This window comes from Triturus cristatus, chromosome 3_2 (genome assembly GCF_964204655.1).
Source record: "Triturus cristatus chromosome 3_2, aTriCri1.1, whole genome shotgun sequence".
In the NCBI taxonomy this organism is placed as follows: domain Eukaryota; kingdom Metazoa; phylum Chordata; class Amphibia; order Caudata; family Salamandridae; genus Triturus; species Triturus cristatus.
In genome coordinates, this window is record NC_140584.1 from 42,722,348 (window position 1) to 43,875,780 (window position 1,153,433).

General features: G+C 44.7%; 1 long non-coding RNA gene across 2 annotated transcripts; it reads left to right on the forward strand.

Annotated features, from left to right (window-relative positions):
• Positions 1 to 33,103: 33,103 nt before the first annotated feature.
• On the forward strand, positions 33,104 to 957,047 carry LOC146856777 (uncharacterized). 2 transcript variants are annotated; one of them, XR_014979499.1, is made up of 6 exons: positions 33,104 to 33,232; positions 41,578 to 41,703; positions 559,713 to 559,829; positions 578,723 to 578,828; positions 719,413 to 719,528; positions 956,979 to 957,047. It is a non-coding gene; the product is annotated as an uncharacterized LOC146856777 (long non-coding RNA). The 2 variants fall into 2 exon arrangements; XR_014979500.1 differs by lacking the exons at positions 719,413 to 719,528; positions 956,979 to 957,047 and adding an exon at positions 625,057 to 625,193.
• The last annotated feature ends 196,386 nt before the right edge of the window (positions 957,048 to 1,153,433 follow it).

A 1,153,433-nucleotide genomic window follows, 5' to 3' on the forward strand; every position in this document is an offset into this window, starting at 1 on the left:
AATACATTTTCTCAAATAATAACGACCCAACACAGTTCTTGTAATGAATCTTAAATTTTATCTAAATAATTGAAATTTGAGTCTCTGGTTTAATCAAGCAAATAGATCATCATAGTTACCTATTCTGGCTAAAAGTCGCCCTCTAAGTCAAAATCTTGGTCATCAGTTCATACTGTCAGAGTCTTTAGGAAACAGCTGTCCTGCAGTGTCACCGTCCTCTCCGTCAGCATAACGTCAGGAAATCGAAAATCTTCTGAAGGGTCTCGACCTACCAACCTCTCTAGTCTACCATTTTTATAGTAAAATTTACATTCTAAAGTGTAACAAATGATATTTTGAACGAATCTCATTGGTCCGTTGGGGAAAGTTCGACTTCTTTCCCATACATATAATGTGTCTTTAGATATAGTTCCAATCCACGCAATAGTATCTTTTCATTGTTTCTTTCAGAGCAGCTGGCCGAAAGCCCGGTGTAACCTTGGTTGGCACAGTTGAGTCTGGGTCGTACAGAGGCCGCGGCAGCTGATGGCGACGCATGCGCACTTCACCCAGAGATGCTCATGATGGAGTAGTTCTCGTCTAATAGGGACGTCAGCCATTTTGTGGCCACCAAATGGTCAACTTAAGCAAAGAAACACAAAAAATGTAATTAATACATGGAAATGACTAATAATCTAAACATGCAAAATGGAGAGGGTATACATTTTTTTAAAGAAAATCCCACTCCAGCACATTCACTCGGTGTCTTCCAGGCTTTCCTCACCTGCAGTGATGTGGTAATCTGTGTAGCTGCATTCTTTACGTAGCTGTTCTGTCATGGCCGCCCCACTATACCCTGAAGGCAGTCCTTTCTTTATCTTTAGACCCCGTTTTAAACTTCGAGTTTTGACCCGCTAGTTTCGCCTGTTTGAAGTACAGCGTAGCAGAGAACTGCTGCGCACTGGTGAGGAGGGCTCCATCCGACCTTCTTCTCATCGACTTCGTTGAATCTAAGGTAAGCATGCTCCCTGACTCCCTTAGAGAATATCACCTTTTGGTTTTTCCCCGTCATTGTTCCTGTTGTCTCATAAAATACTGAAACTCTATTTTTTGAGCCAATAGAGCTTTATACGCTCTTATAACCAGTTTAGACCATCATATGAAGAATGATTATCCCCTTTTATTTTATTTTTTTCCATTTTTTTGGGAAAATCGATAGAATCCCCAGCTAGCGCCTATGCGTGCAGCCCGTATAAAATTATTGTTACGTTCTTTGTTAAGTCTATCGCCACTTGAATGTTTCGTCCCATTTCAGGAACGTGCTCATCTCCGTGTCCTCCTTTTCTGGTACTGTACATCTTACTTTGCTAAAAGAATATACCTTGATGCAACTGATCTTCTAACCTGGACTCTGTTTTCCCTGAATGTCTACCTGAAGGTGACTCGACCTCGGGTAAGCCGCAGTGTGTAGCATAGCTGTAGTAATCTTGTACTAGGTTGTCTTTAGCTTTATTCCTTATCCATTTTTATGTCCTATATTGCTTTTTTACATATTTAGAACTTACCTGTCTAGCTGTCTGATGCTCCCTAGTGTCCTTGAACTCTACCTAGAGGAACCACTATTTAAATACATATCAGGCCTAAAGGTATCGCTTGTTGTTTATTGTTTTATCGTATTATTATCTTTATTATTCTTTTCTATTTTTGGTGTACAAAACCTTTTGGCCTTAACCCCTTCGCTGCGGCGGGAATTCCGCCGCAGCGCTGGGGGGGTGGGGGGGCAGCGCGGCGGCGCTGTGCTCATGACGGAGCCACTCCGTCATGAGCCACGGTTGAGCTGTGCTCATGACGGAGTGGTTCCGTCATGACTCCGCCCAGTTGCATTGTCCCCCCGCACAGGCGGGGAAACAGCGCCGCGTGGGCGGAGCGGCCACCAACGGTCGCGGCATGATGGAACCACTCCGTCATGAGCACAGAGCAACCACATGACGGAATGGCTCCGTCATGAGCAGGGGAGCGGTTAAACTCTCTTCATTATCCGCCTTTCCTTATGAACTTCTGGTAACTTTTTTTTTCTTGCATCACTGGATAGTCTCTATTTTCTGACACTGGTGTTTGGCAGCCTATTTCTGAGCACTTATCAGTTGTAGGACTCCACATTTTCTTGTCCTTTAGCACTCACTATTTAGGAGATGTTATTCTGTAGGGTGCACCTCGCTGTCTTTCAACTAAATTATTGTACTATATAGTTTCATTTTTGTTTACTCTCTGACCCCTATTGTAGATTTTTTCTCATCCAGTCTGTATGACCGTTTTCGTCCTACTCTCATGGTTAAGAGCTAGAGTGGAAACAAATTGTTGTCAATTCTGCACTAAATGCCTGTTTAAGTTCTCACATCTTTTGTACTGTTTTACTAATTCGATGATCATTCCATAGGTCTCGTTGTGTCCCACACGTTTAACATCATCGTTGCCCTGATGAAGGTGTAGCCCCGTGTTGGGCAAACACCGAAACGTGCGTTGGCGTTTATTTGCACGTGCCTACCTGAAGACTTCACCTATTTGTAAAAACCTGGGAGTGCACGAGTTTTCTTTAATCCTTATTGTGTCAAACTGTATATTCTGTTGATACCAATTATTTTTAAATCTACTGTATAAATTTGTGCTTTTGTAAATATGCCCCATATTGAACCCACCAGTATGTTGTTTGAATGACTGTATGTATGTCTGTTGTTGTGTGGGACCTTCTTATATTTGAATTGTGGAACCTATTGTTTCTGGCTGACTGTGTATACAAAGATTATTATCCTGACCTTTGTTTATTTAAATAAATCTAGTATTGATTACTTTCCCCCAGTTGTTTCTTTGTCTCCCGGGGTCAGTTTTTAGCTTGTCGTTTTCTGGTAACCTAGACCCTAACGTGGGCTTATACATATTATCACTGTGTAGGCAGTCGGTTCCTTTTTCCTTTTTAAGCCTGCCATTACAGCCTGTATGTGCAGTTGTTAACTGCCATTTCAACCTGGCAAAATAAACCTTTTGCCAGGCCTAAACCTTACTTTTTGATACATATAAGTCGCCCCTGGGCAAGGCCCTAAACAGCCTAAAAGGCAAGGTACAGTGCATTTAAAAAGTGGAACATGTACTTTTTATTTTTTAGGTCTCGCATGAGCCAGTGCATGCGCTGGTCTGGCGAGACATTTAGTAACTGGCTTCCCAAAGTGCTACCCACAGGGTTTTGGCAGCCACCAGCTTGCTGTTACGCGCACAAGCGCACTGCCGTTGTGTGTGCGCGTGCCGTCACTTTCATGGCCGCGACAACCCGCCCCTCCTCTCTTCCTCATTAGACAGAACACTTTTGCTGTCCCGTGTCACTTCGCGACGTGCACAGCTACCATTTGCCACTCGCCAGCCTGCCGTTGTGTGCGCGCGCGAATAGGCACCGAGCCTGCAGAGTCTACAGGGGAAAGATTGGCTGCTTTACTGATCAGAATGAAGGCAGTTTGTGAAAGTGAAGGATAAAAACTCATTGATAGTCATTCGTTTTAACTAGCCTTCTTGGTCTGCTGGCGGCGGCCACACCGCGATAAAAGCTGGTTCCTTGCACCTGTACGGGCTCGCAGTCTTGTGGGCTGATGTTTAGCAGTAAGGATCCTTGTTTTGCTTTCTTCGGCCCTTTGTGGCGCTTTGCATCGCTGGGGCTTGGTAGTGTCTGCGCCTCCCAGCCATGGGAATAGATGGCCATTTGAAGAGACGTCTTTTATCCGAGCACGGAACAAAGCCTGTGTGCATCTGAGCAGGACCCGGGGGGACGTGTGCAGCAGGACCTGGTGACCCCGCGTGTGCTTGTTCTACTCGTTATCTCTCACCCTGTCCTTACTCAGCCATTTTCACTTCTGCATTCTCCCCCTCCTTAGATTGACTTCAACCATACCTTCTCCATAATTCCTTCATTTCTGCTTCGCTTCACTCTCTCTCGCCTTCCTTTCAGCCATTCTTCCTTCCCTTCTCACACATTCCCTCTAACTTCTTCCTTCTCTGCCATCCTCGCTTTTTCTTCTGCTTTTCTTGTTCTCTGTCTCTCTTCTTCTCTCATTCCTTCCCACCCTGCCCTCTCTATCCGTCTTTCTTTCTCTCTTCTTTCATCTTTTCTTCCTCATCCTTTTCAGGAAGGATGCCTACATCTGCAGATCCGCCCCCGCCTTCGCTTCACCCCACCCCTTCCCTCTCCCGCATTCCGCTGATTAGTAATATGCAATTCTACAAAGAGCGGAATTGCCTGCCGCCTCCCCTCACTCACAATGATTTATGATCAATTTGTACAAATCGAGAAAATGAGATTTCAGATTTCACTGCCATTCCTGCAATGAGGTGATTAAAAGACGGTAGGCACAAAACTGTATGGAATATTGATCCCAGCCTCAGACTCCTTTTCCGTAACCATTAGCCCCGGATTATCTACGAGCTGTGCTGTGATCACAACCATCTCAGTTACATCTCTGCTTCGGTTATTGCTGTAAAAAAAGCACCACAAAGGCTGCCGCCCGTCAGCGAAGCCAAATTGTCAATAAATGTATCAGCTTATAAAACAGAACATCCAAAGGGTGAAATCCTTCCGACCTCCCTCTAAAGTGTTGATGAACTTGAGGCGGGGCAAGCTCAGATGCGGCCTGCTTCAGCAACACAACTCCAAGTTGACTTGTTTTTCTTTAGTTATGGGCATGTGACGTCACATCTCGCGCTGATTGGCAGATGGATCCAGCAAGATCTACAGTCTTCCCTCACCGGTAGATGCCAGGCTGGGGAGGGGCTGGTGGTCGCGGCGTGAAGCGATTTATAACCCCTGGCTAGGGTGACCAACTGGCAACAGGGCAAATTCTGGACTGTGACAGTACAAATTCAGGCAAAGGGTCATCATTCTGACCAAAAATTCAGGATAAAAGGTCATTTTTAGGGAAAAGGTCATTTTTAGGGACACATTTGAGGACGTTGCGCGATTATAAAATAGACAGCTAACAGAAATACAAGTCAAAATAGGTTTATATTCTTTAGTTTGTATTACACATTGGAGTTTTGAGCAAACATTCACTAATAGCTGGACAGATTTCAAGATGAACAAGCATTGGCATAGCCAATAGGTCTCGCTTTTGGGACCTTATAAGTATTTAGTTATGCAGCACATTATCCTTGGTGCAACAACATCAACTGTTGCATGGCTAAACACTTATAAGGTCCCAAAAGCGAGACCTATTGGCTATGCCAATGCTTGTCATGTCCTGGTAGTGGAAAACTCTTAAATTTGTTTTTCACTACTGTAAGGCATACCACTTATATAGGATAACATTGGGTTACCCTATTATATTTAGTCAGTGAAAACTTTCAATTGGGAACAGGTAGGAAATTCAAGTTTGGTCTCTTAAGAATTGAAATATAAAAACCTATTTAATGGTAAAGTTGGATTTTAAGTCTTAATCCTGAAAATGGCACTTTTAGAAAGTTATAATTTTCTTGCCCTAAGCATTTGGTGCCTGCAGTCTGTCTCCTGGGTCACAGGACTAAGAGTCCCCGGCAGTTGGCCTTTTAGTATTACTTCAATACAGTGAGACAAAGGAGAAATAGGTCATGGCAAGATGAGCCATCTCTGATTTAATAGAGAGGTGTAGCTGTCTCCTACCCCACCTGCACATCACAAAGACTCTGCCTCAGCACACTCACAAAGAATTTCACACTAGTCTTTTGTGCCCAAGACAAACTGGGGCCAGAGAAGGGAGGCAGGAGATTCCAGACACCTATACAGGGAGAGGACTCTAGAAGCTTCTCCCACTTCAAAGGAGGCACCAGGTAAAAATAGTGGACCCTCATACCCTACTCTTCAGATCACTTCTGGACCTGGTGACTCTGCCACGACAAAGGACTGTGCAGCTGTGACGTTTGCCCTGCTGTCCAAACCCTGCTTTACTGGCCAAGGACTGCTTTTCTGCCCTAGGCCTACTGTTGATGTACCAGGGCTCTTCTGCTGCTGTGACCTGCCCTGTTGAATCCAACCTGCCTGTGTGGACCCAGAACTCCAGGAAATCTACAAAGGTTAGTCAGCTGTCCCCATGTTCAAGCCACAAAGATATAATAGGCTTCATCAACGTGAACGCATATCAATGCTGGGCAAAGCAGCCGTCATTCAATCCGGCCCAAAATGGCACAGCTCGTCCTCGATGCAATGCATCGCAGCGCAAGTCCGTGGAAGCACTGGTGGCTTCTTCAACGCTGACGCAGCCTAATGCCAACACCAGACCAGCATGATGCATTTCATTCCCGTGTGTCAACACATCACAGTGCAAGTCTCCGCAAGCCCTATTGGCTTCCTTGACAACAAAGCACGACCTCACTTCGCAGCTCCTTATCGATGGTCATCATCTTGGCCACTGCACTGCACATCTCAACCTTGCATCGCAGCTCCTCGTCAATGGTTCCTTGACGCCAGTTTGTGTAACTTGATGCAGGGACTTCGCGTCTGAATGCTCATGCCACAAGGTGCCTTTGAGCGGACTGAACTCAGTCCTTGTATTCGACCCGAGCTCTACTGGGATCAGCCAGAACTTATGACTTACACCCCAACTAGATAATCATAGTTGGTGCTTTTTGCTTCTTAGCACTTGATTTCTACAAAACCTTTAAAATTGGATATCTCCAGGTCCACTGTTTGGATTTTTGTTGTTTTGCTGTTAAATATTTTTTTTTATTTTACCCTGTTTTTCTAAATTGGTGTGTGATTTCTCGTTTTGTGCTTTTGCTTTACTATTTGTGTGCTGCATAAATACTTTACACATTACCTTAGAGTTAAGCTTTACTGCTTTTGTGCCAAACTACCAGAGGGTTAAGCACAGGATAATTTGGGGTTTGCTTGTGTTTCACACTGACAAGGATTGTGGTTGCTCCTTGAGTAGGGTTACACCCCTCTCTACCAGTAGCTCAATTTATCACAAAGATCAAATCTGTCTCATCGCTTCCTATCTTCACATCTCCAGGGACAGTTGTGCATTGTAGTCCCACCCTTTCCCAGCACTTGCGGGTATAGAGGTGTTCTCTGGGTCTTATGGTTTCCAGCATCTTCTAGTACCGAACTGCACTATGGATCAACTTGATCCCAGTTCCTGATGTCCAGTCATTTGCATTGAGAGAATTGTGTTGGGGGTTCAATTTGTCATTCCATCTGCAGGGACAGAAGTATGTTCGGGACCTATTTTTTTCTCAGAATCTGGTATGGGGACAGAAGTGTCAGACTCAAAAATTGATTACAGCCTGCTTTTTGCAGACGTCTGGTAGAGTTCCTGGCATTTTCAGTGCTTTAAGGACTGAAAATGACAATCAGACATTCTAAAGGAGGCCCAGAGAGATAAAGTGATTAACTCAGGATAACCCACTTCTGTATAATAAGAAAATTAGGATTTTGACTGAGGCTCTTGATCCTATTTTCGATAACAAAGCCAACCAAAAAATGGTTTTCAAGAAATTCTCTCACTAAAATAGAATATATCTAGTTTCAGGATTTTTACAATCCTAATTAACAGAAGCTTTCTTCCAATAAGTTTTTAACACTTGGCAAACTAGAAATCCTTCTATAATGCAGTAACATTGTTACGTTATGTTGCTAACATTAAAATGTGTGTGCTTGCTTTAAGCTGCAGCAGTGTTCTCACCCTGGCGACAGCTCTCTTGTTTATAATTCAATCTCTTTCAAATCTGAGTGAATACTAATTGCCCAACGTCTCTCCATACATACTGCGCTAGCCCTGTATCATGTTTCCGGAATCAGAACTACACAAATGCTTTTTAAATGTTATGGGGTTTGCGAATTGAGATGCTCATTGTTTTGTGGGGCACAAACACAAATGCAGCTTCAGCGGTACACCCTTCAGACTGCAGTAGTTGAACACACAATGCGGGAGGTGAACCACTGCTGTTTGGTAGCAGCCCCCGATCGCCTGTTCGAACCCCCACTGCTGCCCCTTGCCGTTGAAGTGTCAGGGAATCTTGCCCTTTTCAACTGAGAAAGGCCCCTGCTCCCTGGGAGCCCTTCACTCCTATGAAAGGGACTTGGCACCAGTAGCTTCAGCTAAAAGCGGGCTGAGAGCATTCATATTATGTACGCATTGTTCTGCACCAGAGGTGCTCAGTGTGCTGGTAATTCATGGATTGTCAGCCTGTCTTTTGCAGTAGTTAATTGTTTTAAGGTGCCATTATGTTGTGAGAAACTGGGTTGTTGGTTGACGGGTTTATGAACCCTTCTCAAGCAAGACCCACAAAGCTTGTCAGGGTGAACCACAAAAGTCACTAAATTAACCTGTGCTTAACCCTCTAGTAGCTTAGCACAAAAGCATCCAGGCTTAACTTAGAAGCAAGTACTTAAACAGTAATAAAGTGAAAACACAACACAAGAAAATAATCCCACACCAATGTAAAACATTTTTTATAAATTATTTGACACTAGAACAACATAAATTCAATCAGTAGAACTGGAGATATGCAATTTCAAAGATTTTATGGTAAGCATAGCACCTAAAAGAACTAAACACCACTTGCGGTTGTCTGATTGTGCGAAACAGGGTTAAAGTCACAAGTTCAGACAGACCATGATAAAGCATGGGCCAGATACAGGGACCAAATAAGTCCAGCAGAAAAAGCTGCCTTCTAAAGTCCAGCACAAGAGTTCTGTTTGTGGTGGAGGAAGCTGCGAGGAGCAGGGAGAGATTTGCAGATGGTCATCGCTGTAATGTGAAGAGGAAGCAGGATGTCGCAGACGGCCGTTGCTGGAGCTTCACATTGAGGGTCACTGCAGACTGTTGATGCTGGAGCCAGAAATGCAGATTTTGCGTTACTGGTTGTAGAGGTGTTCACTGTAGCCCAAAGAGATGGGTTCACCAGAGTGTCAAGTTGGGGGTTGGCGCAGGTGGCAAGATCTAGGTGCGAAAGGCCTGTTCGCTGTCACAAAGCGCTGAAAACTTCAGGATTCCTCCTTTTCTTCAAGGAGGAGCTCCACTGATGCCACACAAGGGTCCAGGACCTGAGGGGCCCCTCTTGGGGATCAAGAACTCACTCCAGAAGAGGCCATCAGGGGTCATAGGGGTCCAATTGCAGGTCCAGACATGTCCAGTACACATGGTCAGCTGGGCAGTTGCAGAAAGGCCTCTGAATCTTATTGTGTCTCTGTAGCTCAGAACAGGAAGTCAGTAAGCTGACCCTTAGCGTCACTTCAGCCTGATATGAAGGGTTCCTGGCCCACTTTACTTCTCAGACAGCGGTGTAGGCCTTAAGCAGTAGGGTAGTCCTCTGACAGAAGGCCAGTCCTTCCTATGTAGAATCCACAGGTTCAGCAGTGGCTGAAGAGTGGGTCTGACGGTTACCTTTTAAAACCTGGTGGCCATTTTGAAGTGGAAGAAAAGCCTGGAACATTCCCTCTGCAGAGGTATCTGGAATGTCCTGCACCCTTGCCTTGTTCCCAGTCTGTCTGCAGGCATAAAAGGCTAGTGTAAAGACCTTTGTATGTGAAGTGAGGCACTGTCTTTGAAGTGCAAGCGTGACAGTTGACATCTCCGCCCCTTCATCAAGTCAGGAAGGCCCATTCTGCCAACACCTAGACCCTCAATTGTGCGGCTGTCTGAGAGGAATACTCAAAGGCCAGCTACCAATGACACCTCATCATGTGACCTAGGAAACAGGCTGCAGGCACTAAGTGGCTAGGGATAGAAAATGCCAGCTTTCTAAAAGTGTAATTTTCAGAATTGTGACTTACAATCCGACGTTTCCATTAAAAAGGATTTTAATTGATAATTCCTCTGACACCAAACATGTTATTCCTACTTGCACCCAAACAAATGTCATCACTAACTAATTGTAATGAGGTAACCCATTTTATCCTATGGGAGAGGTAGACTTTGCAGTAGTGAAAAACTAATTTGCGAGTTTTTCTCTGCTGTGACATGTAAAACTTAACAATACATGTACAACCTCTTTAATACACTGCACCCAGCTCTATGGACTGTTTAGAGCCTACTCCAGGGGTTATGTATACGTATGAAAAAGGAAGGTTTATGCTTTGACAAAAAGGTTTATTTTGCCAGGTTGAAATGGCAGTTTAAAACTCCACACACAGGCTGCAATGGAAGACTTGAGACTTGTTTAGAAGGGATACTTAAGTGGTTGGTAGAATAAGTAATGCAGGCCCACTAGTAGCATTTATTTTACAGGCCCTGAGTACATGTAGTACCATTTTACTAGGGACTTACAAGGTAATTAAATGTGCCAATTGGATGGGAGACAATTTCACCATGTTTAAAGGAGAGAGCACATGCACTTACACATTGGTTTGCAGTGGTAAGGTGCACAAGATCCTAAAAGTCAACTAAAACGGGTTCAGAAAACAGGAGGGGTAAAGGTCAAACACTTGAGGGTAACCCTGCAGAGAGGGCCAGGTCCAACATGACCCCCCTCCAATCTAAAGCAAGGGTAGACTAATCAATACCTTGATTGTCATCCCTGCTCAAGCCATAGAATGTGGACAATGGGCCTCTTCTGCAGTGGTACTTGTCAGTTCTATGTCACTCTGAACCTGTATCCCCCGTCTACACTTTCCTGAACCACTGGACTGACCCATGGGGAACCCTTCTCCTCATCTGTGGGCCCCATCTGTGAAAACCCTAACCTTAATTTTCTAATAAATGCTTTCCAGTAGACAGACAGTACCACCATGGCCAACAAAGTGTTGTGGCCTATTCCGTGCCTTGGATAAGCCTAATCTCCTCAATCCTAGGACAATTCTGCCTATGAGGACAGCAACCAACAAAGGCCACTGACAGCAGTCAGTGTCAAAAGCCTGGCCCAGGGACATCCAGGGTTCTCTGGCCTCCGAGGTTTCTCAGAGTGGGGGGACATCAGTCCCTGGTGTTAGACACCCTACTTCTACTCTCTTTCCCACCAGTTCAAGGATTGTATCCTGAGATCTGTTTTCCAGCCCAGGGTCAGTACCCTGAGTCAGAAGTGAGCCTTTCCTCCATTACCCTCCATCTGGTCCTCAGGGCAATCCCTTTGTGAGTAATACCCCCAGAATCATGAGCCTTCAGGGGGCCCTGGGAGGGCACCCCTCCCAGCTCAGGTAACACTGGTGGTAATTTATCAAACAGAATGCAGCCAATGGACCACCTGCCCATGTTGTGCTCCAACCAGTGGGTGGTTTCTTATGACCAACAGTGTCCTCTGCTTGTGTCCTAATTGGAAACACTCCAAGCCACGGGGTTGGAAATAAGACACCCAGGGTGAGTGCCCACCAGACCCTATCCCTATCCTCCTAGGTTTAGAAGGGGCATTGGAACCCTTTCCATCTACACTATTCTGGGACATATCTGGGTTCATGTGGACCTACCCCTCACACTGTAGAGGGGAACCTGAACCACCCCACTTGGGGTCCCCACAAGATCTCTTCTCAGACTCTGGTATTAGTCCAGAGATCTGCCTCCCTTCCAAGCTCCTTGGGGACAGTGACTTGTTTGTCAATCAGATGTTGGTGTGGTTCTGCAAAAAATGATTGAAAATGTGCTCCTTGGCAACCAAATTGCACAGCCCCTCAAAAGTCTTTACCTCACTACCCTTTACTCCACCATCCAATGCCTTACAAAAGATGTCCATGAAATCCACACAGGGCAGTCGGGACAACTTCAGGCTGTCCCTAAACGTCTGCCTTTACTTTTCAGGGGTGAGACTATATTTCTTGATAAGTGTGTCCGTCATGAGCGGATACCTCAACTTGCCCATTTCCCTAGGGCTATCAATGCGTCCCTAGTTTCACTGCAAAGGTGCTGCGTGAGACTGGCTCCCTAGTCATCATCGAGACCCTGTGTTGCTGAAAGGGCAACCTCATAGGCCTCAATCCAATTATCTATGTCATCTGCCACAACAAAGTTAGGCGCCAGGTCCTGGGATATGTGGAGCCTACTGTCCCAATTGGACACTATGCAGTCACTGCCACCATTACTGCTGGACCCTGAGGCTTGTTTGAGCTTTAAGTCCAGCTCCTTTAGATTCAGTTCATGGACAACAACATGTTTCTCTTCTCCAATGCTCTCACTGCCTCGTCCTTCTCCTTTGCCAAGGCTCTTTCTGCCTCAGTCGTTCTCTCCACCACTAAGGCTTTTTGTGCCTCAACTTTTCTCTCTTCTGCAGCCAGTCTGGCTAGCTGCAACTTCAAGTCCCTCTCAGGCTGTCTGTCCTTCAACTCTTCAGGAGACAGGTTGTGAGAGGATACAGTGCTTCCAGCAGGAGACCTAATCTCTGTGGGCCCTCCTACCTTTTCTGGAGCCAATGGCGAGTTTTTTCCTTCTCCTCCACATTATTCTCATGGTCATTAACCTCTTGGTCCTTTGTTAGAGCTTTTCGCCAGCGTGCTATCTCACAATCATACAGTGCCTCCTGGAGATTGTGCTTGGTCGACTCTTTCTTCACGGTCAGCCCCCTCTCCTTGCAGAGCTCATTCAGCTCACTCACAGTGCAGTATGATAGGCAGTTGGGATCCATTTTAATTCTGGTAAGGGATCACAGGTACATCAATAAAAAGTCTGATGTGCAGAAAGGTGAGGCAGGAATTACATTTGAGAGAAAAGAAGGAGAATTTAAAAGGAGGTTGTATCTGCTATCAAAATATTTATAATGGGATTTTTTGCCACAGAAATCACTGTATAACACTGCAGAAACAGAAGTACAGGGTTCCTCTGCTGAGCAATAATGTGATAAATGTGGGTGTCGGTTGAGGTGGGTGTGAAACCTTCTCAAGCAATAGCCACAATCTTTGTCATGGTGAACCACAAACTAAACTGAATTAACCTGTGCTTAACTCTCTGGCAGCTTGGCACAAAATCAGTCAAGTTTACCTTAGAGACAATGTGTAAAGTATTTATGCAGTAAGGGCTACTTAAGTGGTTGCCAGATCAGTACCACATACATACTAGTAACATTTCATTTACAAGTCCTGGGTGCATGTAATACCACTTTACTAGAAACTTACAAGTAAATTAAATGTGCCCATCAGGTGTAAGCTATTTTTTACCATGTTTAAAGGAGAAAGCACAAGCACTTTGGCACTGGTAAAGTGAACAGAGTCCTTAGAGCCAACATACACAGGTTCAGAAAATAGGAGGAGTGAAGGAAAAAAGAATTTGGGGTGACCCTGCAGAGAGAGCCAGGTTCAACATATGTTATTGGTAATTCTGAAACACCCGTCTGCCAATGGACTGTTGCCCAGATATTCAGGGGCCCAAATAATTGGTCTAGAGTGGATCCCTATTTCTCTTCAGCCAACTGTGCTGCTCCTACACCTGATTTGTCATGTGGCATCCTAGTTCTATCACTATAGCACAGCTGTTCAAGCATAGCATGCACTAGCCCTTTTCCCAACACCAAACTAGTGGCCATTTGGCCCCTGGGCACTTTTTCTCTAGCCTAAACAGTGTTGGCTCCCTTATCCATAAATCTTCTGCACCACACTGGGACAAGTTGGTCCATGACTGCCACATATTTCCTATTGCACAGTGTGTCTCCACAGGCGATCCTGTGGCACAAAGTCCAGCCTCAAAGCCGACCTACCAACCGGAACTGTGTCACTCCATACAAAGTTGAAAATGTTTGACAGAGTTCACTATTGAGCTTCCAACTTTGGCAGCGTAGATTTTGCATTCCCCTAATCCTACAAATGACCTAAAGAATTGTGTATATTGTAATTAGAGCAGTGTGACATTTGCCTCCTAAACAGAGCTTGGCAAAAACTACTTCAATTACAAAATATTATGAGTTTAAATTTGGAGGTTGAAGACATGGATGTCATCTGCAGCAGACTGATGCAGCTCATCAATATCTCAGAAAGAAGAAAGAACTTTCCTGTGCTCATTGCTTAATTTGAGCTGATGGTTACAGATTGGGCCCACAGGCATTCATTTTTGGGGACTGGCACTTATTTTTCCTCAACAGATGTTGTTTCAAAGCACGAGAGAGAAAAACACAACTAGAGGAAAGAAGAGGAGAAAGATGGAAAACCAATGACAAAGAGGAAAGCAGAGATGGAAAAAGAACACCCAAGAGTGAGATAAAGAAGCAAAGAGTATATGGTGATCTATGAAAGAAGTATGAGGTGGAATCAACACTATTCAGATTTGGTATTCAGTACCCTGACGTTCGAAGACACCAGCCAAGAACTTCTGAAAAAAACACGTTGGGCCCCAGCACAAATTCTTATACAAATTAAGCACTGCCTGTTTTTCACTTGGGTTAACCTTTCATAGCTAATTAAAGGAACGCTATTTTTGACATCCAATATACAATATCATACCACCCAAAATAACTTGTTCACCATAATAGGGGTTTGGTAATCACCAAAGAGGATTAGCTTTTTTTTCCCTCATTCTATTAAGGTAAAAGGATGCTAAGATCAAAGTGTAAGGTCCAGGGGCAGTGCTTCATTTGTTTGTGTTGTTCCAGATGGTGAACACCATCCCTAACTGTTGCTAGGTGGGATTTATCATTCATCATCTGTGTTAGAAATGGGATTCCTGGTTGGCTGAGGTATGCTCACAGAAGTCAGAGTCCAGCAGCACCAGCAGAATAACACGAAGTCTTTTCACCCCTGACACTTTAGAAAACAGGAGGCAAACCAGCAAGCCCTTGGAGATCACTTGGTGGAAAGGCAGAGTCCAGCTCTCCTCCAGAAGAGTCAGGGAGCAGCCGGCAGCAATGCAAGAAGCCGAAAAGCAATTCTTCCAGAAAAGCAGTTCAGTTGAGTCATTTTAGCAGCATAGCAGTCTTTCTGACAGAGGTTCACTTCAAGCTCCAGAAGTGTCTGATTTTATGCGGTCTGAGACAAAGTACTTATACCCACAAAAGCCTTTGATGTGGGGGTGACTTCAGATCAGCTTCCTGAAGTGCACAAGTATCCCTTTCAACCCAGATCGGTCTGCCAGGCTATCTGTGGGGTAATCAGTCCTATGTGTGGGGACAGGACACAGCCTATTCAAGTTAAGTGTTAGCCCCTCCCTTCCACCCTGCCCAGGCAAGGCCATCAAAATGCAGATGTATGTAGAGGGGTAGTCAGGCACACCTTTCCTTCCTGTGTTTTGGCTGTCTAGAGGGAATGCACAAAGTGTATCTCTCACCCACAACAGACGTGTATTGGACACAGACTGTCAGCTACAAAGAGCGCTAAGTGCAGAGAAATGTCCAATTTCTAAAAGCCTAACACATCAAGGGGTTGGGCTCTTACCGTCAAGTTGGCTGAGCAACTAGAAAATGCACAAAACATACAGATGCCAAACCTGACACTCTTTCAAAAACTGCACTCACTTGCACACACTTTATTCAATAACAGCAGTTGCTAACAAGTTTCTATTACCCACAGTTCATTTATTTTGAAAAAAAAATTTTGTCACACACAGGTAACCAAACACAAATTATGAACAGTATTTGTTTCTCCCACACACAATAATGCATACAAGACAATAAATGATCTCACATTAAACAAACAAATCAACATATATTTAACACATTAATACATCAATTCATATTTCAACGTGGAATAAATCCATCAAAACATTAGTTCATTTTATACAAAATAGGGAGCTACCTCATAGGGCAAGTAAAATAAGCCCCTAAGTAGTTCTAAAATTAAATCAAAACGATCCCTAATTTTCAGAATATCGGATTCCTGTCAGAGCAAAACTGGATACCAGGTACAATCTTTCAATCACTCTCTTTTTGTGTTCCCTGGGTAAAACCACTACTCTGAAATGTATAACATTTTCTAATTTAGAACAGTGGATCCAGTGGAAATGGTTGACGCGTTTGAACCCCTATTCCGCTTTAATTGGCTTCTCCTCAGGACATAGAACTGATGTCCATTCTACAAAAAAGACATACAAAATACAATGTTTTAAAAAACACCTCATGTCAGGAGAAAAGATGTCGCTCACGTCTTTATATTCATATAATCCTTACTCCAAACATTTACCTCAAGTGCCTCGTAGTGTAGGTACAATCCCATTCATTCAGATCTGTCATGATCTAAAAAAACAATTGCCCAACAGTCACTACTGTGCACACATATATCCATCACTAAGAAACACTCAGAAGTCACACTACAATTCAAAAATGGTCCACCTACTTACTAGAACGTAGAACAAAGTGTTTCTCATAAATCACTCATGGTCACCACATGACCTATGGCTCTGCGCTCAATCTGGAATCGTGGCTGTAAGAAGTAGAAGAATAAACCAATTTAGTGTTGCGAGCCGTGCCAGGGATTCAGCAGCCAGCACAATAGCCGCAGTAACACACCAGTTTAACATTATTCGACAATACAGCATCTACAACAATGAGCAATCATTTACCAAGAGTCAGTGCATCCGAAATCCAGACAATTATGCTGCTTCTAATGCACGGTAATCACAAAAACAATATCAAGACACCACTGCGGCAACGCATGGTTAAGCTTCTTCAAATCGGCCACTCGTCTAAACTATTGTATGAAGACATTCCAACGAGGTACACTGAAGCACTTACCGGTGTTTTAGTTGTTCACTCCCAACGCCGGCTCTGTGCAACGTTAAATCAGTATCCGTCAGCCGGTCGCAGAAGGAACTGGTCATTAAAATGTTCATCGACTTCGGGAAACTTCACCCAGATTCCAACAGCCATGCTGGGAAATGGCGTTTGGAAGTGTTTAACACCAACAATTACAATAGGAAGACTTACCATGATTCTAATAAGACGCACACACCATTAGGACCCTGGCAGATTGTACAATTAGATAGGGTTCCTTGTGATTCAATCGAATATCTAGGTCACCCCCAATGGGGCTGGCTTAGTTGTAGCAAGTACAGTCCATCTCAAATCAGCTTCTGTATGATGTTTATCAGGCCAATGATTTGCCAGAGGAGCAGTCAACAAATTACATCTAAAGCGTGATTTGTGCTGAATGATTCTTTGATGAATTTCCTCGTTTGTTTTTCCAATCTACCAACAACCTAAAAATCAGCAGCCTTTTTTCCGGCAAAGATGTAGAGCAAGAAACAGAGATCAAGAGCAGCCATGGGAGAGGACCACTCTTCAACAGTATTACAAGAGCAGACATGTTTCCCAATCTTTAACTTGTCTTAAAGGGCTCTGACTAATGTTGAAGAAAGTATTCACACTCACTCACAATAAAGCATCCATACCATTTCTTGACCTCAATATAGCACACAAAGATGGACATCTGATCACTAGCCTTTTTAGGAAATCCACTGAACGGAATACTCTGCTGAAGTATAGCAGTAACCATCCGAGAGCTTTAAAAGACTCTCTACCTTATTCCCAATACCTACGTATAAGACGTAACTGCACCCTCAAGGAGGACTACTTCAGGGAAGCTAAAACACTCAGCAATAAACTGACCTCCAGAGGCTACCCAAAAAGATTGATCCGTAGTGCCCTCAAAAGAGCATGGTACTGTCCAAGGGAAGTTCTCTTGGAACCCAAACCCAAGAAAACAGAGAACCGTATAGTATGTGTCACTACTTTCTCCCTCTCTTCCAACAAACTACGCAAAAGTATTCTTAAACACTGGAATGTGGTAAACGCAGGAATATTCAACCTTGAGAGACCTCTCTTTGCTTTTAGAAAAAGCAAAAACATTAAAGACCACCTGGTTAGAGCAGCACTCCCCAGTACAACGAACACTGGTACTCTTCATGACCACTGGGCCCTACCATCTGTGATTGGTCACAATAGATGTGGTAACTGCTCTGTGTGTGGATTTACCTCTGACTGTAAAGAGTTTGCATTTGGTAATATACGTCAATCGCACAAGCACTTCAGCAACTGTAATACTTGTAATGTCATCTATGCCATCTTTTGTCCTTGTGATATGATTTACATAGGTCAAACCACCCAAAAAATCCGGATCAGAATCTGCCAACACAGAAGCAGATTAAGATGTAAAACCCCAAATGCACCCTTGGTCGAACATTTTGAGGCTCTAGGCCACACTGAGGATGACATACGCTGGACAGTAGTTGCTGTTGTGAAAATTCCACCGAGCGGCGCAGATCTCTCCCAACTACTGAACAAAGAGGAATTAAAGTGGATTCTGAAAACTGGCAGTATACACAAAGGGTTGAACCGCCTTGAGGACTGGACCTCCTTGCTATGACCTTCCTGGACCTATTCATTTCCAATTTCATGAACACTGACCACAACACCGCTGTTCCCATTCGCCACTGTTCTGATGTATATGTGGCAATGCTGTGCATAAATAACTATTCTTGACTCTCAATTGTATAACGATATGGCACGATCGCTCCCGTTACTATCCACTGTATTTCCATAACACTTTCGTTTTTTAATAGTTTCTGTCAAGGCATGCCACTTCTCCATGCCTTTGATAAACTTTGTTTTACTTTCTATTCCTTGGCCTCCTTGGCTCTCATTCAGCAATTCTTGCCTTTTTACTCTCCCAACATGGCGCCTAGAAACGCCCACTACTTTCATTTCGTCCACACGGCACTCTTTGGGATCACCTGACCGCCCATGTGACCGCCCACATGACTCTTTATACCCACAGCATGACGTTGGTTCACATCCACTTCACAGTCGATCCGGCATTGCCCGTACGAGCTGTCTTTCGCGTGGCCATGGAATTCGTATCTCTCACCACATTGAGGTAAGAATCGCCACTGTATTTCCCATGTCCTCACCACATGATGGCTCCATGGCTCCTGATTCCCATTTTTCATTTTTCCCTCCCAGACGAACTTTGTATTTATACTGTGTCCCTCAATTCCGGAACTTTACTGTCCCAGGTAAGCGCACAACCAGCTCCAGTCCCTACCACCACGCCGCTTCCATTCAACCACCTCATCCTTGCCTATTTCTTCACAGGCATTGTACCTCCCATCGGGTCCCTCTGGATCTCTGCGAACCCGCTACCCGCCCAAGACGCGGCCCCCCCCGTTGCCATAATTGGTACCACGAGGTATTTCTCTCTCTCCGTTCGCTCGCGGTGCACTTGCGGCATGATATTTGAACCACGACTTCATTCCGTCTTTTCTTCGTGACACGGCTGGACTTTGTAAACGGCATGCCTCCGTTTCACGATTTATTTATCTCCGCTTCACAATTTATCGACCACCATAATAATTTTTCTTCTAACTACCAACACAATTATACGCACACTGTGCTAGCTTCGGGGCAAATTCCTAACCTTTGTGGTTTCAATCACCAACCGCTCACTCATTACTTTCCTAGACTCCACCTCTTCTCTTGTGTCCTCTTAAATTACCTCTCCGGACGCTTCGTGTCCACAATGCCACTATTACAAAAGACTTTAAATGTAGTTAACCGCTTGATCTGACATGATTGTTCTTATCTGACGTCTTGTGCTTCACCTTTAAAAATGTAATATTAACTACTATGTTATTATTTTCTCTCTCCTTTCTCCCTGCATTTTTTCCCCAAACTCTCCTATGTTTCGTTGTTTGCCTTATTATTTTATGTAAACTCAGGCATTTGAATATGGGCAATTTAACTGATTAGTCCTGATGATGATCCGAAATCCCCCTGATAAGGATTGAAACGCCGTCGACATAGTTGTCCACCTTATACATTCAAATTTCTGTATATAACGTATTGTGAAGGTGGCAGTATATGTATTAGATGTTTCATCATTCATTATTTCTCAAGACAGAAACATCACTGTAATTGCCTGAATGTGTTCCACATTTTGTCCTCACGATATGTAAGTCTCAGGATACAGGCTTGTGTCCCACTAAGACTCTACTTACATTCTCTGGATCATTGCTAACTATTTCTACTTATTAAAGTTACCTTGTCCGGCTGGACATTGGCTGCAATATAGTACCAATCTTGGCTATATTCATTTTATGATTAACTACTTTTCGCTTTCAGGGACCATTGTTTCCTGTAATATATGAAGAAAATATGTTATCAAAAGGATTATCGTTCACAACGACAAGAACAACTAATTTGGTCAAACTAAAAACGGAGGCATTTTGCCGTAAGATTCGTTTGAAGGCCTTTTTTCAAAGCAAGAACATCCCCAAGTATCAGACCCATCCGGACTAAGGAATAAGTCCAAGTTTTATGCACACCTGGCACAAATGCCTAAAGAAATCATTACATTTAAGAATGCAGTGCTTTCGTCCATTGATAAATTGGGGTCACAAAAAGATGGTTGGAGATCGAATATTACTCAAGACCAGAGAAAGGCTCTGGTTCAATTGCAATCGGATGAGTCGATTGTAATAAAAAAGGCAGACAAGGGTGGCGCTATAGTGATTTGGGGGATGGATGAATATAAACAAGAAGCCATTAGACAACTGTATGACATTGAATGTTATCGGAAGATCCCTTGGTATCCCACAAAAGAAGTATTAGACGAACTAGTTGGCTTGATACAACAGGCATTTGAGGATGGGATTGTTGGACCATATGAACGTGAGTGTCTCTGCAAAGCGAATCCTAGGATTCCAGTGTTTTATCTATTACCTAAGCTGCTTAAAAATCCAGTCACTCCACCAGGATGCCTGATAGTGCTGGGTTGCAATTTGGTTTTGGAACCAATAGCCAAATACGTTGATACATTGATCCAAAATGTTCCAAGCTATCTGAAAGATACCATGAATTTCATTTGGAATTTTGAGGACTTTAACTGTGATCCTGTGACCCAACGGTTGATAAACTTTGATGTTGTGTCTTTGTATACTCAGATCCCACAAGTTCATGGTCTCAAAGCTACTGAGGTATTTTTGGATGAAAGACCAAGGCCGCATCAGGTACCGACACAGTGTATTGTCGATTTGGCTTGATTTGCTTTAAGTAAGAACTATTTCAAGTTTGGGGAGGAATTCTTTGTCCAGATTAAAGGTACAGCAATGGGCTGTCCCTTTGCTCCAGAGCTGGCCGTTCTGTTTATGGCTAAGTTTGAGGAACAGTTTGTCTATGCCAACAATCCATTTGGACATCACATTGTGAAATGGCTCCGCTTAATCAATGATATTTTTGTCTATGGAATGGACAAGATGCTTCAGTCATTCAGTTTTCCGATCGGCTGAATAATAGATCGGATTACATTAAGTTCAGCTCCTCCGTGAGCATGTATCAATCACATTTCTGGATGTTGAAGTAGTGGCCAAAGATGAAAGTCTGAAAACGACATTGTTTTCAAAACCAACTGATAGAAATAATGCCCTACATTATTCCATCCACCATCCACCCAGCCTCAGGGATAATCTGCCCCATGGGCAATTTCTTCGCATAAGACAAAATGGTTCAGAGAAAAATGAATTCATTTCGAAAGCACAAATACTTACAGACAAATTAAAAGAACGGGGATACCCCAAGAAACTTCTAAAGAACAGCATGAACGTGCATGGTGGACACCGAGGGAGAACTTACTTGTAAAGAAAGAAAAAAAAGCCGCTAGAACGATTAGTGTGTGTGTACACTTTTTGTACCAGAACTAACCAGTTTAAGAAAATCATTCATCAAAACTGGCACTTGATTGAAAAGGTTTTTTTGTTTTTTTTTATTTTTTATTTATTGATTTTTAAAATAAAGATAATACAATACAATGCAAGAAACAAAACAAGACAGTGGCGTGCAATCGACCATGTACATAGTGGGAACATGAGGCATATACAATTGACCAAATCATTTGTGCGGTATAATCAGTGATGACTTATAAATTTGAAGAGACCACACCCAACTTTTATAGGTGCTCAATGAAGTATATCTCAACTTAACAGTGAGGCAATAAAGAGACCCCACCTGGAATATGTTATTACTTGCAGGTATCATTTCCTCTTAACCCCGGCTAGACCATACATTTCTACTTTCATTCTAGAGACCCAACCGGCGCTGCAGCGTCCCCGGCACCTTCGGCATTAGCGGATTCGTCAGAGTGCGCCCGAGCCCAGTCAATAAATGGCTCCCATATTTCCTTAGGCCTGGAGGTAGGTGGCATAATCTCCCAGTACGTCGCTAACTGAGTTTGGCCATAAGTTACTTCCCGTAGCCAATCTTTAACTGTGGGTTTCCTTCTTTTACCCCAAAGAATCCCTATCTGCCTTCTAGCAAACAACAGAAGCAATGCATGCAACTTACGCTTTTTGATGTGCGTGTTTTTGACATATCCTAATAGCCCCAACAGAGGGCAGGGGGGCCCCCCGAGACCCAGGATCTGATTGATGGATTCAAAAATTTGAGACCAATAGTCAATAATGACCGGACATTCCCACACCATATGGAGGAATGAGGCGGCAGCCTTCCCGCAGCGCCAACAACAATCAGTTTCCCTAGGTCCCAACCTATGCAGGCCAATTGGCGTTCTATAATATTGGTGTAAAAATTTAAAGTGGATTAGTCTAAGTTTGTAATTAGGTGAAAGTTCGGTCATTTGAGCACAACAATATGACCACTCATTGTCTGTCAGCGGGATGGGTAACTCGGCGTCCCATTTAAAGCGCGTACTTGAGGTTGCCATGTGTGTGTAAAGTCCGGTAATCAATTTGTGCGGCGACAGTGTAGTCAACAACTTTTCTAGGGCATTTAGAGTGGGTGGCTAGGATGGGAAATCTGAATGCAGCTTCCGGCAGGCCGCCCGGAGTTTATGATGCAGAAACACCTATCGGAACGGTACCCTCTCTCCCTCCGCCGCTATCGGATAGTCCCTGAACTCCCCTTCTGGGTACAAGTACGCAAAAGTATGAAGTTTCAGCGCCTGTGCAACTTTGCTATTCATCTCGTCTCAGACTTTAGGTAAAAGAGGATTTTGTGCAAGGGGGATCGATGGAGCATACAATATTGGCATTCCCGCTCTTCTCCGTAAACCCTCCCATGCCCATCTGAGCGTTTCGGTAGTATCAATCCCATCCATGGGTCGTTTATAACTCTGATATACTGCCACGCATAGTGGAACAGGCGCCACCGCATCCCTCTCCACAGCTACATGTGGTTGAAACAGCATCTGATGAACCTAATATTGTAGAAATTGCACCTGCGCACAGTATGCATATAATTTCATGTCCGGGGCACCCAGCCCGCCCTGCTTGGTTGGTAACGACAACAGTTCCCACGAAACCCTGGCCTGGCCACCTGACCATACCAGCGAGATCAGCAACGATCTCAAATTCTTTAAAAAGGACTGCGTGAGTATGAGTGGCAAGTTCACGAACAAATATAAAACTTTTGGTAGAATTATCATTTTGGCCAACGCAATTTTACCGGCCAACGACAATGGGAGCCTGCCCCACAAAGCTACCTTTTCTACCAGCCAGGTAACCGCCCTTCCACAATTTAGGTTCCAGAGCTCTTATACATCTCGGCTTAACCAACCCCCAAGTATTTCACTGCATCACTTTCCCACTTTAGCGGGAATTCCGAGGTTACTGCCCTGGTATTATCTGAGAGGGGAAATATCACCGACTTTTTCCAATTTATAGATATGTCTGACAAACCACCAGATTTGATGAACTCCCTCAAGACTGCATCTAGGTTGCGTTCCGGGTTCAATATATACAGAGTAACGTCGTCTGCGTACAGCGATATTAAAATACTGCGAGCACTAAATCCCATCCCCTTGTCGGTGTGATGTTGTCTAATGCGTGCGGCCAAGGGTTCCATCACTATAGTGAACAACAATGGGGACAGCGGGCACCCCTGAGGTGTACCTTGCGTGATCGGAAACGGGTCTGAAATTAGACTATTTACTCGCACCCTGGCTGTTGGTTTGCTATACAACAGTTTAATCCATCTGAGAAAGAGCGGGCCAAATCCCATTCTTTCCAGGATTCGGAATAAGTAAGGCCATTCGAGCGAGTTGAAGGCCTTAGTGGCATCCAAGAATACCACCGCGGCCTGCACATCAGGATGGAGGTAATGTAGTACTGAAAAAAACATACGGAGGTTATGGGAGGTGGATATGCCGGGTATAAAGCCCGATTGGTCCGGCAAAGCAATCATGGGAAACAACGGCTGTAGCCTATTAGCAATCAGCTTAGCCAAAATGTTTACATCCACATTTATAAGTGACAGTGGCCTATACGAGTCCAGTTCGTTTGCAGGTTTCCCCGGCTTCAGTAATGTAATAATAATAGCTCCCCGCATGGATTGAGGCAAAATACATGTGTCGTGTTCCTCCCCAAATACCGCCAACAGCCTAGGTGCAAGCTCCTCAACGTACGTTTTATAAAAGGCAGTCGTCAGGCCATCTGACCCAGGGGCATTGTCTAATGGCAAACTCATGATAACCCCCGTTACGTCTTTAACTGTAATGGGCAGGTGCATGTATTCCCTATGTCTATCGTTAACCCATGCCAGCGCCACTGAGTCTAAACATTCCTGCATACCTTCAGGGCAGTCTGTTTGTGTGGCTGTATTTAACTGCGCATAAAATGAAGAGAACTCATCCAAAATAGCCGGGGAGCCTCTAATTGTAGTACCTCATTTGTTAATGATTTCGGGAACAAAGGCCGTGGAGCGCGGGGCTCTAAGCATACCTGCAAGTGTGCGCCCTGGTCTATCCCCCTCCCCATATCGGCGCGCTTCCGCATATTTTCCTGAAAATGTAACTTCCCTTTTTGCTTCCCCTTCATATTCCAACAATAGGCCCTTCAAATCCGCCAGGAGGGTATAATCGCCCCCATTACACATGCGAGTCTCCAGGTCTTTTATCTGAGATTCAATGTTACCCAGAGTGGTTCTAATGGCCTTTAGGACTCCAGCTTGCCTAGAGATGCATTACCCCCTGATGACCGCCTTAAAAGCCTCCCACAGCGAGGCCTCCGAATCCACAGACCCAGTATTTAATGTAAAGTACTCAGATATGTCAGTGCGAATCTCCTCCTTAAATGCCTCATCTAGAAGCGCCTGTGAGGGAAGCCTCCAGGTGAACTGCCCATGCATGGTGTTGGGTAAAGAAAGTGCCAGTAGACACGGGGAATGGTCCGATATGGTTCTCGACATATGTTTCACTCCAACCACCCAACTGGCCATATCCCTGGTCATCAGCCAATAGTCCAGGCGAGACCAGGCACGGCAGTGGTCCGAGAAACATGTGCCCTCCTTAGTCAGTGGATTCTGAAGTCGCCAAATGTCCACCATATCCCCATCATCCAGCAAGCCATTGAGGACCTTACTGGCCGTGGGATGGTGTGCCCTTGTTGTACCCTGCCTATCTATATCATCTTGAAGAATGGCATTGAAATCCCCACCCCAAAGGGTCGTGTTACATCCAGTGGCCTTAACCCTGGCCCATATGTCCTGAAAAAATCCAGGTGAGTCAACATTGGGGCCATATAGCACCACCAGCGTCAGCAAATTGCCACCTAGATAACCCAATAAAACAATGTATCGTCCGTCAGGGTCTGTGTAAACCTCCCATTCCCTCCAATCAAGTCCCCGTCTTACCAGCACTGCCACCCCCCTGGAATAGTTAGAATATACTGAAGTGTATGATGTACCCCATCTTTTGTGCCTGAGTTTCGCGGACGTCAGGGAGCGGAGATGAGTCTCCTGCAGCATTCACAGATCTATATTGTGTCTCGCAAGATATGCGTGAACCATGCGAGATTTCCTATTATCATTGAGCCCGCGTATGTTCCAGGTCAAACAATTTACTGTAGTCTCGTGTGTGTCATGGCATTTGCATAGGTCTCATCACCATTACCCACCAGAAATGTGAAAATCTTCTTGTTCCAAGCATCATTCCAACCACAGCATGTCCACACGCCACCCACCCAAGTTCAAACTAACCCCACCCCCAACCCCCCCACCCACCTCAACCCCCCAACTCGGTTGAAGCATATCCCCCCGTGCTACACCACAAACAGAATACATCAGGGAAATTTCCCATGGGGACGTGTGAGTACTGAACGACACCCCCTACCGAAGGGGGGTGGCCAAGAAACTGCAAGGGACAGAATTTACAATGTGTCTAGAGAGGAACGACCCCATGTCCCAAGCAATATTTACTCATCACAACCCCACTTGTAGTTACAATCAAACACCTCCCTCCTTTGGCCAACCCGGCACACAAAGAACATTTACGATAATAGAAGAACATATGAATTCAAACAAACAGTCAGTGCATTTGGCTAACTTCCGTCAACAAGAGCAATATAGTGCCATAGTAAAATCAGAGAACATATCAGACCAGAGTCTTACATCCTACAACCAAACCTAAACAACAATAAAGCCCCCGAGCGCGGGCCCAGGCTAGAAGAGATTAGCAAGCTGGAACACAAGGCATACATATCAGTCATTATCACTTCAGTAGCATCGCCAGGTCGAGGGCCAGATTTCTTTTGCTTGCCTCCCACATGCTTTGCAAATTTCTGGGCGGATTTGGTGTCCATGAAGAAATGAGCGGATCCATCATAGGACACTTTTAGTTTGGCCGGGTTTAGCAGGGAGCAGGGAATTTGTGATTGAAATAGGAGCCTCTTTGCTGGCAAAAATTCCCGTCTGGCAGCCTGAACCGCCGGAGGGAAGTCTGGATAAAAGGCAACTTGATTTCCTTGGTGTGTGATATTCCCCATGCTGCGAGCTTGACGTAGCACCACGTCACGGTCCTGATAGTTTAAGATTCTGGCCAAAATAGGACGCGGCGGAGCCCCCACCGGTGGACGAGCTCCCAAAGTGAGATGTGCTCTTTCTACAGCGAACATAGGCGACAAGTGCGTAGCGAACAGGTCTCGCAAAAGGTCAGTTACATACACCTCCATCTTCATGATCGCCATCGTCTCCGGAATCCCCGTGACGCGTAGGTTGTTCTGACGCGATCTGGCCTCCAAATCCTCATTCTTCGCACGGATCCCGCCCAAGAGTCTATCCATTTGCGACAGCTGGTCTTTGGTCTCTACCTGGAAGTCGGACTGCTTATTTTCAAGAACGTCCAATCTGTATTCGTGCACACCAACCTGGGTCTTCACGGATTCCATCTGGGTAGTCAAGGTATCTAGTGTCACGTCGATGGTGCGCAAGCTGGAGCGCATTTCTAACATAAGGGTGCGCATGTCTTCACCTTGATCATCTTGCTGTGTCTCCGCTGATCCTCCAGAAGCCACTTCTGCGTCCGGTTCCATTTGTCTGGTCGAACGTCGCTGCTCAAAGCTAAGCTTGGGCTGCTTGGCATCGTGTTTGCCCATGATGATGTGGCAAGTAGGGCGCCCCCAGGTTGCAGCGTATGCCTGGCACCCCGAATTCCGCAATCCGGGCCCAAACAGTGGCGTTTCCTGTTTGTTTCAGCGCACAGCCGATCCACACGTTTTTCAGGAATGTGTCTATAATTCCCCTGGTATTATCTGCCACCAGCCCCCACAGAGTCAATCACCAGCCACCAGGCCCCTGGGTTGACCAGCCCAAATCAACTCTAACTCCCCCACAGGCAGGGTGATCAGGCGTCCCGGATTTGCCAGGACGGTCCCCGTTTTTCACCAGCTATCCAGGCAGATTTAGAGAAATTTAGCTCATGTCCCGGTTGTTGGAGAGGGTCGACTAAAAACTTGGGGAGGTGTTCCCTATGTTCCACAAAGTGGGGATAGCCAGCAGTTGCTCCAAGAAAGCAATTCAATTCACATGCAAGCTACTGGATTGAAAAATTGCATCTTATGTATGTTTGTGCTGCCTGTTTGTAATTATCCGCTGAGAAGCGCCGTCACCCTGTGCGCTCGCCTGACGCAAATAGATAGTCCCTCTACTATTTCCGTGAAATGGCCCGACTCTTTGCTTCAAAATTCTAGTCACCCTACCCACAGGCAGCCACCAATGCCGTGTCAACTGCTCCTTGAAGTCTCCACACAGTGTCTGCCTGCCATCACCTATGTGCTCCTGGGGACAACTGCCAAGTCGTGCGCCTTAAATTAAGCGCTGCCACACGCCCCACTGGGCCTCTCGCTGCCTCTCTGGAGCTGGCGGCCGGGCAGCACGCGATGTCTCCAATGTGCGCCTATCTTACGGACCGCCAGCAGGCAAAAGCACACTCGTCTGGCACCCCCCACAGAGGAACTCCTCACCGCATATGAGGCGCCGTTCCGACATTGCAAGCAGACGGCCTCATATGGCGGCGTCCTCACCCTCAAGGGTTCTCCTCAAGCCCTCGCCACACAACTCAAGGGGCAATCACGCCATCTGACACACCACAGCAGCCCTCCTCAGTCGCGACGAGCCTCCGGGCTTATCTGGCCGCAGCTCCGCCCATGAAGACCGGCACCTTCCACAGGCCAGAAACGAGACCACGGTCTCGAGTGTCTGGGGCGGCCGCGACTCGGCACCACAGCAAGCTCCGCCTCATCCCATGCACAGCTCTCTGGGGTCACAGGAGCTGCGGACTCGGCAGAAAAGAACACCGCCTATGGCCACAGGTGTTCCGACGTTTATAGGACATCAGGGGTAGAAATTCTTCCCTGGTTTATGAGCGGATTTGTACAGGATGATGTCTCGGCCTGCGGAGCACTCCAAAGGAGCAGCCATCCCACAGCCTGGTAAGCCATGCCCCCCTTGATTGAAAAGGTTGACAGGTCTCTGGAACAGCCCTTGCTCACATTAAAAAGGAAATGGACCATTGGTAACTCACTTGTGCAATCGTGTATCCCTTCAGAACACACACAAAGGAGTTTGTGAACATTGTGGAACCTATCAAAATTGGAAGGACATCATAAGTGTGGCATGTTTGTTTGTTGCTACCAAACCAGTGAAGGTACGCTTTTTGAGTACAATCAGATGAAATGGACACATAAAGCATTTTGGAATTGCAAAACCAAAAATGTTGTCTACGCTGTGAGATGTCCTTGTGAGCTGGTATATATGGGAAAAACAAAGCAGGAAATTTGTCAAAGAATCACTCAGCACAAATCACGCCTTTGACGTAATGTGTTGACAGCCCCTTTGGTAAATAATTGGCTTGATAAATATTATACAGAAGCTGATTTGAGAAGGACGGTACTTGCTACAATTAAGCCAGTCACCCGCAATGCCACAGCGGTGTCTTGATATTGTTTTTTGCGATTACCGCACATTAAAAGCGGTATTATTGTCTGGATTTCGGATGAGCTGACTATTGGTAAATGATTGCTCATTGTTGTAGATGCCCCATTGTCGAATAATGTTAAGCTGGTGTTTTACTGCAGTTATTGTGCTGGCCACTGAATCCCTGGACTGTTCCCATGAGGCACAGGGACAGACTGATTTGCATATGGCCATGTCTGAACTGGGGTGGCAGGGTGGGCTAAAGAACGGTGATGGATTAAACCCAGATCAGTTGACTGGGGGTGAGTGCTTGCAATGTTCAACACTCCGTCCATCATTTCCTTTGGTTTTTGCTTTGTTCGCCATAAGTTGGCAGGGTATGCTCAGACGTGAGTCCCTTGCTCACTTTGCCACTGGATTCAAGCAAGCCTGGCTGAAGATGGCTGAAATGCCAGAAACCGGTCCTAGGAAGCTTGTTTCCGGTCCAGGGAAGACATGGCTTGGCAGTTCGGGCTGGACTGTTCCCATGAGGCACAGGGTCAGACTGATTTGCATATGGCCATGTCTGAACTGGGGTGGCAGAGTGGGCTAAAGAACGGTGATGGATTAAACCCAGATCAGTTGACTGGGGTGAGTGCTTGCAATGTTCAACACTCCGTCCATCATTTCCTTTGGGTTTTGGCCACTGAATCCCTGGCACGGCTGGCGACACTAAATTGGTTTCTTTTTCTACTTCTTACAGCCACGATTTTGGATTGAGCCCGGAGCCATAGGTCATGTTGTGACCATGAGTGATTTATGAGAATTTCTTTGTTCTGCGTTCTAGTGAGTAGGTGGGCCATTTTTTATTTAGATTGTGACTTCTGAGTGTTTCTTAGTGATGGATATATGTGTGCACAGTAGTGACTGTTGGGCAATTTTTGAGATCATGACAGATCCAAACTAATGGGATTGTACCTACACTACGAGGCACTTGAGGTAAATGTTTGGAGTAAGGAATATACAAATATAAGGATGCGAGCGATATCTTTTCTCCTGACAAAAACACTGTATTTTGTATGTCTTTTTTGTAGAATGGATATCAGTTCTATGTCCTGAAGAGAAGCCGATTAAGGCGCAACAGGGGTTCGAAATGCATCCACCATTTCTACTTGATCCACTGTTGTAAATTGGAAAATGTTGTGCATTTCAGAGTACTGGTTTAACCCAGGGAATACAAAAAGAGAATGATTGAAAGATTGTACCTGGTGTCCAGGTTTGCTCTGACAGGGATCCGATATTCAGAAAATTAGGGAGCATTTTGATTTAATTTTAGAACTACTTAGGAGCGTATTGTGCTTGCCCTGTGAGGTAGCTAGAGTTTTTCTATAAAACGAACTTATGTTTTGATGGATTTATTCCACGTTGAAATATGAATTGATGTATTAATGTGTTAAATACATGTTGATTTGTTTGTTTAATATGACATAATTTATTGTCTTGTATGTATTATTGTGGGTGGGAGAAACAAATACTGTTCATAATTTGTTTTTGGTTCCCTGTGGGTGACAAAAACGTTTTTTCAAAATAAATGAACTGTGGGTAATATAAACTTGAAGCAAACACGGTTATTGTATAAAGGGTGTGCAAGTGAGTGCAGTTTTGAAAGAGTGTAAGGTTTGGCATCTATGTTTTTGTGCACTTTCTAAAAGTGGCATTTTTCAAACCGTAAATTTAAATCTAATTTCACCAGTAAGGAGGATTTATCATTATCATTCCAAACATGTGAAACATGAAAAAGATACTCCTCTGAGATCAGAAATTACAGCTTAAATGTGTATTAAGGGATTCCCATTGTTAAACTATGAGAGGATTAGGCCTCACAGTAGTGAAAAACAACATAAGCTGTTTGTTACTACTGGGACATGTAAAACATAAAGGTACATGTCCTATCTTTTATTTACATAGCACCTTCCCTTGGGTTACTTAGGTCCTAACTTCGGGGTGACTCCTATATACTAAAAGGGGAGTTTGAGGCTTAGCAAGTAGTTTTGAATGCCAAGTCGAGGTACCAGTAAACTGCACACACAGGCACAGCAGTTGCAAGCCTGAGACAGGTTTGAAAGTCTACTTATGTGGGTGGCACAATTAGTGGTGCAGGCCCACAAGTAGCATTTGAAGTACAGGCCCTGGGTATATGGTATACCACTTTACAAGGGACTTATCAGAACATCAAATATGATGATCAGATATACACCAATGTCAACATGTTGAGGGGAGAAGCGCGTGCACTTTAGCAGTGGTAAGAAGTGGTAAAGTGGTAAGAGTCCCAAGACCAACAAAAAGAATCAGCAAAAACAAGAAAAGGCAAAAAGTCTGGGGAAAGACCACCCTATGGATGACAGGTCTAATAATCAGACTTTGATTCACTGTAAGAGAGAGAAAATGAAGGGATGTGGAAGAAAGAGCAGAAATGTAGTAAAAGAAAGTCAATCAGAGAAAGAAGGGATGAAAAATAACCTGCAAGAGCAAAATAATGATAGAGTAAGGGTAGGGTGGTGGAAAAAACAGGAATCTGGTGGGGTCAAGTCTAAGAAGCCTTGGTATCCGGCAACCCCTGGATTTGTCAGCAATGTCTGCTGACTCCTAAAAAAAAAGCTTAGGACCCATGAACATGTATTTTGTTTTGTTTTTTACAAAATTAAGCACCTTCAAAATACATCACTCAAATATGCAATACATTTTTGCAATGGGAACTACTGGGCACATGAGTGGACCGCCTCACAATAAGAGAGAACTCATGCCTCGCTTTCATTGATTACCCCTCTAGTGAAAGAGGCATGGATATAATGGAGATACAGACTGACCTCCCCTCACACTCCTGGTCATGATCCCTGTGAAAGAAAGGTAAGATTTGATAGGTAAAAATTAATTGAGAAGAAATTAGCAGTTAAAGCAAAGTGGCGGTCATTACAGACACAGTCCAAACAGCATTCCCCTGTCAGCCTTATGTGACCAAATCCAAGAGCGACCAAGAGATGGATGGTCAGGAATTACAAGCCTGTAAAACGCCCCTAGGTTTGACACTGGCAATCAGAAGTGTGGAGATTGCAGGTGTAGATCAGTAGTAGATTGGTTTGGTGATGATGCTCCCCTACCCAAGATCTTTCACGTGCCTTGACTGTCTGCGCATAAATGAAGGACTTCGCTTTCAAAGAGCAAATGCATGCAGTGCTTTATAGGCGTGTGTAAAGTTGCAAAGATTAGTTTAGAAACCTGTGAAAACCTACATGGCAAACATTTCAGCTCTGTGAAGTTGTAAACTTTCCTCATATTTACATAGAAATTGTCAGTGTGTGACAGCTTAAATAACAAAAGGTAAATCTTCACAGAAAAGGTCGGCATAATTTCCCTTTGTCAATAGAATAAATCAGCAAAACTGGAAGAGAGTAAGCCTTGGCTGGGTTTAATTACAGTGAAAATTGTTTTGCAAAGCACAGAATATCATCTCACAATGCATGAAAAACTAAGGGGAGAAGTCGAGCATTCAACAGGGAAAAAACGGTAGTAAAAGCAAAACTGGAGAATTTTGTAAAACATTGTGAGCATAAAAAAATAAAAATAAAAACTTGCACATCCCTGGCGCCTTTCTACCACTATCGATTCCACAAACAAAACACACATCTCACACATCAACTCCATTGCCAAGAACGCACGTTATCAGCTGCGCCTTCTGTGGGGGATTCGTCGGTTCTTCCCGGAGAAAGACCTAAAAACCTTGGTTCAATCGCTAGTTCTCTCTAGACTGGATTATTGTAATTCTCTTCTGACTGGCCTTCCCAAATCTCACCTCTCCCCCCTTAAATCCGTCCTCCATTCAGCAGCTCGCTTCATTTCATGTTGGTTTATGCTGTCGTTTTTTCATTACTTCTAATTTCCTGTTAGGTCATATGAGTGCACTTAGGAGCAGTTTACTTTGGGGTGGGTGGTCACAACGTGGAGAGTGGAGTGCGATGTTACGTCACGTGACAGCAATTAATCGCAGGTGCACAAAGTCAAAGTGGTGAGCGGGGAGAGGAACGATAAGGCCTCAATATGGTGGAGTGTTCGGAGAAGCGTGGTTGCTGACTGTGATAATGAAAATGCGGAAAGCTTTTCCTCCTTTGATGCGGAATGGACAGATCAGTGGTTTTTCAAGGCGGCAGTTATCGTCTGCAAGAACTGTGTAAGTTTCGCACCTGTTTGAGCAATGTGTTAACTGACTACATGCTATATCGTACGGTTTAGTTAGTTTTGCGGAGATGGTTTTTATAAACACGGTGTAGTATGGAGACGTTAAAATCTTCAATTTGAAATTTTACTTTGAGTAATAGCGGAGGGGGTTTATTGCATGTGTGTGTCATATTAAAACGATTATTATTTTAATTGTCTAGGGGGCTTGGGTTGAGGTAATATTTGATGCACTAACTTTTGATAGATCGGTACTTGTGATTAGAGGGGAGACATGCTGTTCTAGAGTGACTACTATAATTTATTTTTTTAAACTGTCATGTTACAGTGACTCCTGAAGAAGAGAGTAATTCTCTAAATGCATTAGGTCTAATATAAATAAGGATGGAAGATGTATTGTGTCACCAATATGCAACATTAAGGAATTATTTGTTCTGGATCATCACTGTTGGAAACAGCATATTGTCAATAAAATCTTTGAAAAGTGAATGTCATCGAACTCGGCTTGTTAGAACTGAAAAAAACGGGACGAGATTGTTTAATGGATCTGTAAAAGAAATGCTTAAAAGAACTATCCGCCTCCCTTCCACACACACCACTAGATTTTTGGAAGAGTGCAAATCTATCAATAGTGTTTGGTAGTGTCCGAATTCAAAACAGGGAATTCTGTGTCTTTGGGCTATGCTGGTGTCTGGCCAAATAGATTTTGAAACCGTTTTACTATTTTATTTCCCGTCTTAGCCGTTTGAGTCCTAGAGTCATGGTAATTGAACAGAAGACTGTTTCAGTGGTAATGACAATGTATGTGTTTTGTCATTTGGAACTTTATTGCTGATTGGTTGTCGATGTGATGCAGGTCAACCATATAAGACATGCTGCGGTACACCTGTAGCTGGCCCGTATTTATGGTCATTAGAGCTAAGTGCAAGTACACTCTACAGGTCTGGGACAATACAAATGATGGATAATGTTTTTTTTAAATTACTTACGGTCCATATTTTCTATAGAATGTGTGTGCAAGATGAACCAGTATGTATACACTTATACGTTTTTATCTTTAAACTCACTCTCATTGCAAATGATTGAAGAATCCTAAGAAACAATAATTCTAATGTAAGTCACCCTGCAGCACATTACACATGGAAACCAGAGGCTGACTTGACCCTTTCATTTCGAGTCTGTGAGCTGTTGGATGATTATTTTGAGAAGAAGGAGCCACTGATTTAATATCACAACGTGTAGCTCGGTCAAAATAGAGTATGCAGAGAAAACCAAGAGAGACTCCTGGAAGATACTCCTTGCATAAAAAACAAACCCAACAAAAAGTTACTGGAAACTGTTTTGTCTCTGAGGCTAGGAGGGCAAAGGAAGAGACACTTATGTTCTGGCTGGAATACTCCAAATCTTTCAGGTGCACTTCTAGGGGCCTCCAGCCTCAGTCCTAAGGAAAAAGTAATAAGGTAAATTCTGTTCGAGACTCTGGGTAATTTTTTCCTGGTCATTTGCAAGGCTGTCGAACCGCTACCAGACCTTTAGGGTCCAGATATCGAGTGCGGGCAGGCTTAACCACACTTATAAGGAAAGAGCTCCAGCAAAGTCCATCCTTGTCCACAGCCAACTGGTCATCTGATTCTAACACAAACACCCTTCTCTTCAGACTTTTCTGCCCTATAGACTTCACAAGGCCAGCAATACTGGCCATTGGGAGCACTCCAAAGCAAAGATATAATGAGAATAGGTTTCCTTTAGTACTTTACTCAAGCAGGCTACACAAGATTATCTCTTCTACTTCAAGTCTTTTACTAGTTTAATTGTGACCTGAGTGTATGGTAGTGGGAATCCCATTTCAGAGGCCCACATATACATTTACTACATACTCGGAGAGGTGACAAAATGTATGCTTTAAAGCCCACTGAATTGGGAATTCAGTGTAGTTTTATGACTTGGAGAATCAGTCCCACTTGGTTACTTTTTTTGGCAAGGGGTTTAACTTGTAATTGCAGCGTGCAACTGGTCATCAGCCCTAAAGTGTAAGAATGTGAAAAGGTCCGGATCCAGTCTGGTCCCTTGAGTAGTCATCTCTGTTCGTTTTACTTTTCTCTCTATTGCATACCATAATGAGTAGACCATGATTAATCCATCTATCCTTCCTGCCAGCATGGCACTATTGTAAGTTGGACACTGAAGTATTTTGAGCATCATCTAAGGGATAATCACTGTTAATGGACAAGGTCCATCAGAAGTAGAGTAAATGCTGGTAATGTTTCCAGGGGGCACACAGTCAGTTTTTCTAAAGTCATTTTTACACTATAAATTGCAGCAATTTACATTCTTCAATCAACTAATTGTTGATAAATTTTAAAAATACATTTTGAATGAACTTTTAGGATTTTCCTAAAATGCCAACAGTAAAATCGACTTTCTCAATGGAAAGCCACAGAAGCCCAAAGAATGAAAATAGCATTTGCAGCTAGTTGCTGCAGGAACATAACACATTATTTGTAATAATTTGCATGCCCCACTTTTAAACTTTAAGCATCCAGCCTTGTGGGATTTCAGGAACACATGGGGTGATTAAGCTACTGTTTAAACATAGTTTTTCATATATATCAGATTGTCGTTTCTGCATGTACAGCTGCATTGCTTAAGACCGCAACCAGTCAGACCACATTTATAAGCCTGATGCAGGTTTTTATTGTCGCACATACAGGTCATGTAAAAGTACACAGCAACCCATATGTAACATTTAACGTTTGTGACAATGGTACTTTTCGTGCAACAAGTTACTAAACTTGAATAAGTAAATTGGGTTTAAACATTTTAACACAATGGTGAGAGACACAGCACATGTACTGGTAGGTGGATTGGCAGTCTCCTAGCGATGAAAGTCAAAATCCCAACAAAACCAAGTTTAAAAAACATGGAAGAAATCTGGAGAGACCATGCCGAAAGGCTACATTTTTACAGTGATCAAATATTTCATGTTTATAAAAACAAGTAGCACATTTGTCTTTCACAAAAACAATTACAGTGTTTTGTCTAATGTGAATTCTTGAAAACCAAATCCAATTACTGTATTGTGTAACTGTTAACTGAGTTTTCACTCACAGATGTATTTGTATTGTGTCCCATATATTACATACTTTACACAGATTGCAATTATTTTTTATTTTTCACATACTTCAGTCAATCAGGGAATTGTCAAGCACGCTACTCACCTGGGAGGGTCTTAAGGTGCTGGGGGGTGGGGGGGGGGAGAAGCAGCTCTGTTCAGTCGAAGAGCCAGGTCTTGAGGGTCTTCCTGAAGATGTTTAGAGAGGGGGCTCGCCTGTTGTTGATCGGGAGCTGGTTCCAGGTCTTGGCCGCAATGAGGGAGTAGGCTCTTCCACCCGTTCTTGCTCTGCGGATTCGCGGGTTTTCGGCGAGGGCGAGGTTGGCAGATTGGAGGTTTCACTTGGGTACGTGGAAGGAGATTCTCTCATTGATGTATTGGGGTACGGAGTGGTGGAGACATTGGTAGGGGTGGGTGATTATCTTGAAGGTTACCCTCTTCCTGATGGGGAGCCAGTGGAGGTCTTGCGTGATGCGTTCATGTCAAGGGCTGCCAAGGACAAGTCTGGCTGCGGTGTTCTGTATGGTCTGGCGTTTGTGGAGCAGAGACTTGTTGATTCTGGCATAGAGGACTTTTCCGTAGTCCAGTCTGCTGGTTATGAGTGCCTGGGTGACAATCTTTCTTGACTAGGGGGCGTGGGGGGAGCCGTTTGAAGGTCTTGTGAAGGATGCGGAGGGTGTTGAAGCAGGTGGAGGCGACGGCATTGATCTGTCGGGTCATGGAGAGGGAGGAGTCCAGTACGATGCCGAGGTTCCGGGTGTGGTCCGTGGGGGTGAGGGGTCTTCCAAGGGCAGTGGGAGAGGATCTGAGGACGAGGACCTCCATCTTCTCAGAGTTGAGCTTCAGGCAACTGCTGCTCATCCAGGATGCAACGTCCTTCATTCCTTCCTAGAAGCCGAGTCTAGTGGTGACTGGATCCTTGGTGAGGGAGAGGATGAGCTGGGTGTCGTCGGCATAGGAGACTATGTTGAGTCTGTGCTGTCTGACGATGGCTGTGAGGGGGAACATGAAGATGTTGAAGAGCGTTGGGCTGAGTGACGATCCTTGGGGTACTCCGCAGTTGATCACTGTGGGTTTGGAGAGGAAGGGTGGCTGTCTTATTCTTTGGGTTCTGCCAGTCAGGAGGGAGCAGAACCGTTTGAGGGTGGTTCCCTGTATGCCGGCATATCTGTGGCGGCGAGTAGAGCGGTCTTGATGCTGCAGAATCCGGATTGGGAGGGGTCGAGGATGGAGTTCTCTTCGATGAATTTCGTTAGTTGGGCATTGACAGTCTTCTCAGTGACTTTGACTGCGAAGAGAAGGCGGGAGATGGGTCAGTGGTTCTTGAGGTCTGAGGGGTCTGCTGAGGGCTTCTTAAGCAGGGGCTTGACTTCTGCACGTTTCCAGTCATCGGGAAGGTGCCGGTTTTGAAGGTGGTGTAGATGGTGCATCGTAGTTCTGGTGCGACAGCGACTCCGTGGAAGATGTGCAGGGGTCCGTGGGTGCTCCTGAGTGGATGGCTTTCATGGTCGATTCGCTGTCTTTGGTGGTGGTTTGGGTCCAGGCGGAGATGGTGGGTTGGCTGGTGTTGTTGGAGGGGTTTCAGAGTCTGGTGTCTGTTTGTTGAAGTTGTCGTAGAGGGACTTGATTTCCAGATGGAAGTAGGAGCTGAGCTTGTTGCAGAGTTCCCAGGAGGTGTTAATGTCCGTGGCCTTGCTGGGGGGTTTGGTGAATTCTTGGATGATGCTGAAGAGTTCTTTTGAGTTGCTGGAGTTGGCAGTGATCTTGCGCTGGATGAAGATTTGTTGCGATCTGATAAGTTGGTGGTATTCTGTTATGGCATTCTTGTATGTGGTGCATTCTTCCAAAGTTTTGCTGTTTCGACAATTCTTCTTGAGACGTCTGCAGGTGCGTTTGGGTTCTTGGAGGTCAGCTGTGAACCCGGTGGCCTTTCTGGGGCGCTGTCTGTTGAGGTTGCGAAGGGGTGCGATTTCATCCGCGCAGTTGGAGATCCATCTGTGTAGTTCTTTGGCTGCAAGGTTAGCTTCGGTTGAGGTGGAGGGGGCATCGGGGATGAGGGTGGAGTTGAGGTGCTCCTCGGTGACTTTGTTCCTGTTCCATTGCTGTGGGTGGGGTGCAGGTTTGGGGGCAGTGGGTTTGTTAACATGGAAGTTTATGCAGTGGTGGTCCATCCAGAGGGGTTGCAGGGTGTGGCTTAAGTGGATGTTGTTGTTGCCTCCTGCGAAGATGGGGTCGAGGGTGTGTCCTGCTTTGTGGGTGGGGATGAGCTGTTTCAGTCAGAGGTTGGTTAGGTTGCCCAGGAGCGTGAAGGAGTTGGGTTCGTTGAGGTTGTCGAGGTGGAAGTTGAGGTCTCCGCTAAGTATGTAGTCCATGGAGGCGATGGCGTGGGGAGGGACGAGGTTGGCGATGGCAGTGGTGAACACTGTTCGAGGTCCGGGGGGCCTGTAGGTGAGGGTGCCACTTAAGTTTTATCTGGAAATGGAGGTGTTCGATGGTGGACAGAGTTGCTCGTGCTGGAGATGGTGAGTCGGAGGGAGTTCTTGTGTGCGATGGCGAGTCCTCCTCCTAGGCGTTTGAGGCAGTCTTTCCTCCGGATCTTGTATCCGTCGGGGATGGTGGTGGCGATGTCGGGAACGGAGGTTGAGTTATTCCAGGTTTCCGTGAAGAAGGCAACGTCAGGTGAGATGGTGTTGAGGAGGTCCCAGATCTCTACGGCGTGCCTGTGCAGAGCGCACGTTGAGGAGGATGCAGCTCAGGTCCTTGGGGGTGTTGGGGTCTGGCTTGGGGGCGATGGCCATGGGTGCAGAGGGTGGTGAAAGTTCAGCAGCAGTGTGGCCGTGGGTGGATTTAGGTGTAGACAGATGGCAGTTGTTTCTTCCGGGGTTGAGTGCGAGGAGGGCGGCAGAGTCGTAGCGGTGGGTGGTCAGAGATCCAGGACTCTGGTGCTGGTCGGGTGGAGGGTGGAGGATGGGCACAGACTGGCTTGCCTTTGGGGCACCTCCAAGCGGCCACCATTAAATAGGGAAGGGAGAAGGGAAATGCAGGAGTAAGAACAGCAGGGGGAGGGGCCACGGGGGAGCAGCGGCTGGATAAGGGCGGCGAGAAACGGGCACGGAGGAGAAAACAAGGGCACAGGCACAAAAACGAAAGAAGGGCAGAAAACAGAGTCACAGACAAACAGGCACAGAAATTACAGTGAAAATACAATAAAAGACAGACAAAAGACACAAAGACAAAATGGGCACAACAAGGCAGACAGACAATAGTGGAACAGCAGAAGAGCAAGGCTTTCCCACTGGTCCACCAGGAATGAGGCGCAGACAGGAGCTTGTGGGTGGAGGAGGGCCTTGAACACCTACATGAGAGAGGTGTCTGGGGCAGCGGCAGGTGAGGCTACAGCGGAGCTGCTTGGGTAGAGAGTGTGACCCTTGCCAGTCAATGATAGGTGTATTATAAACCGTACATAGCTGTAGTTATGACCCTACCTTAACCGGCATATGTACAAATGTATTCATATTTGTAAAGTGCAAACATAGCAATAGAACATCAACGTGAGAGCTGAACATGTAGTACACACCCTGATGTATGAATCATGATCAAATTTCAAATCAAAGCACTCTTTATTCGGTTCTTTACATAAAAACCATAAAAGCACGAAACAGCAAATCCATAAAAATGTACAAACATAGGCATTAAACCATATAAATAAAATGCATATTATCAAAAACAAGTAAATATCCATACTCATAAACCAAGTGATAAGTTTTTTTTTCTCAATCTCATGACAGCTTTCAGAAAACATACCGCATTAAAAACTACTTCTCCAAGTAGCATTTTAAATACAAGCGTGCGGGACACGCTTGTCGGAAGTTCAGTTTTTTTTTTAACAGTGTTCTGGTAAATGCCATCCTAAGAACCTCCATAAAATATTAGAAAATGCATGGTATCTTGTGAAGTCAGTCCATCGCACCCGCAGGGCCCCAGAGGATAACCCCAGTCCATAACCCAGGGACATGCTAACTTAAAATGTAAGTGGCCAAGCCTAAATTTAGTCAGCAAAAATCACTTGTGTACTTTCAACAATAACAAGATCAGACTCAATAACATGGGTAGACTTTAGCAGAACATGGGCACACATAGGAGGTTTCATAAAAGAGCCCTCTTCTCTACCAGAGGATCTAAGACAAAAATAAATTATTTGGTCAACTTGTGATACGACTTCACGATTCCCTCCGGTGAGCCAAAAATGATAATTTACAATAAGACCAAATGTTTGCTGGAGAAGATATTATTTGAAGAGATGTACATTCCATTTTTTTTCCAAATTACCAGATAGGAGTAGTTTCCATGCTGAGGAAGAAGTTCAAGATCCTGAGTGCATAAATGGAGAAGGTGTTAAGGACTAGACACTGAGGTCTGTTGAGTCACCATCTTGATAGTCCTAGAAAAGGGTAACTTTTCCTAGAGCCACAATGCCACGCTGCATAGAAGAGTATACATCAAAGGTGTCCAGTGTCTCCTTGAAAAAATCCCAATTAGGAGGAAACACTCACAAAGGGGAACTAACATCTTTGAAAATTAGCATTGAAGAAATCAGCAGGATACAAATTCCTCCCCACATCTGGAAGGAGCAAATGGCCAAGCAGAATCCAGTCATAACAATCCAGTAGAAGGTCAAAACAGCAAGAAGCAAAACAAAAATCAGGAGCAAAAATAGCAGCAAGGGGCGAAGAACATGCTGAAAATAATGGAATGCATGCACTGTGACACATTCAGCACTTGAATATGCCTTTTTTTTTACATAGTGATAACAGATGCTGGCATCACATGATAGAACTTTATCTCATTTGTAGATCGGAGCTTCTGTTAACATTCTATGGACAAATAATGATCTTGAAAAGGCCTGTTAATATGGCGTGACCATCCAGCCTTATCATGAAATCACAATACTTGTTAAAGATTTTTCTGATGTTCAATTTTGGGTGACGTTCTTTGAGCAAATTAGCAATTTTAATGATGCATATGACGGTAACCGATGAACTAATGATTTTGCACTTGATGAGTATCTAATTTAAAAGTGTGATAAATAATGTAATATAGTTATGCTACATTTTATAATGAGACGCCATTTCATTAAATTGGATGTAGGTTCTGGTGTTCTGCTCATCTTGTGCTTGCTCATTCCTCCTCCTAATCAGTGACCTACTACAATTCTTCTTTTCCTACAGTTTCCATGGTACACGGAGCACCATGACATAAATGGATTGTAGTAATAGAAAGCATGTATTGTGAATGAAAGTTTCCATTGTGTACCTGATGTATCATTTTGGAGGATTTCAGCTGGAAGATTTGATGTAAGTGTACAGAACAACATGGTTATATGGACTATTGTTAAAAAATGTGTCGTATTGGGTTTTAATTCTGTGGAATGCAGTTGTTGAGTAAGCAAGCAGAAGATTTCTCTTACCTTAAGAAATGGGTGAACCTATCAAAATTGTTTTTGATTTGCCAATGCAGCCTAACCATGATCATGCCATGCTGAATTTGCAGTTTTATAAAATTAATATGCATTAAACATATCTAAAACCCCTGGGTTAGGGATAGGGGACAACACTTCATTTACCTCCTGAAATGATATCAGATTATTCTGTGATTTCCTTCCTCACCAAGATGTTGTCACTGCTCTCCATGAGGGTCATACTTTGAATATAGAGAGATTTCTATTAACTGACAAGGATTCTGCTGTGATTTATGATTCAGCATTTCTGTATTATGAGTCTTTATGACAAAATTATGCATTCCTCTGTAATGTTTTATAAACAACACTGTTAAATTCTTTTAACTGAATTTCGATCTTGAACTCGGTTCTTCAGTGGTTCTAGTTTCTAAGTATGAATTTACTCTGCTAAGTTAGGAATATTGATGGTCTACAGCTAAATAATGAGAAATTGTGGGGCTGAACTGCCTAAGGTAAAATTTGTGGTTCATTCCATGATGCGGTGCAGGAGATTATTGGGGTTTGGCTCCCACATACTGTTGCCTCCATCCGGTTGCCAGGGAACTAAGGTATGGACTTGTGTTATGAAGTCATTTTCAGGGAGCAAAGTTTCAGTCGCTCTGAGTTCCTAGTGCTGTTTCTGTAAACAGCCATGTAAATCTTGTCCTTATCTCGTCCCAAACGCTGCTGCTCCGAAGCTCGAGCATGCGTCTCCACAGCGCATGCCAGTTGAATGGTGTCACCCTAATAAAGAGCGTGTTCCGTGCAAGGCAGCCACAAATCATGTATTCACGAGCCTTGAATTGCAGCCGTCTCCTGCCTCCCCATGTGAATTGAGGTACTATTTCTTTCCTCCTCATGCACCATCTCCAGTTTCACTGGTCTCCATGCCTTCTCCTCACGCACAGAGGTTTCCTGCTGATGGCTTTCTTTTTTAGTGCCAACCAACACCCCAAAAGTGCTTGCTAATATACGGTTTTCCTGCCAATGGTGAAGGAAGTGACCCGATTAGGGCCACCCGGGTCACTCATGACCACCTCTCAGCCTTCCATACAAATAAAGAGTCAGTCAGACAGTAGAGAATACCGACCAAGTATATTTATTCAGGTACACTCGGGCGGAGTCCTGTCTAACCAGCCTCCTGGAATTGCTGCAGAGGGACTAACGTCAGCAAGCATGGAGATACATTATGTACAATTCAGAACCAATAAAGACACGCCCTGACTGGAAATGTCCAGTTGGTAGCAGTTAAACAAACACGATACAGAAGGATGAGTTTCGATCCTGAGACCAGGCACACGTTATCTTAATGCCAAGGTCACTCTGCCTGTGCCTGCCGCTCTAAGGGTGGGAGCAGGCCTATCTAGTGGGAAAGGTATGCGCTAATAAGAACAGTGTACTTATTAGTACAGCAAGGCTCAACCTTGGAGAAACAAACTATTTGTCAGGAATCAGATTCACGTGGTGTCTGCAGTGCACCATAAATGGCAAAAACCAAAGAGACAGTGAATTCTTGTGAAGCCGCAAGTGGTGAATTTATATCGGGACATATAATGTTCTATGTGCAGTTAGACCTTTCAAGATGGCCGCGGCTCTTACCGTCATTAGCTGTGCATCTTTGACATGACGGTTGAGCGCGCGGCAAACTGCGCACTTCAATTGAGATATCCTGAGAGAAGCTAGTGTTTTCCGTCAGCTCCTGTATCCTGAGGAGTACTGCCCTAGAACTCGAAGAGAGATATTTTCGGAGCATATCACAGAGCCGAATTCACCGCTAGTAGTCAGAGTCAAGTTAAGCGGTTGTTCGGTTACTCAAGATTTAGACAGGAAAGTAGCGGAGATTTCAAGAGGTTGGAATATTCATTTGTTCATCGCAAGAGGAACCTGAATCCGGAGTGGCTGAGTACAAGATTTTCCTGTGAACTATTAGAAGCCAAGACTGAGCCAACGACTAAAGTCAGTGAGTACGCACTTGCGCAGGACCCCCAGTTTCCTCTCCTCCCTTTGGCGATCCTTCCTTTTCCTTTCCGCCCTATTTTCCCTTTCCCTGTACCTTTTTGCGCGCTTCTTTTCCTATGGAAGTTGTGGAATCTATCTACGCTGTGTGACACAACCTTGACATTCTACGCTACAGAGTCTGCGAGAGAGAAAGAGAGTTATTCTGTTATTCCGCTACAATGTACATATCTAGTTCTCTGTAAAATGTTGGAAATTTGTTCTCACGTCTGAAGATATTGAAAAGTCAGTAATGATCAAAAGATTACAATGAATATCATCATATAGAAGAGTAGCAAGCCTTCAGGAATATGAGGTAGGAGTAGAGGAATATAAAAGTCACTAGGAAGAATAGAAGAGTAGGATGTTGTTGTAATCCCTTTCACCTCTGTGCATTAGGTGTACCTCGTTAAGATTTGCCAGTGAAGAACCACACACTGCAGAAGACTCGGCAGAGGAGGCAGAATCGTCACCTTGGGGTCATACACCTTCCTGAGGCAGTCTCTTCTCTTCCACTTCCCCTTTCCCCCGTGCTAGTGCCGCTACCTAGTCTGGTGGCTGTACTGATGCAGGGGCATTGGGAGTAGTCGTCATCTCTGCTTCTGTGGAACTTGAGGTACATTCTGACACTATTGCAGCTGTTTTCAGCAGGGGCAGGGAAAGAATTCAGTTTCAATCATGACTCAGAATGGCGGGCAAACATAAAATGGTGCCGCAAATGCTAACTCAAGGCATACAATAAATAAACAACACAGCGAAAACAGTTTTATTCCAACAGACCCTCCTTTTAGCATTCGCTAACCATTGAATATTACTATCTAGAGATGAAGAACAGGTTGAGAAGATAAGAAACAGCACCATATGCGGATGCGTACATAGTCAGTATTCAAAGATACCTTTGTCGATCTGCATGATTTCATCAATTTGTTTCTGCAGCATGATCGCAGCCTTCGTGTCATGAACTGACATTTTTGGTCTAGAGATCTGAGCATGTATACAATAGGTACAACAAGCCGGAAGGCAGTGTATGCAAAGACAACATGTAAAGATAATACCAGCAACTGCAACCTAAAAGATAAGGATCTTTCAACCCCACGTTGTTGGTATATTCCAGAACCACACCGATAATGTCCAAGTAGCTGTCTCTTGGTGTAGGTCTGATGACAGTCTATGCAATTTTTGTATAGCTGTATACACACTGGGGGCATGGTCTGATATGTAAACACAACAGCTGCTGCCAGTGATGCAACAGGCCCCTCCTCGATCAGCAAGCATGACATCTAACACCATCCTGTTTTGTAATGTAACGAGCCTCGTAGCCTGGAGCTCAGCAGTAATGTTTGTCAGTATCCCAGCTGTTGTATTAATAACCCCTTCCACAACTCTTGTGAGCCGACAAAGCTGCAGACTATTATCCATGGGGCCCCCGAAGGATAGAAGACCCTTTGCAGCATCGTCAAACTGCTACCAGGTGGTATCTGTCTGATATATATCCTCAGTGTCCTCAACCCTTCGGACTCTGGGCAAGTATATACTCCTACATTGCAGCCGATGGGCCTTATAGTAATTGGACGGGGCAACATACACAGGGTGAAGAAGGAAAAAGAGGTAACATCTGCCAGACCACCCCCTCGGAAGCCAGATGTGAGCTTCGGATCCACAGACAAAATAGACCTTCCGGGGTAGTACCAAGGGTGGACTAGTTATCATGCTCAGTCTGTAGGTGAAGTTGATTATACCTTCCCCCACCTTTACCTCCCTTGTCCCCTGGACACAGAAACTAGCTGTTGTGTTATCCACGGACACCGGCATCGGTTTGTCCTTAGTAACATTACGATCTTGGAAGGATTGGAAATATTCAGAGGTGTTGAGCCTTTGAATATCAGTCATTTCCATCCTAAGCCATATTTCGTTCTTCATTTTATTATGAATTCTCATACAGGATTTTGGGGACAATGTACCGGAAGTCCCATTACCTGCCTTTCCTATTGGAGAAAATCTGTGATGAAAATGTATATACTCTACCACAGTGCGAGAGTCAGAAGGTGTCATAATCTGAGTAGAAAGTTCAACATGATAGTGCACCATAACAAGCAATTCAAACCAACCTTCACAGCTACCAACATATGACAATGGCATGGACAACAAATTATCGCTCTTGTGAGTAACGGAGGGAAGCAATCCACAAACCCAACAATTAATTGTATTGCACACATCATGGGCTTGATGCAACATTTGTATGAATACGTTGTCTGTGTAAGTCTTTCGATGCTCCCCTTTGTGAGGGGCCAGAGTAAAAAACGTATGCTCAGGGGAAGTGGGCGTTGTACCAAACAAGGATTGTACAGGATACATTTCTTCTAGGAACTAAGCTATTCCAAGTACAGTTATTGATGCAATCACAAATATCAATACCTAGACTATATTACTCTTTGTGAACCAGCCCTGTGCTAGTCGCAGTGATGCAAGTGGCTGTTCCTCCTCCTCAATAGGTCGACCAAACGGATACATAATGAAACAGGAAAAAGGAATGCAATGAAACAAGTGTTCTCAGTGTTCGTCAGAGCCTCACTGGTAGACTCCTATTGTTCATCAACGTTTGTGCTTTTGAGCACTTGCGGTGGAGCTGCTTAGTCTTAGCTCTCGAATCCCATGTTGTTCTGGATAATGTACTCCCCTCTGAGGGAACACATTCAATTTATCCTGTCCAATGTTAGGACAGTGCACCAATCTTGCCTCTCCCTGAACTAACACCGTTGATACTATAGCAAAGTACACCCTGACTTGCACAGTCCATCCCTAACTAATCTGACTTCTCCTTTGGTGCACCATTCCCTAGCCGAGGGCGCAAATTGTACCTGGTAACTCCAGGCACAGTGGGGTCAACAAATAACTGCTCCTTAATAGCTCAAATCTCCAGAGGGACCGCTGCATTTAGCACGTCATCGTTCTTAGCATCCGTTTGGGTCCATGTACGCTTTGCGTCGCCAAAAGAGACAAACTGATGTACCTTCTCACCCTCCGCATCCCCAATGCCATCCCTCACCCATCATCGTCATAGGGTAAGGGTATCCTGCAGTAGTGGCTGGAATGAATCCAATTCTTTTGGCCAGCGACTTTAACAGCGGTCTGGGTAGCGAGGAGTACCTGCTAGGGCCCCTTCCACCGGGGCTCCAAGCTTTGCTTCCACTGACCGGGCCCCCTGGTACGGTTGGAAGCGACTCTTGAATCTGTTGATGAATAGAACGCATATTTTTAGTTAACTGGCACAGGTAATCTGTCAAAGGGTGCTCAATCTCTGAAAACCTAAGCTGGCGCGGGACGCTCCAAACGTTCGCCGGGCATCCGAACACGAGCTCGTAGGGTGACAATCCTGTACTAGAATGTGCTGTAGTTCTTGTAGACAAAAGAGCTAGTGGTAAAGCATCTGGCCAATATAACCCTGTGGTCTCCTGAATCTTTGCCAATTTCAGTTTGAGAGTACCATTGTACTTCTCAACCAAACCCACTGACTGGGGTCGATTTGCAGCATGGATTTTCTGCTTTATGTGCAAACGGTCGCAAACTAACTGGATAACCTTGTCATTAAAGTGACTTCCGTTATCACTCCAGATTAAGTGGGGCAAGCCACAGAGAGGAAAGAACTCCTTTAGGAGTGCCTTTGCAGTCGCAATGGCCGTGTTCTCTTTGGTAGGGTAAGCCTCAACCCATTTACTGAATGCACAAACAAGCACTAACACGTTCTTCAAATTATTGACCCTGTCCATTCCAATGAAGTCCATTTGAAGGACCACCAAAGGGAAAGTGGGAGGTGCAAAATTTCTGGGTGATGTAGGGGTACCCTTGCCAGGATTGTGCAGCATGCAGTACTTCACTAAATGTGCAGCTGTCTTTGAGATGTTGTCATTTTGCCATGCAGGGTCTAACAACTTGCAAATACCCTTAGCACTGATATGGGCTGGGCCGTGAGCCATCGTGACTACAGGAAGAACAAATGCATCTGGCAACATCTATCTCTGCTTCCCTGACTTGTCAATCTAACAGTCCTCATCATTCAAGTTTGCTGTACTTTCTTGCCACACTGCTAATTCCTCCCTCGTGCCCTCACTCTGTATCTCCTTCACATTCTCTAGTGTATCCTCTAACATAGTGACCTCGGGCACCCACCTAGCGGGACCTGCTAAAAACATTCTTATCATCTTAGTTCGGGCTGTTTCCTTAGCTGTCTGATCTGCAAAGGCGTTCTTCCTTACCCACATCATCCGTAACTTTCCTATGAGCGCTGCACTTCACTAGGGCCAATTTCTTATGGAGTGCCACAGTGGACTGAAGCCTGTATATGAGAGAGCCATGTTGAATTCTCATCCCATGGGAAGTAAGGAACCCTCTCTTTGCCCAGAGCCGCCAAAAATTATGGGCTACTCCAAAGACATGCTGACTTTTATTATAAATATTGACAACTAGCCCCTCACTCAATTCCCAAGGGCGACTAACTCAGCTGACTGGGCAGACTGATGGGGAACTCTTGATTTCTCAACTACTGTACGCAATGTAGTAATTGCATATGCTGTAGTGGTGGTGCCATTTGCCAATTTGAAACCAGAGCCGTCGACATATAGTTCTCCTTGGAGTCAGATAAGGTCTACCCATCCTTTCGTCTCTTCTTTCATCCGGAAGATACAATTATGTATGTTAATCTCCTCATTCTCAGAAGGGAGGGGAAGCAATGTGGCTGGATTCAGAGTTTCACAGCGTTTAATTGTGATGTGCTTTGCAAAGAGCATTAGCTTGTAGCCTGTCAGATGTGCACTTGTCAGGTGCTGTGTCTTTGTCTTATTCAAAAGTGTATCCACAGCATGGGGTACCATAACTGAGGTCAGCATCAAGTACGAGTCCAGCCGATTGTCTTATTGAGACAGCCACAGCCGCGACCGCCCTTAGACAGATCGGAAGGGCTCATGCGACAGGGTCAAGCACAGCAGAGAAATAAGCACATGGTCCTTGCTTATCCCTGACTTTCTGAGTCAAAACAGAAAGCGCACAACCACCCTGCTCATGGACTTACAACACAAAACATTTGGCATAATTAGGGGTACCAAGCACTGGAGCTTAAAGTGCAGTTTTTAATTGCTCAAAAGACTGCTCACACTCTGGCATCCAAGGCATGGGTTCATGCACATCTTTTAGTGTTAGCGCAAGCAGGGGCTTAATAAGCAGCGACCAGGTGTCCACTGCCTGCAACAGGAAGTGATATCTATGAATGCGAGCGCATCTTTCTGAGTTTGCAGAATAGGCATTTTAACAATGGTACTGAGGCGCTCGGGGGTCAATCTCCTACCCTCCTTCGGCAGTAGGTGACCTAAATAGGTCACCTCCTGTTGACAATACTGAAATTTGTAAGGGATACTTTATGGCCACAGTGAGCTAAATGTAACCACAATTTAAATGTACTGTCTCTGCAACCTTGTTCTGTATCCGAAGCGATGAGCAAGTCATTGACATATTGAAGCAATATATTACCCGTAGGGAGAGACAAGGAATCCAGCTGACTTTTCAATGCCTGACTATAGATACTCTGACTCTCTGTATAGCCTTGAAGAGTGCAACAGAATCTAAAACTCCTACCAGCTAGGGTAAACCCGAACAGATATCTGCTATCAGGATGAATGGGAATACTAAAGAAAGCGTTTTTCAAATCAATGACAGAACAAAATTTAGCAGAAGAAGGAATCGTTGTCAGTCATAATGTCAGGGACCTCCAGAAACTGGGGAATCACTATCTCAACTTCATGCAAGTCAATCACAAAGCGATAAACATCTTCCCGATACGCAGAGGGACCCGAAGGTGTCCATTTGAGAATGTGAAAATTAGGACTATTACAAACATTAGCAGTCGTCTCCTCAACCACTCCTTTCTCAATCAAATCCTGAACAGTTTGAATCAAAGCTCGCTCACCTGCCTGCGGTATTTTATACTGAGGGATACGGGGTAAAATGGCACCTTCCTTGACACTTATCGAAACAGGTGATATCTGCAACAAACCCACATCTGTGTTGCCCGTTGCCCACAGCGTGGGTCGCACATCCTTAAATTCAGTGAGAAGGGGCGCATCTTTGGATAGACACTGCTTAGCGCACACCACATCAGGACCCATTGTTCTATAGACACCTGCTGGGGTAATACATCGTAGCATGCAATTTCTTCAAAAAATCCTAACCCATCAAGTTTTGTCCACAATTGGACGTCAACAAGAATGGCGAATCCACAGAGAAAGGGCCAATAGTTAACGCAAGGGGTTTTGAAATGGGGCTTACAACAGGTATACCAGAAAAACCTACTGAAACATTATTATGGCCAGAAAGAGACGCCCCAGGGACCAAGGAACGTGAAATAGAACTGTTTGTTGCACTTGTATCCACCAAAAACTCCTTAGTCGAGCATGCACTTCTGCACTGACGTACGGACCACTTTGATCTACAGGTATCAAAACTGGTCCCTCACTCTGTCCCTGGCTGTCCTCGTTGTAAGACATTCCTGTCACCTCATCTGTGTCATAATCGTCATGACAATACTGTCCTCCCTGAGGGTCATCAAAATAATTCTGGTCTGAGCAACTCTGCAGGGTCACAGCATTCAAGGCGCTGTCTTGGCTGCCAGCCCCATGACCCCGTCCAAGAGAACCTCGGCCTCTCTGAACTGTTACCTTCTGCAAAAGCACAGGACACTCGCTACGCCAGTGTCCCTCCTCCTTACATTACGCGCACTGATTTGGCCCTACAGGCACACTATTCCTGCTAATACGCGGAAGCTGCCGGGCCAAACCACCTCGTCCTCTACCGTTCCATCTAGAAGCATGCGGAAATTACACCTTTGTCTTCAAGTCTTTATGCTTCTTTTCTGTCTTCTCATTTTCCCTGTGCTCCTAATACTGTGCCATATTCAAAATAATGGAAGCAGAAGAGGTGGACCAAGTGCTCTCAGAAGTCTGCAATTGAGTCAATCTCAGGAAGCACATTGGAAACAGCCGCACATCACTTTCAATCGACAAATCCTGTCCACTATAGTCTAAGAACACATCTTCAAACAGAGTAAAAAATTCTGACACACTTTCATCCTTCTTCTGGCGGCAAGCCGATAGCTTGTCCCAATCAACTTTCCTCAGAGGCATAATAGAATGCATATACATAATAATGCAGCCAGGCAAAGCAAGTATCTCTGTCCTGGGCTTATCACCTGGCTTCCGTTCCTGATCCCATGCTTTAATTTGATCCCAGGTACCACCCAATTCCGCAACATGATCCTGTGTGTGTACTTGTCTCCAAATATCAACCAGAACTAGTAAACCAAAGAACATTTCAATATCAGCGAGCCTCATCACTGTCAAAGAGGCAGCTACAGTCAGCTCCTTAAAATAAGCGCCGGGATTTTTCCTAGAGTCTGGTAACTGAGTCTTAAGAGACGAGACTTCACTCCTTTTCCATGGAGTATAAACCCATTGTTCTCTGAAACGGGCCCCTACCCTTGGCCTAGTAACATGATCATGCTGTTCTCTTAGCTCCGGTATCTCTGGATGGTAGATGGGATGAACCTCCCGCATCGGAAACTGAGTTACCAGGGTGGGGCTCTTCTTGAGCAGCCTTTCCCGATAAGCAACCAACATCGCAACATTACCAAAGACATGAGCAGGCTCCATATCAGTAACATACACATGATCCCTAATATTGTATATGATCTGTGGCTCTGCACCCTTGAAACGCTGCTCCCAAACACCGATCAAAGTAGCCGACAGATGCTTAAAGGCATGTTGTTGTACAAAAGGCTCATAATCTTTCATGACACTCCACATCTTCCACACCATAAATGGGGTAAAGAGCCCACTGCGCAGCCTGATTTGCCACGACCTGTTTCTCTGCATCTCCCACATCAGATCAGACCAATGTCCTCCCCATACGTTCCTTAACTTTCGTGCAATCTCTATCCACAGGGCCGCCTACCAGTGTCCCACTACTCACTGATGTCAGGGAATGGAGGAAAACCGTGGGGGCAACAACAGAGGTAGAGGGCACTAACGACATTGTCGGCTGCGTCGTGGAAGCTGGAGAGAGAGAAAACGAAGCAATAGGCGTTGCAGGAATACTAACAGTCACAGTTGCCACACAGGGCGAGGGCAAAGAAAGGACAGGAGGTTCTGTGGCCAATGCAGTCTGATCGACAATAACTGAGGCAGAAACAGCAGAGACAGAAGAACCAGGCAGCTGTGCCTGGGAGGGAAGAGCGGGATATATCCTCTGGGGCGCCTAAGGGGGTGGGGGTTGAGTATCCAACAATTGTTCCATGAACGTATCACTTTCTTCTTGGACTACGTAAGATTTATCAATCTGCAATCGGAATCTCCTATCTTCATGTTCAATCCCCATCTCTTGCTTCTCTCTATCATGCGCTACAGCTTTCTGAGTCAATGTTTGCATTCTCCCTTTCCGGGCCTCTTTCTCTGCTTTCATTCGCTCTGCTTAACCTCCTTTTGCCATGTTCTGAGGGAATCAAGCATAGACTGCCTACATCTTCTTGCAAACCGCTTCTCCTGTAAGAAAGCAATTATCAAAGCTACCTGTCAAAGGCCACTGCAACTCGGCATTGTCCCTCGTATATTTATGCCATAACGTACTAAACCTAATCGGGCCATGGCCATGCTTCACATGCATATCAAAATTTGGAGTGCCGGCTGACTTTCTTCCAACCGAGCATCTGCAGAGCAACAACGACAACAAGAAACCAAAAGTCGGCTAATTTCAGGCATTTTCAAAAGTAAGCCACATTTGTTATTTTGCCTGGCAAAGTGTTCACAGACACTATGTATCCAAATCGGTCCTCAGACCGTACCAAATGCAAACCAAAATGGCACCATATCCACAAAGAACCAAAACAAACTCACCTGGTGCACACAGGTCAAACAAATGTATTCTCCACTGCCGACTCTTTGGACCAAAGGGTCAGATCAAAGGGTTTCGCCGTTTAGGACCCCAGCCGGGATGACCACTGGGCGAGGCACCGACCGGTCAGACAGAAGGGGCAGCTGTGAGTTCAGAAACTCTTTCATGCAGGGATCCCTGGTCCGCCCCGACGATGGCCCCAACCTCCTCACTCGTCCACGGGCGAGGATGGGCCACCTGATGGAGTCCCTGTTCGGGCACCAACTGAAGGAAGTGACCCGAATACATCCACCCTGGTCACTCACGACCACCACTCAGCCTTCCATACAAATGAAGAGTCGGTCAGACAGTAGAGAATACAAACCAAGTATATTTATTCAGGTACACTCGAGCGGAGTCCAGTCTGACCAGCCCCCTGGGATTGCTGCTGAGGGACTGACTTCAGAAAGCATGGCGATACATTATGTATAATTAAAAACCAATAAAGACATGACTTGACTGGAAATTTCCAGTTGGTAGCAGTTGAACAAAGAAGATTCAGAAGGATGAGTTTTGATCCTGAGACCGGGCACACGCTTTCCTAATGCCGAGGTCACTCTGCCTGTGCCCGCTGCTCTAAGGGTGGGAGCAGGCCTATCTAGTGGGAAAGGTGTGCGCTAACAACAGTGTATTCATTAGTACAGTAAGGCTCAACCTTGAAGAAACAAACTATCGCAGCTGCTTTCAGCAAGGGCAGGGAAAGAAATCCGTTTCAATCATGACTCAAAATGGCGGCCAAACATAAAATGGTGCCGCGAATGCTAACTTAAGGCACATAATACATAAACACAGCTAAAACATTTTTATTCCAACAATGTGAGAAGTTGGCCTGGCATATGCTGTCTCCTAGTTATAGGGGACACCTTGCACCAGTCCAATTCGACTCTTATTGATGATAGGTTTAAGACAACCTTTAAAGAAAGCTATCCTAGTGGTAGCTGTGGAGAGCAGCCTTCAGGCTAAGTCTTGAAGGAGTGTTAAGCTTATTGTTTTACCATAGATAGAGTAGCCCACACAGGTATATATATAAAATATATGTATTTATTCTAGACGGAATCCCACAGTCTCTTTATGAGGCTAGTGGCAAAGTTACAATTCAAACAAGCATTTATAAACACAATAAATAGCACTGGAATCACAGGGCCCCAGGGGGGGGGACCAAACCATATATTAAAAAAGTGGTATAAGAACCACGCCAATTCTACAGACGATGCCTAGGGCATTTAGGACGCTGGCCCCTTAAGAATCCACCCCAGGTTATGAGGAAGGGGACCCACGGGAGGCGCGTGCAGTGGAAATAGCTGCTATCGGGATCTCTAATATATCCTATGGAGAATGTCGCGGTTTGATTTAAACAGATTAAAGACCCTCCTAGCAGGAGTTCAAAGTTAAAAACTTAGAGTTAAGCTTTTGAGGAGCCCACTACCACGAGAGTACCGAGGTACCACTGTTACCTGCCCCAGGGAAGCCGGGTGCATAGGTCGTTTTCGATGTCGGGTCGCGGGCTGATTTTCAATGGGAAAATGTACAAAACTGCTGCTAGCCAAAAGCGTCGATGATGCCGTGAAGATTGAAGTTGTAGAGTTTGTAGAGAAGAACCTGAAAGCAGAGGGGACAGAGTCTGGGTCACGGCACAGTGACCAGGGAGCTCAAAGGAAAGAGCCCTTCAATGTCGGGTGCTTCAAGTGGAAAAGGTGTAGCTTGGATCTGCAGCCACGGGCTCCAGGAGGCTTCAAGGAAGGCCAGCTTCTGGAGGGCAACTATCCTATGTTGGATGAGGGTCGCTGCGGTGTTAGTGTCCGGATTGGATCCACTAATCCTTGGCAACCGCAACCCACGCAAGATGAACAAATCAGCTACTGGTGCAAACCCACGAGGTCGGTGAGAGGTCTCCTTTGGAAAGACTATAGAGCAGGCCTGGAGCAACCAGGGGAACTCTTGAAAGTTGAGATTGACATCTGCTAGGGCCCACAAGTTGAGAGACAATGGACCGTGGGAGGCGGCAATTTGGCATGCATAAAAGGGAGCCCACGGGCCTCCGGAGGAGGCTAGGGCGCTGATCTTTGGCACAATTGCTGCAAAGTGGTTGGCTCAATAACGGGCCAAAGCACAACTTCGCCACTGGTCAGGGTCGTGTGCTATGCAAGAGGTGGCTGGTGTCCTGGGGTATTGGAAATCTCGGCACCCACGCGGTCCACGGTGCTCAGCCTTGCTGTGCACACTCACTGGCCTCTGGGATGCTCAGGAAACCCACCTCAAGGTTGCTGGGAGTCGACGAAGTCCGTAGGAGCAGCGAAGTCCCGACCGGGTCACTTGCAGTGTTTCAGGTGCCTGCCAAGCAGGGGGGGTAACTCCTTTACCCCAAGGGAGATTTCTTCAGTCAGCTGGGCAGCAGCTCATCAAAGGTCAAGTCTGTAAAGTCCAAGGTTAATCTGAGGCTCTGGGGCCACGTTATTCACCTTTATCCCCAAGATTAGGGGAGTGTCCAGAGTAGTGTCCACCAATGAGTGGTGAGGCAGGAAAGGGTGGCTACACCCTCTCCCCTTTGTGTGTTTCCCACCTGGGCGAGGGGCAGGATGCCCCTGAACCGGTTCCAAGCGGTGTCTGCAGAATGTAGGTGCTGTAGCAGCCTATGTGCAACTCTGAAAGGCATCCTAAGGTGCACCCACCCAGTTCCAATCCACATATCCTGTCTGGGGAGGGGCTAGCACCTCCCTGCCACAGGAGCCCTATTGTCCAGCTGGCAAGGCTGGGATTTTCCCCAGCAACAGCCAGCCAGAGTTGTGTGGGTGGCGGGTAGTAGCCATTTTGTACTATGTGTGCACTTTTAAATTGGTGTCTAAATTCTGCCGCTTTTCCCATATCGGCCCTCGGGCACGGGGGAATCATGCCCTCATGCCCATGGCTGCACTGGGGGTATGATTCCTACATGTTTGACACCAAACACGATATGGTTCTGTGTAGCCATTCTCAAGTTATCGCGTTATCGCAATAGACTTATAATGCGGTTAAGAGTAAATGGTATGGATACACTACAAACAACCCAGCAATAGTTTTTACGAAGGTTGCAGGGGGGCCCTACTCAGGTAGGGGTCCCCCCTCACACATACCTCAGCACCCTGCCTTGTAGGATTACCAAGGCCTGCTCTAGGGGTGACCTATGAGAGTATATGTGTTGTAATGGGGTGGGATATAGGGTACCTATATCCCTGTAAGGGGTGCTAGCACCACCTTACCCAGACTACAGTAGTGGTCTGGTGGTGTCAGTTTGTATGGCTGTCACAATAAGTGCTGCAGCCCTGGTAGGCCTACTGAGGGACCCATGCCCTGGGTACCTATGGTACCATCTACCAGGGACTGTCAGGGCATCCTCAGTATCCAATTGGTTTGTACCTAGGGTACTCACATCAGTTTTAAGGAGAAAGCAGATAGGCTGGGGTCCTGGATAGCAGGATCCCAGCCAGACTAGTCAAAAACCACTCCAATACCAGGCAAAAAGTTGGGGGCAACCATTAGTCAGATTCCACCTTCCTACAAACAATGAATGTTTTTTACGTCACGGAACAAAGTCAGGTTATTTCAATGTAAACTGACTTCCCAGTAGTCTGTCTTCCATTTCACTTGCTGTATTGCCATGTATTCTAGCTCTAGCTGTCAATTTATTTGGCACTAGTTCTACGCATCAGCAATGCGCTGCCCAGCTCTTCCTGGTTTTCTGAGAATTAGCCCCAGACTTGCAGCCACAAGGGGAGGGATGTCTCAGATCTATCCCAGCCTATCTTCTCTAGTGTGTTCTAACGTCTGTCTTCCTCTGCCTTTTCCTGTACTGTCTCCTGTAGAAGAAATTGAAGTCCTTTTTCTGTTTTCTTGCATTCCCTCTGTGTCTTCATTAGTCCTTCTTCCCTCTCCAACACTTCTCAATCATTTTGTTTTGTAGATGGTGTTTGGGGTGACTGGATCAGGCAACGGGACGTGGTCAACAGGTTGTCTGCTCCCGCTTTTGCGACAGTATGTTGTCTCCTCCTGCTCTTGCACTATCCCATCACCCTCTGGTGATTGACTTTAATTTGTCAGTAAACTGTCTCTCAAAACCCCTTGTAGCTGCCTACAATATTGTTATTAATTCTTGTGACAGGATATCGTAGTGGCAGGCCTACCATGGAAAGGTCTATAGCCATATTTTATGTAGTAGTTGTAGGCTTGAAAGCTGTGAAACTTGATAGATGAGTATACATGTCTGCTGTGGTATGTGCATTTGTTTAGTAAATAAATGTATTCTATCCTAAGAGGCAGTAGTTCCCACTTTGGAAATATCGTATTGAGTATTAGACATTTACGTAATTGAGTCGGATCCATCTGTAAAGAAATTTCTCATTCTAGTTAGTTAGTCGTTACAAGTTGAAATATTGTAACAATGATCGATGTCCAGATTCCAGTTTCTATAAGAATGATTGTCTGGCCAGTGTAATTTACGGGTAGTTAAATCTTTGTAACGAATGTTGCTGACGTCTTTGGAAATACAGGATCCAGTCGCTATTTTAAGCTCACTGAATTGCCAAGCATCTCCTCTTTAAGCTGTGACTTTCAGTGGAGAGTTAGATCAACCAGTCAAAAGCTACCCTTGGAACACCGTATGGGTTAAAACTTCTAGTGCAGGCAGGACATGTTTCACTTGTAATACATTTATTATTCTCCAAGCAATGCAATTTTTTTATTCTAAACATTTGTATCTATGTATGTATATATATATATATATATATATATATATATATATATATATATATATATATTACCTACTGGCGGTCGCCAGTAGGTAGTTATAGTTAGGACCACGTTTCCATAGGAAAACCGCAACATTCTATTTTGAATAACTTTGGCGCCGGTCGACGAATCCTCGCAAATTTTTCAAAATAGGTGGGGCGCTACGCTCCGCTCCTACCCTGAAAGTCTCGGGGGGATTCGTCAAGCGGGGGCTGAGATAAAAGGGGGGTCCCAAAAAGCGTTTTTCCCATGCATTTTTCCATAGGACCTTTAGACACAGCTACAGCCCGAACGGCTGAACAGAATTACTTGAAATTTGGCAGAGAGGTAGTCCTCAGGTCAAGGAAGTGCCTTTTGTAGGTTTGGTGTAAATCTGTTCAGTAGATTCTGAGAAAATAGCATTTAAATCAATATATATATCGGTGGCAGCTTACGGTGCGCTTACCGTACGCGTACGGTGGCGTGCGCGAGCGCGATTTTGATTGGCTCTTAGATCTTAGTAAACATTCGAATCGGTCGAAACCAGGAAGCGGCGGCCGCCATTTTCTCTCTCGCTCTCAGAGTTGGGCAGCAAAAATGAAGCCCAAAAATGTCTAAAGGGGCAGTTTCTTCAGATCCTAACCACCCAGCATTGATATAGGGGTCCCCAAACAACCCTCAAGTCCCCCCCAAAAATTTTTTTTTTTTCGGAAAATCGGCGATTACGCTTACCGTACGCGTACGGTAAAAAATTTTTTTTAAAAAAATGATCCACACTCTCCCCACCCCGTGTGCAAATGGTGCCCGAAGGGCACCATTTGACCATGGCATATGACAAATATTAAATTAATAAGAATACATTTCACAAAGATGCGCATAATATGTCCCCCATGTGCGCACGGTGCGCGAAGCGCATCGTGCGTACATGGCCCATCCCGCATAACGTGGGCACGCGGTGCGCGCAGCGCACCGCGTGACCACCATGCGTGCACGGCACTAACTGCGTAAAGTGGGCGCGCGGTGCGCGAAGCGCACCGCGTGCTCACTGTGCGCGCACGGTGCGCGCACGCAACGAACTGCGTTAACTGGGCGCGCACGCCACGAATGGCGTAAAGTAACTTAGCATTTGAAAAACCGTACAAATTCACTGAAAAACCATAGGTTTCACACACGTTATAGTTAGGAATTAGCATTTAAAAAACCTTGCAAATTCACTGAAAAAACCATAGGTTTCACACATGTTATAGTTAGCTGTACATTTCACTCGTAAAAAAACAATGAAATTCCCCCGTTATAGTTAGTGCAGGCAACTATAACTCACGCGACCGCAATCTTCTGCTGATGACATATGTGTCTTTATGAAAAAAAAATATTTGTAATATATGCATAGCTAAAATTTAATGGAAGAAGACATGGGCAAATAAGTGTCTAAATACAGTATTAGCATCAGCAGAGGATTGTGGTCGCGTGAGTTATAGTTGCCTGCACTAACTATAACGGGGGAATTTCATTGTTTTTTTACGAGTGAAATGTACAGCTAACTATAACATGTGTGAAACCTATGGTTTTTTCAGTGAATATATATATATATATATATATATAATTTTCAGCTTATTTAAAGCTACTAATATCAGCAACACGTTGCAATTGCTGCTATAGTAATTTACCCATGTGAATAATGATGCTGGAAAAAGATGAAGTCTCTTAAATAAACCCATCAGTGCTCACTTTATTCATTTAAATATTTAAATAATTTATAAATATCACCCACCAGCACTTTTCGCTCGCTTAAAGAAACACCTAAAAAAAAGTAGCTTTTTTAACCACATTTTATATAAATTTTTATCACATTCTGTGTTATGTATTTATAAATTATGAATGTGGGGCATTAAGCACTTTATACATTTACAAATAAATACTTAGGAAGTATTTGTACAGAGCTGCACAAAGCACTTTCTGTCTTTGGATTATGAACAGGTACTCTGAAAATCAGCATTATGCTGATATTATGAAATTTGAAAAACAACAAGCACTAAGCAGTCATATGTTTTTCCAATAAGCAGACATTTGCATAGGTTATTGCCAAATTTTACATCTGTCAGTGTGAAAAAAACATGTATATTTTAAATTATTTATATATGTTTATTTATTATTGAAAATGCATCATTATTTTTCTAATATTTAATACATTTTAAATTATTTATGTAAAGTGTACACTGCGACAAATGTTTATATCAATGATGTATAAGATATGCAATACGAACAAACCAAAGTCTGTCTTCAACCATCATTAATATGTGATAGGTTTTGGAGTACGAAACTAAAGGAAGTGTTTCTTCACTTTTTAGCACTATAGGGGTGTGTTCTTTCTCATTTAGTATTTGTATAAAAAAGATGGCGTACAACAAGCATTTTATGTGATCAAGGGCACTGGATGCCCGAAACGCGTCATGAAATGAGGAACAAAGAACAATAAAGAAGAAATATTGCCACTAACTTGTCCTGGTGGTCCGTTTCTCTCAGTTCGCCGAAAAGGAAGTGCTGAGAGGTGTTTGAATGCATCAATATACGGAAGTTTGGTTGCTTTCGTTAAACGGACCCCTCCCTTGAAGTCGGCAGCAGCCCTCAACCAATTGCTGCTTGGAATCCGAGAAAGGAAAATTGGCTGCGACCCCCTACGAGCCGGAAGAGCAAACACCTCTGGAAGAACGCCGTCGATCGGGTCGGAGGACTTGCGAAGGAACGTCCTTACTTCGGGTGAGTGAAACGGCATTAACGTAGGCGGGGAAACAAGGACATTTGGCATAATAGTTTCTGAACCCAGAGAAGTCACAGGGTAAAGAGCTTATCGTAAAATACATTTGTGAATCCTCAAACATGTCTGAAGACGCAGTACGTGTACGAGAGCGAGAAGCCATGGCGGATGAGCTTTTCAGTAAAATACCGAAAGTAAACGCCAGCGGGCCAAACATTAAAACGGCAGAAAGTAATCCAGATAATGATGTTAAGATTCTGCTAAAGGAGTTGGAAAAGAAAATGAAAAATGAAATCACCAAATGGTGGGAGCATAAGTCTCTAACAAAGTATGTAGAGGTCAATAGGATACCACGGGGATTAAGGATTTTTCTCGCTCCTAGCTTCGACAACCCCAATCCTCTAATGCTTAGAGAGTGGGGTGAAAGCAACTTAGTGGCGTCAATGAATTTAGTACATATTTTAATTAAATATGCTGAAATAGATCGCCAGGCGTTACTAGTGGATATTGACAACATCAATAAGGAACTGAGTAAATCCGAGAAAGATTTAATTTTGGCTAAACGAGAAGAAATCAAGGAACGACTCAGAAAGCATGAAGATAAAATCACAGCGAGAAAAATACATACATTTGCACGAGATCAGGCTGATTATGAACTAGGCCAGATTTACACATTTGCCCGAAAGTATGAAAAAGCGAAAAAATTGAAATTCAGTGGCAAAGACAAACCTAACGCTGTGAGCAACTTGCAAGCAATACAGAATAATGGCGATGGTCCTAACACAGACAGCGAATCTCTAACAAGCGGATCAAGTATGGAAGAGTTGAATATGGAAAGCACAATCAGCAGCACAATCCTCAGCCTGGGAGAAGAAATTGATTTTTTAGTGGAGGAGCGGAGGCAAACATTGAGACCAAGGAACGAACGGAAACCAATAGAAAAAGGCGGAACACCAACAGAAGAGCGCGGCGCCGTAGGTGTCAGCGCGAAGCCAAAAGAAGAGAAGAAATCAATGGCGCAAGTAGAAACCTCCGATAACGATGAAAAAACCATCATTAACCTATCCACATTGACACTAACCAAGGCTGAAGAACAACTGCTTGCCCTAGGTTTGAATTTCTGTCCAGAGAGCAACTTTAATTATGCGAACACCAGAGTGGATGTGTTCTGCTTCATACGGAAACTCAAACTCAAGAAATTCTTTACCATTAAATCAGGATTGGAAAAAGCGAAATCAACTGCTCCATTAGAACCAAAAGGTCCTACAAAATTGCAGGCATCGAACATTCAAACACTCTTAACCATGCATGATTTAAGTAATGAACCAGATACCAACAACCAACAACAAGATTCTGTGGGTGATACCCAACAAAGATTGCGAAAAATTGATTTACTACAGAAAGGTGCTGGTGAAAGCCCTTACAAGCCAAAATCGACATTTCTCCCAATGATGCCTAAAGACGCGGTTGATATTTATCATGAACGTGTCATAGAAGACATTAAAAAGCTGCACCACCAAGTGAATTACAAAAAAGTAAATTACAACATAACAGAATACAATATCAGAATCTGATGAAGAAATTAAGTGAGGATGTGGAAATCGTTCTTAAAAAATCTGATAAGGGCGGCAATGTTGTTTTGTGGCCCAAACAGGACTATGTTGTGGAGGCAATGCGACAATTAAACAATAAAAGGTGCTATGAAAAATCTACCATGAGGGAATACAATAAAGCAAAAGATTTGTTGAAGAAGGAGCTACAATTTTGGAAGCAGGAAGGACTAATAACTCCAGAAGAATTTTTATATTTGTATAACGAATATCCTGTTCTTCCTTTTTTGTATTTGTTACCTAAAGTCCACAAAAATCAAACACCAATTCCAGGCCGTTCCATAATTTCGGCTATAAACAGCATGTCGGAACATATGGGCGAATATGTGGACTTTTTCTTACAGGAATTGGTGAAAGCGTTACCCTCATATGTAAAGGACACCGGTGATTTTTTAAAGAGACTTAATGATATTGTTTGGACAGATAATTTGATGTTAATAACATTAGACATCGAGTCACTGTATACCAGTATAGAGCATACGGCTGGTTTGGTTGCTGTCAATCATTTTTTGGAATCAAGACCCTGTGAATATTATCAACACAACAAAATGCTAGTAGCTTTTATCACTTGGTGCTTGAACAATAATTACTTTTTGTTCGGCAAGGAGGTCTACAAGCAGGTACAGGGTGTCGCTATGGGGGCCTGCTTCTCTCCCTGCTACGCATGTTTACATGTGGTCTATTGGGAGAAGCAGGTCCTCATGAGACAGCACCTGGAGGTCTATATTAACAACATTGATCACTGGTTACGTTATATTGACGATGTATTTATAGTGTGGAATGGAAACATGGAAAGTGCTAATAAGTTTATCGAAGAAATTAATATAAACTGTATGAACCTACACTTCACATCGCATATAAGTCATTCTAAAGTAGAATTTTTAGATGTAAATGTGTTCATTAAGGAAGGCAAAATTGTTACAACTGCCTATAGAAAACCAACTGCAGGGAACACAATTTTGCACGCAACCAGTTCACACCCCAGGCACCTTATCAGTAGCATCCCATATGGGGAACTTTTGAGACTCAAACGCATTTGCAGTACCTCAGCCGATTATGACAAATGTAAAGAAGACACATTAATTCGATTGAGGAAAAGAGGTTATGACAACAAAATATTGACGGAAGCTGTGAACAAAGCTGAGAGTCGATCAAGAATATCACTACTTCCACATGACAATGAGAATGACATGACTCCTGAAGACACAGTCAATGATACACCTAGACTTATAACAACATATAGTCGACAGGAGAGAAAGATAAGATCGATCATCAATAAAAACTGGCCCATTGTCCTCACTGATAGTGTTTTAAATTCGAGACTTCCGGATAAACCAGTGATCACTTTTAGAAAAACACAATCCATGGGATCTAAATTATCTAAAAACAGCCCAGAACTAAACATCAATAAATCCTGGTTAAAACCAAGACAAGGTTTTTTTAAATGTACATCATGCAAAGCCTGTAAGTTTGGAGTAAATACAACTCAGTACAAAACACCCTTCAGAGAGAATGCAATAAATATAAAGGGCAGTTACAATTGTCGTACTGAGTATGCAGTATATGTTCTTACGTGCACTTGTGGGCTTAGGTACGTGGGAAGTACTAAGCTCCAAGTGCACGTGAGAATTTTGCAACACTTACGAGCAATTATTAACAACGATCCGGCTTACCCAGTTGCCCGCCATTTCAAGGAAGCACATGATAATGATGTTAAATGCTTATCTTACTTTGTAATTGATTCAATTCCAGCCCCACGTAGGGGAGGAAATCGGGAAAAACTATTGAGACAGCGTGAGACCAAAACTATCTTGGAACTCGATAGTAAATTCCCGAATGGATTAAACAATACGGAGGATTTACACACGTTTTTATAATCAAATCTGTATACCTCCTGATCGCTTCCTTAGAAATAGGTTACCATACAAATGATGATATATAGAAATCTTTCTATGGGCTATAAATTAATTTTCAGCTTATTTAAAGCTACTAATATCAGCAACACGTTGCAATTGCTGCTATAGTAATTTACCCATGTGAATAATGATGCTGGAAAAAGATGAAGTCTTTTAAATAAACCCATCAGTGCTCACTTTATTCATTTAAATATTTAAATAATTTATAAATATCACCCACCAGCACTTTTCGCTCGCTTAAAGAAACACCTAAAAAAAAGTAGCTTTTTTAACCACATTTTATATAAATTTTTATCACATTCTGTGTTATGTATTTATAAATTATGAATGTGGGGCATTAAGCACTTTATAAATTTACAAATAAATACTTAGGAAGTATTTGTGCAGATCTGCACGAAGCACTTTCTGTCTTTGGATTATGAACAGGTACTCTGAAAATCAGCATTATGCTGATATTATGAAATTTGAAAAACAACAAGCACTAAGCAGTCATATGTTTTTCCAATAAGCAGACATTTGCATAGGTTATTGCCAAATTTTACATCTGTCAGTGTGAAAAAAACATGTATATTTTAAATTATTTATATATGTTTATTATTGAAAATGCATCCTTATTTTTCTAATATTTAATACATTTTAAATTATTTATGTAAAGTGTACACTGCGACAAATGTTTATATCAATGATGTATAAGATATGCAATACGAACAAACCAAAGTCTGTCTTCAACCATCATTAATATGTGATAGGTTTTGGAGTACGAAACTAAAGGAAGTGTTTCTTCACTTTTTAGCACTATAGGGGTGTGTTCTTTCTCATTGAGTATTTGTATAAAAAAGATGGCGTACTACAAGCATTTTATGTGATCAAGGGCACTGGATGCCCGAAACGCGTCATGAAATGAGGAACAAAGAACAATAAAGAAGAAATATTGCCACTAACTTGTCCTGGTGGTCAGTTCGCCGAAAAGGAAGTGCTGAGAGGTGTTTGAATGCATATATATATATATATATATATATATATATATATATATATATATATACATACACGCCTTTAAATATATTACGGTAATAAACGCATTCATTTTATGGTATTAATGTTTCTCTTTGATTGCATATTTAGATTAGTCTTTTTTTTCATGGCACTTGCCGTGGGATGCAACAATAGGTTACTATTTGCACAGTATTTGCTAGTAATCGTTATGTGCACTGTTCAATAACTGATCAGATCAATTGGACAGTTGTTATTCCGTTATACAGGAAATGTGCACAGGGCTCGCTCTGCTCAGCAGCGGTCATGCAGTTGCTACGAACCACTGTTCTCATAAGTCACTTCTTAGTGGCGGAGAAGGGGGGTCTTGTTTCCAAAGGCTATCTCCTGCCATTTAAGAATGTCTCTCTTCAGTGCTGTTTAGTATGATCTACTCAAATTCACAGAGAGATGTAATAAGCAAAAAACACATCTGCAATGAAACTTCGAGTGGGGAACAGCCCACTAAACGTAGCCACCACAAGAGGAAGCGCAAAAAGAGAATCCAACATAACCTGCAAGGCAATTAGAAGGACATTTACTCAAACTTAATGCAGACAGACTCCCCATACAGGTGACTGAGTACGACTTCCCACCTGTCTCCTACTCTAGACAGTTAATGAACATCAGAGAAGCACGTGCTAGAGCATCACTGGTGCATATGTATGACATCACAAGTGTATGAAATAAGACAATAGAACAAATACCAGGAAGCAGCGTTTCATGATCACGCTAAACTCAGTCTCTGAGAAGTAATAAAGTTGCTGAATATTTTCTCCATTGCCCTTTTATACATGGGCAATGCTGACATTTACAACCAACCTTTCTATCTGTAAATGGTATGCATCACGGTTCCAGGGCTCCTTCACTTTGTATCTTCGACAGCAGTGTTGTCTTGTATTGGTTGAGTTTACTCAATGAGAATACAGGCCTTCCAGCACTGAAATGTTGACCATCGCCTCTTTTTACTATCTTTGTGTTTCCAGGGAGGAGCCTGTGAACTCTGTCTCTGGAATATCATCTGAGCCATCCTGGAAACTGTTTTGCGCTATTGTAAGCAAGCAGCTTCTAATGTGCCTATACTATTGGGAGATAACAGCTCATCAATTTATGCGTGAGGACCGTCTTTAGAGCATTAAAGTGCTCCTGTCAGTACACTCTAAACCCTCTGCCTTCTCCCAGGCCAGTATCTTTAAGTTGAAAGGGCCTTGGGCCCTTGGCAATAAACAATGGCAAAACTAGTAGGTCTACATTGGCATCCAAAAGACGAGACCTATTGGCTATGTCAATGCTTGTTATGGCATATGCTATCAAGAACATAACCACTGCCCCAGTTTGACAAGGCAGACCAATTGGTATGGACAAATGCTTGCTTACGTGTGTGAAGAGGTCTAGAACTTTCAAAATCACGGATATCCTCTATGCGTCGGCTCGGTGGACCCAGCAGGGGCTCTTTCCTACCTGAAGACGCCAGAGCTGAGCCCCTGGGGATCATCTTGATTCCCTCTAAAAATGGATTTGTCGGTGCGAGGCAGCCAGGACTGACTTCTGGACCGGACCTTCACTCTGAGACATCACCGGCCACCTCTGCTTAGTTCCTGGCCCCCTCGTAGTGGTGGCAAGAAGTACTAGGTGAGGTGCGGGAGAGCTCTCCGGTAGAGGGCGAGGCCTGACCTTTACCTCTGAGGAGAAGATGCATGAGCCTGGGTGAATGTGCTCCCTAAGAGCGGGCAAGCTAAACGCCTCCTGCTGTGACTTGGCTGTGGGGCTTGGAGGCTTACCTTGCAGCTGGCCCTCCCCACTGGCCTGATCAGGGAGTAGCCCTGGATGGCCTGGTGTTCGCTTGAATTGCCTGCCTAGGTCCCACCTCGCAAGATTGGAGGGTGTGTGACTCTCCCCTTGGCACTGCAGCCTGCCCGTCTGCCACACAGGTCGCGGCCAAATTGACATTGTGGACATATCATGCTGCACTCTGTTTGGACCGGATTCCGTGCTTCTGTGGACGCCCGTGATTTCAAGAGTCCTCACTGTTCCTACGTCCTCCCTGTGGGACCCCAGCACACACTGGAGGCTTCAGAGCGCCCCAGAAGTGGGGTGCTTTTTCCGAGGACTTCCGTTTGAAGTTTCACTCGGGGTTAGCTCTGGTTGTTGAAGGATTGCCCTCACCTCATGTCTAGAGGCCCAGTTTGCATATCCAGAGATGCCGCGCTCGCAGCCTGCAATGAGGAAGGGGTTCGCTGGAGGTCAAGGTGGAGAAAGAAAATGGGAAATGGAATTATCAAAGGCTGCCAGAAGATCCTCTTATGTTGATCAACGTTGTCTCTGAACTTGCTTGTGGCCTGATCCCTCCCTGATAATTGTGTAGCAGCTGAAGAGATTTTGCAAACCTTAGGTGTTTCTTTTATGACTAATCTTTTCCAGCTGAAGTCAACTGCAACCCCTGTTGGATATACTGGACACACAGCTACTGAAGAGACGGGGTGGGGGTCTAGACCTCTAATGCAAGGTAGGGTAAGCAGGGCTTCCTGCCAAAGGTCTGGCACCCAACCATTTATCCTGTTGTTTGCTGCATGTTAGATTATTGTTTTCCCCCCACTCCATGCACCATCAGGTTAAACTTAGGTGATACTGGTTAGAAGTGTCTCATTTTGCTCACCTGTCCCGCTCTGTTTTGACTTGCATCATCTCCAGCTTTGATTTTGGTTTTCATGGGGAAACACAAGACGGCGTTGGAGGCTCCAGTGGCACCTGCAGTAACCACAATGCATTCCTTTTTACAACATGCTGCGGAGGTCCTAGACAAGGAGATAGAGCTTGTGGCACATCAGCCTTCTTGCTCTCTGGCAACACACCTGCTCCCCCTTTTATCCAGTCCCCAAGTGATTCAGTTTCAGCTTTACACAGCCTGGAGTTGGTGGAAACGGCTGAGCCAGTCAGGGGCCTCTCCACCTTGGCCACCCCTGTCCAGGAAGTAGTAGGTTCTTCTGATGCACTTCTAATCCGGTATGACGTATGCAGGGGAAAAACCGCACCAGTGTCTGTGCCCGGTTGTAGTAAAAGCTCCCTGCCCTCTCGTTTCAACGGGGAGGAGAGGTACTGGCGAGGTTATTGGATCAGGGCCAAAAGAATGTGTTCCATGACAGGGGCTAAGGTAAAGCGTTCCAGGGTAGACTTCCAGATGTCCAACACACACTGTGCTCAGACTCTGTTTAAGGAGGACATGCCAGCTATGTTGGAAACATTGGTGGGTACCTTACTGGCAGGCCTAGACTCCAAATTGGAACCAATCAAGCTACAACTTGCTTTAATAGAGCAGGAACTTTCTAATCTGACCCAGTATAACAACATGAGTAGCCACGCAGCTAAACATGGCTCTGTGGATACACGGGTACGCTCTGGTATTGAGGGTTTTAGTCAGCCTGGGCCTCTGTCTGCAATTCAGGAGGATTTACCACCCCTCCCAACCACAGGAGAGTATCCTCCAACATATATGCCCCCACCTGTGATATTAGGAAGGGAAGGCCAAGGGGGAGAAGGATCCCTCCTTGAGCTAACCCGGGAAGAAGGCCCGGTTGAGCATCAATCGGTCCAAGGGGGGGGGGGGGGGGGGAGAGACTGGGATAGGAGGGAAGGTCACCCTAATACAAGGAGCATTAGGCACCCTGAGGCCAAGTCCAACTACCCTTCACCTCACACCGGAAGCGACTCCATATGTGGTGGTCTTAGAAAACGTACCCGTGCTAAAGCCAGGTGTTACAGAGGATTTCCACCAATTGAAGAACAAAGTATTGCATTGGCTGTACACCTACACAACCCTGGGGATAAGAGTAGAGAGGCATATCAACACGGTGTGGAGAGTTGCCTGGATGGGAGGGGGTCAAAAAAGAGTTCTGGTGCATGTATCATAATCAATTTAAATTGATTACATGTGGCAGAGAGAATCCTTCATGCAGCTACTTCGAGTACTCCCTTCGGTCCTGCCACATCCATCGTGGCCCTCCCCCTGGGCTTCTTTTACTGTCCTATGAACTCTGTAACCTCCTCCAGATATGGTGCACAAGGAAGTCTATTGGTCAGGTCAACCAGGGGGAGGCAACTGGGTTTTCCGTCTGTTTCCCTCTCAAACTCTTTTGCCGCCCTGGGATTCCTGGGAAACTGTGATTGACTCTCAGCACTAGTACCTGCGAATAGGATGGCTTCCATCTCAAATGCTGCTCCTATTATTTTGTCTGGCAAAGGTTCTTCTAGGCATAATTCCGTGGATGACCATCACTGTGAACTTATTTCATGGAACATAGCCGGTTTGGCAAGCAAGTTTCTAGACCCAGGATGGCGTGGTTTTGTAAAAAAGTTTGATGTCATTTGTTTGCAAGAGACGTGGGCCACTGAAAGCTCTGTTTTTTTATGGAAGGGTGTAAGTCCTTTTTTGTGCCAGCCACCCCTTCGAGGGCTGGCCGATCCAAGGGTGGTTTGATAGTATATATTTCTCTAATGGTGAAATGTAGTATTGCAGTGTTGGCCATAGATAATCCATACTTGCAGGCCCTGTTACTTTCAAGCGGTTCCTGTAAACTATTGCTTCTGAACTTTTATAACACCCCATCATCTCTTCCAGAGGTTTGTAATGTCTCCCTGCTAGGCGTTTTCTTGAGTAATCTCAACATCTCCACCTTCTATATGATTCAACTTGTGCTGGTTGGTGACTTTAACATCCATTCATGTGGTGACCCGAGAGAACAGGGCATTGGGGGTATAGTTTGCACCTAGAACACACCTGTCAGGGGGACAACCTAATTGCCCTTTTTGAGCGAATTTGATCTTTTATCAGCAATGAGTAAATTGGATTTAGTCCAGACTGAAACGATCCCGACTTTTAAAGGGAACAGAAATAATTCATTTATTGACTTTATTTTTGTTTCCACCTCTGTTTTTTACCTTATACAAGAATTTTCTATTGAAGCAAGTATTTATAGTGATCATAACCTTCTGTGCCTTAATGCTAGCTGGCCCCTATTAGCCCAGAACAAGGGGAAGGTAGGGGGGGGGGGGGATTACTAAAGCTATAGACGGGGGCAAAAGGCTTAAATGGGCCTAGATCATTCCTGGCTCCTTTCATGAGACCTATCCGCTAAATGTCAATGGGAGTTACAGACATGCTTGACTAGGGAATTGGTGCCAGGAGTAGTCATCCATGCTTTTGCTGCCATATCCCGTTTGAAAGCTGAATTATTGAAGGCTCCTGCCACCAAAGGGCATTTAAATCTGGCCCGAGATGGTTTGATTCAGCCTGCTTGTGCGCATCTAGGAAGCTAAAGGAAGCATTACGCATCATTCCAAGAAATGGCTGCTTAGCAAAAACTTGTAAAAAGAGGTTCTGCCGAGGCAAGAGCAGCACCAAGTTTTGGGGTATTGTTAACAGTCCTTTTCTAGCCTCTGATAAAGGAACCATCCTCAACGCCCATATCACTGAGAACAAATGGGTTGACCATTTCGAGGATATGTTCCAGTGCCCACCTGACCAGATCGGTTCCTGTGGAGTAGGAGTGGAGAATCTGCCTTTTCTGTTTCAGAGAGGGAAGTTGGGTCTGGAATTGTGAGGTTGTCTCGTAACAAGACCCTGGGACCAGATGGGATTCCTCTCGATCTTTATATTTCCAATTTGGAGCTGTGGGCCCCTGTTCTTACTTCAGTTATTAATGCAGATGTACGAACTGGTGCCCTGGTTTCTTGGCCCATTTCTACCATCTTCCCTGTTTTTAAAAAGGGAACAGACCGCAAGCACTGTTAAAGGCCAATCTCCCTGTTGGATTCAGAGGTAAAATTCGTTGGATGTATTTTTTAGACCGGTTATCTTGCTGGGCGGATGAAAATGACATTTTGTCAGACGTTCAGTACGATTTTCGCCCTGGCAGATCGACCTTGGACCAATGTTTAAACCTGTTCATGATCCTTAATAAGTACACTATTGCCCATTCTTGTACCATCTATCTGGCATTTATAGACCTGTCCTCCATGTTCAATAGCGTGAATAGATGCAAGTTGTGGCAGATTTTGCTATCTTTGGGGGTGGACGAGTAGATTGTCTTCTTCCTACGAGATCTTCATTGAAAAACGAAGGCGGAAGTTAGATACTACAATGATTTCAAAGTAACCCAGCAGTTTTCCATACAGAGAGGGGTCGGACAGGGTTGTATTTTGGACCCTTTTTAATTTGATTTGTATATAAATAATTTAGAGAAGGTACTATCAGAGACCAAGTGGATTATCTGCAGGTGGGACAGAGTGTCCTTCCTATCCTCTTGCACACAGATGATGCGGTCCTGATGGCCAGGACAGAGAGAGGTTTGCAGACGTTGCTTAGTTCGTTTGTCCAGTTTATGGAAGAGCAGGACCTGTTGGTCAATAATTCAAAATCCTATGTGATGCAAGTAGGTGCTCGATTGAGTATGCCCTATACTTTTATGGTTGGGTCCTCGCAGGTCCCCCAGTATGTGTGTATTTTCCTATCTGGGGGTTCTGTTGGACGCCAAGAGGAATTGGGAGCCCTTAAAAACTCATAAGAAAAGTGAACCTACTTGGACGAATGCGGCTATTTTTAACTTTGCCTCCAGATTAAAGACCGGTTGGGGTAATACTGCAGCTTTATAGGGCCAAGTGCATTACTAAAGTATTGTATGTGAGTGAAATCTGGGGCTACATTGCCCTTGACCTTCAAATCGCAGGAAATATATTTTTTAGACAGTTTTTAGCTGTACCCCAGGGCACCTCCACTTTATTGTTCAAGAAGGGCACCTCCACTTTATTGTTCAAGAAGAGCTGGGTATGGGATATCTCACTGATTTGTTGGCTTTTCACCCCCTTTCATTATAGTTAAAAATGGGGAGTCATTAAATCCATCTTCAAGGACTGCATGGCCCTCAATCATGCCTCCCATATACCGTGGCTCAAATACATCAGGGAGTGTTTAGTGAACCTGGGGAAAGCATAACTTTTTTTTTTTAACCCAGAATCGTGTAACAAGAAGGACCTGGTCAGTATCAAGTAAGCATTTTTAGGTCTCGCCTTCGCAGCGCGCATGCGCTGTTAGGCAAAAAGACCTTTCGCAATCGCTTTGGCTTTTCAGCCAAAAACGTGCACACGTTCCATTGCCTTCAATGACAACGCCCACACGTGTGGCGAATCACTTGCGGGAGCGCGCGGTGCCATATGGTAGCAATTATCGCTCCTGGTGCTGCTCGCTCTCGCAAGTGAAACGCTTTCACTTCTGCCAACACTCTTTTCTCCAGCACTCGCCCCCGCCTCTCACCCCTCCCCCTGCTGCCTCCTTTTAGCGCGAGGAACGAGCTTGTTATTTTTGCCATAACAAATGCCTCTGCCACTTCAGCCCCCCAACCCGAGGTCATGAAACCAGACAGGACTGCTGCCAAGTTTTGACTTATTGTTGTCCCGCACACCGGTCACTCGAGTCAGTCCGTGTGTAGAGGTGCTGAGAGGCGGGTGCCTCTAAAGGCTGGGATGTATAATGGGAGTCAGTCAGGGGCCACCAGGCTCTGTCCGAGCCCTCCTGCTGCAGCACTTCCCGCGTGAATGTTGGTGCTATTGAAGGGCTGGTGGGGCATGGAGACACTCCACCCCAGACCGGCTGGCGTTCTCCCAGCCAACAGGATAGCTCAGTGAGTTGGGCAGCTGCTGATGACATGTGCGCAACTTGTGTGGCATGGGCTCAAATCATTGGAGGACTAACATCCTTTGGGGACTATACTTTGATTAGGGGTTGCACTGTTAGTCGCAGCACTCTGGGGTTGCAAAGCATGCACTGGCAAACACAAATTAAAACTTGTGTGCGAATTCTGGGACTTCTAGTCTTGTTTAATGCTTTATAAAACCTGACTACAAGTCCTACAATTAAAGGGGAAAAAAACTGGAGCAGCACATCACGCATGCACCTGGGAAAATTGGCAGCTATGCTCTGTCACTGAATGTTGCCCGTCATGTTACTATGCTATTCAACAGTAACGGGTTGTTGGGTTTAGAGTTGCAACATGCTTTTTTTGTTTTGCATTTGTATGCTCTGAGCTTTCTTTTAATCACTTTTGGAGTGGATCGCATCGGGTGTGCGGGGCGCTCTCTTGTGAGAGTTGTTGGGTTATTTAAATGGAAATGTGAAAGTTTTAGGAAAAAAATCCAAGTGTTCAGTTTGTATTGCCTTTTAATGTTTATATGATGCCAACATTATCCCTTGGTGGTAGAGCACTTCGGTTCAGAGAAGAGTGCGCTTTATAAACACATCGGCATGTGCGAATGGTACGGGGGCAGGTGGGCTTGCGGAAGTGGCATGGCGGAATTCCTAAATCACGGATTGGAGCGTTTTTGAGCACAAGGAGCCAGGTTTGTATCCTGGCTTCGGCTGAGCTTCATGTGATTCTGGTCAGATAGTACATCACATGGTTTCATTGCCCTGAAGCCACTCTGCTAATGCCGATTGCTTCCTCTGAGGGGTGACTGGCAACAAGCTGCCACTTTGATGCTAGTTTTGGTGCCAGAATTGGTCAAGGAGCTGTGCTGTTGCTTCTGACTTCATGTGATGTGCAGTTGCACGTCATAATTCAGAGAGGGTCCCGCTCACCCTTTCATCCTGCTGATGTCACTATTAATGGCTGCTCCTGTTGGGATGTATGACATTACAACGCGGGTTTTTACCACGCGTGCAGTTACATCGCATGCATTACAACGCATGCGATGTTACAACGCTATGCCATTCCAACGCGAGTCTTTACATCGACTTGCGCTAGATGGCGTGCTAACATTAAAGTGTAATTTACTATTCCAACTCCAGTCCACTTAACAGTAGGGAAGGTGTTGGGATAGTAAACTACACTATTTGTAATGTTAGCACGCCATCTAGTGCAAGTCGATGTACAGACTTGCGTTGTAATGGCATAGCGTTGTAACATCGCATGCGTTGTAACGCATGCGATGTAACTGCACTGCGTGGTTAAAAACCGCGTTGTAATGGCTGTTCCCCCTCCTGTTGTGTTGTAAGCTTGTAGACGGCAGCTGCCCCAGTGAACACTGGGTAGATCTGTTGTCAGTGAACAGGAGTTGCTACCGAAGGGAATTTTTGTTGAGTTGGCATTGGTCTTTGATGTTTTAGTGCCAAGTTTTTTTTGTTTTTTTTTCTCACCCCTACTTTCAACATGGTGGTTTCTTTTTTTCTCATGGCTTCAACTTGTTTACATGTTCTTGGCATTTTTGGCCAACTGATGACCCCTTGAAATCGGCCTCTTCGTATTTTCAGTTCTGGCGAGATTGCAGGGCTTAGGCATGACTTTTAACACAGCTTTAAATAGGAAGAAAAATCTGGGGGGGGGGCGTGTAATTAAGGGGGTGGCTTAAAATCACGTAAGCTAAAAATCTGTGCTTGGCACAGTGTCCCGCCCCACTGGTATTTTGCTGCTTCTGCCATTGCATCCGGATATATAACAAAACCAGTAACATTACCCCTACAACAAGCCAGTACTATTCGGTTTGTCAATGGTTGTTAGTTCCTTAAGATAAATAAGCAATACTTATGGCTTCGTTGTATAGAATATTGAAAACGCTTCTGTTCTGAAATGATGAGACTGTGAAAGAACTATATAAGGTGTTTCTTAGAAGTTACTTCAAAGGCCGTGAAGGGTGGCCCTGCTGCAGAGTTAAGATTAATTTTTATCCTGATGTGGAGGGCAAAAATGGAGAGCCCGATAGCGATCCGTCTCAGCACCTGCTTTTTAGAATTACTTTTAAGGCTTTTTCCCTCTTAATTTGTTTGCTTTCAGGCTGACTTTGCCGTCCCTTTTGTATGTAATGTCTTCTTGGTTATATAAAAGGTGACAAAAATGCTTAACACTTTTTTACTGTGGCTTTCCAACGTGCAGTACAGCAGCCACACTGCTCTACAACATAGCTTAAAGACATTGGCAAGGCCAATAGCCCTGGCTAAACCCTTATCAGATCCCAAAGGCGAGACCTATTGGCTATGCCAATGCTTGTTTAGACAGCAGTCAGTAGACAGGGAAGCTAAGGAGTTCTTGTAGCCTAGTGTACATCGTTTCATTTTGCTAAGAACTACGCAGATGATTGAACCTTATTTACTGGGGTTTGTGTATTCCTGCGATCGATTTCTATTGACCAGGCCTTGGTTTGACCTTTTTCATCTTCATCTCGCCCACCCAAAAGGGCTGTGTAAGTGGCAGAGGCTGCTGCCATGCGGTAGCAAAGGTAAGTCTCCACAGGATATGCTTCATTTTTTTATGTATTGAAGTTTTTATGACTTACCTAGGAAGTCTTTTATCATCTCGATCTTAAAAAAAAAAAAAAAAAAAAAAAAAAACTTTAGGCAAGTGCGTCCCGCCTATATCTTTTTAGGTCTCGCGAGCCAAAGGCTCGAAGAGACATTTTATATGTGGGATTTTCAAAGTGCTACCCACAGTCTTTTAGCTGGCCTAAACCTTGAGTGCACGATCACATGCACGTGCACAGCTGCTCCTCTGCTCATTGCATTCCCCCGTCCCTTCTCACCCAGCCCTTTGATGCTCTGCTTGATTACTTTCACTTTTGCCGCTTTGATGTTTGATCGCAAACGCGATCACTTCCGCTTGTTTTACTTTAATTTGGAGCGTGGTGCCCGCTTCAGGGAAAACGCTCTGTTTGTTTATTTAATTTTTACTTTAATTCAGAGCTTCTCACCTTCTCCTTTCGGGCGAGCACGTCGGAAGCAGATTTTATGATTCCTTATTAAACTCGGTGTCTGAAGTGCGATTAATGGCAGCTGAAGGCTGCGATCACAAATATGCCCGCGCGCAGTGGGTCACTGAGCTCCTTGTTGAAACACGGAAATAGAACTGGACCCCTCCCTCTTAAACGCTCCTGATTGTAACGCCTTGAGACTTGCTCCAGAGCCTGCTCCAGGCACACAAGGACGCCTCAGGACGCTATGGTGACCCAGGGTTATAATGCATGTATGTGCATGCATCACCAACGTAGCATGATGCAGCTGCCATTTCGTTTTTTAAAATTTACAGTTCCAAGATTGCGAAAGGCACTTGCAGGGGTAAATGAAAAAAGTGAACTTAAAAATGTGTGAAAGCGATGTTTAATAAAGAAACGGACCAGCAGCAAAACCACTCGCCATTCTAAGAGACTCAAATGATCGAGAGGTTTGAAAACCAGTGTACTCAGCAGAGAAATCATGGTTCCCCCACTTTCTTTTAATCACCATAAGTTTGAGGTTGCTCATTAGTAGGGAATACAATACTCTCCTTCTAATGCCTTATCTGAAAATGCAGCTTGCTCATAGTGAAGCCTCTGCGTTTTAATATTATTTCTTTGGCTTCGTAAAGCTGGCCTTTAGCTATAATCCTTCCCTTATTGTGCTACATGCCCCTTCTAGTAAAAGTAAATAGTTAACGTTTTTTGAACCGGCGTTAACCTTGCAGTGAAAGCACATAATCTGTTGGCTTTCACCCAGCTTCATGTTATGCTTGAAAGTTGTGTTTCCAACATTTTCTCATTAAACTGAAATCGGTGTGTGCAATGTTAGCATGCTTTGCTTGCATTTCGAATTAAAGCAAATAGCCAGGACTCATTTACACATACAAATCTTACTCTTGCCAAGGTTTCATGGTTGCAAACCTATTTTTAGGGTAGAGGTCTGGTCTAGCACGCGAGAAGTGCATCTTGGGTTTAATTTCTGGGTGGGTGTGCAGTGCTCTCCCCTGGTGCAGACCTCGCAAGCCATGGGATCTCCCTGGGTGTAGTAGGTCTTTTGTGCCAGGGAGGTTCTGCTCTTCCCCTTAACTTCTTACTGCGAAGGCAGTGACATCTTGCCTTGAGAGCAAACTGTAATTAATTGACGCTGGTGCTTGCTATTTCTCGGTCTGAGGTTCTCGAAGAAGAAATGGGTTGGAGTTGCTGGGTCTGTTTTCTTCCTCTCGGAGGTGTGACCGAATCTACAAGTGCCACTTACTCATACCAAGAGTGTCAGCCAGCAGCACTTTAAGCACTCAATGTAACTAGCAGAACGGTGCTCAGCAAGTGCTCTAGAAAACGTTATGTGCCCGATTCATTAAGCCCTTTTCGTTCGCAAACAGTTTTATGGTCATAAAATGATACTTAACCGGGGGAAATGCACTCTGAAATTAATGGTATAAATGACCACAAGAACACAGAAATAGGAGGAGCAGGTAGGCAGTTTGACATGGGAGTTAGTAAAACCCAAATTCATTAACTTTCAGCCAATAAAGTCTCTTTTCCAGCCCTTTCCCACCCTAGAACCAATTAGATTTGCTCCAGCAAATGGCTGAAATTAAACCGTTTCCGGGGTGTGAAGGTGAGGGGACCCTCCCCAATCTTCATGGGGGTGTGAAGGAGGGGTTTTCTCCATGCCAAAAATACAACTGCGTATTTTTGCCGCCGTTTTAGTGTGTAATTGTACCCATGCTAAAAATTTGCATGTGGAAGTAGTGACTCCTAAAATGTCACACGACCTTGCCAGTCGATTGTCTGGTAGACTGTGATTGGCATGGCCTTCTCGGTGTAGTAGAAGCAATCTTTGTGAACAGCGAAAAGTAGAAAATCTGCGCCCGTTCATAGGAGTGTTTTTACGAGCACAGATTTTCCACTTCCTTTTGTAAATTGGTCCTACTGTATTCCGATTTGACTTGCTTAGCTGGAGGAGAAAGCAGTGAAGTTAATTTTCACCTTTGCCCTCCGGCACCGGTTACTAGTGTTTTAGAATCAAGAGGGATGTGTATACTCCTTTGTTTATATAGTTTGGAACTCAGTTTCTGAACTCTTCTCTGCCGGTGATGCCCATCGCACACTGATGTCTGGATACAAGTAAGGGATTGGTTTAGCACTACATACCATACAGCAATGTATGAGTACTTGTAAGCATGTAGGGCGTTAGGGAGTTTGTGGTTGGCAGTTGGCATCAGTCTCCTAAAATGCACTGTTGATGATTACAACTTGGGTGGAAGCCCACTGTGTTGGGAAATAAGGAAGAGATCGCCTTTAATACCAAAAGGCCAATTGCACTCTCTTAATTTTCTTAGTGCTTGCCCCCTTTCGCTACCAATGATACTCATAATCAACTCACTTTCCATTCGTAAGTGGATTCAATTTAAACCCCCAGGATTGTGAGCACATAAATTGTATTAATTACCAACCTTTTTGTTTTTCTCAGATGTACATTTTTGTCCTTTATTACAATAAACAATTTTCCGACCAATTGCAAACCACTGTACTGACTCCAAGACCCTACAGCAAATGAATAGTTGTCAGGAACTTCGCTAGCCAATCCACTGACACGAGGTCCGCCAGCCAATCCAGGACAATCGCGCTTTTTCCATCTCAAATAAAATATGTTTTAGCTTACTTGATTGGTTGTGGACACCTTGTGACGCAAAGGCTCGTCTTTTTAACCGTAACATGGAATAAATAAGAGTAAGTAAGTTAAAGGCAGAACAGCAAATTGCTGTGTTTTGGTCTGTGCTCTTATTTAATGGTTCCTGACTATGTGACATTCAACGTGATATTGATAGCGACCACAAACGATAACAAGCATTTGCAATGCAATAGGTCTCGCATTTACACAAGTTTAAGTTATTGGCATTGTAAATGCCTTTTATTTATGGTTTAAAAACAAAAATAAAAGGCATTGTCATTTGGAATGTCAATAGCTCAAACTCGCGTAAATGCGAGACCTATTGCATTGCAAATGCATGTTTTTAATGCTTTCAGGTAGTACAGCTTTCCACGTGCTTAGCTTTTTTAAATCTGCACTAAGACTTGGAACTAGCTGTGATTAATGTGTGCGTTTTAACGCTCTTTCTTTGGCATGCTGCACTTTGTAAAGTTTGGTACATTCTGATTGCTAATTAACTGCCCATATTGTCTTTATATACAGTCTGTCAGTAATCCAGAGGCAAGCTTTTATTTGAGGTAGTTTTGATTTGTATTTATTTTGTGCTTTTATGGATTTTGGGCAAGAAACCGAATAAAGTTGATTTGATTGATTGACTATCAAAATCAGATACCACTTACACACAATAGTTTGAAATATGTGCCCAGAAATTCAATCTAAACTTACTGTTTCCCTCCGAACCCCCTTTGCGGTTTCACAGTTCGCGCATTCTGCCTATCTTGCTTCTAGTTATTTCGACTCGCTGTGCACAATGTCACCGCAACTGACAAAGGTCAGTCAAGGCGATGATGGAACCAAATATAGGGACAACCATTCGATTTTTTTAACACGGGGTAGTGTGCGGCTGGACTTACATTTTTGGGGAAACACGAGGCCTTACAAAGAATGTTGAAAGGGAGGAAATGAGACGGATGGGGGAAGTCAAATGGGAAGTGTGGGAGAAACAAAGATGTACGGCGAATCATGGGAGGTTGAGATGTGACAAAGACGTGGCAAAAGGACAGGTGGGAGACAGATAAGAAGAAGAGCAGGAGTGCGAAAAAAAGAGAAGAGTGATGTCGAGAAACCCCTTCCTATAATGGAGCCATAAATCCTGTAGGTCCTGCCTCACTGTCTCCGGGGTGCACGCTTCTCCCCCAGTGATGAACTGCCTGACACTTGGGTGTCAGACTTAAATACCCTAGGCCCAGTCAAGGGCTCCCATCCTCTTCTTTAGATTGTCTGCGCAGCATTAAAAATCCCGGTGCTCTTGAGGTCTAGAATGAGTTAACATCAACGACCTCAGATTTATGCTGATTCCTCCTTACAACTCCTAGTGGCTCAAGAAAGATCTTCTAACATCTGCACACCCTGATACCATTGACGCCGGGGCGGCTGGAGGGGGACAAAAAAGAAGGCTGCTGCTTGCTGCCTGGCCTCTGTCACAGGAAGGGGAGCATGGGCAAAAGGTCTGTCACATCCCTGGTGGAACACTGGAGCTGCGAGTAGGACCACACACTTCCATACGCATTCCGAAAAGTAAGGGTGAGTGGGCTAGGAATTATTTTTCCCTGCTCTTGTGTTAGGCAAGATATAAAAAGATGGCATACCCCTCCCCGGGCTTGCTTTTATTATATACAGAGATGATGTGGCTCAGGACTTACGGGCAGATGTATCATTGTAGCAGTTTGCGAGTCCTTAATAGCGATTTTTAGAGAATCTCTATTAAGGACTCGCAAAATGCTATGTAAGTAGTAATCGCAATAATTTTTGCGATTTCCTAAATATTCCTTAATTGCGTATCGCAAATTGCGCATGCAATTGCAAGGGTTCCAAAAGGACACCCTGGTGCACCCCTGGAAGGTGCATGTGTGCACATGTGGCGCTCATACATGCCCTAAGGGCATGTATGTGTGCCACATAGCACTTTGAAAAATGCTAAAAAGTTAATTTTTCAAAGTAATCGCAAATTACCACCAACTTGAAGTTGGTGGTAATTTGCGATTCCTTACAGCAATATCGCAATTTGAGATGGCTACTAGAATAGCATTGAGGGAATCGCAAATTGCGATTTTCTAAATGCTTGCGCAAAATGGAGAATCGCAAATTTTGCGATTTTCTTATTTTGCGAGTAGGTTTTTCTTTGCTACATTGCACATAGCTAAATTGCGATCGCAAACGTTTGCGATCGCAATTTAGCTTGATACATCTGGCCCCATATGCTGAGTGGCCGGTTTTGAGGCAGTGTTGTTCATGGTTAGCCATTTGTAGTGGCACGGTCATCAAACAATGGACTAGAATGTGTTCCAGAGTAATTAGCACTAGCTAAGATGAAACAAAGCTATGCATCCATCATGCATTTTTAAAGAAGGCACCCCAAGTGCAATGATTTTGCCCAAAGAAGGGTCACATACCTTACCATAGTACTGAAGATGCTCCTTAATGTTGAGGATCAATAGGGCCGCAACATGTTTGGAGTTGCCTTTGTTGCCTTCACAGAGGGGGCGTCATCCAGCTGTCGAGGCTGACTTGTCCTTTTTGCTTCCGGAACAAGGTCGATTTGCATGTGGTTGGTCCATTTCTGTAGTGGGATAGTTTTCAGAAAGACAATACATAAGATATAGCACAGGGAAATTACCAGTAGCTGAGATAAATTCTTGCATCCTACCTGTCGCATTGTTTGTTTTTCTCAGTGAAACATGACAAGTTCTATAAGTGTACCTAGAGTTGTCCCATACTTCATTGAGCTGAGGGTGCACCTCTATGATGTGGTGCAAAAGGATGACAAAATTCTGTAGTTGCTTGAGTTGCTCTGCAGATAGTACTTGGCCTGTCAGTTTTGGCTAGACTGTCATTTTAGGGTGAGACTAAGCAAAACAACCATGGACCGATATTGAGTTAAAAACTAACTATCAGTGGCTGAAATCAATTTAAGCATTCAAATCATAATATTTAGGTCTCACCTGAGAGAATGCATGCGCTGTCTGTCAATTACAAGATGTTTTGTATTAGCCTAAAAGGGGCTTGGAGACCACCTATTGCTTACCATTCATTGGCTTCATTCTCAGTCCTATTTGCTGGCTCCTAGTAGGTCAGTCTGTGATGGTTTCACTACAATGTATTTGTTTCTCTCTTCCGTGGAGTATGGACCAAGTACTGACCACTTTTCTTTGATTAGTGTGCTTCCGCTTCTTGTGCTGGTATTGAGGTAAATTTTTTCCCTTCTTACTCTTTCATCAACGTACTTGTTTCCCCCTTCCTCCTCCTGCTTCATTGTTCGCCATTTGCTGCTTGCCCTTCTCACCTTCTTTGTTGTAGCTTGCCCTTCATTGCTTGCTCCATCATTATTGCTTCCACCTTTGCCCCTGTGTCATTGTTTGCTGTCGTTTTTACTTTTCCTGTGGCCCCTTCTTTGTTATTGCTTTCCCATAGTTTCTGGCACCATTCTTATGGATTCCCCTGTCAATCCCTCTGTGTTGTTTCTTGCCCCAGGACACGCACCACCATCACTCCCCCACCTGTTGTTGTTAGTCCTGTACTTTCCAACCTTGCCTGACACTCCCCCATGCCCCACCCCTTGATGCTTGTCCCGCCTCACCTCCATCCCTACTGACACAAAAAAAATGGCAAAACCAAATTGCACTCGAGCTATTTGGCTATATCAATATGTGTTTTTTACCAATGTTGTTCAGCAGTGTGGTTGCAGTGAAGAATGAGTGAAAATAAAATAATACCTATAATGCAGCCAGCATTTTGCTTACCCTGTGCCCCTTTCAGCGGCGTTGCTTGCCTTCACCCTTATTGTTCTCCATGTCTGCCAACCCCTTGTTCCTTGTTCTGTGACACCCACCACCACTCCCTCCCATTATTTCTTGCCCTTTCCCCCACTGCCTGCCCCTCTTCCACCTCCCACCAATTGTTTCTAGCCCTGTCCCACCCCACCTCTCCTGCTGCAAAAAAAAGCCAAAGCCAAATTGCTTGCAAGAGCGATTTGGCCTTTATCATTGTGTCTTTTAGCCAAGTTGTTTAGCTGCATAGCTACTGTGAAGAATGGTAGAAAATAAAAAAGCACTATGACTCAGCCAGCATTGACCGCATCAGAGCGCTTTTTTTTTTACTTTCAGCCATATTGCACAGCAGCTGTGCTGCTGTACAACATGGCTTAAACCAATTGACAAAGTAAATAGATCTTGCATAGGGGAAATCTATTGGCTTTGCCAATGCTTTTTTGTCATTCTGAGTGAGACATTAAAAAGTGTAATATGTATACCCAGACATAGGTACCCTAGTTCAGTACTTACTTATGACCCAACTGCACAGATGAAGCCAAACCAGGCTGAAACATCTCTGTGCTTGTCTGTGCCCAAAACTGTCTGCAGTTCATGTGTTCCAGTATGGAAGCCTCGCAGTTTGGGCTGCACTTTCCCCTACTGAGGTTGGGTCAAGGCTAGTTTGCATATTGTTAGTCCCTGCCTGTAGAGAGACAGTGAGCAAATACAAATTGATAAAAACTATTCTGACTAATTATCAATGGCTGTGATTAATTCAATCACCCAACTCATCACGTTTTTGCTTTATACTTGTTTGAACTGTTGCCTCTATTGTATGACTGTAAATACATCCAAAAATTACTGACAGCCTTTTTGGATTAGTTCTTCCTGAGCACTACCATTTAACTGATAGTTGGGGGTGGAACTGCATTTTCTAATATTAAAGGTGATGAATGTTCTGGGCAGGGCTTTCCCTTTTGTTTGTCTCTGGTTACAGCTTCTGGAAAGCTGGTGACCCGCAAATTATCAGAACTCACACTTTATTGTGTCTATGTTTTGGATTCTCCTGTTTGGAGCCAGCTGCATTGCACCCTGCTGTGGGACACACCACTATGAATGATGGCTGTGTCTAGTTAAAAATTACTTTTGAAAACAAAACCAACCAAAAGCTCTTCTGAAGCCCTTTACAGTGGATCTACACCCTGACCAGAAAATGTGTGGAAATATGGGATCCAAAGAACCCCACTTTCTTGTAGTAACAAGGTCTTCTTGACCTCCACAGAGGTGCTCTGGAGACCACTGGAAAATCTGCTGTGCAACCAGGACTGCCCCATGAAGATACGGATAAGCAAACATAAAAGTACCATCCAGCGGGGAAGGTCAGCCACCAAGATGACTAACCATTACCTAGAGGTAGACCACAACTGTGACCAGATTGCATGGACAGTCCTAGAATCTAGACGCTCATGGAGCATGCACGCACTTCTACGACAGGAACAACGTTGGGTCTTCCGATTACGCACTAATGTTAGGGGGCTAAACAATGAAATACCCTGGGTGCAACAGTAACCTTCCACACAATACAAATCATAGAACCGATGTGCTGCACCCATATGCACCTGACTGCTACCACCAACAGCCTTGTCCACCTCTGAGCCTGTCCTTACTTTATCCCTAGTCTTTCTCGAATCTAAGCAGACCACTATCTCTCCTTCTGATTTATCCCCGTGGGTTTATACCAACGTCGGGGACCACAAGGAGCCCTAGCGAGCTCATATGTTGCGAGTGAACCATCACCATTCAGGGTGGGAATGCAGTCAGGGTTATTCGCAGATTTTCACCTTTCTTCTACTGTGCCACCTTATGTAAACACTACACCTACATTAGGGGCCACTGCTCCCCGATGTTCAGACTGCCTTCACCTCAGGCCCCGGAGAGTCTTGGTCCCCATAAACACACAGACCACTCTTTACACATGCGCACTTATGAATTTAGCATATTCCTTATGCACCAATGTTGATTCTCAAGCCCGGGGAGCAAACGGGCCACTACATGCGCACTAACGAGCCATCCACACCTCATAAGTATGCGCGATCTTTCTCAGACACTACCACCTGAGCATGCGCATTAAGATCTGGCCATGACTACACATAACACGTACACCAGCAGTAAGGAGGAAACGCCTCCACTAACCATCCCGAAAACTATGAATACTACACGGCTGCCACACACATTCAATGCAGGGAGTCACTGGTGGAGGGTAGGTGCTAATGAGCCGGCACCCGACGCAACCGTGAGTAAGAACCACCGCTACGGTGGAGGACTAAACTTAACCAACTTAATGCAATGGGTTTTACCATTATGTCCTGTCATCCCGCATTTGACTGTTACTGGTATGTCGTCCTTTCTTGGACTCTCTCCCTCGTCTTCAGCCAATAAGGTGCAGGCATCCAGTGGACACTAGCCTTGGGAGATTCTTCCCCTAGCTGTGAGGGTAAGCCAGGCTCTGCATTTTTAATTTGCTATTACGAGTACAGTCTAGAGAGTGAATGGCTGCGATCCACATATGCAGCAATCGCGGATGAAGCGATGCATAGATGTACTAGTAATGGTTGCTTGGCACAACGATAGTGGGGAACTCAAACTCCGACTCTCCCGGGTGTAGCCCGCACCATACACCACACCTATGAAAATCGTAAGAGACTTCTCTGTTTTTAGATCTCGGCAACAGCAACCATCATCGGGGGGCAAGCGGGGGGGTCCTCGAGCACAGTGGACATGCTTTCTGGCATTACGCTTCTGAGGGATCCCCGCTGCTTTCCACAGGAGGTTGTTGATGACTGTAACAAGTTACGATGTAGTCACTATAAGTCTGTATCATTATGTTTTTACTGTATGTTGGTGCAATATGTCCTTTCGGCGCTACTACGTATAACGTGCTACGGTTCACCGAGCACCTATGCCTTGGCACGTTTTGACACAGGAAGTTTTTCTCTTTTATTTGTCATCCCCCTTAGGTACTTCTTTGTTTTGGGCAATCTACAGTCGAGATTTTAACCTCACAGTAGGGAACAAAGTTCTGTGGTTAGCCCCAAGATACCGCTCACTTATGCGGGTTACCATCCTCACTTCGGAACCCCATTTTCACGTGCACTATCATTTCAACTGTTAGGTCCTGAAGAAACGCCACTGATCACTTAGACAAACCAGGTGTGAAGCATGTCGACCTTGTAATAGTTACTCTGGTACATTTACTGTGAGGCTTACTCACTTACCTTCGGGTTTTTAGTCTACCAGGGTTACCACGCAATTAAAAGTTCTTCCTGTGGATACTCCTAGGCAGTTTTAATTTTGAGCATCTTTCACTGCACGCACTTCAACACTTCCACCACTGGATCCACCCCAAACTCCTGCAATCACCTGACGGCTTTTCTTTTAAAAGATCTCTGTGAAAGTGACCCTTCGGGGGACCCGTCGGGCATTGCATCGCCGGCCCGACGAGGAGCAAAGGCCTAATGATGAAGCATGACATCCTTCAGGGTGTGTGAGGGCTACTAAGAGGCAAGACTCGGCCCTTCCCTTTGGGATTGGATCCTTGATAGTGGGGATGTACCGCTGCCTCTTTTTTTCCTCTTCCTCTCACTATCTACTTTACTCTTAATCTTTCCTTTTGATGAGTGGGTGACACTTTGCACCCTGATCTCAGAACAGTGTCCCCTGTGATTTAACAAATATTTTATTTCATCAAAACTCGCTTTTCTTCAATATGGCATATAAAGCCACTTCCACGTTTGTGAGATCAAACTTCCAGTTGTACAAGACTACCACTTTTAATAAGTACTTCTCAGTGAAGTGGCAAAATGTGCCCTGTTAATGTCGAAGCATCCACATAATAAAGACATACACTTTTTTGAACTGTGAAGAGACTTAGTCATATTTTCCATTATATGATTTACATAGCAAATATTCTCAGGGCTTGGCTCGTACACGGGTCGAAGATCAAACGCAAACCCTTGGATTGGCTCAGTCTCGGCTTTCCCTGTTAATGGGCCATGCTGTAAAGGGGTCCCCCGGTCTCTGGGCACAGTTCAGAAGTGAACCGTATCAATATTGTGACAGATCACGTATTCCAGTAATGCCCGACAGTATGCCTTAAGATCAAAAGACTGGTGCTGCCGACGAGGATCTGAAATAGATGTTGTCAATGTAATAGATAACTCAGACTGACCCGGAGGATGCAACTATTCCCACAGACATCAGCAAAAGAAACTCAGCCCTGATGTTGCAGCTGCTACTGCAGAGCGCCTAACTACAGTCAACCGAGAGGGCCACCGCTGATGCTGGAGTCAAGTACTGCTGCAGACACGCCTCCACGAGACTGTCCTTCAAGCCTTGTGGTGATCGAAGCTACTACCACTGTGGTTCCTCTTGAAAGAGTCAAGCCAGGAGGGTGGGTGTGTAGCCCGCTTTTGCCACACAGTCCAGACTACTGCAAGCAACCAATAAGTAAACCACAAGGCTCAGCTGAGATGTGCGGGTGACCTAGATGCACCTGCTTGAGACTATTTTCAAAAGGCAGAAGAAACATTAGGCTGCTCATCGAGCAAGCAAGAACTTTGAGACCATCTACAACTGAGCCTAATGTTTACTGAACCTGTAGAGGGTTGGGGATGGTAATTGCAGGATCTCGACCATAACAAGAGGGAGAGCGGTTACAGTGAAGGTGGGGGAGGGTGCAGCGCCTTACTGCTATAACACAGCTCAATACAACCCTGTATGTTGTATTCATCAGTCTGTAGTATTTAGTCCTCCTGTGATATTGAAGCACTCTCTTTTTTCAAAAAACTGGGCTGGACATTATTGTGTCTGTTGGTTGAGTTCTCAGCTATTGTCCCCCACAGTACTTCCATTAGAAGTGCAGAAAAGGTTGTACGTGGCCCGGTTCGCAGAGCCATAGTAGGACCAACCCCAGGACACGAGTGGAAAACCACCTCAACCACCAAGATTGGGGCCCCGTATCCACGCAGCCCCCACCACTCAAACAGAGGCTGACGGGAAAGGTAAATAGTTCCGTTTAGAATCTGGAGTTTGAATTAGTGGATGAGGCTAGATTTAGAATAAGAGGATAGGGGTTGGGGTTATGTTTGTTTGTAGGAGTTATTAGTCAGTTTAAGGTAAAAAATTTGGGCTGAAACCAGGTTTGAGTTTGCCATTTGGGTTGGAGGTTGTGGCTGGAGTTATTTCAGATTGGAGTAGGTATCGGAGTTTGGCTACATGGTGGGTTTGAAGTTTCTGGTTATTAGTTTAATTTAGGGTAGGATATTGGAGTAGGGGTTGAGATTAGAGGTACGAAATGTGGGTGAGGCTGAATTAACCTTAGGTTTAGACATTCATAGTTCATTTCAGAGGGAGAGCCGAATTGTTGCGGCACTGTCTGAAAATTTTTCTAGAGTTTCTGTGCATTTTAAAATTACAAATTTGAATCCCATGCAAAGTGTACGTAACCGGGACTCGGTACCAAGGCCCTTAGATTCGACTGAGGAGGAAATACAGCTCTGAAATTGGCTCTGGATGAAGTCTAAACCCCGGACCTTGTTGTTTTACCTGAGCAAAGTGACCACTATATTCTAAGTGCCTGTAGATTCGCAGTATGCGCATATGATTACAGCACGATTTCCTTCTTTCTGATTTTTTTCATCTTGCATATTTTGCCAAGTTATTTCGCAAAATTTAGAATACGGGGATTGAGCTCAAACACGGTTTGCAGCCAATTCCTGCATTTCTGTGAAACATGTTATATGGCTGGGAATTATGAGGTTGTGGTGTGTACTGTTTGAGACTTGTTGTTAGGAGTTTGGTCAGCCATTGAGGTAAGCACTTTTTCCCCCCCCAATCCGATGGCTTGCCACATTCATCACGCTCCTCTCCATTGCTTAAAACTCAGTATGGGCGCAATCAGAGTCCCGCGATGGACCTCGCTGCATCTCTCGGGTCCTCTGTCACTGTCCTCGGGTCTGAGTGAGAAGAAAAAGCACTCTCCCGCTCTCAATCCATCCTCCCTTCTACCCCTGGGGATGTTTGATGGTGGCTGCATTCGTCATCCTGCCCCTTTCTCCCTTATCTCGGCTCGTCGGCGGGTGTAAGGGGTCGGGCTCTGTTGTGCCCATCACTCTTTGTAAGTGCCAAATACTCCTCCTTTTATCCGTCTGCCTGCTGAGTTCCCTGTGGACTTCTCCTTGGCTCTCCCTGAAGGACACCGAGAGGCCGGACCAGCAGCGGGGTGCGTGCGGTGTTGTGGAAATAGGAAGCGTCATTAACACAATATTAGCATTCTAAATGGAATATTGAAATTGTCACAGGCCGCCAAAAAACGTAGATTGTAACGATGGATTATCTACTTATTTTCTACATTAAAAAATAATTAATTGTTTAAAGCAGCAACCTGAAGAAGACGGGGTCGGTGTCTACCTTTGGTGAAATGTAGGTTAGACGTGTTAATGGCTTTTTTTTTTTAAATGCAGATTTATATATCGCGAACTCGACCCTAAGGTATTGGAGCGCTTTTACATGAGCACCAGTTACGTTCCACAAGGACACATTCAGGCACAGGGAGATTAAAGTGATTTGCCCAGAATCACAGGATGTGGACGCGACTCCGAGGCTCGAACCTTGGTTTCCAGCACCAAAGTCGGCAGTTTAGCCGACGGACCACACCCTCTCCCCAAGAGGGTTTATTGCCCATGCTCACTGACGTTATTAGCTATTACTTTTCTTTCCTCCTCACTATGCACCCTCACTTTTCATTTGGGCTCACAATTGTGACGCAGGAGATCAGCAGCTGTTAACACCTTAAGCAGAATGTGCTAAAAGCGAATAGACGTAGATTGCAGTAACAACCTGGCCCTGAATAAAGATGCTTATAATGACATCATTGATGTACCCGATAGGCTGTGAATTCCTCCATGTGCCATTACACCCAGCAACAGAATGGTTTCTTGAAATTCCTGGTACTGTTATTTTATATTGCCATCCACCCAACGTCCAGAAAAACAGGGACAATTTCTTCTTTAACTGCTCGTGTCGTCATCGCGCTTTAAATGGTTTCGGAGACCCTATAGTTTACCAATATTTTTGTGCTCAGTTAAAAATATTAAAGACAAACACATGATACCGAAAACTAGGAATGGGGTAGTCAAATTAAACAGCCTCATAAAATATCAACAAAACAATCCACTATTAACCCAGATAAAGTTATGTAACAAGTACAGTTCCAAGGATACTGTGTAATTGTTTAGCTGTGAAAGGATGGCAAAAAACACAATAATGAAATGTAATTAGCCGAACCTAATTATACCTTTTAGATCAACTGCAGAGAACACTAAAACAAAACTTGCACAGTGCAGGGACAGAATAAAGACTTTCCCGTCCCTGCCCCGCCCCGCCCTCCCCTGACCCGCCTCCCAACCCCCGTGCCCCGGCTCCTCCTGTCCTGCAAGTGCACTCACTTAGTTTTAAAGGGCAAGTATCTGCTTTCTGTCCCTATTGATCTAGTCTATTGGTACATGTGTGTGCATGGCAGTTCATGCTCATGAGTGCATGCACATGCGCGTCGAGTACTTTCTCTACATGCATATGTTCTAATATAACTAGAACTACAATTAATTCTCCAAAAACAGCTATGATATATAATTATGGGCCAAAGCCTCAGGCCATATATATATTGTTAATGGCCTTCTCTCTTAAGCTCGAGACACAAGTGAGGGCTTAAACAAGAGAGAGGACCTTTTGAAGACTGGCTAAAAACAATTAGAACAAACCATCCCCTGAAGGATTAAAGTTAGATGTTAAACAGGGGGAAACAGAAATACAAACATTGGAATGTTTGGAGCGAAGCGCTATACCAGCCAGTATTGGATCTCTCACACTCATTGGCTCCAACAGAGCTCCCCGCAGTCCAGATTTCTGATATATTATGATAGCATGCTGGTGTGGGCTATACAGGTTGCCCAGTGCCATCTCCACAAATTGAAACTTTGAGCCACAAGTGTGGGTCCGCAATGGGCCTGGGGGCTTTTAACAACCATTACGGCATGAGGCAAGACTTTCTATAATGCCATTAAAACATTTCCCAACAGAGGAATGCTAGAAGTTAGACAGGGAGAAACAGAAATCTAAATATTGTAGCCCAAAGCCAATAGCGCCCATTACTGGCCCTCAGCAGCACAATTATTTTAAATGGAACTGTCAAGATTCGACTATTCAAATCTAGCTTTATAACTTGCTGCCAATTACTATACCAGTCCTTGAATCCTTCCCTGCTGTCGGCATTCGCCATAGACGAGGGCCTATTATGAGAGAGAGGACCTTTAATGACTGGTATAGTGAGAGGTGGGGTATTACTTTTGGAATATTTCAGACACTTATGGTAGAATAGTCTAAATGAAACAGGAAGAAACAAATACTAAGATTGGCATGAATCAAGTCTGGGTTCTCTATTATTGGACCTGTGTGGCCATTAACTCTGAAGTGCACGCACTCACCACCTAGCCTTCAGAATGCTGGATGCGTCATTCTTGCGATGTATGTGGACGTACATGTGCTGGAGCGGGTAGTACAACATTTTGTATACCCCCCCCCATTCTGCATGTTTATATTAATCCGAATAATCAATTAATTGTAATATTATTAATTTGTTTGAAGTGATAACTCACCAACTATATTAACAAAAGAATTACACGTGGGAATTGCACTTTGCATGGATATATTAATTGTGAATTAACTTGTGTACGCATATTAATAGTAGAAAATTAGAATATTGCATGTTATATGTTGCTTTGGTGATGTATTTGTGATTTGTGCTTTATTCAGTGAGTATAAACCGCTCTGAGTGTTGCTTTTGCTAGATAAATACACACACATATGGGTATTAGCAAGTGGATAACATTTTATTAGTCATTTCTATCTTTTAATTACGTTTTTGTGTTTCTTTTGCTTAAGTTGACCATTTCGGCCTATACAGGATGGCTGAACGAGACGTTAAATGTGACAACACTAGGTTCTGGGTGAAGTGCGCAGGCGTCACCACCAGCAACAGTGGCCTGGACCTGACCCCGGGAGAACATGTACCTTCCAAGGACGCTCCGGGAACCCATCCAAGACAAAGGACAATGCTTGATTTAAAAACCGGAACCAGCAAGTGCGATGACCTAATAATGTGGACTATGTGAGAACTTCACCTCGCGACCCCAAGTTGACCAATCCAGACTCTCTAAACCCCGATCTTGATACTTTTTGACATTATTTTCATGATAAAAGTAGGTAGGGAATTGAACTGATTGCGCCCGTTCTTCTTTGACGAACTCGATTTCCTGACGTTATGCTGACGGCGAGGAAGATGACACTGCTAGACAGCTGTTAACCTGAATCTTTGAAAGACTGAATTGCGGCCTAACTTTGCTCAATAAATTCTTCTTTGACTGATTGACTTAGAGGACGACTTTAGCCAGAATAGGTAAATATGATGCTCTGAAATGCTGATGATGATTTCTAATTTTCTTACAATATAATTTAGATAAAGAATATTTGATTAATTGACAAATGTGTTGTGTCTGTTATTAAAATAAGAGAAATGTGGTAAAGAAGTAATGTATAGATAGACGAGCATTATTCATTAAAATCAAATATAACAACTAAATGATCCATCTCCTTATGAGAGGGATATCTTAGGAGTCTGAGGACAATGTGTTTAAGGGTAAGGTAAAGGTATTACTCTCATGTCAGCATTTGGAAGCGTATTTTCTCTCAGAAAACAGATCAACGGAGTGTAAGTATATTGGTGTTATGGGCCCCACCAATGAATGTATTTGAGTGAATTGGATGCCGAGGTAGTTGGTCTGTGCCGAAGGGGGAATTTGACGTTAAGCGCTGCAACAGTTTTCTGGTAGCAAGACAATGGTTTTTATTGTTTTGGTTTGGTGATTATTTGCTTGTAAATAGCTTATTGTTTATTGGTTATTGATATTGATTTATGTACTAACACTCTATGTTGAGTCGTGTTGAGTTTTATGTTTGCACGGCTTCTGGGATGTAGGAAGTCGGAAGTTAGTAACGGTTCCGTAGTAGAGCAGAGGTAAGCGCTGTTCTCGGGAAAGTCGGAATTGTTGTTATCCTGTAGGTACACAGGAGAAAACGTGGGACGATTGAAGTTGCACGACGCATTGTCTGGGTTCGATTCGGTGACATCGCCGTGTGTTGCCATTAGAGACATTTTCTGTGTGAGAGAAGTGTGTATGATAGTGAAGGTTACCTGTGAAATTCTGGTCTTAGGTACCAGGGATCCAACTGGCATTCCGATAACGCTTATCACTGGAAAGGTAATAGGTATTCTCTGAGCTTGTTAGAAGGACAAAGGAGAGGTAAGCGCTGCTTTGTTACGTGTTTAACGTGTTTTATAATTCTGTAGTAGAACAGACTGTTCTCTGTTCTCGGGAAAGACAGGATTCTGTGTGAATGTACTACATTTTCTAGTGTGAAAGTGCGTGAACGAAATAGCATTCGGGTTAATTGCGAAACTCTGGGTTTATTTCTCAGGAGCATTGGGTCTCCAACTATGTGTCTTAAATACTAGAGAAACAGTTAGCTAATGCTTGTTAGAAGGGTGAAGTAGAGGGATGTGCTACTTTATCAACGGACGTAACGATTCCGTAGTAGGGCAGAGGTAAGCGCTGCTCTCGGGAAAGACGGAATTCTCGTGAGAAAGGTCTATTGCTATTCTTTGGTTAGCGAAGCCGACAATGGAGACGTTTTTATGTTGTTACTAACAGAATTGAAGAAATTGAAACAAAAGCTTGTGGAGCAGAATGGTAAAGGAGGGGTAGACAGGAGCAGGAGCTGCCGCAGCGGCTGCTGACGTCAGAACGACCGTGCTGGGATTGGACAGTCAGTCAGAACTGCAAAACGCTCGGATTGGTGCGTTAGTGTGCGCCGCGCTAGGAGTGGAGAAATACAGGGTGACGTAAAACGCTCCCTATTGGTGCATTAGTGTGAGTCGCGCTAGGATTTGAGAATTGTGACAGTGACGTAGACGCTCTGGATTGGTGCGTTAGTGTGAATCGCGCTACGATTGGACAGAGTAGCGGTACAGTCGTAGGGAGAAACTAGTGAGACACAAAAGAAAGGAAAATGTATTACGATCCACCAGAAAAGGAGAAAAAGTCATGGTTTGGTAAAATTAAGAAGTGGTTTAAGAAGGACAAACCGATCATAACTAGGGAAGGACAGTTACTTCCTCCACCGAAAACCCCTGCATCCTTAATGATTGCGAAATATTGATATCACGCCTGTATTTGGTTAGACAACTGGTTAAAGTATACGGAGAAGGACGGAGTGTTAGCTTTTCCAGAACATGGTTCATTTCATTTGGCTGTTTTGAGAAATTTGAGAGAGAAAATGATGAATTTAGAGCCGAGACCTAGACCGACTCAATTCGAGGCTTTGACGGAATGAGAAGACGAAATGCATGACCGAGAAAGACAGAGAAATGGTAGAGGATATAGGTACTTGTTTGGCAGATAGTACGGACATGAGACGCATGATGATCGAATGAGAAGGTGGCGGAATGCGAGTATGACTGAGGGTTTGTTTCCCGTAAGAACTGCAGGAGAGAATGAAGGAAGAAAGTGTGTAGAAAAGAGGCATAATGTGGGGACGAAAGGTTATGGAGTGAATGAGTCCAAGGATGATGTTCTTGATGATATGTTCTATAAGAATCCACCACCATACCGACCAGACCAGAAATATTAACTCCAAGTGCCCCAATGAAAGAAATGGTACGAAGCATAACATCGAAACCAGAGTTCCAGGATTTGGGAAGAAACAATCCTATTAGAGAGGTAGAAAAGAAGTCTGGAGGAAAATTGGATGGAGATAATTCAGCAGAATTAGCTAAAAAAAAAACTAGAATTAACGGAGAAAATAAGAGAATTGACTAGGAACCTGGAAGCGGTAACTGATCCAATAACGATAGGTCCAGTAATGCCTATTTTTGACAAACAGAAAGAAAGCGAACATTGTTTGACTGTCCCTTATAAAAGTAATAAACTGGTTGAACAACCAAGAATGAGTCAGAGTGAGAATCCATGGAGACAGACTATGAGTATGATTGAACCAAATTTTTCAGACAACCCGTTTGTAGGTCAGAACTGTGCAGAGAAACGTATGACAATGATAGAGACTATGTCAGAAACACAAAGATTTTGGACAAGGAAATGTAGAGAAGCCAGTAGGACCGTCAACAGAGGAGTTGAGTGAATGGTTGAGAAGCTTGCAAAAGAAAGACAAGGAATCTCAGTCAATAGATGTAGCTAAATTACGAATGGTACTGGAAGAACTAATAGTAGGAACATTTCCGACAAAGAAGTTAAAAACCTACCAAGATGAGTTGTTATTTCTGTGCAAAAGCGTAACATGGAGAGCGAAAAGTCTTCATGAAAGATTAGAGGAAGTGGTAAATGAGATGGGTATTGATATTGAAACCCTATTGAGTAGATTTCACCGAAAAAGACATTGAAAACATGAATACCACAGGACGAATCGGTCAGATTAAGGATATAATTATTTTGTTGAGAAAATGGGGAGATGTGGACAAATGGAAGAGCAGATGGTATCGTAAGCGAGACGAAGTTTCAGACAAAACGTTTTAAGCCTATCCTATGAGAGAGAAAGAGAAGGTTGTGACAGAATACCCTATGAGAGAGATTCCAGGAGGAGGATATGTGCATGTCCCATGGACTAGACAGGATATTTTATCATTTACGAATGACTTCCCTCGACTGCGTGAAAAGCCCGTCGAGTGGTATAGACAGGTGGACAGATTTGTGAAGCTATCCAAAGTATTGTGGATTGATTTGAATAGCTTGTTTGACATAATCGTACCAGCAGATCTATGGACAGAATGTAAAATAGTAATAGATTGGCCGACACAGGAATACCCAAGGGATCCTAAGACAGGAGCTCCAGACCCTGAGGTAAAGAAGAAATATGAAGAGGTTATGGCAATCCTGAAGAACAAGGTACCCCCTAAAGAGACAGATTGGGTGAAAATGGACAGAAAACATCAAGAAAGCAAAGAATCAGTACATGCCTATTATGAGAGGTTAATCTTAGCCTTTAAACAATTCAGTGGAGATGAAAATTTGAGTGACAAGGATTTGAGTCATTTCGTATACAGGTTTGTATATGGTCTTCGTCCAGAAATTAGTGAAATTATAAAACAGCATACGGTAGATTGACAAAACAAGAAAATAGACGAAGTATTGACACATGCTAAATATTTCAGTGATGAAATTGAAGCAAAACAGCGAAAACTAAAAGAGAAGGCAATGTGGGCACAGGTAAAAGTAGCAGAGAGACAGGAAGCACAATTAGTGGAACAAGCTGGGTCAAAACAAAGATTTAATCCTGGGAAAAATAAAGGGAATATTGAGGAAGCTAAAAAATGTCCGTGTCATAATTGCGGTAGGATAGGGCATTGGAAATCCGAGTGTAAGAATCCACCAAGTACTAATGATGAAAATTCATCCTTGAATCCACAGGTGCAGAATGAGGTGAGTGGTCAACAGCAACGACAACAGCAGGGTGTAACACAACAGAATCGGGTGCCAAAACCACCTTTTCCACAGAGCAAAAATTGCCAGAATTATAGTAAGGAGAATGGATTCTACAACAAAGATCAGGTAAATAAGCCGCAACGCGCTAGCGCTGCTTCGCAGTATTGGCTGCAACGCGATGAAAGTGATTCAGAAGAAGGTTATTGACTGTGCCGAAGGGAGGAAGAAGAGTGCGTACTTGGCGCAACTCTGGAAGTAGACCAGACAGGCCAATTTGTAGATGGAAAAGTTAATAATGAAAATATTACTTTCCTAGTTGATACTGGTGCTACTCGATCAACTGTTAGATCAGCTGATGTTAAGAATCTTCCTCTCTCGGATGAAACTATCCAAGTAGTTGGGGTCTCCAACAGACAGATTAAAACTTACCTTACAGAACCAGTGAAAGTTAGTATAGGGAAATTTTCTGAAATGCTCAGATTCGTAGTGTGTGACACTAGTCCTGTGAACTTGTTAGGTAGGGATTTATTGTGCAAGATGAATTGCACTATATTTTGTACTCCAGATGGAATAGCCTTTGAAACACCAGATGATGATGTGTTGTATAAAATTAAATTGGCAAACAGAGAGCAAGAGGTTACAGGAACATATGCTGTATTCAACCCTGACGAACTATCAAAAGAATTGAAACAATCAGTAAAAGCAGAAGTTTGGGACTTCACAGGAGAAGATGTAGGATTGATGAGGAATGTAGATCCTGTAAAGATAACTGTAAAAGAAGGAGTATGTTCTCCAAATGTCCCACAATATAAATTGACCCCTGAAATAATTGAAGGAGATACTCCTGTGATTGAGAAAATGGTAAAACAAGGAATTTTGAGAGAAATAATGAGTAGCCCATGTAATTCACCGATAATGGGACTGAAAAAGCCTAGTGGGAAGTTCAGAATAGTGCAAGATCTGAGAAAGATAAACAAAATTGTTGTACCATATTGTCCCATTGTACCAAATCCATCTGTGATTTTATATCAGATCCCTCATGACGAAGAATGGTACACATTGATTGATTTGTGCCATGCTTTCTTTTCCATCCCATTGCACCATGACAGTCAGCAAATTTTTGCATTTCGTTTTGGTGAGCGTATTTTGGCGTGGTGCCGAATTCCACAGGGGTATACAGAAAGCCCCTCAATATTCAATCAGCTATTGAAAAAGTCTTTGGAGAGTCTAGAAATGCCTCAAAATTCAGTACTACTCCAGTATATCGATGACCTACTTGTGGCATCGAAAACTCGTGAAGCTTGTTAGGTAGACACGGTAGCTTGCTGAATCATTTGGCAGATGGAGGACTAAAAGTGTCACCATCAAAATTACAATTTTGTAAGAAAGAAGTCCAATATTTGGGACACAGCATTGAGAAAGGACACAGGAAAATAACCATAGATAGAATCAGGATCATAAAAAGAATGAGTCCACCAATGACCCAAAGAGAAGTGAGAATGTTTCTGGGAATGGTTGGATATTCTCGTCAATGGATAGGAAATTTTTCATTGATTGCAAAACCTTTGGTACGTCTGACAAGAAGTGATGTGAGAGACCTGATTGATTTGAACAAAGAGGAGTTGGCAGCATTTAGGAAGTTAAGAGAAGGATTGTGTGAAGCGCCAGAGTTAGGTATGCCTGACTATGATAAGGAGTTCGAGTTGTATTGCAGTGAGAGAAATGGATGTGCACTCTGTTCTAGTGCAGAAACATGGAAAACTGAGGAAAACAATTGCATATTTTTCATCTATGTTGGACCCAGTAGCTGTAGCCCTTCCTGGGTGTCTGAAAGCAGTAGCTGCTACATGTCGAAGTTTGGAACAGAGTGAAGGAATTGTGGTGGGATACCCTGTGAAAGTGTTTGTGCCTCATGATGTGGCGATTCTTTTAACAAGGAGTCGTACTCAGTATATGACGCACAGCCGACTGACTAAGTATGAAAAGGTCATTTTGGGCACAGCAAATGTGAGTCTTGTGAGATGTGTGAATGTGAATCCTTCAACATTGTTGCCTGTGTAGAGCATGTGGAGGTAAGAGATGAAGCAGATCATGATTGTTTGGATGTACTTGATTTTTGTACAAAACCAAGGCCTGACATAAAAGATGACCCTTTACCAGAAAGTGATTGTCACGTTTGTTGATGGATCTTGTTTGAGAACAGATGATGGAGTGCTAAGTGCAGCATATGCAGTATCTACAGTTGCAGCAGTGATGGAAGCATCCTATTTGAAAGGAGTAAGGTCGGCCCAAGTAGCTGAACTCATAGCCCTGACCAGAGCATGTAAGATTGGGAAAAGTGTGAGAGTGACTGTGATAACTGATAGCTAGTATGGCTACGGGGTGGTCCATGATTTCGGCCAAATTTGGCTGCAAAGAGGTTTCCTGACCTCAAGTGGGACTCCCATTAAGAATGCTGAAGTGATTGGAAAGTTGCTTGAGGCAATACAGCTGCCTAAGCAATTGGCTGTGGTAAAATGTGCTGCTCATAGTCGCAGTGGTGATTACATTGCCACTGGAAATAAATTCGCCAATGACATGGCACAGTATTGTGCACAAAATCAGAATTCAATCAATCGGGCAAAGGAAAAAGAATTGTTTTCTTGTTTCCCAATGTTTACTAACACTGTGGGAACATGGAATGAGGTAAGACAATTGCAGGAAGAAGCAGGAGAGGAAAAAGTAAAACAGTGGGTAAAAGCAGGATGTGCACCAAGAGAGAAAGATCATGTGTGGGTCTATCGAGATGGAAGACCAGTTATGCCGGATAGCATGATGTCTGCCATGGCACGGATGTATCATGGACAGGGACATATAGGGAGAGACGCCATGATTAGGTCTTTTAAACCGACTTGGTATAATGCCAAGTTTTGGCTTGTGGCAGAAAGTATTTGTCAAAGATGTCTAATTTGTCAGCAGTACAATCCCGGACGAAAGACAGTGGGGAGTCTAGGAACAATAGGTCGAGAGGGAGGGCCTTTCACCAGAATGCAAGTAGATTTAATTGAAATGCCTCCTTGTAACAGGTTGAGGTATGTTTGGTGATGGTGTGCCTATTTTCCAGGTGGGTAGAGGCGTTCCCAACAAGAAGAAATGATGGAATGACAGTGGCAAAATTATTGTTGAGGGACTTTATACCTAGGTTTGGGTACCCAGTAACAATTGAATCCGACAGAAGAGGACATTTTCATAATGAGATCATAAAACTGATTTGTGAAGCATTGAATGTACGACAAAAACTGCATTGTGCCTACCGACCAGAGGCTTCTGGTGTAGTAGAACAAATGAATGGTACTATCAAAAACAGAAAAGGGAAAATGTGTTTAGCCACAGGTATGAAATGGCCCGATGTCTTGCCTCTGGTACTCATGACTATTACATCAATACCAGACAGAACTACTGGTTTGAGTCCTCATGAGATCATCATGGGACGCGCAATGAGACTTGTATTTATACCAGTCAACAAGCTGATGACAATAACTGATGACATGGTATTGGAATACTGTAAAAGCCTGGCTGACGCAGTTCATTCTGTGTTTCATCAGGTTGGAGCGGATGCCAAAACTCTTGGAAAGAAGCCAGCTCATGATCTATATAGGGGAGAACGGGTCCCAGAGTATACAGACTTATTAAGAGCTAACACACAATCAATAACAAAGAGTACAAAAAAAAAAAGTGATGACAAAGTGTTAATTGTAAGGCAAAACAATTTTAAGCCATAGAATCCAGATCAAATTCATTGGTTTGAAGAATAGATTATTTACAAGAACCATGTACAAACAAGAACACAGCGTGAAATGCCTTACAATTAAGTTGTGACAGTTTCATCCAATTTATATGTCACTTACCCCTGTTTTACCTCACTAAACTCACTACCCCCTTTCCCTTCCTTGGCACCCCGCACTTTTTGATCACAGTCGATTGTATTTATTAAAAATGTGTATCTTGCCAAAGTGTGATTAAATAACACTTTGTCATCACTTTTTTTTTTTGTACTCTTTGTTATTGATTGTGTGTTAGCTCTTAATAAGTCTGTATACTCTGGGACCCGTTCTCCCCTATACTGCTTAATTACCCAGGTCCCAGTGATTTGTGGGTTTACCCTTTGCTTTAACGCTCTCATGGGCAGGTGCACACCTGCGAGGTATTTTATGTGATTCTCCCCTTTTTCTTAAAATGGTGGAGAGTGAGACCCTTTCCTATACTGAGGAGTATATTAACCAGCTGCAACAGGACTCTAGGAACCTTTTCCTTTCATCAGATACACCTAATATTGACTTTACACTTAATGACAAAATAGCTAGACTTAAACGTCTAGAAAAGAAGTTAATTCGCACTAAACTTCATGGTCATTTGCTTACAAAATATTTACAGGCTAGTATAATACCTGTTGGACTGCAGATTAAAAATGAACCTGCCATCTTTATAGATATACCTAAATTCAAAGAAGGCTTCAGCTTTATTGCTAACAACGCCTCACGACATTGGATGGTATTAGGGGTGGAAACAGCGGCGGAACAGGTCCAAGTCTTGACGAGAGAGATTGCTGCCCTTAAACAAGAAATAGCGGGGGATGCAACTTTGATCAATGCCAAAAGTGCCCTTGAAAATCTTGACAAATCTTTAAAAGACTTTGAGATCACAACTCAGAACAAGAAGTTGGATAAACTCTCTAAGGATATCAGATTCTACGAAAAAAAGAACACTTATCCCTACCTCAACGAGGACTATTACAAACAGGACAACTCAGGCCGTTTTACAGGGAGGGGTAGAGGAGCCTTTAGGGGAAGGAGGAACTACACCACCTTCTCTGATTCATCGGTGAGCTCAGATAGCGATCAGGAAGCTTCGGGCCCTGGTTACGACTACAACTACCGGGATAATTGGTATCCCCCTCAAGGATACCCTCCTTTTTTAGGGGAAGGCCAATGGAGACCACCACGGGGTCGAGGCAACTGGCCAAGAGGACCACCGAGAGGCCAACAGAATCCAGCGAGTACGAATTGGGACAGAGGCAGAGGTGCTATACCCAAGCAGGTCCGTTTCCAATCAGAGAACCACGGAGAGACGCAAAGTGTACAGGTGGTGAATCCTATTAACCATCCAGTAGTCAACATTTCCACATATACTTTGAACACAGAGGAGCAATCCGTTCTTTCTAAAGGGTTGTCATTTGTCCCTACAGCCCACCCTAATGCATTTAATCTTAAAACTGAACTTCATGGTTTCTTCCGTAAGATCCGTCTCAGATATTTCTTCAAGAATTCCGATGATACTCCTTCCAAATCTTTCACTGGACTACGTCCTCCATCCAAGTTCGTACCGCCTACCCATGCAATGAGCAATAGAATCCTGGCGTATGAGAACATGGTTCTGAGTGATGTTAACACCCTATTATCAACTTATAAACACACGATACCTAACACCAGTAAGATTGAGAAAGCCGCCCTTCAGAGACTCAAGAATAACAAGGACATTGTAATCAAATCTGCTGACAAGGGTGGGGCTATAGTGGTCCAGGACACTGTGACATATAAATCTGAAATCATGAGGCAACTTCACGATGGTGTTAGCTATTCTCTACTCAAGTCTATCCCTACCAAAGAGCTGGCTGAGGAGATTCATCATATCACTCTCGAGGCATTAGACTCTGGTTTTCTTAGTAAATTGGAATTTGACTACCCTAACCAGAAGAATCCACGACTACCCACCATCTACACCCTACCTAAGATACATAAAGACATGCTTCATCCACCTGGCCGTCCAATTGTATCCGGGTGTGGTTCACTATTGGAACCTCTTTGCAAGTATATAGATTTCTTTTTGAAACCGATGGCTGAGAAAACAACGACTTACCTACGTGATACCATGCAAGTTATTACCATCATCGACCAAAAATCATTCAATTCCAGTGAACAATTACTTGTCACGTGTGATATTGTCTCACTCTATACTAGCATCCCTCAGGATCCAGCTTTAAATGTGATGCGAGAAGTTCTGAATTCTAGGCCAGCACCAATGAGGGTACCTACAGACTTCATCATAGCACTTCTTACTATCGCAATGAAGAAGAATTTTTTCTATTTTCAGGGTAATTACTACATTCAGAAGAAAGGAGTAGCGATGGGAGCTGCCTTTGCCCCAGATCTGGCGATCTTGTATATGGACAATTTTGAACAGCGCCATGTCCTCAACAACAACCCCTTCTCCCAAAATGTTGATCTATGGAAGAGATATATCGACGATATATTATTGATTTGGAATGGCGATATAGTTCAACTTAACATGTTCCATGAATGGCTTAACCAGTGTGACCATGATATCCAGTTCACCATCCAGTCTGATCCTCTGGAGATACCATTCCTTGATCTAAAAATTTTCAGTGAAGATGACAAGCTCTGCACGACCCTGTACAGAAAACCCACTGAACGAAATTCACTTCTAAGATACAGCAGTTACCACCCTCGCGGCTTACGAGACAATCTTCCAGTGGGACAATTTTTACGAATCCGTAGAAATTGTACGAAGAGATCTGATTACCTAACTGAGTCCGAAGACCTGAGCGCCAGACTCATTTCAAGAGGATTCCCAAAGCGTTTGGTTAAAAGGGCCCAGAAAAGGGCTTGGTTCAATCCACGGGAAACCCTACTAAAGGCCAAAGAACCTGCTGCCCCAGCCCACAACAAAATGATTTGCGTTACAACCTTTTCGACCAGAAGCAACGCAGTAAAGAGGATAATCAACAAGCATTGGAGCCTTGTATCAACTGAGATTGATCAACCATCCCTGCCAATGCATTCCTTCAAAAAAGCAATGAGTATTAAGGATCATGTCGTCCATTCCTTCCTTGAGGACCCAGTGGAACCGACCATCCAGTCACTTTGGAATTTACCACCTGTTATAGGCCATTTCAAATGTGGGTCGTGCAAAGCATGCCCAACAACAATTCAATCCAGAAGCTTTGTTTATAAACATCACGTTGTTACACTTGACTCCCATACTAACTGCAACTCTACTGACGTTATTTATGGGATCCTCTGCCCATGTGGCCAATGATATGTTGGCCAAACACAGCAGAAGATAAAAGTGAGAATATTGCAACACCAGAGCAGAATAAGATGCCAGGTTACAGGTGCACCCTTAGTTGAGCATTACAAACAGTTGGGACATGGCCCAGACCAAATGCAGTGGATTGTGTTAGAAAAAACGAGACTGGGGCAAAGGGGAGGCGACATATCCTCTATCCCTAATGTCAGGGAGTGTAAATGGATGAATCGCTTTGATACCATCAATATGGGCTTAAATGAACAAGATCCTAGCAATGCACAGTTGGCTAGTCTAAATATTTAGGCACCTTGACCTCTCTATGCCTTTAACTAGCTTGATGATAATTATGTTCTCATAATGTATTTGCTTGGTTGTTCTTTGGATTTATGCATTAATTCATTGTACACATACATCTGTTTTGACCATAGATCCATTCAATATGTAATTTTTATTTTCTGTTACCACCTACAGCAAATGTATCTATCGATCTATGTATTCCTGAATTTGACCAAGGCGACCCCTTTCGTAATCTTTGGTATTATTCATGGGTCATAATACATGTCAAACACGGCTGTATATTCTTTGATGACTAATGTTCACATTTTGATGGTCCTTTAACATGCTCAACCTATTCCGAGATGTTGCTTTTTCTCTTACCAATGTATCCATCTTGAATTAATGTTTAACATCCAGATCTATGTTGTTTATTCCTCTAAACGCTTGAACCTTCAACAAACTTTATTATATTGTTTCCATCCAGGTTGTAATTATATGTTTAGAACTATTATGTGGCTCTTACAATATTTATGTGCCCAAAAGGCCGTTTTGCCCTTTTTTTACTAAATAATGACAATTGCTGAATCACCTCGAAAAGAAACAACATCTGTTGTCTTTCTTCCAATACATTTTCTGACTGTAGGCATTTAGCGTCTGCGCCGCGTCTAACCTCACGCGGTGCGTTTCTCTACTTCAATGCTTACTCAGTGCCTCATTAGTGCTTTTCCTACGAATCCCAAGGATAGCGGGTGCTGCCGTCTCTAACGGTAAGGGATACATTATTCTTTCCCCATGCTTTAGCCTCGAGTTTTTTGAGTTTTTGTTGTAGGAAGAACTGCCGAGATACTTTTCCGGCATGCAGCGTATATTGTAGCGTTTTCACTGAGGCTCAGTTTTCTATCATTAGACGGGTTATAGAGCCGTTTACACTGCAACCTCTGTCATTTAAGGCTATACCCGTAGGGGGCCGGGTTATGTTCACCACACTTGACCCTATCAAGTTTTTAATGAATCGTTGCCATCCCCGCTGTCACCCTTAGCTTTCCTTTCAAATGTGCCGAATAGCAGCACACCCTTTAAAGTTGTTTTCTGGTGATAGTTTTGGGTTTCTTGTCCTTTGCGCTTTACTTCCCTTAGGTTTGGGTTTTTTAAGAAGTGTGTATTACTACTATTTTACCTTATTTCTAGAGGCTGGATTCCTTTGTGATTAGGTTCACTCTCCCCACCGATGGTGCGCCACGGCGTGTGATGTTGGAGCTATTAATTTTTCCGATCTTTTCGAAATTGGCAATTAAGTAAGTTAATCATGCCGAAATCATTTTGAATTTTCATGTATCCTGTATTTGTATCACGGATCTTCACCATGACACCTTATAATTCTTTTTAGGTGTCACTCACCCCACCCCCATTGGGAGCTTACCAGCCCCTGCGCCATCTGACGCCAAGCGGTTATTGATTACATGTCCACCTTCCTAGTGGGTAAATATAGTCATTTGTTTCATATTGAGTCCCCTCCATCTCGTCTGTTTGGGATTCCTATTTTATAATACCGACTTAATATTTTTATAGGTGTCACTCCCCCGGTCACACTGTCCTTTGTCCTGAAGAAGACCCCGCTAGAAAGGAGCCAACTCACCTACCTATGTACAGGGGTCGAAACGTCGACAATACTTCATTGCCAGTACATCCAACAGTGCATTTCACGCTGTGTTCTTGTTTGTACATGGTTCTTGTAAATAATCTATTCTTCAAACCAATGAATTTGATCTGGATTCTATGGCTTAAAATTGTTTTGCCTTACAATTAAGTTGTGACAGTTTCATCCAATTTATATGTCGCTTACCCCTGTTTTACCTCACTAAACTCACTACCCCCTTTCCCTTCCTTGGCACCCCGCACTTTTTGATCACAGTCGATTGTATTTATTAAAAATGTGTATCTTGCCAAAGTGTGATTAAATAACACTTTGTCATCACTTTTTTTTTTGTACTCTTTGTTATTGATTGTGTGTTAGCTCTTAATAAGTCTGTATACTCTGGGACCCGTTCTCCCCTATACTGCTTAATTACCCAGGTCCCAGTGATTTGTGGGTTTGAGGAAATATGAATTTTGTGATCAGTTATGTCCCCTATCGTAGACCCCAACGGCTCCATGTGCATGCTATAAGTACATGTATGTTCCCTCCTGCTCCAGTTCTGAAGACGCAAATATATGTGCGTCCACCGTCAACATGTCCTCTTTCAGATCCGCCATGAATGGGTCAGATATTCCATTCCTAAGTATGAAAGGCCACCGACTTTATGTGGTTCACTTTCCACATCTCACAGATTCAGGCGAGTAGGCCCGAATTCTGTCATCAAGCCTTTTCCTGCCTTCTGCCTCTGAAAGCTCCAGTCTGAGCCTGCATCCGTGACCATGAACTTTGTCCTACTCCCTGCGCGGCTAACGGTGCCTGATCCAGCCTGTCGCCTGCCAAAAACTGTATTTCACCTTCGAGATTATCTCCTTCGCTCCTCATCCGATGCATTCCTGTCTAGTAGTTTAGATAAACATTCTTCCAGCTACCGTGCAAAGGGCCAGGCTTCGCTGCCCTCATGCCAGTAATTCATAGCCCCGTTACCATGGAATATTCCTACCCCCTCGCATCTAGTGTAGACACTTAGACGCTTGTACACGCACTAACAGTCAGTATAGTCAGTATAGAATAAGATTCTATCCTAAGAGACCTCTCTTTTGGATAACACAGTTCTTTAAACATAGGATATTAGATATGATTTGGGATTAGGTTGACATAACCCCAGACTTCTGTCTCCACATGTAGAGCTATGTCAAGTCCCCTTCACCCTCTCGTCGCACGTCAATCACACGTCATGCGGCTGCGCGCGCATCTCTGCCAACTATTTCTGCTGACATTGCAGGATTCTTTTATGGATCCACCCACTTGTAACATCATGTTTAAATGACGTATTTTAGTTACACCCATGTTTAGTTACGTATGTACAGTTTATCTGAGTTATCAGCTGTCACGCCTCTTGCATCTGTTTCACTGTAATGCATTTTCTATAAAACCGCCTATCTGTCAATAATATATGTTCCTTCCTTCCTGAACTTTCGTGGTGATGGAACAGAAGGCCCACAATTCGAATTGTCTTCCTTTGTATAGGAATAAAGCATTTTTAACCCTCTAATACCACGGATTCTGCCTCTTATATTTACTGAGTTATTCTTGATAGATTTTACCGCATAAAAAATAGTACAGGTAACGAAATATTTACCACATAAATTGGCGCCCGAACAGGGACACTTTCTCATCTCACGCGCCGGCGGTGCGTTGCAGGCCCGGTCTCCTGCCACAGCTGAACGGACAACAAAAACGCGTATCTGCAGGATTTCCTGTATCTCCCTCCGGCCAAGCGGGGACGACTGAGGCTGCGATCAACACCCAGACGAGGCGGTGAGAAGTGCGAAGTATCCCGAACAGAGCCTAGCTGAGAGAGCAAGATCCGAGGTATACAGAGTCCCACCGAGTTCCGAAGTTCCGAGTCCAGTCGAGTCGAGTCCAGTCCGGTCCAGTTTCAGTTCCGTTCCGAGGCCTTCCGTTCCGAGCTACCCGGTGAGTACCATTATCGGGGAGGCATTTTACGTGCACATAGTCTGTGCCGGTCAAGACGGGTTTGGGTACGCAAATCCGGTCTGCACTGTTTTAGCAGTGTATCTGTACTGTTTAGCAGTATATATAGTAATATAGTATGTCTTGCATATAAATAAGTATTATCTAGTGTCAGTATAATGTCAATAACTAGTTTTCTATTAGTTATCATTGTTCGTTAAAACTGTTAAGCGTTAAATGTTTTAAATACGTTCTATATATATTGTGGTATGAATGACTGTTCATTATTGTGTTTTCTCGTATAAAGTGTGTTCTAGAAACAAGATCTAAAAATGCCGCTCTTTTCGAAACTAAGACAGATCAAAACTAGAAAAGGTGTACTTGAAGAAGCCGTTCCCATTCCACCTAGGGATACTCCAGGATACTTCATGTATCATAAGCATGGCCTAGATGCCGTATTATTTCTTGATTTATGGGTAGATTACACCAAAGAATTACCAGAGAGTCAGAGATGGCCCGCAGCGGGGACCTGGGATGCAGATTGCATCATGAGAGTAGAAGAAGAATTATGGAAAAAGAAAGCCAGACAGTCACAGAAAGATGCCATTGAATTATGGCGTAAAGAATCGTATAGACGTACAGAAAAAGCGCTCAGACAGGAAAATAAGGGTAAGGAGAATTCGAATAAAGTCCGAGAAAATCTATTACTTGAGGAAGGTACCCGAGTAAAATTAGAACAAGTAGATAGACAAAGAAACACCCTTATGAATGGTATGTATCCACTTCTGGCCGAAGGGTTACCTAAGGCTACTCCGGAAATACCAAAAGACTTGCCAACTCCATTGTTTCCGATAAAAGCACATCCCAAGGGACATCCCCGAACCGCAGAAGATGTTTTCCTCTCCCGCTATTTAGATGACGCAGCTCCCGAGTATGCTAATACCGCACCACATAGACCGCTTGCCGATGATGCTCATCGCCAAGAACATTCGTCTGTACCTCCGCAACAACACGCTTCGACACACATTCCGACAAGCACATCTGTTTCTACAGCTTTTCCCACAACGACGGTTGCTGTCTCACCCTCAACAAATCCTTTCACGTCCAGCACCCCAGATGGTGCTACAGGAGGTACGACAGACATTTTTTCTACACCACCCAGAGGAAATAAATTTTCTCTTAGAGAATTAGCACACCAACGTACGCCCAAACTAGCCACTCCCGACATGCTTAAGGAACTTCTAGTAGATTGTAGATATGATCCTGTGCCCGGTAAAAGGGACGAAATGCTGCTGTCATCATTACGTATCCGACGAGCTGCAATATATTTAACGAAGTTACCAGGAATGGATACACATTTAGAAAATATATATCACTTTGTCCAGTCAGGGCGAGGTCCTGAAAGTATTAGTAGAGCCATGGAGTACCAGAAAGCGGAGGTACAGGGACAACTGTTACGTTTCCTCATAAACTGTGTAATTAGAAATAAAGACCGGCCTGGGGTAAATCCGGAAGAAATGCAAACACTTGTCACTTGGGGCCGGAATATATCAGAAGGAAGACATGATAAACAGTTATGTATAGTAGCTATGTACCGAAAGATCCGCAAAGAGGTAGAACGAATACACGAAGAAAGATTAGAGGTAGACGCCGCTGATCTAAACAGAGAGGAGGAGGAGCAAGAATCAGAGCAAGTAGACACGATAGCTTATGTAGGTAAAGGAAGACCCCATAATAATACCAGAGGTTTTAACGACCCAATACGTCCAATACGTCCAGAATATAATAGACATTTTCCAAACCCTATCCTAAATACAAAATCCCCTGAACACTTATTCCAAGCCGCTGATAAATTACTCCGAAATCGAAGGGGGTACCACGTGCTCGATTCCATGGACGAACAAGAATTAGTCAGGTCAGCAGTACAATGGGCTGACAGTCCCGGCGAATACAATGATGATGTACTTGCACACACGTTTCTGAATCTAGACCCATATGAACAGCGTTTAGCTAGTATATACATGATTCAACACCTCCTTATATTATATAAAAGCCAACACTCCGATCCAGGACCCTTACCTGACATATTGACAGAACTACTCACGAACATATGGAAAGGGTCAGGTACTGATTTGATTAAGGAAATACTAGAATCCCGAAACCAATATTTAAATTTCGTATGCCCAGAACACGTTCCAGTTCCCATAAAGGGAAGAAAAATGTATCACATAGATAGACAGAACCCGTTACGCGAAGTGCACCCGATCAGAGGTGCCGACGATAATTTCACACGTGTGTTTGTATACACGCCTATAACTAAACTGGAATTATTAGAAATGAAGAAAGTAGTACCCAGTCATGACAAAGATCCAGCAGGTTTCCACCGTGAGATAAAAGACATGTTACTCATGGGAGAGTATACCTACCCCGACATTATGAAAATATTAAAAGTCCTATTACCCGCCGGTGTTTATGAAAAACTCAAAGAAAAAGAATGGGAGGTGGGAGACCAAAAGATAGATTGGACAGCGTTAGAAAATGAAGAAAAGGCCCGAGCTGCAGGAGCAGGGCTTGGAGAAAAGACTACAGCACTAGCAGGATTACTAATACAGGTACTGCCACGTTTATTAACTACGAAAAAGGAAGACTGGGGTGCAATCTCAGCCTGTAAACAAAAACCAGATGAAGACACTAGTGATTTCTATTCCCGATTTGAAAAATGTTTTAGTATAAATAGTGGCATAAAAGCCAGTAGTGAGTCATATCCACATCTGTTTGTGACAAAATTAGTTGAAAATTCTCTGCTACAAGTCAAGAATAGAGTATTGAAATTCGAAAGTACCTGGCAAGGTAATACCCCATCACAGATGCTACAGATGTTACAATATCATCACAATAGAATTAGAGAAGAACAAGAACACGAACAAAGACGTATGAAAGATACAAAAATGAAAATGCTTGTTGCACAGTCAGTTCCAGCCGATAGTCATCAAAAGGGTGATTCCGCAGGCCCTGCGAAAGGGACATGCAACTATTGTAAACAACCAGGTCATTATATACACGATTGTCCAGTCCTGAAACATAATATTGCTACAGGTAGAACACATGAGAGACCACGTCCACCTAGACAGGATCAGAATCAACAACAAATACCTCAGCATGCACAACCTGGGTTAGCTCCGCAACAGCTAGCTCCGCAACAACTAGCTCCGCAACAGGCAGCTCCACAACAAATTGTAGCACCACCACAAGCGCAGCCTATTGCTGCAACACAAGCAACGACACAACAGATGTATCAGTATGCACAAGCAGATTATCCCGATTATCAGCGATACACATGAAATAGCCTAGAGAGGGAAGTTGGCTTACCCCTTATTGAGGTTCCTGTAGACCAAGAGGGACCTTATGTACATAGTGAACTATTAGGGGAAGACAGAAAGTTTTTACTTGATACAGGGGCAAGCAGAACAACTATAAGACGTAGTGAAGTTCCAGGGGCACCCCTCTCAGGCTCACAGAATATTTCCCTTGGATTCTCAGGAAAACCTATAATTAATGATGTAACACAACCTCTTCCACTTACGATTGGTCCATTGACACGTACTACAGATTTATTGCTTACTAAATCATGTCCAGAAAACTTGTTAGGCATAAAAACATTGAAAGCTCTAGGAGCTATAATATGTTGTTCTCCGGAAGGAGTACGACTATTTTTACGTGACTTTAAAGGTCACTACGTATCCAGAGACATGGATCACCGACTGTAGAATTTACCTACACATTTATGGGCACAAGGCCCCACTGATGTTGGTTGCATGAACATTACACCATATCGAGTTACACTGAAAACAGGAATAGTACTACCACGAATGCGACAATACAAGTTACCACCAGATGCTGTAGTGGCTTTACTGCAAATCATTGACGAGCTCATTGCACAAGGAGTGGTTGTCGAAACCGACTCCAATGTATGTAATTCTCCGATAATTCCGATTCTTAAAAGAACGGATCCAAAAGCTCCACCAGTATATCGATTAGTTATTGATCTGCGCGAATTAAATAAATGTATTGTGCCACAATACCCCGTGGTCCCAGATATCTCTTCATTACTCACAGCTATTGACTCAGAAGCAACGTTCTTCACTGTAATTGATCTCAAGAATGCTTTCTTTAGTGTCCCAATTGATCCGGAAAGTCAATATTTATTCGGTTTTAGTTTAAATGGACGAAGTTTTAAATTCACACGCGCACCTCAAGGATTTACAGAAAGCCCCAGCATCTATAGCCAAGCACTGAAACGAGAACTTGACAGTATCCATATGCCAGTTAACACTGCCTTGCTTCAATATGTCGATGATCTGCTGATCACCGCCCGAAGCGAACTTGAATGTGAAAAAGCGTCACTGACGGTTTTAAAATTTCTGGCCGACAAGGGGCACAAGGTGTCCCCTTCTAAGCTGCAATTCTGTGTCCAGCGAGTTGTTTACCTTGGACACTCGCTGTCCAAGGAGGGAAGGCAGCTTACATCCGACCGCATCCAGTTAATCGCTAACATGCCACCACCCAAGACACAAAAGGAGGTACGGGCTTTTATAGGCCTCACTTCATACTGTAGGCAGTGGATCCCTCAATATGCATTTCTAGCAAAACCACTCATCCAGTTGACAACACAGGAGGCAGCCACATCGACTGTCCTCCCTTGGATTCAGGAACATACACACGCCTTTGAAAGCTTAAAGAAAGCTTTATGCCAAGCACCTGTCCTAGCAACACCATGTTACAGTAAACAGTTTACACTCTTCGTTACAGAACGCGAAGGTACTGCCTTGTCGGTACTCACTCAGGAACAAGCAGGATCACACAAACCATGTGCTTATTTCTCTAGTACATTAGATCCAGTAGCTCAGGCACTTCCAGCGTGCCTGAAATCAGTGGCAGCAACAGCTTTAGCAATCAGACAAAGCGATGCCATAGTGTTAGGACACCAACTGACAGTACAAGTACCACACGCAGTAGAGGTTCTCTTGAACCGCACACAAACACAACACTTGACGATAGCAAGACTCACTGGTTACGAATTAACACTGTTTCAGCCACATATAGAAATCAGACGTTGTAATACGTTAAATCCTGCCACACTGTTACCAGTGAGCGGAACAGATCCATTGGCACATGATTGTGTCGAAGTTATTACTATCACGACGAAACCCAGACAAGACTTGACAGATATCCCTTTGTCAGACCCAGACTTGACATTGTATGTAGATGGGTCATGTATGAGAGCAAGTACAGGAGAGCTAGTGGCCGCTTACGCAGTCACAACAGACACTGAAGTCATTGAAACAAATTGTATTAACACTTTGTCAGCTCAAGCAGCAGAGCTCACCGCTCTGACACAAGCCTGTATTCAAGCCACAAATAAAAAAGTCAACATATACACAGATTCACGTTATGCATTCGGAGTCGTCCATGACTTCGGCGTACTGTGGCGAGAGAGAGGTTATTTAACTTCTCACGGTGCCCACATTCAACACGGACCCCTCATTCAAGCCCTATTAGATGCGATTCATCTACCTACTGCAATATCGATTATGAAATGCAAAGCCCATACAAAAGTTACCGATATCATTTCTCAGGGTAATGACCTAGCTGACAGAACAGCTAAACAGACTGCTCAGAATCAGACTCTCACAACTGACATGACAAAGACAATAGTTCCGACACCAACACATTGCATGACAGTTAAGGATCCCGCCCTTGATGTAATTGACATACAGACACACGCTACACCAGAAGAAATAAAGAAGTGGACTGAATTAGGAGGGATCCAAACAGATCAAGGATGGATGACGAAGGAACAATCTATATGGTTTCTTCCCGACTCAATGGTCCAAGTCATCATTAACACTATACATAGTCCAGCGCACCTAGGAGAAAAAGCTATGCTAGACAGCATTCAACACATTTGGTTCAACAAACATTTGCGAGCCGCAGCTAAACAAAAAGTTCGTACCTGTATGATATGTTGTCAGTTTAATCCAGGTAAAAGCATCCCCGTAGAGCAGGGTGGATTTCAACCTCCTAATCATGCTTTTGAAGTCCTCCAGATGGATTATATCCAGATGGAACGATGTCGAGGATTCAAATATGTTCTCGTAGTTGTCTGTGCTCTTTCCCGTTGGACAGAAGCATACCCGGTTTCAGATTACACTGCCCCGACTACTGCCAAACAGTTAGTTCGAGAATTCTTCCCACGGTACGGTTTACCACGTGTTGTCTACTCAGATAACGGCCAGCCGTTCTCATCCGAACTAATGAAACACGTTTCCCTTTTGTTAGGGTATCAATGGAAATTTCACTGTGTCCGACATCCCGAGGCAGCAGGTCTCGTAGAACGCCATAATCAAACTTTGAAAATTAGATTGTCCAAAATATGTAGAGAAAAAGGAGTCGATTGGATAGTAGCCTTACCAGTTGCGCTCTTTTATATGAGAATGGTAGCACATTCTCGAACAGGGCTATCCCCGTATGAGGTGATCTTCGGTAGACCACCAAATATGTGGGGGACGCCTATACCTCGTAAAATCACTGACGTTGACTGTAATATGCTGACAGATTACCTGGCTTCCTTGATGTCTGCACTACAATCTTGTCGTTCACAGGTATCCGCAGCTTTTCCCGATAATACTGAGGTGAAGCCCCATGACGTGGTTCCTGGGGATCTGGTGCTGGTCAGGAACTTTGACCGGAAGACCCAACTGGATCCTAGGTGGAAGTCACCGAAGTTGGTTTTACTCACCACAAGGACAGCCGTGAAAATCGAAGGAAGAAAAGGATGGTTGCACTCGAGTCATATCAAGAAATTTTATGGACTACCATCCAATATAGAGACTAAACCCTGTATTTCCTCACAGACAGACTCAAAGCTCCCTTTGGTTGAGCAATCGAACTCAGAACTATATAAATTAAAATTGAGGTCTAGTAAGTCAGACAATTTGATTGTTTAAGTCCTCTCCAAGGTGAATCGGTTGAATTTGTCTCTGACATGTATCCTCTGGACCGGAATAGAGAAAGAAATAATCAAATGCTGCTCGAGAAGCAAGCGTATTGTAAATCATTTCGTAGTCATTGTACAGTAACATTATTAATTTTGTTTTTTCTAAGTCTTTTGATCATCATTGTCAGCATCCTATTGCACATGTATTACCCTATTCCTAAGCATGCTTATAATATAACTGCAGAACATTCTTTTAGCGAATTTCCTCCGCATGAGTTGTCCTATAGATTTGCGCTGCGCAACAACACATTCATTAGTATGTTACATCACTCCCATCAAACCAGCAATGCCACAAATTGTTGGATATGTGGCCAACTCCCTCCCTATCAGAACTATAAGGGAGTTTTGCCCCTCTTTCCCTATCCGTTTACACACAATGGCTCCTGTGGAGCATGGTTTAGTTTGATTAATTCCCTGGATTCAAATTCCGCAGTTTATCAAGACAACTGGGTATGGGGCAACCTGAACTTAGTTTTGCTTAAAGTCTGCTACCCTAACAAGGAGGGACTTCCCAAAAGAACAGGAACTGATCTAGAAAATGAAGTATATGGATTAGGTAACTTTACACTTAACCTCATGATCCTGAACGTTGAATCTGAAGCTACACCAATCTTGCCCGCCATGTCAGTGTTCCCAGTAAAAGGGGAATTATGTATAAGAAAGAATGGTTCCATACATATGGGCCATAGTAAATGCACCACTGTAATAAAATTCAGTGATCAAGGCAAGTCTACATTTAGAGCTTCCCATCATTCCTACTTCATATGTGGCCAGACCGCATATATATGTCTACCTTTAGATTGGGATGGTACCTGTTACATAGCATTCCTTCTGCCACCTGTTTTCCTAGCTCCTCCTGATTATCATAGAAATACCCATTTAGTACACAATAGACAGCAGAGAGATCTCCCAATTGTCGATTACACTGAAACAGCATGGGAGAAATACACAGATTTCAATAAAGGTTTCTTTCCCTATATAGGTACAGTCACTAATAGTAAGCTGATACGTAGATTAACCAGAACCCTTGAAGCAGTAGTGAACGAAACTATTTCCGCCTTAGGCAATTTAACAGAAGAGCAGTCTGCTATGCGGATTGTTGTGCTCCAAAATCGTCTTGTCCTTGACGTCATCCTAGCCGATAGGGGCGGAGCTTGTAGGGTCATCGGATCAAGTTGCTGCATTTTCATCCCAGAAAATTCGCCATCAGTATATAAAGCCATAACTCGCCTTCATAAGATTGTAAGCCAGATACACCAGAGTCCAGGCACCTGGACTTGGTCCGGTTGGTTCTGGGGCGTGTTGTCAGCCTGGGGATGGAGAATCCTATCCTTCCTAGGTATTGGCTTTCTCATACTATTCAGTTGCTGCTTATGTCTACAATGTGGGCCAGCGATTTGTGGTCTGTGTGCCACCTCGTGTATCCCACATCCAAGTTTTCGTTCGAGATCCCGGAAGAAGAAAGAAGAACAAATGATGCTATATGAACAGATCGATGGATTGATGAAGATCGATATCTCCTAAGGGTCCGAAGGGGACAAGGAGGGAATGAGGAAATATGAATTTTGTGATCAGTTATGTCCCCTATCGTAGACCCCAACGGCTCCATGTGCATGCTATAAGTACATGTATGTTCCCTCCTGCTCCAGTTCTGAAGACGCAAATATATGTGCGTCCACCGTCAACATGTCCTCTTTCAGATCCGCCATGAATGGGTCAGATATTCCATTACTAAGTATGAAAGGCCACCGACTTTATGTGGTTCACTTTCCACATCTCACAGATTCAGGCGAGTAGGCCCGAATTCTGTCATCAAGCCTTTTCCTGCCTTCTGCCTCTGAAAGCTCCAGTCTGAGCCTGCATCCGTGACCATGAACTTTGTCCTACTCCCTGCGCGGCTAACGGTGCCTGATCCAGCCTGTCGCCTGCCAAAAACTGTATTTCACCTTCGAGATTATCTCCTTCGCTCCTCATCCGATGCATTCCTGTCTAGTAGTTTAGATAAACATTCTTCCAGCTACCGTGCAAAGGGCCAGGCTTCGCTGCCCTCATGCCAGTAATTCATAGCCCCGTTACCATGGAATATTCCTACCCCCTCGCATCTAGTGTAGACACTTAGACGCTTGTACACGCACTAACAGTCAGTATAGTCAGTATAGAATAAGATTCTATCCTAAGAGACCTCTCTTTTGGATAACACAGTTCTTTAAACATAGGATATTAGATATGATTTGGGATTAGGTTGACATAACCCCAGACTTCTGTCTCCACATGTAGAGCTATGTCAAGTCCCCTTCACCCTCTCGTCGCACGTCAATCACACGTCATGCGGCTGCGCGCGCATCTCTGCCAACTATTTCTGCTGACATTGCAGGATTCTTTTATGGATCCACCCACTTGTAACATCATGTTTAAATGACGTATTTTAGTTACACCCATGTTTAGTTACGTATGTACAGTTTATCTGAGTTATCAGCTGTCACGCCTCTTGCATCTGTTTCACTGTAATGCATTTTCTATAAAACCGCCTATCTGTCAATAATATATGTTCCTTCCTTCCTGAACTTTCGTGGTGATGGAACAGAAGGCCCACAATTCGAATTGTCTTCCTTTGTATAGGAATAAAGCATTTTTAACCCTCTAATACCACGGATTCTGCCTCTTATATTTACTGAGTTATTCTTGATAGATTTTACCGCATAAAAAATAGTACAGGTAACGAAATATTTACCACAGGTTTACCCTTTGCTTTAACGAGCTCATGATCTAAGCCCAGGGGACTGGGTAAGGATAAAAGTACACAGAAGAAGAAACTGTTTGGTTCCCAGGTGGGAAAAACCAAGGCAAGTCATCTTGACTACAACAACAGCTGTGAAGTGTGCTGGATTGAAGAACTGGATCCATGCAAGTCATACCTTGAGAATTCCAAATCCAGTTGACTGTAAAGAAAAGGAGTATTTTGATGAATCAGAATCCAGTACTGAGTCAGATGACGGAGACCCAAAAGATAAAGAAGGAGAAAACTCTGAAAGGGGGGAGACAGATCCAAGGTTAACTTTGGTCCCCAGAAGTAACTCCCTGAGGAAAAGATTACAGGTTTCTGAATCCAGTTCAGACTCAGAGACAGAACAAAGAGCCCATTCATCCAAGAAAGGACAAAGGAAGAACAAAGAAAAGGACAGTGGAGAGACAATAAAAGAAATCTTTGAGAAGGAAGTGCCAGATGAAAGATTGAGAGAAATTCCACCTGAAACAACACCTTTAGATGGACAGGTGCCAGATACAGAGAGAGAGGGAAAGATTATTGCGGAAGACCCCCGAGGAGGCGTAGGGAACTCCAACATTCAGTTAGAAGCAAGGACAAGTAGTCAGCAGGAAGATTGTGTGACGGAGATTCGAGGAGGGACAGAAGTAGGGAAAACAAAAAAGGTGGAAAAGGAACTCGTTGAAGGTAAAAAGCAAGTCGAAACAGAGTCTGAGGAAAGCGAAGATGAAATACCAGAAGGCCGAGTTCTGAGAGAGAGCTTGGAGAACTGAAAAGAATGATAAAGGGAGTAAAGGGCGGCCAAAGACGAGGTGTGGCCAAACAAAATGAAGAGTCTGAGATATCGACTGACACGTGTAAGTTCGCCAAGAGCTGAACAGGTGAATGAAGTAACTAGTCAGGAAAAATCTAAAGAAGAAGAACAGAGAGTAGTCAAAGAAAACAAACGAACAAGAAAACCTAACCAGAAGTAGAAATCACCGGAATGGCCATATGTGGCCCTGCCTGAAGTGAAGGAAGAGGCGGATAGCCAAGGAAATCCAGAGGTGGTTGTACCGGAAGTGGTTGAGGAAGACTAAGAATCGGAAATCCTGAGAGTTATCTTGTCCAATATTGGAGAAGAAGCGGATGTTCAGGACTGTGTGCTGAAAACAAAGGGAAAGTGAAAGATGATGAGATGCCAAACTGAATGAGACAAGGAAGTTACTGATGGAAAAACAATAAAAATACTGAAAGACAAAAACTGGTAGAACCACGTAGGTGGGTTAGAAACTAGTTGTGAAGTAGAAGAGGCTAAGTCAAAAGACACGGCTCATTTTAGAAAAGATGGCAAACATAGAAAGTAGCAAAAGTAGATGTACCTTCCTTAGAAGATGGTGCAAAATGTGTTGTTGTTGTACAGGATTATTAATGCTTTTTTGGAGTATTCTTGCTCTACTAATTTCATTTAAAGTTACTGTAGATACATTAGAAGGACATAGTGATAACATAACGAATATAGGGAAAGTTCAAAAGGTAGTTCCAACTAGAATAGATAAAAACTATTTACATAAAGACAGGTCAATAACAGATTTTTCTAACAATGTGTTTTCAAAGTTGCTATATGAATATGTAAAAACAATGGATGTAAGGGATGGCTACGTATGTATGCAATTACCTGCATCTGTATCTGAAGGAGTGACTTATCATCACCTTCCTGTAACATATGGAATAACATGTAGTGTAATAGCTAGTTTATTTTATCAAACAGGTAAATTAGAGTATTATTTTTCAGATGTAGATACTATATTTGCACAAGTACCAGAAATTAACAAAGTAAACAAGGCAAAACCTGCAAAGGTGAATTTTTCTTAGAAACAAATGAACTAACCTTAGAATATATATTTAGAAATAACTTGACTTGCAGTTTAAAGAAAGAGGAGAAGACATTTTTGGATATGGTTGAAGAAAGGAGATTGAAAATGCAAAGAAAGGTTTCAGAAGGGAAAGTGGAGAAAAAGGTTTGGGATGTAGAAACAGAGAAACATTTAAGAGGAGAAACGAGTCCAACTATGGCTTTGGATTGGCCTCCGAAAGGGAAATTGTGTATACGAAGGAATCAGACGGCGTATGACAATTATTTTCTAGGGAATAGTAAGTGTCATGATACATACCGAATCATGGGAGGATGGGGATTTAAAGGTGTAAGAGATCCAGTCTTTCCAGGACTGTATTTCATTTGTGGGAACAGGGCATATTATCGTTTGCCAGACCATTGGTATGGCACATGTTATGTTGGCCTGGTTTTTCCAAAGATTTTTCACATGGATAGAGGAGAAGATGGTGTACATAGTCTAGGTAGTTATTTAGCTCGTAGTAAGAGAGAATCTTGGACTGAAATTGTGGGTGACATTTTTGGAGCACTGATACCCGCAGTGGGAATATCTCTGAATGCGAACAAAATTAGAAAACTTTCAACAGTAGTGGATCGCTTGTCAACAAGCACCGCTGGAGGATTCTTATTGGTAAATACTGAAATGGTTGCCATGCTTGCTATGGTAATGCAAAATCGACTTGCCCTTGATATTTTATTCGCAAAAGAGGGTGGAGTCTGTGGAATGCTGAAAGTTCAACATTGTTGTACTTACATTCCTGACGAAAGTAAAGATTTGAAAAATTATATTAAAAACATTACAGAATTGCATAACGAAATTGTACCACTGGAGGTTGAAGGTGTTTGGGAGAAGATTGGTAAGAAAATATCAGCTATTAAAGACTTTGTAGTAAAACTGGGTAGTACATTTATAGGAAAGATATCATTTCCATTAACTTGTGTGATTTCCTTAGTATTAATAATTAGACTAGGTTGTATTTGTTGTAGAAAGAATAAAAACAAGGAAAGAATAAAAAGAGAAAAAATAAGGAGAAGGGATAACAAACAAGAAAGAGAATTTGAAGAAATAGAACTTTAAGAATTAAAGGATAGCATGTATAAAACAGCAAAATGTGAAGAAACAGGGGAAACTGAAATATGAACGAAACAAGAAATCAATTTGAAATTTCTGTAAAAGGGATACAACATTTTAAATTAGTGTGGTGATATAATCACCAAAGGGGGGATTGCTGGAGCGGGTAGTACAAAATGTTGTATACCCCCCATTCTGCATGTTTATATTAATCCGAATAATCAATTAATTGTAATATTATTAATTTGTTTTAAGTGATAACTCACCAACTATATTAACAAAAGATTTACACGTGGGAATTGCACTTTGCATGGCTATATTAATTGTGAATTAACTTGTGTAGGCATAATAATAGTAGACAATTAGAATATTGCATGTTATATGTTGCTTTGGTGATGTATTTGTGCTTTATTCAGTGAGTATAAACCGCTCTGAGTGTTGCTTTTGCTAGATAAATACACACACATATGGGTATTAGCAAGGGGATAACATTTTATTAGTCATTTCTATCTTTTAATTCTGTTTTTGTGTTTCTTTTGCTTAAGTTGACCATTTCGGCCTATACAAGATGGCTGAACGGGACGTTAAACGTGACTGCCCTGACAACACGAGGTGCTGGGTGAAGTGCGCAGGCGTCACCGCCAACAACAGTAGCCTGGACCTGACCCCGGGAGAACATGTACCTTCCAAGGACGCTCCAGGAACCCATCCAAGACAAAGGACAATGCTTGATTTAAAAAGCGGAACCAGCAAGTGCGATGACCTCATATTGTGGACCATGTGAGAAATTCACCTCGCGACCCCAAGTTGACCAATCCAGACTCTCTAAACCCCGATCTTGATACTTTTTGACATTATTTTCATTATAAAAGTAGGTAGGAAATTGAACTGATTGCGCCCGCTCTTCTTTGACGAACTCGATTTCCTGACGTTATGCTGACGGAGAGGATGATGACACTGCTGGACAGCTATTATCCTGAATCTTTGAAAGACTGAATTGCGGCCTAACTTTGCTGAATAAATTCTTCTTTGACTGATTGACTTAGAGGACGACTTTAGCCAGAATAGGTAAATATGATGCTCTGAAATGCTGATGATGATTTCTTATTTTCTTGCAATATAATTTAGATAAAGAATATTTGATTAATTGACAAATGTGTTGTGTCGGTTATTTAAATAAGAGAAATGTGGTAAAGAAGTAATATATAGATAGATGAGCATTATTAATTAAAATCAAATATAACAACTAAATGATCCATCTCCTTATGAGAGGGATATCTTAGGAGTCTAAGGAGAATGTGTTTAAGGGTAAGGTAAAGGTATTACTCTCATGTCAAGGGTAAGGTAAAGGTATTACTCTCACTTCTCTCCGAAAACAGATCAACGGAGTGTAAGTATATTGGTGTTATGGGCCCCACCAATGAATGTATTTGAGTGAATTGGATGTCGAGGTAGTTGGTCTGTGCCGAAGGGGGAATTTGACGTTAAGCGCTGCAACACATGCACAAATGCTTGCAGGTCTGGGGCTGGTTTTTTGGGGATGCCTGAGCTTGCCGGTCAGCCAGTACCATCTTAACTCATGGGCACACTGGGCAAGGGGCTCCATGCAGACCAGAATTTAACACTAACTTTTTGTAATATTTTTGATATGAGTGGTTGTGTGGGCAGGGCCCAGTGCACTGCTTTGCCCGGGGGGCTATAATGCTGTTAAGACAGCCCTGCGGTCAGATATCTAATTTTAATACAGAGCTTACTGCTAGAGGCTAGAGTCTTGGCACTTCATTCAGAGGAAGGGCGAAAGACTGAGTAAATCTGTTGGATCTCAAACCGGTGGAATTCAGATTGCACATGGATTGCTGCAGGCTGTTACACCACCTTACTGTAATGACAAAGTTTGTCGGTGGTCTAGGGATTCGGTTTTTAAACTTGCATCGCCCTTCTGTTTGCAATTCAGAAAAGATAGCAAAACTCATTTCAGAAGCCAATTCTTTTTTTTATTGCTGATAAAAAGGGTATTGTACATTTAGTAAGTGTTTTCAGTCGAAATGTCTGTTCCACAAGCTATGTGCGTGCTCAAATATTAGTAGATGAGGTACATAGTAATCAACGGTGGAACCTGGACACTTTTGTTTTAAACCCGTCACTCCATTTCACTGTGTGGTCCTACACCTCTCTATTCCACAATACCCAAATTCCACAACTGGGGGCACCTCGATGCATGTAATAGTGTTTTATAAGAAACTTCTTTCCCACATTTGCAGTGGAGAGAGGAGCTGCATTGTAGAAGCTGGAAGAAATGCAAATAACTATTGTGTGTGAGAGGTTAAGGGAAATATGTATAGGGAAATTCGTAGCTGCCAAGGTTTCAGATTGCATATGTGTGACATTTTCATAATTTCAGTGTAATTACAAGTGACGTTTCAACGACTATGAATGACGCTTTTTCGCGAGCAAAATCAATCAATGAAGACGAGGAGAACATACAAATATCCAAAATTACACCCATTTGAGCAACAAACTCAAAAAAGATCTTAAAACTCATAGATGGCAAGTTTTCAGACTGCTTCTGTGTGATATATTTATGGTTTTAACTGGAGTATGAATGGCACTCTAATGTCAAATGTGTGACATTTTTAATGCCACTTAATTGTGAAAAAATTAAAACAATGATGATTATTTGAGTACCCCACTGTGAATTATCTAATTGTGTGTCCAGCAAGATCACCCAACAAACATACGATGTATACAAGCCAGAAATATTGGCATTGCCAATGCTTCTAAGTAGTATCAGATCGATGAGTAAAAACAATGATTTCGTTGTGAATAAATAGAATTAAAAATATTTACATTCTGACTATAGTAGAGTGATAATTATGTGCGACATTAGCATTTTTGTGCCCTTGTCCAGGCAACAGTAGTAAAATGCATAGTCTAACTCGTGGTGAGGGGGCAATTGTTCCTGTGACAGAGGGATGAAGGTGGGCCCAAAATGAGTTGGGGGTACTGTCCTTAATAGTCTGCTCTGTTCTTTTACATATGTGTCTGTTTGGCCTAGGGTGCCTCCTCTTACATGTTCCACCAACTTTTCAGCTTCCTTTGCAACAACCTGTAACTACTCAGGGCAAGATTATACACCCAGCCATCCATCCATTCATACACCCACACACCCCTTCATTCATCCATGCACTTATCTCTTCATGCACTCACTAACTCGTATATAAGCACACATTTTCTCATCTGGTTGCTCACTCATTTGTCATTTCATGCACTCTTCTTTTCTCATTCATCCATTGATCTGTTCATGCGCTTAGTAATCACTGCACACACGTACTTACCCGCTACTTGGTCTATACATGCTTCTACTCATCCACTAATCTATCTATGCAGCATTCATTCACTCCTTCTTGCACTCAGCCACCCTTTCATCCATCCGTGTACTCGCAGTCACACTTACCTTATCTGCTCTTGCAAACACTGAACTGCCCATTCACGAATGTGCTCATATACCTATCTATGCATACCGATTAATACATTCTCACAATCATTCACACGTCCCCCCCCGACACTTGCATGCACAAACTTGGCAAGAGTGAAAAACCTCTTTGATTGAGAAGGCTGAGTTATGCCTTTTATCATTGTGTGCATTATTGTTGTTGTGCAATTCACTGCGTTCGCGCTAATTTGGGCTTATTCTGAAGTGCTTGTTCTTTGTCAATGATCTGTTGCTGCATGTAGCACATCCTTTTTAGGTACGACACCAGGCTTTACTCACAGTAGCCTCTATCTTTCATACCAATATTATTGTGTGATGGTATTACATGAACGTTGGTCTTTTGTGCACTTTACAAATAACCTTTTACATAAGGTAGCATAACACATAGTCTAATAAGACTGATCCTGCAATGAGACTGTTGTCTCCCATTGCAAACCTTAGGACTCTCTGACCGTTCTTTCCCTCTGGTTCCTGAAATAAAGTTGGCCAAAAATACCTGGGAAGGCCCGAGACAGTTTGCTTTCATGGGCTGAATACACCAGAGCTGGGTCCACAAACTCCTACAACTTTCGTGCAACTAAAACAGCACTGAAGTCAAAACATTGGCTTTGCTCCTGTGATATGGTCACTTAAGCATGCAAGGACTAGCACTGTCTGTTCAAGTAATAAACTGTTCCTGGATTTAACATACAGGCAAATGGCATTTACAGACAGTAATGTACGAAATCCTATAAATCTTGAAAAAGTCTACACCGAGACAGTAAGCAATGACAAAGAAAATAGTTTGGATTTTATGCAGTGTGTGTACCAAGGCACACATCCTAGTCAGAGGGATAGTTTAATTAGCTGAATCTTAGCTGCTGAAACAAAGTAGTTGTAGGCAGGTCACAATTTCGAATACAACCAGTCTAACCGAGCCTTCCATTCTCCTGAAGGGCAGTAAATTGTAATATTCCCCTATGTGGGATGTGGAACAGCTTGCGTACATGGGTAGTATGCTACACCATGTAGGGTTTGTGGTTGGAAGGTTGGTGTCTTTGTTTTGATCCTATGAGGGAAATGTTTTCATGTCATGCATGATGATCACTCAGAAGCAGTTATGGTGCTTAGAAATGTGGTGCTTAGCAGTGTGATGATGGGTGAAGACGTTTGAGATATCAACATGCTGTTAATGTTTTTTGGTAAGATGGCAGCTTTGGGCAGCCCTGTAGGTCCCTTTATGGTCTTTCTTATTATCACAGTCCACAAATCTGGTAGCTGCACAGGGCTGTCTATTCTGAGATTTATGTTTATTTTTGTGGTCTGAGCAGGCACAGACTGGACGGAGAGTTGGTCAGAAGATCAGCTGTGATGAACTTTGTTGCAATTATCCATTATATGAATGCCATTTTGAGATGTCAGAAAGCTGTCATAATATGTAGTTAGCTGGGACCTGTAGTGGTATATGGGGGATACAGGTAAATAATTGATAAAGAAATATGATTTTTTTAAAGTTTGGTAAGACAATAATTATAGCTTCTTTGAAGGGAAACTCTCACAGCAGCATTGTGGCAATGGTCATACATTAGTTACAGTAACAGAGCAAATAGTCATGACTGAAATGCGTAATAGAATTCTACTGGAATACCATCTGGGTCAGGATTTGTTTTTAATTCAGAGACTTAATAGCAAGTTGAAGTTTCTCTGCATATATAGGAGTGTCTACCAATATTGTATCTTCCTTAGCAATTTGAAGCATATTGCATTCCATTCAAATGTATTCTATATCCTCTTGACTAAGTGGAGGTTTTTGATAAGGTTTAGAATAAAATAACAGAAATTCTTGGGGAATATCAGAGGCAGCTAGGAGTAATTTAGCTTAATCTCTTCTAATTGTTTGAACCTGTTTTTTAAAATCTTTTTGAATGTATAAATAGTTGGTCAAGAGAAGCCATGATTTATAAGCATTTTACTAGTAATTTGATTTTTCTTGAGAAACATCAAGCCCACTCTTTTGTTTAGAAGCAAATTGAATGTCTACTTTATTGTCTGAAGTTGTAAATTATACTTATTATGCTTCGATGAAATCAGTACCTGTGGAGATGTTCTTTTAGAATGATGCTTTGTTAGTTCTGTGGACGATAGTTTTCTTGGTCAGTCTGCTGGAAGTTACTATTGATAGAAGATGTACAGAAATTAAAGTAATGGAACTACTAAAATTGCCTGCGTGATTACTACAATTTTTGGCGACGAGGGACTCGTGCTAGCTGTGCAGGGGATAACCGTGGACATCTAACCTCCACCTCTGGAAAAGTGTTGTATCAGGATTTGACAATGCTGATGAAACAAGACACAATGGATACTAGCTGCAGTTAGTGGCATTATGAGACCTTTAACCAATGACTCGATTTTTTGGGGGAAACGGAAGATTTGGATAATGAACTTCCATATTTAAATTGTCTAATCTGGTTTAGTTGGCACGTTTTCTATATTTTTGGTAATTTATTCATCGTGGCCGTTGAAAATTGCCGCATGCTGTTTTCCCTCGAGCCTTGCCACGCGCTTCCCTATTGGTAAGGAGACCTTGTTCTGGAGCGAGGATACGTGCCTGACACAAGGCGGCTCTCGCTCTTCACACAAGGGCTTTCCTCTACGAGCACATACGTCTATGTGAGGCAACACTCGTTCCACGTGCTTGACGCAAGACAGCTCTTGTACTTCACACAATCTACGTGAATCAGCTTTTATTGCTCACAAAGTTGCTACATATTTTTGAGATCGCAAAGGAAACAATTATTTAAATCTGTACCTCAGATTTTCTTCGTTGGAAGTCTGGCATCGGTCATCATTCTTCTTGGTGCGACATGGATATTCTGAGATTTTCTGTCAATCTACATAGAAAGAGGACTATTCTGCCTTCGTATACTATTTATATGGAAACAGGACTGTGGTGTTTAGAACGGATTCAACACAGAGGAGACAATTGCCTGAAGGATTACAAACACAACTGAATTATATCATTAACGTAATGTTGCTGCCTTTTATTATTTTAGACCATTATTTTAACTTATGTTAATTTATTGTTTACATTTTTTATGGTAACTTATTGTTTTGGATTATTATTTTGACTGAGGGAAATGGCAGAACAGAGTATGTCAGCTCCGCCTACTTTTCTGCCCCTTCCTGGAGAGCCAGTTATTCCTTGGAAAAGGTGGGAAAATATATTTTTCACCTACATGTTAGCTATTGGAGGAGATAAATATGGTGCTGTGAGAAGACAAGCCATACTACTTCATAATTTAGGAACTGAAGGTCGTAGAAATTATGATGATTTACCAGAAGTATCTTTAGGAATGGGTGATGGTCAGCCTATGAATGTTTGTGAAATGTCTATACAGATGTTAGAGAAACATTTCACACCTAAAATGAGTATTGTGTTTGACAGACAAACATTTTTTTCTCGAATGCAAGGTCATGATGAAGATGTTATGACATGTGGCTAGGTTGCGTGGTTTAGCTGTGACGCGTGAGTTTCAAGGTTTATCTGAAAGCCTTATTTGTGATCAGATAGTGCGCTGTACAAATGATAGAAAAGGAAATACTCTTGTCTATGGATCCTACATTAGAGGAGTCCATACAAATTGCTAGGAGTATGGAAAAGACAGAGCTGTGGATGAAAGAAATTAATTTGTCAAGAGTTTTAACAAAGAATCTTCTATGGGTGATGTAAGAGAAGTTAAATTAAACTCTAAACCCAAAGTTTCACAACCAGTAGAAAGCAAAATAATCGAGAAGAGAAATATAATATGTTATAGATGTGGAGGTCCAGGGCATATTGCTTTAAGTCTTGCGTGTAGCGCGAGAGGCATGACTTGTAGACTTTGTGGTAGGAAAGGTCATTTGGCGAAAGCTTGTAGATCAAGGGGAAGAGTGCAAGATTCCTCTGTGAAAGTAGTAGAAGTTATGGAAGAAATACAACATGAAATAATTTCTATTGTTGAAGACTGTGTGTGTGTAAGTGATAATGTGTCCTATGATTCGTGAACCTGTAGAAGGAAATGCAAATTTACAAGGGATAAAAAGAGAAAGTTCTGAACCGCTAGAAAAACCTTACTGTACTATTTCCATAGGTACTGCTCAAGTTAATGTACTGGTAGACTCAGGATGTCTTTTTACTTTAATTTCTAAGGAAACCTACATGGATGTTGAACAAGGAATACTGTAAGACTTGTTGCCTAACGATGTGAAAGCAGTGGGGTAAGGTGGAAGAAAGATTTATATCATTGGTGTGACGTGGATGAACATATTCTTTAAAAAAATGGTGTCCATGGTAGAATATATGTGACTGATGAAGGATCTAATCTCCTGGGATGGTGTCATCAGCATGATTTAAACATTGTTCTGAATCCCAATGCAGATGAACCTGTAATGGCGATAGTTTGGGGAAGCCAAAGTTTTACCTAAAGATGATACTGATACTAAGTGGAATGAATAATTGTTTCAATCTTTTCCTAATGTGTTTACAGATAAGTTAGGTAAATTGAAAGGTTTTACTCATAAGATAATATTTTTTTTAAAATGCTGCTCCAGTGATCCATAAAATTAGGCCTATACCTTCCCTTATGAGGAAACCTCTTCAACAAGAACTTGATAAACTTTTGAAAGAAAAAATCATAGAACCAATTGAGTCGTCAGAATGGCTTTCTCCCATTGTGATTGCCGCTAAACCTGGTAATAAGATTCGTCTCTGCATTGACTTGCGCGATTCGAATAAGAATATTTGGGTAGATCGACAGCCTTTACCTAATATTAATGAAATGTTGAGTGTTATGGGGGAAGGAAGTGTATTTAGTGTTATTGATATGTCTGCAGCTTACCATCAAGTGAACTTACACTCAGAGTCTAGACCATTAACTTCTTTCGTAACTCCTCTTGGAGCTTACCGTTATAGTCGTATTGCATTTGGTCTAGCCTCAGCTTCTGCAGTTTTTAAGAGGGTTATGCAATTTTTTTTCATGGGATGGAAAATGTCTTGTGTTTTCAAGATGATGTATTGGTGGTGGGAAATTCAGAAGGTGAACATGATGATTTGTTGAATGAAGTTTTAAAGAGAATGGAGAAATATGATTTGACGGTCAAGAAGGAAAAATGTAAATTACGAAAAAATAGTGTCTTATCTAGGGCATGAAATCTCAGCACAAGGTATTAAACCAAAGAAAAGTATTGTCAAACCTGTTATGGATACACCTCAACCTAAATATAAGGACTTGCTGAATATTATTCTAAATTCATCCCTAACTTTGCCAATGTGGTTGAACCGATGAGGATATTATTAAAGAAAGGAGTGGAATATGTGTGGGGAACAGATTGTGAGGCTGCATTTGATTCTGTCAGACAATCACTTGCTACTGCTCCGGCACTGGGACATTTCAACATTACAAAAAAGAAAACGGTGACAACTGGTGCTAGTAATGTGGGGTTAGGAGCTGTTCTGACACAGAAGGTACTAAATGAGGAAATGATCATTGGTTTCGCTTCACGGAGATTGAAAGTTCCTGAATTGTCTTATTCAGCAATTAAAAAGGAAGCTCTGGCTTGTTGTTGGGGATTAAACCATTTTAGATACTATCTTTGGGGCTTGCCATTCACACTTAGGACTGATCATAAACCGTTGTTGCGAATATTCAAATGTGGGAGAGGGCTGGAAGGTAGTGTTATTCCCCGCATGTCCAGGTGGTTGTAATCTGTTTCTGATCTAAATTTCTGTGTGGAATTTGTTAGGGGAAACAATAATGTAGTGGCAGATTGTTTGTCCCGTTTACCAGTAAGTGAGGAAGAAGATGTTTTTCTAATGGACACATTTAATGTTAGTCCAGTAGATAAGGAGTTAGCTTTGACAGAAGAAGAGTGGAGTGGTGCTGTTCATAATGATGAAGAATACAAACAATTGAAGAACCTGGTTAGCAAAGGTTGGCAAGGGTTAAGTACTTTTAAGTCTTTTAAGCAATATCTTGTGGTGAAGGAAGAATTGCGCATTCTTGAGGATAAAGTTTATCGTTGTAATCGTATTGTACCTCCAATAGCATTGAGAGGTAGGATTATGAAAATTGTACATGAGGGACATTTAGGAAGGAATTTAACTAAGAAAAGGTTGAGACAGTCTTTTTGGTGGCCAAATGTGGACAGCGAAGTTGAAAGAGTGGTTAGTGACTGTATTGCTTGTAGCAATAGTGACAAGTATAAGGTAGTGAGGCAGCCGCCATTAGCATGTGTAGATCTTCCCACTTGTCCATGGGAAAGATTGGCTTTAGACTTTATTGGTCCTGTGGATAAGCTAGGCATGAGAGATAGGTTTTTGGCAGTTTTGGTGGATTACCACAACAATTGGTTTGTGGTTAAGTCAATGAAAGACACTTCTAGTGAAAGCGTAGTTGAGTTTTTTTAAAGGAGTATTCTTGGAAGAAGGAATTCCTAAGTTATTAGTTTCCGATAATGGTGTGCAATAGGTTTCCACAACCATGACCAGTTTTCTTGAAGGTCTTGGTGTCAAGCATGAGAAGGTTGCGTTATTTAGACCACAAGCAAATGGATTAGTTGAGAGGATCAATAGAATAATCATGGAGAATATCCAGTTGTCTTTGTCCAACGGGCTTGCATGGAAATCTGAATTGTCCAAAATGATTTGGGCTCATAGAATTATGCCACATTCTACAACAGGTGTCTCCGTTTGTGACTCTCAAGGGAAGAGAACCTGCAATGAAGGAATCGCCTATGTGGTTATGGAAGAAAGATCAAGTGTGGGTTGATCGGGATTGTTTGTTGGCAAAAGCGATGGAGTCTCAGAGACGTAACAAAGTCATTTATGACAAAATAAAGGCAGTCAAGGAATTGGATGTCAATCGTGGTGATTGGGTGGTTGTAAAGAAATTTGGTTTTGTAAGAAAAGCGAGAGTAAGTTTTGTAGACCAAAAAAAGTGGTTGCTGTTAAATCTGTTCAATTGAGTGACGAAAAGTTCTGGCGTAAAGGAAGTCTTTGTAAAGTCAAGGATCCTGGTGATACTATTCAATTCTAATTAATAGGATCCTGATTATACTATTCAATTACAATGAATAACGTTTTTATTAGCAATATTAATCAATATTGCATTAATGAAATGTATTATTATGTTTTTTATTCTCTATTGCATAAGGGGGGAGATATGTGGAGATGTTTTTTTGTTTCCATGGACATGAATGTTCTTTTAGAATGATGCTTTGCTGTAGTTCTGTGGACGACAGTTTTCTTGGTCAGTCTGCTGGAGGATACTATTGATAGAAGATGTGCAGAAAATAAAGTAACTAGAACTACTAAAATTGCCTGCGTGATTACTACAGTATTGTAAATCAAAGGGAGATGCCCTCCTATCCAAGGGACAGGCTGCTCAATATAGTAACAATAAAAAATGTTTCCCTTGGATTGACTCACCAACTCTGATCAGCATTCAACCATCTGTCACACAAGCTTCTTCTCTAAATTATATACTGTTGGTAACCCCACATATAATTATAAAAATACACAAGTTTATAGAAAAATCAGTTTTTATTCAATGTATATTAATATCGGCCAATAGTTCAAAAGGTTATTTAAAAAAACAGAAAAACACTGCTCCTAGTTCATAAAAACATTTCATATAGTAAATTCATTAAACACCAAGAGACAACAAGTGACATATTAAAAATCATCATCAAAAATATCGTTAATTCGATAGAATCTATATTGTAGTCATGTCACATGGAATATCCTTAGACTCAATAGTTCCTCGAATTTAACACCCCAGAAGCGTTGACGCGTTTCGGTGTGCAAACAGCTTTAGCACCACCTTCATCAGGACTTTATAATGATTGTCTCTGTTAGACCTGTCAGCCCTTTGGGTGGTCCCTCCTCTCCATTATTTATTTTGTCCCACTTTTGCCTCAAGCCCTGTTAGTATTTTTCCTTTTTGGGAACCACCAGACTTTTTAGTATTGATGCAGATTCAGGGAGCCATTTTATCTACCCCTGGAACTTCTGTCTGAGGGCCTGGAGCACAAAAAGGTGGCCACCTGTGACATCATCAGAACCCACTGGAACCTACTAGAACCTTCTGCAACATTCTGGAGCCCTGTGACAGTTGGAGGCGGTTTAGAATGTTGGGAAGCTAAGACAGAGAGTTGGCAGTTGGAGCTGGCAGTTGGCACCTGACTGGTGAAGAGAGAGCAGCAGAAACCTGAAGGAGGAAGGAGTGAGGCAGCAGGGGTGGAAACTTGTGCCTGGAGTGGGGTCCATAAACCCACCCTTGATACTAGTCCCTACTGACTGAGCCCAGCCTGGAGCCCTGTGTGGGAAGAAGCAAGAAAAACCATCTTAAGGACCTGGACAGCAGGAACAGGCCTTAGAAGCAAAGAACAGCAAAGTCCTGACCTGATTGTTGGTTTTCCTGGAGTCCGACGTCGAGAAGCCTAGAGACCCGGAGCCCGAGGTGGAGAAGCGGCGCTGACTGGAAAAGCAGACGTCGTACCCGGAGCCGCCAGAGGTCGAGAGAGGGCGCCGACGGAGGTCGTAGAGAGTACCAGGGGTCGAGGAGGAAGTCACCCGAGGTCGAGTGAGCGGCGTCGACGGGGGAGTGAAGTCCGCCCTCCGGAGTCGCCGGAGACCGAGGTGAAGCGTGCCGGAGGTCGGGAGTGGAGATCGCACTCCGGAGTCGCCGGAACCTGAGGAGAGGAGCACCGGAGGTCGGGAGTGGAGGTCACACTCCGGAGTCGCCGGAACCTGAGGAGAGGAGCACCGGAGGTCGGGAGTGGGGATCGCACTCCGGAGCCGCCGGAAGTCGACATCGAGCCAAGGCCGGCCGACGTCATCGAACCTGAGGTCGCCATCGGACCGGAGCCGCCTGAAGTCGACATCGAGCCAAGACTGCCCGACGTCATCGAACCGGAGGTCGAGATCGAGCCGAGGCCGCCGACATCGAACCGGAACCGCCTACCGGCGTCGTCAAGAACTGACATTGCACCGAGGCCGCCGACATCGAACCGGAACCGCCTCACGGCGTCGACACGACTCCAGCGGCGTCGGAGCTTCAGAAAAAGGGCAGTAAGTGGAATAGAGGGCGCCTAAGGCCCTGTGGAATCCTGAGAGACTACCCTAGGGGCTAGAGAGGGGCTGGAACCAGCTTGATTGTGCCAGGGGCGAGCTGAGACTAATTCAGAGGGGTTGTGTAGAGTGAGAGAGCCAGGACTCTAGTATTCCCCCCTTGATCTACCTCAGTTTAGGCCTCAGCCTTGTCCAAGCCAGGGAATAGACACCCTCAAGCCATCCACCTAACCACAAGCTGTGACTGGGCCAAATCAGCCCATAGAAATCTAAATGTGATCTGATTCTATAAGTGTCACTGTCAGCTTTTAATTATTTATTGAGAGCACTGTATTTATTGTATTTAACCTATTTATTGCTTCACTGTATTTATTGTTCCACAGTATTTATTGTCGCACAATATTTATTGGCTTGCAGTATTTATTGCCTCATAATATTTAATTGCCTGTATGTATTGCACTTATATTTATGCCTTAATTATTTATGATCACCCCTATTTATTGAATCATTAAGACAGTATTTATTTGACCTGCACTATTTAGAAAAAGCCTTGTATATGGTGATTGTATTATTATTATTTATTTAATCAGCAACTAAGAGAAAAAGAAGATAAACCGAGATATTTTCATAATTTTTACGGTGTAGAGTCGTTTTTGGAACGGATGCACGCATGGTTATTGTATGGGTATGACGTATGCTTAGCACGGTGCCTGATTCCTGACCACTCGAGCCAAGCTACCACTGTGTATGTCCTGGAAAGACCCCGTTACCACCAACCCTTTCCGGTGTGGGAGTGGGGTTTTTCCAACATAATTGGTGTTCAGCGGTGGGATAGAGCTGTGCCTACGTATACTCAACAATAACTGTGGGTAGTCCATAGGCCTACACCGGGAGTTTTCTCAAAGCGGCCTTCCTAATTGTGAGTTTTTGTTTTTCCAAATTTACTCTGGTGGTGGGAGGAGGTATTATATAAGGTACCCCCCTGCATAGTTACTGCAAATAACTGTCCTCTGACCTGAGTGGGCAAGATGGAGTTTGTACTGGAGAATTTAGAAACGTACACTGTGGCCCAACTCAGGGAGTTTTGTCAGCGGGAGGGGGTGTATTGTCCCCCAGGAGCAAAGAAGGGTGCACTCCAAACCAGCTTAAGGGCTTGGGGGGAGGCACGCCGAGAAAGCAAGGCTGAGGAGGAGGACAGGGATAGAGAGCCCGACTGTGAGGGAGCTGGTTTGTACCAACCTGAGGTGGGGAACCTGTTAGCGGGGCCCAGGACACTTTCTAGGAAGGGCAGCAGTGCCTCTAGCGGTGGCTTGTCTGAAGTGGAGTTAACAGACCGGAGGGAGAAAAGACAGCTCACATGGGACTTAGCAAGGCTGGAGAAAGAGAAGGAGGAACAGAGGATGGCTCATGAGTGAAGGCTGAAAGAGATAGATCTTCAGATCCTAAGAATCGGTGCACAAACTGTTCCTAATGGTGGCAGCAAAGACCAAGAAAGAGAGTTCACCAGGGAACCCAAACCCTACCTGCCAAAGGACATAGTAGCTAGCTATGGAGTGGGCGACGATATTGCCAAGTGGCTAGCGGCCTATGAGGTCTCGTTAAGGGCCCATGGGGTTCCAGAGAAGTACTGGGGAGCGGGATTGTACAAGTACATGCCTCCAGCTGGTAGGGATGCTTTATTGGCCCTAGAGGAGGATGAGCAGACCCACCACCCCACCATGAAGGTGGCGCTCATAAGAAAGTTTGGACTAACACCCGAAAAGTACAGACAGAAGTTCCGGGGTAGTCACAAACTGGGCACACAGAATTGGGTGGACTTCCTGGACTATGCAAAGAAGGCACTAGAGGGTTGGATTCAGGGCAGTGAAGTGAGGAACTACGAGGGGCTGTTTGATGTAGTACTGAAGGAACACCTGCTCGAAAAATGTTTCCCTGAACTGCGTCAACACCTGGTGGATAGCAAGCTGACCAATCCCCGGAAGCTTGCTGAGGAGGCGGACATTTGGGCTAGTACCCGGGTGTCCACAAGGGGGACTGGAGGGGATACTCAAAAGGCCGGACAGGGCGCCCCCCAGAAGAAAGAGGGAGGGGAAAAGAAAAAGGAGTTCTCTAAAGGCCCCCAAAATAACTTCCAAGGGAAGGGAACAGGATTCACCCCTAGGGCTAACCCACCCCGAAACCCTAATCCTGGCCAGAGTCAGCAGCCAAGGGTTGTCCATTGCTTCGAGTGCGGTGGCGTTGGACACTATAAGGGAGATGCGAAGTGCCCAAAACGACCACCCCCTCCCATTGGAGGAAAGGCCCCCGGAGTAGCTAGTGTAGTGCTCGGGGAGGAAATGCCTTTAATTAAGGGAAGGGAGTGGGCGGGTGTCACTTTAGTGCCCCTGGGAGAACGGGAGATGGTTCCTAAGATCCAGGTGCCCGCAAATACCGTAAAGTATGGGCAGTGGGTCACCATCAACGGCCAAAGAGGGGAGGCTCTGAGAGACACAGGAGCCAGTATGACTATGGTACGTAGTCAACTGGTGTCTCCAGAGCAGGTAATTCCCGATGTACTCCACCCAGCTGCGATGGCTGACGGCAGAACAGGCCACTATCCAGTGGCCGAGGTTCCCTTTGAATGGGGGGGGGTTGCAGGTTCACTTCGAGTTGCCGTAAGCCCTGCCGTGCCAGTCGATTGTCTACTGGGGAATGACATGGAGCACAATGCTTGGAAGGAGGTGGCATACCGGACTCATACTGAGATGCTGGGTACACCTGACTGGGCCTGTGTGAGCACAGGGTCCGCGACTACCCGGAGAGGGAGTTCGTTTCGGCTGGAGCCTGGAACAAAGGCCCAGCCAGCTGCCAGTCAAGGGAAGAACCAAGGACAGGAGGAGCCTGCCTCGGCGTCCACACCCCGTAGGACGGATAGGCCACCGGAGGTGGTGGACCAGGAGTCTGCGGTGGGGGACGTTACCAAACTGGAGGACCTACCCATCCCGGCCGAGTGGCACGTGGAGGGAGGCCCGTCCAGGGAGGAATTCTGCCAGGGCCAGAGGGAGTGCCCTACCCTTGAGGGGCTAAGGCGTCAGGCCCAAGCCCAGGCAGCAGGGAACGTTGAAGGGAACTACAGTGTGTACTGGGAGGATGGCCTCCTCTACAGTGAACCCAAGGCACCCCTACATGGATCGTCACGAGCCTTGGTAGTCCCTCAACGTTATCGAGCCTTCCTTCTGGAGTTGGCTCACGAGATCCCATTGGCAGGACACCTGGGGCAAGACAAGACCTTCGCCCGTCTTGTCCCACACTTTTATTGGCCTCAAATGAAAGTGTCGTCCGATACCTACTGCCGGACATGTGTGTCTTGCCAAGCCAGTGGGAAAACAGGGGTGAAGCTGAAAGCTCCCCTGGAACCACTTCCTGTCGTTAGCACCCCCTTTGAAAGGGTGGGCATCGACATTGTGGGTCCGTTAGATCCACCTACTACAGCTGGTCACAGGTTTATCCTGGTTCTGGTGGATCATGCCACACGGTACCCAGAGGCAATACCTCTGAGGACCATAACAGCACCTGTTGTGGCTAGGGCCCTGATGGGAATCTTTACCCGAGTGGGTTTTCCCAAGGAACTTGTGTCCGACAGGGGGACCAACTTCATGTCAGCGTACATGCGGGCCATGTGGAAGGAGTGTGGAGTGACCTACCGGTTCACAACTCCTTACCACCCCCAGACCAATGGTCTGGTGGAGAGGTTTAACAAAACCTTGAAAGGCATGATCAGAAGTCTGCCTGAAAGCCTGCGGAGGAAATGGGACGTCCTCCTACCCTGTCTATTGTTTTCCTACAGGGAAGTGCCACAGAAGGGAGTGGGCTTCAGCCCCTTCGAGCTTTTGTATGGGCACCCTGTACGTGGACCTCTCAACCTGGTGAGAGACGGATGGGAAAGAACTCCCAGAAAGCTTCCCCAGGATGTGGTGAGCTACATGCTGGCCTTCCGGAGCCAAATGGCTAAGTTGTGGAAGCAAGCTTCGGACAACTTGGAAGCCAGCCAAGCAGTAATGAAGGCGTGGTATGACCGCAACGCTCACCCGGTGGAGTTGGAGCCTGGCCAGAAGGTGTGGGTGATCGAACCAGGGGAGCTTAGCGCCCTCCAGGATCGCTGGTCAGGACCCTTTGAGGTTTTGGAGAAGAAGGGTAAGGCTACCTACTTGGTGGATCTTAAGACCCCTCGTCAGCCCCTACGGGTGCTGCATGCCAACCGCCTCAAACCCCACCACGAGAGGCCCAAAGTCATTTTGATGATGGTGACTGACGGAGCAGAGGACGTGGAAAGCGAGCCTCTCCCCGATTTGTTTGCGTCTCAAGAGAAGGATGGGTCGGTGGAGGGAGTGATTCTCTCCCCATCTCTAACTCCTGAACAGCAGGAGGACTGCCGCCAGGTCCTGGGACAGTACTCTTCGTTGTTCTCCCTTGTCCCGGGTAGGACTCACCTGTGCGTCCATGACGTGGACACAGGAGACAGCCCACCTGTGAAGTCCAAGATCTACCGGATGTCAGACAAAGTGAAGGCCAGCATTCACAGTGAAGTCACTAAGATGCTGGAGCTAGGAGTGATCGAATCTTCTAGCAGCCCCTGGTCCAGTCCGGTGGTGTTAGTACCAAAAGCTGCACCACCGGGTGCCCAACCGGAACTGAGGTTCTGTGTGGACTACCGGGGACTGAATTCAGTAACCAAAACTGATGCTCATCCGATCCCTAGGGCAGATGAATTGATTGACCGGCTGGGAGCTGCCCAATATCTAAGTACCTTTGACCTTACTTCTGGGTACTGGCATATCTCTTTGACTGATGGAGCAAGGGAAAGGTCAGCCTTCTCCACGCCCAATGGCCACTACCAGTTCTGTGTGATGCCCTTTGGGCTCAAGAACGCACCTGCCACGTTTCAGCGCCTGGTAAACCAGATCCTCACCGGAATGGAGAGTTTCTCTGCTGCTTATCTGGATGACATAGCCGTCTTCAGTAACAGCTGGGAGGATCACTTGCGTCACCTGCAAGCTGTTCTCCAGGCCCTGAGACAAGCTGGATTGACGATCAAGGCCAGCAAGTGCCAGATCGGGCAGGGGTCGGTAGTGTACCTTGGACACTTGGTGGGTAGGGGAGCGGTGCAACCCCTCCAGGCGAAGATCGAGGCCATCATGGCCTGGGAACCCCCCAAGACACAGACTGAGGTCCGAGCTTTTCTGGGCCTCACGGGATATTACCGCCGCTTCGTGAAGGGGTACGGTACCATTGTAGCCCCCCTCACGGAGCTCACGTCCAAGAAACAACCTCGACGGGTAGTCTGGACGGAGGCTTGTCAGCAGGCCTTTGTGAGACTGAAGAAAGCCATGTGCGAGGCCCCGGTCTTAAGGGCCCCAGACTTTTCCAAGGAGTTCATTGTCCAGACGGATGCATCAGAACATGGCATTGGGGCAGTATTATCGCAACTCAATGAAGAGGGTCTGGATCAACCCGTGGTCTTCCTATCCCGGAGACTACTTCCCAGGGAACAGAAGTGGAGTGCAATAGAGCGTGAAGCCTTTGCAGTGGTATGGGCTCTGAAGAAGTTGCGGCCATACCTGTTTGGCTCGCACTTCCTGGTTCAGACCGACCACAGACCCCTTCGTTGGCTGATGCAGATGAAGGGGGAGAATCCCAAGTTGTTGAGGTGGTCTATTTCCCTACAGGGAATGGACTTTCAGGTGGAACATCCGCCTGGAGTGGACCACGCCAATGCAGACGGTCTCTCAAGGTATTTCCGCCTTAGTGATGAGAACTCCCAAGGGGTTGGGTAGCTCTCCCCACTTTCAGCTGGGGGGGACGCGTGTTAGACCTGTCAGCCCTTTGGGTGGTCCCTCCTCTCCATTATTTATTTTGTCCCACTTTTGCCTCAAGCCCTGTTAGTATTTTTCCTTTTTGGGAACCACCAGACTTTTTAGTATTGATGCAGATTCAGGGAGCCATTTTATCTACCCCTGGAACTTCTGTCTGAGGGCCTGGAGCACAAAATGGTGGCCACCTGTGACATCATCAGAACCCACTGGAACCTACTAGAACCTTCTGCAACATTCTGGAGCCCTGTGACAGTTGGAGGCGGTTTAGAATGTTGGGAAGCTAAGACAGAGAGTTGGCAGTTGGAGCTGGCAGTTGGCACCTGACTGGTGAAGAGAGAGCAGCAGAAACCTGAAGGAGGAAGGAGTGAGGCAGCAGGGGTGGAAACTTGTGCCTGGAGTGGGGTCCATAAACCCACCCTTGATACTAGTCCCTACTGACTGAGCCCAGCCTGGAGCCCTGTGTGGGAAGAAGCAAGAAAAACCATCTTAAGGACCTGGACAGCAGGAACAGGCCTTAGAAGCAAATAACAGCAAAGTCCTGACCTGATTGTTGGTTTTCCTGGAGTCCGACGTCGAGAAGCCTAGAGACCCGGAGCCCGAGGTGGAGAAGCGGCGCTGACTGGAAAAGCAGACGTCATACCCGGAGCCGCCAGAGGTCGAGAGAGGGCGCCGACGGAGGTCGTAGAGAGTACCAGGGGTCGAGGAGGAAGTCACCCGAGGTCGAGTGAGCGGCGTCGACGGGGGAGTGAAGTCCGCCCTCCGGAGTCGCCGGAGACCGAGGTGAAGCGTGCCGGAGGTCGGGAGTGGAGATCGCACTCCGGAGTCGCCGGAACCTGAGGAGAGGAGCACCGGAGGTCGGGAGTGGAGGTCGCACTCCGGAGTCGCCGGAACCTGAGGAGAGGAGCACCGGAGGTCGGGAGTGGGGATCGCACTCCGGAGCCGCCGGAAGTCGACATCGAGCCAAGGCCGGCCGACGTCATCGAACCTGGGGTCGCCATCGGACCGGAGCCGCCTGAAGTCGACATCGAGCCAAGACTGCCCGACGTCATCGAACCGGAGGTCGAGATCGAGCCGAGGCCGCCGACATCGAACTGGAACCGCCTACCAGCGTCGTCAAGAACTGACATTGCACCGAGGCCGCCGACATCGAACCGGAACCGCCTCACGGCATCGACACGACTCCAGCAGCGTCGGAGCTTCAGAAAAAGGGCAGTAAGTGGAATACAGGGCACCTAAGGCCCTGTGGAATCCTGAGAGACTACCCTAGGGGCTAGAGAGGGGCTGGAACCAGCTTGATTGTGCCAGGGGCGAGCTGAGACTAATTCAGAGGGGTTGTGTAGAGTGAGAGAGCCAGGACTCTAGTATTCCCCCCTTGATCTACCTCAGTTTAGGCCTCAGCCTTGTCCAAGCCAGGGAATAGACACCCTCAAGCCATCCACCTAACCACAAGCTGTGACTGGGCCAAATCAGCCCATAGAAATCTAAATGTGATCTGATTCTATAAGTGTCACTGTCAGCTTTTAATTATTTATTGAGAGCACTGTATTTATTGTATTTAACCTATTTATTGCTTCACTGTATTTATTGTTCCACAGTATTTATTGTCGCACAATATTTATTGGCTTGCAGTATTTATTGCCTCATAATATTTAATTGCCTGTATGTATTGCACTTATATTTATGCCTTAATTATTTATGATCACCCCTATTTATTGAATCATTAAGACAGTATTTATTTGACCTGCACTATTTAGAAAAAGCCTTGTATATGGTGATTGTATTATTATTATTTATTTAATCAGCAACTAAGAGAAAAAGAAGATAAACAGAGATATTTTCATAATTTTTACGGTGTAGAGTCGTTTTTGGAACGGATGCACGCATGGTTATTGTATGGGTATGACGTATGCTTAGCACGGTGCCTGATTCCTGACCACTCGAACCAAGCTACCACTGTGTATGTCCTGGAAAGACCCCGTTACCACCAACCCTTTCCGGTGTGGGAGTGGGGTTTTTCCAACAGTCTCTTTGTAGGAAGTAGCACAAAAATCATGTGTGCCTGTGTTGAAAATGAATAAAATACTTCTATCAAAAGGAGTATATCAACAGTATATCCCTCTAATCCAAAATGATATAATTCATAACACATTAATCGAACAATACATTAAAACATTGTTTCCTACCTATTACACAAAACTATGCATCATATTGCTAATTACAGTTTCATTTATAGTTACAGTAGGGTTCTCGATACAAAGCTATATATTCCACCACTCATTCCAAAATCAAATAACCATTGAAGGTGAAGCTTTAGTAATCTAACCTCTCTTTTAGTGGTCTGAATGTATTTAATTTAATTATATCAACCGACCACTATTCTAAAAGACATTATATCAGAATTTATTTTTTAATAATAAAATCACTCAAAAGGGACTTACCTTGAAATTGGGGTTGGGAACAGAGCTTAATATCTGTTTGCATGTTATTATTAGCTCTTGTTGATAGAAATTGAATTATCTAAAATACAATTTAAACACCATGAGCCAATGTCTCCATATTGGAAACAATCTAGAGTAACATCCTAAGTTACCACACCTGAATCAATGGGTCATAACTGCCATGATACCATGCGTAATGGAATGGGCCAAACTGATTTTTTTTTTTTCAGATATAATTTCCTTTAGAATGATGGTCTGTTGATATAATTAAATGAAATACATTCAGACCACTAAAAGAGATGTTAGAGTACTAAAACTTTACATTCAATGGTTATTTGATTTGGGAATAAAGTTTATTTGATTCTAGGTTCTGGAATGAGTGGTGGAATATATATATAACTTTGTATCAAGAACCCCACTGTAATTATAAATGAAACTGTAATTAGCAATATGATGCATAGTTGTGTGTAATAGGTAGGAAACCATGTTTTTATATATTGTTCTCTTAATGTGTTATGAATTATATCATTTTGGATTGGGGGGATATACTCTTGATGTACTCCTTTTGATAGAAGTATTTTATTCATTTCCAACACCGGCGCACATGATTTTTGTGCTACTTCCTACAAAGAGACAATCATTATAAAGTCCTGATGAAGGTGGTGCTAAAGCTGTTTGCACACTGAAACGCACCAACGTTGCTGGGGTGTTGAATTAGAGGAACTATTGAGTCTAAGGATATTCCATGTGACATGACTAAAATATAGATTCTATTGAATTAACAATATTTTTGATGATTTTTAATGTCACTTGTTGTCTCTTGGTGTTTTTCATGAATTTACTATATGAAATGTATTTATGAATTATGAAGTGTTTTTCAGTTTTTTTAAAATAACCTTTTGAACTATTGGCCGATAATAATGTACATTGAATAAAAACTGTGATTTTTCTATAAATTTGTGTATTTTTATAATTATATGTGGGGTTATCGACAGTATATAATTTAGAGAATAAGCTTGTGTGACAGATGGTTGAATGCTGATCAGAGTTGGTGAGTCAATCCAAGGGAAAAATTTCTTTTTATGATTACTACAGTACCCTTTCCACTTATAGAAATGTTTCTGTAAAGCTTACAATCTAGAAATAAATGATTTATTCTTGTCTATCATAGAGATAGTTGCCCCTCTAATATATAGCTCAAAGTCGTCCCAATGAGTAATCTTGAGGGTTCTTCAGCTTAATTATGTTTAAAATAGTCATTATTGGCACTTGAGAATTTAGTGGAATTACCTTGGTATAAAGCCACATTAGTATTCATTCAGGATAACGAGAAAGTGAATAAGTCATTATCAGAAATCACAATCTGTGTTGGTTTAGGGTCTGTGATCATGTGACATACATTTCTAAAAAAAAACCTATTCTAGAATATATATGATGAGAAGATGTAAATTCTTTAGCTGTAGAGTACGAGAGCTTCATTGATTAAAAAAAAGGTCAGTTCTTGATTTTAAAAAAAAGGGCTTAAAAAAGGAAAACGATTTAGTAGGCCAAAATGTAAAAGCGGATAGTCTATCTCACAGAGAAAACTTTGTTGCCTCCCATAACAAGAGGTACAATTATGATTTCTGTATTGATAGCGCTCTAAAAATAGGGTGCTCATGTGAAGGGCCATACATATTAATCCGCAGTAGTACATATTTATCTAATTGAATCTAAACATGAATAAATCTACCTCATGAGTCGTTCTAATAATTTAACAATTGAATTTGTAATTTACAAGATAAAAACAGTTACACAATGTTTTTCATTCCTTAGCAGTAGAGGAAATAACATTAGCACTTCAACCTTTTGACACAGAAGATAAAACATTTTTTGTGTCCTAATGTCACCCCAGCTTTTGCAATCCCAGATGACCCTGTGGAACCAACCTCACACCTTCTGCACAGATAGTGTCCCAGCCACACCTACCTGGGCTTAAATACCCATATTGTTTGGTGCTTGGGTGCAACCGTAAGACTGCTCTGTTTTCTGAATCCGATCCACCACTCAACTTTAGAAAGTCTGTCCAGATAGTGTCTGCTCTGTCAGGGATACAGCCCAAGTCCATCTTGCAAGACTAGCGCACAGCTTTAAGCCAATCCTCGGGGAAAGGAGCTGCCACATCTAGCCAATGTTTGCAGACCTCTCTTCTTGCAAGAATCACCAAATCGAAAAGCAAGCCCCTCTGCTTCCTACCCAAAATGCCAAGTGTCTCTGTATCAACTCCCATCAGCACCAGCACGGGTCTCATCTCAGTCCTAAGACCCAGGATGTCCGCTATAGTATTGCTCACCTTGCTCCAGAATTAACTGATTGAAGGACCAGTAGCGAACATGTGCTCCTCCTTTGCTTCAGGATGGCTGCATCTTTTACATTTTGAATCGGGAAATGCACAAATCTAGCTAATCTCTGAGGTGTCCAGTATATTCTCTTGATGGTATAAAAATTATACTTTTTTAGATTGGCTGACTTGACCATAGTATATAACAGTTTCAGAGAGATTTGACATAAATATGGGAGCTCGGGCTCTGGAAATACTCCCTTCCAGGTCCGATACAGTGGCTCCAAAATTCCTTCCTCGGCTTCAGAGAGCTTCCGATACCATAAAGGGACCTCTTTGTTTAAAGGCTACATATCTCACAGGAGTGCTTTAACCTCTCATACCCCACCAATCTCAGAACTAGTACTCAGATACCAAGAAGTGAGCTGTATGTACTTGAATCTATTCGTCATAAACACAAAAATCCTAGGGTCTACAGACTACCTTTAAGCAATGTTCAAAACTTTCTGGTAGTAAACCTAACTTGAAGGAAACGAGCACTGTACATATAAGGGCAGATCCCTTTAAGGACGAGTTCCCTCACTCACCAATGGTGACATGCTTCATCATAGGGACTCTCCTCCCAAGGGAAAAACCTAGTTCCCTTGGGGGCTACAACCCCCTCACTGAGAGAGAGGAGCTCAGGGATGTTTTGATTTTTGATATTGAGGACAAGCTACGTCCACATATGATGAGCCAAAGAGTATGAGCAAGGGTGCAGTGCGAAAAAATAAAGAAAGGTGAATAAGTGAAATAGGCTAAAAATGGCTAGGAGGCACCAAAATAGACTTTAATAAAGAGGTGCCAACTGTCAGGATTAAAAAGCAGTACACCTGTAGTATGGATTTAAAACCGCTACGGTGTGTGTCTTAGGTGGTCAACATGTTTCAGCCCTCGAAGACCAATAGATAGATCGGGCTTTCGTCAGGACCTTGAAAACAACGCTACTGCAATATTAGAAAAAGTGAAAAAACTATAATGAAAAGGATATCAAGCTAATGCTTAGTCATCAGCCTGTCGTTGAACCTGCATGTACCTGAAACAAGAGAGATATCACAGGTCAGGGAGATGTAATGTGTATCATAACTCTGCCAAGATCTGCATATATGTAAACAGTGGAAAAAACATTAGAAAAAGGTATATGTGTCTTACCCGCAACAGCTGGGTACAAGGTCACACCTCTCACCTGGCAACCGCTCAGGAAGGCAGCACCGCTCTACAAACAGACCAAAATGTTTGCTGTTGTTGTATGGTGCAATAAGAGTTGGCAAAATCTCAACAAACGATCGTGTGGAAGGCATAATGATTAACCTATCGATCGTGAGTTACCATAAGCCAACAGTGAAGATAAAAGAAGCAAACAGTAGCCATTCAAAAGTAAACCTACATATACCCATAGGGCTTAAAGACTAGGTAATATGTGCCCATCAAACTCACTAGATGAGTAAAAGAAGGGTGTGGGGGGGGCTAACCCCCTTTAGATATACTGGTGGCAGCCTGACTAGGGCGTGTAGCACTCAGCTAAAGGAACCCAAGTTTACAAAAACCAATTCGTTGTGCCTAACGATCTCACTCCATGAGTAGAACGAGTGGTATCCACCGCTGCAGTAACCGGTGGTGGCCGGAGTATAGCGTGTGATGCTCAGCTCCAGAGTTGCAAGCATGAAAAGTATAAACTACCACGCTGGCCGGAGTCAATAAGATATCGCCAAGCACTCACCTAACCGTCGGTACCACTGGACCAGGAGAGCCTGCTGCCGGAGGGGGAAATGACTCTAAATCCGTGCTCTTAAATAGCCCCGGCGTCAATGTCTAATCTCGATCAGGTGGGAATATCAGCATATCGAGATCGCGCATGCTCAGTGGACAGGATATGTAGTGATAGTGCGTCGCATGCGCAATGCCAGAACAACACCCCTTTGGTATACCACCGATCCCATGCGCAAGCGCAGCGAGAAAGTCACTAGAACAGCCAGAGAATGCTGCTTATCAGTGTTAGAAAAATGAGTAAATATCAGGAAGGAGTCTTGCTAACACTATCGAAAATGTGATAGTAGTAACAGGGGAAGTCGTGTTAAAACCCATAAGGTAAGTATCAAAGAAAATCACCATCGCGGGTATTTGCGGAGAGCACCGTCTCCAGAGATTCATGATAGTACCATTCCCTTGCGCGAGCGCAGAGAATATCTTGACAAAAGCACAATAGCTGTGCATGCGGAAAATGGAAGTCACTTTACGACCCATAAGGCACATGTTAACAATATTACAGAGCCTCTGAATGTGAAAGAGGAAACCACAGGTGCCAAGCCAAAACACAGTATGTGTGATCTACCTAGTAATAACAACTTCATAAGGACATCTACCATACAACAACAGCAAACATTTTGGTCTGTTTGTAGAGCGGTGCTGCCTTCCTGAGCGGTTGCCAGGTGAGAGGTGTGACCTTGTACTCAGCTGTTGCGGGTAAGACACATATACCTTTTTCTAATGTTTTTTCCACTGTTTACATATATGCAGATCTTGGCACAGTTATGATACACATTACATCTCCCTGACCTGTGATATCTCTCTTGTTTCAGGTACATGCAGGTTCAACGACAGGCTGATGACTAAGCATTAGCTTGATATCCTTTTCATTATAGTTTTTTCACTTTTTCTAATATTGCAGTAGCGTTGTTTTCAAGGTCCTGACGAAAGCCCAATCTATCTATTGGTCTTCGAGGGCTGAAACATGTTGACCACCTAAGACACACACCGTAGCGGTTTTAAATCCATACTGCAGGTGTACTGCTTTTTAATCCTGACAGTTGGCACCTCTTTATTAAAGTCTATTTTGGTGCCTCCTAGCCATTTTTAGCCTATTTCACTTATTCACCTTTCTTTATTTTTTCGCACTGCACCCTTGCTCATACTCTTTGGCTCATCATATGTGGACGTAGCTTGTCCTCAATATCAAAAATCAAAACATCCCTGAGCTCCTCTCTCTCAGTGAGGGGGTTGTAGCCCCCAAGGGAACTAGGTTTTTCCCTTGGGAGGAGAGTCCCTATGATGAAGCATGTCACCATTGGTGAGTGAGGGAACTCGTCCTTAAAGGGATCTGCCCTTATATGTACAGTGCTCGTTTCCTTCAAGTTAGGTTTACTACCAGAAAGTTTTGAACATTGCTTAAAGGTATTCTGTAGACCCTAGGATTTTTGTGTTTATGACATTAGTTGTTTGGGGAAATAATCCTTTTAGTGGTCTTTAAAATTTTCCCTAGGACTCCTCTGTCTAACTGTGTTTTTTACTGTACTTGAATCTAGACAGGAGCCCCCAGTCTTTGCTTTTAGTACCTACCATGGTAGAAGCTCTTGCGCTGTGAATAGATCCCCCAACTGGTTATCCCAGCCACCCTCAGAGGTAGACTCAACCTATCCAACAAAAATTCAGGGGTGCCCAGGGAATCCCAAACTGGGGAGAAAATCAGAATAGTACCTGATGCCCAGATTCTTCCTAACCCTGTATCAAAGGCGAAGAGCAATTTTCAGTCGGACTTTCATTAAAAACTTGGGAGCACCAAATTTGTATAAAAAGCCCATTGATTCCAGTCCTGTCACCATTTCTGATAGTATCCGACCCCATCCAGTGTCGCAAGAAGCATTCTACAGTTCTTAAATTGAAAAGCCATGCAATAGAGGTTTAAATCCGGTGTTGCCAGACCCCCTTTTTTCAAACTCCTCCTTAACTTTTTCCAAGAGAGCCTAGCTCCCCTGGAGCCCAGATAAAACTAGTGATTTTCCCCTTTGCTTTTCTATCTCCTTTATAGGAAACTTGAGGGAGATACAATTAAAAAGATAAGTCAACTTAGGTAAAACCGTCATTTTAATTAAGTTCACCACCCATAGATCAAAAATGTCATGTTTCTCCACCATATAAGGAGCCTATCCATCACCTTTGACACCCGCCCCAAATTATATGCTGGAAACGCCCCCAATGAATGCTCTATCCCGATCCCAATTAGTGATATTCCGGCACATAACCTCCAATTTAGTTGTATTCACGGCATAACCAGACAAAGCACCACATTTTTCTGCTAACATTTCTACCCTGGGGATGGTCTGAAAAGGGACAGGAGTCTAAATTATTAAATTGTCTGCGTAGAGTGCCATGTTAGTGCTTAGTTGTTGTACTGAAAAGGAAATTACCTGGGGGTCTTGTCTAAGTAACTGGGCAAATGATAAATATCACACAAAAGAGGAGAGAAAGGGCACCTCTGCCTTGTACCCCAGGTAATCCAAAACCTCTGTCAGAGCTCCATTAAATAAGATTCGCAACGGACGAGTTTTCATACAATCTCTGAAGGGTCAAAATAAAACACGGGCTAAACCCTCGTGCGATCTGCCAATACCTCTCACAAATATGCCCAACAAATCTGGTCAAAGGCATTGGCTGCATCTATTGACGCAAGAGCTAATTAAATCAAATGATCCATAGTCAGATGAATGCACCTGATTAACTGCTGTGTAAGATTGTGGATTTGATGCTTAGGAATAAACCCTTTCTGATCTGGGTGAATTAATTGTGGAGCCAACTTAGCTAACCTATCTGCTAAGATACAGGTGAAAACCTTATAATCCGCATTCAAAAGAGAAATTGGCTGGTATAACTCTGCCTTCTTTAGATCTTTAGTGGGTTTCACAATCAGCACTAGTGTAGCTTCCCTCCAAGACTCCAGGATCTGGGTATACCCAAAATATATAGAATTAAACTGTGTCCCCCAGAACGGAATTACCACCTACTTTTGTATCTTGTATAGCTCCGAGGGGATAAAATCAGGCCTGCAGCTTTCCTGTTCTTAGCCCGACTCCAATGCTCCCATACCTCAGTCTCTGTTATTTGTTCCTCAATAGACTCCCTTCTTATCTCTGTATGCCCTGGTAGGATCCAATCCCAGAGCCACCTCCTAATAACCGCCAGGTCTGGAGTAATCTCCTCCGTATATAGTACAGAAAAGAGGGAGACCAGAAGTTCTTGCATATCAACTGCGTTTCTAGAGATGTCACCCTGGTAGTTGATGATTAACTCCTTGATATTATTCTGTGACCACTCTAATCTAGATTTCCAAGCTAGGAGTGCTCCTGCTAGCTCCCCATACTCAAAGACCTTCATACTCTTGGCTTGCCACTTATCCCTGCATTTCTTTTCTAGCTTGAGCTTGAAATTTACCTGGGAATCCTCTAACCTCTTTCTCATCCCCCAACATTCCAGCACCCCAATTTCCTGCTCTAAGGCAATACATTCCACTCTCTCTGGCCTAATCTTGGCATACCCCACATTTTCAAATCTCCTCTTATGAAAGATTTAAATGTGTCCCACACTGCTGTGAGCGGGCTGACCCCATATCGTCAGCAAATAAATCATTGCTAACCTTTTCCAGGGTCGAGGTGACTTTAGCGTCAAGGAGAAGTGCACGATTGACCGTCTACCTAGGGTTCTGCCTACAGGCAGGACATTGAAAAACCATAGTTACAGCTGAATGGTCAGAGAAACGCCATGGCCGATGATTAATTATTTTAATCTTATCTGCTATTGCTGTATCCACAAAAAAAAAGAATCAAACCTAGAAAAATGGCCATATTTCTTAGTATGGAATGTATAACTCCTTGCCTGGCCCATTTGGTGGTGCCACATATCAACCAACCCCAGATCTTGGAGCATACTCCTTGATGCCTGATTAGTTTTAGGTGTAGTGGTACAGTTTCTCCTGGTAGCTCTATCTAGGGTACGGTTAAGCAGAGTATTAAAAGTACCCCCAAAGACTATCGGTAATGCATCCTCCAACAAACTCCACTTCAAGGTCGCGAGATATGAGGGGCCATCAACATTCAGGCCATAAAAACCCAGACACACAAATTCATAGTTAGTACATCTTATACTGCCAAAAACCATCTACCTGAGCAATCCGTTTTAGACGATAGCATCTCCTGTACTGCTCCTTTACTCAAAAGAACGGCTACGTCCTTACAAAACTCTACCTTATCCCGAAACTGCGTAACTTTCATCCCATCTACACTTTGAATAAATTTGCCTACTATCTATTGCTGTTAAATGAGTCTCCTGCAAAATTAATATATGGCCCCTACTTTATTCAAAATATTGAAATACCAATCTCTGCCTTCCCTTTGATCTAAAACCATTAACATTCCAGGTTAAAAAACATTTCTCCTCATCTACCCCCATTATCCTTAGGGAAAACCACCTATATGTATAAGAGCAATTAAAACAGCAGTCTGGCGATATTGAGGAGTATTTTTCTTTTGTTTTTTTCCCCACTGCCCTTCACCCAGTGCCTTCACCCAACCCCACCCTTGAGAAACCCTCCCTCTATTGTTTGGCATTTTAAATGCCACTGGGCTTCCCCGCGGAGGGGATACCAAACACACAAAATAAACAATTGCAAACACATGAACCTGGGACTTCTCCCAGCACCTATCCTATCTCTCCCCCGCCCCCTACTGCTTATTGTTCCTGATTATATCGATCAGACCATCCACCACTTCAGGAGTACGATAGTTATTCCACATGATGTGCAGCATTACTGGGAATATTAGCTATGCTTTAGCACCCAATTTATGGAGCTCTTCCAACCTTTTACCAAGCTCACACTGCTGCTGATCGGGGACCTTACAAACATCTGACGTAATAATGAAAGCGTAATCTTTAGCAGTGCAGGCCCACGTTTCAAAGCTATGCTGGGTTTCTGATGAATTGCGTTCCTTTTAAATGGTTCCCTGTGCACTCTTTGGATCTCAAGTTATATATTAATGTCTGACCTGTCCTTGAGAACTGTGCCTTGCAGTAATGCAACCACTAAGGATTTCATATCAGCCCCTTTCTACATTTCTGGGACATTGAGAATACTGAGGCTATTCCTCCACGAATGCTTCTCGATCCTTTCTAGATCCTCCCTCAGGCCTTGGTTTAGTTTAGTCAGCAGTGAGATTTCTCTTGCATTTTTCTGTACATCTTGCTTAACCAATACCACTTCTTCCTCAACACTTTAGTTTACTTCATCCAGTTTTTGGTTCAAGGCTATGCAGGAGGCTTGTATCCCAGAGTGATTAACCTCAGAAACCTCAAATCTATTTTTAATCTCAGTCCTTAGACTCAGGAGTATGGTGGATAGCGGCGGCGACTCCTGCATTCCTGCTACCTCAACCCTCCTTGCCAGTCTCGGCAGAAGACTCTAGAATGGAGACCTTCTCCAACTGGGTGGCTTCAACCGCCTCCTCTCGGCTTCATAAAGAAGCTAGCACCCCAAACCTATTTCTAATGGGGATCTGCACAGATAACTGAGTGCCTCCATTCTTGCCTAGCCCTTCAACTGTATTAGAAGCATCCATATTATTTGTATCCGCTACTTGTGTGTTTTGTTTTTGGGCTGTCGCAGCTATCCCTCTAAAATAGGAATTAATGGATGGGTTCACTCTTATCTGGGTGGCAGGAATTTTCCTTCCCCTAGCGCCTGGTGACTTAGCCTGTTTAGAAGATTGTCCAAGCTTTGATTTCAATTTCGGGCCTCCCAGAGCCCCCACAACAATACTCCAATGGGGTTGAGCAATATTTGTTCCGATGAGAACCCCCCCCCCACCCAACATCGGGGGAAGGCAAAAATGGCCCAGGTGGATCGGCGGCGTCTCCACCGTTAGTGGGGACCTGGTACCAGAAATGCAGCCAATACACAACATACCCCTACAGGTAGGACGGTTGTTTTTTCTTTACCGTCCCTTCACCACATTGCCACATATAGCGCAAGTCAGGAGCTGAAAGCACACTTCCCGGTGCTGCATGGTCCGCTTCCCCCTGGCGCCCCCAGCTAACTAGTGCACAGCCCCCATGTTCCTCCTTGAGCACAGAAGATAAACCATTATTATCTATACGAGTCTATCGGATAAAATAGATATCCGCTTTATGCTTATCTAGATATTTAGAAATGTAATGCCTCTTGACAGGATGACAAAATCCTTTAACATTTACTTATGTGATTTTTAAGTTGTATTTACCAGGAATATAAATAAGGATATAAATAACAGAGACGGGTATTAGGTGAACATCAAACTGCCAGGCAGCTCATTAAAGAGTTAAACATGTCAAACAAAACATAAAAAGTTTCCAAATAAGAACCACATAATAATAAAGAACTGATGAATGGAGGTACGAAGAAAGGAAAAACACGCCATGACAACCTGCTTTTGAGAAGAAAAGAAATAAAGGGGATAACATTTTCATATGGAGTTTCCTGTAGCTTGGGAGTCCATCATAGCAGATTCATGTTGATCTATGTAATAGATCAAATCTGCAGGAAATGTTAAATTTTTGGATATATAATTGACCCTTTTTGCTCTATTGATGGATCCAAAAGACCATATTTATAACCAGCATCTTTTAGTCAAGTGTGAGATCTAAAATTTGTTTACGTATATTCAGTTTCTTTGGAAAAATCTTTATTAATTAATATTTTTTTGCCTCCCACCAGTAGTGAGGGAAATTCTCTTGCAGCTTTTCCAAGGACGAAAAGATGAGTATGTCGCAGAACTTTAAAGATCATCCATCTAGCTTTAGATTGGTTACGTTTCTAATGTGAAGGGATGCGATGAGCTTTGACAATCTAAATTTTTTCAGGAAACGTTATATTTAAAAGTTTTGGTAAACACTGAGCCTGGGCGGACTTCCCGGAGTTTACACGGAACTCCGCGTAGTGACAAAAAAACTCTGCCGAACTATGCAGAGTTCCGCAAGCGGCAGAGTGCATTAGGGTCATGCCGTTCGCACTGATTTTCAGCACCGGGCGTTTGTCCCGCGCTAGATAATCGTTGCGAATGGCACCATGCACAGCGCAAGAAGGCGCTGCTTCCTTTCTGCTGCTCAGGTAGATTTTCTACCTGAGCTGCAGCTTTCTCAACGCACACGGAAGGTTTCGGAACGAGAGCATACGCGACCACTAGATTTGAGAAATAATACCACCCGCGTTGATAAATCTCATTTAGAGAGCTGAGATAAGGCAAATGCCCTAAATGTCACATGGGTATTATAGCGTTGCTGACGACTGGTGCTTACTTCATCCTAGATTAGAATGCCTTCATATCTTGTGTACACGGCTCAAGTCCTGGGATAAGTTATTCCACCCACTGGTGACCGAGAAATTCGTTGATAGGGATTCAAAGCCCCATTGATAGTAGTTGAGTTGTTTAACTTTAAATAATCTGTGGTCGTAGATCGATTACGTGGAGAGGGGACAAAAGTGAAGTAGAAGCTGAGGGAGATGCAGAAGAATGCACTGCTAATATCGAGGTGTCGCCTACCAGGTCGTCGGTGAAGGTGAACTTATCTTTCTGTTCCTGATTTCTTGTCTGGCTTTCTGCCTTCCCCCTTCTGTTGATTATGGTGATCTGGCCCCTGAATTCACCCTGAGCATATCGTAGTTGGTCAAGGTCAAAGGCCAGAAGACAGAAATTGACAAGCACCATCCTAAGCTGAGTTATACACAACAATGTCACAAGAGTCCAAATGCTGGCAGTAGCAATACCTATAGCTACTGCTCTCAACTTCTCCCCTCAGCTCTGCTACTAACGAGGGACAAAGCTAACACACCATGGTGACAATCACGGCAGGCATTGAACAGTCAATCTGAGAGGTCCGCAATGAAGTCAAGGGTGGGGTGAAGCAGCATGCACACAGGTTGCAGTCACCTCCAGAGGAAAAAGCTGCACTGACCTAACGCTGGCTGTGTCTGTGCCATCTAGGGGTAACAGGGACCTAGGCCAACCCAACACTCAATCTCCAACCAAGAGGGAACCGTACTGGAACTCATTCCAACACCCTCGCAAGAATATGTGGCTAACCTGCTATGTCTGCAGGCTTGGAAGAGGGTGAAAGGTTCTGCCACCAGTGATGGCTAGCCCCCATTTTTTATGTTGCTCAACCAGGAATGTTCACTAGAGGGGGGGCACAAGCATGCTGGAGTTCCCCGCTCAGGAGTTGCAGACAAAAAGGAAGCTTTTTCCAAGAGTCAAGGGTTGGAGGTATTTTGAATCTCATTCAAATAGTCTTTACAAATTGCCTTCCCTTGACCTTGAACCCCGTACTCCAGAATTGCGAATGAGGTATTAGACACCACTTGTCGCAAGCCGCTTACCAAACCTAGTGGGGCTGCCTCTGCAGTTATGGGGCTCCATCTAGATGTGGTGTGGCTAAGCCGCCTGCTCCCGCCACTCTCTTGTTACTTGCCGCTACTGCAGCTGTTTTGTGGTGCATCTCTTCTTATGCCCTCCTTGTTGCTTAGGCTCTATTTACCAGGCAACCCAGGAGACTTGTCTCCTTTGCACTCCTGTGGACATGAAAATACTCTCAGAAGTTCTACCCACTAGACTTCAGAAGGTTATTGAATGCCTAGTACATGATTCCCAGGTCGGCTTTGTGCCTGGGTGTCTAGGAATGGTCTAGGAACTATATATGGATCCTCTACAATGTTCTGTGGCAGGTAAAAGGATGAGATGGAAGAAATGATGGCCATCTCACATGATGCTGAAAAGGCTTTGGATCAGGTTGAATGGGAGTGCCTCTTTAAGAGCCTTGCAAGAGCCGATATAGGGCTTGTCTTCAGTTTCAAAACGGACTGACTTTATATGAATGTCTCCGCTCCAATAGAGTGTGGTGCATGAATTAATGAATTAATCAATGAATGAATGAAAGTTTTATGAAGTGCAATGGTACTCAGCAGTGTGTCCAGGCACTGAGAACATCCCAAAGTCGGTCAACTACATTGCCCTATGGTAAGGCAAAAACTTGGGTTTTTAATACCTTCTTAAACAAAGACAGGTTGTTAACATGATTAAGCTTGCACATTATCAATGCATAGACAACTGTCCTGCAGCCTGGAAGAGGGATAAGAGTCATAAATGTTCTGATAGAATGCAACAGGGCAAAGCAGGTGGTGGCCACCGAGAAGATCTTAGAATACAGGGGGAGCATGTCGTCAGTCCGGACTCCTAGATTCCTGGCTACTGAGGTTGATGACGAAGAAGGAGGAAGATCCGTAGGCCAGCAGTCGTTATTCAACTGCTCACTTACTAGCCCCCAAAAGTAGGAGAATCTCCATTTTGCCTGCATTGCATTGTAGATGGTTCTCACATAACTAATGTAATGCATCGACTAGACACAAATGAAAGTATAAACATGTGTCCAACATGGCTGGATTGGACGTAAGGAGCAGTTTGGTATCATCTGCGTCAGACGGTAACCACCCCATAGGACTCAATGAGTTTAGCCAGGGGTGTCATACAGATGTTAAACCATGTAGGGCTGAAGGAAGAGCCTTGTGGCACACTGAACGCTATCTTCTAACTGGATGACACAGGTAAAGCTAATAAAATATTCTACTCACTATTGTCCCAAAAAGAATTTAACCATTGCCAGCCCTGTGATACCTACAATGGGAAAATTGGTAACAGACCGGTTTGAATGGTGCAGAAAAATCAAACAAAATGAGTGTGGCGCCCTTACCTTCACCCGAGGTGAACTTAATGACATGACTTCTGGTACCTCCAGCAAAGCAGTCTCGGTGCTGTGCTGCGGACAAAACCCTGACTGTGTGTAATGGAGACGGCTGTTCTCCTCTAAATAGCGGGATAGCTGGGACGCAACCAACTTCTTCAGCATTTCTGCGTAGGCCGGAGGAGCAAGAAAGGGCGAAAGTTCGCAGTATGGAGGCATCGGCAGACGAGGAAGTACATAAGCTCTTTCCCAGCTGGCAGGTACACGTGTAGTTCCAAGAGAACTGTCGAAGAGTTGCATAAGGAAGGTCTGTATAACTTCAGCCGCAGAGTCAAGGAAAGCTGGGGGCAGAGGTCCCAAGGCGATCTAGGTTTACTTGCTCGTTTTGGGCATGAAAACAAGGCTGAATCTGTCCAGGGCTCATCCAGCCGTTACAGCAGGTTCTTGTGCCTCACCTCTTGTGGGGGTAGCTTTAGAATGGGCAAAAAGGCCTTGAACACCTCCTCATACTAGACAATGGTCCCCCCCATGGCTGCTCATGTTATTACTTGTTGCCCATTCCTGCCACCATGATTCCACTGATAGAAGTATTAAGACTTTAATAAGGGCAGGCAGAAAACCTAGGCTAACGCCAGCAACGTTATATGCAAACACCATGGCGGGGGGCGGTGGGGGGGGGGGGTGGAGCGGTGAAGAGGGCACTGCGACTCCCCAGTATCTATATCTATCATCTACTTAACGTCATCTCGTACAACCTGCACATGATGCCACACTTACCGGAACCCCCACAATGAGTGCCATTGAACATACCAGGTCTCATTGAGCTGTAGTGCAAATTGCTCAGTGATATTAATCGAGTACCTGCTTCTCAATACCACACAAGGGGAATGGGGAGAAATTATTTTAAGCGGTCCGGCACACACACTTCTCAATCTAACTGTATATATAAATACTTGATGTGCTGTGCCGCTATGTGGCCATAGAGTAAGATTAAGCTATAGCCAGCACCACTGGAATTATGCGATTGTGTGGCTGAAGCCTTTTTTGCATAAATACGGATTTGCCGCATTTGCTACATCATGTGCGTTATAATTTGCAGATTTTAGAAAAAAAATAGTTTCTATCTTTTTTAAATGGTTCAAAAGTTACTAAAAATGCAGCAACACTGTTGCTGGGCAGTGGAAGTCCCATTGCAAAGACTGACTGGCCACCTTTCTGTTTCTCATTGCTATATTTGGGTGTTAAATCTTTATTTATGAGCTGCAACAGATGCCCAGACAGTGTTTAAAAGTGTAAAAATGACAAAATGATGAAGTGATACTCTCACAAAAGTTGCCACATGATGCCTCATTTGCCTTTTCTTGTTGCATAATTTAGTCAACCTTGCTACATAATTCGGCCCTCTACTGCTGCAAATTCCAGTGGCTATATATATGTGTGTACAGGGGACTCCCAAATAAAAATGCTCTCTGCCAAAGAGCCCCAGTCCACAGGAGCCAGATGGGCATTGCAGTGCCCACCGAGCCCAATGATGTTGTATTCCACTTAGGTGGGTGAGGGTAATTGTATCCTATTACTAGGATCCCCTGTACCTATATGAATATAGTGAACCATGGCTTAAATTTACCCAGGGGTCACATAGCAGAATACCTCATTTATTTTTTACATTAATGGAGTACCTCCAGCTGTCGAAGCTTTAAGGGCAGCATGGGAGTCGGCATGGAAGTATTTGGGTGTATACAGCTTTCTGCACACTGGAGCTCCCTTGTGGTACAATGTAATAGACTGAATCACTTTCTGATTGCCAGAGTGTCTTGAAGTGGTACAAATGTGGAGCATCATTCCCTAGATGGAAATTTGAAGATGTTTGCCACTCTGCAGGAGGTCCGGCTACCGCAATCTCCTTGCTGAACGTACAGTTAACTCACATAATGTATACAGAGCTTGAAAATTAAAGGGACCTTTAAACTAGGTCTAGGAAAAATTTAAATTACGCCTGTATATTTTGTGTAATTTTGGCAATTTCGCGTTACATTTGTTGCACAAAATGACCAAAATCATGCCATTGTACCACTTCACATAATTATACGCGATTCGTGTAAAAGTTTTCTGTGAATGCACCATTTGTAGTAAAAATTGAGCACGAACACAAGGGAGCAACATAATACGAGTAGCTGCTAATTGCGGGGCTTTGGCATTATTACAGTTTTTTTGGGCCAAATAAACAAGAGTGCATTTCGCACTAAAATATAGCATGAAATGACATATTTGCATTGCACGTAATTTCGTATAATTTCGCGAGATTTCATGTAATTTTTGTGCCCAGTTCTCTCCTGCAAAGACAGGGTTCCGAGTGGGATGTCATATCAGCATTCTACTTCGAAGAGATAAATTATGCACCTGGTTATGCTGGCAGGATCAACTGTTGCTTTACTTTTCAGAGGAGTACTAGACCTTATTGTCAACACTCATGACACATTTGAGGGAGATACCACTTGATTTCACGTACTTTAAAACTTTACACGACTGATACTGGACTCCAAACAAATTTCAAAGGGCCATACTGACTTCTGATGATTCATTTGAGCTAGGCAGAGCAGAACTATTCACTAATCCGGAGAGTATATGTAAGAGGGACTATGCATGGGCTAAAGGGTGTTTTTTAACAAGGAGCCATTGCGAAAGAGAGAAAGCAGAGCTGTGCAAGCCCAGTGTGCGTAGGCACATTACGATAAAAACTGTGCCAACGACCGAACCATATCTTTTAGGGCTCAAAAGTATTTATGATCGTTTTTTATTGAGGAGGTTTCGGATCGACCTTTTCCACTATCTCTTGGTTCAACCGCATGGCTCCTACAGAAGTCAGTGTCTCATGCCCTATGGCTGCGACGGAGAGTCTCCTCAGGACATGATGCACTATTTAATGTTCTGCAGTTTTTATGATCTTCCTAGAATTTTTTTTTTCTATCCTGAAAAAAGCTGGTTTCAGGAGGGTATGACCAGCTTTTATCTTTTTACAACTCCTCTCTACAGACACTGTTTGTACACTCTTAATTTGATGTTTATAAATACAGAGCAAATACTCACATAGGACTCTTTCAAGCGTCTTCTTAGCCATGACAACCGTAGACCACGCTCTCTTCTTAATGCAGGTTTTTTTTTTTCTTACCTCAGTCAGGGCACGAGTCGGGGGTACACGCTGGGGGACGGCGTCCACCTACTATTTTCACAGGGTGGATGCCGTCCACCCTGCCAAGAATTTGAGCCTCACTGAATAATGTGCTGAACTCGTCCCGGTGTAAATTCCAAACCGAGGGACACTTTCAGCAGTGCCTGCACGTTGTCTGCTTTCCATCTGCAACAAGCAACACCGTGCAGGTGGGGACGGGGCTTTCTTATTTGAGACTCCTGCTGGGCCCATAATAAAGGCCGACTTTGAGGGGTCATCAGACCTCCTTTTCTTTGGAGTTTCTTGGCTGGGAGCAGTCAGGAGCCTCACACCTGATGCAAATGAAGCGGAGGGGAAACAAAGGCTCACACCTTGTTAGCACATCATACATACTTAAGACAGGCAGCTTTTCACTTTGTTCAGTCCCTGTTTAGGAGATATGTATGCACTGTAAGAATGTCAGATGTGTTGGTCTTTCCCAATATTTACACAAAGCAAATTGCATTTATATAGAGCTTACTACACTTGAGGAGGCGTTGAAATAATTTAAGTACCACTATTTTTTCTTGTATAGCCCTACTTATCTCAATGCAGGATGTCAGAGCGCTTTACATCAACACGAGCATATTACATGTACAATAAATTATATAAGTTTGTAAATGAATGTACAGGATGTGTTATATAAAATGGGGGGATTGTAAGGTATAGAAGTCACATATCATCTTCCATAGCTCACTGTGCTATTACCTCGCAATGCGCTCAAACGTACACATGATAGACCTGCTAAACATTTATGTGAGGACTTCTTGTGATGCCACTTACTGTAAAGTCGTGGCTTGTGATGCCACTTTCTATGATGTCAATTCCTGTGTAGTTCTGGAAAGAGAAAAAATATATTTTCATATATTACGATCGTATCCAATTTTGTTGATACATGATAGACCCGGGACCTTACAACTTTATGTTCCCTGATGTCATGAAAAATTTGATTATGTATATTATTTACATTTATTTTTTATACTTGACATATTACATGACATTGTACATTCCCTCTTATCTTGCATTATGGTACTTGCACTTTTTCGCTTCCAGCATATATGTGTCTTGTTACTTTCAACATACTCATCTCACGTTATTGCTAGCACACTCGGACATACTTTGATGCCCTAACTTCATTGATATACTTTCGCATTCGACACCTTTTGTTTCCTTTGGTTCGTACTCTCATGTACCCATCCTTTACCTTCTCGCATCTACTCTGGTCACTAGTACCTATTTTTACACTTTATAACATTATACACCTGGCACACAAAGCCTTTTTCCCACCTTTGCACGCAATCTTTCAAGTACTTGTACTATTCATGTATACACAGATATGTTTAAAGTAAGGCTGATTCCTTGTATCCTCTTATTTCAGTGCCGCCCCTGATGAAGGGCCACACCGGCCCGAAATGGATTGGGCTATATCGAGTTATGATGTGAAATACACTCGTTGGTGACCTTGAAATGTTTTGAATTGAAGAACGTTTATCTGAATGATTTACAAGAATACATTTCAATCCATTCTATTTACCATCGCAGAATTGATTTCTTTATTGGAGTGCAATTCGAGTGACACGCTCTCACCCAGAACGTGATTTCGTCAGACTTCATCCCTACTCAGGGGGATCTACTCGTCTGCACCCGCAAACTACACTTACTGGATTACCTTTCTTGATCCATACGAGTGCGCTTCCTCTACTTTATTCCTGATTTGGTATGGACCACAAAGTCTAGCGTTGGAGTTCATCAACAAGTTAGGTAGAAATGACCTTAATTTGAGCTTCATACACAAGATAAGTACCACCCACTGTGAATTTCTGGACGTGGCTATTTCCATTGAAAACAAACAAATAACCACTGGCCTATTCAGAAAGAAAACATCGGGCAACACAATACTCCATGCCAAGAGCAACCACCCGGCTCCCCTGATCAACAGTATTCCATACGGCGAATATATCAGAGCTTACCGTAACTGTAATACCAATGAGGGGTTTATCATAGAGCAGACCATTATGGAGAATAGGTTTAGACAATGAGGTTACAGCACTAAGACATTAGCACAAGCCAAGAAAAAGCTTCACAGCAGTACCCGGGATGAGCTCCTTTTTAGGAATAAAGACAGGAAAGAGGAGATAAATGACCCGAGAATGATCCCGACTTATAATAAAAGATCATCTCTGTTGCAAAGTCATCCTGTGCCCTGGGCACCCCCCAACTTTTTGCTGACTGATACAGGTGGTAACTGACTCTGACTGACCATGGGCTCTGCCTAACCAGGGCCAGTGCTATACTGAAAGAGACACATTAGAATACAGTTAAAACACCAACATACACTAGGGTACACAATGGTAAGGTGGGGTACCCCTGTGATTGGCATGACCTACCCTATAGGCCCCTAGTATATGATAGGGCAGGGGGATTGAAATTACCTAGAAGTCTCTAGTACCCTGGGACATGGCAATTTAGAGGCCAGCTGCTCTTTTTGCACTTGCATGTGTGCACTGCTGAAGCCTTAGTCATTTTAAAAGCAGCCCTGGGTGCCAGGACCGCTTCTAAAAAGTACATTGTGCCCAAAGTCGACTTTGGGGTTTGGGGATCTTAAAAATGGATAACCTGCAATGTTTTGGCATATTAGGCACGCCCAGGGTCTCCCCTAGGTGTCCCAAGGGTGGGGGTCAGATATTTATAAGGTACTGCCTTATAAAATGAGCTTTTATATACCTGGGTAAAGTGAAATTTCACATTTCACTCCCCACATTGTGGTAAAGTGCTACTCAAATTCGACTTTGATACTAGGAGCACTGTGGAGGGAGGATCTGCAATATTTCTACAGATTCAGAACCCTTAAGGTCTCCCCTAGTTGTACATGGGGTGGAGTTCCTGTAGATACAAAAACATATTTTATAAGTACTTGTCTTATAAGTCCTGGTGCTGGAAAAATGGCCCAAGTCATTTTTAGGTCGAGCCTTAGCGCAGCACGCATGCACTGCCCTAAGGATACGGCCTCTTGGAGCTGACCAGCACTTCGCGCACGAGAGAGCAACCTTGTGCTTGAAGTCCTGACATTCCATTGGCCTTTGCATGCGTCTTCCTTAAAAGACAGCACACAAGTGGGTAAAGGCGGGCGTATGTCCCGTTTTTCCCAGCCAATGTAACCGCCCATGGCCTAAGGCTTGCGTTTACGCGCACGGGCCACATCTGTTTTCAATTATCATGCCCAGACGTGGGCACGATAATTGAAAACAAATTGCCTGGTGCTCGCTCTTGCGCGCACCACTCGCGGGCTTGTTTTCTTTGCTGCAGTGCCAAGCTCTACGATGAGCTCTTTATCTGGGATGCACTCATGTAAAGCCGCGTGACACTTTACCTTCCTGGATCCCGGCTGCACCAGTTCTAGCCTAGTCTACTTGGACACTTCGACCACTGTGCATAATTCTCATGCAGTGTCCACGCTGGGAGGGAGCAATGACCTGGGAGCCTCCTTTCCGGACTCTCGCTTCCCCACTGACCTTGACACTAAATCTTGCGCAGTCTCTTTGGTTTTCGCTGCCTAGCTTTAGATCGCGGGGCAGTGCAGAATCTTTGACAAGAAAGGCGGCTTGTATTTGCGGGCTTGTTTTCTTTGCTGCAGTGCCAAGCTCTTCGGTGAGCTCTTTATCTAGAATGCACTCATGTAAAGGCGCGTGACACTTTACCTTCCTGGATCCCGGCTGCACCGGTTCTAGCCTAGTCTACTTGGACACTTCGACCACTGTGCATAATTCTCATGCAGTGTCCATGCTGGGAGGAGGCAATGACCTGGGAGACTCCTTTCCGGACTCTCGCTTCCCCGCTGACCTTGCCGCTAAATCTTGCACAGTCTCTTTGGTTTTCGCTGCCTATCTTGATTGCCTGGTGCTCGCTCTCGCACGCACCACTCGCGGGCTTGTTTTCTTTGCTGCAGTGCCAAGTTCTTCGATGAGCTCTTTATCTGGGATACACTCATGTAAAGTCATAAGTCAGTCTGGCAAACCCTCACCAAATCCGGACTGGCTGGGAGCTTCGAGGGGCCTCGAGGAGAAAAGCTCCAGAAACGTTTCCAAGTTTTAAAGTAGAACCTGAGACCGGGACCTGCTGCAAGCTGTAGCCGCCCAGGGCGCCATCGCGGTCGGCCTGAAACTTTGAGTTTGCCCCGGTCTATCGCGAGCAGGTATCACAATATGGTGCTATGAACTTCTAAGTGCTATATTTTATTAAATCTTTGAAAAATCATATCTCCGGTTCCCTACATTGGATTTTTGTTGTTTTGGTGTCATTTTAATGATAAAAATATTTCCTATTTTTTTATAAATTGGTGTTGGATTTTTATTATGTGTTGTGTCTTAATTATTTACTGAATTGGTGTTTTTAAATGCTTTACATACCTGTCTTTGAAGTTAAGCCTGTGTGCTCGCAGCCACATTACCAAGGGATGAGCATAGGAATACTTTTCTAAGACCTATGCTGAATCCTTTCATTTGTTAGTGGCCTTATTGCCAGTGGCAGACCTACATTTGCCCCTACCAATAACCCACTTTCCAACAATCTCACATTAGGAATTTGATGAAACGCCATTGGAGTCTACTAGAGACAGATCCAGTAATAGGCAAATATGTGGGCAAAACACTGCACATAACATACAGAAAACCCAGGTCATTAAGGGATCAGTTGGTCCATAGTTATCAACAGGACACCACCACAAGCAATTGGTTCAACCCACCCAAAGGTGTCACCAAATGCAATTCTTGCAAATCCTGCAAAAACAGCAGAGATAGCAGTAGCTATAAGGATTAGCAAGGCAGCACGAAGAAGATTAACAAACATATCACATGTACCAGTGATTTCGTCATATATGTGCTAGAATGTGGCTATAGGTATGTTGATAGCACCAGACTGCAACTAAATCTCAGAATTCTTCAAACATCTACGTGCGATAATGCATGGTGACTTCAAATATCCTATGGCGAGACATTTTCACTGCAAACATAACAGCAACAACAGTTTGTTACAATTCTTTGGCATAGGCGGGGTCATGATACATCCCTGGAGACAGGGAGAAACGTTTACGCACCTTGGAATCAAAATACATAATTGATTTTAATACCAAAATCCCGCATGGCCTAAACCAGGGGTACTCACAAACTTTCTGTCGGGGGCCAAAATTACAGTGTGGTTAGTGGCCGAGGGCCGCACTGGTAGGGGTGGAGTCAGTGGGGGCGGGATCAGTGGGGGGCGGAGCTAGTGTAAAAAAAAAACCTTTCGAAACATCTGTCTCCCTCCCTCTATGTTCCCCTCTCTCCCCCTCTCTCCCCCTCTCTCCCCCTCTCTCCCTCTCCTTCCCTCTCCGTCTCTCTCCCTCTCCTTCCCTCTCCGTCTCTCTCTGTCTCCCTCCTTCCTTCTTCTCTCTCTGTCCTCCTTCTCCCTCTGTCCTCCGTCTCCCTCCCTCCTCCGTCTCCCTCCCTTCCTCCCTCTCTCTCTCCCTCTCTCCCTCTCCTTCCCTCTCAGTCTCTCTCCGTCGTCCTCCGTCTCCCTCCCTCTCCCTCTGTCCTCCATCTCCCTCCCTCGTCTCCCTCCCCCCTCTGTCTCCCTCCCTCCCTGTCTCCCTCCCTCTCTCTCCCCCTCCCTCCCTCCTCCGTCTCCCTCCCTCCTCCGTCTCCCTCCCTCCCTCTCTCCTTCCCTCTCCAAATTAACAATTTTTAAAAATCTGTTAATTCCTCTCTGCATAACTCGTAATGGGGCCCTTTACGTTCCAGAGTTGTGAGGCAGCCCCTTTACAGTTGTATCTTCATCAACATTAGCAATATTGGCAAGGCAGAAGATTCAGGAGGCAGGCTTCGGTCACATTTGGTTTGGGGCAGACTTGTCAAGAGGGGTGATGGTTTTTAAGGTTTTCTCTTTATAGCCTAGGTCGCTGGATCTCTTAAGGACGGTATAATGATCTTCTGATTACATTTTCAAGTAGTTTTATTTCGAGGCAGTCTTTGAAGTAGCTTCATCCTCACCTCCAGTCCTGCCATACAATACCATATTTCTTAGCTATTATGAAGGTGACTTTCGATTCTTCTAGGACACGGAGTGCAAGCTCCGTCTCCCTCCCTCCCTCTCTCTCTCCCTCCCTCTCTCTCCCTCCCTCTCTGAAAAAAAAATCGGGAGAATGGGGCCTTGAATCGGGCGCAGTGGCAGGCAGAGAGAGGGTGAGGCAAGTGTTGTGCACTGGCCTGGCAGGTTGCTGGCAGTGCATACAACCCCCCCCCCCCCTGTGGCAGCCCGGCTGGCTGAAACAGATTCCAGGTACACACACAGCCGCCCCGAGTACTTCACAGGTCTTTAAAAGACCATCCGCTTGTTGATGAGGCTTTGTTTTGCTTTCCCACCCTTTCTAGAGCCCCTGCATCGCCACTCTGATTATTGCTGGAAGAATTAGCGCTCTACACAGTCAGCTGAAACCCCCCGAGGAATCGGGTTTCGGGATGCTTGAATCGGGAGGCGGGAGACTAGCCTTGAAATCGGTAGTCTCCCGCCTGAATGGGGAGGGTTGGCATGTCTGGGTACGATATCTGCAAGGTCCACGGGCCGCCAAGAAAGGCTTGCCGGGCCGCTGGCGGCCCGCGGGCCGTAGTATGAGTACCACTGGCCTAAACAGTGGGGAGGAGTTAGCCACCCACATAGGATAGTCATCCATCTGCTGAGTTTCAAACTTCTGTACAGATCGAGGGATGTACTGAGACGGCTGGACGGTCCCTCCCCAGTGGTAACTTACGGTCTTTCCAGAGGATTTTGATTTTATCCCGCACAGGGTCACACATATTGCACTTTATACACTTCACCTATTTTAATATATAATGGTTCAAGGTGGCTATGATCACAGCAACCTCTCTGTAGACCTGTTATTTGATATAAATTGACGAAATTGATTTACAGTCCATCTCTGCAGATGTCCTCTGCTTGTATTGAGATCCCGGGTGCAGATTGTTGCTGTCACAATTGCTTGATTGGTACTAATCTTGAAATTATGAATTTTGACTGACCAGTCAGATAGTCTCCATGGGGTTTCTAGAAAGGTCTAAGCAAGAATCAGAACCATTTTTGTCATTTTATTATTTTGGATTTATTTGTCTCACTTTGCACACATGAGGGGTGATGCCATTGCCCATCTGCACTACCAACACAGAGATGTTTATCAGTTCTTTGAAATCGTGTACCTTTATTATTATGTGTACATAGCAGTAACTGATTGAATTGGCTCGAACCCAGGAAGGACTCGCTAATTATTAATGGGAGTGCTTTTAAGTTGACTAGAAACATCCACATACAGCAGTGAATTTCACAATAAATTGTGTTGAATTATGTAACTTTATTGAAAACTGCTGATACATATAACATGGAAGGTTGGTACCAGTCGCGATGAACTATGCATTATGATTGATACAATATTGTCAATGTTTTTCCTTGCCAATAATTAATTGCAAAGTATAAAACTACTTACTAAATATGATTTCATTATCATGTATTAACAAAATTGGATTTGATCATAATTTATGAAAATATCTTTTCTCTCTTTCCATGAACTACCTCAGGGTATTTCTAGAGGCATTTGGGCACGTGTATGTTACTCGAAAAAAGCTTTTGCCAAAACACGTTGTCTTGTGCACAAATAAACATTTTTATGCTGTCTGGAGGTGTGCCGCGGTGTTAATTCTTGGAGTTCCAAGGAGTACACAGAAGGATCATTGAAGGCGGTGGCTGCCGCCGTCGCAGGCACCGGTACCGTGAGGAGGTAGAACGGCAAGGAGCAGCATACTACTGGAAACTATATATGTATATATATATATATATATATATATATATAGTCTGGAGACCTGCAGCTTGTTGTGCGGTGGTCTGAGACAGGCTCCGGTAGCCCCTAATATAAACATACCTCTCCTCCAAGTACAAAAGGAATACTCAGACACTCCAATGCTTGTAATCCAAATTTAATGTGATAGCTTCCCCAATGTGTTTTGGCCATAGCCCTATCTTTCTGCAGTTCCCAAGGCTTCTATCTTTTTAACTTTCTGAGATACCAGCTCAGATTAGTCTGTTTTCACTTTCTTTTACTGTTGCTCATTTCTGAACTTTATTTTACTTCTTTCTGCTCATTTTTTATCTCTATTTTGCCTCTTTCTGTGCATTTCTGACCTTTATTTTGGTTCTTTCTGCTTGTTTCTGACCTTAATGTTGCCTCTTTCTGCTCATATCTGACATTTATGCTGCCTCTCTCTGCTTATTTCTGACCTTTAATTTGCCTCTTTATGATCTTTTTCCCCAGGACCACTGTTGAAGCCTCAAGGCCCTCATCGTCCCTGCCAGCTCCCTGCCTCATGTGGGAGCCAGCATTGCTCGTGCACAGAGGGAGCTACTGACAGGCAGCTCCCTCCGTGAAGAAGAAATACTTTAGTCTGTTACCCAGCCAGCTTCACAGAGGGCAGGGAAACAGATGAAACTCCCTCACCCAGCAAGCGAGAGTATTTTCTCAGCTCTTGCTTGCTGGAAGTGGAGCGTCTGCTCTGACTTGGTGGGAGCTGTCACATCTCCCTCCAAGTCACAGCAAATAGCTATGTTCTGGGGTGGGCACACGGAGATATAGCAGGAGCCTGCCCTGGAGGGTGTTTGCCCCCAGGGCCATTACTGGCTTCAGGAGGGGGGCTATGTGGCCGCAGTCCTTCTGTGAGCACGGGTTGGCCCCGGGAGGTGGTGGTCCCTCGGGCTTGAAACTGCCCCAGGAGGAGGGTCCGTATGGCCCCCCTTCAAATTGTAAACAAAGCCCTGGGGAAGTGGTGCTCCCTGAGGTTCAAAAGAGCCGGGTTTGCGTGGGACCTGTCCATTATATTAAAAAAGCCGCTGGAAGGTGGTTGTTCCTGGAGCTTAAAAGAGCTTCAGGAGAGGGGCCCAATGTACCCCCTTTTAAATGATGAAGGAAGCAGCACACTTGTTTTGAGAAAACTGGGAGTCTGAGGCATTATTTCGGGACTACTGTGACCAGAATGCCTGTGTACGACGCCCACTTGGGCGGGACTCGCTATCACAATAAATCACCTGTTTTCATTTGGCCTGTTTCTTCCATCATTTCAGCCAGTGAACAAGAGCGGCAAACACACTCGAAACGCGTATGGCCTGTATGGAGAGCTTTGGGGCACGCTGTCAACGGAGCTACCTGTGGCGATTTGTGCTTTAACCCCACTGTGTGCGGCAGCTTCTAAAAGGGCAACCTTGCGTATGGATCTACAAGCGGCTGGCTCGGTCGCGGAGCTGCCCCGCTGCTTTTGGGCGGATCCTGAGTGCTGTGGTTCACGGACTCTCAAGGGAACGGTGGGGGCCTCAACCACAGGCAGATATTGGCGCTGAGGCCAGTGTTGCAATCATCGCTCTTCACCTAACAAGGACAGTTAATTTTAAATGATGAAGGAAGCAGCACACTTGTTTTGAGAAAACTGGGAGTCTGAGGCATTATTTCGGGACTACTGTGACCAGAATGCCTGTGTACGACGCCCACTTGGGCGGGACTCGCTATCACAATAAATCACCTGTTTTCATTTGGCCTGTTTCTTCCATCATTTCAGCCAGTGAACAAGAGCGGCAAACACGCTCGAAACGCGTATGGCCTGTATGGAGAGCTTTGGGGCACGCTGTCAACGGAGCTACCTGTGGCGATTTGTGCTTTAACCCCACTGTGTGCGGCAGCTTCTAAAAGGGCAACCTTGCGTATGGATCTACAAGCGGCTGGCTCGGTCGCGGAGCTGCTCCGCTGCTTTTGGGCGGATCCTGAGTGCTGTGATTCACGGACTCTCAAGGGAACGGTGGGGGCCTCAACCACAGGCAGATATTGGCGCTGAGGCCAGTGTTGCAATCATCGCTCTTCACCTAACAAGGACAGTTAATTTTAAATGATGAAGGAAGCAGCACACTTGTTTTGAGAAAACTGGGAGTCTGAGGCATTATTTCGGGACTACTGTGACCAGAATGCCTGTGTACGACGCCCACTTGGGCGGGACTCGCTATCACAATAAATCACCTGTTTTCATTTGGCCTGTTTCTTCCATCATTTCAGCCAGTGAACAAGAGCGGCAAACACGCTCGAAACGCGTATGGCCTGTATGGAGAGCTTTGGGGCACGCTGTCAACGGAGCTACCTGTGGCGATTTGTGCTTTAACCCCACTGTGTGCGGCAGCTTCTAAAAAGGGCAACCTTGCGTATGGATCTACAAGCGGCTGGCTCGGTCGCGGAGCTGCCCCGCTGCTTTTGGGCGGATCCTGAGTGCTTTGATTCACGGACTCTCAAGGGAACGGTGTGGGCCTCAACCACAGGCAGATATTGGCGCTGAGGCCAGTGTTGCAATCATCGCTCTTCACCTAACAAGGACAGTTAATTTTAAATGATGAAGGAAGCAGCACACTTGTTTTGAGAAAACTGGGAGTCTGAGGCATTATTTCGGGACTACTGTGACCAGAATGCCTGTGTACGACGCCCACTTGGGCGGGACTCGCTATCACAATAAATCACCTGTTTTCATTTGGCCTGTTTCTTCCATTATTTCAGCCAGTGAACAAGAGCGGCAAACACGCTCGAAACGCGTATGGCCTGTATGGAGAGCTTTGGGGCACGCTGTCAATGGAGCTACCTGTGGCGATTTGTGCTTTAACCCCACTGTGTGCGGCAGCTTCTAAAAGGGCAACCTTGCGTATGGATATATATATATATATATATATACAAAGAGGGTTGCCCCACCGATGAGCTGCACTCGCTGGCGGCAAATAGTCGTAGAGTCAAGCGCTTGGGGGCACAACACAGGTTCCAAACTTGCCTACGCGTTTCGGGCTTGGCGCCCTTCTTCCTGGGCAAAACAGCAGCAGAAACGGCAAACAGGTAACTTCAAAGTACATCCCCTTTTATTAATTAGCCATTGCAAACAGGTGAGTATCCTGCTGGAATTCTGGGACTTGCAGTTCAATAAACCCCCAGTGGGTCGCCGCCATCTCTGCTACTGAAATGTTTTTGAGGAACTAAAACCATAGCGCTCCTGTGCGCCTGCATTACACACGACCTGCCACCTGCTCACGCCATGCCTTCACTGTGAACAGCTGCGGAACCCCTAGGATCTCGGGGTGGTGCAGCTCGTGACCTGGGCTGGCCACAAACATTTATGCAAAGAGGGTTGCCCCACCGATGAGCTGCACTCGCTGGCGGCAAATAGTCATAGAGTCAGGCGCTTGTGGCCAGCCCAGGTCACGAGCTGCACCACCCCGAGATCCTAGGGGGTCCGCAGCTGTTCACAGTGAAGGCATGGCGTGAGCAGGTGGCAGGTCGTGTGTAATGCAGGCGCACAGGAGCGCGATGGTTTTAGTTCCTCAAAAACATTTCAGTAGCAGAGATGGCGGCGACCCACTGGGGGTTTATTGAACTTCAAGTCCCAGAATTCCAGCAGGATACTCACCTGTTTGCAATGGCTAATTAATAAAAGGGGATGTACTTTGAAGTTACCTGTTTGCCGTTTCTGCTGCTGTTTTGCCCAGAAAGAAGGGCGCCAAGCCCGAAACGCGTAGGCAAGTTTGGAACCTGTGTTGTGCCCCCAAGCGCTTGACTCTACGACTATTTGCCGCCAGCGAGTGCAGCTCATCGGTGGGGCAACCCTCTTTGCATATATATATATATATATATATATATATATATATATATATATATATATATATATGAAGAAAGCAGGTTCCCAAAGTCCAACTAGTAGCTGGAACACGGGTACAGACCACAGCACGCTGGAAATAGATTTGGTGCAACTTTATTCCAGATAGATCGGCATGACGCGTTTCGGCTGCGTTGCCACGGCCTTGATCACATCAAATATATATATATATATATATATATATCTATATCTATATAAAAAATGCGAAGCCAGTGCTAGCTATACTAAGGGGCTTGAAAACTTGAACGGAGAGCTGCAGGAGGGCTTGGGGTGGGGGTGTTCAAAACACAAGGATGAGAGGACTTGGCTCAAAATACAACTAAGAGTGGAATGAGGACGGGGTAAAGGAGGAGTAAGGAAGTGGGCCGGGAAGGCAAAGCCGGACCAGATGGGGGCCTGGGTGGAACGCCCTCCAGAAGCAGGAGCCCTCTCCCCGCCCCCATTAGCATGCCGGCTAGGCCCGCGGGGGCCAGGATTGGCCCCAGTAAACAAAGCGAGCCCCCCCCCAATCAGGGGGCGAGTAAGGTAGCGCGAGGGAGGGATAAGAGGGGGCCAACGGCCCGAAGCAGGCATGTTCCCCCCCCTCCATCTCAGGAAGAAGGGAATTACCAGCTGCTGGAGGACGACGGCGCCGCTCCTTTGGACGGAAAATCTGCGGACCAGGACAAGGTACGAGCTACGGCGGACAGGAGCAGCACGAGCAGAGCCTCCCCCCCCACCGCTTCACCCAGCATCCGATCGTAGAGCCGGGTGCTTTGCATCAGGACTCAGCTGGGCTTTCGGAGGGAGCTGTGCACCCACCACCGCCAGCATCGGCTTGCAGCTGATCATCGGGCCGGGCTTGGTTTTCGGCGGGAACAGCACCCACACCCCCGCCAGCAGCGGATTGCCGAACTGATCTTTTTTGCACCTTTTTCTTTGTTTTGGAGCCGTTAGCAGCGAGGCAGCCCATGGGAGCTGCGGATAACGTGCCCTCTCCAGCCTCTTCCAGCCGGGCGAGAGTCCCGGAAGCAGCGTGACGGGCAGGGAGCGCAAAGAGCTCTTAAAGGGACACACTGCCCCAAAAAGCAAAGCAACCGCGAAAGGAGCGGGTTAAAGCCCCCACAACTCCGGTCACAGGAACAGAGAAAGGCGATTGCACCCGAGCGGAGTGGGGGTAAGGAGGAGCGCGAAGAGCACAATAAATTATTTTTGTTGGTGTTTACTGCCGGACTAACGGGCTAAACAGAGAGGGCAAAAAGCAAAGCATTTAGGGGAACAGAAGGACACGCATTTGACTTCATTTGTGGCTGATCTTCGAAACCGCCACTGGAGGAGCGTCTACAGAGATTGTTTGATTTGAAGGGTTTTGTTGCAAGGGTTTGAAAGCAGCCTGCACCACAGAACTGTAGGCAGCACCAAAGTAAATTCTATCACACAAGGGAAATACAAACAGGCAAGACCCGACGAGAGGGGTCAACAGGAAGAAAGAAAAAAAAAACGGCAAACAGGAAAAGTATGGCAGGGAGAAAGACACAGCCCCCGGCCCGGTTCAGGGAGCAATAAAAGATGCCAGCAGCCCCAAGGAAAGGCCAGAAGAGACGCGGCGAGGTGGCAGGACGAGACCGGGATGATCCACAGGCCATGCTGGAGCAAGCCAGGTCCCTGGTTGAGCTCAAAGGACTGAGCTGGGTGGACCAGCAGATCAAGGAAGAGGCCCAGGGAAAGGGGAAGAGGCCGCAGCAGGCATCCCCAACATGGCCGCCCCACAAGGAGGCTTTGAAAAGGGGGCATGCAGCCAAAACAGCGGCCCCTAGATAAGGCAACAAGGGAGCAGGCAACAAAGGAAAGAGCACCCCGCAAGCCAGAAGCAAGAAAACTGCAACCCCGAGCTGGTGATCAGCTTGGAATCATAGGAGAGCAGCGAGGAGGAGGGGTCTGTAGCCAGCACGGCGGCCCCTTGGTAGAGACATGCGAGGTCAGAGGACAGTAGTGTCAGGGGAAATGGTAAGCACGGTGCACTCAGCAGCGAGCGAGGGAGTGGGCAGAGAGCGCGGGGTGGCCTAGGGCAAAATGTTACTATAGGCACCCAACTAGGGGTAAATAACGTAGCAATGCAAGCAGCGTGACCCATGCAGAGCCTGTGGCAGACAGGGTTAGGCCATGGGCGACCGGAATTCCAGGGAGAAACCTGGACCAGGGGGGCAGCGCAGCCATCGTTCTGGATGCCACGGTGGCAATGGCCAGGGATGGGGGCTCCAATTCCTGAGAACACCACATGGGGTGAAGGGGGGCAAGGGAGCAGCCCGGCACCCAAAATTGAGGGCGGGCAAGGGAGGCCATGCAGGGGGAGCACCAAGCAAGGAGACAGGTGCAGCAAGCCAGGAGCAGCAAGGAGAAACAGGAACTGAGGTAACCCCACAAGGGAGTACAGGAGCCCACGGGGGGTAGCACAAATACAAACAAGGCTGGAGAAGGGCAAAACAGTAACGGAAAGCCAGCCGGCGAGTACCTGCGCCCCTCCCCGAGCGACCCTCCCACAACAACAAAAATTATAGGCTGGCCAACCTCGTTCGACTTACAGTGAAGGAGAGGATTTGGATTAAAGAATTCATAGACCTCTTTTCATTATTAGAGGTGCGCCCAGCAGGGCTAGACATGACAGCACAGGAAAAAAAGGATGATGACAGGAGGGCCCCCCAAAAACCCAGAGTGGAAAGATCGATAGAGAACTGGCTGAAGGCATTTAGAACACTAGCATGCATGTTTATTGAAAAATTCTCACAAAGCGTGGCGGTACTCTCCTTTTATGAGCAGAAGGTACATGAGGCACAGCAGCAGTATCAGGGTGATGCATGGCTGCAGTACGACGAGGGCTTTAGAGAAAAAATGCAAGTATGGCCAGTAATGGAATGGGAATGTTGGGACATGGAAGGTTTCACTAAACACATGGTGGCAGCCAGGGTGGGCGTTGGCGCAAAGGAGAACAACTTTCGTCCCTACGGGAGTAAGGGCAGATTCTAGGGCCAAGAGAAAGAGTTCAAGGGCAAAAACAAGGCCGAGAACGAACCAAATAAACCATGTTGGAAATTTGACAAGGATGAATGCAAATGGGGACCGTCATGCAGGTTTAAACACGCTTGTGGGTCATGCGGGGGAAACCACCCCACAATACGCTGCAGACGGAACACAGGGCCAGGGGCCGACAAAGATAAGACGGGTGCAAAGAAATGAGGCGCAGGCCCCTCCAAGCAGGGACTGCGGGGAAAGGGGCGGAGTACAGACGCTCTCAACACCCATCAGGACAAGCAGACTACTGCACTTATTACAAGGCTATCACAAAGTAACGGATAGACAGCTAATAGCAGAAGGCTTCACACAGGGTTTTCCAATCCCCTACAAAGGGCCCAGGGGCACGCGGGAGAACCCGAACCTAAAATCTGTGATAGACATTCCTGGGGTGGCAAAGGAAAAGGTGAAGAAGGAAGTACAACTGGGGCGGGTGGCTGGCCCCTTCACTGCCCCCCGTTGAAGGACATGGTGGTGCCTAAAAAGGAGCCAGGAAAATACCGGCTGATTCATCATCTGTCCCAAGGGGAGTCCATCAATGATTGGTTGGACAAGGGCACTTGCACAGTGGCATACGCGTCCGTGGATGATGCAGTGAACCTTATTAGGCAGGAAGGGAAAGGTGCCCTGATGGCAAAATCTGACAGTCAGCTTTCAGGCTATTGCCAGTACACCCAGACAGCTACCATCTACTGGGCTTCAAGCTGGAAGGACAATACTATTATGACAAATGCTTACCTATGGGGTGCTCGATATCATGCGCACACTTCGAGGCATTCAGTAGCTTTCTAGAGTGGGAACTGGGTGCGCGAGCACCAAAGGGCGGGCGGGTCCACTACCTGGATGACTTCGTTTTTATCAGAAAAGCGGGCACAAAGGTTTGTGACAACCTGCTAGACAACTTCATACAGTTGGCAAAGGAGTTAGGTCACCCCTGGCGCAAGACAAAACAGAAGACCCTACCACAAAAGTGTCCTTCCTGGGCATTGAGTTGGACTCAGTAGCCGGGACATGCAGGTTGCCGCCAGAAAAAGTAGCTGAACTGGGCGCCATCATACAAAGGTTTAAGCAACAAAAAAAGGTGACACTAAGGGAGATACTACAGCTGCTAGGGAAACTAAACTTTGCCACATGAGTAATCCCCGCAGGGCGCACATTTGCAAGGCACTTAGCATGGCTGACCAGGGGCATGACACAAAAGCACTACAGGGTCCGCATCACACAAGGGGTAAAGGAGGATCTGGAGCAGTGGGATAGATTTCTGGCAGATTTCACTGTCACCCTGATATGGCATGATCCCTGGATACAAGCAGGTCAATTAGAACTCTACACTGATTCAGCAGGGGGCTATGGCTTTGGGGCAATCCTAGGGACCACATGGTCAGCAGGAGAGTGGCCAGGGGCCTGGCAAAACACTGGGCTGACAAAAAACATATCCTTACTAGAGTTGTTTCCCATAGTGGTGGCTTTCCACATTTGGGCCCAGCAGCTGGCGAATAGGCAGATCACTTTGTGGTCTCACAACCACGCAGTGGTGCAAGCAATTAACACGGGGTCGGCGAAGTGCCCAGCAGTGGCAACCCTGCTGCAAAAACTAGTCCGCTGTTGGTTAGAAGGCAACAGCGCGATTAGGGCGAGACACATCCCGGGGATAGACAACTCAGTTGTGGATGCCATTTCGCGTATTTAGTGGGAAAAATTCAGAGAACTTGCCCTAGCAGCAGACGAAAGGATGACCCCCAATTCCAGAAGAGGTGTGGTCATGGGTGGACCGGGGTTGAAGACATTGCTGAACAATGCACTGGCCCAAAGACAAGCACCCGTTACAGTAAGTGCTGGGATACATGCAGGGCCAGGACAGGGCTAGAAAGGGGCCAGTGGGCCTCTCAGCAGGAGGTCTTCGAATTTATTGAGTGGGCTTTTAGGTCAGGGAAGACAAAAACCTGGGCCCAGACACAACCAAACGCAGTGGCGCATTACTCCAAAATGGGGGAGCGGCCAGACGCAAATTCGGCGGGATATGGCTGCGGGACACTGTAATAGAATGGTGGGGGCGCCCGGGAATGAAATGGGACCAACTGGTACCCGTGGCGTGGGAAGCATTGAAACAAGGTGGCAAACCAGACGCGGTAGTGGTCCACCTGGGAGGGAATGACTTTACAGCATTGGGAAGGCAGGCGCTGCTAGAAGACATGCAGATAAACCTCACGGCTTTGGCACGCCTGATCCGCCCCATGGAAGTAATCTTCATAGAGATCGTAGGGCGGAAAGCCTGGCGTGGGGCAGTGGACCTGGGAGCAGTGGAGATATCCAGAAGAAAACTGAATATCACCATGGCCAAAGTGTGTAAGGCCAATGGATGGGGATTCAGGAGACACGATTTTATAAACTTGAGGTCTCCAGGGTACCACCTAGAAGATGGGGTACACCTCACGGGGGTAGGAATGGACATGTTTCTGCTGAACATTGTGGGGGTACTGGAGCAAATAGGTTTCAAGAAGGAGCACAAAGGGAGTAGGGGTAGGGAAAGCTCCCTCCGATCGAGAAACCGTAGGTAGCATGGCGGAACATACACAAGGAAGCTAGTAGAAAGAGAAAATTACTAGAAGGTAGATTGAAGGCTCTGTGTCCTTGGGATGCCTCATGGCAGGGGCACTGAGGGAGCCAAGGGGCGGCGTGCCGTCCATAGAAAGAGTAGATGTGATGCTCCCGCAGGACCATTGTGATGCCTCACAGTAGTGGTACCGACGGAGAAGATGGCAAGGACTAGAGTAGATGCTCAAATAAGGTCCTTGTGATGCCACACGGTAGGGACCCCTGGGAGAAGGGGGGGCCCCACGAAAGGGTTACAGGGCGAGCGGGACAGCACTTGCAGCCCGGGCAGGTCCAGACGGACCCCCTCCAAATCGGCAGCAAGCTGAAGCCTAGACCCGTGAATCGGTAGCCCAGAAAAAGGGCCCCCTCCCCTCCCAGGAAATTGAGGAGGCTGAGTCCATAATGCAAGAGAAAGAATTGCAATGAGCAAGAGATGAAAAGTAAGAACATGGGCATTGAATGTGTTTATGACTGTGAACGTTGGAAATGTATAAAATTTGATGTAAAAAATTTTATGTTGATGAATAAATTGCGACCTTTTCAGGCACCAAAGAATGTTGTCAGTGGTGATTTAAGGTAAAAGTGCGCAGATGGTTGAAACAATGGAGGGGAGCGTGGCGGGACGACTCGCTGCCTGGAGGGGTTCTACAGAGCTAGCCTAACTTTGTAAATGAGCTCTACTTAGACTCACCCCATGCAAATTTGACAATAAAAGGGTTCTGCAAAACCCACAATTACCCAAGCAGAGGTTGTCCCAGCAATTGAAATGAAGTGGCAGCTAAGTTAATTACTGAAATATAGTTAAAGAAAGGCTATCTTGCCTCGAAGATTAGAAGGTTAGGAGTTCAAGGCATTGGTGTGGACCACAAACAAAGCACGAGCAACCACGCGAGAATTGTAAACCACTACAGAGAAGTGTTCTGTGAGGCACGTATCTTTAGAAGTGTGGATTCATGTAAGAGGCAGCTGAAGAATGGATGCAGCGTCTTGTGACAAAAGCAAAGGACTCCTAATAAACAATGTTTCTGAATAGAAAGTCTGTGCGTGTAGGGACTACACGTGGGAAGAAATGCAAGTGCGTCTATTCAAGCCAAGAATTAAAAGGATTGCAGGGGAGACTGGCAAAGAGAGAATTACAGTAATTAAGCTGGGAGAGAACGTGTGTCAGAACAAATGTAGTAGAAAATTGAGCGGGGTAATTTTGTTTATATGAGGGCTGAAGGATAATTGAGCCTGCTAAATGATACCCAGGTTCAGGCTGATGTAACAGATGTAGAAGTACCAGGATCCTTTGGTCACCAGCTGGTGGACCAGATTTGTTAAAGATAACATCCATTTCACAATAACGAGTCCCAGAGAGTTACAATTCATTCATTTAGCAAGGGTGCACAGGCTGTCTTTGAACTAGGCTTTGAGCTGAAGGATGAGTGTCATCTGCATAAACAAAACCACAGACTGAGGGAGTGGATTAGGGCAACTAAAAGAGCAACATAGATGTTGAGTAGGGCTGAGATTAGATCCGACCATGTGGGACCCTGCAGCAGACCTTTTGTAGGCTGAGCAGAATGGGAGCAGTGAAGCCACCTGAGAGTGATTTCTAAGAAATGATGAGCTAGAACAGTGATACTCAAAGTACAGCTCATGGGCCGCCTGCAACCCTCCTGACTTCTACATGTGGTCCCCAGGTTAACAGCAGCACTGGGCTGCTGTTTACTTCAGAGAGCACTAACATTCAAAAATATGTTAATAGATGGGGAAGCATTTAATCACAAACTAAAGTAAAAGAAAATAATCTAATAGAGTATCCTGCAACATTTAACCACCCACGAAGCCCCACTCCCATCCTGCTAGTATCGCCACAGAAGATACTTCGTGTCCCCTCGGAAAATGTTTGTGAGTATCTACGAGCTAGAGCATAATACTGAATCTTTCACGTCAATATGGGCAGGCTCTCGGGTAGGACGTCTTGGGCTAGCTACGGCTGCCAACAGGTGTAATAATATCTGGGTGGGCTCACTGCATTGGGCCAACAGCAGATGAATGTCATTGGCTGCAGGGACTAGCACAGACTTAGTACTGTGTGGCATATCGTTAGAAGCAAGGATTTGCTAACTCAATCCAACTGCACTGAATGCCATTTTTCCAGGCCCGGGCATTCACATCGTAAATTGATGCATTCTGCGAGCTATCGTCTATTGTGAATGATTTCAACTAACATACATGTATAGTGATCTGTAAAAGAAAGCTCGATATTTGGAACTAGCTTGCAACCTTATTAGCTGGACATGAAGAGATCTGCAGGCGGTCTTTGAGCAAGAATGAATCGGTGGGCCTTTGAAGTATCCCAGGTGTCCAGGATATATCCGCACCGCGATCCAGCTGCAGGAAAGCTTGGCTTTCAACCATCAAAAGGCCTAGTAGGCTGCGGGGGCTGCTGCAGCAAGGGATTTGGGGGGTATCAACACTTGGCTCGACAGGGCCTTCCTCAGAAGGAGCCATGCATACACCTTCTAGTGTTGTGGTGATTAAAGGGGAGCTCAAGGGCTCCCGAGTCGTGTGCAAGCAATACAGACTGTGCATAACATATTTAAGAAAGCAGTATTGGAACTGATGCCTTTTTTATCCAGAAATCAGTTTCAGAAGAGAAAATAAAAACATCAATAGGGAAGACAAGGTTAAGGAAAGAAAAAGGTGGGAAAGAGAAGGACTAGAGCAAAGGCAGAGGCAGGACAAAAAAAATTAACTTTTATAAATGAATCAAGAGTTAAACTGTGGGCTGTGGCGATGTCAGGAATGCATGATATTTAAATACAATACATTCACATACAATAATACTAAGTAAGAATAATTGAAAGGTTGTTTTCCAGTGGAGACCAAGAAAGAGGCCATATTTCCAGCGATTATTAAAGATGACCCAGACGCCAGAAAGTTGCAGGACCTCAGAGATGGCTTGCATAAATAAGATCACCAAAGCAGTGTCAGGAAGAACACTACTTCCTGAAACCACCACCACTATTCTTTATCCCCAAAAAAGCAGAATATTTACAACAGATGGCCTGATTGCATAGAGACATCTGATGATTTCATTGATGTGCTTGAAGAAACAGATAACAAGAAGATTATCAAATACCTTAAGAATCTTGCTGGTAAAGATATAAAAAAAAGTCATCAAGAAAATGTCATGAGCTGACACAATTTCATACCGTCAAATCAAAGCAGCCTTGAATCTCAAGTTCAATCCAATGCAAAATGCAGATTATGAGATACGTTTTCAGTGAATAACGACGAAATGTTGGTGGAACTATCGACAAATTTGTTGAGAGGATAGATACGCTCAAACACTAATTTCAGTGGATTAATGATGAGGAAGCTATATGTCTCAGAGTTATTGACGGATGCCTGCCTAATTAATTTTGATGGCGAATGCTGAGGGAAATTCTTAGTCTGGAAGGAGTTCTCAGGGGTGCTGTAGGACGTGCTGATTGACAAGCTGCTGACATAGGGGCCGGAGGTGGCCAGAGTAAGTCTGTCATGAACATGAAGAGTAAGCAAAAGTGCAAGGCAGAAGGACACAGAGTGATGTCTAAACAGAAAATGAAGTTGTGCTTCAGATGTAGATTTTCGTTTCCGCACAAAGGTAAATGATCCACCATTGCGTAAATTTGCAAAGACTGTGGGAAGGAGAACCCTTTTGTAATAGTTTGCAAGGTGAAGGAAAAAGTAAGTGTGCGACGGCGCAAAGACAAAATGGCTGCCCGAATGTTTCAGAAGCAACATTCAACTCACCCACAAGGCCAAGTGACATCACCAGCTGAGGCAAATCAACACCAAATGAAGTCAATTATTTATATCTATGTCAAAAAGTTCTTCAGTATCACTATCAAGTGAAAGTGAAGAAGATGGTTGTGCAATGTCAATGTTTACCTCAGAAAAAACATGCGTATGTTGGACTAGTCGCATGCGAAGAAATATACAGGTCAAAGAAAGTCAACACGAAAAAGCACCAAATTCAATCAAAAACTGTCCGAAGCTTACACTAAAAATAAATTGTTGCTCAATACCTTTTTACAATTGACAGTAGTGCGTTGATAAACATTATGCCTGAGGAGAAATACAATGAACTATCTCTGTTGCTCCGACTTACGCAATCAAAAATTAAAGTACATACATGGGCTGCATGGATGCCATTAAAAAGTAAAGGTTCATTGTAGCAACGAGGAAACACACAAAAACAAAAATACGAGCACCATTCATGTACTTCATGGTACGGCATCAAGTGCCTGCTTACTCAGCTTCAGCAGAGCTGCTGATATGGGACTAATATCAGTAAATTATAACATAAATTCTTGTCATTAATTAGTACGTTAGTTACCTTCATTGTTTCATGAGTTAGGAAAACTCAAGACTATGAAAGTACAACTACACATAAATGAAGGCTGTCCTTCCTGTTGCTCAAAGACGCAGACAAATTGCATTTAATTTACCGGAAGCTGTTGAAAAAGAACCTGAATCATTATTCAAACATGATATCATTGAGCGTTCGATTGAGCCAACACCATGGATTTCTCCCCTTGTGGTAGTACCCAAAAGGACAGTGAAGGAGCTGTGCGCGTCTGTGTTGACATGCCATCCAGGACTGCACATTGCAGTCATGATAACACAATTGAATGGTGCAAAGGACTTCTCTTGCCTTGATTTGAATAAAGGATATAATCAGTTGGAACTCGAGCAGAATTGCAGGTACTTTACAAACTTTTCTACACTTATTGGGCTGTTCCGATATAAAGGACTGAGTTTCGGTTTACCATCAGCTGTAGAGGTTTTTCAAAATGTCGTTTGGCGTATCATACAGCCTGTCATGAATGCTTCTAATTATAGGGATAATATATTGGTTTTCAGATCTACACAGAAGGAGCACAATAAAGCTCTCATGTAAGTGTCATTTACTTGTTGATGCAGGATAATGAATGCGGAGAAATGTGAGATCCATAGGACAAAGCAAAAATTATTTGCCCATAGATTTTCTGATGGGGGTATGACACCAGATCAAGCTAAAGTGCAAGCGTTGTCAACTGCCAGTCCCCCACAAGATGTTTTCATGTTATGTTCATTCCTTTGCATGGCCAGCTAATGTTCTAGATACATACAAGACTTTCCCACTGTAAGTGCTCCGTGGAGAGATTTTAAGAAAAAAGTATGTTTCATTTCATTGGTCACATGAATGCGAGAACAGCTTCAAGAAAATCAAACAAGCTAATGAAAACGCTACTGAAATGTCATACTTTGATCCAAAGCTTCATACTGAGGTTTTGTTGACGCTAGCACAGTCAAGATAGATTCAATCCATACACAGCACGGTGGACATCTCAAAGCTCGACAACATATTGTGACATATGCAAGCGGATGTTTGTCCCAAACTGAACATGCTTATGCACAACCTGAGAAAGAAAGTTTAGCAGTGGTGTGGGCTTGTGAACATTTTCACATATTTTTATATGTAAAGCCTTTTACACTTCTGACGGATCATCAAGCATTATTGACCATCTTTGGCAGTCCAAAGGCAATGATGCCTCCTTGGATTAAACGCTGGGGTCTACAGATACAAGAGTACAACTAAACAATTGTGCACCATCCAGGGAAAGATAAGAGCCCTGCTGACTACTTCTCAAGAGAGCCTCTGCAGTGTGCCGACACCCCTTGTAAGACCACTGAAGCCTACATAAATTTCATTGTGAAATCAAGCACACTAGCTGCCATTTCGCTTGAGCAAATTGTCACTGTAATGAGTGAAGATGGAGGCATGTTAAAACTTAAAGACATTATTATACATCAGTCTTGGAACCATCACCCTAAACCTCTTACCAGTGACAGTGAATACCAGAAGTTTAAAACTCTCAAAGATGAACTGTCCATAACTCATGAAGGCATTATCCAGAGAGGTTCGAGGATTGGAATTCCAGAGAGTCTGCGGCAACACATAATTGAAGTAGCCCATGAAGCACATCGTGGAATCGCTGCCACAAAGTGAGCTCTCTGAGATTTAGTCTGGTTTCCTCATCTCGATGAAGGAGTTGAAAGAGAATTGAAGGTCTATTAATGCAACTGTTGTTCATTGAAAACCACACCCCCCACGCCTTAAACATGTCGGAGTTGCCAAACCATGTATCGGAAAGAATTGCTGTTGACTTCTTTGGTCCTATTGACAGTTGACATAACCTGATGGTGGTTGTTGATGACTCCAGTTTTTCATTGATAGAAGATCTCATAAATCGCTCAAGAAAGAATCAACAAGAGATTAGACTGCATATTTGCAACATGGGGTGTTCCTGTGATCTTAAAATCTGACAACGGCCCACCTTGAAACAGTCGAGAATTCAGAGACTTTCTTAGTCATCGTTATGTGAGGTATAAGAAGAGTACATCGCCTTGTCGAACATTTCATGACTACTCTAAAGAAAGCTGTTCAGCATTCTGTATTAGAAGAGCTCGACCTTAAAACTGTCTTAAATTCTACACTTTGAGCTTACCATTTGAGCCCTTACTCGACCACAGGTGAAAGCCCTGCTACCTTGATGTTCGGTAGAGCTATGATGACTAAGTTACCTCATTGGACCAACAAAAGATCAAGTACAGAGAAAGACACCTGAATAAAAGACTTGGATAGTAAAAAGAAAATGAGGGCCTATGCAGACAAGTGTCCAAATGCAAAAGATGTTACTTTCACTAGAGAAGATTGAGTGCTCCTCTGTCAGTCTACAAAACAGAAGGGCTTCTGCCCTCATAAGATTGACCCTATGGAGGTAGGTGCTTATGGAATGAGAAGGGCTTTGGGGATTCGCCATGTTTGTCACAGTGATCAGCACCCTTACATATCAAAACAGCACCCTGACCTGTGTATGATATTATCGCATATTTCATTAGTTCCCTGTCATATTTGAAATATATAATGGTATATTTGAGAAACACCCTGGCATGTTTAAGCAGACACCATGTCTTCTTGAGCCTCACCAATAATATCTGTGTGAAGTACACCTAGCATTTTGATTTGTAACTTCAACTAAAGAGTAATTCTAGCATTTCTGAGCACCACCCTGGAATACCTGAGCATCACAGAGTCATAATAGCTGGGTCTGGAGGCTCAGCCGGGTCTGGTGGCTTAGTGGACTGTGGTCATAGGTTCAAATCCTGGCAGGTCCACTTAGCCATTCATCCTTCTGAGGTTGATAAAAATGAGTACCATTGAGTTGGGTAATATTAAACATGTTATTCAGTGCCTGATACCCTTGGGTGATACGTGCTCGTCACAAATACACATGCTATATTATGTTCATATTTAAGCAGCACTGTTACATAGATCAGCAACATACTGCAGCATTCTAGCACAGTAAGTAGCACACTCATGCTACTAGACGCACCCTGGCATATCGAAATGTAACAGGTTGTACATGCTTTTACCAGGATGTGTCCATTCAGATTATGGGGAAAGATTAATTCTTTACTAGATTTCAAGATTTGTTAAAGTTTTTAGATCTACAAAGAGACCGACAGTAAAACACCAACACAATAAAACTTTATACAATAAAATTGCATTCACACATAATCAAGGTTTACACATTAGAAACTCTTAAACTTTTTAAACTTCTATAAAACTTTGTTAGAAATGGGGTCTCTCAATGGTGATGCAGGTTCTGTGTCGATTCCACAGCCGCGAAATAGCTACTGTGTTAATTCCACAGCTGTGAAGCAGGTGTTGCATTGGAGTGAGAGCAAGTGCCACATACGTCTTGACATGGTGTTCAAGACTCACGCTGCATCGACTTTTCTGAAACGCAGCAATGGCACGCTGGGGCCTACAGGGAACACCGTGGTTGATGCTTCAAGCAGGAACAATGCTTCAGGCAGGCATCGGTGATTTATGCAATCTTTTGCAGCGGTGCGTCAATAAAACAGGCACTAGGTGTTGTTGCTTGGAATTTCTCGCTAAGATCACCAGGTTACACTTCCAAGGACCCAGAAACTGGATTTGGCACCACTCTGCAAGTCAGAACTCTGAGTAGAAGAGCCCAGGCACAAGCCTTTGATGGCCCTGAGACTTCTTAAGAGGAGGCAAGCCCAAACAATCCATTGGAGAACCTTGGAAGCAGGATACAGAACGCATAGTCCAGTCCTTTCACTCCCAGGACAGAAGCAGAAAGCAGCAGGCCAGCACAGCAAAGCAACAGGCAGAGTGGCAGTCCCTCCTACAGCACTAATCTGTTCTTCCTGGTAGAATGTCCTCAGTCCAGAAGTGTTCTGATTTTGGGGTGTCAGAGGTCCAATACTTAAACCTCTTTCGGCCTTTGAAGTAAGCATACTTCAAGGGTAAGTCATTGTAGAGCACAAGACCCTGCGTTTCAATGAAGTGGTTCCAGAAACACTTCAAGGGGTGGAGAATGCTTTGTGTGAAGACAGGCACAGCCCTACTTAGGTGTCAGTGACAATTCCTCCCACCACTCTAGCTCAGGATGGCTCATTAGCCTGATCATGTACCATGAGGATATACAAGGCCCACCTCGGCTCCCTTTGTGTGGCTGTCTAAAGTGAACGCATGAGAGGCCAACCGTAAGCCAACCCAGATGTGTATTCTACTGACAGGGAGAGGCACTGATTAGTTGAGCAAGAAAATGCCCACTTTCTAAACGTGGCATTGTCAAACACGCAATTTGAAAAACAACTTCATCAAAAGACAAATTTTTTTAATTGTGAGTTCAGAGACCCCAAACTACAAATCTCTATCTTTTCCCAAAGGGAAATTACACTTAAAAGATATTTCAAGGGAATCCCTAGTTTACCCTATGGGAGAGGTAGGCCTTGCAATAGTGAAAAACGAAATGAACAATATTTCACTACTGGGAAATGTAAAACACACAAGTACAAGTCCTACCTTTTAAATGCACTGCATCCTGTTCAAGGGAATGCCATGGGCCTGCCATGGGCCTACCATAGGGGTGACCTACATGTAGTAGAAGGGAAGGTTTAGGCCTGGCAAGTGGGTGCACTTGCCAGGTCAAAATGGCAGTTTAAAACTGTACTCCTAGACACTGCAGTGGCAGTTCTGAGACATGTTTGCATAACTACTCATGTGGGTGGCACAATCAGTGCTACAGGCCCACTAGTAGCATTTGATTTACAGGCCCTGGGCACACTTGCTGCACTTTACTAGGGGCTATTAGTAACTCGAATATGGCAATCATGGCTAAATCAATAACCAATACAATTTAGACAGAAAGCATATGCCCTTTAGCACTCGTTAGCAATGGTAAAGTGCCCAGAGCCATAAAGCCAACAAAAACAGATCAGAAAAAATAGAAGGAAAAGGGCAAAAGGTTTGGGCATAACCCTGCAAAAAAGGCCAGGTCCAACACAACCCCTCTTCTATCCTAAAGTCCGGTTAGACTAATCAATACCTTGATGGACTTCCCTTCTTCGGGCGATAGAACATGGACCCTGGCCTGCAACAGCAGTGGCACATTCCTGTTCTAAGCCTTTGAGAACCAAGTTGAAACCCTCTGTCCATACTCTCAGGACCCACTATGCTAACCCATGGGGAATCCTCCTCCTCACTTGTGGATCTCATCTGTGCAGCACCTAACCTTACTTTGCTTACAGATGTGTCCCAGCAGGCAGACAGTACCACCATGGCCAACATGATGGTGTGGTCCATTCAATCCCCGGGGTGTGACTTCTGTCCCCAACCCAAGAGTAACTCTGTACACAAGGACAGCAACCCACAGTGGCCACTGACAGCTGCCAGTGACAAGAGCCAGGCCTCATACCTTTCAGGGCTCCCCAACCTCTGTGGTTTCTCAAAGTGTGGGGGGGGGGTAGCCCCAAGGAAACTTGCACCCTTTGTTCACTCTCCCTCCCACCAGTTCAGGGGTGGTATCCTGAGACTGGTCACTCAGCACAGTATCTGTACCCTGAGGCTGAACAGGAGCCCGGGATGGGCTCTCACACACCCTGTCCTCTCTTCTGGGGCCATATAACTTCCACTGTGGAGAGGTACTTCCAGACTTCAGAACTGTCATGGCTCTTGTATCAGCCATCCTGCACAATTTTCCCACCAGTTCAGGGGTGCTATCCTGCAATTGGTCCCCCAGCCCAGGGTCTATATCCTTAGGCGGAGCCTGTGTCTGGCAAACCAGGACTTCCAGGTAAGTATAACTAGCCCCCCCCAAGGGAAAAACTTCCTGTAAGTGTTGTGGTGTTGTGCAAGAGTCTGCCGGTCAATGGTCTCCTGTCCCCTGTTCATCTGACAGAGCATGGAGCCTTTCCAAGCCAGAAGTGGCATCACCAGGGTTAGTCCTTGGGCACTCTAACCTCAGAGCTGGCAACCCACTGGAGACAGCTGTCAGTGACAAGAGCTAGGCCTCGGACCTTTTAGGGCTCTCCAACCTCTGTGGTTTCTCAGAGTGTGGGTGTTTGCCCCAAGGGAATTGGCACCACTTGTTCACTCTTCCTTTCACCAGTTCATGGGTGGTATCCTGAGACTGGTCAGTCAGCACAGGGTCTGTACCCTGAGACTGAACAGGAGACCGGGATGGGCTCTCACACACCCTGTCCTCTCTTCTGGGGCCCTGTACCTTCCACTTTGGAGAGGCGCCCCCAGACTTCAGAACTGTCAGGGCTCTTGTTTCAGCCATCCTGCACAAATCTCTGACCAGTTCAGGGATGCTATCTTGCAAATGGTCCCCCATCCCAGGATCTGTATCCTTAGGCTGAGCCTGTGCCTGGCAAACAAGGACTTCCAGTGACGTAAAACTACACCCCCCCCCCCCCCATGAGAAACACTTATTGTAAGTGTTGTGGTGTTGTGCAAGAGTCTGCCTGGCAATGGTCTCCTGCCCTCTCTCTATCTGACAGAGCCTGGAACCCTCCCAAGCCATAAGTGGAGACACCAGGGTCAGCCCTGGGGCACTCTGACCTCTGAGCTGGCAACCCTCTGGGGACTGTCTCTCCCTCTTACCCCTCCATCTGGACATCTGCACCCTCTTCTCTAAAGTGGTGCTCGCAAACACCAGAATTGTGGGGACACTTGTGACAGCTGCCCGCACCCCCCAAAGTTCTCCTGACACTATGGGACTCCCAAAAGTGGATGGTCCCCTGGTACAGACCAGGTCCCCCTGCCTGTTCCCCCTCTGAGAGCAATCCAAGAACTGGGCCTGGGAATAGGGTACCCTGGGCCTCTGCCCACCCTCTTCCTACTCTTAAAAAGGACGTGGGACCCTTCTCCTCCAGCTACACCGGGGCCTGTCTGGGTCACTACTGCCTTCCCCCTCACTCTAAAGGAGAAAACATGAACCGCTCCCCGACAGATTACTCCCCAATGCCTCTTCAGAACCTCTGGCATTCACCAAGAGGTCTGCCTCCAATGCAAACTCCCTAAGGTCAGAGAACTCACATTCCACCGGGTGTTGGCATTGCTCTGGAAAACCGCAACTGAACATCTGCTCTTCAGCAATCAAATTGTCCACCCCCTCACAAGGGTTCACCATACTGCCCTTCACCCCACTCTCTAGTGCCTCAAAAAAGTACTCCACATTACCATCCCAAGACTGATGAAACCATATCGGAGTCTCCTTGAAACTCAACCCACACTCTTCTGGGGTGACTCCGTACTTCTCTACCAGGGCCTCCTCTATGGGGGCACGCCTCTCCCTGTCACTCCCTTCTAGACCAAGTAGAGTGTCCCTCCCACCACTAGGAATATGACTCCAGAGCCAGTTCCCCAGTCCTAATCAGGGACCCTGGGCACCACTGGAGCTACCTCATGAGCCTGAACCTCCTGGTGTATGTCACCCCCTCCTTGAAGTCAGGCTCTAAGTCTCTGGGTACGTGGACTTTTTCTTCAGTACTGGAAATGGTAGTTTTGCTGCCACCTTCTGTGCTGGACTCTGCCCTCTTGGCTTCCAAGTCCAGCTCTCAACTTCAGCTCATAAGCTAAAATCTTTTCCTTGACTAAGGCTCTCTCTGCCTCAGCCCTCTTCTCCTCCGCTAGGGCTTTGTCAGCCTCAGCTCTTTTTTCTACTCTGCAGCCAGTTGAGCAAGCTGCAGGTGCAAGTCTCTATCAGGAATGTATGACGTTACAACACATACATTTACAACGCATGCCTTTACAACGCAGTTTATACATCGCAACATCCTTTACAACGCATACATTTACATCGCATGCCACTACATCGCATTTTTAGAAACTACCTTTACAACGCATTCCATTACATCGCATTATACCTTTACAACGCATACCATTACATTACATTTAAGGTAAGTGTTGGATAGTGTAGTGGTAGAAATTACTATTCGAACTCCAGTGGGTTCAACAGTAGGGTAAGTGTTGGATAGTGTAGTGGTAGAAATTACTATTCGAACTCCAGTGGGTTCAACAGTAGGGTAAGTGTTGGATAGTGTAGGGGTACTATGCATTGTAATGGTATGTGTTGTAATGACCTGCATTGTAATGGCCTGTGTTGTAGTGACATGCGTTGTAATGACATGCGTTGTAGTGACATGCAATGTAATGGCTGCGCTGTAGTGACATGCGTTGTAAAGGATGTTGCGGTGTACTGACTGCGTTGTAAATGTAGTGCGATGTAATGACTGCGTTGTAAAGGTTGTTTCCCCTCTATCAGCCTGTTTGTTCTTGAGATCCTCAGGGGACAGGATGTGTGAAGAGACACTGCTCCCCACAGTGAGTCCTGAAGGGGACTCCCTCTCTGTGAGCTCCACTCTCTCCTCTGGGGCCTCTGTAAAATCATTTTTATCCTCCTCTGCTTCCATCTTAGGTCCATTGCCCTCTTGGGCCTCTGGCTGGGGATCCTCCAGGAGGTTCCAAGACCTTGCTATATAAAACATACATACATACATACATACATACATACATCCTTTACAGTTCCATAGGGGTTCTCCCCCTTAGAGTCATTGATGCTGTTGCTACCCAGCATGTACCTCATAACAATATAGCGCTGTCTCAAGATTCCGTCTTGTGGATCTTCTCACAGCCAGACCCCTTTCCTTGCAGAAAACTCTCAGCTCCTTAATAGTATAGATGTTTAGGTGCCAGAAGTTAATTTCAATTCCGTCAAGTCCAGGTGCAACAACTACAGAGTTCCAGGTTGATGATGATGAAGCAGAAGTAAATTTAGAAAAATTACCAATTGAGAGAAAAAGGAGAAAACAGTATGCTGGTACATAATGGTCTGTGATATGGAAGTAGTGTACACCAATCACTGTATGTAAAATATAAACACAAGTCCTATCCTCACCGCTGACCACCAATGTTAGAAATGGGGTCTCTAGTTGGCAGTGGTTTGCACCCTGTCCAAGTAGCAACCCTCACTCTAGTCTGGGTAAGGGAGTCACACAGCTAAGATAACCCCTGCTCAGCCCCTTAGAAGCTTAGCACAAGCATTCAGGCTTATCTCAGACGCAGTGTGTGAAATATTTATACATGCACACCCACACCCATACACACAGTAACACAGTGAAAACACTACAAAATGAGTCCACACCAGTTTAGACAAATAGTAAATATTTATCTGAATAAAACAAGACCAAAATGGCACATCAAACATACACATGTCAAAATATCACTTTTAGAAGATTAAGCAAGTTTAGTCCATAGAAATCAATGGATGCGTTTGTTTTAGCACAAAGTACCTGAGATGCGTCAAAAGTGAAAGACGTGGCAAGGTGCAGGGGGAGGTAAGGCACCGGAAAAGCAAAGCGATATGTTGGTTCCTTACTACACAGGTGAGGTGATGTGTTGGTTCCTTACTCCCATGGGAAGTGATGCTTTAGTTCATTGCTCGCAGGGGAGGTCATGTGTCTATTTCCAGACACACGGCCATAGTTCCTTACTGTGGTGTCGATGATAAATAGGCACCCAGGGACCATGTGCTGCCTGGCTGAAGACGGCTGAAATGCCAGAAACCGGTCCTAGGAAGCTTGTTTCCGGTCCAGGGAAGGCATGGCTTGGCAGTTCGGGCTGGACTGTTCCCATGAGGCACAGGGTCAGACTGATTTGCATATGGCCATATCTGAACTGGATGGCAGAGTGGGCTAAAGAACGGTGATGGATCAAACCCAGATCTGTTGACTGGGTGTGAGTGGTTGATTGGTTCTGATGCTCCATCCATCACCACCCCCTTTTGTACCGCTTTGTTCGCCATAAGTTGGCAGGGTATGCTCAGACGTGAGTCCCTTGCTCACTTTGCCACTGGATTCAAGCAAGCCTGGCTGAAGACGGCTGAAATGCCAGAAACCGGTCCTAGGAAGCTTGTTTCCGGTCCAGGGAAGGCATGGCTTGGCAGTTCGGGCTGGACTGTTCCCATGAGGCACAGGGTCAGACTGATTTGCATATGGCCATGTCTGAACTGGGGTGGCAGAGTGGGCTAAAGAACGGTGATGGATCAAACCCAGATCTGTTGACTGGGTGTGAGTGGTTGATTGGTTCTGATGCTCCGTCCATCACCACCCCCTTTTGTACCGCTTTGTTCACCATAAGTTGGCAGGGTATGCTCAGACGCGAGTCCCTTGCTCACTTTGCCACTGGATTCAAGCAAGCCTGGCTGAAGACGGCTGAAATGCCAGAAACCGGTCCTAGGAAGCTTGTTTCCGGTCCAGGGAAGGCATGGCTTGGCAGTTCGGGCTGGACTGTTCCCATGAGGCACAGGGTCAGACTGATTTGCATATGGCCATGTCTGAACTGGGGTGGCAGAGTGGGCTAAAGAACGGTGATGGATCAAACCCAGATCTGTTGACTGGGTGTGAGTGTTTGATTGGTTCTGATGCTCCGTCCATCACCACCCCCTTTTGTACCGCTTTGTTCGCCATAAGTTGGCAGGGTATGCTCAGACGTGAGTCCCTTGCTCACTTTGCCACTGGATTCAAGCAAGCCTGGCTGAAGACGGCTGAAATGCCAGAAACCGGTCCTAGGAAGCTTGTTTCCGGTCCAGGGAAGGCATGGCTTGGCAGTTCGGGCTGGACTGTTCCCATGAGGCACAGGGTCAGGCTGATTTGCATATGGCCATGTCTGAACTGGGGTGGCAGAGTGGGCTAAAGAACGGTGATGGATCAAACCCAGATCTGTTGACTGGGTGTGAGTGTTTGATTGGTTCTGATGCTCCGTCCATCACCACCCCCTTTTGTACCGCGAATCCAGATGTGGCAATGCAGGTGCTGCCTCGATTCCACAACTGCAAAGCAGGCGCTGCATCAATTCCACAGGCGTGAAGCAGGTGCTGTGCTATATTCGGAGAGGGTGCCATGGACGTCGGTGACACAGTGCTTGGGACTCATGCTGCGGCGAAGTTTCTGATGCACTGCAATGGCACACTGGGGCCTGCGTTGAACACCGTGGTCAATGCTTCAAGCGGGACCCACTTATAGGGACAGAAAGCGGCGAAACTTCGATCTTTTGCAGCAATGCATCAATCAACAGGTGCTGGGAGCCGACGAGTGGATTTTCTCCTTAAGATCATCAGGCTACACCTCCAAGGGCCCAGGAACTAGATTTGGTACCACTTGACAAGTCAAGCTCCTTAGCAGAAGAGCCCAGGTCTTCGCAGGTGAAGTCTTTGGCCCTAAAGCTTCTTAGCAGGAGGCAAGCTACAAGCGTACAACCCCTTGGAGAACCTTGGAAGCAGGATACAGAAAGAAAATTTCAGTCCTTTCACTCCCCAGACAGAAGCAGCAAGCAGCAGGCCAGCACGACAAAGCAACAGGCGAAATGGCAGTCCCTCCTACAGCATCCTGCTCTTCTTCCTGGCAGAATGTCCTCAGTCCAGAAGTGTTCTGATTTTGGGGTGTCAGAAGTCCAATACTTATACCCCTTTCGGGCTTTGAAGTAGGCCTTTCCCTTAACTGGCTCCAGACACTGTGTGAGGGCATGCACCGCTCCATTCATGTGTCAATAACAACCACTCCCACCACTCTAGATCTGGAAGGCCCAACAGCCTGGTGATGGCCCATTAGGATATACAAGACACACCTGAGCTCCCTTTGTGGGACTGTCCAGATTGAATGCACAAGAGCCCAACTGTCAGCCAACCCAGAAATGCTTTTTACAGACAGGCAGAGGCATAATAATGGTAAGGAAGGACAGCAAGTTATGCACGGTTCTCAACTGTCTAATATGTTGGATTATACACTACCAGATATATCACCTTTGAAATCCAGTCCCGGGACAGTAAATAGACAAACAAAAAATGCCTTATAAAAGATTGTTCACTAGTGCTTCTTTTTCATTATTTATTGAGTGGCCTAATTTCTCCTTTATTAAGATGTGTCACTAGATTTTTTTGTTGATTAGAAATATTTAACTCACTGGGTCTTTCAGAAGACACAGACTGGGGGGCATCCTTCATCTTTGGGCTGACATTCAACCCGGCTGCATCCTGTACCTAATAGAGGAAATTTCCTCAGAAGCTTTTTGGAAGTATGCAAGGATAATCCCACTCTCTTTGATTCTGAGATGAGGGGCTCTATTCCTTAACGGATTAGATTTCGTTTTTTGATAAAGTCTAGATGAGAGAATTCTCTTGGATCGATGTTTCTTCGCTGTCCTGATTTCCCAAAACGAATGACGTCATGTGTGGAAGATACCAGGGGAGGATACCCCGCAATTTGAACCCGAACCTGAACGAGCCACTTTTGCAGGGTACAGAGGGCTTCCTACCGTTGTATGCTACTAATGCAACAACATCCCCATGTTACTGCGGAACCTTTGTCTCTTATGGGCGCCCTCACACCTCCCCTAAGTCGGATAGAGAGCCACAGATGACCAGGGAGGGCCCAGGCATGCAAAAGGTTCAACATACGATTATCCTAAAGCCAAGAGGGGACCCCCAGCCTAGAGAGAGAACTAAGCTGGCTTAGCAGCAATGCACATGTGTCAGAAGTTCACACAGGGAGCCATCCAAAGGTAGCGAAAAGTGGAGGAGACTTAAATGACAGGAGGCTGCTGATAAATAAGATGAACCAACAATCCAATTAAACAATTTATCAGGATGTCCTTGTAGTAGGCCAAAATAACTTGCGATTAATTGGACACCCACTGTTGGTACGATATGGGTGTAATAACAAATAAAACGTTTCAGCCTAAATGCCTAATAAGTCTGTCCATAAGAAGCCATACATTGCCTCCGAGACGTGAGGAGTGGCACTGGGGCAGGGGGGCGCAGGTTTTCCAAAACTGTATGTGCTAGCCAGCTACGACAAAGGCAGCAGAAGATTTCCAAAAGTTCCAATTTCCAAATTACTGCACATGCGCCAAACGCAGCGCCATGACCTCTATTTTTTTCGTGAGGTCGGGCCGGATGGCTTCCGCTGGCTCCACAGGCTTCAGCTTTTCTCGAGGCCTCAGCGCGACCTCAGGCGTGGCCACAAGCCATTCAGCCCCCGCTCCACCCCCGCCCAAACTTTCCAATCTTGCCGATCTGGCACCAGTAACCACTGGCCCCATCGCCCCCTCCTCCTTTCAGCTCTTCACAATTCATAGCTTCTGGGAGCAGTCACAGCCGGCATGACTTGCGGGGGGGCGTGCAGGGAGGGGGTCATGTAGGGAGTTAATTTAATTTTTTTTTAAATAATAATAAACTTGCCATCTCCTCCGGTCCCGCGTCGTGTCTCCTTTCAATGCAGGAAGCAGGTAGCCTCCCTCCGCTCCCCTAAGCCAATCACAAAGCTGTAATGGCAGCGTTGTGATTGGCTAGGACTCCGACCCCACAGGCATCAACTCCTGGACCCTGCCTCCACCAAGAGACCTATAGACCCATATCCAACATCCCACTCCTTGCCAAAGTTCTGGAAAAATGTGTGCAACAGCAGCTAAGCCTACACATCAACTTTCACCTGCTAGATGACTTTCAATCAGGTTTCAGACCACCCTGCACCCTCCTACAGCATCCTGCTCTTCTTCCTGGCAGAATGTCCTCAGTCCAGAAGTGTTCTGATTTTGGGGTGTCAGAAGTCCAATACTTATACCCCTTTCGGGCTTTGAAGTAGGCCTTTCCCTTAACTGGCTCCAGACACTGTGTGAGGGCATGCACCGCTCCATTCATGTGTCAATAACAACCACTCCCACCACTCTAGATCTGGAAGGCCCAACAGCCTGGTGATGGCCCATTAGGATATACAAGACACACCTGAGCTCCCTTTGTGGGACTGTCCAGATTGAATGCACAAGAGCCCAACTGTCAGCCAACCCAGAAATGCTTTTTACAGACAGGCAGAGGCATAATAATGGTAAGGAAGGACAGCAAGTTATGCACGGTTCTCAACTGTCTAATATGTTGGATTATACACTACCAGATATATCACCTTTGAAATCCAGTCCCGGGACAGTAAATAGACAAACAAAAAATGCCTTATAAAAGATTGTTCACTAGTGCTTCTTTTTCATTATTTATTGAGTGGCCTAATTTCTCCTTTATTAAGATGTGTCACTAGATTTTTTTGTTGATTAGAAATATTTAACTCACTGGGTCTTTCAGAAGACACAGACTGGGGGGCATCCTTCATCTTTGGGCTGACATTCAACCCGGCTGCATCCTGTACCTAATAGAGGAAATTTCCTCAGAAGCTTTTTGGAAGTATGCAAGGATAATCCCACTCTCTTTGATTCTGAGATGAGGGGCTCTATTCCTTAACGGATTAGATTTCGTTTTTTGATAAAGTCTAGATGAGAGAATTCTCTTGGATCGATGTTTCTTCGCTGTCCTGATTTCCCAAAACGAATGACGTCATGTGTGGAAGATACCAGGGGAGGATACCCCGCAATTTGAACCCGAACCTGAACGAGCCACTTTTGCAGGGTACAGAGGGCTTCCTACCGTTGTATGCTACTAATGCAACAACATCCCCATGTTACTGCGGAACCTTTGTCTCTTATGGGCGCCCTCACACCTCCCCTAAGTCGGATAGAGAGCCACAGATGACCAGGGAGGGCCCAGGCATGCAAAAGGTTCAACATACGATTATCCTAAAGCCAAGAGGGGACCCCCAGCCTAGAGAGAGAACTAAGCTGGCTTAGCAGCAATGCACATGTGTCAGAAGTTCACACAGGGAGCCATCCAAAGGTAGCGAAAAGTGGAGGAGACTTAAATGACAGGAGGCTGCTGATAAATAAGATGAACCAACAATCCAATTAAACAATTTATCAGGATGTCCTTGTAGTAGGCCAAAATAACTTGCGATTAATTGGACACCCACTGTTGGTACGATATGGGTGTAATAACAAATAAAACGTTTCAGCCTAAATGCCTAATAAGTCTGTCCATAAGAAGCCATACATTGCCTCCGAGACGTGAGGAGTGGCACTGGGGCAGGGGGGCGCAGGTTTTCCAAAACTGTATGTGCTAGCCCGCTACGACAAAGGCAGCAGAAGATTTCCAAAAGTTCCAATTTCCAAATTACTGCACATGCGCCAAACGCAGCGCCATGACCTCTATTTTTTTCGTGAGGTCGGGCCGGATGGCTTCCGCTGGCTCCACAGGCTTCAGCTTTTCTCGAGGCCTCAGCGCGACCTCAGGCGTGGCCACAAGCCATTCAGCCCCCGCTCCACCCCCGCCCAAACTTTCCAATCTTGCCGATCTGGCACCAGTAACCACTGGCCCCATCGCCCCCTCCTCCTTTCAGCTCTTCACAATTCATAGCTTCTGGGAGCAGTCACAGCCGGCATGACTTGCGGGGGGGCGTGCAGGGAGGGGGTCATGTAGGGAGTTAATTTAATTTTTTTTTAAATAATAATAAACTTGCCATCTCCTCCGGTCCCGCGTCGTGTCTCCTTTCAATGCAGGAAGCAGGTAGCCTCCCTCCGCTCCCCTAAGCCAATCACAAAGCTGTAATGGCAGCGTTGTGATTGGCTAGGACTCCGACCCCACAGGCATCAACTCCTGGACCCTGCCTCCACCAAGAGACCTATAGACCCATATCCAACATCCCACTCCTTGCCAAAGTTCTGGAAAAATGTGTGCAACAGCAGCTAAGCCTACACATCAACTTTCACCTGCTAGATGACTTTCAATCAGGTTTCAGACCACCCTGCTCCACGTTGTTGATGACGCTCTCCAAGCCCTAGACCTAGGCAAAACCTGTCTCCTAATCCTTCTAGACCTTTCTTCCGCCTTTGATACGGTGAACCACGAAATTCTCCTTGAACGCCTCAAACTCAGGATGGTGTTGGATAACACCATCCTTGAATGGTTCAGATCCTTCCTCCAAAACCGCTCACAGAGAGTCCTCATCAACGGTGATCTATCCGCCCCCTCTCCAGTTTCTGTTGGAGTCCCCCAAGGATCAACCCTCTCTCCTACCCTTTTCAACCTTTACCTTGAACCTCTCACTGAGGTGTTTTGTGCCACCAACATCTCCTACCTTATGTATGCCAACGATACACAGGTCTACATAAAAATCTCTTCCCCTGAGGACATTTTCTCCCTAAACGAGGCACAGAAGCTGACAGTCCACTGTCTCACCGCCAACCAGCTTAAACTCAACGCAAACAAAACCGAATTCCTTCTGCTCTCCCCACCCAAACCAAATCCAGACATCCAGGAATGGATCAAGACCATCACTGCACTAAACTGCCCTCCTACCCTTGTTGACTCTGCGAAATCCCTGGGAATAACCCTTGACGGCAGCTTGAATATGCACGGCCATATAAACGCGATGGCCAAAACGGCCAGATTCCACCTGAGCTACCTAAGAAACCTAAGAACCCTTCCTCGATGTGTCCGACCTTAAAATGGCAACCCAGGCCCTAGTCATTTCCAGACTTGAATATGGATGCTCTACTCTTGCAGGGCTACCCAAGAACTCTCTGGCCCCAATGAAAGCCTGCCTCAACACCGCCACCAGACTCATAACAGGCTCAAAAAAAATTGACCACATCTCTCCCCACCTCAAAGCTCTGAACTGGCTTCCCCTGGAGGCCAGAATACAATTTAAACTGGCTTGCATATCTCACAAAGCTCTGTACGCGAATTCACCTACATTTCTTGCACAAAAACTTGTGATATCCGGACAGGCCAGAAACTCCCGATCTGCCAAAAACCTGCTGCTGCAGCCAGCACGCTTCCGGAAGAAAAAAACCTACAATCGAGCCGTCTCTGGGGCCGCTCCAAGAATCTGGAACTCCCTCCCACCCTCCATCAGTAGACTTCCGTCCTTGGCAGGCTTTAAAAAGGAGACCAAAACGTTCTTAATGGGAAAATACCTCATCTAATGAATATTGTACAATCACCTCATAGACTTGTTTCCACCCGCCACCTTGGCATTATTCACGGCCTCCATAGATGACACAACTTTCTGGACTCCTGGGCATCCCCCCATGAGCTGAGACTGCGCGCCTTCTTGTATATTATAACTACCCGCTCTAATTTATTATCCCACATGTAGCTTCGACCTCAGCTGTGGTGCACCTCGTGGATTGGAAACCTTTTTGTATTTTTTTATCTGCATGCTTTAATGTAGCTTGGACTTTAAACTGCGTGCTCCTGTATTCCTATCTCTCCCAATCTGATCCCTCCCATCCTTATGCTTTATTTTCCCCCCCTTCAATCCTGTAAAGCGCTCTGATACCCTCACGGGTCTGGTTCGCGCTCTATAAAACTATAAAATAAAATAATAAAATAAATCTGAGGAGGCCATTTTCTCTATGTAGGCTGCAAGCTGCCTACATAGAGAAAATGCAGAGTGCGTATGAATAGTTTGGTCGGCCTTGCGGCCAACCAAACAGTCAGCGCACTCCGAGTGGGCAAGCCACTCCTCTACTGGACTCCTGCAGGACCACCCACCCCAACCAGGCAAGCTCTTCCACTTTCTCGCAGTGCAAGAAGCAGGAACATAAAATGGTACTTAAAATACCATTTTATGTTTCTGCTTCTAGCACCGCGAGAAAGCAGTGGGACGATGCTCCTCCTCCCATGTAGAGCAGCCACAACCGTTCTCAACTCTGCAGCGTCTGAGCGTGGGTGTTCGTGAGGGGCATGATGAACGGAGAACACTCGATCACACGCTGATTTCCTGGAGCCCACCTCCAGACAGAGAGCTTCCGTAATTCTTTGAGTAATTATTTACCACTAGGGAGGAAAAAGAGGATGTCAACCGCGTTAAAGCAACAGGAGAAGGTGCATTTAGTGCATTCGAGCAGATCTGATTATTTTTTTTTTTACATCAAACTGAACTTCTGGAAAAAGGTGGACTGTAGTATCCAAACTTTGGGAACTACCACAGTCTCCAATTTTACTTTCTTGCAGTTACAAATAAAACCTCAATTTCGTTGTACATAGATACAAAAAACAAAATGTAAACAAGCCTAACTGCAAATAGCTGAGTAAGTGACTGAGAGCATGGAGGGACGGATTGAATAATTGAATTAATCTTAGTTCAATCTAGTTTAATTTGTCTCTGCCCTCACATACAATTTTTCAATCGAGATATCCTAAAGAGTATTTCACACAATTTGTGGAAAAACTGCACTATTTCGCACACACTTACACAAAATAATTGCATCATATTGCTCCTGCAATTTTTGTTTAAAATGGGCTTTGCATATTTCATGAAATTTGCAATTGTTCTCTCATTTGTTATCAAATTTGCAATATCTAAGTGCCTGTCTCTTAGCGCCACGCCAGCAAGGTTTTAATGCTTTTTTTTTTGTGAACATGAGTGAGGGACCGAAATATTGCCAGTGAAACACCCCGAGAAACAAAAAGTGCAATGAACATATATGAGTAATACAATAGCACGCTTTATATAACACATTTTCAATTTTCAAAAGTGCTTCAATTACCCTCATCCATAGCATTGTAAACTTAAACCTACTCTGAATTATAATCCTAATTTGTACATTTTCCCTTACTCTAAGCATTACCACAATATTAATTGGAGTTATTACCCAGAATCTAACCTATAACTCCATCCCCGACCACTACCCCTACCAGCTTACTAACTGTTCCCTCCTATTATTTTCTCATTCCCGAAACATTTTCAATTTTCAATGCTCTTTTTATTTTGATTACCTTGTAAACGAGTCGGTGAGCTGGGCAGGGTGCAATACTTCTAGTGCTCTCCCTAGTATGCACCATTTGTCTAACGGTGTACACTCAATTTATCTATAGTTAAAGAGAAGAAGGCGCCTTAGGAAAGGCTTTTAGTGTTGATTTATTTTAAAACCCGAAAATGTCTGTAATCCTCCCTCCACTTTCGCAATAATGATGATCAGTGTTGGAAAAATCAATTTCTTCCTAAAAGATGATATTACCCGTACTTTTATTGATTTGTGCTACACTGTCGCTTTCTCATGGTTGCACAGAATAAAAACTACATCTAATCCTACGTAATCACTGTATTTTGGGAAAGGTCCCCTGCATGACTCTGCATGGAATTCTCTGTAACAAGCTGTAGATTTTTGTCCCCTGTATCAGCACAGTCCATGATCATGTGTGTGCACTTGAAGCACTGTTTGTAACAAGGATTGAGACCCAGAAAGGCAGGCTCTGTGTTCAAAGGGGCAGACAATGTGTTCCCTCCTTTGTAAAATCGTGATTACTCTCAGTTCACCAGGATGTAGAGGACTGACAGTGGTGGAAGTGATATGATTCCAGCAGCAGACCAGGCCACTCCATTGTCGCTTGCTAGGTAAAGTGTCACACCCTCCTCTTCTTATTAGGTCTCGCCAGACCCAGCGCATGCGCTGGTCTGGCGAGACTTATTGAGATGGCTCCAAAAAGTGCTACCAGGCCAGCCTAGAGCTACAGTGCATGTGCACGGGCGCGCGTGCCGTGCTTTACCGCGATTACTTTCACTTTCGCGGCCGCATGGCCGCTTTGCATAGCCAATAGGTCTCGCTTTTGGGACCTTTTAAGTATTTAGTTATGCAACTGTTGCATAGCTAAACACTTATAAAGTCCCAAAGGCGAGACCTATTGGCTTTGCCAATGCTTGTTTTTGGAAATGGTTGCAAGCAGGGCCGGACTCGGAACCAAAACCGGCCCTGACAAAGTGGTCGGCCGGCCCCCCAGCTCTTTGCCAGGGCCGGTTTTTGGCCGATTTTGCAGCTATGCAGCAAAAACGGCCCTGTAACAAAAACGGCCCCCAGGAGCCAAAAACCGGCCCCCACCCATGCGGTGCACCGGGGGATTGCCCAGTGCCTGTTACGGCCAGTCGGCCCTGGTTGCAAGTTCCCTGGAATGAGGCACATTGACTATTTATGTGGGACATGGATGTTGCATTAATGTACATTTAGTGTGTGTACAGGATTTGTATATGGACCACATGTGACACAGGTGGTCATAGGCACACTGGGATCCATTTTGTTTTCACTACATGCTTTGGGTACCAAAGTTGGAGGGCTGAATGAAGAGCCCAATAGAAGATATGAATTGCAGGTTTCCACCCAGAACATTCCAAGGAAAGTTGGTAGTGGGTCAGACTGAGGAGCGTTAAGAAAAAGAGACAACAGGCCACTTGAAGCCAGGGACTTTCCACAGCCTTTCCTGGTCCATTGTGCTCTGGAAGGGCTACCCACACAGATCAACCTGTACTTAAGCACAACAACCTCCCTTGCCTTTGTGCACTTGTTTTTTTAATTTTATTTTTTAAAGGCGACTCCCAGTTCCACCCCATAAAACTTCACACACATTGCAAGAAAGACTTTGGCTAAACCAATCTGAGTGGAATGAGCAAAGATGAAAAACTGACCAGATTTGTTCTCGGCACTGACTGTTGGAATAAACAACTACTGACTGAAACTTTATTAGAAAAATGTGTCAGAAACTCCCAGCCAGTCTGCCAAGATTTCTTTTCCGGTTTCCAGAGTCTCCAAACCAGTGGCAATTGGAATCCCTCTGTGCTCCAGGGTTGAAGTATATCCCTCCAACCCCCTTGACAGGCTCAGCACCAGAAACCTGAGTGAGTACTTGACTATTCATTGACAAGAAAGGTTCTCTGGACTTTGATTCAAGTGAGAGAGCTGACTAACTGCTTAGGAGGGACTGTGGAGGTATCCTTGCACAATAGAGATGCTGCTCAGAAAAGTGGGACTGTGTCTGAACCAAGGAATGGGACGAGGCAAAGATGTCTAATGTGCACTGGTGAAGGAACTGATGTGCTCTTCGCTGGTGAGGACAGGGAGTCCCTGAGGTGCTTGAACAGACCGTGTAACTTCATGGACTGAGGTTATTTGAGATCTTCTGCCTCTCTGAGTTGTCCTGTGACATCTGAGCATCGTGAAGCCTCAAGATAGTAGAAGAAATCGGACAGCAGTCTATGGTCCAAGGAAGAGGCAATCTAAAGTACCAGAAGAGAACCACCTTAGCTGAGTGGCAGGCACCCAGAGCCAGATACTCTCCATTGCTGACTGCATATCAACTAGTCAGGTTTGGTGATGACCTTGCTCATCGAAAACTGGGGACGTATGCTGCACACACCTTTTGAGGAGTGCTAACATTCCGTGCACTCACCCTACACTGGTGCAGCCTGCATTATGAATAGCACAATAACGGAATGGTACTGCGCATCACAAGGGAGACCGAACTTGGCAGTGTTTTTGGATAACTGCTGCCATACACGCTTATTTTCTTTGGGATAAAGGCCCCATTAAGCAGATCCATATTGAATGGGACCTTCAAAAGGTTCTGCCTGGATTTTGGTGGAACTATCTTGTAATTATCAATTGCCTTGACGAAGTCGATGGGCGATATACCCAAGACGAAACACGTGTTGGCTACATTTCGGCTATACGAGCTACGCACTGTGATGATTAAGAGCAATCTGTAAAACATCTATGGCTCTGAATGAGATGAAAGAATAAAGAAGACTCTCAATATTTAAGATTTGGACTGACATTTTCTTGGAGAAACTCTCTGATATAATATTTGCATTGTGCTCAGGGACGGGACTTTGTTTTGACATTAAAAAAAATGGTGAATGAATGGGTGTGACTTACCTTTGTAGTAGGCCTCTCTTTCTCTTCAATTTCAGGAGTAAGCGAGGTAAACATCTTCCTTACTCCTGGAATTCAGAATGCCTACAGCAGTAAGTCTCAGCAAAATCTTTGGAAACCATGCTCTGTATTTTTTGGTAGAATTCCATACACCGGCACAGGACCTAAAGGTATATTTAGAAGAGCCTGCTACAAAACATTTTACAGGTAGTGTACTAGTAAAATAATGGTCAACTTTAGGCATCACTATTTAATATATTCTTAAGATTACCTCAGGAAGCCTTCTTTTAATTTACATTATCTGCCTTACGTGAACATATTAGATAGAAGAAAATGTGTTGTCCTGTTGTGACAATTCATTTGAAAAGAATGATACCAGCAAAACAGAGACAATTGCTACAAAGGATGATTAATATATGTTACAGTGCATAAAACATAAAATAAACAGTTTTGAAAAGCGAAATATCGAGCTAACCCAAATGACTTGGGTATCATGTGCTAACTACTATAATCTTAGCTTACTGTACAGGTCTTCAGTTTCAATCAGCATTTAATTATCAGCTGCTACTTTGTCCTTTTTAGGTCTCGCATAGGCAGCGCATACGCTGCCTCTCCGAGGCATCAAGTAATCTGTATTACTAGTGAAACTCCACTCATTGCGTTTCTCTGTTTTGTCGCTTGCCATTGGTGAAATCTGGCATTGCTCTTCTTATCTCGCTCATTGTTGGCTAGTGGTCCGATAGGTCACTTCCGTTTTCCTCCGTTTCTGGAGGAAGCAGCATCGACCAACTACAGTGAACTTGCGCTGCAGGGCGTTATCTTTGAATGTAGGGACTACTTCGTTGTATATTTTTTTTGCCATGGCGCCTGGTTCAGGCATACATTTAATATGCACGGCACTGCGGCGCGCGGGATGGCGCCTCTGCTCAGCAAACATGCTCTTGTGCAGTAAGTATGGCTCTTTCACAGCTCCGTTGTTGATAATAACAAAAATACGTCGCTGAACAGTGTTCATTACATAGCTCCTGCCACCGCATGGCCATCACGGCACGCGGGATGGCACCTCTGCTCAGTAAACACGCTCTTGTGCAGTAAGTATGGCTCTTTCGCGGCTCCGTTAATAACAAAAATACGTCACTGAGCAGTGTTCATTACATAGTGACTGCCGCAGCACAGCCAGTCACTAGCAATATGCAATATTGCCCACCTCAAGCGATCTGCTGCTTGTAGACCGCAAATATACACTTGACAGTTGGTTTAGATGAGAGGCAATATAACAACAAGAGTAATCAAATATACAGGCATATGTGCGTGTGAATGACCCTGTGGAAATTGTTGAATGTTTCACGGCTTATTTCCGCTAAGTATATTCTCCAATCTCGGATCGCCCTGAGGATGACTCTCATCTATTGCTGAGAGATATTGCGTTGCCGTCTTTGTCGGAGGAGGATAGGATACTGATGGATGCGACGTTGTCGCCTGATGAGATTGCTTTGGCCATTCGCTCGGTCGCTTCCGGCAAGGCCATGGGTCCTAATGGCCTTCCCATCGAACTGTATAAACTGCGCCCGGACAAGATTGCGCCTCATCTCCGCGAAATGTTTCTTGAAGCACGAGAAGTGGGCTCCCTCCCCTATGATCAGCGTCTTGCTACAATAGTCGTGATTCACAAGGAGGGGAAGTCGCGGGATCGATGTCTGTCTTATAGACCCATCTCACTGTTAAACGCTGAGCCCAAAATTCTGGCTAAGGTCTTAGCTAATCGTCTGGTTAGGGTCGTTGGTGACTTGATCCATCCGGATCAGTCCGGTTTCATACCTCACCGTAACACGGCTCTGAACCTGAGGCGTCTTCATGGAGTGCTCGCCAGAGCGGCGTACATACGTGAGCCGGCCATTTTGGCGTCTTTTTTTTTTTTTTTATAAACTTTATTCAGCATATAACCACAATACACAGCGCAGTGCCCACAACCACAAATGGCCGGCAGCGTGATGGCAGATATGAAGGCAATGATGTACACAGCGGTTCGCCTACAACCCGCTAAGGGCCGGCCGCGTTACAGTATTTACCGACATGTAATACGATAGCCCAAAGGGGCTTACGTCCTGTTGTTTATCATTGGTACCTTCAGTTAACAGCTGTTACGTACAATGTAGACATATTGTGCAGAGGTTGAGACCACAGGGTGAAGTAGTATCACATCTCATTTCCCAGTGGTGCAAGACATCAGATTTTATTGCGTATCCCATCAATGCCGAAGACGGCAGGGAGGAAGAACCCACAACACCGCCACCCGCCAGCAACCCCAGAGGAGGCCGCATCCACTCAGGGAAGCCATGTCCACCAGCTATTGGAATGTGGGCAATCTTATATATAAATGTGATGGAGGAACAGCCCACATCCGATCCAGATACAACGTCTCACCACCCAAGCAGAGTGCCCTAAGTGGGCGTAGTGTTATGGGATCTATACAATACATCTATATGAAGGTGTGTTATGATAGGGGATGTGATAACAGGTAAGTCGTGAGAGGGCCCCATATATCCACCGGTCTAGATGCTGTAGGCAGAAGCTCAGCATATTGGAGCAGCGTGTCTTGACACTGTACCATGTCTCTGATCCAGTCTTTGAATTTAGGGGCCCTGCCCCTCCCCCACCTGCAGGCTATCAGTCTCTTAGCCATAAGAAAAGCGACTGTGGCGAATCTGCGAACAGGTTTCCTAACAGTTTTTGTGTAACCCAAAAGTGCCTGCAGTGGAGACGGCGTCAATGGTACATCTATCATCTCCGAAATGCCCGAATACACCTGATTCCAATAATCTGCAATCTCCCGGCATCCCCATGCTAAGTGCAAAAAGTCCGCCGCAGGTGCGTGGCATCGCCAGCAGAGTTCGTCCTCTCGGAGACCTATCTTGCACATGCGGACTGGAGTACAATAGAGTCTATGTAGGAACTTATAGTGAATGACCCTGAATCTACTGCTGGAAGAAATTTGTTCGGTTTGTAAACAGCAGAAGCTCCAGAGTTCGTCTGTAATGGGCTCTCCCAACTCCACCTCCCATCCAGTGCGCGCCCTGCAAGGCCCCGGCTCCTGTGTGGTGTGTAGTGAGTGATATAGGTTCGATACCGCATGTGCAGGGGTAGCAGCTTTAAGCAACTGATGTAGAGGGTCTAAAGTGGGCGGTTCGTCTGGGAACCCCTCCGTCAGCGCTCGAATCCCACTACGAAGCCGAATGTACAGAAATATATCCATGGGAGTGGGTGTGAGGTCGGCGAACATGTGTGTCTGCGACCTAAAACTGCCGTCCCGATAAAGGTCTCCCCATGTCTTAATGTTGAGTTTGGCCATAAAGTTCTTAAATAATTGTTCCTGCAGAATGGGTAATAGGGGATGATATGCCAAGGGAAGCAACGGAGAGTATGCCAACGTCATTTGGGCTTTCTTCACAATATGGCGCCATGCTAGGACTGAGCTGGAAACTGTGGTATGATATGCAGCACGTGTCTCGGGCTCACTAAATATGGCGCCTTCCAACGGGATTGGATCTGCCAACCAGTGTTCCACCGCTATCTGAGGCAGGAAGGGAGTGGGGCGAATCCAGTAATGCACGTAGTGGGCCTGAGCACTATAATAGTAAAGTTCTAACTCCGGCAGATCAAAGCCACCCTGTGCGAATGAACGAGTCAAGATGTCCCAGCCCAGACGTGGCCGCTTTCCCCCCCAGACCAGTCGGATAAGTTCAGAGCGCAACAGTTTAAAAAAGGACTTGCCCGGATAGTATGGGATATTTAGGAAGAGGTAAAGGAGCTTAGGTAGTATTACCATCTTGATGAGAGATGCGCGGCCTGCAAAGGAGAGTGGCAGCGTGATCCATCTGGTCCCGCATGTTTGGATATGGTCAAATGCACGGCCATAATTCAGCCACATCAATTCTTCGCGATCCCGAGTGAGGAGTATGCCCAGGTAACGGACCTCATCCGTGCACCAACGCAGAGGATAGTCGAGGGGGAATGGCTGGGCCGCTGTAGTGAGCGGAAAGATAGTGGATTTTCCCCAGTTAATGTGAATACCAGACATGCCAGCAAAGCGAATGAATTCCCTCAAAATGGGGTTGAGGTTAGCAGTGGGATCGCGAATGTATAGTGTGATGTCATCTGCATAAAGGGATATAAGGACTTCCCGCTGAAGGCAGCGTAGAGCCTTGTCTCGGTGGTGTTGCCGGAGCCTGGCCGCCAGCGGTTCCATTGCTATGGCGAACAGCAACGGAGATAAGGGGCACCCCTGACGAGTGCCCCTCGATATAGCAAAGGCATCGGATATCCGCCCATTTACCCCAACGCGAGCTACTGGTTGACTATAAAGGATATCTATCCACTGCGTGAAGCCTATTGGCATCCCCATGTTTCGTAGGATACAATGGAGATAGTCCCATTCTAACGAGTCAAAGGCCTTGGTGGCGTCCAAAAAGACTGCCACCATCGGCAAGTCAGGGTCCACATTTTGCAATATGGAGAAGAGCGTGCGAAGGTTGTACGAGGTAGCCCTGCCGGGGACAAATCCCGCCTGATCCGACAATACCAATCCCCCCAGTAGCAATTGCAACCGATTAGCCAAAACCTTGGTCAGAATTTTAGCATCACAGTTGATTAGGGAGAGGGGGCGGTAGGAATCACAAGATGAAGGTGGTTTGCCGGGTTTTAGAAGAGAGATGATTAGAGCCTCCTGCATAGATGGGGGAAGCATTCCGGACTCATGCGCCTCAATATACACCTCGCGAAGCACCGGTGCCAGGATATCTGCATACGTCTTGTAAAAGTCCATGGGCAGCACGTCCAGCCCGGGGGCCTTCCCGGGTGCCATCTGATTGATTGCGTCCCTAATTTCATCTAAGCCTATGGGTTCAGCCAGGAACTCTCTTTGACGATCCGGAAGCCAGCCCAGGGTGAGTTCCCTCAGGTAGTCATCCATATCCAGGTCCGAGTGCGCCGCCTCTGCGGTGGGGATCCATATGGGTCTCCTGCAAGAAAGCGATATGGACATTTAATCTGTCCAACGCACCCAAGATCTGCCTCCTCTTCCTCGGGTCACCCCGTCCTCTAACATTCCAAGTAATGGCGGATATCAAGCCCCCCCCAGTACTATCAAGGTTCCCGGCTTGGCTCATGTCTACAGATAGAAAAATAATAGGTCATTGACCGCACGGAACAATATCTACCCCGGTGCCACTGTATTGCGAAGGTTGCAGAAGGTGTATCGACACTACGTGCTGTGACAGTATCCATGCTGCGTTCAAACAAAACATAAACAACCCCTTGAAAACCACCCCCCCTCCCACATCGACATCCCAATCATGCCGGGCATCCCTCCCATCCCATACGAACACAACATTCCAAATCATTACCCTGTTGGGGAACACCCCCGATATTTCACCCGCTGCCCGCTGGGATCAGTAGCAGCGGAATGCGCGGGAGGGGGAAGGAAGTGCCAGGGCGAGATCATGTTAAACATCAGCAAGAAGATCCTGAAAACAGTCGAGCCCACCAATCGGCAGACCAACAACGCTAGGTCAGGGCATAGTTCAGAATAAACTGCGAGCATTAAGGCCCGTCGTGCGGTGAAAGCTAAGCAATGCTACACAATAACAGTGTAATGAAGAACAGGAATAGCAGCTATAAAGTACCCAATCAATCCGGAGCCGAGGTGGGCGAGCGGGAGCCGGCTCTTCCCGACGGTGTTCGGGCAGCCTCAGGAGGACGTTTATGGTCCTTTAGGAAGAGTTCCACCTGAGATGGGTTCTGCAATATGTGTGGCTTGCCATTGTGGACCACTCGTAGGCGCGCTGGGTACAGCATGGAATATTGAATACCATTTTGAATCAATCATTTCTTGACTGACCCAAATTTACGGCGTGCTTCCTGCACCGACTGTATGAAGTCAGGAAAGAACGAGAGCGTGGTGTTTTCGAAGTGGACAGGCTGCTTCTCCCGGGCCAGGCGAAGTAGAGTATCTCGGTCTCTATAGTTCAGAAAGCGGATGATGATTGGTCTCGGAGGGGCTCCGGGGATGGGGCGAGGGCCCAGGGTGCGGTGAGCTCGCTCCACCACCAGGTGTGGGGAGAAGGCCTCCGCGCCAAAGAGGTCAGACAGCAGCTTTTCCATGAAGAGTTCCATTTTGCCCACGGCAGTGGATTCTGCCAGCCCAATAAGGCGCACGTTATTTTGGCGCGAACGCGCTTCCAAATCTTCGTTCTTGTCGGCGATCACCTTCAGCAGTCGCTCCATCTGCGATACTGTGGTTGCAGTGGCCGACGCCCCATCCTCCAGCCCAGAGATCCGTTGCTCCGACTCCTTCACTCGTTCCTCCTGTTGGTCGAGGCGATGTACCACGGAATCCAGCCGCTTAGACATATTGTCAATCTTTGAGTCAATTGAGACAAGGCTAGTTTGCATGTTTAATAGGAGCGCCTTCCAGTCTACCTCCTCGGCGTCTCCTCCCTCTGAGTCACCGTCCCCCGACGGCGGGGCACGAGTTTTTTTCTTTTGGGTCTCAAAAGGAAGCCGGGATTGCTTAGTGTCTGTCTTCCCCATTATGGTAGAATATACGAACCAGACCACCACGCAGAGATACCAGTGCGGAACGCTCCCTCCGGCGCAGCTAGAGTGGGGCGTGTGATATGGTGTTTTGACTAGTCCTGCGGCTCGAGGCAAACTCCGTCGGCGGCTCTCTTCGTCCTCATCAGAGTGGAGGGCCCAGGATAATCAGGGGGGGGGGAGAGCCACTCCCTGCAAAGCACTAGCGGCAATATCGGCCCTTAAAGGAAGATTTCATTCACCGTATCAGCCCCGCCAGTGCCCATTCAGCGAGGCCAGTGGTAGCTCAGCGGCAATGATCCATCCAACGTATCGGGGGGTCACCTCCCGTCAGCCTCGTGCGTCTCACTCCTCCTAGTGTGCCGCAGTTTGTGATGACAACCCGGGGGAGCTCTTCCACCACCTCGGAGGACACCCTTGTCGCGGGCCAGCAACGCTCTGCTCCCTGGGCCCTCAGTCGCAAACAGGAGTCCGGCAGGCGCCTGTGAGACTCTCCCCCAGCGGAGTCTCCTCTCCTGGCAGAGCCCCCGTGGGTCAGGCGCACCGCAGCAAATCCGGTGGGTATCCCCCCTAGGAACTTTGGGGGTGCAGGCTACAGGAAAGCTATGCCCCCCGCTCGCCCAGAGGTCTCCCAGGGCAATGTAGTGCGCGGAGGCCTGCCTCTCTGCTCTCAGGGCTTCAGGGCAGCCATGCAGGGGTCTTCACGCAGCTCCAGCCACCAATGCCGCCCGCATCAACCTCCACCTTACCGGCACTCCGGACGAGCCGTCACAGCCACAGGCAGTCCTGGTAGTTTTGTCGCAGCCTTCAGTCCACTCCGCCAAAGGCCGCGTCTCGCGGCCTGCCGATCGCGCTCAGGCCTCGGCATCGCGTGCACACGCACGCCGTCCTCCTCGCATCCGAGAGCTTCAGCGCCGACCGCGGGATACAACAGTGCCTGCAGCTCCCGCGTCACCAATCCAATTGGCCCAGAAGTTGCCACGAATGTGCCCCTACCCCTGCGGAGCACTCGGCATAAGTCAGCTGCTAGCTTCCAGGGTGCAGGATGGGCTTAAGGATCTGTGAAATGCCCGGCTGGCGAGAGCCTCACCGATGTGCGGCCATGACGGTCTGGCGCCCTCTAGCGCCCCCCCATTTTGGCGTCTTTGGATGCAACAATGGCGTTTGATACTCTAGAATGGCCGTATCTTTGGGCGGCGCTCACGAAATTTGGTTTTGGCCCCGGGTTTATCGGTTGGGTAAAGCTGTTGTATGATGAACCGTTGGCTCAGGTGGTAGTGAATGGCAGAGTGTCGACACCCTTTGTGTTGGGAAGAGGCATGCGGCAGGGTTGTCCGTTGTCGCCCCTCCTCTTCGCACTTGCCTTGGAACCTCTGGCTGCCTGGCTACGATGGGAGCCCTCATTGCGGGGCATCAGGTGGATGTCTGAATTTGAGGACCGCATCTCTCTTTATGCGGATGACATTCTCCTGTACCTCACATCTCCCCGGCAGTCTTTAATTGTATTAGTTGATGTTCTAAACTCATTTGGTCGTAACTCCGGCTTGGTCATTAACTGGACTAAGTCATGCGTCTACGTTCTCTCAGGTGATGCTCCTCCCCTTCCGCATGGCTGCCCTATCCAGATTTCGCAGTCGGGGTTTAAATACTTGGGAGTCTTCATAACATTAGACCCTGTGGCCCGTTATGAGCGGAACTTACTCCCCCCACTTCAACGACTAAAGGCCGACGTTTCGGGTTGGCGACGGCTTCCGCTTTCGCCGCTCGGACGTGCGGCGTTGTTTAAAATGATGTCGCTACCACGATTCCTGTATGCACTACAAAACACACTCGACGTTATACCGGCCCGCTATTTCCGTGAGGTGGAGAGTTTGCAGAGGCAATTGTTCTGGGACGGGCGATCGCGAATCGCTCTCACAAAATTGACGCTCCCTTGGTATGATGGGGGTATTGCACTCCCCGATATCAAGCGATATTATTGGGCGTCCCAATTGGCGGCGGTGAATCACGGGATGTACGGACCGGCCCTGAACCCGGCGTTTGAGATGGATAAAATGTTATTGCCTGGTGGGGATTACAATAGGGCACTCTATTCGAAGTCTCCCGGTGTGCAGTTGACAGGCCCAACAAAGATAGCAGTACGTGTGTGGCATGCCGCGAATGCTGCGATGGGATGGAAGGATCGCCTGACTCGAGCGACTCCGCTGTATGCTTCAGAAAGGCTGGGCTGTTTGTGGAAAACAAAAGGATTTGAGAAATGGGATATGATTGGCATATGTAAGGTGAGTGATTTTTGGGTGAAAGGGAAGTTTAATACGTTTGAAATGCTGAAAGTGGAATATAAGCTGAATGATAGGGAGTACTTCCGGTATGCTCAGGTCCGCCATGCGTTGTGCTCGGTTTTCCCTGATGTTACTGCTATCCCGGAAAATTCCCCACTGGAGGACAGGGTGCTAGATGGTTATGTGCCTGACAGCACAATCTCGTTGATTTATAAAAAGCTTATAAATGGCCGGGCGGACCTGTTGACCCACCTGAGGGAGGTCTGGGTAGCTGACGGTTTGGAATTAGATGATGAGGACTGGGTATCGGCGGTAGCCTCCCCGAGGGAGGTGGCAATTCCGGCCCGCCTTCGGCTCGTACAACTGAAGATACTCCATAGAGTGTATGTCACGGGACCCCGCCTGATGCGCATGGGTTTTTCCGTGGATGGATTGTGTAAGCGTGGCTGTGGTTTGCTGGGTACTTTCCTTCACGTCATATGGGAATGTCCTGAGGTGGCTCGCTTTTGGACTCGGGTGCATGCGGTAATGGAAGAGGTCACACATGTTGCTCTGTTACCAGAAGCTAGGAGGTGTCTGCTGAATGTGTGGGAGCCAAATGATTATAATGTGGCACAGACGCAGTGGGCGACTTTGGGGAATATGGTGGCTAAACGCAACATCGCACAGTTATGGGGTTCCCAGAGGTCACCCACGGTCTCGGTATGGAAGGAGAATATGGGCTGGTGCATGTTTAGGGAAAAGACGGTGTATGTGGCGAGAGGCAAGCCTAGGAAATGGACTAAGGTGTGGGGTCCGTGGAATTCTTATCGCTGAGACATCTGCGCCCCTCCTCTGGCAATAGTATTGGATGTTCCTTTGTCCCCCTAGCTGAACATTCCTAATTTGCTATGTTATGAGTATGATACAGTTTGACTTTTCCTCTGCTCCCAGGCCCCCCCCCCCCTCCTCTGTCACAGACCATTCATGATTATTGTATAAAGTGGAATTTCCTACCCCGGGGAGCACGTACTGATACTTACAATTCTTATTGCCTTGTTTGTGTGAAATGTTTATAAGTTTTAAATTGAAAGATGAAACCGTCTTTAATACTGTTATTCGACTACAACCGCTGCTTTCACTCAGAGTGCTGATGGATTAACGGGATCTTTTGATTGACATATCTGTATAACGGTGAAATAACGCATCTCGTACTAATCAGCGGCCGGCCCAAGTGGGTGTAGGCCCATGTCTGTAACTCTTTGAAGTCAAATAAAGGTTTCTTTAAAAAATAAAAAATACAAATATACAGGCATATGGCATGTAATAACATCTAAACCACATCAAATGTCAGCCACGTGAATATTGAATTTAAATCATAAGACTAGCATATGGATTGCATTCTGGTCTGTTCCAGGAATTTGCTTTAAAAGTTTAAGGTCTTTATAAATTTGGTAAAAAATTGAAAACCTTATGTTCTTTAACATTCTTACTTAGGATTCGTCTCATATTGCTAGAATCCGGACAGGACTGGATGTGTCTCAATCTTTTAGAGTTTAAAATTTTGGGGGTATAACAAGGGGAACTACTCATCTATATGATCTGTCTTGAGTTAAGACCATCCAAAGCATCATCTTGATTCAAGGGGCCTTGGCCCTTTAATATGTTTAAAATCACCCACGGGTGGATTGACCCCCTCGTATCCGAGGTTTGGCAGGCATATTATAAACAAGCATTGGCATAGCCAAAAGGTCTCGCCTTTGGGACCTTATAAGTGTTTAGTTATCCAGCACAATATCCTTGGAGCAACCACATCAACTGTTGCATGGCCAAACACTTATAAGGTCCCAAAGGCGAGACCTATTGGCTATGCCAATGCTTGTTATTTCATCGCATTCTTCCACCGAGCCTCATTCTTCTGGTCTCTGTACTCTGAGTTCTCGCTCTTGGCTCTGCAAGTTATTCAAATAATATTGCACCATCTAACTGCAGATTCGACACCGACCCTCTGTTCCTCTCCGTTCTGTGAATTGAGCTCTAGCCATTGATAAGATCCCAAGTCTAGGAATATGCTCATTGGTCAAAGTCAATTTTCTGTTAGTGCTCTGCGTCTGGAGGCATGGACAGCTTCAAAAGAAGCTGACCTCAGTGCACAGGGGTGGCACCTATATGGGGGCCTTCTTCAGAACAACAGGAGATGGTACACCCTTAATCATTAAATGAAGGCAATAAGCACTTGTGGGACTTTCGTATGGGTAGGCTCCAAAACATTTTCACATATGGGTTGAAAAGTTAACATTTAATTTTCTATGAGCTTGATGTATATTGACTGCTTGAGGGTTAAATGAGTGTACTCTTTGCCTTATTGAATGTGTACAGAATATTCCATGATCTTTCTTTGAGTTAAAACATGTTGTTTGTGTTGTTTTGTGACATCACCTTCACTTTTCACATGCATCGCGCCATTTTTCACATTGTGGAACACCTTTATGTGACGCAATGTTGTAGTTGGTCAATGCATAACTCATGAAGGGTATTCCTTGTACTGCCCTTTTTTACCAAGTTCAGAAACCGCCTTTTTTCAAACAAATAAGTTCCCAAACAGAATCACTTCGTAAATTTATATTTAGTAGACCCTGATTCTGAGGGTTACTGGGCTTACCCCGTGTAATTTAATTATTGTTTTTCTCTGAAAATGTAGTCACTGATAGTTGAGGTACTTGGTCCTTAAGCTCAGCTTCGGAAATCCTGTTGCTTCTTGCGCAGTGTTTGCATATACTACTTGCTTGTAATACGTTCATATTTGGAATAAAGAAGACAGTGTTTTGTGCCTGCTTCTCCCCAATTGAGGGTCACTGTCCATAACATTTTAGCATGTTTATTAATTATTCCCAGTCATAAGAAAAACCTTTGTTTGAATACCAAAAAAGGTTTTGCTTATGGCTAGAAATAATTAATAAACATGCTAAAATATTATGAGTGGCACTTCTTTTAGTAAGGATATGAGGATGTGGTCCGTGTTTGTGGGTTGGACATGTTAGCACGTGTGTATTTGTGGCTTGCATGGATGTTTTGGAAAGGAAGTTGGGTCTAGCCGGCTGCACTTTCAGTTGAAGTTGACTGTTTATATAATGTCCTACTTTAATCTTTTCTGTGTGTACAGTAATTGTGCGGTGTTGTCTTCTCAAAATGGGTCGAGTGTGGTGATCCTAATTAAGTTCCACGGCTGCACCAGACTTAAATTCCTGTGTGCTGTGCCAGAGTTATCAAAGAAGGGTAGAGTTAATACCTCAATGCAGGTATTCTCCTAAATGAAGAGACCGTATCTCCTTGTTTCTCGTGCCACACCACCACTGACATGCACCCATAGACACAGATTGCTGTTAAGTTTGACTTTACACATCTGGTTTGCCCTTTGTATACTATACATCCTAAAATAGTATTTGTCCTTATATAGTGAATATTGGGCTCACTGGGAACATCATGCTTCTTTTGAAATTATGTGGCTTAACCACTGTATCACACCAATTTATTTTTTGCCGTCACCCTCCAAAGCGGATTTGAGCTGTAACCCACAAATCTTTCAGGCAGAGGCCTTGGCTTGTAGTTTTCTACCTTTTTAGACTTTACAAGCGCCTCCCTCAGACAGTGCACTTACTTCTAGTGGTACAGGAACTAGTCATCAGAGCTCAGCTTCTGGTCACTCCCGTGAGGCAGTTACAGTGGTAAGTAGTGCAAGTTAGACACATTTTAAAGGTCCTGCTATGAACTGCACTGCTGAGCTTGACTTCAGCAAGGATCTCACAAGTGGCAGCTTTGGCCTGCAGATGTGTCTCTCACGTATAGGAAAACGTCTAGTTTTTGCCGATTTCACCGCAGCATAATATTACCAAGGCATAAGAGATACAAAGTGATATCACTTTACCTTTGTCCCCTTGATAATATTATAATAAATGACACAAAACGGTTTAAGAACTTGATACAAAATTCCACGATTTCTATGTAAAGTCTGCTTGCTCCAACGTTGTAATTGTTAGTGGTCAAAATGAACAGCAATTGAAAGTAGCCAAATTTATATTTTCTGCACTATTTATATATCGATTACGACCAGTGGAGTAGCAGGGTACCAAGGGCCGTACTGCAGTCAAGGAATAAAGCATCCTGATGTCTGGTTGGAGTGAAATACAGCAAGAATAAGTCTTCAGTAGACCACTCGCGCTTCTAGGCCCCTCATTACGGTGGTTTGTTACCGCATGTGATTTATTTCATCTCATTCTTCCACCGTGCCTCATTCTTCTGGTCTCTCTACTCTGAATTCTTGCTCTTGGCTCTGCAAGTTATTCAAATAATATTGCACCATTTAATTTATTTCTGTACATCACATTTGCGAATTCGCTTTAGAAATCATGTAAACAAAACTAAATATCAAACGCCCAACTAATTAACTCATAAGGGGTCACACAAGCAGTTTAGAATGGCTGCAGTACTTTGCTTAGTCAGCAGCAGTTAGCCATAAGTGATGTCGTGCGAAGGTGGGCCCCAGAGTGACCCCTCTTGTATAGTGCCTGCATTTGTTTGGTTGATGATGACCTCTGTATCCGTGCATGTTTACTATAATCCTCCCCTTGCTGTGCCAGTAGCTTTTCTTGATAGAGTAGCCTAGATTTCCAAGGGAGTCTCGACAATAATCAAAAGAACTGTTGGGTAAGGATATGTAAAGAGGCTGTCCCAATGCCTTTGGTGAGGTTACACGAACACTTAAGGGAGGGTGGAATAGATATCCGTATGTCGGCACTCCTAACATGAAGCATGATGGCCTGCTAAACAGGTAGCGTTCTGCTCTAGGGCTAGTTGCTGGACCGAAACAGTGATTTCAATGAGTCGTTGGGCAGCGAACCTAGGGAAACAAGCATTAGCCGTGTGGCCGTGAAAGCGATCGCGGTGCGTGCATGAGCGCTGTTTCACAGCCGCGCGGTCGTGAAAGTGAAAATTATCGCAGGGACGCGCTCTGTGGTGGGGGAGGGGCAGAGCGAGCCATGAGGGAGGAAAGACGGATGGCGGCTGCGTGCGTGCACGCGCTCGTGAACGCAAGCTTGAGTCCAGGAAAAGCCTCTGGTAGCACTTTGAAAATGCACTAACTAAATGTCTCGCAGGGCAGCGCATGCACTGGCTCAGGCGAGACCTAAAAACAGCCTTTTTAATTAACAGGCTTGTAAGTTCCTTACACCTTGCGAGCAAAGTATCTCAGGGATGTTAACACTTTCTTAAGGGGAAGTTTTTGGCTTGATTATCTTTAGGAGACGCCGCAGATGATGTCTTTGGGTTTGGAGCGGAACGGATGCAGGTGGACCTTTTGAGTTCTTCCAGTGAGAAAGGAGGTGATCCATTTGAGTGTGTCTCCGTGTATTCCGATGTGGTGAGATACAGTGTTGAACGCTGCTGAGAGGTCAAGGAGGATGATTGCAGCCATCTTTCCTCGGTCAAGGAGGATTCAGATGTCATCGGTTGTGGCTATTACAGTGGTCTCAGTGCTGTGGTTGTTAGGGAATACAGACAATGATGTTGAGGAGGTGATTCTGTTCCAGGTGTCTCGTGAGCTGTCTCATGAGAAAGCCATTATTTCTCCAGTGCCTTTCCCAGAAAGAGGAGCAGGGAGATGGGATAGCAGTTTTTGAGTTTGCTGGGGTGGGCTAATGGCTTCTTAAGTAGAAGTTTTACCTCTGGTCGTTCCAGTCTTCGGGAAAAGTGGTTTGGTAAGAGAGGTGTTAAACAGATTGTTGAGTTTGTTACTGATCCTTTGGTTTCCAATACTGAAGATGTGGTGTGGGCAGGGGTCCACAGGAGCTCCTGAGTGGATGCTGCTTATGGTGGTGGTGCTGCCCATGGGGGTGAGCTGGTTCCACACTGTCAACAGGTGATCAGACCAGGAGGTGGTGGTGGGGTCTATCTGTGTGGGCTGAGGCTTGAACTTTCTGTAGATGGTGCTGGTGCTGTCCTGCAAAAAGTTGGTGAGGAGGTCACAGAGTCCTTGAGAGGGGGGTTATGCTGTTTTCCAATGCCGTGAAATTGGAGAACTCCCTGGCGATCTTGAAAAGTTGATTGACTAGGACACTCTTCTTCTCTCTTATTATTCCGTGGTAGTGGCTGAGGGAGTATTTAAAGGCGGTTCTTTCAAGGATGTTCTTGCTTGAGCGCCATCTTCCCTCCAGTCATTTGAGGTCGTGTTTTGCTGTTCTCAGTTCTTCGTTGTACCATTTTGCTTGCTTGTAGGATCTGATGTGCATGTTGGTCTTTGCACTATTGGTTATCAAGGTGTTGAAGTTTTGACACTCTGGCCCAGGTTGGTGGTATTAACTAAGGTGGATGTGTTAAGGGTGTCGATCCATTGGTTCTGTGTGACTTTGCCCCAGCTAGGTGTTGGATGGCGTGGTGGTGGAGGTGTGCAGGTTGGAGATGTTGAAGTGAATGATGGAGGGGTCAGCCCAGGTGAGTTTGGTGACAAGGCTGTATTTGACTAATTTGCAGGAAGTGAAGATGGGTTCCAGTGTGTGTCCTGCTTTGTGAGTGGGTTCCCTGAAGAGTTGGGTGTGGCCAATGTTGTTAATGATTTTAAGGAGGTTGGTGGTGGTGTGGTTGTTGGGGTAGTTGAGGTGGAAGTTTAGGTTGCCGAGGAAGATGTAGTTGTTTGAGTCTACAACGAAGGAGGCGATGAAGTCCTCAGTGATATTGCAGTCTGAATGGGAGGATAACTCTGATGGTGTATTTGTAATTGGTTTGGTGTTTGAATTTGAGATATTCTAAGGTTGGGATGGCATCGTCCCTCATGGTAGTGCACTGGATGGTTTCCTTGTGGATGATGGTGATCTCTCCTCCAGGTTTGCTAATCCCGTCCTGGTGTATGATTTTGTATTCCTTTGGTGTTGCTTTTGACATAGGCAGACGAAGGGGTGAACCATGTTTCGGTGAGGAAGGAGATGTCAGGTGAGACAGTGGTAATGAGGTCCCATAGCTCAGTGGCGTGCTTGCTGTGTGATCGTGTGGTGAGTTGAGCTGTGTGTGTGCTGGGTTGTGTGTTTGGTGGTGTGTGGAGTGCTAGTGTGTGGGTTGTTGCAGGTGAAAGATCAGTGAGTGCAGATTGCTAGGGCGGCCAGAGTAAAGGGAGCAGAGTTCTGCAGTGGTGTAGCAGTGGAGAGGAATTGAACCAGGGTTTCTGGTGCGGAACAAGGTCCACTGGTGGACGGGCTTGCCTTTGGCGCACCTTTGGAGTGTCAGTGGTGTGGTCAGCCTGTGATCTTTATTAAATAGGTCCTGGGAGGTGAGACGGGCACTAGGTGGTGGAGAGTGGGCTAGCAGGAGACGGGGGCGGTAGCGCGAGCAGGGGAGGGAAAAAGTGGGGAAAATGCAGTGGAAGCAGGTGAACCGCAAGGCAACTACAGAGGAAAAAGACAAAAAGGATACAGAGAGATGAGGAGGAGAAAGGACAAAAAAAAGCCTAGAAGAGGCAATGAATGAGAGTGGAAACGGAGGAAATAAGGCAAGAGACAGGCTAGAAAAGGTGATGAATGAGAAAGAAAATGGGGTAAGAGGTCAAAGAGAGGATAGGGGAGTCAAAGAAGGAGAGAAAATGGAGGAAAAAGGCCAAAAAGGCAAAAGTCAAATGAGGCTGGGAGCTGTTCGGTAAGCCCGACAGATGAACGTGGGGAGCTGGGCCTGAGGACTGGTGCACTGAAAACAAGAACCCATATAATCATCATGTTCCGTCAAAGCATGGGTGCAGGCAGGGCATTAAGTGGGATGAAAAAACTGGGGGGTCTTTCAAAGGGGCATGGCAATGTAATTAAGAGCGTGGCTTAAAACACGTAAGCTAAAAATCAGCGTTTAGCACAGTGTGCCCCCCGACTTGTATTTGCTGTTTCTGTCATTGCGTCCAGATATGATACAACAAGTCACATCATACGTACAAGTCAGGACTATTGGCTTTGTCAATGGTTGCTAGTTGCATAAGATAAATGAGCAGCAACTATGGCTTGTATATAATATAGAAAACACTTCCACTTAAAGCCCTGGTGGTGCCACCATGACAAAGTTGCTGCTCCTGAGATTCAAAAAGAGAAGGGAAATCCAGAGAGAAAATGGCCCTCTTTAAAGGATGTTCCTTCCCCTGCAACGCTCAGCACGTGCACATTGATGTACCTGCTGTCACTGCAGTCTGGAGAAAAAAAACGGACCGCCTGTGCCAGGGCACAAAACAGAGCCCCATAGAGACCCGTTTCGAGGCCCCCTTAAAAAAACTGCAGGTGCTCAGACCCGGTGAGACCCGGCCCACTTAAAGCCCTGGGTGCCGGTTACATCTATTGAAGGAACAGGATGCTGCATGCCAGGATTCTGGTTGGTCAGCATACATGGTGACACGATTGCTCTTTAAACATTAGGAAAGTAAGGTTGTAGGATGTATTTGAGATTGACTAAAGTGTGTCTGGAATATGAACCTATGGCAACTATAGGGAAAAGTTATTTCAATTCAGTCATCTGTACACCTGTTTACATATGGGATATCGGTTAGTGGGGTGAGTGGCTTTTTTTCAATCCTGAAGAAATCAATAAATGTGTGAAAGGTGCTGAAACTTGTTGACCATTTGTAGTTATGGCTGAAAATAGTCTTTGTTGATTTTGTGAGAGAAATACTCCTTTAAAGAAAAAAAATGCCCATACTATAGTGTCTCAATCATACTATAATTCTTTATTTTTGTGTTCTACTTCTGAAATTCACGGATGTAAGCCAGCACTCCGTTAGTATAGGGAGAGTTAAGAGCAGTCATTAGTATTTTAGTATAACATACCAGAGCATTTATGGGTGGGATATTAATAAGTATCTAGAACAGGGTCAGATAATAAGTTACTTGCTATAAGATGCTGGGACCATCTATGGGTACTTGGGGATACTGGTATTGTTAACTTATACCCCATAGTTTTGCACGCGAGGTGCCTTTGTATATTTTACACATGTCCTTCATTAAGCATTTTCAGTTTGGGAACAAGCAGAGAAAAGTGTCTCCTTAGATCTGTCATAATCGGATGTTTCATGTTCATGTTGGTTTATAGCTACCCTAAAGAACTATGTGTGCTCATAGTAGAGCCGGCTTTAGCGCTGGCGGCACCCGGTGCAACAGTCTTTTTTGGTGCCCCCCCATGCAGGGACAGATTAGTTAGGCCGGCCCGTGGGCAATGGGCCAGTATCTAAGTTGCAGCTGTGCACTGCTTTTAAGGGCAACATGGAAGCCGATTTGGTCTTGTCTCTGCTGTTCAGATGCTGCCAGTTGCCCAGTGGGGGCCTGAGTGGCCTTCATGGAGGGAGATGGCCCTCTGTTACCTCCCTTTTATCAACGGGGTGGGGGGTGTCATTCCCACTCTCTCGCTGGGCCGGCCCATTATTATAGGTAGATTAAGCAGGGGCGGGGCGGGGGCTGAGCATAATTGGCCTCACTTATATGCAGGTGTGGTTCACTCGTGTGAACTAATCCTTGCACAAAGAGTGCAGGCAATATTTGCATATTTTGTATCTAAGTGAAGATAAGAAAACATGCCTATTGTAGAGCACCTCCCCCCCATGCTTTTCATAAAACTTAAATCATTGAAGCAGTGTTTTGCAGAAATGCGCAATTTGCAAATGTGGGGCACAATTTTTTTTTTTTTTTTTTAGAGTGCCCGGGCCTAGTGTTGATCCCAATCCAACCCTGCCCCCATGACTTCTTTCTCTACTAAGCCACTCACTGTCAGCCTCCAACAGTGGCCCTCCTCTCTCCATAGCCCCTTTCTGACATGCATTTCATTATTTATTAAAGCGCTAATAATAGTTCACTCACTCTCCGTTCTGTGACCAGGAAGGTAAACATTCTTTGCAGCACAATAACCCTCTGTGCTACTTTATGAATCAAAACTGCCACTAGAGACACCTCTCTCTCCAGCAGGTACATTAATCTCCAAAGTTATCTTGACATGTTTACTGTTGCCAGAAATCTGCTGGAGACACAAGGAACTCTGCAGCACATGCTTTTAAACCCATAAATTATTTCTAAAACCAGCGCCACCCTCCAGCTCAGCGCCAGGTGCGCCTACACCCAGCGGGAGTTGGTTTTTATTCTTCTTTTGATATCCTTTGGTGGCTGTAGGCTTTTTCTAGACCAATGAGATGGATGTGGGGATGTAGTCCTCAAGTAAGCCGTGGGCCAATTTTGATTCTCTGGTAAATAATAGTTAAAATGCTACTACTAGGTGATGGGCCACCTTAAACTCACACATGCAAATCCAGTCAGAGATGCGTGACAGAAAACTTTGCTGCCAGTCCTAATTCAATTCTCAAAAATAGGAGGAGTGGCCATCTCAATGGTCTGCTTTGAGTGTGAGCAAAGGTGAACGACAGAATGACATGGAATGGTTGTCGCTCTCTTTACTTTCACGCTCCCTTAGAGGGCAGACCGGTTTCAGTTGGTTACTGTTAGGAATCTGGCATTGATGGATGTGCCTTGGTAATTCATATGGAAAATGGCGTATTATGACTTCAGTTCCCTCGAACAGGTTTTTTGCACTAAAATGACGTTTGCATCTTGGGCTCACCTTATAATCCTCAAAAATGCAAAGCCTTTGCATTCCTCTGGAACGTAGTGAACTGTTGCGGCCGCAGCCTGCGCTGAGAAGATATGATGTAGCCTTTTGCCTCATTTAGGAGTGTTCCTCCACGCTCGCCGACGCGGCAGCCATGATGGAACGATCTCTGTTCTGTCGACAGGGACACATTTTGGCTGGCGAGAGGTTGCCAATTATTTGTTTAACGGCTTCCAATTAATTCAGAGTGAGGGGAATACATTAGCACTTTCCTTAACTGTTTACATTTATCACTCCACAAAGGCGCTTTATAACCAAGCTTAAAGAACTCCGTTATGGGCGAATTAATGTATTTATTGTGCGCAGGGATCGCCGCACAAGCGTATTTGCTGCGCTCTTCACAAGGTGGCTTCATCCTGAACATTACTCACAGGTGATGATTTAGGTGAGCTGTTCAGCTCTCTTAACGGCCAACCGTCCAGTGCCAGACTAATAATCCGTTTTGAGCACAGCAACAGACGGCAACTTTCGGCTCTAAGGCCGAGTGGCGAAGGAGGAAGTTGATCTCGCTGGACATTTCACCGAGGTTCTGAACCCATCTCTAGTGTCCTGCTGGACACCTTCTAGTGTTCAGCTTCTCTGTTGTACCCACTCTGAACACCCAGCCATCACAGGCGTCACCAGTCAGGTGACCCTGCAAATAACCTGCAAATAAAAGGGGCCGTGCGCACGTGCCCTGGGTCAGTTCACCAGCATACCCACCGTGTCTGTGTTACTTCTTCTAGCCCACAACTCCACACTAGCGGATTCCTGCTCAATCAGTTATGTTTTGAAGGTGGACCACCACTCGGTGGACAACCAATGAGGGGTGTTCACAACATGGACCCATGTATAGAATTAAAGTAGTTATGGCAGTGACGTAGCGGCAAAAGATAATAAAAGGGGTCGAGACCGGACCTTGTGGTCTTCTGGTCAGTGCACAACCAGAAGGAGTGCTTGTATGTTATTTATGCATGACCATGTAGCAAGTTAATAAAGGCTGTGCAAGCAACACATTGGCGACGAAGGGGTACCTCCCTGCCTGTTTTCGCCTGCAGCTCTCCCGCTGGTTGCTGATAGAGCGTTTTACTGCTGCTCCGACAGTCGATACAACCCGTTCCGACTGCCAAATTTTTCCCTGTTGCTCCGGCGAAGTTGTTACGGCCCGTTCCAGCCACAGAGCGCTTCCTGTTGCTCCACTGCCTGTGCTGGGGCCTGTGTCTGTGCGGTGCAGCCTGTCCTGGCAAGAGTGTGCCTATCCATGCTACCAGCGAGTGCTGCACCGCAGTGTCCAAGCATGCACCGCTGTTTTCCTCCTGGGTGGAGCAATGTGCCTCAGTTTTGCTTCCCTGGCCTCCTAATTGGAGCAGCGTCTTTGAGGCCATTCCACTCACCAACTTCTTACATGCACCAGGGGCCGGGCTGCAGTCCCTAGGCCATGCTGATGTCTCAATGTTGCTGTTCCTGGGGAAGCTGCCTAGTAAGGGGCCAGGCTGCATTCACAAGGCCATGCTAGTGTTGCAATTTTGCTGTTCACGGGGAAGCTGCCTGTATAGGGTGCCTGCACTTTTAACACTTCTTTGGTGTGTCTTCAGCTTTGGGCCATCCTCCATGTGTGACATATTTCCGGACCAGCCCTTCTGCATACCATCTAGCTGCCTGGTGAGGCATGAGTGCCTGCTCTTGTAGCCCCCTTCTCATGCTGTCTCCTTGGGCATATCTGACGAGTGCATAAGATACAGGGCCCCACCTCTTTACACAGCCATGGCTCGTGCAGGTAAGATTGGTGGGCCGGGTTGGGGGGAGATATTCGACAGACGGTGAGGGAAAATTAAATAAGTGATTAACTTTCCCTTGTCATCCTGTCAAAATCCCCCCCCCCCCCGCTCCACCACCCTTGCCTGCACGGAATGCAGCTGTCTTTACACAAGCCAGAGGCTGTTGTGGCTCCAGCGCTCCTGGGATATTTGTTTGTACTATAGAACCGTTAGTACAGGGTGCCTAGCACCAGCTCTGGCCTTCCCACAACTGATGCCTTCCTACTTCTCCATCGAAGATCGAGGTTGGTCTTCATCAAATGTCAGTGGTCTAGCCCCAACACTGTCTACACCAACCTGCTGTTGCCATCATCATGGCCTCTGTACCTGCCTTAGAACCATTTGTGGTGGATAGGCCCCCACCTGCTCAGGCGGCAAGAAGGAAAGACTGGATCTAGAGGCTAGAGACCTATTTTGCAGCAGTGGACCTGGAAAATGATAGACAGCGTCTCATGCTCTTACATTTGGGAGGGGAGGTCATCCACATACTGGGAAAGCCTGTTGTCAAGACTGGCCCTCCATTCACCTAAGCTAAGCTAAAACAAGCTTTGACTGTTCACTTCGAGCCCCCGCTAATCCAGCCTAAGATTTCTAATGCACCAGGCCCGTCATCTACCCGAGGAATCTGTGACACTTTCTAAGCTTGCCTAAAGTACTTGGCCAGCACCTGCACTCTGCCTGATACCAATGACAAAATTCGTAGTCAATTAATCCAGGGCTACCCCTCAATTAAGCTCAGAGAGAATATCCTCTAAGTTCCAAGGATGCCCGTGGCCAACATGCTGACAATGGGCCGCTCCAAAGAACTCTCCAAAGTGCATGCCGAATAAGGGTGGGCGTAATTGCTGGAGTACTACTATGCGGAATGTTGAACAAAAACTCCACAACTTCGCTCTATTGGACTCCCAATTAAACAGAAACCTCATATACTTTTGGTAAAAGAACAAGTATCTGTTTTTATATGCTAAAATGCATATAGTCATTTCACAAACGTGAAAATGAAAATTTAGCAAGCAGTGAGAGGTGATGATTTTGGGATCCTCCCTAACCTAGGGAGAGAACCAAGCAGATGCCCTGAAAACAAAGAGCACATCTTGCATTTGACTCGTGAGGTACACCTAGCAACGACTAGTGGAACTGCAGCTTGATGTAATAATTTCAATGCTTTTGCGTTTGACTCGAGAGGGACACCTAGTAACAACTAGTTGAACTGCAGCTCTTTGTAGAATTATATTGATATTGGATATTATAATATTCACTGCCCACTGCTAATCTCTTCCCATAATGCTTTGCAGGGCCTTTGGTTGGGATTGTATATTTGCCCATAACTGTGCTTGGGGTGGTTCTAATAGAATGGGACCACCACTGAATCGTTCAGCATGATATGCTCTGTGTTCAAGGCATCTGCTTGGTCCTCCCCCCTAGGTTAGGGGAACCCCAAATTCATCACCTCTCTCATTGCCCGATACTTTTCAGTTTCAAACTTCACTTTTGAGAATTGGCGATTTGCTTTTAAGCATGTAAAGTTGCTTTTTCAAAGCATTTGTGGGTGCAGTTTAGTAGCTGACTCCCCGGAGGGGTTTTTGCCTGAATTCCGTGTTTTTCATGGAATGCGTAGTTTACAAATTCCCTGCAAACTCCAGCAACGGGTTGATGTGGTCAATAAAAAGAAGAGGAAGCCCCGGCCCAGGTCCAACTTGACTCCAAAGACGTGATAGGGATGTGGAGGGTCATATCCACACATGGGACCATGCCCTTCCCTGCTCATGGAAAACTGTGTACGGCATGCAACAAACCTAACCATTTTGCAGGAGCCCAAGCAACCCATGCAATGTACTACACTGCTATGCCAGAGAGCAAAGAGGATGAGAAGACATGGATAAAGATGATGACCCAGAAGGAGCTGTGCTTGGCATCCATGCACTATAACCTAGGGGGCACCCATGGAGGCGCATTCCTAAGTGCAACATTCATTTGGCAAGCCATCAGTTACTGGCGCTAATCGACACAGGATTGTCGATTAATATTCTGGCACAGGATGTCTTGAAGACACTCCCTTTTCAACCGGTCTTGCGACCCACCTCCACCCAAGTATTCCCATATGGATCATCAACGCCACTCCAAATGGCCGGCATTTTCACAGCCGAAATTGCACACGAGTCTCACTCAACTCAGGCCAACGTGTACTGACAAAAGGGGGTTTGAGAATGCCGGTTAGCTGCCGGTCGGCAAAATGTCTTCCACCTGGTACTTTTGCCTTCAGAATCTACTTAATGTGGACAACCTGGTGGCTATATTTGCATCGCTTTTCAAAGGCATAGGATGTCTCAAGGACTGTCTGATACATCTACATATCAATGAATCTATCTAACTTGTCATTCCACCTTCGCCCTAAGGTCGAAGCTGAGCTGTGGAAGTTGGAACAAGCAGACCTCATTGAGAAGGGTCATGGCCCGATGCCCTGGGTGTCCTCAATCGTGGTGGCACGAAAGCCCAAAGAGCTGAGGGAAGTCAGAATTTGTGTTAATATGTGCCTTCCTAATCTGGCCGTATAACTGGAAAAACTTCTCACGCCCACTGTTGACATCCTGGCTGAATTCAGCAGCTCCAGGTGGTTTTATAAAATGGATCTACATGCCAGATACCACGAGCTCATGCTTGCCCTAAAATCTAGAGCGATCACCACATTTTTCACCCATGACGGTTTTCAGAGGTACAATTGCCTCAGCTTCGGAGTGTCGAGTGCGGCAGAAGTTTTTCAAGACTAGATCAGGGGAATTCTGGCTGGTCTCCCAGGTTCATAAATGTCAGTGATGACATCCTGATCCATGCCCCAAGACTGAACAAACATCTCGACCGTCTAAGAGCGATGTTTCAAAGGCTAAGGTACAATTGTCTTATGCTTCACCAAGAGAAATGTGCGTTTCTTCAAAAGGAGATAGCATTCTTCAGATACCGTTTCTCAGAGGCAGAGGTCATGCCAGATCCCTCAAAAGTCAATGATATCAAATCTGCACCAGCGCTAACCACCGTAACTGGAGTGCACAGTTTTTTTAGGGATGGTTACATACTGCGTGCAGTTCATCCAGCACCTGACCGCCCTCACTGCCCCGCTTTGAGAACTGACCTAACTCAATGCTCTGTGGAATTTGGGCCCTCCCCAAGAAATGAGCCCTGTCTGCAGACACCACGCTAGTTCATTTTGACCCGAGCCAGAAATCAGAACTGTCAGTTAATTCCAGCCCCATTGGTTTGGGGGCTGTATTGCCACAACAACTGTGCAATGATAAATGGGCCCCTGTGGCATACGTCTGTCGTGCCCTGACTGAAACTGAGTAGCGCTCTTCCCATGTTGAAAAGCAGGCAATTGTGGGGCACTGGGGCTGCCGCTATTTTCATATTTATTTGTATGGTAGCCTTTTACAGTTCATACGAACCACAAGCCCCTAGTCCCTCTCTTCATTGGATTGTTATCTAAACCACCCCCAAGAATCGAGAAATGGATTCTTCAGCTTCAGGCATACCGTTTCTCTGTGGTATATTGGCCTGGATCACAAAATCCTGCTGATTACTTACTTAGGAATGCCAGGCCCACCACTGCGGAAGAAGAGTCAGATGCTGAAGAGGTGAAGGAATAAGTTCGACTGGTGGTGGAACAATCCAGGCCGCTCCCCATCTCCTTCACGGACATTGTTAAAGCCACTACCGCTGATTAATTCATTCAACTGGCCGTGTCCACAATAAGATCTGGGCAACGGCACACTCATTTAAAAGGCCTTCCACTGTACTGACAAAGTGAAACTGATCCTGACATCTCTTCAGTGTTCGCCTGGAGCTAGCCCTCTCTCTGGAAGGTTGCTTAATGAGTTTCCAGATTGGTAATCCCAAGAACCATGCAACCACAGGTGGTTGACCTCGCTCAAACAGCTCACCAGGGGATCGTCAGGACAAAGTCTAGACTGCGCTGCAAAGTAAGGTTCCCAGATTTAGATGATCTAGTGGAGAGTACTGTTTGGCAGTGCCCGCTGTGCCAAGCTGCTCAGCTGGTGGAGTCATCAGCACCCATCATCAATGAGACAAAATCCTCAGAATTGCTCTGGCAAATGTACAGAAAATAGAATGGGCTCTATACGCTTTTCTGAGAGAATATTGGCTCACGCTGCATGCCACAACCAAGGTGAGCCCTAGTGCTCTCTTCATGAATCGGGCCATGAATTATACACTTCCACATGTGCATGAACCTTCGGCCTTAAAGAACCAAGTGGATGAAGCCCTGCGTCAGCGCCAGGCCCAGAACAACCACATTTCTCGATCAAGAAGTGCCAAGAAGCGAGCCATTTGCGTTGTTGAAATGGTGCTAGTGAACAGGGGCGTAGATTGGTCAGTAAGATTGGGTTTGTGTAAGTTTCAGATTTCCTGACAATCACGCTGCCATATCATTTTAAAATACATTATACGACAAGCAGGGCACATGATAGGGGCTGAATAGGCAGTAAAAAGAGAGGGGAATGCAGATTGATAGGAATATTAAGTGAGAGAAATACAATATTTTATAAAATCAACATTTGTTGGGGCTTTCATAAAAGAGATGAGAGAGAGAGAGAATGTGTGGTTTTGTCAGTTGTATACATTTAAAAGTAACAGGTGAAATCAGACAGACACCTCAACATACCCAACTGAAAGCATTTGTACCCAACCGTTCATCTGAAAATACATTTATTAGGGGGGTGTAACACCCCAAATATCCTCCCACCCTGAAGATATGCCCCTGGTTGTCAAGAATTGACATCCCCAAAGCAAATTCTTACTGCCTTTTGAGGTCGACCCCTGGAGAGTAACCTCAATGAATGGAACCATGATAACTGCCCAGAGGCAAGACAAGACTGTCACGGGAAATGTGTCTTTTCTCAAACTGTCAACCAGCTGAGTTTTTGGCTGATCAATTGTGCACCATAAATCAGGGTGTGTTAGCACCAGAAGAGGACTACTCATTGGCTGAATGTCCAAGGAACCCAATCTCCACTCCCATGCTGACATTCTCTCAAGAGGATGATGAACACCCACTTCCGGTGACCCCATACGGATCCTCTGATAGGGCAAGGAGGGACAGCTCAAGTTTTCATCTTGGTCCGGAGGCCTGTCAACCACAAGGCCTGGAAGTGCAGTTGAAACTCCAAGGCCATAAGGAGGCAAGAGATACCACCGCCAACCGCGTCCATTGAAGTCTTCCCATTTTAAAGACTTTGTAGTAAACTGATTTAATGTGCAAATACTTTGTTTCAGCAAATGTGCATTTTCACAAAATCTCTCTATCTCTCTCTCGCTCTCTCTCTTTTTCTCTCTCTCGTTGTTACCGCATCTCTCCAAGTTGTTTGATGGTGACATGCCATGTGCCATTCTCACTGTGCACCGTTCTACTATTACTGCAATGTTTTATGCGTGATAGTTTTGTTGTCTGGGTAAAGGAGGAATGCTATGTTATGAAGGTGGACCTCCACATGGTGGAGAACCAATCAGGGGAGTCACATCATGGACCCTGTGTATAGAATTAAAGAGGTCACAGCCGTGATGTAGCAGCCAAAGATAATAAAAGGGGCAGGGACTGGACCTCATGGTCTTCTGGCCAGTGCACCACCATACGGAGTGCATGTCTGTTATTTATGCATGACTGTGCAGCAAGTTAATAAAGGCTGTGCACACAACAAAACCTGTGCTTTAAAAAGGAATGTGTTTTTTCCCTTGCCATTGCTCCAAGCCTTCCCAAGTGCATAGAATCGAGCAGGAAAAGTATATTGACCGAGCTATGCATTCATAAGAGTCTTGACATGCCATGTCTGACCCAAAGTATGGCTTCACAGTCCACAGATTGTATTTCTATTATAGCTTAACAACAGTCTTGCCAATAGATGCAAGCAATCGGTATCCAACATAGGCCAAAGAGGGCCACATACAGCAACACTTTTTGGATATTGTTTAACTAAGTAAATTAATTCCATTTAGTTTAATTTTATGTAAATCTGTGTTAGGGACATTCCAAAATATTGGTATGGGCCCTGCCCTCCTATACGTCACTGATATAGACCCAAGTGTGATTTCATAGGAGAGACTGGAGGACAGATGGTGTTCTCCAGCCGTGTTTCACAACACAAGGGCACATTTATATATCATGAATAAGCAAGTCCATAGATGTCTATGGGGGATGTGACCGCATGTTTTCAAGGTATCTGCATTAGACAATGTGCATAAATGGTATCTAAATGGAAACCTATTAGATAGTTAATGTTAATCCTCAAATTCTTGCATGGCAGCGGCCCTCCTGGCCTATGTTGAACACCCATGAAATAGACATATTTGCTTTAAGTGACAGTTGCCTATTGGTTTAGCCCCATTCTTGAGGTCATATGTTTGACTATATGGGGCCTTGCTCTTTCTACCCATCTTTCCTTCTTAAGTAGAGCCATTATACAAAGTGGTGGCAAATCTTCTGTGCTTCAGGGACTTGGATCATCAATTAACGTGTTTCTTTAGCTGGAGAAATTTAGTTCCTTATCCACTTCCTAATTCCAGACATTGGAAGGCACTATGATCCACTACCTCCTTCTAAAACAACTTCATGAGAATCTCCTCCCTGAGTCACCTACAGGTGGATAAAAGTACCACCAACTCAGACATCCTCCTTTTTCCGGGCAAGCCCGTTGGGTCCTAATTTCAGGGCTTCCCTAGAATCCTAATTTAATTTGTGAATATCTGTCTGTCTGTCAATCGATCTATCTATTTCTCTCTCTCTCTCTATATATATATATATATGTTACCTATACTATTATGCCTCCGCAAAGCACTTCTTATGACTTCACATAATGCATCATTCATGACATGATCAGTGACATCATGAATGGCATCACTGATGACATCTCAAATGACATCACTGATTACATCAATTGAGTGTTATTGTTTTTAACAGTTTATGGGTGTTGAACATATGTACTAACCTACTACAAAAGTTATAATAGTATACTAGGTGCATTACTACTGAGTGATACTACTTCTAACATATATTAAGTGAAGGGCTGTGTGACTATATGCTTGTGTGTATGGGTGTGTAAGTGGCTGTATGGGTGTATATGTGGGTATGTGAGTAGCTGTGTAGGTAAGTGAGATGCTGTGTGATGGGCTGTATTGGTGAGTGAGTGGGTTAGTCAGTGGCTGTATGGGTGAGTGAGTGGAAGTGCAGGTGGCTCTATGGGTGGGTACGTGGGTGTGTAGTGACTGTATGGGTAAGTGAGTGGGTGTCTGAATGGATGTATGAGTGAGTGACTGTGTATAAGTGGCTGTATGGGTGAGTGAGTGGTTGTTTGAGTGGGTGTTTGATTCAATGAGTTGGTGTGTTAGTGGCTGTAATGGAAGGTAAGTGTCTGAATGACTGAATGGGTGAGGTAGTGAATGTGTGAGTGCTTGTATGGGTAAGTGAGTGGCTGTGTTGAGGGACTGCATGAGTGAGTGAGTGTATGTATGAGTGAGTGAGTGACTGTAGGTAAATAAGTAGGTGTGAGAGTATCTGCATGGATGAGTGTGTGGCTATGTGAGTGGCTGTATGGGAGTGACTGGTTATAGGAGTGTCTGTATGGGTAAATGAGTGGTCATCTGAGTGGATGTACGAGTGAGTGGGTTTCTGAGTGCCTCTTTGGAGGAGTGAGTGGGTATGTGCGTACTGGTATGGGTCTATGAATGGGTATGTGAGTGGTTGTATGGATGTGTGAGTGGGCATACAAAAGGTATGTTGGCACTAAAGCCCACCCCGAGGGATGTGGCTTGGGCTAGATCATTTAGGAGGGCCTATAAACTCACAATCCAACAGAGGAAGAAGTCTATCAGGGAACAGGCTTGGGGAGGCCCTCGGACAGGCTAGTGTATCATCTGATAGCACAAAGTTTTGGGAAGTTGTCAACAGCCCTTTTTTTCTGATTCAGCAAATTCCAGAACAGATTGTACCATAGCTGCAGAACGATGGGTTGACCACTTTGAATCGCTGTACAGTGGCGATGACCTGGGAAGGCCTGAAGACGAATGGGACTTTGGTACAGATAGAATGCCCCTGCACTTTAATTTAAACGAGGAACACAAAGCTATTCTGGCCACAGCCGATGGGAAAGCGCTAGGTCCGGATGGGGTCCCTTCAGACCTGCACAAAGCTGACCCACTGGCTTGGGCCAGGATATTGACACAGGTCTTAATGTGGCCTGTTTGTGTGGTTTCCCCTCTTCCTGGGCAACCACCATCATTTTACCTATTTTTAAAAAGAGTTAGAGGAACAATCCAGTGTGTTGCCAACCTATTTCTCTTTTAGTTTTGGCCGCTAAAATTATGGGGAAAGTGATTTCGGACCATCTAACCTCTTGGTTAGATAATTTTAATGTCATTTCTGACCAACAGTATGGTTTTAGGCAAGGCAAAGGGACGCTAGACCAATGTATTAACCTACATTTGGTGGTCGGAAATACACAATAGGGAAAAAGGGATCCCTGCACATGGAGTTTTTGGACCTAACATCGGCATTCGACCTTGTCAACAGATTCAAACTGTGGGCGATTCTTTTGGATCTGGGCTTGGATGCAGACTTGGTGGCTTTTCTACGCTCCACACAACACCAATGCGGCGGTGAGATATAATGAGGATGACTGCGAAGTAAAGAGAGGAGTCCGGCAGGGGTGTATTCTGGCCCCCTTGCTGTTTATGCTCTATATGAACGTGCTAGGGGACTTTTTCTCGGCTACCATCAAAGATATCCCGAGAGCTGGCTCTAAACTTATTCCCACACTTTTATATGCAGATGAGTTTGCCAGGACTGCTGTAGGTCTCCAAAAACTTTTAAGTGCTTTAATAGATTTTATGGACTCACTTGATCTAGCCACCAATTTTTCTAAATCCCATACCATGAAGATTGGCACCCAGAAGGCTGCCAGGCGTAAGTTCTTCTGTAAGGGGAGAGAACTAACTAAAGTTTCAATCTACCCTTACCTAGGTGTGTTGTTTGATGATCGTGGGTCATGGGTTGTGCAAAGAATGCATAAAAATAATGTCGTGGCAAGGGCAGTGGGGGCAACCACGGACTTCGCAAAAAGATTAAGGACAAGGCCCATACCTATTTTATTAAAGGTGTACAGAGAAAAATGGATCCCTATGGCCACCTATGGATATGATGTGAGGGGGTTCAAGGATGTGAGAGATATACAGGTGGTGGAGAATAAATTCATACAGAGGCTTCTTGCTGTCCCCCCTGCACTCCAGCCTTCATGTTGCATGAAGAGCTCAGTATGGGACACTCCTCTGATCTTATTGCTGTTGTGCCTCTACTGTATTGGTTGAGAATTTGGTCTTGCCCAGCTACCACTTTAAACCAAGTTGTCATAGCAGATTGCAGTGCACTTGAGGGGGCGTTGCATATTCCCTGGTTAAGGCACATACTGGAGCAGTTGAGGTGGCTAGGCTGCCCTGACTTGCATACCAACTTCAGGCCTCTACGTCCAGTAGATATGAAGAGCATCAAAAATCTGTTTCTGGCAAGATGGCAGGGGGAAAGGGAGGGTTGGGAACTAGGTAAGCCCACGGTGAGAAACTACATCACTTTGGGTTTGAGTCCACAGGTACAGCCATATTTGTCTCTAATCACCAATGTGCAGCATCGCTTTGTGCTAACCAGATTTAGGCTGACTCTCATTCACTGGTTATTAGTCTTTTCTAAAGGCTTCACAAAGCCAGGTGCTTTAAAGCCATGGCCACGTGACAATTTTTCTTAACAAGATACCTTACATTTCACCTTCTTTTGTGAATGTTTTGCCCCCTTGCGTAAAACCTTTATTATCCAGTATTGGGGTATCTTTCATAGATTCACATGCCTGAATCATTCCCCGTCGCTGAGGCGGGAGTCCCCGGTAAATAAAAAAGTAGTGCCAAAATGTGTTAGTGGTAGTAGTAGGCCCAAAGAAAAGGCCTAAAGCCTAGATCTTAGCAGCCTATCTACCTCATTATGCAAAAGAACCAAAGAATTGGTAACAACCAATCAGACATCAGCACCCTTCTAGAACCCTCTCAGCAGAGCCAGTTCTCCGCAGATTTTCACCGCACGTCGTGTGGAAGGGAGTCTCCCTGAGTGCCTACTCAGTTTCTTCACTTTTTCTTCAGAAATGTCTGACAAGAAAGCTCTGTTTAGACCCTGCAGGACCTGTGATAAGAAGAGGGTCCATGTGGACGACCAACATGAAGACTGTATATACTGTCTACATCCTAAGCATGTTGCTAAGGATTGTAGAATTTGCCGGACTTTCCCTGCTAAGACTTTAAGGGACAGGGAGGCAAGGTTGTTATTATGGCTGAAATCTTCCTCGGCTGAGGAAGAAGACAGGGCCTCGACATCTAGCAAAAGGGCTAGATCGCTTGATAGCTCTTCCAGTGAAGGAAGAAAGCATCAAAAGGCCTCCCATGAAACTTCTGACCAATCGCAGAGGTCACAAGTATTATCCTCTGGGTCATCGCTATCTTCACACTCTGAGGTATCCAAAAGGTCTTCAGCTTCTAGAACCGTGAGTAAAACTCAGGTTAAAACTCTAACATTGGTTTCTTCACATACGGTCTCTGTGACTTCTGCTGCTCCTCTGTCGACGGCTACAGTCTCCACTACGTCTATTTCTTCACCTATTATGTCTTCTAAAACATCTACTATCTCTAAAAAGCCTGTTTAAAAGACTCGTCGACGATAAGTTCAGTTTCTAAAGCTCCGTCGACAACCGCGTCGACGTCGAGATCGACGGCGAAAGTCCCATGGACGACGATGCCGTCGCCGATCAAGATTCCATCGACGACGAGCTCGTCGACGAAGAAGAGTTCGACGACGAAGAGCCCGTCGACGATGATGATCCCGTCGAAGACGAAGAGCCCGTCGACGACGACGATCCAGTCGACGACGAAGAGCCCGTCGACGAGAAGTTTATTAAAGGCGATTCCACCAACTTCACAGACTACGCCTATCGCTTACACACATTTTCAATTGAAAACTTTTCACAAGCAGGATTACAGCACCATATCTCCTTTACTACCTTCTCATATCCTAGAAACTTATGCAGAGGATGATGATTTTGATGAAGAGGATGATGAGGGTCCTTTCGGTATAGCTCGGCACCCCTCGGAACTTCATATAAAATGCCAAGATGAAGATGAGGAGGAGGACTACTAGGAGCATGTTTACCAGGAAGACCTTGCTACACCATATTACAGACATCCCAGAAGGGATTGGGATCGTAGAGGAACGAGTCATTTCCCGCCTACACTTATACAGGATCTTCAGGACATGCTGGCGGATTACCGCCAACGATTTCCTCCACAACAGCCTGTTCCTGATTTACAACCTGCTGAAGAGATGCACTCACTTCCGCAGACGGACATACCAAGTTCACCACTTCATCCTACTGGTTCTGGGCCGCAATCACACCATGATACCATTTCCTCTGACGAGGAAGAGATCGAAGAGGGTGAAGTGCCTGATAAGGACACAAGTCTGGATCCTTGGGATGACTATATTATTCCAATGCCTTCTCCACCCATTCCTCAGCCATCGGATTCTCCTCCTGAGGATATAGGCGGCTTTCACAACTTAATGCAACGTGCCGCAGCCAGATTTCAATTACCAGTCACAGTGGAACATACGGATTGTTTCCTCCATGGCTTTAAAGAGGAGCACAGAAAAATCACCAGAGCGATCCCCATCATTGATTATATATGGAATGAGGGATTAAAAATTATGAAAACACCTGCTTCCGTTCCAGCGGTCCTCCCTCGTATTGACAAAAAATACCGTGCTCCTCCAGAAACGCCATATTGTCTAATCGGTCATTCCCGACCAGATTCCGTTATATCGCAAGCTTCTCAACAAAGGTCCAAAAATCCAGCTACGCCGATATCAACGCCGCCGGATAAGGAAGGACGAAGATTGGATCTCATTGGTAAAAAGTTCTCTACTATGGCGGCAACCTCTATTAAAGCAGCAAACTCTTTGGCCATACTCGGTCGTTATGACCGCCAGATGTGGTCAGAGTTGTCGAAATTTATAGACCTCATTCCTGAAGAACAAAAACAGGGGGCAAGGAAGATACTATTGGAGGGAGAACGAGCCGCATCAGAGATCATAGACTGTGCTCTGGATATTGCTAACACCAACTTTAGGCAACTTGCCGGGGCTGCAGTATTTAGGCGCCAAGGATGGCTTAAGGCAACATCTTTTAGGCCAGAGGTTCAAGCAAAAATCATTGATATGGCCTATGATGGAGAGTCCTTATTTGGGAAACATATAGATGAGGTCCTCTTTGCGATTAAGACCGATACAGATACAGCTAAATCACTAGCTGCTCTCCAATATAAACGTGGATCTTTCCGTGGTGCAAGAGGCCGTGGCTTTGTATCAAGGGGAGGTTATCAAAGTCAGCAAAACAGGCAATATCAATCACAATATAGACAGCCTTATGGGCGATCATCATACAGACAATCTTCCTCGAGTAGTTTCTCTCGCCAGGGCGGACGAAAGCGATCGAACAATCAAGGTCGTGATACCAACAAAAAACAATGATTTTCGCAGGACACCGGTCATCCCTCCTTCCCTCCCAGTGGGCGCAAAGATTTCAACTTTTGCACACAAGTGGGAAAAGATCACCTCGGATTGTTGGGTCATCGACCTAGTCAGAAACGGTCACACCCTGGAATTCTTAAAACGACCACCTACTGCCCCGCCCAAGGGTCCCCCTCCCCCTCGTCTTCACTTATTGTTCAAAGAAGCCTTAAAAATGCTCCACAAGAACGCAATAGAAAAGGTTCCATCGTTTCAAAAGGGAACCGGGTTCTACTCTCGATTTTTCCTCATCAAGAAAAAGTCAGGAGAGTGGCGCCCGATTCTGGACCTGTGCAAGCTCAACAAATTTCTGAAGAAGCAAAGTTTTCGGATGGTTACGCTGGCCGAAGTTTTGAGCTGCCTAAACAAAGGGGATTTTATGGCTTCTCTGGATCTGGAAGACACGTACTTTCACATCCCTATACATCCCAAGCACCGCAAATACCTACGATTCACAGTGGCTGGCGTCCACTATCAGTTCAAAGTCCTTCCGTTCGGGCTGAAATCGGCACCAAGGATCTTCACGAAGTGTCTCGCACCGGTAGCAGCGACTCTAAGATCTCAGGGAATACAAGTATTTCCATATTTAGACGACTGGTTGCTCAAAGGTCCTTCGAAGCAGGCAGCCGAAGAGGCAGTTTCAGCATGCCTAGGTCTATTTTCAAACCTAGGCCTCTCTCTCAACGAAAGCAAATCTCAAATGCGTCCTCTTCAATTGATTCCTTTTCTGGGAGCGATGCTAGACACCATACAATGCAAGGCATTCTTGTCAAAGGACCGTCAACTTCATTTACAAAAATTGGCAATATCAATCGCAAAAAGAAAGTCAGTTTCTGTCCGGATGTTTGCGTCTCTTCTGGGGATGTGTTCATCTGCAATAAACCTTGTACCATTAGCACGACTCGAGTCATTTTCACCAGAAAGCAGACACTGTTTGAGGCGACACCCTACCCGCATTTCCCTGGGCTTAGTTCCACGGCCGCTGCCTGTCTCCCTCCCACCGCCGCCACTCTAACGCGGCCGCCGTGTGGAGGGGGACCACGTCTCCCAGCACCCCCAGCGGCGGAACAGGAAGCCGCCTCCCGCAGTCTCGCGCCTGGAGGCGCTTAAATTACAGCAGAGCCACCGCCTCGCGGGACCGCGCGCGGGTCTGCGCCGGGCTAAGCCCGGGCAAAGGGCGGGCCCTCTAAGGCCCTCAGAGGTCGGCAGTGGTCGGGCCGGCCACCCCTCTAATCTGCTACCAAGGTGAGCTCTGATTTAACCATTATGGGGAAAAGAAATGCTAGCTCAATCGCACAGGCATCTGTGGGCCCTCCTGTTCTTCCATCGTCATTGGAAAGCATGCTGGATAATGCCTTTAACATGGTCACTAATGAAATTGCCAATACTGAGAGGAGAATGTCTATGGACTTTACACGTCTATACCCAGAACCCCAGCAAACAAGTGCTAATAACATTTTGCCGCTTTCCCCTGCGGTTACAGTTATAAAACCTAATTTGGTCAATCCGTTGACCACGTTATCAGGGAGCAGCAGTCGTACTATTATTATTGACTCACAACCTGATCCCGCTGCACACGATTCTATCCCTCCTCTGTCCCCGAGTAACAAGACTGTTGGAGAGAAAAGGAAAAGAGGCCCTTCGAAACCAACCGTTAATAAGAAGAAACAACCCTCTCGTAACAAGAGCCAACCGACCCCCCTGAGTATGTGGACTAGAGGGAAGCAACAACTGCCAGGGGGCGGCAGCACTATTAATGAGTCCTTGCAATTCGCTGTGGGGCCTCTAGACACAACTTCCCATAAAGAAGGACATAACTCTGCCTGCACACAGACTGAGCCCATAATTGAAAGTGTCACTCAAAAAAAGTCAAATGAGAATTTTATTGAGACTATAGTTGATACTATTTTTAAACAAATGGAAAGTCAAATGATCAAACAGTTTAATCTTATTTTTAAAAGGTTAGATAGATTGGAAAACCTGGTAAAAAATGAAGACGCAAAAAGGAAAGGGGTTATTAGTCTTGATCTAATGAGGGGAGATCGTCTACTGAAAGATTTGGAAGTCGCCAGTAAGGGCTTTTTGGGTGACAGGCCTAATATTATCAGTCGCACACCTACATCTAATATTGTACCTAGGGGTGACATTGCAGGGAATACTCAATCTTCCATGACACCGCAGCATACCCCGGCTGCAGCAGCCGAACCACCTTGCCCCATTAGTGTGGTCGCCGATACTTCAAAGGGCGGACCCACCGTGCCCCTTATGAGGCTGGGGGCACCCGCCATTATTGGCTTAGACAAGGGCCAAGTTGCTGTTACTAGGCCCACAAAACATCTGGGGCCGGCTCTTCATTTACCCCCTGATGCTTGCCCATATGTTTTAATTTTGGAGGGTGTACCACCGCTCAGGGAGGGTCAAGGTGAGTCCTGGGTCCAGTTGAACAACAAGTGTATTGACTGGTTGACTAAACATAAAGGGGTAGGCCCTAACATCTCGAGTGAAATCTTGTCAGTCCGCCGGGTGAGCTGGGTCGGTCCCTCATTTAAGAACATCCCTGGAGATTGTATTGTAATTAACCTTAGACACCCCACCACAGTTAAATTCATTCTTAGTAGTAACAATATCCACTTTAGCCCTTCAACTGTCATAACCCTATTGCCATTGGGTTATTTTTATAGGCCCACCCAGAGACCATTTAGCGCAGCTCCACCACCTTATCCACTGCATAATAGATTCAGTGTATTATCTGAGCCGGGCACTTTGGATTGACCTTCAGCTATCCTCCCAAACATAGTAGATAGAGATCATATCAATACATCTGGCCCCGTGGGTGAACTGCCAACCTGCTCCACTACAACGGTGTTTAATGGCATTAGAGCGCTAGTGTTGCCATCCCATTCTAAATTAACTGCCCATGCCTCTGCCACCCCCATACTGTCCGATAATTTGACAATTCTGAGCTGGAACATTGCCGGTCTCAATGCGAAAATGAAAATCAGGGACTGGGCAGATTGGGTTATTAACTTTGACATTTTAATGTTCCAAGAAACTTGGTGCACTTGTTCTTTGCTCTTTGAGGGTTACAGCTGTCACAACCAGATCGTACCCATCCCGGTCATGGGCAGACCCAGTGGGGGATTATCTATTTGGGTTAAGATTAGGGCAGGAGATAAAGTTGAATCCTTGCAAACTAACGATATGAATTTCCAGGCTTTGCTTTATATCAGCAGGATAAAATTATGTTTAATTAATTTTTATAACAACGATTTCACAACTCATCCAAACACAAATTTTATAAGATTGTTTGATTTTATTGATGAAATTGTAGACGGCCAAAAGTAGGGTAAACTTGATGGCATTTGTTTGGGAGGTGAAGAATTGCTTAACCATTTAGCCACACGGGACTTAGTCAATGTTATGGAGAAGGCAAACATTGCTGCGAATAAAGGACCCGTGGCCACATATGTCGGGCGCGGGAGTTCAACCACAATAGACTATGTATTCATATCCTCCCTGCTCGTGGACCTCTTATTAGAGGCGGTAGTCGTTAGTACCATACATAGTGACCATTACCCAATCTCATTTAGTTTTAAATCTATTAAAAACAGGGGAACAGCAGTGAAATCGGGGCAAAAAATTTAGAAGCGTCGACAGACTAACTTAGGGTGGTCTGGAAGGGGATAGACAATAAGGGGGTTTTAGCTCGCATTATTAAGGAACACCCTATATTAGTGTCTGTTTGTTTATCCACTGACAGCCTTGGTCATGACATTGTTGAGGCCTTTACAGGGCTGTGTAAGGCCATAAAAAAGGAGATCTCTAAACCAGCCCCAGCTAATAATGTTAAAAACCCAAGGTGGTTTCATACCTCATGCTCCAAAATCTAATCGGGAATTAAGGGCCGCCCTTATAGTTGAACCACGGGACCAGTCTCTGGTGAGGATACTAAGGTTAAGTTATAAGCGTACTTTAAAAATAAGATCTGAAGAGCTTCTAAAAGACCATTGGGAATCCCTTGTGCGTACATCGGCACTGAAAGATGCCGCCGGGTTCTGGAGTGAGGTTAAGAATTTGAGATCAATCGGATCTAATATTACCCCCATAAATTGTAATATACCTGGGGACTTGTGGGTGGAGCATTTTTCTAATATATATGCTGCGCCGTATCCTTCCACAGAATTTTTTCAGCCCTTCAAGACACTGAATATTTCTATAATGGAGGTGGAAGATGCTATTTTACAAAGTGCGGGGAACAAAGCACCTGGTCCCGATGGACTATCCATCGACTTAATAAAATCAGAGCCTGACTTTTGGTCACCTTTATTGTGTAACATCTTTAATAATTTATCTCATACTCCACCCCCAAGTTCCTGGTCTAACAGCATCATTGTGCCAATTTTTAAAAAAGGCAACAGACTTGACCCTGGCTGTTATCGCCCAATATCCTTAATAGATAATACCTTGAAGATTCTAGGTAGGGTTATCTTTAATAAGATCAGAACCTGGGCTGAAGAAAACATGATCCTACACCTATGCCAATTAGGCTTTAGAAGTAACGTAGGGACTGTGGAGCAATGTTTACATTTAAACTTATTATTGGCCAAATACACTATCGCCAAAAAATCCCCATTGTATTTAGGGTTTATGGATTTAAGTTCTGCTTTTGATTTTGTTAATCGTTTCCGTTTATGGTCAGTCCTGTTGAATTATGGTTTAGACGAATCTTTGGTTTATTTTTTGGCCCACTTACACAGTGACTTGAAAGCCCGTGTTCGAATAAACAACGATGGCGAAGTCTCGGGTGACATTTTAATTGGCAGGGGGGTCAGACAGGGCTGCGTCTTGGCCCCCCTGCTTTTTATTTTGTACATAAATGAACTAAGTAATTCTTTATGTAAATTAACCAGCGATGTCCCATACATCAACGGTAAACCACTCCCCGCACTCCTCTATGCGGATGATGCGGTCCTTATGGGCCGCACACCCAATGCATTACACACTTTATTATCAGGTTTTGTTTCATATATGGCCGACCTCGGCTTATGTACCAATTTTAAAAAATCTTACATAATGTCCTGTGGCCCAAAGAAACATAGAATTCGCCATATCATGTCAGGGAACAATGTTTTAAATAGTACTTGCACTTTTCCTTATTTAGGCCTGTTGTTCTCCGATTTTGGATCCTGGCAACCTCATGTTGCCAGGGGGAGAAATAAATTGGGTAAAGCTATCAACTCTATAATCACCCTCCGTCAACCTAAACATGCTGAGGTTATCTTACCACTGTTACAAATTTATAGAACCCAGTGCTTACCGACAGGGACCTTTGGTGCAGAGGTGTGGGGCTATTCGAACTGTACCAATATACAGATCGAAGAGAACAGATTCTGTAGGAGGGTCTTGGGGGGGGGGGTCATTTCGGCACCATCTTACGTGTGTCACAGAGAATTGAATCTCCCCTATATAGAAGACTTTATAAGATCTAGACCCACCCTGTTTTGGTTGAAAATATGGCGGAACTCTGCTGCCTCTTTGACCCGTGATATCATCTCGGACTGCCTAAAATGTGAGCGGGCCAATTAAATACCTTGGCGCAGGGCAGTCAAGAAAAGCTTAGTAAGTGTGGAGATGGGGCATCTATTTTTATCACCTCAAACCATTGACTGCACACATAAGAATTCAGTAAAACGGGCGTTGTACGATCTGTACCGAAAAAATAGAGAAAAGACCGAGTATGTAAAGCCGGCTATTATAAGGTACATCCCCCTTTTGGAATCATGTGGTAGGCCCCATAACATGCCCCAGGGTTACCTGCGAAAGAAACTGGGCAAATGGAATAGGAGTTTGTTTTTTCGGTTCAGGGACGGGAGCATCAAAAATCTCCTTTGCTTCCCTTTAGGCTTTATCAAAAATTCTGAATATATAAGCTGTCCCTGTAACCTAGGTGGCAAACAAAGCCTGTTACACTTCACATTCTTTTGTGGTTTTTATGTAAAATACACCAAATATTACCTGATTCCTTATTTTAAAAAGAACTGTCTGATGGATTTTAATCTAGCATTTAGAGACTTATTGATGCTAAGCTCTGATGATGTAATCTTTAGAGTCAGTCGTTTCTTTCATTCTGCTGTTCGATCCCGAGCAACAATGAACGTGGCCTGATAAGTTTGCACTATCCTTGCATCGTTTGCACATTGCATTTTTGCACCAGTGACTGTTCCCTTGCACATGTCATAGCTAACTAGCTGTGTTTTGTTTTTACTGTGGCTCATTCTAGTTTAAATCATATTGCATTTCCATTGTGGATTTATTATCATTGTTATGAAATTCGTATTCTATGAAATATCTACATCACAAGATTAACTAAGTCATTCTTATATAATTCTTTAAATGTTTTTTGTATTGTTTTTTTTTGATCGGATGATTGTTGTGATTTATATGTACTTTTATGGATGTCTTTTATATCCGAATAAAGATCTTTGACTTGACTTGACTTGATTAGCATGACTCAGAATGAGACCTCTGCAAGAGGAGTTACATCTGCAATGGCAACAAGCTGTAGGGTCATTCGACGACTCCATCATGATAACACCGCGCATGATAGACTCTCTGCATTGGTGGTCTCAGATTAAAAACTTGGCTCCGGGTCTTTCTTTTCTGCCAACTCCTCCAGAATTCGTTATAACAGATGCTTCCATGGAGGGGTGGGGAGGCCATCTCCAAGATTTGCAGATCCAGGGAAGATGGTCCCAAGAATACCGTCAACAGCATATCAACAGATTGGAGCTTCGCGCCATCTTTCTCACTCTGCAAGCATTTCTCCCGAGAATTGCGGGTGCCTCAGTGCTGGTCCGAACCGACAATACGACCAGCATGTATCACATCAACAAGCAGGGGGGAACGAGGTCGCTGTTTCTTTCGCAGGAGGCTCAGGAACTGTGGGAGTGGGTTACAACACACAAGATAACCCTAAGAGCTGAGCACATCAAAGGCCTTCACAACACTTTGGCCGACAACCTAAGCAGATCTCTTGCAGGCTGTCACGAATGGGAATTAGAGCAGAAGCAACTGAACAAAATTTTTCACATTTGGGGCAAACCAGCACTGGATTTGTTTGCGACAAAAGAAAACAAGAAATGCCGGTATTACGCCAGCAGATTCCCTCAACAGGGATCAAGAGGGAATGCCCTGTCCATGAGATGGTCAGGGCTTTGTGCATACGCTTTTCCCCCAATACCACTGATTCCGAAAGTGCTCCGCAAAATGAAGATGGAGGGTTGCCGTCTCATCCTGATTGCACCCCGTTGGCCAAGACAATATTGGTTCCAGGAGTTGCTTCTTCTGTCTCAGGACAACCCTATCCGTCTAGTACCAACAATCACGATGTTGACAAGGGAGAGGGGTCAAATACTCCATCCAGATCCACAGTCGCTGCACTTGCACGCTTGGCTCCTGATTTCTTAGAATTCAAAGATCTAAACATTTCTCAGGAATGCCGTGAAATTCTATCTAAATCACGCGCTCAGAGTACATTAAAAACTTATCGCTTAAAATGGAAACGGTTTTGTCATTGGTGTGAGGGGAATGATGTCCACCCTCTACAAGCTCCTGTAGAACAAATTCTTCCTTATTTGTTATCATTGGCCAAATATGGGCTTGCATTTTCATCAATAAAAGTTCATCTTGCTGCTCTCTCAAGATTTAGGAAGAGTTCTAATAAACCTTCGCTCTGTTCCTCTTCATTCATAAAACAATTTATGAAAGGGCTCTTTCGAGTTTTTCCCCCAATTCGTGCACCTCCTCCAGAGTGGGAGTTGAACACAGTATTAGCTCAATTAATGAAAAGACCGTTTGAATCTATCCACAAGGCTGAGCTTAAATTTCTAACATGGAAAGTTGCTATTCTTTTAGCTCTTACATCGGCTCGAAGAGTTAGCGAAATCCAAGCTTTCACCATCTCAGTACCTTTTTTGCATTTCTCTAAGGATTATGTAACTCTCAGGACAAATCCAAAATTCATCCCTAAAGTTCCGTCTCAATTCCACTTAAATGAACCAGTGAAACTGAAAGTTTTCTTTCCAGATCCAGCCACTCCAGCTGAGCGAGCATTACATTCGCTTGATGTAAAACTTGCAAAAGGCTAAGGACATCAGACGGTCCAATCAATTGCTAATAGCCTATGGACAAGCTACACTTGGAACTGCTGTAACTAAAGCAACTATAGCCAGATGGCTGGCTTCTACAATTCATTTCTGTCATGACAAAGCCAACAAACCTTTACAAAGAAAAGTCAGGGCGCATTCTACTAGAACTATGGCAGCTTCTACTGCATTATTCGCAGGAGTAACTTTGGAAAACATCTGTTGTGCTGCGACATGGAAGAATGTCCACACGTTCACAAAGCACTACTTTCTGCAATCTACTCTGCAGGAAGATACAGCTGTAGGACAAGCCGTACTTCAACATCTTTTAAACTAAGGTTAGATTTACGTTTTTACTTATACTGCACGGTTTCATGTGATGTGTATATATATATATTTTAAATTTGCTTTTCATAGATACTGTTTCTTAAACTGCATCTTTCATTTCCTTGTGTAGGTTACATATTTGAATTTTAAGATTGGTCTTCTTATACATCTGGTTATCAAATTGTGGGTGCAATTGGGAGTGTATCAGCACCAGTCTCCCACCATCCGCAAACGACTGTATACTTGGCATACTGCTTGCTACTCTGATTCAGGCATGTGAATCTATGAAAGATACCCCAATACTGGATAAGAAAACAAGTTACTTACCTGTAACTACAGTTATCCAGTATTGGTATCTTTCATAGATTCACATGCACCCACCCTCCTCCCCGTAGAGTCAGTTCTCTATGTTTTGGGACATTTACTTCCCACTCGTGCTAGGAAAATCTGAGGAGAACTGGCTCTGCTGAGAGGGTTCTAGAAGGGTGCTGATGTCTGATTGGTTGTTACCAATTCTTTGGTTCTTTTGCATAATGAGGTAGATAGGCTGCTAAGATCTAGGCTTTAGGCCTTTTCTTTGGGCCTACTAATACCACTAACACTTTTTGGCACTACTTTTTTATTTACCGGGGACTCCCGCCTCGGCGACGGGGAATGATTCAGGCATGTGAATCTATGAAAGATACCAATACTGGATAACTGTAGTTACAGGTAAGTAACTTGTTTTCTTCTCCCGCTCCTTAGATTTGGTCAATTTGTTCAAGTAAGGCCTGCACTTTTATACTTACAAATGCTCTCCTACCCCAAGGTCTGTTTTGGTGTAGCAAGTTTCTTTATAGGGGCCCTAACACATAGGAAGAAGATGCTCATGGTGTAGCTAGAGTGAACCTCGTCCAATGCTCTCGGTGAAATGCATGCATTTATTACTTGTGCATGGTATGGTTTGATTATGTGGCCTGTTTACTCTGATTAAGACTTTCACTATTGCACTTTACATGTCGAATTTTACATTTAGAGTGGCAATCTGTGCTCTTTTTTTTTACAATGTCTTTTACTCCTATTTGTTTGCCCATATAGCCCTAGACAAATTTACTCGGGTTATTTGGATTCTCTATGTATGTATGGCAATCTTTTTTGCAAACACAAGGAGAGGATGGACGGAGTGCTGAAACTTTTCAGACACTCACCCCCAGTCACAGATCTGCGTTTCAATCCATCATCGTTGTTTAGCTCACTTCGCCACCCCAGTTCAGACCCAGAAATACACATATCAGTCTTGACCCTGTGCCTCATGGGAACAGTCCAGCCTGAACTGCCAAGCCAGGTCTTGCCTGGACCGGAAACACGCTTCCTGGGACAGGTTTCAGGGTAACACTCCTCATCAGCCAGGCTAGCTTGAATCCAGTGGCAAAGTGAGCAAGGGACCCACCTCTGGGCATACCCTGCCAATTTAGGGCGAACAAAGCAAACACAAGGAGATGATGGACGGAGCGCTGAAACTTTTCAGACACTCACTCCCAGTCATAGATTTTGTTTTAGCTATTTTATGTACAGGTGTTATCTGAGTAATTTTCTGCATGAGGATTCCCCATTAGTTTGGCTAGTTTTAAATGTGTTTTTCTCCCCGCATATCTGTAGGTATTTAAGAGACTGTTAAGATCATGTAGGGTGTGGATCGAAATTAGACACGGCACAGCGCCGGCCTTCAGATGAACAAGGCGCGTCTCATTGTGCACGGCTTGGCCGTTGTGTTTTTTTAATTAACATATTAAATAATGGCGGCCGCGGTCTCAGTCTTAAAGTCTAGCTCACTGACCAACAGGAGGTCCTCAAATAACACAGAGGGTGCACAAGAGCAGTCTCATAGAAAACACCTTGCAGAGTCTTTAATGATGAAACCGCGAGGACGTGACCATAATGGGAACGGATTCGGCGACCTGAGCGCACAGGGTAGAGGCCGGCAGGTGAAATGGATCCAAGCGGCTTCTTCCTAGAAGGGCTGCTGCAGCCGCCTCTCGCCGCCCGGTGCGGTGCACACTGCAGAGCATGCAGTGATCTGCAGCAAGGTTTGTGCCACAGCGTACAGTGGAGACAGATGTAAGGGGGCACTCTTGAAGCTAAAGCGCCTGACTTGAGCTCAGAGAATCTTTCAGTTTTACTACGGTGTTGCAATTGTGTGTTGATTGCCACGCAGCTGACCGAAGTATCTTGCAAGTATTACAGCTAGGAACTTTAAAGTTTTCAACTTTGCCAGTTTTGTATGCCTAACAAAATCATAATTACTGGTAGGTAGGTGGGTTACTGTTTTAAGACTGTAATCCTTTTATTACACGCAGTTTATAAATTGACTAAAAAAAAATATATATTTGTCTGGCTGAAATTATCAGTGATGTTGGCATCCGCTATGCTGGCATTCTCATAGGGAAGGACCGTTGCTTGTTTTTGTTTCGTTATATATTAATACCACAATGCACACACAATACCCAGGCGCCTACGACGACTATGCTGTAATGTACACACAATGTCCTTGTAACAATCACCTCGCCTGTAATAAGAACAAGAAAACACATACCTGCCCGGCCAAAATCGTTTATCACAGCTGACTTGTGACGTCACGACACCCGCTTCCTAACTCCAGTATAAAAGACATCCCTCTCGCCACTCAAACAGAAAAGAAGGAATCAAGGTGACTGGTTTTCGACCCTTTCTTCTAAACGTACTTTCCCTGAAATCCCCATTAGCTGGTAACGAATTGTTAAAAGGGGGTGCGTTCACGGGTAAGAACTCATAGAGCAGGCTTTCATTTACTTGAATTGACTTGTTTAAATATGTATTTGAAGTGATCTTACGATCTTCACAGTTACTGTTCTTGTCACAGCTTACATGTTAATTATTCTGCATATTTGTCATCGAAGATCACCTGCAGGAGAGGGCTGACGGATCATGGGGTGAGCATAGGTATAGGGGGCTAAAGGGGTGGGGGCATGCAGAAGGTCATGCCATATATTACTCCGAATGCTGCGCAACAAGCCTAGATACTCGTGTTTGCAGGCACTCTCTTTCTCTAGACAGATATCGTGACAGCGAGGCACATTCCTGCTCTTGACCACATGGCAATTAGAGGTGCAGCGTAAAAATATCGGGTGGCCATTTTTTTTTTAAATACACTGAGTAACAAATGCTTCAGAATTTGCTCTTATTTACTCCTTTCTTTCCAGTATGCTCACATTGGTGTCATCAGTAGTTCTTTTTACAAGTAGATCTAGTGTTATTCCTGCTTGATCTGTAGTGTGTTGAAAGCATGCAACGTTTCGTTGGTGTTACTATTAGTGTTAAAGCTTCCATGTTGCAGCACCCAGGCTCAGGTGTTGCATGGCTAAATACTTATAAGGTCCCAAAGCCGAGACCGATTGCATTGCAAATGCTTGTTACCATTATTATCTTTGGGTGTCTGGAATCTTTTTTTAGAAGGGAAATCCAATCCCTGATTTTAGATAATACAAAAAGAAACAATAACCTAATCAAACATAAAAGAATAAGAACTAAGCTGCTGGTTTTGAATGTCACAGGTTGTTACGTATAACAATCACTAAGAAGTCTCTTGCGGAAATGCGGTGTCCAGGTAAGTGTTTCTGGTGCTAATGGTGGCAAGGAAAGGTCAAGCAACGGCGGTGAATAATATAATCACAGTCCCTCACTGCTCTGGGGTACCCGAACAGAGGACAGTAGAAGCGCCCCCACAAAGTTGATAGTAAAAACGCAGCCTTACCACGCTGGGCCAAGGACTAGTATGGAAGGTGGATACAGCAATGCCAGACTGCGGTTGACAGGTAGCTCGGGCCACCACCCCAGATCTGCAACAGGAAATGGGAGGGGTTGGAACCGATCGGGAGATTAACCAGAAATGGTGGGCAGTCCAGGAGGAAACATCAAGGTTATGAATTGGTGGGATTGTGCGGCAGGTTACAGCAGTGAGGAAGGTTGATAATAGCAGACTTTTCCCAGGGGGCCAAGTAGGTCAAACAAGCAAGGCAGGTGGTTCCACTAAACTATGTATATATCAGGTACATATAGAATTCACATTATATCATTAATGTACCACCAATTCCTTCACAATTCAAGCATGTATATCCTCAAATGACACAAAGGCACAACAAATAGCTCAAATGGTGTCTGTTTTATTTCTCAATTATTTTTACCACAGATCACCATATTCAATGTTCCATTAGAGAAAGGTTGCTCCAAAAGGAGTGTGAAAAAGGAAAGTGCTCGCGAAGTAGGACAGATATAAAGGAGTGGAATCCAAAAGATAAACTAAACAATCAGTTTCGCATTATAATATTCTTAGTAAACTGGTTGTGGTTCATAGTGGCACCAGTTTTACAAGTAGGCCTGTCCCTCATGTATTTACAAGTATTTATTATTTTCTGGTGGCGCACAGAGATTGTTAATCTGTGAAAAGGGCAGGGCTGGGATGACGTCAGGTACAGGCTCACTGGGGGAGAGTGTAGACATTTCGACCCTGGCGCATAGAGGGTAATTTATTCCTCTGCAGGCGGGTCTTCCTCAGGTCAGGGGAAGGGGAGGGAACCTAGGATGAACGGAAGTCAGGATTACAGCCCATCAGGTGGTGGTCCCCACTGAATCTGCGGCGTGGCTAAATTAATTTAGAAGGATGGAGGCAGCAGTGTTTGAAGAAATCAATCAAGGGTGAGTGAATCGCCCACAGCGTCTTTCTGCAGCCTAAGCGCAGCCCAGGGGGTCCGTGCTGAACTCCTCTAATCAGATGAACAATCTCTGTGCGCCATCAGAAAATAAAAAAAAACTTGTAAATACATGAGAGACAGGCCTACTTGTAAAACTGGTGCCACTGTGAACCATGACCAGTTTACTAAGAATATTATAATGCGAAACTGATTGTTTAGTTTATCTTTCGGATTCCCCTCCTTTATATCTGTCCTACTTCACGAGCACTTTCCTTTTCCACAATCGTTTTGGAGTAACCTTTCTCTAATGGAAAATTGAATATGGTGATCTGTGATAAAAATAATTGAGAAATAAAACAGACACCATTTGAGCTATATGTTGTGCCTTTGTGTCATTTGAGGATACATGCTTGAATTGTGAAGGAATTGGTGGTACATTAATGATATAATGTGAATTCTATATGTACCTGATATATATTTTGACTAAATGAATACTTCTCACAACTAAAGTGTAACCTTTAGTCTCGGACCATTGTTTTCTATACCACCCAGATATTTAAAGCTGGTAGTGTTGCTCGAATGTGAATTTACCTTGAAAAAACACAAGACGAGAGGCATTTGACAAAACAGGAACAGATGGTTTAATTAAACACTTCTGCCGGAAGCACAGTTACAGAAGAAGGTCTGAGGACTGTCTTAAAGTACAATATATCTGAGAAAATTTTATGCAGTTTTTGGGTATCATAAAGATACTTCTGGCGATCCTTGTTTGGTAAAAGAATGGGTGCCATGTCTGTGGAGACGTAAATAAGGCACTGAAATCAATGCAGATGGACCTCTACCTTGCGTGTACACAATGTCAGCCAGTGGTTAATGTGTCCAGATGTCCAGCATGAGCGACACATGATCACTGCATGTACTGTGTGTGCTATGTCCTGATTGGCTGTGTGTTCCTAACTTCATGTGGCAGCTGACTTTTTAGTGTTTTGGGAATGCGTGCATCCCTCTGGTCATGTGTGCTTTATTGAGGCCAATTTCCCTGGACCATTGTAGTGTTGCTGCGCTTATCTGGGGACCAGAGTTTCCTGTTTGCTTGTTTGTCTGCCAGCGGCGTGCACCTCACTTGTGACCTGTCAATCAGTTACCTCTGGCCTAGGCTGCAGAGCCTGCCTGACCACGTATTTCTGAGTCAAGGTTGATGGAGAGTTCATGACAGTGAATTTTACAATAGTGATGCGATTTCGTCCGTATATGCAAGAGTATAATTATAAGCATTTGCATCAATTTTATCAATATCAACAGTAGTTTTCCAAGCAAAGGGATCATTTGAGATTGCTGCTGCAGTTGTGTGATGCCTGAGTGGAAGGGCATCACATTTGTCCCAATTGATTCTGTTCACGTAAAACTGGGCAAAGGGAGAAATGATTTCAATGAGGAAAGAAACAAATTGACCCGGGTTGGAAAACGTGGAGATAATGTTGTCTGCATATAAGAAGAATTATTGGTCCCCTGCTGAGGTCCAGATATCTGTGATGTCTGTATTCTTACAGATGGTTTGTGCTAGATGTTCTAGAGTGAGGACAAATAGTAATGGGGAAATCGAACAACAGTGTTTCATTACCTGTGAGATCTCGAAGGCCGCTGACGAGTGTCTAATGCACCTGACCATCGCTGTAGGTGATATGTAGAGCCATTTCACTGCAGTCAAAACCCTGCAACCCAGTCCGATGCAGGTTAGAAGCTGAAAAGGTAAGGCCACTCTACCCTATCAAAAACTTTCTCCGAGTCTACGGAGAGCGACACCTTCTCATCTTTGTAATTTCTCACCTACCATAGTATATGTGCCAGCACTCGGAGATAGTACATAGAAAAGCGGTGTGGGATAAATCCCACTTGATCCCAGTAGACCGGCATGGAGATAAAAAGTTTAAGGCAGTTTGTTTGGGTCTTTGCCAACAGTTTAGTATCTGTATTCAGCAAGAAGATCAGCAGATAACTGGGCACATTCCAAAGGATCTTTGCCCGGTTTCAGAAGTAGGGCGATTTTGGTGCTACTAATTTACGGAAGTGGTGGTGTACTCTCAAGTATGCAAAAGAAACAAGTGATGGATGGATTGCTGGACAATGCAAACATTCACCCCCAGTCACAAGGATCTGGGTTAAATTCATCATTCTTTTGATCACCACACCACGCCAGTTTGGACCCAGCCATATACAAATCAGTCTTGACCCTGTTCCTTGTGGGAACAGTCCAGCCCGAACTTCCAAGCCAGATCCTCCCTGGACCGTAAAAACAATGGATTTAGGCCCATATCTCTGTACTGGGGTGAATGTATGACATTGTTCTACATTCTTTACATCAATTGTTCTTTTTGTATTTGTCACCCCGAGTGGGACGGGTATGCCCAAACGTGGGTCCCGTGCTCTCCATGCCACTGAAGTCAAGATATCCTGGCTGATGAGGGGTGAAAACACAAAACCGGTCCTAGAATGCTTGTTTTCAGTCCAGGGAGGACCTGGCCTGGCAGTTCGGGCTGGACTGTTCCCATTGGGCGCAGGGTCTAGACTGATTTGCATATGGCTGGGTCCAAACTGGAATGGCTGGTGATCAAAAAAACAATGGATTTAGGACCAGACCCCTGGGCTGGGGTGAATGTATGACATTGTTCTGCATTCTGTCCATCAATTGTTCTTTTGTACTCTCAAGTATGTCATTGTATAGTTTGCACAGTACGGGACTAGTCTGGGTTTGATCAGTTTATACAATTCTGCCAGATAGCCATCTAGGCGTTAATTTGTTGAGTGTTCAGCTATTTATGCAACCTAGGGAATAGGGCACAGTTTATTTAATGAAGGGGTTCAAGGTTGCTTCGCTCTGGGCCTGGTGGTATGCTAGGCAGAGGGCCAGGTGTTTGTCGCTTGGAAGTTTGTATGGCTACCACATGGGTGGACCCCTCAACTTCTGCTGCTGCCTCCACTGTGAAGGAAGTGTGAGAAGTTGGCCTGGCATATGCTGTTCCTAGTTATAGGGACACCTTGCACCAGTCCAATTCAACTCCTATTGATGGTAGGTTTAAGACAACCTTTAAAGAAAGCTATCCTAGTGGTAGCTGTGGAGAGCAGCCTTCAGGCTAAGTCTTGAAGGAGTGTTAAGCTTATTGTTTTACCATAATAACCTCTTGAATAACCAAATGAAAGAGTAGCCCACACAGGTATATATATAAAATATATGTATTTATTCTAGACAGAATCCCACAGTCACTTTATGTGGCTAGTGGCAAAGTTACACGTCAAACAAGCATTTATAAACACAATAAATAGCACAGAAATCAATGGGCCCCAGGGGGGGACCAAACCATATACTAAAATAGTGGTATAAGAACCACGACAATTCTACAGGCAATGCCTAGGGCATTCAGGATCGCTGGCCCCTTAAGAATCCACCCACAGTTAAGAGGAAGGGGACCCACGGGAGGCGTGTGCAGTGCGAGAAGTTGCTATCGGGATCGCAATGTTAGCCTATGGAGAATGTCGCGGTTGAATATTTAAGGTTTAAGGACACTTCTAACAACAGTACAAAGTTAAGGCTTGAGACTTAAGGCTTTGGAGAGCCCACCACCACGGGAGTACCGAAGTACCACTGTTACCTGCCCCAGGGAAGCCGGGTGCATAGGTCGATTCTGGTGTCGGGTCGCGGGCTGATTTTCTATGGAAAAGGAGTCCAAACTGCTGCTAGCTGGAAGTGTTGTTGAAGTCGTGAAGATTAAAGTTGAAGAGAAGACAAAGATGAACCTGAAAGCAGAGGGGACAGAGTATGGGTCACAGCACAGTGACCAGGGAGCTCACAGGAAGGAGCTCGTGGATGTCGGGTGCTTCAGGTGTGGAAGGTACAGCTGGGCTCTGCAGTCACGGGCTCCGGGAGGCTTCAAGGAAGGCCAGCTTCTGGAGGGCGACTGTCCCACGTCGGCTGAGGGTCGCTGCGGTGTTAGTGTCCCGATTGGATCCACTAAGCATTGGCAACCGCAACCCACGCAGGATGAACAAAGCAGCTGCTGGTGCAGACCCACGTGGTCTGAGGGTGCTCTCCTTTGCAGGGAGCGTAGAGCAGGCCTGGAGCAACCAGGGGAACTCTTAGAAAAGAAGATTGTCCTCCGTCAGGGCCCACAAGTCGAGGGACAAGGGACCGCGGAAGGCAGCAAAATGGAGTGCGTAAAAGGGCTCCCACGGGCCACCGGAGCGGGCCAGGGAGCTGAGGGTCGGCACAAATGCTGCTTGAAGGTTGGCTCAAGAATGGGCCAAAGCACAACTTCCCCACTGGTCGGGGGTCGTGTGCTGGACAAGAGGTGGCCGGTGTCTCGGGGTATGCGGGGATCTCGACACCCACGTGGTCCAGGGTGCTCAGACTTGCTGGGCACACTCACAGGACGCTGGGATGCACTGGAGACCCACCTCGAGGTTGCTGGAAGGCGTCGAAGGTCGTGAGAGCAACGAAGTTCCAACCGGGTATCTTGTAGTCTTTTAGGTGCCTGCCAAGCAGGGGGATAACTCCTTTATCCCAAGGGAGATTTCTTCAGTCAGCTGGGCAGCAGCTTGTCGAAGGTCAGTTCTGTGAAGTCCTGTACGAATCTAAGGCTCTAGGGCAAAGTTATTCCCATATCCCCAAGATTAGGGGATGGTCCAAAATAGAGCCTACCAATCAGAGTAGAGGCGGGAAAGGGTGGCTACACCCACTCCCCTTTGTGTGTTTCCCGCCTGGGCGAGGGGCAGGATGCCCCTGAACCGGTTCCAGGCGGTGTATGCAGAATTGGGGCTCTGCAGCTGCCTACGTGCAACTCTGAAAGGACATTTGGTGCACCCACCCTGTTCAAATCCACATATCCTGTCTGGGGAGGTGCTGGCACCTCCCTGCCACAGGAGCCCTATTGTCCAGATGGCGAGGCTGGGGTTTTCCCCAGCAACAGCCAGCCAGAGTCGTGTAGGTGGCGAACAGTAGCCATTTTGTGGTACATGTGCACTTTTAAATTGGTTTCCAAATTCTACCGCTTTTCCCATATCACCCTCCTAGCAAGGGGGAATCGTGCCCCCATGCCCATGGCTGGACTGGGGGTATGATTCCTTCATGTTTGACACCAAACACGATATGGTTCTGTGTAGCCACTCCTAAGTTACAGCGATGACGCAATAACTTATAATGCGGTTAAGAGTATATGGTATGGCTACACTACAAACAACCCAGTAACGATTTTACGAAGGTTGCAGAGAGGTCCTACTCACGTAGGGGTCCCCCCTCACACATACCTCAGCACCCAGCCCTGTAGGATTACCAGGGCCTGCCATAGGGGTGACCTATGAGAGTATATGTGTTGTAAGGTATGGGACATAGGGTACCTACATCCCTGTAAGGGGTGCTAGCACCACCTTACCCAGGCTACAGTAGTGACCTGGTGGTGTCAGTTTGGGTGGCTGTCCCAGGGTGGCACAATAAGTGCTGCAGCCCTGGTAGGCCTACTGGGGGACCCATGCCCTGGGTACCTAGGGTACCATCTACAAGGGACTGGTAGGGCATGCCCAGCATCCAATTATGTTTGTACCTAGAGTACTCACAACAGTTTTAGGGAGAAAGCAGATAGGCTGGGGTCCTGGATAGCAGGATCCCAGCCAGACTAGTCAAAAACCACTTAAATACCAGGCAAAAAGTTGGGGGCAACCATTAGTCAGATTCCACTCTCCTACAGGAAGTCTTCTGGTTATTGTGGCTCCAGATTTATCCCAGTGGCGAAACAATATTTACTAGATTTTTTGTCCACACAAGCGTTGCTTTATTTCTGTATCAGTGCGTTCTTTATGCATGAGAATGATGGTGGATGTTTCGTCTCCGTATCGCTCCTTTAGAACTTCTTGTACATCAAATGACTAGAATACAGAAGTGAGCGAGAAAGCAATGTTACGATTACTTACCAGTAATTACCCCCAGGTCCCTCCGTCCTCGTCCCATTCCTCACAAGTGGAGATTACTATCTCCGCGACAGAAAAAAAGAACAGGAGCATGCTGGGATACCTAACCCACTCCCTCCCGCCGGGAGTAGATAAGCGGTACCAGCCCAGCATGCAGCCTGTTCTTTTTTTCTGTCTTCCGACGGAATAGGACGTGTTGCTGACTTACCTGTGATTTCTTCGATGGATGTCTCGTGGGGCTGCTGGGCTGTCCTCGACGTCCTCTTCCGCGTCTCCTGGCCTGCCGGGCTTGCTGGGAGTCGCGTTGATTGGCGCCCGGCCCTTTGCGGCTGGGGCGCCGGATCTCCGGATTTCATCCGGGTTCCAGCGCGCGTATTCCTCTGGCTTGGCGCTTTTGGTGTGCTCTTCCTGCCCCTGTGGTGAGTACCGCATAGCGGTTCCGCGTTTCTTCGCTCCTTGTTCCTCTGGCTCTGTGGTCTGTGCTTTGCCTGCTGGGTCTGGCTGTGCGCGGTGGGCTGCTTCGGCGGTCTTAGCTGGGGGGCCTGCTTGGCTGTTTCGGTGGTTTCTCACCTTGCTTGCTGCTGGTGCTTTCTCCTGAATCTGGGACCTGGCATCCTCTGGTCTCTCCATCTGCTGGGTGATTCCTGTTGGGGTTTGTCCGTGCTGGCTTGTGGCGCTCCCTGTTCCTGCTTGCTGGGTTGGGGGCGTTGCGTGGCTTTCTGCGCTGTGTCTTTTGCCTTGCTTCCCGGTGCTGCGGGGAGGGGGGGGCCTTCCTCCTCTGGTTGTGGGTTCCCTGTCCTACTTGTTTTCCGCTTGCTTGGCGCTTGTTGCTGGATGGCGTCTGGGCGGGGGGTTGGGGGACGGTCTCTGTTTGGTGGTGTTGGCCTGTCCCCCTGGTGGGTGCCGCATTTCTTCTTCCCTGTGCTGCGCTCTTCTGCTGTAATGGCCTGCGGCCTTGGCTCCCTGTTTTCCACTGCTGGGGGTGTGCCGGGGCTGGCGGGTGCTGTGGCCGTCCGCCCGTTCCCAGGTGCACGCTTCTGCTCTCCTGGGCTTTTACGTTTTTGGGTGGGGTTCGGCCTGGTTCGTTCCTCTGGCCTGTGGGCTTCCGACCTTCCTGCCCTGCGTGCTTCTGTTCCCCCTGGTTGGTGCCTGGTTGGATGTCTGCCTTGGTGGCCTGTTGCCCAGCTTCTGCCACCTTCTGCCTGTCCGCCCTGGTGGTTCCTGCCTGTTCTTGTGGTTTCGGGCCTGGTGCGTGCCTATCAGGGTGCCTGCCTGCGGATCCTGGTGCTGGGCGCTTCTTCCGCCCTTCCGGGGGTGTTGGTATGGCCCGTGCTCGGGGTGCCTTGTTTCTTTCTGCCCCTCTGTGCCTGGCCGGTGCTCTGGACTTCGCTGTGTGGGGTGTCCTGGCCTGTGGCCTTTCCTCCCTGCTGGCGCCTGGTCATGTCTTGGTGTTGCGGCTGGGTGCGCCGGTGCCCTTGCGTTCACTCCTCTCCTGCCCTCCGGCGTGCCCTCCTGCCTGGGTTGGTGGGCTCCTTCTCCGGCGGGTTCCCTGTCGGTGAGGTTCGTGCTGGTTGTGGGTCGGGGTGTTCCCCCGTCTGCGGCCCCTCTGCTCTTGCGCTTGGCCCCTGCTTGTGTTTGGCTGGGTTGCTTCTTGCGTCGGGGTCCTTGGTGCTTCCAGCCTCCCTGTTTCTTGGGTTCCGGGGGGGGGGGGGGGGGGGCTGTTGTGCCCTCCCTCTGACCCGGTGGGTCTTGGTTGGCTGTTGGCTCCGGGGCTGTCCTGATGGGGCCCCTGGTGGGCTTTCTGGCTGGTGTTGCTGCTTGCCTCTGGCCTCTTGCCTGGTGCTGTGTTGTGTTGCGCTGGGTTGGCTGGTGGGGTTGGGTTTCCTGTTGTGGTTTCCTTTTCCCCTCATGTCTCTTCTTTGTGGCTTGGGGTCGTTTGCCTCTAGCTGCCGCTCCTTTTGCCTCCTGTGGTGGCTGGGTGTGGTGGGTCTTCCTTGGCTTCTGCCTGGGTGGATCCTTGGTTTCTTGGGTGCGCTGCTTCTGTGCCCCTCCCTGTTTGTGGGTTCGGGATGCCCTGTGCCCTTCTTTCCTGCTTATGGGTGCCGCTCCCGGTGTCCTCCTCGCCGTGCCTTCTCTGGGGCTTGGCCGGTGGTTTTGTTGGTGGGGCTTCCGGTTGTGGTCTGGTGTCGGCCTCCCCTGGTGTGTGGGCCGCGTTGCTGCGTCCCCGCTCCCCTTTTTCGGCCTTGTGCTGGTGGTTGGCTTTGCCTGGGCTGTGGGTTTCCCCCTGTGGGCCTGTCCTTGGGCTTGTGCATTTCCCGCTCCCATGCGGCCTGCTTCGGCCTGTGGTGTCCATGGCCGTTGCTCTTGCTGGCTCTGCGTGGTTTGTTCTTCCCTTTTTGGGTATGTTCCCGCTCCCCCCGGGGGTCGTGCACCTTTGGTTTCTCCGGGCTCCTCTCCTTTGGTTTGGGGGTGCCTGGGGTGTTCCGGGGTGCTGCTGGGGCCTCCGCTCTGCCTCTGTGGCGTTTGCTCCCTTATTGTCCTTGTTTTTGGCTTCCTTTGGGTGGTCCCTTCCTGGGTCCCTGCCTGGGTTCTTCCCTGGCTGCTCGTTCTCTGGTGCTTTTGGGCCTCTTTTTGACCTCTTGCTGGCCGGTGGTTCTGGCCCTGTTGGTCTGGGTGCCGGGTTGGTCCCGTGTACTTTCCTGTGCTGCTCCTTTGCGCCTGGCTGGTGAGCTGTGACCTTTGTGTTGGTTGCCGGTTGTGGCTTGCCGGTCTCCCTCTCTGTTCCCCGGCTGCTTCTCCTCTCTGGGTTGCTTGGCTTGCTTTAGTGCCGGTCCCTGGGCCCCTTCTTGGTTGGGGTTTTTGGGGTTGGGTCGGTTGGCCCTTTGCCTCTCCTTTTGGGTTCTGTTGCTCCGTTTTGGGGTCCGCCGGGCTGGCTGACTTGTGCGTTGTCCGGTTGGCCTCTTGAGTCTTCTGGGCGGCGTGCGTTGTTGGGCTGTTGGCCTCCTTGTTCACTTCCTGTTTTGCCCTTCTTGGGGTTCGCCTTGGGTGGTTCCTTGGTGTCCTCCTGCCTGTGGGTCGGCTCTTGGGTGGTGGGGGTTCCTCCTTCCCGGCTCTGGGGTTGTTTCCCCGGTTCTGTGTTAGGCCCTTGGTTGTTCTCTCCTGGCTGTTCGCTGGCCGTGTGTGGAGTTTGCTTTGGGTGGCGCTTGTTGCTCTCCCTGGCCTTGCTTGGGTGGGTTCCTGGGTTCGTGTCCTTGTGTCTCCTGCTTGTGGTTGCCTCGGTCCTGGCCTCTGGCTGGTTCCTGTGCCCGGGTTTTCTTCTCCCGGTGTGGCGGCCTTGGCTGCGGCCATCCGGTGTCTCTGCTGGGGTTGACGGCTTGTCTTTCCTACCTTTTGGCCTGGGCCTTCTGTGGGTTTCTGTGCCTCCGGTTCCTTTTGCCGGGATTGTCGGCTGTTGGTCGGTGGGGGGGCCTTGTCTGGCTGACTTTGCCCCTTTCTTCCTGGTTGTTGCTCTGGGTCGGTGCCTGTTCTCTTGTCTGGTTCCTTCCTCTTCGGTCTTTGCGGCTCTGCGGGTGGCTTCCCCTGGTGTGTTGGGGTTGGTCCTGTGGTTGGTCGCGTTCGGTGTTTCTCTGAGTTTGGCGTGCCTCTTCGTTCTCCTCTTCCTTCCCCTCGCCTCTTGGTGTGGTTTTTGTGGGTTGGTCCGGCTGTGGGTCGCCTTCTTCCCTGTTCTGGGGGGTTCGCTCTCTGTCTTGACCTGCTGTATTCCTTTCTGGGCCTTTGGCCTGTCTCCCTGTGAGGCCTGCTCTTGTGCGCTCTTGAGCGTTGGGCCGGCATGTGCGGTTTTGTCCCTGTTGGGGCGGCTGTTTGGTGGTGCCTGGGGTTGTGGGCTTCTCCCTTGGTGGTTTTCCTCCCGGGTTGTTTGCCCTTCCTGGCTGGGTTGCTCCATTGGGGCGCTTCGGCTTCTCCGGGGCTCCTTTTCCCTGGTGGTTCGGGGGGTGATTTCTGCCCCTCTGGGGGTTCCCTTGGGTCTTGCTTCTGGGTACGGGGCCTCCTCCGGGCTTGCCTGGGGGGGGGTCTTGTATTCGTTTGCGGTCCTTTCTTTCTCGTCCCCTGCTTGTTTTGGGGTCTCGGCTCTGTCGGCTTGGTTGGGGGCGTGGCTGGTTGTGTGCTCCTGCCTGCGTTTTTTTTTGTGGGCTCCCTTCTGCCTTTGTTGGGTGCCGTTTTTCTCGGTCTGGTGTCCCTGGCTTTGGTGGGGTTCCGGAAGGCCGGGTGCTCTGCTTTGGTATTCTCCACTTGTGAGGAATGGGACGAGGACGGAGGGACCTGGGGGTAATGTCCTATTACTTACTGGTAATCTTCATTACTCCTGGTCCCGTAGTCCTCGTCCCATTCCTTACTTCCCTCCCTCCCTCCCTGGCGGCCGGCCTTCCGGTTGTTGGCTTGGTATTTCCAGGCTGCATGCTGGGCTGGTACCGCTTATGTACTCCCGGCGGGAGGGAGTGGGTTAGGTATCCCAGCATGCTCCTGTTCTTTTTTTCTGTCGCGGAGATAGTAATCTCCACTTGTGACGAATGGGACGAGAACTACGGGACCAGGAGTAATGAAGATTACCGGTAAGTAATAGGACATTACTCAATTCTTCCTGGTATTTGCTTAGTTTAACCCACTCTGACTCCCCCTTCACTCACTGAGGCAGTGTGTGCAGCCAAGGAATTATTTAGAACAATAAAAACATTCCCCTCGTCCCCCCTCCTGGTTTTCAACCATATCCAAATGGCACGCAGCAAGTGAGCTTAGTAGTCAATCAGTCAATTGAAAACGTTATTAGTAGTCATTCAGTAGATTGTTCTCGCTGGGGAATTTGAAATTCCTTTTCTTCATCATTCTTTCAGTCTTTGACCTTCGTTCTTTCCTTCTCTCCATCCTGCCTCTTTTCCCATCTTTCTTTCTTCTTTACACCCTTTGTGATTTTCCCATTCATCCTTTTTTATCCTAATCTCTTTTCCTTCCTTCATTAGCATTTATTCTCTCCATCCATCATTCTTCATTAGCTTTCCTTCTTTCATTCTGTCCTTTAATCTATTTATCCTTGCGTTCATCCATCTGCCTTTCTCCCATCCGTCCTCTCTCCGTCCTTTTATAAATCTATCTCTTCATCTATACATCCATGTCCCCGTCTACCCTCCGTCTATCCTTCTCCAAATCTATCACCTTCCCTTCTTACTTTCCTAGCTTCTTTTTGAGTTGTGTTGTCACAACTGACATCCCCTCCCACAGCAGCATTAACTTTTTTGTTGCAGACAATTTTATGAGCTTCTGTTTGGGGATCAGTGTTTCTGGGAGAAGTCAAAGGAGTTGTAAACAGTTTAAGCTCTACGTGTTACACAGCACTACCCGGCTGCACCCACTCCTGCTCAAGTCGCTAAAGTTGGGGTTCATGGTGCCTATGTGTTTAGCAGGGGCTAGAGGTCTTGACAGACTTTCATCTTTGAAGGGGGCCCTCTATTCACGTATAGGTGGGTGGAGGAGGAGTTACTCAAGACGTTGTCTTAGAAAGTGGCGTGACTTAGCATGGCCTGCCTAGTGAGTTGGACTCACCCCATACGTTTAATGTCTTGAACGAGAAACAATGTATTCGGAGTATGTTTTTTCTAATAAGTAATTTCAACATTCATTGTAGTTTTAATTCTTCAACAGAGAGCCAGCATGAGCGGTTCCGTTTTCAGGGGGTTCCTAAAGCAAGGGTTCTGCTTTCAAGTTTGGGTTTAAAGCACTCCAAAGTCAGCAGTCCTGAACACCCAGTAATCTGCCTCCAAGTCTTGTGGGCATGGTGGTGAATCCGACTCAAACTTGGAAACCAAAGGTTTCGGCTGTAATGCTGCGAGTGTCTTCCTATGTCTGTAACCAGATCCTCCATTGCGGCAGGATTTGTGCATGCTGCACAGAGGCTTAGATATGATTGTTTACTTTACTCGGACGCACTGGAGTGCAGCTTTCAGGGCTGAACTCATTTGACCATTTTCCTGAAGGTTTTGACAAAAGAATGGCTGCCTGATTGCGGAACTTTTGTGGTGAAGCTGTGAGCTTTGTTGTGAACCCTGGGTATTCCACCCTATGGTCAGGGCTACAGAGCTATACAATAGTGTGGCTGTTTTTCTCAAAATATGGATTTTGATTATCTTCTGCATAATTTGCAGATTTTAACTAATAAATATTTCCAGACTGATCCAAAGTTGCTAAAATTATTGCCATGTAATATCAGAGAGGGGAAACCTTTGCTCAGATAGTGTTAACAAATAAAACGAGCATTAGCCAAGCCACCAGGTCTTGTTTATAATGCAAGTGGCAAGTTGTTGGTTTTTGCCAATGCTTGATTGTAAACTATTGTTTTAAAGGGGAAAAAGGGAAAACTAAAAACATTTAAACATACTGGAGGAAGCAAGCACATATTTTGTTATCTTAAAATCACACATTTTGTTCCCTGTGTTCAAGCTTTAAAAATTGCATGGTTTATTTTTCTAATATTTTTCACTCGGGAAACTGAACAGAATTTAAAAAGAATGAGAAAGTGTCTGAATGTAAAAGCAAACACTAGCCTAGGTCTAATTTACTTGTCACAGGATTCAGCCATTTGATCCTCTGTAGTCTCCCACAGAGCAGATTTATGGGCCTCGAGGAGAAGTCATGCTAAGTACACCTTCAGCCTCACACACCAGCTGTGAGAGTGCAGCTGATTGCCCTTACTCCAATACAATGAAAGCCTTTGTGTGCCAAAGTATGTGCTTGTGTAGAATGTAGGAGATAAAATAAAAGCAGCCCTAAATGTCTGATCTTCTTCTACACCCTTGAAATGGTGTTCCCAGTTTCTGTGCTATTACAAACAAGCTGTGAGGGATGAGGAGCTACATAGTGCATGGTGTGTATTTGAGGTGGGGAAGTATCAAATGAAAGAGAGAGGTAGAAAGCACATGCACTCTCAAGGAGTGCTGAATGCAAAACCAACAAGCATTGGCATAGCCAATAGGTCTCGCCTTTGGGACCTTATAAGTGTTTAGCCATGCAACAGTTGCATAACTAAATAATTATAAGGTCCCAAAAGCGAGACCTATTGGCTATGCAAAGCGAAAGTTAAAGTGATCGCGATCGGGATCACAATCAAACATCAAAGCGGCCGTGCGGCCGTGAAAGTGAAAGTAATTGCGGTAAAGCGCGCGCGCCCGCGCACATGCACTGTAGCTCTAGGCTGGCCTGGTAGCACTTTTTGGAGCCCTCTCAATAAGTCTCGCCAGACCTGCGCATGCGCTGGGTCAGGCGAGACCTAAAAAGTAGTTTCTTAAATGTGAGCAGTGGAAGGATACAAGTCAGTCAATCAAAAACGATTGTGGGGAAGCTATGCTCTGAGGGACACACAACCACAAGAGGAGGAAGGCAAGCCATAAAATAAGAAGCAAGCAAATGAGAATCTCAAGCAGACAGTAAAGTCAAAACAGTGATAATACTTCTACAAATTGTGCAAAGGTGGGGGAGCCAACAAATTAACAGGGAGAGCTGAGCCAGAGCCACGGTTGAGCTCTGGCTCTAAGAGCCCTGGAAATATTTGGTCTGAAAATCATACAATTTACATCATGTTAGAATATGATATGGTCCCTATAATTTTTTTTTTTACAAAGTGCATTTTTTTAACATGGAGAATTGTTTCACTTCAGTAAATCAGATTACTCCGCAGCATTGTGAGGCATTTTTCAAAAGTGATAGATTTTAAACATTAACTTGGAATCATGCATGCCCCCCCCGACCACAGTGCCATTCATGAACCTTGAGGCAAGTTGCAGTATACCCTATATGCAGACTACATTATTATTATACATGGAGCAGCATTATATCCTATTTAATCAAACACAAGAGACTGGTGTACATAGCACAATCTGAACTCCGGGATCTGAAGGTGCTCTCATATGTGATTATGAGCAAAAAAGAAGCTCAGTGAAAAAATGTTTTGCCTTTGTGGGACCTGACATTCTTGGTGTGGTTTTGCCCCAACCTTTTGCTTTCCATCCTCCTGCTTTTGCTGACTTTGTTTTTGCTGGCTTTAGGACTCTGTGCACTTTAACACTGATAACCAGTTCTAAACTGCTTGTGCTATCTCCTTTAAACATGGTTAAATTGGCTTACACCCAATCAGCACATTTGATTTACTTGTAAGTCCCCAGATAAGTGGGACTACATGTACTCGGGGCCTGTAAATTTAATTCTGCTTGTGGGTCTGCAGCACTGATTGTACTATCCACCTAAGTAACCCTTTAAACCTATCTCAGGCCTGCCATTGCAGCCTGTGTGTGAAGTTCAATCTGCCATTTCGACCTTGCAAAATAAACCTTCTGCCAGGCCTAAACTTTTCTTTTCATACATATGTCACCCCTAGGGTATGCCCTATACAGCCTAGAGATCAAGGTGCAGTGTATTCAAAAAGTTGAACATGTACTTGTAGGTTTTCAATCAATCACTCAAAAATCTTTATTTCGGCCACTAGGGCCATAAAAGCACATAAAAAGAATAATACAATATATACAATTTCTTGCGACATGCTTTAAGATATCTAAAAGATTAATAACCCCATTTAATTTACTGATCTAACAGATCACAAAATGCCAAAGTACATCTCTTCGAGGGATCCCCAAACTTAGCCCTAATTTATATGTTTATTCCTAAAACTGCTACTTCTTTTCCCTCTTTTGCGGAGCAATAAAATACAAGTACGGGATCGAGTGATCGGTTTTAACCATAATATTATTTCAATCAGATAAAAAGAAATATCTTAAAATATCTTAAGAAAAAAGACACATACATAGTGCACATAAACAAGAAAAGGTGACCAAGAACGATATTGTTTTCCCACTCTTGCTGGAAATTAAAGTGCCTGTGCATTATCAGGAGATTAATTTTAGCCAGAGAATTGATTCATTCAAGCAAGGTGTCTTAAAGAGACAAGTGTAGTAAACAGGAAGGTTACCAAGTGCAATCTTATGTGGACAAACGCATATTGCACTAGATAGCAAGCGAGTGACCAAATGCAAAAAGTTAACAGCAGTATCAGATAAAACATGGGATTGATATTAAAATAGTCCTATAGAAGCTAATTATGTACAAAATAAAAAACAATAGGAATCACAGCGACGTTAAGGGGGAAAAGAGCCTGTCCTCAAAAATCATTAGTAACTAGTAATGGGCATTAAATAGCCTATAACTTTGTTAACTCCTTTCTCGTGATAGCGCTACGAATATGCCACATAAAGTACAAGAAACGTGAGGTGGAAAACACGATGGACATTTGGGTGTCATACTTTAGTAATCTAAGAGTCTCAGAGCAATGTCTGAGGCCCATGTTCCTGCACGGGTGGACAAAAGAAAAGTATGTGCACTTCGGACTCCTCTATGTTCAGACATACGGGGCAGTCCCGACTGCAGTCGCTCAACCACTTGGTGGTGAACGATCGGAGTGGAGGAGTCCCGTGTCTGAACTGGATGTTTAGCTTCTTTACGAGGAGTGGTTTGGATGTCATCCAGTGCTGGTTCAAGCCGGTATTCTAGTTTTATTTTCCATAAACTTGTGCAATAGGTGCCCTGGGGAAATCCTCCATACCTGGGTCAGTTTTAACTCTCTGTAATTCTCAATTAGTGCCTTTCTGGGAGTCACAATACTAGAATCTTCAGCTGAACTCCACAGATTTGCCCTCCCCAAAGCCTGTATAGTCTTAGGGTAACACCCAATATACCCTTGATGGCTTGGGCAAATATAGTTGCAAAAGTAGTGTGCCAACAAGGGATTTTGTTTAGAAGGGTTAAGTTTCTTTGTACATAGCGAAAAATTAATTTTTAGATGAGTTCAAAGCTGATACTCAACCACATATTATTTGATTGAATTTAATCAAAGATATGCAACACACACGGGGTATCTTTTTAGTGAAAAAATCACTGACTTTTTATATATAAACAATCAATAAAAAGGAGTACAAATAGACAATTGAATGTGCAGTGTAACATGAAAGGAGAAAACAATTAAATATTATCCACAGTTCATGACACAAAATATCCAATCCAATAAAGAACACAGAGATCTATCTCATGTTTGGAGAGCAATCAACTGTACATAGATGATGTGGAAATGGATAATGTAGTCGACGTTTCGGTCTGTAAGGGCGTCAATCCGTTAGACCATCTTCAGGACAGTAGAGGTTTCAAAAGGGGACTCTTATTTCAAAAGGGGACTCTTATGAATCTGTGTTCTTTATTGGATTGGATATTTTGTGTCATGAACTGTGGATAATGTGGTCATTTTATATAGGGATTTTTAGTGGGCTCTCCAAACTTCCTCCCCTATATTTGCTGATATCGCTGATTTGCCCTCAGTCATTCCGGTGTTAATCAGGTTCCAGAATGCCCGCATATCGTGGCTTTCCAGCGCAGTTCTTAGATTAACCCATTTTTCAGACTCTCAATTGCTTCTAGCTTTAGCTATAGCTAGTTTATAAATTGCCCTGTTTACTTAATTTATAATCTATTATTTGCCTTAATGGAAGCTAAGAGCTCTGACTTAGCTGTTCTACAATGTTCATTGTACCATAAATTATGTGGATTTCTGTTCAACCTAGCCTTTCTACTAGTAACAAAAAAGGGAGCCAGAGTGGATAGCATGTCTTGGTGATTATTGGAAACTATAATCTGGGAAGTTGAACTACCAGTCGGTTCTGAGTGGAGATGCGCTACAGTGAGTAGGGGGATGAGTTTTTTGGTATAAAGAGGCAAGCTTGGTCTGTGATTGCGAGAGTCCCCCCCCCCCCAACAAATTCTCCTGCCTCCATTGACCTGTATAAGTCCAGGAATGGGTTGTGAGGTTCCACCTAGCCAGCTTCTGTCATATGGGGGAGATACATCTAGTTCAAGGGCGTTGTGGTTGCTCGCGGGGAGTGGTCTTAAAATCTAGGACCTTATGCCACGAGTTAATGTCAATTAGGATGTAATCTATGATTGTTACATGCCCTGGTCTATTATATGTGTGCTTCCCCGGGCTGTCCTATGTTAGACGGCCATTGCATGCCTTTAATTAACAACTTAGGTGCCGATCACGATCCGGTAAAAAAAATCCCCGTACGACTCATACCTGGTCTTTTTACCGTACGAATCGTACAAGTGCCGTACAAACTGGCAATCACGATTCGCATGGGAAAAAGTCCATACGAATCGCATTGAGAATCATTCCCCACACGTCCTCTGGTCGGAAAATGTGTCCGACACGTCCCCGGAGGATTTACCGTACAAATGTGAAAAGTAAAGTCCGACCGCGGAATTACGATCCATCCCGTGCGTCCGATGTTACAACCGTATGGAAAAAACACCGTCCGCACCGAACTCCCATAGCAACCATGGAGACATGTGCCCGCATACGCGCCCAACACCCCCCAGCCCACCTATGTACGAGTCGAATCCCCACCCGTGTATGTACACCCGTGTATGTACGAGACGTACCCCCACCCGTGAATGTATGGAGCGTACCCCCACCCCAACCGTGTATGTACAACCCGTACCCTCAGCCACGTATGCATGGAGCGTACCCCCACCCCAACCGTGTATGTACGACCCGTACCCTCACCCGCGTATGCATGGAGCGTACCCCCAGCCCAACCGTGTATGTACGACACGTACCCCCACCCGTGTATGCATGGAGCGTACCCCCACCACAACCGTGTATGTACGACTCGTACCCTCACCCGCATACATATGGAGCGTACCCCCACCCCAACAGTGTATGTACGACACGTACCCCCACCCGCGTATGCATGGAGCATACCCCCACCCCAACAGTGTAAGTACGACACGTACCCCCACCCGCGTATGCATGGAGCGTACCCCCACCACAACCGTGTATGTACGACTCGTACCCTCACCCGCGTACGTATGGAGCGTACCCCCACCCCAACAGTGTATGTACGACACGTACCCCCACCTGCGTATGCATGGAGCATACCCCCACCACAACCGTGTATGTACGACTCGTACCCTCACCCGCGTACGTATGGAGCGTACCCCCACCCCAACAGTGTATGTACGACACGTACCCCCACCCGCGTATGCATGGAGCGTACCCCCACCCCAACCGTGTATGTACGACTCGTACCCTCACCCGCGTACGTATGGAGCATACCCCCACCCCAACAGTGTATGTATGACACGTACCCCCACCCGCGTATGCATGGAGCGTACCCCCACCACAACCGTGTATGTACGACTCGTACCCACACCCGCGTACGTATGGAGCGTACCCCCACCCAACCGTGTATGTACAACCCGTACCCTCAGCCGCGTATGCATGGAGCGTAACCCCACCCCAACTGTGTATGTACGACCCGTACCCTCACCCGCGTATGCATGGAGCATACCCCCACCCCAACCATGTATGTACGACACGTACCCCTACCCGCGTATGCATGGAGCGTACCCCCACCACAACCGTGTATGTACGACTCGTACCCTCACCCGCGTACGTATGGAGCGTACCCCCACCCCAACAGTGTATGTACGACACGTACCCCCACCCGCGTATGCATGGAGCGTACCCCCACCCCAACAGTGTAAGTACGACACGTACCCCCACCCGCGTATGCATGGAGCGTACCCCCACCACAACCGTGTATGTACGACTCGTACCCTCACCCGCGTACGTATGGAGCGTACCCCCACCCCAACAGTGTATGTACGACCCGTACCCTCACCCGCGTATGCATGGAGCGTACCCCCACCCCAACCGTGTATGTACGACACGTACCCCCACCCGCGTATGCATGGAGCGTACCCCCACCACAACATTGTAAGTACGGAGCGCACCCCAGGCCCCAACACCAGCACCTTCACACAACATCGCGCATGTACGAGTCGTACCAAGCCAGACACAAGGACAGCACTGAACAACAAAATTCCCGAAGTACACACCGTACACACGCTAAAAACGCACGTACACAACCAGGACAAAGCAAAACAACACAAGAATACACCATTCGAATGGCACAAAGCCACAAAACATGTCCAACAAGCACAAAAACAACACATTCACTGACCTGCAACTGCCAAAATCCAAAACAGAGGCCCAAAACACAACCACTCCTTATAACACACCCACCCAAACTTAAAACACAGCCACACCCACCAATGGACCAATAAAAAGGGCCCACACACACAAACCATGAGCCTTTGCAACAGAGACTCACTGCTGCCAGACCCCACAGACAACCTACAGCACCATACTTGAACCTTCACTACACCTTACACTTGCACACCTTCACACACACACCTTCACAAACACCCCCTCATCACATTCACACACACACCTGCACAACCACACACACACACACCCACAACCATCCACACACACCCCCCCCACCATCCACACCCACACCCCTCACCATGCCCACTAACAAGAATCCAAAGTTCACTAGCCGAGAGTTGGAGGTCCTTGTCGACGAAATCCTCAGAGTCGAGCCACACCTCTTTGGAACATTGGTCAGACAGACCTGCATGACCGAAAAAACAGCCATGTGGCAGAGGATTGTTGATGCTGTGAATGCTGTTGTGGCCACCAGAAGGATCAGGCATGAATGCCAAGCCAGGTGGTACGATCTGCGGAGGAGGGTCCGAGCCAAAATGACCGACGACCACAACCAGGCCAACGTCACTGGAGGAGGGCCGCCCCGCAGACCCGTACACTACCATCCCTGGGAGGAGAGGGTGATTGCCATACTGCCGGTGGTGTCAGTTGACGGATTAGAAGGACTCCGAGACCCGGGTGAGTACACAAACAACTCACCTCACATGGGGGGAACGTCCTCCACAACCAAACTCACAAACAGGCACGCAACCACCGCAAGCTATCGCATGACTCAACCACACTCCATGAACACGCACATGCCACTGGCGCCACCATGCCCCATGCACCCAGCTGGACAATGCAAAGTCACAGGCCACAGATAACACCAACACAAGACACGGTAACCCGGATGGTGGGAGTGTGGGCCCCAAAAATCACATAGTGCAACTCAGAAGCAGAGAACAATGCCCCCTGCCTATATGGCCTAGGTCGCAGCCAGACAAACAGTGTGTCCCCACACAGGAAAGACTTGCCAGCAAATGGCGGACGCCTTGCATTAACACATGGGGGGACGGCACGTTTTTGCACATGACAGCAGCTAATGAACAGCCAACACTGTGAAAGAGTGGCAGCACACACCACCACAGCAGCAGCGCAGACACAGACACTACACCCAATGGGTGCCTGGAGATCAGAAACAAACTCACATCAACAAGCCAAGGGCCATTCAAAGATCTGCTAAAAGTGTGTGCCTAGGAAGCTGGGCTGAGGTGACAGAGGGTGACACACAGAGGGAGGGAGAGGGGGAGAGAGAGGGAGGGAGACACAGGGAGACGGACAGAGGGAGGAGGCTGACACAGGGAGGGAGGGAGAGGGGGACAGAGAGGGAGTGGGAAAGGGACACACAGGGAGACCAATTCAGCCTTGTGGGGTGTGGGAATGTCTGCTCGTCAGCAGGTGGACTGCGTGCATGTAGACAAGGGTGGCCAGTGCCTGAATCACCCTCTCTTCTCCATGGCAAAACACTGGGCCATGTCTCAACCTGTGCACGAGCACAACGCCACCTACCTGCATTATATAAGTGTGTGGAACAACTCCATGTGCCCACGTACAGTGCAACACGGAAGGCACCAATGCATGGCTCGCCACACCTGCTCACTCCACTGCTGACTGCAGTCACAATTGACGCAGCAAGTAAGTCTATGCCACACATAGGTAAAGTCGCAAAAGCTGTGGCCAAGGGACATACCCATGCACAAGTGCACTGTGAGTGGAATGCAAGACATATCCAAATTCCCAGAGGAAATGTGCCAACTTGGAAACGAATGAAACATGGATGTTGCATGGAACAAAATTAACATTGTCTCTCTCACACACAGGTCAACGTCGTGGATTACCCCCCAACACTGGGGGGGAAGACTCACAGGACCCGGCTCTGCGGGATGACGGACTCACCGGCAGCGACGACTCTCACCACTCTGTGGACGAACCCAACCCCGACCAACCTGGCCCCTCTGGTGTCCAACCACCTGCAGCACCTGCGTCAGGTACAACTGGGCCAACCACCACCCCCACTCCTGCCACATCCCAGGAGACACCCAGGATCCCTGCCCCACCACCACAATGCAGCCAGGCTCACCAGGAGGGACACGGTGTACCGGGCACCCAGGAGGAGGCAGGCGACAACACTAATGCCACCCCTCAGGGGTCCCGGAGACCCGATGTGCCCACAAGGGCAGGCCAGGTGCAAGTGGGCAGGGGTGGTGGGAGTGGAGGACGGCGGAGGCGCGAGCCTGACCAGTTGGCTGCGGAACCGGTATATGCCCATGTCAGAAACATCCTGGACACATACCGGCAGGACACCACGGGCATGGCCCAGGTTGTGTCCATCCTCGAGAAGATCAAGACCCAGCAGGGCCTAGCAACATGCGGAGCAACATGCCTGTCTACTGCGACACCAAGGGCGGATGGAGGACAGACAGGCTGAGCTTGTGACGGTGTTCAGGGGAATTCACAGTACACTCCGTCGGATAGCCGACAACATGGGCAACCCTCCCTGTGCCATCAGGCGTAGAACATCACCACCCACAGGGAGGGATCAGGAGGAGGAGTAGGAGACATCCGACGGAGCATCCCAAACATCGTCACGGCCTGCTTCTGAGGGTCCCCGCAGGAGGGCGGGTCGTCCACGGAAAAGACCGTGAGGGTCAGCGCAACAGCACCATCTCCCAGGACACCTGGCCTGGCACCTGGCCCACTGGACCAACAGCAGCACAGCAGCAAAAGACATTCTCTGCCACATGGACTTGCTGGTCACTGTCTGACCAATGTTGTCAAAGACTGTGGCATGGACTCTGAGGATTTCCAATGGCAAGGACACCAACTCCCCTAGTGAACTTTGGATTCCACACACCCGGAAAGCCCCTCATGTCATACCCCCCCCCCCCCCCACGTACCCCAACCAAAATAAAAAGTTACACCATAAAGAGAAGATGCCTACATTTTGCATTATTACCTACATGTGTCTTGTAAAGTCTAACCATGCCTGAGTTCTCATTTGACTTCAACCATCCACACCCTGGGGCCTGAGTCTGGCACAGGACACACATGGGTCACATTGTATTAGGCCAGACAGACATGGAGCACCATACACACCCGTGATGGGCCCAACCAGCTGAGGGGGTGGCCGCACAACCGTGCCGACAGACATTTTGAGTACAGCGACAGCCATGCGCAGAGGTCAGGGATCATGTGGAGTGTCCTGTGGGGCACCCAGGTATGTGTGGACAGGTTGCAGAACCATGTCCTGCAAGCTTGAGTCAGGTGGATGCAGAGAATGGTGGCTGGCCAACGTTGGATGCATGGGGATGGCACATGTCACAATACACACACAGTCATGGACATCATGCACAATACACAGTCTAATCCCACACAAACAGCTTGCATCTTGCTACTCTACACATAGACACATAGCCACTATCACGGAAAACCATGCCAGACATGCCGGATGCACCGTGGCAACACACCAGCATTGACTGAGAAGAGGCACCTTGGAGCCATAGGGACACCTTTATTATGCATGTATTTGGGAATGCAGAGGCAACTCGGAGTACACATGAACAGGTCATGTGGAGTAACATGTGGCTCCAACACTGGAACCCCCCTTCTGCAGCACAAATGCGTGATAGCCATGGAACTGGCACACAAGTGTTGGCTAACAGCTAAACACCCCGTGCTGCTCACGGAGAGGCTGCCATACACCATTGATCCTCTGATGTGGAAGTCCCACACCATGTCAAGCCAATGCAAACCATATGTGTCCAAGGGCAGTGTAACACACATTGATGCCATCATCACAATCCACAATCCCATCACTGATGACTGTCAACAAGGCTGACCATCTATTCAGGTGTACCCAGCTGCATGTCATGTATCCCATGGTGATGCGACATGTCTGCAGAGGAATCAAACATCGACAGGGGCAGTGTGCACACATCGTAAACAACTGCCACACCCAATACACCCCTGATGCATCCCTTACCCTAAGGAGACTTCCAAACTTGTCCGTGCGTGTAACGCTGAGTCAGCACACAATGACGTGTCCATGAGGAATAGCAGTGCCACAACAATGCAACCAGCAGATGGCATGCGCAAGTACCTGGGGATGAGAGACACACAAGAAGTCAGCCACAAAAAGCACAGCCACTTGCATGTGCATGTACGCGACACATGTAAGGATGACAACATGCTAGGTCACAATTATGACTGGGGAAATACACTCATCACTGGCACCATCACTCAAGTGACACATCCACACACACCTCTGACTCACGTGCCATACATGCAGATGGACACACACATGGCAACACATGCCACACGGGGACTAATGCGTGCACACACAGACACTGGTACTCACCACTAAGCAAAGAAGTCGCGTATGAGCCGACTCCGGATGTCCTCTTGCGGAACCACATCCTCCACATCACTAGCCCCATTGCCAAGCCCCTCGTCCTCCACGGGTGGATGGTCCTGATCATCTTGATCCAGGATGAGTGGCACAGCTTTCTCAACTGCTATGTTGTGCAGCATGCAGCAGACCATGAAGATTTTGCAGACCTTCGCCGGGGCATATGGGAGGGCGCCGCCGGTCTTGTGGAGGCTTCTGAATCGGCTCTTCAGGAGGCCAAATGTCCTCTCTATCACTCGCCTTGTCCGGCCATGGGCGGTGTTGTAGCGGAGCTGGGCCGGCGTGATGGGGTTGCGGAGAGGTGTGATCAGCCATGGCATGTTGGGATAGCCAGCGTCCCCTACATGGAAAGCACATGCACATAAGTAGGACAGGAGAAGCGGTCGTGCTGGAAGTCTACGCAAAATACAGGACAGACAGAGTGTACCCACCCACAACACATGCTCGTTCGTTGCGCAGCTGCGTCATCATCTCAGGCACCCTGCTACGCCTCATGATGTAGGCATCGTGTGCTGATCCTGGAAAACGAGCACAGACATGTGAAATCACCATGTTGGACAGGCACACCACAATGGCATTGATGGAGTGGTAGTGCTTGTGATTCCTGTACGCTACCTCCTGTGCCTGTGGTGGTACCAAAGCCACATGTGTCCCATCTATGGACCCAATGACATGGGGCATCCCTCCCAGGGCATAGAATCCACGCTTGACCCCAGTCAACATTTCAGGGGTTGGGAAATGGATGAACTCATCCAGGTGAAGCAACATGGCCTCTAAGAAATCATGCAGCACACGGCAGAACATGCTCTGGGACATGCCACCAACATGAGCTATGGTATTTTGAAAGGTACCCGTGGCAAGAAAATGTAGGGCTGCCATTACCTTCAGCTTGGGTGTCAGTGCCGTAGGATACCTGTGCAGCGGTTGCAGGTGTGGTGCCAGCCTCGCCGTCAACTCCTCAATCAACGGTTGGGGGAAGCGGTAGCACCGGATACAGTCATTCTCCCGCATGTCAGCCAAGTCCGGAATTGCTCGGTGAAGAGGCGGCGCTCTGCAGTAATTTGGAAGTGACAAGGAAGAGTGAGTGCACTACAACAACAATTTTTTGGTGCTGAGCACATGTTAATCTGTCAATACACATATGCGACATACGGAGTCAGGTATGTGCCACATGCCCTGGACACGTATGGCTGCCAGGTGACACTCCTACCAAGACCCAGCTACACACGGAGATTGTAAACCTCCACATGCCATGGCATGGGATTAGCTGTGTCCCAGTGTAAGTGAACAGCCAGACGCAACACAGGAGTGACATACATCAACACATCAGCAGAAGTAGGCTGTCGATTTCAGAGACTGGTAGCGGAACACTAGAGCCACAGGACACATGACATTACACTAGGACAGCTCACACACCTTGCCAATAAGGTGTACATGTAATGACTCACCACACATTCATAGAGAGGATGCAGACATGTCCTTGTGACGCTACTCCGTGTCACATGCATACATACGCACCTCACATCCGATACCACTTGTGGCCTGGTGTGCGTAACAGTGTGCCATGCCCATCTACACACAGACACATGTTGGTTGCTGCAACAGCTGATGCATTTGAGGGAGCACCAACATCAAGCTAATGGGGACACCCCACACATACATGACATAGTCACATCGTGCACCGTGGGTAGTGACATGTCTGGTGTGGTAACCCATGTAGAGGGCATCAGGGGACACTTGCGTGTGTTGTTGACTGTGCCATGCCAGTGACGCTCATCCCAAGTGTGCAGTACCACATGCACACATGTCAAAGGAGTTAAGGGCATGCCTGGCACACATTGCACCGTCACACATAACATCTGTACACATCTCATCATACATCTGGTGCCTTCTCGACTCAGGAGTAATGTGCCACATCACAGCCTTTCACACCTGTGCCCCACACATGTAGTACTGCCCAGACAATGCCTTGATGTCCATCCATGGACAAGTATGTCAGCCCTATTCCTTCCGGTGTGCTGCCTGTCACCACTGTGATGTGTGAAAGGCACCGTACATTCGCTCAGAGGGCCTGTGTACGTTCCCTATCACTATGGGAGTGCTGCCGTATGTGTACCCATAGTGATAGTGAGCGTACGCACGCGTGTACGGTCCGTATCACTATGGGTACACATGCGCGAGAACACCCATAGTGAAAGTGAGCGTACAGGCGTATGTACGGTCCGTACCACTATGGGTACACATACACGTGAACACCGATAGTGATAGTGAGCGTACAGGCGTGTGTACGGTCCGTCTCACTATGGGTGTTCTCGCGTATGCGTACTCATAGTGGTACGGACCGTACACACGCCTGTACGCTCACTATCACTATGAGTACGCATACGCGAGAACACCCATAGTGAGACGGACCGTACACACGCCTGTACGCTCACCATCACTATGAGTACGCATACGCGAGAACACCCATAGTGAGACGGACCGTACACACGCCTGTACGCTCACTATCACTATGGGTGTTCTCGCGTATGCGTACTCATAGTGGTACGGACCGTACACACGCCTGTACGCTCACTATCACTATGGGTGTTCATGCGTATGTGTACCCATAGTGGTACGGACCGTACACACGCCTGTACGCTCACTATCACTATGGGTGTTCTGGCGTATGCGTACTCATAGTGGTACGGACCGTACACACGCCTGTACGCTCACTATCACTATGGGTGTTCACGCGTATGTGTACCCATAGTGGTACGGACCGTACACATGCCTATACACTCACTATCACTATGAGTACGCATACGCGAGAACACCCATAGTGATAGTGAGCGTACAGGCGTGTGTACGGTCCGTACCACTATGAGTACGCATACGCGAGAACACCCATAGTGAGACGGACCGTACACACGCCTGTACGCTCACTATCACTATGGGTGTTCTCGCGTATGCGTACTCATAGTGGTACGGACCGTACACACGCCTGTACGCTCACTATCACTATGGGTGTTCATGCGTATGTGTACCCATAGTGGTACGGACCGTACACACGCCTGTACGCTCACTATCACTATGGGTGTTCTGGCGTATGCGTACTCATAGTGGTACGGACCGTACACACGCCTGTACGCTCACTATCACTATGGGTGTTCACGCGTATGTGTACCCATAGTGGTACGGACCGTACACATGCCTATACACTCACTATCACTATGAGTACGCATACGCGAGAACACCCATAGTGATAGTGAGCGTACAGGCGTGTGTACGGTCCGTACCACTATGAGTACGCATACGCGAGAACACCCATAGTGAGACGGACCGTACACACAGCTGTACGCTCACTATCACTATGAGTACGCATACGCGAGAACACCCATAGTGAGACGGACCGTACACACGCCTGTACGCTCACTATCACTATGAGTACGCATACGCGAGAACACTCATAGTGAGACGGACCGTACACACGCCTGTACGCTCACTATCACTATGGGTGTTCTCGCGTATGCGTACTCATAGTGGTACGGACCGTACACACGCCTGTACGGGCCGTTGCTATGCATTTGTGGTGCCCTAGGGCCCCGGTACGCACCGTACCTGTGTGTGAAACTCCAAATTACATAGGGGACACATGAGGGACAAGTATAAAGGCCTACATGCATGCTGGTTGTCATGGAGACCAAGTTTAAAGTTTGAATTTTTTTCTGCAGGTGCACAGCAGTAGTCAGTTTGAATGAATCTACTTTGTTGCAATGTGGTTCTGGAGTTGACATCATGCTCAAGAAAAAAACACAATAAGAACCCACTGACTGTGCTAGGTTTGAAGGGATTGGAGGAAACATAGGATGTAAATGTGAGTGACCAATCACTCTGTACTCCTGTGCATGAAACAGGCCAGCAAGGCAGATATAAGGCAGCCAGGTCCCATGAGGGAGCACTTGCCTGCACATCTTTGTATTCGACGACCCAGCTGCTGCTACTGATTCCCTGGATCCATGTCAAGGTCTGTGGAGAGGTCACAGCCTTTCACCCTGGAGGAGAACCTGGCTTTGCTGGATGTGATCCTCCCACAGTACACCCTGCTGTATGGCCGACCAGGGTATCAGGTGAGTGCAGAGTCTACTAGCACAGACTGTGTCCCTTGTTTGTGAATGTGACTTCTGGCATTGTGTCCAGGTGTGGCACACATGCTATGTACTGTAGGGGGGGCCCCGGGGGGGGAATGCCTGATGTCTCCCAGCCAGTGCATGCTGTGGTGCATGTCTGCCGTCCTCACTTGTATTGTGTTTACTGTGACAATCACTGCATGGTGCATGCCACATTCTGCCTGTCTTGTCCTCCTGGGAATGTAGCCTCTACAGTCCTCATTTTATTATGTGGTCAGCCCAGTGTGACAGGTGACTGTACCCACAGATGTGTGTTAGTTCTGTGTACCTGGACATCGGTGTGTGTGTAAGTCCCCTGTCATGTGGGTGGGTGCATATGTGGAGTGTGGCACCCGGGCTGCATGAGGGATGGATATACCCTGCCCATGTGATGTGAGCAGGGAGCAGTGCTATGTGTCTGCTGTGCAGGGCCAGCCCCACACCTGTGAGCCCCCCCTCCCGTCTAGTGGCACATGTGCAGAGTGAGGTTTGTCGCTGCATTTGGCAATGGCAGGTGAATGTCCTGTGCCTGTGTGTGTCTGTGTACTCTGCTGCGGTAGCGTCAGTGGCCTGTGGCATGTGACTGCTTAGAGGTGCTGCACATTATCCTGGTGTAGCTTGTGATGCACAGTGTGAGCCTGGATCATTGATTGTGTCGTTGCCCTCATTCCACCTGTGTACTTTCAATGGCACGTACTGCTTTTGCCCTTCCCCAGAGGATCATGTCCCTATGACAAAGGTGCAATGCGTTGGATGCATACTATGCCTTGTTGTAAACAGCAAATTTGTTCTAATATGTCTCTCTGTGACATGTGCCTGGTGTATTGATGTAGTGTCACTTGTTCATCCTCACAGGTAGGCGCCTCTGCCAAGAAGCAGATATGGATGACCGCCGTCAGTGCCGTGAGGAGTGTGGATGGTCGCAAGCGGCGCCTGGCCCAGGTGAGGAAACGCTGGCAGGATATCCGGTGCTGGACGCGGAGGATCGCACGGGTCATGCTGGGGGACTCACCTGAGACCCATAAGATGTGGGCCGTCTGACCCACATCCACAAGCGTGTGCTGGCGGTGGTATTTCCAGACTTGGACAGGCGCTTACAGGAGAAGCAGCAGCAGGAAGGGGGTAGGTACATGTGTGTTTGTTGTGTGTCACCAGCATTTGTAAGTGCGCAGTTGCATGGATACACTGCCAGGGTTTAAAGGTGCTGTGCAGATCCAGTTACCCACAGTATAGCGGTGCTCTCCTGCCTCCCTTCCCCTCCTTGCAATGTGTTCCCTGGTCTGTGTGTAGCCACTCCTTCACAAGGTAATGTAGGCTGGCGCTTTCTCCACGTGAACTATGCCTGTAGCATCATGTGTGGGGGTGGTGTGTAACAGGTTTTGGGACCTTGCCTGTGCCCTGTCCAGTTCAGTACATGTGGGTTCCATGTCAGTTGGCACTGATGCTGAGTCCAGACATGGGAGTTAGTCTCTCAAGTGTCATGCCTTACAGCACGCATGTCCTATGTTGTGGCCTGTGACATGATGTGCATGAGTGTGTGATACGCATAGTGCAGGGATGGTGGCGTGTGTTGCAGTCATTCCCATTCAGGACCATGGAGTTGTGTGGCCACTACTGTCCCCTGGGGCATATTTTCATAGGTGTCATGTGTGTCATCACAAAACGTGGACACTCTCAGTGTCTACAGCATAGGTTGTGCTCTGCGCCTTTGTCCCCTGGCACCATGTATATTGACGTAAAATGTAGTACAAGTGTCCACTGTACAGCCTGACCTGATTTTCCTTGTTCATACTCACGGTGGCCAGTGCCTGTGTGTCTTGTTACAATCATCTGATGATGGCCATTTGTACATGATTATTTGGACAGGGGCACCTTGGGTATTTGGCGTCCAATCTTGCATTTATGCAGCCCCTGTGTATTTCACCCAGACTAAGAGATGTAAGTGCCACCTGTGTCTCAACAAATTGTCTCATGTAGGGGTGGTTGGTGCGGGCCAAGCCTACATGTCAAAACCAGAATTCTCCTTTCTAGGTCTGGCCAGTGTGTGATGTTTGTCTGGACATGCACTCAAGGTGCAGTGAGCCAGCCATGGTGGGCATGTTTTCAGTATTACCTATGCAGCATGTGCCTCAAGTTCATGGGTATGGTCCCTGCTCATCCCTATTTTCGGCAACGCTGTGTGGTGCAGATGCAGTGCTGGATTGTCCCCAGGGCCTGGCTCCTCTGTCAAACTCCATTTCATGTCATTTGCTATTGTGTCATGCTCTCCATGGATTTTCAGTGGCATGGTGGGTCAACCAACTGTGTGTTGCATGCCCTACATCTGTACCTTGTTTTGTAGATGTTACTGATCTTTCTTTTCAGGCTATGCACTGTAACCTATGTAGATTGGACTCATGTGACATATGTATACAGGTGTGTGATTAATTGCTGTCTCTTCACCTTGCCCACAGCATCGTCGGGGGACACGGAGGGAGACATGAGCACAGACGGAGCGAAGGGACCGAGCACCAGTGCCAGCGTTAACATCGTGGCTGGCACAGTGAGTGGAACTGAGGCGGAGGAGAGTGAGGCCGAGGACCTGTCCACTGGCACGACAGAATATGAAGCTGACGGGTCCGAGGATGATCTCTCCGAGTGGGCGGAGGCTGCACCAGCAGCTGACAGCGGCACAACATCTCACCCCGCCCCCTCCATTGCCACCAGCCGCCTCCCACTTGCTCGTGTCCCTTCCCAGCGTGCCCGGTCACCACATGTCTCCTTCCTGCCAGGCACCGCACCCCCTGCCCCTGTCTCCACTGCTGCCGCCAATGCCGAGTCTGTGGACATCCAGCGGCAGTTGCAGGTTGGTCAGGCTGCGATGCTTAATGTCCTCCATGGCCACAGCCAAGTGCTGAACAACATGGAGGCATACTTGGAGAGCATTTTTTCATCGCAGGCTGACCAACGCAACTTGCTGAGGTCCATTGACTCCACACTGACTGCAGCAGTGGGTCTCCTGCAGCGCTACGTCCGACCCTCTACCCCTGACCCATCCACACCTCCCACTCCCATGCCTGTCCCACGTACACCCAGACGTCAGCATGCACCCACCACAACAGACACAGGCACCACACCAGCAGGGAAGGTCATACGCACACCTCCTGGCACGCACACACAGGGTGAAGTAGGCACACCCACTGGGTTGGGGGGCAAACGTAAGTCACGCAGCCAGAGTGGGAGTCCGCATTCCACCAAATCCACTCCCTCCAAATCCCCTCCCCTCAGCTCTCCTGGCCAAATATCCAGCAAGGACTCCTTCATGGCCGCTCTGTCCCTGAGCCCCACTGTGACACCACCCCGCAAACGGTCAAGGGAGTCCCCGGTCAGGGTGGTTGAGTCCCCCCCTGTCCACACCCTCCCCCAGTGGCACTTGACCCATCCCTCTGACCCCCCCCCTCCTTGGGGCCTGTGGTTCCTTCGGGTGCAGGGGAGACGCGGGAGGACCTTGCTAAGGTGTGCAGCGACATCCTGGTCTCCGCCTTTGGCCCTGCCCCACCCCCTGTGGTGGAGTCCTCCATCCCTGCACCCACGATGCCTACCCTTTGCCCTCATGTCCCTGCGGTGCCTGGTCCTTCCCCCCCACATGATGCCCTCCCCGCTGTGGAAGACGAAGGAGTCTGACTGTGCAGGCAAGCTAGGGGACACGCGTCCCACTGTGTCCCCCATCCAGCTGTGACTCATGGACTGCCCTATGGGCTTTGTAAATATTGAACTTTATCCACACACACTTTATTTGGAAATGCTGAATAAAGCCTTTTTTTTCCTTAGAACACTACTGCTTTTGTGGTATTGCTGTTGGTTGGGCTGCTACATGATTTTGGGTGGTGATCATGTGTTGGGTGTGTGGGAAATGTAGTAGTGTGCTGGTCATAGGGGGTACCCTGGTATCTGTGTGCCATCACAAGGTGTTAGCTAGGTTTCTCTGTTCATGTAAGCAGTTACTGCATGGTGAAATTGTCCCAAGGTGTGTTCCTTCCTCTGTGTACCCTGACATCTTCCCTGCAGGGTGTTCCCAATATTTAGCGCTGAGCTGTGTCTACATTAGCTGGGTGTGTGACGGACCCCTTCAACTTTGGCCATGCATGCAGAGCGATGTCTCCACCTGCATCATTCGTGGCATCCTTGGTGATCACTGTACTTGTGTATGTAGTCTGTTGACATGACTTCATGTTGACATGTTCCCTTTTAGGCTGTATGCATGTGTGTACTCCCAGCCTCGCACACATGTGTTACATGTACTGCAGGGTCTTTGTGCACCTGACTGACAATTGTGGCAATTGGATCTGTGGGTACTCCACACTTTTTTTTCCATGGGCACTGCTGGGGGCCTCTGCACCCACCCCTCCTGTGTCTGGGCACTGCTGGGAGGACTCTGCACACACCCCTCCTGTCTCTGGGCACTGCTGGGAGGACTCTGCACCCACCCCTCCTGTCTCTGGGCACTGCTGGGAGGACTCTGCACACACCCCTCCTGTGTCTGGGCACTGCTGGGAAGACTCTGCACCCACCCCTCCTGTGTCTGGGCACTGCTGGGAGGACTCTGCACCCACCCCTCCTGTCTCTGGGCACTGCTGGGAGGACTCTGCACCCACCCCTCCTGTCTCTGGGCACTGCTGGGAGTGATAGGCACACACCCCTCCTGTCTCTGGGCACTGCTGGGAGGATTCTGCACCCACCCCTCCTGTCTCTGGGCACTGCTGGGAGGACTCTGCACACACCCCTCCTGTCTCTGGGCACTGCTGGGAGGACTCTGCACCCACCCCTCCTGTCTCTGGGCACTGCTGGGAGTGATAGGCACACACCCCTCCTGTGTCTGGGCACTGCTGGGAGGACTCTGCACCCACCCCTCCTGTCTCTGGGCACTGCTGGGAGTGATAGGCACACACCCCTCCTGTGTCTGGGCACTGCTGGGAGGACTCTGCACCCACCCCTCCTGTCTCTGGGCACTGCTGGGAGTGATAGGCACACACCCCTCCTGTCTCTGGGCACTGCTGGGAGGACTCTGCACCCACCCCTCCTGTCTCTGGGCACTGCTGGGAGTAATAGGCACACACCCCTCCTGTGTCTGGGCACTGCTGGGAGGACTCTGCACCCACCCCTCCTGTCTCTGGGCACTGCTGGGAGGACTCTGCACCCACCCCTCCTGTCTCTGGGCACTGCTGGGAGGACTCTGCACACACCCCTCCTGTGTCTGGGCACTGCTGGGAGGACTCTGCACACACCCCTCCTGTGTCTGGGCACTGCTGGGAGGACTCTGCACCCACCCCTCCTGTCTCTGGGCACTGCTGGGAGGACTCTGCACCCACCCCTCCTGTCTCTGGGCACTGCTGGGAGTGATAGGCACACACCCCTCCTGTCTCTGGGCACTGCTGGGAGGATTCTGCACCCACCCCTCCTGTCTCTGGGCACTGCTGGGAGGACTCTGCACACACCCCTCCTGTCTCTGGGCACTGCTGGGAGGACTCTGCACCCACCCCTCCTGTCTCTGGGCACTGCTGGGAGTGATAGGCACACACCCCTCCTGTGTCTGGGCACTGCTGGGAGGACTCTGCACCCACCCCTCCTGTCTCTGGGCACTGCTGGGAGTGATAGGCACACACCCCTCCTGTCTCTGGGCACTGCTGGGAGGACTCTGCACCCACCCCTCCTGTCTCTGGGCACTGCTGGGAGTGATAGGCACACACCCCTCCTGTGTCTGGGCACTGCTGGGAGGACTCTGCACCCACCCCTCCTGTGTCTGGGCACTGCTGGGAGGACTCTGCACCCACCCCTCCTGTCTCTGGGCACTGCTGGGAGGACTCTGCACCCACCCCTCCTGTCTCTGGGCACTGCTGGGAGGACTCTGCACACACCCCTCCTGTGTCTGGGCACTGCTGGGAGGACTCTGCACCCACCCCTCCTGTCTCTGGGCACTGCTGGGAGGACTCTGCACCCACCCCTCCTGTCTCTGGACACTGCTGGGAGGACTCTGCACACTCCCCTCCTGTGTCTGGGCACTGCTGGGGGGACTCTGCACCCACCCCTCCTGTCTCTGGGCACTGCTGGGAGGACTCTGCACCCACCCCTCCTGTCTCTGGGCACTGCTGGGAGTGATAGGCACACACCCCTCCTGTGTCTGGGCACTGCTGGGAGGACTCTGCACCCACCCCTCCTGTCTCTGGGCACTGCTGGGAGGACTCTGCACACACCCCTCCTGTGTCTGGGCACTGCTGGGAGGACTCTGCACCCACCCCTCCTGTCTCTGGGCATTGCTGGGAGGACTCTGCACCCACCCCTCCTGTCTCTGGGCACTGCTGGGAGTGATAGGCACACACCCCTCCTGTGTCTGGGCACTGCTGGGAGGACTCTGCACCCACCCCTCCTATTTCAGGATATGTACGCTTAGAACATACACGGGTGTGGGTTCGCTCCATGCATACGAGGTGGGGGTAGGGTCCGTACATACACTGTTGGGGTGGGGGTACGCTCCATACGTCCGCGGGTGAGGGTACGGGTCGTACTTACACTGTTGGGGTGGGGGTACGCTCCATACGTCCGCGGGTGAGGGTACGGGTCGTACTTACACTGTTGGGGTGGGGGTACGCTCCATACGTACGCGGGTGAGGGTACGGGTCGTACTTACACTGTTGGGGTGGGGGTACGCTCCATACGTACGCGGGTGAGGGTACGGGTCGTACTTACACTGTTGGGGTGAGGGTACGCTCCATACGTCCGCGGGTGAGGGTACGGGTCGTACTTACACTGTTGGGGTGGGGGTACGCTCCATACGTACGCGGGTGAGGGTACGGGTCGTACTTACACTGTTGGGGTGGGGGTACGCTCCATACGTCTGCGGGTGAGGGTACGGGTCGTACTTACACTGTTGGGGTGGGGGTACGCTCCATACGTCCGCGGGTGAGGGTACGGGTCGTACTTACACTGTTGGGGTGGGGGTACGCTCCATGCATACGGGGGTGGGGGTATGGTCCGTACATATGCGTCCCCACGCTATGTGATGCTTGTGCGGGTCGTACCCAGGCCTTTGCCACGTGGGTACAGCCGTCCCACCATTGTTGGGATGACGTAGGTGTGGGCGTGGTACGACTCGTACCCACGCTCTTAAGGCGTGGGTACGGGACGTACCTGTATTGTTGTGTTGCCGGTTCGCGTCGTCAAGCACTTCCGTTGTGGCGGACGCTGGCTTTGCTGGACACGCCCCCACCCCCTCGTAGTGACCAGGGCCTGGGGGTCAGGTATGTCCAGGGCATGTGTACTGTGTGACTTTGGTGGGGGTTTTGTGGCCTGCCCCTTGTCCTGCCCCCCCCCTTTCCCCCCTCCCTTCGTTGTTCTGACCTTCTGCGGCGTCTGCGTCGTAACCTGTGGAGGAGGTCGACTGCTATGAGGGCCGGGATGACACGTAGGTTCGGGTCCATGTCTGTCCATCGCGTACAGGTACTCCTTGTTCGCGTCGTCCTGATTTCCCGGCAGTTTTTGGCTGCCGGAAAATATTCACCGTGCGGGAGGACGTCGGTGCGAATCGTGATTCCTGGTTCGTGAATGGCAGGCTGCGTGCGTCCCGACGTCACGTCGGCGCTTTCCCGGATCACATTTGTATGTTTATTTTCGTCGGTCGGGGTTTTGTACGATTCGTACGGAAATAGTGTTTCCGTGCGAATCGTAATTCCATGTTTGTATATTTTTAAGACCGGGTACGCGTCGGACGGAGAATATGCTCCATCCGACGGTTCGTACCCGGTTTTTACCGGATCGTGATCGGCACCCAAATGTAAGTGCATGCATCTGTAAAGCCATCGGGGTCCAAGCCCGTATAGGCGGGATATTGGACTCTGGAATGGCCCAAACTGAGTCCTCCTCACTTGAGATACTATTGGGAAGACCATTCAGGGGTTTGAATTGGCAATTGAAGTCCCCTTCTATGATTATCCAATAATTGTCCGGTATTGTTAAAAGGAAAATGGACAGTATATCAAGGGTGTTGGAGGTTTGGCCATAACAGACCGGGCGTGAATAGACATTATTCAAAGCGATTTTGATTTTTGAGGTGAAAGTTAACAAAATACAGAGGATGTCACGAGATGGGGTTTCTATCTGTTTGGCCTCACAGCCAAGGTACACACCAACCCAGATAGTTAGGCCCCCGAAGGGCCTACCCCTTTCCCCCCTATCATCTGGAATGCTATAGGACGCATATCCCGCTCTGTGTTTCCTCTCTAGCCCAGGTTTCTTGGAACATGCATAGCCCATGTTTGTCAATGAATACCCCCCAATCTGGTATATCCAGTTTTGAGGTGAGTCCTGCTATGTTCCAGGATAATAGTTGCATACCTGCTATGTCCGTGTCGTTTGGTACATGGGTGGAGGCCGGTAAACTGGGACTTAAGTGGGCCCGTTGTAGATTATTAGTCCTCATCTTGCCCAGCGCCCCTTGATCATAGCCCGAGCCACTAATACTCGTTGCTGTCAAGGGATGCTTTGCGATGGGGGGTGTGGTGGGATTGTTTGTCTTCAGGTTGTATTGGGGGCAGTCAGGGGTTGGATGGCCCATGTGTGTTAGTTCCAGAGTTGCACTTATTAGGTCACTCGCTTTCCCCCCATCCGTTCTCTGGTTCTCCCGTGTGCTTCCTAGATCCTCCCTGATGTGATAAAGCATCCAAGTGCAATTTTTAACTTTATATTCTACTTGGCAGCTAGAACTTTGGTGTAGGGGCCTAGTAAGAATTAGTCAATCAATTGTGTCTAGGGGCTAAATCTGTTTGCAACAGGGATGTTATACAGGAGTGGTCGGGTAGAATCCCAATTCTGGCTGAGGGGTGGCCTGTCCTCAATACTCATGCCCCTGTCATTAGCAATCCTTCTCATAATGTAAGGGTTTAATCCTGGAGGATAAAAATATCCAAGGGGGAGGGAGGCTATGCCCCCAATCTCCCTCTGGTGTCCACACTCTAAAAGAGATTGCACAGTCCGCAGGTCTCTGAAATGTATCACTATGCAGTCCTCGGGGATGTCTTTTGGTCTCCAGCCCACCCAACTAACCCTGCAAGTGAATTGCCTATGTTTAACCAGCCAAAAAATACATTTGTTTTTAAGTTCATGGTAGATTTCCTACATCTCTTTCTCACTTCTGGTACTCCTACTAGTACAACAACATATGGAGTTGAGGCCGGGGGGAGATTAATACGCGGAGAGGCAATCTCTTCTACTGTGGCTTTTTCAGAGATTGCTAGCTGTTCCCTATTCCGAGGGGAAGAACCTGATTGCCAGAGAGCTGATCCTGTTGCCCCAGCCTGGTGCGGCTTGGAGGTGCTCTCCAAGGTGTTCCCTTGGGGGGCCGCCTGCGGGTAGTTTTGTATAGCGGAGTTCTGGCAAGATGGTTTTTTCCCTTGGGGATCTACTACATTCGAATTTAATGGTTTGGACCTGTTAGGGCCAATTTCTTGGTTTGGGGCTGGGTTGGCTAGTTTGGTGGCAAGATGTGCTATTTGCAGGACTAAAGATTTATTGGTTTTACATGTAGTGGTGTTGAAAAAATCTTGAAATTGCTTTTCAATACTGCAATGTCTACCTCTCCCATAGGATAATATTGGGATACCTTTTTGCACAGAATACGTGCTAACTTTTAATTGGGAGCAAGTAGGGATGTCAAGTTAAGCGTCTAAGGAATTGTAATTTAAACCTTCTTTAATGGTAAAGTTGAGTTGTAAGTCACAATTCTAAAAATGCAACTTTAAGAAAGTTGGCCTTTTCTTGTCCTAATCATTTGGTGCCTACAGCCTCCATCCTAGGCCACATGACTAGATGTAGCTGCCAGTTGGTCTTTGTGTATTGCTCCCAGACAGTAAGAGAAAAGGAGAATCTGTATTTGCAGGGTGTGCCGTCTCCGGCTTGATGAGGGGGGAGGAGCTGTAACGTACCACACTTGCACATCACAAAGGTTCTGCCTGAGCACACTCACAAATGGTTTGATGGTAGTCTATTATAACCTGTGACAAGCTGTGGCCAGGGTAGGGAGGCAGGAAGTTCCAAGCACCTCTGGGTAGAAACCTCCAGAACCTTCTACTTCAAAGTAGGCACCAGGTATAAATAATGGAACCTCAGACCTAACTCTTCAGGACACCTCTGGACCTGTAGAAGACTCAGGAGGACTGCTGTGCTGCTCTTAATGAAGGACTACTACCCTGGTGCCCTGCTACATTGCTCCTTGATGTCCTGCTGCCTAACTGAGATGACTGGACCTGAATCTTGATCCCAGGACCACCAGAGTGTCTCCAAGGGCTAGCTGCTTGGCCTTCTGATCAGAGCCTTAGCTACAGACGAGGCTTCAACAACCTTGAACCTAGCACCAGAATTCTGTCTGCTGTGTGTCCTACCCCCAAGCAATGCTAACTGAGTCCTGGACCCTTGGATGTGGGCCTGAAGGTTCTCTGCCAGCCCAGCTGTGGTCCTGTGGGAAGAACTGATGAAGCATGGTGGAATCTCCTCACAGCTGCACTTTGGAACTGCTGCAGCATGATGCCTCGCAGACGCCAGACTTCGCATGGCAGCTCACAGTCTCCTCTGAACTGCTTGACACAGGCCTTTGGGTCGCAAGCCCCTCGTCTACGGCATCCTAGATGACGATTCAGGACTCCGCATTGCAGTCCCCAGCTTCTTTGGAGCTGCCAGTGCATGAACCATATTCAATGCAGGACTTCGCATCGCAAACCTCTCATCAATTTCATCCTTAACGATACAGGACTCTGCATTGCCAACTCACAGCTCCTCAGTACCATTTCCGTGCTTCGCATCTTCGACACAGGATCTCGCAATGCTCTGCAATCAGGATTTAAGGTACTCTGTTCAGCAGTTGTAACTTGGTCCCTGTGCCTGGCCCACACTCCATTGTAGTTGACTTAAACTTGTGACTTTGTTCCAGTCCGGCGTGGCCAGATAACCACAGTTGGCGCTTTGTGCACTTAGGCATTATTTTCACTTGCATATCTTCTGTTCTACTAATTAGATTTGTTTATTTGATGTCAAATAATTTATTACATTTTCTTCTATTTTTTTAATTAGTGTGGGATTTTCCTCCTCTCCTATTTACACCTTATGACTGTTTGAAGTGCTGCATAAAATACTTTAAACATTGCCTCTAAATTAACCCTGACTGCTTTTCACCCAAGAGTATTGAGCAAAGGTTAATTTGGGGTTTGCTAGTGTTTTACCCTAACCAGGATTATGGTTGGTCCTGGAATATGGTTTCACCACCTCAACCAGTAAACCAATTTCCTACTGCCTAGGACCACCCATTTGGTAAAGCAGGGAAGCGGAATTAATCTCATATTCTCCAGTTTCACAATATGCAATTCAGCCACTAGGTGGCTATCTTTCTCTGACATTAAAGGTTGATGCTTTGTCCTTAATTTTTAGACAACGATGTTAGAGTTTAGGTGACAAGCAGAATTCACATTTCTTTGTTGTAGTTTTACATATTGTGAACCTTGCCCCCAAATGTGAGAGGTTTCACAACAGACGCAGACTGTTTTTTCGAAACATAGTGATTTCCATAGATTGACAGGATGCCATGGCAGGCCAGACTCGAACATTGTTGGTTCCCCATGTTGCCTTATCAGTAGTTTTAGCTTAGGCCCAGTGCTTTAAATGGAAAAATAAAATTGCAGGTTATCTGTACCAGAGTACCTGCTTGTATCTGAAAAGTGCTGGTACTCTCCAATTAAAAGTATTACGTTTTTCTTGAGAAGTGCCGGTACTCGGTACTGCATAGTCTCGGCCCATTTAAAGCACTGCCTAGTCGCATCGTCTCCCATAAAAACTTGGCTTGTTCTGGGCTCTAGGTTACAAGTGGACCACGAGCTGAGCAAGAACCCGGTCTCTGGCTCTGGTATGACTCGAGCTTTCAGTGGCTCGCCCACCTCTATAAAAGTGCTGTATTCCGACTCATAATTTGCCTTCTCTGATGCATAATTTAGTCAACGCCGCTGTGTAATTTTGTCCTCCCTTACCGCATAATTCCAGTGGCCATGTATATAACGGTCGAGTTGTGTCCTCATTAGAGCCCTGTGAGCTCGATCGGGTATTTATTGGATTTGCAAGAGAGGGCTGATTTTCCTCATCATGGTCAGTTGCGGATTGATACCCCTGACAGCTGTGCTAATTTGAGTTGAAAACAAAAGGATTTGTGTTAAAAACACCCGTTTATCTTCGTAATAAATGAGACTAGCAGACAGGTTAATAGGAGGATGCATCATTTTTTTTATAAGAAACTAATCGTCACTGATAGTAAGCGCTATGTAAATGTAATTATAGAATAATAGTTATTATACTGTGTTTCTATCCGGACTAAGCTTGTACATTCCGAGCCATCCGGGCCTTTTCAGCGTTCCTAGAAGATGGCTTCTGATGCCCCACTGCTTGTGCTTGTCCGTGCCGCATAATGCTCGCGTGCTAAGTGGTCGCTGTTCACAACTCCGCCAGTTGAATGCAACAGACTCACAGCAGCGAATTGCTTACCCTGGGGTTGGAGGTCATTAAAAAGCTAACTCCTCTGCCATCCGTCTTCGGCTGTGGCCCAGAGCTCAGCATTCTGCGAGTGGCTCCATTACACCCATTAGCCCGCGGTAACCTCTCCGTCAGCCCCACCCAGCTCGCGCATCGTTGTACATTCGCTGCCGCGAGACAAACGGCCGCCGCCGCACAACTTTCGAAAATAGATTTTGCATTTCTTAAGACAGTAGCTGGAGGCTGGGAAGGCCAACGTACACAATTAGACGGAGGGAGGGGCTCGGGGGAAAGGGCGTGCGAGTAATTGAGAATGAGTAACTTCACTTTGAAAGGTTCGACTCAAACCAAAAACCATGAATTATAGATTCGGTTATTTACAAAATTTTCACTTCAGGTCATTACCCTAAAAACTACGTTCAAGGTTGAGTGGAATATGTCTGTTTACCCGACTTCACATCTTCCACTATTAACATCTGCTATATTTTTTATGTTCACTTCACTGAACCAACGTCAGTCAGCACTGGCGAAACTGTTCCGAGCAGCCCCCACTGCAATATGGCCTGGTATTGCCGAGTACCCTCCCTGGACGTGGCCAATAACACATTGCCCCCTCCCTCAGAGAACATCAATAATCAGATCCAACACCATTTCTTTGGATTAGGGGTCGATAACCCCGGCCATATTTATTACAGATTAATAAAAAACATTATTAATAAAACTGGAAAGTGTACATATACACAGAAAACCCAAACATATCCAATTACATTTTTCAAATACCGAATTTGATACAATTGAATGGCTGACCTTAACAGGAGTCTAATACAAAGCCATACCTAACCTAGACTGAAATTTGTACCATTATTGTTTTCTGCGTATCCTGGATGAGCCTACGTGCAAGGTCATGACTGTTCCCAACTAGTTACGGGTCACCCCTTTACCGGAGTGACCTTGCGCAGGAGGCCCGTGTCCCCACTTTATGACATGGGTGCCCCCCACGTCCTTTTCTCCCACATCCCAGGGGCTTATGTTGTGCCAGGTTGTCGCCCAATGCGCCTGCGCAGGGGTTGGCCCAAGCGGCCTACCGGAAGCGGGACTTCCTACCCCCGTGCCCTTCAGTTTACCGGCCATAACTCCCCCCCCCCGGAGTGTGATTAGGGACCACTGTCCCCCCACCTCTTCCACCCAGGCATCCCTGTTAAACAGTGGGATGCCTACTAATAGAAGTAATTATTTTCTATCAGCCATGACCTTACCGCAGACCAAGGATACTCAGCTACATAAACACGACAATATTGATTTTTTTTCTGTGAAAAAAGGTAAGTTTAAACATTTGTTTGGGCTTCATTACAAGCAACATTCTTTAACAAGCACAAGTAAAGCCCGGCCTAAAGCCTTGCTGCCTCAGGGGATGGTGGGTGGGGAAAGAAACAATCCTTCGCGGAGGCTCCCTGGAGACCTCTGGGAGCTGGAGCCGGCGGTCGGGCGTGCTGGGGACTTCCTGGCAGAGCGGTGGAGAAAGAGACGCTCCTGCTGCTCTGCCGGGCTCTTAAAGGGGAATGCAAGCCCCTGAACTGGCTGGAACTGGTCCCGGCTAGATCCGGGACCGTTCGTGTTGCGTTTGCCCCGGAAGCCCTTGAAGTGCATCCGGGGCAAAGGGCACTTAGCCAATGGGGGAGGGCGGGATGCCCGCGCGTCATCATTGCGGGACTTGCCCTCCACCCTCGTGAAGGACATTGCACCGGGGACCGGCACAACCGCCATATTGGCGGCGTAACCGAGTTCCCCGGTGTCACCTAGGTAGACACCTAGGTCAAAATGAGGCTCTGGGAGAACTGCGCTCATGGAAGCCCATCCAGCACTGAAAGCAGCCCCCTAGCCTGCCATGCAGTCTAACTCCAAAATGCCAGAGAGGAAGAATGGCCTGCCTCGTACCCGTTGGAGTTTACCGTTCGTGTAGGACAAAAATGTAAGTGGCGTGGATTTGCAGTGCTTTAGTTTGTTCGGGGTTGACTTTCCGAGTGATTCGGATTCACAGGTTTCCAAAATTTGGTTTGTGAAAAAAAATAAAAAATTCTTAGCACTGTGAATAGGAAAGTCAGTGCTTTAAATGGGCAGGTGTTGTCAAGTACGGGGTGCCCAGGGCTTTAAGTGGGATGAAAAAATTAGGGGGGGACTCTCAATGTGCTTAGCATAGTGTGCCGCACGTCTGGTATTTTGCTACTTCTTGCTGGTTGGTGTTATGTTATGTTATTTGAATTTCTAACGCGCACAGCTACTCCTAGGAGTGTCCCGGCGCAAGCATAGAGAAAACAAAGCATAACCTGACTTTAAACAAAAAGATGGGTTTTTAACAATTTTTTAAAAACAGCAGGATCCTCCACACATCGAAGTGCCAAGGGAAGTGCATTCCATGCACCGGCCGCAAGAACGGCCAAGGAAGCGCCCCCTAGTCGATGCCGCTGGAAACAAGGGACCTTCGCCAGCCTAAGGGCCGAAGAGCGCAGAATCCTCCCTGGAACATAGAAGGAGAATCGTTTCTGTAAATAGCACGGCCCTATACCATGCAGTGCCCGATGGTCTATAGTGAGAGATTTAAACACCACTCACGCCCTTACCGGAAGCCAGTGCAGGGAGCGAAGATAGCCACGCACACTCTCCCTGGGCGGGATCCCACCCAAGAGGCGGGCCGCTGCATTCTGCACCACTTGGAGTTTATTGAGGGAATAGGCTGGAATCCCCACATAGAGCGCATTTGCGTAGTCCAAACGGGAAAGAATGAGCGCACGTACCACGGATTCACGAGTGGCCTGAGGAAGAAGCCGAAAGAATCTTCTCAGGACCTAAGAAGCTCAAAGCAGCAGCCCGCAAGTCTCTTAACTTGACTAGGAAGGAAAGATTTCCATCAAACCACACTCCCAGATTCTTTGCGAGCTGGCTATTGGACAAAGGAGGAGGAAACTCTACTGGCCAGATCGTGTCTCTAAATCCAGTGGGAAAATTACCAAATAGAAGAACCTCCGACTTGTCTTCGTTACATTTTAATTGGGCCTTCGCAAGCCACTTGAAGACCAAAAATAGACACGACTGAACGGGGGCCACAGATGCCACGTTCTTATCCCAGGTAAACAAAAGCTGAGCATCGTCAGCATAGGCGATCACCTTAGCCCCCAAACCCTCCGCTAGAATAACGAGAGGGGTGAGATAGATATTGAACAAAAGGGGGCTAAGGGATGAACCTTGGGGAACCCCTGTATAGACCCGCTGAGGTGAGGCAGCAGCCGGAGGAAACCACACCTGCTGAACCCGGCCCTCTAAGAAGGACTTAATCCAATCCCAGGCAGAGCCAACAACCCCAATCTCCGCCAGTCTGTCTAGCAGTAGGGGATGGGGGACCGTATCAAAAGCAGCCGACAGGTCGAGCAGCACTAAGGCTGCTCTTCCGCCGGCATCGAGACACTCCCGAATTGCTTCCGACACTTCCACCAAAGCTCCTTCCGTACTAAAAGAGGGGCGGAAGCCCGACTGAGCTGTATGTAAGAGCCCCTCCCTCTCCATAAACTCCGACAGCTGTCTGTTCACTATCTTCTCACACACCTTAGCAAGGATAGGGAGGAGAGAGATGGGCCTATAGTTCCCCGGAGTCGAGGGATTAAGAGTGGCTTTCTTCAGTAGGGGAAGAATTTTAGCCTGCTTCCAAGCACTAGGAACCCTAGCATCACGCAAGGAAAGATTAACGATGCAATTAACCTCAGCATTCACCACATCTGCCACTGAAGCCAATAATCTTGCAGAGCAGGGGTCCACCGAAGAGCCAGACTTCAGACCCTTCAGGATTCTCAGTTTACAGGACAGATCAACTGGAGAAAAATTAGCCAAGGAGTGATTAGAGGAAAAAGCCTCGAGGATGGAGGATGGTGTCACATGAGCGGAGCGGAGCACGGAGCTAAGCGACAGAGGAGAGCAGAGGAGAGTGGCTGCGAGCTGAACCGAGATGCTGGGACTGAGCTGATTCCTAGCCACGAGAGCGTGGGGCACGGGGCAGAGTGGCAGCAGAGCGGCGGTGCGGTGGAGAGCTGCCGCGAGCTGGGACTAAGCCGCAGTACTGGGACAAATACCGGCAAGTACACCCGGAGCGGAGCTCAAATTTGCAGTAGCTGCGTGGGCCTCCTATTGCCGGCCGGCAGACTGTCCTTTAGGGTCCTTTAGAGGCGGGCTATCCTTCAGCAGCGGGGAGTGGAGGGGAGAGGTGGCCGGGTGGTCCCATCCCGCAGTTGGTACACCCCCCCCTCCCCGCAGGGAGAGCGTGAAGATAGCACGTTGCTCCAAAACTGTGTAAAATCTTTACCATCGAGTCCAACAGAGTCCTTTGTTGCCGCAGTCTGGACCTGTTGGACCAAGTTATAGTGAGCTGACCCACTGCTTTGTGCTATATGAGATATTGGGTGAAAAGAAAGCTACAGGTTGTCCTCCTGTGCAGCCGAGATCTCTCCCGCGAGCTGTGATTTCCTGCATCTTTACCCTACCCAGGGTTACTCTCTACTAAGTTTAATAATTACTTCAACCATTGCACCTATTATCAGCTAAAAGATCGCTAAGTATCTCAAGCTCCTTAGAACTAGTTACTGCAATCACTTAATCTAGAATGATTTACAAAAAATTAAGATCTCGTATGATCTTTATGAAAAGACTCGGAACACAGCAAGCCATACGCAAAAATGCAGGCAAGAAGGTCCATATAGGATACGCGGCAGGGAACACTGAAATAACAGAATTCTTTCCAAAAAAAAGTCATATTGAACAAGGGATTGACCCTAATGATCAAGGAACTGCGCAGAACGTCGGAAACATCAATGAAGTGCACCTGACCGACCTAAGTGAAAGTAAAAAAAACCTTAAGGGAAATAAAGTCAGTAATTCCACTGTTCAAGAACTGGTAAATACAGAAGTACTGCAGGACCAGGGGATAACACCAACATTTTTACTGGAACATAAATTACATCAAATTTCTGCAACAGATTTTACTCTACCAGATGTCAATGTTTCTCCCTCGAGCCAAGTGCCTAGAGAGATGAAGGATCACTTGCCAATTGTAAATATTCCTCCCCCAAAAATATCAATTTCACCAGGGAATTTCTCTCTATTACCAGAATTCCTTTCTACAATGCATTTACAATCTCCAAATGGCCACATACCGGTATCCAACTCTTTATTTACTCTACAAAACATTTTAGAATCAATTCTTACCCTCTTGGGGAATATGATGGATAACTCAGATCAGATGTTGGACACACAAATAGGTATGTTGCAATATCTCATGGAAAAACAAGGAAACAGCAATGTATCTGCCAGTCACCACCTCAAAAAGGAGTAGAACAAATCGAGGCTAACCTCCCCAACCATAAAGATACTCCTTTAAACAAAGATGTATTACTTAAGATGAAGCATACATTAACCCAAACGGGGAGGAGCAAGCAAAAAGTATCAAAGAAAAAGTCGGAGAACGTCCAAATATTTTCGCTTAGGAAACTTTTTAAGGAATCAGATACCGATAAACCTTCAAACCAGGTCAGTTCATATTATCCAATATTTAATCGGACCAATCCCAAAGTTGTAGCCGACCAAACTAATAATTCTTTGACTACCGAAATCAAAAAAAGAAAATCTTCCAAATCTCCAGCCCCACTCCTTTCAGATACACCCTTACCTAAAAAGGAAAGGAGAATCAATAAGAACACAAAGAAAAGGCAGAAGAAAAGAATAACCAGGAGACTCGTCAAACAAAAACCACAAATTTTAAAGTTTTGAAAATTTTCAACTCCCGGTCTTCAAAATTGAGAGCAAGACAAATCCCTGAAAAAGAACTTAAACCGGAGCATCACAGAGCAGAATGACACACAATCCAAAGAGATCTTTAACGTCTTAAACCCCCTGGCAGTTAGCTTTTCTACAGCTTTAAGTTGTAATAAACCTTCCCATCCAATGTCCACTCAATTGATAGACCAGCCTCAGACCTCTCACGAACTGCAGACTCACTCAAGTATTTTGGAGTTCACAGATCTATTCCCAACAGGGATTGACCCACTCAACCGGGAGCGAATTACGAATCTTATCCAAAACTTACACGTGTTACACACGTTTTCAAGTTCAGAGATTAATTTACTAGTCTTTCCGCTGAAATCTAAAATCACGGTGACTGTAGTGGAGTTCTGATCTCCGGTGATTCCGGGAATTATTTTGAAGGAAAGAGAATTTCTGTTTAAAAATGTATACGATGTTGTAGCAGTTGACCATGAGGCATTCCACAGTTTGAACAACCCCAAAGAGATCAAAGATACGAAAAAACATTCACCCACACAAGGCCATAGTGGTTACACTGACTCGACTAACATTACTAAAGAAAGCTTAACCATCTCAATTAGGAATGGTGAAAGAAGGATTTGGAATAAACCCATTCCCAAGGAGGAGATAAAAACAGATGTAAAGCACTGGTCCTGGATCTCGGACAACCTAAATGGTAATAAACAGGGAAGGGCAAACATACTCCCTTTTTAACCAAGGCCTGACCATTACCTCCTGGAATACTCCAAGGAAAAGCCAGGGGAAACTCACAAAGATCCTGGAAGATGACCCGGGGATTGTGGCACTCCAGGAAACCTGGTCAACTACAACTTTTCACCTAGATAAATACATTGTATACGACATCCCAGCAAAACCAGTTACCTGGGGACACGCTGAAGGCGGAATCGCAGTACTTCTAAGCGAAGATTTCTTCTGGGACCAGGAAATCATCCCCATGAAATCAATGAATAGCCAATGTATTAAGGTTAAGTGCCGGAAAGAGCCAGCAGACACTCTAAATGACTTACTTATTTTCAACTTATATATTCCGCCTGGCTCCAAATCGGATTCCCTTATGTGTCACATACATGTGAGGAACTGGAATTGGTGGTAGAAAGCCAAGGATTCCCGTCAGTCTTCCTAACAGGAGACCTTAATGGGAAAATTTCCAATGATTTACTGGAGAAATGGGAATGCAGAATACAGGACGAGGCCCTGTCAATTTCAACACCAACTTTTCCTCCAGGCATCAAAGCAGATAAACGGGGGAAAATAATACTCTCCTCGCTACCAGCTCTTAATGGAGTTATCTTAAACGGTAACATAGGAGACATACCGGCAACAAGCACAAGAAGAGGTATTTTTAGCTCCTCAATACTAGATTACATGATATGTAGCCAGGATTTGTTCAGGAGGATAGAACACCTAAGCATCAACTTCAATCAGGGAAGCGACCATGCAATTCTTTATCTTACGACTGGTCTAATAGTGAAATCCAGCTCTACGGGTTATAACATATATCCACAAAGTCTTGCACTGGTGAACCAGGTACAAGGACGTCTCACCTGGAATATGAGGGCACTCGATAACATTAACATAGTAAAGGCAATTGTGCCAATAAATGAGAGTATATATTCCACAGATCCAATAACAAATTTTGAAGTCGTTGTAAAGAAACTGGTGACATTTCTGCAAGATTTCCTAAATCAGCGAAGTTCTCAATTAAGAAATCACAAAAGGAAAAATTGACAAAAATGCAATACTACTCAACAAATTAATTTGGGCACAATTCCTACATTTGTCCGAAAGTAAACACAAAATTAAAACCCTTGCAGAGGGCGAAAGAAAAACAAAGAAAAGTGCAACAGGTCATAAAATGGATTGACATTCAGATTGCGGCTAAACAAAAAAACATACGTGAATATTGGACCCTTATTGCGAAAGAAACAGGCACAAAAAAAAACCTTACAAGCCTCACCAGAGCCCCCCCCCCCCCCAAGGGAATGGGAAGTGTATTTAACAAACTTATACAAGACAAATGTGATGAAAGAAATCATGATACGAGCACCAGGCAAGACAGGGGTCATTACTCTTGATGCCGCTCCTTCACCATTTCAAATTGAACTTCACATAAGAAATGGTAAGGACATCTGCAGCAATGGACCCCGATTAGATTCCAATAAAGGTGCTCCAAAAGAATCCAAAAGAGTGGAGCCTGCTTTAGCCCCCCTCTTTTCCCATTGTTTCGCTACTGGCGAAATTCCCAAATCCTGGAAAGGAAGTATAATTATTCCAGTACACAAGAAGGGCTCTCGACTGTCCCCTGGCAACTACCGACAGATCGCCCTGCTTGACGCTACAGGAAAGATCTTCGCAGCCAGTGTTTTGGACCATCCTAAAGAGCGGGCCTTTTCAACTGCATCAATCCCATTAAACCAAGCTGGGTTCCGTAAACATAATTCTGTAATTGATAATATAGCGATGTTACAAACAATAATTGATAAATTATGTGGTTTCGAAATCACAGGTCGTCTACTATGTCTTTGTTGATTTTTCAACAGCATTTGACAGAGTGGACAGACCAACACTCTGGTGCAAGTTGAAAAAAACTGGGAATCCCGGACAACCTGTTACATATAAATGTGTCACTCCACTCCGAAACTTGGTGCCAAGTGTTAATGGGGAAAGAGCAGGGCCTCACTCCCCCAATTAAAACATCGAATGGTCTAAGGCAAGGGTGTCTCTTAGCTCCTCTCTTATTTTCCCTTTATCTTAGTGATCTCCCAGATTGCTTCATGAAGGTAATTATTTTTCCTCCGAAAATTTCTTTACATAAAATTCACACCTTGAAGTATGCAGATGATGTGATTATCATTGATCTTACCTCGTTTGACCTCCAAAGGAACCTGCATGCTCTTTCGTTATATACAGAAGCAAATTTCTTAGTCCCTAAAATAAGAAAAACAAAAATAGTTCAATTTCGAGGAAGACAAAGATATGTAAATTATAACTGGACCTTAGGAGGACAACTGCTGGAAACAGTGAAGGAATACACCTATTTAGGGCGTATTTTTTCTCAAACTTAAAAAAATTATTCTCTTCTGCAGCAGTTGGCCCACAAAGCTGACGTGTATGCCGGGGTGCTTCAACGATTATACTCCTCTGCCGGGTATAGGCACTTTTCATGCCTTTTACAGGTTTTTAGTATCAAGATTTCACCTATTCTTTCATACGCTCTTGAGCACATTCCTATAACTCAATGGCAACCAATACAACTCAATGAAAGCCAGATTCTTCGAAAATTAACGAAAGTGCCTCAAGCTGTATCCGTGCAAGCCCTCTGCCTCGAGTTTTCTCTAATTAGTACATATGCCAGAGGAGTCGCAAGCATTATTCGATGGGCGTATAACATCTTACATGCTGAACAAGGTACTCTAAGAGCTCTATTAAGATCAGAAACCTTTGACCAAGGATCTTCAAAATATGTTTTTTATCGAAACCTAGCGTTTGCACTGAAATTGTCAGGATGTACAGTTGATCTGCTGAAATCCTGGACCCCGGCATATTTGAAACTCTTTCTAAAACATTTGACTCCAAGGATAAGCTACGATCTTGACTTCCAGCACTGTACAAAACTGCAATCTTATAAGGTTTATGCTGAGTCAATTGAATTCCAACAAAGGCACAATATCTTACTTTTACTTTAAGACATGGCGCCCGGCGATGCATTAGTTTTCTTCGGTTTGGGATCCTCCCTTTTAAATCTCTTACTTGTAAATGGACAACTAACAATCATGCTAGTAGTTTATGTGACCTCTGTAAAGGAGGAATTCAAGACCTGATGCACGTTTTGTTTGTCTGTCCTAATTTCACAGCAGTTGCTGCTAGAAAGCGGTTTTTAAAACCAATTCAAACAAAGTGTAATTCTACAAGTGTACAGAGCTTGATTTCTCTTCTTAAGTCACCTCCCAATGAATTTGTTTGTTACAATCTGTTTAATTTTTTTTTAAATGTATAAATTTGTATTAGGATGAAAATTCCAAAAATTTTATATACATAAATGTAATCCTATCGTTTTTAATCATTTTATTTGTTGTTCTCAGTAGAGAACTAAATCAAATAAATAAAAATTTGAATTGGCTACTTCTGTTATTACATCCAGATATATAATCAACAAGTAACATTACTTACAGCAAGCCTGGACTATTGACTTTGTCAATGGTTGTTAGTTGCATGAGAAATAATCCAACAAGCATAGTTTTGTAGTATAGCATATTGAAAATGATTCAGTTCTGATATGGTGGCACTGTGCAAGAACTATAACGAGTCTCTTTGAAGGCAGTGAAGGGTGGCTGTTAGAACTGGGGTCACCAATTCTGATGTGGTACCTTGGCGCGAGGTAGGAAGGCACCCGAAGGCAATGTGTAAAGTAGTTGTGCAGCACTCACTCACCCGGACTCAGCAATGCGCACACAATGAAGGACACCACACCAAGTTGTTTTATAAAACCAGATCTTTTATCTATCTCACGTCATGGCAAATCAGTTCATTTCAGGAATAATCTGGATAATTTCAAGACAGCAGTAAATTCATTCGAGTAGCTAAAACAGATATTTGCAGGGCAACAATTAATTCATTCAAATAAATGAAGCAGTGAATTTCAGGGCAACAATTAATTCATTTCAGCTCAAAACAGGTGTAAATTCCCTCAAGTGAATAGCACCAATAACCTCTTGGCAACAAGTAGCTCATTCTAGCCCCAACACAGGCGCAAGTTCATTTAGCGGCCTCGGGGTGTGACCAGATCAGCAAAACAGCTCCTGGATAGGGGAACATCAAGGTACCAGACACCTCCAGGGCATGCATGTAAATCATCAACCTATCCCTGGGGTGTGTAGTGCATACCAGCATTCAGCATGGGACAGGCAGTCCCCTTTCCAACTCAGTTCCCCAGCTGTAGGGCGAGGCAGGGGGGCTCCCGCTCCACTCGGAGCCCCCACGGGGGCTGTCAGAGCCGGTCCTGGCTCTCCGGCACCTTCTTTGTCCCCGGCCCAGGCCTCGTAGTGTCAAGTACCAACAAACTTTAGCTTCCACAGGAGCCGATGAGAGTTCCTCAATTCCCAACTTCCCTAGCTGCGAGTCTTGCTACTCACATATAGGAGAGGGGGGAAAGGGGAGTTGGAATGAGAAAGAGAGACTGGACTGCTTCGTCTTCTTCTGACTGGATTCTATTCTTCTTCGTGTTGAATCCTGCAATAAATTACATTATTTGCATGTAACCTCTAACATAACTTCCCACTACTATACCCTTCACTTTACTACAGTGTACCTGTCTTCCCACAGTGCTTAGCTGCTCTCTTGTATGCTGTTCGATACTGGTTCTAGCTCTCGTCAATACTGGTCTGGTGTGAACGTCGTCTAGGAGTCTTCCTGTAACACAAATTATCTGTAACCTCTGCCCACTGAAATAATCCCACTACAATGTTTCCCTCACTAAAACTAAGTTACCTGTGCGGTATTTGTGAGACGACTAAGAGATGCTTCCTTTCATAGTCCAAAAGATCCGTTTACTGCCGATGAATTGATTTGATATAAGCAGCTGATAGCGGACTTATGAGTGAAGGGTTCTTGTCTTTAGATTGTTGAAGAAGAGGCAATGAAGGTAGAACAACCATATATATATATATATAACCATTCACACACTCTTCTACCCTGGAGACTATTGTCTTTAGACTAAGATCTTTACTAGATTTGATAATCCTTCTATTTGTGGTTTCCCTTGTTCTCTACGTAGGATTCCACTTGGCTCCAAAACTACAACTGTGGAAAACAATTCTGATAAGCTTTTGTCTCTATTGTAGAATTCTACTATAACTTGCAATGTTCACATATTCCATGAATCCTATTGCAGCCAAATAACTCTGGAAGACTTAGCTGTCTATTTCTCTGGAACTCTGCTATTCCGGAATGCGTAGAATGATGACTGAACCACCGAGCTCTTCAGAAACGCTGCCTTCTCCTCAGGAATTCCGTTGAAGTGCGCCACAGTAATCGCGAGCGAGCGCTAGGACAGCTGCGATCGCTCGCGGGTCTAACAACTAGACCGATAACCGCTGCTGCGGTGAACAGCGTCCATCTTGGAATTTCGTGGTCGCGAACCCAAAAGAATCCGCATGAACAGGGAGACCTGGGGCATGGACAAGACTCGGCGTAATCTCCTATAAGCCTGATGCAGAAGCGACAGCCCTAAACTGTACCTGCCCTGCCTTGGAACCTGTCTGGATCCTGCACTCCTGACAGTACCTCCCACCAAGGCCCCCTTCTCCCTCACTCTTGGTTTACTAGGATGCATCTTATGGAACTCTTTCAACAATCTGGGTGCGTGTAAGTTGTCTGCTGGTTCCCAAGTTCTTTCCTCTGGGCCAAAGCCTTTCCAATCCACCAGATAGAACAACTTTCCTTTCTTGATCTTGGAATCAATAATTCTCTTAACTTCAAACTCTTCCGTGGATTGAATCTGTACTGGAGCTGGTGGATTCTTCATTCTCAAACTGGTGGGGTTCTTCTTTAAAAACGAGACATGAAAAACTGGATGCAACCTCAGCCTAGGAGGAAGTTGAACCTTGACACTCACTGGGTTCACCATTCTCTCTACTAGAAAAGGACCCACAAAACGAGGTTGGAATTTATGATTTCCTTTCAGACGCATATTGCGAGTTGAAATCCAAACTCTGTCTCCAGGTTCATAAACTGGATTTGCTCGTCTCTTTTTATCTGCCTGTTTCTTATATGAACTCTTAGCCTTGATTAGGTTATCTGTTGCTATCTTAAAGGCTTCTTGTAAACCCTGTACCACTTCTTACACTGCCGGAACCTCACTCTCCTGTCTTCCCACTAGAGTGTTTGGATGCCTTCCCGAGTTTAAATAAAAAGGAGAATACCCAGTAGAGGAGTGTGTTGCATTGTTGTACGCAAATTCTGCTGCCCAGATTAAACTTGGCCATTCCCCTTCATGGTCCATCAAGAACAAACGCAAATACTGCTCCAGTTCCTGATTGACTCTCTCCGTTTGTCCGTCAGTCTCTGGATGGAAACTGGTGGACAAACGAGAATCAATTTCCAATCTTTTCAAAAAGGCTCTCCAAAAACGGGAAACAAACTGAGGACCCCTGTCAGAAATTACTACCCTGGGAATGCCATGGGCTCTAACTACATGCTGGGTAAACAAAGTGGACAACTGAATGGCGGATGGAATGGACTTCAGAGGGATAAAGTGACTCATCTTAGTGAAATGGTCAACCACCACCCATATAGTAGAGTAACCCAAACTAGAGGGAAGATCCACAATAAAATCCATGGAGATGGTGTGCCAGGGATAGGGAGCTGGGGGCAAAGGTTGTAACAACCCCTGAGGGGCGACCCGAGAAGATTTCCCCTTAATGCATTGACCACAGGATTCCACATATTGTCTCACCTGAGTTTCCATGGCAGGCCACCAAAATTCTCGCTGAATCAGCTCCAAGGTTTTCTTGACTCCCTTGTGACCAGCCAACAGATCGTCGTGACAATGTTGAATTACTTCCAATCGCAGATCATCGTGGGGCACAAAAAGGTTTTCCAAATAATAAGGTTTCCCATCCTTGATCTTCCTTCCGGGTCCTTCTTTGACCCAATTACTCAACTCTTCCTTCGAGAGGGAATTCCTTAGCTTGTCTTCAAATTCTGGATAAGCTATTACACCGATTATTTTCTCTGTAGGGATAATTAATCCATCTTTCTTCTTGCAATCTTCTTCTCCAAAGGGAAGGCGCGATAAGGCATCAGCCTTGCCATTTGCGGCGCCGGGTCGATAAGTTAACACAAAATTGTAATCGGCAAAAAATAGCGACCATCTCAATTGCCTGGGAGTGAGTGTTCGAGCTGATTTCAAAAATTGCAGATTGCGATGATCGGTGAAAACTGTCACTTCGTGTCTTGCTCCTAACAGGTAATGTCGCCATTCCTGAAATGCATCTTTTACAGCGAGCAGCTCCTTGTCAGCAATTGAATAGTTTATTTCTGCTGCAGATAATTTTCGCGACCTGTAAGCTACTGGATGGAGCTGTCCTGTAACTTTATGCCTCTGTGACAGTACTCCTCCAATGGCCAAATTTGATGCATCTGCCTCCACATAGAAGGGCTCCTCAGGGTTTGGATGCAGCAATACTGGTGCAGAAACAAATATCTTCTTCAGTTCCACAAGAGCCTTTTCTATATCTGCAGTCCATTCAAATTTGGCTTCCTTCTTTAGCAAGCGAGTCAAAGGGCTGACCTTTTCCGAAAAATTGGGAATGAATCGCCTGTAAAAATTGGCAAATCCAATAAAACTCTGCACCTCTTTTACACCTTGTGGGGAAGGCCAATCTGTTATAGCCTTAATCTTAGACTCATCCATTGAAACTCCATTGGATGACAAGACAAACCCCAAGTACTCCACTTGCTGGGCGTGAAAAACACACTTCTCCAACTTGACGAATCGTTGATTCTCCAATAATTTACTCAAGATGGCTCGTACATGATGCACATGCTCCTCCATGTTAGCTGAAAAAATTAGAATGTCCTCAATGTATACCACAGCAAATCGATCTAAATACTCTCTTAAAACATCGTTGACAAAATGTTGAAATGCTGCCGGAGCATTGCACAAACCAAAAGGCATCACCTGATACTCGAACAAACCCAGCCGGGTTCGGAAAGCCGTCTTCCATTAGTCTCCTTCAGCAATGCGCACCAAATGATAAGCGCCTCGCAAATCCAACTTGGTGTACACCTTGGCTTCTTTGACCTGATCGAGCAATTCCGAAATCAACGGTAAACGATACCGATTCTTTTTGGTAACTAAATTTAAGGCTCGATAATTTATACAATTTCTGAGCTTGCCATCTTTTTTCGGAATAAAAAAGAGGGGGGATGAAACAGGAGATTGTGAAGGGCGAATGAAACCATTTGCCAAGTATTGTTCAATGTATTCCTTTAAATGTTGATTTTCGGCTTCAGAAAGTGCATAAATCCGACTACACGGTAGTGAGGCTCCTGGCTCCAACTCAATTCGACAATCATACTCTCGATGCGGCGGCAATTTCTTGGCCTCTAATTCATCAAAAACCGAATCCAAATCTTGGTATTCTTGTGGAATCCTTGGAATCTCTAACATACAGATGGACTGAGTAGAACTGGCCAAACTCAACGATGGAGTAGTTGAACGATTCTCGCTTTCATTTCCAAAGCAATGCTTCAAACAATAATCTGAGCTCATTTCAATGGATCTCTTTGCCCAATCAATCCTTGGATTGTGTTCCGTTAACCAAGGAAGTCCCAAAATGAGTTGAAACTGAGGGGCATCTATGAGGCTGAATTGTATGGTACCGAGATGATTTTCAGGACCCCTCAAGGAAATTTCTTCAGTCTCAAACACTATGGGGCCAGAAGATAAATTAGTACCATCCACAGCTTGGACAGCTTCTGGTTTCTTCTTCTTCAAGAATTGAATCTTCAAAGATTGAGCAAATCTGATATCGCAAAAGTTTCCCGTTGCCCCTGAATCAATCATGACCGAGATCTTATTAACTTCTGAATTTCCAAATTTGATTAGAACTGATATGATTAAGTGTGGGGCCGACGACTGCAAGGTGTTCGCTAAAAATTGAGGAACTGGAGCTGTCTTATCAACTGCTTCCACCAGGGCAACTCCTCCTACTGGTGGAGCCTGTCTTTTACCCAGACATTCTTCTTGGGCTTCTTTGGACACTCCTTGACAAAATGCCCCGAGTTACCACAGTACATGCACAGCTTGCCCACTCTTCTCTTCTCTCTTTCTTCATTAGTCAAAGGTCCCCGCACGGACCCTATTTGCATTGGTTCTTCTTCAATACTACCTTCTTTGATTTGGGAATTTTCAGATCTTGACCTGTCAAACCGTGGAGGAATATATTTTACATCCTTACGCCTCTCATTCCTTCTTTCACCTTGGCGTTGATCGATCTGTAGCACCAAATCAATTAATGCAGAAATTTCCGTAGGCCGTTTAGGAATTTGCGCCAATCCATCCTTTAACTCATCTTTTAAACCTCTGTAGAATATGGCGGCTCTCTTTTCTTCTGGCCAATTTGTTTCGCCAATTAGTTTATTAAATTGTGCCAGATAAGCAACCAAATCTCGATTTCCTTGCTTTAAATCTAAAAGTTCGTTATCTGTGGCTTGTGATATGGATCGCCTATCAAAAATGCGCAAAAATTCTTTCTTAAATACTTCAAAATCATGCAAAATGGCGTCGTTGTTGTTCACCAAAGGCATTGACCACGCCGCAGCATCTCCACTCAGGTAAGACAATATGAAGGCAACCCGGGACTGATCCTCCTTAAATATGATTGGTCTACACAAGAAGTGCAAAGAACACTGTGTAAAGAAGATCTGGGCCTTAAGTGGATCCCCACTAAAACGTTCAGGGGCTGCTAAAGGAATTGTTGGGGAGATAGCATGTATGACCTGAGTGGTCAGCTCAGTGACTGAAGGAGCAGGAGAGAAAGGCGTCGACTTACTCTCCTTACCCAAGGTTGGTGACCCCAAGGAGAACTCCTCGAAACGTTGACGCAAAAACAAGGCCTCCTGACGAGACTGCCTTACTTCCTCTCTAAGGGATTTACTTTCTTCAATTGTGTCTCCCAATTGTTTCTGAATGCCGTCTAATACAGCAGCTAAGGTCTTTACATCAATTCCCTCAGCCATCCTGCTCAGGTGGAAGTTTGTGATGGCACTTCAATCTGTCAAGTACCAACAAACTTTAGCTTCCACAGGAGCCGATGAGAGTTCCTCAATTCCCAACTTCCCTAGCTGCGAGTCTTGCTACTCACATATAGGAGAGGGGGGAAAGGGGAGTTGGAATGAGAAAGAGAGACTGCACTGTTTCGTCTTCTTCTGACTGGATTCTATTCTTCTTCGTGTTGAATCCTGCAATAAATTACATTATTTGCATGTAACCTCTAACATAACTTCCCACTACTATACCCTTCACTTTACTACAGTGTACCTGTCTTCCCACAGTGCTTAGCTGCTCTCTTGTATGCTGTTCGATACTGGTTCTAGCTCTCGTCAATACTGGTCTGGTGTGAACGTCGTCTAGGAGTCTTCCTGTAACACAAATTATCTGTAACCTCTGCCCACTGAAATAATCCCACTACAATGTTTCCCTCACTAAAACTAAGTTACCTGTGCGGTATTTGTGAGACGACTAAGAGATGCTTCCTTTCATAGTCCAAAAGATCCGTTTACTGCCGATGAATTGATTTGATATAAGCAGCTGATAGCGGACTTATGATTGAAGGGTTCTTGTCTTTAGATTGTTGAAGAAGAGGCAATGAAGGTAGAACAACCATATATATATATATATATATATATAACCATTCACACACTCTTCTACCCTGGAGACTATTGTCTTTAGACTAAGATCTTTACTAGATTTGATAATCCTTCTATTTGTGGTTTCCCTTGTTCTCTACGTAGGATTCCACTTGGCTCCAAAACTACAACTGTGGAAAACAATTCTGATAAGCTTTTGTCTCTATTGTAGAATTCTACTATAACTTGCAATGTTCACATATTCCATGAATCCTATTGCAGCCAAATAACTCTGGAAGACTTAGCTGTCTTTTTCTCTGGATCTCTGCTATTCCGGAATGCGTAGAATGATGACTGAAACACCGAGCTCTTCAGAAACGCTGCTTTCTCCTCAGGAATTCCGTTGAAGTGCGCCACAGTAATCGCGAGCGAGCGCTAGGACAGCTGCGATCGCTCGCGGGTCTAACAACTAGACCGATAACCGCTGCTGCGGTGAACAGCGTCCATCTTGGAATTTCGTGGTCGCGAACCCAAAAGAATCCGCATGAACAGGGAGACCTGGGGCATGGACAAGACTCGGCGTAATCTCCTATAAGCCTGATGCAGAAGCGACAGCCCTTGGAACCTGCCTTGGAACCTGTCTGGATCCTGCACTCCTGACACGTAGGGCGTGCCCACAGAGGCCAATCCCTACACGGCTCGCTGGGGGTGCGGCAGCCTCGTCCAATGGCTGTGCGGTGTTAGCGGGGGCGTGGCTGGTGACGCGGCCGCCGCCCCCATCACATGACACGGGAAGCGCTGGCTTCGCCGGCCTGGTGCGGGCCTCCCCAATACCGCGGCGGCCCTCTCCAGACTTCGGGGGCCGCGGCGGTGATGTCGGCAGCAGGCAATCCTTGTGGCACCAGGCGCCGGGGCCGCGGCGGTGATTTTCGGGTCCACGGCGCACTCGTCAGCGACACAGGTGGCGCCTCTTTCTTTCCAGCGCCCGGGCCGCAGCGGTGATCCTCGGCAGGTGAGCGCTCCCAGGACTCAGCGCGGGGACGCAGGTACCGGGCTACGGCGGTGATTTGGGGGTGTGCAGCGGTCACAGTGCTTGGAAGTCACCACATGAAAGGGGCACAGCAGTAGCTCCGCTAAATCCTGTGCTGCGGTGGTGACGGCTTGCAGTGCTTCGAGACCCCAGTGCTTGGGAGACACAGCAGGTGGGGAGAGGTACGACGGCAGTTTAGTGATGATAGGCAAAGTAGCGCTTAGAGGCTACACAGCGCTTGGGAACAGTATGGGTGGATTAATCTTCTGGGGAGCACAGTTCTGGCAGTGCAGCGCTAGGAGGGCACAGCGCTTTGCCTGTAGATCCTCCAGTGGCTCACAACAAACAACCCACATCCTCAGTACAGCGCTTATCTCAGGGGAAAGGAAGATGGCAGGTCTCAGTGGCAGGCTTGTGAGGGGGAGAAGGGGGTTGAGTTGACAGGCTTAGGAGGGCAGGATGGTTCCCTGCAGCACACTGGAGTTGGTTCCCTGGGTTTCCCCCTCACCAGGCAAGATCAGCAGGCAGGCAGAGTCCCTCATCTAACTTGGGTACAGCAGGGCCTAGACTCAGTCAGTCCCAGTAGTGTAGGTTTCTCCCCTAGGCCCAACCACCTACGCTCCGGCAGAGGTTCCCCCAGGCCCAGTGGTGCCCCAACTGACTGGTTCAGTTTCCCTCCTTTCCTCTTATACCCCTAGGTTAGGTGACCCTCCTGTAAAGGCGGCAAAGCACAACCCCTCCCAGGGCTGGAAGGTTCCAGGAGCTTCCACATATCTGTCTATGGGACAAAAAGGCGGGATGGCAAAGATACAGTATCAAGATGTCCCAGCCTGCTCCTAACCACTAGTGCGTGTATGCAATGGCCACTCCGCAGTAGCAGGGGCCTGTGGCAGCCATGTTATTAGGAGAGAGAGCACCTGCACCTCAGCACTGTTAGGCAGTGGTAAGGCATCCAGAGACCTAGGGCCAACAAAAAGATGGTGGCAAAAATAAGGCGACAAGGGCAAAAAAAACGGGGAAAGACTACCCTAGGGCGGACAGGTCTAACATGTGTCCCCCCAGCCGAAAGTGGGGAGAGCTACCCAACCTCTAGAGAGTTCTCATCACTAAGGCGGAAGAACCGAGAGAGACCATCAGCGTTGGTGTGGTCTACTCCGGGTCGATGTCCCACCCGAAAGTCCATCCCCTGGAGGGAAATGGAGGTGCTACAGATGGTCCTCCCAGCTGCTGCTGAAGACAGCTATGTTGTCCAGGTAGGCAGCTGAGATGGCCTCTAGGCCAGAAAGCACCTGGTTGACCAACCACTGGAAAGTGGCCGGAGCATTCTTTGGCCCGAAGGGCATCACACGAAATTGAAAGTGGCCCTCCGGGGTGGAGAATGCAGTCTTCTCCTTCGCTCCGTCTGCCATGGCAATCTGCCAATATCCTGACATCAGGTCGATGGTACTCCGATACCGAGCTGCTCCCAGTCGGTCAATCAGCTCATCCGCCCTAAGGATCGGGTGAGCATCCGTCTTGGTCACGGAGTTCAAGCCACGGTAATCCACACAGAACCGAAGTTCCGGTGTGGTGCCCGGTGGGGCCGTTTTCGGCACCAACACCACCGGACTAGCCCATGGACTGCTGGAAGGCTCTATCAGCTCGAACATCTTAGCCACCTCACTCTGGATGCTGCTCTTGATCTTGTCGGACAGCCGGTAAGACTTGGTTTTCACGGGTGGGCTGTCCCCTGTGTCCACATCATGGGTACACAGATGCGTGATCCCAGGAGTGAGGGAGAACAACGAGGCGTACTGCTCCAACACCTGGCGGCAGTCCCTCTGTTGCTCGGGGGTCAAGGATGGGGAGAGGACCACTCCCTCCACCGATCCATCCTTCTCTTGGGTCACCAGAAGGTCCGGAAGAGGCTCGCTCTCTTCCTCTTTGCTCCCATCCGTCACCATAAGGAGAGCAAGCTCTGATCGCTCATAGTGCGGCTTCAGGTGGTTGATGTGGAACACCCTATGGGGTTGTCGGGGGGGTCTTGAGGTCTACAACGTAAGGGGTCTGGCCTCTCTTCTCTAAAATATCGTACGGTCCAGTTCACCGGTCCTGGAGGGCGCTAAGCTCTCCGGGCTCCATGACCCACACCTTCTGTCCAGCATCCAACTCCACCATCCAAGCATTGCGGTCGTACCACTCCTTCATGACGGCTTGACTAGCCTCGACTAGCCTCCAGGTTGTCTGAGGCTTCCTTCCACAGCTTGGCCATCTGGCTGCGGAATGCCAGCATGTAGCTGACCACGTCACGGGGAAGCTTCTTGGAAGACTTCTCCCACCCCTCCTTCACAAGACTGAGGGGCCCCCTAACGGGGTGGCCATAGAGCAGCTCAAAGGGGCTGAACCCGACCCCTTTCTGCAGTACCTCACGGTAGGAGAATAGCAGACAGGGTAAGAGGACGTCCCACTTCCGTCTCAAATCCTCTGGCAGGCTCCGGATCATCCCCTTCAGAGTCTTATTGAAGCGCTCTACGAGCCCGTTAGTCTGGGGGTGGTAAGGAGTGGAGAACCGGTAGGTCACTCCGCACTCCTTCCACATGGCCTGCATGTAGGCCGACATGAAATTCGTGCCCCTATCTGACACCACAACCTTGGGGAATCCCACCTGGGTGAAAATACCCATCAAGGCCCGCGCCACCGCCGGTGCAGTAATGGTCCTCAGAGGGATCGCCTCCAGGTACCGGGTGGCGTGGTCCACCAACACCAAGATGAACCGGTGTCCCGAAGAAGTCGGCGGGTCAATCGGCCCGACAATATCAATGCCTACCCGCTCAAAAGGGGTACTGACAACCGGGAGCGGTTCCAGAGGGACCTTCAAATTAGTCCCTGTCTTGCCACTCGCTTGACAAGTCTTACAGGTCTTGCAAAAGTTGTCGGAGGCAACTCGCATTCGGGGCCAGTAAAAATGTGGGACCAAATGGGCAAAGGTCTTGTCCTGGCCCAGGTGTCCTGCTAATGGTATCTTGTGTGCCAATTCCAGCAGAAAGGCCCGGTAGCATTGGTGGACCACTAAGGCCCTTGATGACCCATGCACCGGAGCCTTAGGCTCACTGTAGAGGAGGCCATCCTCCCAGTAAATATGGTAATTACCGGTCTCTTGGTTCGTCGCTTGGGCTCCGGCCTGCCGCCGCATACCTTCAAGCGTGGGGCACTCTCTGCGCCCAATTTCCTCCTGGATAGGCCCTCCTTCCACCTGCCACTCTGCAGGAGTCTGGAAGTCCCCCACGGGAACAACATCCACCTCCGCGGACTCCGGGGTCACCTCCACGGGCTCCCCATCCATCTCGCAGGGTGCGTCCTCCACAACATCTCCTTGTCCAACATTGGGCTGTGCCATTGTTCCAGGCTCCAACCGGGGTTGAGTTCCTTGCCGGACAGCCATGGACCGCGTAACCACGCAGGTCCACCCTGGTAACCCCAGCATCTCAGCGTGGGATTCCACTTCCTTCCAGGCGGTATGTTCCAAATCGTTTCCGAGCAGACAATCCACCGGCATGGCAGGGCTTACGGCAACTCTCAACTGGCTTGCGACTCCTCCCAACTCAAAGGGAACTTGGGCCACGGGGTAATGACCCAGGCTGTTATCAGCCATTACCACCGGGTGGAATTCTTTAGGAATCACCTGCTCTGGGGACACCGGCTGACGTCTTACCATCGTCATGCTGGCACCCGTGTCCCTCCCCGTTAACCCGTACCCTCTGCCGGTACTTGGCAGTGTTCGAGGGCAACTGCGTCACTGGGACCATCTCTCCATCCCCCAGTGAAACCAGGGTCAAGCCTGTCCACTCACACCCCTCATCTAGGGACAACTCCTCCCCCAGCGCTACACTAGCCACCCTGGGGCTCTTACCTCCTGTGGGGGCTGGGGTCCATTTGCGACACTGGGGATCCCCCTTGTAGTGTCCAACCTCCCCACATATGTAACACCGGACAGTTCTGGGCTGCTGACTCTTGTCAGGGTAAGTGGGTTTCTAGGATCAAGATTGGGGTGGGGAACCTACCCCCTTCCCTTGCGGTCTATTTTGGGGGCCTTTAAAGAACTCCTTCTTTTTATCTCCCCCCTCTCTCTTTTGGGGAAAGTCCTGTCCACCTTTCGGGGGTTCTCCCCCGGGTCCCTTGTGGGACACCCGAGTTCTTACCTAGGTATCTGCCTCCTCCGCAAGCTTCCGAGGGTCAGTCAGCTTGCGGTCCACCAGGTGTTGACGCAGCTCTGGAAAACATTTATCGAGGAGGTGCTCTCTTAAAAACAAGTTGTACAGCCCCTCATAGTCGCTCACTTCGCTGCCACGCACCCAACCCTCTAAGGCCTTACGTGCATAGTCAAAAAAATCCACCCAGTTCTTTGTGGGAAGCTTATGGCTGTTGCGGAACCTCTGGCGATACTTCTCTGGAGTGAGACCAAACTTTCTAAGCAGTGCCTGCTTCATGACAGGGTAATTTGTTCGATCTTCCTTTTTTAACGTCAGGAGGGTATACCTTACCACAGGAGGTACGTACCTATACAGGCCACCCCCCCACTAACTCTCAGGCACCCCATGAGCTACCAGAGACACCTTGTACACCGCCAACCACTTATCTATGTCATCCCCTACACTAAAACTGGCCACCACCTCCTTCGGTAGATAAAACTTGGGCTCTCATGGAGCCTCAGCAGGTACGCTGCCACCATTTCTGTTGCCTTGCACCCCTAGTTGCAATGCTCACAACTCCAGCTCCTTTAGGATGAGCTCATACGCAAGCTTCCTCTCCTCCATGGCTAGCCTCTTCTCTTCTCTCTCCTTCTCCATTCTAGCAAGCTCTAATCTCAATTGCCTCTCCTCCCTCCTGTCCTCGTGCTCCTCCGCCGACACACTCCCTGCTGACACACTACTACCTGCCCTGGAGCATCTCCCTGGCAACATATTCTCACTAATGTCTGCGGGCGGTAGGTCTAGTTCTCCTGGAGCAGCCGGCTCCCCCTGTTCCTCGTCCACTCTCCCTCCCGGGTGGGCCACTACCCATGCCCTCAAGGCTTTCTGAAACTCCTCTCACTTGGCGCCTCGCTTGATGGACACCCCCATCCCCTGAAAGAACTCCCTCAGCTGCGCCACCGTATACATTTCTAGTTTGGCCAGCTCGAACTCCATCCTGTCAGGTGGGGCCCCAAACAATTTAAGGGAAACACTAGGACGTAGGCAACAGGTTCAAAACAGGATCCTATACAATCAATCAGACAGTGAAGGGCAATTTGTTAGGCTTGCGATACACTGAATCCCTGTAGGGTGCTGCACAAGTCCCAATCCCACCGCTGCCACCAATGTTAGAACTGGGGTCACCAATTCCGACGTGGTAGCTTAGCGCGAGGTAGGAAGGCACCCGAAGGCAATGTGTAAAGTAGTTGTGCAGCACTCACTCACCCGGACTCAGCAATGTGCACACAATGAAGGACACCACACCAAGTTGTTTGATAAAACCAGATCTTTTATCTATCTCACGTCCTGGCAAATCAGTTCATTTCAGGAATAATCCGGATAATTTCAAGACAGCAGTAAATTCATTCGAGTAACTAAAACAGATATTCGCAGGGGAACAATTAATTCATTCAAATAAATGAAGCAGTGAATTTCAGGGCAACAATTAATTCATTTCAGCTCAAAACAGGTGTAAATTCCCTCCAGTGAATAGCACCAATAACCTCTTGGCAACAAGTAGCTCATTCTAGCCCCAACACAGGCGCAAGTTCATTTAGGGGCCTCAGGGTGTGACCAGATCAGCAAAACAGCTCCTGGATAGGGGAACATCAAGGTACCAGACACCTCCAGGGCATGCATGTAAATCATCAACCTATCCCTGGGGTGTGTAGTGCATACCAGCATTCAGCATGGGACAGGCAGTCCCCTTTCCAACTCAGTTCCCCAGCTCTTGGCTGTTCCAGGTGGCGAAAGGAAGTTAATTGTTGGTCCTTGGGACCCGGGGACAGTCTCCTGAGGGGAGGGGTGGTAGCGGGGCTGCCTTGCTAATTGTGGGAGACTCCTGGGCAGCCCTCGCTATTCCCGCAGGCACCCCGCCCTCCCGCCAGGGGGATTACCTTGCACGGGGGCTCCGTTCTCTGTAGGGAGTTCCAGTTCAGGCGGTAGTCTGCGCAGGCAAAGCGGGCTCCCCACGGCTCTTCCTCGCGGTCGGGGCGAGGCAGGGGGGCTCCTGCTCTACTCTGAGCCCCCATGGGTGTGTCAGAGCCAGTCCCGGCTCTCCGTCGTCGTCTTTGTCCCGGGACCAATCCGGGCCCAGGCCTCGTAGGGCGCGATCTTTGTGGCAGCAGGTGCCAGGGCTGCGGCGGTGATTCTCTGGCCCACAGCACACTCGTCAGCGACACAGGTGGCGCCTCCTTCTTCCCAGTACCCGGGACGCAGCAGTGATCCTCGGCAGGCGAGCACTCCCAAAGCTCAGCGCGGGGAAGCAGGTACCGGGCTGCGGCGGTGATTTGGGGGCGTGCAGCACTCAGCGGTCACAGCGCTTGGAAGTCACCACATGAAAGGGGCACAGCAGTAGCTCCGTCAAATCCTGGGCTGCGGTGGTGACGGCTTGCAGTGCTTCAAGACCCCAGGGTTTGGGAACACAGCAGGTGGGGAGAGTTACGGCGGCAGTTCAGTGATGACAGGCAAAGTAGCGCTTAGAGGCTCCACAGCGCTTGGGAACAGTATGGGTGGATTAATCTTCTGGGGAGCACAGTTCTGGCAGTGCAGCGCTAGGAGGGCACAGCGCTTTACCTGTAGATCCTCCAGTGGCTCACAACAAACAACCCACGTCCTCAGTACAGCGCTTATCTCAGGGGGAAGGAAGATGGCAGGTCTCAGTGGCAGGCTTGTGAGGGGGAGAAGGGGGTTGAGTTGACAGGCTTAGGAGGGCAGGATGGTTCCCTGCAGCACACTGGAGTTGGTCCCCTGGGTTTCCCCCTCACCAGGCAAGATCAGCAGGCAGGCAGAGTCCCTCATCTAACTTGGGTACAGCAGGGCCTAGACTCAGTCAGTCCCAGTAGTGTAGGTTTCTCCCCTAGGCCCAACCACCTACGCTCCGGCAGAGGTTCCCCCAGGTCCAGTGGTGTCCCAACTGACTGGTTCAATTTCCCTCCTTTCCTCTTATACCCCTAGGTCAGGTGACCCTCCTGTAAAGGTGGCAAAGCATAACCCCCTCCCAGGGCTGGAAGAATCCAGGAGCTTCCACATATCTGTCTATGGGACACAAAAGGCGGGATGGCGAAGATACAGTATCAAGATGTCCCAGCCTGCTCCTAACCACTAGTGCGTGTATGCAATGGCCACTCCGCAGTATCAGGGGCCTGTGGCAGCCATGTTATTAGGAGAGAGCACCTGCACCTCAGCACTATTTGGCAGTGGTAAGGGTCCAGAGACCTAGGCCAACAAAAAGATGGTGGCAAAAGTGAGGCGACAAGGGCAAAAAAAACGGGGTAAGACCACCCTAGGGCTGACAGGTCTAACAGTGGCACTGCTGCAGAGTTCAGATTTCTTTTTTTTCATCTTGAGGGTGAGGGCAAAAATGGAGAGCCCTATGGCAGTGGTTCCCAAACTTTTTCGACCCAGGGCTTCCTTGACCTATTGGCTGTTAGCTACGGCTCCCCATTATGTCACTTTTCTTGGTGTGTTGGGGAATGTAAGCCTGGCCTCGGAGTACTTCAGTTTTTCGTCCTGAAAATAATTGGGATGCTGCTACTATAATCATAGATGTAATCCTATCCTATCCACTGCAGAGCCCCATGGAGTGTCAATGACTTATTGGAGGGATACTGGGTTTTCAGATAAGGAAACTGTGAAGGAATGCTTGATGCTAGGCCCCACCCCTAACAATACTTCATTCTAAAAGGTATATGCATGGTTGCTACATGTTATGGCTGCTGGTAAACTGTTTTGTGTGCCAGATGCTAGAATCATGGAAGGAGGTTTATGCAAATGTTTTTGAGTGAAATTAGCGAGTATGCCTTTCCATAGGTGTGGTTTTAGAGCTGATCTCCTTTAAAGATTTCTCGTGGCTTATCCTGTCACTGTGCAATACACTCAGAAAACTCAACCATGCAGAGTCACTTTCACTTTCATCCCATTGGATCCCAATACAACAGCTAAGGAAATATCTTGCAGCCAATGCGTTTTAACATGCTACTTATTTACCATGATATGTAGGCAGGCCATCCACAAAAAATATAAATGCTAAATACCTTTAAATGCCCTGTGTGCATTTGTGTTACCATACTGGTGCCGAAATCAAGCACTTCCTTTGTCAGCAACAAATACTCACTTAACCTCTTCTACTTTTAAACTCCAGACCTTGATGCCTTAACCCATCCGTTTACGCTATGAAAGCATCTTCTTCAATGGCAGCATCTTGCATCATACTCTGCACATCATGGAATGAAATTGAATGCACATCCCTGCCAATCCTTAGCAACACATATTATACACCCACTGAGCATATGTAGCCAATTTAAACATTTATTTTAATGTGAAAGGCCAGAAGTAAAATAACAGAATCCCCATTCATTCCAGCACTCCAGATTATGGTGGGACACTGTTTAACCCAACAATCCCACTGTTTTACATTTCCACCGGCCCCCTGTTCAATAAAAGCCCAACAGAGACAATACCTTCCCTGGATTTTATATAAACCTCCCTCTTATCTCTTCCCAGATATTGGCATGTATGGATGGACTTGAATTTTATAGTCCGATTAACCAGGGCTTCCACCTGCCGTTCAGTGTAAAAAAAATAGAAGATAAAAATTAAAAGCACACATTTCCTAAGAAGCTAGCGGTTTCAGCAGATTCCAAAACCTGCATGACCCTCCACCCTGCCCCCCATAGCACACCTCGGCACGAGGATTGGGAAATTGTTTATTATTTGCCACGTATGGCATATCTGGCTCAAAAGACAGCCTGTGGCATTACACCGTCAATCCTCCCTTTGTGCGTCTTAAACAGCTCTGGCAGACAGAGGATAAACATAATGCATACTGCAATGAGGAGTGTAGTGAATGTGGACTTTGCGCTGGTTCTGCCCATCACGCTGGAAGATGGTTTGTAAACGCTTCCTGGTTCAGCAAGTGTCTGAAGTGAAGTCGAAGCTGCCTGCGCTTTGCTCAAAGTTTATTTTTTGAATCGAGCTCCATGCAGTGGTTCACAAACTGTGTGCTTGGTGCGTGGTGCCCCAGGCTAGTTTTGATGGCGCACTAGGGTGCTGCGGCGCACAAATTGGGAACCCCTGCCCTATGGGGATCCGTCTCAGCACCTGCTTTTTAAGTCTCGCCTGAGCCATCGCACGTGCTGCTCTGTGAAACATTTAGTAAGTGGGTTTTCAAAGTGCTACCAAACGCTTTTACTGGCCTCAAGCTTGCGGTTACGTGCGTGTGCAGCCGCCATCTGCCTTTCTTTCATGGCTCATTAAGCCTTAGAGCGCGTGAATCATGCTCCTCCACCCCCTTGCTCTCTGCTCTCAATACCCCCTCCCTTCTCCCCCTCCTTCCCCGTCAGCAGAGGTGCCATCTGGCTTTCCTCTCGCTCTCACGCGCACGTGCCTCGCTGTGCCTCTGACTTGCTCGCCCCTCCCCCACCACAGAGCGTGTTTTGCGGCCGCGTGTCTTGCAAAATCGGCCACACTCTTTCCTGTTCGTGTTCCGAGCTCTGCTGATATCTCGGAGCCCCATCCATGTTGACTTTATTCCCGCCCCCCCCTCGCCGTAGTTTGTTGCCTTTAATCTCTCCCCTTCCAGCTCTCCATATTCACTTTCTTTCCGCTCCCTCCCATTGTTCATGTTCATCTTCTTCCCGCTTTATTCATGTTCACTTGATCGCGATCAGTTTCACTTTTGTGGCTGCGCCGCCGCGTCACTTTCACGGCCACGCGGCACTCACTCTGAGCACACTCGCTGAGAATGGGTATCCGCTTTCAAGCAATGCTTGTTGTAGTAGTACTGCAAAAGCTCTACTGTACAAGGCCCAGTGCCCCTTTCACAATCTTTGTGCCCCTGTGTGAGGCCCGAGCACTTTGTGCGGCACCCAACCTCACCTCCACTCTAATGACAAGAAGACTTCCGTTTCTGGGACTTCTGAGGCCGACAGTTGCACAGACGCTGAAACACAGACTCCTGCCAGTTGTCCCTCAGCACAGAGTCTGAGAGCTGCGGGGACGTGTCTCACCCCGAAGACGGCAGCAAAGCCGAAACATACTACGGAACGCAGAGGACCCCGCGGGCAGTCTCGCAGGTAAGCTGTGACTCCCGGTGTGCAGAGCCAAGAGTTAAAGCTAAACAAACAATTCTCATACAAACTTTCTTAAGTAGTCATTTTTTCGTATTTCCTTATTTTGTAGTTGCCCCATCGTCTTGGTGCTTGGTGTTCTCTAGCCCCTGCATAACCCCACCATGCAGTCGCCCCCCCCCCCATCCCCCACCCCTGGGAAAGTGAACTTTCTCTCTATGTCGCCTCTACATCTGTATTTGAACCCCTCTGCTTTTCTCTGCCTACCTTTAACTCAGTCTCTCTTTAAATTTCTTAATGATTTCTTGGTGCCCTGTCAAGGCATTTTTCAGTGACCACAATTTCGGAAAGTTTATTTGGAACCATACAGTCTTGAATTCGCACAAAATGGATAATAAAAGAACAAGTTGTACCGCACAGGGATTCCAAAAGTATGTCTTGCTTAGGGCCCAAAAATCCTTAAGATGCCACCAGGGAAGAGGATACAAGACTTTGACCATTCCAGCTCCAAGCAGGAGTCATTTTGTGTAAATGAGCTGCGGCGTGGCTGGAGACTGCCGGGCTTTGCAAAGATATAACTGTGTGCAAGTGTGCTCCGGTGTGCGTTCAACTCTCTGGTGTCCACAGATGTGACTCTGGGTTCATGGGATTAACTAAGTGAAGTTTTCAGCACAGATGTGTCAGGGTAGAAGCACCGCAGTGCTCTTTTCCTTCCCCAAACCCACCTCTCTTTCTTCTACGACCCTGGTCCTTTCCCTCACCCTCCTTTGCTCTTTTCTTTCCTCTTCCCTTTGTGCCTCTTCTCTTTCTCTCTTCGCTAATTTTTTGTCATCGCACTCCTTTCACCCACTGCACTCCTTTAGATACTCACGTTCTCACTTCCTCCTCCTTCACTTCTATAACTCTTTCCCCTCTCCTATCCAACCTCTCTCCTTCCTCCCCCACTAATACAACCGGTTAGAAGTTAGATTGTTAATGATAAGAAAAAAATTCGACTTCCTTGCACATATGACCAGTCACTACTAGACGTTCACGCACTCTCAGTTCAGTCTCTTAATTTGAAATTGAGAGTCTTTGCAGCGCATTAAAACCTGCTTACTATAAAAGCCGGCATGATAAAAGCCTCTGGATATAGAAATAAACATGGCGAGGACTGCCAGCATCTCAAGCTGTGGACGAGCCTTCAACTCACTTACCTGAGGCTTGCAGCAACCAGGAAGGGAAACTGGCGGCGACGAGGCTACTCTGGCTTCTTAAGAAGCGTGTGGATCACTGAGGCAACACTTCATGGCTACAGAGAAGCCGTGGTTTCTTCACTTTGGGTGTATCCTTAGGGTACAGCCCCCCCAATGTTGCAACCAAGAGTTATAAGCTTTAGTGGGTGTTCATTGGTTTAGGAAGGCTCGAAGATGAGGCTGCGGATAGCGCTTGAAATTTGGCCAACCCTAGAAATGAATGAGAAATGCTCTTCTCCAAGGGTACTTTAGGCGCTTTAATCTATCTACTTAGGGTGCGTTGTCATGTAGAGGCCAGGCGGAGGAGCCCCCTGCAGTCCCCGCCATCTTCTATCTTTCTTTTGCATCAGGTTTATCAACATTTCGGGACGTTAAGAATAACTATCAATGTGTTACCTCTTCGTGAATGTTAGAGAACAATCAACACGACTTTGGGCCTATTTACTGGCTCTAGGACTCATTGCTGAATGCAGAACTGTGTTAGGAATCAACATCAAACATATGGAGCATTGGTGAACACTTCAACTACGCACAGCAAGCAATTGATAAACCATCATTTCACGAGGACGTAAAGATAAAACAACAAATGTGTACAAACCACAGGAAGTTAACCACAACATTTGATTATAATTGCAAAATATGAACTCAAATTAAAAAAATATAAAATGCAGTGAAGGTTTATGAAGCTGAAATTACATCAGGCCAATCTATTATGTTTAATCCTTGATTGACTACCAGTGCCGGGTCAATTTGTCTGTTGGAGATGTGATATGGTCTGGTATATAATTAGGCGTGTGTCGTGCTCCAGTCCACAGGGCTTTACGTACCCCGTTTCTCATGTTCTCTTTCTCTTTTCTTTAACCTATGCACTCTCTTTACATTTGCCCCTTCCCCCCCCCTCTGTCTCCCTACCCTTGCCCCAGCTCCCTTGTCCTGCCAAATCTCTGCCTTTCTCCATCCTTGCTTTTTTCTCTTTAACTCCCTTGTGCCTTTTCTTCCTGTCACTCTGACCCTCTTCCTCCTCTCTCATCTTTTCTGCCATATATATCTCCCTCTCTCACATCTCCTTCTTTCTTGCTGTCTACCCTCTCCCACCCCTCTCTTTTGCTCTCCATCTCACTCGCTCCGTTTCTATAAATCCAGCTTATTCTCATTTTCTCGTTCTTCCTCTTTTTCTTTCTCTCAATCTCACACTGTTTTACACTCCACTTTTTCTTTCTCTCATCTTCCTCTATTTCTCTCTCCATTTGTCTCCTCTCCACTTCCATTTTCTCCATCTTTTTTCTATCTCTCTCACTCACATCCTCTATTGGATTCTCTCCTCTCTCTCCTCTCTCTCTCGCTCTCTCTCTCGCTGTCTCTCTCTCAATCTTTGTTCCCAAACTGCAAGTAAATAGGTGGCTAGCGATCTCCGGTTATGGCACATTTTGGCACACTTAATATGACAGAAATGACTCCCATTCGGTCTATATTTTGCAGATATTCGTTCCTATATAAATTCATTTATGATTCAAGAGCATTTCGACATGAAGATATGCTAAATATACACAGAGTATTAGCAACCAGTACAATGTTTTGATCTGCACAAATTTAAATAAACAGGGGAGTGGAGAGGAGTTGGCCTCAAATCTGGGGAATCGCGTTCGAGTATCGGCAAGGACGCTCAACATCTTGTGATTCTGGGCAAATCACTCAATCTCCCCGTGCTGAGCACTGGCAGTTCTAACAAGCATTGGCATAGCCAATAGGTCTCGCATTTGTGACCTTATAAGTGTTTAGCCATGCAACAGTTGGTTGTTGTTGCACCAAGGATATTCTGCTGCATAACTAAATACATATAAGGTCCCAAAAGCGAGACCTATTGGCTATGCCAATGCTTGTTAGAACTGCCAGTGCTCAGCACTGGCAGGACCAGGTCCACTTAAAGCCCTGGGGGTGCCCGCACCTCCTTAACTTCTTTTACTACGAGCCTGCACTTCTCAGCCTGCACTTCTCAGCACTACTGCAATGTTTATGATGGGAGAGTACCAACACTTCTCAGTAGAAAACTGATACTCTGAGACAGTAAGTACGTGCGCTTTTATGTTTACAGTTCAAGCCCCTAGAGTGTGGGTCCGTAAGGTGAGCTTACCAACTTCGTGAGCGGAGGTGAAAATTCTTGGTCTTTGAAAGGTGGCACTAGAGGGCTTGCATTAAGTCGGTGAGGCATTTTCTCAGTTAGTAGGCATAGCTATTACAAATGTGAGAGACAAAACATCTTATATTGCGGTATTGAGTGCCATACAGACATTTATTTTTGTATGTGGGCTGTGGTACTAAGGGTGGGGGAGCCAAGAAATAAACAGGGAGAGCTAAGCCAAGCGTTTGTCTCAGACCTTGGAGCCCGTGCACGAGCCAAGCCCTGGAGATATTTGCTATCTAAAACATACGCCAAACATCACGTAAAATATGATAAAGTCTCTTCAAAACTCAAAAACATATAATCTTTTTTGGGAAGCTTTGACATTAATATGTCACATTACAGAACTACACTGAGAAGCACTTATTAAAAGTGATAATTGTGTACTAGTGGTAGTCTGAATTCACATATTTAAAAGTGCTTTCATAGGCAAAAACAAAGAAAAAAGAGCTTTTGTGAAATAAAAAATGTGCCTAAGATCACACAGTTTAAGCTGGAAAGCTGGGATTTATCCAGGCTTTCTGGTTTCACTTTGTAGAAATCAGCCAGTAAGTTGGTATCTATTTGTTTTTGTTGTGCAGTGCATTTTGTTTGCAGTTTTTTAAAATAAAGCACAAACTCCGCCCAAATGATTGCACCACTTTACATGAAGTCACATGCATTGTGTTTATCTACATGGGGAGATGGAGTGATTTCCCCAGGACCAAAATATTTTGAGCCAATACCCAGACTCAACCTGGTTTCCCTGTTCAGGGCTGGCTCTAGGGGAGTGCAACCGGTGCCACCATACCGGGCACTAACTTCGGGTGGGGGAGACGTATGTTATGATTTTAAAAACACCTGCTGTTATGTTCCTCAGCTCCAGCAATTTTCCAGCAACAATAAAAATGTCAAGATAACTCTAGTGATTAATGTGCCTGCTGAAGAGCGAGAGAGTTTTGTCTAGGGGAAGCTTTGACTCATGGAAAGTAGCGCAGAGGGTTAATATGCCTACTGCTAAGAATGTGTGCCATACAGATTACGAAGTGCATATCATATAAATAGGTTCATTGGTTAATGCCTTTGTCAGAGAGATCCTATTGTTGCTTGCAGTTTATAAATTAAAATACTAATGTAGAACAGTGAGCTATTAACTGTCATCACACAACTGCATGAAAACTGTATGGTGAAGGTTAGAGCGTTATGATTTTTTACCCAGTCTTTTACATCCTAATGTTGCAAAATGGGTTCAGTTGGGTAGAAATGAATTCTTATTATTATTAAGGACAAGTCCTAACCATGGTGTTACATTTTAAATTCCGAGTTTGTGCTTCTCCAGACCAGACACTCTTAAACCATACTACCTACCAGTATGGATAACATGTGACTCCTGCACTTTGTACTTCACTGGCATATTTAAAGTTTATATTAGATTGTATCTGTGTAATTTGTGTGTAATGTAAGGCGCTCTGGCACCCTACACTGGTATAAGTGGCACTATAAAATAAATTAAATGCATCTGAGAGTGGGTATGAAGACTTTGGGGGCACCGTTAAAGGGTGGTAGTGAGGGAATCTCTGGCAGAGGTGGTCACTGGGGGCCACCAACTCTAAAGCCGGCCCTGTCCCTGTTTCACAGCCATCCGCTCTAACCATAACGTCACATCCTGAGTAGAGAAGAAAGCGGGGAGAGGCCACATGAAAGCTTGACTCTTTATGAGCTCGAGGTTTCAGCAGGACCCGGAGCTGAGCCAGAGCCAGGCTCGAGCATTCAGTGCTTCGAACACCTCTATGTGGTACATGACTGCCCCAAGATCTTATAATATTCCACATTCTGCAACCTTTGCACAGCTTTATTGTAATTGTAATTGCATTTATATAGCACTTACTACCAATGACGAGGCGTCCAAAGCACTTTTTCGGCGATTAGCATGCTACTTCAGAACCCATAAAGGATTAGTGTTGAACTAGTATAGCGAAATATGAAGGTAATTTGAGTGGTGAATTGGTTAGTCAGTTATTTGGATTGAGAATGATAGCGGAGGGATAGAAGAGGGGAAAAAGGTTTGCATTTATATAGCGCATGTTACCCCTAATGGGTTGTTGAAGCACTTTCTTGGGGAGTAGCAAGCTATTTCGGAACCCATAAGGATTAGTGGTGAATTAGTATAGTGAAATATGAAAGTAATTTGAGAGGTGGATATTAGTCAGTTATTTGGCTTGAGAAGGATAGCGGAGGGATAGAAGAGGGGAAACAAAGGTTTTGCATTTATATAGCGCTTATTACCTCCAATGGGGTGTTGAAGCACTTTCTTGGCGATTAGCATGCTACTCCGGAAGCCATAAGGATTAGTGGTGAATTAGTATAGTGAAATATGAAAGTACTCTCCCCTGACTCCCCTGACCAATCGTTGTGATTAGCTTTGAGCATCCTGGTTCAATGCTCAACCAAGGAATGGGGGTCTGGGCATGTTCTCCACGCAGGCTATAATGCAGCCTTGAGTGGAGAAGTGGAAAGTGCATGTGACTGGTTTGAGCGGCCTAAGAGGGCCGACCAGTCATTGTGCACTTGGGAGTGGGCAAACCACTCCTGCCCTGCTACGCCCGCAAACTAAGCAGTACAGACACATACAATTATGATAACTTAAAGCTGTTATCCTTTTATGTTTCCTTTGTTGCACTGCTTAAAAGCAGTAGGACAACTCTCCTCCGCCATAGCAGAGGAGCCGCCACTGAGTTTAACATAGCGAGAACCCGACTAGAAGAAATGTGAGCGCTTTACATGAGCACCATGTACACAGCATTACTCATTTTGTTTTTTAGGCATGGAGGAATTGTTTTGCCCAGAATCACAGGATATTGAGCTGACGCCCAGACTCGAGATTGATTCTCCAGTTACAAAGTTTGCAGCACTGTCCGCGACGCAAGTCCTCCCCGCTGATTCTTTGTGCAAAAGGGTAATTTTGCAGAGAGCGGCAAGCCTTCCATTCCATGAAGACAAACTCTAAATAAGATAAAGCTGAAGAGAAAAGCCTGCATGCAATTCTATATTGTCTGGGTTAAGAGTCAAAAATATCTCATAATGTGGTGAAAATGATCTCACAATGTTCTGCAAAATTTCACTTGGAAAAAGGGTCAAAACAGAAAAATTTGCGAAACTATGCGAAACTATGCGGGGACCCTTGATGCCTCATTTTATTCCCTAGCATCAGCAAGGAAGCCTCATTTCTCTGACCACTCGCGGGGCCGGACTGGAAACCAAAACCGGCCCTGGCAAAGTGCTCGGCCGGCCCCCTGTGGCTTGGGCGTGCCGCCGAGCTCTTTGCGAGGGCCCGTTTTCGGCCGATTTTGTTACAGAGCCGATTTTGCAGCTATGCTGAAAAAACGGCCTGTAACAAAAACGGCCCCCAGGGGCCCAAAACCGGCCCCCACCTGTGCGGCGCACCGGGGGATTGCCCGGTGCCCGCTACGGCCAGTCTGGCTGTCCTAGCAAAGGCCGGCTCTGCCATAGGGTACAACTAGTAGTCGGGTGTTCACTCTGCCCACTGCACCTCGCTTTGATGTAACCAAGTGCATTACCAATGTGTGCTTGAGAAACCGCACCAACACTTGAAAGTTAATTGGACATAACGAACGAAAATGTAGCTTTCTATAAATAGCCCAACTCCGTTAATCGAACTCGGAATGATTAAAGCCTGTGTTGGCTCTGCTGGGATTTGCTCGACATGTAAAGCACCTGACTGCAGCAGGAAATGTACCCTACTGAGGTATTTTCCGGTTTTCTGGCATTGCAGCTATGGTCTCCGTTTCCTCTTCGATAGGGCACCGATATCTGCCCCCCTCCTTTAATGGAATACAATCTGATAACCCCCGCCGCGGGGAGACGCCTTGGCATGAGCAGAGGTTGGAAGAGGTTAATTCCTTTTTCAGTGCCTGAAAATCAATCATCCGAAGCACTTTCCAGTCGCTTGTGTTTTACTCGTATGACAGATAACAATTTACTGCTCCTCGGCCAAGTCTATTTTCCCAGCGAGGCGCACGCTGGCGACGCTTTCCAGAACTCATTTGCAGACATTTTGTGCCTCCGAACAACGACAGGGATAGGAGGGGGCGACCGGAAGCTAAACTCGACTTTGTTTCTTATTCCCTCACAAGGAAAGGCCAACCGGCCAGCAAGGTTACAGAAGTATTCTCTCCCTCCAATCTCAACTGGGCAGCTCAGCCTTTTAGCCTTCAAACGCTGATAAAATGAGTACCACTAGGGCAACAGTGATACCTGCCTGAATCTGCTTCAAGTAGCAGACCGAAGAAATCAGTACTTTATAAGAAAATATATTAAATAAGAGACTGAGTTAGCTCCTTGTTGACCTGTGTAGTATGCATACAACGTGCGAAGCACCACTACACAGTGACAAAACAATGTTGTGGGTCAGCCACGGATAGTAATTTATTCACGGTTTCACATAAACTTTGGTCTATGCAAGCATAAGCAACTTCAAAAAAATTGTCTTAACGTCTGATGAAGGATATAATCAGATGCAATCAATACCTTGAAAGTTACATTCGGCGCAAAACGTATTTGCATTATATACATTACAGTAGTCATCAAGAACACATATATTGTAGTGAGATCCCCTGTGTTCACTGTGCCAGCAGACCCCAATTTGCACCGACCGCAAGTTCCACCCAGGGCATCCCTGCATCATTGATGGAACACATTGACCAGCAGTCATTGGTAGCAACTTTCATCAACCCGTCATCCCTGAGGGAACTACCAATCCAGGGAACCGCATGACGCATCGGTCCGCTGGGGTACCTGAACACAGACGCAGCCCCTGAAGTTCGAATTCAGGCATCTCAGGTAGGGCAGGATAGTCCAGGACCACAAGTAGGTCAGTCCCCCCTCCGCCAGCCCAGTGCCCAAATAAACGCCCCCACAGTCCAGGTGTAAGTCCAGATGAAAAGTCCGCTTCTCGGTATCCCCTTTTATTTTGCTGCCAGGGACCCTGCCACAGGGAGAGGAGCTTATTGGCTCTCCCACCCTCTCCCACTGACACTGACTGCACACAGCCTCAGAAATAGCCCCCAATATGGTCAGGATAAATAGCTCCTAACCCTGGGGGACCAATGCACACCATCCTTGCGGAACAACTCTGCATTCGATACCTGGATTAAAATGTGTCGTGCCAAACCCATGAAGGAGACTGCCATAATCTTCATGACAGAATGGTTTAGTTCCTTGACTGAGTAATTCACAGTCCGAATGGGAGCCCCCCCCAGGCCATACTAGTCCTGGAATTGCCTCAGACCATTGGATGATAGTTGCCGGCAACTGATTCCTAACCCTTGACAGCATGAAGAATGAGGCCTCCATTTATTGCCTACCGACATATGGGGACCAAGTCATTGCCCCTGCATGAATAATGAGGATGCCCGGGGTGGGCACTCATTCAGTTTCCAGAGCCCACTGCAAGTGATCGAATAGATCCCTCAACCGCAGCCCCCCAATACCAATACAGTGATGCCTGACAGCCACCACCGCCAACTGCGCCCTTTCCAGTCTGGATCCACAGAAGTGCTGTGTCGCTGTGTGAACAAAAGAGTGTCCAAACCAGCATATGTCTAACTGCCCTCACATGTCGACTGTAGGGAAGAAAGAAACAAGCATTTGCAATGCAATAGGTCTCGCAATTGCGAGATTTTGAGCCAATTGTTATTGTAAATGACAATGCCTTTTATTTATGTGCTTAAAAAGCCTGCAATAATAAAAGGCATTGTCGTTTACAGTACCAATAGGTCAAAGTGTGAAAAGTGTGAGACCTATATCATTCCATATGCTTGTCATTTGCAAGCGCTCCATGCCGCGCTTTCACGTTAATAGAGGCCACGCCCCTTTCTGTAGACGAGCCATGTGTAAAGAAAGGTCTGCGGTCATTATTCAAGTGAAAGCGCGGTATGGTACGCTTTTACAAAAAAGTGGTTATCAACTTGACACATTTATTTTTTTGAGCGCCCGTGAAAGCGTGCATGGTCTGCTAAATGTTGCAGGAAAGCATTTTGTGCCTGCAGTAGGAGAAACTCATTAAAGACAAGAGTGCTCACAAACTAAATAAGACGTACCGTGTAAAAACCGAAGTAAAAGGGCCAGTACTCATGGGAGGTTACAAATGAAGACAAGGCCTGTACTAAGAAGGGACTAAGAAGCCTATTAACGAATCACAAGCCAACATTTACGAAGGACAATGACACACACCAATGACAAATGTGGGCGGAGAGTGGGCGGGGCTTCAGGTCCCTACTCCAATATAGCATGCCTCGCAGAGCAGCGCATGTGCTGCCCAGGCTCGATTTAAAAAGGCACAGACGTTACATTGACACAATTCTCTACTGTTGCACGAGGGTGTGCCCTTTTTATTTTGAATACCAAATTTTGGTACAAAAATCGAAATAATGTAATCTGAATCAACTGTCCAAAGTAATACAAATCAGAAGTAAACCCCCCTCCAAAAAAGCTGAGGTAAAAGTATGGGAAGTTTTCTTAAAGGAGTATTCTCATCAAACCTGTAATGGCCTCGCTAGGGTTGGATTTCCCGCTACTTCCCTCTCACCCAGGGCTTTAAGTGGAATGGAAAAACTAGGGGGGTCTCTAAAAGGGCAGTGGCAATGTAAATAACGGCATGGCTTAAATATACACAAGCTAAAAATCTGTGCTAAGCATGGTGTGCCACCTGACTTGTATTTTGCTGCTTCTGTCATTGAATACAGATATATACTACTGATACAAAAAGTAACACTACAGATACAACAAGCCAGGGCTATTGGCTTTGCCAATGGTTGTTGTTTGTGTGAGATAAATTAGCAACAACTACGGCTTTCTTGTATCTAAAATTTAAAATGCTTCAGTTCTGAAATGATGAGACTGAAAGCGCTTTAACAAGTTTCTTTGAAGTTACCTCAAAAACCGTGACCGGTGGTACTGTTGCAGAGGTAAGTTTTTCTTTTTTAACCCGAGGGCAAAAATGCGGACGCAGCCCACTTAAAGCCCAGCTCTCAGCTGTCAGAGTCAGAATGAAACCCAGATGGGAACACAGCTCCTGACGCACAGGTGATCACGCAGCACACACGACACTGGCAGTAAAAGCATGCCCTAGCTGGCTGTGCCCCTGCATCTGTGGGTGGCTGGGACAACTAACTATGACACCGAGTCAGTCATGGTGCAGGGCAGGTCAGTTCACACACAGACCCAGAGCTCTGCGCATGGTACTACAAGCAAGATTAGCCTGGACGGGAGGCAACCCCAGCAGGCCAACCAACCAGATGAAAACAAATGTAAAACCATGAAGGAGTGGCGTTTATTGCAGTTTTATATAGCACGAACTCCACACAAAGGTATTGGACCACTTTGCATGAGCAGCGGTTACATTACACAAGATCACATTCATGTGTTGAGGCACGGAGGCAGGGGGAGTAATTTGCCAAGAATCACAGGATTTTGAGCACACGCAGAGATTTGATCATGGTTCTCAAATTCCAAAATCTGCAACCCTGGTTGTAATGCCACAGTCAACCTTGCAGCTGGACAGACATGGAGATTAAGACCCACAGCGCCATTAAACCGAGCCTTGCTGGTGGCCGTGTATGACTGAAGAGGCAGGGACAGGCCGGCATACCCATCATAGACCTGAAACACTACACATGCTCAAGTCCACAAAGCACCAAAATGAGCCCTTCGAGGGAAGGGGCGGATGTGGCTTACATCTGCAGCACTATAAATAAAACAAGTTTTAGCTCTCACAACGCCCAGTGGGGTGACGGTCATCATGATAAAAATTGTAAATGTACTGTAGCCACGCAGCGGTGCGCAGAGCAGCACTGCACCGGCCGTAATACCTAACACACAGCATAACATTATTGCTCTGCTCCCCGCGCGCCATGACACATCCCTCAATAATAAATCCGTGACAGCTCATTCCTAGCTTCAAGTCCTACTCTCGACTTGCAGGTACCTTGACCATTTTTACTACTTAGAGCACTAGAGAGTAGAGACGCTTTCTTCTTTCAGTGCTGGTGGTTGTTGGACTGGACCTTCTTTTGTGTCCATGACTCCATCGCGCCAGTCTTCTGGGCTGAGGTGTCACGTGAAACTTAAAAATTATGGTTGCTGCTTCTGCAAGCTAAGAAGACAGAAGTCTCTGGGAAGTGTTTGTTTCACGGTAGCCTGCAGCACCACTTCAAAGAGCTTTGCTTCTAACTGATGCCCTATGCTAGAAGGCATCCATTCATCTGCAACTGCTGTAACCTAAAAAAAAAAAGTTCTGTTAAAAAAACGGACAAAAAGTAAGCGTAAGGAGACTGTGCTCGGTTGGTGCTCCCTAGCTTTGACCCGAAATGAGGTATGGGCTGCCTGCACAACTTAGGAGGCGGCGAAGAAGAGCGACGTGGGAGTGATCCAATGGTGGGTAGAGGTGGGATTACACTCAGTCGGCACTCAGTGTAGTGCTTACCACATGTCTTGCAGACAGCAGCGCATCTGCGCTGCCTAGGCTCGACCTAAAAAGGGGGGAAGGAGTTACGTGCAACCGAAAGAAAAGAGAGGCCTGTGGATACCACCCTCACCCTCCCTAGGACAAATGAGGCCGCACGTAGTGCTTGAAGCACAATGATTTCCACCTACCCAACCTTTTAATCATGTCTGCTGGCAACCCATGTGAGGCCGCAGTGGTGGCTGCCCCAATGAAAAAGGAGTGGGACATGAACTGCGATGTCTCCTCGGCCAGCGGGCCAAGGAGTGTTTGCATATCCGTGTAAATTGGAATCGAGTCAATGGGGTGCCATCCGCATGCACCAACAGTCTGGCACCCCACCCAATCCACCATACGCTGGAACCCCTGCCACCAGACAATAGGCCCCCTCCCCCCCCCCCGGGGTGCACAAAGAATCACCCATGCTCCCTTCCCCAACAAGTCTATCCTAGATCTCCTCACCTTGACCTTGACCTTGTCCGATACCTTGTTTCCGGTGTTTAGGTCAACCCTCGATGAAGATACGAGCTCGGAAACCATAAATACCTGAAGAAGGCAGGTGAATAGGCAAGACTGAAAAGGCTTGCCTCACAGGGTGGTAGGCAGACCTGATGTAAGATCCCCACTATGCGGGACTGCCTTGTGATGTTAATAGGTCTCCTGTTGCCTACAGAGCAATTCGCTCCCATCCCACACTGCCCAACACGCCCTAGGATCCTCGGTCGGGTCCCCCACTCCCTATAAACCTGGGAAGAAGGCGATCGCCAATAACTGCCATTGCATTAGGGACAGATTTTATTTCAAGACCGAAGGCTACCATTATGCATTATATTCTTAAACGCTACACCTGCCGCGCCTTCAAAAAAACTTACAACAGTTAAAAACAATAGAACCAGAATTTACAGTCCGTAAATATCCCCTTCACTGAACATCCCCTCTTCTAATTGCTGTTCCTGGAGAGATAATTACCTTTTATATATTTTTCAACCAGTATGAGTTTGATATTTGAAAGTTAAGGTAGAGATTTGAGTTTCGCATGATGTGAGCAACTGATTGTGGTAAGAACCTAAGTTTGTAATTTATGTAAGCTGGTTCAGTTTTGTTTTAAAAAGGAATGGCTGGTAATGAATGGGAAACTAATGTGAGCGCATAGGTTAAGTTTGAGGCAGGAGGAGTGTTGTCAGTAAAGCGCTGCTTTGGCTTATTTACCTTTAGAATTTGGGGCCACTCGAGTTGCGGCTCGTGACAGGCGGGTAGAGTGTATTGGAGCTCCTTGAGTTCCCAGCTCATGTCAGGCAGATTCCATAACCTGTGACGCAGTTGAGTGTGGCTTGGCACTCATGAGGCAGAAGCACACAGTCCTTAAGCAAGGCAAGAGGGCCACAATGTAAAGGAGAGACACAGCGGAACGTAAGACGCATATGGGCAGTGCGAACTGTTAAGGGAAACGCGTTACCTCTTGCGAGAGGAAGGTGGCCGTTTTAGCATGGACAGTGGTAGGTAGGAATAAAGGGGCAACGCAGTAGGGCTGAGGTAGTGGAACAGATGATCCAGTAACAGTCTGTTGACAGGATCGTTTTGACATTGAGAGAGACAGGAATGGGATTGTTTTATTGACAATATTAGTAGTTAGGAATATTTAGGGCGCCTATTGATTTGGAAGTGAGTAGGTTGGTATTTTTGTTAAGGAGGTATGGAAACTGAGCAGGGCATTCACTTTGCTGTTACTGCTGCAATGGTGAATGAAGAAGTAGTTAAGAAGCTTACACAGCATGAAATAAGGAAATAGGTAGAGGAAACTGTGGAAGGTATTCTGAAGAGTAGGAAAAAAAGAGATTTAGAGTCTGAGAAGTAATTTTATTCTCTTTCTGAGGGAGAAGGAGGAAGTGGTGATATAGGAAGAAGGAGAGCAAGGAAGACGAGGCAAGCAGAAGACATTGTGGTGTCAAACAGAGGTAAGGATGGATTGCATGCCATTACAAAGAAAGTTGTCCATGGCGGCAAGCATTGAAAGGTTGCTATTGGTGGCACACAGGATGAAGAGGACTACGAGGGGGAGATGAACATGTCTGGCATGGATAATGAGAAGGAAATGGATGAGTATGTATTGAATTTGCATCAGAGTGATGAGTTCAATGAGGATGTTGAGGATATTGAAGTGGCATGCTCATCAGATCGGATTAGAGATCTGTCTGAAGGCGACATGATCACTCCCTTGAAAATAAAGCATCCACCAAGTGGTGATTGGTGGCCTATGGATCACGTAGAAAAATTGATAAAAGCATGGATTCTCAAACCCTTGGATAGAGAAGTGTGGAGAATGATGAGGGCAGAGTGCTCAAGGCTAGTCATAGATGAGAAGGTGTGCAATACACCAAATTTGGATCCAGAACTCATTCATTTTTTGTTCTGCTTATGCAGGGATCCAATAAAAAGAACTGGAACATTCCTTGAAGTTTTGCCAAGACAACATTTTTTATATAATTTGGGTCCCTTGGCCAGGATATTGGGTATGGCTGAGGAGGCATACGCTACTGAGGAGACAGTTGATTTGGAATTGCTTAGAGGTTGAAGCCAGAGAGGTGGGGTCATGCTAGGGAATGCAAATGCTGGATTGTTAGCAGAGAGAAGAGCAATCCTAATGAAATTAATTCCCAAACTGGAAGATATGGCACAAAAGGAGATTAGCGAGGATCCTAAGGGGTAGCTTTTCGGAGAAGGTTTAGTGAAAGGTATTGGAAAGTATGTGAACACTTTCATCGCCTTGCATAAGGAGTTTGAAAGCGGTGTTTTTGGCAAGGCCAGAAGGAGGGGACCCACTACTGGCTGAGGGATAAAAAGGTTCCAGTACAGTTCTCAGTACAATTCCCTGTGTGGCAACTCTTTTAAAGGAGGAGGTTTCCAATCCTCCTCAGGATTTTACCCTAGTAGAGGAAGAATGGGTACACAAGGCCGAGGACGGTTCTTGAGGAGACGAGACCAGTTGCACGGTGGAGGACAAGGTGAGTACGGAGACTATTATTGGTTCTATCCAAACTAGAGTAGGGGTACGTTTGAGACATTTCACAGAAGTATGAAAAAAGTTAATGCAGGATCCTTGGGTGTTAGAAACAATAAAAGGGTAAGCGATAGAGTTTGTCGGTTGCCTACAGCGGGAAGCAGAGAAAAGGGAAATAAGGATGTCATATGAACAGGAGCCGATTGTAGATTCAGAGATGGAGTTGCTAATTTAAAAAGGTGCAGTAGAGCTCATAAAAGTGGCAGCAAAGGGCTTTGTGAGCAACATATTTTTAGTCCAGAAGAAAGACAAAGGATGGCGGCCGATCATAAATCTCAGACAGCTGAACAGGTTTTTAGTATGCAGACATTTCAAGATGGAGGGAATCCATTGTCTGAGGGATTTGTGGATGGAAAAGGATTGGCTAGTGAAATTGGATCTAAAATATGCCTATTTCACTGTACCAATGTAGAAGGAGAGTTGGCTATGTTTGCAATTCCGATGGAAAAAGATTCTTTATCAATTTCAGTGTCTTCCATTTGGCATATCTTCGGCACCTAGGTGTTTCACAAATGTGTTGAAGGTGGTTGTGTCATATATCCGTCAGAGGGGAATGTGCATGATTATTTACTTAGATGACATTCTTATAATGTCACAGGATCAGGAAGAAGTTAAGGATTTGATGCAGGTGCAGAGGAATTTGAAGGACTTAGGTGTTTTTACTGAATGAGGAGAAATCCATATTAGTACCTTCTCAGAGGATGGGGTTTTTGGGTTTCCAGGTAGATACAGGAGAGAGTGTGTTGTTGCTACTAGATAAGAAAGTGAAGATGATAAGGAAGGAGATCCATCAGAATCTGAAAAGAGTTTTAAACATTCAAGGAATTAAAAAGGACAGTAGGTTTGCTGTGTTCAATACTGGCCACATTTCCAGGATCCCTTAATTTTCTAGCTTTGCAGAGGCTGAAGGGGGAGGTGTCGAGGAAAGGCTTATGGTATGGAGACAGAATCTCTTTGAGTGTGGAGGAGAAGGAAGAGTTACTTTGGTGGATAAACAATCTGGAGGCCTTGAATAGGCGCACAATTTTTGGAAGTACTCCAAATTTTGTCTTGGAGACAGATTCAAGTTTGAGTGGATGGGGAGCATGTATAGGTCAACCACAAACCAGTGAAGTTTGGTTAAAGGAAGAGAAGTCCGGGCATATAAATTGCTTGGAATTGACAGCAGGGTTGTATGCATTGAAGACGTTCATGAGAAATCTAGAAGGAAATCTGTTTTTATGAGGATGGACAATGTGTCGGCAGTGGCATATATCAACAGATTGGGGGAAACAAGATCCCGATGTTTGGCAATTTTGGAGAAGGATTTTTGGAAATTCTGCTTGGAATACAGGATGGCTGTGAAGGCAGAATATCTACCAGAAGTGGCGGCTCCTCGAGGGAGTGCTGCGGGGCGGTGAGGTGGGGCGGGGGAGGGACCGGGTGGTGGGGTAGTAAATTCCGGCATACGGCCGAACGGAGTTAAGTAAATAAAACAAATTGCGTTGCGCCCGCTGCATCACCATTTGGCGTTGCAGCGCGCGCAATGTAATTTGTTTAATTTATTTATTTACTTAACTCCGTTCAGCCGTATGCCAGTGATTACAACACCCCACCCTGCCCCTCCCCCGCCCCGCAGAACTTCCTCGAGGACCAGCCACTGTCTACCAGGGGTTTTAAATTTGACCGCAGATTGAATTCGAGTCATTTGAGGATTACATCAATTTGGAATTTGGACTGGTGTTGTTTTTTGCAGGATAGACAAGTTATGAGGTCCACTACAGGTGGACCTATTTGCGAGTCGACTGACTTACCAGATAGAGAATTATTACAGCTGAAGGCTGGATCCTGTGTTATCAGTGGTAGAATTACTCCACCAGGTATGGAGAGGTAGAAGAGCCTATGCTTTTCGTTCTTCCACAATGATACATAGTGTGTTCTTGAAGATGAGGCAGGAGAGATGTCAGATAGTGTTGGTGACATCGTTTTGGGTGTCATGGGTCTGATTCCCAACAATGATGGAGTTAGCATGTGCAGAGGGTGTTTTGATTCCATCAAGCGAAGAACTTCTCAGGAACTCAGGAGAGGATCATTCTTTAGTTCAGAGAAAGGTGCTGAACCTTCTTTTTTGAACAGTATCAAGAGATCGAGCTGTTTCAAGGGACTTTCAGGGAGGGCTGCAGAGTTGGTGGAGGAGTCCTGAGCTCCTGTAACTAGGAGTAGGTATAGAGGGATTTGGAGAGTATGGACTACTTGGTGCATGGAGAGGAGTTTGGATACTGTGGAGGCGATACATTGTTTAGTTGAGAAGTCTGAAGAAGGATTGGGATATCGAACAATTAATTGTAAACAATTTCAGTAATTTATACAGTACATGCACATGTAGATGACAGAACGGTGGACAGGAATGATATGGTGTGTATGAGGTTGAAAGGCCTCCTAAGGCACAATACAGTGTGTTGTGGGATGTCAATGCCGTGTTGTCACTGTTTTTGACTTGGCCTGTGAATAGACACTTGGATTTGAAGAATCTTACCCAAAAATTGGCAACTTAATTATGTTTAGTATTATGCAGGAGAGTTTTGGATGTGAAAGCTGCAGAGGTAAGTAACAAGGTAAAAGGACCAGATGGGGTGTGTTTTGAGATCTGGAAGAAGACTAAAACAATGTCAGTCAATTTATTATCCAAGATTTCCGGAAGAAAGGAAATTGTGTGTGGTAGATTGCATGAGTGAATATGAGAGCAGAGTATTTGAATATAGGAAGCATGGGGAAAATCAGTTATTGATATCTTACATGAAAACTTATGGTACAGTAAGCACAAAAACAATTGCAAGATGGGTAAAAGATGTCATGAAGGAAGGTGGTGTTGATGTAAACAATTCCAAATCGCACTTTTTGTGAGGAGCGATGGCGGGCAATTTATATTTCTCTGGGGGACATCTGGAGAAAATTTTGATTGGACAAATGTGGGTATTTTTGCAAAGCGTTATCTCAGACCAATAACACGTTTCAAATATAGTGTTGAAGGGCTTCCAACATGCATGATGGTGGCCTCCGGTCTTGAAATGAAATGGCGGTTCTCCAAGCTTAGTGAAATGAGAATCACGATTTCATTAAAGACACGGAGGCTAACATTATCCCGCCCTCCGCAACCCTCCAGGATAAGGAAAGAAAATAAAGTTAAAAGAGAAGGAAAGGAATGATAAGTAGGATAAGTAGGATAATGGAAAGAAGGTAATACAGAGCGAGAAAAGAGGGAAAATGGGATATGTATTCAACATTCATTATTGGTGATGCATTACGAATGTTTTGCAGAAACAGGGAATATGTATTAAGAAAGGAATGTTGATGGGTTTGGTGCTTTTTTCTCCGCAGAATAATAAGCAAGAAAAATGTTTTGAAGGGGCTCATGACAGATAGGAAGACGACAATGGAAAGGAGATAGGATTTATCGCTGCATTAAAAGAGGAGGAATGTTCATTGAAGGGCATATTTATAGAGTGGAAGGTTCTGGTTCTAGTGCTTTTTATTGTTTTAAGGTTATTTGAAGGGGCAGCAAGAGTATCATTAAAGTATATAATGCATAATGTTAGCCTCTGTGTCTTTAATGAAATGTTGATTCTCATTTCACTATGCTTGAAGGATTGCCATTTATCATCCCTTTTCTGCCTAGTGAAAAAATACAGCACCCCTTGTGGGGTAAATCGCTTAGCAGACCAGTGTGAGCTGAAGGATGACTCGAAGACCCGCCATGCAACCTTGTACATACGCTTAGTCTTGGGAGCCAAGAAAGCTGCTATTAGGTCTGGGCCAATGGGCACCAAGCTTCCACAATTCCTCAGGGAAGTCCGACATCCTTAGAATGAGACAGTGCATCAGCTACCACATTATCCACGCCAGGAACATGCTTTGCAATGAAATACACATTACGCACAAGGCAGTTGCCGATGAGAACCATGACTAAGTGAAGCTCTAGAGGGAATCTAGCACTCTGGTTATTAATTGCCTTCACGGCTGACATGCTGTCCGACCACATGATAATTCTCCTGTCAGCCAATGTGGAGCCCCAAACGTGGAGCACCACTATGATTGGAAATAGTTCTAAGATAGTCACATTGCATATGAGTCCAGAGGACACCCACTCCACCGGCCAGTGTTTTATACACCACCATGTGCCAAACACTGCACTATGCTACCTGCTGCATCTGTGTAAAGAGCCAACTCTGCATTGGATTGGACCGGTTCGTGCCACAACAGGGAGTCACTGAGATTGCCCAAGAACCCGTTCCAGGTGAGCAGATTCTCCCCAATCTCAGAAGACAATCTGGTGTGATGGTGCTTTGCCTGCAGCACGGCCATTGCCGTGGTGATGTTCATTGAGAAAACCCTTTCCATGGGTATTACCCTGAGAGCAAAGTTTACCTGCCCCAGTGGGACCTGTAATAGATGCAAGGTGACCTTCCTGGCTTCCAAGCAGGCTTCAATGGATGCCCTGAATGGGGAAACTTTGCCCTGCGGGAGCCTACACACCCCAGCTACAGAATCTATCTCAAAGTCCAGAAAAGCCATACTAGTAGCATGGCCCTCAGTCTTATCATCAGCTAGTGGAACCGCTAGGGACTGTGCTAGCTATCGGAAGCCCAGCAGGGTTTTCCCACATGCTGGTGAGCCCTGGGGGTCCAAGAACATATATTCATCTAAGTAGTGTACCACATCCTGGGATGTCACTAGGTCCTTCACTGCCCATTCCAAGAACCTACTGAATCTCTTAAACACTGAGCAAGGGATAGAACACCCCATTGGCATGCAGATATCAACAAATACATTCCCTTCAAAGGTAAAACCCAGCAAGCATGTATCATCTGGGTGCACTGGCAAGAGGGGAAAGGTGGCCTCTATGTCAGATTTGGTCATCAAAGTGCCCCTTCCCAACCTCTGCTGCTTGCGGACTGCCTCGTCAAATGTGGTGTACCACACAGCACAGAATTATTATTAACCAAGGTCCCCTGCGGGAAGGACAGGTTATGAATCGGGTGAAATTTACCAGGATCCCTCTTAGGGACCAGAACCAATGTGGAACAAAGCAGGTCCTTGCCTGGGACAAACTCAAAAGGGCCCTCAACCTTTTCGGCTGTACCTCTTTCATAATTTTTTCTCTAGCAATCTCAGGATGTGGAAGCACTGAAGGTTAGTTATTGGGGAGGTACCTGGGTTGGGGGAACTCAAGGTGGAATACGGAACTTGTACATGAAGCCATGATAGAACAGATGAGCATCTTGCCGAGATTTATACTTGCCAAGAAGGTGAGCGAGCATGTGAAAACGAATGGTTCTGGGAAACTTGCTAGGCTGGGTGAAGCTAATGGTTTTTGGGGCAATGCTGCTCTCTTGGTCTTCCCTGCTTCCTGAAGCAATTGCTCTCCCGGGTGGCCTTGGGTCCCACAAAAGGAGCATAGGTGTTTGAATTTGCAGGCAGACCCTCTGCTACATTCTTTCTTGTTATATTGCCAGCAAGCCAGTTTTTTGTCCCCTGCACTTTTGTCAGACCGAAAGGGCTGTGGGATTTTTTTGACTGTACCATGTAGAACTCTGAATGCCAGAGGTTTATCTCCCTTCGATCCCATGCCATCTCTGGCCGGACTGATTTCATTTGCCTAAACTTCATATCATATTGAAGCCAGGCCAAGCCTGGAAAGTCAGAGGCAGCACAATGAATCATTGACATATAATTGAACAATTGGGGAGCCACTGTGGGAAACTTCTCTGACAGGATAGCTAAGTAAATAGAAAAACCTGTCACCCCGTTCTTGAGAAACACCTCCACCCATACATTCTTTGGTTTATGCACTCCCTCTTTGCCTCTAAATGTATTCACCCTAAAGGATCTTCTCCTTTGTTTTCGCTGGCACATGCCAAGCAATAGTCGGTGGCAGGGCCAACGCTGGAGAACCAAAGAGCATGGGATTAACTGTAAGCAGGGCCTGGGCAGTGGGAATTGTTAAGGGTAGGGTCACTGCATGTGGCACTGAACCTAAGAGAGGGTTTATGATGTGGAGGCACCCATGGGGAGTGGAAGGGTCACCAACCCTGAATGAACCCATACCTGAGCTGCAGCGCTACCTAGCTGTGCTATGGGAGCAAGAGGAGCTTGATCACTAGGCTGCGCCACCGCTGTATTCCTGGCCTGTGCCACGATGGGCCATGAGGGTGAGTATGGCTGTGCTTATAGATGAGGGCAAGGTATGTTGCAGGGGAGCCGCCCCTAGCGGCTGCGCCACTGCAGGTGCTGCCCCTGACTGAGGGGCACCCTCAATCTGTGCTGTGGGAGAGAGGATCCCACTGCTCTGCCCGACCACTCCCCCACTTGTGCTGAGCGCTGTACCGATCGGACCCTGGGTTTCACATGGAGCCACAGGGGGCTGTCCTGCTAACTCCTGCTGGAACCGAATGTGATTGGACGCCTGCCTTAGCTTGCGGGGTTCTCGAAGGGCCTCTCTGTAGTGCTGGGATGATTTTCTGCCACTTAGGTAAGGGAGCAGCTGGTTGTGGCTCCTTCTCGGGACCATGGGACAACTTCTGCAGCTTCCACTCAATGCCATGTGTCTTTGCCAACTTCCAAAGTTTGCCAAGCAACCGAAATCCCTCTTGCCTGGCTGCGTCATCCTTGGAGACTCTGGCGCACTTTGCAGCCATGATCGGAAATGGGCGCCCACATACTGAAAAAAAGTGCAGGATTGGAAGCGTCTCCCAAGCACACTATGTGAAAGAGAGAAACAGCATGTTAACATTGCTCGCCATGCATAACTATGAAGAGATCAAATGCGGCCTTACCCATAGGTTAGAAGAACATTACACCTTAGCATGAGCCACGTGAACAGTAATATAGCTGGGTAAAACAACCAAACTACACTGCCTGAGAACTGAAGGTGTGTGCATTACCTTATTATTTCCCTCTATCTGTTTTATTTTTTGGGGAAACACCAGGAATTGAACAGTTACCCTCCAGAGTAATAGAATATAGATTGCAACACATCCCCTCCCATGGTGGTTCTTGAAACCTTGCAGTGGGGAGGCCTGTAACTCCAAATGGTCATGACCTTGCCTCTAAGCTTTTGCCCCTGGGATGAGCATATTATGCAAATAAATAGAGCAGACATCAGATCCCTGAGACTCGAACCTGGTTCCAAGTGGCTCATTACCACAGCTGAGCTCACAACACTGAAATGGAAGCAGGCTACAATCATGCATGCAGCTCGCTGTGGATGTTCAAAACCCAGTCGAGCCTGCAGTAAAAACCGTACATCCAAACCAATGCCCCCATGCATGCTGCTCTATTGGTGATACTTACCACCCCAGCCGAGCTGCAAAGGCACACACACATGCAGCCATGCATAGCAGGAAAACATGCCACATGCATAGAACCGCCAACATGGGTACTACAAAAAATGATGCATGCCACTCGCAGGTGGGGCACTCACTAACCCGCATCCAAGCCATGAAACCTTCATGCAAGCATTTGACTATGCTGTGAAGCACCCTCCCTATGCCCAAACAGCAGGCCAGCCGCCACCAACCAAACTAGCTCCTGTACCATGATCCCGGATCTTTGAGGTCTGTAAAAAACTTTGCAGAAGATAATGACGCTGGAGTTGAAAAAATGCTTCTCGTCCAAACCATCCTGGACGGGACAAAAAGGGTGTCCCAGCACTTCCTATGGCCTTATATGTCCCCCGGTGGCCCTTGAGCCCTTCAATGACATCGCTGGCCGGGGCCCCACTACGATTTCTTCTGGTGTTATGAGGGAAGGGTTCTCGTCCATGTAGCAAATGAGGGCACCCTAACCCAAAGTAAAGGTGGTGCCAAAACAGTAGCAAGTCAAAGTTCGATTTGGTTGCTGATATCGCCTTCTCAGCATCAAATAACGCATGCAAATAGTCAGGTTAGTTTTGAGAGGGCATGGTCATTGAGCATGACTCAATTCAGTGGTGGGTTGCTGTGAGAATTGGCCTTTGAATGAATGGTCAATATGTTATCCTATTATCCTGCAGGTGGGGGGCATCTCACCCAAGAGTGGCCAAGGATAGGATGGTTGGTTGAAGTAAGCACTTACATTCATACAGATGTTTTGTATTATAGCATTTCTATAGCACTTAATATTCTTATGTGGAGTGCTGAAGTGCTCATTCATATCTTAGCATGCTACACTGTGCAGGTGTGTTGTTAGAACAGTGTTGTCTTTCTTTTAACCTTATGCTTTCATGTTGTGCATGATTGACCTGAGAGTTGGTTTTATCTTGCCTTGGGAAAAAGGGCTAAAAATTAACGGCCTTTTTACGATGTTTGTCGGAAACTAAACCACCCGACTCCTTGTCGAATTCTGTTCCGTCCTACTCATGGTCGGCGGTTCCTCCCAGTCGATTATGATGCTTCGGAACACTGTTCGGAAGGACTCCCATCGACTTCAATGGGAGCCTGTGTTCTGACTGACAACACAGGCTCCTACGGTGAAAATGGGTGTCTGTGGAAAACCACTGTGCATGATTTTACAGGGGGGGGGGGGGGCTTGGATACCCCATCGACCCCAAACAGAAATTAAATGCAAATGACATTTATAAAGTGCATGGCTACCCAGAGGCCCCCCAGTGCTAGGCATGACCAGTACTCAGTAACACAGACATGAGGGGAACAAGAAAGTTTTCAGTAGTTTACGAAAGGTGTGGTGGCTAGGTTCTGTATGGATGAGGAGTTGAAGTGCATTCCAGAGCTTAGCAGCGTTGAGGGAGAAGCGTCAGCCACCGCTTCAAGACCTCTTGATCCTTGGGGTTTCAATTAAGTGAAGCTCATCCGAGCGAAGTTTCCTCCTCGCTTTGTAGTGGCAGATCATGGCCGAAATTAAAGGTGGGCCTTTCCCTTGCAAGGACTTATGGACGATGCAGAGGGCTTTAAAGCTAATTCTTTCCCTCACTGGCAACCAGTGGAGGAAGGAGAGAGCCAGTTAGGCTGAGAGACGCTTTGGCATACCCAACAGTAGTCTCGCCGCGCAGTTTTGGACAGTTTGTAGTTTATTTATTACTGCAATTGGGGCTCCTAGTTAAAGTACATTTCCATAGTCTATCCTTGAGAGTATCGGAGATTGAAATAGGATTTTTTTGGCTTGAGGGGGGAGAAGGGGAAGCACCTTTCTAGCTGTTCTAAGCAGGCCGAAGCACGTCGCAACTGTCTTCCTGGCTTGCGTCTTGAATGTCAGGTTCTGGTCTAGCCAGATACCTAGACTCTTTATTTCGGGCTTGGGGACAGGGGCTGGGCCCATGCATGCTGGCCACATGGTCCCAAGGGTCGCATATAGGGGATTGCCCATGATCATGATCTCTGTCTTTTCCCCATTGAGCTTCAGGTGGGACGCCCCCATCCACTTAGTGACTTCAGATAGGCAGGCCTCAAGATGAAGGGGGGCCTGCTAGGGGCCCCCAAAGTCAGTTTCCGACAGCCTTTTTGTATCGGACAGACCGAGTCAGAAAGGCTGTTGGAATCCTACATCGTAATCGGTCAGTCTGAAACGCTGTCTGTAGAACTGTACGAATTGACTCCGACCGACTTGGGTTCTCTGAATGCTGTTCGAAACGATTCAGAATGACAGAATGGTTTCCCCTTCCGACCACGAGCATCATAATCGGTCGGAAACAATTCCGACTGATCGATTACGATGGGTTCCAACACAATCTAGGGGAATCTGACTGTCGGTTGAAGGCTTTCCGACAGACATCCTAATCAAGCCCTAAGTTTGTATTATGGGTGTAAAAGGTAGATGTGCAGGTTAAATTGCGTTAGCTGGTGGAACAGATACGCTCTGCAGATCCTTAGAGGTAGTGAATTTCTATCCAGTTCAGCCAGTTGAGTTATGGTGCTGCAGCAGGGAGACAATTACAAGAGAAAGGAAGGTTGGGGATCAGTCAGGTTAAAGTGAATTCATGTCATTCTACATATTATCAGGGAAGGAACAGCGAGGCTCAGAAGGGGTCTAAATCTGCAGGGATAGAGGAATACAGTCCTTCATTTCGCAAACTTGAAGGCAGTGGATATCAGGCACTAAGAGCAGTAGCCATGGACGGAATTTAAATTACACCAGAAGATTGAAGACATTTTGGTAATTTTGCAATACCTTTTGACACAAAATTACCGATAATAATGCAACTTTGCTCGCTTGCTTAATTAAGAGTAATTTGGAGGAAAAATCATACTACGAAAGCCCATTTAGCAGGCGCCTGTGGGTATCTGTGCTTACTATTGGTGTTCTGCTGAATTTAGCACTATTTCTTAGTGCAAAATGCACCCTCTCTCCATTTTGAAGCACTTCCTGGAGGTGGTGCAGGTGGTCATCCCGGATGGAGCGGAAGACAGCAATGTCGTCCTGTAGGCAGCGCAGAAGTTCTCTATTCCAGCCAAGACCTGGTTGAGCAACCTCTGGGTCAAAGGATGCATTTGCCACCTTCCAAAGGGCATCACTTTGAATTGAAAGTAGCCATATGGGTGGCGAATGCTAACCTGTCCTTGCCCACTTCAGTCAAGACAATCTGCCAGTACCCTGATGTCAAACCCGAAAGAACTCAGGAACTTTGCAGCTCCCAAATGATCAATGAACTCATCACCTGGAGGGATGGGTTGAGCTTCAGCCTTGATGACTGAGACCTCGGTAGTCTACACAGATTCAAAGTTCTGGGGTACACTCATGTGGGGTAGCTTTGGGTACCAGTACCACTGGACTGTACCATGGGCTATTGAAGGTACTCAGTCACCCCCAATTCCAGCTTCTTTGAAACCTTTTCCTTGATACTGGCTCTCACATTATCAGACAGCCTATAGATTGTATTCTTAACAGGCATGCTGTCCCTGGAGTCGATGTCCTGGGTACAGCAAGTGGGGAGCCAGAGGGGTAAGTGAGAACAGTTAGAAGAAGTGCTTAAGCAACTAGCGACAATTTCTCCTGTTCTGGAGTCAGTGTGGGATAGAGGATCGCACCCTACATTGACTCATCTTGCTCCTTAGAGGAGAGGAGGTCTGGGAGAGTTTCGCTCTCTACTTCTACCCCTTCATCTGTGACCAACCTCATTCCTCTCAAAGTGGGACTTTTGAGGCGGTTGACATGCAGGACCCTTAAAGGGTTCCAGGGTATTCGGGATCCACAAGGAAGGCGACTTCCCCACCCTGCTCATTGAACTCATAGGGCCCAGTCTACTGATCCTGTAAGGCCCTGGGTTCCAGAGTCTCTATCACCCACACTTTTTGGCCAGATTCAAACTCACCCAGAGTGGCCTTCTGGTCATGCTAGTGTTACATGATCTCCTTCCAATAGTTTTTCATCTGAGACCGGAGAACCAACATGTAGCTCACTACATCTTTTGGGGGTGGGGGGGAGCTCTTGTGTGCTTGTTCCACCGCTTCTTCACAAGGCTGGGAGGCCAAACAGAAGTTCAGCAGGACTGAACCCCACCCCCTTCTGAGGCACTTTCATGTAGGCAAACAACAAGCATGGTGAGAGAACTTCCTACTTATGTCTCAAGGACTCCGGCAGGGCCATAATCATGAAACACACAAAAGTTGATCCGAGGCTGCTGGCAATAAATCGAACCACTCCGGGTAGCACACCAACCCATCGTTCTTTTGCTCACCATGCTACCTCAGTTTGGAACCAGCCATGTGCAAATCAGTGTTGACACTGCACCCAATGGCAGCAGTCCAGCTCAATCTGTCAAGCCAGGTCCTCCCTGAACTGGAAAACAAGTAACCTGGGACCAGTTTTGCCCTAGTTTGGGACTCATAAGCCAAGGACAGCTTGGCTTCAGTGACCGTGAGCACAGGACCCACATAGCTAGAACAAAGCCAGTTCTGTGTTACTTGTGATCTGGTTCAGGAAGGACCTGGCGTGGCAGTTTGGGCTGGAATGTTACCATGAGTAGCAGGGTCAAGACTGATTAGCATATGGCTAGGTCCAAACTGAGGTGGCATCCTGAGCAAAAGAACAACTGGTTGAGATGCTACCCCGAGTGAATGCCAGTGGTCAAGCATTCCCCCATCACCTTTTGTGTACTTCAGGCCCATAACCATGGCTTTGAGGGTCTTGGTGAGTCCTCCAACAAGCCGATTGGTTGGTGGTGGCATGTTGAGGAGAACTTACAGGTTTCCCCACACTCATCCCACATGAACATCATGTAGGCAGATCGGTATATATCTCCAGCAGTGCTCTGGCCACCCCAGGTGTAGTCATTGACCTCCGATGTATGGCATCCAGGGACTGGGTGGTATGGTCCACCAAGACCAGAAACGACCAGTTAACCCCAACTATAGATTCCCACCCTCTCAAAGAGGGTTCCCTCATCAAGGAAGAGAATCAGGGGGGCCTTCTGCTTTACCCCTGATTTCCCACTGTCCTGGCAATTAGTGCAGAACCTACAGAACACATCTGTGGTCGCTCTCATCCAGAGTCAATAAAAGTGGGTGACAAATTGGTCAAAGGTTTTGTCCTTTTCTAGATTTTCTGCCAGAGTTACATCATGAGCCAGCTCCAGTAGGATGATCCTATAGCACTGGGGGACCACTAACACATAGGCTAACCCTGGCTCAGGAAACTTAGACTTGCTATACAGGGGACCATTCTACCAGTAAATAAGGTAATCACTAGAGGTTTCCTATAGTTGGCTGGGCTTCAGCCTGCCACCGTTGGCCCTCAAGAGCTGGGCACTCCTTCTGTGCTTGGAAGAACTCTGCATGGGATGGGCCTCCTTCAGCTTGCCATCCGGCTAGTTTAGGTAGGTCTCCCAGAGCAGCAATGTCTCCCCCTGTAGGTTCTGAGGATTCGCCTTCAGGTTCAGCCTCCTCATGGACAATGGGAACTTCTGGGGGCAGGGTTCCCATATCCCCTGCACTTTCTCTTTTGGCTGATCCCTATCCCATTTTCCATACTCCAGGTCCTCCTAACTCCCCCTCTCGGGCTGCCAGGAACCATGTGGTCAGGGACACCCAATCAGGCAATCCCAACATATTGAGGTGAGACCTGTGCTCCACTTCTTTCCAGTTGGTGTGTTCAAGGTCATTCCCTAACAGAGTCAACAGGCATGTACGGATTCACAGCTACCTTTAAGGAACCTGAGACCCCCACCCATTTAAGGAGAGCCAGTGAATGGTGACTCACGTGGATGCCTGCTGTCACAGCCTGGTGGACTACTTTAGGGACTACTTGCTGTGAAAACACCAGCTGACTGACTCTTGTGGCTCTCAAAACCTCCAACTGATGCCCATTGATGGTGACCCACTGCCTATATTTCTTAGTATTGTCAGGCATGTGAGCATTTGGCACCATCTCTCTGTCAACCAGGGACACTATATTAACCTATGCACTTCCCCCAACACTGACTGGGACTGTCTCCTCCCCCAGCACTACACTTATCATTTCTGGGGTAGGCCCACCAGTCCAGGGCTGCTTCTTGTGGGACAAATTACATCCTCTCTTAAGTGACCATACTGGTAACACCCATGGCACGTGGGGTGGAAGTGGCCCTGGGGTTTCTTCTGATACAACCCACCGTTCTTCTGATCAGGGTTAGATTGGGATTCCCTCCACTGAAAATTCTTTTGGGGGACTTTGGAGAGCTCTCTTTTGTTCTCCATCTTATGAGGGGTGCTGTGTGCACCCTCTAGGGGTCTTCCTCAAGTACCTTCTTGTGGACCCTAGTGCTAAGCCAGAGGTCCCCTTCATCGTCAAGCTTACTCGGTACAGTAAGCTTGGAATCAATGTGGTGTTAGTGCAACTCTGTAAAACAATTATTGAATATTTGCTCTTTTATTAAAAAATTGTAGAGCTCATCATAATTTCCCACAATACTGCCCTTCACTGAACCATTTAGTGCCTTCTTGGAGTACTCCACAAAATCTACTCAGGAATGGGTTGACATCTTTTGGATGCTCAATGACCTTCAACCTGTTCTTGTCAGGGGTCAGACCATACTTCCTAGTGTGGGCTTCCATCATAAGAGGATACTGTATACTGCTCTCTCTTAGGGCCAACAGTGAATCCCTCTCCTTAGTGGGCATATGCCTCCGGAGATTGGCTCCCTAAGCCTCCTCAGGGACCCTATGCATCTATAGAGCTACGACATAGATTACAAACCACTGGTCTATGTTCTCATCCGCCACAAAACTAGGCACCAAGCCCTTGGGTTTGTAGACCCTCTTGTCACCTTTGAACAATGTAACTTCACTACCACCATTGTTGCTGGACTCTGAGAGCTGTTTGGTCTTTACATCCAGTTCCTTCTGACTCATTGCATGAGCCAGCGGTATCTTATTCTCCAGCAAGGCTAATTTTCTGTCCTGAAAAAGAAGGAAAAGTCAGCAAGGGATCATTTAAGCCGCACTTCCTGGCTAGCCACTATTTACACAACATAACAAGTCACTCTTGGTCCAGATACCCACCTCTAAGGTCCACTGCCAAAGGACCCAACAATTACAATACAAAAACACAACGTGCAGAGAGGCAACACAGACAACATTAATAATGCTTGGGAATATGGAACAATATCTGGAGTCCTCGGTGTCACTGAGGCTTCATTTATTTTTCTATACACAAGGATGTACAGGGCAAACAGATGCAGCCAACGCGTTTCACCCTGAATAGGGCTTCATCAAGGCAGTATTTAAAGTAAGGGATACAGAAAGGAACACCAGATTTAATAACATTCTGGCAAGCTCAACTTATTGGTATGTGTATGTCCACAGTTGATGTAGTGTTTGAGAAAGAGAAAACATACGCGGCATGTAGAATTGGCTCTGATACGCGTACCTACGCGATCTTGAAGGCGAACTGCTCACATCACGGTTGGATTTTCTCTGCATGCTGTGAGACTAACATTGGTTGATACGACCAATGCAATTTTGCCTATCAGAGCGAATTCTACATGCCGCATATGTTTTTTTTTTCTTTTCTCAAAGACTTCATTTGTTGTCACTATGATCTAGTTGTGAAGAGTTGGAACTGGCCCTTTTCTGGTTGGCTGAGGTGGTGCCCAAGCCAGGCAGAACCTACCACTCCTGTGAGGTTTCATTGATTACACGCACTGTATAACCTGTGCTCACCCCTTGGGTAGCTTGGCACTGAGCAGTCAGGCTTATCACATAGGCAATGTGTAAAGCATTGGCACTGCACTTTCACACAATAAATACAATGAGCGTCACAAAAGAGACCACAAGTGGTGTATGTAAATAAAGATTGTATTCAACACACACATTAATTAACTCAACATGAACATCACGTATTTCTGGGTATAAATCACACTTGTTAATATTACTAGCAGTACTAGGCCCACCAACGTTAAAATGACATCAGTAATATGCACACTTGGGAAAAATCCTATTTTGCACCCAGCACCTTTATACGGTGCAATAAGTTGTCAGAATTGGGCCCACCCTGGCAATAACACAATTCAAATCCACATATTTCTACAGTGCACCTCAGTTCGTAATGATATCAGGAATGTGTACACTCAGGAATTTATAAACATTTTCAGCAACACCATAGGCCAAGGCCGCTGGGGTAAAATCAATATGAAAATGGATTATTCTTTAAGTAATTAAACAAATAAGTAAAACACATCTGCGCGGTCAACGAATACCAAGCTGTTCCCATGCAGCACACTTTCCCACACTCACACAGCACCGTAACAGTGTGCAAAGGATATCAGCAAGTCTGTATGAAGCACGCTTGCACATACAAGCACTCGGCGCTGTAACGCAGTGCAAATGATATTCAGCAGGTCAGAAGATAATATGAATGTGGGCCCCCGTGCTACAATCCTTCCCTCACCACTCAGTTACCCACCCACTACTCTGCCCGCAGATTAGAATAAAAGTCTCCCCACCCCTTACTTGACTGATTTAAGGCCAGAGTCACACTCAGTCAGGGCCCAGGGGAGAAGGCTGGAGTAACTATCAGAATAACCAGGCATTAGTCGACAAATGAGGTGTTGGCCACCACTGGATCACGTTCACCCAATTTATGCAGAGCAGAAACTGGCCAGAGGCTGTCCCAGTTCAATCAAGAGGTCCCTCAATTCCCCTTCCGGCACCAGACAAGGTCTGCTAAGCACAGGGGGGGTCACACAGTCTCTCGACCCGCTTCTGATCGCTATCTGAAGTTTTCCCCAGCCAAGTCACTTAGTACCGCCTGGATCAGGCTGGTGTGGTGAGACTATCTGGCAACACAAAGTCCTCAGACTGGTTAAGGAAAGAGCAGTTGATTTACCGCACTAGGGGCAAGGCGGACCACTTGGTGAATGGGGGGGTGCGGCTGTCCCCACACCCCAACAGGAAGTGACCCACAACGTCTGGTGCCCATCAATCTTAGTCACATCAGACAATCTGATCACAATGAACCACGAGTTGGATTGTCTGTACTTCACTGTAAATGAGGCACATGTCTGGTGCGCGATGATATGAGTCACACCAGACAATCCAGTCCCAAGCAACCCACTGTCAGGTTCGCCGTACCTCCATGGAATGAGGTACAACATCTGGTGCATGATGATAGGTTTCACACCAGTTAATCCGGTTACAATCAACCCACAGTCGAGTCCGCCATACCTCATTGGAATGAGGCATATTGTCTGGTGCATGAGGATACAAGTCGCACCAGACAATCTGGTTACAATAAACCAACCGTCTGGTTCGCTGGCCCTCCCTGGAATGAGGTACAATATCTGCTGTGCAATTATATAAATCACGCCAACAATCTGGTCCCACAATCAGTCGCAAGTTCAGTAGCACCGCATGAGGTAGAATGAAGCACTACTACGGTTGACCCATCCCTCCGAGGGTCGCAACCTGTGAATCGGATACAGCATACAATGAGCATGCAGTCGGCGTGTTGCACAAGACAGATGCGATACAGATGACAAAGCGGGTCATTATTGGTCCTGCAACTGGTGAATACGCTCACCACCAATGAGACACTTGTGCGTGATGAGGCCGCATGATGTAGGGGCCACACTCCTTCTATATGGGCAACACTTTCAGGGCTCCGCACAAGGCAATCTGGTCTCCAGGCATAATACTTCCACGCTCACACAGCACTGCAGTCAGGATCCAGCAGATGAATTATTCGCTTGAGAGGGCACCACTCTTCAAGTTTCACAAATAGATGATGTGGGTCCCTCAAAGGAGGTCTTTGATGTCCCTTTGACATCCTCAAAGAACAGGGGGCAAGCCAACAACCCCTAGGGGAGCACACTTCAGGGTGCCACACAGCAGCAGGTAGTCAGCCCAGGCCAGACACTTTTCAGGAAGGGTGCACGGTCCCTTCCAATGGCAGGAATGCTCCTTATACACAACAGATTCCTGTGGCAGTGTGCAACACCACCAGGATGTCCGGTCCAACGTCCCGATAAGTGTATCTCTGCCCTGCTGAAGTATTACACCAGTAGTTCTACTGTAGTGTGCCTTAGAAGTGGGGTTGGTTCGGAGGGTTGCCCTTTGAACCACAGATGTCTCCCCTAGGTTTTGGTACCGTCTGCCATGAGGGCTTAGAATGCAGATCTTAATCTTTATTGGAGCCATTATCTGGCTTCCCAGAGGGTAATTGTCAAAACCTCTACGCCCAATCTAACTAGCCAGGTCCTCAAATGGCAGAGGTCTGTCATTCCAGTTGTATGTCAAATATTTATGGCTTTCGCTGGGTGATGGACAGGTGTGCTCCCCCAGCCTCCAGTGTTGACTGGAGCCAAACTAAAAGGCACACAAAGAGTTCTAGAGCAGAGAAATGCCAACTTTCTAGAAGTGGCATTTCTAAGCTATTAATGACAAATCCACATTTACCACAGGAGAGGGATTTCCATTGTGAATCCAATGATAGGAAACTTGATGAGGATGTTCCAGTGTAAGCCACTGTTGAAGCTTGAAGTAATTTCAAATATTCCCCCATGTTAACCTATGGGAAGAATAAACCTCCTAGGTAGTGAAAATTCTCATGGGTATTCTTCACTGCCTGGGCAGGGAACACACTTGTGCACCTGCCCTGCCTTTTACCTACAACTGGCTTCACCCCTCAGGGCCTATCCTAAGGGTGCTCTAGTGGTAGGGAAAGGCACCCTGAGCATTGGCCAATAATTTAGAGAGGCCAACCTGAGCATAAGTGCAATTGCGCACACGCAGGCTTGTAATGGCAGGCTTGAGACATGTTTATAAAACATCAGGTAAGCACCACTTCCTAACGTGTAGGAAGGGTACGTGCACTCTCACACTGCATTACAGTAGGAAAGTGGCCAAAGCCCGGAGACCACAAAAAGAGTATCAGCAAAACCCATGGGAAAAAAGCAAAAGGTTCAGGGAAACACTACCTAAAGAGTATCCGGTCTAACAGGCAGAAGCCATGTAGTGTGCCATGCACTTTACTTAAGCATGCTGTGTATTTCAGTTTGAGTGCACTGTTTCAAGATCTGTAACTAATTACAAATGCTTGAATTTCAGTTTGAATAAACGTGATGCTGATTAGTTAAATGCCTCTTTTTTTCTGTTGACCTCAGGCTTTCTGATATGCTTGCTTGTTGTTCAGCTACCCTGTCATCTAATTAAAGGCCTCTATTTACTTCCCCAGTCTCCTGCCTGAGATAGCCTTCTAATTGACAGGAGCCAATCAGTAATCTTCATGAAGGCCCCAGTGCCTAATGTGCTTGTTTACTCAAACCTTCTCATTCCTGCCCCAGTCTTTTGCAGGAGACAGCCTTCTAATTGACAGGAAATGCTTAGTAATCTTCAAGAAGGCTTCAGATTAACACCTGTAGGACAGGCTATTAATACTGCTTTAAACGTAGTCCCCTTCTTGGCTTTGTCGATCCATCTTGATAAAGAGCTGTGTCTCCCATTGGTGCCCACCAGCAACGCCACCTGTGAGAAGAATAACTTGGACATCTTTGCATGGAAGCTGGAGGAGAGCAACCCCTCTTGGAACTCCATTCCTTCAAGGCTTCTTCCAACAATCTTCAACCAAGGAACCTAGAAGATTAACCAGCACAGCCGTGCCCCCATTGCCTTCAATATGACCATCTTTTTGCTGTTTACCGCTCCAGCTATTCTGGGCCACTACATGGATACATCAGGTTAGCACACTACCAACCTGTTAAGACCCCCCCCCCCTGTTTTTTCTTCAAGGACACCCTAGCAGTTTCGGTTTAAATAAGAATGTCTTGGCTGAAGGAAAAGGACTAGCTGTGTGAAATAACACAACATTAAGGACAGATAAAGATTTCAGAATCATCTGAACGTGTTCAGGATTCCACACAGAAATCAGTGCTCTAAGTCCCATCAAATGGACTCTATTTTCTTATTAGTTATTCTTGTTTGGTATCTTTCATTAAGGACTTGCATCTCAGACTGATTGTAAAGCTTTCATGTATGTTTGTCTGAAATAATAATGTTCTTGTTGCAGAGTATCTCTCCTGATGCAGGAGTGTTCTTGCCACTAGAACTTGATGGGTCTTGCTCAGAAGGATATATTCCCACCTGCCATCCTTTTCACAAGATCTCCATTTACACCAGAACTATTGCTTTCTCTCGCTATCTCTCTCTCTCTCTCTCTCTCTCTCTCTCTTTCTCCAACTCCCTTACCCCGATTGTTAGTTACCAGTATCAGTAATCTCTTCTGATACTAAGGACTTACCTCTAAGGGAGGTGGTTGAAGTTCTTTGCTTCCGCAGAAGTCCTAGGAATTCAGGTGAGTGGCCTTAGTGGGAGACCTCCTGCCCTGTTGCTGAAGTATGCATATTGTGGACCTACACTAAGGCTCTAATGGTTATTTGAAAGTTCAGCTTTGTGGCCCCCTTCCGATAGGTTAGCCCTCCCAGCTTGTAGGGTTTCTGAAATTCCGTAACTTTGAGGCTCCCAGTGTCCATGCTAGCAAAGTCACAGGCTCGAAAAAGGTGAGAGCAACAGAATTTAGGAAAAATAAAAGAAATGACCAATTAAAAATTAAGTAGAATATTTAAAAAATGAGTTCGATGTCAGGTTATTAAGCGGGTTTTGATTTCACACAAATCACTGAGTGGAACTGCAAAAACACAAGTACTATATTCCACCAGTGAACACCAATGTAATAAATTGGAATATTAGTTTTGAAGGGTGAGAGCCCCACTCAAGTAAGAAACACAATCCATGTCAGGGTGAACCACAGAAGTCCCTAATTAAACCTGTGCTTGACCGACCCTCTTGGAGCTTGGCACGAAGCAGTCAGGTTTAACTTAAGGCAATGCGTAAAGTATTTATGAAGTGCTCAATCAATAATAAAGTGAAATCTCAGCACAAGACAAATCCTAAACGAATTTAGAAAAATAGGGAGCATTGTAGTGAATAAAATGACAATAAAACTACAATAAACTAATCAGTAGAACTGGAGTTAAGAGTATTTTTTTTAAGGTTTTAGGTGAAAATAGTGCCAAGAAGCTCCAAGAACTAACAGTTATATGGTCACGCTAAAACTCTGTTGTAGTCAAAAGTTCAGGGAAACCGCAATGCAGGGGTAAGTCGGATGCAAGGACCAGGTGTGCTCCGGTCCTTCTGACTTCGGTGTCAGTGTGGAGGTTGAATGTCTTCAGTGGAGCCAGACAGACAGCAGGTTGGGTCTGAAGAGGGGCTTGGAGACAACAGAGAGCCCACCACAAGGTCTCGGAGTCACTTGTTGGGGCATTGAAGTCAGTGAAACTGGTGATCAGGTACTGCTCGGAGTCAGAAACAGTGAATCAGTCGATTAGGTGGCGCTTGATATCGCAGTCAGTGAAGCCATCGTTCGGGTGCCGCTCGGCATCAGAGTCGGTAGGGCTATTGCTCGGATGCCGGTCAGCACAAAGGTTAGGGAGTCTGTCCATCGGGGGCTGCTCGACATTACTTGGCATCAAGTCTAAACTGAAATAAGTGCACTCTGACACATGCAAAAGGTCCAGGACCTTGAGGACTATTCTTGGGGGTCAGGAATCACTCCGGAGGCCAGGAGGGAGGACAAGATCAGGTCCAGTTGAGTGTGGTCAGCTGGACAGCAGGGAAGGCCTCTGGAAACTTGTTGTGTCCCTGTAGCTTAAATAGGAGAGTAGCCAGTTGACCCTTGAAATGACTTTTGAGTTCCTGGGTTCAAGGCAAGCAGGTCCAGTCTTTCTTCTTCAGACAGCAGGACAATCCTTTTTTTAAAACTTTCTCAGATTCACAAGTGTTTGGATGAGAGGTTCTGGCAGTGCTACTCTTATATCAGCTGAGTGGGGGTGAGTGCTTGCCATGTTCAACACTCCGTCCATCATCCCCTTTGGTTTTGCTTTGTTCACTCTAAGTTGGCAGGGTCTGCCCAGACGTGGGTCCCTTGCTCACTTTGCCACTGGATTCAAGATAGCCTGGCTGATGAGGGTTATGAACCCGAAACCGGTCTCAGGATGCTTGTTTCCGGTCCAGGGAAGACATGGCTTGGCAGTTCGTGCTGGACTGTTCCCATGAGGCACAGGGTCAGACAGATTTGCATATGGCCATCTCTGAACTGGGGTGGCGGAGTGAGCTAAAGAATGATGATGGATTAAACCCTGATCAGTTGAGTGGGGGTGAGTGCTTGCCATGTTCAACACTCCGTCTATCATCCCCTTTGGTTTTGCAGTGCTACACTTATACCCAGTGTCAGCATGTGTGTGTGGGGAACACCCCCTTTGACTAACCTTTAACTGGTTCTGGTCAGTTCGTCCTTTTCCTCTGGGTTTAGCTTCAATCTGTCTAGGGAAACACAGGGCAGGCAGGCCAGGTGTTGGGTACATTTACCAGTGACAGGGCAGGCTTATTCAGAAGTCAGGAAGAGGCTGGGTACAGCCCTCAGGTTATACTTTGAAGCTCAGAAAGGGCTGCAATCATTCCACAGGCCAACCTGCTCAACAGGAGAACACCCTCCCCTTACACAAGCCCCTTTTGTCCCCTGTCTGGAAGGGATACACATCATGCCACAGAAGAGCCATTAATAGTCATGTGACCCTGGACACTGGCAGAAAGACACACTTAGTTTTGGCAGAAAAATGTCAACTTTCTCAAAATGACATTTTCAAAATAGTAATTTAAAATCTGACTTTATCATTAAAAAGAATTGTAATTACAATTCACATGAGTGGAAAACATATTTTTCTAGCTGTTCCCTAACTTTAGTTATGCATTATAAATATATATAAATAGAGCCAATGGATTTATGTGGCAGGGTTGACTAAATTATGAGGAAAGAAAATGCAAATTATGTGGCATAATGAGGCCACTTTGTAATAGTGTTACTTCATTATTTTATAAATTTTTTACACGGGTTAATACTGTCAAATATAGCAATAAGCAATAAAAAGGTAAACAATCAACCTTTGTAAAAGGCCTTTTACTGCGCGGCAACATGCGTTGATGCATTCTTAGTAACTTTTGAACCATACGAGCAACAATTATTTTTGCAAATGCGGCAAATCCAAGATTATGCTAAAAATGCCCCTACCGCATAATCAATCACATAATTGCAGTTGCCCATGTTACAATGTAACCCAGTGCTTTTCTATGGAAGAGCCAACCTTGCCAAAAGGAAAAATGATTTTGGGGGGGGGGTTTCACTGCAATGACATGCAAAACTTAAGTATACATGTCCTATTTTTTTAAACCGTGCACCCCGATTTATGAGTTTTTAGGGTCTACCTGAGGGATGACTTACAAATATTAAAAAGGAAGGTATATGTCTTGTCAAATGTTTTTTTGCCAGGCTAAAATGGCAGTTTAAAATTGCAAAACAGATTGCAGTGGCAGGCCTGAGACATGTTTTACTGTGCTAATTTGTGGGTGGCACAATGAGTGCTGCAGCCCACTTATAGCATTTAATTTACAGACCCAAGGTACATGTAGTATCATATACTAGGGCCCTATAGGTAAATTAATTGCACCAAAAAGGTGGATGGCAATTTTATCTGACTTCAAAGGGAGAGCAAAAATACTTTACCATTAAAGTAAAGCAGGCAGAATCCTAAGAGGGCACTGAAAATGGGTGCAGTATACTATAGTAGTAAGGCAAAAAAAATCTGGGTGAATATTATGCACAAGATGGTATTTTCTAACAGGAGTGTGTCAATCAATCACGTATCTATCACGTATTTGTAAAGCGCGGCTCATCACCCCTGGGGGGTATCCAGGCACTGAAGTTCTGACAGCCTCTTGTCGAAGAGCCAGGTCTTGAGTCCTTTCCTGAAGTCGGTGAGGGTGGGCGCCATTCACAGGTTGAGGGGTAGGTCATTCCAGGACTTGGCGGAGAGGTATTCTGTACATGGTATGAATATTGTTTTTAAATAAAGATATTAATTACTGCAATAAAATACTGTATACAGTATATTTCTAAACGTTGAATATGTAATGGTTTATACATTTTGAATAAACTAGGCGTTTTTACATGAAACAGTGTTCAGTGTCAACAGAGTGTAGCATGTGTAAATGTGTAAGTAGAAGGGAGAATTTTTGTTTTACCTACACAATGTATATAGTGGTGGATGATGTGAATAGAAAAAGTGAGTGATACAAAAGGGATTTCTTTTTGTTTGGTTTAACTTGCTTTTGATCATGTTCCTTTTGAGTAGAAGGGTATCTCTCCTAAATTTGTGGAGTTCTGTCTACTGTTTGACGAATCCTAGGGAGGTTTGGTGTAGTGGAGTCATCTTTGCTAACCTTTTTGTGTTGTAGTTCCTGGATAAGGATTGGGCTCTTTATCACCCTTCGCATGATCTTTCTGGTTAGTAGTGTGGAGACACCACTTTATGAAATCACCTTTTCTCTCTGTGATAGAAGGGAGAAAACAAATTTAAAAAATCCCCTTGTTAAATATGTATGACAAAGGAGTCACTTTGTGGAAATTTCAACATTTGCAATTTAAGAAAAGTAGTAAACTTTTTTTTTCCGTAGATGGTCTAAATAAAAGGGGAATCCACCTATTCAAGAATTAACCACAGCATTATCTCTTTCCACTGCACTAGGCTGAATGTCAAATTATTTAGCACAAAAAATGGTGCTACAAACATATCAGTCAGAATGACAGCTATTAAGTACATATATGGACGTGGCTATGTATGTCAGGCATTTGTCACTAACTCAATTCCTGGAGCAATGAATAACAATTTACAGCATGGCATAGGTGTTCAGTCTTCTTAATCTTGAGTCTGGCTAATTATATAAATAGGCAATTCAAGAGTCGACCGCATAGTGTTGTCTATACAGAGATGGAGATACAGCGGGTAGGAACAAATAATGGTTAAAACCGTCCTGACTTTAGAGAAAAACTACAACGTTGCAGTCTGATAAGATTCTTCACTGCCTCCAAAGTCAATGTAAGAGGAACTCATCAGGGACCTAAAAGGACGAACTCAAGTACAGTCCATGATAGTTCATCATTTAGGCAGCGGACATGTGTAATCCGTCTAAAAATCCATTGTTGTTCCTTCTACGGAAGAGAGCAGCTGTAATCCTGCATGGTGCTCAGAGGTCTGGGCTTTTCTATCACAGGACATCTGATGCCATTCTCATGATGACTCTGTTGCATAAAATAAATAGTCACCCTAATGGTGTTACGCCTGCATCTTATGTTACTCCTGCGATCCATGATCCGAATCTTGATCTTGTGTGGAGTCATGCTTAGAATAGATCCCTTAGTCTATAAGTGCATGTGATCAAATATATGGCCCCCTCACGAATGTATGACGTTACATTGCGGTCTTCACACCGTGATACATTTACAACGCAGTCATTACAACACAAGTCGTTACAATGACTTGTGCTGGAGGGCACTGGACTTAGGAACAGTATGATTTACTATTCCAACTCCATCCTACGTAACAGTAGGGAAGGTGTTAGAATAGTAAACATACTATTCCTTAGTGTATAGCACCATCCAGCGCAAGTTGTTGTAAAGACTTGTGTTGTAATGGCCACGTGGTAAACGTATCGCGGTGTGAAGACCGCCGTGTAACGGATGTCTCCCATTCACGTAATTACTCAAATGCAAGTTATGCAAAAGTCACACCCCTGAAGACCAGACAATCTTGCTGTTCCACAATCTTGACATTCGTCAGAGCCAGCAGCAGGCTCAAGAACAACAAGCATTGGCATAGCCGATAGGTCTCGCTTTTGGGACCTTATAAGTGTTTAGCCATGCAACAGCTGATGTTGTTGCACCAAGGATATTGTGCTGCATAACTAAATACTTATAGGGTCCCAAAAGCGAGACCTATTGGCTATGTCAATGCTTGTTTAACATGAGGCTGGCAAGACAGCTAAAGCCATATCTAGGTCAGGTCTAAAAACGGAAGATTAATAAGTTATGCGAGATGCAAGTTTGACTTCAGCTTTTGAAATCTGGGGACACAAGGTGCATCACAGCTGTCAATTTCTTTCTAAGAGTCCTACCATGTCACAGGGAGATATAGACGGGCTTACTGGAAACATTCAAAGGAAAAACGTATTTTAAAATTTGAGAACACTTCTGAAGCGCCGCAGCAGGGCATTTTGCTTTAAACACACATTAAGCTTTTTTAATGGACTAAGTCCAAAAGCGCTTAAATGAAAAATGGCGTTAAGTTCAGAAAGTGGAATTTAGAGGGAGAAAACGGTTATGACAAATACATGGTCTAAATACAGGACACATGTCTGCACAAAGACGCAGAGAGCTACTTTGCTTAATGAGGCGCGAGTGCGTGCTGGCCATGACGCTGACAGTGGGACACCATATCAAATAAGGTCGGATGATTTACATACAGTTAAGAACGCTATATGCTTCCTCTCCAGGGTGCTGATGGTAAGGTAAGGGTGGTGTTAAGAAAAGTTGTGTGCATGCGCCTGTCCAGGGGGCTGAAGTGCACACTAGTACCGAAATGCGCTTGCAAGCTGACTAAGGTTACGTGAGAGAAAGTAAGGAAAATGAAGGACAAAGTAGGTGTGGCAAATTAAAGAACAAACAATGGGGTGCAACAGGAGCCAGATAAAAACAGAATATTCGAGAAAAACAGGGAGTAAGAAGAGAGTAGAGAAAATATGGAGAGGGAGATAGAAAAAATGAAGAAGAAAGAAAGATTAAAAAGTGGTGGTTGCATGAAAAATATGCAGAACATGGTGAAAAAGAGATAAATTGCAAAAGGTGGAAGGAGGAAAAGAAAGATGCATGTAAAAGGTAAAGAAATTGGTAAAAGAATGGGAAAGGAGACCTTGCCTGTCTCAGAGAGAAACACAGAGTATAAGAGAGGGGAAAATGGAAGGAGATAATAAAATAGAAAAAAAAGGAATTGTGATGACAGAGTGGCAGTGAAATAGAGAGAAAAGAGGAAGGAAGAAAACGATAGCGTGCGAACAAATTGGGCGAGGAGGAAAAAAGTGGTCAGAGGCGAGGAGAGAGACATCACGAGGCGGAGACTGAGGGAGAGTGAGACGGGGAAATACAAAGAGAGTGAAAGGGGCTAAAAGAGGGAGATTTTGAGAAAAAATGACAGGGTTATGGTTGGAGGAAAGAGAGAGGGAACGGCAAAGAGGGATGGGGGACATAGAGAAGGTTGGGGGTGAGGGAGAGAAACACGGGCACAAGGAGAGGATGAGAAAGAGAGAACATTCGAGAGAGACCATACCTCTTGAGGCCTCTGTAAATTGCCTCAGACGGACAGCATAATGCCCGTCCGAGGATTAAGGCTGTCTGGCACAGACTGTCACAGAATGAGAAGAGAGAGTTTGTTATTTAAATTTATCAGCGCCCTCAAACAAAAGGTGGCCACAATATGGTGGGTTCCACGGAAGTGCACATCAGGGCCGGGCCGTGATTTAAGTCGCAGACTCTGAAAAGCATGCTCAGACATTTATATTTCTTGAAGTGTCACCAGAGCTTTTGATTTAAAAAATGTTTTTTATGTACAGCTGCAGAGTCGTACAACGAAGGTTCTGGGGGACCAGAAATCAATTACCAGTCTGACAAACACTCACAGCTGAAGTGCCTTAAAGTATGTTGCTGATAGGGCATTTGGGCTTAACACAATTGTTTTTAGGGTGGAATGTTACTGCGAGTCTTGTTTCAGTCTTCTATGCAAATGTGTTGTTGATTACATTAAGATTCAGGTGCCCGTCCAAAAATTTGCAATACTTCTTAATATATATATATTTTTTGCTTTACAATATAGACAGAAGGGAATTTAACGCAATCCTTCATAAATAAAGCTATTTCTGTTAGTCGGCGTATGTTTCTACTGTGGGGGCTTTCAATGCGTACATTTGGTCCGAGTTGTAACTTAAGAACTGGTTACCTCTTGCCAGGAAAGTCCCAGTAAGCCTCGCTTACGATCAGGCGGTTTCCAGACAGACTCTCGGTGCCCGCCACGACATGCCCCTGTGGACTGGCACCGGCAAGCGATATATTCTTCCCTCAAGTTACATGCTCTTGCTAACCTCCAGGGAGAGGGACGAGGGTCAGGACCACAAGCGAACAGCTGTGAGCAGTTCAAAGAGAAATGACTCTGTGCCCTACCGGGGGAGCCATATTCACCACTTAGCGGTCATGCATGCTGGAGGATGGAGATCAAGGGCAGGAAAGCAAAGGGCACAAAAACATGGGCGACAGCAGTTCACAGAGCTGTCCCGCTTCAGGAGTCTGTGTGAATAAACAATGAGAATTTTTGTAAATCTATTGTGCCCCGAAAGCAGACCACTACTGATATGTTAATCACTGTGTTTATACGATGTGCTGAGAGTGCAGATAGAAAATGCAACTGCCTAGTACTTAACGTGCCAAATATTGCTCTTGATGAGTGAATCGGAAACTCAGTAGAAGCGATTTAGTCAGCAAGTGCTCGCCCAAAGGTTACCGACTGAAAGAGACCCGTGTTATACGTGCCGTGCTTTCAACAAAAAATCAATTCAGTTAATGACAACCTCGTGAGTTTTACATGCACTTACGATCGCTGTTGCAAAAACTGGGTGTCTGTTGCTAGCACAAACTAATGCAAAATGAATAAAAACAAAAAATGATGCTTGTGATACTCCAAGCAGTGGTAAACCCATGCTTACTGTGAATAAAAAGCAGATAGCGTGTTCCATAGCTGACACTCGGCAGCACTGTTTAAAAGTGAAAGTGCTTGACGCTCTTCTAGTTTAAAATCTATCGGCCCACTGTGAGCCACATGCATGTGTCTTGCTCAAAATCCAGAAAGATTTAAAGGTGCCTTCACCCAACTATGCCAAGACTGCGAGAAGCACTGCAAGGCAATCTTTTTTTTTTTTTCCAGAGTGCGTGTTGTTAAAAGACGCGTGGACTTCTAATACTAAGCGTGTGCGCCGAGCGAGTGGTGCGCGCGCGACGGCAAAAGTAGGATGGCGAGTGATTAAGAAAAACAAGCATTGGCCGCGCGGCCGTGAAAGTAACGGCCGCGCGGCCGTGAAAGCGAAAGTAATAGCGATCGCGATCAAAGCGAAAGTGATCGCGATCGCTAGGACGGGACACGCTGTGTGGTAAGCATGCGAGTGGTGCGCGCGCAGCAGTGATTGGCGGCTGCGCGCGTGCACGCTCGCGTGCACTCAAGCTTTAGGCCACAGGCAGCAGTTTAAAAATCCCAACTACAAAATGTCTCTCCGAGCCAGCGCAAGCGCTGGGGCTCAGCGAGACCTAAAAAGTAGCCCCCTGCATTTGGTTTTTTTTTTAAATTAAGCACTGGTGGCGCTGAATATGGCACACGAGAAGCTGTTCGTGGTGGATTGCGAGGAAATGGACAGATTCTGTGAATATTAGCACCTCCAAATGGCAAGCGTGGGACATCTGACAAAGGACATTTCTGCCTCACTAAAAAATGTTTTAGCTCAAGGTGTTGAGCTGCTACGTGACGACAGTCATTGCAGAGTTCCATACCTGATCGGTAGGTAAGCGGTAAATTTTTGTTACAGCATTCCCAGGTCATTCCTTTCGAAGTCAGTGGTCAGTCAAGGTGCAAGTGAGATTGCTTAAAAATCAACAAGCGTGAGATCAACAAGAGAAAAGGCATGTAAAGGTGGGCACTAAATAAAGTCAAAACCAGTAAGAAGGTTCTGCCAGTTTCGTAGCATATGATGCAGTAGTGACTAGTGAGTTGGAATTTGCCCGAATTCAATTCTCCTCTGTTCACCTTGGGCGTATTTTGGATGTGAGGATCTTGCTCCACAGAACTTACCAGGAAAGATATAATTGGATCAATGCATTCATGAATGGCTTCGTTGACAAGACGTGTAGGGACTGGAACCACAGACGGAATTCATTGACCATGGAAAAGTGAGCACCGAGGTTAGTTATCTCCGAGCATTTCCTAATGCAGGGTTCGCTCGGGATCTCCGGCTCGTGCTCGCAGCCTCCGCCCTGCCGTCCGCGAGGCCTGCGCTGGAGCCGGGCTTCGCGTGATCTTTACAAACGAGCGCCAGTCGAGGAGTCCCCAGCGGGACCCTAATCGCGGCTAACCGCAGCGCTCCGGAGCCCTCCAAAGTGGCAAGTGAAATCAATCGGAGGAGAGAGAGGGCGAGAAAGGGGAAGACTCTTTTATCAATAACCCCGGGCAAAGTCTGCTAACAAATATTAATAGCTGCAATAAAACCAGCGGCTCTGCGCGGGGGCGCCTCCTGTGCACAGCGCGAGCCTCATTACATTGCGCGCCGGTTTCTACGTCTCTCCCCTAAGCCAGGTTGCTGAATACAACATGTAGAGAGTTGGGGTGCATGGGGGTTGCGGCCAGGAAGGTTTCCCTGACGGGAGGGCCGACTGGCTACTTGCTTGTCCAGGAGGGCTGTGGCGTCTCTGATGTACGGCCTTTTCAGCGCATCTGATGACACGGCTTAATAACAGCCCCCCCATTTACAAAGTAATAATGCATTAAATATTGAAGAGGCGCTACAAGGGCGTCTAATCCCGCTGCCGGTGCTCTAAGGCCTCTCCGGAGCCCTCTAATGCAGCCCCCGGCTACGGAGGGGCAGCTCCCTTGCATTATTAATGACGCGGCGGTGGGCTCTCTGCCGTGAACGCCTCTTAATCTTAATGCTTTGCAATCCAACAAGCAGTTCCCGGACAGGCATTCATCTCGCCCGAGACAACGGCTCCTAATGGAGAATTCACGCTGCGCGAGCACCTAATTGCAGGATTGTTGGCGAGCTGTGGCCGGTGCACCTGACTGGGCTTCTGTAGGAGGTGCCCCGTACTGGAGCACCGAGGGGTATGAGGTTTCACAGCACCCACGGGAGGGATTTTAAGAAAGAGATCTCATTGCATCTGCCCTTCAGTTGGAGGGTGTTGTTGCAGCTGAAAAGAAAGCTGTGAGTCGTTGTATATGGTATTTAATAGTCGATATTGTGATATCACACCCTTTAAAACACCTGCCTCTGTGGAATTTGTACTTTGTATCCACCTTCTTTCAGGTGTCTCTGGAAGACGATGTGGTGTTACGCGCGGCGCTCCTGCCTTTGAAAATAAGGAATCAAGTTGGAGGCCCGGGTCGGATCACCATCCTGTGATTCTGGGCGAATCATTTTAAATCTCTCTCCTTAAAAATGGAAATCTCATCTTGAAGAATGCAGCTGTTACTCATGTAAACGCTCCATATGCCGCTGATTGCGATACGTAAAATTACAAAAGTAACAAAGTGGTGTGGGCGGTCCTATCAATAACTGATTTCCGAAAGAAATTATTTTTTTAGCCCACCCCTTCCAGAAAATACCGGTTCAGAGATATTACACTACTTGAACGAACCCCCAGACACCTCAACACTATCTTTAACAAAGCCAGGCCACAACAGAAATAGGCCATCGCGTCATGGGCAGCCGCTGAATTCGGGGGTGCGGGGTCAGGGACTGAATGCAAAGCTTCACCTCCAGTGTCGTCCTGCAGTCAAGAAAAAAAAACTTCACAAATAATGTTGAAGCCGCACATTCCATGCAGTCGGATCTCCGACCCCACATGGACGAGACTTGTTCCGTTTGGAGAGACTGATAGTTCTCCACTGTCACTTGTAGCTGCCCTAGGGCCCTGGAACCATAGTTGTTCCACAGATTGCAGACGCTGCTGAGGTATGTGCTCGGGGCCTGCGGGGCAGGAGGTATTTTCCTCTTTGCCCCACGCATTTTTCTTTAACGTTTGCCAGCTTCACGTTTTTCAAAGCTAGCAAAATAAAAAAAAAACGTTTTAGCAAATTTGGGAGGTCTTGAACTTTGCAATTTCGCTCACTGTTACAGCCAACTGCTGCCAAGAAAGTATTAAACTGAGTTGTGACCTGATTAAAAATAAATATCAGCCCTCACAGGGACACTTTTCAGTTTGCTAATCTGAGGACAAACATTTGCCATCTCCTATTTGTAGTACAGCACAGATGAACCACTGGATTAGAGATGCCCAGTGCTGATATTGGAAGACAGGATCCAGGCCAATATTTTAGAAAAGTCACACAACTTCTCTAAATGAGAAACATTACCTGTTCAATAGTAGTCCTAAAATATGCTGTAGGCATTGGCCCCTTGGGCCAACTTTGGACACCCCTGCTCTGTTCTAGTGCAATGGAATGTTAACCATGTAAGAAAGTGAACACACCAGTGTTCCTAAAGTGACGGTCAGGTTTCATCTTTCCTACAGTCCCCCTAGTGATGTCCAAGTCCATTAGAATAGGATTCAAATTAGACCAATCAAAAAAATCGAGGGCTCCTGTTCATGTACAGGTGAGGAACTCTGACAAAGAAAGCAGGAGCATTATTCAGGCTGAACAAGTTATTCACACCTAAAAGCACAAGTCATCCATAATGCAAGTTAATGTTTTCAATTTCAGTTTTATCAATGTTAATGTTAGTTTCCTAAAGCCATAATGCATTCCCAACCTATCCTAGTAATGCATTATCCGAGACATTCAGTTCGGCTGCGGCGGATTTTGTGGCCCCCAGCAAAATGGCATTTTGCCATGGGTGCTCCACCTGCCACAGCAACAAGGCCACTCGTTGCAATGTGGCATCGCAGGTGGCCACCTGTGGTTGTGCTGTAAGGCAACTGCCTACTGAGGCTCTGTCGGAGTACCTGCCCTGGAGGCTTTCATACTCTCCCGAAGCAACATCAATAATAAAGCAGACATCTGCCGAGGGCTGTATTAATGAAAATCCTGCCAGGCATGAACTCTGAATTTTCGTGAATTCCCTAGAATATATTGTTCTGAATCTCTGCTAACATTTGCTTAACTCCTCATTACAGCACAAGCATTTCTGATTTATCACAGTCATATCCACCCATAAACCCCTCAAAGAGTGAGTGTTGCCACAGTGTATAGCTCTGAGATCCTATACGCTTCTTAGAGGCTTTACCTGAGACAGCAGAATTACCCCAGTGGCCGCATTTACGCCCTCGCGACTGAAAAGGTCTCCTGCATGTATCGCAGCAGCTTGCACCCCTGACCTGTAATTTCCATAGCAATCATATGTGCGCGCACCAGGCCGACGAGACATGAAATACGAAATTACTCTATGTGCGTGTGGTAGGATGTGCGAAACAAAATCCTTACTGGTTGGTAAAAAGGATTTTCAGCTCATTTCAAATTGCAGTTAGGAGAGGTCTTGATAGGTACCTCCCTTCCTATTTGCAGTGAGCTATATCCAAGGCCACTGGAATTATGCGGCAGGAGAAGGCCAAAATATGCAGGAGGGTTGAGTAAATCTTGCCGCAAGAAAAGACAAATTATGCAGCATAATACCACACATTTTGTAATAGTTTTATTTAATTATTTCTAAACTTGGTAACACTGTCTGGGCATTGATCGCACCACTTCAATACTAGTTTAATCCCTAAATAAAGCAATAAGCATCAGAAAGGTGTCCCGTGCAGCTTTGCACAAGGCCTTCCACTGCGCAGCAACACCTGTTGATGCATTTTTAGCACCGATTGAGCTAGAAACAATTTTTTTGCTAAAATCTGCAGATTGTGCGACAGATGATGGATTATGTGGCAAATGTGGCAAATCTTTAATTATGCAAAATCGCCACAGCTGCACATTCGCATGATTCCAGTGGCCCTGGTTAGATCACTTGTTTGTTTGTGACCAACACTGAAACCATGAAAGGAGATGAGGTGGCAACTTATTTGCAAAGCAGAAGGTTTCCTGGTTGGAAAGCCTCTCCTTTGGAAATGGTACCTGCCAGCTTCCGAGAGAGTAGGCAGTTGCCACAACCAGGTAGGGTTTTTTAACAAGTTGCATCTGTTCATCCACTGAACATGTTTCTTTAAAAAATATGATTCTCTTTTTCATACGCAAAGACGGGGATAGTGGTTTGATATCCCTTGTAGTCCCCCACCCATGTGTTTATAGCCAATTGCAGGGGTTGGAAATACCTACATGCTCAATTAATATCTGTTAACAGGTCCTTCTGTGACCCCCTGTGACTGGACATTTTGTGACACCACCCACTCATAAATAGGTAAATCCCAGTAATGAGACAGGTCACAAAATTTAAATGTACAGTTTCCACCCAGCAGTGCAACCTGTCTCTTAATGCATGTGGTCCATAATGTACATGTTGCAATTTCTGCAAAATAGCTAACAATATATTTTGCTAAATTACAAGTGTGACACAATAATCTGTCCCAGTGTTCTCCTCCAAATGACGTTTTTGAAATATTGAATGAAATCACAAAATTGAAAGTTTCTCAGATAATTTAAAGACGTGTGGGATCAGAGACTCACCACTTCACACTGCCCTACTTTACACTATGTGTATCTGTGGCAGGCCAGGAATACGTCTTGATCCCCTGCACCCGAGTGGTACAGAAGATGGAAGGCAGAGACAGCCAGAGAGCAATGCGAATTGTAGAGCCCTCAAAGTAGTCTAGAGGTTCTTTGTAGTGTACCAGACTTTAGAATGTAGAGGTAGGAGATAAATGGCTCCTTTGGAAAGTAAGAGAAACCCTCCCCCCCCTTCCCCCCTTCCTGTTCCAAAGTTGTCCAGAAGTGTTACCCACAGTAAGTTGGGATGTAGCTCAGTGGGTAAGCCCCTCTCTTTTGTGCCTTTTTCTTGGGCCTTCTTACTCTGGGAGCTCCCAGCTCTACCCCACCTTCCTGCTGACATGTTAGACGACCAAGACTGTGGCTTGACCAGTCTAAGGGAAATACACAAAAGTCAAGAAATGTCTGAAATTGGTTCTAAGCTCCACTTGCGGAATATACATACTCTGTTTGCAAACTAGGGATACATATGGGACACAAACACTATTCAGGTGCCAAGATTTCTCAACAGCCAGAATCCATGGTTCCACAGGGATGGAGTCTGAGAAACTATTGCATGCTTCCCATTTGTTATGCCCAGGATCAGGAATTCGGGTGCTCTGAACCCTGCCAGCAGAAGAGTTGCATTGAACCTGCCTTCAGAGAATGAGCTGGTAGACCTCTGAGGAAGAGTGCAGGAGCTGCCATTAGACAAAATAGGAGTCAGCCTAGAAAAGGAGGACTGCGGGAAGCTGGAACCGGGATAACTGAAGGCGGACCATCGGAACACAGTAAAGGACCTGCACCACCACGCAACCGATAAGGCACTGAGACCCCGGGGCACGGCGGCATGCCTAGAAGCAGACATGTTTGTATGGGATTGGCACTTGTAAAGAAATGTAACTACATTTGGTATTTCTAAAAGAAGCCAAATTACTTGTGATGATGGGGTTCTACAGAAAGATCTCAACGGCGTTTAGTGGCCTGACCGGCAGATGTGCCTTTGGAATAATGGCACCATACCCTTCTTAAAACCGGGAACAGCAATTATTTCTACCTGTGATTTGGATTGGGCTCTTCACTTTGCTTGGGAGTTGGGTTTGTGTTGGAGCTCAAGGAATTATCTCAAGCAAAGATGCACGCAACCACGAATGAAGCAAGCGGAGAGCTTTCTCTAACTTTCCCTGTGTTCATACAGCCTCCCTTTCCCCAACCAGAGGCCTTCGTCTGCACAAAAAACGTGGAGGCTGGAGACAGCAACAACATCGACCAAAGCAGAGTCCACCTATTCCCACTTGGTGGGTCATGTGAGATTGTACACCACTGGGAGGGGTGCAGCCCCCACCCATAGCCTGCAGAACGTGGCCCTGCCTTCCGAGGACTGAAATAAGTTACGGTGCAAGGGTGAGATATTATGTGGCGAACTTAGACTTTGGGACAATTCATATGCTGACAGGAAACAAGGCAACATCACTTTGGAGATAGAAAACGGGAAACGCAAGGGATGCTTCTACACAACGCTGATTGCGGTCTCCACAATACATTACCCCTGGGAACACCCTAAAGGAATACTAACTGATAAGCACACTCAGGTTTGGGCTCAATAGTTGAGTAGCTGCCCAAGACATCAGTGGGAAAAGGCTCTCGCAATCCGAGCCCCATAACCTCTGTTTGCCCCGGGGTTACTGGAAAAGTTCCTGCAAATGTAACAATAAACAGCAGAGCAATCCCTTGCAGATGCCAACCAAAGTCCAGGCTATCGACATCATGCGTTCCCACACCACAGATCACATGCCTATCCCTCATATTACGAAGCTCTTCTGTGATCCTAAACTTAGAGTAGAAGTAGCCCTAAAATAAAATCGATGTTGTGTGCTTCCAAAATAGGCAGCTGTCTTATCCTTGAGGTTTCAGATATTTCATAGACAACTGAATTAATCACCTTTTATTTCCTGGGAATTTAGAATAAAACAAACTGAAGCCTTTTCATCTGTAAGAACATTCCAAACCTGACAATGGCAATGCAATCTGAGGAGGTCCTCCTGACATCTATCATGTCTTTAACATGTCCACAATGCTGCTGGTTTGCTGATTTTTGTGAAAGCGTGACCGAGTCCTACATCTGCACTAGACTCTACAGTGGCTGCTGTTGAAGCCGATTGGAAATCAAGACTCCAGCTCCAGATCATAAGTGCTTTCATGGGCTCGTTTCCAAATAACAGGTTGATGACAAAAACAGCAACCTTGCTCCGTTCTGGAGGTCTTTTATAACGAAATGTAGGATAGTAGAATCTGCACTTATGTTGCCTCCACTTATTTTCTGATGTTAACACTGGTTTCTGGATATAGTCTGGCTGGGTCCCTGCTAATCAGGGCCCCAGTCTCTCTGTTCTCTCTAAACAACTTGGAGTGCATATTAGATGCACTAGTGATTGGATACTGTGGTACCTTATGAGCCCCTAGTATATGGTACCTTAGGTACCAAGGGCATAGGTACTTCACAGGCCTACCAGGGGCTGAAGCATGTATTATGCCACCCCTGGAAGCAGACTAAATCTGACACCACAGGCCTGCTACTGCAGCCTGGGTGAGGTAGTGTCATCACTCCTCACTGAGGTATAGGTTCCTATATCTCACATTACACACACATATAAACCTATCAGTCACCCCTAAGGCAGGCTCTATCAATCCTGAGGGCAGGGTGCTTGGTTTACAATGTGAGGGGGTACCTCTGCATGAGCAGGGCCCCTCTGCAGCTGGCAGAGTCTATTCTCTGTGCTGTTTGTGGATGCGGTTAAACCATATACTCTTAAGTGCATTATAACCTAGCGGTAAATGCTAACTTTGGAATGACTGCATCAAAACATATCGTGTTTGGTGTCAAACAACTTGGAATCGTACCCCCACACCAGTAACTGGTGTGGGAGTATGATCCCACCCTTCTAGAGGGGAAGACATGTACCTACTGTGGAAACGCAGTAGAAATCTGAAAGAGCCCTGGCATCACAAAATGGATGCCACCAGCACAGACACTGGGCTGCCCTCCTGCTGCTGACTGAAACTCTCAGTGGAGGAGGCCCAACAATAGGCATCCTGTCACAGGGAGGTGTCACCACCTTCCAGACAGGATTTAGTGTATTGGGGCTGGGTGGGTGCACTCTTAGAGTGCTTTGAAGTCCTACACTGGGGGAGCAGTAGGCTCCTCTGTGCATATGCCAGCTCAAACCGGTTCAGGGACTACCTGCCCCTGCTCTGGCGTGAAACTGGACAAAGGGAAGTGGGTGTAAACACCCACTCCCCTGACCGTCCCAGAGGAGTGGTCATGGAGCTAGTCCCTCTCTTTCCTTTAGTATAAGATAGGGAAACCTTTCCATTGCAAAGCAGATATCACTGGACGGCGCTCTACAAGAAGAATCCTGGACATTCGACGTTTCACTACCTTTGGAAGACTGAAGAATCTCCCTTGGAGTCAATGAGTGACTCCCCTGCTTGGCAGGCACCAAGAACTTGAATCAACAGTCGCAAACTTTCCCGCTCCCGTCGGAGTCCGAAGTCCCTGCAGCCCCAGAAGTGGATTTCCTGACTTCTTGACGGCCATTGTGAGTCCCTAGCAGAGCTGAGGCGAGTGGACTCCACCAGTGATGAGGATCTGAGGTTGGCTCTAGGAGCTAATAGATCTGAATCAGGGAGTGGGTCAGTTACAGTGTGTGGGTCAGATGATGAAAATCAAGATGACCAGGACTCTGTGGTCTGAACAGGGCAGAGGAATTCTCCCTAAGAGAACTGACAGAGTGGAGGAGAGGCCTAGGTCCCTTTCTATGGACTCTGACCACTCATATCACTCTGGCAGAGAATCTGTCCATCAGAGGAGCTCATACTTTAATTGAAGAGAGACCTCCACTGAAAGAATGCACAAACTGCTGCAGTATGAGGAAGCAAGGTTTGCCCTTAAGGCCAAGCAGTTGGCATTAGATAAAGAAGCCTTTGAGCTCCAGAGAGCTTCTAGAAAAGATGGGTTAGAACCCACTGGTGGCAGCAACAGTGTCCCTAGAGTCAGATATTACATTCCAGACCATAGGAACCTGTCCAAGGTTGTTCCTCCCTACCAGAGTGGGGATGATATCCACAAATGGATAACTGCTATGGAGAGGGCCTGTAGAGCATAACAGGTCCCCCAGAAACAGTGGGCAGCAATCTTGTGGCTCTCCTTTTCAGATAAAGGTAGAGACACGCTCCTCACTGTTAGAGAAGAGGATGCTGATGACTATGAAGTCCTGAAAAGTGCATGAATAGATGGGTTTGGCCTAACCACTGAGCAGTACAGGCTGACGTTCAGAGACACACAGAAAGCACAGAATCAGGACTGGACAGACTTTGTAGATTGTGCAACCAAGGCTCTGGAGGATTGGCTGGTTGGTAGTAGAGTTACTGATTTTAAGGGATTGTATAATCTTATGATGAGAGAACAGATCCTTAATTGCCAAAACCAGTTGTTGCACAAATACCTGGTGGACTTTGATCTGACCTCTCCCCAAGAATTGGGAAAGAAGGCCGACAAATGGGTCAGAACCAGGGTGAGGCAGAAAACCCAGAACCAAGGAGGTGACACTAAGAAGCAGGATCCTAAAGGCTCTGAGAAAGGTGGGGATAAGTCAAAAGACCAGAAGTCTTCACAAGGGCCCCAAAATCTGCATCTGGTGGGGATTCACAGTCTACAAAGCGAAAAGGCCAAAAGAAGCCCTGGTGCAAATTCTGTAAACAGAAAGTGCACTGGACGTCTGATTGTAACAAGTCCAAAGACCAAACCACCACCACTCCTGCCCCGAAGGCATCTGTTCCCCCTAGTTCAGCTACGGGTGGAGTTGGTACTCAGAATGAGGGTGTAGTAGGGTTGACCCTGGGTTCTGAAGTGGACTCTGGCCTAGTCAGAGTACCCACTCAGGCATTGCTGGTTTGTGATGGAGACATTGATATGTCCTTCCTAGTTAGCCCCAGTAATCTGGGCAAATACAAACAACAGCCTGTAATAAATGGCAAACAGGCTTTGGCATTCAGGGACACAGGTGCTAGTGTCACCATGGTGGCAGAGGATCTTGTGGCCCCTGGGCAGATCATCCTGGGTGAAATGTACCAGGTTACCAATGCAAGCAATGTCAGGACCAACCATAGTCTGGCAGTTGTGAATTTCTCCTGGGGAGGGGTAACTGGCATCAAGAAGGTAGTAGTCGGTGCAGACCTCCCTGTCGAATGTCTATTGGGCAATGATCTAGAGGCTTCAGCCTGGTCTGAAGTATAGTTATGGACTCATGCTGAGATGTTGGGCATACCTGCAGAGATATTTGCTGTGACCAGGTCACATGCCAAAATGCATCAAACTGAACCAGCTCTGGATCCTGAAAGTATGGACCAGGTGCTATCAAAGAGGAGGAGCAGTAGGGTTAAGGCAGTGCCTTTCCCTCTGTCTCAGATCTCAGTTTCCCCTCCTGAGGGAGGAGAAGCAGATCCTGAAGAAGGAATTGCCCCAGAGGGACATGAGCCTGATCAGGTTGAGTTCTTGGGGGCATGGGGACCTTCCAGGGAAGATCTGAGTAAGAAGCAACAGTGCTGCCCCTCTCTTGAACCCCTCAGACAGCAGGCTGCTGCTGAGGCTGCTGGGAGTGCTAGTGGGTCCCATAAAGTTTATTGGGATGAGGGACTCCTATATTCTGAGGTTAGAGATCCTACCCCTGGAGCCACCAGGAGGTTGGTAATACCTCAGAAGTTTAGGGGGTTCCTCTTGACCCTAGCACATGACATCCCTTTAGCAGGACACTTGGGCCAAAACAAGACCTGGGACAGGCTTGTTCCACATTTTCATTGGCCACACATGTCAGAGGACACCAAGGAGTTTTGTCGCTCCTGTGTCACTTGCCAAGCCAGTGGCAAGTCAGGTGGCACAACAAAGGCCCCCCTGATACCACTACCTGTGGTGGGGGTACCCTTTGAAAGGGTAGGGATTGACATTGTTGGTCCCCTTGACCCTCCAACAGCATCTGGGCACAGGTTTATCCTGGTGGTAGTGGATCATGCCACCAGGCACCCAGAAGCAATTCCCCTCAGGACCACCTGTGGTGGCAAGAGCCATCATTGGAGTTTTCTCCAGAGTGGGTTTCCCTAAGGAGGTTATATCTGACAGAGATACCAACTTCATGTCAGGGTATCTAAAGGCAATGTGGAAGGAGTGTGGTGTAAACTACAAGTTCACTACTCCCTATCACCCACAATGCAATGGGTTAGTTGAAAGGTTCAAAAAACCCTAAAGGGAATGATTAAAGGCCTCCCAGAAAAGCTTAGGCGGAAATGGGACCTTTTACTTCCCTGCCTTCTGTTTGCATACAGGGAGGTTCCACAGAAGTGGGTTGGCTACAGACCTTTTGAACTTCTGTTTGGGCATCCTGTAAGAGGTCCATTATGTTTGGTGAAGCAGGGCTGGGAGTTACCTCTCAAACCTCCCAAACAGGATGTGATGGACTATGTACTTGGTCACCACTCCAGGATGGCTGAATACATGAAGAAGGCAACCAAAAACCTGGATGCAAGCGAAGAACTACAAAAAACTTGGCATGACCAAAAGGCTATGCTGACTGTATACCAGCCAGGACAGAAAGTGTGGTGTTGGAGCCTGTGTCCCCAGCAGCTCTCCAAGACCAGTGGATTGGCCCCCATACAATTGTTGAGCAAAAGGGAGAAGTCACCTACTTGGTGTATCTTGGAACTCCCAGGAGCCCCCTTAGGGTGCTCCATGTCAACAGATTGAAACCATATGTTGACAGGGCTGACATGGGCTTGCTCATGGCAACTGATGAGGAACAGGAGGAGGAGAGTGATCCTCTCCCTGACCTGCTCTCACAGAACCCTGATGATGGGTCAGTAGATGGTGTTGCTTTGGCAAGCAGCCTCACTGACCATCAGCAAACTTAATGCAGACTAATTCTGCAGCAGTTCAGACATATGTTTAGCCTGACCCCTAGTCAGACTTCCTGGTGCACCCATGAGGTGGACACTGGAGACAGTCTGCCTGTCACGAGTAAAAACTACAGGCAACCTGACCATGTCAGGGACTGTACCAGGACTGAAGTCCAGAAAATGTTGGACCTAAGTGTAATTGAGCCTTCAGATAGCCCTTGGGCTAGTCCAGTAGTCCTTGTGCCTAAACCTCATACCCCGGGTGGTAAGAAAGAAATTAGGTTTTGTGTAGATTACAGAGCCCTCAATGCAGTCACCAGGACTGATGCCTATCCAATTCCCAGGGCAGATGAGCTCATTGATACTTTGGCCTCAGCCAAGTATCTGATTACATTTGACTTAACAGCTGGCTACTGGCAAATCAAGTTAGCTGATGATGCCAAGGCCAAAACAGCATTTTCAACCCCTGGTGGGCAATACCACTTTGTGGTGATGCCCTTTGGTTTGAAAAATGCACCTATCACTTTTCAGAGGTTGGTGAACAAAGTTCTGACAGGTATGGAGACTTATTGCTCAGCTTATCTAGATGATATTGCTGTCTTTAGTTCCACCTGGCAGGATCACCTGGTCCACCTCAGAAATGTTTTGGAGGCCCTGCAAAAAGCAGGCCTCCCTACCAAGACCACTAAGTGCCAGATAGGGCAGAGTCAGGTTGTGTACCTGGGCCACCTTGTAGGTGGAGGCCAGGTTCAACCATTGCAGAGCAAAATCCAGACCATAATGGAATGGGTAGCTCCAACCACCCAGACACAGGTGAGAGCCTTTTTAGGCCTGACTGGGTACTATAGGAGGTTTAAGGGATATGGATCTATAGTGACCCCCTTAAATGAGCTTACCTAAAAAAAAATGCCAAAAAAGGTTCAGTGGACAGCTAGCTGTCAAAAGGCATTTGATGACCTAAAGCAGGCCATGTGCACTGCCCCATCGTACAGAGTCCAGACTACACAAAAAGTTCATTGTCCAAACAGATGCTTCTGAGCTGGGTGTGGGAGCTGTACTGTCTCAACTGAATGATGAAGGTCAAGACCAGCCAGTAGCTTTTATAAGCAGAAGGCTGACCCCTAGAGAGAAACGTTGGTCAGCTATAGAGAGGGAGGCCTTTGCTGTTGTGTGGGCCCTGAAGAAGCTGATGCCATACTTGTTTGGCACTCACTTCATAGTTCAGACTGACCACAAGCCCCTCCTATGGCTTAAACAGATGAAAGTTGAAAATCCTAAACTGCTAAGGTGGTCCATTTCCCTACAGGGGATGGACTATACAGTGGAACATCGACCTGGGACCCAACATGCCAATGCAGATGGACTCTCAAGGTGTTTCCACTTAGAACATGAAGACTCAACTGGTCAAGGTTAGTTTAGTGTCCCTGCGTTTGGGGGGGGGGGGGGTTGTGTAGGAGAGTAGGATCTGCACTTATGTTGCCCCCACTTTTTTCTGATGTTAACACTGGTTTCTGGCTATAGTCTGGCTGGGTCCCTGCTAATCAGGGCCCCAGTCTCTCTGTTCTCTCTAAACAACTCTGAGTGCATATTAGATGCACTAGTGATTGGATACTGTGGTACCTTATGAGCCCCTAGTATATGGTACCTTAGGTACCAAGGGCATAGGTATACTTCACAGGCCTACCAGGGGCTGAAGCATGTATTATGCCACCCCTGGAAAGCAGACTAAATCTGACACCACAGGCCTGCTACTGCAGCCTGGGTGAGGTAGTGTTAGCACTCCTCACTGAGGTCTAGGTTTTTTTATCTCACCTTACACACACATATAAACCTATCAGTCACCCCTAAGGCAGGCCCTATCAATCCTGAGGGCAGGGTGCTTGGTTTACAATGTGAGGGGGTGCATCTGCATGAGCAAGGCCCCTCTGCAGCTGGCAGAGTCTATTCTCTGTGGCTGTTTGTGGGTGCGGTTAAACCATATACTCTTAAGTGCATTATAACCTAGCGGTAAATGCTAACTTTGGAATGACTGCATCAAAACATGTTGTGTTTGGTGTCAAACAACTTGGAATCATACCCCCACACCAGTAACTGGTGTGGGAGTATGATCCCACTCTTCTAGAGGGGAAGACATGTACCTACTGTGGAAACACGGTAGAAATCTGAAAGAGCCCTGGCATCACAAAATGGGTGCCACCAGCACAGACACTGGGCTGCCCTCCTGCTGCTGACTGAAACTCGCAGTGGAGGAGGCCCAGCAATAGGCATCCTGTCACAGGGAGGTGTCACCACCTTCCAGACAGGATTTAGTGTATTGGGGCTGGGTGGGTGCACTCCTAGAGTGCTTTGAAGTCCTACACTGGGGGAGCAGTAGGCTCCTCTGTGCATATGCCAACTCAAACCGGTTCAGGGGCTACCTGCCCCTGCTCTGGCAGGAAACTGGACAACGGGAAGTGGGTGTAACCACCCACTCCCCTGACCCTCCCAGAGGAGTGGTCATAGAGCTAGTCCCTCCCTTTCCTTTAGTATAAGATAGGGAAACCTTGCCATTGCAAAGCAGATATCCCTGGACGACGCTCTACAAGAAGAATTCTGGACCTTCGACGTTCCACTACCTTTGGAAGACTGAAGAATCTCCCTTGGAGTCAAGGAGTGACTCCCCTGCTTGGCAGGCACCAAAAACTTTCCCGCTCCTGCCAGAGTCCGAGGTCCCTGCATCCCTGGAAGTGGATTTCCTGACTTCTTGACGGCCATTGTGAGTCTCCAGCAGAGCTGAGGCGAGTGGACCCCACGAGTGATGAGGAACAGCAATAACTGGGTACCGTGCACTATTGTCGAGTGCAACCCCTTCACGACTTTCTACAAACTTGTGCATTGGACCAAGCCTTCAGCAGGATTTCCCTCGAAAATCAGAAGCCTACCTTGTCCTGAGTGACCGTGGGCTCCTGTGAAGCGAATCCTCACGAGGAGTCTTCGCGATCCCTTGCCGGTTGGCTTGTGGATCCCCTGAAGACTTTCTCATCAAACCAAAGGGCTCCCCTGGTTGCTCTAGGCCTGCCCTGACTTACTCTTGCTGGGTGAGTCCCTCAGACCTTGCTGGTCTGCAACGCTGACTTTCTTCGATTTCCACGAGACTTGCCGTTGCCAAGGCTTGTTGGCTCCAATCCGGTTGCCGACACCTCAGTAAGCTGCAGACTTTGTGGTATACTCCGACTCCAGCTCCTAGTTGTCGTCGACGCCTCCTGGACCTCGTGGCTGACGAGTCAAAACACCCTTGATCACCTGAAATCACCCGACTTCCGTGGCCATCCATCTTCCTGGCCCCGGGTCACTGGCAAGTGACTGTGAACACTGTCCCTTCTGCTTTCAGGTCTTCTTCATCTTGAATGCAGCCTTGGATTCCACCGGACACTTCTCCAGTCTTTTCAAGCAGCAAAACTTCTTCGGCTTCCATTGAAAACGACGACGCGGACCGACACCAAAAGACACCTATGCACCCGGCTTCCCTGGGTGAGGTAACTCGTGCACTCCGGTGCTCCTGTGGGTGTTGGCCCTCGAACTACTTACCTTGTAAGTGACTTGCTTGTAGACTCTCTAGAAGTACCATTAAACTTTAAAAATCCAACCGCGACTTGCTCCATTAAAATCAATAGGGAACCCGCGGCTGTGTTCTCACACTTCACGCGTCTCCCGTGGGTCCTTTACTTTCCTGCCTTGGGTGGATTAGTGAGGCCCCAGCAATTCTACAGGCCCTAGGCCTTGTCCCCCTGCAAGTCGAACTTCCTAAACTTCTTTTTTAGTATATGGTCTGGTACGCCCCTAGGGCCCCAGCCATATTTGTGCTTAACTTATTGAGAAATGTTGATGTTTGCATATGTTCCTGACTTCTAGTCTCATAAAGAGATTAGTAGAGTGTGTCTAGTAATACATACATATATATTTGATATATATACCCGTGTGGTGTCCGTTCACTAATTCAAGAGATTATAAGGTAAAACAAGCTGCTTTACATTCCTCTGAGACTTAGCCTGAAGGCTGCTCTCAATAGCTACCACTAGGATAGCTTTCTTTAAAAGGTTGTCTTAAACCTATCTACCATAAGAGTCGAATTGGACTGGTGCAAGGTGGCCACTATAACTATTGACCAGCATATGCCAGGCTAACTTCTCACACTAAAGGTTCCCTAAGTCTCTTTTACAGAGCTACTGAATACCCTCTGTTTATGGACCAAGGCTTTGGAAGACTTTCAATGCATCAAAGGGAGAAGCAATCTCTTCTATATTTCAGGGAAGAGATAAAAAGCTGGGTCTTTTCTCAAACCCCCTAGTTTGGGATAGCCCTGTGACTGTTTTCAGGCACCTAAATACGATTCGGTCAATGATGTGTATAGTATAATCACATAATTAAACAGGCACATTATAAATAAGGCACTCCCTTTTTCTGATCTTTACAGATGAATACAGACTGAAAACAATCTATTTCCTGTCTGTATTTATTTTTAAAATCGAAAAAAACCAGAAAATTGTGCTTCTTGTGAGTGACTCTCCTTGTTGACCTTCATGAATTCCAGAGCAAACGGCTAAGCAGGGTAACATGGGGATTTAAAAGCCGAATCAGATCCCCTTAAATACAGGCATATTTAACATATATTTGTATATAATGGTTATATTTACTTATAAATGTAGTATTTTGTTATATGGGGCTGCTTAATTTGCTTAAACACGACAGGCATCAAAGTATGAGTGCATGCTTATCAATTAAAATTAATGTATAAAAATACAATTTTATGACCCAATTTATTCTCAAAACATAAAATTAATATGGATAAATACAGACGGAAATGTTGAAAAAATAAATACCATAAAACCAGGAGCCCTAATTGTAAATAGCAGAGCTAAGATTAGACAACCTAGTTCAGCATCTAAATACAATGATCTCGGCATCAGCAAAACAGCTCTTCATCAGTTTCCACAAGTTCCACCAATGACAACAAATTCTCTCACACAGCACGTAAATCTCAGGTATTTGTTAGAGTGATGCTGAAACAAACAGGATAAATGAGTAAAAATGAGTGATATAAAAGAATGCATAATTGTAGCAACAGGTTGTCTGGTTTTGAGTGACAGTGGTGGTTCTAGGTTAGAGGGTTTGGACATTGTGTGACACCACCCACTTGTAAGTAAGTCACATCCCATTAATGAAAGGCAAGTCACAACATTTTAATGCGTAGTTTCTACCCAGTATTGCAACTTGTCTATGAGTGCATCTAGTCCATTTATTTATTTTATGTTTGTGATTTGTAAAGCTCATAGCTGCCCAAGGGCTTCCCAGCACTGGAGAGAGCGTGGATGGTCGATGTGGAGGGTAGACCATGGAAACAGCCAGGTTTTAAGTTTCTTCCTGAAGCTACTTAGGTCCTTTAGAAGTCGCAATTCATATGTCATTGAGTTCCAAAGTTTTAAGACCAAATGGGTAAAGGATCTTCCTCACCATCTGTCTCCTTTTATTCTCATTGTACTCATGATATAGTCAGATGAGGACTTGAGGGACATGTTAGGGACAAATGGGAAAAGGAGGGACTGTAACAGGGCTGGACCTCTGCCGTGCATAGCTTTGTGGGCTATGTATAGAGCCTTAAACTTGATTCTGGATTGGATAAGAAGCCAATGAAGTTTGGACAATGCAGCTTTCATGGACTCCTGCCTGGGTATCTTCAGTAACATCCTGGATACCGCACATTGAACCACCTGAAGTCTGTTAGCTACATATTTGGGGGCCCCTAGGTACAGTGAGTTACCATAGTCCAATCATGAGACCACAAGTTCCTGAATCACCGTTCTCCGCACCTGGTCTGGGAGAAGGTATATGATCTTACGGAGCAAGCGTAAAATTCCTAAGAAGGTAGCTGAGTTTTTTTGCATGGGTATCCATAGTACGGTTCCGATCAAGCCACATCACCAAGTTCTTGATAGAGGGCTTAGGTGCGGGGGCAAGCCCCTGTTGTGCAGCCAGCTGATCGTGTTCCAAAGATCTGTGCAGTTACCCAGGAACATGAGCTCAGTTTTTCCATAATGCACAAGTTGTAATTTCTGCAAAGCAGGCAACAATATATTTTGCTAATTAATATGTCTGAGAAAACCAATCTCTTCTGGTGTTCTCTTCCAGAAAACGTTATTGAAATATACAAAAAAAAAATGCAAAGTTGAAAAGTTTCTCAGATAATTTTATGAAATCTGTGGAATCAGAGATCCACCTTTTCACAGCGCCCCACTTTACACCTCTAGATGATTATACAGCATCCTTTTGAGTTCGTACATGTGGAATAAATATTGAAAAGTAGCAAAACTAGTTTCAAACATTTGTGTCTTGTTCAACTATTTGATTATGTACTTCCAGAAGGGATACTGTATTTACAAAGTTCCAGCTTCTTAACCGTGTGCCATAAACGTAAATAAGAAGCACAGGTCGACGTGATAATTTTCCAGAAGGCAGTGGTGTCACCTGAGATCCTTTTAAAATGTTGATGGGATGGTTGACCTACCTGCCATGATGCCCCTGTTCATGCAGGGCTTTAAGTGAGCTGGGTCCAGTCGGTGTTGGGCACCGGCAGTTCTGAAAAGCAGGTGTTCTCCATTTTTGCCCTCATGGTGAAAAAAAACAATCTTAACTCTGCAGCAGCACTACCCATCACTGCTTTTGAGGTAACTTTAAAGAGACTCGTTATAGTTATTTCAAAGTCTTGTCATGTCAAACCAGAAGTACCAAAATACTAGTCAGGCTGCACACTACACTAAGCACAGATTTTTAGCTTGTGTATTTCTAAGCTACGCCCCTAATTGCATCGACCACGCCCCCTTGAGAGACCCCCACATTTTTTCATTCCACTTAAAGCCCTGATTTCATGTATGACAACTTCAGCCATTCCTGACCATTTCTGCCAATAGCACTTTGCATGCTGGGGTTTTGATTATGTATAAGTCCCAGAATGTAAATTGCTAACTAAAATGAGAAGGGACTGAATGGGTTACACATGAGAGGGCAGTCCTGGACTTTTCTGCCAATAGCCCTTTGCACGCAGCGATTTTCGGTTTCTATGTTTAATGGTTAAAAGCAAACATAAGCCCAGAGAATGCACATTTATGGCTTAAATGCTGTGTGGGTGAAAACACACGTGTGACGTAAATCCTATTGACAGCATAGCCAAGTTGAGGAGCATGTGCCCAACCTGCCTTAGATGTCAAAGGTGCTAGCAGTGGGCGGGCCACACTCACACTCTCATGGCACCTGCCAGCCCCAGGCTCTCCAGGCATCCACAGTGACCCACAGCTAATTTATACCTGTTAATTTGAGCATCATTGCGTGACAACGAAGGATGGGATATTTTCCCTAAGCCTTTCGAGCAGCTCACTCAGTGCAGTGATAAACAGAACCTTCCTGAATTAACATTTTCTGTTTCCGAATAGCAGAGTATTATCTCGCATCCTAATTTGTCCTGGAAATGCAGTTTCTAACGAGCAAACAAAGGCAGACAGAGGACGCCTGTCACAATCCTTTCAGCCAAGCGGAAGGAGGAGATAGATGAACTGAATACGTGTGTTTTTTCAGTACGTCTACACCTTTCAAAACAGCCACGCGATACGCCAACGGCTGCGACTCACACGGGGTTCGGGTAGGCACAATTGCACCAGTCCCGCACTTCCACAAGAGGGAAGGGAACAGTGCGTCACCTACTGGCAGTGTCGAACTACTGCACAGGGTCGGACTTAAAATTGCATTTTTAGGCCTCGCCTGGCGTTAGCAGCGTGCATGCGCTGCCCTCGCCATGCAAGGGCTTCTTGGAATCGATATATTTCCAGAAGTTCGCTTCCGCCCGTGTTTTGCACTGGTGCGTGTCATTTTGCGTCACCAATTATGCAAAACCGGGTGTTACGATTGTCCAGGAGGCTTTTTAGTCCCTCCTGGTTACCACACTGTCCACTTTTGGCCCCGCCCACCGGGATTGGATATTTAACTTGCGGCGGGAGACATTGTCTCTTAATTAGCCGCTAACCACTTTTTTCTTTTCTTTGTGAGCCACTCTCACTGAAGGCACGACGTGTTTTTTTTTAATTAACAGAGCATTGCGCTTTAATGCGCTTTACATTTTAAATGCAGTACTGGGCTGTACAGAGCCCTCATTGCTATGCATGCACTACATGAACTGATATTTGTTTGTTGTGTTGTGTGCAGTACTGGGCTGTACAGAGCCCTCCTTGCTGTGCGTGCGCTAAATGAACGGATATAATAGGCTCTTGCTCTGTAAGGTCTGCTGGCTGTTTGTTTAGCAAATTCATACAGCGCAAACTGAACTCAAGAGTAGTAGAGACCTTTACAAGACACCCAGTTACATTACACAAGAGCACATTCACACAGGAACACATTGCCTTTTAGAATGCACGGGAGATTAACTTATTTGCCCAGAATCACACATTGGTAAGCCAACGCCATGACTCGAACAACACCAGCTTCCGCACGTGATCATAATGCGTGATTAATCAATTAATCTCCCCATGGTCCCCCTGTTTACCAAAAACGGGGTGCTAAGGAACATTCACATGCGCTGTAAGAAGGGACCACCCCGTTTAATCTGTTTCGTGTTCTATTTACTCGACGATTTTTTAATCTAATATTCGGCCTCTTTCTGCTCTTCGAGATCCTCCTCTCCATCCACATTCTGTCCAGCACCCTCCTACCCAATAGTCGTCCACCACCATGTCCACCACGTCCACCATCACCACCACGTCCACCACCACGTCCACCACCACCACCACCACGTCCACCACCACCACGTCCACCACCACCACGTCCATATCCACCACCACCACGTCCACCACCAGCATGTCCATGACCTCATCCACCACCACCCCATCACCATGTCCACCCCCACCAACACCACGTCCACCCCCACCACGTCCACCACCACGTCCACCACCACCACGTCCAGCACCACCACGTCCACCAGCACCACATCCACCACCACCACGTCCACTAGCACCATGTCCACCACCACGTCCACCACGTCCACATCCACCACCATGTCCACCACCAGCTTCACCACCACGTCCACCATCACCACATCCACTAAGTCCACCACCCCCACCATGTCCACCACCACGTCCACCACATCCTCCACCACCCTGTCCACCACCCTGTCCACCACCACCATGTCCACCCCAACCATGTCCTCCACCACCACCACGTCCTCCACCACCATGTCCACCATATCCACCACCACCACGTCCACCACCATGTCCTCCACCACCACGTCCTCCACCACCACCACATCCACCAACACATCCACCACCCTGTCAACCACCACCACGTCCACCACCACCACATCCACCACCACCATGTCCACCACTACCACCACGTCCACCACTACCACCACATCCACCACCACCCCCACCACGTCCACCACCCCACCACGTCCACCACCACGTCCACCACCACCACCATGTCCACCACCACTACGTCCACCATATCCACCACCACCACGTCCACCATATCCATAACCACCACGTCCACTACCATGTCCTCCACCACCACCATGTCCACCACCACATCCACCACCACCACCACCATGTCCACCACGTCCACCACCACATCCACCACCCCGTCCACTACCACCACGTCCACCACAACGTCCACCACGTCCACCACCACAACGTCCACCACGTCCACCACCACCACATCCACCACCATGTCCACCACCACCACCACCACGCCCACCACCAACATGTCCACCACCACATCCACCACCACGTCCACCACCACCACCACCCGTGACAGGTAAAGTGTCACTGGAGGACAGGGGTAATAGGAGTGTCAACCCCAACTGTACATGGGACATTTAAGGATGCATTGGGTGCTAGAAGATGGGAATAGGGGCTAGAAATATTACACCAGACCCAAGATACATTTTGAAGAGGTGCAATGTCACAGGGGCTCCTGTAAAAGCACTCACAGCATCTCTACCTCCCAGTGGCATACCTGCACGAGCCACTCACTCCAAACAAGCATTGGCATAGCCAATAGGTCTCGCCTTTGGGACCTTATAAGTGTTTAGCCATGCAGCACTTGATGTTGTTGCACCAAGGATTTTGTGCTGGATAACTAAACACTTATAAGGTCCCAAAGGCGAGACCTATTGGCTATGCCAACGCTTGTTTATTTTGACAGTGTAGCGACTTTGTGTATTTGTATGTGTATTTGTATAGTGCTTTAAACTCCTGATGATGAGGAGCAAAAAATAATAACACCACTTGGGAAGACTTGATAAGAGTGATAAAATAGAAGAATGGCCATGCATTGTAGATTAATGCAGTGTCGATTTTGCCTGACCACGCCAAGTTATGACTGCCTATGTCTGCCTAAGTAGCTCTCCAAAGATCCACCTAAGAATAAGAGGGGAGCAGTCCATGATATACCCTGGATACAGACAGTCATGAAAGGGGTTTATTTATTCTCACAATTGATGAAGAAATCGATCTGCAGTTATGTGAAAAATACAGTCAATGTAGTTAGATGTTGACGGCTTGCACTGGATATAGGCAGTAATTATGTCGGCTCTCCGTGCTGGTGTGGACATTTTTTTCTTTAATATTTCCAGTTCAACCCGTAACTCACAATACAGGTCTCCAACTCTGCACCAAAATCTTCTTCTTTGCAATGGATCTTTGCCACCATTTTAGAATAGAACATCAGTAAAAACATCTCAATGGACATACTCAATTTAGTCATTTACTTCAGTCAATGATGAGAGTTTTGGATCAGTTCAAATACCTCAATTTATGGATAAGAGTTCAAAATCTGTTTACAGAAATATCAAGAAAATCACGGTTAGAGTCAATCAAGATAATCACTGTGTGTCCCATAAGGGAATCAAATCCCTCCTCCACTCTAAGCAGATTCTAACCTACCAGAACCAATAAAGAGGTATTTTGGAAAAGAGCAAGATTTAAAGGAGCATTATAATAGAATCAGATTGGGACCAGTAGCTTGGCCACCCCCACGGATATAGGACAATGCCTCCTAGGAGTGGTCCCGTTTAAAAATAAAAATAAATGAAGTAGGACGTTTTTAGTGTTGGAGCTCACATTAGCCAAATGATGGTTAGCTATATGATGGTTGACCCCGAGGGCCACACATTTGCTGAGTGGAAAAGGGATATGGCTGAATGGGCAAATGCGGAAGAATGCTATATGTGGAAATCCTGCCAGGATGATAAACTTGCAGATGATTTGCGGGCATGGGCTGCAATGCTCACTGAGCTGTTGGACCCCCTGGACGCTCGTCCTCCATGAACTAGCTTGGTGGGAAGATGGCCACATGCTTGGATACTCGGGATGGGGACGGGCTTGGTTTTGGAAATCTGACTTGTCTAGAGGTCCATTATGCTGTACTGTGATTGGGTTTGGATTGCGAGGTTCTGGGAGGGCAGGGATTTATTTTGATTCTGAATGTACATTGCTATGTTTCTATTCTGTCATCATGATGACCTGTGATACTATATTGTTTTGCTGAAGTAAAATGGCAATAAAAACCTATACTATAAAAAGAAAAATGGAATCAGATTGAAGCCGAACTCCTCATGAAGAATAATTCCAGAAACTCTTGAGTCTCTTCTATCAAATCCGCATCAGCAGACAGTCGCAGTAACAAATGTTCAAAGTTAAGCTAAGACAATAGTCACAGCAGTAGCCATAATTGTCAAAGAAATGGACACCCTCAAAGTAGTAGGTTACAAAAATTACTGTCTTCAGTAGCTCACAGTAAATGGGGTAAAACGTGCTAAAGGAAAAGGGACGGTCAAAGAAGAATGGCCTGGACCATACTGGACTGCATTGCCTTAATTCTAACTAGGAACACATATATTATAAAACACAAAACATATGTAAGTCTCCATACTGGCGTCAGCCCATCTCAATCCATTGAGGAAGGATCGTCCAATGGTCTGCTGCTTCTTCCTTAATTCCCATGGTAAACGTGCGAAGTCGGCAAGGAGCTATCTACCAGTGTCAACCTAGTTGCTAAACATTCATGTGTTCGCTTCTATCTGAGTCCCCACAAGAACCCTGCAGTTTAAACTATTAGCTATTCAGTAGTCCACTGCATAGGAAAGAACTATTCTGAAGGCAGAAACAGTCTAGTTGTAACCTATGATATTAAGTCATGGGATTCATGTTTTTATGTAAGCATTATTATTTTAATACACTATTCACCATTCAGCTTTGTGAATGTGTGGCTGCCAGCAAACTAACTAAATAGGCTGAGAATATGTGGCTTAGGAAAAGAAAGCAATAGATTTTGAAAGTCAGCACATTCTACAAAGATTCCACGTTTAAGCAAGTCAAGTGTGAATCAATTATCAAATCATATTGCACCGTTCAGCTTTTCCTAAAAGCATTTATTTATTAAAGAAGAAAATGAACTAAAGTATAGAAAATGGAAGCGGCCTAGTCTGGCCTAGTAGTGTAATTACAATAGAAATTAGTGCTCACTGCAAAAATCATGTTACACACATGGATGTAATTTGAGGCTATTTAGGGATTGCAGCTGCGACCGCTAACTTGCTCCCTGCTACTCTTGCCACTTCCTTTGCAACCCCTGGCATCGGGGGCCGCAACGGTTTTGCCCCCCTCTGAGTCCAGGGGTCACAAAAGAAGTGCCAGGAGTAGCAGGGAGCAAGTTAGAGGTCACAGCTGCGGCACCCTAACTAGCCTCAAATGAGTCCACGGCTGCACATTCATTTTTCCAGATTAAGAAAAGGTACATTTTCCTATGTTTCATTCTATTACGTATTGTCATGCTAATGTCTAGTGTAAAATATGGCATTTATTTAAGCAAAATTATTTTACTCTATCATACGTGATTCCTTGGGATAAAAGGATGGCGGCTCATGTCTGTGGTCTGTATAAAGCCAACAGGTTATGTGATAAAAGGCCATCTTATCTAGTGGGGGCAGCATTGGTGGAGATTGATTCAGCGGAATTACATAAAAAGTTTGCAATATTCCATGGAATTTCAGGGAGGGATAGAGTGGGTACCGCAATGTGCAGTGCATACCTCTCGGTGCCCCTACATAAAAATGTAAGGACACTGAGGGGTAACCACTCCAGTACATACCACTCGGCGTGCTTAAATACTTATGTGGGGCAGCAAGGGGTATGTGCTGCAGTGCAGTGCATACCTCTTGGTGACGTTACATAAGTATGTTAGGGCACCAAAGGGTACTCACTCCAGTGCAGTGCATGCCCCTCAGTGCCCTTACATACTTATGTAAGGGCAACAAGGGGTATGCGCTGCGCTGCAGTGCAGTTAATACTGCTTGGTGCCCTTACATAAGTATGAAAGGGACTGAGGGGTATGCACTCCAGTGCAGTGCATACTGCTCGGTGCCCTTACATACTTATCTAAGGGCAATGAGGGGTATGCGCTGCACTGCAGTGCACTGCATACCCCTTGTTGTGCTTACATAAGTACAATGATTACAGTGGTGATTAATCCCGCTGACGGAGCAGTGGAATTTATACATGGAAATACTACATTCCTCCAATTCCGCCCACCCCTAATAAAGACTAAAAGTACACCAGGCGGGCATTGAACGTAAGATAGATGAACCATAGAGAATATCAAAGTGAGATGCATGATACAGGCAGCCAGGGGTACAACAGGTTATTCCATTGACATGCACTGACTACATGCGGCGGTGACCCTAGGTTGCAAAAACTATAGGCAGTCAGGACTAGTCAAATGTGATAGATAACCAATTACAAGGCCCTACAATAACATTCACTGCATTGCAATGAAGATTCTGTGGTGCCAGGTGAATTTTGGTTGTTACTTACAAGGGTCCATCTATGACCACAGGAAAAGGCAGGAAGTGTTCCCTAGATTCACCCAGCAGAAGCTAGGAACAGCCCTGACATGCCCTGGTTACACGCAGCCTAGGTACATGCTCTTTAGTGTCCACTAAAGAGCAAAAGTTTACACAGTTTGCAGGCTGATTCGGATTTGGTGGTCTAAGGGTCCGCCCAGGAGCAAGCAGTAGGACAGCATATGGCATGGTCTGTTTACAGTCAAAGAGGGTTTCATCTGTGAATGAGAGAGGAGTAAACACTAGTTTACTGTCTACCAGGATAAATACTCTATATGGCCCATTCAGATCTGAATCTTAAGGGATGTGCCCTCAAGGGATGTGTAGGAAAGTGTATTATTATTTGGGGTGGACAAGTGACCATCTCAAAGGATAATGCCATTATATGCTAGATGTCACACAAATGAAATAAAATAAACCTGTGCTGAAACCCTGGTAACTTGACACAAAGCAGCCAGGCTTAAATCATAAGCAATATGGAAAGCACTTGAGCGGTACATAGAGAGGAGAGAAAGTCACACAAAACACAATAAAACTCCACAACCAATTTTTAAATGAAAAGAAACAAATATGAGAAAAAGAAGACCAAAACAATAATATTCTAACAAGTGAATCAAAGTATATGAATTTTTACTGATTTAATTAGAAATAGCGCAAAAAAAGCACTAAGCACCAATGATAGTTTACTTAAGCAGTAGACTGAGACCTAGACACAATTTAAGGCTGCAAGGCCAAAGTCAGAGGGACCCCGAGAAAAACAAATGTAGGTAGGGACTCTCGGGAGCACAAGTAAGAAAAAATTCCACCCTCAAGAACAAGGTAGAAGGATGTCACCTGCCACCTGATAATAAAGGAGCGTAGCCACTTTTTTTCTTACAATTTAAGGCTGAACTGTGTGGGCTCCCTGGTAGGATAAACCTTAGTGGATTGATCCTGGTTAAAGTCTGAAAGTCAAAGTTTTTAAGCCCCACTTCAGAATGGGACTTTGTCACTTGTAGAAGAAAATAATCCAAATTTCTTCTAAGGCCGAACGCAAAAAAGGGATTTTGTCACTTTTAGGGAAGAAAAATCTTCCCCATGTGGACCCCTGATGAAATTGCAGCTGCCGCCATGGTACCGAAGGCCTAAGCCCTGAAGCAGGTTGGTTCTACTGGAGCTTTGAGATATTGCACTGATTTTTTTTTTTTAACTCCCAATGCAGAAAGGGATTTAGTTGTTTTGTCGGAGGTACAGGGAACTTTAAGCAAGATGAATCTGAAATTCAATCCGACATTGGGGCTGCCAGTTGCATACTTTCTGGCAGGCACCACTGAGGCTCTGGGGAAACATTTTCATACGTTTCCAAACTTTCTTTCAGTGCCCAAACAGCCGTTGCAGTAAACATCTAAGGCCCACAGTTCCCTTGAGGACAGCAATGGTGTAAATCAGAGGCCAACAGCAAAGTCCAGCCCCAGTCCAGTTACTTCTGGTCAACTTGGCATTTCCAGGAAAAAGTCTATTGAAGCTTGTTGTGTCCCTGCAGCCACACAGGTGGTCAGTCAACTGAGCACAAGCTGAAGCAGGTCCAGTCCTTCAGGGCTCCTCGCATGTCACAGACAGAAGGTCCAGTCTCTTCTGATCTCTTGCAGTTCCAGATAGTCTTCTGAGGATGGTACCTTTGGGCGATACATTGAAGGGTGGCATTAGATTGTGGTTGGAGGTGTTTCCAGGGCACTCCCTAACAAGGCCAAAAATGCCATGTGTCAGGGCCATGTGTCGGGGCATACCAAAATCACCAAAGTCTTTTGCCACAGTAAATTTGGGCTCTGAGGCCTTGGGATGTGCATGTGAGTGTCATAGGGAAATCCCACATGCAGCCTAAAATTCTGTTTTAAGCTGGCCCTATAACACAAAGCAACAGGAGACCGAAGTCTAATAAAATAAAGCAGGATCCCTCATAGGCCAGACAGCAGATACACAATAATTGCTATCTAATTCTATTTATTGCCTTTCAAGAAAGCCATAGTATTACTAGCACCCCAGACAAACAAGTCAGGCACGATTAGACATTGCAGTGCCAACGGGATGACCCCACTCCACCTTGAATATTCTGCTGAGTGCAGAGGAGTCACCCCTGCTCATTCAGGTCAACCTGTCAAATGACCTATTGTATAGTTCTTGTGAGGAATTTCACGTCATTCACACCTCATTCTGACCAAGTACAAGTTGACCAGATGTTAGAGGCTAATGCTCAACTAGCCTGGAAGAAAACATTTAACTTTCTTAAAGTTACTTTTCTTGATTATTTTTTAAAAATCCAACTTCACCATTGAATTGGATTTAAATAACTATTCAAAGAAGTGGTTTCATTTTGTTTAAGCTGGTCCCATTCCCGATATTTTAGTTTTACTATTTTAAACTGCACTCTGGTTTTCTTCATAGAACAGCTAGGCTTGCCACATTGAAAACAGCTGTGCTACCTTGTCACAGTAGGGACATGGAAACATGCTACGTGTCCCACTTTTAAATACCATGCACACTGCCTTGGGGGCTACCACACCTACATTGGGGTGACTCACAAATGTTTAAAATGAAGTTTGTTACCTGTCAAAAAGGGGTTTTCTAGGCAGTGGCTAACAGTTTTCCATGTGTTAGTGTTTAATAACGCCAATAGTTAAGTCCCAAAAAATAACAAGCATTTTCAATGCAATTGGTCTCGCCTGAGGGAACTTATAAGTATTTATCCATGCAGCACATTATCCTGGGTGCTGCAACCAACGGCTCAAATTAAGCACTGCAGTAAGAGATATGACCGCATCGTCATATCTGACTAGAGTGGCCTGTGACACGCCATATACACCATCTGATGCCTTAACTGTGCACCCTGATCGCCATAACTGAAAATCATAGCGTTTCTTATGGCTCGTCCCCAGAGTTTGGCGCTAGTTACTTCACGATTACCACTCGATGGACATAAGTAAGTGATTAAAATAATGCTAGGTAAAAATCAGTATTTAAGTATATTCAACAAAATTCTAATCACTATAAATCATTTTGAATTCCTGGGCTACCCAATCTCGATTGATTTTCAAAAACTTCTTCTTTTGGCAATTATTAATTACAAGGTTTGATTGTTGTCACGCTTCTCAAAAATAGCACACTCTTGAAGATTTAGCAGGACTGCCAGCTATGTGTTCCTTGGATAGTATTTTTTCTACACTTACTACTTCTGCAGAGTTATGAGTAGGGTAACCTACATAACAGTGCATTATGGGAGTTGTAGTTTTTGTACATTTTATTTGAGGAAATTGGACATCAGCATTTGATAACAAAAGTATGTAAAAGAAAAGACCAGGAATAGAAATAGTGGTGGCCAGTGGGTACATGGGGCCATCTGGTCACCCTAATCATAAAGGAGCTGAATGTGCTCTGCGAGCCCTGTTTACTTCCAGTAGTTTCCACCACATGCCCTGCCCTACACCCTTCAGTGCCAACAACGGGGCTACTGAGAGGCTAAGCTCTAAACTAGTTTGGCCTATATTTCTTGTTTGTATTTGCTGTTTTAAATGTAAACTTCAATGGTTTTAGCTGATTTTCCTACTCTTTTAACTGGCCTGGTAACATACTGGCCTGGGGGCATCCATAATGACATCTCACACAATGGGAGAAGGAGAGAGGACATTAAGGCCACTCAATATTTTAATGTAAATGCAACACTCGGCCACCCTCACCCTCTATCCCCTCCCATTTTGCTGCTGGGAACGAGCCACCAATATTTCAGATGACAGTCCGAACAGAGAGACTCCCAGAAGTGCCAATATGGCACAGAATTATTAAATGGTGTGCTGTGGGAAAGCAAGGTAACATTTATTACAAGAGGCCATACTATTAAGCTGAAGTAGGGGGGAGGGGGAATTCCAGGAGAAAAAAGTCTGTGTGAGACTGGTGAGAGTAATATGTTACAACACAAGACTTGATGGGGTGGGCTTAGTTGTAAAAAAAAAACAATATATAAAAAAATATATGAATCTGAATTGTGAAGGCTTGGTGGGGGTGGAAGAGTTTATGATATAAGATTGGGGTTTTGGATAGGGTGTTGGAAATTGTAGAGTAAAAAAGTAGCATATTGATTAAATCCGCTACACTAAAAACATAAAAATGCACTTTACATTTAAATAAAGATTTTTTAAATTAAACTAGACATTGGCTGGTCCAATGTAAATATAACAAACAAGCACTAGCAAAGTCAAATATATAAAATTGTCAAAAAAACATGAAAATATATACATTTAAAGGAGAAACAGTTTTGGGGCTTTTATCGTTCTTCACATCTTCTTTTGTGAGCGTAGATTAGTCATTGGAAAACTCAACTGTACCACACTAGATTAATAGGCTGGTTTCTTTACTAGGGTTATGATTATAATGAGTCCGGCAGGGCAGAATAACCAATTAGGATTCTTCTGTGACTAACACAGTACCCCCGCACCTAGTTTACCGGGTTTGGGAGCACCTTACTCAATTTTACCGACTTGTGATTACAACTGGTAAAATCGCCTGTTACTTTTGCTGTCTCTAGTCCAGCCTCGTGCACCAGTCCTCGGGAAACATTTTCTTCGGCAAAAGGAGGAGCATGCATGCCAAACCTATTTCAGTGTTTAATTTGAGCCAGTGGTTTCCGGTGCTCGCACCGGCACAAAATTGTCAACACCGGCACTAGTGACAGTCCGTCACATGGTGGTATTGTCCTTCTAAGTTTGAAAGAGCACAACAACTATGTTTATTAAGTCAATTTGCTTTGAAAATGAATAATTGCAACCTCTAACACCATTATTATAGCATTGTGTGGCCTGAAATAGTTTGAACTGTCACACTCGGAGTGTGATGGTTGGGTGTTTTGTTGGTACTGCCAATGGCAGACCTTGAAGGAGCAATAGGGGATGCAGGCTGCAGTGGCCTTCCGAGGAGGGCCGCACACCTCACTTTTTTAAAATGAAGCACTGCTATTCTTCCTTTTCCACCCCCTGATTTCCTGCCCCTTCCCTTCACGTCTGCCCCACAGGGAGGCCACTGCACCCATTTACATCCTACTCACAGCAGGTGGTAAATGGGGACAAATATATGGAATAGAGAATACCCTGTAGAATTCCACGTGTAATTCCAGTTATTTCCTATTTGGACGGTTTCAACTCGTAATAAGCGGATTCCATGAAGAGGTAACTCCAGCCACTGGAGCTTCCGTAGAATTCGGCCCGACTCGTCGTCAGGGCCGGAGTGTGTTTTTCGAAGCACTGTGTGCTGATGTGTGCTTTTGTGCATGCTTCAGAGATGAGAATATCAAATTATGTCCATAAATCCAGGTCCTGGCAGCATCGACTCACTCTTCCATATCCTTGATAAAATAAGTGTCATGAAGGTGGCCGATGGTGATCGGAGCCTCTGGTATCCACGGGGTAGAAAAGACCAAGAAATTTGAGTTTAACCCATCAACATAAAAAAGTCTTAAGTAACAGCAAACTTTGCCATTATGCTTGCAATGGTAGTCGTTTTATCAAGCTTAGAAAGATGACTGGCGAGTAGGCCTCAGCGTGGTTGCAAGATGTGACTATCTGCGCAGCAGGTACATGGACCCACCGAGCAGTCCTACCAGCGGAAGTAATGGCAGGATTTACAAACTGCACGGGGTAGGCAGGGTGCAGGGATGCCAAGGGTGAAGGCTCAACCCAAGTGCCCCGCTGACACTGTTCTCGGAGGGAAATGAGGGGCAGAGGGGGGCTCTACTATAATGATGTCTTCAGGGCACATCAACGAGGGGGGTAAATCATGTGAGTCTCCGAGAGCACGCTGTAGGGGGGGGGAAGGGGTCAGCGCTGACTTGCGGACGGAAACTTTTCTCTATGATTTGTGAAAGTCTTTAAGGGCCCTGTATGTTCTGAAAGATGCAAACAAGTTTTCACCCTTTCTTATTATAGTTTAGGATTCCGATGAAGATTTATTTATTTGTGCATTTGTATATAGCGCAAACTTTACCCAGAGTATCAGAGCGCTTTACAATAGATCAAATTAAATTACATAAGGAATGAGGGTAGCACCCGTACACTATGGCTTCCTGAGGCGTGCCTGTAAATGACTGGCACTACTTAAAACAAGCATTTGCACTGCAATACGACTCGCATTTACGCAAGACATATTGCATTACAAATATGAGTGCGTGCGTTTAAAAAGGCACAAACAGAAGTGAGGGGGTGAGGGTGGGGCAAAAAGTTAAGAATTGCGGGAAGGTGCGGGGGGACACAGGACACAAAATAGTGTTTCAGTAAAGGGGCCAATAGCCTCGGAAGTATACAAATGATGACATAAACAGCAGGAGGAGGGACTAACAAGTCAAAAGCCAATCAGAAGGCAGCATTTAGGCTGTAAGCCAAACAAAAAGATGAGCGGAGAGTGGGCAGAGCTTATGCGTAGCTTCCCCCTAAAGTATATACTTCATGCCTCGCAAAGCGATGGCAGCTCAATCACGCTTCAACGCTAGGCGAGACCTAACAAATGAAAAACTGGGGGTAACTACCCAAAATGGGTCCACTTTGTTACAGGATGCACTAACGAGCTTCTCTACCTGTGGATTCACATTAGTATTACAGAGCAGGCACATGCACAAAGGAGTTCTCTCATTTGAATAGGGTTACAAGCATGTACAAATGGGGACAAATCCATTTCGCTTTGAGCACACTTTCAGTCGTATGTTACTCAAGGGCCATGTGTGGTAGCTACATGCTGGTCTGTTGGCACTCACCGCTCGGCTGCCCCATCATCTCTTGTGCAGAGCAGACATGCTCCACACCAATTGTCTGGCAGCCTGGAAATTGAGAGTGCCAATTAAAGCCCCATTTATCTCCTTATGAAGTAGCAGCTGTTTTCTTGGTGGCCAAATCTGTCAATGCAGGGCACAGGGCAAACATTTTTCTTTGGTTGAGTTAGAAGGCATCAACCCCTTTAAATTCTATTTTTCTGACATTTTGATACCTGTGTTCGTTCCTTGGACAGCAGGATCTGGTGGTGGATATAGTTAAGGGCTATCTAGTGGTCCTTTGTGGCTACATGTGGTGCCTGATCAACCTACACTGTTTAATTGTGTATGATTTGAAAAGTTTACTTACCTGTTGCCTCCCACTCATTTTCTTTTTTCCTCAGTGGGTATTGAATCTCATTTTGACTTTCTTGATAGCATCCTAGTTCAGGTCGATGTACAGGTGCTCATTTCGACTTATTTTCTGGTACACAGTCTTGTTGGTGGCAGTAACTCTAATGTGTTGGGTTGGAGGAATATCAGCCTTATTAGTTTGTACACATTTACTGTTCTCTAACAAGATGTGCACCTACCGATCCTTCTTAACTAAGTTTCTGCATTTCATATGGCTCAGTCTCCCACCCTTCGATTAGCCATCTGTCCTATGCATCTAACAAAGGAGGTGGAGCAAGACTGTAGACCTGGGCAAAATTTTAATCAAGCCGAGAAAAAAGGAGTAATTTTGGTAATTTTTCATTACTATTATTATGCAAAATTACTGAACATTATGCAATGCCGACGGAGTAATTTGGGTCAAAAATGCCTACCTGAGAGCACAGGAACAGAGTTTCAGCAGCTGCTGCAGTTCTGTTGCATTTAGCGCTATTTTATTGTCCAAAATGCATACTTAAATTCATTTTAGTCTCAAGCTTGCATTTTGTGCCTAATTCCCCATAATCTCACCTAATTTTGCTGTAATGTTGCAAAACTATGCTATAACAATTTTCCACTAGTTACAGCAACTCCTAGACTGGGCCTCATACTTGCATTGATTGGAGTGATCAGAACAGAGTAGATGATCATCTCTTTGAGGACTTTACCGGACATAAGAGGTCACAGTAGCTATCAAACACACCATTTTGCACTGAGCCACACTTTATACAAAGCTATGCTATGCTTTGGCAAAAAAAAGTCCCTGCCGAGGGCATTTTGCCCATTCCACTGGAGCCATTACTGCCTCTACTTCTCTCTAGAGGTGTTCTGGTGGTTGACGTCTGCCAGGTGGCTACATGGTACCTTTTTCCAACACTTGCTAAGCATTATTGCCTCTTGTCTTAGGCGTGCAGTGATGGTTACTTTGCCCAAGCTGTGTTGCATGACTTCCTTGGTTAACTGGCACCTTACAGGAAGCTGTTGTTTTGGGACTCAATCATGAGGTGAAGAATCTAGGTGAAAGTCTATCAAACAGAAGAACATGTTATTTACTTTTGGTGATGCTGTTTCTGGTGGATGTGTAATCTTCCTACAGAATCATCAGAACACTTCATCTTCCTCCAATAATTTAGCAAGGTTTCTAATAAATTTCAAAGAAATGCAAACATGTTATGTATGTATTTGTCAGTGCCCTTGCTTTCTCCGTTCCACTCGGCACTCCTCCCTGGCATACTGAAACAAGCATTGGCATAGCCAATAGGTCTCGCTTTTGGGACCTTATAAGTGTTTAGCAATGCAACAGTTGATGTTGATGTTGTTGCACCAAGGATATTGTGCTGCATAACTAAATACTTATGTCTCAAAAGCGAGACCTATTGGCTATGCCAATGCTTGTTGCAGTTTGCTGGCTGGTCATACCCTCCGCCCCATAATAATAATAATAATAATAACAATTTAAAAAAATGTAAAGGGGAAATGGGAGGCAATGGAGGAGCGGAGGGGAAAGAAACAGGGAGTGGGCGAGGGAGGTAAAATGGCAGGAGAGAAGAACAGGAGGGAGAGAGCTGGAAGCTCTCAGGAAGTGCTTAACCCCTTCCCCGCTCATGACGGAACCACTCCGTCATGAGCCACGGGTGCGCTGTGCTCATGACGGAGTGGTTCCGTCATGCTGCGGCCGTTGGCGGCCGCTCCTCCCACGCGGCGCTAATTCCCCGCCTGTGCGGGCGATTAGCGCAGTGGGTGGAGTCATGACGGAACCACGCCGTCATGAGCACAGCTCACCCGTGACTCATGACGGCGTGGTTCCGTCATGAGCACAGCGGCGCAGTCAACCCCCCCAAACCCCCCCAGCGCTGCGGCGGAATTCGCGCCGCAGCGAAGGGGTTAAGCAAAAAGAAAAATATTAGTCCCTAAAAGTGAGTATTGGAAGGACAGAAGCAACTAATCGGAGCGATAGAAAGCAGGCTATGCTACAAGGGAGGGACAGACACAAGATGAACAAGCTGGAACAAGGAAAACTATTGAAGAATAAGCAGCAACGAAATTAGTGTGACAATAAGGCGAACCATTTGTAAATGGCGTGGCGGACTTAAGCCCAAAATAAGTCCTTTGCAACCTGACTGCTCACAATGTCTGGTATGCGCGACCAAATGAGGAAGCAATCTTCAATTCGTGGATGACATTTAAAGGTATTAACTGTACTTTCCTTCATGACTAATATTTGAACTGAAAATAATGGCGCACAGTGTAGGTGCTAACATTTAAAGAATACATACATGCACTTTTTTGGAAACCAATGATTAAATGTGCCTTGCCTTTGGATCATAACCACAAAGATGCTCCATATTAAATGTAACATTTCAAGACCGTTTTGTTTTGGCCAAATGTGTGTTGCTTTCTAGGATTTATAGTCTAGCTTTCCCAAAGATAATGAAGAGTCTACGAGACTCAGCATGCAATACATTACTAGTACTAGATGAAAAGTTTGAACTAGCATGAACGATAAAGGGTGACTAGACAGAATGAATTTGTGTATTTGAGGCGTTTTGTATAACACCAACATTTCCCCTCTTGGCAACTTCAGAGCAGAATGGGTTAGAGTTCTGAAATATTATTTACTAAATAGATAAAATGTTTGTATAATTCATACTATTGATGATGGCTGTTTCTATGAAGCTAATGAAACTTAGATGGATAAAATTAATTGCACTTGCAACAATTTAGACAAACAATTTGATAAGGTGTGCTACACTTCTGTGTCACACTAACAGTTAAAAGTACGGAACAGGATATAAGGAGGGTACATAGTGAGTACGGTATAAACTGCCACACTCACTCACATAACTGCAATGGAGCCACGTGTAATGAGTTACAGTTTCAGAAAGTCCAAACTTATTATACATTGCACTACATATTGGAAAAATATAAACGTAAAAGAGAATGTAAATTGCTCTTGGTTACCAATCCAAGAGTAGCTGAGGGTGTAATGAATGACACGTTGCAAAATGACAGCTAACTGGGTGTTTGTCGTACTTTATAGGCATTTGAACACGCTTATTGTGCACTACAAAGTGTTTAAATAGTTGAGTGCCATCAAACATTTTAAGTCTGTGGGGTTTTAAGTAGTAGTAAAGCTCTGCTGATGCAGCACACTTTTAAAGCAGGCTGTGTTTGTCCGTCAGGCGATGAATATGTATTAGGTCCCTGGACAGCTACCTACTGACGGGGGTCACAGGGTTGACATTCAGTATGCCTTGGCATTTCATCCATCAGTCCTAAGCATTATTGAACTTGAAATTCTACTTTTCAATTACAAGACTACAAATCACAGCACACCTACTGCAGCAGGCTAGAAAAAAACAGGACCGGCTGGCTGCATGTCACTCTCGTGACATGTGACCAGTTGACAGGCATGTATGTTGCTGAACTCCTCTGCAGATACTGTACTGGGATGCATTTTAAAAGAATGACTGCAGATTATTTTTCGAAATTCTGCAACAAATGTTTTAGAGCAATGTCAGTCCTCTTTTATAGAGGAGAAAAAACAATCATCAAACTTGATATCTCCTGCTGAGTGGGTGTTAGCTAATGTAGACATGATGCACACCTTTTGGGTTGCAATGTAGGGCCTGACGTATCAGAGAATTTTAACCATTATGTTTATAGAGAGATGTGTTGATACATAAAGGCCATACTTCTTTCCTTAAGAGGAGCACCCACCTAGCCACAATGGCATGGGGAGATAATTAGAGCAAAACACCTAATGCAGTGTGGGGTAGGAAAAACATCCCCATAACTTCCACATAACACACAGTCACCTTTATAAGTATTTTGGGAGGAGTTTCACTGCAGAATCAGGGCCATTGGAAAACTCGTGCCCCATATCACCTCTCTATTGAAGCGATAAGTGTGGCATTAGAACAAATGAAAAGGACTTTCGGGATCAGCATATCATCACCCTGAGAGTACGATACCCAGTCCAAGCTCTCTACACCAACTGCCTACTAACCCACCAGTGGATCGTATAGAGCAACCATGGTTCAGAGAAAGTCTGTGAAGTATCCTGCCTCCAGGGTCTCCTACCTTGGCGTTGTCAGTCTGGTTGCAGTTGTCCCCATTGCAGTAATACATGCTGCTAAGGTAGAGAGGCTGCGGCTGGATACAGCTGATGTTCCACCCTTCTCTCCCAGGCCACACCGAGTACCCACAAAACAAGCATGGAAAGGAAAATAGGACAGTAATACAGCAGGACTATTGGCGATAGCTAACCGGACAGACATCTTGAAATGGCAAAAGTTCATAGTATCTGCAGTCAATGTCGGAAAAGAAACAAAAACAGGACTGGATATTTTATTTTAGAATGTATTATTTGAGAAAATACTTTTATCTATGGAGTCACGTTCGGAAAAAAATGATCTGAGATCAAATATGAGAACGTAAATTTTAATATGTTTGAACTATCTAACATAGTTTAAAATATTTTGGAAGCATCTTTTTGTATTACCTACTACAGTGCAGATGCCAAACTTGTTCCAGAGCGACTTACAGGTGATATAAAAGAACAAGCGGTCGTGAAAGTGATCGCGATCAAACATCAAAGCGGCCGCGAAAGTGAAAGTAATCGCATCAAGCGCGCGCCCGCGCACATGCACTGTAGCTCTAGGCTGGCCTGGTAGCACTTTTTGGAGCCCTCTCAAAAAGTCTCGCCAGACCAGCGCATGCGCTGGGTCACGCGAGACCTAAAAACTAAAGGAACTGATTCCAGCTTGCTGGTTGGCTCCTAATATACACGTGTCATCATGTCCAGAAGAAGAGCTGTAGCATGAGCCACGTGACACCATCTGATGGCACAGAAGAGCTATTGCTAAGGAAAAGCCTTTCCAGACAAGTCTGAAACGCTGATGGATAGTTCATAAGGTGAGAAATCTGCAGGAAGAGTATCTATCTACCAGGTATATAGGTAACAAAAATAAGTAACTTTTTCTTCAGTTTCGTTCAGTTTATTATTTAGAAAGTACACCAATGGAAGTAACAAAAAGAACAAGGCACATATACAAAAAAAAACACAAACATTAACAACAACCTACAAACGTAATAATGCAAACATAAACAAACGAACAAGATAAAAACGGGAGCAATTTAAAAAAAGTTAATAGCCAATAGGGATTACAGTCATAAATATACTAACACACATCTTTTGAGAAAGGAAGAAACTTCCACATATATAAAAGTAAACAAAAATGTCATGCAGGAATTTTGGCCTTGCATTTCTTTAGTCTGGTGTGCATCACAACAGTACGTCTAAGGTCGTTGTTGGAGTGAAAGCACCTTGACCTTGACTCGAACAAAATCTGCCAGAAAATTCTGGAAGGATCCCTAGTAGGTGTCCATATCACAGACATGATTTCAAATTGGATTTGATCAGAGATTTCTAATCAACACAGTTGCACTCAATTATCAGTATGTTAGTCATAACAGCCAGCTTCTAGGGCCAGTTGTCTCTGCTAGAGGGTTGCTTCCCTCCTGGAAAAAGTAGCTGAGTATTTCACAGTTTGAATTGTGCCGCAGCTTTTAAAGCCAGACTTGCTTAACAAGATTAAGTTCCTCCGAAGAGCTTCAATGTAAGAAAAACGTCATGATGTCAGGAGGATACATTAGTGAAAACTGGAATGTACTAACCACATAACTAAAAGACAACTCCTTTGAAAAATGATCAATCTTTTACTGGTAAATACTGTAAAACTAAATTAAAGATGCAAGGCCCACATCAAGCACAATGCATGGGGAGGGTGCTTACTAAACACTACCTTCCTAAGGACATTTACCTGTGAAAAGAAGATAGATCATGGAAAAGGGCTCATTGAACTCCACAGATGACAGGGAAAGGTGGAAAGAAAAGAACCTAAATAAATTGTTGGGTTTGGCCAGTCAAAAATTAACAAATCCATATCAAGCCTGAACCCCAAGGGGGGCAAGAGATGGCGGCTGTGTGAGTGGCCGGTGCGTTTGATCTACTTACCTCGCCTATTGCTGATTCAGCTTCTGCCATTTGCAGGCATCCTCGGTGGTCCCAGCTCATCTCAGGCGGCAGCTGCAAAGGGAAGGCATTCGGATGTGAACGTGTTTGCTCTGCATCAGGCGTCCTGCCGACAATGCCTATTGGGAGTTAAGGGTATGGCAACAGAGGTTGTGGAGGTGTGGCAAGGTAAGCTCTGACAGCGCGTATGCTGATGGTGCGAGCCATTCACATCACAGTTCATTCGGGCAGGCAGAAGCAGAGGCTGTGTTGGATCTCCTTCTCTCCGAGACGACAACCAGGGAATATGGCACCTAAGGCTGCAGGGGGTATCAAATCTCGTGTCGGAGACAATGTGCCTAATCCTAAAATTGGACAAAGACGGAGTGAGGCACTGAAGAAAACAACTAATGTTAGTTGCCTGGTAAATATCAACCCGGGGCGGAGTTGGTGTAGTGCCACTACGCAGAGTTCCACAGAGTTAAATAAAAAAAAAAACTCTGTGGAACTCCGCTCCACTCCACCCTCCTGCACTTAAAAATAGTTACAAAAAAACCACTTAACTGCTCTGGTGTCTCTGGGCTGCCCTTCTCCTGGCTGTGGTCTCTCCTTGCCATCCTCATTGGTCGCAAGCCCCTACGTTTTATGTCTTGCGAGGACTGTACATGCACAGTCCTTGCAAAATGTACAACATGGGGGTTTGCAACCAGCGAGGACGGCGAGAGGGAGGGCAGCCCGGAGACGCCAGAGCAGGTAAGTTGTGTTTATTTCCCCTCTTTTTTAGGCATGGGGCCAACTCCGCTCTGTCGCGGAGTCGGAGAATTGCCTGAACTCCGCGTACCCAACAGAACGCAGAGTTGGCAAAACTCTACAAACTCTGTTCGCAACCCAGGCTTAGTAAATATATAATCAATGGAACCTGGGGGATCTGGAGGATCAAAAGAAATGGTGGGAGCAGTGTCTTTTTTTTTATATATGATGTTGCCTCCACCTAACAATAAGGATTTGAGAAGCAATAATTCTCCCCAAATTTTGCAGGTGCAACAAAACCTCATAGTCATCAGGCCTGACATGGAAAGTGTCCCAGCAGATACACATACAGTAAGGAGGGGTCCAATCAATCTGGCACATGGGTTGAAATGGAAGTGCTATTTTTTTTCTCTCTCTGATCACTCAGATGGTCCCGAGGATGAGCTGGACACAATTGGAGATTTTTCGGGTAGGAGATACTCCCAAGATAGGGTTATCAGTGATGAATTCTCCCATCCGGATAAAGAGGAATCCCTATCCCTCCTTAAGAACGCATATGATCATGAGGAAAAAGACACCAGTGATTTACAATGGGACTACACAGGCAAGAGCATAGGAGTAAAAAGTCGTGGTAGACAAGATGCAGAGGGATTGGAGGGATCAACATTTCCAGACACTCTGACACTGGAAATAATCAATCAGAGTATCATGGCTCACAGGGTGAAGACGCGCTCAGGAAGCCAGAAAGCTGGGCCATCAAATAGAAAGATACAAGCAGCTATACGGAGATTGGCAATTTACGGAGCGAATGGCGGAGATGGAAAACAGGGTGGTAACCTGGAGAGTGAAGCAGCAAGTAGTAAAAAAGCAACAGAATCCCTGGAATTCCAGATGACGGACACTCAGTGGAAACTTGACGATCTAGAGAACAGACTGAAAAGGACCAATATAAGAGTGTGGGTGTCCCTGAAGGGTTGGTGAAGGACCTGTTCAAGGATGCCATTCCGGAACTGCCCACTTGGACTTGGGAGAATGAAATTCAAAGAGCTCATTGATGCCCTGTTAAGCAACACCTGCTATTTCTAAAGGTGGGGTCCAAACCAAGAGCTATGTTGGTGTGTTTTGGGAATTTTCTCCACCGCCAAGCAATATTTGAAGTTGCACACCCAGATCAGAAACGCACCTTGAAAAACTGCTCTTTTTTTTTTAAAGACCTGACTTTTACCACACTACGGTGGAAAGAAGATGGCAGTTGAGCCAAATGATTCAGCCCTTCTAGAGTAAGAGGAGGGGGCAGGATTTTTTACTGAATCCTGCTAAAGTGAAGGTCACAATCCAGGATAGAACCCACTATTTTTCATCAGAAATCAAGGCTAAACAATTTCTTGAGACTTTTAAATGATTGGGATAATAGCAGGATCTGATCAAAGCAAGTGAATAAGGGAATTGGATAATGTGATTAGTCTGGGGTTTTTTCTTCCCCTAAAGGTGCAGGTTATCTATACAGGATTATGAATATGGTAGATGAAATATGTGAGAAGTTGGCCTGGCATATGCTGTCTCCTAGTTATAGGGACACCTTGCACCAGTCCAACTCGACTCTTATTGATGATAGGTTTAAGACAACCTTTAAAGAAAGCTATCCTAGTGGTAGCTGTGGAGAGCAGCCTTCAGGCTAAGTCTTGAAGGAGTGTTAAGCGTATTATTGTTTTACCATAATAACCTCTTGAATAACCAAATGAAAGAGTAGCCCACACAGGTATATATATAAAATATATGTATTTATTCTAGACAGAATCCCACAGTCTCTTTATGTGGCTAGTGGCAAAGTTACAATTCAAACAAGCATTTATAAACACAATAAATAGCACAGGAATCACAGGGCCCCGGGGGGGACCAAACCATATATCAAAAAAGTGGTATAAGAACCACGACAATTCTACAGACAATGCCTAGGGCATTTAGGATCGCTGGCCCCTTAAGAATCCACCCCAGGTTATGAGGAAGGGGACCCACGGGAGGCGTGTGCAGTGGAAATAGCTGCTATCGGGATCTCTATTAAAGCCTATGGAGAATGTTGCGGTTTGATTTACACAGATTAAAGTCACTTCTAGCAGGAGTACAAAGTTAAAACTTTAGACTTAAGCTTTTGAGGAGCCCACTACTACGAGAGTACCGAGGTACCACTGTTACCTGCCCCAGGGAAGCCGGGTGCATAGGTCATTTTCGATGTCGGGTCGCGGGCTGATTTTCAATGGGAAAATGTACAAAAGTGCTGCTAGCCAAAAGCGTCGATGATGCCGTGAAGATTGAAGTTGTAGAAGTTGAAGAGAAGAACCTGAAAGCAGAGGGGACAGAGTCTGGGTCAAGGCACAGTGACCAGGGAGCTCAAAGCAAAGAGCCCTTCAATGTCGGGTGCTTCAAGTGGAAAGAGGTGTAGCTTGGATCTCCACGGGCTCCGGGAGGCTTCAAGGAAGGCCAGCTTCGGGAGGGCGACTGTCCCATGTCAGATGAGGGTCGCTGCAGTGTTAGTGTCCGGATTGGATCCACTAAGCCTTGGCAACCGCAACCCACGCAAGATGAACAAATCAGCTACTGGTGCAGACCCACGAGGTCTGTGAGAGGTCTCCTTTGGAGAGACTGTAGAGCAGGCCTGGAGCAAACAGAGGAACTCTTGGTGTGCGTAAAAGGGAGCCCACGGGCCACCGGAAGGGGCTGGGGCACTGATCTTTGGCACGGATGCTGCTGGGTGGTTGGCTCAATAATGGGCCAAAGCACAACTTCCCCACTGGTCAGGGTCGTGTGCTACGCAAGAGGTGGCCGGTGTCCTGGGGTATTGGGAATCTCGGCACCCACGTGGTCCACGGTACACAGGTTTGCTGTGCACACTCACTGGCCTCTGGGATGGTTAGGAAACCCACCTCAAGGGTGCTGGAAGTCGACGAAGTTCGTGAGAGCAGCGAAGTTCCAACCGGGTCACTTGCAGTGTTTCAGGTGCCTGCCAAGCAGGGGGATAACTCCTTTATCCCAAGGGAGATTTCTCCCGTCAGCTGGGCAGCAGCAAGTCGAAGGTCAAGACTGTAAAGTTCAAGATTAATCTGAGGCTCTGGGGCCACGTTATTCACCTTTATCCCCAAGATTAGGGGAGTGTCCAGAGTAGTGTCCACCAATGAGTGGTGAGGCGGGAAAGGGTGGCTACACCCTCTCCCCTTTGTGTGTTTCCCACCTGGGCGAGGAGCAGGATGCCCCTGAACCGGTTCCAAGCGGTGTATGCAGAATGAAGGCACTGCAGCTGCCTACGTGCAACTCTGAAAGGACATTTGGTGCACCCACCCTGTTCCAATCCACATATCCTGTCTGGGGAGATGCTAGCACCTCCCTGCCATAGGAGCCCTATTGTCCAGCTGGCGAGGCTGGGGTTTTCCCCAGCAACAGCCAGCCAGAGTCGTGTGGGTGGCGGGTAGTAGCCATTTTGTACTACTTGTGCACTTTTAAATTGGTGTCCGAATTCTGCCGCTTTTCCCATACCGCCCCTCTAGCAGGTGGGAATCATGCCCCCATGCCCATGGCTGGACTGGGGGTAGGATTCCTACATGTTTGACACCAAACACGATATGGTTCTGTGTAGCCATTCTCAAGTTATCACGCTATCGCGATAGACTTATAATGCGGTTAAGAGTATATGGTATGGCTACACTACAAACAACCCAGCAATGATTTTACGAGGGTTGCAGAGAGGCCCTACTCAGGTAGGGGTCCCCCCTCACACATATCTCAGCACCCTGTCCTGTAGGATTAGCAAGGCCTGCTATAGGGGTGACCTATGAGAGCACATGTGTTGTAATGGGGTGGGATATAGGGTACCTATTTCCCTGTAAGGGGTGCTAGCACCACCTTACCCAGACTACAGTAGTGGTCTGGTGGTGTCAGTTTGTATGGCTGTCCCAGGGTGGCACAATAAGTGCTGCAGCCCTGGTAGGCCTACTGAGGGACCCATGCCCTGGGTACCTAGGGTACCATCTACAAGGGACTGTCAGGGCACCCTCAGCATCCAATTGGTTTGTACCTAGGGTACTCACATCGTTTAACAGAGGAAGCAGCTAGGCTGGGGTCCTGGATAGCAGGATCCGAGCCAGACTAGTCAAAAACCACTCAAATACCAGGCAAAAAGTTGGGGGCAACCCTTAGTCAGATTCCACCTTCCTACAAAATACTATTATGTTGGTTTTGTTTTGTTTTGTGATTTTGATGGGTTTTTTTGGGATGGGAAATTCTTTTCCGATTGATGATCAATAGGCGTTGGGCGAGGGGTAGGGGCAGGGCTGTTTATCTTTAACAGACCAAGACGGTCCATCAGCCTTGATTGGGTGGTGTGGTGATGGAGTGGGGGGGTGATCAGGGGTAGGCCGGCCAGGGGGGTGGAGGGGAGGGGAATGAGCACCAATCTGGAGGGTCATGGCTTAAAAGTTTTTTACATTGGTGTATTGAACGGTTGTTTTGTAAATGTCCTTTTTTGGGCTGAGGAAGATAGAATTTGTGGTGAAACATGGTCAGATATTAAGATGGCAATTACAGATGACAGATATTGGGTTGTTAGAGTGGGAAGAGCAGAAAGCTCTGTATAATTCTTAAGTGAATTTATGAGGTGCACGGATTTACTAGGGTGATATGCGGGATAGTAGGAATGCTGTTGCTACACTTAATATCTCCGGTTTAAATGATAGAGCCAAGAGATAGAGGCTGGCATCAGTTCTTAGGATGTGAAAATTTTACATTATTTGTCATCAATAGACTCATATCCCCTGGTGTAAAAAGAAGTTTTTTTCTGACCTTGGATTAGATCTGCTGGGCTGTACACAACAGAGAATAACATCTAGAGGGGTACTATACTAGTAAACAATTCCTGTTGTACAGTACTCCAGACAACATGGGTAGTTGGGTTATCCTAGATTGCAAGATTGGGGGTGGGCGCTTCACACTGCGTTCAATCTATGGAGCAAACACAGATGAGGCCGATACCCTGGCTTTTTTTAATATCAAATTGTCACATTGGCCGACCCCACTGATAATATGTGGAGATTTTAATATTCCTTTAGAAGTCGATAATAGACTGGATGTGTACCAGACATACATAAGGAGGAAGCCCCTTCTTTTGAAGACTCTCTCCTGTTTGATGAATAATCATGGTTTGGATGATATTTGGGGGAAATTTATGGCTCCAAACCCAGGATATACTTTTTTCTTCTGCCCACACAATAAATTGGTCCTTCTGTATTTCTTCACCTCCAAGATACTCAGTAAGTAATCAAATAACAATAGAGAAATACCCTAGGATCCTATCGGATCATAACCCTTGGGTTATAGGGGTCTTAATCGCAGGAGTTTATGAACCGAGAGCTAATTGGATGTTTGATAAAAAAGCTTTTATGTAACAAGAAGTATGTAGATGACATGCGAAAATAAATGAGCCAATTTTTGGAGCTCAATAGGGGATCCGTCAAAGGGACAATGGTCTGGCAATCATTGAAGGCTGGGATCAGGGGAGAAACTTTAACTTATACATATATCAAGAAAAGAAGAAACGCAGAGAGATTCGGACTTTATTTAATGACCTCTCAGCGTTAGATGGATTTCAGACACAAGCGGTTGCTCATAGATTGAGTAATAATGAGATTTAGCAGAAAATAGCAGCTGTGCGATCTAAAATCAGGCAGCAGGTCAGCAAGGAGGTCGCCGCCGAATTTCATACAGGAAAATGGAGTGTTATGAATATGGAGAAAATGTGGGACGTCTCCTCGCTCTTCGGGCCCAGCAAAGAGAGATGGCAACAGGGATAGAGACAATTGAAGATGAGAAGAGATCCTAATGTGTCACCCAGTGAAATTGTTAGTTTTTAAAGAGTTTTACATGAAACTATATACGGAGAAAGGTGGGTCTCTGGAGGGAGGCTATAATGAAGTCATGTTGTTAATTGACAAGACGGTACAAAAGGGGGTGGTGATGGACGGAGCATCAGAACCAATCAAACACTCACACCCAGTCAACAGATCTGGGTTTGATCCATCACCGTTCTTTAGCCCACTCTGCCACCCCAGTTCAGACATGGCCATATGCAAATCAGTCTGACCCTGTGCCTCATGGGAACAGTCCAGCCCGAACTGCCAAGCCATGCCTTCCCTGGACCGGAAACAAGCTTCCTAGGACCGGTTTCTGGCATTTCAGCCATCTTCAGCCAGGCTTGCTTGAATCCAGTGGCAAAGTGAGCAAGGGACACATACCTGCTTGTTGCTCCGTGTGCTGCCTGCTGTCTCCCCCGGCACCGCTGCCTACAAACACCTGAGGCGCCGCCGCTGTGCGGGGAGACTACCTGGCCCAGAAGCCCCTGCAAAGAACATCGCGGGACACGCCCCCTTCGCGCCCGGTGGCGCTTAAACATCAGCTCAACCTTCGGATTAGCGGGACACGTACCTGGTGATAAAAGGAAGGACCCGTACCGCAGCCTGCTGCACTCCAGGGATATTTGCTGCCCCATTTCTTGGTGCTCCGTGTGCTGCCTGCTGTCTCCCCCGCCGCTGCCTACAAACACCTGAGGCGCGGCCACTGTGCGGGGAGACTACCTGGCCCAGAAGCCCCTGCAAAGAACATTGCAGGACACGCCCCCTTCGCGCCCGGTGGCGCTTAAACATCAGCTCGACCTTCGGATTAGCGGGACACATACCTGGTGATAAAAGGAAGGACCCGTACCGCAGCCTGCTGCATTCCGGGGATATTTGCTGCCCCATTGCTTGGTGCTCCGTGTGCTGCCTGCTGTCTCCCCTGCCGCCGCTGCCTACAAACACCTGAGGCGCGGCCGCTGTGCAGGGAGACTACCTGGCCCAGAAGCCCCTGCAAAGAACATCGCGGGTCACGCCCCCTTCGCGCCCGGTGGCGCTTAAACATCAGCTCGACCTTCGGATTAGCGGGACACATACCTGGTGATAAAAGGAAGGACCCGTACCGCAGCCTGCTGCACTCCGTGGATATTTGCTGCCCCATTGCTTGGTGCTCCGTGTGCTGCCTGCTGTCTCCCCTGCTGCCGCTGCCTACAAACACCTGAGGCGCGGCCGCTGTGCGGGGAGACTACCTGGCCCAAAAGCCCCTGCAAAGAACATCGCGGGACACGCCCCCTTCGTGCCCGGTGGAGATTAAACATCAGCTCGACTTCCCGCTTCGTGGGACGCGCGCGGGCGGCGCCGGGGCGAAGGCTGGGCCAAGGGCGGGCCCGTTTAAGCCTGTTAAAGACCGTTCAAGACCGGACCGGGCCCCCCCCTCTTTATTCGTCACCAACCCTGCCAGCATATATTTGTATGTATGCTTTGCTCCTTTAAACTATAACAGAGAATTTCTGTGAACACGTTTATTAATATTACTATTTAACACCATGTCCTCAAGGGGTAGCAGAAGTAAAATGGTTGTGGGTGGAGTACAGGGGTTAGGCCCGTTAGATAATTTTATTATAAGGGCAAATGAAGCCATAGATCAAGGCATTATCCTTCTGGAGCGCAGAGTATCCCAAGATTTAGCTTTGGCCAAACGATCATCCTTGGGATCTCTTGCGTCAGCCAGAACTCCAGTGCAGGTTAAGGATATTGGCCCCACAGTAGATGTTCGCGTAGAAGTGCACAGTATGCCGAATGAGGTTGATTTGTCAGCATCACAACTTCTAACAGACTCACAACTGAGCTTGGCATTAGAAAGGTCTCCGGAATTGCTCATCAATCCTACACCAGATGAGACAAGCATGAGGCGGTTAAGGGGAAGGAGGGAGGGTGCTATACAGAAACAAATAAAACAGACAATTGTGCCAAAGGTCAAAAAGTCTTGTATGCCGAAGATAAAGCATGGGAAAGAATCAAACCACCACGGAAATACCGGCAATGGGAACACACACTAAGATGTAACAAATGTAGTTTTAGATACAGGAAGTGTAGAGGCCTTGGATACTTTGGGTGGAATATGTAACAACTGTGAAGCAAATAACCAATTACTGACAAGAATTGGGGAGCTTTTTAACAGCCATCTGTCCCCGATAGAGACTAGACTCATATACATAGAAAAACAACTGGCCGAATTGAGTGCTCTTCCCAAAAACCTTCCCAACCACGGGGCTTTAACGACCGGGGGAACCAAATCTAGTAATTCTAAATCATTAGGCACATTAGGTAAAAAAATCTCTGCCCCAGTGGTAATTTCAAATGTAAAGTTAAACACCCCGCTGGCTGCAGATAAGAAAACGGTAGATAAACCGGCAATCTCTACTGTGCCTAATAGACAGAAAAACAATATATCTAAGGTCTCCACCATACTCCTCAAAAGGGATTGGGACATGGGAGTGAAAGTGGGCAGACTTAAAGTTAATCTGCCCCCAGAAGCCAGCCCCTTTGTGGTGGTTATGACTGGGGTTCCAGAGGTGGCGGACCACATAGATGAACCTAGTTGGTCACTAAAGAACAAAGTCCAACATTGGCTTAACATTAATCGCCCGCTACCTCCCCATCGGTCAAGCAGGATTTTAATGGTGCGCAGAGTGCCCTGGGTGGGACAAGAGAGGAAAAAAATCCATGGCAACTGTGTTATAATTAATTTTGAGGACCCAATAACAGTAGATTATATATGCTCATGGAGAAATCAAGGGTGTAATGAATGTATTGAAACAAAAAGATTCGCCTTTTTTTATCCCCTTAGGAGTCGCTCTGGGCCGGGTTATGATGAAAATTGGAGTAGAATAGGCCACCGGGATTGGGGTGGAGATTGGGGAGAGTGGGGAGGGTACCCTCGCAGTGATAGAGAATTTATGGAAACCTGTAGAGGGATCCCGACTTCCAACAGGTATAGCTGTCTGGAGTCGGTAGACTGACTCACACTACCTACCGGGTCCCCAATCAGAAATTGGGAGGGGCTTAGAAAGAATAATGGTAGAGCCAACCAGACGGTTAATAGCCACCTAAAACCAACTCCTGAGAACAGGGACGCAGGCATAGATGTAGCTGTAGCATTTACCACACAGTGCCCACTAGCCATAGGGACAAATAGTATGGAGATTGCTGTAATTGAAATCCCTGTGGGTGGTAAAGACAGTGCATCACCCAAACATAGGTCTTCAAATAAGATGATTATAAATGGGGAAACTGAAAAACCCTGTATAAATAAGTCGACTAAAACTGATCTTAGTATCCTTAGCTGGAATGTCGCAGGGCTGGAGCCTAGACTATCGGACCCTGATTGGTTAAAGACACTACTTGATAAAGATATAATAATGTTTCAGGAGACCTGGGCTTTTACTGATCTCCATATAGAGGGCTTTCATTGTAATAGTGTAACTGCAACTAAGCCTGACTTTGGCCGCCCCGTGGGCGGGTTACTGATTGGTATTAGGATAACGGCAGGTGGACATATAAAGATAATGACAACCAAAAGCCCTAATATTCAGGTTATTGAATATAAAAGAAAGGTCCCTATTTATGTGATCAATTTTTATAATAACGATTTCTATTCATTCCCAAATAATTTTTTTTAGAACTTTCTAAATTTTTATCTGATGTGATTGAACCATTAGATAAAAGCAGGGGTAATAGAATCATTCCAGCTGGGGATTTTAATGCAAAGATTCCTAACTTTGAATTAAATAAAGGAAATATCCAAACTGATCGTGCGGCAAAACGGGGTATAGAATTGGATTGCCTTATTCGTGAGCATGTTTTAACTAACGTGATGGATGTAAATCATAACTCTACAACTAATTACGTTCCGACATTTAGAGGTAGAGACCACTCCTCAACTATTGATTAAATTTTTATGTCACCTGAGTTAGTTGATTGCCTTATAATGGCTAAGGTCCTAGAAACCACTTTTGGGGATCATAATGCATTAGTGGTGAAAATTAGATTGGGTCCCTCCCCAGTATTCGCACGTACATTAGGTGCCAGAGATATTACCCCCGTTACAAATAATCTGAGGCTGAAATGGAGGGGGGTCGACAGTGGTAGGATAGTCGAGCTTGTTACAAACAAGCATCAGCACTTGATCGACTCATGCATACTCTCAGATGGGAATAATCTAAGGGTAATTCAAGATTTTACCAATCTGTGTACAGTTATAAAGTCACTCCTAACTGTCCCTAATCAAAGGATAGATAAGGATCCCAGGTGGTTCGATAGAAATTGCTCAGTTGCTAACAGGGCCTTACGTAAGGCACTGAGCACAAAACCAAGGTGCCAATTGGAGGTTAGGGTGGCAAGAAAGAAGTACAAATCCACAATAGAGGAACGCAGGGCAGCGATTCTGATAGAGCACTGGGAGGAGTTATCTGATTCCGCAACAGGGAAGAACGGAACGACTTTCTGGCCTGTAGTGAAAAAGATGCGTAATATGGGAAATCAACTATCAACAATTAGCTGCATTATCCCGAGTGATCGGTGGGAAGATCATTTCTCCAAAGTATATGCCACACCCCCAAATGTTAATGATGACTATATATCTGGCCAATTGTGTCCTATACAGATTAGTTTAGGCGAGGTGATTGTGGCTATTAAACAGAGCCTTGGTAATAAGGCCCCTGGGCCAGATGGTTTTCCAATAGATATAATTAAATGGAAACCTGAATTTTGGGCACCTATTTTAACGAATGTTTTTAACAGCCTACCTCTAGTACCTATGCCCGACACATGGTCTACAAGCATAATAGTGCCAATATATAAGAAGGGGGAGAGAACAGATCCAGTAAATTATAGACCTATTTCACTCCTAGGCAGCACCTTGAAAATTCTGGTACGAGTCCTATATAATAGAGTAAATACTTGGGCAGTGAAATCGGGTGTTTTGGACCCGTGTCAAATGGGCTTCCGAAGTAGGGTTGGGACGACAGAGCAGTGCCTGAATTTAAACTTAGTAATTGGCAAATATAACATCGCCAGGTCGTCACCAATTTACCTAGCCTTTATGGACTTATCGTCCGCATTTGACTTTGTAAACAGGTCCAAACTGTGGTCTATTCTTCTAAATTACGGTCTAGACGCGCCCCTTGTACACTTCTTGGCCTATCTGCACACCGATACAAAAGCCCAAGTAAGGATCGGGATGGCGGGGGAAATTTCTATGGCCATAAGAGTGGAAAGAGGAGTTAGGCAGGGGTGCGTTTTAGCACCCCTGTTGTTTATTATTTATATTAATGGGCTAAGTAACTCCCTAAAATTGGCAACAATGGATGTCCCGAAAATAAGGGGGGGGGTTGTTACCGACACTGCTTTACGCAGATGATGCGGTCCTAATGGGTCTCACACCGAATGCCCTACGCACCCTGGTTAAAAGCTTTGCACAGTATATGGATAATTTAGACCTCAAAGTAAATTTAAAATTTTTTTTATTATGTCGTGTGGGCCAGGGAAAAGACAGCTTAGTGCTTTTTCGGTGGGAACTGATAAGCTATATTCCACAAAAACTTTTCCCTATTTAGGAATGGTTTTTGCTGCGAACGGCTCGTGGAGCGGACATTTGGCCCACGCCACGAGCAAGTTCTCAAAAGCCATTAATTCTATCCTTAGTCTCCCACGGCCTAAGAAAATAGGTGCTACTAAAGCAATTTAAATTTTTTTTAAACTGCAGTGTGTACCGGTAGCAACATACGGGGCTGAGATATGGGGTTTGGGTAAGACATGCTGGTGCCAATTACGATCCTGTAAAAACCGGGTACGAACCGTCGGACGGAGCATATTCTCCGTCCGACGCGTACCCGGTCGTCAAAATATACAACCATGGAATTACGATTCGCACGGAAACACCATTTCCGTACGAATCGTACAAAACTACCGACCGACGAAAATAAACGTACAAATGCGATCCGGGAAAGCGCCGACGTGACGTCGGGACGCACGCAGCCTGCCATTCACGAACCAGGAATCACGATTCGCACCGACGTCATCCCGCACGGTGAATATTTTCCGGCTGCCAAAAACTGCCGGGAAATCAGGACGACGCGAACAAGGAGTACCTGTACGCGACGGACAGACATGGACCCGAACCTACGTGTCATCCCGGCCCTCATAGCAGTCGACCTCCTCTACAGGTTCCGACGCAGACGCCGCAGAAGGTCAGAACAACACCCAGGGGCAAAGGGGGGGGGCCAGGGGCAGGCCACAAACCACCCACCAAAGTCACACAGCACACATGCCCTGGACATACCTGACCCTCAGGCCCTGGTCACTACGAGGGGGTGGGGGCGTGTCCAGCAAAGCCAGCGACGGCCACAACGGAAGTGCTTGACGACGCGAACCGGCAACACAACAATACAGGTACGTCCCGTACCCACGCCTTAAGAGCGTGGGCACGAGTCGTACCACGCCCACACCTATGTCACCCCAACAATGGCGGGACGGCTCGTACCCACGTGGCAAAGGCCTGAGTACAACCCGCAAAACCATACCACAGCGTGGGTACGGATATGTACGGACCGTACCCCCACCCGCGTACGTATGGAGCGTACCCCCCACCCCAACAGTGTAAGTACGACCCGTACCCTCACCCGCGTATGTATGGAGCATACCCCCACCCCAACAATGTAAGTATGACCCGTACCCTCACCCGCGTATGTATGGAGCGTACCCCCACCCCAACAGTGTAAGTACGAACCGTAACCCCACCCGCGTATGCATAGAGCGTACCCCCCACCCCAACAGTGTAAGTACGACCCGTAACCCCACCCGCGTATGCATGGAGCGTACCCCCATGCCAACAGTGTACGTACGGACCGTAACCCCACCCGCGTATGCATGGAGCGTACCCCCCACCCTAACAGTGTAAGTACGACCCGTACCCTCACCCGCATATGTATGGAGCGTACCCCCACCCCAACAGTGTAAGTACGAACCCTACCCAACCCGCGTACGTATGGAGCGTACCCCCCACCCCAACAGTGTAAGTACGACCCGTAACCCCACCCACGTACATATGGAGCGTACCCCCCACCCCAACAGTGTAAGTACGACCCGTACCCTCACCCGCGTATGTATGGAGCGTACCCCCACCCCAACAGTGTAAGTACGACCCGTACCCTCACCCGCGTATGTATGGAGCGTACCCCCACCCCAACAGTGTATGTACGAACCGTAACCCCACCCGCGTATGCATGGAGCGTACCCCCCCCAACAGTGTAAGTACGACCCGTAACCCCACCCGCGTATGCATGGAGCGTACCCCCCATGCCAACAGTGTACGTACGGACCGTAACCCCACCCACGTATGCATGGAGCGTACCCCCCACCCCAACAGTGTAAGTACAACCCGTACCCTCACCCGCGTATGTATGGAGCATACCCCCACCCCAACAGTGTAAGTACGACCCATACCCTCACCCGCGTATGTATGGAGAGTACCCCCACCCCAACAGTGTAAGTACGAACCGTAACCCCACCCGCGTATGCATGGAGCGTACCCCCCACCCCAACAGTGTAAGTACGACCCGTAACCCCACCCGCGTATGCATGGAGCGTACCCCCCATGCCAACAGTGTACGTACGGACCGTAACCCCACCCGCGTATGCATGGAGCGTACCCCCCACCCCAACAGTGTAAGTACGACCCGTACCCTCACCCGCGTATGTATGGAGCGTACCCCCACCCCAACAGTGTAAGTACGATTCCTACCCAACCCGCGTACGTATGGACCGTACCCCCCACCCCAACAGTGTAAGTACGACCCGTAACCCCACCCGCGTACGTATGGAGCGTACCCCCCACCCCAACAGTGTAAGTACGACCCGAACCCTCACCCGCGTATGTATGGAGCGTACCCCCACCCCAACAGTGTAAGTACGACCCGTACCCTCACCCGCGTATGTATGGAGCGTACCCCCACCCCAACAGTGTAAGTACGAACCGTAACCCCACCCGCGTATGCATGGAGCGTACCCCCCACCCCAACAGTGTAAGTACGACCCGTAACCCCACCCGCGTATGCATGGAGCGTACCCCCCATGCCAACAGTGTACGTACGGACCGTAACCCCACCCGCGTATGCATGGAGCGTACCCCCCACCCCAACAGTGTAAGTACGACACGTACCCCCACCTCGTATGCATGGAGCGAACCCACACACGTGTATGTTCTAAGCGTACATATTGTGAAATAGGAGGGGTGTGTGCAGAGTCCTCCCAGCAGTGCCCAGACACAGGAGGGGTGTGTGCAGAGTCCTCCCAGCAGTGCCCAGACACAGGAGGGGTGTGTGCAGAGTCCTCCCAGCAGTGCCCAGACACAGGAGGGGTGTGTGCCTAACACTCCCAGCAGTGCCCAGAGACAGGAGGGGTGTGTGCAGAGTCCTCCCAGCAGTGCCCAGACACAGGAGGGGTGTGTGCAGAGTCCTCCCAGCAGTGCCCAGACACAGGAGGGGTGTGTGCAGAGTCCTCCCAGCAGTGCCCAGACACAGGAGGGGTGTGTGCAGAGTCCTCCCAGCAGTGCCCAGACACAGGAGGGATGTGTGCCTAACACTCCCAGCAGTGCCCAGAGACAGGAGGGGTGTGTGCAGAGTCCTCCCAGCAGTGCCCAGACACAGGAGGGGTGGGTGCCTAACACTCCCAGCAGTGCCCATGGAACGCAAAGGGTGGAGTAGCCACAGATACCATGCCCACAAATGTCAGTCAGGTGCACAAAGACCCTGCAGTACATGTACCACATGTGTGCAAGGCTGGGAGTATACGCATGCATAGCGCCGAAAAGAAAACATGTCCACATGAAGTCATGTCAATAGTCCACATACACAAGTACAATGACTACCAAGGATGCCACGAATGATGCAGGTGGAGACATCGCTCAGCATGCATGTGCAAAGTTGAATGAGTCCGTCACACACCCAGCTAATGTACACACAGCTCAGCGCTAAATATTGGGAACACCCTGCAGGGAAGATGTCAGGGTACACAGAGGAAGGAATACACCTTGGGACAATTTCACCATGCAGTAACTGCTTACATGAACAGAGAAACCTAGCTAACACCGTGTGATGGCACACAGATACCAGGCTCCCCCCTATGACCAGCACACTACTACATTTCCCACACACCCAACACATGATTACCACCCAAAATCATGTAGCAGCCCCACCAACAGCAACATCAGAAAAGCAGTAGTGTTCAAAGGAAACAAAAATGGCTTTAATCAGCATGATCTTAAATAGTGTATTCGTAGAAAGTTCAATATTTACAAAGCCCATAGGGCAGTCCATGAGTCACAGCTGGACGGGGGACACAGTCGGACGCGTATCCCCTAGCTTGCCTGCACAGTCAGACTCCTTCGTCTTCCACAGCGGGGAGGGCATCATGTGGGGAGGTAGGACCAGGCACCGCAGGGACAGGAGGGCGAAGGGTAGGCGTCGTGGGTGCAGGGATGGAGGACTCCGCCACAGGGGGTGGGGTAGGGCCAAAGGCGGAGGCCAGGATCTCGCTGCACACCTTAGCAAGGTCCTCCAGCGTCTCCCCTGCACCCGAAGGAACCACAGGCCTCAAGGAGGGGGGGGGCGGAGAGATGGGTCGCAGCGCCACTGGGGGAGGGTGTGGACAGGGGGGGGGACTCAACCACCCTGACCGGGGACTCCCTTGACCGCTTGCGGGGTGGTGTCACAGTGGGGCTCAGGGACAGAGCGGCCATGAAGGAGTCCTTGCCGGATATGTGGCCAGGAGAGCTGAGGGGAGGGGATTTGGAGGGAGTGGATTGGGTGGAATGCGGACTCCCACTCTGGCTGCGTGTCTTACGTTTGCCCCCCGACCCAGTGGGTGTGCCTCCTTCACCCTGTGTGTGCGTGCCAGGAGGTGTGCGTATGACCTTCCCTGCTGGTGTGGTGCCTGTGTCTGTTGTGGTGGGTGCATGCTGACGTCTGGGTGTACGTGGGACAGGCATGGGAGTGGGAAGTGTGGATGGGGCAGGGGTAGGGGGTGGGACGTAGCGCTGCAGGAGACCCACTGCTGCAGTCAGTGTCGAGTCTATGGACCTCAGCAACTGGCGTTGGTAAGCCTGCGACGAAAAAATGCCCTCCAAGTATGCCTCCATGTTGTGCAGCACTTGGCTGTGGCCATGGAGGACATTAAGGATCGCAGCCTGACCAACCTGCAACTGCCGCTGGATGTCCACAGACTCGGCATTGGCGGCAGCAGTGGAGACAGGGGCAGGGGGTGCGGTGCCTGGCAGGAAGGAGACATGTGGTGACCGTGGACGTTGGGAAGGGACACGAGCAAGTGGGAGGCGGCTGATGGCAATGGAGGGGGCGGGGTGCGATGTTGTTCCGCTGTCAGCTGGTGGTGCAGCCTCCGCCCACTCGGAGAGATCATCCTCGGACCCGTCCGCTTCATATTCGGTGGTGCCAGTGGACAGGTCCTCGGCCTCACTCTCCTCCGCCTCTGTACCACTCAATGTGCCAGCCACGATGTCAACGCTGGCACTGGTGCTCGGTCCCTCCGCTCCGTCTGTGCTCATGTCTCCCTCCGTGTCCCCCGACGATGCTGTGGGCAAGGTGAAGAGACAGCAATTAATCACACACCTGTATACATATGTCACATGATTCCAATCTACATAGGTTACAGTGCATAGCCTGCAAAGAAAGTTCAGTAACATCTACAAAACAAGGTACAGATGTAGGGCATGCAAGACACAGTTGGTTCACCCACCATGCCAATAAAAATCCATGGAGAGCATGACACAAGAGCAAATGACATGAAATGGAGTTTGACATAGGAGCCAGGCCCTGGGGACAATCCAGCACTGCATCTGGACCACACAGCGTTGCCGACAATAGGGATGAGGAGGGACCAAATCCATGAACTTGAGGCACATGCTGCATAGGTAATACTGAAAACATGCCCAACATGACTGGCTCACTGCACCTTGAGTGTATGTCCAGACAAACATCACACACTGGCCAGACCTAGCAAGGAGAATTCTGGTTTTGACATGTAGGCTTGGCCCGCACCAACCACCCCCTACATGAGACAATTTGTTGAGACACAGGTGGCACTTACATCTCTTAGTCTGGGTGAAATACACAGGGGCTGCATAAATGCAAGATTGGACGCCAAATACCCGAGGTGCGCCTGTCCAAATAATCATGTACAAATGGCCATCATCAGTGGATTGTAACAAGACACACAGGCACTGGCCACTGTGACTATGAACAAGGAAAATCAGGTCAGGCTGTACAGTGGACACTTGTAATACATTTCACCTCAATATACATGGTGCCAGGGGACAATGGCACAGAGCACAACCTATGCTGTAGACACTGAGAGGGTCCACGTTTTGTGATGACACACATGACACCTATGAAAATATGCCCCAGGGGACAGTAGTGGCAACACAACTCCATGGTCCTGAATGGGAATGACTGCAACACACGCCACCATCCCTGCACTATGCGTATCGCACACTCATGCACATCATGTCACAGGCCACAACATAGGACATGCGCGCTGTAAGGCATGACACTTGTGAGACTAACTCCCATGTCTGGACTCTGCATCAGTGCCAACTGACATGGAACCCACATGTACTGAACTGGACAGGGCACAGGCAATTTCCCAAAACCTGTTACACACCACCCCCACACATGATGCTACAGGCATAGTTCACGTGGAGAAAGTGCCAGCCTACATTACCTTGGGAAGGAGTGACTACACACAGACCAGGGAACACATTGCAAGGAGGGGAAGGGAGGCAGGAGAGCACAGCTATACTGTGGGTAACTGGATCTGCACAGCACCTTTAAACCCTGGCAGTGTATCCATGCAACTGTGCACTTACAAATGCTGGTGAAACACAACAAGCACACATGTACCTATCCCCTTCCTGCTGCTGCTTCTCCTGTAAGCGCCTCTCCAAGTCTAGAAATACCACCGGCAGCACACGCTTGTGGATGTGGGTCAGTCGGCGGCGCCCGCGGTTCTTATGGCTCTCAGGTGAGTCCCCCAGCAGGACCCGTGCGATCCTCCGCGTCCAGCACCGGATATCCTGCCAGCGTTTCCTCACCTGGGACAGGCGCCGCTTCTGACCATCCGCACTCCTCACGGCGCTGACGGCGGTCAGACATATCTGCTCCTTGGCAGAGGCGCCTACCTGTGAGGATGAACAAGTGACACTACATCAATACACCTGGCACATGTCACAGGGACACATATTAGAACACATTTGCTGTTTACAACAAGGCATAGTATGCATCCAACGCATTGCACCTTTGTCATAGGGACATGATCCTCTGGGGAAGGGCAAAAGCAGTACGTGCCATTGAAAGGACACAGGTGGAATGAGGGAAACTACCACTCAATGATCCAGGCTCACACTGTGCATCACAAGCTACACCAGGATGATGTGCAGCACCTCTAAGCAGTCACATGCCACAGGCCACTGACGCTACCGCAGCAGAGTACACAGACACACACAGGCACAGGACATTCACCTGCCATTGCCAAATGCAGCGACATACCTCACTCTGCACATGTGCCACTAGACTGGGGGGGGGGGCTCACAGGTGTGGGGCTGGCTCTGCACGTCAGACACACAGCACTGCTCCCTGCTCATATCACATGGGCAGGGTATATCCATCCCTCATGCAGCTGGGGTGCTACACTCCACATATGCACCCACCCACATGACAGGGGACTTACACACACACCGATGTCCAGGGTACGAACACATCATGTGGACACTCTCAGCACAGGTACACAGAACTAACACACATCTGTGGGTACAGTCACCTGTCACACTGGGCTGACCACAGAATCACATGAGGACTGTAGAGGCTACATTCCCAGGAGGACAAGACAGGCAGAATGTGGCATGCACCATGCAGTGATTGTCACAGTAAACACCATGCTAGTGAGGACGGCAGACATGCACCACAGCATGCTCTGGCTGGGAGACATCAGGCATTCCCCCCCCTTGAACCCCCCCCTACAGTACATAGCATGTGTGTCACACCTGGACACAATGCCAGAAGTCACAGTCACAAAAAAGGGACACAGTCTGTGCCAGTGGACTCTGCACTCACCTGATACCCTGGTCGCCCATACAGCAGGGGGTACTGTGGGAGGATCACATCCAGCAAAGCCAGGTTCTCCTCCAGGTTGAAAGGCTGTGACCTCTCCACAGCCCTTGACATGGTTCCAGGGAATCAGTAGCAGCAGCTGGGTCGTGGAATAGAAAGATGTGCAGGCAAGTGCTCCCTCATGGGACCTGGCTGCCTTATATCTGCCTTGCTGGCCTGTTTCATGCACAGGAGTACAGAGTGATTGGTCACTCACATTTGCATCCTATGTTTCCTCCAATCCCTTCAAACCTAGCACAGTCAGTGGGTTCTTATTGTGTTTTTTTCTTCAGCATGATGTCAACTCCACAAACACATTGCAAGAAAGTAGATTCATTCCAACTGACTTCTGCTGTGCACCTTCCGGAACAAATTCAAACTTTAAACTTGGTCTCCATGACAACCAGCATGCATGTAGGCCTTTATACTTGTCCCTCATGTGTCCCCTATGTAATTTGGAGCTTCACATACAGGTACGGTGCGTTCCGGGGCCCTAGGGCACCCCAAATGCATATCAACGGCCCGTACAGGCGTGTGTACGCTCCGTACCACTATGGGTGTTCTCGCGTATGCGTACTCATGGTGGTACGGAGCGTACACACGCCTGTACGCTCACTATCACTATGAGTACGCATACGCGAGAACACCCATAGTGATAGTGAACGTACGCACGCGTGTACGCTCCGTACCACTATGGGTGTTCTCGCGTATGCGTACTCATGGTGGTACGGAGCGTACACATGCCTGTACGCTCACTATCACTATGAGTACGCATACGCGAGAACACCCATAGTGATAGTGAACGTACGCACGCGTGTACGGTCCGTACCACTATGGGTGATCTCGCGTATGCGTACTCATAGTGATAGTGAGCGTACAGGCGTGTGTAAGCTCCATACCACTATGGGTGTTCTCGCGTATGCGTACCCATAGTGATAGTGAGCATACAGGCGTGTGTACGCTCCGTACCACTATGGGTGTTCTCGCGTATGCGTACCCATAGTGATAGTGAGCGTACAGGCGTGTGTACGGGCCGTACCACCATGAGTACGCATACGCGAGAACACCCATAGTGGTACGGAGCGTACACACGCCTGTACGCTCACTATCACTATGGGTACGCATACGCGAGAACACTCATAGTGGTACGGAGCGTACACACGCCTGTACGCTCACTATCACTATGAGTACGCATACGCGAGATCACCCATAGTGATAGTGAGCGTACAGGCGTGTGTACGCTCCGTACCACCATGAGTACGCATACGCGAGCACACCCATAGTGGTACGGACCGTAGACACGTGCGTACGCTCACCATCACTACGGGTACACATACGGCAGCACTCCCATAGTGATACGGGCACGTACACAGGCCCTCTTTGCGGAAGTACGGTGTTTTTCACACATCACAGTGGTGACAGGCAGCACACAGCAAGGAATAGGGCTGACATACTTGTCCATGGATGGACATCAAGGCATTGTCTGGCCAGTACTACATGTGTGGGGCACAGGTGTGAAAGGCTGTGATGTGGCACATTACTCCTGAGTGGAGAAGGCACCAGATGTATGGTGAGATGTGTACACATGTAATGTGTGACGGTGCAATGTGTTCCAGGCATGCCCTTAACTCCTTTGACATGTGTGCATGTCGTACTGCACACTTGGGATGAGCGTCACTGGCATGGCACGGACAACAACACACGGGAGTGTCCCCTGAGGCCCGGTACAGGGGTTACCACACCTGACATGTCACTACCCACGGTGCACGATGTGACTATGTCATGTATGTGTGGGGGGTTCCCATTATCTTGATGTTGGAGCTCCCTCAAAAGCATCAGCTGTTGCAGCAACCAACATGTGTGTGTGTGTAGATTGACATGGCACACTGTTCCGCACACCAGGCCACAAGTGGTATCGGATGTGAGGTGCGTATGTATGCATGGGACACGGAGTAGCGTAACAAGGACATGTCTGCATCCTCTCTATGAATGTGTGGTGAGTCTTCACATGTACACCTTCATGGCAAGGTGTGTGGGCTGTCCTAGTGTAATGTCATGTGACCTGTGGCCCTAGTGTTCCGCTACCAGTCTCTGCAATCGACATCCTTCTTCTGCTGATGTGTGGATGTATGTCACTCCTGTCTTGCGTCTGGCTGTTCACTTACACTGGGACACAGCCAATCCCATGCCATGGCATGTGGAGGATCACAATCTCCGTGTGTAGCTGGGTCTTGGTAGGAGTGTCACCTGGCAGCCATACGTGTCCAGGGCATGTGGCACATACCTGACTCCGTATGTAGCATATGTGTATTGACAGATTAACATGTGCTCAGTACAAATAAATTGTTGTTGTGGTGCACTCACTCTTCCTTGTCACTTCCAAATTACTGCAGAGCGCCGCCTCTTCCCCGACCAATTCCGGACTTGGCTGCCATGCGGGAGAATGACTGTATCCGGTGCTACCGCTTCCCCCAACCGTTGATTCTGGAGTTGACGGCGAGACTGGCACCACACCTGCAACCGCTGCACAGGTATCCTACGGCACTGACACCCAAGCTGAAGGTAATGGCAGCCCTACATTTTCTTGCCACGGGTACCTTTCAAAATACCATAGCTCATGTTGGTGGCATGTCCCAGAGCATGTTCTGCCGTGTGCTACATGATTTCTTAGAGGCCATGTTGATTCACTTGGATGACTTCATCCATTTCCCAACCCCTGAAATGTTGACTGGGGTCAAGCGTGGATTCTATGCCCTGGGAGGGATGCCCCATGTCATTGGGTCCATAGATGGGACACATGTGGCTTTGGTACCACCACAGGCACAGGAGGTAGCGTACAGGAATCGCAAGCACTACCACTCCATCAATGCCCTTGTGGTGTGTCTGTCCAACATGGTGATTTCACATGTCTGTGCTCGTTTTCCAGGATCAGCACACGATGCCTACATCATGAGGCGTAGCAGGATGCCTGAAATGATGACGCAGCTGTGCAACGAACGAGCATGTGTTGTTGGTGGGTACAGTCTGTCTGTCCTGTATTTTGTGTAGACTTCCAGCACGACCGCTTCTCCTGGCCTACTTATGTCCATGTGCTTTCCATGTAGGGGACGCTGGCTATCCCAACATGCCAAGGCTGATCACACGTCTCCGCAACCCCATCACGCCGGCCCAGCTCCGCTACAACACCGCCCAAGGCCGGACAAGGCGAGTGATAGAGAGGACGTTTGGCCTGCTGAAGAGCCGATTCCGATGCCTCCACAAGACCGGCGGCGCCCTCCCATATGCCCCGGCAAAGGTCTGCAAGATCTTCATGGTGTGCTGCATGCTGCACAACATGGCAGTTGAGAAAGCTGTGCCACTCATCCTGGATCAAGATGATCAGGACCATCCACCCGTGGAGGACGAAGGTCTTGGCAATGGGGCTAGTGATGTGGAGGACGTGGTTCCGCAAGAGGACATCCGGACTCGGCTCATACGCGACTTCTTTGCTTAGTGGTGAGTACCAGTGTCTGTGTGTGCACGCATTGGTCCCCGTGTGGCATGTGTTGCGATGTGTGTGTCCATCTGCATGTATGTCACGTGAGTCAGAGGAGTGTGTGGATGTGTCACTGGAGTGATGGTGGCAGTGATGTGTATTTCCCCAGTCATAATTGTGACCTGGCATGTTGTCATCCTTACATGTGTCGAGTACATGCACATGCAAGTGGCTGTGCTTTTTGTGGCTGACTTCTGGTGTGTCTCTCATCCCCAGGTACTTGCGCATGCCGTCTGCTGGTTGCATTGTTGTGGCACTGCTATTCCTCATGGACACGTCATCGTGTGCTGACTCAGCGTTACAGGCACGGACACGTTTGGAAGTCTCCTTAGGGTAAGGGATGCATCAGGGGTGTATTGGGTGTGGCAGTTGTTCACGATTTATGCACACTGCCCCTGTCGATGTTTGGTTCCTCTGCAGACATGTTGCATCACCATGGTACACATTACATGCAGCTGGGTACACCTGAATAGATGGTCAGACTTGATGACAGTCATCAGTGATGGGATTGTGGAATGTGATGATGGCATCAATGTGTGTTCAACTGCCCTCGGACACATACGGTTTGCCTTGGCTTGACATGCTGTGGGACTTCCACATCAGCGGATCAATGGTGTATGGCAGTCTCTCCGTGAGCAGCAGGGGGTGTTTAGCTGTTAGCCGACACTTGTGTGCCAGTTCCATGGCTATCACGCATTTGGGCTGCAGAAGGGGGGTTCCAGTGTTGGACCCACATGTTACTCCACATGACCCGTTCATGTGTACTCCGAGTTGCCTCTGCAATCCCGAATACATGACTAATAAAGGTGTCCCTATGCCTCCAAGGTGCCTCTTCTCAGTCAATGCTGGTGTGTTGCCACGGTGCATCCGGCATGTCTGGCATGGTTTTCCGTGATAGTGGCTATGTGTCTATGTGTAGAGTAGCAAGATGCAAGCTGTTTGTGTGGGATTAGACTCTGTATTGTGCATGTAGTCCATGACTGTGTGGGTATTGTGACATGTACCATCCCCATGCATCCAACGTTGGCCACGCCACCATTCACTGCATCCACCTGACTCAAGCTTGCAGGACATGGTTCTGCCACCTGTCCACACATACCTGGATGCCCCCCAGGACACTCCACATGATCCCTGACCTCTGCGCATGGCTGTCGCTGTACTCAATATGTCTGTCGGCACGGTTGTGCGGCCACCCCCTCAGCTGGTTGGGCCCATCACGGGTGTGTATGGTGCTCCATGTGTGTCTTGCCTAATACAATGTGACCCATGTGTGTCCTGTGCCAGACTCAGGCCCCAGGGTGTGGATGGTTGAAGTCAAATGAGAACTCTGGCATAGTTAGACTTTACAAGACACATGTAAGGTAATAATGCAATCAGTAGGCATCTTCTCTTTATGGTGTGACTTTTTATTTTGGTTGGGGTGGGGGGGGGTTTGACATGAGGGGCATTCCGGGTGTGTGGAATCCAAAGTTCACTTGGGGAGTTGGTGTCCTTGCCATTTGAAATCCTCAGAGTCCATGCCACAGTCTTTGTCAACATTGGTCAGACAGTGACCGGCAAGTCCATGTGGCAGAGATTGTCTTTTGCTGCTGTGCTGCTGTTGCTCCAGTGGGCCAGGTGCCAGGCCAGGTGTCCTGGGAGATGGTGCTGTTGCGCCGACCCTCACGGTCTTTTCCGTGGACGACCCGCCCTCCTGCGGGGACCGTCAGAAGCAGGCCGTGACGATGTTTGGGATGCTCCGTCGGATGTCTCCTCCTCCTCCTCATCCCTCCCTGTGGGTGGTGATGTTCTACGCCTGATGGCACAGGGAGGGTTGCCCATGTTGTCGGCCATCCGACGGAGTGTATCGTGAATTCCCGTGAACACCGTCACGAGCTCAGCCTGTCTGTCCTCCATCCTCCGTTGGTGTTGCAGTAGACAGGCATGTTGCTCGGCATGTTGCTGGGCCTGCTGGGTCTTGATCCCCTCGAGGATGGACACAACCTGGGCCATGCCCGTGGTGTCCTGCCGGTATGTGTCCAGGATGTTTCGGACATGGGACTATACCGGTTCCCCAGCCAACTGGTCAGGCTCGCGCCTCCGCCGTCCTCCACTCCCACCACCCCTGCCCACTTGCACCTGGCCTGCCCTTGTGGGCACATCGGGTCTCCGGGACCCCTGAGGGGTGGCATTGGCGTTGTCGCCTGCCTCCTCCTGGGTGCCCGGGACACCGTGTCCCTCCTGGCCAGCCTGGCTGCATTGTAGTGGTGGGGCAGGGATCCTGGGTGTCTCCTGGGATGTGGCAGGAGTGGGGGTGGTGGTTGGCCCAGTTGTACCTGACGCAGGTGCTGCAGGTCGTTGGACACCAGAGGGGCCAGGTTGGTCGGGGTCGGGTTCGTCCACAGAGTGGTGAGAGTCGTCGCTGCCGGTGGCTCCGTCATCCCGCCGAGCCGGATCCTGTGTGTCTTCCCCCCAGTGTTGGGGGGTGATCGACGACGTTGATCTGTGTGTGAGAGAGACAATGTTAATTTTGTTCCATGCAACATCCATGTTTCATTGTTTTGAAAGTTGGCACATTTCCTCTGGGAATTTGTATGTGTCTTGCATTCCACTGACAGTGCACTTGTGCATGGGTATGTCCCTTGGCCACAGCTTTAGCGACTTTACCTATGTGTGGCACAGTCTTACTTGCTGCGTCAATTGTGACAGCAGTCAGCAGTGGAGTGGGCAGGTGTGGCGAGCCATGCATTGGCGCCTTCCGTGTAGCACTGTACGTGTGCACATGGAGTGGTTCCACACACTTATATGATGCAGGTAGCTGTCGTTGTGCTTGTGCACAGGTTGTGACATGGCCCTGTGTTTTGCCATGGAGAAGAGGGGGGGTTCTGGCACTGGCCACCCTTGTCTACATGCACGCAGTCCACCTGCTGACGAGTAGATATCCCCACACCCCACAAGGCTGATTTGCTCTCCCTGTGTGTCCCTTTCTCGCTCCCTCTCTGTCCCCCTCTCCCTCCCTCTGTGTGTCAGCCTCCTCCCTCTGTCCGTCTCCCTGTGTCTCCCTCCCTCTCTGTCCCCCTCTCCCTCCCTCCATGTGTCAGCCTCCTCCCTCTGTCTGTCTCCCTGTGTCTCCCTCCCTCTCTGTCCCCCTCTCCCTCCCTCCGTGTGTCAGCCTCCTCCCTCTGTCCATCTCCCTGTGTCTCCCTCCCTCTCTGTCCCCCTCTCCCTCCCTCTGTGTGTCAGCCTCCTCCCTCTGTCCGTCTCCCTGTGTCTCCCTCCCTCTCTGTCCCCCTCTCCCTCCCTCCGTGTGTCAGCCTCCTCCCTCTGTCCGTCTCCCTGTGTCTCCCTCCCTCTCTGTCCCCCTCTCCCTCCCTCTGTGTGTCAGCCTCCTCCCTCTGTCCGTCTCCCTGTGTCTCCCTCCCTCTCTGTCCCCCTCTCCCTCCCTCCATGTGTCAGCCTCCTCCCTCTGTCTGTCTCCCTGTGTCTCCCTCCCTCTCTGTCCCCCTCTCCCTCCCTCTGTGTGTCACCCTTTGTCACCTCAGCCCAGCTTCCTGGGCACAGACTGTTCGCAGATCTTTGAATGGCCCTTGGATTGTTGATGTGAGTTTGTTTCTGATCTCCAGGCACCCATTGGGTGTAGTGTGTGTGTCTGCACTGCTGCTGTGGTGGTGTGTGCTGCCACTCCTTCACAGTGTTGGCTGTTCATTAGCTGCTGTCATGTGCAAAAAGTGCCTTCACCCCCATGTCTTAATGCAAGGCGTCCGCCATTTGCTGGCAAGTCTTTCCTGTGTGGGGACACAGTTTTTGTCTGGCTGTGACCTAGGCCATATGGGCAGAGGGCATTGTTGTCTGCTTCTGAGTTGCACTATGTGATTTTTGGGGCCCACACTCCCGCCATCCGGCTTACCGTGTCTTGTGTTGGTGTTTTCTGTGGCCTGTGACTTGGCATTGTCCAGCTGGGTGCATGGGGCATGGTGGCGCTAGTGGCATGTGCGTGTTCATGGAGTGTGGTTGAGTCATGCGATAGCTTGGGGTGGTTGCGTGCCTGATTGTGAGTTTGGTTGTGGATGACGTTCCCCCCATGTGAGGTGAGTTGTTTGTGTACTCACCCGGGTCTCGGAGTCCGTCTAATCCGTCCACTGCCACCACCGGCAGGATGGCCATCACCCTCTCCTCCCAGTGATGGTATTCTACGTGTCTGCGGGGCGGCCCTCCTCCAGTGACGTTGGCCTGGTTGTGTTCATCCGTCATTTTGGCTCGGACCCTCCTCCGCAGATAGTACCACCTGACTTGGCATTCATGCCTGGTCCTTCTGGTGTCCGCAACAGCATTCACAGCATCAACGATCGTCTGCCACATGGATGTTTTTTCTGAAATGCTGGTCTGTCTGACCAATGTTCCAAAGAGGTGTGGCTCAACTCTGAGGATTTCATCGACAAGGACCTCCAACTCTCGGCTAGTGAACTTTGGATTCTTGTTAGTGGGCATGGTGAGGGGTGTGGGTGTGGATGGGGGGGTGTGTGGATGGTTGTGGGTGTGTGGGTGTGGTTGTTTGGGTGTGTGTGTGAATGTGATGAGGGGGTGTTTGTGAAGGTGTGTGTGTGAAGGTGTGCAAGTGTAAGGTGTTGTAAGGCTTCTAGTATGGTGCTGTAGGTTGTCTGTGGGGTCTGGCAGCAGTGAGTCTGTTGCAAAGGCTCATGGTTTGTGTGTGTGGGCCCTTTTTATTGGTCCATTGATGGGTGTGGCTGTGTTTGAAGTTTGGGTGGGTGTGTTATAAGGAGTGGTTGTGTTTTTGGCCTCTGTTTTGGATGTTGGCAGTTGCAGGTCAGTGATTGTGTTGTTTTTGAGCTTGTTGGACATGTTTAGTGGCTTTGTGCCATTCTAATGGTGTATTCTTGTGTTGTTTTGCTTTGTCCTGGTTGTGTACGTGCGTTTTTAGCGTGTGTACGGTGTGTACTTCGGGCATTTTGTTGTACAGTGCTGTCCTTGTGTCTGGCTTGGTACGACTCGTACATGCGCGATGTTGTGTGGAGGTGCTGGTGTTGGGGCCTGGGGTACGCTCCATACGTCCGCGGGTGAGGGTACGGGTCGTACATCCATGGTTGGGGGTACGACACGTACAAGGGTGTACATACACGGGGGGTACGACACGTACACGGGTGTACATACACGGGGGGGTACGACTCGAACGTACACGGGTGTACATACACGGGGGGTAGGACACGTACACGGGTGTACATACATGGGGGTACGACTCGAATGTACACAGGTGTACATACACGGGGGTAGGACACGTACACGGGTGTACATACACGGGGGGTACGACACGTACACGGGTGTACATACACAGGGGGGTACGACTCGAACGTACACGGGTGTACATACACGGGGGTACGACTCGTACACGGGTGTACATACACGGGGGGGTACGACTCGTACACGGGTGTACATACACGGGTGGGGGTACGACTCGAACGTACACGGGTGTACATACACGGGGGGGTACGACTCGTACACGGGTGTACATACACGGGTGGGGGTACGACTCGAACGTACACGGGTGTACATACACGGGGGGTACGACTCGTACACGGGTGTACATACACGGGTGGGGGTACGACTCGAACGTACACGGGTGTACATACACGGGGGGTACGACTCGTACACGGGTGTACATACACGGGGGGTACGACACGTACATGGGTGTACATACACGGGGGGTACGACTCGAATGTACACGGGTGTACATACACGGGGGGTACGACTCGTACACGGGTGTACATACACGGGGGTAGGACACGTACACGGGTGTACATACACGGGTGGGGGTACGACTCGAACGTACACGGGTGTACATACACGGGGGGTACAACTCGTACATGGGTGTACATACACGGGGGGTAGGACACGTACACGGGTGTACATACACGGGTGGGGGTACGACTCGAACGTACACGGGTGTACATGCACGGGTGGGGGTACGACTCGAACGTACGGGGGCTGGGGGTGTGTTCGGCGCGTATGCGGGCACATGTCTCCATTGTTGCTATGGGTGTTCGGTGCGGACGGTGTTTTTTGCATACGGTTGTAACATCGGACGCACGGGATGGATCGTGATTCCGCGGTCGGACTAGACTTTTCACATTTGTACGGTAAATCGTCCGGGGACGTGTCGGACACAATTTCCGACCCGAGGACGTGTGGGGAATTGTTCCCAATGCGATTCGTATGGTCTTTTTCCCATGCGAATCGTAATTGGCAGTTTGTACGGCACTTGTACGATTCGTACGGTAAAAAGACCGGATACGAGCCGTACGGGCTATTTTTTTACCGGATCGTGATCGGCACCCTAGTATTCAAACCGAGGAAAATCGTTTCTGTAGGAAATTCCTTGGAGCCCCTATTGCTACATCAGAGTATATTTGTCATTGTGAACTAAATTTGCACCACATATCAGATTTTATAGCAACCAGCCTTGTTTTGGCTGGCCATTTGGAGGAATACAGCGGCCTCTCTAACCCATGAAATTATAAGAGATTGTCTCAATTGTGAGAAAGGGATGACAATCCCGTGGCTTGCTGGAGTTTTTAAGAAATTAAGCAGCGTGGGTAAAGGCTATTTATTTACCGATCCTACTAAGATTGAGCCCACAGACAAAAATGAAATAAAGTTTGCACTGTATGCACTTTATAGTAAAGAGAGACTGGAAGTGGAACTAACTAAATCAACTGTCCAGGCCTATGTGAATAAAGACCTGTATAGACAACCAATTCCTTTGTATCTCACGTTACCAATGACAAATCGGGAAAGATCACTGTTGTTCCATCTAAGGGCAGGTACTGTTAGATTTCTATTATGTTTTCCATTAGGTTACTTTTCATCGAAATCTGAACATATGTTAGGCCCATGTGATGGAGTGAGTCTACAAAATGATCTACACTTTTTCTTCACTTGTAAATGTTATCTTAAATACATTAAATGGTTTTTATTTCCATATTTTAAGAAACAAAGACCGCTCTCCCTGGAGCATTCCTATCTGATGTTGCTTACCCTGCACACTGATTAATTGATTTTTCGCGTTAGCACTTTTTGAGAGTTGTTACCTATGTACGAAAAACAATGGAAAACCCTTGAAATAATTTTTGTTTCTAAATAGTATGTAATTTTGTAATGTGTGTTGTTTTTACTTAGAATTACAAACTTATTATTGGGATTGTATACATGTGATTGCTTTTATGGATTTGGCAAAATTCGAATAAAGATTATGAAATCGAAGTGAGCAAGGGACTCACGTCTGAGCATACCCTGCCAACTTATGGCGAACAAAGCGGTACAAAAGGGGGTGGTGATGGACGGAGCATCAGAACCAATCAAACACTCACACCCAGTCAACAGATCTGGGTTTGATCCATCACCGTTCTTTAGCCCACTCTGCCACCCCAGTTCAGACATGGCCATATGCAAATCAGTCTGACACTGTGCCTCACTCATGGGAACAGTCCAGCCCGAACTGCCAAGCCATGCCTTCCCTGGACCGGAAACAAGCTTCCTAGGACGGGTTTCTGGCATTTCAGCCGTCTTCAGCCAGGCTTGCTTGAATCCAGTGGCAAAGTGAGCAAGGGACTCACGTCTGAGTATACCCTGCCAACTTATGGCGAACAAAGCGGTACAAAAGGAGGTGGTGATGGACGGAGCATCAGAACCAATCAAACACTCACACCCAGTCAACAGATCTGGGTTTGATCCATCACCGTTCTTTAGCCTACTCTGCCACCCCAGTTCAGACATGGCCATATGCAAATCAGTCTGACCCTGTGCCTCATGGGAACAGTCCAGCCCGAACTGCCAAGCCATGCCTTCCCTGGACCGGAAACAAGCTTCCTAGGACAGGTTTCTGGCATTTCAGCCGTCTTCAGCCAGGCTTGCTTGAATCCAGTGGCAAAGTGAGCAAGGGACTCACGTCTGAGCATACCCTGCCAACTTATGGCGAACAAAGCGGTACAAAAGGTGATGGACAAGACTAAACTTAGCCCGGCAGATCGGACAGTCTTAGAGCAACTAATTTCTGATGATGAAGTGACAGCAGGACTCAGCTCATTAGCCAATGGGAAGGAGGTGGGGCCTGATAATATTCCCTGTGAACTATATAAGGTACTGCATAAGGAACTTGCAGAAGATATGCTATCGGTTTTGCAAAAAGCGGAGGCAGGAAAAACAACAGCTTAATGTGGGGAAACACAGATAGACGTATTTAGGGGAAAAAAAACCCTCACAGAATCCAGGATCCTACAGACCAATAACATTAATTAACTGTAATGCCAAAATATATTCAAAAGTCTTGGCGAATCAGTTGTGTAACATAATTTTTACGAATGTCTGACAGAATATCGACGGACAGAAAATCGACCTACAAAAATATCGATGACAAGAATATCGAGATCCTATCTACAACATGGTAAGTACAAAAATATCGAAAATAAAATATAGAATGTCAAAAATATCGTTATTAAAAATATAAAGTATTTTTTAGTTAAAAAAATATGTAAAATAAACCAAATAATACTTATAAATAAAATAAACATAATTAAATATATTTTATAATGTTTAAAATTAATAATTAATACATATAATGTAATAAAATTTTTAATTAAACATATACATATAATATATAATATATATACTTACTTAATAATACATTTTAATAATTGTTTTAACAACTTATAACTTGTTAAAAATTATTATAAATTACAAATACATCATACACATAAAACAATAACATGAATACAAATTAAATAATTATATATAACACATTTAAAAAATTACAATTAATTTGAATATTGTTAAAATTAATTATATATTTCATTGCCTAAAATAATACAAAAAATATTAAATAGCACCGACAATAAAACTACTACTCCAGCTCCAAAACAAAAACAGTAAAGAAAATGTTGGATAGCGTAGAGCTAAAAATTACTATTTCCACTCCAGGGAGTGTAACAATAGGGAAAGTGTTGGATAACGTCCAAGTATAAATTACTATACCCACTGCAGGGAGTGCAACAGTAAGGAAAGTGTTGGATAGCGTAGGGGTAAAAATTACTATTCCCACTCCAGAGAGTGCAACAGTAGGGAAAGTGTTGGATAGCGTAGGGGTAAAAATTACTATTCCCACTCCAGAGAGTGCAACAGTAGGGAAAGTGTTGGATAGCGTAGGGGTAAAAATTACTATTCCAACTCCACAGAGTGCAACAGTAGGGAAAGTGTTGGATAGCGTAGGGGTAAAAATTACTATTCCCACTCCAGAGAGTGCAACAGTAGGGAAAGTGTTGGATAGCGTAGGGGTAAAAATTACTATTCCCACTCCAGAGAGTGCAACAGTAGGGAAAGTGTTGGATAGCGTAGGGGTAAAAATTACTATTCCAACTCCAGAGAGTGCAACAGTAGGGAAACTGTTGGATAGCGTAAGGGTAAAAATTACTATTCCAACTCCAGAGAGTGCAACAGTAGGGAAAGTGTTGGATAGCGTAGGGGTAAAAATTACTCTTCCAACTCCAGAGAGTGCAACAGTAGGGAAAGTGTTGGATAGCGTAGGGGTAAAAATTACTATTCCAACTCCAGAGAGTGCAACAGTAGGGAAAGTGTTGGATAGCGTAGGGGTAAAATTTACTATTCCAACTCCAGAGGGTGCAACAGTAGGGAAAGTGTTGGATAGCGTAGAAGTTAAAAATAACATAGTTATAAATAAAATAATTATTTAAAATAATTAGTGATTTAATTATTAAATAACCCAAAATTATTTACAAATACCAATAAATAATTATTACAAACATAACTACCAAACAATAATTAATTAACAATACATTAATAATAAATACCAATAAATAATAATTAATAAATATTAATTACCAAATAATAAATATTAAACGACAAAATATTTTTCATAACCAAAAACATATGAATTATTAAAAAGTAAATACCAATTAAAATATATTTAACAATTTAAATAAATATATACCGCAAAATAATAATTATGAAACATTAATTACCAATTAAAAAATATTGAACTATTAAATATTGTTCATACGCCAAAATATTAAATATTACACATTAATTACCAATTAATAATTACTTATTAATATATTAATTAGAAATATCAATGCATAATATTTAATTATATTTAATTCACAATTAATGATTAATCAACAATTAATTATTTTTCATAACCAAAATATTATAATTTAAAATATTTACCAATTACTAATTATTGTCCAATTAATTAATTATCAATACCCAACAACTAATTTAATAATTACTTAATTAGATTTCAATTACTTCCAACACTATTCCCCTATAAACGCACGACACACTCCACTAATAAAATAATACACTTAACATAATTATCAATTAATCAACTAATTAAAACTAATTGCCAATTAATAAAATTAATTACCAATTAATACTTAATTAACAATAATATAATTATCAATACCAATAAATGAAAATAAATTATTAATTAATTACAATTAAATTACTTCCCACCCTATTCCCCTATAAACCCACAACCCGCTACAGAACTTAAACGCAAAAATTAATTAAAATTAATTTATAATTCCTAAAAATCTATAATTAATTCCATATAATTAAATTACTTCCCACCCTATTCCCCTATAAACCCACAACCCGCTACGGTACTAAAACACAAAATTGACTTAAAAAACCATTGTTCACATATAAAAATTGTATACATATATGTTAAAACCAGTAGAACACTTAACTAAAAACATATAACACACACATATTAAATACATAATAAAATACATAACAATAATATAAATATCGATATTAGTGACATCAATATTAGTACAATCGATATATTTGATGTCGATATTACTAACTTCGATATTACTAACATCGATATTAAAATACTTACCTTAGGATCGATATTCTATCCATAGATATTATTGACATCGATATTCTGTCCCTTCGATATTTAAAACTCGATATTAGTGTAGGTAGATATTTTAGTTTCGATATTTTGGCTGCTCACCAATTTTTACGTTAGTATCCTCTAGACAACACCGGCTTATTTCGGCCCGCCGGATAGTTGACCATATTAAAAAAGTAATCACCCCATTTGATATTGCTAAAACCACAGGAGGGAATAATGGGTCTTATCTTATTAGATGCCGAAAAGGCATTTGACTGGATGTCATTGACCTTTTTGTGGGCAGTGTTACGTAAATATGGATTTGGCCCAGGGTTTATTGGAGCTATTAAATTACTATATTCTGATATCCAGGTGGTGTAAGAAGCACCTTCCTAGGGATTCAGATCTCATCAGTGGTAGAGCACATATTAGATATAAACATGACTCCCCTGACACGCTTAATTGAACAGGAACCCAGGAGACTGCCATCTTTCACTTGTGGAAAAAGGGAACATTTTAAAAATGACTATTTTACCCAAATTATTATATCGATTTAGGGGAATCCTGCTGGAAGTCAATTGAAGGGGGCTAGTGGAAATTGAGAGCATCTGTTATGGTTTTCTGTGGGGATTTCAAAACACAAAGAGGGCCTCTAAATAAATGACTGTTCCCATGGATCATGGAGGATGGGGTGTACCGAATATAACTCTGTATTACTGGGCATGTATGCTGCAAAATATGGGAATATTAATCACGGGGAGTACATACACACTCAGACCAGCTGAGTCCCCATCAATATATGAGCTGATAACCGGAGAGGAGGCTAAAGGCTATCTGTTAAAAAAACATTGCACCCAGTTAATTACAATAAAACAAAATTTAAAGTTTTGCAAGGAGCATGTCGATTGTGGCAACAGCTTAAAAAGAAAATTAAAATTCCCAAATTTAATTATTATACACCTCTTTGGGGCATACCGTCTTTGCCATTGATATTTCAAGACCTGACGGTTAGGAATTGGATTGTGAGTGAGGGCATCTCACAAAAAGTGATGGACTGGTCTCACACACCACCTGGTGTCAGGTTTCATCATCGGCCAGTCCTCGCCCTCTAAAACCTTCGTTTGATAGAGGGCGGGCATACACCTGACGACAGGGATGCACTTCTAAGCTAAAGAGCGGGGGCCCGTGAGAAGATATGTGAGGTTAAAAATCATTATAGTTACCAGAAAATCAGTTTTAATGTGGCTAATAACTATATGATACTTAAAAGCATTGGACGGTGAGTGGGGTGTTTAGTGTCCCCTAACCGTCTCATGAATGGTCAACATGTTTCTGCCGTGTCGGCCCAAGTGGGTCCAAGGCATTCATCAGGACCTAAGTGTAAACAGGGGGGCTCCGTTCTTACCAACTGGTGGCAAGACAATACCACTGTGCGGGTGTGGCAAAGGCCACACTCCACTTCCTAATTGGCTTCCAAACGTCAAGCCCTAGTTGCAAAAACTACTTGCCCCATGGGGGGAGGGGAGGGGAAACTCCTGTTCGTTTGTCTCAGGAAAGTATCCCTCATTCGTCCTAGGTTGCACGCAAGAATCATTGGATGTAGGTAGTAAAGTACTTTTAACAGCTGGATTAAAGAGAAAACATTTTAAAACGATATTTGATCTGTATTATACCCCAGAGAAATTATTCAAGTGGGGTAGGAGAGATAATTATTGTTGTCCTCAATGTGGCACTGGGCCCACTATAATAGTTCACATGCTTGACTCATATCTGGCATTAGGATCTTTCTATCAAGAGATTGGTAAATTCTTAGAACAGGTCTTCTGGGGTCAGATTAAAAGCAATGCTATATTGGGGGTATTAGGGGTGGTAGAGGACTCAACAGGAAAATCAGCTAGCCAAAAGAGGGGTATATGGTTTTTATTGCTATGGCAGTTGCATGAATGTGTATTGTAACAAGATGGTTAAACCCTGATTCCCCCCTCGTTTTTTGAAGGGAGATCTAGATTTCTGGCTATTTATAATATGGAGATAAAGCTATATGAGTGTAAAGGATGAAAGGTGCAGGAATGGGGTGCTCGGAAATGGCGCTTTTTCACACAATGGATGGACAGTTTGGTTTGGTGACGATATGGTCGAGTCCCATCCACAGATAAGGTGGCTGGGGTGGGGCTTATGCAGGGTGATTTTCTGCTGCATTATTTGCACCAATACAGTTAAATATGCTTGGGAAGTACTGGTGTACGCTTGATGTTCTAGATAAAATACCCCTTGTAAATAGTAATTTTATCATGGAGGTTTTCCATGTTTAATCTTTGTAAGTATTGTATGCTGCACTTGCACTTTTTTCTCTCTTTGGGATCTCTAATGTACTGCAATAATCCGTACTGTACTGTATATTATTCATTATTAATGTGTACCATACTCAGACCCGGTTCGAGGGCAGTGCGATCGGTGCCACAGCACCGGGTGCTGACTTTGGTGCAAAACGGGGTTAATAGCACCTGCTGTCGCTTTCCTTGCCTCCAACAGTTTTTAGACAACCATAAAAATATCAAGATAATGCTGGTGATTAATGTTCTTTCTAGAGAAAGATCAGAGTTCTGCGTTGTGGCAGTTTTGACTGATCATGAAGTAGCACAGGAGGATGCCTGCTGCAAAGCAAGTGTACCATGCAGATCAGAGGTGCAACTAGAGCCAAATTTCGGGGTGGGCTAAGAAAAAATTTCGGGGAGGGCTGAAACTTTAAGCAATAGGCAGAGTGGAGCTGCAGGGGCTCGTAGAAGGGGTGAAACAACAGCAAGGCCTCATTAACATGCAAATGGTCTTTTAAAGACCTGTGAAGTGCTCGGGTGCGGCTGTCTGTCTACCCAGGAAGCTGTCTCATCCCGGGCTGCCACACACGAGGGTGGGGGGGGTCTGAACGAGTCCAATGGGTGTTGCGCGCCTGATGCAGATCACAAAGTGCATACAATGTAAAAAGGTGCGTTACTGCATCTATCGAGAAACCTTTTTGTTACTTGCAGTTTATAAGTTTAAATCTCAATATTGAATAGTGAGCTATTAACTGTTATCAAAGAGCTGCATTTACATTTTAAACTGCAAGGTATAGATTAGAGCGTTATGATTTTTTCCGCCAGTCTTTCATTATCCTAATGTTGCAAAAAGGGTTCACTTGAGTAGAGATCAATTCTTATTAGTAAAGCCAAACGCCAACCATGATCTTGCATTTTAAATTCTGAGTTTGTGCTTCTACAGACCAAGCACTCTTAAACTATAATGTCTACCAGTATAGATAAAATGTGACTCCTGCACCTTGTAATCCTCATTGTCTGATGTAACATTCCTATACACGTATTTTACACACTTATGATTCATTGTCTCTGTATAATGTGATGTAGAGTGCTCTGAAACCTGACATCGTATGAGTAGAGCTATAAAACAAAACAAATGTATGAGAGACAGGGTGGTTATTGAGACTTGAGGGGCACTTTTAAATGGTGGTGGTGAGGGAATCCATGGAGAAGCTGGTCACTAAGGCTCGCCAGTAAACGTTGTCCCACTGGGCGCCACCAGCTCTAAAGCCGGCCATGACCACACTGTATAATCTTTATGGTTACATTTGCTAAAACTCATCTGTTTTAATCCCGAAGGACGCAACCGAGCAATTGCTATTTGTGGTTGTTAATGTATTTCTAAAAATGTTTCACTGCGTGGGAACCCAATTGGTGCTCCTGTTGTGGTTTTAAATGGTAATAACATATTTTTTTGAAAAAGCCGGGCCCCCAGGTTTAGATCACGTAATAAAATGAAGGAAGAAGCTGTGGCTAAATGCTGCTGACAGATATAAAATACTAACTGCAGCAGACTTTTCCCGTCCAGCATCCACTCACACACACGCGTCACTGTGGTCCCCGTGTCTCTATGTGGGCAAAAGCAGAAAGATAGGTAGCATATTAGTCTTTTCAAGGAAAACTACCTGTTCGGATCTGCTCTTTATTTGCTCACGTTCTGTCTTCAGCACTCAGCGCATTGAGAGCTCGTTTTCACTTGCACCTGGACCCCTACATCGGCTCTACTTTTTCACCTGCTCACTTCCTCTCTGCGCCTGCTAACCTCTGCTCTGCGCGTGCCTGTCGTTGCACCTGCTAAGCGTTCCTCTGCACGTTCTCGGACAAGCCTCGAACCTTCTTGCATCTGGTCTCCGTCAGGTTCTCTCTATATGCGCGGACACGCCTCGGCCTCGCTCCTCTTGAGTCTACCCTGCTTATATGCCCTCCTCGTCTGCATACATCTCCTCTGCTCTCTGCTTGCTCGCAGGAAGTCACTGCGAGTGACTGTAAGGCTGCCCAGGTAGAGGGTGGTAAGGTCTTCCTCCTTTGGAAGTTTTCCTCTGCAGTTCAAAAAAGGCTTCAATTTGAACTGGCTGACGTTACCATAGCAACAGAAGGAAGTTGAACCGAAGATGATAGTGACTAGCCTAATAACAGGCCGCATCTTCGAGATAATGGGGTTTGTTCCCAGTCTTTGCTGTTTACCAGACTGTGAGTGTGTTCCCAAAAGGATCTCATTTGCGAGTCTCTTGGGCTTAGCCTGAGAGCAGCGTTTGCGGCAAAGGTTTGCATTACTACACAACAGCAATACCGAAAACGATGCGATTCTTTCCCGTTTCCGGAGCCACGGTGTCGCAAGCGCCATACGAATCACGTCTTCATGACAATGATCAACTTTAGACAAGGACACGTTCCGTCAGTTCCGCTTACAAATACATAAGCTAAAAATCTGTGCTTAGCATAGTGTGCCGCCAGACTTGTATTTTGCTGTTTCTGTAATTGCATCCAGATATATAATACACTAACATCATACCTACAACAAGTCAGGACTATTAGCTTTGTCAATGGTTGTTAGTTACATGAGATAAATAAGCAGCAACTATGGCTTGTATATAATATTGAACAAGCATTGGCATAGCCAATAGGTCTCGCCTTTGGGCCCTTATAAGTATTTAGTTATGCAGCACAATATCCTTGGTGCAACAACATCAACTGTTGCATGGCTAAAGGCGAGACCTATTGGCTATGCCGATGCTTGCACTGCAACTGCGCGGGGCGGGTGGTGCCGTCCAAGTACAAGCACTGCAACTGCGCAGAGAGGTGGTGGCACCCTCCCACTACATGCACTGCAACTGTGTGGAGAAGTAGCGGTACTCTCATATGTGGGAAGTAGTAGTAGTAGTACCTTCCCATTACAAGTCCTGCAATCGTACTTAGAGATGACCAGACTCTCCCACTGAATGTACTGCAGACATGCTGAGATGTGCCAGTACTCTCCCATCACAACCACTGCAACCATGCTGAGACGTGCCAGTACCACTCCACTGACGTCCTGCTCACAAGCACCGGTACTCTCCGTTTCAAATTAAGCAAGTGCAGGTACACAGCACCTGACAATGTAAATCACTGGATGGCTCACTTGCAAACACCCTTCAAGATGGATGTGCAAGGAAGAGGGTCCCTTTAGACAAAGCCATCTCAGAGCCCCCACCGCTCCATCACATCTTTTTTAGCGGCTAGTGAGCTGCGACATTTCAGTGCGCTACAAAATATCACAAATAACCTATATTTTTCTCCTTTTGACTTTGCTTGCAGAAATTTTGTTTAAAATGTCTTTGGATTATTGCTATTGTACTTATGAATACCTTTCTTAAGGTATGGCGATTTTCATAAATTTTATTATAGTGATGTGCAAATTTGATGAACAGCATTTCACGTGTTTTGCTTTTAATATCAAATAAAATCCTGCCACCTTAAGCGAGGAGTGAACGTGTAGTTGACCCCATCCCAACCCCCTCCAAACACACTCATGCACCCAACTAAAAGCACAGTCCAGCATGGTTAACATACACGCCCCAATGGCTCTAGACAACTCGTATTCCCAACAAAGGTGTGTCCCCTGCTTCTCTCAGGATCGGACTGAAAACAATAAACAAGCATTGGTAAAAATGTTCCCGCAGCCCGCACTAGGACACCTTCAGTCTGGACTGGCTCTTTAACTCGTGCTGCTTTGCATGCTGGGACTCGAGCCCAGGCATGCAATGTTACAGTCGAAGTGTCAAAAGCTCAGAACCATTGCACTTGCTGGTGTAAGACAGAGATGCCAGGAGAGTTTACACGTAGAAGTTTTTCATGTCAGTTTTGGTAACTCGTACAGATACTTACTATCCGGTTCAGTGAAGGCTTTAGCATAAAAAGTATTTTAGGTGAAAGCAAGTGGACGAATGGGAGGATGGCGGGAGCGGAATGGGGAAAGTCACTGGGTGGTGAGGTGTCAAGCAGCAACGAGAAGAAGGTGGTGAGAGGGACAGGTCAAGCAACAAAGGTATGCGTGTGGGGATGGAGGGGCAATACTTTGAAACAAAGTGCTAAATAGGAGCATAGACGAAGCAATGACGGGCAGAGGTGCGAGCGAGGAGGCGCGCTCTAAAAGGAAATAATAAAAACAAGCATTGGCCACGCGGCCGTGAAAGTGACACTGCCGCGCAGCCCTGAAAGTGAAAGTGGCCAGATGGTGCCGGGAGCAGCAGCAGCTAGCGGGAGGAGCAGGACGCGCTCTGTGGTGGGGGAGGGGGAGGAGCGTTCGAGAGGAAAGACAGATGGCACCTGATCGAGCGATGCGAGGAATGCACTTTACTGTGCGCATAACTGCACGCTCTAAGCCAGCAAAAGCTTGTGGTCGGATTTCTAAAGCCCACTCACTAAATGTGTAGCCAGATCAGCGCATGCGCTGGCTCAGGCGAGACCTAAAAAGAAAAAAGATAAATCGGAGGAATATATTTCACCCAATGACTTATATTGAAGTAGAGGCAATTTTAGGTAGTAGACAGCTAAAATAAAGCCATTTTTGGCTTAAAAACTCTGTCTCCCACCCGACTTGGGTCTGTAGGCATCTATAGTTAGTAAAGGCATGGCTTCAACTGTTTCAATTGTTTATTGGAACTGACATTTACTGGTGCAGTTTGTTCATTAGCAAGAACACTGTGAGAGGCCTAGATTCCGAGTCTGGCATCTGGGTAGTGTTTTTTGAATGGATGACGGGGATACTGAATACATTAGCTTCATCACTGGAGTCCAACTTGGACACCTTTTCCCAGTTAAGGTTCTCTTCTACATGCCAAACAATTATATAGTGTATATTTGTATATTGGGACTTCTTGCTGGAGCCTGGGACCTGCAATGTCACACAGAATGGTGAAGCCTGCCACAGGTCATGCATCAAAGAAGTATTGCTTGACAACCAGTGACATGAGGAAGAATTCCCTCATTGCACGTGTTCTCCTTTGTGTTGTAATATTCATATACCATAATTTCTCTCTTATAAAGTGTTCTTCAGGTAACATCTGTTTCCTAGAAGGCTTACACCGTCTGTCACCCATGGCTTGTCACAGAATCAAGAAATGCAGTCAGGGTTCATGGCTCCATGACACTGAGGATGGTCACTGATTACCTTCACAGTGGCTGCACTTGCATCGGACAACTGAACCACTTATGCTGGTTCAAGGATATGGGATGGCGCCATGATTGTGCCTGGGCTTTGTGGAGATGCAGCCATAGATGAACTCCTGTACGGGTAGCTGAATGTTATGTCTTAGTCTTGTGTCTCTCTCCCTTTATAGAATGTCTACATGTCATGAGTGTACTGTTTAAAGCATAAGCGGATCTGACTTAGCTGTTGGTGTTGAACTTCATTGTGACAAGTAGCAGATGTGAGTTTAGAACAAATCACCCTCTTCAGAAACCTAGGAGAGTTTGGACTACTTGTTACAGAGGTCACAAGTGTTGTCAGGGTGGCATAGTCAGGTATGAAAAGCATCTGAAGGCTTGTCCTTTCTCTGACGGGACCCAGACAGGTTGAGCCACCTAAAGTCTTTATTGACACGAGCCAGAAGTATGTTATTGGCACTGTGACTGCCTCCAAATAATCTGAAGTATCACACAGAGCTCAATGAATGAATATCTTATGAACACCATCTGAATACATTTCTAGTCCTCATATGTTTTTCTTATTTTTCTAACTATACTGTTCACCAGTGGTCTAACAATGCATGGACCACGAACAAAGACACAGTTGGCAACACAACACTGGCTCAGACAGACCCTGCAGCATCTCCTTTGTCAGCCATGTCGCTAATTGTAAACAACCACACTTTTCATTACAATATGGCTTATATGAGTTTACAAACTATAACATGTTAATATCTCCAACAATGTTCACATGGCTGCATTGAAAGTGACCTCTGACAACTGTCAGCTGGGTTAGACATGTCTTCCATTCATCCCTTTGTGTTCTTGGTGTTCTATAAGTTGGCAACCTGGAAATGCAAAGTGCCAACTTAAATAGTTTGCATATTATCAAGTCCAACTGAAAATACTAGCGCCCAGCACAAAGCGGCTATCCTGTAATTCTGATATACAAATATTCCGGGTAAAGCTGTGGCTTAACAAAACTGTGTTGCGTGCCCAAATCACCCTTCCCGATGTTTTGGGTATTCCTCTGAGTTTTACTGACGATTCATTATTTACCACTTAATTTTATTAAAGAAATTATATTTTTTAAAGGGATATTTATCTGAAGGAAACTAGAACAAACAGAAATTGCAAGGGTATTGATACATTTTTCATTACTAGCAAAGCTCTCAGCCTGTCAAAGTTCAAACCATGGTCTTCTGACACTGTAATCGCAGTCCGCCGTGAATTTTCCACTGAAAAGTACCGAATGTCATATTTTGGACAGTCATAAAAGAGAAACACATACGATTTTAAACTTTAAATGAGCACAACATAGAATTAGCCTACAAAAAAAAATCACATTTGCACCACTACATCAAATATACGCGAATTAAGTGTTTTTTTATTTTTATTTTGCAGTACAGCACTCTTTTGTGTCACAATATGTGAAAAATGCCCTTTAATGTTTCCAAAAAAAACATCCCGCGATACCTCCGTTTCTAACATTCAAGTGGCAATATGCTATCTATGCAGGCAAGCGCTTTAACGTCTCGCATAGGAGTAGTAAGCTCTATAAATATTACAATACAATAGAAAAAAACACACTTGTTAACATTAAAACACGTTAAAAGGGGTCTCTCCATTATGCAGCATAAAGGCATCACACTGACAGTAGAAAAAATGCCATGTTGATGAAAATAGTTACATATGAAACTCAGTTCTCACAATCGTGCAGATAGCAGGAACCCAGCAGAGCGGCTACCGGAGAACCAAAACAAAGCGGAGAAAAATACTCCATGGCCGCCGCCGCCACCCCCATCTCACCTATATCTCCGCAGTCCGGCAGGCTCCAGTCCCTCCGTATCCATATCTGAGCAGGGTGGCGACGCTGGGGAACGGCGATCGGATAAAACAATTTTGTTTACTGGTGGTCCGATGCACGGAAGACTAGGGCCCTGCTTTTAGATTTCAACCACTGCCGTCGACTCTTCCTCTGCAGTATGAGGGAGGGGGTGCATCATCTACAGGGCAAACAAGGGGAGGCTCGTACAAGCCTGCCAGGCTGCATCAGAAGTGGAAAAGGGAAATAAAACGGGCTACGCTTAAAAGAAGTGGGCACCTCAAGTGCGTGAAAAGAAGCCCGGGAGTTGTGCGCGCGCGTGCCGCAAAAGTTATCGCGGTCGGATTCACGCAAGAGAGCTGCATGGCAGCTGTGCACGTTGCGCGCGCTTGTGCACGTAACAGCAATCTGGTGGCTGGAAAAAGCATGTGGGCAGCACTTTGAAAACTCGCTTCTAAATGTCTCGCAGAGCAGCGCATGCGCTGACTCAGCGAGACCTGAAAAGTTTCCACTTAAAACCCTGCTGTCACTGCAGTCCGGAAAAAACGTACCGCCTGTACCAGGGCACAAAACAGAGCCCTATAGAGACCTGTTTCAAGTTCCCCTTTAAAAAACTGCCGGTGCACAGCACCAGTGAGACACGGCCCACTTAAAGCCCTGCACAAGGAGAAAGCATTCCAGTAATTCTTGACAAGTTTCTAGGTGACACCACTAACCCAAAGCCCAGGTTTTCGAAAACTGCACAGGGGATTCCGAGATGAAAAACAATGCAAACTGTCTTGTCATCTTTCAAATGGATTTGCTTGGTCTGATTTTCTGAGAAATCTTTCACATCGAAGTTTGACCATTTAATCTACAAACAGCTAGATAGGGTGGTCGACTCAAGTGACATCACAGCAAGAACTGTAAAGTGAATGTGTCCTGGTGTGTCGTTCCATTGCTTGGGGGAGGTTGGGTGGAGGGGTGGTGGGGGTGTTCAGAGACCACATGGAGTTGTTAGGAGGTTGGCGTGTATGTTTTTCCTAATATGCGCAGGAGACTGTCACTGATGCTGGTGGCGGGAAGTTACGTGACACGTTTTCTCACCCTTTACATGGCTTGTCCTGTTGCACAACTCAGTAAAGAGGGGTGAAACAAGAGTTTTGCATTATAAGGTATCATCGTAACAGTGGTTTCCATCTCAGGGAGGAGTTTGTTAAGTTGCAAAGTCGGCTGACTTACGAATATATATATATATATATATATATTCACTGAAAAAAACATAGGTTTTACAGACGTTATAGTTAGGAATTAGCATTTAAAAAACCTTAGAAATTCACTGAAAAAAACATAGGTTTCAGGGACGTTATAGTTAGTTGGACATTTGACTCGTATAAAACCAGAGAAATTCGCCAGTTATAGTTAGTTGAGCTAACTAGAACTCGCGCGCCCGCAATGCACTGCTGATGACATCACATATTACATCACTCATGACATGGTCGGGCAAAGGGCGGGCCGTCTGTGGCCGTCCGGGGCAGGAAGAGGCTGGGGTGGGCCCACTTCCTGAGATCTGTGTAACTCCATCCAAGGTACTGTGCGTATTATGGTGTATCTCAATTGACACTACTTTATTGACTTTTTGGTCTCGACCGTGTGCTCTGTAGATTTTGCCTTGTGCCATTGCTATTTTTCTATTATCTCGCACAGTTGCCTCACCTATTTAACATTATGTCAACACGCACACCAATACGTAGGACCTCCTTGTTGGGAGGCTCAGTTAGAGGCACGCTGGACAATTTCATTACAAGGGCAGCCTCAGTTCTTGAGAAGGAGATTGCCATGGTGGAGCGACGTCTACCGGCCGAGCATTTACAAACTAAACGCTCTTCGCTCGGCCACATTCAGACGGTCGTTTCACCGATGTCGGTTCCCCCCATTCCCTGTTTAACAAATACTTCTCAGACTGTTTCTAGATCCTCTTCGCCCACTCGTGTTTGTAATATAGTGACACATCCTCATACACATGCAACACCGCCCGCTCCTAATCCTCATGTTAATCATTCTTCTGATTGTATACCATCGAACTCGCAAGTTTCTAGGGCTACTCCTACTGCCATCATTGCTAGCCCACAAAAGAAGGGAAGGAGAAGCAATAATGTAGGTCCTCCCCCCTTTGAAAAAAAGAAAAAAGGGAGGAAAGAAATATAATAAAACGATCCAACTTGGTAATAACAAGTGCAACCATGTGGAAAATACTGCGATCTGTCCCCCTTCAGTTGTCAAACAATCTTTTGACCCAGAAATGGAGTCGGATTCCCACAATTATGACTTATTAGCAAACGAGATTGTGGGTTGATTGGAGACACTGGTCAAATCTCTTCTTTTGCCTTTGTTAGAAAGAATGAAGGGCATGTCGAAACAACTTGGGGTAATGGAGAAGCTGATCTAAAAAAATAGTGATCAAGTAAAAGAAATAGCGCCTAACGCTGCGGTAACATCAAATAGTACCTCTTATCCTAACCCATCTTTAGTCCTAGACGACAGGCAAATTAGTTCTGAGGTAACTAAAACAAAATTTTTTTCATCCTCACTAAATTTAACTAATTTGTCAATGAATCGAAAGAATAATACCGAGCCAAACCATGACAAGACAACCGCCATTTCTAGCTCTGATGGCCCCGATCTTCCCACACGTAATACATCTGTCATTTTCTCAAGTAAAACATATGGTGCTAATTGTCACCATATCGATCTGCCCCCGGAGGCAGTCCCATATGCTGTATTGATGACAGGAGTCCCAGTACTAGAGGTAGGGAAAAAAGAGGGCTATTATGACCTAAAAAATAAGGTAATGCACTGGTTAGGAAAGAATAGGCCTTTACCTCCTAATATAAATGGCGAAATTTTGAACATCCGTAGGCTTGGTTGGGTGGGTTCACGGCCAAAGGATATTGAAGGTGATGTAATCATTGTTAACTTCAGAGACCATAGGGCAACCAGACACATAATTAATTGGTTCCAAGGCCAACATCAGAGCACCATTAGAACCTTTGACCTTGTAGTGAGTTCTCTCTGAATACGTACAGGCATTGTTAGGTTAGCATAACCACGTTAGATGTTAGAATGCCATCTTTTTGCTTTTGCACACGACACTGCGTTTACATGTTATTTCTTAAAACAAACTGCTGACTCGAGACTTGCTTCACACAAGAGCAATCTGTTGTTACCATCCCAGGCTCTGCGCAGCGACCTTGGTCTGTACACGGTGTGACAAATAGTCTGGATTATTACACAATGCATGTTTTTCACTCTAGGTTGATCGGCCCACTATTTAGCCATAACACACGCGCAGCTGCAAATGCCTGAAAGTTGGTGCTTTTAATATCACAGACATCATGTTTATTATTCAGACCGAAGACGAGCCTTCCTGCGAGAAGACTCCTGATGCTCCTGTGATGTGATTTCACTAAGCTGATCTTTGAGGTATGGGGTCCCCTATTCAAGCCTAAGAGACCTTCTATTAGCATAATAATAATATTAGCTTCTTAGTAAAGGGAAGGTGGTAGTATCCACTGTCATTATAATATGATCACCCCTTTTATATTCTATGGTATTGTAACTATGTTGCTGGTTTTGATATTAATCATTTGTCTGCTTGTATTAGCCAAAGTACTGCATCTTAGGACACGTGGTCTATAAAAATAAACCCCTTTTATTTACAACGTGTCTCTGTTGATTATTGTTGTGGACTGATGTGAGAATAATATACGAACAGGTATTTCCGATTCCCACCATTCCTGAGTATGTACTGAGTCGCGTGTTCTGGGTTGTCTTTTCATTGGGACCGCCGAGCTAAATCTCGGATAACGAATGGGACACTTATGCTAGCCGGATACTGGGTTCTGGGTTCTGAGGTGAGTTTCTGGTACACCACAATTCACTGAGGTCCTGGGGTTCTTCGCATAGTTCTGTGTATCAGCAGAATCCCTGCAACATGGCGCACCTAACGTTTGGTCTATGAGTTGAAACGCCTTAGTAGTGCTTACATTTAGTCCACAACACCCTCATTCTTGTTTCCGGATAACAAGTCTGACGGATTTAAACCTACCTAGTTCTATTGATATAGGTTCCTTCAAGCTTGAACATTAAAAAGGTTATTGAACCCTTGTGCTACTGAATACTTGAAGTGTAGCTTGTCCTTATGGCAGTAGACATTGCGGCGCACAGCCGTGCAGCTCTGAAACGTCATTTGACGCAGTATGGGGTGCCGGACACGGGCATGGACGTCATCTTTGTAGTGGGAGCCGATGCGGCTCACCCGTTTGAGTTGTTCTATTCCTGGGTGACGATTCCGGCAGTCAGTGGGGATGACGATACCTTTCATTCTTACACTGCTACTGCCGTGCCTGCTAACTATGCGCCGTATAGGACACAGGAGATACCAATATCTGCTTGGCAACATCAGATTTGGTTTAATGGCGCCCTCCCCCATGTGGTTATACCGCCGAGAATGGGCCCTTTATCAATTGCAGGGGCCACTTGGCCGGTACTAGCCGGATTTACGCCTCATCCCCGTTACCTCACGGTGACGGTGGCTGAATTGCGTGTACTACACACTGCCCTTATATCAGTATATAGGGCGTTGGTGCAGTATGTGTCGCGCACTGTACAGGCGGGGGCGCCTGTTAGTGCGGGACAACCTAGTGATCGTCACGCGGTGGTCATTAGTCCTGTTATGGTCAATTCTGTTATGGGCAAGCGCCCCCTCACAAGGGATGATTATCCTTTTTGGCTTGCTGAAAAATTTGACCAAATAGAGGCGGTTTATCCGCATACAACTCCTGTGGAAAAACACAGGATCCTCACCATTAGTTTGCCTAAAGACTTAGTTCCCCATATAGATGATTGTGTATCATGGGGTAAGATTTTTGCTGCGACGTACGCGCAGTGCTTTGGCACTCCGTCTATGTTACAGCTGCCCTCCATAATTAAACAGGTTCAAGAGGACCATGGAGCGGAGTCTGCGATAGAATTGGGGATGCGGCTCCTCGGAGATTTTGGCCTGGTGGCTACCATGATAATGGGAAACCTTAAGGGTGATGCGTTGCACTTTCAGGTTCGTAATGAACTGAAGAAAGTTGCGGAAGAGGACAAACCGCAGGAATTTGCAAAAATAATTTCAGAAGCATATCGTGATTTGGGTCGTAGCTCTTTAGGAGTTAAGCCTGTGATCAAAAATCCCGATTCTAAGCAGCAGGGTAAGGCAGAAACTTCTGGTAAGGATGGTCGGCCAATTTTTCCAAAACAACCTTGGCGGACTAAGCAACAGGGAAAGCAGCAGCAGAAACAGGGCTCTCGGCCTGCCTCTCCCGTACAGTCAAGTAGTGAACGCACTTATGATCTGCGAGATCGTGCTACTATTAAGTCTCCTGATAGATTTCAGGTTTCTGAACCGCGCTCTCCTCGTTCTTCACAGGAAACATCGGCTACACAGTCTGGTGGCGGAGGCGGTGGCAAAGGTCGGGGTGCTCCACAACAGCGAGACCAACCCCGACAGACTGAGGGTAAAGGCAAGCAGGACGAGTTTGCTCGACAAAGACCCCCGTTTCAGAAGAAGAAAGTGGCGGCTCTGACGGCAAAATATGCCTCAGATAGTGCGGACACAGCTTCAGAACCGGACATGGGCGCTGACGCTACTGGACAGCGCGGCAGAAATTACCATAGTCCGTCAAGCTCTGCGTCCATTTCTGGCGGCGACAGCAACTGATGTATTGGTTACTGTTGAAACAGCTGACACCAGAGTGGCTCCCCCTGATAGACTTTATGAAATAGTCTTATTAATAGAGGGTGACATACAACGTACTATAAAAGGGATTTTTTGGGATAATCTGACCACCACCTATGATATCCTCCTAGCGGAGGCAGATTGGCCCCCAGCCTTCATTTTGGAAGCTCCTAGAGGGGAGGAGAAAATCCTCCCGTCCTTTGCGCACACGGTGCCTAAGGACCAAGCTGAAATGTACGCTGGTGAGTGGGCGCTGGCGCTAGCGCCAGCGGTATATCGTACTCAGGTGGGTTGGGACCGGTTGTCCCCCTGCCATGAGATTCCATTGCGGTCTATGCCCCAGCCTCAGCCCCAATATCCCATGCGTCGTGAAGCTAGACCTCACGTCGCGGCGATCCTTGAACAATTGGAATATCAAGGTGTAATTGAAACTTGTGTGTCCCCTATGAATAACCCTTTATTCACTGTAACGAAGCCTGACGGCTCGTACCGTTTAGTTTTGGATTACCGGCACCTAAACTCCCATTGCCGGACCTGCGCGGTACAAAATACACATAGCTCGGCTTTAGTCGACAGTCTCGTGCGTAAACGGTTTAAAACGACACTTGACATTTCCAATGGCTTTTTTAGCCATAACCTGTCCACACTGAGTAGCCAGTGGACAGCGTTTACTTCGGGCGGAAAACAAAAACAGTTTACGAGATTAGCCATGGGCTACAAAAATAGCCCTGGCGTCTTTTCCGCTCGCGTGGTTTCTCTCTTAGAAAGAATAGACCCCGAGGCATACTCCTATGTTGACGATATCTACCTCACGGATGACGAGCTGTTGCCGCATCTGTCTCGAGTCGACAATATTGTAGTGAGTTTTGCTGACTATGGCTACAAATTCAATTTTGCGAAGTCTCACATCGCGGAATATACAGTGTTGTTTTTGGGCTACGAGCTCAATAATGAAGGAAAGGGGTTAGCTCCCCACTTTCTGGAGAAGTGCGCATGCTTGAGTGCGCCAACGACACTAAAGAAATTACAATCTCTGCTGGGCTTTCTGAATTTCGGCCGTACGTACATTCCTGATTATGCCCAGCGTATCAAGCCGCTTTACGCCTTGGTACAACCCACATTTTCGAAGTCTAGCTGGCAGCTGGAACATTCTAAAATTTTACAGTCTTTACAGGCTGACCTTCTTGCTTCACAATATTTGCTGACACGTGATAACCGCACTAACCTGGTAATAAGAATAGTGCCAGGCGCCGTGGGTTTCACGTATTTGACGTTTAATGAGGGCGATACAGTCCCCATTGCGTACAAATCCCACTTGTACACCTCTGCTGAATTACGTTTTTCCGCGGTCGAAAAAGTTCTAACTGCTGTACAGATGGCGATCCTTAAAGAACGCGCACTGTCACATGGGAAATAGATTCTGGTTGTAACACCCTATCCTGCATTAGAAGCAGTGACAAAGGCAAGTGTACCAAATTCTAAAGCTTTGCATCCTCGGTGGATACAATGGGCCACGACACTGACGTCGCCAGACGTCACCTACATCTTTGATGCCTCATTACAGACTCAAGAGTTCTTGCAGTATGAATTCGTTCATCCGGCTCCTCTGTCTTTGCGCCCGCTCGAAGAATACCATTGTGTCATATACACTGACGGGTCTGCGCAGCCCGCAATTGGATCAAAGCACGCCTACTCAGCGGCTTGCGCAATTGTCGTAGGTACTTTCGTAAATGGTGAATTCCAATCTGATGCAGTGCATACGCAGTCATTGGGCGATTGTACCGCGCAATTGGCGGAGCTTCGGGCTCTAGTGCTTGCACTGGAGTTTGCTGATCCCCGAGTCACTACTCTAATTGTGAGTGATTCTTTCTACTGTGTCCAGTCCTATAATGACAATTTACACTTCTGGTCTCAGAATGACTATCGAGACACAAAAGGTGGCACAATTAAGCATAAAACGCTTTGGGTTCGAGTGGCAGACTTTAAAGAACGTCTCCCTCTCGTGAATGTTATTCACACTCTTGGTCACCAGCGACTTGGTGTCCATGCTGTCGGCAACAGCTTGGCTGACGAGGCAGCAAAAACAGCAGTGGCTACATACTTAGTGGCAGCAGTTACCAGATCAAAGAGTAAGATTGATGATGACATCTTGGCAGCTATTGCTGCTACAGAAAAGGGAGGCGATTACCCGAAGGGTTTTCCTTCTCGTTACATTTACCATTTAAGTCCTGATAATGTCCCATTAGTGAGGATTAACGACGTTGGTGACAGAATTATTCCCAACGCGGACTGCAGACCCGCACTGATTCTGGCTGCTCATGAGGGGTTGGCGTCTGCCCACGCCGGAGTGTCAGCCACAATATCTCTGCTGCAACAACGTTACTGGTGGTTTGGTTTATATAAACAAGCGCGCGCTTATGTTCTTGATTGTGACATTTGCCAACAGATTAAACCTTCTACTGTTGCGCGCCCATCACAAACACAGTTGTACATATCCAATAAACCATTTGGTTGTGTTTATTTGGATCACTGCGGTCCTTTTTCTTCTGATACTGCGTACAAGTACATCTTGGTTGCAGTGGATTCGTGCACACGTTTTCTGTGGGTATGGCCACAAAGGAGTGCTGACTCGCGGACTGTCATCAGAGATTTGCGTGTCTTTGTGGGAACTTTTGCGTGTGGTACCTTCCATTCTGATCAGGGCCCTGCGTTCGCCTCTAAGGCTTACAAGGAGGCTATGAGAAATTTGGGGGTCCTAGTCAAATTTTCGTCCCCCTACCGACCTGAGGGTAATAGTGTGGTGGAGCGAATGAACCGTGACTTAAAGCAATCATTGACAGCCCGTGTTTTAGGCACAGGCCGGAACTGGCTAGCCCATTTGTATAACGTCCAACGTGCACTTAATAATCTCCCTAGAAGGTCTCTGGGTGGGCGGACCCCGTACATGATGCTCTTCGGAATCAGAATGTTTGTACCAGACCTTGATGGTCTAGACATGGCGGCGTCGACCGCACCCTTTGACGTAGATGATCACTGTGCTGTTTTACAGACTCTACAAGAAGCCAGAGACACTCTATCGAAGGAACACTTGCCCTCCACATCTGAAGTTGAAGTTCAGGTTCCGGTAGTCGGCTGGCTACCCCGAGTTGGAGATCTGGTCCGTGAGAAGGTGGAGAACAAGAAGGAGTTCGGCCCCTCTTATCGTGCACCAGTTCCAGTGCTTGGAGTGCAGGGTACAAGAACAGTCATTTTACCTCCACTTCCTGGTCGCAAAGAAAACAGGTACATCTCTATTGACAATGTCAAACTTCAGCGAGTGGCCGATACTTCTTAGCATGACTCCAGCAGTTTCATGCCAGACGATGCAGAGAAATTCAATGTTGACTCTTGCTTCTAACACCTTGCCTGATGTTGCCATCGAGATGCAATCGGTTACTGATCCCTTGTTGATACCATCGGCTGGTGGTTTGCCCGAAGAGACTGAGTATGCTTATCCTACACGTGGTCCCTCGCCTGTTTTACAATCTACGGCACTTGGCCAGTCCCGTTTCTCCTTTGACACTAACTCATTGCCCTCAAGCCCCCCATCGAACATTGCTGTTTTTTTCAGCTGGTTTAAGAGACATTTTTTGATTGCCCCTTGGACATACATTTGGCTGTTGCTTTTCAGTATTTTTTTGTTTATGTCCATTGGATTCGTGACAGTTTTTTTCCGTCTTGTGGATGGCTACTATCTGAGTGAGAGATCGACAATTAGACTTATCAATGGAACTTTGGCCCCCCACTCCTCGTCCCACGTCATGAAGAGGGACCAGACTTTTGTGAATATTACTGCCTGGCCCGTCTTGGATGGAATCGCATGGGATGCTGTTAAATTCCAAATTCATGGGCCTACAGAGGTCATTAATGTACCTAATGTATTTCGTGTTTCTATGGGTGATGTGGTTAGGCAGAACATACGTTCTGATGATTGGGATGTACACGCCATTGAATCACTGTTTTCTGATTTGAAATATTATGCCGCTTTTGATGCTGAAGATTTATACGAAAATGCGGCAAATTATGCGGAACAGTATTGTTTTCAACATTATGGCAATCATTTCCTGCATAAAGCACATACATTTAGAAATTTTGTAAATTTTACCCAATGGGAACACTGTCCTACTCCCGAATTCGGAAGTTCACAAACACTAGTTAACAAGTATTCATATTTTACCGATTTCAGTGTTTCCGACCCGGAAGCGTTTTATTTTAAGGTGCTGCCTGAGTCTGCCGCAAAGGTTAGACTGACACACACAAAGTTACTTTATTCCAAGTCCTTTATGGACGAGTTGTCAATCAACGGTTATGATGTATGGAAGGCTACTATTGATCTAAAGTCGGTTTGGGGTTCCAAGCCGTGGCAGGTACAGGGTACAGAGGCTTTACATCGTGCCTGTCTTATACCAAATCATATTTTATTTTTAAATTCATCCATCTTCCAAACCACCTGTTTTGGATTGGCTACTTCTAAACAATTAAAATCGCCTTCTGTGCCGGATCTGGGCGCTTATCCCAATTGGGATAACCACACAGATCTGTCCCTTGCTGCTTTGCGCTCCTTAGTTTCAAATACATCTTTCAATATTTCGAAAGTTAATAGTGAGGGTTGGTTAATTTGGCAAAGCAGTTCAGATATCTGTCAACGACGTTTTCTGGGACTGAAACCGGGGTATACTCAGGAACGCGTGGACCCTCGGTTTGAGTCGTCACATACTGTAACTACATACTCTGTGGGCAAGTTATGTCAATCTTGGCTGCGTCATTCCACTTTGGCGTCTGTCAAAGTTCATTTATCCCAATTACATGACAAAATAGATTTGAATGATTTTGTTAAGGGTCCTGTGGGTGGCAGAACCAAGAGGTGGGCGTATGCTATTTACAACGAAGTCTGGAAGTTGTCACAGATTGGGGCGGGTTCCAGATTGAGGGCTATTGACCAGGCCAACATGGAAAAGGTTTTAGCCGTTATAGATAACAGCATTAGCACTCTCTCTTCTAGGATTTATACATTGGATAATATTGTTTCATCGGTTGTTGATATTGTGCATGATGATATGTCTGTGTTATATCATGGTCAAAACCAGTTGCGTTCTGTTATGCAGTTTGCATGGACATTGCAGACGTTAAAGGCAGGGAGAGTCCCTTGGGACTATCTTAACACTACATCGTTATTCCTTCCCTTTAACCTTACTGACAAGCAGCGATTTATGTCCATGAAGGATGCTACATATTCATTGTTACATATTGAAAAATTAGAACCATTGCCTTTTTCTGTAGCGGAGATCAATTCAGCTACGTGGTTAGTCCACGGATTGATAACTCTCCCTTTTGCGCTTTTTAAGTTTACGTCTTGTATGAAACATTATGCTTTGGGTAGATATGAACCGCTGGGCACCGCTTTCATACATGAGGTTTGGTCCCTCCCCTTTACGTATCGATGTACTAGGGACGGGACTGAGGTTTATTTGAAAGGCGAGGAATGTACCACGTCACCAGACCATTCCTTGGTATGTAGGCACATTCAATTACACGGCGCTTGCAATGTACAAGCACCGAACTTAGCCTGCGTCCTACGAGGTGTCCCAGTGCCTGTGATTACGCCTTCTTTCACACTGCTTGCTAACGGTAGTTATTTGATTTTGAATAGTGAAGCTTGCTGTGGGATGTTAGTGGGAATCCCGTATATAGTAACTGTCTCGCAGAAATTGGTCTCCTGCAATAATGTTCTCTTTCCACCCCCGCATGGGCGGCTGGATGCTTCCATCTGGCCTTCGATTCCAACCTTGAAAGCAGAGTTCAACAAGTTGAGCAGAATAAGAGCCCTATTGTCCCAAAAAGAGGTGTCTTTGACTTCATCTCGTGAAACATTCGACCTTCACGTGGCTAATACGCGCACTGAGGTACAGGCGCTTCTGAATACTGACCTCCCCCTACATTTCGGCTCTTTGATCCAAACTATTTTCAATGCCTCGTCCACGACCGGCCTGGCTCATTTTTTTAAACTTGTGGGCTCGGGTCTCGTGACCTCTTTCCAAACTATTTTTGGTGTGGTTCCGGGATTTTTTCATTCACTTTTCTCGAGCATCTTTGGAGGTGTTCCGCTGCTTCTGGCGCTGGTGGCAGGTGTGCTGCTTTTCCTTTTCATACTACGGAATGGCTGCTCCTTCTGTGCCACACGTGCACCTGTCCCGCCTGCATCTTCTTCGGGATAGGATGCTTGACTTTTATGGAACTCTGCCATTGGCGACATTAAGCCTGGCATATGGATTATCCTTCCGGTATTGCTACTTCACCTGCGTGCAGCCTGTGCTTCACTGCCTGGATTGCCCCTTTGAATGGCCTTTGGATTTGTGCTTGACCAGCCTGGTGTCTCCGGTGCCGGATTTCGATCGACTAATGAGGCCCTTAGTGTCTCACGAGTTGACCTGTTCTGGTGTCCGGATAATGGCTTGTGGAGCAGCACATGGGATCCTGGGTAATTGGGACATCTCTACAGCTGCCTACAACTTCTTGGCTATGAGCTATTTGGAGGAACATTCCGGGTGCCCTCTAATCGTGCTGGAAGCTCCGCTGATTGAAGAACACGTGTGCTCCTTTTCGTTGATGGATTGGATGGCTGAGACTTTCGCTGGCCCTGCAAATGATTTTTTGTTGGAAGCGGTTGCCACATATGCTGCCTATACATTCATGGATTGACTGCACTGTCGTCCTTGGCGCCTGATGCTCCTGGACAGCACCCTGCCGTGGCATTTCCCTTTTTCTTTTTTTTGCTTCATCCCTGATGGTTGTTTTGAGTTTTTTTTTATTTTAATTGATTATATTTTTTTTTCGAACACCACAGTTTCCACCTTTGGTTTTTCAATTTTTTCGTTTCAGACTTTAACTCATTCTGAACCTTTGGATTGGTTACGCCTTGTTCTGCTCTGACGAAACTGAACTCTGCGTTCTCTCTTTTCTTGCCTACTAAATAGTGCTTCGATCAAGGGGGCGTGTAGTGAGTTCTCTCTGAATACGTACAGGCATTGTTAGGTTAGCATAACCACGTTAGATGTTAGAATGCCATCTTTTTGCTTTTGCACACGACACTGCGTTTACATGTTATTTCTTAAAACAAACTGCTGACTCGAGACTTGCTTCACACAAGAGCAATCTGTTGTTACCATCCCAGGCTCTGCGCAGCGACCTTGGTCTGTACACGGTGTGATAAATAGTCTGGATTATTACACAATGCATGTTTTTCACTCTAGGTTGATCGGCCCACTATTTAGCCATAACACACGCGCAGCTGCAAATGCCTGAAAGTTGGTGCTTTTAATATCACAGACATCATGTTTATTATTCAGACCGAAGACGAGCCTTCCTGCGAGAAGACTCCTGATGCTCCTGTGATGTGATTTCACTAAGCTGATCTTTGAGGTATGGGGTCCCCTATTCAAGCCTAAGAGACCTTCTATTAGCATAATAATAATATTAGCTTCTTAGTAAAGGGAAGGTGGTAGTATCCACTGTCATTATAATATGATCACCCCTTTTATATTCTATGGTATTGTAACTATGTTGCTGGTTTTGATATTAATCATTTGTCTGCTTGTATTAGCCAAAGTACTGCATCTTAGGACACGTGGTCTATAAAAATAAACCCCTTTTATTTACAACGTGTCTCTGTTGATTATTGTTGTGGACTGATGTGAGAATAATATACGAACAGGTATTTCCGATTCCCACCATTCCTGAGTATGTACTGAGTCGCGTGTTCTGGGTTGTCTTTTCATTGGGACCGCCGAGCTAAATCTCGGATAACGAATGGGACACTTATGCTAGCCGGATACTGGGTTCTGGGTTCTGAGGTGAGTTTCTGGTACACCACAATTCACTGAGGTCCTGGGGTTCTTCGCATAGTTCTGTGTATCAGCAGAATCCCTGCAACAACCTAACTTATTTTTATCCACAGACACTAACCAGGAATTTAACACACTCTAACATGTATTCACGGTCCCAAGTAGGGCCCTATAATTACAATTTTAATTTACCTACTTTTAATCGTTTTTCCCCATTAAGAGGATTAGAGGAAGTGGATTGACTTTCCCCAGGAATCTATATTAGGTGCCCTTCTGGTGGCCCAATGAAGGCACAAGAAATTAGTGATCACTGTTCTCTACCACTGAACAATGCTGCACCAGACACTGGGGGGGGGTAATTCTGGAATAATCCATATACTCTCCTGGAACATTGCAGGCCTCAAGAAACATCTGGTAAATCCGGATTAACATGACTTCGTTAATAAACATGAAATCTACCTGTTCCAGGAGACCTGGAGCCTGGATCCCCTCTATATGTCCGGCTATTCCACCTTTTATATACCGGCAGTGACCCAGGATGCGGGCCGCCCTTCGGAGGGTCTACACATCTGGATCAAGGTAGCACTGAAATTGGACATTAAAGTCCATAATGACAAATCACTAGACATTCTTTATTTATCTTTTAAAGGACCATGGAATGGTATTAGAGTTGATCTTTTTAATGTGTATGTAAGAGGTGGCCCCTCCAAATCAAAATTCGGTCACTATCTCTTCCCTGGAAAATGTTCTAGCAGGTATCCCCCCACTTTCTGATATTATTTTAGGAGGTGATTTAAATTTTACAAATGAACCGCTAAGTGATAAAGATCTCCTAGGGACTAGTGAGGATGATACTAAAAATCTCATCCCTTCTCTAAACCTGAGTCCCATTAAGAGATGGACAGCGAGGGCATTGCAGATCACTGGTTTTACCATGGAATTTAACCTTCGAGCACTAAATGGAAGAACTCTCTCTGACTCTCACGGGGCTATGACCTTTAATAGGTTAAACGGACCTTCGCGTATTGATTATATTATTCTAGATACAAAATCTTGGGGGTACGTGGTCGACATGAAGGTAGAACAGATGCCAGATAGCGATCACAACCCTCTCTGTGCAGTTGTCAAATGGCATACCAAGGAAACTACTGCAAATACGAATTTAGTTTTAAAAGCAGTAATCCCTACAAACTGCAACAGAAGGCTTAAATGGCATAAAGTGTCATGCCATGAGGATACCTTATCCGCTATAGCTCTCCAAGTGGCCTCTATGGCAGATAAATTTGCCCTTCTTAATTCTACCATGGCTGAGATGAATTGTTTAGAGCTTAGCAACTCTTATAAAGCATTTATAGAAGGCATAGGCTCTCATTTCAAAATAAGAGGGCCAAAGGGTGGGACAAATCCCGCAGCTAAGCGAGGTAATCCATGGTTTACTGCTGAATGTAGAGCCCGGAGAAAGGCCATTTCACTAGCCCTACAGAAAAGAGATCCCGTAGCTGTAAGGTTGGCCAGACAAGATTACAAAAAATCTATAGAAGTTGCCAAACGGGCTTGGGAGGAGGATCATTGGCAGGAATTAAAGAAGGCAGCCTTTTTAAAAGACTCTTGTACTTTTTGGGCTTTAATAACCCAACTAACTAAAAGAGGCTCCGATCCCATTCCCAATAATATATCTGAACAGCAGTGGTTTTTGCATTTTTTAAACCTTTACTCCAGCGAGGTAGAGTTTGATCTCCCCTCGACTGTTAGTTTAGCTCCTAAGCCAGCGCCTCTCCAGCCGGAACCAATAGATTTTTTTACACTTGTGGAGGTACAGACAGCTATTAAAAGCATCGCACCTGGTTAGGCGGCAGGTCCAGATGGGCTGCCAGGTGATTTGATTCTTCATGACCCTACAGTATGGGCAAACCTTATTTTTAATCTGATGAATTTATTGTTACGGGGCCATTCAGTTCCAGATTCTTGGAAGGGTGCAGAGGTCGTCACAGTTTACAAGAAGGGGGTGAGAGAGGACCCCGCCAACTATAGACCGATAAGTCTAATTGATGTCATCCAAAAGATGGTTGGTAGGGTACTCATCTCACGAATGGGGTCATGGCTAGAAGAGGGAAACCTTCTAACACATTTGCAAGCAGGTTTTAGAAAGAAAGTAGGTACTATAGACCAAGTATTCAGATTTATAGCTACCTATTGGAAGACCGTTCTGATTGGCAAGGGATCTTTGTCCTTGGCATTTATTGACCTTAAAACCGCTTTTGACCTTGTTCCCCGGGCTAAACTGTGGCAGGTACTGCATGACATGGGACTCCCACGATATCTTTTGGAACTGATTAAAAGATTGCATGATGGCACGTATGCAAGAATCAGATGGGGGTGTGAAGGCCAACTGAGTGATAGAATACCCGTTCAGAGGGGGGTCCGCCAGGGATGTGTGATGGCTCCGACTTTGTTCTCCCTCTTTATTAATGGGGTGGCAGACCATTTGAGGGAGGACTCAGCGGATGCCCCCGCCCTGGCGGGGGAGAAAATACCGACCCTCCTTTTCGCAGATGACACTCTTCTCATGTCTAAAACACCTTCTGGTCTCCAGAAACTGCTAAACAGGTTTAGCGACTTTTGCAATAATCGTGGCCTTACTGTCAATACTACTAAGACCAAACTGATGGTATTGTCTAGAAAAAAAATCCAAGAAAATTAATATTGCACTAAATGGCACTTTATTAGAGGAAGTGGATGCTTTTGACCATCTAGGGGTCAGGATAAACTCTAAAATGAAATGGGATTTACACATCGCTAAAATGTTACTAAATTTTAAGAGAGTGACAGGAGCAATTGTTAGAGATTATCGTCTGACCTCTAGTAAGCCTATTAGCCCTGTCTTACTAGTTTATGAGGGCAAGGCACTGTCTGCCGCAACCTATGGCTCTGAATTATGGGGGTCAGAAAGAGTTACTGATCTAGTCATAGCGGAACACAAATTTATGAGAGAGCTAGTGGGTCTCCCTGTCTCTACCCCCATTAAACCATTACTCCATGATTTGGGACGTCGCTCAATTAAAGATATTGTTGGGCTCCACCCTTTACTTTTTTGGGTTCGCCTTAGAAGGACCACGGAACTTAGTAACTATGCCGCAGTCCTTGATGAACTCATTGCTTTGAATGGTTTTGGGGTGATTCCATGGCTGAAAAACCTAAGGGACCTGGTAATTAATCTGGGGTTAAAAGAAGAATGGTTATCACAACAGCCCCCGCCAAAAGATACCATCAAGAAACTATACTGGGCAAGCTTAGAAGCAATGGAACTGAGAAATCCTAAAATGGGTACTCTAACTGACATATTTTTGACTCATAAGCCAGTACCGATGCTGGAACCATTTCTTGATTTTATTTCCACTCCAAGAGACAGAGCATTGTTCCTTAAAATGAGGTTAGGCATGCTACCTCTGAATGTCTTTACAAACAGTTGGAAAAATTTTAAATCCCATCAAACAGCTTGCCCGGGGTGTTCTAACCCAACCGAATCCTTGGGCCACTTCCTGTTTGCCTGTAAGGCATACAAGGGGCCAAGGAAAAGATGGCTAAGCCCAGTATGTAGAAATCTGGGAACTAGACAGTATTCAGTGGCCCTACGTATCCTAACAACGGATACTACATCCTTGTCGGTAATCTGTGGGGTTGCTAAATACCTAGGGATAGCGTGGCGAATACGAACTAAGCTTGTGGAATCAAGTACTGGCTAGATCGCTATATTGTGTAACTGTGCCATTTTTATGAATTTGCGCCCTAATTGATATGTACTTGCTTGCTTATATTTTTCTGGGTTCGTCGTCCTTTTTATTTTTACCCGTGATTTTTTATACAAATTTTAAGTGTATTTGCCCAAGTGTTGTTTTATGAATTTATATTAACTTTCTTAGATTGTATTTTATCTGACGTATGTTGTATTGTATTTACTTTTATGATACTTTGCTATCGAATAAAGTATGTTACTTACTTACTTACTTTAAAGTGTATATAAGAGCAAGCGATAATCTAACATATTTTAAACATTTATATATTTCTAACTGTAATAAACTTATATTTTAGCAATTATATTTTCTCAAAATCACGTCGGGTGCGGTCTCCTTGCACACTAGGTGCGCGATTGCCATGTGACCCTTAAAAAAAGCACTTCATTAGTTCATAACATTTCCCATTGTAACTGTTGGAAAACGCCACCCATTTTAGTCAATCTCTGTACTGCCTTTGATGAGACACACCTCTTCTGCTTAGAGAGCTTTTTGTTCTAAACTTTTTGCAATGTACACATATCCTACACTACACACAACATGCAAACATCATCTTCATTAATAATCATGGTCTGTAAAGTAGCCTTCCACCTGTGATTGCCAGTTACATAACCGAAGTTTTCCCCACTACCAGAGGTAACAGAATTACATACACTGCCCACAGCACAATGTAATATGATACGGCCCTAGGGCACTATCATGCATAGATAATGAACACACGGACACAGATAGATAGTGGAAGTGGGTATGAGCACATGCGCTCGACACCTTTTTATTACCAGGGTCACATATCCAGTAACATTTGTGGTGGATGCGTGTGGAGTCAGTGTAAACCATTCCTCAAGGAATAGTTGCTGCTATCATCTACTACAACAGTAATCATTGGATCACACACAGACATTCAGTAATAAAAGAATCAATAGTTTGTACTGCAGTAAGGTAGGGACAGTAGATGTGAAGTAATACAGAAAAATGTTCAAGCGTAAAAGAAACACAACTTATGGTATACTGAGACACAATTAATAGATCAGAAATAATACACAAAACGATTTTATCATAAAGAGTCCATCAGTTTTAGTGCACTCAGAAAGCCACATCAAAATCATTCAGCATGCCAACAACCAGCAATGATGTGTGCTGTAGACGGGCAGGCCGTACTTGGAGTAATATCTGTTGCGATCAACAGAACATCATCAGCAATAGCAACTCAATCTAAATTGTGAACACTGCTGTCTACAGTGTAGGCCAGAGAGGTGAAACTCCTTTTGTCTCCGAGTAACAGATACTATTTCTTTATCATCTTTCCTTTTCCTGGTATTTGAAATTGAACTCTGCTTCACCTTACTTGAAAAATTTCTATTTTTCCTCTTGTGTAATCCTTTTTTCATCTTGTACTTATAGTAGAACAAACTTTTTCTGTACTACTCCCATTTTTTCCAAATACAAACACCTGCCTTTTGCACAAATATCTATTTTTATTCTCTTTTCTTTTTTTTTTTTTTACTTCTTCTTGGCATTTCCAAACTTTAATCCAAACAAAATAATTTTCTGAAAGAAAAAAAAAATAGATACAATTGTTTTTCACATTTGTTCACTATGTTAAAATTATAACATACAATTACAAAACTTCCACTAACTACTTCCACACCCAGTGCTGCAACGTGATTGAACACGACAGAGCAGCACTAACATGATAAGTAGTGTCATAGATCATACAGCAAGTATTTATTTAATTATTTACAAACACCTTTACAATTTATATGTAACTGCACTACCTCGTACTTTTCACCTCTCCGCCGCACCCCACAACCCCACACCACTCTCTCTGCAACTCATCACAGACAAATTTATAGATAGTATTTTTAAAATGTTTTTTAATCTATGTACTTAAGATGATATTATCGACCAAAAAGCACACACAAAAATTACCAATATTAGCCTACAATTTTATCTACAACTTTCCGAACATAACACTGCCCCCCCGTTTTAAGTGCGGGGGGAAGGGGTGGCTGTGGGTGTCTGAGCAACAGCAATTTATTTTAGGTGGCCTCGAAACAGGTCTTTATGGGGGTCTACTTTCGGGCCTCGCAAACCTCATCCCTTTTTTTTTTCTTTATTGCACTGCAGTGAGACTGTGAGAGCATGCACATTACTCACTACTTAGAAGTGCAGACATCATGCCAGGTGACTCGAATTGTAGGAGAAGGGAAATCCTTTAAAAAGACACTTTTTCTCTCAATTTCCCTTCTCTTTTTGCAAAGCAGGAGCAACATCATCGTGGGGTAATTAGCAAACACACCACCAGGCGCGCATCGCCCATTGCCCCGGAATCTCTCAAACAGCTTCCCGAGCACACACACACAGCCACACCCGAGTACTTCACAGGTTTCCAAAAGATCATTTTTTTGTAAAGAAGACATTTCTTTTTCACCCCTTTTTACAGCCCCTACATCCCCACTCTGCCTATTGCTGAAAAAATAGGCTCCCCTGAAATTTAGCTCTGGTTGCGCCTCTTGAAATGACCACAAGCAAGCAACTCCAGCACGAACCTGCACTGACCTTACACATTCTCTTGTTTTAGGGCTATAAAAACCCACGCTTTGCCTGCCTCACTTAGTTCTCACACCCCCTCTTTAATATGAACATAAAAGCTTTCCACTTACTTTTATATTCCTATACTGTACTTCACATGGAAATATAGAAATCAAGGTTCTCACCACCCCAAATTACCTCTCTGGTATACTTTCTCAAATGTAAGAAATACAGGTATTCAGTATCTGTCAGTCACGGACACTTTTAAACAGTGTACCTATATACAACTCGACAAAACGTTATGTTTCTAAATTAATGTCTTACACTTAAAAGCTCCTTTGCATTTCTTTCGCTATATGTACCTTTCTTTAAAACACCACCAGAAAAGGATGGTGAAGTATGCTCCACAAAGAGCAACTCAAAGCTTTGCTATTCTTTATAAAATAATCTGCCTGTCAATGCTTTTTGCAAACCTTTTCGACCCGTTAACAGTAAGCCTGGGCAAAGCACTACGCTACGCTCGCGTAGTTTGCGAAGTTCGCTGTACTTCGCACTACGCTAATTGCACGTAGCACAGTGCGAACACGCGTAGCGTAGTGTTGCGGTCATTTTTTGCTTGCTCGCGGTCCTCAACATCAAGTTGGCGACCGCGAGCAAGCAAAATGACATCCCGGCGAGACTTTTTCCTTGTTCGCGATCAGCAACATCAAGTTGGCGATCGCGAGCATGGAAAATAAACCTCCCGGCGAGATTCCCAACGCGAGGAGGTCAGGTTTCTCATTGCGAGTGGTCGCGTATGCTCGCGATGAGACACTACCAGTTCGCGTTGAGAAAGCTACCGCTCGAGTAAAAATCTACTCGAGCAGCAGAAAACTACAGCTCGCACTGTGCAAGATGCCATTTTCAATGATTGCACAGTGCCGGTTGCTTGTCCGCACTGTGCAATCATTGAAAACGACATCTGGCACAGTGCGAACAAGGTACTACGCAGTTCGCGAAGTGCTACGCGTAGCTCGCGTAGTGCGAACTGCACTTTGCGTAGCTTCGCGAAGTGCTACTTCGCGAACTACGCCCAGGGTTACTTAACAGGCTGGATGGATGAGTATAATACGTCCTATTTAGGATCGGGGGCGGACGATGCCCGAAAATAAGAACGTATAGTTGAATAAAAGGCAAGTGGATGCATGGCCAGATGCATCAATGCATATATACATAGATGGATGTATCAATGTATGAATGGAAGGATAAATGAATACAGGGACCAGTACTTACGATACACTGGTGGACTGATAGATGCTTAGAATTGGTTATGGGACAGATGTATCTATGGATATATAGGAGTATGGCTGCATGAATGACACAGTGGTTACAATAGGCGAGTTCCGCTCATTGATGCTTAAGATAAGTGCAGGAACAGATGTACGTATGTACATAAGTAGCAATGTATGCATCAATTAAAAAGATGGTTGGATGGCGCAGTGCTTAGGATAGATGAATGCTGGGCTTTAATTGGGCCGGGTCTGAGGACCAGCACTTTTTTTCAAGGAGCCTCCAAAAGGGTCTCTATCAGGCTCTATTTTCAGCTCTCGCAAACAGTCAATTTTATTGTTGGCCCTCGCAAACATAATCAATTTTTTAAATTTATTTTTTTATTGCACTGCAGTGAGAGCATGCACATCGAAGTACGCATGCTTATTTTGCTCACTACTGAGAACTGGAGACATCACGCTACGTTACCCACATTGTAGAAGGAAGGGAAATCCTTTAAAGAATGTTTTTTTCCAAACGTAGGATAATTGGAGAGGATTTTCTAAAGCACACAATGATACTTATCTTGATTTAGACCACAGCCAGACTTGCATAGCCACACCCCTTTAAGAGCTTTGCCCCCTCTTCTAGAGCACCTCCACTTTCTGAAACGCTCATAAGCAAAGCGTATTAAAACATGCAAATTTGCGAGTAAAAAATATACCATGCCATAGGGCACTTTATAAGTGCTCCCAGTAGTACTACTTCACCTTTATTAGCTCGACATCTGCACGTTACTATATTCTGTGTTTTAATCAGAAACATACCCACTTCCCCCACACCCACAAACACCCACGCCTTCCTTAACCATACACAATAAACAAGAAACCCCCACCATTGCTAGTAGTGCCACTATACCCATACACAGGCTTAATTTTAACAGGTGTGTGCCGGAACACTTATCAACAAACGCACCTCCCCCACCCCCACCCATCCCTTGCTTAACCTTACGAAATCAAACAACGAGCCCCAGCACTCCCGTTACCGCCACTGTAGCCATACAGAGACTTAATTTTAACATGTGTCTACTGGAACATTTATCAGCAAGAACTATTCAAACATGCAAATTTGCAGGAAAAACATAAACAATACCATAGCACGGTTAATAAATGGGCTCAGTGAAACTACATTACCTTTACTAACAACACATGCCCATGTTACAAATGTCCGTCTTATAATCAGCAACATACGCACATCCCCCCACCCATACCATTCTCAACCTTACGAAATCAAACAACGAGCTCCTGCACTCCCGTCACCGCCACTATAGCCATAGATAGACCTAATGTCAATAGGTGTCTGCCGGAACGCTCATCAGCAAAAGCTATTAAAACTTACAATTTTGCAACTCAAATATACACCATGCCATAAGATGGTTTATAAATACTCACAGTACCACTACACCACCTCAACACCCGCCCTTGCTTAACTTTACGTAATAAAAGATAGAGCCCAAGCAAACGTAGAAGCGCCACTATAGCCATACACAGCTTTAACTTCAACAGATGTCTCCTGGAAAGCTCATCAGCAAACTGTATTAAAACATGCAAATTTGCAGGTAAAACCTATACCATGCCATAGGGCGCTTTATAAGTTCTCCCAGTGGTACTACATCACCTTTAGTAACTCCACATCTCCACGTTACTCTATTCTGTATTTCAAACCGCAACATAACTACCTCCCCCACACCCACCCCCGCCCTTGGTTAACAGTACAAAATCAAACAGAAACTCCCCATTCCTAGTAGCTCCACTATACCCATACACAGGCTTAATTTTAACATGTGTCTACTGGAACATTTATCAGCAAAAACTATTCAAACATGCAAATTTGCGGGTAAAACATAAACCATCCCATAGCACTGTTTATAAATGGGCCCAGTGAAACTACACTATCTTTAGTAACTACACATGCCCCCGTTACAAATATCCGTCTTATAATCAGCAACATACGCACCTCCCCCACCCCCACCCATCCCTTGCTTAACCTTACGAAATCAAACAATGAGCCCCAGCACTCCCGTTACCGCCACTGTAGCCATACAGAGACTTAATTTTAACATGTGTCTACTGGAACATTTATCAGCAAAAACTATTCAAACATGCAAATTTGCAGGTAAAACATAAACCATCCCATAGCACTGTTTATAAATGGGCCCAGTGAAACTACACTATCTTTAGTAACTACACATGCCCACGTTACAAATATCCGTCTTATAATCAGCAACATACGCATATCCCCCACCCCCACCCATCCCTTGCTTAACCTTACGAAATCAAACAACGAGCTCCTGCACTCCTGTTACCGCCACTATAGCCATAGATAGACCTAATGTCAACAGGTGTCTGCCGGAACGCTCATCAGCAAAAGCTATTAAAACCTGCAATTTTGCAACTCACACATACACCATACCATAAGACGGTTTATAAATAGTCACAGCACCACTACACCACGTCAACACCCCCCCTTGCTTAACTTTACGCAATAAAAGAAAGAGCCCCACAAACGTAGAAGCACCACTATAGCCATACAGAGGCTTAATTTCAACAGGTGTCTCCCGAAAAGCTCATCAGCAAAATGTATTAAAACATGCAAATTTGTGGGTAAAACATATACCATGCCATATGGCACTTTATAAGTGCTCCCAGTGGTACTACATCACCTTTAGTACCTCCACATCTACACGTTACTATATTCTGTGTTTCAAACAGCAACATAACTACCTTCCCCACATCCACCCCCGCCCTTGCTCAACAGTACGAAATCAAACAGAAACCCCCCCATTCCTAGTAGCGCCACTGTACCCATATACAACGTTAATTTTAACAAGTGTCTGCCGGAACACTTATCAGCAAAAAGTATTCAAACATGCAAATTGGCGGGTAAAACATAAACCATCCCATAGCACGGTTTAGAAATGGGCCCAGTCGAACTACACCACCTTTACTAGCTAGACATCTATATGTTACGAAAGTCGTTTAAACACTCTGTAGAGTGTATAGCAGGGAATGGGGAGAGTAAACAAAGTTCTAATTCCCAAACTTTTGATATACAGTCCCTTTACAGTATCTATATTAAAGATATTAAATGGAATGAATAAATTGACGAGTGTCTCAAAAGGGATCGTGAAGCTCACCATCAGTAAAACACGAACCACTTCAACACCGACATATATCCGACACAGCCTGACAAATAGTATCACTTATAATCACATGTAGTTCTCTAATGTCAACAAAGTCATACAGAAAATATACCGCACATTTAAATTTTGTTATCTCTCACACATTTATAAAACATCGCATCTAAAGAAGCACTCCCCAACTACTTCTATTCCATAAGAACAGACAATTAATACGTTTACTACCATATATTCTGGTATATCTACCTTTTTATTATTCACTAGTCAGAAACTACAAAAACTATTCACTATACCCAAATGCAAACCAGAAACCATATTCATATTTATCTCAACTTAGGATTACATGATTCAAACAATGCGTACATATAAAAGGAACGTATCACTTTTCCTATCTCCATCTCCTCTCCATGTAATCTCAAAATACTGTACACGGCCCCACTGTACAACAACCTACCCTGACTTACATTCAAACCTACCTCTCAGTGTCAAAAATAAGACCACAACCTGCCCACATAACATTTCTGCCTTTCGTTTTATCGCTTTTAACTTAATAACACATACGTCTCCTACTACCACGCCCCACCCCACTATTTCCACAAAAAGTATTAGTTGCAAACGTGCGGCATTTTCTTTATCTCCCCAAATACATTACAAACTCAAATTAACGCTATACCTCATTTTCAAAACAATACAGTCCTTTAAAGATGACAAACTACACTTCTTCTCTGTGAAAAATTCCTAAACATATATAAAATACTTATATAACAGCTAAAATTTTATGCATATTTCATAACCAATATCAAACACCACACTTTACTAACACTACATTACTTTGAAATAAAAAATACTTTCAAAATTAAAAACATCACCTCAAATACTTAATCAATACTATAAAACACATAGGACACCTTGTTGATTTCTAACTCACCTTTGTAGTTATCCAGATTTCAAATGAAACACGCATACAATTCTCTCTTTCTCACATAGTACAGGTAAAGCTCCGACTTCATCAAGAATGAAACCAGGAATGGCACAATTTCTCTGTCGCTCCACACATAAATACATGTAAAGAACAAATCAGAATACTTCATTCCTTCAACGAAATTCCAAAACTTACCTCCATTGGTTAATTTTGAATTTTCCTTCCGAAAAGCTACTTAATATTCCGCGCCACATACAGGTCAAAAGTTCAACCTATTTTATCACCACACTTTCTGGAACCTTCAACGACACCTGCAGGTTAAAAGTTCATCATTTTTTTTTAACCTAACGATATACATTTGCAACATTTTATCGAACATTCAACGGCACGTTAAAAGTTCACAATAGGGGTCAGTAGTTCATCATTTTATTCCCAACTCCAGAAGCACCTCACCTTACGCCCCCAGAGCCATCAGACCCGTAGGAGTCAGTGCTTTCCACTTTCCAAATACCAAATTAATTTCATACACACAAATTAACCTTCGCACTCCCTATATAACACCCCCAAAGCACCATACACAAGTTACAATGTTCGAAACAAAAGTTCCTCCAAGTAGCTATAACTACATGCTAACACTACTTGCACAGATGTGGCACAGCGGCCAGAGTACATGACTTCACAGCATATGACACACAGTTTGGGCTCACGCTTTCATCCCCGAGTCCGGCAGCAGCTCAGCTTAGCAGCATGAGACTCTACACACTACCTCACATATTTTCCGTACCCCAGAACTTTCAGACCAGTACGGGTCAGTAGTTCGTCCTAGTAGTTATAAACACATGCTAACACTACTTCCACAACTGTACTGCAGCAGCCACGACACATGACTTCACAGCAGAAGACACAATTTAGACTCACGTTCTAATCCCTGAGTCCCGCACCACCTCACCTTAGCAGCATCACACTCTAGGCAATACCTCACTTAATTTTCGTAGCCTAGCACTTTCACACCGGTAGGTATGATTAGTTCAGTCGCACCCCCTCTATAGCACACCCTAAACACCCCACAGAGGGTACAGTGCTCCTACCCTCCTATTTCCCACTTTTTTCGCCCTTTTTTCCCCTTACTCGCTTCAACGGAATCACAAAATGGCGGCCAACACTTCCTCCTTCCATGAGACTCTAGACAATACCTCACATATTTTCTGTACCCGGGACTTTCACACCACTACGGGTCAGTAGTTCATCCTAGTAGGTATAAACACATGCTGACACTACTTCCTTAACTGTACTGCAGCGGCCAGGGCACATGACTTCACAGCACAAGACACACAGTGTGGGCTCACACTTTAATACTCGAGTCGCGCACAAGCTCACCTTAGAAACATCACACACTAGCCAATACCTCACTTAATTTTCGTAGCCTAGAACTTTCACACCGGTAGGTATGATTAGTTCACTTTGCACCCCCTCTATAGCACACCCTAAACACCCCACAAAGGTTACAGTGCTCCTACCCTCCTCTTTCCCACATTTTTCGCCCTTTTTCCCCCTTACTCACTTCAACGGAATCACAAAATGGCGGCCAACACTTCCTAGTTGCAGCGCTCGCAGCCAATCAGCAGCAAGCTTGTGCGCATAACGCCTCAGCCAATCAGATGGCAGAATTCCCAAATATCGATATCTGTAAATTTCGATATTTCTCAAAACCTACTGAATGGATTTACACCAAATAAACAAAAGCGTGCTTTCTAGACGAAGACCCTTCTCCCTGACAAATTTGGGGTAATTACGTTCACCCGTTCGACCTTGTCTAAAGTTTCCTATGGAAATTAACATTGAAAAAACATGTTTTGGGAACCCCCCTTTTTTCTCGGCCGCCCCTTGACGAATCACCCCCAAACTTCCAACATAGGAGCTGATCTCAACAAAAAATTAGTTTTGAAAATTTCACGAGATTCATCAACCGGCGCCAGAGTTATTGCGAATAGAATATTGCCATTTTCCTATAGTAACTAGGTTCTAACTATAACTACCTACTGGCGAACGCCAGTAGGTTATTTTTATATATATATATATATATATATATATATATATATATTACCTACTGGCGGTCGCCAGTAGGTAGTTATAGTTAGGACCACGTTTCCATAGGAAAACCTCAACATTCTATTTTGAATAACTTTGGCGCCGGTCGACGAATCCTCGCGAATTTCTCAAAATAGGTGGGGCGCTACGCTCCGCTCCTACCCTGAAAGTCTCGGGGGGATCCGTCAAGCGGGGGCTGAGATAAAAGGGGGGTCCCAAAACGCGTTTTTCCCATGCATTTTTCCATAGGACCTTTAGAACGAGCTACAGCCCGAACGGCTGAACAGAATTACTCAAAATTTGGCAGAGAGGTAGTCCCTAGGTCAAGGAAGTGCCTTTTGTAGGTTTGGTGTAAATCTGTTCAGTAGATTCTGAGAAAATAGCCTTTAAATCAATATATATATCTGAGCCCGCTTACGGTACGCTTACCGTACGCTTACGGTAAGCGTACGGTGGCGTGCGCGAGCGCGATTCTGATTGGCTCTTAGATCTTAGTAAACATTCGAATCGGCCGAAACCAGGAAGCGGCGGCCGCCATTTTGTCTCTCGCACTGAGTGTTGTTTATCAAACACGATGGCCAAAAACATGTTACGGGGCTGTTTTGACAACTCCCTCCCACATAGTCATGTTGAGGGAGTCCACAAACATCCCCCAAGAGCAAAAACGGTTGTATTTTTTTTTCGGCAATTTCGCGGGGTACGCTTACCGTACGCTTACCTTAAGCGTACGGTAAAAAATTAAAAATAAAAAAAACACTATCCACACTTACCCCACCCCCTGTGCTTTTGTTGGCCGAAGGCCACCAAATGTACAGGGCTTATTAACAGGTTAAAAAAAACTAAATTTTGGCAACATGAAATTATAAAATTGAAATAAAAAAAAAAATATCCACATTGACCCCACCCCCTGTGCTTTTGGTGTCCGAAGGCCACCAAATGTACAGGGCTTATTAAAGTTGATAAAAACCGTGCACGGAACGAACTGCGTTAAGTGGGCGCGCACGCCTCGAATGGCGTAAAGTAACTTAGCATTTAAAAAACCGTACAAATTCACTGAAAAAACCATAGGTTTCACACACGTTATAGTTAGGAATTAGCATTTAAAAAACCTTGCAAATTCACTGAAAAAACCATAGGTTTCACACATGTTATAGTTAGCGGAAATTTTACTGATAAAAAACCAGTGAAATTCCCCCGTTATAGTTAGTGCAGGCAACTATAACTCACGCGACCGCAATCTTCTGCTGATGACATATGTGTCTTTATGAAAAAAAAATATTTGTAATATATGTATAGCTAAAAATGTATGGAAGAAGACATGGGCATATAAGTGTCTAAATACAGTATTAGCATCAGCAGAGGATTGCGGTCGCGTGAGTTATAGTTGCCTGCACTAACTATAACGGGGGAATTTCACTGGTTTTTTATCAGTAAAATTTCCGCTAACTATAACATGTGTGAAACCTATGGTTTTTTCAGTGAATATATATATATATTCACTGAAAAAACCATAGGTTTCAGGGGTGTTATAGTTAGCTGGACTTTTCACTTGTACAAAACCATTGAAATTCCCCCGTTATAGTTAGTTCAGCTAACTATAACTCGCGCGCCCGCAATGCACTGCTGATGATGTCACATATTACATCACTCATGACATGGTCAGTGACATCACTCATGACATCACTGATGACATCTCAAATGACATCACTGATGACATCACTGATGACATCATCCAGTGAATGTGTGTTTTTCTGAAAATTAAATATGTTTTATATATGTATATCTCAAGGTCGATGGAAGAATAAATGGGTATATAAGTGTCTAAATGGATGATTTGTTTTTGAAAAATTGATTGTGTAACTGACTGATTAAGTGTATCATAGTGAATACATGGCTTAGTGAGTAATGTTTAAATATGTAAATATCTGTATCAGTCTCTCACTTTGTGTATAAGTGGCTGCATGGGTTGGTGAGTAGCTACATGGGTGTCTATATAGGTTATTAGTTGGTTTTTTGAGTATCAGTCTGAGTGTCTGCATGGTTCGGTGGGGGGTATTACGTAGTGCATAGGTGCATGAATGAGTGACTCACTGTTTGTATGTGTTGAACACAGCATGTGTGCAGGACTGTATGGGTGGATGAGTGTGTGTATGGGTGTGTTAGTGAGTGAATGACTGTCTCAATAGTGTCTTTATGAGTAACTACATATGTTTTAAACTAGTATATGTGACTATTGGTGTTTATAAGTGAGTATATGTGAGAGTGAGAGATTGAAAGAGTTCCTGTATGAATAAGTATGTGTTTCTATAAGTGATTGTTTAAAAGACTAAGTAGGTGTAAGTTTCCGTAGAAGTAAGTGTGGTGGTGTGTGTATAACTGTATAAGCAAATAAATGTATGTTTGATTCTTTATTAGCATGAGTGACTATGTGTGTGAGTAACTCTATGGATGAGTGGCATTGTGTAACAGGATGTATAGGTGTATGAGTACATATGATGAGTGAATACATGTATGAGTGACTGTATAGGACTGTTGGTGAATGAGTGGATGTGTATGTGGATCTTAGAATTACTGAAGAGGTTGTTGTAACTGGTATTGGTATGTCCATTGTTTTGAAAAGTTTAGTCTCTATTTTTGAATGTGTGTATCAAAGGTTATATTAGGGTGAGAGGAGGTCTGCCACTCTATCACAAGGATGATGTCATCATGTCATCAGTGATGTCATTTGAGATGTCATCAGTGATGTCATGAGTGATGTCACTGACCATGTCATGAGTGATGTAATATGTGACGTCATCAGCAGTGCATTGCGGGCGCGCGAGTTATAGTTAGCTGAACTAACTATAACGGGGGAATTTCAATGGTTTTGTACAAGTGAAAAGTCCAGCTAACTATAACACCCCTGAAACCTATGGTTTTTTCAGTGAATTTCTGAGGTTTTTTAAATGCTAATTCCTAACTATAACGTGCCTGAAACCTATGGTTTTTTCTGTGAATTTCAAAGGTTTTTTAAATGCTAATTTCTAACTATGCCTACAGAGATAGGACATGTGAAGAAAGAAGAAAAAATGCACAGAAAGAAAAAAAAGAAGTGCAGAAAGAAGCAACAGAAGTCCTCAAAGAGGAAGAAAAGTGCAGGAAGAAGGATAACGTGCAGAAAGAACAAAAAGAAGAGCAGAAAGAAGCCTTGTTGCAAAATCATCCTGTACCCTCAACTTTTTCAGACGGATACTGGTGGTAACTGAGTATGACTAACCAGTCCTAGAGCCAGTGCTATGTTAAAAGACACTTAGAATACAATGAAAACACCTACATACACTAGGGAACATTATGCGTTGGGGTCCCCCTGTGATTAGCATGACCTCCTGTGTAAGCCCCTAGTAAATAATAGGGCAGGGGGTTTAAAACTACCTCTTAAAACAGGCCACAGGGCGTTTTTGCACACGTTAACTCAGGCCCCGTCCCCTCCCTTCACCACTGTGTAAACACGCCCTGTGTCCGTTTTTAGTTGGGAGATTAAGTTCATTTGAATCCTGAGGGTCCCTAGGGTCCAACTAGCCCACTAGGTACCTCCAGTAAGTGCCACAGAGCTGCGTTGCAGAGAGGTGTAAAAAGTGGCACGGCCTGGACCACCTCTCTGCAATGCAGCTCAGTGGCGCTTACTGGAAGCACTTGGTGGGCTAGTTAGCCCCCAGGGGCCCTCAGTATTGAAGGAAAATTATATCCCCAATTTAAAACGTGCCATAGTGCGTGTTTGCACACGTCACCTCAGGCCCCGTCCCCTCCCTTCACCACTGTGTAAACGCGCCCTGTGGCTGTTCTAAGTTGAGAGATTAAGTCCCCTTGAATCCTAAGGGTCCCTAGGGTCAAACTAGACCACTAGGTACCTCCAGTAAGCGCCACAGAGCTGCGTTGCAGAGAGGTGTAAAAAGGGGCTTGGCCTCAGAAAACCTGTCTGCAGCGCAGCTCCCTGGTGCATACTGGAGATGCCTGTTGGGGTAGTTGGCCCTCAGGGACCCTCAGTATTGAAGAGGAATTAATTCCCCAACTTACAACTCGCCAGGGGGCGCGTTTGCAGAGTGCTGCAAGGAGGTGGCGTGGCCTCCAGCACGATGCCAGTCTTTTATTTATTTGAATTTTTTAAGAAGGGGGGCTGTGTGGTTCCCCTTCTTATTCTAATTTATTGGCCCTGATGACCCCATCCCCCAGGGCCTGTCTCCTAATTACATTTTTTTTTACCCCAATCCCCAGGGCCGGCCACTGTTTTTTATTATTTTAAAAAAATATATATTTATAGACACACCTAGGACATGCTGGACAAACCGTACGTACCTATCACCATGACGATTTGCGTGATATTCATTAAAAGGCGACTATGCATACAATGAATCCACGTGGAATGTATTTACACCACTAGTGAAGCTCTGACATGTCTGATGCCCTACCGTGCCTAATCCCGATAGACACCCTTGTCGTTTATTTATACAAACATGGGTAGCTATTGACGGGCACATTTAATACACATGCACACCAAGCCATTCAAAGGGGATTCGACAAAAATTCGACCAAAACTATGCAAGAAACCCCCCTCAAGGTTAATAAAACACACATCCACTGCCGGATGTGTAATACTTTTTATTTTACTCTCTGGAAAGGGGACGAACATCACTTGAGAGTCACAGCGCGCTCCTGGCAGAGACCAATACTGTGTTACACCCACCATTGCCTGCTGAGTGCCACACACCTCTGTGTTGTATTCCACTAGCTAGTGCATATGCTATGACACTCTCTAGCCCATGTGCACTGTAACACCACCCCGTGAATATGTCATGCCACACTTGTCTTCGCACGGGTTATATTGCCCCATCTAACGTGCCTTCCTCGATGCCTATGTTATAACGCACAGTGCTATGCCATACATATTACAATCTGGGATCCATATCTTTGTCACAGTGCATATGCAACGTTACACTCCCCAGCACATATTTTATATTACAACTTTAGAGACTAGTTAGGTTACACAACACTGCCTGTGCATATCACACTCCAAGGCGCATATCGCATAGCACGCGCTAGTGCCTGTGCTATCTCGCGCTCTCCAATGAATCTGTCATTGCGCACAATGTATTGCATATTATATTTCACGCCCGGTTCATCTTATATCACACTTTTTGGTGCATAGTTTATACCATACACTATATCTAGTTTTCATTTTCAATCGTGCTCCCAGGACTATGTTCTATATAACACTGTGTTCACCTACCCTTTTCACGGGCATTACATTTTGCGATAGGGGGTGGAGGGTCAGGGGGTGTTTCTGCCAAGTGAGCCCGAGTCACAGTCACAAACGTCCTCTTCTTCCTGAATAAAAGTGAGATTATGCTGCATACTTGTTCATATTTTAAGTAGTTCGCACAGACACACGTTTTAAAAACAATAAAGTTCCTAATACCCGCCTTCTCTGAACAGTTAGCTTGCTGCCCCATCCCCCTCCTCCCTATCCTCTGTTGTGTGAATCCATGGACTAGCCTCCTCCCTCCTGCCATGCATGGTCTGATGTGCTGCCACTGCCCTCAATTTAGTATGATGTACCAGTCCACTCCTCCTGCCCTCCATTGCCCAATTCTATGCCCCATCATTGACCTCCTGCTTAAACTCTGTGCTTAGCTTGCTGCCCCTATTCTCCTTCCCCCTGCCCTCCTATGTCTTTGTGTATGCTCCTGCTCCATCCTTTTTGCCCACCATGTTCCATGGACCTGCCACTCCTATCTACTCTGAGTGTTCTGTTGAGCTGCCACTCCCCTCCCACCTGCCTAGCATTGTCAGATGACTGTAACCTGTCCCTGCCACCTCCATCCTGCCTGTCCACATGCCATGCCCCTATCCTCTTCCTCCTGTCCTACATGGTCCATTGTACTGCCACACCCTTCTGCCTTCCCTGGTCTATTGTGCTGCAACTGCTCCTCCTGCCTGCCCCGTGCGGTCTGTTGTGAGGCCCCTTCCCCTGAACTTTCTTGTCTGTGCACAGGTCCTGACCCTCCCTTCTATCCTCCATCGTCCTTTGTGCATGCCCCTGCACCCTCCTTCTTGCCCATCATAGCCATTGTGCTACCACTAACCCTCCCACTTGCCATGCATGGTCTTCTGTGTTGCCATGGCCCCTCCCACCTTCCCTGTGTGGTCAGTTAGCTGCCCCTGACCCCCTCCTACCTTCCCTCCATGGTCTGTGTGTATGCCATCACAGTCTCACTGTTGCTCTTCATGGTGTGTCTTGCTTCTAGTGCCCATCCTGCCTGACCTCCATGGCTATCTTGCTGCTCCTGCCCTGCCCCCTTGCCCCCAGCCCTCTGTTCACATGTGCAGACCCCTACTCCCTCCCTCCTGGCTTGTCTGTTCCATTGTAATGCCCCTGATCCATCCCTCCTGCCCTTTATGGTCTGTTATGCTGCAGCTTTCTCTCCTGTCTGTCCATTATGGTCCTGCCTCTTGCCCCTCTGTTCTCTGTTGTGCATGGTCCTGTCCCCTCCCTCTTGCTTTCTATGGATTGTTGTGCTGCACTCCCGTCCCGCATGCCCTGTGTGGTGTATTGTTCTGCTGCAAACCCTGATGCCTGCCCTGCAGGGTCAGTTTGGTGCACCTCTCCATGTCCCTCCTGTCCTCTGTTATGCAAGTCCATGTCCCTACCCCATTTCCTTCCATGATCCAATGTACCATACTTGCGAACATTTTGAACTTGGTAAGAGGGAGATTTTGAAAAAAAACTGGGGTATTGATTTTCCCCTTTGAGTTACATTGAAAAAGAGGAGATTGTAGACAGGAGACAGATAAAATAAAGCCCATTTGAGCTTAAAAACATTGGACGTTTCCTGGCTGAATCGGGTCTGTTGGCATGTATGGTTGTACTACCATTGCCTCTTCCTTCTGCCCACAATGGTCTATTACATTGCCACAGCCTCTCTTGCAAGTCCAGTATTGTTGGTTTGTTGCCCCTGCCCCCCTTTCCACTGCCCTCCATAGTCTGTTGTGCTGCCACGGCCCTTCCTGCCTGCTCAGTGTGGTTAAATTGTTGCCTTTGCACCCTCCTACCTGCCTTCAATTTTCAGAGTCCGTGCCCCTGACCTCTGCCTCTCAACAGTATCCTAATGAACAACTAGATTGCTAACATTCTATATTTATTACAAAAGTGTGGAACGCCTGACGTCATCTTGATGTAATCAAAACTGTAATACCTAGAGCATTTCCTTTAGAAATTACATATATGAGAGGGTCTTATTGGCATCAAAATTATGGTTAGTGCTCTAAAAGACTAAAATAAGGACATATTTTCTGAGTTTTCAAATAGCGAGAAAGCACTTTTAAATTATTTGTTACCTTTATGTTTTTTTATCCAGTTGACCACTTGATTAAATGTTGCACTTAGGGGAGAGGATGTGGTGTTACTTCCAGAACTGCAGACTTTGCAACTGGGGAACCAGGTTGGAGTTTCTGCTTCAGCTCGACATTCTGTGATTCTGGTCAAATCACTTAGTCTCCCCATGTCTACAACCAAAATGAATTTGTTCTTGTGTGATGTAACCAATGCTCATGTAAAGCACTCCAATACCTGACAAGTCTGCATTATATAACACTGCAAAACACTATAAGTGTTTTGCACACTTCTGTCATTGGGCTATATTTGGGCTACATCTGGGTGATTTTGGGCTACATTTGGGCTCTTTTGTCTCCGGTGGCCATCTTGGGAGATTTATTTGTTATGAAGTTTCCTAATTTCCTCATGTACTGCAGTCTCCTCAGTAGGAAATGCTTTCATTTTTTTACTTTGATTCCATCATGAAGGTATTCAGATATGTCACACATTTGCCATAAATTCTGAATGTTAGCACTCTAGTTGCTCATTAGATCACTGTAGTAAAACTACTGTTCACCATGGAAGTCTGCTCCTGGTATTAAAAGTGCATGTTTCAGTCTGCATGTCAGAATTTTTTAATGAAATAGAAGAGGATTTGAGAAGTCACTCAAAATGTGCCCTCATTTTCTTTCTTCAGCGTTAATCATAATTTCTATGGCAAAATGAACCCCCTCATTGTGTTCCTTTTTAAATTAAATGTTTTAAGTGTTACCAGTTTATTCCAATCAAGATGGCTTCAGGTGTGCCATACTTTTGTCATAATGAAGACAGTAAGCGCTGTAGTTGTTTTTAAGAACACTCTGGGACATTCTGTCATTGGGCTATACTTGGGCTACATCTGGGTGATATTTGGGCTACATTTGGGCTCTTTTGTCTCTGGTGGCCATCTTGGTAGACTTATTTGTTATGAAGTTTCCTAATTTCCTCATTTACTGCAGTCTCCTCAGTAGGAAATACTTTCAGTTTTTTACTTTGATTCCAAAGGCATTCAGATGTGTCACACATTTGCCATAAATTCAGAATGTTAGCACTCTTTTTGCTCATTAGATCACTGTAGTAAAGCTACTGCTCACTAGGGAAAACTGCTGCTGGTATTGAAAGTGTATGTTTCAGTCTGCATGTCAGAATTTTTTAATGAAATAGAAGAGGATTTGAGAAGTCACTCAAAATGTGCCCTAATTTTTCTTTCTGCAGCACTAATCATACTTTTTATGGAAAAATGAACCCCCTCATTTTGTTCCTTTTTAAATTAAATGTTTTAAGAGTTACCACTTTAATCCAAGCAAGATGGCTTCAGGTGTGCCATACGTTTATCATAAGTAGGACTGTTAGCGCTCTAGTTGTTCTTTGGAACACTCTGGGAAGCTGCAGTAGAACACAAAGGAATCAACTGACAGTCTCTGCCCTTGTTGGATGTACATGTTTTACTGAGAATGTCAGACTTCATTCTCACATGACTGAGAAAGATAATGTGAATTTACAGAAAATAAGCTCTCAGTTTAGCTTATAGATCACCTTCCAACCCTCTGTGGGAAAAGCATGAGAAAATATTTTTCTCTCAATCGTGATATCCCAGCAGAAGGCTTTTTCACATGGTGAAATCACCTTAGAACATACCACAATTCCTAAAATGAGTATGGTACCATCAACAAATGATTTATAATGTAACTAAAGTCTTAAAACCTTCTATTAACTGCAATGCTTTTTAATGAGGTGCAATCATGTATATTGATCCCAAGATGGCTGCCAACACTTCTTGGATGAAGTGCTGACAGCCAATCAGATCTCAGGATAAGATGTGTGGTTAGGCTCCGCCCACATATATATATGATTTTACTTTTGATTTTCTCAGGAACTACTGAACAGATTGACACCAGACCTGCAAAAGGCACATCCCTGACCTGAGGACTACCTCTCTGCCACATTTCAAGTAATTCTGTTCAGCCGTTCGGGCTGTACCTTGGACTAAAGGTCCCTATGGAAAATTGCATGGGGAAAACGCGTTTTGGGACCCCCCTTTTTTCTCAGCCCCCGCTTGACGAATCCCCCCGAGACTTTCAGGGTAGGAGCGGAGCGGAGCGCCCCACCTATTTTGAAAATTTCGCGAGGATTCGTCAACCGGCGCCAAAGTTATTCCAAATAGAATGTTGCGGATTTCCTATGGAAACACGGTCCTAACTATAACTATCTACTGGCGACCGCCAGTAGATAATATATAATTATTTCCATATTTATAATGAGATTTATTTATTCATGTGATAATTTTTATATGTATGTTTTATATGTATGTAATTTATCATCGCGTATGTTTACTTTAAGAGTAGCCTTACTCCAATTAGGCTACAGGGATTATGCAATTTTGCACAGCAGGTTTGCACAACTATATTTGCACAACTATATTTGCACATCCACAACTGGTTAATACGGCCGTATATACCATATAGTAGATTTTGTAACCTATGGCTCAATACGACTATATCTTGTGGACATACATAGTCCGTACTGTTCATGATCAGGATATATACTTATGTATATCAGTATTCGACTATGACACATAGATAAGATGTCACGATAACTTTATCTCTTTTTCTTTGCACACAGACATATCAGTCCTACCAAAAGTTTTGCGTTGCATCAATATCCTTCCTCTTTTCACTTATTCTAACATGTCATTCCATGGCATGTACATTTGAATATAGAGAGAGATATACATACTTTATTTGGAAGGTGTTCTTAACACATTTAGCAGTTTTACTTGTTGCAAAAGATTTATTTGAACAATTTTTTATAATTTTTTATGATTATTTGCACCCCACGTTAAGCACGATAGGCCCTTTTCTTATCACTTTCACACCATGACCGCCATTCAGGCAATTTTAGGCATCTACTTTCTATGTACAATTTCCTCTTTCTTTTGTTTGTAATTGTGGATAAGATTTGGCAATTTACTCTGTACGTTTAACTTACTGCAAGGCCATTTCACCTTTTATTCAGACAATTTTGGTTATTATTAATTTTTGCAATTGATTTTGGGATATTTCAGTATTTTACTGTTTATTGGTCAACCCACCATGTTTTTTTTGATCGTTTTTATATCCCGCAATCATTGTCAGAACTCAGAAGAGAAGAGGAGAAAAAAACATGGCTAAAATCTAGCTGAGCTTTGGTATTTTACATTTATTTGTAGATGTCTTTTCAAATATGTCAAACATCTGTTAATATTTTTTCTATGTCCATGCTGGGCAGGTCATGTGATGTGTTTACGTATTGCACTAGCACTTTAAAAATGGACTGAAATCGCACTCGGACATGTCATGTGAACAAGGCTTTGTGGAGCTGAAACGCGTCATGGCGACAAATGGAGTAAAGTAAAGTCATCTTAGCACTTACATCGGGTCTGTGTCCATCTTTTCGGTGTGGATTTTGCCGACTGTGGAGAAGAAAGTGATGTATGTATATGTATGTATATGTGTGTATATATATATATTACCTACTGGCGGTCGCCAGTAGGTAGTTATAGTTAGGACCCTGTTTCCATAGGAAAACCGCAACATTCTATTTGGAATAACTTTGGCGCCGGTCGACGAATCCTCGCGAAATTTTCAAAACTAATGGGGCGCTACGCTACGCTCCTACCCTGAAAGTCTCGGGGGGATTCGTCAAGCGGGGGCTGAGAAAAAAGGGGGGTCCCAAAACGCGTTTTTCCCATGCATTTTTCCATAGGACCTTTAGACACAGCTACAGCCCGAACGGCTGAACAGAGTTCCTTGAAATTTGGCAGAGAGGTAGTCTACAGGTCAAGGAAGTGCCTTTTGTAGGTTTGGTGTAAATCTGTTCAGTAGATCCTGAGAAAATAGCCTTTAAATCAATATATATATCTGAGCCAGCTTACGGTGCGCTTACCGTGCGCTTACGGTAAGCTTACCGTACGCGTACGGTGCCGTGCGCGAGCGCGATTCTGATTGGCTGTTTGATCTTAGTAAACATTCGAATCGGTCGAAACCAGGAAGCGGCGGCCGCCATTTTCTATCTCGCACTCTGAGGGGGAGGAGGAAAAACAAAGGCAAAAAACGTGTAAAGGGGATGTTTAGACTGCTACCAACCACCTAGCCTTGAAGAAGATATCCCCTTAGAACCCCCAAGCCAAAAAATTCAAATAATAATTTTTTCGAAAAATCGGCGATTACGCTTACCGTACGCGTACGGAAAAAAATTTAAAAACAAAAAAATGTATCCACACACTCCACACCCCGTGTGCAAATGGTGCCTGAAGGGCACCATTTATACATTGCTTATGTCTTTAATTAAAAAATCAAACATTACCTTTCACAAGGAAGCGCATAATTTGTCCTCCATGTGCGCACGGTGCGCGAAGCGCATCGTGCGTACATGGCCCATCCAGCGTAACGTGGGCACGGCACTAACTGCGTAAAGTGGGCACGCGGTGCGCGAAGCGCACCGCGTGCTCACTGTGCGCGCACGGTGCGCGAAGCGCACCGTGCGCGCACGGAACGAACTGCGTTAAGTGGGCGCGCACGCCACGAATGGCGTAAAGTAACTTAGCATTTAAAAAACCGTACAAATTCACTGAAAAAACCATTCGTTTCACACACGTTATAGTTAGGAATTAGCATTTAAAAAACCTTGCAAATTCAGTGAAAAAACCATAGGTTTCACACATGTTATAGTTAGCTGGACATTTTACTGATAAAAAACCAATGAAATTCCCCCGTTATAGTTAGTGCAGGCAACTATAACTCACGCGACCGCAATCCTCTGCTGATGCTAATACTGTATTTAGACAATTATTTGCCCATGTCTTCTTCCATTAAATTTTAGCTATACATATATTACAAATATTTTTTTTTCATAAAGACACATATGTCATCAGCAGAGGATTGCGGTCGCGTGAGTTATAGTTGCCTGCACTAACTATAACGGGGGAATTTCATTGGTTTTTTATCAGTAAAATGTCCAGCTAACTATAACATGTGTGAAACCTATGGTTTTTTCACTGAATATATATATATATATGGTAAATAGACATAATATCGAAAAAAAAATATCGAGTAGCAAGAATATCGAGTTTTTAATATCGAATGGACAGAATATCGACTTGCAAAAATATAGTGGTGAAGAATATCGAAAAACAGGTAAGAAATATCGATTGCAATAATATAGTTGTTAAAAATATCGATTTTTTTATAGTGTTTTAAGTGTTAGTATATGTGTTAAAAGTATGTATTAATATTGGAATGTATGTTAGAATATTTTTAAATTATTGAATTTTATGTTTTTTTATTTTTTTGTAATTTAATTCCGTAGCGGGTTGTGGGTTTATAGGGGAGTAGGGTGGGAAGTAATTTAATTATAGTACATTAAATAATTATTTATAGGAATTATTAATTATTTTTAATTTAATTTTGCGTTTTACTTCTGTAGCGGGTTGTGGGTTTATAGGGGAATAGGCTGGGAAGTAATTTAATTATATATTATTAAATAATAATTTATAGGAATTATTAATTATTTTTAATTTAATTTTGCGTTTTATTTCTGTAACGGGTTGTGGGTTTATAGGGGAATAGGGTGGGAAGTAATTTAATTGTTATTAGTTAATTATTAATTGGTATTGCAAATTAATTGGTTGTTGATTAATTATTAATTGGTAAATAATTAGTATTAATTGGTAATTAATTTGTATTAATTGTTTAATTGATAATTATGTTAATTGTATTCATTTAATATTTGTAGCGGGCAGTGTGTTTATAGGGGAATATGGTGGCAAGTAATATAATTGTAAATAAATAATTATGTAATTTATTTGTGTATATTGTTAATTAATGTATCTTTAATTTAATTTTGCATTTTACTTCTGTAGCGGGTTGTGGGTTTATAGGGGAATAGGGTGGGAAGTAATTTAATTGTTATTAGTTAATTATTAATTGGTATTGCAAATTAATTGTTTGTTGATTAATTATTAATTTGTAAATAATTAGTATTAATTGGTAATTAATTAGTATTAATAGGTAAATTGATAATTATGTTAATTGTATTCAATTAATATTTGTAGCGGGTATTGTGTTTATACGGGAATATGGTGGGAAGTAATATAATTGGGAAAAAAAAAATATTTAAATAATTTGTGTATATCCTTAATTAATATATTATAAATTAATTATTAATTGGTATTATTTGCATTTATTAATGTTTGTTATTGAAAAACAATTGTTTGTTAATTAATTATTAATTGTTAATTAATTAAACAAAAATGTATTGGTATTTAAAAATGATCAATTCTTGTGTGATTGGTAATTAATGGTAATACTTGTTTTTGTATTAATAATTAATTAATTTAAAAATAAAAATACATTTATTATTTTCTCTACTATTGCACTTACTTGAGTGGGAATAGTAATTTTTACCCCTACGCTATCCAATGCTTTCCCTATTATTGCACTCTCTGGAGTGTGAATAGTAATTTTTACCCTCCCGCTATCCAACGCTTTCCCTACTGTTGCACTCACTGGAGTGGGAATAGTAATTTTTACCCTCCCGCTATCCAACGCTTTCCCTACTGTTGCACTCACTGGAGTGGGAATAGTAATTTTTACCCTCCCGCTATCCAACGCTTTCCCTACTGTTGCACTCTCTGGAGTGGGAATAGTAATTTTTACTCCTACGCTATCCAACGCTTTCCCTACTGTTGCACTCACTGGAGTGGGAATAGTAAATGTTACCCTCCCGCTATCCAACGTTTTTCCTACTGTTGCACTCTCTGGAGTGTGAATAGTAATTTTTACCCCTACGCTATCCAACGCTTTCCCTACTGTTGCACTCACTGGAGTGGGAATAGTAAATGTTACCCTCCCGCTATCCAACGCTTTCCCTACTGTTGCACTCTCTGGAGTGGGAATAGTAATTTTTACCCCTACGCTATCAAATGTTTTCCCTATTATTGCACTCTCTGGAGTGGGAATAGTAATTTTTACCCTCCCGCTATCCAACGCTTTCCCTACTGTTGCACTCTCTGGAGTGGGAATAGTCATTTTAACCCCTACGCTATCCAACGCTTTCCCTACTGTTGCACTCACTGGAGTGGGAATAGTAAATGTTACCCTCCCGCTATCCAACGCTTTCCCTACTGTTGCACTCTCTGGAGTGGGAATAGTAATTTTTACCCCTACGCTATCCAACGCTTTCCCTACTGTTGCACTCACTGGAGTGGGAATAGTAAATGTTACCCTCCCGCTATCCAACGCTTTCCCTACTGTTGCACTCACTGGAGTGGGAATAGTAAATGTTACCCTCCCGCTATCCAACGCTTTCCCTACTGTTGCACTCTCTGGAGTGGGAATAGTAATTTTTACCCCTACGCTATCCAACGCTTTCCCTACTGTTGCACTCACTGGAGTGGGAATAGTAAATGTTACCCTCCCGCTATCCAACGCTTTCCCTACTGTTGCACTCTCTGGAGTGGGAATAGTAATTTTTACCCCTACGCTATCAAATGTTTTCCCTATTATTGCACTCTCTGGAGTGGGAATAGTAATTTTTACCCTCCCGCTATCCAACGCTTTCCCTACTGTTGCACTCTCTGGAGTGGGAATAGTCATTTTAACCCCTACGCTATCCAACGCTTTCCCTACTGTTGCACTCACTGGAGTGGGAATAGTAAATGTTACCCTCCCGCTATCCAACGCTTTCCCTACTGTTGCACTCTCTGGAGTGGGAATAGTAATTTTTACCCCTACGCTATCCAACGCTTTCCCTACTGTTGCACTCACTGGAGTGGGAATAGTAAATGTTACCCTCCCGCTATCCAACGCTTTCCCTACTGTTGCACTCACTGGAGTGGGAATAGTAAATGTTACCCTCCCGCTATCCAACGCTTTCCCTACTGTTGCACTCTCTGGAGTGGGAATAGTAATTTTTACCCCTACGCTATCCAACGCTTTCCCTACTGTTGCACTCACTGGAGTGGGAATAGTAAATGTTACCCTCCCGCTATCCAACGCTTTCCCTACTGTTGCACTCACTGGAGTGGGAATAGTAAATGTTACCCTCCCGCTATCCAACGCTTTCCCTACTGTTGCATTCTCTGGAGTGGGAATAGTAATTTTTACCCTCCCGCTATCCAACGCTTTCCCTACTATTGCACTTACTGGAGTGGTAATAGTAAATTTTACGCGCCCGCTATCCTACACAGAAAATATTGAATATTTTTAATTAATATCACGTTAAGATATATGTATTAATTTTTTTTTTTACTTACTTTAATTATTCATTAAGTTTACTGTTATTTAAGTATTTTTAAGTATGTGTCAGTTAATTATATGTATTATTTCATTTATTTAACATTACTTTTAAAACATTTAAAAAATTCGATATTTTGACTAACTATATTACTTACAACGATATTTTGGATTCGATATTTTTGTAATTTCCTGTTTGGAGATAGGACTTCGATATTTTGGCATTCTATATTTTGGCATCGATATTTTTGTAAGTCTATATTTTTGTAGTCGATATTATGTCAGTGATCCATATATATATATATCTGTGAGTGTATATATATATATATCCAGGATTCCTTCGCTCCCCTGCATGCTCCTTTGTACGGCGAAGGATTTCACAGCACAATGCCTGATGTTATCAATTTCAAGAGTGCTTTATTCAAACCATAGTGCAAATACAAACGGTAGAGGACGGTGTACGCATTTAGGCTCCCAGCATTCTACTGGAGGAGTTTAAGTTGCACGGCTGACGTAGGACTTATATAAATATAATATATATATATATATATATATATATATATATACATATATATATATATATATATATATATATATATATATATATTATCTACTGGCGGTCTTATAGTTAGGACCGTGTTTCCATAGGAAATCCGCAACATTCTATTTGGAATAACTTTGGCGCCGATTGACGAATCCTCGCGAAATTCTTAAAATAGGTGGGGCGCTCCGCTCCTACCCTGAAAGTCTCGGGGGGATTCGTCAAGCGGGGGCTGAGAAAAAGGGGGGTCCCAAAACGCGTTTTCCCCATGCATTTTTCCATAGGACCTTTAGTCCGAGCTACAGCCCGAACGGCTGAACAGAATTACTTGAAATTTGGCAGAGAGGTAGCCCTCAGGTCAGGGATGTGCCTTTTGAAGGTCTCGTGTAAATCTGTTCAGTATTTCCTGAGAAAATAGCATTTAAATCAATATATATATCTATGGGCGCGCTCCGAGCCCGTACCGTAAGCTTACCGTACGCGCACGCCGCCGTGCACGAGCGCGATTCTGATTGGTTGTTAGATCTCAGTAAACATTCGAATCGGTCGAAACCAGGAAGTGTCGGCCGCCATTTTGTCTCTCGCAGTCTGAGGGGGTGAAAAACAAAGGTGGAGAACGTGAAAAGGGGGCAGGGTGGACAGTTCCTGACCCCCTAGCCTTTGTCAGGGGGTCTCAGAAGGACCCCCAAGGGCCAAAATTAATTGTAATTTTTTTTCAAAAAATCGCAGAATGCACGTAGCGTACGCGCACGGCGTAAACGGAGAAATTCCGCGAGGAAAAATTCCGCAAGCTTCGCGTAACTATTACGGCCCAAAAAAATTTCAAAAAGGAAAGCTTAAAAAAAAATTAAAAAAATTGTGAGGTAAGGTTGGCTCTTAAAAGAGCCGTTGGGTTAATACAGGGATGGAGGAAAGAAAGAATGGGAATATTATGAGCGTCTACAAACGTGCTGGTCTATCTTATTGTTAATAAGGGAAACACTGGTCTCCCCAAAAACAATAAGACCACAACACGTTGTACACCTCATTGAAACCCTCCGAAATCGAGGGTTAATGTCCAGAGGAGCAGAAGAAGGTGATGCTCCCACCTCAGAGGAAGGGCTCAGCTGAGCTGCCGATGATGTACTCGGCTGAGCTTCTGAGGTTGGGCTCCGGTGACTTACTGAAGAGTTTTCTTCAGTATGTCGAGCAAAGGTCCTGGGATGTTTATCCCTAAGGTGTCTCTTCATAGAGTGATTTCCAAAGGAATACTTCTTCCTTGGATCTCCTCTAGATAAAACACGGTCACAAAGTGTGCAAGTGACCAATGGAGCATTGACCTTTTTCTGCCCCTCTGGAAAAGTAAAATACTCCCACACAAAAGAATCCTTTTGTTTCCTCCTTCTCTGTCTGATGATGGTGCTGCTAGGCTCACTCTCAGAAGAGGTCTGCTGCTCTGCCATTGTATCTCAATGTCAATTCAGCTCCTTCTCCTAGGGGATCTCAAGCAGTAATGAGGGGAATGGGTGTGGTGTGGGAAGTTTCTGGAACTGAAAGTAGTTTCAACCAATGAAAAGTGTTCTTTGTGGATCACATGACCTACCGTGCGCGCTCCGTAAGCTTACGGTACGCGCTCGTAAACAAGTACGCATGCGCAAACGTGACGCTTACGGAGCGCTTACGGAGCGCGTACGTAAGACACACTCGCGCATGCGCATTACACGCCCCTGCGTAACCGCGACGTTGCTTCCGCGCAACGCGCATGCGTGTACGCGTACGTCACGTACGTATCACGTAAGCGCACTGTACTTATGACGTACGGAGCGCGTAGCGTCAGCTTACCGTACGCGCATCGTATCACGTAAGCGCACCGTACTTATGACGTACAGAGCGCGTAGCGTCAGCTTACCGTACGCGCACGGAAAAAAATGCAAAAAAAAAATTAACCATTCCATAATGCAGGATATAGTACATATAATATTTTATACATAGGTTTACCAAAAATCTCAAAAAAAAATTTGCTAATGCTAATTCCTAAATGTAACGTCCCTGTAACCTTTGTTATTTTCAGTGAATGCCTATATTTTTTTAAGTAGTAACGGCATTTACAGAGTTGTAGAGAAACAGGGAAGGGCCTCTGACCAGCTCTCAGGAATCCCGCTGTATTGGACTTACAGAAAGTACCAGGAAGTCTTCTTGGCCCCCAAGGTACCTCAGCATCCAAGAGTACTTCATTGCTCAACCAGTAGTGCGCCAGGAGATGCGTTTGCAGAGAGGTGGAGAAAGGGGGCATGGCCTCTGAAGACCTCTTTGCAATCCCGCTGTGTGGGACTTACTGGCGGTGACAGGAGGGGTTATTCGCCCCCCAAGGACCCCCAGCAGCTAAGGGGACTTCATGCCCCAACTAGTCGTGCACCAGGAGATGTGTTTGCACAGTTGTAGAGAAAGGGGGCAGGCCACGAAGAGCTCTCAGCAATCCCACAGTGTGGGACTTACTGAAGGTAACAGGAGGGGTAGTTGGCCCACCAGAATGTCTTTGGAGGCCAACAACTCCTCCACTTACTTCTAGTGAGTCCCACAGTGCGATTGCTTAGAGGTCTTTGGAGGCCACGCCCCCTTTTCCCACCACTCTGCAAACGCACCTCCCAGTACACTGCTTGCTGGGGGATGAAGTTGCCTTGGCTATACAGGCTCCTTGGGGGCCAACTACCCTTCCATTTACCTCCAGTAAGTCCCACACAGCGGGATTGCTGAGAGTTCTTCGGAGTCCATGCCCCCTTTGTCCACCAGTCTGCAAACCTGCTTCCTGTTGCACTACTGGTTGGGAGATGAAGCCCACTTTACTCCTGAGGGTCCTTGAGGGCCAACTACCCCTCCTGTTTGCTCCAGTAAGTCCCACACAGCTTGATTGCTTAGAGGTTGTTGGAGGCAATGCCCCCTTTCTCCACAGCTCTGCAAACGCACCTCCTGGTGCACTACTGGGTGGGTGAAAAAGTCCACTTTAGTCCTGAGGCCCTCAGGAGGCAAGGGGATTTCATCTCCCAAACCAGTAGTGCTCCAGGAGGTGCATTTACAGAGTGGTAGGGGCTTGGGGGGGTCAGAGAGGCACCCCATTAAAAATCAAATATGTCCTGGTGAGGTGTCCGGGGCAGCCGGGGAGGCCATACAGGCCTCTCCAGCATTAATACTTTAAGAAGCCCCAGGAGGTGGAGGTCCCCAGTGCATAATAAGCCTAGGAGGGGAACGCCCCCCCTCCTTTTTTAAAACAATGCCCCTGGGACCTAGCCCACCCAGGGGGAAGATAATAAAGAAAGCGCAGAAGCCCCGACTTGTTATTTTTTTCAGCCAGATCTGTGGATCCAGCTGGAATATTTTTTTTAAGTCTTTTTTTGGCCCGTGTGGGTCCCAATGCCTCCCCTCCCCCCCCAAGAGGCCTATGGGGTATGGTTTTTTCTTTAATTTTGTTTTGTTGGACTCAGTTCAACTGAGTCTCAAGATGGCTGCCAACACTTCCTGGTTGAAGTGTTGGCTGCCAATCAAATTTCATTATAGTTTCAGTAAGCTGTCGGGCTCCCAGATATTTATAGCTGTAAAACTTAAATATCTTGAAACTACTGAATGGATTAACGCCAAATCAAAAAAACACTCTTTCTGGATCAAAATCTAGCTTTCTGCCAAATTTGGTGTAATTCTATTTAGTGGTTCGAGCTGTAGTCATGTTAAAAAGATGAAAATTCCCCATAGATATAACATGGGGAAAACACGTTTTGGGAATCTTTTTTTCTCGACCCCCCCACTTGAAGGATCACCCCAAAACATTTAACACTATAGCTAAACAAAAATCAGAAGCTTAGTGAAAATTTCATGAACATTCATCAAGTTGTGCCAAAGTTATTGGCAAAACAAAAAACTATTTTCATCCTAGCTATAACTACCTACTGGTGACCGCTAGTAGGTGATATATATAAGCCGCAAAGCTCCTTTCAAATTGAAAGTCTTGCACTCACTGTGTCAATAAACCAATTTTATTATACCAATATGCAGACTAGTTTCGGCAGCTATGCCTTTATCAACGCTCCTGGTAACTGAAGACTACAATCTGACAATTTAATTTGAATTTATGAAGCCACACTCCCATTGGTGTTTTTGCATGGCTATTGAGGAAGGACAAACAATACGATGTTTGAATCCTCTATTTAAGGCCATCATGCCAGTAAGTGCAATGTTCAATGAATTGTCCGTTGATATCCAATGACTGTATTAGTGTATAGTGACAAATGATTTCACTTTCACAAAAATTATGCAATTTTGCCGATCATACACAGTGTCTCTAAATAAACACCAATACCAAATGATGTTTCCCACTTACTGGCAGTCCATATTGAGCCCTTCCTCTTTAAGAAAGCATGTGTTACTATTGTCCATGCTTTTTCAGCAGATAAAATCCTTATGATTGCCCCTCGTCTGCTTCCTGCGATATTACTGCTGAACTCCAAGACTTACAGCTGCAGGAATTTATGCCCAATGGCGATCAATTCTCAGGCTTATATAACCCCGACAGTCATCAGCAAGCTATAGGCCTTTTTCTCCACAGGCAGCAGTTCTGGCAGCATACATATATTTCTACGCTCAGGTTTCACCCAGGGTGCCAAACTCCTTTAAGACGGGTGCACCATTCGCGAGGGTGAGTTCACATATAAGCAGCGAAGCTCCTTTCAAATTGAAAGTCGTGCACTCACAGGGTCAATTAACCAATTTTATTATACCAATATGCACACGTGTTTCGGCAGCTATGCCTTTATCAGTGCTCCTGGTAACTGAAGACGACAATCTGACAATTTAATTTGAATTTATAAAGCCACACTCCCATTGGTGTTTTTTGCATAGCTATTGTGGAAGGACAAACAATCCAATGTTTAAATCCTCTATTTACGGCCGCCATGCGAGTAAGCGCAATGTTCAAATATTGTTTCGTTGATATCAAATGACGGCATAGTGTATAGTGACTAAGGATTTCACTTTAACAAAAATGATGCCATTTCGCCGCTCATACACGGTATCTCTAAACACCAATACCAAATGATGTTCCCCACTTACTGGCAGTCCATATCGAGTCCTTCCTCTTTAAGAAAGCTTGCGTTACTATTGTCCATGCCTTTTCAGCAGATAAAACCCTTATGATTGCCCCTCGTCTGCTGCCTGCGATATTACTGCTGAACTCCAAGACTTACAGCTGCAGGAATTTATGCCCAATGGCAATCAATCCTCAGGTTTGTATAACCCCCGACAGTCGTCAGCAAGCTATATGCCTATTCCTCCACATGAAGCGGTTCTGGCAGCATACATATATTTCTTTGCTTAGGTTCCACCCAGGCTGCCGAGCTCCTTTGAGACGAGGCACCGAGCATGATGGTGAGTTCACAGATAAACAGCAAAGCTCCTTTCAAATTGAAAGTCCTGCACTCACAGGGTCAATAAACCTATTTTATTATACCAATATGCAGACACGTTTTGGCAGCTATGCCTTTATCAATGCTCCTGGTAACTGAAGACAACAATCTGACAATTTCATTTGAATTTGTGAAGCCACACTCCCATTGGTGTTTTTCACGTGGCTATTGAGGAAGGACGGTAAATCATGTGATATCACTATAACGGACTTGAGTATACGCCAGTTACTCTGTATGATTTTTCTTACTTGACTGGCTGCATTCGAGAAACCTGTGATCAGTCTTAAGTTATTCTTCACATTGGTCTTCTTCGCCTTGGGCGCTTCTTGCAACAGATCTACTCTGTTCTTATCTTGTACTCTTTCCATGGCTTTCTTCAACACTCCCTTTTGATACCCCCTCACTTTAAACCTCTGTATACTCTCCTGCACCTCGCTCTGAAAGTTTTCCCCTTGTGAACTGTTCCTTTTTATCCTCAAAAGTTCTCCATATGGGATACTAGTTATCAGATTACAAGGGGGACTGCTTCTAGCATGCCAGACAGAATTTCCTGCTGTGGGTTTTCTGTACAGTGCTGTGTTAATCTTGTTATCCCTCACGAATACCTTCAGGTCCAGAAAATTGACCATAGAGGAGCTAATCTCGCTGGTAAATCTTAGATTTAAATCATTACAGTTAAGAAGTGTTATATACTCTCTTGCTGATTCCTCTGTGCCCCGCCACATTATAAAGCGGTCATTAATATAATGCCTCCAGCTCCCAATTTTCTCAACCCATTTGTCATAGGTATTCAACCATGCCACCTGCTTCTCCCACCAGCCCACAAACAAGTTCGCGTAGCTGGGGGCCAAGCAGGTTCCTATGGCCGTCCCCTTAGTTTGTCGTGCATCTGGCCCTGAAAGATAAAAATATTGCTATGCAAACAGAAGTCCACAAATTCCAGTAGCATGTCACTATGTTCTGTGTATTTCAATGGGTGATTTTTCAAAAAGAATTTTATGGACTCCAACCCATTCTCGGGTGCAGTGCTGGTATATAAATAAGTCACATCCAGTGCTACCATAGGGAAATCTTGCTCCCATGCGATCCCCTCAATATGTTTCAGAAAACCCGAACGATTTCCCGCAAGCTTTGTGAAGGGAGAGTTTTAAACAATCATTTGCAAAGCATATAGATCTCGCATATGTGAGTGCTATTGGCTTTGTAACTGTCTTTTAGCCATGTTGTACAATAGCATGGTCAAAGGTTTTTAATGTTTTGCTGATTAAGTGATGTATGTTGGATGTTTTGACTGCTATTGGCTCTCCAAATGTTTTTTGTTGATATAATGAATGAATGTCAGCTTATAAAACGCACAGCTACCTCAGATGAGTTGTCCCAGCGCTAGCAGACTAGCCAGACTCAGAATCCTGATACTACTGCCCCTGCCTGAAGAGTCAGGTTTTTAGCGCCGTTTAAAATCCTGCTCTGTCTCCAGCCCATGCATGTTAGCCAGCTGAAGCATTAATTCTCTGCACTACCTCAATGGAATTGGAGACCGTAACTGCAGCTTACATAAGCTCCCTTTGGCATGTGTTCAGCGAGCTACAGTACATGTTTGTTTTTGTTAAGCCATTTTAGCACAGCACACAGAGGCCTGGCTCTTTCAGTAGGGTGTGGTGGGTCTTATTTTAGCCTCCATTCCAGAAATTGTACGTGTAAGGTATTTATACATTTCCTTATTGAAAGGCAGCAGAGCTCTGGATATTGTCAAGGCCGAGCCATCACAACATATGAAAGATGTGGTAGCTGATTTGTGGAGTATTGCTGTTGGAGTTTGACTTAAACGTGTGAATCAATGTCTGTCTGTAAATCAATCACCTCTTGCAGCATCGTCTCTGCGCAACCTGTCCGCAAACTTGAATCATGTGACGCAATACAAAGAAGTGGACTGGAACGTTAACTTTTGGAACATGCAGGTAGTCGCAAGACTATGCACTAACAGATCCTTTTCTAAAATACATAGATGTAAAGTTTTGGGTTTGCATATATGGCGGTGCTAATTATTGTTAATATATTGTGCCTGTATATGATGACTGGTAGTCTCACGTGTTCGTGTAGGTCTCCATTGGAAAGTTGTAACGAGGGGCTGGGAAGCTAAAGCTAAAGAGGAGAGGAGATGGTAAGAGAAGCCGACGACGGAGGGGGCAAGCAGCGATGAAGGAGGGGGTGGGTGGATGGAACAGGCCCCCTCGGAATACAGCGAATGTGACTAGATAAGGACAAGATTTACAGTGCTGTTTACTGAAATGGCCCTAGGAGCATCAACACTACAAAGAAACAAAAGGGAAGTTTCCCAAAACACAGGCTGAAAGAAACAAAATAATAGAGGTCATGCATGAACTGAAATAGACAAAACGGAACTGTTCATTTTTATAAAATATATAGCTGTAACATTTTGGGTTTGCATATATGGTTTCGATGATTATTGTTAATGCATTTTGCCTCTGTGAGAGGATTGGCCATCTCATGTGTGCTTGCAGCTCTCCATTGAAAGCAGTTGTAATGAGGTGCTGGGAAGCTAAAGTGGGACTCAGAGGGGAGGAGACTGAAAGAGCAGCCGACGATGGAGGGGACAAGCAAGCGTAACAGTTGTCCTTGAAAAACAGCAAACGTGAAGAGATAAGGACAACATTTACAGGGCTGTTTACTGAAACAGCACTAGGAGCATCAATACTCCAAAGAAACATAAGGGAATCTTCCCAAAACACAAGCTGAAAGAAATGAAAAAAATGATGCGCATTCACGAACTGCAATAGACAAATGGTGAAGGATACTGTTAGAATCGGGTTCTCTGGTTGGCACAGGTAGGTACTTGTGACAAGCAGGGAACCTTTCCTCTAGTCAGGGTAAGGGGTTACACTCCTAAAATAACCCCTGCTCACCCTCTAGGTAGCTTGGCGCGAGCAGACAAGGCTTATCTCAGAGCGTTACAGGTTAAGCATTTGTGAACACATACAGTAACCAAGTGACAACACTACAAATGGACACCACACAGGTTTTTATATTAAAAATAAGGATTCTTTATATAGAGTTACCACAAGACCATTAAACAACAAAAATACACAATACTGTTACTTTAGATGGTAGAAGTTTGCTTAGTTCTCTTAAGTTCTTAAATGCGACACTTTAAGTCAATGTACCTTAGATGCGACACGCAGGGCAACGAAAGTGTTGCAACGATGCTGATGCGATGAAGTTCTTGGTGCAAAGAAATAAAGATGTGAAGATCTTCCAGATGCATTACGCTTCTCCGATGTTGCGAGAATGCTCGACTCGATGCGTCAGCTACAGCGGCGTCCCCCCTTTACGCGATGCGACGACAGCGGCCTTGGCAGCGGCACTCTTCTCCGATGTTTGCGAGACGCTTCCGCTCGATGCGATGCTGCAGCGGCGTCACCCCTTTACGCGATGCGACGACAGCAGCTCCGACGGCGGCACGCTTCTCCGTGGATGCGAGGCGCTTTTCTTGATGCGGTGCAATGCGACAACTACGATGGCTGCTATGGCGGCACACTTCTTCCTCGATGCGAGACTCTTCTCTTGATGCGGTGCAATGCGTCAGCTACGATGGCGACCCGCTTCTTCGGCGTTGCGAGACACTTCCGGAATGATGCGAGACGCTTCCGCTCGATGCGATGCTGCAGCGGCGACACCCTTTGCTAGATGCGACGGCAACAGCTCCGACGGCGGCACGCTTCCCCAGTTCCTTCTCCTCAGGCAGAGGTTCTTCTTGTCGAGCAGGATCTAATTTCTTGGGAGCAGGGTCCCAATACTTATACCCCTAATTCCTTTGTTCCTCTGGGGTAGAGGGGCCTTTGCCCAGTCCAAACCAGTTCTTGAGCACTTTGTTGACATGACTCTGCCTTTCTATTCAGGGTGCAGGGCAGAGACATCAGCCACTCCACAGGAGGTGGAGCCAGCATTGTGGTGGCAGAGCACATCCCTATTCAGAGTCCAGGTGCACTCCTCCCACCCATCTGGATGTCAATCTCTCCATTCACCACCAGGCTGCCTAGCCCTGCCCCTCTGGGTTTCCCCAGCCCTGTCACTCACACACACCAGACAGGCAGATCCACATCATAGCAGAGGCGGGCTGAAATGGTTAGGCAAGCAAATACCAACTTTCTAAAAGTGGTATTTGCAAACACAGAATATTAAAATAAACTTTACTAAAAGATGTATTTTATTATTCTGAGTTCAGGCATACTAAACTCGATTTTCTACCATGTTCCCTGGGTCTGTTAGGATCATAGGATGTAACAATTCTAACAGCCCATTCTGGCCTATGGAGAACAGGTAGCCTTACAATAGTGAAAAACGAAAATGGCTGTAATTCACTATTGGTACATGCCACATACATCAGGGCTTGTCCTACCTTATGCTTACAATGCACCCTGCCCTTGGACCTACCATAGGGGTGACTAATATGAAGTTAAGGGAAGGTTTAGGGACTGGGAAGTGGGTGCACTTGCCCAGTCAGCATGACAGTACCAGACTGCACGCAGGTTCTGCAATGGCAGACCTTAGATACATTTTACTAGGCCGCTTCTGTGGGTGGCACAACCCGTGCTGCAAGCCCACCAGCAGCATTTGTATTTACAAGCCCTGGGCACTCCTGGTGCACTTTACTGGGGTCTGACAGTAAATCAAATAAGCCAATCATGGAATCCAACCAACATATACATTTTAAATAAGGAGAGCATATTCACTTTAGCACTGAACAGCAGTGGTAAAGTGCCCAGAGTCATAGAATAGCCAACAACCGGTCAGAAAAAATACAGGAGGAAGGTAAAAATTTCAGGGATGACCCTGCAAAAAGGGCCAAGTCCAACAGATACAAGTTATAGGCCTCTGCCCCATAGGAGGGAGCAAGAAGGAGGGACAAAAAACACAGATTACCCACATAGAAGCACGCTTATGGGAAGGACATGAGAAGAAACAAATCAAAAGCAATGAGCAAGCTGTAGGTCCACAGAGTGGCTACAGCATGTCTTAAAGAGACAGTGCATGCGCTGCCTAGGCGAGACCTAAAAACAATTATCGCAGGGTGAATCTCTAGGCTATCAGCCAGTACGCTGCCTCACATGCACGCATTCAGGAACATGATTTAGTCTTTTTTTTTTTTCTCTTTTTTTGTGGTGGGAACATGATTTAGGAAGTGTTTTTGTATAAAGGATTGGCAAAGCCAAAAGATTTCACCTATGCAAAGTCTATTGGCTTTGTCAATTTGCTTTGGTCAGCTAGTGCAACAAACATGTTTATTATGCAGCAGGGTTAACTAAATTATGCTGCAAGCAGACATGGTGTGTAATGCAGAATATTATGTGCTGGTATCGATGTACTTTGTAATTTTTACACAGATAAAACTGTAAGCAAATAAGTGACAACATTTGACAAGCATTGGCAAAGCCAATATGTTTCACCTATGCAAGATCTATTGGCTTTGTCAATGTATTTGTACATGTTGCACAGCAGTTAAGCTTCTGTGCAACATGGCTTAAAGTAAAAAAAAAAAAAGAAGCGCTGTGACACAGTCAATGCTGGCTGCACCAGCACTTTTTTTTTTTTCTTTAAGCCATGTTGCACATTAGCTCAACTGCTGTGCAAGCTCAGTCGCATGCTGACACCCATTGCTTTAAGTCCCCTGAAATGTTAAACTTGAAGGCACATCCACCCAATAACATTTGTGAAAGGCAGCACCAACCCTACACAAGCGCCAAGCAGACACGTTTTGAGGCATGGGCAAAGTGGGCTCTGGCCCAGGGCCCCTACCTGTCAGGGCCCCCCCTGACAGAGCCAGCTCTGTTCTGCAGCGAGTCTTGCCCTGATGACCTTGATTAATTCTTGAACAGATTGCTTTAAATACAGTTTTCCTTACAGATATTTTGCAGAGAAATGTGTTTGTTTCAAGCAGCATCCATAAAAAAACTTTCTTGTAGATCGAAATAGAACCTCACATATGAGAAATGGAAGGTTGTCACAGAGATTATTTGCAGTAATATTGGTGAGCTGCTACTGTGTTGCAATATTGGAAACACATATCACTATCCCTGAATATTTAGATGTGAACACATTTAGAATTTGGACGAGTGTTCCTGTGCACTGTCATTGACCTGGCCAAAGAGGGCATGAAACAGCAGGAACTGGATCATAAATTCAAAGCTGTTCGCCCACAAAATACGTTTAATCCAGGGCCCCCAAAATAATTAAGATATCCCTGGCACCAAGTGGCTTTTTTTGCAGATATGCATTTTGCAAAACACTGACTGCTCTAAAATTCCATTGAAAAGCATAGAAAGCAATTAATTTTAAGCTTACAAAAGTACTATGTTTCAGAGTAGCTGCAGTTGGAGCCGCCAGAGCCCCCACCAGCAGAGTAGGAACTGGAGTAATAGTTTCCTGTACCACCACCTTGGTTGAAATCTTTCTGTTTTGCAGAGGATGTTCCATAATTGTCATACTGATCCTGGTTGTAGTAGGTTGGCTGGTTCAGGTGTGCTCTGTAGCCTTGATTGTAGGAGGCTTTTTTGTAGTGGCTTCTGTCACGTGTTGTTTGGAGGGCGCTGCCGTGCTGTAGTTGACATTGTAGTTGTAGCTGTATCAACCACCAGATCCATAACCACCACCTTCACCGCCAGGCCCATACCATTGCTAGATCTATAGCCACCAGTGCCTCCAGTTCCACCTGCGCCATTGCTGTAGATCTGTGTTGTAAATGAAAGACGCCTGGTCCATGTAGATTATGTAGCTTGATTTATTAGGATAGATGTTAAGATGAAGAGCACCACTAGGAGCAGCCTTCCAGCTGCTCAGCCCATCCTCCAACTGACTCTCTCACTCACCAACATTCCACAGCATCCCCACACACCAACATTCCACAACCACAATCACACAGACTGAGCAGCAGGTATAACACATCTCCTTTCTTTACAAAGAATAACATTAGAACTCTTGAAAGAATGGTTCCCATGTAGCAATGCGAACTAATGCGAATGCATGAAAAATAATAGGTAGAAAACATTTCACGCACGACATGTCGTAACACACTAATTGCAAACTTGCATACAAAGAACAGATAGAAAACACTGAACGCAATTAGCAAAACATGTCATAACATAATATTGCAACAAAACCACAGTAAATATCAGTGGCGGCTGGTGACATTTGAAAGTGGTGGCGAAAAAGTTGACGCGAGCTAAGCGAGTTAGCGCAACTATCATAAGTGACCTTCGGGGGGGGGGGGGGGAAAGAGGTTTTCCCCCAAGAAAATTTGAAAAAAAGAAACTGAAAATCATTCATTTTCAAGCAAATTTGATGAAGCAAGACAGTTTATGAAGCAATAGTGATTGTGTAGACGAATTATTTAAACACAGGACAAAATATTCCATATTTTAAGGAATTATAATTGTTTAGCGCCGGGACACTCTGCCTGAGTAGCTGAGCGCTCTACAAAACTCTGATAACATAACATAACATAACAGTTACTGTAGTGTGCACATTTTACAATGCAACAAGCAAGGTTTGTAATTATGTTACCTGCCCACATGGTTGTCTTGTCTGTCTACAGTCTGCAGTACCCCTGTCTGGCATTTTCTTCTTACAGTCTTGTTATGATGTTAATAAAGGCATTTCATGATAACGACATAGCTGCTCCATTCTGTAATTAGAAAACTTTATAATGGACTTGAGATAACAGTGCTCTGCTGCAGGCTTGGTAAATACCTGGTCAGGCTTGGCCAGAAAACTTCAAACCCACTGGAAGTCCTGACTAATGCTGAAGAGTGGTACCCTGTGTCACAGGGTAACCACAAGATAATCCTTAAAATGCAGCCTCCAAGATGTTTCACACCTTGTTCAGGAGATTAAGAAATATGATCATCTAGACATATGTTTCTGTTTCATTCCAATGCCTGAATTCAGAGACCGGGTGAACGGGGCTAGCAGCCTTGTCTTGTACACAGGAGTACAGGAACAAGTGATGAAAGGAGGGGGTGGAGCTGGTAGGAAGTGGATAAGAGAGAAAGGAGAGGTAATATTGGAAACGGAGAAAGCAAGAGATGAGGGACTAAAGAAGAGAGTATTGAAGCGAGGGGAAGAGGCATGTGGGGGAAGAAAAAAATGGAGAGAGAGGAATAGAGGGAGAAAAGGAAACAAGCGTGAGATGGAGGCATTGGAGTGACGGAAGGAAGAAAATGGTAGAAGGAGGAAGGAAAGAAAGTAAAGGAGCGACATGCAAGGAAGGAGGGAGGAAGTGAAGCCAGAGAGGGATAGAGACTGAGTCATGGAGAGAGGAAAGACATGGGACAGCACGAACTCACTGTTCCACGGGCACAGACAACAATAAATATGAATGTGGCTGTGCAGGCTGTAGCGCCGGCAGAGGCCCGTGGAGGGAACAAACGAAAAACATACATTCAAAATGAGAGGTGTACTGTGCCCCCAGACTGGAGCTTTGTGCATGCGTCCATTGTATTATTAAATGTATTCAGCCTCAAGGAGGCTACAAAAGAAAGTGATTTGAGCAAACAATCACCTATTTGAAAGCATGACGTCATACAACGGCCCTCCAACTGCAGCGCTGAGCACAATACTTTTGAAATGGGGGCCACTTAGAAAGTGGTGCCCTGGCTAACCACACACTATTCCCAAGCCTTACAACAACGTCTCTGTTAATGATTAATTGCAAACACAGGTATCAGACAGGAACTGAAGCTAAATTTCTAACCAGAAACAGTCATTGTCTTCTTGATTGGAATGATAATACGTCGTTTGTGAACTGGTCTCAAAAGAACTTATTTGCTTAGCTATGGATAAATCAAAGACAGCCTGTCCACTGTGAGTGACTATCCTTAGAGAGCAGACAAAGGCCTACTGCTGGAATTTGTACGAATCTCCACTGATTTTTATTCTAAGTGATCGGATTTCCTTTGGAAGCGGAGAAAAAGCACTGCACCATATTTTAATTTTTAGCATTTAGGATTTTACGAAGTTCAAGTGGAACTTACTTTGAATGCCAGTGCTACTGCTGCCTTCCAGTAAGGTCAGGACGGACGAGGAGCAGGGAAGGTATGACTCATCGCCTCTCCCGCTCCCAGCTCTCGCAGCCTGCTTCACCCCTCCTAAGCCCGCCCCCTCTTGTGATGAGTTTTAATTGTTGCCACCCACTCCCTCGTTCTTCCTATCTGCCCGACACTCCCCCTGCCATTGAAAAGAATGGAGTTCTGTGAACTCCTCCCAGGGCCATTGTGTAAGCGCCCAAAAAGAACACTTATTCACTGCATTGAAAGTCGGCACGTCCTCTGCTGTGACGTCACTGCTGTAGATTGTGCCTGCTGGTCGAAGAATACCTCGCCCAGCAGGTATGTGCAGCAGAACCGTACCTCTGCAAAGTTCCTGACAGCTGCCCTATTATACAGATGAGAGCAGCATCTAAGTAGTACATTTGTTTAAACTGCTTGGCGTTTTCTAATTCTTTTCTTGCCTCTCCCCTAAGGATGGCAGGGCAACGCCCATTTTGCCCATTAAGACGAGCCGCCCCTGGTAAATATTAATAAGAAAACATTACCCTCATCTTCTCCCTTTTTAACCAGACTACAACACACACTACCACACCAGAAAAACCTCAGTCCAAACCCTGATACCACAAAACATGCCAGCTAGCCAGGCTAACATAAAAAGCAGTACATAGAGTACCAACCACAGGGCGTGGTAGAGAATTGTTCAAACAACTGCAAACAAAAAAAATGGAAATGTGAAACACCTTGTCATACCACTGCCCCTCACCCTAACCCTCAATAAGGATGGAAGAAAACTCCAACAGCACGTCAAGTGTGGGTTAGACTCTGCCCCTCACTCTTACCCCGTAGGAAGGGTGGAACACCACTCCACACCAACCATTTGGCATCTACACTACCCTTCACTCAAACCCATAGTAAGGATGGACAACACTGCAATCTCACGTAATATGGCTTTACTATGCCCCTCACCCTTACTCCGTAGGAAGGGTGAAAAAAAAACTCCACACTCCAAACACTAGTCATTTGGCATCTAGCCTGCCCTTCACCCAAACCCGTAGTAAGAGTGGAATCAAATTCTAATAACAAATCAAACCTTCAACCACTCATGAGTTGGCTTAATCCTGCTCCTCACTCTTACCCCGTAGGAAGAGTGGAAAGAACACATTAATTTGACTTACTCTCTGCCCTTCACTCATTCCCCGTAGGAAGGGTGGAAGAAAACACAAAACAATCACCATACACGAGCACATCAACAGTGTACCTAAGAACCATAGGGCCCATATTTCAGGAACCTAACAACTTGGGCCAAACATGTGCATGTCTTACTCCCGCAACAGCACAGTAACCCCATACAATATGGGTAGCAAAAACATTCTTCATAACAAAAGCTCCCATTCACAATATACACATTCATACCTGATGTACCAAGCTCAATCTTTGCATGGTAATCGCTCACAAATGTCAATTCACCCAACTAAATCCATACAATGAAGACACAAGGTGCACAAAACTAATTCACACGCACTGCATACGTATATGCATATAGCAATGCACAACGTTCCTAAAGGTCAGAAGGGAAACCGCATTGATTGACCTACCAACAATGGTGTTAGATCCCCTACACACCCCCCAAGACAAGAGAACATTTGCTACCATTCAAACTTACTCCTTTTCCCCCAATCCTTTATATATATATATATATATATATCACAACAAGATGCCCCAAAACATCGAAAGCGCACTCCGAAAGACAGCCGAATTCTACACATTTCAGTAGAGTTCTTTAATTTTCCAACCGGACAGCAGCAGACATTCCGATTAAAGCCCTACGCGTCTTTCGGAGTGCGCTTTCGATGTTTTGGGGCATCTTGTTGTGAATTGTAAACCGGCCAGTCCCGGTCAGGAAGGCGCACCGCCATCAATTCAAGTTCTGTTGCGTGAAGACTGGCCTTCATTGCATTACAGCGAAAGAATCAGCAAAATATAACTAAACCGGAGGCTACAGCCTAGCTCACTGGAGAGCTTGTAAATATGGAGGGAAAAAAAACAATGTTGCAGAGCAGGGCCCACCAAAGGGAATAAATTGTCGTGTCAATGGACCACAGGCACCAGAATGCTTGCTGTGAAAATACGCCCACAGGAGGGCGGGCCACTAGAGGACTTAAAAATCAAGTAATTGTGGGACATCCGATAAATAGGATGCCTGACAGGAAGCGCAGCGGACGAGCACAGCGGGCGCGCCGACAGCGCGCCGAAGGCACGCGTAAGGCAAGCCCGTCTGCGCCCGTCAGCGCACGGTCAGGGCATAGGGCATGTCACTCTGCCCGTCCTACCTCCGCACTCACCGGCCCGGTTATATTGTCGGCTGAGTGGCTTAAATCCTTACAGCCATCACAGTGCCCTATTGATAAGGTCTGCTCTGTCTTCCCATCCTCAGATTTTGTTTGTGGCAGTTGTGCGTTTAGTTTTACGCCAGAGCTTATTCCTCCCGGCTCAGCGGACAGGTCTGACACCATCTACGCCTGTCTTATCAATGCGAGATCCGCGAAAAAACATCACTTGGATGTCTTTGACTTAATCATAGATAACAAATTAGACATCCTGTTTGTGACCGAGACCTGGTTTGATGCTTCTTCTAATCCCTTAGTACATATGGCTACTCCACCGGGATTTAAAGTTCACTGGGTGGACCGCGGTGTGTGCAGAGGGGGTGGCTTGGCCATCTGGTATAGAGACAATTGGACCCTTCGGGGCGAAACGTCCACTCTCTGGGGTAATTGTGAGGCCTTACATTTTAATCTCCAACTATCGGCCCATTTCACTCTCGGTGGCTCGTTGATATACCGTCCCCCTGGTTCTGCTGCGAACTTTTTAGCATCCTATGGTGAGGCTTTGGCAGAGCGCGCTCTAAAGTTTTCTAAGTTTGTTCTCCTCGGAGATGTCAACATCCACCTTGACTGTAGTGAAGAGGCAGATTCGGCTGCCTTTCTAGATGCATTACACCTTGTAAATCTTTCCCAATTGGTCCTGTTTCCTACTCACCAGGGTGGCCACACTCTTGATATGATCGGCACCAATTTTCCCACCTCGGTCTCTAAACCTCTCCCTGTGGCATGGTCGGATCATTTCCCCATTTTTTTTTCCTGGTCGTTACATAACTTTCGGAAACCGTCCAACAGCAAACGCCAGCCCCTCTCCAAAAAGGTGGTCTCAACTCAGCTCAGCCTCGCTCTTGATGCTTCTCGGCCCTCCTTTGGCACAGACCTGGATGCTAATGTCACTCAATTCGATGAGTGGATCTCAGGTGCTGTGGCGTTGGCTTCGACAGCTGGGCAGGCTAAGCTGAGAAGAGAGGCTCCCTCTAAGCCTTGGTTTACCCCCGCGCTGAGGAGTCTTAAGCACAATTGCAAAGTGGCAGAGAGGTCTTGGCGTTCCGGTGGATACCAACACCTGGACAAAGTGCTTCTCAGATCTACACAAAAACTCTATTATAGAGCTATTAGGGAGTCTAAGGGCCTGCACTATGCTGCCCGTATTGAACGGGCTAATAACAACGCCAAAGAGATCTTCTCCATAGTGCAGAGTTTCCTAGCTCCCAGTGCTCAGGTTGCTGTCGCCCCTGTCTCGGATTCCTGGTGTAACTCCCTGGCATCTTTCTTCAGGGACAAAATCATTAGTATCCAGGAGACATTTCGGCCTTTAACGATGTCGGCTAGTCCCGAACAGGTCCCCTCCCTGCCCAGGGCTCTTCCGATCAGCTGCCTCTCAGAGTTTTGTCCGATAGATTTGCCCAGCTCCCTCAAAATCCTGAAAGCCCTCAAGTCCGGCTCGCCGAACGATCCGTGCGCTGCCAGACTACTCTCGGACGTGGCAGATACCGTCAACACCGAGGTCAATTTCTTGGTCAATCAATCACTAAGGGAAGCATGTGTCCCTATGGTATGGAAACAGGCTCTAATTTTACCACTTCTAAAAAAGCCATCCCTTGATCCGCTGCTCCCAGAAAACTATCGCCCCATCTCGCTTTTGCCTAGTTTGGCCAAAGTCTGCGAGAAGGCGGTCACGTTCCAACTGACGAATTTTGTCGAGGCGGCTGAGGTTCTCCATCCTGCGCAGTCGGGCTTCCGTGCCTCCTACAGCACCGAATCCGCTCTGTTGGAGGTTTCGGAGTCCATTCGAGATTGCTTGGACGCCGGCGGGAAAGCAGCCCTAATACTGCTAGATCTCTCGGCGTCGTTCGACACGGTGCCTCACGCCATGCTCCTTGACCGCCTCTCGGACATCGGAGTTTCTGGACAAGCTTTGTTGTGGATCAGATGTTTTTTGGAGGACAGGACGCAGCAGGTTTGGCTTCCTCCGTGTGCTGCGGCCCCCTTAAGGGTCACCACAGGAGTTCCGCAGGGGTCGTCACTTAGCCCTCTGCTTTTTAACATCTATATGACTCCGCTGATTTATCTGGCGGAGTCTTTGGGGGCTAAAGTGATGGCCTACGCGGATGATACCCAACTGCTGTTTACTTGGAATAAGGCGGACGACTCGGTGACCAGATCTCATCAGTGTCTGTCCTCTGTTTTTCAGTGGCTGGCCAACGCTCAGCTAAAATGCAACGAGGCTAAGTCAGAAGTCCTGTTGTTCGGCTCTTTTTCCTCAGAGTTTAGATCAAGACTCTGGCCTTCTGGCTTTCCGTGTCCTCCGGTTATCAAGGGAGCCGTTAAAAATCTTGGCGTATGGTTCGACGAAAACCTGAACTTTGCCTCGCATATAAAAAACTTGCTGGCACCTGCTTTGGCCTTTTGAGGAGTCTCAAGAAGTTTCTACCCTTGCTCCCAGCTAAGGATAGAGAGACGGTGGTGCGTGCTCTGCTTCTTTCCCGCCTTGACTACGCGAATGCCCTCCTGGTAGGCTGCCCGGGCTACCTTGTTATGAAATTGCAGGTGGTCCAAAATTCGGCAGCCAGGCTTCTGGGTGGTCTGGCCCCGTGGCAAAGCGCTCGGGCTCAACTTCAGGCACTTCATTGGCTCCCTGTGGTATCTCGGCTTAAATTCAAAATGCTGTCCATTGTTCAACAGGCCCTTTATGGTCGGGGCCCCAAATATCTGCAGGACAGATTCTCCTTTTACATTCCTAGGAGACAGCTGAGATCCTCCTCACTGCTGCTTATGGAGACCACTAAATTTAAGCGTGTTCGAATGGGGGGCAACTCATTTGCCCGCAGAGCCTGCATTGCTTGGAACTCTCTTCCGTTGTCCCTGAGGGCTATTTGTGATCCTCACCTGTTTCGAAAATCCCTGAAGACATTGCTGTTTTAATGGATTTCTGTAGTCTTGCTGCCTTCTTCTGTTGTTAGCGCCGGGACACTTCCGAGTATCTGTGCGCTTAATAAATTAAAATAACATAACATAACATAACATTGCACATCCTGCCTCCTCGACATGAAACCGCCCGTGATCAAGGAAGAAACACTTCCGAAACGCGTAGGGCTTTAATCGGAATGTCTGCTGCTGTCCGGTTGGAAAATTAAAGAACTCTACTGAAATGTGTAGAATTCGGCTGTCTTCCGGAGTGCGCTTTCGATGTTTTGGGGCATCTTGTTGTGATATATATATATATATTATATATATATATATATATATATAAATGGCAGTCGCAAGGAAACAAGACCTTCCATGTTCATTCAGAACAACAACATTAAAGCCTCTTGCACAAAGTCACTTGACCAACTTTCTCCAAACGTCAGCGCAGGCAGAGGACCTGTGCACATTATAATAGTTAGTCAAATAGAGCTGGAGAAATCATAAACCAAGAAAGCTGATAAGGCGGATCGCTCACAGGAATTCCAAATGCCCCACCAGTTACTCCGGATGATACGAGTAAGCTCACAGGTCAGTCTCTGCCAATATGGAAGAGGAGCAGTTGGAACCCGTCTTTGTCTCCGACCCAGAAAGGCAATGCTTCATGTGTACCGGCAAACTGGACATTGCCGCCGGTGCTGAGACCCCCCGCAGCTCCTCAGGATGCCTACACCGATGACGTCAGATGAATCTCCTGTCTGTGCAGGATTCCTGCTCTCCCCTCATCATGACAACAAGATGGCAACACATCGGAAAAACATTCTGAGTGGCTCCGGGCAGGTACATGCTGCACAGGGAGCTGCATCCATGCTAACAATGAAGAGAACGCTGCTGACTTTACCGCAACACCTTAGCACATCTTCATGCTGCCCCCAGGAGAAGATAAGGGAACGTACTCTACAGCTCACGGACTATTCAAATGTAGCGTATTGATAACTGCCAGTACACAAAAGCACAGCTATGTCCCTGGCACAGCTCACCAAAAATTCACTAGTCCCTCAGTAGGTTCACAGAACTAAACCGCTGCTGGTTACCACCTCAACCGACCACAGGCTAAAGGTGTCATCCACATAAGTCTTTGCTCTACTTTCACACCATCCATTTGACCAGTGAAAGTGTTGAAGTCTTGAGGGAACAAATATGCAGCTCACTAGCGGTGCCAATTCTCCTCACTTCCAACTGCAACACAGACTCCCACAGGGCCACATGAAATTCCAATGCCTGAGACCTGATAGATGTTACAGCAACAAGCTGAAGTATGCCCTGGCTGGTAGGCTGTCCGGTGGAACAGGATACTGGTGTGGCTGAAAAGCATACTCTGTATTTTAGGTTGCTTTAAAATTCTTCTTCCATTATTCATCAGCTTAGTTTTTTGTGGTTAGTGTCCATAGTTTCTCTCTCACAGTTCACACGTGAAGATCCTTCTTTGGTTCCTTTTAAAATCGTTGCCAAAATATGTTGTAAATGAAAGATGCCTGGTCTATGTAGATTATGTAGGTTGATTTATTTGGATAGATGTTAAGATGAAGAGCCGCACCAAGAGCAGCTTTCCTGCTGCTCAGCCCATCCTCCAACTGGCTCTCTCACTCACCAACATTCCACAGCATCCCCACACACTAACATTCCACAACCAAAGTCACACTGGCTGAGCAGCAGGTATAACAGTAACAGTTTTACTTCAGCTCCTAGCAGGAGCATCTACGAACCGTTTCTGCACTCAATGCATATCGTCTCAGGAGTCACATGCCTACATATTTACATTCGGAAATAACTCCTTTGAAACCGCACATTGAAGCTGTTGGGCACATCCCTTCCCAGAACAGGCTCTATTTATGATCAAGACTTAAGCTATAAGTTATGATTTTCAAGACAGAAAATTGTCAAAAACATGTGTTGAGTTCTGCTTGAAGTGCAATCTAGAGCTCCCAGCCATCACATTAATAAAAGCCATGAGCAGCGAGCGATCCTTGAAGGGCCAACTGCACCTTGGAAAAAAATGGTGAACATGAAACTGCTGAAGAACACAACTGAGATCTGCATCTGGTGATCTGGTCGCATTCCAGTGCATCAGCCCACTGCGCTATTGAAAGTCACGCAACTTTAAGTCCTGCTCCAGCAGCAGCAGTCAGACTGGATTACAAAACTCCTCTGAACGGGAAACCAAACAACGCTAAACTGGATCAGCCTATGAGGCCTCGTCAGTGAGGCGCACTGTGGCCCACTGAGAACATGGTCATCAATGTGCCACGAGGCTGGAGCTTTGCCTCACGGATGAGAAGCGAGTCTTGATTTGTTCGATTCAGCGGGGCCTGGAAGTTAGGCTAGTCTTTTCTATTGAGGGGGACTAGGATTGATTTGCATATGGCTTTTTCTGAAGTGTGGTGCCATTGATAAAACATGGACTGGTTTGCACCCGAGGATTCAGTGGCTGAGCTTAATTTAAGCATTCCTTCTATCATCTTGTTTTACATGAAATGACACAAGGTTAATTTTTGGCACAAATTCGTTATTTGTCTGGTTCTCTGCCTTACAGCAAAGTATACACTGGGGACTTGTGAGTGAAGGACACAGACATGCATTTAATACACTGTGCTTTTAAGGTGCCATTATGCTGTGGAGGTTGTCCACACTGGCTTTAAAATTAGTGGTTTGGCTGGTAAAATATGCCCATCATTGCATAATGCATTACCGTAAATAAGTAGTTTACTTTGTGGGACATCCTATTAGTTCTCCAGGAAGCGAAAGCCCCTTTTACAGGGGTTATGGGGCTGTACTTGCTAGTGGTTCAAGTTTACCGTCAAGTTGATGGTTCCTAAGTGCTAGGTAACGTAAAATAAGTTAAGTAATGTTTTACAAATCACTGAATTAATTGGCAAACAATCCATCTGCACTTCAACGCTAAGAGTTCGCTTGCATTCGTTCATTAATTTGTACAGTGGGATTTTCTACCTCAAATCCTCCCCTTTTGGCTCCAAAATCAAACGCACATGCAAGGAGCACAGAGAGCCTTACTACCTCATCTCAGCCCTATTATAATGACTGTTAGCTTCTTAAAGGGACAAACCTAATTCTATGTCAGGACCGGATGAGAGGATTATGCTCAACTTTCTTCACTTTTAATACAGCAGCCATTTTAAGAAACACCTTAACATAACCACAATTCCCATGATGCCTTGGGAATATCAACAAAAAAACAATAGAGTTCAACATGGTGACAGTCTCTTACTTTAGCCAATCAGGGACCTGGAGGATCACATATAGTCCCTCAATGCTGTCCACCCATCCTCTTTCTTCGCTGTTACGCAGCCAGAGATAAGTTCTTCTATTTTTCATAGTCATTTTGTTGTTACAGATCATTATTGCTGCACTGCCTCTGTATTGCTAATTTATTTCTCGCAGTGTATTTTTCAGAGTATTGCTTATTTATTTCTAGTTGTTTCCGCGCTTCCGTGGACCTGTTTGTCTTTCACTCAGATTTGTGGAATTATTGTTGCGTCATTATACTCCTGCACTGACGCCGGTTGGTTCGTGTTTAACAGCCACGGGAGCGTTCTTCGCTCCTTTGCGGCTTTTCTGTGGTGCGGCTCTGCGGTGCGTTCCTCCCAAGCTTGAGGACGTCTGACTGGTGCCTCCGGCCACGACGCACTCTATCCGACCAGAGGAAGACTGGGCAAAGGCAGAGGAGCCAGAGGAGCAGGCGCTTCCAGATAATACAGTTGAGTGTCCTTCCTTCTTTCCGCGTAAAAATAGGGGTCCGGGTGACAAATCCTTTCCAGGTTTGGACTTCCATCATGGGGGACGCCTGGGTTCTTCACACAATCCAAGGGTTCTGGATAAACTTCTTTGGCACCCCGGTTCAGGTTGCTCCTCCCCGACCCACACATTTTTCCGTGGAGGAAGCGGCTTTGGTGGACGCCGAGGCCCAATCTCTTCAATCAAAGGGTGCTATATCCCCTACCACCACACATCCCAGGGGGCTTATCAGCAACATTTTTTTGGGTGAACAAGACAGATAGGGGTCGCTGTCCAGTCATCAATTTTCACAAATTCAATGAGTGGATCGTCTACTGTCACTTCAAGATAGAGGGGATCCACTTGTTGCGGGTTATCCTCCACCCCGGGGCTGGATGGTGCATCTAGATCTCAAAGCCGCTTACCTATCGATACCAATTTATTCTCCTCACAGGAAGTTTCTGCAGTTTCGTTGGAAAGGCCAGACTTACGAATTAACCACCCTCCCCTTTGGCTTCTCGTTGGCACCCTGGTTTTTCACAAAGGTCCTCAAGCCGGGCGTCAAGCACCTAAGGTCTCATGGAATGAGACCAGGCCTGGGCGTAGTTCGCTGAGTTTTGCTATGTGGAACTCCGCGAAGTTACAAAAAACTCTACGAAGTTCCACAAGTGGCAGAGTGCAGTGCGAACTCCAGTTTGTAATGGTATTCCTGCTGCTCGGATAGAAATTCTACCCGAGCGGCAGCTCGCGCTCGTGAACTTACCATTCGCGATTGCAAGCGGGGGAAAAACTCCGCTGCACATCGCGAAGCGGAGTTTTCTGCATTCCGCGAGCTTTGCGGAGTGCAGAAAACTCTGCAAATTCCGTGAACGGAGCGAAGTTCACCGCCCAGGCCTAGATGACTCATTGTCTACCTAGACGGCATCCTCCTCATGGCACAATGCCCCAATCGCCTGATGGTGCAGCTTCGGCACACGGTCGACCTCTTACAACAGCTGGGCTTTGTAATCAAAGAATCCAAGTCCCTTCTGGTTCCCTCCCAGTGGGTGATTTTTCTGTTTTCTCAATCGACTCACTCACCTCTACTCTAGGCCTCCCGTTGCGGAAGGTCACGAAGATTTGACAGAGTTGAGACGAGCTTTGACCAGGCCATTAATTTCCTTGAGACAGGTGGCCTGCCTCGTAGGTCTCCTTTCGTCCTCCATTCAAGCCATCTTCCCGGGGCCCCTTCACTACCGCGCCGACCAATGCTTGAAGGCCGTGCACTTGCGCAAGGGGTCTCTCGTACTCCCGGCAGGTGACCATCTCCAGCGACGCCAGGGATCAATTGCTGGCTGGCCAACATGGAGGCGTGGAATGGCCGAGCGATTTTTGGCTCCGCCCCAAACAGTCATGGAGTCCAATGCCAGCAGATCCAGCTGGGGTGCCAGATGTGGCGAGTTCGCTACAGGAAGACTGTGGTCTCCACACTAACAACGTTTACATATCAATTGTTTGGAGCTTCTGGCGGGCTCTTTTGCAATTCGGACTTGGACCAAGGACTCTGTCCAGTCTTGCGTTCTTCTCAAGATGGATAATGTATCCATGGTCCCCTACATCAATCATCTGGGTGGCACCCGGTCGAAGGCCCTCTCCGACCTTGCCTCCAATCTTTGGCAGTACTGCCTGGAGCGCCAGATCTCCAAGCCAAATGGGGTAGTTTCTCGGTGGATCTTTTTGCTTCCCGCCTGGATCACCAGCTTCCCAGATTTTTCAGTTGGAGGCCGGATCCTCTGGCAGCAGCCACATATGCGTTTCTCCAGGACTGTAGAGAGGAGAAGTGTTATGCCTTTCCCCCATTCACCATGATTACGGGAGTCTCGGTGCAGGTCCGCCGGCAGGAAGCGGAGGTGATTCTAGTCATGCCAATTTGGAGATCTCAAGTCTGGTTTCCAGTTCTTCTGGAACTTTCTTGTGATTTTCCACTCCCTCTCCCCCTCTTTTCAGAGCTTCTTCTCAACCCAGTTCAGCGACCGCATCCCCTTTTTTTTGCAAAGGTCTCTTTCTCTCATGGTGTGGTGGATTACCGGGGATGATGGGCGGTCCCGGGCCTTTCAGACACGGCTGAAAACTTAATGTCCAAAGCATGGGCAGACAGCACTGCCAAATGTTACAAATCTACTTGGCGGAGATGGTCCTGTTGGTATCTGCGACGGGACCTCGATCCCATGGCAGCAGATGTGACAAATGTTTTGAATTTCCTGGCCTCGTTGGCAGAGGAAGGTTTGGTGTATAGATTAATAAATACCTTCCGCTCTGCTATCTCGGTGAACATGCTGTGGTGGAAGGGTCTCCGGTGGGGGAGCACCCATTGGTGTGTTGACTTTTGCGGGGAATTCGTCTATCCCTTCCTCCGGAACCCAGATATTCTGCTCTCTGGGACGTGAAGCAGGCCTTGAATCTGTTTCTTTCATGGCAACCAAATAGGTTTCTTTCCAGGAAAGAGCTTTCGGCGAAACTTGCTATGCTTCTTTGTCTGGTGTCTTGTAAATGAGTTTCAGACGTCTGGGCCTTCGATGTCACCGATCGGATATTTACTCCTTCAGGAGTAACCTTTACAGTCTGAAGGTGGACCAAGTGCAGCACGAGGTTGATCTTGTACCCAGCTTTCCCGGAATCACAAAAACTGTCTGTCGTGGCATGCCTTAAGGCTTATGAGGAGATGTCAGAAGTGTTTTGTCATCATGGGAAGCGCCAGCTCCTGATTGCCCTGCAGAAACCTCACACAGCGGTGTCCTCCCCCACGATTGCCTGCTGGGTTCTGTGGGTGATACATGAAGCAGGTATTGATCTGCGTTTGTTCGGAGCCCACTCAACCTTTGGAGCGATGGCTTCCAAAGCTTTCGCATCAGAGGCCCACCTGGAGGATACTTTGGATGTGGCAGATTGGTCCTCAGACTCGACCTTTAAGAGGTTTTACTTCAAGCCAGTGCTGCATATGGCCCAACTGGTGGTAAGTTAGCTTTGAACTAGCATAATCATCGCCTCCAGTCCTGACATGGAATGAACATTTCCTGGCTATAGTAGCGGAAAGTTTCAATTCTTTTAAGGAAATGGAGGCGAGGATTATCCCACCCTTTGGAGTTATCATGACTCACATGGTTGGAACCCTCCCTATTTTAGTAATTAACTTGTTTCAGTTGATCTTGTTTTGCTTATTTGCACTATTAAAGATGTGTTTCCTATGCAATGGTTGTAGCTCTATGCTTTTTCATTTACAGGTTTTAAACCTTAACCATGGCAGGGTTCTAATTTGCCCTCTTTGTTTCAGGAATGGGCATGAATAAATAGGATACTTGAAAGTATGGATTTGTCTGACTACGTGCAGTGAAAGAGGATGGGTGGACTGCATTAAAGGACTATATCTGATCCTGCAGGTTCCTGATTGGCTAAAGGAAGAGACTCTCACCATGTTGTACTCTATTGCTTTTTTGTTGAAATTCCCAAGGCATCATGGGAATTGTAGTTTTGTTAAGATGTTTCTTAAAATGGCTGCTATATTAAAAGTAAAGAAAGTTGAGCATAATCCTCGCCTCTGCGTCCTTAATAGAGTTGAAACTTTCCGTTACGATAGCAAGGATTTTTTTCATTTTACTGATCTAAATGGTTTATCAGAAATAGTTTAACTTTTTAGTAGCAGTCCAGGTAACAAAAAGCTGTTAAGTGAAGGAATGGCCTCATCAGAATAAAAGCCGTGGAGCAGAACTGAACTTCCTCCTTCTCCATAGGACAGATTGTTGTAATAAAAGATGTCCAGTTCCAGGGTAGATTAGATAAGTTTGTTTATTAAGATAGATGGTATGAAGAGCCCACCAGGAGTAGCCTTCAGGTTGCTTAGCCCATCCTCCAACTGACTCCCTCACTCATCCAACATTCCACTGCATCATCACACACCAACATTCCACCACCACAGTCACACTGGCTGAGCAGCAGGTATAACACATCTACTTTCTTTACACAGAATAACATTATAACTCTTGTGTGCATGTTTACAATGTAACAATGAGAACTAATGTGAATGCATGAAAATAATAGATGGAAAACATTTCATGCACGGCATGTCGTAATACAATAATTGCAAATGTGCTTACAAAGACAGATGGAAAACATTGAATGCAACTAGAACAACATGTCATAACATATTACTTGCAAATAAGAACAATAATAATAAGAATACACTCACCCTCCAGAATACACTCACCCTCATCCTCTCCCTTTCTAACCAAACCAAACACACACTCTACCACACCACAAAACTACAATCCTAACCCTGATGCCACAAGATATGCCAGCTAGCCAGGCTAACAGGCGGGGTAGAGACCCAACCAAACAACTGAAAAAATAAAAAGAAAGGTGAAACACCATAGAAAGTGTGAAACACCCCTCCCCACCAACCATTTGGCATCTACACTGCCCTTCACCCAAACCTGTAGCAAGGGGGGAAACTGCAATCGCACATAACATATCAATCAAAACATGGTGACTTAAACTATGCACTGTCATCCCAAACAGCATATTTAAATTAAAACTGGGTGGCTTAAACTACAAGCAGTCATGCTACACAGCACATTTCAATTAAAACTGGGTGACTCAAACTACTCACAGTCATCCCACAGAGCACATTTCAATTAAAACGGGGTGACAAACTACATGCAGTCATCCCACACAGCAAACATTTCACACTCCAAACACAAGTCATTCGTCATCTACACTGCCCTTCACCCAACCCTGTAGTAAGGATGAAATATAATATTTTACAAAACTTCTAATCTCCAACCACTAATGAGTTGGCTTAATCTTGCCCCTTACTCATACCCCGTAGGGAGAGTAGGAAGAACACATGAATTTGGGTAAATTGTGCCCTTCACCTTTAATCCATAGGTAGGATGGAACAACTCTGCCCTTCACCCTTAACAATTACAACAAACACAAATAAGCAAGAAACGTATCCACTGCCTCACCACCAACCCCAAAACAGGGCATAGACGCACACCCACTCTGCCAAACCATATACAAAGAAGGTATAGCACAACACCCTATGGCAGTTGAAAACCTTTGAACAAAAAAGACAATCTCACACCCAAAACAATAGCACACTAAAGCACAAGGTCAATGGTACCCAGAATTTTCCCTTTGTGTCTTATACTCATACCCTATTTAAATCAATGTAAGCAGGTCATTTACACTAAACATGGTTGGAGAAACATATCTATAACATCTTGAATATCATGGCAGTACTAAACATTACTAAATCAGCATCAAAACATTAACTCTCATGCAGGAGACTGATCCTTCAGCCCGGTGAGCGACTCCTCACCGGAAGTCTCTCTTAACACTAAGGTACATAAAAATGCTACTAAAAGAAAACTGCAAACTCCGTTGCTGGAGGGAACCCATGCTGCAATGTTGAGGAATGTCTAAGGCAAGACCGTGTCAATACAGACGTTCTCCTGGAGAGACTTGATGTTCAGAATTCGTATTACTAAAGGCAGTCTCCTTGACAGACAACACTGCGCAGCTCCAGGTATGCAGCACCGCGTTCAAATGCCACGTTCAGAAATATCGAGCTGCGTGTTAATGTGACGCCTTACCAGAGTCAGTCTGTTTCATACACAGTTCAGCGCCACTCCAGGTTTGTAGCATCACGACAACCAACTGCGAGATACTGAGGTTTGCACTTCCGAAGAGCTCCATGCAACGAAGTGCCATGACGACCTCCAAACGCAGAACAAGAAGTCAAAGATGGCGGTACGCAACAATACAGCATGCCGTGCGGGCTGTAAGGCCACAAAGCTAAAACATGTCTCGAAGAGACAGCGCAAGCGCTGTCTAGTATTGATTTTAAAAAGCGCTATCATTTTTTTTGGTCGGATGGGAAAGGGCAAGCAAAAACAAGGGGAGAGCAGTGTTATGGGAGCAATAAATAATGCAGGAGGGTAAGCAACAATGTGGGGCGGGACAGGGCAATCAGCAATAATGTCAGAGAGAGGAGGGATGGACTGGGCAAGCAACAACAGCGCAAGAGAGGGTGGGAGGGCAGGGCAATAAACAACAATGTGAGAGGGAGCAGGAGTGATGGAGAGAGCAACAATCTGGGAGGGACTGGACATTCAATATACAGTTTTAAAACAATGCCATATGATATTTATATTTCTAATACACTTCTGTACAAACCCAATAATTGAAGTTTTCCATTCAATTAGTGGGTGTTCGAGTAAAGTAAAAGTAAGAATTACAGTTACACAAACAATAAACAGCACTACTAGATGGGTTATGCCATGTTATGAAGATTTGCGTAGCGCTGTGATGCTATTAACATAGCCTCGCAGCACTGTTGGTCTTTTTAACAGCGGCTGATTGCTCGGTTAGTCAAACACTCTCCATTGAAACTTGCGATGAATGGCAGGTCATGAGTTTCAATCATTCTGAGCAGGGAGATTTGAGTGCCATTAGATATTATCATAGAAACACAGTTATTCACAGTGCTTAGACACGACATTGATAGAGCGAAAATGTGTATCTGTTAGGAGTGCAATGTAACTGCTTGTAGTACGCACTCACATGTTATTCTGTGTTATTAGAGAAATAAAATTTTAGAGGAAACGTGATTTGAGTAACATGTTCTTAAGAAATCAATGCCATTTGATGTGAAGCATAATAAATTATTCATAGAATTAGTACTGAACCATATAACCAATGTAACCCGCGTCTATAGGCCTCATTAGTGATGTGACACAGTGACATGTTAACTGCATTTTGAATGTTTCTTCGGCCAATGATGTCGTTGAAATATACGTATTAATGTAGCTAGATAAAATGTCCCTATTGGATGCTAATGATTTTATGGAAACACTAATGTGTATTACATGGAATTTTCATTAATGTATCCTAAGTTGTAGTCCTGAATCTGCAAGTACATTTTGAAATGTTCTTGTTTCTGAAACTAATGCTCAGATTCTCATGTGAGTTTCGCAGAATGTTTTTTGTTCCCATGTTTGAATTTCAAGTGGACAACGTTTGTTAGTAAAGTGTAAGAGTATTGTTCCATTGGATAATTTGCGGAATAAAGGAGTTAGTTAACTTGGCCTGGCGAAGATAAGGTGCCCACTGTAGAGTACGTGGTAAAAAGCATTATGGGACTTTGCTGAATACAACTTTAAGTATATGATGCATTGTAGAGAGGGACCGATACCCCATTCTTCCTTGCCTTCTTGACGGAGAGATGCATGCTAACTTTCTCCCACTCCTGCTTGTGGCTCCAAGCCGCAGACCCATCTTATGGTAGTGTGACTTCTTAGGAAGGCTCTACCCACTGACACCTTTTCTCTTTCGAATCATTTGCATATATGCTAATTTAGGGAAGCCACTTTTAGAATTATAGTAGAGGTATATAGAATTAAATGCTTTATACCAACGAAGTGTGGATGCATGGGAACCTCAATTTTTTTTACTTCTTTCCTGCATAATAGTTATAGAACATGTTTTTTCTTTCATGTTGCACCAGGCGAATGTCTTCAGGAGATTTGGATTCCTTCTATTTCCCCTGTATTTTTATACTCTTATGCTAATGTTTGTGTATATCCAACTATTTTTGAATCTGTAATAAATTGTCTAATCTTGATTTGGATGTCGACTCGGGTTATTGCTAGAAATTGAGTTACACTGTGTCTTAAATGGATTCACGGAATTTTACTCCCCTTTACACTTCCATGCTGCTAAAAAGAACCATTGGAAGACGGACACTGGAGTAGAACTGAACAATTGGGCCCAGGCCGTTAAGGCATTCCTACGGCATCAAGAGCTGTAAAAATAAGTAACACTGGACAGTGTAGACACTGGGTTTAACACATATTAATTTGAAAGTAGATGGACTGGACTGATTGTCTTCTTTCAAGGGAGCAAAATGAAACCTCGTCCTTAAGGGATCAAATGTAAACCTCACCCTCAGACTTTCACCAGGAGGAGATGAGCTGCTGTGTAGACCCAAATATGCCCCGCCCTTTTCCACAGGTTATCCTTTCCAGCAAATTGTGGTACCCTGCTGTGGAATTTACAGGAGAAATACGCAGGCTGTTAGGTTTCCCGGCAAATCAAAGTTTTCTGTGTATTATGCCTTGGACAGCACGGATCTAGACATAAATGTAGTTGTGGCTGTAAGCACTCGCTAATTCTATATGTATGCCACATTTCCCACAAGTATACAACAGCTAAAAATGCACCCTTATGTTTAGTATTTCCCAATCGACATACTTTTGCTATTGACCAGTCCTGTTTGGTTCACAAATAGCGCATATTTGGACAGAAGTTTCCAAAAGTAAAGAAATAACGAATTATTCTCGGTAGTCTAGATTTACACTTCCCAAATGGGTACACTGAGTGGGACGTTTCGGAGCACCATATTATCACCATAACACAATTAGCAATCTTTTATGCATTTTTCTTCTGTTTTGAAATCCAGCTTGGTAAAAATGACAATACATTAAAAGAAGGAATGATACTGACCAATATTTCACTAATGCACACACTTCCTTTTGGTTTCCTCCCTGGTGTCGGCTAGTGACCTAGTTTATTTTTAGTATTGTTGGGACGGAAACATCTCTTGCATGATGATGGTCATGTACCCCTGCACTGAGGGCCCCAGTTGCAATGATGTCAGGATCCCTAGTGCTGATTTCTGTTGCTATGGGTGAATAAGGATCATGCCTGTGTGCCATGTCTTACAGAGCTAGGCAGCACAAGCATGGTGTTGGCAAAATGTGTGTAGTGATCAGTAGACGTGAACAGGCCTTTTTACCCTCATCAATGGAGTGAGTCCTACAGGCTCACTCATGTAAGTTCTGCAACTGTGTGCTTCATTCACCACTGGCCTATATCAAGTTAATATGCAGCTCCGTGTAGTGCTTGTGTGTAGTCTGCATGTGCTTGGTGTATGCTGTGTATGCCTGTGACTGGTACAAGACGTGGCAGATCTGGGTTCCATTTTGGGAGACCCAGGGATAACCGGAGGAGTTTGAGAAGGTAGAGGAATTCCCCCAGAAAGATTGGTAGATTTCTGCATTCCTGTGAGGTGGGTGGGACACATACTGGAGGAAGGAGAGCCAGGCTCTACAGCATACTTCATAGGGCGTTCTTTGATTCAGAGTGACAGGTCACTGGAAAGGGGCCTAGGCACATCTCAGGAAGGAGATGGGACTGATAAGAGAATCATAAACAATATGGTTTAGGCCCTGGGGTAACCATTTGATATACATATCAGTGTGGCTGACATTCAGGTGTAAACCTCTAGTCACTCCCATTGCCTGTGTTGTGAGGCTAACAGATTTGGAGTCACTCCTGCTGTGCCAGACTGCTTTCTGTAGGAAGGACAGGGCAGAGGAGTTGGCAATTCAAACAGAAACAGACCCCTGACACAAACTTTAAACACCCAGACCGTAAATTGCAATTGGTGTCTGAAAATACACTATGAGAAGGGAAACTCAAGGACCCTAGAATTATCACCTGTCAAGCAGCCATTTTGGCTGTGTAAGTATGAGAAGCTCTGCAAGATTTCTGCCTGTTAACTGGGCTGGAAGCTAAGGCCTGCAGTCTCCCAGCTAGGTGGGGGTGATGCAGCGGAGTTTACCAGCTCTACACATTTATACACACAACACTCATTTGGGCCCATATACATTCATACACGCAATAAGCTGGCAAATATCCACTGGTCATCAATTTTATTTTACCCTAGTAAACCTTTACACCAGTATTCTTATCATTCATGTCTTCTGAGTAAATGAACGTTCAATAAGATCTAGTAGTAGAGAGGAAAGACAATAGTACACTTAACTTTATTTTGAAGAACCCCACAGACTCAGAGGGGGTTTTAAAAGTTAATCTGAATTAATAATATTGTGAGACAAATCAAAATACACATGAATATACCAGAAATCTCCATAAGGAAAATAGTACAGTTAGCTTATAATCAGTTTGCATTAATAAATTCTTGCAATGACAGCACCTGAGGAGAGAAAGGACAGAGAGCAAGTACGGAGCATTTACCCTACAGATATATTTACTTAGAATGGTGTGAGGACCCCGACATCAGAGAGTCAAGGATTCAGGACAGGTTCTGGACAGGGTAACCCCTTCCTAGATGTGCCTCCTCGGTTGTTCCACGAATTTTCCCTAGTGTTGGATTCTTCAGTCAGATTGCAGCAAAATCGGGCAGCATCTCAGCATAGCATCAGCATCTCAGCATCAACTGTGTCTAACTATCTATAACTTACCTCTGTTATACCAAGTTCAAGTGTATGATCCACCCCCAAATGTTTCAATTCCATGTACACCCGCAATTTGATTGGGCCAAGCAGTGGGGTGAGGACATCACACCATACCAGGTGCAATATTTTTCTTTAGTCTATTGTCTAACTCCCCGCCCCTTAATTTTAATACCCACAAGCTTTATTCCCACAAGCATTTCATATTATGATTGATAATTTTGTAGTGCAATGGTTCTTTGGCTTCCTCTCGTAGGGTTCAGAAGTTTGTTTTCCCATGTTCTTGCTAGGCTTAGGGTTTGGCAGCTGTCCCATGACTTCATGGACTTGAGAGCAGAGAGGTAAGAAGCATGCGTGGTTGCCACGAAGGATAAGGACATCAGTCACCCTCCAAGGCCCAAATGGGAACTATTAGTAAAGTCAAAGAACAACACGTTAGAATACAAACTTAAATGAATTCACTGTATACCGCTTACTTCTACTCTAACCCCATTTACTCAATAAATCTTTTGCATTAATAGCTTAGTAGAGCTTGCATGGGTTAGTTTCAGCTCAGCATGTGCGTTAGTGCGTTACTTTATAGCGGCCATTTTAGAAGCTATTGCGCAGCTGCAAAGTTTCCCCCCAAGCGACAGAAAACGTCATTCTACGTAGATGTAGTAGATGCATGCGCAGAAGAGTTCCTGCGTTTTCAGCGGCCATTTTAGGACACTCGGGTTATTCATTAGTATGGCACATAGAATAGCGTCCCCTAGATACAATAATGTTGAATGTGGTGCAGTTTTTAGTACTCACAGGCAATTTGATTATAGTATTACAGGTTATTCGAGAGAATTGCATGCAAGCAAGTTTCTTTTTATGCGAAACCTTGCTCCATCAATCCCCTCTCTGATGGCATGTTATGCCATCACTGAATTCTATTAAACCAGATGCCATCTTGAGCATTCCACCATTTTGATGTCTTCAAATCTTTTATTCTTTCCCTTATCTTTCTTAAATTGTGATCCTTTCATTCTTTTGTCGATATTTCCCTTTAATTCTTCAAGTTGTATTTCTTCTAATTTTCTTTTTCTACCTTTCTCATTCACTTCGTACTTCTTTCTTTTCCCACTGCATTTGCGACAACACATTATCATCAGAACTAGCAAAGTTATGCCCATAATTGGCAATAATATTTGACCTAAGATTCCTTTACCTATATTAGAAAACCAACTACTGATGGTGGAAAAACTATTTGTTATTTTCTTCCATACACTGTCAACCTCCAGTGGTTTCAGTTCTTCTTCCAAATGTGTAATATTTTTAATATATCTTCCAATCTCTACACTTTTTTCAGGTATATATGTGCAACAATGATGCGCTTTCACCATTTTACAGACTCCACCCTCTTTTGCCAATAAGATATCAAGGGCAAGTCGATTTTGTAAAACCATAGATCTGACAGCAACTAACTCCGTATTGATAAGTAGAAATCCTCCAGTAGTGTCAGTAGATAACCGATTAACAACTGTTGACAAATTTTTTGAGAATTTAGCAGAACCCCCACTGAAGGTATCAATGCACCAAATATATCACCTACTATTTCAGAAAAACTAGCTCTTTTATATCTAGTTAGTCCACTATTGTCATTATTGCTTCTAGTGATTCTTTTAAAATGGTAAACTTTAGGGAATACTATTCCGAAATAGCAACTCCCGTACCAGTGATCAGGCAACCTAAAATATGTTTTGTTTCCACAAATATAATAAATTCCAGGGAATACTGGATCAGTTCCTCCTTTAGTCCCTAAGCCCCAATTACTAAGAAGTTATGTTCACATTCACTGGAACCAATAAATACGTTGTTATATTCTGTTTTAAGTCTATGGAGACAGATTTTCCCTTTCTTTTCAAAGTCCAGAGACATAGCAGCATGAGTCTTGCCAGTTACTAAAAGGTCTTCCCTTTCAGCCCATATAGGTATCTGAGGTTTCGGTTCAGAGGCTCTTCTTTGGAAATCCTGTCTCTTATTTTCTACAAAATTCAAAAATATCTTTTCTTCTTCATGTAATTTACAGGTTAATGTCGGACTCCCCCAAGTTTTACCAGTGTCTTGCGGAGAGATCTCGCGGAGGCGACATGGGCTATCGTCCCCACAACCACCTTCTTCCCAGTTGATGGTCTACAAACCAGCACAGAAGGTGGGGGGCAGGGACGGTAGCTAGTGCTCTGGGTTATGTCTGGTGAAGTCGCAGGAATTCTTCGTATAGTCACTTATACTTCGCTGGTCCAGTAAACAAGCGCTCCAGCGCGACTTACATTAACCATGGACAATGAGCAAGCGCTCCTTCGCGAAAAGGAATAATCAGAGACAAAAATCAGCAAGCGCTCCTGCGCGGAAGGAATAACATAAAATGTAATCAGCAAGCGCTCCTGCGCGGAAAGGAAATAACCACAAACAAAATCAGCAAGCGCTACAGCAGGAAAGAATAACAGAAACAAAATCAGCAAGCACTCCAGCGCGGAAGGAATAACAGAAACAAAATCAGCAATTGCTCCAGCGTGGAAGGAATAACAGAAACAAAATCAGCAAGCGCTCCAGTGCGGAAGGAATAACAAACAAAACCAGCAAGCGCTCCAGCGCGAAATGAATAACAGAAACAAAATCAGCAAGCGCTCCAGCGCGGAAGGAATAACAGAAACAAAACAAGCAAGCGCTCCAGCGCGGAATGAATAACAAACAAAATCAGCAAGCGCTCCAGCGCGGAAGGAATAACAGAAACAAAACCAGCAAGCGTTCCAGCGCGGAATGAATAACAGAAACAAAATCAGCAAGCCCTCCAGCGCGGAAGGAATAACAAACAAAATCAGCAAGATTTCCTGCACTTCAATAAAGAACTCCAAACAAATCAGCAAGCGCTCCTGCACGGCCATAAAGAACTACAGTCAACATCAGCAAGCGCCATGCGCAGATAGTACATCACTGGGGGTCAAACAGTCAGCGTTCCAGTGCTGGAGTACACAACAGGTGCCCAAGTAAGCAATAGCGCTCTTGCGCGTGGTTAATAGTACTCACGGTACTTGCAGCTAAGGTTCCACCTTGCCTGGCAGTACTAGGTGTATCCACGTGGCAGCAAGGCTCCCGGACTCGCACTCCTTCGCTACTCCCTCTACAAACGCGAAGATTCTCCTGCGGCAGGGGTGGCGTCTGTAGTGCGCAGCAACGTATTCAGCGCTTGAAGACTGCTTCGGGGCTTGGGCTTCATAGGCGGATTCTCAGGGTAGTGTTCCTCGGGACAGGTGTCGGAACGTTAATCCGAAGCACCGCACCGGGGGAAGGCCGCGGCTGATGAGCGGTTTCCCCCGGAAGCAGTGGTGACATCACGCTCTCATCGGTGAGAGACTGGACTGCTCACAACAGTAGGGCACCGGAAGTGAGGCAGCTGCGTCTTGCTCGCGTTCCCCTGACGCGCACAGGCACAGGTCAGTCGGATTGTGACAGTTAAGTTGCATTTATGTATATCAGCTATATCTATTGTCTTCATTGTTAGGAAATATTCACCCATGAATTGTGAGTCTCTAGTACTAAGGACAGGGTTCATGCTCTTTCGCATAGAAACTTCTGAAAATATTACATCTACATTCGAATAATAATACTGCAGTTTTCCAGTTCTATAGAATGAACTAGCTAGTACACTACATGAAATTCCATATGTCAAGGGTAAATAAGTTACCCCTTCAGCTACTGAGCTTGGCAATTTCATACAAACGTAGCAATCACTAACTTCCATAGTTTCTACATACTGTACTAAGAGATTTGCAAATACATTTAAATCAGTTTCATTTTTATCTTAAGTGTGGTGTAAATCTAGCTCATCTGGTGTTTCTAAGTCTACTCTATCTCCTTTAAGGTTTACAACTTCTGTAAGTGTGTTAGTACTATTTTGTTTGTCAGTAACCATCAAATAGGGAATATCTATTGCTAATATCACCCATATTATGAGGCCTAATATTAAACTACATATACAGGTCCTGCAACACTTCTTTATACAGCTTTGTTTTGGTTTTCCGGCACCATTATTATCAGACATCTTGGACAAGAACATTATATCTTCTTAACTTCAGAACCTTGTATGAGATAACACCTTAGGTGCCTTTCTCTTTCAGGTCGGTCTCTCTTCTTCTTTAACTTGTTCAACATTCAGTTCTTCATCACTTTCTTCATTTAAATCGAGGTTTTCAAAGTCTTCAAGAATAACATATGTCCATTCAGGACCCTTGAACTTGTTATTCAATGTCTTCAATCTTTGACTCCTTCGCTTTGGTATTACTTTGGAAGGTCCAGTTTGACTAGTTACTTCATTTACTTGATCAGGTTCTTCATTGAATGTCTTAAGTCAATATCTCAGTCTCTTGATAATTCTTGGCCAATTATCACCCTTTCGACTCTTCTTAAACTTCACAGCACTGCCAGGTTCTTCAAGACTCCTCTTATTTTCTTTAGACTTTGGCACACCTTGATCAGCTTCGTCTTCTGATTTCCTCTCTATCTGACCTTGTCCAGGGCTTATTACTTTGGCCTGTTCTGCCTGGATGGGTTCATCTACCTCAATCTGACCCTGTTCAGGATTAGTGATGTCTGTTTTTTCTTCTGTATCCTGAACTTGCGTTTCTATGCCTATCTGGTTCTGTTCAGGTATTTTTACCTTTTCACCTTCTTCTGCCTGAACGTTTTCTCTAAGTCCTAACTGTCCCTCCTCAGACTCCGGGATGAGGTTTTGAGTTTCTTCTGCCTGATTATATTGTTCTCTCCTTAGCTGTTCCTGCTCAGGCTCCCTACCAGTCGTTTCCCTACTTTCCTGAGCGAGTTCTTCTATACCTGTCTGGTCCTTCTCCTGTCTGTCTGTGTTTGACTTCTAGTTCTTATAAGTACTTCAGGTATGTCCACCACTGGGATCCAGTCATCCTGATGAGTGCTCGGTTGATCTTGGGCAGCTACTTCAGGATCTTCTATAGGAAGTTCTTCAGCTGCACAACCTTCAGCACCACCACTTTCTGGATTCAATTGTAACTCTTCTTCTTCAGGAGCTGGTACCCTTTTGGTATGGCTTGCATGAATCCTATTAGGCAACCCTGCACATTTTACAGCTGTTGAGGTAGTCAGAATAACTTGATACGGTTTAGCCCACCTTGGTGCTAGGCACGATTCTCGAGTGTGATTCTTCACAACTACCCAGTCACCGGGATTCAGATCATTTGAGTGGCTCAGCTGTCTGTTGAAAGAGTCTTCCCCAACCTGATGAGAGATAGAACGCACTCTGTCAGCCAACTCTTTGCAATACTCTAAAACCAAGTCATCAGTTATATTCAACAGCTTGTGTCCTGGTACACATGCTTGTCTCATTGCTCTTCCCATGAGTATTTCATGGGGACTCAAGCCATTATTTCTGTCTGGAATACTTCTGAGTCCCATCAGAACAAGAGGCAAAGCATCAGGCCATTCCAGTGGGGTGGATGCACAGACCTTTCCGAGTCTTGACTTGATTGTGCCATTCAATTGTTCTACCACTCCAGAAGCCTCTGGATGGTAAGCGCAGTGCAATTTCTGTTCAACTTTGAACGTTTCACAGATTGGTCTAATTATTTCATTATTAAAATGTGACCCTCTGTCTGATTCAATCGTTACTGGAAAACCAAATCTAGGAATGAGTTCTTTTAATAAAAGTTTGGCCACAGTCAAGCTGTCCTTTCTTCGGGTCGGGTATGCTTCCACCCACTTTGAAAATAAACAAACTATGGCAAGTACATATTTCAGTCCTTCAACAAGAAGGCAGTTGAATGAAATCTAACTGGAGTTTCACAAAAGGTCCCTCTGCCTTTCCAATCTTTCCCATGCAAACCACAATTTTCCTGCCAGGGTTCATTTGTTGACATATTAAACATCTCTGGCAAAGGCTCTCTGCTACATTCCTGAACTTTGCGTTAAACCAATCTTGTCTGAAAAGTCGAATCATTGCATTCCTGCCCACATGTGTGTCTCCATGGTACATTCTAGCCATTGGCGCAAGCATGTTGTCTGGCATGACTGGTCTGCCATCATAACAAACCCACACACCATCTTCTGCCCTTCTTTGACATCCTATTTTCACCCACTCTTCCCTTTCTCTCATGTCTACTGCATCCTGCAGACCTTTCACCTCTTCCCAGGTTCCCACTCCTGCAAGTAGCATAAGTTGGCAGCTGATTCCACAAGTTTCTATTTTCTTATTTAAGGCAATCTTATGCCTTGCACAATGTTGGGGAACCTGGTCAGCATATCGGTTACCTGCTGTCACGTAGTCATTTCCTGATTGGTGAGCAGCACACTTGACCACGGCTACTTCTTTTGGTAATTGAATTCCCTCCAGTAATTCTTTCACAAAAATTAAATTTTTAATAGGAGTCCCTGAAGAAGTCCGCAAATCCCTCTGCATCCACAGTTGGCCAAAATCATTCACAACCCCATAACCATATTGACTGTCAATAAATATGGTTACTCTCCAAATTTTTCCCAATTTTGCATGCTTTAATTAAAGCTATTAATTCAGCGACTTGTGCAGATTTGACTTCTGGTAAATAGGATGCTTCGACTAATCCAGTTAATGTACATACAGCGTAAGCAGCACTCAATCCTCCCTCCTCATGTTTCATGCATGAGCCATCTACAAACAGCTCATGTTCTGCGTTTTTCAAAGGTTCCTCTTGTATGTCAGGACGTGGTTTGGTGCTAAGTTCATTTACGTCAAGACATTCATGCTCAACCTCATCTCTCACTTCTTCATAAGGATCAGGTAGTAAGGTAGCTGGATTAAGAACAGTACACCTCACTATTGTCACATTTTCAGCTCCCAGTTTTATTCTTTCATATTTTGTCAGTCTACTGGGAGTAAGGTACTGTGTTCGGGTCCTGGTCAGTAAAATCACCACTGCATGAGGAACGTACACCTTGACAGGGTGTCCCATCACAATTGACTCTCTGTTCTATGCTTCCGCAAGTTGCAGCCACAGCTTTCAGGTAACCTGGTAGTGCACAGGCCACAGGATCCATGGTAGCAGAAAAATAGGTCACTGGCCTTCTCATTAATCCGTGTCTCTGTGTTAGGTCTGAAAGCGCACAATTACCCCGCTCATAGCAGAATAATGCGAATTCTTTTGAATAGTCTGGCATGCCCAAAGCAGGTGCTTCAGTTGTTGTATGGGGAGAGCACTCCTTTGTTGTGGTAAATTAATCCGTATTTCACAACATTCATATAATCCGGTCTGCTTTTCCATTCTTCCAGACATATGAGTTTTTTTATACCCAGTGAACATCCAACTACACAGTTAAACAGGTAACTTGTTGTTAAACACGTCTATCTTGTATCAGAGCTATTGAGATTGAGCCCCTACCACATGATCCTAACTAGAAATATGGTGCGGTTTATTTTTCAGATCGGCCCCTGACGAAGGAACCGGCTGGTTCCGAAATGCATTGGGCATTTAGCAATTCTTTCTGCTGTGTATAAATTTTTATGTTACTACAATATGTTCAGCATATGCAACTTGACAACATGTGTATAACTGATTCTATCAATGTTATTCTTGTACAAATGACACAAATTTGTATTGGAGCAAATTGTTACTTTTTTTGAAAGCTGTCACACCTGACAACCATGTACAAAAGTTCAGAGTAAACTTTGATTTAATGCTGAAAATTAAAAACAAAAGTTTCAAACAAACCAGTGTCGTGAAGGACACTTTGTGAACAGTGCTCAGTTGTATACAGGCTCTCAACCTGTCAATACCCGGTCAAAGCAGGTGCTTCACACAAACAGTTGCGCAATTTTCTAAAAGATCCTATACTTTCCTCCTCCCACTCTATAGGATCCTTTGCTCTTTTCCCGGTCATTTGTATCAGAGGATTGGCTAGTAAAGCAAACCCTACAACCCACTGTCTACAATATCCTACAACTCCAAGGAATATTCTTATTTCTTTTTGGGTTCGTAGCAACTTCATTTGTCTCATTATTCTGATTCTTTCAGAGGTCACCCTTCTAACTCCTCTTTCTATTGGGTGTCCCTGGTATTTGACAGATTTTTTACAAAACTGAAGTTTCTCAGGGGACACTTTATGTCCACCTTTTGCCAAATGGTTTAACGATGCAATTGAGTCAGTAACATAGTCCTCTCGTGTGTTTGACGCCACCAATAGGTCGTCAATATACTGCACTAGGACAGACTCTCTGGGCAATACGAGAGATTCAAGGCTTCTTTTGAGAATCTGATTAAAGATTGAAGGGCTTTCTGTGTACCCTTGAGGCACACGATTCCAGACATGAACATGCTCTACAAATTTGAACAAAAATAAAAACTTGCTATCTGGATGCAATGGAATAGAAAAAAATGCATGACCTAAATCGATCACTGTGAACCATCCTGCTTTCCATGGTATCTGATAAAGAATCACAGCTGGATTAGGCACTACTGGACAGCATGGTACAACAATCTTGTTAATTTTACTGAGGTCTTGAACCACCCTATATTTCCTGTTAGGTTTCTTAATGCCAATTATGGGTGAGTTACAAGGGCTACTCATTATTTCTTCCAAGATACCTTGTTCGACCAATCACTCTTTCTGCTGTGACACCTGCCTTTGCCTCTGGACTCATGTTATATTGTCGGCTGTTCGGGTAAACAGTATCTTCTTTCACAGTCACTTTTACGGGATCTACATTTGCCATTAATCCTATTTCTTTTCCAGTAAAATCCCATATTTCTGCATTTACCGTCAGTTTGACTTCTGCAGGTAATTCATTTTGTGTCATCATCGAATATAATTCATTTACTTCTGTTCTCTGTTTAGCTAACATGAACTTGTAAACTTCATATTCATCTGGGGTTTGTATTGCAACACCATCCGGTGTGCAAAATATAGTGCAAATCATTTTGCACAACAGGTCTCTTCCAAGCAAGTTTACAGGGCTTGAATCGCAGACCACAAACTTATGCATTTCTTTAAAATTGCCTATTCGCACCTCCATGGGTTCTGTGATTGGAGTGCTAATCAGTTTATTTGAAACACATAGTAGACCTGGTAGCGCCAGTATCTAACAAGAAGGTAATATCATTTCTCTTCACTTTACCCTCTATGTAAGGCCCTGACTGATCTACCGGTAGGGATACACCAAGTACGCACTCCCCTTCCTCCCCCCTTTGACACCGTCATTCCTGGTCATAGTCAATCAGTGGGTCCTGCAAAAGAAACTGAGATGTTACAAACATTTTCTTACGACTTCCTTCTGGAAATCCGGCGTCCACACTGTACTTGGCTTGACTCAAAAAATTTGATTTAGGGGCGGATGGCAATTGACTATACGCTGTTGCTGATGACTCATTAACACCTCATTCTGCGTCTGTGGATTTAAATTTTGATTCGGGGCGTTATTAACTTGCATGGCTTTACACTCGTTTTTCCAATGCCCCAACTTCCGGCACCCGTGACAGGGAAATTTTTTCTTTGCCTCTTCAAGATTTAATCTTCCCCGTGGCTTTCCCCCATTATTGTCACTCTGACCTTGTGCTCTTCCCTGATTTTCTGATTGTTTACTTAATTGGAGCTCTTGCTTTTCAGCTAATTTCATTCGAGCCCACATTGCTTTTTCTCCTAAAGCTTTTCGTTTGCTATCAATTTCGTCCCCACAATATTTTGCATATTTTAAAATCTCATCAATGGGCTTTGACTGCCAGCACAGCATATGCTGCTTAATCATTTGAGATGTATCCAATCTCAGCCCAGACACAAATCGATACACAAAATGAGTTATGTCTTTATTTTCTAAACTTTCAAACCCAATATAACGTTTGAACACCTGTAAAAGACGTTCATAGTAGGCATGTACAGACTCATCCTTTTCTTCAGTTGTTCTGTCAATCTTTAGCCAATCAGTTTCTTTCGGAGGAATTTTACTTTTCAGAAAGGTGATTACTTGATGATACTTTTTGATTACATCCTCTGACGGGGCACCTGTTTTTGCGTCTGTTGGATATTCCTCACTAGGCCAATCCACAGTAATCTTACATTCTGTCCACAAATCTGCAGGTACTACTATGTCAAACAGACCATCGAGATCCTTTAATAAAACTTTAGAAATTTTCACAAACCTCTCATCTTGTCGGTACCACTCTACTGGTTTTTCTCTCAATTTTGGGAAATCATTCGTAAATGACAAAATATCTTGTCTTGTCCATGGCACATGTACGTACCCTCCTCCGGGTACTTCTCTCATCGGATACAACCTTTCAGCCTTTTCCGTTTCTCTCATGACATATTCAAATGTTGTTCGATTCACCTGTGCTTTTTCCTTTTTCTTTGCCCATCTAACTCTCCATCTTTCAAGATCTCCCCATATATGTAACAGAAATAACAAATCTCTGATCTGCAACTTTCTTCCTGACACATTCATGTTTTCAAAATCCTTATCAGAGAATTCTGCTCTATTTGGTTTCTGCAACACCTTTGATTTCCCTATGTCAATTCCCATTTCCGATGCCAAATTAGTCAGCTTTTCATGAAATGCCTTTGTATTTCGTGTAATGCTTCTACAAATAAACAGTAATTCTTCTTCACTATATGTGTTTAGACCTTTCTAGACCCACATTTCCGGCAACCATTTCTTCCAATTCTACTCTATTCTAATTAGACTTAAAAATGTCTAATATTTTAGGCTGTGATTTTGGCTTCTTTATTTCTTGAGACCATCTCTCTATCTTCTGGAGGTACTATTGTGGCACTCGTAGCTCCTGGTGATGTCTCTAGTCTAACTTCCTTTGAGCAACTGGGCAAATTTGTTTTCGGGGTTTCCATTATTGGCTCTCTTATAGGCAAATCCATCAATAATATTACTGATTCACATTCACTGGCTTGATCATCTATTATTACCTTTTCTTTTCTAGGTTCTATGCTTGGAGTAGGCATTACAGGAACTTTAGGACAATTTGATTTTTCTCCATATACTGGAACTACCGGACCTATTGTGACTGGTATGGTCAAGGCGTCAGGATGTATATTCATCTGAGTTATTTTCTGTATCAGTTCATCTTTCTTTTTATTTATTGCTTCCCTTTCCTTTTCTTGAAGTACCCTGTCTTCGGTGTCATGTATTATCTGTGGAACCAAAGGTGTTCCTATCATCGGGGCACTAGGGGTCATTCTATTAAATCCTTCATTGTAAGGTGGAGGACTTTTCATTAATACGTCCTCTAAATACCCTTATTCTATTTCTCCGCTATCTATCATGGTTAAGTGCTTGGTTTTTGTACATTTACCTCCCATCAGCTCTTCTGATGTTGACACAGGATATTACCCTTCTGCCACCATGGCCTGTCTCCATTGTTTCATTTGACTATCTATAGTCTCCCGGGGAAATTTCGGGTAATATTTGCTTAAAGTCCTGTTACTTCGGGGCCTGTCACATTCAAATGCTTCCATTTCCTATTCTTCTAAAGCCTCATAATGAGTCAATCTAGGTCTGGGTTCTAACTCATTCATTCGTGTTCTTAAATTGTACAGTATTCTTTCATTAAAGCTTCCGTACTCAGGAAATGCTAATATACCATCATCCTTTGTGCATTCCACCCAATTTTCTAACCATACACGAGTATGATAGTCTCCCTCCACCATCATGTATGATGCAGGCGTATTTGGAGGAGGAATGAGAATCGCCTCTCTTCTCTTAATGGGTTTGTCCTTTTTGAAATAATTCTTAACTTTTTGCATGAATGTCATCTTTCTCTTTTCTCCGTACATTGCGTGCTTGTGCTGGTTAAGGTACTGCTCGTAAGCAAACCCTACAAGTTTTCTATCTGGTCGAGTCCCTGTTAAGGTTGGATCGTACATGCAAACTCCACTATCTATTATTATTCTCGGGATCTCTATTTTGATGACCAATCAAACACTTGCTTTAATTCTAATTATTCTCCAATATCAGCGCGTTTTCTAGTCTGCTGACCAATCAACTTTTACTCTGCTTACTTGCTCAGCCAATGCTTGCGCAGCATTTCTGTGACGTCAGTCTTACTCCTTACAACTGACCCCTCCTTTACAATTTCACATCAACTACACGCCCGCTGTTTCAACCAATCCCAGCGTGGCTCTCCGTGACGTCAGTGCAGCACCCACAACTGACCCCTCCTTCACAAGGTAATGCGACAACTTATTTTTCACAAAACTTTTCACACAGTTTCATTAATTAACAACATATAAACATTCGCTATTGTGTCTGACCCACTGATTCAAAGAATAGTAAGATTTTTCACTGCGAGTAAAACCCTTCCGCTTACTCTTCACACACTATGAGTAAAACCTTTCCGCTTACTCTTCACACAAGCATCATAGAACCTGGTACTCCTTCAGTATTACCCTTTCTAGGTGATATAATACCAAACTTTCACCAGCGAAACTCCTTGCTATCAATTATTCTCACTAACATACAAGAAATGTTCCCTAACTTAGTGCTTCCAGTCCTGCGTAACTTTCAGCACTTTATCGATCCAGACCAATAACCTCACTGTAGTGTGGCTTCCATTTACCACCCGCTATTCAATATTCTCGGGAATTTCCAGACAACGTAAATACATTACGGGTTTTGGTTAAAACATAAATCAATAATTCACAATTTCAAATACACTCCTCACCTAACTATACTAACATGCCTCTGCTACCAAGTAAAACTGATGCAGCGGAGTTTACCAGCTCTACACATTCATACACACAACACTCATTTGGGCCCATATACATTCATACACGCAATAAGCTGGCAAATATCCACTGGTCATCAACTTTGTTTTACCCTAGGAAACCTTTACACCAGTATTCTTACCATTCCTGTCTCCTGAGTAAATGAACGTTCGATAAGATCTAGTAGTAGATTAGAATAGGGAGGAAAGACAATAGCACACTTAACTTTATTTTAAAGAACCACAGACTCAGAGAGAGTTTTAAAAGAAAAGTTTATCTGAATTAATAATTTTGTGAGTCAAATCAAAATACACATGAATATACCAGAAATCTCCATCAGGAAAATAGTACAGTTAGCTTATAATCAGTTTGCATTAATAAATTCTTGCAATGACAGCACCTGAGGAGAGAAAGGACAGAGAGGAAGTACGGAACATTTACCCTGCAGATATATTTACCTAGAATGGTGTGAGGACCCCGACATCAGAGAGTCAAGGATTCAGGACAGGTTCGGGACAGGGAAAAGGTGACCTCTTCTAGTGTAACGCCAGCGTTACACCCTTCTCTGGTGCTACTCTCTCTGGCTCGTGCTCGCCCCGACCCCTTCCTAGATGTGCCTCCTCGGTTGTTCCGCAAATTTTCCCTAGTGTTGGATTCTTCAGTCAATTTGCAGCAAAATCGGGCAGCATCTCTGCATAGCATCAGCATCCAGTGTGTCTAACTATCTATAACTTACCTCTGTTATACCAAGTTCAAGTGTATGATCCATCCCCAAATGTTTCAATTCCATGTTCACCCGCAATTTGATTGGGCCAAGCAGTGGGGTGAGGCCATCACACCATACCAAGTGCAATATTTTTCTTTAGTCTATTGTCTAACTCCCCGCCCCTTAATTTTAATACCCACAAGCTTTAATCCCACAAGCATTTCATATTATGATCGATAAATTTGTAGTACAATGGTTCTTTGGCTTCCTCTCGTAGGGTTCAGAAGTTTGTTTTCCCATCTCCTTGCTAGGCTTAGGGTTTGGCAGCCGTCCCATGACTTCATGGACTTGAGAGCAGAGAGGTAAGACGCATGCGTGGTTGCCGCAAAGGATAAGGACATCAGTCACCCTCCAAGGCCCAAATGGGAACTATTAATAAAGTCAAAGAAGAACACGTTAGAATACAAACTTAAATGAATTCACTGTATACCACTTACTTCTACTCTAACCCCATTTACTTAATAAATCTTTTGCATTAATAGCTTAGTAGAGCTTGCATGGGTTAGTTTCAGCTCAGCATGGGCGTTAGTGCGTTACTTTATAGCGGCCATTTTAGAAGCTATTGCGCAGCTGCAAAGTTTTCCCCCAAGCGACAGAAAATGTCATACTACGTAGATGTAGTAGATACATGCGCAGAAGAGTTCCCGCATTTTCAGCGGCCATTTTAGGACACTCGGGTTATTCATTAGTATGGCACATAGAAAAGCGTCCCCTAGATACAATAATGTTGAATGTGGTGCATTTTTTAGTACTCACGGACAATTTGATTATAGTATTACAGGTTATTCAAGAGGATTGCATACGAGCAAGTTTCTTTTTATGCGAAACCTTGCTCCATCAGGGGACATGACCCTGGGTCACCCACGACCCGCTGGGCCTAGATCACCAATATATTCCTGCTTGCAAGGACCAGTAAGCCCTGTGAAGAAGAGAGCACTGGAGAGAGCAACGTCCTGTTTGGAATCGTGGCAAGTGGATCCATGTAGTGAGATGTGAGAGGAAGGCTGCTGCACTGATTGGGTCATTGCCCATGTACACGGTTCAAGTCGGCAACCCCGGATGCCAGAGGGGGCCGCTGTGAAGTTAGCCATGGTCAGCATCACTGCCATGCTGATCACCTGTGTACGGTGTGTAAGTCGGCAACCATGTATTCCAGAGGTGGGCCACCCTGAAGTTAACCCCGCAGATCAGGTCATTGCCTGTGTGCGATTGGTAAGTCGTTGACCATGTATGTGAGAGGGGACCACCGTAAAGTCAACTGTGCTGATCAGGCTATCGCCAGTGTGTAATTTGTAATTCAGAGGCCCATATGCCAGCAGGGGCCACTGTGAAATTATCTGTGTTGATCAGGCCATTGACCATTTATGGTTTGTAAGTCAGTGAACCCGAATGCCAGAGGAGGCCATTGTGAAGCGGAACGTGCTGCTGTGCAAACCAATCTGGCTGTTACAAAGGCGTGGTTGACCCTGTATGCCAGAGGGGGCCACCGGAAGAGACAAGGATCGGAGCCTAGCTGATGCCATTGTCATGAGGAGAGGCAGCAACAGTGACTCGTGTGGGCAAGTGCCCCAACTGAGGATCAGAACCCAAAGCTGGTGAATTCCCCCCACCAGTGGGAAAGATGAAAGGAAACTTAGAGTCGCATTGGAGGAACTCCGAGGACAGCCAGTTGGGGCACCTGCAGACCCTCATGCGTGACACTCAGTAAAGGCTGCCATGCCTGTCAGAGAGATGCTCTCGGGACTACAGTAGGACAATTCCTTCTGCTGTGGGTAAGACTTACAGAAGGGCCAGAAGGCCAGATAGCACTTCCGTGTGGGAACCCTTTTGACTTTTCTAAGAGTTGGACTGGGACCTTTGAGACCCATATTGCTAGTGGAGCTTAACCTGAATGTCGCCAATAGTGAATTGGGGAATAGCTACTACCACTAGTGAGTGAGGAGTGGGATTCAGGGGCATAATGAACCCTAAAGCCCTTACCCCAGGGGGTTGTGTGTATTGTTTATGGATGCAGTATTCACTTTGTGTTTTAAATAAAAACTTATTTTGTCACAAAAAACAGTATTTTGCAATCATTTTATTACTGCTACTGAATGTACATCAAGTTGTGAGCCTCTGTTCATGTCCCCGATATCCACAGCCCACTCATCCCAGCAAACCCCTGGACTGTTCGATCTGCACTACCACCGAGACTTAAATGCTGATGGGGTACATGACCCAGTTGCTCAGGATCCATATTAAGTCAGACTCCAGGACATCAGAAGTACAAGGCCTCAACCCCCACGGTTGGGCCCAGTTGCTCCTGATTGACCCATGGCTCTCTGAGAACAGGGTTCTGACAAGAGTGTTCCACATTTCTCTACCACATTCTAGATTTCAAAGTAAAGGATATTGCATGTGGACTGGGCTGAGAAATATACATAAATGATTATGTTAATGTAAGTACATCCTGGGGATCACAGTGCAAGAGCATGTAATTAAGCTGCAGGGTGGGGGAGAGGGCAAGCAACAATGCGGGAGGAGGAAGCAACAAGAGGGTGGAAGGGACAGAGTAAGCAACAGGAGGGGTTGGTTAATTCAATAGTGTGGTGCAGGATACGGTGGATAAACAGCCTGTACACACATGCACTCTAATGGAGTGCTGCTACTAAAATATACACGCATTTGCAATGCAATAGGTCTAACATTTGTCAGAGTTAGAACTATTGGCATTGTAAATTATAGTGTCTTTTATCTATGTGTTTTGGTTCGAAGTGTAGCAGATGTATGAACAGAGACACAGCTGCAGCACTGTGTAGAGTACTCATAATGAGAAATTATAACTGGGACAAGAGGCACAGCTGCAGCACTGCCTCGAGGACTTAGAATGAGGAATTACCACTTTGACCACTGACAAAGGAGCAGCACTGCCCAGAGGACTTCGAATGAGAAATTACTGACAGGACCACAGAAGCAGCTAGCAGCACGACCTAGAGGACTCAGAATGGGGAATTACCACTGGAACCAGAGAAGCAGCTGCAGCACTGCCTAGAGGACGTAGAATGAGGAATTACCACTGGGACCAGAAAAGCAGCTAGCAGCACTAGCTAGAGGACTAAGAAGGAGGAATTACCACTAGGAACAGAGACGCAGCTGCAGCACTGCCTAGATGACTAAGAGGAATTAGTTACCACTGGGACCTGTCTGGTTTGACAGCCTACTTGTCTTCGAGACCTATTGAGGCCAATTCTTTAAAATACATGGTGGGCTTTGATTCCACGCATGAGCATATACTCGTGTTATTGGCTATTCGGTATATCATTCTGTCTCCTAGGAAGTGCTTCAACTGGACTGCAACAGGGACTATTTCACATCTGAAAAGTAATCAATCATCCTGCTGTTTGTCAGGTTCAATTCTTTGTCTCCAATGTACATTCTATGCAAAAGGTAATCATTGTTTTATACTTTTAACTTCATTGCCAAAGCCAGTAGGGCATGAATTAATGTGATGAAATAGCATTTGAGGTCAGACCGTTTATGAGAGTATGTGTAAATGTGTTGAAACACTCAAACCACACCCATCACATTTACCATTTCTGTTTAAAATGTTTTTAGTGTGCCGCATATGCATGCGAGCCCAGTATTAATGTTAAACCAGTTCAAAGTGTTGACAGCCATACCTGACTCCATGTGCACAACCCTGCACTTTACTTTATGCCAGGTCCTGAAATTCGAGAACTCTAAACCTGGATCCTATCCTTCCATTACACAATCACAATGTACCTAGTCTGTCACCAGTTGTTATATGATGTCCTTTATGTGCTATGCATTGTAGTCCTGGTGGTCGTAGGATCTCTGTGCATACTATATCCTATGAATGCATGGCAGCGTTAATATAGCCATGATACGCCACTCGTACTTATGTAAATTTGATGTTCCTTTCGAGACTGCATTTTGACTATTTTTACTACACAAATCAAGAGAAATGGGAGTTTGGGAGCACGTCGTTCACTAGAAGTCTGTGCATGTCTGGCATGGGCTGAGACTTCATTTGCAGTTGCCTGGGCCAGGTTTTGCAAACCCCCTTCAGGCGGCGAGCCATTCCACCCCACTCCCCTTGCCCGTTTTTCCCAAACTGCACGCTTTTACCTTAAATCACCACAGACAACGTTCTTTGGTGCCTGAAAAGGTCGCAGTTTATTCATCAACATACTTTATACATTTCAACCGTTCATGGTCATATCTACATTCATTGTCCATGTTATATATTTACATCTATTGCTCTTTAAACCTTTTTCTTGCATTATGGACCCAGCCTCCTCAATATCCTGGGAGGGGAGGGGCCCCTTTTTCTGGGCTTCCGATTCACGGGTCTAGGCTTCAGCTTGCTACCAATTTGGAAGGTGTCCGTCTGGACCTGCCTGTGCTGCAAGTGCCGTCACGCTCGCCCTGTAACCCTTTCGTGGGCCCTCCCTTCTCCCAGGGGTCTCTGCCGTGTGGCATCCCAAGGACCATACTTGAGCATCTACTCTACCTTTCCTGAGGCTGAGCCCTTGCCATCTTCTCCTCTGTACCCCTGCCGTGAGGCATCCCAAGGGTCCTGCGGGAGCGTCACATCTATTCTTTCTCTGGCGGCACGCTGCCCCTTGGCACCCTCAGTGCCCCTGTCGTGACGCATCCCAAGGACACTGTGAGGGCCTTTCATCTACCTTCTAGTAAATTTTCTCCTTTTACTAACTTTGTTGTGTTTGTTCTGTCTCCCCGATACCCTTGCGGCTGCGATGCCCATCTCTTAGATGTGGGTTGGTGGGATTCTTCTCCTTCCTTAATTGCGAGGGGGGGTGTATGTGTTCACTTGTCCGGTGGCCCCCTTTTATCCCCCTTCACCCTAACTAGCTCGCCCCCTGATTGGGTGAGGGCTCACCTCATATGCAGGGGGCCAATCGTGGCCCCCGCTGGCCCAGCCTGCATGCAAATGGGGGGGGGGGGAGGGCCTCCTGCCTCCGGACGGCGTTTTACCTGGGCCCCCATCATGTCCGGCTTTGCCTACCCGGCCAGGGTTCCACTGAAGTACATGTAGATTTGACCCGCCTATCATACACGCAGAACTACAAGACCCAGAATGCAAAAGAGAAACGGAGTGGACAGCATATTCATATAAGACACGCCATATGAAACACTGGTCGGAGGTTATAAGCAAAACAACGCGCGCAAGAGGAAGAACAATATAAAGCATGGGCAGTGCACTAGTTGAGGCACTATTGGAGTGCAACAAGCACTATACAGGGTTAAGTTTCCAATAAAACAAGACCTTTTAGCTGCCATTACAGGGTGCAGTTGCGGCGTGACACGGTCACTGCCAGGCAGGTGATGAGAAAGGTGTAAAACATTGGCCAAGCAGATGTAAACACTCACCCCTCTAGGTAAATGAGTAGATCAAGGGAAAGAGAGACCTGCAGGCATGGTCTGGATGGATGCAGTAAGAAAGAAAAAAATCTGTTTTTAGCCAGGGCTATTGGCTATGACAATGTCTAAAAGTGCCTTTAGAGACAGTTTCAGCAGTGAGGGTGGGTGGGTGCAGCGTGCCTTGCAAGATCCATCCTGCACGTGTTGGTAAAACCAAAATAACTTCAAGCTATCCATACCAGAATCCTGTCGTCGGTCCCAAACAACTGTCACAGGAGGAGGTCAGTCACTGCAAACTTTTCACCGGTTTGGTTTCCTGCAGCCAGGTGAAGAAACCATACTCAGAGCCCTCTGCTGTTCCACTCAGTGTCAGACCCGTTCTTTCTTGCAGGATTTTTCATGTTCTATAGAAAGACCCACAAGAACTTCCTAGATAATGTTACTTCCTGCTCTGGTTGGTAAATTACAGTTAACACGCAATGAGAGAGCGTGTGGCGTAACAGCCAGATCTGCTGACTTTGATGCTGAGGAACCAGTTTCGAGTCTCGGCGTCGGCTCCCCGTGTCTACCAAAACTGAATGTGTCATTGTGTAACGTAAAGCGCTCCAATCCCTTCGGGTCAAGTTCGCGTTATATAAAACAGCAAAAAGAAAAGCCGTCACCCAAAGAAAAAAAAATTTGTGAGCATTATAATTTTTTTTTAACAAGGGTCACTGTAAAATGTAAACGTGGCGTCTCGAAGGCTCAGTTAAAAATGTAAGCATAGCGTCTGTCACAGAAAAGTGACGCCTCCTTTAACAAGCCATCACACATAGAAAAAAGAAGTGCACACAAATCCACGTTAATTAAAGAATATGGAAAACCACATGTAATAGGGGCAGTCCGCAGGGAGGATCTAAACCAACAAAAAGTGGGAGGAATTAGACATTGCTGACCAAACAGAAACATGCCTTTGTATAAGGCACGAACTGGAACAATAAAAAAGAGGAGGGGCTTAAAGCCACAGTGTACATTACAGCATGCCTCTCAGAGCAGCGCATGCAGTCACGTCTCCTAGTGGGAGTGCTGTGGGGCGGTGGGGTGAGGGAGGGCAGGGTGGGGGGTAGTAAACTCCGGCATACGTCCGACTGGAGCTAAGTACATAAATAAATAAAACGGATTACATTGCACGTGCTGCAACACCATTTGCGTTGCAGCGCGCGCAATGCAATTAGTTTTATTTATTTATTTATGTACTTAACTCTGGTCGGCCGTATGCCAGATTTTAGTACCCCCTACCATGACCCTCCCCTGCCCCGCCCCACCGCCCCACAGCACTCTCACTAGGAGCTGCGACTGAGCGCATGCGCTGCCCAGGCTCGACCTAAAATGTAGCTCAGAAAGCACAAGCAGTGGAAAGATATTGGGAAAGGAAGCAGCAATTAGACCATGCTACAAGGGATGGACAAACACATGAAGAAACATGAAGCTTTCACGTGCTAACCAAAGAGAAGCTAGAAAATTAGTGACAATGAAGCCAACCAATGGTAAGCAATGGGCAGGCTCTAGCTCTGTGTATGTAAACAAAATGTCTTGCAAGTGGCAGCGCATGTGCAGTCTCAAGTGAGACCTACAAAAGAGGTTTAGTTTAGTGTCCCTTCAAAGTATTTGAAAACGGTTTCCATTGCACCTTAAGGCAATGAAGAACGGAAGGTGGACTGCCATCACCTGCTCACAGCCAGGGGCGTAGCTGGGTCAGTATGATTGGGAAGGGTGTGAGCTTCAGATTTCCCAGTAATCATGCTGGGACATCTTGTTAAAGCACATTATATGAGAAGTCCGACATAAAGGGGACTTAAGGGGCAGTGGAAAGAAAGAAAAGTGGGGATTGTCAGTGGTACTTAAAACACAACATTACTTTAATACATAGACAATAGAGTGTTTTTGTCAGTGTGGGCATGTGAAAATCCCAGTTGAAATCTGACTTACACTTCACATTACCCAACTGAAAGTACTTGTACCCAACTATTTACTACAGAACACTGTGGTGTCTTGCCAAACCTTCTGGAATCTGGAACACCTCCCGTGCTCAAGATTCCAGAAGAGACAGTTTGACCCAGGCTTACTTGTAGGACGTATTTCTTTATTCTCCTTAAGAATAAATAATTTTACCTTTTTATGAAGCGTGCTGAGCCGTTTCTTCATTACACTGGCGACGATCGGAAAATAAATGAATTGAGCCTGGAGTCCTGCGGCGAGCAGATCAAGCAACTATCATTTATCATCTCGTGTGATCCCTGCATGGTGTTGGTGTACTTGTCCAGCATCTTGCAAGGTATATGCCGAAAATCGGGCATCCGGCAATCTTCTGGTGAGATTTGTACGCATTTTCAACTATTTGACGATTACAGCACTTCTTTGTCTCTTTGCGCAGGCGCGCATCGTCAACTAACAAAGCGCTGTGACATCATTACGCAAAAAGGTATCGGCGGCCATACTTTGGGATACTATCACGCAACGTGGCGGCCATTTTAGGCAAAATGTAAAACTTGGGTGTTAAGTTATACGCTAAAACTGAATTTTGACATCGCATAAACTGGATAACACCACATCACTTGCCACGCTTGCATTTGGTATACTTGAAGCGCTTAATTGAGCTGCACATCGCTGATGCGCACAGCAATTTTATTCAGTTTAACGATTGTGTGCACAAATATGTTTTGCTTATGAGCTGGATAACACCATCGGTCACGTTTAGCATCAACATTAAAAGCGCACTGTTAAGCTGCACGTCGCTGATGTGCACAGCCTTGTTATTACACTTAACGCCTGTATGTACAAACCCTTTTGCATACAATTACAGCTGAGTCCTTCATTTTAAAGTGTTGTCATAAAATTAGAAAAAAAATTATCACGTACACAGCTGGTTCAAACACTGCTGATGTGCACAGCTTATTCACAATATTTAACGCAACAAAACTTGGAATCTCTGCGCATAGCCATTTGAGAAGTCACTGATGTGCACAGCTTAAAAAAAAGGGTTATAACACTGCCATCATATTATTAGTTGTTGCAAAAATAAGTATTACTTTCCAGTTTTTCATTTTATTGTTTTTTTTTATTTTTAATTTGCATAAAATGGAAGGTTTCAATGCCCCTACTCCATTTCTACCATCTCCGGTGAACCTGCGTTGGAATGGAAACGATGGAAAGGTTTTGAAGCGTACATTGAAGCCATAGGTGGTGAAGACTACACTGATAAAATAAAACTAGCCATTTTAAAACACTGTCTTGGTGCTGAGGGAAGACTTATTTTAAGCCATTTACCACCTAGTACGAATCACATATCTTCATCCGATGATGATACTGATGTATTTGAAGAAGCTATAAAAAAATGGATAAACGTTATATAAAAAAAGTTAACGAAGTAGTGTCACGTCACAAATTTCTCAGCAGAGGTCAACTGTTCAATGAATCTGTTGACACGTTTGTAAATGATTTAAGAATTTTGGCATCTAAATGTAATTATACTACCTTCCATGATCAAATGATTCGTGACCAAATGGTTCACAAAGTTGCCAATGTCAGACTTCAAGAAAAACTACTAGCTGCATAAGACTTGACTTTAGACAAAGCTCTTGACATCGCTCATCGTTTTGAAGATATGGAATTAGGTTTAAAAGAACTAGCTGAGCAAAAAGCATCTGAAGTTAATACAGTTAAAAAATCTAATCATGAGGAAGCCACGCCTACTAAAGTAAAATTTAAAACTCAAGTCATTCAAGACAAGAAAGAGTATATTTGTTTTAAATGTGGTATTCCTGGTCACTTGGCCAACGACAAAAGGTGTCCTGCTATTGGTCAAGTGTGCAGATATTGTAAACTAAAAGGTCATTATACAAAGATGTGTAGAAACAAGAACAGGTTAAAAAATAGAAATCTTGTGCAAAAAAGTCAAAATGACAAATGTGAAAGAAGTTAAAGATGACATCAATGATGATGAATTTATTTTAGCTGTATATGAAGTTAATAGCAATATGAAGGATTCTCCTTTTTGTATTATTGCGATTGGGAACAAGGATGTGAGGGTCATGGCTGATTCTGGTGCCAGACACACACTCATTGGAGACGAATGGTTAAAAGAATTTCCAGATGTGTGTCTATCACCTCCAGATATTAAATTGGTTGGGTATGGTAGGAAACCTATTGATGTACTCGGATTTTTCACATCTCCCCTTAGTTTCAAAGGTAAAACCATTTCCTCCAAAATTTATGTTGCAAAAGAAGGCTCATGCCTTTTGGGATGGCCTCAACAAAGGGATCTAATGATCACTTTAGACCCTAATCATCCCGATCAAGTTCTTGGATATTCAGATTTGATTTTTCATATTGATATCGATCCTGCATCTGAGTGGGAAAAAAGATTTCCAAGTGTATTTTCATCTACAAAATTGGGACGTCTAAAAAATTTTGTACATAAAATCATTCTAAAACATGACGCTGTACCAAAAGTTCATAAGGTTAGGAATGTTCCTTTACATTTAAGAGAAGCTGTTAAGAATGAACTTAAAAGACTGTGTGATATCGATGTAATTGAGGAAATAGAATCATCAGAATGGTTAAGTCCGGTTTTAGTAACACACAAACCTAATGGTAAAGTCAGATTATGTGTTGACTTGAGAGATTTAAATAACAGTGTATGGGTTGACAGACATCCCCTACCAAATATAGGTGAGATGTTCACGAAACTTAAAGGTGCCTCAATATTTTCTACTCTTGATTTATCTAACGCTTACCATCAGATAGCTCTTCATGAGGAGAGCAAACATCTTACTTCCTTCATCACCTCTGAGGGGGTTTTTAGATACAAGAGAATGCCCTTTGGATTCATTTCCGCATCCTCTGTCTTTCAAAGGCTAATGCACTGGTTATTTTAAAACATTGACAATGTACTTTATTTTCAAGATGATATTTTGATTTTTGCCTCTGATTCTAGTGAAAATACTGACATTCTACATAAAGTTTTGTGCATACTACAAGACAATGGTTTAACTTTAACTAAAGACAAGTGTAAATTTGGTGTATCATCAGTTGATTACCTAGGTCATTCAAACATGGCATTTCCCCCAAGCAAAGCTAGATTCTCAAAACAAAGACCAGCTCAGATCCTTTTTAGGACTTGCTGAGTACTATGCTAAATTCATACCATTATTTGCTGACAAAACTGTCCATATGAGAAGATTATTAAAAAAAAAACCTCGTTTTTGTGGGATACCAATTGCATAAATGAATTCAGTCAACTGAAAAGTCATATTGCGTCTGCACCTGCTTTAGCCACGTTTGACACTGCGCATGATTCAATAATTGTTTCAGATGCAAGTAATGTTGGTTTAGGAGCAGTTTTGATGCAAAATCAGAATGGTCATTTGGTCACCATTGGTTTTGCATCTAGGCCATTGAGGGGTGCAGAATGCAATGATTCTACGTTAGAAAAAGAAACTCTTGCTTGTTGGTGGGGTATTGAGTATTTTCGTAAGTATGTGTATGGCACTGTCTTCAAAGTCAGATTTGATCATCGTCCTTTAGTGGATCTTTTTACAACAAAAGGATGTGGTCGAGCCACTTCAAGGATTGCTAGATGGCAATATAAACTACAGGACTTTCATTTTAAAGTTGAGTATATTCCTGGTGTAAGAAATATTCTAGCAGATTGTCTATCAAGGTTACATGTAGTTGATGACAATGTTGTAGAAGAAGATAATGATTTAGAAAATGTGATTTCTATTTGTGAAGTATCCAATGGATGTATACAAGAGAAAGAATGGAAACTTGCATGTGAAAATGACGTTGTACTTAAAAAAGTTATTGAGCATATCAAATCTTCATGGCCTAGGAAGGCAGATATGCCGGAATGTCTTCGTCCCTTCTTTCAAATTTCTCATGAATTGTCTTTAAAGGATGATATATTAATGAGAAGCTTACAGCTTGTTGTACCCACTGATTTGCAACAAACCATCATGGATATGGCTCACGAGGGTCATCCTGGCATGACAAGCATGAAACGCAGAATTAGAAGTGAATTTTGGTGGCCAGCTATGGACAAAGCTATTGAACGTAAGGTCAGAGATTTCATAGAATGTTGTATCAGCGATAAATCTCAGAAGACTATATCCTATGATCATCTTCCTGTTTCCAGACCTTCTCGTGTGTGGGAATGTGTTTCTTTAGACATTGCAGGTCCCATATATTTGGGTCAGAATCCTGTTTACGCCATCATACTCATTGATCAATTATCTCAGTGGCCTGAGATTAAAATTGTTCCTTATATTACCTCGAAATTTGTTATTCAGTTTTTAAATGAGGTGTTTGAAAGAGAGAGTTTTCCCGAATCTCTGATAACGGATAATGGGGTACAGTTGACTTCTAGTGAAATGAAAAGTTTTCTCGCTAGTCATGGTATTGTTCACAAATGTTCTTCAGTCTATTATCCCCAGAGTAATGGGATTGTAGAAAGGTGGATCAAAGTTTTTAAGGAAGGTTTACAATTAGCCATTTCCAATGGGAAGAATTGTAGTCAAGCCATTAGTGAAGTTCTTTGGAGTTACAGGAATACTCCTAGGAGTATAGGTGATCTTTCGCCTTTTGAAAAAATGAGGGGGAAGGAAGAGTGTGTCTAATATGAGTCAAGCATGGATGAGACATATATTACTCAATAAGAACGACTTTGCAGTGCCAGTTCAAGGCTGTCTTGATAAAGTTGTCACTTCTCCTGTTAAAGTCAATGACTGGGTTCGTGTGAAGAAAGGTAGGTTTGTCAAATCTGGGGAATCTCGCTTTTCTCATCCTTTGAAAGTCGTTCTTGTTGGTCGTCACGTGGTTGAATTATCTGATGGAAACGTTTGGAGTTTTTCCAAAGAGGTGAAGATTCCTCAATGGTTGTGGCCTGATAGAAGGTTTTCTGTATCTACCGATATATCGTCACCTAAAATTCCTTACAACAAAACAAATTGGAGAAAGTCTATTTCCTCAAAAGATGGAATTCTGAATAATCGCCATGTACAAAGATCTCGGCAATGCCCTGTTTGGTATAAGGATTATTATGTGACCAAGTTATGTTTTTCTGTATTTTATATCATAGTTATTAGTTATTTATTCATGCATACTGTAAACATGTTTTTATTCACTTACATATGTAACTCTTGTGTGGTAGTTAATGTTTACAGCACACATGTTCTCATTTATTTACATATGTTATTTCTTTAATGTTTTTCTTTTGTTTGCCAACGAAGGGGAATGTGTGGTGTCTTGCCAAACCTTCTGGAATCTGGAACCCCTCCCGTGCTCAAGATTCCAGAAGAGACAGTTTGACCCGGGCTTACTTGTAGGACGTATTTCTTTATTCTCCTTGAGAATAAATAATGTTACCTTTTATGAAGCGTGCTGAGCCGTCTCTTCATTACCAACACATTTTATAGGGAGTGTAACACACCAAACACCCCCTGAAGCTACACCCCTGCTCGCAGCAGCTGACCAGCCTCAACCGCACAATACCAGGCATTTACCTAATATCCCTTTCTAGCCTACGCAAATTAAATCACTGGAAATCTTCATCAAATGTGTCAAGGAGGACTTTGCTTCATGGACGGTACATTCTGGTAAAGTAAAGATATTTTGCTCGTCCTTATTTAAGAATTTAATCTGGCAGAAAATGGAACTTCGCTCCCTTCTGCACTCGAATTCCATCTGCTGAAAATATCCTATTTTGATATTTAACTATGTTTTAATAATTGAATAAACTGAATCTGTTTATACTTCAACTAGTCTCTTTGGACTTCAGCCAGTCAGCTAATCTTTCAATTTGCACCACTATGTATTTACCAGAAACGGTTGAGGGCCTTACATGAAGCACATGTTCTTCAATATTTTAGAACACATATGTTTTTATAATACTTAGTGCCCATTACGAGTTTTCTAACCACTACCGGTAAAAACAGCGAACTTGGTGACACTGACGCATAAACCCAGGATCTGGATAACGATTACTCATTTTATCATGCCCCCACATTATCAGAATCTGGGCCCATATCCACTTGTAAAATTGCTCAACAATTCGCACCTGCAAAATACGGGGGCGTTTCGCTTGCAGAGTTTCAGGTAAAAAGTACCCCTCCTGGCAGCCTTTTGAACTGTGAAATATAGCAATATTCGAGGTTCAGTGGCCACCTCAGGCTGTTGGCCCCCGATGCCTCTGGACCTGCTGCACCAAGGGAAGCTAGGTCTATGATCGCCTGCGATCTTTTCCGGTGCCTAACTGCATCTGGTATTCTGCATGAGCCAAACTCCCGACTTCTTCTGACGTGGAAAACAGGCACTACATTATTTCTGTGACCATATCACCAGAAGTGTGACAATAGACCAACTTCCTTTGCATATGGGGAAAGAGGAAAGTAGCCACAGCCAAACACTGATTATGAATTCCAAACCTCATAGTTACAAATAAGTGCATCCACTGCCATGCTCAGCAAGAGGGGCAATCTGCTCGTAGGATGCCTCCAAAACTAATGACATGGCTGCAGAGTAAATGCAGGAGCAGAAGTTTTTTAAGAGCTGACCGTATTGGCTGATGTAGCCAAAACACAAGAGGCAGAAATCATGGCCAGCATAATGGCAAAAAAGCTCTCAAATGATGCAAAATCCTGTTCAGAGAAGATTACCAGCAACATGATTGTTGTCTTCACACACAGTAGAAGAATGTCAAAAAAACAAAAAGACTTAACAACTTTATCAGGAGGGTGATTGACCTGCGATGCAAGTAGAGGGAGGAGAGTCTGGCAAATAGTTGGAGCCCAGTATCTCATCGCAACATTGAACCATGGGAAGAAACCATCCCTACAGCACTGACATTGAAGCAGCACTATTTAGACTCCACCCTTATATGTCACAATTTCACAATGATATACAGATCAGGGCCGGACTGGCCATAGCGAGCACCAGGCATTTCCCCGGTGGACTGCAAGGGTTGGGGGCCGGGTTTGGGCCCCCTGGGGGCCGATTTTGTTACAGCGGCCGATATTGCAGCTTTGCTGCAAAAACAGCCCTGTAATGAAATCGGCAGAAACCGGCCCTGGCAAACAGCTCGGCCGAACCCCCAAACACCTGGGGGTCTGGGCAAGCACTTTGCCAGGGCTGGTTTTGGGTCCCAGTCCGGCCCTGATACAGATAATTGACATTAATTCACTCTGTGCCTTAGCTTCATTAACGTTTATGAAGAATTTAAACGTATTCATGAAATGTAATCATTGTAGAAACTAAGATTTATACATGTGTGCACTAATGATCAGTTGAAACATATAATAATGTATTCTTCATTCATGTTTTACACAAATACTTCAAGTTATATTTGCATTTATTCTGAAAGTTACACTTTTTTTTTTAAACTTTGTTTATTGGCATTTTTTGGTACAACAACACAACAGTTACAGCGTGTGGCAGGCATTACATTGACAGTGCATGGATACATCAGTAAATCACAATGGTGAGGTTTAAATATACAGGACACAGTATACATTATCGGGCATTGGTGTAACTGGCAGACAGAACTTCACATCAGTCCCATTAGTGGTCAGTCTCTTTATTATTAGGCCCACCACTCTCCGCTAAACAGTTAGTTTGTAATGGTACATCGCCATCTTCCGTGTTGCTTGCAGCCTCCCTAAGTAGTTAGCTAGTAAGGTGTTCACAGATATCGCAGGGCCGAGAGCGAAGGGGCAGCAGCTCAGAGTATATTTTGTTTTTTTCCTGACAGTAGGTGAGGTCAGCCAGCCATTCCTTAAACTTGGGTGCCCTGCACCTCCCCCACTTGCAAGCAATTCTTCGTTTGGCCACAAGTAGACCCATCACCAGGAATCGTTTGGCGCGACCTTTGTGCCCAAGGAGGTACCCAGGAGACCCATTTCTGGTGTGAGATCAAGCTATCCCCCTACCATGTCACACAGGGCCTTCCCCACCTCAGCCCAGTAATGCGCTATGGATCTACATTACCACGCAACATGTAGAAAACCCGCTCCCTCCTGTTTTCAGCGGTCACATCTGTCGCTTTCCCGTAATTGGAGTTTGTGCAACATTACCGGGGTATAGTACATTCTGAGGAGAAATTTAAAATGAATGATTCTGAAGTTGCTGCTAGCAGTGATGTATTCTGTTTTTTCTAAAAGTGGCCTTTATGAACTCCGAATGAAAAGGGCCCCATCGCTAAAAGCTGCGTCTTTAGACGCTGAGTTCAGGCATACCAAACTTCATTCACTTATACCTTTTTTGGCTTGCGTACGTGGGTAGCACAATCCGTGCTGCAGGCCCGCGAGTAGCGGTTGACTCACAAGCCCCGGCACCGGCAGTGCCCTTTACTGGGGACTGACAAGTCAGTCAGTCAAACACCCACTCATAACACAATTTACCACAGGAGAACCAGCACTTTATCGCAGTGCAAAAAGCGAGCAGAAACATTACACCAGCAAAAACAGAGTCAAAACTGGAAGGGCAGAAAGCAAAAACCCGGGGGAAACACGCCAAAGGATGCCAAGTCTAACACCAGGCCTCCTCTGTAATAGGGTGTCCCAATTCTGCTTCCCACCCCTGTTTTGCTTTCAGTGTGTTGTGGGTCCACGCCCCTACAGAGGCCTTATACATGCGGGACACGGGATGTGGTGCCCCAGCCTGTATCGTTTGGTGCAATGGGAGCAGTATGGGAGGTTCCTCTGGGAACACAGGGGTAGCGGCCCGAACAGCTTGTCGCAGGTGAAGGTAAAGGAAGCGATCCATGGTAGTGGGTAGTGTCTCCCAAGAATTCAGAATCACCCCAGGTGGTATATGTTCCCCTAAGTATTTATGCTTAGTTTGAGAAGAATACATTTACAGATGCCTTCTTGTATAACTGGCAGGTTATGTTGATCGAATAGGGGAAGTAGCGGGGAATATAGCATGGGAGCTTGGGAAATTCTCCCAGCCGTGTTGTCATCTATGCCCAGGAATCCCTTAAAAGACAAAGGTGCCATGAGCCCCTGCTCCACCGCCAGGTGTGTCATAAAGGGCGGAGGTTCGAGCCAGTATGCTGCAAAGTGTGCCTAAGCACTGAGATAGTAGAGTTCAGGATCGGGCGCTTCAAATCCACCCTGAGCGAACGACAAAGTAAGGGTGCTCCATTTGATCCGGGGTTGTTTCCCGCCCCAAGCAAGACAAATGAGCTGGCTCTTCACCCTAGCAAAGAAGGGGCGGCTGGGAGGGAAGGGAATGTTTGTAAACAAGTATAAAAATTTGGGCATGATGACCATTTTCATTAAGGCTATCCGGCCTGCGAGGGAGAGTGGGAGAGCTATCTACCTGGTGATCAGGTCTTCCACCTTGGTGAGGGCCACCCCATAGTTAGCTTGCAGACGTTCATCTTTATCCTTGGCTATAGTGACTCCCAGGTAGCGGACATCACAGGAGGGCTGACCAGTAAACTGTATTAAAATATATTTCGCCCAGTGAATGATTTCATAGCAGTTCTCATGAAGGGAACGATTTCATAATAGAGATCACCCAGGGAATGACGTCTCATGAAGTGGATTATCTCACAACACATCTCATGCCACGCTAGCTCTCACCAAGTGAGAGATGTCACTGGAGTTTTCAAGAGGTCAGTAATGTTCACAGTATGTCTCACCGACAAACGACGCCACGATAGGTTCATTCAGTGAATGGGTCTCAGCTAATGACTGATGTTAAGATCACTTTTTAAGAAGAGGTGTGGCGCAGCGGCCAGGGTTCCTGACTCCGGACTATGGGGTTCAATCATGGTTCGATCCCCGGCGGCAGGTTAGGTTACGTAGTTTCTCCTACTGCAGGCACGACATGCTTTCCTGCAACATTCATACTTTCTAAGCAGCCCGGGACATTGGCGGCAGCTTCTTTGCATAGGTCTCACATTTACGATAGTTTGAGCTATTGGCATTGTACATGATAATGCCAATAGCTTAAAGACTCACAAATGCAAGACCTATTGCATTGCAAATGCTTGTGGTTATATGCCTGAATGGTTGTCAGTCTTTTTATCCATATGACGGCACCTATAAATTCATGCCCTATATATGGCATTCACGAGAGCCCGCTTAATAATTGTCTTAACATGCCCCACTTTTGACAGTCCTTCTCTTCAATATCCCTTATCTGGGTACCCCACATAGATTGGTATACATCCTAAAATTACTGTGTTTAATATGGATCAGATGTTTGGCACACGGGGCTCCTAATCTATACCCCTATATGGAAATATCAGTCTCATAACAAGAGTTAGGGTTGTTTAGTCTAATACTAGACATAAGTTGCTTTTTTGTGGCACTCTGCTTATTATGTCTGTTGACTTACCCTATCAGGAGGCAGAATACATACTTCGTGAACATACTCTACTCTCAGTATGTCCATTGAAGACGTAATCCAAGGTAATCTGATTACAGGTGTATGGCCCACATGTTGAGATGCACTGCATGAACCAATCAGAGCCATTTTCCCACTCTGGCCAACTTTGATTCATGTCACAAGGGTCTGTATGTGCAACGTCGGGCACGCCCCATTGATTAAGGTCCCTTCAATTGGCTACAGTCCCCTCCTTGGTCCCTTTTTTAGCTTCCCTGCCTCTACTTTCGATACCTAAAGAGTGAGTGGAGGTAGGTGCAAGTCACACGCACATCAGACTATGCAAGTGAGTGGTGGATTACACCCTGATCCACACAGCATTATGCTAGGGCATCTATTTTAATTTGTTTCCTTTCCCGCACTTTGACTTAACTTAATGTCATTCTTACCATATATTTGTGACACAGGTCGCTTTTTGGTGTATCGTCCTTGCTATCCAAAAGGTCTTTTACCCTGACTTTCTGGAGGGTGAGAAAACTATATTTGTATTTTTGTTTGTATGTGTTTGTGCACCCTCACATGGTTCACTGTGTTGGGGGGAATGCAATTAGCTGTTTCCAGTGGCTTGTATGGATTCACTGTGTCTGTAGCCATCATCCCTCATGTGTCCCGCACAACTGATAGACACCATACTAATGTGTGGCAAGAAGGAAGGGTAGGGTGTATAGTTACCACATATTGGTTTTAGCCTCTCTACTTTAATATTTTATATTTAATACTGTATGTATAATTGTGCATGATTTTTATTTTTCATCCTTTCTGCAGGCTACCTCTTGCTTACACACAGAGCACACTATTAGGTAGTGTTTTCTAATGGCGGTGAGATGTCAATGGGCACCTTATCACCTATTCACTGTGTGTGGGGGGGGCGTTAATATAGTACAGAACTCCTCACCCTTTGGAGACAAATAGGCAAATGTTTTTATTCTGGTCCTAACGAAATGCCAATAGATCGCTCCTTGACTAAATAAGGCATGAAACATGTTGATCTTGATTTCAGACACCAGCACACCAACAGATCTATAGGTGACCAACACTCTATTGAAAACAGAGACAGGGACCATTACTTCCTAATCTCTCTGTCATTTTTGTTTTAATATCAACATTGACCAGTGAGATCACATTAAATAAGTTGATACATATGGTCCATAGTGATTTTAACTTCACAGTTTTGCCAATCTTCTGAGTTCCTGGATGTACTTCTCACAGTCCAGCTTTGTTCATCAGGCATCTTGAAAAAGATATGCGGTAAAGTGCCCCCTTGTGGGGCCGGTCGGGTATGGCAGTGCTGGCCCGATGTGGAGCACAGCCCAGTGATGAAGGTCAATTGTTCCTAATAGAACATGCTTTTTAAAAACCTGCTGACAAATAGAGATAATATCTCTCTGGCTGTGCATATGGAACCGTATAATTAGGTTAGTATGAGGAAAATGAATCAACAGTGATTACCATTTTGAAAGGGAAGATCCCGGCAAAGAATGTAGTTTGGGTTAAGACTGACAGAACAACTCAAGAGCCTAAAGAGACTGCATGCTTTTTATGAGAGATTGTTGCAAGTATTTCGACAGCACAGTGGAATGGAAAACCCTGAAACTAATAACATGGGAAGTTTTGTGTCTCGGTTTGTAACAGGATAAAGACCTGAGATTAGGTTTATGATTCAACAGCATTTAATTTGTTGGCAAAATACGTCAATTGATGAGATAATGAGGTAGGCAAAATATTGCAGTGATTAATTGGAAATGAAACAGAAGTGGTTAAAAGAGAAGATCATGCTGGCTCAAATGAAAGAAGCACAGAGAGGAAGTCAGAGTCAACCATATGTAGGAAATGTTGGTACTATTCAAGGTGTTTATAAACAGGAAGTTCCTGTGATGCAAGGTGGAAATGGTAATCCACAACAGGGTAGAGGTCGTGGTGTCCTGATTGACCTGAGTACTAGGATTTATGTTGCTGCATTGAAGAAATTGAATCCATGCCGTTATTGTAACAAGTTAAGGCACTGGAAGCAGGAATGTCGTCTTAATCTGAGCAGAGTAATGATTGAAAATCAGTTTCAAAATTAAGTATTTGTGCAGACATAGGTTAATAACCCCATACACCCACAAAATGTGTCAAGATAGAGGATGCAAGGTCATAAAATGCAACAAGTTCCAATGATACAAGTTTCTCAAGCCCCGATTCGTTGCTAAATTGCTGTTGAAAAGTGGTCGGCCCACCGAAGTAGAGATGACTATGCAACAGTTGGCAAGCAATATGCTGATGAGGTTGCGTGATATTGTGCTCATGGGTCCCAAACATTTAATGGAGAAAATGCGAATGAATTTGTAGATGAGACCAAATACAGTCTTTAGTTAACAACAGTTGACACAGGAGGAAGTGAACAAGATGCAGGAGGAAGTACCAAAGGCAGAACAGCAGGGTTGGGTCAGAGCAGGTTGTGCCACAAGAGAAGATGACATTTGGGTTTCAATAGATGAAAACCTGTATTGCCAGATAGCCTGCTGTCCCCAATGGCTAGACATTTTTGCAGTCTCGCATATATGTTGGAAGGGATGTAATGGTCAGGTTGTTTGCACAGAACTGGTTTAACACCTGATTCAGATTGATGGATGAAGGATTGTGTCACAGATGTGTTGTGTGCCAACAAATGAATTTTGGGGAAAGAACCACAGTGACAATAAGCCTTTTAGGGAGATCAGGAGAGCCATTCAACAGAATACAGATGGACTTCATCGAGATGCCTGTGTGAAAGTGCCTGGTGATTATGTGCATGTGGTTGCGTTGGATCGAAGCAAGCCCTACCAGGAGAAATGAAAGTCTCATAGTACGCAGAATGTATGACGTTACAACGCATACATTTACAATGCATTTACAATGCATACCTTTACAACGCAGTTTTTACATCGCAACATCCTTTACAATGCATTATTTTACATCGCATGCCATTACATTGCATTTTCAGAAACTACCTTCACAACGCATTCCATTACATCACATCATACCTTTACAACGCATACCATTACAATGCATACCATTACATCGCATTTAAGGTAAGTGGTGGACAGTATAGGGGTAATAATTTCTATTCTAACTCCAGTGAGTGCAACAGTAGGGTACGTTTTGGATAGTGTAGGGGTAAAAATTACTATTCTAACTCAAGTGAGTGCAACAGTAGGGTAAGTGTTGGATAGTGTAGGGGTAATAATTACTATTCTAACTCAAGAGAGTGCAACAGTAGGGTAAGTGTTGGATAGTGTAGGGGTAATAATTACTATTCTAACTCCAGTGAGTGCAACAGTAGGGTAAGTGTTGGATAGTGTAGGGGTAAAAATTACAATTCTAACTCAAGTGAGTGCAACAGTATGGTAAGTGTTGGATAGTGTAGGGGTAACAATTACTATTCTAACTCAAGTGAGTGCAACAGTAGGGTAAGTGTTGGATAGTGTAAGGCCACTATGCGTTGTAATGGTATGCATTGTTATGAATTGCGATGTAATGCCTGCGTTGTAGTGTCATGCATTGTAATGACATGCGTTGTAGTGACATGCGATTTAATGGCTGCATTGTAATGACATGCGATGTAAAGGATGTTGCGATATAATGACTGCTATGTAAAGGTGGTGTGATGTAATGCCTGCGTTGTAAAGGTTGTTTCCCAGTACGCAGAGTAGATAAATTGTTGTTGAGGAAACTGATTCCCAGGTTTGGATTCCCGACTCTGCTGGTGTCAGACCGAGCAACTCGTTTCAATAAATAGGTACTGAAAATGTTGTTTGCAGCATTACAAATGGAGCAAAGACTACATTGTAGTTATTGGCCTGAGGCTTCAGGCATTGTGGAACAGGTGAATGAAACATTGAAATCCAGGTTGGCCAAGGAGTATGGTTCAGCATCTCTGAAGGGCCTGACGCTTTGCTCTTGTGTTAATGAGTCTCTGCAGCATTCCTAATAGGAGGACAGGATTGCCCCTTCATGAAATCATCATAGGTTGAGCAATGAGACTGCCAGCATTGCCTGCAAATGCGCTTGTGAGCATTACAGATGACATGATTCTTGATTCCTGCAACGGACGAGCTGATGTGGTATATTCTGCTTCTCACCAGGCCAGAACTGCTATCCCAAGGCCGCAGAGCCATGACCTTAGTACTGGTGATCGGTTATTGGTGAAAAAACACGTTCAGAAGATGTGTCTGGATACTCTATAGAGAGGACCGCTGCTTAGGCAAGGGACATTTTACTTTTTTTGAAAAACACCCTGTCACCTGATTTTATGTGTGTATGTTGTTTTGCCATACCTTAGATTCCTCCCGCATTACTTGGGATTGCATGGCGGCTTTCCCTCGCTCTTCAGTCCACTGCGTCTGATTGCCGTTTGTTCCGTAGAGAGCTGGTCTTTCCAGGCAATCCAGTACTTCTGTGAGCCACTAGACTGCCACCATCTTCGGTAGGTCAGCAGTCTAGGTGCAGGGCTCCATTCACCAAAGCAGCATATAATCAGCTGCAGGGCACGGATGCACTGCACTGCACAGGCTGTCATGTAGTTCCTGCCAATCCATAGGACCTGCACATTGTTCAGACACCATATACTAAGGGCCTGGTGTCAAGGCTGATTCCAGACAGCCCCGCAGGATATGTTGGCCTATAGGCCAGCTAGCTCAGAGTGCCACTGTAAGCCCACCTAACCTACCAGGGAGCAAATGGGTTCTGGCAAGCACTGAACATGACAACCCTGATTCCTCAGGAATCATGCAAACAGTATGGATTCTTTTGCTCAGTCACTCGTGCTCACTTATTCTCAGAGAGATATACAGAGAATACACAGTGGGACGTTTTCAATAATATTTATTGAACCAATGTTATTCTTGCATAACGTACGTGTGCTGCAATGATAAGTAGACAGAAGCAGATAAACGTGATTACAAGCACCAACAACGTAAATAGTAGATATAGTCCTACCATGGTGCTGAACAATTGTATATATGCAGGCATATAAACAGTGCAATAATCTAGCATACACCTACTATGCAAACCTCTAAGTGTACCTAGAGTGTGTGTCGGTATAGAGCCAAGAAAACCCCCACAAAGGATGATCCAGCCCATTACCTGACGGGATAGAGTGAAGGACCCCGTCTTGGTCATGAACTGGGCGCCCCTCATGAGATGTAAGGTTGCTGTGTGGTGATTTATCAGCATGCAAGGACCCTCGGTGTCAGCAGAAGTACCTCCTCTACGAATTTATCAGGAAATTATCTTTTATAATAAAAAGCAGCCATACGATGTACGCATAGATTAGTAATGCTGTGGATATGTAGATACTGAAAACAAGGAAGGCTTGGTTCCTGTACTCCCCAGACTGGACCACCCAAATATTAAAATCACAGCAAGGTGTCAAGGGAGGTTTATTTTAAATATTCGCAACACATTGCCTTTAAAAGAAATTGTTCTAAATCACGCATACAAATGTGTTGCAATTGTGTGATTTACTAATGTGGTGTTTCCTTCTAAAAGGCATGTCCAATTGATTTATGAATGTCTTTTTGAATGATCAAAACTAAGCAGAATAAATGCTCAAAAACCTCAGAATTAGTGGTCTCAGGTTTATCGCGAATATTTAAAATAAACCTTCTTTGACACCTTTTTGTGGATATGTAGATAGCCCTGTCGCCCCGTGGATGAAGATTGTGATGACATTTGTATGTAGTAATGAAGGAGAACTTGTACATGATGTTCAGGGCATTGTAATAATGTTGTGAGACGCTAGATGTAAAACAAGTTTAGTTTCAGAGAAACAAATCCAACATTGTTGTGCATGCAAATGTATGCAAAAGTTCATTGCTTGGAAATGTTATTTGTGAGGACAATGTAAAAATTACCTGCTGGGCTGTGGCTTGGTGCCCAGTGGAGATGGCAGCCCTCGGGTGACGCTCTCCGGTGGATTTCGGAGAAAACACGCTTCTGGATCGAGCAGCGATTCACGGAGGACAGTTATGAGCAGATGAAGTTCACAGGATCATCATGAGACCCTCGGCTCTCTCATTCATCACCAACAAATAATTTTATTCTCAAAATTCAGCTCCCTATCGATCGCGTATTTTCGCAGCCGCCATTTTGAATTTTCACCACTATCACTGCGCTCATTTACTCGCAACTGAACTTTTTTATAAAGCATTTTTCTTTGACTTTCCCAATATTTCCCAGCATTTGATGATGCATAGTGCCTCTTCTTTACACTGGGGTATGAAGTTATAGAAAGCAATTGGAACTACTGGAGGATTTGTGGAGAATGGGTTTGGCAGCCATTTTGCGCTTCTACCAAACCCTCACAGAGCATACTTTTTCTCCATTTTTATAATGCTGAATGGAAATAAGTGCAGAATTTTCCACCAATACCTACACTGTTTGTTTTTTGATGTATCCAACGCTTTCCAGTTTCTGATAAAGGCTGGATTTCTCCTCAGTGTGGCGGAATACGATGTTATGTATTGCTGTCAATAAGTCACTGAAGGAGTTGTGAAGATTGTGTTTGGAGGTCAGTTTGTGTTCATCAGTAAACCCTCACAGAGAGCACTTTTTTTTTTAATTTTCTTACCGCTGACTGGAAGAAGAAGTTTTTGGTTAGCGTTACATGGGCACAACAAAGGTAACTCGTCCTTCTCCATTCAAGATGCATATTTTTATAAAAAATTCAAACATTTTCACCGAATTTTCTAAGTTTGAAGATTCTTTATTATCCACGCCGCAGCACTCAATACCAACTATGGATCCTTCCTCTGGAGCTCCTGGGAAATCTATCACTAGAAGTCTAAAAAAAGACCCTCTTTCACCACTTAAGTCAGTCTCGCCTGTCTCTATGGAACTATTGCTTGATGAAATTAGAGCCCTTCGACCTTTTATGGAAGACACTAACGCCAAGTTGCAAATCTTGACGGATAATTGGTTTCAACTAGACACGAGGGTTTCTGTAGTCGAGAATACCGTTTCTTCCTTAAAAGAGATATGTGTAAGTGTTTCTCAACTACATTCTCAGGTCTCTACACTTCAGAAACAGGTTGAGGATCTTGAAAACCGCAACAGATGGAATAATTTGCGTATCTACGGCCTGGCAGAAGGACTTGAAGGTTCTGACATACTCACTTTCTTTAAATCATTTCTCCCTAAGTTACTTCACATGCCAGAAGGGACTCAACTTAAAATTCAACGAGCTCACAGGTTGGGGCGTACTCCATCTCATGCTAGCCCCTCACAGAGACCAAGAGGAGTTATCTTATATTTCTTAGAATGTACAGACTTGTTGAAAGTGCTCTCAGCGGTCAAAGCTTCTCCAAGAATTACACGGTCAGGATCGGCTTTAGTTTTCTCACAAGACTATGCCAAAGCTACTGCTAATAGACGTAAGGCTTTTCTCAACATGAGAGCTGATTTACGTTCCATGGGAGCCCGATATGGCCTTTTTCATCCATGTCTTTTCAAAGTTACGTACAACAACAGAACAACGACGTACAAAAGTCCGACATGTCTACAAAGCTTCATAAACTCTTGTAAAACAGTTGTTATGGATTCCTCTGGGCCCTCTTCTTTGTCAAATACTTGATTGAATTCTACTTCCTTTACAGGTTCTACAATCTCTGGTCTCTTTTTCACAGTATCTTGTTATTTAAGTAATGTTTTTCTATGGTTCTTGTTATATTTGCTGTTTTCAAAAGCTACATTTTTTATCAAGTTGGTAAATGTTTTTGTTGATGTTCCTGTTTTTGATTGATCCAACATATATCCTAATTGTATGTTCTAATGCTTATCCTAATCCTTATTATTCATCGTCCTCACAGATTTTTCACCCCTGTATCGTGGTTTCTCCTGGATCCTTCGTTTGGCTGATCCTGAATGTGGCGCTTTCTCCCTGTGGTTCCATCCCCCACGTATTTCCCTGAGTTTTCCTTTTGTAGGTATGTTATCTGTTGGTATGTTATTCGTTTTGGCTTTTGTTTTGTGTTTTGCAACATATTCTTCTATCTACTTCCTTTATCATCTAACTTTTACACTTATTCTTTCTCATGTGACTTTTCTCTCTTTCCATTCCTGTTTTTGCTTACCCATTTTCTGTGATTCTCACTGTTCTACGCTCATTTCATTCCTCCTATTTTCTCGTCTCGCTTTTAACGCTTTACAATATTCTTGCATTGAATTGGACTTTAGTATTACAAGTTCGGACTCTTTTATTGTTGATTATTCCACTTTTTTTAATTGGACTGCTATTTTAAACTATTATTTGTACTCTGTTTTAATATTTTATGCCACTTAAGTTAGTCTCATGGAACATTAGGGGATTAAATTCTCCTATTAAGAGACAGAGGGTTTTGTCACACTTAGGCAAGTTAAACGCTGATATTGTTTTTTTACAAGAAACACACCTTACGGATATTGCATCTTTGAAATTGAAAAGGGGTTGGGTAGGTGAGGCTTATTTTTCTCCTGGGGATGGATGCGAAATGGAGTTGTGATATTGTGTCGTAAATCTCTTCCAGTCACATTACTGTCGCAAGAAACAGATGTTGAAGGGAGATGGCGTATTGTTAAATTGTCACTAAAAGGTGTTCCAGTTTCTCTTCTCAATGTTTATGCACCTACAGGTGGAGATGCCTCCTTCTGGTCTGATTTGACCAAACGAATTTCTAATTGCATTGAGGATAATTTTATTATAGCTGGAGACTGTAACCAAGTGTTAGATCCCTTTTTAGATAGGAATTCTAAAGTGCCTTTTATCCCCAATAAACCACATCAATCTTTTACTCACACTGTATCTCAACATAAATTGCTTGACGCTTGGCGTCTCTGGAATCCAACCACCAGAGAATACTCCTTCTATTCCTCAACACATCATACTCAATCAAGAATTGACTATGTATTTGTCTCCCATAATATTTCGCAACCCATCACATTTGCAGAAATCGGTCCTATTCTCCTATCAGATCATGCACCCATTTCCATTGGCTTTGACATACTGCCCAGGAATGACGCTCCCAGAAGATGGCGTATTAACAATGCTCTCCTCTTAGATCCCAAATTCTCTGCATCTTTTCTTTCCTTCTCTACTGATTACTGAGAGGAACCATACAAAGTCCTTATCACTCGCGATTATTTGGGATGCCTTTAAGGCGTCAGCACGAGACTCTATATAGGCTTTGTTGCAAAGAAACGAAAATCTGCACGTAAGATTATCACAGATCTCCTCCAAGATATTAAGGCACTAGAACACTCATATTACACATCTCACTCGGAGGAATGTTTAAAAGCCCTTATTAATGCTAAATTGAAATTTAATAAAAAGTCAACAGAAGATGCCTCACTTTACTTATTAAAATCTAACGCAAAAGATCCGCCAAAACAAATTAAACATTGACTCTGTCTTCGATGAGCATTCAGTCTTAAAGTTCAAAGATGCCGAAATTTTAAACAAATTTTCTCTTTTTTACAAATCCTTATATTCTTCAGAAACCCAACCTGCAGATCACTCATTATCACAATTCTTTTCTAATATCCAAAAGCCTCATTTGCGGTGGGGAACATGGCGGCCACTTGCTAGATGCTAGCGTCCGTGGGCGGCAGTCCGGAGGATCTTGCTTTGCTCGAGAGCTGGTGTGTGAGCAAGCGAGCGTAAGGAACGGCACTATGGGGGTGGAAACATAGCGGGAAATTTGATTGTTAAAGGAAAAAAAGAGGCACATACCAGACAATGCTTACGGAGCTTGTTTGGAAGTCAGAAAGACGCCGGGGAGTGCAGCACGAAGCGCAGCTGTCGCGCTGGGGAAAGGCAGCAGGGAGCCTCTGGTGGATCTGGTGGGCCGGCCTTGGTGGCAGAGGCAGAACAAGCAGGGTTTCCCTGCTACAGCTGGGAAGTGAGAGGAAAGGCTCGAGTAGAGAGTTGGCGGTGCAGACGTGTGGCCTAAGAGAGAGGGGAGGAAGTCCCCTGCTTATGGAGAGAGAGACCCTTAAGGAAGGTGAGGCACCATCCAGGTACACGCTAAGGACCAGAAACATCGGAGGTAAGAGTTTTCTTCCCACTTTATCGGATACTCTGCTCGATTTACCACAAGGGGAAAAGACTGTAACTAAAGCAAAAAGAGGGCGACGGGGGGGGGGTCCCTTCAAACAAAAGGGACCAGGGGACTGTTAGGAAAACCAGCGAGGGAAGGAATATAAGGAAATCCTCCCTTCCAACTGCAAGAGTAAAAGTGACTCCCTCACTTAAATCTTTTTTTCATGTACTCCCAAATATGCAGAAGGATAAAGCGGCAGGCGCAAGTTCTTATCCTGAAGAGTGCATACCTAAAGATATAAGGGTGCGTGAAGCTAATTTGCCGGAAGTTAATGATATTGAAGTTGCTACAGGAAAAGGTCCTTCTAGTGTTTTAGGAGGGGAGATGGGGGTCGTACAACAGGATATTATAACAATTCAAATCAGTAATAAATACTCAGTCTTAACAGCAGTTGAAGAGTCGGAAGTGCTATTACCACTACAATCGTTTGCGCCAACCCCAGAATCAACCCCAGAATCAAATAGGGATAACCCAGATTGTATAAACACTCCAGAAGGAAGAGCATTAGAGACAGAGGCCTCATTGGCTAATATTCTATTGGAGCTGAAGAAGGATATTAAAGAGCGCTTTGAGGTGTCAGAAGCTAACCAAATAAGTATACAAGCATCCTGCTCACTATTGGCCCAGAAATTGGATGAGGTCACGACTCGTACAAAAATCCTGGAGGAAGAAGTCAGCGCTGTTAGACAGGATGTTGTGAAAAACACAACTGAGATCTCTAATCTGGGGAAACAAAACCAGATGCTAAGAGATGATATAGAAAGAATTGAGAATCATTCTCGAAGGAATAACATAAGATTTTTAAATATTCCTGAAAATGAAGAAGGGGCAGACATGAAGGCCTTTATTATCGGCCTGCTTCGAGAAACGATTCTGAAGGATAAGGCGGAGATTAATCTTGAGAGTGAAATACAGAGGGTGCACAGAGAGCCGTTTCGCCGTAATCCACAGAAAACTAAACCCAGAAAGATTCTGGTAAATTTTTTTTCCTATAACATCAAGGAGGAGATATTAAATAGAGCCCTAAAAAATGGACCATATCTGGTTAATGGTTTTTCCTTCCGGGCAAGGTCCGACGTATGCAGGGTTACAGAACAAAAACAGTGGGAGTTAGGCGGGAAGATGGGAGAGCTTAGAAGGCTGGGAGCGAAAGTCCAGTTAAAATTTCCCGCTATGCTCCGTATAATGTGGAATAACAAAATGTATAATTATCGCTCAGTAGAAGATTTTGAGGCATTGATAAGTAAAATGTGTGATGCGAACGCTCAAAGTTAGAAATGGCTTTCTAGCTCTCCAGCATTTTAACAATGTATAAATAAGTTGCATGTTAATTCCTCCCGTCTGTCCGTCTATAGGCATTGTTATGCCTATTAAAGTAGGGAGGGTTCCTCGGGGGGCGGACAGTAGTGGAGGGGAGGGGGAGTGGTTGGGGAGCACGGGTGGGGAGCAATGGGAAAAAAGGAAAAAAAAAAGTTCTCAACACCATGTATGCAGGGTCATTTTTTTTAGAATAAGACTGAAACCAGGAGAAGAACCTATCAAGGAAGATGAGTTTGATTAAAGTCCAGAGTATTAAAATTCTTACCTGGAACGTGAATGGTATGAGATCTAAACTTAGACAGAGGCGAATACTTGAGTATCTAAAGCAAAGCCAGGCACAGGTAATGATGCTACATGAGACGCATCTCCTGGCAAACGAAAGTAGGAATTGTTCGGGAAGTGCGGTTGGCTGCAAAATGTTGTCGCCTCAGATCAATCATTTTGTTGTAAGGGTGTGGCTATTCTGATTAAGAGCGGTTGTGGTATAGAAATGAGAGAGTCAAGTACAGACAGTTCAGGTAGGTGGGCCTTAGCCCAAGTCAGGTGCGCTGATATGGATTTCTTATGTATCCGCTACTATGGCCCTAATGAGGATAATTCCCAATATATTGTTGCTTTAGAATTGAGGATGGCAGCAACTTCAGTTCCCGTAATCCTAGGCGGCGATTTTAATGTGTTATTAGATCCTGTGTTAGATAGGTCTACAAAAAGAGAGAACATATCTGTCCCTAGGATGAGGAATGTTTTGAAAAAATATTATATCTGATTTTAATCTAGTAGATGTATGGAGGCATTTGAAGGGTAAGACAAGGGGCTACACATGAACAAAAAAGGGTACAAAGTTCCTCTGGTGCATAGAAGAGTTAGTTCAGGAAGTGAATGCCATCAAAACGGCCTAGTGGTAACTTGGGAAATTCCCTTGGTTTGAACTAGAGCTCTCACACACCCAGCAAGCTGGGTGTCATGCTTCATCATATGAGCTCTGCCCCTCGTCAAGGCGGCGCTGCAATCCTTGACGGGCACCCGAACCGGGGCTCTTTATCGGGGATCTTCTGTTCCTGCCGGTTGGTGCATGGGGGTAAGGGGGCCTGAAATGTGTAGATGTGTGAAGTAGTGAGGTTAAAAAGGGTCAGTTAGTCCTTGTCAATAATTTATTCGGAAGGTAAACTACCCGGTTAAAAATGGTGTAGAGTGGCTAATGTACTAGAGAAGGTGTCTAATCATGAAGCTCTACTCTATGGATCGACATGTTTCGTGCCTCGTGTGTCAGGAGGATCTAGGCACTTCTTCAGGATCATAAGCAACTATCTACACTACGTGGAGAGGTGTGTGCTACCTACCACGTCTTCAGGTGCATTGCCTGCGGACACGGGTGAGAAAAAATATAATTCCAGATGACACTCTGAACAGTACTCTTCTAATTAGCAACAAGGATTATCACCAAGTTAAAAACCACAGAATTAAGGTTTGAATATATGAGCATATAACAACTGCTTAATCATTATAGCATGTGGTGTATATTGACACCCAGTGTATAGTTCAAAGGAAGAGCGTGCAGTAAAAACATTTTGGTTTAAAAAATTTTTGTGAAGAATAATGAAATAAAATACTCATGGACAAGGGATTGTAGCTGCGGACTCACCTAGTGGGTTGCTAGAAATTGCTAGCAACAGTCCTGGCGGTGACTAGAGGACACCGGTTGGGTCCTGTAGGAATGAACAGCGTCAAAAAAGCGGGATGGGGGATAGGGACAAGACGCAAGAGAGACAGGCAATCAGTCAAACTCAAAAATAAAATAAAATGAATCAAACAGAGGTGATACGGTAGTCAGTGGCACTGACGGGGTGCCGGGTGGTAACTCAACCGTGTATGGCGCGACCCCCTGGTACCGGAAAAGAACCGCAAAGTAAGGAGTGTGTTGGGCGGTCTGATCGGGGCCGAGGGTACGGCCGGAGTACAGGCGGAGGAGAAGCTCACCAGGCGGGCCCAGAGTAGCTCACGAGAGCAGTGTGTAGTGACAGGAGTGCGGAGCAAAGGAATACTCACCCGCGTTGAATCACGCTATGCTGTACACCTACCCAAAACCGCCAGGAACCGGGGTGGTGACTGCGAGTGAGTAACCCGGAGAGATATACCTGCAGTTTCCTGCTTTGTGACGTCAACGGGGGTGTGGTGTGGGCGTGACGCGTCACCGTAGCGATCACGTAAGACGTTAGGTCACATGGTATCGCAAACAACTGTGGCGGACATGTTGGATAGGGGAGAAGATCTATTCTACATATACCGACTGTTAAGCAACCAAGGTAGATGGTGTCATGTGTGGACAACTTGCTGTACAAATATCCTCATTGGCTAATATTCTATTGGAGCTGAAGAAGGATATTAAAGAGCGCTTTGAGGTGTCAGAAGCTAACCAAATAAGTATACAAGCATCCTGCTCACTATTGGCCCAGAAATTGGATGAGGTCACGACTCGTACAAAAATCCTGGAGGAAGAAGTCAGCGCTGTTAGACAGGATGTTGTGAAAAACACAACTGAGATCTCTAATCTGGGGAAACAAAACCAGATGCTAAGAGATGATATAGAAAGAATTGAGAATCATTCTCGAAGGAATAACATAAGATTTTTAAATATTCCTGAAAATGAAGAAGGGGCAGACATGAAGGCCTTTATTATCGGCCTGCTTCGAGAAACGATTCTGAAGGATAAGGTGGAGATTAATCTTGAGAGTGAAATACAGAGGGTGCACAGAGAGCCGTTTCGCCGTAATCCACAGAAAACTAAACCCAGAAAGATTCTGGTAAATTTTTTTTCCTATAACATCAAGGAGGAGATATTAAATAGAGCCCTAAAAAATGGACCATATCTGGTTAATGGTTTTTCCTTCCGGGCAAGGTCCGACGTATGCAGGGTTACAGAACAAAAACAGTGGGAGTTAGGCGGGAAGATGGGAGAGCTTAGAAGGCTGGGAGCGAAAGTCCAGTTAAAATTTCCCGCTATGCTCCGTATAATGTGGAATAACAAAATGTATAATTATCGCTCAGTAGAAGATTTTGAGGCATTGATAAGTAAAATGTGTGATGCGAACGCTCAAAGTTAGAAATGGCTTTCTAGCTCTCCAGCATTTTAACAATGTATAAATAAGTTGCATGTTAATTCCTCCCGTCTGTCCGTCTATAGGCATTGTTATGCCTATTAAAGTAGGGAGGGTTCCTCGGGGGGCGGACAGTAGTGGAGGGGAGGGGGAGTGGTTGGGGAGCACGGGTGGGGAGCAATGGGAAAAAAGGAAAAAAAAAAGTTCTCAACACCATGTATGCAGGGTCATTTTTTTTAGAATAAGACTGAAACCAGGAGAAGAACCTATCAAGGAAGATGAGTTTGATTAAAGTCCAGAGTATTAAAATTCTTACCTGGAACGTGAATGGTATGAGATCTAAACTTAGACAGAGGCGAATACTTGAGTATCTAAAGCAAAGCCAGGCACAGGTAATGATGCTACATGAGACGCATCTCCTGGCAAACGAAAGTAGGAATTGTTCGGGAAGTGCGGTTGGCTGCAAAATGTTGTCGCCTCAGATCAATCATTTTGTTGTAAGGGTGTGGCTATTCTGATTAAGAGCGGTTGTGGTATAGAAATGAGAGAGTCAAGTACAGACAGTTCAGGTAGGTGGGCCTTAGCCCAAGTCAGGTGCGCTGATATGGATTTCTTATGTATCCGCTACTATGGCCCTAATGAGGATAATTCCCAATATATTGTTGCTTTAGAATTGAGGATGGCAGCAACTTCAGTTCCCGTAATCCTAGGCGGCGATTTTAATGTGTTATTAGATCCTGTGTTAGATAGGTCTACAAAAAGAGAGAACATATCTGTCCCTAGGATGAGGAATGTTTTGAAAAAATATTATATCTGATTTTAATCTAGTAGATGTATGGAGGCATTTGAAGGGTAAGACAAGGGGCTACACATACCATAGCAAAAAACACCACCACTTTTCAAGACTTGACTACTTTTTAGCTGAAAGATAATTTTCAGCAAATGTTAAGAAGATTGAACATCTCCCTGTCCACATTTCACACCATTCACCAGTAATGGTACCTGTACAAGCCCAGGGCCCACAACCACTCAGGAGATGGACTTTAAGACAGGCATTATTATTAGAAGAGGGGGTGGAGAAAGCCTTAAAGGAAGAAGCAAGGGAATATTTCGCTAACAACCAAGATACTGCCGCCTCGTATATTGTTTGGGATGCCTTTAATGCGTATATAAGAGGAATTTTAAAAAGCCTAAACTCATCTGAAAATCGGAAAGCACGCATAGAATTAGAGAATATTGAAAAGGAGATTGAGATGTTAGAAGAGGCCTTACATTCTATGAGTTCAGAGGAAGAACAAGCGAGGACGGAAGAAAGGTTGCATGAGGTACAATTGGAATTTAAAATGAAAATAAATCAAAAGTGTAAAGCTAGATGGCAAGCGGCGAATATAAAAGAATTTGAATACGGGGAGAGAGCCGGAGCCTTGCTCGCATGCAAAGCGAGAGTGGAAAGGTCAAGAAATGATATTAAAGAGTTAAAAAGCGAAACAGGAGAAAAGATGAACAGCTGGGATTCTATGCAGGATCATATAGTTACAATATTTTCACAGTTATACTCAGAAAATATTACTGTAAACCTTATAAAGTCCAGATGCTGGCTTAGTACACTCGATCTCCCATCACTGAGTAAAGAGGGGAAAGATATGTTAGAAGCCCCAATTACGAAAGAAGAGATAAAAGGAGCAATACAAAAATCTAAGAATGGGAAGGGAGCAGGGCTAGATGCTCTCCCGGCAGAAGTATATAAAAATATAGCTGATGAAATATTACCTGGCTGGGAGAAGCTGTTTAATCCGATATATCGAGTGGAAGTTCAGGCTCCAGATTCATGGCATGAAGCTTCTGTGGTTTTAATTTTGAAACCTGCTAAGGATCCCACTAAAGCAGAATCCTATAGGCCAATCTCCCTGCTAAATGCTGACTATAAGATCTTTGTCAGCATTTTGGCAGGGAGACTATCTAGAGTAATCCCTCAATTAATACATGAGGACCAGAAGGGGTTTATCCCTGGAAGGCAAATGTGCGAGTTAACCCAACAACTAATAGGATGTATCGATATAGCGACAGAAAGATCTGTCCCCTCGGCGGTGGTCGCGCTGGACGCCGCCAAGGCGTTCGATCGAGTCTGTTGGGAATACTTATGGGCAGTCCTAGACCATCTGGGGTATGGACCCCACTTTATAGCTACATTAAAAACACTATATAACAACTCTACAGCTATAATTCTTCTAAATGGAGACCTTACTAAAAGTTTTGAGATTACTAGAGGGACGAGACAGGGCTGCCCAATTTCTCCCCTGTTATTCGATTTATATATTGAGCCATTTGCCCAGGCGCTCCGTCAAGATACCCAGGTGAAGGCTTTTCGTATAGGAATATTTGAGAAAAAAATGTCATTGTATGCAGACGACTTACTCATATTTACATCAGATCCGGTTATAACGATCCCAAGAGTTGAGCAATTGGCGGATGACTTTGGGGCCTTGTCTGGGTACTTGGTAAACAGAGACAAAACCGGGATTATGTGTATGAACACCCCGGATTGGAAAGGGAGTGTACAGACCGAGATCAGATATCTAGGTATTAACATCCTCAATGAATTGCAGAATGTTCCGCAATATAATTTGGAAAGAATTACAAAGGAAATTGTAAAAATTTTGGAAAGATGGAAGAATCTTCCTCTGAGGATATACGGAAGGGTTAATTTGATCAAAATGGTCATTCTCCCTAAACTCACATTTTTATTTAATTGTATACCTTCATCTTTCCCAAGTAGGCTAATAGATAGAGTACAGGGTAAACTGGGAAGTTTTGTTTGGGCAGATAGGGGAGCACGTATATCTTGGAAAAAACTTAGACGTAGATTGGCAGAAGGAGGGCTTGCATTACCAGATGTAAAATTATACTGCATGGCATTCCAGTTCAAAAACTGTAGAATCTTACTATGTACAACAGGGCACCGGGTGTGGGGTGGGTTGTGTGAAGAAATGATTAAAGAGTGGGGAGGGAAAGGATTTTTGTTCAAGTTTGGCGCACAGAAATTTTTTAAAACAATAAAATTAAAAATGCTGAAGGCAGCTTTGACTTTGTGGGTTAAGATTAGGAATATGTTAGGAATTGGTTATTATTCAGGGGAGGCCCCAATATGGGACTCTCCCGGTACGCCTGAATTTTTGAAGGACCAATTGAGCGTCCTACTGAGGAGGGCAGGAATAGAGGTCTGGGGGGATCTGATAGTGATGAATGAAGTGGTACCATGGGAAGTTATATGGAGTAAGACAGGGGGATCTTTGTCCCGGTTCAAATTTCTTCAGCTGAAGTCTTGGGGGGAAGCGAATAGACTAGAAACAAAAAGCCTCTGGGAGTTTTAAATAAAATTAAAGAATGAAAATATAGTAAAGAAGGAAATAACCGGATGGTATCATGTACTATTGACCTCCGAGGAGGAAAAAATCAAAGCTCCTATAAAATCTGGGAGGAGGTGATGCAGATTCCTGATCCACAAAAAGTTTGGCATCTCTCTTTCAAGTTGCTTTAAAAAACAGTTAAACCAGCAAACTTGAAGAGAAACCATTTTTTTACGGCAAATAGACTATACTGGACTCCACAAAAATTAGCAAAGTTTGTAACTGATATTCCCCCTAAATGCTGTAGGTGCGGATTGATCAGTGCTGATGATAAGCACATGTTTATTGAATGCCCTCTTTTAGAAGAGTATTGGTCAGAGGTTGGTAGGATAACTAATGAAATTCTTGATACAAACATCGAAGTTAACCCCTTATTAGTAATGCTCGGGGTAACAGATCCGCAATGTAATGACATTATTGGGGATAAACAGGCTTTGCTATACTATTTAATCCTTCTTGCTAGGAGGGAAATCTGCAAGAAATGGACTGAACCCTCCCCACCACAAGGGATAGACTGGTTACGAGCAGTAAGAAGAACGGCGAAAACAGATAGTGATTTGGAGTCCAATACACAATCATGCTCTAAAATTTGGGTGGCCTTCCAGATCTGGGATGGAGACACAACCAGGTAACCCCTACTGTCCAATGATTACACCTGCGTGGTCTGTGCAGCCAGGACACTGGAAGGGCACGAGCGCAGGAGTTATTGAAGCACTGCAATAGCCTGGAGAGGCACAGATTGGTTAACAGGCTACTATTTTGCATACAAAGGTGGTATGAAAAAATAAATAAATAAAATTATCCAAAAGCCTCAACAGATACCTCCGGATTTGTCTCCCTTAGAATCTGATCTCTCCCAGCAGGAACTCCTAAATGCTCTTCAAAACCTTAAGAAAGACAAAGCACCTGGCCCAGATGGTTTTACTGTTGAATTGTATACCCATTAGGTTTTTAATACCCAAATTACACTCACAAAAAACTTTTTTTCCTCAAATAATTCTTCTGGCTCATTTTCGGAAGCCCATATTTGTCTAATTCCCAAGGAGGGTAAAGACTCCAAGTACTGCAAAAACTACACACCTATTTCACTGGTTAATATTGATTACAACATTTTTTCTAAAGCCTTAGCCATATGTCTAGATTCCTATTTACCAAATTTACTAGGGAAAGAACAATCTGGCTTTGTCAAGGGTCGAGTCATTACGGACAATACACGGCTCTTTTTGATGTTTTATCCAAATCATCACATCTTAATCATTCTTTGGCAGAAAAGGCTTTTGACAGAGTTGAATGGAAATATTTATTTTATACTCTTAAATGGTTTGGATTTAGCTCCAACTTTATAAATGTATTCTCTCTCCTCTACTCTAACCCTCGTGCAGCAGTATGTGCTAATGGCTTAATTTCCCCATTTTTTAACTTGGGCAGAGGAGTACGTCAAGGATGTCCTCTTTCTCCTTTCCTCTTTAATTTGGACCTTGAACCATTTTTATCCAAACTACATCAAAACCCCAGCATTTATGGGTTTCAAATATCAAGTGTCCACATCAAACTTGCAGCCTATGCTGATGATATTTTACTTTTTATGTCCAGACCAGAAGAATCAATTCTTGCTTTTTTAACGGAGGTGAAATCTTACTCCCTCATTTCTGGATGCAAATTAAATAATGATAAATACGAAATATTGCCTTTAACAAAACGTACTTTGAGTTCAGAATTTCAGGCTTCTCAATTCAAATGGAGTATAAATAACATTACATTTCTAGGCCTACACTTTACATCTTCAATCTCGGAAACGGTACCATTATGTATGAATAAGTGCCTTCAAAAGATCTCAGAATTGACCTCTAAATGGCATCCTTTGTATTTGTCTTGGTGGGGCCGCTTGGGCACCATAAAGATGATGTTATCGCCCATAGTTTTATACACTATTTCGAACATCCCAGTCCCAATCACAACTAAATTATTTTTAAAAGTTAAATCCATTTTATCCTCTTTCTTGTGGAACAATAAAAAACCTCAAATGTCTTTACTAAAATGAATTCGCCCCAAATCAGAAGGAGTTAATTTTCCAGATTTCCAGGCTTATCAGAGAGCTTTCTTATTGCGTCAGGCCTCTTTGGTTGCTTGACTCTACAGATGACTGCCCTCTCTGGAAACCAACGGAACGCCTCTTTTTATCTCCTTACTCATTACGTGAATATCTTTCTTTTTCACGCAAACCACAATCCATTTCAACTCCCGTAATAGAGCACACTTCCAAATTACTTGATCTACCTTCTCATTCTACTCACGATTCTAGAGATTCCTTTTTAAGCTCAACAATTTGGCATAATAAAAATTTGTTGATCCAAAATAAACCTTTTTATTGGAAGATTTGGAGAAAAAGAGGTTTGATATGGATCTATCAACTATTCTCAGAATTACAATTCATGCCCTTTGTTACGCTCATGCATTATTCAATTTACCGACCTCCTTTATCCATAAATATAACTTACTCAAAAAAACTGTGCTGGAAACTTATTCCCACTTTCCCACTACACTCGACACCTCTAATAACTTACAACCCTCCTCCAGTCTTCACGCCTTGTTAACGACCACACCCAAGGCTTCTATTATTTACAGTTACCTGCAAAGCATGGATACCGATAGACGGAAGACAAAAACTGAGAGGCATGGGAGCGAGATTTTACTACATGTTTGCCATTATCACTTCGGAAAGGCATATGGACCAAATTACGTAAAGCCTCTAGAGCAGCAAATATCACCCAAACATTATTTTTTGTTTACAACAAACTTTTATTCACACCAGCTACCCTATGTAAACGTTTCTCATCCACTCCAGATACATGTTGGACCTGCTCTCCTCCCAACACTGACCTATTTCATATGTTCTTTACTTGCTCACAAGTACACAGTTTTTGGAAACAAGTATGGTCTCAAATTAACCTAATTTACGACACTAAATTTCCTTTCTTTTATTCATATCTTCTTAGGCAGTGTTTCTTCCATTTGGGACGATGTTTCACTTAATGTCAAGATTATTGATTTATTATTGGCGATTGCCTTTCAACAAATAACTGTCAATTGGAAAGATTTTTCGAAAATTTCATATAGGGCTTGGTAGTACACTGTTTGCCATAATCACAGGTTAGATACTGCCTTTGTATACCCTCCTCACTTGGCTACAAAACGTGCTGACTTGTGGTCGCCTGTCACAATATTTATTGATACAGTTCTAAACAATGTTCTTTACTAAAGCCTTCTCAACAGGAGGTTCCTAAACCACCCTGAACTCCCTAATAGTTCCATAAGTTTCTTTTATGTTCCTAGAAGGCATATATGTCCCACTTACTTTGCATTCTTTTGTTTCAATTTTATATTATTTGTCCAATTCTTTTACTTACTATATAATGAGCTTGGAATGTGCTGATGTACGATTTATAGTGCATATTGTGTTTAGTCACCTCAATATCTCTTTAATAAAATTATTTTGAACTTAAAAGAAATGACCTGCTTTGCTACATGGTCCTAACTCAGGAATATAACAAGGCAAGGGGTATCTATTTTTAGAAGAACACTTTGTCATCTGATTTTATGTGTATGTGTGTTGTTGAGCCATACCTTACATTCATCCCGCATTTGTTGGGATTGTGTGGCTGCCTTCCCTTGCTCCCTGGTTTGTCGTGGCTGATTGCCATTTGTTGCGGAGAGAGCTGGTCTTTCCAGGCAATCCACTACCCCTGTGAGCCACTAGATAGCCACCATCTTGGGCAGGGCGGTAGTCTTAGTGCTGGGCTCTAATCACCAAAGCCTCATATAAGCAGCTGCAGACGCGCAGCACTGCTCAGGAAAGGGGCATCTAATTGTTTTTAAATTCGTTGTCACCTGATTTTACGTGTGTGTGTGTTTTCCACCCTACCTTAGAATCATCCTCATTTGTTGGAATTGTGTGGCTGCTTTCTCGCACTCTCAGATCTGCTGCAGCTGATTGGCATTTGTTGTGGAGAGAGCTGGTCTTTCCAGGCAATACTCTACTCCTATGAGCCACTAGACCGCCACCTTCATGGGCAGGTCAGCGGTCTAGGTGTAGGACTCCAATCACCAAAGCCACATATAAGCAGCTTCTGTACGCAGATGCACTGCCGACACTGAAGGTGTGCCAAAGGCAAGCCTGTCTGCACCAGTCGGCGAATAAACGGGCCCAGAAGCCAGGATCCTTGGCAGTTTTCTTATAGATCTTGCTCACCTTAGCCACCCACATGGTGAAGAAGTACTCCTCTAATGATCTTAAACAAACTCAGTTAGGGAATGTATAGGCTATTCACTCCTCATTACGCTGCAATCAATGGTTTACATCATTGGAGGGCCTAGCCTCCTGCAAGAAATGCAAACTCTCCTGTTTAACTGCGCCAGGAGGGAGACATCCATTGCAACGCATGCGTTAGGTCACATGCATTTACGTCGCAAGCGTTACAACGCAAGCGACGTTAGGACGCAGACCATTATGCCGCGCACCATTACACCGCATGCGCATTCACCACGCATACGCTTTTAGATCGTATGTGGTGTAATGGACGCGAGGCGGGCGGCACGGACAAGCACCGGGAAAGAGGCGGAGGAGCACCGGGTCGACGCGAGGAGAAAAAGGTAAGGGGGCTTAAAGTTTAGGGTTTAGGGCAGTGTGTGGACATTAGGGTTTAGAACAGTGTTTAGGGTTTAGGGCAGTGGCTGGGGATTGTGATGACAGTGTAGGGTTTAGGGCAGTGTCTGGAGATTAGTGTTTAGGGTTTAGGGCAGTGGCTGGGGATTCTGCTGACAGTGTCGTGTTTAGGGTTTAGGGCAGTGTGTTTAGCGTAGTGTATTAGGGGTTAGGCCTTAGGGTTTAGGGAAGTGTAGGGTACTTTTTTAGGCTTTAGGCGAGTGTGTGTTATGTTGGGGGGTATTTGGGGAAAAATCGCGATGCTAAACCATGCGGGGTGTTTGTGTGTGTTGTAAATGTGTTTTGCATGTCTTTGAATGCGTACGCTAAGTAATGGTTTGCGTGGTGAAAGACTGCGTTGTACGTGTGCATGCGATGTGAAGACCCCGATGTAAAGGGATGCGATGTAAACGTTTGCGATGTCGCATCATACATCCCGCCAGGAGATTCAGGAATTGGAAGATTGCCATCAATATTGCATTCGCCCTCCCCTTCCTCTGGAGAAACTTGCACTCAGATCACTCATGTCAACCCCCTCACCACAAGGACAACCCGATGAGTATAGACGGTGTATATTGCAATATCAGGTCTATGGCCAAACATGCCATAGAGATATGTGATTTTATTTTGTCACATAATCGCAAACTGTTTCTTTACAGAGACTTCGCTCAGTGACTCCGCTGTCCCCTGTAATCTTCTAGCAATACCAGAGCATTACTCACTGGTTAAAACAGATAGGACATAGCCCATTGGGGATAGCATTGGTATTGTCTTTTGAGATTCTCTAAGGGTTGAACTGATTAATACCCTATGCTCAGGTTGGCTAGAGATAGATATTTTTAAAATTATAATCTCTGTTACAAAGGTTTGGAGGGGAGCCCTAATTTATCGCCCTCCTGGTGCCAAGAAAGATTTAAGTCAGGCCCTAATTTATTATATTGCACTGCATGTACTAGCCTCTAACAAGTTCCTATTATTATGTGATTTTAATTGTCATGGTGAGAACACTGATGATCAAGGAGTAATTCAACTTTTAGCAGACCTGGAGACATTAAAGCTGAAGCAAACAATGTCAGGCTCCATGCATAAGGCTGGACACATGCTGTATTACATTTTGACTAATGTTTTGGAAGTAACGTGAACCTCCACTTCCTACTACTTGGCTGGATGATCATCTAATCAAGTTTATTATCCCATGTAAGAGTGCCCCAGTAAAACCTAGGAAGGAGGTTAATAGACCTCAGCGCCTCTGGAAATTGTTCACCCCAGCCTCCTTTAATGAGATCTTTTAGGTCCCCTCATTTGCATCCTACCTGGATGTTGAATCGGCTCTGTCTGCTTACCATGACTCCCTCACAACCATTCTTGATCAAATTGATCCTTCCAAAAAATGTATGCACATCTATTCCAGAAATAGACCTACCTGGTACACTGACACCCTGCGTCAGGAAAAGCCGACTTGCAAAAGGCTAGACCGCAGATGGCATCCTGCTAAATCCTCAGAGGATAATGCAGAATATCTGACTAGGCTAGACATATGTCATAACATGATCAAGGCTGTACGGAAAGCACATCTTACCTCCACGATTGGCAATGTGGGCAATTCCACTAAAGTTAAATAGAGCACTTAATAGCTTTAGGAAACTTCATGCTTGTGTCTTCACCATTGTGAATTCCCAAAATCTTTGTGACGACTTAGCTGACTTTTTTGTAGGTAACGTTAACACAATTTATAAGAACTTTTTAGCCAATCCTGAATGATCTGAAAGGGATCTGAAAGGCACCTTGATGCCACGGCTAGCCTGCTAGTTTTTGAATGCTGCTCTGTAGCTCAAGTGCAGAAGATGTTTGCTCTTGCCTAATCTGGCTCCCCCCAGGATTGATGTCCCTCTGGGACAATGGCCAGCTTAGTACACTGTTTGGCACCAGCAGTCAGGGATATCTTCAATTCCTCATTGGCGACGGCTAAATAGGAATGGAAGTGTGTTCAAGTATCTCTGCTTCTTAAAAAACCCTCAGCTAACCCTGATGTCCTCTCTTATTACAGACTGATTTCGCTGTTACCTCTACTTGCAAAAGCTCTTGAAGGATGTGTTAATAAACAGCTCTTATCTTTTCTCGAGGAGCATAAGATCTTAGACCCCTCTCAATTGGGTTTCAGAGAGTTACACAGTAATGAGACTGCTCTCTTGGCTGTTACCCAATAACATAAGGCTCTTTAGATGCAGGAATGTTAGTGTTACTGGATCTATCGCTGGCCTTCGGCATGGTCTCCCACCCCAAAACTTCATGAGGCTGGTCCTCAGGGCAGGGTGCTACATTAGCACAGGGACTTCCTTGCTAATCACACACAACATGTCTGCCGTGGCCCTTTTAACCCCTTCGGTGCCCGCCCCTTTCCCCGCCCTGTGCCGGCCGTTACATTAGCGGGCGGGGTTTGTGACGAGCTGGACTCGTCATGGGCACAGCGCCACCGCGGCCCATGACGAGTCCAGCTCGTCACGGGCACCGAAGAGGTTAAGTCAAGACTGATGTAAATAAACAAAGGAGTCCCCCAGGGATCATGCCTGACTACAACTCTATTTAATATCTATGAAGCAACTCTAACCCAGATTGTGGCAGCATACGGGGTGGAGATCATGTTGTATGCAGATGACACTCAATTTCACATCTCTTTTGGTCCTGATCAAGACAAAGTGAAGGACAAATTCTCAGGCTGCATGAGGGAAATTACTGTCTGGATGAATAAGAACTTTCTCCCACTGAACAGCGAGAAGACTGAGATCTTGTTCTTAGCAAAGCCAATGAGTTGTGGTCGTCAGACTGGTAGCCAGTGGAACTTGGTCCTGCCCGTACACCTAAGCAGGTGGTGAACAGTCTTGGAGTGAAAATAGATCAGTCATTCTCCATTAGAGATCAAGTCAATGCCACATGTGACACCTGTTTTGCCACAGTGAGGCTTCTAAAAAAAAGCTGTTCCTTGGCTTCCCGATGCCTCTAGAAAAACTCTTGTCCAAGCACTCAACCAATTGCCTGGACTATGGCAACGCTCTACAGGTAGGAGTAAATATACCCTGTTAACTTAGTTGTAATTAGTCCAGATTACAGCCTCATGGTGGATGTGCAACCTTCCTGCATGTTCCCCCTTATCCCTATCCTAAGGAAATTACACTGGCTGCTCATCAGAAAGTGGGTTGTTTTTAAACTCTTCTGCCTGCCCAGCCTACTTTTCGTCACACCTTAACTATTATCTGCCATCTATGTGACTAAGATCCTCAAATCAAGTGTTTTTGCTGACCCCACGCATCCTCACTTCAAGAGTCAGGGGCAGATTGTCTCCTATACGGCTCCTTATCAATGGAAATAAACTCCTGCTTCTTCTTAGTACCTGCCCAGACTTCACAAACTTTAAGAAGATGCTGAAAACCTAGCTGTTTTAGAATGTGCTTTCCTTGTCATGATCAGCACAGTGCAGAGATACTCCTTTGGGAGTGAGTTGTGCACTATACCAAGATACCAAAATAAAATAAAATAAATAAGTGATCCTTGTGACAAGCACTGCTGTTAAGTGTAGAGTCCTTCCTCAACTGCATACATGCCGCTCATACTCATAGAGTGGAGTGTTTCCTTGATGAGGTGACAGTGCCACTCCTAGAAGTGCAGACCACAACTGAAAGGCAATGACAACAAGTTGAACGAGCTACAGTAAATCAGCAAAGAACCTGAAACAGCACATCTTCGGCCTGGGGGGTGGGGGGATCTTGATTAGTCTGAATCTGGGTTTGAGACCTGTGGTGCCTACTGAACCAGATTCAGACCTTGACGAAGGCGCCTAGTGCAGTTTCAAACTAGGTGGTAGTTGGAGACGACTGGCCGAGAAGGTAAGAGGGAGAGAGACTAAGTCTGCTGTAGAGTATGTACCATATACTATCCCAAAGGATACTGAGGATTCTCGCTGTAGAATCAGTGAGGACAAATGATCTGCACTCAGAAGATCAACTTGGAGGTACTCGTACACCAAATTGGGATGCTTTGTGGCAAATGAAAGCGAGAGGGGATCTTTTGATTTGGAGGATAATAGTGAGATCCCATTTGAGCCTCTGTGAATTCGAATTTGTTACTGAACTTTGCTTTGAATTTGCTTTGCTGTTGAATGGATTGACCCGAGTTGCCACTGACATGCTCTTTGAACTGCAGTTTGATCTGTGTTTTCTTTAGAGACAATCAAATGAAGTTTGTTCAAAATAATGCAGAAGATTCCCAAGGCCTGAGGCTGCAGAAGGAGGATAAGAGTGTCATTGAGACGAAGTCGGAGTAGGGTTAGGTAAGCCTCACAAATACTTTGTAAATGACTTCATCATATGATTCATAAACTATGTTTTACCATTTGCACCAGTGGAAAGATGTGGAAAAATCTGATTGATGCTAATTTGTATACAGCTGTCTGATTCTAGTAAAGTCATGAAAACTAATAATCATAGTACATGTAGGCTTAAACTTGCAGGTGTATTAATAGCTACGATAGCTAGAATTAATTGTTTTGCATTTTGGATTAAATTCACCTAAATTTTCCAGTTTAGTTGAACTTTGATCTAAGACTACCTTTAGAACCCCGATTCCTATTGATAATAGTAGGCGTACATTTGTGGAGATATCTCCACAAACGCTTATTTTAAGTTGCTTTAAGAATATATTGATAATATTGACGGTAAGGATTGCTACATATGTACACAGTTAACTGCACCAGCTGCAGTAGGGATTACCTATCATCACATTCCTCTTACAAGTGGTATTACATGTAGTCTTGCAATGAGCCTTTTATATTGACAAGGTAAATTCCAGTATTATTTATCGAATTATGATTTAGTGCTTTCTGAAGTCTCTATGTTCAAACATTTAAATCATCATCCCAATGCTAAAGAGATTGATACAGCTGAGTGTTTCTCTAAACCGATTGGAACCAACATTAGATACTGCTTTTGCTCATAGGCATAATTTGACTTGTTTCTTAACTGATGATGAGAAGAAATGTTTAGAGACAGTAGAAGACAGGAGAGGGGCAATGGATGGTAGATGGAAAATAGGAAAGGGTCAAAAGTAGCTAAGTAAGTGGGCTAAAGTGGAATTGGAAAATCAAGAGTCAGGAGTTATGCCTTCACTAACTTTAGGTTGGAAACCCAAGGGAAAATTATGTGTGCTTAAAGGTCCATAGTTCATACTAAATTTATGGAAAAGAGCGATTGTGATCACATTTTTGAATGCATGTGAAGCTGGCCATGATTCAAGGGAGGTCAGGATCCTATTATTCCTGGAGTTTATTATGTTTGTGGGAACACACATATTTTACATTGCCCGGAGGGGTGTATGGCACATGTGTTTGGCAATAGTCTTCCCAAAGTGTTATCATGTAGAGCACTTGGGTAATCCAGTGGGGGGGATCACCAGTTAGAACTAAACAAAGTAGCAGTGGTTCTGAAATAGTTGGAGACATATTTGATGCCTTGATTCCTTCTGTAGAAGTTGTTTTGAATGATCTAAACATTTGAAAACTGTCCATTATAGTTGCAAAGTTAGCTACTAGTACTGCAAATTCATTGTTGGCCTGGGACACCAAAATGATAGCTATAGGTCTCTGGCAATGCAGAACCGCCTTGCGTTAGATATCCTTCTCGTGAAGAAGGGTGGAGTCTCTAAGATGTTGAAGGTTCAGCAATGTTGCATCTACATTGCAGCAAGAGTGATGCGGTGAAGAAATAGTACCCTGATTGTTAGATACTCAAATTTTACCATACTAGGGGATTTTGACCTTTACTTGGAAACAGATAACTCCCCAACCTCAAAACATTTTTGGGAAACCATAGAAATGTTAGGACTAAAGCAGGTGATAACTGACCCTACACATGAGGCTGGACATACCCTAGATGGAATCTGTACGAACTTTACTAAACTTACAGTGGATACCCCAACCACATTAACGTTGTCTGACCATAAGTATATCCCTTTCGGGATTGCAGACAGTACTTCCTATGCAGCCAAACAAAATCCTGATAAACTCTGCAAAATTATTAATAGGAAATGGAACAAAATGTTAACAAATCCTAACTTGCATATGTTGGCAGAATTAAGTAAACCCACACTAACAGGAGATCCGGTTATTGACACAAGCATCTTCAATGACTGGTTGGCCGTGTTAGCCAACAAAATGGCCCCGGTGGCCACACTTAGTAGAGCCTCCCTGGGGAAAACCTCCTCCCCTTGGTTCTCCCCTCAGCTCAAAGAGCTACAAGGCAAATGCAGGAAGCTTGAGCGTAAATGGAGGATGCAATATAACAGCAATGATCTCAGTATCTTCAGAACAGCACTGAAAGAATATCATAGACTGATCAAACACAAAAAGAAAGCTCACCACACTAACCTCATTAAGCAGGCAGCGTTCTATCAAAAAATTATTTTCAAAACTATTCAATCTTTTACCCACCCTAAGATATTCAATCAGGAAATTTCCCCATCACAACTATGTGATCAGATTGCAGACTATTTCGATGACAAGGCCAGTGACCTCAAAGGATTTTTCAACAGATACACCATCTACTGAAGGGTCAAATCAGAATTCAGAAAATAGACCGTTGCTGAATCATTTTAATGAGATCACCCTTGAACAGTCTAGACAGGCTATCTTGACATGTAAATCGGGCTCTCCGGGCGATCCTTGCCCCCCAAACAATTCTACATGCTTTGATTGATACTGTTAATCCCATTATTAATCAGATTATCAATTCTTCCCTCAGACAGGCAGTAGTACCAGACAGCTGGAAAGTCGCATCGGTTAAACCTCTTCAAAAGAAACATTTCGCGGATCCAACCACTTTGACCAATCTTAGACCTATTTCTTTAATGCCCTGCTTAAGCAAGATAACGGAGAAACTTATAAATAAGCAACTAAATGACTTTCTCCTATTAAACAACGTGTTAAACCCTAGGCAATCAGATTTCAGGGTTGGGTATTCAACAGAATCAGCGCTCCTACACACTGTGGAGACGCTAAAATTCGCATTGGATCAAGGAAAGATGGCAGTGCTGATTCTGTTGGACCTATCAGCCGCATTCGATATTATTTCCCATGTTGCTCTGGGCAAACAATTAAGAGCAGGGATTTCACAGAAGGCACTGGCTTGGTTGACATCATTCCTGGGTAACAGAAGACAATCAGTAACACTCGGCAACTATACTTCAACTGAGAAGCAGCTGCGCTCAGGTGTGCCTCAGGGCTCAATTTTGAGCCCCACACTTTTTAGCATATATATGGTGCCCCTGTTAGATCTAGTATAATCTTTTGACATTGAGACTGTGTCTTATGCTGATGATACACAGTTCATCCTTACCCTGGATAAAGAATCCACAGCAGCTGAAGAAAATTTCCAACAATGTCTCTCGGCTGTCTTCGAGTGGATGAAGACCAACCACCTTAAATGTAACAGCCAAAAGACGGAGATTCTGCTGCTCGGAAAATATAATATCTTTTCACCCAAAATGTGGTGGCCAACAGACGCAGCCCCAACCCCAATACTGTGGACACTGCAACAAATATAAGAGTACCATTTGGTACCTCTCTCTCTTTTCATCAGCAGGCCCTGTCGGTAGCAGGAACTTGTTTTCATTGGATAAAAACTCTAAAAAAATTATTTGACCTCCTGCCAGCCATTGCTCGCATGTACGTGGCAGTGGCTATGATCTTATCATGACTAGATTATTGTAACAGTCTCTATGCAGGTATAAAGAAGAGTACTCTAACAAAGCTGCAGACTGTACAAAATGCAGCAGCCCGAATGGTACTGAATTTACCAAAGGGGTCCTCTGCCTCCGAGGCTCTTCAAATCCTCTATTGGCTACCCATACACAAGAGAATTCTCTTTAAAATCCTTGTGATAACCTTCAGAGCTGTAAAACAAAGTGGTCCTAAATACCTCAGGACCAGATTAAAAGCCTATGTACCTGCCCGTAACTTGAGATCCTCTAAGGAAAATCTACTAGCACCCCCCTATTTCCGTTTGAAGTCCAGAGTAGGAAAATCTATGGCTGTACTATGGACAAAAGCCTGGTATTATTTACCTACTCAATTGAGACTTACACAGACGGAGTCCATCTTTAAGAAAAATTGAAAACTTGAATCTTCACAGTTCCAGACAGTCTAGCCCTATCTTTCATCTGACTACGGCGACATTAGAGACCATACTCCCTTGACACCCGCTCTCAGCGCCAAGATACTCCATTGGAGTGATAGCCAGCGCTTTATAAATGTCATCATTCATTAATTCATTCAAATATATAAAATATATTACAGACTTAATGGGATGCTTAGAGGAGTTGGAAGCTACAGGTACTTGTGAAGTGATTGGAAATTGATCCTCTGCATTAGGCAAGTGGTTTGGAACCCTCGGTAGTGGGATATTTAGCTCCATTTTTAAACACCTTCTCATAATTGCCATTTTTACAATCTGTTTGTTTGCAGTATTTAAGGGTGCAATATTATGAAGGCAAAAAGAGAAGTGCAGGAAAGAAGGAGAATAAGAAGAAAGAGAAAGGATGTTGACCTAGAGGAGAGTCAATGTAGATTTAATGAAGAAATTAAACATTTGGAAAACTGCAGACATAAAATGTTGAAAACATCCGGGTTTTGATCTAGTCTCATCTGTTAAGATTCATATGTTGATTGTGATGGCTAACACCGCCATTAGAGGAGGGATTGGAGCAGCGCCATTTAGACTTCATCCTTATAGGTCATGATTTCACAATTATATGTAATTAATTGACATGAATTCACAATGTGCCTTAACTTCATTATTTGTGTGTGAAGCATTTAAATGTATTAATTATCTTTATTCATTGTAGAGATTAGGAGATCATGTATTATTTATTTACATTTTACACTTATACTTTGTTATTTTTCCATTTATTCCGAAGTTATACTTGCATATGCATAATCATGTGCTCTAATTCATATTAAATGTTCACATAAAGTTAGCCTGTCTATAGGCCTAAAATAAAATACATTTAGCTTTGCCAGAATGTTTTTTTTTTTTTTGGCATTGCGGGCATCAGTAATGACGTTGAAGATGGAGGCCAGATGAGTGCATGCAATAAGTGCACCCTGTAATCGAGCAAATGGCTGCCAGCTGGGACACCAGCCGAGAAGAGGTGGGCGAGCCTACAAATTAACTTTGACAGCCTAGTCAGATTTGAGCCAAAGGCCGGCGCTGGGTCTAAGAAATCATGCATGAGATAAGCCATGAAAATAGTTGCCATGTGTAACAAAGATCATATTGGAATATGGTAGGCTGCTTTCAAATTTGAGCAAAGTCCACCAAAACCAAAACAACAGCATTACTCTGCTTCAGGAACAGAGCACCAACCAGATACTTATTAATGGGCGCTACATCCCTTATGTCACACATGCTCACACTCCAGTGTCACTTGGGGTCAGTGGCTGATTTTTTGAGACCTCAGAAGGGCAAGGTATATGGGCAGTGACACAGAGGAAACAGAAGCAGATGTTGATAATGCTCCTCCACCGACCAGTGGCCATGAAAGAAAAGGAGAAAGCTGCATCTACATTGGGAGGGAACTGTCAGAGCTTGTAGTAAATGTGAGCAATGGGCTTTATGAAATACAGTGTGACAATGCATGGATGTTGCAACAGTCCGACATCAACACGCAAACCCTCCATGACATTTGTGACTACTTAAGGGCTGTGTTAGCATGGCAACACTGGAATAGGAGTCTCAATCTGCAATGCAACATTGCCTACAGCAGCAATGGTCTTAGTGAGCTGCCAGAGTAAGGGTCATGTGCTGGCAGAGTGACTGTGCAAACACAGTGTCCTACACAGAATGCCATGCTTCATGACTAACAGGTCCAAATGGGAAATGTCAAAGTTTTTTGTAGAACAGACAAACAAATTTTCACAGAGCAAACATACAGTAATTTGTTGAGACCGTATGCAGTGTCTAGAAGGAGACATGAAATATGCAAAATGCCACTTACATTCAAGTTGTACATATTTATAATAGAATGGCTTCTCCATCATATGAAAAGTGACAGAACAAGTGCTTGTGCAAAAGTGATACATTATGGAGTTTGACAAATAAAATGATGAAAAGACAAATAGCAGACAGTCGGTCTATTGTAATGATGGCCTATTCAATATCCTTATGGTGGATGATCACGCCTCAGTCAATTGAATCACTCTTCAAGGGGAATGTTGTTGTCCAGGCTAATGTGCTTAAGGGTTGTCGGTGTTTCAACCCACTGAAAGAACAATCATTCAAAACCTGTGATCTGAGCCCTCATCAGGACAAAGTGTGAGGGGCAAACTAAAATAGTACAGAGTGACGTCCCAAAGTAGGGCAGATGTATATCTCAAGATGAAGGTACTGGGCCTGCTCGTCTAAGGGGAATGCGTCCTCAATTTTCCAACAGTATCTGAATATCCATGTTTGTGGCAATTCAAGGGTTAATACCCTTCCTCACGAATGATGATAGGGCAACTGGAGCAAACTGAAGTTGCACTATGTGGCAGAAGAGCCCTTCAAAGGAACTGATGAATGAGCTGCTTTGGATGCAATGTACCGTTGTTTCGCCCTCAACCACACTGTACTGTGTACTCGCCCAAGACGAGAAGCCTCAGTGCCTCCAACTTGCTATATTTATCTGCCCCCACCATAAGGATATTGAATAGGCCATCATTACGATAGACAAGCTGTGTGCAGTTGCCTGCGTGCACTGCTATTCGTATTTTCATCATTTTATTTGTAAAATTCCATCACTTATCACTTTTGCAGGAGCACTTGTTCCGACACTTTTCACACGCTGGAACAACCATTGTATTATAAATCTTTACAACTTGAATATATGTGACATTTTGCATATTTCATGTCTCTGGTGTTGTCATTGCTCATCTCCCACCTTTTTGACACTGCATAGGGCCTATACACATTAGCGTTTGTTTGTTAGGGGAGAATTGTTTTTCTGTTTTGCAAAAAACTTTGACATATTGTGTATGAACCCTTTGTTGCATCTATCATACTATACCAGGTCCAACGGTCCTTTGATTTACTCCATTATATTGTAACGCCATGACTAACAGGGCCAACAAAACAGCACAAGGACAAATGGCATTACTGCAGGAAATGAATCACTTCTTAGAGAGGCCAAAATGCAGAGGATGTCTTCCTGGGGCCATATTACACAAAGTGCCCCAGGGGCCAATGTGCATTTGTGCCCGCTTGGCATGCCCCGGGGCACTTTGGCATTATAGAAGGGGCAGCAGATGCTTGTGTGGCCCCTTCTGTAATACAGATACGTTGGGGCACATGTAGCCCCATCAAGAGAGGGCATTCCCTCATGTGCATGGGGGCATAGTCCCATGCAAATGAGGGGGTCACTTTGCCTCTGCGCCCACGCAGTATTACTGACGTGGGCACAGAGGCTAACATGCCCATAGGAGGCACACTAAAAGTTTGCCACAAAACGTTGAAGCACGGTCCGTGCATCCCCTGAGGGCAGCCCTCTCAAGGGATGAAAGGGGGTTTATGGGACCCCCAGACATCCCTGTGCAAGAACATACAGTCACTCACTGCACCCCCTGCAAGTGGATCTCTAATACCTTTTGAAAGTGCAGGCAGCTGCTGCCTGTACAGAGAAACACGGAGCAGCTTTTAAACATCTGCTCTGTATTTCTCCTGAATGCGCTGCCCTGGGGGCAGCGCTATTTTGCTGCTGCCCTGAGGGCAGTGCACCCTTTATACTAGGATGCAGTTTCCCTGTCTGCACCTGGCGCACCTGCTTAAAGGTGCACCAAGGAAGGGGCGCCCTTTCAGTAATACAAGGCCCAGGGATTCAAAGTCCCTCCCAACGGACAATAGGTCTACTAGTCGTTGGCCACTCCCTGTGGTACGTCCCAGTCCTCCAAGAAGGTGCCCACTGTAAGGCTATGAAGAAGGTCAGTCTGCATTAGGCAACGCTCTGGGGAAGGTCAAACCATATCCAAGGAAAAAGAACCCTAGTCCTACTGGTACTAGTTCCTATAGTAGCAGTTAGAAGTAGAAACGTGTTTGTGTGGGGGGGTAAATTGAATGGTTGTGTTGAGAGTGGGGCTAAGGTGCAGTGGCATAGTGATAATTGAGGTTACTGCAGCTGGTAGGACTAGGCATCTAGAAGGAATTTTAGGATAGTCTGGGATTGTGTTATATAGGATGGGTGTGAGTGTGGTGAGAGATACGGTGTAGGGGTCACAAAATAGATTTCGAACACTTCCAATATGCCTGAAGTGTGATTTAATGCACTGATGTAATTAGCTCTTTTTGTTAAACTGGTGAATATAAAAAGCGGGTTAATCAATAATAATGCCCCAGCTTCATTGCTTTCCTGCCAATGCTGTTCCAGTTCAGCTTGTGGCTCTCCTTCATCAACCCTTGGACCATCACCTGCCTGGTCATATTCTACAGCCATGAGCACGTGACTTCTTATTGCCAAATTGTGGAGCACGCAGCACAGCAGTGTATTTTGCCATTTTTTCCTGGTGAATGCGATAAGGACTCACCAGTTTGATGCAGATTTGGAAAGCGACCATTCAGTGCTCCAAATGTTGCTTATGGCTTTCTGTTTTTATTATTTATTTTTTGTAAATTACTGTGGGTATTTCCAGTGTTTTCTAATATTCTAAAAAAAAATGTTTATAAGTGTATATACGTTTAAACGCGAAAAAGTTCCCCAAAGGCTGTATTTTCCAGTGCCCACAACAAACATTCGCAAGTAACATTTTTACTGCAGCAGGATTATCTCTTACATTGCAGCAGGATTGTTGAACACCATCTCCTATACTCTTGCACCAGAGATGACAGTCAGTCCAGGAAAGAAGCACATCTCATCTGTGGCAGGTTGTCACTACTGCCCGTTGGCTACTAAACTATCTAACATGGATTACAAACCTAATTTAGTCTGATGGCATCGTCTTTCTGTAAGCCTATTGCTGCTGAAACTTGGTGCCCCAGCTGCGGGTGAAAAGAGAGTACAGATTTGAATTCTGATGGGTCCAATAAAATTAGAATCTTATTCTGGATAACTCTAACCCCAATTATTGATTTACTGGCAGGGCCGGACTGGGAACCAAAACCGGCCCTGGCAAAGTGCTCGGCCGCCCCCCCCATCCCCCCGCGGGGGTTGGGGGTGCCGCCGAGCTCTTTGCCAGGGCCGGTTTTCGGACGATTTTGTTTCAGGGCCGATTTTGCAGCTATGCTGCAAAAACGGCCCTGTAAGAAAAACGGCCCCCAGGGGCCCAAAACCGGCCTCCACCCGTGCGGCGCACCGGGGGATTGCCCGGTGCCCGCTAAGGTCAGTCCGGCCCTGTTTACTGGGATACTCAGGTGGGTTAAAACACTATGCATATTGGACAAGGAGTGATTGAACATGTTGCCGCTCTGTATGGAGCAGTGACATTGATAAAGCAAACGTTTGAGGCTGTTGGCCTTGACTCGATTATGGGACATCCTCCACTCATTCTCTCTCTCTCTCGCTCCCTTGCCACCCTGAACAGTGCTTTGCCTCACCCTGCCCGAGTGGACTCACTTACTCTTGATGAGCCTCCTCACACTTGCACCACTTTTATGTCCACCAAGTCCTACTGTGCATTCCAACACTGGCCACAACACCTCCAGAGGTAGTCACAGCATTCAGCCCAAGACTCACCATATCCACTCCCCTACCCCTGCCCTTTTACGCTGATGGCCCTCATTATAGTGAGCAAGAGACCTCCTGGAGTGGGCCAAATGTTTAACAAAGCAGTGGATTCTGGTTAAAACCAAAAATGCAAGTTTTTAGTTGGCAGCTAGAAACTGGCCTTTTTCTAGTTTAACCGAAATAGAGATTTTCCTAGCCTTGGTGTCAGAAATGCTAGATTTTCTTAAAGACACGGAGGAGAGTTTATTAAATAGCAGCAATAAAAAAACACAACTACAGTACCCAGAAGTCCTGGATAAAACGCTACAGTGATGACATCATAATAGAAGCAGTAACAGGACTTCGAGTTAACCTAATAATTATCTTGACTGAGAGCAACAAATCCTCTTTTCTTGAAGTGAGTTAGTCAAAGTGAGGCTTGGGAAAAAACAACACTGAACCAAGAGAAATAGGAACAGTTAATAAATCCGCCAGGCAGAACAACATCAGCCGAGGGAAAAGTCCTTTGGAAGGGAAGGAAAGATCGATGTAGAACAGAATCCAATTCCATCGAAGATGAAAATCCAGAAAGATTTTGTGGAGGTGGAAGCACAAGATGACGGCACCAGTACTGCAGAAAACAAAACATGGTTGGCTATTCCAAGTGGTGGGATAATACTTACCTCCGTGTCTTTAATAACATCTAGCCTTTCTGACACCAAGCCTAGGAAAATCTCTATTTTATTAGAAGACCGGCGGCTCATATTATGCTTGTTTAAAGCATTGAAATAACAGAATTAGATACATGTGCAATATGTTTGCAATAGAAGGTTCTGAACGTCTTAAAATTTGACCAATCTGCAGATTTGAGAATATTGTGCAAACCTGCACATGCTCAAAAGTCCCTAGAGGCCATACCCCCTCAGACCGAATGGGCGCCAAAGACATAATTAATTTTACCCAGTGGGCTAAAGAGGGAGAGGAAACAGGCTTATGTGGGTTCTGAAAATAAATTAGCAACTAAAGAGACGAGGGGGACCTCAAATCTGCAGTTCGTGAAATGTAGGATTTAAGACAATTTCCAACACATAATTGTGGTTGAGAAGGAAAAAAGGGATAATGGATTGTAGATAAATTAGTTTTGGTATGTCTAGGAACCTGAAAAGTAACACCAAGGGCAGAATATTAGTAACAGGACACATCCAAAGCCTTGACATCAAGAAACACATTTCAAGGATATTAAAAACAATAGCTTTTTCAATGTGGTAGATAACCATTAGAGATAGAAAAACATATTATCTTGCCATGAAGCAAACAAATTCAATACCAACTTACCATCCCATACATTTTTGTATTTAGGTAGAGGAAGATTAACATAACCTACTCCCTTTTACAGATTACAAACCAAAGGGTGTGCTCCGATGAGCCATCCATCCCCTCGAAGGTGCTCATCAATAATAGCTAACCTATAGGTAATGATTGCACGATATGATTTTCCTTGAGAAGCAAGGGAGGCTAAAAAGTTGACAACAAGAGTCACGTCTGCTGAAGTGGGATCTGAATCCCTGTCCAGATACCAGCTACACCAGGCCAACCAGGCTGATTTATAGAATCTGGAAGTGCCATGGGCCCAAGATTGTTGGATGAGGAGGATAGCCTCTTGCGAAATTCCTGGGGTTCCCAGGGAAGACCCGCAATCCTCCAGGTGATGAATGAGAAAGAGGGATGCCTGAAGGATCATATTGTGTTGTAGGCCCTGAGGGTTGAGCAAGAGATCGAGGAAATGAGGGAGCCAAACTGGGAAATCTGATGAAAGTTCCAACAGAGTGGAAACCAAGGCTGGGCCTGCCAAAAGAGAATTATTAGAACCAGAAAAGAGTGTTGTCTGCAAGCTTAAGCTTGAGCTAGAACTTGCACAATTAGAAGAAAGGGGAGAAAGGCATATAGAAGAGATTTGGGCCAGAACTGAAGAAAGGTGTCCATAGCTAAAGCTTAAGGATCCGGTCTCCAAATGAAAAAGGCAGAAAGTTGGGTATTGAGTTGCGAGGCAAATAAATCGACTGACATGGTGCCAAAGATGGAAGAAAATTGATTGAATGTAGAAGGGTGCAGTTACAAGTCGCTTGAGTCGCGAAGATGTCTGGAGTACCAATCTGCTACGACATTCAGGTTTCGTGGGAGAGAGACAATTCTGACTGAGATTTGGCATTAAAGTCAATATACCCAAAGACGTTTGGCGAGATCCGCCAGAATTTTGGACCTTGTGCCCCCAGATGATTTATGTATCGGGCCGCTGTCAGATTGTCCATTCATAAGAGAATAGTAAATTTTTCCTTGTTTTTTGTAAAGGAACATGAAAGCATCCCTACACTGTTTATATGCAAGAATGACTCCAGAGGAGACCATGTACTTCCAGTCGAGTATTGACCGCATCTTGCGTCCCCAACCTGTCCAACTTGTATCAGACTCTAACACAAGATCTGAGACGGCAGAGAAAATTGATCTCCTGTTCCAGGCATCTAAATGAGTCAGCCACCAAGGAGTTCTACTTTGGACTATGGATCAAAAGAAACGGGGTAGGAATAAGCGCTATCCCTGTGAAGATACCGGATTTTTAATCTCTGTAGGGCTCGATAATGAAGAGGGCCAGGAAAGATTTCTTGAATGGAGGTAGCTAGGAGCTCTACCAAGCGGGCTAACGATCTCAGAGAAAGGTGCATGAGAGAAGGAGTGTAACAAATCTCCTTTTTGATGAGGGTGACTTTTTGAAGTGGCAGTTGCAGAATAGATCAAGATGTATTAATTAGGAAACCCAGAAACTCAAGCTGACGAGAAGAAATCAATGCCGACTTTGGAACGTTGATTAGAAAGCTGAGATGAAGAAACAAGTCTTGGCAAAATTGTAAATGAGTTATTAATACTTTCTTATCTTGAGCCATTATGAAGAAGTCGTTGAGTTATATAATGAGTCTGATCCCTTGAGCTCTGTGAAAGGCTACCACACGTTTGAGTAAGAATCGTGGTGAAACATCAAGGGCTGAAAAGAGCTTGAAGCGGAAGAAAGAAGTACCCCAATGGAATTGAAGAAACCTTCGATGAGAAGGATGAATCGGAGCAGAAACATAACTGTCCTGAAGATCTAACCTGATCAGCCTATCGTCCAGAAGAAGATTATTTGACAGATGGGAAATTGTTTCAATTTTGAAATTATGATAAACAGCAAAATTGTTGAAAACCTTTAGATTTAATACCAGGCTAAAATGTTTTCTTTTCTTCTGCACCGGAAATATGGTGCTTAGAAATCCTGAAGGATCGAGATCTGTTTGTTCTATGGCTTTCTTAGTTAGAGGAGCATTGATCTCATCTTGAATTATAAGAGATTGCCATTGAGAAAAAACAAGAGGAGGGTAAAATGGGATTGGATTAGGTATTGATAAAGTTCTATGTGATAACATTGCACAGTCAGAACCACCCAGGGATCTGAGGTTAGAGAAAACCATGCGTCTAGACAAATTGCTAAACTTCCTCCTACGGATGGTAGGCCAGAACTGAAAAGTCTTACCTGAAAATTGGTCTCCTTTGTTCCTGTATCCCCTGGAATGGAATCCTCTGGGGATAGAACTGGGGTTTGAACCCAGTATAGATGTCAAACTGGGACTGAAGATTGAAGGCAGCTCTTCAGAGGGATTGACCTCTTGTGTTGTAGCTGCCAGTATAGAGGCTCCTGCCTTTGCTGGCCCTGGCAAAAACCAGAGAGAACATTCTCTTCAGTGAAAGCTGGACTTTGTCCATAGTGGCAAAAGTGTAGATGTACTTTCCAAGTTCTTTTATAAAAGAATCTCCAAATAAAAGGCCATTAGCCAGTAGACCTTCTTCCTTGGTGCCATACTGCTGAGTTTGGGATCCATTTTAATCAAAAGGCTTTTTCTCCTTCCTGTGAAATATTGGCATTGCCCAAAATACATATTGCCCATTAAGCCAGTTAGAGAAAGTTTTTGGATCCACTTGAGTGCCATCCATTTTAGCCTCTTTGGCTAAATTCAAAACCCTGGTGAAACGACCAACCAGATCTAAAATGCAATCCTGACAATTGGACCAGGCACTATCAAAACCTTTCTTATGTCTTTTCTGTATTCAGTGGAAAATATGTTTTCCCAACATATTGGGATCAATTACAGGAGTAGCAGTTATGTTATTTGGAAGGGACGGGTGGGGACATTCAGATTTTAATTTGTTACGTAATGTCTTATCAAGAGCGTGGCAAAGATAAAAGGAGACACAGTCAGACACATGCTCAGAAGGAAACCACTCGGTAGAGTTGAGGTGGTCAATGAGGGAGGGGTCAAACATGGGTTCCCCAAGATGGTCCACTAAATCAATGACACTGTGTGAGCAATACCACCGTCATTAGGAGAAATGTATCACCTTTTCTACGGCGGCCCACTGTCATCATCATCAGAGTCTTTGAGACGGGTAACAATAAGGGGAGAGGAAGTGCGACCCGAAAAAGAAACCACTCAGGTGGGAGGACCAGTAGTAAGAGAAATGCCTTTATGAGCGACACTGGTTGTGGCTGCACGTTTCTTGCCCTTTTTAGAAAGACCTCCAGAGAAAGATAGCATTTTAGACAGGGACGCTTCTAAACTTCTTGAGACATATAGCATAGAACCTGCAACAGCTTGTTACACAGAATCCTTAATAAAGGATTTTAAATTATCTTTAAAACCCTGAGTATCTTCTTTCTCAGACATAATGAAGAAATAAGTTATTATTGTAAGTCAAATGTAAAGAAAATACCCAAACTACACAAAATTTAAACGGACAAAATTTGCAAGGGAAAAGTAAGAGTTAACAGGGTAAAGAAGTTAGGGGGAGTGATTACTACAACAGGGGCGTGTATCAGGGAATTGCCTGTGTGCAGGGCTGGACTGGCCATAGCGGGTACCGGGTGTTTCCTGGTAGGCCGCTAGGGTGGGGGCCGGTTTTGGGCCCCTGGGGGGCCGGTTTTGTTATCGGGGTCGGCAATATCGGCCCCCTGTAACAAAATCAGCCGAAACCGGCCCTCGCAAACTGCTCAGCTGCACTTCCCCTCACCCCAGGGGTGGCCGGCTGCGCAGTTTGCCAGGGCCGGTTTCTGTTCCCAGTCCGGCCCTGCCTGTGTAAAGGAGTGGCTGTCAGAGGAATGCAGAGCGTTACCGCCGGTGAGGAGAAAGCAGGCAGAGACGCGATGAGAGCTTCATGGTCAGCAGGCAAAGAGACGCGCTTGGAATGAAGGCCGTTACCGCACTGAAAAAAACGAGCATCGTGAGGGGAAGGAATGCGTTTAATAAGCGTCCGCATGAACACAAGCCAACAATAAAAAGCAATAGAAATACGATACATTTAAGCAGTATTAGGAATGAAATACTTTCAACATGTACAACCGCGATGAAAGAAGAGTGATAATTGATAAACATTACTTATCAATGCTGCGAGTGGCAACAAAAGAGGATTTGTTGCTCTCAGTCAAGATAATTATTAGGTTAACTCAATGTCCTATTGGTGCTTCTATTATGTCATCACTGTAGTTTCTTGTACAGGACTTCTGGGTAATGTCATTGTGTTTTTTGATTGGCTGCCATTCAATAGATGGCATAATACGAGCCTCCGGTCTTGTAATACAATTCAGAAAGCCTACCATGCTTGATGACTTTGTGTCCTTGAGTGTTCATCGAGCTCAGGGTTTCCATTTTGAATTGTGATGTGGCTACAGATGTCGTATAATTGTCACTAATGGACTAATGCAGCACAGTTTTGTGGGAACACATCTTGTATGCATGTCTCATCACATTGTCGACTAATGATAATCAAAGCCACACTACCTCAATGCATTGTGGCTTTGTTCTTTACTTTCTTATTATATCCATGTAAAAAGGGAACAGTGTTTCGGACACAACATTTGGGGGTGGGGGTTGTACTTTCACAGCAGACATGTCTTTTGTGAGTGGTATGTTACTAGGGTATGTGGTATCCAGATGCTAAGGAGGATCATGGGTTGATGGGTTAATCCTGGGTCAGACACATGAGTGCAATCCATGATTTTATAGACATTTGGCATTACACTTCGCCTTTACACAATTGATTGTTATTGGGAGGCAGTGAAAACAGTGTTTCGTGGTGTCAACACAATTTACCTGTTTTTGCACTTTTGAGAAAATGGATTGCCCCACGATATGCAGGCTACCTTCAGGGCCCACGCACCTACCATGAGCCCAAAACTGGCACAGGCAACTATAGGGGAAATGGCACTGCATATCGCTCTAGTGCATTTCCTGTTGCATCAAGCAGGTTTGGAGTGTGTACTTGTCCAAGCAATAGGTTGTCAGTATGAATTGTCTGTATAGTCCCCCTTAACATCCTGGCTCTAAGCCTGAACCTTGAGGGTGGCTGGAACCTCTATATTTGGTTACAAGGGCTGCCCCTGCACCTGTAGTTGTACTTGTATGACGAGCAGTTGAAGTTCCGGAAGCCCGAGATAACGCAGGGACCTTGAGCGACTGTGTGTGTGTGTTTTGTTTGTCTTTGATCGCGTGTCTGAAGATTGGGTTTGTGTTTATAGACCTCTGAGCCGCAAACTGGGTTCGCCTGTGCTATGAATCCGTTTTTTTCCTCGTTATTTCTCAAAATACGTATGTGGTTCAATATGTGTGTATTTCTGTAGACATTTTACAATCGCGCCGCGCATTTACGCTGATGAAGAGTGCATTAGGCACTTTGCAATGCATACAAAGTGAGCATGTTGTTATTCTCTGCATTGTTTGAATTTTAAAAGACATGAACAACGTGTAAATCTTCGCCCGAAAAGCTTTAACCTTTGTGAGGAAGTATGAATTTTCTCGAGTTTGTACAAAGCGAAGTTCCACTTCACAGACAATGGTGGAAGGGACATCCTCCTGCCTGGAATTGTGTTCTATTGCTGTAACTCAGGAACGTCCTAGCCCTTGTATGTATGTATTGATATACTGCGAACCTAGCTAAAAGGAAAAGGAGTGCTGTACAGGGAAGAGGGACAAAGGTAAGTATACAGTCAACGAGTGATAGGAGAGGTAGCTGGTTATTAGATTGTTACTGCATTGTTTTGTAGTGTTCTTTAGAGAGGTGGGTCTTCAACTGTTTCCTAAATTGAACCAGAGTTGGGCGGTCCTGATTGTTATGAGGAATGTTGTCCAGGACTAGGCAAACTTTGGGGCACATTCTCAATGAGCTATCGCGGAGTTAACGGCACTTTATCGCAGCCAAAGTTGCGATAAATTTATCTCCCCATTCACAAACTGGTGTTAACAGCCCACAACACCAGCTTAACCGCAATAGCAGCCTCAAAAAACATCGCCACGGAAGACCCCCGCAACTATCGCTAATGAGATGCAGAGTAGGCGTTCCCGTGCCAAAAGCCGCGACAACACCACTCCACAACATTCACAACGACCAGCCCGAACTGCGATAAGAATACAAAAAAGGCGATAAGCCACATTAGCAGCAGGAAAATAACACCTGCTCTGACCTGGTGCAAAGTCGGACCACAGCCTGCACCACAAAAGGGAGCACAGCCCACAGCCACATCGGAAGGGCAACAGATGCCATGAAGCCACTGGTCATGCGGCCTGGACACACAAGAGGGCCACAACACCCACCGCCACCACCCCAGGACCCAAACCCCCACCCGGAACCCCCCCCCGAACCACCACAGAGGCAGCGCAGACAAAGACAGCGGACCCCCAGGAAATGCACCAGACTCACAGACCCAACCCCTGACAATGTCATTGCCCGCTACAGGCCCAAAAGGACAACCATCCTACGCATCCTGACCAACAACGCCCAACAGGCCGACTGAACGAACACAGCGGACAACCAACATTCCACCCCACACAAAGCTGCTGGCTGTGCTGCACCTGTTGGCCCCTGGTACCCCCAACCAACACCCGCCAGAGTCAGAGGAGTCACACAGCCAGCCACATCCAAGTCACTCACACCTGTCCTGGACATCACCATCAGCCTGGTACCCCAGTCCCTATACATCCAACACAATGCGCAGGATCTGCTGGACACCAAGCAAGGACCATACGCCATAGCTGGATGCACGCATGTGTTGGGGGCAATCCATAGCACACAAGTCATAACTGTGCCCCCTGCCGACACAGCACACACTCACCGCAATAGAAATCACACATCTCACATCAATGTGCAGGCAACAACCGAACACCGTGGAACCTCCACCAATGTCGCCTACAAAAACCCAGCCAGTGTGCATGATTCCTCCATCCTCCATCCTCCAACAGTCCATCAGCAACCAGCGTTCCCAGGATGGCACCAAGGGAATTGCACAGCCCCTTGGAAAGTTCCAAATGAACACCCCACTCACCTCAACTCCACAACCATGCAACTCACAACTCTGGCGATGCACACATCACAAAATCACAAACAACATGTAAAACATGCACACCCACCAGACACGACAGAACAACTCACAATGGTAACCTGGGCAAGCCTTGAACATGAGCCATCAACAGCATGGCTCCTCAGCCACACACTAGCCGAATTTGTGGAGAGGTGGCAACCAGGGATGTGTGAAGGAGGCTGGAGAACCATGATTGGGGAAGTACACAATGCCAAGAGTGGCGGAGATGTGCTAGACAGACCGCAGTACGCAGAACACACCCATATCCATGGCGACATACACCTCTGGTGTATGGAGTGTAGTTGACAGTGGATGCAACCATGTCACCCCGGCCAGTGGGGGAGTTTGTGGAAATGTTGCCAGTTACGTCCCCCCCGTAAGCGTGTGCAGAGTGGGATGGCCCTCGTATGCCAGGCCACCGTAGGAGTGTGAATAAAAAGCACGTAGCCCTGGGCGTGGTCCTCTTCCGGAAAGCCCAACTTCTCTGCCAGGGTGGCGCCTCTCACCCCGCCACGAGGCCGACGCCATCCTTGTGAGCGAAGTTGCCTGCGATCCTGTGCGCCTGTGGTACCGTGCGCACGCTGGCCCCCGAGCCCGTCAGGCCCGCACCTGCACAGCCAGGCCACACTGATCACCTGCCGACACCGGCGTGTGTCACGAAGGGCCCACCACGTGCAGGCGCAAGATCAAAGCCCGAGGGCCGCGACCCTGACAGCCTCTCAGACCATCTCTGTCCCCCCGGCGCTGGCCCACATTACTCCATCCTCATTCACATACTACACCGGCGTCATCTTTGGCCCAGTAGGTCACATATGTGAAACTGTGTCCTGAGTCCTCAATGGCAGTGACCCCAAAGCCGGGGCAGTGGCCACAGCACCAGAACCCCGATCAGTGAGACATAGTTCCATGTGGGCATCTTGCGAAACGGGAAGCCACTAACCCTGTTCAATGCCAGCCGGCGACACGTGGTGCCACTAACACTGTCCAACGCCAGCCGGCGACACGTGGATGAGGAACCAGGACTACCTGCAGACCAGGAGGCCCCACATCCAGCACCTAGTTGTGAATCTCGAATGGTAGAGTCCACACCAGTTGTCACACGGAGAGGAGTAAGAGGAAGATGTGGGTCAGTCCGGACGAAAGCCGGGTCACAGTCACGGAGGTGACCGAATACTATCAACAACCGACTTGGTGCCATCAACCCTGTTCACCTCAAGTTCGCGTCCCGTGGTGCCATTGAACCTGAACTACGCAGGCCGGTGGGGCCATCCAACCTATGCTGGCGACACTCGGTGAATGGCCCGTGCTGACCGCTGCCTCAGGCCTACACTGCGGTTCAGCAGGTCACACATGTGGAACTGTGTATTGGGTAAGATGTGGAGGAGTCCACACCATTGGACCTGCCTCATCGCATGCAGCATCCCCTAACAGCACTGGTGCCACTAACTCTGTGTGCAATGAGTCATGGGCAGCATCTGGTTGGACCTTGGTGGTATCAGAACCCATGGCCTGGTGGTTTTCTGCATCTTCTTCCAGCTGGACTGGACTTGGTGTCCGACATGTGTCTGTTCCATTCATCTCCACCATAGTGACTGTATCAGCATGGGCCTGCCCTCTGCCTCCTGCCCTGGGGGTACACCTTCCACTGTCCATCGATACACTCCGCGACAAGGCCCCTTGTCATCCCGTGAACCTCCTCTGCACCCGTGACCGTGCCCCAGTGCACCACAAGTCAGCGGGCCCTTGGCAGCAGGCCCGTGCAGGACACAGTGCATCCGGGGCTACTAACTCTGTGCAGCACAAATCATGGGGCCTTTATGGTTGAATAGTTGTGTCCTTTACGATGTACACTGTTGTTGATTTCTGACTGCACCAGGCAGCCCTTGCCGGCTGGTGTGCACACACCCCACACACATCCAACACAGGTGTCACTCGGTAAGTGTACCTGATAATAAATGTGGCCGTGCGCACGTGCCCGTAGCCATTCTCGCCATCTGAGAAAGTGTGTCCGTGTGTTCATTGTGTAAGCATGATGGGCACAGGCCCGGCAACATCACAGTGTGTGGTCTTCTGCGGACAATGCCATGTCAACTGTGTTGACAGTGACTCTGGACATGTAGCCCTGCACCTACCCCCCTGCATGCACAGGCTACGTGTGCTGGTTCGGCAGGGGGCAGGGTGTGGTCCAGACCTGGCCCGGTGCAGGAAGTACGGTGTCTCTGTTTTGGGATGTTTTCGCCACCAGGGCCACAGTACACGATGTTGCAATGTTGCATGTACCAGGAGGGCAGGCCCACAGGTACGGGAACATGTAGGAGCGCGAGAATGCTCGGGTTCTTGGCACATGCATGCCAGGTGTCATGTGTATCAGTCTTGCAGATGCATGAGTCTGTTGCCTTGCCTCATTCGCAGCGCGATCCCAGCCAGCCATGGGCTGGACACCTGTGTCTGCCTTGCTTGGACCATTGGCCTGCACCCAAGTGTGCGCACACCTTCGAAGGCCAGCGTTGCTGTATTGTTGGCATGGCGCTGGACATGCGTGGACAGGCATTAAAATAGTGTCTCATAGGGGTACACGTGATACAACCGTGCAGCGCACAGAAGTGTGGGTGCCCGTGGCAGGGAGGAGCAGCTGTGTGGCAACGTGACACACAGTGAGTCAGCTCATGTGCATCGTGCTGGGCATATCATCCATGATTCCCAGGGTCGCAGACATCCCACCACACCCACGACCGGCCTCTGTACATCTCCAGCATGCATGCAGCTGGTGAAGTTACTGTAGGGATGAAAGGTACTTTGTTTGTACTTCAGGCGGTAGCACATCTGCAGCTCCGAGCAGGAACTTGCATGTGCCCGGCACCCCCTGACAGATACAATAGCATTTGCTTGCGACTCACATACTACACACTGCCTGAGATGAGACCGACGTGTACACATCCCACACACAGTGGTCCTTGGTCATAGTTGGCGTGTGTGAAATGACCTTCACACGTACTCCCACGCCACCCAAGGCCTGCACCCGTTGCACACAGACACTGCTCATTGCACCGAGCGGTGCCATTTCATCCACCGAACTGTCTCAGGGCAAGCCAGTGCTGCTTCAAGCAGAGCCACTGATGCAATGGCAGACCATCCCGGACACATGCTCGACTCCAGTCACGGGAGCTGTACCGTGCACGTCTGCTGCATGTACTGGGGGCACTGCAATTGGTAGTGCTGCAGATCAGTTACCGGCTGAGCTTCCGCCTTGCGCACCTCACCTGCGTGCAGCCTGTGTTGCATTGTCGCTCGTGCATATTCGAGTGGTCCATGGATGTCTGCCTCTCCAACGTAACGGTAGCTGACCTGGATTATGACGGGTGTGTGCACCCCCTGTTGGCCCACGACCAGGAGTGTTACCAGGAGGACCGCTTATGGCATGCATGGATGTTTGGCATGTAGGCTGGAAACTGGACCTGGGAGATTGCATGAGTCATAGTGTGCAGTGAGCACATTGAGCCACTACCCGATTGGGCTTTGGTGCACATTGGGTCCAGTGGTTGGAGTCAGCACATCTGTCCGGGTCAGCTGATGGATTACGTCGGCAACATGTCAGCAGTGGTGGAGGATGATCGCTCATTGGAGATGTTGGCCTACGCAGCTGCACCAGCGTTCATGGACGAGTGACAAGGTACCTGCAGCCACAACTGGATGTGAGCCATTGCACGTGTCCCGACACATGGTTGGATGTTGTGGATATGGTCACATGTCCCAAGACGACAGTGGACATGGCTGCATTGGCCAGGACTCATGTTTCAGGCGCGGACAACCAACGCGGGTTGGCACTGACTTGTGTTGGTGAGGCACTCGCCCGAGGTGGACATGGGAGCTTTCCTACATTCCTCATTCAGACATTCTGCTGTATTTGTATGCATATTGTGGCACTTCTCTTGGCCGTACTGACTCGCACTTGTTGAAAAAGTTTCCACACTTTCACTTGCCTCCAACTGTGTTGTGTCTTGATTTGTATGCCAATGTGTGTGTCATGGACTCTCTGGCTCCCTGCCATACGTGCATTGCTACCTCATCGGGACTGTGTGTTTGTACTTGTGCATTATTCTGTCCCTGTTTTGTGCTTTGCCAGTTGCGTATGGCGGTTAACCAGCCACAGGCGGGTGCACTTGTGTCCTGTGTTTGGTTGTGCACAAGTGTTGATGGTACCACATTGTGTTCGATGTTGGGGTGCTTTGCTTCCTATGTGTGTGTGCTGCATTGTGTGCGAGATGTCCCTTCAGCTCTGATTTGGCTCACCCTTCTCCCTTCAATCAATCAATCAATCAATCAGAGCATTTGTATAGCGCGCTACTCACCCGGAGGGTCTCAAGGCGCTTGGGGGAGGGGGGTCCGCTACTGCTCGAACAGCCAGGTCTTGAGTTGCTTCCTGAAGGAGAGGTGGTCTTGGGTCAGGCGGAGGTGGATGGGGAGGGAGTTCCACGTCTTGGCCGCCAGGTAGGAGAAGGATCTTCCTCCCGTTGTGGCTCTTCGGATGCGGGGGACGGCGGAGAGGGCGTGGCTGGTTGATCGTAGCTGGCGGGTGGGAGTGTAGAAGGTCAGGCGGTCGTTGAGGTATCTTGGGCCTTGGTTGTGGAGAGCTTTGTGTGCGTGGGTGAGGAGTCGGAACGTGATTCTCTTGCTGACGGGGAGCCAGTGCAGGTGTCTCAGATGTTCAGAGATGTGGCTGTGTCGGGGAATGTCCAGGATGAGGCGTGCTGAGGCGTTCTGGATGCGCTGGAGTCTTTTGTGTAGTTTGGCTGTGGTTCCGGCGTAGAGGGAGTTGCCGTAGTCCAGTCGGCTGGTGACAAGGGCCTGGGTGACTGTCTTCCTGGTATCGGTGGGGATCCACCGGAAGATCTTACGTAGCATGCGTAGGATGTTGAAGCACGACGAGGAGACGACATTGACTTGTCTGGTCATGGAGAGGGAGGAGTCCAGGATGAAGCCCAGGTTGCGTGCGTGGTCTGTAGGTTTGGGTGCGCTGCCCAGGGCAGGGGGCCACCAGGAGTCGTCCCAGGCGGAGGGCGAGGATCCCAGGATGAGGACTTCCGTCTTATCTGAGTTCAGTTTCAGGCGGCTGTTCATCATCCACTCGGCTACGTCTTTCAACCCTTCGTGTAGGTTGGTTCTGGCGGTGGCGGGATCGTTGGTGAGGGAGAGGATCAGCTGGGTGTCGTCAGCGTAGGAGACGATGTTGAGATTGTGTTGGCGTGCGATGGCCGCAAGGGGGCTCATGTAGATGTTGAACAGCGTGGGGCTGAGTGATGATCCTTGTGGTACGCTGCAGATGACTTCAGTGGCCTCCGATCTGAACGGGGGGAGGCGGACTCTGTGTTCTTCCGGCGAGGAAGGAGATGATCCACTCCAGAGCCTTCTCCTGGATTCCAATGTTGTTGAGGCGCTGCACTAGGGTGCGGTGGCAGACCGTGTCGAACGCCGTGGAGAGGTCCAGGAGGATGAGGGCCGCTGTTTCCCCGTTGTCGAGCAGGGCTCGGATGTCGTCGGTGGCTGCGATGAGGGTGGTCTCGGTGCTGTGGTTGGCCCGGAAGCCGGACTGCGAGTGGTCGAGGGATCCATTCGTCTCGAGGAAGGCGGCCAGCTGTCTGTTGACGGTCTTCTCGATGACTGTGGCAGGAAAAGGAAGGAGCGAGATGGGGCGGTAGTTTTTGAGGTCGGTGGGGTCCGCTGATGGTTTCTTCAGTAGGGCGCTGAGTTCGGCGTGCTTCCAGCTCTCTGGAAAGGTGGCGGTGTCGAAGGAGGCGTTGATGATGTCTCGTAGATGGGGCGCGATGATGGCGTCGGCCTTGTTGAAGACGTGGTGGGGGCAGGGGTCGGTTGGAGATCCGGAGTGGATGGTGTTCATCGTGCGGATGGTGTCTTCGGTGTTGACCGGGGTCCAGGCGCGGAGGGTGGTGGTGGGGGGCGTTGGTGCGGTCGTAGGGTGCGTCGGCTGTGTGCTGAAGCTGTTGTGTATGTCTGCGATCTTGCTGTGGAAGAACGCGGCAAGCGAGTTGCAGAGGTCCTGCGAGGGAGTGATGTCGTTGTTTCCGGCGCTGGGGTTGGAGAGCTCTTTGACGATGTTGAAGAGTTCCTTGCTGTTGTGGGCGTTGTTGTCTAGTCGTTCCTTGAATGCGGTTTTCTTGGTGGTGTGGATCAGCTGGTGATGGTTTCGGGTGGCGAGCTTGAGGGTGGTCATGTTGTCTGTAGTTGGGTCTCTGCGCCAGGCTTTCTCGAGGGCCCGGCAGTTTTTCTTGGAGCTCTTGAGTTCGTTGGTGAACCAGGATGCTTTCTTGGTGCCGGGTCTGGCGGGGGGGGGGTCTTCAGTGGAGCGAGGTCATCTGTGCAGTTGCTGATCCACTTCGTGAGGTTGGTTGCAGCTTGGTTGGGGTTCGCTGAGCTGGCGGGAGGGTTCTGGTTCAGGGATGTGGTGAGCTGGTCGGCTGTGATCTTGTTCCAGCTTCTGCGGGGGACCTGTTGCGGGTGGTGGTGGTGCGTGGTCTTGCTGAAGCTGAAGTGGACGCAGCTGTGGTCTGTCCAGTGGAGTCCGGAGGCGTGGCTGAAGGAGATGTCCTTGCTGGAGGAGAAGACGGGGTCAAGCGTGTGGCCGGCGTAGTGGGTGGGGGTGGTCACCAGTTGCTTGAGTCCGAGGTTGGCAAGGTTGTCCAGCAGGGTGGTGGTGTTGCGGTCGTTATTGTTCTCCAGGTGGAAGTTGAGGTCCCCGAGGAGGATGTAGTCAGCGGAGGGGAGGGCGTGCGGGCTGATGAAGTCGGCGATGTCTTCGCTGAATTGTGTGCGTGGTCCCGGGGGTCTGTAGATGAGGGTGCCTCTGAGGGTGGTCTTGGTGTTGGTGTGTATCTGGAAGTGCAGGTGTTCGGCGGCTGTGAGGGTGTCGTCAGAGTTGGTCGTGATGCGGATAGTGTTCTTGTGGACGATGGCGATGCCTCCTCCAGTCTGGTTGACGTGGTCTCTCCGGGTGATCTTGTATCCGTCCGGGATGGCGATGGCGATGTCGGGTGCTGAGGAGGCGTTCATCCAGGTTTCCGTGAGGAAGGCGACGTCTGGAGATGTGGTGTCGAGGAGGTTCCAGAGTTCCACAGCGTGCCTGTGGACGGAGCGGGTGTTGAGCAGGATGCACTTCAGGTGGTTGCTGCCGGTGCTCGTCTCGGCGGGTGCAGTGCAGGTCCGGATGCAGGAGAACTTGCAGGATTGGCAGGTGAAGGGTCCGTGGGTGCGTCCTGGGGTGGCTCGGTGGCAGCCGGGGATCCGGCCGGTGTTGAGTGCGATGAGGGTGGCGTAGTTGTGAGTCCGGCGGGTGGGCTGGCATCTACGGGGGCCAGGGGGTCTGGCGCTGGGCGCGGTCCAGGCGCGGACGGGCGCAGACGGGCTTGCCTTTGGCGCGCCTTCGGCGCACAATCGGCGCGCCAGCTGCGCGTGGATGCTGCGCGCACGCGCGGACTCTGCCAAAAAATGGAGAGTGGGGGGGGCGGGAGGAGGGAGGAGCAGCTGGGAGGCGGGAGCGGGGCAGCGAATGGGGATCAGTCTGAGGAAGGGGGCGGGGCTGCAGGGGAGCAGCGGCGGGGGTCTGGAAGGCAGGAAACGGCGGGAAAGAGAGCGGAGGAGGTGGCGAGGGGGAAGGCCTGAGGGCGGAGTCCCTGGAGGCAGCGGCGGCAGCAAGCAGGATCAGCAGTGGAGACCAGGCACACGGGGGCCGTGCGGTAGGTGGAGCGACCTGGGAGGGTCACAGCTCACTGCCGTGCGGTCCCAGCTATATGTGGTCAACTGGGAGGGAGGAGCAGCTGGGAGGCGGGAGCGGGGCAGCGAATGGGGATCGGGGCTGAGGAAGGGGGCGGGGCCGCAGGGGAGCAGCGGCGGGGGTCTGGAAGGCAGGAAATGGCGGGAAGGAGAGCGGAGGAGGGGGCGAGGGGGAAGGCCTGAGGGGGGAGTCCCTGGAGGCAGCGGCGGCAGCAAGCAGGATCAGCGGTGGAGACCAGGCACACGGGGGCCGTGCGGTAGGTGGAGCGACCTGGGAGGGTCACAGCTCACTGCCGTGCGGTCCCAGCTATATGTGGTCAATTGGGAGGGAGGAGCAGCTGGGAGGCGGGAGCGGGGCGGTGAATGGGGATCGGGGCTGAGGAAGAGGGCGGGGCTGCAGGGGAGCAGCGGCGGGGGTCTGGAAGGCAGGAAACGGCGGGAAGGAGAGCGGAGGAGGCGGCGAGGGGGAAGGCCTGAGGGTGGAGTCCCTGGAGGCAGCGGCGGCAGCAAGCAGGATCAGCGGTGGAGACCAGGCACACGGGGGCCGTGCGGTAGGTGGAGCGACCTGGGAGGGTCACAGCTCACTGCCGTGCGGTCCCAGCTATATGTGGTCAACTGGGAGGGAGGAGCAGCTGGGAGGCGGGAGCGGGGTGGCGAATGGGGATCCGGGCTGAGGAAGGGGGCGGGGCCGCAGGGGAGCAGCGGCGGGGGTCTGGAAGGCAGTTAATGGCGGGAAGGAGAGCGGAGGAGGCGGCGAGGGGGAAGGCCTGAGGGCGGAGTCCCTGGAGGCAGCGGCGGCAGCAAGCAGGATCAGCGGTGGAGACCAGGCACACGGGGGCCGTGCGGTAGGTGGAGCGACCTTACAGGCGGTGTTGTGTTCACTTCTGTGCTTGTTCAGTGGTGTGACATTGCCGGGTTGTGTGACTTGTGCTCCTGGCTGGTGTTGTTACTCTTGGGCATGGTTTGTCTGTAGTTGTGCTGTGCTTAGTTGTGCATGTGTGCCATTGTGCCCATCTCCCCCGTCCCCCAGTCCCTTCTGGTTCCTCTCCCTGTTGCTGTTGTGTCCGTTGTTTGGTGCAGTTTGCGGTCCCCGAGTCCTGCCACCATCTCCAGACTGATGTGGTGGACACCATTTCCTCAATGTCATCCAGCTCCTGGTGTGGCGCTGGACTCCCACCTCCAGTGTGCATTGCTGCCTTCTTGTTGTTGGCGTGTTTCTGCTTGTTTGTGCCTTTCGCATAATTTCTGGAGTTCTGGTTTTCTGCCATTGTCCTCCTCCGCTCTCAGGCTGCATTCATCTTGTCCAAGATGGCCTGCCATGTACAATATTTTGTTGCCAATGGGTTTGGTGGGGTTGTCTGCTGGATCGGGTTGCCTCCATTGTGGTTGGCTGCTGTTTTCTGTTTGGTCTGCCTTACTTTTTCAGGCGGTGCTTATCCCTGCTTTCCTCATCGCGAATGGGCTCATCGCACGTTTTCTGGTGTTTTGGTTTGTGTTTTTCTCTCCGTTGGGGTAGTTGTATTGCTACCGCCATGTTCTTAATTCCACGTTAACATGGGGTTATTTTCCCACGATGGGCTGCACGTTCTTGTGAATATACCCCTTTGTTTTTTCTTTTTTATTCTTCTTAGTCTCCAGTCTGATGGTGGCCTGGCTGTGATTATTCCAAGAGCCACCAGAGATGGCGAGCTTGTCCGCCAGATAAGTGGGGTGTTGGTCATTTGGCTTTGTAAATGATGCAGCTGGTTTAGAAGGCGATCCTGTCCCGCAAAGGAAACCAAATGGTTTTCATCAGAATTGAGGTGATGAGATCATATTTATTCCGGCCCTGCATGAGACCTGCTGGGTGTGTAGGATGCCCTTAAGGGCTCCCATTGTGGAGTCTACTAGGCCATAGAGCAGGGTGATACCACCATCCAGACGTAGGAGTAGGAGGCCTAGAATGTAGCTCTTCGCGGTAGAGAGGGAAAAATAATAGTCACTGCTTGTCACCCATCTACCTGTTACTCCCTAGAAATGGGAGTCTCAGTTTGACACTTTGGGCATTGATGTAGGGTGCCACTCTGAAAGATAGAAAGCAACTCAGTGCTGGCCTATTTTGTCGGCCCGAGTTTCCAAGGCCTGTTCAAAGGAGAATCGTACACAGACAGCAGTGATTCTAACGGATGCACAAGTAGTGCTCTGCGTACGCAAATGTCTTTTATTTATACAATGTATTACAACATTTGAGGACAAACCAAATGACATGGGTAGTGTGGGCAAGTCCTGGCTCCTAGACAGGCCTACCAACACTACATTCCTTTCAACATTTAGATATGACCCATACAAGCTTCTGAGAGAGGTAAGTAAAAGTGCAGAATAGAAAAACAATGAAAGGCCACAGTGGAGTGAGATATATAGAGAGGGATCCGTGCAAAACAGTAAAGCATAAAAAGTTGCTTCATTCATAAACCACCTGATTTTAGCTTGCCTCGGTTTCCACTTCAAAATCTTTGTAGCACTGAAATGATGTGGGTTGTTCTCAGTAAATAGTGATGTCAGATAGCATGAGGACTGGTTGCCTCTAGAGTTGGGTGAAGCAATATCTAGCTCATCCCTGCAAGGTGAAGTGTCATAACTCTTGGAACACCGAGGAGGTATACCCAGCAGTCCTTCTGAGAGCAGCACTTAAATTATTTGTTTGTGAGGACCTCACACGTCTTGCAGTGGAAAATCAGTCCACTACATCAGATCCATCTTAGCAGCCCTTGGAGGCATTTGTGATACTGTTTAATCGATGTGACATAAAGTCGTGAAAGTCAACTAACATATTGTCACTGACGTTTAGTAGCCCTTGTAAAGCAGACAGCATCACTTTGATGCAAGTCTGAAAAACTTCAGCTGCACTAGGGATACCGAAGTTGAGCCAATGGTATCTCTGTAGTCCTTCATGTGTAGAAAAGGTTGAAATATATATTGTTTGTTTTTTATTGCTCTATCAGGTTTGATGACAGCTTGACTTTAATCTATTTTGGAGAACCATTTTGCTCCATTGACTTTGATACCTATATTATCCAATCTCGGTGTCAGGTGGTGTTTCCTTTCCTTTGTATTGCTTTGTTAGGCAGCCGCAGATGGACGCATATGTGGACAGCACCAGATTATTTTTGCTTTTTGACCAGCACAATAGCGGAGACTCATGGAGTGGGCCCCGCCACACACTTTTCTGCAGCTTCCTATTTTTCCAATTCTTGCTCTACTTGTACCACACATGAAATGGGATCCTGGGGTGATGAAGTGCCACTGACTGATCGGTTGATATGGAATTTTGCTTGCTTCCCCTTGAGACATCCAATGGCATTAAAAACATCTGTAATTTCTCCCAGCATCAGCACCGCAACGCAAAGATAATACGCTTCAGGGATTCAACAGCTCTGCAACTTAGGGTGGTGCCTTAAGCATGCAAAGATCTGTTTTTGTTGGCCGGCCACCCTCGTGGTGAAAACTCCACCCAGCTCAATGGGAGATGCACTCCCATAAGTGTATATTTATGTAGGGGTGATCTGAAGGTCTGGTGATGGGCACAGTTTTCTATAGTGTGTTTTCAGCATCACACACTCTGTGGCCCCGCTGTCTATCAGGCTGGTGATGGGCTGCCCATGTATGTACCGCACATCATGGCTGTGACTCCCTTCAAAGGGCAGTGGGGTAGTCGATGGCTGCAATCAGATGGACCTTTTATGGTCAGACACTGTCTCATTCATTTCTTCTGGCCGTGTAGTGCCATTATTGTTTGTGCTGAGGTGTTTTACCATGGGTTTGGTTTCTCTAGGTGCTTTTTTGACTGTTGATTGAACTGCATTCACAGATCAGCGTACTTCCGAAAAATGGTTTGTTTTGCCACATTCATCACTGGCCATGCTTTTCCCTGGACATTGATTCCCGTGGGACTGCAGATTACCCAAATATCCAAAATGTTTTTCGAGCTTTCTGTTTTGCAGCTCTATCTTGATATTTTTAGCTGCCAGGGAGAACTTCACGTGTTCCGCTGGGGTGTTAGCCAGTTCATGAGCTCTCACTTGAGCAAGCATGGAGGCCGGGGGCAGTTTTTTCCGTCATCAAAATTAATTTTTGAAGGTCTGACTAATGAGTTCGTTGAATGATTTGTGCTTGCAGTTCCTCGTCAACATTGACAAATTCAAAGGTACTAGTGAGCCCAAGGAGGTGATCCTAGACTATGTTGATTGACTCTGTTGGTCCTCGTTTTGCCAGCCTCAGAGCAAATTGTTCGTGATATAGGTTTCCTTGTGTGATGAATTGCAGATTAAACACATAAAGTGCAGCAGCATAATGATTTTCTTGGTCAATATTGGAGTTGGGGGGGAGGATATCATTTTTTTGCACTTTCTCCCCAACAAAATGGAGTAGGATGGACTACTTTGTAGCATAGTCAGTCTCTTTAGTGGCAGACAAATAACTTTCCTCCATCTGGCCACTACCGATGACGGTGCCGAGAACATGTCAAATAGCTAGATGCCATTTGCAGCGCTATGCGGCATGGTGAGCCTCTGCTGAGAATAAGTGCAGTTGAGTGAATAACTGGACACGCTGCACCTCAGGGTCCACAGTTGAAACTCATGTAGATGTGCTGGGAACAGAGTGATGTAGATAGACCAACGCTTGGGTGATGAATTTGCCCTAATGGCAGTTGTATTACAATTAGGTGCGGGAAGAACTCACAGAGTTTTACTCTGCTGAATTCCGCGAATTACATGAAAAGTCAGTGAGATTTTGTGCGGTTCCGCAAGCGGGACAATTTCAGCACGTCGCACTGCTTGCACTGATTTTTAGCTCCAGGAGCTTGTTCCGCGCTGTAAAAACAGTGCGAATGGCACCACTCACCGCGCCAGAGGGCGCAGCTTCTTTCTGCCGCTGGAGTAGATTTTCTACTCAAGCAGCAACATTCTCCACATGAATGGTAGTGACCTGCCACGGCCGCCCACATTGAGAAATTGCACCGGGACTTGTCCTAGCTCTCAATGGTTTTGGCTTGCATACTCAACATTGGTAAGCCACGTGAAAGAGAAATTCTGCCATGCTGCAGTTTGCAGAGTTTTTCTGAAATGCAGAATGGGCAAAACCCACAAGTTCTGCTGGCGGAACGGAGTTTGCAGCTTACCCCTAAATACAATCAGAGTGTACTGTGCAGTTAATGTGCACCCCATTTTCGTTTGATTTAAACAGTGGGTGTACAAAACACCTCTGCTTCAACACGTGGGTCTTCAGCATTTGGTGCCGTGTTTGGTACAACTTGTCTTGCTTGGTGTGGATCCACCAGCTCTTTCATTTTGTGTGATGTTGACAGAGTCTCATGCAAAAACGCCACTTCCTTATCGAGAAAATGCTCATGCAGTACTGCAGTGCCTCTGTTGACCGCCATGGGGCGTTGGTTAACCTGCTTCCACTAAGTAGGATGCCCTTCCTCTCATTGTGAGACACAATAGATCGAGGCAGTGGGGCACACCACAAGCCATTGAGAGATATGGGTAAGTTAGTAATAAGCAGTGACAGGCAGAGGGTACTGCATTTTCCTCCCCATGTTGTTGTACCGCCCCCATTTATTGAAGACTCAGGCACACACAGCAGTGAGCTTGACTGCCTCAGACGGTCTGCTCTGTGCATGCATTGTATTGTAATTGTATTGTAATTGCATTTATATAGCACTTACTACCCCTGACGAGGCGTAGAAAGCGCTTTTTCAGCGAGTAGCAAGCTACTCTGGAACCCATAAAGGATCAGTGGTGAATTAGTATAGTGAAATATGAAAGTAGTTTGAGTGGTGGATATTAGTCAGTTATTTTGATTGAGAAGGATAGCGGAGGGATAGAAGGGGAAGAAAGGTTTCCATATATGTAGCGCTTGTTACTCCTAATGGGGTGTTGAACCACTTTCTTGGCGAGTAGCACGCTTCTCCGGAACCCATAAGGATTTAGTGGTGAATTAGTATGCGTTTGTGCTTTATTTATACCCTGTATGAGGACATTTCAGGTCAAAGCGAATAACATGGGCAGCGTGGCCATAAGTACACTGGCCTTCGAACCAAGGACCAGACATTTCAGGCATTGCTCAGAATGGATACGTGTCATAATCCACGTGGAGGCCTGTGAGCCCCTTTAGTAAAAGGAAAAGATAGATCTGGTGGTGAAGAGTATCATCATTTGAATAGTAATTGTACTGCTGAATCAAAAAAATGAATGTCACTTACTCAGCATCCTAGCTTCGGATTCATGTAATTGGATGCCATGCTCAGCAGTGAAGCCCTGTCGAGGAAAGTAGCCTTTAGTTAACTAAACTCACTTTACATAACCAAGATCCTTGCTGAGCTTGGCTGTGAATGAGGTCTTTAATTGCCAGCTCTTCTACAATTGTTGCAAAAGTGCAAAAAGGCTCTTTCATCACCCTACTACCTGGTCGTCACGGAAACACATTTTTCTCGTGGCTGAAGTGACAACGAACCCACAGGGAGTCTACCCCGTGCAGAATTTATGCTGTTTTTTCAATAGTTCAAACAGGGCCTGCTGGCAATCTCACCACTAACTACTGCAGCTCAGTTCTCCACTGATTTTTTTATGAACAGTAGTACATTATGTCGAGAGCGCCGTTGACTCCCAAATGAATCGACTTGCATGCAGTGCTTACCTTCATATTGTGGAATAGCGCACATGCAAGTTAAACCATTAGTGCTTGATTTGTGCCGGAGCTGCAGGTGCAGGGCACTGGCATTTCTGTTTTTTTATCTTCAGTCTTTGAGCAAGGGGGAGAAAAGACAGAAAAGAGATAACGAAGGGGGAGACAAATGATGGACAAATGTGACGAAGGGAGAAAGCAGGGATGAAAAATAACTTGCAAGAGGGAGGTAAAAAGAGAATAAGTGTAGGGAGGTGGAAGAAAAAAGGCATTCTCTGCAGTCAACCCTGCCTTGGAATTCATTGTCACTGGCTTCGCGATCCTTAGAAAACACGTTGGGCACCCGCATTTATTTTATTTTAGTTATCCATTTTACAAATTAAGCACTGGAGGAGATGGGCAGAGGCTGGGGGAAACACAAGTATAGCGGAACAAGTACAGTTGTTACAGTCAAGAAAAGAGTAATTTAACATCAAAAGGAGAATTACTGGTAAAAGCCAGCCTGGTGGAAAAAAGAACAAGCAGCGCCTGTGTGTTCTTTCATCTATTCCTGTTGAAATCAATGAAGAATGGATTTCGGATACAGGGCTGCTTCTGGAACAATAACACGAGGGGTATTGAATTCATGTTATGACAGTGATTTGATGAGTAATTATTTTGCATGCTCTCAAATTAAATGAAAGGTGATTGATCTGTGTGTAAATATGAAATTATGTGTGTGATGTTGCTCTGATATGCGAGGAGGGTAGCCCACACTGATGACCTTTAGCAACATAATTTCTATTCGCATGCATTGGAAGCCTATGATTCATTACAATCTTTATTTTTGTTTTAAGTCTGGCCATGACCGTTGTTTTTTATTAAAGGTATACATATGATATCCTTACTTATAAGGTCTTTCAGCCAGTCCTCTTTATCATGGGCGGCCGGCATCGCTTGTGGGTAGGGGGGTGTAGGCTGCTTAAAAAACAAATATGTATATATTTTTTTAAATGTACCCTTCCGCCGCCAGGTCCTGCGTCTTCTCCCCTGCTTGCCTGTGTCTTACTGCAGGTCAGAACAGGAAGCAGGCCGCCAACCTCCCACCCGTAAGCCAATCACAACGCTCCAATTGAGCGTTGTGATTGGTCTGAGTGCCGTGACACAACCCTCAGCCGGGGGCTGTCGGGGTTGTCATGTTCTCCATGTATGCTGTAATGCAGCCTGCAAGGAGAACAGGGGGAGTGCACATGACTGTTTTGGGCAGCCCGAGAAGGTCGACCGAACAGTAGTTGCGCACAGGAGTGTTCTACCACTCCTCCCCCCTGCAGCTCCGCCCCGCCCCCTCACGCACTGCTGCAGCGGGAGGAAGAAATAAAATGATAGGAATATTCCGTTATTATCATTTTATTTTTTCCTTTCTTTGCTGCTCCCGGCAGTGTGGCGACGATCCTGGAGCTGCCACTGCTCTTCATTCATTGGGCTGGTGTTATGTCATTCACAGTTTCTACACCCACTGCAGCTTGGGGCAGTGGATGAACCAAGTCAGCCCCACTGACTAACTTCACAATGAGTGATGGCATTCTGAGCTTTCACAAGGAGCACATCCTCACACAAAGTATTTCTGTTCAGTGACAGAGACTTCCATGGCACTGTGTGCATTTTGAAACTGAAAAAATGTTTTGCTGTTTGCCGATTTTAGTTTTATATACTGGTGAGTTCCCAGCAGCTATATGAACAATACAGTTTTGCAAATACTATGACAAAACAAAACAAGCATTGACAAATATAGTGGCATAACTGTGATGCCGTGGGCCCTAGTACCAAGAAGGAATGTGGGCCTCATGAGATCTAATTTTGTGATACAATATAGCAATAACAAAGAGTCAGTGGGCCTTTGAGGCGCCTGGGCCCCAATGTAGCCTGCTGTACCATACATTGATATGCCCCTGGATAAGGACAAAAGGCTGGCAGCCACCAGCAGATTTATAGGCTTTGCCAATGCTTGTTTTCCTTGGATAGTTTGTTGTTTCAAAAAATGTTTTTTTCTAATCAGTTGTCCCATAAAGGTCTTTCCTAACTTTAACTTTTCCGAGTTTTAAGATTATAGTTTTTTTCCCCTATAAAATACCACTTGCAATCAGCCATGGTATTACTATCTCTAAAAAGGTTTGAGTCATGATACAAAATCTGTTCATACTGGCAGGAGAAACCTGGAATTAGGATTGAAACGAAAAATAAATGGAGCCCTGTAACAGTCACTTATGGGGTTATTTAGGGGACAATACTCAGAGTATAACAAGTAAACAAATGCCTCAATAATGATTCTTTTTATGAACGGTCAACCCATTGCGGCAGCACTTATGCATGGATGTCAATTCAGCAAAATCACATACACGTGGTGTACCCAGATGACATCACTGGAAGTGAAGTCATATAACCTTTGGGCCTAGTGGCATCACAGGTAGTCACATTAAGTGATATTTGAACCTGTTGGCATCACAAGAAGTGATTTCACTGAAGTTAAAATAAACCTGCAATAATTGATAATAGAAAAAATATACTAAAATGTGCCAGATTTTGAGAACAACAAGTCGGTTGCATTTAGATTAATTCCATGTAAATATATTTTATGTGGCTATCATGCAAATCTGGTAGGGATCTGGTATGGTTCCAGCATTTCTAGATTGTGTTTGATCACTGTATTCTAATTATGTTAGCTTTATATGTAGCACTGAGCCACGTCTCACGTGTGTGAAGCACTTGCACACCTAACACTCTTTCTCTCACATGTGTGCACATACACACTCCTCCCTTGTGTGCACATAGCTTGCTGGCACCTAAGTTTAATAAGCCACATGCCACACTGTACATCTGCTGCATGTGTACATGTTTTGCCCTTACCTGTGTACCCATAGGTCATTCTGTCAACTCTGGGCCCATAGTTACATATCACCAGAGTGCACCTAGTTCCCTCCCACTTGTGTATACCTTTTAGTTCCTCGTATCACCTACTTCCAACAAACACTGCTCACCTCTGTGAATATTGAAATCCCTCACCAACTTGCACCTTGCCCTCAGCCGTGCATAGTACTTTTTTAAAGTTTCAATACCTAGGAGAAAGCATTCTAAACATGACAATCCATGTACATGTTCTTTTCACAAATGAATTGCATTACCAGGCCTATTCAGTTAAGTTATTAGACTGAATTTACCTGTATATGTAGTCAAAAAGAGTAATAAGCTGGAAAAATTAATTACGTTTCTCATGTATTCTCAACAGTGGCAAAAGAGGAAGAAATTAGATGAGTGAGAGGGAGACAATTAAGGGAGAGGGGTAGAGTATAAAAGAGACAATGACTGGGAGGAAGGGACAATGATGGAAACAACATAGAAGGGAGAGAGAGAGAGACAAACAGATGAGAGAGGGGTGAAGAATAAGGAGCGACAAGAGGAGAGGACTGGAATTTGAGGAAGGAGGAAAACCAGGGACATCAAAACAAAGGGAAGACAATAGACTGACTTAGAAGTTTGAAAAGAAAAATGGAGGTAGAGGAACAGACAAAGGGCCTGATTTAGAATTTGACAGACGGTACTCCGCCAACAGTTTATCAGAGGACATTACCTCTGCCGTCCTGATGGACTACTGTCCATTAAATTTAGAAATGATAGCCTTCTCTGTGGTCATCTCTATACATTGAAAGGGACTACTATCACTGCTGTTCAATACACTATACCAAGTTTTGTTGGACAGCCTCTATCAAATTACGGCCGTTCATTAAAACCTTTTAAAATGTTTTGTTTTTCAGCAAGAGTTGATTTCTGAAAAGCAAAACATAAGATGTCTTGACAGTGAAGGACAAGAGAAAAAAAACATTACACCCTAAATAAGGCAGGCAGCGTAATGTCCTTCCTCCAATGGCCCCTACTTTGTTGGCTTCATGGATGAAAATTTAAGATCCACCACTCTCTAAATGAGGCAGGCAGGCCTAGGGTCTGAGGGAGAGGGTACTCTTGTCATGTTTGCACTGGAATGCCCTGTCCGCCAGACTCTAAATTGGAGGACTATCGGTGAGGGAAGGAAAAGGAAATTTAAAAGCAAGGCACAGCGGGAGAATTGGGATCAGTGAGAGAAAAGGAGAAAGGAGAGGTGAAAGAGGGCAGAAGAAAGACAAAATGGGCAGGGAGAAAGGCAGAGGCAGTAGGAGGGAAAGAAGAGAAAGAAGCCAGTGGTGAGAAGAAAGAGAACTAGTGAAACAGGTGCAGAGAGGAGGAAAAGAGAAAAGTGGTTGAGTGTAGAAACACAGGAAAGAGAAAAGGTGGCAAAAGGAAAGATGAAGTGAATGAAGAGAGGGGAGAATGAAAGAAAGAGTGACGGTTAAGTGAGAAAGGTGGGAAGTGAAATTTGGAGTAAGAGAGATGACATTAGCAGCAAGGGAACAGTGTACGGCAAAGTGAAGGATGTAATGACAAAAGGTGAGATAGTGGGTGTTAGATGCTTTCTTCTTTAACCACAGGGGACGTACGGTTTGGGGAAGGAGAAAGTCATCACTTTCAATATGAGCCATGTGCCTTGATTGTCACATTCCCCCAGGAAATGGCTGTTTTTCCCCAGGGATCTTTCACTTCAAGTTGCATGTATCTATTTAGCCCCTTGAAGGAGGACTCGCCCTGAAAGGAAGACCACTACATAAAGTAAAAATAAATACATATTTCAACATTCAGTTTCAGAACACATTAGCTTCGTAGCAGGCCTTCTGTGAATGTAAAAAATCAGCTTTGCAATATGCTTGTATTTTCCTAGGCAAACTCAATGGCTAGGGATGGCATGGACAGTTCCAGGGATCGCAATTGGCAAGCAAGGGGTCGTACTTGCCATTCCTGACGACCCCTAAATGACAAACACAACAAGATGATGGATGGAGTGCTGAAACATTTCAACCAATCACCCCCAGTCAATATATCTGGGTTTAATCCATCGTTCTTTTCCTCACTATGCCACCCCAGTTTGGACTCAGCCATATGCAAAGCTGTCTTAACCCTGTTCCTCATGAGAACAATCCAGACTGAACTGCCATGCCAGGTCCTCCCTGGACCGGAAACAAGCATCCTGGAACCAATTTCGGGGTGTCACCCCTCTTCACCCAGGCTAGCTTGAATACAGTGGCACAGCATGCAAGAGACCCAGGCCTGGGCATACCCTTAAGCACTTATCACGACACTATCAAACCCAACAAGATGATGGACAGAGTGCTAAAACATTTCAACCACTCACCACCAGTAATAGATATGGGTTTAATCAATCGATCTTATGCTCACTATGCAACCCCAGTTTGGACCCAGCCATATGCAAATCAGTCTTGACCCTGCTCCTCATGGGAACTGTCCAGGCCAAATTGCCCGGCCTCTCCATGCCACTGGATTCAAGCTAGCATGGCTAATGAGGGGTGATACCTCGAAACCAGGCCCAGTATGCTTGGAGTTCAAGAGAAAGTCCTGCGATGCCTGTTGCAGATCTTTGGTCTAGGTTGGGAATCTCATCTGTTAGTGGCAACTACTTTTCTGCATCTGGGGATTTCCATTTTATGTAAGTCGAGTTTGAAATTATTACTTTTCATGCAAATACTAGAATTGTGGGCGTGGTGTCATTGAGATTACAGAACTTGAGGATCATTCAAGAGTCATCTTTGTATTTGAAGCAGGCATGACTGGAGGATTGAATCAATCCAGTCTGTGGGCTGAGGCATATGTTGAGGAGAAGTGGGGAGATTGTTGATCCCCAATGAAGCCTGGTATTAGACAATATTGTTAGGATGTGGACGCCGATTTGGAGACAATGTGGTTATGATTTTTCATGATGGCGGCAATGCAAAATGCGTGCATTTCTATAGTCTGGTCAATCGTTTGGGTTATAACCATTCAGCATTTAATGGAGTTGACTAGTTGGATTTGGCCCTAGTTCAGAAACACACGTTATTGGCTTGTTATTGGTTGGTTTACTCGCACACAGACCTGCCTTCGTTAGAAGATGCTCAGTGACTAAGCATCTAGGTTCAGTTGGTATAGTGCTAATAGTCAGCTATTGTTTATCATTTGTGCAAATTCTGCAATGCACTTGATAGATTTCCTTGAAGATGGCTAGGGATCAAAGGTCTCCTGGGAATCCAGATTTTTACTTAATTGATATTGGTTCTTTAAATGATTGTTCTGACATAGGAGAGAACAACTATAGTGTATTTGTTTTCACTTTCGAAATTAGCAGGTCTGGTTGACAGTGTAGCTTACTCAGTGTTGTCTTTCTGCTATAGGATATGTGTAATTTCTGGCTTTTAACGAGAGTGGAAAGGCACTGCTAAAGGGTTAGAAACAGGGCTGTTTCCATTGAGCAAACCTATCTGTTCTTGAATTGTCACATTATCCTGAAAATCTCCTTTCATAGGGCTGATGCAAAAGAGAGGTGTGTGCTTTGCAGATATGCAACCTCCTTGGCTGACCGGGTGTGACTCAAATGTTGACTTTTTTTGTTTGGGAGGATGGTTTTGAATGATTTTGTTAGCGATTCATCGAAATTGGGAGGTGGAGTTTGTAGGCAGACACCAATTTTGGATGAAGGATATTCCTGAGACAATGTAGCATTCTTAGTGATAAGTTTCATTTAGAGTTGCAACATTTTAGTGGTGCTAAATTAAAAGGAATGTTTGCATGGTAAGACCAGGTCAGGAGAAGTAGTTTGAAGGCAGGAATGTTGCCACTGTTCAAAATGATTCAGTCAAGGGCGTGCCTGGGATAATTTGATGACTTGATAATGAGTTACTTGACCAGCAAAGCGTGAAGCCGTGAGACTAGGCCTTCTATTGATGGTCCTTCGTAGTTTAGAGCCATGCATTGAAGTCACACAGATTGATAAGGTTATCGTCTCATTTTGACAATGGAGATGTTGATGGTTAATATGACAGATGCCCTAAAGAGGGAGGGTGTCAAATTAGCAGTAAGAAGTTTGGGCCATTGTGCAATGTCTTTTGTTTGAGTGTGAGAGCTGGCATCTGTTGCAGATGAGTTATGTAGGTTCAGGGTATACAGTGATATCTTATCAGCAAATGTAATCCCTCAAACCCTAAAAAGGCAGGCCGGGGTTCCCATGATCATTGTGTAACAAGGTAATATTGTTTCATGTGGCACACCATGTCAGGGCCAGCACAGAGAGTAGACTGCAATGATGTTTTTTTTTTTCAAATATATCTTGAGATTTGTCTATACCAGGATGGGTTGTAACCTGAAATATGGGATGCAGCGTTTACATCGCATGCGGTACAACCCATGCAATTACAGTGCGATCATTACAACGACCGCGTTGTTACAACGCTAACCATTACAACGCAAGTCATTTCTATGACTTGCTGTAGGGGTCGCTCTAAACTAAAGAATAGTATAATTTACTATTCCAACACCTTCCCTACTGTTGCCCAGACGGGAGTTGGAATAGTAGATTATACTATTCCTAAATCCAGCGCGCCCTCTACAGCAAGTCGTAGAAACGACTTGCGATGTAATGGTATGCATTGTCACAACAAGGTTGTTGTAATGACCGCGTTGTAATCGCATGCGTTGTACCGCATGCGATGTAAAATCGCATATTCCTGAAATATGTTTGCTTTTGTTGTAGGTGACCAGGAATGGCTGTGGAGAGAGGAGCGCTGGATACCTTCGGATTTTTGAGAAAGTTAAATGGAAGTTGCTGAGTTGAACTTGTGTCATAGAAGTGGAGTGTGACTGAAATGAGACCATATATAGGCTTTCTGATGGTGTGACGGGGCAGGAGATTCCGAGTTCTCCAGGTTTTTCTTAGGGGGTGCGCTAGAGATGTGGGAGAATGTTGGGGATAATGGCTATGGGCTTTTCCATAACAGAGATTGAAGGATAGGATGAGAAAAGATTAGATGTCAAGGAATGGTCAGATTAAGAGGTAAAAGTTCGCTGCAGGACATACCTTGCTTTGGGGGGAGTTGGTACGGGTAAGCTTGCATGGAGGGCAAATACGGAAGTATAATGGACGGGAGATGGTGGTCTAGAGAGTGTACAGTGATTTGACACACATGGGGAAAAAGACAAGGCATATAGTGATATAAAAACAAAAATGATATGAGCATGCACACTGCCCTTGGTTCGAGAGCATTGTTACTTGTTTAGAGAACATATGTAACAAGCCTTTGCAATGCAATAGGTCTCACATTTACGCACATTTGAGCAATTAGCGTTGTAAATGACTATGCCTTTTATTTGTGTTTTGGTCTTTAAAACATAAACAAAAAGCATTATTTTTTACAATGCTAATAGCTTAAACTCTCACAAATGCGAGATCTATTGTATTGCAAATGCTTGTGTTATCACAGCTGCCTTTCTTTTTCAAACTGAACCCTCAACTTATTCTAAACTGAGAGCAGGAGAGGCTGATAGTTTGAAACGAAAATTATAATTCTATGTCAGGACCGGAGGCTCCGATTATGCTTTTCTTTCTCCGCTTTATTCACCACATAAATTTAACAGCAGCCAGAAAAGCTTTATAAATGATTTTATCCCCACAACGTAGGGAAAAAAGTCAATTTAATCCGAGAAAAACAAATCAAGCCTGCGTTCAGACTACAAACCCCATAGGTCCAAAGGGCATGTAACACCAGAAGTCCTTTCACAGTGTCTACTACAAATAGAAGGTTCCTCCATTTTAGGTGTCCCTCCTCTTTCTTCGCTGCTTCGCAGCCAGCTAAGTCACTTTTTTCTCTCTCGTTGAGTTGGTGTTATAATGTCTTGTTAAGGGCTATTTACGGCCCCGGAGCACTGATATTCCGAAAGTGGACTGTGCCCAGGGCGTTTCGTTCCAAGCTTTGTTGTCATTGCTGTGTTATTTTTTGACTTTCAGATCCCCTGCAGCCGCGGGAGCTTTCTGGCTGCTTGCGCGGCTGCCTCCATTTACCGCGGTGCTTCTTAGGCGCCGGAAACCCGTTCGGGCCCGGCGCCTTCCCCACCCGAAGCCTGGTCAGTGCCTTTTTGACCTCGTCTAACGTGAGGGGAGCCTCCAGCTCTTTGAGGTCCCCAGCTGTGAGCACTGGTAGGTCAAGATCTGCCATGTACGTCAGTGTGTCTTCTTGCGTGCCCAGGTCCCGTGCCGCATAAAATGCCCTAAAGTGAGCCGCGAACGCCTCCGAGATCTGAGCATCTGAACGCACCAGGTTCCCCTGTGCATCTCTCACCTGCTCTATCCACCTCGCGTCCCTCTCCTTTCTACTCAACCATGCCAGCAACTTGCCCGACTTGTCCCCAACGTCATATAGGCGGTGGAGCGTCGCCATCGCCTGTTTTTTGGCTTCCCCCGTGGCGAGATCCCTGTATTGCCGTTGAACGTCTAGTAACTGACGGAGTGTCCCACGTGCCTGACCAATGTGATATTCTCTCTCTAGCTGTAGTATGCGGCGTTCCAGTGTCTGCAATTCCCTCTGCCTTTCCCTATTCTCTTCTGCAATCCTATCCTGGACCCTACCCCTCATGACCGCCTTCATGGACTCCCAGAGGGTCACAGGCGACGACACCGAGCCCTCATTTTCGGCTAGGCAAACCTTAACATCTGCTCGGAAGCCCCTCAGTACGTGCGCGTTCTGCAGGTCCCACGCTGATACCCTCCAGTGCCCCTGTCCTTGTCTCCGGTTGCCTATTGTCACCACAAGGGGGGAGTGGTCTGATAGACCCCTCGCTTTATACTCGGCTAGATCCCCCCTAGCCAGCAGGTGGCGAGACATGAAGATATAGTCCAGTCTGGAGTACACCTTGTGGGCACCAGAGAAAAAAGAATATTCTCGCCTTTCCGGGTGTAACCATCTCCAAGACAAAGATGCTTTTGAGTGCCTCAGAAGCGCTTTTCTGGCTAAGGCGGTTGCACCCCCCTGCGTCTCTCCCTGCCCCAGGGCCGACTCCTTCTCCTCCGCTGACCTCCCGTCCCCTGACGGTGGTACGCCGTCAGATGCTGATGACGACGATGGGTCTTTGTGGTCTTGGCGCCCATCCAGTTCTTCCACCACATTGCCACAGGATAGTTCGGGCATGTTGGACCCAGATGAAATAATCCATCCGCGGTCGGCAGCCTGGGCGCCTGGGGAAAACGTGGCCAAGTTTGTGGCGGGTCCCCTTCACAAGCCCTTGGAAAAGGAGGCCAGGGAGTGTTTAAGGTCAGAGTGTCCGTGACCCACGTTGGAAGGGAAAGTAGCTTTTACCCCGGAGCTTGACTTCAAGATGGCCGTCTTCCTGGCCAAATACATAAAAGATCCCCGTAAAGGCATTGATCGCTCCTGGAGGTGCTGCCAGGATAAGCTTTCGGTTGCAATAGGGCCCCTAACGAAAATCCTGGATATGGCGGAGGATGCGAAGGTGACCGGTTCCACCATATCCCCTGAAGTTCTGTCAAACTGGGCACAGCGGGCGGTTATCTTTTTGTGTAACCCCAATTGTGCCCTATCGATCGAAATGACGGCGTTCGCTCCTGATCAAATTGGACCCAAAATTGGGCGATTTGGCCTTCTCAGAGGCAGGGGCAGTGGCGCAAGGGAGCCTCTTCGGAGATCCCTTTGTTAAATAGCTGGGCAAATTTGTAGCCACATTTACCTAGTTGGACAAGGCCCAGTCCAACATCAAAAGGGTTTTCCCTTCCCGTTTTTCCCAAGGGGCCAGTCGCTGCGTGACCCGCCGTGGCGGACAGTAGATTTCCGGTAAGGGACAAGACTCCGGGCGGGGACAGTATGACTCAACCGCAAACTACACAAATTTCTACCCTACCAGGGGACAATGCATCCGAGGGCGTGGCAGCTTCAAAAACAACGCACACGGCAGTCCTGACAACAGTAAGTATTATACCCGCATCTCAGGTTTGTATCGGGGGCCGGCTAGTGGCCTTCCAGGGTGCCTGGGCGGATATCACACAAGACGCTTGGGTTTTGCAAACCATCCGGGGATTTCATATCGAGTTTTATGATCTTCCCCGCCAGGAAAGCTTTCCGTGCCCGATCACCTTCTCCGTTGCCGATGCACAGCTGGTCGACGAGGAGGTATCCAAGCTGCTCTGCAAAGGAGCCATTTGTCGTTCAGCTCTGCATACCAGTGTTTCCTCAGCAACATTTATTTGGTGGACAAGACCGACGGGGGTCGTCGTCCGGTAATCAACCTCAAAGAGTTCAACAGGTGGTTGGTTTACCGACATTTCAAAGTGGAGGAGATTCACCTCCTCCGGGATGTCCTTCTCCTGGGCGATTGGATGGTCCGGCTGGACCTCAAGGATGCTTACCTGGTGGTCCCCATCCATCCTCCCCACCGGTGGTTCCTTCAATTTTGCTGGAAGGGTCAGATTTACAAATTTACCGCCCTTCCGTTCGGGCTTTCCTTGACACCTTAGTGCTTCACAAAGGTACTCCACCCAGCGGTGGAATTCTTAAGGAGCCAAGGGATATGTATGATCGTCTATCTGGACAACCTCTTACTCATGGCACAATGTCCCAGGCAGCTGACTCTTCAGCTACAGCAGACGGTTTCCCTCTTACAGGGGTTGGGCTTCGTCATCAACGGAGACAAATCAGTACTCAGTCTTTCTCAGAGTATAGTGTTCCTCGGGTTTGTAGTGGATTCACTTCACTCTTCCTTAAGCCTGCCATCTCGGAAGATGGCCAAGATTCGACACGAGTTGATGCAGACCATCTCCAAGACTCACACGTCTCTCCATCAGGTTGCCCGGGTGGTGGGCTCCTCTCCTCGTCAATCCAAGCAGTCTTTCAGAGGCCCCTTCACTATCGGGCCTTACAAAGTCTGAAAGTGCATCATCTCAGGAGAGCTCTGTCATACGATCAGTTGGTTCCCCTCTCGGCGGAGGTCAAAGAAGAAATGTCCTGGTGGCTCACCCACATGGAAGCCTGGAACGGCCGGGCAATCTTCGGGTCGGTTCCGGACCTGGTTATAGAGTCAGACGCCAGCAGTTCGGGGTGGGGCGCTCGCTGTGGGGACTTTTCCACCGGCGGCGCCTGGTGATTAGACGAACAGGCATTACACATCAATTGTTTGGAGCGCCTAGCGGGGTCATTCGCAGTTCAATGCTTGACCAGGGACAGAGTGCATTCATGTGTTTTATTAAAGATGGACAACGTCTCAGCGGTCCATTACGTCAATCACCTGGGGGGCCCTCGTTTCTGGGCCATGGTGAATCTGGTGAAGGAGTTTTGGGCTATTGTCTGGCTCATCACATTTCAGTGACGGCAGAGTATCTCCCTGGCCAAGCCAACGAGGTGGCAGATTGGCACTCCAGGCATTTCAGGAACTCCAGCCAGTGGAAATTGGACATTCAAGTCTTCAGGTGGTTAGACAGCCTCTGGGGCCCATTCTCGGTGGACCTTTTTGCATCCTGTCTGGACCACCAGCTCCCGCGCTTCTTCAGCTGGAGACCGGATCCCCTCACGGAGGACACGGATGTGTTCCTCCAGGAATGGGGTCGGGAGAGTTGTTATGCCTTCCCCCCCTTTCTCGATGGCGGTGCGGTCAGTGGCGTAGATCTGCCATCAGAGGGCAGAGGTATTGGAGGTCCCAAGTTTGGTTTCTAGTTCTTTTGGAACTTTCTTGGGATTCTCCAATCCTACTCCCCCTGTTTCCTCTTCTCCTTCTGAATCCGGACGGAGAACAGCATCACCTCGTTCTCCAGGGTTCTCTCTGCCTCATGGCATGGCGGCTTTCAGGCGACGTTGGTCACTCCCAGGCCTTTCGAGACAGGCTGAGGCTCCCTTATCCAAAGCCTGGGTGGACAGTACCTCAAATCGTTATCGCTCCGCCTGGACCAAGTGGATGCGTTGGTGTCTTCGATGGAGCTTGGATCCCATGGTCGCAGAGTCGTTCCCGTCTTAAACTTCTTGGCGGAGTTAGCGGCAGACGGGCTGGCGTGCCGCTCCATTAACTCAGTGCACTCCCCTATTTCAGCGGCTCACTATCCGGTTGAGGGGGCTCCAATTGGAGAACATCCATTTGTTTGTAGGCTCCTGAGTGGTAATCGTCTTTCATTGCCTCCGGAGCCGCGCTATTCTGTCCTGTGGGAAGTCAGTCTGGTCTTGAATCGCTTCCTTTCTTGGCAACCCATTAAGTATCTTTCTTTGATGGAAATCTTGGCAAAGTTGGCCATGCTTCTATGCCTGATCTCAAGTCGCAGAGTCTCGGACGTGCGAGCGTTGGACATATCGGCGAGAGTTTTTTCTTCAGAAGGAGTCCCGTTTACGGTGGGTCGCCGTACTAAGTCTTCCTCAAGATCGATTTTGTATCAAGCTTTTTTGGAGGTTCCCAAGTTGTGTGTTGTGAATTGCCTTAAGGCATATGAAGATGTAACACTAGAACTTCGTCCCCCGGGCGAACGTCAACTCCTTATTGCTTTAAGGAAACCGCACAAAACAGTCTCTTCCCCCACCATTGCCAGGTGGGTGCAGTGGGTCATGCAAGAAGCGGGTATCGATACCAAAAAGTTTGGAGCTCACTCAGCCAGGGGTGCGATGGCTTCTAAGGCTTTTTCCCTGGGGGCCCATTTGGAGGACTTAATGCACGCCACGGATTGGTCCTCAGATTCCACCTTTAAGCGGTTTTATTTCAAACCAGTTGTGGACGTTGCTCAGTTGGTGGTAAGTAAGCTTTGAACTAGCATAATCGGAGCCGCCGGTCCTGACATAGAATCGAAATTTTCCTAGCATAAGTAACGGTAAGTTTCAATTCTATTAAGGACATGGAGGTGAGGATTATCCCTCCCGGAGCACGACCTTGTGCGAACCCTCCCGTATGGGTGTAAGTAATCAGTTTTTTCCCCATGCTTTCTGCCGTTGCTATTATGACATGTAACATTTCGTGTGAACATGGATGTCTGAGATTTACGAATTGAGTATCCCCTGGGAGACTCTCACGTTGTCTCTTTCTGTTTCAGGAAATAACAGTTCCAAACAGGACCAGTAACTCGGTTGCGTGACTCGCGCGAAGAAAGAGGAGGGACACCTAAAATGGAGGAACCTTCTATTTGTTATAGACACTATGAAAGGACTTCTGGTGTTACATGCCCTTTGGACCTATGGGTTTTGTAATCTGAACACAGGCTTGATTTGTTTTTCTTGGATTAAATGGACTTTTTTCCCTATGTTGTGGGGATAAAATCATTTATGCTGCTTTTCTGGCTGCTGTGAAATGTATGTTGTGAATAAAGCGGAGAAAGAAAAGCATAATCCTCGCCTCTGTGTCCTTAATAGAATTGAAACTTACCGTTACTTATGCTAGGCATATTTCAATTCTCAGGGGAAATGGGAAACATTTTAGGATAGCAGATCAGGAAACATGTTTCATGTTCAAAACCAGAAAACTGCAAGATTAGTTTTGTCTTGTGCCAAACACATAGTGAAATCTGGAGTTGTGGCGCAGGGAAATAAAGGGGGACATCTGGGCACCGTATACCGTCAAAGGCTCAGTTTCTACACTTCACATGTTTATTGCTCATTATGTCGTTGGGCCACCCCTTAGGCCTCATCAAAGGCAAAGCATTTCAACAATACATTATTGAGCACTGCACAAAACGACTCTGTGGTTGCTGGACCTGGCCAGACTGAAGGTGGAGATAGAAGTGACTATCCGCCTCAAGCGCACATCTTCAGCCTTGCTGTGCAGTGGTAAACACAGAAAAGGGACAAACAAGTCAGCAGAAGAGGCGGGCATCTGAAATTGCTTCTCAAACATGTCGAGCGTCTTTAAGTATATAGACTTTATTTTAATTTAAGGTCTCCTGGGAACACAAACTGCTATGAAAAATTAATATTTGGAAACATTACATACGTGAGCAATTTTACATGGCAATATGCAGTGGCAATATACAAATTAAAGAAACACTGAGGTAAATACCAGCTACAAAAATTCATTTAGTTGCGGGAGACTCGCGTCCGCTGTGAATTTATGTAAATAAAATAAAAAACTCCTGTCTCGTCCCGCGAGTGGTGCGTGCGGCTTCATTGTGAATAAGCGCAGCTGCTCTAATTTAAAAAAATACATTTCTAAAAGCGTGCAGCACGCTGCGATGTCGTGGAACATCATTAAAAACCAGCTGAAGCAGCGCATGTTGTGACTCCAGTAAGGGAAACTAAATAAAGAAAATAGTGCTTACAGACTATATAATACATACCATGTAACAACCGAAGTAAAAGGGCCAGTCGCCATGGAGTTTACAAATAAAGACAAGACGGTACTAAGGAGGGATTAATGAGCCCATTTACATATCAGAAGCCAGCATTTATGAAGGGCAATGAGACAAGCCAATGAAAATGGGAATGGGGCTTCAAATCCATACTCCAATACAGCATACCTCTCAGAGCAAGGCATGCGCGCTGACTCTAGGCTCGACCTAAAAATGACCAAAACAGAAAATAATATTGTTCTCAATGGAATCTTTTAAGCCCAGTAATCAGTACTAAAATGAGTGCAAATTGCATTTTGATACATTTAGCATTAACTATAATAAACAGTGCCCGATTTTGCTTGGTATAATAATAGTTTGACTCATATTGTTTGACCATTACATTCTGTATTTGTGCCCTTATCAATTTGTCACTCTTTCACTTGCACCGCGTCTACACCAGAAGCACCATTTATCAATTTAAGTATTTCTCTAAATTTCCATTATCCTAAAATACATGTCCTTATATTATGATTTGTGTTGTTTTTCATTTTACTCAACCAAGGGGTCAACTGTAGCTTGTGTCTAGGCTTCCCCAATCCATTACTGGCCATGAATGAATCTGAAGGAACTAACTATTCTCTGACAGTTAATACTTGGCAAAATTTTCCATCCTTATCTTATCTGTGCACAGGGGTTACAGCGCTTATAGACACCATTTGCTTGCATTGCCTTCCAGAGTTCCTTTAACTCTGTTAAGGAATATACAAACATATATATATGGAAACAAATATTACAATATGAATGAAACAGCAATGAATAGAAAAAACATGTAATAATAATAAAGACAGAAAAAGAATATCAAACAATGGAAAGAAAAAAGTGACATCCAAGAGAAAATAAAACTAATAAATAAATACAAACCTTGCCAGAACATAATTACAGAACTGTGATTTTGAAGAGCAAATAGTACACGTTGCAAGTAATGAAATAGGTACTTTTTGATAATGAACTTTAGCTGGAGTGCTAACTCACAGAAGTCCATTTTTTCCCACCTGTGACACTAGATATTAGAGGAATTGTTCCTTCTCTAGCACAGTTAAACAAAGCTCGCGCCCAGGCTATGGACATGCCTCTTCATTAGACAGTAACTGAATTTCTAAGTCTGGCCAACGGTTTTCTCTTTGACTTATGAAGGATAGAGAATTTGAGATCAGGCTTCTGTTGTGACAAGAGCACCAGGGTCAAGACATGCGGGGCAGGCACTATGCACATTACACAGGTTGCCAGTGGCTGAGAATGTTGACTGTGAGAGGATGTGCATCAGTCTCAATAATTGTTATGGCGTCTGGGCGCTGATTGTTATGGAATTGCAAGGCATGCTATGTAAGGCAAATGTAAGAAACATCAAGATCTGCGGCTGCCTCATAAAGTATTTTCTATCTATAAAGGCATAGAGATGGTGTAGGAGCAAGAGATCCCTTGATGGCGGCTAGCGCGTGGAAAGATCTGCTTGCCGAAGGGCACTTATAGCTTGCATGGCGACTCTTGGATAAGACCAGGAAAGCCAAGTTTAAAGCACCACAGATTGGAAGCATCAAATTCATTCGACAGGCCTGAGACAGCCTTTCTCGTTCAATGATTGTGGAGTGCTCCAGAAGGCAAAATACTATTTTGCTCCGAGCACTAAACATCCTTTCAGTGGCCCGAGGGGTTCTAGACATTTTTTTAGAAGCAGTCCCTCTAAGGTCCTCTAAGATAATTTGCAATTTTCTGGTGCATAAAAATGCTGCATCAGATATGTGCAAAATCTTACAAAGTTGAGGCAATGAACAGAATTTGTTGCGTATATATAACATTACTGCACTGAACTAGTACAGATTCATGCTGAAATAATGAAAAAGCCACCTCCAGTTCGGTAGCAATTAGTGAAGTATGCAGCAAAAATGCACATATTGTTGGCTTATTTTATTGCTTTTAAAATATTTAAAAACATATACAGGCTTATTTACAAGCCCCTTGCGCCACCAGTGTGTCACTATTAATATGGGAAAAAGTGACGTACCGGTGGCACAAGCGGCTTGTAAATAAGCCCCATGGAGTTTCATTTCAAGTTTCATGGAATAGAGTGAGGTATTTAACAAACTTGGTTAATCCCATTATCATGGGTGCAGATATTTACAATGTATGGTAAATACCTTCTATTCTGAGTTTTCAGCTTCCAAATGATGCATAACATACAGAATCTGCACAAGAAAAACCTGAATTCAACACATCACATTTTAAATCACCCCTTTTTTACAGGCTTTTTCCCCCAATAATGTTTGCCAGGTTTGAGCTGTTGGAATCTCTTAGTGGAAAACAGTGAGGGTGTTGCAATTATCATTAACCTCGTAATTCTCATCACCATTTAGCCCTGAACTTTTGATGTGGGTCATAGACAATGGTTCAACAAGGGTCCAAAATTCAAACCTACTGTAACACATAAATATTCTGCTGATACAATTTAAAATTGACATTTGCCACTAAGGAATAATTTTATCCTGCATCAGAAAACAGAATTATAGTTTTATTAATATTTTCATCTCTTCCTTCAAGAGTTTTACAGTTTTTGGAAAACCTACACAAGAACAACATGTACACAGGAGTGGCTCCTCTATTTGAGCGGAGGAGGGTTGCCCCACTTAATTGCCCCAGAGATGAAAAATAAATGGTAATGAAGTTAATTCATTACCATTTTATTTCCCGTCAACACGTCCTGAACCGAGTGTCAGGGCGGGGTGGGCTTGTAGAGTGGCAGCATGCCTGACTGTGCACTAGTATTTAGTGTGCATGGCCCTTTGGTTGGCTGTCTTGCGACGGCCAGCCTAACATGCGCACTATAAACCTCTCAACCCAGCTGTTTTAGACAAAGTTGCGTCTGGCATGGCGTGTGGGTAGGGGGGTGGGGTTCACAAGGGCGTCACAGTGGAGGTCGTGTGGGGGAGGGGTCACGCAGGGGGTGGTATAATTTAAAAAATAACAAAATTAAAACTTACCTTGCGGCCTGGTCCCGTGTCTTCTCGGCTCCTGCTCTCCTGCCTCTGACAGGAACAGGAAGCAGAGAGCCAGGCTCCCTCCCCTAAGTCAATCACAACACTGCATGCAGCGTTTTGATTGGTCTGGAGTGCCGTAACACGGCGCACAGCCAGGGGCTAGCGGGGTGGGCATGTTCTCCATGCAGGCTGCATCACAGCCTGCAAGGAGAAAGGCAAAGTGCGCATGACTGGTTTGGGCAGCCCGAGAGGGCTGACCAAACACTGTTTGTGCACTCCGGAGTGGGCACACCACTCCTGCCCTGCTCAGAGAGCAGAGCAGCCCCGCCTGCCCCCCGTAAAGCAAACATAAAATGGCAATAACTTAAAGTTCTAACCATTTTATGTTTGTTTCTCGCACTGCGAAAAAGCAGTGGGGCGACGCTCCTCCGCCATAGCGGAGGAGCTGCCGCTGCTTAGACAGCCGGGTTGAGAGCCTACACAAGCATCCAGTGTCCTTGGCAGTAGAAAGAGAGCCCGCTCCCTCCAATCTTGGCACTATTCTCATGCAGCACCAGGATTGGTAAAGACCAGCTGGATGTGAGTGACGTCAGGCGAAGAAGAAGACCGGAGTGAGGAGGACATGTCTCCGGAAAACATGATAACTACCTTTTCATTTCTTTTGTGTATTTAATTGTATCATGTGCTTTTAAAAAAAATGTATTAAACCTTTTTCCCAGCCCGCTAATCGGCAGACTTTCCAGCCGCCACTGCATGTACACACATACACACGCACACACTTGTAATTAACTGTGCACCTCTTTACTCTCTTGGGGTTCTTCTTTTCACTTCATCTGGCATCTGGAAGCATCTCTTTTCATCTAGAAATAGGCGCATGAATAATATTTCATTCTGCACATTCATTATGTAAGTGACTCAGCAGGAGGCCCTTTCAGATTTAAGACATCAGGCCTTAAAAGTTATGCAAAATGTTTCGTGATAATCTACAGTGTGAGTGCTGTCTCGAAGTAACTGCTGTGTTGAGAACTCCGTGAGGTAAATTTAATCGGCACCAACTGTAAAATATTATGTTGAGGAGAAAGAACAAAACTTTCTTTCCACCATGTTTAAAAATTGTTTAAATAAGTAGAGTTTTTGCTTACTCTGAAGAAAACAGCACTTTCGTTATCCATCCATCCAGGTTGACCATTGAAACAATCCACGCACGATTGCTTAGTGCAGTAATACTCTAGTCAACGACTGAGAAGTAACGAGTTACCTTTGGAAAATACAGGCTGTTTTATTGAACTTAAAGGCAGAATTCTTTGAGTTCTTGATACACTTGAGCACTAAATATGTTTCCATGAATCTGCAAATAATACAACAATTGTGGATTATATGGCAAGGTAACTAAATCCCAAGAAAAGACTCTGGCAAAGAAAGTAAAAAAACTAATCGCAGTGGGGCATAACATAGCACAGATATTTTCACAGATAATAAAGACGAATGTCTAGTCATATGTATTTCTTTAAAAAGGAATACGTCTTTATAAATGTTGAAATCAGTAGAGAAGTATTACTGTGTTAGCACTTACATATGAACTCAAACAATTTACTGCGATCATATAGAGTCAAAAACAACCCAATGTAATTTTTGAGGTGATTTCTGTAGTGTCATGAGACTATGTGCACTAGGACCCTACAGTTCTGGGCAGACTCAACCAGGAATTACATAACTTGCTAGGAGGTGTTAAGGTGTGGTTATTAATGGTTATGACGTAACAAGAGTGCAGAGTATGCTGAGGAATAAATATGTACAATCCAGAGCTCTGTGTGTGGCATATTCCTTTGCATGCCCTCGAGGCTAGGGAGGACGCTACAACTGGCGATGAGTAGGGGATCTGTGCCCCAAAGAAATGAGACTGCTCTCTCTGAAAGTTTACAATTGTACAGTAAACTGCTTGTGCATGCCACATGCGCTCAAGTCGATGAGACGCAGTTTCATGTCGGCGTGTGTGGAGTCGAAGCCCCGCTCCTGCCTATATATGCTCTCGCAGAAGTTGAAGGCCCTCAGCAGGAGTGCATTCAAAAAGCCCACCAGAAAACCCCTGGTAAGACCAAAAGGAGATATATTTTGCCACATCATAACAAAGAGCCATCATTGATACAAAGCAAAATGCTAAAGACTGTGATAACCAGGTATGAAAGTGCAAACGTACTTTCCACCAAGAGCGGAAGAAGTGCCACATGACCTCAAATCAGGCGTGATGACCAGGACCGGTTGAGCCATTGATGCACGCACAGAGGCAAGCGGCATCCAGTGCACTGAAAGGCCTTCTGAATCGTTACATTTTTCAAGGGCTGCAGAACAGAGTGTGAAGTACGGTGCAGCTGCATTCCTAAAACCACCACCCCCATTAGATATGCCAAGAAGCAGAATATTTGCACAGGATAGACTGCATGGATCGAAAACTTCAATGACTTCATAGATACGCTCGGAGAAGTAGATGATAAGAAAATCATTAAATATTTGAAGAACCTTGCTTTTTATAGAGTGAAAGAAGTGATAAAGAAAATATCACAAGCTGATGAAAATTAATCAGTGTTGATCATGAAAAGCAGGCACAAGTACAAGGTAGATGCCTGGGAGTCGACATCTACAGGAAAGAAAAAGTTGTGTTTTCGATGTAGATTTCATTTCCTCATGAAGGCAAATGATCAGCAATAGGACAAATGTGCAAATGTTGCGGTAAAGAAAAACACATCATAACGGTTTGCAAAATGAAAGTGAAACTAACTATATCGCAGTGAGAAGAGAAAATGGACGCCAGAAGGTTCCAGAAGCATTCTCACCATTCCCACAAAATCAAAAAGCAACATCAGTTACAACAAGTAGAAACCAAACACATCCTACGAAGGATTGTCAATGTAATTATCGACTTCAAGTGAAGATGATGGATGTGCAAAGATGGCATCATCACAGGAACGAAAGGCACATGTAGGTTTAGCCTTTCACAAAGAAGAACATAGGATAACGGTGAACCACCACACGAAAAGCAGAATTAATTTGGACAGTGCCCCAAGATTACAATGAAGGTCAACTGTTGCCCCATAACCTTAATCATCAACAGTGGTGTGTCAATTAACATCATGCAGGTCGAAAAGTTTAACAGCCTATCTCCTGTGCCATTCCTCAACCCATCAAACACAAAAGTATACAAGTGGGCTGCTACTAAACCATTGCAGAGTCAGGGATCATTCATGGTGACAATGAAACACAAAACAGTATCAGAGCAAACACCAATTTCCCTTCTTCAAGGAGCCTTGTCTTGTGCATGCCTACTCAGTTTTGCTACCGCTGCTGACATGGGACTGATATCTCTTAATTGCATCTCCCACAACTCAATCTGAGGTTGTGAGTCAATTTCTGTTATTTCATGGCCTAGGCAGGCTCAAGACAATGGGCCTTCACATCAATGAGGATGTTCAGTCTGATGCCCAGCGGCACCACAGAGTTGCTTTCCATTTGCGAGAAGCTGTTGAGGGAGATGTGTGGAGCAGCGGCCTGAGCGCCAGAGGCCAGAGCTTCTGACTCTAGAGCACGGGCTCATGGTTCGATACCTGGTGCCAACTGCAGCTCAGCTCAGCACCATGTGACTTTGAGCAATAGCTCACTTAATCTCCCAGACGGCTCCCAGCCCCTTGAAACTGTAAGTGGTGATATGTTCGCGCTTTACAATTATGTATTATTATTACCTAGAAACGCTGTTGAAGCATGACATCATTGAGCACACCACTGGTCGTACGCCATGTGTTTTGCCCATAGTGGTGGTGCCAAAAAGAGATAGTGGAGGTGCAGTGCGCATCTGTGTTGATAGGCACCAGGCCACAAAAGCAATCGAGAGAGAAAGACATCCTGGTCCACACATAGCGGACATGATCATGCAACTGAACAGTGTCAAAGTCTTCTCCTGCCTTAACCTGAACAAGGGCTACCATCAACAAGGGGATGGAAGAGAGTTGCATGTAAATCAGTACTTTTCCCACTCATGTTGGTTTGTTCAGATACAAAAGGCTGAGTTTGGAGTGCCGTCAGCTGCAAAAATATTTCAAGATGTTGTACGGTGAATAATTCATCTTGAAATGCATGCTTTTAATTACAGTGATGACAGACTGGTATTTGGGGCAACAAATAAGGAGCATGGAAAAGCTTTTACACAAGTGTGCCAGGTACTAGCAGATGCAGGTGTCTCACTCTAAATGCAGCAAAGGGTGAGTTTCACAAAACCAAACTTAAATTCTTTGAGCATATATTCTCTGATGGGATAATGACTCCTGACCCACATCAAGTGCAAGCACTATCTGCTACCTACCCCCTACAAGATGTCACCATGCTGCGATCCTTCTTAGGCATAGCCAGTTATTGCTCAAGATACATTTGTGACTGTGCTACTGTGAGTGGCCCGTCGAGAGACTTAACAAAACAAGATATATTTTATCAGTGGCCTGAGGAATGTGAGCAAAGCTGCAAAAGAATAAAAATGCTAATGAAAATGCAACTGAGTTGCCTATTATGACCCCAAGTTATATGCCGAGATCACATTTAATGCAAGCCTGGTGGGAGTGGGGGCAATCCTTTCTCAACAATATGGTCATCTGTATGCTCAGAGACACATTGTGGGCTATGCTAGTCAAAGTCTGACTGACACATAACATGCCTATTCTTAGCTGGAGAAGGAGAGTATGGGTGTAGTGTGGGTCTGTGAACAATTTCATGTGTTTCTATATGGAAAGCGTTTCACTATCATTACATATCACCAAGCGCTGCTCACTATTTTTGGAAACCTGAAAGCCAAGATGCCCTCTCTCATTGAAAGGTGGGGATAGTGACTGCAAGAACATGACTATGCAATTGTACATAAGCTGTGCACAGATCAGAATCCTGTTGATTACTTTTCACAAGTATTGTTATAAGGGCACAGTTAGACATATCAAATGGCTGAGGAGTACATTAACTTTATTGTGGTGTCCAGCATACCAGCAGCCCTATCCATTGAATAGATCATTGCTGTTACTAATGCTGATAAGAATATGCTTATCCTCTAAGACATAAATTCAACTCAATCGTGGACGAAGCATGCTTGAACTTTTGCTGACGAAGTTGAATTTGAAAAATTAGAAAATATACAGGATGAATTGTCTGTTATCAAGCAAGGTGTTGTATTGAAAGGCTCAGAAATTGTTGTACCTGAGAGCCTAAGATAGCAAGTCATTGAACTCGTCCATGAAGGACATTGTGGTATTGTAGCCACCAAAAGAGCCCTAAGAGAACGAGTGTGGTTCCCTTGCCTAGATGAGCGAGTAGAGAGGGAATTAAAAGCGTGCCATCTCTGCAACTGCCTTTCTCCCAAAGTGACACAGCACCTGATAACAATTTCTAACCTTCCTGCACATGTGTGGAGAAGAATTGCAGTTGACTTCTTTGGGCCTTTCCAAAATGGACATAATCTTATGGTAGTCATTGATGAGTATTCACTTGTCCCTTAATAGAGCAGTTATCATCAACTACCCATGACAAGGTAATCGAATGGCTGGATGACATCTTTGTAACGTGGGCTAGCCCCGCCATTCTCAAATCTGATAATGTTCCACCATTCAATAGCAAAGAATTCAAGGACTTTCTGGACAGACTAACTGTCAAGCATCAAAAAAGCACACCTCTGTGGCCCCATGCAAATTAGGTAGTCGACCGATTCATGGATACACTCAAACGGGTAGTTCTCCGACAATCAACAGAGGGAATTGGGTTGAATCAGGCCCTATGCCAAGCATTTGGGCCTATCGCTCAACTCCTTACTCCACAACTGGTGAGAGTCCTGCTATCTTCCTATATGAGAGAGCAAATGGAACTAAACTACCCCAGTTGACAGTAGACCAAACTCATGAAAGTACATAAGGTTCACGTCATGGATATGTCTTGGAAGTGACAGATGAAAACATATGCCGATCATCATCAAGGAGCTCCAAAAACAGCCTTCAATGAAGGTGACTGGGTCCTGGTCAAGCAGAAATGACAGTGGAAAACAGACACTCCATTTGATATCGATCCTCTGAGGGTTTTGATGTGCAAAGGACATATGATGACAGTGTATCGTCTTGGAAAGTCCATCACACTGGACTTATCACACTTTAAGCACCTACCGTAACATTCCACGGTTAATGCAATCATGAATGAGGTGACCCTGCCTGCCAGCCCAGATCAAGCATCGGAACCTGTGCCATTGGTGCACAATAAGGTTGCAGCTCAACCATCTCATACCACTCGATCTGGCCAACAAGTGTGAGTGCCTCAATGTCTTATTGAAGAGATATGATGTGACTATTGTTTCTTATTTTTATTTAACACAGGGGAAAGTAGTGTCATGAGATTAAGTGTACTAGGGCCCTTGTGGTTCTGGGCAGTGTCAACCAGGAATTAAATAACTTACTTGGAGGTATTAAGTTGGGGTTATTAATGGTTATAACGTAATGAGAGTACAGTGTGTGATTGTATGCTAGGGACTAAAAATGTACAATCCAGAGCTCAGTGTGTGCATATTCCTTCGCATGATCCTGGGACTGGGGAGGACGCTACCGTTCCTTTTGTAGGTATTTTGAATGGATGTCAGGCACAAGCAGTGTTTGAATTGAGCGGATAGTTACCGGTGGGCCCTACTGCCATTTATTACTGTTGACTTATTTAGCCCATCCAGCTGCCTTGGCAGTGCTGGTCCACCATTTGTACAGTCCACAAAAGACAAGCACACATCCCATTGAATGCTTCTACTGTCCTTCTACCTGGAGACTAGCCACCCACCGCCCCCCAATCCCAGGGATGTAAGCACAAGCAGCAGGTAAAACTCAGTGCTGACATTACCACATGGGAGGAGTGTCCCTTGTTCTCAGCACTAGGTGCAGTTTGCTGTACTGTAGGCCGGTGTCGGACTGGCCTAGCGCAATCAAACGATGCCAATGGGCTGGTCTGACATTTCAGTGTGTGGACCCATTTTGGCACTGTTTGTAGATATGTTTAATGATCTGCTGGGCCAGTTTTACTGTTGATTTCCCTGACATTAAAATATACATTACCTGCAGCAAGTTCAAATCCATACAGTTGCCAAACCTTGTAAAACACTTACAACATGTCTTTACAAGTTCACAACGGCCACCAATTTCTAACATGGGCCTCTTTTTTAGCCTTCTAATTCACTAAAGCGGGACACATTTATTTGGGTGCTCGGACCTAGTTTTTTTCCCAGTCTCACCCTGCTGTAGGCAGCATCCCTCTGAGCCTGCGTGCCTTTTTAGGGCTATGCTCTGCGGTGCCCAGAAGGAGTATGTATCTCTACAGTTCCTCCTAAACCCTATTGTATTGTATTGCATTGTATTGTACTGTATTGTAATTGCATTTATATAGCACTTACTACCCCTGACGAGGGGTCAAATTGCATTTTCGGCGAGTAACAGGTCACACTGACGGTGGGTGAGTAAAACTGAACCCAGATCTGGCACAGACAGAAATCGAGTTGAAGAGATGGGCTCAGTCCTATGTTTTTTTCAGATTTTTCTGGCGTCCTGTCTTATTTATGTTTGTCGCTGTTGTCCTGATAGTGTGGTGCGAGGCGAGGTTAGGAGATTCGAGAAGAGGCGGAGTCTTTTTCCTGGTTTTCGGCAGGCATTTCCGTCTTTGAGTCAGTGATACTTGGTGTGACTTCTCCTCCATCTTTCATAGGATGAAAGACCATGAACATACGTGAGGTTTCAGGGTTTTCTCTCTCTCCTCTCTCACTTTGTCTTACTCCCCCCTCCCTCTTTGTATTTTTATTCCTCTGTTCTCTAACTCAAGCCCTTCTTTCTATTCCTCTCTGTTCTATATTTTTTCAACCTTCATCTTCCTCTCTCTCTCGCATACTCTCTGGGGTCCTACAGGTGTTTCTACTTCCTACCCGCCACACCACACAGTACAGGTTACTGCAGGTCCTGCAGGTGTCTTGTACAATGCAGAGCTCGTTAGTGGCAGGAAAAGAACACTGAAGCTCAGTTCTGCTCCAACATTGCGAATCAGAGAGAGGGCAACAGATCAAAAATGAAAGTGTAAAATGCAACCAGTGTTACAGGTTGTACATGCGATGTACAGCAAGATAATCATAAATAGGGCACCCGGTTTTATGGTAGTTTTGTTTTTACATTTTCTTCTATATTTATGCCTATTTATTGTTTGTCCATCCTTTTGGTATTTTTCCATAATTATATTGTATTTTGAGAATTAATGAAGTTTGCATATTTCCACATGTATTTAACTGAAAAGCATGCTTTCATTTTTTCATACCTGCCATGTTTTAGCACATTAGCAGCCAAAAATAACAAGTCACTAAATCCACAGGTAAATACTAGCATTATTCTACAAATACATTTTAACATATGCCTCTTTTTAAGGAAATCTCATCCTGTTTTTTAACTTCCCATTATATCTGCTCAGCTGTTGCCTGGAATTAATGAAAGAGAATGGAGAGTCACTCACAAAAAGCCTCATTTACAGTATTTTCCCACTTTTAAATATACTCAGGAAACACATTGTTTTCTGTCTCTATTTATCTGAACAAATCAGTAAAAACCGAAAACTGGAAGCCTTAATAATAAAACATGTGATGAAGGGGGATGAGTTAATCAAAGTGAATGAAAGGGGGTGTATAAAATGAGAGATTCGCTGAATACCGAGTGTGTCTGTGGTGTTGGACGTCACACCCGTCGTACAGGACATACATTTCCTTCAGAGAACATATTCAATATATGTTCCCCTCAGCCCTGTAGTGTGTTCTCCTTATTTTTCAGTATAAAAGTAGCACGTTGTTTCAGTACTAAGTGGTTTAAGGTTTATGCTCCTATTCTATAGTCTGTAATTATTTGTAAAAATATAAATACATGGCACCAAATACCAAGGGTATTCCAAATAACACTTCCATCTACCCTTCTACACTTCCCCACTTCCTGTCTCTTTAACTCGTTCTTACAGATTCTTTTACATCCATGCTCTCTCCCTTTATTGCTGTTTTTCCATATTTCTCTTTCACCTTCTTTGTCCCTTTTTCAGGTCTGGCATTAGCTAAGTCGTTTTGATTTTGCCAAACTAATATGTAGAATATACTTGCTTAAAGGGGCTTTCAGCTGCATTTATTCACCTACTGGTCTGTTGTGCCATTCTCATTTTGCTTCTGCCCACTACAAAACACAGCATGGGCAATGGATCAGCATATTTAAGCCTCTGGTTAATGCCACTTTGAATTACTGCATTTTGATCTTTCACAAGGTGCACTCCGGCACACAATGTAAATCCCATTAGTGCCAGTGTTGCCTGATGTGATAGTGGGAAACATTTGAAGTGAGCACAGGGAACATTCCCGCTTTATCAGTTCCTAGCTTTTTCCAATGCTGTTGTAAATTCCTTTTGAAGTGGATTGCTGGTATTTCACAGAATACCATCTTGTGTTCATAGACTGTGTAGGAGAGTAGGATCTGCTTCACATGGGTACCCCCACTTTTTGCTGGTGTTTCACTGTTTTTCGACCTTAGTCTGGCTGTGTCCCTGCTAATCAGGACCACAGCCTAGCTGCTTCCTCTCTAAAATGGTTTCCATGTACTATAGGTACATATCTAATTGGATTATGGAGTGCCTTATAAGCCCCTAGTATATGGTATACTATGTACCTAGGGCATAGGTACCTCAGAGGCCTACCAGGGACTGCAGCATATATTATGCCACCGCTGGGAAGCACTCCAAAATGACACCACAGGTCTGCTACTGCAGCCTGGGTAAGGGTGTGCTTGCACCCCTTACTGTGGTATAGGCTACCTATATCACTACCCTATACAGACACATATAAACCTTTAATCCACTCCTATGGCAGGCCTTAACAATCCTGAAGGCCGAGTCCATGGTTTTATGTGAGTGGGTGCCCAAGCATGAGCTGAGCCCCTCTGCTGCTTTCGGAAATACTTCCTTATGGCTGTTCTGTGATACAGCCATACCATATACTATTAAGTGCATTATAATCTCGTGGTAAATCCTAACTTTGGAATGGCTTCAACAAAACATGTCGTGTTTGGTGTCAAACGCTTTGGAATACTAACCCCCCGCCAATTCTGGCGGTGGGGATAGCATTCCACCCTTCTAGAGGGGGAGATATGTTCACACTGGCTAAACCCGGTAGGACTTACCTGAGCCCTGGCATCACAAAATGGATGCCTCTGCCACAGACACAGATCTGGCCTCCTGCTGCTGACCGAAACTCTGGCAGGGGAGGCCTGGACAATAGGTTTCCTGTCGAAGGGAGGTGTGACCACCTCCCCAGACAGGCTGATGTGTATTGGGGCTGGGCGGGAGCACTCTCTGGTGCTTTGAAGTCCTGCACTGGGGGCACACTTGGTGTCCCTGTGCATACTCCAGTTCAAACCAGTTGCAGGGGCTACCTGCCCCTGCTCTGGCGCAAAACTGGACAAAGGAAATGGGTGTAACCACCCCTCTTTCCTGGCCCACCTATAGGTGGGGCCTTAGAGTTAGTCCATCCCCTGAACTTACTATACGTATAGGAATCCAGTCCCTAGGACTTTAGATTACCCTGGACAAAACTCTGCAACATATATCCTGGAACTTCAATGTTCTATCCTGATTAGAAGACTGAAGAAATCTCCCTTGGGGTCAAGGAGTGACTCCCCTGCTTGGCAGGCACCAAAGAAGCAACTGACCGGTCTGTATCGCTGAAGCTCCCGCCGGACGCCGAAGTCTTTGCATCACCAGAGGTAGATTTCCAGACTTTCCCGAGGCTACCCTGAGTCCACAGGAAAGCTGAGGCCCATGGCTATCGTGGGTGATGTGGAACCGTGACCCCTGGACACCGTGAACTTTTGCAGCAACACTATCTTTCTGGTCCTCCTCGAAGTTGTGCTTTGGGCTCTGAGTAGCTCCAGCCTTGAGCATCTCCTGCACCAAAGATTGTTGGCCTCCACTCCACGAGTGACCCGTGGGCCAGCTTCAAGTGCGACTGCTTGAGGCTCCTTCGCGATCACTAGCCCATTGGCTAGCAGGTCCCCACGAAGGCGACTCCTTTTCTGCTTGAATATATATATGAACAATGGTTCCGTAGGGAAAAATATTATTTACAATTAAGACAAATCAATTAAACATGAACACAGCATTTGATGATCTAGCAAGCAATTAATCTTAAAGAATGAATAATATTTCAAAAAACGTAACAATTTATTTTTTAGTATTTCATCTGAATTTTAAATCATTCATCAACTCCTTTAGATATGTACAAAAATGAAAACGGGCTGTATATACAATAATATTTACAAAACAACGACGCAGTGACAAAGTGAATAGGGTGACTCTGTGTGATAGTGAGGAAGTGAATATTTACAATGTTATGTGCGTGATTATCAATAAAATACACAGGAAGTTTTTTACACAAAAAGTCCTCAGCTGAATTATGGATAGGTAATGACCCTTGTATGGCACAAGTCCTGATTTATCTGTATATACAAGGAATTCCAGTTAGTGCAGGACTGTGGAACCGTCAACGTTTCGACCCTATATCGACCAGTTGTTCTATAAAGTCATATCGGGTCTTCTTCAGGACACGGGGGGTGTATAACAGCCTGCATAAAATAAATATAGATCAATATCTCTGCTGTGTTAAAGGTATAAAAACAGGGAAGGTATAAGTTTCCCATAAACTCACCCAATTATAGGTGATAGGACCGATGTCCAACAGTATGACGTGATTGCTGCTCAGTGCCAGTCAGAGGAGAATACCTATTGACATGTGTGCACATTAGTAATCAAATATTGGATGCAAGTCTTAATTAAACAGCATAGGGGACGTGTAAAAATAATAATTTTTACCAGTGTCGTAGAAGGTCTAGATTCTTCTTCGTCTATTTATTTACTCTTTTTCTTCTTTTGTCATTCAGATTATCGTGCCCGCTGTGAGTCACTGCAGACATGAACGCAGATAAGGGTATTCAGAATAATAACCATAAAGCCCAATTTGGGTACCATTAAAGCTTAGTGGTCCATGTGATGGCTCACCTGACTTCAGGATAAATATTTTGTACTGCCGGAGACACGGTCATCAGGATACCACTTCGACTAGAAGAAACCATAAATCAACCCTCATTAAATACTACTAGACTAGTATAGTCTGTAGAGATTTCAAAACTTCTAAACTATTGGCTCATAGTATGCTCAGGTTCATTCAAAAAGCGATCCTATCGGAGCGAGAATCCTATGCTAGCGATGAGTCATAAATGAACCCTCATAAAAGCAAGTGTGGTCTGTAGGTGTTTCAAAGAATGTCATGATTTCCCTCATTAACACTACAACATGCGACCCAATTAAAGAGAGATTATTGAAGTGGCGGCGAATCAACACAAGAGTAGCAGACAGTGTATAATTGACCTTCAAAAACATTTCTACTGGTTCTAGTTTCTATACGCCAAATACACTAATCAGCTGTCTTTAAGACAATAATTACTTCGCGCACCACGAGCGTCACGCAAGACATCATGGAGATTTAGCCTACGCCAAATAAACTAATCAGCTTTCATTTAAAATCGTTACTTCACGCGCTACGAGCGTCACGCAAGACATTGTGGAGATTTCTCCTACCTGATGTGTTTAGTGTATTCTCTTGGTCTCGGGGAGTCCGTCCGAAGCACGCCACCAGCCCGACTGCAGAGCGTGCAGCAGCTAAATAGTAGCTGCTCATAGATATAGAAACGGGACTGGTGTGGGTGTTTTTTATAAAAACGAACAACCCATTTTGGTTTATTAAATCTGGGATTGCCGAATTGCTTAAGATGTAAGTTTTGATAACGTATTTAGGCGGGTGATACAATTGCTAAACCTCACAGTTCTACCTAGAACACCGTCGGGTAAAAGCATGATACGCTTAGGCAAAATGAAACAAAATGCTCGGACTAGCAAATCTAGCAAATCTGAACAGACCTGGCCGAATTGCTTACGATGTTAGTTTTAATAACGTATTTAGGCGGGTGATACAATTGCTCAACCTCACAGTTCTACCTTGTACACCGACAGGCAAAAGCATGATACGCTTAAGCAGAATGAAACAAAATGCTCGAACTAGCAAATCTGAACAGACCTTGTCCTACGGGCATTTCATTGCCATGTAGGTGAGTTCATCACAGTTAAAAACAAAAACACATCATGTTTTAAATGCTTAAGAACAATAGATCGATTAAACAACCAATACAATTAGAGTATTTTTAAGAAAAAGCTTGCAATGCCCTGTGATCAAAGACAGTTGTTCCAAATGGTGCCAGGAGTCGTAGATATAGTTTTAACCTCAGCCATTTTTTGTGGACCAGTGTGAGCAAAGTATATATATATATATAATAGCATTTGATGGCATTACGATGATTGTTACGTACAGTGCGTTTCATGTAGCATGCAAGTGATATAGAAAGGCTGTCATTGTATATGCGTTTTTCACAACATTTCATCGCACCTTGGTGACAGGACAACAGAAGGTAGTCATGGCATGCACCTTTGGAGTATTGTCAAAGATCTAGCATGCTGATCGCAGAAAGCATGTCAATAAGATGGTTTGGACCTTACTGTGTACAGTGTGTTTCATATAGAGTAACCATAATGTGCAGATGATGTCATTACATGTGCATTTCAACAATTATTCATCGAATCTTTACAGTGATCATGACCTGAAACTGTGGATTGTTATCAAAGTTCCAAAAAGCTTATCGCAGACAGGTGAAGTGGTAATTTATAATTACCTAAAGCATAACATTCCCAGTTGTTTGTTAGTCTCCTCATTTTCGTTGAGCCCTGTCTTTACAGAATCTAGGGAGTGGATCCATCTACACTCCTTATAATTGAGCATGGAATGAATATTACCGCCTCTCGGGTGCAGCCGCACCCTCTCAATTACTGTCCATCTCATACTGTCTGGTGGATGGTTGAAGCTCAAGAAATGGTCAACTAGAGGTGCCCCTTGCGTTCTGCATTTGATCCTGCTCATATGTTGCAGAATTCTACACTTGATTTTTTGTGTAGTTTGCCCTACATATACTTTATCGCATGGGCAATAAATTGCATAAATAACGTTGTTACTGTTGCAATTAGTAAATGTAGGTCATGTGAAGTTCTTTGTACCATACACAAATACCATACCCTCTATCGATGAAACACAAGCTTTACAGTTGCCACATTTTTTATGGCCCAAGATCGGTGGCAATGATAGTTGCGAGCGTAAGTCTGGTTTAGGGGGACCATGAAGGTAGGCACTGACCACTGTATCTTTTATACTCTTGCCACGTTTGAAGGCAAATAGTGGTAATTCCATAGTTCCAATTTCTGTGGCTACCAGATTCCAATACTTAGCAATAGTTTTTTTGATGGATTGGCTGTCTGGGTTGAAGGTGGTGACACAGACTATTCTATCACTCGTCTTTTCACTTTTTTTAGTCTCTAATAGAGTCTCTCGTGGGCAGTACCAGGCTCTCTTTTTAGCCCGTTTCAGGAGGGTGTTAGGGTAACCTCTATCTCTTAGCCTTTTTGTGAGAACAGTTGCTTCAGCAAAGTAATCTGTTCTCTGTGTACAGTTGCGACGCAGTCTAAGAAACTGCCCATAGGGCAGATTATCTCGAAGACTGCGGGGATGGTTCGAATTATAGCTAAGAAGAGCGTTTCTCTCAATTGGTTTTCTGTACAGTCCAGTATAGAGTACCCCCTCCGCCGTTTTCACATTGAGGTCTAAGAAGCTTATAGTTTCACTGTTTTCGCTCATTGTAAATTTTATGTCGTTGGATCTTCCATTTAACCAGTCAAAAAACGACTTGAGGGTCGTAGTTGAACCGGTCCAGATCATAAAGACATCATCAATATATCTTTTCCATATATCGATGCTGTCTCTATATGGATTACTCTCATCATAAAGAAAGGTCCACTCAAAATGGTTCATGTAAAGGTTTGCCAGGGACGGCGCATGGCTCGCGCCCATAGCAACGCCCTTGCATTGGAAAAAGTATTGATTTTGAAACACAAAGTAGTTTTTTGTCATTGCGATATCCAACATGGCTATTAAAAAATCCGTAGGGATTCTATGGGGAGCGGGTCTTGTATTAAGTACCTCTTGTACTACAGCCAATGCCTCTTGTTGTGGTATGCTCGTGTACAAGGAGGAAACGTCTAAGGTTACTAAGAGTTGTTTCTCCTTATCAAATGGATGGTCCTCTATGAACTGGATCATTTGAGTTGAATCCCGAACATAGGATTTAGTGGCAATCACAAATGGCTGTAGAAAGTAATCAATGTATTGATTTAAAGGTTCCAGTATGGAGCCACAACCCGATACGATTGGGCGTCCCGGTGGTTTATCAAGGTTCTTATGGACTTTCGGCAGAGTATAAATTGTTGGAATTCTAGGGTTAGTTTGAGTGAGAAATTTAGACTCTGGGATACTCAGGAAACCTGAATCAAGTGCTTGTGTTAGTAAGGAGTCAATCAGAATTTTTATTTCGGGTGTAGGATCCTTTGTGATTGGTTGATAGCTATCACGGTCATTAAGTTGTCTTTGGATCTCATCTATGTAATCACTCCGATTTTGTATTATGATTGAACCCCCTTTATCAGCCGCTTTGATAATTATTTGGTCGTTGTTCTTTAAGGACTGTAGGGCCAATTTTTCTCTCAATGAGATGTTATAGGGGACAAATCTAGGTTTGTCCAATGTGGACAAAACTTCATGTGTAACAATTTGTTCAAAAGCTACAATTTTTTGGCTCATAGTTTGTATACCAGGTGTAAAAACAGAATTAGGTTTGAAAGGTGTTGCTGCAATAGATCGAACACAAGGTTCTCTTTGTGCAAAAAAATACTTTAGTCTGACCTTTTTGAAAAACTGCATCAATTCAAGTTTTACCATAAAGGGATCTGTTCTCTGAGTGGGCACAAAAGATAGCCCTTTTGATAGAATATTATTTTCTTCTTGCGATAAAGTATAGTTAGAGAGATTAATGATAGGATTGCTCTCGTTTACAGCCACCAGTTCAATTTGTATGTTATTGGGAGTGAGGGCATCTCTAGTGTCAACCTCTCTAGAAGGAACATTTGTCAGTAGTAAGGTCATATTTAAATTCTCAGTAATTAAGGTGTCAGACGTTGTATTAGGGGGAGTCGACGTTACCATCGATATGTCTGGCGTCTTGTTGAAATTTCCCCATGATTCACCTGATCGTAGAATCTCACTTGTTGGTTGCCTCTTTGGGGTGGGGGATTCTGATTTCCCCTTTGGGTGTGGATCTGTTGGTTCCCACCCCTGCCGCGATACCAACCTCTCTGTCTTTGAAAACCTCTCCCTCTGTTGGAACTCCATGGCGCGTCCCCTAAAAAAGACTGTTGTTGAGGGCCTTGTGGTCTTGATGCTGTGCTTGTCGAAGCTTGCTCACTTTCTCCTTCGGAATTACTCCCAAAGGAGGAATTCGACAAGGTGGTAAACCTTCGTGGACCCTGTCTGCTGCGGTTCGTGTAAAAGCCTTGATTATCCTGCTGGTAATAGTCGTCTGAGATATAAGGATATGTTATCTTTTTGTCATAATTCTGTATATCCTTCTGTAATTTGTCTGACTTTCTTTGTAGTGTGAAGGTATGGAATTCGGCAAGTGTTTTCTCTGCCTTTTCCAATGCTTCTTTAGCGTTTGTTAGAGTATTGTCTCCCACTATTTCTCTTTTAAGATCATTGATTTCTTGGATAAGTTTTTTCGAATATTCCAAAGCCGTTTCAACTCCAAGTACCATCCAATATCTTGAACAGTTATTTGAAATAAAACTAAAACCTTCTCTAAATTTAGGAATATCAATGAAAATAGCGGGTTTGTTTCGGACTTGGAGACCTTTGGGAATAATATTGGCCTGTAAGTATTTCGTCAGAAAATGTCCATGTAGTCTAGTTCGTACTAGCTTCTTTTCTAGACGTTCTAATTTTGTCAATTTATCATTTAGTGTTGTATTGATGGCTGATAACTCTACTCCAAAAGAATTTGATACTCCTTGTTCAGCTATTAGTTTCGCTATATATTCTTCAGTATAAGAAAGAGTATCTGACATATTTTGTTTCTAAATGAATTTGCAGAAAAAACCCTCGCAAGCCAGCGCTTGCACAGGACAAGAGTTAAGCACACAGGGGTAACCCTATAACCCAAGGAACCTGGGCCTCGTAAATATATATGAACAATGGTTCCGTAGGGAAAAATATTATTTACAATTAAGACAAATCAATTAAACATGAACACAGCATTTGATGATCTAGCAAGCAATTAATCTTAAAGAATGAATAATATTTCAAAAAACGTAACAATTTATTTTTTAGTATTTCATCTGAATTTTAAATCATTCATCAACTCCTTTAGATATGTACAAAAATAAAACGGGCTGTATATACAATAATATTTACAAAACAACGACGCAGTGACAAAGTGAATAGGGTGACTCTGTGTGATAGTGAGGAAGTGAATATTTACAATGTTATGTGCGTGATTATCAATAAAATACACAGGAAGTTTTTTACACAAAAAGTCCTCAGCTGAATTATGGATAGGTAATGACCCTTGTATGGCACAAGTCCTGATTTATCTGTATATACAAGGAATTCCAGTTAGTGCAGGACTGTGGAACCGTCAACGTTTCGACCCTATATCGACCAGTTGTTCTATAAAGTCATATCGGGTCTTCTTCAGGACACGGGGGGTGTATAACAGCCTGCATAAAATAAATATAGATCAATATCTCTGCTGTGTTAAAGGTATAAAAACAGGGAAGGTATAAGTTTCCCATAAACTCACCCAATTATAGGTGATAGGACCGATGTCCAACAGTATGACGTGATTGCTGCTCAGTGCCAGTCAGAGGAGAATACCTATTGACATGTGTGCACATTAGTAATCAAATATTGGATGCAAGTCTTAATTAAACAGCATAGGGGACGTGTAAAAATAATAATTTTTACCAGTGTCGTAGAAGGTCTAGATTCTTCTTCGTCTATTTATTTACTCTTTTTCTTCTTTTGTCATTCAGATTATCGTGCCCGCTGTGAGTCACTGCAGACATGAACGCAGATAAGGGTATTCAGAATAATAACCATAAAGCCCAATTTGGGTACCATTAAAGCTTAGTGGTCCATGTGATGGCTCACCTGACTTCAGGATAAATATTTTGTACTGCCGGAGACACGGTCATCAGGATACCACTTCGACTAGAAGAAACCATAAATCAACCCTCATTAAATACTACTAGACTAGTATAGTCTGTAGAGATTTCAAAACTTCTAAACTATTGGCTCATAGTATGCTCAGGTTCATTCAAAAAGCGATCCTATCGGAGCGAGAATCCTATGCTAGCGATGAGTCATAAATGAACCCTCATAAAAGCAAGTGTGGTCTGTAGGTGTTTCAAAGAATGTCATGATTTCCCTCATTAACACTACAACATGCGACCCAATTAAAGAGAGATTATTGAAGTGGCGGCGAATCAACACAAGAGTAGCAGACAGTGTATAATTGACCTTCAAAAACATTTCTACTGGTTCTAGTTTCTATACGCCAAATACACTAATCAGCTGTCTTTAAGACAATAATTACTTCGCGCACCACGAGCGTCACGCAAGACATCATGGAGATTTAGCCTACGCCAAATAAACTAATCAGCTTTCATTTAAAATCGTTACTTCACGCGCTACGAGCGTCACGCAAGACATTGTGGAGATTTCTCCTACCTGATGTGTTTAGTGTATTCTCTTGGTCTCGGGGAGTCCGTCCGAAGCACGCCACCAGCCCGACTGCAGAGCGTGCAGCAGCTAAATAGTAGCTGCTCATAGATATAGAAACGGGACTGGTGTGGGTGTTTTTTATAAAAACGAACAACCCATTTTGGTTTATTAAATCTGGGATTGCCGAATTGCTTAAGATGTAAGTTTTGATAACGTATTTAGGCGGGTGATACAATTGCTAAACCTCACAGTTCTACCTAGAACACCGTCGGGTAAAAGCATGATACGCTTAGGCAAAATGAAACAAAATGCTCGGACTAGCAAATCTAGCAAATCTGAACAGACCTGGCCGAATTGCTTACGATGTTAGTTTTAATAACGTATTTAGGCGGGTGATACAATTGCTCAACCTCACAGTTCTACCTTGTACACCGACAGGCAAAAGCATGATACGCTTAAGCAGAATGAAACAAAATGCTCGAATTAGCAAATCTGAACAGACCTTGTCCTACGGGCATTTCATTGCCATGTAGGTGAGTTCATCACAGTTAAAAACAAAAACACATCATGTTTTAAATGCTTAAGAACAATAGATCGATTAAACAACCAATACAATTAGAGTATTTTTAAGAAAAAGCTTGCAATGCCCTGTGATCAAAGACAGTTGTTCCAAATGGTGCCAGGAGTCGTAGATATAGTTTTAACCTCAGCCATTTTTTGTGGACCAGTGTGAGCAAAGTATATATATATATATAATAGCATTTGATGGCATTACGATGATTGTTACGTACAGTGCGTTTCATGTAGCATGCAAGTGATATAGAAAGGCTGTCATTGTATATGCGTTTTTCACAACATTTCATCGCACCTTGGTGACAGGACAACAGAAGGTAGTCATGGCATGCACCTTTGGAGTATTGTCAAAGATCTAGCATGCTGATCGCAGAAAGCATGTCAATAAGATGGTTTGGACCTTACTGTGTACAGTGTGTTTCATATAGAGTAACCATAATGTGCAGATGATGTCATTACATGTGCATTTCAACAATTATTCATCGAATCTTTACAGTGATCATGACCTGAAACTGTGGATTGTTATCAAAGTTCCAAAAAGCTTATCGCAGACAGGTGAAGTGGTAATTTATAATTACCTAAAGCATAACATTCCCAGTTGTTTGTTAGTCTCCTCATTTTCGTTGAGCCCTGTCTTTACAGAATCTAGGGAGTGGATCCATCTACACTCCTTATAATTGAGCATGGAATGAATATTACCGCCTCTCGGGTGCAGCCGCACCCTCTCAATTACTGTCCATCTCATACTGTCTGGTGGATGGTTGAAGCTCAAGAAATGGTCAACTAGAGGTGCCCCTTGCGTTCTGCATTTGATCCTGCTCATATGTTGCAGAATTCTACACTTGATTTTTTGTGTAGTTTGCCCTACATATACTTTATCGCATGGGCAATAAATTGCATAAATAACGTTGTTACTGTTGCAATTAGTAAATGTAGGTCGTGTGAAGTTCTTTGTACCATACACAAATACCATACCCTCTATCGATGAAACACAAGCTTTACAGTTGCCACATTTTTTATGGCCCAAGATCGGTGGCAATGATAGTTGCGAGCGTAAGTCTGGTTTAGGGGGACCATGAAGGTAGGCACTGACCACTGTATCTTTTATACTCTTGCCACGTTTGAAGGCAAATAGTGGTAATTCCATAGTTCCAATTTCTGTGGCTACCAGATTCCAATACTTAGCAATAGTTTTTTTGATGGATTGGCTGTCTGGGTTGAAGGTGGTGACACAGACTATTCTATCACTCGTCTTTTCACTTTTTTTAGTCTCTAATAGAGTCTCTCGTGGGCAGTACCAGGCTCTCTTTTTAGCCCGTTTCAGGAGGGTGTTAGGGTAACCTCTATCTCTTAGCCTTTTTGTGAGAACAGTTGCTTCAGCAAAGTAATCTGTTCTCTGTGTACAGTTGCGACGCAGTCTAAGAAACTGCCCATAGGGCAGATTATCTCGAAGACTGCGGGGATGGTTCGAATTATAGCTAAGAAGAGCGTTTCTCTCAATTGGTTTTCTGTACAGTCCAGTATAGAGTACCCCCTCCGCCGTTTTCACATTGAGGTCTAAGAAGCTTATAGTTTCACTGTTTTCGCTCATTGTAAATTTTATGTCGTTGGATCTTCCATTTAACCAGTCAAAAAACGACTTGAGGGTCGTAGTTGAACCGGTCCAGATCATAAAGACATCATCAATATATCTTTTCCATATATCGATGCTGTCTCTATATGGATTACTCTCATCATAAAGAAAGGTCCACTCAAAATGGTTCATGTAAAGGTTTGCCAGGGACGGCGCATGGCTCGCGCCCATAGCAACGCCCTTGCATTGGAAAAAGTATTGATTTTGAAACACAAAGTAGTTTTTTGTCATTGCGATATCCAACATGGCTATTAAAAAATCCGTAGGGATTCTATGGGGAGCGGGTCTTGTATTAAGTACCTCTTGTACTACAGCCAATGCCTCTTGTTGTGGTATGCTCGTGTACAAGGAGGAAACGTCTAAGGTTACTAAGAGTTGTTTCTCCTTATCAAATGGATGGTCCTCTATGAACTGGATCATTTGAGTTGAATCCCGAACATAGGATTTAGTGGCAATCACAAATGGCTGTAGAAAGTAATCAATGTATTGATTTAAAGGTTCCAGTATGGAGCCACAACCCGATACGATTGGGCGTCCCGGTGGTTTATCAAGGTTCTTATGGACTTTCGGCAGAGTATAAATTGTTGGAATTCTAGGGTTAGTTTGAGTGAGAAATTTAGACTCTGGGATACTCAGGAAACCTGAATCAAGTGCTTGTGTTAGTAAGGAGTCAATCAGAATTTTTATTTCGGGTGTAGGATCCTTTGTGATTGGTTGATAGCTATCACGGTCATTAAGTTGTCTTTGGATCTCATCTATGTAATCACTCCGATTTTGTATTATGATTGAACCCCCTTTATCAGCCGCTTTGATAATTATTTGGTCGTTGTTCTTTAAGGACTGTAGGGCCAATTTTTCTCTCAATGAGATGTTATAGGGGACAAATCTAGGTTTGTCCAATGTGGACAAAACTTCATGTGTAACAATTTGTTCAAAAGCTACAATTTTTTGGCTCATAGTCTGTATACCAGGTGTAAAAACAGAATTAGGTTTGAAAGGTGTTGCTGCAATAGATCGAACACAAGGTTCTCTTTGTGCAAAAAAATACTTTAGTCTGACCTTTTTGAAAAACTGCATCAATTCAAGTTTTACCATAAAGGGATCTGTTCTCTGAGTGGGCACAAAAGATAGCCCTTTTGATAGAATATTATTTTCTTCTTGCGATAAAGTATAGTTAGAGAGATTAATGATAGGATTGCTCTCGTTTACAGCCACCAGTTCAATTTGTATGTTATTGGGAGTGAGGGCATCTCTAGTGTCAACCTCTCTAGAAGGAACATTTGTCAGTAGTAAGGTCATATTTAAATTCTCAGTAATTAAGGTGTCAGACGTTGTATTAGGGGGAGTCGACGTTACCATCGATATGTCTGGCGTCTTGTTGAAATTTCCCCATGATTCACCTGATCGTAGAATCTCACTTGTTGGTTGCCTCTTTGGGGTGGGGGATTCTGATTTCCCCTTTGGGTGTGGATCTGTTGGTTCCCACCCCTGCCGCGATACCAACCTCTCTGTCTTTGAAAACCTCTCCCTCTGTTGGAACTCCATGGCGCGTCCCCTAAAAAAGACTGTTGTTGAGGGCCTTGTGGTCTTGATGCTGTGCTTGTCGAAGCTTGCTCACTTTCTCCTTCGGAATTACTTCCAAAGGAGGAATTCGACAAGGTGGTAAACCTTCGTGGACCCTGTCTGCTGCGGTTCGTGTAAAAGCCTTGATTATCCTGCTGGTAATAGTCGTCTGAGATATAAGGATATGTTATCTTTTTGTCATAATTCTGTATATCCTTCTGTAATTTGTCTGACTTTCTTTGTAGTGTGAAGGTATGGAATTCGGCAAGTGTTTTCTCTGCCTTTTCCAATGCTTCTTTAGCGTTTGTTAGAGTATTGTCTCCCACTATTTCTCTTTTAAGATCATTGATTTCTTGGATACGTTTTTTCGAATATTCCAAAGCCGTTTCAACTCCAAGTACCATCCAATATCTTGAACAGTTATTTGAAATAAAACTAAAACCTTCTCTAAATTTAGGAATATCAATGAAAATAGCGGGTTTGTTTCGGACTTGGAGACCTTTGGGAATAATATTGGCCTGTAAGTATTTCGTCAGAAAATGTCCATGTAGTCTAGTTCGTACTAGCTTCTTTTCTAGACGTTCTAATTTTGTCAATTTATCATTTAGTGTTGTATTGATGGCTGATAACTCTACTCCAAAAGAATTTGATACTCCTTGTTCAGCTATTAGTTTCGCTATATATTCTTCAGTATAAGAAAGAGTATCTGACATATTTTGTTTCTAAATGAATTTGCAGAAAAAACCCTCGCAAGCCAGCGCTTGCACAGGACAAGAGTTAAGCACACAGGGGTAACCCTATAACCCAAGGAACCTGGGCCTCGTAAATATATATGAACAATGGTTCCGTAGGGAAAAATATTATTTACAATTAAGACAAATCAATTAAACATGAACACAGCATTTGATGATCTAGCAAGCAATTAATCTTAAAGAATGAATAATATTTCAAAAAACGTAACAATTTATTTTTTAGTATTTCATCTGAATTTTAAATCATTCATCAACTCCTTTAGATATGTACAAAAATAAAACGGGCTGTATATACAATAATATTTACAAACCAACGACGCAGTGACAAAGTGAATAGGGTGACTCTGTGTGATAGTGAGGAAGTGAATATTTACAATGTTATGTGCGTGATTATCAATAAAATACACAGGAAGTTTTTTACACAAAAAGTCCTCAGCTGAATTATGGATAGGTAATGACCCTTGTATGGCACAAGTCCTGATTTATCTGTATATACAAGGAATTCCAGTTAGTGCAGGACTGTGGAACCGTCAACGTTTCGACCCTATATCGACCAGTTGTTCTATAAAGTCATATCGGGTCTTCTTCAGGACACGGGGGGTGTATAACAGCCTGCATAAAATAAATATAGATCAATATCTCTGCTGTGTTAAAGGTATAAAAACAGGGAAGGTATAAGTTTCCCATAAACTCACCCAATTATAGGTGATAGGACCGATGTCCAACAGTATGACGTGATTGCTGCTCAGTGCCAGTCAGAGGAGAATACCTATTGACATGTGTGCACATTAGTAATCAAATATTGGATGCAAGTCTTAATTAAACAGCATAGGGAACGTGTAAAAATAATAATTTTTACCAGTGTCGTAGAAGGTCTAGATTCTTCTTCGTCTATTTATTTACTCTTTTTCTTCTTTTGTCATTCAGATTAGCGTGCCCGCTGTGAGTCACTGCAGACATGAGCGCAGATAAGGGTATTCAGAATAATAACCATAAAGCCCAATTTGGGTACCATTAAAGCTTAGTGGTCCATGTGATGGCTCACCTGACTTCAGGATAAATATTTTGTACTGCCGGAGACACGGTCATCAGGATACCACTTCGACTAGAAGAAACCATAAATCAACCCTCATTAAATACTACTAGACTAGTATAGTCTGTAGACATTTCAAAACTTCTAAACTATTGGCTCATAGTATGCTCTGGTTCATTCAAAAAGCGATCCTATCGGAGCGAGAATCCTATGCTAGCGATGAGTCATAAATGAACCCTCATAAAAGCAAGTGTGGTCTGTAGGTGTTTCAAAGAATGTCATGATTTCCCTCATTAACACTACAACATGCGACCCAATTAAAGAGAGATTATTGAAGTGGCGGCGAATCAACACAAGAGTAGCAGACAGTGTATAATTGACCTTCAAAAACATTTCTACTGGTTCTAGTTTCTATACGCCAAATACACTAATCAGCTGTCTTTAAGACAATAATTACTTCGCGCACCACGAGCGTCACGCAAGACATCATGGAGATTTAGCCTACGCCAAATAAACTAATCAGCTTTCATTTAAAATCGTTACTTCACGCGCTACGAGCGTCACGCAAGACATTGTGGAGATTTCTCCTACCTGATGTGTTTAGTGTATTCTCTTGGTCTCGGGGAGTCCGTCCGAAGCACGCCACCAGCCCGACTGCAGAGCGTGCAGCAGCTAAATAGTAGCTGCTCATAGATATAGAAACGGGACTGGTGTGGGTGTTTTTTATAAAAACGAACAACCCATTTTGGTTTATTAAATCTGGGATTGCCGAATTGCTTAAGATGTAAGTTTTGATAACGTATTTAGGCGGGTGATACAATTGCTAAACCTCACAGTTCTACCTAGAACACCGTCGGGTAAAAGCATGATACGCTTAGGCAAAATGAAACAAAATGCTCGGACTAGCAAATCTAGCAAATCTGAACAGACCTGGCCGAATTGCTTACGATGTTAGTTTTAATAACGTATTTAGGCGGGTGATACAATTGCTCAACCTCACAGTTCTACCTAGTACACCGACAGGCAAAAGCATGATACGCTTAAGCAGAATGAAACAAAATGCTCGAACTAGCAAATCTGAACAGACCTTGTCCTACGGGCATTTCATTGCCATGTAGGTGAGTTCATCACAGTTAAAAACAAAAACACATCATGTTTTAAATGCTTAAGAACAATAGATCGATTAAACAACCAATACAATTAGAGTATTTTTAAGAAAAAGCTTGCAATGCCCTGTGATCAAAGACAGTTGTTCCAAATGGTGCCAGGAGTCGTAGATATAGTTTTAACCTCAGCCATTTTTTGTGGACCAGTGTGAGCAAAGTATATATATATATATAATAGCATTTGATGGCATTACGATGATTGTTACGTACAGTGCGTTTCATGTAGCATGCAAGTGATATAGAAAGGCTGTCATTGTATATGCGTTTTTCACAACATTTCATCGCACCTTGGTGACAGGACAACAGAAGGTAGTCATGGCATGCACCTTTGGAGTATTGTCAAAGATCTAGCATGCTGATCGCAGAAAGCATGTCAATAAGATGGTTTGGACCTTACTGTGTACAGTGTGTTTCATATAGAGTAACCATAATGTGCAGATGATGTCATTACATGTGCATTTCAACAATTATTCATCGAATCTTTACAGTGATCATGACCTGAAACTGTGGATTGTTATCAAAGTTCCAAAAAGCTTATCGCAGACAGGTGAAGTGGTAATTTATAATTACCTAAAGCATAACATTCCCAGTTGTTTGTTAGTCTCCTCATTTTCGTTGAGCCCTGTCTTTACAGAATCTAGGGAGTGGATCCATCTACACTCCTTATAATTGAGCATGGAATGAATATTACCGCCTCTCGGGTGCAGCCGCACCCTCTCAATTACTGTCCATCTCATACTGTCTGGTGGATGGTTGAAGCTCAAGAAATGGTCAACTAGAGGTGCCACTTGCGTTCTGCATTTGATCCTGCTCATATGTTGCAGAATTCTACACTTGATTTTTTGTGTAGTTTGCCCTACATATACTTTATCGCATGGGCAATAAATTGCATAAATAACGTTGTTACTGTTGCAATTAGTAAATGTAGGTCGTGTGAAGTTCTTTGTACCATACACAAATACCATACCCTCTATCGATGAAACACAAGCTTTACAGTTGCCACATTTTTTATGGCCCAAGATCGGTGGCAATGATAGTTGCGAGCGTAAGTCTGGTTTAGGGGGACCATGAAGGTAGGAACTGACCACTGTATCTTTTATACTCTTGCCACGTTTGAAGGCAAATAGTGGTAATTCCATAGTTCCAATTTCTGTGGCTACCAGATTCCAATACTTAGCAATAGTTTTTTTGATGGATTGGCTGTCTGGGTTGAAGGTGGTGACACAGACTATTCTATCACTCGTCTTTTCACTTTTTTTAGTCTCTAATAGAGTCTCTCGTGGGCAGTACCAGGCTCTCTTTTTAGCCCGTTTCAGGAGGGTGTTAGGGTAACCTCTATCTCTTAGCCTTTTTGTGAGAACAGTTGCTTCAGCAAAGTAATCTGTTCTCTGTGTACAGTTGCGACGCAGTCTAAGAAACTGCCCATAGGGCAGATTATCTCGAAGACTGCGGGGATGGTTCGAATTATAGCTAAGAAGAGCGTTTCTCTCAATTGGTTTTCTGTACAGTCCAGTATAGAGTACCCCCTCCGCCGTTTTCACATTGAGGTCTAAGAAGCTTATAGTTTCACTGTTTTCGCTCATTGTAAATTTTATGTCGTTGGATCTTCCATTTAACCAGTCAAAAAACGACTTGAGGGTCGTAGTTGAACCGGTCCAGATCATAAAGACATCATCAATATATCTAATAAACGGCTTTGGAATATTCGAAAAAACTTATCCAAGAAATCAATGATCTTAAAAGAGAAATAGTGGGAGACAATACTCTAACAAACGCTAAAGAAGCATTGGAAAAGGCAGAGAAAACACTTGCCGAATTCCATACCTTCACACTACAAAGAAAGTCAGACAAATTACAGAAGGATATACAGAATTATGACAAAAAGATAACATATCCTTATATCTCAGACGACTATTACCAGCAGGATAATCAAGGCTTTTACACGAACCGCAGCAGACAGGGTCCACGAAGGTTTACCACCTTGTCGAATTCCTCCTTTGGGAGTAATTCCGAAGGAGAAAGTGAGCAAGCTTCGACAAGCACAGCATCAAGACCACAAGACCCTCAACAACAGTCTTTTTTAGGGGACGCGCCATGGAGTTCCAACAGAGGGAGAGGTTTTCAAATACAGAGAGGTTGGTATCGCGGCAGGGGTGGGAACCAACAGATCCACACCCAAAGGGGAAATCAGAATCCCCCACCCCAAAGAGGCAACCAACAAGTGTGATTCTACGATCAGGTGAATCATGGGGAAATTTCAACAAGACGCCAGACATATCGATGGTAACGTCGACTCCCCCTAATACAACGTCTGACACCTTAATTACTGAGAATTTAAATATGACCTTACTACTGACAAATGTTCCTTCTAGAGAGGTTGACACTAGAGATGCCCTCACTCCCAATAACATCCAAATTGAACTGGTGGCTGTAAACGAGAGCAATCCTATCATTAATCTCTCTAACTATACTTTATCGCAATAAGAAAATAATATTCTATCAAAAGGGCTATCTTTTGTGCCCACTCAGAGAACAGATCCCTTTATGGTAAAACTTGAATTGATGCAGTTTTTCAGAAAGGTCAGACTAAAGTATTTTTTTGCACAAAGAGAACCTTGTGTTCGATCTATTGCAGCAACACCTTTCAAACCTAATTCTGTTTTTACACCTGGTATACAGACTATGAGCCAAAAAATTGTAGCTTTTGAACAAATTGTTACACATGAAGTTTTGTCCACATTGGACAAACCTAGATTTGTCCCCTATAACATCTCATTGAGAGAAAAATTGGCCCTACAGTCCTTAAAGAACAACGACCAAATAATTATCAAAGCGGCTGATAAAGGGGGTTCAATCATAATACAAAATCGGAGTGATTACATAGATGAGATCCAAAGACAACTTAATGACCGTGATAGCTATCAACCAATCACAAAGGATCCTACACCCGAAATAAAAATTCTGATTGACTCCTTACTAACACAAGCACTTGATTCAGGTTTCCTGAGTATCCCAGAGTCTAAATTTCTCACTCAAACTAACCCTAGAATTCCAACAATTTATACTCTGCCGAAAGTCCATAAGAACCTTGATAAACCACCGGGACGCCCAATCGTATCGGGTTGTGGCTCCATACTGGAACCTTTAAATCAATACATTGATTACTTTCTACAGCCATTTGTGATTGCCACTAAATCCTATGTTCGGGATTCAACTCAAATGATCCAGTTCATAGAGGACCATCCATTTGATAAGGAGAAACAACTCTTAGTAACCTTAGACGTTTCCTCCTTGTACACGAGCATACCACAACAAGAGGCATTGGCTGTAGTACAAGAGGTACTTAATACAAGACCCGCTCCCCATAGAATCCCTTCGGATTTTTTAATAGCCATGTTGGATATCGCAATGACAAAAAACTACTTTGTGTTTCAAAATCAATACTTTTTCCAATGCAAGGGCGTTGCTATGGGCGCGAGCTATGCGCCGTCCCTGGCAAACCTTTACATGAACCATTTTGAGTGGACCTTTCTTTATGATGAGAGTAATCCATATAGAGACAGCATCGATATATGGAAAAGATATATTGATGATGTCTTTATGATCTGGACCGGTTCAACTACGACCCTCAAGTCGTTTTTTGACTGGTTAAATGGAAGATCCAACGACGTAAAATTTACAATGAGCGAAAACAGTGAAACTATAAGCTTCTTAGACCTCAATGTGAAAACGGCGGAGGGGGTACTCTATACTGGACTGTACAGAAAACCAATTGAGAGAAACGCTCTTCTTAGCTATAATTCGAACCATCCCCGCAGTCTTCGAGATAATCTGCCCTATGGGCAGTTTCTTAGACTGCGTCGCAACTGTACACAGAGAACAGATTACTTTGCTGAAGCAACTGTTCTCACAAAAAGGCTAAGAGATAGAGGTTACCCTAACACCCTCCTGAAACGGGCTAAAAAGAGAGCCTGGTACTGCCCACGAGAGACTCTATTAGAGACTAAAAAAAGTGAAAAGAGGAGTGATAGAATAGTCTGTGTCACCACCTTCAACCCAGACAGCCAATCCATCAAAAAAACTATTGCTAAGTATTGGAATCTGGTAGCCACAGAAATTGGAACTATGGAATTACCACTATTTGCCTTCAAACGTGGCAAGAGTATAAAAGATACAGTGGTCAGTGCCTACCTTCATGGTCCCCCTAAACCAGACTTATGCTCGCAACTATCATTGCCACCGATCTTGGGCCATAAAAAATGTGGCAACTGTAAAGCTTGTGTTTCATCGATAGAGGGTATGGTATTTGTGTATGGTACAAAGAACTTCACACGACCTACATTTACTAATTGCAACAGTAACAACGTTATTTATGCAATTTATTGCCCATGCGATAAAGTATATGTAGGGCAAACTACACAAAAAATCAAGTGTAGAATTCTGCAACATATGAGCAGGATCAAATGCAGAACGCAAGGGGCACCTCTAGTTGACCATTTCTTGAGCTTCAACCATCCACCAGACAGTATGAGATGGACAGTAATTGAGAGGGTGCGGCTGCACCCGAGAGGCGGTAATATTCATTCCATGCTCAATTATAAGGAGTGTAGATGGATCCACTCCCTAGATTCTGTAAAGACAGGGCTCAACGAAAATGAGGAGACTAACAAACAACTGGGAATGTTATGCTTTAGGTAATTATAAATTACCACTTCACCTGTCTGCGATAAGCTTTTTGGGACTTTGATAACAAACCACAGTTCCAGGTCATGATCACTGTAAAGATTCGATGAATAATTGTTGAAATGCACATGTAATGACATCATCTGCACATTATGGTTACTCTATATGAAACACACTGTACACAGTAAGGTCCAAACCATCTTATTGACATGCTTTCTGCGATCAGCATGCTAGATCTTTGACAATACTCCAAAGGTGCATGCCATGACTACCTTCTGTTGTCCTGTCACCAAGGTGCGATGAAATGTTGTGAAAAACGCATATACAATGACAGCCTTTCTATATCACTTGCATGCTACATGAAACGCACTGTACGTAACAATCATCGTAATGCCATCAAATGCTATTATATATATATATATACTTTGCTCACACTGGTCCACAAAAAATGGCTGAGGTTAAAACTATATCTACGACTCCTGGCACCATTTGGAACAACTGTCTTTGATCACAGGGCATTGCAACCTTTTTCTTAAAAATACTCTAATTGTATTGGTTGTTTAATCGATCTATTGTTCTTAAGCATTTAAAACATGATGTGTTTTTGTTTTTAACTGTGATGAACTCACCTACATGGCAATGAAATGCCCGTAGGACAAGGTCTGTTCAGATTTGCTAGTTCGAGCATTTTGTTTCATTCTGCTTAAGCGTATCATGCTTTTGCCTGTCGGTGTACTAGGTAGAACTGTGAGGTTGAGCAATTGTATCACCCGCCTAAATACGTTATTAAAACTAACATCGTAAGCAATTCGGCCAGGTCTGTTCAGATTTGCTAGATTTGCTAGTCCGAGCATTTTGTTTCATTTTGCCTAAGCGTATCATGCTTTTACCCGACGGTGTTCTAGGTAGAACTGTGAGGTTTAGCAATTGTATCACCCGCCTAAATACGTTATCAAAACTTACATCTTAAGCAATTCGGCAATCCCAGATTTAATAAACCAAAATGGGTTGTTCGTTTTTATAAAAAACACCCACACCAGTCCCGTTTCTATATCTATGAGCAGCTACTATTTAGCTGCTGCACGCTCTGCAGTCGGGCTGGTGGCGTGCTTCGGACGGACTCCCCGAGACCAAGAGAATACACTAAACACATCAGGTAGGAGAAATCTCCACAATGTCTTGCGTGACGCTCGTAGCGCGTGAAGTAACGATTTTAAATGAAAGCTGATTAGTTTATTTGGCGTAGGCTAAATCTCCATGATGTCTTGCGTGACGCTCGTGGTGCGCGAAGTAATTATTGTCTTAAAGACAGCTGATTAGTGTATTTGGCGTATAGAAACTAGAACCAGTAGAAATGTTTTTGAAGGTCAATTATACACTGTCTGCTACTCTTGTGTTGATTCGCCGCCACTTCAATAATCTCTCTTTAATTGGGTCGCATGTTGTAGTGTTAATGAGGGAAATCATGACATTCTTTGAAACACCTACAGACCACACTTGCTTTTATGAGGGTTCATTTATGACTCATCGCTAGCATAGGATTCTCGCTCCAATAGGATCGCTTTTTGAATGAACCAGAGCATACTATGAGCCAATAGTTTAGAAGTTTTGAAATGTCTACAGACTATACTAGTCTAGTAGTATTTAATGAGGGTTGATTTATGGTTTCTTCTAGTCGAAGTGGTATCCTGATGACCGTGTCTCCGGCAGTACAAAATATTTATCCTGAAGTCAGGTGAGCCATCACATGGACCACTAAGCTTTAATGGTACCCAAATTGGGCTTTATGGTTATTATTCTGAATACCCTTATCTGCGTTCATGTCTGAAGTGACTCACAGCGGGCACGCTAATCTGAATGACAAAAGAAGAAAAAGAGTAAATAAATAGACGAAGAAGAATCTAGACCTTCTACGACACTGGTAAAAATTATTATTTTTACACGTCCCCTATGCTGTTTAATTAAGACTTGCATCCAATATTTGATTACTAATGTGCACACATGTCAATAGGTATTCTCCTCTGACTGGCACTGAGCAGCAATCACGTCATACTGTTGGACATCGGTCCTATCACCTATAATTGGGTGAGTTTATGGGAAACTTATACCTTCCCTGTTTTTATACCTTTAACACAGCAGAGATATTGATCTATATTTATTTTATGCAGGCTGTTATACACCCCCCGGGTCCTGAAGAAGACCCGATATGACTTTATAGAACAACTGGTCGATATAGGGTCGAAACGTTGACGGTTCCACAGTCCTGCACTAACTGGAATTCCTTGTATATACAGATAAATCAGGACTTGTGCCATACAAGGGTCATTACCTATCCATAATTCAGCTGAGGACTTTTTGTGTAAAAAACTTCCTGTGTATTTTATTGATAATCACGCACATAACATTGTAAATATTCACTTCCTCACTATCACACAGAGTCACCCTATTCACTTTGTCACTGCGTCGTTGTTTTGTAAATATTATTGTATATACAGCCCGTTTTCATTTTTGTACATATCTAAAGGAGTTGATGAATGATTTAAAATTCAGATGAAATACTAAAAAATAAATTGTTACGTTTTTTGAAATATTATTCATTCTTTAAGATTAATTGCTTGCTAGATCATCAAATGCTGTGTTCATGTTTAATTGATTTGTCTTAATTGTAAATAATATTTTTCCCTACGGAACCATTGTTCATATATATTTACGAGGCCCAGGTTCCTTGGGTTATAGGGTTACCCCTGTGTGCTTAACTCTTGTCCTTTTCTGCCTGGTTGCTCCAGACCTGCCCTTACATACCCTTGCTGGGTGAGTCCATCAGACCTTGCTGGTCTGCACCGCAGTCCTTTCTCTGATTTCCAGTGACTTGCCATTGCCAAGGCTTGTTGGGTCCTTTCTGGTCGCCGACACCGCAGCACTAGACAAACTTTGTGGGACAGCTCGAATCCAGCTCGTGGACTTCATCGACGCCTCCTGGACCTCGTGGCTGAAGAGTCAAGACACCCATCAACTCACCTGAAGCACCCGACATCTGTGGGCATTGGTCCATCCTTCCCTAGGTTCCTCACATCCTAGATCCAGTTTTGGATCTCTTCGCACACTTCTCCTCTTCACGGCAGCAGCAGTTCTTTGCAGGCTCCCATTGAAATCGACGACGCAACCCAACACCAAAAGACACCTATGCACCCTGCTTCCCTGGGTGGGGTAACTCGAGTACTCCGGTGCTCTCGTGGGTGCTAGCCCTAGAACTACCTAAGTCCAAAAGGGTTTGGTCCTGACTCGAGTAGAAGTGTCCCTAATCTTTAAATTTCCAACCGCGACATTGCCCATAGAATATAACGGGAACCCGCGGTTGTGTTTATACACTGCATACAGTCCCCGTGGGTCCCCTGTGTCACTACCTTGGGTGGTTCCTTGGGGTCCCAGCGATTCTAGAGGCTATAGGCCTAGTGTCTATCCCAGTTGTGGTCCTTATACCACTTTTTTGGTATATGGTTTGGTACGCCCCTAGGGCCCAAACATGTATTTGTGCTATTACTGATGATTGCTATCTTGTAACTTAAGTACTTCGAACTCCAGTCTCATAAAGAGACTAGAGGGGTGTGTGTTAACCTAAATACATATATTTTAAATATATACCTGGTGTGGTTGTCCTTTCATTTGACCATATAAGAGATTATAGACTGGTAAAACAAGCTGCTATACATTCCTTCAAGACTTAGCCTGAAGGCTGCTCTCCATAGCTACCCCAAGGATATCTTTCAATAAAGGTTGTCTTTAACCTATCACCATAAGGGGTTGTTTGGACTGATACAAGATGCCCACTAGAACTAGTGGACAGCATATATCAGGCCACCTTCTCACAGACTGTGAGTCACCAATGTTGTTTATTAAACTTTGCCCAGGCAGAAGACCAAACTTTATTGTGTTTAATTTGTAGCACACTTGTAACACTTTTATTTAAACATAGATGGGTGTAATTTGGGTTTTAATATCCGATAATCAATACTGTGAATTGTCTTTCCTTCCTTGTTTCAGTAGGAAGTTGGCCCTTAACCCCTTCCATGCTCATGACGGAACGGTTCCGTCATGAGCCACGGTTGAGCTGTGCTCATGACGGAACCGTTCCGTCATGGGCCCGCCCGCGCACGAACCCTTCAGCACCGCGGCGGAATTCGCCCAGCGCTGAAGGGGTTAATATAGTATACCAAAAAGAGGTATACGATGCAAAGAGAACAGGTATCCCTTATCATTGGACAGGGACTTGCTCTAGCACTCCCAAGGTTCTATCTCGGGGGTAGTGTGGTAGATCAGCCTTGGGTTTATCGGAGGGGAGTGTTAGACATCTGCAATAAACACACAGTCAATACATGGTACACACAACTCAATAAGGAGATCCACACCAATGTATAACAATAACATCTTTATATAATATTTACCACCAAGAGCATCAAAATCAGGTAAATACGTTTTGAGATAGAAATGTTTTAGTTTTCAAAAAATGACAAGGTGCAATTTCAGAAGCGGTACTGTTAATGTGGAGGAAAGTCATATACTGCATACAGGTACTTCACAACAATTTACGGGACCAGTCTTCAGGACTTAATGTGAGTATGGGGCATGGTCCAAAACAGCAGCAACAGGTCACCTCGGGTAGCACTGGGGCTATACATTATTGGGTGCCCCGTGTAAGTCAATAGGGATTGCTTTTGCCACAAAGTTGCTGCAGGTGGGGAGTGGGAGGCCAGTCGAGCTGAACCAAAAAGAGGGCTCGGGTCTCACGATGCTCCGGGACGTAGATACACCTATGGTCTTCTTCTCCTCAGGCTAAGGCAGCCTGGGGCAGGGGTGTTCTGCCGCGTCAGGTTCTTGTCATCAGAGTTGCTCGAGGTAGAGGAGGCCTGCACAAAGAGGCTGCAAGTGGCGTCGGTAAGTTCACATGGCAAATCCAAGATGGGCATCGTCTCTGGAGACCATGCTGGCCCTGTTGGCGCACTTAGACTCGGGCTAGGTGGCCGAGATGCAGTGGCGCTTTCTGGTATTGGGTTAATTGTGGTCTGGAGTCCTCACAGGTCTTTTGTGGTGCCTGCAGGGTGCTGGGAAGCAGCTCTGCTACTTCATTTGAGTTCCTGGATCTTTGGAGAAAGGCTGGCAGTCCTCCCGGGCTTTTAGAGGTACAGCAACTTGAGGACAAGTCGATTTTAGTGCAATGGTCGAGGACAGCAGGCCGGTCAGCAGGGTTGGCGCCAAGTCAGTAGCTGCTCCTCTGTTCATGCTTTTATGGCTTCACAGGGTCCGTCTTCTTCTTTTAGGTCATCATGATCTGATTTCCTGGTGCCATGGGCTCCCCTAAATACTAACTTTACGGGTGTTAGGAGAGTGTAGGGTAGTAGCCAATGGGTACTTACTTATGACCACTTCATGTAGGAAGTGGGCATAACCCTGTCCCAGAGTTCCTAATTTTGCCATTATAAAGATGGGAGACTCTGAAATTTCATGTCCACAACAGGTAGCCCACCTTAGGCGTAGAACTAGCCTGAAGGTGAACACGCCTCTCTGACTACTAATTTTCCAGCCTGTCCAAGTGCCAAATTGGCCCTGGTCAGGGGGGATGGCTTCCCTCTTTGGGAAGCCAAATTTGCATACCAAAGGCGGAGGGCTCTTTGAAGCTCTTGACCTTACAATGCTAATTTACAGGTCATTCCTGCTGTAGGGAGTGTAAAACACCCTCTACAGGTGGAGGCTTTGTGTCTGACCTCCTGCAAGTGTGGGCCCTCACCCCTGGGGGTCAGAAGATCATCTGTGGTGGCAGTCTGATCAGAACCAGTCAGTCAGCACACTAGTAGTTGGTAGGTTTTCAAGGGGCACCTTTAAGGTGCCCTCTGGGTGCATGTATTAATACATTTGTCACTGCTATTAGTGTAGGGTTATTAAAATAAGATGTTTGGTACCAAACATCTTTGGTTTCAGTGAAGCCATCATGTAGCTGTGGAACTTGTTTTTGACTAGTGCCCAGCTCATGTACTGAAAATGGCTTCCCTGGTCACTTGCACTGGCAATAATTGAACTGGCCAGCACAGGGGCATATCTTCCCATGAAGATATGTACACACATGTAGTATAGTGCACCCTGCCTGAGGGCTATAATGCCTGCTGTAGGGGTGACTTATCTATACTGCATGCAGTGTCTGTAGGCGTGTGCAAAAAGAACAATTGATTGACAGAATGCAGAACAATGTCATACATTCACCCCAGTACAAAGATCTGGGCCTAAATCCATATTTTTTTGCTCCCCGTGCCATTCTAGTTTGAACCCAGCCATATGCCAATCAGTCCTGGCCCTGTGCTAAATGGGAACAGTCCAGCCCAAACTGCTAGGCCAGGTCCTCCCTGGACTGGAAACCAGCATCCTAGGACCGGTTTCAGGGTTTAACCCCTCATCAGCTGGGATAGCTTGACTCCAGTGCCATGGAGAGCACAGGACCCACGTCTGGGTCTACCCGTCCCACTCAGGGGGACAAATGCAAAAAGAACAATTGAAGAACAGAATGGCGAACAGTGTCATACATTCACCCCAGTACAGAGATCTGGGCCTAAATCCATCGTTTGCTTGCTCCCCATGCCATTTCAGTTTAAACCCAGCCATATGCAAATCAGTCTTGACCCGGCGCTCAATGGGAACAGGGTTTTGTCACTTGTCGTGTTTTCGCTTTTCTCTGCACGAAGACATGCAGCCTGTAATGGCAGTCTGCATGAGTTTGCTGAGGGGCCCCCAAGGGGGCACAGTACATGCAGCAGTCCTTAGAGACCCGCTTTTGCACCCTTGCCCTTGGCACCAGGGGTACCATTTACTAGGGACTTACAGGGAACGCGTAAGGTATTGCCATTTGGGGAAACAATTGAACAGTTTAGGGAAAGAGATTTGGCACAGGGGGCCTGGTTAACAGGAACCCAGTTCACTTCTTGTCTAAATTGAATCGAATACCAGGCAGTAGTAGGGGCGACCAAGTCAAAAAGTGGCACCTTTCAACACTTTCCATCTTCTTTCTTTTTTCTTTCCATTTTACTTTCCATCTTTCTTTCCTTCTTTATTTTTTGCCTACTTTCTTTCTTTCTTTCTTTTTTTGCCTTTTCTGGTTTTTCTTTGTTACAATTCCTTTTTCTTTTCTACTTTTTTGCCTTCCTTTTTTCTTTCATCTTTCTTTCTTTATTTTCTTTCTTCCTTTCTTTACATTTTCTTTCTTTCATTCTTTTCTTTTTCATTCCTTCTTTCTCTTTCCATCTTTCTTTCTCTTTTTCCTCTCGTTCTTTAAATACTTCTTTTTCTCTTTACCTTATTTTCTTTCCTTTGTTGGATCGTTATTTCATGCCCTCTTACTTTTTTCTTCATTCTTTCCTTCCTTCTTTCTTTATATCATTTCTCCTTCTTACTTTCTTTTTGCCTGCTTTCTTTCTGTTTACCTTCTTTCCTTCTTTCCTTTTTGCCTTCTTTCCATTTTTCCTTTTTTCTTTTATTCTTTCCTTTATTTCTTTTTCCTTCTTTCTTTTTTTGAAATCGTTTCTTTTTTTTTCATTCTTTTCTGTCTACTTTCGTTCCTTTTGTTCTTTCTATCTTTCCTTATTTTTTGCTCTCTTTCATTCTTTTTTGCCTTTCCTTCTGTCTTTCCTTCTTTATTTCTTTCTTTATTGTTGTCTTTCCTTTTTCCCTCTTTTCTTCCTTTTTGCCTTCTTTCCTTCTCTTGTTGCCGTACTGCCTTCCGTCCTTTCTTTTTGCCTTCCTTTATTCATTTTTGCCCTTCTTCCTTCCTTTTCTGTCTGTCTTCCTACCTTTTTGACCTGCCTTTCTTTCCTTCCTTCCTTCATCCCTTCCCATCCTCCTTTTTGCCTTCTTTCTCAAAGCTGAGGTTAGCTGCCAATGCCAGACCTTTGGCTTTTGTAGGTCTGTGTTAGCCAAGACCTTTTAATTTGACTAAAAGTAAGTATAGCATAGCTACTTACACGGTTTTCAGCCAGACTTCATCTGTTAGTCAGTGAGTGTGTCACTCAAATGTTTCTTACACCTACCCCAGCATACATCGGGGGGCAATGTTAACCCACTTTGGCCATTAACTGACTTCACTATTAGTTATGTCATGCTGCCCTTTCACAAGGAGCACATCCACATACAAGGCAGTTCCCTTCAGTTGGAATGTGTAGTTTTTTTGGACCAGAAAAACACGTTTGCCTTTCACCAATGTATTTTATCTCGGATTTTATGAGTGCCCAGCAGCTTTCCGAACAATAAAGTTTTGCTAAAACAATGGCAAAAGAATTTCCAAAAGGCTGGCTGCTAACACCAGACTCATTGACTTTGCCATTGCGTGTTTCCTCTTGCTCTGGATCAAAGTCTGATGGTAAAAAATAAGGCAAGACTTCAAAAATGAGTACTTGTGCTTATGACCTACGAACTCCAGCCCCAAAGGACCCAGAAGGGACAGACATGCTGATATAGTTGTAAAGTGGTAAAAAAAAATGTTTTATGATTAACTATGTCCTTAACATCAAAAGCAAAAAAGAAACAACAAGGCAAGCTACCTGAACATAAGCACGATTGATGTTTATTTTTACAGCTGCATCATTTTTACCTGCCTTCTCTGGGCCCTGTGGAATTTTTGAGCCTGCCTGGTCTATGGTCTTGTTGTGTTTACTGGAGGACAGGGCTCAGCCTAAAGGTGTTTTGACTAATGTGCATCCAGTCCTAGACCTCTGCAGAGTGCATAGAGCAAAGGTAACATACTTAAGTTATAATTCTATTCTATGATGAAGTGTGTGACAGAGGAACACAACTGTTGACATACTGCATAGTGCCATAGGGAAGGAATTTGTAGGATTTACAGGTGGAGGTGTGTGTGAGTGAGATTAAGTGCGAGTCATGCAGATGGAAGAAATTCAGAAAGAGAGCTATCGGCACTAAAAAGGGTTAAGTGCCTAACACAAAGGGAGAGATTGTAGAGAAAAATGACGTGAAGGAGAGAACTGTTCTTTAATTTTCAGAATGTGGCTGATGTTCACACTATTCAAGAATGTGTCGTTGTATTAGGGCATTATCCTTAATAACGTTGGCCATGCTGCTTGTAAAAGATCCCCAGTTGTGCTTCTTTCTCCGTGCCCCTTTTTGAAGACCCCCGCGCCTTTTTTATTCCATTTAAAGCACTGCTTACTCCTCCACCTGCTTTGTACCTAATATACAAATGTGTAATTGGAGATAAATAATGGCAGAATCCGAGCAGGTTATTGGATGGACTTACGGAGGCACCGAGAACATGCATTCCAATTCATCAGATTGTACTGTACCTTCATTTTTGCCGCGCTTCATACCCTTGATGAGGAACCGAAGCGTGCTGGTGTACCGAAAGTACGGTGGCACACACTCCTGTGCGGAGACGCCAGTTTATATATATATTTTTTCCCACCTGTGACCTACCAATGACGGTCAGACTTACACGAGAGGTTAAGATAAGCATGAATTATGCCTTCCGAGTTTATGGTGAATTCGGATTATGTCGCATATTTCCAGGCAGGTGTTCCTGTTTAACTAACGCGCACCCTGACTATAAAATGCTGCCCTTCTTTTCAAATATTAATGTATGGGCACTAGTTTGACCAAACAGTGTAATTAGTAAGACGCATTGTATTTTGTCTCCTAGTTCGAGGTTGGACACTCCTATATTGGGAGCACCTCACTTAGGATAAGCATATCCATACGGCGTCTGCATGATAATTTGAATATTGTTCACACTATCTTTTTGGTTTTAATACTGCAGGAGGGATAACACCTTTTTATGTGCCCTGATGAAAACCATGGATCCCCAGGGCCTCATATTGGCTGAAACATGTTGGCATGCATAGAGTCATAGGACCATTGAATCCTGGGGATACCTTACTTTCCTGTTTTTATGAACCACTATCTCTCCACATTAAAGGGATACCGGGAGTTGATGTTGGTTTCTTAATCTTTAAAACCCCCCTGCCTTTTTCTCACAAGAGCTTCCTGGAAAACGGTTGAGCCTACCCTGCCCTTCAGGAGCCAGCGTGCCCCCTATGATGAAGCATGACACTATTGGAACGTGTGAGGGGAATTTAACAAAGAGGTTTTGCTCCCAATAGTGGTATTAGCAAACCATTATACCTCATATTGAGAACTAGTCCACTTCAGTATTACTTTTCCTGTTTTCAGGTTGGGTTGGATACTGTTTTGTTTGTGGTTACTGTTTGGGAACACATATCCGTTCCCACTTCTCTGTTGTGGAAGCACCTTTCCATCCTTAACGCCTTATGGTCAGTATTGTACGGTACCGAAAGTACACCACACTGTGGGGGAGTGATGTTTGATTTGCAAGAGTGTTGCATTGCAATGTTGTCTCTGTGATACGTGTTTTGGTGAGCACATAATCGGTGGTGCGCTTCTCCTGAATTAGGTCGTAGTGCCTATACATGTCATGGACGAAACAAATGGGGGTTCTTCTGAAGTATATTCTCCTGCGTGGACCAAACCATCATTGGCTCCCTTCTCTCATGTGCTCCACCAGCAAGTACTGGTTTCAACAGGGGTGGCTACTTCATGTGGGCAGAGGAGCGTTGCCCCACTGCTTTCTCAGTGTGAGCAGCAGAAACATAAAATGGTATTAAAAATACCATTGTATGTTTCTGCTTCGTGTACTGCGAGAAAGCAGAAGGGTTTGGTTGGGGGTGGCGGGGGGGCGGTCCTACTCCAGGGCAGGGTAGGAGTGGCTTGCCCACTGTTGTAGGCCCTGACTGTTTGGTCTGCCCCAGGGCCGACCAAACCAGTTATACGCACTCTGCACTTTTCTCCATGTAGGCTGCATGCAGCCTACATGGAGAAAACGGCCTCCCCATAGACGCTTCGGCTGTCGGCATCCCATCCAATCACAACGCTGCCATTGTAGCATTGTGATTGGCTTTGGGGAGGGGAGGGAGGCTGCCTGCTTCCTGTGTGGAGGAGAGGACGCGGGACGACACAGGACCGGGCCGCGAAGGTAAGTTACATTTTTTTAAATTTATTTAAAAATAACCCCCATGCGGCTCCCTCCCCACATGACCCCCACCCACTCCACCTACGAGTCATGCCAGCAGCAACTGGGTTTCACAAGCATTATCTAATTTCACTCAGTTTAATAGTTAAATTATTCAGAGTTTGTTTTTCTAACATTATTTTGTCTTGTCTTGTCACATAAAACATTTATGGGGTTATTTTTCATTTGAACAAGTAGAACTAAGGACTTAGCACCTCTGTGGATACACAAGCACTTGCCTTCCCCCACAACTGCACTGTGAAAGTTTTAGAATTTTCCATGAGTGCCGTTTCAGAGTGCCCTTTAGAACCTACAGTTTTAAGCATATTTAAGGGTAAAACTGGACTATTTTACCCAACTTGTTCAAAGATTTCTCCAGGAGAATCGCCTCAAACCCTTCTTCGAGGATAGTGTGCCTACTCGCTTTTAGTGCTGCACTTCAGCTTTAGACTTTGTACATGCAAGCAGTGTGTTTTACCCTGCCCATTGAGACACTGGTAGCCTTGTAGTATAGTTCACGTCTTCTTTATTAGTTCCAGTTCAGGGTAGTATCAATCTCCGTTCAGCCATGTACCAGCTCCTACATCTCCTACACCAGCCCCACCAGGAACAGCCTGCATGGCTGCTCAGCCCATCTCCAACTGTCACCACTCATCCACTCAGGCACCCAGGCATTCCATTCATCACAGTCACACCAACATTCCATCACCATCTCTCACTCTGGCTGAGCAGCTAGGAGGACCTGGGCTGATAACATATAAGTGTAAAACTTAGGATATAACAGCATCCCTTTCCTTTTAAAATGAAAACAAAAACTACAATTGCAAAGAGGAAAACTATACACAAGAAAAAGCAATAATGTTCATAACTCAGGGATGCAACTAAAAGTAAAACATCACAAAAGAGAGAACAATGCAAATAAAGAAAAGATGGGCAAAAAACAACATATAAAAACATGCAGTAAAATCCCCCATCCTCCCTCATGATGATTATTAAGTCATTTCAAAACATGAAATAAAACACTAAATCACAAAAGATGTTAAACTGCGGAGAAGCAAATATCACTGCGTACTTTTGGGAAGGAATAAAAATTGTCAAGGAATAAAAATTGTCAAGGAATATTAAATGAAAAACTAGCAATAACCCCATCCTCCCCCCCCCAAAAAACATTTGAAAATAATGTAGTAAAGGGTGCAGATACCTTCCAACTAATACCCGAGGCCAGAAACAGACAACAAGGGTGAACCAACACCAAAAAAAAAAACAGGTGTACCACAATATGGACCACATAGAGGGTATACACAGTGAGGCGCAGGGTGACTTACACACGACAACATCTGAAGCGTGGGCGACTTACACAGGACAACATTTGAGGCGCAGGGCGACTTACACACATACAAACAGACAAGACGTGCAGCGCAAGGCGACTTACACACATTAATCAGGACACAAACAACCACCCACCAAGACTAGAACCACCCTCAAGAAAGTGATAAACACTGATGTCCACCCACTAGGAGACTAGGACGTCCCAACCCTTAATCAGCATAAAACTGTGGCATCACGAAACCTGAAACATTTGATATTACTAATACCATTCCAACTACTGTAGAACACTAGAAACCTGTGCACCACGCCGGTGAGCGACCTCTCACCCGAATACTACTAGGCTAAGAACTCCAATAAGACAGGATTAACAACACCTACTCTTTAAGAAATGACCTAGTAGATTTGAAACATATGAAAAAGATCATGTGCCACTTGGCTGCCTGTTAACACGAAAACTGTGACACCAATTTAAAATCAACTGAAAAATACTGCTATACTTCAATAATACATAGCACTCTCCGTTAAGCATAGTTGCTGTATTTGGATTTCCAATTTGAAGTGGAGACAAATTCTTTCTAAAACCACTGGAGAATGATGTGAACACTTCACTATAAGAAACAAAGAAGAGCAGAGAAAACGTGCAGATTGAAGTTGACAGTAATATCAGAAAGTATCTTCAAACAAATGATGTATACTGCCTGATCCAGAGGGTGAATCCACAAGTCTCTCAAACACTTTAAACTCTTACCCTAACAGACATCACGTGTGCCCAGACACAGTTGCTTTTACCATGAAAAAAATTGTCCCAATCAAGAGTAGATAAAAACTTGCACACAGGATACGAAAGCTCCGTTGAACTGAAGCAGAGTCCACATCGTCGTTCCCAGACTGCAAGATGTGATGTTTAAACTTTATTTAAACCAGCAAAGAGCAACGAGGTTGGCAGACACAAATGTAGAGATAAATAGAGCGTGCAAACCCCAAGATGGTGGCATGCTATTTACGTCATGCTGGGTGGCTCACGGCACACGCCGTGCTGACAAACGTCTAGAGGCAGCAAACATCCGCTTACTTCGAACGACGTCACTGAAGGCACTGCACGATTGCAGGTGAGGTTGCGCGCGCTGAATCTGATCCGCGCAACATTCTTTTAAACAGCAGCACAGCGGTTAAATAACGCTCACCGTAGTCAAGTCTCAACAAGGCTCACAAACAATGGATGAAATTTGACTAATTAAGCCCAGAGGTGCACACAAGCGTTGAAGCAGACTGCAGTTGACAGTTTAACACTGAAGATGAACCAGGTCATGTTACCATAAATAAATAAATGCGCAATGACACACTGACCACAAAATTAAGTAGGCACTTGCGAATTGAGTAGGCACTTGGGCACTCCACGCGGGTACAAATCAAATACACGATCTGAAGAAAGCTGCTGTTTCCCACAAAACAAAGACAGGTGACAGGTGTGTCCATTTCATGTAACCAGAGTTGAAGCAAGACCATTTTGCCTCTGACAACACCTCAATGCAGCGTAACATTAAACAGCACAGCAAATGCTATTTTGTGCTATCCTGTGGATGAAAACAAATTGTAGAAATATCTTGTGGGTGAAGACAAATTGTAGATAGGATATTCTGATATGTAGAAAATATTTCTTTGTATAATAAGTTCCAGGCACATTATTTCCACATTGATCAATGACCATACTTGTACTTTCTCTGTGCCATAAAAGCACCAATCTATGGAAGGCCACACTGCTCCTGTGTGGTACCTGTGAATACCTTCACTGAGTTAAACTATAACTCACATCTTGAACAGCCACAATTCCTTTATGCTGTAGATACATCCATACGGCAGGTACTAAAGGAAGTGGCAGGGTGATTCTTAATTCAGGCATACCCTAACATACAGACCATACCTGTGGTCAAGTCCATGGAGCAAGATAAGGCAGGACACCCACGGTGGTTGGGGCCGTCCGATGACATGGACACTGGTGGGGCTGGCTTGCCTTTTACTCCATTCTGGTTCATATAGAAGCTTAATTTTCTTGTAGTTTCGCTGATAACTGGATTTCGTAAGTAGTCTCTTAGTTTCAGTTGTGTCCTTACGCACACTTGGGTCCAGGTCCGCTCGTCGCTAAATAAAATGTTGTACCCTGCGCATTGAGACACTGGTAGCCTTGTAGTATAATTCACGACTTCTTATTAGTTCCAGTTCAGGGTAGTATCAATCTCAGTTCAGCCATGTACCAGCTCCTACATCTCCTACACCAGCCCCACCAGGAACAGCCTGCATAGCTGCTCAGCCCATCTCCAACTGTCACCACTCATCCACTTAGGCACCCAGGCATTCCATTCATCACAGTCACACCAACATTCCATTACCATCTCTCACTCTGGCTGAGCAGCTAGGAGGACCTAGTCTGATTACATATAAATGTAAAACTTAGGATATAACACAGTGGATGAAGCCAGCATTGAATGTGGGTGGAGACTTTAGAGGAAGTGGGGGGTGCCAGTGTTGGAGGGGGGGCAGTGCCAGTGGTGACTTTCACTGCAGTGTGGAATGGGGTACTGCCCCCCTAAGGAGTCTTTTGGGGGGCCTACACTTAATCTTTTTACACACTAGACACTGAATTCAAGGCTACTGCAGTTTCTAAATAAGACACCCATTCAATTGGGATAAGGATATGCTGAGGCTGTGAATGCCATCAAGTGAGAAATCATATTGGGGAAGTCCCACTTCAGAATCAGAAGTTACTAGGTACAGTCATCTCAAAATGGGTCTTTCATCTCTGGTGTCCTTGAACCTTTGGTCCGTGGACCCTTAAATTGGGGACGAAGTACCAATTTGGGCACTTGAATCTCGGGGTAGCAAAGATGAGCACACCACACCTGACACAGTGAGGTGTCAGTGGCTAAACAAGTAGAACTCAGAAAAGCACATTATTGTTTAGTCGGTGCTCTTTCTATAAAAATGAAAACTGCTTTAATACACACACAACTAAATACTGCACACAAAATTGCAAAAATGTACACAATGACAGGTAGATATAGCAATTGGAATCCCTACTAAACAGTTCCTTCATAATAACCATGGTGCAAAATCAGGTACCTCAAAAAAGGTTACGTTGGAGAATCAGAACCCTATATCTAGTCTGCATGCCATTTCCAAGAGGTAGCTAGTGATATCGGTGCACTAACAAGCCCTATCTTTTAAAACAATAACGCTCTTACTTTAAACTTTAGCAAAAATATGAAAGCATATTTGCTATTAAAAAGGCATGCCTACTGGCTTTGTATGTATGCATGTACGCATGTATGTATGTATGTATGTATATTTGCTTGTTTATGGTATTTCTATAGCACAATCCTACCCAAAAGACAGGAAAGTGCTGTACAGGGTTGAAGACAAGCATAAAGTCAATGGGTGATATGCGAGGTACCTGGGTTTTGAACGATTAACGCATTGTGATGAAGTAACCTTTAAAAATGCAAGTCTTCAACTCTTTCCTAAATTGGAGCAGTGTTTTGGACGTCCTGAAAGACTTGGAGATGAAATATATTGTCAAAAACTCAAATAGGGCTACAGTCCGCCCTATCCCGCTTCGAGGTATTTTGCCATGACAACGAGCTAGAGGTTAATGTGGAAAAAAACAAGTTTATGGTCCTCCACAAACATAAAGTAATTAAAGGGAGAGTTTTTATGAATAATGTCCTCCTTGAGCAGACAGAAGTTTTCACATATCTGGGGATTACTCTAGGCCGGAGATTAAATTGGAAGCCTCAGGTAGATATGTTGGCCCTTAAACACGCCCAATTAGCAGGTGTCCTTATCAAAGAACAGAGATTATCACAGACAAAGCCCATTGCCCCTGCCCTAAAGATATATAATTCAAAAATCAGATCCTCGGTATTGTATGGTGCTGAGCTATGGGGCTTTGAGGATTTGTCATCCCTTACGGTTGCACAAAACAAATTTATGAGATCTCTAATAGGTCTTCCGCAATCAACGCCATTATTGCCCTTATATCTGGATTTGGGTTGCCAAGCAATTGAGGACATAGCGCGATTTCGGCCGGTTGCTTTCTGGTGAAGGCTTTGGACTACCCCTGAGTTGTCCTTGTATGCTAATGCACTGCACTAAGTAAGGGGGCCAGACTGTTCACGTAGAATTACATGGCTATACAAGATAAAAACCATCCTGATTGATATGGGGATGAGTAGCATGTGGAAGGATCCTGCCCATAACCCATTTCCACCTAAAAAAGTGTATAAAGCAGCATACTAGAATATGGTTAAGATCAAGCGCTTTTCATCCACAATAAATTCTACTATGTCTAGGCGTTTTTTGGAACTTAAACATGAGACCGAGCTCGAAACTTACTGGGAGGTGATCACTAAACCCCATGATAGGAAGCGAGATCATCAATTTAGGGTGGGTTCCCTCCCGTTAAAAGAATTTAAAAAATGCTGCGACTCAACGCCGGATGATAAATGCTGTACATGCCCAGCACAGACTGAAACAATTGCCCATATAATGTTTGTATGCCCTGCTTACAAGCATCCTAGGATAAAATGGCTCAAACCTGTTTGCCTCAATATGGGTACTAGATCAAGCATGGAGGCATTAAGGATTTTGAAGCCTAATACGCATGATTCAATCGTAATTGCAGTTGCCAAATTTCTGAGCTGGATGTGGGTTATCGGCGCTAAAAATATGAGGGGCCATAACTCTAGTCAGGTTTTATATTAATAATTATACTAACAGTTTGGGCATGGGACCAGCATAGTAGTATTATGTTTGCTTCGGCACACATTTCTGTGTCTAATAGTGTGTTTCTTAGTGTGTAAAGTATTTAGATATATGATTTTTGGTGGTCTTATGCCCACCATTGCTTTTATGTATATATGTATGTATATGTATATATAAATATATATGTCTATGTATGTGTATATATGTATGTACTATTTTATATTTTCATATTTTTTAATTATTATGTGTTTTATTTACTGAGGGCCCTTTACTTCTAAATGTTGGTCGTTGAATTTTATACTCTTTTAAATCATGGAATTTTAATATGACCTGTTTTTTAAAAAGTTTTTATAACTTTTTGTCTTTTATGATTGATACAATCGAAATAAAGACTTATGACTGACTTGGAGATGTTGTTCCAGATTCTGGGTCATAGATGTAAAAGGCATGCTGCCTTGTTTTCAGGAGCGTCCCATGCAGGTAAGAGCGGTGGGGCAGGGTGGTGGTGGTGAGGGGGAATGATGACAACAAGGTATAGTTAAATCAAAAAAAAGAAAAACACCTTCCATGCTCTGGCGGCATTGCCGTCTCAGCGGTGTGGTGAGTGCAAGGTAAGTGTTTTTCTTTTTTTAAATTGAACTTTACCTTGTCATCATCTGACGACTCCCCCTTACCTCTTCACCCATGCTGCACCACTCTTACCTGCACGGGCCACTCCTGCTCGTTTTTTTTTATTTACACTTCTTATTTGCAGAGTGATGGTGTCCTGGCTGCAGGTATTCCAAAACCACCCGGAATGGTGAGCTTTTCCACAAAATCAGCAGGGTTGCTGTTTGTGAAGGCTTTGTCAAAGTATTCAAAAATTCACATCGGCCTCTAGTCTATGGCACTGCATGGTTCCTTAAACACCACAAGCCCCTTGGTCTTAGTATTACTTTTCACTTATTAAATTAAGACCTACTTTATCACAATATTTCTTTTTGTGACAATGGTTGTTTTTCAGTTCTTCTTGGCCCATGAGAAAAAGGATAGGGTGGGACAAAGGCCTTCACAAAAGTTAGATACTGGAGATTTTAAAACTGGTGTCCTGCTTCTCTAGTGCACCTGCATTCTTGTGAAATGTTACCTCCTCTATCAAAGTGCATCATAACTCCAGGCAGCCCTCAACATCAAATTAAAACAATGCCAAAGTTGTGTGTGTAGCCCTGTCTCTTGTGGGACACCCGTAGTTAATATGTGGCCTGAAGTGGTTATTTTATTACTTTGATGTGGTTGCAGCTTGAAGAATTTTCTAGGCAACCTACAGTTGTTTATTGTTTTTCTTATACTCCTTTGTTTGACATGCAATAGCTAGATTCTGGGGCTCCATGGCCAGTGCTATCTGCTCTGCTCTGCCTGACGCTGGTCGTAAATGCAGGCTAGTAGAGACAGCTACATCTGGTCTCACTCTCGCTCTTCCCTTGTCTTTCCCTCATGAGGTAGGTGACTGGTGGCCTAGTCCTCCCTTTGCACAGGGTCATATGGCTGAGGCCAGGCTCTTTTGCAGTTGTTCCTCTGGTAAGGGGGGCAACTTGCCAAAAATACGGGTTCAAGCTGAAGTTCTCAAGAGAGCCAGATTACAAATGGGCTTGCCTGTCGTTCCCCACTATCACGCTTGAGGTCTTCTTGTTGCAGTGGGTACCCCCCCACACCCCCAGCAGAGCTCAAAATTATCCACATGAGCAATCAAGTAATTATAGAAAGTCTTTCCTCCCGGTGGGCAGATTCCAGTAGGGGTTTCACCACTGTGCTCCAGGTGGTGTGCTCCAGCTAGTAGGACATTTCCAGGGGCATTCGGACCCTTAAAGTTTTCCTCCTCAGCTTCTAGCGCTACTGCTTAATCCTCCCTAGCAGCAGCATGTCACTTTGGGCGTGGATATGCCCTTCTATCCATTTATGGAGGGGGGGGCTTGGCTTCTGACCCGGGGGTCTTCCTGACAGTAGCTTCTGAGGTTTCCATGGCAGACAACTTACCATGCCTAAACTCCCCAGCTGCCAAGCCCTATCGTCACTTGCAGGTTGACTGTACGTTCAAAATCATTTGTAATATCGTTCCTGAGGCACCCATCAAAAGAATTGTCTTTATCAGTGAATGGGACCCCTTTCTTTGGCATCCCCAACATGTCTGCCCTCCACTGGTCCTGGAAGGGTTTCTGGAAGCTGATGAGATCATGCAATACAGAGATTCGACAAAGCCCAGAGTACAAGTGATGAGTCTCCAGATTCGTGATCGGAGCCTCATCACAGGCTGGTCCTTCTGCCATACTTGTTGGCTGTCTTTCTCTTTTTCCTGCCTTTTCAAGGACCTAAAAAGTGAGGTGACATATCCTATGATTGGTGAGGCACGCACCCAACCCGGAGATCTCATATCATCCTGCTGCTCCTCTGAGTCACAGGCAAGGATCAGCCCACTTCTTGCCAAACCATTGTGCTGTGGCACATCTCCATGTGGAGTCAAGCTCCTTCCACCCAGGCCAGATCCTTTGCCTTCGGATCTCCAAAGAAACTTCCTGTGAGGGCTGGAGCCCAAGGTCTGCCTGCCCTTTATTTGTCCAAATGTGGGATCATCATTTGACTTCATTAACATGGAATCGCTGCTGACAGCCATGGAATTTCTAACCTCATCCTCTTCTTCTAGCAACAGAATTTCCCTGGAATGTACCTATGATGTTCAGTTGGTACAGCAGAGTTATTAAGTCACCAATGTGGCTCAAAGCACGAATTTCACTATGGTCTAGCTCAGAGAAATATGCCACATTATGAAGTATAGTAAGGAATCCAGACATGACAAAACTGGCTTACTATTTGGATTCTGTGGCTAACAATTTGTATACAATGCAGCAACTCTGATCTTTGTCTCACAAACCTATCTGGAGGTACAAGACAACACAATCGATCTACATATTACAAAGTGAAAACATTCCCGGTTGCACTTTATCCAAAATATGATGGTGCAGTCTCTTTTGGTTGCCACTTATTTTATATTAATTTTAGTCTGGGCCCATCTGCTATGGTACTGCTTGTGCACAGACGTCAGGCTGCGTTAGCCAATAGTCTTCTGTGCTAAGCCTTCATGGGTACACACCTGCTCATGTGAAACCTACACAGAGCCACTTTCCCCAGCTGCAAAACTGCAGGGAACAGCTCTAAACCTTTTTTTCCATAGAGCAATATTGTGTCCATTAGGGGTTCCCAAGCCACAGAAAAAGTCCAAAAATCAGATGTTCAGAGTGATAAAACGGGATTTTAACAGGTTAGCACTAAATGTTCTACAGCAGCCCTCTCCTCAACAGCAGTCTGTCTTCTCAAAAATAAACTCACTTTATTAAGGCTCCTACTACTAACACTTTAAAAAGCAAACTGCACATGTCCCAGTAGAGAAAGATTCAGAGGGTGGTAGGCTGAACATTTTTTCTGAAGTTTGTCACATACATATTATTGCAACAGTTCCCTCTTGGCCCCTTGTATCGGTTTGAGCTACTAAGAAATAGTCAGCTCAGGATCTTGAAACAGGAATTGATTGAAATGCAGTATTATAATGCTCTTGTTATTCTTCGTCGTCACAGACCCGTATCACAAAACGGGTTGTCACAGTCAGGAGTTTGTTGCGCCAATAGTGCGAGTTCCAATGGCGAGGTCTTAGCGGTGTGGCCTCCATGGAACTGTCTAAGCCAATAGCTCAGAATCTAGTGATTGCAATGAAAAGAGTTCACCAGCCAAGGAAATGGAAGTAAGCAAAAGGGTAAAACAAGGCTCTGTATTTGGACCCAGTGAGCCTAGAAGTATCTTCAGGCAGCTTTACAGCCAACCAAGGTAAGAACTGACCCTCCCTTATGCCATTGGTAGAGGTTGTAAGGGATAGGAATGGGCTGCTCCCAAGGAGGAAGTTGGGATGTACATGCTATGGCTGAGGTATGTGCAAGCCCATCGACCACTGTCACTGACCACTGCTGGGTCACTAGTAATTCTTCATCACCATGCAGCTGTCTTAAGAACCAGAATATCAAGGAAGCATAACCTTCATCCAGAGGCAGCATCCATGTCCTCAGAGTGCAATGTGGGTAAGCGGTCCTAGGTTCCTTCACCCAGCTTTTCTTGCTGGTGGCTCCTTGGGAATATGTTTTCGCTCCACAATGCAGGTAGGTAGGTGTCAGGCAGTCCATTTAAGTAAATATTTTTTACAACCTTTTTCTGGCTGGAAATGTATAAAGAACAAAGGATATGTCCAGGGTATTTGGAATTTTAGAAAAGTTCTGCATTTTAGTTGGGGGCCATCAGTAACATATTGTATGGGGCCTCTGGCTTCATTATGTATATGATTATAGGACGCTGGCCAAGAAGGAGTGGAGCCCCCAGTGGTTGGTAGTCAATCCTTTAAAATTCTTTCGGGGTTCAATTCTGGGTGAAAGCAGATTTGTTGACCCTCTGCTTGTGCTTGGTACCCAGAAAACATGTATCAGTTAGGTCTGGCTCACTGAAGAATTTTTTCTCACAGCCAGACAGTACAACAGCAACAACCAATGAAAGGAGCACAATGTGTCATATAGTACACAGTTCACACGCCAAAAGAATACTTTCAAAGCCAGATGGAACCATGCCAGCTTGCCAACTCTGAGGAACACTGGGATGAAGAATGGCATTCTATACTCTTGTACATTGGATAGACACAGACACAACAGGTTTTAAGAGGCAGTGGGCAGTGCCAGAAATCCTTACTGGAGTCAATCAGGATGTCATCCATATTTTCCAGAATATTTTCTGAGTTGTTTCAAGGATTAGCCTTTGCAGCCCTTTGTGGCAAGCAGGGGATTACATGTGAACTGAGACTAGGGTTCATTGGGGTAAATAACTATTTGGGAGAAAAGAAGGCACGTTCTACCATATAATATGGGACTGTCCTGCCATTAAGCAGTATTATGAATCTAAAATGGTTCAACTCCAACGGGTATGTGGCAAGGAGCTACCACTGACAACCAAATTGTGCTTGCTAAATATACGGACTGACATGAATAGCAAAGAACAACTCGGGGCCACCATTGGGGTGATGATTGCTAAGAGAAACATCGCACAGAAATGGGGGGCGTGCGAGTCATCAACGTTGGGTGAGTGGGAAAGGGATATGTACTGGTCCATGGTGGCGGAAAAGGCTGTCTACGAGGGTAGAGGTTGTCCCAATAAGTGGAACCAGATACGGGGTAAATGGAATGAACATAGGGGTAAAATCTGTGTTACCAATTGTCCAACAGAGCTGTGGAAGAGGTGCTAGGTTTGCATGCGAGAAAAGCAACGATGGGCTGTAACGAGATACTCACTGCCTTGACTACAATTGATTGTGCAATTGTATCTTCTATACTTCTGTAACATCTTATATACTGATTTGTCATGATTGTAACTCCCGTAATGTTTCAATAAAAAGAGTTTAAAAAAACAAGTGAAACTAAAGGGGAGGTTTAGGATAGCGTTTGCAATCTGTAGAATTAACCTGTTTTGACTGGAGCACTAGACTTTCATCCTCACAAGTACATAAAAAGATAAAAAAACCAACACATCCACCTTCATGTACAGTGAGTTAAGCACTAGTATATTTATATTCCTTCGTTTGGAGAAAACCGAAAAATTATTTACTATGACTTCATACAATGTAGTGCACCAAACAATGTACCTTAAAAGGGAGAGTGCAGGAAAGTGCCATATCTACAAAGTTACAGCACTGCTGCTCCTCTTCACAAACACTGGTGCACAATTGACCTGCCTTGCACACGATTGTCACCTTTGCACTGTAGTACAAAGGTGTGTGCGTGATATCTACCATAGCCTTTTTGCAAAATGCTACATTCAGAGAAAATTTAACTTTTCCCATTTTGTATGTGTGCTGTACATTGCAGCATACATGCAAAGTTGGGAATGTCTTGGAAAAAAAACATTCTCCTACGTAGCGTGTGCCTCAAGGAAACACATTTTGTTAGGGTGGGAGGCAAAGCCTTGTTTACAGACAGTTGATAGGCCTTTGTGTCAGAAGTCATGGTTGGTAGTGTGAGAATGCCTATGCATGTCCCTTAAAGGCAAAGCGATACTTAGCGCTACTTTTAGGCAACTTTGCACTTTATCCCTGGAAAGTAAATAAGAAATCAACACTAGGCCCCAGTTTGCATCACTTTTTGTGTTTTTGCAGAGCCGCATATTGTCGGAAAATCTGACCTTTAGGCTGGAATGATTCCAACTGCATTTTAAACGGACCGAGCCTTTTTATATACAATTATTTTACTCCCACTCAGGATTTATGTGTGTTGTTGCCCCAACTCCGATCTGTTTCAATAGATACAACCAGTCTCCAGGATTCAGAATCTGGGAGGGCCATGAGGAAGCATTGGTGGGCCATGATGATGAATGGATTTGCGTAGCATCTCCCGGGTGTCTGAATAGTCTTTTGGGGAGATGAGTTGCATACTCTACCTACTGTGGGGTCATGCTTACTAGGTCTACCTCTATTTGTAAGTGTTTAATTTGTACCTAAGGTCTTTATCTCCTTCATTCTCACAGTGTCATACCCCTTTCTCTGAGTTTCACCCTCCTTTCTCTCCGCTGCATCATCCTTTCTCTCTACACCTCATCTCTATGCCTCACCCTCCTTTGTCTCCACCTCACCTTGCTCTTCTCATCCTCTGCATCATCCTCCCTCACTGTTGTCTCTCTTCACCTTACCTCACCCTCCTCTTTCTCCATCTCAGCATCTCATCCTGCTCTCTCCCTGCAGTGGCATCCTGTTTTTCTCCATTAACCTAACTGTACCCGGTCTCTTTCTCCTATCACCCTCCTCTTTGTGTGCCTCAATCTCCTCCCTTTTTTTACATAAGTATCCTCTCACTGTGCTCCCACTTCCACCTTCTTCTTCTGTTTCCACTTCATTCTTCTCTCTCGCTTCAACTTTCTTTTCCTGCCATGCTTTTCTCTCCCTCTCTCCCTCACCCACCTACTTCTTCTATTCACCTCACCAGGTTCATGCTCTCTTCTGCGGTATCCTTCCTCTCTTTGCCTCACCCTCCTCTTTCTCTCGCACACTCCTCCATATCTCCCTCCCTCTCTCTGCCTTCACAACCGCTCTTTGAAACACAACCTCGTCTCTCCAGCTCAACCTTGACTCTCTCCAACTCACCCTATTCTGTCAGCCTTACCTTTATTGCTGCTGCATATGGGGTATTATTTTTTTTATATGTAAACGAAGCTTGAACTGTTCCACTCGAGCGCTTGTGCTTGTGTGGGTGTGTGTAAATGGACTTTGTAATCCTGCTGCCTGGTACCTGTCCTCTACTGGCAGAGCTCAACATTTCAAACAGCAGCAGCACCAAGGGCTGGATTACACAGTGTGTGTATGCAGAAGATCTGCAAAGACTCGGAGACCTGCATATTTTAAAGAGATTATAAAAAGGCTGTAAGACTTTTTCAAGATCCTTCTGCTGTCCAATTACTTTAAATGCAAGTGATAACAATTGAAAGAGTAATCCGTTTTGGCAACTGGTCAAACATTAAATGCAAGCCTACTTCTTCCCTTAGCTGCCCACTGTGCCAAGAGCACTGATTCTGTGGATTACGACTCAAATGTAATTTGACAGTTTTTCCACCAATATTCGTCTGTCAGTCCTTTGAGTAGAAAATATTTTAAGGGGAAGAATGAGGAAATATATAGCTCATGTGAGGGCCTCCAGACTGCACAGTCTTTTCTAAATTGTGACTGGCACGTTCTCTCCTTTTCTTTTCTCCTTCAAGCTCTTCTATTCCATCACCCTCTCAGTCTCTATCACTTCCATCGCTCTCATCTCCCTCATTTTCTACCTTTCTCCTCTTAACACTCCTTCTCTGCCCAACACAATTTAGAACGTGCTCCTAACGCCCCTCTCTGCTTACCTTCATTCCTCATCTTCATCCTTTATCAGCCTCACCCATCTTCTTCACCCCACCTACCCCCCTTACCTGTCTCAGTTCAGATCTATCAATCAACCTATTTCCATCACCCACTTTGCTCATCGTTCTCTTGCTATATCCTTATTCATCCACTTCTAACCAATCTTCGTCACATTCTTTATTTTATGACACACATCACTCTCCTACTCATTTCTAATCAGACCATCTGTCATATGTTTTCTCTTTCCTTCTACTCTCTACTTTACTCTTCCTTCATTCACCTCTTTCCTTACCATTCTTTTTTGGTATTCTTCCTTTGTGCCTTACCCTCATCTTTTCTGTCCTCACACTCTCTTCTAATTAATCTCCATTTCTCGTCTCCCCACCATACCCATCACCATTTCCTCATGTCATGATTCTAGAATTTTTGGTTAGGGCCACAACCCTCTAGAGCCACAGTTGTGGAAGCTGTGGACCTAGGTTCTTCAGGACGTCTGAGGAAAGGACGCCACCACACCCAAAGCTGCGGGGTAATTGATATTTAATAACATTATTTATCGGTCTCAGCGGGTTATGTGCTCAGCCTTTCAACATGAGCCAAAACACAAACATTTGCAGCTCAAATAGGTGTGTTGCTTATCAGGGACCCCTAGAAGCTCAGCATTTTTATATTGATGGCAGGACATCCATTTGTTACAGAGTCTGCTGTCCTAATGTTTAGTCGAAAATGAAAGAGGTTAGTAGCAATATTTGAACCCCACAGATTGTAGGAACATCTTGGCAGCATGTGCATTAGTCAACTATATTATCTTATCGGTTTAGGATAAAGGGGTTGCAGCAACCCTATAATCCATTTCTATCCAAGTGACATAAAGGGAGAATTTTGTAGAAGAGAATAAATGCATAGTTCCCTGCTCCCCAAAGGGTGTTGTCTCCGCTTCAGGTCCTTATAATTATTTGACTCACCTAGCACATTTGGACACTGGGAGTAGGGAGTGAACAGGACAGTGGCACTGGCAGTACATGATGCCAGTGCTGCCACAGAATAGCTGCCCATACAGCACGTTGTATAACTGGAACTTGCACTGCCCCTGCCCATGCTCCATCTGGGTTGTATTAGTGAAACTTATAAAAAATCTTTTCAATTCAGAAAAGTAAAAATGTGTGGGATTGGCAGTGTTTATTTACATACAACGAAACAAGTTAAGAATAGGGTCACAGTAGGAAGAAACTAAAACCACTCTCTACTAAGATATACATTGAGTGTATGCATAAATAAGGCGACACGCTGTATTAAATTATGTGACGAGAAAAGTCATCTTATGCTGTCTTATGTGGCATATTTTGAATCGGTAGTCACCAGTTTCTCACTTTTACCCGTTAAAACTGTGTGAGCATAAATTTCACCTCACGAATATCAGTTTAACACCTAAATACAGCAATATGCAATAGAGAAGTGACCTTCATGAGAAAAGACCTTCCACTTCGTTGCAACACACAGTGCAGTGTTTTTAGTAACTTTTGATCCATTTGAGATAGAAACAATTTTTTGTTAAAATCAGCAAATTAACGCCACTATGTGACAAGTGTGGCCAACCCATAACTATGCGCAGATCACCACACCCGCAAAATCTCAAAATCCCATCCTAGGCACTTACAGTAGCCCACAGCATTGGAGTTTGTCGGGAAGTAGGTCAAATAAGGTCAGAAAGCAAGGCTGCAGGTCTGTGTGAAACATTAAGAAAATAATGAAAATATAGTTTTCTACTTTTATATGGACCTTGGGAGGGCTAGAGGGCTACCTTGGGAGGGCCATGGGGCTACCTTGGGAGGGCCTGGCTCACATGGTCCCCTTGGACCCCATGCTAGAACCGGGCCTGTTTGTTACTTTCATGAAGCTGGTCTTCAGAATGGGAGAGCTTGTGAATTTGTCACCTCATAAACAAGGACTAAATTATTAACAAATCTCACAAATTGAACTGTCTTTATTTTAGTAGTGTTATGATCACATTTACAACCACAAATGCAAGACACTAAAAAACTCAGTCAAACTTATGCTGCACACAACTAGAAACAGCATTTAGAGTCCGATTACAACTAGCTCAGAAACCTTCCCATTACTTCTCCACCTTGGGATTACCATCAATCCTATGTCCTTTAGTTCTCGTCCCCTTCATGATGTTTGAGGAGGAGTCCACCTCACAAGACAGAAACAAGAACAAGCTGGAATGCTAGTGTTAGTGCACCAACCCCTCCAGAGGGACCCATAAAAAGCTGTTCCAGAGTTCCGCCTTTTATTTTTCTGCTCTTCTGAGACATGACTAGAATACCTGGGGCTGTATTATACATTGTGCCCATGGGCGGTTGAGAGGCATGTACGTCCGGTTTGTCTGGCCCCGGGGTACAATGGTATTACAGAAGGGGACACAGACCCTTGTGCATCCCCTTCTATAAAACAAATAGTGCTGGTGCACATGTACCGTCAGTGCTATCGTAAGAGGGTGTTCCCTCATTTGCATGGAGGTGTGACCCCATGCAAATGAGAGAATCTCTTTGCCTCTGCACCCGTACCTTAGTATGGAAGCGGGCGCAGAGACAAACATGCCACTTGGAGGCACACTGAAAGAGAGCCACAAAAAGGCAGCCCTCTGGTGGAGAGAAAGTGGGTTCCATGGAGCTCGCAGACATCCCCTTACAGGTTGTTGCAGTCACTCACTGCACTTGCCTGCAAATTAATCTCTAATTATGCTTTGAAGCATCTGCTTCGTATTTTACTTGAATGTGCAGCACGAGTTTGTGGCTGCCTTGGGGGCAGCGCATTCTTTGCAATATGACGCACTGTCCCTGTTTGCTCCCGGCATTGCTTTTGAAAGGTGAGCCATAGCGCAAACAGGTAAAATATGCCATATGTATAATACGGCCCCGGATGTACGGCTCCTACTAGGCTTGAGCCATTCTTTACTGTTTTCTATCTCGCTTTTCGCTGGATGATCTGTGTGAAGGAGGCATAAGGACAAAGATTGTCGGGCTGCAAATTAGACCTATGTCAATCATGATTTGATGTTTTCTCCTTGTCCCACTAATATAGATTTGGAGAATCATAGAGGACACACAAGGGTAGAACATTACTGAACATCTGTGAGCATGCTGGAAGATGCTTGCTGATCGCGTATGCTCAGACTTTCCTGGTCATTCCTGGTCATTAGGAGGGAGATTTTTTAGGGAGGAAGACAGTTAATGTTAAGTTAACATAACAGACATACAGCATTATATTGGATGTCATTGGTGTTGTTTGTTAAAACTATAATATTCAAGATTGAGACACTCCAGAGGATAATTCCACTATCCCCAAAGAGCATTTTATGAGTCCACTGGATCATTAGGATGCTTATTATCATGTCCCAGTGTTTCCCAGTCCTCAAAGAGACCTCTGAATTTGTATCAGAAAGAAACTTTTTCTGTTCAGGGTTTTACCATTTGGCCTGATAAAGACTCCTCGTGTGTTCACAAAAGTGGTGGCATCTCTACATCTGAAAGACATAAGGATATATCCTTACTTGGAAGACTGGGTGCTGCATGTTTCATTAAAACACCTCTTATTCCAACAGATGAGTTTGGTTCGCAAAGTCATAGACGAACATGGTTTCTTATTGAACGTTGCCAAATACTAGATGGTTCTGTTCCAGGAAATGACATTCATAGGTGTGAGATTTTGTATGAATCCAAGCGGATATCAACACAATATCTCTTCCTGTGGCCTAGGCAATGACCTGAAGGAGCTTGGTTTTTAGACTTATTCAGCGTTAAGTTGTTCTCGTGAGACAATGGCTAAGGGCCCAGGGGCACATGGTAGCTTCTGTCTTCACAGTGCATTGGGTAAGACAACATCTGAGGCCCCTGTGGGCCCATCTACACTCCTATTGGAAGCCCAAATCACAGGATTTCAAGATGTTGGCACCAGTCAATTCAGAGATCATGGAAGAGCTCCGATGGTAGTTGATTCCAAAGTCACTAAACAGGAGGACATTCTTAAAAACAGATCCCTCAAAGGTTATGTGATGGATTAACAAGGAGGGACGCAACACGAGGTCGTGGTAATGTGGGTTTTATTGCTATGAATTTGCGTTTGGTCCGGCTGGTGATTCTTTCTCTGGCAAAACGGGCGGGATCCGTGGTGAGTCGTGGGTAGATGCCTCGGGGCCGTCTGCTTCCCAGGGTGGGTCGGTCCTCTTCCGTCACGAGGGCGGCTCCCGGTGTTCCCCAGAAGAGAAGAGAACGGACTAGATTAGGTAGGCTATACAGGCTTGTCGCACCTAACACCAGGGCCAGGGGAGTGAGGGATCACCTTGTGGAAAGTAAAATAGGCTTCTCGAGTGGTATAACAAGTGAGGGGTTGAACGTAAAATAAGGGAGCGATGTAAACACCCGAAGTGGTCGTTTAGCGTGGACGGTCCCGCCTCCCTATCCAACCCGCTACGCGGTCCCGTACCTGTCCTAGCCACGCTCCTCCCCCGGGAACGTGGCAGGGCGCTTTGCGGTCTCCGTATCCTACGGTCCTCTTGGCTTCTGTTCCTCCGCTGTCCTCGGGTTCGCTCCGCTTGGCCTCGTCCGCCTCCTCGCCTCTCTCCGCTCTCAGCTCTCTTCCGATATTCCTCCAGGGCTCGCCGTCTGCTGACTTCCTGGTTCCTCCCCGTTTTGGAGATCCCGGCGTCGTGACGTCATCGATGGGCGGTCCTTGAGTTCCCGGAGAGTCCCAGTTAAAGGGCCCTGCATCGGCCAGGAGAAAACGTTCCTCCGTGTCCGTAGCCCTCTCGTCCTGGGGATAGGGGAGAATGTTAGAAGCCCGTGTCACCGGGGTCCACCACTCAGTACCTTCTGTTGCCCCCTTGTCAGCCCCGGAAGTCCCGTCACAGGTTATAACCAGAGATGCAAACGCCTTAGTTTGGAGAGCAACACTTTATTAAATGACAGGTTAGTCAACATGGGCATTGTTGGAAAGCAGGTGATCCTCCAACTGGAGGGAGCTGACGGTGCTCAGGGAAGTGCTTCATTTGCAACAGTAGATTTTTCAGTCAAATGTGGTGACAAACTCAGAGATTATGGAGTCAGTTGTATATGTGAACAACCAAGGGGGTACCAGGTCCATGTCGCTGAACATGTTAGCTATAGATTCGAATGGGCATAGCAACATCTATTCTGCTTAATAGCGGTTCATGTAAAGGGATCAGACAATGTGAATTGAGGCAACCTGAGCAGGGTTTTCCCTCATTCCAGGAGAAGTCTTTATTCAAACAAACATACAAACATTTCAAACCATCTGCAGGATTTCGAAAACCTTTTCTGGTCCTCTTTGCCTCCACACAGAATGCACAAGTACCAAGGATCTGCTCCAGGAATGTGCACAAGTTAGCATGGGGGTGGATGTATGACATCACATTGGCCCCGTCAACTACTTTATGCCTTCCCTTTAATCACTCTGATTTCCAGACTGCTACCCAAAGTTCAAATGGAGGACAGGAAAGTAATTCCGATGATTCCATTTTATCGGATGCGGTTGTAGTTCTCCATATTGGGTTGTACGACAGAACAACGCAGAAAAATACATCACAAGTCTTAACCATGCATTTTTTGCCCCGCATTTTTTTATAACGCATATGCTTTTACAATGTATGCCATTACCAAGCATTGTTTATGTATATAAAAAATATATATTTGTAGGGAGAGTCCCTCCACACCGCCAACTTACCTTAGATGTGCGGTAAAGACATGTGTTGCAAATACATACATATGGTAAAAACATGTGTGCTAAAAAATGCGTGGTAAAGGCACAATATGGTAAAAACCTAGCTCTAAAGGCTGTTCTCCCCCTATTGAAATCAGTGGCAGTCCAAGAACATTGAAATCTCCCACTAGATCTCTCTCCCTTATTAACACCAGATGTAATTCATTCCCAGAGGCCACGGCTCTTGGTAAGAAAAGTAGGGACCTGCAAAGAAAGGACCTACCAAGATATCTAGCAATAGCTATTCAGGCATCTCGGAAGACCTCTGCAATAAAATCATATGAGAGGCTTTGGGGAAATTTCCAAAATTGTAGTTCTCTGCATAAACTATCCCCTTTAGATCATGATCAAAATGACATTCCCACCAGTTTCTATGTTATGAAAGGCACCTGTCTGTTTCTACCCTAAGATTCCAATGGCCAGCTATCAGAGCCTTCAGGAAACCAGGTGAAACCTATCTGACGAGGAGGAATTAGCAGCCAGATTATTGTAAAGTTTCTCTTTCTCGTCCAGTGAAAATATCTTTGTACCCTATGTGAGGCATGTCTTTGGCCCTATAAGCCTTGGGGGATGTGTGCAACAAATTGTCAGAGCACAGAGCTGCGCCAAATTTGGCAGGGACGTGCTCTAACATTTTCATAATGCAGCGCTGCGCTGTATTTAATACAATATGGTGCACTCCTGCATTTTCCCTAGCCCTGGTGCTGAATTGAGCTGCCTAGCGTCAATGACGTCACCCTTGCACCATGGATCAAGGGTGCCTGCGTTGCAGGGAATGATTGTTTATTTGCAGAAAGGTGTCCCTTCCAGCACATAAACAATCAATAATTACTTTTTGTTACTTCTATGTGTGCTGCATTCCGCAGCACACTTAGACGTAGCAAATTGTCATTATTTCATGATTTTTTATGTGGAGGAAGGGACATTTTCCTGTTCATAAAGAAACCATTGATGGCTTTTTGCTCTTTCTATGTGCGCTACAAAATGCAGTGCACATAAAAAAAAGAAAAAACAAGGAGAAATAAAAGCATTTCTCCCCTAGTGTGCCATTCTAATGCCTGCTCTTGCATGGCGTTAGTTTTTGGAGCTGCCACAGATTTACACATCCTTGTAAATCTGGGATAGCATCAAAAAGCAGTGAGAGTTGCAGTGGAACACCCAAAGTAACACCCACTGCACGCCCCTTTCGTGCAGATACCTACGTGAAAGGGTAGGATATTTACAAAATGGTGTTAAGCCACAAAAAGTGGCTTAATGCCACTTTGTAAATATGGTGCAGGGCATACTGCCACCGGCGCGTCACAAAAAGTGACACTCCGTTGGTGATAGGAGCTTGTGCATATGTCCCTTGGTTTCTTCGCCATTTGACCCTTTACAAGACATTGATATTAAGTTTGTAACCGCAAAAGTTGTATTTCTGGTAGCAGCTACTCCTGCAAGGAGGATTGGGGCGCTGGGACCCTTGATGGCTAAAGAACCCTCTCTTTCATGTCATGGTGATGAAGTATTGCTGTAGTTAATCAAGAGTAGCACATTCAAATTTGAGTGTGTCCCCCTGGGCACTCGTGGAGAAGAAAAACGTTTACAATTGTTCATATGTTTTGGCAATTTTATTCATTGCTTTGCTTAAATCAATAAAGTTTTCAACGTTGTCAATTCATTGTTTTCTTTAAAGTATATCCATCTTTTCATGACATCAATGTTTGTTTGTAATCCAATGCATTTTGGGTTACTGCGAACCCTTCATCAGGGACAAACCTGTAAACGCAGTCAGAGATGAGGAGGCTTTAGGATTGTTTTGGAGTCGTGTAACACAATCTATTCATTGTATTTACATTTAAACATGTCATACTTCAAATTCTGTCAACAAAAGACACGAAACCAGTTGCTACAAAAACCAGTTGCTACAAAAATCCATTCAGAGTACCAATAAACAGAACGTTCTTGTATCCAAGTACTCCACGGCAAGCAAGAAAATCAAACAACATTGGCCAATCCTAAGACAAGAAGTAGACTTCAACCACATATTTGACGAATTTCCAACATTTGCATTCACAAGAAATAAGAACTTGGGTGAGATTCTAAAAACCAAAGACGAAAGGATAAAAACAACACAAAGGCACCTTACCATGTTACAACTGTAACAATTGTAACAGCATTATTCGAGGACCTTCTACTACACATCCACGGAAAGGTTACAACATCAAGCTACAAGTCACAGCTACCTGTGACACAATGAATGTGATATACCTACTTAAATGCCCGTGCGGCTTAGTCTACATAGGCAAGACTGAACGGAAAATCAAGACCCGATTAAACGAACACAAATCCAACATCCGTACTCACAATGTCAAATCTAGCATAGCAGTACATTTTACAGACCATTCACACAACATAAGTCAACTGAAATATCAAATCTTGGAAATCATAACGAAAACAGAAGGAAGAGACAACACCAAATTTCTATTGCAACGAGAAAACTACTGGATCAAGAAAATGGACTCCCTCAAACCACATGTCTTAATGACCGGATCGAATATCAATGTTATCTATAAAGATTACTATGGAATTTTTTATCACTGAAATTTTTTATCACTGAAATTTATTACTGAGTTCTCATTGTTAAATCATCATCATCACTGAATACTTTTGATTATGTGTATTTTTACTCTATATCCCTGAATGTATAATTTTCATTTTATTACAGTATGACCTTTGATTAGTATACATAATCAGTTATAGGTTATTCACACCATTCCAAGATGGCCACCTAACCAACACCAACAATCATATGTTAGGTTCAGCTCACGCAAACATGTGTTCTTAAATAGTATTGTCAACAACATCATATTATTACAGTATGACCTTTGATTAGTATACATAATCAGTTATAGGTTATTCACACCAGTCCAAGATGGCCACCTAACCAACACCAACAATCATATGCTAGGTTCAGCTCACGCAAACATGTGTTCTTAAATAGCATTGTCAACAACATCATATTAATGAGCTTTTATATGATTAAATAAATTCACTTGAACACATGAATAATTATGTTCACCATAAAACACACGATCCTTCAATGTTCTGCGTACCGCTCCAGCATGGCAGTCAGTCCGCTTACGCGAACGATTCATTAGAATCCCTCTTTAGTTTCCACACACTCAATGAGTCCGTCGTTTACAAAACCACATAACAACACGCTATACCGAAACACAGCTACTAGACGCTTGAACCATTGAAATCTCGGACACCAAATGTAAGTACCTTTCACTTAACTCTCTAAATGTCATTACGACATTAAAACATTCACGCACTCTCTTCTGTAAAACTTAACTTAACCGGTCATTTTTTACCGCAAAACTCTACCAAATACACTCATAGTTAAAACCACGTAAATCAGCCATTTTAGCTTTTGCAGACGGCATCACGGCAGGAAATAAACACACAAATCCCCGTAAATGCAGATTTGACAAATATGTGTACCAGAATCAATCGAGGCATACGTTTTCTCCCCTAGACAGAATTTGAAGTATGACATGTTTAAATGTAAATACAATGAATAGATTGTGTTACACGACTCCAAAACAATCCTAAAGCCTCCTCATCTCTGACTGCGTTTACAGGTTTGTCCCTGATGAAGGGTTCGCAGTAACCCGAAATGCATTGGATTACAAACAAACATTGATGTCATGAAAAGATGTATATACTTTAAAGAAAACAATGAATTGACAACGTTGAAAACTTTATTGATTTAAGCAAAGCAATGAATAAAATTGCCAAAACATATGAACAATTGTAAACGTTTTTCTTCTCCCTGAGTGCCCAGGGGGACACACTCAAATTTGAATGTGCTACTCATGATTATATTACATGACGTATAGGGACCGATACGTCACCCCAGGAGCACCGAACAAATTCTAAAACTTTAAAGAAACTTTGTGAATCTGGTTGTCGCGCACGCAAACATTTATTCTTTCAAGTATTGCTGTAGTTAGACATAAAATGTTTTCCTAAAGCGTCATCTTCTTTTAAAAAATCACGGGAGAGTCTTCTCCCATTCCTTAAACGAGAATTCTGATTCCACACAAGAACCACAGTAACATTTGTTAGATGTAAAGAGAGCATTAGAGATCTAGCTTGATCCCATTTGGTGCTTCTGATCAAAGGTCTAACGCCTCTCTGGTATCAATCAGCTAATAATTAAAGCAGACAATCTCTTTGGCATATTTTGACCTAGGAATCTGACACTTCTGGGTCAAAGTTATCTAATATGGAAGTTTAAGCCTCTTGAGCTGAAATAAAGGGAGTTTCCAATTCCAAAATGTGCAGGGCAACCAAACGGGCAGCTCCCAATACATTCGTAAAGCACTACACATTGCAACATATTTTCAGTGATAATACAAACTTCAGTGCAGACGTGGTTTCAATTTATTTCCTTATAATTTGATATATTTTTATCAAATCACTTTATGGCGCAGCATAAAAAGCGGTTTACAATTCCTATATTTTGGATATGAAAGTCAATCAAAGTATGCTTTGGTATTGCTCAAAAGTAATGAAAAGGGGATGAGAACTAAAGGACGTGGGTTTAATGTACCAATAACTTACCAGTATTCTTCAAAACTCCTAGTTCTGTTGTCCATGTCTCATTCATTACGTCCCCCATCCCTCCCAGATCATAGGCTTTAATTTATTTTTATGACTAGGCTTGGAAATCCAGGCGGCATGCTGGATAAGACATTCGTTTATGGGTCCAACTGGAGGGGGTGTAGCGCTGATACAAGCATTCCAGTCTGTGTGTTTTCTCTTTCGTGAGATGGACTCCAACTCAAAACCAATGCTTGGGCATGGGCAAGGACAACAGGACTAGGAGAAATGAAGATTACCCGTCAGTAATTTGTACATTACCCAGGTTCCCGTTTATTCCAGAGGTGGGATATGACAGGAGTTACACATTTTAGGGGATAAGATGAAATTGGTGTTTCCTCATGTTTTTGTATGGCCAAACTTCAAGGAGCTATTCTCTACAAGGCTCATTAAAGGCAATGTTCCACTGATCGTAGAATTGCATAATAAACCTGTTTTTGCCTCAATTTAGGGAGGCAAATGCAGTCCAGCAGAAACTCTGTTCCAAGGGAAACTGATTTTTCAGCTCTTAGGTCAAGAGAGTCAGGAATACTACAGATTGTGAGTCCAGCTTCACAAAGTACATAAAGGAAACACCAGACTGTATAATAGCAACACATGCAAACCTTCAAAGTACCAATCTTAAACTTTCACTGAGCTGCCTGGTACATCCTTTTACCACTGTGATACATGTTCAGACCTTGATTCTTCCTCTCAGTTCCAAGAAGGAAGGTATGTCCATTTTCTTGTGAAAGCTCTGCTTCCAGAAACCCTGTGACTCCTGATAATAGTTTAGGTAGAAGCCTATCAATGGCAGCACAGCTGTCTGGTTTGCTGAAGACAATCTTGGGGACATTCAGAGAACTTCCATGGGAATGCATTCTGCCTGTTGCTTTCCCTGAGCTTTGTGGTTTGCAACTTATATTTTTCTGACTTTCTATTTTCTGGCTTAATTTGTTGTAGGCTGTCCAGGGTGAGTTATTCCCTGCCAAGGAACAAAGCCTTTTCACACCAATTTGCCTTGTATTCCTCTATGAGTGGTCCTTTCTGTAAATGGGCCTGCAAATCTTGTTCCTATCTTGTCACATTTGCAGGCCATCAAAGACAGAGGTCTAATGTCAGTGTCTGTCTACCAAGGCGGCTTGGTATTTACTTTTCTTCCTCGGACTTCGAAATGAGAGGATTTCTGTGATAATCATGCTGTATACTGAGGTAGAAAATATATTTTTTCTAGCACACAACAACATTTAAATTAACTGTGCAAGTATTTCAGAATATATCAGAATTATGAATTCACAAATGAGGCACAAGTTTTTTTTAAATTCTGAAGTGTATTGGAAACAAATACTTTAAAGTGATCAAGACAAATCTATTTACTTAGTGATGCCATTTCCACACATTATCGTTTGTACGCTATACAGTTTTATCAGTAAAACTATATGTGAAAATGTATTGGTCATTTCAGTTGAAAATGTGTTGTCTGTAATGGCAATGTGCTATCATACCATGAATTCTCTACTCTACTCTACACCCTTCCACACCACTGCACTCTACTCTGCACCCCTCCACTTTGCACAACTTAATGCCGCTGCACTCTGCACCACTGCAGTCTACACCACTTCAGTCTACACCACTTCACTCTACACCTCTCTACTTTACGCCACTCCACTCTACTTCACTGCACTCCACACCCCTCCAGTTTAGGCCAATCCAATCAACTCTGCGCAACTACACTCTACGCCACTCTGCAACACTGCACTCTATGCCAATATACTCTACGCCAATGCACTTTACTCTGTAACACTTCATACTATGCCCCTGTACTCTATGCCAATCTATTGTACACCACTCTAATCTAATCTGCACCACTGCACTCTATGCCACTTTTCACCATTACACCATATTCTACAACACTCTACCCTGCACCATTCCACTCTTTGCTACTTCACCCTACTCTGAAACAATCTACTCAATGCCACTGCACTCTACTCCACTCTGTACCACTCCACTCCGTCACTGCACTATATGCCACTCTACTTTAAACAGCTGCACTCTATACCAATGCACTCTACACAACTGAACTCTACGCAACTTCACCCTATGTCACTGAACTCGATTCCACTGCACTGTAATCTGCACCTCTGTACTTTACACCACCCTACGCTAATGCACTCTACACCATTGCACTCTAAAGCACTCTGCAACCATGCCCTCTCTGCAACTAAACTCTCTACCACTCTACTCTACACTACTGCACTCTACGCCACTCTACTCTGCATCACTGCACTCTGCATCATTCTACTCTATGCCACTCCACTCTGCGCCACTCTATGCCACCACACTCTATGCCACTCTACTCTACTCTATACCACTTCACCAGTTGGCACTCTGCTCTCTACACCTGCGCTCTACTATGCACCACTCTAATCTTCACCTCTGCTTTCTATGGCACTGCAGTGTACGTCACTGAATTGTATGCTGCTGCGCTCTACTTCTGCAATATTGTACGCCAATGAACTCTACACAGTCCACTCTAAGTAACACACCACTGGACTCTACTCTACGCCACTGAACTCTACTCTGCACCACTGTATTCAATGCCACTGGACTCTGTGCCTCTCTACACCACTACACTTTACGACACTCGACTCTGCAACACTACACTCTATGCCACTGAACTCTACGCCACTCTACTCTGCAGTGCTGCCTTCTATGCCAATGCACTCTACACCCCTGCACTCTACGCCAGTCTAATCCACATCACTCATTTCTATGCCGCTGCACTCATCAGCCTTCTACTCAATGCCACTGCATTCTACTCTGCACTAAGGTACTAAACCCCACATCATTCTATGCCCCTTTTCTCGACATCACATTATGCCACTGCACCCTATGCCACTCTACACCACTGCACTCCAAGACACACTACTCTGTAAAACAGCACTCTACACCACTGTACTCTATGCCACTCTTCTCTGCACTACTGCATTCTATGCCAATGCACTTTATGTCCCTGCACTCTTCAGCACTCGCTCGCCACTGCACTCTGCCATTGAACTCTTTGGGACTGTATTCTACTCTGCACAACTCTACACCACCGTACTCTGCACCACTCTATGCCACTGCACTCTGTGCCACTCTACTCTACATGACTCGGAGTGAAAAGCATACAGGGACTGCTGAGTTTGACTGTGGCCATTACCTTTTCCAAATTTATCAACTCAGATTTTGTCATGTGTGCTATTCAAGCAGACAAATTCTGCAATTCAACTGAGGGTGTTCCTTCTGCAGAATTACCTTGATTCTTGTTCCTAGGGGTCTTCAGAAGAAACCAAAATGTTGACGCTCTAACCCATCTTCCCTTTATTTTCTGTTGAGACTGAACCTGGGAGACTTTGTTCCTATGTCAAGGACAGTCTCCATCTTGTTTACTTTTGGGAAATGGGTTTTGCGCATTGATGACTAGCAAAACCTAAATATCCAGAACCTTTCAGTTCTGTTATCAGTGCCTTTGAAGTGCTTCCATACTTTTGAACCCCTAATGTAACATTCATTCTCTGAATACAAAATAATTAAATAATTAAGAAATACATCTGTTTGTACTGATTTATTCTCTTTCTTTCAATTCATACAGACCATTATGCCTTTCATTGATTTTGGATATCATGAATACACGTCTAGGAATTAATTACTAACTTTATTTAAACACAGCTTTAAATATATCCCTTGTTAGCACTATTACCCAAGACTCTACTCTACTCTGCACCACTCCACTCTACACACTGTACTCTACTGTGAAGCCCTCTAATCTCCGATACTGCATTGTATACCACTGCACTCTATGCCACTATACTGTGAAACACTCTAAGCCAATGAACTGTACTCTTCTCCACTCTACTCTACTCCACTATGCACCACTCTATTACTCTACTTTATGCCACACTAATACACGACACTGTATGTCACTCCACTCTACAACACTCTACTTCACTCTTCGCCATTCCACTCTACAACACTCCACATCACTATCCTCTAAGCAATTAACGTTTATCCATGCTGAACAGCAGCCACATTTATGTACAACGTGGCTAAAACACATTAGCAAAGGCAAAAGCTCTTGCATAGACGAGACCCATTGGCTTTGCCAATGCTTATTACTTTTACCATCCTTCCTGGTCTGCCAGGGGGTTCCACTTCTGGCACACCTTACCAATCAGTCTCAGTTGCGTTCAAAAAGTCCTACTTAAGCCAGCACAGATAATGTTTTTTTAATTAAACTGGATGAATTAAAGTCATGCCATTATTTTCAAATAAAATATGATTTAGAAACTAATGCTTTTGTTATTAGTTTTAAATCTATATGTTTCTTAGGAAATCTTCAAATGTTTAAACTTGTTTGTGTATACAGTACCCATCAAAATGTGCAAGGATGGAAACTACATTTTCTATCCATCTTCATTTTAAACGTAGAGTAGGACATTGAAGGCACTTTGTGCTCACAACCACAACACTTTTCAAGACCCGCTGGGCCAGATGTACGTAGGCAATTGTTTGCAATTACCAAATAGCGATTTTTTGTGATTTGCTTTTAGGTGATTGCAAACACCCATGTACAAATCTGTGTATTACACATTTTGAGTTTCCCAGTGGGTTGTAAATAGACCTACCTTACAAATATTAATGAGGTAGGTCTCAGTGTGTGACCAATTTCCTATTGCAAAAATAATAGGGATGGTGGCCTGCAAAGGTCAGTAGATCACCATGTCAATGATTGCTTTTCAATAAAGCAATTTTTTTTTTTTAAATGCAGCCCTAAAGGAAAACAAGATGCATTTCAAAAAGTAAAATGAAAAGTTGGTGGGACCACTGCCTGCTCTCAAAGTTGAGTTTAAAAACATCCACAAAAAGAGACCCATTCCGATTTGTGAATGGGTTACCACCTACTTGAAGTAGGTGGTAAAATGTGAATGTTTTGTGACTGAATTATAGTCGTGAAACATTCTTACATACCACAGCTATTCGGTATTAGGAAGGGACGTCCTAAACACACCCCATCCTAATACCAAAGTGCAAACTCAATTTGCAATTCGTAATAGGTTACTTTATCCCAAATCAGAATTTTTCCATTTCAAAAAGCCTTTTTGCGTTCGCAAATTGGTCGATTCTGCAAATAGGCCCATTTACAAACACATAAACGCTGTGTGCATAAAGATGGTGTCCGCCTGTGCAGATCAGCAGGCCCAACTAGAATCTGGCCTTGCATATTCTACCAGCACATTTTTACTTTGGAAGAGTTGTACAACAAACGAGTGTGTTTTCAGTTTTCCCAGACTTGATCAGGGTAAATCATCAGTGTAGAAAGGATGCAACGTTCTCTGCCTCTTTCAGCCCTTTCTTCTGTCTGGAAAACGTTTTCATCTCATCAGAAAAAATCCATGGCGAGCTCTCACAAACTCCATTGGAGGATGTGGAACTCTGCTCCTTCTCAGCCTGCTACCCTTTTGTAATGTGAGAGAAATGCTCCCGGAACTCTGTAGGGGAGGAAAGTAGTGTGGAAAGCTGCCAAGAAGAACTTGCCTCAGGGCTCTTTGCCCTTTGTCAGTCTTCCTGATGTCCGTGACATATTTTACAAATCTGCCCTCATGGACCCCCATCAGATGAACTCTTGTCTTTAGACCCTCTCTACAGGTAAAGCTTTACATCCATTAAAAAGATTAAGGTATGAAGGACGCTGTGTTCCTGGGTGCAGCATTTTAGCGTTAGATCAGGCTAACTATTGCCCTCTATTCAGCTAACAAGACCCATCGCAGTACTTTGTTGATCTTTAGCACCGAACTAACCTTGAAATGGTTAAAACGTTGCAAGCACTCAATAATAAAACTGACTGCTGCGGCTATACCACTGAATGAAAATATTGAAAGGTGGACTTTATAGAGAGACAAATTTGCCTACTGGCCTTAAACATGGAGGTGCCAGCAAATACAACACCGAATATACCCATGTGATTGAAACATTGTAGAGCCGTTATTGCTTTTCATATCTTTTTTGTGGTTTTTTTTATTGTAGCCTTTTGGCTGAGTGATTGAAACATCTGATCAGTGAATTGAACATCTGCAGGTGATACTCTGCAATCGAACTTTGTAAGAGTTGCGAAGATGAATTGACTCAGCATGCTACTACAAATTGCATTTCTGTGGTATGGAAGCAGGGGAGAAATAGCCATTCTTAAGTCATCCTTTGGGCTACTCTTCATGGTTTTTCTATATTTTGCTGCAGCAACTAGTTTCTCATTTTATTTTGTCATTCGTATTGTAAGTAAATCTATTGTGAATTGAAAATTTTTAAGTGAATGCCATTCATTTCAACATGTATTTGTTTTATGAGTCAACACACAACACAAAATATTCTTTCCCTCAGCACCACAATATACCTTTCTCATTGGGGGACAGTAGAATAGCTGTGAGGAATTGCACCTATCAGAACGTTTTCATGATGTGACAGAAGCAACCATGTGTGGATATGCCAAATCACTATAATACGTTGTCTCTGATGCCACCTACTTCCTACATAGGTGTCAACCCTAAGAGTGTTTGTGCAGGATGCATAATAATTGTAATTGTATTTATATAGTGCTTACTACCCCTGACGAGGCATCAAAGTACTTTTCAGCGAGTAGCATGCTACTCTGGAACCCAAAAAGGATTAGTGGAGGACATTTTAGTTAATTTGAGCGGTGGACATGTAAGTCTGTTAGTTGGATTTAAAAGGATAATGGGGGATAGATGAGGGAAGAGTCCAGAAAGTGCTTATTGGGAGATCATAGTAGTAAGATGAGGTTTGGGATAAGTATAAGGAGAGGTGACAAAGGGAAGAATCTCTAGAAATGGTCTAGGGAAATCATAGTAGTAAATTGAGTTTCGGGATGAGTCAAAGGAGGGACAAGTAAGGAAAGAATTTAGAATTTAGAAGTGTTGTTTGGCATTAAAATGAAGATTGGGGTGATCCAAGGAGGGATAGAGGAGAGAAGATTCTAGAAAGGGATTTTGTGGAGCTCATAGTAGTAAAATGAGGTTTGGGATGAGTCAGAGAGTGGAGGTAGAGGATATATTGAGAGGTATAGGGTGAAGTATAGGGTAGTGCATTGGAGAGTCATTTTTTTACATTAGGAGTAAAGTATTCAATATATAGATATATAAGTAAATATTATTATATGTATATTTATATCAATAAATACACATATCTAGATGCATACATATAATCAAATTGAATGTTTATATGCACAGGGATATGCTGCACATTTGTGTTTGAGGATGGTGGTGGTCATATAGGAAAGAGCCAACTTGAGTAGTCTTCTGAAGATAAGATCTGTGGATCTTTTGTTTAGGGGTAATACATTCCATCGTCAGGTTTCTTGTACAGAGAAACATGTGCCACCTATGGTTTTTTTCTTGCATGGGGGGATTTTGAGGAGAGGTGTTATTCTGGAGCCGAGGCTTCTTTGTTGAGCATATTTAGTGATTTTATTTCTGATGAAAAACGGTCCAGTTCCATGTATTGCTTTGTGAGTGATACAAAGCAGCTGGAATGTGGATCTTCTGGCAACCAGTAACCAATGTAGGGCCCTCAAGGCAGCGGAGATGTGGACTTGTGGCTTTACATGTAGGAGTAGTCTGACAGCAGAGTTCTGAATCCGTTGTAGTCTTGTCATAGTTGATTAAGAAGATCCGTGGTAGAGGCCATTGCTGTAATCAAGTTTAGACAGTACAAGAGAAATATAAGCCTGGACTTTGTGGGGAAATCCAGGTGGGGGAAGATGCATCACAGAGTTTTCATAGTAATAAAACTTGATCTTTCTAATTTGTCCACTTGGGTTGTCATGATCATAAAAAGACACGGAGCGGTCGTGCTGATTCTACAATCAGCATGAGGTTGGTAACTGATATCTCCAGAACCACTGAAATGTAATTTTTATTAATGAAAATTCATTTTCCCCAATATTTTTTTTTTTATGTTTGAGAAGCTTTATTGAAGAAAATTGTTAACATGTAAAGATATCAGCAGAAGACTAAAACACGCTTAAATATAATATAGAACATTGACAGTGCTAATATCAAATATTAAAAAGACAGAAAGCATTTTATGAGGATTTTAAAGATAAAGCAAAGGGGAAAAAGGGAGGAGTAAGGGGGAGGGGAATAAGAAATAACAGAGCAAAATATAAACCTTAGAGATTAAATACGGCATATAAACAAATTATATAAATAAATAATACAAAATGATCAGCATAAAAAAGAAATAACATAAGAAACCTGTAAAAAATGACAAGAAGGAGAGAGTCGGAATCCATCAAGGAGGTTTGAAATTTTCTGAGTTGATACGTGGAGATTTTTCCAGGGTCAATCGATCCAGGTATGAAGTGAGAGGCAACCAGAAAAGATCAGTATTACGGATAGGTTTACAGGAAGAGGCAAAGGCAACATCCAGTCTGTGAAAGTGACATAAAGTGTTCCACCAACCTTGTACTGAGAGATTAGTAAGAGACTTCCAGTTAGAAGAAATGTGTTGGAATGCGAGAGCAAGCATGAGATCGAAAAGACCATGTGAGTGTGAAGGAAGGTCTAAAGAATCAGAAAGACTACCTAAAAAGAGAAGAGTTATAGAGTAAGGAACAGAAAGTGTAAAAAGACGAGTAAAGTATGGCCAAATTGTCCCCCGGAATGCAGAAAAAGCAGGACAGAAAAAGAAGAGATGAAGAAGATCAGCATTAGGGGTACCACTTGTTCAACATTTAGAATCAGAAGAGGCTAAGAAACGTGACAAAGAAAGAGGAGAAAGATAGAGTTTGTGATATAGATAAAATAAAGATTGAGTAAGAGAAGCCGAGCGGGAAATTTTTAAGGATATGGACCAAAGTTTATCCCAAAGAGCAACAGACCAAGTACATCCGAAGTCCGATTCCCAGGAAAGTTCCAATTTAGTCTTAGTACGGTCTGTAATGGGAGAGGAGAAAAATTTATAAATAAGAGACGCTTTAGGGATTTTAATAAGAATTTTGAGAAGAGGAGATTGAGGGATAGGTGATGATGAAGAAGGAAGAGAGTAATAGCGGTCAAGAATTATTGACATGAGAGTAGTACATTTCTGCAAAAAGGATCGGGGACAATGAAATAAGGATTGGAATTGGGGAAAGGAGCAAGGTACTAGTCCATTAAAGAGTTGATTAATCCAAATGATACCCTTTAATCTCCAAGAATTCCAAAATATAGGTCTATTATTCACAAGGATAAACGAGCTATACCAAATAGGGGTGTTTAAAAAGGATTCACGCATAATGGTAGTAGGGGAAACCAGAGGTCTTAAAAGCGAAGAAGTATGCTTGAATAAGGGAAGTGAGGTATGGGGAGTCTTGGTTAGAGAAACGAACAACTTCATCGAAGGAGAAGGGTAATACTAATGTTTGTTCAATGAGGAGCCAAAGAGGAGTGAAAGGGGAGAGGTCTGATGAGAGCCATCTCGAGGCCTGGCGTAACGAGAAGGATTTATGGTAAAGACGAAAATCTGGAAAGTTAACTCCACCATTAGCTTTGGACTTTCGAAGGGCTGCATGAGAAATTCTGGATTTTTTGTTCTTCCAGAGAAATTTCGAAAGGGATGAGTCAATACGTTTAAAATAGATTGAAGGAACATGGACGGGTAACATGGAGAAAATATATATTAGAATGGGGGCTATCATCATTTTTATGGAGTCCAAACGACCCCACCAGGAAAGAAAAAGGGGGTTCCAGGTAAGAAAGGATTTATCAATTCGGGACAAAACTGCGGACATATTTAACTTAATTGAAGAAGAAATAGAGTTAGAGAACCAAATACCTAGATACTTGATCTTAGAACTATTCCAGGCAAAGCCATGAGGAAGACAGGTTTTAGTGAGAGGGAGGATTTCAGTCTTATCTGAATTAATCTTATAACCTGACACCAATGAAAACAAGTCGAATTCAGATAATAAGGGAGGAATAGATACTTCTGGGTCGGAAATAAATAAGAGAATATCGTCTGCGTATGCAGAAAGTTTCAATTGATTATTACCATAAGGAAAATGGAGTTATTGTTACGGATGGAGGACAAAAAAGGTTCAAGTGCTAGAATAAAAAGAAGAGGGGATAAAGGACATCCTTGACGAACGCCACGTTGAAGAGCAAAGGACGAGGGGACCTGACCATTCACAAGCACTGAAGCTTTGGGTGCAGAGTATAACAGGGAGATAAGGGATATGAAATTGGGACCAAAGCCATGCCAACGTAATGAAGCAAACAAAAAAGACCAATCAACTCTATCAAAAGCTTTTTCTGCGTTAACCGAAATAGCGGCTAAAGGAATAGAAAGAGATGAAGCGTTATTCAAAACATTAAGAAAAAGGCGAGAATTATCAGAGGTAAGTCTACCTTTAACAAAGCCATATTGTTCCTTACCAATGAGATGAGGCAACAAAGGGTCTAAGCGTAGCGCAAGTAACTTAGCAAATAATTTATAGTCCACATTGACCAAAGAAATCGGACGATAATTTTTACAGAATTGGGGGTCACGACCATCTTTAGGAATAAGACAAATGGTAGCGTCTTGAAAAGTACCTTCCACCTTGCCAGATAAGTAAAATGATTGAAAAAGTTTTAAAAGCTTGGGAAGTAAGAGATCAGAAAAGTGTAAAAAAATTCAACAGGGAAACCATCAGGGCCAGGCGTTTTACCTTTAGTGAGAGATTCCAAAGCCATGGAAAGTTCGTGTAAGGAAAGATCAAGTTCAAGGTCCGAAAAATTGAGATGAGAGAAAGAGGGTTTAGGAAGTCTCTCAAAATAGGACTGAATAAGCAAAGGAGTTGGAGGAGACTCTGGGGTATAAAGATGCTGATAAAACAATTGAAATTGATCAAGTATTTCCTTATCTTTGTGTAGGAGAATATTATCAGAAGAGTAAATAGAATCTATAAGAGTACGCTCCTTACGTGATTTAAGATAATTATCTAACAATTTCCCTGACTTATTACGACCCCCATAGTAACGAGCACTACTACGAAGAAGTATCGAAGACGCATTATCAGTAGTAGATTTATTGAACTCCAATTTTGCTCTTAAAAGGTCTGGTGAAATAAATTTATCTGAAGAAGTATAAAATTTATGTTCCAAAGACTTAATGTGAGCCAATGAGATTTTCCGTTTCTGGAGATATTGTTTCTTTTTCTTAGAGACAAAATCAATAAAAAATCCTCTTGCCGTGGCCTTAAAGGAGTCCCAGAGGATATAGGAAGGAATAGAAGGATCACAATTAAGCAAAAAGAAATCCCTGGTAAAAGAGCGAAAAGAGGAAGAAAAGTTAGGATCAGTAAGAAGGGAACTATTGAAGCGCCAGCGAGAAGGCTTGGGGTGTGGAGGAAGCAAATCAAGGTCTGTAACAACAGGGGCATGGTCCGATATTACTATAGGCTCAATAGAGGAAAACAATTAGTTTTGAGATAAAGATTGAGAGAGAAAAATGTAATCAAGACGAGAAAAAGAGGTATGAGGAGGAGAGAAAAAGGAGTAGTCCAAAGTATCAGGATGAGATAGTCGCCAAGAGTCAATAAAACGTGATTGTAAGATGGTGTCAAGAAATTGTTTATGTGTCTTATGAGGAATGAAGCGAACTGTGGATTTACGATCAAGGAACGGATCAACAATCTGGTTACAATCTCCACCTAGGATAAATAGTTCGTCCCTATGTTGAATGCATTTTTTCGTAATTAGGGGCCAAAAAGAGCAATCAGGTTGCTTAGGGCCATAAACATTAAAAACAGTTAAAGAAACAGCATTAATTAGTAACTTTGCCAGTATCCACCTACCATCAGTATCATTCTCTTGTGACAAAACTTTACATTGTATTCTCTTGTGACATAAAATGACAAAGCCATTCTTTTTGTTAGTGGAAGGAGAAAATAAGACTGTACCCACCCAACTCCTCTTTAATTTAAGGGATTCACTTTCGGTAAGGTGGGTCTCTTGTAAAAGAACTATGTCACGGTTATAGGAGGCTAAATGGGAAAGGACTCTCTGCCGTTTAATAGGATTAATAAAACCCTTTACATTCCAGGAAACAACCTTGAATTATCAAATAGTAAAATATTAATAGAAGCAAAACATACAATAATGGAGATATGGAAGAAAACGCCAAAAAGTAAGACAGCAAAGAAATTAATGTAGCAAGTAACATCAGAAAAAAAGTAAGGATGAAGTTGAGAAAGGAAAAAAGAAAAAAAAAGAGCTCAATACAGATATGAGAGTAGAAGAAAGGGCAAAAGTGGAAAGAAAAAAGAAAGAAAATGAGTTTAACCAATGAGTGAAAGGAAAAGAAAAGGAGGGAAGGAAGGAAGGAAGAGAGAGCAAGAGGAGACAGTACATATCCAAAAGGACGACTGAGAGTAACATACCTGAGGGGGACATATAAGAAGACAGTGGGGCAGTGGTGACACTCAATAAGATGGAACGCCTGAAAGACGGGAGTCCAAACCGCACCAGGACAAAAATCGAAAGAAGAGGACCACAAGAATTGAAGGGAAGTACATCCACAAATCTACATCAGGACATAAAAAGGTAATTAGCGATAAGGATATACAATAGAGTATATACAACAAACCAGCAAACATATGGAAAAACATAGGGAATGGAAAAAAAACTGCAAGATCAATGCAAGTAATCAGTACAGGAAAGATAAACCAGGAGAGAAACTATACTAGTAGAAATTATCTAAAGGTAAACCTGAAAATGAAACATCATCAGAATTGCTGCAAGAAAAAAAAGAAAAAGAACAGCAATTAAACAGTCAATTAAACAGTCAATTAAACAATCAGTCAGCCACTAGAAGGAGTGGAGGTATCCATGCCACTGTTAGATTGAATATGAATAAAGTTCTTGAGTTCTCCAGGATCTTGAAAAGTCCATGTGCGATTCTGGTGAGTAACTTTAAAGATACATGGGTGAAATAGGCCATATCGAGCTCCAAGAGATCGTAGAGGAGCACGAAGGTTCAGAAATTATTTTCTTCTTGACGCCGTAGCATTGGAAACGTCTTGCGATAGAAACACTCTCTGACCCAGCCAGGCAACTTGACGCTTGGCTCTAGCCGCAGAAAGTACTGAGAGGAGGTCCGTGAATTTCAAGAAAAGAATGATGACACCTCTTGGTTTCGTTAAAGCAGATGAACGGGGACCATGTCTATGGGCTCTTTGGATACTGAGAGAAGTAGTAAGCGGCATATCCAGAAATTTCAGAAGGAAAGAGGTAAAAAATGACACAGGATCATCACCTTCCAAGGATTGCGGTAAACCGTAAATACGTAGGTTATTCCTCCTATTCCTGTTTTCTAAGTCCTCGGTATGTTGTTGGAGAGCGAGGACTGATTTTTCCAAAGAGGATATCCGCTGAGAATGAGCATGTATCTCCGAGACCTGTTGTTCCACAGACGTCACCCTATTGTCCATGGTCGACCATTTCTCCTCCAAAAATTGCATTTTGTTGTTAGTTTCTTCTACAAACGGTCGCAAGGCGCGTATCTCCTCTAGAAGTAACTCCATAGAAATGGGAGATGATGGCTTGTCCGGAGATGAAGGGTCATGCTTCAAGTGCTTAGTGGAAGAAGTAAGAGGAGAGGTCTTGTTCAATATGGGCTGCGCTGAGGAACGGTTAGAGGTGACTCCAGCCATTAGGATTGTGGCAGTAGAAGAGTCTGAGGCTGAAGAAGATGAAGAAACTGCCCCCTGAACACTCTTGGAAGGCACAAAAACAAACTTTGGTTTACGCAACTTCCCCATAGAAATTGATTACTTCCAGTTAGCGATGTAAGGAGGATTAACAATGGCCATGAAAAGCAGTTGATAACAGTGTCATAGGTAACAAGACAGACACGCCATAGGAAAGGTGAGTACGGAGCAGCAGAAACCAAAATAATCCACAAGGCATGAAATGGTAGAGTGGACCAATATATAAACACAGCTGCTTAGCAAATGACAAAAGCAAAAATGTCCACCAATAAGATCCTAGAGACTGTGGAAGAGAACTGCATCTAGTGTGGCAAACATTTCAAGGAAAGTCTACAAAGAAATCAGCATGTTCTTTTGTTTCTGCATCTGCTTAGAACAGGAAATGACAGCGCTGCATTATCAGGGTGAGATGATAAGATGTGAATATAGTCCAGAGCATGCTACCCAAAAGCATAACATGCGACGTATCCACAAAGGTGGCGTTGGTAAGCAGACATGTGAACAGCCGGTTTTATTAGGTTGCCATCAGGCCATGAGGTCAATAGGAGTCGTGACCCTAATTAGAGCCTTTTATACGTAAGTGAGCCATAGAGACAGGCATAGATAACAGGCTGTCAGTTTTATGCACCACAAAAAGCATAACATGCCACATATCCACAAAGGTGGCGTTGGTAAGCAGCCATGTGAACAGCCGGTTTTATTAGGTTGCCATCAGGCCATGAGGTCAATAGGAGTCGTGACCCTAATTAGAGCCTTTTATACGTAAGTGAGCCACAGAGACAGGCATGGATAACAGTCAGTTTTATGCACCACAAAAAAAAACAACAAAAAAAAGATAAACATCCTCCCATAAATGTGCACTTGTAAAATGGCAGGACACAGTTATTACAGAAATAGCAGGATACAGTCAGTGCAGAAATAAGGGGCCTCAGCGCACAAGTAGAAAGCGCGAAGCTCCGTGAGAGGAAAACAGTGCGCCTTCACAAAATGGCGGGCGTCATGAGGGGGTAGATGCGGTGGTGCCGATAAAACGAAAAGCCCGAGACTCCAAGATTCGGCAAAGCTCTCACCAGACGCGGCACCAATTCCGACACCAGTTGGACATATTTGCGCACGACAAAGCTCCGTAGAAGTGCAGCGAAGGCTTCACGGAAAAGTCCGGTGTGGCGGAGAAACTCCCTAGGCAGCCATCTTGCGTGGTGTCGTAGCCCCCAATATTTTATTTTGATATTAAATAGTTCAGTTCGATTCAGTATGCCTTCAATATAACATATTTTAAGGAACTTTTTACATAAAATTAGTTATCCTCCCCCTTTAGTAGACTAGGTCTTTGTCGCTTTTAAAAAGTTATGATAACAAGTTTCTTTTGTCCAAAAGTGACATTTTAGTGAAGATATTTTTTCTTATTTAAATTGCATTGGCATTGAAAGAAAAGGCATTTCAATGAATGATACATTCAGCATCGGAGGGGCCTTGTTAATGGCTCAATCTGAATTTTAAAAGTTGTAAGCTGAACAGCAGAATAGAACTCATTGAATAAAGGAAATATAAACTAGTAATCTTAATGAAGAGCTGACCTCATAATATTGAGATAACTCTTCAATGATAAAAAAAATGCTAAGGTTAAGAAAGGCTTTAAAACTCAGGCTCTGCACTCAAAATAAATACATCCAGAAATCTACAAGAGAACGCTGTGGTGACGTTCGTTGAAATGCTGAGAGTAGTTCAGGTGGTAAGTGCTACGTAGGGAATACCTATGTTAAGTGATGTAGGACCAAGTTAAGTATCACCTTCCATTCAACAAGGAAATATAATTCACCACAAATTAGAGTAACACCATATGGAGAAACTATAACAAAATGGTGAAAAAATAGGATTTTTTAGATTTCACGAATATTAACTATTTTGCAACATCCTGATGGGCATCAACTATGGTGGCTTTCTTTCGAATTCCTTCTCAATATTGAAATGCTCTGGGCAAGGGTGCCCCATGTCTACGCTCATGTTTCTGCAAGCATTGGAACCCCTGTCACAGACATCCACCAATTTCATGTCAAGGACGAAGGCTAGCATTATTCATTGAGCATCCATCTCTAAATTGCTACACCTCAGCAGCTTAAAAAGAAAATCAGTCGCAAGACCGAACCATCCAGGGTTATCAAACTGATTCATAGAATTCTGTTCACTCCAGAACCCTTCCTCTTTTCTTTGCTGCTCCTTGACAGCGTAGCAGCCCTTTTGTTCTCGGGGATTTGAATGTGTATTCAGTTTATTTATTGGCCGGCCTGTTTATTGTTATTGATGAGATATTGTGGTTTTGTAGTGCGATGTCCATTATATAGGTTAGACTCCTAATTGATGGGAGTTCTTCGTTTGTGGGTTACTTGATTCCTGTTTCTGCTAGCCCTGGAACTCCTGTTGCAACCATCCAAAAGAATGACCTCAATCTCTGATAAGTCCAAAGCGTTTGTATGTGGGATCTCAGCTTGATCACAGCGCAAGCCCTAAAACCTCTAACACGCCTGTGATGAAGCTGATGTGTTTTAGGAGAGGCGTGTCACAGCATGTTACTATTCCTCCTTGATATGATTAGAAGATCTGGAATCCCTTATGTTGTTTGATTGTTTCCATTCTGTTATGCATCAGATATACGTTAAGTCATTTTGGTTAAAACTGTGCTTTTCGCATTTAAATATGATATGCTTAATCTAAAAATTCTTAATCAATAATTATTTTATAAAGAAATCACACTGAAACAATACCATTGGCAAAATATTCTGCGAATCTTAAAAAAGGAAACTCAATAAGTAGTTTTCATAAAAAAGAAAATTGATTGTAGACACTAAGGGAAAATGGCAATTTTGAAAAAGCCTTTAAAATTATAGCAACACTGTGACATCTTTAAAATGACAGTGTTGTTTGACATCTCTCAGAGATCAATGGTTCTGAAGAATGGAAGTTAAAATCAAAATGCCATCTAAAATAGAACTGTCGTATTTCAAAAAAATATACATGACAGTATATTCAGATACCAAATATATTCCAGGCTGAAATTGTTAACAAAAAATTGCTGGCAAAATTCATTTGTGTTCACATGAAGCAAAGACAATTGAACCATGAATACATTTAGTATGCATGTGTAGACTCCATCAGGCTTTCTTTCTTCACCGTAGGAGAAAAAGGCTCTATTCATGTTGCAAATAGGAACAACTATGTAAAACCAGAAAAGAAATTACCATAGCAATATGAAAAAGCAGTCATTTTAAAGGAAACCAAGGCAGAAGGAAATCACTTCCAGATACTCTTGCTTAACATGTATTTAAATAATAGTGTGACATATTTTCAGGCAGCGATTTCAGCACAAAATACGATTTTATGGTATTTTTCAGTATCAAATGGAATAGAAAATATTTTTAAATACATTAATGCATAAAGAATGCGCTATTGACACAGAATTATATGAAAAAGAAGTAAGGAGAACTAATCAAAAAAGGTGCAGGATTACTAACCGGATATCTTCTTTACTCTTAGTTCAAGAGAATCGTGGCCCAGCCCGCTCACAAATGTAGTAATTCCTTATCATGGGAACACAGTCACTGAACACCCTTAAAAATGTTTACCCCACGATTTACAAATTTTATTGTGAACGTTTTTTTTTTTTTTTAAATAATGCCTATTACCACCCACCTGACTTTCTTTTGCAGGTATGAGGATGTGCCAAGTGTGCATTTACTAAGCTGTAAATAGAAAATTGAGTATGCAATGCAAACACAAATGTCCATAAACCACTGTAACCTTCTGCAGAAATAATTTCACAGGGCTCTGATGCATTGATGCTTTAGGGCCGGCAACCTCTATTGAGGAGGCAAGAGTAGCAAGTTGCATGACGTTACAACGCATGCCATTATCCCACATGCCGTTGCGACGTAAATCTTTACCCCGATTTGCTTTCGGGGGCACTGGACGTTGGAATAGTTTAATTTACTATTCCAACTCCAATGTGTGCAACAGTAGGAAAAGTGTTAGTGTTAAATCCAACACCTTCTACCCCCTGCTACACACCTTTCGTGTTGCAACTGAATGCGGGGTAATGGCATGCGTTGTAAAGCTTGCGGTGTAACAGCTGTTTTCCGAGTAGCCACCGATGCTTTCCTCTAGGAACCAGGAGAACACAAAGAGAAAAAACACACCTCTGAAATACACAAAGGCGCAGAATGAAATAAGAGACCACTCAGTTGGGAAGGCCAGGTGGATGAAACATCAAGACACAAATGTTTATTTTTCCGAATTCATTTTTCCTTGTTATAAAGTGGCGCAGAACCATAAAGTGCATCAGTCCGTTGGGCATTAGAACAACCTTGGACGTGTGCCATCCTCTACAAGTAGCAAGAACATAATGACAACATAGTCTAACCATATTCACAAACATACTGTTTAGGCGTAAGATGGGGAATGAAAGTGCAAGTAAGGGTCAACATTGAGCGAGAAGGAAATATACAAAGGAGGTGTGGAAACAAAACAGCGATGTGGAAACAGAAGGAGGAAGGGTAGCAGGAGGCATTACCTCCTCGCCAGTCTTCCTCACCACAGTCATTACAGAAGGAGCTTCATCACCTCCTCTAGAAAGAAAAGAACAGCCGAAACTTGACTCTGGCGAGGAAGACTCTGACTCAGAGTAATGAAGATTACCGGTGAGTAACTAGGGCATTAGGGTTGGTCTGCAAGCCACCCATGAAGCAGGTACCTAAATATTGCGATTTTGTACAGTGAATTAATTCTAGAGTGTAAGGATGCCAATCGGCGACTATTTAAAATGCTAATTAAACTGATACATTTCAATTTTTTGTGAAAAACTATTAGTACTTCTGCACATTGCAAGTTAAAAACAAAGCAAATTCCAGAGTGCAGTGGTGGTCCATGAGAAGGCTTCATTTGTAGATTTTTGAATTCTGTATATCTAGGTTTCTGATGTAAGATTTTATACACCTCTAAGATTTCTGTTTTCCCTAGATATATTTAAGGAGGTTAAAGGTATCCAGGTCGTGGTAGATGTAGGGTTTGCATTATCATGTGTGCAAAATTCATGAAATTAGTTTTTTCATGCAATTAAGTGAAATTTCTTCAAAGTTATGCAAAATTAGGTGTAATTATATGAAACAGAAATCCGTCAGTTAGGGTTATATTTTAAGGTGTAATGGGTTCTTGCATCAGTTTTTGACACAAGAATGTATTTTCTGCTCAAAAAGTGCAAAGCCCAAAAGCACAGTCAGGTACCTGCTTTCTGTTGTTCCTGTGCGTTTGTGGTTTTACAGCGAATGGTGCATTCACTGCAAATGTTTTCCGTGACTGGCACATAATTACACAAAGTGGCAAAATTCCAGGAATTTCATGGAACAAGCATAATGCTAAATTCCCCAAATTACACAGATTATGCAGGAGAGATTTAAATGTTGCGCAGGACTAGTTTGTATGTCATATAAAATTCATAAGGATTAACCGTGACTTAAAGAATTAGCCAGTGAAGTTTTCCAAGTACTGGAGAAAGGTGATCATATTTTCTTGTTCATGAACCAAACTATCAGCAGGGTGGAGAACAGCTCTTTTAGGGAAGAATGAATATGCTGGGGTACCCAACAATGTAGCAATAATATTGCCAATTCAGGATGCAACTAATGTTTAAACAACTAGGCGGTAATTGTTAGGAAGAAGCAAAGGTTTAAATTTCTTTATGGAGAATAATGCAGCTTTGGAAGCTCTATGCTCAGTTTGTCCTGCCATATATTGATGGAAATCCAAGCAGAGTCATAGAGACTTGACCTCAATTGCTAATGAAGACCATGAAACACACACTGTATAATCTACTGATGAGTCTAGATTAAATTTCATCATTTGTGGGTGGCGGATCAGGATGAAATTTATTTGTCACGGTTGGGCTTTAGTAGACTTGATGACATCCAGCTTTGAAGCACTGGCAGAGACAATATTTGAGAGTAATGCTATCCTGCACAAATGTGATCCTCAGATACATCTGTTTACCATTAACATATTGGTGGGAGGTCACACCTACCCCTTTCATCAACATTCTAAGTAGCTCCATATACTGCTTGAACTATCAAACCTTGAGGATCACTACATGTAACCAGGGTAATGTTTGATGTATAACTTCACACCTTGACCAGTGGTTGGTGGATAGTAAGGAACAGTAGGGAAGGACAAGAACCTGCAGGCCAGTTCACAGCGTATGCCCATGCATGACTCCAGGACCTTAAATAGCCTGCGATGGTTGATCAATCAAAGGCTGCAAGTCTCTAAGAATAAGGAAACAAGAAGCACCATCATGTAGCATGCAATGAAAGTCGATTGGGATCTTGAGTGTGGTTTACTCTGTGCTGCACCTGCTACTAAAAACAGAGTGAATTTTGTTTTTGAATTGAAAATACTTTATTTGATTTAAAAAAATATATAATCATAAAAGCAGAACATACACACCACACGTACAAAAAAGATAATTAAAATGGGCAAGAATTTTAAAAATGTATAGCGGCAGGGTGTTAATAATGTGACAAAGACATGAGTGTTATTGTCAAAGGCTAAGATGGGAGCCCGAAGTTATAAGAAAACCCAGAGGAAGTAAGCGTTTCATTAAAACAGTCATCAGGTAGCAGTGTCGATAAAAATCATCTGGGTCGCATACCCTGATATTGCAGGTATTGAGAGCACAGGAGAGACCAGAATGAAGTCTTGTGGGTCTACAGTTTTTGTTTTAGACATCTGTGACTCTTTTTAAAGTTGATGCCGGGCCTGCAATTTTCTGATTAAATTTACGATATGCATGATGAATAAAAATAGTAAAACTTATGTTTAAAACTGTGTTCTCTGGGTTTAAAGCCGCAATGATTGCCTGCCTTCAGGTCCGAGCTCCCAGTCTGTTCCATTCTCTAAAAACAGAGTGATAATTGGCTAGAAAATGTTTCTTTTCAATGTAGTGGGAAGGTGAATCACAATTTTTTTTTCTAAAACCTTGGCTTACAAGCTGGCTATCCATGGTAAATGTGAGAAATTATCATAATTGACCATATTGTTGGGTTCATGAGGAGGTTTCTTTAATAGGAAAGGGAGGATCCTTTAATGAGAGAGTTGGAGAAGACACCTTCCTTTAGGAATGCATTTATTTGTTTGCAATAAAGGTTGCTGAATAGATTGATGTCACTTTTGATAATCGAGGCTAGATAAATGACATGATAGTAGAGGTTAGGATTTAGACCACCTACAACCTTTCCAAGAGTAATATGGTGGACTTTCTACTTGCATGTCTCAGCAACAGTGAGGGTTTAGATTTGGTAGAGTTGGACATCAGAAAAGAGTTTCTTGTCATTTGGATCTTTTTGTGTGAAAAAGAACACAAATTCATCTCATTTACATTGTGTTGACTCTCACCAGTTTGAGAAATTATCTTGGGTGATTTAAATAGTTTGCCTTATAAAAAAGAGCACCTTCTCATTGCAGTTTTAGAAAAAAACCTTTTAAAGTAACTTTGGGGCCTTATAAATCTATTCCATTCATAATCAAATAAAAGAAATTGCAAACATGTCACAGTGTGTATCAAATTCCCACCTCACAAATGAGGGAAAGTTTTATTAGTATTCTAGGTAAAGCCACATGTGCAATGTTAACCTGCAATTTATATTGAACTGACATGACAATAAAATCTGTAAAATTTGGAGCTCTACTTTTCAGTCAAAAATCGATATTCAACCAGATACTGGCCATAAAAACACACCAAATACAATATTTATAATCAATAACAATAAAAAAAACAGCAGATACAGTCAATAAAAGATTTTAAAAATCTAAAATCACAACAGTGAGGGTTCCATGTTTTGAGCAAGAAAGATTTTACTTTGCAGAAGATTTACTAAGTTTCAAAGCAGCAAAGATGTAACAGAGTACTGCATAACAAATTTTTGGGGAGGCCAAGGATTGTAAATATCCGAATCCCTCTTTATATGAAATAAAATGCCTATGCAAAAGAATTGGGCATAGAAATCGAACCCCTATTGAGCTATAGAATCTGCAATACATTATAAAGTGTGCAGCAGATTGATTGGAAGCAGCATCACACAAACATTTCGAACATAAGGCAACCCAAGAACAAGCCAGGGCACAGGCAACTAAATGATGAATTACATTTAATATTATCCTTGCCGAATAGAATCTGTGCTGCGGGTTACTCAACCAGGTTAAATAAGATTCTGTTCCAGGAGCATTAAACATTTACATATAATTGATAGCTGCACTTAAACTGAGAGACTTTTCAATATGTGTCTCTTCTCTATAAGAGGTAAAAATCTCTTTCACCCTTCCTTTTATCTGGGAGCTTATGCCTTCTGGAAAGTTGAAAAGGACACTCAGCCCTAAATTATTAAAAACCTTTTTAACATAAGCCAGCCATGGGATAGCAGTCATGTTATCAAGATTCAGACAATCCTGTAGAACTTTCCTAGAGAAGCTGGCCCTGGGCGTGCTCCATAATTTTACTCATAATAATAAAGGGGTTATACCAATTAAAATGTTCCAAAAATCCCATCCCTAATTCTGCATGTTTGATACAACTTGTGGTAGATTTGAGCAACTTTCCTGGAACTGTATAACCCCACACTCCTGGCCCGTAAGAGCCCAGAGATAGACACTTACTTTTGTAGAATTGGATCATCTCCCTGATCGGTTTGCGCCAAATAATTTTTTGCTTTTTTGCAAAGCTCAAAATCACATCCCCAGGTATCCCCAGCTATTGCGATCTCTGACTAATTAAACTTTCCCAAGTCCCATTAATGTCAATCAGGAGGCCTAGATAATTAAAAGAAGATACTTTTTCTATTGGTATCCCTCCAATATTAAAACATTTAGACATTGTAATTTTGGGGACACCGGTCATTATAAATGATTTTTGATGATTTGCCTTAAGATTTAATTTACTCATTAAAATCATTAAAAGCAGTTAAAAGACTTTGAAGGTCATTTGCAGTTAACCCTAAGGGAACTGCATCCTCAGGGTACACAAGAATCAGGACTACATGAGAGCCGATACGCAGGCCCCTAAGGAAATGTCAAGGGGGTTAATAAAAAAATAAAAACAAAAATAGAGCTAGGATGCATCCCTGCCTCACTCCTCTACTCACCCTTTTCAGGTTTTTAAGAGTCCCCTAGAAGTGTATAACACACATTAATGGTTGTGTCCCAGGGCATAGACTTGACAAGGTCCAGCAAGGAAGAATCCACGCCCGCCTGCTCCATTAAAACCCACAATTTCTTCCTGTTAACTAGGTCAAAGAAACAAGAGAGATACATAAATGCCATGTGAAGGGCACCTCTCCTGGCCTAGAGATACTTCCCCCTCAGATAAGGTTTAAATTAAGGGCCTGCACTAACGTCCCTAAACTGGGGCTAAAACCAGATTGTGAAAAGGTCAAAAAAAGTAACTGGTCTCTTCTCAATCCTCTAGTTTTTCCAGTATGACCCGCTCAAGAATCTTAGCAAGCAGGAAAATTCTGATCACCCTTTTTCAAAATTGGAATAATTATGGCCTCACTCCAGGACTCAATAAATTGTCCCTAACTGATGCCTTCATGACTTTTGTCTAAAGAGAGGCTCAAAAGTCAGGGTTGTGTTTAAAAAGATCTATTGGAGCCACATCAGGGCCTACATTATCCTTACCACTCGCTGCAGTTTGGATGGCTGCAACAGCGGAGGGAAGACTCATAGGATCAGCCAGGCAGTCCTCCTTTATTAGCGGGGGATCAGGCCTTATAGCATTATCATGGTGCGATCTCCTCTTGATCCGTGTTAAAAACTGTGGAGAAATTATTAAACCAGTCCTGTTCAAGGATGTGACACTCAATACAGTTGGGGGATTTTCTATGAAAAAGGGCCAGTTTACAACCTCCCAGAGTAATCAGGTGTTTCTCAAACTGGCTGCTTCTAAGTCCTCCCAGGCCTTGTTTCTGATCTCATGCCTCCTCTCTTCTAGGGCTAGCCTATAGTTTTTACTTGCTGCCCTGATGCCCTCTAAATTTTCTGGAATGTCATTAGTAGTTAGACTAAACCAGGAAGTAGGAGGGCCTTCTTTTAGTGGCTTGGTTGTGATAGAGCACAGCAACATTTTGCTCTTTCATGTTTAGGGATGCATTATAATCATGGGTAGTCAGCATCTGCATATAATCTTTGTTGTGTTAAAAATCAGCGTATTGCAGTGTGAAGTAATGTTTGTCGGAGTGTTAGAGATTTTTTCATGTAATCAAAGTATTAACGGAGAAATGTGTGTATTTAGTTGAATTATATATGTGTTAAGTATATTTATGACTAATGAAATTCTATATAAAGACAATTTGTATATTCATGTATATTATACGCAAGTTTGTACTTATGTTAGCTGAATCGGGTAGGCCTGACTTCCGTTTCTCCCTGTTTGCTCTAAATGAAACTATTAGAGTTATGTGTCTGTGGAAAAGTGTTCTTTCTCATTTCTGTTAGAGGTGCAAGAATTCATCCTCATTAGTTAAAATATTGTCTTTGATTTAGGAAGTAGACAGACATAGGAAGAAGAGGATGTCTTTGAGAAAGTGGAGCTGATAATGTAGGAGGATGTCTTCCATGTCTGGACAGCCCTGGGAACCAAGGCCATCGAGCAAGAGCTTGTATGTACTATTACTTCATGGAAAATTGCCTACAAGAATGTGTTCAACTGGATGAAATAGTCACATGACGTATTAGTGGGTGTGATTTTCGACTATTGATTGGGGCTAGGGACAGAGCCCGGGGGACTTCTCAATTACCAGGAGAGGGAAGAGCAAATTAGAACGATCTCAGAAGCTTCATGCTTATGATCCATAAAACGAGAGTGTGCTTTTTTGGAAGTCTTCATGTGCTGACACCTTTCTGAGACTTGCCTGGGAAATGCTAAGTAGGGATGTCACGATAGTGGTAGTGTAGGGACAGAGAATGTTTTTGTTTATATCCCACTAATGAAAACCACTCTGTATGTGGTCTCCATGATTATTTGCGTCCTGATTTTGGAATTAGTTACTCTGTGTATGTTGCATAGACTTAACATTATTTGCAGGTTTTGCTTTGTATTAGTACCCTTTGATCTTTACACTCTCGTTCTGAGGTGTTTGTATGTCCAACTGTTACACCTGTTCCTGGCTTTGTAATAATAATAATACTAATCTGGATTAGTTGTATGTATTCCTTTGGAGGTCATGGGCAAGGTCATGGTATAATTGGCTAATGTTCGTTTCTCCCCCCACACTTACATAGCAGGCGCAAAGAGACCATCGGCCAGAGGGGGATTCCTGAGTAAATCTAAAAGGGTGGAACCCGGCTGCCTCAGTTGTATACAGCTCAGAGGCCACAAATTACTAATTTTAGTAAAACCCTTCAAAATCGTATCTGGAGCCATGTCTTCCTTTATTTGCTGAATAATTGACAGGAGTCTTATCAATTTCCGGTATACCTACTAAAAGGCTGAACTCAAAACTTAAAGAAATGGGGTTGTGATCACTAAATGGGAGCGGGCACACTTCATACTGCAAAAGTTGATCTGCAAGATCTTCTGTTAAGAACACAAAGTCTATGATGCTGCCATTGCCTCTACCAGTAAACGTAGGATGATATAAATTTCCAAGAGGGCAGTAATCCATGGTGAAAATGAAATTATGACTTAATTTTCCCTGATTTATGTATTCACCATAGGCTGAATGTTTAAAATCATTTGTAGCGTCCCTCTGAAGGTTTGAAAATTCACAGATGCAATTCTCTCGATAAGGACATTTGGTAATATTGTACTATCACTAATCCGTTGTCTTTCCACAGAATCTGACAACAGCTTCACTAATTCTTGTAAATTTTCTACTGGTTGTGTAAATTAACATTTACATTTACTACAGCCACATTTAACATATGTTTCACTTGCAGTTTCAGAATTTGATAGCACGGTCTTGAGGCTATGAATTTCACTGTCAAATTTGTAATGGCATATGAAACAAAAATAGCTAAACCCCTTTTCCCGCCCTTGCAAATGAAGGGATAGCTTGTGAACAGTATGATTTATATCCATTGAAAGTAATGGCATCTACATACCATGTTTCCTGACAGCATGCAATGTCATAGTTTTTGAGTTATGTCAGCCAATCTTCATTATTACATTTATCCCGAAACCCTTCAATGTTCCATGAAAGGAACTTGAAACCTCGCCCACATACAACATTGATCTTTTCTTTATTTGGAGTACACTTAGATAGAGCTAAAAATGGCACTGTAATAGCAAACTCCCATTGGGTGGATACCTCCAATTGACTACTTTGGGTCAGGCGTCAATATTTTTTTGTGAGCCCTGGTGATGGTTCAGATGAGTTGAGGTGGGCAAAGTTCACCATGGAGGACACATTGTGTGGGGATCTATTCATTTGGTTACATTGTATGTTGAGAGGATAGCCAAGTGGAGGTTTATAAAAGAACCCTTATGGGCAAACACTTATTTTGCTGAAAATTGGGTTAAAAAAATTCAAACAGGACAGCAAAATACGAATGCACTCTGGGTCCTTAAAACTTAAAACTATATCAGCAGATTTCTCTGTGGGGCTAACCCAATTTACTGTATGGGCCATGATAATTTTATCGACAATGGCAGATTTACCATCTACATTCCTTCTGCACCAATAAGTGAAATTATTAATAAGATTTCACAAGATTCCTGTGTGCCTTCTACTAAGGGAGGGGCTCCCACTAAAACCATGGTGAATGCAGACTATCAGGGATGTCTAGAAACTGGGGCATAAAAGCAGCCTGCTGTCGATGTGATACATTTTTGATCCCCGGGATAGACCTATCTCTGCCAACCTGAGGACAATCTGGCTTGACACTCATCCCGGCATCCTGTTTCCTTTGTTTGCTGGCACACCTAACAGTGCCAAGGTCAGGCCCCTGTACATGGTCTTGGGAGAGATACGAACCAACTGTAGAAGGCAAACCTAGTTACAGGTTCAGGTTGGTGAACTAAGTCCTGGGTTACCAGGTTCTCTTGCGGGGGTCTATTTGGCACCCTTCTTCAGTAATTTCCACTAGAGAGCTGTTTTTCTATTTTCCCCAAAAGGGAGAATATAGGCTTTAGGATATCTCATAGGAGATTTGTTATCCTAGGGTAGAACTCCTCTAAAAGGAGTTGAATCCTATCTTCTCCCCAGTGATTAGCTGAAGTATTCCCGGCCAAGTCAGGACTTAGCAAACGCTTTTGTTTGACCAAGTGTTGTTTCTTAGAGGTTGTTCCCAGTTCTCCCCTTTTCCTTTATCCACCTTTGGGTTTCAAACTTTTATCCCCACCCTCGCTTAGCATTCTAATTTCATGGTGACTGGCGGGGTGGTTGCAGAAAACAATGGGGGATAGGGTAACTACTGGTTGTATCGCCGCTGAACCATGGTCCCCACTTTTGCCAGCTGTTGAACTGTAACCATGTGGGGGTGTGAAGAAAGAGAAATTCTACATTCAGCCAGTTCTATTTCTTTATATAAAACCCCAACAGCCGACTCGAGAAAGCCATCAAGGATAGTGCTGGTGACTGGAGGCCCTAGGTTTGTCTTGCGTTTATCCATCCTAGCAAGGTTAATAGCCAGCACAAGGTTTAACCAGATACGGTGATAATAAAACAAGTAAAAATAGTTTGTGTCCTTAAAAGACATCCACCTTAGAAATTCTATAGTACCTTACAAAGTCCCCAGAATTTTGGTGCCCCTCCTGTAATGGAACCACAAGGGGGGTGCACAGCTCAGCCTCGATCGGCTGCAGACAGGCACAAACGGGTCTGTCCTTGGTCTAGGCTTTGCCCGGGCAGGGCGCATGCTGTCGGAGTGTCATAATGCCTTTACTGCGTCGGGAAGGCAGGCCCTGCCTCCCAAGTCACAGAGAATGCTTCAGGACCAAGTCCCACTCTGGCTAGCACCAGCCAGGAAAGCAGAGATCCACAAGAATCAGCGGGGCCTCAGACCGCCCTGTATTAGCGTCCTGAACTGCTGCGGGAGTGTCACAGTGCCTTTAAGGTCTCGAGAAGGCTGTCCCGCCCTCCCACACCACAGAGAATGCTGGGAAACCAAGTCCCACTCTCACCAGCACCAGCCAGAAAAGCAGGGATCCACAAGAATCAGCGGGCGGCCCTGTATTAGCGTCCTGCGTTGCAGTAGTGTCACAGTGCCTTTACGGCATCAGGAAGGCTGGCCCAGCCTACCACGCCCCAGAACATTCTGGGGGATTAAGACCTACCCCAGCCTACACCAGCCAGGAAATCAGGGATCCACAAGAATCAGCTGGGCCTTGGACAGCCCTGCATTAGCGTGTGCACAAAATGCTTAAAAGTTGATCTTACCCTGACATTTCTTTAATAAAAGCTTCACATCACATTGCAGAATGTTCCTGGTTAATGATAACATTTTGAAATGTTTGCAAGAAACACTTCATTGTTAAATAAAATGAATTCTTATTTCACACACTAAATACAATGCAGAAATAGAAAATGTTGATGTATTAACATATTTTTCTCATTTTATAATGAAGAGATGTGTTTCTGAATAATATTCGTTGCAGCAAGTTTTTTTCTATTTTGCAAAGCCTATTTTTTAGCTAACATACAATTAATTTTATTAGAAGGTTAGGAATGTGATCATGCCCATGGGAAAGGAGGTCTAGGAATCGAAATGCCTCGTTCATAGATATAGTTTTAATAATGTTTCATACTTCATGAAAATTATTTTTAAGTTCTTTTTGCGAAATCGTGAGAAAAGAAAAGGAGAGTCGGTTCTCAGAACAACACCAAAAGCTGACTGGACGAGAGGAGAAGGAGATACAATTGCAACATTTCTTTTCAACTGTTTACATTAGTACATGTTCCTAGAGTATGTTAATGCCTTTATCCCAGATCCTTGCTCCATACCCTTTATGCTGGATGCTAACAGCTTTTGTGCTGAACGCTCATTTGCCATCCCTTTCCGACCTGATTGCTAAATTCAGTTACTGCTGCTACTGCATGACTATTTTGCTTCATTGCTGGGGCATTACTACGTTTGGAGAACCTCTCTAAATGGGAAGTACAGATGTTATTGACTGGTTGAGTTTTGAGCTTTATGCTCTATCTCACTCTTGCCTCTCAAACTTGAGCTCTTTATGGGTTTGTGCTAACACAATTTTTGCCCCATTCTTTAAAATAGGGAACATGCTGAATGCATAATTTGTTCTAACCATATTTTTATGGTCAATTCTGTAATTTGACTGATACTTTTAACTAATAGAATAATAAGAGGAAGAAGACTTACTAAAATTTACTGAAATTAAAACCTTGAAATTTTACAATTAACTCTTATTATTGTCTAAATCTAGAAATAGTGATTTTAATTTGTGATGCATAGCTCCTGATCTTCTCATATACGACGGCAAAGGTCTGTCACAGAGAAGTAAGAGACAAAACACTGGAGCGGGGCTCACCCCCGTTGGTGTGAGTTAGAGCTGTTAATTCATTTATATTTAGATTGATACCAGCTCCTGTAGTTTCTGGTAGCAGGTATATGGTTTAACGTCTTGAGGAGAGGAGCTATAAAATACTTGCCTGAGTTAGAGTAATGCCCGAGTTCTAAAGCCCAATGTCCAGAACCTGAAGACTGACAAGGTGCAATTTTCAAAGGCAGCTGCTGTTTGATGGTGTGAGAAATAATAGGGTGAAGCGTCGGTGATTTGTGATTAATTGTTGGCTCTATTGAGAAGTCATTCGGAATATGAGATTTGAATGATTTGATGCATTTATATGTTCATTGTTTTTAGTGAATGAGTTGAAAAGATATCAGGTTCAGTGCAGCCTAAAATCCCGGGATACTGAGAAGTATACAAGACACTTAATAGATATTTAGACAAGTGTAGAATACACCTTAAGGTTTTCCTGTCTGCTAAAGCTTTGTTGTGTAGATCGCGAGGTACTGTCAACTATCTATACAAATTGACAATGGGACATTAATAACCTGTTGTGATTGTACTATTATTGATTGATGTTGGCAGAATCTGATTGTGAAATGGGTGACGCTGTGTTGTTTAGGGTGATTTCCCGCTGGCCGAGATTTTACTTGCGAATGTGAAAATCTTTTTGGGTGAAAGTTGGAAGGTGTAAAAACTTTCATATTTTAATTGGTAAATTGCCTTTGATTTCGTTAGTGGAGCAGACAAAGAGTGCTTATTTTTGTTTTGCATAAAGCTGCAGAATTGTGTAGAACCTGAGCAATTGCTTCAGGTGTTTCAACAGCACAGTGGGTGAGAATATCTAATTCCAAGTGATATGTGATTCTTTGTATCTCAGTTTGTCATTGGGTTAAGACCAGAGATCAGTGAGCATATCCATCAGAGTGTAGTTTGCTGGCAGAATAACTCACTTGATGAAATCCTGAGCTATGCAAAATATTGTAGTGATGAAAAAAGAAATTAAGTAGAAAAAGCTTCAGGAGAAATTTATGTTGGCCCACACAGTACGCTCAGAGAGGGTTTCAGAACAAGTCTTTTGAAGGAAATGAAGGTGGTATCCAAAGTGTTGGCGAACAAGCAGGCGTGCAAGGTACTCAAGGAGGATTTGGTGTTTCACAAGGTACAGGTGTTCTAGTAGATCTGAATTCTGGTATGAATAATGCGACTTTGAAGAAAATGACTCCTTGGCACTATCGTAACAAGATTGGGCAATGGAAGAGGGAGTGCAGGTTTGATTCTGATGGAGTAAATGAAAATACAGAGTGGAAATCTCGTACAAATGCAAAACGTGTCAGTCCAGCAGAGGCAAGCACCAATGCAAAAACAGATCCCGATGATGCAAGTTCCCCAAGCCCAGATGATCCCACAAAATATGGAAAAATCTAGATTTAATTTGAAACAGTTGTCCAAGGCGAACCTAAAGCCGTTCCAGAACCAAAATCAGAAAACATTTCAACAGTTCCCTATATTTGATAATGATTGTCTATGCTTCGGCAATTCGCAATGACAGTGCCTGAAGGGGGAGAAAGGTTACATGCTTGGTGCAGTCTTTGAGGTAGACCAGAGAGGTCCATTCGTAGAAGGTGAGGTGAATGGCCACCCATTTCATTTCTGATTGATACTGGAGCTATCAGTCCCAGTCCTATCATTCTTGGGAAAAGGATCCAAGTTGTAGGAGTTTTAAATAAACAGATCGCAAACGGAGTTTTGAGAGAAAGTTCCTGTAAAAATAGGTTCATTTGATGAAAATCCTCACTTTGTTTGTGATTCTAGTTCTGTGAACCTGCTAGGAAGAGATTAGTTGTGCAAGTTAAACTGCACAATTTACTGCACACCGGACGGTGTCAAATTTCAGAACTATGATGAGGACAATAAATTCAAAAAGGCACAACAAGATTCAGCTGTATGGTTGTTATTCGCAGTAAAAACAATTGAAGACTAACCTACTTATTTGAAAGAAACAGTGAACCCAGAAGTATCGGATTTCACAGGAAAATATATCAGACTAGTAACAGGTATAGAATTAGTCTGAGTCAAACTAAAACCAAATGCAGTGTATCCAAGAACACCAACATACAATTTGGCATCAGAGTTGCCGGAATAACACCTGTAAATGAAGACATGCTGATCAAAGGAATATTGAGGGAATTGTTGGGACTCCATGCAACTCTTGGTTCGTGGATTTACAGAAGCCCAAAGGTAAGTATCAAATTATGCAGGATCTCTAAAAATTAATAGCATTGTTGCTCCATGTTGTCTCGTAGTATCGAATCCAGCCACTATAATTTACCAGATCCTGTGCACTGCAGAATGATTAACTGTTATTGATCTTTGTCCATTTCTCATTGCCATTACATGAAGATAGTCAATACCTTTTTTCCTTCGTGTTTCAGCAGAAAGTTTTAGCATGGTGCAGAGTCTCACAAGGGTATACAGGGAGTCTTTCCATCTTTAACCAGATCTTGAAAATGAATCTGGAGTCATTGCAGATGTCCTACAAATCATTACTTGTACAATATATAGACGATTTACTGGTGACATCAGAGACACAAAACGTCTGTAAGCAGGATACGATTGCACTCTTATATAACCTAAGAATGGACACAAGGTGTCTCTAGGAAAGTTGCAGCATTGTCAAACTGAAGTTCAGTATCTGGGACACAATATTGAGTAAGGAGCATGAAAGGTGTCACCCGAGAGGGTAGAAGCAATTCTTCTGATGAATCCACCTCGAACACAAAGAGAAGTCAGGTAGTTTTTGGGAATGGCTGGCTACTGTAGACAGTGGACACCAAACGTTTTCCTAGTGACTAAGCCTTTACTGAGGCTAACACGCAAAGATGTGCCTGATCTGCTTCCTTGGGACAATAATTGTTGGAAAGCTTTCCTAGAGATTAGGAAAAGTCTCAGTTGTGTCCTGGCACAAGGAATGCCTGGTTACATTAAAGATGTTTAATTTATTTTGCAGAGAGAAGGAGGGCTGTGCTCTCTAAGTTCTTATTTGGATGCATTGAGATGCTCGAAAACCTGTGGCATACTTTTTGAAAACCTTTGACCCTGGAGACGAAACTGCCCGGCTGCCTTAAAGCGTTGACCACAGTAGAGGTTAGTATGGAGATGAGTGAGTGCATAATGATGGGATACCCTTTAATTTTAATGGTCCGACAGTCAATTGAAATTTTGCTGACACAAACAAAAGCACAATACATGACATACAATTGACTTGCAAAGTACGAACAACAGATCTTAGTGACTGACAGTGACAACGTGACTGTGAAATGTTGCCAGATCCTAAAACCCATCTAATTTGCTCCCTATAACTGATACTGTTTGTGAGGAAGTTGAACATGATTGCCTAGATGTCACGGATTTCTGCAGAAAGCCAAGACCTGACATTACAGATGAACCTCGGAATGAGCTGATTCTGTACTTTTGTTGACAGCTCATATTTGAGAAAAATGAAGGTATTCTAAAAGAAGCTTAAGCTGTCTACACACTTAAAGACATTGTGGAAACTTCATGGCTTCGAAGTATTATCTCAGCACAGATTGCATAATTAATTCCCCTTACTACAACTTGCATTTTGACAGCCCAATTAAATGTGAATATATTTACAGATAGTCAGTATGGCTTTGGCGTTGTCCATGATTTTTGGCAATTGGGGTCACAAAGAGGTTTCATGACCTCTTCTGGAACTCACATAAGCAATGATGAGCATGTGAGAAATCTTTTGGAAGCTCTCCAATAGCCTGCTGGAATTGCTGTGATTAAATGTGCAGCACTCCAGAGTGGCAATGGTTACATTGCAGTCGGAAACAGGCACTACAACAAAGTTGTTTGGTATTCTGCAATAGTGACCTGCATATTTAATGGAACTTTTGCATGTAAATCTGAGGAAGACACTGTCTTTTCTCTATTGATGTTAGTTGCGGACGCATGGGAAGAATTAAAAAGAGTACAAGAACATGTTTCAGAAGCAGAACAGCACGGTTGGAACAGTGCAGGATGTGGAAAAAACGCAAATTACATTTGGTTGTCAGCTGATGGGAGACCAGTGTTGCCTGATTGTTGTTTCCAATGACACAACACTTCCATGGACAGACACATCTAGGGAGAGTTGCAAGAACTGGCATAATCCCAGATTTAGGATTCTTGTAGAAGAACTGGACCATCATTGTGTGTCGTTCCAACAAATGTGTGTAAGGAAAAGAACTCCCGTTAGACTGAGTCACATATGGAGATCAGGTGGTCCCTTCAACAGATTGCAGATGGACTTTATCGAGATGCCTGCTTGCAACACATTGAGATACAGCCTGGTCATAATGTGCACCGTTTTACCTACCCAATCAAAAGAAATGCCAGTCTCATTGTAGAAAAACTGCTTTTGTGAGAAGTGATTCCCAGGTACGGTATGCAGGTTTCTCTGGAATCAAATCAAGGAAAAAACTTTAACAAAGAGGCCCTGAAGATGACACGTACAGCATTGCAAATTGTATAGAGATTGCATTATATCTATCAACCTGAAGGTTCTGGTATTATTGAGCAGTTCAAAGGTGCAATAAAGTCTTGTTTGGCCAAAGCCTATGCCTCAACATCACTGAATTGGCCTGATTATTTGCCTTTGGTGCTGATGATTATTCGAAAAATCCCAGATAGGAAGACTGTTTTATCACCTCATGAGATTCTCATGGGGCGTGAAATAAGATTGCCCGCTGTACTTGCAAATGCACTTGTGAACAGCACAGATGATATGATACACAATTACTGCAAGGGATTGACTGATGCAGTAAGTCCTCTCACTCACCAGGTGTTTGCTGCTACACTACATTCACATCGAGAACAGTTCCATGGCCTCAATAAAGGGGACTGGGTCATGATCAAGAAACACGTTCGGAAAACTTGTTTGAAAACAAGATGGAAAGGCTCCTTCCAGGAGATCCTGGTTGTGAAAACTGCAGTTAAACTGGGTGCACCTATCGCACAACAGAAGAGTGAGAAATCCATATGAAGAAATTGTGTTCTTTGAGTTTGAAAGAAGAACACTAGAGACTGCATCGTCACAAGCTGAACCTCAATAAAGAGCAACAACATGGAGATCACAACAACAGCAAGAAGAAAGGGGTGAAGAACTGCAAATTGTTGCACCAAATCAAATGCCTGTCATTTCACAATCTGACATTGAGGTCTCTGATGAAGAAGAAGAAACTAAACTTAAGAAAACTACTGAGACAGCATCAGTACGAATAGATAATCTGGGAGAATGAGCAAGCACTGAAACAAGAAGAGTCTAGCTCAAAGTTTAATTTCCACGAAACAATAATCAAAGGAAATTAAAAGTAAGTGTGTCTGTTGATCAAATACCACTGACTTTCATTGAGGAGACAGAGTGGAGAGGTGGAAGTGATACAGAGGAAGACCAACAAAGATTGAGAAGGTCAAAATTAGCAAGAGTGCCTTGTCGAACGTATTCTGTACCTGAGTGGACATACTATGTGCACAAGGTACTGATTGCGTCATTGTATGAACTGTGTGATGTGAAATGTGAACTGTTTAAACGACCATGACATCACTTCAATAACACTGTCTGATAAAGACTTCTGTAGTATACTGAGAAACATTTAAATGACTAAAACGGCTTAAAAAGTGCTAAAAGACTGAAACAATATATATATATATATATATATATATATTACCTACTGGCGGTCGCCAGTAGGTAGTTATAGTTAGGACCACGTTTCCATAGGAAAACCTCAACATTCTATTTTGAATAACTTTGGCGCCGGTCGACGAATCCTCACGAATTTCTCAAAATAGGTGGGGCGCTACGCTCCGCTCCTACCCTGAAAGTCTCGGGGGGATTCATCAAGCGGGGGCTGAGATAAAAGGGGGTCCCAAAACGCGTTTTTCCCATGCATTTTTCCATAGGACCTTTAGAACGAGCTACAGCCTGAATGGCTGAACAGAATTACTCAAAATTTGGCAGAGAGGTAGTCCCTAGGTCAAGGAAGTGCCTTTTGTAGGTTTGGTGTAAATCTGTTCAGTAGATTCTGAGAAAATAGCCTTTAAATCAATATATATATCTGAGCCCGCTTACGGTACGCTTACCGTACGCTTACGGTAAGCGTACGGTGGCGTGCGCGAGCGCGATTCTGATTGGCTCTTAGATCTTAGTAAACATTCGAATCGGTCGAAACCAGGAAGCGGCGGCCGCCATTTTGTGTATTTCACTCTGAAAAAAAAGAGTGAAAACAAGGAAAGGGGGCAATGAGGAGAGTTACAGACCCCCTAACATTTGTAAGGGGGTCAAAGAAGGACAGAAAAGTACAATAAAAACATTTATTGATTTTAAAAAAAATCACGGGGTACGCGTACGGTAAGCTTACGGTAAGCGTACGGTAAAAAAAATAAAAAAAAATAAATGAAAAGCAGATTTAAGAGTTTAGAAATTAGGGAGCTCTAAAAAGAGCTGTTGTGTTTATGAAGTCATTTTTTGAGTGGTACCTACAAGTAAGTACCGATGCAGAGTCTAAGGTTCAAGAGGAAGACTCTGTTCCCTTCATCATTGAAGTGCACACCATCTCCTCTATAAATGTCTTGCATGTCATAACGCAAGTTGTTGTGGTAAATGCCACCCATACCATAGTCACGGAGGAAAGCAGAAACAGATTTGTTGACGTGCTTTCTTGCTTTGTCAATCTGCGGACAGAAATGATTGGACCAGTTCCATTTTTGCCTTTGGCATATGTTGGAAAACACAAAGGCAGTTTTAGGGAAAAGTGTAAACAGTTGTGCAAAGGTGTCCTTCATAAGCATTTCCAGACCTACCCCAGTCAAAGTGCCTAGGTCATTGCCACCACAGTGCACTATTATGAGGTCAGGGTGTTGGATTTGAATGAAGGATTTTACCAATGGCATCAATTGGTGCCACTTTAACCCTCTCTGACCAATCCATTTAATGTCTACATTTGGCAAAGCAAGGTCTCTCACCATATCTGTTTTCTCTGCATACTTTTCACTCCAGAAGACATAGCTGTGCCCTACAATCCACACTGTGAACATCTTCAAAGGAGAACTGGATGCACTCAGGAGGTGTCTTTCAGTAGAATGGCAATATGAAAAGAAAGACAGTTTGGAAATGGAGGCATACATATTTTTTTCAAAAAAAAAAGAACTGATTGGCTGTTTCATACCATTCCAGAATAAAAACTAGGCTGTATGTGAAAATTAATAGAAGCATGTTTTGTATTGGTACAAAAAAATGTGTAACCAAAGAACAGTACTATGGATTTGCTGTTAGGTTTGAAAAGTCAAGCACTCTTGCTCTGTGGAATTGAAACATTGTGTGTCGAACTTCTGACCTAACTGCACACAGCAGTGTTCCATGAGCTGTTGCTATGGTAGCAGGCAGAAGTCAAGTTGGGGGAAGGGTACTAGGCAGAAGTCAAGTTGGGGGCAGGGTACTTTTGGAAAAGGGTTGGTTTTCAACCAATAGAAATGTGTGATTACATTTAAAAAAAAGGGGGAAGCACTGAGATTTGAAACTTACATGTATATGTGTGGAAAAATAGAGGGAAAGTTTGCCATTATCTGGTTCTGCTGAGAGGAGACAGGTGAACACAACAGAGATCCTGGCTCTGATAATCTGCTGTTTGAGTGTCACATTTCTTTCAGAACTAACTAATTTTAAAGGTGAGTTTACAGTTTGAGAGGGTATGTATGTGGTAACTTAAGAAATGAATAATAGAAATGGGAATTGTTTTTGTTGTAGTTACACATGGTGGTTTCATAATGTGTCAGTGTGTAAAAGTGATTTACATTTGCCCCTGAAAAAATAAAAGAGCAGTAAGTGTGCTTTGAAATTGGCAAAGAAATTTCGTTTTGGCACTAATGTGAAAACATGACTCTGTGTGCATAGAAGAATTATAGACAGAGATTTATTGCGTCTTGCTCTGGTGATTTCACAGTTGCATTAGATGGAAAGGGGGAGCGAATTTTTGGGGGAAGAAGCAGAGGCTTAGCACACACCCATGTCCTTGCCGTGTATAGTCATGCACAGTATGTACAAGCCAGTGGGGTTTTCAGGTTTAAGTCTGTAATGCAAATACATTCAGCATCACTAAGGCTGGTTGCCCTTGGTGGAGTGTAGGCAGTCACAGAGAATGCACATGGTGGTGGTCTGAAAAAAAAACAGCTTGGACACGTGCAATTAAATAAAGCAAAAATAGTGGTTTCATAATGTGTCAGTCTGTAAAAGTGATTTCAAATTGTAAAAAGAGATTTTCACTTGCCCCTGAAAAAATAAAAGAGCAGTAAGTGTGCTTTGAAATTGGCAAAGAAATTTCGTTTTGGCACTAATGTGAAAACATGACTCTGTGTGCATAGAAGAATTATAGACAGAGATTTATTGCGTCTTGCTCTGGTGATTTCACAGTTGCATTAGATGGAAAGGGGGATCGAATTTTTGGGGGAAGAAGCAGAGGCTTAGCACACACCCATGTCCTTGCCGTGTATAGTCATGCACAGTATGTACAAGCCAGTGGGGTTTTCAGGTTTAAGTCTGTAATGCAAATACATTCAGCATCACTAAGGCTGGTTGCCCTTGGTGGAGTGTAGGCAGTCACAGAGAATGCACATGGTGGTGGTCTGAAAAAAAAACAGCTTGGACACGTGCAATTAAATAAAGCAAAAATAGTGGTTTCATAATGTGTCAGTCTGTAAAAGTGATTTCAAATTGTAAAAAGAGATTTTCACTTGCCCCTGAAAAAATAAAAGAGCAGTAAGTGTGCTTTGAAATTGGCAAAGAAATTTCGTTTTGGCACTAATGTGAAAACATGACTCTGTGTGCATAGAAGAATTATAGACAGAGATTTATTGCGTCTTGCTCTGGTGATTTCACAGTTGCATTAGATGGAAAGGGGGAGCGAATTTTTGGGGGAAGAAGCAGAGGCTTAGCACACACCCATGTCCTTGCTGTGTATAGTCATGCACAGTATGTACAAGCCAGTGGGGTTTTCAGGTTTAAGTCTGTAATGCAAATACATTCAGCATCACTAAGGCTGGTTGCCCTTGGTGGAGTGTAGGCAGTCACAGAGAATGCACATGGTGGTGGTCTGAAAAAAAAACAGCTTGGACACGTGCAATTAAATAAAGCAAAAATAGTGGTTTCATAATGTGTCAGTCTGTAAAAGTGATTTCAAATTGTAAAAAGAGATTTTCACTTGCCCCTGAAAAAATAAAAGAGCAGTAAGTGTGCTTTGAAATTGGCAAAGAAATTTCGTTTTGGCACTAATGTGAAAACATGACTCTGTGTGCATAGAAGAATTATAGACAGAGATTTATTGCGTCTTGCTCTGGTGATTTCACAGTTGCATTAGATGGAAAGGGGGAGCGAATTTTTGGGGGAAGAAGCAGAGGCTTAGCACACACCCATGTCCTTGCCGTGTATAGTCATGCACAGTATGTACAAGCCAGTGGGGTTTTCAGGTTTAAGTCTGTAATGCAAATACATTCAGCATCACTAAGGCTGGTTGCCCTTGGTGGAGTGTAGGCAGTCACAGAGAATGCACATGGTGGTGGTCTGAAAAAAAAACAGCTTGGACACGTGCAATTAAATAAAGCAAAAATAGTGGTTTCATAATGTGTCAGTCTGTAAAAGTGATTTCAAATTGTAAAAAGAGATTTTCACTTGCCCCTGAAAAAATAAAAGAGCAGTAAGTGTGCTTTGAAATTGGCAAAGAAATTTCGTTTTGGCACTAATGTGAAAACATGACTCTGTGTGCATAGAAGAATTATAGACAGAGATTTATTGCGTCTTGCTCTGGTGATTTCACAGTTGCATTAGATGGAAAGGGGGAGCGAATTTTTGGGGGACGAAGCAGAGGCTTAGCACACACCCATGTCCTTGCCGTGTATAGTCATGCACAGTATGTACAAGCCAGTGGGGTTTTCAGGTTTAAGTCTGTAATGCAAATACATTCAGCATCATTAAGGCTGGTTGCCCTTGGTGGAGTGTAGGCAGTCACAGAGAATGCACATGGTGGTGGTCTGAAAAAAAAACAGTTTGGACACGTGCAATTAAATAAAGCAAAAATAGTGGTTTCATAATGTGTCAGTCTGTAAAAGTGATTTCAAATTGTAAAAAGAGATTTTCACTTGCCCCTGAAAAAATAAAAGAGCAGTAAGTGTGCTTTGAAATTGGCAAAGAAATTTCGTTTTGGCACTAATGTGAAAACATGACTCTGTGTGCATAGAAGAATTATAGACAGAGATTTATTGCGTCTTGCTCTGGTGATTTCACAGTTGCATTAGATGGAAAGGGGGAGCGAATTTTTGGGGGAAGAAGCAGAGGCTTAGCACACACCCATGTTCTTGCCGTGTATAGTCATGCACAGTATGTACAAGCCAGTGGGGTTTTCAGGTTTAAGTCTGTAATGCAAATACATTCAGCATCACTAAGGCTGGTTGCCCTTGGTGGAGTGTAGGCAGTCACAGAGAATGCACATGGTGGTGGTCTGAAAAAAAAACAGCTTGGACACGTGCAATTAAATAAAGCAAAAATAGTGGTTTCATAATGTGTCAGTCTGTAAAAGTGATTTCAAATTGTAAAAAGAGATTTTCACTTGCCCCTGAAAAAATAAAAGAGCAGTAAGTGTGCTTTGAAATTGGCAAAGAAATTTCGTTTTGGCACTAATGTGAAAACATGACTCTGTGTGCATAGAAGAATTATAGACAGAGATTTATTGCGTCTTGCTCTGGTGATTTCACAGTTGCATTAGATGGAAAGGGGGAGCGAATTTTTGGGGGAAGAAGCAGAGGCTTAGCACACACCCATGTCCTTGCCGTGTATAGTCATGCACAGTATGTACAAGCCAGTGGGGTTTTCAGGTTTAAGTCTGTAATGCAAATACATTCAGCATCACTAAGGCTGGTTGCCCTTGGTGGAGTGTAGGCAGTCACAGAGAATGCACATGGTGGTGGTCTGAAAAAAAAACAGCTTGGACACGTGCAATTAAATAAAGCAAAAATAGTGGTTTCATAATGTGTCAGTCTGTAAAAGTGATTTCAAATTGTAAAAAGAGATTTTCACTTGCCCCTGAAAAAATAAAAGAGCAGTAAGTGTGCTTTGAAATTGGCAAAGAAATTTCGTTTTGGCACTAATGTGAAAACATGACTCTGTGTGCATAGAAGAATTATAGACAGAGATTTATTGCGTCTTGCTCTGGTGATTTCACAGTTGCATTAGATGGAAAGGGGGAGCGAATTTTTGGGGGAAGAAGCAGAGGCTTAGCACACACCCATGTCCTTGCCGTGTATAGTCATGCACAGTATGTACAAGCCAGTGGGGTTTTCAGGTTTAAGTCTGTAATGCAAATACATTCAGCATCACTAAGACTGGTTGCCCTTGGTGGAGTGTAGGCAGTCACAGAGAATGCACATGGTGGTGGTCTGAAAAAAAACCAGCTTGGACACGTGCAATTAAATAAAGCAAAAATAGTGGATTCATAATGTGTCAGTCTGTAAAAGTGATTTCAAATTGTAAAAAGAGATTTTCACTTGCCCCTGAAAAAATAAAAGAGCAGTAAGTGTGCTTTGAAATTGGCAAAGAAATTTCGTTTTGGCACTAATGTGAAAACATGACTCTGTGTGCATAGAAGAATTATAGACAGAGATTTATTGCGTCTTGCTCTGGTGATTTCACAGTTGCATTAGATGGAAAGGGGGAGCGAATTTTTGGGGGAAGAAGCAGAGGCTTAGCACACACCCATGTCCTTGCCGTGTATAGTCATGCACAGTATGTACAAGCCAGTGGGGTTTTCAGGTTTAAGTCTGTAATGCAAATACATTCAGCATCACTAAGGCTGGTTGCCCTTGGTGGAGTGTAGCACTGTGGACATGGGCTTTTTAAAAAATCTGAAAAGTGGTTTCATAATGTGACAGTTTGTAAAAGAGATTTTCAATTGCCCCAAAAAAAGAGCAGTTTGTGTGAATTCAAATTGGCAAAGAAATTTCGTTTTGTGACTATTGTGAAAAGAAATTTAGTAATATATTTAAATACAATAACGGATTTTTTTTTTAGTTTTTTTCAGGTATTGCTGAAGAACAGTGAACAAAATTTAAGATGCCTACAAAATCTCGAGTTCAAAAAACGCTAAAAAAAAAACTATATTTGAAGACAACTGGAGGACCAAAGTTAGTAGAAGATGCTGATGTTGGGAAAAAGAAAAAATCTTCTGGTAAGCAAAAAAAACAATTTCTAAACAAAATATTCAAAACAAAGAAAAATGTACAAAATGTCTGTTCTCGGAAAAATGTAACAAAAAATAGAGAACAGCAAAAAATTGAGAATTTAGTTAATGCAAATATACCTTCTGCAATTGAAAAGTTTAACATAAACAGAAAAACAGCATTTAAAGAGATACGTAGAAAAATGTTTCAGAGAAGAGTTATGTCCAATTTGATAAAGGATATAAAGAAATATAAGCAAAAGGCAAAATATTACAAGAGAAAAAAAGAAATTGAAGCCATTGCAGCAAAGGCATTAGAATTAAAAAGGAAACTATTCATTTTAATTTTGAATAGGATGCGTACATTAGATAAAATGGTTAATGTACTGAAATCACAAAGCAAAAGCAAAAGAGTAGTGAACAGAACAAACTTTTGTAAAGTTTTTTTAGGAAAGTGGATGCATAGTTCAAGTAGTGAACCTTTTTTTAATGAAGAGAGCTATTTTCAAAGTAATAGTTTGCTGCATGCAGTTGACACCAGAGGTCGTTCATACGAAGTAAAAAATGGTTGCATAATGGAGAAGGAGATAATGGTTCCAAGAGATGAGGTACAAGTGATGGCAGATGAGGCAATGGGGAGACGTCCTAAAGCCCCAGTGTACACTTGGAATTGTAGTAGTATTTGCACTGTGCGTCAGGAATCTATTGACAGATTTCGAGAGTTTCTAAGAGAATATAGTAAAAAAAGTGTAAAACAAAAGATTAAGGTGCTTCAAAGTCTGGATCCATGCAGAGTGAGAGAGAATACTGGTTTGCAGGGTCATTCTCTTGCTTGTCTATCTAGAAAAGTGTGCAATAGTGTTTTCCATCATTTTAGGATGCTGGCTGTTCATCATACTGAAATGAGAAAGTTTGTGAGACGGTTGTATTTTGCCAAAAGTCCAGCAATAAAGTTAAATGAATTGAATAGGGCTCTGTTCCGAGGAACGGTATCAGATGTAGAGAAGGTTGTTGATGAAATTCAGTTTTGTTACTTTGGTCCTGAACAAAACAGTGCAGAGAAGGACACAGTAAATGAGGCAGAAGTGGAAGAGAATGTAGAACCTTGTGTAAGTAAGACATTTAATGATCACATAACAAAATTTGCAATAATCTCTAATGAAAGACCAAATGTTACTTGTATTTGTTGCCGCAGAACTCATTATAGAAAACAAACTAGGAATGTTGATCTCTACAGAAAGAGTGAAAATGAAGATAATTATAAGTGGATGGATTTTGCCACATATATATTTCTTGAAAATTGTTTTGAATTGGGTGAAGATCAGCGTATTTGTAAATACTGCTACAACAAGTTAGAGGAAAATAGAATGCCGACCAGAGCTGTACATAATAATTTAGAATTGGATGCTATTCCTGCTGAACTTTCTGAATTAAATACATATGAGTCTATACTCATTCAATGTGTTCATCCGTTCCCGACCATAGTACGTATGGAGCCCAAAACTGGTAAATTACCTCCTTCAGATTTACTGAGAGGTTTAAAAGGTAGAGTGGTGTATTTGCCCTTGGATTTGAAAAAAAATATGGAAACTATTGATGCGGATACTTTGGAAACTGAACCATTAATTATTCTGGTTAATGGTGTACCTACAAAGAATAAGAAGATTTGGCAGGAGCTGGTAGATGTGCGGAAAGTACAAAGAGCAAATTTGTATTTGAAAAAAAATAACAAATGGTATGAATCAATTTATATAGAAGAAGAAGAAGAAGAAGAAGAAGATTTACAAGGAGACACAGAAACACCAACTGGACAAATTGAAAAAGTGGACAAGTCAAAGGAAGAAGAAATTTATGAACATTTTAGCATACATCCTCTCCATTCGAAAGAAGTTATGGGAGACAATATTGATCTCTTTCAGATGAAGAAAGCAAAAGGAAATCCCGTGAGTGTATGGGAGGAGAGCTTGGAAGCTCGATGTTTTCCCCAGCTGTTTCCTAAAGGAAAAGGAGGACGATACGATGAACGTCCAGAACAGATTCCAGCTTCAGAGTATCGAACTACAAGACTATATGCTGAAGATCCCAGATTTCGACAAAGTATTCCTTATTTGTTCCATCTTTTATTTGAAAGCGACTTGTCTGCACTGTCTTATGCAGTGAATCACATTTTAAAAAGTGGAGTACATTTACAAAATGTGTCTGCTAAGGATTTTATGGAGAAAGTGCAGCACCGAGATGATCATTTGGAAACACAACTGATCAATCTGATGGCTTGTCAGCGTGGGACAAATGAATATTGGTACCGACGCCATGGTGAACTAAAATGCATGTTACGCAATTTAGGAACACCAACATGGTTCCTTACCCTAAGCTGTGCCGAGTACGCTTGGGATGATTTACTGGATTTTCTACGAGAGGCCAATTCAAACATTAAAAACATCGAATACAAGACAGCAGGAGAACTGTGCTCATTGGATCCGGTTAATGTTTGCAGATATTTCAATCATAGATTTGAGGCTATGATGTCCTTCATCTGCAATAAAAAAAATTCACCCCTTGGAGAAGTAGTGGATTTCTTTTGGAGAAAAGAGTACCAGGCAAGAGGTGCTCCTCATATTCATATGCTGCTGTGGATCAAGGATGCCCCAAAGTTTGGAACAGATACTGATGAAGCAGTGTTATCTTACATTGAAGAATATGCAACATGTGCTATACCTAAAAGCACAGAAGAGAACAAGTTAAAGGAGCAAGTTCTACGTTTCCAAAGTCATCGGTGTGGAAAATACTGTCGACGGAAATACAAGAGCAAAGAAAAATACTACACTAAATGTCGATTTGGATTTCCTAGACCTGTTCTTACAAATGGAAGAGTCAACAGTTTTATGTCAGCTGTGAGACATACTATCACAAGAAAATCACCTAAGAATACCTACAACCTTAAAAGAAAAGAAGAATCAAAAAATATAAATGACTACAACCCAGTCATTTTATCCATGTGGAACGCTAACATGGATATACAGTATGTTGCTGACAATTCCATTGCTGTTGCTCGATATGTAACGTCTTACATTACGAAATCAGAAAAAACAGAATTGAAGGAAATGTGGGAAGAGATTTCTCACGAGAAGACTGTCAGTAAGAAGCTGTACAGTTTCAGTTTGAAGATGTTATCGCATCGAGAAATTGGATCCTACGAATGTTCAGATAGGTTATCTTCTGCAAGTCTCTACTCGAAGTCAAGAAGAATAATTTGGGCAAGTTTAGGCCTTGCAGCAATGAGAAATCGGGTACTGAAATCTGTTGGAGAAATTGAATATTTGGCTGAGAATGACCCAGAAAGTACAGACATATTGAAAACAAACATGTTGGACACATATTATCCCAAGAGAAGTCATCATCTGGAGAACATGTGTCTCTATGAAGTGTTACAGAACTACATTTATTCACGGAAAGCTGCAGAAGACATCAACAGTGGAAAATATAAAGTTGTTGGTGAAGAAGGATGTTTGGTGAAGCAAACCAAAGGAAGTTTGATAAATCACCGGAAGCTGAGTTGCGACACTACCGACAAGAAAGAATTTTACTACTTGGCTCTTTTACAGTTGTTTAAACCATGGCGTACAGAGGATGAACTACTGGGAGAATTCCAGAGCTATGAAGATTCTTTTAATGCTTGCAAAGACAGCATACAATGCAGTACATTCTCAACTTATCTGCAAATGTTAAATGAAGAAATTGAACAGGAAACTACAATTGCAGCAGAAATAGCTAGAGACAGTTCTCAGGACAGCCAAAGTTCAGGAACACACAGTCAAGATCCCCTAGGACAACCAATCGTTGAAAATGAAGCATCAATAGCCATGAATGAAGTGGAAACGGCTATGAATCAAGCTCAAGAAGAATTTATAGACTTAGAAAATTTGGAAAGACAACTGAATCAAGAGCAGCAACAAATTTATGAAGAGATCAAAAACAAAATTGATCACGGATTTCTACATATCAAAAAAGAGTGCTCATGCACATCATTTCATCCAATCAGGATGTATGTAAGCGGACAAGCTGGCACTGGAAAAAGTTTCCTAATTAAAGTCATCAGAAGCTACCTAAAGCAAAAAACGGATTCTACTTTGTCTTGTGTGGTTACTGCTCCAACTGGGTTAGCAGCATATAACATAAAAGGAATCACCTTACATCGTTTGCTAATGTTACCAGTGGAGCATGAGAACAAAATACAATTCAACAAGCTAACTGGAGAAGCATCCTTGGAAGTTTCACGAGTATTGAAGAAGATGCAAGTTCTCATTATTGATGAGGTGAGCATGGTATCAAACTTAATGCTTGCCTTTGTGCATTTAAGAATGCAGCAAATTTTGAAGACAGACTATGACGTGTTATTTGGTGGAAAACACGTCATAGTTTTTGGGGATCTTTTGCAACTTACTCCAGTTAAAGGACAACCAGTGTTTAATACTGTGACACATGAAGACACAAAGAAGTCATTGGGAAGCATTGGAAATACAAATATTTGGTCCTTCTTTGAGTACAAGGAACTTACAACTAATATGAGGCAAGCAAACGATGAAGAATATGGAAGTATTCTGAAAGATATCAGGATTGGACTACTCACAGATGTTGGGAAAAAAGCATTACAGAGTCGGCTGCTACATAATTTATTTCCAAAGGAAGAAATAGTTGCAGAGAAAATATACAAGAATATTGCAGAAAACAAAAGTGTCATCTGCTTAATGCCAACTCTACGTGAATGCTCAATATTTAATGAGGAGCTTTTGAAATTGGAAAAGGAAGACATCAGGAAATTGGAAGCAGTGGACAAAATTGAGGATGGAAGAATTACAGTCACAGTAACAGGCAAACTGAAAAATAAATTGGACTCACTAGAGAAGAACATCTCCAAAACAGCAGGATTAGAAAAAAATCTTTATGTTTGCATGAACTGTAGAGTGTTTTTAAGGAGAAATTTGGATGTTGAGAAAGGCTTAGTGAATGGAGCGATGGGAAGAGTTGTGGGTTTTATTAATTATCAGAAAAAAGAAGGAATTGAATGTTTACAGATAAAATTTGATCAGATAGAGGAAGTTAAAGACATTTGTCGTTGTTCAGTTCGTTTCATGCTTGTGAAAGACTTATATGTACGTAGGAAGCAGTTTCCGTTTTCACTAGCATATGCTGTAACTATCCACAAGTCTCAAGGATTGACTGTAGATTGTGCATTTGTGAACATTGGTTCAACTGTGTTCAAAGAAGGTATGGCATATGTAGCTTTGTCACGAGTCAAAACATTATCAGGTTTATTCATGATAGACTTTGATGACTCAAAAGTTAGTGCTGATACAAACTGTGTAAAGGAGTATAATAGATTAAGAAGAAGCTATGCTCCTCATTTAGGTCAGTATCCTGTGTTGGAGAAACGTGTAGTTTCTCGTAAAAGGAGAAATGAGAATATCTGTAATGAAGATGTAGAGAAGAGGAAAAAAAAGAGGAGTGATGTAATTGCAAGCAAAAAGAATAAGGAAAATGAAGAACAGGTTGTAGGATGTCATTTTGAAAATAGCTCTGGTGTCAACTGCTACGCTAATGTAGTGCTGAATGTTGCATTTTATCTGGAAAGTTTGCAAGAGCAGATAATAGTAAATCAGGGAAAAAGATTCTGTTCAGAGCTCAGTCTCCTTTTTCAAAAGCTGAGTAAAGATAAAACTCAAATAGAAAGTGCTACTGAAATTAGAAAACTTTTAGATGTATGTTCAGGACGAACACAGTTTTCTCAAAATGAACAGCAAGATGCACACGAATTTTTGATGTATTTTCTTCAGGTAGTGGAAGAAGAAGGAGTTCCCATTGACATTTTTTTTGGTCTCTCTTATAAATGGGAACATAGTTGTGATAATTGTTATAATATATGTGGCTCTATTGTTGATAATGAAAGGTTTATTTATTTGACATTGCCAGAGAGTAAAACAGTCACTTTTGCAAAATTAGTTAAAGATGCTAATCATAGCATGAAATGTGGTGAGTGTAATTCTGACATGTTTTCAACATTAATTTTAAGGGAATACGGACAGTATGTAATTTTAATGATGCAACGATGTAGAGCTGATGGATCAAAATTGGATACTTTAATAAAGAAGTTTACAGGACAGCAATTATCAATTTCAGGAAAAACTTTTGTAACTGTTGCAATAATTTTCCATGATGGACCTACTGTTACTTCTGGACATTACACAGTTTATCTAAAATGTGAAAAAGGCTGGACACTGTGTAATGATTCCCAATTGATTTTCAAACAACGTTTGCCTTTTGATTTAGCAAATTCCTATCTAATCTTCCTGAAACCTAAATTTTAGAGAGATTTGGCAAGATCTGGACAAAATAATTTTACCATTTTACTGGATTACCATTGCAATTTTGTAGAAAAAAGATTTTTAAAATTATCATTTGGCCTAAAGGAAAGATAACCAATTGTAATGTGGACTTTTTTAAATTTTAATGCAATTTTCAAAAACCAATAATTTAGAGATAATCGGTAACTTCTGCACATTTTAAATTATGGAATGCTATTGGACTGCCATTGGAAATTTTTTCAAAAATGATTTAAAAAATTACTATTTGGCCATGTGGAAAAGTAAGCAATTCTATTGTGGACTAAATAAATTATTCAAAAAATTTTCGTGAACCAAAATGTTACAGAGAATTGGTGAGATCTGGACAGATTAAACTTTAGAATTTTAATGGTTTTCCCTTGGAAATTTATTCCAGGAAAAAAAAAAAAATACTATTTGGCCTAAAGGAAATAAAATCAGATGTATTTTGGAGTTATTTGAGATATAATATTGTGATTATACTTCTGAAACAAACATATCAGACGGTATTTTAAAGAAAAAAGTATTGTTTTTAGATGATATTTTTTTAGAATAATATGCATTTCTGTAATGATAAGTTTAAGTGAGAAGACATTCTGGGCTTTTTTAATACAATCTTTGTGATTGTTAATTTTTTTTGCCCGCTGTAAAATGATGAATGCAATTGCTTTCACAATTAATAGTGAAATGCAATATATTCTGAAAACAGCAAAAATAAGGCAAAAATATTTTTTTGTAAAAAATGTAAATATGTGTATTGTATTATAAAATGGATAAAAAATATTAATACTTTTTTCTTTATTTTCAGATCGATATAGAAAATTTTCGGAAACTACAACCATTTTAAAAACTATTTTTAAAAAAAACAAATGAATAAATATTTTTTTGAGTGAGTATGGTGTTAAAAATAAAAATTGTAGTCTCTCAAGGACTTTGTAATGAGATAAATGATTTTTAGTGTTTTTTTTTAAAAAATAAAAAAAAGGTACGCTTACCGTACGCGTACGGTAAAAAAAAAAAAAAACGTTTTTAAAAAAAAAGAAAAAAAAAGATGAAAGATAAGGTTGGCTCTTAAAAGAACCGTTGTGTTCATGCAGGGACAGAGGAAAGAAAGATTGGGAATATTAGACGGTACGACAAGTGTGCTGATCTATTTTACTGTTCACCAGGGAAACACTGGTCTCCCTATAAGTAATTAGATCGTGACAAGTGGCGCACCGTACTTCAACCCTCGCAAACTGAGGGTTAATTTCCAGAGGGCCAGCAAAAGGAGATTCTCCCCCCACAGATGAAGGGCTCACCTGACCTGCAGAAGAAGGAGTCTGCCCTGCAGATGATGGTCCAGGCTGAGCTGCTGTGGATGTACTGGCTCGTCTTTCTGAAGCGTTACCTCCAAAAAGATGACCATGTGTCCTTCTGTGTACTTCCTGGAGGTGTCTCTTCATGGTGTGATTCCCAACGGAATACTTCCTGTTAGGATTACCTCTAGAAAGTACACGCTTACACAGCTTGCAAGTAACTAAGGGTGCATTCACCTTTTGCTGGCCTTCTGGAAAAGTAAAATACTCCCAAACGTAAGAAGGCTTTACTTTCCTCGCTCTCTGCCTCAAGACAGTGCTGCTGGTGCTAGCCTCACTCTCAGAAGAGCTCTGCTGTTCTGCCATCGTATCCCAAAGACAAACCAGCTCCTTCTCCCAAGGGATCACAAGCAGAAATGAGGGGAATGGGTGTGGTGTAGGAGAGTTCTAGAACTGAAAGTAGTTTCAACCAATCAAAAGTTGTGTTTCAAGATCACATGACCTACCGTACGCTTACGGTACGCTTACGGTACGCTTACGGCAAAAAGTACCCGTGCGCGTAAAAAAGACACGCGCTTGCGCGCATGCGCATAACAGTCACTCCCCGGCACTTCCGCGTAACGTGCGCGTGTTGCGTAAGCGCGCACGCGTCCCACGCGCAGTACGCGCGGCTACGCAAAGTACGGAACTATACGCAAGCAGCGTAGATAGATTACGGGCGTTGCGTAAACCGTACGCTTACCGTGAGCTTACGGTACGCGTACTATAAAAAAAAATAAAAAAAAAACAAAAAAAAACTGGAAATAAATTTTACATGTTTATTTTAAAAAATATATATAAAAAAAATATTTAAGGATTTTAAAAATTTAAGCATAGTCTTTATAAAAGATAAGAAAATTAAATTAAAAATATGTTTGAAAAAAATGAAGAATAAAAAAAAAAATAGCATTTAAAAAACCTTGCAAATTCACTGAAAAAACCATGGGTTTCACACACGTTATATTTAGGAATTAGCATTTAAAAAACCTTTCAAATTCACTGAAAAAACCATGGGTTTCACACACGTTATAGTTAGGAATTAGCATTTAAAAAACCTTAGAAATTCACTGAAAAAACCATAGGTTTCACACACGTTATAGTTAGGAATTAGCATTTAAAAAACCTTAGAAATTCAGTGAAAAAACCATAGGTTTCACACATGTTATAGTTAGCTGGACATTTTACTCGTAACAAACCAATGAAATTGCCCCGTTATAGTTAGTTCAGCTAACTATAACTCGCGCGCCCGCAATGCACTGCTGATGACGTCACATATTACATCACTCATGACATGGTCAGTGACATCACTCATGACATCACTGATGACATCTCAAATGACATCACTGATGACATCACTGATGACATCATCCTTGTGATAGAGTGGCAGACCTCCTCTCACCTTAATATAAGCTTTGATACACACATTCAAAAATAGAGACTAAAAATTTCAAAACAATGGACATACCAATACCAGTTACAACAACCTCTTCAGTAATTCTAAGATCCACATACACATCCACTCATTCACCAACAGTCCTATACAGTCACTCATACATGTACTCACTCATCATATGTACTCATACATCTATACATCCTGTTACACAATGCCACTCATCCATAGAGTTACTCACACACATAGTCACTCATGCTAATAAAGAATAAAACATACATTTACTTGCATATACAGTAATACACACACCACCATACTTACTTCTACGGAAACTTACACATACTTAGTCTTTTAAACAATCACTTATAGAAACACATACTTATTCATACAGGAACTCTTTCAATCTCTCCCTCTCACATATACTCACATATATACACCAATAGTCACATATACTAGTTAAAAACATATGTAGTTACTCCTGAAGACACTATTGAGACAGTCATTCACTCAATAACACACCCATACACACACTCATCCACACATACAGTCCTGCACACATGCTGTCTTCAACACATACAAACAGTGAGTCACTCATTCATGCATCTATGCACTACGTAATACCCCCCACCGTACCATACAGACACTCAGACTGATACTCAAAAAAACAACTAATAACCTATATAGACACCCATGTAGCTACTCACCAACCCATGCAGCCACTTATACACAAAGTGAGAGATACACTTAATCAGTCAGTAACACAATCAATTTTTCAAAAACAAATCATCCATTTAGACACTTATATACCCATTTATTCTTCCATCGACCTTGAGATACACATATATAAAACATATTTAATTTTCAGAAAAACACACATTCACTGGATGATGTCATCAGTGATGTCATCAGTGATGTCATTTGAGATGTCATCAGTGATGTCATGAGTGATGTCACTGACCATGTCATGAGTGATGTAATATGTGACGTCATCAGCAGTGCATTGCGGGCGCGCGAGTTATAGTTAGCTGAACTAACTATAACGGGGCAATTTCATTGGTTTGTTACGAGTAAAATGTCCAGCTAACTATAACATGTGTGAAACCTATGGTTTTTTCACTGAATATATATATCTATATATATATATATATATATATATATATTTTGCAAAGTTTGGTAATCCTGTTTGTCAATGCCTTTGAGAAAGATATTCATCGAAACGCGTCAGGCGGATGACAGGCTGCGCAATGTACCAGCCGTACGAGGAGTGTTCATCGAGTGCTGCTCAACGGGATTACCAAACTTTGCAAACAATATGGCGGCACCCGACCGCCGAGAAAGCACCACCCCAAGATCTCAAGGGGGCCGTGAGGTCTGGATATACCTACCTCGATACGGAGGAACAATACAGGAAAAGGACACCCAGGTCGGCAGGAGCCCATGTTGGGCTTTATTTTCGCAGTTATGAGTGCGCTTCAATTTGGCTTTTAATAAAGAGTGTCAGGAAGGCCAAACGGAAACTCTCCACGGAGGCAGAATGAAGATCAGTTCTCAATGCCCTCCTCCCAGAGCTCACTGCGTTAATTCAGCTGCTCCAGGCAGGGGGAAAGGGGAGTTGGACAGAAAAAGAGACACTCGAGCTGGCCTGGCTCCCTCGGAAGCGGAATTTCAGGGAGATCTAATGCACAGAAGGAGACAGAATGCCATTCAGTACCTTTTCTAACCTACTTAACAGTTCTTGTTCACACGCTCTCTCTCTCTCTCTCTGAGCTTTTCTCCTACCAGATCTTTTGCTTGAGTATTGCCTCTCTTTATATAGTTCGATGTTTGTTCTGGTTTACGACTTTCTATTTAACCTGTATGTGCACAGAAATACACTGGGTTACTCTCCACTTACTTCTTTCAATATTCCACCATAACGTTACTCTTCTACTCTTTCTTACCAGTCTATGGTCTTAGCAGATATGACTATCCGTAACCGCAGTTCTGGGAACCTGCTAGTTCCTTCTTCTACTACGAAGTCTTTGCTGCTTGGAAGGCTGGTATGCAGTGAAGTCTCAATTCTCCCTTGCTCTCTAGGAATCGCGCAAAAAGGGACAGGAAAGGATAGACAGGAGGAAGGGAAAGTTCAAGGGAAAGCGCAAGGGCGGTAAAAGGGGAGACAGTGCTTGAGACGAAGCAAAGTTCTGCTGAACGGAGAATGAACAGCACGCAAGTCTCTCTGAGTCCGCTTACTTGTGATTGCTGGATGACCACTCTCACCGTAAACAGCAGCCGGTCTCCAGGCGGTCTTCTTACTCCACGGTAAGCCTACCGGAGGACGAGAGACCCTGGATATTCCTAAGATACTCTGGAACTCTGATATCACTTCTCCTTAATTCCGCTACTCAGGTACAAGTTCTCCATCTGACTAATATTATTTCTCTCTCAGACTCTAAGTCTACAATTCTCTCTGAGATGCGTCTCCATCCGCTGACAACAGTCCTGTGGAAACGAACTAATTCTTAGTGCCAATAATTCTTTTGTGAGGAGCGTGAGCTAAAGCTCCCTCACACGACTATGGTTAAATTGAAGTGCGCAGCAAGACGCGCTTCGTGAGGAGACGAAATCTCGTGCTCTCGCGAGACTTCAAACGCAATGGGCTAGTCAGGAAAACTCGGCGGCCATCTTTGAACGAAGTCTAAAGCCCTAAATACTTGTCCATAAATTGCAGAGGGAGGGCTTAACCAAAACCCGATGCAGTCCTAACGAACTGCGCGGTGTGATTGTAGCATTCAGCCCCATCCTGACAGTACCCCCTCTCAAAGACTGATCCATCGGTCTAGGTTTCAGGGGATGCTGTGCATGAAATCGTCTAATTAGTCTAGGAGCATGTACATTCTTTGCGGGTTCCCATGATCTCTCCTCAGGACCAAACCCCTTCCAATCCACTAAATAGTGTAGGGTTCCCTTGCTCCTCTTGGAATCTAGCACTCCCTTTACTTCATATTCTAAATGTTTGTCAATCATCAATGGGGGGGGAGGTTTGTCTAGTCTGAGGTTAGGAGCTGTCTTCTTTAGGAGGGATACATGGAACACTGGATGAATACCTAACTGAGCAGGTAATTTTAATTTGACAGTGACCGGACCCAGAATTTGTTCGATGGCAAAGGCGCCTATGAAGCGAGGTTGAAACTTCCTATTTCCCTTTAACCTAAGATGCCTCGAAGACAACCATACTGAATCTCCAACTTGATACTGCTGTGTCTTCCGCCTGTGTTTGTCTGCCTGTTTCTTGTAGCCTGCCTTAGCCTGGTGTAAGTTGGATTCTGCAGATTTACGAGCCCTTATCAGATCTGTGAATAAATCACTGACTGCTGGAACCCCAAAATCTCCCAGGTTACTAAAGGGATTAGGATGCAGCCCAGAGTTTAGGTAGAATGGAGAATAACCAGTGGAAGCGTGTTTGGCATTATTATGCGCAAATTCGGCCATCCATAATAAATATGGCCAGTCACCTCCCTGATCTAAGAGAAACAGACGCAAGTAGTGTTCTAGCTCTTGGTTTACTCGCTCGGTCTGACCATCGGTCTCTGGGTGATAGCTGGTAGAAAGTCTGACCTCCACTCCCATTCCCTTCATGAATGCTTTCCAAAAGTGTGACACAAATTGGGGACCCCGGTCTGAAATCACTATCTTGGGAACTCCATGGACCCTTACAATGTTTTCCCTGAAAAGTCGGGCTAATTCAGAAGCTTAAGGGATCCCTTTGACTGGAATGAAGTGGCTCATCTTGGTGAAGGTGTCTACTATTACTAAGATGGTGTTGAAACCCTTACTCAGTGGGAGGTCTACTATTGAGTCTAACGTGACGGTACGCCAAGGATGCGGTGGTGTGGGCAATGGCTGTAACAACCCCTGTGGAGCCTGCCTACTCGCTTTTCCCCGGGCACAGATCTCACAAGACTCTACATATTTCTTTATTTGAGAAGTCATATTAGGCAACCAGAAGTATCGCTGAACCAGATCAATGGTTTTCATCGCTCCTTTGTGACCAGCCAAAGGCTGATCATGGCAGTCTTTCAAAACTTGTTCTTGGATCTCCTTAGTAGGAAGGTATAGGGCACCGTCTTGATAAGGCAAGGAATTAATTACTTGCCGACCTTCTTCTTGACTGGCCCACTCGGCCATCTCTGCTTCTGACATTAGACCCCGGATTTCTTCTTGGTAATGGGCTTCAGAAATTGAACACACAATCTTGGATTCAGGAATTATTGGTTGCGGAGTCACTGAATGTTCGGTGCCTTCGGTTTGAATCCGGGACAAGGCATCCGCCTTCCCATTCTTATTTCCTGGTCGATAAGTTATCACAAAGTCAAAATCTGCGAAGTATAGAGACCATCGCAGCTGACGGGGAGTTAACGTTCTTGCAGATTTTAGAAATTGAAGATTTTTATGGTCTGTGAACACTGTAACGGTGTGTCTGGCCCCTAACAAATGATGTCTCCATTCGACAAAGGCGTCTTTCACAGCCAGCAGCTCCTTTTCAGCGATGGTGTAGTTTACTTCAGCTGAATTCAATTTCCGAGAATGATAAGCCACTGGATGTAGTTGCCCAGTTGACTTGTGTTGTTGAGACAAAATTCCACCAATTGCTTGATCAGAAGCATCTGCTTCCACAAAGAAAGGCTCCGTAGGGTCTGCATGAAGCAGGATGGGGGCTGTGGTGAAACTCGTCTTGAGAAACTCGAAAGCATGTTCTGCCTCCACTGTCCAGTGGAACTTAACTCCCTTCTTCAGCAATCTGGTAATTGGAATGATCTTCTGCGAGAATCCCTGGATAAATCGCCGATAGAAATTAGTGAATCCTAAGAATCTCTGAATCTCTCTCACATCCTTTGGCGACGGCCAGTCTACCACCCCTTGCACCTTTTTTGCTTCCATGGTGATCCCTCCTGGAGATAACACGAAACCCAGGAATTCCACAGTTCGCACATTGAAGGCGCATTTCTCCAGTTTTACATAAAGTTGATGCTTGCGCAATCTCTCCAAGACAGCCTTTCCATGATTTGAGTGCTCCCTTGGGTCAGTGGAGTATATCAAGATGTCATCCAAATAGATCACTGCGATCCGATCCACCAAATCTCCCATGATATCGTTGATGAAATGCTGGAAGGCTGCTGGAGCATTACACAAACCAAAAGGCAAGACTTGATACTCAAATAGTCCGTACTTCGTCCTTAAAGCAGTCTTCCATTCATGGCCTTCTTTCATGCGGATGAGATGATAGGCCCCTCGAAGGTCCAATTATGTGAATATTTGAGCGTCCTTTATCTGATCTAGGAGGACTGAAATCAGAGGCAAGGGGTATCGGTTCTTGACCGTAACCCGATTGATAGCGCGATAATCGAAGCAAGTTCTCAGAGACCCCTCCTTCTTTGGAATAAAAAATAGTGGTGAAGACACGGGGGACTGAGATGGTCGGATAAATCCGTTGGCCAGGTAACGATCTAGGTATTCTTTCAAGTAGCAGTTCTCCGCTTCCGTTAACGCATAAACCCTACTGCAAGGTAATGCAGCCCCAGGTTCAAGATCGATGGTGCAGTCGTAGGAACGATGTGGAGGGAGTTTCTCGGCCTCATGTTCACTGAAGACTTCTTGGAATTCTTGATACTCTGCTGGAATTTCCAAGGTATTTATTACTCCAATGGACTCTCCACTAAATGACAGCAAGGTGGCTAAAGATGGTTCGGGAGGTTCGCTCACCGAGGAAAAGCAATGGTCAGCACAATAGGCGGAATCCATATCGATGGTTCGATCTTCCCAATCGATGGTAGGATTATGCAGAGTTAGCCAAGGAAGTCCCAAAATTATCTGAAATTGCGGGGCATCAATCAAGTTGAACTGTAGAGCCTCGCGATGACCATTAGACTGAATCAATTCCACCATTTCAGTGTGATGTGTGATCGGACCTGACGAGAGGTTAGTACCATCTACAGCCCGGACTGATTCCTTCTGCTCCTTACACATTGCCAGGATACCCATCTTCTTTGCAAATTTTATATCGCAAAAATTGCCAGTGGCACCTGAATCGATCATTATTGCCACTCCTAGCAGCTCTTGCCTCCTAAATCTTAATTTCATCTGTAAAGTTAAATGTGGTGCCCGAGTCTGAAGGGTATTTGAAATTTGGTGATCTCTTGGAGTCTGATTTTCCACCTTCGCCATCTGAGCGACTCCGCCTACAGATGGTTTTGGGAGTTTCCCGGATTTGGGTCTTCGGCCTCTTCGGACACTCTCTCACAAAATGCCCAGATTCCCCACAATACATGCATAGCTTCTTCAGTCTCCTTTGATCCTTCTCTTCTTTACTTAAAGGGCCTCGACCAGACCCAATCTGCATTGGCTCACTTTCTACCGTTCCACCAGTAGACTTGCTGGGTTCTATCTTCATTCGATCAAAGCGTGGATAATTCCAGCGAAAGTCCTTCGTCTTCCTTTCTCCTCTTCTCTCTGCACTGCGGAAATCGATTTCTAGAACTAACTCCGAGAATTCAATTGGTCGCTTTGGAATCTGTGCCAAGGTATCTTTGATGTCATCACGTAGGCCTCGATAAAACAGAGCAGATCTCTTCTCCTCTGGCCAATTGGTCTCCACCAATAGTTTATTGAGCTGAGTTAAGTAGGAGATAAGATCTTTATTACCTTGACGCAATTCTAAGAGTTCATTATCTGTAGCCTGAGATACTCTACGCCTGTCAAAGATTCTGAGGAATTCTGTCTTGAACTGCTCTAAATTATATAAAAAGGGATCATCCCGGGATACTAATGGCATGGCCCAGTTTGCAGCATCCCCTCCCAAATAAGACAAGATGAAAGCCCCCCGTGATTGAGCATCTGGGAATAAATTTGCATGACACATAAAATGTAAGGAACATTGGGTGAGAAAGAGCTGCGCCTTCTGAGGGTCTCCACAATATCTTTCAGGGGGGGCCAATGGAATGATGGGGGACACAGAGTGTACAACCTGAGCAACAGTGCGTGTGTCTTGTTTTGTCTGTGCATCACTAGGAAAGGTTTGAGCGGAGGTTGCCCCTGAGGATATCTCACTAACTCTCTGGGACAATAACAGTGTCTCCTGTCTAGAAGCCATAACCTCCTGCCTTAAACTCTTATTTTCTTCACTTAGGGTTCCTAATTCCCTCTGAATACCCTCCAACATATCCCCTAAGGCCTTTAAACTGAAACCCTCTGCCATTCTGCCCAGGTGAAGGAAACTCGTGGGCACTTCAATCTGTCAGGAAGGCCAAATGGAAACTCTCCACGGAGGCAGAATGAAGATCAGTTCCCAATGCCCTCCTCCCAGAGCTCACTGCGTTAATTCAGCTGCTCCAGGCAGGGGGAAAGGGGAGTTGGACAGAAAAAGAGACACTCGAGCTGGCCTGGCTCCCTCCACAATCTTCAGCGGAATTTCAGGGAGACCTAATGCACAGAAGGAGACAGAATGCCATTCAGTACCTTTTCTAACCTACTTAACAGTTCTTGTTCACACGCTCTCTCTCTCTCTCTCTCTCTCTGAGCTTTTCTCCTACCAGATCTTTTGCTTGAGTATTGCCTCTCTTTATATAGTTCGATGTTTGTTCTGGTTTACGACTTTTTATTTAACCTGTATGTGCACAGAAATACACTGTGTTACTCTCCACTTACTTCTTTCAATATTCCACCATAACGTTACTCTTCTACTCTTTCTTACCAGTCTATGGTCTTAGCAGATATGACTATCCGTAACCGCAGTTCTGGGAACCTGCTAGTTCCTTCTTCTACTACGACGTCTTTGCTGCTTGGAAGGATGGTATGCAGTGAAGTCTCAATTCTCCCTTGCTCTCTAGGAATCGCGCAAAAAGGGACAGGGAAGGATAGACAGGAGGAAGGGAAAGTTCAAGGGAAAGCGCAAGGGCGGTAAAAGGGGAGACGGTGCTTGAGACGAAGCAAAGTTCTGCTGAACGGAGAATGAACAGCACGCAAGTCTCTCTGAGTCCGCTTACTTGTGATTGCTGGATGACCACTCTCACCGTAAACAGCAGCCGGTCTCCAGGCGGTCTTCTTACTCCACGGTAAGCCTACGGAGGACGAGAGACCCTGGATATTCCTAAGATACTCTGGAACTCTGATATCACTTCTCTTTAATTCCGCTACTCAGGTACAAGTTCTCCATCTGACTAATATTATTTCTCTCTCAGACTCTAAGTCTACAATTCTCTCTGAGATGCGTCTCCATCCGCTGACAACAGTCCTGTGGAAACAAACTAATTCTTAGTGCCAAGAATTCTTTTGTGAGGAGCGTGAGCTAAAGCTCCCTCACACGACTATGGTTAAATTGAAGTACGCAGCAAGACGCGCTTCATGAGGAGACGAAATCTCGTGCTCTCGCGAGACTTCAAACGCAATGGGCTAGTCAGGAAAACTCGGCGGCCATCTTTGAACGAAGTCTAAAGCCCTAAATACTTGTCCATAAATTGCAGATGGAGGGCTTAACCAAAACCCGATGCAGTCCTAACGAACTGCGCGGCGTGATTGTAGCATTCAGCCCCATCCTGACAAAGAGCACTACAATCCCCAGAATGCACTGGACATTGTCTTATTCAAGCAGCCCCATCAGGGGCGTGTCTATAGTATAAATATGGCATGGGGGTGAGTGCAGCACGTTCCTGTTTGTCAATGCCTTTGAGAAAGATATTCATCGAAACGCGTCAGGCGGATGACAGGCTGCGCAATGTACCAGCCGTACGAGGAGTGTCCATACCTATGAGGAAGGCTGGTAACCTTGGTTGTTCATCGAGTGCTGCTCAACGGGATTACCAAACTTTGCAACAAAAAAAAAAATATATATATATATATATATATATATATATATATATATATATTCACTGAAAAAACCATAGGTTTCACACATGTTATAGTTAGCTGGACATTTCACTCGTAAAAAACCAATGAAATTCCCCCGTTATAGTTGGTTCAGCTAACTATAACTCGCATGCCCGCAATCCACTGCTGATGACGTCACATATTACATCACTCATTACATGGTCAGTGACATCACCGATGACATCACTGATGACATCTCAAATGACATCACCAGCAGTGGATTGCGGGCGCGCGAGTTATAGTTAGCTGATCTAACTATAACGGGGGAATTTCATTGGTTTTTTACGAGTGAAATGTCCAGCTAACTATAACATGTGTGAAACCTATGGTTTTTTCAGTGAATTTGCAAGGTTTTTTAAATGCTAATTCCTAACTATAACGTGTGTGAAAACTATGGTTTTTTCAGTGAATTTCAAAGGTTTTTTAAATGCTAATTCCTAACTATGACGTGTGTGAAACCTATGTGTTTTTTAGTGAATTTGCAAGGTTTTTTAAATGCTAATTCTTAACTATAATGTGTGTGAAACCTATGGTTTTTTCAGTGAATTTCAAAGGTTTTTTAAATGCTAATCCCTAACTATAACGTGTGTGAAACCTATGTTTTTTTTAGTGAATTTGTAAGGTTTTTTAAATGCTAATTTATGTATGTATTTTTATATTTTTTATATAATTATTTTACAATAAACTACCTATGTATATAGTTATAGATTGACTGTATCCTGTAATATTGAATGGCTCAGCTCTTTTTTTTTATTTGGATAAAGTTGAACAGCATAGTTAATATCTTCTATAAACTTCTAAACACTTGAAGTTTTTTTTTTTAAAGGGTTTTTGACCGTCCGCGCACTGTGCGCGCACGGTATGCGCTCTACGTGCGCATGCGTACGTCGTGCGTGCTCCGTGCGCGCGTGCACGATACGCGCATGCGCGCGTGCTCCCTACGCGCATGCGTGGGTGCACCGTGCGCGTACGGTGCATGCACCTGCGTGCTCCGAGTGCGCATGCGTACGTTGTGCGTGCTCCGTGCGCGCGTGCTCCATACACGCATGCGCACGTAGACCCTATGCGCGTGCTCCGTACGCGTATTCGTGCGTGCACCGTGCGCGTACGGTGCGCGTACCGGCATGCTCCGAGTGCGCATGCGTGCGTGCTTCGAGGTCGCATGAGTGCGTGCTCCGTACGTGCTCCGTGCGCATACGGTACATGTACGGTGCGCGCACGGTGCGCGCACAGCAAATCATGTGATTACAAAACAACACTTTTCATTGGTTCATATTAGTTTCTGTTTCAGAATCTTCAAACACCACACCCACTCCCTCCACTTTTTCTACTAATTTCCTGAGAGAAGGTTGCTGAAGAGCTACTCCAGTGAAATGGCAGAACACCAGTCATCTTCAGACAGTGAGGAGACCTTTCAAGAACCACCAAGAAAGAGCAAACAGAAGCACTCTTTCATTTGGAATTATTTCACTTTTCCAGACGGGCAAAAAAAAGTGAATTCGCCAAAGGTCACTTGTACAATTTGCGGAAGTGTCCTGTCTAGAGGGGATCCGGCCAAAAAATACTCCTTCAGCATTCATTGCATGCTCAGGCATTTTAAATCAATGCATCCAATTCGGTTTGCTCATGAAACCACAAGAGCCCTAAGGGAGAACCCTCCACCTGGACCTTCTCAGCCGAGCACATCATCTGCGGCCGTAGATTCACCATGCACCAGGCCTCTTGACATCCGGCCCCTGTTCCAAAAAGTGCACATTCATTGCAATATGTGCAATGAGGTAATTTGCTACGGAGAGAGTAGCATAAATTTAATTGAAAACCGTAGACAGCAGCACACATGCTCCAGGTCATAATTTTTTTTTTCTTTTGTTCCTGTTGAGCAGTTTTTTGATTCCCAGTTTTGTTTTGGTGCTGTAAAAAAATCCCCCCAAAAATAAAAAATTGTTTGAAAACTAAAAAAAATATAAAACAAAAAAAAGACAAAAAAAACGTGTAGTGTATACAAGAATGATTGAAATGACTGAGTGAAGAGGAGGAAAGGACAGACAGAATGAGTGAGAAAAGGAAATTATGATCAGTCATGAAAGGGAAGTGAAAGACTGACTGCAACAAAAGGACTAAGGGTAGAGGATACAGGTAAGAAGAGTAAATGAGTAAGGGAATGGCAGTGAGTAATGGAGAGTGATGGAGGGGGAGTGAGAAAAGGGGAGTAAGGGACGGAGATAGGAAAAGGGAGTAACAGATGAAGCGGATGAAGTACAGCAGGGTAAAGGGATTGAAAGTAAGAGAAGTGGAATGATGGTGAGATAAGGGGTATGAGGATTAGAAAAGGGGGTAAGGGAAAGCGAGAGATGGGGAGTGAGGGGATGGAAGGATTTAGGAAACTGGAGTGAGAGAAAGGGAGTCAGGATTTCAATGGGCAAAGGAGAGTGAGGGAGAGTGAAGGAAAGAATGCGAAAAGACGAAGGGGTGTGAGATACAGACAGGAGGAAGTGAAGTAGGAGAATAGGAGTGACTATGAGTAAAGGATAGTGACAGTTAGGGAAGATGAGGGAAGGAGAGTGCTTGACTTTTCAAACCTAACAGCAAATCCAAAGTAATGTTCTGTGGGAACACATTTTTCTGAACCAATACAAAACATGCTTTTAAAAATTTAAACATACAGCCTAGTTTTTAGTGTTGAATGGTCTGAAACAGCCAATGAGTTATTTTTATTTAAACAAAAGTATGTAAGCCTCCATTTTACAACTATCTTTCTTTTCATATTGCCATTCTACTGAAAGACACCTTCTGAGTGCATCCAGATCTCCTTGAAAGATGTTCACAGTGTGGATTGTAGGTCATAGCTATGTCTTCTGGAGTGAAAAGTATGCAGAAAAAAGAGGTATTGTGAAAGACCTTGCTTTGCCAAATGTAGACATTAAATGGATTGGTCTGAGAGGGTTAAAGTGGCACCAATTAATGCCTTTGGTGAAATCCTTTCTACATCTCCCACAGCCTGACCTTATAATTGTGCACAGTGGTGGAAATGACCTAGGCACTTTAACTGGGGTAGGTCTGGAAATGCTTGTTAAGGACACCTTTGTGCAATTGTTGTCACTTTTTCCAGAAACTTCCTTTGTATATTCTAATATATGCCAAAGGCAAAAGTGGAACTGGTCCAACCAATATTGTCCGCAGATTGACAAAGCAAGAAAGCACGTCAATAAGTCTGTTTCTGCTTTCCTCAGAGACTATGGTATGGGTTCTATATACCACAACAACTTGCGTTACGACATGCAAGGCATTTATAGAGGAGACGGTGTACATTTCACAGATGAAGGCAACAGAGTCTTCCTCTTGAACTTTAGACTCTGCATCGGTACTTACTTGTAGGTACAAAAAAACACTCAATGAACACAACGGCTCTTTTTAGAGCCAACCAACATCTAAACACTTAAACTTGATTTTGAATTCTATTTTTTTAATGTTTTTTTTGCCACCGTGCGCGCACCCCGTGATATTTTTAATTTTTTAAAGAAAAAATTGTGACCTAAGGGGTCTTTCATGGTCCCCCTGAGAAGGCCTAGGGGTCAGGAACTCTCTACCCTGCCCCCTCTTAACGTTCTCCACTTGTGTTTTTAACTCTCTTCTGCCTCTAAAACTCAAAATGGCGGCTAGGGGTGCGCGCACCGTGCGCGCACCCCGCGATTTTTTGAAAAAAAATAAAATGTTTTTTTCACCCTTCGGGGTCCTTCAGGGTCCCCCTGACAAAGGCTAGGGGGTCAGGAACTCTCTACCCTGCCCCCTTTTCACGTTCTCCACCTTTCTTTTTCCCTGTCACACACACAACACACAAAATGGCGGCCGACACTTCCTGATTTCAACCGATTCGAATGTTGACTGACATGTAACCACCAATCAGAATTACGCTCGCGCACGACACCGTGCATGCACGGTGCGCGCATATAGATATTTATGTGCTTTTAAATGTGGGTGTGGGGGGTATGATTCCAAGTTGTTTTACACCAAACACGACATGTTTTGATGCAGTCATTCCAAAGTTAGCATTAACCGGGAGGTTGTAATGCACTTAAGAGTATATGGTTTAACCGCATCCACAAACAGCCACAGGGAATAGACCCTGCCAGCTGCAGAGGGGCCCTGCTCAGGCAGAGGCACCCCCCACATTGTAAACCAAGCACCCTGCCCTCAGGATTGACAGGGCCTGCCTTAGGAGTGACTGATAGGTTTATATGTGTGTGTATGGTGAGATATAGGAACCTATACCTCAGTGAGGCATGCTAACACTACCTCACCCAGGCTTCAGTAGCAGGCCTGTGGTGTCAGATTAAGTCTGCATCCCAGGGTTGCATAATACATGCTTCAGCCCCTGAAAGGCCCTTGAAGTACCTATGCCCTTGGTACCCAAGATACCATATACTAGGGGCTCATAAGGCACCACAATATCCAATCACTAGTGCATCTAATATGCACTCCAAGTCATTTAGAGAGAACAGAGAGACTGGGGCCCCGATTAGCAGGGACCCAGCCAGACTATAGCCAGAAACCAGTGTTAACATCAGAAAAAAGTGGGGGCAACATAAGTGCAGATCCTACTCTCCTACAGGGAGTCACAATTATTCCACCTGTAAGAGTCAAACTGAATGATCAAAAGATTAGAGAACTGTCAATAGTTGTCAACAAGCTGGCACCTAGTGCGTCCCATGTTTATACAAAATCACTTAGCATTAGACATCTTACTCACAGAAAAAGGTGAAGTCTGCTAAATGCTGAAAACTCTTCATTGCTGCTCATACGTAACTGATAAGAGCAAGAAAATTCAATTTGCAAACAATATTTCAGAACTAAAACCTGAATTAGAGGAGTTGGAAATACCTAGCATTTTAGAAACCTTTGAGAAGAGAATACAATAAAATTGTAAACGGGTTTGCAACTGCGGGAGTAGATATCCTAAAAGCTATTCTTATGCCAATACTAACTAATATAGAAAATCATTACAATTCAAATATTTGAAGGGAAAAATACAGGACTCAACTCATGATTAGAGTGCCCTTTGAGCAGAAGTTATATGGGAAAGATTGATGGTGAAGATAACCACCAAAAGGGGGAATTGAGGGAATGTTTTACTAAAATGCAAAATTAATCTGGTTAACGTGCAATTTATAATGAACTGACATGACATTAAATTGTTAAAATTCAGTATGTAGCTATACTTATTAGGACTAGCCCTCAAAATGTTTAAGCAAGCTTCGTTTTACAAACAACTAAACCACATGTGCTGAGACATGCACAACATGCTTACAAGTTTACCTTACTCTGACATGCCTTTAATAAAAGCTTCACATCACATTGCAGAATGTTCCTGATGAATAACTGCATTTTTAAATGCTTGCTAGAAATACTTTATTGTTAAATAAAATGAATCCTTATTTTCACACTATACAACACAAATACAATGCTTGAATTGAACATGTTGAACATATTTTCTCATTTTATAATGAAAATGTGGTGCTGAATATTATTTGTTGCAGCTGATGTTTTCTTTTTCCCAGAGAATATTTTTTAGCTAACATACAATTTATTTTATTTCAAGGTGAAGAATGTGAGGTCTAGGAATCGAAAGGCCTCATACATAGATATCATTTTGATAATGTTTCACAGTTGTTGATAATTCTTTGTAAGTGCTTTGTGCTGAATCGTGAGCAAGGAACAGGCAAAGGTCTGTCACAGGGAAGTAAGAGACATAACCCTGCTGGTGTGAGATAGAGATGTTAAACCGTTTCAAATTAAATTGATTTCCGCTCCAGCACAAAAACCAAACACTGCAGTGACTACTGCTATATTACAAATTTCAGCTCAAAAAAAGAGAAGGCGGCAACTCACAATTGCCTAAACGGAGCCTGCTGCACCACTTGCAGATACACCTAAAAGAACCAGAAACTGGATCAGCAGGAGGAAGTAATAAAAACGTAAGTAAGCAGGCATCCAGATTTTAAAGTTGGACACCTGCGATGGAGCATTTTAAAAGAAAGAAATGGCTGGTTACCCACCAGCCCCTAAGAGTAGACAGTGCAAAATCTCAAGAGGAACCCACACATCAAGACCCAAGAAAACTAATTGCACAAAAAAGGATGCTGTTGATGCAAACCGAACACAAGTTAGAAAAGCTACCAGGACCTTCAAATACACATAATGTGATATCATGGCTACCCAGAAACCTAGGCCTCTAATACCCAAGCCACAAAGTGAAGTTGCTAAATAGCCAAAGGCAAAAGGTAAGATTTGCCAAAAAGGGTAGATAGTTGAACACGCTCCCTCAAGTACTCCTGTAGGGAAACATTGAACATTGGGCCCAGGGATTACTGGAAGTCTCCCACCGATTTCTTCCTGCCATGAGATTAGCATTCATGTGGATAGATGAAACCACTGATGAGATCTGCTGGAGATAGAAGGGCAATGGCAACTCCACAATTGGTGGAGAAAAGGATAGACTGAAGAAAAATGCCTGATGGCAGAAAGATGAATCTACAAAGGAATCCCTTATGAAAAACAATCAATCAGAATACCAAAAAACATTCGATATTCAATACCCAAAATAAATATTACTAACAATACATTGTGGGTGGAAACAAATGGCTGAGAGGCATGCAGGCAATTCAATTTCTGGGGTCAAAACTCTTATCAAAGGTGTGAAATGACTTTTTGCAGAAGAACTGCCTGGTGTGCCATAGCCCCACTGAGTTGTAGGACATCATCCCAGAACCAGAAAAGTAATCTTCCCTATTTGGGACCAAAGCCCCCTAGTTATGTATTATCATGCTGCCTCGTATCTGTGGACTGCCATTGGTAAGGAAGAGAAACTGAAGTTCCTGAAGACAATAAAATGTATACATACCAAAATGCACACAATCCTTTGATGGAATCAATGAAGGACTCCAAATGTTTGAATGGCCGAGACCTGACAGCCAAGAGGACGCACAACACGGACACCTAAACTTGTTAATATAATCTAGTTGAGAAGGAGAGTACTGAGAAACTAAGAAAGCTTAATATGCAGCCTGTGTGCGCTCTCCTTGGAAATAGACAGACATGCCCCCCAATAAAATCAAACCATAAGCCAGAACCCTAGCCTATGGTCCCAAAAATCAGGGTTAATATCTGTAAAAGCCCAAGTGCAGAATACAGTCCAAGGCAGAAAAGCAATTACACTGTCAATAACCATCAATTGTCAGATATCTACAAAATAGAGGAAAACTAAAGCTTGATTATAAACGTTTATTTACAAATAAAACAATGCAGAAACAAAAGCACCTTATTCATCAAAATTACAATTAATCAATCTATTATGACACCAAAGGGCAGAAGTGCATTATTAAAACCCGAATAAAAAAAACATATTCTCATGATAAAACGCAAACTTTAATTTTTACATGAGGGCCGTGTTATAAAGTCTGCACTGCCAGTGTAGCAGAAGCTTGTTCACTGTCTTCAAGAACAAACATGGAGCACACTTTTCAGGTGGTTTCTGCACTCAAACAGTAGTGAGTACATCATCATATTTCTGCTCTATCAAGAAACCCTGGGACATTGCTCCTATTCACACAAGGCATGAAAGGCACCCAATGGTTCAGTTCCCCTTGAGAGGCCATCTTAAAATCAGGGTGTAGACCTGACCATCATTAGTGGTCCTTGCTTCTTAACTGTGTCTGAGAGCCTCAGGCACTAGATCCCTAACTATCGGAGAGCAGATCCTAGCGATTTATGATAATATAGTGCCTTCATGGAAAGGGGGGACAGCCATGAGCGAGGCAGCTTTGTTAATGCAACACAGTTCTGTGCACTTGGATCCTTACTCAAGGAGCATCCTTCCCCAGGTTATGAGTATTTCCAAGATGCTCTCACATGGCTCCTTGCTTGTTATACCCCACTCTCAAAATTCAGTTTTAGATTGTAGCTCAGATCCAGCTCCCTGGAGTCAGGAAATGCGTCAGAAGAAAAGTTAATATTTTAGGGGGAGCATACAAAAGATGTGGTGAAATACACACACAAAAATACACCCCCTTTGTTCATACAGATCTTGCTACCAAGAATTTGCAGCATGGGTGCTGCAAAGAACAGAGGCAGCTAGTATATAATTCTCTGGTTCTCAGTTTATCCTTGTTGAAGTGTCCTGCCTGCATGTAAACTTTTAGTGTAAGCAGCAAGCACTTTATTTATTTATTAACTATCAGTTATTTCTCATTAACATTTACATACCATAACAGTGTCAACTCTTTAATTATCGTGTGTACCGTAGAATACCAAGAACATTAACTTCTCATAAGATGAGGAGGTAATGAGTGATCCCGACTTTTGAGTTCTTCTTGTATGTGGTCTCTTCTAGGTAAGTTTCTACTTGAGTACCAGTCGGAAGAACTCATTCAGGAATTTTTCTAAATCACAGGGGCTGGGGTATGCATTTAAGGTTAGTTTGATTAGTGGCGGCTGGTGATACCGGAAAGTGGTGAGTATAATACTTGTCATGGGTTCACGTCATTGTTTTCAAAATTTGCCTTGGTGCCATACACACAAATGTACTCATATACTCATACTCGCTGTTTCTCACCCACAAGCGCACTTGCACACACTCACCCTTTCACAATCATTGCTTCTCACTCACAACTACTGGTGTACTAGGGCTCTGATTTAATCTTCTGGGGTACAGATGTTATGGTTTAATGGTGTAGCAGGTGCAGCTGCACCAGGGTCACTGTCCCCTGGTAAAACTGTTCCTGTTTTTAGAGACACCCTGGCTCAGTCCCACTCCCTCTCACAATATCCCCTCACACGCTCATTCTAACTCACTCAAGCTGCTTTACTCACTCCCACAGCTTCCCTTATTCATATTCGCTCTTTTTTACTCATCGATTCTCACACTTTCATTTTCATTGACAATCTCAAACACATTAAACTAGGACACTCTCAGTGAATCGCATTCTCTCTCTCAATCACTCTCAAACACACTTTCACTCACACTTACACAGAGAAACAACACTTTTTTTTAACTCACCTTTCTTCTTTTGCTGTCAATAGCAGAGCACCAATATGGAGCTGGACGCAGCAAGACATGATTCCTAATGAGGTGCCAGACCGAGCAGCAGGGCCAGGTTTTAGAGGATAACCCACCTCAAGTCACCTTCCACCTTCTTGATAGGACTGGAAGCACAATGCTATCAGAAGGTGGGATAGTGTGGGTGGTCCTGCCCCTGTCGGTCTATGTGGTTGCTCATTGGCCTCAGAGATGCACTGATGTTCATCCTGACAACCATATTTTAGCAGATATACTGTGCTGCCTGTGGCATGCACAGTCTGTCTGCTAAATAAAATGGATTTTGCTTGTGTGACGGGATAATAGTTGGACCACACCCATAAGTCATTCGCAATCCAGGTATCCATCCACAAAGTGTTGTGTTTTTAAACAACACCCTGTAGCTGAATCATCGCTCAGCTCCCACCTCCTCCTGGCGTGAGTAGCCTCTAGAGGAGACTGAGAGGGCTGACCTGCACAATGTAGAGTTCATGTAAACATGAAAGTGAAAATCGTGTTTGAAAGAACACTGCTAAATTACATTATTACAGGTGTAATAACTTAATTCAGCACTGGGTCCTTGGGCTTACAGGTGTCAGGGCTACGCCCAGGAACCCTTGAAGAGGAACTACCCCTATCTGATTGAATTGCAGAGCCAGGGATCTTGGACTCCTAATGGCACAACTCTGGGTTTTAGCCTTTCAAAACCTTGTTATTGAATCATGTTAGAGATGGTTCATCGAATAGCTCTGGAAACTGCATTGCAGTGCCTATAAGTGTCTAAAAGTAGGCCAGTCCTTACATTATTGTGCCTGGTGCACCCTACACAGATCCTCGAATGTAATCCTTGACTACACTAGGAGTGAGTAGAACTATTCCAAGGTAGATCATAGGGCCTAATTCTGCACTATGCGATTGATCATTAAGATTCTTATCTAAAATGCTTCAATGTAAACCACCAGCAGCAGAGACATACGCACATTCCCTATAGGGGTAATTTAGGTTTTGGCCAGCTGAGTTCTTGGCAAGCGACCTGCTAGCCCACCAGGGCAGGGTCTCAGTTCACATAGGGGAGGACCAACCATTGTATCAAGAGTTTCCAGCCTGAGTGGTGAGGATCACTCTGCCTTAAGTGTATCGACTGATGGGGTGGATGCATTTAAGGTAGCCCTGAATGTTGAGTCAGTGCCATTTTTTAATTTCTCAAACTTCTAAACTGGACGTTTTTTGTGTAAAATAAAACAAAAATTGCACTGGGTCGTTGTTTTCTCGATCCAGGAAGATCCTTGGATGGGGAATCAAATTTTAGTCCTGTGGTGGACAGGCCGCTGGGTCATGGATTTCTGACAGCAGAAGCTCTGCAGTTTCCCCACCTATAAATATACTAAATGGGACACAGCGCACAGGTAATCTAGTTTCAGACCAGGGCGACACCAACAAGATGTCTGAGACTCTGGAAACTCCACGCATGTGTGTGGCTTAGTAGCAGACTAAGTGAATGTTGAGCAGGGATGGGGAGAGGCATCAACAGGTACAAATGCCTCAGTTCTTACCTGAAGGCCCGTCACACATCTGGCCACCAGACAAGCAGCGGCTCTTAATCCACTGACATTTGCAGATAGGTAGTAAATCTGGTCGGTGTAATAGCTGTTTTACTTTTTTATTGTATCTGCTGTGATTTGACAGAACTTCAAAACAGAACCACTATCTGTCATTTCATAATTTCATATTAGACACATTTGCTCAATATTCAGGCTACAATATGGAAAGAACAGAAGAGAGACACTGAGAAGTTCACAAGAGGTCTCTCCTAACCATGCAAGGTCACTGAAATGGACAGACTAGACAAGCCTGGTGGTTTACCTATGAGGTTTTGCATTGAATAAAACTAATTTCCTTTGCCAAAATAAGCATTTGACTTGACCACGATAAGCTGTTCGAATATAAAGCAACCCAGTTGCCCTAATTCAGCAGTAGACGGTTTCCTAAGAAGTGTTCTGATGCACTGTATATGACATGTAAGGTTTAAAAAAAGAAAACATTGAACTGCTATCAATTCCCAGCACTGCTCAGCAGTACTTGCTTCCTTTGTTCCACCCCTCTCTATTAATTTATATCAAATATAGCTGTTTGAGTTTCAGTGAGACCTTAAATTAATTAAAGGTTATGAGAGTTTCACAATTTACAGTGTATCTAGAGTCATTCCAACTGGTGTTTTACCGTTGTTAATTTATTTGATTATGCTTGGTTATGGTCTAATGCTGCTTTAATGATACAGTATCCATATTTTATTGAATATGAATAAAATGAATAAAAAGAGGCTGCTGCCAATTTTTGACCCTTCCATTTTTGTTCTCAACCAAGCACCATTTTACTTCTTCTCAAGTATTCGTCCGCATCTGTAATGTATGAATCCGTACAGCTCTTCGCCTCTCTAGTCAATAATGCAAGGCGGCCAGTTGGTAGAGGTTTTATGTACCTGAATGACACAAAACAGTTTGCTTTTTAGTAAATAGCCTCAATTTCCAGAGCCTAACTGAGATCTCTCGTAGTCAATGCACGTCTAAGTGGCTTTTACCTTTCAAGATGTGCCTGAAAGGTATGTGTATTTTGGGCTACAATACATCGCCCTTTATTTGTAATAATGGTATTTTGATCCTTGAGATATGATTGCCTTCCTGGATGCAGGAGGAACAGATGATTTCTCCTTCCATCCTGATCTGTCAACGTGCATTGTGACAGCCAACACAGGAGACGTCTCCTGTCACCTCCGGAGTAGATATGGTGTCATTTGCAGGCGGGAAGTCTACGCGTCAGCCATGTGTATCCGTGGACTCCTGGGGAGAGATGCTCTGTCTGGAGAGCTGTGCCTCGAAGATCATTATCAGACCAACATGCTGAAGAGGAGATAACAGCATCATCTTTTATTCCCAATTGCTCATCCACACTGTAGAGGAACATGTTTCACTGGTAAGGCATCTACTCCACATACCTCCTGGAATGGCTGCCATCTAGACATCTGGAGTTTCCGATGGCATTATCGACACAGAGTTGGAAATTCGTAATATATGAATTTATTTATTCATGAACTTCACTCCGCACTCCCATGCATGAGGCAGTATGGGCATGGTTTCCCCAGGAAGAGTCCTCAAGCTGATAAGGTGCAGGATTGTAGCTGGCTGCATTGACCGCATAACCCATCGCGTCAAAAACACTTCAGTGTAGTTAACAAATGCAGATGTTTGTATTAGTATTAATAAAAATTAGCATATCTGTAATGTGAAGGAGACATCTTAAATTAGATTTATCCTGTTAAACCTTAGACAGGATGGCATGGGTTTGAAATGTGCAAATAGGAACACAGTGGGGGAAAAACAGGTTGCCTGAAGGAGATATATCCCCATTGAGAAAAAAACAAGAGGAGTGATGGGATCTGGCATGGGTTGAGAAGGACAGGGGGTCTCCTGCTCCCCTTTTAAAATATGGGTACCAAGTGGAAAAGAAATCTTCCCACCCAAAATGTCATGCTACAGAACATTTTTGTGATATACTTGTTGATATAGAGCTGATGAATCATTTACATATCTAATGTCAATATTTTAAAAGTTGTGATATTAGTTTTTTCTTTAAATTTCATAAGAGTTTGAGAAGAAAAAATAAAGGAGTAGAAGTGGGTGGGACACCAAAGGCTCGAGCCAGGCTCAAGCATGAAGCCTGTCTCTGACTCATCTCGCGGTCCTGTTGTAACCTCGAGCCCATAATAAGCTGAGCTTTCATGTGGCTTCTGCCTGCTATCTGCACATACCCTGTGTGTTGCATTAGGGCCACAGCTGTAGACCTTGAACATGGGGACCCAGGTTCGAATCTCAGCGTAGGCTCAACATCCTGTGATTCTGGGCAAATCACTTTATTTACCCAACCCTATAATCAATGAATGGTGACCTTGTGCTGAGGACACCACCAACACAAACGCAACGCATCGCACACTTCACCGGACTCTGGTATACCAACGACAGTGGATCCCCGCTGGTTCTCTACGACTATATGCCCTGATGAAGTTCAATCTTTTTTGAAAAAACGCGTTGGTTGGAGCTCATGTTGTTTGATGATGTTTGAAATAAAGGATTGCCTTACATAAAGGAATTGGTCAGTCTTTATTATTGGAAAGGACTTTCTGGGAGTGCACCGCTCCACGTCTTTTTCACTTTTAGTAAAGTGCTTCTCAGTGCAGTGCTATAATGTGACATATTAATTAATGTCAAAGATTCCACATGCTAAAGAAATAAACTTTTGAATTTTGAAGAGACTTTATCATATCCTGAATGATGTTTGATCTATGATTTACATAGCAAACATTTACGGGGCCAGGCTTGCACACGAGCTCTAAGATCCGAGGCCACACTACTCCAGTGTCATGTACCTGCTGGCGAGCGCGGGCGGAGAAACGGTGCCGATCGCTCGCCGCGCCCGCCAAAGACTACACTTCCCAGAAGGCTTAGCGCGTCCCACGAGACTACGCGACAAAGACGCATAAAGCAGGAAGTCTGCTTCACAACGCTGTCGGAAATTCGTTTGCAAAGTTGGGCCCGCGTCCGATCCAGGTCCCGGCTCCAGTACTGCTGGTACGGTAAGGGTGCTTGCACCAACTGTAGACCGTGTTCTTGGTGCCAACCTCCGTTGGGGAGCATATGCTCGTGCGGAGGCTGGCGGGCGACCTTTTTGGTACTATCTCTAGTAGCCCTCTGGATTTAATCGGCCTGCACTATTCCGCAGGCGGGGAGAGCGGGGCTCTCGCTCTGGATTTGATCGGCCTGCATTGTCGGCAGGCGGGGTTGACATACAGCCCGTAGGAGGTCTAGGGGGCCTCACAGTTACTCTACGTTCTGTCATTCTCAACAGGATACCACATACCTTGGATGACTAGTGGTGTAGGGAACTACACTGCCTACAATGTATTATACACATAAGGTTCAGCTACCGGTGACAGTAGCATACGAGGGGAAGAGCGTGGCGAATGTATGATGAGGGCTTACAGTGAATGTGACGTAACAGTTTGCAGTAATGTCTAATGGTGTTCCTTCGACTCTATCTTAACAGGGGTTATTACGAGTGGTAGAGGGCTACGCTCTACCCCTGTGATGCACAGTGGAGTCTTGAGGAGGGTAGGTGCTGGTTCGTTCCCTAGGGCCTGATTAACCGAGAGTAGGATTGTGCCTGTGGGGTTGATAATTGTTTGTTTCTCGTTACTACAGAAAACCCCCCCACCCCAAGCAAAGTTCGCCCGCAACACAGCCAACCCTCAACTTTCTTTTATTGCCGCCATCTTTGAATGGAGGATTCTTTTCCTTTACAGGTATAGGGGTTTATAGAATCGAGCAGGCCGAGAACACGGTGTCTGTTTAGTATGTGTGTTTAACGTGATCCTTACCCGTGTATGTTCTGTTCTTTCTCTTTTCAGATCTCCCTCCCTGGCGTTCCCTTCCTTTCCTTCCCCCACTTGATCCTTCCGCTGACCTGGGCCATTACGGCAATTAGGCTTGGTTAGATCAAGAGGTGGACCCCTCAATCATCAATCCGATCCTGAGGACTGGCCGTCGTTACATCCAGTCCTCATTTGCCAATCGGCAGAAAAGGACAGTCAGGACATGCCCCCTGGCTCAGAGGCAGGTGAATAATTTCATTGCCATTTTATTTTTAACAATGCCCGGCTAGCAGTGGGCAGGGGAGAAACCATCGCTGTCACCCACATCCAGCATCAATGGCTGCAAGGGCAGCAAAAGTGCTGAGTCTAGCTTGATTCCATTTTGTGTATGTTATGTTGGTGTTTAGTTGCTGACTGCGCCCTAATCTTGCAGCTTTTTCACACACCAGCGTTCCTGACATTAGCCACTTGGAAACGACTCACAATCTGTACAGCTGTAAAGTATTTCCTCTGAGTCCTGTAATAACCAGTGGTTAAGTGACACAATTTGCCATGGATAAAGTTGTGTGCAACTGGTGTCTTTGACCATATGTAGCATTATGCTCAAGTTGGATAGCTAACTTACTCCCTTTGTCCACCTGACTCTAAAAAGATATACAGTTGAAAAGAAGCATTTTTTTCTAAGAGGGGTTTGACTAGGATGCGAAATGCAAATAATATATGACAAAAACAAGCACATTCTAAAACTTTAATGCCAATTACAGTTGGAGCTTTGAAAAATTAAAGCTATTTTAGTTACAGGTTGTAAAGCAGGCAGTTAAAATTGTGGGCAAAACAAAATAATATAATTGCGAATCAGCTTCTGGGGCCGGGAAAAGGCCAAAAAAATATAATGCTTAAGTGTCAAGGCGCTACAAAACACGCCATGGATTTCTATGGCTTATGTAATCATTTGTGGAAAAGTCTGGGTGTCCTCAGTAGTGTTTGCAAACTCTTCCATTTAATATGGGCTGTGCTTACAACAACGAGTGGTAGAGAAAAATACTGTGATGTGCAGATGTCCTGATGAACAACAAATGACTTGATGCTCGTTATTCTGATTGCTCATCAGTAGGGTTATATTAGCTGTCTTTTGGCAAAAGAACTGCAAATGCAGAAAGTTTTCAATGGCATACTCCAGAGTTTGGTTTGTTGTTTTTTAATAACGTTTTTTATCCGTGAGCATTACTGTTGTCAAGACAGGGGGTATTTTTCAACAGTGTCTTCAAAATGAACTGTTAAAGGTTAATACTAGCATCGTTCATTGTCAGTCAGTATTTCTTTATTCGATGATTAAAAAACATCATAAAAGCACACATATACAAACAGTTAAAAATACAATTAAATCATTATCTAGAATCCTGACTGATACTACACATTTAGTAGAAGAGGAAGCTAAACAAAACATTTCATTTAAAAAAAAGACATTCAGATTGGCTCTCTAGTTGCCCTTAATCGTACCGCAACTCTAATAAAATTCATGATACTACAAAGTGTCAGGGGGTCGGCCGCTTTTTGCAGAAAAATTAGTGCATCTTTAGCGTGTGCTAATTTAGCTTGCTTTAAGATTCCTACTAGGAATCTGCGCCTAGGCACTGAATAAAAAGGACACAAAAGTACAAAATGAAGGGTGTCCTGCGGAGACCTATTGTCGCAGCCGCAGGCACCCTTCTGCTCAATCGATGCATCGTTCATTGCCAAACACGTGAAATAAAAAGCTTTGCTCAATGCTTTTGGTGAAGGCTATTGGCGCCTAAAATCGTAGCGTAGCAGCAATCATCATTAGAAGTGCAGCACACCATCACACTATAATATCAAACTGTGCAACACATCCCACAGCTAACAGTCCTGGTAGCTGGGCTCCTGCCACTCCGGTAAACACCTCCCTGCAATAACAATCAATGCAAACTGATCCGCAATAAATAATCTAAATTCCTGCTAAAGGAACTTCCACTTGGGAAGTAAGTATTATGACTCATTTCCCAACATGGGGCCACATAATGGAAACAGTAGCAGCTCACATAAGTAAGAGCGGTAAGACGGACGGTCGGGCGGGGTGGGGGAAGTCGACAGATGACGGTATAAGTAATATTAAATAAATAAAACCACTTACTATGCGCTCGCCGCATTGGCGATGAGGGGAGCGCATGAACCACTTTTAATTAATTAAATTATTTAATATTACTTAGTCTGTTGTCTGTCAACTTCCACCACTCACCACCCCGCCCCACTGCTCCACCGCTCTTACCTGTGTGAGCCACCACTGGATGGAAAGGGTGCACTGCCCTTGTCTGTGCTTGTGCACCTTTAACAAGGTGCACGGAGTGCAGATCAGGGCAGTGCATCACATTACAATTAATGTGCTGCTCCTACAGCTGCCGTGAACATGCATGTGCCCTCTGGGCAAAACGTTAGTTAAAAGCTGAGCAGCTATTTGAAGCCGCTACACAGTGCTGATGTCACCCGATTTGCAACTCAAAGGGGGATGTTTGAGGGGGCGGCATCTATGGGTCACCCTACCACCCTACTCTGCTAGGGTCACTCACTGGCTCTCACTGACTGTGCACCACCTTTTTCTGGTGTTCAGTCAGTGTGTCTCGTGACGGTCTCTTTTCCTTTCCACACCTGTCCGTACTATGGAATTGGCGCTGCGGCAAAGTATTTTCCTCATTAGTATAGGGTTACATTCTCATGCTAATGAGGGGCAGCCCTTTAAATCAATTTAAGAACCATCTGACCATTTAGGTGTTTATATCTGAATCTACTCCTGTTTATCAAGGAATCTTTACTATATGATGATGGACCCCCCATTTTACTCGAAACCAGCTCTATTTGTAAAAGATTTCTAAAAAATCGTCCATCTAAAAATATTTGTGGAGTAAGCGCTCACGGGACTATTTGGCCCTAAAGGTGAATATCTACTCATTGAATACTCTGTCTCCAAACTACACATCCACATTTCTCCTGGTTTACAGACTCTACTATACAATCGGTCATTCTCTTAGTCATTCTTAGACTTTGTTGCAGAGACTACATAAAAAAATTCCAATTCCTGCTGTTGGACTTGGGCTTTTTTGGCTAAAGTTTCCTAAACTTTTTGCCTTCCCCCTAGACCTTTTTTCTGACATGGTATTGCCAACTTAGATGCTTTGGGCACTTTGCCACTGCTGATCCGTATCAAAGTGCAAGTGCTCCCTGTATAAAGTGTAATGGTAATTGGTAGTCCATAATTGGTATATTTGTTTTACTAGTAAAGTCCCTAGTAAAGTGCACTATGTGTGCCAGGGCTGGTAACACAAAAGCTACTAGTGGGCCTGCAGCACTAATTGTGCTACCCACACCAGCAGTCTTAAAGAGGAAACTCAGGCCTGCCATTTCAGTGCCTGCACGCAGTTTGTCAAACTGCGATGTTGTCCTGACAAGTGCACCCACTTGCCAGGCCTTACCCTTCCCTTGTATGCACATCAGACACCCCTATGTTAGGCCCAAGGTACCCCCCTGGGCAGGGTGCAGTGTATGTGAAAGGTAGGACATGTACTGAAGTGTGTACCATGTCCTAACAGTGAAATACTCTCCATTTAGTTTTTCACTGTTGAACGGCCATCTTGCCAATAGGACAGAATGGGGAGGCTGTGTAATATGTTTCCAGCCTATCTTCCCATAGGCTTAGATTGGAGAGGTGAAGTTTAGTGTGCCTGAACTCACAATTTAATAGCACATCTTTTTGTGAAGGCGGTTTTTGCATTGTGTGTTTAGAAACCACTCTTTTAGAAGTGGCTGTATTTTTGTGTTCTAACATTTCTGTGTGTCTCTGCCTGGTTGTGGATTGACTGTCTGGATTTGAAAGCGATAGGATCTGGGGAATGTCTTGACCCAGGGGAGGAGGTGACACAGCAACAGGCTGACCTGCATTTGGAGTGTAGGGGGGAGGAGTAGCCCCTTGAGGTGAAGAGGCCTGTGCTGCCGCCATAAAACAATGGCTCCATCTCCTGCTGAATGATCAAGGATCCAGACCCCCACTATCAAAGGAAGAAGGTGTCACTGGCAGGGAGCCGCACAGAACTGGTTTAAACAGGGGTCAGTGCCCCCCTGAACACAAAGACTTCAAAGACATTGAGGGGTCTAACTACGAGAGGTGAAACCCCTGAACGTTGGATTGATCAAGACTGAAAAGGATTGAAACTACTTTGTGGTCAAAAGGAACATCTGCCAAGGAAGAAACAGCTGAAGAGACTGAAGGAAAGGACTGACCCTTGCTGTGTGTACCGGGGCTGGTCTACAGTTTGCTGATTTAACCAAGGAGAGACTAAGGGACTTTGCTGTGTGCTGTGTCCCCTTGCTTGAAAGGACTTTGCTGTGTGCTGTGTCCTGAAGTAACTTGTCCCCAAGGGCCTGAGGAGAGCTGGCTCCCTGTTGTGGAAACTCAGGGACACAAACGTTTCCAGGTGTGCCTCAGCGACGCTGTGTGCGTGTGCTTTTTGCAGCCTGAGACCCTTGTAAGAATTGCCCTGTGATTGTGGGCACCTGGAGTCCAAGTGAGTCTCAGCGACGCTGTGTGCATGTGCTTTTTGCAGCCTGAGACATTCGTAAGGATTGTCTTGTGATCGTGCACACGCGGAGTCCGAGTGAGTCTCAGCGACACTGTGTGCGTGTGCTTTTTGCAGCCTGAGACCTTCGTGAGGATTGCCCTGTGATCATGTGCACCTGGAACTCAAGTGAGTCTCAGCTATGCATGTGTGCGTGTGCTTTGTGCAGCCTGAGACCTTCGTGAGGATTGCCCTGTGATCGTGTGCACCCGGAACTCAATTGAGTCTCAGTGACGCTGTGTGCGCGTGCTTCGTGCAGCCTGAGACCTTTGTGAGGATTGCCCTGTGACCATGCACACCCGGAGCAAGTGAGTCTCAGCGACGCTGTGTGCGTGTGCCCTGTTGCAGACTGAACTCTTCATCATTGCCATCGGCGCGGACAAGCATCCCCCGCGGAGCTGCGTCGCCGGCCCGCCGTTGCCAAAGCGGGACCTTGAACCAACTCCGTCGGGGGGCCCAAGTTCCACTGCCCAGAATCAACGAAGTCGCGTCGGAGGCCCAAGTCCTATCAAAGGAAGAAGGTGTCACTGGCAGGGAGCCGCCCAGAACTGGTTTAAACAGGGGTCAGTGCCCCCCTGAACACAAAGACTTCAAAGACATTGAGGGGTCTAACTATGAGAGGTGAAACCCCTGAATGTTGGATTGATCAAGACTGAAAAGGATTGAAACTACTTTGTGGTCAAAAGGAACATCTGCCAAGGAAGAAACAGCTGAAGAGACTGAAGGAAAGGACTGACCCTTGCTGTGTGTACCGGGGCTGGCCTGCAGTTTGCTGATTTAACCAAGGAGAGACTAAGGGACTTTGCTGTGTGCTGTGTCCCCTTGTTTGAAAGGACTTTGCTGTGTGCTGTGTCCTGAAGTAACTTGTCCCCAAGGGCCTGAGGAGAGCTGGCTCCCTGTTGTGGAAACTCAGGGACACAAACGTTTCCAGGTGTGCCTCAGCGACGCTGTGTGCGTGTGCTTTTTGCAGCCTGAGACCCTTGTAAGAATTGCCCTGTGATTGTGGGCACCTGGAGTCCAAGTGAGTCTCAGCGACGCTGTGTGCATGTGCTTTTTGCAGCCTGAGACATTCGTAAGGATTGTCTTGTGATCGTGCACACGCGGAGTCCGAGTGAGTCTCAGCGACACTGTGTGCGTGTGCTTTTTGCAGCCTGAGACCTTCGTGAGGATTGCCCTGTGATCATGTGCACCTGGAACTCAAGTGAGTCTCAGCTATGCACGTGTGCGTGTGCTTTGTGCAGCCTGAGACCTTCGTGAGGATTGCCCTGTGATCGTGTGCACCCGGAACTCAATTGAGTCTCAGTGACGCTGTGTGCGCGTGCTTCGTGCAGCCTGAGACCTTTGTGACGATTGCCCTGTGACCATGCACACCCGGAGCAAGTGAGTCTCAGCGACGCTGTGTGCTTGTGCCCTGTTGCAGACTGAACTCTTCATCATTGCCATCGGCGCGGACAAGCATCCCCCGCGGAGCTGCGTCGCCGGCCCGCCGTTGCCAAAGCGGGACCTTGAACCAACTCCGTCGGGGGGCCCAAGTTCCACTGCCCAGAATCAACGAAGTCGCGTCGGAGGCCCAAGTCGCGAGGAGAGGAGAGCGAAGTCGCACCCCCCAGGTAACGTGTCACCGCCTGGGGCGGGGTGCAGGCTGGGAGAGAAACGCTCTCGGCCTTTCCCATTCTCGTGAGCCTCCGCTCAAGCTCGTATTGTGGCCCGTACTTGCCGAGGAGTGGCAGTACCGGGGCTGGAGTGTGGAGCTGCACTTTGGTTTACACCATACCCGTGTTGGGGGCATATGTTGTCAGCAGCTGACCGCGAGTCAGTGCGAGTGGCATAGAGACTGTCCAAGGCATTGTGATCGGTGCCGGAGTGCATTACGTATTGCATTATGTTTGCATTACAAACTGCCTGATTGTTGCATTACGCATTGCATTATTTTTGCATTACGAACTGCCTGATTGTTGCATTACACATTGCATTATTTTTACATAACAAACTGCCTGTTTGTTGCATTAGATATTGCATTATTTTTGTATTACAAACTGCCTGATGCATTACGCATTGCATTATTTTTGCATAACGAACTACCTGATTGTTGCATTACGCATTGCATTATTTTGGCATTACGAACTGCCTGATTGTTGCATAACGAACTGCATTATTTTGACATCACTAAAGTTCCTGATTCTTGCATGACGAACTGCATAGCATTGCATTAGGACTGCATGGGATCACAGAGAATTGCTCATTAATACTGCAAGAACCTACAAGGGCTTGCTAGCCTAATAACCAGCAAGGTGAATTAGTACAAGTAAGCATATGTTGGATTTTTATCGTGTGGTCTCATTGTATATCTTTTTATATAAACATATAAGTGTTTTTTTATGAAACTCGTGTGGAGTCCATTTGTGGTGTTATCATTGGGATACTGAGAGCGTGGTTGCAAATACTTTACACATTTGCCTTAAAGATAAGCCTGGCTGCTCATGCCAAGCAACTGAGGGGGTGAGCAGGGGCTATCTGAGAAGGTGTCCTTCCTTTCCCTGACTTAGAATCAAGGGTCCCTATTTGGCCTAAGGTACCTACATCAGCCAACTGGAAACCCCCAGTTCTAACACCTGCATATTTGTATGGTCAGTAAGTGGTTTGACGGAGCCAAATTATGTTTCGAAATGCCCACTCTCTAACCTATAATCAGTTAACTTTCATCAGCTGTTCTCTAGGCCTGCTCATGCAGAACTGCATACACTTGGGGGCATATTTTTCAAAATGTCACGCATCGCAGCAAGACACCTTGCTGCGTTGCGTTGCATGACAGGGAGAGTACATGAATCTGCCATATTTAACAGTATATGGTGCATTCCTGACCTCTCCTTGCGTTAGCGCACTGTGTGCTGCCCAGCTCCAATGAAGGCACCCTTGCGCCATGGTGCCAGGGTACCAGCATTGCAGGTAGGATTGTAATTTGCACAGGAAGAAGCACCTTCCTGCACAAAAACAATCCCATGAGGTTTTTTCCTCTTTTTATCACGTAGAAAGAGGTAAAAAATTAGAAGAAGTAAAGATATTTCTCCTTGCTACACCTCGCGTGGGTAAGCGTAGCATTTTGATGCATTACTAGGTCTACCACTCATGGTAAATCTGGAAATGTACCAAAATCCATGCTTGGATGTGTGGGAATACCCATGCTTCTCCCAAGCAATGCCTCCCTGGGGCAGAGTAATGCAAGGCAGTGACTTGTGCTGCCTTGTGTTACTCCAGATTTACCAAGCACTGTATGGCCCCGCAAGGTGGCCTTGCGTGGTTTGGTTAATCTTATCTAGGTTACGTTAACTTGTGTGGTGCACGGGCGATGCAAATCTTTGAAAAATATGGTCCTTGATCTTATATTTGCCTCACATAATATCATCTTGCTGACTGAGAATTATTCTTTTACCAGGACTGACCAACTTGTGATCCTATAAATCGTTCCCATTAATCATCACTGAAACAAGAGGCTCCACATATTATTAAACAAGTGTCAGACCATGGAAAAAACCTTACCTATCCTCCTTTTGCTTTGAACTATTTGCTTCTTTGCTCACCAGTCCTACAGCAACAGTTCAAAAGTTCTATTTCAAGCATTGATATGTCCTTTTCCCACAAAAGGGAAACTAGGCGAAAGGAAAAAAGGTGGAGCCCTAAGAGCACACCACTTCACGGTCCTACTAAAGTTTCCAAAGATATTGAAATAGACACTTCACTCACTATCACTGAAACAAGACATGCTTCATCATTGGCGCCTATCCAACCCTGGTAGGGTGACACCACCAGGGTGGACTCAACCAAAAAGATAGGAGTTCATATATAAAACTTTTTGGGGATAATGCAATCATCAAGACAGGGATCAAAGAAGTGTCAGACCATGGAAGAAACTCTACCTATCCTCCTTTTGTTCCGAACTATTTGCTTCTTTGACCACCGGTGCTACAGTAACAGTTAAAAAGTTCTATCTCAGGCACTGATTTGTCCTTCACAAAGGTATTGCATTTAAGTAGATCTCAATCACTAAACCCTTTACAAAACCTGGCTGTTAGACACCACATGTAAAATCAAGAAAATCAAATGATATGATCCTGAAAACAGCCTGGAAGAATAGCATCTAATTTAAACTCTGTCTTTAAGGAATCTATAGGGCCACCATCAAAAATGCAGCTAAACACAACTGCTTATGTAGGCTTTTGCCCATATAGGGAATTAATAGAAACGTTCAGGAAAGCCAAATAAATTGAGGCAAGCGTGACTATTCTGCAAACCATGTGAGTCTGTCTGGCCTTACATAGCAAATGATAAATATCTGGTAATATACCATTGAAAGAAGAAAGGAAAATCTAGTTTTCTCAATCCCACTTCTAACATATAAATACATTTATGGCTTGAGGGTACTTTTTTGAAATTGTAATCCTTGACAAGGTCACCAATTTTACCGGCGCTGGTTTCTTGACTTAATCAACAACAGTCTCATTTCTGATGCATATATTGAAGGGCATCCTTTTGTTTAGTTTTTTTGTTTATTGAGTTTTATCAAGCATATGCAGGTACAATCCAGCAATAATGAACCCATCAGATCGTTAAACCAACAGATCAACGTGTGGCATAAACATAGTCATCAATCAAATGCGATATGAGAATGGTTCACATTATATATTATGGCATCATGCTTAATCATTCATCAGTTATATGCCCAGTCTTCCGTGCTGTTTGGGGAAGTGGCTCGCTCAATGGATCTCAGATATTGTAGCAGAGGTTCCCAGATATCATGAGGCTTGGAAGCAGTGGGCAGTTGCTCAGCATAGAGAACCAGATTGTCGCGGCAGGCTGTCAAATCCTGAAGCCATTGTTTCGTCAGTGGACTAGCGGTACTATCCCACACCATCGCCACAAATCTCTGAGCCATAAGTAACGCAATCCTCACCAGCTTACCCAAAGCTCCCTTCACCGAAGGCACGAGACCCAAAAGGCACATATGTGGTGAACATTGCAATTCGATCCCAACCATTTTAGACAGTATGTCAATCACATCTTCCTAGAACAATGCAACCCTCGGACATTCCCAAGATAGGTGCCAGAAGTCAGCATTAAATGCGCCACACCCCTTACATGCATCGGTGTCACGGAGTCCATATTTGAACAGTTTGTGTGGGGTATAGTATGCTTGGTGTATGTATTTAAAACAACTTATCCGGAGATTGCTGTTAGGGGTGAGGGCGCCTGTGAGCTGGCAGCAATCTTCCCAATCTGTAACTATGAGTGGCGGGTCCAAGCGAGTATTCCACTTCTCTAAGCCATGAATGTGTTGCCTCTGTTTCTCCTCTCTGGCTGATTGATAGAGTTTGGTGAGAAGTTTGTGGCGCGTAGGGCTGATCAGTAGGATATGGAGGGTTTGTAGTGTCAAGGGTTCTGTAGCGAAGGTATGATAGTGGGCTTGTAGCACCTTTTTGAGCCTGTGAATTTGGAATACGAATAGAGGTGTTTTGTTTTGTATGTAGGTTAAGTCGTCATCGGTCAGGAAGACCCCGTTCGGAAACAGGTCGTGCATGTTGACTAATCCTACCTGATGCAGGACACGCATAGTGCCTGTGTCATGTGTCACTGATTGGTTAGAGTGGTACGCTAGAGGTAAAAGGGGGGAGTACAGTGGTAATTTTCCAGCTATTCGGCCTAATGCCTGCCAGGCACCTATGGTGTCATCCACTGTGTTGATTTCAGAGCAGGGGATTTGTCTCCTAGAGTGTGTCAACACGGAGCTCAGCGGGACGGGGTGGGCATCTCCATCTTCCACCGCTACGTGCGGGTTTAATTTGTGCGCGCCCAGCCAATAGTGTGGATATTTGGAACGTTAAACCCGCCATGTCTGTAGTCTAGTGTAAGCGTTTCCCAGTTCACTCTGGCTTGTTTACCACCCCATGCACGCTTGTAAAGCAAAGTTCGCACAGTTGGAAAAAAATGTTTTGTGAGAGAGATCGGTATGTTGCTGAACAGGTATAAAAATTGGGGGAGCACTACCATTTTAATCAGAGCAATTCAGTCCACCAACGAGAGTGGTAGTTTCACCCATTTGTCCACCTGTCGTTCTAGTTTCGCGTATGCAGGACCGTAATTTTCTCGGATAACCGTGACGGGGTCCCTGTGTACCCACACCCCTAGATCTTTCACGGGGTCTGTTGCCCATTCCAGTGGGAAATCAAGTTCGTGTGATGAGGTGCATTCCGTCAACAGGACCACCACCGATTTGGACCAGTTAATTTGAAGCCCGGAGAACTGTCCGAAGCGGACGTATTCACGGAGCAGTGGTGCCATGTAGGTATGTGGTTTGCATGTGAAAAGCAACATATCGTCCGCATAGAGTGAAATGCTAACAGGGCAATGGGCAAAGCAGAGGGCAGCGACCCGAATTCGCTGCCAAACGATACAGGCAAGGGGCTCCAGTGTCAGAGCAAAAAGGAGAGGGGGCAACCCTGCCGCGTCCCTCTAGTGATGTATATGAGGTCAGAGGTGCTACCCTCTATTGAAGGGCGTCCTTCTTAATATGTCTGGTTTTAAAGGACTATTGCATGGCAATGTGAAGCATTTCAAATACATAGAATGGAAATGAATATGCATTTGGGTGGGAGCAAAGAACTGTAGAATGATATTAGTGTAGGTCGAACTCTGGAACCTGCTAGACACAACTTCACCAGACGTCGCCTTCCTCACGGAAACCTGGATGAACGCCTTCTCAGCCCCCGACATCGCCATAGCCATCCCGGACGGATACAAGATCACCCGGAGGGATCGCGCCAACCAGACCGGAGGAGGCATCGCCATCATCCACAGGAACACCATCCGCATCACGACCAACTCCGACGACACCCTCACCGCCGCCGAGCACCTTCACTTCCAGATACACACCGACCCCAAAACCACCCTCAGAGGCACTCTCATCTACAGACCCCCGGGACCACGCACACAATTCAGCGAAGCCATCGCAGACTTCATCAGCCCGCACGCCCTCACCTCCTCTGACTACATCCTCCTAGGGGACCTCAACTTCCACTTGGAGAACAACAATGACAGCAACACCACCACCCTGCTGGATAACCTCGACAACCTCGCCAACCTCGGATTCAAGCAACTGGTGAACACCCCCACCCACTACGCCGGCCACATGCTTGACCCCGTCTTCTCCTCCAGCAAGCACATCTCCTTCAGCCACTCCACCGAACTTCATTGGACTGATCACAGCTGCGTCCACTTCAACTTCAGGAGAACCACGACCCACCACCACCCGCAACAGGCTCCCCGCAGGAGCTGGAACAAGATCACCGCCGACCAACTCACCACCTCCCTCAGCCAGAACCCTCCCGCTAGCGCAACGGACCCCAACGAAGCAGCCCGCAACTTCACACAGTGGCTCACCAACTGCGCCGACGACCTCGCACCTCTGAAGAACCCACCCAGCAGACCCGGCAGCAAGAAAGCCTCGTGGTTCACCAACGAACTCAAAACATCCAAGAAAAACTGCTGCACCCTCGAAAAAGCCTGGCGCCACGACCAGACTACAGAAAACATGACAGCCCTCAAGAACGCCACCCGCATACACCACAAGCTCATCCGCACGACCAAAAGAACAACATTCATAGAACGACTGGACAACAACACCCACAACAGCAAGGAACTCTTCAGCATCGTCAAAGAGCTCTCCAACCCCAGCGCCGGAAACAACGACATCACACCCTTGCAAGACCTCTGCGACTCACTCGCCTCATTCTTCCACCGCAAGATCGCTGACATACACAACAGCTTCGGCGCACAGACCACGCACCCAACCACCGAACCAACGCCCCCCACCACCACCCTCTGCAACTGGACCCTGGTCAGCACCGAAGACACCACCCGCACGATGAACTCCATCCACTCCGGATCCCCTGCTGACCCCTGCCCCCACCACGTCTTCAACAAGGCCGACTCCATCATCGCACCCCAACTCCGGGACATCATCAACATCTCCTTCACCACCGCCACCTTCCCGGAGAGCTGGCAGCATGCCGAGCTCAGCGCCCTCCTGAAGAAACCGACAGCGGACCCCACCGACCTCAAGAACTTCCGCCCCATCTCGCTCCTCCCTTTTCCTGCCAAAGTCATCGAGAAGACCGTCAACAAACAGCTCGCTGCCTTCCTCGAGACTAACGGATCCCTCGACCCCTCACAGTCCGGTTTCCGAGCCAACCACAGCACCGAGACTGCCCTCATCGCAGCCACCGACGACATCAGATCCCTGCTCGACAACGGGGAAACAGCTGCCCTCATCCTCCTGGACCTCTCTGCAGCGTTCGACACAGTTTGCCACCGCACACTAATACAGCGCCTCAGCAACACCAGAATCCAAGAGAAGGCACTGGAGTGGATCATCTCGTTCCTCGCCAGAAGAACCCAGAGAGTCCGCCTCCCCCCGTTCCGTTCCGCAGCCACCGAAGTCATCTGCGGAGTACCTCAAGGATCCTCGCTAAGCCCCACCCTCTTCAATGTCTACATGACCCCCTCACGGCCATCGCACGCCAACACAACCTTAACATCATTTCCTTCGCCGATGACACCCAGCTGATCCTCTCCCTCACCAACGACCCCGCCACCGCCAGAGCCAGCCTACACGAAGGAATGAAAGACGTCGCCGAGTGGATGGAGAGCAGCCGCCTGAAATTGAACTCAGACAAGACGGAAGTCCTCATCCTGGGATCATCCCCCTCCGCCTGGGATGACTGCTGGTGGCTCCCTGCCCTGGGCACCACCCCCAAGCCAACGGCCAACGCACGAAACCTGGGCTTCATCCTGGACTCCTCTCTCTCGATGACCAAACAAGTCAACGCCGTCTCGTCATCCTGTTTCAACACCCTGCGCATGCTCCGAAAGATCTTTCGATGGATCCCCACCGAAACCAGGAAGACGGTCACCCAGGCACTCGTCACCAGCCGACTGGACTACGGGAACACCCTCTACAGAAAAGACTCCAGCGCATACAGAACGCCACCGCACGACTCGTCCTGAACATCCCCCGCCACAACCACATCTCCGCCCACCTGAGAGACCTGCACTGGCTCCCCGTCAGCAAGAGGATCACGTTCAGACTCCTCACCCACGCACACAAGGCTCTCCACAACCTGGGCCCCAAGTACCTCAACAACTGCCTCACTTTCTACACGCCCACCTACCAGCTGCGATCGGCCAGCCTCGCCACCGTTCCACGCATTCGCAGAGCCACCGCCGGAGGAAGATCCTTCTCCTACCTTGCGGCCAAGACATGGAACTCCCTCCCCATCCACCTACGGCTGACCCAGGACCATCTCTCCTTCAGGAAGCAACTCAAGACCTGGCTTTTCGAGCAGTAACGGACCCCTCCCCCCCAGCGCCTTGAGACCCTAGCGGGTGAGTAGCGCGCTTTATAAATTGTTTGATTGATTGATAGGTTAAAAGGTTGTAACAATTGCACTGTCAAGCCAGACCTATCAGTGTAGGTTAATGCCTGCCTTCCTCCCATCAGTGCTGCTGCCAGAGAAAGACAAACACCATAAACTATCTAGTTATCTAAGACACTTTTACAGTATGTATGTGTGAGTGCGTGCATGCATAGGTGTGTGCGTGCCCCTGCACGTTCAAGGTCAACCAGGTGGATGAACAAACAAAATGGTCACAGCTATAAGAGATGGCAAGCGCTTTTTGTGGAAGGATACACATTTTCCTCACTCAAAATATGTACCTGTACCTCTGGCTCCCAACCTTCCAACGAAGCACCTCTAGTGATGCTCACATAATTGTCTGGGGACATCTATGCTGCCAATCCAGAAAAAATAAAAAAAGGGTAGGAGAAAAATAAAAAAAGGGTAGGAGAAAGAGAATAATATGATAATAGAAAAATATCAAATATCGCTCGATTGCTCCCAGTTCAGCTTTGTCGATAATTGCAGGGCGCTGTGTGTTCTTCAACTCTCCCCCCACGTCGGCTCCCTTAAGCACCGCCTAAGTGGGGTTTAATAGGGGAAGGAGGGCTTCCACCTATTCTTCACTAAGAGTGAACGTGGCACATGCTAATTATTTCAACTGCGATCTTTCTCCTGTAATTATTTGTAATCGACTATTCAGAACGCTTCCATCAGGCTCGTGAGCTTCCTGCCTCCCGTCAGAGCTCAATGGCATTCTCTGAATGAGCCGCAAATAGCTTCTCTTCCAAGCCGTGGACCTGCGACTCTCCATCTGCCTGGCAGCCGCGGTGTGATATCCATCGGAGGGGCGCACTGGCTCTTCCAACTGAATGATGGGCCTTTTCGCTGGGGCTGGAGTTTCTTTTCGGGGGTCCAGGGTCTATTTATTGTGCGGTTCATTTTTACCTTCCTTGTCAGTGGCAAAGAACGTGGCATATATTATTTGCAGCACACCAATAAAGGTTACCAAATATTGGTACAGTCAAAAAGGGGATGAAAATTCCAAATCCACATCCCAATTTAAAAAGCGACCTGTAAGAGGTGTAAGGTACCCTTTAGTGCCAACTGGTACCGGGGTAATCTTCAGTCTAGCCCTACGTGTTAATTTAAGGATTACATTATTAGAAATAAATAATAATCAAGCAAGACTTGCATAAAAATATTAGAATTTCACTTTGAGAATGCATTTAAAACACTGCTAAGAAACTATATAAATAAACCAAACTGTGTTTGCTTGTAACGTGTAAGAAAACTAAACGTGAAGTGCCGAATGCAGTAGGCTATCATTTTCAATGTGCTTCTGAATCTGGGTCAAAACCATATTTTCTTTCAGCTCTTGCTCACAGATAAATAGAAGTTTCTGTCTAGCACCAGCATCAGACCAAAGAAAGTGCTGACTTTAAGATAATTTTCTTTTGCTTCATCACACCACATTAGCTCACCCTGCTTTGACAATGAATACGCGATTGTTTATAATAAATCGACTGTTAAAATAAAGAACAAATTAGATATATTATGCTTATGCTTAGACAGGACACTGATAAAGAACAAATTAGATATGTAATGCTTATGCTTAGACAGGACACTGATAAAGAACAAATTAGATATGTAATGCTTATGCTTAGACAGGACACTGATAAAGAACAAATTAGATATGTAATGCTTATGCTTAGACAGGACACTGATAAAGAACAAATTAGATATGTAATGCTTATGCTTAGACAGGACACTGATAAAGAACAAATTAGATATGTAATGCTTATGCTTAGACAGGACACTGATAAAGAACAAATTAGATATGTAATGCTTATGCTTAGACAGGACACTGATAAAGAACAAATTAGATATGTAATGCTTATGCTTAGACAGGACACTGATAAAGAACAAATTAGATATGTAATGCTTATGCTTAGACAGGACACTGATAAAGAACAAATTAGATATGTAATGCTTATGCTTAGACAGGACACTGCTCTTAGAATTGTTGCCTTACATTTGACTAGCCCTTTGTCTTTACAATGGGATATTGTAGCAGCTAACAGCGTAGATATCAAGGTTCTCACAGAACTTTTCCCATGTATCAAATTCTACAACATTAGTTTAACTGTGAACCGGCATGAATGCTTACCACGGAATTCAGGAGGAGAAGCAACGGATGACGACGACACAATCGGACAAGTGGTTTCAATTGGCTGAAGATGACACACAGCTACTAATTTTAGCTACATTATTGTGTATTTCATATTATAATCGAGTGTTCCCAGCTGGTGAGGAGATTAGACCCTTTACCTTGCACGGCGCCTTATGCTTCAGGCATTTTGTTCTTATTACTGAAAGCTTCTGCTGACAGTGATTTTACCCTCCTTTACCTGACTCTGTGCAGGAAGATTTTCTTCTTGCATTGGATCAAAGCTACTGCTGTAATCATCCTTCTATCTTTGACATTTTAATCGTTGCTACGGCAGATGTGGAGAACTCGGCTGAGTTGCCAAAACAACACTTCATGGGAAGTTGAATACTTTAACTATGTTCTGAGAATCTTGTTCTTTTCCAGAAGAGACTCTCCATGGGTTTCTATAGAGTAGGTAAGGTACTTTAGATGAGATAGGGACTGATTCCTTTATGGAACACTCTGTTGATTTATGCTGTCACTAATCAAACCTTTTTCTCAATATTTCTGTAATTGGACCAATCTGTATAAAAATGACAACACCATACTAATTCATTAAAGATTAAGGTTTTAGAAATGTATTCAACTTCTTGTCATTGGCTGAAAATTAAGTGCCTGTCAGCTGATGATAGATTACTTGTACTTTTATCTTAGTTCCATTCCAAAACTGTGGCAAAATGTTTGCCAACCTGACGATAAAGTGACACAGGATATCAAGAATCCTAGTTGTAGGTTTGGGATGATTGATTTAAAACTCGATCTAGACCAATTCTTGGGCACTAACAAATGATTAGCATTTTTGAGGTTAATTGAAACCACGTTGACATAATTTACACATGATAACTAAAAATCAATCGCCCTTTTAAAATAGGGAAGACAATCCTGGTCCTCAGCAGACAAACTAAAATGACTAATAATGACAGATGAAAGCCGAATGTTAAATTATTTTGTCTCACACCAGCATACAGTATTTTAAGAGGGATAAAAAAGGTGTGGGTCTCTGAAAGGGGCGCGGCCAAAGAACCGTATTTACTAAGAATCCTGCCAAGAGGCATGGTCTATGTAATTAGGTTGGGACTTGCATGTCAACTAAAATTCTGTGCTTCACAGCTGACTTGAGTTTGGGTGCCTCTCTGAGTTTTCTACTGCTAATGTCGGTGGAAGTGGCAGTGGGCTGCAGAGTGTCTGAATTACTTACCCTGTCAAGCCACTTTCCTTTGCAGTCTTTTAAAACCACATGCCTCTTTCCTTCCAGTAGCTTTGTATCAATAGTCTATATCTACCTAGGTTATATTTAATTTCATTCCTCTTCATTGCCGCCTTTTCACTCTTTCCTTCTGCTTTCCCCTACTGTTCGCAATACCCTCTTTCTCAGCATTCTTTCAAACACACATGCTCTCTTTCCTCAGCTTTAAACAAAGCATTTTCTTTTCCTTTGAAGCTGTCATTGTTTCAATAGCTGTGTATATGTCCTTGATACGCTTTCACATTACATGGCAATTACAATTGGCACATGTGTGCCCACCACTCTGTGCGCTCTGCAGATAGGCCAAGGATTGGAAGAGCCTATAGTCTGAATACCTCTAGGAATCACTGCCTTCAACCTCAACGCCAGAACTCTCACTCATGCTATGTCCTAAACGCTCTCCCAAAACCTAAACTCACTCCAACACTTAGAGGAAACTCAACATCTGGAGAAAGTAAATGCACCCAGGGAATGCTAGACAAAATAAAACGTGACTTGTCATTGTTGAGAAATTGGTTACAGTGTTGGTCTGTAAAGTGAAGGACATGAAGTAGGGACCGACCTTCTGCCAGGTTTTGAACTGGGAAGGATACCCTTTCATATTTGTTTGTTGAGTTTTAGATAACGCAAACTTGACCCAAGAGCGCTTTACATGAGCAACAGTTGCGTTACAGATGGACGCATTCATTTTCTTAGGCAAGGGGAGATTAAGTGGCACATTTACAAAACAAATTTGGAGCGCGGAGCTATGCTAAATTCAGCAGCGCCGGGCTTCAACATTTTTAATATGCAGGGATGCACCATATTCACAAGAGTACAGCGCACCCCTGTGTTTCCCCTAGCGCAAAAATAGCTGCCTAGCGCCAGCGCAGGCTCCCTGATGCCATGTTGCAAAGGTGCCTGCGCTGCAGAGGCAATTGTTTATGTGCAAGAAGGGACATCTTCCTGCACATAAACAATCAATAATAGTGATTTGCTCTTTCTATGTGTGCTTCAGAATGCAGCACACATCGAAAGAGCAAAAAAACAAGGAGAAATTAATAATTTTTTCTTGTGTTACCAATCTAACGCCTGGTAATTCATAGCGTTAGAATGGAGCTGTTTTTGGGTCTGTCTTAGCCTTGTAAATCTAGGACAGTGCCAAAAAGAAATGAGTATTGCGGTGGAACGCCCACAGCAACACCTATTGCATGGCCCTTTACCGCAGAGGACTGCGGCAGAAAGGGACATATTTACAAGGTGGCAGTAAGCCCCATAAAGTGGCTTAGCTCCACCTTATAAAAAAGGGAAAATGGTGCTACACATCGGAACGTCAAGATGAGTGACACTCCAGTGGCGAAAGGGGCTTGTAAATATGCCTCTAAGTGATTTGCCCAAACCATAGGACTTTGAGCATCCCTGCCAAGATTTGAACCCCACTCACCAGCTTCGAGGTCGACCACTCTAGCTGTTAGGCTACATCTTCTTCCCATTAAAAACACTTCTACCATTTCGGTGTCAAAATGTATTTCCTGCTGGACGATTCTCATTAATTTGACAAAGCCATACTTTAGCCTGAAGAAATAATCCCAAAACTATCTGGAGAGTGTGCCTGCGAAGGTACAGAGCACGTCTTCTGGTAGGTGGTAGCATATACAGACGACAAGTATGCTGTAAAACAGGGTAACAATACAGAACATGAGCATTACTTTTGTGTCATCTACTACTTTCCCTGACCACCTTAGTTCTCTCAAATCAAACAGCTGAAATATATGGTGCATATGCGCTATTGGTAGCCTCCAGGAGGTGAAATTTAGATTGTTGTCGTTGGCCTGACATGTATGCAGCCCTCAATTGTGTTTACTTTCTTTAAAGTTATCCGAATCATTAATAAATGTAAGAGCCTTTACCTTTTAAATAAGGGATCTTTAAAGCATTGAATGTGAAGCCTCTGCTTGCTATCTGTCACTCACTTCGATTTGAGCAAGTGTGCTTAAGGAATGAGCCCATAAGTTGTTAGAAAAGTGCCTATAAAGACTAAAGTTCCTGTGTTTTGTGCTAGAAGCTGTAGCCACACAACCAAAACATGTAAACGATCATTATGGAGTACTAAGGTCTGATAAGGAGAAATCTGATCTGGTTTGCTCTTAAGTAAAACATTTTGGAGCCCAATAACCCATTCTGAGAGGATCAAATTGAATGTTCTGTTATGTTATGTTAAAGTATTTGTAAAGCGCATGGCTGCCCCAGAATCGGGGCGTCCCAGTGCTAAAGTTGAACATCGAGTGAGGAGACAAAGACAAAAAATTAACAGTGGGTGAAAAGCCAGGTCTTCACCACCCTTCTAAAGGGCAGGCAATCAGGGTTGCTATGGATGTGGAGAGGGAGAGAGTTCCATAGGGCGGCAGCCAACAGCTTGAAGGATCGACCACTCACTCTGGCCCTTCGTATCCGAGGAACTCTAGCCAGGAGCAGATCTGCTGAGTGCAGCGCTCGTGTGGGTGCATAGTAGGAACATAAATCACTCAAGATTCTTGGGCCAATGCCGAAAAGACCCATGAGTGATACACAGCATTTTGAAGCACACTCTGTTCTAGAGGTAGCTAATGTAGACGGCAGAGGAGTTTGGAGACATGACAGTGTTTAGGAAGAGCGAAGAAAGCGCAGGCAGCAGCGTTCTGAACGTGCTGAAATATTTTAGTCACAGATTTGTTGGCACCCAGAAGTAGCACATTGCAGTAGTCCAGTCTGGCCAGGATGGACGATTGGATGATCAGCTGCCCAGTTTGAGAATCAAAGAGACCTAGTATAGCTTTAGGCCATGCAACAGTCTGAAACATTTCCCTGCCACTGATTTGGCGTGGGCCTTAAAGGTGAGATCTTTATCCATCATAAATCCTAAATTCTTCACCACATATTTGGGTATGGGGGCACTCCAAGATCAGGAGGCCACCACTAATTGCCCCAGAGATGGGAATCCCTGCCTACCAGAAGGATCTTGCATTTGGCTGAATTTAGCTGTAAATAATCAGCAGCCATCCACTCCGAGATGGCTGTTAGATCCTCTTCAAGTTTTGCCAAGTCCTGGCTGGGATTGTTGGAGAAGGCGATCCCCAGCTGGATGTCGTCTGCGTATGACACCAGGGAGATTCCCCGGGCTATGGTAAACGTAAAATAAGGTAGGGCTCAATGCTAACCCCAGTGGCACCCCACAGCATAATGGATGAGTACGGGAGCAGAAAGGAGGGGCAGTAACTTGGAAGGTCTGTCCGTCCAGGAAGGACAAAAACCACGAGAGGGCTTTGTCATTGACACTGATCTCCTCCAGTCGTTGGAGCAGGATCTCATAGGAGACTGTGTCAAAGGCCGCGCTCCGATCCAGCAAAATTAATGCTGTGGTTCTGCCTGCATTCAAGGAGGTCCGCAGCTGTTCTATGACCGTCAGCAGTGCGGACTCTGTACGATGCCGAGGCCGGAACCCAGTTTGAGATGTGTCTAGTATTGAGTTTGCTTCCAGGTACTGAGTTAGGATCAAATTGACATATGATTCTGTGATTTTGGATAGGAACGGGAGCAGTGAGATTGGTCGGGAGTTTTCTGACTGGGACACGTCTAATGTTGGTTTTTTCAGTAGGGGAACTATGTTGGCATGCTTCCAGGGGTTAGGGACCACCACCGAGGATAGAGATAGATTAATTAGCTTTAAGGATTCAGGCAGGAGACACTGTTGGAATTTTCTAAAAGCGTCAGGTTTCATGGGGTCATCTGGAGACCCTGATTTTACTTTAACTAACAGTGCTTCTATACCTTTAAGGGAGATAGGAGGGAGGGAGCGAGCGAGTAGGTCTCAGAACATGTGGACAAGTTCCTCCCCGTGCCACGGGAGGTGTCACCCGGGTGGAAACTACTACAGATGCGTTCCAACTTCTCCAGGAAGAATTTGGCCAGTACTTCTCATTGCAGACTTGAAAATATGATACTGTCCGAAGCAGAGGGGGTTTTACCAGGTCCTTCAAAAGATAGAATATGGTTTAAGTGGTGTTATTGCTTGTGGTGATCAGGTTGGTGTAGTGTGCTGCCCTAGTCTTGCGGGCCAACTTGTGGTATTCCTTAATCCTACTTCTGTATTGTGCTTTAGCCAGAAGGTCATAGGATCGCCTCCAGGCTTGATTTAAGACCTTGCAGTTCTACCTAACTAGAGTCAGAGACTCATTGAACCACAAGTTGGCCCGTGCGCTTTTTAGAATGAGTGAGTTTAACCGGTATTCAGGTGTCCAAGGCTTGGGTAACCCACCCCCGGAAGAGTACATTGGCCTCTTCAATAGTAGCAGACCTTTCTGGGAGCTGAGTGCTTAAGGCCGCCAGGAAGGTGGCATGATCCGATTTATGCCAGGGGCGTTTGAGTGAGGGGTTGCGGTGCAGCTGCAGTTTGTGGTCTATCCAAGATCCTTGCTTTACGGAAAAGGACACCAGCCCATACTTTAGGATATAAATGAACATCGCATGTTTCACTTCCAATGTTGGTTTAAAAGACAAGCCCAACATATGTCATTTAATTGCATAACAGGGCATTGTAGCTTGTGCTAATGTGAGTGGTCATATGACAAAACCCTTAGATATCTATGCATCAATCTTCTTCGGATCACAACGTGTAGGATCCACCTACCCGGCTCAGCTGATTGGTGCTTAAGCTGTAGCACATTGATTTGAAATGGCTAATTATCAGATAACTTTCTTTACATTAAGCACCTAAGGCATTGATAGTGTGCAGAGAGGGCTTCTGTCCGGTTTCTGAATGCACAACCGCTGCCCACTGGTTGCTGCTCAGTGCCTGCATACATTGGTTAAGAAGCACCCCCGTTTTAAGCCCTGATGAATATAACTTTTATTGTTAAGCAAGTTTATCATCTACCAGTTTTACTTAGACCCGCGTGTCATGAAATAAGGTTTGGATTGCTCTAAGCATGGTTGGTGATAGGTTCAAGCATGATAACTTTGCCTAAAGGCTGCCTGTATCTATCACATTGAATGCTGTCTGAAGGTCGGTAAAGCATGCATGTAGATTTGCTCTTGCATACCTGTCCTTGTAGACCTGCAACACCATATATTATGTCCTCAGGGGTGCAACAACTTTGCCTGAATCCAGATTTGAACCAAGACAAAAGCTACTGTAAATCTTCCAGACGCAAAGATGAGAAAGAGTTTGCCTCTTATCAAGAAGGGCAAGGAGTTGATAATCTGTTGGGCAGTTTTAGGACTCATTCTTTTAGAAGGGATGAATTAAAGATCCCTTTCACCCTCCCATAATTGTAGCATGAAAATACAGTTAATTAAATAGCACATGTAAATTCAGGGACTTCAAATGATGATCTAACTTGAACAACGTTGAAAGCAACCCAATTGGCTATGGCACTCGGTCTGATTTAAGGGTTAGCATGGGGTCTTCAGATTACAATCAAGCCAACAAGAAATGGCTCCTTGGTGCTAGCAGGCCACCAGCTTTATTCTTCTGCCTACACGAAATGTGTATGTCTTATTACAAATGTGCTCTGTTCATAGCAGTGTAGTTTGTCCTGTGTGACTGCTTTGAAGTTAATCGCACCTGATGAAATCCGACACCGCTGGGTTGGAATTCATCAGGAGGGATAGGTAGCACTCAATTATGAGTTTTTTCCTTGATAATGGAGAATAACATCTGCTTTTGGTTCGTGCTACACCAAAAGCAACAAGTCTCTGTATTTATCAGCCATATTACCCCATATAAATGTTGGAAGGTTTCACGTGCCAAAGTTTATCGAGGGAAAAGGGATCACGTGGTGTTTGCCACCAAGCTCATTATTCATGAGTTTGCTAATAGCACTAGGACTGCGTATCTGCCCCGTAGCTATAGCACCAGCTTATTTGGCTCTAAAACCTCAATACTTAGTAGTTTGGGGTGGAGGGGGAGTATCTGATTCAAGAAGATGACATGTACCTGCCCTGCTGCCACTTCAGTAACATCTATTGCATTCTGCTCCGAGCCCTTATGTGAGCATCCCTGGTTACAGGCCTAGAGCAATTTCTCCAGCGTGATGTTCTTTCAGCTTTGGAGTGATTAGTCTTTGCCCGGATTAGTTTTGCTATCTGATTTTCTCCTGATTTCTTTCAGTGCAGACTTCATGCCAGCCGGGTAGATGGTAAGTGTTTTTGTACAATGTGTTGTCTAGAACAAAGGGCTTTGTTTTAATGAAGCAGCTCCGACGGATCAGTGGACTCCAAGTTCATGATTTGTATAATGTAGAGGTAGCTGACTTGACATGATCTTGCCTCCTGTGTTCTATACTTGCCATCAGGGTGCATTATTATCCCAAAATCTGATCGTTAGGATATCAATGGGACTAACATGCTACCCTAGTTGTCAAGGGCTGGATACCAAGGTGGTTGTGGCACCCCCTTCTTGACTGTCTGAGAAACGAGAGACTCCGCTCAGTAGCTACGGTGTCATCATGCACAGAAGAGGGCCTTAGTTAGGAAAAAATAAACAAAACAGGTTAAAAAAAAACTTTACAATCTTGTAGCTTTTGACGGAAGATGAATATTGAAACTGAATTGATTAGTCCCCCTGGCATGAGAAATGAGAAAAGATCCAAGCAAGAATATCAAAGGGATTCTACAGGAAATCCCAGCATCCAGAAGCTGAAATCAATACATCTATTGTTGTGAGAGGCAGCGATCACAAAAGAAAAAAGAACAAGCATTTGCAATGCAATTGGTCTTGCATTTGGGAGAGTTAGAGCTATTGGTGTTGTAAAAAATTATGTAGTTGGAGAAAAATAGAAAACCTCTGGCTAAAGGAGGACTAGAGAGATGGTTTAAAGAGTTCCAAAATTAGGGGACCATTACCCTAAGACTGAGAGGATGAAAAGCAAATAACGCTCCTTTCCCTATTGAGGTTGAAGAGGACTTAAACAAGCTTTCACAAAGTAAAGTTTTAGATGATATTGCTTGGGCCAGGACAATGTAGGATGGAGGTCAAAGCTTAGAGGCAGACTGAAATGGCTTCAGTTTGTGGGAGCTTCAGGACACACAATCCTACACTAATCTCATTTTTCAGGCAAACACGCGGCCAACCAGATGGGGATACCGAAGCACATATGATCTGTGCTTCTGGGGAACTGAAATTGGAGATAGCACAACAGAAGAAACGGAAAGACAGTTGACAGCTGTAGAAGAAATAACCCCTCCTACCAATAGGAGAAGTGCATCAGTTCCTGGCACAGAGGAGCATCTGTGTAGAAGGGAGTTGATATTTTTGGGTCAATTGATGGGAGTGCTTTGGCCTGAGGCCTGTAGCAATTAGAGAAGGACTGTGACAAGATTCACTAACGTGCAGTACACTACACTTGCTGAGATGAACAAGGTGATAGTGCAGAAGGGTTGGAGGGGGGATGATGATACTGTGAGAAGTGAAAGTCAACAGTCAGGCAAACGTGAATCATTGCTATTGCTTTGGGTTTTTGGGATAATATCCAATAATTAGTAGCAATGTCTCCTGGCCTTAACAACTCAGTTTCTAATCCAACCACTACTGCAGAAGTCTGTCAGTGTGCCCATGGCTGAGAAAAAGAAGACTGACATACATAGAAGTATTTTATATATTTCAAATATGCTGCACAACAAAAACTAAATTCTGTGATAAGAAAGCACAGTTCAAACAATGTTGAACTAAAAATGGAGTTCGAAACTTAAACCACAAGACAAAATAACATGCTGTGTTGCTAAGTGATAGCTGTGAGCCCCGCCCAGGATCAGTCCGAGACACACTGAAGTGTAATAGCTGGCAAGCACCACCCCATGATGCGTGTCAGGCTCAGGGAGGCCAGAGAATAGACCGACCCAGCACAAGATCTCGTAGCCCACCAACATTGGGTAGTAAAGAGTCATGTACGCTTGGTGGAAAGTGGGGCCTCATGCACGAATGTCATGAAGGTGCGTTGCAAACAACACATCACACTGTTATCACACGCTGACCTTTGGAGGATGTAGTCACATTCCATCCTTGTTGCCGAATTTTGCATTGTAAACGCACAATAGACTGAGGAAAAAGCACAACTTTATTCAGAATATATCCTCTGCACCATACATCGAATGCCCGTCCCTAAGTCCAGCCATCTACCCGCCACTCCCAACGTGCCTAGGAACCTACAATTCTCCGAACATGAGCTGGCAGGATACATGACATCATAGGAGCTTAACAGCATTGCAGTTAAACATAAGATAAAAGAACAACAGAACATATGGCAAAGTTAAAGATTATAACACATGCAGCCTCTCATGACAAGTCCCACAGTAAAAATGATGCGCCAGTGCCGCAAATTGAACTACCAATATTACAGGGTCTGCCATTACCACATCATTACCAGTTGGGGAACATGAAATGATGCCTAACACGCGGCATCAGGGTTTGCACACCTGAATGACGTTTTACTTTTTCTAAAAACTTTTCCTCACAAATGTAAAAAGATTCTTCCTTGTAAAATGCACAACATGAAAGCATGTCTGGAGTGCAGTAAGTTTGTAAAACTTGCACCTTGATTCAGATACGACTTGTCTTTGTGCCCAAATCGGGATGCTGTGGGAGTCAGCGAGTCAGATATTTAGGTACCACTGCGCTGACCTTTAGTGGAGTAAATGAAAAGTTATAGTGTGGTGGTCTGTAAAGCGGGCGCCATGATAATGAAATAAACGCTGCAGTGTAAGCAACATTAAACAACAAGACGCAAAGTAAAACAAGACGTGCAGCCGTGAGACGCACTCTGTGGTGGGGGGGGGAGGAGCATGAAGCACAAGCAAGACGGAGAGGCGGAGCGAGGCGCGTACGCTTGGGAGAGCAGTCTACTCTCCCAAGCGAGAGGAAAGCCAGATGGCGCCTGTGGGCGTAACCGCACGCTCTTTAGGCCACACAAAAAGCGTGTAGTCGGATTTTGAAAGCCCACTTACTAAATGTCTTGCCAGTGCAGCGCATGCGCTAGCTCAGGCAAGACCTAAAAAGGAACTAATGCATCTTACTCTTTGAAAGGCCTTCTTACTTCTCTAGATTGGGAATCTCAGATATCATTCTATGGACAGCCACCATTTCAGAAAGGGTGGATTATAAGGCTTGTTGATGGTGCATTCCTAAAACTAATAGCATTGGTTTGGCACCTCAGCAAGAAGTTTAATTTGATATCCTTTGCCCAGCGCTGAATTTGGCAGTCCCATCGCCGCCCTTTATACCCAATCATCCAGACTACTCTCAGAACATCTCTCTCGGTAACTGCAAATGTGCCGATGACACTGAAGTCCAGAAGTGTCATATGCTGAGTGTGGAGTGCAGCGGCACACCAGCAACAGCCCAAGGAACACTCCTTCCTCTCCTCAACCTATGCAATTTCCGGTAACCTCTCGGCACTGCTCTTGGTATATATGTATGTAACACTAGGAAAGACTAGGAGCAATAGAATGCACCCTTAGCGGATTAGCTTGGGCAGCACACATTTTACCCAATGGAAGAAAGTGGTGTGAGCATGACCAGGTTTCTGCCCTTCTGATGTTGCGGTCTCTGTGGCTGCGCCTTGCTGATGAAGCCCAAAAAGGTATGGTTATGCTTGTGTTTCCATTCAGAGGGAAAGTGGCCTCGTAGCTTTGCTGGACTGTCCCTTTTTCAGTCTAGGCCAATACACATTTGCATAACAGTAAACCCTCACCAGTGGACAGACAAGATCAAAATATTACAGAATGGCCCTAACATAATTACCAGCGAAGGAGATTAATTTGTGTATTGTCATTTATCAATCCAACAATGAAGTCTTTCTATTGGCCACTATACTTCATCCACTCTGCAAAAGAAAACAATAAAACCTAAGGCTAAGGTTTCAGACAGGTTATGCCTGACAAGTGAGGAACAGATTGAATTATCTGGTAAAGCCACCTTGGGACTTGCTGATGAGGGGACAGCACCCCTCTTGGGGAAACTTATCTATTGGAAAGCTAATGCTGCAAATAATTGAATTATGTTGAAAGTGTTTGACACTTACTCATTTTCTCCCAACCCCTCTTCGTAGAGATGGAGAAAAAAATTGTATGTCATCAAAACTGTCCTGGAATCCAATCTTTGGTTTGCATGAACATTTGTATAAACAGATTTTAAACGCCAGAGCGAACTCCAAATGACAACGGGTTCAGAGATTATGACACTTCTCTATAATGTGTGGCCAATCAGACAGACATCATGTACACGACCTTCCAATTGGATCCGAAATCCATTCATTTTTCTCTGTCATTTTAGTTTTGCTAGCAGTGGTCGATTTGTCCAAAAGCAGCTAGGAAATCCAGTGGCGTCATCAAAGCAGGGCCCCCGGTGTCTACAATCTGTATTAGTGTAGTTAAACATCAAGAGCTGTTTCTGCATCCACAAGTGGGATGGAACCCGCAGGTTTTTGTTTTTCCATGAATTGTTATTTTAAGATGACATCTTTGTCTAGGATCGTTAAAAGAAAATGAAAATGAGATATTGATTGTTGGACTTGGCCCTTTTTGCAGGGTCATCCCTGAACCTTTTGCCTTCCTCCTATATTTTTTCTGACCTGTTGTTGGCTGTTTTATGACTCTGGGCACTTTACCACTGCTCATCAGTGTTAAAGTGCAGGTACTCTCCCTATTGTAAATTGATGTATGAATTTGTGATTCCATGATTGGTTGGTTTGGGTTACCTGTCAGACCCTAGTACAGTGCACCAGGAGTGCCCAGGGCAGGTAATCCTAAAACTGCTGGTGGGCTTGCAGCACTGGTTGTGCCACCCACAAAAGCAGCCTGTAAAAGTGTGTCTAAGGTCTGCCATTGCAGAGCCTGCATGCAGTCTGGTACTGTCATGCTGACTGGGCAAGTGCACCCACTTGCCAGTCCCTAAACCTTCCCTTTTCTTCATATCAGACACCCCTATGGTAGGCCCAAGGCCAGGGTGCATTGTAAGGATACGGCAGGACATGCCCTGGTTTGTGTGGCATCTTCTAATAGTGAATTACAGCCATTATCGTTTTTCACTATTGCAAGGCTACCTGTTCTCCATAGGCCAGAATGGGCAGTTTGGTTATTACATCTTATAATCCTAACTGACTCAGGGAACATGGTAGAAATTCGAATTTAGTATGCCTCAACTCAGAATGATAAAATACATCTTTTAGTGAAGTTGGTTTTAACATTCTGTGTTTGAAAATACCACTTTTAGAAAGTAGGTATTTTCTTGTCTAACCATTCAAACCTGCCTCTGCTAGGCTGTGTATTCCTTGTCTGGAGTTTGAGTGACAGGGCTGGGGAATTCCAGGAGACAGGGTGAGGTGGCCTAGTGGTGAATAGAGAGATCTGCCTCTAGATGGGAGGGAGGAGTTGCACCTGGGACTTGAATAGGGCTGTGCCTTCCCTCCACAATGCTGGCTCCACCTCCTGTGGTGCGTCTGATGTCTCTGCCCTGCACTCTGAAAGGAAGAAGGAGTCAGGTAAACAAAGTGCTCCAGGACTGACCAGAACTGGTTTGAACAAGGCAAAGGCCCCTCTGCCCTCAGAGGACAAAGGATTTTGGGGTATAAGTATTGGGACCCTGAGCCCAAGAATTCAGATCACTTTGGGAAAACAAGAAGAAACCTCTGCTGAGGAAAGGAACCCAGAAGAAACTGAGGAGAGACTATCCCTGAAACTGGGGGATTGGCCTGCAGGGGTTGCCTACTGCCAAAGAGAGGAGAAAGGAACTTTGTGTGTACTTTTGCTCAACTTGTGAAGGATCTCCAAGGGCTTGGAAAAGAGCTTGCCTCCTGCTGAAGTCTCAGGGACAACAGACTTCAACCACCAGATCCCCAGAGTTCTTTGGAAGTGCCTGCTGCCGTGTTTGGGCCTTCTGAGGGACTGCGTGTCGCAAGGAGCTGGAAGCACGACTCACGGAGAAGAAGCATGTCGCCCCCGCTGCCGTCGCATCACTGAACAAGGGTGTCGCTGCTGTAGCTGTCGCATTGCACCGCATTACGAGAAGCGCCCCGCAACACCAAAGAAGCGTGTCGCCATCGCAGCCATCGTAGCTGACGCATTGCACCGCATCACGAGAAGAGTCTTGCATTGAGGAAGAAGCGTGTCGCTGTCGCAGCCGCTGCCGTCGCATCTTGGATGACGCCGCTGTACCTGTCGCATTGCACCACATCAAGAAAAGTGCCTTGCATCCACGGAGAAGTGTGCTGCCGTCGGAGCTGCTGCCGTCGCATCTCTGAACAAGGGTGTCGCTGCTGTAACTGTCGCATTGAGCGGAAGCGTCTCGCATTGCTGGAGAAGAGTGTCGCCTCCAAAGCCGCTGTTGTTGCATCACTGGACAAGGGTGTCGCTGCTGCAGCTGACGCATCGAGCCGAGATCTCTCGCAATATCGGAGAAGCGGGCCGCATCAGGAAGATCTTCACGTCTATATTTCTTTGCACCAAACTTTCATCGCATCACCATCGTTGCAACACTTTTGTTGCCCTGCATGTCGCATCTACAGGTACATTGACTTAAAGTGTCGCATTTAAGAACTAAAGAGAACTAAGCGAAAACTACCATTCTAAAGTAACAGTATTGTGGATTTTTGTTGTTTATGGTCTTGTGGTAAATCTATATAAAGAATACTTATTTTTGATATAAAACATGTGTGGTGTCAATCTGTAGTGTTGTCACTGGATTACTGTATGTGTTCGCAAATGCTTTACACACTGCCTCTGAGATAAGCCTGTCTGCTCATGCCAAGCTACCATGGGGGTGAACAGGGGTTATTTTAGGCGCGTACCCCTTTACCCTGACTAGAGGCGAGGGTCCCTATTTGTCACAAGTGCATACCTGTGCCAACTAGAGACCCCCAAGTCTAACATTGATCTAAAGGTCTTGAATTCCAAATGTCAAAGGAAGAGGATGTGGCCTAACAGCCAGAGCTGCAAACTTTGGCGCTGGGAAACCAGGGTCGAGCCTCGGCATCAGCTCAGCATCCTGTGATTCTGGGCAAATCACTAAATCGCCCCGTGCCTCCCAAAAAAATAAAAGTGACCTTGTGTAACGTAACTGGTGCTCGTGTGAAGTCCTGCATACCTTGGGGTCGAGTTTGTGCTATATAAATCTGAAAAAAAGGAGGACCTTTTGGGTGGTGCGAATACTCAAAACACTTTAAAGCTTCTTTTGGATTGATTTTTGTGTAAATTACCAGTTTGCAAACTAGGGGGCATATTTATGCGAGCTTTGCATCATGCTTTCACCAAGCAACATGATACATGTGTGACACAAACCTCTAATTCGTATTTTTGAAGTCACGCAAAGGTGCTTTGCATGGCTTTGAATAGCTTAAAAAATATGGAGTAACGCAACGCTGGTCTTATCACTGCGCTCTGTTACTCTGCACAAGAGAGGCGTTGCACTGGGTGTCCCCATGCAACTCCCACGGTTTTTGATGCATTCTCAGATTTACAATACCTGGTAAACCTGGTAATGCGCCAAAAAAATACGGAGGCGTAACAAGGAGAAATATGCTTATTTCCCCTTGTTTCTTTCCCTCTTTCTATGTGTGCTGCAATATGCAATGTCTCATTTTGCAGCACACATTGAAAGAGGAAAACACTTCTCTGATTGCTTTTGTGCAGAAAGGTGCCTCCCAAAAAAAAAAAAAGTGTCCTTGTGTAACGTAACTGGTGCTCGTGTGAAGTCCTGCAAAACCTTGGGGTCGAGTTTTTGCTATATAAATCTGAAAAAAAGGAGGACCTTTTGGGTGGTGCGAATACTCAAAACACTTTAAAGCTTCTTTTGGATTGATTTTTGTATAAATTACCAGTTTGCAAACTAGGGGGCATATGTATGCGAGCTTTGCATCATGCTTTCACCAAGCAACATGATACATGTGTGACACAAACCTCTAATTCGTATTTTTGAAGTCACGCAAAGGCGCTTTGCATGGCTTTGAATAGCTTAAAAAATATGGAGTAACGCAACGCTGGTCTTATCACTGCGCTCTGTTACTCTGCACAAGAGAGGCGTTGCACTGGGTGTCCCCATGCAACTCCCACGGTTTTTGATGCATTCTCAGATTTACAATACCTGGTAAACCTGGTAATGCGCCAAAAAAATACGGAGGCGTAACAAGGAGAAATATGCTTATTTCTCCTTGTTTCTTTCCCTCTTTCTATCTGTGCTGCATTATGCAATGTCTCATTTTGCAGCACACATTGAAAGAGGAAAACGCTTCTCTGATTGCTTTTGTGCAGAAAGGTGCATCTTCCTGCAAAAAATAAAAATCCTGCCTACAACACAGGCACCCTTGAACCATGGTGAATGGGTCCCCTCACGGCGCATGGGGAAGGACAGGAGCATTCCTGCCCTTTCCCTGTGACGGAGGGAGGCGCAGAAAGGTGACATGCTGGGCTGCAGCATCGATCTTTTCAACAAAAATGACAATTTTTGGTGTACTTCTACACTGCACATTTTTTGTGTTTCCTCAGGTGGTTTATCAACACATTTTTCTTCTGAAGGGTTTCTTTGAGAGGAGCATAAAAAGCTTTGAACTTTAGCTTTGATTTTTCTATGGGCAGCCGAAACCCACTTACTTTCAGGTTTTTTTTGCTTCAGGCACAATCTTGTCCTCTCGCACACAGAATTTTATTATAGTTTTTAGCTTCACTATTTGCATCTAAGGCCTCTCTTAACACATACTGCCAAGGGCATTTCTTTGTTCGGAAGCACAAGCACAGGTGTCACTTACGCCGGCCTGATGCTTCCGTCGCACGTGACCAAGAGGTCCAGAATATATCCAGTTTATCTTCTAAACTTCTAAGCTCTCATAAGGCACTGCGTCGTTTGCTTAAGTAGGATCTATTGTACCTGGGATAGGCCGAAACCATTTTATCTAAATCACTTCCATCTGTTCTCGCCACATCTATTCCAGTGCCAGACGGCAACAGGCTAGAGAGCCGTTATTTTAAGCCCCTCCCCTTTTTGCATCCGAAGTTACACGTGACCACATCTTCTGAATACAACTTTTCCCTACCTCTTCAGACTCGGATAGCATGTTGGACAGGGTCTCAGGTTTGTACCTGGTTTTATACAGTATGTTTTTTTCTTCTTTTTATTACGGGCATTGTGTATAAATTAGTTTTACGTCGCACTGACGCAAACTACGGGATGTGGTGACTTTGTAGCAATCTTAGTATCGTTACATTGATTTCCTTTGCACTAATAAATATCTCTTTGTAGTTCCTGCGATACTTTGACAATGAGGGTAACAGCCCCTTATTTGACACACACATTTGTAGTTCAAATGAGCGTTATTTGCAGGGGTATTCGTGGCGTCATGTCTACTTAGGGGCTGTCTCACATGCAGCTTACTGTGAGTTAGTGTGAATATACAGAGATATCAGGCTTCCCAAAGATTCCCTGTTAGTGCTTGAGTTGCTAATCCAGTCAAGGTGTTTTATTTGCATTCTGGGATTTGGAGTCCTGTCGATCTCATTCGCAAATTAAGAATAAGGGCCCATGTGTGCAAATGGATTTTGCATTTTTGAATGGTCCGAATCTCTACTTCGGGCCGTTAAGGAATGCAAAATTGCCTTTCAGTATATATGAAAGGCATATGCTGCATCGCAAAATGCGATTTCTACACAGTAGACATCACATTTTGTGATTCGCAAAATAGGAATTTCCTATTTGCGACAAAGTAAACGCATTTACATAGCATTTCCTAATTACGACCAGTCGCAAAATGCGCATTTAGGAAATACAATTACATTGAACCGAATCTGATGGCAACCAGATGCAAACATCCAAAAGGATCCTAAAATTCCCCATAGGGGCTTTGATAAGTGGGCATGGTTGTACATTTGTCATATGGCTTCTTCATTAATGTGTGGACTTCTTATATTTGTATAGTTTTGAACAGCAAAACACAGTTTTCAATACAATGGAGATGGTTACTGTTGTGAGCTGTTTTCAGAGTGTGTTTGGTTCATAACACTGCATTATTTTATAATCGTGTCCTTACTGTGCCAATAATTATGGTGGTGTGGAAATATATACTTTTAGTGTTCCTTATTTTTAGACATCGCAAAATGAGGACTGATGGTAATTTTGTGGTTTAAGGACCCTACCAGCTAGGGCATTCACTTTTAAACAAAAAACAAGGCTTACGGGTTCAGATTAGTTTAGATGGTACAAAGTGTAATGAGGTAAGAAACACTGGATACATAGGTTTCACAGGAGAAGCTTTATTTAAAACCCCATCCATGCGAGAGTCCGGTCAACTGATCCAACCAGAATCTCTGCAACCATCAGGCTCCACGTTGGAACATGGAACATCACACTTCTTCCCCTTTACACTTGACATACATTTACATTTGACTTACATTTTAGTAAAAGAACCACAACCTACTTCCAATCTAAAAAAAAATAAATGTAACTTCTCACAAAATCCTTCAGCAAAGCTGGGCTTCTGCAAGATCTGACACTTCTTCGGGTGGGTTCTAAACACCCCGAACGAGAAGAAACATCAGCAGAAAATTCAGCCCCACTTACACTGTCATTTTTTGGTATTACATGAACTGTGATTCCAGATCTGACCATCATTGGTTTTGACAACATTCTTGAACAATTTCACAACACTTTTTTCACAAGTGAACTTAGACCAATTTTGACATCCCACATAACCTTGACACCAACTCAGAATTCAGCTACCTTATCCGATTTGCGAGAGTCAAAATAGACCTTCCTTTTCTGTTGCAAGGTCACCTCCTTTGCTCTCCACTGACCGATACCATTGTCCTTAAGTCCTTTCTCCAGAAACATCCACCCCGGACACATCATTCTATTGTGAGATCTACCTTTGAATAACTCAAAAGGGGTCTTCCCCGTTGAGGAGTGTGGTGTAAATATGTAGGCTGTAATCCTATTTCGCAACTCATCCCTCCAATTCAAACTGTTGACCCTTGCCAGCTGTATTCCTTCTTTTAAGGTTTTGTTCAACCTCTCGATGGCTCCATTGGTTTCGGTATGATAAAGAGAAGTCTTTTTGTGATTGATTCCACATTTTTCTCAATATAACTCCATCTCACGCGAACAAAATTGCGGACTATTGTCTGATAACAAAGAACCAGGATAACTCTCACGCTTGAAAATAGCATCCAAGAACTTTATCACACATCGTATAGTGATGTCACGCACAGAACTAACTTCAATCCAACAAGAATATAAATCTAGCAGTACGATTAAATATGTTGTCTGGTGTTCACCCTGAAGAGGACCAACAATATCTATTGCTACCTCTTCCCAAGGATACATGGGTAATTTCCTACATACCATGGGTGATTGTCTTGGTTTGAATATCTTGTCGCTCAAAGAACAAGGAATACAATCGTGCACAAAACGTTCCACCATGAGATCCAACCCTGGCCACCAAAAATCTTGTCTAATGCGTTCCTTTGTTTTAGAAATTCCCATGTGCCCTTCGTGTGCCATTTGAATAATGTTGTTCCTCAGACCCTCCGGAGGAACTAGCCATTTCCCTCTAGTTAGCATCCCGCTATTGATGGCTAACTCATCACACACCAACAACCAAGGTTTCTCAAGTTTCTCTCCTTTATTCTGTAGTAACAGTTCCATCACTCAACATTTCAGAATCTTTATTTAACTCCTCCTTCCACTCACCCTCTTTAATAGCTCCTAAAGTGATTTCACACACCTTCACTTCAAAATCTTCCACAACATCGTCAGCTGCCTTCAAATCCCAAGACTCAACACTGTCAACCAAGCGTGAGAGACAATCAGCTGAAACATTAGTAGCTCCAGGGATGTATTCCATGACAAAGTCAAACTCCTGCAGAGAGATAACCCATCTCTTAATTCTAGAAGAGATAGAGTCCAAACTTTTTTCTCAAAAATTTCTTTCAGGGGCTTGTGATCGGACCTGACAATGAAAGGAGTACCCCAGACAAACTTCTTGAATTTGTTCAATGCCCAGAAAATGGCAAGAGCCTTTTTCTCGATGGCCGAGTAGTTTAATTCAGCACCTTGTAGACAACTTGAGGCACAGGTGACCAAATGTTCATGACCATCCCTCTTTTGGACCAACAAATCACCCTGTCCCTTTCTACTCGCATCTGTTATGATGTAAGTTAATTCACCTGGTTTGAAAGCCTGTAAATCGGGGGCACCCTGGAGATCAATCTTTACCCTTGCAAGTTCCTCCTTGCGCAACTCATCCCACATAAATTCAGCCTTTTTGCATAACAAGCTTCTGTGATGGGAAGTTTTATCCGCAATTTTTTTAATAAACTTGATGTAAAACTCAGCCATGCCCAAAAACGAAGCAAGCTCTTCCTTGGAACTTGGATCCTTCAAATTGACTATGGTGTCGACCAACTCCTTTTTTGGCTTGATGCCACTGCCAGATATGTGGTGACCAAGATAATCAACCTCAGTCACCCCAAATCTACACTTGTCGCAACGTAGCATCTACCTGGCTTTAAGCAATCGCTCTAAAACCTTCACTACTCTGCTATCATGCTCCTCCATGGTTTTACCATAAATAAATACATCATCCTAGTAATATCTGACACCCGAGATTCTCTTGACCACATCATTCATAATCCTCTGAAACACGGAGGCCGCTGAGACCAAACCGAAAGGCATTCTCAAGAACTTAAATGCTCCCATAGGAGTTATGAACACAGTCAACTCATGGGAGTTCTTCTCCAGAGGCACCTGGTGATAAGCCGAAGCTAAATCGAGAGTGCTGAAATAGCAAGCACCTTCTAGTGTCGATACAAACTCATCGATATTTGGAAGTGGAAATTTGTCCACCACAACTTCCCTGTTGAGTGCACGAAGATCCACACATAAATATCATTGTTACTCTTCCTTGCTATGACTATGGGAGCCAACCACTCTGTTGCTTCCACAGGCTCAATCACACCAGAATCAAGTAATCTCTTAATTTCTTTCTGTACTGCCTCTTGCACACTCAACGGAATCCTCCTCACCTTGGCTGCAATTGGCTTAGCACTTAGTTTCAACTTAATCTGGTGGTTATAGCCTCTCAAACGCCCCAACGTATCCTTGAACAAACTCTCAAACTTTTTCACAAATTTGTTATCAGCATTCTCTATTGCCTGTATCTGCACATGGGGATTACCATTAGGATCAAGAATAATGCCCAGTCGTGCCTGGTGTGTCCAACTCAGTAAGTTATCGCCCTTCTCCGCCACATAAACTTTCGCATCATCAAATTTCCCATTGCATTCCACACAATTCTGTAAATATCCGATCATCTTTATGGGAGTATCTCCATAACCTGTTGGTTTCACATCAGATTTCATTAACTTGAATTTACCACAAACATTTCTCTCAAAGACCTCCTTAGAAATAAACGTGAGGTGAGAGCAAGAATCGAATTTCATTATTATCTTAACATCGCCTACTTTGACCCACTCTGAAGGGTGTTCTACACCATAGTCATTCACCTGAAAAGTGACTTCTTTCACTTAATTTAAAAAAAAAAAAAATGTTTTACATTTTTTATTGAAAACGATGGGCATCTCAAAGCACATGGTCTATATAATGGTCAGCCTCCAGCTGCACTATTACCTTTTAACATTGTGTAGAAAATAATTATACATGACTTCAGGGACGACCACAGCGACAATACAGTATAACAACCCTTACACCCCCCACCCCCTTAATTGGACATTTGATCAGTCTCCTGTCTTGGTGGTTCACATATATATCCCCTGAATTTATTCCTGGCCCCCCAGACTCTTTCCCACTTTTGAGGACATCCCCGATGGACATATACCGCCCTCTCCGCCACCATGGCTTCATCCATGTCCTTACACCATTCTTGCAATGTAGGTGACTCGCCTGATCCCCACCTCCTCGCAATATTCCTTTTAGCAACCATGAGTCCCAATGTCACCCAGTCCTGCCCTGGGTGGGTTAGGTCATTAGGTCCCCACATATTTAGCAAGCATCGTTTCGGTTCTGGAATCAGTGACACCTCTACAGTTTGTGATACAGTCCTCATTATCTTGACCCAGTATGCCATAATCTTCGGACATTCCCATATAGTATGGTAGAAAGTACCCTCCTCCCCACAGTCTCGCAGACAGAATTGATGTGAAACCATACCTATTTTGCAGAGGGTCACTCTAGCGTAGTATGTGCAGTGAAGTATTTTGAGTTGTATCAACCGCAATCGCGCAGGTATTGCAACCTCCTGAGGAGACGATAGTGCTTCCTGCCACTCTGCATCATCGAATCCCCCCAGGTCCGTAGACCATTTCTGTCTAAGTGCCAACGTGGGGTCAGGCAAGTTGTTTACCAACTTACGAAGGAGGTGGCCCTTTTTTGCATATATTCAGTCAATAATCTATCTTCTAGGGGAGTAGCTTCTGACAAGATGGTGCCTGCGGGTAAAACCGCCTGTAGTGCATGTTTGATCTGTGCGTATCTGTAAACCTCTGACGAGGCAAGTTCATATTGGACCTGCAGGTGTTTGAATAGGACCACTTCACCCTTCCTCCAGAGATCACCCACCGTTGTGTGGGATTCAAGTCAGTATGTGAAGTTAGCATAATGTATCTTGGGCTGTATCTGTACTCTATATGCATCGAGAACTGATTTATAAATTGGCCCATTTGTTCCCCGTGTCTTGTATGATAGAAAGGGCCGAAAAGCCATACTGCGGCCATCTTGGATCATGACCAGTCAAGCCTCAGATCACGTGGTACTCTTTGAACACCGTCGGTATGATTTAGCTCATACCAGCCTAGAGACGGGATGAATTGTATTTACGGCCGAGGCCCAAGGTCACATCTGCAGTAGGGAGTATTAAGCGAAATTCCTCTGTGCCCGAGACGAAAGGGAGTCACCCTGCCGACCTTCTCTGTAGAAGATAGTAACACAACTAGATCGATATGAGTGTCTTCATCTCACTCTAGTTGGTCGTTGTAACGTTTTAAAAATGGTGATTTTACCAAAAGTTCTTTATTTTTTTCGATCTGTCCCACTTGAGATTACATGTACACAACTTCAAAAATTACAGTCAATATGTGCCAGATTCCTATGAGCACAAGGAAAAGCCCGCAGAGTAGGGGTGGGCGGAATTTGCGGAATTAACCTTCGCAAATTATCGCGAGAATGTTTAAAATTATCGCAAACAAGCAGAAATATCGCGAAGATGCGGAAGTTTTTTTCCGGCATGTTCGCGAGATTTTCTGCATGGTTGCGGGTCGCCAACTTACCCATGTGGTTGCTTGCGGGCGCGGCCATCTTGTTTTGAGTTGTTCTCGCGGTGCATGATCGCGAGAAGAAAGACGTGATCGCGCGACGCATGACGTCACTGCGGGCGCGAACTGTCGCGAGACAGCGCAAATGGCTAAAAACAATACAACATCTCATGGAGAACGCGACTGGATCAAGAAAACTTGTCGGCGAACGCAGGGATTCAGGTAAGGCGATCGCGCGCGCGCAAGAATGTATCATTTTACAGCGCGAGCAAGAAACAAATTATCGCCAAGCTGCGGAAACCGGAATTTTTGACATTTTCGCGCTCTCCGCGGAACGCAAAAATGTCAAATTATCGCAATTTCCGCGAACTGAACGAAATTTTTGCCCAGGCCTACCGCAGAGCCATGCGTTACATGACACTCCCTCGAGAAAGAGGAGGTTGGGCGGTGCCAGACTTTACATTATATTACTACGCCTGTATGCTTCAACATATGCGTATATTATTATCTGGGGAAGAGGTGGAAAACACTGCAGAATATCCATCAATATTTCAAATTTTGTTAGGCACTGATGCCAATAAACGTTTCTTTATATCTCTCGAATTTAACTATTATAAGCGGACCAGATTTAAAGTTTTAATCGCAGCCTTTAAAATATGGAGAACTATAAGGAAATGGTATAAGATCACAAAAATCTCGCATTATACACCAACAACAGCATCTTTACTACTTCCGCCTGTTTTCTGGGACATGATTGCTAAGAAGCGGAGGGAACTTGGCATAACTTGCATTGGGGATTTGTATCTGGATGGGGCTATATCATCATTTACCGATCTCTCCGGGAAATTTGGTATACCCAGAAATAACTTCTTCAAATATCTGCAATTACGAGACTTTTTATCTAAAAGAGGAGGGATAATCGAATCTAACCCCATAGTAGAAGGGATAAGGCAGCGGGCTCGTATTGGGGTGTTATATAATATTCTTCAACAGACCCAAGTGGATGATCTTACCAAACACAATCTGCTCTGGGATATTAGGTTAGGGAGAATAGGCACTAACCTTGAAGAATATATTAACGTTGCGGCAAAGGTTTTTCTCTCTGCCAATCTTAAAACACAATATTATAAAACAATGTTTAACCTCTACTATACACCTGCTAGAATTGCCAAGTGGGGAAGTTTAAATGATGGTAAATGTTTTCGGTGTGGTAGTGAAGCTGCTGACATTGTGAACATTTTTTACACCTGCACTGAATTAGACACTTTGTTTTCTCATATTTGTTGGAAAACCACTCCCACACTAGAAGGGGTGGTGGTGGTCTCCCGGACACACTGTGGTAGCTTGGCTCGAGTGGTCAGGAATCAGGCTCCGTGCTAAGCATACAACATACCCAAACAATAACCATGCGTGCATCCGTTCCAAAAACGACTCTACACCGTAAAAATTATGAAAATAACTTTCTTTATCTGCTTTTTCTCTTAGTTGCTGATTGGAGAAAATAAATAACAATCACAATATACAAACTTTTTAGAAAGTGCAGGACAAATAAATACTGGCTTAATGATTCAATAAATAGGGGTGATCATAAATACTGAAGGCATAAATAAAAGTGCAATACAGACAGGCAATTAAATATTCTGAGGCAATAAATACTGTAACCAATAAATATTGTGCATCAATAAATACTGTGGACCAATAAATACAGTGGAACAATAAATAGGTTAAATACAATAAATACAGTGCCCCTAATAAATACTTAAAAGCTGACAGTGACACTCATGGAATCAGATCACTTTTGATTCCTAAGGGCTGATTTGGCCCAGGCACAGCTTGTGGGGATGTGGAAGGCTTGGGGGTGTCTACTCCCTGGCTTGGTCAAGGCTGAGGCCTAAACTGAGGTAGATAAAGGGGGAAAATACCAGAGACCTGGCTCTCTCTCTCCACACAACTTCTCTAGATTAGTCCCAGTTCACCCCTGGCACAGTCAGGTTGGTTCCAGCACCTCCCTAGCCCCTTAGAGCAGTCTCTCAGGTCTCCACAGGGCCTTAGGCGCCCTCTACTCCACTTACTGCCCTTTTTCTGATGCTCCGACGCCGCTGGAGTCGGGTCGATGCCGTGAGGCGGTTCCAGCTCGATGTCGGCGGCCTCGGCACAATGTCAGTTCTTTGACGACGCCGGCAGGCGGATCCGGTCTCGATGTCAGCGGCCTCGGTTCGATCTCGACCTCCGATTCGATGGCGTCGGGCAGTCTTACTCGATGTCGACTTCGGGCGGCTCCGGTCCGATGGCGACCTCGGCTTCGATGACGTCGGCCGGCCTTGCCTCGATGTCGACTTCCGGCGGCTCCGGAGTGCGATCCTCACTCCCGACCTCCGGTGCTCCTCACAGGTTTCCGGCGACTCCGGAGTGCGACCTCCACTCCCGACCTCCGGCACGATTCTCACAGGTTCCGGCAACTCCGGAGTGCGATCCTCACTCCCGACCTCCGTTACCCTTCACCTCGGTCTCCGACGACTCCGGAGGGCGGACTTCACTCCTCCGATGACGCCGCTCACTCGACCTCGGGTGACTTCCTCCTCGACCTCTGGTATTCCTCACGACCTCTGACGGCGCCCTCTCTCGACCTCTGGCGGCTCCGGGTACGACGTCTGCTTTTCCAGTCAGCGCCGCTTCTCCACCTCGGGCTCCAGGTCTTAGGCTACTCGACGTCGGACTTCAGGGAAACCAGCTTCCAGGTCAGGATCTTGCTGTTCTCTTGTTTCTAAGGCCTGTTCCTGCTGTCCAGGTCCTCAGGATGGTTTTTCTGACTTCTTCCCACACAGGGCTCTAGGCTGGGCTCCGTCAGTAGGGACTAGTATCAAGGGTGGGTTTATGGACCCCACTCCAGGCACAAGTTTCCACCCCTGCTGCTTCACTCCTCCCTCCTTCACGTCTTTGCTGCTCACTCCTCACCAGTCAGGTGCCAACTGCCAGCTCCAACTGTCAACACTCTGTCTTAGCTTCCCAACATTCTAAACCGCCTCCAACGGTCACAGGGTTCTGGAATGTTCTGGAAGGTGCTGGTAGGTTCCAGTGGATGCTGGTGATGTCACAGGTGGCCACCATTTTGTGCTTCAGGCCCTCAGACAGAAGTTTCAGGGGTAGGTAAAATGGCTCCCTGAATATGCAGCAACACTAAAAAGTCTGGTGGTTCCCAAAAAGGAAAAATTCAAACAGGGTTTGAGGCAAAAGTGGGACAAAATAAATAATGATGAGGAGGGACCACCCAAAGGGCTGACAGGTCTAACACGCGTCCCCCCCAGCTGAAAGTGGGGAGAGCTACCCAACCCCTTGGGAGTTCTCATCACTAAGGCGGAAATACCTTGAGAGACCGTCTGCATTGGCGTGGTCCACTCCAGGCCGATGTTCCACCTGAAAGTCCATCCCCTGTAGGGAAATAGACCACCTCAACAACTTGGGATTCTCCCCCTTCATTTGCATCAGCCAACGAAGGGGTCTGTGGTCGGTCTGAACTAGGAAGTGCGAGCCAAACAGGTATGGCCGCAACTTCTTCAGAGCCCATACCACTGCAAAGGCTTCACGCTCTATTGCACTCCACTTCTGTTCCCTGGGAAGTAGTCTCCGGGATAGGAAGACCACGGGTTGATCCAGACCCTCTTCGTTGAGCTGCGATAACACTGCCCCAATGCCATGTTCTGATGCATCTGTCTGGACAATGAACTCCTTGGAAAAGTCTGGGGCCCTTAAGACCGGGGCCTCGCACATGGCTTTCTTCAATCTCTCAAAGGCTTGCTGACAAGCCTCCGTCCAGACTACCCGTCGAGGTTGTTTCTTGGACGTGAGCTCCGTGAGGGGGGCTACGATGGTACCGTACCCCTTCACGAAGCGGCGGTAGTATCCCGTGAGGCCCAAAAATGCTCGGACCTCAGTCTGAGTCTTGGGGGGTTCCCAGGCCATGATGGCCTCGATCTTCGCCTGGAGGGGTTGCACCGCTCCCCTACCCACCAAGTGTCCAAGGTACACTACCGACCCCTGCCCGATCTGGCACTTGCTGGCCTTGATCGTCAATCCAGCTTGTCTCAGGGCCTGGAGAACAGCTTGCAGGTGACGCAAGTGATCCTCCCAGCTGTTACTGAAGACGGCTATGTCATCCAGATAAGCAGCAGAGAAACTCTCCATTCCGGTGAGGATCTGGTTTACCAGGCGCTGAAACGTGGCAGGTGCGTTCTTGAGCCCAAAGGGCATCACACAGAACTGGTAGTGGCCATTGGGCGTGGAGAAGGCTGACCTTTCCCTTGCTCCATCAGTCAAAGAGATCTGCCAGTACCCAGAAGTAAGGTCAAAGGTACTTAGATATTGGGCAGCTCCCAGCCGGTCAATCAATTCATCCGCCCTAGGGATCGGATGAGCATCAGTTTTGGTCACTGAATTCAGTCCCCGATAGTCCACACAGAACCTCAGTTCTGGTTGGGCACCCGGTGGTGCAGCTTTTGGTACTAACACCACCGGACTGGACCAGGGGCTGCTAGAAGGTTCGATCACTCCTAGCTCCAGCATCTTAGTGACTTCACTATGAATGCTGGCCTTCACCTTGTCTGACATCCGGTAGATCTTGGACTTCACAGGTGGGCTGTCTCCTGTGTCCACGTCATGGACGCACAGGTGAGTCCTACCCGGGACAAGGGAGAACAACGTGGAGTACTGCCCCAGGACCTGGCGACAGTCCTCCTGCTGTTCAGGAGTTAGAGATGGGGAGAGAATCACTCCCTCCACCGACCCATCCTTCTCTTGAGACGCAAACAGATCAGGGAGAGGCTCGCTTTCCACGTCCTCTCCTCCGTCAGTCACCATCATCAAGATGACTTCGGGCCTCTCGTGGTGGGGTTTGAGGCGGTTGGCATGCAGCACCCGCAGGGGCTGACGAGGGGTCTTCAGGTCCACCAAGTAGGTAGCCTTACCCTTTTTCTCCAACACCTCAAAGGGTCCTGACCAGCGATCCTGGAGGGAACTAAGCTCTCCTGGTTCGATCACCCACACCTTCTGGCCAGGCTCCAACTCCACCGGGTGAGCATTGTGGTCATACCACGCCTTCATCACTGCTTGGCTGGCTTCCAAGTTGTCAGAAGCTTGCTTCCACAACTTGGCCATTTGGCTCCGGAAGGCCAGCATGTAGCTCACCACATCCTGGGGAAGCTTTCTGGGAGTTCTTTCCCATCCGTCTCTCACCAGGTTGAGAGGTCCACGTACAGGGTGCCCATACAGAAGCTCGAAGGGGCTGAAGCCCACTCCCTTCTGTGGCACTTCCCTGTAGGAAAAAAGTAAACAGGGTAGGAGGACGTCCCATTTCCTCCGCAGGCTTTCAGGCAGACTTCTGATCATGCCCTTCAAGGTTTTGTTAAACCTTTCCACCAGACCATTTGTCTGGGGGTGGTAAGGAGTGGTGAACCGGTATGTCACTCCACACTCCTTCCACATTGCCCGCATATACGCTGACATGAAGTTGGTCCCCCTGTCGGACACAACTTCCTTGGGAAAACCCACTCGGGTAAAGATTCCCATCAGGGCCCTTGCCACAACAGGTGCTGTTATGGTCCTCAGAGGTATTGCCTCTGGGTACCGTGTGGCATGATCCACCAGAACCAGGATAAACCTGTGACCAGCTGTAGTTGGCGGATCTAATGGACCCACAATGTCGATGCCCACCCTTTCAAAGGGGGTGCTAACGACAGGAAGTGGTTCCAGGGGAGCTTTCAGCTTCACCCCTGTTTTCCCACTGGCTTGGCAAGACACACAGGTCCGGCAGTAGGTATCGGATGACACTTTCATCTGAGGCCAATAAAAGTGTGGGACAAGACGGGCGAAGGTCTTGTCTTGCCCCAGGTGTCCTGCCAATGGTATCTCGTGAGCCAACTCCAGAAGGAAGGCTCGATAACGTTGAGGGACTACCAAGGCTCGTGACGATCCATGTAGGGGTGCCTTGGGTTCACTGTAGAGGAGGCCATCCTCCCAGTAAACACTGTAGTTCCTTTCAACGTTCCCTGCTGCCTGGGCTTCGGCCTGTCGCCTCAGCCCCTCAAGGGTAGGGCACTCCCTCTGGCCCTGGCAGAATTCCTCCCTGGACGGGCCTCCCTCCACGTGCCACTCGGCCGGGATGGGTAGGTCCTCCAGGTTGGTAACGTCCCCCACCGCAGACTCCTGGTCCACCACCTCCGGTGGCCTATCCGTCCTACGGGGTGGGGACGCCGAGGCAGGCTCCTCCTGTCCTCGGTTCTTCCCTTGACTGGCAGCTGGCTGGGCCTTTGTTCCAGGCTCCAGCCGAAACGAACTCCCTCTTCGGGTAGTCGCGGACCTTGTGCTAACACAGGCCCAGTCAGGTGTACCCAGCATCTTGGTGTGAGTCCGGTATTCCACCTCCTTCCAAGCGTTGTGCTCCATGTCATTCCCCAGCAGACAATCGACTGGCACGGCAGGGCTTACGGCAACTCGAAGTGAACCTGCAACCCCCCCCCATTCAAAGGGAACCTCGGCCACTGGATAGTGGCCTGTTCTGCCGTCAGCCATCGCGGCTGGGTGGAGTACGTCGGGAATTACCTGCTCTGGAGACACCAGTTGGCTACGCACCATAGTCATACTGGCTCCTGTGTCTCTCAGAGCCTCCCCTCTTTGGCCGTTGATGGTGACCCATTGCCCATACTTTGCGGTATTTGCGGGCACCTGGATCTTAGGAACCATCTCCCGTTCTCCCAGGGACACTAAAGTGACACCCGCCCACTCCCTTCCCTTAGTTAAGGGCATCTCCTCCCCGAGCACTACACTAGCTACTCCGGGGGTCTTTCCTCCAGTGGGAGGGGGTGGTCGTTTCAAGCACTTCGGATCTCCTTTATAGTGTCCAACGCCACCGCACTCATAGCAATGGACAACCCTTGGCTGCTGACTCTGGCCAGGATTAGGGTTTCTGGGCGGGTTAGCCTTAGGGGTGAATCCTGTTCCCTTCCCTTGGAAGTTATTTTGGGGGCCTTTGGAGAACTCCTTTTTCTTTTCCCCTCCCTCTTTCTTCTGGGGGGCGCCCTGTCCGGCCTTTTGAGTATCCCCTCCAGTCCCCCTTGTGGACACCCGGGTACTAGCCCAAATGTCCGCCTCCTCAGCAAGCTTCCGAGGACTGGTCAGCTTGCTATCCACCAGGTGTTGCCGCAGTTCAGGGAAACATTTCTCGAGCAGGTGTTCCTTCAGTACCAGGTCAAACAACCCCTCGTAGTTCCTCACTTCACTGCCCTGAATCCAACCTTCCAGTGCCTTCTTTGCATAGTCCAGGAAGTCCACCCAATTCTGCGTGCCCAGTTTGTGACTACCCCTGAACTTCTGTCTGTACTTTTCAGGTGTTAGTCCAAACTTTCTGATGAGCGCCAGTTTCATGGTGGGGTAGTGGGTATGCTCATCCTCCTCGAGGGCCAATAAAGCATCCCTACCTGCTGGAGGCATGTACTTGTACAATCCCCCTCCCCAGTACTTCTCTGGAACCCCATGGGCCCTCAATGAGACCTCATAGGCCGCTAGCCACTTGGCGATATCGTCGCCCACTCCATAGCTAGCTACTATGTCCTTTGGCAGGTATGGTTTAGGTTCCCTGGTGATCTCTTGGGTTTGGCTGCCACCATTAGGAACAGGTTGTGCCCCGATTCTCAAGATCTGAAGATCTATTTCTTTCAGTCGTAATTCATGGGCCATCCTCTGCTCCTCCTTCTCCTTTTCCAGCCTTGCTAAGTCCCATGTGAGCTGTCTTTTCTCCCTCCGGTCTGTTAGCTCCACTTCAGACAAGCCACCGCTAGAGGCACTGCTGCCCTTCCTAGAAATGGTTCTGGGCCCTGCTGACAGGTTCCCCACCTCAGGTTGGTACATCTCAGCCCCCTCAGGGTCAGGCTCTCCATCCCTGTCTTCCTCCTCAGCCTTGCTTTCTCGGCGTGCCTCCCCCCAAGCCCTTAAGCTGGTTTGGAGTGCACCCTTCTTTGCTCCTGGGGGGCAGTACACCCCCTCCCGCTGGCAAAACTCCCTGAGTTGGGCCACAGTGTACGTTTCTAGATTTTCTAGTACAAACTCCATCTTGCCCACTCAGGTTAGAGGACAGGTTTTTGTGCAGTAACTATGCAGGGGGGTACCTTTAATAATACCTCCTCCCACCACCAGAGTAAATTTGGAAAAAAACAAAAACCCACAATTAGGAAGGCCGCTTTTGAGAAAACTCCCGGTGTAGGCCTATGGACTATCCACAGTTATTGTTGAGTACGCGTAGGCACAGCTCTATCCCACCACTGAACACTAATTTATGTTGGAAAACCACTCCCACACTAGAAGGGGTGGTGGTGGTCTCCCGGACACACTGTGGTAGCTTGGCTCGAGTGGTCAGGAATCAGGCTCCGTGCTAAGCATACAACATACCCAAACAATAACCATGCGTGCATCCGTTCCAAAAACGACTCTACACCGTAAAAATTATGAAAATAACTTTCTTTATCTGCTTTTTCTCTTAGTTGCTGATTGGAGAAAATAAATAACAATCACAATATACAAACTTTTTAGAAAGTGCAGGACAAATAAATACTGGCTTAATGATTCAATAAATAGGGGTGATCATAAATACTGAAGGCATAAATAAAAGTGCAATACAGACAGGCAATTAAATATTCTGAGGCAATAAATACTGTAACCAATAAATATTGTGCATCAATAAATACTGTGGACCAATAAATACAGTGGAACAATAAATAGGTTAAATACAATAAATACAGTGCCCCTAATAAATACTTAAAAGCTGACAGTGACACTCATGGAATCAGATCACTTTTGATTCCTAAGGGCTGATTTGGCCCAGGCACAGCTTGTGGGGATGTGGAAGGCTTGGGGGTGTCTACTCCCTGGCTTGGTCAAGGCTGAGGCCTAAACTGAGGTAGATAAAGGGGGAAAATACCAGAGACCTGGCTCTCTCTCTCCACACAACTTCTCTAGATTAGTCCCAGTTCACCCCTGGCACAGTCAGGTTGGTTCCAGCACCTCCCTAGCCCCTTAGAGCAGTCTCTCAGGTCTCCACAGGGCCTTAGGCGCCCTCTACTCCACTTACTGCCCTTTTTCTGATGCTCCGACGCCGCTGGAGTCAGGTCGATGCCGTGAGGCGGTTCCAGCTCGATGTCGGCGGCCTCGGCACAATGTCAGTTCTTTGACGACGCCGGCAGGCGGATCCGGTCTCGATGTCAGCGGCCTCGGTTCGATCTCGACCTCCGATTCGATGGCGTCGGGCAGTCTTACTCGATGTCGACTTCGGGCGGCTCCGGTCCGATGGCGACCTCGGCTTCGATGACGTCGGCCGGCCTTGCCTCGATGTCGACTTCCGGCGGCTCCGGAGTGCGATCCTCACTCCCGACCTCCGGTGCTCCTCACAGGTTTCCGGCGACTCCGGAGTGCGACCTCCACTCCCGACCTCCGGCACGATTCTCACAGGTTCCGGCGACTCCGGAGTGCGATCCTCACTCCCGACCTCCGTTACCCTTCACCTCGGTCTCCGACGACTCCGGAGGGCGGACTTCACTCCTCCGATGACGCCGCTCACTCGACCTCGGGTGACTTCCTCCTCGACCTCTGGTATTCCTCACGACCTCTGACGGCGCCCTCTCTCGACCTCTGGCGGCTCCAGGTACGACGTCTGCTTTTCCAGTCAGCGCCGCTTCTCCACCTCGGGCTCCAGGTCTTAGGCTACTCGACGTCGGACTTCAGGGAAACCAGCTTCCAGGTCAGGATCTTGCTGTTCTCTTGTTTCTAAGGCCTGTTCCTGCTGTCCAGGTCCTCAGGATGGTTTTTCTGACTTCTTCCCACACAGGGCTCTAGGCTGGGCTCCGTCAGTAGGGACTAGTATCAAGGGTGGGTTTATGGACCCCACTCCAGGCACAAGTTTCCACCCCTGCTGCTTCACTCCTCCCTCCTTCACGTCTTTGCTGCTCACTCCTCACCAGTCAGGTGCCAACTGCCAGCTCCAACTGTCAACACTCTGTCTTAGCTTCCCAACATTCTAAACCGCCTCCAACGGTCACAGGGTTCTGGAATGTTCTGGAAGGTGCTGGTAGGTTCCAGTGGATGCTGGTGATGTCACAGGTGGCCACCATTTTGTGCTTCAGGCCCTCAGACAGAAGTTTCAGGGGTAGGTAAAATGGCTCCCTGAATATGCAGCAACACTAAAAAGTCTGGTGGTTCCCAAAAAGGAAAAATTCAAACAGGGTTTGAGGCAAAAGTGGGACAAAATAAATAATGATGAGGAGGGACCACCCAAAGGGCTGACAGGTCTAACAATATTGAACAGTTTTTACTCGAAATATCAGGAGTAACCATCAAATTATCTGTGATGGATATGCTATTAGGGATGGACATAGAAGTTATACCTACTCATCCCCGATATAAAATGCGTTACTTAATTTTCTTAATTACAGCTATCACTAGGCTATGTATTGCCTCTATGTGGCTTCAAAAAGAGGCTCCAATGTTTGAACAATGGCGGGCAAGATTCTTTAATATTTTTTATATAGAATATAATTTATATGCTGTGAAAGGCTTGACTAAACAAAAGCTCGGTAAGGAAATCTGGGGATTAGTAATTGATTATATGGGAGACTGAGAACTTTATTCTCTTTATGTAATTTGGTTTAGCTGTGTGATCTCCTTATAGTTTGCTCTTTGCTGCTAATTCGCTAATACATTTGCATCCGCTTATACTTGACTTTGTTAAATTTTAAACACTTATAAACTTATTTGTTGATTCTTAATGTATTATTTTGTATAAGACAACGTGTATACCATGAACTGAAATGAAATAAAATAAAAAAAAAAAAAAAAGATAGTAACCTTATGTGTGCAGATAGTATGAGCTCATTTAGGAGCTCTAGGGCTAACTGGTGTTTTTCCGCTTACAATGCTTTGTATGCTGAGTCTGTTATGTATATAAGTGTGATTCTGTCAAGGGGCCAACAGTCTTCCTCGGCGCACCTGATGGGTGAAGATCGATGAGGCTCCTCTATGTAGAGTTCTGTTGTGGCCAATAAACGCTTGAACCTTCTACGTTGCCAACTGCTTATTCATTGACTTGATATTGCGGGCCACTGGTAAGTGTGGCCCTTGGGATTACTATTAGATTACTTCAGTTGGCGACCACGAAGGGACCCCGTGATAGGGTCTTTCCTCCCCCGTATTCGGGTGGCAGGATCGAGGGCGTCTTGGCCGGGTGGGCGGAGGGGAGTTTGCGCACACTCCGTGCTCCCGATCGGGGTACCCTCTGCTGCTAGTCGCCCTTCCCCGGGGTCCTACGGGCTTAAACCCAGGAGCTGACCGTGTTGATTGTAAGAAGTTGGCAGCGGAGAACGGACATTCGTACCTGGGTGCACCCGGTGAGTAATTTGTTTGTCTGAAGCATGCGCTGTTGAGCGGTGCATTTGTTTGAAGCACACGCTGTGGAGCGGTGCATTTGGAACAGTTAACTGTATTTGATTTGAGGGGTCGTGTGTACCCTAGGAGAATTACGGAGGTCTTGCAGGGTGGTCCGGTAGGGACTGACTGTAGAGACTCCGCGGATCTTTTGTGATATTTTGAGATACTGATCAGATGCCTAGTTGTTACCTGTGAGTAATACACGGCCGGATTGCACTCGGAAAAGCCTGTGGCTGTAACTGGGTAGCCATGAGACATATCTGAAGTACGGCTTGGACTACATCAGAACAGTCTCAGTGGTGAACCAGGGAGGTCATGGAATGGTCCGTAGTCCAGTTCGTGGTTACCCCTGTCTGACAGCCTCTTGTCAGTCTGTTGGGAGACTGCTTGTTGTGAGTCTGTTGATCCTTTTGAATAATTCTCCACGAACGGGAGTCGACGGGCTCGGTTCGTTTGTTTGGATGCATCAAGTTTGGATAGGTTGAACTGCAGAGAGTAATGTCGACATACATGTTATCTGTGGTATAGAGTCTGTTATATGTTATTTGTGTCTGTCTACTAACCAATATGTCGTGTTTCAGTAAATTGAATTGTTTTGGTTGTTGTTGTCGGACCAGCGACTCTCGTTTGGCTGAGAGTCAGCCTGCCCCGCCGGAGGGCAGCCCTAGCCATTTCATGTATGTGAAGCATGCAATTGCCCTCATATTGTTCAACACCTTGTGGCATAAGTATTCTAAAGGTAATGAAGAGTTACAGTGGCCAAAGACTGGTTCATTTGATGAAAAGAAAATTGCCTTTTTACAGGACAAACTATTTTCTAGGCGCAGTAGGCAATCTATGTTTGATGCCTTAAATGCCTGGCAGAAAGAAGCCAAGCAAAGACGGATGAGGGGGGAGAAACTAGCAAGAGCATGACCAGGACCATGTGACAGAGTTTGGGGGAACCTGGGAGCAATTAAGGGACTGGGATAGGGATCGTAAGCCAGGAGATAAGCCTAGAACTGAAATATTGACTCTGCCAGAGAAAATCATAACTTACATGCATTCCCTAATCCCGCCCAGGAAAGTAGATTGGGATAAGCTGACCGCGTGTAAACAAAAGAAGGATGAGAGTGTGTCTGATTTCTTTACGAGGTTCGAAGGGGTTTTCATTGACTTCAGCGGGCAAGATCTGTCCAAGGAGGGTGGCATACGTTTGTTTGTTAATAGGTTTGTAACTAACCTATCACCCGAGATATCAGCCCGACTTCAGGCTGCGGAGAGTACCTGGACTACATCTACCCCTTCAACTATCTTAAGTATGGCTCAATACTATGAGCATAGGGAAAACGAAAGTAAGGAGAAAACAGAAAAGAGATCGAATGATTTGAAGACTAGGGTCCTGTTACAGCAAGTTGAAAGAGGCCGAGGGAGGGGTCGGGGAACACAGAACTTCGCCCCACGAGGGGCGGGTTCCGGGCAGAGTGTAGGACGAACAGATTTGGGAATAAATCAGTGTGCATTCTGTAAGCAGGAAGGGCATTGGCGAGCTCAGTGTCCGTTGTTACAGGCGCAAAACGGCGTTCCGAGGGGCCAAGGGAGAGGTCGTGCTGGTGGTCATCGAGGTGGGCATACGAGACAGGAAGGTGCTGGGCAAGGTGAGAATAGTCAGAATTATTTCAACCATGGTCAGGGAAAACAGTATTGCAATGAAGGATGTGTGGTGGACTCGGCAGGCTATTCTGAAGCATAGGAGAGCTGAGGACAGAGTGGGGGACGTGTGTCAATTCCAGTAGATCAAAACGGACCTTATGTGCGTGCCCGTTTAATGGATACGCCAGGTAAGTTTTTAGTTGACACAGGGGCTATGAATAGTTCTGTTTCACATGCCCTTGTCCCTGGGGCTCCTCTGTCTGGCCAGAATAATGTGTCTGTAGGATTCTCTGGAACTCCGGTGGTAAGCCCCATCTCCCAACCTCTTTCTCTTACTTTGGGACCGATTTCAATTGATTCACCCTTCCTTCTGACTTCACAGTGTAGTGAGAATCTCTTGGGGATGGATATACTGAAGAGGCTGTATGCCCGTATCTATTGCTCCCCAGATGGTATTTATTTGACTATTAAGAAACCCTTTCCTCCCTCAGCGCAATGTTTTTCCAAAACAGACACCCTGCCCCCTGAACTTGCAAAGATTCCCCAGAGTCTTTGGGCTACCGGAGATACTGATGTGGGTTTGTTGCACATTCCACCCATTTCGATCACCCTGAAACAAAATGCCCGGTTACCTAGAGTCCCGCAGTATAAGATTGCTCCCGCGGGTGAGCGGGCATTATTGTCCATCGTGCATGATTTGATCCGCACCGGTGTAGTGGAGGAGACAGTTTCCAATACGTGCAACAGCCCTATTCTTCCTATTCTTAAACGAGCCCCGATAGATCAAAGCCCTGATTATGCTGACACATATCGTTTTGTGATTGACCTGCGCGAAATAAACAAGATTGTAGTGCCCCAATATCCCGTGGTACCTGACCTCACTACTATTTTGACGATGATTCCCCCGACTGCTAGGTTTTTCTCTGTTATTGATTTGAAAAATGCTTTCTTTAGTATTCCCATACAACAAGATAGCCGTTATCTTTTCGGCTTCTCATTAGGAGGCCGCAGCTTCAGATTTTGTCGCGCCCCACAGGGCTGTACAGAAAGTCCGAGTATTTACAGTCAAGTGCTTAAAACGTTATTGGATACACTGACTTTGCCACCCGGTAACGTTCTGGTGCAGTATGTAGACGATCTCCTTGTGGCCTCGGATACCGAGCACGGTTGCCGAGCGGCGACGACTGCATTATTACAGCATTTGGCAGACCATGGTAATAAAGTCTCGTCTAAATTTCAATATTGTAGACCGGAGGTGACCTATCTAGGTCATCTCCTGTCGAAGGAGGGAAGACGACTGACTCCTGATCGCATCATAACTATATCTAACATGCCTGTTCCTCGCACGCAACGTGATGTTCGCGCTTTGCTTGGCATAACTTCTTACTGTCGCCAGTGGATCCCTAACTATTCCCTACTGACTAAACCTTTCTTGCACCTAACGACTAAAGATGTGCATGAGCCCTTTACCTTGGACAGCTGAATGTCAGAATGCTTTTGTTTCTTTGAAATCTGCTCTTTGCTCTGCTCCTGTGCTTGGCACCCCTGATTACCGGAAGCCTTTTGTACTCTACGTGCATGAGGTGGACGGTTGCTCGCTTTCAGTGTTAACACAAGGATTTGGTGGTAAGCAAAGACCTTGTGCGTACTTCTCGGCGGTAATGGATAATGTCGCCAGGGCACTTCCCAGTTGTCTGAGAGCCACGGCTGCGGTTGCAGTGGCGATCCGACAATCGGAAGGGCTCGTCCTGAATACGGACCTGACAGTGATGGTGCCTCACGCTGTGGACGTATTGTTGAACAGGACGTAGACCCAGCGCTTAACTAGTGCGCGTCTTACGGGGTACGAATTGACCCTGTTTGCACCACACATCACCATCAAACGATGTGTCACCTTGAACCCTTCTACGTTACTACCTTTCCCTCTGGAAGACCATAGTCAAGACATACATGATTGCATATTTCGGACAGAAGAAGAAACAAAGGGGCGAATAGATTTGACAGACATTCCTTTATCTGACCCGCAAGGGGAATTGTATGTCGATGGCTCATGTTTTAAGTTACCTAACGGCACTACGGCCGCTGCTTATGCGATCACCACATTGCAAACAGTAGTTGAGACGGCGAAGGTACCTTATCGATCGGCCCAGGCTGCCGAGTTAGTCGCACTACTAAGGGCTTGTGAATTAGGTGAAGGGTTAAGGATAAATGTCTACACCGATAGCCAGTATGCTTTTGGCGTAGCACATAGCTTTGGGAGGTTGTGGTCAGAGAGAGGTTTCCTCACATCCCATGGTCAGAAAATAAAGAATGGTCAGTTGGTTTTGAGATTATTGGTCGCCCTGACCTTGCCCCAAGCCATAGCTGTTGTAAAATGTAGTGCTCAGAAAGCAGTAGTTGATGATGTAGGTAAGGGAAATTCCTTTGCGGACAGAATCGCTAAAGAAACTGCCCAATCCAACACCACCTCCATGTTTGTAGCAAGTCTGCATAAAGGGTTGGTAGAAACAGAGACATTCAATAATACTATAGACAGTGTGAAAGAATGGCAATCGGAAGTAACCCCTGAAGAACTAGAGTACTGGCAAGAACAGATAGGGAAGCTGGATGACAATGGATGTTGGATTGATCTATCGGAAAGATGTAGATGGCTTCTGCCGAATGCATTTGTGAATGCGGTAGTGTCCATGGCACACGGTCCCGCACATGTGGGGGTTCAAGGTATTTGCGCAATACTAGATCCCGTATGGTATAATACCAACATCCATAGGACTGCAAAGCAATTGGTCCAGAATTGCATGATTTGTCTACAGCATAATCCGGGAGGTAGCATCCCTGTTCTGACCGGTAGCTTCGCGCCCCCCACCCTACCTTTTGAGGTATTGCAAATGGATTTCATTCAGCTTGAGCGAGTTAACAATCTCAAATATGTCTTGGTGGAGGTTTGTACGTTCAGCAAGTGGGTGAGGGCGTACCCTACCAAGGAGAATACTGCCCTAGCCACCGTGAAGGCCCTAGTAAAGGAGTTCTTTCACCGCTGTGGGTTACCACGGGTGATCTGGAGTTATAATGGGAAACATTTCAATGCTGACCTTTTTGGACATGTTTGCAAGGGCCTGTCAATACAGCAGAAGTTCCATGCTGCCCGTCACCCCCAATCTGTAGGGCTGGTGGAAAAATATAATGGGATCTTAAAATTGAAATTAGCAAAGTTACAGGCTACCACAGGACTGAAATGTCCTGATCTCTTACTCCTGGCCTTATTGTCTGTGAGAACCACTCCCCACTCCCGCAGTGGGATATCGCCGTATGAGGTGATATTTGGTAGGCCCGCTAATGTATGGGGTGTGCCACGACCAAAATCCCTTAGAGACATTGAGTACCCTATGTTGGCAGACTACCTTTATGCGCTGACTAAAGATCTTCGTTCTATTCATCAACAGATATCAGCAGTACTGCAGCCTCTGCCGGAGGGTCCTGGACACAGCCTGGAGCCTGGACAGTGGGTCCTGCTTCGGAACTATCAACAGAAATCGAGTCTAGACCCACGCTGGACCAAGCCCTTTCAAGTACTCTTGGTTACGAGGACGGCTGTGAAAGTTGAAGGAAAGCGGCATTGGATCCACGTTTCGCATCTGAAGAGGGTTCCACTTCCCATGCCGGATGATCAACAGGATCAGAGCGAAGTATTAAGGTACGAAAGTAATAAACATACCGAAAAGTCACCTTCCCCAAAAGCCCAAGGAGAAACTGATGGGCGAGTGGAGGGTGTCGTGAGTTCGGCGACCGCTGCAACAGGTAATCTGACACCTGGGGATGCAATACGTGACAAGGAAAGTCACACACCCAGTCCTTTACCTGACCCCACTGTGCCTGTTCTTTTCATTAACCCCGAAATACAGGGTCATGTTCGCTACAACCTGCTGCCCCGACAGAAAGTAGAGATCCCAGGTTCAGCCTAGAGAATGAGAGTGAAGGTCTGAGCAAAACCCTGGGAAAGGTAAAAACACTGGACTGAACTCGTTGAGAGCTTGGAACTTGTTGATAGCGCTCTGTTCAGAAAGAAGATAGAGACATTGATCAGTTGGTGGGGGGGTCCAGGTAGAGTTTCCTTTCAGCAAGAGTTGTGTCAAGTGCAACTCCGACGCGAGAAGTTTTTGTGCCTTTTTCTTTTTGTGTTGCATGGAACAATAGGAGTCTGCCTGTGAGGCTCTAATACGGACACAGGAAAGAAGCACCCTCCGGCAGATTGGACTGCTCGTAGATTCCCTTTTCCCGAGATTATACTTGGACTTTTAGTGAGAATGTACCCTTTTGCTCGTTTTGTCCCTGAAGAGGAGCGTCCTATAGTACACCGCCCTTTGTATTCACATTTGCCAATGTTCTCTGCTTGGAGTTTGCGCGCCAAGATTGTTTTTATTGTCATAATAATCATTTTATGTTATGTTTGGGAATGTTCATCTATTTAGAATTTCGCCATCCTGTGCACACCCTGATAGCTACCACTCCTGCCCCCGAGGAGCACCGTTTTCAGACTTTTGCCCCACATAAAGAGAGGCATCGTCAGACCTATGTGAATAATGCTTTTATTGAAATGTTACATCAGACCCATAGTTCGACGAATGTCACAAATTGCTGGGTATGTGGCCTTCTTCCTTCGGTAATGCACAAGCATGATCTATTCATTTCGATGCCTTTGTCATATTTAGGCAGTTGTGAAGCTTGGTTCAAATTGCTGTCAATGATGTATGAACATTATACTGTTGATGAGCACCGGTTTTCAGAGAAAGATTACAAACTTATTCTGGCCTATATAGAAAGGCACCAGGGATTCACCCCAATTGCTGAAGACACGGATGGTACTCTGGATCCTACCGCCTGTATGAATGTGTATACGGAACATGAGAATGACACCTGGTTGAGAGACGAAGTGCTAGATTTTGTGTCCTTCAATTTTACCGAGTATTTCAGATATTTCCAGGAACGAAATGTATCAAATGATAGGATTATTCCGGTCCCTGTGTTGAACACTTCGTCCTCCTTTTGCATACATGGTACTGGCCACCTACCTGTTGGATTTAGTAAATGTAACTATACCTATAGATTGCAAACCTTTAGCAGCCCGCATATACTCACTCCTCCAAATGTATATTTTGTGTGCGGAGAAAACGCTTAAACCTGGCTCTCCAGAGGGTGGTCAGGTAAATGTTACTTATCTTTCCTATACCCTCCTGTCTATATAGCCCCTTCCGACTATCATAGATCTCACTCATTGAACCGACGGAGTTTAGAATCAGGAGATGCTGATTGGGATGCCACAGACCAGATTGATACTCCTGCCCAACATTTTGTCGATGTTATAAAAGGAGTCCTGCCAATATGGGGGCCCATTATAACCAGTAAGGAGGTTAAAAGATTGTCCAGAGTAGTGGAGGGAGTAGTAAATACCACTGCGGGGATATTGACTAATATAACCGTTGAGCTTCAAGCGACCAGACTTGTGACCCTCCAAAACCGCCTTGTTTTAGATGTTATCCTCGCTGATCGTGGGGGAGCATGTAGAGTGATCGGCAGCTCCTGCTGCGTATATATACCTGACTCCGCCCCTTCGGTTCATCTGGCCATTCAGAAGTTGCATCGATTAGCATCTGAAAAACACACGGAGACCGGTACCTGGTCCATTTCAGGGTGGTTCTGGGGTCTCCTTACCACCTGGGGTTGGAAAATATTTATGGTCCTCCTAGGAATAGGGGGTTTTCTTTTTACTCCTACTGTGCCGCCCAAGTTCGTCTTGCTTTACCTAAACCTGAAGCAAACTCTGTCAGGGGAGTGCCCAACTCGTCCAGAAAGAGATACATGACATAATGCAGATAGACGAGGGAATTTTCGAAGAGTAGTCTGATGAATAGCTACCTTATGCTAAAAAGGGCCGTTCTGTGGGATTCAAGTCAGTATGTGAAGTTAGCATAATGTATCTTGGGCTGTATCTGTACTCTATATGCATCGAGAACTGCTTTATAAGATGGCCCATTTGTTCCCCGTGTCTTGTATGATAGAAAGGGCCGAAAAGCCATACTGCGGCCATCTTGGATCATGACCAGTCGAGCCTCAGATCACGTGGTACTCTTTGAACACCGTCGGTATGATTTAGCTCATACCAGCCTAGAGACAGGATGAATTGTATTTACGGCCGAGGCCCAAGGTCACATCTGCAGTAGGGAGTATTAAGCGAAATTCCTCTGTGCCCGAGACGAAAGGGAGTCACCCTGCCGACCTTCTCTGTAGAAGATAGTAACCTTATGTGTGCAGATGGTATGAGCTCATTTAGGAGCTCTAGGGCTAACTGGTGTTTTTCCACTTACAATGCTTTGTATGCTGAGTCTGTTATGTATACAAGTGTGATTCTGTCAAGGGGCCAACAGTCTTCCTCGGCGCACCTGATGGGTGAAGATCGATGAGACTCCTCTATGTAGAGTTCTGTTGTGGCCAATAAACGCTTGAACCTTCTACGTTGCCAACTGCTTATTCATTGACTTGATATTGCGGGCCACTGGTAAGTTTGGCCCTTGGGATTACTATTAGATTACTTCAGTTGATATGCCTATCGCATCCCACTTGTCAAAGCCTTTACTATTCCTCAGTCGCTCAAGCCGCTGAGAAGTCCAGAGCGGTGTCATTTGTGTGATGACCCCCCGCCACCCCAGCCTGGCATGCGCCTCGTACCATATTTGGACTGTGTGCGCTGTTGGCCCAATCAGTAGTCTGGATTTGCTTCTGTTATACAGTACCAACATGACCCCTTCCTCTCCTAGGCCTTGCCTATCCGCCTGAAACGCAGGGTCTGTGTGGAGAGTGTGCATGCAGCTGTTAATGACTTTTAACTGGGCATTCACTTCATTTTTGTTGTCTCTCTTGTTACGATTATGACAGTTCTTTGAGAAATTACCTCTTTTCCCACAACAGTTGCAAACCACTTTGAGAGCAGGACAATAACTTCCATTTGCTTTGTGACCAAATTTTCCACAGCGATAACATGTGCCTTGAAACACCATCGCACCTCTTTTCACTTCCTTCCCGCACTTATTATTAACTGTATCAGACTTTTGTATTGCATAACACACAACCTCTTCTACTTTCTCAGTAGAAGTAGATGGTTTTCCCACCTTGCTCAGCTCACTTACACATTTCAACATGTGTACGACACTTTTTGCAATAACCATCACTTCATTCAAAGGTGGCTCATCTTTGAGCCAAAGTTCCGCCCCTTATCTTATCACTGCAGCATTTTAACACAAACTGGTCACGTATTCTCTCTTCAACGAATTCACCGAATTTGCAACTAGATGCCAACTTCCTGAGAGCAGTCACAAACTCCTCAACTGTTTCTTCTTTTCCTTGCTCTCTTAACCCAAAATAATATCTTTCCATGATGGTGCTCACTTTAGGCAGATAATGCAGATTTAACAGTTTAATACATTATTCATATTCATTTAGCCTTCTTTAAAATGAAGGACTTAATTGTGGCAAATTCTCTAACACTTCCTGCTCCTCCCCACCTAAACAGTGGAGCAAAAGTGCCTGTTTCCTCTCCACACTCAAATTTGTACCACAAACCCTGGCATAATTTTCAAATATCTTTTTCCATATCTGCCACTTCACAGGGGGCTCCACAGGACTACTCAATAAAAAGGAGGAGCAGTTACATTTTGCATCTCCCTTCTTTTTTTAAACCGGTGCCAAATTTGTGATAAAATAACTGTTAAACCCCAACAATTGTGTCCTTGTTAACTCAAAGTGTATTCAGTGTCATACAATGTTTTAAATGTAGATAAACAGAATTAGTTCAAATAACAAATTGCCCAAAAGTGTGCTTGTCACCGTGATGACAATCCTGACACAAAAGGAATTCTTAATTTACCAATCCTCTGTAGATCTTGCAAAGAAACACAAAAGATCCCGATGAAAACTGCAAAATTCTTTCTGTTCTGCCACAAAATGGCCCCCAAAGTTGCTGTGCAAGCATCCGTTGCTATTTCTGTGGATGGATGGGCTTGCTTCCCTTATGCTGGAAAATGTTAGCCCTTGGCCTCTTTTCCATGGCCAATAGAGCTTCTTACAAACGCGTGCGTCACCTGGCATGAAGGGTGGTGAACCGCAGACAAGCTCTGCATTTCTTTAGACAGGACTTTACTTCTTCTGGCCCCGCCAACACCTCTCACTCCTGCAAGTTTGGTCGGAATGCTCCACGCAAAGCTCGCTGTACTCCGCCTTCCAGCAGACAGGTTTTCTCCGCTCCGCGACGTTGCTCCTTTTTTTTTCACATCCACTGTGCACCAAATGCTTCCTTCTCGCTTCCTCTCTGCCTCTCGATGTTGAGGTCGATTCAGCTTTTCACCACGCATGATCGTCGCCAGTGTAATGAGGTAAGAAACACTGGATAAGTAGGTTTCACAGGGTAAGCTTTATTTAAAACCCCATCCATGCGAGAGTCCGGTCAACTGACAGGGCCAGAATCTCCGAACCATCAGGCTCCACGTTGGAATATGGAACCAAGCAACATCACAAGTACATAGATGACTTTTTATACATCATTATTACTTTTGGTGATTGGTCTTTCTCAGATTACACCTCCAGAGGGCATTTCCAAGATCATATGATGCAGAGCGCAATGACCTAAAAGATACCTTTCTGCTCGCTGCAGCATCAGTCACTCAGTGTAAAGAGGCTCAGCCGATAACCATTTGTCACAGTGAGTTTGTTTGCTTTGCAGTTTTTTATAACCTAAACTCTGCCCAGAGGGCTTTGGAACGCTCTGCACAAGATTACGTTCAGCAAGGTCAGGTTTAATGTTTTATTATTTTAGGCACAACGACTTGAAGCTTGTACACTAGCTCCAAAGTCAGCAACTCTGGCCATTAGGCCATATCTCTTCCTTTTCTCTGAAGTAGAAATGCCAGGACAGTGTTAAGATGGTTTAGCACCGCTTGAGAAGTCCCCCAATATCTAGTCTGGCCTCTTGAGGGCAATTCTTAGCTCTACCTTTCTATTTACATTGCTAAAGGTGATCCTGATGGAAATTTGCGATTCCGATGTAAAGTAAGGAGGCTGGAGTTGGCGGAGTGCCACTATGCGGAATTCCACAGAGTTGCCAAAAACCTCCGCCCTAACCTGCACGTAGGCAGCAGACCTGGAGTGATCCTGACCCCCCAGACTGCTGCCTGCTTGGGTTACTTGGATTCTCCGCCATGCCCTGGCTGTCATACTCCTCGTGTCTCCTTGTCGGTGCAAACCCCCTACACTGTACATCTTGGCAGGACTGTGCATGTGCGTGCATTTGCAGTCCTCCCAAGACGTTCAGCGTATGGGTTTTGTACCAACGCCAGAAGGAGGAGAACAGTCTGGGTACAGCAGAGAATACCAGATCCAGGACCAGGTAAGCCACAGCGGCCTTCCTAGGGGTGGGTGGCATGGGCAAACTCTGCCACGAATCAGAGTTTTTGCCGAACTCTGAGCTCCCAGTGGAGCGCTGAGTTGCTAAAACTCTGCAACCTCCACTGGCAGAGTGGAGTTCACCACTCACCCTTAATGGAAAGCCTTCATGGGCTTGCTCTGTTGCTGTTCGCCAGATCGTGAATCTTTTCTAAACAATTAAATGTAACAGGTCTTTCTCAGGGCCACAGAGGGCATTGGGCATTACCCTGGGAGGCTGGAAGGGTGGGGGCTGATGTTGTTACTGGGGCCGATTTTGAAGTAGTGATGCTATATCGGCCCCAAGTAACAGAAGCAGCAGTGGGGCTGGTCCGTCAGCCTTGCCAGGGCTGCTTTGGGTTCCCGGTCTGTCCGTGATCTTTCTTAGTTCCAGTGACTCCTGCAACCCATGCAGCTCATTTAAGTGCCCACATATGAACAGGTATTTGTGCTTGTTAAAGAATCGTATCCCTATCTCTGTATTATACCTCTCCCTCTTTCTGTTGCCTATTTTCTGTGACGATCTCTAGAGCTCTCATGCTTCCCAGGTCAATTGTGAGTACCTTATTCAGTTCATGGTTCATCTTTACATTCTGGATGTAAAGTTCTGAATTTAAGAATGGATTATCAGGGCTACAAATCCCAGAATGCAAATAAATTACCTGGACTTGGAGTGAGACTTTCACTTGGGACTGGAAAACTTGTCTACTCTCTTTCCTCCTCTCCTTCATGTACTCCTCTTTCTAGCCCCACACTATCCTGTTCTTTTTCGCTGCCCTCATTTTTCTGTCCCCCCTCTCTCTCTTCATTTTCCTTTTTCATTTACTATCTCCTTCTCTATATACCATTGGCTGCAACCAAAGAGAGTAGTGGGAGGAGCAGTCCAGACACACATGGCCGACTGTAAAAAATACTTTATTTTCTTGGGGCTGTGAGGGAGGGAGAATAGACCACCTATGTCATTCTATTCATACATGGTACCCGGGTACCCGTGTGTGCAAGTGGTGTCTACTGCACTGTGGTCATGTGACTTCACAGTTAGAATTGCACAGTAAGAAAATGTATCATGTGCACTGTCACTGGAAGAATGTAAGTAAGGCAGTGTTGTACTGTCATTCTATTTAACTTCTACCTCAGCTCCCCTCTCAACACAATATCAAGAAAAATATTAGTGTTGACTGTGAGCTACTCGAGGGAATGAGATGCTAAGCAAGAATTCAGAAGGCCACCTGGGGATTGACAGTACATCTAAAAACCCATGCTGCAGTCAAGAAGCAAAGCACCATTCTAGAATGTCTATTTTTGGAGCTTGTTAGTGAAGCACAGCTAGGTAAGAAAACTGTGTTTTTATTGTACACTGAATGGTCTCTTTATGATAGAAAATATAATGAAAGTAGAGGACCTTAATACCGTCCTATAATGGAATTGTAGTGGTATGATGGTGGCACTTCAATACGTACCAGTTGGCTCATTTTTGAATGGTGAGAGGAAGTGCCAGGTACAAATGAGGGAAGATAGTTTAAATACTGAAAAAATATTTCTAAATCAAATTGCAAACCAATAGGCAATTGAAGCAAGTTTCTCAGCAAAATTTTGTTGTAAAAATAATGTTTGGCATATTTGTGACTTGGATGGAAACACTCAAAACCTCTGGAGAGGGTGAACCTCAGTAAGTAGACCCATACGTTTTGGATTATTACATGAGTGTCCCTCAAGAAAAGCCTATATTTTTGGTCCTAATTCAGTTGTCCTGTAAAATTCATCCATTGGCCCCACATTAAAATAAAATTCTTGAGGGGAGTCTAACTCCCACAGGTTCCTTTATGAAGAATGGGGCTCACTCGCTTGCCCGTGTGTATTCAGGATGTTGTTGAAAGTGGAGGGTACTTATTTTTCTGGCTACTCCCCTGTTGAGTGGTATACTGTTGCACAAGTATTTTACCCCTATGTTTACCACCCAGCTGCAATGAGGTGCCGTTGATGTCACTGGGCATGACTTTGATTCAATCCAGTATTCGATCGGGGCTAGTGTTATCTATGAAGCAACCAGGGGCTTCCAGGATGCTCAGTTTCCAAAATTGTGATTATCTGTTAGGAAGTTGCAATTTTGTGATTTCCTAATTAGCAATTTCCTAATAGCAAATGCTAATCCATAGGAATTGCTATTAGGAAATTGCATGTTGCATACATTCCAATTTGCGATTCCTAAAAGCTATTTCTACGGATTCGCTGTTTGGGAATCGCAAAATCATAATTTTGTACATATGGGCCATGACTTCTAGAAAGCAAAAAAATTACCTGGACTGTGTGAGTCAGCAGTGGTGGCTGGTGAGATTTGAAAGAGAAGGGGCGTAAAAGTTCAGGATGCGTGCCTTATGGCGAGCGAACGAGCCCAACTGCCATTAGGGGAGTTTCAGGCGGGGTGGGTCCTCCCCCGGCAAACTGTTGAAGAAAGAGTGTGAAAATGGTACGTTTGCAAGCAAAATTGAGAAAGCAAGAAGATTAATGAAGCAATTCTTCTGTAATGTCAAATAAGTGCACTCATTCTCTCAGCTATGATGATGGGCAAAGAACAGACAACATGCACCTACAGAAAGAAACATACACAGTTGCGCTAGCACACAAACAGATAACACACACAAACGCAGATTCATGCACATCGACATGCATACACATGTCCACAAAACTCAAATCCACAGACACACACAACCACACAATCGAGGACATATCCTAACAATGATGCACAGTGCGGTTCCAACCAAAACAGCAAAGTGCCTAAAATTCCACAGTAATTGTAACTACACAGCCATGACTTTGCCACAATGCTAGAAGCCTCAAAACCACATAAAATCTGCGTCAGAAATTACATCAGGTACATACAGCAACTCATATTGCATGTGGATAAAAAAAAAAATCAATAACTGCAAATACAAGAATGTTTACAAAGACCATTAATTGATTATTTACATGCACCAGGCAGAGGAGAATGAGATTTGGGTATTCATACACACCTATAATGCAGTCTTTCAGGTAGTTATGCCGTGTGACAGATGCTTAGCCAGCATTCTTTGCACTCTGGAACGCAAGTCTATCCCGAATTTTAGCAAAACTACAAGAGGTGGATATGCTCCGGCTTGGAACCTCCAGACAAAAAACCAAGGCAAGGAGCTGTGTGGCTTCTGTCACCCACCACCACAGTAACATACAGTACAGTGCAGCGCAGAACACAACAGCATCCTCCACCAGGTTGCTTGTTGGGATAATACATGTCATAATGCACAGAACATCACACAATACTGTCCGCAGCTGACTGCTTGAAAGATTCTTGGCAATCACGCATTTAAGAATAAACGCCCAGAGGTTTTAAAGTGCAATCGCCCTGGGACTCTGCAGGAGGGCTTCTGACGCAGACTTCAGCGAGAAGCCACACAGGGTGAATCACACCGACCTTTCTCTCCTGCCTTGGGGGCCGGGCCATGTGAAATGTCACACACTGAACCAACTCGCAGGGGGCAAGACACAGTGGAGGGCCCACAGCTCATGCCACTGCCATACTCGCAGCCGCGACAGGAAGTTTGACCAACCTCCCCTAAGTTTCTTCATTGTGCCCCAAGCTAAAACCTACCACCACCCCAAGCCATGATGTACCATAGAGTAAGGTACAAAGAACCCTCCCCCACTCCACAGAAACGTTGTGTAAAAAGCAAAGCATTGTGTCTTTACCTCCTCGCTGAAACCCAACTCCTCGGCGCACACAGCCCATACAATCCACAGCAGAAAAGGTGCCCGTGCCACCTAAAGGGTCCTGCCCTTCCCAACGAAAAAATCCTAAGCTTCTAAACAACTCACCATGTGAGGATATGTACTTTAGGAAGCACGATGACGATCGAAGGTGGCAGCTCTTTTCAAAGCAAGCAATGCAGCACCTCTTTCTTCATGCCGCACCGAGGAGAGATTAGAAAGAGAAACACAGCCTCCTCCGAGCTGTGCGACTTCATGGGCATACATTGCCAGAGGCCCCTGCAACTAACTACTTCCGCGCAGTGAAGTATGAATTAGCATTTCTGTCATAATTCGGAGCACTCTGTACCAAAACGACACTGGTGGGACTCGAACCCACAACCTTTGAATGCCTTTACAGCCAGTCTAGAAGTCCAACGCGCCACAGAGCCACCTGTGGAAGCACGCGCCTCTGAGTGCACTCCTGATGGAATTGAGAAAAAGTGTTGCTCGTGTTTGATCACTTTCCCCAGTCGCGGCTCGCGGGTGGTGGGGGGGGGATGTCACGCGGGGGGGGGGTGTTAAAATAAATTTTAAAAAATCCTTATCCTACCTGAGGTCCTGAGCACGTCCGCGCCACCTCGGGTCCGTCCGTTGGCGCCTACAGCCCCTCTCAGGCTTTCAGCCAACCCTGGCGCTGCTGGCAGCGCCAGGGTTGGCTTAGGGCACGGTTACTGCTTGCACACCTGCCTGTTAGGAGACCGAGGTTTGAGCCTTTGCTCAACCCTCAGTCTCCTAATGGGCATGCACCAGCCAGAGCAGACACTAGTGCGCATGACTGGGCACGGAGCGAAAATTCTCTCACCTTCCCCAATCATGCGCACTTGTGCTGCTGCCTGTTGCCCCTGCCTGGTCCATCTGACAATCATGTCAGTCAACATGACGCCGGACCGCCCACCCCCTTCAGAGTCTGAAGGGGTGGGCGGTCCGACGTCATGCTGACTGACATGATTGTCAGTTCTCCCTCTGCTTCTTTGAACTTAAGTAAACTGATTCAGTTGCGGGCGACGCTGCGGGCGGGGGTGGGGCTACGCCCCAACGCCTTAATGGACGCACTGCTACTGTGAGTCAGTCACACTTTAATCTGGGAAAACTAAGAGCTCTGGACCACATCAAAATCTGTACTTGCATACGGCCACAACTAAATAAATCAGTTGTACATTGGATAGGTGTACTCAGTACACAGGGTTAATTTGTTTAAGTGAGTGAAATCTCTTGTAAAGCTGTGTATATAAACAAGAATCAATCTGCCACATATTCTGCACATGTCCAGCTATTATAGAACAAAGAAGGCAGCTAAGCAGTGATCTCCTGGCTGTTCAGTGCCCCAACCCATCTAGCTTGCCAGAGTTCAAAATTCCTGAATCGGGTAAATTCTGGGTGATTTATAGTATTAAGGTACTTTGACAAAAGCTCAATTGGGCAAAATAGCATAGCATAATGCTTATGCAATAACCTCTGTACCAAAGAACTGATTGAGGTTTTAACAAATGAGAGAGACTATAGTCTACGACATTAGTGAAACTGGGCGATTGAAAGGTACATCATGTCTTCAGTATTTTAATTTACCGTCACTTGTTTTATGTTGTTGTAACAAAGCACTCATACTTTTAATTAATTTTACAAGAAACCGCGTACACTCAGTGGAGCGAGTTGATACTATGATTTGTTGTGAAAGTTTTTATTAACTATGCAATAAAACATTACTTACTTATGCACTCTCATAATTCTTGATTATTGAGATCTGCATACTCTGTGTAATTTCTGATTTCATGCAGTCGACCACTGAGTGTATTTCCTGCTATGCACATCATTTTGTGTAAATTACTTGTGGAAAAATTAGCAATTTTGACCAGGCTTAGTGCAGAGCACCAACATTTTCCGGGTCCATGCTAGAGTAGCTCTTACATTCTGTTTTCATCTTTGCATTCTGGTGCCTATAGTTCTGCATTTATAATGAAATACAGCGGTTACAGCCACCAGCGTGCAAAAAATAAATTATTGGCCAAGCTTCTCATTGCTATAATCAGAAAACTTGATAAATCCGCTTGAACAATTGCCCGTTTCAAGGAACCAGCATCTTAGGTACCAAGCTGAGCGTTTCCTTGGAGATTGAGACAGAATTGGAATAGTTATTCAACCTACAATTAACTTACAGAAATTCCTTTTGAGTGTAATGGACTTAATGAACATAGTCAGAATTATTAAACAGTCACTATCCAGAGCCACCTCTAAAAGGCCCAGTCCCCACTCATCATTTCCCCAAATGTCACTATATGGACTATTTATACTTTTATCAAAAGGATTTCTAAAGAAGAGGAGAGCAGATACACTATTGACATACGCCCTATCTCCGTCTCACAGAAGTGTATGCCACAGTGATAGCAAAAATTGAAGCAGCACTAACCTCTTTTCACAACACCCCTCTAATGCAAAGATCAGCTTCTTGATTATGCGGGCACCCGGAGAAAATTGCCTTCTACACTGCCCACTTCTGTCGTTGTGTCCACAGGATCCATGGGCTTCGAATCATCAGAGATGTTTCTTAGCAGCTTATGTTCCAGCTATTGACAAGTCCATGCACACATGGAGAGCCAAGTGATTGCAGTGCTCCAGGGTCCATCTGCCAATGTAAGTCTAAGAGCTGTGCAATCGTGAGGTTATGTCTGACGGGAAAGCCTACTTATATTGTTCAGTTCGTTTTAAAGGTCCATTACGTCCAGCTTTACCTCCTATGAAATGTCATAAGTATGAGATTTGTGTTTTACACTTGGGGCACGATATCATATTTATATCTAGGGCTGTGCTCCCAAATTTGATTCATGATTTACTAAGGGATGACTGATTCAACTTACTAACCTCTTTCTGTGCACAAATAGTTGATATTTATCCTCTGGTATCTATGAAACTTTTCCTAAATACACACAGAATGCAACCGTACACCCAGTTGTACGGCCGACAGTAGATCCTACTGAAGACCACTTGCCTCCAGAGGTCTTGGAGCCACTGGGGTCTGTGTCTTCAAGGTCTCTCACCAGGGTTTGGATTAATGTCACAACCTCTGCACCTTATCTTGGATACTGGTCCATCCTTAATGCAGGTGTTTGCAAATAGCATGCACATTTACACACATCTCTAACCTTTAAAACGAGGTCGGGGTGGCATTCAAACTAGACCTGATTGGCTGGTCACATGGTTCACTGTGTTGACATGTCTATACTTGTCCATTGGCTGGATAGGCCTTGAGAATGTTACAGAACAGAGACATTTTTGACAACATGAAGCTAACAAGATAGCTGGTGGGTATCTTGAAAAATGGCAAACCCTTGCAGGCTGGGTGCCACCCTACCCGAGCATAGTAGGCTCTTCCTGCTGGCTTGCACCACTGGCCTATGGGGAGTGGGCCTCCCAGACAAAAGCCATGGATTCACTCTCCTCTCATCGATACTTACAAGAGCTATTCAGCCCTCAGGAGCCACTGACTCCTACACAGTCTGCCAATACCATGCACCAGGTAGAAAAGGTGGCCCTACTTGCTACCTGGTGCTCTGGAGTGAGGGGGGCTGGCCTCCCATGGCTTTGCCTGCCTCTTACAGGGGGATTATGGGAGCTGTGCAGCCTGCAGGAGCTCCAGACTCCTCCCTAGTCTAACTTCACCCTGTCCTGGTTTAGAAAGGTGGCCCTGCCTGGTGCCTGGAGCCCTGGCTTGCAGGGGCTGGGTCCCATAGGCAAATGTCATGGTTTGCACTCCTCTCATTGGGTATTACTGGAACTGTTCAGTCTGCAGGAGCCCTAGACTCCTCCCCGGTCCGCCACCACCCTGCCCCAGGAACAGCCCGCTGACTGGGCCTTCATGGTGGTCTCATCTCCACTCAACAGCCCAGAGGAACACAAGAGTCCTCACCAGTCAGCAGCCGCCATGCCCTGGATAAGAACTGTCACCCCAGTCCATTGGCTAAGGGGGCCCGAGTTGGTGCCTTTCACCTTCCTGCTGACAATGCCTGTGGACCTAAGGAGGGTAAAGACCCCAGACAATGCATCTCTCCCCTTGGGCCTGTCCAGGAAGCCATTTCTTCTCTACTATTACGTCCATATCAAGTTGGAGCTTACAGAATGGTGGGGAGGCACAAGTCAGAGCTGGCCACACTGGCTGACCTACCTGTCATCTGGTCAGTAAGTCAGTCCTCCGGTCATCTGGTAGGTACCAGATGGCCCAGACCGGTTGGTGACCAGATTGTCCAGGCTGACCTGGCAGCAGAGTGCCAAGGCCTTCAATGACCAGAGCAGCCATGCAACCAGAGACCAGTGCCCAAGAGGCTCCTTCCTAGAGCCACCAACTGGCTTGCCTCTCAGCGACTCCTCAGGTACCTGCTCCAGCAATCAGGTCGTCCTGCTGACTTGACCCGCAGGGGATTGGGCCTTCCATCCCTGCACCCGGTGACCCAGAGTGAGATGGGGAGGCCAGCGTGCTGCACCACACATGGCGCTGGGGACCTCCCAGGGGCCTGCAAACCCCATTCCTCCCGCCGACTGGCAGCAGAGGAAATTGGATTCCACTAAGGAGTGTGTAATGATTATTTTGCTTAATCAACCAGCCCTAAAAATTGGTGGCGCTGTAGAGCAGGGCCCATACCCAGCCATCGCCGCTGTTAAGAGCCATGGGGGGGGATAAGTCACGATGAGTAGGAGGGTCACCGCAGTGGGCACGGAATCCCTGGGTGAGGGTCCAGGTGGAGCTGCTACAGGTGCAGATCTTGGTGGTAGTAGCAAATATTCAATTTAGAACGCTGAAGACCAAATGGAGAAGAATTCCATATGAACAACATGTGGGTCAGTCAGTTCTAAAAGATGGACGAGAACCTTTCGGAAGGGATAGGAGATGACCTCCGCTTCCGTCAGCCAATTGAAAAGAAGTGGTGGAGATTTGAATCCTCACCTCGTCCTGTGCGGTAACACAAATGATCCATGAGAAGCTGATTTGAGCCCCGGAGAGAGGAGGTCTTCCTATCTGAAGGGAAGGGTGTCCTGGAATGGGCTCGCCCTGAAAGAGGCGTGGAGCTTTGGAAAGTGTTGTACCCATATCTGAAAGAGGTCTCCAAGGTGAACAGCCTCTGGCATGTTGGAACAATGTACGTAGGGAAGTTGGCAAGTCAGATCCATACATTTTGGATAAGGATTGACTCCAAGGGCTAGGTTGGTCAGGCTGGGGCGCAATGTGGGGCTTGGCACATGCCGCAGTAGATGAGATGTCTCCCTCTGGGGTGGAGCTGCTATAGATGAAAGCCTGGCCCTTCCTGTGAATTGCCCCCGCTGCGGTGGTTGCCTTTCCTTGTGTACTTCCCCGGGGCCAGCGTTTTGCCTCAGCCAGTTCCTAGCACTGACTTAGATTTGGTGCGGACCAAGGGAATCACACCACCCAGGATAAGTTGACTGCACACCTGGGAGGACCCTTGTGCCCCTCTGGCATGAAGTTCTGATATGGGTTCTCCATTTAGGCCACTCTACCAGGCACAATAACCTATCCTGCCCTGGTCCGTGTTGTGTTGGGCCAGGAGAAGGAGGTTGGGGCTTCTGCGGGCTGCACAGTTCCAGTAATCCCCAGTGAGAGACAGGAGCAGCCATGACTTTAGCTTAGGAGGCCCCGAGGTGCCAGCCAACAGGCAGACTCTTTGCCTGCCCGGGGCAAGGTGCAGCCCAACCTCGAAGGATTTACCAGGTTTAAAGACATCTACTGGTTAGCTTGTTGGCTTTGAAAGCAAGTGTTGACTTAAATGTCATCTGTGATGTTTCATTCTCAAGAAATATCACCAGTGACGCTTCAGTCTTAAGGCCGATCTAGCCAATGGCCAAGTATGGGTGTGCCAACTCAGTGAACCATGTCACCAGCCAAGCGGTCTAATTTAAACTTCACACAGCCCTAGTTGTAACCATAATTTAGTTTCATTGTAGGCTGCCGATTGGAGGCAGCATTTGGTCTGCCGAATTCGATGCCTTTTGAGGGTATTAGATCCAAACTATCCTTTGGGTCTGCTTAGGGTGTAACTTTGGCCGCTCTCCAGATCTGATAATAATGATTGCTTGCTTCCAGCTGCACCTGATACTTTATAATTTTCTATAAAAGTGGAGCAGATTAAACTGTCCCCATGCCTTAAGGTTTGGTGGGCCTAGCTATATTTTGGATTATTTTTGCTATTAAGAAGGTTTTTACTGTCAAGTTTTATCTATGAGACAATTTATTTTCTTACATAGGAAAAGCAAACAGAGGTGTGTCAAGTACCGAGTTGGCATCCCAGTTGGTAATGGAACACTTTTAGTGTAGGCAAATTGATGCAAAATTGTTATATGCAACCATAACAATTCATTCTGGTGTCTAGTGTTAAAAGAAACTTCTGTAAATTATGTCTCAAGGTCTCAAAGCCCAAGCAGGCATAATCAAACAAAGGAACATTCTGGAATGGCTATTAGTGGTGATTGTTAGAGGCACTGAACTGGGTAAAAGGAACTGTTTTATTTTCTATACACCTGATAGCCCTTTTAAGCTTACCTTTATGATATTTTGGATTGGGGGTATTCCTATTCTTGTGCTTCATGGGTGTCTGGGCCCATATAAGTAAAGAGACCAAATTTCTCCTATTATACTGGAAGTTACCCAACAAACTACGTGATAGGCTATAAGGGTTCTGTCGGGGAGAACACAATTGCTTTGAAGGAAATGAAATTTAAAAAGTACCTGTTGAATAAGTATGACAGGTGTAGCATTTGCATTGGTTAAGTCATGAAACACATATCAAATAACGTTGGGACGCCTATCAGATGACATTGAAACACAAAATAAAGCAAATCACCTATTAGTAAATGCTTGCAAAAGACTCTTCTTTTATATCCATTAAAGCTTAAATCAATATTTACAAATAATCAGAAGGCTGTCAATACAGGTAATACTGACAAAGGTGACATGTGATATGGTGACATTAAGAGCTCAGTGATAGTGGTGCAGTGCATATATACAAGGTGGTAGTTGTACAATTTGTTACACCGAGGCCTAGAATGCGGTCAGAATTGTTGACATGATAGTCACACCAGTGAGCCACACTCATCAAACCCAATGCCTAATAATGGCACAGCACAGATAATTGAAGAGACTACGCCAAATGTTGTAACGAGAGGCCAGAGACTTAAGAATAAGGGTGGAGGGAGTGTGGTACCACAGCAAAGGAAAAAAAAGGGGCAGGAAGCAACTATACCATCAAAACAGAATTATTTCCCGCCTAAACACTGTGTAGAAGAGAAATCTAATAGCGCACCTCCGTCATTAAGAGATCGCATCCATAGGCCAGTCAGGACTATGGATGGGGCTGCTCGGACCTTGATCCCCCCCCCCCCCACCAAGAGTGATGTTACAGGATGGGTTAGATCGAAGGAGGACCCATTTGTACGATGGTGTGCCCTCATCGCAGAGCCAGGGTCTACTCCGAAAAGATGGACAGGCTAAAGACTCTTTAAATTTGGTGTCAGTTGGTCAGGTATATGCCAAACCAGATAATAGATTGCGAGATGTGAGTTGACAGATAGATGATTTAATCACAAGTGGCACTGATATTAACTTGCATCTTCCCCCACAAACTACCCCTTACATCATTGTGTTAGCCAATGTTCCCCCGTTGCCGTCTGGCCAGAGGGAACACTGGTCTTCTCTGAGAAATTAGGCACTGCACTTTGTAAATACAAAAACAGGGTTTGATAACCGACTCTTATTCTCAGAATTCAAGATGGCTTGTAGGATTGGGTGGGTTGGTGTTACTAACAAGAACCTGGCTGTGGATCGTGTTGTGCTGACCTTTAGATCCCTAGGCCTGGTAAAATCAATATTAGACATAACAGTCAATCAATCAGTGAACAAGCACACAATTTCCGTATTAGCGCTGTTTTTTTTGATCCACCACCCAAATCTGTAATTTATAATATGGAAGAAGAGAGATGCCCAATGATAAATCGGCACCTTCAGCTCCAACCCTGGTTTCATAGAAATCGATTTGCGCCATTATGCGATTTAGCAGAACTAGATTGACCATCTATCAAAAGGGGTAGGCCGGAGGAGATTTTACATGATTCTTTTAATGATTCTGTTAACATCCCCGTTACAACCGGGAATCTAAGGGAACCTTCATTGAGGGTGGCTCGTGGGTATGATAAATGTTCTCTACCTCAGTCATATAGCACAAGCCCGAGTATGGTAGGGCCGAGTTCAACCATATTTTTACCCGATCCGTTTTCTAGCAGCCCGAGGGGAACGTTGTGCAAGTGTCAAACTCACATCAAAACAACTGCCTGCTTCGTTTGCTTTCTTGGAACGTTGCAGGGATCACCTCAAAGCTAACAGATGAGGCATGGGTTTGGTATGTAAAATCATTTGATATTATCTGTACCCAGGAAACGTGGAGCAGAAAGGATGTCAACATAGATGGATATTCTTCCGTAAATGTCCTTGCAGAACCCTCCTCATCTGGGAGGGCAAAGGGTGGATTGGTAACCATGATCTTGGTACAGTATGAGGCGCCTGTAATAGAAAAAGTAATTGACTCCCCTTGGTACCAGCTAATTATATGTCTTAATCTGATCCACGTAACTTTATCAGTCAATTGGTACTACAATATTTTCGACCCTCAAAGCTCCGGGGTTATAAATTCATTTAAAGAAGAAATCGACAAAATAGCATTAAAATTCTCCCCGTGATCTATCATCTGGGTTGGAGATTTTAATTGCACCTTATGCCAGCACAGTGGTAATAAAGCATGTGGGCTCCTATATTTTCATGCACAACCTGTAGCCCACTTTAAACATACTCCCCAGGGTGACGCATTCAATTCAATTATTGTAGTAAATGGTTTATGTTTGGCTAATAATTTGGTTTATAGCGCGGAGGCGTCTCCTCTGACATTTTGGGGGAGGGGCAGAACCAGGACAATTGATTTCATGTTGATCTCTAGTAGGTACTCGTACCTTATAGATAGTTTCATGGTCGAACCTGACCCGGCCAGTGACCACAATCCTCTAATAGCCTCTTTAAAAGCTACGGCACAGAAGGGGAGGACTGTGAATTGCCCAATAAAATATAATCGTAATCAAGGGGTAAGGTTAAAGTGGAGTACGATTGACCATGTCAATTTTGAGGAGAACATTATCAGGACAAACCTAACTCTAGTGATGACCTGTCTAACTCATCTAGCCCCCCCAGACTCCATTTTACAGAGTTTTGAAACCATCTGCAAAGACGTGGCCAAAAATCTGTTTAGAACAGTGAAAAAACATAACTGTCCCGAACCCAAATGGTTTAATACTGAGTGCTCAGCGGAAAATAAAGCTCTAAAGAAAGCATTAAGTGTAGTTCCCCGTGATAGGGCTTTGATAAAGGAAGCCAGACAGTCCTATAGGAAGACAATAGAATATAGAAAGGACAAACTGAGACGCCAGGACTGGGATGATCTAGAAAAAGCAAGTGCCCTAAGGGATTCCAGGAGCTTTTAGGAGGTGATAAACCGTCCACTTTTTACAAATGAAACTAGGAGTGTGGAAACTAACATAACAGGGACAGTCTGGGAGTCTCACTACTCTAAGATTTTTATACCAAAGGATATTATTCGACAGAATCATCAGACAGATATATGTTTTAATCCTGAATCTGCTCAGCAGCTAAGTGCATCCCTGTCTTTAGGTGAAGTGGAGGAGGCCCTGCGAAAAGGTATTGATTCCAAAGCCCCAGGGCCAGATGGGGCACCCTTGGACTTCTTTAAAAGAAATCCAATGATATGGGGCCCCTTGATGCGAAATGTTTTTAGAGCAGTTATAGTGGGCCAAATCCCAGTATCTTGGAAAAAAGCAGCGGTGGTGTCAATTTTAAAAAAGGGAAACAGAAATGACCAAACATGCTATAGGCCGATCTCTCTGATGGATGCAACATGCAAGGTGATGGGAAGAGTAATCCTTGCACGTTTAGAGTCATGGGCTAATACTTCCGGCCTAATATCACAGACCCAGTATGGGTCTAGGAAGTTAATGGGAACAACTGAGCAGTGTCTCAATCTGTCCATGATCATGGGTAAGTACATGAAGGCCAGGGGGGCATCGATCCACTTGGCCTTCATGGACTTATCCAGCACCTTTGACACAGTGTGTCGGGGGAAGTTGTGGTCATTAATGGAAGATCTGTGCTTTGAGGAACCACTCGTTACCCTCCTATGCAGACTACATGCTTCCCCCTCTGTAGTTATCCGTTATGGGCCAGGGTGAGAAAAGACCTAGCCCATTGCATCAACAGAGGGAGTAAGACAAGGCTACATATTGGCTCCTTTTCCGTTATTGGTATACACCAATGGCCTTGAACAGTTTCTGCTAAATCAACATTTGGATTTTCCGAAAATAGAAGGCAAACAGGTACCTCTGCTGTCTTATGCTGACGACACAGTCTTGATGGCCCTGACAGCCAATGGCCTTCAGGGGTGACTGTAAGCTTTTACTGAGTACATGTTGTCATTAGATTTAAAGGTGAATTTTAGGAAATCTTTTATTATGGTCTGTGGGCCAAAATCAACGAAAACACGAAAATATACAGTTAAAGGAAAAGTTATTGACAAAGTGAAAAATGTCTCCTATTTGGGGAATGTTTTTAACTTTAACTTAAATTGGGACCAACTTATAGTATCCAGGATACAACAAAGTAGTAGAGGCATTGAGGGGTCGTTTCATTTAAGCCCGTAGCTGAGTTGATAATTTTGTATAAATCCAAATGTTTGTCGGCGTCCACTTATGGTGCTGGAGTATGGGGATACCATAAGAGCCTACAAATTCAAACATTAGAGAATACATTTCTAAAGAGACTTTTACTTATCCCTAATAGCTCCCCAACATAATTTTGCCCTTCTGAGGTGGCCATGGACTATATTGTAGATAGCATACATATGGCCCCCCTGTTTTTATGGGGGAAAATTTGGATTACAGAAGAACTTTCCTTTTCACGATGCATCTTAAGAGCTTGTATGAATTTAGATAATGCAATGGCAGTCCCGTGGTTACGTTATGTTAAACAAACTTTTTATAAGATAGGACTAGAAACCTTTTATGACAAGCCAGAGACCATACGATCTAATATGAAAATGGTTATAAAAGATGCATACCGATCTGACTTGAGAATATCACACCGGGCTATGGAAAGATTGGACTGTTCTCCTCTAAATCGGCAACAATTTTATTTGTCCTTCGCCCTACGAGCTCATTCACGCTTTTTAATGACCAGATTTCACCTATGCACCCTGCACTTTCTTGTAGATTTTCCGAAACAGGCGGGGTGGTGTGAGAGACTACCCCCCTGTCTGTGTAATAACTTAGCACAACAAAGCACACTGCACATTATGCTATTTTGCACATTGTACAAAGACCCCAGGGTGTGTTTCCTTAACCCCTTCGCCGCGGCAGGAATTCCGCCGCGGCGCTGGGGGGGTTTGGGGGCAGTTGCGGTGCCGCTGTGCTCGTGACGGAACCACTCCGTCACGAGTCACGGGTGAGCTGTGCTCATGACGGAGTGGGTCCGTCACGTCTCCGCCCACTGCGCTAATCGCCCGCACAGGCGGGGAATTAGCGCCACGTGGGCGGAGCGGCCGCCAACGGCCGCAGCATGACAGAATCACTCCATCATGAGCACAGCGCACCCGTGGCTCATGACGGAGTGGTTCCGTCATGAGCACGGAAAGGGTTAAACCGGTTTTAAATACAATTCATCCCTGCTCTTATAAGGAGGGTTTTAATTATTTATGGTCATTATCAACTGTTTCTATTTGCAGCTCTGTGCTTAGTTTTATCAAAATAGATTTTATTATAAGGAAACGTTATGCAATGTAAAAGTAATTTATAGGGGTCGTGTGATCAGGCTGTAATCTGTCATTGTCCTGTATATTCTAAATTTTGATGTAGAAACTTGCTATTATCGAATGTATGTTTTCTTTTTGTGTACTTTTATGATTCTTTTGAATCAAATAAAGTTATTTGTCTGACTGACTGACATGGAAGGACACCTTTGCACATGTTCAAAGACCTAAGGCTATTTACCCTCTGTAGCCACTAACAAACATGTGAAATAAACAAAAGAGGGCACATAAGAGCTAAGGGCACAGGTTTTATGAGCAGGTCTAGCTAATTTTAAGAGTAGCAGAATCATGTTTGAGCAAATTTTGATGTGCTTTCTAAAATGTTGTTGATAATGATTACAAACTGCTCCCCCACCATTGGTTTTCGAAATAATCTGAAACTGTCTGGTGATAAAGGTTTTGGTCTGAGTGTGAACGATGGTTTAAGACGCTGGGTGAGGCACAGTCAATATTAGCTCTTAGCAGATTGTGAAATTGTTTGAAGTGGTAGTCCCACAAGTGTTCCCCATGTTTGTTTGTTGCTGTGGGTGGCAGTGGTATTTACAGCTATGTCAAGCACTTTGAAGAAAGTCATTGTGAAAGACCACAGCAATAGCACTACTACTAGCCTAGACCATACAATATTTCTGACATTCTAAAGATCTATCTGCTTGAAGCATCCTGTTGAGGAGGCTGCTTTAATGCCCTCTTACTGTGTTGGCTAAGATATCAGTCTTTCCAGGACTTTTCGATGAATCTCCGGATGCTATTAGCTGCCCACCTGCCATTGTGCTGCACAAAATAAACATTACAGCTTGATTTACAGTCCGTGTCCCACAGACAAGCTTGTCAATCTGAAAAGTATGGCAAAAGAATGCCTTACTGAATCATAGGGCCACATGTTACTAGCAATTTTGCGTTCGCAAATGGGCTGATTCTCAGAATTGGCCCATTTGTGAATACAAAAACTTCTTTTTAAATGCATCAAACCCTATTATGCCATTTGGTTACTGTATCACAAAATGGGTTTGTGATTCAATATTTAGAAGGGGCGTTTTTAGGGCGTCCCTTCCAAATACCGAATCGATGCGTTATGTATGAATGGTTTGTGACCGTGAATGCAGTTGCAAAACATTTGCATTTTTATCACCTACTTCAAGTAGGTGGTAACCCATTTGCAAATAGGAAGAGGTCCCCAAGAGACCCCCTTACCCTTTGTGAATGTTTGTAAAAGCATTTTTAAGATCAGGCAGTGGTCCGTTCACTGCCTGGTCTTAAAAAATTAAAAGATAACTTTTCATTTTACTTTTTGTAAAGCATCCGTTTTCCTGTAAGGAAAACTGGCTACTTTACAAAAAGAAATTGCTTTATTTAAAAGCAATCACAGACATTGTTGTGATTTTGCAATCATTAATATTCATGAGGTAGGTCATTTGAGACCCATTACGAATCGCAGAGAGTGTTCAAAACACTTTCATACATGCTGTTTTGCGATTTCCTAAATACGAATTGCATGGATTCGCAATTAGGAAATGGCAAAATGTTTTTTTCATACATCTGGCCCATAATCTTTAGTTTTCTGCACTGATTACTAATAATAACAGTCATTTACCAGGAATGGTTTTATACAACGGGATTGTGTACAACTGAAAGGCTCCACTGTACTTTGATTTTTCATGTTTGCACGGGTATGTGTATGACTGTGTCTAAAGTTAAGCATTATTTTAGCTTGTTTGTTATCGAAGTATGGGAGATTTTATATACGTTTTCACTTTTGATGTGGGTGTCAGAGAAGCATGTGAGTATACACCTGTCAACTTGTAAAAACCTTCCACTGTATGAGGTGGGGGTGCTTTGTCCCCAGCACAGCCTGAAACACTTCCACTCCCACCCATAAAAAATATGTTTCTGTAGCTTCTCGGACACCCTAATTAGGTTTCAAAACCCTTAACCCCTTGCGCGCTGCGCAAATTTTCCCACTGTGCGGGCGAATTAAAGAGTGGGTGGGGTTCGGACGGCTGGAGCCGTCCTCCGCACACGCCCACCGTGACGTCGGACGGCCAGGGGTCGTCCGCAGCACGCAAGGTGTTAATGGACTTCAGCATTGCATGGCCTCCAAACACGATCTGGAAGTCCTTTTAATGCAGGATTTACAGCTCACCTTGCATTCCACTGTGTGCTATTAGCTGCTGACCAGTAGACTGTGTGAAGTGTATTGTGCCGCACAAGGTGGCATTGTAACAGCTGGAAGGTCTTTGCATGCTCCTATGTTTCGATCACGTGTGTCTCCTTGAAGCCTGACATTTGGGTGAGGGAGCTTTTTGGTGTCCTTGTTCTTCGTGTGTGTTCGAGAGATGAAGGTGTGTCCTTGTATTTTTTCTTGTTCGGAGGTGTGATTAGAAACTTTTAGTAGGGACTCTCATCTTAGTTTCATTGTTCTTCATGTATCAGAAGATGGGTTCAATTGTTGGCTTCTGGTAGGCAGAATCATGTGCCAAGAACAAATGTTAAACTGCAGTCTGATTGGTACTTATGGCCAGTGACACAGCTATGGAATGCCATGATCCCTTAGTGTCAGTGCTCAAATCTGCCTGACTTCCTCTTTCTAGGTTAAAGGGAAAGATATGGTGTTTTTTAGCAGAATGCTTCCCGATGCAGCGTCCAAGTAGTTGATAATTAATCTGGGGTGAGTTGGGTATGAAATCCTGGTATGCTGCTATTAAGTCAGTTTATTCAATTGGCTGTGCAGGTACAGCCACAATTGTCACCACATTGTACGTTTTGCATTTTCAGAGTGGCATAATTCCTAAAAAAAATCTTACATTCCTGGGCCATGAACAACGCTTTGGTTGATTTTGCATTAAAATCCGGTTAAAGGCCAACAATCAAATCTTCTCTATTCATTCAGTAGCTACACATCAGTATTTCATTCTGTCTTTAAGGGTTACAGTGACCTAAAGTTTCACTATTGTCACGCTATAATTATACCTGCATTATTGGTTAATGTGAGATTCAAATGATAAGAGAAAGAGAGTAATATAAAAACGGTAAATAATAGCAAATTATCTGTAACTTATTTGAAGCACAAGGGGTATTTTCTAGCTGATTTGTGGGAATAAGGCTGGTACAGGACAGAGGAGGCTATTTGTAATATGCTGGCAGCAAAGACATCCTTTGTTAGGAGGTGTTTGCAATTATTAAATTAATGATATTTGTTGAGTGAAATAATCCCTGCAGAGAGTATGTGTGTTCTAAATTTTTTTGAGGCAGAGTCATATTTTCTAATCATACAAGAAATGACACAGGAGGGTGAGCACACGGAGAGATCAATTCAATTCTTAATTAGTCATACATATATTCAAAAACACAAAAAAGCCCGAATTCCATATCTCCAATATGATGTTCTTAATAAAGTGTCATTCAAAAAGGAGACTCAAATGCTGTTAATCAAAAGAATTATTACATCTTTATTCTTCATTTCATCGCCATGAAAGACAGACAGCAACAGCCTGGACAGAATGTTTCGGCCTCACACAGGACTTCATCAGGGCTAAAAGAAACAAATGTCATAAATGTTATAATAAAGCATGTAGGTCTCCCAACATTTAAAACATTACATCAGCACTTTTTTGCCATTCTCAAATGTTTAATATCATAGAAATAACCATTTCATGATCATTCATTATTTTTTTATTTTTTTATTGTCCTCATCTCACCAAAAGCGTCTGCAATTCTTGAATAGCTGCTTTCCCAACCAGTGTGCCCTGCAGCCACTGCATTGGCTTCGGTCCCCAACCGGACAAGCCCCTTCGTTGGTAGCTTGGTGTAATCATAGGACCAACAGGTATTAAAAAAAAAAAAACAGGCCTCTACCCCAATCTGGGGCCTTCCAAATGTTTAAACAATTGTCATTATTGCTACTCTGGTCCAGTCTGACCATTGTGGAAGCAGCTTTGACCCAGTCCTGGGGCTTTGGAGGCAAGGGATCTCTCCACGTCAAACATATTTCCCTTCGGGCGATTAAAATCAAGTACAACAAAGACCTCTGTGCATGTGCCTCAGTTTCTTGCTCAACATGCCATCGTCTCCAAATAGCACCATAGAAATATTTAAGCAAATTGTTTCTCTGAATATCCCACTTAAAGCTTCCTCAATTCCCCTCCAGAAGGGGAGAAGTTTGGGACACACAAAGAAGATGTGTAAATCATTGGCCTGACTAAGGTCACATCTTGGACATTTAGGATTTGAAAGAGGGGCAAACTTTGCGAGCCTGGCAGGTGTATAATATAATCTATTGATGACAAAAAAATGGTTCTTCTTAAGATTAGCTGGCTTAATATACTTATACAACAGCTTCAGAGATGGTTCATAAAGGTCTTCGATATTACATCCAAGTGGGATTTGATTCCATATATGAGTTGATGGGGGAGTTCCTTATCTTCTGCCTCTACTAACATTCTATACCATTTTGAGACTTCTTTACATTTAGGATTTATCTGGGAGGGAACTCTCAACCTCCCATAGCCCTTGGATATTTCTCTTCTCAGCTGGGAACCAAGACACCAGTTGTATATATTTGAATCTAGAGAGGCCCTCTCCAATCTTTGCTCTTCAAACCTCCCATGGAAGTACCCCCTTAGAAGATACCAGATCTGACCAGATGGAGATACCTGCTCTTTTAAGTGGAATTGCCATATAGTCTTTAAGAAACTCCGGTGTCCCTGGGGAATCCCAAATTGGGGCGAAATCCGAATAATACCCTATCCCCCATCTGATTCTAATCTTATACCAAAGATTAAGAGCATCCTTAACTTTCAATCAAACTTTTTTTAAATATCTAGGTGCTCCGAATTAATATAGAAAACCTGCTCCGCCCTCCAGCCTTATCCTTTCAGCTAATAGTCTGCCTCATGTTGATTCATCTGGTTTCGAAAGCATCACCCGAACGTTTTTAAATTGAAAAGCAAAACAATACCACTTTAAATCTGGGAGAGCCAATCCCCCTTTAATCAACCTGCGCCTCAACCGAATGTTTTTAAATTGAAAAGCAAAACAATACCACTTTAAATCTGGGAGAGCCAATCCCCCTTTAATCAGCCTGCGCCTCAATTTCTTCCAAGCCAATCTGGCCCCTTTATGTGCCCAAATAAAGCTTGTGATCCTACTTTGGACTTTGCTAATATCCGATTTTGAAAAGGTAAGGGGAATAGTATTAAAAAGATATGTTAATTTGGGGAGTATGACCATTTTAACCAGGTTAACCCTGCCATAGATTGTTAACAGGAGATTATTCCATCTGGCTAATATTCGGCCAACTTCTTTAGTAATTCTATTCAAGTTAATCTGCGGGATTTTCTCTATCTCTTTGATTATTGTAACACCCAAATATTTGAATTTTTGGCTAATATTGCCTTCCCAATTATCTATATTTCAAAGCATCACCTCAGTTATAGAAGTGTTAGGGAGGTACCCCGAATAGCAGAACTTCAACCCTTGGTATTGATACCCTTGGGTCATCGGTGTATAGTAGCAAATCGTCCGCATACAGGGCGACCTTACTACTGTACTGATGGGATCTAAAGGGGGTGATCAGTTTGTCTGCCCTGATAGCTTGGGCCAGGGGTTCTATATATATGTTAAAAAGCAAAGGTGAAAGGGGGCAGCCCTGTCAAGTCCCTCTAAGAATATCAAAACTAGATGTTAAGACACCATTTACTAAAATCTTAGCAGAAGGCCCCTGATAACACGTTACCAGACTTTGAATAAAAAGAGGCCCGAACCCCATAGACCTCAAGACCTCCCAAAGATAGACCCAACAGACTCTGTCGAACGCCTTGTCTGCATCCAATGCCACTACAGCCAAGGGTTCGCATCGAGCAGTGGCAAGATCTATATTACCTATTAGCTGTTGCGTTAATTCTTGGATATATCTTTTGGGAATAAAGCCCTTCTGATCAATATTGATCAACTGTGGGGCAATTTTAACAACCCTCCCTGCTAGAATACTCATAAGGATCTTGTAATCAGCATTCAGTAGGGAGATCGGTCTATATGAATCTGACCTTTGCGGATCTTTCCCAGGTTTTAGAATAAGAACAATGGTTGCCTCCTTCCAAGAGCTAGGTATCTTACCTTCTGACTGATAAACAGTGTTAAACAAAACTCCCATAATCGGGACCAATTCTTCCAGCAAAAGTCTGTATATCTCGCTAGGGAGAGCATCTGTGCCAGATGCTTTGTTATTTTTACACTTCCCAATTTGTTCCCAAATCTCGCCCTCACTTATTGGGGCATCAAGAAGGTCGTGGCTTTCATCTGTTAACCGCGAGAGGGATTTTTTCCTCAGCCAGATATTAAGGGCCTCCAGGTTGGGTGTAATTTCCTCCTTATAGAGCTCTGCAAATAAAGAAATAAGCTGTGCTTGCATATCTGCTAACCTGCTCGAAGTAGCTCCATTTGCATTGATGATTAATTCACTTATATGGCTTTTTGCAGAATCAGCCCTGGCTTTCCATGCCAACAAAGCTCCTGCCTTCTCACCATATTCAAAATTCTGCATGGATTTAAACAACCACAGTGCCTTACATTTTTGATCAAGCATAACTCTGAACTCCTGACGTGTTTTGTCCAAATATCTCTGTACTTGGGATATTCTATCTGTGGCCCCCTGATTAGACCTAGACCTTTCCGCCTCTGAGAGATTTTTTCCTTAATTAGCAGAAGATCTCGTGCTTCCTCCTTATTCTTTGCACTAATACGGCTATGTAGGAATCCCCGTATGAATGCCTTAAAGGCATCCCACACAAAATCCATAGATGTGGAGTCCATATTATCCCAAAAATAATTTTGAGTTGCGCCTTTAAGATCTCTTACAATCTCTGGATCAGATAAGGCAGATCTTTTGAGTGTCCATCTAGGTCTTATATTACTTCGACTCCCTTTTAAGTTAAATGCTACAGGGGCATGATCAGATATGTGACTAGACAGAATGTCTATCGATGTCATACTCTCCACAATAGAGTGACTGATCAAGACATAGTCGATTCTGGAAAGATGTCCATATTTTTTGCTGTGAAATGTATAACCCTGTTTGTTACCCTTCTTTGCCCTCCACAGATCTACAAGCTCTAAGTCATGTAGCATATTATTCAAGGCCTGGCGTACCCGGGGAGCTCCTATGTGATGGCTCTGGTTTGATCTATCCTGTAATGGGTCTAAAAGAAGATTAAAATCTCCACTAATTACTATTGACAAACCGTCTTCCATCAAGACCCATTGTAGCTTACAAATATATGTGCGATCATCTATGTTAGGACCATAGAAGGAGACACATGTCAACTCCGACCCTCCGAAATCTAATCTAGCTATTACCCATCTCCCGGACTGATCGGTTTTTACCGATCTAATAGTACAGCCTGCTCCTTGCTTAATCAAAATGGCCACTCCCTTACAGTGGCCCATCTGCTCTGACGCACAATAGTGTTTTATCCATGAGTGCTTAGCAAATACTACACGACTCTCTGTATAGCTCAAGTGGGTCTCCTGGATTAAACAAATTTGGGCAGAGCTTTGTTCTAAATACTTCATTACTAACCTCTGTCTACATGGGCAGCGTAACCCATTAATATTCCACAATAGGAATTTTACATTTCCACTATCCATTGCAGGATTTTAGCTGTAAGAGGGTGCTCATCGCCTTAGGGCAACACCCAGAGCCGAAACTCCGGAGCGGGTCGCCTAAAAAAGATGGTTGAGATAAAGGACTTTTTAAAAAAGAGTTCCCACTGCTCCCCCACCCGTGCCCCCCGTTCCCATCCCCCATCACCCACTGTGCCCCACCTCCCCTGTGGGGAACCCTCCCTACTATTGGGCCATGGCCTAAATGGCATCTGGTCCTCGGGTCAGTTAACAACATCATTACCCGTTTTCCTACCCTGAATCTCTCTGGCCCTGGGCCTCCCTGATTTTGAAAAGATCAACCTCCCTTATACCTCTCCTTCTTCCTTAATTGTTTGAATGAGATCGTACGCCTCATCTCCAGAATGAAAAGTGTACATATGATTTTTCCACATAACACGAAGAGAAGCCAGGAACCTCTGTTGTGCCCTAGCCCTAGTTTATTTAATTCGACCATTCGTTTGCCCATCTCCCACTGTTTCTGTGCCATAGTATGACAAATATCGGACCTGATATTAAATGTAAAGGGGTTAGAGAGGGCGTTGGATGTAAGTGTCCCTTCCTTCAAAGCTGATGATAAGATTGCCTCCTTTACAGTGTACATATGGACATTTACCAGGATCTTCCTAGGTTTCTGTCTCGCCGGGTTCCTCTTATAAGGGTCACGATGTACCCGTTGTATCTCTCGCTCCAGATCAATATTGTCAGCGTTAATAGGGTTTTTTAGCACAGTCTCCTTAAGTAATGAGATCACAAAACCCTTGAGATCTGAACTTTCTAAGGCTTCGGAGACATTGATTAATCTCAAATTGTTCCTTCTGGAGTGATTTTCCAACCATTCAAGGTCGTCCTTCAGTTCCTTGTTCTGATTCATTAATTTAGCCATTTCGGCAGAGGAAGCATTCATAGCTTCTTTAATCCTTGGGATTTCCTGCTCAAACACATCTGTTCTTGAGGAAACCTCTTCCAGCTTCTGGGCTAATACAGTGCACAAGGCTTTTATTGCCGCTTGGTTATTTTCAGAGACACTGAATCTGCTCCCTATCTCTTCTTTAAGTGCCAGTAAAATATCAGCCACCCCCAGCCCCTGAGCTAGAGGGGGAAATATTTATTTATTTATTTATTTACGCAATTTTTATAGCGCGACAAATACCCGAAGGTGTCTCGGCGCTGTAGAGCAACTGGAATCTATCATCAAGTCATCCTCTTACTGATTAAACAGCCATGTTTTCAAGAGCCTGCGGAAGCTCATCAGATTCGGGGCAGTTTTGATGGCTAGTGGCAAGAGGTTCCAAAGTTTTGGAGTGGCCACAAGAAAGCGCCTGTCTCCCCAGGTGACCGATCTTGTGCGTGGCACCGGGAGGAGACTGTTATTGGCCGATCTTAATTGCCTCCTAGGAGTGTACAGCTGGAAAGCTTCAACCAGGAACCTAGGTCCAATGCCATGTACAGCCTTATAAGCAATACAGAGGGCCTTAAACTTGACGCGGCTCTCCACTCTCAGCCAATGAAGCTGACGAATACCAGGAGTGGTAGATTTGCGACGAGGGATGTTGAGAAGAATCCTAGCAGCCGCATTCTGAATAGATTGCAGCTTCGTTGTGACACGCTTCTGGGTGTGAAGGAGAAGTGCATTCCCATAATCTATCCTGGAGAAGACTAGGGTAGAGACCAGGGTCTTCCCAGCTGACGGCGGGAGATAAGGCAGCAGCTTCTTGATTTTTTTCAAGATGAAAAAAGACGACGACACAACCTTGTTGGTGTGGAGGTCGAAAACCAACTTATTATCAAAGATCACTCCCAGGTTTCTGGTTTTTTCTACTGGGACAGGTGGAGGGCCAAGCTTTTCTGGCCACCAACCAAAGGACCATTCAGGAGAGAGTCTTCCAAAGGTCATGATCTCGGTCTTATCCGAATTGAGGCGAAGGCAGTTCAAAGCCATCCAGCTACTAACCTCAAGCATAGCTTTCTGAAAGTTGGCTGCTACCGTGAGACCATCCTTATGGATGCCCAGCACCAGCTGGGTATCGTCTGCATACGATGTAAGCTGTATCCCATAGGCCTTTATTATCCTCGCCAAGTCCGCTACATAGATATTAAAAAGCATGGGACTTAGCGAGGAGCCTTGTGGGACTCCACAAGGGAGTGCAGAGATAGGGGAATAGAAATCTCCCAACTTTACTGTCTGAGTACGGTTTGCCAGGAACGATGAGATAAGATCCCTGGCGCAACCGTTAATCCCCAAAGCAGTGACACGGTCGACCAAGGTGGCATGGTCGACCGTGTCGAAAGCTGCTGACAGATCCAGAAGGATAAGAACAGCCGCCCCTCCCTGGTCCATGATCACCCTGATCTCGTCAGAGGCCTTTATCAAGGCAGTCTCTGTTCCATGCCCTTTCCTAAACCCAAACTGCGTATCGTCGAGAAGCTGGTGAGTCTCGACGAACTCTGAGAGCTGTCTATTCATCAGGTATTCGCATACTTTGGCAGGAAAGGGCAGGCACGCGATCGGTCTGTAGCTTACAACAGCTGTGGGATCTAAGGAAGGTTTTTTCAGGAGGGGTTTTATGACAGCGTTCTTCCATATACTTGGAAATTGGCCTGTCGAAAAAGCAGTATTGCAGATCTCCATGAGAGGGCGGGAAATCACTTCTGTGAGTTTTGACATCACGGATGGGGGACAAGGATCCAGTGGGGAGCCCGATTTGATGGTAGAGACGATTTTAATCACATCCTCATGTGAGGCGGGTAGAAAGCATGGAAAATGGTCATGGTTGTAGTAAGACAATGCTTCTTTCCCGCTACCACCTCTACATTCAGTTCTAGAGTTATCTTCAAAGGAAGCATATATATCTGCAACCTTTGTGATAAAGAAGGCTGCTAATTCGTTACAAAAAGCCTGTGAGGGCTCCACTTCAGGCCCGACAGGAGGGGTAGACAAGCTGGTGACAACAGAGAAGAGTTCTCTGGCCGAGTTAGCAGCGGTCTTAATTTGTGCCGAGAAAAATTCGGTTTTTCGGGCCGAGATTGCCTTTTTGTAAATCTGAAGGGCATCTTTATATTTTGGGAGAGCTGAGATGGATCAGCTTGTTGCGATGACTCTGGGCAGGAGACTGATTCACTATCTTGCATTTCCAAAATGGCATAGCGGTTTGATAGTGGGACTACAGAATGAACAAGAGTCTGGGAGCCACAAAGATCCTCTGGTGATACTACACCAAATTGTCAAAGTCTGGGAGAGCAGGGGAGTTTTGAGCTGTCGCCAAAAGTGACTTATTTTGAGATTGTTCCAAATCCAGCTCCTCAATAAAGTTAGAGCAGTGGCCCTCCCTGCCAACTACACCAGTAGATGGGGGGAAGGGGCACTCAGGACCTGATAATATGATTTCAGAGATGGGGTTATTTTAATTTTGAGGGAAAGCGATTTCTTACCTCTCCCTCTACCCCTGCCTCCACTTTTGTTGCCCCCTGAAAGGTCCATCCTTCCTCCTTTTGCCACCCCTCGCTTGCTTCACCTCCTTTCCTTCTTTGAGAAGATGGCAGGGTGACAATAACTGGTGGAGAAGAGTCTTGGTTGTGTAGTCCAGAATCGGGGAGTTGAGATACCCGAGCTCTAAGAGTGTATCTGCAAGTTTTTATAACATATGCCACCTTTACTTGCTGGCCTTCTTCCATATGCCATAAAACTCCCCTCACACCACCTCCTCACCCTGCTTCCTTAATAGCAACAGCAGGCTGATTAAATTGAAATCTGGCAGTAACTCCCACTTGGTACGGGCCAGATATGTTCTTACCTTCCTCCCCAGGCCAACCGGCCGAATCTTGAGCCGGACCGTATCCTCGATGCCCAACCTGGGGAAATTGCTGGGAGAGCTGCTTTCCTTCCTCGAGCCTCTTGTGTCTTACTGCAGGCTCTGCGTGGTCTCTAGTGCTGGCTCTACCCCCAGAGACCCATACCTGGAAGTGTAGGCAAGCAAGTCTGCTTCGGCGCCACTACCACGCTGCGCCCTCCCAGCGAGAACCTTGGAGCGTCCGTGCACTCCCCCTGGGTTCCGGAGCCATACACCGGCCGATGCCGCAAAAGCCACCACCGCCGCCGCGTCAGCAACCGGCTCCCGCAAACACAGAAGGACAAGGTACCGGGGCGTAATTTAACTTAAATACAGGTCAAGGAGAGGCAGGGGAGAGATATTGCATCGATCTAGCATCACGGAGACCCCCCAGAGAAGTCAGGGATAAACCCGAGGACCGTCCACCAGCAGCCGCTTAGCTGACGGCCGCCATGTCCCCCGCTGTCCAGATCAATCATTCATTATTTCTAGAAAATTTTCCAAAACACAGTTACATAACATCCATATACATAAAAGGCAGAAGTTCAGTGCATTAATCTCACAGTGCTCCATGTCACAAAAAGTTGTTTTGAAAATCAAAATGTAAGTCATGACACATTAATTAAAGCTGTTGTGTGTACATATTAAGCTCATAGTTGCCCAAAATGATCAATGTACCTCATGAAATTGTACATATGGTATACCAAATGCACAGAATTATTGGCTTAAACTACCAACCTCCAAAATAAGAACACATACATACTTGCATAATAGTCTGTGTGTCTCCATCAAATTATTCCCACTGCTCAGTGTCATCAGCATATAAAAATCCCTAAAATACAGACAACAATTGCAACAATCAGATTTCAGTCCCTCTATCATGTATGCTCCACACAAAAACCCTATAATTATTCGGTACATTACCAAAAGAAACAAATGCAACCTTAGTGTATATTGTAAGACGATCCATATGTTTTTTATTCATCAGCGGCAGTACGTTTATATCCTGGGACTACTTATTTGCCGCACTTTTGTATTTTCCCCATTCTCCAAACACTTCTATTCCCATAGAAATTACATTATTACTCCACTGGTACCTCATTTGCCCCGAACAAAGTAGTATCCATGTCTCCATTGTCTTATAGTAGCACAAATCTTGTTCATTCCAATCCCTCATTGATCCCAAAAAACAGTAAAACCACTTTCATTTTCATGTGGTGACACAAACATTGTTCATGTCGGTGTCATTCCTGTAAGTAATGACAGTGCTTCTATAGTACTTGTGACTACAACAATTTAGAATACATTCCTTGTCAATACCATTGATTTAACTGAAATTTGTCAATGTAAACTTTAGTCAACTAATTTAAACTGTGGTAGATTTCACAGCTCTTGAAGACTTTCATCTCCATCTACAAAATAGTCTGGACAAAGTCTCTGTATATTTTTGGGCTGTGATGGCAAATCTAGACTTATCTCAGTTGGTCAAGGGCCCTACACATCAAGCAGGTCATTCACTTGATGGCATTTTTTTAGACAACCCCTCTCTTCACCCTACTATTTTTCTTCCACTTATTTGGTCTTCCGCACCACCAAACCTGTGTGCGCTCCACCTGCCAGATTATGACTTTTTTTGTTACTAGCGGGCGGTTCTTTGGCAGTCCCACGGTGGTGCCTGTGAAATAGGCACTGCATTGGGAACATCAAAGGCAGTACAGGCACGGCATGGACTTGTGCGGATCATGCCGTACAGGTACTGGGGTGCATGCACACATTGCATGCACCACATTGCCCTGTAGGGTCTCCTTTGTTTTCTCCCAGCCACGGTTTTCATGTAGTAGAACTGCCATGAAAACTGTGGCAGAGAGGATACTCGTAATATGCTCTGTGGTGCTTCGGCCGTACCACCAAGCAAATTACATTCTTAGGACCGCTGCAGCAACCACGAGGGATCTCTGATAGCTGGCAGTTGCAGCGGTGCAATGGTGGTCTGACAGCCTTAATTGTAATAGGGCGGTCGAACCGCTGGTGCGGCAGTGGCCGGACCGCCGCGCCACCATGAGTCTGGTGATCCGTGTACCATCAGACCCTTGGCAGTCATGTTTGAAATGGTGACAGGGACTAAAGCCACTAATACTAATCCACTCCAATAAATAGGGTAATACGTCTTTGACATAAGTTAGATGCTAATAGGCTTCGATTAGCACTAGCGAGAACACTGCCCTCTTCTTTAAATGATTTAGACATTGCCACCACCATTTACCATCTGTGGCTAGAAGGTAGCTTTAAATCAGTTAGCACCAGGAAAAGTGTATAAAAGCCATAGAGCCATTCCTTCTGAACTCCGGTTCTCATAGAAATTTAGATTACAAAAACAAATTTACCACAGGCAAGAAAGAAGGTGGAGAAATAACTGACAGCACAGAAAAGGAAATCTATAAACCACCATCCGAGCTTATAAAGAATTCATCTTTCAGAAAAAAGCCTATTATTTTACTCACAAAATCGAGTCATCAAAAAACTCTTCAAAAGAACTGTTTGCTTCTGTAACAAGCTGACCAAGCTCTCAGATAATAAAAAGAACATGGCCAACCAAGCCTTCTACAATTTCAAGCTTCTTCCTTTCAAGCTAAGGTTAAATATATAATATTTTTTCTGCTAATAACAAGCAACCTCCATTCCTGTTAGCTGAAAATTACTTACCCAGAGGCTTAGGCCCCGATTCACAAAGGTAAACTGAGACAAAAGGGCATTTGCGAGAAGTAAAGTTAGACTTTTGTCTCAGTGTAACTTAAGATTTGGTCTTAAGTTTAACTGAGACTAGATTTTTGGTCTCAGTTAAACTTAAGACCAAAACTGAAGTCAAACTGAAATATAAGACTAACTTTACTACTCGTAAATGCCGTTTGTGAATACCGAAATTCATAAAGTTAGACTTTCTTCTCAGTTTACCTATGTGAATCGGGCCCTTAGACTTCACCATCCACCCTCAGTGTCTTATAACCCCCCAAATCGACCCTTGATCAGATGCCTTTGTCCTCCTTCTCCCCACTGACCAAATCAGGTCCAGAACCTACTCAGTGAAATTCATCAGGTTCCCCCCTTGACCCTTGTCATCCAAAAATCATGCATTTGAGTCCACAAACTGTATTGACTCATCTAACTGACATCTTTACCTCGATGTTCAGCACTGGTTACTTTCCTAAAGCCTGGAAAAAACCTCAATCCTGTCCCTGCTCAAGAAGCAAAACTTTGATGCTTCAGATTCTAACAACTATAGGCCAATTTCACACCTGCCCCTCCTTGTTAAGGTGGTAGAGAAGACTATAATCATGAACTTATGACCTTTGTGAACAACAATCACCTTCTGGACCTGACTTAGTTTGGCTTCAGAGGGGAACACAGTACCAAACTGGCCTTTATTGCTGCCTTGGAAAATATCAGAAAGGCGTTTGACAATGAAGACAATGCTGCTGTGATCGTATTAGATATCTCGCTAGGTCGCTCCCCAGCCACTGCGCTGCCCCTCTGTGTGCCGCCAGGTTCGATCTTGCTCCGTTTTCCTGCCTGTTGCCCTGTTTTTCCTGCCCTGTCCCTGCTTCCTGATCCCTGTCCCTTATCCCTGTTGCCTGGTTCCCGCTCCCCTCGCCCGCCTCCCGCTCTCCCATTTCAGATTCCCGCTGCTGCTACCCTGTGGCCCTGCCACCCCGAACATCCCATTGGCCACCCCACTCCCGCCTCCCAGCTGCTCCTCCCTCCCTCTACCCCTCTTATGGAGGCCGCGCGCAGCGGGCGCGCCGCTGGCACGCCAAAGGCAAGCCCGTCTGCGCCCATCCGTGTCTGGACCACACCCAGCGCCAGAACCTCTGGAACCCACGCTCGCCACGACGCCAGACTCAGGTATGATGCCGACTCCCTCCACGCACTCGACACCGGCCGAAACAACACCTGCTTCCAGGCCGCCCCGAAACGGACCCACGGTCCCTTCGCCTGCCGCACCTGCAGCTTCACCTGCGACAGAGCCACCAAACCTCCAAGGACTGGACCCAACAACCTCCGCTGCATCCTGTTTAACACCCGCTACGCACGCAAACACGCCGTCGAGCTCTGGGACCTGCTCGACACCACCGCCCCAGACGTGGCCTTCCTCACCGAGACCTGGTGGAACGACTCCTCGGCACCCGACATCGCCATAGCCATCAAGGACGGCTACAAGATCACCCGCAGGGACCGCACCAACTGAATCGGAGGAGGAATAGCCATCATCTACAAGTCCACCCTCAAGGTCACCACCCACGCAGATGAAACCCTCAACACCGCCGAACACCTGCACTTCCGGATCCACACCGACCCCAACACCACCCTCAGAGGAACACTCATCTACAGACCCCCCGGACCCCGGGCTCAGTTCAGCGACTCCATCGCGGGCCTCGCAAGCACCCACGCACTCGCCTCCATGGACTACATCCTCCTCGAGGACCTGAATTTCCACCTCGAGAACAACAACGACGCCAACTCCGCCACTCTGATCGAAAACATCGCCAACCTCGACCTCAGAAAACTCGTCACCGCACCCACCCATGCCACAGGCCACACGCTGGACGCCGTCTTCTCCACAAGCACCCACGTCGCCTTCGACCACACCTCCGAACCCCACTGGACCGACCACCGCTGCATCCACTTCACCTTCAAAAAACCAACCACGCACCATCGCACCCAACAGCTGCCTCGCTGCTGCTGGAACAAAGTCACCGAAGACCAGCTGATCACCACCCTCGCCCAGAACCCACCTATCAACCCCACCTGCCCTGATGCCGCAGCCCGCAACCTCAGACAGTGGATCGACGACTGCGCCAACACCCTTGCCTCACTCAAGAGACCCTCCAACAGCCACGCCAGCAAGAGAGCCACCTGGTTCACAGACGAGCTCCTGACCTCCAAACGCGCCTGCCGTAAGCTAGAGAAGAAATGTCTCCACAAACGAACACCAGAAAACCACGCAGCCCACAAGGACGCCACCCGCAGACATCACCACCTCATCAGACTAGCCAAGAGATCCTCCTTCAAAGACCGCCTGGATAACAACGCACACAACAGCAAAGAGCTCAGGATCTCTGTCAGACCCATGCCCACACTACGTATTCAACAAAGCAGACGCGGCCATCGCACCCCAACTACGGAAGGTCATCAACATCTCCTTTGAAACAGCAACGTTTCCGGAAAGCTGGAAGCACGCCGATATCAACGCCCTCCTCAAAAAGCCCAAGGCGGACCCCAAGGACCTCAGGAACTTCCGACCCATCTCCCTGCTCCCGTTCCCGGCAAAGGTCATCGAGAAAATCGTCAACATTCAACTGGCCCGCCACCTGGAAGACAACAGCATCCTGGACCCGTCCCAATCCGGATTCAGACGAAACCACACCACGAGACAGCCCTCATCGCCGCCACAGACGACATCAGACGCCAACTGGACAACGGCGAAACATCAGCCCTCATCCTCCTGGACCTGTCAGCCGCATTCGACACGGTCTGCCACCAAGACACGCCTCCAAGAAGCCGGAATCCAAGAGAAGGCCCTTGACTGGACCACGTCCTTCCTCTCCGGCAGAACCCAGAGCATCCGCCTCCCACCTTTCCGGTCAGAAGCAACCGACATCATCTGCGGCGTCCCCCAGGGCTCATCCCTCAGCCCGACGCTGTTCAACATCTACATGGCCTCCTTCACACAAGTGGCCCGCCACCACAACCTCAACATCATCTCCTACGCCGACGACACCCAGCTCATCCTCTCTCTCACCAAGGACCCTCAAACTGCCAAAACCAACATCCACGAGGGTATGAAGGCCATCGCTGACTGGATGAGGAGCAGCCGTCTAAAACTGAACTCGGACAAGACGGAGGTCCTCATCCTCGGACCCACCCCCTCAGCCTGGGACGACTCCTGGTGGCCGACCACTCTGGGGACAGCACCGACATCCACCGACCAACCACGCAACCTAGGATTCATCCTCGACTCCTCCCTCTCCATGTCCAAGCAGGTCAACGCCGTCTCCTCCTCCTGCTACAACACCCTACGCACGCTCCGCCGGATCTACAAGTGGATCCCGACCGAAACAAGAAGAACAGTGACACAGGCCCTCGTCAGCAGCAGACTGGACTACGGCAACGCACTCTACGCAGGAATCCCAGCCAAACACCAACGGTGGCTACAACGCATCCAAAACGCCTCCGCCCGACTGATCGTCAACGCCCCCCACCGCTGCCACATCACCCCCCTCCTGAGAGACCTGCACTGGCTCCCCATGGACAAGAGGATCACCTTCAAGCTCCTCACCCACGCACACAAAGCACTCCACAACGCCGGACCAGCCTACCTGAACAGCAGACTCAGCTTCTACACCCCCACCCGCCAGCTACGCTCCGCCAGCCTCGCCCTCGCAGCTGTCCCCCGCATCCAACGTATGACCGCTGCCGGCAGATCCTTCTCCTACCTCGCCGCCAAGACCTGGAACACCCTCCCAACCCACCTACGACAGACCCAAGACCTACTCGCCTTCAGAAGACTCCTCAAGACCAGGCTCTTCGAGCAGTAGCGGCACCCCGCCCCTCAGCGCCTTGAGACCCTCACGGGTAAGTAGCGTGCTTTACAAGTACCCTGATTGATTGATTGAATTAGCACAGTCAGCCATGACATGCTTATAAATTGACTCTAGTCCATTGAAATTAAATTATAGTAGAGTGGCCCCAGCTCTTTTAAAATCTTTTCTAAACACATACATGAGCAATTTATCACCTGGGATGAATATAAATCACCTGTGTTTTCTCTACCATGTGGTATGCTGCAGGGCTCATCTTTAAGTCCAACCCCTTTCAACCTCTACTTTACCTCTCTGGCACGTCAGATACATTTTTTTGTTTTTTCAATGGTATCCTATGCCGATGACACACAGATTGTGGTGTCAGTGGCCAGTAATCCTGAGGATAGCGCTATTAGGATCCATAACTGTATGTAACAGATTAGCATGTGTGAACGAAAATTGCTTGAAATTGAGCTTGGGTAAAACCGAGGTTCTTCTGTTTGGAAGGAATACCTCTTTTTGGTCCCCTAGCTGGTGGCCACAGGAACTAGGCAACCTACCCACTTCAGTGGCAAATGCTGAAAACCCGGGGATCTTTTTCAACAGCAAACTTTCCTTTGCAAGTCAGAGTCATGATCTCACATCCTCCTCCTTCTTCACTTTGAAACTTCTAAGGAAAGTCTATCGTTTCATCCCACAGGAGTTGCAGAAAACTGTGGTCTTTGCTCTCCTGCTGTCCAAACTTAACTACTGCAATTCTTTATTTATGAATTTGCAGAAAATACTTTTAAACAAGCTGCAAATCAGACAGAATGCAGTAGATTGTTTATTGCTGAGGATCTCCAAGCATAAATCTGCCTTTGAAGCCCTGACCAAACTTAATTAGCTCCCAATGAAGAAACACATTGAGTTTAAAGCACTCTGTATCGCTTTTAAGGCCCTGCGTGAGTCTGGTCCTAACTACTTAAAGCAAAGCTTCCAAAGATACACTCCCTCCAAGTCCTTACGCTCATCTTCAGCATTTCATGTAATTGTTCCCAAAGTCAAAAGATCGAACTGGGGAGGCCGAAGCTTTATTATCTGTACTTCCAAGCTTTGGAATACCCTCCCCCCACACCTCAAGGAAATGACAGGACTGATGCTCTTCAGGAAATGTCCGAAAACATGGCTTTTCAATCAATACTCTGTGTTAAAAAGACAAAACACTGTGTAAACAGGAAGCAGTCTGTATTCCCTCTTACACCACCACAGGCTCCAGACAGCTGAAGGCAGCTGTAGAACCTTTGTTTCCATCAACCGCCAGAATGTTCCAAACGAGAGGAAGAGAGGGGGTAGCATAAGTAGGGAATGAACCAAGTGAATTGTAACACTCCACCTTGTGCAGGAAAACGGAGGAGGAAGGATGAGGAAGGAAGAACAAGAGAGTTCAGGGAAGAGGAAATACAACTTCATCAGAGTACTAACAAAATTACAGTACAATTGAGCCTAAGCAGAAGGCTAAGACTGAATAAGTTAAACATTAACAGATTTATTCAATACTATAATCTCCATGCCATGCATGGCGAACATTATCTCTCATAGACCTCCGAGTAGGATCAGTTGACGTTTCTAACCGCCTTGCCGTGCCAGAAGATCCATTTAGAAGTGATTGAGGAGGCTTGTCCATCCTCCACGTGTGTCTGTTCTCTAACTGGACCACTTTTCTCCACACACTTACTATCTTTAGAGGTTCGGAGAAGCGGGATAAATCCTTCCTTCTTGCCTTGGGAAGGTCAATCCGGACCAAATCACCTTGTCTGAAGAACTGTGTTTTGACACACTTGGTAGCGTCATATCTGGTTTTGTATTTTTCCTGATGCAATTCAATTCTTTTGGCAATTTCAGACCTGTCCACGAAACATGAGCTGTCCTTGCGTAACCACCCCGTAGTGAGATTAGTCCTAGGCTTCCTCCCTTTAAAGGAAATGAAGAGTGACATCCCCGTGACACTGTTGGGTGCAGTGCGGTGGGCCCATATCATCTCTTGTAAAGCAGACTTAGCAGGTACATTTGTCACTTTAGCTCTTTGCATACAATCTTTTACCACTCTTTTCATATGCACCACCAACCCATTTGCCCAGAGGCAATACAAAGATGTCCTTTGGTGACAAATGTGAAGATCAGTAAGGAAATCCTTCATAAGATCAGAAGTAAATTGAACCCCGTTGTCCGTCACCAGCGTGTCAGGTATGCCTTCTTCATGGAGCGAACAGCAAAACACACAAGATGATGGACGGAATATTGCACAATGGCAAAACATTCACCCCCAGTCACAGATCTGGGTTTAATCCATCGTTATTTTGCTCACCACGCCACGTCAGTTCAGACATGGCCATATGCAAATCAGTCTTGACCCTGTGCCTCATGGGAACAGTCCAGCCCGAACTGCCAAGCCATGACTTCCCTGGACCCGAATCAAACATCCTAGGACCGGTTTTGGGGTTTCACCCATCTTCAACAAAGATAGCTTGACTCGAGTGGCGTAGTGAGCACGGGACCCACGTCTGGGCATACCCTTCCCACATAGAGCGAACAGCAAAACAAACAAGATGATGGACGGAATGTTGCACAGTGGCAATACATTCACCCCCAGTCACAGATCTGGGTTTAATCCATCATTATTTTGCTCACCACGCCACCCCAGTTCAGACATGGCCATATGCAAATCAGTCTTGACCCTGTGCCTCATGGGAACAGTAAAGCCCGAACTGCCAAGCCATGTCTTCCCTGAACCGGAATCAAGCATCCTAGGACTGGTTTCGTGGTTTCACCTCTCTTCAGCCAGGATAGCTTGACTCCAGTGGCGTAGTGAGCACGGGACCTACGTCGGATGGATTTAACCCAGATCTCTTGACTGGGGGTGAATGTTTTGATTTGTTCTGCATTCCGTCCATCAATTGTGTGTCTTTTCTTTCTCGCCCTAAGTGCGCCAGGTATGCTTAGACGTGAGTCCTGGGCTCACTGTGCCATTGGAATCAAGCTATCCTGGCTGAAGAGGGATGAAACCCCGAAACCGGTCCTAGGATGCTTGTTTTTAGTCCAGGGAGGACCTGGCTTGGCAGTTCGGGCTGGACTGTTCCCATGAGGCACAGGGTCAAGACTAATTTGCATATAGCCAGGTCTAAACTGGGGTGGCCTGGTGAGCTAAAGATGATGGATTTAACCCAGATCTCTTTACTGGGTGTGAATATTTTGATTTGTTCTGCATTCCGTCCATCAATTGTGTCTCTTTTTGCTTTCTCGCCCTAAGTGCGCCAGGTATGCTCAGACGTGAGTCCTGGGCTCACTGTGCCACTGGAATCAAGCTATCCTGGCTGAAGAGGGGTAAAACCCCGAAACCGGTCCTAGGATGCTTGTTTCCGGTCCAGGGAAGACCTGGCTTGGCAGTTCAGGCTGGACTGTTCCCATGAGGCACAGGGTCAAGACTGATTTGCATATAGCCAGGTCTTAAACTGGGGTGGCATGGTGAGCAAACGAATGATGGATTTAACCCAGATCTCTTGACTGGGGGTGAATGTTTTGATTTGTTCTGCATTCCGTCCATCAATTGTGTGTCTTTTGTTTTCTCGCCCTAAGTGCGCCAGGTATGCTCAGACGTGAGTCCTGGGCTCACTGTGCCACTGGAATCAAGCTATCCTGGCTGAAGAGGGGTGAAACCCTGACACCGGTCCTAGGATGCTTGTTTCCGGTCCAGGGAGGACCTGGCTTGGCAGTTCGGGCTGGACTGTTCTCATGAGGCACAGGGTCAAGACTGATTTGCATATAGCGAGGTCTAAACTGGGGTGGCATGGTGAGCAGAAGAATGATGGATTTAACCCAGATCTCTTGACTGGGGGTGAATGTTTTGATTTGTTCTGCATTCCGTCCATCAATTGTGTGTCTTTTGCTTTCTCGCCCTAAGTGCGCCAGGTATGCTCAGACGTGAGTCCTGGGCTCACTGTGCCACTGGAATCAAGCTATCCTGGCTGAAATGGGGTGAAAGCCCGAAACCGGTCCTAGGATGCTTGTTTCCGGTCCCGGGAGGACCTTGCTTGGCAGTTCGGGCTGTCTGTTCCCATGAGGCACAGGGTCAAGACTGATTTGCATATAGCCAGGTCTAAACTGGAGTGGCATGGTGAGCAAAAGAATGATGGATTTAACCCAGATCTCTTGACTGGGGGTGAATGTTTTGATTTGTTCTGCATTCCGTCCATCAATTGTGTGTCTTATGCCTTCTTCATGGAAAGTGTCCTTCTTAAAATTGAATGAGGGATTTAGTATCTCAGGAAAACTGACACTTTCGTCCTTGTTCTCCAATTGAAATACCAATTTGGTTTCCACTGAGGTTGCAGGCTCTATCATAGATACAGTCTTCTCAAGCAAGTCACAGCAAGCACTGGCCATGTGTCCCCTCCGCCCACACTTATGACACGTTACACTTCTAGTTCAGCTGGGGGGTTGTTTGCTAAGTGCGCTGGATTACCACACCTGTAACATTTACACTTAATATGTGTGTTACTCTGGTTTTCGAATTTGCTCTCCTTATCCTGTTTGTGAACTTCTTTAGTGTCTTACTTGGAATTAGTATTTACCTCAGGGGAATATTCAGTACTGACATTTCTTTTATATAATTAGCAGTATGTTCTAGTCCCAAAGCTATCTCTAGGGCTTGTTTGAGATCTGGGTTACCAGATAGTAATTTCTCCTGTATTTTGGGATTATTAGTGCATTTTACCAACTGGTCCCTGATCAGTGACTAGGTCAACCCTTCAAATTCACAATTGTTCGACAAGCACAGCAATGTAAGATCTGAATTTTTCATTCTTGCCTTGAATCCTTGAGAAAAACGTACGTCTTTCTAACACAATATTGATAATTTGCCCAAAATGTTTCTCTAATTTATTCATGGTTACCAGGTACACATTGACATCCCTTTCCCTTTGATCCAAACCTTGTTCAGATTCATTTTAGTTGTTAAATGTTTTACAACCTTCTATTCCTAAATTATGTAATAAAATGTGTTGCTTCCTGAAGGGAGAAAAATTGTCCCCACCAATCGCTATGTGGTAGGACTCGAATAAATCCTTCCACTGCTTCCATGGAATATTTGGTTCCCCAACCTCATCAAGAAATGGAGGAGGTAAAGACATATTGATCGCAGCCATAATGCAAAAATAAATCTGCAACAGGGTAAAAAACAGTAATAAACGCTAGTACTATAAAAAATATTAATTAAATGAGGAGAAAACTAAGAGAAACATTCATACATAAATGAGCATGAAGCAGAAGACAAAGTACATAAGCAACAAAAAAAATACATCACCAGAACATTACCTCAAAAAGAACTATTTTCATACGGAATAATGGAAAAGTAGTGTTTTTGAAAAAGGAAATGCAGAAAATATAAGCTGTAGAAAAGAGGTCCAACCCAACTAGTCAGTCAGTGTGAAGATAGTCCTTAATACTGTGGCAGTAAAAATGTAAAAGCAAAAGTCTAGAACAAGCTGTGCTAGTCAGCGGGAAGAACTCCAATTGCATGCAATCGCAAGAAGGCTGTGCCCGTCAGCGAAAGAATTGCAGAATTATTCTCGACTAGCTGATCTAAAATGGCAACTGCCAACAGGCGAATAGCTGTGCCTGTCAGCGAACTTAAAAAGCAGAAAAGACAGTCTGCCCTTGCAATTGACAAATGAGCAGAGCCCGTAAAGAATGGGCGGAGAAGAAAGGTTGCAGAGACAAAGCCTATCCCTCCCCAATAGAGTTGACAGACGGTTGGAGCAAAACAATCGGGGGGAGACCGCCACCTCTGATAGGCTCTACGATCCTGTCGGGCGGCAGTCGGAATTGTATCCCTTGAATGGCAACGGTGCCAAGGCTGGCACCGCCGTCGGGGTTACGATGTCCCTTTCTGACAGCCTTTTCATGGTGGTCCAAATGCCATGGAAAGGCTGTCTAAAAGGTACTTTGGAGGCCCCAAACAGGGCTCTCACCCCTAATGGGCCACTGGAAAGTGGCCCTGGGGGCACATGTAGTGCCCCCACACACATCCATGCACTGTGTGCATGACATGTTACATGCCACACGGGGCATGGATGTGCACAAAGGACTCTTTACACTGCGGCTTGTTCTGCAACCCTTGGCCTGGGCTGCAGCAAAAGCCGCTGTGTTAAAGAGCACGTTTACGACCACCAGCATGGTGGTCGCATCTTAATTCGGTGGTCAGTCCACTGACGGCTTGTCGGGTGGTCTCCTCACCTCCATGATAGCGGGCGGCGGTCCGACCGCCTGCTATCATAATCAAGCCCTATGTGTTAAAGGTTATTTCAAATATGTCTAGAAAGTCTAGCTTCTTTGTCATCAGCTTTGATGCAATTTTTGCATTTTCTCTTGAAATATACATAAGTACAGGGCCTCTTGCACATGGGATTTCTACTTCAATCCATTGCATATATATATGATATTTCACAACAGTTATTTAGCGCTCGGACACTGCAAATTTAAAGGTGTGGGAGAAATGGTAGTATGGTACATTACAAAGTGGCATTTGAGATGTGTTGAGATATTTCATTTTATCTGAATTCGAAGACAAACTTTGTGTAAAAATGCTGTTGCAAATGGAGAATAATTTGCCTAAGGTATTTTTAGGATTAAGAAGATGTGAATGTGTGGCAAATATTAGATTTTGATTAGGTGAACCTGTTTTTGGATAGTAAAGATCCTCGTGTATTCAATATTTTTTTCAAAGGCACCCTTCTACCCCAGTAGACTGTTCTGTGACTGCTACATAGGAAAAACCCTTGCAAGCTCTTACTACTAATTGAGAACATTTGACATTTTGAAGCTTTGATTTTATGGTAGAAATATTGCTAAGTTAAATGCTCACAACTTAAATCTGTGTGTCTTTTCTGCAGTTCACAGTTTTGATGCCCAGGATGGCTGGCACAGATTTTCATATTTCTGAGATTGTAAACCATTACATTTTTTAAACCCTGTTATTGACAGTGTTTCAAAATTGTGCTAACGAAGACCGTCAATAGCGATGATACAATCAATTCTTAGAAACGTCTTTAACTTTAGCGGACCAATCTTGCGTCTTAACAGTCAATCAAATAATTTAAATACCCTTATGAAACTTGAACGGTTATTTGTGGAGAATGGCTGATGTCTATTTTCACTGCCCCTGGGGTGATAGCCAGATAGTGATAACTTTATTTCGGTCTTGAGACCATAAAAGTACACATAAGTACATCAACAATTACAATAAGACAATAAATAAGCATAAAGGTTAAAAGTTTAAAAAGGATTAAACTACAAGTTATCAGAGAGAAAAAATAAAAAATTAATTTAAAAAGGTTCGTCTCCTGCACCACATGCTGTGTAAATAACGAGATACTGCGAAGACAATATGGGGATGGGTGTCATAAATTAGAGACCTACAAGCCTGCATGAAATAGCGAAATCCCAAGTTCCTGCAAATGGGTATCAACCAACATTTTCCAATTACATGATAGGCAGGACAGAAAAACAACACATGTACAACAGTCTCCGTTTTATAATTACATGCAGGACAAGTTTCCTGGTTCTGCGTCTGCCACTTGGATGAGGAGGACCTAACCGGTAGGGTACCATGTCTTAACTGAATGTATAATTTTCGGGCAAGGGGAGGTTCAATTTGGTCCATAAATTCCTCTAGTTTTGGATCTGGTTTAACTATGAGGAACTCTGAGGTCAACCTACCAACCGCTGTAGAGCTCGAAAGTGATAAAGAATTATATGTACATATCAGAGAAAGAAGTTCTTTCTTTGGTAGCCCGGGACAATAAGTTTCCGGAGTTGCCCACAATTCCGGCAGTCCTAAACGAATACTAGCTGCATTGATATGCAGGAGCCAAGGGATCTTTTTATATTTAAGGGCAGGCCAAATCTCGGCAAATTCTGCTCTATATGAGGCCAGTTCAGGGACTGACCAATGACCATAACCTCTTCCAGTATAAAATTGGTCTGGCACTTATGATCTCCTCTATAGAGACTAAACCAAGGTCCAACCTAAGGGGGATCAAAGGCGTGCTGGAAGGGAGCCCTACAAGAGTTCTTAAGAAGGACTGCTCAGCCTTTATGAGGGTCCCTATCTGCTTGTGTCCCCAAAGTTCAGCCCCATAGATTGCAGCCACTCTTGCCTGCCGACAATAAATCTCCAAGGCAGGGGACACTGGTTTAAAAGTTGATTTTTTAAAAACTTTATTTAAACCCCCTACCAGCTGGGCAAGCTTGAGCGTCGACTTAGCAATCTGCGCGTTCCAACTAAAGTTCTCGGTTAAAGTGACGCCCAAATAGACAAAGGTTTTAACCAAATAAAATTGGATTTGGACGCACCCGCTTCGGGGGGTTGAAGATCATAAATTTTGTTTTCCCCAAGTTGATTTCCAGTCCCCTTAGCTCACAAAACTTCACAAAACCATTCAGTGTGTTTTGAATGCCCGATGATGTTCTAGACAGTAACAGAGTGTCGTCTGCAAACCTGTAACCAATTTAGGGGCATCATTGTTTACCACACAATTCAGATGGTCGACAAGACCATTAATATAAAGGCTGAATAGTGTGGGGGCCAGCACACACCCTTGGCGAACACCTTTTTGGACAGGAAATCGGTCAGTAAGGTCACCATATTTACCACACCTTACCTGGGCAAAATTATTTTCATGAAGCCTAGATAAAACGGCCAATAGATAAGGCGGAAGACCCAAATCTGCTAGAACTTGCCACAATTTAACTCGTGGAACTAGATCAAAAGCAGGCGAAAAATCTGATCTAGTGTAGAGGTACCAGCCCCAAAGCCTGCCTGAAATGTGGACAGAATCCCATTCTCCTCAATCCACCCCAGGACCCTGTCCAAGAGGACCCTCCCCATTAATTTTTGCGAGGTATCAATAAGGCTGATAGGCCTATAGTTAGAGGGAGTTAGCGGACAGCCCTTTGTAAGAACGGGCACAATTTCTGCCCCTAACCAGGTGTAGGGTACATCTCCCCCCTGCAAGATACAATTGAATAGGACAACCAAATAGGGGGCCCATATCTTTGGTTGTGCCCTAAACAGGTCCCCAGGCAGTTTATCTAGGCCAGGAGCCTTATTAGGGAGCATTTTTCCTATCGCTGTTTCCACCTCAACCAGGGTGAAAAGTTTAGATGGAGCACAGCATACAAGAGCGGGTGGAGATTCAAGGGTACCAACAGACAGACTGTCAGAATTACACGTGCCATATAGATCACCAAAGTGATTTTCCCAAATTGAGGAGGCAATATTAGGGGCAGGAGCATGGAAATACCCACGAACTCCAGTTGCTACAATAGACCAGAATAATTTAGCATCATTGCAACTAAGCGCAAGACCCATCTCCTCCCACACTACGGCCTCCCCTTCCTTCTTCGCATCACTGATTGCCTTTTTATACAGGGAGAGATTTACCCTGATGGCTTCTCTGTCGTTGGTTTTTAATACCAGCAACAGAGCCTTTTTAGCCATACGGCAAGTGGTGTTAAACCACCGAGCAGTTGCAATCCGAGGCTGAGTTACCCTCTTAACTGGGTACAAGATGTCTTTTAGGGCAACAACCAATTGACCATGAATATCAGTTGGGCTGCCCAGAGGACCAACTCTCCCCATCTCTTCAATAAATGGTATTATGATTTCATAAAGTTCCGCAAGTTTACTATTGGACATTTGAAGTTCTGGCCACTTAACCCTCCTTCTACAGTTTGTGATTATCAGTGGGTCAGTGACTAGATTCTCATCTGGGGCAGGTTTTTTGAGTCCAAAACTCCCCGGTTTGAGAGTCAAGGCTAAAGCATTATGGTCACTGTCAAACCTCTCAATGACCACAAACTCATAAAGCCTATCCCAATGCTTTGCTTCAATAAAAATATAGTCGATTATCGAGGTATGATTTACTCTATTGAAGGTTACCTTCCCAGGTCTATCTGGCTTCACCCTTCCGTTACATGCTCGCAACGATGCAGCTAAGGAGAGCGACTGCAGTTGCAAGACAGGGGGAGTCCAGACCTTGACCAAAGAGGTCAGCGGGTCAGGAATGTTCCATAGTAAATCCCCTTCATCTGGATCTCCTACATTTGGGTCCCAAAGGGGCTCAAAATGGCAGTTAAAGTCCCCACCCAAAATTAACACAGTGGAGGAGTCGAGTGACTGTATAAGATTAGACAATACAGTAATAGCCTCCGATTCAAGGCCCCTCTTGATTGGCCTTGAATAGACATTTATCAAAGCAATATTTGGGCCATTCACTAAATCCAATAGATCAAGTTGCACATCCCGAGAGTTAGTCGGAATTTGTAATGCCTTCACTCCCAGATGAGTGCCAACCCATATGGACAGCCCACCCGAGGGCCTGCCCCTACTGCTCATACTTGCCAAAATATCATACGTTGCAAAGCCCAGGGCCACACTCTCTTTAAGTATCCACGTTTCTTGCAGCATACAAATGTCAATTGAGGCAATAAATGCACCCCACTGAGGAATGGGCAGTTTATTTTTAAGACCTGCCACATTCCACGAAACGATTTTAACACATTCAGCTTCAGGGGCTTGCTTAGGTGTTGGAAAATCCAAAGGACCAGTGGGATCGCTCAAAATAAAGGACCCGGCACCCGCCCCCTGCTCGGGTACACAATTTGAAAGAGATCGAGAAATAGAGGGAGAAACAGTTAGTTCTGGTATCGAGATCCCCTCTAATGGTCTAGGTCGTTCAATTAGATCAAATTTACCAATATACAATGATCCGAGATTATTGGTTGGGTCAAATTGAGTTACAGCGAGGGATGGGTAAATCAATGGCCACATCTGTCAATCACAACCGTCGAGGCTAGAAAGGGCTTCATATCTATTTGAGACATCAAGCGGCGTAAATGGTACCAGGTGGTCCATCCTCCCATTTCGATTCCCATAACTTCTTGGCAATACAGTGTCCCACCTTGAGATGTTATCAAAAGTCGTTGATTTGGAGTTAGGTTCAGACATTGTATGCCCATTGTTACAAAATGCACATGGGTTGGTCTGTGGAAAGGCAGGAGCCCCAGGATGTCTAACTCTATTCCCTTGGATTCGAGGATAAAAGAAAGTCAGCTCAAAAGGGGCAATAGAAGTACCAGAATTCCCTACTGGCCAGTTTAGAATATGCCTAACGGCCTCGGGGTCTCTAAAATTAATAACAATTATATCCCCCTTAATGTCCTTCACTCTACTTCCTAACCAGGGGAGTCGGCGAACATAAAGGATCTCACCATTAATGTTATAAGGGAGAGGACGATTTTGGCTCAGCCAATGTACGATTTTGTTTTTAAGCTGAAAAAACCCCTCCCACTTGCCATCTGGCAATGTTGGAACTCCCGCTAGCACAACCACATAGGGAACAGCTTCTGGCGGTAGTTCAACCTGGGGCTCCTTACGATTCGCACCCCTAGCAGTGCTGGAACTCCTACTCTCATCAACTCCCATGTTTCCTACACCCCGTTTTTCCCCAACCCTCTGGATTTCATTAGAAGCAAGCAAAGCCGATTGCCTTGCAGGTTTAAGGGGTATTTGCCTCTGTTTGTTGGGATCAGTGGTCATGCTAGCTTTGGCTGGGCCTTCACACACAACAGGACGAGAAGAGGGCATGGTTGCTACAGGAGGATGGTCCAGAACCGCTTGGTCCTTAATCTGCCCCACTTTACTACTAATGACCAACTCTATATTCCCTAGCCTTTCCTCTACCCTCTTTAACCTCTAAATAAATGACCTTATGAGATGTTCAATGCTTTCCAAAGGATCAGTAAACCGCACTTCCTTTGGAGAACAATATAAGGGGGTGCCTACTTCCACTAGGGTTAATGCAGTGTCTGAAACAACCTTTGGGGTTGGTGCAAGTACTATGGGGGCTTTAGGGATAGATACAGCTGGTTTGGCAGCGTTAGCACTTTTCCCAAAATCGGAGTGACTGATCCTAGGTCTACAAGGGTCTCCGCCCTTCTTCCTCCTTTTATTTAGTGGTGGGCCGAGAACTTTGGACAACAGTGGTTTTCTAATCTTCCTTTTCGTAGTCTCCTTATTTAGCAGGGAAGGGTTGGCTAACGCTTCTACTCCTAGTGGGGAATCACAAGAGCGAGAGATGGTGTTTACATGTAAACTATCAGGTGAATAAGAGGTGTATTCTTCATACATTCGACTGACTGGCGGCGCTCGGCCCGGCGCTCAGCTAGTGTGTCCTCCCTCTCTAGATCCATGGGAACCTTACTAAAATAACGATCTAATGTGCCTTTTGTAGAACCGCCAACCTTCACAGATGACAAATGTTCATGGCTCGCAGCCATAATAAGTTAATGGACAAATATACAATTACTGTACTTCACACAGGCAAGAGAGTGGCCCCAGCCCAACCTCCTCAGAGGGCCACAGAGTGACCACCCTTTGCCCTCTGTCGCGACGCGGGAGGTATGCTCGTATTTAAAGCGCCTTTGGGCGCGAAAATAAGTTGCCCTTAGCCTGCTACCCACTTTGCGAGAATCAGGCAAGGTTTTAGCGTGCTACCAGGTGCGCCAACAAGAGTCTCAAGGACCACCTTCAGGGACTTCGGTGCCTATAAAGATGAAGTCCTCCACACAGCGACTGCAAAGATGTTCGAAAAAGCGGTGGCGGGAAGATGATGCAGCAACAGGACTTAGCACAGTTGGAAAAGAACACAGATAGAATAGTTCAAAAGGTCCCGGTAAGAGTCACTGGCCCACAACAGGCCTATCTACAACCCCTGTCAACCCACAGGAAATAACAACTTATATCCTAGGGGGCAATGGCTGATGGTATGACCAGGTCTAAATATGTCAAGTAGCATAGAGGCAAGAATATAGCAGAGATGCCTAAGAGTCTGTGCAAGAGAAATGGACAATGCTGCTTCGTCAATAGACTAATACGCAGAGGTGGGTAGCATAACCAGACAGCCACTAGCAACACTTACAGTTCAGGTGTTCTGCAGCAGATGTCAGAGGAAGTGCCCAGTCCGGCCTCGAACGGTCCTCGACGGGCAAGGACGGGCCCGCCCTTGGCCCGGGCTTTGCCCGGGCGCTGCCCGCGCGCGTCCCACACTGCGGGGCGCTCAGGAGGCTTAAATGCAGCCCGGGCGCTGCGATGGCGTCAGCAGTATGCGCCCGGGACCAAGGACACTGGGAGTTGTAGTCTCCTGAAGCCGTTCCCCTCACGGTGATGATGGCGATAATAGCAGCGGGTGTAGAAGACAAGCAGGTAAGCTCGTGAATCAAGCCGTTCCCCTCACGGCGAGCTCGGAGATAGAGCTATCGCACCAGGTCCGGAAGAGCGTCCCGCGCTGCGGGGCGCTCAGGAGGCTTAAATTCAGCCCGGGCGCTGCGATGGCGTCAGCAGTATGCGCCCGGGACCAAGGACACTGGGAGTTGTAGTCTCCTGAAGCCGTTCCCCTCACGGCGATGATGGCGATAATAGCAGCGGGTGTAGAAGACAAGCAGGTAAGCTCGTGAATCAAGCCGTTCCCCTCACGGCGAGCTCAGAGATGGAGCTATCGCACCAGGTCCGGAAGAGCGTCCCGCGCTGTGGGGCGCTCAGGAGGCTTAAATGCAGCCCGGGCGCTGCGATGGCGTCAGCTGTATGCGCCCGGGACCAAGGACACTGGGAGTTGTAGTCTCCTGAAGCCGTTCCCCTCACGGCGATGATGGCGATAATAGCAGCGGGTGTAGAAGACAAGCAGGTAAGCTCGTGAATCAAGCCGTTCCCCTCACGGCGAGCTCGGAGATAGAGCTATCGCACCAGGTCCGGAAGAGCGTCCCGCGCTGCGGGGCGCTCAGGAGGCTTAAATACAGCACGGGCGCTGTGATGGCGTCAGCAGTATGCGCCCGGGACCAAGGACACTGGGAGTTGTAGTCTTCTGAAGCCGTTCCACTCACGGCGATGATGGCGATAATAGCAGCGGGTGTAGAAGACAAGCAGGTAAGCTCGTGAATCAAGCCATTCCCCTCACGGCGAGCTCGGAGATAGAGCTATCTCACCAGGTCCGGAAGAGCGTCCCGCGCTGCGGGGCGCTCAGGAGGCTTAAATGCAGCCCGGGCGCTGTGATAGCGTCAGCAGTATGCGCCCGGGACCAAGGACACTGGGAGTTGTAGTCTCCTGAAGCCGTTCCCCTCACGGCGATGATGGCGATAATAGCAGCGGGTGTAGAAGACAAGCAGGTAAGCTCGTGAATCAAGCCTTTCCCCTCACGGCGAGCTCGGAGATAGAGCTATCGCACCAGGTCCGGAAGAGCGTATTTCTGTATGTGCTGTATTTCTGGACTTGCACCGATCCATATCTTTGGAATAAACGTTCTTGTCAGTTTAGCATTGAACACCACTTTTAAACTGTGATAGTACTTATAATAACGCTTGAGATTATGTAGACTGAAGGAAAAAAAGAAATCAGTTATCTCAGACACTTAATAACTTTTTCTAAAGTTTTGGTAAATGATACTATGAAACAGTTTACCACGCTAAGCTAGTATTGACTTCTGTTGAAGTGATGAGTGCTGGGTGTATTACTGTGAGGACTCTAAGATACTTTATTTGGCTTGGTCACAATTGCTTGTACTAGAAGGTTGTGTGAAAGTGAATTCATCTTTATAGGTGCTTCACTGTTTATACGTTTACTATGAAAATGCTAATGCTCATGTACATCTTAATCTTCACAGTCACATAATGTTAACCATTGAAAATGTTATTTTTGAACCTACTTGAGGATCACTAAAGCCTTTGTATCATAGCAGAGTGTCACGGGGTCGAAGTTGACATAGTGGAAGAGGTCATTTACTCCCCGACGCTCATAGCGAATGAAGTTCTATTCTTTCCTGCACAGACTCCGCCACCTGCCTGTGCCTTTAAATCTACAGTGTCCAGCAACCGAGAAGGAGGCGGTGGGGCCAACCTTTCTGATGGACACAACGGGTCGCCATTCAGGATACGAATCTGTGCTGATGGACCCGGACAAGGAAGCGGGGGGCAGCCCTGAGGCTGGAGAGAAACCCGAACACAGCGGGGAGATGCCAGGGAAAAACAGCATTTGGAGTATAGCCGGGATACCCGTTCGTGCAGAAAGCCTAGAATCTGTCCCTGAAAGAGAGGAGATGCCGGGAGGCCACCGGTCCTACAATTTGCCCCACCAAGCTCCCGGAGGAGCATGGCTAACCAAGGTACGGCTTTGCATACAAGGGATCACGGGAAGTTTGGGGGGAGCAAAGGAAATAAGGCGAGGAACCTAGCTCCTTTAACCTCTAATTTTGCTGAAAGTAAGGCCGGTGACTTAACCGGAATTCACTTTGTGGTGGTTCCAGAAACATCCTTCATAGCCCTGGTTTTTGTTCGGGTGATACCTCTCTTACAGATTCCCTACCCTACTGCTTTTTACCAACTTCCAGGCGATTACCTTTGGTTTACTTTTCTTCCTCCGAGGGGCATAAAGTCTACCTGTGAACCGGACGGGACCCTGACCTCCAGAGGGCAGAAGAAGAACCTAAGGCAAAAACCCTAGAAAAAAAGGACCAGGAATAACCTAAAGACTTGTACATCCCTCTTTAAATAAAGGATACTAAAATAGAGCCAAGTATCATGCTGTCTCCTTCAGGCATTTCTTCCCCCCCCTTACCACCTTATGACACAGACTTACACATGTTTTAAATGAGCTATAGTTTTGGTATTCCATGTTGTACACTTTGCATTCTTGCTGGACCATGCTAAAGCTCAGCCTTGTTCTGAAGATGACACAACGAAATGAGGATTTCAGAAAATAGTAGAATGAGCTCCTGTTAGTTTTAACTGTATTTGCTTTCCAAGATCTTCTCGCACTCCTTCCCACAAGAAGATCTTGGCACCTACTCATTAGTGAGTAACTGCAAGTTTCCCTTTTGTCACGTATTCCCGCTTCCACTCGCTTTCATTGAGAATTTTTTTTATAAATGTAACTGCCAAATGGATTGGTTTCAACATTGCCCTCTCCAACTGATGGAGGGTGAAGCTCTAGTTTGTTGAAATTAAAATTGCCTTACTTAATTTTGAATGCTTGCTGGCAATTTTTGTATTAACACAAGTTAGACTTCTATGTGCTGTCTCGAGTGTTGTTTTCTTTATAAATATGTTTATTGTTAAGGTATCTTCTTGTACTCACTGTCGATTACCTTGTAATGTTGGACAGACAAAACCTTCACTTTGATGTAGACAATTGTACAGTTACAAGTGCCCTCCCCCAAAGTCTGAAAAACTGAGCATGGAGTTAAAAAGGCATGTCAATGAATCTTCTGTGGGGTACCATGGCTGTCCATTAGGAGTCCTTAGATGTAGTAGCTACTTCCCCTTGCTTGCCCTTTACTATGCTGGGCACTACACTTGTCATTGTTGGACTCAGCAGTCAAGAAGGCAGAAGGAGGAACAGAAAATAGGCTGGACTGTAGTAGCCATGTTTACTTCCTGTAGTTCCCGCCCTTTGCTATTACAAGGCCCCCTTAAAAACAAATTGCACACAGTAAAAGGGCAAAGGTTGAGACAGGAGTTCAGCCCTGTGATGTCAACAGCGGTCAAATCATGAGAATCTTCACTTTCACAATGCATGATAATGTTGTGAATTGATTTTCATGTACAATACACAAACTACAGCTAACTAATTGGATTGCAATAATAAGCACTTAGGCAAGAGAATAAAACTGAGACAACAAGTCTACTTGGATATTACTTTATAAAAAATGTGGTTGAAATTCCCTCGTGGTAATGAAACCTGGAAATTTCGCCTGTTTTTTCCCATCTGTGAAGCGGAATTGGGGCATATCCGACATTCCATGGGTGGAGAAAAGTGGGAGAGTAATGTGTTAACCTAATGTAGTAACCATTAAGGAAATTGCATTGACCAGACCTGCACGGAAATTCCTTCATCTGTGCATTTCTCACAGCAAAAATCAGGACTTCCTATTTTGCGGGGAATTTCGCTTGCATTCTTCCCTTTTTTTAATCAAAGACAGGCAAAAAACAGTATTGCCAACAGTTTTGCATGTACCACGGATCGAGAAAAGAGAATTTGAACCATTCCTAGTTTAGAATCATGAATCATAAAAAATACATACATTGATTGCTTTCCATAGTCTCCAGGAAAAAGACAAGCCCTTAACAGCAAGTTTAAGGGTTTATGTGAAAGAATCCTTCTGTTTTATCACACAACTCCATGTTAACCCAAAATGTGTATGCCTTATTCACAAAGCTCTTTTTGTCATCTTAAATTGGCTTAGTGCCGGTAACATCTGAATTACCTAGACTAAAACACATTTGTGGAATAATAATCTTTGTGAACTCAGTATTTGAAGCTAAAGGTTTGACAGTGTTTTCATCATTCGTTAATGAATCTGTTTGATCAGAAACAAGCCATAATTGCACACACAATAACATAGAAACATATAAAACACTCAAATATATATACTCTCTCAGACGGGTTTAGTAAAACAGTGGGTTCTTCCACATGAGATACTTGCAAAGCATCTGAAAGGCAATCAGGTACTTACTTCTTTGACACCTTTACACATGAAACCACAAAACTGATTACGGATTCACTAGTTTTCAGTTCTCGTTGTCACTACTGCTGATTAGATTAAATATTTCAACGGTATGTGTGACTGTCACCTTCAGATTAATTCTATCAGTGAGTAATTCCCCAGGAAAATTTTATTTACTTAATTGTATATAGGGATGTTGAACATTTTTACGTAAATTTACCCCTTAACAATGTAGAAATGTGCCTTAACGTTACTGTAGAAAATGTGTGTCAATATAATGGCTAAAGAAAATGTGCCTTTATTAAATTCTATTTTAACGTCATAATTGAACTGCAGAACTTCACATCTTTGTGAAATGTTCTGTTTGCTGCAAAATGTTTTTTCTTCCCTCCCTCACACCATAGGACTTCATCATATTTTAGATAGTTTCCTCTGCCACATGCTTATAATGAACAAGTATATTGATGAAAGAAAATGCTTGCTATAGATTTGAAATTTATGATCTAACCCAGGCATGCTAGATATTAATGTTTCATTCCATAGCGCAGTTCACTGTTACACAATGGGACACTGAACAGCTAACAGAGTAGGCTTGCAAAGGTTTTCATGAGAACCTTCCTAGATTAATTTTTTTGTAATACGCTGTAGCCCCATTCAGATGACAACATGTCAACATGGACTTTTACTGTGGAAATCAAGAGAAAAGACGACTGACCATGGGAAGATCCTTTCCTATTGGCTAGAGATGACCCAACATTCAGAGTTTGCAACATGTTTCATGCTTTTTTATAGAATACATGTTCCTAGTTAGAGAGTTAGTGCATTCTAGGCATCCTTGCCATGCATTCTATGTCTCCCCTGCCATGTCGTTTAGCATTTAACTGTGCTATTCTTGCCGGAGATTACTGTGAACTACTGCGAGCAGTGATAATCTGTTTTTCCTGATACCTTTTAGGAGACTTGCTCCATGACGCTCATAGCTACTGCTGTGATTATTTCCTTTTACCTGTTTTAATGGTTGCTACTGCAACTGTTAGGGAATTCATCTGAGTTTCCAGAATACTCCTTATGAGGAGTTTGACCTTTCATAACTATAAGCCTGTTGCTTAAAATTTCTCTTGCTCTTTTCCAAAGGATAAATTAGGTCACCAAACCTCTCATCATTGACTAAACATTAAGGGCCAGATGTACGACCATTTTTGCCTGCGCAAACGGGTTTGCGAACCCATTTGCACAAGCAAAAACAGCATGGGGAATGTACAAACCCTATTTTGCGAGTCGCAATTTTTTGCGACTCGCAAAATATGGTTTTGCGATGCACTATTAGGAAGGGGCGTTCCCTTCCTAATAGAGAGTGCAACCCTATGTAAGAATGTTAATTGCAGGCACAAAACACTTGCAAATTACCACCCTCTTCAAGAGGGTGGTAATGGAGTCGCAAAGGCAGGTTGAAAATATTTTTTAAGGGCAGCCTGCGCTTAAAAAAAAAAAAAACGTTTCTTTTTTTCTTCTTTAAATGCATCCTTTAAGGAAAACGGGCAGCATTTAAAAAAAAATTAAAAATGCTTCATTTAAAAGCAGTCCCGAACATGGTGGTCTGCTGAGCCCAGCAGGCCTCCATACCTGGGAGGGCCTGCCATTGCCAATGGGGTCGCAAATTGCGAGAGGCACATTAGTATTCACGAGCCTCTCTATTTGCGACCCCATTGGGAATCGCTAACACTGTGTTATACACTGTTGTACATCCAAAATAGCACCACGCAAAATGCGAGTCGCAAAAGACTCGCAATTTACGAGGCGCTATTTTTGCCGTTGTACATCTGGCTCTAAATACTGTATATTCAGACTTATTTTATAAATATATCTGGGTTGTGTTCCACTCTAACATGGTGGCAAAGATTCATCGACCTGAGGAAGAAATTGGCATGGAAAATGGAGGTTCATTTAGCAAGTTCTAAGATGGAGCTGTTTCTAAAATTTCTGTGAGAATTCTGCGCTTGCATATACAACGAATCGTTTTCATGTTTATGGGTCTTCCTTTAATTCCATAAAATGGCTTTCTAAAGAGTTCTCCTCAATAGGGCTGGTAAAACTGCTTGTCCAGTATTGTAATGGTGAAAAGGACAATACTGTAGAGACAGATTCATATGTGCAAAGATTTTATCCACCAGTACACCAGTGTACCTTCAGTGTTGCCCACATAAAGTTTTTCTCTGCATTATGAGATAAGTTTCAGTGCCATGGAGGTAAGTTTCATACTAATCGTAACACTAATCGTAACAAATCTGTACAAAAAAGACATTTTCTTTAAAAGTTTACCTTGTTCTGAGTGTATTGTTCTAGCCCAGGCGAGGAATACAGTTTTCTGCAAACTCTATTTCACGAAGAACAACTTAATGATAAAAATTTAATATATATAGACCACATAAACTGTGACAGAAGACATGGTTTTCACAAAAATGTGGAAATGGAAAGAAATGCTGCTGTCTTTGCAGAGAGGCAGAGTTTTCTATAGAGATGCACAAAACGCCTGCTCACCACTTCTACCTGCAGGTGTCCTTTCTGAATGACCCTTTTATTGCTAAGTCTGATCATGAAGTGAATAAAGCTGGTGGCCCTCCTCGCGTTTTAAGCTTCACAGATGTTGGGTTCATCATATTTCATTACTTTAGAGACTCGATATGACACTGTGGTATTGATGTACAGGTAGATATCCAAGCAGTTTATCTTAAAAGCTGTAGGCCCTAAAAGGATTCCAGCTGCCAAATTGAAGGTTCCATGACATCAAATGTTTTTCATGTCTTTCTGCTTGCCTGGTTATTTCAAACGGGTTATTTCAAACATTAATGTTGAACTTTACTATAGATCTTTACTACAATAAAGGTAGTTTTAACACTTTAGGAAATACCTGGCCGGTCTTTTTTTTTATTAGTATCTCTCCATATATAGACCTCTTTTGTGAGGCACTAAAGATTGGTAGATCTTTAGGTAACTTTGAGAAACCTTCAGATGCATTTTTTTGTTTGTCTGTGAATGGTCACTTAGAACCTGAATGATAACACGCCAAAACTCGAGGCAGTGAAAATTAAATGGAGCACCAGTGAGAATGGATAGCGCTTCCTTCGTGACAAATACACTAAGTGGAAGGTCTGTGCCCTGCAGTGTTGAGGGTGGGGCCCAGAATCACCAGGGCTCCACCTGTAAAATATAAATACAAGAAGTATTTTAGTAGTTTAGGCAACGATCGTATGCACAGATCGTACATATGTCCAAAATAAGAAAAAGTGACTGCAACTGTTAAATCTCAGAACAGGACCCACCAGTGGCGGCGTCTTCCCCGTGCATTACACTTGCAAGGACAAGGCAGTGTACCGTAGATAATTGTATCTGGCGTGTGGTAGGAGGCTTCCCCTCTCTCTGCCTGGCTGGTGTCCCTGCCCCTGCAGTTGCGGCCATTCGGCAGGATGTTTCACAGACCTTATGGAGCCCAGGGTTCACGATGTGGTTGGCAGTGTCCAAAGGCTCGAGGGACATCAAACATGTCTGTTTCTTGCCTCTGCCATATCGGTCGGGAATACATATATCCTTTGTACTTTTTTTGACTGAAGTTCTATATGATGTCATTGACAGTCTAGTTTGCTTTGATGTCATTTCCTGCCTAAAAAGATATATAAGGGAGTCTTGTGTTAGAGAAGGATGCATCGCGATGCGTTTGTTCTCCTGATTTTTCATCATGTTCATTGCCCCCTCAGTTTTGTCCTAGGTTTCATGCCTCTTTTTTTTCAGCAGCAGTATTACTTTGTGTTTCTTTTTTGTACACGCCTGTTTATAGGCACTTTCGAAACCCTGATTTTAGGGCTGTTTTAGTGTCTTGATTTCAACTTCGACAGTAACTACCGGTTACAATGAAGATGTACCAAATTTTGCAGAGGAGATTTCTTTGCCATTTTTGACTTTTTCTTACTAAGTGGGACCACCTTAGGAAGCCAGAACACTTTCCACGTGCATGTTACTGTTCAGGGTGGAACTGTGGGTATTTAGAGGAGTTGCCCTTTCCTCAGGCAATCAAGAAAGGAACTAGAGCGACCTTCACTGCATCCGGTCCTTAACCACAGAGTGTCCGGAAACTCTCTTTGATCCAGGGGAGGAAGGCACATTAGAGTGTTCCGGTTGCATCCTTCCCACATTCCCGCCACCACTATGCTAAAGTCCTGAACTTAGACCATCGGCTTAGCTATTGACTGCCTTGCACACGCACTGTGCATGTGGCTGGAGTGCAGCTCAGTGAGCATTCTCCATTTGCATGCAGTATGCTTGTTAAACAGTGTCTAAGTCTGACGAGCGATTTATGCATCAGTCGTCATACAAGGAAAGTCATCCTTCAGCCGCCTCCTGCCTGTATTTATTGTCTCAGAGTGTCTGTCAACCTCTGCCATGAGCACAGGAGGCAGGGACCTAGGAGGGGCAGGAAGAAGCTGTTGGTGATGGAAGCTTCTGCATGTTACTCTTGCCTTTCTGTCTCCCTCCAGGGCCTGAACTCGAAGCTCAGCAGGCCAGGAAGGCCATTGTAGGGTGTATGTTGTGAAAGGTAAGAGAGGCTTGCACATGCTTTGTGTGCTTACACATATTTACGACTTCAATTGGATGTGCGTGACTGTTTCACTGAATTGATGTATTGTAATAAGTCTAGGCCTATCATGTCTGTATGTGTTTGTGTTGAAGCCCACTGGCATTATGGGACCCTTATACTGATGCCCTCTCTGTGGCATATTATGGACATGTTTTCGGGTGGCCCTATCTGACATAGTAATAAGCCTGGCATGGGAAAACAATCTGGCATGTTATGGGCATTGTACCCAGTATGTTGCCATACCAGACATGGTGGTCTTATCACAGCTGCTCCCGCGGATATTATAGGGATATTACACTGTGTAGTGGCCGCACCAAACATAATGTTGACCTTGGCATAAGCTGACTCCTATTGAATAGTAGGATCCTTTTTCGATTATGTATATTATAGTGTTCATACCTGATGTTATGATTTTAGTAAAATCTGACCTTCTTGACATTTGGTGCCCTTTTTAGGTCTCGCTGAGTCAGCGCGCATGCGCTACTCGGAGAGACTTTAGTAAGGGCTTTAAAAAATGCTACCGCCGGCTACAGTTTGCAGTGCATGTGCGCGGGTGCGCGCCCCTTAGCAGAGGCGCCATATGGCGTGATTACTGCTGCGCGCGCACCACTCGCGCACATGCACTGCAAGCCGTGGCCGGCGGTATCATTTTTAGCTTGCCAATCGCGGCACCGGTGCTTTACTTTTAACATTAAAAGTAAAGCGCCGTTGCCGCGATTATAGCAAAAGTAAAGAAATAGAAACAAACATCTATTTCTTTACTTTTGCTATAATCGCGGCACCCGCGCTTCACTCACTCCGGGGCACCCCACTAGTTCCGAACACTCTCTTTTCTGGGTTCAATGCCACTTGCAGGCATTTCTGCAGTAGTCTGAATAATGCGTGCGTGTTTTAGGACTGCCGACTTGAAACACTGACTCTGTGGAACATTTCTGCAAATCCCCTCCAGATTAAAAAACTTGGCAGACACTTCCGAAAATGTGTGCGCGGTGTTACCGCAAGGATGTCGGTTCACCCCTAGTGTCGCAGCTTCCGCTGCCAGAAATTACCAGAACATTACTAGAATATTTTACATGTAGGTCCATGGCCTCCATTTTAAAATGTTGAATTGGCAGGATAGCTACAGGAATTTCTGCAATATTTTGGCACTGACCTTGAGTTTTGCTGAATGACACTGCTCCCACTAGTGATTTCTTCAAGACTTCTCCAACAGGAAAAAATCCATACACGCTCCCACCGTTTCTAGAAGGTGCGAGGTATTACCGTTACTCTTCATGGTATTACCGCATCAGGAAGTGACCTTACAGGAGCGGTTTGTAATGGTAATCTTAACCTCTCTAGAGCATTGCCAGCAAGGTTAGTAAGAGGAGGCACGTCTCTTCAAGACTTTGTAGAATGTACTTTTATGTATTTATAAAAAACCCCTCCCTCATAGTGCTGTACAAAACCCTTAAGTCACCCTGAATAATCACCAAAACGCCGCAGCACATCACACGACATCGCCCAGTGCATCATTATGGGTAAGTTAAGGTTTTGTGTAGCATTGGATACTCAATTATTTTACACGTTGTGCAGCTCTACATTAATAAACGAGGGTTATATGTGCACACTTGGGGGGTGGTAAATTTTCCTTGCATTCTTTTAAGGGGGTTGATTGATGCAAGCATTTCAATGAATACAAAATTCCCTGAGAGCATTATTAAAGCGCGCGCAGTAGACAAAATGCAAGCCCCCCTGAAATGCTCTCATGCCTCTCTAGGCTTTCTACTCCATTTCACGTCACACTGTTGTTATTTTTGCATAATGTTTAAACCACGATCCTGAGACATTTTCTTTTCTTCTTCCTCCAAATTAATTCTTCCTCGTACTTAACTTGTTTTCTTTCTTCTATGTTTTCATTTATTTCATGCTTCCTTTCCATCTTTTCGTTCCATTTCCATTCACACAGCGCAGACTGGTTCAGCTGAAGGGTCCAGTGGTACGTTATTTCTCTGCTGCACATCATGCTCCCCTCGCACTATATCTATTTACTTGCGGAGCACAGTGGGATTGTGACGCCCCCATGGGAAGGTTGTGTTGCGTCTGAAGGGCCACAAGGCTTCTATCCAAATTATGGGCGCTAGTTTTCATGTATTTTCTACTAATTTCCCCTTTCCTATATATTAATTTATTTCCCTTTCACACTTCCTCTGTCACCCTTTCTCTTTTTCTTTCTCTACTCCTCCGTTTATCTCTTTCCACTCTTTCGCGCACCTTTCCCCCTTGTCTCTTTGCTGCCCTTTTCTTTTTCTCTGTATTTAGTCTTCTGCCGTCTCTCTTTCTCTGTCTAGCCATCACCCAGGCACTCATCCTCTATTTCTTTTCATCCCTCCTGTGGTCATTCTTTTTGTAACGCGCACTATCTGTTTCCCTCTCTCAGTTTCACTCCTCTCTCTCGCTTCCTCTATCTCTCACTCAAGCGCTCTCTCTCTCTTTCTTTCTTTCTTTTTCTTTCTTTCTTTCTTTCTTTCTTTCTTTCTTTCTTTCTTTCTTTCTTTCTTTCTTTCTTTCTTTCTTTCTTTCTTTCTTTCTTTCTTTCCAAATATCTCTGTCTAAACACTTATAGGGTCCCAAAGGCGAGACCTATTGGCTATGCCAATGCTTGTTACTTTATATTGTGACCATACTGCATGCAACAATATAATCAGCATGGGCTCCCCCTTGCCACATTATAAACATATTCTTCTCACTGGTGAACATGTGCGTTGTAAGGTTGTTTTCCGATTAAACTAGACCCCTTGATGTTTCATAGCGATCTTAATTTGACTTGACATGAGTGTCATTAGCATAAGCTGCCACCTTTCCATATATTGGGCATATTGCCCTGTATGGTGAAACACATGTTGTAATGGTGACCTTAGCACTTTCTCTTCACTTTGCCGTCTTATGGGCATATGAGCCTGTGTGATTGATAGGCGGGCCATATTCTCGACATCTGATGCTTGATGATAGCTATAAATTGCGTAATAGTGATTGCGTCTGTCTCTCTTGTAATCCTTTCAGCGTCTTCGGGTGTGTGTGGTCCATAGCTGTTATTGCTGTTATCCAGACATAGGTTAGCCCCATTGTGGTATTGTGGGACTTTTTAAGGCTTATGGTGATCCGACCTGGAATAATCATAGCACCAGGTATAGGTTCTCCCTCCTTGATGGACCCTTTGCAGACACGCATTTATGCTAGGCATGCTGGTATTATAGTGGTCCTGGCCTTTGATGTGTTATGGCATTATGTTTGCTATGAAATGCCTAGTGGTTGCCTTTTCTGGACAATTCAATTGGTGACCTTGGTATTTGGTGGCAATTCACAATTTCTGTTTGTCATATGTGGAGTAATGAGGGCTTCCCTAACCCTTGAAAGCTACTAATAGCACATTAGTAGGCATCCAGACAGATGGGCATAATAAGGTTAAGAACAGCAGGTAGTATTATTTAAAAGACACAGTGGCAACACACATAGTTACTTACCTGGAGGATTGTGGAGCAAAACTCTTGCTGGGAGACAGAGGTGTACCTGGGTTTGGAGACTATGGCAGCCAGGGGAACAAGGAAAGTTACGCAGAGAAGACTATGCCTATAATTGATTTTGTGTCTGTGTGAATCTGACACATTTGATGCTGTCAAAATAATCATGTTACACTGGTATCTTCCGCATCAAATATGGCAACCATTTGCAATGAATTCCTTTTATGAGGCAGAGGTGGTTGTGTCAGTATAAAAGGCAGGGGTTCCATATAGTCCATGTCCGGCAGCTTTGCATGTTGCAGGATTTATTTGGCTCTCACACAGTCCACAATTGGCCTTCCCTTGCTGTGCACATTTAATGTTTTTCCCCCTCTCCACTCCCTCTGTGTGTTACTCTAGTGTTTGTGAATATGTACTTCTATTTTGTCTATTTTCTTCTGGCATGAACTGAATTGTAGACATTCTCTGCCTGCTTCTTTTCCACTTGACAGAAAGGGAGAGGTGAATGCCCTTCTTTGCAGTAATTATGACCATGTACTCCAAAATGTTTTTTAGGTTGGTCTTTCCACAACCTTTTTGCCTTGCTCCTCCATTTTTGATGCTATGTTTTAGTTAGCCTTAGGACTCAGTGCACTTTTTTTTACTGCTAACCACTGTTAAAGGTCTTGTGCTCTCTCCTTTAAACATGGTAAAAATGGCTTACACCCAACTGACATATCTAATTTACTTGTAAGTTCCTAGAACAGTGGAAATACATGTACCCAGGGTCTGTAAATTAAATGCTACTATTGGGCCTGCTGCACTTATTGTGCCACCCACTTAAGGAGTCCTTTAAATGTGCCTCAGGTCTGCCATTGCAGAATGAGTGTGCAGTTTTAAACTGCCATCTCGACCTGGCAAAATAAACCTTTTGCTAGGGCAAACCCTTTATTTTTAATATATATGTCACCCCCTAGGGTAGGCCTGAAATCGCCCATTGGACAGGCTACAGTGTATTTAAAAAGTTGGATATGTACATTTAAATTTTGAGTGTCCTGGTAGTGGAAAACTCTTAAGTTCGTTTTTCACTACAGCAAGGCCTACCTCTCCCATAGGATAACATTGGGGAATTGGTGTTGGTAAGATAGCCCATCTCTGACTTGATGAGGGGGTAGAGCTGTTTCCTATCACACTTGCACACCACAAAGGCTCTTCTCAGCACACTCACAAAGGGGTTTGGCACTAATATTTTGTGCCCCCAGACAAGCTGTGGCCCAGGCCGGGAGGCAGGAAATTCCAAGCATCTCCTACTTCAAAGTGGGCACCAGGTTTACATAATGGACCTTTAGACCCAACTTTTCAGTACACCTCTGGCCAAATGGAAGACTCAGAAGGCCTACTATGCTGCTCTGCAAGAAGGACTTTTACTCTTCCTCCCTACTGCCTTGCTGTCTGAGTGAAAAGGATTGTACCTGCATCGTGAACCCAGGACCACCAGAGTGACTCCAAGGGCTATTTAGCTGGCCTCCTGATCAGAGCCTCAGGGTCAAGAAAGGCTACAACCACCTTGAACCCAGCACCTGGGCTCTGTTTGCTGTGAATCTTAAATCGCCAAGTGTTTCAGCCCCAGTCTTGGACCCTTGGAAGTGGGCCTGAAGGTGCTCTGCCAGCCCAGCTGTGGTGTTGTGAGCAGAACCAATGCAATGTAATGCATCTCCCCGCAGCTTTGAAACTGAAAAATAAATAACTTACCAGCTATGTCTCTCCTCTACTTCCCTTACAGCGAGTCTCGGAACAGAAGGAGGAAGAACACACAGGCTCCCCTAAGCCAATCACGATGCTGTAGTCACCATGACAGCAGATTCTTGATTGGCCTGAGCACTGTGGTTCGGCTCTCATACTGGGAATGACAGCCTGTGAATGCATGTTCTCCACCTAGTCTGTGTATTACAGCCTGGTGGAGAACATGCAAAGTGCGCATCATTGTTTGGCTGGCCCAAGACGGTCGGCCAAACCATCTTGCTTATTTAGAAAGTGTCCCAACCACTCTTGCCCTTGCTGTAGGAGCAGACTAGCTCCGCCCGCAAAACTTCCTCAGCAGGGAAAAATAAAATGACAATAACGCTGTGTTATCATTTTAGTTTTACTTTTTTGCACTGCTGAAAGCAGTGGGTGACACTTCTCTGCCTTAGTGAAGGAGCTTCCCCTGCTCATGTTTGAGCTACAGGGAGCAAGCTACTAGAGGCCACTCTCCCTGCAACTGCCCACCTGGACCCTGCCTTGGACCCTGCTGATGAACACTGTTGGAGTGAGTCCGAGCCCCCAAGTGGTGTCTAGGCCTAGGCGATAAATTCCGTTTGCGGAATTTGGGTAATTTTGCGTTCCACGGAGAACGCGGAATTGCCAAAAATTCCGCGATCCGCGGCGTCGCGGAATTTTTTGCTGGTTGGTGCTTTCAAAATGCGTGTTTGCGAGATATATCCCCCCCCCCAAGCACGTAAACAGCGTACGCAAACAGGAAAAAAGCATCGCAAACGGGCGTAACAAGCAATTCCACGTGTTCACGGAACTCTGCATGCTCGCGGAGATTTCTTACTGTTTCGTGGAGCTTTCCGTAGCGCGACTACGAAAATTCTGCCTACCACTAGTGGTGTCCCTGAGGTCCAGGACACTTGAGTGGTGCTAGAATGTACTCCTCCTGTTCCTAAACTGCAAGAAATGTGACTTACAAAGTTTTTTTTAAACATTCTGCTTGGGGAACCGAGGGAGATTGGGACTGCGGTGAAACCAAAGCCATCGATGTTGAAATCACCGGTCGTCCCCAGCTTTCTTGATTGTTTGCCCCATTGAAGGAGATCTGACTTCCAGAAACGTTTTTAATTCCTAACAATGAGTGCTTCACCAAGACTGATGCCGAACAGAGGCTGATCACAGTCAAGGACTTCCTGTACACAGACCACGGACTTCGGCCACTTGGATCTTTCACACCTTCTTCGATGAGTGCACCAGGACAATAGGTCATTGCCATAGAGCCCTGAATCAGATCCAGCATGCAATTGCCCTGTCGACAACCACTTTTTCTCCATAAAACGTTTCCAAGTTAGAAGGTAAACTATTCACTGTGACAAAACTAGGCCTTGTGACTGACCTGGGCTCCATCACAGGCAGCCTTAATTTTTTACTTTGACCTGGTCCAGTGTGCCCAGATAACTGCTGTTGGCACTTTGTGCTTTTTGGCGTTATTTCTTACTCAAACCTCAAATATTCATATCATCGGTTCTACTTGTTGGATTTTTGTTGTTTTTGCGTCATTTTACATAATTCAATATTCACAATTTTTATAAATTAGTATGGTATTTTTCTTTTGTTGTGTTTTTACTACCAAAGGGTTAAGCTCAGGTTTATTTAGTGACTGGTGTTTCACCCTGAAAAGGATTGTGATTATTAATATTTGTGTGTTCTCTTCCCCCTTCAACTAACACTCCAATTTCTTATAAGTTTGTGTTTTTGGGCCTTTTCTGTCTCGGTGACAGCAGGCCCATCCACACTTGGAATATTGTATTTATTGGATGAAGTGTGAGAATGCTGGGTGGAAGGAGTTTTATCAACCCCTGCAGATTCTGGAACTTTATCTCACAGAAATATGAGGAAATTCAGTGATTATAGTTTAACTCTTGCAGGGCGTTCTGCATAAAAGAAATGTTGCAGGATCACTGTAACCGCACCACCATGGACCCCCATGTGTATCTACCTTTCGTAAAATATCTAGGGTTGTTTGGCTACCTTGGGTGTCAGCCAACTTCAGGTACAAATACTGTAGCTTCCCCCAATCCAAGAATTGATGTAATTCAAATCGAGATATTTGACACTTATCTGATGTGTTTTTGGGATTTCCCGTTCTATGGAATAGGCCTACACACACATACGAGGACAGTTTTTGGCAGGGGTGCGAGAATGAGGAACAGCATGACATTTGCTATTTTCTATTAGATTTTATTTCATGCTTGGTTTTCAAATGTAAGTGAGTGAGCACAAAATAACACATTTTGTAAAATACCATCAGAATCACCTATTATCGGCCACCCCAAATAAGATAAATAACTATTTCAAAACTCAGATTCATGTGCACATTTGAGGAATCCATAGCTTTCCTTCATCTCAAATTTTTATTAATGTGATTTTCCTTTACAAATATATGGGTGGTTGAAATACAAGCACGCTTAAACAAGACCACGGTTAATGGTTCTGGCTGATGGTTACATTTTGACAACTGAGAAGCACTAACACTGTGATTAGAAGACTGTGATAGATGTAAGAATATTTAACTTGTGTTGATTAGCCTTCAGTGTAAAAAATGACACTTACGAATATTGTCACTTTTTTATTCCAACGTTTAGTTTTTTTTCTTCTTCAGAAAATCCATCTACCAAATGACTCCTTGCTGTGATCAGAATTGTATCTACTTTCTAAAAATGTATAGCTTTCTGAAATCTTGTAAGAGTTCCAGACTTCTTTTCCCCATACCTTGCAAATTGTTATAAAAAACAAAACTAGGAAACATAAACCACCATTTAGAAAATAACTAAAACTGAGGGGATACATTATCTATTGAATTACTCTGCCTGGAAAGCTGTGACGAGGGCGCACTTTTTCCTCTATTTTTCCCAAACACCCCACAATTTTGGGTCTTTTCTTTATTCCCTTTAAGGGAAAACCCAAACCTTGTTTAAAAACCTGCCATAATGAAAACCTTCCCATAGGCCAATATACCCCTATTTTAATGGAAAACCCTCTGCGGACATTGCCAAAGACTTTCAGAAACTGACCACAAATGTTGGGTTTACAGGTAAGCACTACTCTAACTGCCTACATGCAACACGTTTTGCCCTATTGCTAGAAAAATCGAAGTAAGTAAAGCTTCAAAGCAGTTACACGTCGTCTTTTTTAACCAAATTAATTCCATTTCCAAATTTAGTAAAATGAAAGAAAAGTCGCCATCGGATGTACGCTTTTTAAATGTTACAAATGCGCAGACCTGACCTGAGTTTCACAAATTGGGTTTCTTTTAATAGAATGGAGTCCTATTGTAGGGTATGAGAAAATTACACAGCAACTCAATTATACTTGCTAAACTCCCTTCGGGTGTACAGAGAGCACCTTCAATGCATTTTAGGACGCTTTTTACATCAACGTTAATTAGCACTACGGCAATCCTTTGTGAACTCTCATCGAACGCGCTTTCTGTTCACCCAACAGAACTTTAGCAATGATCCCCCAAGTGCTAATAACGTTTAATGTAAAAAACTGTGGGAAATTGCATTGGATGCAGATTGAGGACGCTAGTTACATTACAGTATATTATCACCACAGCAATCCTTACTAAACTCCCATCAGGTGAAGGCCTTTGGATGCAAAAAATGGCGATTGTTTGGGAGAGAGAATGTAGCATAACATCCAGAGCTGCCGAGTTTGAAAATGGGATATAGAGTTTGAATCTCTGTATGCTCTCCATGTGCCAAAAAAAAAAGGCAGCGACATGCAGATACCAAAAATGTTAATACCGTATGGTTTTTAAAGGGCCAGTAGAGTTGGGAATAAATCAGTCATTTGGTAGACCTTTCAATGCTTTTAAAGTAGCCGGATTTTAATGCAAATAATGCCAATTGTTTGGGAAAGAAGATGCAACATAACATACAGAGCTGTCGACTTTGTAACTGGGGAACAGGGTTCATGTCTCAGCGTGCTCTCACCGTGCCAACCCAAAAACAAAAAAAGCAGAGACATGCTAATATCAAAAAAGTAAATACCATAGAGTTCTTTAAGGACCAGTAGGGTTGGAATTGACTCAGTCATTCGTTAGACATTTTATATGTTGTAAAAGTAGCCACGTTTGGATGCAAACAATTCCGATAGTTTTGGAAAGAGGATGTTACATAATATTCAGCGCTGGTTACTTTGGAACTGGGGAACTGAGTTCAAGTCTCAGCATGCTCTCCCTGTGCCAACCCCCCAAAAAGGCATAGACATATCACAAGTGTAAATACCATATGGTTTTTTAAGGGCCGGTAGGGCTGGGATTGAATGAGTCATTGGTTAGACATATGAATGTTTTTTAAGTTGCCACGTTTGGTTGCAAATGACAGCAATTTTTGGGGAAAGAAGATGTAACATAACAACCAGAGCTGCCAGCTTTGTAACTGGGGAACCGGATTTACGTCTTGGCGTGATCTCCCTGCGCCAACCAAAAAAAGGCAGAGACATGCCGATATCAAAAATGTAAACACCGTCCGGTTTTAAAGGGCCAGTAGAGCTGGGATTGAATAAGTCATTTCTTAGACATTTTAAGTATTTTTGGATGCGAATAATGGTGAGTGCTTGGGTAAGAAGATGTAACATAACACCCAGAGCTGTCGACTTTGTAACTAGGGAACAGGGTTCATGTCTCAGCGTGCTCTCCCTGTGCCAACCCAAAAAACAAAAAAAGCAGAGACATGCCAATATCAAAAAAGTATATGTTATATATTTTTTAAAGGGCCAGTAGGGCTGGAATTAAATCAATAATTTTTTAGACATTTTAATGTTTTAGAAGTAGCCACGCTTGGATGCAAACAATGCCAATTGTTTGGGAAAGAGGATGTAACATAACACCCAGAGCTGGTAACTTTGGAAGTGAGCAACCCTAGTCCAGTCTCGGCATGCTCTCTCCGGACCAACCCCCCGCCTCACAAAAATCAGAAACATGCTTATATCAAACTGTATTATCACTACAAATATACTTGCTAAACTCCTAATGGGTGAACACATAGGGGTTCCAAAAAATGCTGCTAGCCGGAGAAAGAATTTAGCATGATAACTAGAGCGGACGACTTTAGAACTGGGGAACGGAGTTCCAGTCTCGGCGCTCTCCCCGGGGCAAAAAAAAAGACAAAGACATACGAATCTCAAAAATATAAAGATTGTGTGTGGTTGGAAAATTAAAATGCCATCATCTGAGTGCGTTTAGATCGAAAAGCCCCAAAACACAACAATCGGAAAACACGAGCTGAGATAAAAAAAAGTGCGCCAAATCTAACATACATAAATAGGATGTAACAAGTGCATGTAATAGGGCCAAGCTCCATTGGAGGGAACCAAACACCAAAGGGAGGGACAAAGAAAACCAATGCACCACTGAAAAGCAAGTATTTCTGAGCTGCACACAAAAGAACAAATGGAAAACCATGGGCATGCTTGAAGCGCTGAGAGCAGATACAGCATGTCTCATTGAGACAGTGCATGTGCTGCCTAGGCGAGACCTAAAAAGGGCCCAGCACTGGTGGGTAGAACCCTAAGCATGTAAGGGGTTAAGCAATAGATGTCATATTCTTATTGCTGATAAAATAATTTGTATATTATTGCTTTTGTCTAATCTGCCCTTTAAATGTTAGTAGGACTAGGCAACTGTCACATCACGTATCCGGCAAGTTACTAAAGTCAGTTTGATACCCATGACCAGCTCTGGCTTATTAGCCAACAGTACTTCACATGCATATAATTGAAGCCCACACATCAACTAGAAAAAAGCGATACTACAAATCTCAGAAAGCCAAATGCACTGGAATAAAAAGCCTTCACTGGCTGAAGGTGTCACATGACATGGGATAATTGGCAGTATTGTGGTCTAGAAGACTTGGAGTGTAGTATTTGGAATACATTTAATATCCGCTTTAGCATTGGCAAGTTTGCAGGTTTAATGAACAATCAGTCACATTCTAGTATCAATTCTGAGAAGATGGAAGGACTGAGTAGGTGTAAAACAGTAATAGATTTGCCACTATAGGCTGGTAGAGATGGCTCAGATCAGTGACATGTTAGGACTGTATGTGTAGCAGAATAAGTCATATGTAAGTTTTGCATCTAAAAAGGTGATAGTTTAAAAAAACTTAAACATTATGCTTTCGATGCAGTCTCCTATGACATTTTGAAAGTCTGCTTTAAAAATTACTTCTTCACAATGCAGTAACAATCTAATAACCAGCTACTTCTCCAATGCTTGTTGATTTTACGCTTGCCTTTGACCCTGCCCAGCACTCCACTGGCTAGGCTTGAGCTATACAAATAGCACATATCAACAAAAAATTGGAATACAGTATAACATACTCATTGGTTCACTTCCTATCTAGAAAACCACTTCATTCTACTCAAAATGTTGCTGATAAAGATGTGTGTGCAACAGGGCTATTCATTAAGACCTACTCTATTTAATATCAGTGTGTCTCAACTAGCTTGCTGGATAATATCTTTTGGCATCATTTTGATGACAAGATGCAGTCCAATTCCAATATCAACTGTTACAATTTTTAGAGTCATTCTCAATAAAGTCTTATTTTTTAAACCTAAGGTCAGTGAAGCAACATATTTTTGCTTCCTTTATCTAAAGAAAATCAGAAAAATAAATCTCTTGTATTTGTATTTGTAGGGGGATTTATATAGCGCATATATACCGACAGGTCTCTTAGCGCTGCGTGACACTACCTTTGAAAAAGGTTTTACATAAACTACCATTGGATTTGAAGTGTACCGATCGGTACGTTTTTCATACACATACATGTGTCCAAGATGCCATCCTTTTGCTTCACAAGGAACTTCTCATAAGATCGCGTTAAACATAGAATGGCAATCGAAAAATTATTTGCCCCAATAATCTTATGCTTAAAATAGGTTCTGTTTTATAACAATCGCAAGACTATCTATTACATTTTCATTTTATTTTTGAACATCATTCTGTTATTGTAACGAATATGCCTTCCCAAACAAGGCTAAGCAAAACCTCCTGCATACCAGGAAGTATTGCCAATGAGGGAGGCCATTTTGGAGAATTCAGCGGTCTAGCAGTTTAGCGGCCCGCGCATTAGGACGCTGACCGATCTCGGAGAAAAGGAGGCTCCTTTCATCGTCCGAGAAACGGGCAGGCACTCACCTTGATGCGAGGGAGTAGCCTTGAGGCAGTGAGGACGGCATAGCCGATCCCCCCCCAAAAAATTAATGATTATATTTAACCACCATATTTCTTGCAGAAACACCTTTTAGCCCTCAGCACTGAACTTTTAAACGGGTTACCTGTCTGATTTATCTTTTTTGCACAGAGTGTGACTACAAGCATCCCTTCCCCCCGTCTGGTTTCATGTTGCAATTAAAAGAGACAACAATAATGTATGTGTTTCTTACCAATTGACTAACCTCATGATTCATGTTGTATGTTTGTATGTCTTGTGAGTGTCCTGTATGCTAATTCAAAAATGATATATTCACTTATGGCAGCACTAGAAGTTATCACTTTTATGATGAAAAATATATCACGGTTTTTCTACACAGGTTCAATGTTTTTGCTGATGGGGCACAAAATGAGGTGCTCTTAATGTTTCTTTTTAAACAAGCCTTTTTCATTATTTAAATATTTTTTGTATTGAAGAAATAGGAAAGTACCAAAGTTACAATCAGCATGAGGAAGAGAAATAACATGGTAAAAAACTCAACAAAAACAAAAGACATAACTAAGAGAAGATATGGTACTACATATGGTGGAATAGGCTGTAAAATACAACCTTATGCTATAGAATAAAAGAAAAGAGATTAGGGTACCTAGTAAATATAAGTTATTTGTATATTTTTAAGATGCAAAAAAGGAAAAAAAAGAAATGGAAAAGAAAGAAGGGAAAGGAATAGAAAAGGAGAAGGGAATCCCTTCCCTTCTCCTCTTCTATTCCTTTCCCTTCTTTCTTTTCCATTTCTTTTTTTTCCTTTTTTGCATCTTAAAAATATACAAATAACTAATATTTACTAGGTACCCTAATCTCTTTTCTTTTATTCTATAGCATAAGGGATGGGGTAATCAAATAGTTATTAGTGTAAAGATGAGTGTGAAGATAAGAAAGTAGTAAAAGGTAACCAAAGTAAATCAGACTTGAGTTTTTGGAGAAAGCAATGGAGTTGAAACAGTAGAATTTCTGTGTTCATCACAAACAAGATTCCACCATGTTAGCATCTATATTTTAGAATTATCTTTCCAGCAAGTAAGAATAACTTTAACTGCAAGAGCAACAAAAAGGTCAAATAATTTCAACTTCAACAAGGTGTCATGAAAATCAACAGACATGGAACCAAAAAAACATTTTGAATTAATAATGGAATACAACAGTAAAATATCTTAGAACATTTACATCAAATGGATTTCCAAAATTTAAAAATATTAGGGCAGTAATATATCAAATGAAGTAATGTGTCAGTAGAGGCCGGCAAAGAGAAGTAAAAGGGTTGATTTTATGGATAAAGACGGGTGTCCGAACTACTCTACTGTGTCAGAAAAATAGCGATTGAGTGATATTGGCAGCTCTAGAGGTGGTAAAAAATATGTCCCATAATTTGTCCCATTTTTGATTCGAGAGGGCCATCGAGAGGTCAAGCTCCCAAGCTAATTCAATTGGGGATTTTGGTCTTTCAGAAATAGGAGCAGATAAAAGGTTTTATATAAAAGAAGCTATAGGGTTAGAATCAGAAGAAATCTTATACAAAGGAGTCAAGGTAGTAAGTGGAATAGTGTTGGCAGAAAAATCTTTGGTTAATAAAATTGATTGAAGTTCCTTTGATAATTAGGAGTATTGGGGTAAGAAAGAAGAGGGGAAATCATAACGTTCTTGTAGTGTATTAAAGGGTATAACAGAGTTATGGGATACTAGTTGATGAACATCTAGGATATTCTTATCTTTCCAGTGTTTGAAGTACAATGAATTATGGGGAAACTTAATAAATGTATACTACCAAATGGAGGAGGCAAGAAAAGCTTGATAAAAATTAGAGCTGTCTGTGAACAGTGAATGTATCAGGTGTTTGGGAATATTTTAAGATAAGATGTTTGGAAATAAATGTGCAATTGGACATAAAACAAATTTCATAAAAAGAGAATTCATGTAATGAAGAACGTTAAAAAATGATCCAGCTAGGTATCAGTGCATCTTCATATTGTCTGTTCAATGCATAAACATTTCTAATTAAAAAAACAGTATGACATAATTTAAAATTAGGGAATTGTACACCCCCCTAGTTTTTTGGTTTGATTAATTTAGCTCAAGCAATACGGGCAGAGTTTGTTATTCCAGAGAAATTTGGTACAGAAAGAATTAATTTGGTTAAAATAGTAATTAGGGATTTTAAAAGGTAATATAGAAAGCAATAATAGCATGAGCGGTACAATCATCATTTTGATTGGATCCAGTCTACCCCATCAGGATCAATCAATCAATCAGAGGATTGTAAGCGCGCTACTCACCTGTGAGGGTCTCAAGGCGCTGAAGGGGGGACTCCTCAGTTTTATTATCCAAAGAGCTAGGTCTGAAGGTGTTCAGGGAGGGGGCCTGTCTGATGTCTGCTCAGAGCTCATTCCAGGTTTTGGCCGCGATGTGAGAGAAGGATCTTCCGCCTGCCCTGGCTCTGTGGATGTGCAGGATTTCGGCTAGTGTGAGGTTGGAGGATCGGAGGTTTCTTTTGGGAATGTGTAAGTTGATTGTGTCGTTGAGTTATTTGGGTCTGGTGTTGTGTAGGCATTTGTAGGCGTGGGTGAGGATTTTGAAGGTGAATCTTTTCTCCACGGGGAGCCAGTGGAGCCTTTGTAGGTGTTGGCTGATGTGTTCGTGCCGGGGGATGCCGAGGACGAGTCTGGTGGCGGTTTTCTGTATCGTCTGCAGTTTGCGGATTAGGGACTTGTTTATGCTGGCGTAGAGTGCATTTACATAGTCCAGTCTACTGGTGATGAGTGTGTGGGTGACTGTCTTTCTTGACTCGACGGGGGATCCATTTGAAAGTCTTTTGGAGGATGCAGAGGGTGTTGAAGCAGCTGAAGGTGACAGGCGTCCGAGGGGGTCTGTGGGCTTCTGAGGGAGGTCGGCCACCAGGCGTTGTCCCATGCTGAACGGGTGGTTTAGAGGACGAGGACTTCTGTTTTCTCGGCGTTGAGCTTTAGGCAGCTGTTGGTCATCCAGACTGCGACGTCCTGCATTCCTTTCTGGAAGTTGAGTCTGGCAGTGGTGGTGTCTGGTGAGGGAGAGTGTGAGCTGGGTGTTGTCAGTGTAGGATACGATGTTAAAGCCCCGGTGTCGAGCGATGGCGGCGAGGGGGGGCCATGTAGATGTTGAAGAGGGTCGGACTTGGAGATGACCCCTGTGAGACTCCACAGGTGATTTAAGTGGGATCAGAGAGGAAGGGTAGAAGTCTAATTCTTTGGCTTCTTCCGGTGAGGAATGATCGGATCTAGTCTAGGGCTGTTCCTTGTATGCCGGTGTCGTGTAGTCTGGCGACGAGTGTGCGGTGGATAAATGGAGGGGAGACCAAAAAGAAAGTGAGTTTTGAATCTTGAGTTTTAATGCACTAAAATAGTGGGCAAGAGTTTGAGGGATGGTAGGAGAGAACAACACCTAGGTATTTGATTTTAGATGAACACCATTTAAAGTTGATGTCAGAAAGCATGAATTGGTAGCATAAGGAATTTAAGGGCAAAATCTCAGTTTTAGAGAAATTCAATTTATAGCAAAATATTTTAGAATGTAAATCAATCTCCTGTAAGAAGGGAGGCAGGGAGGTTGAGGGTTTCGAAAGGTAGATCAGAATATTGTCTGCATAAGCAGATAGTTTAGTTTCATGGAAGTTGTTTTGGAAGCCATTAATCAGAGGATTATGGCAAATGTGTTCAGGAAAGGTTTCGAGACATAGAAGAAATAAAAGAGGAGAGAGTGGACAACCTTGCCTGGTGCCTCTGTATAAATGAAAGTAAGGGGATAAAAAAACGTTAACAGAGACACAAGCACATGTTTCTGTGTACAGTAGCTTGACGAATAAAACATATTTGGGGCTGAAACCAAACCAGTGAACAGTTTTGAAAATGAATTGCCAATTTATACGATCAAATGCTTTTTCAGCATAAAGCGATAATGCAGCCAGAGGATCAGGATATACTTTCACCAGTGCAAGAATATTTGAGACCATCCTAGCATTATCTGAAGTGAGCCTACCTGTAATTAAACCAGATTGATCAGATTTAATAAGTAGGGGTAAAACATCATCAAGCATGGAGGCAAGGATTATTGCGAACATTTTGCAATCATAATTAATTAATGAGATTGCGCCGTAATTTTTACAAAGGAAACGATCTTTATCAAGTTTAGGAATAGTTACAATAAGAGCATAAAGGAAGGAACCTTCAGGTTTAGATTGCAATAGAAAAGAGGTGAAAAGCTCAAGTAAGTGTAGTGCAAAACTAGATGAAAAAGAAGAGATAAGTTCAATAGAAAAACCCTCAGGACCAGGAGCTTTAGCTCTCTTTAAAAATGTAATGGCATCCAAAGTCTCCAGAAGAGTTATATCTTTTTCAAGAAGATCCTAGCATCCGGTATGAGAGAGGAGAGGGAAGACCATCAAAGAATGACTGAATGTCATGTTCGGGAGGATGGGTGTCTTCCATAGATAATGAGTGATAGTAGGATAGGAAAGCATTAACAATGTCAGAGTAGTAAATTGTTAGTAAGGGCATTACGAATCGGTCCAATGGTTTTTAATTTCCGATTTGACTTTTAGATTATTGGCCAACATTCTACCCGCTTTGTTCTGACTCCCATGATATTTGGAATTTATTTTAAGAAGGATGTTAAAAGCATCAGTTGTAGCTAGTTTGTTTAAATTAGATTTAGCCTTGATAAGGTCCCGGAGGTGGACAGGGGATTTAGAAGTAAGTATGAATGTTCAAGAGTCTTAATATGTTTAATGGTGGAACTGTATTGGGAATTAAATAACGTTTTCTTTCTGGCAGAGTAGGCAATGGTAAAGGCTCTAAAAGAGGCTTTAAAGGCATCCCAGTTATTGTGAACAGAGGTATCACTTGATTTGTTAAGCTGGAAGAATTCTCTTATAAAGGAGGTAACTTCTAAAATATAAGTTTGATCAGATAGAAAGGAGTTGTTAAATCTCCATCTAGCATGTTTGTGGGTAGCAAGGGACAAATCAAAAGAGACTGAAACAGGGGAATGATCAGATATAAAAATGGAGCCAATCTCAGAAGATTGGTGAGAAGGCAGTAAACGTTTTGAGATCAAAATGTAATCAATGCGAAGCATGGTGTGATGAGCATTTGAAAAGAAGGGTGGGCATTGCCTGGAGCCGATGTGAGCGAACGTGGGATACGGTGCTCCGTCCACCACATCCCCACGTTTTAGCATATTCTGAGCCCCGGGCGTGTATAAAGACACATGTGTGGATCAGAAGACCCTTTGAGCACGGGGAGATAAGCGGTGAGCTTTGTTTCCCTGTCAAAGGGCCTTACACTCCAAACTTAGGGCCGCGCGGTACGGCTGAGGCGATGACAAAATGGCACCCACCCTGTTGTGAGAGGCGTGCAGACACAGCGGACCGCTATGGGAGCAGACCTGGGCGCACGCAGCGGAACTCCCCACAGGCAGTCAATGTGCAGTTTAATGTGGATATCGGAAGACCCCTGACACGCGGGGGATAAGAGGTGAGCTTTGTTTATCTGCCCAAGTGCCCGGCACTCCGGATTTAGGGCTGCGTGACCGGGACGATGGCAAAATGGCACCCACACTGTAGCGAGGAGCGCACAGACACAACAGGCCACCGAGGGAGGACAGAGACTGAATGGGAGTAGAGGCCAGATCTCCGAGAGAGCCCGGGATGACAACAGTGCGAGGAGAGCCATGTAGCTGAGGGTGGCTGTGGCGACTAGGGATATGACTGCCTCCCAGTGAGGTCCCGACATGAGATCACGTAGGGGCGAGCAGCGAGACGGTGTCCCTGAGCAGGAGACAGGTGGACCAGTAGCTAGTCTAAATAATAATAATGACACTTATAAAGCGCCTGGTTACACCAGCTGGTGTGTCTCCACGCTGAGACTGCTATTCAGACAAAACAACGGGTAAACCATACAAAAAGGGGGTCAAAGAGGAACAGGAGATGTGGAGAAAGTAGTGGCAGATCTTATAGTTGGAAAAGCCAAGTTTTTAGTCTTTTCCGGAAAAGGTTCTCTGATGGTTCCACACAGAGAGCCAAAGGAAGCGCTTTCCATTTTTTAGCTGCCAGGAAGCTAAAAGATCGAGCAACCGCACGTGCTTTGGGAACTCTAACCAGGTGAGTCCCGGTAGATCTGATATGTCGGCCTGGGTTATAAGGAGTGAGGAGGTCCCGCAGGTAGAGCAGGTCTTTACTCTATAAGGTGTGATGTCAGACACACTGGGCCTTAAAGAGAATCCTCTTGGCTATAGGTAGCCAGTGTAAGGACTCAAGTGCTTTCTTAGAGGAAGCTTTCCTGGGTAGATTCAGAACTAGACATGCTGCTGCGTTCTGTATGCATTGTAATCTGTGGAGACATTTTATTTTTGTGCCTAGATATAGCACATTACCATAGTCCATAGTCCAGTTGAGGTGTCACAAGGGCATGGACTAGGGTTTTCATAGCGGAATAAGGGAAAATGTCCAAGGTTTTCCTCAGCGTTTTCAGGATTCCAAAACCCTTGCCTGCAACTTTCCTGGTCTGAGTTTCGAGGGAGAGAGTAGAATCCAGCCAGACTCCTAAGTTTTTCACCTGTTTTTGGGGCTGGGGACAGACCTAAAGTTGTTGGCCACCAGGCAGAAGACCAGATCAACAGAGATTTCCCTACTACCAGGACCTCGGTTTTGTTGCCATTCAGTTTCAGGCAATTGCTTGTCATCCAAGAAGCAAGGTCCTTTAGGCACTCTGCAAACTTGTTAGCTGCCTTCACTGAACTAGGAGAGAGTGACCACTAGCTGCCTAACATCTGCATACGATAAGATGCTGACCCCATGGTTCTCCACAATCACTGCAAAGGGGGAGACGTAAAGATTGAAGATGGTGGGGCTCAAAATTGATCCCTGAGGCACCCCCGGAGATAAAGCAATGTTTTTGGAGGTGTATGAAGGTTGAGTAACTCGGAAGTTGCTGTTCTGTAGGTAGGAAGTCATCCACTTAAAGGCAGCACCGCCCAGTCCTCCTAGTCTGGCCACCCAAGAGGGGGTGACCGTCTACATCAGACCCTGGTGTTCATTGAATTAAGTGACAGGCATTCACTGGGCCTGTGATGCAGAGGCTGGTAATCATGCAAAGCAACAAAATGAGAGTCCTGGGTGCCCCGAGCTGAGGACGGAAGCGGTGGGTAAAGGAGAGCAGTGAGGCTGACCCGAGAGGTGCATGGATCTGCTGTAAGAGAGGCAATTAGCGCTCCAAGACGCACAAAGGTAGCAACGCACAAGGCATAGAAGAACCCGTAGCAGGTGGCGCCCTTGCAAGTGTCAAAAGTCACGACACCTTGACGTAGGGTCTTTGTGGATATTGATTGCAGAGCTCCCACAAGCCCAGTAACTTGCAAGAACCACCCAAGTAGTGGCAGATCCGAGCACATGCAGCAGAACTCCCCATGAGCATTTGTTGGGAAGCTCAGCGCTGACAAGAGTATAAAGGTTGGTCACCTGAACGGTTGCTGAAGCGGCATTAGTGGGATCGGCACTGTGATCCAGGGCACCCTGATACTTCACACAGTGCTGGCCTGTGCAGTCACTAAGGCACATTAAACACGATAAACAACCACAGAGCAGCGGAACTGCCTTCTTTCTTGAAAGGATTATCTGGTGTCAGAAGTGGAAGGTCCGACACTGGCCAGGAAGATGGGAGTGGTCCAGAAAAAAAAGGGATATGTTTTCCTCAACACCGAGGCCCCTGGTAACCAATCTGGCGACAAGAAAGAAGTGCTGGAGGTGGGTAAGAACTCTGCTCCCTTGAGGCGTACGCTGGCTTATATCATACAGACTTAAGCCCCTTAAAAGATGATCACCAGAAACTTAAGCAACGGGTCGCAACCAATGAAAAAGTACTGGATGAACCGCCAGAGGTGGTGACCATGCTGCAGAGAACACTCACGGAACTGGAAACTAAAGTCAAGGTTCTTGAAGTGTGGGCGGAAGATAGCAAGGGAAGATCCAGCAGAAATAACATACGAGTCATCGGAGTGCCGAAGAAGATGGAGGGCACAAATATGGTGAGCTTATTAGAGGATTGTCTCAGAACAAAAGTGTCCCATGAGGGACTGTCACCCTTCTAAACGCTGGAAACAGCCCATAGGGATCCGGCACGACCGCTTAGACCCAGGGCCCATCCCAGACCGATAGTGGCATGCCTTCTGGATTTCAGGGAAATGGACTATATACTACATCAAGCCCGTCAAAAACACGATCTGCAGATTGAAAATAGTACAATACTGATCCTTCCGGACTTTACCAGGGAAGTCCAACGAAACAGAGCATTCTTCTTAGCTGTCAAAAAGTAGCTTCACCAACTCCAATTGCCATATGTAACGCTATTCCCAGCGCGACTTCGAGTGGCCAATCAAGGGGGGGACCAGTTTTTTCACCACACCTCAGGAGGCATGGGAATGGCTGGACACTCGATGACCACAAAAACATCGACACTCGTCACCGACTCCACCTCATCAGAGTCCCCACAGCAGCAAAACTGGGTCCAGTGCTCTGTTTCCTAGGGAGCTCAGTCGAGAATGCCGAAAACTACTACAGGCAGTTGCGAACCACAGCCAGACAGCAACCAGCCCCATCTCAAGCAAATGTGGGACGAGCGCAGACAGGTCGAAGGGTTCACCAGCAATCAGCGAGAATGATACTTCGGAAATGGAGCTACCGGAAATCACACCCCAGATGGCGGACGATATAGTCTGATTACTTCACTCTGGACTATAGGCCCGCAAACTACTGAGACTGGATGAAGCCTTGGCCTGGAAGGGCGGTCATTAGAAAATACCGATGGTACGCTTGTACTGAATGGACTCAGATGATTGAACCAGGGCTATGTATCTGATTCAGGTATTGGGGGGCGGCGGGATGGGGACTCAGGCTCAACAGCAGAAGTTGCATACCCCTGTAATCACTAGCAGACTTTTTTGAGTTCAGATACATTTTGGATGCAAACTAGTTCTACAGTACCCGTCCTGGGAGGGGGAGTTGGGGGTTCAGTTTGGTTCACGTGGTGTTACTTAGGGGCAGGCGTGTCACTTTATGGGTATTTAAGGGGGGCATAGTCCACACAATGCAATGGGACCCTCACTAGATTTCAAATGTATTTCTTGGAATGTACGGGGGATGCACTCAATGTTGCGACGTCATAAAATACATGCATATTTGGTGAGAAGGGGTTTCAAATTGCGCTACTCCAGGAGACCCATATAATGGCAAAAGAGGGGGCGGCACTGCAGCGTCGATGGAGAGGCTAAGTGTTCTACACCAACTATTCAGCATTCGCCAGAGGGGTGATGATCTGGGTGAGAGCGAGGGTGCTCTTTCAGTGCAAGAAACAAATTACAGATCCGGAAGGAAGGTACATTAATGTAGCTGGGAGGCTAGATGGCAGGGATATAGCGTTGGGGAATCTATATGCCCCTAAATTGGACCAGTCAGCCTATTTTTTCACTGCTTTCTGGGAAACTGGCTTCACTGTTAACGGGGTCCGTACTATTAGGAGGCGACTTCAATTGCATATTAGATGTTCAGTTAGATTGCTCCCATACATAAGATAGCGGAGTCAAGGCGAAATTGGCAACGGCAATGGGGATTAGTGGACTCCTGGAGAGCCCAACATTCTAGAGCTAGGGATTACTCCTTTTTTTCTGCATTGCATGACCTACATGTATGACTAGATGCCATACTGTGTTCCCTTGAGGTACACTAGGGGGTGCAAGGCAGTGAATATCTTACCGGAACATTATCAGAACACAATCCAGTCCTGGTAAGGATGCAGTGGTCTCACCCGAGGCCCAAAATACCCACCTGGTGTTTACGGCCTGACACCCGAGATGACCAGGTTTTCTGTGAATCAATAGGCACTGCAATTGACCAATTTTTCCAAGATAATGTTGACACAGCTACGAATTCACTCATAGAATGGGATGCTTTTAAATCAGTCTTCAGGGGGCGTTGTATTTCAGAGCTGGTAGGAACGCGCCAGGTGTTGCTGCGGGATATACAGTTGGCAGACCAACTACTACAAGAATTAGAACAGGAACGCCCTGAGAGTGCTGCCAAGCAGGGGGAACTCTTAGATGCTAGGGAAGCGGTGGCGGTTCAGGTAGAATGCCTTTGTTGTTTTGATTACAAAAGATACATAACCCGAGCTCACTCTGAGAGAGATAAATCTGGGGCCCTTCTGGCTTGGTTGGCTAACCCAGCCAGGAGAGGTACGGTAATTTTAGAGCTTAGAGGGCAGAATGGAGAGGTTTGTTATGATCAGCAAGGCATAAATGATTTGTTCCTTGAATTTTATACCAAACTCTACAGGAGTAGATTGACTGCAGACGGAGTGTTAGATAGGTTCATAGGGGCGGTGGAGTTGCCAGTGCTGGAGGAGAGATTAGCGAATACCCTAGGTCGGGGTATAGAAATTGGAGAAGTAAGAGGGACCATTAAAAACATGACAAGGAACAAGATGCTGGGAACGGATGGGCAACCAATAGAATTTTATTTAGCTTATATTGAATTTTTAGCCCCCAGGCTTGTAAAACTGTACAATGATGCAAAGCAAATGGGTCACCTGCCTGTGTCAGCCCAAGAGGCGATCATCATCCCATTTCTCAAACCAGGAAAGCCGCCCTGAGATAGTACGGTGTACCGCCCATTATCCATGCTTAACCTCGACTACAAGTTCCTAATTCGCATCCTAGACACCCGCCTTCTTCCTTACATGACAACGCTAATACACGAAGACCAGTCCGGGGTCATTCCCACCAGAAACACGCCCTTAACATTCGGCGCCTATTGCGGGTATTGGAAGCAGATTCCTATAGGAAGGATGTAGCGACCAATTTTGCGGTGAACATAGAAAAGGCATTTGATAGCCTCAAATAGCCTTATTTGTTCCACGTGATGCGGAGATTTGGGTTGGGAGATAAATTTGTAGGCTGCACAGCACTCCTATATAAAAATTCCACTGCTAGAGTTAAAACGGGTAGGCTAATAGCTGACACCTGTGGTATAGGTCAGGAGACAAGGCAGGGGTGTCCTCTCTCCCCCCTCTTGTTTGCCTTGGCTGTCTAACCGCTTGCATCTAGAGCCAGAATGGGGCAGCACTGTCAGGGCCTTAATGTTCAAGGGCAGATACACCACATTGCGCACTATGCGGATGACTTACTAATGTTCCTGGCAGACTCGAGGGAGGCACTTAGCAGGGCGAAAGAGCTACTATACGACCTGGGTAGAGTAGCTGGTCTTAAGGTAAATTGGGTGAAGTCTTGCCTTTTTCCAGTAGAGGAGAATAGAATCGGCCCACAAGAGACAGAAGGAGTGAGGTGGGAAGATATGTGCTTGACATATCTAGGTATGCAGATATTCCACACTCAAGGGGACCTGTTGAAGGGTAATATCGGAAGAGCTATCAGAGGAGCCAAAAGCAACTTTGATTTCTGGGGTTCTTTACCATTATCAATAGCTGGTCGGGTAGCCTCACTTAAAATGGTGACTCTTCCGAAATTATTGTACTACTTTGGGTCGTTGCCAGTCTGGATACCAGTAAGATACTTTGACCAGCCTAGGATGACGATTTCAGGAAGTCTATGGGTCACTGGCAGACGGAGAGTAGCGCTTGGGGTACTCATGAGATCGGAGGCGGAGGGTGGGCTGGCGGTGACTGATTTTGAGGCCTACTATTTAGCGGCACAGTTGCAATGGCTCACGAAGTGGGTGGCAGTTCGACTAAGGGATACGTGCGAACTAAGAGGTGATTCCCCGACCTTAAGATTACTATCTCAAATAATACTATGCCTTCCTATTCGAACCCATGATATTTCTTAGGAGTTAAATATGGCACGGAAGTGCTGGAATAGGAGCATGAGACGGGTAAAGACTAAACACCCTTATGCCCCAGAAATCCCATTGATTATATGTGAAGTCTTACCCCATGGGGCAGCTGGTGGGGGTTGGAGGCCTGGAAGGAGCGGGGACTGTCCACAATAGGGGATTTGTATGAGGAGGGTGCCATGATTTCCTTTCACAACCTGCAGGAACGATACAATTTACCTGGAGGGGACTTCTAATTGCACTCTGCTCTAACTGCGGCCATACAAAAACGCTGGAGGGGGGGGACTCACTGAGCCACAGACATCATTGGGCTGTCAGTATGTGGTAATGGTGGCAGGAACCTTCAAAGCAGTCACATGTTTATATAGGCGCATAACACAGTAAACACTAGCGCCCTTGACTGAGCTGCGACTTAAGTAGGAAGCAAATCTGGGAGTGGTTATTCCAGAAAAAACTTGGGGAGGACTAGTTAAAAGGGCATGGAAGAGCATTAGACATGCCAGATTTCAATTGGTACACTTTTATATCTTATATATAGCATATCTCACCCCGGAGAAGATTAAGAAATACTTCGAGACCCAAACAGCAGCATGCCCGTGCTGCAATAGGGAAGGTGCAGATTTCAGACATATGTTTTGGGACTGCCCGCAATTGGGTAATTATTGGGAGGAGGTACCTACACTGCTGGCTGACATTACCGATAGAGAAGTTGAGACTTCTCAGGCATCCTGTCTCTTACACTGGTTCCCTCACACAGCCAAGAATAAAGTAACAAGTAAATTCTTGGACCTAGGCTTATAATTAGCCAAACGGGACATCACCATGCACTGGAAAGCAAAAAGGGGCACAAGTGTAACTGGATGGAAGAAGGAATTCGTTAAATGGGCAGAATGTGAAGGAATTGTTAGAATGCAAATAGCAAAGAGAACGGGGAGTGAGAGGGCGATGGAGGCAGCAAGAGCATGGGAAACACTAGTGGTGCTACTTCGGTTCCTGGAAGATAGTGGAGATGAGGAATCGATAGAAGAAGCCCCTGCAGCAGTAGATTAGACTATATACCCCTGACCAAAGTTTAGAGCTGAGAAGTTAGATGGAAGACATCCCATAACATTGTACTCCCCGAAAGATGATCCCTAGGGTACTGCTGCGGGCGCTTAGAAAAAGCGACTAGAAACAACCACGTACTGCAAATTTGCATTATGACTATAAGTGACATGCCTGGTGGGAGGGCAGGGAGGGGGCTAGTTGTAGGAGGGAATATAGTTCTGGAGTTAAAAGTATTAATCTATGCACAATCACTGAATACAGAATTGTATACTGTTGTTAGACTACGTGGGAAGGTGGGAGAAGCATAGTCTATCTAAGTGTTCTTCCTTCTGAATTAACAGCACAAGTAAATGTAAATGTCAAGGTACTTATAGAGCGCACTGTCACCAGACGGCCACCTTGCGGTGTCGCCATTGCGGTTTCCTGGCACTGATACTCATACCGCTGTGGAACCCCTCCTGGCTTTCCCTGTGAAGTGTCCACTCCTGGGCACCCCCAGGGTGAAGCCAGGCATCCTTAGCGCTGTTGGAGCCGGTGTGGAGGCTAAGCAAGCTATTGCCCAGAGTTGCAGCGTGGGGCCCGTGATTAGAATAGGCACCGAGGCGAGAATAGATAGGTCCGAGGAAATTGAGCCCGAACCCCGCCAAGGTGGGAATCGAACCCTGGTCCCTGGCCAGAACTCTGCTTCAGGGTCTGCCGCTCTAACCATTGAGCCACACTCCTCCACAAAGTGGACCTGTTAGCTAAAACTCCTGGTTAACGATAATCGTGATGCATGGATTGTGCATGAACCCTTTGTAAAACTCAATAAAGTTTGTTTAAAAAACAAAATGAGAATTTGAAGAGAATGTGTACTCATGTTTATCAGGGTTACTTGTTTTCCATGCTTCATAGAGTGGACGAGAGGCAATAGCAGGTTGAAATGCTTTATGTGATTTATCTGGTTTAAATTTACAATTTGATTTTCTGTCAGAAAAAGGATCTAACCAATTGCTGAAATCCCAAGCAACAATAATATTAGAGTTAGTAATGGAAGATAATTTTAGTTTAATAATCTATCAAAAATCCGGATCAGACTGAACCGGACCATAAATATTGAAGAAGCTGACCTGTTTATTATAGACCGTGGCATTAAGTATTACCCATCATCCACTCGTATCATATTCAATTGATAAAATTTGTATTTTTAGGGATTTATGACATAGGATGACAACACCGGGAAATAACCTTTACAACGCAGTCATTACCTCGCACTACCTTTACATAGCAGTCATTACATCGCAACATCCTATACATCGCATGTCATTACAACGCAGCCATTACATCGCATGTCACTACAACACGTCATTACAATGCATGTCACTACAACGCAGGCATTACATCCAAAGTAATTACAATGCATACCATTACAACGCATAGTACCCTTACACTATCCAACGCTTACCCTACTGTTACACTCACGGAAGTTAGAATAGTAATTTTTACCCCTACACTATCCTTACCCTACTGTTGCACTCACTGGAGTTAGAATAGTAATTATTACCCCTATACTATCCAACACTTACCTTAAGTGCGATGTAATGGTATGCATTGTAATGGTATGCGTTGTAAAGGTATAATGCGAAGTAATGGAATGCGTTGTAAAGGTAGTTTTTGAAAATGGAATGTAATGGCATGCGGTGTAAAAAACTGCGTTGTAAAGGATGTTGCAATATAAAAACTGTGTTGTAAAGGCATGCATTGTAAATGTATGCATTGTAACGTCATACATTCGGCAAAATCACCCTTACAGTTGACAGCTGGAAAGAAAACAACCTGACCCACCCATTGACGTTTGAGCGATTCAACATAATTACAGTGGGTTTCATACAAAAAAGCAATCTGACTATTAAGTTTCGATAAATGAGAAAATACCTTTTGGCGCTTAACAGGATCACCCAGACCATGGACGTTCCATGATACAACATTAAACATGTTGATGTTTAAAAACAAGGGTACAGACACAATGGTGACGAACTGCAAAGACAACAATGGAAACAAAAAGACACCAGTCGTCAAAAATCAGGTAACATGACGGAATTAATAAAAACATAAAGAAGTGAAACAAATAGGCACTTGTATAATTATAGAGAAAGGAAAAGAAAAAGATGAGAAGAGTGAAAAAGAGGGTATAGAGATAGAGAGAATGAGAGAAGAATAAAGGAGATAGAGAAAAGAAGGGAAAGATCAAGGAAATAAAGTCAGATTGGAAGTAAAAATAGGAACAAACATGAACCGGGCATTTCAGCACTCAGAAACAAGAACAACAATGGAGAAAAAAGTAAAGTTAGAGAGGTAAAAAATAGTGCAATTCAGGCGGCATATCCCATATTTGAAAAGCAAAAGTTAGAGATTATAACCAGAAACGAGAAGCCTGGAAGCATTAACAATTTAACAGTTTAAGGAAATTGAGCATTTGTGTCCATAGGTATCTTGGTGATGGTTTGCAAAAACAGTCTTAGTTTAGACGGGTCATAAAACAAGCGAGGTACACCTTCATGGGTAATTTTGCATAGACAAGGATGTAATATGCTATAACGGATGTTCATGGATCTTAGTTGAGGACGAAGTGCTAGGAATTCTTTACGTCTGGCATTGGTTGCATTGGAAAGATCCTGTGAGATAAAGATGTTATGACCAGACAAGACTATGTTTTTCTCTGGCAGCTTTTAATACATGCATCATGCCGGTGAATTCTAAGAAGAGCATTAAGATACCATGCGGTCTGTTAGATTGAGGGCGACAAAGATGATGTGCCTGCTGGATATTAAGAGGAGTAAAAGACTGAAGGTTGAGAAGGTCAGACAAACATTTATTTAAGAAGGAAAGAAGATCAGGATCTTCAACATTTTCAGGTAAACCATAAAGTCTGAGATTGTTCCTTGTGTTGCGATTTTTGAGGTCTTCGGCATGTAGTTTAAGCTCATGAATCTCTTGTTCCAGCAAGGGTTTTTTAGTAGCCATATCCTGAAGATGGCACACACTTTGTTCCATTTCGAACATTTTACTCTTTTAGGTTTAGTGCCAGATGAAGATGCTTTCGTGAGGTTAAGGAAGTCACGAGCCACCTTGAAGATATGTACCTGTCGATTAGGTCCTTTTTTAATAGTAGAGAGCCTGCCCATAAAATAGGTGGACTATGAGAGAAAGTTTGATGTAGTTATGCAATGGTTTAAACACTATAGTAGTGAAAGCCACAACCAATTGAAGGAAAAAGTGGGACCAAATCAATAGTGCCGTTATGACACATATACGCAGAAATAATATATATTACTGTGTATATGTAATACGAGGACCTTCCTGGACCTCACCTAGCTCCAGGAACCCTAGATCTGCCGCATGCCACTGGTACTCCTCTAACGAGATCCGAAGCCTCAACCCCGCAGCACCACCTTACCACACTACACGGGAGGAGCCTTCGCCTGCCACCACTGCCACTTCACCTGCGACATAGGAATCCCCACGACCACTACCTTGCTGACACTTGACTAGAGACTCCACTGCACACTGCTCAAAGCCCAATCCCTTTGCAAGTACACTGCAGAAACCCGGGACACCTTAACCATCCTCACCCCTGACATGATGTAAATCACAGATACCTGACTCCCCTCCTCATTGGCACCTAACATAGCCACTGTGACACCCCCCAGGTACAAGATGATCCACCGCCCGGCAGACCCAGCAGAGGCATTGCCATCCTTCACAAGGACTCCCTCAAATGCACCGCCTCAGACTACGACACAACACCAATCATGGAATACCTTATCTTTCAGATCCAACCAGATGCCAAAATCACCATCAGAGGAACCCCAGCCTACAGACCCCCCTGGTTCATGTTCCTGCTTCTGCAACTCCATACCAGACTTCATCACCCTCCTGGCAATTGATACCAACCACTAAATGCTCCTGGGATCCCTGAACTTCCACCTAAAAGACCCCAGCGACACCATCTCCACCACCCTCCTAGAGAACATGAGCAACATAGCCTTTGGCAGCTGATTATCACCTCCAAGCACACATAGAGCACACATTGGACCCAATCTTTTCTGCCAGCAACAGACTTGAGCTCTCCCACTCAACCGAGCTTACATGAACAGACCACAACATTGTCCACTTCATCCTCAATGGCCCGCTAGAAGCCCAGATGAGACCTCCCACCCACACATGCCAAAACTGGAGCAGAGTCACAGAACCCATCTGGATCACCATCCTCAAAGAAGTAAGACCTCTCCCTTCAGACACCCTCAAACTCAGTATTCAGAACTTTAAAAACTGGATCTCCACTGCCGTCGACACTATCAGCTAGTGACGAACACCACCAGCAACAGACCCGCCAAATTGGTTCACCCCTGAGCTACTGACCCTCAAATTGTAAAAAGCGAGAGAGACAATGGTGCTCCAGCAAGATTCTCGCTAACCTAGTCACCTTCAGATCCACCCTCAACTGTTACCATCACTATTTCAGGGATGTCAAGAAGGAAGCCATCACCAACTGCATCGAGGCGAGCGCCAATCACACCATTCAGCATTGTCAGAGAATTCTCCTGCCCCTCTGCCACAGAGAACACGATCCACCCCTCCCAAGCCCTCTGCGACACTTTGGCAGACTATTACCACCAGAAAATCATCGACATCTACAGCAACTTCTACCCACAACCCACCAACCTCAACCACCTCCGCACCCAAACCAACACCTCCCACTCCAACCATATCATGGACTGGAAGCAGCTCACGACAAAGACACCCTCTCCATTATGAACTCCATCCACTCCTGAGCCCCCACGGACCCTTGCTCACACCATATCTACAACCTGGGAAAGGAAGTAATCGGCAGAATCCTCACAGAAATCCTCAGCACCTCCATCACCACAGCCACTGTTCTGGAAGCACACAGAAGTCAAGCCCCTCCTGAAGAAACCCTCCACCAACCCCAAAAAACTCAAGAACTACTGCCCCATCTAGCTACTCCACTTCCCTGCCAAAATCTTGGAGAAAGCCATCATCCGCCTGCTTATGAACTTCCTCGAAGAAAGCAACCTGCTCAACTCCTCCCAGTCTGGCTTCTGTACCAATCACAGCACAGAGACCACCCTGGTTGCAGCGATGGACGACATCAGACATCTCCTCGACATAGGTGGAACTTCGGCCCTCATCCTCCTCAACGTCTTGGCAGCCTTTAACACAGTCTCCTACCATACTCTCATCACCAGACTCCACCACATTGTCAGCCTAGGCAATGCACTCAGCTGGATCTCCTTCCTCTCCCGCCAAACACAGAGGATCCATCTGCCACCCTTCTCCTCTGCACCCAAAGCCATCATATGCAGCATCCCCCAGGGCTCCTCCCTCAGGCCCACCCTCAGACCTACATGACACCGCTTGCAGACATCACCTGTACTCATGGACTCAACATCATCTCTTAAGCCAACGACACTCAGCTCGTCCTCTCCCTCACAGAAGATACTAACACCACCAAAGCCAACTTCTGAAACACCGTGACCGACATCACCACCTGGATGAAGACCAACCGCCTTAAAATCAACTCAGACAGAGGTCCTCATTTTTGGAAACAAGCCATCCCCTTGGAATGACACATGGTGGCCCACAGCACTCGGCCCCTCACCCATCCCCACCGACCACACACATATCCTCGGAATGGTCCAGGACAGCCAACTGACCATGAAGCACCAGTTCAATGCCGTCTCCTCTGCCTGCTTCCACATCCTCTGCATGCTATGCAAGATCTTCTGATGGATCCCCGTCTCGACCAGGCAGACAGTCACCCAGGTCTGTGTCTCCAGTCAACTCGACTACAGCAACGCACTCTACGCTGGAGTCACCAACCAACTACTGAACTGCCTCCTGACATTTCTGAACTCAGTTGCAAGACTCATCCTCAACCTTCCCAGAAGAACCAGAATCTACCCTCACCTCAAGGCTCTTCACTGGCTCCCTCTCCAGGAAAGATCCCTCTTCAAACTCCTCACACACGCCTACGGGGCCCTCCACAAATCCAGACCTGCCTACATCAACAACCGCCTGACGTTTCACCAGCCAACCAGGGAACTCGGCTCCTCCACCCTTGACCTGGCCCACATACCCTGAATGCGTCAAAGCCGCTGATGAGGTCATTCCACCTTCTACCTCACTGCCAAGTCCTGGAACGACATTCCCCTCCACCTACAAACATCCCCATCATTCGATGTCTTCAGGTAGAAGTTCAAGACTTGGTTCTTCGACTGACGTCGCCATCCAACTGAGGCTTACAGAACCCCAGTGCCTGGAGACCCCCCGGGATGACAAGTCACGCTTTACAAGATCCAACGATTGATCTCTTAACAGGTAAATCCCCTCCATCTTGAAGTGGCGATACACCACCAATTCATTCATTTCCTTTAAATTTATCACCGGTCACATGTCTTTGTCATTCTTTCCGACCAGGAATATATTGCTGATGAAACCCAAACCACCTTCTGTGACTTCCTGTATGGCCTCTTTTGCCTGAAAATCCTCTACCTCTTGTGTCACCAACTTCGAATCTGCCTCTGAGAATCTTATCTCCAGACGTGTCCTTCTCTGTTCCTTGGGTATCTATAAACTTCAGTTTGTATCCTTTGACAGTCTGTAAAACCCAGGGAGCCTGTGACACCAACCTCCAGTTCCCACAAAACTGGGCCGACCTGCCTCCCACCTTTATAGGGTATCTGAAAGGTCTTTTGAAACTGTAACCTGCTGACATTCTCCTTTGTCTCCTATCTCCACTGGAAGACTTGCCTCAAAATATCTGTTTCTGGTGGTAGAATCCCTGGTAGGATCCAAACCCTGTTTGGGTGTACCTTGTGCAACGTCCCAAGTAGGGTCTTGATGTAGATTGCCCTCGGCTGAGGAGCCGTGCCCTCCTTCGCCCGGCCTCACCAAAATCTCTTCAAAAACCTTTTTAGTATCATTTTGGGTCTGTGCCAAACTAAAGACCCCCAATGTATTTAGCCATGTCATTAATAGAATAATCTCTGAAGAGGTGGTGCTGAGAGGAAGGACTCCTCTCCTTATTCACCTGTTCAGTCTCTTCGGATAAATATTTATGAGTATACTCTTCCTTCTCTCATTCGAAAGTGCAGGTTTAGCATTACCCAAATACAAATAGGTCTTTGAGCCCCCTGATGTAATTCTTTAGCATCTACTGAAATCTCATTAAGATAGGCACCCTTGGTCATTTCAAAATTCTTAATCAGGGGATCAATCACATGCAAAAGACGATCCTGGCAGGATTTCATAACTCTGTCTAGGCCCTTCCTCTGCTCCTTTCTACTCTTATTAATGAATGCCACTACTTTGGCGTCCAAATCTGAGGTCTAAGCACCTTATCAGGAAGAAAAGGGTGTGGGCATTCGGCACCTCACTTCCTTCTGATCCAGAAGGAGTTATCATCAGCCTTGTGCTGTGATGTTCCCATTCAGGGGACAGAGGGTGTTTTACTAATAGGGGGTCAAACATTTCATTCCCAAAAGGGTCAACTATGCCCATCTTTGATCCTAAGGACTTAGTCACCTCCTCTGATTTTCCTTTCTTCCTGACACCAATACCCTTGTGGTCTGAGTCAAACCGTGAGGAGTAAGACAGATCAGTCAGTCAATACGTCTTTATTCGTAATTTTAAATCCAAAAAATTACAAAGTATCAAAAATACAGATAAAAGATAAAACTATAATTTTTAATGGCATTAGACGCCCACTCTTAATCGACAGCCAGTAAACTTAAAAATAAGCTTAATTAGAAATGACTCACATAGTGCAAACCAGTGTTGTAGATATATTAAAACATACAAATCAGACTAAGTTTGTACCTTTAACAAAAAGGAATAGCTTAGGTTATTTCATTCTTACATCTAAATGTTTTTTCCCTAAGTCTAAAAGTTCCCGCTAAAAAACTTGCAACACCAGAAATAACCAGGGGGATGAAAGCATTTGCAAGTACAACATTGCTGATTTCGCTTGTTGGAAATCCATTTCTTTTAGCAATGACATGATAAAGAGCCTCCGTAATGGCTGATAAAACTCACAAAAGAATATAAAGTGCTCGGTATCTTGTAATGAGAAGTTGCCACAAGTACACAGGGCCAAATCCTTTACTATACTAAACCCTTTAGGGACAGCAAGGATCAAGTGGATCATATTAAACCAAAATATTGTTAGCAAGTGTCGATGATGAGGATTAATAACCATCGCCAAGTATGGCTCCATCACTGGACCCTTCAGTAACATGGTAAATGCCCTCTACAAAGGTTTGATGAGCTCCCTCCCTTTCTTTTCGAATCACCACCAAATCCCTTTTCACCCTCCATTTAGGGTTATTAAACAAGTCTGGTCTCCCCACCTTTTCCAGACAGTTTTTAACATACCCAATCCAGGGGAGACTCGGAGTGCTTTCCTGTTTAGGTCAGCAGCTGGGTTTGTCCAGATTCTCAGCCATTGCAAGAATGGAGCTAAGGCAATAAAGTCTGAGATATACCCTATGTCTAACTCTTCATGAACCATAAAAGCAGGGTTGCTAGTGGGAACTGTCAAGAAGTTTCTCAAAAAAACATATCTTCAACCCATTGTAACTCCCTACTTTCTTCGTACCCCTAAATATCAGACCATAGGTATACATTTTCCTAGAAAAACCCGCTGGTGTACTTGCTATCAGGACTGCATCGTCCGATTACATTAAAGCAGCAATCATTTTTTGGCCAACCCTGGGTATATCGCTACAAGCGCTATTGAGTGTGGGCTCTAGTTGGTTGATGTAGAGTGTGAGAGGGACAAGAATGTACCCCAGCCTAACTCGCATTTTGATCTCCACTGCCATCCTCATCATACCTAATGAAGGACAAGAGATTTGTATGGAGGGTATGTAGGAAGGCCACTAAATCATAAACCACCCCTATTTTAATAAGCCTGGGCTACAATTTTGCTCTGTTTTCTAGATTAAACCCTGCAGTAAGGTCCATAAAAGCCATATAGAGATTCCCATATTTGGCAATAGCATACTTGCCAATGATCAGCTGTAAGATCATGCAGTGGTCCAATGTCCCTAACCCATTCCTAAAACCATACTGGAGCTCCGAGATTATGTTCTGTTCTTTCGAGACAATCAGTTAATCCAGCCAGCACTGCCCTTCCCATAATTTTAAATGCAAATTACAGCACGGAGATATGGAAGTAACATTGGTGGTTGTTCCCAGTCCCCTTTTTAAATATAGGGAAAATGACCGATTTTAACCAGGCCACAGGAAAGCTTTTTCTGCATGCTGCACTAAAAACCTGAGATAATATTTTGACGAATCATACTTATAAAGATCTGCCGGGATGTTATCTACCCCAGGGGCTTTACCCCCTGCTGAGGTCATGAAGGCTTCATATACTACCCTTCACTGAAAGACAACCGGCGGACATTACCTTTTGGCCTCACCTTCCCAAACATCTCTTGAAAATATGCAATCCCTTTATCAGGGGAATAAAACATTCCAGACTGGTATTTTGACAGTCTGAAAAAAGGGTCTATTTACTATTGCCCAAAATTTATGACTATCATGGAGAGCCCTTGATTGCAAAAGTTTATCCCAGGTTTGGTCCCTAATTTCCTGCTTTTGTCTCCAGAACACTACTTTGTACATGTTCCTGCAGGCCCTTATTTTCCCCCTATCCTTTGGGATATTTTTAAGGGTCAGAGAGTAAGTTTATATGCATTTTAGAATACTTGGCATCAAACCATTTCTCCCCTTCTTGCTTGGCCATTCCATTTCTAGTGGAAAGGCTTATTGAGATCTGCCTGCTCAGCCTCATGAAGGCTGGCAAGATCTCTCCCTCTTGTGTATTTTTGTCTAGACAAATAGCTAAATCAGATGCATTCACTGTGTATACAATCTTTAAAAAGGTATCTGGAATCAGCTTATACCATTTTAGTCTTCTTTCTTGATCCTTGGGAAATATTTCCAAATTTGAGGGGCCTACTACCTGGGTTCTGTATATTTCCAAGCCACACAGTTCTAGAAAGATCGGATTATAATTGCGAAGATTCTTCTATTTCACTTGCAGATCCTGATGAAGATAGAGGGGCTGATACCATTATAAAATCTATTGTGGAGTGACATCCCCGACCAGAGAATGACGGAACATGCTCTTCCCCCTCAGTCTGAGCAGTACAAAACAAATTATTGTTAGCCTTTATCTCTTCCAGAAGTACCCCTGTGTTGAATGTTTAATGCATGGTATTTTGGCTATTCCCATTCAACCACTCCTCTACAACACACTCTTGCTGACAGCGGTAAATATAAAAGTCCCCTGAAAGTAAGAGGAAGACAGGAGTAACCTGTTTCCCCCCCAAATTTTCCAGTAAGTGCTTTAGACTAATTAGATGGTCTGTTTGCCCTTCTCAGACAAAAGAGTTATAGAATTTGACAACCACAAGCAGTGCTACATTCTTAAACACCAGCTTTACTATCATTAAATTACAGTCTATATCTACAGGAGTGGTGGTACAAGGCAGTTTATTTGAGACAAGGGTCAGTAGACTGCCCCTAGCTCTTCCTGCAGGTGACACAAATGTGGCCTTGAAAAAGTTTGAGAAGCCCTCCAGAATAAAATGAGTTATCCAAGTCCCAAGTTTCTCACAGGGCTGCTATACAATTGGTCACAAGAACATTCTGCCACCTAGAATCCTCCCTTTTCGCTCTCAACCCTGCGATATTCAAACTTACAATATTTAGCTTATACTTTTTAACAGATTTGGGCTCAAATCTATGGTGACCCTCTGTTTCACAACTACTCACAAAGGTACTGCATGTAGGAATAGCACCCCCTTGCAGAGATCAGTCAGTCATTTTCCTCTAAGCTGGACAAGGGGGCAAACCTGTCCTCTAGGGTAATTTCCCTGAGCTGGCTCAAATTTCCCACTCTCCAGAGATAACTTACTAATAAGGGCTCATTCTCTGTATTGTTGGAGGGAGGGGCAGGATAAAAATACTGTATGGGATAAACCCCAATCTCGGAGGTCGGCCAAATATAAAATCCTCAGTGAACCTTGAATGCCTAAAATAAACTGCCACACAATCTCCATCTATACATTTCCCTTATTCCCTACAGACTCTACTCTTTGCACCATAATTATGGGGTGATAGCAGTAGCCCCTTCTCTAAGTTATGGTCGCACCAGTGTTTAACCTTACACCAAAGGTCTGCTGTCGAATCCATCCCCCCTGCCTTGATCAAGGAGATTTGCAACTCCAGGTGCTTCAAAAGTGCTGTCCAACCACCCCCTCCTTGTGGCACCAGGTGAGCAGGAAAGCAAAGCCTTCTGGGGGATGTAGTCTGGCCCCATATGGATCGATAAACAAAGCGCGTCCTGTAAGACTGATCAAATTCTGGCTCTGACGCCTTGTCCCTATCAATTGTTACCAGAACATCTGGCCCTTGACCTTGCACATCCGCAGTGCCAGACGCATCAAGCCTGTCCTCAATACCAGGTGTAAAATCTTCCCCTGTTACCTTTCCCTTCTTGCTCTGATGGTCGTCCATGAAGTTCTTTTCCTTTGGGTTTTACCTACCCAACCTGAGCATTCTGGTTGTTTGGCATTTCTTCTTTAGAGCTAGGTGTTTTTGAAACCTTAGGTTTCCTGGAAAGTGCTTCAAATTTCTTGTTGATAATGTCAGCAACCCCATCAACCTTCCCAGTGCTCCGTTTACCATGCCCTCCTATTTATCATCCAGTCTTCTCTCTAACTGATCCCCCAACATTCCTGCCACAATATTTTAATATATGTTGGTACAATAAGACTGGTAAAATATGCTATCTGTATTTAAATAAGCGAAATCCTTAAATTTCTAAATTAAAAAAAATGACCAAATCTTTCCTCAAATAAATTAGTCCAAATATCTCACAGGAGGACTACAGCTGCCAAGATCCCTTGCAACTATAGTACAGTTGTGCCTGGGGTGGGCGGAGCTCATGGAGTAGAACTACGTGGAATTTCACGGAGTTGCATAAAAACTCAGTGGAATTCCACAGAGTTCCGCTCCGCCTTAGCCAATGTATATGGGGTGGGGGTTATAGGCACATTTACATACATCTTGTTTAGAAAAGGGCAGAACACAATCACTCGTTTCAGCAGCAGATGGTAAGAAAGAAGGCACAATTGAGCAGCACTGGGAAGCCATACTTGCTCACAAGGCTCCCTGTACTCTCCATGCAGCAGCTGGAAGGTCTGTGAGTGAGGGGGAGTGTGCAAAAACAGGATGAAAACAAAAGGGCAGGCCAGTTGGCTCTCTAGGCTGGAGCCAGGAGCAGGTCTGCTGTGCTATCTCCTTTCTCCCTGGCATCTCCTCTGTAGGTTGAAGACTAGGGAGATGGGCTAAGTAGGCCAAAGGGGATGCTTCAAAAGACTGGAGAAGTGGGTCGAGAGTAAAGGGTTCATATAGATACAGAATACCCTCAAGATAGACTGTAGACCCTTACATTTCTCCAATCGGTCCTTGCAGACTCCTACCGGAACAGTAGTGTGTGCAGACATTCCCAGGCTTTCTTCTCTTTGGACTGGTGAACACGAGCTGTCTGGGGGCCTGTCCCTCTGGTCAGATAATGAAAATGACTGCTGGGATGGAGAAGGGACCCTTCCTCCAGCTCATCGGCTTGAGAAAAGTCACGTGACTGATTCACTAGCATCGCCACTGGCGCTGCCTTTGCTAACCCGGAAGCAGAAATACTACCCATTCAGACTGCCAAAGTAAAGTAAGAGAGAGAAAGGACTACCCAGGTGTGGCAGGTACAGGTAAGAGCAGTGGGGTGCCGGGGCAGGGCGGGGGCGTGGCGGGGGGAAAGTCGACATACAACAGGATAAAGATAATAAAATAAATAAATAAAACCACTTACCTTGCGCTCATCAGATCGCTAACTTGGAGATGCGGTGAGCGCATGGTAAGTGGTTGTATTTATTTATTTATTTGTGTTCTCTATCCTGTTGTCTGTCGCCTTCTCTCCCACCCCACCGCTCTTACCTGTACCGGCCGTGCCTGGGACTACCCACCCCTAATGCTGTTCTGGTGGGTTCCCTTGGTTGGCTCTCATACTACAGTAATGTTACTGAGATGTAAATATAGCTAATGAAGACAGATTGATACTTCTAGTGTTGTTTAATCTCTCAGTCTCGGTGGCACCACGCTCTGTCTAGTCTCTGGCTCTATCTTAGCTCTCATACTACGCTAACAGGACACAGATGTAAACATATATACTGAAAGCAGATACATTTGGCATTGTTTAATCTCTCCATTTCAGTGTCCACTGCAGCACCATCCTCTGTCTAGTCTCCAGCTGTGTCCTAGCTCTCCTCATAAGAACACTGTGGTGGAAGTCAAGGCGCACTGACTAAATTCATCGAAAGGCCGGGCACAGAATAGGTTGTAAACTCTAAAGTTGCGCTTTGGGGTCTCATCAGAGAGTACAGACTCTCCCTGCAGACAGATTATGGAGAGACACATCCCTAGAGTTCCGCAGAGACCTGCCTTCCTACAGCGCTGGTGTCATGCATTGATTCCCTTTAAAATTGGGCCTTTTCTGGCAGAGCCAAGGCTATCAGAATGAGGGGAGAAGGTGGGCGGATGGATTACATCCCCTTCATGTGATACAGCAAGACCAGGCTCCAGCATCCATCAGTGTGCCTCAAAGGGACACCCCTTCCCTCCCCCCCTCTCTGACCAACCACCAATGAGGCTGAAGTGATAGGGGTGGGCTGGTGGCCGGTGCCAGTAAATTCTGCTACGCTATGTGGGAGTTTTTTGCCGAACTCCACGCTCCAAGAGGAGCGCTAAGTGGAAAAACTTTGCAAGCTCCGCCAGCAGCCAGCCAGCAGCCCACCCCTAGTTATGCCCCGGACAGACAAAATTGCTTCTTCTATAATAAGGTCAACTATCTCAATCTTACAAAATAGCAACCAATGTGCATTCACAAAATGTGATCGCTCACTAATAAGAGCTTTTGATTTGGTGTCAATCAGTGCGGTATCTTGTGTCGAGAAGTGCCACATTGTACAGAAATCCTGAAGTAAAGGGCTCTTCCTCTGAGTCTGATTCAGAACCAATTGGTGTGGTTGCTTGTGTTGAAATGCGCCACACAGAACAGGAATATTGAAGACACACAGCTGCTCAGCATATTGCCTGGAGCTTCTCAGAGTTGCTGCAGTGACCGTTCGGGAGACTGGGAGGAAGAGCAGACGCACGGGCACTCAGCAGAGCGCCGAGCACATAAATCAACCGAGCCACATTATTTAAATGGGGATCTAATAATGCCCAGGGGGGAATCAAAGGCACATCGAGTATCTAGAAGGGCGGCTCAGAGTCACCTAAATACAATCAAGATAATAAAGGCGCGCATCTTCCTAAATGAGCCACAGTAAAAGTGAGTACGATCAAGCATTAAAAAACATACAGTGAGGGGGGCTTGGCCGTGGAACGCAATGGCCGCTGGCTGAGCTAGCTCCGTGACTCACCCAGCTGCCTCCTATTTATCCACATCACAATCTGTCGCCCGTGCAGTAGAGGGGCTGCAGAAACCATCCCTGAGGCTGGATCACCGAAAATTAGCCTCGTACGGGCGCTGGTACACAGCGAGATTGGCATCCCAAGCTATGGCCTTCTCACGGTCGGAGACTGGCGGCTGCCAAATTGAGGGCTGGATGTGGCGTCGCCTGGTCTGACCCCTCGTGAGGTGAGGCAGCGGGAGTACTGCTGTCGGACCCGCGGCGGAAGCAGAGGAGCCAGGGTCCTGCAATACTGCCCCAGACACGGAGCGTGGCCCGATCACCCGTGATTGGCCCAGGGGAGAGAGCCTGCTGAGATCATGACAACAAAGCCCACAGAGGGGACTGTAGGGAGGCAGACTGCCTGGAGCCCCGGCCAGGGCTCCCAGCCTGGTGAATCCAGCACGCGGCGTGCAGACCGACTGGCCGTGGGGAAGGTGAGAGATGGCCGGTTGCTGGGCACTGAGCGTTGCCCAGAACCATCTGATCCAGCCCTGGTGAATTGGGGCACTGCATGAGGGGAAAAGCCATCAAGCCTTCTTGAACACTAATCAGGCCTGAGCCTGACTCAGTGGCCCAGTGAAATCTGCAACCACAGAATTCCAGTACTGGACCTGCTGTTGGTGCGGTGGAGAAGGGAAGGAGAAAACATTAGCCCTGCTGGCCGGCAGAGACTACCTGCAGAGGCCTGGTGCAAAGTGGGAGCCCCCCCCGTACTTGTGACAGGGAAACGGCACGAGTGGACAGCTAGATAAGGCTGGAAGCTGGGGGACGGAGGGGGAGTCAGCAGTGGAGACTCCGAGTCTACGTGAGGGCAGACCCTAGCTCCGCTAGTGCGAAAATGTCGACCGCCAAGGGTGCAAACGTGACGCAGCAGACTAAATTAGACAAATATGCACTACCAAATCAGACTGACCTGAGCTCAATGACAAAGGGAAACAGACAACAGGACCTGAAAGGGAGCTCCCGGACCCAACGCTAAAAGATTTCATGGGTTCCATCTCCGCTGTACGCTGCTCCCTTGAACAGAGGATGGAAACCATCATGTCTGAGGTGATGCTGCTTCGTGCTGACCTAACCAAAACAGGAGAGAAAGTTAAACAGATGGAAATCGTCAATAATAGCCTCATGGGAGACGCAACGCAAATGCAGCAGAATATCAGACCTGCAGGCCTTTCGGAAATTTGCAGAAGATGAGTTGGATGACTATGAAGGATGCACCAGAAGAAATAATGTACGGATTATAGGTCTGCTGGAGAGGGCAGAGGGCCCTGCCGCAGACTTATTCGTGGAGGAACTCATACTTAAGCATCTTCAGCCTAAGGGGTTGTCCAAATTCTTTGTTATAATAAAGGCGCATAGAGTTCCTGGAGGTCTCCCCACACCCGGTGCGACTCCCCACCCTATGTTAGTGAGGGTTTTACATTTCAGAGATGTCATATTGCAGACTTCGCGATTGGGACCCCTTGAAATATGATAATTCAGAGATCTCCTTTTTTCCTGACTGCACCTTGAATGTGCAGAAACGACGACGGCCCTTTCTGGATGTGAAGCAGAGACTTAGAGACAAAGGACTTAAGTATGCCATGTTATTTCCGGCTCGACTCCGCGTTGAAGCAGAGGGTAGAATCTGGTTCTTTGATGCCCCCGAGGCGGCTGCAGACTGGCTTGAAGTTTGGAGAGTCGCAAGAGACCCTATGCTCCGCTGAGTGGCTGACCTGACCAGTTCGTCTAATGGCTCAGTCTAAGTAGAATGAGATGCTGGGAGCTGATTTCGGCACTTCGCCCAGTGATGCCCTAGAATTGATGCAGTAGCTAAACTTGTGCCGGAAAGCGGTTTGACACTTTGATAATCCTTTATATCCTTTCTGGTGATGGATGGGCCCCCCTAGCAGGGCACGTTGCTTTCTTGACCTTTCGGGGACGGTTGGGGCGGCAGAGCTTACACCCCCTATTATATTCTACTTTTAGTTCCAAGTTTGGGCAACAGGCACTCTGCATAGTTGATATATGGGCAGTTCTAGGCCCAGAGTGCAGGGTAGCATGGAGAGGGATTGTTGGGGTATTATGTTCTGTTAGAAAAAACAACATTGCACACTGATAAAAGATAGATGAGACACGCAATCTTTGCATCTACACATGGGGACGTACTGGGATAAGACCTTTAAGCCCCTAAGCTGGAATGTAAACGGGCTTGGGACAAAGTCAAGCGTAGTATCGTACTGCAGTATATCAAGTGACATGCTCCAGAGATGGTCCTTCTCCAGGAGACACACCTGGTAGGTAACTCCTGCAAAGCCATGAGCAGATAGGGCTACCGGCTGGCGGCCCACGCTGGCTTTACCACGGGTTCCAGGGGAGTGGATATCCTGATCAGAAATTCCTTTCCTATGTCAATACAACGCACATGGACCGATTGGATGGGTAGATATGCAGCAATTTCCCAGTAATGGTAGGGTACGACACTCCTGCTAGTATCAGTGTACATCCTGCCGGGGCTGCAGAGCCAATCCTTCAGTGACCTAGGTAAAATCGTGTTGTCATTTCCGGACAGCTATCTGGTTGTGGGAGGAGATTTTAATTCAGTGGTGTCTGGCTCTCTGGACCGATGCCCCCCCCGTACCATCAGTCCCTCGCAGAGCTGGCTTCCAGACCTTCTTGAGGCCATGGGCCTTGTGTACGTGTGGAGACTGTTCAACCCGGAACGCATCCAACACACTTTCCATTCCGGGGCTCATGACAGCTTATCCCGTATAGATCACCTGCTTACTCCGGCACCCCAAGCGGGAACCGTTAAGGAAATCAGACACCTTGCTCGAGGCATATCTGATCACTCCCCACTGTGGGTGGAAGTGGTCATTGATGAGAGGAGAGTGGGACGGGTGGCAGCTATTAACCCATGGTACTTCCGAAATCCAGTGGTTAAACACAAGGTAGTGACGGCTACAGAACACTATTTTATTTAGAGAATAAGGACTCAGTGAGCTCATCCCTAACCCTATGGGAAGCCTTCAAAAGCTGTGGTGCGTGGTCAGGCACTCTCGGTAATAGCACGGGTGCGGAAAGAAAAGTCGAAGGAACTATCTCGTCTAGAAGACGAAATCCTCCTCTTGGAGGGAGATGGTGGGGAACCAATGACGCATGATAGCCTCCATGCCCTGAAACTTAAACAAACTGAATATAAATCCATAGCAACTGGTATAGCCAAGTCACTGGGTAGAGACAGAGAGGGTAGGCTCTATGACCTGGAAGACAAAGCCGGGAAGCTACTGGCATGGTTGGATAAAAAAGAACAGGCAAGCAGATTGGTTCTGGAACTGCTGAAGGGATCAGGGGAAGTTATAAGAGACCCGCAAGAGATTGCTAATGAGTTTGCGGATCACTATAGCTCCATATATAGCGCAAGCACTTCCTATATGGAAGAGGACTCGCAGGCTCTGATCAAAGACATAAAACTGCCCACCCTAGACACGGATGACAGAGACCTACTAGACAGTGATTTTACAAACGACGAGATCACCCAAGCGATCAGAAGCCTCCAATCCGGTAAGGCTTTGGAACCTAATGGCCTGCCGATTGAGCTCTACAAGTTGAATCCGGACTTACTCGCTTCCCATGTGCGAGCCGAGAATTGGGGCTGCTCCCTCTGGATCAACGGGTTGCCACGCTGGTCACCATACACTAGACTGGCGAGCCCAGAAGTGCATGCTCATCCTACTGGCCCATCTCACTATTAAATGCTGAGCCTAAAATACTTGCAAAACTACTTGCCAAACGGCTGGTCCAGGTAGTAGGCAAACTAGTACACCTTGACCAGTTGGGCTTTATGCCCCATCGCAATACAGCTTTGAACCTAAGGAGACTGCAGGGGGTATTGGGGCACCGAGACACGATCCAGGAAGCCACGATCATTGTATTGCTGGATGCCACTATGGCCTTCAATACAATAGAATGGCCATATATGTTTGCAGTTCTGGCCAAGATGGGATTTGGGCCCAATTTTATCGGGTGGGTATGCCTATTGTATGCAGAGCCATTAGCACAAGTGGTCGTAAATAATAAGAAGTCAGGGGTATTTGAACTAAGCCAGGGCACGCGACAGGGGTGTCCGCTGTCTCCCCTCCTCTTTGCTCTTACCCTGGAGTCACTGGTGGCATGGATTCGTGGAGACCCAGTGATCCGGGGACTAAAGTGGGCTGAAACGTGGGAAGATCGCATTTCTTTGTATGCGGACGACATCCTACTTTATCTTGCATCTCCCAAATCATCATTATACAGAGTACTAGATATATTCACCACCTTTGGGAGGTACTCTGGATACACTATCAACTTGAGCAAATCCCTGATATGTCCTTTGTGGTGAACCACCTCCGCTGCCGAATGGGTGTCCCATGCAGGAAGCAAAAGAGGGCTTCAAGTATTTAGGAATCTTTATTACAAGGAATCCTAAAACTAGCACTAGCCACGATATCAACCTATCCCCTTCGCTGCTGCGATTGAAACAAGTTGTGTCCAATTGGAAGACCCTGCCTCTCTCATTATTGGGGAGGGTGGTGCTATTCAAAATGATGTCTCTGCCACGTTTTCTATATGCGATTTAGAACTTCCCCGGTCCGGTCCCTCCGAAGTAATTTAAAGAGGTGGAAAGTCTCCAGAGGGAGCTGCTTTGGGATGGTCGTCCCTGCATAGCCCTTCCCAAGCTGGTGCTAAGTTGGTATGACGGGGGATAGGACTACCAGACATTAGGAAGTGTTACTGGGCGGCCCACTTAGCAGCCATAAATCAATGGACATACCGTCAGTGGGATGACCCAGGTTACAGGATGGATAAATGGCTATTGCCGGGGGGTAACTACAATATGGTCCTCTACTCTAAGCCCAAAAGATTTTCATTAACAGCACCAACTGGGTATTCAGTGTACATATGGCAAGTAGTAAATAAAAGCTTGGGATGGGAGAAAAAGCTCATGATGGCTACTCCTTTGTGGGATTCGGAACAATTGGGCACCCTGAGAGGTTCAAAGGGGTTTGACCAGTGGGACCTGATTGGGATCTCGAAAATAGGGGAATTATGGAAAAAGGGAGACATGATCTCCTTCGCCACCTTGCAACAAGAATACAAATTGGCCAGCACAGAAAACCTCAGGTATATACAGGTGAGACATGAACTGATGTCGCACTTGCAGAAGGGAATATTCCCCCCCCACCCCCGACGCCTCACCGCTGGGAGACAGGTTGCTCGATGGGTATTTATAAACAAAAGCAGTGTCCTTGACGTATAAGAAGCTGATTAATAATGCGCCGGATCCTCTCAGCATGATTCGGGAGTGCTGGGGGAATGATGGGTTGGAACTGGATGATGAGGAGTGGCAGGAGGCAGTGGCCTCCCTGTGGGAGGTTGCAATCTCCTCCAGACTACGGCTGGTACAATTGAAAATCCTCCATAGAAGTTACGTCACGGGGACTCAGCTCATCAAAATGGGTGGGGCGGAGGAGGGCCTGTGCAGGAGGCAGTGTGGTCAAAGGGGCACATTTATGCACATCCTGTGGGAGTGTGTATATATACAGATGATGCAGCGTGGAATTTCAAATCCTCCCTTCGTCACAGACCAGATATCATACTAACGCTTTCACTCCGTACATTCATTGGTGGGGCCCATAACACCAACACTCTCACACTCATTTGGTCTGCTCTTACGGGAGAGATAAGTATTCCAAACGCTGACGTGAAAAGAATACCTTAGAACCTAAAAGAATTTTATTTACATAAACATACACTAAATATCCTTAATCCAGCACATCTTGTTCCTAAACCTCGAGATATTCCTTCCATTTAGCCGATGGATCAAATTAGCTGAGTTGGATAAGTGATTTTAATCCTCTTTCATTTAAATTCAAATCTTAATCTATTCCTTCTCAATAAATAACCCAACACTTTTGCTTGTTAATCAATAATATTGTTTATCTAATTAATGCAACTTTTAATGAAACGTTAATCAAACCACAAAACACCATATTTACCTAATCTGGCTATCAGTCGTCCTCTAAGTCAATCAAGTCGTCATGCAGCACGCTACAGTCCCAAAATTGGGTCTGGACCATAAGCGTGTACGCATCAATCAATGCCCATCAGTTTGAGAGTCCTCAGTTCATCAGGAAAATGGGCAGCAATTTAGTCTGTCAAAGATTCAGGGAAACAGCTGTCCTGCAGTGTCACCGTCCTCTCCGTCAGCATAACGTCAGGAAAAAGGAAAAGGTCTGCGCAACTCACTATTCTACCATCTTTATATAATGAAAGTAATGACAAAATGTAACGAAAGTCAGTTTTGGGCACTTCTGATTGGTTGGTTAAGATCATCCGTTTCGGTCTCCTAAAGTCTATGATGTCACTCCGTCAGACATGATCCATCCGGTTGTCAAGAGTTGTCCATTGTTAAAGCTCTTGGTAAAAGTCCAGGTGTGACCTTGTTTGGGTACAGGCTGTGTAGGTCATCTTGAGGCCACTTGTTCAGGAGCCTGGAACATGCGCACTTGGTCTGAAACCTCGTGGAATGGTAGCTGTCTCGTCGTGTACGTTGGTCGGCCATTTTGTCATAGGCCCAATCGGTCAACTTAAGCGAAACAAGTAATTTAAACATGGAAATAACAAATAAAATGTTAACCCTCACTAATTCCCCTATGTGTGTGTAATTATCTAGCATAATGGCGACATTTAAAGCGTTTATATTCACCCAATGATGTCATCTGGTGCAACTTACAATTATGTCACAAAAGCAACATATATCATGCAATATTCTATTTTTCTAGTATTAGTATGCATTCGTATATTAGTTTACAAATTATTTTAGCCATTCAAAATGCAAATCCCACGTGTAATTCATACATTAGTAAGGTTGGTTAGGTATCACTCAAAACATATTCATATTATTACAATTAATAGATTATTCTAATTAGTATGAACATGCAGAAATGGGGGGGTATACAAAATGTTGTACTACTCGCTCCATCAATCCCCCCTTTGGTGATTATATCACCACACCATCAAAATTTTGTATTTCTTTTATGGAGTTTCAAAGTGATTTCTTATTTTTATTCCTAATTCAGTTTCCCCTGTCTCTTCTCTTTTCGCTGACTTATACATACTCTCCTTAACTTCCTCTAATTCTATTTCTTCAAATTCTCTCTCTTGTTTCTTACTTTTTCTCCTTAAATGTTCTCCTTTTATCTTTTTCTATCTTTATTCTTTTTACGACAGATACACCCTAATCTTATTATTAATACTATGAAAATCACACAGGTAAGTGGAAATAAGATTTTACCTAAAAAAGTACTACCTAAGTTTACTAAGAAATCTTTAATAGCTAATATTTTCTTTACAATCTTTTCCCAAACACTTTCAACCTCCAGTGGTGCAATTTCGTCATGCAGTTCAGTTATATTTTTAATATACATTTTCAAATCTTTACTTTCGTCTGGAATGTAAGTACAACAATGTTGAACTTTCAGCATTCCACAGACTCCACCCTCCTTTGCCAATAATATATCAAGTGCAAGTCGATTTTGCATTACCATGGCACGCATGGCAACCATTTCAGTGTTCACCAATAAAAATCCTCCAGCGGTGCTTGTTGACAAGCAATCCACTACTGTTGAAAGTCTTCTAATTTTGTTTGCATTCAGAGATATTCCCACTGCTGGTATCAATGCTCCAAAGATGTCACCCACAATTTCTGACCAAGATTCTCTCTTACTACGTCCTAAATAACTACCTAAACTATGTACACCATCTTCTCCTCTATCCATATGAAAAATCTTCGGGAAAACCAGGCCTACATAACATGTGCCAAACCAATGGTCTGGCAAACGATAATATGCCTTGCTCCTGCAAATCAAATATAATCCAGGAAAAACGGGATCTTTTCCACCTTTAAATCCCCATCCACCCATGATTCGGTATGTATCATGGCACTCACTATTACCTACAAAATAATTGTCATATGCAGTTTGATTCCTTCTAATACACAATTTTCCTTTCTGAGGCCAATTTAAAGCCATAGTTGGACTAGCCTCACCTTTCAAGAATTTTTCCATTTCTACATCCCAGACTGTCTTCTCCACCTTTCCTTCAGATGCCTTTCTTTGCATTTTCAGTCTCATCTCTTCAACCATATCTAAAAATGTATTTTCCTCATTCTTTAAACTGCAAGTCAAATTGTTTTTAATTATATATTCTAATGTTAGTTCTTTAGTCTCTAAGAAAAATTCACCTAATACCTTTGCAGGTTTTACCTTGTTTAGCTTGTTAATTGATGGTACTTGTGAAAATATATTATCTACATCTGAAAAATAATACTCTAATTTCCCTGTTTGGTAAAATAAACTAGCTATTACACTACATGTTATTCCATAAGTTACTGGAAGGTGGTGATAAGTCACTCCCTCCGATACGGAGGCAGGTAACTGCATACAAACGTAGCAGTCCCTTACATCCATTGTCTTTACATATTCATACAACAATTTCGAAAACACATTATTAGAAAAATCGGTTATAGACCTGTCTTTATATAAATAGTTTTTATCTATTCTAGTCGGAACTACCTTTTTAATCTTTTCTATATTAGTTTTTTTTTCACTATATCCTTCTATTGTATCTATAGTAACCTTAAATGAGATCAAGAGAGCAAGTATGCTCCACAGAAGCATTAGTAATCCTGTACAACAACAACACATTTTACACCATCTTTGCAAAAATATACATCTACCTTTTCTACTATCTGTTTTTGCCATTTTTGTTAAAATGGACAGTGTCTTTTGACTTAGCCTCTTCTACTTCAAAACTAGTTTGTCTAACCCAAGGCTCTAAGCACCTACTTGGTTCTACCAGTTTTTATCTTTTTCCGTATTTTGTTATCTTTCCATTAGCAGCTTTCTGGTCTCATTCAGTTTGGCATCTCATCATCTTTCGCCTTTCCCTCATGATCTGAATACAGAATGTCCTGAACATCCGCTTCTTCTCCAATATCGGACAAGATAACTCTCAGGATTTCCGATTCTTCGTCCTCCTCAACCACTTCTGGCACAATCACCTCTGAATTTACTTGGCTATCCACCTTTTCTTTCACTTCAGGCAGGGCTACATACGTCCATTCTGGTGACTTATACTTCTGGTTGGGTTTTCTTATTCTTTTGCTTTCTTTGATTACAATGGTTTCCTCGTCTTTTAATTTCTCCTGACTCGTCACTTCATTCACCTGTTCAGCTCTTGGTGAATTTGCTCGTGTTAGTCGATATCTCAGTCTTTTTATTTTATTCGGCCAAACGTCGTCTTTTGCTGCTCTTTTCAATTTTCTTCCTTTATCATCCTTTTCAGTTCTCCAAGCTCTCTTTCTTAGAACTTGACCTTCAGGTACTTCATCTTCGCTTTCCTCTGACTCTGTTTCAACTTGCTTTTTACTCTCAACAGCTTCTTTTCCCACCACTTCTTTTGTTTTTCCTACTTCTGTCCCTCCTCGTATCTCTGGCACGCAATCTTCCTGCTGACTACTTGTCCCTACTTCTGACTGAATGTTGGAGTATCTAAAAATGTATTTTCCTCATTCTTTAAACTGCAAGTCAAATTGTTTTTAATTATATATTCTAATGTTAGTTCTTTAGTCTCTAAGAAAAATTCACCTAATACCTTTGCAGGTTTTACCTTGTTTAGCTTGTTAATTGATGGTACTTGTGAAAATATATTATCTACATCTGAAAAATAATACTCTAATTTCCCTGTTTGGTAAAATAAACTAGCTATTACACTACATGTTATTCCATAAGTTACTGGAAGGTGGTGATAAGTCACTCCCTCCGATACGGAGGCAGGTAACTGCATACAAACGTAGCAGTCCCTTACATCCATTGTCTTTACATATTCATACAACAATTTTGAAAACACATTATTAGAAAAATCGGTTATAGACCTGTCTTTATATAAATCGTTTGTATCTATTCTAGTCGGAACTACCTTTTGAATCTTTTCTATATTAGTTTTTTTTCACTATATCCTTCTATTGTATCTATAGTAACCTTAAATGAGATCAAGAGAGCAAGTATGCTCCACAGAAGCATTAGTAATCCTGTACAACAACAACACATTTTACACCATCTTTGCAAAAATATACATCTACCTTTTCTACTATCTGTTTTTGCCATTTTTGTTAAAATGGACAGTGTCTTTTGACTTAGCCTCTTCTACTTCAAAACTAGTTTGTCTAACCCAAGGCTCTAAGCACCTACTTGGTTCTACCAGTTTTTATCTTTTTCCGTATTTTGTTATCTTTCCATTAGCAGCTTTCTGGTCTCATTCAGTTTGGCATATCATCATCTTTCGCCTTTCCCTCATGATCCGAATACAGAATGTCCTGAACATCCGCTTCTTCTCCAATATCGGACAAGATAACTCTCAGGATTTCCGATTCTTCGTCCTCCTCAACCACTTCTGGCACAATCACTTCTGAATTTCCTTGGCTATCCACCTCTTCTTTCACTTCAGGCAGGGCTACATACGTCCATTCCGGTGACTTATACTTCTGGTTGGGTTTTCTTATTCTTTTGCTTTCTTTGATTACAATGGTTTCCTGGTCTTTTAATTTCTCCTGACTCGTCACTTCATTCACCTGTTCAGCTCTTGGTGAATTTGCTCGTGTCAGTCGATATCTCAGTCTTTTTATTTTATTCGGCCAAACGTCGTCTTTTGCTGCTCTTTTCAATTTTCTTCCTTTATCATCCTTTTCAGTTCTCCAAGCTCTCTTTCTTAGAACTCGACCTTCAGGTACTTCATCTTCGCTTTCCTCTGACTCTGTTTCAACTTGCTTTTTACTCTCAACAGCTTCTTTTCCCACCACTTCTTTTGTTTTTCCTACTTCTGTCCCTCCTCGTATCTCTGGCGCGCAATCTTCCTGCTGACTACTTGTCTCTACTTCTGACTGAATGTTGGAGTTCCCTACACATCCTCGGGGTTCTTCCGCAGTAATCCTTCCCTCCCTCCCTCTCTGTATCTAGCACCTGTCCATCTAAATGTGTTTTTTCAGGTGGAATCTCTCTCAATCTTTCATCTGGAACTTCTCTTTCAGTAATTTCTGTTATTGCTTCTTCACTGTCTTTTTCTTTTGTCTTTTTCTTGTCTTTTCTTAGAACATTGAGTTCCTTGTTCAGTCTCTGAGTCTGAGCTGGTATCAGAAATCTGTAACCTTCTTCTCAAGGAAATACTTCTAGGGACAAATGTTAGACTTGGTTCTGATTCCCCCCTTTCAGGGTTTTCTTTTGTTTTTGGCTCTCCGTCATCTGATTCAGTACTGGATTCTGATTCGTCAAAATACTCCTTTTCTGTGCTATCCACTGGATTTGGAATTCTCAATGTATGACTTGCATGAATCCAGTTTTTCAGTCCAGCACACTTCACAGCTGTTGTTGTGGTCAAGATGACTTGTTGTGGTTTTCCCCACCTTGGAACCAAACAGTTTCTTCTTCTGTGTACTTTTATTCTCACCCAGTCTCCTGGGCTCAGATCATGGGCTTGTTTCTTTTCAAGGGTGGTGGCATCCGCTCCAACCTGATGAAACACAGAATGAACTGCGTCAGCCAGGCTTTTACAGTAATCCAACACCATGTCATCAGTTATAGGCAACAGCTTGTTGACTGGTATGAACACATGCCGCATCGCTCTACCCATGATGATTTCATGGGGGCTCAATCCTGTGGTTCTGTCTGGAATTGATCTAATAGTCATGAGTACCAGAGGCAAGACATCAGGCCATTTCATACCAGTGGCTAAACACATTTTCCCTATTCTGTTTTTGATAGTACCATTCATCTGTTCTACCACACCAGATGCCTCTGGGCGATAGGCACAATGTAGTTTTTGCTGTCCATTCAATGCTTCACAAATCAATTTTATGATCTCATTATGGAAATGTCCTCCTCGGTCTGATTCAATTGTTACTGGGAATGCAAATCTAGGAATAAATTCCCTCAAAAGTAATTTTGCCACTGTCATTCCATCATTTCTTGTTGGGAATGCTTCTACTCATCTAGAAAACAGACAGACCATAACTAGAACATACCTCAACCTGTTACAGGGAGGCATCTCAATGAAGTCCACTTGCATTTTGGTAAAAGGCCCTCCTTCTCGACCTATTGTTCCTAGGCTCACTACTGCCTTTCTTCCAGGATTGTATTGCTGACATATTAGGCATCTCTGACAAAGACTTTCTGCTACAAGTCTGAATTTTGCATTGTACCAGGTCTGCTTAAATGACCTGACCATAGCATCTCTCCCTATGTGTCCCTGACCATGATACATCCGTGCCATGGCAGACATCATGCTATCAGGCATAACTGGTCTTCCATCCCGATAGACCCACACATGATCCTTCTCTCTTGGTGCACATCCTGCTTTTACCCACTACTTCATTTCCTCATCTCCTGCTTCTTCCTGTAATTGTCTAACTTCTTCCCAGGTACCCACAATGTTAGTAAACATCAAAAAAGAACAAAAAATCACCTCTTTCTCCTTGGCCCTGTTAATGAAATTCTGATTACGTGCACAGTATTGAGCCATGTCGTTGGCATATTTATTGCCAGGTGCGATGTAATCACCACTTGCCTAGGCAGCTGTATTGCCTCAAGCAATTTTCCAACCACTTCAGCATTCTTAATGAGAGTTCCACTTGATGTCAAATACCCTCTCTGCAGCCATATTTGACCGAAGTCATGGTCGTCTCCGAAGCCATACTGGCTGTCAGTTATCACAGTCACTCTCACACTTTTCCCAATCTTGCATGCCCTAGTCAAAGCAACACGTTCAGCTACTTGGGCCGATTTTACTCCTTTCAAGTAGGACGCTTCCATTACTGCTGCAACTGTGCATACCGCATATGCTGCACTCAACACTCGATCATTTGTTCTCAAACAAGACCCATCCACAAACATGACAAAATCACTTTCTGATAAAGGTTCATTTTTTATGTCAGGTCGTGGTTTTGTACAGAAATCTAGTACGTCCAGACAGTCGTGATCTGCTTTATCATTAACAAAGGGGGGGATTAAGGGCTTTTGGAGAGGTCCGGCATACAGTGCCCAAGCTACAGTTCACAAAAAAGGAGTATGCTGTTCCTCAAGGGTTAAATTGATAAGAAAAGAGAGAGAGATATATGAGAATGCATACCGAGAGGACAGTTATATCCGTCACCTCAAACCAGTAATCTGGGTCCTAAGGGGAATTCCCTTTTTCTGAACTAGGGCCCTCACACACCCAGCCAGCTAGGTGTCATGCTTCATCATTGGGCCTGCTCCTCGTTGGGTTGGCGCTGCAATACCCAACGGGCTCCCAATGAGGGGCTCTTTGGCGGAGATCTTTTGTTCCTTGCCAATTAGTGAGGTGTGAGTGAGGGGCCTAGAAAGTGTAGGTGTGTGTGAAGAGTGAAAGTTAAAACAGGTTAGGTAACCAACATAATTTATTTAACTCTGGTTCCTACCTGATTAAAAGAAAAGGGAGAGGCGGTTTTGTCTGACATAATGGATGAGAACAAAGTGGCACTCTACTCCAATAGGTCAACATGTTACTTGCCTTGACAGCCCTACCGGGTCTATGGCAATTCATCAGGACCAAAAATATAATGTGAAACTACCTACACACCGTGGTATATGTGAAAAAACTACCTACCACTTAAAGTATTGCTGCAGGTTAGATGCCCTTAAGAGGGTGTGTTTATGGTAGTGGAGCGGAAAGATGGCGGCTCCCGGCAAACAATATGGGCTTATAATGCCAAAGAAGCTCCTGCAGAAGCCTGCCTTTTTGCCAAAACATTCAGCATTTGCAGATGATTCAGATGAAGATAACACACTTAAGGGCATCTAACCTGCAGCAATACTTTAAGTGAACACACTTAAGGGCATCTAACCTGCAGCAATACTTTAAGTGGTAGGTCGTTTTTTCACATATACCACGGTGTGTAGGTAGTTTCACATTATATTTTTGGTCCTGATGAATTGCCATAGACCCGGTAGGGCTGTCAAGGCAAGTAACATGTTGACCTATTGGAGTAGAGTGCCACTTTGTTCTGATCCATTATGTCAGACAAAACCGCCTCTCCCTTTTCTTTTAATCAGGTAGGAACCAGAGTTAAATAAATTATGTTGGTTACCTAACCTGTTTTAACTTTCACTCTTCACACACACCTATACTTTCTAGGCCCCTCACTCACACCTCACTAATTGGCAAGGAACAAAAGATCTCCGCCAAAGAGCCCCTCATTGGGAGCCCGTTGGGTATTGCAGCGCCAACCCAGCGAGGAGCAGGCCCAATGATGAAGCATGACACCTAGCTGGCTGGGTGTGTGAGGGCCCTAGTTCAGAAAAAGGGAATTCCCCTTAGGACCCAGATTACTGGTTTGAGGTGACGGATATAACTGTCCTCTCGGTATGCATTCTCATATATCTCTCTCTCTTTTCTTATCAATTTAACCCTTGAGGAACAGCATACTCCTTTTTTGTGAACTGTGATCTGCTTTATCTCTGACTCCTACATTCTCAGCATCAGGCAACAATGTTGAAGGATTCACATTCAAGCATCTCACAAGACTTACGTTTGTTGCACCTAATATGACTTTCTCATACTTAGTCAGCCGACTATGTGTCATATACTGAGTGCGACTCCTTGTCAAAAGGATTGCCACATCATGAGGTACAAACACTTTCACAGGATATCCCATTACAATTCCTTCACTCTGTTCCAAACTTCGGCAGGTAGCAGCCACTGCTTTCAAACACCCGGGTAGGGCTACTGCTACTGGGTCCAGCATTGATGAGAAATATGCAATTGGTCTCCTCAGTTTTCCATGCTTCTGTATTAGAACAGAGAGTGCACATCCATTCCTCTCACTGCATTACAGCTCAAACTCTTTCTCATAATCAGGAATACCTAATGCAGATGCTTCACACAACCCATCTCTCAATCGTTTAAAAGCTGCCAATTCTTCTTTGTTCAAATCAATGGGATCTCTCAAATCACTTCTTGTCAATCGTACCAAAGGTTTTGCAATCAACGAAAAATTGCTGATCCATTGACGACAGTATCCAACCATTCCAAGAAACATTCTCACCTCTCTTTGGGTCATGGGTGCCCTCATTCCTTTTATGATCTTGATTCTGTCTATTGTTATCTTTCTCAGTCCCTTTTCGATGTTGTGGCCTAAATATTGTACTTCTTTCTTGCAAAATTGTAATTTTGATGATGACACTTTAAGACCTCCATCTGCCAGATGATTCAGCAATGCTATTGTGTCTATCTCACAAGCTTCACAGGTTTTCGACGCCACAAGAAGGTCGTCGATATATTGAACTAACACTGAATTTTTGGGCATTTCTAGACTTTCCAGAGACTTCTTCAATAGCTGATTAAATATTGAGGGGCTTTCTGTATACCCCTGTGGAATTCGGCACCAAGCCAAAATACGCTCGCCGAAACAAAACGCAAAAATTTGCTGGCTGTCATGGTGCAATGGGATGGAAAAGAAAGCATGACATAAATCAATCACAGTATACCATTCTGCATCATGGGGAATCTGATACAAAATCACAGATGGATTTGGTACAATAGGACAGCAAGACACAACAATTTTGTTTATTTTTCTCAGATCTTGTACTGCCCTGAACTTCCCATTAGGCTTTTTCAGTCCCATAATTGGTGAATTACATGGACTACTCATTATTTCTCTCAAAATGCCTTGTTTTTATCATTTTTTCGATCACAGGAGTAACTCCTTCAATTATTTCAGGTGTCAATTTATATTGAGGGACATTTGGATAGCTTACTCCTTCCTTCACTGTTATTTTTACTGGATCTACATTTCTCATTAATCCCACATCTTCTCCTGTGAAATCCTAAACTTCTGCTTTTACAGACTGTTTCAATTCTTTAGGTAATTCATGAGGGTTAAATTCAACATAGGTTTAAGTGACCTCATTTTCCCTGTTTGCCATTGTCCTTTTATACAACACATCTCCAGCCGGGGTCTCAAAGGCTATCCCATCAGGGGTACAGAATATAGTGCAATTCATCTTACACAACAAATCCCTACCTAATAAATTCACAGGACTGGTATCGCACATAACAAAGTGGTGCATTTCGGAAAATTTCCCTATGCTAACTTTCTCTGGCTCTGTAAGAGAAGTTTTAATCTGTCTGTTGGATACACCAACTACTTGGATCGTTTCGTCCGAGAGAGGAAGTTTCTTAACATCAGCTGACCTGACAGTTGATCTAGTAGCACCAGTATCAACTAGCAAAGTAATACTTTCATTATTTATCTTCCCATCTACAAATGGTCCTGTCTGGTCTACTTCTAGAGTTGCACCAAGTACGCACTCTTCTTCCTCCCTTCGGCACCGTCAATAACCCTCTCCTGAATCACTCTCATCGCGTTGTAGCCAATACTGCGATACAGTGCTAGAGCGCGGCAGCTTATTTACCTGTTCTTAGTTGTAGAATCCTGTTTCGTTAATATATTTCTGGGTGTTTTTGCTCTGTGGAAAAGGCGGTTTTGGCACCTGATTCTGTTGGGTTACAATCTGCTGCTGTCACTGCGGTTGACCACTCACCTCATTCTGCACCTGTGGATTCAATGATGTATTTTCATTGTTAGTACAAGGGGGAAATTTACACTCGGATTTCCAGTGCCCTATTCTACCGCAATTATGACATGGGAATTTCTTTTTACCTTCTTCTATAGTAAAATTTCCCTTACCTTTCCCAGGAATGAACTTTTGTCTCGGGCCTGTATTATTCACTTGTTCCGCTAATTGAGCTTCCTGTCTCTCTGCTACCTTTACTTGTGCCCACATAGCCTTTTCTTTTAATTTTTGCTGTTTTGCTTCAATCTCATCACTGAAATATTTTTCATGCCTCAATACTTCGTCTATTTTCTTATTTTGCCAGTCTACAGTATGTTGTTATATCATTTCACTAATCTCTGGACGTAGACCATATACAAATCTGTATACAAAATGACTTAAATCCTTTTCACTTAAATTTTCATCACCACTAAACTGTTTGAAGGCCAAAATCAGCCTTTCGTAATATGCATGTACTGACTCTTTGCTTTCCTGATGTGTTCTGTCAATTTTCACCCAATCTGTCTCTTTAGGAGTTACTTTGTTTTTCAGAAAGGCAATAACCTGTTCATATTTCTTCATTACCTCGGGATCAGGAGCTCCAGTTTTTGAATCTCTAGGGTATTCCTGAGTTGGACAATTAATCAATAATTTGCACTCTGTCCATAAATCTGCTGGTACTATTATGTCAAATAGACTATTCAGATCAATCCATAGTACTTTGGACAACTTTACAAATCTGTCTACTTGCCTATACCACTCGACAGGCTTTTCGCGTAGTCGAGGGAAATCATTTGTAAAAGACAAAATATCCTGTCTTGTCCATGGAACATGTACATATCCTCCTCCTGGAATTTCTCTCATGGGGCATTCTGTTACTACCTTTTCTTTTTCTCTTATGTTTTATCTGGGGCATCATCTCGTTTTCGGTACCACCTGCTTCTCCATTTATCCACATCTCCCCATTTTCTCAGCAAGATAATTATTTCCTTAATCTGACTTATCCATCCTGTGGTGTTCAAATTTTCAATATCTTTTTCAGTGAAATCTGAAATCTATTCAATATGGTTTTTGTAAGGCCTTTACCATTTCAATATCTATAGCCATTTCATTTGCTACTTCTTCTAGTCTTTCGTGCAGATTTTTCGCTCTCCATGTTACACTTTTGCTGAAAAATAGTAATTCCTCATCTTGATAAGTTTTTAATTTCTCTGTGGGGATAGTTCCTACTATTAACTCTTCCAGTACCATTCGTAGTTTGGCCACATCTATTGATTGGGATTCTTTGTCTTTTCTCTGCAAGCTTCTCAACCATTCACTTAATTCTTCCGTAGATGGACCTACTGGTTTTTCTACATTACCTCGTTTTGAATCCTTTTGCGTTTCTAATATTGATTCCACTGTCATCGCATGTCTTTCCGCTAAATTTTGGCCTATAAAAGGGTTACTTGAAACATTTGGTTCGATCATACTCATTGTCTGTCTCCATGGATTTTCATTCTGGCTCTGCTTTGGCTTCACAGCCTGTTTATTGTTATTATAAGGAATTGTTAAACAATGTTCGCTATCTTTCTGTTTATCAAAAATAGGCATCACAGGGCCTATCGTCACTGGAACAGTCACAGCTTCTAGATTTTTAGTCAATTCTCGTATCTTTTCAGTTAATTCTAACGTTGTTTTTGCTAATTCTGCCGAACTTTCACCATTTACCCTACTCTCTGATTTTCTCTCTACCTCTCTATTGGAATTACTTTTCTCTAAATCTTGGGACACTGGTTCTGACTTAATGATTCGTAAAGTTTCTCTCATTGGGTCACTTGGTGTTAACATTTCTGATTCCGGTTGATACGGAGGTGGATTTTTATAAAACATGTATCAAGAACATCATCCTCCGACTCATTCACTCCATACCCTCTTGATTCAACATTATGTCTTTTTCCTGTGCATTTTCTACCTCCAATTTCTTCAGCAGTTCTTACGGGAAACAGATCTTCAGTCATACTCGCATTCCGCCACCTTCTCATTCTCTCATCATGAGTGTCATGCCCATATCTACCAAACATATACTTATATCTTCCGCCACACCTCTGTCTCTCTCTGTCATGTATTTCATCTTCCCATTCGGTCAATGCTTCAAACTGTGTCGGTCTTGGTCTTGGTTCTAAATTCATCATCTTTTCTCTCAAATTTCTCAAAACTGCTAAATTAAATGAACCATGCCCTGGAAATGCCAAGACTCCGTCATCTCTAGTGTATTTTACCCAATTGTCTAACCAAATACAAGTATGATATCCGTATTTCGCAACCATAAAGGATGCAGGGGTTTTCGGTGGAGGAAGTAATTGTCCTTCCCTAGTCCCAATCGGTTTGTCCTTTTTAAACCACTTCTTAATTTTCCCACACCAAGACTTTTTCTCCTTTTCTGGTGGATTGTAATACATCTTTTCTGTCTTCCGTGTATCGCTAATCTCTCCTTACAACTGTACCGCTATTCTGACCTATCCTAGCGCGACTCACACTAACTCACCAATCCTGAGCGTCAACGTCACCTTTGCAATTCTCCACTCCTAGCGCGGCGTATACTAACGCGCCAATCAGGATCGACTACGTTTCAAACTGACTGTCCAATCCCAGCGCGGTCTTTCTGACGTCAGCAGCCGCTGCCGCAGCTCCTGCTACTGTTGACCCCTCCTTACAAAATTCTCTCGGTAAGCTTTTTACGTTTTTCAAATCTACAAATCTGTTAGTAACAACATGAAAACACCACCATTGTCCACTTCGCTAACCAAAGAATAGCAAAAGACCTTTTTCACAAGAATTCCGTCTTTCCCGAGAGCAGCGCTTACCTCTGCCCTACTACGGAATCGTTACTTCCGTTGATAACGTAGCACATCCCTCTACCTTACCCTTCTATCAAGCATCAGCTAACCGTTTCTCCAGGATTAAGACACCTTGTTGGAGACCCAATGCTCCTGAGAAATAAAACCAGAGTTTCACAATTAACCGGAATGCTATTTCATTCACGCACTTTCATTCGGAAAAATGTAGTACATTCACACAGAATTCTGTCTTTCCCAAGAACAGCGAACAATCTGTCCTACTACAGAATTATGACATTCGTTAACAAAGTAGCACTTCCCTCTACTTTATCCTTCTAACAAGCTTAGAAAATACCTGCTACCTTTCCAGTGATAAGCGTGATCAGAGTACCTTCTGGCCTCCTGGTACCTAAGACCAAAAATTCACAGGTAACCTTCGCTATCATGCACACTTCCCTCATACAGAAAATGTCTATAATGGCAACACACGACGATGCTACCGAATAGAACCCAGACAATGCGTCGTGCAACCTCAATCGTTACACGTTTACCCCGTGTACCTACAGGGTAACAACAATTCCGTTACAAACTTCCGACTTCCTACATCTCAGAAGCCGTGCAGACAACATAAAACTTGACGCGACTCAACATAGAGTGTTAATACATAAACCAATACAAATCAATAATCAATATCAATAAGCAATGTAAAAGCAAGGTAAAAGCAATAATCACCAAACCAAAACAGTAAAAACCATTATACTGCTACCAGAAAAACTGATGCAGCGTGGAATTTCAAATCCTCCCTTCGTCACAGACCAGATATCATACTAACGCTTTCACTCCGTACATTCATTGATGGGGGCCCATAACGCCAACACTCTCACACTCATTTGGTCTTCTCTTACGGGAGAGATTAGTGTTCCAAACGCTGACGTGAAAAGAATACCTTATGACCTATAAGAATTTTATTTACATAAACATACACTAAATATCCTTAATCCAGCACATCTTAATCCTAAACCTCGAGATATTCCTTCCACTTAGCCGATGGATCAAATTAGCTGAGTTGGATAAGTGATTTTAATCCTATTTCATTTATATTAAAATCTTAATCTATTCCTTCTCAATAAATAACCCAACACATTTGCTTGTTAATCAATAATATTGTTTATCTAATTAATGCATATTTTAATAAAACGTTAATCAAACCACAAAACACCATATTTACCTAATCTGGCTATTAGTCGTCCTCTAAGTCAATCAAGTCGTCATGCAGCACGCTACAGTCCCAAAATTGGGTCTGGACCATAAGCGTGTACGCATCAATCAATGCCCATCAGTTTGAGAGTCCTCAGTTCATCAGGAAAATGAGCAGCAATTTAGTCTGTCAAAGATTCAGGGAAACAGATGTCCTGCAGTGTCACCGTCCTCTCCGTCAGCATAACGTCAGGAAAAAGGAAAAGATCCGCGCAACTCACTATTCTACCATCTTTTTATAATGAAAGTAATGACAAAATGTAACGAAAGTCAGTTTTGGGCACTTCTGATTGGTTGGTTAAGATCATCCGTTTCGGTCTCCCAAAGTCTATGATGTCACTCCGTCAGACATGATCCATCCGGTTGTCAAGAGTTGTCCATTGTTAAAGCTCTTGGCAAAAGTCCAGTCGTGACCTTGTTTGGGTACAGGCTGTGTAGGTCATGTTGAGGCCACTTGTTCAGGAGCCTGGAACATGCGCACTTGGTCTGAAACCTCGTGGAATGGTAGCTGTCTCGTCGTGTACGTTGGTCGGCCATTTTGTCATAGGCCCAATCGGTCAACTTAAGTGAAACAAACACAAAAAGTAATTTAAACATGGAAATAACGAATAAAATATTTAACCCTCACTAATTCCCCTATGTGTGTGTAATTATCTAGCATAATGGCGACATTTAAAGCGTTTATATTCACCCAATGATGTCATCTGGTGCAACTTACAATTACGTCACAAAAGCAACATATATCATGCAATATTCTATTTTTCTAGTATTAGTATGCATTCGTATATTAGTTTACAAATTATTTTAGCCATGCAAAATGCAAATCCCACGTGTAATTCATACATTAGTAAGGTTGGTTAGGTACCACTCAAAACATATTAATATTATTACAATTATTAGATTATTCTAATTAGTATGAACATGCAGAAATGGGGGGTATACAAAATGTTGTACTACCCGCTCCATCACAGAAGTACTGGAAGAAGATACATGCCTGTCTGGGTGAGGTCCTCGGACTTGTGGTGGGGGTCGAGGCTAAGAGATACCTTTTAAATGTATGGGAGCCCACAGATTTAGGCAGGAAAGACCGTATATGGGTTACGTTGGTATTGATGGTTGCTAAAAGGAATCTGGCACGTCTGTGGGGAGCTGGGACATCACCCAGAGTTGAAGGGTGGGAAGCAGACATGGATTGGTGCATGTTATGGGAAAAAACTGTGTATGTCTCTAGAGGGGGCCCCAAAAAGTGGATTGACATATGGAGCAAGTGGAATAGCTACCGTGGTAATATATGCAAGCCCCCAGTTGTTCTCTTTCGGGACGATTCTGTGACGCCATAGCGATCGCTGCACCACTTTTTGTATGCTGTATTGTATAACGGTGTCAAATGTGATTATTACCTTTTAACGTGACTTATCTCAGCAAATTACAAATTAACATGTCGTCTTTTTGGTGTTTAATGTAAAGAGTTATAAAGAAATATTTAAAAAACATACAGTGACAAGTATGGTTGAAATACATAAAATGCAGGTCGCAGGTCTCAGTAGGGAAGAGCCAGTACATATGCCAACATGTGCCCGTTTAGTAGCAAACACCAATCCTACTTAAAAAAGACCGAGTTCTGAGGTCTTTAGAATTAAACAAAAATTCTCCACAATGTGGTGATGAATAAATTCAAATAGTGATTTTATTCTCGATGCCCATATATCTGGTGAACATCATAGACAAACACGTGTTTCATGACAACAAGTCTCTTTATCACGGCCACAGTACATACTTAATGTTGCATGCACTAAACTTGTATATTATTGTAAATAAGTGTAAATAAGTGAATAGGTGAAATCAACAAGCCAAAAAGAAAATAATCAGAGATTCATTGCACAAAGTAAATGAAAAAGAAAATAGAGAGACAAGTGGGAGAAAATAAAATGAAACCGTTCTGATTAATAAAATAACTTTGTCATATGACATGGCCCACTAAAATCAGAAAATCAAAAAATGCAAGTGAAGGCGCACCTGAGAGAAGGAAACCAAAAGGGCATAGGTTGAAACCTAGATCTGAAAAACAAAAAGTAGTAATTGGCAAGGTATTGTGGATATAGTGGAAAGAAGAGGGACAGTATAAAAATAAGAAACAAGACATGCTTTAAAGAAAATGAATAGTCTAAGTAACATTTTTACATTTTGAGATAAAAATGCAATGAAGGGAAGAAAGAGAAATGTCAGTGATGACCTAACCCAGTCTCTGAGCGCAAAGTAAGAACACTGGAAAGAAGAATAAAGTAGCCCATGGAGATAGATATTTTAAGCGAAAGGATATACTTGAAAAAAAGTTGAACGTACCCATGTGATAACTACATTACTGATTTCAAAGCACAGGTATAAATTGCAGAACTAGATCTCATAAGGCATCTGTATTTGCATGAGAGAGCTAGTGAACAAGAGAAAAGGCAGTGTGTTGTGTACTAAGACGACAGAAATAGCATTGAAACACTCCATGAAAGAAAGTAATTCCAACTTGAACCAAATAGTCTGTTTCTGAAGAAAAAGAGGCCTATTCAGCAAAAATGCATGATCGTGATCGCCCCCAAAGTGATAAAAGAAAATAGATACCCTTAAAAACAAGATGAAAACACCCATGTGGTTCTTCGATTAGCAATATGCCCATAACCATTCGATAGGATTAAGTGCGTCATTTATAAAAATTGGTACACGTGACATCCAAGCATACAGATTAGAAATCCTTTACGCGGCCAAAAACAATTATTTACGTCTCAAATATAAACTACTGTAATAAATGTTAACTCGCAAATGACGAGCAATAATCTTGGCATAAGTAAGAAGCTATTAATGATGCTTGTTAAGACCAAAATGATACAATTGGGCGCGGTACACACTGTGAGAGTATTGGCCTTGTGGACAATAGGAAAAATATATTAGGTCAGTAGTAATTAAAATTTGCATTTGGCAGTGCTATATGTGTCGAAAGGTCATTTTATAATTATACGCCAGGCATAATGAGCTTTGGACTGATATATGATGCTCCGTATATAATCCAATAAATACAACTGGCCAGTTAACAACCCTACATGACGAAAAGAATAACTTCAATGGAATTCTGTTAAACAGTGCAAGCGAGTAAAATTTTAATAAAACCCCGCTTAGTGACAGATGTTGCTAGCGAATGTTCATTACTAATATGGAATTCAAAAACACTATTGCTGTCAGGCCGCATAACTCTCATTACTGCGCATAGAGTCATTTACCGGATAAAAAGGGGTTCCCCATGCTACGACGGTTGCTTACAAACACATCAAGAAACTCACAAATTCTTACCGGCATGATAACAATCTGGAGGAATTGAACGAGGGTCTGTAGACGCCAATCTGCCATTACGCGTACTAATTAGGTCTCGCCTAGCGACGCAGCGAAGCTGCTCACTAGCGAGTTCTATTGTCGCCGACTTTTTTGCGATGCGGGACAGGATATGTGCATGCGCTTGAAAGACATCAGCTGTGAACGCGTACGGCGGCGTCCGGACAGCCCCTGCGCATGCTCCTATCCCTGAATATTTATTGATGGGTTTTAATCATTAAGGACACTGCTGTGTGTTTCTGCTCATGCTATATTATCTGGGAATAAAAAGAGAAGGTAATTGAGTATTGAAAGCCAGAACCAATAGCAACCAGCTGCTTGGACCGTCAGCAGTTGATGTAACCGGAGACCTTCAAAATCTGAACAATCAGCTTTGCTGCTACAAAGTATGTATTTACGACCAATTGCTGGTGTGCTATCCATGTAGAAATCTATGTAGGCGATAACACTGAAGGCAAGCAAGAACAAGCATTTGCAATGTAATAGGTCTCGCATTTTCTAAACTTTGACCTACTGGCATTGTAAATGACAATACTTTTTATTTATGTGCACTTTGCACTTATAGTCGTTGCTTGCAGGTTTTCTAAACACAAATAAAAGGCATTTTCATTTGCAATACTAATAGCTCAAAATCTCGCAAATGCGAGACCTATTGCATTGCAAATGCTTGTTAAAGCACAGTTTCCAGTCACATGGGAACATCATGTGAGCAATGTCTAGGTGACTAGATTGTATACGAGTAGTAGAAAGTGTCCAAAGCATGGCAACTGTAATGACTTCAGCGCCACTCTTGCAGAGCTGAGGTGACCCGGAAGCTGCACCCTGTAATACCCTCTGGCCAGGCGTAGCCAGAGGTTATAAAATAAAGGTGCGAAGACTGCTTGAGGTCTTTTGCCCGTAGTAATGGTACTGAGTGCGAGTTTCTATTGCATGCGCGGTGCACGCCCTGCCTCAGCTAACAGCCTCAAACTGGCAACGAGGTTGGTGACTCTGCACACCCGCCGACCGCACCCAAATCCGCACCTGTCCTAAACGCCGGCGTGCGCCTACCTTTGGAGCAGGCATATTTGCGCTGTAGGCCCGCTGAAATCTGCTGTGTCTTCGGCGCAGTCTCCTCTGCGTGGCGTCATTCCCCGCCCGCCGGAGCTTCGTTGCTCCACCCGATGCAGATGCATCTCAGGTCTGAGGTGGGCACAAGGCCAGCCCGCAGTGGGAACTGCTCATAGTTGTGGCCCCTCACTCCTCTGCAATCTCCTTCACACTCGGGCGAGCAGCATTGGCCGACGTCCTCCCTGAGACTGTGTAGGCCTGCTGCCTGTCCCACGCCCTACAGCCTTCACTTTTACCAGTGAGGGCGAAGCTCACAAAGGGAGATTGAAAGACAACATCAGAAATACAAAGACAGCTAAAAAAGAAAACAAAATATGTATAAAGGGGAAATAACAATGAAGGGGAAATGACAATAAAGACAACAAAACTCACAAGAACTCCCCTGCCTACCTGCCAGCCAACTGCCTGGGACATCACACCCTAGGTACCAGAAGCCAGGTGCCGTTAAGGGTACAATAAAACAAGCACAAGCTGCCACAACCGACAATTGTTTAGACCCTCATCAAACGTTGGCTGATATGAATCTTCTGCCTCAGTGAGTAAGCTACTCCACCCCATCACCTGCACCTGCACATGCACCGTCTTGCAATCATGACTGATGAAGCAGTCAATGCCAGGACCCAGCAGGCACAGCCTCCCGCCCCACCACCCACCCAACACACACAAGTCAGAGCGCTGACAACATTCAGTGAACTTACGTACCACGCTACCGACTCCCCTGCAGTTAAACCTGGATTTGGCGACTGGACAACTACTTTGTTACAACCCAGGAGACAGACGGCACAGTAAAGTGATCCCTGCTGCTCCATTACACTGGGGAGGAGATCTACAAACTTTTTGCGCACCTACCCAACGCAGGAGCAGCCAACGACTACAATGTGGTTGTCAGAGCACTCAATGCACACTTTGACCCACAGCGTTTCAAATTCTGACAAGCCTGCCAATGGGAAAGGGAGTCTATGGACACCTTCTACGCACGTTTGCAAGTACTAGACAGCACGTACACTGCTGACGACCAGCCCAAAGAAGTGAGAGCACAAATCATACAAGGCGGGCAGAACAAAACGCTGAGAGGCCTCATCCTACTCCAACCTGACATCGCCTTAGAAGATATCCTTATGCAGGCATGGTCTCATGACCTATCCAACACCAGAGTGACAGAAATGGACATCGCCATCACGAAACAACCAGAAGGGCCCCCGATAGTAACCATTGAACACCCTGATGCTGTCCATACACGTGGAAGAGGGAACAGGCTGCAACAGGCAACTAACCCCCTGCCTGGATTCCGATACGGGTACAGTGGGAGAGAAGGACACCCCCTTGAAGAATGCCCAGTGTAAGGACGAACATGCTCCAAGTGTGGCACCCTAAACCACTTTGCCACTGCAAGCAGAGGTGGTCCAAGAAACAGAAGCACACAAGGCAGATGGCCACCATTGAAGTTGGTGTGACAATTGTCTCTGGAAGACCCAGAACCCCAGGGAGCATCCAAAATATCACAAAATCACCACCACCGCCTTGAAGACTTGTCCCCCGATGATGAAGAAGAAATATTCCTCATCTCATTTGCAGGTGGCCCCAAGCGAGGCAGGCGTCCACAACCGACATGCCTGGTCAAAGTTGTAGGATCCAGTGTCAAGGCCCTGATTGACACAGATGCCTCTGTCAACGCAATGGGGATCCAGCATTATTTGCAACACCATCCACGCCCTCCCCTGTCCCCAACAAATGTCAAGATATTTACTTATGGAAGCCAGTCACCCTTTCCAATAAAAGGCAAAATGACCATCCAGCTGAGAACGGAGGACCAAGCAATCACAACCACTTTCCACGTGGTCGATAGAGAGGCAGATACCGTTGTTCGAAGCCACACCGCAGGAGACCTAGGTCTGGTCACCTGTGCAAATGCCGTGAAAACCTTCGAGACAGATGAGATTTTAGACCTGTTTCCTCACCTGTTCACAGGGCTCGGTTGTCTGAAGGATCCCCCAGTCAAACTGCATATTGATAAATCTGTCAAGCTAGTATCCCTCCGGCACTGACCAATACCATTTCACCTGAGGCCCTTGGTCGAACAAGAGCTACACAAACTCAAAAAACAAGGAGTAATAGAGAATGTTTCTGGTCCGACGCCGTGGGTATCATGGTGATCGCTGAAAAGCCAAAGCAATCTGGCAAAATACGGCTGTGCATAGACATGCCCATCCCTAACCAAGTGATTAGAATAGAGAGAGACATAACGCCCACGATGGATGACATATTAGCTGACCTCAACGGCTCATGATGGTTCTCTAAATTTGACCTCAATGCTGGGTATCACCAACTAATGCTGGCAGAGGAAAGTCGTTACATAACTACATTCTCAACGCATTTAGGACTACGCCGCTACAAACGGCTGAACTTGGGAATCTCATCAGCAGATGAATTCTTTCAAGATGTGATTCGAGAGACACTGTCTGGCCTGCAGGGGGTACTGAATGTCAGTGATGACATCTTGATTCATGCATCATCCATCGAAGAACATCACCGGCACCTTAGAGCAGTGCTGAAACGGCTGTCCCACCACGGTGTTACACTTCATAAAGACAAGTGCTCCTTCTTTTAGAACTCCATTGAGTTCTTTGGCTGTGTGTTCAATCAGGAAGGAGTTCAAGTAGACCCTCGCAAGTCCCAAGCCATCAAGCAAGCACCAGCTCCGAACACCATGTCTGAAGTGCACGGCTTCCTGGGAATGGCCATGTTTTGCGGATGGTTCATTCCCAACCTAGCAACCATAGCCAAACCTCTCCGGGCCCTAACAAAGAAAGACGCTGCATAGAAGTGGGGCAGTGAAGAAGATGAAGCCTTTTGTAACATCAAGAAAGCCCTGCTCAGTAAAACGACCATGGCTTATTTCGATGCAAAGAAAAACACAGGCTACTGGTTGACACCAATCCTATAGGCCTGGGAGCAGTGATCTTCCAATAAGTAGAACCAGGGAAATGGGCACCCCTTGAATTTTCCAGTAAAGCCCTCATGCCAACAGAAGCAAGGCACTTGCGGTCAAGTGGGTATGCAGTAATTTCCACCTCTACATCAGTGGACAGCCATTCCATGTAGTTGCTGATCACCAGTCGCTTGTTCTGAGGTACAGCACCACACTCTCTGACGTCAAATGAATGCTGGACAATCCAGTTGCAACACTACCAAATGGAATTAATTTACAGACCAGGTTTGAAGAACCCTGCTTATTTTCTTCCCGGCACCCTCTGATTCTGGTGGAAGGTAACAGGACAACACCACAGAAGACTATGTAAACATGGTGTTTCAAGGAGCATGTCCCCATGCACTCACCTTTAAGGAAATCAGCGAGACTCATGGCACAACTTCCTACGAGACGCCAACAACTGGTGCGACCCAGATAAGGAGCACCTCAGGAAGATGTGGAGGGTACAGGACGACCTAAGTGCCACGACAGATAATCTGATACTACTAGGGTCTAGCATTATAGTCCCTGAAAATCTACAGGCCCAAGTGATGACCCTCGCCTATGGAGACCATCAAGGGACTGTTTGGACGAAATCTAGGATGAGAGAGAAGTTCTGGTTCCTGGGCCTGGAAGCCGCCGTGGATGACTTTGTGTGACGATGTCCACCCTGCGAGATGACGAATACTCAAGAACCCTCAGCACCCATCCTCACTGAGGAACCATACAAAATCCCTTGGTCTCAGATAAGCCTGGACTTTGGGAGCTTCTCAGATGGAAGGATCACAGCAGTAATGATCGACAGCTACTCAAAATACCCAATAGTTGAAGTGATAGAGTCTACAGCGTTCACGAATGTTGCCCCGATGCTGGAGAAAACCTTTGCTTTAGTGGGACCCCCCCAAGAGATAAAGAGCAACAACGAACCTCCGTTCCAAGGGGCTGACTTCAGAGAGTTACTTACATCTCTTGCCTTAAAACATCGCTGCATCACCCTGCAGTGGCCCCAGGCCAATGGTGAAGCTGAGCGCTTTATACGTATGCTGAACAAAGCACTCCAAATCACGGTAGCAGAGGGAACCAATCCAGAGATAGGTCTACACCAGTTTCTGCGAGAATACTAAGAAATGCCACACTGTACCACACAACGGTCCCTCTGGTCTTTATTGCTCAATAGGCATCGGCGGTACACACTCCCTGTGTCCAGCCAGCGGACACCAAACGCCTTATGAAACAGCAAATACTCAAGCCCAGCGCGTCTGGACCAATGACCGCGTAAGCCTGAAACGGCATGCCAAATCCGGACGGCTCCTGCTTAGGGATCTGGTGTTGATCCAAAATCAATGAACTGATGGAATTTCAGGACGCTTTTCTAACCAGGCATTTGGTCAGTGTCACTCGTGAATGGGATCGTGGTCACTGACAAGCAGGGGGAGAAGTTATCACCAGGAATGTGTTGTCGTTCCGGAGAGTGGACAGCCCTAGCAAAGAAATTACCCTTTCAGAAGATGCAGAAGCTGAGTGGGGCAGCCTGAACCCACAGCCTGACTCATAAGGAAACCCCCCTGCTAGTCCTCAGGTCATGTCACTGGATGTCAGAGACGGCATAGACACAAACCCCCAGCATGAGTCAAATTATGAGGTCAGTAGGTGAGTAGTAGGTGAGCAGACTATTAAAGATCAATTCCCTCAATCTAAAGGCACCAACTGAAACAAATGAAAATCATACAAGGCATATTAACCTAGGAATTCTCAAAGTGAAGTACCTTGATGGAACCACTCCAGTGATAAGACCCTCCGTAAAAATGAGGTTTAATATAATCGTTGGCATATTGTCCTAAACATTTGTGAAAAATTACCAAAAGTCCCAAATGTTGTGCAATGAATCTGGGTAACAGCCCCTTCAGATGCCTTTACCTTAAAGTTGACAACAGTTATTCTATAACAATTTTAGACATAATATATGATCTAATATTTGTTAGAATGTGATGGGTTATAATAGGTAATGTAATTCTTCTTTCTGAAATCCCAGCGTAAACGCTTGAAGTTTAAAAATCCTGAAACTCTCGCTCACAAACGCTGCGTATTGTCCCCTCCCCTCCTCTCCTCTAGGGTTTAATCATTTCAATTGCTGCAAAATTAACAGATATAAAATCTCTCAAATGCACCAATATTCGATATTTGTCATTGGGATTGTTAAACACCCTGAGATGTTCTTTCGAGCATTCTTTGACTGGTCTGATAGGAGAGTCCGCGTATATTTTACAACAAACACATATAATTACATTGAGACAAAAACGCATATTACAGTTGATAAATCAGTTATTGGAAATAATTTCTTTTTTTCAAGGTCACAGAAGTGATTCTGTTTTCCAGATGGAAAGTCACAGCAGATACAGTTAACCCACTTGAAAAAAACCTGGTAAGTCTGCTATAGTCTCTTTTTTGGGGGTTAATTTCGAGTAACACACAGTGTCACTGGCACATAACATGTTCTTCAATGATTTCTCCTTCTGAAAAGTAATGTTCGGTCGTTTGTTAAAATATGAACTTAATTCATTCTCTAATCTGAGAAGATACCAGTGGTTTCTCAATATTTTGTGTATCCGCATACTTTCTCTGTTGGATTTAGTTACAAATCTGATGGTGTTACTACTAGGGGTCTATCTTGTCTACTAGTGTTGTACTGTAACTCGTTTCTTATTATGTGTCTGACTTTAGTGAAGGCTTTCTGAATGGATTGTGGGCTGTAGCCTCGTTGAAAGAAGCGTGCTCCAATATTAGTTGCCTCACCCTTGAAATCTGAATGTTTACCTCATATTGATCTGGCTTGAAGTAATTCACCAAAGGGAATGTTGTGTATCTGATGTGACAGATAGGCAGAAGTGGAAGATACTATACTATTGACTGATATAGGCTTCCTGTATCTTTTACTAATGATTTTCTGATTCTCTACATATGATGTGCAAACAAGAAAATGTATGGTTTATTTGCTGTACTTAGTGGTCAACTCAAAGTTGCGTGAATTCGGATATAGAATTGAGTGAAAATTTAATAAAGTTGTTACATCCCCTTTCCATTTAATACAAATGTCATCAATGCATCTGAGCCATAGTAGAACATTGTTCTGAAAAGGGAGTGACAATTCACCGCCGCTAGTTTCATTTTCAAATTCATCCATATACAGAGATGCTGATGATGGCGCAGAACGTGAACTCATCACGGTCCCGCGAACTTGATGGTATGAGCTGTTCTTATAAAAATTATTGGTAAATACACAATTGGCCATTTCTAATAGCGGCGTGCTGTGTGATAAAAAATGACCTCTTCTACTGTTCAAATAATGCTCCATACTGTTCAATCCATTTTTATGTGAAATACATGTTTAAAGCGGTTTCCCATCCATGGTGACTAGAAACATATTGTATTCCCAAGGAATGCTGTTGATTGCGACAGGAAATCAGTGGTTTCTTTAATGTAAGATGGAAATGTCTTTACAAATGGTGCAATGTAAATATCAATGAACTCTGATGATCGTTCACTGAGAGTTGTTGCTCGAGTCTATTGGTCTACCTTGAGGGGTTGTAGAGTTCTTATGGACTTTCTTAAGGACTTTCATCAGAAAGTAAATAACCAGTGTCCTGGGCTTAAGAATGTTAAGGTCATTATATTCCTCATCATTAAGTAATCATACCTTTCTCGGTTGTTGCACTTTTCTCTTGTTCACCAGCTCTTGCATGCAAACGAGGCTACACAACCTGAAATCTGGGTGCGCTTATCTTCTCTTATAGTTAATGTTTGAATTGATGGTTGGCTTCAACACATGATGTACTTACAAAAGCGTTAGGTGATGGCTATGGTACCAAGTTCGCACATCTACATAACTATTGAAAAGTTCTGTGAAACAGTATATCGACAAAGAAAGTCTTTTTTGTGACATTGGTGCTGGTCCGGCCAAGGAATTACAAAGACCAGAAAATACCGTAGCTCAGAAAAGAAAGCCCATAAGTTATTGTAGGTCTGAGTCAATAAAGCATTTAAGATCCAGTGGTGCGTCATTAATATTCATTTTTTATATTCATAGCTTGTGGAGAACAAGCAGCATCAAAATACAAAGGCAACAACTATAACCGTTTTCCCAACAATGCACATAGTTTTAGGTCTCGCCTGACCCAGCGCATGCGCTGGTCTGGCAAGACTTATTGAGAGGGCTCCAAAAAGTGCTACCAGGCCAGCCTAGAGCTACAGTGCATGTGTGGGGGTGCACGCTTTACCGCGATTACTTTCACTTTCGCGGCCGCACGACCGCTTTGCATAGCCAATAGGTCTCGCTTTTGGGACCTTATAAGTATTTAGTTATGCAACTGTTGCATGGCTAAACACTTATAAGGTCCCAGAGGCGAGACCTATTGGCTATGCCAATGCTTGTTTTCCTAGCTATCGTTGGGATATTGGACACCAAACAAAAGTAGAGACTAAATGATTTAACTTTACAAAAATATCTTACCCTACATTGAAATCAAAATAAGCATTAAGGTAGGATTATAGTAATTTTGCTTAGTTTATGCAATGGACAACATTAGCACATATAAAATCCTGATTTGGTGGAGTTTTACATGCACAATAAGCATTTGAAAATTAAGAAGCTCCTCTGGCATCATGGAGTTTCCATATTTATAATTTCCTGTCAAATGCGGAGGAAGAAAGTTGCCAGCAACAACACATCCTGGGAGCAGGCTTAGATTACTTAAGAAACAGCAAGTATAGCATGGATTGGTAGGTTTCTAAAGCCTATAAAAGAGGAGTCTTGATCTGTAGGTTCACACAGGTGGAAGGGTGACAGAGAGGTACTACAAAATAGGAATGAGAGTTAAACACTTGTTCCTTCTCCTTCAAATGCAGTTCAATATTTCTTAGTGTATAGCCTTCATTTATATACCCGAATGTCAGGGTAAAATTTCCACAGATTTAACTGATCATTTCACTGCCCGAAATGAGGAAGGCCCTTGGATACATATTATATGAGGGTGCTTAGAAATTGTAATTTTGTTTTCTTGTGTTTAACTTAGGTGTGCAAAAAGCTTGTGGAATCTGGCAGTTTGTCTTCAGTGATTGCAGACGCGTCTGCTCCTGCGAATTGGTAGTGGGGTGGGGAGGAGAAAATACACACAAAAAAACCCACTTACCTGCCATGCAGCTGAACAGCTACGGCCTCTCTTTCGTCCTCTTCCTGGCTTCTGTTGGAAGCAGGAAATACCCAGGCTCCCCTGAGCCAATCATAACGCTGTAATGCAGCGTTGTGACTAGTCTGAGCACTGTGGTTCGGCGCTCAGATGGGGAATGGAAGCTTGGGCATGTTCTCCACCCAGCCTATAATGCAGCCTCGGTGGAGAATATGCCAAGAGTGCATGAATGTTTGGTCAGCCCCAGAAGGCCGGCCAAACATTCATGCGCAATTAGGAGTGTGCCACCACTTCTTCCCCCTGTGCAGCCCTGCCCCACAAAACTGCCTCAGCACAGAAAAATAAAATATTAACATCTTTATTATCATTTTATTTTTCCTTTTTTGCCATGCTTTAAGGCAGTGGGGCGACGCTCCTTTGCTTTAGCGAAGGAGCTGCCCCTGAGTGATACCAAACGTCTTAATGGCTAGCAAGTCTACAGAAATTAATCTTGGGGTGTGTGAATTTCAAACTTTGTCCGCTAACCAGGCGATGTTGGAAAACATCTTTCTTTTTGAAGATGGGCATGGTTTTACCGCTTTATGATAGGTTACGTCTTGTATCATCCGAATCCTTTTTCCTGCAGTCAGACATCCTGAGGGATATCAAGCTGCAGGATTTTTTTTTAACTGACTGTCACTTGGAGCTACCAGCCCTGATTGACAATATAAAAGCACAATGGTTGTAGCCCAAAAAGCCAGAAACATCTCCGTACCTTGATTGGAAAGTACAACCTTTAGGACTTTCTTCATCAGGAAAGTCAAACTATATGGTTTTACCCAGAACTGGTGAGATCTATCTAAAGATTGGGGAACTTGTGGCGCAGCAGATTGTTGGGTTGTTCCTGCAGCAGCTCAGTGTCCCCCCTTTTCACCACTATTTAAAAAAACGTAATCAACTCTGGAAGACCTAATTTAACCAGCTTGAAAGATGCACTACTTTACTTGAACTTTCCTCTTCCTTTTACTTTCACTGGATGTGGTCACAGATTTGTAATAAATTGAGTTGTATGAGAGATCGGGTGCCTCACAACATAGTCATTTTTGAAAACTCCCCAATCGGGAAAAGTAAAGCTAGCAAATATTTGTAAACAGGAACACCTTTATTGACCTTGCGCTGCAGCCGGAAGCAGTTTCTTCTGGTAAAAAATGGTCACACAGGGAATCGTGGAATGTTACCACTGGCAACTTTCCCACACCCCCTGTTCCAAAGCCAGACTGATGGAAAATCCTGAGTACTTCCTGCAATCTACCCAGCAGTTCCTTAGGGACACTACTTCTGTTGCCTGAGCTGCACTAAGACCTGTCAGTATATTTAAAACTGCTCACTCCCCAATCGCCTGCCCACATCTCTTACCTGCATGAGAAGGGTTGCACGCCTCTCGTGATTTCTGATGAAGGATCTCTCATCTCATCCACAAGACATCCTGCATTGGGAAATACTGACCTGCAACTGGGTCGCGTGAGTTTAATTTCACCTTGTACCAAGTTGCGAAACTTTACCACCTTGGCAGAGTTAACGATTCATAACCTCACAGGCAAATGTAAAACCTTCTCCAAGACCTAAATAAAATGTAATTGTAAGACCTAAAGGGCATTAAATATTCCAAAATACTGTCCTAATATATGAAGGTGCCATGGATGTCCGAGTGCCTCTGTCCTATGCCATATGTATGCCGGTAACTTCTTTATATATGGTAGAATGTTTCCAAATAATTTAATTCTATTTCACAAAAAAGACATTATGTACCACATGTGTGCCCTTGAACATATTTCATACATTTAATAACAGCTTCGACCTGTATTTACTGTCTTAGCAGTGGCATTCAAGACTGTGTTATCCAAGCAATATTGTGGTGAGGATTCCCAGTAAAAATCAGTGGTACTGCAGCCTTTCTGGTTTAACTAAAATAGTCCATCAACAAAAGGAGGCACTGGCAGCAATTCAGGACAGCATACATGCTCCCCTATATAGACTAATCAATATACAACTAGTGTGCAGTTCCTAAAGCTGTCTCATGTCTCAGTGTAGAGTGGAGTTTCTATACTTCCAGCACCCTCACCCTAGGCTTCCTATGGCAAATGATTTTAAAAGATATCCAGCAAAGAGCCTTTTTGAGGGACCCATTGGGTGTTGCAGTGCCAGCCCAATGAGGAGCTGCCCAATGATGAAGCATGCCCTACATTTGGGTGGGTGAGGGCTCTTGCACCTGAATATTAACATTCCACCGACCACTCTTGTAATGGGTATACACTAGTGGTGTTCCCCAATGAGGCAGCTTGAGGAACTGCATACTCTTTGTATACAAAATAAAATAGGGACAGGGAAACCCAGGAATGATAAGTGGTACTGCAATGTGATATCTCAATGTCATGTCACAGATAATGGGGAAAATGAATTCATATATGTTTTAGGTCACAGCACATGATTTTTTAAATATTATGTGTGATGGCATCTTAAATCATGAGCAGTGCCTCATGGGGGAAAGTTTGATGGTTTACTTAATCATAACTACCATGTTACTTTTGTTTCTAAGTTTTGTATAACAGCCATAGCATTTAGCTGATGTTTTTCTGGGACCTTTTAATGAATATTTTAAAAATACTTTTTGTTACTACATACTTTATGAAGCACAGTGGCTCAGCAAATATTCAGTGTGGTACAGCCTTTGGAAATATACATCAGAAGCAGGCCATGGGTCATGCCCTATGAACAATACACTGCTGCCATAACCCACTATCAAGACTTTGACCATTTCCTGCAGGTAACAGGCATATACCAGGCCCTTTGTTCAGTCCACTATACCAAGATGCATGGATACCACATTTGAATGTGTAAAGTAGTGACATTCCAGCCATATCCTGTAGAACATCTCCGCCCCAGAGTGCTTGTTGGGAATGGTCTTTGCCAACGCCAGTTTGGCACATGGCTTAAACAGTGCCTTAAGCCACATCTGTGACCAGTACCCTGTTTCCCAGTGAACACTGGTCATTCCCTTTTGCTAATGTCGGTGGCCACTGGCCACAAAGCATGGCCTTTGTTCAGGTCATGCAGCTATCCCCAACCCCATATATGTTGTCTGGTGGCAACAGTTTTGTGCATTTTTATATGCATAATTCCAGTGGCGTAACGAAAGTTGAAGGGGCCCCCCTGTGAGGTACACAGAGGGGCCCCCACTCCGGATTTAATCCGGAGCTCTCCTTGCACTGCGGGGGATGCGGGAGCCTCTGTTACGCCCCTGCATAATTCCCTTTGTGAATGTCAGTGGTATATGTCAACCAGATCTGAAAATGCCTAAAAATAATGCTGGATGGTCAGAATTCAAAACACCGGGAGGACCTGGCTTGGCAGTTCGGGCTGGACTGTTCCCATGGGGCACAGGGTCAAGACTGATTTGCATATGGCTGGGTTCAAACTGGAATGGCATGGTGAGCAAAATAACGATGGATTTAGGCCCAGATCTCTGTACTGGGGTGAATGTATGACATTGTTCTGCATTCTGTCCATCAATTGTTGTTTTTACAATTGTTGTTTTTGCATTGGTCAGAATTCAAGCCTTTCAGTGACTTAGACATTGCAAAGATCATCTCGACCATTAAACCAAACAAACATTACAACGATCCTCTACCTGCAAAGTGTTGGTCTACAATAAACCATCTGCTCATCCCCTCATGGACAAAGATCATTAACGCTTCGCTGGCACAAGGCTTAATACCGGACTGCCTAAAAACAGGGCAAGTCACTCCAATCTTAAAAAAAACAACAGAGAACCCCTCTGGCCCTAACAATTTCAGACCCTTAACAAATATTTCCATGCTAGCCAAAGTCCTGGAAAAATGGGTACAACAACAATTGAGGCAACATATCTCTGAATTCAATCTGTTGAATGACTTCCAGTCAGGATTTAGACCAAACCATAGTACTGAAACAGCGATTCTGCACATCGTGGATGACGCTCTACTTGCCCTCGACCGCAACGTAACCTGTCTCCTAATCCTGCTCGACCTCTCTTTGGCACGGTTAACCATGCTAAAATACTAGATCGCATGATAAATAGGATGGGATTAGAGGGTACAGTCCTAAAATGGTTTCGATCGTTCTTAGAGAACAGAATGCAAAAATTCACAGTCAACCAACATTAACAGCTTCTTCCAGAAATGCAATCGGAGTTCCTCAGGGCTCAACACTATCCCCGGCATTATTCAATCTGTACGTAGAGCCACTCACAGAAACCTTACAATGAGCAAACATCTCTTTCCACATGTACACAGATGACACATAGCTGTACATCAAGATTACATGGACAGAAGAGATAGGTATCATGAACCAAGCACTAAAGAGAACCATCCATTGGCTAACCAGTAATCACCTGAAGCTTAACCCACATAAAACCGAATTCCTGCTGATTTCCCCACAGAAAAGCGCTACGAACATTCTAGAGTGGATCAATCTGATCACAGCACTAAACTGTACTCCGAGGATTGTTGATTCTACCAAATCCCTGGGAATTATACTAGACAAAATCCTGAACATGCTATCTCATATGAACACAATGGCAAAAAATGCCCGGTTCCATTTAAGCTACCTCAGAAAACTGAAACCTTTCTTAAGTAATTCAGACCTTAAAACAGCAGTCCAGGCACTAGTAATATCAAGGATTGAGTACGGTTGCACAATTCTAGCTGGTCTCCCCAAGATTTCAACAGCCCCACTGAAAGCCTGTCTCAATGCGGCCACAAGACTTATAACTGGCACCAGAAAATTCGACCACATAACCCCTCATCTGAAAGCGTTTAACTGGCTGCCTTACGAAGCGAGAATACAGCCAAAAATGGCATGTATCACTCACAAAGCAATACACTACAAAACACCAGTGTACCTAGGCCAGAAAATTACACTATCAGGAAGATGCCGTGTCTCCCAGTATCTATTACTGAAACCGGCCCGATTCTGTAAGAAAATAATTTATGACCGAGCTTTCTCGAGCCTCGAATTTGGAACGCTCTCCCCCTAACATTAGAAGAATTTCGTCAATCTCTGCATTAAAAAACGAAGCCAAATCTTTTTACATGAGTAAATATCTCCCATAATCTCAGCAGACTCGCCAATATCATTGATCCTCCATGATCATACGCATGCTACCTCTCATCAAACATTAACCTCTTTGTGGTCTTGTATCTATGTATATTAAGCTTTAATGTTTTTCTCAAAATCATTGTCAACTACTGATGACTTGGTAACGTAACTGTTTATTGATATGCAAATGTAAAGCGCTCTGATACCCTACTCAGGGTCATGTTTGCGCTATATAAAACACCAAATAAATAATAAATAAAAATGTGATTTCTCTGACTGCCTTAACTTCCACACTATTGATCAATTTTCATTCCACTTGCAGAACAATGTTTGAAGGGACCTATCTTGTATTTAGAAAGTGTATTGTTCCAAAGTTATAGGCCATTTACATTTTTTTATTCTGTGCCTCGATAGTACACCACATTGTTAGATAGTATAAAATATTACTATCCGGTACATAATTTCACAGGTAGTAGATTCTGGATTATACATGTATCCATATATAAAGACCAATAAACGATTCCGAGTAAGTTTAACAAGATGGGTCTTAAAACCAAATGGAGGTGTGTGTGGGTGGAATTCAGCTTGAGTCAATCAATCAATATCTTTAGTTTGCCAACTAGCCATAAAAAGCACAAGTCACAATGCACAAATAAAACATTCAAAGCATCTCAATACATATTTAAAAGCCCTATAATGGATATAGCAGCAAATGGCCACCAATCAATCATACTAATACAACAGAATAAAATAAATAGGAAGAATAAAAACATACATGTTAGTGAAAACAATGCAATCTTACTAGGAAAGCATACTACTACTACAGTAACAGCAAGTAGACCTCAATTAATCATGATATTGCAAATGATAAAATGGATAAACATATGTCTGTACCCAAAGATTTAAATTCCCAATAAAATCTAATTTATCACACATGCAATGTCGGCTGCTTGCTTATTACACCCAGGAGTAGGATACAAGTCCCCCAACCTAATCTGCTGGTGGGGAAGCAAGCCATTTCAGTCTACTCCTCCACATGTAAAGTAAAAACCAGGATACAGCAAAGAATATTGCGTGGGCTGTATTCAATCTTAATATTCATAATGCGGATCTAGGGCCCCTGATCCACCTGTTGCGACATAATGGCAAAATCCAAACCCCCCTGTGTGCATGATACTGGTGGCAGAAGAAATAAACATGCTCTGGGGTTTCCTTAATCCCAGGGCAAAAGGGGAAACCCATGTCCAAATCGGTAAGGAACTGCAGCCATCTCAGCGTAAATTGCAGAAGCTGCAGGGTCCCAAACCGAAATTTGATATACAGTGTTCTAGCAGCCAAGGGCTCAATATCATCCATGTACCCTTCCAGTGAATGAGCAACCTTGAACTCTAAGAATACTAAGGTCAAGGAGCACACACTCATAAGCCTGTGAAACCCTTCATCTATGTGTCTCCAATACATTCCCTTTAGCATGGGCTTAGACACCCTGCAAGCAGATTCTGATTGTACCCATACCTTCTCACAGCTGATCTCAATTAAACTACATTTGATGTATTCTATCCAAGGAATCTTATCGACCCCACAGCGGTTTAAAATGTCAACTATTCCCATCCTGTAGGGTGCCAGCTCAGTGGCGACCAAATCCTCTTCCAATACATCAGGGGTCTAAGTCTTACCCTGTGAACAAGATATCTGATATCCAGGTCTAACCGGAGGGGAACAAGGGGGTGCTAACTGGCAAATTGGTGAGGATTTGTAGAAAATAATTCTTTACCTTTTCCATGTCCTTTACACTATCATGCCCCCAGAGTTCTCCACCGTATAACGACCCCCCAGTGTCCGCAGGTTATAGATTTGTAAGGCAGGGCTTACCTGCTAAAGCTGGAGCCCTGAACAGTCCTCAGGATACCACCTTTATAATGCTTCATGCTAAGTTTTCACTTCTAGATCTGGGGAGACCAGCAAAAGGCTCCATAAGGGTAAATCACAGCTAGTCAAAGCTGTGAACCCTCTCTATAGGAACACCATTGAAGACTCAATGTGACCGAGTGGTATGACAGGGGTTTTGCTAATATTGATCTCTAGTCTTCTCTGTCCAGGGCCGGACTGGCCATAGTGGGCACCGGGCATTTCCCGGGTAGGCCACCAGGGTGGGGGCCGGTTTTGGGCCCCTGGAGGGCCGGTTTTGTTACAGGGCCGTTTTAGCAGCATGGTTGCAATATCGCCCCCTGTAACAAAATCATCCAAAACCGGCCCTGGCAAACAGCTCGGCCGCACTCCCAACCCCCAGTGGGGCCAGCCGAGCACTTTGCAAGGGCCGGTTATGGTTCCCAGTCCGGCCCTGTCTCTGTCTGCAGAAGACACCGAACTGGTCGACAAGATTTTGAATGCCCATGGGAGACTTCAAGATCAACAAGGTATGGTCCGCAAACAGGAGTACCGGGACCTTCCTACTAGCCAGGCTCAGGGCATGATGCTTACACTGCTCCAAGAGGATCACCAGATCATTGATAAAAAACAAGAAAAGGGTTGGAGCTAAGACACACCCTTGTCTCACACTACGAGACGCTGTCAGCTCCCCACATGTTCCCCACCTGACCTGGGCACAATTCATGTAAGGCCTTCTGATGGTGTCTACAAGATATTTTGGGATGCCCATGCTGGTCAGACTTCACACAGGATCTCCCTAAGGACGAGGGCAAATGCCGACTGAAGGACGATGAAGATAACATATAAATTGCCAACACCCATTGTAACATATTTCCAATATACTAACTGCAGTTGGAGGACTTGGTCGGTGGTGGTAGTTCTTGCCCTAAACCCAGCTTGTAGCTAACAGTCTACATTGGGTGTTTTGCGACATCAGTGTACCTGAAGAGTTGACAGTGATTAAAGTCCAAGCAGTTCTTCCAATTCCTCACAAATATCCAATTGATTTCATTTCCCCATTTAAACCTGACCCTTTCAATTTAAGCAATCTTAGTCGTCGTCAAAATCCATGTTTCAAGATCATCTTGATTTCCAACCACTCATGAATTTTTGTTTGCTGAGATGAGGCCATGCAGGACCAATTACTCTTCTACAACTATACACAGTTTCTATATGTACAAGTACGAAGGGGTACTAGGACATAGCATGGTCATATGTACAGTACATACTGGAAAAAGTACAGTATTTGGGTTAGAGTTTTGGGGGTATGGGCAAAAGCTACATTGAGACACTAGCAGCGATTTCTCCCAATAACAGAATCGAAGTTTTAGTCCCAACCCCATACATAAGAATAAAAAAGGTTTCCCTTTTTATGTGGACCCTCACCCACGTGGTAATCATTTGGCATGCTTCATCATTGGGTCTGCACCCTCAACAGTACTAAACGCAGGGGGGGCTCAATCTGGCACATGGCGGGAGCACTTAGATATCACATAGGGCTCTCCTATGGTCTATAGTGATACCCTCAGTAGCGGGAATCTCATTAAAAAATATTTAAAATTGCCTAGAAAGAGCCCCAGAAAAATTTATTTTTTGAGGCCCCATGGCAAGATTAACAACACAGCTGATGCTCTTGGTGAATTGATTATGCTCCAGCATCTATATGGTCAACGTGTTTCATTCTGAACATAATTCGCTGAACTTCTTCAGAGCCTGCGGTTCCTCTTGTGAGCCCTCAAATTTGTGAGCTAGTATTTTATAGAGAATACACCAATGTCAATCACGCCATGCTCTTAGGCATTCGTTACTAGTCCTACAGTCCAGGCTATGTTGCTTGCGCTCATAAAGTTATCCTTCTCTCTTCTTCCTGTGGGAATAGAAGACACAGAAATAACATTTTGATAATGTTAAAAAATTCTGTATATACAAGTGTCTTTGTGAACCACTGCAAGCTCAGAGAAACTCTTATTGAGAGTATCAATGTGTATAATTCTCTGCATGTTTGTCAACAAATAGGTACCCCATATAATTTGTCCCTTCTACCCTTAAAAAGATGAAAATCTGAAAGATCAACTTTATACCTTCTGGATGTGACCACATTGCACTCATCTCCTATTACCTGTTCATTGAACCGGCCGCCATCGTGTACACCCATTTACCATGCACCTGTCATTACAGGTGAATATGTGTTTGACATTTAGTACTGATTGTGGGGTCATGCACCTCATTTATGGGTGTATTCTGCCATCCCAAATGTATATATGCACAACACCAGTTTTTTTTTTCCAGCCCTTAGGTTAATTCAGGTTCTTAGGGCCAAGCATCATACTTTGCGAGAGAAATATGACCTGTTCTTAAATCGCACACTTCAAGGTTCGTTTCTCCTAAAGCAGTACTCAGACAATTGAAAAGTCATTCGTTGTATCTTGAAATGTACAGATGTAGATGGACTTTGGTTGCTATTTCGCCCACATATGCATTATCTTTTTGAAACTACAGAAAAACTCCTTGATGAATCTGATCCAATGACCATATGCGCTAAATGTTATGGTCACATACAGCCAGAATTTCTGTTTGTGACTGCAGACACATTTTCTACTAACATTCGAGAAGTCAGTAAACTTTTGCCGACTACTAAAATAGCTTTGCGTCCTTTCAAATAGCAATTCTGCACGCGAAGGAGCAATGTTTTGCTACAGAAATCCAGTTGAAAAATAATGAGAATTTTCCAACTCCCAAGGTGGGGTGGTAATGCATTTGCAAAAGTGATGGGGTCTCATTGGGACTCCTTCCCCTTTGTGAAATTTAAAAAACAAGTTTGCTGTGGAGTAGGCAGGGGTCCAGAGGACCACAGCAAACTCGTAAACCTTTCTTTATAAATGCAGCACTGTTTCTTTAAGAAAACCTGATAGCATTAAAAAACAAGCATTTGCAATGCAATCAGTCTCACCTTTGGGACCTTATATGTATTTAGCTATGCAGCACATTATCCTGGGTCCTTAAACATCTACTGTTCTTTAACACTGAGGGAAAGTAAGCAGCAAACTGCGTGACACGCCAGGTATGGGAACACATGGAGAGAAATATTGCCTTTCAGCGGGAAATGGTATAGTCCAATGCTCTGTATTTAATATAAAATCAGGGCCTTCGGTGGTCATATCACTGAAAATACAAGATTTGAAAAAAATATTATTGTCTACGGGTGCTCGTGGAAGACAATTTCTATGGACTGTAATCTACAAAATGCTAAAGTGATCCTGGTATTTTACTGACCTCTGCTGGTCGTTTGCTATCAAGCAAGTTAAATAGAGGCAGTTGCCAGAAAAATTAAAAAAAGAAAGTCCCTCAAAAGAAAGCAATTCTTTTATTTTACTGACCTCTACTAGTCATTTTCTATCAAGACAGTCAAATAGAGGCAATTGAAGAAGCAGAAATCAATCCTGGTATTTTACTGACCTACGCTGAACGTTTTCCATCAAGACAGTTAAATAGAGGCAGTTGAACAGAAAAAAAAGTCCCTAAGCGGAAGCAGACAAGTCCTAGGGCTGATCTCCAGAGCCCACAAAGTACATACACACATAAGTATATACTAAAGTATATACAAGAGGTCTCGAATGCTCGACCCAAAAAATCACTCTGGATCAGAATTTAGAGAACCAACCTATTAGTACAATGGTAATTTTGTTAAATTCTTTACTGGTCGCAAATTGGAACCAGTTACATTGTGCCCAAAATTCAGAAAACACAAAGAAATGATTGGGCATTGTGCTCTTATTAGATATGCTTTTCATCAATGCAGCATTTGTTGTATCCGGTGGCCAAAAATATCGCTGGTGGTAAAATGAAGAAAATCATATTTTGCCCTCTTATACTTATAGTTCTGCTAATCTGCATAAATACCAAAAGGTTTGTGCGAATATTCAAAACTGCAACATATGTGTTAGTAAACTAAGATGTGCTTTTCGTAACAGCTCACTGATCTATTCAAAACAAACAAGTCTCAGGATTTAAAAGTGCAAACAGTCTGAAAATATTTTAGTACTACAGTGTTGTATGTCAAGATAGTATGGAAACACTGCTGTGTACGCAGACTTTCTGTCCTTAAACCTATTGATGCTGGTATCCATGGAGATAGTTGTGCAACTGTAAACATTTTAAATCAACTGCTGCTTGGTGACAGTGCAATTTAACCTTTATACAAAATATAGAACCTTTCAAGAGCTACAGTGCACATTAGGGCAAAGGACTGCTGTTGAGGGTAAATACACTGAATGGAATCGCTGCTGATATAAAATGAATTAGATCCAGTATTCTTGTAATTCAATTAAGCTGACGATGTATTGACCTTATGGCAGACTAAATTAAATACATATTTGACAGCTGAATTGAAGTGCATTCGAGAAGTGATACATAATCACTGCCTATTGTAGCTTTCTTGAAGCTAGTAGATTAACTTACAAGGTGAACATGGGCATTTTCTATACATGATTTGCTATTATTATACTTGGGTACACCCGTAGTTAAATTGTTTGTGAATCCAATTTCTATCTCTCTGACAATTACGTTAATTGTTTGAATCATAACGGTTGAAAAGGGTATAGCTCTCTTGCACAGGTTCAATTTCTGCATTGTTCCAAGAACTGATTTAGCTATCTATCTTTATACCATTGTAAATAACCCTGCTAAATATGAATGGTGATGAAACTTTGCCAATCACTCTACTGGAGAGCACATACTTAATGAAGTTGTCTAATAACTCGAAAACAATCCAAGGCACTGTATACTGGAAATTGGTGATAGCATGATGTGGTCAAGCCATGCAGTGTTTTCATACTCTCACCACTGTCGCTCTTCAGATTGACCTAAAATTCCATTATCAGTCCTTCCACACTAAGTATACAATTAACTGGGGGGGACGCGCTATTGTTTCTTTGTTTCTTGGTGAATGCCGCTTTCAAAGGTTGCTGACCTGCCGTGAGGGGAACGGCTCTTTGTGAAGCTCCTACCTGGCTCGTGGGCTGTCACTCGACCCGACTCGGGAGAGGAATAAGAACTACATCCCCCAGGATCCTCTGTTGCGGGCGCCGCCGCCTGCATCATCAGGCTGCGCCCGGGGGGTCAAAAGGCTGCCTCAGAACCCGCAGCGCGGGACGCGCGCGGGCAGCGCCCGGGCGAAGCCCGGGCCAAGGGCGGGCCCGTCCTTGCCCGTCTCTGACCGATCCTGACTGGACTGGGCAACATCTCTAACGCTGCCGTGACACTAAATCCAAGGTAGAAGGGCGTACTCATCTTCGTCCAGTCTCGATTGTGATTGTTGCATCCCCTTGTTTAGCTTCATAGCCTCCCATCCTGCACAGCGAGTATTGTGTTCTAGTGGAGTTGTATTTTACTCTCATGTAATTGTTTCTTTTAGGCTAACAAATATATTGGCCCTAGTATTGCACGCTCAGTACAAATGGCGTCTAAAGGTAAACGTACATGCGGGGGTGGGTCTGTGACCGGTACACTCGACCATTTCATTACAAGAGCTGTATCATGTCTTGAGCACGAACTGGCTATTACTGAGCGTCGCTTGTCTGTTGAGTTAGCGCAAGCTAGACGCTCTTCTTTGGGTATTTTGGCTGGGGCAAAGTCTCCTTTGAAGTCAGCGGTCCAGAATGGGGGTGAATTAGTACTGCAGGAGAATGTTGGGACAAGTCCTTCCACATCGTACCCCTGCAGTGCCGTGTGTGATGCTCCTGGGGACTCTGGTGACTCTGCGATAATAACTCGCAACCCCCCTATCTCTAATAAATTAGCTATAACCCACCCGCAGACTAGGGCTAGCAAAAGAATTGTAAATCCCCCTAATGCCAAGAGGAAACGAGTAGGGGGGTCCCAGGGAGGGAGGAAGGCCAAACACCCTAATGTTACGGAAAAATCTCCAATGGGGGTTACACAGGGCGAAGTTCTCCCATCTCCTAGTGAGAATATTTCTTGTCATATAGACCAGCCCCAACCGAGTAATATGGTCCTCGAAATAGAAAATTTTTTCCGTTCTCTGATTCTTCCCGTGCTGGAAAGGGTTAAGCAAGTTAGTGAGAAGGTAGATAGACTAGAACAAACTGTTCTGGATAATTTCTGCTCACTGAAAAATGTTATTAAATTAGCTACCAAGGCACGGGACAATCCTGTAGGGGTGTCCTCTACCCTTCCTACTCCTCCGCAGACATCCCCTAACAACGAAGTAGTGCATGGGGTTTTACCCGAGGTCGCTCCCCCCAAGGTGCAGGTCATTGATAATTCTAATAGTACTAGCCAATGTATTGATAATTTGGGTGACAATCTTCTGAGAGTGCCTAGTAATAACGTTGGAAAAAAGCCTATGAACCAAAAAGGGTCCTGGGAACCTGGGGTCAAAAACAGTATATCGCCTAGGGCTCATATCCATCTGCCCCCTGCCTGTACACCCTATGTTGCTGTTTTAACTGGAGTCCCAGTACTACAGGAAGGTGTTCCGGAATCGTACCAGCAACTAAAGAACAAAGTTACGTTCTGGCTAAATAGGAACAGACCGCTTCCTAACCACCTAGATGGAAAGATCCTCTTCACTAGAAGGGTTAGTTGGGTAGGTCCAAGACCCAAAGATGTCCCAGGGGATTCAATTTTAGTCAACTTTGCAGATAGACGTATAGTGCAATATATTTGTGACCCCCGACTGGCTCGCGACCAGTCAAAAATTAGGGTGCATGATCTAGGGTTTTTTTATAATCCTTACCCTGCAGGACTTAGTCCACATCTGGAAAATTGGGAAGCTAATGATTTGTGCTCCCCAGTAGCTTTTGCCTGACCGTCATCCGGGCCGCAGTTATTTACTACACCCCTTAGTCCGAGTATACTTGTTGGAGGGCCTAAGTTTAACAAACATCTACGTTACTCCCCTGCTACCGGGGTGGACAAGACAATAGATGTAGATGTAGCAACCCCTGATTTGTCTATAAGACCAGAATGTGGTCTTGAGCAGCGGTGTGCGAACTCTGCCCATGTCCAAGGCCAAGGAAGGGAGGGAGGGTCTATGGTTTCTTGGAATATTGCAGGCTTAAAATCAAAAATGGACTCACCAGATTGGCTAGGCTACATAGGCAACTTTGATGTCTGCCTTTTCCAGGAAACCTGGACCTGTGAGCCTCAGTTTCTACAGGGATTTTTGAATTTCTATGTCCCCGCAATCCAGGGTATAAGGGGTCGTCCAAAGGGAGGACTGACAATGTGGGTCCGACAGGACACATTTCCAAAGGCTTTTGCAATACCTACTGGGTCCGAAGATATTCAACTAGTGAGGGTGTCACTTGGAACCCTTGGTGATTTGGACATCTACAACTTGTATTTGAGGGACCCTAATAGGACAGGCTCCCAGGTTTTGGCTCTCTTGGTTTCCATTATCGACCAGCACTCAGGTGGGAGGCGAATAGTGGTAGCCGGGGATTTTAATATCACCTTTGAACCGCTCCTAGACCCCGATTCTGGGTGGGGCAGTGAAGCTGTGGAAGACCAATTGTGGGGGGTACCTGCTCTTGACCTCAGTCCAATTAAAAGGTGGACTGAGATTATTGTTCAGACCAATGCTCTCTGTTTTGAGCATGGTCTGAGGGCCCTGAATGGGAGGACGCCAGGTGATAAACAAGGGGCGAAGACTTTTGACAATGGTCGACATTCTAGTAGGATTGATTACGTCCTATGTAGCTTGCAATTATGGCAACCAGCTCTAGATATGGTGGTCGAGGTTAGAGTTGAGAGTGACCATAACCCTATCTGTGTTGCGCATAGATGGTGGTCTAGTAATCGTTTAATACCTGTTGGAATGGCTACGTGCGTGCCTGAGGTAACCCTAACAAATGATATGCGTAGACTCAAGTGGGGGGAGCTCGAGCGTAACACCCTGGCCATTGCCAATATAGATAAGAAATTAGTTGATTCTATTGTTGAGCTTGAGGGTTTGCTATTCCAAGATCCAGGCAATAATAAAGTCACTGCATGCCATGAGAAGTTGTTTGCCGAAATAGGTTCCTATTTTACGAAGCCCTTGAGGAACAAGAATAAGGCTCCAACTAAGAAAAATAGATGGTATGACGGTGCTTGTAGGGAATCCAGGTCTAACCTAGTGAAAGCCCTGTCTAGTGGTGTACTGGAGGGTATCCGTTCCGCCAGACTAGCATACAAAAAAGCTGTAAGGATGGCCAAAAAAAACTGGGATGAGCAACACTGGCTGGATTTAAAAAGTGCATGCCATACCCGAGATTCCCGGCTATTTTGGAACATTCTCAAGTGGGGCCATGGTGGGCGCCCTGATAACCCCTCCAACTATGTTTCACAGGCAGATTGGGTACAATATTTCGAACCTCAATATGCTTGTAACATTTTGTTTAATTTTGCATGGGTGCCAAATCATGTTTTCTATTCCCAGGGTCCCTTTTGTATCCAAGATGCCAGTAGGGCTTTGTGCTCAGTTACCAGTGGACGTGCCCCCGGCCAGGACAAGGTTCCTTCGGACGTCTTTATTCACAATAAGGGTAACTGGAGCAAGTATATAACCCTATTGGCTAACGCTGTGGCTGAAGGCGCGCCAGTCCCAAAATCTTGGAGGGGGGCAGTTATTATACCTGTATTCAAGAAAGGCGACAGGACGCTCCCGGGAAACTATAGGCCAATTAGCCTCATCGATTCTATTCAGAAGGTGGTAGGGAGGATGGTCTTGAACCAAATTCAAGAATGGATGGATGATAATAACATTCTGTCTCCCTTCCAAGCTGGTTTTCGGAAACTAACCAGCACGGTGGACCAGGTCTTTTACTTTGTCCAGCTCCACTGGAAAGTGGTGACATTGGGGAACGGCAGCCTTTATGTAGCTTTTGTAGACTTAAGGGCTGCCTTCGATCTTGTACCACGACACCGGCTGTGGGCAGTTCTAGAGAGGCTAGGTCTCCCTAAAGAAATTCTAACTATGGTGATGCGTCTGCATGAGTCTAACTATGCTAGGATTCAGTGGGGAGGGGCGGGAGAGGTCACATCTGAGTTCCCGGTTGAGCGTGGTGTGAGACAAGGTTGTACTATGGCTCCCACGCTCTTCTCACTTTATATCAACGGGATAGTTGAACTCATGCTCTCTGCTAATACCGACGCTCCAAGGTTGGCTGGTGTTTCCATCCCCATACTATTGTTTGCAGACGATACGCTTATCGTATCCAGAACATCTAATGGTCTGCAAAAAGCCCTTCGCCTGTTTGATGAGTTTTGCCTTGACCATGGTTTAGAGGTCAATGTGGCAAAAACGAAGTTTATGGCCTTTAACCCTCATAGCAGCTTTCAAGGGAAAAGAGTGTCTATGAATGGGCAATCCTTAGAATTAGTGACCAATTTTACATATCTTGGGTTGCAAATCTCAAATAATAATAATTGGCGTAGACATCTGGAAATGGCCTCCCTAAGATTTAAGCAGATAACTGGTGCTTTGACCAGGGAATTTAGTAGGTCATCAACGAAACCAATAAGCCCGGTTTTGCAAGTATACGAAGCAAAGGCCCTAAACTCTGTCCTTTATGGGGCGGAACTCTGGGGCTTTGAACAGCTAGCGATTTTAGTAAATGTGGAGCATAAATTCCTGCGTAAAATTACTGGTCTTCCTCAGAGTACCCCTCTGATCCCACTTAGGTATGATCTGGGCAGGAGGTCCATTAAGGATATTGCAAGACTCCGCCCGGTTCTATACTGGCGGAGGCTGTGGACTACTCCTGAACTTTCCCACTATGCCAAGGGCTTGAATGACATTATAAAATCTGATGTTTTTCACAAAATTGGGTGGCTGAAGAACTTACATGCGTCTTTAAAGGACATGGGTATGGAAGGGTTGTGGATCGACCCAGCCTCTGCCCAGTTTCCATCCAAAAGTTCTCTTAAAATAGCATACTGGGAAAGAATAGATTCCCAGGTACTGAACAAAGTAACTGGGATGTCTGAGAAATTTTTGGAGTTCAAAGATTCCCCCTATTTGGAACTATACTGGGATGTGGTGACTAATGTGGGTGACAGGAAACTTTATTTCCAGTTTAGAGCTGGTTCTTTGCCCCTTAGATCTTTGACTGGAAGGTGGGCCACGAACTCGGAACTGCAATGTCCTGCATGTGGGGCTGCGATGGAATCATCTCCCCACTTTTTGTTTGTTTGCCCGGCACTTGCCATTCCAAGGCGCGTTTGGCTTAGACCAATGTGTAGATTGCTTGGGACAAGGAGCAGCACTGTAGCTTTACGCATTTTGCGCACTAGCTCTTTGACATTTGTTTCTGTTGCTCTGGCAAAATACCTGGGCTGGGCATGGGCATTGAGGAGAAAATTAATTAAGCGCTCCCTTGATGGTCCCTAATGAATTCAGTGTTCGGGTCTTCCCCACTTTTAAGCTGTACTAGGGACAATTTTATTCTAAAAAACTTTTTATTACTATATCTCAGTCTGTTGTAATGTTTAATGTTTTTTTAACAAGGCTCTTTTAATAAGCTATTTTAAGGTATTTATTGAAATGTATGTTTTTTATGTTTGTGTCTTTTATGATTGTATTTTTAAATCGAATAAAGACTGATTGATTGATTGACAATTAACTGGGGGCATTGTCAAGCGAGATGGCATCAAGACATGTAGAGCTCGGGCTTTACATGTCTTGCCTCTTACTGTCGAGTAAACCTGCCAACATCCTGAAGTGCAATTGGAGTAATTAACCCCGAAATTTAGCCTTGATAGCTGTGGCCACTGTAGACCCCATCTGGGAATGCCCCTTCCCTACTCAAAACTGTTAATATGGGGGTCGGGGAGCTTCACGGCCCTGACACGGCCGACACAACATAGCGGCACTGGAGATTGAGGCAGCCGATGCAGTGCGCAATAGCTGGACGATCTGAGACGGGTGAAAGGTTCAAGAACAGTTTCTCCTAAACTGCATCAGACTAGATTGAGGGGGTGCCTGCTGTTGACAGATCCTCACCATCGGAGCGGACTCCAGAATGGAGGTTGGAAGAAACACTGTGGCTACCCACCAGCTCGGGCAGGGAGGTCAAGTGAGCTCTCCAGGAACGGAGGTACCTGGTGACTCGGGAGGCTGGGCCTGCAGTACAATGGCCGATGCTGGGGACCCCAAGCATGGCATGAAACATGGATGCAGCAGTGCGCAGATTTGGATTTCTCCCACTTCCATCATGTGGCGACTTCCACTCCCTTAAGTGTGAACGGGGCTGACATGCATGCATTAGACAAGCTGCTCAGGATATAGAGACTGAGAGGAAGGTGGTGAACAAAGCAAACACAAGATGAAAATGGACGGAGCACTGAAACTCTTCAGACACTCAACCCCAGTCACAGATCTGGGTTGAATCCATCATCGCTCTTTAGCTCACTTCGCCACCCCAGTTCAGACACATCTATATACAAATCATTCTTAACACTGTGCCTCATGGGAACAGTCCAGCCCGAAATGCCAAGACTTGTCTTCCGTGGACCGGAAGCAAGCATCCTGGGACCGGTTTCGGGGTAACATTCCTCATCAGCCAGGCTAGCTTGAATCCAGTGGCAAAGTGAGCAAGGGGCCCACGTCTGGGCATACCCTGCCAACTTAGGGTCAACAGCTCACTGTGCCATTGGATTCAAGCTATTCTTGCTGATGAGGGGTGAAACCCTGATACTGGTCAAAGGAATGCCTGTGTCCAGTCCAGGGAGAACCTGGCTTGGCAGTTCAGGCTCGACTGTTTCCATGAGGCACAGGATCAGGAATTGTTTGAATATGGCCAGGTCTAAACTGGGATGGCATGATGAGCAAAACAATTATGGATTTAACCCATATCTCTTGACTGGGGGTGATTGTTTTGATTAGTTCTGCATTCCGTCCATCAATTGTGTGTCTTTTGCTTTCTCACCCCAAGTGCGCTGGATATGCTCAGATGTGGATCCCGGGCTCACTGTGCCACTGAATTCAAGCTATCCTGGCTGATGGGGGGTGAAACCCCGAAAACGGTCCTAGGATGCTTGTTTCCGGTCCTGGAAGGAACTGGCTTGGCAGTTCGGGCTGGACTGTTCCCATGATGCACAGGGTCAAGACTGATTGGCAAATGGCCAGTTCTAAACTGGGATGGCATGGTGAGCAAAAGAATGATAGATTTAACCCAGATCTCTTGACTGGGAGTGAATGTTAAGATTTGGTCTGCATTCAGTCCATCAATTGTGTGTCTTTTGCTTTCTCGCCCTAAGTGCACCGGGTATGCCCAGACGTGGGTCCTGGGCTCACTGTGCTACTGGATTCAAGCTGTCCTGGCTGATGAGGGGTGAAACCCCAGAAACCGGTCTTAGGAATGCTTGTTTTCAGTCCTGGGATGATCTGGCTTGGCAGTTCGGGCTAGACTGGTCCCATGATGCACAGGGTCAAGACTGATTGGCATATGGCCAGGTCGAAATTGGGGTGGCATGGTGAGCAAAAGAATGATGGATTTAACCCAGATCTCCTGACTGGGCATGAATGTTTTGATTTGTTCTGCATTCCTTCCATCAATTATGTGTCTTTTGCTTTCTTGTCCTAAGTGCGCTGGGTATGCCCAAAAGTGGGACCCGGGTTCCCTGTGCCACTGGATTCAAGCTATCCTGGCTGATGAGGGGTGAAACCCCGAAACCGGTCCTAGGATGCTTGTTTCCTGTCCAGGTAGGACCTGGCTTGGCAGTTTGGGCTGGACTGTTCCAATGAGGCACAGGGTCAAGACTGATTTGCATATGGCCAGGTCTAAACTTAGGTGACATGGTGAGCAAAAGATTGATGGATTTAACCCAGATCTTTTGACTGGGGGTGAACGTTTTGATTTGTTCTGTGTTCCGTCCATCAATTGTGTGTTTTTTGCTTTATCGCCCTAAGTGCTCCAGGTATGTCCAGACGTGGGTCCCAGGTTCACTATGCCACTGGATTCAAGCTATCATGGCTATTTGAGGGTTGAAAACCCGAAACCGGTCCTAGGATGCTTGTGTCTGGTCCAGGGAGGACCTATCTTGGCAGTTCGGGTTGGACTGTTCACATGAGGCACAGGTCCAGGACTGATTTTCAGATGGCCAGGTCTAAACTGGGGTGGCATGGTGAGCACAAGAATGATGGATTTAACCAAGATCTCTTGACTGGGGGTGAATGTTTTGATTTGTGCTGCATTGCATCCATTAATTGTGTGTCTTTTGCTTTCTCACTCTAAGTGCCCCGGTATATGCCCAGACGTGGATCCAGGGCTCACTGTGCTACTGCATTCAAGCTATCCTGGCTGATGGGGGTTGAAACCCCGAAACTGGTCCTAGAATGCTTGTTTCCGGTCCTGGGAGGACCTGGCTTGGCAGTTTGGGCTGGACTGTTCCCATGATGCACAGGGTCAAGACTGATTTGCATAGGCCAGGTCTAAACTGGGGTGGCATGGTGAGCAAAAGAATGATGGATTTAACCCATATCTCTTGACTGGGGTTGAATGTTTTGATTTGTTCTGCATTCCTTTCATCAATTGTGTGTCTTTTGCTTTCTCGCCCTAAGTGCGTCGGGTATTCCCACAAGTGGGTCCCAGGTTCACTGTGCCACTGGATTCAAGCTATCCTGGCTGATGAGGGTTGAAGCCCTGAAACCGGACCTAGGATGCTTGTTTCCGGGCCAGGTAGGACCTGGCTTGCCAGTTTGGGCTGGACTGTTCCAATGAGGCACAGGGTCAGGACTGATTTGCATATGGCCAGGTCTAAACTTAGGTGACATGGTGAGCAAAAGATTGATGGATTTAACCCAGATCTCTTGACTGGGGGTGAATGTTTTGATTTGTTCTGTGTTCCGTCCATCAATTGTGTGTTTTTTGCTTTATCGCCCTAAGTGCTCCAGGTATGCCCAGACGTGGGTCCCAGGTTCACTATGCCACTGGATTCAAGCTATCATGGCTATTTGAGGGTTGAAAACCCGAAACCGGTCCTAGGATGCTTGTGTCTGGTCCAGGGAGGACCTATCTTGGCAGTTCGGGCTGGACTGTTCACATGAGGCACAGGTCCAGGACTGATTTTCAGATGGCCAGGTCTAAACTGGGGTGGCATGGTGAGCACAAGAATGATGGATTTTACCAAGATCTCTTGACTGGGGGTGATTGTTTTGATTTGTGCTGCATTGCATCCATTAATTGTGTGTCTTTTGCTTTCTCACTCTAAGTGCCCCGGTATATGCCCAGACGTGGATCCAGGGCTCACTGTGCTACTGCATTCAAGCTATCCTGGCTGATGGGGGTTGAAACCCCGAAACTGGTCCTAGAATGCTTGTTTCCGGTCCTGGGAGGACCTGGCTTGGCAGTTCGGGCTGGACTGTTTCCATGATGCACAGGGTCAAGACTGATTTGCATATGGCCAGGTCTAAACTGGGGTGGCATGGTGAGCAAAAGAATGATGGATTTAACCCATATCTCTTGACTGGGGTTGAATGTTTTGATTTGTTCTGCATTCCTTTCATCAATTGTGTGTCTTTTGCTTTCTCGCCCTAAGTGCCTCGGGTATTCCCACAAGTGGGTCCCAGGTTCACTGTGCCACTGGATTCAAGCTATCCTGGCTGATGAGGGTTGAAGCCCTGAAACTGGACCTAGGATGCTTGTTTCCGGGCCAGGTAGGACCTGGCTTTCCAGTTTGGGCTGGACTGTTCCCATGAGGCACAGGGTCAAGACTGATTTGTATATGGCCAAGTCTAAACTGGGGCGACATGGGGAGGAAAAGATTGATGGATTTAACCCAGATCTCTTGATTGGGAGTGAATGTTTTGATTTGTTCTGCGTTCCGTCCATCAATTGTGTGTCTTTTGAGAGGAAGGTGGTGGCACTCATCTGCTTGCCCTTTGTCATATACACACCAGTAAGAGCCTATGCATCAGGCATAACAGCACAAGTTTGAGTATACCCGGGGACTCCTAAACAGTGCACATTAATGTGGTGGGTGATGTATAGCCGAAATAGACTAGGTCTGGATGATACACTTTGGTGGCCAAAGAGGGGGTGTGAAACCCTACTGATGCATCCAATGGCCACAATATGGGTTGCAACAAACCTACCTAAGCCACCCAACAGACACGTATGGACCAGTATACTGAGCCCCCATAGTCCAACAAGTCAAAAGACATCAGTGTGGCTTGTCAGGACTCGCAGTCTTTGGAACGATCAGGGGCACAAATCTTGGCCGTGGTTGTAATATCTAAACTCATGCTCCAAAACAAGATTGACACCATGATCGTCGAATCTAACCTCCTACGAGCTTATCTCGACCGAAAAGCCAGTGCTACGACTTGACACAGAGATAGTGAACATAAAAACAAGCTCGATATTCATGGACTTCCCTGTAGGAGGAGAGGAGATGGCCCCCAGGTATCCTATCAACGCTGCGACCAGAGGGTCTTTCACATTTTCTCACAATGGAGAGAGCACAGATAGCATTGGCTCCCTGGGCCGTGCCACCAGCAATGATTGACAAAAGCTATAACTATAGAGATAGAGACACTATCCTCAAAACAATTGAAAGTGAAGGAGATCCCCATTGCAAAGTCTCCACTATACAGATCTTCCCCTGACTACACACTGAAAGTCCAGAAGCTTAGAAATTATTTTTTGGAATCAAATGTTTACGAGCCATGAATCTGTAATATATGTTGTAGTTCCGCGCAAAGCTGAAGGTGCTACATAAGGGAACATCACACTTTCTTGACAGCCCTCATGAGGTATGGGACTCACTTGAGATGTGGCCAAAGAAGGGAGTAATGCCAAGAACATAGATACTCAGGCAGCACTCTCAGAGACTGGCGGTGCCAATGGGATTACTACGTGAAGCATGCAATGCTTCGAGACTCATCCACCAAGTACAGACCGAATAATAGTGAGGCAGGGTTGCACACTGGTGTTGAGGACGGGCCAGAAGCCTCTACACATGGTGATCTCTTGGGGGTCGGTACATTGCAGAATGGGGTAGATCAAATGCTCAGCTGAACAGGTTGACAAGGGCCACTGTTGAAGAGGTCACAGGCCAACAGAAAACCTCTTCAGACCTGCAAACCCGTCCATTCAAGTCCAACGCTCTGGACTATTTTCTATGTTTAGGGGTATTATTGAAAAGGGGGCAGGATGGCTGGGAAGTGCAATTGTCCTCTATCATGGAATCAAAATAGGTGAACATTTAGGGGCAGATTTACAAGCCCCTTGCGCCACTTTTGCGTCACTTTTAACATGGGAAAAGTGACGCTAAAGTGGCGTAAATCTGCCACTTAGTTTTTAGATGAGTGGCCTTGACGTTAAGTTTCTGTGTGCTAGGTGCCCAGACCAGAGAACACACCTTATTTAGAGGAGGGTGGAGATTCTAACCTACCCAGGTAAATCAATACACTCGCAAAGGTTAGGAACTGGTTAGGGTGATAGAGGGACCACCTTTCCTGAAATTGTGCACCATGGCCTACGGGCACCACCGGGGTGACTGCGACCCTTCATATATTTAGGTTTACAACTGAGATAATGTAGGTTCATTACAAAAAGATAAAGTTTAAGGGCTCCATGTTTGTAGGACACTATCAGACAACACCAGTTTTTTATTTTACATTTGGGGTGTTTACCTGGTGGGAGGTGGAAAGGCAGGGTTTTACTGTTTTCAGGTTTTTCTACTACAGGGACTGGGCGACGAACAGGAAATGATGCAAAACAAAACAGGGCCACAGACACTGGACTCAGGTAGCGTGTGCTGACCAGCACACCCCAGGGAAGTTTCCGGCAGTTACCAGATCTACTGACGTCATTACTGTCAAGGTGGGCAGCTAATTACATGCATTTAATATAACCATGTGTAATATACATGGGCTGAACAATTTCAATTAACGCTACGTGACACATACCTATTTTTGTAGATATGGAGTGGAACTGGTGTTTCATCAGAAAACACATCCGATAGACACCAAAGCAGTCAAAATGGAAAATAAATGAAGAGGTCTGATGTTCTGCTCTACATACCCATCGTTTGCAAGGGGGGTGTCAGTTTGGGTAGCACCAGGTGTGCTTTTCATTCATAGACACTCTCGGGCAGATGTATAAGGACATATCCATTTTGAATTCCTATGCACCAAGTACAGACAACAGTGCATTTTACTGGACCCTGCTTGATTTGCTGCTTTCACATATTAAACTGCCATTTATTTGGGTACTTGATTTTAATTGCATCCTGGGTGGGTTATTGGACAGACACCCCCATAATCTAAACACTAAGCCAACAATGACAAAAGCATCATGAGGGGTAATGGACAGACTGGGGTGCATTGACATATGGAGGACCCTTTACCCAGCACACAGGAGTTACTTCTGCCGCTCATTGACACATGATACAAATAGCAGACTAGACAGGAAATTGGTATTACCCCAGCTAGGGCCTGGGTTTGCGGGGAACAGTACCTTTCCGAAATAGGGCCTTGACCCAAACTAGTACCAATGAAACTCTAGCAGTATATGTACCTTACCTATACCAGAGCCCACTGGATGACATTGATGATGGATCAACAGTTTTTTTGGAATAATGTGAGATTGCCGACAATATCAGTGGACCAATATCAGATTTTCTGAAATCTTTTCCAACGAGAAGAGATCCTGGTGGACCTACAACCGCTACCTACACAGAAAACTTCAGGGCCCAATAGATCCCTGTCAGAGTTTTGCAAATATTACGACGAGGTCCTCTCTGATAGACTTCTAGAGGTATGTAATTAAAGGTCTCAGATCTCCCCTGGACCAAGGTATGTACCGTCACTTCCCCAGGGCGAGAATATCAGTTCCAAACTTATGGAATATAACATATACACAGCACTTCCTAAGGTGGGCAAACTTTCAACACTTCCCCAAAGGCAAGGCAAGAAAACAATATCACATAAGTCTCCTCCAGACCAAGGAAACATGCACAACACTTCTCTAGAGCAAGATATACTTTGCACATCACTTGCCAGGAGGGCACACTCATCACCTCCTACGACAAGGAAAAGACGTATTCAAACATATGGAATATATAAATTTATTAACACAATACTTCAATCACGGGCAGGCCGAATATATATTGATCATGGCAGACGCTCACATATCAAATAACCGATTGATATACACAATCAAACCAAATATATATGTAGAAATATATATGTATGGATATAAGAATAAGAAAATAAGAAGGAAAGGAAAGAATCATTTAAGAATCAAGAGAAGAGACAGTTAGTAGTAGAGACACCTCACCTACTGCTTCATCATTTCACCCCACTTCGCTCAAGGGGAGTCCATTGCTTGAATCGGGTGAAAGCTCAGAGGTGACACCAGCCCCCACTCTTCCGTGACAACACATCCGCTCCACGGCGTGAAATTCCAAGGAGCTCAGCAAGTGCTTTGCTTAAATACAAATTAAAACATAGCAAAGCTTCTAGTAAGCCTTGCCCCTTTTTCTCATGAGATCCTGTTCCAGTCTGCACCAAGGTCACAGCATCCGCTGGGCAGGCTTCTGCTATGGCTTCGAGACAGAGTACGCACATTCCTCTGATAAAACCTGGTTTTCGCCAGTCGGTAAAGTGTGAAAAACAAGTGAGGAGCTGAACATGCCCTCCCCACTTTGCAACTACGCGTAAGCACAGAATATAGCTTCAGTCAAGAAAATGGAGTTAGTTAAGCCATGCACACAGAAAGGCCCAAAGCAAGATGGAATCAGAAAGCAAGGATGACATGAAACCATGTCAAAGCCAATAGTAAGCACTGCCATAAAGCAAGATAAAGTCAGAAAACAGAATGACATGAGGCCATGTCAAAGGCAGTACTTCAAAGTCATAATTCACATAATCCAAATAACATCATAGACTTTATCCCTCAGTATACAACATTGAGCACACGTGTGCACCACCACCGACAACACTGCACCTCGACATCCAACACCTTCTATTCTTGGCAAGACTATTCTACCCCATAACAGCTTCCACTAAAAGACAACAAGATTACAGAATAAAAGAGAACGAGGCATATGTAGGGCCATCCTACATTAAGGCTAGGGTAGCATAACACACCAAAATCAGTTAAAATGGTGGTGGTTGGAGGTCATCATAGGGTGTCAGACTTCAAAAATGGCTCTTCTATTACAAGGTATATGTAGAGAAGCAACTGGTTTCCCTACTAGACAGTATGAGGGAGGCCATAATAGTAAACTGGATAATGATGCTTCTGAGCTAAGTGCATATCGATCGATTTTGATGCTCAAGGTGGTCAAGAAGGTTTTGCTAAAATACTATCTAGCAGGCTATGACGGGGTCCTAATACATAATGATGACTATGGGCTCCTGCCTGGTCATAGTACTCTGATGAACATGAGACACATTAATCATGTGATGCATACAATGGGGGATTCCCAGGAAGAAAGTGACCTGCTGGCACTTGATATCGAAAAAAACACTCAATACACTAGACTGAAGATGTGTAATGGAGGTCCTGGGGAGAATACGGTTCGGGTCCCACCTCCTGTTCTGGGTATGTTTATTGTATTGTCGACTCATAGCAAGGGTTTGGTTGGAAGGTGTGGTGTCCAGAAGCTGGGATGTCACATGGGCTACTAGGCGCGTTTACTATTTGCTTTGGTGATAGAACCTTTGGCGATCTGGCTTAGAACTGTGATGCGTCCATTGGTATTAATTCATCTAGTTACTTTGTATTTCGATGACACCTTGGCATGTTTAAATAAGACTAGAGAATCTGTTCCACTTTTAATTGTAGTGCTGGAGAGGTCTACAAAGGCCTCAGGCCTGTGGATTAAAATATAAAACAGTCCTGTTACCGCTAGCGGGATTGGCAGGAAAGTCTCAAACAGAGCATCCTCTACCGAATGCAGGCCTGGAAACAGAAACATTTTGCTATCTAGGGTTATGGGTGGCACACACAGCAGATAATCAGTATTCCCACAATATGACCAAGATAATGCAGGGCCTAGAGGCGTCAATATGTTTTTGGAACACGCTCCCACTCTCTGTCTTTTGCAGGATTGCAGTGGTGAAGATGGTGCTGCCTCCTCGGTGTTCATACACACTCCAAAAACTCATTCGACCTCATACCTAGAACAACGCCCAACAACTTGGATAGTCTGTTGGTCTCCTTAATATGGGCACGGCAGAAATGTAGGGTGTGCTTAGACATTCTAAAACTGGATATAATACAGAGAGGTCTAGGTTTACCTGAACGGGAACTTTATCATAAAGCAGCACTACTTCAGCATGTGAGTCGTTGGTGTGCCGAGTAGTCGATGTGGGAGAAAAAATTACTTGCATGAATGGTGTAGAAGGGTACTTTGCCCATAAGCCTTATGTGGGATAGAGTGCAGCCTGATGACACCATATGTGGTGAGACAAGTTACAATAGGCTGGGAACTGCAATATATTTTAACTAGACTTCTCTTTGCTAGATTGTTCCAGGTCTGGTGGCTACAATCCTTTAGGCAAATAACATCAACAATGTCACTGACAACTTGGAGGGAGGAAAGATGCCAGACTCTAGGAGACCAACACCACATAGACAACTTATTAACTTTTCAGGAAGCTCAGGACGCATTTTGGTTTGAACTGAGCCAGTTGCCACAATTTGCAAAACTGGCTAGTACAGCCAGAGAGATTGGGACTGAATTCCCAGGTGCTCCAACGACATCTACAATCAAGAAACAATACTGGAAAAGGTACATCGACTAGTCTCTCTCCTCAACGGGGAATTGAAGGCAGATAGATGACTAGCTTCACTGAATGTCAGGCAAGCCTGGGACAGGGAATTACAAATACCCTTATCTGACATTGAATGGGAAACTGCTTTTGCCTAGGTGCAGGTCATGTACAGTGCCAGACTTCAATTAACTCTTTTTCTTTTGTTTTTTTCATCGCACATCTCACCCTCACTTGACTACACAGAGTCTTCCCAAATAGATCTCATAGATGTCCTAGATGTTTGGACCTAAAAGTCACATTCATACTACTGACCTGGTGGTTGGTGTCTGATGAAAAACAAATATTGAGAGGAGGTGATACCAGTGATATGCGCTATGGCTGGGATCAAATTAAAGACCAAAACTACGCTATGTTTGTTGGGGTTTCACCAAAATCACTGAATAGGAAAATGCAACTTTAGTGTGTGGCAATGGGATTATTGCTGGGAAAGTGCTGCATAGCCATCTGTTGGGGGCTAAATAGACAACCTACTAGGTAAGCTAGGGCAGTAGCAGAAGAGATGAGACTTGGGATGTTCAGTACTGATGAGAAGGTAAAGGAAGATCTGAATGATTGGATGAAAATATTGGCCGCCATGAATAATATAATATCCCAAAGCGATGGTAGTACGAAGTCCAACACCCCAAGACATGATAGATTCGTATAGACCCTAATGGCTGGAGTCTTTTACTCATCAAAAAGACAGGGAGAGGTCCCATAAGGGCCAACCCAATGAATCAGGATGGCCTTCTGCTTGATATAAAGTGACAATATGGGACAGAAGGCGAAAGGTGGCTGGATCTGTATCAACCCAGCAAACTTGCACTAAGATTGACCACAGTTATTCTTTCGGCTTCGGTTTCCTGTACCATTTGACGATGTAGACTTTTTTTTTTTTTTTAGCTTTTTCTTGACTCCTGAAGAAGACGAAATGTAAATAATGTCAATAAAAAAGCATGCAGTTAGCTCTTTGCATGTTTTGTGAAGTGTTCTTTCCAAAAGGTAAGTACCCCCCAGAGTTTTATATAGCGTGAACTAGACCCGAGAAATCGGGTATCAGAGCGCGTACATGAGCACCAGTTTCTTTCACTTGTGGAGCCCTAGGCGAAGCTGACTAAATTGTATTTTATGTTCGGCTAAATTGATTCCGCTCAATCCCATTCTCTTATTTCTTCATTCTTTAGAGACGTTTGTGAAAGCAATGAGATTATATTTCACTATGTCTGAACATCTTTAAGCCTCTTACCTGCTAATCAAACTGTCAGAAGGAGAATCTCTTTTTCTGTCATGGTAAATGGAGTTACCGTGACTGTTGTATCCTTCTGCTCTTACGTTAATATAGTATCGAAATTACTTAATTTCAGCTTTGTATGATGACAATATTATAGGTATCAGTCATTCAACGGCTCCACATAAGCTTGCTAGGTAATCATGCTACAATGATCCTGCACCCAAAAACTTGATATTTGGATTGTTGTTCATTTGGAGAACACTGGCTTCAATAAAAAGTTTAGGGGAAAAAGAGATGTATCTGAAATTAAGTCATTTTGAAGAAACAAACTTTGATCTAGTTTGTAATATTAAGGGCCTGATTATGACTTTGGCGTTGTGGGAGCAGGCTGCCACACCGCCACCCCTCTCTTGCACCACGAAAGCTGACTGCCGCCTGCCCGCCAGATTACAAGTGTTTTTGTAGTCTGGCAGGCGATCCTTTGGCGTTCCCACAGTGGAGCCTTTCAGAGAGGCACCGCACTGGGAATGTCAAAGGCCGTTCCTTTGCGGCATGGACTGTTAAGTCTATGCCATGCAGGAACAGGGGTGGCATGCACACGGGGAGGCACAACATGTTCCTCCTTGCATGTCTCTCCAGGCCCAGAGGCATAAGGGTGCCATGTAGGGCCCCTTTGTTTTCCCATCGCTTTGCTTTTCACGGTGGCCTCACCGCCATAAAAGTGAGGCAGGGAGGAAACTCGTAATATGCGTGGTGGCTTGCAGCGGCACCGCCAAGCATATTGTGGCTTCAGTACCATCACGCCACCGCCGGGGATGGCAATTTCCCTGTGGTTGCAGCGGTCAACTAACAGTCCGACCGCCGCACTCGTAATGCATCGGTCAGACCACTGGTGCTGCGGTCCACGACTTCCACAGCACCTCCCCCACAGGTTTGTCGGTTCCATTGACTGCCGAACTCCGAATCAGGCCCTATATTAAGTAAAGTTAAAGTTATTTAGAGGGATCATTTTCATATGACCGCTGGCATTACTCATTGGGAAGGAACAGGAAGACTTTTCCTACCAAGACTATTAAATATTCTTCATATGTATATATATTTGCGTGCAAAGGTACAACTAGTGTTTAGCAAGTGATATGTATGGGATAAAGTACTCCTTGCCATACAGTATAAGGATATTTCAAGTCACCAAGGAGTATCCTGACCATATACAGGCATGAGCCCGAAGTCCGAGTTCTTTTACAGGGTCATGGAACACTGAGGTTTTCCCTCTTATTCCATTTCCCTTCCCCATTTCTATTATTGGTCAGAATATTTTATTGTCTGTGGTTAGTGGTGGAGGCGGTCAGGAGTCGAAGAGTGTATTGCTCCTGTTGGTTCGAAGGTACAAGCTTAGTGCTTTGACAAGTGTTCACAATAGGTAGAGAAAGACCATTATCACTGTAGTTCGATCATAGAAACCATTCTACGGCACTATAGGAAATACAGCCACATACATTGGAAAACCCTGGAATCATTCCGTATCAGTATACTTAGACTTTGGCTATCGTAGCAAAAATAATGATAATGGTGTTTCTGAAAATGTTGTAGCCTCTCCAATAGCATTTTGTATGATGCAGGAGACTCAATAATATCCCTTTGTTTTGTTTAAAGTGATAGACTGAAAGCTAATAGTTCATAATGGCTCCTTGAATTTTACCTGCTGAAAATCAAGCCTTCCTGTTGTCTAACAATATCATGGGGATCACCTTACCATGGAGAGACACCCAAGTGTAAGAGTCCACATTTTTTCTTAGGAGCAAACTACTGACACTGAGAGTGCAAGAATTGCCAATACCAAGACTGCTTTGTCTTGATTCTGCCTCACGCCTCTTTATTTCACCACACCACCCTACATTTCTTGTCTCTTAATCTCACTCTGAGAGGTTATTTTTCATAAGTGCTTTCCACCATTATCACTGCTTCCCTATGATTCTTTTTTCCTTTGCTGCTTTCTTTCTCGTACACTGAGTCAAACTCTGATGATTAAAAATAAGTGCTGGTTCCCAAAGGGGAATGCTGATGGTAACCACCTTCAACAACACTAATTAAGCACTGGCTGCATCCATGAACACTAAAATGATGCATGCACAGAACCCGTAGTCTCATAGGTGCAGCTTAAGTAAAACTCTCAAAAGTCTGATGTGGGTGCACCTTTCACAATATTCATCAATAAAAGCACACATTTAGTTAAAGGGGAATGTCTCTTGTTTCTTTTAGGGGGACTTCTTCGTTAGTTTGATTATGTAGGATTGTTCATGCTCTGCACACTATATACTTGCCATTGTTGTGATATTGACATGCCATTTGTTATTGGGATCGCCTACTTAAGGGCAGTTCTCATTCTCTGCCTTCTGATCCTTAAGAAATCCCACAGCCTGATTCTGGTAATATTCCTTTTAAATTCTTGGTTGCCATATTTATGAACACTTGCCTGATTAGAAATGAAACAACCATATGACTGTGTCTTACTTGATTGGCATATTTTGCTTTTGTTTAATTTAAATTAGATTGAAGGTTTGTTTAAATACCACTTGTTAACCGAGAGATAATCATACTTTTCATACAGCGTGGGTGTTACAGCAATCATATTCTTTTCTTATGAATTACACAAATCTTCACCGTGAACAAAAGCACCCGCCCACTATTTGTTTTTCTGTGAAATCACTGTAAAAGAAGAAAATACCGAATTTGTCCTGAATATCTATACACAGAATAGTCTTATGGCACTCTTGTTTCATACATTGAAATTGGCTCCTATGTTATGTTACATCCTACAATTGTACAGAGCATCCCACTAGGCCTTTACTATGCTGCCATATTTTGTATTTACTCCATAAGTAATCTCTTTTTATTATTTTTCCTTGGTGGTTTCTGATTCAGGTACAATTCAGGTAGCAGATCTGGTGTGCCTCCAGGCAACATTAAATTCTTCTAGGTTCAGGGAATACCTGCAGATCAAGGAATACTTGAAAAATCTTCCTTTCACATCCCCTGTGTGTTATGTCCACTATCTATCTCACATGAATCTGGTGTGGTTAGCCCATCTCTGCCTCATTTTTGTACGGTAGTTGTGTAAGAGAGGGGGTGCTAAAAGGCAGCCTTCTGCATACTCGAAATCCCTGTTGTCAGGGATAAATACAAGAAAGTGTTCTTCTCACCCGGCCTGTCCTCTGTCCATGTCCCCGGCTATGTTCCCATGTTTCCTCCTCAGAGCGTCAACGCAGTAATTTAATCCCTTTAGGTTTGAAGAAATAGGCCTTTGTTCCTTTTGCTTTGTGCCTTTCTCCCACATCAACACTCAGTAAGACAGTGTTGTACAATGTTTTCTCTGGTTGAAGGCAACATCCAGTCCTGTCTGAGTTGTCTTTTTTTGATCAGCTCAGAGAAAGCCACTAAATCTATCTCACGCTTTATCAGCTGCCACAAAAAAACTTGGGCAAAGAACGGTCTGTAACTTGGCTACATTCCTTTTTTATGTCGAGCCTAGCAGTGCGCATGCGCTGCTCTACGAGTCTTCTTGTATCTACTCTGTGTGGGTCTGACTCCTCCCACACATTGGATTGGCTTTTGTGTGTGTCTTTCTATAATGAAAGCACACAAATGGCTAAAGGTGGGTGCATGTCCCACCTCTTTTGAAATGTTCACTCCCATGGCGTTTTGCCTCGGGAGCGAGCAGTGGCGTGTAGGGCGCCAGCTGCAGAGCCTCCTTGTTTAATTCATGCTTTGCATTAGGAGCACTCCTCCCACCCTCTGAGCACAAACACAGCGTTTCCCTCCCCCCAACCGTTCCGTGTGCATTGAGTGAGGCAGCACAAGCCCCGGGCACACTCAGAAGCGTTTATTTTTTATTTGGGTGTTGGTTTGTTAAAGTGGTATCGCTTTTATATGACAGACGGTGCACAGACCGCAGCAATTTCAAAGTGCAAAACAACCATTTGAGTCTTGGCGTCACTTTCACATATGGTGATCTGGGGCAGTTTACAGTGCTTAGGGTCTATTAAATTTGTCAACTTCAGAATTCTTTATTGCACAAGATAACATATTTGAGATTAAAGCGCCAAGCAGCCTGGCTGCTACATTCTTGCAACAGAATTTTGTTTCCGTCTTGAGGTGGTAACTTTGTGATGTATTAAAGCACGAAAGCACTGTGTGACCCTGTGTAAACATGAAAGAAATGAAAATGTAAATGCTTTTTAAAAGAAGTACATTTATTTGTTCATTTTCAGTATCTGTTTTGCGTTTTGGAATCCTGGTATGTTTGTGGTCTGCACACATTCCTGTGATGCAATAGGTCTCGCATTTGCGAGACTTTGAGCTACTGGCATTGCAAATGACAAACCTTTTATCTATGTGTTGGTTTTGAAAACAGATAAATAAAAGGCATTGTCATTTACAATGCCAATAGCTTAAAATTTCGCAAATGCGAGACCTATTGCATTGCAAATGCTTGTTATTTATTGTAGCTACTGATGCATTTCAACAAGAAAACATCTACATAATAGTTACACATACGTAAGCCATTGCATGTTAGTTTGTGGAAGGGGACATTTAGAGAAACTTAAGGACTTTTTTACAAGTCCCTTGTGCCACCGCTGTATTATGTTTTTCTAGGCAGTAGCAGTGCAATCAGTGCACTACACTGCATCATATCTACAATCTGACACATTGGGTCCAATTCATCAGTTTGTAGATCTCTTCGTCACATTATACCTGCTCCAGGTATATTGTTTGCAGGGTAGGCGTTCCCTCGTAAATAAGCCATGAAGAACTGGCACAGTGATATTTACCTAACGGCTAGGGCGCTCGACCTCGGACCTGGGGAACTGGGTTCGAGTCTCGGTAATGACGCTGAACATCCTGTGATTCTGGGCAAATCACTTAATCTCCCTGTGCCTAACAAAAAAAGGAATGTGTGTCCTCATGTAACATAACTGGTGCTATGTAAAGCGCTCTGATACCCGATTGGATTCGGGTCAAGTTCGCGCTATATAAAACTCTACAATAAAAAAATAAAAAAATCTCACTGCATCACTTTACGACTTCACTGCGTCAAAATCCTTATGCCTGCTCAGACCAGGCTAAAGGATTGACGCAGGGTTTTTACTATGGGACTCGCCTATGTGTTCTGATGCATTGCTGTAATTGTGTCAGTTTTACAGCCAACTCCAGCAATGTGTCACTTTTGCTACAACAGATTCATCAGAATTTCTGACACATGTGTTAATCCTTGCACCATGGAGCCCTGTATTATAAATACAGCGCATCCATGGTGTCTGTCGCAAGCGCATTTCATGCAGGCGTAAGGAAACTGACTCATCTATTTATTTATTTTTGTTAAACCATTTTATTGGTTTTCAACATTCCAGGAATGATGCTCATTGTAACCAATAATAGTTACAAAGTTACAAACATAATATCAGAGACATATCAAGGGTACTGAAGCATGGTTATAGTCAGTAGTCATAGAAACTGGCAATGCGTGTGATCTGAGTGATGTCTTAGAGGGGCTAGTCCTACCCAGGGAAGGGAGTTGTCGTCCTTTGAATGTACCCGTGAAGAGAAAATGGGGAGAGACAACTAACTACTTACTTGGGGTACCAACCAGGGATAGGTGGGGCTGTATTCTTGTTTATGGTGATTATACAGCTGGGGCTGCGGGCTGCGGGCTCAGGCGAGGAGTGGAAGGAGATGGCCTCATAGAGGGCTATTTGTGTCAAGTGTTCATGCATGCAGCGCAGTGGACTTCGCGAGGGAGAGCCTGCTTTAGACTCTGAGCAGGGCGTGCAGCGCGGGTGTCCCGGGGTGTAACTTGCGGCGGTGGGGACGACCGGGAATTCTCAGTTGCTTGACGGAAGCACAGAAGTAACATGGCACATTCAGTGGAGATGTGCCATCGGCGGACTCCTCGTGACGGACCGCACACTCAGCAGCACCCCACTTATAGACTGCTCCTATCCAGGCTGCCAAGGCAGGCCCCGCAAGCATGCACCAATGTGTTGTGGTTCCACACTTAGCTAAGAAGAGGGCCAGGTTGCAAACCGCATCTGGACTTTGTGGTGTTTCCGGCATCGGAATATGCCTAATGAGGAGGCCTCCCAGGTGGTAATGTCGGGAAGCGCCATTACCTCCTGCAGCGTGATGTGGATGGCGTCCCAGTAGTGCTGTAAGGTGGGACAGTCCCAGAACATATGTAGAAATGTTGTGCTAGGGGCCTGGCAATGGGGGCAGGAAAACTGTGACTCCGGATAGTAGTGTTGAAGTTGCACCGGTGTCAGGTAGGCTCAATGTAGGATAATGAATTGAATGTTTATGAACCTAGAATTTCTAGACACTTTCTTAGGGAATTCTAGGGCACAATCCCACTCCTTGTTGTATAGTGGCCTCTCAAACTCCTCCTCCCATTTATCTCTCAGTTGGGTGAGTGGTACTGATGTGAGTTCCCGGATGGCCTTGTATATCCAGGTAATTAAGTTACGGCCGGGGCCCATAGACACTACTGTGTGGAGTACCGGGTGCGTTGCAGGTTCACCCCCAAGAAAAATCCCAAAGCCGGCACCAGTCCGAGATAATTTGCCGGTGGAGAAGGAACTGCCCTCGGGGGAGCCCGCTCAAACTGACACATCGATGCCCTTAGGTCAGTTTATTATAAATGAGGCACCTAGAGTTTGCATAGTGATGTCCAATATGACATGACAATATGAACACATTTCTCCTGTGTTTAATCTGCGACATTGAGTGAGTACGCGAGGATGAATGGTGTCTAAACGATGACAAGGAGTCTACAAACATGAGATCACTTTTGAAGGTGGTCTGCTGACAGACAGAAGGCATTTCAGCCTAGAATGTGTTCAGGGCAAGTGTCCTGAATAGGAAGAAGGACCAAAATCTGAAAGCTGCACTTGGAGGTTAGAGATGACCTGAACATAGGTTACGGCATGATTGCGTAGTGTAGAAGAAAGAGAGTTTGGGAAAGGGATGTTTATGGGTTTGAATACCAGGGGCCAGATGTAAGACGGGATTTTGTATGCGCAAACGGGTTTGCGACCAGTTCGCGCATGCAAAAATCCTGTGAGCCATGTACTAACACTATTTTGCGAGTCGCAAATAAATTGCAACTCGCAAAATAGTGTTTAGCAACTCGCTATTAAGAAGGGGCTTTCCCTTCCTAATAGCGACCCCCACAAGCCATGTACGAATGTTTTGCGACCGCAATTGCGGTGGTAAAACACTCGCAATTTACCGCCCTCTTCAAGAGGGTGGTAATGCAATTGCAAAAGGGAAGGGGTCCCCAGGGGACCTCTTCCCCTTTGCAAGTGCAGGGGAAAATATTTTTTAGGGGCAAGCAGTGGTCCCAGGGACCACTACCTGCCCTTAAAAAATGAAATGAAAACGTTTCATTTAAAAAAAAAAAATGCATCCCATTTTCTTTAAGGAAAACGGACTGCATTTAAAAATACCTGGGAGGGGCAGCCATTCTCAATGGGGTCACAAATTGCGAGTTCCTCATGAATATTGACGAGGCATGCAATTTGCGACCCCATAAAGAATCGCAAACAGTGTCTCTGACATTGTTATACTAGTCATTTTGCGAGTCGCAAATTGTGACTCGCAATTGAGCGCAATTTGCGACTTGCAAAATAAAAGTCGTACATCTGGCCCCAGGAACAGCAATATAAATATTTCTATTTTTATTTGACAGCCAGCCAGCTTGGTGATGGTGATTGGAGGTAGGAGAGTTTGGGGATCGAATGTAGAAGGTCTTTGAGGTGTAGTTTACTACCTTATCTAAAGAGGAAAAAGAGTACAAGGGGAGAATCACAAGAAGGCTTTTGCAGTAGTTCAGTTTATTGAGGAGCTTTGAGAAGATCATTTCTGGCTGTGAAAAGATTTGTAAGAATGGATATTTTGACTGGTTGATGGTTGGAATCTGGCTGCAGTGGCCATGTTACCTATGAATGTATCCATGTACATGCAAGTGTTGAAGTGTACATCGAGGATTCTTGTTGAGACTGTGAGAGATAGGATGTGGGGTGGTCTCTGTATGGAAGGGAGAGATGGGCTGAAGTGGCAAGAAAGTAGATTATTTCGGTCTTATCTGAGTTCAGAAAAGTGATCTTGTAGTCATCCAGTCTTTTGATCTTGATTAATTAACTGGTATGTGATTGTAGTTGTGGAGGGAATTTAAGAAAAAAGAGAGAAAGATTACGGTGTCATCAATGTAAAGATAAAAGAAGTGTAAGGAAAGCATGCTTTGGCTGTAGGCCTCCCACATTCCAGGTGACTTCACAGAGTTCCAAGAACATGCAGAGTACAAGTCACAACACACCTTGCAGGACAAATGTACAGAGTGAAATAAACAAAATGTTTTTAATATTCACAAATCTCTTTGCCATGCAGTATAGAATATAAGGTTGTAAACGGTAAGAACAATAACTAATCATTTACATAAGCCTAACAATGTCCTGCAGTATAGTTACTCAAACTTGTGCAATGCTTGGCGAACTAGCCAATTAGGTTGGTTACGCATTAGTGCACAACATCTATTATGGCACAGAAAACAATTGTACCCATACAAGAACCCCATAATATACAGTCTTTCATCAAATATGGCACCCTTCCATGATGTAACATGTCCATGTGTCTTGGAGCGACCACTGTTGGTCCTTATTTTCCTTGGGTGTTCGCAGAATTCAACGTAACCAAACTCGACATGCTCCGGACATCCCCATTTTTGACAACCACTGCATTTCTTCTAATCTCCTTGTTGGTGAAAGGCCACAGGTTCTTAGCGTTATTAATACTCTCCCACCTGCCATTCTATTCGCTTAGCTTTGCGACGTCTGTTTGGCCAACACCTATATTTTTCCTGTTGTTCTTTGACTCAATGAGACACTTATAATGTGAACATCACTCTCCCACACAATGCATTCTTTAACCAAGCTGGACACAACTTCATTCTGGGCATCCACTCCTCTCAAACTGACAAAAGGTGAGATCCCTGACACGCACATTGGCACAGTGTGATGAGCTCACAGTGTCTCACACAAAACACCCATCAAAGACGCCCTGAAATCTACCTTCCTTTGCACACAATTCTTGATTGATCATACTAGTTGTCCTTTTAGCCAAAACATTAGATTGTGATAGGTATTGAGCACTTCTCTGATGAATGATAGCCTGGTGTGCAACAAAATACACAAAATTACCTCATTTTCCCTCCCTGTAGTTTTGGAATGATGTGAATTGTGACATAACCCACATATCTGACAAACACCCACTTTGTACTGTAATCTATCAATAAAATTAAAAATCTCTCTCAGATTTGCAGAAGATCAAACTGACTCATGGTGCCCATTGTTGCTTCAGACCATGGTTCAGCAGAAACCTCTATTTGAGACAAAAGGGACCGTATCACTATTTGGCTTTTGTCATTAGATGCACACAGTCTGTAGAAAATACTTTAATTTGATTTTTTTTAAATCATAAAAGAGTGGAACAAGCCACCAGAATGCGTAAAATGTCAAAGTGATTAGTCCAATAAAAAGGCATTCAAAGGAATAAACACCTCAGGGTTCATATGTTTGGAGGGGAACAAACAAACTGACTTGCTTGCTTCTACAGGATGTAATTTGATGCACACAGTCAATCACTTCAGGTTCTACCATATAATCATCCAGAAAAGCCCTTTCGACAGCGCTGTCATCAAATTCCTCCCTAAGTGTCCTTCATGTCCTAGATTATCCAACTTGTCCTCGATTCCCTCTGTATGTACCCATCACCTGTTCCTGCACGACATGTCATGCTCCTTACATAGTTCACTCCTGATCGTCTAAAACAGTTTCAGGGCATCAGACAACTCACTTTTAGGTCAACAATGGAGAACAAAGACCACTACAAAAACCCTTCACTTGGTCAAACAGTCCATCTGCCTCAACCGCGTCCATCCAGTCATCTCTTCCCGTTAAACATTCAGTCAGACACATGACAGCCAAAATCTCAATTACTAACAGGCTACGGCAAAAGGCAATCAGCAGTCTGACCTTAGGTAAATACTTTACTATGCAATTGAATTCTGCCACTCCTTCCTTCCATCTATCCACCTGCTGATGTGGTTGTGTCTCTCTCTCTCTTTCCCTTCATGAAATAACATTAACCAGTGGTTGTTGAGCGCTCCTGACTGCAAAGAAAAATGTAAAGAGACAAATGGCCCATTTGCTGGCCAATGTCTCTCTCTCTTTCCCAGAATAGATGGCTTCATTTCCATTGAGGAAACACAAAGCAAAAGCCGCATTCTTTCCTTGCCCTGACCTACCTAAGCCAACCTTACACCAATACCTCTCACACTGACATCAACTGTCAGCGCATTGTTTTCTTGTTCACAAAGAAGTGCCTCATCGTAGACAACTTGGCCGTCATGTACTTAATGGCTTAAAACACCTCCTTAAAACCTTCAGTCCAAACACATCTCTCTTCTTTTATCAACGTTCTTAAGCGATGAACCAAACTGGCAGAGTTACTCACAAACTTGGTGTATTATTTAGGTAGTCCCGGTAATGGGCACAGCTGATCTTTGTCTTCTTGTGTGGGTTCCTCAACAGTTGACTCTACAAGATCCTGCTTGTGATTAATATTTTCAACGACAATGCTATATTCCAAAAAAGATACCATAGCCAACCAGAATTGACATTTTCTCATGACTGAAGGCACTTCTCTCCAGCTTTTGCAGCACCAGCATCAAGGTCATGTTCTACTCCTTCTTATTCATAACCTGCACAAGAATATTATCTTGGGAGCACATGACCCACTCCACATTCTCCATTACTTTCTTCAAGACCCTTTGGAAGCAGGCTGCAACAGAAGACTGGCCAAATTTCATCCTTACAAAGCAGTAGGGCCCTGAAGTTGATACCAAGGATGTCACTGGTTGGTCTTGACTTATCCTACAGCATCACCTGCTGGTATACTGACACCGGATTGGTTATACCACACATTTGGGCATTCCATAGAAGTAGGCATGGCTTCAGTAATGTTACCATATGTTACCCATATGTTTTTGTTCAGGTTGTTTTGATATTCATTCATTCTTATGTTCTTTTACTCATCTTTCATGACCAAAACTGTTCAAATCGATCATTGAGAGGCATCAATATCCTCGAACTCAAAGACCATTCCACCTTTCTATTTCCAGTTTCAGGGGTTTTAACAACAGGTTTGAAACTTTCCTCACCTCCTGTACCACAGGTTTGGAACATTTTTTAAATGTATCCTCTAAGGGTGTTCAGCAAGCCCACGTCTCTTTTTTTAGTTTGAATCTGTTTATTGAAGTTTTAAAGCATTTACCTTAATGACACTGCATCGAATTTACCCCACTCCGACACAGAGCAGGGTATGCCACTAATGTAAGGAACAGTATTTATAGTGAGTAGGCTGAATGTTCAGTAAAGGCGGGTACTCGTCCCAAGCAAACCTATAAAAGCTGCCTTGCTGTGCACTCATGTTACGTTGCTCACCATCAGTCAAGTGTGTCCACTGGTGGGTCGGTGGTAAGTGCAGATAAAATAGTGTCCCAGTAGGAGGCTATTGGATATTTGCAGAGTCCCAGGGTATCGTCCCTATGTAACGCTATGTTTTCCGCCTGAGCCCACACAAGTAAAGACTCTTTCCAAGCATCTAGCGTTGGTGGTTCAGGTGATTTCCACTGTCTGGTTGTTATGAAATCTAGGTTTGGGAAGTGGTTGGTGGCTTTAGTGTTCTTTGGCTTATGGTATAAACCTAAGATACACACCTCCCATGTATGTAAGCCCTGTTGGTTGACACATTTAGACAAGCGGGACATTATACCTTGCCAGTACACGTACAAACATTGGCAACTCCACAACATGTGTAGTAAATCTGCATTGATGGTGTTGCAACAAGGGCAGGTGGCATCGGTAGTGTAAATATCTGTTAATTTTTGTCAGGGTAGGGTAAACTCAGTGTATGATAAAGAATTGAATCAGTTTAAATTGGGTATTACGCGGATCCTGGGTGTAGCCCTCCAGGAGGCGGCCCAATTCTTATCCAGGGAAGGATGAGCCAGGTCAGCTTCTCATCTGTTACGGAGGGCTGTAAGCAGAGGGGTCAGTGTGTAGGCATAGTGAGTAGGTGAACTAAAGCACCAAATGAGGCTGGACCCCATCATGTGGCGGTATTGGATATGAGATGCATGGGGGTGTTTGTGGGACATATCTCTCCAGTGTCTCTCCAATGAGCACAGCAAGGAGATGTGAAGCAAGAATTGTCTGGAGATAATAAATTTTTCGACATTGACAAGTCGTATGGGAGGAGGACGCCGTTCTGATAGAGGTCACCCAGGGTCTATGTACTCCAGTGTGTGTTATGCAGACAGGTCTATTAATGATGCATAGGTGTTGCTCCTAGGAGTGATACGAATTGCCAGTGTAAGTGCATAGGAGAACTGGGGTTATGTAAGGTTGGGCATTTACAGTAGCAACAATAGGCCAAACCCAATAGGAGGGGATCTGGAATTTCGATTTAAAGCATGGGTGAAATTAGCAAAGGACTGCGGATAGTCTCCAGGCAGGTAAGGTTGTGGCCATCTTTTCTAGTTGTTGAGCGGCTGTCCTTCTGGCCACTCATTGGATCTAGCAAGCAAGATAGTATTGCTTCAGGTGTGGCAAGTAAGTCAGCCCTGGTTGACAGGTAAAGATGGTTCCTTCAAGGCCACTCTGCAGCCGGAGGAGTGCCATATGAAACGCTCAAAGGAACGGAAATAGGATGCATATGTGTAAATTAGTAAAATAGTATATGAAGCAAGGTAACCATTTTCAGGAGCATGTTGTGCTCCCCCACTGCTATTGGTAGTGTGCACCAGAACGACATTTGGGATCTTAAGGTCATGGCCACATGCGCAATATTGCCCCAAAAAGTTTCAACCAGAGAATGATATATGTGTACTCCTCAATTCCTGAATGTGGAAGTAATCCGTGTGACGCCAAGGGTAAGGTGTGTGTTAGATAAATCCGGAGCAAAGGGGAATAAACATAATTTTGCCAAGTTAACTGGCAGGCCTGAGAGGCAAGGAATTCGATTTAGGATCAGTGCTATCATCTCGGGAACAACATGGGTGTCCGTAGGGTAAAGTCAGAGGTCATTGGCATAAAGGAAAATGGTATGTGTTTCCTCCGCCAATGGTGTGCCCCGTATTTCGCCCTGCAACCTGATGGTCTCAGCAAGTTGCTCAACCGCCAATGAAAAACGAAGGGGGGGAGGGGTGGAGGGACAGCAGACGGCCTTGTCTAGTACCACTGTCAATGTAAATGGGAACGGCGATGAGGAAGCCCATCTTGACTCGTACCAGCAGTTGGGTATGGAGCAGTCGTATTAGGCAGAGAGATCGGTTCCCAGTGCCATAATAAGGTAGTGTAGAAAACAAGAAGTTCCATTCCAATGAGGCAAATGCTTTCTCTAGGTCCAAAACTAGGCAGCCGGCATTAGGCCAATGCTGTCGAGAATAGGTCATAACGCGAATTGAAACGACTCAGATTTAAGGAAGTATTGCAGGCTGGGACACATTTATTTTGATTTGGGTGTACTAACATCGGGACTAGGTGGTCAGGTGGTCAGCATGAATCTTGGCCAAAAACCTGCAGTGTGTGTTGAGTAGGGCAAGTGGCCTGTAGGAGCCCACTTGTGTAGGGTCTTTATAGGGTTTAAAAAGGGAAAGGAGGAGTGCCTTGCGTTGGGAGGCAGGGAGGCTATTAAGTGAAAGAGCTTCATCATATAATGATAACAGTTGGGGAGCAAGCAGAGGTGCATAAGTCTTGTATAACTCAGCTGGGAGTCCATCAGGGCCTGGGGATCTGCTGGAGGCAAGTGAGTGTATTGCTTCTCGAATTTTGAATAGTGTAATGGGGCCGTCGAGTTCGGAGTGCTGTTCCAGCATTATGTGTGGTAATATTAGCTTAGAGAAGAAATTATTCAAATTGGGGGGGGGGGCAGTGGGTAGAACTGATTTATAGAAGCATGTGTAATGGTTGGTCAATTCTCTGTGTATTTCAAGCTGGGAATAGACTAGCTCATCATTGGCAGTGTGCAACGCCACTATGGGGTGCCTAGGTTCGTTGTGGCGAATAAGCCATGACAATTATTGGCCAATTTTGTCCGCTATTGCATGTGTGCGAGCCAAGTGGGTGGTGTAATTCAGACACCACAGTCTTTCTAGCAGGAAGGAATGCTCCCTTCTGGCGTCTGTTAGTTGGGGCATGGCACTGGAGCGTTAGGATGGTGCCTTCAATTTTCGATATGTCACTATGAAGTAGTTGGTGCATGGACAACTGTGTTCTAAAGCAGTGTCCCGTTATGGTGACTTTATAGGGTTGAGTTAGTTCTGTATTGCTAATGTTGTCAAAATACTCTGTGATCGCCGCATCCAGGAAAGCATGGAAGGGTGGATCTTCTAAGAGTGATAGTTGCAGATGCATCCTAGGAATGGGTGAGAGATATGCATCCCAAGCAAATTGTAGGAATTGGGGGTTCTGACCAGAATTACTGTGACCCAAATAATCTGTGTTGGAGATGGTCGGAAGCACGTCGCGGGAGACCAGGATTCTGTCAGTTCGAACATGTTGTTTCGCACATAGAAGAAAAGAAGGAATACATCCTCATGTTTGGGTTACAGTGGCACCAGATTTCTGTTATCTGCCAGTGTTGGAGCCAAGTGCTAAAGCTAGGGCATTAGAGGTTGTGAGCATTCATGAAAGGGGAGGGAAGGGGCAATCAAGGGTCGTTTCCAGGACACAGTTGAAATCCACCCCAATAAGCCATGTTAGCCCATTCCAGTGAGATATGACCCCTGATAGCGTGTGTAGGAATGAGGTTTAGTCAGAGCTGGGGGCGTATAGTGAACCTAGAAAGATTGGACAGCTATCTAGCCGGCTTTGAACAAATGCATAACAGCCTTCTTCGTCTACAGCAGTTTCCTCCCCAACAAAGGGGGATTGCTGTACCTTGGTGGCTTCAGCCTGTGATAAGTGCGTTTCTTGTAGGAGGGCAATATGGGTAGAGCATCGCTTGAGATATGAGTACACTGAATATCGATATGATGGGGGTGTGCATACCCCTCACGTTTCATGTGATGACATTAAAGTGGGTCATGTGGAGGGTCTGTGACAAGATAACGGGTAGTTGTCGCCTGCAGGTAGTTGCAGGGGCTGATGGGTAGTGTGGGTTGTGTAGCAGAGTGTGGGGCAAGCCCAACGTCTATTAAACGATCTAAGAAACTTTTTGATAATGTCCTCATCCATAATTGTATTGATGTCTCCAGCCCAAGAGATTATCCACTTTTAGCCATCTAATTTCCCCTAAGTCGTTCTGTCTTAGAACATGATCTTCATACAGGAAAACCTAGACTAGACCTTCCATATCCACTTGGATTGATGCCTTGTTCATGCAGGGTAATATCTCTGCCAGAAATTATGTTTCCTCTGAGGATGTATTGTGATATTCAACCAGCAAACACTGTTACAATTCCTACCTTCTCCTATCTCACATCCAGGCATGATAGGTTTACCAATGTCACACTGACTATCAATGTTTTTGATATCAGAAATGTACAACCACATTCTAAAGTATTTTGCCTCTCATCCACTTGACAAGTGATGATACACAATTGCCTAATATTTCAGTTTTAACTTGTTGTCTCATAAAAAAAACTATGTTTCTCCTATACAGTGTTGGTCTATGCCCCAAAGTGAGCTTCATGCATTTTTACTGACAACTCATATGCATCCAAGGTTCCCATTCTCCATTCTCAAGAGGGAACTCTTCAAGACTCTCAAATGTGGGAATTCCCTCAATTACCAAACTGTATTATGATAGACTGTTTTCTGGCCCGAGAAATCTTTTCACCACCAGTAGCTATTAATTAAGAGTCAGAAAGGGTGTGGCCTGTTCATCCATCACGGCTGATGCAATTGAGTGTGCTGCTGGTCTGGACAGATTGCACTTATTTTACAGCAGCAGAACATAAGCCCTTTAGACCTCGGTCCCGCAACAGCAACAGTCTGGAGGCCTCGATCCTTCCATGAAGGCCAACCGTGACAACAAGCAGGAAGCGTGCTCCCAGAACAAAGGTGGGTTGTGTGGAGGAGTATGGCGCACATCTCAGGGTGGTGCCTACTGAGTAGCACCACAGCTCAGTTGGGCATGAGAATGCAATGTTGAGAGGCGGATCTGTCACTTGTATGCTACAGTCCCATGAGACCCCATGCACCTGTTGGGTCCATTATTGTGGTGATGGGCCTTTACACCTCTCTTCCTTATCAGCGTTCGTCTGCCTGCCCACTAGAGGAGCTGCCACATTGGAGGACATTTTGGCCCCCTATGAATGCAGGTGAGACCACCAACCCCAGAGAGAGAGGTGCGCTGAAGAGGAGAGAGATTGGGACTGGGGCTAGGTCCTTCTCCCCCCACCAGGCTCTCCATTGCACAGTGGCCCTGTCCTGTGTACACATACAGCCTGGGGGAGCATCGCAGAGCACATGGACACCTCTGCAAGGGTGAACTAACCTGAGGAAATGGGGGCACATATCTCATGATTTGAAGTATGTCTGCGGTGTTCTGGGACTAGTCATAAAGCCTGGAGTCCAGTATAAGAGTGCCTTTCCTTCTGCCCAAGTCAGAGAGATGACCAGCTGAGACCTATGGCCTGACCCCACTTTGGGGATAATGAGGCATGGGGAGGAGCATCGTCCGCAGTGATCAACTGAAGGAGCCTTGTTCCAACCCCACCTCTCTTTCAGCAAGTGGACGTCAGCCGCTTGTGTCTCCTCTCTGCCGCATAGCCGGTTGAGTATAGATGGAAATTGATGGGCAAGGTGGGCTGGTTCTCTCTCCTCAAAACAAACATCTAACTATCTTCCACAGAGGTCCTGGGTAAAGGGATAGAGTACCCCGTGTGCCCTTGATCCTGTATTGAAGAGATGCCGGAGAGGAGTCTCCCCATCAACTCGATCATTCTACCCTGATGGTCGAGGCCAAGTCCAACAAGAAATTCTCTTAGTTGGGAGTTCCAATTTTTTTCAAGAAAGGAAGCAACACTATGCCACTGAATAGTGAGCACACCAAAGCAAGTGCTGATACAGAGGGACCCACACAAGATAAACTAGAAAAATACTTGAGGATATTGTCAAGACCAGGACTATCTTGGAGAGGGAAGTGGATGCACTGGCTGTAGACCTTAGACTACATAAAGGCCACCGCAAGATGTCAAATAGAGTTTGACAAATAGAAACTGTGATTCAGCAGCTATAACCTCAAGCTGCTGACATGCAGAAACATATCCAAGAGTTGACTGACAGAATTTGATTCCCAGAAGGGAGAGCTGAGGAGGGACAGAAGGCAGAGCACAAATAAACAATGAGCAGATCATACAGATGCTCTACCGGGCAGAGGGTGACAATCCCAGGCAGTTCATCGAAACATTGCTGGACCTGACAGTGGCCCCTCGGGGACTATCTACCTGTATCACAGTTAAGAGAGGTCACAGGGTTCTCGTGGAGCCCCCACCCCCAGGATGTTCCACAGGATCTATTGTTGCTAAGATCTTGAACTTTAGTAACTGAGAAACATATTGCAAGTGGCCACAAAAAAGGAGCCTTTTGCACTCGAGGGAGGGAGGGTCATGATCTTCCCCCAAAACACCCTATCAGTTCAACAATGCAGAGCACGTTTTACAGAAGTCACAAAAAACTGACAGATATTTGCTTAAACTGCAACCACCTCTTTTTGGCCAAGCGAGAAGTCAATGTGCGTGCTTTTTTTATAGAGCGGCGAGCTGTATGGGACTGGTCTGAACAAGTTAAGTGTGGTGTAATTTGTTGTAGCATAATTATGCAAAATTATTGCAAAATTATAGCAACATTACATATTAGTTACATGAGGCGCGTAATCCAGCATATAGAGCTATTTTTTAGCACAAAATACACACCTTGCACCTAAAAAGGACCTGAGGAAGCATTTTGTGCTAAGGAAATAGAGATAAATGCAATAGAATATGAACATCAGCAACTTCTCACGCTTGCTAAGTTTGTTGTTTCTGTGCTCCTGCAGTATGATTTTTGTGCCAAATTACTCATAAATATGCGAATAGGCGTAATCGTGTAGTTTGATCATTTGGTGCCAAAAGAGCAAGCAAAATTACCGAAAGTATTCCAATTACTTCGGCATAATTAAAATTTTGGTCAAGCCTATGAACAACACGCAACACTAGTAAAGAGGGATGTGCATCCAGGCACTATCCATCCATTTCATGTAAAAATTTAGACATTAGGGAGTCCATCAGGAGGAATCTGGCTTGGGAGTATACAAAAGCTATCCAAGTGCAGCTCAGACAACAAGCTGCCCTTACATATGCTGCATCCATCCACCAAAAAAGAGCAGAATACCATTTAGTTGATTCCCAGACTCACTCATTTGATAATGAAGTAGATTCAGAAAGTGATAGTGGGACAGCTGGTTGGCCTCCCTGAGTCACCCCACAGATGGCTCATGACCTTGTATGCGCGCCTGAGTTCTCAGTTTCAGCTGGTGGACATAACTTGTTGAGTCCCAGAACAGTGACATGATCGAGAAGACAGTGCTAGGAGGGGTTCTCGAGCCACTTCATTTAGAAGAATAAGCACTGTAGTGAGATACGAGGTCGTTGTATGAATGCTCCCCATCAGGTGCAGATATTACCCTTAAATCCGTGTGCAAGGAGGATGAGAAGATTACAAACAAATAAGAGGTGGCCAGTAATAATAGACTAAAGGCCTCTGGGCACACATGTTTATAAAGGTCAGTTGGGCTAGGGACTTGAAGAGTTTGGCATGAGCTGATCTTCCCAATTCAAGATGGCTATCCACCAGTGCCTCCCTTATACTCAAATGCATGACCCCATCTAGGGAGGATTGCAACACATGCACCAAGTTTGACAATTCTTTACAGATTGGGGGTATATTCTCAAGAACGTGTGATAACCATCACAAAAGTTACTTAACACAACCCTCAACATCGCAGTCCATCACAGGAAATTTACGCTGTGTTAACCAGGTGTTCACAACACGGTGGTACCATGCGATAGTCACCAGATATCTCGTCAACCATCCGTGATAAAATCAACGTCACGCCGCAAAAAATGCGAAACTCGAACGCAATCAATCCTCCGATGAGGCCAATCGCGGTACAAAAATCACCAAAAACCAGCGACCGGCCTGCAAATCCCACGAGTCTGGCAGGAAAATGCAACATAAAAGCAGAGTAAACAAACGGTGAGATGACAACCTGCGAGCACAACTCCTCAGCTGTGATGCAGAAGAAATGACCCTTGTCCAAATCAGATAGGCATCTCCCCACAAACAGCCACAATGCACATAGGCATCCATTCAGTATGTAACCTGCGCCAATGCGGAAACAAACATGGTACACACGGTGAAACCACATCTCCCTGCACATTGCAGAGGGACAAACAACACCCCCTGCACACCGACGTGCCATGTACATGACCAAACAAGAATGAAAGCACGGACTAATGCAGGGGCCGTGACTCCCCGTTACGCACATGTTGCCCATGTTGTGGGCCTTGAGTCACAGGGTGCATCCCTGCACATATCAGAGCACAAAAGAATCCCTGTTGTCACCTGTAGGCCACAGATGACAGCCAAAATGGAATGATATGGGACACATGTGAAACGCCGAAGAGTGGGATACGCAAACAACTGTGACACACAGAACTGGCGGTTAGAATTTGTGACACCATAAACAGCCTCACTGCACAGAGGTGACACACCCACCATCCATCAACAAATCCCTCAATTGACAGCACAACATGTCTCACCCACACTAGTCTGAGTGAAGTGCCTGTACAGATGAGTAACATGCACGCAGGGAATGTGTATCAGAATGCTATTATTAGCACATGCAGTGCCTGTGGCAGTCAACGTACTGTGCCATTACTGCGAAGGACCCACACAATGTGACGTCAACAAGAGAAGAAACTGTCAATGATGTAGTCCCTACGGGCTATTCCTGCTGCGTCTGCAGTGGGGTGTGGTCCACATGCCTCATCTTCATCATCATCGTCCGGTGCATCTGGCACTTGTATCCATGGGGCTTCGCTGCGTACACATATGTTGTGCAACACACAACATGCAACGATCATCTTGCACACGAGGTCTGGGCTGTACAGGAGATTACCACCTGTGACGTCCAGGCACCTGAAACGTGACTTCAACATGCCAAATGTGCGTTCCACGATGCCCCTGGTACGTTTGTGGGCCAAATTGTACTACCTCTGGGCTTGTGTGTTCGGGGCATGGAAGGGTGTCATCGTCCAAGCGCAGAGTGCATATCCTTGGTCACCTGTGACAGTGCAGAGAGACATGAGTCACGACTACATACTGCATGATGTGTTGGCAGGATCACTGGTTCATTGGTATGTGATATGTGTGACTTAGTGATTCCTTTATGACATGTACTGCGTGTTGCAAATGGGCTGCATCACTGTGTACTACGTAGCCTCACTGCTGCACATCCCCCGAGTGCATTCACTAGTGTGCGCAGCGCGATTATATCACATGCACCCCTTTGGCACACCATTGACATGCCTGTCTGCGCATGTCTACAAGCCACAGTAGGACACAGTGATGATGCTGCTCAGAATGTGGCCGGCCACGTGTGTGTGCGCTCATTGCAAGGACAGTGCTGACACAGATGTAGAGCACCTGCCTGGCTGAACTCGACATGCCGTTGAGGGTACATCTTTGGCTCATGCTGCGCTAATAGCGACACACACAGCAGTTGGCAGGTGTGATCCCTGACCCCGAGAGGGCATGCCCTCCCCCGTGTACCCCTTCGGCCGACCACGCACACGGGGGACATGCCACATAGCAACATTGTCGCTTGCGTGACGGGTAGCGCAGACACTACAACAGAGACACACTCATCAGCCACATCATTGGCAAGGCCCACACTGAACCACACCCAGATCCACGTGTGGAGGAGCCAAACTCCTACGCAGTACTGTCGTACTCCTGTCCACCCCGCTTATGCTCACATGAAGATATGACACGGTTACATGTCCCAGGTCTACACCACTGCCTGCAGTGACATGGTTGCGCACGCTGTACACAGCACAATGTACTGCGGAATGGCCCTGGTCCCACATGCATATATAATGACCACACGGACACACTGAGTGAGTTACTGGGACTGGCTATGGGCACGTGCGCCCGGCCACTTTCATTGCCAGTGTCACATCTCCAGTGACGCCTGTGCTGGATGGGTGTTGGGTAGTGTAAGCCACCACTCAGGGGTTGGTTGGTGCTGGCAAAAACCACAACAGTGAGCAGACAATCAGCAGTACAAGGTACGGACATCATGGGTCCCTGACTTGAGCAGCACAGAGTTTGTGGCCCTGGATGCACAGCGGCCGGCACAGGCACACTGCCACAGGACGGTGACTTGCGGTGCACTGAGGTAGGGCCACGCGAGCTGAGCATGTACTCGTCCATGTCCAAGGGGAATGTCGAGGAGGGTTGGCGGAGACAGTGGAAGGTGTCCCTCCGGTGCAGAGGGCAGAAGCAAGCAGGAACAGGCAAATTGTGGAGTTGAATGCTACAGACTCCACTTTTCCACCTTGTCAGTATCAGCTACATGTAGAGGAAGACAACCTCCAGCCCATGGGCCCAGATGCCACAGACGTACAGACAGCTATCGACCATGAATTTCAGGGCACACACTCAGGGGCAACAGAGCTGGAAGGGGATGCAGTATGCGATGAGGCCTGTACACTGACATGGACTCTGCCATATAGAGGGCATGACTCAGTTCCAAATGTGTGACCTACTAGTCCGCTGTGTATGCTAGTGGAGTACGTCAATGAGAAAGGAGTACTGCGGGCCTGTGTCGCGGAGGCCGTGATGGTCTGAGGAGGCTGCCAATGTCGCGGACCTCTAGCTTGGAGCTTGCACCGGCCCGTGGTGGGCCCTCTTCGACACACGCCGGTGTCGGCAGCTGGCATTGAGGGCTGGGTGCACAGGGGCGGGCAAGACTGGTTCGGGAACCAGCTGCCTGGGGTGTATCAGGCCCACAAGATCGCAGGCAATACCGCTCACGGCCTCGTGGTGGGGCGAGAGGTGCCGCCCTGGTAGAGACGTTGGGCATTCCGGAAGAGGACCACACCCAGAGTTACGTGCCTTTTATTCACACCCCACGCTGGCCTGGCGTACGCCGGGCCAGCCCACTCTGCTCATGCTTACAGGGGGGACGTAACAAGCTACATTTCCGGGATCTTCCCCACTGGCTGGGGTGACATGGTTGCGTCCACTACACTCCATACACCAGCAGTGTGTGTCGAAATGGATATGTGTGTGGGCTGCATTCTGCAGTCTGGCCAGCACATCCACACCACACTTGGCATTGTGTACATGCTTATTAATGGGTCACTTGCCTCCTTCGCACATTCCTGGTTCCCACCTCTCCCCACAATCTGCTATTGTGTGGCTGAGGTGCCATGCTGTTGATGGTTTGTGTACATGGATAGCCCAGGTTACCGCAGTAAGTTGTACTGTCGTGTCTGGTAAGTGGGCATGTTGTTTGGCATGTTGTATGTGAGTTTGTAACGTGTGCATTCCTAGAGTTGCAAGTTGCATGATTGTGGATTTGAGGTGTGTGGTGTGTTCATTTGGTACTTACCAATGAGCAGAGCATTTCCGTAGGTGCCATCCTGTAAGCGCCGGTTGATGATGGACTGTCGGAAGATGTAGGAATCATGCACACTGCCTGGGTAGTTGGCGACGACATTGGCGAAAAGTCCCCAGTGGTCCATTATTGCCTGCACATTGATGGAATGCGTGTGCTTTCTGTTGCGGTAGTTGTGTGCAGTGTCGACAGGGAGCACAAGTAGGACATGTGTGCAGTCAATAGCCCCCAACACGTGCGGGAATGCAGCTATGGCGTAGAAGCCTTGCTTGGTCTCCAGCTGTTCCTGCGCAGTGTAGGGGAAGTATAGGTACTGGGGTACCAAGCTGATGATGACATCCAGCACTGGTTTGAGGAACTTTGATAGGGCTGACTGTGAGACCCCTCCGACTCTGGTGGTTGTTGGTTGGAAGGTACCAGAGGCCAACAGGTGCAGCACAGCCAGCAGCTTTGTCTGAGGTGGGATGTTGGTTATCCGCTGAGTTAGTACCGTCAGCCTGTTGTGGTAAATAAAAATTCCTTTACCGGGACTGAATTTGATACATAATCATAATAAAATAGCTCAGTAAAATGAGAGGCAGAATCCGTGATATTAGAGTTTCTGAATGGGCTTTATTCCAATAATCGATTATAATCGGATGCTTCAAGTTCCATCACCACGGGGTTCAGGAAGTGAAGTACATACTTTATTGACAAGAAGTAACTTTTATAGTACATACGTTATAATGAAGCAAATACAGTAGGCGTAATAATTGATAAGGAACTTGACGTGGTACCTGCGTAACCGAAAATGGGTGTTTACAAGGAGTAAAAAGACACATGATTGGTTATGATTTCATGCATAGGTGGATCTATAAGATAATACTTGACATAGATGCGCGCGCAGCAGCATGACGTGTAATTGACGTGTAACTAGGGGGTGAAGGGAACTTGACATTAGCTCTACATGTGGAGACGAAAAGTCTGGGGGTCAGATCAACCTAATCCCAAATCATATCTAACATCCTATGTTTAAAGAACTATGTTATCCATAAAGAAGGACTCTCGGACAGAATCTATTCTATACTGACTGTGCGTGTGTGTACAAGCGTCTAAGTGTCTACACTGAATGCGAGGGGATGGGAATATTCCATGGTGACAGGGCTATGAATTACTTGCATGAGGGCAGAGAAACCGGGCCTTTTGCTTGGTAACTGGAGGAATGTTTACTTAAGCTACTAGGCAGGAATGCATCGGCTGAGGGGGAAGCAGATAATTCGAAGGTGAAATACAGCTCTTGGCAGAGAATAGGCTGATGTCAGGCTTCGTGGGCCGCGCAGAGAATGAGACAGAGTTCATGGTCACAGATGCAGGCTCAGACTGGAGCTTTCAGAGGCAGAAGGCAAAAAGGAGTTTGATGACAGAATCAGGGCCTACTTGCCTTGGACTGTAAAAATGGCATAAGTGAACCATATAAAGCCGGTGGCCTTTCATGTTTAGGAGTGGAATATCCGACATATTCATGGCGGATCTGACAGAGGACATGTTGACGGTGGACGCACATGTATTTGCGTCTTCATAACTGGAACTGGAGGGAACATACATGTACTTGTGACATGCACATAGAACCGTTGGGGTCCAAGATAGGGGACATAACTGACCAGGAAAATCCACATTTCCACATTCCCTCCTTGTCCCCCTACTTGCCCTTCAAGAGATATCGATCTTCATCAATCCATCGATCTGTTCACATAGCATCATTTGTTCTTCTTTCTTCTTCCGGGATCTTGAATGAAATCTTGGTGGTGGAATACACGATGTGGCACACAAACCACAAATCGCTGGTCCACATTGTAGACATAGACAGCAACTGAATAGTATGAGAAAGCCAATACCTAGGAAGGATAAAACTCTCCATCCCCAGGCTGATATCACACTCCAAAACCAACTGGACCAAGTCCAAGTGCCTGGGTTCTGGTGTATCTGGTTTACAATCTTATGAAGGCGAGTGATGGCTTTATATACAGATGGCGAATTTTCTGGTATGAATACGCAGCAACTCGATCCGATGACCCTACAAGCTCCGCCCCTATCAGCCAGGATGACGTCAAGGACAAGACGATTTTGAAGCACAACAATCCGCATAGCAGACTGCTCTTCTGTTAAATTGCCTAAGGCGGAAATAGTCTCATTCACTACTGCTTCAAGGGTTCTGGTTAATCTACGTATCAGCTTACTATTAGTAACAGTACCTATATAGGGAAAGATGCCTTTATTAAAATCTACATACTTGTCCCATGCCGTTTCAGTGTAATCGACAATGGGGAGATCTCTCCGCTTTCTGTTGTGTACTAAATGAATATTTCTGTAGTAATCAGGAGGAGCTAGAAAAACAGGTGGCAAAAGGAATGCAATGTAGCAGGTACCATCCCAATCTGGAGGTAGACGCATATATGCAGTCTGACCACATATGAAGTAGGAGTGGCGAGAAGCTCTAAATGAAGATTTGCCTTGATCACGGAATTCTACTATAGTATTGCATTTACTATGGCCCATAGGTATGGAACCAACCTTTCTTACACACAATTCACCCTTCGCTGGGAATACTGACATGGTGGGCAAGACTAGTTCAACTTCGGATACGACATTTAGAATCATGAGATTAGGTGTAAAATTACTTAATCCATATACTTCATTTTCTAGATCAGTTCCTGTTCTTTTGGGGCGACCCTCCTTGTCAGGGTAGCAGACCTTGAGTAAGACTAGGTTCAGGTTTCCCCATATCCAATGATCTTGGTAAACTGCTGTGTCTGAGTCTATGGAATTGATTAAACTAAACCATGCTCCACAGGAGCCATTATGTGTGAATGGATGTGGAAAGAAAGGCAGGACTCCTTCATAATTCTGATAGGGAGGGAGTCGGCCACACACCCAACAATTGGTGGCATTACTAGTCTGATGGGAATGATGTAACATACTAATGAATGTGTTATTGCGCAGCGCAAGTCTATAAGATAATTCATGCGGAGGTAAGTCACTAAAAGAATGTTCAGTAGTAACATTATAAACATGTCTAGAAATAGGGTAATATATGTGCAACAACATACTCGTAATAATTATTAAAAGACTCAATAAAAACAGAATTAATAATGTCCCCATACAGTGGCTACGCAGTGATTTACAATACGCCTGTCGTTTCAACATTTTCCGGGTACTTTCTCTACTCAGGTCCAAGGGATACATGTCAGAGACAATTCAACCGCTTCACCTTGGAGAGGACTTAAACAATCAAATTGCTCGACTGTTTGGGCCTAAGCTTTAGTTTATAGTTCTTAGAGTCATTTTGTTCAACAAAGGGAAGTTCTGAATCAGTCTGTGAGGGAGTGCAGGGCACAATGTCTATATCCGAGGATAGTCCATGAAATTTCTTGACGTGGCTAGAATGAATCCAGCCCTTACGGCCCTCGATCTTCACGGCTGTCCTTGTGGTCAACAGGACCAACTTGGGTGCTTTCCACCTGGGCTCCAGCTGGGTCTTTCGGTCGAAATTCCTCACAAACACCAAATCACCCGGAACAACGTCATGGGGTTTCACCTCGGTGTTGTCGGGAAAGGCTGCAGCTACCTGTGAACGACAAGATTGTAGTGCAGACATCAAGGAAGCCAAGTAATCTGTCAGCATATTACAGTCAACATCAGTTATTTTGCGAGGTATAGGCGTCCCCCACATATTCGGTGGTCTGCCGAAGATCACCTCATACGGGGATAGCCCTGTTCGAGAGTGTGCTACCATTCTCATGTAAAAGAGTGCAACGGGTAGCGCTACTACCCAGTCGACACCTTTTTCTCTGCATATTTTGGACATTCTGATTTTCAGGATCTGGTTATGTCTTTCTACGAGGCCTGCTGCCTCGGGGTGTCGGACACAGTGGAATTTCCACTGATATCCTAACAGAAGTGAAACGTGTCTCATTAATTCGGATGAGAACGGCTGGCCGTTATCTGAGTAAACAGCACGTGGTAAACCGTATCGTGGGAAGAATTCTCGAACCAACTGTTTGGCAGTAGTCGGGGCAGTGTAATCTGAAACCGGGTATGCCTCTGTCCAACGGGACAGAGCGCAGACAACTACAAGAACATATTTGAATCCTCGACATCGTTCCATCTGGATATAGTCCATCTGGAGTACTTCAAAAGGATGGTTAGGAGTATGAAATCCACCCTGTTCTACGGGAACGCTTTTTCCTGGGTTAAACTGACAACAGATCATACAGGTACGGACCTTTTGTTTTGCTGCTGCTCGTAAATGTTTATTGAACCAAATGTGTTGAATGCTGTCTAGCATAGCTTTTTCTCCTAGATGTGCTGGACTATGTATAGTGTTGATTATAACTTGGACCATTGAGTCAGGAAGGAACCATACAGACTTTTCCTTCATCATCCATCCTTGGTCCGTTTGGATCCCCCCTACTTCAGTCCATTTCTTTATTTCATCTGGTGTAGCATGTGTCTGTATGTCAATTACGTCAAGAGTAGGATCTTTAACTGTCATGCAATGTGTCGGGACTATTGTCTTTGTCACGTCGGGGATTTGAGTTTGAGCAGTCTGTTTAGCTGTTCTGTCGGCTAGATCATTGCCTTGAGAAATGATATCAGTAACCTTCGTATGAGCTTTACATTTCATGATTGATATTGCAGTGGGTAGATGTATTGCATCTAATAAGGCATGAATGAGGGGTCCGTGCTGAATGTGGGCACCGTGGGAAGTTAAATAACCTCTCTCTCGCCACAGCACGCCGAAGTCGTGTACAACTCCGAATGCATAACGTGAGTCAGTGTATATGTTGACTTTTTTATTCGTGGCTTGAATACAGGCTTGTGTCAGAGCGATGAGCTCTGCGGCTTGAGCTGACAAAGTATTTATACGATTAGTTTCAATGACTTCAGTATCTGTTGTGACTGCGTAAGCGGCCACTAACTCTCCTGTACTTGTTCTCATGCATGAACCGTCTACATACAATGTCAGGTCTGGGTCTGATAATGGGACATCGGTTAAGTCTTGTCTGGGTTTTGTTGTTATCGTAATAACTTCAATACAGTCATGGGCTAGTGGGTCTGTTCCTATTACAGGTAGAAGTGTGGCAGGATTCAATGTGTTACAGCGTCTGATTTCTATATGTGGCTGAAACAATGTAAGCTCATATCCTGTAAGTCTGGCTATGGTCAAGTGTTGTGTTTGCGTTCTATTCACAAGAACCTCTACTGCGTGTGGTACTTGAACTGTCAATGGATGTCCTAACACTATAGCATCGCTTTGTCTGATTGCCAAAGCTGTCGCTGCCACTGATTTCAGACACGCAGGCAAAGCCTGAGCTACGGGATCTAATGTGCTAGAAAAATAAGCACATGGTTTGTGTGCTCCTGCTTGTTCCTGTGTGAGTACTGACAAGGCAGTACCTTCGCGTTCTGTAACAAAGAGTGTAAACTGTTTTTTGTAACATGGCGTTGCTAAAACGGGTGCTTGACATAAAGCTTTCTTTAAGCTTTCAAAAGCTTGTGTGTGTTCCTGAGTCCAAGGGAGAGCAGTCGGTGTGGCTGCCTCCTGTGTGGTTAACTGAATGAGTGGTTTTGCTAGAAATGCGTACTGAGGGATCCACTGCCTGCAATATGACGTGAGGCCTATGAAAGCTCGTACTTCCTTTTGTGTCTTGGGTATTGGCATGTTAGCTATTAACTGAATGCGGTCGGATGTAAGCTGCCTTCCCTCCTTGGACAGCGAGTGTCCAAGGTAAACAACTCGCTGGACACAGAATTGCAGCTTAGAAGGGGACACCTTGTGCCCCTTTTCGGCTAGGAATTGTAAAACTGTCAGCGATGCTTTTTCACATTCAGGTTCGCTTCTTGCGGTGATCAGCAGATCATCGACGTATTGAAGCAGAGCGGTGTTAACTGGCATGTGGATACTGTCAAGTTCTCGTTTCAGTGCTTGGCTATAGATGCTGGGGCTTTCTGTAAATCCTTGAGGTGCGCGTGAGAATTTAAAGCTACGCCCATTTAAACTGAATCCGAACAAATATTGACTTTCCGGATCTATTGGGACGCTGAAAAAGGCATTTTTGAGATCAATTACAGTAAAGAATGTTGCTTCGGAATCAATAGCTGTCAATAATGACGAGATATCTGGGACCACAGGGAATTGTGGCACAATGCATTTGTTTAACTCGCGCAGATCAATAACCAATCGATATACTGGCGGGGCTGTAGGATCTGTTCGTTTAAGAATCGGAATTATCGGTGAATTACATACATTGGAGTCTGTTTCTACAACTACTCCTTGGGCAATTAGCTCGTCAATGATTTGTAGTAAAGCCACTACAGCATCTGGTGGTAACTTGTATTGTCGCATTCGTGGTAGCACCACTCCTGCCTTGAGTGTGACTCGATATGGTGTAATATTCATGCAACCAACATCAGTAGGGCCTTGTGCCCATAGATGTGTAGGTAAAGTCTGTAGTCGGGGATCCATGTCTCTAGACACATAGTGACCTTTAAAATCACGTAAAAACAACCTTACTCCTTCCGGAGAACAACATATTATGGCTCCTAGGGCTTTCAGAGTTTTAATTCCTAACAGATTTTCTGGGCATGATTTAGTAAGCAATAAATCTGTAGTTCGTGTCAAAGGTCCTATCGTAAGTGGAAGAGGCTGTGATACTTCATTAACAATGGGTTTTCCTGAAAAACCAAGGGAGATATTCTGAGAGCCTGAGAGGGGTGCCCCTGGAACTTCACTACGTTTTATAGTTGTTCGACTTGCCCCTGTATCGAGTAAGAATTTTCTATCTTGACCTAATAATTCACTATGTACATAAGGTCCTTCTTGATCTACAGGAATCTCGATAAGGGGTAAGTCAACTTCCCTCTCTAGGCTAGTTCATGCGTAACGCTGATACTCAGGATATTCATACTGTGCAGTCTGATACATTTGTCGTGTTGTGGTCTGTGTGGCAGCAGCAGGCAACGGTGGTGCAGCTGGCACAAACTGTATTGGTTGTTGTGCGGCTGGCATGGCCTGGGCATGCTGCATAGCTCCTTGTTCGTTCTGATCCTGTCTGAGTGGCCGTGGTCTTTCTTGTGTTTTACCTATGGCGATATTATGTTTTAAAACTGGACAATCGTGTACGTAATGACCTGGTTTCTTACAATAATTGCATGTCCCTTTTACCGGTCCTGCTGAATCGGAATGTGTCATACCCTTTTTATGTCCTTCAGCTGGTACTGTCTGGGCAACTAGCATTTTCATTTTTGTGTCTTTCATGCGTCTGTGTTCATGTTCCTGTTCCTCTTTAATTCTATTGTGATGGTACTGTAACATTTGTAACATTTGTGTTGGAGTGTTACCTTGCCAGGTACTCTCGAATTTTAATACTCTATTCTTTACCGGGGACAGAGCATTTTCTACTAATTTTGTTACAAACAGATGCGGGTATGATTCGCTACTTGCTTTTATGCCACTATTTATACCAAAACATTTTTCAAATCGGGCATAGTAATCACTAGTGTCTTCATCTTGCTTTTGTTTACAGGCTGAAATTGTACCCCAATCTTCCTTTTTCGTAGTTAATAAACGTGGCAGTACCTGTACTAGCAAACCTGGTAGTGCTTTAGTTTTATCCCCGAGTCCTGCTCCTGCAGTTCGGGCCTTTTCTTCCGCTTCTAACACTGACCATTCTATCTTTTGGTCTCCTACCTCCCACTCTTTTTCCTTGAGTTTCTCATAAATGCCAGCAGGCATCAACACCTTTAATATCGTCATAATGTCGTGATAGGTATACTCTCCCATGAGTAACATGTCTTTAATTTCTCGGTGAAAACCCGCTGGGTCTTTGTCATGACTAGGTACCACTTTCTTCATTTCTAACAGTTCTATTTTTGATATGGGCGTATATACAAATACGCGCCTAAACTCGTCGCCCTCGCCCTTTATTGGGTGTACCTCTCGTAAGGGATTCTGTCTATCTATGTGATATGTTGTTCTTTCCTTGCTGGGCAATGAGGTATGCTCTGAGCATATAAAAAGAATATACTGCTTTCTTGACATTAGAATTTCTTTAATTAATTCAGTACCTGGACCTCTCCATTTATTTGTAAGCAATTCAGTCAATATGTCAGGTAACAGACCAGGGTCCGAATGCTGACTCCGATATAGTATAATGAGTTGTTGAATCATATAAATCCCAGCCAACCTCTGTTCATCTGGGGTGAGATTCAAAAATGTGCGTACTACTGTAGCATCACTATATTTTCCGGGACTGTCCACCCAGTGGACAGCTGCCCTGGCTAAATCTTGTTCATCCATAGAATCGAGAAAATGATAACCCCTTCGTTCTCGGAGTAGTTTGTCAGCAGTTTGGAACGAATGCTCGTTAGACCTTATATTAATTATAGGTATTTGGAAATTCCTGTTATTATCTGGACATATCGGACGTATTGAGTCAATATGACATCTAGTCTGATCCCTATGACAAGATCTTCCTCTACCTACATAGGCTATGGTGTCCAACTGTCCTGCGGGTGGTCCTGACCCTTCTTCCTCGCTTTGTTCGAACTCGTCGGTCTGTAATCTCTCTTCGTGTATCCGTTCTATTTCTTTACGGATCTTTCGGCACATGGCTATTATACAATTTTGCTTATCGTGTCTTCCTTCTGATATATTCTGGCTCCATTTTGTAAGAATATGCATTGCATCCGGGTCTACCCCCGGTCGGTCTTGATTTCTGATCACACAGTTTATGAGGAAACGTAGCAGTTCCCCCTGTATCTCTACTTTCTGGAATTCCATAGCTCTGTTAATACATTCTGGATCTCGCCCTGTTTGAACAAAATGATATATTTTATCTAGATGCGCGGTCATTCCTGGTAACTTCGCTAAATACTCTGCGGCTCGTCTGATACGTAATGATGCCAGGACCATTTCGTCCTCTTTACCGACCACCGGGTCATATCTACAATCTATAAGAAGTTCCTTAAGCGCACGTTCACTTACGAATTTGGGTGTACGTGAATGCGCTGACTCTTGAAAAACAAGTTTATTTATTCTAGGTGGCGTAAAAGTATTGCTAGCACCTCCCGTGGCCCCATCTGGGGCGTCGGGTGTGAAAGGATTCGTCGAACGTGACACAGCAACTATAGGTGTGGACACCACTGTAGAATCGACTGTGGAGACAGATGCGGAAACAGATGTGCTTGCCGAAGCTAGTGTCGGGACTTGCTGTTGCACAGGGACAGATACCTGATCCTGACGTTGAACCCCCCCGCCAGACGATCTATGTGGTGCGGGGTTAGCATACTCGGGAGCTGCGTCATCTAGATATGAGGAAAGAAAAACATCTTCGGCGGTTCTGGGATGTCCTTTAGGATGTACCTTAATTGGAAATAATGGGGGTGGCAAGTCTTTTGGCATCTCTGGAGCAGCCTTTGGTAATCCTTCGGCTAGAAGAGGATACATACCATTCATAAGGGCATTTCTTTGTCTATCTACTTGTTCCGATTTCACTCGGATACCTTCCTCAATTAATAGGTTTTCTTGAATTTTATTTGAACTTTCTTTACTCTTCTCTTCCTGTCTACGTGCTTTTTCTGTACGTCTATGAGATTCTTTACGCCATAACTCAACAGCGTCTTTCTGTGACTGTCTGACTTTTCTTTTCCATAATTCTTCCTCGACTTTCATGATGCACTCTGCATCCCAGGTTCCCGCTGCGGGCCACCTCTGACTTTCCGGCAATCCCTTGGTATAATCTACCCATAAATCAAGAAATAATATGGCATCTAAGCCATGCTTCTGATACATAAAGTGCCCTGGAGTATCCCTAGGAGGAATAGGGACGGCTTCTTCAAGTACCCCTTTCCTAGTAGTGATCTGTCTTAATTTCGAAAAGAGCGGCATATTGACAACTGATCCGATACTTAATTTTGAACACACTTAATACAAAAAGCACACTAATGAACAACCATTCATACCACAATATGCAAGACGTTTAACACATTTAACATTAAAACATTAAACCTTTAACTGAAACAACAATGATGATCGTCTGCATAACTAAATCACCATGCTTAATTCTTGACACTTACTAGATACTTCGGAATACTTGATATACTGCTAAACAGTACAGATACACTGCTAAAACAATGCAGACCGGATTTGTGTACCCAAACCCGTCTTGACCGGCACAACCTATGTGCACGTCAGAAATGCCTCCCCAGAAATGGTACTCACCGGGTAGCTTCGGAAACGGAAGGCCTCAGTAACTTGAACTTGAACCGGACTGGACTCGACTCGATTTGTCGCGAACTGGGCTAGACTTCGAACTGGTGGGTCTCGATATATCTCGGATCTTGCTCTCTCAGCTAGGCTCTGGTCGGGATACTTCGCACTTCTCACCGCCTCGTCTGGGTGTTGATCGTAGTCTCAGTCGCCCCCGCTTGACCGGAGGGAGATACAGGAAATCCTGCTGGTACGCGTAATTGTCCGTCCAGCTGTGGCAGGAGACCGGGCCTACAACTCACCGCCGGCGCGTGAGATGAGAAAGTGTCCCTATTCGGGCGCCATCATGTGGTAAATAAAAATTCCTTTACCGGGACTGAATTTGATACATAATCATAATAAAATAGCTCAGTAAAATGAGAGGCAGAATCCGTGATATTAGAGTTTCTGAATGGGCTTTATTCCAATAATCGATTATAATCGGATGCTTCAAGTTCCATCACCACGGGGTTCAGGAAGTGAAGTACATACTTTATTGACAAGAAGTAACTTTTATAGTACATACGTTATAATGAAGCAAATACAGTAGGCGTAATAATTGATAAGGAACTTGACGTGGTACCTGCGTAACCGAAAATGGGTGTTTACAAGGAGTAAAAAGACACATGATTGGTTATGATTTCATGCATAGGTGGATCTATAAGATAATACTTGACATAGATGCGCGCGCAGCAGCATGACGTGTAATTGACGTGTAACTAGGGGGTGAAGGGAACTTGACATTAGCTCTACATGTGGAGACGAAAAGTCTGGGGGTCAGATCAACCTAATCCCAAATCATATCTAACATCCTATGTTTAAAGAACTATGTTATCCATAAAGAAGGACTCTCGGACAGAATCTATTCTATACTGACTGTGCGTGTGTGTACAAGCGTCTAAGTGTCTACACTGAATGCGAGGGGATGGGAATATTCCATGGTGACAGGGCTATGAATTACTTGCATGAGGGCAGAGAAACCGGGCCTTTTGCTTGGTAACTGGAGGAATGTTTACTTAAGCTACTAGGCAGGAATGCATCGGCTGAGGGGGAAGCAGATAATTCGAAGGTGAAATACAGCTCTTGGCAGAGAATAGGCTGATGTCAGGCTTCGTGGGCCGCGCAGAGAATGAGACAGAGTTCATGGTCACAGATGCAGGCTCAGACTGGAGCTTTCAGAGGCAGAAGGCAAAAAGGAGTTTGATGACAGAATCAGGGCCTACTTGCCTTGGACTGTAAAAATGGCATAAGTGAACCATATAAAGCCGGTGGCCTTTCATGTTTAGGAGTGGAATATCCGACATATTCATGGCGGATCTGACAGAGGACATGTTGACGGTGGACGCACATGTATTTGCGTCTTCATAACTGGAACTGGAGGGAACATACATGTACTTGTGACATGCACATAGAACCGTTGGGGTCCAAGATAGGGGACATAACTGACCAGGAAAATCCACATTTCCACACTGTGGGCAATGATGTTCAGGATGCGGAGGATGGTTGTCCTTTTGAGCCTGTAGTGGGCAATGACATACTCCGGTGTCATGTCTGTGAGGCTGGTGCACTTTCGGAAGGTCCGCGGTCCGTGTCTGCGCTGCCTCTGTGGTGGTCCGTGGGGTGGTGGCGGGCTGGGGGTGGTGGCGGTGGATGCTGTGGGCCTGTTGGGGCTCCAAGCTACATGATGAGTAGCTCCATGGCATCTGTTGTTCTTCAGGTGTGGCTGTGGGCTGGGCTCCCTCTTCTGGTGCCGGCTGTCGTCCGACTTTACACCAGGTCAGAGCAGGTGTTAATTTCCTGCTGCTAACGCGTCTTATCGCATGTTTTGTGGTCGTATCGCCGATGTGGCTGGTCGTTGAGAATGTTGTGGAGTGGTGTTGTCGTGGATTTTTGCACAGGAACGCCTACTCTGCATCTCATTAGCGACAGTTCCAGGGTCATCTGTGGCAATGTTTTTTGCGGCTGCTATCGCAGGTAAACTGGCGCTATGGGCTGTTAGCACCAACTTGTGAATGGGGTGATAAATGTATCGCGAGTTTGGCTGAGCTAAAGTGCTGTTAACTCGGCTATAGCTCCTTGAGAATATGGCCCTTGTTGGTTGTTTAGGAGGGAAAGGTGTGAGTTTCAGCTCTGATGAGTGTGAGGTGATCACAGACTGAAGTTTGACCACAGCGACTGAGGTAACTGTTAGAGAATTCTGGGGCATATGGCTGGTGGGGGTGGACAGGTGGCTATCCAAGGGGGGGGGGGGTTGTGCTGAGGGCGCTTCAGTAGGTTTGGTTTGGTCGAGAGGCGAACCCACTTTTTGTGCTCTAAAGCGGTGATTATGTATAAATTCCTAACTTGAAATGTACAGAGGATGTTTACAGCTGCCAAATGACACAAAATGTACTCATTCCAGAGATGCAGTGAAGCTCCTTTGAAGGGAAGTTAGGTGTATGATACTGGAGAGGAGGCTAGATTGCAAGCTAATTGTTCTGTGCAGTTTTTATGCCCCCCGGTGTTAGCAGTTCTATATATACCTGGCAAAATTGTTAGCAAATTGGTCCCGTAAGCCTGTAATTATGGGGGAGATTTTAATGTGATCTTGGATGTGCACTTAGATAATTTCCATCGTCGGCCAGAGCCTTGAGAGGGTGGTTGAGCAACCAGTGCCTAGTGGACAAATGGCAGTTTAGGGAACCACCTAGTGAATTAATATTATTTTTACTCATGATGTACCTATTGGGCTGGACCACCTGGTTAGCTTTAGGGTCTTAGTTCGGATGTGGAGTCGACTGAGTACCTAGGAAGGACCATATCTGATCACAACCCACAGACCATGAAAATTAACTGTGGGAAATGACTGACTCTTATGATGACTTGGCGCCTTAACGGAGTGGGACGCTTTCAAGGTGGTAGTGTGGGTCAGCATATTCAGTATTCTTTGTGAGCTAGGGAGTTGAAAGTCCAAAGGCTGGGAGGCTTAGACTCAAAAGTCGTAAAATGTGAGGTGGAGACAAATAGTCTAAAAGTAATGTCTTCTAAAAGCCAGGAGAGGCACATGTGGCCCTAGTTGAGAGACAGTGGTGCTTTGACTATTGGGCATATACAGTGCACAAGCACATTGCAGGGGAAAAATTGGGTAGCCTTTTAGCCTTGATAGCTAGGTCAGATACTAGTATGTCATCTCTGATTATGATTAAAGACTCAAAGGGGATACTACCTTAATCTCAAAAGACAATTAATAGGGCATTTTACCAGTACTACTGAACTATATAACAGGCACAATCATGTCACTCTGGAGGAGATTGATTGTTTCCTGAAATATATATTACTTCCACACCTAGAATGGCAAGCCAGGGCAGTGCTTGATCAACCCATCTCACCTCAAGAAATCAAACCGCCTTATTGGATCTAGCTTTTGGCAAGGTGCCTAGCACAGCTGAGCCCACTTAATAATGTCATGCCACCTTCTCAAACAGAGTGGCACCTAAGCTGACTGTGCTGTATACCACAGAGTTTGAACTAGGACAATTTATTTCTATAGTGGGTAAATATCTAACAACATCTCCCCTCAAGTTGGGAAAAGAGGGACCCGGTGAAAATCTCATGATACCCCGCTCTCTTTCCATCCTAAATGTAAATCCAGTACTTGTAAATCCAGTACTTGTATAGCGCACAAATCACCCCCGAAGGGGTCTCTCGGCGCTGGGGGCCGTTGGGAAGATTAAGCGAGCTATTGCCCAGAGTCGCATGGTGCTGGGCAGACCCCTGCCGCCGGAGCCAGGGATCGAACCGTGATCCCAGCGTCCAGCGTCAGTCGCCCTGGCCGCGGTGCCACACCTCTCCCCTGTGGATTATAAAATGTACTGGGTGGTGCATTTATACAATCTTGCTATACTCGGATGACCTTCTGTTGCTCATCTGTAAGTAAGGGACCGATCTGTTCCACATCACAGAAGTACTGAATTAATTTGAGTGACTCCCTGGGCTGTGCGTTAACTGGGCAAAGTCATGCTTTTATCCACTGGATTTGGAGGCATTTCAAGTCGAAGTATGTTGGGCCGTGAAATGGAATAGTACCACTTTTAGATAGTTAGGGGTACAGATGTTTCGCCCAGAATGGATGGTTGTTGCATTGAACTTGCTAATAGGGCCTTCAGGCCCTAAATAGTCTTTGGAGGATCCTGCCATTCACTGTTACAGAGTTGCTATCTCGTTTCTTGTAACCTTTTGTCATTCTGACTCTGATTATCCTTGGATGGTCCTTTAAAGACTTTGGGCCTCATGTAGGTAAATAAATTTTACCGGTTCTTAAATACCGAGCCGTACCGAATCGGTAAATTAGAATCGGTAAGTTATATGTAGGTAAAAATTCGGTAACAGTTACCGATTCGGTAACATTCGGTAAATACGAATCGGAATTCACCGATTCGGTAAATACCGAGGTGATAATTACCGATTCGGAAAATACCGAGGTGGTATCTACCGAATCGGAAAATACCGAGGTGGTATCTACCGAATCGGAAAATACCGAATCGGTACGTACGGATTCGGTAAATAACATCACATGACTTGACGAAACAGCTAATCCTGTGCAACGACAGCCCACCCAACCAGGAACTGCCCACACCCAGGCAGGTGTACACAATTAGCCGAAGTGGCCACACCCAGGCAGGTGTACATAATTAGCCGACCCTGGAGAGGCTCGGAGTGCAGAGGAGAGGCAGGGAGCAGTTGCATGTGCGAGCGTGAAACGAACAGCATGTCCAGCCAGAGAACACAGAAAGACGGAGGGGAAAGGAGGAGGAAGCTCAAATTCAGCCCCAAGGAACTCCAGGTGCTGGTGGAGGAGGTGGTGAAGCAGCACCAGAAGCTGTTTGGGAGGCAATCCCTGCAAGTGCCTGAGGCCGAAAAGCGCAACATATGGCTGGCCATCCAGGCGCAGGTCAATGCTGTGGGAGTGACCCACAGGGACATTGAGGTCCTCAAAAAGCGCTGGTATGACCTGAGGATTGTGACCAAGAGGAAGATGGGCGACATCCAGAAGGAGGCCAGCCAGACCGGAGGTGGAACCAACAGGGCACCTGCCCTCACCGAACTGGAGGAGCTGGTGGCGGCCACACTCGAGCAAGAGAGCGTCGTGGGTCTTGGGGACGCCGACAGCTCTGCCAGAGCCGCAACACAGCAAGGTAAGACGAAAGCACAGCAATGTAGCCGCCCCTACCCCTATCCCACATCCCCCATTGTGAAACGAGAATCACACTGCAGTCCACACGTGTCAGTGCAGACAGGCAATGCATTCCGGGAGATGTAGTCAGGGCAACACTAACCATGACGTAAATGTCACAGGGCAACAAGGCATGTCACGCACTCGAGGCACAAGGAGACAGAGGACAGATTGGAATGTGAAATGATTTATTGTGACGCTTGCAATGCAGCCCTTCGGGGACACTGAGCCAATGTTGTTTTTCTGTCCACAGATGTGACATCATGCAGTACAGGGCATGCTGCAGGGGAGACGGCACACCGGCCACAAAAATCACCTCTAGCCAGCACGAGTTCAGACCAGGGAGCAGGCCCACTTGCAGCCGCACCACCTACGCAGCCAGCCTCGCCGCACACAGAGCCAGCATCACCTCACCGAGAGCCAGCATCACCACCACCAGAGCCAGCATCGCCACTCATGTTCGATTCACCGGCCACATCTCCGCTTGCAGGTGTGAGAATGAGGAGGCGTCCAGCAGCCAGGCTACGAGCCTTAGACACCTCGTCAGACGACAGCATGGGCCCAGAAGACCGCACCGGGCCCCAGGAAGGGAGCCATCCCACTGTGCCCCACACCTCACAGGCAGCACAGACGGGAGCAAGAGGGCGCCGCAGGTCGCGTGTCCAGAGTCCACCAGCACCCACTGACGGCCATGGTGTCTTCTTGGGGCTCGAGGGCCAAATGTTGAAGCAACAGCGCCTGCAATCAAAGGCAGTAATGTCAGTCCAGAGGCACATGCGGGTGATGAGGACAAGCTTAGTCAACATGGACACAAACATTGGCGGCATGGCTGCGGGCATTCGGGACATGTCCCAGTCAATCCAGCAGTTGTGCAGCAAATTAGATGCTGACATCGAAGCACGGCGCCGGGAACGCCAGAGAAGGGACACTACCAGCAGGGCACTCAACCGTCTGGCAACTGCGACTTCCCTACTTTGCCGGCGCTCTGTGACGATGCAGGAGGGCCTAACACAGTGCTGCAGCGACCTGTCTCGGGGGATGGTGCAGGTGACAAGTGCACTAGGGGTGCTATTGACTAGTCAGGCGTCGACAACTGCTGCAGGGGATGCTGCGGAGAGCATCGACACCAGCAGCAGCATCACACCCCCCGTCCCAGAAGCACGCAGGAGCAGCAGGCGGCTTGGGGTTGGCTCTAGTGAGGATGCACAGGCCGTGCAATCCACCACTGCAGCGCGTATGCGCAAACATTGATGTGGCCCTGCTTATCCACTTGCCATTGGGTGACGTAACCCTGGACATACTCATTGTATAGATGGCATATTGCCAGATTGGCCTCTTCATGTGTTCATGGCGTGGTGCCACATTAAACTACGTCATGACTTCTCACAACTCGCTGTGTCCCCTCACTTACTCAGAAATAGTTGCATGTGATCTCTGCCCGTCTCTCTCTCCCATCGATTGCAGTTGGCACTCTAGCTGCGCTGCCCTCTGGCTGGCCTGACTCATCCTCGTTGTCCTCAAAATATGTTAGTTCCACATCTGTACCTTTTTTCGTGGCAAGGTTGTGCAGCATTGCACAAGTGGCAATTATCTTGCAGCAGGTGATGGGTTTGTACTGGCGTGCGCCTCCGCTCTTGTGGAGGCAGCGGAACCTGCTCTTCAGCAGTCCAAACGTGCGCTCCACCACATTGCGTGTAGATTTGTGGGCCACGTTGTATCGTCTCTCACTCTGGGTTGCTGGGTGTAGGTAGGGAGTGAGGATGAATGAACGGCATGCATATGCACTGTCGCCTGGATGAGTAAAAGGGAACCATCAGTTACATGCCTCTATACACTCTGATTTGCAGGTTTCAAGGGGCGTCACTGTTACTTACCCAGCAGGTATCCCTCTCCGAATTCTCCGGCTCTCAGTCGTGTGTAGATCCCACTATTCTGGAAGATGTAAGAGTCGTGGGTGCTCCCAGGAAACTTTGCAACAATATCTGTGATGATGTTCCCTGCATCACAGATCACCTGCACATTGATGGAGTGGGTGGACTTCCTGTTCCTGTAGATGTGCTCTGTCTCAGCTGGTGGACAGATTGGGATGTGTGTACCATCAATACAGCCGATGACATGGGGGAACTGTGCCATGTGATAAAAGTCTGTTTTTGTTTTCTGCAGTGCAGCCTGTGTGTTTGGGAAGCTTATGTAGTGGTGCATTCTCTGCATCATGGCATCCAGGAACTTCCTGAAGAAACGTGACAGGCAACTCTGGGATACCCCACCCACCGCAGCTATCACCACCTGATAACTGCCGGATGCCAACAGATGTAGGCTGCAGAGCACCTGCACATGTGGGGGTATGGCGTGCGCCCTTCTTATTGGCTGGTCCAGGAGTGGGTGAAGGTCCCTGATTAAGTCCATGATGGTTTCGGGGTGTAGCCTGTACCTCTCATGTATCTCTGCATCAGTCAGCTGGAATAGTGTGATGCGCTGTCTGTAGATTTGTTCCTCCCGTCGCCACACCCTCAGTCCTGCTGCCTGTAGACGTAGGCGCCTTGCAATGACGTACATGGCGGCCATGTTGTCCACGCTGTTGCATTTTGGGATTGCTTATGTGCATTGTTGATGGTTACCACCTGCTTTCCATCCGTGTTAATTACCGACTCTTATTTACCGATTTTCCTGGATTTCTTAATTACCGACTGCTCCTACATGTCATTTTAAATTTTTACCACTTCATATTTACCACTTCATATTTACCGATTCGTTAATAATGTATTCGGTAAATATGAATCGGTATTTTAGAATTCGGTAACTATGAATCGGTATTTACCGCCTCATATTTACCGAAAAGTGGTTTTTGGACTCCTACATCTCACTTGTCTGAATACCGGTCGGTAACGGCATATTTACCGAAAATCGGCCGTTACCGACCGGTATTTGGCTACCTACATGAGGCCCTTTGACATGTATCAAACAACTGTATTTGGAAAGCAGGAAGACCAGAGTCGCACTGGGGAAGTTGAAATGTCAGGCTGGCCACGGGGTACCTGGAGTTCTAGACATTGAGACGCATTATATTGCAGGCAGTGTTTCCCTGCAAATTCCAGACTTTATGTCACATAAATGCAAAGTAAATCCATGATTTTAGGCAAGGTTTGAGATTTGCAATGCATTGTGCTCAACAAAAGTATTGGGATCCATGTGAATCACACCACTCTGTACTCTCCGGGGTGTCTACCCCTATTGCCAAGGTCTCCACATCACAATTTGGGGCCTATTCTATTATGGACACTAGGACTAGCCATAATAGCAAGGTAGCGTCTTCATCAAGACAAGTAGGGGAATGCTGGGGTTAGGAATTTTGTGGATTGCTGCGGATTTCAGTAGTTGTTGTCACAGAAATACAAGGGAAATTGGCAATTCTAGGGCACGTTTGTGGTTTACAGGGCATTGTGCATTAGAAAATGTTTTGTGATTCACACAAGACACATCAACCTGTATTACCCTTGGGGTCTAGATTTCAGAAATTTCCAGATCTGGTAGATTTCCCCAGGTGGAAGGTGACCCTGGCCTGAAAAGTGTAGCCATTCAGCGTGGTGTGTGGGATAATATTGGAATTTAGCACAACTCTGCTGGTACATAGTTAAAACCAACTCCAAAAGAATTACAATTTTCTTTAGCTTGCCATAGGGATGAGAATGCTTTTGTTCCCAGTGGAGCAAAATGACTGTTGAGAGTATAGGGGTTAGGCTTGATGTCAGGATGGGTCAGACACCACCCCTGGGGCAAACCTGCCTTCCAATCCTGTTGGAGGTGTGGCAGAAAGACTGGGTTGATCCTTTTGGGATGGGTGTATAGCTCTGTAGCAGGACGGGATGCCTGCACCTCTTTGATTTGCCCAAATATGAAATCTCTGGTGTCTAATGGTCCTTTACCCCCAGCAGAACAGATTAGGGACAACTTCCCCAATGAGGGCAATCCTCGTATCTGCCCCCAGGGGTTCATAAAGGCTCTATGGCCCCTTCTGGGGTGAGTGTATGTCTTGATGCCAGAGTAGACCGCCACCCATTCTTTTGTTTGTACACCCCCAATTTGCCCTACAGGTAGGAGAAAGATTGTATTTTCAACTTTGAGATGGAAGCATGGCCCGATGCCTGGGTGGGACACACCGTAAATATATACTCCTTGGTGTCTAGTGGCCCTCTCCAAAGGGGAGGGGGCCTCTTGAAGGCAATCCCCCAATCTGCCACTGGGGCAGATAGAAAGAGTATTCCATCTACTTTGGGGTAGGGGCATGTCGCTGTGGCAGGGTGGAATATCCATAACCCTTTTACCTATGAAAAAGGAAAACCCTGAGGTCTAACGGGGTTACTGCAATTTCCAGGAACGGCAGATTGGAGGTGAAGACCTTTAGACGACTAAGGGTAGCAGAAAGACTGTTGTCACCGGGTATAAAGGGAATACACCAGACCATTGCCATGGGGGTTGTTCTCCCTTTGAAAAAGAATGCCTGGTGTTTAGTGGTTGTATTTACCATTGGAAAGGGGAGATGTTCGCTTTTCCAACAATCAGCAATACTTCTCTCTGTCATATGGACAAGATGTGGCAGGGAATAAGGACCATGTCCGCTGCCCTGGACACCGGACACCACTTCCAGACAGGAAGGGGTGAGGCTGGAACTGGTCACTTAGACCAGGGGAATGGGCACAACTGGACGTGGGCCAGCGAGCATCTGACTGCAGGATAAAGAATCTGTTCTCCATACCTACCTGTCTCCATGTGCCCTTTCCTGGGAAAGGGGACACAGCATCTGGCGACAAGGAGGTGGGGCATATATGACCAACAGCGGTGCTGCAGCAGTACAGCGCAGGACAGTCACTTTTGCAGCATGCACTTCCAATGCTGGCAGCCCACGATTGCAGCAACGGATGTGGCAGGTGAAGGGGCACAAATTCAAGCTCAGCGGAGCGGATTCAGTGCGCCATATTTTGAAGCGCGAGTAAACGCATCCCAGAAGCCACTGAGATCAGCTGGAATGCGCACGGGGCCAGAGCGCCCCAGAAGCCACTGAGGTCGCCACAGAGCTCCAGAAACTGCACTGACTTCTCGAGATGCCTGGGTGCAATTTCAAAATCAGGCAAGGCCCTATACAAGTAAATTCGAGCTGCATACCGAAGTTAGGCCAGCGAAAGACTGCAGAGGATCACAATGGTTGTTACTAGATGCTACCTTGGTTGCCATTTTGAAGTCAGGCCCTGTCCCATTCAGGTCTGTCAGAGCCACCATTTCAAGGTCAGGCTGTACTGTAAATCAAGGATTAAGACCAATATAACTGATAACCACTAAACAACAGCTCAGAAGGCGTAACAAAGTTGGTGTAAACAACACACCGGTGCCATGACTGAGGACAAAAAAAACCATCCCTAGCTCCATCTTTCGGCGACCTCTGCCCTTTGATCTCTCAGACTCCCAAATGAAGGGCACTCAGTGGAAGAAATGGATTCAGCATTTCGAACACTTCACACCAGCCACTTGCAAAAATCACACAGATGAGCTGGCCAGGGATCTGTTCCTCAATCTTGTGGGAGATGATGTAGAAGATTTGCTTATAACTAACCCGCCTGAATCGATTTCTACCTAGAAAGATCTGGTTTTGACCCTCAGCAAGACATTGACTACGAATGGTATGCATTCAACACCCGCGTGAAGGATGAAAGAAAGGATGAATCCCTTGGTGATTTGGCAATCTGCCTGCACAAACCTGTGACCAATTGCAAGTTTCACACATTTAACAATGAGGAAGCCAACAGACTGCGTATCATTGAAGGGTGCCACTCAACTGTGTTTCAAACAAAAATTCTGAAAGAGACATTAACGCCAGACAAAATACACCCATTAACATGGAAAGTGGGAAAACAAAAAAAACTGTAAAAAGTTCATCGCATGGCTGACGGTAACAACAGACATGATAAGCAGACAACGACGTCATCTCAAGAGAAACCAGAGAAAACATACTATCACTGCGGATTGTCTTATCTACACGTTGGTCCCTGTCTGACAGCTACAATCATTTTGCGAATGTCTGCATGGGTGGGCACATCAAGGCGGAACTACGTCAGTTCCACAGGCCGAAAAACAACATTGATTTGTGATGCAAGGCACATCACAGCACACAATCACAACCATTCCATTGACTCTGATTTTACCTCAGTAAAAGGATCCGGTGGAAGCTTGTACCTTATGACTGAGAAGGTGGCCTCAGAAAAGCACTCAGAGTATATCCAGCTAGTGTACAAAAAATGAAATGGAGAACACGGCTACAGTGGGAGGTCATTTAGTTCGGTTTATGCTTGACAGTGGAGACTGGTGTAACATCATGTGTGCATTGGAGTATGACAAGATGAAAAGCAAGCCCCCAGTATCGCCTTCAAATGTCGATGTCTTCACATGGGGTTCAAGACGACAGGTAACTACTCTCGGCAAATTCATGGAGGCGCTCACTTACAAGGAAACTTCCGTACAAGAAGAGATACACGTCCTGCGAGGATACATCCCTGATCCTTGCTTGCTCAGAAATTTCGTGGCATAACTCATGGGCCTCATTGCCATGACATAATGTGACTGAATGACACAGCATCATGAAGGAATACCTGGCACTCTTCAGAGGGCTTAGAAAGCTGAAGGACATATCATTCACACTCCACATCAACAAAGCCATCAAACCTGTGGCTCAGACTCACCGTCTAGTTCCAGTGTACATTTAACTACAAGTGGAGGAAGAACTCAAGTGCCTGCTGGGGAAGCTCTTTTCCAGTAACCCAACTGGAAACATAGTTCCCTGTTGAGTGCAATATGGACATGAAGTCCAGATCCATAGCGTCCAAGAGTTTAAAGAAAAGAAAAAACTAAGTATAAACAAAGAAATTACTATAAAAATTTAAAATAGGAAAGGATCAGAATATTGATCTGCGCAGCTTGGTACAATTAATGTTGATTATTACTCACTGTCAGTAGCAGTATTAGGCAAAGCTTGTCAAAGTTCCAGAAAAAACACCTGCATGGAAATTGATGGGAAATAGAACAATGTCAGCCATGATGAAGGTGCAATCCAGTTCAAAAGTGTATCTCAATTAATGTTCTCCTCATCATTGTTTCTGAGGGGTCATTGACAGTTTCCACAGAGAGTTATTTTCCAAAATGTTCCTGAGCACATATGGCTGTCATTCTTGCATGACCTCATAATGTGGGGTCACATTATGTACTGCGCATACATGTTGACATCATGGTGGTGCATTTGGGAATGCCCAAGTCATAAGGTAGGGCCTATTCCATGTTCCTTTCTCGAGCTGAATGACAGCACATTGAGCTTTTGCACACGACAAAGCATACGGTAAGCTATCCTTTGGATAATAGATATGTTAAGCAGCTTTCCAGATAGTGATGTGTTGAATGACACAGCGCAAAGCTGAAGAAAATAATATAACAAATGTTTACGTTATAATTTATAGCAAACACTGAAAGCAACAAACTGTTGCTTTGAGTCACCCTCTTCAAATTCACAAGTCTCTACAGCAATTCACACTCCTTTTCCAGTATTTTAAACAAAAACATCTATTCATAGTTATTCTATCTTCCTTCCATCTCTATGGTAATGTAAAACCTGTTATTCTCAAGTGATCCTCTTTCAAGGCAGTAAACTACCTCAAGCATTCACTGTGTTCTGTACTTGCTTGCCTTCAGCCCAACACATTATCTATACACTGTAATGTCTCTACTTTCCTCCAGAGTCTTACATTTTCACATATGTTAAAATACAGTACCTCCATAATAGGATGGCGACGACCATAAGTTCTGCCTGGTCAGTAACTTAAGGGGTTCATGGTGTTATAGGCCAGTCTCATGCACAAGCCAGCTTCTCATTACCATATGTTTCATTAAAATCGTAGCCTTGAAAGCAGATGCAATGAATTGCAGAGATTGCAATGAAGATACTTTATTTGTAGCAGGAGCAACCATCAAACACCAACTGACTCCTCCCCCTGCAGGAGCCTGAGGATTAGCCACGAATGATATTTAATTCTAAACACCCAATTGAAAGATTTCGTCCTCTGGGAAAAGGCTCTTGAAAAGGTCAATGGACCTTTGTCACCGTGTTCGAACAGAGCTAGAACAAAGAGATAAACTTTGCATATATCATCAATGGTCAGATTAATGTGCTGTCAATGATGAGAAGTTGATTAAGTTTCCAACACCTTTATTTATCTTAAAGGATTAGTATTGATTTTGTCATCTGTATTTAGATTAGTCGTTTTACAGAAATATCAATATAAAAGATTGATTAGTGACAGCGTATATAGAGTGTTCCATAAAGGAAAATTGTCACTAAACTATCTAAGGAGCCTAATCTATGCTAACTAGAGCCCATTAAGAGGTCTTTTTGGAAAGGAGCAAGATTTTGAATACAAGAAGAACTACCCATAAAGAGTTGTCCTGGAAACTCAGCCAAGTTCCCCACAGGTGCAGTAGCAACCGTAAGTAATAGAATGATCCTTGCAGTAGCATCGATCAGGGAAGGGTCTCTGGATGAAGAAAGAATAACGTCACCCTTAGCAGTAGCTATCCGCATCAGAAGCAAAAGATCCAATTCCCCATTGGAAGAATCGCACGGCAGGGAAAAGAGATGTGGGTCAGAGTCTGAGAGAGTATTCTTCCGAACTAGCTAGAAACATGCATTAATATAAAATCATACAATATTGTAGCAAAACCTGTTAGGCATTAGCTCCTCTCGTCCAATTGAAACCGCTCATCTGATGGTGTCATCAGCTTCTGAGACTTCTTCTCCCAATTCCTATGGTAAACATTCTTGTCGATATAGTGTAAAACATTGTTTCAGGATTTTGTTACATGCAGTAATGTTCTCCTGAGAACCTTCTTACCAAAGCTAAAAGATGCACTCTATATCCAGTGTGAATAGAAAGCAAGTCGGATATGATGGGACAAACTAGCAATAATATTCTGTGAGACATTCATAAAATATATCTAAATCATTATTTATTCAAGCAGTCGCAGCAGCTCATTGTATTAAAGAAGATTATCTAATATAGTGTGATGAAGCAAAAGAAACATAGATTTAAAGTCAGCACATTCTTCAGCAAGTTTCTGGAACTAGGCAAATGTTCTAAATGAATGTCTTTGAGCTAGAAGCAAGTGTAGTAATAAAAGGCTTTTATGCCTAATTAAAGAGGCACATTTAAGAATGATAGCCTGGTACAAACAAAACTATTTTATATTATTTCGCACATGATTAGGTACTATACATTTTTCCTACATGTGATTAATCTACTAATTATTTACAATATTAATAAATTGTTTGAATGTGGTTCTTTCACGATATAAAGCGGGCACAATTTTCCTATGTGTCATTTTCATTGTGAAAACATTTCTGCAGCAGTTTAAATGCGTTCTAAGGTGCAGTTCTCACATAGCCTGTAATTTAAATTCTCATTTTTTAAATAATTTCCTCCTACCCTCTCCCCAACATCCACAATTCAAATGACAACAGAGTTCAAAGAGAATGCACTGTATAAGCCATCTTCTCAAGATCTTGGCTGTCTGATTAACATGACTACTTGGGAATCCACTGAACAGTGTTTGGAGAGGGCTACTACATTTGATGTAGACAAGTCTCTCTCAAAGTATGTTACAAATGGTGTAACTTTAGCCCCCCACAATCCTGTGGGGCCCTGAGCTCCAGGGGGCACCCTCCTCTGGGACGGTGGAAGGGATACAGGCCCCTGGCCTGAGAGCTCCTGACTGGGTCCAGAGCATCGGGGGGCACCCTCCATGCACTTTGCCACCCCTCCCTTAAGGTTCACTACGCACTGTATGTTGCAGTCAATGTTTCATGGGTTTGTGTCAATTAACTTAGCACCCACACTGGCCTCTTCAAGGGTTGCTCTAATCTAGGTGAATGTGTCTCATAAATGGCTATTTGTAGTGGACACTTTCTGATGACAATCCCCCACTGGAGCTAGGAGACTCAAGTGACCGATAGACCTGGAAAATACTTGCAACTGGAGTTACTAGTTACACATTGGGACACATCCCAAAGGATTGTGGTGAAAGGGAAAAGACACTGTGTCCCTCCCAGGCTAGAAAAGGGGTGATACAAGCTCACTTTGAGACATGTGGGTCAAGGAAAGAAGTGCAGGCTTGTCTGTGGACAATGATCTTGAAGTTTTGGCACATCCGAGAACATTCATTGACACATATGTCACTGGACTAGCTTCTGTGTAACTGTATCCAGGGACCTGAAACAGACAGTGGGGAATGACGGTAGGAAATACTGTTACTATTTGGAGTGGACAATCTGCCTCATGACTGGAAAGAAGTCCTCTTAGTAGGATTCGTTGTTCAATTATTGATCAGTGTTTCTAGAATATTCTTTCGGTGCAATCAGTTTGAATAGATTGTGTTATCGCACATCACCGATGGTTAGTAATACTCTTATAACAAGCATTTGCAATGCAATAGGTCTCGCATTTATGCGAGTTTGAGCTATTGACATTGCAAATGACAAAGCCTTTTATTTTTGTTTTTTTAACAATGCCAATAGCTTAAACTCGTGTAAATGCGAGACCTATTGCATTGCAAATGCTTGTTCTGTGTGCAAGGATTCCTGGGAGGCCACATGAGGGGCGTCGCTTCTACAGCAGGCTATGTTGGGGCAGCCCTCGGTGGTCCCAGTGGTTGGCGCATGGTAGCGGTGCCCTGGCATACAAGGCAGCCATGTCTGCTCTGAAGGCTGGCCCGCCAGCGCCTCGAGGGGCGTCACTCTTCCTGCAACACAAAGGCGCGCGCAGGCGACGTGTTTACAGACCGCGCCTGCCGCGCTGCCTTCCGCCGCCAGGAGGCGCTGTGCGCCCGGACGCCCCCCCCGGCTTGTTGTACAGGGGGGGCGGCGGCGGTGGCGAGGTGTGTGCGGGTGCGTTAGGCAGGATGCGGTGAGTGGGGTCGGCAGCGGCGGGGTGTATGCGCGTGCGCGTGTGTGCGTGTGCGTGTGCATGTGCTTGTGCGTCAGCGCGTCCACAGACCCCAATCGCTGCGCGTGCCCCGGTCTGTCTCCCTTGAGAGGCATCTCGGCGACAATAGTTCTCGTTGGTGGCAGCGCTTCGCGCTGCAACGCCAGCGAGACCTAAAAAGGTGAAGAAGGGAGAGAATAAAGACATTGTCTAAGTAAAGTGTTATTCCACCAGCCCTGGCACTGAAAAGGCACCGCTTTCTTTTTAGGTGAATGTGCAAAATGACATCACTCGGAGTAAAAAAGTCAGTAGCTGAGGTGGAAGGATCCATTTTCCCATACGGTGGTGAGTGAAAAGCAAAATTTGAGTGACAGTTGACCAAACCACTACATTGAAGAGTGCTGGCCCAAACCTGTAAAGATTATTTTTAAGATAAGTTTTTACTAAATGAGCCTAACAATATAAATAATCTGTCTCTAGGCCAGACCCATTAGGAAAATCATCGAAATCCGGATGTTTTTTCCCCTTCTGAAAAATAAACCAAAACCGGCAAACATATGAAGAAGTCAATTACAAAGTATTTGGAAGCTGTGTAAATGATTATTAAATCAAGCGGGGATATTTGGCAGAATATTGAAAATGTTGCACAAAGTATTTTTCACCCACTAACTCAAGTCCTTCAGTAACAGCAAAACGTAAACACGTTTTTTTCTGAGAAAGGTACCAACTGATACACACATCCACACCTACAGTAAATAAACACTTTAGACTTGTGAATGATAAACAAGTCAAAGCATTGTGACCGCGGTGCGCTGTTACAGTTCAACATTAGATTTCATTGAAGTTTGACAGGGCACATCAACGGGGCGTTTCCGAATGCCATGATAGGATCATGCAGTGCTTACTATGTGCCAAAAGAAGACGTTGACAGTGACGTTTACTCTGCGATGACGAGCAATATTTTGAGCGAGCGCATGCGTACAGTGAGAAATGCGCGTCTGGTGGTTTATGAAGTCTATTCAACGTGACAGGAACCCTTGTGCTTCTCTCTTCTATGTCTATGAAAAACACCTTCTGCTTCTGGAGTGGAGGCGAGGATGTGAGCATGCGCATCTTTGTTGGTCGCCACCCCCGCCTTCTCAAGCTAGTCCAGTTTTCAGGATACCCTAAGCGAGTCACGATGGCGGCGGGCGGTGCGTGGCCATGAGATAGCGACCCCTTAGCGCGCGCAGCCCATTCCCGCAGTGCAATAGAGCGAGTGCTGGACCTTCCGGAAACAGGCTTAGCGGCGATGGATTCCCGGGGAGACGGCCTCATGCAGATCATCCTGAAGACCCTGCAGCAGCAGACCTTCAAGATAGAGATCGACCCCGAACAGACGGTACAGCGAGGGCCTGGGCGCAGGAGTGGGCTGAAAAAGAGGTGGTTGGAGGGTCTTCTTTTTATTAAGTTCCTGTGCAGTTGGAAGAAACCCCACCCACAATAAAGCGCACACGCCTTCTTTTCTTAATATTTGAAATATTTCAGGTGGGCCGCGTATTTCATTTTTGACCGGGACTTCTACGTTCCAGCGGACTCTGTGGTTTACTTCAGATTAGTTTATAAACCTGAAGTAACCCAGTGACTGTAACCCACCACTTATTCCTTGTGAGAAGACTTGTAGTAGGGAAAGTCCTCCACTAGGATCCGCCACCCAACACATGCGAAAATTGAGAACTCAAGAGTTTTTCTGGAAGGTATATTATGTCACCGTTGACTTGCGTTAGCCAGAGAGTTATGATTTTTGGATATTGGGGAGTCCAAAGTACACATTGTCATAGGGTGTTATCTTTGACCAGAATTGTGGTCGTAGAGATGGATGTTGCCCGTCAAGAAAAGTTAAAAGTAGCAGTCAACGTGTGAAATGATTCGGAGGAGGGTCAGAAGTCAAGTATCGGAGCTGGGAATTGCAGTGTCATCCCAGGGTCTGGTAATGAAATGAGGCTTGCCCGAACACTTTCCTCCCAGTTGCACTACCTGCAGCACAGAACAGCTCAGGCTTGCTTTTGGAGGTTTGAGGAATTCATATGCAACCCTACATCTTTTGCAGAATAACCAAATGTGACAGTCTACTGGGGGCGCCATGGTGCTTGCCAATGCTTGTTGTACAGGGGGGGGCGGCGGTGGCGAGGTGTGTGCGCGCGCCTTAGGCAGGATGCGGTGAGGGGGTCGGCAGCAGCGGGGTGTGTGCGCGTGTGTGTGTGTGCGTGTGCATGTACATGTGCGTCTGCGCGTCTCAGAAGCGCGTCCACAGACCCCAATCGCTGCGCGTGCCCCGGTCTGTCTCCCTTGAGAGGCATCTCGGCGACAATAGTTCTCGTTGGCGGCAGCGCTTCGCGCTGCAACGCCAGCGAGACCTAATAAAAACTATCACTTTTAATAAATGCCTCTCGACCTCGAAACAGATGTTTAAAGGTATAACGCTCCCGGATTTTAAAGAAATAGAACTTCTTCAAAATTAAAACAAAGTGTATCATAATTGCATATGACATTTGTAGCACGATTTACATGCAAACATTTTCAGGGCTCTACTCGTGTCCAGACAGCTCTTCCTGCTAAGTGTGGTGGCTCGCCCATCTCTATGTCATTCTGACATGCTGTGATGATATAGTTATGTACTTTACATTGTGCGTTTGTATTAATATTCAATTGCTCCGGTTTGTTGTTTTTTTTTTTTTTGTTAACAGATTCTACTGGGGAGGGTGATGTGTGTAGCAGGTGGGTATGTTGATATACAATGTGCAGTTTCTCTTAATTATTAGTGTTGTCCACCTTAAAAGAATAGCGGGATCGTGGTGTTCTTTGTAGAACGGCGAGTTGGTGGAGGAGTCACTACCGGCCCGGTGTTGTAGACCTGAATACAACTTTGGAAACAACTCAAAACCTGCAGTGTCCTTTCTATACGAATGCAAATGCACACACTATTAGTACTGCGACTCTGTGCAATGTCTCATTCTGGGCCGTATATATCTGTACACTCTTTTTATTCCCCAAACTTGCAGAGATGCATAAGCACTACAAACATATGGACTGATAAACACGGTGCACGTGTGCATAGCTCTGTTTGCACAAAGTAGACCTGCAAACCCTTATACTTTTTTTTTCCACTTTGAAGTTGGACACGAGGCTGAACAGAAATAGAAACAATCTACAGCAGTACTCACTTTTGATTTTCTTTATCACCCCTAGGCTCCTCTCTACGCCGCCCGCTGTTCTGTAAAACCATCTTTGCTTTACCCGCCAAATCTATCAGCTTCTGTCATTAGTTCATCACGTGGGCACTACCGGGTCTCACACAAACCAATCAAGCGACTGAATGTATAATCTGCGACAGTTGTGAGTGGAAGGTGTAAAGTGACCTACGATTGGATCACCGAGAGCACTTCAGCCAATCATAGTGAGACGCAGAGAATTGGGAAGTGCTGATTTGCTATGAGATCCGCAAGTGCCCCTGTCTAAGTCGTCTTGTTTGGTACCGTTTCTTCTGTGTTTGTTGACAGCTTTAGCTCGTCTGCCTGATCTGAGTTTACTCGTAACACTTTTGTATTGGTCTGGCAGGCTAGGAGGCATAAAGGAAGGAGGGTGAAGAGCGAGCGCTGTTTGGTTTCTGTCACGGTCTGTTTATGATTGATACCTGGAGCGGACATTTTGGTTGCTGTCCACGTTACTGGTGCTCAGCCTAAAGCGTGACGGTCTACTGGGGGCGCCATGGTGCTTGCCAATGCTTGTTGTACAGGGGGGGGGCGGCGGCGGTGGCGAGGTGTGTGCGCGCGCGTTAGGCAGGATGCGGTGAGGGGGGTCGGCAGCGGCGGGGTGTGTGCGCGTGTGTGTGTGTGCGTGTGTGTGCGTGCTTGTGCATGTGTGTGCATGTGTGTCTGCGCGTCTCAGATGCTCGTCCACAGACCCCAATCGCTGCGCGTGCCCCGGTCTGTCTCCCTTGAGAGGCATCTCGGCGACAATAGTTCTCGTTGGCGGCAGCGCTTCGCGCTGCAACGCCAGCGAGACCTAAAAATGTAACCTGCAGATTTGTTTCAATCTAATGGGCAATAGTAAACCTTGTATATCAGTGTGGAAACTTTCCAATGGACAGGATTTATTTAGCAGTAGTATGAACAAATTGGAAGCGTCATTTGTGAGAAGCATCCTGTAATGTGGCGCGTCTGGGAATAGCGTACACTCAATGTTTTCTTGGAAAGCATCATTTAAGGTTGAGAGGTGGATCAAGTATGTAATGTAAGCATTAAAGAAATGTGTATTTAACCTGAAGGTCAGTGATTAAAATCTCAGAATATTAACTCGTGTTCATACTTTCACTAGAGACCATAAATGTAACATTAGTTACGTTTCCTACTACGAGTATAACAAGATATTTCACTATGTATTATGTACATGCTAATTAAAATAACACCAACAACGGTATATGCAGTAGACCAACATTAACTATTATAATTTAATTTCAATATTGACATGTTTTCTTCCACGTAAAATAGAAATAAGCATAAGTGTTTTAGTTCCTTATAAGTACTTATATCAGAGCAATATCATCTTAGAAACAATAGTGTTGTCCTGGGTTTCAACTGAAGTTTTACTTGAAGGGGAACATTTAAAAAAAGAAGGTGGAATATTTAAGAGTGTTGGAAAGAATTGTGGATGAGAAGAATTAGATAAGATGCAGAAGAAATGGAAAGGAAGAGAGTAGAATCAAGCAACATACCACAGAAAAGAGAATATAGCAAGCCTCCAACACCATTAATTCATTTTCATACACTTCCTGCTGATTTTCTTAAACCTTTGGTAAAAGAAGTGTTATTTGTTGTGTGATTTATATGCCAGACTTTCTTGAGAGGCTTGTGTGGTCAAATTATTTAGACAAGCCCTGATTGACAGTTTTGAGTTGAACTTCCAGTTTAAATGCACAACAAGTATCCTGTACAGGACCAGACTCTGAACCCAAAGCAGCCCTGTCAAATTTTGTCAGACCAGCACCATGCGGTTCAAAGTGAGTGCAGCGAGTGAGCCTGACCACTACAAGGAGGGTTAGGGGGGTTCTTCCCCCAAGAAAATGTGGGCAAAACTTGTGCATTTGACAGCACATTTTTCATTATATATTCAATTGTATTAGCTTTTAAAGCATAGTAAGTGATGGCTTTAGAGTGCACGAGGAATAAGCAATCTTTGTTGAGGCTCTTTAAGGATTCCCTCACTGTCACCCTTCAACAGTGCCTCTCATCTCTCCTTTACCCCTCTTTCACATGTATTTCATTTGGGTTATAGCACCTCTCATACCAGTGTAGGGTGTCAGGGCACTTTACATCACACACAAATACAGAGACAATGAATCATACGTGTGTAAATCAGTGTATGGAAAATGTTACATAAGGCAGAGAGGACTACAAGGTGTAGGATTCATGTCATCCATACTGGTAGGCTTTTTTTAGGACTGCTTGGTCTGGAGAAGCACCACCCATGGCCGGACTGGGAACCAACACAGGACCTGGCAAACTGCTTGGCTGGCCCCCCTGGGGGTGGGGAGGTGGTGCGGCCAAGCTGTTTGCTCCAGCCAATTTTGTTACAGGGAGCCGATATTGCTGGCTTCGGTTACAAAAACAGCCCCCACCATAGCAGCCTACCGGGGAAACGCCCGGTGCCGGCTACGTCCAGTCCGACCCTGGCACCACCCCAGGATTTTGAACATAATACATTCATTGGGGCTGGCTTTACTAATAAGAATTTATTTCTACCCAAACAAACCATTTTTAGCAACATTAGTATATGAAAGATTGGGGGGAAAAAAACCATAACCTTCTAGACTGCACCATACAGTTTGCATGCAATTATTTAATGTCAATTCATAGCTCACTTTGCTAAATTATGATCGTAACTTGTGGACTACACAGTAACAAAAGGATTCTGTGACAAAAGCAGTAACCATTAGGCTATGCACATAAAATACGGTTCTGTGATTGACATGGTACATGTCCTTTGCATAAGGAAAACCCTCTGTGCTACTGTAGATGAGTCAAAACTGCCAGCAGGTACATTAATCCCCAGAGATGTTTTTGACACTTTAATTGTTGCCTGAAAACTACTGGATATACAAGGAACTCTGCAGTGAGTGCTTTCAAACCTGACACAATGCTGCAAAAACGACCCCAGTAACAAAACCGGTGTCCCACCCTTCCATCCTCCCGGGGTAAAGCCCGAAGGCCAGTCCAGCCTTAATCCAGTAACCTAGAAGGAATCCGAATGTTGGGGAGCTGAAACCCTATGTGAATAACATTCTTATTTCTTAAGACCTTACCCACTCTGTTAGTGGTATGCTTTATCATTGGGTCTCATGCTAGTCCATTTAAACCAGGATGGGGTCAACCCCGTTGAAGGGAGCACTTTAGATATTTTTCTAACGGGGTTGTTTTAATAGATATACCTAAAGGCCATCCCAGTTTCCGTTTATTTTGAAAGCCCCTGATACAGTTAAAAGCAATATATTTGGAAGTTTATGGATATTAGTCATCATGTTTCAGGATATTCATTGGCCACTAGGGTTCCTCAGCTTTCGTCAGGACCAATGTCAAAACCCCAAAATCTGTATCCAGTTCTTATCTCTACCAGTGTGGTAACTTCATTTGTAAAGCATATGTAAAGCGTGTTGGCTCACCTAGCCAGGAGGTATAGCACCTCGTATTGTTTAGCCAGTAGGAATAGCACATTAGCATCTAGTAATTTCTGAAATAACAAAGGTATACAAATATTCAGCAAATGGTTCCATTCATTTTCTTTGTCTCCTTTTCCAAAGTTTGGTGAGAGCGGTATGCCACACCTTAGTTGTATTTAACAAAACATAACACAAATGCAGAAAACTGAATGCAGTGTAAAAAACATGGAACACACAATACTGCAAATGAGGAGTGATCAAAATCAATAATAAATCAAGTTAGCTCTGTATCTCACCCTACTGCTATAGTGTTTCACTTGAGAGGAAGAAGCGGTGACATGCACCTCTACAAACACACTATAGAGTGTGGACAAAGCTTTGTGAGGTTTTGTTTTCAAGAGGCAAAATACCCCTGGTTATACATTGCCCCTAACCTTCTGCCCATCACTTACTTCCTCAAGGGTGCTGTGTCTAAGATTGACTTACTTTCTGACTTCCTTGTTTATGGCTGTAATTGACAAGTGTTTAAACAGCGCTGCTTAAGGGGGTTCCCTTCCAAAGTAGCCAATCATGCACACCTGTGTAAGAACATGCGTGTTGCTTAGTGTGAGCATCACGTAACACATACCTGGGCATTCTAAGAATTGTGGGAAAAGTATTTTTATACTAACCAACATTTGACGTGCTGCTCTGAGTCATTTGTGTGAGACATAGGAGTGCTTCTCGAGATCGTAACTGTAGCAAAGTATTCTCTAGCATCTACTTTTCTATAAGATACCAGAACTGAATAGTAAATTATTACAATGAATAATATACTGAAGCAGACCAAGTCCTATTTGATTTTGGCATGATGGATTTGTATGTAGTTGTAACTCAAGGAAGGTAATTGAACCTTCTTTGCTCACACCAGGACGCCCATATGTCCATGGTGAAGAAGCAAAACCTATGATGAAAGGGTAATATCATATATGTTCGAAATCAATTTGTTGGTTGTCTAGGGGTGTAAACCTTAGTCAAATAGCAACCCCTATTCTAGTCAGGGTAAGTGTCAGGCAAACCCTAAATTAGCCAATGCTCACCCTCTGGTATCTTGGCACAGAGCAGTCAGATTTAACTTAGAGGCAATGTGTAAAGTATTTGTGCAACACTTCAAACAGTAAAACTGTGAAAACGCCACACAAAAAGATACCACAGCAAGTTAGAAAAATGACAAAAATCCAATACGTACAACTTGAGATATTGATTTTTAAAGGTTTTAAGTAAAAATTGTGCTAAGAAGCGTAAAGTGCTAAGATGTGTCGGACCGGGACAAAGTCAAAAGTTCAGGTGACTGCAATGGAGTGCGGGCCGGCTACAGGGACTCAGTTGGGCCCACTGAACAAAAGTATCTTAATCCAAGGTTGCGGAGCAGTGCATGGGTTTGGGTCGAGGATGCGTCGCCCAGCAAAATTGATTTGCAGGTTCCGAGATGCAGGGAGGCTGCAGTGCGAGATCTGATGCATCAAGGATTCAGTCAACAGGGACTTGTGATATGAAGTTGTACAGGTGAGGCAATGCGTTGACTTCAATGAGCAGGGAAGCTGCTATGCAGAGTTCCGGCATCGTTGATGAGGCTGCCGTCGATGGGGATGTGAGTACCGTGTGCAGGGAAGAGCACATCATGCAGTGGCGGTTTTGAAGGTGATGCATTAAGTCTGATCCATGCAGCAGCGGTGATGCATCAGTGGCAATCCATACAGTAGTAGCGATGCATTGGTTCTGATGCCTGCAGGAGCGACGATGCATTGGTTCGACAAAGGATACATCAGTTCCGCGGGAGCAAACACCTCTGGACCCCTTCCCAGGGTCCAGGACTGGGGTGGCACCAATTGACGGGCAGACCTACCTATAGCAGAGTTCAGGTGGAGAAGCAGTGTGGTTGGAAGTATTTTATGCCCATGAGACTTTAGATCAGGAGGCCAGCCAACTAGCCCGTGGAGTTATTCTGGGTTCAAGTGATGCAGGTCCTGTCCTTCTCACACAGACAGTGGAACAGTGAGCAGCACAGCAAGGCAGGGGCCCAGCAAAGGAGCAGTCCATCATCACAGCAGTCCTTATTCCTGGGTTAGTGGTCACAGGTCCTAGAAGTTACTGAAATGTTGGTGTCAGAGGTCGAGTACTTATACCCAGTTTGGCCTTTGAAGTGGTTGAGACTTCAAAGACAGCGTTTGAAGTGCACAGAGGTCCTTCCCTTCCTGACCTGGCTCCAGACCCACTGCAGGAGAGTATGCAGCCCTTTGTATGGGGACAGGACACAGCCTATTCAGGTGTAAGTGATGCTGGGTCTAGCTCCTCCCTCCCATCCTCCCAGGATGGCCCATCAAGTCACACTTAAGCTCCCATTATGTGTGTCTGTCGATGAATACACACAGCCCAGCTGTCTCCCACCCCAGACAAGTGATCAGAGTCAGGTAGCAAACACCAAATGGCTAAAGTAAGAAAATGGCAACTTTCTAAAGCTAAGAAGAACAATTGATGGATGGAATGCAGAACAATGTCAAACACTTACCCCAGTCATAGATCTGGTCCTAAATACACTGCTTTTTTGCTCAACATGCCCTTCCAGATTAGAGCCAGCCATATGCAAATCAGTCTGGACTCTGCTCCCCATAGGAACAGTCCAGCCTGAACTGCCAGACCGGGTCTTCTCTGGACCAGAAACTAGCATCCTAGGACCGCTTTCAGGTTATCACCCCTCATCAGACACGATAACTTGAATTCAGTGGGATGGCTAGCACTGGACACATGTCTGGGCATACCTGTCCTACTCAGGGTGACAAATGCGAAAAGATCAATTGATGGACGGAATGCAGAACAATGCCATACACCCCTCCCCCTCCCCCCCCCAGCCATAGATCTGGCCCTAAATCCATAATTGTTTTGCTCAACATGCCATTGCAGATTGGACCTAGCTATATGCAAATAAGCCTTGACCCTGCTTTCCATGGGAACAGTCCAGCTCAAACTGCTTCATGCGGGCACTGTGCAGAAATGGGCTGGGGCACTCTGCGTAGGTGAGGCCACGGGATGTTCAGTGTTGGTGTGGGCTCAGTCTTACTGCTGGCAGGGTGCCCCACTGATCAGTCAGCAGGTTTCATGGATGGTGGAATGCCATTCACCTGGCCACAATATCTCTTCCGTACACCCATGGTGCCAAGGTGCACAGCAGGCAGGTGAGGCGGAGGGTACAGTAGCTGTGGTGTTTGTTAATTTCTGCTGCTTTGTCGACATGGCAGGAGGCGTGGGGTCACTCTCCCCTTTCCTGCCGGTGACAAGCCACTGGCCCTTTCACTGCCTTCTGTGATGGGCATTGGGCACACTTTCCTTGCGTCAGTGACCTCCTTTGGCGCCCTGCAGCAGCGAGGCTCATGCAGGCGACGGCCTTGTCACCCAGATCTGGTTGCAGAGAGCTCCACAGGGTGTACCTGTGCTGATGCAGCGCTTTGGCTGAGGTATGTTCCTTGCTGGAGGTTAACATGCATGGCTCACTTTGTTGAGAGGGCGCCGCTTTTACTTCTCTGTGCTGACAAGGGGCAGCTAGCTGTTAAGGCGAACACTCTCAGTGTCTGCTTTCCGGCGAGGTTGGTGTCCACCCTTTTCCTCCAGCACAACGTGACTTTATCCTGGGTAGGCTGCAGCAGCAGTACTGAGCTCGATGTAGCCTCCTCAGGCATGTTGATCAGCTGTGAGGTGGCACGGCATGTGGGGTCTGACAACTTGTCGCCATTGTGAAGTTGTGGGCCCTAGGCCCACATACTAAGTAAATGAGTGACACAGACACAAGCTTACTGCATATGTAACAAGCCACAACCATGTGTTCCTTGGCCCTTTTATTTGGAGGCCCACGCCACTTATGACGCCTATGTTGGATGGGTGTGGAGTGGAGTAAAAGCCAGCCCTCTGGGCGTGGCTGGTAAACACACTAGTATGTGTCGAGCAGGACACTACAGCTCATTTCTTCTACAACACCAGAGAAACCATCACTGTTTTCTTGTTTTCTTCCTCCTGATGCACCATCTCTCCCCCCCTCCCTTTTGAACTGATGCCGCTAAGTACCCAAGGGTGGCACATTCGTAGCAGGATGCTTTGTGTGTGACACCATCAAGAGATGCAACTTCTATCCAGCTGTTAAAACGTGAGTAGCATACCTGACTGTGTTTGAGGCCCAGAATATTTTGGCACTACCCTTTGGATGTAGCTGTACCATTCACAGTTTACATTACCATTTGCCTCTGGTATTTAGAATAACCATTTGCAGTGTCACCTGTGCTTTTAAGTGTGTAAAGTCCTGAGTGGCAGAAGATTGGCCAGGGACTAACTCAGATACGCCATGATCATGTAATTATGTATAGGGCTCCCGGTTTTATTGTATTTATATTTTTGCCATTTCCGTCTGTATTTATCCATATTGCATTTTTGCTAATTTTATCTGTATTTATCCATATTTATTTTGGGTTTTGTGGAAAAATTAAGCTGAAATTAGTATATTTCCACATGTATTTAACCGATAAATACACACTCATACTTGACTATCTGACAGGTTTCAATGCTGTGTACACCCGCAGAAGATAAATCAGTGCACTTATATAAAAATTTCAATATCAACCTTGTGCATATCTTTGCTATTAAAGCCTCTTTACTGAAATTCCTCTCTTTTTTTAATTTCCTGTCCTATTAGTTCACACATCTATTGGCTCGGCAGACAGTATTTAGAATTACTCAAAAAGTAACCCAGTTTCCATTTTTATCTACATTTAAAAATAAATACAGACAAGAAAATAAATGTTTCCTCTATGCATTCATCTGTAAAAATTTGTAAAAACGGAAAACAGGGAGCCTTAATTATGTAGTGCCAAAGATCCATGGGCATCAAAGGGCTGAGGTTAAAGGAAAGACATCTGAAATGATGGGTCCTGCTTTCCCAAACTGAGAGTAATGAAGTGCCCCAAGAATTTCTGGCGTTACTAGGCATGTTTCGTAAGATGAAAAACGTCTTATTCCATTTACACAGCACATAACTGTTCTTATAAATGTTGCTGATTGTGAGCATACAAGTGCCTCTGTAGCTAATCATTGTACCCCTCCCCTACCTTTCAAGGGGGTGACTTCCAAGGTGACTGTTCCACTGTTCGCCCTTGTCCTTGGTAATGCAATGAGCTTGCAGTGTTCAAGGACAATGGCAAGGACTGGCCACAAGAATTGCCACATGCTTCGGATAACAGGCTGGATGCTTTGTGTTTTTTAACTTTCTAGAGGGTAATGAGAAAACCAAGCTCCAATCCTCATTGTATACTTCAGTAAGTAGTAGTAAATGCTCTATTTCTACAAATGATGTATAGGCCCATACATGTACTCTCCTGACAGTAATTCAGCCATAGGATGCCTACCCCCTGCATACTTTGCCTAAAGAGTAATCGGCGGTTTTAAATAGAGGAATTTTATTTTCCTTTTCACAAAAAGGATATACACAGTTCTTTGGATCAAATATTTTCTCAATTTTTCTATAGTGGGGGAATAATACTTTATTTTGATTAAAAATATAATCATAAAAGTTGAGAATACAAACCATACATATAAAAAAGGATAATTAGAATGACCGAAAAAAATACAAAATTTTAAAACTAGGCAGGAACAAACTATTTTTTAAAAAGGTTAATGATATAGAAAAGGAGAAAAAGAGTAAGCAATACTTGAGAAATTAAAAAATAAAGAGGCCAGGGAATTACAAGTGGACGCCGGTAATATAACCAGTTTATTGGAACAAAAGTCAAATGTTAGTGTCTATAAGAGATCGTCGATTTCGCATACCCTGATGTTACAGGCATGGAGCACACAGAAAGGCCTTAGTAGGACTTTATAAATCTACAGTTTTGGTTTAGCCCCTACAGTTTGGTCTACAATTTGCTGATTGAATTTACGGTATGCAAAATAAATAAACTTAATAACAATTATATTTAGTGCTGTGTTCTCCGGGTTCAGAGCCGCGATGATTGCCTGTCTGCAAGACCAAACTCCTAATCTGTTCCACACCGGCCTCAGTTTTAATCTGCGCTTGGTCAGCAGTGCAGGGCAGAGACATCCAACATGCGCAATAGATGCCACCGAGTCTCCGCAACCCCTGCACTGTTGATTGTCTGACGTACGATGCCAGGTGGGTATGTGTTTCAGCAAGTGCCATTCCCCCAGTCGTAGTACCATAAATCGCAATTTTAAATACAAAGGATATGTGCAGGGCAGGTATGATAATGGTATAGCCAACTGGCAGGAATTAATTACTGCCCATGCATGCTTAAGTCTAGCAAGGACAGCTTTGTATGTGGAACTAGACAGCATGCGAGTTTGCTTCTTAATACTGAGTTTAAAAGCCGTGTCACTGGGGTTTATTTCTATAGTTTAACCTGTGTAAAATATATTTCTAATAGGGCAAGCTGTAACTTTTATGTAAGCAATATTTTTTTTCATATTGTTCTAAAAATGTTAATTATAGACAGTACTGTCTATCCTCCTCGCATGCCACTTTCTGTTGCAGGGGTCTAATGAAGTTCACACAATGGAAAACAGACTGAGAAAGAAAAAAATCCTTTCAAAAAAATGAAAATTGAGCAAGATAGTAAGAGTTTTATCATGTAAACTTAATCAGCAATTAACACATTAACAGTGATATATAAATGTTTTTTTTTATTGGTCTTTGATTGCAGTTTCTCAGTCCTAGAAGTCTACTCGATATTTGCGGCCGTTTCTAACATACATAAAATACATATACATATTTTTATGAAACATGAAACAAGGAAAACGGGGACCTCTCTTTCATCTCCAATGGAGAAAGCCATAAATAAAAGGCAGCTTTGACGTCTTCAGCGCGTGACCACAATATGCCCCTGCAGATGGCAGCTGTGAAGCTCGTGCTTCTATTCCATATCAGGACTCTCCAGGGGGAGGAGGTTTCAGAAGAGGTGAGAAAAAGATGCTATTTACAAACGTGGACGAGACCAATAAAGAGGAAAGTGCCATCGGTGCAGGTGGGGAACAGATGAACACAGGCAGTGTCAGGGGGAGCTCTCCATCCACGCAGGCAAGCGTCTCTAACAGTCTTGCTTCTTTCAGGCTTTTTAAGGCTTAAGGGGTGTTTGTTATTGTCCAGCTCCCCTGTTTCTAAATTTAGTGCAGTGTGTGACACTGTCATCGTCCTTACATAAAGAAAAAATTGTGTACGAGTGTAGACAAAACCTTGAGAAAGTCATTTACTGTTGGGTGCAGTAGCGAGGTGCAGGGTAATAGGAAAGTAATATTAAAATATGTATCAATGGATTAAAGACGTTCTGGCCCATACGGCCTCCCTTCTTCTTCTTCATCTGCTGTACAGTGATAGCCGGTGAGTAAGCCTTGATTCCTGGTATGTGACAATGTGTGGTGTTTGAATTACGTCACGTTCCTATTGTTCAGCTTAGAGTAATCGCATGGACCACATTACTGTAATGTGGTAATACTGCATTACTTCACGAAAATACCATGGCCACTTACCACCGCTGACTGCAGCTTGTAACTACACTCAGCATATCTCAGCGTAAAGCGTTAACTCACTAAGGCCCTCGTTACCATTGGGCTGATACATTTTGATATGTGTGGTAACTCCTCTTACAGCAAGGTGCAAAATTATGAGTTTTGTGATGCATATCAGTAGATCAAGTCTTCATATATTTTTGGGGAGGGAAATGCCCACTGTTTCGAGGAAAATGTAGATTTGGGCACAGAAAGTAACATCTGCATGTTATTCCCCAAAAACCCTTGGTAGGTGATAATCAATGCACCTGATATATATGAAACACTTTTATTTTCCAGTTTTTTGCTAATGAGTGCCTAGTCACCAAGCTGGGCCAATGCGTTAAACGCGTGTTACCGGCACGTGCTCTTTCCTGCAAGTCGTGGCTGACTTAGTCTGGTCATAGTTGGTAACAGTAGCTGCAGTCCATTGAGAAAGAAAACTTTTAACATGATGGGCAATCTAAAAACAAGTTGTGATTATTATTATGTGTAGGCAAATAAAAATGAACCCTGGGGAAATACAGCACCTCCAAATTGAGGAAACATAATCGCATCCAGATATTGCCCTAAATCTTGCACTGCACTCCAAATTATATCATGTGGCTTTAACTCTGCGCTGGTACTGTGTGTGCCTGTGAAGCTGGAAGGCCAAAGCCTACACAGGTTAACATATTTGCTGAATATCGCCTGGTTAGCAAAGTTTAAAGATGGTAAGGCAAAGATATATATATCTAAATAAAGCAGTCGCGGCTGGCATGACTTGCGGGTGGGGGGTGGTGGGGGTTGGTGCGGGGAGGGGGTCGTGCGGGGATGGGGTTTAATTAAAAAAATGTAACCTACCTTGCCCTCTGGTCCCGCGTCTCGTCTCCTCTCTCTGCTTCTACAGGAAGCAGGCAGCCACCCTCTCCTCCCCTAAGCCAATCACAACGCTGCAATGGCATGTTTATTTGTTTTTTATTTTTGGAAGTTTTCTACATCGCTAACAGGAAATTATATTAATAAATAAACCCTATTACACAGGTCATCTTTGGCAGCATCATTTATTGAAAAAATTATTTTGGCACCATGAGGCTATGAACCTCTGCTTATTGGAGAGGTCATAAGGCAGCACGCAATGGATGCCAAGAGAGTGACCATACCAGTAGGGCCCATCCTTCACAGTATGAGACAACTGGAACATTGACACTTCCTGTGCATGATGGGCCCTCGCGGAGTAATATCATGTACCAACAGCACAATGAGTTGGGGAGACCCTACGCACTGGCTTGTGTTATAAACACACTCTTTATTTTAATTAGCAAGATGAAGCCTTATTGTCTAATTTTCAATTTGATTTTGTGCATATAGTTGTAACGTAGCAAGGTTGCTCTCGTGCGGTCTTGAGTGCCTTAACCAACTGTGCTAACACAATGTCTTAGTTTAAGTATGAAGAACATAAATTAGGGGTCCCAGTTTTCCATTTTTACTGATTTTTACAGATAAATACAGACAAAAAATGTGTTTCCTGTCTGTATTTATTTTTTAAAGCGGAAAGATACTGAAAATTGTGCTTCTAATGAGCGACATTCCATGCTGTCTGCCGTTAATTCCAGTACAACAAATAAGTCGATAGATAGCATGGGGAGTTATAAAAAGATTAAGAGATTTTTAAATACAGGCATATGTTGAAATATATTTGCAGTAAATTGTTAATATTTACCTGTGTGTGTAATGTTTTGCTATAGTTGGCTCTTAACCCCTTCGCCGCGGCACGAATTCCGCCGCGGCGCTGGGGGGGTTCGGGGTCAGCGCGGCGCCGCCATGCTCGTGACGGAACCACTCCATCATGAGCCACGGGCGCGCTGTGCTCATGACGGAGTGGTTCCGTCACGACTCCGCCCACTCGCATTATTCGCCCGCACAGGCGGGGAATCAGCGCCGCGTGGGTGGAGCGGCCGCAACGGCCGCAGCATGACGGAACCACTCCGTCATGAGCACACGGCGCCCGTGGCTCATGACGGAGTGGTTCCGTCATGAGCACGCAAGGGGTTAAATTTGCTAAAACGCTACAGGCATCAAGGTATGAGCGCTTATTAATCTGTTGTGGAAAAGCATCAATTTTGACTCCATTTATTCGCAAACCACAAAATAAATATGGATAAATACTAATAAAATGGCTAATACATAAATATGGATACATACTAATAAAATTGCTAAAACATAAATATGGGTAAATACAGATGGAAATGTAAAACAAATCCCATAAAACCGGGAGCCCTAAACATAATGTATGAAGAATGTCCAGTTGGGATGTTCCATAGCTGCGTCTCACGTGAGGAGCATTTCACTGGCGTCACTTGGAGTGTCTCCTGAGAGAGCAGGGCAGCCTGGCCTCGTGATTGTACAGCTTGACTAATACACGGCTGTGTTACTTTACCACGTTCCTGGTGCTTACTACACCGCAAACAAATACTGCTGTAATGTCAGAATGGAAGTCGTCCAGTACCAGGAGGCGGAAGAGCATGTCCTTTTAGCTGAAAGGCTTTGGCTGCTCTCCAAGGTCCCCGAGACAGTGAAGAGTCTGGGATGTAAGCCAATGTTTTGGTTTGTTTCTGGAAGGTGCATATTTGGATCCAGGAGTATTGTGTAATTTTGGATGAGTTTCAAGAGGTTATGTCATCCTGATGCGAAGCCATACGCTCCATCAGAAAAGGCAAGGTAATCAGATTCATGGGCCGCTTTCCCTCACCTTTTCTGGCTTGATCCAGCCGATGACTGCAGCTCGACCTTATGTCGTTTTCTATTAGCTAGAGAGGGCAATGTTGCATTTCCAAGCATGTCTGTCTGACGCGTAATTCAGATTTGATAGGATCTAAATGTGATAATAGTTAGACTGATGCAAATATAAGAAGGTGTTTTATCAGACAAGGGGAGTGGACTGAATCCTCTTTTAGAAAGGCGTGTCTTCTGATCCTCGTTCTATGCCTATGGGGAAATGCTTTGAAACATTAGAGCCTAGGTTAGTGAAAAGTTACTGTAGGTTTTGTTTTATAGTTCCAACCAATGTATGACGTTTTTTTCTGAGTGTAAATGACTTGTATTGTTTATTTATTGGTATAATTAGTAGGGCAGATACAAGTTTTACAGAAACAGGAGAACATATGTTATCCAAACCTGAGACTCAACTGACTCAACTAATACTTGGAAATTGCCTAACTATTGACTAGGTTAAGAAAATATTAACTCACACTGAATTTAGGATGGATAGGTGTAAGGAAAAAATATCCAAAGGAGGAGAGGTGTAAAGGAGGAGAGGTGTAAAGGAGGAGAGGTGTAAAGGAGGAGAGGTGGGGGGCACAACAATGTTGTGGACGAAAATCCTCACTCACCCGAGGGTGACATGCTTGTAGGAGAGTAGGATCTGCACTTGTGTAGCCCCCACTTTTTTTCTGATGTATACACTGGTTTCTGGCTATAGTCTGTCTGGGTCCCTGCTAATCAGGGCCCCAGTCTAACTGATCTCTCTAATCAACTTGGTGTGCATATTAGATGCACTAGTGATTGGATACTGTGGTACCTTATGAGCCCCTAGTATATGGTATCTTAGGTACCTAGGGCATTGGTACTTCACAGGCCTACCAGGGGCTGCAGCATGTATTATGCCACCCCTGGGAAGCACTCACAATCTGACACCACAGGCCTGCTACTGCAGCCTGTGTGAGGTAGTGTTAGCACTCCTCACTGAGGTATAGGTTCCTATATCTCACCATACACACACATATAAACCTATCAGTCACCCCTATGGTAGGCCCTATCAATCCCAAGGGCAGGGTGCTTGGTTTACTATGTGAGGGGTGCTTATGCCTGAGCAGGACCCCTCTGCAGCTGGCAGAGTCTATTCTCTGCTGCTGTTTGTGGATGCGGTTAAACCATATACTCTTAAGTGCATTATAACCTTGCGGTAAATGCTAACTTTGGAATGACTGCATCAAAACATGTTGTGTTTGGTGTCAAACAACTTGGAATCCTACCCCCACACCAGTAACTGGTGTGGGAGTAGGATCCCACCCTTCTAGAGGGGACGACATGTACACACTGTACTAACCGGTAGAAATCTTCTAAGGCCCTGGCATCACAAAATGGATGCCACCAGCACAGACACCGGGCTGCCTTCCTGCTGCTGACCGAAACTCGCAGTGGAGGGAGCCCAACAAAAGGTTTCCTGTCACAGGGAGGTGTCACCACCTCCCAGACAGGATTTAGTGTATTGGAGCTGGGTGGGTGCACTCTTAGAGTGCTTTGAAGTCCTGCACTGGGGAAGCAGTAGGCTCCTCTGTGCATATGCCAGCTCAAACCGGTTCAGGGGCTGCCTGCCCCTGTCCTGGCACGAAACTGGACAAAGGGAAGTGGGTGTAACCACCCACTACCCTGGCCCTCCTAGAGGAGTGGCCATAGAGCTAGTCCCTCCCATCTTTTCACTACAAGATACCAAAGCTTGCCAATGCAACTTAGATTAACCCTGGACGACGCTCTGCAAAGAAGAATCCTGGCCCTTCGACGTTCCACTATCTCTGGAAGACTGAAGAATCTCCCTTGGAGTCAAGGAGTGACTCCCCTGCTTGGCAGGCACCAAAACTCTTCAACAACGGTTGCAAACGTCACCGCTCCCGCCAGAGTCCGAAGTCCCTGCGTCCCCTGAAGTGGATTTCCCGACCTCTCGACGGTGTCTGGACCCCACGAGTGACGAGGAACAGCAATACCAGAGAACCGTGCACTGATTTTGAGTGCAACCCCTAAACAACTTTCAACAAACTTGTGCTTTGGATCATCTGTAGTCCAAGTCCCTAGCAGGTCTGGTACCGAAAATCAGCGGCCTACCCCGTCCCGAGTGACCGTGGGCTCCTGTGAAACTTTTCCTGCAAAGGCGTCTTCGCGGTTGCTTGCCCGTTGGCTAGTAACTCACCTGAAGACTTCCACATCAACTTCAAGGGCTCGCCTGGTTGCTCTGGGCCTGCCCTCACTTACCCTCGCTGGGTAAGTCCATCAGACCTTGCTGGTCTGCACCATTGACAATCGTCACTCCACAAGAGACTTGCAGTTGCCAAGGCTTGTTGGCTCCAATCTGAGTGACGACACCGTCATCAGCTGCAGACGTTGTGGGACCCTCCGAATCCAGCTGCTGGTCATCGTTGATCTCTCCTGGACCTCGTGAGCAAATAGACAAAACACCAATAGCGACCTGAAGCGACGTGACAGCTGTGGTCGTCCATCTTGCTGGCCACCGGTCACTGGCAAGTGACTTTGAACTCTGTCCCCTCAATTTCTAGGTCTTCTGCAACTCCAATCCATCTTCGGATTCCAGCGGACACCACTCCAGTCGTCAAAAGCAGCAAGTCTTCAGTGATCTCCATTGAAAACAGCATCGCGACCCGACACCAAAGGACACCTATGCACCCGGCTTCCCTGGGTGAGGTAACTCGTGCACTTTGGTGCCCAAGTGTGTGTTGGCCCTCGAAATACTTACCCTGTAAGTTGCTTGCTTGCTGACCTTTGCGAAGTGCCCTAAAACTGTAAATTACAAACCGCGACATTTGCCATTGAAACGTATAGGAAACCCGCATGTGTGTTTAGACACTGCATGCGTCTCCTGTGGGCTGATTACTTACCTGTTAACACTGCAGAAGTGAAGCCCCAGCGACTCCCAAGGCCCTAGGCCTTTTCATTTTGCAAGTCGAGTTTGTTAACCCATTTTTTTAGTATATGGTCTGGTACGCCCCTAGGGCTACAGCCATATTTGTGCTTAATTTATTGAGAACTGTTGATCTTTTGAATGTTTACCTGGCTCTAATCTCATAAAGAGATTAGTAGAGTATATTTAGAAATAAATACATATATATTTGATATATATACCTGTGTGGTGTCTTTTCATTTGGTAATTCAAGAGATTATAAGGTAAAACAAGCTGCTTTACATTCCTCAAGAGACTTAGCATGAAGGCTGCTCTCCACAGCTACCACTAGGATAGCTTTCTTTAAAAGGTTGTCTTAAACCTATCTACCAAGAGTCGAATTGGACTGGTGCAAGGTGGCCACTATAACTAGTGACCAGCAGATGCCAGGCCAACTTCTCACAATGCTTCATCATTGGGTTTCTCCAACACACGGGGAACGCAAGGTACCCCATGTGGGCTACAACTTCCCCAAAAGGGAAGGAGCGGGAGTGTAAGGCACGTAGTATTATCAATACCTCAAGGGGGCAATGAGGGGCAGAGTGCAAAAAGAAAGAAAATGTGAAGTGGTGTATTAAAAACTATCTCCGTAAGGGCAATTACTTTATTATTCCATCCTACGATATAGTAGATAAAAACAGGTGATGTAGGGTTGAAAACTAATACCCTAGTAATTGGTCAACATGTTTCTGCCTCGGTGACAATGTAGTTCTAGGCATTCGTCAGGACCAGTGTTTAGCAGTCACTCTGCTTACATAATTTGTGTAAAGTGATAAAAAGGAGTGAAATTATACTTAGGTCACAATTCTTGACACTCAATCGCGGTATCAGTCAATACGATTGGTCAGAATGCACTGTAAAAATAATACAATTTTTTTTAATTAAAATAAGATATCACCAAAGTGCACCTTCACCTTTCATTCCAACATGCCTGGTATGGCATAAAAGATCTTACCTAAGATCAAAGTTTTAAGTCCAGCTCAACCGTCTACAGAGTCTCTCTCCGTTGCGATTCCTCTAGTAGGAATTAAAGGTCAATATTAATATAACAATGTGGTATGGCCATACAGAAAGACCAGCATCAGAACTATAGTGTTAGCATCTATGAAAAGTGGATGTCACTAGAGTAGCCTTCAGCAAAGTGTGACCCAACTTAGCGTTAGATGATGTGCTTGAGTTAAAAACGACCCTCCATATAGTATCACGTATATCTGAGGGACAATGGTACCAAAAACGCTAAATACTGTGTAAACGGAGCAGGTCATACGTCAAGGAAGAAAATATTAGAGAATGCATTACGGGTAAAACAAAGCCTGTTCGTGTTAGTGAAACTTGGTCATATACATACGTTATATACTGAATGTCTGTTGTCAAAAAACTAACTACATCCATGTTCCTATCATAATCTCTAAAGGCAACCGCTCACCTCGGATATCGGTGCAGCATTCACGGTAGACTCTGGCGGGAGTGCCGAGCGGCTCATCTATTCTCATATATGTATTCGCAGTCAGAGGTATTGGAGTCCGGAGATTACGTTTAGCTGTTACGTAAACGTAATGACGATCAACCGTTCAGTCGTCATGGTGATTAGGAACACAACGATGCTGACTGCCATAATGGCAGAACAAATGGACTTGCCATCAAAATTATAGTGCAAGGCCAATGGACGAACTAAAACAAAAGCATAACTAGCAGTATGTGTATAAATAAAGTCCAAACTTCAACTAGGCACAAAGCTCAAAATTGCATAAAAAAAACAACAAAAAACTAAAATTAAGGTCAATAGAAGCCAAAGTGGTGTAATCAGTCTTCAAGGATCCTATTAATTAATCCTTCATCCTCGATAAGAGTAATTGATTATGTCTACTGTGTTTCAGTGTCCCTAAATGTCAGGAATATCTAACAAAGAGAGTAGGACTACCTTACAAAAAGGGGGTATTCTTCAAAAAGAATAAGAATAACTAAGGAAGGAGTTCAGCGTTAGGTGATATGTAGAAGGTGCTCCTGTAATATCTAGTATTGTAACACAAATATTGGGTTGGAAGGACATGAAAAGGGGCTTGCAGCCGCATGCCATAATATATGTCTATCTAACCATCCCTCAAACAGTGCACCATGGTATATCATCATTCAGGCCTGTCTGGTGGCTGCCCAATCTGAACACCCACCGTTGTTCTCTGTAGAACAGGACTGTATCAAGGGGACCCATGTTTTTGTGATAATGAGGTTTATCTAGGATTACCCATCTAAAGTCTTCTTCTGTATGTCCTGCATCCAGACAGTGACGGGTAAGCTTCGTTTTCATTTTCTTACATTTGATAGAGCTTTTATGTTCTATCATCCTAGTTTTAACCTTCCGGGTAGTCATCCCCACGTATTTCAAATTACAGGGACATCGGATCAAGTAGATGACTACTTCTGAATAACAGTTAGTGAGGTTCGTAATTATCCACGGTGTTTTGAGTCCCAAGTCAAGTTGTGTTGTTCGTGTAGTGGTGTGGCACACCACACATGAACCACAGGGGAAGTGACCTTGGACAGGTAAACCTGTACAAATAGTCCGTGTGTTACCTGTAGTGTAGTTAGGACTAGGTCTTGAGTGCACCAAAATAGGGCCAAGATTCCTGCTTCGTTTGAATGCAAAGAGGGGTCTCTCACATACCTTCTTGCCTTTATTCAGAATATGCCATTCGGAATTGATAGCTTTCTTTATGGTAGTACTCAGGTGACTATAAGTGCTAACGCACACCAAACGATTGGATGGAGTCTTGTCATAGGTCTCTAACAATGCTTGCCGGTTATTATTCCTGGCCCTCTTGTAAGCCTTCTGTACCAGGTGAGGGGGATATTGTTGTGTCAAAAGATTATCACCGAGAAGAGTAGCATGTTTGTGATATGCACTGAGTTCAGTGCAATTCCTCTTCAACCGTAGAAATTGCCCCACAGGGAGGTTATCCCAGAGGGTGGAAACTATTGCAGTTTAACAAAGCATTTCGAGACATCGGCTTCTCTTACAATTCAGTATAAATCTGACCTTCTTTCGGATATAGTCCAAGGTCAAGAAAAGGTAGTGACTCATTACTACATTCACAGGTGAATTTCAAATGGGTGTTAAGAGAATTGAGCCAAGTAGAAAATTCAAGGAGGGACTCTCGGTCACCTTTCCAGATGACCAAAATATCATCAATGTACCTCTTCCACAGCAACAGTTTACTGTGGAAGGGATTGATCACTGGAAAGGTTAAGAAAAAACCATGGTTAGCACATATCAGGAATAACTTGAAATCTCTAGACAGTGGTGAAAGGAGACTTTGGGAGATCCCAGAGAATGTTGTCTAATTTCCAAAAGTGTCTCTAAAACACTGTGCCCTGGACCAGGGCAATCTGAACAGCAGTATATGCCCTCGGGCAAAGCAGTGCACTGGGCCCTGCCTGCCTACACAACTACTCACCGGAATAAAAATGTTTAATGGAAAATTAGTGTTAAATTCTGGTCTGCATGGGGCCCCTATGGGCCCATGCGTAAGGAGGACCCTGCTCTGGACAAAGATGCTTGAGAGAATGAAATTAGAATAATGACGAAATGCGCAGTCAGGAGTTATTTATCGCACTTTAGACATTTGGGACTACAAAAATATATTAGTCTGGTCTCAATGTCCATCACAGATTGATATTAAGTAGAATTAGTTTTTTAACAATTCACCAGTTGGTCGCTTTCTCGAATGGGAATACCTGGGTCTCTGTTAATGTTAAATGTCCATGTGATAAAACACCCAAACAGTCTACACTGCACTTAACACTCTTTTGCAGATGTTATCTTTTTGAAACCTGTTCTTAAGAAAGTGGCGGTATCATTATAAGGAACGTTTCAATTTTTAATGGACATGGAGGGTATTGAGTTGTGTTATGGTTTAGCTAACTGCTTTGTTAACGTAATAGCTTTAGGAAAAGGCTCTCCAACCAAGAGGTGGCACACCATTGGAATGATACTGCATCTGCCCCTCTCTTCCTAGTTATGACCTAATTGGGTGAATTTATTTTAAGAAATGAGGAAATTGTATTCAATATAATATGTGTTTCTCTTTTCAGAAGAAATCTGTCAATATAAAGACTGTTTTATGGTTTTAAGATGTACTCTTACACGTTTAATTCAAGCTGAAATGTAGTAATGTAGTTTTGTAGGGTTTTAAGCTCAAATGCATGAATTAAAATGATTGTGTGCTTTTATGGTTGTGTGCTTTTATGGTGTATTAATGTATGAACCGAAAAAAGAATTTGAACAAACAAATTTGTGTGATTTCTTTCCAAATAGTTATATACCAGATGATTTTCCAAATATTATCTAGATCTCCTTTAAGATTTGGGTAGTGAATACAACAACCATGTATAAACAATATTGTGGTTTGCCTGTATCTAGATTATAGTGTCCAAAGTCCAAGGGTTCCTGCCTATAAGCCTGCAAGGTTTTTTGACAAGTATGATATCTTGATCAAATGTTATGCAGGTATAAACATGTATTTCAGGACACACCTTTTTTGTTTAGTTTCCTCCTGGCTAGAATAAACTTTAGCAACTTATTATTCTCCTTCACTAAGGAACCTGGCTGGATTGTGCTTTACCCCTAAAAACCAGCACCAAGACCAGGAGCGTCAAATCCCCCCACCAGTGGAGAGGATCCCAGGAAACTTAGCAGCATCAGAGGAGTATCAAGAACCCCTCCTCGGGCCACTGCCTCCACAGGACCACATGTGAAGAACTCAAGGATACCCAACCACTGTCTTTGCAGGGCCACATGTTAAGAACTCATTGAAGTGATGCAGTGCAGCGTCAGTGCCCATATAAGGGGCACACTTAGAGACACTGGTCATGCGGGTCCTGCTGGTGTGGGTAAGTCTGATTTATGGGCTAGATGGCCTCAAGAGTACTTGCCTGCCATATAGAGCTTCGGCCCTGGATAAAAAAATTCAATAAGAGTCGGAGTGGGATTCCTGATACTCGGACTACTAGCAGGGCTAAACCTGTATGTCACCTATAGAAAATGGGATAAAACCACAACCACTAGCGAAAAGTGAGTAAATCTCAAAAACCTGCCTACCAAAACACCAGAGCCCTGACGTCAGGTGACTGTATGTATTCTTTTTGAATGCCACATTTTACTTTGTGTTGGTATATAAATACTCCTTTATTTCATAAAGCGAGTATTTGACTGGGCAATCATTTATTTATGTTGCTGAATGTATTTTGAGTTGTGAGCCTTGTGTTTATCGCCCTGTTTCTACCTTCCCCCCCCCCGAGTAGCCATAGAGTGCTCAACCTGCGCTACCACTGAGAGTCAAGTGCCGAACGGAAACTTGACCCGGTTGCTCAGGACCCATAGAAGGTCTGACCCTGAGACATCAGGAGAAGAATGTCTCAACACCCATGGTTAAGCACAGTAGGACCTGCGTATCTGGAGGCCATCTAAACAGGGTTTTAGCAATTACTGAAACAAGAAAACGTGCAGACATCCATTGGAGATATTACATCAGAATTTGATTGTGTGCTTAAGTTTCTTTAACAATGGTGTTCATGTAGACTTCTGCAGCACAATCCACTAGTGAATAATGATTTTGCTTGATATAACAAGTTCCCATATACATTTGATAAGTAACTTAGGACATGGGATACCTGCAGATGAGTTTCGGGAGGTTCTGGAATAAGCTTCCCCTGTGAAATTACAACAGTGATGGAGAGTCCGTAAGGAGTGATTGGGAAGTGCTGACACAACACTGGTCATTTTATTATATGCTAAAGGCAAAACATGGGCACTTCATTGGATGTTTCATTAAATTAAGCAAGTCTACAAAATTTCTTGAGATGACACTGTGATATTTAATTTGTTATATGACCTCTTTGTAACTTAAGGCATTCAAAAGAGCATCCTTCCTTTGTTGAGGTTATCGGGCGTCCATAGTCTCTGGTGCTGTATTCTGCTATCAACATGGAAGGAAAAAAAGAGGTGGACAAGTGGTATTGTACAATAATTGCTAATGCGATCTGCCTTTGTTAGCCTCCATTACCTGTCTTGTTTTCTGTTTAGTGGTTATAGCCTTTACAGAGTGATGGCGCCTGAGAGTACACGTCTCCTGCCAGGCTAGGGCCAGCTTTCGATGTGTTTACCATGTCAAGTGCTTTCCCTAACCAGGATGCATGAACCTGTGATTTATTTCCCATGATTGCTCCTCAGGACCATATCTTTTTCAGTTTGTAGCGAAGAGTCAAGGATTGCTTCTAGGTAATATTCAGTATCAGAACCAGAGAAAAATAATTGGAGGAGGCTGCAGAAGAGGAGTACTCAGTGTGAATGATTTTAGGAGTGTCACATGAATAAGGCTCCCTGTTTTCCGTTTTTACTGATTTTTACAGATAAATATAGACAGAAAACATTTATTTTCTTGTCTGTATTTATTTTTTTAATTCGATAACAACGGAAATTGGTTTGCTTTTTGAGGTAAGGGAGCTAAAAAAGAAAGGAATTTTAGTAAAGAGGCTTTAACAGCAGTAACTGTGTACACGGTTGATACTGAAATTAGCATATTTTCTTAGAAGCTCATTGATTTATCTTCTGTGGGTGCTTGCAGCATTGAAAACTGGTAGGCATTCAAACATGAGTGCATATTTACCGGTTAAATAAAAGTGGAAATATGCTAATTTCAGCTTCATTTTTCCAGAAAACCCAAAATAAATACAGATAAATACTAATAAAATAAGCAAAAAATAAATATGGATAAATAAAGACGGAAATGTCAACAACAAAAAATACCATAAAACTGGGAGCCCTACACATGAAACACCTTCATGGAGGATGGACGCGACACTGAAAATAAAGTATCATGATTGATTTTAGTAATAGATAATGGGACTATGAAGCAGAAATCGAATTTCTGTTTACCATGTAGCTGTAAAATCTTTACTTGATAGCCAAATTGCAACTATAGGGTTCGTTTGTGGGTGTGATATCTCTGTGTTGGTCGGTATAATTCTTGTATAGGTCTTTAGCTTTTCAGAGGGTGTTTTTGACTTCTTTTTGTGAGAGAGCATATCTCCTGAGATCGCAGGGGTAGTACATCTCAAAAGAAAGCAAAGGTTATATACTTGTGCAGAGAAGACTGCTGACACATGTAAGGTGTCGCTGTGATAAAATTCAGCTTGTCATACATGTTTCACTCAGGTTTTTAATCCTAGTGATATCAATGTAAATAACGTTTGAGCACTTGATTAATTTGTTCTGTTTGTCAATCCATCTTTGGATGGTAAACTGAGAAGGAATGTACTTCAGTGCTTTCTTAGCATGATATGCCACTGGATGCATTTGGCCTGTGCTGGGTTTTCTTGTGAGAAGATTGCTCCAATCATACATCGGCCTCCAAAAAATAAGGTTGCTGAGGGTCCGGGTGTAATAGTATAGGAACAGAAGTAAACCTTTGACCTAACAGTTCAAAAATATTTTCTACTTCTGTAGACCATATAAAAGTAGCTCCTCTGTACAGTAATCTGGTGATAGATATTAGGACATTGAAGAAGGCAAGAGTAAAACTCCAGTTAAAGTTGCTGCAGCCTGTCCTGCCACGCTCTATGTTACCAGTCCAAACTGATCCCATCCCAAGACCCAAGGCATTTTATTTTGCCAATTACATTTTTATGGAGGCTGTATCCAGCAAGTCTAATGGTCTGAGAACCTCTGCACTAGCTACAGCTGCCTAGGCTACTACATTGGATTTACTCCTCTCAGAACTGCAAGCAATAATGCTGTCAATAAGCACACTTGAGCCTACCACTGAAGGAAAGAGCCTTGAAGTCCATTTGATCGGCCCTTGCCAGCTATAAAGTACAACACACAGTGCGACCACAGCAAAACACTAGATGAGTTAGTCAGGAAGTTGCTGGCCACCCTAGTTGGAGTGATGAGACATGGCGAGAAATGGAATCTGGATGGAGGGCATTAGATTCGGAGGACTACAAAAGACAATCAATTATTCATATTTTTGCCATCTTCGAGAAGGGAAAAGAGCAATGCTATATTCTTATTTTTGGCTAGATTCATCCTGGATCTACAAGGGTCTAACATCACTCTAATTCAGTTGGACTCAGTGTCTGGTCCCATGTTTTAAGCAAACCTGATGCACTAAAGCCTATTATAACCTGCCTATTTCGCCATAGATAAGCTACATAGATTGTGTTAGTGGCCAAAACACATCAGCATATTTACAAGGAATTGGCTTAGGGCAGCATTGCAAATTGTTTTGCTGTGCTGCCCCACCCCAATTTGAAAAGACAGGAATGCACTGTATTTACAAGATACTGTGCATTCCTGACATTTCGCAGCCGTGCACCAACACAGGCAGCCTTGCACCATGGAGCAAGGGTGTCTGTGTTGTTGGCACAATTGTTTTTGGGCAGGAAGGGGAAAATAATTGCAAGAGGCGTTTTCCTCTTTTTATGTGTGCTGCAGAATGCAGCATACTTGAAAGAGGGAACAACATGGAGAAATGAAAACATTTACTCCTGCTTTAGGAAGGCGCAAGGTTTTGGCACTGCCCCAAGTTTACCTGATGTTGTAAATCTGGGCCAATGTCAAATTCCAGGGGTGTTGAGTGGAAACACCCACAGCAACACCCACTAAACACCTGTTTTCACACAGAGTAAGGCAAGGCAGCGATTTGAGCTGCCTCGGCTTACTCCATATCTGCAAGGCCATGAAAAGTTACGCAGAGTGGCTTTACGTGGCCTTGTAGATATGGCTAAGCCCTGTGCAACACCGGAATGTCACAAAAAGTGGTGGTGCACAGGTGGTGACCCATGGTTCATAACAAAGAGGTGGCTACAGGATTACGTGTGAAGCAGACTTCTCCGATGGGACTAATGTGATCCCAAATAAGTTCCTGGCTTTGTGGCTCACCATACACAGAAATAAATTGGGCTCCTAGAACCTGCCACAATGCGTGTAGTGACTGATGGTAGAATCCAACAATACCACAACACATTTCAGATTAAAAATGGAAGTAATCAATGGGAGAATGTACAATGGGTATTGTCTTCTCTGTGACCCACCGGACCACTGGGGGGTGTTACCTTTACATTCCAAGTTCTAAATCAGGAGTCATTACATCATGGGAATTACATTGGGAATCCTTACATCCAAGGTAAATTCTCAATCTTTTACGTTTTACTTTCTAAGTCTTTACTTCACATGAAAGTTTGTTTTAAGTGTTGACTTAAATATATATCTATATCTATCTCTCTCTCTCTCTCTCTATATATATATATATATATATATATATATATATATATATATATATCTACTGACACTCCTACACAGACACTCAAACACCCATTCTGCCGCTCACAGACCCATACAGCACACTCATACACACACCCACACAGCCATTCAGTTATTGCTCACACATGCTCACACACCCATAAAGCCACTCACACCCCCTCACAGACCCATACACCCACTCAATCATTTACTCACATAACTACATACACACCCACTCACAAACCCATACATTCACTAACACTTCCACGAAACCACTCATACACCCATGTACAGACCCATACAGGTACTCACACACCCACTCACAGACCAATACAGTCACTCACACACCCATACAGCCTCTCACAAACCCATACAGCCTCTCACAAACCCACTCACACATATGCACAGCCACTGACACACCAACATGCACACCCACACAGCTACTCACATACCCAACCACAAACCTATTCAGCTGCTTACACACCCACTAACTGACTGACAAATCTACTCACAAACCCTCAAAACTACTCATGCACCCACTTATACATCCATAGCGCCACTCACAGATCTAGTCACAGACCCACACAGGCACTCATACAACCATTCACAGTCCCACACAAGCACTCACACACCCACTCACAGACACACACAGGCACTCACACACCTACTCGCAGATCCAGAGAACCACTCACATACCTACTCATAGACCGAAACAGCTACTTACAAACTCATTCACAGACCCATACACCCACTTGCACACTCACTCACAGACCCATATGACCACTCACACAACCACTCATCAACCTATACAGCCACTTACACAACCACTCTCAAAAGTTACAAAATAAAATGTAAAAAAGTAGAAATTCACTGAAAACACCAAAGGTTACAGGAACGTATAGTTAGGAAATGTAATTGAAAGAAATGTAGAAATTCACTCACATACTCATTCAAAGACCCATACAACCACTCACACAGCCACCCACTCACCCTTATACCACTCACATAAACACTATCGCCCATAGAACTACTCACACAGCCACTCACTCACCCATACAGTGATACAGCCACTCACGCACCCACACAACCACTTACAAAGCTATTCACACATTCATACATCCAATCACATAGCCGCGGCCCCTCCGTTATGGCGGAGGAGTGTCACCCCACTGTTTTCAAGCAGTGCAGGAAGCAAAAAGATAAAATTATAACTTTCAGTATGTTTGTGCAACTTTGGGGGTGGGCGGGTGGGCGATGCTACTCTACTCTCAGAGCAGCAAAAAGAGCAGTTGATGAACAGAATGCAGAACAATGTCATACATTCACCCCAGTAAAGAGATCTGGGCCTAAATCCATCGTTTTTTTGCTCACCATGCCATTCCAGTTTGAACCCAGCCATATGCAAATCAGTCTTGACCCTGTGCCTCATGGGAACAGTCCAGCCCGAACTGCCAAGCCAGGTCCTCCCTGGACTGGAAACAAGCATCCTAGGACCGGTTTCAGTGGTTCACCCCTCATCAGCCATGATAGCTTGACTCCAGTGGCATGGAGAGCATGGGACCCACGTCTCGGCATATCTCTCCCACTCGTGGTGACAAATGCACAAAGAACAGTTGATGGACAGAATGCAGACCATTGTCATACATTCACCCCAGTACAGAGATCTGGGCCTAAATGCATAGTTTTTTTGCTTACCATGCCATTCCAGTTTGAATCCAGCTACTCACATACCCAACCACAAACCTATTCAGCTGCTTACACACCCACTCACTGACTGACAAATCTACTCACACACCCTCAAAACTACTCATGCACCCACTCATACATCCATAGCGCCACTCACAGATCTTGTCACAGACCCACACAGGCACTCATACAACCACTCACAGTCCCACACAAGCACTCACACACCCACTCACAGATGCACACAGGCACTCACACACCCACTCACAGATCCAGAGCACCACCCACATACCTAATCATAGACCAAAACAGCTACTTACAAACTCACTCACAGACCCATACACCCAATTGCACACTCACTCACAGAGTCGTATGACCACTCACACAACCACTCATCAAACTATACAGCCACTCACACAACCACTCTCAAAAGTTACAAAATAAAATGTAAAAAAGTAGAAATTCACTGAAAACACCAAAGGTTACAGGAACGTTATAGTTAGGAAATTGAATTGAAAGAAATGTAGAAATTCACTGAAAAAGACAAAGGTTACAGGGATATTATAGTTAGGCCCAGATTTCTCTTATACAAAACCATAGAAATTAAGCAGTTAACTATAACATATGCTCCACAATGCATTGCTTATGACCTCACATATTACATCGGTTATGACCTGGTCAATGACATCACTGCTCAGATCACTGATGACATCTCAAATAAAATCACTGATGACATCATCCACAGAACCCCATATCCCACCAACTCACACAACCTCTCAGACACCCACTCACATACCCATACAGCCACTCACATACTCATTCAAAGGCCCATACAACCACTTACACAGCCACTCACTCACCCTTATACCACTCACATAAACACTCTCGCCCATACAACTACTCACACAGCCACTCACTCACCCATACAGTTATACAGCCACTCACACACCCACACACCCCTTACAAAGCTAGTCACACATTCATACAACCAATCACACAGTGGCGGCCCCTCCGTTATGGCGGAGGAGCATCACCCCACTGTTTTCAAGCAGTACAGGAAGCAAAAAGATAAAATGATAACTTTCCATATGTTTATGCTACTTTGGGAGTGGGCGGGTGGGCGGTGCTGCTCTACTCTCGGAGCAGCAAAAAAAACAGTTGCTGGACAGAATGCAGAACAATGTCATACATTCACCCCAGTACAGATATCTGGGCCTAAATCCATCTTTTTTTGCTCACCATGCCATTCCAGTTTGAACCCAGCCATATACAAATCAGTCTTGACCCTGTGCCTCATGGGAACAGTCCAGTCCGAACTGCCAAGCCAGGTCCTCCCTGGACTGGAAACAAGCATCCTAGGACCGGTTTCAGGGTTTCACCCCTCATCAGCCAAGATAGCTTGACTCCAGTGGCATAGAGAGCACGGGACCCAAGTCTGGGCATACCCATCCCACTCGGGTTGACAAATGCAAAAAGAACAGTTGATGGACAGAATGCAGAACAATGTCATACATTCACCCGAGTACAGAGATCTGGGCCTAAATCCATCGTTTTTTTGCTCACCATGCCTTTCCAGTTTGAACCCAGCCATATGCAAATCAGTCTTGACCCTGTGCCTCATGGGAACAGTCCAGCCTGAACTGCCAAGCCAGGTTCTCCCTGGACTGGAAACAAGCATCCTAGGACAGGTTTCAGGGTTTCACCCCTCATCAGCCAGGATAGCTTGACTCCAGTGGCATGGAGAGCACTGGACCAACGTCTGGACATAAGCGTCCCACTCGGCGTGACAAATGTAAAAAGAACAGTTGATTGACAGAATGCAGAATAATGTCATACATTCACCCCAGTACAGAGATCTGGGCCTAAATCCATTGTTTTTTTGCTCACCATGCCATTCAAGCTTTACGCCAGCCATATGCAAATCAGTCTTGACCCTGTGGCTCATTGGAACAGTCCAGCCCGAACTGCCAATTCAGGTCCTCCCTGCACTGGAAACAAGCATCCTTGCTCACTGTGCCACTGGATTCAAGCTAGCCTGGCTAATGAAGGGTAATACCCAGAAACCGGTCCCAGGATGCTTGTTTCCGGTCCAGTGAGGACCTGGCTTAGCAGTTCGGTCTGGACTGTTCCCATGAGGCACAGGGTCAAAACTGATTTTCATATCTCTGGGTCTAAACTGGGGTGGCATGGTGAGCAAAAGAACGATGGATTTAACCCAGATCTCTTGACTGGGTGGCAAATGTATGATTTATTCAGCATTCCATCCATCATTTAATTGCGTAGCACTTTTCACCCTAAGTGGGATGGGTATGCCCAGACGTGGGTCCCTTCTTCACTGTGCCACTGGATTCAAAGTAGCCTGGCTGATGAAGAACAAGAAACCCAGAAACCGGTCCCAGGATGCTTGTTTCTGGTCCAGCGAGGACCTGGCTTGGCAGTTCAGTTTGGGCTGTTCCCATAAGGCACAGGGCTGAGACTGATTTGCAAATCGCTGGGTCTAAACTGGGGTGGCATGGTGAGCAAAAGAACGATGGATTTAACCCAGATCTCTTGACTGGGGGGTGAATGTATGACTTATTCAGCATTCCGTTCATCATTTGTTTGCGTAGCACTACTCTCTGAGCAGGGCAGGGGAGGAATGGTTTGACCACTCCTAATTGCACAGTGACTGTTCGGTCAGCCCTCTCGGGCCGCCCATACCAGTAATGCGCACTTTCCCCATTCTCCATGCAGGCTGCATTACAGCCTGGGTGGAGAACATATCCAGGCCCCCATTACCTGGTTGAGCATCAAACCAGGAAGCTCAAAAGAGGAGAGGATGTAGCCTTACGGCCAGAGCGGTCAACCTCGAAGCTGGGGAACTGGGTTCGAGTCTCAGCAATGATGCTCAACATCCTGTGATTCTGGGAATATCATTTGATCTCCCCGTGCCTAACAAAAATAAATGTGTCCTCTGTAACGAAACTGGTGTTCATATAAAGCACTCTGATACCCAATGTCTCGGGTGTAGTTCGTGCTATATAAAACTCTAAAAAAAAAAAAAAAAACATCACAACGATGCATTGCAGCATTGTGATTGGTCAGGGGAACCTGGGTGTCTACCTATCATAACGCTGCATTGCAGCATTGTGGTTGGTCAGTTGGGCCTCAAGGAGGGCAGGAGCAGAGACACGAGACCCATCGGCAAGGTACGTTATTTATTTAATTTTTTTATTATGTACACTTCCTCCCACAATCACGACCACCCCTTCCCCATGTGACCCCCCCAATTCCCAATAGCCCACCCCGCCACCCACGAGCCATTCCGGCCACCACTGCAATCACACAGCCAAGCTCTCACCCATACAGCTACTCAAAGGCACTCACTCTCCAATACAGTCACTCATGCATCCACTCACTTATACACACACTCAAACAGCTACTCTCTCACCCATACAGCAACTCACACACCCCCTCAAATAGCTAAACAGCCACTCACTCACACACTCACTCACTCACTCATACAGGCCTCCCAAACCCAGTCACTCACCCATACAACGACTCACACAGCCACTCACTCAACCAAACAGCCCCTCAAACACCCACTCACACACTCATATAACCACTTAGGCACCTACTCACACATTGATACAGAGAAACACACAGCCACTCAGATAACATATATAAGAAATAGTCTCACTAATTACTAGTACAGAAACAATAGAAATGTAACTTATGCAGTAGCTTAGTAAATATCTTTAAGCCTCAAAAACTTTTATAAATTACTAAGTCATTGGATGATGTCATCATTAATGTCATCAGCGATGTCACTGACCATGTCATGAGTGATGTAATGTGTGAGGTCATAAGCAGTGCATTGTGGGGATCGTACGGTAAAGTTACCTCAGATAACAATAGCTGATACATTTATATGGTTTTGTACAATAGATATCTGAGCCTAACTATAGCATCCCTGTGACCTTTGTTTTTTTCACTGAATATCTATATGTATTTTTATGCCTGTCGTCTTTGGTGTGTTTTTCCCCTGTCTTTTTTAATCGGACCTCCTTTTTTGTCTGTTTGCTGCATATTGTTTTTGCTAGGTTTTTGAACCTGGGCACTTTATCACTGCTGACTAGTGCTAAAGTGCAAGTGCTCTCTGTGTAAATTCTATCTGTAATTGGTTCTCCATGATTGGCATATTTTATTTACTAGCAAGTCCCTAGTAAAATGCACTATATGTGCCCATGGCACGTACTTCAAATGCTACTAGTGGGTCTGCAGAACCCATTGTGCCACCCACATGAGTATCCCTGCAAACATGCCTCAGACCTGCCAATGCAGTGTCTTTGCAGTTTTAAACTGCCATGTCGACTTGGCAAGTGCAACCACTTGCCAGGCCCAAACCTTCCTTTTTGTTACATGTAAGGCACCCCTAAGGTAGGCCCAAGGTAGCCCCATCAGCAGGGTGCAATGTATTTAAATGGCAGGACCTGTACTAATAGTGAAATACTGCTAATTTTGTTTTTCACCATGTCATGGCCTATCTCTGCCATATGTTATTATTGGAGCAGGCTTGTAATGTCTTACAAGTGTGTCTTTCAATTGGAAACAGAAAGACATTTGGAGTTTGGGTCTCTGAACTCACAATTTAAAAATACATTTGTTGGTGAAGTTTGTTTTTAAATTATTTTTAAATTGTGTGTTTGAAAATGGCACTTTTAGAAAGTGGGCATGTTCTTTTTTTACCATTCTGTGCCTTCGCCTGTCTGTGGAATCCACGTCTGAGGGAGGGTGACAGTTGGGCTGTTTGTGCTTTCACTCTATACAGTCACACAAAGGGAGCTGAGGTTTTCCCTGCATATTCTGATTGCCCATTACCAGGCTGATGGGCCTTCCTGAGCAAGAGTAGTGGGAGGAGTTGTCACTGACACCAGAATAGGGTTGTGCCTGTCTTCACACAATGCTGCTTCCACCCCCCCCCATCCCCCCCCCACCCCCTGTAGTGAGTCTGGAGCCTGGTCAGGGAAAGGCAGGGTCTTGTGCACTACAAAGACTTTCCTTTGAAGTTTGCCTAGTTCAAGGGCAGAAAGGAGTATAAGTATTGGACCACCTTACACCCCAAAATCAGAACACTACTGGACTACTGGACTAGGGAAATTCAGCCAGGAAAAAGAGCTGGATGCTGTAAGATGGACTGACACTCTCCTTGTTGCTTTGTTGTGCCGGTCTGCTGCGTGCTGCTTCTGTCCTGGGAGTAAAAGGAGTGGACTTTCTGAATCCTGCTTCCAATGTTCTCCAATGGCTTGTGTGTGCTTTCCTCCTTTTAGGAAGTCTCAGGGCCATCAAAGATTTCACCTACCAGTGCCTGGGCTCTTCTGATGAGAATCCTGACTTGCCAAGTGGTGCTAAATCCAATCCCTCAGCCCTTGGAAGTGAAATCTGGTGAAATGAAGGAGAAAATCCACACATCGACTCCCAGCATCTGTTTTTATTGGTGCATCGCTTCAAACTTCGACACATCAGTGCTGCTAGCACCAGAGAGTGGTTCCCGATCGGCGCATTGACCATAGCTTTCACCCCCGACCCCAGGTTTCTATCGCAGTGCATCAGAACAACCACCTGAGCGTGAGTTTCGAGCTCTGCATCACCGAAGTCCATGACGCACAGCTCCATCTCTAATGCAGCGTCTTCTTCATCACAGTAGAATTGACACAGTGTGTCTGGATTTTTGACACATCATCCCTGGGAGCCGATTTCTTCATCTACATTGCCCAGCAGTAAGGAACCGAGGACGTGTACTCTGAGATTGACGCATCACTTCTCCTTTTAGTACGGAACCGACGCATAACATCCCTGACAGTAAGAAACCGATGCATCACCTCCCCTGACAGTAAGGAACCGGCACATCACCTCCCCTGCACAGCAGGAAGGAACTGATGCATCACCATCCCTGGCAGTAAGGAACCAATGCATCACCTCCAATGGGTGTAAGGAACCAACACATCCCTTTGCTTTTCCGGTGCCTCGCCTCCCCAGCGCCTTCGCAGCATCTTTGAATTTTAAAGCATTCAAGGTATTTTGTGCCTAAAACAATACATCCATAGATTTCTATGGGCTGAACTTATTTAACCTTTGAAAAGTGATATCTTTCCCTGTGTATTTTGGAATTTTGTCGTTTTGGTCTTATTTTTATCAGATAAATATTTTCTAAACCGGTGTGGTCTCCTTTTGTAGTATTTTCACTGTGTTACTGTGTGTGGATGTACAAATTGCCTATGAGAAAAGTATGACTGCTTGTGCCAAGCTACAAAGGGGGTGAGCAGAGGTAATCTTAGCTGTGTAATCCCCTTACCCTGACTAGAGCGTGGGTCCCTACTTGGACAGAGTGCAAACCGCTACCAACTAGATACCCCATTTCATATATATATATATTTATATCTCAAGATCACCTATGCGATCGAAACGCGTACGGTGGCGGACACTTGTCTGCACTAACTTTGGTGATGCTAATTAAACAAAAATGAAGCAGTAACCTTTCGTTCTTGCATATTTGTTGAGACTCAAGAAATTGGTGGTCCGTACCTGTTTGTTTCCAGAAATTCAGGCATAATATATGAATATATATATATATATCACAGCCAACTTCTCCTGCTCGGTTACAATCACCGCAACTCCTAAACAAAGGGCGCGTCGTCCGTCCGGATCATCCGGGCTCGATCCGTGTGAAATTTTCAAATTACTGTTACTTCAAAGTAAAGGATGACGACGCCGTGTCTTGCATAAATACAAAATTTAATGCTCAGCTGTTGGACGCGTTTCGCCTGTCCCGCAGGCTTGTTCACCAACCATTAACAATAAAGTTTGCCACCATTTTAAGACACTCGCTACGTGTCACGTGCACAAAAACTACAATTGCAGTGTATTCGACAACAGACTCGTAGTTTTATCAAAAGCACATGAAGTCATGTTAAACACTTTTTCAAATCGCAGCTTGATTTAGGGATTAATTAATAACCCTCATTAATGAAAAATAAACCAAATATCCAAAGAAAAACAAGCAAAATAGCGCTGGAGGACAATTCACGTTCAATGCGTTATCATTTTGATTCAAAAACCATAATGTTCGGTAGTAACAATATACAATGCTTATTGCATTCTCACTGCGTGACATTGCTGTTTCCATTATTCTCATTATTTTCAGTATTTTCATTAATCAAGAACGGTGTATTGCCCAAGTGGGCCAAAATTACATTGCGATTATGATATACTAATTGTTGAATTTATCTGCAAATATTACAATTTACAACACAGCTACCAAAAAATAAATAAACTTAAAAAATAATATAATAAATGGTTAAAAATGGAAGGGAAAGAGGCTGTACCTATACAATAATCATAGGTGGGTATGCAGGTCTTCCTCAATATTGAGCCCTGTCGGGTTCTTACAATTCAATTTGATTATGTATGAAGATTCAAGTCTTCTCAATTGTTTTTCCTTGTTACCCCCTCTTTTGCTGCTCTTAACCGCATCAATTACAAAGTATGTCAAGCCTACTATGCTTTTATTGTGAAAGCGCTCAAAATGACGTGCCACAGGGTACGTTTTATCACCATTTTTAATTGCTCTCAAATGTTGTAAAACGCGCTTGTGCACTGGCAAGATAGTGCTGCCCACGTATCTCAGGCCACAAGGGCACTGAAGTACATAGACAGCAAAATCTGTCTTGCACATGTAATGGCCTTTGATTTTGAATTCTCTGTTTGTAAAACCTGATGTATACCTGGAGGTGTTCGTACCATGAATACAAACTTTACATTTTGTACATTTCACAAAACCTTCTTTCTTTATAAGCCACATGGTGGCTGCTGTCTTTGTGGGCGGAGTTTTCAAAACATTGCTCACCAACATTTGCTTGAAACTCTTTGCTTTTCTGAATGTTATTTGTGGTTTTTTCTTTACTAGTTTACCTAATGTAGGTTCACTACAAATCAAGTGCCAATGTTTAGTCAGGATGCTCCTTACTTTTTTATGCTGAATATTGTAAGTGGTTATCATCCTGCAATCATTTTTGTTTTTATTTGCATTCTCCAATTTTTTCTTTGTGTTGCTTTTGTTAAAGAGAATGTCTTCCCTTGTCCTTCTCTTGGCTTTCATGATAGCCGCTATAATGCACTCCTCAGAATAACCTCTTGCCATAAAGCGCGACTGCAGTATTGATAGTTCTTTGTCACAGCTCTCTTGATTACTGCAATTGCGCATAGTTCTTAAGCATTCTCCATAAGGGATGCTCTTAATTAAATTTTGAGGATGGAAGCTTTTGGCATGTAGCAAAGTATTGCCAGCCGTGGGCTTCCGGTACAGTGCAGTTTCGAGTTTATCATTTTTGATGTAAATAGACAGATCTAAAAAGTTCACATTAGTTTTACTGATGGTGCTGGTGAATTTAAGATTTAAATCATTATTTTGTATTCTTTCAATAAATATCACCAGTGATTCTTCACTGCCTTTCCATGTGATGAACAAGTCGTCTATGAACCTGCTCCAATGCATAACATTGTTCTGCCATTCTTCTGGGTACATTCTTTGGATCACCTGCTCCTCCCACCAGCCCATATGCAAATTAGCAAAGCTAGGGGCGAAGCAGGTGCCCATTGCTGTACCGCATATTTGGTGATATAACTCGTCATTGAAAAGGAAATAGTTATTTTTAAGTTATGTTTTTCTTTGGATATTTGGTTTATTTTTCATTAATGAGGGTTATTAATTAATCCCTAAATCAAGCTGCGAGTGTTTAACATGACTTCATGTGCTTTTGATAAAACTACGAGTCTGTTGTCGAATACACTGCAATTGTAGTTTTTGTGCACGTGACACGTAGCGAGTGTCTTAAAATGGTGGCAAACTTTATTGTTAATGGTTGGTGAACAAGCCTGCGGGACAGGCGAAACGCGTCCAACAGCTGAGCATTAAATTTTGTATTTATGCAAGACACGGCGTCGTCATCCTTTACTTTGAAGTAACGGTAATTTGAAAAAAAAAATATATATATATATATATATATATATATATATCATCGCTCCCACTGCACCTCCAAACCAGCGCACTCAAAAGACGGGTGCTTCAAAACGCGAAGGTGCATTCGCGTTAATAAATGCGCGCTCAGTCCCAGTCACATCACAAACTTAGGAAAGCACTCACGGGACACTTCTGCAGTTCTTAGGTCATTTATTGCATAGCGACCATGGAAAACATGACGCGTTTCGGCTATGCCTTAGTCTGATGTTGTTACAACATCAGACTAAGGCATAGCCGAAACGCGTCATGTTTTCCATGCTCGCTATGCAATAAATGACCTAAGAACTGCAGAAGTGTCCCGTGAGTGCTTTCCTAAGTTTGTGATGTGACTGGGACTGAGCGCGCATATATATATATATATATATATATTACCTACTGGCGGTCGCCAGTAGGTAGTTATAGTTAGGACCCTGTTTCCATAGGAAAACCGCAACATTCTATTTGGAATAACTTTGGCGCCGGTCGACGAATCCTCGCGAAATTTTCAAAATAGGTGGGGCGCTACGCTCCGCTCCTACCCTGAAAGTCTCGGGGGGATTCATCAAGCGGGGGCTGAGATAAAAGGGGGGTCCCAAAACGCGTTTTTCCCATGCATTTTTCCATAGGACCTTTAGACACAGCTACAGCCCGAACGGCTGAACAGAGTTACTTGAAATTTGGCAGAGAGGTAGTCCTCAGGTCAAGGAAGTGCCTTTTGTAGGTCTGGTGTAAATTTGTTCAGTAGTTTCTGAGAAAATAGCCTTTAAATCAATATATATATCTGAGCGAGCTTACGGTGCGCTTACGGTGCGCTTACCGTACGCGTACGGTGACGTGCGCGAGCGCGATTCTGATTGGCTGTTAGATCTTAGTAAACATTCGAATCGGTCGAAACCAGGAAGCGGCGGCTGCCATTTTCTCTCTCGCACTCAGACGGGGGGAGGCAAAACAAAGGGAAAAAACATATAAAGGAGCTGTATAGACTGCTCCTAACCATCTAGATTTGATGTAGGTGTCCCCAAAGAACCCCCAATGGCAAAAAGTCAATATTTATTTTTTTCGAAAAATCGGCGATTACGCTTACCGTACGCGTACGGTAAAAAATAAAAAAATAAAAATAATTAATAATATTCTTCCCACCCCGTGTGCAAATGGGGCCCGAAGGGCACCATATGTGCATGGCATATTGCATCAAAGGAAATTTAAATGTTTAAAACAAAAAAATTAACCATACTCTCCCCACCCCGTGTGCAAATGGTGGCCAAAGGGCACCATTTGTGCATGGCATCTGTATGCAATGAAAATGTAAAAGTTTACCTTGCACAACAAAGCGCGTAATATGCCCTCCATGTGCGCACGGTGCGCGAAGCGCATCGTGCGTACATGGCCCATCCAGCGTAACGTGAGCACACGGTGCGCGTAGCGCACCGCGTGCCCACCGTGCGTGCACGGCACTAACTGCGTAAAGTGGGCGCACGGTGCGTGAAGCGCACCGCGTGCTCACTGTGCGCGCACGGTGCGCGAAGCGCACCGTGCGCGCACGGAACGAACTGCGTTAAGTGGGCGCGCACGCCACGAATGGCGTAAAGTAACTTAGCATTTAAAAAAACGTACAAATTCACTGAAAAAACCATAGGTTTCACACACGTTATAGTTAGGAATTAGCATTTAAAAAACCTTGCAAATTCACTGAAAAAACCATAGGTTTCACACATGTTATAGTTAGCTGGAAATTTTACTGATAAAAAACCTATGAAATTCCCCCGTTATAGTTAGTGCAGGCAACTATAACTCACGCGACCGCAATCCTCTGCTGATGACATATGTGTCTTTATGAAAAAAAAATATTTGTAATATATGTATAGCTAAAATTTAATGGAAGAAGACATGGGCAAATAAGTGTCTAAATATGGTATTAGCGTCAGCAGAGGATTGCGGTCGCGTGAGTTATAGTTGCCTGCACTAACTATAACGGGGGAATTTCATAGGTTTTTTATCAGTAAAATTTCCAGCTAACTATAACATGTGTGAAACCTATGGTTTTTTCAGTGAATATATATATATATATATATATCCCAATACATCCAATGCGTCTCACTTTCCAAGTATTTGGACGAAAGAACGAACACTGGAGCCGTGGCCTCAATCCAAAAGTGTGTTTATTGAACACTAGGTCCGACGCGTTTCGGAGTTTACTGGCACTCCTTTTTCACGGGCCGTGAAAAAGGAGTGCCAGTAAACTCCGAAACGCGTCGGACCTAGTGTTCAATAAACACACTTTTGGATTGAGGCCACGGCTCCAGTGTTCGTTCTTTCGTCCTAATACTTGGAAAGTGAGACGAAGTGGATGTATTGGGATTATTGGGGGTGGCTACCCCTGCCGTGTGCCCGCCGTAATCAAGAGGCTCAGGAACAGCCAATCTACTTGGGGAATATATATATATATGAATGAAAGCTCCAAATTACCCACAGATTCGGGAAGCACTCAGGCCACAGTTTACCTCCGCATACCAGCAATCACATCTCGGGCAGCCGATGCGTTTCGGAATGATTCCTTCTTCAAAGGCTTAATTTTACAAAGTACACAAAACGCGTCGGCTGCCCGAGATGTGATTGCTGGTATGCGGATGCACACTGTGGCCTGAGTGCTTCCCGAATCTGTGGGTAACTTGGAGCTTTCATTGACACGCGGCGACCCAGCCGTAAGGGGATGGCACCACCACATGGATGGCAGCGGGCCAGGGATCTGGAAATCACGTCCAGTTCTGAATGGAGCCACAGCACCTATAATTGACCACGCACGCCTCGGGCCCATTGGAGGGTCTTTTAAAATAATTCCACAAACGTTTTTTACATGGTGGACTACATATCCCAGAATACCTACAAGGGAGGGCACATCTGAGCAGCTCATCAGGAGGCAATTGATTGAATAAAAGGTGTGGTCTAAACAAACACTGTGTACTTTGTGAAATTAAGCTTTTGAAGAAGGAATCCTTCCGAAACGCGTCAGCTGCCCGAGATGTGATTGCTGGTATGCGGATGTACACTGTGGCCTGAGTGCTTCCCGAATCTGTGGGTAACTTGGAGCTTATATATATATATATATATATATATATATATATATATATATATATAACCACCACACGTCTACCTTACAGTATGGACAGACTCCGGCACGCTCAAGGGCGCTTTTCAAATGCCGTTTATTGACACTAACGGTGACACGTTTCAACAGCCGTAGCTGCCTTTGTCAAACCAGTAGTAGTTGCCATCTTACTGACTTGTATATACATGTTTCTGGGATTTCACAAATGACTTAAAGTGACAGTGCATGAAAAAATAACTATATGCAAAGATTTAAAGTGACGTGTGCATGATGCAATTTTCCTAAATTAACACCTTCCATACATTTTGGAATAAAATGATTAGAACAATGTCATTGAGGGTTTTATGTATAGCAATTAACTCTCATTGAACCGGAGGGTGAAACTCCTTCTCTATGAATCCTAACACTCTCTTGCTGTGTCCCATTTAGGGCAAGTGCCCAGCGCACCCTCTGGTATCTGAACATTGATTTCTCCCTCAGCAGTGCTATACTTAAAAACCACAAGCTTGGCGAAAAATTCAGAAATTATATACCACAACCAAAATTCATTATATGACCCTGTGGAACATTCATGAACAGTGTATTACAGTGAATTAACAAAGTTTGTCTGGAGCTGGGAAACTATCCTACAGCTATGGCCATAGTCATAATCTCATTCCAAATAAATTTCATTCTAATATTCAAAAAGCTTTAAAGACTCTCAACCTTAATAATCAAAACTGGAAACTGGGAATTTCAAAACCGAAGCACACCAATTGTTGATTTTACAGATGGACATGAAGATCCTCTTCAGTATTGAGGCCCTGCGGAATTTTTGTATTGCATCTTAAGATGTAGCATGATTCAAGCTGCCGTAAACATTTCTCTCTGTTGCCACCTCTGGGTCTTGCTAACAATTGGTCTACCACAAACTACTCCAAATTACTGACATCACTACTGTGAACATGCTCAAAATGTCTAGCAACTGGGTATGTCTGATCCTTGTGCTTGATGGGACGGAAATGTTGTAGGATGCGCTGATGTACCTTTAGGATGGTGCTCCCTATATAAAGTTTTTGACAACTATACCTCAGAATGTAAACAGCATAGTCACGCCTACATGTCAGTGGTTTAAGTATCTGCCACGTAAGGTCTGTAAACGGCAGAGGCACCTCAGTTGTATTCACACCAAAGTTACAGGCTTTGCACTTAGGACAGCTTCAGAGTCCTATACTGCTGCTTAGCCAACTCTGTTGTTGCTTAAATCTGGGGTTGTTATTGACCAGATCAAATCTCGTAGACTTGGCCTTCCAGAATGTCAGTAAAGGTCTTTTTTGGATTCTGGGGCCTAGTGTCTGATCACTACAAATTAGATGCCAAAGCTTTTGGATAATGGCCCGTATTTCCCGATGCTGATTGCTATAGCCCGTGATGAACCTTTTGGATTGACCTAATTCATCTTGTTTATGCTTTAGGGTGTCCTCTGTAAATATAATTTTCTCTCTCTCGAGTTGCTCTTGGCTCTGACCTTTGGTGAACTTAATGTGGCCTTACTGTATCCTCTTCTCAAAAATCTATCAGTTAACTACGTTTGCGCTACTGCAAGCTGTTCATCCTCACTACAGTTTATCCGCATATGGAGATTCTCTGCGTATGGTATGCTTTTTCTTCAGCTTCTTAGGATGGAAACTCCGGGAATGTAGCACCATGTTTCCAGCTGTGCTTTTCCTAAAAGTCTTTGTTTGCAGAGTTTCATCCTTTACATAAATGGTCAAGTCGAGGAACTCTACCTCACTTTCACTAATATGTGAGGTGAATTGTAGGTTAAGCTTGTTAACATTCAGTCTTTCCACAAATCTCGTAGCTGATACTCTGTCGCCATGCCATATGAAAAATAAATCGTCTATATAATGTGACAACAGAATAACATTGTCAGACAGCTCAGTAGAGAATTCCTTTGCAAGCACCTGCTCCTCCCACCAGCCCATATGCAGATTCGCATCGCTGGGGGCGAAGCAGGTGCCCATGGCTGCACCCATCATCTATTGGTAAAAGTCTGGTCCAAACATAAAAATGTTGTTACATAAACACCATTTAAGCATTTCCATCAGCATCTCTGTGTATATGTATATATAGTCAGAAATTCATGGCACTCTAGAGTAGATAATTGAAAATTTAAATCATTAAAACTGAGAAAGCCAACGTGTTTCATTGTTTGACACACCTTTGTCACAATGTTGATTATCAATTTCATGATGCATATATACAAATTGATGAAAACATAGGGCCAGATGTATGACCATTGGAAATTGCGATTCGCAAAATGCAACATATTGCGAATCGCAATTTGCGGGTCACAATTTCCAATGTACAACTGTGTCTGAGACACTGGTTGCGATTCTCATTGGGGTTGCAAATTGCATGCCTCATCAATATTCATGAGGCACTCTCAATTTGCTACCCCATTGAGAATGGCTGCCCCTCCCAGGTATGGTGGCCTGCTGGGCTCAGCAGACCTCCATGTCTGAGACTGCTTTTAAATAAAGCATTATTTTTTAAAATGCAGCCCGTTTTCCTTAAAGGAAAACGAGATGCATTTAAAAAAAACAAAAATGAAATGTTTTTGTTTCATTTTTTAAGGGCAGGTAGTGGTCCCTGGAACTACTGCCTGCCCCTAAAAAATATTTTCCCCTCCTTTTTGTGATTGCATTACCACCCTCTTGAAGAGGGCGGTAGATTGCGAGTATTTTGCGACCGCAATTGCGGTCGCAAAACATTCGTACATGGCTTGTGGGCTCGCTATTAGGAAGGGAACACCCCTTTCTAATAGCGAATCGCTAAACACTATTTTGCGAGTCGCAATTTATTTGCAACTCACAAAATAGTGTTAGTACATGGCCCAGAGGAATTTTGCATGCGCAAACTGGTCACAAACCCGTTTGTGCGTGCAAAATCCTGTCGTATATCTGGCCCATAGTACTCACTTTACAATAAACAAAGAAAAAGTACAAAGCCTGGTAGTACACTGCTTACTGAGGGAAATGATGACACAAATGTTCCTATTGAATTTGGGGTTCTTGGGAGGGATTTGGAGGGAGGTTGCGGTACACGGCAAGTTGGGATCGCCGTTGTGGGGGTAATGTTGTGGGAGAAATGTAGACATTGCTGAATTGGTATTTATCGTCACAGTCCTACTGTTTAGCTTGCGTCAATATCGCACGCATACAGCCATCAGTGCAGAATTGACACGTCCATGCATACTTTGGAGTTTGGGAAATGACGAGTGAGAGACAGATGACTAACATTAACACAGGAATGAACCTCCTCTCTTGGAATATGCGAGGGCTGGGGGACTCCAGAAAGAAGGGTCACATCCTAGCCTACTTAGACAGGTATCATGTTAGCATAGCTATGCTGCAGGAAACACACACACTGCCCCACAAACAACCCCAGTTCGCCACCAGATGGACCTCACATAGATACTTCTCCTTGTACTCTGCCTTCTCCAGGGGTGCGGCAATTCTTATCAGAAAAACGGTACACTGTTTTGAGGAAGACTCCACACTTGACCTACAGGGGAGATATTGCATAACATGGGTGAGGTTAGCATCGGCGTCTGTCATGTTGGTGTGCAGCTATGGGCCCAACGTGGACGATGAAGACTATTACATCACTTTATGGGCGTGCATAGTCAGTATTGGTTGGACCCACATTATATGGGGAGGGACTTCAATCTTACCATAGATGACTGCTCCCACCCACTGCCGCACCACTACTCCAAAGCGCAGCGCCAGCTTTGCCACATAGTCACTGACAATCTACTGGTAGATGCCTGACTCTACCATCAACCGGCCCAGCGAGAGGGCAAATTTCATTCGTCAGTACACAATACCTGGTCCAGGCTAGATCTGTGGCTCGTATCACAAGACATTTCAATACGTGCTTTTGACTCTCGCCATTTGGCCCGTACTTATTCGGACCACTCCCCTGTACTCATGTCCATAACGCCCCCGGGGCTCTCACCTCAAGCTCGACAATGGTGCCTCTCGCCCGCGGCGCTCCTCGATGCGGTGTTTCAATCTGAATTGGGAAACCCTAGAAGAGTCTCTGCGAATCAATGTAGACTCAGTGCTGTCCCTAGCCACTGTATGGGAAGCACTGAAGGTTACTATATGAGGCCACTGCATAGCCAAGGCAGGAGGAATCCTTAGAGACATTCGCACAACCATTGCACGCCTCGAACATGAGATTAAAAATCTGGAGACAGATGCACAAGGAACGCATGCAGGTCCCATACATGCTCAGATAGGGAGATCCTAACACCATATCAAGTCAAAGCGGAAAGGGAATGTCTCTTTCGTGGCAAATATCACACGGCTAGGAGAGGCGGGGAGAGAGAGCGCCCTGGCAAAGCGGTCGCCGAAACCATTCGACTGCCTGGAACAGCCAATCATATCCTGGTTATCCGAGATAGTAAGGGGAGGGCACACAGGGACACGGAGGCCATTCTGGGAGTCTTTACTGAACACTACCGTGCATTATATACATCATGCTTGACGCAACAGAATGAGACTCCGCAATATTTGCAGCAGGTGGAACTGGCCTGGCTTAGCAATCGGCAGAGGGAATTCTTAGCAGCTGACTTGGAACTAGAAGAAATACGGGACGCAATAATGCAAATAAGTAACGGCAAAGCGCCGAGAGCAGATGACCTTGGCATAGAATTCTACAAAACCTATATAGACACACTGGCTCCCTTCCTAAAGGCTGTTTATGAGGAGGCTGCCCAAACGGGGACACTCCCGCCCACCATGCGGAAAGCGATGTTGGTGTCATTACTGAAGCCCGGAAAGCCCCCTGACTCCACAGACTCGTACAGACCACTTTCACTGATAAATTGCGACGTCAAGATTCTAGCAAAAGTTTTGACCAATAGGTTCATGCTTTTGACGGATAGGCTAATTCGACCAGACCAAGCGGGTTTCATACCCAGCAGATCAACCTCCCATAACTTGCGGACACTCTTCTCTATTCTGCATGGTATTGATGAAGACAAACAGGCGGTGGCGGTCTTCCTAGATGCCACCAAAGCATTCGACTCCCTAGAGTGGGTGTACCTCCTCACAGTCCTGACACACATGGGATTTCCTCCGGGCTTCCTCCTGTGGATTAAACTGTTATACAACCAACCCTGCGCTTCCTTGCTACTGAATGGAGACCGCTCCCCACCCTTTAGCATCACAAGAGGCATGCAGCAGGGGTGCCCACTTTCACCCCTGCTATTCGCGATAGCCATGGAACCGTTGGCGGCCATGCTAAGACAGCACCACAAACCATATGCACCCGACAACCCCACAAGGCCTGTATTGATATCACTATATGCAGACGATATCACATTATATGTGCGTAATTCTGCGGACGGATTAAACCCCATGATATGCAACATAATAAAATTTGGGCCCTATTCGGGCATTACCATCAACTGCGGTAAATCCCAAGTCATGCCGCTAACGAACTGCACTACTCGGTTCCCAATGGAGTATCCGCTGCTATGGAGTGATGACGAGTTTCGATATCTGGGGATATCCGTCACCAGGGACAGGGACGAACTAGTGAGAGCCAACTACGGTGTGGCTCTTGCTAAGGTAGAGGACCTAATTAATAGATGGATTGCCCTCCCGCTCTCCATGGCGGGTCGAATAGCCTTAATGAAGATGGTCGTCATGCCCAAATTTTTATATTTATGCACAAATATCCCTTACTCCCCGGGACGTCCTTTCTTCACTCTGCTGAAAAGCCAACTCATCCGCCTTGCATGGGGAGGGAAACAACATCTGATCAAATTGCGCACTCTAACACTGCCATTTGCCCAGGGAGGGTTTGACGCGCCAGATCCTGAACTCTACAATCTCAGTGCTCAGGCACACTTCGCCACGTATTGGCTCGGCCCTCCGCCCTTCATGAGACATCTGGCTGTAGAACATGGGCTTATGGCGCCATTGTCTCTGTCGTGATTCCTAGGTGTGGATGACCGGACTGCTGGGGGAAGGAGATCCACTGTGGCCTGTACAAATAATGTGTGGCGCGCTATAACCAAAAGGTCCCAAGTTACCATGCTCTACTTCCCGCTGCTCCCTTTACTCGGTCAACACAACTTGCCAGTTACGCAGGAAGGGATCTGTAAATGCATGCTTCTCCGATTAGGCATGCATACCTGTGGAGACATGTATCATCAAGGGCAGTTCAAAACTGCGACCGCATTCTTTGGTGACGCATCATCCACTGCCATGGTCTGTTTCTTATACATTCGCTTGCAACAAGCTGTCAGAGCTGCTACCCCTGCATTTCTGGAGGAACCTCCTACATTCCACCCATTACACCACACGTTCTGGGCAAGGGCATCACATGCCATGTCCCGTATATATAGGCTTTTCTGTTTTCAGTTTCTATTTTTGGTCAATTCTGGTGGGGTTTTTTCAGTTTTTTCAAAACCTTAAAAAAACAGTGGTTATCAGTGATTACACATTTTCGCACCGTTAAAAACAATAGAAACAGTGTTTTTCCGGTGTTTATGGAATTTGATTTTAATTTTAATTATTGCGTGTCTACTGCAATAAGAGTGCATGTGTATAGATCGCTTGTGCACAGGGTATATGAGGTCTAAATACAGTTTTACTGGACCAGAATGGACTACAAAGTCAATAGTATTCTTCATTATCTCTGAAGATTGTAAAGATGCTTCCAGCATACCATCTAGCAAGTGCTTGGTGACAACATTCTTTTCACATATACCTGTCACTACATCTTGCATTGAATGTTTAAAGCCTAGGGTGTTTGGCAATTAACTTACAAATACTGACTCACTAGAAAAGGGGGCTAATGTATCAAAGGATTTCACCTATCTCTGTCTGTGGCTAAATGTGATGATACACATTAGGATTTTTTTAATGAAACCAGGCATTTTACCTATCAGTGAAATCAAATGTAGCCAAAATATCAAATATTATTTTGTTATTTGCCGATTCTCTACAGTTCATAAAATAACTAAATATGCCCTGCATCTAAACACTGCATCTTTAGACCAAAGACCACAAAACTGAAAAAAGCAGAAGGAACAAAAGACAATGTTTTAGTGAAATACTTAACAACAAAACTCACGCAGAGTAATGTTAGCCCAGTCTTTCTTGATGCTACCTTGTTTAACAAAGTTACATTGTATTAGCCCCTTCAGAAAGAAATAACAATGACTCTTTCACTCATCTTTTCCTTTCTTTGAATGGCACTTAGTTTGTGGTTGCAAAGGTGTTTTCTCAGTGTTTATATGTTTACACCGGTGGTGGCTATTTTCCTTTTGGTGGGGTTTTATCAGTTATTATAGGTTTAAACCTAAAACCATACAGCCTACGTATATATTAGTCATCTATAGGGGTGGGGACATACAATGCAGTGAAAGCAAAACACGGATGGGAAGTGGAACTGGGACATCCGATCACGGAGGAGGCTTGGGGTTACTGCTACCAGCAAACTGAACGCATCACCTCTAGCAGCAGGTTTGGAATTATTCATTTTAAATTCCTCCATAGAATGTACCATACCCCGGTCAGGCTACACAGACTTCAACTCCGGGAGTGCGACAGATGTGACCACTGTGACAGGAGGGAGCGGGTTTCCAACACCTGGCGTGGGAATGTAGGACCAAAGCACAATATTGGACTGAGGTGGGGACCGCTTTGGGGGAAATGATTGCGACGCCGCTCACCATCACCCCAGAAATGAGTCTACTGGGATACCTCCCATGACACCAGGGTAGCGTTAAAAGATTTCTGGCGATAGGCTTTCTCATTGCCAAACGCTGGATCGCCTGCAGATGGGGGAGGGGCAGGGCCCCCAAATTCAAGGACTGGTTGAGGGATCTCACTTATTACCAGGAGCAAAACAATATCTACGCTGAACTGCTACCCCCGTTCACGTCCCCGTGACATCTGGGACCCGCTCACTAGTTATTTGCTCAGAGTAAATGCCACAGACACAACAGTTGAGGATGCACCATCGCAAACTGCACACCACACTGAGAATGATAGGCCGCAGGATCAGAAAGTTGACCATGGCTGCGATTGTTGAAACGATTAGTCCATTTCTCACGCCCATAAGGTATGTTCTATGCTGGACCTTATGTAGTTATATTCTCTCAATGTACTGTGATGCTGTAATTATGGACTGCTACTGTAATGTCTACTGCACCTTGTAATGGTGGTATTGTCATATTGAAAAATGCCACTAAACAGAGTTAAAAAAAAAAAGTACAAAGCCTGTAACAGTACATCAACTGATGAGTTTTGATAAGCCCAAATAGCCACATATCTGCAACGTATAGAGGAGGCGTAAGTTATAGTTAGTTCAGGTAACTATAACTGCTGAATTTCTATGGTTTTGTTTTGATAAAATCTGCGCCTGGCTATAACGTCCCTGTAACCTTTGTTTTTTTTCGTGAATTTCTAAGGTTTTTTTTAATTTGATTTCCTAATTAAAATGTCCCTGTAACCCTTTGTATTCTTAAATGAATTCCTAAGGTTGTTTTCCCCCCCCTAACTATATATAGTGAATTTTTTAATTCAGTATAATTTATTCACCTAGTATAGCCTTAAAAGACAACAACACAGTAAAAACATACAGTAAAAACAAGAGCAATACAAAAAGTGTATCAATAAAAATATACAAAGTACAATAAAACACCATAAAACTTACAATACAAATAGGAGCAGTGACACTCTATATTTAAATTCATGACTAATATGGAAATAATTCAATAGAAGCAAAAGGTACATGCTCTTATAATGACTCCTGCATTGCGATTAAAAAACCTTCCTATTGCACATACAACATTTATAAATCTCATATTTATCAACAGACTAAGAGCTTGTTCCCTTTTAAGATTCTCATAAACAATAAAAAGAGGTTTTTTAAAACCCCTTCTGGTCATCTAGGAACCACAAACAATCAAACAAAATATGTGGGAAACTACATTTTACTTTTAGCCCATATATGCCCAAGCCTTGTTCATTTCTAATTGCAGTTTATATCTTCCTGACTGCATTGCATGGATTAATACCAATTCTAAATTTCAATACAACATTTCTGAGCTTAGGACTTGTTAGGGACTCAATAGAAAGGAACATATGATAATTTCTCCAGCCTTTTACCAAGAACTGGGTGGATGGTTTGCTCCCCAGATAATGTAAATCCTCCTCTCAAGCCTCTTTACTTATAATAGCATGTAGCTCCTGTTTGGGGATCTGCTGCCCTAGCTTCCACTGTTCTGGCTTTAATGATAGTTTGACACAGATCTTAGTTAGCGTGTGTCTACTTTGGGATGCCCAATTCAGTTCACTTTCCTGTATTTCCCTCTTGCAAAGGTGTGATATTTTAAGGATCCCTTCTCTATTCAATCTCTGCCAAAAATCCAGTGCAGCTTGCAGCACCTGATAACTCCAGCTGTAAGTTGCCATTCTGCCCTCACAGCCTGGATCATAGTTGATGGTGGAAGGGCAAGGAGCTGTTTCACGCATTTACCCTCCTCAAGGTTCCAATCCAATTTACCACTTAAGGATAGTACCTTCACCCCGTACTAAAATTGTGAGCATTAAAGGCTGACAAAATGGGGCGTAAAGACGGGAATCCATATTTGTGATTCAACTGTTTTAGTCCCCATACTGAGGAAAGAGCCTTTGCTTTTAGTGATTCTATATGGTCCCTCCAATTTAATTTGGTATTAAACCACATACACAAATATTTATATTTGTCCACCACCTCTCTCAGTTGCCAATTAAAAACTGTCTTTCTTTTCCTCAGCGCCCTTATTTTAGTCTTTTTCAAATTGAACTTAAGGCATTTCTTTAACCAATAATCATGGAAAACATCAAATTTCTTTTGCAGACCCAATTCCGTCAACTCCACTATCACTAGATCTTCGGCGTATAGCAGACATGGGATATGGGTCATATACATTTTAGGGCTCAGACCACCAGCATTACATAACGTACTTGTTAAATCGGACAGAAATAATGAGAACAATAGAGGGGCAGGACACAGCCTTGGCGCAGTCCATTCTTTATCTGTACTTTCTTTGATAGTGTCCCAAGGGTATTTAAGATTACCTGGGCCCAATTCTGTGAATGCTTTTCCTGAATTAGTGAGAGTACTGCCTTGTTGATACCAAGCCACCTCAGAATATCATACAGTAGCTTGTGATCGGCAAATCAAAGGCGGCCCGGAAATCGACAAAACAGCAGAACAGTCTGCCTCATAGTTCACTTGCCTTTTTTGCCATTGCCCATAGACTAAGGCAATGATCTATTGTTGAGTGGCCCTATATTAAGCCACCTTGCTCTATCGGAATTAGGTTGTTTTGCTCTATTCAGGCCTTCATTACGCCTAACAATATCTTTGAAAATACCTTCTTCCCCACATCCAACAAACTAATTGGTGATAATTATTGGGCTGTATGGGCTCCTCCTTTTTATATATTGCCTGACTATTGCCCGAGGCAACTTTCGGGGAAGATCCCAGAAGTCAAGACTTTTCATAAACTGACATTTAAGAAGCTTGCCCACCAATCCACTTTTACCAAAAAATATAATTGTCAGCAGATTATCTGTCTTTTCTGCTTTAGTTAGTTTTCGGGATTGGATGCTTTCTTTTATCTTCTGGATAGAGAAGTGCTGCTGTATTTCTACCCCAGCCTTAATCGTATTTTCCAGGTTCTCATCTATCCTATTGATGTCATACAAGATTGCTCAAGTGGTTAGTCCAGTCTTCCTACCCCACCAAGCACCTCATTTCCCCTTTCACATTCCCCTCCCGCATCAATTGTTAAAATATCCTCACGTTATTTGTGTCTATCACTTCAAGCATGGTTGCCAATTGTTTGTCATACACTCTGATTTCCTTTCCTTCAACTTGTTTTTATACTCACGTTTTGCCAAGCAGAGACTCTCCATTGTTACCTTATCCTGCCTTTTCCCAAGCAGTCTTTCCCATTTCCGTACCCTCAATTTTAAACTCCTACACCCGTTAATTGAACCAACCATTACTCTTACGCTCCTTCTCATAATCACATGGCTTGGTTGCAGGTCCTGGTTTTAGTTTACCCTCAAACAGTTTACTACTTGTTAAATCACCTGGCCGTGCCATGTTAGGACATTCTCCCGTTCCGCAGGTTTACCGAGAGACGTATACTCAACCATCAAGTTGTTAAGCAATTTCAAACTATCCTCTCTTTATACGGGTGGTTATGCATCGAGAGTATTCTATCTGCAGTATGGCCACTCTATCTCTTTGCAGCCCTTGCCCTACCCTAAGTAATACTTGTAAGGGCCAATGATCACGACCTTCATATTGCAGCACTTCAAACCCTTCTACTTCAGTGAAGTGCCAAGCAGTTATGAAGGCATTTATCAATTGGGCAGCTTTGATTACCTATACGAAAAGTCTTTCTGGTGGGGTGCTCGGTATCTACTTGTCAATTGACACAGAACAGGCCTATGGATCCTAGGAGCTTTACTAGGGTTTTATCTCATGCAGAGCTACCTGATCTAGGGAACAAAGCCGAGGGCACCTGTGCCATGGTTAATAGTTCTTTAAAAAATGTATTGCTAAAAGAGGTATCAAATTTATGATAAAAATATTTCCAGCCGTGTTGCAGTTGGTGTTTGATTAGCTCCAAATCTTATTCTATTAACCCTAACTGCACTTCATAATCTATTATACAGCGGCAGCCGGCATGGCTCGCGGGTGGTCGGGTGGGCGGGCGGGCGGATGGCATAGAGGGGTTGTGCAGGGTTGCACAGGGTTGCACGTCTTTGCTCCTGCTCTTCACAGCCAGGCTCCCCTGACCAATCACAATGCTGCAATGCAGCTTTGTGATTGGTTTTGAGCATCCTGTTTGGATGCTCAAACAGGGAATGGGAGCCTGGGCTTGTTCTCCGTGCAGGCTGTAATGCAGCCTGCATGTAGAAAAGGGAAAGTAAGTATGACTGGTTAGAGCATTCCTAGAGGGCCGTCCAAACAGTCATTGTGCACTTAGGAGTGGGCAAACCACTCCTCCCCTGTCCTGATCCAAAATAAAAGCAGCCCCGCCCACCCAACTGCCCGCAAAGCAGCAGGATGCAGCATAAAATGATAATAATGCAAAGTTTTTATGGTTCTGCTTCGCACAGCTTAAAAGCAGTGGGGTGAACTCCTCCACCATAGCGGGGAGCCACCACTGCTATTATATACCCTGGCTGTATGCATACATTGGCCACAATTATTTGTCTTCTTGCCTGGGGGCCACTGAAGAGCTCTATCTGACCAGCCAATAGTCATTGACTTTTAACTTTTAACCTGGTTGCTTTATTAGCTATTTTAGACAATACTAAAGTGATCAGTCCCCCTGAAGGGCATCCTGGGCCTCATACGCGCTGCTTCTTCAGTAAGCATTAAAAATCCAGCTACTGGTTTGGGTACCTCGCACAGCCAAGACTCTTGAAAACACATAATTTTCGTAGCTTCCCAACTTCTCTTGGAAGGTATCTTGGGTTGACTGTCCCCCCTATGTTACGCCTCAATATCCGTAAACTGTGCGAGTACTCCGTTTCCTAATCCAGATCACTCATCCCTTCTATTATGTTAGCTTCACAACTTGCTATTGAGTCAGATAGGGGTTCAAATTGGTTACTCAACAATGGACCTTTTATAGCATTTACTATAGTTACTTGTAGACCTCCCTTGCTTCTGTCAGTAAATATTCTTCTGTGCTGATCCCCTTATAAGCCATACTGTATTTCATCAGGGCATAATCCTGCATGGTAAGTGAGGGCCCAAGGCTCACTGGGCTACTCCCCTCCGAATAGGTCACGTTATAATGCATGCATTTAGAACGCATGCCATTCCAACGTGGTCATTACAATGACTGCGTTGTTACATCGCATAGCATTACAACGCTAGTCATTACAATGACTTGCTGTAGGGGGCGCTGGATCTTGGAATAGTATAAAATCCAGTCTGTGCAACAATAGGGAAGGTGTTGGATTTAAAATCTAACACCTTCTGCCCCTACAGCAAGTCATTGTAATGGCTTGAGTTGTAATGGCTAGTAATGTAACAACGCGGTAGTTCTAATGACCGCGTTGTAATGGCACGCGTTGTTTCGCATGTGGGGTAAATTATGTTTCCCTTCCCCAATTCACCAACTTGCACAAGTCGCATACCCTCCTTTTCCAATTCTTCCTTGGCCCTCACCACCATCTGCTTTGCACATTCCGAGTAAAAAAGGACCTTTGTCACCTCTCTTCCTTCCGAATTTGTGGTGAAACCTATTTGCCTTATGTCGCCGGATGAAATCACGCCCAGGGTAGGACATTTACCAAGTACTTGTAATAGATGCGAGGGATTCATGGGCTTTTACTTCCTCTGACGTTTTCTCCCTATCCTTCTCCGCCATAGTCCTATAAATACCCATAGACTATCCCTTTTATTATACTTTCTTTCACTACTCCCATCTCTGGGCACTCAGTCTGGCATTAAGCATTCTCTTTTCCCAAGTTGATCTAAGGAGGGTTCATCTCTTTTATTTATACCAGGCAACTCTCCCTTTACTCTGCTTCCCTATTTTTTGGGTGCCACTCTTTCCTTTCTTCTCTCTTCTACAAATCTTCGAGGTTGCGTACTTCTAAAGAATACTTTTGTCTCCTTATGGTCTATTACTCCTATACTATTCAAATTCCCACTGGCTCTCTTTTTGCTTCTCCTTCCTTTCTTTTGTCGTCTCACTGGTTAGGGGGCCACACACTGCTCTTTACTCAAACTTTGTTTTACGCCCTCATTATTTTTCAGCATCTCCTGTATTTTCCATCTTATCTGCAATGAGGTACATACCTCATTTCCCCCAGTGCTTCCTCTTCTTTATTACCAACATTGGATGCTTTGAAATATACACCATACGAGGATTTACAGACTGTGCGTGTTCTATCTCATCGGTGCCAGGTGACACATAGACTGCCTGGTCTTTTTTCTCTGTTACTGGTCGTACTAGACTAGGCATACAATTCTTAATTTATTTTAGCTCCTTCATGATCCTCGGAAGTTGGGTTTTATGGATTTTCCCATGACCATTATTCTCAACTAGGACTTCTAATATTGCCTGAAGTTGTTTTTGCATTAAAACCTTCACCTCTAATAATGACGAGGCCGAGGTTGCTGTCATATCTAGGGCCAGGGAGGACAGTGTGGTGGCAGGGGGGAGAGGGCCATGCAGAGGGATACCCTTTCCTGTAACTTCTAATGAGTCATTTCCCCTGCTCACCGTTCCCTCCCTCCCTTGCCTGGTCACTGCTTGTTGCAGGGCCTCCCTGTCCTCCGTGGAGCTATCAATTCCACTGGGGGGAGAGAAAGAGTGACAATGATAACCTTGGTTCAGGCAAACCCCCTTCATCCCCCAAAGCTTGGTCCAAGTCTGGAAGTGTTTCTAAAATAATAGTTGGTCGCTGCATTCTTCTTGCCGTCTTTCCAGTCGTCGCCTTGAAGACTTCCCAGCAATAGAGGGTGACCATGGGCGTTGTTTCCTTTTAAAATATTTCCCCACAAATTCTTTTATAGTTTGTCCCAAATGTTCTCCACCCGCTTCTTCCATTGGGTGTACTGGAGTATCTAATATACTGGGGGTCGAATTTTCTTCTAGAGAGTCAGTAAAAATACTCTCCACTGATTTGCTATGCGTGCCCGATTTATGGATGGACTTTTTTTTAGCAAAGAGTCTTCCTGTCCCCTTTTTAGGTTATGGCCCCCACGTGTTTTCACTTTCTGTGGAAGTTCCATTTGCAGCCCCAGGTCTGCTACACCCTAAGGTGGTCTGTCTGGTTAAAAGCAGGAGCCCAGTAATGCACAGAAATATTAACCTCCCCCACGGCCTTGGTGCTACTGTCTCCGCCGCTGCCCTATATAATTTGTTGGCTACTAGATCAAGTTCTAGTGTCCTCACACTATTCCTAGGTGCCAGTCAGTTGCTGCCCCTGCCCTCGTTATACCCCCTACACTGCCATACACCATAACCCCCTGTCTCCCCACAGCGGCCTGGCGCGGTAATGGTTGGTGGAGGGGGTTCGATACAGCACAAAGCTTGATCAGGGCGTTACGATATACAAGCCCTGACAGCTGTAACCAAAAATCTTTTCTTGCTTCCGGCTTTCCAGGGGTTTGATATCCGCTGGTCACCACTATTGCAACACACTTCAGTGGCTCCAACTCTACTTGGGCCGCAACCAGCATGGTCCACGATCTGCGGCTGCAACGTTCACAGCGCCCACAGCAAGCAGCCCATGCCTCTTCACCGCAGTCTCGTTGTTCCTGGCAATCTCGGAGCTTAGACTGAATCAGAGTGTGCCCAAGATCTGGGGAGAGGATGTAGCCTTACGGCTAGAGTGGTCGACTTCGAAGCTGGGGAACCGGGTTCGAGTCTCGGCAATTATCCAGCACCAATAATTGATCAGGGATCAATACTCCACAAATCACTACAATGGCCCATACACATTCACCCAGTATTCCTGATGCGCTGGGGTCAATTTGTTTGGTTCATCTCTTACTTTTTGTTTAATCTCCTAGAACATTTTATTTAACTAACTAGTATTGATATCAACTCTTCCTCTACTTGGTCGATAGATCAAATAGTTGAGTAGTTGATGGCAATGATAAGACACTAACTCACTAAACATTTGTCAAATTAACCACAGACTCTCTGTAAGGTTAATAAGTGAGTTTTATCTCAGGAATTAAAATAATGCTCATTTGCATCAGGTCACAATTACAAACATCGAACCTCATGACCAGAGAAATAATGCAATTTACACAGACTCTTTCAACAATGACATTATGCAATGAAGGAGTGGATAGAGTAAGAGACAAAAGAGTTCAGCAGAATGATTATGCAAAACAATATAATATCTAACAGAGGGATAGATGAAGAGACAACAGGTTCATCTAAAAATAATGCATTTCAATATATTGTTGACAGAGTGGATAGGTGGAGAGAAAAGATTCTGAGATAAATACATTAATGCTGAGAACATCATAAGCTAAATACAAACCTATCGGTCTGTAGGAAAACCACCCCCTGTGCCCAGGAGATGTTGGAGATTCCCCAAAAGGTAATTAGGGAAACACAAGAAATTTCAGTCAGGAGGAGGACAGGATAACAATCAGCTAGGTCTCTCTGCAAACCGACGGACAGCGATGCGTCTCCCCTCTTCTCTCCTGCCAGCCTAAGCCTAAACCACACCCCTAAAGGTACCCCAATTATAGTCTAAAACCTACATGTCCGTCCCACATTAGTTGCAAAATGTAATGAAGCTTGACAGGGGAATGGTTGGTTTTGGGGGGTGGGATGTCACAACACTGTGACTTTTCACTTACATTTTGACTATTCTATTGTTCCACTTCCTTTCCCACTTCCTTTCTGACTCTCAGTTCTTTTCACATGAAATTTACAAAAGGTACAATTAAACATTCTTTATTCAAATTAAACAGCATACACAGATGTTGACGCCTTTCACACTGTCAATCACAGCCCTTGGCAGGCATTCAGCATCACGGCCTTCAACTTTTAGGCATCTTATGCTGTGCTCAGTGCTTCTGGCTGCGTTGTCATGACAGTCTCGCTCCCATTCCAAGCCCTCCCTTTACATTAGTCAATTTAAGAAAAGATGGTCCTTCATCCAATCCACTAAAATGAATGACATATGGACATTCATTAATCATATGACACTGTATCCCTCACTGTTTACCACCCACCTCTGTGTGAATCTCCATTAATGTTACCTAGCATAAGCATTGGGCAAAAGCGGCATTATTTATTATTTCAAAGCGGGATGCAACATGCAACTACTGATGCACATGGGGCCTATTCGTGCAGCATTTCTCGTTTCATTTAAAGCACACTGCAAACACAGGTTTAGTTCTTTCGTATATTAATTTACATTAGTGCATACTTGTGCAAAGCAAATGCCCTCGTGTTTGTGTGGTGCACATTAGTTTACTACTTCTACTCACTGTTAGTGCCTATTATCGGGGTACTTGATTCGAGCAGGTTTCATTTTTCGCGAAACCCTGCTCCATCAGCAACGACGCTCAACATGCTGTGATTCTGGGTAAATCACTTCATCTCCCCGTGCCTAACAACAATTAATGTGTCTTTCTATAATGAAACTGGTGCTCATGTGAAGCGTTCTGATTCCCCATGTCTCGGGTCTAGTTCGTGCAGCTATATACAACTCTAAAAACAATTTTTTTTAAAAAATCTGCGTAATCAGCTGCGTAAACTCAGGCCTCCAGGAAGGGGCTTGTGCTACCAGTGAAGCTGCACCGGTCTAAAACAGGCTGCTTCCGCCTCAGGGAAGGTCCTTTCGCTGGCCTGTCCTTACTGCTGATCTCTCCGCTCCTCCTTCACTCTTTCTCCTCCTCTGCTCCTGACTGGATATCTCCCCCTGACTAGATTTTGGCCTGACAAGACTCCGTCAAAGATCTGGAGCCAAGAGGAGTGGCCCGGTCTTGTCCGTCCAGGGTATCTGTACAGCCAATGCCCGTGGCTAAGCCCAAATGCAGCCTTACAGAGCGGTGTATGCGGAGCCCAAAGAAAGCAATGGGTCCAGTGCCTAGAGGCAGGGCAGCTGTATAGTGGGAGCTGGGCACTGCTTCTGTGGAGGAAGGTCTGCAGTCCGTTGGAATCAAACCCTGCCCCGCAGAGCGTGCCCCTCTACAGCAAAGGACGCACTCACCACTCCAGAGGCAGGCAAAAACACCAGGTGAAGGTGGTAGTGGGTGGGCCATCCAAGATGCGGCCTCCGAGGAGCAAGCAAGCCTTGGTACCACAGAACGCGCTTGAGCCCCGACAAGCAGCCGCAGAGATCAGCAGCACCAGATGAGGAAGTTTGGGTACCTGGATGTGACACACGTGAGCCGGTACAGGTTGGGTGGCTCTCGACAGCGGCTTCGATCAGTCAGTCCCACAATAGAGAGTCAGGAGAAAGCTCTCAGATAGCTACCAGATTTGCCTTGCCTTAGTGAATTTTATAGGATTTTTTTTATGCTATTTCCAAATTATAATGTCTTTATAATTTTTTTGTCTGTAAATTTCTAGGTGCTTTTAAGCACAGAGTGCACTACAATTTCATTTTCATATTTAATTTAGTAATAGTTTTTTTTAACTGTATCAATTTTTTCAAATATACTTTCACATTTTAAAAGTTAAAAATAAATGCACCTAATGTAAATTATGTAATACTTTTTAACTGTAATAAAACAAGTTTTAATAATTTTTTAATATTTGTATGGTTCCATAGATCCTTCGCGGCACAGCAAAGAAAGTTGCGAAAACAGGTACTCTATGATTTTCTATTCTGATCATGTGATCGGAACGAATTGTCAAAAATTAAAAAAAAATTTAAATGTATATGTCCCTCCATTTTCATTAATAAGATTAGTGTGAACATATTTATATGTGTATATATGGTACCCTTTAACTGTTTATGAACGTAGTTTTGTCAAGAGTTTCGTGGATTTGTGAATCTACGGTCTAGAATAGATCCATAAGTTCACCCAATGACAAAACCAAACTTCAGCTTTTTTTTGGATAGATGAGGGCCTGACCCATGTTCAAAGAAAACCACACCCCAAACCAGTTATTTCTCTTTTGCATCTATATAGAGAAACATAGGGAACCTCCATCTGTGCTTTTGTAGGTTTTTTTTTTTTTTTTTTAAAGAAGGAAAATAAGGTGCAAGAGTCGACAGTTATTCAAACTGTTGGATACGCAGTCATTGGACTGACTCCTGCGGTAGGTGCCATGTGAATCCGTGGTCATGACGAGTGGCATTTTACAAGTCATGTGAACAGCTAAGCTGCATTTGTATACATCTCGAGGAGTGAAAAGCTGGCAGCGGGGGTTCAGGCACACCAAAACTATTCCAATACCCAACTTCACCAGGTGGCCGAACGCCTCAGCGGGTGCTTCCGTCACGGTAGGTGACTCCGTCTTGTTCCACAACAACTTCAAAACACACAGAGCACTCTCGGGATCTTTAAAAGTGGTTTATTCTAGCAAATGCATTTCGGTATTTCACCTTCTTCAGTGCCAAAACCATCCGATAATTCTACTAGCTTCCAACTAATTTAAACAATCTTGCACTCCATTGGCGCAGCTTAAACCAATCACAGGCGGCACATCCCACATTGGGCAAAGATAGCGGATAGGCGGGGACTCCATGTCCCATAATACACCAACATCATCATAAATGTCCGTTATCAAAGTTAAAAAATTGAGGCTTTTTCTTCATTTTGCCTAATCACGTGTTGCCATGATTATGAAGCCTAATTAATATGTAGGAAGCTGTCCGCTATCTTTGCCCAGATTGTTTAAATTAGTTGGAACCTAGCAGAATTATCGGATGGTTTTGGCACTGAAGAAGGTGAAATACCGAAATGCATTTGCTAGAATAAACCACTTTTAAAGATCCCGAGAGTGCTCCATGTGTTTTTAAGGTGTTGTGGAACAAGACGGAGTCACCTACCGTGACGGAAGCACCCGCTGAAGCGTTCGGCCACCTGGTGAAGTTGGGTATTGGAATAGTTTTGGTGTGCCTGAACCCCCGCTGCCAGCGCTCGTAGTCCTGTGAGGAAGCAGCTAACCAGTCTGGGGTGCCTTGACCATATGAGAGACACCCACAAACGTCTGTGCATTTGTAAACAGCGGGAAGCGAAGGGACTATGCACAGCTTCCTACATATTAATTAGGCTTCATAATGATGGCGACACGTGATTAGGCAAAATGAGGAAAAAGCCTCAATTTTTTAACTTTGATAACGGACATTTATGATGATGTTGGTGTATTATGGGACATGGAGTCCCCGCCTATCTGCTATCTTTGCCCAATGTGGGATGTGCCGCCTGTGATTGGTTTAAGCCGTTTAAGATGTGTATGCTCTTATGCAAACAATACAATTGTAGGACACTAATTATCTTCTAATTACTATAAATGTCGAGGCACTTTACTTCAGCATTCCCCAAGATGCAACACTTATGGTGACGAAAAATATTAAGGGCCATCATGGCCATCTCTAACATCAATAAGCTTCATCAAAGAATGTGCTACAATAGCCTTAATACTTCCAAGGGAAGCACTTTCATGCCAGGTATGGCATGCTGCCACATGTTTAACTTTGAAGATGCCTTTATCTTTAACACCAACAATCCATTTAAACAAGAAATAGCCCTATGACATAGATACATGGATTATATCCTGGTAATTTGGAAGAGATGTTTCAAAAACAGAAATATTTTTCTCTTAGTTCCCTCAATATAAAGAAGATCATTCACAAACAATGGAAGATCTTAAATACTGGAAAATTGGATTTATCCAAATGTATGTTTGCCTTTTATAGAATGAAACATTTGAGAAATCAATTAGTACACACAGGACCTCAAACATCCATGGTCCAACAACGCACATTGGCCAAGGACCTTCCAAAAATCACCGCCCATTTTCACTGTGGATATTGCAATATCTGTCATCTCTTGGAGAACACAAAAGAAATTGATACAGGCCTACCGCACAAGTGGGAACTACTGTAAAATACAAACTGCAACTCCAACAATTGCATTTATCTCCTTTTTTGTCCATGCAACCTGCTCTAAATAGGGATGACTACTAGACAAGTCAAGCACAGGATTAATGAATATTGCAGCACAATCAAATGCCGACGCACAGCAACCAAACTCACGGACTACTATATCATGAAAAATCATACACCTAATGATTTGAAATGGATTATCCTTGATAAATTGCATGAGGGACCAGATATACAAAAGAAACTTTTGAACAAAGAACAAAATTGGATTTACAAACTCCACATGAATATTCATTGATTTAATGGATAATTATCATGGCTGGCACGTTCCCACTAAGGAATTCTGAACAACCACTCTCTGATAAGAGATAAGGCCGCAGTGCAACCTTTTTTCAATAATATTAACATCAAACAGGCCTCTACATTCAGACAACATCATCTGTTAACTTACGTACATAAGTGAAATCAGCCTTTTATAGTTGCCCAAAATATGACATAATCAGCCTACTACAGGTTTCCGTAAATTACTTGACTGAGACCTACATTCAGAACTATCCTGAATGTGCCTACTTATATATAAGATAATCAGCTGGGTGTTGAGCTTTATTATATTCTTTCTGAACTAAGTTAGGCATCTCCCCAGATCCCGATCAGCACCTGGTTTTACCAATAGCAGGGGTCGATTTCATCCATTTCTTATAAAGACAAATTTGTTCTCCATGAATCTTCTTGTACTATACGAATACCTATCAGAAATTGACAGTCTTTTTTTTTCTTATTTTGCTAAAGAAAACCTTTACTTGTGCATATCCATATATCCATATTTCTATGATTTTTCACTCAACAGATAATTTTTCTTTTCCTTTTCTTTTAACAGACTCTAATTTTCACATGCATCTTTAAATAATCTTTGTTCTTAATTTTTAAATATTGGTCTTTCCTCCTCATCCAGTATCAATAAGTTATAAACAATTTCCTATGAGGTCGGTCACATGAAAATGACAGTGGTTTCAGCAATGAAGGCTCCCCCCTCTCCACTCTCCAAAATAGTGGCCAAAATAAAAAAAGTCAGGGAGCTATATACATATGTAGGGGTGACTACGTTGTAGCGAAGTTCTTATGTGCTTTGTCAGCATGCCCCACACATACCTCCCCATCGACACTACAAAATATGAGCACCTTAGCAACTAGAAGTATTCTCTGGATGCTGGTGAGCAGGTTGGTTCCCCACCACTCTATACGATGACCTCAATTAAGTAGGACTCCCTTTTATACCAAATTTGTCACACTGAGACAGAATGCCGTATTTCCCAGTTTATGATCTTAGCTTTAAATATACCCTCCAAATTAGTTGAGAGTTTCAGAAGTGGCTCAATGGCATTTTATATTAGCTGTTTATATTTGTTCTTTACAAGTCATACAGAGATAATCTCCATTATGAGACCTTTTTTTATTTAACTATTTTCACATTTCTACCTTTTACCTAATATAGGAATCACAACCTACATGAATAGCATAGCCAACTAGTTTGATTATGTTACCTATACCTTGACTTGATGAATTGCTATTGACTCGGGCAGTTTCGCAAGTTATTATTATCTTAGGGCGCGAGTTATAGTTATTGAGATGATCATTACTATAACCGCTGAATTTCTATGGTTTTGTGTGTGTAAAATCTGAACCTAACTATTGTCATTTAGTGAATTTTTAAGGTTTTTAAACTCTATTTCCCAGCTATAAAGTCCATGAAACCTTTGATTTTTTTCCAGTGAATTTTCTATAAATATGTATATGTAGATATACATATTTATGTTAAAGTAATTCTTACAATCCTACCGGTGAAGTAAGGGCACATCTGATGTAATAGCATGCAGTGTAAAGGTTCTCTTGCTGTGATGACCTGACAAGTAACAACTGGCATTCTCATGTACATACTCCACAAGGTGGAGCATTGACAAACTAAATTCTAATGTTTCTGCTCCAAGACCCTCATTGAGGGAGGTCACAACTTCGGACCATAACCTTTGTGTGACACCCTCAGAAAACGGGGACAAATCCAGATCCCCCTAAAGCTCACTGACGGCCAGCCTTAGGAATATAGGGCCTGGTTTAGAGTTCAGCAGGCAAGTTACTCCAGCACAAATGTGACACATCCACCTTACTACAAGGGCATTAGATCCAATGGCACTTGTAAGGGCAGATGGGATATACTTCATGGTTGTTAAGGAGTAACCTGTACACCAAACTCTAAATCAGGCCAATAGACTTCATCTGCCATCATCTTGTTAGATTTGATGCAAGTTAATTCTGGTCTAAAAAGTCCTCCGCACTATTCAGTTAAGAGAAAAAGTGCTGGCGCTAAATGAAAACCCTTTTTTTACTTTTTCTTTTTTTATTACAGTACAGGCTATACTACATTCACCAATTCCGTTGATACAACGAATAAACAGTAGTGCATGCTTGCAATAGGATGCAGTAACATGTATGTCCATCTTATAGTTTTAGTCATTTGGACTCTGAATATAAATAAGCTATCAAACTATGTTAAAAGAAAGAAGGTGTTGTCCTAAATAGTAACAAAATACCTAGATGATCCATTACTACAAAAGAGGCACCTCTCAATATCCGAATCGAGAAAGGATTGGGTGGGAAAGATCTTCTCCACTGGACCATAAATGTCCCTGTAAACAAATAGGCTGATGATGCTTACTATAAAAAGGGAGGGGTGGTCTTTGTTCTCTGTAAATCACTAAAGGTGCTTTTCTTGAAGATATTGACTGATATAAAAAGGAGGGTTTTGGTTGCGAAACTTTTCATAGAAGATATGTTGCAGATTATTGACTATATCTACTCACTCAACAGGATTAAAAGGTACATTTTAGGCACTGCATTGGATCCTAGTGGAGTTTTGCTCTATCAAGGTTGTCAAGTGTCCATGATGATGTGTTTGTTATGATTTGTGTTCTGCAATTCAACGTGTGTGTGAGAATGTAGAACTCGTGGGAGTGGAAATGAAAGGATGGCGTATGATAGGAAACAAACTATTTCATTACACTCATTAGGTAAAGAAGTATTGAAGATTTATCATACCTTACCTGATATTCCCTCTAAGTAAGAAGGTGATAGTGACTGTCCCTTTGTATGTGAAAACTATGAAGTAACTTGATTTATACTTTAGTCACAAAACTTATTTTATCCTGGAGTGTTATACATTTTCCTCGTGTTTCAAAAAGATATGAAAATATTGACACCTTTTTGACTGTTTCAAGAGCTCTAATGGTGAATTGTGCTTTCACTGGAAATCAGGATGAGGACATCCGTGACCAGTTAATGATGCATACCTCCAATGTTGCTATCCAAAAGAAGCTGTGGAGTGCTCGTAATCCTACGTTATTAGAAGCACTTGACATTGCCAGAGGTGAAGAATTAACTAACAAGTGTGTTAAGGATAAAGATAAGGAAAACAGCAGTCAGGATGAACCTAAGATTAACGTTGTTAAAGGTATATCTAGAAGTGTGAAATCATCTCGTGAGAAATCTGACAAACCTGAGAGACCTGACAAATCCAACGGGAGACGTTGGAGCACAAACAAAAAAGTGCATGCATAAGATGTGGTCATGTAAATAATTGGTCTGATGACAAGTCATGCCCTCAAGAAATGTGACTTGCTTACATTGCAACAAAATAGGTCACTATGCACATCTTTGGAAAGGGATCAGGATCCAGGTATGTTGGATTAGTCAGTGATGACAATTAAGATTCCATGAGTGAAGAATCGTATAGTGACCATATTCTATGTGTGGTTTATGATGATGTCAGAAAAGGTCCTGATGAACAGTGGGCAGTATCAACAGTCATTGATCTTGACAAAGACAGAAGATTAAGTGTGAGAGATCCCATATGTGTCATCGGAATTGATGGTAATCACATTTCCATGTTGGTGGATGTGGGTGCCAGATAAACCATCATTTCAGAAAAGACTTTCAGAAGTGTGATGCTGTTAAAGACAAATTAGTGTACAAACCTGACATTAAATTTTAATATTATAGTGGTGAATCTGTAGAATTAATTGGATTTTTCATTGCTTTGATTTCATATAAGAACAAAGATATTTCTTGGAGGGCTGATATCGCTAAGAAGGGACACACTTGTTTGGTCTTATTCCTCAATCTGCCATGGACATACAGTTGCATCCTAGTACACATGATCAGGATATTCTAGTAGGTGCCACTGTTCAAGAAAAATATATTGTTCAAGCATTTCCAGAGGTGTTTACTAATAAATTGGGTAAACTAAAGGGTTTTAAACGTCAAATAGTGTTGCATCGGGGTGTCAACCTAAAGTCCATAAAGTGCACAGTTTGCCTTTTGGTGGTGAGGGATGATGTCAAAGCTGAGATTAAAAAACTGGTCGATGCTGACATCTTTGAAGACATCAAGTCATCTGATTGGTTAACACCCGTTGTAGTTGTATGAAAACCTGATACATTTATTAGGATGTGCATAGATCTTCGTGATTTAAACAATTCTATCTGGATAGATAGGCATCTGTTGCCTAATATAAATGAAAATATTGCTATGGTTGGAAAAAAACATCTGGTTTTGAACAATAGATTTATTGCCAGGTTTTCACCAGACTGAGCTGCATGATGCCTCCAAACATTTGACATCTTTCATTACGCCGTTTGGGGCATAAAGATTTAAGTGGATGCCTTTTGGCCTAGCATCTGCGGCACTGGTCTTTCAAAGACTGATGCAAAAGATGTTTGGAGACATGTCTGCTGTTATTTGCTTCCAGGATGATATTTTAATTTGTGATAAAGATTAACAGGACTATGATGTGACAATGGGCTAACTGCCCAATGGGAGAAATGCAAGTTGAAAGTCAGTAGTGGAACCTACTTGAGACACACTATTGATGCCAATGGTGTCAGACCCTGTGAGAAATTGGCAAATAATATTGTCAACACCATGACAGCAGATAATAAGCATGATTTGAAGTCATTCTTAGGGGTTATTAAGTTTTATGCCAAACTTGTAGCAAATGTTGCTGTCAAAACTAAATGTATGAGGAGTTTGCTTAAAAAAAGCTTGCAAATTTGAATGGGAAGATTTTTGTCAAAAAGAGTTTGACATGATTAAATTAGAAATTGCTAATGACCCTTATTTGAATAGTTTTGATATAACCTGTCAAACCCTAATTTCACCTGACACCAGTGTTGAAAGTCTAGGGTCAGTTCTGACCCAAATACAAATTGGTGAGGAAGTAGTCATTTTGTATGCTTTGTGCATATTGTCCGAGGTGAAACAACATCATTTGGTTACCAAAAGTGAAGCCCTAGCATTTTTTTGGGCTGCTAGACATTTCAGAACATTTGTGTGGGGCATACCCTTTATAATCAGGACTGACCATAAGCCATTGGTTCATATTTTTTCTGTTAAGGGTTCTGGCATAATGTCACCAAGAATTGCTAGATGGATGGAGAACCTATAGGAATATAATTTCAACATGCAATTTGTGTCTCATGCAAGTAAAAAATTTGCAGATGCATTATCCAGATATAAGACATTACTGGAATCTGGCACACATTCAGGGGATCCTTTGCAGAAATTTAGATGGATCGCAGCTGCAGGATGTTTTCATGAAAAAGCTGTTACCACAAAAGAATGGTTGGATGCTTTGAAGTGTGAAGTAGAATTGATGAGTTTGAGTAAATTCAGTAGGGAGGTTGGTCTGATGATGTAACTGGTGTAAAGAACTATGTACAGGTTAAGGATGAGTTGAGTGTTAAAACATTGGGTGCAAGAAGGGGTGGCAAACTTATTCCCCCCACTGTGGTGAGAATTAAGATCGTGGAGTGCGGCCATTAGGGTCATTTAGGTAGGAGTAAAATTAAAAGCAGGTTAAGAGAATTATTTTGGTGACCAGACATGGACAAGGATGTTGAGAGCGTGGTTAAGGATTGTGTGTTGTGTGGTAGTAGAGACAACATTTTTAAAACCAATACCCAACCTCTTCAACCGGTCAACTTTCCTGAAAGTTCCTGGTTGAAGGTGGCAATACATATAATGGGTCCCATTGATGTGTTGGGTAGATACAACAGATTTGTCTTGGTTATAGTGGATTATTATTCCAAATGGTTTGAACTGAAATTCATGGGAGAAGTGACAAGCAAATTGATTATACGATTTATGGAGAGGTTGTTTATTTGGGAAGGTTGCCCAGATGAAGTTGTAACTGACAATGGACCTCAGTTTTGTTCTCAAAGAGTGGAGAAATATTTGAACAAAAGAAATATTCACCATTGCAAGACGACGGTGTACAATCCCAGAGCTCATGGTCTTGTGGAAAGGGTCTGTGACTGGGGGTGAGTGTCAGAAAAGTTTCAGCACTCCGTCCATCATCTCCTTGTGTTTGCTTTGTTTGCCCTAAGTTGGCAGGGTGTGCCCAGACATGGGTCCCTTGCTCACTTTGCCACTGGATTCAAGCTAACCTGACTGATGAGGGGTGTTACCCCTAAACCGGTCCTAGAATGCTTGTTTCCGGTCCAGGAAAGACCTGGCTTGGCAGTTCGGGCTGGACTGCTCCCATGAGGAACAGGGTCAAGACTGATTTGCATATGGCTGGGTCTGAACTGGGGTGGCAAAGTGAGCTAAAGAAGATGTTAGATTCAACGCAGATCTATGACTGGGGTTGAGTGTCTGAAAAGTTTCAGCGCTCCGTCCATCATCTTCTTGTGTTTGCTTGTGGAGAGGGTTAACAGGATTGTTAAGGAGAGCATTCAGATACCTGTTGCCAATGGTAAGGGTGTAGTAGAATATGTCAATCAGATGTTGTGGGCATATAGAACGATGATACATTGCACCACAGGATAGACGCCTTTTGACTTTTTGAGGAACAAGAAGACGAAATTGGCAGTGTCTATAGGATCGAGTTATGGTTGTGTAGATATAAATGTAGAAGAACTTCACAAGAAGGTGTGTGGAAAACTCAAGGTGTATAAGAGGTAATTCCATGAAAAGTGTAGGGCTAAGGAATTTGCTGTGTCTTGTGGACAAATGGTTAAAGTCAAGATGCCATGGTATGTAAGAAAAGGCAGATCAGTGGTAGGACGGAATGATGGATCCAGATTGAATAAGAATAGGTTGGTTGAGGTGATTGGTGAAAGCACCAAGAGGGTAAATGAGCAAATGAGAGGGAGCGTGCATGTGAGGTGTGTGGATAGTCAAGAAAGATTTCCTGGTACGATTCAGAAGCCATTCTATACCAAGGATGATCAGAAGGGAGTCAGGGAAAAAAGTATAGTAAAATTCCACTAGAGGTATAGAGATTTTGTGTGTGACTACAGTTCGTTATTTATTGAGCCACCTGTTTTATTTCCCGTACCAGGTGTTCTTGTATAATCCATGTAACAATGTATATAGTTCATTGTATTCTTCGTGTATTCTTCTTTTACCATTGTAGCTTTGTTTTCACTGTAGTTTATCCCATATTTAGTTTTACCTATCACATTATATAAAATAAGGACATGCGTTATGATTTGTGTTCTGCATTCTCACGCGTGTGAGGCTGTAGAACGTGTGGGATTGCAGTTGGTGAGAGGAGTACGGGAAGTTAGAGGAAGCTGCTCTAGCCAGCCTTCTCAGGGGGTGTTGTACAATTAACTTCATTTCAGTAGCTTATCTGGCTGTATCTCTGTTTATGGAAAGACTTCACCACAGTATTCAGCAGCAACAAGAAAGGAAACATGGTGAGGGGCATTAGGAAGGAACATACAGTCCCTTATAAAAACATCACTGCATCGCACTGACCACTGAAAACATTTGAAACCTAACAGAAGTATGAATCAAATTCTCTCTTCTTCAAAATGTGGAAGGCACTGACTAGGCTTAAGTCGAAACTTTATGAACAAGGAGAGGAAGGATTGGTCACTTTTTGGCCTTGTAATTAAAGCAACTTGAAATGCTGTTCACAATCCCAGCATTGAAAAACCACATGGGCAGCCCTCCTTTGAAGAGATATCAAAAGATGTTACCTCTGGTGGGAGGTGAGGGTGAAAGCCATGGAATATGGCCCCTCACTACAGGGGATCCTGCAACCCACTGTTTGAATACCACATGATATGACGCATAACCCATTGACTGAGGAACTTACAGTGCAGAGCTAAGCTCTTGATGTGAAACCGCAGCACCCATTGAGGCACGAGTAGCCCCAGAACTCTGTGAGTTAGAAAAGTGTGAGTGGTCTAACTGTGTATCGGCCGGGGCGTAAGGTGAGTTGGCACTCCGGAAACTGGTAGACAAGGGATGTGAGCCAGCCCGACTTGAAAAACTGCAGCACTGATGACGGAGCGAGGAGAAGCCCTTTCTGTCCCTGGGATGGCTGGTGTTGGGGGCCAGGAGTGATAGGAACAGTCTGCCACCGAGAGAGAGTCCGTAGGGAATGGCTGAGGAGGCGTGGTCACCGAGTGCGGAGAAGCTGCAGCGGAACTGCTGGAAGCTGCGTGAACAGAGAAAAGGCCTCGGGACACAGATCGGCATTTAAAGATCGTGGCAGTCCTGACTGCCTAGTGGAGACTGGGCCAGCAGAGGTGAGGAGAGATGCATGTGACGCTGGTGAAACAGGTTGAGGGCACATGAGCCCCACACAAAAGGTGAACAAAGAGGGGAATAAAGAGATAGCAGAAATGTGTTTGAGAGGACCTCCCCCCCTTCCTGTTGCTTCTGGAGTGGGAGTAGCGGGACCAACTGGGTTGATGACCAGTTGCAGGTGCCGAGACTCACTGAGTCAACACTGGGAGCTCGATTGCAGGCCCAAATATCTCTTTGGAGTGGCTGGCCCCGGGGCACCAGAGGAGGTGCCCGCTAGGAGCCCTCACCAAAGCAAGGCACATGCGGGACCTTCATTACCACAGAGGTCAGCCTGCAGAGGAACAGTGGAAGTGATACCTGAGCTACAGGTGTCAAGGTGAGGACACAACTGAACTCTACTTTACTATCCCCCACTGCACAAGAAGTGGTGTGAAACCCCTGTGCTGTTTCCTGGTGAGGAACCAGAACAGGTATCAGTCAGTATCCTAAATTAATACTGCATGAAAGGTGTTGTAAGACGGTGACCGAGGTGGGAGTGTGGACCCTAGGTGTTTCCGAAGACATTTGAGGGGAACTGGGTACAGGCCACTCGGTGGAAACCGTGGAGTGTACCTCAACAGTCCACAGGTTGGCGGCTGTGATTACCCCTGAGGGCCTGATGTCCCTGCATTGTTTCCCCCAGCCACAATGCTTAACCAGGAAGACAGGTGGGAAAGGAACACAAGGCTCACACAAAACCAAATTAGACAGGGTCACGATGTACAAAAGTCAAGAGTGGCCGACAATTCCCAGGACCAATCTCGACCCCTTTGCCAGCTGTCGCCGCAGGAGAGGGACCTCACACTCTGCAATGTCATGGTCGCCATAAGTGGGGTATGAATATCACTAGAAACACGAATGAACTCAGTCACGACTGAGGTCTAGCTCACCAGAGCAAACCTCTAAAATATAGGCAATAGAGTTAAGGAGGTGTAAGACACAACAGTTGATCTTCAGGCAGACACCGAGGTGCTAAGTCGACAAACTGCAAGCCACAAGAAAACTGCTAGAGGCCAAGCTCAATGAGTGTGAGGGCAGATCGGGACAAAATACCATACGCATAATTGGGGTCCTTGAACAAGCAGAAGGGCCAGCGACTGACTTCTTTGTGAAGGACTGGTAGTGAATCACTTGCAGCCATGTGATCTATATTGATTTTCCTCAGTTAAAGAGGCACACCAGGTCCCTGGAGGACAACCGAAACCCGGGGCCCCACTGAGGCCAATCCTGGCTCGAATATTCAATTTTCCCGACCGAGATGTTATACTACAGACAGCTCGTAGCGCTTCTCCAGTGTCCTATGAAAATAGCACAATTATCTTCTTCCCAGACTTTACGATGAAGGTCCAGAGGCGAAGGAGAAGTTTCTTAGAAGTCAAAAAAGCACTGCGAGACGAAGGAGTGAAGTACTCCTTGCTTTTCCTGGCGAAGCTGCAGTTTAAAGCTGACGATAAGGCCTGGTTCTTCATAACTTCCGAAGATGCCTAGGAGAGGATGGACAGATGGAGAGGGGGGGGCTCTGGGTCCAAGGTGCAAAGGGACAGGCATACAAAGAAACCTGCAAAGCTCACAGAGCAGCGAGCACAGGAGACCATGACACACTGGAACACCAGCAGCCCCAAATGGAATGATGGACTATTCATAACCCTCTACTCCACTTTTGAATACGATTGAGTAACTAACGGAGGGCTGTGGCTGTTGCAATGATCGAAAACTGTATGCTGGATCCGGCTCCATGGACTCCGGGCTCAAAGAAAACCCTAGACTACAGTGTCACTCCGTCGTAGGTAGTACAGATGGGGACTGTATATTTGCGATAACAGACCACTGTTTTGATATGTTGGTAACACTTTCTAGTTCTTCAGCAACTATGGGAGGGGTGGTGGGAGGAATGGCTGAGCCACAGTCCCCCGCAGTTCAGATTGAGGTGGAATGACAGGTACTCTGCAGAGTTTGGGGATACAGGTAGTTCAAGGCCCATATTGCTGGGAGGCAGGGAGAGGGGTTTCATATTTCCCAGATTTCAGAGATTAAAATGACAGGGGGAAGGGACTATGCTTTTATTTTGTTGTGTATTGTTTGATTGGTTGTAAATGGCAGCTGTTGAGCTACTACACCACACAGAATGACAAGGCTGAGCTAAATGTAGAATCTCCATTCCGGCCCACCCTCCGGGACAGCGGGACAAATGGGGGGAAGAATGGACAAGAGGGACCTCAGACGGAATATGGTTGATTCCATAATCACTCCCTTGTTGCGACTACTATCCTGGAATGTTGATGGTCTGGGAGACAAATTGAAAAGAGGGCTAGTGCTCCAATACATCAAACAACACTGCCCGGGCATAGTCCTGTTGCAGGAAACCCACCTAGTGGGCAACACTTGAAGAGCATTAGACCGTTGGGGATATAAATTGGTGGCCCATGCTGGGTTTACCTCAGGGTCCAGAGGAGTTGGGATAATCCTAACGAAACAGATCCCTCTTCAAGTGGCGGAGACCTGGATGGATACACAGGGTAGATATGCAGCTGTATCAGGCACATAGGAATGGACGACTGTAACTATTTTGATGGTGAATGTTCCCCAGCACTACATAGCATAGTCTTCCCAGACCTGGGCAAAGTGTGACCGGGGTTACCAGAGGGAGAGCTCCTGATAGGAGGGGACTTTCACATGACGTTGTGTGATCAGAGGGATTCTTTCCCCCCACTATGCCTACCACAGATAAGACACTCCAGCCTCTCTGACTTCCCTACCAATGTGTGCCAAACTCACTACCCGGATACACAACACTACACATTTAACTCAGGAGCACACAATAGTCTTTCAAGAATAGATCTCATTCTCACCGTGGCTGACCAAGTGGCCAATTTCCGTGAGGTGCGACACCTAGTTAGTGGAATCTCAGACCATTCCCCGATATGGGCGACCTAGAATATGGGTACGCCATGTCCCCGGAAGTCCCACAAGTTAGGAATGCGCTGATGCAGACTGTGGACCACTACTTCAAAGAAATTGAAGCATCAGTAGAATCCCCACAGATCATATGCGAAGCCTTCAAGGCGGTGGTCAGGGGGCCTGGCTGGATAGGCGCTCGCAAGCGAGTATATGGGTTACCACTATTAGCAATGATGCAGAGGTCAATTTAAAGGACCCACAAGAAATTACTGAAGCCTTTGCTACCCACTATTCTCTCCTATACACTCCAGCCACTAAAGCCATCGGAGAGGACACTAGAGAGTTGTTGGCAGACCTGCCCCATCCCACCCATATCACTAAATATTTATCACTGATGGAGGGCGATCTCATAGATGAGGAGGTAGTCCTGGCGATTTGCAGTATGCAGTCCGGTAAAGCCATGGGACCAGATGGGCTCCCAATTATACAAGCTGGCAGCCTCCAGAGTGGTCCCCTATTTGAGGAACATGTATTTGGAAAGCAGGAAGAAGGGGAAGCTACCCAAAGACCAACGATTGGCCTCCATAGTGGTCATTCATAAGGAGGGCAAACCAAGGGACAAGTGAACCGCCTATCACCTCATCTCAATCCTTAATGCAGAAGTCAAAGTCCTAACCAAATTACTAGCATCCTGACTAATACAAATCATCCCTAAACTGGTATGCCCAATCAGTCCAGGTGTATACCAGGGCTAAATGCGGCACTCAATTTGTGTCGTCTTAAAGGAGTGCTTGGGCAGATTGAAACTATACAGGAAGACGCAGCAGTCATATCTCTCGATGCTCGTTTGGCCTTGAACAGGGTCAAATGGCCATACCTATTCACTGTACATGAGAAAATGGGTTTTGGACCCAAGTTTCTGACATGGCTGTGGCTCCTCTATGCGAAACCCCTGGCACAGGTGGTAATGAATGGTAGAACATCCAAGATAATCCCCTCCAGAGAGGAACTAGACAAGGCTCTCACAACAAATTTTTGCCTTGATTTTTGAGGCCCCTGGCGACCTAGGTTCTGAGAGACCCACTGATTCATGGACTGCGTTGGACAGAGGAATGGGAAGATAGAATATTCTTATATGAGGACGACTTGCTCCTTTATGTGGCAGCATTGCATTCCTACGTAAGTAGAATACCTAATATATTCAGAAGTTTGGGGAAATATACAAGGTACACCATTATTTGGTCCAAGTCCATGATTTTCGTACTGCGTTGCACCGCTTCAGCCCTGCCAGCAGAATGTGCAGCGGAGGTAGTGATGGATGGTTTCTACTATCTTGGTATATATTACGACAAACACAGATCTTTTTTACACCTGCAATCTCCAGGCTCCACTGAAGCGATTGCAGGTAAGTGTTCGCCACTGGAGGTCACTGCAGCTCTCCTTACTTAGGCGAGTGGCCCTATTTAAAATGATGGAGCTCCCCCGGTTTAAATATGCTTTGCAAAACACGCCGTTCCTGGTCCTAGAGTCTTATTTTGGGGCAATAGAAGGGGAGATAAGAACTCTGCGGCGTAACAAGAAACCTCCGCGCATAACCACAAAGTAATTGATACTGGGGTGGTATGATGGTGGGATAGCGTTGCCTGATGTCTTCAAATATTACTGTGCTGCACAACTGGCGGTTATTAATCAATGGGTGCATCGACAGCAAGAAAAACCCACATATTGGATGGATCGCTATGTCCTACGCCTGGGAGGATATGTGAGGGCACTGTACACCGACCCTAGACACCTCCATCTCATGGGACCAACAAAACACACAGTTCAGCTTTGGCTCGCTGTACATAGAAAGCTGGGATCGCAAAATAAGGTAACACAGGCCACGCTGCTATCGGACACAGAGAAGCTGAGTATGCTAATCAGATGTCCCGGCTTCGACAGGTGGAACCTCATAGGTATCTCCAAAGTGGGTGACTTGCTTTCAAAGGGGGGAGTGGTTCCAATCATCACATTGCAGCAAGACTAAGACATGGCAGTTACCAAAACATTTCGGTACCTGCAAATTAGACACACTCTCCTGACAGCCATCCCAAGAGGAGAGGAGCTCCTGGAGGCTTCCCCACTGCAAGATAGGCCTCTAACTGACAGTGTGGACCTTAGAGCAATCTCCCTAACCTATCAAAAGCTAATTAACAACTTCCCGGACTGGTAGTCGCAGACAGAATGGCAGGGAGGGTACATTCTATCACATACTATGGGAATGCCTAGCGGTGAGAGGTCTCTGGGAGGCAATAATGCACTGCATGCATGAGGTGTCTGGGGTGGAGCTGGTGCCATTGCCTAAGTGCTGTCTTTTAAATATATGGGAAGCTACAGACCTAACCAGCAAAGAGAAGGCCTGGGTGACCTTGGGGATGATTATAGCCAAATGTATTATCGCCCGTTTGTGGGGAGCATCCGCCACACCAACTCTCCGAGATTGGCAGAAAGGTATGGACTTGTGCATGGTGGCTGAGAAAGTTGCATTTGAAAGCAGGGGCTGTCCCAAGAAATGGGAACAAATCTGGAGCAAGTAGAGCGTCTATCGGGGAAGTCCGTGTGCTGCCCCCTCTGCAAGGCCAAGTGGCTCTACAAGTTTGAGATATGATATATGCAAAGATGGTACCACTGGGGACGGGTGAAGGAATATTGCCAAAGTGTGGTACTATGAGCCCGTGCACTGGGTATACTGCGGCTACCCTTGATTGCTCGGATGCAGTTACTGCTGAATGACTTGTTGTATTAGCAATAAACCAAATATATTATTTTAAAAATTCACCTCTTTCTTCTCAAACCTCTACCAAACCAAAGTCTATCTATCTTAACCACAGCAAAACAACTTTCTGAAGTTCGTAAAGTTGGCCTCTTTGAGCAAAAAGCATCTTTGTTAAAAAAATATATCAACGGAAGAAATTGCAGAGATCATCAAATCTATGAATATTGGTAAAGCACCTGGGAATGATGGACTTCCCATGGAGTTCAATAAAATGGTAGCACCCACAATAACACTGTATCTGTGTAGGGTATTCAAGGACACAAATGATAATCGTGGACTTCACACAGCGTTAGAATGGCCATTATACCGTTGCTTCCTGACCCTATCATAATTCCTCTGCATAGTGCCAACTGCTGGCCTTTCACTTTTAAACGTAGATGTAAAAATACTGGTCAAGGTCTAAGAATCAAGGTTGCAAAAGCTTATCCCCATGATTGTGCACAGCAATCAGGTAGAGCTTTGTCCCCAAACAGACTTTCAGACAACATATGACTCTGCTTAAACTTATGTGGCTTGTATTGATTAAGCAAAATAAAAAGGTGACTCGCTATCTAGATGCTGAGAAAACATTTTTTGAGTGGTGTGGGACTACATTTCAGGGCTCTGAGGAGAGTTGAACTAGGTCCTTACTTTAACCAGAGCATGTAAGGGGTATTCCAATCAGCCACAGAATTCATACATTGCCATGGAATAGCATTGCACTCTTATGAGATTGGCAGAGGCATTGGCCAAGGATTTCTGCTTTTAACAGTGCTCTTTCTGCTGGCCTTAGAATCTTCGCAAAAGACACACAGTTGATGGATGGAATGTAGAACAAATCAAAATATTCAACCCCAGTCAAGAGATCTTGGTTAAGTCCATCATTCTTTTGCTCACCATGCCACCCCAGTTTAGACCTGGTCATATGCAAATCAGCCTTGACCCTGTGCCTCATGGGAACAGTCCAGCCCAAACTGCCAAGCCAGGTCCTCCCTGGACTGGAAACAAGCATCCTAGGACCGGCTTCGGCAGTAGTCATTAGAGAAGATAGAGGGGTGAAGGGCATTACTAGAAAATCGAAGCACCTGCTGTCTGCAGATGACATACCATTTATGCTTTATCCTCAAAAATGGGTGCTTCTAGATGTAGTCACCCAATTTTCCATTTTCTCTGGATAGAAAATAAAGTGCTTCAAAAGTGAGGTAATAGCCATGGCTGCTGCCACTATGAAGTGCTCAGTCCATGGTCATCTGTTCCAATGCCACCCCCAGGGAATCAACTACTTGGAGATTTTGAGTTTCTTGAATCACACTTTTTCAGACATGATCCATGACAGCATGGATCATGCCTAACAAATCAATAAGAGAGTTTGTCAAATGGGGACTTGACTCACACGTTGGCGAGGATTGAAGGTTCTCTACATACCCTGTTTCCACTTTGGAACAACCCAGCAAGACAACCTGGAAACCATTCTATTTGCTGGACTGAATGGCAAAACAAAAGTGTCCCGCTCGTGGAGAATCTGCTGGAGGACAGCACTTGGAAGCTGTTCCAAACTCTGAAAGTTGAGTTTAGTTCCTCTACGATCCTCGGCTCGAGATGCATACAACTGGAACCCCGCCTGTGCAGCCAGTGCGATAGTCTCAGGTCCTCACAGTGTCCCAGAGTCCCCAGTCCCAGGATACCTGAAAAGATTGTGTAGCTTCAGAGCGTGACTCCGGACTTTACAAAATATGGACTGGGCAACTGTTTTTTAAAGTCACGAGGTGAATTCTGCTGAGTAAATGATATCCAAGGGTGAAACAACTAAACAAATAAGCATTTTCAATGCAATGGGTCTCTCATTTGCGAGAGTTTAAGCTATTGGCATTGTAAATGACAATGCTTTTTATCTGTTTTGATAACACATAAATAAAAGGCATTGTCATTTACAATGCCAAAAGCTCAAACTCTTGTAAATGCGAGACCTCTGCCGCAATTGTCCTGGGCTGCTTGGAAAGTGAAAGTGCGCATGGCTATTAATGAATAAGAAGCCAGCATTTACGAAGGACAATGACTAAAGCCAATTACAAATATGGGTGGAGAGTGGGCGGGGCTTCAAGTCCATTCTTGAATACAGCATGCCTCACAGAGAAGCACATGTGCTGACCAGGTTCAACCTAAAAATGGCTAGGAAGAGCTGATGGGCGCCTTCAGAGAGAGAACAGGCCCCACTGTCTACACTGAATTGATATCCTTAAGCCCAAGAGTGGGTCAAATTAGATGGAAATAGGCCCCGGGCCGGAGCAAGTTCAAAGGAATCAAGAGAGCAAAGAAAATAAAAGAAACATATTTTATTGAAATAACAATATTGTGATAATCGTTTTAAACAAAAAGATATATATTATAATAAGCCGTAAGTAATAGCTATAAATACACAGTCCCACACAGAGACACAGACAAACACACTCTCATTCAAACAACACGTTCATATTTGTGACAAAACAAATGCAAATAGACTCTTTATATATACAATTATTATCCGCACATAAAAAGTCGCATCCATATTCGAAACGGGCTAATACAGTCCCATTTGGTGGGACTAGATAAGTTCTTTCAATGAGCCCACAAGGGCAGGAGCCAACGCACGTTTCGGTGTAAACTACACCTTCATCAGGGCAACGACGATGTGAGGTGTGTGGGACAACACAGAACGGGTCTTTCACAGAACTGTTTGCAAATCGGCTCTTCAGAACGATATAGAAGAGACAAGAGCTAAACGTCAAAGGGGACACAAGTGTTCAAAGGGATAGTTAGATCAACTATGTTCCTAGATCAAAGGGTGGTTAAAGAGCTGGAGTCAAAGGGCCAACCCCATTCGGCCTGTCAGTTGTGGGCCCCAAATTATGTAAGTCCAGCCCATAGGGTATTTCTTTGGAAGGCCGTCCAATCGGGTGTTATGTGAACAGTCCACGGACAGATTCTTGAAAACTCGGCAGATAGGGGGGGAAAGATGCGGCAGATATTTGGTTCGTCAATAGGATGGATAATCGTTGATGAACACGGTGCTCAGACGAAAACCAGGTCCAGCAGATTACAGCAGATTAAAAGCCGGAGAGGAATTCCTCTCCGGCTTTTAATCGGGTTGGGTTCTATTTAAACCCTGGACGGTTCGGCCCATGCCATTTGCGCCATCTGGACCTGATATTGCCGCATTCATCCTGCTGGACCTGGTTTTCGTCTGAGCACCGTGTTCATCAACGATTATCCATCCTATTGACGAACCAAATATCTGCCGCATCTTTCCCCCCCTATCTGCCGAGTTTTCAAGAATCTGTCCGTGGACTGTTCACATAACACCCGATTGGACGGCCTTCCAAAGAAATACCCTATGGGCTGGACTTACATAATTTGGGGCCCACAACTGACAGGCCGAATGGGGTTGGCCCTTTGACTCCAGCTCTTTAACCACCCTTTGATCTAGGAACATAGTTGATCTAACTATCCCTTTGAACACTTGTGTCCCCTTTGACGTTTAGCTCTTGTCTCTTCTATATCGTTCTGAAGAGCCGATTTGCAAACAGTTCTGTGAAAGACCCGTTCTGTGTTGTCCCACACACCTTACATCGTCGTTGCCCTGATGAAGGTGTAGTTTACACCGAAACGTGCGTTGGCTCCTGCCCTTGTGGGCTCATTGAAAGAACTTATCTATTCCCACCAAATGGGACTGTATTAGCCCGTTTCGAATATGGATGCGACTTTTTATGTGCGGATAATAATTGTATATATAAAGAGTCTATTTGCATTTGTTTTGTCACAAATATGAACGTGTTGTTTGAATGAGAGTGTGTTTGTCTGTGTCTCTGTGTGGGACTGTGTATTTATAGCTATTACTTACGGCTTATTATAATATATATCTTTTTGTTTAAAACGATTATCACAATATTGTTATTTCAATAAAATATGTTTCTTTTATTTTCTTTGCTCTCTTGATTCCTTTGAACTTGCTCCGGCCCGGGGCCTATTTCCATCTAATTTGACCCACTCTTGGGCTTAAGGATATCAATTCAGTGTAGACAGTGGGGCCTGTTCTCTCTCTGAAGGTTTCCGTTGTTCCCTCTTCCCCTGTCTACCCATCCTACCCCTAGGGACCCCCCTTCTTATGAAGAGCTGATGGGCGCCCCTATGTGAGGCGTGTCTCTAATTCATTTTTTTTAAATAGTGCAAACCAGGCAATGGATGAAATGCAAGCTTCATGGGGCACATTGATGTCCTGATTCTCGCTGCTGGAGATGTGGTAGCCCTAATGGTATACCTAGCTATGCACTTTGTGAGCTGCGTACAAAGGGGTTCGGTCCAGCATGAGAGATACAAGTGGCCTGGTCTCTACCACAAGACACACAATTGATGGATGGCATGCAGAACATATCAAAACATTCACCCCCAGTCAAGAGATCTGGGTTAAATCCATCATTCTTTTGTTCACATATGGCTGGGTCCAAACTGGAACGGCATGGTGAGCAAAAAAACAATGGATTTAGGCCCAGATCTCTGTACTGGGGTGACTGTATGACGTTCTGCATTCTGTTCATCAATAGTTCTTTTTGCATTGGTCTCTACCACATCACCATCGCTAGCTCCATGACCCTCTTGAACTATTAGTACTCAATAACCATTGGAAAAGATGGATTGACAAAGCCTTCGCGAGGATGTGCATTCTGCAACAGGTGCAACAACAAGATGCTCATGGCTTCCTATAAGCACACAACTTGAAACTGAAAGATCAGCTTCATATATTTGATGAAATATATGGGCTGTTTTCACAAGACCATAGATAGTTGTTTTGTCAACCGAGGCCTCAGTAAAACTGATCGCCGACTCCGCAATTCCTTATCCTCCTAAGAAGACCTGTGCTGCCACCCCATATGTGTGAGGCATTGAAAGGCTCTATGGTGACCTGGGGCAGGCCTCTCCTACTCAGATGGAGTCTCTAGGGACCAGTCTTATACTCACTCTTGGTACTATCCAGGGCTGTATTTGTGTGCTTATTTTATTCTTGAATTTGTTTTCTCTTCATTAATTGAACCTTATCCATCCCGAGCGGCCTCAAGAAATGTGAGAATTTAGTTTGGGAGCTGCAAAATTCCCAAAGGTGGGTTTTGAGAGGAGAGAGGGAGCATGCAAAACCTGCAATATTTTTGCGATTCGCAATTAGGAGACTGCAAACAGCTATGGACAACAGTGTCTCAGACACTGTTTGCGATTCCCAATATGTCACAAATGGACCTGCCTCATCAATATTCATTAGGCAGGTCGCAAATTGCTACCAATTGGGAATGGCTACAATCACGGGGATGGTGGCCTGATGGGGACAGCAAACTACCAAGTCTGTGATTGCTTTTTAAATGAAGCAATGTATATATATTTTTTGTAATGCAGCCGGTTTTCCTTAAAGAAAAATGGCTGCATTACAAAAAATAAGGGCCACGTGTATCAAAGTTCCATTTTGCGTTCCCTAAATAGCGAATTTTAGATAATTGCTATTTAGGGGATGCAAAATGGTATGGAAGAAAATTGCAAGTCCTACAGACTCGCAATCGTAATTAGGGAATCGCTATTAGGAAATGTTACTCCAAAGGTGGTTTTGCATTACCTAAATTGCGATTACCTAATTGATAATCACAAATTAGACAATGCAAAACCAAGGGTTTCTGTGGACCTAAGGCCCCCCTGAAGAATCCCCCCCAAAAAATGTGCACATGTAAAGCAGACACATATCCTAGACGCATGTGTGCACTACATGGCACTCTGAACAATGTATTTTTTGTCCATTTTCAAAAATTGCACATGGTTGCCATCGGCAATTAGTAAATGGTAATAGCATTTCCCAACTACCCAGTTTTCATTTAGGAAATGCTTGGTACGTGTGCTTAGAGAATCACAAATTACGAGTCTCTATTTGGAGTTTCAATTTTAGGCAATCGCAAAAAGTTGTAATTGCCTAAAATGCACTGCCAAAGCCTTTCATACATCTTGAAAGTAGGGGTGGGCGGAATTTGCGAAATCCACTTGAGCAAATTATCGCGAAAATGTTAAAAATTATCGCAAACACGCGGAAATATCGCAAAGATGCGGAAGTTTTTTTCCCGCATGTTCGCGAGATTTTCTGCATGGTTGCGGCTCGCCAACTTACCCATGTGGTTGCTCGCGGGCGCGGCCATCTTGTTTTCAGTTGTCTCGCGGTGCATGATCGCGAGAAGAAAGACGTGATCGCGCGTCGCGAGACAGCGCAAATGGCTAAAAACAATACAACATCTTATGGAGAACGCGACCGGATCAAGAAAACTTGTCGGCGAACGCAGAGATTCAGGTAAGGCGATCGCGCGCGCGCGAGAATGTATTATTTTACAGCGCGAGCAAGAAACAAATTATCGCCAAGCTGCGGAATGCGGAAATTTCGACACTTTCGCGCTTTCCGCGGAATGCGAAAATGTCAAATTATCGCAATTTCCGCGAACAGAACAAAATTTTAGCCCAGGCCTACTTGAAAGGCTATTTTGCATACGCAAACGGTCAAATTTTGCGATTCACACAGTGTGCGAATGCAAAATAGGTTTAACCGTGTCCCTAAGTTCTGGTCTTGCTCTCTCTCTCATCCTTGCCCCAGAATGCCTTATCATTGGAGCAGAGTATTTTTCCTGCCTCCGAAATGGCCACGCCTACAAACTACCGTATTAATAAATTCCACCAAACATCTCAACGTGACCCATTTGTCCGCACATAATACCCCAGGAGGGGACCTCTATTCCTTACACGAGACACAGTACACATGCATATTTTTGTACACTTGGGTTTTTGGAATATTTGTTATTTTGGACAGCAATATGATTTTGGCAGCGAGATCTCAGCGATATAACGTCTGCTGTGATCTGCTCCCCAAATCCTGGTGAAGCGAAATCCGCCTTCCATGTTTCTGCTGTTGGTAAACTGAGTGTCATTAAGATGGGAAACAGCAGATATGTCATTTACACCTCTTAGAAGAAGTAGACGTGCGAAGTGAAGCGCTGTTTGAAAATGTACTTTTATTGTCAATAGCTCGTTCACAACTTTACTCGGAGTCCTACCATGCTGTATAAACATGTTCTTTTTCGATGACTACTTGGGCAATTAAGACCATGTCAATCTAACACTTTCCTGGGCACCACACTGCTGACATGTTTGCTTCTGCCTAGGGCCCGCGGCATGCCACAAAAGTGGAGATGAGCAGTTTCCTCTCTGAGATGCTGTAAGTGCTGACTAAATCGAATCTATGTTGATATTAATTCCGCTTAAAGGGATGTAAAGTGAAGCAGCGAAAGATGTTCCCGGAACAAGACTGTGCATTTAATTGATCTCAGCGGGAGAGAGACGGGAGCGTGGGGATCTGAGAGAACGAGGAATTAGGTGAGAAAGGTTCAATATAATCCAGAAAGTGGGTGAAAGGCAAGTGGGGAAAATGTGGCAGGTGGCCCATAAAATGTTAGGCACTTCAAGGACCTAGACCGGGCTGGAGAGATACCCCTCTGCAGGACCTACCTTCGGGCTTTGAGGTCAAGAGATTGATGGTGAAAGAAAGTGAAAAGGCTGCGCGTGAAATGAAAAAAAAAGGAGCAAGCGGCGCAGGTGAGGGGGAATCGAGGGAAGGTGGCACACACTTCAAGGGAAGGAAGAGGAAATAACGGGGAGTGAAGGGTTGCAAATATGATGGGAGAAGAGGGTGGAGAGTAGACCTGGGAGTCATCTTAATCACGTCGGAGTAATCGGAGTAATATTGGTAGCTCTGCGTTACTCTTTCAAACAAAATTACCAATAATTACACGATTACACCCTATGGCGTAAATAGGAGAAATTTTGGGGGGGAAATATGCACAAAAACAACTTAGTGCTTGCTCTGCTGTTCGTGCTGTTCTGCATTTAGTGTTATTTTCTTAGCTCTAAATGCATCCTTACGTCTCCATTTTAGACGCAGGGGTGCATAGTGTCCTAAGAAAATAGGGCTTCATTTACAAGGAATTAACACAGCGCGGGGCTGCAAACTATTTGGTTGCACCGCGCTGCGTTAATTCCAAAGCACAAGGATGCGTCATATCTATAACAACATGATGGATCCCTATGCTGTCCCTAGCGCTGACGCAGAATTTGCTACCTAGCGCCAACGCAGGCACCCTTGCACCATAGAGCAGACACCCTTGCATCATAGAGCAGGCACCCTTGCACCATAGAGCAGGCACTCTTGCACCATAGTGCAAGGGTGCCTGCGTTGAGGGGAATGATCGTTTACGTGTAGGAAGGTGTACCTTTCTGCACATAAACAATCGGTGATGCTGTTTCTCAACTTTTATTTGTGCTGCTTAATGCAGCACACATAGAAGTTGAAAAACAGCATTTTTTTCAATGATTGTTTATGTGCAGAAGGGATACCTTTCTGCACATTAACAATCACAAGAGGTGATTTCCTCATTCAATGTGTGCTGCAAAATACAGCTCCATAGAAAGAGGGAAAAAACGAGGAGAAATGAAAAATGCCGCCTCATTGCGCCTCTCTATGCCTGGGAGCTGTAGCATTCTGACACATTTCCAGGTTTATAATTTCTCGTAAATCTGGAAATGTGGCAGAAGCCATGGGTGTTGCGTAGGAACCCATGGCACGCGCCTTGCACACAGTGTTGCATGTAAATGGGCCGTATTTACAAGGACACTAAAAGCCACCCTGTGTCCTTGTAAATGTGGGGCAGAAGGTTGCGCCGCCGGTGCATCACAAAAAGTGTTGCACCATCGACGCAAGAGGCTTGCTAATAAGCCCCATAGTGTCAGGAGTAAGTTGGAGGGGGGGAAATCTTGCTGCTATTCATGTTATGTTGCATTAAGTGCTATTTCTTAGCGCAAAATGCATGCTTTGGAAAATAGCTCTAAATGCCAAAAATCTCATCTCAAGTTATCATGCAGAATCCTGTGTAATTTTGCAGTGATTCTGCATAATCAATTACAGTACTGCAAATTACGCAAGTTACGCCCACCCCCAGTGTAGAGCCGGAACACAACTCCCATTGCCCCCCGTCTCTCCCTTCAGCTGCCATGTGGGGGGTTGGCTGTGAAAAGACTGACCGGATAAAGGCCAATCTATTGCTGCTAGAACTCGGACAGCCATTTCCTGACCCCCATTTCTTATATTTGTTGTTCATTCCTTCTAGTGGCTTCACAAACATAATACTAAACCTTAAGAGAAGGAGGGTATTTTAGTCAATCATTTTAGGGTGTGTTGGTCTGAGATTACCCACAAGCAATGTGGCCAACCCCAAACCAAAGGATATGGGGCAGGCCGGGGCAGTAGGGTGTCAACTGAGAGGGACTGAGTGAATTATTTTGGAGTTATTTGGAAAAATGCAGGTATTTCTGATATTATAAATATATAACTAGTATATACATAAAGCCATAAGCTACAGCACAGTTTAAGTCAGTACTTGGGTTTTCTCCTGTTTGTTTACTAGGTGCAGTATGCTGTGGCATACACGACAGTACTAGGAGTTGTGTTGAAAGGGTACTGTTGTTGTTGGGAAATGTGTTAGTATATCTGGATTGAACAAAAGTAATTCAGCTCGGTACGTTGAAGTTTTCTGGTGTGAATGATGGTGCCGGGCAGCAGCGGTCCGTGGAGGGAGTTCCGTGGGGCGGAAAGGTGGGGCAGGGGAGGTACTAAACACCGGAACATGGCTAATTGGAGGTAAGTAAACAATTAAATAAATAAAACGAATTTCCTAGCGCGCGCTGTACCGCATTTTGTGATGCAGGGCGCGCTACGAAAATCGTTTTATTTATTTAATTGTTTACTTACCTCCAATTATCCATGTTCCGGTGTTTAGTACCCCCCACCCTGCCCCTCCCCCGCCTCGCCTTTCCGCCCAACGGAATTCCCTCCACGGACCGCTGCTGGTGCCGGGAGTGATGTTCAAAGTGCACAGTCGTTGCAGGTGTTCTGCCCCTGAAGATCTGCAGGGCCTTTCGTCACCCGATGGTAGAGAAATAGAAGCATAGATAGAAGAATTCTGTCTCTTGAATTATATAAATCCATAGAGCTCACATCAGTCATCTGGTTAGCCTCGAGACATTTGTAAACCGAGAATAAATAAAGAAAGCGATATTTATTGTCCCCTTTTGAATGTACTATATGCAAATCAGTGAAACCCGACTTGTGGGATCAGTCTGCCGGGCAGCGATTTCAACAAGCATTTGCAATGCAATCAGTCGTGCCTTTGGGACCTTCTATGTATTTAGCTATGCAGCACATTAGCCTGGGTGCTGAAACATCTACTGTTCTTTAACATGGAGGTAAAGTAAGGACCAAACTGTGTAACACTCCAGGTATTGGAACACATGGAGAGAAATATTGCCTTACAGCAGGAAATGGTACAGTCCTAAGCTCTGTTTTTAATATAAAATCAGGGCTTTCGGTGGTCATAACACTGAAAATACAAGATTTGAAAAAAATATTATTGTCTACGAGTGCTCGTGGAAGACTATTTCTGTGGATTGGAATCTAGAGAATGCTAAAGTAATTCTGGTATTTTACTGACCAATGCTGGTCTTTTTCTATCAAGAAAGTTACATACAGGCAGTTGCCAGAAAAATTAAAAAAATTAAGTCCCTCAGCAGAAAGCAATTCTGGTATTTTACTGACCTCTACTGTTCGTTTTTTTATCAAGACAGTTAAATAGAGGCAGTTGAACTGGCAGAAAGCAATTCTGGTATTTATCTGACCTCTACTGGTCGTTTTATATCAAGACAGTTAAATAGAGGCAGCGGAACAGAAAAAGATGTCCCTAGTGGAAGCATACAAGTCCAAGGGCTGATTTCCAGAGCCCACAAAGTACATACACTTACTTATAAGTATATACTAAAGTATATGCAAGAGGTCATGAATGCTCAACCTAAAAGGCTCTGGCCCCCTGGAAGCATAGCTGCTGGCCCGGTAGCTCTTCACCCCTCTGCCCCTCTGTAATGGCACTGATTAACAGTGCTTCATTTGGACGTTGATTTCCAGGGCTCAGCACCTGCACTTAATTCTCAGCACGGGCGCTTGTTACAGACGGCCACAAGGTTGTGCTGTTTGGCTAATTTAGAGATGACCACAGAAACAGCTAAATATTACTGCAATATTGTTTAAAAATGACTATTACCTTCTGCCCAAGCCATTCTTATTCCTTTGGGGGGGCTGAAATTGTCTGAATTGTCACACTTGTAGGAGTATGATGTTAGTAGTTGTTTTGTTACTATCATTGCCAACAATATATGCACAGTGGTTCTGCCACGGAGAAAGACATTTCTTTAAGAAGATCATTTTGTCCACTCAAATGGTCATACCAACAATTAATGATACACACACACTGACCATAAACATCAACAATAACTCAATAAAAGACAGACTTAAATGAGACAAATAAAATGGTATACGATATATTAAACTTCATATATGATATGTGATTAAAGTAAAGACATAGCAATATTAATAAAAAAACATGACTAATACACATTATCAGCATGGCAGGGGCAATGTGTGGTGCAAACTGCAGTGGCCTCCTGACGAGATCCCTGGCACTTGTTTTTTTTGTTTTTAACAAATTAAGCACTGACTGGTAAGCCTCAGAAAAGGTTAATTGGTATGATGGATGAACCCCTTCAGCTGGCTAATCGCTCCAGACATCCTGCTATACCTATTAGAAGGAACAACCATGCCTCATCTCCTCCTTTTCTTCCCAAATCAAATAGAAGAGGTAAAAACAACACAGGCAATTACTTCCATTTTCATTTACCACCAGATTCCACTCTTCATGTCCTGTTCCTAAAAAATGTACCTTCCTTGGTTGCTGATAAGGAAGATCAGAAGTCCCATCAAAAAGCAAAGGCAGTTTATTGGCAGAGAATGAACTCGAGGTGGCCCAATGACTTGTTTGATGAAATGCTTTTAGTTCAAGAGTTAATTGGATCAGACATGAGCCACAGCCTGGGAATGGGGACTGTGTAGTGATACATTTTATAAACCCTACATTAGTTGGAATTTTGCTGTATTGTCTAAGACACCTCATTAATCAATATGGGCCCTCCCTTGGGGTACTTCTCCAGGCAAATATGCAGAACACACAGCCATGCACTAATATTTTTTTTAACCCAATTGAGGAAAGGGGCCCTTCCAATGGATATAACATTGAAAGAAGGAATTGTTTTTTCGGCCTCAACTCTGTTGAAGAACTTGATTAACTCCCGTCCTCACGGATATCTGGGAATAGCTGTGCAATATTGACATCTAGACGTACTTTCTCAAAAAAGTTGATATAACTATCAACCTCTGTCTCAGAGACTCTGTCTCAAGGGGGTCTCCATTTTCTCTCCAGAAACATGGCTAGCCAGTGCACCAAACCTTTTTATACAGAGTTGTAGGAAAGCACCCTTTTTGTGGTCACCTCACGCTTTTTTCTCTACTGCTGATGGTTATGACTCTGAAGGTGCACTGGAGCCTGCCAACCAGGCCCCAGTGCCAGTGCTCTCTCTCTATATATGATGTATGTGAATTGGTAACCCCAATTGGCGAGGACTTCAACCCCCTTATAAGTCCCCGGTTAGTGATACCAGTGGTACCCAGAGCACAGGAGTTAAAGGGGTCACCAGGGCCTGGTGCAATGATTATGCCACCGTGAGTAACCCAAGTAAACAGATGACAGCAGGTCTGCCATTGCAGACTGCAAGAGCAGTGCAAACTGTTCAAACTCGACTTTGCCCTCACAACGAGTGGAAAAGTGACAGCACTATTTTTAATAAATGACAGTCACCTCTAACGTAGGTCTTCTGAGCTCAGGAGATAGGGTGAATTATGTTAAAGATATGGACATATAAGTGCAAGCTTATATATCCTCATAGTAGGCTTTTTCCATTAAGGGCTACTGTCAGTGTTCAGGGGCCATAGGATAACATGGGCTAGCACCTGGGCATCTCGAGTTGGCCAGGTCCATTTTAGCCCCTCTGAAATATGTCATGTTTGGTATCAAACAACTTGTCTCACTAAGCCTGACCTATTCCAAAAGTCAGATTTAATGTGACATGCACTCAGGGGGCTACCTTAGAGGTTGTCCACCGGGTTGCCCCAGCCTTTTCGGTGCCCCGGCTGACAGCCTACAGCTGCTGACGCCAAGACAGGAATCTTATCCTTTGACAGGAGTGGGAACTCTCACTGGAGACAGAAACAAAGGCCTGCTTGGGCAGGAGGTGTCAGCTCCCTCCCTGACAGGATGGCTGGTGAAGTGACACATCAGGGCAGTGAGCTTCAAAGCACCCCCAGTGAAATGCAATCAGGCTTCCTCCCGGAGGAAGAGAAAGCCAACCTCCTCGCACCCAGCACATTTGCCACCTGGGCAGGTAGGAACATTTGAAAGTCAGGAGGCATACACCCCCAGAAGGCTAGTCACACCCCTAGGGTGGATTACCTGGTCTGTACAGCGATAGAAGAGTTCTGCCATTTTTTAAAGTGGCAGAATGGAGGCTTCTGGGTAGAAAAGGTGCCACCCTCCACAGGAAGTGGTCCCCTCAGGGGAAAATTAGGCACTGGGGCTAGTAGCCCATTCGCTATTAGCACCCACACCCTTAATGCCCCTAAATCTAGGATTTAAGGGTCTTCCCGGGCACCAGAACCTCAGATCTGATCGATTTGCAACCAAGGACAAAGAAGAGACCCGAGTCTGGAACTCCATGACCTGCACAGAGCAAAGGCATGATAACCTGCACCTGTGGCAGCTTCCCTGCAACTGCATAGCTGCGAATTATCCCGGATATGACTGGTTGCAAAGGGAAAAGGAACCTCTCTGAGAGCCAAAGACAACAACAGAACTCCCTTGGACTAGAGGTATTAGTCTCCTGCAGCCTGCAGGTGAAGCACGCTCCCGAAACCAAAGAATCACTGGCGATCGGGCCTGTCGAGGGATCGCCCAAAGGTAAAAGGTCCAGTTCATTGTGAGAACTGTAGTCTTGATGTCCAGCAAGTTTCAGGTGGCTTCCATTTTCACCCGGACTCCAGGATATTGGATTAACCGAAGGCTGAGCTTGCCACTACCAAGGCTTGTTGGTGGCCAGTCAGGGTACCACTACCTACACTCTGGCTTGAGCAAACCTCCCAACACCTTCAACCCACTGCCGCAGTGGCTCTATTGTCGAGCTTTTGCATCCATTTTCTCACAAGCACCGTCTAAGCTGTAAAACAAGCAAACCTTCGGCTCCCACTATAGGGCCAGGGACAGCCAGGACAACTCTGCACCCGGGCCCTATGAGCCAGGTAAATTTAACTGGCTCTAGGACCCTGGTCCTGGGACCCGCATCAACTTATCACCCAGTGGTTTTTACTGAACTCGGCCTGCAAGTGACTGATTGTCACTAGTGCTTCTCCCCATTGACTGCATCGTTTTGCAAGAGTGAAATGCACTGATTAATTTTTCCTTTAAAAATCCATTACTCTAGCTATATTCACCGTTTGTCTTCATTTTGGTGTCTAAATTTAAATCTGCTTTATTTTTATGAACTAGAATTGGATTTCTTTCAAGTCGTTTCAATGACTTATTGGCCATGTTGGTACTCCGAAATGCTTAACATACGTCCCTCTAATAAAGCTTGGCTGCTCTGCGCCACACTACCATAACTGAGCTAGGGATTTATTAGTGTGAACCCAAAGGAACTATTTGGGGTAATGTGAAGGTTTCGCATAGTGAAGCCTAACCAACCTCACTACATAATACCCAACTTTCCTAAAAGATTGGTCAGCATTTAGTAGTAAATATGATTTAATATGCTTGTAAAGATGTGGAGGACAGACCAGTTATGTATTGATGGATACAAATGCTACTGTAACTTAGCTTCACCTTCACAAGCTGGGTGGATGAGAGGGTGTACGGCTGGGATGGCTCCAGTAAATTTGAAAGCCATGAAGGTTAAAGAAATTTGTTGTAAAACTTGGTTATAATGAAAACGGTAAATGTAGCAGCATTAATTTTATTTGATCACAGAAGATTTTTCTGCATTCACTTCAGATTTTTTAGTTAATGCTAACTGCACGAGTGATCCTCTTTCTTCGGTTCTTGACTTGAAAGCACGAGATATGCATAAATCCAATGAGATAGGGGATTTAAATTACTCAGCTAACAAAGGTCTGAGAATAAAAAGGAATACAATTAACCCTGACAATTTTATTCAAGATCTAATCAAGAATAATAAGGATATTTTGCAGGTCTGTTTATAACCTGAATTTGACACAATTTAGTCATTACCTGGTAGGCCAGTGTGTCACAAATGTTAATAGCTAGGAATCCCAGAAGAGAGTCCTGGCATATAAGTGGTTTCATTCTGCATGCTCGGTCCGCCCTTAACCAGCTTAAAGTGGCACTTAAAAGAATTCCTAGAGATAACGAACAAGTTACATTTTTCTAGAAGGATATATGAAGAAGCCCTTGACCTCAGGAAGGATCAGAACAGGCGAGAAAAAATGGAAGTCACTAACAGAATAAATGATTCTAGAACACTCTGGGAAGTTGTAAGCTGCCCTATTTTTAGTAAATATACTTCCCCTAAGGTAGATTGTTTAATTTCAGCTGATAGCTGGTCAACCCACTTCTCCAAAGTCTTTGACTCAGATAATCTTTTTATGAAATCTAGTCATGAGGTGAGATCAGATATCATTGATTCGGCAGTAGCCTGAGCCTTACAATAGATGGTAACGAAGTAACAATGACAATCAAAAATAGTCTTTCCGCTAAGGCTTCAGGTCCAGATGGTGTACTAATAGACCTATTTAAGGGAAATACAGAATTGTGGGAGTCTTTAATTACTAATGTTCTGCATGCGGCAATTATTGGTCCTATCACAGAGTCTTAGAAGGAGGCAATAATATTACCCAATCTTAAGATAGGGGATAGGACTCAACCGAGTTGTTACTGACCCATTTCCTCTTTGATTCCACTTCTTAGATTTTGGGAAGGGTCCCACTTTCTCAGTTTGAGGCTTGAGCAAAATCAAATTGAGTTCTTTTGCCTGTCCAATTTGGATTTCGAGCCAGTTTTGGTACTGTTAACCCCTTGAGTGCCCCGCCCTTTCCCCGCCCTGTGCCGGGCGTTTCAATAGCGGGCGGGGTTTATGACGAGCTGGACTCGTCATGGGCACAGCGCAACCGCGGCCCATGACGAGTCCAGCTCGTCATGGGCACTCAAGAGGTTAAGCAATGCTTGAACCTACCACTCTTCATTGGAAAGTACTTTATAGTCAGGAGAGGTGCCCCACATTTGACATTTATGGACCTCGCCTGTGCATTTGATAATGAAATCAATCCAAGCTATGGACCATGATGGAAACTTTGGACGTAGGATGGGCTTCAGTAACACTGGTCAGAAACTTACATTGTGACATTACTGTTAATATATGTTAGAGCCCGAACGGGGAGTCTACAATGCAAATCAGTTCTAAAAGAGAGGTGCGCTAGGGCTGTATTTTGGCCCCATTTGTGTTTCTCATTTAAATTAATGGATTGGGTAAATATTTGTTGATCAAAGGGAAAGATATGGCTTAGATTGGAAGATGTCCTATTCTAAGTCTCCTATATGTGGATGATGCAGTTTTGATTCCTAGGATAGCTAATGGGCTGCAAGCCTGGTGGAATTATTTACCTCCTATATGCATGATTTAGATTTAAAAGTTACTTATTTCAAATTGTTCATTATGGATAATTGCCCAAAATTATTACTGGGGCCACCCACTCAAAATTAGATCCCATCAATTTCAGAGAGCCATAGGAGCAGTATTTAGTTTTTTCCAGGTTGAGCTCTAAGCCAGTAAGGACGTTAACCCACATATATAAGAGTAAATGTAAGAGTAAATATGTTTATTGTTTGATTATTTAAGCCCTTCGACGCGCATGACGGAGCGGTTCCGTCATGCACGTTGGTTGCGCTGCGCGCATGACGGAACCGCTCCGTCATGGCCCCGCCCGCGCACAGAACCTTCAGCGTGGCGCGGAAATCCGCGCCGCGCTGAAGGGGTTAAAATCTGTACAATAAAAAGCAATAAAAGTGCAACGTTAATACCAATCGTTTAAAATATCAATAAAACCGTGTAGTTTAAGTAATCAGCCAAATGTACCTTTTTTTATATATCAATGAGAAGACAAGTTGGTAAAATTAGTTGGTCAAGAATACATTGGAGAATAGCGAGGTGAACAGGGCGAGGGGTGCTTTGTTGGCACTGTCCAAGGAGGTGTCTATTTCCTCAATCAGGATGTGGTTGACAAAGAGGTGTCTATTTCCTCAATTACGAAGCGGTTGTCAGTCTGTTGTCAGTCTGTTGTTGGGGCAGGTTGGGATGTTAGCCCCTGTCGATGTTTTTCTACCTTTATAAGTGCCTTTTCCACACTTTTTTAATATACTTAACTATTCTAGCAAAGGAACTCACATTTGATAAATGTAGCTTCCCTGCAAGTGCTCACCCCTTGCTGTTTCCAATGTGGGCGCAAAAGTTCCATGCAAATTCCTAGTGTGGTTGGACAGAGACAGATGGTGTGGACCATTGATGTCCTCATCCAGGGCTTGATAAATCGAAGCAATGGGAATCCACCCAGTTGGCAAAGCAAGAATTGTTTTTTTATCTTGGGATTTAAGGTCGCCAAAAAAACCTTAAATCCCGTAGCTGCTCAGTACAACCCAGGAGTGTTGGAGTTTCACTATGGTTGCCCCATCCTCCAATGTTGCTAATATTTTAGATGATTTTTATGACGCCTTTTTGAATTGGTCTTGACTTGCTGAACTTAGCCATAATTCCTTCAGGCCTAACAGTTCAATGGTATCATTGAAATATTTGTGAAAAGGCGAGCATGGATTTTTTGCAATCTCCTCCCAAATGTAGTAATTGATAGAATTGGATTCCGCGTTTTTTAGCTTATAGCAGAGAGCAGCAAAGGCTGCTCCTCTTGCGTGTGACTGTTTTATTAGCCCAAACTTGAGTCTGATTTGTGCTAGTGAAGTACATTGGGGGAGATGAAAGATTTGCCTGTATATGCGAATTGAGATTTTATTCAGGACCAAGGTGTCTGTGCCTCTCAACGTTTCACATTCATAAACTAGAGTTGGTATTATTTTTGCTTTAGCGGTTCCAAGAATCGAGGTATAGGAGGGCGCATTTAGGTGCCTGAATAGCCCTGCCAGACCTGCTAAGAGGGCCATCTCTTTCTTTTTGGTCTCCTCTTTACTAGACTTGAAAGTGCCGTTGCTGTCAAAAGTGAGACCAAGATATATGTAACTGTCGGTTTCAGATATTCTGCTCACCCCGAAGTACCAGCTGGTCTTCCCTTTGAGGACATTTCCCCCCGATATCATTATTTTGGTTTTTGGAAGAAAGTGTAGGCAGAAGATCAGCAAGAAGTAAATTGAATAGCAGCGGTGCTAATAACGCACCCTTGTTTAAGTCCTCTGGTTGTCAGGATGGCCCTTAAAGATTGTCTGTACCCCAGTTTGATCCTTACCCCAGTGTTGATATATAGGGTTTCTATCACTCTCAAGAGGTAGGGTGAAATTTGCCAGTTCTTAAATTCTTCCCATTGCCTATTCTTGTCCACTCGATCGAAAGCATCCTGAAAGTCGATGTAACATAGGTAAAGCGGATGCTTTGAGACTCTAGAGTGGTCAAATATAAGCGAGAGGGCCATTATGTTTGTTAAAGTCTCTGTGTTCCTGGTGAGCTCTGTTTGATTGTCTATTAGCCTATAGTTTCCTGGGTCGCGCTTATTTCCTACTTTATTGATTGGTGAGATGATAGAACCTCTACAGGAGGGTGGTATAGATCCCCCATGTAAGTTCTAATTAAAAAGTGGCCACATTGCTTCTGCCCATTTAGCTGGGTGGGTTTTATTGATTGCTTGGGGGATCCCATTTGGCCCTGGAACCCGATGACCACCTCTTATTTGTCCCTGGCTTACCTAATCCCCAATTCGGTGCCCGTCTGTGGTCTTGTCCTGTGTTGTCTAGTCAGTTCTCGTTCCGGTTTGGATTTATGTCTGTTGAGGAGTTAAAATGGGCTGATAAAAAAACAGTCCAGTCGGGTTCTGGTGTGCTTGAGATTAGTTTTTCCTGGTACGAATTTTTCAAGGAGTTTACTGTGTGACAGAAGTTCCTTGCGTTGTTGTGCTTGAGGTCCAAAATACGTTTTGCCCACAAGTTGGCAATGTTTTCTCTGTTAATTGCCCATATTGTATGGCTGAAGTCCCACTTTGCTCTTTTCAGGGTGGCACTATTTAGTTCATTTGAGGGATTGCGTTGGACTGCTCTCAGGGCCTCATTGACTTCCCACTTTAGATTTTTGAGCTTAGCCGACCTCTATAAGATATGGCTAAATTATAGGATGTGTCTAAGCTGCTTTGTTCGAAGTTCACTTTGATGGTGGACTGTTCTGTATAAGTGACAGTAAATTCAACCCATTTGTCTGAGGGTGAGCCCTTGAATTGTTGCGATTTTTCCTGTTGGAATGTTGCTTTGTGTTCCAGTCTTTTGGTGGACTTTGCAGCCCACCCTTTTTTTTTAGGTTCATTGAATATGTGGTTCCAGCTACATCTACTGGAGGCTGATTCTATATTGGTGACATTGCCAGTACCAGCTCCTGGGGTAAGTGGTCACTTTCCTGTCTTGAGCCCATTTTGTCTGAGAGCTAGGTGTAGTAGGGGGAGAGACACCACTGTGTGATCTATTAATGAGCTCCCAAAATCGAAAATGCTGGAGGGATATCTCCATTGTTGTGGCCATTTAGGACTCGCAGCCCAAGATGCTCCTTTTCTGACCAGAGATATACCATTTTGATCCTTCCTAGCTGTGCTCAGCTGGGTTTGCTTAGGGATGTCCCACTCCTGTTCCTGGGCCTCAATAACTTCACTTTTATTAGTGTGGCCTATTAGTGTCATGTTGAAATCGCCTGTCACAATTAGTGGGATTTTTGGGTTGTCACCGTCCAGATCGGCGATGTGATTTGTTAGTTGTTTTGACAGCTCTATGCAATCTTTTCGCGGTGGTGGTATATAGATGTTTATCAACGTGAAACACTTACCTTTCCCATGATTATAAGGGTTAGATGTATTGTCTGAAATCTGTCATGGTCGATTGTTGGGGCAGTGTAGCTCATTGTGAGCGCTGTTGATAAGTATTATCCCAGACCACCATTCCATCGTACAAATTTTGGTTCTCTGTTAGCTGGAATCAGGACGTGTAAGAATCCCGGAATTGAAATTGGTTCCGGTGCCCGGGTTTCCTGAAGCGTTAATATTAAGAAAGATTGAAAGTATTGCAGTGTTTCTGGATTGCTGAACTTGGCTTTCAGCCCATGGATATTCCATGAGCAGACGCTTAAATTAGAGATGGTCTGTTTTGGTCCAGTGTCCAAGGCGGTAATTCAATCTATTATTGGTCGCTGGTTGATGATGCTCAAGACCCGTCCCCATTTGTTGCTTGTCTCCTCCCTCCTCTGTTGAATCTGGGGGGTGGGTATATGGATCGGGTCCTTTCTCTGGATTGAAGGGGGCGCCTATCGCCTTCCTGAGGACTGAATATGGAGCTCGTTCAGGTCTCTGTTTTATAGTAGATGCGTTTTCTGTCCATGTAAGTGGTGACTGTTACCCAGATGCAAGATGGATTTCCACTAGGATCCCCCAGTCCATGAATTGCTTGCTTTCGTTCAGTATTTTCTTAGCGGTGTCTGCTGATTTCCAGGTGACCTTGGTTGAGTCACTGTGCTGCCCTACCCCAGGATCGATGAATTGGACTAGTTCAATTTCAGCTGAGGAAACCCATGCTAAGGTCGGGATCTGCTTAAGGAGTCTAAGTATATTCCCATGGTTTATAATATCTTCCTTGCCCCCAGACCGATATTTTGGATGAAGCAGGGTGATACTTGTGAGCCCCTTGGGGCAGTTTCTTTGGGTGTCCATTCCTGGATGCTCCGATTGTTTTAGGGCTCGGTCCTCTTGACGATTGATTGCATGAACAGGGTCTGCGATCTGTCTTTCGAACCCAGGTAGTGCCTTCCCACTTTTGTTGCCCTGCTTTATTGCCAGTGGGTTTTGAGGTGCGACGTTGATCACAGATGTTGGAGTGGAACCCATATATAAGAGTAAATGTATCTCTTGTAGCGGGGAACAGAGTTGACACAACTTCAGGGTAAGTAAATTATGCATTTTATTAGTATTTTCTCCTACAACATTAGTGTACCTGTCCCCCCGCCAGCGGATCCCCAACTGACCTCCTTAGAATGCCATTGCCAACACCCCAGCTGGAACCTGGAATGCATGAACAGACTGTGTTCCACATTCATTCATGTTTTTGTGCATTCCACCATCCACTCTACAATGACCATCTCTTTGAGACAGTGCTACCCGTCTATTGTTCCATATCGTTCCATTTTCCAACACAACTGCAGATCGTAGAGTACGTACCACTTTAAATGGCGCCCTGAACATTTACAGACCACAACCACTCTGTTCACTATGAATTTTCACCCAGTTACCCCCACGAATGTGCCTAGAGGAAGGAACCCCCCTCCTCAAAGACCACTGCCTGACTTTCACCCTGGCCATGCCTCACAATCTCTTTCATCCAAGCTGGAACCAACTTCATACCTGGTAACCTACCCAGCTTTAATTCAAAAGGCGCCTTGACTGTCACTCCACATGCACTTGAGTGATATGCCCACACCATTTCCAAAACCATCCCATACACATCTCACCCACAAATCACAGCTATCTGATTGGTGCCCTTAACCATGCAGTTAGCTCTTTTAGCAATGCAATTCCAGTGGGGGTTGTAGAATGAGGTGCAATTGTGCCTAATACAGAAGGATTTAAAAGGAGATTGCATTTCTTGAGAGGTCGACCCCGTGCCATTATCCGTAATGATCACTAACAGAATGCCTTCTTCGCACAAAACCTCCTTTCAATAAGGCAACTGTTGCTCTGGTGGTGATTTCTTTTATGAACCTAACCACCAACCACTTGGTATGCACATCAACAACCACCATTGCAAACCTCAAATCCCTCTCAGTACATTCATGAGCCAAATAAAGACCAAACAAATGGTGTTCCAAGCCTTCCCTGGATCTCTTATGTGGCCCAAATCAGTCTGTGCACTCACTATCAAGCGTTACAACACCTTCATCAGTGGTATGTGATCAGTCTCCAAAACAAACTTGAAGCACAAAAAGTAATTTCTGAAATACTCTTAACCCCAAGCCGCTGCAAGAGCCTCATGCTCAATAACGGAATAATTTCTCTAAGAGGCGATCAACGTCCTGGAGGCAAATGCAACCATTCTCTCCTGCTTGCCATGAGCTTGTGACAATACAGCCCCAATACCCATTGGCACTAGCATCGACTGTTAGTACAGATTTTAATTTAGTGTCAAATTGTGTAAGATTTCCCACTTCACAGATATCCTTCTTTATCTGGTCAAAACATTGTTGTTGGTCCAAAACTGACATCTTTCTTCAAGAGTAATCTTAGGTTTTCAGTTCTCTCTGAAACCTTTGCAAACCTTTAGCACAGTATTCTATGAGGGATAAGAAAGACCTCTGTTCATCTTTATCTTCTGGTAGGGGAGCCAATCTTATTGCATCCAATGGGTTCTCAATGGGTCTCACCCCATCATCAGAAATTTTGTACCCCAAATACTCTACCTTGTCAAACAAAAACCTACACTTCTCTTGTTTAAGTTATAACCTTGCTGGGCAGTTTAAAGGGAGTGAATACAGATTTCTTCATAGAGGAAACCCAACTGGCAAAAGGTGTTTTCTTGATGGTCAGATGCAAGATGCCTCTCCAAGAGGATGGCACAAGCCTCCAACTGAGTGATGTGGGAGGAGTGAGCATGTTCCTGTGTCCTGCGACTTCTGGTGAAACCGCGTATATTCGTCTTGCTAGCAGCCCACAAGGTGCCCATTAATGCCGCTGAACCAACATTGGTGCAAAAATAAGCTTGGAGTTCAGTGCTAAGGGCCTGAACAAACGTTTTGTCCTGTAGAACCAAGCGTTAAGTTGCCACAGGGGGCATAAGCCAGGTTTGGAAGGTCCAGGATGAAGAATGATTGGATGATCTGAATGATCGGTAATATTGGAATTTGTGAGTGTCTGACAATCAGTGACGGGTATGAAGATCAAGTCTATGCGGTATTGAGTATGATGGGCTGCATAGATGTGTGTAAATTGGCGAAGTCTCGGGTGCCATACCCTCCAGGGGGCACAGAGGCCTAGGTCCAATCTACACGGTGATGGGCCATGGAATGCCTAGAGTCAGTGAGAGGCCCGGTTGTGTCGGTCATTGGATTGAGCACTACATTGGAGTCTTCCCATATCAGTTTAAGTCCCTGTGGTAGGTTCAGAAGGAGTTTGGAAAGGTCCTGGAGGCAACTATGAAGGACTGCGTGTTGTGATTAGACAGCTATTAAGGAACTCACCTGGCCCTCTAAGGCCCCCGTCAGTGCAAGTAAGTATCCATGTGGATCACATATGACATGGGAGATGGTAAGGGGAAATGAGCACAGCAAGAGGATAGCAACTCCAGGAGACCCACAAGAGTACCCCTGTGGAAAACCCTGTCATATACATTATGCGCTGGGAAGGGGCAGTGGTCCTCCAGCAAAGGGGTGTCTTGAAGCAGGAGAACTTCGGGAAGGTGACGGTCGGCAAAGGTGAGGACCTCAGCATGTTTCACTCAGTCCAAGAGACAATTAACATTGCAAGACAATTCTCGAAAATTCACCATTAGGGGAGTCGAGCACAATCAGATGCAATGGAGAGTACAGGGAATGGGTCTTTCAGGGTCCAAAGGCGGAGCAGAAATCACTCCAGCAAGGCACGATATGATGTAGTGACGAGAGACTTGCCGCTGGAAGCATTGTGAGTGTATGCCAAAACCTGAAAAAGAATATAATAAATAAACATACATGCAATGCATATCAATTGATAGAAACAGTAACAATGTGCATAGAAATCCCCACCCCCCAACTCCCACCCAACACTTCTACCTCAGAATTATCTGTCACCCTAGGCTAGGAAAAAACCTTATCAATAAAACAGTGTGCACAATGCATGTGATTCATCAAAGAATTTAACCTGATCTTTGGAAGGATAGGATGGTGACTGCCATTCTGCCTGATGGAAGCATTGATGAAGGGAGATGTGTGAACAGCTCGGCTGCTGCTCGAGGACCACGGCTGAAGAACAAGCATCAGGGAAGTAATTTAGCCAATGGGACTCTATGCCAGTCAAATTGTAGGGCTGTGAGATAGATCAGATTCTTAATAGTAGGTTGCTGGAGCGGGCAATGGCAAGTTCAGAGGTCTATGGTTATCTGGCCCCACCTCCTCTCCCTCAGAGGTGGGACATCAAACAGGCAAAGATGGCGATGGTGGCCGCATTTGAGAGGACCGCCGAGGTGACTCAGAGCGTGCTGCTCTCCTTTGCCTCTGGGAGTGAGTACCACTCCAGTGGGGCTTGGGAGGCAATGCTGGATCTTGCAAGGCAGCAGAGACGGGTCAGTGTGACAAGGAGGCAGCAGAGCCGGTGGAAGATGCAAAGTCGAGCCGGAAATAACAAATGGTTTGAAGTTCCATTGCTATGAGTTTCTGCTGCACCTCTGATATGGAATGTGGGCGTTGTTGCACCTTCCGTGTGTAATCTGGAAATTGGAGAAGTTTGGTGTCACCCCATCGAAGTTCCGATTGTATTTGAGCCTCTCTAGAGATGGCTTCCCTGTCCCTATAGTTAAGGATATGAGCTATAATCGATCTGGGGGATATTCCTGGAGGAGGTTAAGTAGAAAGCGCTCGGTGTGCCCTCTCTGTGGTAAACCATGAGGACAAGTGTGAGGAGGGCATCTAGGATTTAATCCAACCCTTAAAGATGTCTGATACCATTTTGGGTGTATTGCTCTCTGTTCCCTCTGGAACAACAATTAGGCGCACGTTGTTCCACCGGGAGCCTGTGGAGCTCGGCTGTCCGAGAGAGCAGGGTCGAGACCTGGATTTTGAGAGTGGAGACATCATCTTCAATCATGAAGATGCGCAATTCAGCTTCCGTGATGCATGCAGTGGCATCCTGAAGATCCTGGCACTGTAATACTACACCCATTCGCACCTCTCCAATTTTCGTCTCCACCGCATCCTGTGACGTTTGGATAGCTTGAAGGATAATGGGATGTCATTGGCTGGAAAATTGGATATATCCCCGCTGGGCTGGCACGTCCGTGTATTGGCGGAGCCAGTAGTGTATTTGTCCATGCGAGTTTGTGATGAAACTGATCAAGTAGGTCTATCTTTGCCCTTTGCAGTGGGATCGCTGATCTCTTAGGCGCCGCACTGAAGGACCAGCCCTTTTGCCACAAAGATGCAGCAGCATGAGCAGCCAGCCTCCTGGTGGAAATACCACTCTCCTCCGCCATAGATGACACTGAAGGTGATCAGGGATCAAGCAGCTCCATAGAGCCCCTCAGCCAGCAAACCAGGGGCCACCACCTCAGAGCAGGACTCTAGGACCCAGGAAAACAACAGTGGTGCAAGAGTGAAGCTCACAACATAGCAGGACAGTGATCCAGGAACGGTAGGCAGGTGTAGCGCAGTCAACAGATCTTCAAGGTAGGTGCAGGAGTGCTGTGAAGAAAGGTCGACTGGGACATTCCCGCCCCCAAAGTCACAATGGGACAGCTCGCAGCCGAGGAAAGGAACCACAAGGACAGACATCCAGAAGCTCAGAGAGGTGGAGGGAGCCTTGGGCAACAGCAGCTGGAAGGGGCACTCACCAGATGTTCAGCACAGGAAGGGCTCAGGTAAGTACCACGCTGAAGTAATCAGGAGAGCCAGATTATCCACACCTCACACCAGGAAACTGAAGGAAGCAGGGCATGGCAAATCTCTATCTCCCAGTTCTAGGCACAGCATGAAGCAAAATAAGTCAAAGGGCCAGTAGCAGGGCCCAGCTACCCGTTCACAGGCCACTGATCACAGATGGCATGGGGGAAGAGGAAAGCCTACCAGATCGCTGCCGCTGAGCATCTCGTGGTGCTTTTATCGAAACCGCAAAAGGACGATCCACTCCATCTCCAGGGCGGTGGCCCAGTGAAGCGTTGCGGAGCTGTGGAGAGTGTGGCTGCAGGTGGCCCTGGCAGCAGGAGGTGCAGCAGCATGGAAGCAGCATCCCCCACCCTCAGGGGTGAGGCAGCCACAGGCCAGCGGTGCAGGGCCTTCTCCGCCCCCGAAGCACACCCCGGTGCTTTAGGGAAAGGAGACAGGAGGCCTCGCAGGATCACAGGCTCTCTCCTTACCTCTGTGACACGACCATACAAGTCCTGTGTCCATCTGGACCCCACACCTACGGCCAAGGAGTATCGCTGATAATGTGGCATGAGGTAAGCTACTACCCCCTGCATCTCTGCAGTGCAGCAGGCCCTGTCATGCCAGCAAGGATCAGGGGCGTCTCTCCAGGGGTTCCAGGGGCATGGATGGTGCCCCCACTGGTCACAGTGCCTGTTCAGCAGCAGGAGGAGCTCGATGTCAGCTACTGATCGGAATATAGGTGGATCTGTAGGGTTCTGGTCCGAGCTCTGTTAGATTTCAGCCGCCTTGATGGCCGTCCAAGCCACGCACCTAGCGCTGTTTTTTTTATTGTTCGTCACAGCGTTGGATGCACTAATAATAGGGGGATTGCCATAATGGCACAGTTTATTCTGAATTTAAGTTAGTGTTTTTACCTCTATTGTGTTGAAACGATCCTGTATTTCCATCTGAAAGCCCTGTAACATGTCCTCCAGCCTCCTAAAGGATGAACATCGATCTAATAAGTTAATTTATAGCTCAGCTACAACAGATTCTGTAAATGTGTCTGCACTGCCCATTACTGTAGATGTTTGGTACTCTTTGTCTAAGTTAGTGGGCATAGCCTTTTTCCCCTTTTGTGACCCTCAGGCTTCCTGTGGCATGCACCTCCTTCCTTTTGGGTGGTGGTAATGAGTTGGTGGTGGCTGTGTTAGGATCAATAATATTCACCTGTGAAACATTTATAACACAGGGATTAGGCAAGGAACAAGCTGCACTCTTAAGTATCATGCTATCAATAAGAGGGCTTACTCCATTATGTGGTGGGCTGAAACTATACAAGGCACGGGGGGCACTAAGATAAAAATAAATCCTTAGATTTGTGCTGCACCAAATCAATCCTTTTCTTTACCAGTCCAAGTTCAGTATTAATCGCCCCATGACTGCTGAAAGGCAGGTAATAATCGAAGGAGTTGCAAGAGCTATTTCCCTGAAACTTTTTTCTTTTTGTCCTCCTAGTTTTTGCCAACTCTCTTTTCCTGATCTAAGAACTCTGGGCACTTTCCCACTGTACTGCAGCAGGACAATGTGCATGCCCCTCTTGCACATGTCAGGATAGGGTACTCACTTGATTGGGTTTAGTGTCATACCAGTGAGTTCCCTGTAAAATGGCACACCACATACTAGGGGCGGGTGCGACTGTGGCTAATAAGACAACGGCGCACTGAATGTGCCAACCACCTGAGTAGCCTGCCAAAAATGTCTCATACTCAGGTTGTCTGGTTTCACTCAATATCCAGCCCTGAGGGGGCCATTCACTACCACCAGACTGGAGTAGGTGAGTGGCTAGGCAGGTGCATCTGCGTTTGCACTGCAGGATAGGGATGAAACCCCATTTAAGTTCTACCTACCTAGGTGGTCAGCTCACCTTATGGGTGGCCGATTGTCTTGTTAAATCCTGGGACAGTTCCCCATGGCAATTGTGGTGTGAAAGTGCATGCGGGTTCCAACACACATTAGGAAGTGGTGCTCACCTGAAGTTTCTAACACATTAGTCAGGTCTGCCATGGCTGACCCGTGGGGGCACACTCGCACCTATTATGGCTCAAGACTTGGGTCCAGCCTGTCAGTGCAAGCTGGTTGGGACTATGGCACCGATGGTGTCTTTGAATTCATGTCCAGCCTGCCAATACATTCTGACATGTGCTCTGCGCTGAGGGCGTGCTAAGCATATGTCCAGCTTTCCGTTGTAGGCTGGGTTGTGCACTTGCACCAACTGTGCTGCTAATTACATGTCCCGCCTACCATTGCAGGCTGGGATGCACTTTTCACCGATGGTGCTTTTTAAATACGTGACCAGTCAGCCATTACAGGCAGGTGTGCATGTTGTACCGATGGTGTCTTAAATACGTGGCCAGCCTGCCACTGCAGGCTGGTGTATGCTGCACCGATGATGCTCTTAAATACATGACCAGTCTAAAATTGCAGGCTGGTCAATCAATCAATCAAACATTTGTAAAGCGCACTACTTACCCGTGAGGGTTTCAAGGTGCTGAAGGGGGGGGCAGTGGGGGGGTGCTGCTGCTATTGGTCGAAGAGCCAGGTCTTGAGCCGTCTTCTGAAGGTCAGCAGATCTTCGGTTTGTCGTAGGTTGAGGGGGAGGGTGTTCCAGGTCATCCGTGTTCCTCCGGATGTGGTTCTGCGGATGCGCGGGACCGTTGCCAGGGCGTGGTCAGCGGAGCAGAGTTTCCTGTTGGGTACGTAGAAGGAGAGTCGACTGTTGAGATAGGCTGGGCCGGTTTTGTGGAGTGCCTTGTGTGCGTGGACCAGGAGCTTGAAGGAGATTCTTCTGTCGACGGGGAGCCAGTGCAGGTTCCTCAGGTGGGGGGTGATGTGGTCGCGGCGCGGGATGTCGAGGATTAGGCATGCAGATGCGTTCTGGATTCTTTGCAGTCTGTTGATGAGCTTGGTCGAGGCTCCGGCGTAGAGGGCGTTTCTGTAGTCGAGTCTGCTGCTGACTAGGGCCTGGGTGACCGTTTTCCTCGTGTTTGTCGGGATCCATCTGTAGATCTTGCGGAGCATGCGGAGGGTGTTGAAGCAGGTGGAGGAGACTGCGTTGACTTGTTTGGTCATGGTGAGTTTTGAGTCGAGGATGACTCCCAGGTTGCGTGCGTGGTTGGTAGGGGCCGGGTTGCGGGCCACCAGGAGTCGTCCCATGCTGAGGGGTTGGGCCCGAGGATGAGGATCTCCGTCTTGTCTGAGTTCAGCTTAAGACGGATTTCCTTCATCCAGTCGGCGACGGCCTTCATTCCCTGGTGGAGGTTGGATTTGGCGGTGAGAGGGTCCTTGGTGAGGGAGAGGATCAGCTGTGTGTCGTCGGCGTAGGAGATTATGTTGAGGTTGTGCTGTCGGACAATGCGTACTAGTGGTGCCATGTAGATGTTGAACAGCGTCGGGCTGAGGGAGGATCCATGTGGGACGCCGCAGATGATCTCGGAGGCTTCGGATCGGAACGGGGGGAGGCGGACTTTCTGAGTTCTGCCGGTGAGGAAGGAGGTGGTTAAGTCCAAGGCCTTGTCATGGATCCCTGCGTGGTGGAGGCGCGTGCGTAGTGTGTGCGGTGTGCGCTTTGCACCGATGATGCTCTTCATAAGAGTCCAGCCTGCCATTGCAGGATGATGCTCGCAATTGTGCGCTTACGCGATTGGAAAGAAGAGTGATTACAGCTACTAAATCGGATGGCCATTAGAAAAGAATAAGATTACATTGTTGGCCCTCTACGTATGAAAAAATGTATGCTTGTGGGGATGTGGAACCAGAGAAAATGGACCCGCGTAGTGCACATTACCAGAGGACTCTGATGTGTACAAGGTGGATTACTGCCATTGAAAGGGACCGCGCTGCTTTCATGAATAGTGGCTGGCCTGGGCCGACTACCTGCTACTGTGTGGCACCCTGAAGTGTGCTCTCCAAGGGATTGTCAAGCTTACACCCTGTTCTCTCAGAGATCTCAGGGACATCAAAGGTCCCCTGAGAAGGACCCACACCGTCTACCTATGACAACTACCGGTGTCCTCCCAATTGCCCTCATTGTCTACTGGATACAACCTGGTAGCGCAGTGTGGGAGTGTAACTAAGAATTGTGTCTGGAGACCGAATCGACTGGTGTGGAGCCCGAAGTCTCACCTGCATCTAAGGCGTGGCCCGCTTCGTGGAGACCTTGGCAAAGCGTCTAGTTGGAGGTGGTCCGCTTTGTCGATTGTGCCGCATCTCTCTTGTGCTGCATGCCGACTGCAAGCTCCTTGTATGCGGTGTCCGATTCACAGGTTGCTACCATCGAAGGTGGGGGCGTAATTGTAGTAATGCTTCATTCTAACTTGTGAGGCATTGCTGAACTTGTGCTCATGTGTGTGACCGGAACTTTCTGGTGCAACCAATATTGACGTGCACTGGATGTTGTGCCTCGTTTTTAGGGAGGCATGGAATTTGCAACTTTTCAATTGTGTCTGGTGCTGCCAAAATCGGCGTGCACTGGACATTGTGCAACATTTCCTAGGAGGCAGAGATTTTTCAACTCTTGGTTTTGTGGGACCCGTAATATCACACACCAAACATTGTGCCCAGATTGCATGGGTACAACTGATCAAAGTGTGCCCAACGGGGTGCCTCCTCCTTCTGAGAGCTCCTCCTGCTTCATTCTCCATTCATCTACTGTTTACTCATTTGGACCCTAAGCACATCGGACCAACTGCCCTCTTCTCACCCAGCCCTCCCAGACATCACTGTGTTGCCAGGTAGTATTTCCCAGCTCAGGCCTGGGTGGTGAGAGTGACTGACAGGGCTGGAGGAACGCCTCTGAGAACTATCGGGAGCGGGTCAAGAGACTGTGTGACCCTCTCTGTGCTTCACAGAACTGGGCTTGTGCCAGAAGGCTCTTGGGGACCCCTTTGGCGTGACCCTCTATTTAGCCCTAGCCCATGTCTGCTCCGTATCCTGTAGGTGAACTTCTCGAGGGGGTGCCAAACTTCTTTTGCCTACTGCTTCCTAATTGACCTTGCTGCCTACCCTCACCTGCTTCCTGGGACCCTTCCTAAGAGTGACTACAGCCACATGCGGCCAAGTGCGGGGGGAGGACAGGGGTGTCTCCAATCTGTGGTTGTAGGAGTTGGAGGGCAGAGGGAGGCTTGGGCCCACGGGGTCTGCAGAGTGTAACCAATTCCCCCTGCGCCATGTTACACGGGCATCTGTGCTTAAGTAGAGATTGTTTTTGTGCAGGAAGGTAAACCTTCCTTCACAAACAAAATCATGTGAGGCGTTTTCCCTTTTTCTATGCGTGCTGCGGAATGCAGCACGCATAGAAAGAGGAAAAAACGAGGCGACATCTAAGTATGTCTCCTCGTGCTTCCTTACGCCTCCCCTGGGTAGACGTAGGATTCTGATGAATTCCTAGGTTTACAAAATGTTGTAAAATCTGGAAATACGGCAGAATGCATGTGTGTTGCGTGGGAACACCCACAGAAACACTCATGGCACGCCGCTTTCACGCAAATTGCTGCGTGAAAAGGGGCCATATTTACGAGGCCACAAATAGCCACGCAGGGTGTCTTTCTGTGGCCTTGTAAATATGGAGCACCACACTGCACCGTTGGTGCATCAATAAAAGTGACACAACAGTGGAAGGCTTGTAAATACGCCCCTTTATGCTTAAATTAGTGTTCGGTGGATAAAAAATATACAAACGTTTGTACTTTGCAGCAAGAGTTTCTCATTATTCACCGACCATACAATTAGTGAATTCAGCAGGATTTCTCCTGTGGACCGGCCTAAGGTAGGTACTTGAGCCCCCTTTGTGACTTTTTCAAGAATCTTTGTCTATCCTACAGGGCTCAAGCATGAATTCCAGCAGGGAGAGCCACAGTGGATAACCATTCTTACATTTTTAAAAATTTTGGTCAATGAGTTAACTGCAAATGCTACATAAAGCTCTTGCCTCTATACATTTGTGCAATAAAGAAACAGGTTTCATTGGAAGCTAAGGTTACAATGGAAACAAAGTACAACAGATAACGATCATTGGCAAAGCCAATTGGCCAGGTCTTGCATGTTGCTGAGCAGAAAAAAAACGCTTTGATCTCAGAAAGCATACGTTGCCTTGTAACCCCTGGCACTGGAGATAGCTACTGTTTATGTAGATATGCCACATGTGAAAGAGCAGAATGTTGTAATTCACAGTGAAGTTAGCCAATAACTAAAGTGGGCTGACCCATTGCCCCACGCTGTGGTGAGTGGAAACCATTTGAATGACACAACAAAAAAACAGTGGATCAATAGGGCTAGCTGAAAGCCCCTAAAATTAAGTATATTATTCGTTTATTTTAATAATTTTTTCATTAAAATATTTTAATAAAATCAAAAGGTCTAACACCAGACCCAAAAAAAAGTATCATAAGAATTTGAATATATAACAGTGTTCAGAAAAAATCTTAGCTCTATAAAAATATCATGTTTTCTGGAGTATTGTTGACTATTCAGAATTAGGGCTTTGTAGGACACTATCACAAGGTATATTCAAAAGTACCTTAGCCTATGTAATTCAACACCTATGTAATTAAGTAAATTAGGCACATGGTCAAAATAATCCCACAATCCAAAGTGATGTACCATCAGAGACTTCTCTAGCAAATACCAATGGTACACAGATTTGGTTGTAAGACTGCAAGGTGGACCGCTATAGAACCTACCAGCAGGGAAAACTTTGCACCCACCTTACACATCATATACTCAACAAGGGCAGGGCTTGTCCTTGATCTATCTCCCCTGGAGTACTCGTTTGCTTTAGACAGCCTTTGCACCAATGTTCTAAGAATCTCCAGGCCTGCCATGGTAGCCTGGCTGTGCAGTTTTGAACTGCAAATTCGACCTGTCAAATGAATCTCTTCTTGACAAGTTAAACCCTCACTTTTATATATTGGTAAGTAATTCCAAAGTAGGGGTGGGCAGAATTTTGTATTCCACCTGCAGAATTGGAGGAATTTAGTAATTCTGTGTGGCTCTTGCAACACAGAATTACTGATAAATTCCTCCGCTCCACCAGCAGAATTAATCAATTTCCTTTCCCTCATGTTTGAATCTGCCGACATGTTGTCGCCCTATCTCACCTTTGCTCAGTCACACATCCGAGTCAAATAGATTTACTCAGTTTCAACTGTGCTCACGAGTATGAGAATCTACACAGGCCACTTTCCTTGGGTGATTGGTATTGCATCGGCACTTTTCATCCCGGGGCCTCGGTGACACTACTCCTACTGCACTGACAGCTTAATCCCTGCATGGGACTTTTTAGCCAAGGCTGCACATGATGCTTCGAGGCTCGTGAGTCAGCACTGGGGCCACACAGACATGTCCGATCAACGCTGGGAGCGCTACTGCAAGAAAATAACGATTTTACAATATGTTTTTGTTGTTGTTTATTTGTAGCGCTTCCATGAGAAGTAAATCGCATCTAGTTGCAAAACAACTTAAAGGAATCAAAAAATGGATGGGTTAGAAATGAAGGTGTCCAAAGCTTTGATGAATGTTGGCTTGTTGACAATTGCAAATTGTACGCGAAGTCCATTGTTGAGGTGCATTTATTACAAGCTTTACTTCTTGAGTGAGAGTAAAACCCAATTTTCCCTCTTTTGGGTGGTCTTAATTTAAGCATGTGCCAACTCTGCTCCTGTATCCCAGTTCAGTGTCCATCCCTTTTAACATATATTGTCTTGATGTGTCTTCTACACGCTTTTAAGACACCCTCCTGCCTCCCAATGGCAAGACGAGTAGACCTCTCTTGGAAGATGCACGCAAGCTTCAGGTGCAGCAAGAGGAGCCACAGATGAAGGGGGGTGGTAATGCCTGAGTAAGGGGAAAAGCCACCGAAGCAACTTCAGGGACTGCTTGTTGGAGAAGAGGCATCACTGTAAGACTGCGTCTTATTTATTTTAGTGCTGCGAATAAACAACCAAGGCTCTTTGCCTGGCTCAAGCAGTACTCCCACCTCCATAATACCATGAAGATAGTAGCGTTAGAATTATCTCTGTATTCCTATACTATGCTGTGCATGGAAATATAGAACAGCATGCTCGTACTTGTTAGGCAGCTGTAGTATGACACAGGGCGAAGTGGTTTCGGAAAAGAGGATACACAGTGCTTTAAGATCAAAAGTGTTATGACCGTTCAAGAGTGGAACCAATCAAAAAAGAAGAGTTGAAGGACCAATTGGAGTGCAAGACGACGGGGGCCAATCGACAGGCACAGTAGTAACCCTTGGGCCTTTTCTAATAGGGCCAGCCAGCGGGTAGGGCACACCAGATGCAATGGTGGGCAGAGATTGAGTTGTGATCTGTGGCTGCATTGGGTGGCTTCTGGTTGCAGGACTGTAAGGTGCTGGAGGTATGTGATCAAAAAGCTGTATTTGCCTTCAAAAGCCTTTGTGGATGTGTTGCACATGGTAGTTCTGCATGGGACTGGCCTGTCTTATGAACACTTTGATGGAAGGAACAGTGGTGCGAGCTGGCACCAAGCAGTGACATCAAAAGTTTGATTTTCCTGAGAGCGACCGTTGTTTCCTATTTCACCCTAGAACTAGGGATGGGCAGAACTCTGTGGAATTTCACAGAGTTTTTATGTCACTCTGCTGAGTTTTGCAGAGTAAAACTGTGTGAGTTCTGCCCACCCGCACTCCGAAGTAGGCACCTTTTTGCCCATAAGGTAGTGTGCATAGTATTTAAAAGTAGGACAAATAAAAGTTTAATGTTGCTAAGGTAATTATAACTCACAACCTCAACATGCACTGCTAATTAGCTCCCATAATACATCATTCATGACTTTCTCTTTGACATGATTGATCACATCACTGCAACATCTAAAATGACATCTTTGATGACAAGACTGTGCATGGCAGGGATGCGAATTATAGTTACCTTAAGGCATGAGTTGTAGTTACTAGAGATAACTATAACTGGTGAATTTCAGTGTTTTTGTGGATTTTTTTCAATTAACTATAACGTCACTTTAACCTTTATTTTTTTAATGAATATAGATGGATGGCTGCATGGCTGGATGGATGGATGGATGGATGGATGGATGGATGGATAGATGGGTTTGAATGGATCGATAAGTAAGCTAGATAGATAGATAGATAGATAGATAGATAGATAGATAGATAGATAGATAGATAGATAGATAGATAGATAGATATGGGACTGTAAAAGGGTGATAGTGATGAGGGGAAGGGGAGTAGACATGAGAGACGGAAAAGAGTAGATAGGAAATGAGGATCCCCAAGACACCCGTTATTTGCTAGACAAATCAATGATGCTTTTCATGAAGAGCCACCCTGCACTGCCTGACCAACAGTGATGAAAGAAAGGAAAATTAGCTAATGGGGGAAGAAGGGGGCAGAATGACTCGAAAGAGGAAAGGAGCTAAACTTATTTGGGAGCAGTGCGATAGACACCCTAATAAGGTGCTCAAGATATACTTGGGCAGGTTTGAGTAAGCAACTGAGAGGAAGGACACTGTTCACCTTTTGCATATAGCATATAGTCAGATCTCTCATGAGTCTCTTCCTAATTGACATATTCCGCTGAAGGAGAGATGAATTGGTTTCTGAAAGGACAGATACCTTGAGGGTTATGGAAGTTGTTGCAAGGTCACCCTGTGCCCTGGGCACCCCCAACGTTTTTGCTGACTGGTACTGGTGGTAACTGACTATGACTGACCCTGACCTCTGCCTAACCAGGCGAAGGGCCAATGCTATACTGAAAGAGACACTTAGAATACAGTAAAAACACCTACATACCCTGAGATACACTGTGGGTTAGGGTACCCTTATGATTGCTATGACCTTCCCTATAAGGCCCTGGTACATATTAGGGCAGGGGGCTTGCAACTGCCTTTAAGTCCCTAGTATATAATAGGGCATGGCAGTTCAGAGGCCAGCAGCCCTTTCTGCACTTGCATGTGTGCACTGCTGAAGCCTGAGGGCAGTTTATAAGCAGCCCTGTGTTGCAGGACTGCTTTTAAAATGCAAATTGTGCCCAAACTCGACTTTGGTGTTTGGGTCACTTACAAATTATATACTACAATGGGCATATTAGGTACCACCAGGATCTACCTTTGGTGTCCTAGGGGTAGGGGTGGGTGTCAAGTATTTATAAGGAGGACCCTTATAAAATGAGATTATATGCCCTGAGTTAAGTATAATTGCACATTTCACTCCCCACATTCACAAAACCGATGTTTATGCTAGGAGCACTGTGAAGTAAGGATCTGCAATATTTATACATATTCAGAACCTGTAAAGTCTCCCCTAGGTGTTCCAGGGGTGGGGGTCTTGTAAATATAGTCAGGGATCTCAGAGAGACAAATGGAAGACTGCTTTCAGAACTAAACATGGGCTTTATTAATATCAAGTGATGGCCTATAAGCTTTGTAACGCCCCTGCTACATTTCAATACTTTATCAACGATGTGTTGAAAGAATACATTGATCGGTGCGCAATCGTTTATATCGACGATATCTTGATATATTCAAATTCCGTGGAAGAGCACCAAGAACATGTGAGAGGAGTCTTGCAGAAGCTGCGTGAGAATTGTCTGTATGTAAAATTAGAAAAATGAGCTTTTTACGTGAATACTGTAGAATTCCTAGGATTTGTGCTATATCCAAAAGGAATTACCATGGATATGAATAAGATCAAGGCAGTGACTGACTGGGAGTCTCCAAAGTCTGTGAAGGAGGTCCAAAGATTCACAGGCTTTTCAAACTTCTATAGAAGGCTTATTCAAGACTCTTCCAAGAAGTTAATTCCCTCAACGAAGTTGCTTAAGAAAGGAGTTAAATTTGACTGGACCTCCGAAGCTGAAGAAGCCTTTGTGAAATTAAAGAAAGATTTCATCACAGCTCCGATCTTGCTGCATCCCAATCCTACTGAACCCTCCTATGTAGAATCAGATGCCTCCAATTTAGCGTTGGGTGGAGTCCTGTCACAACGACACATGGTCACAGGTCAATTACATCCAGTGGCTTTTCGCTCACGGAAATTAACCCCTGCTGAGGTGAACTACACCATAACTGAAAAAGAGTTGTTGGCCATTAAGGACACATTTAAGGAGTGGAGGCATTACTTGATGGGTGCTCGACATATCATTACTGTCTACACGGACCATCGGAATCTGACATTTTTAGAGTCGGCAAGAACATTGGCACTGAGAATGTTCAAGAGAAAGTAAAAATCAAAGAATAATTGCCAAAGAGAAGATTTGGCGGAACCGTGTTAAGAGAATCCATGAAAGATTCAATACAAGGTAC